General features: G+C 34.6%; 22 protein-coding genes and 1 long non-coding RNA gene across 65 annotated transcripts in view; 13 read left to right on the top strand and 10 right to left on the bottom strand.

The window, feature by feature from the left end:
• LOC123537225 (WD repeat-containing protein 76-like) overlaps nt 1-11,583 on the bottom strand; it is a 21,825-nt gene extending 10,242 nt beyond the window's left edge. For both annotated transcript variants that reach the window (XR_008368207.1, XM_045320866.2), the window contains exons 1-5: nt 11,442-11,583; nt 5,200-5,316; nt 4,069-4,152; nt 1,424-1,485; nt 308-443 (exon numbers count right to left, since the gene is read on the bottom strand). Coding sequence is in view for 1 of the 2 variants with exons in the window: in XM_045320866.2 (XP_045176801.2) it covers nt 308-443; nt 1,424-1,485; nt 4,069-4,152; nt 5,200-5,316; nt 11,442-11,507 (465 nt within the window). In the remaining variant the exon portion in view is untranslated. The remainder of the gene's footprint in view (nt 1-307; nt 444-1,423; nt 1,486-4,068; nt 4,153-5,199; nt 5,317-11,441) is intronic.
• A 15,318-nt stretch (nt 11,584-26,901) lies between these two features.
• LOC123536766 (UDP-N-acetylhexosamine pyrophosphorylase-like) lies at nt 26,902-53,890 on the top strand. Of its 2 annotated transcripts, XM_045320169.2 has the most exons (11): nt 26,902-27,028; nt 32,686-33,008; nt 35,127-35,331; nt 36,673-36,848; nt 37,924-38,096; nt 38,828-39,021; nt 39,462-39,605; nt 42,533-42,718; nt 44,582-44,611; nt 46,610-46,679; nt 47,493-53,890. In XM_045320169.2, exons 2-11 carry the CDS (start codon nt 32,732-32,734, stop codon nt 47,598-47,600), a joined length of 1,563 nt encoding a protein of 520 aa, XP_045176104.2. In that variant the 5' UTR covers nt 26,902-27,028; nt 32,686-32,731; the 3' UTR covers nt 47,601-53,890. The 2 variants fall into 2 exon arrangements, with proteins under 2 accessions (XP_045176104.2, XP_045176106.2); XM_045320171.2 differs by lacking the exon at nt 44,582-44,611.
• Nucleotides 53,891-54,529: 639 nt separating this feature from the next.
• LOC123535947 (cytoskeleton-associated protein 5-like) lies at nt 54,530-111,511 on the top strand. The gene is made up of 45 exons (XM_053528753.1): nt 54,530-54,573; nt 56,332-56,401; nt 57,207-57,397; nt 58,019-58,225; nt 58,454-58,625; nt 59,499-59,643; nt 60,473-60,561; nt 60,819-60,932; nt 65,504-65,608; nt 66,450-66,539; nt 67,999-68,163; nt 68,849-68,977; nt 69,359-69,496; nt 72,327-72,371; nt 74,438-74,533; nt 75,200-75,403; nt 77,079-77,264; nt 77,609-77,700; nt 78,503-78,523; nt 81,149-81,206; nt 82,236-82,361; nt 82,800-82,942; nt 84,364-84,538; nt 85,117-85,230; nt 86,111-86,239; nt 86,720-86,917; nt 90,829-91,071; nt 91,946-92,050; nt 93,218-93,367; nt 94,514-94,717; nt 94,991-95,126; nt 97,030-97,223; nt 98,208-98,344; nt 98,967-99,146; nt 100,023-100,146; nt 100,481-100,660; nt 101,442-101,629; nt 102,271-102,346; nt 103,039-103,227; nt 104,145-104,285; nt 104,618-104,883; nt 105,610-105,733; nt 106,374-106,469; nt 107,431-107,499; nt 111,377-111,511. Exons 2-45 carry the CDS (start codon nt 56,345-56,347, stop codon nt 111,509-111,511), a joined length of 6,126 nt encoding a protein of 2,041 aa, XP_053384728.1. The 5' UTR covers nt 54,530-54,573; nt 56,332-56,344.
• Nucleotides 111,512-138,241: 26,730 nt separating this feature from the next.
• LOC123537516 (DNA damage-regulated autophagy modulator protein 2-like) lies at nt 138,242-161,116 on the top strand. Its single transcript, XM_045321254.2, has 9 exons — nt 138,242-138,390; nt 152,116-152,244; nt 153,838-153,891; nt 154,514-154,581; nt 154,992-155,146; nt 155,913-156,096; nt 156,675-156,733; nt 158,213-158,359; nt 158,803-161,116. Exons 1-9 carry the CDS (start codon nt 138,257-138,259, stop codon nt 158,950-158,952), a joined length of 1,080 nt encoding a protein of 359 aa, XP_045177189.2. The 5' UTR covers nt 138,242-138,256; the 3' UTR covers nt 158,953-161,116.
• A 32,258-nt stretch (nt 161,117-193,374) lies between these two features.
• LOC123535948 (DNA damage-regulated autophagy modulator protein 2-like) lies at nt 193,375-214,697 on the top strand. 6 transcript variants are annotated; one of them, XM_053529088.1, is made up of 10 exons: nt 199,365-199,502; nt 200,537-200,635; nt 207,419-207,547; nt 207,785-207,838; nt 208,535-208,602; nt 209,534-209,688; nt 210,281-210,461; nt 211,787-211,845; nt 212,856-213,002; nt 213,403-214,697. In XM_053529088.1, exons 3-10 carry the CDS (start codon nt 207,420-207,422, stop codon nt 213,559-213,561), a joined length of 951 nt encoding a protein of 316 aa, XP_053385063.1. In that variant the 5' UTR covers nt 199,365-199,502; nt 200,537-200,635; nt 207,419; the 3' UTR covers nt 213,562-214,697. The 6 variants fall into 6 exon arrangements, with proteins under 6 accessions (XP_053385064.1, XP_053385062.1, XP_053385063.1 ...); XM_053529089.1 differs by lacking the exons at nt 199,365-199,502; nt 200,537-200,635 and adding an exon at nt 193,375-193,512; XM_053529087.1 differs by lacking the exon at nt 200,537-200,635 and having other exon boundaries at nt 199,348-199,502.
• A 1,276-nt stretch (nt 214,698-215,973) lies between these two features.
• On the top strand, nt 215,974-235,364 carry LOC128550292 (DNA damage-regulated autophagy modulator protein 2-like). 6 transcript variants are annotated; one of them, XM_053529081.1, is made up of 9 exons: nt 215,974-216,108; nt 224,969-225,097; nt 229,237-229,290; nt 229,578-229,645; nt 230,107-230,261; nt 230,708-230,891; nt 231,333-231,391; nt 233,617-233,763; nt 234,103-235,364. In XM_053529081.1, exons 2-9 carry the CDS (start codon nt 225,006-225,008, stop codon nt 234,250-234,252), a joined length of 909 nt encoding a protein of 302 aa, XP_053385056.1. In that variant the 5' UTR covers nt 215,974-216,108; nt 224,969-225,005; the 3' UTR covers nt 234,253-235,364. The 6 variants fall into 6 exon arrangements, with proteins under 6 accessions (XP_053385056.1, XP_053385058.1, XP_053385053.1 ...); XM_053529083.1 differs by lacking the exon at nt 215,974-216,108 and adding an exon at nt 218,138-218,269; XM_053529078.1 differs by lacking the exon at nt 215,974-216,108 and adding an exon at nt 222,509-222,648.
• A 37,597-nt stretch (nt 235,365-272,961) lies between these two features.
• Nucleotides 272,962-321,057, bottom strand: LOC123537206 (uncharacterized). 2 transcript variants are annotated; one of them, XM_053529076.1, is made up of 6 exons: nt 320,847-321,057; nt 320,010-320,150; nt 319,534-319,625; nt 318,688-318,756; nt 317,484-317,628; nt 272,962-273,589 (listed from the first exon to the last, which is right to left on the bottom strand). In XM_053529076.1, the coding sequence occupies exons 1-6, from the start codon at nt 321,003-321,005 to the stop codon at nt 273,449-273,451; spliced, it is 747 nt and encodes a 248-aa protein (XP_053385051.1). In that variant the 5' UTR covers nt 321,006-321,057; the 3' UTR covers nt 272,962-273,448. The 2 variants fall into 2 exon arrangements, with proteins under 2 accessions (XP_053385051.1, XP_045176777.2); XM_045320842.2 differs by lacking the exon at nt 272,962-273,589 and adding an exon at nt 315,525-317,051 and having other exon boundaries at nt 320,847-321,054.
• LOC123536976 (uncharacterized) lies at nt 281,669-294,346 on the top strand. Its single transcript, XM_045320503.2, has 3 exons — nt 281,669-281,747; nt 282,241-282,400; nt 293,739-294,346. Exons 2-3 carry the CDS (start codon nt 282,376-282,378, stop codon nt 294,287-294,289), a joined length of 576 nt encoding a protein of 191 aa, XP_045176438.2. The 5' UTR covers nt 281,669-281,747; nt 282,241-282,375; the 3' UTR covers nt 294,290-294,346.
• A 6,174-nt stretch (nt 321,058-327,231) lies between the features above and the next one.
• Nucleotides 327,232-328,848, bottom strand: LOC123536939 (slit homolog 3 protein-like). Its single transcript, XM_045320453.2, has 2 exons — nt 328,733-328,848; nt 327,232-328,641 (listed from the first exon to the last, which is right to left on the bottom strand). The coding sequence occupies exon 2, from the start codon at nt 328,639-328,641 to the stop codon at nt 327,286-327,288; it is 1,356 nt and encodes a 451-aa protein (XP_045176388.1). The 5' UTR covers nt 328,733-328,848; the 3' UTR covers nt 327,232-327,285.
• A 5,944-nt stretch (nt 328,849-334,792) lies between these two features.
• LOC123535633 (sodium/hydrogen exchanger 10-like) lies at nt 334,793-627,635 on the bottom strand. 6 transcript variants are annotated; one of them, XM_053529065.1, is made up of 28 exons: nt 627,437-627,635; nt 615,100-615,239; nt 604,824-605,084; nt 593,540-593,794; nt 592,954-593,115; nt 540,731-540,839; nt 386,935-387,078; nt 385,964-386,135; nt 380,828-380,909; nt 375,522-375,624; nt 374,539-374,617; nt 373,042-373,056; nt 357,596-357,736; nt 357,231-357,328; nt 355,494-355,554; nt 354,830-355,084; nt 354,044-354,238; nt 352,820-353,021; nt 352,069-352,217; nt 351,613-351,738; nt 350,842-350,940; nt 350,242-350,424; nt 346,894-347,034; nt 346,456-346,567; nt 344,964-345,046; nt 343,752-343,934; nt 342,393-342,496; nt 334,793-336,398 (listed from the first exon to the last, which is right to left on the bottom strand). In XM_053529065.1, the coding sequence occupies exons 2-28, from the start codon at nt 615,197-615,199 to the stop codon at nt 335,804-335,806; spliced, it is 4,209 nt and encodes a 1,402-aa protein (XP_053385040.1). In that variant the 5' UTR covers nt 615,200-615,239; nt 627,437-627,635; the 3' UTR covers nt 334,793-335,803. The 6 variants fall into 6 exon arrangements, with proteins under 6 accessions (XP_053385040.1, XP_053385041.1, XP_053385039.1 ...); XM_053529066.1 differs by lacking the exon at nt 627,437-627,635 and adding an exon at nt 626,153-626,290; XM_053529064.1 differs by lacking the exon at nt 627,437-627,635 and having other exon boundaries at nt 615,100-615,293.
• Nucleotides 480,530-532,817, top strand: LOC123535634 (atypical chemokine receptor 3-like). Of its 8 annotated transcripts, XM_053529072.1 has the most exons (5): nt 480,530-480,719; nt 491,653-491,706; nt 491,926-491,982; nt 506,263-506,343; nt 530,845-532,817. In XM_053529072.1, exon 5 carries the CDS (start codon nt 531,500-531,502, stop codon nt 532,454-532,456), a length of 957 nt encoding a protein of 318 aa, XP_053385047.1. In that variant the 5' UTR covers nt 480,530-480,719; nt 491,653-491,706; nt 491,926-491,982; nt 506,263-506,343; nt 530,845-531,499; the 3' UTR covers nt 532,457-532,817. The 8 variants fall into 8 exon arrangements, with proteins under 8 accessions (XP_053385047.1, XP_053385045.1, XP_053385046.1 ...); XM_053529070.1 differs by lacking the exon at nt 506,263-506,343; XM_053529071.1 differs by lacking the exon at nt 506,263-506,343 and having other exon boundaries at nt 491,926-492,009.
• Nucleotides 627,636-629,646: 2,011 nt separating the features above from the next.
• LOC123535953 (uncharacterized) lies at nt 629,647-640,306 on the top strand. The gene is made up of 7 exons (XM_053528597.1): nt 629,647-629,826; nt 631,658-631,834; nt 634,613-634,787; nt 635,343-635,640; nt 637,148-637,255; nt 638,147-638,398; nt 639,886-640,306. The coding sequence occupies exons 1-7, from the start codon at nt 629,670-629,672 to the stop codon at nt 640,213-640,215; spliced, it is 1,497 nt and encodes a 498-aa protein (XP_053384572.1). The 5' UTR covers nt 629,647-629,669; the 3' UTR covers nt 640,216-640,306.
• A 2,448-nt stretch (nt 640,307-642,754) lies between these two features.
• Nucleotides 642,755-752,258, bottom strand: LOC123537364 (uncharacterized). 5 transcript variants are annotated; one of them, XM_053529062.1, is made up of 6 exons: nt 752,138-752,258; nt 742,432-742,564; nt 738,861-738,913; nt 710,628-710,770; nt 654,780-656,317; nt 642,755-654,097 (listed from the first exon to the last, which is right to left on the bottom strand). In XM_053529062.1, the coding sequence occupies exons 5-6, from the start codon at nt 656,260-656,262 to the stop codon at nt 653,067-653,069; spliced, it is 2,514 nt and encodes an 837-aa protein (XP_053385037.1). In that variant the 5' UTR covers nt 656,263-656,317; nt 710,628-710,770; nt 738,861-738,913; nt 742,432-742,564; nt 752,138-752,258; the 3' UTR covers nt 642,755-653,066. The 5 variants fall into 5 exon arrangements, with proteins under 5 accessions (XP_053385037.1, XP_045176994.1, XP_045176992.1 ...); XM_045321059.2 differs by lacking the exons at nt 742,432-742,564; nt 752,138-752,258 and adding an exon at nt 739,918-740,180; XM_045321057.2 differs by lacking the exons at nt 738,861-738,913; nt 742,432-742,564; nt 752,138-752,258 and adding an exon at nt 730,428-730,580.
• Nucleotides 752,259-752,312: 54 nt separating this feature from the next.
• Nucleotides 752,313-789,422, bottom strand: LOC128550291 (uncharacterized). The gene is made up of 5 exons (XR_008368206.1): nt 789,347-789,422; nt 786,194-786,257; nt 782,060-782,163; nt 768,519-768,737; nt 752,313-752,911 (listed from the first exon to the last, which is right to left on the bottom strand). It is a non-coding gene; the product is annotated as an uncharacterized LOC128550291 (long non-coding RNA).
• LOC123558800 (uncharacterized) lies at nt 775,128-778,046 on the top strand. The gene is made up of 4 exons (XM_045350657.2): nt 775,128-775,226; nt 775,537-776,396; nt 776,560-777,269; nt 777,437-778,046. Exons 1-4 carry the CDS (start codon nt 775,212-775,214, stop codon nt 777,712-777,714), a joined length of 1,863 nt encoding a protein of 620 aa, XP_045206592.2. The 5' UTR covers nt 775,128-775,211; the 3' UTR covers nt 777,715-778,046.
• Nucleotides 789,423-789,641: 219 nt separating the features above from the next.
• On the top strand, nt 789,642-891,634 carry LOC123536865 (protein fuzzy homolog). The gene is made up of 11 exons (XM_053529058.1): nt 789,642-789,800; nt 804,142-804,263; nt 807,659-807,812; nt 870,867-870,977; nt 873,145-873,342; nt 875,832-875,927; nt 884,511-884,614; nt 885,860-885,924; nt 888,439-888,540; nt 889,340-889,472; nt 890,804-891,634. The coding sequence occupies exons 1-11, from the start codon at nt 789,723-789,725 to the stop codon at nt 890,859-890,861; spliced, it is 1,221 nt and encodes a 406-aa protein (XP_053385033.1). The 5' UTR covers nt 789,642-789,722; the 3' UTR covers nt 890,862-891,634.
• A 2,692-nt stretch (nt 891,635-894,326) lies between these two features.
• On the bottom strand, nt 894,327-936,706 carry LOC123535954 (uncharacterized). The gene is made up of 29 exons (XM_053529050.1): nt 936,660-936,706; nt 932,239-932,413; nt 931,510-931,623; nt 930,466-930,527; nt 929,014-929,197; nt 927,547-927,677; nt 927,113-927,145; nt 925,699-925,786; nt 924,625-924,710; nt 923,426-923,500; nt 922,347-922,438; nt 919,918-921,216; nt 918,690-918,800; nt 917,658-917,702; nt 916,801-916,940; nt 915,919-916,115; nt 914,960-915,062; nt 912,477-913,824; nt 908,936-909,053; nt 907,779-907,946; nt 907,420-907,536; nt 906,480-906,593; nt 905,911-906,023; nt 905,085-905,352; nt 903,585-903,660; nt 902,630-902,713; nt 900,362-900,447; nt 899,571-899,647; nt 894,327-898,987 (listed from the first exon to the last, which is right to left on the bottom strand). Exons 2-29 carry the CDS (start codon nt 932,338-932,340, stop codon nt 898,890-898,892), a joined length of 5,529 nt encoding a protein of 1,842 aa, XP_053385025.1. The 5' UTR covers nt 932,341-932,413; nt 936,660-936,706; the 3' UTR covers nt 894,327-898,889.
• Nucleotides 936,707-944,596: 7,890 nt separating this feature from the next.
• LOC123537474 (tetraspanin-4-like) lies at nt 944,597-978,803 on the top strand. Of its 6 annotated transcripts, XM_053529055.1 has the most exons (10): nt 944,631-944,748; nt 945,619-945,683; nt 946,342-946,432; nt 950,645-950,836; nt 951,824-951,898; nt 952,434-952,553; nt 953,147-953,219; nt 955,635-955,783; nt 969,071-969,154; nt 970,143-978,803. In XM_053529055.1, exons 3-10 carry the CDS (start codon nt 946,373-946,375, stop codon nt 970,212-970,214), a joined length of 825 nt encoding a protein of 274 aa, XP_053385030.1. In that variant the 5' UTR covers nt 944,631-944,748; nt 945,619-945,683; nt 946,342-946,372; the 3' UTR covers nt 970,215-978,803. The 6 variants fall into 6 exon arrangements, with proteins under 6 accessions (XP_053385029.1, XP_053385032.1, XP_053385030.1 ...); XM_053529054.1 differs by lacking the exon at nt 945,619-945,683 and having other exon boundaries at nt 944,597-944,748; XM_053529056.1 differs by lacking the exons at nt 944,631-944,748; nt 945,619-945,683 and adding an exon at nt 944,801-944,848.
• On the bottom strand, nt 960,857-965,261 carry LOC128550290 (uncharacterized). Its single transcript, XM_053529059.1, has 3 exons — nt 963,264-965,261; nt 962,826-962,987; nt 960,857-962,527 (listed from the first exon to the last, which is right to left on the bottom strand). Exons 2-3 carry the CDS (start codon nt 962,895-962,897, stop codon nt 961,391-961,393), a joined length of 1,209 nt encoding a protein of 402 aa, XP_053385034.1. The 5' UTR covers nt 962,898-962,987; nt 963,264-965,261; the 3' UTR covers nt 960,857-961,390.
• A 15,010-nt stretch (nt 978,804-993,813) lies between the features above and the next one.
• Nucleotides 993,814-1,033,230, top strand: LOC123537315 (DNA-binding protein RFX6-like). The gene is given in 21 exon segments (XM_053529049.1): nt 993,814-994,709; nt 1,000,272-1,000,455; nt 1,007,589-1,007,712; nt 1,008,017-1,008,039; nt 1,008,041-1,008,076; nt 1,008,405-1,008,482; nt 1,013,681-1,013,708; nt 1,019,060-1,019,167; nt 1,022,602-1,022,679; nt 1,024,027-1,024,140; nt 1,024,538-1,024,587; nt 1,024,831-1,024,990; nt 1,026,180-1,026,321; nt 1,026,633-1,026,742; nt 1,027,196-1,027,313; nt 1,027,718-1,027,837; nt 1,028,366-1,028,574; nt 1,028,889-1,029,036; nt 1,029,709-1,030,020; nt 1,030,315-1,030,527; nt 1,031,062-1,033,230. Coding segments are annotated over 21 exon segments (2,673 nt in total). The 5' UTR covers nt 993,814-994,540; the 3' UTR covers nt 1,031,211-1,033,230.
• A 1,924-nt stretch (nt 1,033,231-1,035,154) lies between these two features.
• On the bottom strand, nt 1,035,155-1,079,500 carry LOC123536591 (ras and EF-hand domain-containing protein homolog). Of its 7 annotated transcripts, none has more exons than XM_053529046.1 (19): nt 1,079,266-1,079,500; nt 1,077,801-1,078,249; nt 1,054,327-1,054,476; nt 1,053,603-1,053,693; nt 1,053,054-1,053,149; nt 1,052,565-1,052,758; nt 1,049,613-1,049,681; nt 1,048,964-1,049,060; nt 1,046,147-1,046,209; nt 1,044,863-1,044,942; nt 1,044,310-1,044,470; nt 1,043,560-1,043,705; nt 1,042,891-1,043,076; nt 1,042,145-1,042,280; nt 1,041,394-1,041,475; nt 1,040,889-1,041,003; nt 1,040,139-1,040,267; nt 1,038,798-1,038,874; nt 1,035,155-1,038,407 (listed from the first exon to the last, which is right to left on the bottom strand). In XM_053529046.1, the coding sequence occupies exons 2-19, from the start codon at nt 1,078,112-1,078,114 to the stop codon at nt 1,038,317-1,038,319; spliced, it is 2,277 nt and encodes a 758-aa protein (XP_053385021.1). In that variant the 5' UTR covers nt 1,078,115-1,078,249; nt 1,079,266-1,079,500; the 3' UTR covers nt 1,035,155-1,038,316. The 7 variants fall into 7 exon arrangements, with proteins under 7 accessions (XP_053385021.1, XP_053385023.1, XP_053385022.1 ...); XM_053529048.1 differs by having other exon boundaries at nt 1,040,139-1,040,258; XM_053529047.1 differs by lacking the exon at nt 1,079,266-1,079,500 and adding an exon at nt 1,078,616-1,078,636.
• Nucleotides 1,079,501-1,086,047: 6,547 nt separating this feature from the next.
• Nucleotides 1,086,048-1,117,806, bottom strand: LOC123536592 (transmembrane protein 41B-like). 3 transcript variants are annotated; one of them, XM_045319915.2, is made up of 7 exons: nt 1,117,725-1,117,806; nt 1,108,830-1,109,001; nt 1,107,799-1,107,927; nt 1,105,821-1,105,914; nt 1,105,016-1,105,120; nt 1,103,522-1,103,660; nt 1,086,048-1,099,906 (listed from the first exon to the last, which is right to left on the bottom strand). In XM_045319915.2, exons 1-7 carry the CDS (start codon nt 1,117,792-1,117,794, stop codon nt 1,099,737-1,099,739), a joined length of 879 nt encoding a protein of 292 aa, XP_045175850.2. In that variant the 5' UTR covers nt 1,117,795-1,117,806; the 3' UTR covers nt 1,086,048-1,099,736. The 3 variants fall into 3 exon arrangements, with proteins under 3 accessions (XP_045175850.2, XP_053385015.1, XP_053385014.1); XM_053529040.1 differs by having other exon boundaries at nt 1,117,722-1,117,798; XM_053529039.1 differs by having other exon boundaries at nt 1,117,623-1,117,746.
• A 13,453-nt stretch (nt 1,117,807-1,131,259) lies between these two features.
• LOC123537243 (uncharacterized) lies at nt 1,131,260-1,152,602 on the top strand. Its single transcript, XM_045320895.2, has 6 exons — nt 1,131,260-1,131,476; nt 1,145,250-1,145,346; nt 1,146,336-1,146,476; nt 1,147,627-1,147,740; nt 1,150,990-1,151,123; nt 1,151,801-1,152,602. Exons 2-5 carry the CDS (start codon nt 1,145,252-1,145,254, stop codon nt 1,151,105-1,151,107), a joined length of 468 nt encoding a protein of 155 aa, XP_045176830.2. The 5' UTR covers nt 1,131,260-1,131,476; nt 1,145,250-1,145,251; the 3' UTR covers nt 1,151,108-1,151,123; nt 1,151,801-1,152,602.
• Nucleotides 1,152,603-1,153,433: the final 831 nt, after the last annotated feature.

The following is a 1,153,433-nucleotide window of genomic DNA, read 5'->3' as shown; positions in this document are numbered from 1 at the left end:
GCCGTTTTTCAACAGTATTTCAGTCATGTAACGGCGGGCAGTTAACCTAACCAGTGTTCCTGGATTCTGTACCAGTACTAACCTGTTCTCCGCAAGTAACTGCCAACTTCCCCATATGAATCAGAGGTGGAGGACTAATGATTTCAGACACAATGTCGTTTATCAAATAGTCACAGAGAACATATGCCCCGCCCGAGGATCGAACTCACGACCCAGCGATCCGTAGACCAACGCTCTACCTACTGAGCTAAGCGGGCGGGCTGCATTAGAAATGTCAAAATTCATCAAATGCAGAAGTAAAACGTACATGCTGTACAGGTTCATATGGAGTGTAGGCAGCTCTATTGATCAGGGCCTCTGGCGGTAACTCTATGCCCTCAGGTGTCTTGTTCTGTAGTCTGAGACTTGTTCTACGTGGCAATATCTCCACCGGAACTTTCTCCCTAAAAGCACAAAACAGTATCATTTCCATCTACTCAGTTTCAGACACCAAGACATACCGGAAGAATGTTTGTTTACTAACTGAACATCAGATTCTAACTTGATTTTAATTCAAATTTTTTCTACATTTAAGAATAGAGAAAATATCAGATATACCGGTATTTCCTATTAATATTTCGACAATCTACAGAAAAACATGATAAATATCCTACTATTAAATATAAGGACATTATGGCATTTAGGGCCAATAGTAAGCAGATGATTTGGCAATTTTGGGCCAATATTTAGCAGAAAATGATAAAGTATTTCGTATTTGTCATTTTAGGACCAATATTCATAAATGCTAACATTGTTTAATTTTCATAATATGAGGCGTGCCATGGGAAAACCAACATAGTTGCTTTGCGACCAGCATGGATCCAGACCAGCCTGCGCATCCGCGCAGCCTGGTCAGGATCCATGCTGTTCGCTAACAGTTTCTCTAATAGCAATAGGCTTTGAAAACGAACAGCATGGATCCTGACCAGACTGCCGGATGCGCAGGCTGGTCTGGATCCATGCTGGTCATCCGCGCTGGTTGGTCCGGATCCATGCTGGTCGCAAAGCCACTATGTTGGTTTTCCCATGGCACGGCTCATATTATTTAGTACATATAGTGAGATATGTATTACATCTTTGGTTCATGATCCTTACAACCTCTCTTGGCAGCAATTTTTGGCTTCTAAACAAACTTGTCACATTCATCCATATAGTATACATGTGAAAATTGTATTTAAATGATAAATTAGTCACTTTAAACCTAATACTTATAATGTTGGAAGTCCAAGATATGTTTGTCAAGTTCTATGAAATTTATATACATGTACATAGACATTAAAAGAAATTGCAGTCACTTTGAATGTCTGAGACATATAAAATGTGAATGGAGAAAATTCCCCCAATACCACCTCTTAGTCTTTAGCTGGTTTGGAAAGAATTTTACCTTTTCAGTCCTCTCTGTGAGGGTTTCTTTTTCACCTGTGTGGCAAGTAGGTCCTGTCTGGCCTACAATAACAAAATGTAAAACATTTAACAACTAGAAGATGCTTTTGTAGAAAAGCGCATGTCTCCCCCAATGCATACTCAAATAAGCAAGAAGTCAATAGGGGACAGGAGCGAAAGTCAAAGAGACACTAATGGTTGGCTGCAATAAACCATCTACTTGGCATGTCCAATCATCCCAATAAGTTTCAACATTCTGGGCCTAATGGTACTCAAGTTATGAATTGTATACAGTTTTCCATGTTCAGTCCCCTGTGGCCTTGACCTTTGATCACACCCCAAAATCAGTAGGGGTCATCTACTCTGCATGTCCAATCATCCTATTAAGTTTAAGTATTCTGGGTCAAGTGGTTCTCAAGTTATTGATTGGAAAGAGTTTTCTAAGTTCAGACCCTGTGACCTTGACCTTTGATGGAGTGACCCCAGAACCAATAGGGGTCATCTACTCTGTAAGTCCCATCACCCTATGAAGTTTGAAGGTACTAAGTCATATGTTTCTCAACTTATTGATAGGAAATGAATTTTCATGTTCTGTCTGCTGCGACCTTGACCTTTAAAAGAGTGATCAATAGGGGTCATCTACTCTGCATGTCCAGTCATCCTATGAAGTTTCAACATTCTGGGTCAAGTAGTTCTCAAGTTATTGACCTGAAATGGTTTTCCATGTTCGGGCTCGTGACCTTGATCTTTAACAGAGTGACCCCAAAATCAATAGGGGTCATCTACTCTACATGTCCGACCATCCTATGAAGTTTCAACATTCTGGGTCAAGCGGTTCTCAAGTTTTTGATCGGAAATGGTTTTCCATGTTTAGGCTCCTGTGACCTTGACCTTTGATGGAGTGACCCTAAAAACAATTGGGGTCATTTACTCCATAACCCTGCCTCCCTATGAAGTTTGAAGGTTCTAGGTCAAATGATTCTCCAGTTATTGATGGGAAATGGTTTTCAATGTTCAGGCCCCTGTGACCTTGACCTTTGATGGAGTGGCCCCAAAAACATTAGGGGTCGTCTACTCCATATGTCCTGCCACTCTATGAAGTTTGAAGGTTCTAGGTCAAATGGTTCTCCAGTTATTGATCAACAAGAGCTGTCCATAAGACAGCCAAGCTTGACTATTCGAAATATTGTCACAGAAGCTGGAAATTATTACCCAAAATGTTAAATATCAAAAGAGTTTTAAGTTCAAAAGGGGACATATCAGAGTTATGGGACTTGATGCTATCAACTAGTTTTATAACCCCGAAGAAACATGTTAAGTTTCAATTCAATATCTGCATTAGTTTTGGGGATAGTAACTTGCATGTAAAACTTTAACCAGAATTTTCTAAGTCCAAAAGGGGGCATAATTTGCTCAAAATACATGTTAAGAGTTATGGAACTTGACCCAGTGAGGTAGGTAATTGATCTAGAAAAAGAATAAATAAGTGCCAAATCTATATGCCTTTTAGTAATAGCTGTATGTACTTGCACGCAAAACTTTAACCAGAATTTTCTAAGTCCAAAAGGGGGCATAATTTGGCCAAAATACATGCCAGAGTTATGGGACTTGACCCAGTGAGGTAGGTAATTGATCTAGAAAAAGAAAAAATAAGTTTCAAATCTATATGCCTTTTAGTAATAGCTGTATGTACTTGCACGCAAAACTTTAACCAGAATTTTCTAAGTCCAAAAGGGGGCATAATTTGGCCAAAATACATGCCAGAGTTATGGGACTTGACCCAGTGAGGTAGGTAATTGATCTAGAAAAAGAAAAAATAAGTTTCAAATCTATATGCCTTTTAGTAATAGCTGTATGTACTTGCACGCAAAACTTTAACCAGAATTTTCTAAGTCCAAAAGGGGGCATAATTTGGCCAAAATGAAGGTCAGAGTTATGGACTTGGTGCTATCAACTAGTTTTATAACCCCGAAGACACATGTGAAGTTTCAATTCAATATCTGCATTAGTTTTGGAGATAGTAACTTGCATGTAAAACTTTAACCAGAATTTTCTAAGTCCAAAAGGGGGCATAATTTGCTCAAAATACATGTTAGAGTTATGGAACTTGACCCAGTGAGGTTGGTAATTGACCTAGAAAAAGAATAAATAAGTTTCAAAGCTATATGCCTTTAAATGATAGCTGTATGTACTTGCATGCAAAAACTTAACCAAGGTGTGACGCCGACGCCGACGCCAGGGTGAGTAGAATAGCTAGACTATTCTTCGAATAGTCGAGCTAAAAATGAAGTGTCACAGATGGACAGATAGGGCAAAAACAATGTTTCCCCCCAGTGGGGGGGGGGACATAATTACCGACCTACCAACCTTAATTTTTTAGCATGTTACCGGAAACAAACAATTTCTTTTACGCCTAAGAATTACTTGAGAAACACTGACAGATACATTATTCTATAGAAAATCATCTTCATGTAGAAGACGCTTCATTCATTATTAGATATATGTAAACAAATCTCAAAAGAAGTAATATCCATATTAAGCCCATGCCTCCTTCCATTTAGCATGCCAATTTAAATACTTTCTAATATTTCTTATGCAATCTGTTCAAAAAGATTACCTGTTAATTCAGTGTTTAATATACCATACCTCATTTAAGCCAAACTGTTCAAAGAATTCTTGATTGAGTCGAAGATTTTCTTCTCTTCTTTTAGCATAATCAATGCCCAAGTTCTGAAATACAAGGTTTGAAATATGTAATTAACCTTACTGGGAACTGTTAAAAGATCAAAACATTGTTACTCCACTAAATATACTTTTCACAATTACACGTTTATATTAGGCAAAGCTATAATTCGGTATTTGATTAACGTTTTGCGCTGTGCTACAAGGTTTCAATTCAATATTTACCAGTTGATTCTCAAAATGTCAACTTAACTGCTGCCTAAAATTTGAACAAGTCGATATCATCTATACAGCCTTTTTCAACACAGGACTAAGTTAAACATTTACTTTTGTCTTACTGTTACACTAAATATCTGAATTACAAGAGCATTATCTTCAACATCTCATTTTTGGGTTGAGTTTAATGTTGCAGACACATAATTACTGATCACACGGCAACTGGTGGAGGAAGACCCAGGTGGCATTACATCTCCAAACAAGAGTGGGCACCTGGGTAGAACAACCAACCTTCCACCTACCAGCTGGATGACTTCCATAAAAGGATTCTTTAACCTTAGTGACGTTTTGTACTCATAGTGGTGTAATGCTGGGCAAGTGATTCTAAGACAGGGACCTTAAATTCCACCCCCACCAAATGTCCTGAAATTGTGAGTTAATCCCAGTTTTTGCCCCAGGGTCCTTTTCCCAAAGAGCAATAGTAAACCCCACTTCTCTTACAATGACTTCACCTATATATTGCCCTTCATTGAATATGTGAATAATTTTACTAATAAGGTCACTGTGAATCCTGTATAAGCTCGTGTAATTTGCAACAACTCAGAAAGTTTATCCATGATTATTGATATGAGCCGTGCCATGGGAAAACCAACATAGTGGGTTTGCGACCAGCATGGATCCAGACCAGCCTGCGCATCCGCGCAGTCTGGTCAGGATCCATGCTGTTCACTTTCAAAGCCTATTGGAATTAGAGAAACCGTTAGCGAACAGCATGGATCCTGACCAGACTGCACGGATGCCCAGGCTGGTCTGGATCCATGCTGGTCGCAAACCCACTATGTTGGTTTTCCCATGGCACGGCTCATATTTATTCCATACCTCTAGATCAGACAGGTCATTATCAGAGTCATCACTATGTGAATCTGGTGCAGGTTCTGTTTTCTCAATCTCTATCTTCAACTTTTTAAATTCAATTTTTTTTGGGCTATGAGAAATCTGAAGAAAAAAAAAAGGAAATTCAACTTTTGTTTCAAAAATACAAACAAAACACATTATTCTTCATGATAAAATCATAAACTAATTTACTCTGGAACAATAATCTTCCACTTTATCTATATCTATTTCCACAAGGGTCTTCAGACCCGAGTGCAAACAAGAGCTGTTTGTTAAACTAAAACATGTATGCACCCCCACCCTACAACTCTCACAATGGCCTATCAGAGATAATGTTTGTCAACATTTTTCACAGGGTCGAGTGTGTGAATTCTTGACTGCAGGGTGTATAGCATCTTTCCTCCAAGATTTCTTTCAAAGCACTGAGGCATTAAGGTAAAAGAACAATTAAAAAAAAGTGGTATAGGAGAGATCGCCGTGACGTCACGCGTTAACATCTGTTTATCTGGTGGTTGGCAAAACAAATGATTTTAACACCGTTTGCGTATTGAATCAGAATTTTTAATTTTTAATAACTTTTTTGCTCATTTATGGATTTTCAAAATTCAAAAAGATTTGAAATACTAACAATCTTCATATTTTTGTATCCAAATATCTTTTTTCAATGAATAACTGTTTTAAATGACATATAATTTTAAAAGCGGTGTAGTGATTTTCACAACCTTTAGAAAAACAGTGTAAGTTAAGCGTTCATAATTAATCCATTTTATTTCGAAATAACAATTAAAAGTAATCAATAAATTGCTTGTTTTATAACCTTTCCATTGATCAAAAAATTATTTATGTAATTTGTGTTTTAAGATAGTTTAGACCGTTAGAAAAAACATCACTGTTTACAAAAAACATGGACGGTCGGCTTCTGCCCACCCGATCACTGTCTTATCAGTTCTAAAAATAGAATTTGTATACAAACACGATCTCTCCTATACATGTGGGATTAGAAGTAGGATGTTCGTCCTACATCTTACAGAAAATTTTTCACAGGGTGAGAGTACCTACTTGTATGTTATTCACACAACCAAAACAAAAAAAAATGTATTTTAGGAAAAACAAGTTTGGTATTTTCAGCAAAATAGAACAAGGTCAATCAAAGTATAGGTTTATTACCCTCTACTTATCTACTCAATGCTATATGCAAAATATCTAAACAGTAAACTTCAGCTGGCTCCTACATGTTGTATACAAATCTGACAATGTAAAAAACTTTTACGGATGGGGGCACTAGACAATGCATGCTGCAAACCAGATCTATGTCTAAGCGTTTGACAGGGATATAAACTAGCAATTTTTATTTAGGGGCCCAGGCTGTCAAAAATAAATGTTTTACATTAGGTATATGGGCATTTTCTTCAACAATTTTGGGGCCCAGCCCAAAATCTAGAGGCTTGTGGGCTACTGGGCCCCCTAGTCAAAATAATTCAATGTTCAGATTGTTTTATATTTGTGACTGGCAATCTAAACATCAAAACTTTGAAGGACCAAAATAATGGAGGATAAATCACTGTACACAGTCATGTAAAGTTATTGGTTTTATTGCTTGCGCATACTGGTAAACGTTACTCGTGTACAGTACATACATTGGTTTAAATCAGCAGAAAATTTGTAATTTTGGATATTATTTGATATTAGATTTCATCAAAATTGCACAAACATTGACCAAATTATGGACAATTTTGTGATGGCAGTATGATAAAGAGGTTGTACAATGTGAAACAAGTGTATGAGAAAGTGCTTAAACACATCCTTACTTTATCCTATGGGACTAAATTTTTCCCAATTCAGAACATTTGCGAGTCAAAATTCCCAATTTTGAGGGTGTAGGCTATGTTCCCAAAAGGCAAGAAAAAACCCTGTCCTACATGTATAGCATGTCAAGCGTCGGCACCGATGAAAATTTCATTGGAAATTGCTTCAACTATTTTGGTCTTTGGAGTGTTTGACACGAGTGGGGATATTGCCCATATGAAAAAATATCTAAATATTTCCTAGGATTGCGACAAATTAGTTGGACTACTGGGTCCCCATGTTTGATACTGAAAAAGTTCATTTTAGGTTGCGATTAAGGGTATGGTAACTGGACACCTAAACGTGGGGTCATGAGGTCCCAGTATTAGGACTGTCTACCAGTCCAGTAATCAATTTGAAATAAACAACAGTGAATTTCCATAACGAAAACGAAATTCAGACGCACGGGAAAACCAGACGATTGTTGCAAACATCCTTGAAATTTCGAAGGCGACTTTTTTTTAATTCACAAAAACATGTTGTATGTTCTTTAATCTTATTCCATTTTTTCATCAGTCCATACCAATGGTGGTATTCGACTGGAGGTTTTCGTTGACAACGTAAAGAGGGCGGAGTAAATGTGCAGAAAAGAAATTGTACTCAACGATTTTGTCCCAGTCGAACAGTGAAATGTGCTTAACCTTAACGGAAGTAGTTATTTCCGGGTGCGCATGCGCTAAAAACGGGACATCCCTATTCTGCGGCCGTGGGGCCATATTTGCGGTGGCCAACTGCGGCGCCTTTTGGTAAGAGTTAATTAGTATTCATGATACGATCTTAACAACCTGCTGTTTAAAACACTGGGGGAGAAGACAACACTTCATTGTCTTTTAGCTTTTCGGTAATAGTATGGTGTAAAATTAAATTATTTCTAATCTAATTGTACAAAATATCTTTGGTTTTTACTGATCAATATGATTTTTAACAATTACAGGTGTGTTAGTGATTATTCATAAAATATACTGACTAAGATATTTGTGGTGTCATAATTGAATTTGTTTTGTTAATTGTCTTGGATGCATGTGCCGCTGTGCTCTCGTGTCATGACCGTTAGTATGTGACACGGTTTCCGATATACATGCACAAATATTGCAAATTATATCCAAATTCTAATTAACCGCAGTTGTGACACGTGTATCCACAAACGTAAATGAAATAACCACACATCACTTTGACACTGGTTCCATAACTATATAAGACAAAAATTCAGCAAGGTTATTATCTAAAAATGCTAAAACATGCAGAAGTTACGATAGAAATATTTATTGATAGCACGTGTCAATTTGTTCAGTTTATTCTTCAGTGCGAATATTTATGACACTTTTTTTCAGTGTGTTAAATATAATTACTCTTTAAAAATGTCGCATGATTTTTTTAAAACAAAGTTGATTGATTCCGGCATTTTTTGTTTTAATTAAATACATATATTAAACTCCTAGCCACTAAACGGTTTGCGTTAAACGTTACGTATTTCAATTTCCTTTTGTAAATTAATCATTCATGTTAGATATGATTGAGTTCTGTCATAAACCCTACAAAATACCATTTATTAAAGAAGTACGGGTGAATATTTGAGAAGTTTAGGTCACCATGCCCTGGCATTGTAACGCATTCACGTATATCATAGTATGCTGTTTCTAGATTTCATAAACATAAATGTGCCATAACCTCCCAATATTGCCCTTGCCTTGAAACCCTGTGACGGTAAATTCAGCACATTTTCGGCTGTTATTCCAACATGATTTCTCCATCCGCTTGATGACTAATCATTGATATTTTATATCATTTACGGACTACTCCAAAGTAATCCGACGTACTTGTCAATGATACTTTTATCCACCAACTGTTATATGAAAAAAGTACTGTTTATGAGTTTTCAGACAAAATACAGCTAACAAGTACAATAATTATTCATTCATTAATCTTAAAAGAACAAATCACATTGAAGTTGTTAAATTAAAATTATGTGCGTAAATGGATAATTACCAATTTTTATAAAGAGATTACTGATTTTCTACCTCAATAATAATATAGAACAATTCTTCTTACGCTTATCACTGATTAGTAAAACATTTGGGGGTAAAGATCTTATCATCAAGGACAGCAATAAACACAGAGTGGGCAGACCAATGCTCGGCGCATACCAACGCTCGGCGTATATCACGTTTCTCTGGGAATTTCTAAATATATATTTAAAATATCAGCTCTTGTGAGTCCCATTTCGTTTGTTTACATCACGCGTGATTTTATCAAAGTGCGGTTCATTTCCGGTATGGTCACGTGATCACAGTAGAGCAGACGATGCAAGGCTAAAAGCCATTCAGTTTTGTGTTCTACTCTCATTAAAACAGATTTTCTGGCAAAACAGGTTTTACAAAAGTAGCTTGCGGGTGGAATTTTGGAGAAAAAAACCATTTTTCTTTTTAATTATTTTATCTTTTTATACTTAAATAAACTATAAACCCTTATCATGGCATTTTATACGGACCCATTGTACTTCACTTTTCTGTAGCTTATGCTGTTCAAGTAATTGATATACTATGTGAACAAATGGCACTTTTGAAAAGATTTCCAAAAATAATGGAAATAATATATCATCAACCAGAGCTCCAGATAAGCTTTTGGTGCAATTGGGTATTTACCCATCACTTTTTGTCTGAATTGGGTATTGGAAATTTGAATTGGGTAAAAATAATATCATTACCCAGCCTTTTCAGAAGTAATTGGGTATTTGCTAAAACCAATTGGGTATTTTACCAATCTCGCACTAACAATTGAGTATTTTTTTGCTTACAGTATACATGGTATATATCATTAAACAGGACTGACTAAGTATTTTAATGGCGCCCTTCAATGTTTAATACAAAAATGTGTTTAAAATTGTAATGAATGTTTCATACTGTTGTTTTCTTTTTCACTTTTAATGCAGTCTGAGATCAGTTCATCCACAATATCCCGAACGATGTGGTCACCGCAATATGCATTCTCCCAAAAGATGTCATCCAGTATTGGTGACACTACATCGTCACAAACAGATAACTGTCATTGTTGAACAGCAAAATATCCCACTAATTTGTTTGTTTGTGCTGCAACAATGTTTTTTTCCTGCAACCTCTTTACATTTTATCGGCGTAAAATTGTTTACAAAGCGTCCAAATAACACCGATCAGCCGACTGAATGGTCCTGTTATTTTTCCGATAAATTGCAACCTGTTCTGCAGTAACGTATAACCAGTCAGTCAAATCTAGCGTTAAAGTCTCGTACCCGTTCTAGTTATAAGGAAAATGCGATACGCAAGCTATTTTTTACGAATTGGGTATTAGGAATTTTAATTGCGTTTCAGTACGCACACTGTATGAATTCAATTGGGTTTTCTGCAATTTTAATTGCGTAAATACGCAAATACGCAGCTTATCTGGAGCTCTGATCAACTATCATCAGTTATTGATTTCATGTAGTTAGACTCTCATAATTGTGACAAATTAACTTCGAATGAATTCCTTAAGATAATTGTTGTATAAAATGTGTTTATTCAATTTATAGATGCAGAATAGAGAGATGGGTAATTTACGTACATGTTTATCAACTTTATGTACTTAAAAAAAAATAGTTAATCAATATAACCTATGTCTTGTGTTAGATATGTCTTATACTTCATTGTAATGCATGAATAGTTCAAAATTACAGCCTGCAGATTAATGTGCCGTACGCCGAGCGTTGGTATACTTCCGCACAAACCACACAGGTTTTACTGGTACTATTTTTAGCTCCCGCCTATTACGTCACCATGCGACTAGAAATATGTAAACAATATGGTTGAATACTCGTAGATTGTTCTACAAACTGACGATAAAGAAGTACGGTAAGTTAATGTTAAATCAATTTTAAGATTTAAAATATGTAGCTTTTACGCCGAGCATTGGTCTGCCCACTATAATTAAAAGCGCCGAAGTTGGCCACAGAAAATGAGAAATGGCCGCAAATATGGCCACACGGCCGCAGAGTAGGGATGTCCTGTAACTTAACGGCGACTTCGCTTCGTTAAAAGCGTTAAGCAAATTAGTACCAGTCGAACAAAAAACGTTGTTAACAAACATGAACGTTCACAACGGAAGTCCCAGTCGAATACTCCCAATACCAAAGTTGAGCCTGAGGTCCAAAATTTGGTCATGTACGACAGGTTCCTAAAAATGTTCGGGAAACACTACTTTCTATAGTTTTGTCGGCCATAGTCTAGGCTTTGCACCACTAAAATTATGACTCTAATATACTGACTAGAGGTTAGGGTTAGGTCGACTATGGCCACAGTGGTTCGTTTGCCCTATGGCTATGGAAAATAGCCTTACCCAAAATGTTCAAAATAACTGAAAACTTCACTAACCTTTCTTTTCTTTTCCACTTCTGATTTCTTCACTTGAGGTGCCTTTCTGTTTCTTAAGGTAGGCATGATTTCTTTGTTATATCTTCGTAAACGAAGTAAAGTTATGAAACAAATTTACGCGCGGTATTTTGTTATGTAAACAGATCTTCCAATTGAAGGAAGGAAAAGGTTAATAAAACCCGGACCGGCCCGGCCCGGCCCAAACCACGGAAATAGCCGATTCTGATTGTACGGAAACCACCGGAAACTTACGGACGGAAGGCTAATATAATTACGAATGATATCGTGTCAATATCAACTTACATATTTAGAATTTAGTAAAAAAAAACACTGAACTTTATGATGCCCGCGAGGAACTTCTTTGATGAATGGGTTAAAACTGCGTGTTCTTTCTGGTTGCAAAAACGTCTTAATATAATTTGTAAACTTGTACACAGGAAGTCGTTATACATAGCGTTGTTTTGACGAGCCTTCTAATTAGTTCCCGATATTTTGTATCGTTATCATTATATACTATTTTATAATCACGTTTTGTCCAACAAGTTGTTATATTTCGAAGAAAGGAATTCCTCTCGGGCCTCAAAGAGTTTTTATTTCACCTGTGCATTCCCAAAGCCTAAATAATTCTTTGTGTCCAGTAACATGCCTAAAAAAATAGGTAGTAAAAAGGCAGGATTTTTTTTATACTTTTCTGTTCAATGAGACTTAAAGGAAATTATTTCTATGTCAAAAAATGAATACGAATAATTTCTAATATCACTGACAATTTTTAAAGAATAGAATGAGCAGTTTTTTAAAACTTGTTATTAAAAAGTTTTTAAAAAATCTCAAAGACCATAAAACATTTAGGGTCATGTAAAAAAAAAATAGGATAGGTCGGGATACCGATTACGCACGAAGAATACAGCGTTGAATATTGAAAAGTTTTACACACGGTACCCCATATTTTTAAAATATTCCTGTATAAATATATAGAAACAAATACTGAGATAGGTTTGTTCACGCAGTATTCTGAGTATCTCTTGAACTTAGTCGACTGAATTGACGTACGATGAAAGTCACAAATTGAATATATTGTGGTACATAGCAGCTTGTGGCACAGCCTTTGCACTTTCGGTAATCGATTTCATATTCGGCAGGTTGCTATAATGTTTTAACATATTTTTTTTTAAGTTTGCAAGTAATCTCTGAATAAACTGACTAACTTAAGTTATATTCAAATTAGTTCAAAACTATATAGAGTAGAATCGAGATACAAATTTTACCTTTTTTCATTTTTGTACAGATGTCTCGTAAACCGGAGGTCGCGGGGTCGAATCCTGTCAGCGGATTTTGACCGTGACTACAACAGTCCCTTCTTTCGGTGCGAGTACTGGTTACTTTCCAGGAAGCAGTCATCGAGTGTATTTCACATTAGTTGGTGAACCAAAACTCGACGCGAAAAAGAAATCTTTTAAATGGGAACAAAATTACCATTTAACTGCACTCAATATACAGAACGATTCACACTGTTTCGTGAAAAAAGACCAAGTAAAAACTTGTTAAGGTTCGTTTGGATATTTACCAATGCTCTACACTTTCAGATTATGAATTTAGATACTTCAAAATTAAACTTCAATAGTTAGACATATCTTGCAAAACTTTGCAATTTATTTAGGTTGATTTGATATATTATTGTATACAGAATGCCTTTTCAGTCAGTTTGCTAGTGCTCGGCATTTTTGATACATAACAACTGAAGAATCGTTTGAGTCCGCTAATCATAATTTACAAATAAGTCTCGAAAAAGCAAAATAAAACTTTGAACGGATGTTGTTTCTTCAAATCTCACAAATTTCTTCATTAAGATTTTTTGTTGTTGTAAATTTATCAATATCACAATGTACTGCAGACGATTTACTCTAACACTGCTTACTTTACTATGATTACGTGACCACACCGGAAGTGAACTGTACTTGGATCTATATTGAGCAACTTTAATGCTGTCGCATTCTGAGACCTTACGTTTTGTGAGTTTTTCATTGGTAGAACTAAACCTATTGTAATTATGCAAATAAAACTGTTGCTCTGCTTTTGTATATACCGAGTAATTGTATGATAGTTTGCAGTTTTTTACGAAAGATCTGAGGGCGCTTTTGTTAGTAACAAACTCAGTTCGGTTTCAAACCGGTTTGACAAACTTTCGATTTGTTTTGTAAAACTGGTTTTGATCTGGAAAAGGTTTGTGTCATTTGTTTTAAAAAACCGCTAACCGGTTTGTCAAACCGACCAAACTGCCTCCGGAGGCGGTTTGTTCGGTTTGTTGTATCCGAAATTTATTGCAGTTCGAGAAAAAATGGCGGACCGTGTGGACCGAAATGGAAACGAGTAAGGAAAAAAAAAATAAGAATTTGTTCATTTCTGGAGAAAACCCGTGGTAATCTTTATGCTCAGCCGAATTCATTGGTCAATAATTACTTCTGAAAACAATCTCTTTGATTGGCATGTATACATCGTTATAATCAGTTTCTCTTACCATGGTCGACATATTTCATTCATTTCGTTCCAAGATTATTCGACCTCCGACAGTCCAAAATCCAATTACTGTTATAGTATAAAGTTTTAATTTATAGTAAATGTGTCTGTTTCTGAAGGATAACATACAAATGCAATATTTTGTATTTAAATAAATGTCTCTGTTGCTAAGCAAGGGATCACTTCTTGTAGTGTAAAGAAACACACTTACTTTTGTAAGAATTCTAGGTTCAAGTCCTAGCAAGAAGCCCTATGCACATTGACATAACTTTATATGCACATAAACATCATTAGTATATAAATACATATTAATTATGCAAAGCAGTTCCCTAGTCTGACTAAATTTTAAGAGCAAAATGAGTATTTTTTTATTTTCATGCATACAACTATTCATATCATTAAAATTTTAATTTCCAATTAAATTTTCATTTTTAGCTCACCTGACTTAAAGTCAGGTGAAACTTTTAGTATGGTCTTTTGTCCGTCGTCCGTCCGTCCACAATTGAGCTTGTGTTCACGATAGCGCGTTCATTTCTTATTTGATTTGAACCAAACTTGCAAATAACTTGTATCTCTATTAGATCTCGGTTACTTTCGAAAACCAGCCATATTGCAAGATAGGTCTTGGAGTTATGCCCCCTGAAATGGCTAAAATCTGCACAATTGAGTTTGTGTTCATGATAGCGCTTCCATTTCTCATTTGATTTGAACCAAACTTGCACATAACTTGTATCTCTATTAGATCTCGGTCACTTTCGAAAATCAGCCATATTGCACGATGGGTCTTGGAGTTATGCCCCCTGAAATGGCTAAAATTGCAGATTTTAGCCTTGTGTTCATGATAGCGCTTTTATTTATTTTTGCATGTTCACCAAACTTGTTTAACTCACCTCACCAAATTTCTAGAAAATTTGTTCAAATTATGGCCCCAGGGTCAAAATTGGCCCCGCCCCAGGGATTACTTGTTTTTTACATAGACTTGTATAGGAAAATCTTTATAAAAAATTGTCTGAAACTACAATGGCTAGAGTTAAGATATTTGGTGTGTAGTATTGTCTAGTGGACCTCTACCAAGAATATACAAATCGTGGCCCTGCAGTCAAAATTAGCCCCACCCTGGGGACTGCTTGTTTTTACATAGACTTATATAGGAAAATCTTTAAAATTCTTTTTGTCTGAAACCACAATATCTAGAGCTTAGATATTTGGTATGTAGCATTGTCTAGTGGACCTCTACAAAGATTATTCAAATCATAGCCCTGGAGTCAAAATTGGCCCCGCCCCAGGGGCTACTTGTTTTACATAGAATTATAGAGGGAAATCTTGATAATTCTTTTTGTCTGAAACTACAACGGCTAGAGTTTAGATATTTGGTGTATATCATTATCTAGTTGACCTCTACCAAGATTCTTCAAATCATGGCCCTGGAGTCAAGATTGTCCCCGCCCCAGGGATACTTGTTTTTACATAGACTTATATAGGAAATACTCTTGATTTCAAAAATTCATAAAAAATAGAAGACATGATATTTGAACCTGGAGAAAAAAAAACATATTATGATTTTCATCAAGGATTGCTTTGGTCGAGATGTTGAGGGTGTGAGCCCAACCGGGTTGGTCGAGCATATATTGCACCATTATCTCCTGTGAAACTGTTGAGCCAAATTTAAGGAAACTTTACAGGAATGATCCTTGGGTGGTCCTCTACCAAAATTGTTCAAATAACATTTTCAGTCATTAACTCGTTCTCCTACAACCATAGTGCCTCATTGGCTTGTCAGGTGAGCGACCAGGGCCACTTGGCCCTCTTGTTTTTTTTTATCCCTGACAAGATATTAATTGAAAATAACTTGACTGACAACTCTAGGACCTGTTAACATAAGCAGATAAATGGCCGTAAAACACTGCAAAGTCATACATACTTGTGGAGGACTAATTTTCATGGATTTCATAGTTGTGTAATTAATTTCTAACAAGCCATAAATACCATCGTTTTTATCTTCAAAAGGTGAATTGTATAAAATCGTGTCCTCATGAAATAACCATTTCAATATAGACAAAGCAGTTATCAACAACAAAAATAAAAATGACTATTAAGTCTGTAAAAAGAGCTGATCCTTGTTGTCAAATGTTGTACAATCTATTACAATGCTAACTTCGAAAACAAGTTTGCACAAGTTTGTTTCAATTGATAATGCATTGTCTCATTAGTGATGGTGACTTTCCCCTTGTGACTCACATGTTCTGTTGGTTGTTCTGACTGAGCTCCTAACTAAGCCAGTTTGTCTGCCTCTTCATTGCCTGCAAGTCCACAATGGGATGGAATCCACTGAAGTGCTACTTTGCAGGTTATACTCAGGTGCTGCATTCTCCTGGCTAGCTGCGGAGCTTTATTGTTGATAAGAGCTTCCATGACAGACAGTGCATCTGTAAGAAAGACGACTGAGGAACTTTCTTCTGCCGAGTTTTCAATCATTGAGACGGCCTTCATGAGTGCGTCAGTCTCTGCCTTGAAATTGTTGTAGTGTTTTCCTGTGGCTGCGTTTAGTGTAGAGAAATTTCAATTCACCGAAATACATATAACTATATACATAAGTATCAATTATGTTTAATAATGTATATCCATGGTTTCTCCCCCACCTAATACAGTGAAATAAAAGTTCAAAGTATTAAGTATTATCTGATCAAGTCAGGGGTGTCATTGGATGCCATCCGGATTTTGAATATACAATGCGTCATCAGAAAAAAATGTCAGAGGTTAAATATGTCAACAATTTTTGAAGAATCTTAATTAATATTTATTTAAACATGTTTTTGTGAGGTAAGATACACTCGCTGGCCTAAAATACAACTGGTTACTTAAATCAGTCCAGCACCAGAGTCAGAGTATATGTGCTTTGCTTGAACCTTGAGTAGTATAACGTCATCTATTTTTGCACATTAACTACATCACAACTGTCAAACTTTGCTGAGTGTGTCTAAAACAAGGAAACAGCAATGATTTCAATTTAGGCGTTATCCCTGTTACAAAACTTAATCTCTAATTTTCATCAAATTGAAATAAAAAAAAAGTCTGCTGGATAGTGGATACAGTTATATGATTACATCTCAGTCTTAGTCTTTGTGGCCGGATGGTTAGGGTAGTTGATATTAAATTATTTGTCCTTCACTGCAGTGTGCTCGGAACCTTGCTCAGGGTGTAGAATTCTTTCATGTGTGGATTTTTAAGTAATCCAGCTGACTTAACGGACAGTGGCTTTACCTAGCTGCCGCCCATGCCTTAAATAATGCATTGAAAGTTGATATATGACCTATAATTCTGTCAGTCTGACATTAAACTTAACAAAAACTATCATTTGTATTCACTCAATTGGTCTAATGTTCTCGAGTGCAAAAGGAAGTGACTCAACTGTCTATGCCATAATTAGCCTTGCTATGTTAAATTGTGGCGGCACATGAGGAGTAGTAATAGTAGTGCATGTTATTTAATATGTTTGGCTCTTAGATACAAAATCTGTCATTTATCTCCATTTAGAATAAATCTGTATCTGTATGTTTTACAGTGTAGGGCCTGTTACAGCTTCGCACACTGGAGGGAGGCGCTTAATCGTGAAGAAGGGCAGACTTGAAGCCCTCTGTTGTCTCTGCGCGGACCACCCTATCGTCCAGGTGGTTCCATTCAATTATAGTTTTCACAAAAAATGAGTTTTTCAATTGCTCAGATTTACAATGCTTAACACTAAAACCTCTGGTATTGTTTATTACTTGGTTTTCAACAATGTTTGACACATGGAAATCACTATATGATTTTGCTCTGATTTGTCTTTTACAAGTTACAGTTTGTAGGTAATCCGAAGGGTGTATAGCTGGCACCAGACCCCCGGCCACTTTGTAGAGAAATACAAGTCGACTGGTTCTTCTACGATCCTGAAGTGGAGTTAGTTTGAGAGATTCCAACATGTTTGTGACCGATCCTTTTTCTCTAGACCTGTAGTCGCCGGTAATAAATCTCGCTGCCTGACGCTGGATACGTTCTAACTTATTAATATCGCCTTCTAAGTAAGGATCCCAAACGATAGCACTATATTCGAGAGTTGATCGTATTAAAGCTAAGTAGGCACTTTTTCTGCATTCTGATGGACAGTGGCGAATATTTCTGCGGAGTAGAGCCAAGGTCGAATTTGCCTTTTTTGTAATTTTATCAATGTGCTTAGTCCATAAAATAAATTTAATCACTATTTTTCTAGATTCGTCATTTTGTTCATACAAACCGCCTGTTTGTTCAAGAACTCATTTTAACCGAAACCAGTTTAAGTTTATCATTATTTTTTATCCAAACCAAAACCTAAAACCCAAACCGGATTTTTGCAAACAAAAGCGCCCTGAGTGTAATTCTTCAGCTATAATTGGTTTGTTAAACTGCCCATGTGTGGCCAAATCCATAAAGCATCTCAGAAAAGTTTTAACCTCACAATTTTTTTTTCAACTTTACGGTAAAGAAAGTGTAATGAGCGGGATTTTCCAAAAACAAGTTGCATTCTTCATAACTTGTTTAAATAATAGTAAAAGTTGATCTTCACCCGATATTACACTGTATTGAAACTCCTTACGCAAATCGCGTCGAGAAATCACATTTTAGCTCAACCCTAAATATATATAGTTGTGACGTTTCTGTTTTACGGAGATTAATTTATTTTTTGGGTTTCCATTATATCCAAAAAGTAATTATGTTTCATTTGGTATAACTGGCCCATTGAAACCTATATGTTTTCAAATGGAATGACTAAGTAGTGTGTTCTTTTTTCACAAATACAATTATGATAAAAAAAAATGAATTGTAATATGAGCGAAAAATAAACAGGGATCTCCTTCTTCGTTTTCGCGGTATTGTCTTAATTTTCTCCTACCCTATTTTCACGCGCAGCTATTGCACACTCAATTTTTACATACAAATGCCTGTATCTAAGGGAAAAATAAGTTAATCACCACAAAAAGTTTACAACAGCATAAATTTCATTTAATTATATTCTTATTTTGTTAGCCATTTTCGATTTCTTTCCGATCTTTATTGTTACGCGTGTATCCCTGAATACATGTTACACACAAAAGCGGCGTAATGAAAAACATAATATAGTACTTATTATCAAACATTTTACTGGTCGTTCGCCACTTAGTATGTACCTTTTATTTTCTGAAAATGTTCCTGAAATGTTTTTGAATGAAATAAAATTATAAAATGACTATCAGGTCCATTTTTATGCTGTGGTGCTAGGAAAATTTTGATTGTGCATATCAAAGTCCCGACCAACTTAAAAGTCAGAATTAGCCGGGAAGAATTATTTCCTGTTGTGGCCTTTTAGGATTTTAAGCCCATTTTCGTTAACATTTTATTATACATTTACATTTTAAATACTAAATTCTTTCTCTAAAGTAACTTACAATTGTCGCATTGAAAAATATTAGTCACGGATAGAGTTATTTGAGGGATCACTCTCTCAGGAATACATTATTTATTTTATTATACCGAAAAAATAATGAAATGATTTATTTAACATTAAAAAGTTATTACTTACCAAATAATGAAGACAGAATTAAGGAGACTTTACTAGTAAGCACTTAGAAATTGTCGCGACTTTGCTGTATAAAAATCATTACTTTTTGATAGGTATCTATAGTCTTGAGGGTACATAACGCTGTATTTATGGGCATACTTCAACAAAATCAGCAGCAGTAACATTCGAAAAGCGGCGATAACTACGGAACATATAATGAGAGCACTCATTTTCTTAGTAGTTAGTAGTTAGTTAATTTCCAATCTGATGGTGATAGTTTCAGTTTGATGTTTGATAAAAATTGTTTTCAAAATGTTGCATGTAGAACAAATCATTCAAAAGCAGAAAAGAAAAATAGGCCGGGTTCACACATGTATGAACACATGATAAAGTAATTTAATCCTATGTATAAATAAGCGCATCGTCTTTTAATCAGTACGAAAATATCGATCTCTCATAGGGAGACATGAAAATGTAATATCATATGCGCAGAAAAACAAAATAGCGTTGTTGTGCATGTGATATGAAATTATTGTTTTTATCATTAAATCTATATTTATAGTCCTTTCCATTGTTCTAGATGTAGTCACATGTTCAACGATAAAAAATCGCATTTTCTCGAAGGCAGAGCCAAACACACATATTGACCTCCAGCTGTGACGTCCACACGTTATTACGTTAAAACAATGCGACGTCGTATACAATTAACCACGAAAGATGACCAAAGACTGCAGACATTTGTATCTAATGTTTATACTTATGGGTAGGCTGAATCTGATAATAAAACAATTGTCGTTTTTATGTGTGGTCGATATGTGGATTTACCGACCTGTTAAAGCGATATCAAGTCGATAAATTCGCCCGAGGTTGATATTGCTTTCATCAGGCCGATTAATCCACATATGAGCCAAGCCATGAGAAAACCAACATTGTCTATTGCAATTAGTTTTTAGTTTATACAAATTTGTTTTAGCTCGATTGTGATGAAAGCTTCAAGCTTATTGTAACCACTCTCGAGTCCGCTTCCTGGAAAAACCAGTACTGGTGTCATGAGAAGTCATGGTCGTGACCCCAGTGGGGCTCGAACCCACGACCTCTGGATTGAGCGGCCAACACCTTATCCACTAGACCACCGCTCCCTATTGCGATTAGAGAAACCGTTAGCAAACAGCATGGATCCTGACCAGACTGGGCGGATGTTGGTTTTCTCATGGCGCGGCTCATATCGACCTCACCAAAAGGCAATTATTGTATAATATCACATGCGCATAAATTGAAAATAACGATTTTGCGCACGAGATATAAAAACGCTTATGATATATTATTCAAGTTAAACTAATGGGAAAAGTGCATTGGACATTGTGTGGGGTATAATAATTTAACATCTGAATTGCACACATTTGTAATCCATGCTTTAAAATGTTCATTTTAAAAACAAAAAAAGTTAACATTGTGTGAATAGTTGTATAAGCATATAGCAAAAGCATAGTTCGTAGTCCGACCGGACCGGTTTTTTTTAATTCTGTGTTAAAAAGATATGCTAGAATTATTTCAAATATAAAAGAAAGAGAAATCAAAAATTAAGTAATCTAAAAACAAAAATAACGTTACATCAAATTGTTAAAACATGCAAGTTCATTGCTATCACTACCCTCCCATTTATCCGTATTAGATATTTACCGTTTTTTTATTGTTTTGTTTTAAACAGACTGAGCGGGCATGTTCGTGGTGTGTGTGGGGGTGGTGGGGGGGGGGGGGGGGTCCGGGTTCGAAACTTTGCGACCGATCTTTCATATTTTATACTCCAGTTCATTCATTTCTACAACTTACTGTAACTTCGGGTATCATCTCCATACAAAATCACCCGGTTTGTTTAAAGCTAAATCATATGATTTATCATTTGAGCAACATTTTATGATATTCTTTTTTCAGTTTTCTTGTATTTCAGGAACAAAGACCTATTACATAGAGTTATACCTCTTCTGGAAATGTTTACTTTGATATTTTTTTATGAAATTTTGTAATTGCCTTCCTTTAATATGAAAAAAAAATGTAAAAACAGCGCATAGCTTCGTAGTTCATCTATTTTCGATCTATCTTGGTTGCGCAACCGAGATAGGCAAAAGGAGTATAATGATAATTTCATAAACTTACATTTCTAGTTAATTTTCGCAAAATATGTATTTATCAATGCAAATGTTTGACAACCTTAATATAAGAGTGATTATATTCATATGTTCCCTAAGACAAGATATTTTCATTAAATTAAAACTTAATATGCTAAAACGCTATCTTGGTCGGGCAACCAAACTTTATAAATATTTCCAGTGCACGGTATAGACCCCTTCGCCTTACTACACAACCTAGTGTCACATCGTTAGGTGTGAAATAACGACGTACATTTAACTAGCCTGTCCAGTTCTGATGAAAGTATCCTGCAAACTGCTATCTCGTGTCTGTCCGGTACACAAAATGACACATAGACTGCCGAACGTATTACTTCTTTGATTGAGTGTGATTCAAATACATTTGTATCTTGTTATTTTAGGTCTTTGCTTATGTCAAGTGCAATACTTCATCAAACATACGTATCATCAATATTAAATACTTTGCTTCTACTTTTGTAATAATGAAATAAAATACACACAATTGCCTTGATAAAGATGACGGTATCACCATTCGTAATTATATTAGCCTTCCGTCCGTAAGTTTCCGTACAATCGGAATCGGCTATTTCCGTGGTTTAGGCCGGGCCGGGCTGGGCCGGGTTTTATTAATAACCGAAGGAAAATGATAATTCAATCCAAAGCAGTATAAAAAGCAGAAAGGATACAACGCGTTCTATGTTGTAGATTCTTCCACGCGTTTATACTACATATTATTATCATCTGTATTCGCTAAGACAGATCAGTGTAACAGTTTATCTATGTTGTTGTTTTTTCTCGATAAGATGAACAAAATATTCTCGTAATTTAAAATCGAGGAAGTATTATATATTCAGTTGATTTTTTAAGGAGCTGTTTATATTTGATTTAACGCTAGAAGTGATGATTCAAAATTACAGGTATATAGCTCATGATAACTTTGGTTATGTCAAACCTTACTGAGTTAGGTTTTCCATTTTTTAGGATCCGTGCAATGGGAACACTATCGGTACCTGACTGGCGAGCCTAAGCCCCGTCATGCCATACCTACTTGCCAAGACACTAAAACAAATGCAGTTCTTTCGAGATACATGTATATTAAAATATCAGTTAGGTATAATTTTTAATCCGTTGTGGTTACCTCCCGTGCTGCGATTTTCAAACCGACCTACATTATTTTCTTTCTTAGTTACCTGTACCAGGAAGGTCTAATACGTCTGTACCTAAGTTCTCCATGTTCTTACTTGGGTTATTTTGATTTTAGTTAAAGGTATACTGTTCAAAAATACGTTTAAATCATTATTTTTGGTGTGTTGGGGGTAGTCTTGGGGTGCCTTGGGGTAATAAGTCAGACCGAGGAAAAACACTGTTCATGAAGGAAAACATTTACATGTGTTTATGACATCATTTAATTACACAATGTTGAATTCTTTACATAGCAAATAACCTATTGAACCGTTTAATTCCTAATATTTCATTAGTGCAAGATGCAAGACATAGAATGTCCTTCATTAAAGGTTGAAACTCTGATTAGGTTGGCGATTGGATTGGGTCATTAACCCATTTATACCTAGATTTTTACAATGGGATCTTCCGACTTAAATTTGGTCAGGTCCATTTCTTTAAATAGGAGCGTTTTGCAAAATTCTGTTCTAAAAGTCTAAATACTTTAATCCTGGGCAGACGACATTGAATTTGTCGCCTGCTGTGCAGTGGACTGCTTGAAAAATGTCTGCTTTAGTAGACACAAGGCACAAATGGGTTAAGAGCTGAACCTTTTTTCTTTTGTTTTTCTTCTTATTTCACTTTTTTCTCTCCCTTACCTACTCCTGAGTATTTTTTTTTTACACATTTTCATATTCTTTCTTACATACCTTTTTGTATTAATTGTTCACATTCACATGTTTCTTTTGATTTAATTTTTGTTGTGCACTTGTATGTTCAATCTGTCATAACAAGCAGTTAAAGATGTGTAGTAACTATAGGAGAAGGACACGATAAGTTACACTGTAACATTTTTCCTAATCCTTATTTTATCTGTAGTAATGTTGGATCAGGTTATGCATATTTGAATAAAAATACTGTTTAAACTAAAGGTTGAAAAAGGGAAAGTGTTTACAGAAATAAGGAAATGCAGTTGAATATATACCTAGCTTTAATAAAGAGTTTTTGTTTATTTTTCCCATGAAAGCAAAATGGCTGCCATTTTGATCAAATATTGAAATTTTCATAACTTTCTCATGTTAAGCCAATTTTTAGAATTCTTTAACTTTATTAAAGAAACCTTAGAAGACATTATTTACATAAGGACAACATTAAAATTTCCTTTAAAGAGAACACCTCATTGCTGTGGGTTCGAACCAGGCGTAAGGTGAAGAATTTTTTCTTGCGAGGATGCCATCCATCTGGCTAACAGAAGGTCGATAGTTCTGTCAAGGTGTAAATTATGCACGAAGATTTAACGTATACAAAAATAACCCACATAACAGTCTAAGTACTTACTTCCATTTGGGTCCTTACACCTTAATGTTCGCGTGTCTATGATAATTATGCTGCATTTAATAGTATTTGTTAATATACAATATCGCTGGAACACAAAAATTAGATTTCCTATCTTGTATTCCAATAATAGTAATTGTCTCTCATTATCTTTTTTCTTTTGTCAACAGCGATGCTCCAAACGCACTGGAAGGTGGACCTACGCGTCTGTTACATATAAACTAGGGGGAAATCTTGCGAATTCACACTATTATATGTAACGTCTCGATTCAGGTGATATTTTGCATCTATTTTCCTTATAACTTGACAGTACTTCAAAGACAGCAAAATGAGTGATATTTCCCTCCGCACAAAGCTTCTGATATCAGCTCTCAGTAGTTTTCTCAAACACTTCGTTCAACTGCTTTTTTCTAGGACTAACTTTCGTGAAGAGTTTGAGAAAAGTACTGAGAGGTGATTGCAGACGTTTTGCGCTCTTTATCTTACGAAACCCCGTCAAGTAATACGAGAAATATAGACAAAATGACAACTGAATCGGGACATTTTCTCCGTGTTTAACTATAATATAAATGTAAAATAACAAAATATCATGATGTGAAATACAAGAAGAAACATATATATACACACACATATATATATATATTGTGAACTGGAAGTGCCAAATATCATTTCGGGAAAACATATGTCAAAAGGACCTAAGAAACAATATTGTTTATACAGCTCTTCACTGTACGGTTTCTAGAACTACATGAATATGTGTACGGTATCCAAAAGTCATGTTGATGGGCCACCCTGTGTTAAAAAGCATTATTATATACCTTACTATAAATAGTAACAAAAAGCCGTTTAAAACGGTCATTACGGCCTCTACTGACGAATCCATAATGGCGCATTACGCCTCACGCTCCATATTCATAATGGCCCCGGGTAACCAGAACGTCAGCGCGTCCTGACGTTGACGTCATGTAGCAACGTCATTATGGCGGGTGAAAGGGTGCTGAATCTTTTTCAAATCGACTGTCAAATAATGATGGCACTGTTGATGAAAAAATCAATACAAATTATGCGTAGGCCCCATAAGTTTGTAGAAAAGATATGTAAAATGAAAATACCAAGATGAGTATGAAGCGAAGGTATATAATAAAAAGGTCAATAAACGGCTTGTTGTGTCTTCTAGCCATAATGGCACACCTAGTTCCATAATGACACTAGGTATGCCATTGTGGCAAGAAGGCACAACCAAGCCGTATATTAACCTCTTATTACAGTCACGAATGTATTTCTTTTATAAAAGTATATAACAAAAACGAATGTTTTATTTACTAAGTTACGACAATAGTTATGTTGTAGAATGTAAAATTATACATAAATATGAAACATTTGCATAACACAGTTGAATGAAAAATATAAGATATCTGATGATTATTCATTAATGAAAAATACATTAAGAAATTACGGATCATTTCAGGTACAATAATCACATTTTACAATATAAAATTAGACACGAATATGAAACTTTTGCATAACACAGTTGAATATTCAGCATTTAAATAAGATATCCGTTGATAATTTATTAATGAAAAATACATTACAAATAATGATGTTTAGAAACAAACTTTAAATAGATATTAACATTCACACTCGAGATATAATTCAAAACACGTGTAGATCTACATTAATGGCGCCAACTTTGCCGTTATTGTAGGGATAACGCATGTTTTTTCGTGTTATAACGTCTGCAGAATCCCTCGGGATACGTTGGTACCCTCGCCCTACGGGCTCGGGCACCAACCAATCCCTCGGGATTCTGCAGATGTTATAACACGAAATGAACATGCGCTAACGCTATTCTAGCATTAAACGCGGAAAAAATACTAATAAATGAATACATCCTACCTCAACGTCATTAAATTTCCATGAAATGCGCGGGAATGGCTGAGTTGTTTTTACGTTGACGTCATTTTGTTTTAAATTATCCGTTTTGGGGCCGAATGACGTTTACGCTTTGCCACGGAACGCGCATATGTAAAAAGGTGTTATAACAGCACGTGAGCGCGAGAATCTCTCTGTTAACACATGTTTTCTCTCCTGTTAAAACACCCCCGAAAAGTGACAATAACAGCAGTTTTATGCTAGAATGCATTCTATAGCATAACTATCTTCGCTCAACAACCGATTGCAGAACATCGGCATATCATAGTTATTTTGTGCGTTTTAGTTTGACCACTTAGGGCCCATTAAGCGTCTGTAAATGATATTTTTAGTTCATATCATGTCTAGATGTCATTTTGGAAATCTCTGGAAACTGGTATTTTGACATAGTTACAGGCTGTAATACACAAACAATACTGTGAATTCCTTTTTATATTCATGATAGTGAAAGACAATGTTCTATGTGTCTGACATATATAACAACACCCTATTATAATCGGCGCAATGACTATTATCTATCTTCGTTTAATTAATACTGTTTGAATCCCCTATCGGATATATATAACAGACGATGACTATGTTCAAGACTGGAATTACAAATGACCGCCCAGCTTTAAACAAGTTTGATTGTTGGTGAAGAAACACGTGCAGTTGAAGTTGAAATGACAATATTATGATCAAATTTGATTATTGGAAGAAACACAGTTGGAGTTGAAATGACAATATTGGAGATGAAATATAATTAACTAATGAAGTAGTAATGAAAATTATTTGAAATGTTCCGCGGCTTTAACTTTGTATAACTGGACTCTTTGCGTGTATTCATTCATCACTTTCGCGACACGCACTTCCGGTCTATAGTGTATACCTGTCAAAAATTGAACGCCCAAAATTTGGTGTTAGCGCAAAACCTGGAGGCATTGTAAACGTCGGTTTAACAGTAATTGGTAAGTTTACCTATGTTCATGCAAATGCGATTGACAGATAAGAATCTATAGCCGAGGAACAGTGCAAAATACGTTTCAGTTTTATGCCGTTTCGTACTCATTTTATTTCGTACCTTATCGATTTATAAACTGGAAGTATCTGCGTGTACGGATCCGTACATGTTGAAAATGATTAGAGGTTACCTATGATTAAGAAAGTAGAGTAGTAAAATTTTGTTGCAGGTGAAAAAAATAGACATGCATTTACCAAAAAATCAAATATCATTTTTCTTTGATCTGATATAAAATAATTTGTGCTAAAAATTTAAAGATTAATAGTAGAAACAAAAATCAAACTGGTTCTGCTGTCTGCAATATTTTTGCCCAATGTTGTTATTATGTGATTGAGGTGCTCTACATAGTGAAAACAATTAGGTGGTCTAGAATTATTATTTATGAATATTTTTATGTCAGAATGTATGTACTTTCTATTAAAGGTATATTTTTAAACTTTGTTGAAAATGCTTAATTATATATGTAATCAAAGAACTATAAAATACACAGAATGGCAATTGGGGATAATCCCGCATCATCTCGTGTTAGCGCGTTATCTTATTTCAAAGCATTTGCCGACTTGATCAATCATGATCAAATCAACAGAGGCTTACTGAAGTATAAAACTTGGGGTACGCCCGGCACATAATAAACCGGATCGAGTCCATTTTTCATACGACAACTGTTGATTTCTCAGACTTCCAGTCATAAATTCATTCATTCCCCGTGTAGAAAATACTAATAACATTAAAAAAGCACCATTATCATTATATACAAAATTAATGATTCGAAAGTAATCTTATTTCAAAGCATTTGCCGACTTGATCAATCGTGATCAACAGACGCTTACAACGAGATCTCATTCAGTTGCCACGGGATGTTGCCTTTCAAGTTGCTGATTTATTTATTTTTATAGCTCTTTGTTGTAATTCTCTTAAATTCATAAATATAAAAAATGTTGATCTTGATATTTATTAAATTACCAGTGTCTCACGGTTTTTGCAGTTCAACATTAGTTAGGGAAACAAATAGGCTTACACTATAACTTAATGAATGTGACCATCAGAAAAATACTGGCTGTAAGTAATGGTAGCTAAAACTACTCTCCCATTTGTAAAGAAAAAAATAGATGATAAACTGGCAATAAGTTTTTAATGGCATTAATTTTAAATTAGAGAACTCGGGGAAACCCCAGTTTTACAACTTGAAAAAATTAATTAAGATTATTATATCATTTAAAAAAAAAAGAAAACATTAAAGTGACTCAATATTTTAGATTATTTTTTTCGCTCAAAAATCCAAAGAAAATGAGTACTATGAAAATGGCTAGTACAAACTTATTGCTGTATAATTCAGTTACAATTTTTTGTCATATTATTTATAAGTCAAAGAAATTTTAAAATATCAGCTTGCCATATTAAATAGTGCAACCAAGATATTAAACAGTTTTACTTTCTGGGAAATAGTATTAATTTTATGGGTGATAGATTCCATGGATTCATCCATAAAGGCATTTTCATGGTGGCATTAATAATTGTGTTGTTATGAAATTTAAAGGAAGTTCATTTGCTTGTTAGGATTGATCATACCATGAAATCCAAAGAAAATTTCTTAGCACTGATTTTTAGGTGCTGAGGGTATTGTTATTTCTAAGCCTGGTCTCTGTTTGCAGGTTCTCTGTAGCAACAGCTTGTCTGTTATTACTTCAAATATTGCTATTTTCAGACGCAAAGTTAATATTAAACACTTTCTCGTGTATGAACATGTCTTATTAAAGGTGGTCATTCACATTTAAGCAACATTTGACAACATTTTTCGCTATTTGAGCCTTACCATGAGAAAATTTTAAAAATACCTCCAGTAAAAATCTTGCTTGAATATTAAACACAAAGTGAACATAAATGTGTTGGTAATATGTTACAGGCTCAAAATGCCTTTATTTGAAATGTGGCTGCCACAGGAATACAGAAATCTATTAATATGTTGTTAAATCCTATTTCGGGTAACTATTTTCTCTTAAATTTGTCAAAGGTTTGAATATTGATGAATGTAGTAGAAAGTTTATTTGAATTTACAGTGTGTGAAATAAATCTGAATTCCAACTTGCCCGTAGGGCAACCTAGAACTGATTTCAACTTGCCCCCTTAGATTCCAACTTGCCCTGGATCTCTTCTTTAAAAACACGTTCAATCCCAGAACGTTCGGGCTTGTGCCTTTGAAATAGTACTAGCCAAAATTCAAGTTAACTTTGCTAGCCTGAAAAATGATTTGTATTTCAGCATTACATATGAAATGAAACAGCATTGCTTTGTAGAGCAATACATTCCAGTAAATGAATAGTCATAACATTTTCTTTATTATTTATTTGCTGAAAGTCAGAACAAACAAAAACACAGCCTCCTGTGGTAACTCTGGCTCATCATCATCCTAATCATCAAAGTTATATTTCTCATTCACAGAAGGGCTTCCATAAGGATTCAATTTCATGGAGTCGGGACTGCCTAACATTCAGATTTTGCAGTCCCTTTTAAATTTTCTTGGAGTCCTAGTATTACTTTGTACAATGACCCTGATCATCATCATCATCTTCATATTTAATTGGTTCAAAACATGGTGTAAAGTAATAGAATTTAAAGAAAATGACCACTAGAATGATAAGAAAACATTATATTTAACAAAAACTATTTTATAGTTTTATTATAAGTATAGCAACAGTTAGCATTTGCAACAGTCAGCATTAAATATTAAGATCAACAAACTTACTGTTCATCCTCTACATAATAAAAATCCACAAAAAAACTAATGTACATTTTTATAAACCTCATGTAGAATTATGTCAAATTACGTCAATCACTCGGCAATGTCCAACCAGTTAACTTTCATCCCACATCAAAGAGCAATACCGAAAATCAATAAAGGAAAATTTGCCTTTGAAGTCAGCTGCCATGTGCATCAAAATGTGTCATAGATATCAGTTGTGTAACCTAAATAGGAGAAGGATTGAAGTGTGTGTGTGTTGTTTTTTTTTTAATACTGTAAAAGCAGGATTTATAATTTTCGAAATTTCAAAGTAAGTAGCAAATTTATTACTCATCGGAAAAAAGTTTTTTAACTTTGACTTTGAAATGTCTATTTTACTCACCAATTAGCAAATAAAATTTATTCATTTATCTTTTTTGTGCTGGAATTGTCGGTATCATTTTGACAATTATTTCTATAGTCTTCCGACTTCGGAGCAAACAACTTACCAACTCTTAATCTTGTTATTATCGGCAATCAGCGCCTTCTCAACATGTCAGCTGATGTGAATGACGGATTACATTTTACAGACAGTCTCTTTATAAAACACGGTTTACTGACGGTCTCTTTATCAAACATGATGCTTTAGGAGGCAGTCAGTCATCAAGAGTTAAACGGGGCGGAGCTAATCACGTAACGTCACAGTGTATTGATTTTGTTCTCCTTCGAAAACTTCGGATGTATTGAAAAGTGTACACAATTGACATTTGTTGGATATTAGGGGTTAAATTCACTCGACCGGTCGAGCGTGAAGGTTGGATTTTATACTCGACTGATCTGCAAATTACTCGACTCTGGCTTCGGGCTGGCGGTGTAAGTCAAAGACTTTTTTCGCAGCTTGCCCGTCGGGCAATTCAGCAGTCAGTTTTACTTGCCCGTCATGGTTTTTTACTTGCCAGGGCAATCGGGCAGGCGCTTATTTCGAACACTGAATTTATTGTTTTGTTTACCTCCCTTTATGGCTCTAACTGTAAACATTCATTAATGAGCTGCGCCATAAGAAAACCAACATAGTGGGTTTGTGACCAGCACGGATCCAGACCAGCCTGCGCATCCGTGCAGTCTGGTCAGGATCCATGCTGTTCGCTTTTAAAGCCTACTGCAATTAGAGAAACCGTTAGCGATCAGCAGGCTAGTCTGGATCCGTGCTGGTCGCAGACCCACTATGTTGGTTTTCTTATGGCGCGGCTCATTTATAGTATTTAAAATTAGCACTTTTCTGACCATGAAATTGTGCTTATCATTTATTTGGACAACTGTTTCATTTGTTTTTAATATAAAATTTAAAGCCTTATGGGACTTTAAAGTTTAGAACACATACATTACTTGACCAAAAACCTGATCAACCACCTTTAACAGTTGACAATACTGGGCAAGATGACATACAATGATAGATAACACAGTGATAAGCCAATTTGTCATACGTCTCAGTTCAGACTCCATCCTAACAACAGAGAGATTCATTGATGTGCAGATGTCAATTAGAGGCCAGTGTGAATGTAATTCTTTGGTTGTCGTCAAAATTTTAGAATCCTTGAATCTTGAAAATTCAAACTTGTATTTAAAACATTTATTTTGGGAGAACTGTAAAATAAAAGAAAAAAACAACAACAAAAAACAAAAAAACACCCCCAAAACATGTAACTTTATTGTATGGTAGAAAATGTACTTAATGTTTTTATGCATGTAGTCTTAATTTGAACTTTGTGATAAAAATTCACAATGAAGTAACACGTCTCAAGTACTTAAACTTTGATTTATTTCTTGTCTGGTTTATTTTTTTGCAAAATAGATGTAATTCATTTTCATATATCTTTATATGTTAGCGTCTTTGGTTAAAGCTTTCATCTGTTTCTTTACATGTCTGTATAAAATGAGCTAGGTTTTTAAAGATATTTTTTTTCTTTGATTTGCCTATTGAGCCATGTATTGAAAAACTGCTTCAAAAATAAAAGACAAAAATCCTCTACTTGAAAAATGACAGGTTTGCTAGATTTATTAGAGGTTAACAGTTTTAAATAAGTTTTATTAAATGATAACATGATAGCAGTATGTTAACCAAACCTGGAGTGTTGTAGATGCATGCCCTTATTTGAAATTTTTACTACATTGTGTAGGTGGTTTTTTATTGGTCCCTGGTAAAGATAAAGGAGTGACTATACTTTTATACTTTCCTTTTACTTCATTGTTGGTGCTTGGCTGAAAATTGTCTTAGTACAGGTAATTTTTCTCTCTGTAAAATAGTAGAATATAGAAATTCGTATATTAAACTGAATATGCTATATGACACCATTGTTTAATATTGTATAGAGGAATGTCTTCATGTTTGAAGTTTTTATTAGAGTTATTAATTTTGTTGACTTTGTATTGAAACTTGAGAATTTAATAACACAGGAAGGATATATATCAGGTAAAATTGAAAGCCGGTTGGAAATATTCATTTAAAGATTTTTACATTGAGGTAATTTTCAGAAAATGAATTTTTACAGTACTGAAACAATATGTTAGCAACATTAGCGTTTTGCAAGATTTTGAGTACTCAATCTTGCCTTTTTGTGTAGCTAGAACAAAACGTAGAGTTGGAGGGTTTTTTTTTTAGTAATTAGTGGTAAACATTTGAAGTATGACAATTTAAAAGTATTAAAATGGTAAAATTTCAGTAGTTTTGCTGGTTTATTTAAAGACATTTAAAAGAAAAACCTGGTTTCATATTTGAAATTGCAAAAAGATTTCTGTGTCTGGTTCATTTTGTTTGACTTAATTTGATGTACAGTTTATCATTTTATTTACCAATACTTTATTATGTTTACATTAATTATTTTCAGTTTGCTGATAGCTAATTTTTAAAGGAAGACGCTTCAACCATTCATCATGAACATAGACAGTTTACGATCGCGGCTGGATTCTGCAGGACAGGGACATCTGTTGGAATTCTGGGATTCGCTTTCAGATGTCGAAAAACAGTCCTTTTATAAGGAACTAGACAGTATGAATTATACTGAAATCAATGGGTTCTTTGAGCATTCAATGCAAACGTTAAAACATGCTTCAGACAAATTAGACGACCTCCTAGAGCCATTACCTGCAGACGTATGCGGTAGCGTGACACGAACGGATGCAGATAAGATCCAAGAGTACAACTCACTTGGTATGTTTTATAAGTTTTGAGAAAAACTGTCCAGGGTTTGTTCCTGCCTATTTTATGTTAAAATGTCTAATATTTTATAGATAGAAAAAAGCATTTAAGAGATCTGTTATTTATTTCGATTTTAGAATTTCTACTAAAGTTTGTTATTGCTGCACTTAAAATCAGTGTATGTCATATAGATAATCTAATCTTTGTTAGCGTGCATTTTTTGATAAACCTTGCAGTTTTTAACAAATGTTAATTTGGTTTGAACATTCGTTATCGTTACCATTTTGATATGTCATAAGCATTTTAATATGTTGTAAGCAGTAAGTTTATAAAGAGTCCTTTATGTTTATCTTAAAAATTATTTGAAAATCCGATAGTTGTATTGAAACTTTGATAATGTAACAGTGTACTTTGATAGATTATGTGTCATCGAACAATAGCCAATATCGTAACTTGTATCTGATTACCTGCAATTTCAGTAAATCAAGCAGTTATTTCGGGTTAAGGAAGAGGAAGTTTAAATAATACTTTATCGAAAAATTTAAAGCCGTTACGTATTTTGAACTAATCCACTAATAATCAGTTAAGCTTTTTAATTATCTCTGCTGATCAAACATTTATCACATTTATATTTATCAAGCATTATCTGCTCTCAGTTTAAATGTTTAAGTTACCGTTCAGGAAAAAAACACTCAGGGGAAAAAAGCACGTCTGAAATTGACTTCAATACCATACTTGACGGTGTTTATAACTTGTAACATGAGAACATTATACTGACTTTCTTTATTGAAGTCTAGACTTCCAAATTCATTTAATTGTAATGCAATACCCTTCTTTGCTACCAGTTTTAACTTGACTGTACATTTAGTATACTAGTATGAGGAACTCTCCTACTCAACCTGTCATCTTCGTATGCGCCTTGGTTTAAGTTTTGATACACTTTCTGAAAGTTTGTCTTTAGCTCTGTTAATACTAGATTGCTTTGCTTCAAAGTTGAAATAGTTATTTCTCATCATTACCCGTATCATACTAGTATGACACAAGAGCTTTAACTCTTGGCTAAGTAACGTTTTTGAATTATGCCCCCTTTCTTACTTAGAATTTCAAGTTAAGTTTGATGCATGTTGACTTTATTTCTGTTATTACTTGATTTATTTGCTTCAATCTTAAAATAAGTGTTTAACATCATGCATATTAAATGACAGAAGGTCCATAACTCTTGCACCATTATTTCATGAATTATGTCCCCCTTTTACTTAATTTCAGATTAAAGTTTTGATGCACTTTCACTCTATCTTTGTATAGCTGTTACTTTATGGATTAGATTTAAATTTTAAACTTGACTGTTACATGTGTTACTTCCTTTGATAAGTTTGTAACAACATTATGGCAATGTTAATTTCAGTTCTTCAAGCAGTAGCAGGCAACAACACTGTTGCACTGTTATTCTAATGACAGGTTAGCAAGCAATAACTTGCAGCAACGCTGGCCATGTTATGTCTGATTACAGGTCTGCAGGCAATAACAGGCAAGAACACTGGCACATGTGGCTTGTTATGAGAAGTCTGCAAGCAATAGCTGGCAACAATACGTTGGTAATGTTATTTCAAATTACAGGTCTGCAAGCAATAGCTGGCAACAATACGTTAGTAATGTTATTTCAAACTACAGGTCTGCAAGCAATAGCTGGCAACAACACTATGGTAATGTCCTTTCTAATGACAGATCTGCCAGCAACAACACTGGTAATGTTATTTCTAATTACAAGTCTGCAAGAAATAGCTGCAACATCACTGGTAATGTTATTTCTAATTACAGGTCTGCAAGAAATAGCTGGCAACAACACTGGTAATGTTATTTTTGATAATAGGCCTGCAAGAAATAGCTGGCAACAGCACTGGTAATGTTTTAATTACAGGTCTGCCAGCATTAGCTGGCAACAACATTGTGGTAATGTCATTTCTGATTACAGGTCTGCAAGCAATAGCTGGCAACAACACTGTGTTAATGTTATTTCTAATTACAGGTCTGCCAGCATTAGCTGGCAACAATACTGGTAATGTTATTTCTAATTACAGTTTTACCAGCATTAGCTGGCAACAACACTGATAATGTCATTTCTAATTGCAGGTCTGCAAGCAATAGCTGGCAACAATGTAGCAGTATTACTTCTAGCTGGTGGTCAGGGGACCAGACTTGGTGTGAACTATCCAAAAGGCATGTACAATGTTGGCCTGCCTTCAGGGAAAACACTGTACCAACTACAGGCTGAAAGAATTCTCAAAGTGCAACAGAATGCCACAGCATTAACAGACAAAGATTGTGTAGTTCCGTGGTAAGAAAAACATTTATAGAGTGTAGTTTATAGCTCAATGCAGGTCTTTAAATCAGGATATTGGGAAGAAGCCATGGCCTTTCCAGCTGAGAAGTTCATATGGGATAAATGTTGTTAAATGCAACACCTTTACAAATTGTTTAAAGAGGTGTGTAACAGTGGAAGAAATTTGGTGGTTTTGGTGGTTTTCTAATCCTAATAGAGCTTATTAATATTCCTTACGGTACTTGTGAAATATAACAGCTTCATTAAACAAATTTTTTTTTATTTTTTTTTTACATTTTATGAAGTTTCTCTGACACATTTAGGAAAAAACTTTGTGACTGAATATCGTCCTCTGTAATTTAAGGATGAAAAGCCCTGAAAATTTATTTTAGATTTGTTTTTTAATATAACACTTCTTTCAGGATGTAATTCATTAGTATTGGACATGTTTATGCTTGATCAATAATGCCAGTTGATATTAATGATCTTTAGAGATAGCTGCTATCTCATACGTAATAAGGAGTTTTCAAGATAGTCATGCTGTGCCCTATCTGTGAAACCAAAATGCATGCTAGTGTAGTTACAGATACTCACAGGGTGTTCAAGGACAACATTTTTCCAGCAACTAGGAAGCATTGCTCACTTTGTTTGATATAATACCAATAGTCAGTAAATTTTTTAATACAAAAGACAGTCAATAAGAGATATGGTCTTTGCCAAGATTGATAGTAATTACCTCCCTTGACAAATTTGTGTCAGAATGCTATACATGTTAAAATAAGAAGGATATTGAAATCAACAAATTTTAAATAAATGTAAAATTCCTGTTAAAATCTTGTCATATCCACCCATTCATGTGAAGATAATTTAATATGGAGTTAGTGGTAAAATATTTTTTTATAATTACACAGTTACAAAGAGTCCTTTTTCAAATCTGTTGCTGAAATTGGTCATAGTGGAGATAGTAAATCTTGTCTGCAAAACATCTGAATGTGTAAAATAAGTTCTATGCATCCTAGCTCAACCTCAAAGACAAGGTAGAGCTATAGCACTTGCCCCGGTGTTGCGTCGCCATTTTTGATGAAAGTCAAATATCTCTGTTACATTCAAAGCTTTTGACTTGAAACTTTAAGAAGTTTTTTTTTTACTTTCAAAGTCTACACCAGAAAAAACAATCCCCATAAAGCTGATTTGAATTTTGATAGAGTTATGCCCCTTTTTAACTTAGAATTTTTTGGTTAAAGTTTTATAAAGTTTTTATTGGCAACACTCTAAGTCAAGCACTGAGAAAAGTCAAGCGCGCTGTCTTACAGACAGCTCTTGTTGGCTTTGTGATAACATTTCTGACTTTTCCAGGTATATCATGACAAGCGAGCACACAAAAGAGCCGACACAGGAGTTTTTTGCCAGCCATGACTATTTTGGATTGAAGAAAGAAAACGTGACACTCTTTGAACAGAATCTCTTGCCATGTATAAGTTTTGATGGGAAAATATTCCTTGCCAATCAACACAAAGTGGCTCTTGCTCCAGGTAAGTGTGCTGCACTTCAGTGGCTTGAAGCTGTTTGAGAGAGTGGCCTTTAAGGTAGTTCTGCACGTTTGATAAACCGGAAGTGATGATGTAACATCATTTATCCGGAAAACATAGAATAAAGCCTGGATTTGGCATACAGAAATGAAAATCATTTTGTGAATTCAAGGCAACCCGTGAGTAAATGGCAATTATGATATTTTTCTAAAGTTAAAATATGATATAAAAACATCTGACACATTGAATAATTCAAAATAATGTCTTATAATTAGCTTAAAATGTGCGGTTCACTTTAACCATGGTCAGATATCTCAAAAATAAGCACACAGATCTATACATTTTATTTCACCACATTTTAGACAATACATTGGTATGTTTATTAAAATCTACATTGTAGAAAAATTTCTATTGGCGAAAAATTATGAAAGTTGTGATTTTCCCATGGACTACCATTATGAAAATTTGTGTGGTCAGATTTTTTTAAAATCAGTCTAGCATGATTTACAAAAGGAAATCCAAATGAACAAATGAAAATCCTATTTATTTTACATGTTAAAGTTGAAACTGACAAATTTATTTTCCCATCGAACAGCTGTTTTGGCCAAAATGACGATACTGATTTCAAATGATTTTACCGTATGTATTAGTGCTATATGGATAGAGATGCAAGTGTGTATTTACATATCAGAAACTTTGATGTATATTTAGTGAATATTTTCACTTATTTGTAAGTAAATTATGGTATTAATGAGTGTGTATAGAAAATAAAATACACGAGGAAGATCAAATCAGTTTATAGTCCATTGACACATCTCAACGGCAGCCCACAGTAGAGTTAAACTGATACCCCTGCGAAACAGACTAAGTTTTTGAAGGAGGTATAGTCATAGATGCCTCAAATCTTGGAGCTTTCATTGCTAAAATTATTTACTTGATACTAAGAGCAATAAGTATAAATGCGTTTTGCATAACCTTGTTTGATTTGCATATATGAAGAAATTGTTTGGCTTGGAGTTGTACAGTTCTATTCTAGTCTTAATAACTTACTGATTAGATCTATAAATGTTTGTTTCAGACGGTAATGGTGGCCTGTATAAAGCTTTACGCAGCAGTAATGTATTAGCTGACATGGAATCTAGAGGCATCAAATATGTTCATGTTTATTGTGTAGATAATATACTTGCCAAAATGGCAGATCCAGTGTTTCTTGGGTTTTGTATAAACAAGGGAGCTAACTGTGGGGCAAAGGTAAGATTTTTGTTTCTGTAATGGACATTAAATGAGAAGGTAAACAAGACTAGAGGCCTCTGTTGCAAAGTGGTTAAGGTCACTGACTTCAAAACACTTGCCCCTCACCGGTGTGGGTTTGAGCCTCACTCGGGGCGTTGAATTCTTCATGAGAGGAAGCCATCCAGCTGGTTTACAGAAGGCCAGTGGTTCTACCCAGGTGCCCGTCCGTGATGAAAATAATGCGTTGAGGGGCACCTGAGGGCTTCCTCCGCCATCAAAGCTGGAATGTTGCCATATGACCTATAATTGTGTTGGTGCGAGTTTAAACCCAACAAAAAACAAACAAGCTTTTCACTAATTTTGTGAGTAAATGGGTTGCTTTATGTCTAGAAACATAAAAATTACAAGTCACAAACTGATTTAGCAAACGCTTCTTCTGAGGTCACAGTTTCAGAAGGAAATCAACAGAAAAAGAGCCCTATCAACAGTGTATATTGGAAATCTATTGGTGTACCAATATAGATTTTTTATCAAAGGAATAATCTTACCTTAACAGGAATATAGTCTACATTTTTAGCACAACTATTCTAAGAATATTTTAGTTTTCTTGTTGACAAATCTTTTAGAGAGTTGCTGTCCCCTGACAGCTCTTGTTATGTTTGCCAGTCCAAGTTTAGCATAAAAAATAAATTATGATCTGTGTCTTCCATGTTTGATAGAGACAAATTAGGCTTAGCAAATTATTATAGGTTGTGGAGAAAGCATTTCCCACAGAAGCTGTTGGTGTAGTGTGTAAAGTGGAGGGAAAATACCAAGTTGTGGAATACAGTGAGATAACGCTCAAAACTGCAGAAAGGCGGAATACAGACGGTCGTCTAACATTCAACGCTGGAAATATATGCAACCATTTCTTTACCATGGACTTCTTGAAAATGGTATCGGAGTAAGTGATACTATGTTCTTTCAAGAAATTAAAATTAATTGTTTGTTTTATATGATGTTTGAAAAGGGAAATCACTCCTGAATAGGTACTGAAAAAAATCCTAAAGATTTTTTTTTTGTTGTAAAATTGATAGAACAACACTGAAAGAAGTGTCAAAAGTAGAAGTGGTGAAGAAATTTGAAGCTAATTTCAAATATTCAATTTCACTGTATATTTTTAACTTTGCCCATACCGGCCAACTTTACACGTCTGCCTCCACTGAAAAAGAAAATACTAACACTTGCTTATATCTTATAATATCTGATGATATGCTTTGTTTATACCCTCCACAACCACCCCACCAACACACCCCTTTAAAAAAAGAACAAGAAATTACATCTCTCTAACTGTTACTTATATCTTATAATAATAACCTTGTCCTTCTTTGCTATGATTTTCAGTCCAGCCCAAGAGTCTGAATTAAAGCACCATGTAGCCAAAAAGAAGATTCCACATGTAAATAGTCTTGGTGAACTAGTTAAGCCTACCGAACCTAACGGCATTAAAATGGAGAAATTTGTCTTTGACGTCTTCCATTTTGCAACGTAAGTATCACTGCAAGCATGTAGGAGAAAGTCTGATTTAAGGCAATGGATTCGCCTGAAAACAGAATAGACAATTTGTCGTCTAAATTCACGAGTGACGTAACTCCGTTTTTTGGTAAAATTGAGATTTTAGTGTTGTTAGGTATGTCTGTCTGACCTCTGTATGATGGTGAATTTGTGGCCTTGTAGAACCAACTAAACAGGCTAAATTTTAGTTCAACAAGGCTGTAAGTAGTGTACAGTCATGAACACTCAAATCTTTAAACGCTGTTTCCCAAAACTATCAAAAAGCTAGTTACGGCATTGTGGAAATAAGGCGACAAATTCTGATGGGAATGAGTATGCTAGCTCATTTTCTCTTATGTCACACCCCTTGTCTTACAGGGGTTGGTAACTTTGCAATTTTACTTTACCTTTATAGTTTAATTGCATAAAATATGCTTAATATACTGTATCTGTTATAAAAGCTTCAGAATTTAAGTGTGTTTTTTTTTTTTTAAGTATGTACACACTTTATGATATCATAAATTCTGTGATGTCATCTTAATAGTCTGTTTGGTATATTAGTAGCTGAATAATACTATAATCCAAGTAATAGATAAGATGGTTAGAACAATGAGAAAATGAAACGAACAAAGTATTTAAGTTGTGATAAGGAAAATCCCATCCTCAGTTTGAGATTAGCCGAATAAACTCGGTAGAACCTTGTTAGTGACAAAATCTCAATGTTGATTGGAATTTCATTATTCACAACTTGTTGGCATGGTAGATTCACTTTTTACCCCACTTTCTGCTTGCCTAAATTAATAATTACCTAAAACAAAAAAGAAAACTTCAAATTTTATAGCAAATTTTCGAGAGCTTTTCACATAAAGTTTACTCTTTTTGCCCTTATGGTTACCACCATCATACCAGATTTAGGATCATAAAAAATGTCAAACAGCTTCAGTGTAATACTTCTTTAGTGCTTCCATGCTATTGGAGCAATAAGTCCAAATTTTATTTTATTTTTTTTTTTTAAATGAAAATCTGTTTTTCATTGCTTTCAAATATATACATTGTAGTAAATACATATGCTTATCTATGCATGCTTTAGCTATTCATTCATATCATTTGGTTTAAAAGTTGTACATTTCTCTGGATTACAACTAACACATTTACAGGTGTTTTTATCATACCCACTTCGATGAAGAGGGGGTAAATTGTTTTGCTCATGGCGATCTGTGTGTCTGTCATCCCATCCATATTTCTGGTGGTGGACATTTTGGTTTCTGATAAATAACTACAGAAAGCTTTGGCCTAAAGTGGTCGAACTTAATAAGACGATTGTGTATGGTCACTATTATAGCTCTTACAAAAGTAAACACTGAAATGGTTTCAGATCAATTACTGTAGAATGCACCATATTTCATTGGCTGATTGCCTGTGATCAGAAGATGAACCCTGATGTTATTCTGATCAAGAACTTGACAATGCTTGGGCCTACAATAGGCAATCTTTGTAGGATTATTGTATGCAGTTATTAGATTGCCTATATTGCTTTTAGGATCAGTTAGTGTAAGGTCAAGGTCACAGTTGCCGTAAAACTAAAAATGTTTTTTTATCATTAGATTGAGAATGTTTAATGTCTAAGGCCATCGAACTTCCTCACCTTACTGGTTATGGGGTCTTCAGGTCAAAACATGCTTGGGGTCATCAGGTCAAAGGTCAAAACTTACTTGAGACAGAAACTTTCTCACCAGCAGGCCATCATGGGGACATAAGTGTTTAAGAAATCTTGTTTTGTTTTATGTTGTTTCAATTAATGCGCTTTCAGCTCAGTTAGCTATATAACCTTTTGAAAATTGAACTTTCTTGATATTGCTTGCATTGACATAACTATTAGCCTTTTAATGGCTTAGTTTGTGGTGATGATATATTACTGCACCTTTGTTGGTTATCTGATATCTGGGTGATATTTCTCATTTACATGGGTTTTTTGTTCCGGACTAAACAGCTGTGAAATATATATTGTCTTTTAGAACCTTTTCAATTGCTTAGTGTTGGTTTGTAAATACTAACATGGTACTTTTTGCTTCTTTTTTTTTTTCCTGTCTGTTTGTGTTTGTGTGTGTTTGTGGTTTTGCTTGTACTTTTATGTCAAACCTTTGGTTCATGTTTTAACGTGTCTTGATTAACACTTTGCATTGGTGATGATGGCCTTCCTGTTTTGCTTTGCATTTGATAATTTGCCAAAATATATGCCTAAACTAATATTTTTACTTACTGTTGCTATATATAATAACTTGTGTTAAAAAATTCAAAATTTGTACTCATGTGCCATACATGCTGAAAAATTAACCTGGCTTATTAATTGTTCTTGAAATTTTACTTACGTAATGGAAATTTCCTCTTACATCTCTTGTTGCATTTGTCATATTGATATATATACTTATATCTTGTAACTAACCTGTCCAAATATGATTTTTAATGCTACACTGCTTGCTTCCCTGCATGACTGAATCTTTCTCATCGAAATTTGATGCATGCTAATATTTTCTTATATAACTACTTTTGATGCTTAATCTTATAATTGAAAATGCTTTCTTAAAATTGATGCATGATTTCTCTCTGAATTCCTGTCCTGTAATTAATTTTATGCACTTTATTTAATTTTATGCACATTATTTAATTTTATGCACATTATTTAATGCATTATCTTACCTTTTGAAATCCTACCTGCTAAACCCTGATGCACATTTTAATGTTGATGTTACTGAAATTAATGTAATGCACATATTAAAATTGTTTTGAAAATCCCGTCTTGATTAACTGTGATGCATCTTCTTAAAATATACTGGTTCCCTGTTATGACTATGTTTGTGCATGTCCTTACAACATTCTGGTTCCCCTGTTGTTGTTTGTGTGTCTTGTGTTAAATGTGACAGGAGCTTTGCTGTATGGGAAGTACTGAGAGAAGATGAGTTCTCCCCCTTGAAGAATGCAGATGGCGCTGCAAAAGACACACCCACAACATGCAGACAAGATCTGTGTAGCCTACACCGCAGAATGATGCTTCAAGCTGGGGCGAAGTTTGTACACAAGGATGGATCTGAGATCCCTCATATACCAAGGTAAACTTGATAGGTGATATATGTCACGGTTTTAAATGTTGTTAGATGTAACTGTAACATTTGTTCGATGTTGTGTTCACACACGCACATAGAAAAAGACTTTTGTCTCAGTAACTAGATTTATGTGTTGACTTGAAATGCTTAGACAAAATTGGCCATTTGCAGAAATTATATACTGCAAGACACTGCTGCTACATGTATCATACTTTTGTTTGGCTTCAGAAATGAAATGATTTTAAAAATATTTTTGTATGGCAGTTATTTAAATTATTTATTTTACTTCCTGCCCTAATTGCTCCAATGGGAGAGCTTCCAAGCTGTCAAGAACCTTAATTTTGCATGGCACATGCTTTTGTTCTCTGCCAAGAAAAATTGTTGTTGGACTGCATCACCTGAAATTTTTATCATATTGGGAAAACATTTTATTTGGTAGGGGTTTGATTTTCCTGGATTTCGTTGTTGCTTTAGTCTACAAAAATAAATTTGAACGAAGAAGCAAATTCTCCAGTCATTTTATCTTCAAACTTTGAAATACACAGATTAATGTCCCCACAAAATGTTCATTCTTTCCAAAAGTATGACATGTTATCCTCACAAATCAAATGTTTCACAATAATACTTTGATCTTTTGCGGGCCTCTGTGGCCGAGTGGTTAAGGTCGCTGACTTTAAATCACTTGCCCCTCATTGATGTGGGTTCGAGCCTTACTCGGGGCATTGAATTCTTCATGTGAGGAAGCCATCCAGCTGGCTTACAGAAGGTCAGTGGTTCTACTCAGGTGCCCGCTCTTGATGAAATAATGCACAGAGGGACACCTGATGTCTCCCTCCACCATCAAAGCTGGAAAGTCGCCATATGACCTATAATTGTGTCGGTGCGATGTTAAACCCAACAAAATAAATAAATATTGATCTTTGGTCTGTTTTGGATAAATGACATTACTTAGGTTTTACCATATTGGTTAATTTCGAAGTTAAATTCTTTTTTTTCATGTGCTGCAGTCCATTTAATATTCAGTTATTCAGCTAAAAACATGTTACCTGATTTAAAAAGCTATGTTGTCCCTGTATTTTAACTAACAGTTCTTTAAAAGTTATCACTGTTTATTCTTACTAACATTAGATCTTTGACTTTATGTTTTATAAGCCTAACAATCTTGACTTGCCCGCCCCGCACCCCCCCCCCTCAAAAAAAAAAAATTCAAAAGGTTTGGTTAGTATGTGTCATTTTTTTTTACATGACTCATGTTTGTAATTGCTTAGTGATGCCTGTGCACTGTTACAGATTTCAATTTTTGTTTTGTCTGGTTAATTAAAAATGAAATATCTACTTTGTTACATAAACATAGCAACTTGTGTAAATTAAGCTGTGTGTTGTATTGATCTAAAAGAACAAGCATTTAAATAGCTGCTCAGAAGCCCAGTTATATTGCTGGCAATCGGTCATGGTTATGTTTTGGCGTTAAGATTGACCGGTAATCAAAATCAGCAAATTACTTATTTTTTTATTTTTTTACAGAAAGATATGTGTTCATTAAGCTACTTTACATCCAAAGTATGACAAATTGCCTAAGAAGAATACGAAGTTTCACACAAATTGCCAAATTTCATTGCAGATCCACTACTTTAATTTTTCATAACTAACACATGCACAAAACTAAGTGTGGGGAGCAGGGAGGGGAGTGAGGAGGGGGTGCATATAAGCAATCAGTATGATTTTCATGGCATACTTTGGGCTTTGTTTATGCAGGAGAATTGGCTGGGGGTGAGGTAGGAACATGAAATCAAAGATCTCTGTATCTGTTGTACCACCACACATTTTGCATGATTTCCCGCCTGCATGTTGTTGTTGTTGTTCTTTCAGTAATCAGACTAAGGCAGATGCAGGAGATGGGTAAGTTTATAGTTGCACCTCAGTTTGCTAGTTACTGTAAAAGCAGAAATTTTCACGAGGGTTTAATTTTTGCTATATTTGCGAGGCCCTACATCGCGCGAAAATTTATCCTTACGTAAATATTTACTTTTGGTAAGATTCAAATTAAAGTAGGAAACCATTTTTAGAATTTCGCGAATATTTAACCTTGCAAACATACTCAAAATTTTTAATTTTTGACCCAGCGAAAATATGTGACTCGTATACTACAATAAAGTTTGAAAGGGGTAGATTGCATTTTGTCATTATACCCCAAAATACAAAGTGTATCGTGGCTGTATTGGAGTTAGGCATGTTAGTTGGTCCTTCACTCCATAATTTGTGTCTACTTACATCATAACCACTAAGAGGATTTTTATAACACTTGCATCAAATATTAACCTTATCAAGATGACATGCAGAGCACACAAGCCAAGTCCCTAGGTTCAAGGTCAAGGTCACACTTGGAGGTCAAAGATCAAGTGACTTAACTTACTTGGACGATTTTGATAAAACAAGCATCAAATAGTTACCTCATCCAGATGATAAGCAAAGCACACAACCCAGATCACTAAGTCAAAGGTCAAGACCACACTTGGAGGTCATGATCTGGATCACTAAGTCCCAAGTTCACTGTCATTCTTGTGCACTTGAATGCAATTCATAACATTAGCATCATTTGTTAACCTCATCAAGATGAAATGCACTGTGCATAATACAGGTCACTTATTTCAAGATCAAGGTCACACATGAAGGTCATACGTCATGGTAATAGCATTCTACTCCCCTAATATCAAGGGGAATTTTGGGGGTATTAATCACCTCTACGGGAAATTTGGGGGTATAAATCATCTTAGTGATAGCTCTGGTTCATGCTGTTGTATTTTGTTTAAAAAAATTATGGCACAAACTTCTATCACTCTTCTTTAAAGAAATTCTAATGAAACTTAATACATAAGGGCCCAATGAAGTGTAATGAACTTCACATTTTGTTTAGTTGGTCTGAACATTTCAGAGTTATGTGCCTTTGGACTTTGACAAAATGCAATGGCAATACTGGTTTTCTAACGTGATTCTTACTACTTCCATAGTTTAAAATGAATTCCAGTCAAACTACATACATCCGCCCACAAAGGGCAGTAGGGAAAGCCCAGATCAACAGATCACTTGGTCGTTTCATCCCCGGCCCGTACGTATGTTCTCCATGACAATCTGATAAAAGATGTTGTGTCTTAAATCATTCATCTTCCACCTCTAATTCCTATGAGGAAGCTAGCAGTTACCTGCAGAATACAGATTTGTACCAGTACAGAATACGGGAACACTGGTTAGGTTAACAGCCCACTGTTGCATAACTGAAATAGGGTTGAAAAATTGTGTTAAACCCAAAACAGACAAACAAACAAAAATGAAACTTCATGCAAATGATCACCATGAAGTGAAAATAGATGTTACACTAGTAATAGTCTATTGAGTCATTGCAGAGTTATGTACCCTTGGACAAAAAATCTGTTTGCTACTTTGTTTTGCAGAGTTATATGCCCTTGGACAAAAATCTGTTTGCTACTTTGTTGGTGCTGGAATGTGAAAATCCCATTGGTTTATATAAAATGTTGTATTTCGTTTGGAAAAGGGTTTTAGTTGTTGTGGGGGTATTTATTATTTTCAGTGATAGCTCTCATTTTTACCAGACAGACCACTACCACTTAACTTAATATGTCTAATCAAGTAGATCTATTACACTTTATAAAATGAACAAATTTAATGAAAAAATATAGAAACAGGAGATAAATTAAATGTCATATCTTATCCAATTTAAAACCAATTAAATATTTTATTCATTCACAGTAAGTTGTTACCATGTAATTACACCATGTTTAAAGTTAGATGATAAATTGGCTGAGCTATGCTGAAAAAAAGGTAGTGCAAAAAGAGGTAAAGAAATTGATGAAGATTACAATATTGTATTTATATTTTCAGTCAGAGGACATGTGAAGAGTTTAATGAGATTGTATGTGAAGTTTCACCTCTTGTCTCATATGCTGGTGAGGTAAGTGGGTTAACTCAACAATAATTCTAAAAATTTCAGTATATGATTTTAGGTTATGATTAGAGGGATTTCAGAGATTATAAGGAGAAATCGAAAAATAAATGATTATGATGTATTCATTGAATATTTTGCATCATGTAATTTATGACAAAGAAGGCTTTTAAATTTTGAATAAATTTTTACTAGGTCTAGATAAGGCATACATGTTAACAAATTTTTGATGTATTACTGTAATATTTGGATGCTTGGAGTTCTGTAGGTTAGAAACCTTGAGTGGGATGTAAAATGCTTTCAGACTAAGAATCTATCCAGATGGCCTTTTAAGGTTGGTGGTTCTTGCCAGATGACTGCTCATGTGTGAAATAATCTGGGGGTTCATATGGGGTCTTCCTCCCTTATCTAAAGTTAGAAAATTCCTGTAAGACCTAAAATGATAACCATGTGACTTTAACCTTTAGCCTGCTGGTGGCAATTGATTGCCTGTGTGACCAGTGCAGACCAAGATCACTCTGCACAGGCTGACCATGGTCCATACTGTTCGCTATTCAGTCTGTAAATGTTTGGTTAACACCTCTTCAAATAATAAATTGAATGATGGACCAGTCCAGTGACTCCATTTTAGAAATTCAGCAGGGTAAAGGTTAAAGCCAAGACATTTATGGGTCTGTCCAGTTAGTTTAGTAGGTGGAGAGTAAGACTTTGAAGTTTGACCTCAAGGCACAGTGGTATGCATTTGTATTGAGAAAATTGCTGACTTTTTCTTTTATTTTCAAGATTTAATCAAGATAAGAATTTCCAATTTCTTTTCTTCAGGGTTTGAGTTCTGTAGTGTCTGGACAAAGTTTTCAACCTCCAGTATCTTTGGAATTAGACAAAACAGGCAAAGTGCAGATGTCTCATGGAGTGAATAATAACATTTAATGATTGGTTGCGTAATCGGTCACATGACTCATTTCAGTATCGGCCTAGATTTACCATCCATACATTTCATTGGACAATATCCATCGATAACTTGTAAGGCTGGCTCCAATTGGTTACAAGTTGTGACATTCCTCTCCTGTGATTTAAGAAAAATGCAGTGCATGTATTATATGATACTTTATTTATATATTTAAGTATTTAATTATGTGATTATATACAAACTTTATGCAAAAGAATTGTTGTTGCGTAAAAGAGTAGTTCAAAATACATGTACATTCAACTTGTTTAGCTTTTTTAGAGGGAAAAAACAACAGAAAAGTTTGAAAATTAAATTCTTAGAGGTGTTCTTTTAAGAGAAAATTGAAAATATAAATTTCAGGTACATATTTGTCCATAATGGCACTTCAGATATTACATATCAGTCTATTTTTAGGTTTTAAACATTATTTTGGCAGAATGTTGTGTGTGAAAGTGCTTGCAAATTGATACAGAAATGTTAGGAAATAAGGCATAAAATCGGGGAAAGGAAAACTGATTTGAACAAATGTTTTTTATGAAATTAAATATTTTATTCATGGAACCAAATTGTTATGTCTGTTTTTATAATTGTCCTGTTAAATATAATAGGTGTTTTTTATATATTTTGCTAAAATGTAATGGAATATTTCATAGAAGGCATGTTTTTTCAATCCCATGCAGAATATAGAAATTCCGATTTGTACCTCAGTGGTGGCTTAAAAGCATTTTCTGTTTTATGGTGACACAATTTAAATATATAAATGAAATACTATTTATTGATTTTCCTAACAAGTATTTTTAATTCAATACTTTCATATGTACATGTACATTGTTATGTAACACAATGTGTATGAGAAAAGAGTTGTTACACTTGTAGTGGAATATGTAGCTTGACATGTGCCATCTTCTGTTTTTCTGTTAGTTTTGTTTTACATTACTTTTACAGGTCGTAATTTACATTTTACCTGAAGTTAACTGTTTCATGGTCCTATATGAGATGTTCATTTTTACAAGTCTTGGTCCTAAGAATTTTATTGTGTTAAAAAATACTGTTTGCAAACTAAATAAAATATGTAGATTTAATTGACCTGTCTGTACTAAGTATTGACATTTATTCTTTGACTGCCATACATATTATGTGTATTAATATTTTAGCATATATTGTGCATAATGTTGTTATTGTTAACTATACATTAATTTTAATGCGATTTTATAGAATTTATGTTTTTTTATATACTTAAAATTGCAATGTCATTGTACATTTAACCTCAGAGAACAGCTAGATTTTAAATGACAAATTTGTAAAAAATGTTGTTTTTTCAAAGCAAAATCAACTCTTCTTTTTTTGGAGGGAAAATAAAACATCTTTATTCTTGTTAAAATAAGCTTCTTTTCATGAGATTCTGCAATGAACACATATTGCAGGATATGAAGGTCACAGCTGAATCCCGGGTTATAAAACCAAATTTGGAAACCAGTCTCAAATCCCAAACATTTGATTGGCTGATTCTCAAATACGTAAAATTAACCAATGGGAGGAAAGCATTCTGAGATTGGCCTCAGAACTAGGTTTTATAACTTTAAACCCAGGTGACCAGGTAAAAAAACTTAAGCTCTTTCAAAGGTTTTATGCCATATTGGAAGATTTTTCATTGGCTTAAAATTGCTGCACTTGACCAGTTAAGCTTATTTGGATACTGTGTGTGATATCAAAATTGCTGCACTTGTAAATTACCAGTAAAGTTCATTTGGATACTGTGTGTTATATAGCACTTAAAAATTCTTAAAACCTTTGGGTTGGGTATACATCTTTGGGCATCTTTATTGTTAAGTTAAAGAAATGAATTGACTGCAATTTTTGATATCTTTGATCTTTGTTTGCGATGATGAAGTTATGAAACTAACACCACATATCTATGAAATAGAACTACATTCAGATGACATCTAATGGCAATATATTCATTGTTGATGTCGATTTATTATGTATGTTTTTGTTGTCTGTACCCTGAATTATATGTTTTAAAAGTATATTTGGATTGTATTGTTTGTGACATTTTCACACTGTCATACTTCGTTTGCTCATTTTGTTAATGATTAGATTTTGCCTCATATAATAGGTGACCAAGAAACCATTATTAAAGGGACTGACCTCTGGGTTGAGGGACAATAAAGAAAATAAAAAAGGAAATTTTAAGATATCAGGAAATTGTTGCTGTACTTCTATATATATATATATATATAATAAAAGGCTTTGACACTTTATTACTGACAGATTATATGTTACGGAAACACACGAGAATTTGTTGTTTTTTCTTATTGTCCATTCAAATTTGAAAAGTGTTTGTCATGGAGTAAAGAAGGTAAACTGCCTTAATTTATAAAGCTTTATAAAATTAGTCTTTTAGTATGACTTCCATGGTGTATTGATCAAGATAGCAGGAAAGTTTATTGCAAAGGTAACCTGGCTTTGATTTCCAGTTCAGACATGTTTTGTTTTACTTGATTTAGCATTTTTTTATGCCCCCGAAGGGAGGCATATAGTTTTTGAAACCGGTCTGTCAGTCTGTCGGTCTGTCGGTCTGTCCGCAATTTTCGTGTCCAGTCCATATCTTTGTCATCGATGGATGGATTTTCAAATAACTTGGCATGAATGTGTACCACAGTAAGACGACTTGCAGTGCGCAAGACCCAGGTCCGTAGCTCAAAGGTCAAGGTCACACTTGGACTTTAAAGGATAGTGCATTGATGGGTGTGTCCGGTCCATATCTTTGTCATCGATGGATGGATTTTCAAATAACTTGGCATGAATGTGTACCACAGTAAGACGACGTGCAGTGCGCAAGACCCAGGTCTGTAGCTCAAAGGTCAAGGTCACACTTAGACGTTAAAGGATAGTGCATTGATGGGCGTGTCCGGTCCATATCTTTGTCATCGATGGATGGATTTTCAAATAACTTGGCATGAATGTGTACCACAGTAAGACGACGTGCAGTGCACAAGACCCAGGTCTGTAGCTCAAAGGTCAAGGTCACACTTAGACGTTAAAGATCATTTTTCATGATAGTGCATTGATGGGCATGTCCGGTTCTTATCTTTGTCATTCATGCATGGATTTCAAAATAACTATGCATGAATGTGTGACACAGTAAGACGATGTGTCGCGCACAAGATCCAGCTCCGTAGGTCAAAGGTCCTAAACTCTAACATTGGCCATAACTATTCATTCAAAGTGCCATCGGGGGCATGTGTCATCCTACGGAGACAGCTCTTGTTTTTTAATAGTTTAGAAACAAAAGCTTTTATACTAATATTCATAATAAGACCAGACCAAACATCAATTTTAAAGAAAGCTCATATTTTGCTACAATCTGGAGTTCAGTCCCTTTAAAAAATTTAATGCAGGAAAAAGTAGATTGTGTAAAGTTCTGAGTGTCTGATTTTCAAAGTATTTGCCATATTTGATATAAGGAAAGAGCTATTGTAACTGTTTATAAATAAAGAAACAAAAGTAGAGGTGAATTTAATTTACTGTAGTTTTGTGAATCAGTTGACATGAGCTCTGTAGAGGTTTAGTTCTGTAGAGCTTTTGAATACTTCTTTCTTAGAAACAATTAAAGCCAATTATATCTTACCTCCCAGCAATTTGCTGATGACATTTATAACTTGGTGAACAGGGGCAATAGTGATCAAGTTCATTATTCGAATCCAGGGTTTCTGCTTTGAAGGAAAGTGTGTTAGCCCACTTGACCAGAGTTTCAGCAAATGTTAAGGAAAAGTATCCTCTTGTCAGAAATGATTGTTAGAGTTAGTGTACCTTTTTAGCTCGACTATATGAAGAATAATGAAAGCTTTTCTACTCGCCAATGTTTCCCCACCAGCTTCATCACACTTTGGTTAAAAGTTTTGTGAGCAAGCTATTCCTCAGTAAACATTGCATGTATTGTACTGGAACTTTACAGGAGGCTTCCTAGTCATCATACCTACTGAAATGACCAAGTTAGATAACTCTTTGTTGAATTTAATTTAATTTAAATTAAGGCCCTTTTTCAACTAAGAAAGTTTGGTTGGTTTTGCTTGCAACTATCGAGCTGTATCTCAGTGACAGCTACATGTGAGCCACGTCATGAGTAATCCAACATAGTGCATTTGCAACCAGCATGGATCCAGACCAGCCTGCGCATCCGTGCAGCCTGGTCAGGATCCATGCTGTTCGCTTTCAAAGCCTATTGCAATTAGAGAAACTGTTATCGAACGGCATGGATCCTGACCAGACTCTGCGGATGCGCAGGCTGGTCTGGATCCATGCTGGTTGCAAACACACTATGTTGGTTTTCTCATGGCGTGGCTCATGTATTGGATTAAGACTGAACACAGTGCTTTCCAGTTATCAGACCTACTGAAATAACCAAGTTACGTAACTCTTGTTTAAATTTAATTCAGATTATAGCCGCATTCTTTTACTTCAAAGACTTGCTTGTAAGTTTCGCATGCAAGTTATTATCATTGCCGTAATTAAATTTGTTGTAAATTTGAATAAAGTAACTCAGTAACATAAATCTTTTCAAGTTATGGCCCTTGTTCAACATAGAAGCTGTCAAATAGTCAGGCATGCTGTGTTATTGACAGCTCTTGTTACTTCCATTCTTGCAGCAATATTTAGAATTAGATATTCAAAATATTACCATCACTTGTTGAAAATTATGCATTATGCCGTAATGACTCATTAGTGGTACTTGTTTCAGATTATAGTAAATTTAAATGTTTGTTTATTCATTGTAAGAGGCAGCTACCAGTGACTTTAAATGTGTAAAATACATGCAGTTGATTTTTTTTCAATGATCCTACTTCAGACACCTGTCTCAGGTGCCATGATTATATTACCCCTTACCATGCTGGACAAGAGTGATTCTGCTTTTGTGACCAGTGCAGATTATGATCAGCCTGCACATCCGTGCAGTCTGATCATGATCTTCACTGTTGGCTATTCAGCCATAGCCAGTATCTTTTTTAGTAAGCACCCCTTTTAACAGTTAATTGTACTGTCCAAATTGGAAGATGGACAAATTCATTATAGAAATTTAGCAGGGTAAGGGTTAATCTATTACAAGTTGTAGATTTAGGTAGGAATATCTGGTTTGAGGGTAAGTGTTTTTGGATGTAACGAAGCAGTACAATTAATCGAAAACCAGATATTACCATCTGCATCTTCAACCAGTGGTAGGTTAATTTTTTGCATATCGTATTTTACAAATTAGAATAGATAAAGCAAAGCAAAATACTTTAATCTTTGTAGCACTCTTCCTTATAGTAGCAGTTGTGCTTACCAAGTTGTGGACTTAACCTTTACCAAGCAATATTTCTAAAATTGACTGGTCCATCATTCAGTATGGGCAATACTATTTATTATTCTAAGGGGTGTATGTTCACTAAAATTTTTTACTGACTGAACAGTGAACAGTGCAGACCATGATTAGTCTGCATGGATATGCAGGCTGATCTTGGTCTGCACTGGTCGCAAAGGCAGAATCACTTGCCGACAGCGGGCTAAAAGTTAAATGCACCATCAACAGTTTCAACACTACAAACTCAGCACCACAGTCTCTCAGCGGTCCAGGTTTTTAATGACCTGCAAATTATTAAATTGTTAGCATTTAGCAAATTTTTAAGAATGAGACTGTAGTGGTAAGAATGTCTCAAAATATACTTATCTGTTAAAAATCTTTATTTACCACTGTATAAGACCAGCAAAACTGAATGAAATCAAACAACCTCCGACTTTAAAATCCATCCTTAAAATCACAACAGCATAAGAGAATTTAAAAAAATGACTGAACCATTATGCATTTACACAGCATCAAATCTTTCCCAGTAGTGAGATACTGACCAGTTAATTGGTTTATGTGGGAAAATGAATTGACCTAAAGTAAAATTAAGAAGTATGGTCAAAGGGAGATAACTTTAATTTAAAATAGCTTAATCCTGCCATCAAGCAAAAAATGTTACACATTTCTTGTCATCATCACCTCAAACTTTACTTCCACCCATTGAACGTATGAAGGTCCATAAAATACAAATATCTGTCTAAGTCTACAGTTTATTTTCAATAGCCATATTTTTGGAGTTTCTAAAGCAGATTGTAAAATGGATAAGTTAATTTGGTGTAAAAAAACTTTAGTCACATTCTTTGTATAAAACTGGATATTTGAAAAAAGATTATGCCTCTTTAGGTCAAAACATTCAAAATTTAATGAATAAAGTGTAGTTCAAATTGACTGGTGTTTTTTTTTCTTTATTAATACCTTAGCTGAGTTCAGCGTATGTCATTGCCCCAGATGATTTAAATTAAATATTCATGAATCCACCAAGTTATAACTCATGAGGAAGAGCCAGGCATGACCAGTTCAATATAACACAAGAGTGCAGAGATCTTATATGTTGTTTCTCAGTATGTGAGTGATTGTTGTGCAAAATAGTGTTGTTTTCTGAGAAAAGTATCCTAAAGTCAACTCTGTAATGTTGCTTCTCTCAGTTGTGAAATCTATCCACATTCAGTAGGCCTACAGGCAAATGTGCTGAGGAACCATTTTACACAATAATGTATTGAACTGGATTTGTCCAGAAATCCAAGGTAAAGAATAAACATTTAGTGTAAAGGCAAAATTTAAGTAAAAAATGAATCGAATCATAAAATTTCGTGCATATATATATGCAGCAATGAAGTTGCCACTGTCCAAAATTATGGTACTAAGGGAACAAACTCGTCAGGGCTTATTATTTTTTTTGTAGGAGTTGCATTTCTTACTTGAGGTGGCGCAAACTAGAATTGACCAATGGGAATCCTCGTAACAAAATGTTTTCAAAATCGGCGAATGAATAATTCCAAATGCCAAATGCAAAAGAAAATGTGATTATTATTGCAAACTGACAATAGTTAATTACAAAAGAGTAATAGTAAGTAAGTTTAGAACAATAACATTCGGCACATGTCAATTAGATATATTTATTTGTCATTTCTTAAAAGTAATTTGCATAGAAACCCTTCTCCTAGTTGTGAAAAGAAGTGGGTGGGGAACGTAATTTTTAAAATTATCAAATTCGTCATATGTATTTTTGCAAAAAGTGAAAGGGCAGCCGCAACTGACCGAGCAATAGGCTAAGCAACTGTTAAAAATGTTTGGTACAAGCCTGAGTAAGATATGTAATTTGGAAATGATACAGCCAAACTGGCAAAAAAGGGCAGTGGCAAGGGGTTCAGACTTCAGTAGCTGGTCCTCTACACCGGAGTCTAGAGCTCTGTTTACCATACCCCGAGACAACCATGTAGAAAACCCGTACAGGGTTGTCTAGAGGTCAAGTAATCAACATGAATATTTGAATGGTATTTGCAAAGAGGAAATTGACAATAAAATTTCATATTCAATACAGTCAGCTTGCCAATAGTGGATCACCATTTACACTTACGTTTGTAGTGAAGAATGTGTAGGCTGTAATGATATCTAAACTATATAAAAAACACAACAGGTAAATGTTTGGTGGATGCCATGGATGTAGATACTTATCCTTGATAAAATTTGTTATAGAATCGGAATAAAATATCTCTAGACTTGTGTTATTTTCTCATTAATAAAATCATTGTTTGCCGATCAGATGTGTATTTTCTGTGGAAATTGGCATACATATATTGGAAGAATTTGAAAACGCAGATTGCATCAAAATAAAACAGGCCTTAATAGGGATATAAACTAGCTTTTTCTATTTAGGGGCCGAGACTGTCAAAAATAAATGTTTAACATTAGCCTAGGTATATGGGCATTTTATCCCACAATTTAGGGGCCCAGCCAAAATTCCATGGGCTACTGGGCCCCTGCTAATTTTATATCCCTGCTTAATCAGTAACTCTTGGATATATACATCTTATTCAGTGGAGAAAAAACGGAAACACCATGATTATCAGGGATGCTCATTAGCATCTCTGGATCATTTGTGATTATTTATATCAACTGGTATTTCGAAAGAACATGTTGTACTTTCGACAGTGTCTCCAGTTCTGTTACTTATATTTACTTCTCAATACAGAAATCAAATAAATTCAGCTGTTGCTTTTTAGCTGTCGACAGCCTCTTTGTGTAACTAGTAGGCCTATTTTCCATTTTCAACATTTCAATTTGAAATTGAGAACACAACCAAGAGTATGCTTGTTTATAAATAATTAACTACCAGTTTAAATTCTGTTTCATTTCAGTACTTTACTAGGTACCATCACTGCATAATCTCCTGATTTGATTAAAATTTGTAACAAATTTGTTGTTGTTCAAGACTGTCATCAGGTAACCGAAATGTAAACAATGAAGTTAAAGCCCCAATAATGTGTGAAATCTGCATGAAAATTGTGATTTTCCCACGCTGCTTTTTGTAAAAAAGTGCAATTTTGGAGTGTAAAGGGGTCATACATCAGTGCCTGTTAAAGAAGGGAAAAAAATGCTCTGCATGTTTGAAGTACCTGATTCTGATACAAAAACATCCATACTCATTTTAGAAAAATGTCATCAATACAATACTGGTCGACATCAGTACGATATATTTACTGATATTTATTAGATGGAATTATCTGGAACATTGATAATAAATAGTTCCAAAAGTTTCTTATTCTATGTTCTATAAAGTTGGATTCTTCTTATATTCTCTAGACTTTAAAGTGATTGTTTATTTTCAGAATTTGATCAGCAATGGGGGATGACAGTGAATGGATGAAGTTGCCGACTGATGAAAAAGTCCAGCACAAGGTATGTAATTGTTTGCAGTAAAAAAAATTTTTAAGAATAAATTTGACAAACATACTTTTCCTAAAGACTAATATAAATATAAGATCTGTTGATCTTATTTAAAAGATATGCATTAGCAACTAAACATTTTCCAGAAATCATTAAAAATTTAGATTTTTGCTTTTTAGGTTGTCTGATTTTTGAAAAAGTCTATGAGGTATTGTAAAATCATTTAATTTCGTGGGCATGAAACTTCGTGGTTTTGGTCAAAACAGCAATTTCATGGGGATATGAATTCATGGGTTTCAACTTTTGAACATAAAATGAATGGGAATTTTACTTGTTCATTGGGATTAAAATTTCGTGGATTGGCTCAACCACGAAATCCACGAAAATTAGTCCCCCACGAATATTAATGATTTCACAGTATTGTCGTCACTTGATCGTTGGCATTGGTTAAAATTTTTGTTTAGGTCCACCTTCTCTCAAACACTGTAAGAGCTACAGCTTTGAAACATTTCACACTTGTTTATCATCATTTAAGGGACTATGTAGTTTAAGAACCATAATTCTGACCTGGATTTTGTCAGAATTATGGCCCTTTTTGTACTTAAGAGAATGTGAACGATAATTCTTTTCTTACATATTGTTGCGGATGAGCGATAGCATCCGTTGGAGGGGCTCTTATTTGGATTAATCATGCTATATTTTCCCATAAAGGAATCATAAATTGTTTTTTTGAAAAATATCACTGGGAAAGGATTGAAACATAACACACGTTTCCTTTGATGATCTGATATGCAAAAGTTTACTTTTTATCTGACAGGTATGGAAGGCACGTGCAGCAGGTTATGATGAAGCAGTCAAGTTGTTTCGAACTCTTGATGAGAAGAGTCCGGAGTTCTCGAAATTTGCACCATTGATGAAGAAATTTGTCACAGACAGTAATGCAGTAGCGCAGGAGAAAGCCTTGGATGCTGTGATAGCCTACGTGGAGAATGCAGCAGTGGCTCCAAAGTATGCATGTTTTTGTTGGGGGTTTAAAGCTGTTTTCAGTAGTATTTTATACACCAAATTTAGAAAAACGGGATATAATATGTGATAGCATGTGCATCAGTCCTGTCTGCCTGTCGTATTTCATATCAGGAGCATAAATTAAAACCCTTTGAAGGTATTTACTCAAAATTTGGCATATAGATAGGAGGGGATGTCAATATGCAGAGTGCAACCTTGCACATTCCTGTCCAGTCTACTTAAACTGCTGGAATTAGACCAGGTGCTCGTGTATTCAGTGGTGTTTCATTGCAGATGATATAAGTCAATAAGCCCAACCAGTGTTTCTGAAATTCTGGATTCATAACCATTAGTAACCATTTCTTCTCAGGTAACTGACATCTTTTCTACGCATATCTGAAGTAGACGCATATATTTGGATTTCAATTTCTTTGATTGTCATAACCACACAAACCCACAAAAATAAGTCCACCACAAATATTAGTGATTTTTGGGTACACTAGGTTCAGATAAAGCTATAAAACCTGTGTTTAGACAGATGTGATAATACGGTGACACACTGTTAAATAGGTAAAAGGAACTAACAGGATTAGTATTAAGCTCAAAATTCTTCTTTCATTACAGAACAGCTCATGAAGTTGTGAGTGGGGTGGTAGCAAAATGTCTGAGTGCATCAAAAACGAAGACTAGAGACAATGGGAAAGAGATTATTATGTTGTATGTGGAGGCTGAGAAGCAAGAGGTTGTGATGGAGGACGTGATGGAAGGATGGTCCAACAAAAATCCCAAAGTTGTCGCAGCCTGTATCCAGACCATGAGGGAAGCTCTGAGGTAATATATACAGCATCAGATGGAAAAGAAACTGTATTTTATTATTTAAGTTGATTGATTCTGAGCTGAATTTGAAATAGACCAGTTGAAATGTTTCCATTTCATGACTGGTTTCCAAACATGCATGTTTTATAACCTTGATTTCTAAATATGCTTAGATCTGAGGGTGTGTAGAAGTTCATAAATGTAGATACAGAGCTTCATCTAAACACAATTATTACATTTTAGGGACTTTGGAAACAAGATCATTCAAATTAAGCCAATGGTGAAGTTTCTACCCAAGCTTCTGGAAGACAGAGATAAGAATGTGCGTGAAGAAACTAAGCATTTAGTGGTAGAGATGTACAGATGGGTCGGCGCTGCAATAAAACCTAAACTAGTGGATTTTAAACCAGTACAGGTAATTTATAATACTTGATTACATTATGTATGTTATATTTGAATTTGTCCGATCAGTGTCAGAAAAAGATTTTTGAAGGAAACAAAACCTACATTGGAACACTTCTGACATATGTTGCATGTATATAGAGCAATAGTCAACATGAATGATAGTGAAATCCCCAGTCAGTAGCTGATGCTGTCAAATGAAGTTAGAAATTAAAAGTACATTAGTTGACATGAATTAATGATGTTGCTTGACAATGCTAATAGGATACCACTTTGAAAGTAATTTACACATTTTGTTGAGGGCTTGATCAGCAATCCATGCAGTTCAGTCAAAGGAATTGGTTGTGTATGTTTACTGTGAAATCATTAATATTCGTGGGGGACTAATTTTCGTGGTTGAGTCAATCCACGAAATTTAATCACAACAAACAAGTAAAATTCTTTCTCATTTTATGTTCAAAAGTTGAAACCCACAAATTCATATCCCCACGAAATTGCCGTTTTGACCAAAGCCACGGAATTTCATGCCCACAAAAGTAAATGATTTTACAGTATCTAGAAAAGTTATTATACAATGTTTCTTAAAAACTATGACAGGGCCTCCATAGCTAGGTAGTTAAGTCACTAACTGTGTCACTTGCCCCATGCCAATTTGGGTTAGAGCCTCACTTTGGGCATAAAATTCTTCATGTGATGAAGCCATCCAGCTTGCAGACTGAAGGTCAGTGCTTCTACACGGCTAGCCGCCTGTGAAGAAATAATACCAAGAGGGGCTACCATAAAAAACAGGAAAGTGGCTGTATGACCTACAGTTGTGTTGGTGTGATGTTAAACCTATAGAAACAAGGAAAAATAACAAATGAAAACTATGACCATGTTTTATTAGGTAGCAGAACTTGAAGCTGAGTTTGAGAAACTAGGCAATGCAAAGCCACAGCAAGCAAGATTTCTGAGGTCTCAGCAAGACCTGAAAGCTAAAATGGAGGAAAAAGCAGCAAAGGCCGAAGCAGGGGAAGAAGAAGAGGAAGAAGGTAGTGCTATATATATGTGTTTCTTAGAAGTTCAAAATATATTTGTTTGAAAATGATACAGAAATGAGATGCATCATACTGTAGTCATTATTTAATGGTAGTATCAATGTCAAGGTCATGTTACTAAATATTGAAAATGTTTGGAGGTACTTGATATTTGTGGAATTTCCAGGTGTCTTGTTAATTGAATTTATTGTAGTATTTGAATGGCAGGTTAGACAAAAATATTTGTGAATTGATTTCCTTCAGCAAATAGCATTTAATGAAATCATATATCTTTTGAAAGAAGGACTTTTATGATAAATTTTTAATTTGATAATGATAAATTTATTTCTTCTGAATTTGAGATATAAAACAGTCTTTGTATGTCCCTAGTAGTTGGTAAGTTTAAGCTCCTGACTCTTAATACGGAATCTAGAACCACTTGTAAAACTACCTCGCTAAAATACAGATTGAAATGGCCGACACATTTTAAACAAAGATTGTATTTAGAAATGCTATACATTGTTAGCTGTGTACATTTAACCTTTAACCTGCTGAATGTCTAAAATGGATCATTCAGTTTGGGCAGTACCACTGATTTATCAAAGGTATGTTCACTGAAAACTTACTGACTGAATAGCGAACAGTGCAGACCATGATCAGACTGCACGGATGTGCAGGCTGATCTTGGTCTGCACAGGTCGCAAAGGCAGAATCACTTGCCACCAGCAGGCTTAAGGTTAAGAAATGAAGATTTTGGTTGGACTTCATACAAAATAAATGTCATAATTTGCAGTGGACAAGAATAGGGCGAATGTAAACATTTGGTATTTAACATCTGTTTCAGGTGATGTTGCGGAGGACGTTGACCCTTATGATCTTCTTGAACCTGTCAATATTCTTGCTGCATTGCCAAAAGACTTCTTTGACAAAGTGGTATGATTTGAATTCTGCTAATTTTTTTTGCAAAATTTGTTCATTTAGTTATGCAAAGCAGCCACTTACATGGGCTCAAATTTTAATCCACCTGAAGAAGTCAGTTATTGAGGTCTTACAGGCATTTCGGCCATCTTATCATTTACGTTTACATAATCAACAGAAGGAAAAAAATATTTTAACATAATATGACAAGAATTAGGTACATTAAAACAGGTATAAGTCTATCTATTGTTCCTCTTTGTATCCTTTTAAAGGAAGCCAAGAAATGGCAGGAAAGAAAGGAGGCACTGGAAGCAGTGCAGAAATTGTGTGAAAGCCCAAAGATTGAGCCCGGGGATTATGGTCCACTTGTAAAGTCACTAATGAAGGTGAGTTAGGAAGTTCGCATTTTTTACAAGCAACTGCTTTTTAGCAGCATTATTGCATATTGAATATAATCATTGTAACAGTCAAAGTAATTTCCAGAAAGGAAAAAGAAATTCTTGCATAAAAACTACTTTTTTCATTGGATCCGCCCATGTATAAACGGGAGAAAAATTGTGTGCAAACAAGGCAATTCACGTGCTGTTAATACATGATTTTTGTACCCCCCGACAACAAAGTTGTAAGGGGGGGTATACTGGTTTCAGGTTGTCTGTCTGTCTGTCTTTCCGTCTGTCCGTAGACGTAATCTTGTGCGCACCATCTCTCCTTATCCCCTTGACAGAATTTAATGAAACTTCACACAAGTGATCAGTACCAACAGTAGTTGTGCATGGGGCATGTTAGGTTCTTTTAGAAAAAAAATTTGCAGAGTTATGGGACTTTGTTTTTAGCCCACCATCATCAGATGGTGGGCTATTCAAATCACTCTGCGTCCGTGGTCTGTCGTCCTTCCGTCCGTCCGTCCATCAGTCCGTCCGTCCTTCCGTCCGTTAACAATTTCTCGTTATCGCATCTCCTCAGAAACTACCAGGGGGATTTTGACCAAACTTTGTCAGAATGATGTATTGGTACCCTAGTTGTGTCCGCCTGAAAATCAGACTGGTTCAAAAAATTTTTAGTAAGTTATGGCCCTTTGTTTATTTCTATAATTTACATAGATTTATATAGGGAAAAACTTTGAAAATCTTCTTGTCCAAAACCACAGAGCCTAGGGCTTTGATATTTGGTATGAAGCATCATCTAGTGGTCCTCTACCAAGATGATTCAAAATATTTCCTTGGGGTGTAATATGGCCCCGCCTGGGGGGTCACATGGTTTATATAGACATATATAGGGAAAAACTTTGAAAAACCTCTTGTTCAAAACCACAGGGCCTAGGGCTTTGATATTTTGTATATGACATCATCTAGTGGTCTTCTACTAAGATTGTTCAAATTATCCCCCTAGGGTCAAATATGGCTCCGCCCCGGGGGTCACATGGTTTACATAGACTTACATAGGGAAAAACGTTGAAAATCTTCTTGTCCAAACCACAAAGCCTAGGGCTTTGGCATTTGTAATGTAGCATCATCTAGTGGTTCTCTACCAAGTTTGTTCAAATTATCCCCCTAGGGTCAAATATGGCCCCGCCCTGGGGGGTCACATGGTTCATATAGACTTATATAGGGAAAAGATTTTAAAATCTTCTTGTCAATAACCTACAACATTCAAATTTGGACCACATGTATGGTTTTGAGTGGCAAGATGAACCTTGACATGAGTTGACCTTGATTTTGACCTAGTGACCTACTTTCACATTTCTGTAGCTACAGCCTTCAAATTTGGACCACTTACATAGTTTTGTGCACTGAAAAAATACTTTGACCTTGACTTTGACCTAGTGACCTACATTCACATTTTTGAAGGTACAGGCTTCAAATTTGGACCACATGCATAGTTTTGTGTTCTGAATTGGAATTTGACCTTGATTTTGACCTACTGACCTACTTTCACATTTCTCAAGCTACAGCCTTCAAATTTGGACCACATGCATAGTTTTGTGTACCGAAACAAACTTTGACCTTTACATTGACCTAGTGACCTACTTTCACATTTTTGAAGGTACAGGCTTCAAATTCGGAACACATGCATAGTTCTGTGTTCCGAAATAAAATTTGACCTTGATTTTGACCTAGTGACCTACTTCCACATTTTTGAAGGTACAGGCTTTAAATTTGGACCACATGCATAAATTTGTGTTCTGAAGTGTAATTTGACCTTGATTTTGACCTAGTGACCTACTTTCACATTTCGTCCTTGAAATTGATCTAGTGACCTACTTTCACATTTCTCAAGCTACAGCTTTCGAAGTTGGACCACATACAAAGTGTTGTGTACGGAAATGAAATTTGACCTTGAGCTAGTCAGTAAGTCTTGAAATTTGGAACACTCAAAAATGGCACATTGGTGGGCACCAAGATCACTCTGTGATCTCTTGTTTTTGTTACTATACTATATACATAGACACAATCTTGTGCGCACCATCTCTCCTCATCCCCTTGACACAATTTAATGAAACTTCACACAAGTGATCAGTACCAACAGTAGTTGTGCATGGGGCATGTTAGGTTCTTTTAGAAAAAAAATTTGCAGAGTTATGGGACTTTGTTTTTTTTTTTTTTTACTATACTGTATATATAGACACAATCTTGTGCGCACCATCTCTCCTCATCCCCTTGACACAATTTAATGAAACTTCACACAAGTGATCAGTAACAACAGTAGTTGTGCATGGGGCATGTTAGGTTCTTTCAGAAAAAAAATTTGCAGAGTTATGGGACTTTGTTTTTTTGTTACTATACTATATACATAGACACAATCTTGTGTGCACCATCTCTCCTCATCCCCTTGACACAATTTAATGAAACTTCACACAAGTGATCAGTAACAACAGTAGTTGTGCATGGGGCATGTTATGTTCTTTCAGCAACAAAAATTGCAGAGTTATGGGACTTTGTTTCTTGTTAAGATACTATGTACATACAGTCTGCATATGCAATCTTGTGTGTGCCTAATCTACCAAACCCTTGCACACAATTTAATGAAACTTCACACAAGTGATCAGTACCAACAGTAGTTGTGCATGGTGCATGTTACATTCTTTTAGATAAATATTCTGCATTGTTATGGGACTTTGTTTTTTGTTACTATACTGTATACATACGGTCTATATACATACAGTCCACATAATTATGCAATCTTGTGTGCGTCAAATTGCAGTGTATTGTGTCAGTGCATGCGGGGGGTACATTCATCACCTTTAGTGATAGCTCTAGTTATTTTTGAAATGCTTTGCCAGGGACGTATGTATGTATTTCTGCGCAGACTGATTTTTGGCATCTGCATCTTGTTTCTTCCATAATGACCTCTTCTTGTAGCATTATAGATACAATGTAATCCATAGTATGTTTAGCTGTATCAGTTTCCAACCCCAAACGTACTGCCCCCATCAATGTACGCACTAGCTTCTCTTAGAGTTTACTCCCTTTACAAAGCGTCTGTTCAGTTATTGTAAATAACTGTGAATAAATAAGTATCGCGTGTAACCTATGCTATTGCCCGTTTTTAGGTATTATATTAATGATTTTTGTTAGTATCAGTCGGTTTGTTTTTACCTGATTGTTCGCAGAATTCATTTAATAAACCTCGAAAGCTAGTCACTAGCTTCGTACTCATCCATACTCTATTTGTTCGTACTCAAAATAATTCGAATGTAAAGTTGTTATTTTTTTAAAATAATTGTGTTCCTGTTTATCAATTTTTTTAGTTATATGCAAAATTATGTGTAATGTAACGTTTGTAATAACTAAAAATAAAAATAAAATGCTCAAAAACCTTCAAATCACGCTTTTAGTAGTGTTGTTGTTATGTGTGCCCCGGTTATGGATATTTAAAACATGTTTACCGTTTCCAAGAACAACAAGAATGGTAAATAAAAAATGTACCGGAATCGTCAAGTCATCACATACGAAAACAGTGCATTTAGTCGTCGTGTAATGTTTTTTTATGCAAGAATAGCGACAATACATGTTTGTTTTGTGTATTAACGCCTGCAGAAGCCCTTGGGATATGTTTGTGACCTCGACCTTTGGTCTCGGTCACAAACAATCCCGCGGGCTTCTGCAGACGTTAACACACAAAAAAACGTGTATTATCCCTACATTGAAAGCAGTCCAGAAATTGAAAGTACACACTTAAGTTTTACGTGCTTTGACTTAAATTCTGAAGCACATGCAAAGAAATCAATCCTGTGTGTATTTGAATGTTTTTTAACTGAAATTATGCAGCTTATCTAGAGCACATTCTGTTTTGCAGTATGTATTGCTTTCATGAAAAGCAGCAAATACTGTAAGATCCTTTAATTTGTGGGCATAAAATTTCGTGGTTTTGGTCAGAACGGCAATTTCTTGGTTATATGAATTTGTGGATTTCAACTTTTGAACATAAAATGAATGGGAATTTTACTTGACTCCACAATGAAATCTACAAAACATTTGTCCCCCATGAATATTAATGATTTTACAGTATGGCAATTTTGTGTGTAACTGAGTTCTTAGATTTCCACTAACTAGGTAAAATGAATGAGTCTTTGATATGTTGCTTGGGGATTTAATGTCTTAAATCAATGCGAAAACAAATCCAGGAAATTTGTTCTTTAAGGAATGTTTATGATTTCTTAGTATTTGAGCCGCGCCATGAGAAAACCAACATAGTGCATTTGCTACCAGCATGGATCCAGACCAGCCTTCACATCTGCGCAGTCTGGTCAGGATCCATGCTGTTTGCTAACGGTTTCTCTAATTGCAATAGGCTTTGAAAGTGAACAGCATGGATCCTGACCAGACTGCATGGATGTGATGTGATGCACTATGTTGGTTTTCTGGTGATGCGGCTCATTTCTTTTAGACAGCTGCTTGCAAGATTCTGAAGAAAATGAGGTGTTTGCCTGATGTTCAAATTTTGTTTTATTTTACAGGTTGTTGCAAAGGACACAAATGTGATGTTGGTTGCTCTCGGTGCTAAGGTCCTGGCAGGTCTTGCTAGAGGTTTAAGGAAGAAATTCCAGCCATATGCACCTAATGTAAGTGGCCTGAACTTGTAAACTATGATTTCGACAAAATCTTGTTATATAATTATGTAAGGTATCAATTCATGTTACATCATTGTCAGTCTGTTGGCATTTTTCTATCGGTTTTGAAGTTGGAAAGTCTTATAGCTATAGCTTTCTAACTTTACACATTTTATTCGCTTTAGATCTTGTCATGAGGAAGTATACTCCGTGCTCCGGCTCAAGTAAAATATTGCATTAATCACATAAAAAAAATAACAATCACACACATATTTTTTACCCTGTGCGAGATCGCGTGCGTACGAAAACGCAGGGGACAAATAGGTTAATCTGGAATCCCATGTATGTCCTAAAAATAAACCGTGGAAATACTACGTTCCCGGCAAATCGATTAGCTAACTGCAGATGTTTTTTCAGTGACGTCATAAAAATGTAGACGGGTTTTATATTTTAACACCCCAGGAAATGAATTTACACTTTAAAATGGTAACCAATGATCTCTCCCCGTCTGCAAGAAAGTCGCAATTCGAGGCTTTACGGCAAATAATAAAACAGCAAGTGATACTTAGCAACAGTCATGTAAGGAGTGCCAGCCGTCTACGAGAACTGACACTACAAATGCTAAAGTTCAGAAAAGGTACCCAAAGCATTTCCAAAATAAGTGGTTGTCGGAGTTTAACTTTAGTATGGAAATTTTTATTTTATAGTTTTCATACCCTCAAAAATTGAGATTTACCCCCAGTTTTTGTGTCCAGGGGGTAAGTTTACCCTTGAAAAAAATACTGAGTGGGAACACTGTATACTTCGCAAAAGAACCGCATGTAGTTTTTAACTTGTACAAAATATTTTGCAGTGTATACAGACATACCTGGACAAGTTCAAGGAGAAGAAGCCAATGGTTGTGACGGCACTAAGAGATGCTATAGATGCTGCTTGGCAATCAGTAAGTTAATACTGGATTTACTAATAAACTTTCAATAGTGTGTATGTTCCATAGTGGAATAGATGTTATAGCTTATCCTCAGTCAATACAGCAGGTGTAATATTCACCTCCCAAACATCCAGTCTAAGTCCAAAACTGCCAGAAATAGTACCAGTCCAATTACTTATAGTACTGTAAAAGCAGAAATTTTCGTGAGGGTGTAATTTTCGCTATATTCACAAATTAATCCTCCTTAGTATAATTCAAATTCAAGTAGGATATCATTTTTACAATTTCACGAATATTATACTTCGCGAACATACTTAAATTTCAAATTCGCAAAATTTGACCCGGTGAAAATATGTGCTTTTACAGTAATCACTGTGCCTCTTGACACTTGATAATTTTACAGATGACCTCTTCTACTTGGGATATATCTGGAAATAACTGACTGTTCAAGGAAAGTGATTTTATCTTCCAGAAATATAAAGATGAAAATGCCAAGTGTTGTCTGTTAAGGCTTTGGCCGCTTCTTTATTCAACTGTTAACCTTTAGCCTGCTGCCAGCAAGTGATTCTGCCTTTGCGCCCAGTGCAGACCAAGATCAGCCTGCACATCCCTGCAGGCTGATCATGGTCTGCACTGTTCGCTGTTCAGTCAGTTAATTTTCAGTAAACACCCCTTTAAATAATAAATGGTACTGCCTAAATTGAAAGATGGACCAGTCCATTTTAGAAATTTAGCAGGGTAAAGGTTAACTTGTCTACAGAGCACAGGAAAAACTGGAAAACCCTTTCTCTGAAACAAATGATATTCAGAATAATTTTAAGGCAACATGGCCTTCAGGGATGGGGCTGGATTTCCCTATATGGCTTTATGGACAGGTTTGAAAATTGTTCTCCTTTCAAACCACTGGCCTGATTTCACAGCAATGTTCCTCAAGTGACCCTCTGCCAAATTTGTTCATATCATATTGATTTGTTAGAAAAACATAGCTACATGTACCTTGGGAACATACAAAAAATGTTCTTTTTCATAAGTGGAATTGAAGATTTTTTTTTTAACATCTACTTAAGTTACATTGAATTTATTTAAACCGTTACTTTTATTGTCATATACCAGCACAGTTGAAGATTTTAACCTTTAGCCTGCTGTCGGCAAATGATTCTGTCTTTGCGACCAGAGCAGAACAAGATCAGCCTGCACATCCTTCCAGGCTGATCATGGTCTGCGCTGTTCGCTATTCAGTCAGTATACCAGTATTTGTAGTGAATACCCCTTTAAATAGTAAATGGCACTGCCCAAAGTGAACGACAGACCAGTCCATTTTAGAAATTTAGCAGGCAAAGGTTAAAAAAATCTTAACACTCACTTTAGCATCTTGAATTTCTTTGAAGCTTCATTCTTATTGTCATATACCAGTACCATTGAAACTCTGTAAATCTGAAGACTGTTAAAAACAGTAAGTATTTTCTAACAGATAAGCCTGGAGCCTATAACTGAAGACGTTTTGGCTGCTTTGGAGAACAAGAACCCGAATATCAAGGCGGAGACAGCATCTTTCCTTGCCAGATGTTTTGCTCGACTGACAATTTCAACACTACCTAAGAAACAGCTGAAGACCTTTTGTGCAAGTTTATTGAAGGTATAATAATTTTACCCCATGTATGGTGATGCTTCCTCTAAGCAATGTACTATGAAATTACCAATGTTGGTGTGGAAGGGCTTTGCTTGGATTTTTATGAATATGTAAATCCACAGAATGAAATTCCGACAAATCAACAAAATGTCCGTTCATTTTATTAGCTCGTGTTGAGTTTTGTAAAAAAAAGTCTATGAGGTATTGTCGTCACTTGATCGTTGACAGTTAAACGGTTTCTGGACGATATCTTGAGAACGCTTGGGCCTAGGGTCATGAAAATTGATATGGAGGTTGGTCATGACCAGCAGATGACCCCTATTGATTTTTTGGTCAGTATGTCACAGTGACCCGGAACAGTTAAACGGTTTTCAGACGATAACTTAAGAATGCTTGGGCCAAGGATCACAAAACTTAATAGGGAGGTTGGTCATGACCAGCAGATGACCCTTATTGATTTTGAGTTCAAAAGGTCAAAGGTCAGAGTGATGGGAACATTTAAACAGTTTCCGGACAACTTGAAAACGTTTGGGCCGAGGATCCTTTTATTCTTATCCTCATGAAGTAGTTGTTTGGTCAAAAGCATAAAATTTCGTGCCCATGAAATCCACTTATCAATAACCACACTGGAAAACTTTGAATCATTTCTGATGTGAACTATTTTTATCACATATTAAAACAACTTTTTCAGACTGTAAATGACACTGCACTCGAGGTGAGAGAAGCATCATTCATGGCCCTCGGTACAGCAATGAAGGTGGTTACAGAGAAAAACATCATGGCGTATATGGCTGATGTTGACAATCTTAAGATGCAAAAGGTTTGTAGTTCAATGAAGCAATGCCAGTATTAAACATGCTGTGAGACTATAAAAAAATGCCTGCCTAGAGTGATATTGAATTATTTCTGTATCTAGAATTGCTGAACTTTGAATTTAATATCTTAAGTGTTCTGAAAGTAAATGTAATTCTGCTCTTCTGATTCGCAGAATTTGGCAATTTCAGATTTTTTTGTCCGTTTGGATGTCTTCCTGAATTTGTGTTTTTTGTATCTCAAAAAGTATTTGACCTAGAGTCATCAAACATAGGATTGTTATTCAGCACATGAAATTATGCACTTGATGTTTAGTTTGACTTCCGCTCACCCATTTGCTTGCCATAAATTAGTTATTAATCATTTTCCAGTTTTATTCCTGTTTCAGATCAAGGAGTCTTGTGAGAAAGCAGTGTTATTGAATGCTAAAGGTGAGCCACGCTCAGGAGGTACTGCTAAAGCTGCTGCACCAAAGGCGGGGTCGGCGGAACCAAAACCTGTGACCAGACCTGGAGCCCCTCCACCAGTATGTATGATTTGTTAGAATCTGAAAGTATTAAGAGTAAATTTTATTTTAGGGACATTTATCGTTTAAAATTTATATATAAATGCACCTCGGTCTAAAAATTCTGCTTGCAAGTGAATCTGTCACACAAGAGAATGTAAAAATTCTGCTTGCAAGGGAATCTGTCACACAAGAGAATGTAAAAATTCTGCTTGCAAGGGAATCTGTCACACAAGAGAATGTAAAATTTCAGCTTGCAAGGGAATCTGTCACACAAGAGAATGTAAAATTTCAGCTTGCAAGGGAATATGTCACACAAGAGAATGTAAAATTTCAGCTTGCAAGGGAATCTGTCACACAAGAGAATGTAAAAATTCTGCTTGCAAGGGAATCTGTCACACAAAAGAATGGCACAGTATAGCATTACCTTTGTTAAATAATGTAAAATTGCAGTAACTGCGTTCATATTGTTTTTCAGTTGAACACTATCCTAATGTGTGATTAGGTACATGTACTCTTGTTCTGCAATTTAGCACATTTCAGAATTAAGTAGAGCACACTGCACTCATGGCTTTCTGTTACAAAAACAGTACAGGCCGAAATGGCATTTGAAGAAAATGTAACTTGCGGATTATCATTATGGGTCAACTACCTTAAGGTGGCCAAGTGGTATAAACTAAAACCAAAACTGAAGAAAAAGAGTCTCTAGCTCTATATAAGTTTTGTTACAGGTTATTATTATGTCTCCCCCAGGAGACATATTGTTTTTGCCCTGTCCGTCCTTCCGTCCGTCCGTCCGTACGTCACACTTCATTTCCGAGCAATAACTGGAGAACCATTTGACCTAGAACCTTCAAACTTCATAGGGTTGTAGGGCTGCTGGAGTAGACGACCCCTATTGTTTTTGGGGTCACTCCATCAAAGGTCAAGGTCACAGGGGCCGGAACATTGAAAACCATTTCCGATCAATAACTAGAGAACCACTTGACCCAGAATGTTGAAACTTGATAGGATGATTGGTCACGAAGAGTAGATGACCCCTATTGATTTTGGGGTCACTCCGTCAAAGGTCAAGGTCACATGGGCCTGAACATTGAAAACCATTTCCGATCAATAACTAGAGAACCACTTTACCCAGAATGTTGAAACTTCATAGGATGATTGGTCATGAAGAGTAGATGACCCCTATTGATTTTGGGGTCACTCCGTCAAAGGTCAAGGTCACATGGGCCTGAACATTGAAAACCATTTCCAATCAGTAACTAGAGAACCACCTGACCCAGAATGTTGAAACTTGATAGGATGATTGGTCATAAAGAGTAGATGACCCTTATTGATTATGGGATCACTCCATCAAAGGTAAAGGTCACAGGGGCCTGAACATTGAAAACCATTTCTGATCAATAACTAGAGAACCACTTGACCCAGAATGTTGAAACTTCATAGGATGATTGTACATGCAAAGTAGATGACCCCTATCAATTTTGGGGTCACTCCATTAAAGGTCAAGGTCACAGGGGCCCGAACATTGAAAACCATTTCCGGTCAGTTACTTGAGAACCACTTTACCCAGAATGTTGAAACTTCATAGGATGATTGGTCATAAAGAGAAGATGACCCCTAACGATTTTGGGGTCATTCTGTGAAAGGTCAAGGTCACAGGGGCCCGCACATTGAAAACCATTTCCGGTCAGTAACTTGAGAACCATTTGACCCAGAATGATGAAACTTCGTAGGATGATTGGTCATGCAGAGTAGATGAACCCTAACGATTTTAGGGTCACTCTGTGAAAGGTCAAGGCCACAGGGGCCTGAACATGGAAAACCATTTCCAATCAATAACTTGAGAACCTCTCGACCCAGAATGTTGAAACTTCATAGGATGATTGTTCATGCAGAGTAAATGACCCTTATTGTTTTTGGGGTCACTCCGTTAAAGGTCAAGGTCACAGGGGCTTGAACATTGATAACCAGTTCCGATCAATAACTTGAGAACCACTTGACCCAGAATGTTGAAACTTCATAGGATGATTGAACATGCAGAGTAGATGACCCCTATTGATCTTGGGGTCAGTCTATTAAAGGTCAAGGTCACAGTGGCCTGTTCATGTAAAATCATTTTTTGGAAATAACTTGAGAACCACTTGACCTACAATGTTGAAACTTAACAGGATGATTGGACATGCAGAGTACATGACCCCTATTTATTTTGAGGTCACTTGATCAAAGGTCAGGGTCACAGGAGCCTGAACAGTGACTTGAGAACCACTAGGACATGAGTGTTGAAATTTAGCGGGATGACTGGACATGCCAAGTAGATGATCCCTATTGCAGCCAACATTCAGTGTCTCTTTGACTTTCGCTCCTGACTTCTATTGACTTCTTGCCTATAGGACTTTGCATTGGGGGAGACATGCGCTTTTTTACAAAAGCATTTTCTAGTTTTTCCAACAGCTATTCATACTGGTGTAAACTTTCACAGAAGTATTCTGAATCACCAAAAGTAAAATACTAAATCATAATCAGCTTACTTTCATGTAACCTTCACCCTGCTTTATTTCAAAAATGGACTAGTCCACCTTTCAATTTGGGCAGTACCACTTGTTTATCAAAGGGGTGTTCACTCAATATTTACTGACTGAGTTGCGAACAGTGCAGACCATGATCAGCCTGCATGGAAGTGCAGGCTGATCTTGGTCTGCACTGGTCGCAAAAGCAGAATCACATGCCACCAGCACGATAAAGGTTAAAGCTGTGCTTTTGATGTTTGCATGCCAGAATAAATGTGTAACATGTGCATGTTTCACAGCAGTTTGTTGTATCATAATTTACACTTGACACTCGTTTTCAGAGCGGGGCTTCCAGACCCAAAACAGCTCCAGCAAAAACAGGAGGGGTAGGTTTATACAAATTTTGATTACTGTTTTATGGTATCTGCAATAGTTTCAAGATTCATTGAGCACATTGATTTATTACCATGTTTCAAAGCTGTATATGAACACAGTGTTTTTTATGCCCCCCCATGAGTGGTGGGGGCATATAGATTTGGTCTTGTATGTGCGTCCATGTGTCCGTGCGTCCGTCCGAAGTTCTTGATGCGCCTAGCTCAAAAAGTGTTTGATATAAATTGATGAAACCTTGCATGAGTCTTTATCATGATATGAACTTGCGCACCTCCTATTTTTCGTCTGGCTCCGCCCCCTATTTTCAGAGTTATGGCCCCTGAAATAGTCAGAAATGCACATTTTAACCTTGTGACACGCCTAGCTCAAAAAGTATTTGATGTAGATTCATGAAACCTTGCATGAGTCTTAATCATGATATGAACTTGCGCACCTCCTATTTTTCATCTGGGTCTGCCTCCTATTTTCAGAGTTATGGCCCCTGAAATAGTCAAAAATGCACATTTTCACCTTGTGACGCGCCTAACTCAAAATGTATAACATATAAATTGATTAAACCTTGCATGAGTCTTTATCATAATATGAATTTGCGCACCTCCTATTTTTCATCTGGGTCAACCCCCTATATCCAGAGTTATGGCCCCTGAAATAGTCAAAAATGCACATTTTCACCTTGTGACGCGCCTAACTCAAAAAGTATTACATATAAATTGATTAAACCTTGCATGAGTCTTTATCATGATATAAACTTGCGCACCTCCTATTTTTTGTCTGCCTCCGTCCCCTTTTTTCAGAGTTATGGCCCCTGAAATAGTCAAAAATGCACATTTTCACCTTGTGATGCACCTAGCTCAAAAAGGGTATGATATAAATGGATGAAAACTTGCATGAGTCTTTATCATGATATAAACTTGCACACCTCTTATTTATTGGCTGGCTCCTTTCCCTATTTTTAAAGTTATTTCCCCTGAAATAGTAAAAAAATGCACGTTTTCACCTAATTATGTGCCTAGCTGAAAAAGTATTTGATGTAAATTCATGAAACCTTGCTAGAGTCTTTATCATAATGTTACCTTGCACACTTGGCATTCTTCATGAGAATCTTAGCGCTTATTACAGAGTTATGACCCTTGAAATAGCCAAAACAGTGGATTTTTTGTTCGTGATGCTCATAGCTCAAAAAATATATGGCCTAGAATAATGAATCCTTTTCATAAAATGTTTGTTTAGGCTATACCCCATTAAGACTGGAAATATTTGAATTATTTCCCCTTATTTGTGACAAATGTACCAGTGGGGGGCACACCCTGTGTCCTACAGACACATTCTAGTTTTCATGCCAATCCCCCCCCCCCCTTTTCAAATTCCCAAAGTTAAAGAAAAAAATACTTCTTTTGCTTTTTCAACAAGGACTGGACCAATGAAACCTTAAACATTTGAAACACATAGCAGTATGCTAACTTACCGGTAATGCTTTTATGACTATTTTTTTCTTAAATGTAACATTTTATTAAAAAGCATTTTTTTAAACTTTTTTAATAATTCCCAGTTTAGACGTTTTACAACACATCCCATTTGTAAAGGCCCCCGGCCCCTTTCCCAAATCAACGGAAATGCAGGCGTCCGATAGCTTCTGCTAAAAGCCCGTATCCGGAACAGGGTAGACGGGATGACTATAGCCACGACACGACAGATACGCCAATTCATTTAAATGGGATTATCACATATTAAAAAATGTCGTAATCCTTAATATACTGTGAAACTGTCTTTCACAGGCAGTTAATTTTGTGGTTTTGTCATAAAATGCTGTATTGTGGGAACTTGAATCTATAGATTTTAAATTTTTCATATAAAACAAGTGTGAATTTCATTTGTTCATCCGGGTTTAATTTCTTGGAGTAATGCAACCATGAAACTCCCCACCGTAACATCATATAGAATACGGAGAATTTCATGGTACAAAGTTCAAGTAAAAAATATTTACAGGTTTCTGCTCATAGTGAAGGTAAATTTCCATTTTAAAATGTCAGCATTGACACATTTTTTGCCATAATTTCAGCCTCCAAAGTCAAAGTCTGGGGGACCACCAAGAAAAAAAGAAGGTGCTAAGAAAGCTTCAACTCCAGCGGAAGAAAAGACAGAAAAAGTTTTATCTGTAAGTTTCAACATTTAGTGTGTAACTGTAATTTTATTTTTGTATCTCATAATCTGTAAGCAGTCGTGGATAAATGAAGAAGATTTAGTATAATTGGCATTGTGGTGATGACAGTTTGTCTTTATTGTGGTAGCCAGCCTGTCTGTACTTTCAGTACTTTGATTTTATTTCATGGAACTTGAATGTAATGGAGGCAGAAAGGCAACAGATTTTTTTAATCTTTTTTTTATTTGAAATCTTTTTCATTTGTTACCATTAGTTTTACTTATGGTGAAACTTAGTAGTTTAAACTCTGCTGCCAACACCCTGTTGTTTGAAGGACTTACTTTTGCTATATCCATTAAATGTTTTATCTTCTCAGAAATTAATCATTTATTTAATGTCTGTCTTCTCAGAAATTAATACTTGGAAAAAGTGCTGTTATGAATAGTCAGATATGGTTAACAAGTCGTCAATATATATTGCAAATATTCTACAACACAAACAAACCCTTATTTCAAATGTAGTAAACTTTTAGCCTCGCAGAAATCTCTGATTTTACAGTAATCTTTTAACATTGTTATCTGATATGTTACTCTCATTCCTGTTTCATAGTTAGGGGAATCGCACGGTTTCTCTGATGTTTGTGTTTTTATTGCTTATTGTGATTACACTTATGACGCACAGGATGACGCAGTGATTGAAAAAGCTACAGACTTTCTTGGTGCAGAAATGTTGACGCAGTTGGAAAATTCCAATTGGAAGGAGAGGTTGGCAGGAATGGAGAATTTGACAACAATGTTACGTAGAATGAGCAAAGACATGATCCCGTGTCAAGTTTGTGTGAGAACCATTGCAAAGAAACCTGGCTTTAAAGATAATAATTTTCAGGTACATGCAGTTTATGTAAATTTTTACTCTTACTTTTGTACTGACCATTTAGACTTAAAATTACACATATGAGTAGTCCGCCCGCTTAGCTCAGTAGGTAGAGCGTTGGTGTACGGATCGCGGGGTCGTGAGTTCGATCCTCGGGCGGGGCATATGTTCTCCGTGATGATTTGATAAACGACATTGTGTCTGAAGTCATTAGTCCTCCACCTCTGATTCATGTGGGGAAGTTGGCAGTTACTTGGGGAGAACAGGTTTGTACTGGTACAGAATCCAGGAACACTGGTAAGGTTAACTGCCCGCTGTTACATGACTGAAATACTGTTAAAAAATGGTGTTAAACCCAAAACAAACAAACAAAACAAACAAGCACATATGAGTAACCAAATGTAAGATTAAGGCTATTGCATACTCTAGTATGATGATTTGGAGAGTATGTGTGAAAGGGAATGAGTATTGGTTATAAAAGTTCCTTTGCAAGGATCTTTTAATTTCGGAGCAGTGGCCCTACTTGGTGTTGTCATAGAAGACAGTGGCAGAATCAGATTTTTGCAGAAATATTTATGTCAGGTGAAATTCAGTTATTGCTCTTGTTAATTGAATGAAATGGAGGTAATTGCCCGAAGGTGCAAATCGACCCCGCCCCAGGGGTTACTTGATTGTACATAGGGAAATCTTCATAAATTTGCTAAAAATAAACCAGAAGGCCTAGATCTTAGATATTTGATATGTAACATTGCCTAATAGACTTCTACAAACTTTGTTCAAATCATGACCCCCAGGGTAAAATTGACCCCGCCCCAGCGGTAAGTTAATTGTACATCAGAAAATCTTCAAAAAATTTCTAAAAATAAACCAGAAGGCCTAGATCTTAGATATTTGACATGTAGAGGACCTCTACAAAATTTGTTCAAATCATGACCCCCGGCGTCAAATTGGCCCAGGGGTTACTTGATTGTACATAGGAAAATCTTCCAAAAAATGTCTAGAAATAAACTAGAAGGCCTAGAGCTTAGATATTTGGTGTGTAGCATTGCCTAGTGGATCTCTACCAAGTTTGTTCAATCAAATCATGACCCCAGGGTCAAGCTTAAATGCAAATCTTCATAGCAACCATTTAACCAGGTGAGCGATATAGGGCCATCATGGCCCTCTTGTCCTAAGTATTGATGTTTGAAGACACAAACTGCTGCAACATTCAGGAGAAAACAAGTTATAAAAACCTATTTTCTGGATTGAACTGTCTTCTTAGGATATCTTTGACAACCCTGAAGCTGATGTAGACCAAAAGTCAAAGCACTATAATGAAATTATATATCTACAACAATCTGACTAATATACGAATATGTTCAGGGCCCGCCCACTTAGCTCAATAGGGAGAGCACGGATCTCGGAGTCGTGAGTTCGAGCCCTGGGTGAGGTGTATGTTCTCCGTGACGATTTGATAAAAGACATTGTGTCTGAAATCATTCGTCCTCCACCTCTGATTCATGTGGGGAAGTTGGCAGTTACTTGCGGAGAACAGGTCTGTACTGGTACAGAATCCAGGAACACTGGTTAGGTTAACTGCCCGCCGTTACATAGCTGAAATACTGTTGAAAAACAGCGTTAAACCCGAAACAAACAAACAAAACGAATATGTTCAATAAAAGTTTAAATATATTTTCTGTACCAGGTTCTGAAGTTACGAGTTGAACTGGTGTCACATCTTGCACTGAATGCAGAGTTTACGAAAGTTTCAGCAGAATTCTGTCTGCCTGACCTTGTAGAGAAGGTCGGAGATGTGAAAAATGGGGCAGCTGTACAGGAAGCTTTCAGTTGTATAGCAGAGGCAACCTCGCTAGACTTCGTGGCAGGAGAGGTATGTTTATGTTTTGCAGGTTTTTTTTCCCCACAAAATGCAGAAGGGACCTGCACCTGTTATTTGGGAAGAAGATAGCTTGTTATTGGGGGCAAATGAAAATCCTGATATAAAGTAAATTTTGGGGAATAATTGAATGATTTTAATGATATATTCAGTGGGGAAAGTGCCTAGAAAAAACAGCTTGTTGTTGTAGAACAAAAGAAATTTAGGATTCCTTATTGCTGTTAACTTCTGTGTTCCAGAGGGATTTTCAGTTCTAATGCAGTAGTTAAAAATACATTTCGGACTTTCATGAAATTATAACATTTTAATCAAAGTTTATTTTGTTACAATCTTAACAGGTAATGAGGATGGCTTTTGCCCAAAAAAATCCCAAGAATCAGTCAGAGGCACTCAACTGGCTTACAAAAGCTGTAACACAATTTGGACTGAAGTAAGTATTGTTAGACTTACAAGAGTAGTACTGTAGAAAAAAGAGATAGCAGTAGTTCACCTTGTAAGGTCACATTCATACTTTTGAGTATTTGAGCCACACCATGAGAAAACCAACATAGTGGGTTTGCGACCAGCATGGATCCAGACCAGCCTGCACATCCGCGCAGTCTTGTCAGGATCCATGCTGTTCGCTTTTAAAGTCTATTGGAATTGGAGAAACTGTTAGCGAACAGCATGGATCCTGACCAGACTGTGCGGATGCGCAGGCTGGTCTGGATCCATGCTGGTCGCAAACCCACTATGTTGGTTTTCCCACGGCGTGGCTCATTTAATGTTTGTGCTATATTCCAAATTTACGTTTCTTGTTCTGATATATAAAATCATACCTTGTTCAGATTTGCCTGGCAAGAAAAAAAAAACTTTGCTACATTATGCATTTTCTATAACGTGTTCCGTTTCCGCTGTTGGAAATTACTACTTCATGCCGATTTGTGTGATTTTAATCAAATGTTTGTTTAAATGTTTGTTCTCACTGTATCTATTCATTAACTTCACTGTTTTGTGGTATTCAGTTGACTCAAATTTATGTGAGTTTACAGATACTTTTAATAATTATACATCGTAACATGCTGGAGAATACTTAAACATGCTGGATATATTCAGAATTTTTTTTATGGCACTCTATGTTCGTTCTTTTGATAATTGTTAACATGCATTAAAAAAAGTAATTTGTTAGTGATGTTTTAGCTAAAAAATTGATGTTTGGTAAGAGTTTCTATTCAGTTCTAATCAAATTTCAGTACTTCACCAAAAATACAGCGGTAACTATGACACATGTATTTGTGAAATGAATAATCATAAAATAGACACACAGATTATTGTATATTGTCATTTCATCAGTTTTGCTTTTAACCGTTACCCTGCTAAATTTCTATAATGAACTTGTTCGTCTTCCAATTTGGACAGTACCATTAACTGTTAAAAGGGGTGCTTACCAAAAAGATACTGACTGAATGGCGAACAATTGCAGACCATGATCAGCCTGCACAGATGTGCATGCTGATCTTGGTCTGCACTGGTCACAAAGGCAGAATCACTTGCCACCAGCAGGCTAAGGGTTAAAGAAATTTATCGGCAGATTTTTTTCTTGTGTGTTTTGGTGCAGTGATTTTCAGTTGTATGCAGTAAAAAAATCTTTCCTTAAACATTGAGGTTCAACTAGCAGAACAAGTAAAAAAATTGTCAAAACCTAGTTTCTTGTAATATGTGACATTGGCTGTGCAGCCAAAAAATTGGTTAGCATACTTGGTCATACCTAGGACATGTGAAGGCTTTCTCATAAAGGACATACAAACTTATTTTAAAGTGGCTGAAAATTTCAATTTGCTTTGAAGCCAGACAAGTAAAAGTTTTTACATGCTTTTAATGTTAAAAAAAATACATGTGCATTAGGTGATTGACAGACATCATGCTGTGTTTGTTTTTATAAAACATTGAATAGTGAATAGATAAAAGGAAAATTGTGCATATGCAAAAAAAGAAACAGTGGCAGTTGTGTATACTTCACTTTGGTCACACTAGCAATAAAAGGCCCATACATTTTAACTGATGACTGAAATATTTTTTTGTCAATCAATTACAGAAAGGGATAAAAAAAAATAAAGTGCATGTCTTGTCTGATTAGTCATAATATTATTGAAAGCACTTTATGTTACAGTATTTTAATACAAAAACCTCAGTAATAAGGATTATTGTATTCATTTAATGATGCATTAACTGCAAAGACACATTATGAACACAAGATTGTTCTAAAAACATCTGGCAATCAAAGTCATTTTGTTTCTAGTTTTGTGGGGATGATTGTTGGGAGTTCTATAAAAAAGAATTGGGAAGTATGATTTTTGTTTGATCAGTTTTAGTAGTAGAAAATGTTCCCAGTGATGATTTTTATATAATGAGGAGTGAAAAATTAAACTCTTTATTTTATTTTGAAAGTGTTATAACAATGAATTGGGCATTACCAATTCCAGTTTGAAAACTGATGTATTAATGTCAACGTAACTTATACACATAATATAATTAATGATTGTATTATCTATGTTAATATAGTATGATATCTATATAACTTACCTGTTTGTTAGTTTTTCACAGGAAATAATTGTTTTCTTTTGGTATATCTGCCAGTTAAAAGTATATTAAAAACTTGATTTTGGATACTCTGGCCAATACTGTTGACTTTGAATAACTTGCCCCTTGCCAGTGTAGGTTCGAAACCTCACTTCGGAATGAAGAATTTTTGGTGTGAAGAAGCAATCCAGCGGTCCTACAAAAGGTTGATGGTTCCGTCCACACGAAAAAAATGATTGATAAAATTTTTTTTTAAGTTTTAAAGTTCACCTTATTGAGAGAAAAAAAATTGCAAGACTACTATTGTAGGAGTTCTGATTATCATAGTCATTTTGACATGATTGTTTTGCTGTGTTGGATATAAATTTGCTGTTTTTTGTAGTGGCTCTGTAGTGTCTACTGTCTTTCTTTATCTTGCAAGAGTTTTTTATCTTCTTTATAGAATACTGTAAAATGATTTAATTTCTTTGAAATTCTGTTGTTTTGGACAAAATGGCTGTTTTTTTTGGGGACATAAATTCATGGATATCAATAAAATGAATGGCATTTTTTGTTGGTTCATTTGGATTTAATTTTGTTGGTTGACTCAACAACAAAATCCATGAAAAAATTGTCCCCAACATATTTATGATTTAACAGTTTTTTTTTTATCTCTGTAGACAGGAAAACTAGTGGAGTGTAGGCTTTTTCATGTTTTTTATACATACTTGAACAATATGTAACAAATTGTTTAACCTTTACCATGCTAAATTTCTAAAATAAACTGGTCTATCATTCAGTTTGGGCAGTACTGTTTACTATTCCAAGAGATGTGTACTGAAAATTTGCTAACTGAATTGTGAACAGTGCAGACCAAGATGAGACTGCACGGATGTTCAAGCTGATCTCGGTCTGCACTGGTCACAAAGGCAGACTCACTTGCTGCCAGCAGGCTAAAGGTTAAACCTTGTGCTTGATATACAAAAGTAACTGTTGGTACTATTTTGATGTACCAGTTACCAAAGTTTAGGTGAACTAAATATTTTAATGTATAAGTGTGCCAGATTATGGTTGCTCTGTTCAACTGTTCATAGCAAAAATAGTATATTAATTTTTCAAATTCATGGGAGGTCCTGGCAATGTACTTATAGTAGTAGTGCAAAGCACTTTCCCGTTTTCTCCGAATTCTGAAATAAGGTTTGTAATGAAGGAACTTACAAGCAACAAATATTTTTTGCAGAGTCTTATGCAAATGCTGTTGCAGATCTTAGCAGATTTTTTATAGAAATATTGTTGAAATGAAGCTGGTGATTTACACATGTCTGCATTTTATGTTTCAGGGTTCAAGTAAAGCCACATATAGAAAACATCAAAAAAGCTTTTGCACACACAAATCCAGTAAGTTCACTGTATAATTGTTATAGTTAGTGCTGTGTTAATTTTAAAGTAATGGGCCTTTAAGGGCAGTCAGCAGATTACATATTCTCCATTTGCAATTTCGGCATTTTTTGTATTTTTTTTACAGGCTATATTAACATCTAAAAAAATTTATGTGCCTTATGAGAATACGAAATCACACGGAAATTGCTGAATGTCATTAAGGGTCAATTACCTTAATGTAACTATTTGAGCCGCACCATGAGAAAACCAACATAGTGGGTTTGCGACCAGCATGGATGCAGACCAGCCTGCGCGGTCAGGATCCATGCTGTTCGCTTTCAAAGCCTATTGCAATTAGAGAAACTGTTAGCGAACTGTGCTGGTCGCAAACCCTCTATGTTGGTTTTCTCATGGCGTGGCTCATTTTAAAAGCTTGCTTAATGCCTCAGTGTTACATTTGAATAACCTTAAAGAGGAATGTGACGTAAGTTTCATTGACAGTGTCATTACCAGATTCTGTCTTATACAGAACAAATTAGGGAATTTGATTCTTGTAGCTGTTTTCAGTATTTTGTCATGGCCCAAGTCATATGAAAATGTTGGGCATAACATTGTGAAATTTTCTAATTTACATGGCAATAACAATAAATTAAGGTATTGTATCAAAAGTGTGTTACTTTAGTGTAATGTATATTATTATCAAATCTATATTTATAGTCCTTTCCATTGATCTCGATGTAGTCACATGATCAATGATGAAAAGTGGTATTGACTCTTAGGGCGGAGCCAGAAACATGTATTGACCGCCAGCTGTGACGTCATCACGGTTTGACGTCAAAACAATGCGACGTTTTACTCAATTTACCACGAAAAATGACCAAAGGCTGCAGATATTGGTATTTAATGTTTATACTTACGAGTAGGCTGGATTTAATAATAAAACAATTGTTGCCTTTTCAGTTTGGCTGATATGTGGATTTATCGACCTGGTAAATCCACATATCGACCTCACCAAAAGGCAATAATTGTATATTATTTGGATTTCAGGCAGTGAGGACGGCTGCTATAAGTCTGTGTGCCATATTGTATCAGTATATGGGTCAGCAGTTACGTATGTTCTTTGAAGATGAAAAGGCAGCTTTGCTACAACAAATAGATGCAGAGTTTGAAAAGGTTTGTCTTAAACTTTTGTTGACAGATGTATCAAATCCAGTTTTGGGTTAATGCTGCAGATTATTTTTCAACCCAGCCTGGTAATTGCCTTCAGTTTTAATTAAAGGTTTAATAGGAAAATTCGAAAAATGTCGGAGGTAACTGAGAATTGGAATGTAGAATTATTTATATTTGAGGAAGGTTTCCAGTTTGCTTGCAGAAAGTCAACTGTTGTACCTTGTGCCTGCCTGTGCCTGATGTATGGCTGAGTAATCACCTAAGATAATCAAACTGGAAAGTTGCTCTGTTACCAAAATCATGGTGTAACATGAAATCCATGAAAACAAACACCCATTATATGTTAGGTGATAAATTTTATATGTATGTAAAAGCTTGTACACTACCACAGGACTGAATTTGACTTTACTGTGTGATGATTATATGCTCCCATTGTTTTAGGTGAAAGGTCAGAAACCCCCAGCTCCTGTAAGGGGCCTCAAGCCAACAGATACTGGTGATGATGATGATGATGATGACGATGAGAAGGGTGGTGATGATGGTGATGATAATGCCGCTGATCTTGTTCCAAGAAATGATATAGGGTAGGAATTGTTTTTCCCCTTTTTTTCTGAAGTTAACTTGAATTGTGATTGAGTAGAAGTACCCAAATTAATTTTAAGCCTGCTTTTCAGTGGTTGTAAAAATGCCTTGAAAAAATTAGCGTTGTATGTAAATATTGGCCTCTGTTACATATTGAATAGAATTCTGGTTGACTCGTTTCGTTATTTGCACAGCCTCAGATTCTTGTATATTGGAGATTAGTCTCCGTTCCAGATAGGTCATTTTGTGAAAATCTTGAGAGTAATTTCATTTGATGTGTGCTCTTAAGTTGAAAAGGACATCTTTACATATAAATGAAGTAGTATGGTTAAATATCCAGACACAAAAATTGTGAAATCACGGAATCTTAAACTAAATGACAGTGCATATATTCTTTGACAGACACAAAAATGGTGTCAGACTTCTCTTCAATAATACTCTACCAAGAAGAGCTCAGAAAATTCGTATATTATTTGAAGGAACCTACCAGAAATTAGCTTATATCAAGGCAGTAAAACTTTCATTACAGCTCCCTATCAGACCTTATATGACTGCTTAACCTTACCCGTGCTAAATTTCTAAAATGGACTAGTCATCACTCAATTTGGCAATACCATTTTTATTTGAAGGGTGTTTACTGAAAATATTGAACTGAATATGTGAACAGTGCAGACCATGATCAGACTGCATGGTGCAGCTGATCTTGGTAGCAATGCAAAGCAAATCACTTGCTGGCAGCAGTCTAAAGGTTAATTATTATCAGATTTCACTGCTTAGTTGATGGCCCAAGAACAATCTTGGACTAAATTTATAAGCCTGACTGCACCAATCAGAAAGTTGTCGTGGTAAACAAAAGTAAAATGCTCACCATTTATAATAAAAATTAAAAAAAAAAAAAAAAAGGTTTTATAATTGAACTTTTAATGGTATTTATCTTAAGTTTATGTGGAAATGTAAAATAAAAACAAAAATGTCCAGAAAATGTCAATTCACTACTTAGCATGTTCTTAAGTTGCCATTTAGGATTCAACCGAACTCTAACTGATGTGGATGAAAATATAAAAGTTTAGCTGTATTTATTAATAAAAAATGAAGGTAACCATTCAGATGATTTTGTTAATGAACCTTTTCCCATCGGGAGATCTTACAGTTCAAAGCTAATGAAACAAAACATGAAAAAATAGCAAAAAAGTGAAGGATTTATATACAAATAAAAGGTAAAAAGGTATTTTTTTTACTATACGTACAAATTCAATTTATGGCAAGGACATTCCTATATTTTTGTTGATATTTTGTAAAAAAGAACTGCTCTATTTTCAGTTTTAAAATTCCTTATATTTTCATGAAAATATGATGATTTACAGCCTCTAAATAACACCCCAATAATGGAAAGCTTGATATTAAATTTCATCAAATTATACAGGGACAGATTTTCACAAGAGCTGATTGAATCCCTAGCAGATAAGAATTGGAAGGTGCGAGGAGAGGGCCTGCAGAAAATCATCTCCATCCTGAACGAGGCAAAGTTTATAACTGGAAGTCTAGGCCCACTGCCTGAAGCAGTCAAAGCCAGACTGGGTGACAACAACAAAATTTTGGTAAAATTATTTGCTAAACTCATTTCAGATTGTTGAAAAACTAAATTTCATTGTCGTAGTTTGCATAGCTAGCTCTTAGTCCATAGGGGTGTCATTAGACAGGAGAGAGCAGTTTTAGACAAAATGGAAGTTAACTACTCGTATTAAGTGAGCTTTTTCTGTACTTCATATTTGGAATCCAAGAGAGTATCTAATTGCCCAGACATAGATTAAAACATTGGTGAAATTAGTGTTTGAAGCACCAAAACCTATACTGAGCTTGGAGAAATTTTCGTTTTATTTTAAGAAAATATGATATTTTGTAAAATGCAGTTTTGTATACATGTACATTAACCTTTAGCCTGCTGCCGGCAAGTGATTCTGCCTTTGCGACCAGTGCAGACCAAGATCAGCCTGCACATCCGTGCAGTCTGATCATGGTCTGCACTGTTTGCTATTCAGTCAGTAAATTTTCAGTAAACACCCCTTCTAATAATAAATGGTATTGCCCAAATTGAATGATGGACCAGTCCATTATAGAAATTTAGCAGGGTAAAGGTTTAAGCACATGAAAAAATAGTTTTACATTTTCACTTTAGGTGACAACCACCATTGGGATTTGTGTGACCTTAGCAACCAATATGGGACGTCACTGTAAGCAGCATATAAAAGTAATTGGTCCTGCACTCATTGGTTGCTTAGGAGATAGCAAGGTATGTCAAAAACCAAGTAATTATATAAACTTCAATATGCATTTTATTCGAAGAATCGAGAAAATTTGAAGTAAGAATGCTTTGTAACTTGGTTCACTTCCTGGTAACATCGTACAACTAAGACATGAAAAGAGGTACCAGTAACTGTTTTGCACGGGGCTCAGCATTAAAAAGTAAACTTGCTTCTCTTTCATGCTCATGGTGGTATTAAAGGAATTAGGTAACGAGAGTGATCAATATAAGTTGCAGAATTTGTATCACTGATAACGTAAAGGAACTTATCAGCTTTTTACATTGGACCACTTGTATAAAGCGACTTTTCTATTAAAAGACTGCCTAAAAACCTGCCCAAACGTTTTTACTAAACAAGATGATCCAGTAAAATATGCTAATACTAATTAATAAAAAAAACAAAAACATTTACAGTTTAGCGTGCATGGTAAATCTGCAGTTCAGTATATTACTTGTCATTCTGAAATTTATTAAAATCTGTATTAAGCGACTATCCCATTAAGAGACTACATTTTGGCGTTTCATTTTAGTATAAAATATGGTTCAATGTTGGTATGATTTGAAACCTGACAAGCTACAGACTTTATTATTATGAAGAAATAATATGATAATTGAGCAGTGCCATAAGAAAACCAACATAGTGCATTTGCGACCAGCATGGATCCAGACCAGCCTGCGCATCTGCGCAGTCTGGTCAGGATCCATGCTGTTCGCTAATGGTTTCTCTAATTACAATAGGTTTTCAAAGAGAACAGCATGGATCCTGACCAGACTGCGCAGATGCGCAGGCTGGTCTGGATCCATGCTGGTCGCAAATGCACTATGTTGGTTTTTTCATGTTGCGGCTCATATGTGTTGTATATTTTAGCCTGCCCTGAGAGCAGCTGCTGTGGGAGCTTTGAATGCGTGGGTGGATCAGACAACACTGACACCTCTGGTCGAGTGTGAGGCATTCAGTGATGCTCTTAAGCTGGAAAACCCTAACCTTAGACAGGAGGTATCAATTTTAATAGATTATGAAATTATGTCTTTCCTTAATGGGTACATTTTAGTCTACATTTTAAAAAATACTAGATTTCATTAAATTTTATCAAGGTGGTCTTAAATATATCTTTTCATCACATTGTCACTTTTCTTCGATAGGTAAAGAGCCTAGTGAAACTAAAAAAAAATTATGAACTATACAGTAAGATTCATTTCTAATATTTCTGGTCTGAAAAGTTTTGTTTATATGCTTGTGGTAGCCTGTTAAAACTGCAAAAGTTAGGAGAAAGGGTTATGACTTAATCTGTAGTCCTGAGAGAATGTGTACCAAAACTGTTTATATTGGGATTTGTCATAAAATTACTACATCAAAATTAATGTCTTTTACATCTTTTGTTTGTTCAAAATATAATTTGAATTTTGAATATTAACAAAAATTATGTTTCTTTACAGTACTGAATATTTTTAAAAATACCTTATTATCTTACTTCAGCTGTTTGGCTGGTTGACAGAGAGGCTACCAAATCACAAACAGTTACCAAAAGATGAGATGAAGTTGTGTATACCCCATCTGCTGTCATGTTTGGAAGACAGAAACCCTGAAGTAAGAAAGAAGGCTGGGGAATCGCTTGTACCGTTCATGATTCATGTTGGATATGATTCCGTCTTCAAGGCCACTAGCAAGCTTAAGGTGAGTTGCATGATGGGTTATTGTTTAGAGCATATACAGCGGTCCAGTGGTGAGACTTTTGGATACAAAATCAGCGGTCATGAGTTAAGTTCCACTGGCCCCTCTCAATCTACTAGGAAGAGTCTTCATTTACACCTGCCACACAAAAGAACCAGGAAAGCTCCTGGTATTGGAATGTCTTCTGTATTTTGTGCTGCATTTTGTAGGGCGTTTTAACCATTTTGGAGGCCAAAATTTGACCGTATTCCACTCCAAAAAGTACGATTCTCCAACATAAGTAAAGTACTGGTATGCCATTTAAAACACAGGACAGTATGTTTTAAGTCATTGACTTCTGGAGTGCAACGTGTTGCGATTTATGAAAATGCTATTTTTATTATGACACAATTTTTTCCCTATTTAAATTGTTACAACATGGTTTTCCCTTTTCTAATGGACCCTGCCACCCTTCCCCAAAAAAATAAAAAAATTAAACTACTGTCATCCAACAAAAATCACTTGCATTCTGAGGTAATAGCCCATTTTGGAAACCATTGGCAACTAGTGATGAACTTATATATGCACACAAGTAGAGTCAGTTTGAGGTATAACCATGAATTAGAAAACTTCATCACACCAAGAGGTTAAATTGAACATACTGAAAAGTTGAAAAATCAGAAGATAGGACAGCAGTTTTGATAACAGCAGTTAACTTGTACCTATCAAATGGTTTTGAATTTCATACAGAAATAGTGCAAATGATTTGACCAGACATCACATCTTAAGATAGTAGGAGTTGCCTCAAATACATGCTCTACTTATGTGCGTGATGAAAATTTGGGCAAATAGAAATGGGTGACTTATAACAAACGAAAAAACTACCGGATGACATTGAATTTACTGACATAGTGAGCCTTTTTTTCCGTTGAAAACTTCATGGAACCATGTTGCGGGATACCATCGGTAGCCATGTCCCCATTAAATTTAAAGCAGTGTACAGCGTATTTTAAAGCCTTAAGGATGTACGAGCGTTTTTTTTTTCAGGATATCTGCCATTTTGAAAAATGTTTCTTCGAATATTGCTTTCTAACAAAAGTTTTGCCAAAAATTAATACTAAATAATTAAAATATGGCTAATAATGTACCATTTAACCAAATAGATTCTGCTTTTTTGTGAAAAAAAAATTTTCACCCTTATTTTGGCTGGCATTTGCCTAAAATTGACGTAAGTTTTACAACAGGGTAGGGGTAGGTAATTTCAAATATCTATGGAAGTAGATCAGGTTTGGTTTGGATATTTTCCTGTCTGATACATATAATGATAAGCTATAATTGAAGTAAACCTTTTCAAGATAGCACTTTATTTTATCCAGAAAATATAAATTAAAACAAAAAGAACAAAAAATATCAAAAATCACCAGTTTTTGACAGTTTTTATGCCCCCAAAGGGAGGCATATAGTTTTTGAACCGTCTGTCAGTCTGTCGGTCTGTCCGCAATTTTGGTGTCCGGTCCATATCTTTGTCATCCATGGATGGATTTTCAAATAACTTGGCATGAATGTGTACCACAGTAAGACGACGTGTTGCGCGCAAGACCCAGGTCCGTAACTCAAAGGTCAAGGTCACACTTAGACGTTAAAGGTCATTTTTCATGATAGTGCATTCGTGTCCGGTCCATATCTTTGTCATCCATGGATGGATTTTCAAATAACTTGGCATGAATGTGTACCACAGTAAGACGACGTGTCGCGCGCAAGACCCAGGTCCGTAGCTCAAAGGTCAAGGTCACACTTAGACGTTAAAGGTCATTTTTCATGATAGTGCATTCGTGTCCGGTCCATATCTTTGTCATCCATGGATGGATTTTCAAATAACAAGGTCACACTTAGACGTTAAAGGTCATTTTTCATGATAGTGCATTGATGGGCATGTGTCCAGTCCATATCTTTGTCATTCATGCATGGATTTTAAAATTATTATGTCTCCCACCACAAAGTGGTGTGGGAGACATATTGATTTACTCCAGTCTGTCTGTCTGTGTGTGTGTCTGTCACAAAGCTTGTCCGCACTCTAAGTCGAACATTTCTTATCCGATTTTCACCAAACTTGAACAAAATGTGTTTGACCATAAGACCTCGGCCAAGTTTGATAACTAGCCAAATCGGTTCAGGCGTCTTGGAGTTATGGCCCATGAATTACCAAAAATCGGTCTTTTTACTCTTGTCCGCACTCTAATTTGAATATTTCTCATCCAATCTTCACCAAACTTGAACAAAATGTGTTTGACCATGAGACCTCGGCCAAGTTCGATAACTAGCCAAATCGGTCCAGGCATTTTGGAGTTACGGCCCTTGAATTATCGAAAAATTGGCCTTTTTACTCATGTCCGCACTCTTAATCAAACATTTCTCATCCGATCTTCACCAAACTTGAACAAAATGTGTTTGACCATGAGACCTCGGCCAAGTTCGATAACTAGCCAAATCGGTGCAGGCATTTTGGAGTTACGGCCCTTGAATTATCGAAAAATTGGCCTTTTTACTCTTGTCCGCACTCTAAGTCGAACATTTCTCATCCGATCTTCAACAAACTTAAACAAAATGTGTTTGACCATGAGACCTCGGCCAGGTTCGATAACTAGCCAAATCGGTCCAGGCATTTTAGAGTTACGGCCCTTGAATTATCGAAAAATTGGCCTTTTTACTCATGTCCGCACTCTTAATCAAACATTTCTCATCCGATCTTCACCAAACTTGAACAAAATGTGTTTGACCATGAGACCTCGGCCAAGTTCGATAACTAGCCAAATCGGTTCAGGCATTTTAGAGTTACGGCCCTTGAATTATCGAAAAATCCGTCTTTTTACTCATGTCCGCACTCTTAATCAAACATTTCTCATCCGATCTTCACCAAACTTGAACAAAATGTGTTTGGCCATAAGATCTTACCCAAGTTCGATAACTAGCCAAATCCGCCCAAGCACTTTTGATTTATGGCCCTTGAATTACTGATTGGATCCACTCATCCAGACCATCTAATTGGATCCACTCGTCTAAAACATCTAGAGAAACTAACATTTTTCATAGGGGCAGTTGTGGGAGACATGCGCTTTTCTCAAAAGCATCTCTAGTTGGGCATGAATGTGTACCACAGTAAGACGACGTGTCGCGCGCAAGACCCAGGTCCGTAGGTCAAAGGTCCTAAACTCTAACATCGGCCATAACTATTCATTCAAAGTGCCATCGGGGGCATGTGTCATTCTATGGAGACAGCTGTTGTTTTCTTAATAAATCACTTAGACGCACGGTGACCCCAATTTTTTTTTCTTTCCGTTTTGAAGCATTTTTGTGTGTCATTAAAGCTGCAAAATATTTTTAAAATCTTACTGTCAGAATTTTTTTTGTAGATCTAAATACATTTTTTCCATTGAAAATAAAGTGGGTTGGGTAATTATGTCAACATGTAAAAATGAAAGAGATTTGTTAGTGACATTTATGCTTATATAATACTGACATCACCTTGTATTCATATTAACCTGTAAGACATGAAATCCCTATAACATTAAATGGGATATTATATGTTTTATAAAGTACCATCATTTTTTCAATTTTACAGAATTTCAGAAATGCTTAAACAGTGGGTGAAGAAAATGCCCTATAAAATTAAAACGAGTTTGGTGACCTGTGTTTTTTCTTCTCTTGTTTGTCTTGGAAACTAATGTTCTTCAAGCTCACAGAGTATGAAAACATTCTTAATGCTAGAAAAAATTCGCTCTTACATCCTTAAACGTCTCTTTCATGTATTGAATATTCTTGGAACAGAACATGTAAGTACATGCAATCCAGGAACATGATTAAATTATCTGGATATGTTGTATTACCTAAGTACCATAGAAAAACAGTATTATACCGAGTACATTTCGTTTTTGTAGCCAGCATCAAAAGACCAGATAATGCAAATTATTGAGAAGGCTCGAGAAAATCTACCTGCGAAACAACCTAAAAAGAAACCTGCCACAGCTCCAGCTGCATCAAAGGCCGCAGCCCCTGCCGTCTCAAATGACTACGATGAAGAGGATGCCCCTCCTCCACGGAAGAAGGAGAAATCGCCCACAGCAGAACCGCCAGAAACAAAGGGTCCAGCTAAAGGGCCAGGAAAGACAAAAGCAAAAGCTGTAAGATTTTGTATTAGGAATCAGCACATTTTAGGCAACTTTGTCAATCAAAACTTGAAAATTGTTGTTTGTCCTAATCCTTAACATGTTTGAAGAGAAAATTAAAAGTTTCTGAACTGTATAAAATTTAACTGCAAGAAAGGTTTTGATAATGGGTAATTATTTGCTGTAAGAATTATGTATAAGCACTACGCCTCACTCGGGGTGTTGAATTCTTCATGTGAGGAAACCATCCAGCTAGCTTACGGAAGGTCGGTGGTTCTACCCAGATGCCCGCTCGTGATGAAATAATGCACGAAAGGGCATCTGGGGTCTTCCTCCACCATCAAAGCTAGAAAGTCGCCATATGACCTATAATTGTGTCGGTGCGATGTTAAACCCAACAAAAACAAAAAAACAAGCAGCACTTCTGGAAAAACTTGACATACTGTGAAAACATAGATATTGGTTGGGGACTGATTTTCATTGATTTCATAGCTGAGTCAATCCACGAAATTTAATCCGAATGATCTAGTGAGTTTCTTATCATTGTATTTTCAAAAGTTTAAATATCCACGAATTCATATCCCCATGGAAAAGCCTTTTTAGCTGAAACCATGGAATTTCGTGCGCACAATACAAAATGTTTTCACAGTATGTTTCTGTTACAGAGGATCTTGCTTCAGTACGAAAGAAAATCCCTGTCTTTATAGGGAGATTTTTTATACTCAGAGATGTCATCAAAAGAGGTTATCATACTATTCTACGTAACAAAGAGAACGTAAAACATCAAAACTTCATCCAATGGTAATTGAATAGCAAAAATAGTGTAATGTAGTAATACCTCATTGACTTCTGAATGAAATATCATTAAAATGAACTTTTTTTGCTCCAGGCATCAGCACCTAGTAAAAGAAAGAAGGTCGAAGAAGACACAGGTCCACCTATAAGTATAAATGAACCAAAAGAAAAACGATTTAAAGAGGAGAGAAATATGAAGGTCAGTTTACCGCAGTATACTATTCTTTTGACTTGCCAGGGCACAAGTTGCTATTATGATCATTCACCATGTGCCATCTGGCTCTGAAAGTCATTCACTATCCACCATCCGGCCTTGAAAGTTCTTTGCTATCCACCATCTGGCCTTGAAAGTCCTTCGCTATCCACCATCTGGTCTTGAAAGTCCTTCGCTATCCACCATCTGGCCTTGAACATCATTCACCATCCACCATCTGGCCTTGAATATCATCCACCATCTGACCTTGAAAGTCCTTCACCATCCACCATCTGGCCTTGAAAGTCATACGCTATCCACCATCTGGCCTTGAAAGTCCTTCACTATCCACCATCTGGCCTTGAAAGTCCTTCACTATCCACCATCTGGCCTTGAAAGTCCTTCACTATCCACCATCTGGCCTTGAATATCATTCACCATCCACCATCTGGCCTTGAAAGTCCTTCACCATCCACCATCTGGCCTTGAATATCATTCACTATCCACCATTTGGCATTGAAAGTCCTTCACTATCCACCATCTGGCCTTGAATATCTTTACCATCCACAGTTTGGCTTTGAAAATCATTTATCATCCACCATCTGTCCTCGATAGACTCTGAATCTGCAGGCCGGCTTTAAAAGTGATATGATAGAAATGTTCTCTTCCAATCTACTGTGATGGGTGATCCTGGGCCATCACGGCCTTTTGTTTGAGTTTATTTCTAATGAAAGCTTAAGTCTTATAAGCCGGTTTAGAGTCTACTTGCTTGGAAAAAAAAGTACACTGTTGTCACTTTGGAAAGAAAAGTGATGACAGCGGCGCTAAGCCTTGCAACTTCTTGGTTGAGCGACTGGTAGTCCAACTGCCCTATCTGTCTGTCCATTGCACTTCATTTCCAATCAATACCTGAAGAACCATTTGACCTAGAACCTTCAAAGTTCATAGGGTGATAGAGCTTACGGAATAGATGACAATAGATTGTTTTTGTGGTCACTTGATCATTAGTAACTCATTGTTTGTCAGGAACATCCTTAAAACATTAGATCAGCTGAAATGCTTATTCAAAACAATGCGAATATGACAAAGAGAAACGAAAAAGAAAAAAGATTTCAGATAAAACATCCTTGCCTTGCATTATGTATTTGAGTTTGGAGTCTATCTTCTTTTCAGACATTGAAGTGGAATTTCATGGAACCAAAGGCAGAGTACGTGGAGCAGCTTAGAAACCAGATGGAGAAAAACTTCAGTAAAACCATGATGGATTTACTCTTCCATACTGACTTTAAAAATCATACAAAAGCTATCGAAATACTTCTAAAGGTCAGTGGTGCTTTATCTTCAGCTTATATTTTTCTCATTATGACTTGAGCTATACATGTGTAAATGTATATTAAAACCATTTCAAACATTTTGTGACAAATCTTAAGGTAAGAGAAGGTTGTGAAATAGAATTTAGTACATCGTTTATATTGGCTTAAATAATATGTTTTGGAAAATAAGGTTGACACCTGTATGTAAGTCTTTGAATACTCTAGGGAGAATGTTTTTGACTTCATATAATTAGGTTGTTTTGTTGTGATTAACTCGTTTCAGTAATTTATATGTACATTATATATTTGTCTGCTTGTTTTATTGAACAAAATGGTCTACATTTTACTTTGTGAGAAAGCATGCAGGTTCTTGCTTGTGTTGACTGTATGCTCTAACAAAAAAATGTTTGTAGTTTAATATCAGCAGTGGGGCCTCCTTGGCTGAGTGGTTATGGTCGCTGACTTGAAATCACTTGCCACTCATTGATGTGGGTTCAAGCCTCGAGGCCTTGAATTCTTCATGTGAGGAAGCCATCCAGCTGGCTTACGGAAGGTCGGTGGTTCTACCCAGGTGCCCGCTCGTGATGAAGTAATGCACGGTGGGGCACCTGGGATCTTCCTCCACCATCAAAGCTGGAAAGTCGCAATATATATGATCTGTAATTGTGTTGGTGCGACGTTAAACCCAACAAACTAAATAAATAAATTAATATCAGCAATTTGTCTTCTTTTGGTTCCTATTTGTTGTTGTATTCTGATTACATTATACTGTGGAATTACTTTTGTTCAGTTGGAACTTATTTTCGTGGATATTGCATATCTCATGGTTGTGTCAGCCTTTGAAGTTAACTCTTAGCCTGCTGGCGGCAGATGGTTCTGCCTTTGCGACCAGTGCAGACCAAGATCAGCCTGCACATCCATGCAGTCTGATCATGGTCTGCACTGTTCGCTATTCAGTCAGTAAATTTTCAGTGAAAACCCCTTTGAGTAATAAGTGGTACTGTCCAAATTGAAAGATGGAACAGTCCATTATAGAAATATAGCAGGCTAAGGGTTAAATCATTACAAACAAGTGTTTTCATTATTTTATCTAAGTAAAGATTTGAAATCCATGCTTTTATTGTTCCCAAAAATAACCATTAATTTTGTATTTCAGTGTATGGAGAGTGCACAGAACGAGCAGCTGGGCAACCTGGATCTCATTCTGAAGTGGTTTACGCTACGATTCTTCGACACCAATCCCAGCATGCTCAACAAGGCACTTGAATATATCTCCAAACTATTCAAGCTTCTCATTGACATTGATTACAATCTACACGAGTTCGAGGCAAACTCGTTTGTGCCATATTTAGTCATAAAGGTAATGTTTGCTCGAATTGGTTAAAAAAGACCCAGTTATAAATCACCACATCATTTAAAATAGATATTTATTGCAATTAGTTATGTCAAGTAATGCAGATTCTATCTTGGGTGGAAGCTGTCAACTGATACCCTTATTTTCAGACGTGTGCTGTATACATATCTTAACTCCTGGAAGATTTGACACCATCCCAGCATATGACACTTACATTGAAATAAATTTCTTGACAGAAATGATTTCTTTTTATATACAATTTCTTTTTTTGTCGTACAGGTAGGGGAGAACAAGGACAATGTGAGAAGAGAGGTACGTTCAATCTTCAAACTGCTGTATAAAGTCTACCCAGCCAGCAAGATGTTTGTGTTCATTTGTGATGGTGTCAAATCCAAGAACTCTAAACAGAGGACAGGTATATTTTTAGCTGTGCTAATCGAAGAGCTGTTCTACTACTGTGAAATCATTTTAATTCGCTGGCATGAAATTTCGCGCAAATTTAAAAAAGGACTGTTTCGCGCGGGCTTTAATTCGCGCATTTTCAATTTAGAAATGAAAAAATCAAATTGAAAAATAATAATGGCACAGTCTTTACTTTGCGCATCGGTCCTAGCACGAATTATGCGAAAATTCGTCCTACGTGAATAAAAGTGATTTCACAGTAACTCAGGCACTGACGTCATACCTAGGTTTAAGTTGCTTGCTAGGCTGTATCTCAGTAACCATTTTTGTTGGATTTAAAGTTCACGCAGAGCTTCCCAGTCACTTTACCTACTGAAATAAGCAAGTTAGATAACTCTTTGTTGAATTTAATGTTAATTATGGCCATAAAGTGGTTGAAGGTTTCAATGCAGCTATCAAGCTGTATTTTAGAAACAGTCATCAAACCTACTGCAAAATCTAAGAAACTTGGTAGAAGTTAATGTGAATTAGAAAATTTTGTTGAATATTGCAATTACATGTGTTGGATTGAAACTTCACACAAGGCTTTGTTTATCAAAACTACTAAGTCGTAACATATCAAAATTACGACCCTTTTTGACTTTTTAGCTCGACTTTTCGAAGAAAAAGTAGAGCTATTGCACTCGCCCCAGTGTCGGCGGTGGCGTTGGTTAAAGTTTTTTTTATAAAGTCAAATATCTCTGTTACTATCTAAGCTATTGATTTGAAACTTAAAATAGTTATTTACTATCAAAGTCTACACCAGGAGAAACAATCCCCATAACTCTGTTTGAATTTTGATTGAGTTATGCCTCTTTTTGACTTAGAATTTTTGGTTGAAGTTTTTGATTAAGTCAAATATCTCTGTTATTATCAAAGCTGTTGACTTGAAACTTAAAATAGTTATTTACTATCACAGTCTACACCAGGAGAAGCAATCCCCATTACTCTGATTTGAATTTTAAAAGAGTGAAAGAGTTATGCCCCTTTTTAACATAGAATTTTTGGTTAAAGTTTTTCATAAAGTCAAATATCTCTGTTATTATCAAAGCTATTGGCCCCTTTTGGTCTTAGAAAATCAGATTTCTTGGTTAAGTTTTGTGTTTAGGTCATCTTTTCTCCTAAACTATCAAAGCTATTGCTTTAAAACTTGCAACACTTGTTCACCATCTGTACAGCAAAAAACGTAACTCCATCCTGCTTTTTGCAAGAATTATGTCCCCTTTTTGACTTAGAAAATATCAGATTTCTTTGTTAAGTTTTGCGTTTAGGTCAACTTTTCTCATTAACTGTCAGAGCTATTGCTTTAAAACTTCGAGCAGTTATTTACCATTAAAACCTAAAACCTGACTGTGCACAGCAAGTACCATAACTCTACATTGATTTTTGCAAGAATTATGGCCCCTTTTGGACTTAGATAATTATGGGTAGGACAATATTTCTATTATACAGAGACAAAAAAATCAGATGAGTGTCTGCACCTGCAAGGTGGTGCTCTTGTTTTTCATTGGTAGGAAATTGTGTGTGTGTTTTTTATTTTTCAAAAACAGCTGTTTGATGAATATTAATGATTTCACAGTATCTACATTTTGATAGGCTATGAATCCTTTAAAATAAACTGTCAGATTTGCCAAGAACTCAAAAGGAATAACGAAAGTTACTGGAGGATACATGTACTATATCGATAATTTTCAGGATTTGCTGTTTACATAAGAGCCTCAAACTTCTTCAATATTTACAAAGAGTTTTAATCTTGTTTGATACATTTTAAAAATAGAAAGACAGAAAATTAGTGGGTTTTTTTATTTACAGTATAGGAACCTGACCTATTGTTTGATATTTACAAATCATTTGATATAAGTATTTAATATTTACAGAATGTTTGGAAGAACTTGGATACATGATAGAAACTTACGGAATCTCGATTTGTCAGCCTAGTCCTCAGCAAGCCCTGAAAGTTATTGCCGCACAGATCAGTGAAAGGGATAATGGTGTCAGGAATGCTGCCCTGAATTCTACAGTGATAGCATATATGATACTGGGAGATAATCTATATAAATATATTGGAACGGTAAGTCTTTCGTCTTCCTGTACTGCACTGTACTGACAGCTGCATGCTTGAAAATAAAAGCTATAACAATATCCTTTAGAAGCATAGAATGCAACAAAGCAGATTAATGGAGAATTTGAACTGACTGAGTTCTTTCAGGAGAAAAAAAGAAATCTTCAGAACTATTGCAGGCTTAAGTAGAGTCCTTTACGAATACTAGTAATAGACATGAAAGGGTCTCTGTGGTAGGAAAGTATTGGATATACCGGTAATAAAAGTCCTCAAGTCTGTTGGTCTAAGTGTCATAGATGAAACTAATTTCATCCATATCAGTTTTGACAAGGGTCATCAAGGTTGGAATTTGCTGACACAACATTTGAACTTTCCTGGAAGAGAGTTCAAATTGTCCCCCAACTTTCCTTATACAGCTGTCAGTGGTTCCTTAATTATATTTCCTGACTTAAAAGCACTTAGAATGGAGTAGACTGGAAATTTTGTGATATATATGATCTTAATTGAGTAGTTTGAATTCATTTTGTCACAAGAATTTCAGTTTAAAAAAAAAACATGTAGAAAAAAATCGTAAGTACCATAAGAGCAATCAATAAAAAGTGAGACATGCTGATTTAAAGGTCCAATACTAAGGAAAGTGAACATTTTAATTTCTTTTAAAAAGCACAGAAACTATTTCATTTTATTGGAAAATGAAAGTTGGTATGTAGAAATTCGAAATAAATCGCAGTATATGTACAATTATTTTTCTATGAAGTATGAAGAAAGTTAAAAAGACCTGGGGGGTCATTCTGTCGATTCATTGAAATTTCAACATAATACACATACATTTCTTTGAGTTCCAAAGACCTTCTGTAAATTTTGACCTGCCAATCTTCATTATTTAGTGTCTTGCAGAAGTCTATGCACTGGTTATGAAAAAAATTGCCAACTCACTTTCCCTTAGTAATGGACCTTTAAAATGTTGCTACAATCAGTTATTGTTACATTCAGTTGAAAGAGAAGGATCAGAGTTATTTGGATGAAAGAATAAAGCGGACATCTAAGAATAAACCTGCTGGTGGTCAGCCTGCAGCAAAACAAGAGAGACCAAAATCTGCTCCACAACAAACACAGAGATCTAATACTCAGTAAGTAGTATTGTCTCATGTGATAGATTAGGTAGATTATGTAAACACAGTACTGGCAGTTTGCAAGACTAGCTTTGGTGCTGAATCTTCCAACAAAGTTGAAATCATGACAGTAGTTACAAGATTTTTAGTGAACCATGTATACCTTAACTGTCTGATATCTTCTTAGAAACAAGTGTTACTTTGAGAAGAGTGATTGATAGAGTTTGTTGGGCATAAAATTTAGTTGTCTTGGAAAAACCTACAATTACATCATGAACATACAGTGAGATTTTTAAGTTCAAAAGATGGAGTAAAGAGATCACATGGTCTTACTTGCTCAGATTTAATTCCATGGATGGATGCAATGATGATATCCACGAAAATTGGTCCCCCATGAAAATGAATGATTTCGCTGCATTTACTGGTGTTCTGTTAGGCAAACAAATAAAGAAAAAATAAGATTTTCTTCAATTTAAGGTTTGAGAAGAATGTCATTCTTTGAATGTGCTATAAAAATGCAAGAAATATTTTCTGTAGCTTCAAATATTATTAGAAAAATAACTTTTTAAGATAAAGACAAAGGTGTTCTGATTTTAAAGTTAAAATGTGCTTTAAAACCATGTACTATTTATTTTTGTAGACCTCAGATCCAACGGTCTAACATAGGTATTCCCAAGTCTCAGTCTACAAACATGGTACGGAAGGAGTTTCAGTTGGATATTGAGGATGACTCCAACAAGGAGAACTACCAGATGCCACAATTAATACAACACAGTGACCTCGATGATCTCTTACAACCTGTAGAGCTGCCAAAAATAAAGTAAGCATAAATTTGATACCTTTACACGAGGATTTCACCATGTGTAACCCACTGGAGTCGGTTAGAAAACTTGCTTGAGGTGTTAGGGACACATCCATATGGTTTACAGAAGGTCAGTGGTTCTGCCCAGGTCTTTGATAAATTTGAAGTAATACCTGGGTTGGCACATGGGGTCTTCCACCGATCAGAAGCTGGAAAGTCGCCATATGACCTTTCATAGTGTCGGTGTGACGTAAAACACATACATTATACATGTCAGAACTTGTTGAATTTGGGCAGTAATTTTATGTACAAATATGTATTTTGACAGTTTGAATGATGAGAAATTTTAGTATTACACATGGATTTATTGATGGCAGATTGCAACTTAAGAGTAAATCAAATTCCATAACCGTGTCAAGAATTTATGCTTCTGTCTTTTTTTTTGTAAGCATCAGAAATGTTCAGTGCCATATACATTGTAGTTCTCTCTTTCTCGCTTGCTCTCTCTGTTTAAATTCTGTACCACTTTACTAAGTTCTTAACAATTCATGTTATTGACCCCAAATAATATGATTCCAGAAAACCATTTAAAGCATATTGAATAAATTGTGCATTTTACATGAAACTGAGTCAGTATGAGATAATCAGGGCCAATATGAAAAATGCAGGACCAGTGTTTAAAGTATTTGATAGCTTGAAGTTAGGAGGCTAGTACGGAGTTGAATGATAAAATTATAATTAAGCAAGAGATTTCATATTGGCCTTATTATTTGTCCTCTGGGACAGTCATAATTATTGACCCTAGGCTTTTGGGCCAATATGGCCACCTTTCAAAAAAATAACACGGCCAAAATATGAGAGCATTTATGAACATTATATTATTGTCTTTTGCAGAGCAAGACCACCCTCGCCAGGTCCTAAATTTTTTAACAATGCCGACACCTCAAATACTGTGAGCTTTGTGATCTCCCAGATAACCAACAGGGATATCCTAACTTGTGTACAAGCATTAGCACAGGTAGATCAAGTCAAGATCATATTAAGATAGAGGCTACTGGAGAGAAAGTTGTCAGATTCCGGATAAGCGACATTTCAATGTCCTTGAATGTTGTCCGTCCTAGACTTTGAGGGAAATAAGTTTAAAATGTGCAGGAAAAATCCTTGAATTTCAGAAAAGGTTGCTTGAATTCCTCAGAAAAAGTACTTGAAAAGCAATTGTTTTTGTAGTCACTTGGGCTTGGATTTGTAAGTTAAGGCTTGTGAACAGGATAAAAGCACCTGTCAGACTTGAAACAAAAAAGTTTTGTGTAACATGCATTTTAATATGGAAATTATATTTTTGATATTTACAGATAGATGAAGTGTTGAAAGACATAGATAAGGTTGCAGTCATGGAGGATCACGTGGAACAGTTACTTGTTGCAATGTCGATGCAGTTCAAAATGGCCTACTCTACGCACATGGGAGACGATGAAACCACAAAAGAAGATGTTGTACGATTATATAGATGTTTACTTGGAACACTTCTCTCAGTGAGTATTGTGTAAATTTACTTCAAATTTTCTTGTTCGAATTTTCTGATTGGCTGTAAATGTCAATGAATTTTTGCTTGCTTGAAAGTTAAAAGATGATATGTGTTGTAAGCAGAACTCAGATATGTTCAAGGTCAAGATCACATTTGGACATTTGAAAACGTCAAGGGCAGATAACTCTTTTTCAGTTCCGGTGACCTATGATTTTTATTGCATATTTTTGTTTTTTAGATGATTGTCCTTCAAAATCCAAAGTTTGAAGAAGTTCTATTCTTGAGAAAAAATTCGGCCATCTCATATACCATGAATTCTAGCATATGCCTTTAAGGCCACACTTATAGATCTATGGTCAAATAGCATAACTTTTTCTCCACTCCATTTCGTCTAAATTTTCATAAAACTAGTATCAGTTATTTGCTTCATCAAGACCATGTTCAGAGTATATGACCTGTATCACTAAGTTCAAGGTCAAAGATCAGAGAGCATAAATTTATGTCTTGGTACATATTTTTGTAACCACTAGGAATTTCATAAAACTAGTATCAGTTGTTGCAGAATGTACAACCCAGGTAACTAGGTCCAAGGTCAAGGTTTTTCTTGAAGGTCAAATAACATGAACACAACATTTTACTTTCCCTATATTAAAGCGGCATCTGGAGATATTAATTCCCCTTAGTGATAGCTCTAGTTCAAAATTTAATGTTCATCTTAAGCAAGGCCTGTTAATGTTAAGAGTTAAGTTTAATAGCTTTAACCTTTGTTTTCAATTTTACATTTTCAGTTATTCCAAAACTCAATTCTTGCCACACATGCCTCTAAGGATATTTTGAAGGAGTTGATATATATTCTGGTCACAATATTACTGGACAATCGTCTCATGGAGCTTGAGGACGGACCACAGGTGGTACGATCTGTCAACGTGCTGGTCGTCAAAATAGTAGAAAAGTCTGATCAGACTAACGTTTTATGGTAAGATGTTTCACAAACTTTTATGTTGAGTTTTGTATCTTTGGAATCCGTAATAATTTATTGAGATGAGCAAAATAATTAAGTTACCCAACGTTTTGAGCAGTCCAGACACAGAAAATATAATAATAATGACTTTTGACCATAGGGAGTCTGGATGCTTTAGCCATTGATGCTGGAATGAGAGGTGCTTCATCGTAGTTGAATGTCATTTGTCTTTTACCATACATTGTATCTTTGGTGAGGCTTAAGTACGAGTAGTTAGGGACACCTGCTCCTCTGCAATGTGGGTTGAAACTGTACTTTTTGTGAAGAACTCATGTGAGAAAGCAATCCAGCTGGCTTATGGAAGGTCGTTGGTTCTACCAAGGTGTCCACCTGTGATGAAATAATGCCCATAGGGTCTTTCTCAACCATCAAAAGTTGGAAAAGTTGTCATACAACCTAAATTGTGTTGGTGCATCTCTTTACCAAAGAAAAAATTAAACATTGCTTTGTTAAGGGAAACAGATAGGTGAGAGTTGTTATACTTTGCAAAGTTGAAATTTTCTCAGTTCAGAACAAGCAAGTGTGAACCAGAAATACAGCAACACAAACTTTTCTCAGTATTCTTGTATTGTTATTTCTGAATTCTTTATTTTCAGTGCCCTGATTCGACTTCTTCAAGATTGTGTAGATAGCCAAACATGTAGCAATAAATTTCTAGAACTCATCATGAAGGTTTGTCCTTGATTAGTTCACAGCGTTGTTTTAATTGAATCATTTGCTTTTAGCTCAGCTACTCACACTGGCTTCAGCGTCACACTATGGTTAAAGTTTTGCTTTTGAGTTCATTTCTCAGTAATGAATGCATGTATTGGATTGAAACTTTACACAAGGTGTCCCAGGCATTAAAGCTACTAAAATAACTGAGTCAGATTTCTCTAGGTTTAAATTTATTCAAACTATAGCCCTTTTACGACTAAGAAAATTGCCATATTAAAATTTAAATTGGTTAGAATTTGTAATAAAATAACTGAGGTATGTAAGTCTTGCCAAGTTAATTCTCTTGTTCAACATAAGATGCTGTCTTTTGGACAGCTCTTCATGAAATGATGAAACTATACAGTAAAAAAAAAAAATGAAGCTTCATATCTACATTCTCTTAAGGTGTAAGACTTTTTCTGTCCAGTAATTTTGTATAAACAATTTAACATTTGGTGATAAGGAATTAGTTTTAAATTTTTGAAAAGTTTGATTTCAATTTGTCATGCTTTATACATATATAAAGAGAAAGATTATTTTCAGAAATATTATTTTAATTTCCCCCCATATGCCTGTCTGCCACATGCAGTTGCTTTACTTTAAATAACAAGTGAATGTTCTGAACAATTATTTCTTGAAAGTGACATTTTGTTTCAATCTTGTTTCAGTGCCTTTGGAAGATGGTGCGTATGCTACCCGATACAATCAAAGAGCTAAATCTAGATCGTGTGTTATATGATATTCACACGTTTCTGCGTACATTTCCCTCACGTACGTGGAAGGAAAGGGCTAATGACTTGCCACTACGTACCACGAAAACTATCCTACATTCCATGGCTAAATTGAAAGGTTCAAAGGTAAGATGTGATTTATTTATTTGGTGTCTCTCCTCCCCCTGCCAAAGTCTATCCTTCCCATTAGTCAAAGTGGATCCTGTGGTAGTAATTTTAAAAGTACAAGAAATTTTTGTATGAATCCCAGTTTTTAGATGGTGGTCAGTTTGGAGAATATTGTGGTCCTTTTATTTAGGGCTGTCATTGATTGGGTCTTAGGCGTATCGACGATACCGATATATCAGAAGACAAATATCGACGATACATCGATATATTGATTATTAAGTTAGATTAACGACATATTTGTTCATATGATACTATATACCTTCCTGTAAATGCTATTTTAAGTTTTATTGCCTACTTTCCATATTTCTGTTTGATTGTGTTGTATTTGTATTTATGAAATAAAAGAAATACATAAAATTAATAACATCTTTCATTTTTATTTTGCCTTCACTCCTTTTTTTGCATTTATCCATGTTTACAACTTTGTGAACATTAGTTGTTTTTTAGGGTCTGCGTGTTTATTTGGGTAGTTTTTTCTCTTCTTAAAATATCGATTTTTGAAAATGGGAATCGATCATCGATCGACAAAAAAATATCGTTGATACATCGATATCGTTTCTATCGATGACAGCCCTACTTTTATTAAGTTCAGTATCGAAAAATATGGCTGACATTGCAGTAATTGTATAATTATGCCCCATTCAGCAAGGAACATTTGTTGCTTTGGAAAACCCTGTTTTGAAGTTTTATTTTGTTTTAATTACAATATGTAACTTTTTCTTTTACATAACTTTTCAAAGATTGAAAATAATACATGAATATATAAGGAAATAAAGATTGTATTCAAAGTTATCATCAACACAACACCTAGAAATCACATTGATACTATGAGCAAGTACAGCAATTCTTAAACATTTGATATGTTTTTTTGACAGATTTTGAGTCACCTGGGTCAGATAGATGCTGGCGAGGTGTCGGAAGTGAAGACTTACCTTCAGAAGGTCCTCAAGAATGAAGGCAATTTACATGTGGAGGGAGAGATAAATGGAACTACGGAGGATAACAAAACTTCAAGGGTAAGATTTATTTTACTGAATACAACACCAGTAAAATTGCGAAATTTACTGAAAATAAAAGGAAATCAATTCTTAAAATCATACAGTATTGGTAGATGTTGATAGTTGTGCATGGTTTATTGAATGAGAGTTGGTAAAATTGTTATTGAAAAGCTTAATTTGGAGGAATCCATCTATCTGGTATGAGGAAAATCGGTGGCTCTGTGTGTGTGTGTCTTCCAATGCCGGAGTTCTTCCGTCACTGAAGCTAGAAATTTACCAAGGCATCTCAACTTTTTCGTTTATCAGAATAGAAATTGATGTTAATTTTATTGATCATTTTCTCTTTGTAGAGTGCTTCCAAAACAAAAAGACTGTCTAAAACTACACACGATATGTTGACCGAAATATTTAAGAAAGTGGGTTCGAAGGAGAACACGAAGGAAGGTCTGAAGGACTTGTATGAGTTCAAAAGGAAATTTCCAGATGCTGACATTGATCCATTCTTGAAGAAATCCTCGCACTTTTTCCAAAACTACATCGAGAGAGGGTTGAAAGCAATAGAAAATGAAGAGAGAGAAAAAATAGATGGAAAAATAGGTGAGATACATAAATCTGTGTAAGGAATGCCTATTTACTTCATTTGAAGAAGAAAACTTGTACAGTTGAAACTCGGTATCCGGAATTCCTAGGGATCGAGCATTTTACTTGAAGATAACTGAAATTCAACTTAAAAATGATATTTTGTGCACATGTTTTTGGGACGGGTCTTAAAAATGTCTTCCAGACAGATGGAATTTTGAGACGAGTGAGCTCGAGACATTGAGTTTCAACTGTATTAATGAAAAGGAATTTTGATAAGTAGGGTTTAGAAATAAACAAGTTAGAGTTTTCACAGTCATTTTGGGTTCTCAAGACCCTAGAGTCATACATTGCAGGTATTTTTTTTCTTCATTCAGAAAGTAGAAGAAAAAAGAGCTACTGCCATAATCAAGGAAGAAATCTAGTAAAATTTGAACCCTGATAAGGAATTTGCATTTCTTTCATCTTTGATCTGTTATAAGTGAAAACATGTACACATTTAGACTGTTGTGAAGATTTATTTCATTATTCTAAAATAATTGAAAGAACTGTACTGCAGTAAATGGTCATTTATTTCCTTCTCAGAAAGAAACATACTAGTATGTTCCTCAGGGCCCCTTGCACAAACTTCGTTTTTAACAGGATTGGTGAATTTTTTGCCAATAGAAATTCTTTTTCATTTAAACTACTCAGTCCTGGCAGTATCTTGTCTTAGTATGTAATTTATGATTTTTTGACATACCTGCATAACATATTAATGCAGTTTGATACAACTGTTACAGATGAAGAGTTCAAAAAAATGGAGAGGAGTGTTTGGTGGAGATTATTATTTAGAAAGGACCTCCAAAATCAGCAAAGATAAACTGGGTCATGACCCCACTGTAAAGGTGAGTCATGATTGAAGTATTTTTAGCAGCATATTGAAATTCCATGTAGTTTTACTTATGTTAGAAGATAGACTAGTATTTTTATGTGTGGAAACTTAAACTTTTTGATGTAACTTGAAGGACTTGCTTACAAAGATGTTAATTAGATATGTTAAGGTAGTTCTGCACGTTTGTTGTTTATCTGGAAAACCTAGAATAACGCCTTGTAGCCATTACACATACAGCGTAATCATTGCGGGGAATCTATTTATATATCCTGTGTACTCTCCCCACCCCCCCTCAAGCACCCCCTCCACATTGTGGTGGAATGAAATTCTAAATTGTAAAAAAGTACATATTTATTTCAAGTGTGCAGAAACTACATTGAAAGGGATACAAAAAGTGCGTTTATTATTTATTTAATGTTTGAAATGACTCCTTGACCTCATCTTTGTTTTAGTATATGGGCTAGAAACCCAACATAATAGCTTGGTAATTTTGAAATAAAACAAGTTGAATAAGAATTTGTTTTCTTCTGTCTGTTTCAGTAAGATATTAAATAGCTCTGATGGATCATTGTAACTGATACTGGACTGTACTGATATATAATGCTAAAAATCAAGAGAACAAAACTAGAAAATCTATAGTTTTATTTTGACAGCCTAATGTTCAGACGGAATCAACCAATGCAGATTACTATATGGAAAGATTACGTCAGCTGCGAGCGCAGTGTGGACTGGAACCTGACACAGCAAAGGTACATGGCGGTATTAATTTCTGTTGTAAAGTACAATTCAATTTTGATTTGCAGAATGCAAAAGGTGCACTACTGACTTATTAAAAATTCAAAATTTGATCATTTTTGGGAAACCAGATTACCTTATCTGGACTGTGAAAATACAGTAGTGGTAGTAGAAATTAAAATTTTTTGAACAGTTGAAACTCAAACTTGCTTATCTCTAGATTCTGGCTATCTCGAAGACATTGACAAGTCCCGTTCTGAAAAGACATGAACTTAATATCATTCCAAGTTGAATTTTTATGCCCCCGAAGGGAGGCATATTAGTTTTCAACTGTCCTTCCGTTCGTTCGTTAGTTAGTTCGTTCGTTCGTCACAATGGTAACTTTTTGCATGAAGGCACTTTACTCGCTAACCACTGCACCCAGGACCTTCAAACTTCACATGCTGATAGTACTTATTGAGTACACGACCCCTACTGACTTTGGGGTCACCAGGTCATAGGTCAAGGTCACCAGGTCAAAGGTCAAGGTGCTGCGGGGGGGGCATTTGTTGTTATCTCGAAGTAACATGCTCAGTCCCTTGGAATTTGAGATTTAGCTGTATCCTAAATATTTAAATGTCAGTTTTATGGTCTGTGTAAAAAAAACAAAAAACTTTAAAAAATTCCCCATGTTAACATGATTTGCTGCTTGTATGGTAAGACATCCTGAAAGTTTTGTAACAGAACATAAACAAATAATGTTCACACTTTAAAATCTTTTTGTGTCTAAAAAAATAGAAAATACCATATCAAGTTTTTAAGGATAAATTCAAACAAATGAAGATTTTTGAAAACTTAATATTTTCCTATTATCTCCCTTGAGGATTTTTCACAATTATATTATAAAATGTGAATGGTATCGTTTTTAATATTGAAAGAGAAATGCAGGAAAAACCTTGTTACCAAAAGGGATACGTTATAACTTGTATTTTACAGGGTGACCAGCTTGATTCTACACCAGAGAAAACAGAACAAGACATATCACCTGAACAGTCTCCACCAAAGGTAAATAATCTTACTATGCAATGTGTAGTTCACTCCCTTTAAAAAATAGTGTATAGCAGAAGTGAACTTTAATTAATTTGAATGCAACAAAAGAGATTATATGTTCCATGGAATAATTTTATAAGAATGTAGCCCAAGTGAATTATTCTGTACATATATTTATTGCAATTCTAGTAGGTCAAATAAGGTAGTTCTGTTTCAAAAATAACATGAAGTCAGTGTTGGTGTGCATTATTAAAAATAAACGTGATATGTCACATTAGAATGTTCTGTAGATATTGTACAGGTCTGAAAGGCACAAAAAACAGACTGCTTAGCTTGATAGGGAAAGCTCAGATCTACGGATGAAGGGGTCATAAATTTGACTCAGGGGTGATGCGTATGTTCTCCGTAAGGATTTTATAATAAGTATTGTGTCAGAGTCATTACATCCTACACCTCTGAATCCTGTGGAGAAAAGGGCAATTACTTGCTGAGAACGAGTTAGTACTGGTACAGAATCTAGGAACACGGGTTAGGTTCACTGCTTGCTGTTTCATAACCGAAATACTTTGAAAAACAACGCTAAACCCAACGCAAACAAACAAAATCAAGGTACACGTGTAGAATTAGATTGAAGTGAGATGAGATAGGTAGTACAAACAGTCAGAGTCATTAGACTAATTTTCACTGGTATATTTGATGCAGGCGACTATGTTAATGTGTTATATGGTGTTATAACTGGCTGATGTATTGTTTGAGAATAACACCACCTTATAACAGACATTTCAGGATATTTCTAATAACTAGTGTATATATATAATGCATCCTTGTCACCTGCCAAAAATCTGTTTTAATGTACTCTTCAGAAAAGTTACAAACATGCAGGTAAAAAATGTACTTTTTTACACCTTTTAACAGTTTTTGTCCTTAACTGTTGATTCCACAAAAATATATGTCTCTTTTTTTTACTGAAATGTGATATTCTAAATGTGTAATTCAGCAATAAAAAATCAAACTTTTTAAAAAAAAAATTGTACAGTTGCCTCTTGCCTTGCTAATTGATCTGTTGTGTTCCTTACTACCAGTAATAGAACAAGTTTGTGTTTTCTCACGAATGTATACAGTAAGACATTAAGTGGTCACATGCCTGTAGGGCCAAGTTGTTAAGATTACTTTCTTCAAATCACCTGCCCTTTAGCTCTTTGGGTTTTAGGGCTATTCTGTGGGCTCATGAAGAGATCGTCCAGCTGACCTGAAGAAATCGGTGGTTCTAGCTAGGTGCCCGAAATAATGGTCAGAGGGGTATGTGGGACCTACCTCTACAATTAAAGCTGGAAAATTATTTGAGGCGTGCCATGAGAAAACCAACATAGTGGGTTTGCGACCAGCATGGATCCAGACCAGCCTGCACATCCGCGCAGTCTGGTCAGGATCCATGCTGTTCGCTTTCAAAGCCTATTGGAATTAGAGAAACTGTTAGCGAACAGCATGGATCCTGACCAGACTGCGCGGATGCGCAGGCTGGTCTGGATCCATGCTGGTCGCAAATGCTCTATGTTGGTTTTCTCATGGCACGGCTCATTTCATGAATTAAAAGCAAACAAAACAATACAGAACAAAAACAAGTTGATTGATTGTGGAAAAACCTAAGACAAAGACTAGAGAATATTTCAAGCTAGATACAGTTGACTATTTAGGTGTGTGTTTTACTGTTAAAAGTTTTATGCAAAGTTTAAGATAGTAACAACTGGCAATGAACATATGATTGCATATATACGATATTGCATCTGATTGGAAGGAAAGGCCAGGTGCTTGTGCAAGGTTCATTGATACCCGAATCTAGTTGAAACCAATACGTTATCTTAACAGAAATTGCCGACTGTCTTCATAGGTCCAGTTACTTTAAGCAAAAATGTTAAAAGATTAGAAATGAAAAAGTATTTGCTCACCTGACAAATTTACTTGCATAAAATTCAGTAATGTTTAGATGGAATAAAGTTGAACTTAAAATGTGTTGTAGATTTTGGTTTGAAAGAAGTTTCATGGAGTGATAGTAAAATTTTGCAGATCTAACACTGCTTCTATAGGAAGTGTTTGAGGAAAAGTGTAGTAGATTAGAGATAATGTGTTCATGACACCTTTTGGTTTGAGTTTGAGGTTTTTGTAAGCTTTACCTAGATTTAAAACTTTTAGTTGTTTTAAAGCTATCTGTTTGGTTAAAAAAAGAATAAGTGAAGGAATGCGATGGTTCTTAGGCTCCAAAAAACTATTGTTAATATCTTTGTAATTTTCATATCGATATAAGTGCGATAGAACTTAAAAGATTAAAAAAAAAAGATTAAAAAAAGAGTTTCATTGGCTAGTCCTTAAGGATATTAATCATTTATGTAGCTAGTATAAAAATTGTAATCTAAATCATTTTCATTTTGTCAAAGAACTGACTTTTGAAATACATTTCTTCTGTAAATATCTTGAAAAAGTAGGTCCTTTCAGCTTTGAAACTGTTTTATTTGCAAAACATCTTGCAGATCTATATATAACATGCAAATTGATTAGAATTATAGAAGTGGATCTTACAGTTTTTAGCTCACCTGTCATGAAGTGACAAGGTGAGCTATTGTGACCGCTTGATGTCCGCCGTGCGTCGTCCGTCATGCGTCAACAATTTCTAAAAAAATCTTCTTGAAAACCATTGGGCAGAATTACACCAAACTTCACAGGAATGATCCTTGGATGGCCCCCTTTCAAAATTGTTCAAAGAATTGAATTCCATGCAGAACTCTGGTTGTTATGGCAACCGAAAGGAAAAACTTTAAAAATCTTCTTGTCCAAAACCACAGGGCCTTGGGCTTTGATATCTGGTATGTAGCATCATCTAGTGGTCCTCTACCAAAAATTTTCAAATTATCCCCCTAGGGTCAAATATAGCCCCACCCGGGGGGTCAGATGGTTTATATAGACGTATATAGAGAAAACTTTGAAAATCTTCTTGTACAAAACCACATGGCCTAGGGCTTTGATATTTGGTATGTAGCATCATCTAGTAGTCCTGTACCAAGATTATTCAAATCATTCCCCTAGGGTCAAATATGGTCCCGCCCCGGGGGTCCCAAGTTTTCCATAGACTTATATAAGAAAAAAAGTTTAATAATCTTCTTGTCTGAAACCACAACACTTAGACCTTTGATATTTGGTTTGTATCATTGTCTTATGGTCCTCAACCAAAATTGTTCAAATTGTACCCCTAGGGGTCCCAAGTTTTATAAAGACTTATATAGGAAAAAGCTTTAAAAATCTTCTTGTCTGAAACCATACGACCTAGGCTTTTGATATTTGGTATGATGCATTGTCTAGTAGTCCTCTACCAAAATTATTCAAATTATGCCCCTGGGGTTAAAAGAGGCCCTGCCCTGGGGTCACTTATGTGAGTTATATAGGAAAAATACTTAAAAAATTATCTGATCCTATTTCCAAGACTGTTTAATTATAATTATCTGATGACCCCAAGTAATATGATGTCACTTGACTGTGACCTTGACCTACTGACCTACTTTCTTGTTTTTTAAGATACAGCCTTGAAATTTTGATGACATACACAGTTTTGCACACAAATCGTAAAACTGAATTTCACTGACCATGAATGTGACCTACTGACTTTCTTAATATTTTATCATCAGTTTGACATTTGAAACATGTAGCTCATATTACTCAGGTGAGCGATCCAGGGTCATCATGACCCTCTTGTTCATAAAAAGGGTGGAACTCACACAGTTTTAAGATATGCCTATAGAATGTTCTTTGAAGCATGATATTTTTTGTTCTTGATCAATAAAAGCTTCAGACATACATGTAGTCGTTCTTGCTAAGTTCTTGATTGTTCTTTTATTTTCCACAGGATATCATAGATGAAACAGAAGCAAACGATGATACTGACAGCAATAAACAGTCGCAACCTACACAGTCCAAATTGGCAGACGTTTCACAATTAAAGGCACGATTAGAAAAGATCAAGCAAATGGCGAACAGTTGAACGAGTATATTAACTTCAAAAGCCATGTGATAACTTACTTATAGAACTGTCAGAGTATTGACATCTTAAAAGACAAGGAATATTGAACCCATGAAAAAAACATTGTCGGGGGGGAATTTTTACTCAAGGTGATCAGGGTGACCTGGAACGACCATTGAAGAATACGCTAAACATTTTGTGATACTTTTTGTATAGAGTTTTTTTCCACGGTTCATATTATTTGCTTTCTGATGCCCAATATTTGGGTACATTTTGTTGCTGTGCTTGAAATCTCGAGCAACGTTTATCTTTTTTTGGAAGAATCTGTTTTGCAGAAGGATGTCCAATTGCAATACCATCAGTATTTTTGTTTTGTTTTTCATCTTTTTATGCCATGTAGAAGAGTAATTAAGTCGTGCCATGGGAAAACCAACATAGTGGGTGTGCGACCAGCATGGATCCAGACCAGCCTGCGCATCCGCGCAGTCTGGTCAGGATCCATGCTGTTCGCTAACGGTTTCTCTAATTGTAATAGGCTTTGAAAGCGAACAGCATGGATCCTGACCAGACTGCGTGGATGCGCAGGCTGGTCTGGATCCTTGCTGGTCGCATACCCACTATGTTGGTTTTCTCATGACACGGCTCAATTACTTTATTGAAATGCTTTCTGTACAAAGCTTGGTTTGTGCTTTAACAGGTGTTTTTCTAGATATAGTTGGTGATTGGCAGAGGTCATAATTTATGCTTTCCAAAGGTAGAATATTGACTTCCATGTGTGTGAATGTTTCTTGTAAATGTTCAAAGGTACATACTCTAAACTTAAGGGTGGCTGAATAGATACCTCTTGTCTTAAAAGTATGGCCTTAAGTTGAAATTATTGTATAATAGAAATAACTAGTGTGATAATTTATCGAAAAAGTTCTTCCATCAATAATGACCACCCATGTATAAGTGCTGACTTTTGAGAATATTTTGCACTGTGTTAATCATTTATAGAATATAAATGAGTTTGTTTTTTTTCTCCGCAAATATGTGTATGTGTTCCCGGTTTATATGACTATGCAATGGAATGCTTACTGCAAGTTACGGTGGATTACCGAGTGCTAACTATATGTGTGGATATGTACCTCGGCTATAATGTAAGTGCTCAGGGGGTTTTGAAAATTTTACAGAGATTGATGAATGAATATTTTTGAAAGTGCTAACGGTAATGGTAGAGTTCCATGTATAAGTACACATTTTTTAATCCCCGCCTCTCCCCCTCTCAAGTGAGGGGATGCAATTATACATGGGTTTCAATAGATATTTTTGACTGTGTGTCTATTGTTCAGTGTCTCAAGACATAGATTTTTTTCTACTGCTTATGTGAAATTTCGAATATCACCAGGGTCACTAGATCAGGAATTCTTTATATGTGATTCTGGGACAGCTTATGGTTCTGATAAAGTGCTTGTTTTCAAAGGTGCTTTTAAAAGAAATAGAATGTTGCTGTAGTTCTCTTACAGTTGGAACTGGTACATATGTTTCACATTTTTATGTTGTCTGTAGGTAACGTAATTTGTTTAAGAAAATTTCAAAAAAACTGTCAGAATAAATAACGTGCAATGAATTTTGAGGGGGGAAATGTCATCTGTAAATCTGACATGTTTATTCATTATCATACGTTCATTATTTATTTGAGATTTTCATTCAGTTTAAAGTATACATGCCAAAGTATTGTCTGTTTGTTATGGTATGGTATCGTGTGGGTACAATCTCCCATCAGTTTCTGTTTATGCTACTTTAATATGAGTTTTAATCCTTGTGAAGTGATTATTATTAACTACAAGCTAAGACTTTATTGCAGTTAAATTGAGTTATTTAGTTCTTATGCGGTTTATCAATTCTTTCTAGAAGTTTAGTAAGAATTTTCTCAGATTCTAGTGGCTGACATGAAATTTGCTGTAGCAACTTTTCGGATGTACCCCCTCCCCCCACCCATCCTTCCTGCATGTGAGAAAGCGATTAAAGCACACTTGGGAAGGTTGGTAGATTTACCTAGGCCCCTGTCCATGCCTGGAATAATGTTTCAAGATTTTTATTAAACTGAAGCTTATCAGATTCAGTTAATGAGTCTTTACAGTAAGGACCTTATGCTTGTTTGCAATTTTTCATAGAAGATAGACTTTTCTTTCGTTATTTTTCTATGATTACCTTTTGTAGAACATGTCAGGAAAAAATATCAGGGTCGTCTGATTTGGAGGGGCATTCTTCTTTTATGTTAATTTAAAGGTCTCCTGTGCAAACAAATGATTATGTCAGATTTCATGCAGAGTTGACATGGTGAAATACACGCCACTTGTATTAGTAATTTGAGCCGTGCCATGAGAAAACCAACATAGTGGGTATGCGACCAGCATGGATCCAGACCATCCGCGCAGTCTGGTCAGGCTCCATGCTGTTCGCTTTTAAAGCCTATTGGAATTGGAGAAACTATTAGCGAACTGCATGGATCCTGACCAGACTGCGCGGATGCGCAGGCTGGTCTGGATCCATGCTGGTCGCATACCCACTATGTTGGTTTTCCCATGGCACGGCTCATTTGTCTTTACAACAAGTCTATAATTCTGCACACAAAAAAATGTCTTACTTCAGTAACTAGATACTTTCGGACTTGTTAAAGGTAGTTTTGTATAAATACAATTTAGTACAGAGTTCCTATGTAATATGTAATCTCACTGTAAAACACATATAACATTTTGTGTGTTAAAGGGCATTATGCTTGTATCAGCTATATGGTATTTCGGTCTCACTGTTCAAATTACCAATATCTTAACATTTACCACTCGTACTAGATAAATGTTATATGGAGGAGGTTCTCATACTCGAATTGTACACATTTTTTTTTAAAGTAGGCATCACACTTGTATCAGACTTTGGGTTCTTCGGTCTCCCTGTTTAAGTTATATATTATTCTTTTCACTTTAACTTCATATATACATACGGAAAGGTTCTCATAGCTAAATTATACATATTTCTGTTATTATTCTGTTTTTGTGATCCATTTTACAAAGTTCTGTGCAAAGTTTGGATTCAGTTCTTCTCCACAAATATGGGCATTGAGTATTTAGTAAATCAGCTCTTCGATCTGTAACTTACATTTTATTCTGTTTGAACTATAATAGAACATAATAAATGAGGCATAATTTGATAGGTGGTGTCCTGATTGATGGACTCCAAAAGACCTGACCATGTTTTAAAGATACATGTATATTAGACCCAAATTCATATTTGAAAATAGGTACAGTTACTTCATAGTTATGTTAACGTAAAATTAAACATGTTTGATTGTGTAAACAGTACTGTGTGTTGGATTTAAAATAGTACATGCCTACTACATGTATGCTACTATACTTGGCATGGTATAAATGTGTACCAGCACTAAAAGGTGGAAAGTTTTCTTTTAACGAATGACTACTACATTACTGATTGTGAACACAGTTTTTCATATTTAGTCAAGTTAAATTCATTTGATGGGGATCTTTCACAGTTAAAGTACAGTATTACAGTACAAACATTCAAACAATTTAAACTTTTCCCCTTTTTCGTCTTCTGCAGATAAAACTGTTTGAATGCACTGAAAAGTTTAAAATTTGTGAATAATTCAGTTTTCTGCATGTGTATGGTACATGTACATTAAATGAATAGATTATCGATTATCAAGTTTTGCTTTACATTGCAATGATGTTCCGCTCTGTCAGTTTATTTACATCTTAAGTTAACGCTTACAAAAAAATATTATATTTTAAATCAAGAGATGTGGAATGTCGTTTCTATTACTTATTGAGCTTTTGTGGGGAAATTGATATATGTGATAAAAGTTGGAATGTTGCCATGTTGCCTTATGTCTGCAGCTGGCAATATGACATTTAAAATCCAACATTACACCCAGCTGTGTTATACATGACACTGAGCTTTGCCATGAGAAAAACCAACATAATGCATTTGCGACCAGCATGGATCCAGACCAGCCTGCGCATCCGCGCACTCTGGTCAGGATCCATGCTGTTCGCTTTCAAAATCTATTACAATTAGAGAAACCGTCAGCAAACAGCATGGATCCTGACCAGACTGCGTGGATGCCCAGGCTGGTCTGGATCCATGCTGGTCACAAAAGCACTATGTTGGTTTTCTCATGGCGCGGCTCATGTATTGTACAGATATGTTAAAGTTATGTAGTGTTATGGCTTATGTTTGAACTTATCTTTCTTTTCTTTTACCCTTCTTCTCTTACTGTCCTCTGTCTTTTTGATTTGTTGCAATAAAGCAATTACACTGGTCATGGCAAAAAGCACATTTTGACAGCAGTGGGAATTAAAATCATTTCCTATTATCTCCCTTGCATTATAACTTTGAAGTACATAAAACCTAGCATGTGATTACCTCATTTTGATTCTCATGTAAAATCTCTCGCATGGTTATCCTATGAGAATTATGTAGTAATTATTACAGATTCTGTTTCTGGCACAGTTATCAAAGGACAATAACTTGTGCTTTCATATAAGAACAACTGTGGTTCATTGATTTGATAGGTTTGCCTTTGTACCCTTCAGAGGCGGTGACAGCCATATAGATCTGCTTCTTGATATAGAATAGGGGTGCAGAAACATAATTCCTAATGACTGCTGATTTTCCAAGAAAAAATGTTATATTAAGCCCATTTTTTGCCAGTATGTGTTAAGAAGCATGTTCTGTGTTAATGTTTGTTGCTGTCAATTAGGTCCATTTCATTTGAATATTTATCAATCAAAAATAAAAACAATTGTGAATACATAAGAGAGCTTTGTTTTTTCTTTATTATGTTTTAGTTTTGAAATATATTCAGGTGTCAGGTATGACATTGTAAGTTGCCCGTTCGTTTGCCCGCCCGCTTAGCTCAATAGGGAGACAGCAGATCGCTGGGTCGCGAGTTCGAGCTTGGCGATTGGATAAAAGACATTTTGTATCGAATTATTCGTCCTCCACCGCTGATTCATGTGGAGAAGTTGGCAGTTACTTGCGGAGAACACCTGCTCTGCTTGTTAATGAGAATGCCCTCTTCATAAGGATTCAGTTGATCTGTATGTGTAAAACAAGTGAGAGTCACCAAAGTTATACAGACTGATTGGCTTTTAGGCCGCATGTTCCATAAAAACTGCACATATTTTGAGCCCACCTGAGCTATTGTGATAGCCCTGTGTCTGTCTTCCGTCAACTGTTTGCTTTTAACATGCTACAGGTCCCAATGTTTGCCCAATATGAATGAACTTTGGTTTAAATGTTGCCCGCAATAAAACCTCAGACTAGTTTAATACTATACTGGGTCATCTGGGGTCAAAAACTAGGCCTTAGTATCTGGTCAACACCCTTGAAGCCACATTTTCTACCTCATCTTTAAAACTGTTAGAATGTCTGGAAGAAATCTAGTCATGTTTTAAACTGTATAAGCTGATGTCAAAAACTAGGTCTGGGTCAAATTATAGCAAAACCTTGTTTCTTAACGCTCTATATGCCATTTTTTATACGCCCGTTTTGGAAAATGTGATGGCACGTGCATTTGTCTGTCTGTCACAATTCGTGTCCGGATCATGACCATTAAAGATGTTTACTTTAAACTTTGCATATTATAGGTAAATGGCGATGAGACGATGTGCAGAGCGCTTGAACCGGCTTTGTATGTCAAAGGTCAGGGTCACAAATTTAGCTAGAAGGTCAAAATTAACCATCATATTTCGTGTTCGGAACATACCTAAATAACCATGCAAGATATTGACTTCAAATTTAGCTTGTAGGTAGGTGGCCAAGAACCGGGTATGTAGGTCAAAGGTCAAGGTCACAAACTGAGCTCAAAGGTCAAATCTGTCTGTCATATTTCATGTCCAGAGCATACGTTATTAACATTCAAGGTATTGACTTCAAACTTGGGAAGTATGTAGGGAGTGATAACACGACGTGCAGAGAATATGAAGCTCATCTGTAGGTTTCAGGTCAAGGTCACAAATTTAGCTCAAAGGTAAAATCTGTCGGTCATTTTTAGTGTCTGGGGCATAACGTATTGACTATTCAGGTATTGAGGCCCGCCCGCTTAGCTCATTAGGGAGAGCGCAAATATACGGATCTTGGGGTCGTGAGGTCGATACCTGGGCAAGGCGTATGTTCTCTGTGACGATTTGATAAAACATTGTGTCTGAAATCATTCGTCCTTTACCTCTGTTTCATGTGGGGAAGTTGGCAGTTACTTGCGGAGAACAGGTTTGTACTGGTACAGAATCAGGTTAACTGTCTGCCGTTACATAACTGAAATACTGTTGAAAAACGGTGTTAAATCCTGTCACCACACACACACATACTGGTTCTCCCACTCCCCACAACCTCCCACTAAAAATCTTTGAATTCTGCTTTTTCTTTAAATTTTGAATCTGTCCTCTAATATAACCCTTCGGGCGTACATTGACTCACTTGGCGTAGCTCTTGATAAAACTTGGAATGTTAGACTGGGTTAATACCACATATCTTAAACTAAGTCACTAGGTCAGATCATAGAAATCCTTGTTAACACTCTACGGATCACATTCATAAATCTTTGTCGCAATGTAGAACGAAATCGGATTCCCTGAGGTCAAAAACTAGGTGATTAGGTCAACTAATATAAATACTTTAATTAATTGGAGTTCAGACTTGATCTTCTTTAAAATTTTGTCAGAATATCTGTCTCTTGGAAATCTAGGCCAAATGTAAAACTGGATAATCTAGGTCAAATTTAATTTGAGTTTTCACCGGGACTAGTTTTCACGTTTTCAGGATTTGTCTAAAACACCTGGACTGTTTTCTCCGTATGCCGGTATGGCTATAATTACGGAAAATTTCGAAAATCTTTTGTTCAGAAACCGCATGCCCGACTGGTTCAATCCAGCTTTAAAACTCAGGTGAGCAATCTAGAACCACCTGAATTATGTGTATACAGGGGTACCAAGAAAGAATGCAAAATTCCCCGTTTTCTTTGACCAACCTTAATAAAAGGGACATATATATATATATATATAAAAACGGAAAGGTTAACAGGCGGTCAGTTTATACAAAAGTCTAAAGAAAATTACATTAATAATAACAAAATACTGGCGTGTTCCGTTTGTATATAATTTGCGTTTTGACCAATCTTTATTTTGTTTTTCTTTCGTGGAATTTCTTATACAATCTAAATATAGATTGTTTCCAAGCGCGTCAGGGAAATTCCGAACATTTTGCAGACGGCATTAATGTTTTCTATAAATAAAAGAGGCTCTAGAAGGAAAAAGTGCGACATCGTATTGAAGTGTCAGGCCTTGGATCAAGACATACCTTTTTCAGATTCATGTGGAGAAGTTGGCATTTACTTGTGGAGAACAGGTTAGTATTGGTATATAATCCAGGAACAATGACTAGCTTAAATATAACTTAAATTCTGTCGTAAAACGGCGCTAAATCAGACAAAAATCATTTGTCCGTGAGCATTCGCGTGCGGAAGCCATCCGCCCCCGCCATTGCCTGGAAAAATGCTCGGAGGAGCACTTGGGCCTCTTTCCAACATTAAAGCAGCTGGAAGGAAGCCATCCGCCCCCGCCATTGCCTGGAAAAATGCTCGGAGGAGCACTTGGGCCTCTTTCCAACATTAAAGCAGCTGGAGGGTCGCCATACGACCTAATCTGTCTGTCTGACTTAAATAAATAAAAAAGTACATGTTCCTTCGCTGCAAAAGAGCACATCCTGTCTGATCTATATTTGATTGATATCATCAATTCGATATCGGTATATACCTATTGTTCTGTTATATTCAGGATTTTTGATATCATTTTAATGTCAGATGAATTATTGATATCCATAAATGGAGGCCATTTTTGTTGTATTTAAGTCGTTTTATATTTATACTGAACTCGATCACTACGTCCTGTTTATGATCACTTATGATTTATTGATATCAATTAATCGACATCAGTCACAAAGTGTACCATAAAATCACGCAATGTCTCAGATAACTTTAAATTTCAGACATTAAAATTATCGAACTCCGAGCATAGCCTTATATAGAGATTCAAAATATTCTATTTTGTATATAATATCTAATTCATTTTATGCTATCTTTAAAATGTTTAAGATATCGGGAAATGCATTTAAATTTACACCGCAAAGTGCATGTAATGATATCATAAATGATTTAAGGGTGGCATAAAACAAATTGTAAAACAATATAGTGAAAAGTAAAATTACACAAATAATTTCATACATTTTTGAGTGACCTAATTCCCCGTTGTGAGCCTCTCCTAAGTGTTCCGCACGCTGATGGGATTTCCCGATGATGTGAGATCAATACATCAAATACGTTATTTTATCATAAACTTAAAGTGAACGAAGCATTTGTATTGTAAACACTTGTGTTGGCAGTCACGGTGGTTTTAAACGCGAAAACAACATTGCCTGGAGAAAAACTGTTTTTTTTTGTGAGGAAACGAACGAATTATATTTCATAATTGTGTTACTATGGCTACGGAAAAGAAAGAACTGGAACAATTTATTAACCATGATATTCACACACAAAGGTTAGTGCATCAAATTTTTTCTTTTTTTTTTGTTCTAGTTCATTCAAATATAGTGCATGTGGGTCAGTGAAATGAAAGTACAAAACCAGGTAAACAGCAGACGAAATAATATTGTGTCTATGAAAGTTCATTGAAAAAAATGCATGAAAAGCATGCAGTTATTGTTGTTATTGTCCCAATGCTATTTTTTGTATGCTACAGTAATAAAATTTGCAAATCGATAAAATAGCAGTTTATGATGAGCAAGCAGATATGAACATGCATTCGCAAGTGAATTAATTAATACTTCTGAAGTTCTGTATCTTATATTTATAATTTGAATATTTCGTATACAGTACATGTATAATATTTTCAAGTGTCGTCTGCCTTAAATTTGTGTAATAAGTTGCGAAAGTTAAGAGTAACATAAACAGGTTGCTAGATAAAAGTCGTTTAAACTGTGACATATTTTATGATTCATACCAACTATTAAAAGGAGTCGATGCGTAAGAAGTGTAAACAAGGGTTAATGCAAAAAAGCGACAGTTCGTCCATTCTATGTTCAATCACAGGAGCCTGAAATTCTATCTATAATGCTCCAAATGGCTAAATATAAAAATTACCCCTCCTATATATATAAAAAAAGAACAGTTCTTTTTTTATATATATAGGAGGGGTAATTTTTATATTTAGCCATTTTGGAGCATTATAGATAGAATTTCAGGCTCCTGTGGTTCAATGTGAAATAATAGGTGCTTTAGTACTAATTTTTATTCTGGTTGTTAATGAATGATTGCCACAGGCGAATACAGTGACGTGAAGCCACCCCCCCACACACACACCCCCAATCACACACCCCTCCACCTCTAAAATACGGATACCTAACCCCTACCACAACTCTTAAAACTGGCACTCCCACCCCGGTGACCTGGCAGCGTTCACTGCTAGACATGCATAGCCTGACCTCCCGAGAAAAAAATCACAATCCATTGTATAATAATTATTAATTATATCTGCTTATTAGGGAACATACTTCCAGGCATGATCCGCCCTTTCTTCGTTTACTGAAAACATCCAGACTCAGAGGGTGTTGTCCACGTTGAGAGCCCCTGCTTATTACCTGGGCACGGGGGCATATTTTCTCTTCGGCAGTCTAGGTCAAAGAAAAAAGTTATCGGTGCTTGCTCATGTGTAGATGATTTATTTTTGAAAAACTGGCACAAATGAAGATCAATATTTATGCAAATGTTGCATAAAAACAGTAGATAAAGATTTGAGATAGCGCACATTAAGTGCATATATAGCGAAAGCATACAAATACAAATGTTATTAGGTGTAGTTTGTTAAATGTCGTATTTCCAAAACTTTTACATTAATTTCCCGAAGGACATATTTCACTTATTACGACTTGCATTTAATAATGTTAAACGTGTTTTGGATCAAAATACTGACATTTTGTGCGATTATAAATTATTATAACACGTCTGTTCTAATTAATCGCTTAGAATGTAAAACGGCAGTGTCTGGCATAGCATTTTCTGTCATTATTCTCAGTAACATGTCTCTTTATAGGGTTCATATTAGCTTGACTGTCGGGCTTTTTGGTTATTTCGTACGTATTAAAGAAAAACGAGTACGCGAAAAGAATGCACGTGCCTGTGGAGTTTTTATTCTCGTGGCACCTTCTTGTTGACTGTAATACAGTGGAACTACAATACAGTGTAACCCATTTAAACCGGACAAGCTGATGAACAGTGTCTGATATGGGGCGATTATCGGTTTGCAGGTCGATTTTGCTAACACATCTCATTTCTGTTATATGATTAAGCGAAATCTCATCTCTGTTCCCTTCTCTGTCGTCTTGGGTTCACCAATCGGCCCCGTGTCTAAAGTGGACGTTTTATTGCCACTTACACCTTACGAAATCGCACGTAACAAACGTTCTGGAAATTTTCAAGGACAACCATTCCCCCAAAGTTTGTTATACAGTAGTTTAGATTCTCCTTTTTTTAAGTAAAAATCCTGTTTTGTATTTCCTGTCACCCAGACTTATGTAACATTAATCAATGTAACTAATCAATGTAACACAAAGAAATGAGGGAGCTATTAGCAGACACAAAGGAAAAGCGAAAGTTCAAACCTAAAATGATTTAGGACGACATTCGAGCTGATGGACAGTGAACTTTTAACTTTTATGTTCACATCACTTTCCATTTTCCTCCCAAACAAAGGCAGCAGACACAAATTAGCCCAGTCGTAATCGTGATAACGTACCATTTAAGATAACGAGGGAATAAGCTTTGACCTGTGTCAATGGTCAATGCACCTTCCGTTCTGCTAGTTAATTATAATTCGTTAAATGCTTAATTACTTTCCAAACGATTCTGAACTTTTTAAGCCATGAGTCGGAATATAAATAAGCTATTAACATACATCATATTTGTAATATCTGAAAAAAAGTTCGTGAATGTGATTAATATTTCCAGCCATGATCTCACATGGAACCTTGTAATACTCTGTTACCGCACAAAAGCGAATCTTCCACTGAATCAGTGAATCGTTCACACACCAACCGGGGGGAAGTGAGGATGAGGTGCATTTTTAGCCCACCATCATCAGATGGTGGGCTATTCAAATCACTCTGCGTCCGTGGTCCGTCGTCCTTCCGTCAGTCCTTCCGTCCGTCCTTCCGTCCGTTAACAATTTCTCGTTATCGCATCTCCTCAGAAACTACCAGAGGGATTATGACCAAACTTTGTCAGAATGATGTATTGGTACCCTAGTTGTGTCCCCCTGAAAATCAGACTGGTTCAACAATTTTTTAGTAAGTTATGGCCCTTTGTTTACTTCTATTATTTACATAGATTTATATAGGGAAAAACTTTGAAAATCTTCTTGTCCAAAACCACACGGCCTAGGGCTTTGATATTTGGTATGAAGCATCATCTAGTGGTCCTCTACCAAGATGATTCAAATTATTTCCCTGGGGTCTAATATGGCCCTACCCCGGGGGTCACATGGTTTATATAGACTTATATAGGGAAAATCTTTGAAAAATCTCTTGTCCAAAACCACAGGGCCTAGGGCTTGATATTTTGTATGTGACATCATCTAGTGGTCTTCTACTAAGATAGTTCAAATTATCCCCCTAGGGTCAAATATGGCCCCGCCCCGGGGGTCACATGGTTTACATAGACTTATATAGGGAAAAACTTTTAAAATCTCTTGTCCAAAACCACAGGGCCTAGGGCTTTGATATTTTATATGTGACATCATCTAGTGGTCTTCTACTAAGATAGTTCAAATTATCCCCCTAGGGTCAAATATGGCCCCGCCCCGGGGGTCACATGGTTTACATAGACTTATATAGGGAAAAACTTTAAAAATCTTCTTGTCCAAACCACAAAGCCTAGGGCTTTGATATTTGTAATGTATCATCATCTAGTGGTTCTCTACCAAGTTTGTTAAAATTATCCCCCTAGGGTCAAATATGGCCCCGCTCTGGGGGTCACATGGTTCATATAGACTTATATAGTGAAAAGCTTTTAAAATCTTCTTGGTAATAACCTACAACATTCAAATTTGGACCACATGTATGGTTTTGAGTGGCAAGATGAACCTTGACATGAGTTGACCTTGATTTTGACCTAGTGACCTACTTTCACATTTCTGTAGCTACAGCCTTCAAATTTGGACCACATGCATAGTTTTTTGCACTGAAAAAACTTTGACCTTGACATTGACCTAGTGACCTACTTTCACATTTTTGAAGGTACAGGCTTCAAATTTGGACCACATGTATAGTTTCGTGTTCCTAAATGAAATTTGACCTTGATTTTGACCCAGTGACCTACTTTGACATTTCTCAAGCTACAACCTTCAAATTTGGACCGCATGCATGGTTTTGTGTACCGAAACAAACTTTGACCTTTACATTGACCTAGTGACCTACTTTCACATTTTTGAAGTTACAGGCTTCAAATTTGGACCACATGCATAGTTCTGTGTTCCGAAATAAAATTTGACCTTGATTTTGACCTAGTGACCTACTTTCACATTTCTCAAGCTACAGCCTTCAAATTTGGACCACTTGCATAGTTTTGTGTACCGAAATGAACTTTGACCTTAAGATTGACGTAGTGACCTACTTTCACATTTCTGTAGCTAAAGGCTTTAAAGTTAGACCACATGCATAAGATTGTGTACCGAAACAAACTTTGACATTGACCTAGTGACCTATTTTCACATTTTTGAAGGTACAGGCTTCAAATTTGGACCACATGCATAGATTTGTGTTCTTAAGTGAAATTTGACCTTAATTTTGACCTAGTGACCTACTTTCACATTTCTCATGCTACAGCCTTCAAATTTGGACCACTTGCATAGTTTTGTGTACCGAAATAAACTTTGACCTTAAATTTGACGTAGTGACCTACTTTCAAATTTCTCAAACTACAGCCTTCAAACTTGATGCACATGCATAGTTTTGTGTACAAAGAACTTTGTCCTTGAAATTGATCTAGTGACCTACTTTCACATTTCTCAAGCTACAGCTTTCGAATTTGGACCACATGCACAGTGTTGTGTACGGAAATGAAATTTGACCTTGAGCTAGTCAATAAGTCTTGAAATTTGGAACACTCAAAAATGGCACATTGGTGGGCGCCAAGATCACTCTGTGATCTCTTGTAATTAAAACTTCTGCAATGTAAAGAAAATCATTAAAATCACAATTTCGAGAAATGCCGGGAGTAGTCATCGTGTGGCATTTTCAATAAGTATCGGTTTCAGGACACTAAATTCTGACCTACATCATCTGAAGTGGATCTGTATTTTCATAACATGGTGCTAGACGTGAACAATGGAGGGATAAAATTTACTTTTCCCGCATATTTGAGCTGATCTATATGGGTGGAGTGACAGTTTAGGTATTGACTGACTTTTGACATCTCCAGTTAGCTTTTAGTCCCGGTCGTCTCATTTGTTTTTAACAACAAAAATGCTGTGAGGAACCATAGTTCTATAAATATAAATAATCAGCATTCCTTTTAGATTCTTGTCACTTTTAGAATATGTTTGCTTGCTTTATTGCGTTTGACGTCGCACTGACACAGTGATATGTCATATGGCGACTTTCCTGCTTTTGGTAGTGGAAGGAAGAACTAAGGTGCCCTCCCCCCCCCCCCCCCCCCCCCCCCCCCGGCATGTTTTTAGCTCACATGTCACAAAGTGACAAGGTGAGCTTTTGTGATCGTGCAGCGTCCGTCGTCCGTCCGTCCGTGCGTAAACTTTTGCTTGTGACCGCTCTAGAGGCCATATATTTCATGGGATCTGTATGAAAGTTGGTCTGAATGTTCATCTTGTTGATATCTAGATCAAGTTCGAAACTGGGTCAACTGCGGTCAAAAACTAGGTCAGTAGGTCTAAAAATAGAAAAACCTTGTGACCTCTCTAGAGACCATACTTTTGAATGGATTTTCATGAAAATTGGTCAGAATGTTCACCTTGATGATATCTAGGTCAAGTTCGAAACTGGGTCACATGCCATCAATAACTAGGTCAGTAGGTCAAACAATAAAAAACCTTGTGACCTCTCTAGAGGCCATATTTTTCAATGGAGCTTCATGAAAATTGGTCAGAATTTTTATCTTGATATCTCGGTCAGGTTCAAAACTGGGTCACATGAGCTCAAAAACTAGGCCACTATGTCAAATAATAGAAAAAAACGACATCATACTCGGTTCAATTTCAAAACTGGGTCATGTTGGGACAGGTGAGCGATTCAGGACCATCATGGTCCTCTTGTTTCTTTCTTGCGCGAGATGGCACCCGGGTGGTACCACTGACATTCCGTAAGACAGCTGGATATCTTCCGCACTTCCTCATATGAAAGAATTCTACTGTTCGAGCGAGATTTCGAACCCACAGGGGTGCGAGGCAAGTGATTCTAAGTCAGCGACCTGAACCAGTCGGCCGCGGAGCCTCCTAAACGTTTTGCTATGTGAACAGGATTTTAGTGACCCATATCTACAAAGAGGTAGCATCTTGGTATTTCCTCAGACAGGAAAAAGGCGTTAGCCTAAATCCCGTGCCCCTATTTTGTTTGGGCTATTTTATACATATTCCCACTTAACGAAAGAATGCGCGAATACTGACGTTATTTAGAAGTATCGGGCTAATACACCACAAAAGTATATATACAAAAATGTTTCAAAAACTATTAAGTAGCCGAAAACATCTAAATCATGTGCCACTATTTCGTCATACACATTCCCACTGAACGAAAAAAAAGCGCGAAAACTGACGGTATTTGAAAGTATCGGGCTAATACACCACAAAAATGTTTACAAAAATGTCTCAAAAAACTATAAAGTAGCCGAAAAAATAATGTTTACTTTAGAGATATAATGTATTTTAGCACTTGTATGAATATACCAATATTCAGATATTTTACGATACAAGTATCAAGTCGGATAATATTATTTGTATTTGTCGGCTTAGTTGTCATAATAAATATAAATATTTTAAGATTATTAACGAATGCAAATATAACATTTAAACATCAAAGGTTGCTGCTAATCAATGATCAGGTGCTTTAACAATGCCTTACTGCTGCCGTGTGTACTAGTAATAATAGTTAAACTTTAAAAGTTATTTAACTAGTTTGAGAATTAGTAGAAGAATATCTTACCACATGTTAAAGGTGTGGTGGAAGTGCGGGGGCGGAAAATCGGATGGGGTAAAAGAAATGCTGAGTTTATTTTAGAGTCAGTGGATCTAGTCTACCTATGTTTCGCTATAGTTTATAAATGTCTTGGATCCTGTCGGGGATTTCATTAATAACTTGTAAGTGAACGTTTCAAAGAAGAGGGGTGTCTAGGATTCCGCCTACTTAGATGTACTTGCAACAGGAAAAGTAGCTAGGGTCCCAGACCACTATAGAAGGGGGAAATTCCCCGCGCCTTAATCAAACCCGTGTCCTTTATTTAGATGACTTACTGTTTATCAGGGAGCCAGAACAATATTCCTTAGAGGTACGCGGAGATCTACATGCATATCTTTTAATTCGTATCGTCCTGTGTAGAAGAAATCCCATGTCTTATGATGCCGAGATAATATCAATACTTGTCATTTAGGAGACGTATTTGTTTTATAGCTACAGCTCATGTTATGAGAACGATCGAAGCAATGTATCACATAAAACAATACATATACATTGTTATAAGAACACAGATTAAAGTGTAACATGTACCTAATATAATACCACTTTTTGATAAAAAATTCTAACCATAGTGTACATGTACAAATAACATGTTTTTGTTATGTTGGTAAGTTTTGACAGGTGACCCAGTTAAAATCCACATACTTGTCGTAAATATATAAAGTTAAATGTTCCGCATTTTGTTGAGAGGGTGAGTTTGATTATGTTGATGATGATGTTGTTGTTGTTGTTGATGATGATGATGATGATTTTGTTTTTGTTGTTGACGATGATGTTGTTATTGTTGTTGATGATGATGATGATTATGTTGTCGCCGTCGTTGTTGTTGTTGTTGATTATGATGATGATGATGCTTTTGTTGTTGTTGTTGTTGATGATGATGATGATGATGATGATGATGTTTTTGTTGTTGTTGTTGTTGTTGATGATGATGATGATGATGATGATGATGCTTTTGTTGTTGTTGTTGTTGTTGATTATGATGATGATGATGCTTTTGTTGTTGTTGTTGTTGTTGTTGATGATGATGATGATGATGTTGTTGTCGTCGTCGTCGTTGTTGTTGTTGATGATGATGAGGAGGTGAAGGAGCAACTGTGCTGCCTCAATGCAAAAAATACAGGCATTATTACACTGACCAAATTTTAATGCTATAGTACAGTTTTAACGGATACACGACCCCTCCCCTTACCAATAGTTGTAACCAGTGAACCACTCCCTATCTGCAAGGAGTGTCCAGACATTTTAAGCAGCCGTAAGGTGACTTGATTTTAAAATAACTAAATGAAACTGGCTACTCATTAGTCATCCGCATTTATGACCATGGGGTAACTACGTTGACAACTATAGGTTTATATAACATATACTTATAAGTTATTTAAATATTTTGAATTCTTTTGCGCTTAATTGACCATATGCAATGTCTTGATTTTATCACATAACCATAATCTGCAAAAGTGGACTTAATTGAATTTATTTTTGGATTTTAGTTAACTTTTAGGGGAAAAATCAAAAGGATAAAAAGAGTAATAGAGAATATATATTTGTTATCACCTAGATATTACCTTTTTTTAAGGTTCACACCTGTATTCTTACATAATTTACCGAAAGAAAACGATGTGCCCTTTAACATCAGAAATACCTTTTAACATATTGTGATGCTTAAAAGACAAAAGGGGTATCATTTACTAATGTCTTAACGTACGTCATAAATTGGAATTTCGTGATTTTGTGGATCTTAAAGATAAAAATTTAAACAAGAGATACCGATTTTCAGTGCTATTTTTGGACAGTAATTACAGATCGATTAGCTGAAACCAGTAAAACACCTTTACAGTCAGTTTGCTGAACAATGAATTAATAAAACCATTTTCATAGAGGAAACAGCAGAAAAGGAAGTCGTTTCATGCGAAGAATTGAAATTCAACGATCTGAAAAATAAACACAGTTTCAATTTTATACGTTTGACAGCCTCTTTTGAGCAGTGATACTCGTATTACAAGACATGACATTGTAATAACAATTGTATTCTTGTTAGGAAGGTTATATAACAGTATAGCTTTAAATTTTTGTGGAATAACCGGGAACACATAGTTTATGGAGACTGCAGCTATAAACTCGATAAGGTAAATGAAAAGTTGATTTTTTTTTTAGAATTCAGAGATTTTTCATGTATTTGAACAGCTTGTGTTGTGGTATTATTTAGAACTTCTGATTGTTTTTTTTTCAAATTGCATATCATATATTATTTTTTATGTATATTTTTTTTCTGAAAAATTTACTGAAATCACCTGATATTAACTTTTTTTCAAGAGAGAAGGGAAATCATTATGTAATTGAAATATAACTCGATAAATCCAAAAATAGTACCGAACCGCAGGTATTAAATATATATTTATGAATACATTCATTTTTTGTTTAGCAGAATGCTGCATGGAAATACTTTCATAGTAACGTAAAAAATAAAAAAAAATAAAATTGAATGAAATATCACCAATAATCGGACTACATCCTTAGTCATCGTTTTCATTTCTGTCTTATTAATACAGTGTTTTTCTGTCTTGATAAAACATTACGATAATTATCTGTTTGATGTTAGGCCAGCGTTTGACATTATATTGTCTGATGTTCTACACGGTACTTAATTTGGTATAAATTTAAATGATAGATTTTTGTTGCTTCTCGGCGACCAATCACTGGACATATCTGTCATCAAGGTGAGAAAATGATAGTTTTCTTAGGTCACAGGTAGACTGACTAAGTCATAAAATGAACATCTTTATTGCCGCATTTCTCACGCCATGAAATAATGATCAGGTAGTTCTCTAGTTGTGTGTTAAAAAGAATATGATCACGGAGAAATTCTGTAACAATTGTGGCTATATTTCCAAGCAGTAAGTTTTTTTTTTTGTTTTCTTTGAGCAGGCATCTTGAAAAAGGAATTTTGTAAATTCTTAAAGATATACCGTGCCAATCTTTTTTTAAAACTGTTTATCTGTGAGATTTTGATGAAATCAAGAAAATCCTTATTTAATAATATTATGCCCCGATTATTTTTTTTAAAACTTGGATAGATATATAAAGTATTTGCATTTTTATGTAGACAATCGCATGTTAAAAAAGCTTCCAGTTTTTAATGGCGTTACATTTTCGTTACATTTTCTTGCAATATACAAATGTACGTGTTTGTAGTATTTTAAACGCGTGTATGTGGTATTTCGAAATTCAGGAAAACCCCTGTAACGGGTTAGATGGACCAAGCAATAGACATCCGGTATTTTTGATGTACAATCGAGTAAAGTTGTTCTTTAAAGATTTCTCACGACTTGCGAGAGTAAATCCATCGAAATACTGTCATACTTTTATGCTAAGTAGTATAGGTGTTTGAAGGATGTAAAGCATATTTTTCTATTTATCAGTATTATCACTTACTGCAAGTGAAACGGGAATTACACGTGCAAAAAATCACACTTTTATCGCCTGAAGAGTAATGATGATCACATAGTATAATTCGTTAACATGACTGATCGTCGTGGTTGTGGTGGTTTCACGTTTAAAGAAGGTTTTCATCTCTCATTTTTTTTATTTATACATTATACTTACAGTCATAATACTTAATCAATGTTGAAAATGTTATACACCAATCTTGTCCATAACAAAATAGTAGAATGGAAAAAAGCGTGCGTGCCCACAGAGCCATGGCACTTGTACATTATATTTTTTGGCATCTTGTGTCAATAGCTGTTGTTTGAAAAAACAAAGAAATAAGTAGTTTTCAGTATGAAATATTAAAAACAGTTGAATATGAATCGACCGACGCAATCGATATTAAACCAAGAAAGTAAACATGTCATAATTGGGTCCACACTTATCCTTAAAATTGGTCATTCCTCGCTGACGTGCCAAAAATACTTTAAACACTTGTTTACATCTTCAGCAGAAAAAAAAACTAACTTCCTTGTATTGTTATTACGGAAAAAAGTTCTCATGTTAACTTTTAAACAAGATGAAAGAGATTAATGGGGTGAGTAAAGTATCCGATAATGTCGCAATGTTTTGGTATGTGAACAAAAATTTCTTTTGAGATTTACTGACATGTACATTATCTGATCAATGCATAATTGATCATTGTTAAATAAAGTACATGGAGAGTGTCAATTACATATAAACATCAACTGTCATTTTCAGAACAGTAAATGCCAAAATTATCTTCAATATCTGACATATGATTTGTAATCCACACTGAAATTAAGTATAATTGGCTCTTCAAAGTTTGCCTTTTAGGCCGTGTAGTATATTGTTGTTTGAAGACGGTGCATTGGTTAATGTGCAAAACATATTTTCTAGTTATCCCTTGCTGCAAGTAAAAGGAAAATACACCTGTGAAATTTTAAGTTTTTTTTTTGTCGTCAGAAGAGTGATTATAACCATGTGGTATATTCATTAAGAGAATGAACCGTTTATCAAGGTTGTTTTCTGAACTTATTGTGGTTTCTCCTTTGACGCAGATTTTCATCTCTCATTGTTTTTTGCTGTATACATGTGCATTGTACTTGAGTGATGTTGAACAGTATATAAACGTTTTGAATATGCAAGTACGATATTTCCATACGAAATAAACAACAACAAAAACAAAACAAGAGGGTCATGAAGGCCCTGTATCGCTCACCTGACCTATTGAACTAAAGATCATCAAGATTAACATTCTGACCAAGTTTCATTAAGATATGGTCATAAATGTGGCCTTTAAAGTGTTAACTAGCTTTTCCTTAAATTTGACCTGGTGACCTAGTTTTTGACCCAACATGACCAGATTCGAACTTGTCCTAAAGATCAAGTTTAACATTCTGACTAAGTCTCATGAAGATACAGTCATAAATATGGCCGCTAGCGTGTTAACAAGCTTTTCATTTGATTTGACCCAGTGACCTAGTTTTTGACCCTACATGACCCAGATTTGAACTTGACCTGCAGATCATCAAGATTATCATTTTGACCAAGATTCATGAAGATACAGTCATAAATGTGGCCTCTAGAGTGTTAATAAGCTTTTCCTTTGATTTGATCTAGTGACCTAGTTTTTAACCCTACGTTATCTAGATTAAAACGGGACCTTAAGATCATCAATATTACCATTCTGACCAAGTTTCATGAAGATACAGTCATAAATGCGGCCTCTACAGTGTTAACAAGCTTTTCCTTTGATTTGACCTGTTGACCTAGTTTTTGACCCAAGATGACCTAATATCAAACTCGTCCAAGACTTTATTGAGGATAACACTCTGATCAAGTTTCATTAAGATTGGGCCAAAATTGTGACCTCTAGAGTGTTAACAAGCTTTCTCTTTGATTTGACCTGGTGACATAGTTTTTGATCTCAGATGACCCAGTATCAAACTCGTCCAAGATTTTATTAAGGGTTACATTCTGACCAAGTTTCATTAAGATTGGATCAAAAATGTGACCTCTAGAGTGTTAACAAGCTTTTCCTTTGATTTGACCTGGTGACCTAGTTTTTGACCCCAGATGACCCAATATCAAACTCATCTAAGATTTTATTGAGGGTAACATTCTGACCAAGTTTCATTAAGATTGGGTCAAAAATGTGACCTCTATAGTATTAACAAGCTTTTCCTTTGATTTGACCTGGTGACCTAGTTTTTGACCCCAGATAACCCAATATCGAACTCGTCCAAGATTTTATTGAGGGTAACATTCTGACCAAGTTTCATTAAGATTGGGTCAAAAATGTGACCTCTAGAATGTTAACAGTCAAATTGTTGACGACGGACGGACGACTGACACAGGGCGATAACAAAAGCTCACATTTGAGCACTTCGTGCTCAGGTGAGCTAAAAACTCGAAATGCGATTTTAAAACGCAAAAGCAATGGTATATACATTGGCGATATATAATTTTTTAGCGCAATCACTAAATGTTTAGCTGATAAAAGAGTTATACTTTGCCATAACTTTTGTCCTGAAATAACTTAAAATGAGTTAATTCCCGACTACCTTGAAGCAGGCTATCCTAACCGGTGTGTCAAATACGTTGTTTACCTTTTTTAGTAGAAAACTTCCTTGTATCAACCTCTAATTTGAACGTTTATGCAAAAATGAACGAGATTATCGTTGTGATTATGGTATCCTATCATCTTTACATGCCGTGTTTCTGGTATGTGTTCTTTATCTGCAAATGCAATTTAAGAAATTTTATCTTTGATATAACTATCTGGGTAATTACCTATTTCGACGCGCTGTTAATTATTGAACATAATTGAGCCACACCATGAGAAAACCAACATAGTGCTTTCAAAGCCTATTGCAATTAGAGAAACCGTTAGCGAACAGCATAGACCCAGACGCGCAGTCTGGCTGGATCCATGCTGGTCGCAAACGTACTATGTTGGTTTTCTCATGGTGCGGCTCATATATAGTGTCAGCTTTTAACATTGCATGCCTATACAAAAGTGACACCGTAGGCATGTCGTTCATTCTACTTCTACTTCGTTTTTGATTTTATTACCAAGACAGCAAATGCCCGAATTATCAAAACCTGGCGTATGATTTTGTTTTTGATTTCACTAAGTTTATCGTGTTTTTACATAGCAGAGTAGATAACTGAAAATGTTCAACACAGCAAATCACTTTTTATTTGATGCAGCACAATTATCAATATCTCTCCAATAAATCTGAATGCAACGTCTAGATATTTGGCATTTCGGATCTGGTGTGTTTCAAAAATAATAGGTTTCAAAATTTTGTCATTAGGTTCCATGGGATGAACATGCAAATTACATGTACTATATTTATACTTGAAGACCTCGAAGGTAATGAAAACTGTGAGCTTGTTGATCGGCCCAGTTCGAGTCCCTCTCTTGAAGGTTAAAAAATAACAGTAATGGTGTCGTCAGTGTAGTATAGTATTGCGTTTTCAGTATTTTAAGCTAAATTTTATGGCAGTTTTTATCTACAAAAGATTAACGAAATGGATTCAAGTTTTAATTATGTAAAATATATCAAATATGTATAGATTTAGATTACAATAGTAGATGTAAATATCACATAGGGGATTGAATTAGAGGGTATATGTTTATCCTTTAATATAATAGTAATAACCCTTTTGTGATAGCATACAATATGGTTTTTTTTTATAAGTGCAATATAATGTGGAGTTTGTTTTATATGATATAATCTCTGATATAAATTATATCATGATATATAGTCTCAAGTAACTCAGTATTGAGTGGCAGCATTAAATATGTTTTAAGATATTATATGTAATACAAATATGTACTGTGATTTTATTTATGTATGCTGATGAGACTTGAATAAAATAAAATAATATAATTTTTATAAATGATATGACGTTTCGGGACAGTGATAGTAGGGATGGCAACTTTTAAATACAAGGTCATAAAATAAGCCAAGCCGATAAACCTATCGAGTAATGCTATCTTTAGGGGAAGGATGTACACGACTAGACTTTTGAATGACTGGGTAGTACCATACTTATAGTGCCTGATACATACTGCTAAAGTATTTTGTTTTTGACCTGTTAAAATATTTGATTGTTCCGATATATGACGAAGTGAAATGAGCAATTCCGCTAGGGAATATATTCTATGCTCGTAGATGTACATGTATAATTTTCTGCGTTCTTTAGTGAACGTTTCACGTGATACGTTTGGAAGATGTATATACCCCAGCATCATTATTGTGTCCCATATCTAGTATTAATCTGCTTTGTCGTTTATTGCTTTATTGTCTTCATCTCGAGCAGCCGGCACTTGTTTGTGTGTAAATCGAAGAAACACGTGCCAGTATCGCTATTATCTCCCACTTGCACACGTTTATGACCAATTAACGTTTGAAAATCTACGACAGATAAAGAAATTAAACTGACCAAACGTTGTAAAATCTTTCTATTACGTCCAAATTAACGACTGGTCCAGTTTATGGATGCGAAAAATGACGTATGGCTTTCCCCTTTAAGTGTTATTTTATTATCTTTTTGTTGAACTTGACCTTCATCGTCATGAACCAAATCATTCATTGTATCAGGTGCAAATGAACTTCTTTTTCTGGGCATGACCCAAAGAGAGATGGAGAAAAGAACGCACAATGGCCCTTTATTTCTAAGCCCTGTGACAAGAAAAACTAAAGTGGGCGTGTTGATTGATTATGTAAATTAGATTTACATCGATCTTTTTTTCCTAAGTAATTAATGTTCGATAGGTTTGCAGTTTTGAGGAATAACAGCAAATTTGTGTGCGGAAAAATTGAAATCTTAATAATGTTTAAATAATTTCATAATTTCTTACAGGTTAGTTGTGCATTCGTTCCTACTCCTTTTGTTTTTGTTAAATTCAAGTTGTACGACATACATATCGATGCTAATATTTCGGGAAAAAATGTGATAAAAAGGAATTCCTAAGTTGACAAAATAAGGAAACATACATCTTTGTTTTAAATAAGATGCTTTGGATAAAGGTCCGTATTAGCTTCATTGTGCATATATCTGATATATTTTGTAAAAGCAAAAATTTTTACTAAAAAAATTGTTAATTTTTAGGGTATAATTTTTTGCTGGTCCAAATAATTGACTCTGTCAATAGTTATGATGTTTGTATGATGTTAAATAGATTTTGGAATACATTTACTGTGCATTAGGATAGGATGTGTTGGGGGTGGGGGTGGGGGTGTAGAGTGGGAGCTGGGTAGTAGTTTCAGTCATGGCCCTGTGGTTCACAGGAGATAATTCCTGAGGCTATTCAAAATTTGCATAATTATGTCCGATAATCAGAACCAAGAAAGATCGGTCAGAATATATAAGAGAAAAGATTAAAAAATTAAAAAAGATTATCTAGTCGGTAGCCAGACTATCCTCCCACTAGAAATTACTAATAGTCCCCTGGAGGAGTCGCTGATAAAGTAAGTTTTGAAACAAATGAATACAGACGCATATGAATATTTGTATTTCTTATTTATTTCCTTAATTGATATGCGTGTTTGTATTTGACCTACAAAAACAATACGCATTGACACTGGATCGTGTGAAATGTCCACTTGATGAATAAATTATTTTAATATAGACAATATATGGACAATATATGGACAAGTGATTTGAATATATATGTACATTAGTCACCGGAAGGCACAATCAAGAGACAATATTGAAGCTCATCAATTAAACGGATGTCGGTGTCATTCAGCAAAAGTCTTAATGTACCTCATTTGATCTCTCTAATATTACGTCAATTACTGAATGGATCGGTAGGCCTATAGCTGAAATATAGGAAGAAAGATAGTAATTGACGATTTGCCTATTTTCATCCCTTTTATCTTTTCTTTGGATCGCGACTAAATTTGGTATTTGAGCTCCATCTTTTTTTGCCTTGTATTTAAAACCTACATACAAATTATTTATGCATTAAATTTTGTTAGTTGGGATTACAGAATGGATCGACATAGCTGACATAGGAGGAAAACTAGGGATTAGTGCATGATGTCTATTTTGTCCACGACTGAATAAGGATATTTGGCCTCTATTTTTGTCTAACGAAATACACAAATTACTTTAGCCTAGCTCCCTGGCTGCATGTTTCTCTTTATATAAATACTGCAAACATTTTATAAGAAAATTAAAGCCTCCAAAATAAGCCTACAGGAGTTACTCTCCCCCACTCCCCTGATATATGTAAATAAGAACAAGCATAGGCACAGGAGCCAGTCTAAAATTACTTATGCATTACGTCTTTCTAGTTGGAAGAAGTTATCTAGTTTAGTCATACAAAAAAGTAACATTTTCATAATGGCTTCCTCGAGAAAGGATTTTGTTGAGGTACAATAAATGTCAATTTGAGGTTGTTGAGTCCTTAAAGCCACTCCAAGTACTCTAATTTCTAGGTAAATGACATATTTCGTATATTGTTTTCAGGGATTAGCTTACAATTATAGATGGGCATTCTTTAACCTTTACACCGCAAAAATGGTGACAGGGAGACAAATAAACTGTTCAAGAGAAAAACCACAATGACTGTAGGAATAACATCTTCACAAAGTAGCATTTGTTACCAGCTGAAATTTAATAGTCGATTTTGTTTAAAATTTTGAAATTCTATATTTTTATTACCAGTTTTCATACTAACTGCCTTTTTAACTTTTTTAACGATCAATTTAACGCCGACGTGACGATTACGAGTTTCTGCTACTGTACGAAACCCTATTGTGTTCAATTAGGTTTTCATCAATGTGACACGTCGGGCATTATGTTTGATCCGATATCTTTAATTTGTAGATGATTTTGCCCCCAAAAATACATGCTTAAGTTACATCTTTGTAAAATTTGTCAAGCATGATAGATGCTCGTTAATAACATACAAGAGGAGATAGGAATGTGTGTCATTTATTTCGTGCCACTAAGCTAGCACTGATTATGTCCCTTCATTATCGTCACCATCGTCTTCGTCATCATGATCGCTATCATCATCATCAACATCATTGTTGTCATTGTTATCATATCGTCGTTGTCGTCCTCATCACGAACACTTCAGCCACCATCGTCATCATCACCAACAACAACAGCAACATAATCAACAACATCATAATTGTCATAATATCACATCTTTTTCTCTTTTCACAAGATCATCATTATTATCATCATCAGCATCATTATTGTCGTCATTGTAATCATATCGTCGTTGTCGTCCTCATCATGAACACTTTGGCCACCATCGTCATCATCAACAACAACAACATAATCAACAACATCATAATTGTCATAGTTTCACGCCTTTTTGCCCTTTCACAAAGTTCATCATCATCATCACCACCACCACCATCACCACCATAACCACCACCAACACCACCATCATCATCATCATTATCACCACCATCATCATCATCATCAGCAGCAGCAGCAGCAGCAGCAACACCACCATTGAATTCGTCATCATCATATTATTCGTCATCGTAATCGTTATTTTTTCATCATCTTTCCTCCTATCATTAGCGTCATCATCACAACCTTTCTTCGTTTTTCTTATTTTCCATACATAGATAACTGTATTTGTGTTAATATGACCTTGAAATAGTGTGTCTACTACAATTTTGTGAAATTGACATGACGTTATGTCACTTTTGTTTTAAAAGCAATTAATCCCGTTGCCAGGCTGTCCTTGAAGTGGTGGTGGGGGGGGGGGGGGGGGGGGACAAACACTTGAATTATTACAAACTTCACATCAGACATGTTTGTCCAGCCAGATAAATTAAAACTGACCACACTGTCATCTGTGAGATTAAAGGCTTTAGCCGACGGTTGTGTATAGGTGACGATCTCGTTGTTGAATTATTTCAGGATTATTAAGACTAACTTGTCTTTAAAAGTGCCGTAAATCCTAGATTTTCTATAAATTTACAGATAACATTTGATTTCATATTCATAATAAGATGTATTAGCGGTAAACATGTTATTATGGCAGAGCAGAAGAATTGTGATGTAAAACAGGTTGTTAAGGATGAAATAGTGGTTGCTAATGCTGAAGATGAAGAGAACGATTCTGTTGAAGAACAAGTTAAGGAATTAGAGAATCGCCTTCTACCTAATAGGTACTGTTTTCTTTTTTTCTGCCGGGACGTTGTTACCGTGAATTAGGCATCGGTGTTGTTGTGATAATATAAATGGTTGTGTTCATTTCAAGACACCTCTTAATTTTACTCTTAACATGTATTTCAATAAACAAAAACAACACACTCTTAAAAAAAAACCAAATTGCATAACGAATTCCTTGGCCTTGTTTTTGTCTTCTTGTTGAAATAACTAAATATGCTGAGCAGATGCTTTACATACAGGCAGTTGAAAAAACCTATTTAACTTCTGAATATTTTGCATGTATAAAATATAACCATTTAAATTATTGATTTGTGAAGTCTAAATCATCGGCGTGTTTATTGATTGCAGTTTATGCAAATTACATTTTAGTATATACAGCTGAAAACAAACTTGCTACGAATACCTTTGATGAATCATATAAAGGTTTAAATATTTTTTTTATAAATTGATGGAAATAAAACGTTCCATTTTTTTTATCAAGACTTTTTTTTTTATCAGTAAGATGTATTATATATGTCAGCACCTATCTTAATCATACCCTACGTACATTTTCTTCCTGGGATCATAAACAACCATCATTATTATTATATGGTGAAAAGTACAGTGGCATTATGCGCATCTTACAGCACATAGTGTACTTTTGGTGAATGTTTTGTAAAAGCAAGTTTACGGTTGCTGTGCATTTAAATGTGTTAAATTAACAATAATGCCGCATAAGTATTTAAAAGTGAGGCTTTAGAAATGAAGAAATCGGACTTATGAAATAATAGTTCATTTCTTCAGTCATGTACGCAATGATCTCCCTTACCTATAAGTAGAGATTTCTGAAGTTGAAGGGAAGCAACTCCTAAGCGCAGTTTGACTTTTCTTAAAAAGACTGCCCCAGTCAAAATAAGAAAAGTCATATTTGGAAAGTTATTATTTCGTACTGATAACAGGAAGAATTTGGTATACTGGGTTAAAAGCTATAATTTCCTCCACCCTTTTTACACACATATCTATTTCTGCTGTATTTTTACTTGAAAAATGCGTATAATTCCACTTTAATGAGAAATAAAGGAGCGCAGCGTATTTTTTTTTGTAGGTCTTGTTAAACATTTAGAATGTCTGATCTTTGGCATAATTTTAGCTTTGTCGTCGGTAGGCCAAGCTTTTAATTAAGTCTGGCTACCAGTTAGGTAATCTTTTTTTATGCTCCCGAAGGGAGGCATATAGTTTTTGAACCGTCTGTCGGTCTGTCGGTCTGTCAGTCTGTCTGTCGGTCTGTCAGTCTGTCGGTCTGTCAGTCTGTCCGCAATTTTCGTGTCCGGTCCATATCTTTGTCATCGATGGATGGATTTTCAAATAACTTGGCATGAATGTGTACCACAGTAAGACGACGTGTCGCGTGCAAGACCCAGGTCCGTAGCTCAAAGGTCAAGGTCACACTTAGACATTAAAGGATAGTGCATTGATGGGCGTGTCCGGTCCATATCTTTGTCATCGATGGATGGATTTTCAAATAACTTGTCATGAATGTGTACCACAGTAAGACGATGTGTCGCGCGAAAGACCTAGGTCCGTAGCTCAAAGGTCAAGGTCACACTTAGACGTTAAAGGATAGTGCATTGATGGGCGTGTCCGGTCCATATCTTTGTCATCGATGGATGGATTTTCAAATACCTTGGCATAAATGGTACCACATTTAAGACGACGTGTCGCACGCAAGACCCAGGTCCGTAGCTCAAAGGTCAAGGTCACACTTAGACTTTAAAAGATAGTGCATTGATGGGCGTGTTCGGTCCATATCTTTGTCATCGATGGATGGATTTTCAAATAACTTGGCATGAATGTGTACCACAGTAAGACGACGTGTCGCACGCAAGACCCAGGTCCGTAGCTCAAAGGTCAAGGTCACACTGAGACGTTAAAGGTCATTTTTCATGATAGTGCATTGATAGGCGTGTCCGGTCCATATCTTTGTCATTCATACATGGATTTTAAAATACCTACGCATGAATGTGTGACACAGTAAGACGATGTGTCGTGCGCAAGACCCAGTTCCGTAGGTCAAAGGTCCTAAACTCTAACATCGGCCATAACTATATATTCATTCAAAGTGCCATCGGGGGCATGTGTCATCCTATGGAGACAGCTCTTGTTTAAATTTAAAATGGGAAATAATTATTAAAAATTTGGGTAGCCTCAGGAGTTATCTCCTGTGAACCACTTTTTTCTACAAGAAGAAAAGGGATAATTATACAAGATTTGAATATAACCTCAGGAGTTACCCCCTGTAAACATAAACAGGATATTGAGGACCACAAACAGGATATAGAGGACCGCAGATAAGGATTTTCTGTCTCAACCAGCATATTTTCTTATGCTTTATACAGTTGCCTAGAATTAATAATGAAAACAGACAATATAATCATGTGTTTTATTACATCCATATATTTTTTTTAGATTGACGACAGTGTATGTTGTAGTTCATAGGGAGGTTTTTTTTGCCAACAGTGATATAAATATGACCTCACATTAAAAATGAAAATTCCAGCCTGCGGTAGAGTCTGAACTCACGACCATCCGTTTGTGGCACGTGGTTATTAATCAAATACATCTTCGTAGGTATTTTTTTTTTTTGCAAAATTCATGTCACTGTTTTTTTTTTCAGTCTCATGTTATCTTACATATTGGCAAAAATTACTTAGGTGCATAGTTAAACAGCTTAGAATCTTCGAATTTGCTTTGAACACACCATTTTGTCACATTACAATGTATATGAAAAATATTAACATTTATAAAATTCATTTGAAATGTTTATTTATCTTAGATATGAATATCAAATGTTCTGTATTCTGTTAAAAATAGATCCTCTACGAAAAATCGGTTATTGTAAATACACCAAACAATTCTCTGCATTCATTTGTTAAATGTTATCATTATGTGAAAGATAACGTTCATGTAATCACTTGAAGAAAAAATGTCTATATTATCGCAATTTCTCTGTAATTTGACAGAAAACATTTGCTAATATGTTTTATTTGGCAGCCTTGCAAAATGCAGTTGTACACCTTTGACAGCACGGTATTTCCGTCTTTCAGTTTCGATTTTATAAAATCAGATGAATTCTTTGAACAGTGCTTTTCCACATATAATTATTCCACTGAGTAGATTTGTTGTATCAATTAATACTTAAGATATTTGGTATGTAGCATCGTCGTGTGGTCTTCTACAAAACTTTTCAGATCGTGCCCCAGGGGTCAATTGTTCACATAAGTAAAACTAGGACTTGTATAAGAAACACATTAATAAGATCACGGCCTCTACCGATGTTGTTGAAATCATGCACCCATTTGAGTCAGGTGAGCGATATAGGACAATCTTGCCCTTTTGTTTGCTTGTTTGAAGTGATGTGGCAGATGTATTCTGTGATAGCAGAAAGATAAGTACTTATTTATGTAACTGTTTTGTTACGATGTAACAGAAAGATAAGTACTATTTATGTAACATTTTTGTGACGATATATCTTCCAAAATTACCATTATCTTCTCGTACAGTATACTGAGATTATATAATTACTTGATTTAGATATTCCGGATATAAGGATCTAGAGCAATCATCTATTTTAGAATGATATAACACATATATCCATTTCATTAGATTTTTTTACTATACGCCGACAAGCTCCGGAATGCTTCGTAAGAATAGAGAAAAATTTCATGAAATAACATTTATGTAGATCTAAGTTTTCTTTCATTCATGTTTTGTACTGCTTTTTTGCAGACGGAATTTGGAGAGGGCATATATAATCAGGGTAGTTCTCAGAAATAACCCACTTTTTTTCTTAGTTATTTACTAGACGAAATTATCGTAGATGAAAGTCTGATCATGTTCAGTCTGTTCCACAAGAAATGGATGCTTTTCGTCCTTTCTATGGTACTTTCCGCGAAAAAAGGTTCCTCTCCTGTATTTTTAGGACTTCGGGAAAATTTGACTGGCATACGCACACATTTTAGCTATAGACGCTTGGTAGGGTTTTTTCCCGGTATGTGGTGAATGTGAAATAATATTTGATATATTATAGATAATTTGACTTATAGACAGAATTTATTATATTTTTCGTCAACGAATTTATTATTTTTCGTCCGTTGTAGCGCAGAGAAGGCAATTATTTATGCGAAATCATGACGACGTACCACTGCAGCTTCCGGTAATATTTGAACTTGAACGCGGTAGTATTTGAACGCGCAAGACCTTCCGTTTATCATTTCAACAGACCTTCGTAGTAATCTTACAACATTCATGGAAACACGTTTTCCCTCATTCATCTACGTTGTTTAAGAGGCGCTTTTTTTTTCAGTTTTTGCGGTAGCCTTGACATAGCAGCCAAAAATAGGGTGTTCGGTGTATGTGCGTCAGTGCGTGCGTCGGTCCGATTTGTCCGGGACATTTCTTTGGCATGTAGGGAGTAGTCTTTTTTTATGCCCCCGAAGGGAGGCATATAGTTTTTGAACCGTCTGTCAGTCTGTCCGCAATTTTCGTGTCCGGTCCATATCTTTGTCATCGATGGATGGATTTTCAAATAACTTGGCATGAATGTGTACCACAGTAAGACGACGTGTCGCGCGAAAGACCCAGGTCCGTAGCTCAAAGGTCAAGGTCACACTTAGACGTTAAAGGTCATTTTTCATGATAGTTGGGCGTGTCCGGTCCATATCTTTGTCATCCATGGATGGATTTTCAAATAACTTGGCATGAATGTGTACCACAGTAAGACGACGTGTCGCGTGCAAGACCCAGGTCCGTAGCTCAAAGGTCAAGGTCACACTTAGACGTTAAAGGTCATTTTTCATGATAGTGCATTCGTGTCCGGTCCATATCTTTGTCATCCATGGATGGATTTTCAAATAACTTGGCATAAATGTGTACCACAGTAAGACGACGTGTCGTGCGCAAGACCCAGGTCCGTAGCTCAAAGGTCAAGGTCACACTTAGACGTTAAAGGTCATATTTCAACATAGTGCATTGATGGGCGTGTCCGGTCCATATCTTTGTCATTCATGCTTGGATTTTAAAAATATTGGGCATGGATGTGTACCACAGTAAGACGACGTGTCACGCGCAAGACCCAGGTCCGTAGGTCAAAGGTCCTAAACTCTAACATTGGCCATAACTATTCATTCAAAGTGCCATCGGGGGCATGTGTCATCCTATGGAGACAGCTCTTGTTTGTGTGTGTTTTTTTCTCAAAATGTATGTCTCACTGAGACAGGGTGCCTTTCGCATGAGCCTGGTCCATCGAGTTGGGGTTAAAGGTTAGATCAGATCTTGTCAGGGACCGTAACTTTAACTTGAGCGGAGTAATCTTATGTTCTAAATAACATTTAGGCGATGTGTCACCAAATAACGGGCACAACATTCATGGTTGCCATATGCGCATCAAAATTACAGATTTAATTAATCTTCAATCTATTATGTGTCAGAAATTATGTTAACCTTGATTTTATACCGGTATAGCAAGTTTTTTATACTGTTTGCCTACATACTTTACAAAATATTTACGTTTTGACACTTGTTTATCTGTATTATAGTGTCTTTTCACTGAAATTTAGATATGATGTTAAATTCTGTTTTTACAATTTCCTGATAAATTTTGTATTTTGAAAAAAAAAGTTTGCCCATACTGCTGCTGATAATGTTTTTATGCGAGAAAAAAAGGTAAATTATCAAAAGTACTTTGTAACTCAGTTTTATTTTGGCATTTTGAGTATCTATATCTATGTTTTGCAGAGACGACTATTTCATCTTTCCCATTTCTACATCATTTTGCTGGATTAATACATTATTCGTTGCCAAACAATACTTGCATGGTCATCATTTGAATCATTTCGTGAAAATGTATGTTGCCAAAACAGGTACACAGAGGCTCGCCTAATTATCGCAATTGTTTAACTTGTCGGAAAACGACTGAAGTTTGCTGCAAATTGTACCCATTCACTTTATATTTGTTGTTTTTGACTTTGTACTTTAACTATTATCAAATACTCACGGAAAAATACCAACATAGCTCCAGAAATGTTTATATCAAATATTGTAAACACTGGTTTAAATTGACTTCTAGCAAAGAATTATATACAGTGATACTTTGAAATAAACGTTTGTGGGAAAAGATTTGAAGACGCATTTCATAACTAAAATATCAGGAACAATTTAAACGACCGCCTGCTTTTGGAAGTAAGTAAATTATGCATATTCCGTTTTCAAGAACTATATCATTAAATTTTATTATTTATACATACTACCTTATTATATTGGCGCATACCGAAAGTCATGTTCGCTTTACATGACTGACGTGAAACCAGGCCCCAATTTCACGAAAAAACTGAAGTAATTACTTAGTTAAGTCAAGTTGTTATTTTAAAATATTGCTTTTGCTTAAGTTATTGTTTTTTAATGTTTGTTTTTTTCTACAGCAATGTATTTATAGCTAAATTTTACTATGGTTAGTATATAGTATTTGTAATTTTGTATGCAGTACTTATTTCAGTCACGCAAATATGATATTTCTGTTTAAGCACGATATAATGAACTTAAGTATTCGCTTTTAAAAAGTATATTTCTTGTGTCTATACTTCGTTTTCTGTAAGATTCAGAAGTGTTGTGTTTTGATCTATTTCATAAACGGTTCTGATATAGATGAAAAAGTCTACAAGGGTGAAAACAAGCATTCGAAATAACATACTTAGCTAAGCAATTATTTAAGGGTTTTCGTGAAACTGGAACCGCGTCAGAATATTTTCCTTTATAAAGTCTAGGTCAAGTTTGAAACACGGTCGTCTCTGAATGAAAACTAGGTCACTAGGTCAAATGATAGGAAATCCTAGTGCCACCTTTTATTACGGTATTCATGACATCTGAGCAGAATGTCTGTCAAGTTTTGAAGTTGAGTCATCTAGGGGCAAAAACTAGGTCACTAGGTCAAATCATAGGAAACATTGTTAACTCTACGGATACCAATATTTTCTTCTTGATCTACGTGAAACCTGGTCAGAATGTATGCCGTGCTGAAATTTAGGTCAATTTGAATTATTTTATTTTTTGCAACTTACGTTATATATACCAGTTGATACGTCTATCAGATCATTTGATACGTAGTGCAAGGCTTGGTCTTTTTTTTTTTTTTTTTAAAGAAATCCATTTAGACAAAGGGTGTGGTGGAAACGAAATTTTACAGGTGCAATATTTATTGCTGACATGTCATTAACTTTTAAAAAATTGATACAGAACGATATGATTGTTTTTTAAAGTTTAGGAAAGGAAAATCGTTTCATCAGGATTGTGCAGCTAACTAAAAAGATGAATGGAATAAATGTTTTCGGCGAAAAATTACGTAGGCGATGCATAGATAGTTACGCAATGTTTATTGTTTTGCATAATCTGTCACGCACAGATTCATATTTTCACTGCGTATTTTATGTTACTTGAAATTGTTTTGATATTCACAGAGCTTGGTAAATTGTTGTTATCTGATACTGTTGATAACACATTATTTTCGAAAAAAATACAAGGCCTTCAATTATTCCCTGCATTTTGAACGAAAAGTTTTATGTTTATATTAAAGCAGTTTTAAAATCCTGCTTTGCATATGAACTATATGAGGACAACCATGTTACAATCGGTCTTGCAAACATGAAGGACAGCTGAGCCTATTGATATTAAATGGATCTTGGTTCCATGTTCTAATCCTCTGTACATGTTTTCCTGCCAGGATGTGCCAAGACTTGTTAAAAGACATTTATTACGTTTTCAAATATCGTTAAAAGTAAAAACCTTGTATTTTCTTGAAAAGTGTGATATGAAAATTCCATATTTTGATGGACAGATGCGTGTGAAATATATAGACAAAGACAATATAGACTGACTTCGTTGTAAAGCTTGTACCGAAAGTTAATATCTAGGAAATGTATCTTAACCTCAAATGCAGACGTGAATTTTGGTAGTGGACCTGTAAGACAATCGGCAATTTCCGTTTGTTTTCTTATTATCCGTACACGATTTCGGCATTCTCCGGTTATTACGAAAAAAACTTCTGTTTAGACCGAAGGATGCCGAAATCTCACACGGAGGATACGGAATCGCTCGGAAATTGCCGATTGTCTACGAGTCCATTACCTTATAGGACAAACTTTATGATAGACAGATTTTGTAAACAAACAAGAAGAAAGACCCAACATGAACAACCATATTTCAAGAACGCTGACCCCCCCACCAAAATAAAATAAAATAAAAAATATTAAAAAAAATAACAGCAGCACATATGCTTAGATGTGTAAACGGTAGACAAAACATACACAGACATAGAAAAACAAACAGATAACAAGGACAAGACAAACACGTATAGAAACATATTTGGGCACCGTCTCGGAACGGTCAGTGACAAAAAAAAAAACAAAAAAACATTCACTGGGGAGCAAAAATGGATTAATGGCGCACAGAACTTCACTCATGATTCTGGCCAGGTCTCAAAGGTACACTACTTGGTAGTGAATTCCTTACGTACATAATAAAAGGCACGTCGAAACATGTTAGATATGATGCATGGTAATGTGCTGTTCCGGAAATATCAGTGAATATCTTATGATCGAAAATATACTTTAATAATGCATTTGATAATGATTAATTGATTGTTTCTATAGATGTATACAAGGATGAATTGTTCAAATAGCGTGGGCTGCTTAAGTGTCTGGTTTCAGCCGAGTTTAAATGATTACCTAACGTCAGATCGCTTTACAAGTATTTACCTCTGTTGGTACGAGCGTTCTCAGGTTCGAATTAACCTTGATACAGTAGGTTTTAAAAAAACGGTAAAACTTCTGCCCAGAATTGAATAAGAGAAGATAAACTATTTACATAGAAAGTGTCTCGAAGGGATGAATAGAATCCATATGTACGGTTGTTCCTATTTTAGCTACTATATGTACCGCTGTATCAATTTACGGTACTGTAAGTACCGCTGTACCTATTTACGCTACTGTAAGTACCGCTGTACCTATTTACGCTACTATAAGTACCGCTGTACCTATTTTACGCTACTGTAAGTACCGCTGTACTTATATACCATTATACATATTAACGCTATTACAAGAAACGCTGTACCTATTGTTAGTACCGTTGTACGGATGTGAGGAACGCTGTTTGGTATGAGAAATATACGTTGTGGCTCAGATGATCATTTAAAAACAGAAAGAAAAACCTGAAACGATAGAAGTATTCCTGCATTGTTATTTATTGTCATTTGACTAATCTTTTCAATCATGTCATCTGTAAATATGTATTCTTGTCTTATTGTTATTCTAGGGTTTTTCTTAAAATGACATCTGATATATATAGAGAACAACACATTTCGGTTCTCCACAGTATATATATTATATAAAAGACTGTATACTGAAAAATTGTATGTGAATTCGCAAATGAATTTCGATTCTCGTTGACGGATATCTAGGTAATATTATGATTATTTCACTTTATAAAGTCATATAATTTCTCATAACCAAGCCAGAAATGATTTACGAATTAAGAGTAATTATGGTTCACGTTTTTGTCTTTCTCGGTGGCATTTTACGTTATTTTCGCGATTATTCTTTGAATTGAACGTAAAAAGTAGAATAATTCTATACGAATTGTCTTAAATCCTTATCCTTTCCTATGTTGATTTGATCAAAGCAGGACATATGCATGTATTAATGTATGTACCGTACCTTATTTTTGGAATAAATATGTTTAAACTAAAAGGAGAAGAAAGAAAAAAAAAAACGCGTGTGAACTGCCATTTCACATAATTACCAAATCGAACTCGACCAATCGGGAACGAATTAAAACATGCACGAATTGGGTTCGAAAAGGTGAAATAATAAAAAAGATAAAGAACTCGACATCGGTTCAGACTCTGTTTCGGTTATAAAATTCTTTATCTCAAAATGTTTATTCTAAAGATAATATGATGTCAAAATATATATTTTGAAAAACATTTACACGGAATATCCGTGTTGCTACACGGAACTAAGATAAGTTTCATTAATCTTACTACAAAATTCAGCCGCACCATTAATGAGAAAACCAACATAGTTGCGTTTGCAACCAGTCTGGTCAGGATCCATGCTGTCCGCTAACGAATTCTCTAATTGCAAGAGGCTTTGAAAGCGAACAGCATGGATCCTAACCAGTCTGCGCGAATGCGCAGGCTGGTCTGGGTCCATGCTGGTCGCAAACGCATTATGATGGTTTCCTCATGGCGCGGCTCCTTTAATAATGCACAACTACTCTCATATTTAGAAGCTGTTTACATCAGTAAGATGCATTTATAGCTCTTGCACTTACGTAAGAATTTTAATTGATACGATGTTTATGGGGATTTTATTTTGCTGTATATATACCAAGGGATTCCAACGACGATGAATGAAATAATTTCCGTAATTGTGAAATATATTCTATTGCGCAGGAATGCAATTGTTTCGTTTTGCATATTGAAGTAATGTTGAGTCGAACAGATGGTTAGCCACTTAACTGACACATGCATGATTTAACTGATATTTAAAGCATAAACTGCTATGTAATGAAATTTTCCCATTTATCTCATAGTTGCGTTGCTTTTCTCTTAACATATTAAAGTTCATAATTTACTTACTTTATCGGAAATATACGACCCTCTTAACAGCTCATTACAAACAGGAGGTGACATATCTGTTTTACATGGTTACAGTAGTCCGAAATGCAGTTCAATGTTGTACAAATGAGTTGCTTTTCAAGAAATTGAGTTTCGAAGTTCTAAAATTCTTCTTCTTTCTTAATATTTTTTTTTTTTTTCTCTGTTTTGTTGGCTCACCTGAGGTACTCAATGTGAGCTTTTGTGGCCGCCTTGTGTCCGTCGTTCGTCCTCTATGTCACTAAATTAAATCACGGAAAACATTGTAAATACACTAATGGTCACATTTTCTTTTGGATCTTCTAAAAGATTTTTCAGATTGTTTGTCCCTGTCAAATAGATGGTTCTGGATATTTATAAAAAAAGTTCTTATTTTTGTATTGAAGTGGTTTTACACAAGTTTGTAAGAGTACCGATGGTTCTTTCATCACCATGTGATTCTTTCATCACCATGTGACATTATTGCACTAAGACAATTGAGGTTTCTAGTGCAAAAAACCGTTTATATGATAGTGGTTTTTTTTCATGTCTCGACACTTTGGTTTTGTTGTAAAATGTTAAATGCAGGTTATTTTTGTGTTTGTAAGCGCCCACACAATGTTAATTAAAGTAAAACAAAGTTATAATACCAGTAAATAAAATATAAATGTTATACATGAACTTGACCTTAAACTGATTAATACTATGACATTCATATCCATAACATTAATTGTTTATATAAAAAAAAATCATGTCACAAATGTTACATGAAAACAATCAAATCTTATTATGTCACGAAAGCCCGTGCCAATACTTACATAAACATGCGTTTACAAATATAAATACTCGATTGTGGTTTCTAAGTGGCATTTACAGAGACCAAAATGTAAGTTAAAGGGGTTCTTCTTTCCTTTGATGTTTGCTCCGGAAGTACACTCTAAATGTGCCCTGTTTTACTCACTCACCGCATGGTAAAAATGATTGACAGAACCTTATATACAGTGTTTCCGTTTCAGAAGAAATTGAGTGTAAGGAACGACAACTCTGTAAATGTTTTTTGTTTGGTTTCACGTCAGAACGACTCAGTTATAACACAAAATGCGTCTTCCCAATCTTTTGATGGTTGAGGAAGGTCTCACATGTCCATCTGGGCTTTATTTTAGGCAGGAACGGCCTCTTTGGTAGGAACATCTACCTTCCGGAGCCAGCTTGATGGCTTAATTCTGTACCCCAAGCAAGTTTTCAAAACCACAGCGGTTTGTGACAAATGATTCAAAGTCAGAGACCTTAATCACTTGGCTACGGAGGGCACATACTCTGTAAATGAGACTGTCTGAAAGTGATTCAGACTTGATTCAACAAAGTTATTTTGCACCAGGGCACAAGACCAGCCAACGTAGTATTGACAACTTATGTAAATTCAGCTCTTGTGTTAGGTGATCTTCAAGCTGAGCTACGACTGTATTTAAACAGAAGACGTTACTTAAAACATAGGGACTTCTTTTTCCACAAGGTCCATGTGCATGGCAAACCAACGTTTCTTTCTATGCGAAATTCACTAAAGGGACATGAGTTGAATGAATCGAACTGAATCTTAACCAGGCTCCGCTGTTGATGCCGCCGACATGGAATCACTTGCCCCTGACGTTGTGAGTTCGGAGCCGCGCATGGGGTGCATAATTCTTTCATGTCAGGAAGCCATTCAGCTAGAAAGTCGGTGGGCAAATTCTACCCAGGGGCCCGCACGTGCCAGAAATAGTACCCGGATGGGCAGCTGGTGTCTTCCTCCACCATCAAAAGCTGCTGCGGAGGGTCATGCCTCTATGATCTGTGACAGTGATGTGACGTTTTACCAAATAAAAATTCAATTTTAAGCATTTATTATTATAAAGTGCCTTACGCTCACGCCATTTTGGGCAGTAAAATTGAAAACTTTTATTCCCAAATGAAATTCGTTTTTTTTACGAGAACACTTTGACATATATACTTACCTTGACTTTTTACGTCCAATAACTGTCAAAAATTAATATCATGACGTTGCGTAAACAAAAAACGCTTGATTTTTTGTCATGTTGTATTTGATATTTTAATTAGGCAAACAGGTGTATAAATAGAATAACAATAGGGAGTTCCCTATCATTTACCAAATTAGATTGGAGTGAAATAATTCAGATTTTTTACTGAACGAAATAAATACTTTTATATTCTTAAAAATTATGCGGAGCCGTACATAGTTTATGTGATAAAAAATATTATTTCCACAAAATTGTATTATATTTTTTTGCACCTGCGTTGATTTTTTGGAATTGGTCCTTTTTCGTAAACTCTGTTTTGTAAAATATAACTAACTGTGAAATACGGAACAAGCTACTTATGCGAAACAGTATATAAGTATACAGATTTTGGAAAGTTGGAAGCAGGATTTGTTACATGTGGTACATAATCCTTTCAAATGTTTTAAGAAGTAATGTTTTGAGAGATCTTTTCTTGTGCGGGTTTTAAATTTTCAGACATTGGGTATTTATTACTTTCATTTAATAACTAAATTTGAAAAGAGAAACGGTCGCTCATTTTGTTTTTATTTACATTTAATTGAAAAAATACGATATATACATTTTGGAGGGATCGGAACGTAAGGAGTCTTCGGGAGTTTGTTTTCAGTTTGCATTAAGCATTGGTTATTTAAAAATGCAGGATACTTGTTATAATGTTGGTCTTGGTCACTGTGCAATAAGACGCAACACGTAACTGCATGCATTGGTACGATTGAAAATCGATATTTCGATTCGTTGTTAAAAATTCGATATGAAATGCATCGTTGTGTCAGAAAAAATCGATATTTCTGAGAAAAGGAAAAAAAAACAAAAAGATTTTCTGCACAGATGAATAATCAGTATTCCCGCATTTCTGTTGAATAACCAGTTCGGTGAAATCATACGTCTGACTTGAACCTTTAATGGTTTTTGGTCCCGCCACCTAAGTCCTATAGTTTAATCCAAAAATCGGCATATTATGATGTATTTTGTATTGAGTTTGGCATATTTTATTATATTTTCAGCACGGCTGAAACAAAGAAGCAGAAACCGCCCGGTGTCATGTCAATTTTGTGTCTTGTGGCCTTGAAGAGACGTCTGTGGTTGTTGCCCATACTGACGTCAGGATGGCTCTTCTCGTCGTTTTGGACGTCGTGAGTATTATAACAACTTTATTTTCTTGTCCATTTGTAAATTTAGGGTATGGTCCTCAAGGTTACCATCCTTTCAATTGTAAATTTTTATTCGCCCAATTGAGCTTATTACTTACTTTTCCATGTGAAAATGTCCTTGAGTGGTTTGCCATGAAATTAGAATGAACATCTGGGAATGAATATCCAATTTTCCAGTGTTTCATGGCTTGACATACAGGTAAATCGTGTTCTATCAAAGATCACTTTTGTAAGATAAGGGCAACGTCCTCGATAACTTTTGATGTTTCTAGGCAAGTTGAAGTTGAAAAAAAGCATACTTTTTTGTTTGCGTACAGAATTTGTACTTGAAATTGACTAAAACATTATATACATGATTCCTGTACATTTATAGAGAAAGGGCAAATTCCAGTTGCTTGCAGATATTTACCGAGAAGGTTCTTGTCGATATAAATTGACCTACTGCGTGAAGAGGCAAAGCTCGCCTCTCTCATCAATTCTGTTATCTTACGATTGGGAAAATCTGGAATGTGTTTGTGAGGCATTACGTAACCTTTGTTAGTTGTAGGCTTGTTAACTGCCAATTAAATTCAACTAACCTGAACTGACACGAATTGGCTTCTGTTTTCTTGGCGTAGAAATATGCATCAGACACAAAAATTTGTGACCCAGATAGTAGTAAAACGTGGAAATCGCACCTGTTGTTTTAAATGTTGTAAGGCTGATGGCGCCCTATTTTGTCGGTAACTTTATTTTGATATATCTCAACCAACTTGCAATTTTACATAATGTTTGTAAATGCAGTATGATCTTTGTCGATAACACCTGTCTATGTCGTAGGACAGTAAAAGGCAACGATTCGTCTGTCTGTCTGTCTGTCTGTGAGTCAGTCAGTCAGTCAGAAAAGCAAAACACCTGCCTACAAATTTAGATAAACTTACACAGTCGTTTGAAATTAAACATTTTCCATTCTATTTAAGAAAAATAATGACAATGGGCCTATTAGAAATCCTCTTCTCCTCTTTCAGTGCCCCTCCCCCTTTACTGTGCTTGTCTCAACAGAGATTTCAGAATGTGCTATTTATGGCATATAAGTTTATTTTAAACGGCTCTAACGATTGCAGTCAGTCTAATTTAGATAGTTTAGTTTTTAGTTAGTTCCATCTAGTTTCTAGGTAAATTAACGGCATTCAAGACAAAGAAGTAGATTTCAACCATAGCAGCGGTTGCAATGTATGCGATTTTCATCCAATCATTTTAGAAATTATTTCCTTGTTTGTACCGTAGTTTAACATGATCTGTTTGTTTCAATTGATCGTTTTCGCTGTTGTTTCCTTGTACTTTTTATTTTATTTTGATGTAAGTTTTGACCTTTAAATGTTACTTATTGATCTTTTTATATATGTTTAAACTTTTGCTTTTGATCTTAAAGATGACATTTCAAGTGAATTGTTTTCCTCTAGAATGACCTTTGTTTCTGAAGCTTTTCATATCTTTCCTATATGCCTTTCATGCCTCGCATTGGCTTGTAGTAATTATACTCATAGACATTTTTAGATAACCTTTTTCTCAGACTGTAATATTTTACTCTTACAGATATGCAATAGCTGTGTCCTACAATCACACAGAGGCAAACTTCCCTTACATCAGGTAAATACTTATATAATAATTACATAACGTTGCTTAAAGCTACCTGCCGATTGTTCGTATGTCCCTTTTAGCCAAATTTTGCATAGAATGTATTACGTCATTGAAAAATGATAAAGTGAGATATTGGTAGAACACCCAGAAGAATGTTGATTTTTTCCATTATTTCAAAATCGTTGCAACGGTTTACGTCCGTCTGCACAATAGTTTTGGTTACTGTATGTTAGGATATCTTGTAAAAGTCGTATGGCAATGTTTGTTCCCCTGGTCATTCTCGTATTACCGAGGTTTTGTGAATTTTTCAGATTATTTTCGCCTATAATATATGAACGAGTTGCTTTAAGGAGTCCAAGCTTGTTTTACTTTAACCGTTTCATTTTTTGTACCCCTACTGTTGAGCGATAGATTCATTCCATTTAAAATATGTAAAACGTTAAAAAGATCCGAATTGATATAGTTATGTAGTTTTTGTTGTTATTTTGACGTTCTGTATCAGTTGGTATTTAAGTAACATTTTAATGCCAGTAGTAAATTGTTTATGCTTATTTGGGTAAATATGCATGTTTTGGCAAACTGCCGTAATCAGAAAATAAACTCGACATTTACTTTGTTTACATTATTTCAGCCACACGGCTATAGAAGCCCCAGAGAGATGTGTGTTTGGTCAGATGGTCAATATAGGGGCTGTTATGTGTAAGTATTTTGAAAATGAGATATCTTCATATACCCAAGAACGTGACATTTACAAAGTTTTACGGTCATTTTTTGATACTTTTCTGCTTGAAAAACAGATCTTTGAAATCGCAGTGGTCAAGTGTTTTTTTCTCAAAAAAATATAGTGATCTCCCTTTGTTATAATCATGAGGATCGGACCGCGGTCTGTGTGAAAACAACATAATGTTATGAGCGAGTAGCTCATTCTAAACTGTGACAGAGTGACCAGTCATACTGGTAACTTACCCTGATATTGATATTGGAAGAGCTAAGCCGTTCGAAATGTCACCTTAAAGTATACATTATGTTTGGGGCGGTGCGTCGCAAGCCTCAACAAAATTTGTACATGGTTATATATTATACGCCATTATTTTGTTTATAAATTTCAGTGGGAATGAACGTTATCCTGAGATACCTATTTTGTAAGAATTATCTCCGCATTAAATCAACGCCGCCGGAAGACAAATGGTACAAAATCAATTTAGCGGGACTCGTCCTTGGAATACTGTCAGCATTCGGCCTCAGTATGGTTGCTAACTTTCAGGTAATTATACTTAAGATTCAATTTCTGTACATTTAGCGCCGTTTCTCAACAGTATTTCAGTTAAGTAACGGCGAGCAGTTAACCTAACCAGTGTCCTGGATTCTGTTCTATTACAAACCTGTTCTCCGCAAGTAGTTGCTAACTTCCCTGCATGAATCAGAGGTGGAGGACGAATGATTTCAGACACAATGTCTTCTATCAATCGTCATGGAGAACAAACGCTTCGCCCGAGGATCGAACTCACAATCCGTAGCGATCTGTAGATTTGCACTCTCCCATTTGAGCCAAGCGGTTAGACAAGACCAGTAAAAGAGCAATGGAGTTGCATTATAGTGATTTATGGCAAAACAGTTAGCTAAACTTGCACTTTTGTCAGATCCTCCTACAACTTACAGAATATCTTAGATAGTGTAGAAGAAACTTGCACTTTTGTCAGATCCTCCTACAACTTACAGAATATCTTAGATAGTGTAGAAGAAAAATAATGTAAAAGAGAATAAATAGTTCACGAAAAGACTTAGATCTAGATGCGTTTGAAATTTTCATTGTTCATAATTTAAAATTAAATGAAAAGACATCATCAAAATTCATAAAGTTCCTTGTACAATATCTGGTGAACTTGCATTAAATTAGTACTTATTAATAAATCCTTTTATAAACACTCTTGCATAGTTAGGAAATCGAAGAAAACTCTGTTATGGATTTAGTAAAAAGTTAGTTGAATTAGTCTTGTAGGTAAAGTCAGTACGTTCTTTGTTGTTTTCAGACCGAGGTTCAGCGAGTACCACACTATATCGGAGCAGGGCTGGCGTTTGGGCTTGGAACTGTGTACTGTTGGTTCCAGACAGCACTAACGTACCAAGTGAGGTACAAGTTTAACAGAAAGAAAATTGTGCTACTGTTAGTCCAGTTTATCAACAGTGTCATCATGTCAATGATGTTGGTGCTATGTATCCTTTAAAATATATTGGTAGTTTTTGCATTTGAGGTCGAAAGATGTAGGTCTTCTATTCTGAATTGAATGCCCCTCAGCACCTTTGGTTTGAGCCTCCATCAAGTTAAATTTATTTCATATGTCGGTCTATTCTTAGCTTGATGAAGGTTTGCGGCAGTGTTGCCTGTGACTTTCATGCCTAAAATAATAATTGGATGGCAAACTTTTGGGCATTCTCCGTCATACCAGCCGGAAGGTCTTCTTTCAGTGCGCGCTCAAAGTGAAAACCCCATTGCTTTTCTGCGTACTTGATAAGAGTGACGGGGATCCATCCCGGTTAGTTCATAGTTTTTCTCAGCAATTGCCATGCCCAAGTAAAAACCAACAACATCATTTATCAATTTGTCCCCAACAAGGAAAATATGCAAATTTTGTTTTTTTGTTATCACAATATATATAGGGCGATTTGACATTCTTACCATCTTTAGAATCGAACAAAGGCAGTTACATTTTGTTTCAATTTTCAAACATTTACTCTCTATGTTTTACACGCATGAAATTTCAATGCCAAACTTTTCCTTAATAAATGTTCAGTCGGTGTAACAAAGGCCATTTACAAAGTGCAAAAGGGACAGGGAAAAGGAACAAAGTGGGTAAGTAATCATTTGTTTTAGGTTATCTTTTTGTTAAATAATTTAATTTAGAACTGTGTGTTAGGTAGTGTAAAATTTACGAACCCTTCTAATGTAGTTTTTAAGTTAAATCCATTATCTGTTTGTTTATTTAAAATTTAGCAGTGCTGTAGATGTTAAAGTGTCCGACCCCTTCCCCAAATATTTTTGGTTCAACTTGACCGTTGCTGTCACATTTTATGCCCCCTTCGAAGAAGCAGGGGTATATTGTTTTGCAGATGTCGGTTGGTCTGTCTGTCGGTCGGTCGGTATGTAGACCTACTCAAGAACGCTTGGTCCTAAGGTCATGAAAGTTGATAGGGAGGTTGGTCTTACCGGAAAATTTAAACGGTTTCCGAAAGATAACTTAAGAACATTTGGACCTAGGATCACGAAACTTACTAGTGAGGTTGATCATGACCAACAGATGGCCCCTATTGATTCTGAGATAAATAAGACAAAGGTCAAGGTCACATTGACCCAGAACAGTAGAACTTTTGTGTACAGTGACCAAATAATTTCCTTTCTTTGGGCAATTACAGAATGCATCAAGGTGGAAGGGTGGGGTGTGCATTTCGTGTTCTACGAGCTCTTGTTAACAATAGGGCGTGTGGATCACAGAACGTACGTGTTGGAAAGTAATAAGATTGTTTTAATTGTAAGCTATTGAAACATAGTTGTAAAATATGTTTCAGACTTTCCAAAGGTTATGCGTGTCAAATGAGTATAAATGCTTGCTAAATTCTGCATCTGGTGCTTATTATGTGAACTTTATTCATTGAAACTAACAGATTCTTTTTATACTGAACTTGACTGACCTGATTCTTCAAATGGCGCAGGTGATTTATTCAGGAACTGCAATCTTTTCTAGTCCATGCAGATGCACATTTTCATTGACTCGATGTTTTTGCAATTCTTTGATAATAGACGTCTGTATTGTACACATTGCGTGATAACATTTTAGCTGTGCAACTGCAACTTCAGTATTATGATAAACTTTTAATCTGTGTACTTCGCAGGAAGTGTCTGATATTGGCAGATTTTTGTCTGTTTATTTATAAACAGTGGTTTTGACATGCATTTCCAGATATAAAATACAGGTTACAATGACGAGAATTGTTTAAAACATTGCAGTGTTTAATCATGTATTTGATAGTGCTATTTTCATATAGTAAAGAAAAAGATATGAATGAATAATTGTATGATTAAAAATACAATGCGCCAAGATACTTTACGGAAGGTCATTGCTTCTACTCATGTGCCGATTTTTACATGTTCTGCAAGCCATTGACTAACCAAAGTTTTTTTTTATTTACTTTTGACAGGAAATACTCTTGCCCCCATCCGTATTTTAGAGATTTTGACAAAGCAGCCTGTCGCATTACAGCGACCAAAAATAGAAGAATACTCTTTTACCAGTATCATGGATATTGGAAATTATATATTATTTATATTTTTCAGGATGAATTACGCGGCGTCTACCTGACCTCTACAATAACAGAATGGCTCTTGGCTTTGTCCATATTGACCTTTACCCTGACATATGCTCCAGATTTCAAAAATATGAGAGTGGATGACCCGAATATATACTTTGATCACAAATTTGAGGTATAAACAGTTCTTGTGGTGAAGTGTTAGATACGTGATATATTTGTTAGGTCTTGAAGGCAGATAATGCCAATAACTTCCTGTTTCATTATAATTTGACGTGTATATTACAGTCTCTGCCAGGTCATATTGAAGGAAGTTGGCAGTTTGTTCTGAATCAAATAATGTGATATAAGTGTAAAACTTTAGTATGCTTCACCGTTACGTAAATATTATTAGCTGTACGTACGAAATGAAATGGACAAATGCCCTTAATTTTTTTTTTATTTGATACATTTTGCAATAGATGTTTGTGGCAAAATATCTAGTATTTGGATATAACTTTTTTTGAATATATGTCCGATATAAAATCTACACTATTTTTTCATCTTAACTGAAATATGCTCTTTTTCACTTATGCTATAATTTCAATCATAAAATGCTTTAATGATTTACATTTTCAGAAGAAACATTCAAGTGTAAACTTAGAGAAAATGGCCGACAATAATAGAAATATTCCCACAGCCGATGTGAAAACCATGGAAGAAGGCCGGACAGAGGAAGACAGTCATGTGTCCAAAGGTCTATCTGTCGTATCGAATGGAACCACTTGAAAATGTCATCTGGAAAATTCAGGACACAAAAGCGCTTGTGATAATATTTCTACTTAATTCCAAGAAATGTAATGTGCCTCCATTTGCAATACAGGGTGTCTGTGTTGTCTCTAACTGGCTAGAAATGCACGTGAAAATGGTGAGGAACCAAAATTAATAGTCCAGTTGGACCTGTACGGAGTTGGAACCATAAATGAAAGGATAGAAAAGTAAATGGTTTAATACACTTATGAACACCAGTTATAGAATTTTATATCAATGCAGACTGGAAGGTGAAATCATTGTATCATGTGAAAGTGTGTTCATTCGAGGATATATATTTCTGGTGCTATATAAACATCCTGAAAATCATAAATTACCTCTGACAGATAATAGAATAGCCTAATATATAATGTACAAGAGTTGTACATATATGTAATTTATATTAGCTATGGTTTATAGTTCAACAGCTGCCTGGAAATATTTAAGTTAAATTCGTTCTTGATTAAGTTAGCTCTATTTGTCTGCTGTATAGGCTACTTGTTTGGTGACTCTATTTCTTGCTTACATTCTACACATATGTTACACCTTTTTAACCAGAAAAATCACAACACGGCAAATGACAAAAATCTCCTTACATTTTGATCAACTGTATATATATATATATATATTCTGTGGCGTTAGACGTTGCAAAATTCAGTAAAATATATTTGTATTTATTCAAGGAAACAATCCGAGCATGTCTTATTTGGGTGCAGTATGTTGGTTTGTGATAGACAATGCCCTTTTTTTGCTACAAATGTCCTATCCATTATAAATCATCGAATATTTTCTGAATAAAAAATTTCTCAAGACGGCGTTCCACAGATATATTGAATTATACAACACAAATATCATTTTAGGACATAATATACTGGCCATTATGGACAAGAATATGATTAAAGTCATGGATTAAAGGTTTTTTAAAGTTACAAGTTACAAAGTTTCAGTTATCACGGAACTGTTGATGTATACGACACTCGTGTTATTTTAGGACATATACATGACATTTTAATTATAAATACAGAGACATATAAAATACAAAAGTAGTATGAAATGAATTTGGCAACGTTTGACACGCCATAATGCCATAATATTTAACACTTTGCGTAACTCGTGATAACTTTAGTAGAGATAGAAGCTGGGCCTCTCTGTTATTTTCAGTTTGTATATGTATATCACTGTCTTCCAAATTCTCATTACAATTTACTGTAACGCATTATATACTAACAGTTGATCTGAAATGTTGTTTCTGTACTTAACGTTGTCAGTTGTTCGAAGAATTGAGCGACTGCGGTGAAATTTTGATTCAAAATGTTAGCCTTGTAAAGACTTTTTAAGTTCTTGACTGATACATGTGTTTTAGTAAGTCTTCTAAAATGTCAAAATGTAACCCTAGAAGTTAATCAACCGCTAGCTTTATCGCCTGTCAAAATTTCGAACAATTGGGTCCTTGTCCCTTTTGATGTGATGACGTACATTTAATAATGTCCTTGTTTATTTGATACTGCTGTTTTTCCTTTTTATCCTGCTGTTCAAAAGTGCACTTACATGCTTTTTTGCATTGTTTCATTTACAAATGGTGCTTACGCAATATCTATATCATTTTTTTGTATTCTTTACATACTTTTACCTTATTTTTCAAATTCTGCCTATATAAATGTTTGATGTTTTGAGTTTGACGAGTGTCTCAATAGCCTAGATTACGTCTCCCATTCAAACCTGACTCGTTTTCGAAACTGTCCATACTTTGTATTTCGACTTCTTATCTAGTGTTGAGTTACAATACCTAAGCTGAAAATACTGACTTTAAAACAGGGTTCTGTCCTCATTATTAAAACACCTTTTCAGTATGTTTTGCCTAAACTTAGCTTTAAGTTTCTCTCTTTTTTAAAGAATTTACATATTTCTGGCTGTTTTACATTGTGACATTTCTCTATTTATAAATGCGATACTTAAATGCGTGTGATGTTAAGATGATTGTATGTAGTGTCTATTTTTAGAACAGTTCCATCGATGAGGATTTCATAAATATTATATATTTTTTGTATGTTTCTATACATATGTTATGTTTGGTCTGTTTTCATTAATTCTATGTCAGCTATGGCGATGTTGAAAGCGAGAATGTATATATAGCGAGATGAACTTTTTTAGCTCACCTGAGCACGAAGTGCTCAAAGGTGAGCTTTAGTGATCACCCTGTGTCCGGCGTCCGTCGTCGTCGTCGTCCGTCCGTCCTCGTCAACAATTTGATGTTAAACACTCTAGAGGTCACATTTTTGCCCAATCTTAATGAAACTTAGTCAGAATGTTTACCCTCGTAACATCTGGACGAGTTCGATTATTGGGTCATCTGGATCAAAAATAGGTCACCAGGTCAGATCAAAAGGAAAAGCTTGTTAAACACTCTAGAGGTCACAGTTTTGAGATCAATCTAATGATGTAACTTTGTTCAGAATGTTACCTCATAAAATCTTGGACGAGTTTGATATTATGTCATCTGGGTCAAAATCTAGGTCACCAGGTCAAATCAAAGGAAAAGCTTGTTAACCTCTAGAGGTCACAATTTTGACCCAATCTTAATGAAACTAGGTCAGAGTGTTACCTTAATAAAGTCTTGATGAGTTTGAATATTGGTCATCTGGGTCAAAACACTAGGTCACCACTCAAATCAAAGGAAAAGCTATTAACACTGTAGAGGCCACTTTATGACCGTATCTTAATGAAACTTGGTCAGAATGTTTATCTGGTGATCTTTAGGCCAAGTTTAAATCTGGGTCAGCTGGGATCAAAAACTAGGTCAGTGGGGCCAAATCAAAGGAAAAGCTTGTTAACACTCTAGAGGCCACATTTGACTTGTATACTTCATGGAAAACTTAGCAGAAGTTAAACTTGATGATTTTGGTCAGATTCGAATCTGGGTCATGTTGGTCAAAAACTAGGTCACGGTCAAATCAAAGGAAAAGCTTGTTAAGCTCTAGAGGCACATTTAGACTGTATCTTCATGAACTTGGTCAGAATGTCAAACTTGATGATCTTTAGGTCAAGTTCGAATCTGGGTCATGTTGGTCAAAGCTAGTCACGGGATCAAATCAAAGGAAAGCTTTTAACACTACTAGAGGCCACATTTATGACTGTTTTCACGAAACTTAGTCAGAATGTTAAACTTGATGATCTTTTAGGTCAAGTTCGAATCTGGGTTTATGTTGGGTCAAAAATAGGTCACGGGATCAAATCAAAGGAAAAGCTTGTTAACACTCTAGAGGCCACATTTATGACTGTATCTTCATGAAACTTAGCCAGAATGTTAATCTTGATGATCTTTAGGTCAAGTTCGAATCTGGGTCATGTCGGGTCAAAAACTAGGTCACGGGGTCAAATCAAAGGAATAGCTAGTTAACACTTTAGAGGCCACATTTATGACCATATCTTAATGAAACTTGGTCAGAATGTTAATCTTGTTGATCTTTAGGTCAATAGGTCAGGTGAGCGATACAGGGCCTTCATGGCCCTCTTGTTTATAATTCTAGATTGTGGATAATGAAATTTAGTAACGTTGATAATGTTTGTAATATAGAAAATATTTTAGTCCTTTTGCTATGTTAAGAGAGATACTATGAAATGAAATCTTTATCATAAAGAAACCATTAGAGAGGGAGGAAAGTGAGCAGCCATGGTTTCTAAATGCTGAAGATTCTATCTTAATTTAGTGTTTATCTTACATTACGTTGTATAATACGTACATCTTTCGTGAATAACTATTGAAAACTGCTGTTGAAAAAGTAAGGCAAACACTTGTTAAAAAGAAAGTATATACACTTGTTAAATAGACACTTGTTAAATAGAAAGTATATCATTTGATTGATATTTTGTTTTCAAAAAATGATGCTGATATTTGTTTCGCAGAAACGTTTTCTTATTATTGTAATAAACAAATTCAAGTTATATTTTAAGTGGTAATGTAATAATAAAGGTTGCGTTGTTGCAGTAGTCTAAAATGGATGAAATATTTTATTGCTTCCAGGAATTTAAGATTCAAATGTAATACTGCCTGATACTATCACATGAAAACGATATAGCTAGAATTGTGTAAACTGTACATGCTAGTCAAATTTATAGGTTTTGTTTGCAAGGACATTAGTTCATTTTTTTCGGATTTAATAATATACAACTTTGTACTAGTACAAGATATTTGCTAAAGAATCTGCTTTTGCATTTTTGTATAAAAAACATATAAATAAAATTGTTTATATTGTACCGATTTGTTTTCTGTATTTAGTCTATAAGTTAAATAAGCTTTTATCTACATTCGGAACAAAATGTAGCTGTTGTGAGGTACCCGTCGAGGATGTCTCAGTTCATGACTCTAGTTACCTCCCCTGAGGGTCCGTCCACAAATATCAGACAGAAATGAAATGGAAGGGATTATTACGCCACGAGTTGGACTACCCTGGGGGATGCTGACCCTTTGGACTCTAAACTTCGCTTAGGGTGAAAAATTCTTCGTTTGAGGAAGTCATCCAGCCGACTAACGGAAACTCAGTGGTCCTACCCAGGTGCCAGCCCATGATAAAATAATGCCCCGAAGGAAGTACGCAGTAAGACCTGTAGTCTTGCCCAGTGTGACATTAAACCCTACAAACACAGAAATAATAAGGCCAGAGCATACATACAGAATGACACTCTTCATATGATTCATGATTCAATATCGTCGACATCATTCCTGTTCATACGTATTTATATGACCTTAAATTTGCATGACCATTTCCTAATGTCCACGTCACCCTCTGTGAAATTGTTTTTTTTTAACAGACCTGTTGCCGGCTATACATAATGAGGTTGGTCAAACGTTTGAACTATTACACACCTAACCTAAGAAATGTTTGTTGAAATGTTTGTCCAGTCAGAAAAGTTAAACTGACCATGCTGTCATCCGTGAGATTAAAATCTTTATCCGACTTAGGAGTATAGAGACGACCTCGTTGTTGAATAATTTCTGGATTATTTAAATTAAAATGTCCTCAAAGTTGCTATAAATCCCCCTTTCCAAATATATTGCAGGTGTATTAACATATCTATCATACATATCGGTATTAAACATATTATTAAACAGAAAAGGACAGTCGCGATTTAAAGATGAAATTGAGATAGTCAAAGCTGATGGTGACGCGTGAAAGAAGGGTAACAGGTACCACAGGGCGTTGTTACGCATTAATATTGCAAATTAAATTGTTATGCTCACGAAATAACCCGAACACTATCTAACAACAAAATTCGCAAGCAATTACGCGAATGTTTGTCTTCGCGTTTAAATAACTTAATTGAAGCAAAACGCTAAAAGCCGAAAAGGAAAATATTCCTTGTCACTATTTTTTTTAATTTATAAAATGAAATCTACAGTTAGAAATTGGATGCATTGGTTTGTTAGATAAAATACCCTCCGCGGACAAAGCACACTTACATGTATTTAATTTTAGTATGTAAAGTAGAATAGTGCATACAACACTGAAAAAACTGATTTTCTACACACGTATATTTAGAAATTTTAGGGTTTTCGTTCTACTTATCGTGATTTATTGGAAATAAAAAAACGTTCCATTATTTCACATCAAACGTTTTATCCATTACATTTTTTTAGGTGTCAGCATTTCTCTAAATTATGTTGATTATTATGCATTCCATTTCTTCCTAGGGTAATAAACAACAATTTTTATCTATATTATATGGTGAAAAGTAAACTTAATATGACATAAAAGTGTTCAGCCAAAATTACGACCACTAATTCACTATAGGTCTTACATAACAAGCATACTGTTTGACCTACGTCATGATTTGAACTCTCTTTCTCTCCCTTTCTCAATAGTCAAGGAACAAATGGACACAGAAATTACTTATATCCATATATCTTAGGCATAAAATAGTGAATACTGTGGTCATTTTACAGAAAGATAATAAGAAATGACATATCATGGGTTAATGAAACATGTAATGGAGATTTCAGCCTGTGGTAGCGTTTGAACCCGCTGGTAGAGTTTGAACTCGCGGCAACCTTCCGTTTGTGGCAAGTTATTATCAATCAAGCAGACCTTCGAGCATTTTCTTCTCTGTTTTTCTTTTCGTTCTCGTTAACAGTTGCATAGATGCGTAATTAATTCAAGAGAATAGTGTTTAACCTTTTTTTATGTAAGAATCCGTGTTCTACGATAATCGAATAACATATGTATTTTCTTTTCTTTTACATTATGAGTTGGTATATTACAAGGCAAATATGAAAATCTTGTTTTAAGTGCCATATTGCTGCATTATAAATATCGATTTTACCATTTTATGCGAAAAATATATTGCCAATGTGAAAAATTACCGCGCATTTCATTGCATTCGTTTGTTTTTAAAACGTTATCATTATAGAAAAGATAAAGCTCATGTAACAATTTACCTGAAGATAAACTTGTTTCTCGGTAATTTGACAAAAACATTTGCTTCTACGTTTGGTTTGGTATTTCGCTGCTGTGTTCTGTGTAGTTGTTGTTCATTATAGTTATACTCGATAAAATGTAAACTCTTTGCCATTTAATACATAATTATTTGCGTTAGATATGTAATTTGATTTTAATTTCATAGTGAAGCGCTTCGAATATTTTTCCTCCTATAATTAATCTTCTTAGTGGTAATTGTTGTGAAGCTGCGCTTTCTAAAAGGATGTTTGTTGTATATTGCAGTGCTATTTCACATCTCCATACTTGTATTGAATGTTTAAAATATAATCTGAAAAGTAGATCCCTCGGAAGCACCGAGAACAAGTCAAACAGCGAAAATTGCCGAAATATTTTGAACTTTAAATCGTGCCAAGACGTATGAAATTTGTTTGCTTTGGGTTTAGCGCCATTTTCAACAGTACTTCAATTATGTAATAACGGGCAGCTAACCTAACCAATTTTATTGATTCTGAATCAGCACATACCTGTTCTCCTCATGAAACAGAGTTGGTAGAAGAATGATTTCAGACAATGTCTTTTATCACTCATCACGGAGAGTATAGGCCTAGCGCTTGGATCGAACTCACAACCTCGCGATCCACAAATCTGCACTCTCACTATTGAGCCAAGCGGGCCAACAAGACCAGTAAAAAGCAATGGAGTTGCATTAAAGTCATTTATGGCAAAACAGTTAGATAAACTTGCACTTTTGATTCTGTTTTTCATAGTTCAAAAATTTGAATTAAATGAAATCGAATAAAGACATCATCAAAATTCAAAAAGTTACTTATACAATATTTAGAGAATTTACATTGATTTATAGCTTGTATTTGCTCTTATAAACATCGTCTCTTGCACAGTTAGGAATTTGCAGAAATGCTATTAGAGTTCAGTAACAAAGTAGCAGAGTCAGTCAAATAAATAGTTAGTCAGTACAAACTGCTGTTGTTTCAGATCGAGTACCACACTATATAGCTATATCGGAGCGGATCTGGCGTTCGGGTTCCGGGTTGTATACTGTTGGTTCCAGACAGCACTAACGTACCAAGTAAGGTACAAGTTTGATAGAAAGAACATTGTGCTACATTTAGTCCAGTTTATCAACAGTTTCATCATGCCCATGATGTTAGTGTTATGTATCCTTTCAAATTGGTATTGTTTGCTTGATAAGAGCTTTCGTCTAAACAGTTTGGTCCATCAAGTTGACCGTGACGTCCATGCCTACAATAACATCTGGGTGGCAAACGTGGTCATACACGCCGGATAGGTTTTCTTTCACTTTGAGCTCAAAGTGAAAACTCCATTGACTTTCTGCTTACCTTTACAACAAAATAACAATAGTAACATACGAACCCTTTTAATATAGTTGTTAGGCGTAATCCATTATCTGTTTGTTTATTTGAAACTTGCATATTCAGTTAGTAGTGCTGTAGATGTTAAAGTTTCCAACCCCTTACCCAAACATTATTGGTTTAACTTGGCCGTTGATCGCTTTTTTACCAATAGGGCCTATGTATCACAGAACGTATTTGATATAATCTATGAAGAATAAACGTTGGGAAATAATAAAATTGTTTTTATTGTAAGCTCTTACTTGTAAGATATGTTTCAGACTAAAACATATTATTTTTCCAAAGGTTATGCGTGTCCAATGAGTAGAGTTTGGTTAAAAGATTAAAGAAGCATGGAATATAAAGAACATTCCTTTGATTATACATGTATAACCATAGTGTCTTTTTCACGTGTATGCTAAATTGTAACTACGCAAGTCGTGAAAATACTTCATCTGGTGCTTACTCGGTGGAAGACATTTTGATTTTTCATTGAAACAATCAAATTGTCTATAAATACTTTTTATACTGAACTAGACTGATCTGATTCTTCAATGGCGCGGATGATTTATTCAGAAACTGCAATCTTCTCTTGTCCATACAGATGCACTTTTTTATTGACTCGGTGTTTTTTGCAATTCTTTGATAATAGACGTCTGTATTGTGTGATAAGATTCAGCTCTACAACTGCAACTTCAGTATTATGATAAACTTTTAATTCGGAAGTGCCTGATATTGGCAGTTTTTTTTTGTTCGGTTATTTATAAACAGTGGTTTTGACACGCATTTCCAGATATAAACTAGAGGTTACAATGATGAGAATTGTTTAAATTGTTTAATTATGTATTTGAGAGTGCTGTTTTCAGATGTGAATGAATAATTGTATGATTCAAAATACAATGCGTCAAGCTGGTTGACGGAAGGTCATCGGTTCTACCCAGGTGCAGATTTTTGCCTGTTCTGCAAACCAATGACTTTAAAGGCATTTTTTAAAATCACTATACAGGAAATACTGTTACCTCAATATGTATTTTAGAGATTTTGACTTAACAGCCGTGACAGAAAAAATAGCAGGATACTCTGTAACAATATTATCGATATAGGAAATGTATGTGTGTGTGTGTGTGTTCGGGTTTAACGTCTTTTTCAACAATTTTTCAGTCATATAAACGACGGTGTCTACTTGTAGCAGTAAGCACAATGCCCAACTTTATAGAGCTGCCTCACTGGAATATCACGCCGTAGACACGTGCCATTATATATATAATTATATATTTTCAGGATGAATTACGCGGAGTCTACCTGACCTCTACAATCACAGAATGGCTCTTGGCTTTATCCATATTTACCTTTACCATGACATATGATCCAGATTTCAAAAATATGAGAGTAGATGATCCGAATATATACTTCGATCACAAATTTGAGGTATTAACAGGTCTTATGATTATGTTAGATACGTTCATTGGAATATTTGTTAGAACTTGAAGGCTGATAATTCCAATAATGTTCCGTTTCATTACCGTTTTGAGTGTATATTACAGTCTCTGCCAGGTCATATTGCTGTAAGTAAAAATTATACTGCTGGCAGTTTGTCCTGAATCAATTATGTGATATAAGTGTAAACTTTAGTATGCTTCGACGGTGCGTTTTTAATTCATGTAAATATTAGCTGTGGATACAAAACGGATAAACGTCTTTTATTTTTCTATTTGACACATTTTGCAAAGTATGTTTGTGGCAAAATATTCTAGTATCATGATACCCTTTTGATATAAGGTATTTTGAATAGGTGTTTGATACAACCTTTCTGAATAGGTGTCCGATTAAAAGAAAAGTTACACTATTTTTCATCTAAAATAAGATATGCTCTGTTTCATTACTCTTAAAGTTTCAATCATTAAATGTTTTATTGATTTTAATTTTCAGAAGAAACATTCAAATGTAAACTTAGAGAAAATGGCCGACAATTGTAGAAATATTCCCACAACTGACGTTAAAAACATGGAAGAAGGCCGGACAGAGAAAGACAGTCACGTGACCAAAGGTCCATCTGTTGTATCGAATAAAGCCACTTGAAAATGTCATCTAGAAAATTCAGGACACAAAAGCGCTTGTGATAATATTTCTATTTAATTCCAAGAAATGTAATAATGTGCCTCCATTTGCAATACAGGGTGTATGTGCTGTCTATAACTGGCTAGAAATACACGTGAAGATGTTAAGGAATCTAAGTTAATAGTCCAGTTAGACCTGTACGGAGTCGGAACCATAAATGAATGGATAGAAAGTAAATGGTTTAATACAGTTAAGAACAACAGTTGTACATTGTAGAATTTTATGTTAATGCAAACTGGAAGGTGAAATCATTATATCATGTGAAAGTGTGTTCATTCGAGGATATATATATATTCCTGGTGCTATATAAACATCCTGAAAATCATAAATTACCTCTAACAGCTAATAGAATAGCCTAATGTATAATGTACATAAGCATGGTACATATATTAACTTATGTTAGCTATGATATGCAGATATGGTTTATATTTCAATAACTGCCTGGAAATATTTGAGTTAAATTCTTTCTTGATTAAGTTAGCTCAATTTGTCTGCTCTGTAGGTTAATCTTTTTTTTTGTGACTATTCATTTCTCGCTTTCATTTCTACATACATGTTGCACTTTTTTAACCAAAAAAATTCAATATGAGAAATGACAAATATCTCCTTATATTTTGATCAATTGTATATATATTTTTTTGTGGCGTTAGACGTTGGAAAATTCAGTAAGTGATATTTATGTATTCTCACACACCAGAGGTCTAACATGGTTCCCTAGTGGGATTTTGACCAAGTAAATAATATTTATGTTGCATAATTGGAATTCCGTAATATATAGATTTCATCCTGTGAGATATATAAAAGTATTATTGAATCATGGGATAGTACGCTCACAAGTTACCAGGCATATCGTTGTCCTGTCACAAACGGGTAGGGTCGATAATCAAATATCACTTTTTGCACAAACTGTTCTTATTTGTTCGAGGTAAAATGTATTTGTATTTATTCAAGTAAACAATTCGAGTATGTCTTATTTGGGCTCAGCATGTTGGTTTGTGATAGCCAATGCCCTTCTTTGTTACAAATGTACTATCCATTATAAGTTATCGAATATTTTCTGAATAAAAATATTTCACAAGACGGCTTACCACAAAAATATCGAATTATACAACACAAATATCATTTTAGGACATAATGTATTGGACATTATGGAAAAGAATATGATTCAAGTCATGGAATAAATGTTTTTTTAAAGTTACAAGATGATATCAATATTACCTGTACCACGAAACTGTTGATGTATATGACACTCGTGTTATTTTAGGACATATACATGGCATTTTAATTATAAACACAGAGACATATAAAATACAAAATAAGTATTAATTGAATTTGACAACGTTTGCACGCCATAATGCCATAATATTTAACACTTTGCGTAACTCGTGATAACTTTAGTAGAGACAGGCCTCTCTGTCATTTTTAGTTTATATATGTTTATAACTGTCTTCCAAATTCTCATTACAATTTACTGTAACGCATTATATACTAACAGTTGATCTGAAATGTTGTTTCTATACTAAACGTTGTCAGTTGTTCGAAGCTTTAAGCGACTGCAGTCAAATTTTGATTCAAAGTATTAGCCTTGGTGGGTACTTTGATTTAACTGTAAAGACTTTTTAAGTGTTCAAAATTATTGACTGATACATTTGTTTTACTTAGTATTCTAAAATGTCGAGATATAACCCTAGAAATTAATCGACCGTCAGCTTTATCGCCTGTTAAAATTCCGAACAACTGTTGTCCTGGTCCCTTTTGGTGTGACGACGCACATGTAATAATATCCTTGCTTATTTGATACTGCTGTTTTTCCTTTTTATCTTGCTGTTCAAAAGTGCACTTACATGCTTTTTTGCCTTGTTTTCTTTACAAATGGTGCTTACGCAATATCTATATCATTTTTGTATTCTTTACATACTTTTACCTTATTTTTCAATTTCTGCCTATATAAATGTTTGCTATTTTGAGGTTGACGAGTGTCTCAATAGCCTAGATTACGTCTCCCATTCAAACCTGACTCGTTTTCGAAACTGTCCATACTTTGTATTTCGACTTCTTGTTATCTAGTGTTGAGTTATAATACCTAAGCTAAAATACTGACTTTAAAACAGGGTTATGTCCTCATTACTAAAACACTTTTTCAGTATTTTTTGCCTTAGCTTAGCTTTAAGTTTCTCTCTCTCTCTCTTTTAAAGAATTCACATATTTCTTGCTGTTTTACATTGTGACATTTCTCCGTTTATAAATGCGATACTTAAATGCGTGTGCTGTTAAGATGATTGTATGTGGTGTCTATTTTTAGAACAGTTCCATCGATGAGGATTTCATAAATATTATATATATTTTGTATGTTTCTATACATATGTTATGTTTGGTCTATTTTCAATAATTCTATGTCAACTATGGCGATGTTGGAAGCGAGAATGTATTTATAGCGAGATAAACTTTTTTATAATTTCTAGATTGTGGGTAATCAAATTTAGTAACGTTGATAATGTTTGTAATGTATAAAATGTTTTTTTAGTCCTTTTGCTATGTTTGGATAGAAACTATGAAATGAAATGAAAGCTTTATCATGAAGAAACCAATATATATAGATAGGGTGTAAAGCAACCAACCTTGGTTTCTAAATGATTAAGATTCTATCCGATTTAGTGTTTTACTACATTTCGTTGTATTGCAGTTGAAAAAGTAAGGCAAACACTTATTAAATAGAAATTATATATACTTGTTAAATAGAAATGTTGCTAGTATTTATTTTGCAGAGACATTTTCAAGAGACTGTCTCTTATTATTATAATAACCAAATTCAAGTTATGGTACTAATTAAAGGTTGCGTTGTTGCAGTAGTCTGAAATGGATAAAATGTTTTATCATTTCTAGGAATTGAATGTTCAGATGTATTACTGCCAGATACTATCACATGAAAATGATATTGCTAGAATTATATAAATTGTACATGCTAGTCAAATTCAAAGATTTTTTGTAAGCATATGAGTTCATTCATCCTGATTTAATAATATACATCTTTGTACTAGTACAAGATATTTGATAAAGAATCTGCCTTTGCATTTTTGTATAAAAACTTATAAATAAAATTGTTTATATTGTACTGATTTATTTTCTGTATTTAGTCTATGCGTCAATTCAGCTAGTATCCACATTCGGAACATTGAGATGTGAAACCAAAATTTGCAGTCCTGTTTGGCGCCATATAACCCAAATATAAACAAGGAAATTCATTGATGCAAGCATCAAAGACGCCGCCAAGTGTTGTGTCTGAAGTACATTTATTGCAATATGAGAAATCACCTAATCATTACTTTATTGGTCTGACTGGCTACAAGTTATCAACATTAGCACATAAAACAATATATGTTATAAACTGTTTAAAACATGAAGAATAAACATGATAGAAAAGTTTTACCATGCAATACAAATCCTCTACCTGCAATGACATTAACGTTGCGAGTAAGTGGTCCCTTTACATACAAAATTAAAGTAATTATTCCACTAACTAAGGTCACCCCCTGTAAAAAGTTCTTATATGCAGGAGCGGGTGTATGAAGTTTCACAGAAATGCAGTTTGTTGGGAAATGAGGAACTGTTGAAATAATTTCAAAGTTGTGGTTCACAGAAACCATTATTTTTATTATCATGTAATGTAATGAGTGTTTTCTATTTACTGATGAAGTTTTATGGACCTTAGTCACCTACATTATAGATTTCAGAATGCAGATTATACACAGCAATTTACTGTTTCCCTTGCCAAAAACAACAAAAAATTTTGTCCAAGAAAAGAATGATATAACGACGAACGATAAACTTGAAGTCCTCGTTGAACTGTAAGGTTACTAGGAGTATGTCAGTGTCTAGTTCAAATCTAATATTACAAGAAATTTAGCAAGCATAATAACCCACTGCCAAAGTGTAGAAAATATTTCAATGAAAATGTTTTTTTTTAAACAAATAAAAAAAACTATCTATTAAATTAAAAAAAAAAAAAAAGAAGCAAGTAACAATGAACATATAAATTCAACAAGGAATTCTATTTTAAAGTCACTGATGGTTTGATAAGTTATGGTCCCATGGCTTTTGATATTTCGATCTAACCACATTTAAAGAAGTATTAACTTGTCACTGACAAATTCAGCCAAATGCTCTTTAGCCTATAGCACACCTTAGTTGACAGTGTATATCTGTAAACAATGAGCAGATCTATATGACACATAAGCAAAAAAAAAGAAAGAAAAAAGAAAACAAAACAAACAAACAAACAAAAAACAAATAGAAATAGGAATTTGCAAAAGTGTGCGCATTCTGAAATTACATCACTGTACCTATCAACAAAGAAAATAAGACAAAAAGGTTAAAAATAAGTTAACAGCGGCACTTCCTTCGTTCATTTCAACATATCTATGCTTATTGATTCCTTTATTTACTTTGTAAATACGTTATTTTCCAAGGAATTTTTATGCAGGCAAATTGTAATTTTCCATATTTTTTTTTAATATTCTCTTCGAAGTTGTAAAATACACGAACGCTCCCTTGTCCTGGCAATTCACGCGTTACAGTATGGTATATCTGGGGTGTGTTCTATTTATAGAAAATGAGATAGGTAAGTAGGTCATGCTAAGAATAGAAATAGAAAACTTGACTTACAGAGTAACCTCCCTTATCAATAAATCGGATCAACATTTTTGACGAAATTGTAAATAAAAAAATACGTTCTGCTCTACAAATAAGGAGAGGAAAGACAGATAGCATTGTTTTAAATCACATAATAAATTGCATTACATACATTTTTTATGTTTTCTTTTTGCCATTTTTTGTTTATTCACTAAAATGTATTGTGCAATATCGTTGATCCTTTTACAAACTATTTACTGTGTTCAGTTTATCACTCCGAAACTATTCATTACCATCTTTACAGGGTCCGAAATAAAAGTGTATCCCATATACTCGACACCGCCTTCAGGGCGGCGTCGAATAAACATTCGGAACAAAATTGTTGCTGTTATGCGGTAATCGTCAGGGATGTCCCAATTCCTTACTCTAGTTACCTCCCCTGAGGGCCCATCCACTAATATCAGACAGAAATGAAATGGAAGGGATTATTACGAAACTTTGCCTGGGGTGTAAAATTCTTCGTTTGAGGAAGTCATCCAGCTGGGTTACAGAAAATCGGTGCCTGCCCTTGATAAAATAATGCCCAGAAGGAAGTTTGCAAAAATCCCCAAGGCTAGAGCATTGTATAAAAATTGACACTCGACATATGATTCATGATTCAATATCATGAATATCACTTTTTTTGTTTCCAGTTCATACGTATCTTTATTTGTGTTTATATGACCTTAAATTTGTATGCACAGTTCCTAATGTACACGTCACCTGAGAAAATGGGTTATTTTAACAGACCTGTTATCGGCTATACATAATATGGTTGGTCAAACGTTTGAACTATTACACACCTAATTTTAGAAATGTTTGTTGAAATGTTTGTCCAGTCAGATAAATTAAACTGACCATGCTGTCATCCGTGAGATTAAAGACTTTATCCGACTGAAGAATATAGGAGATGATATCATTGTTGAATAATTTCTGGATTATTTAGATTAAAATGTCCTCAAAGGTGGTATAAATCCCCCTTTTCCAATATATTGCAGGTGTATTAACATATTTATCATATTTATCATACGTACCAGTATTGAACATTTTTTTTTTAAAGCAGAAAAAAGACAGTCGCGATTTAAAGATGAAATTGAGAAAGTCAAAGCAGACGGTGACGCGCGAAAGAAGGGTATCCTCTTCTTCGAACCAGGTTCTACAGGGCATTGTTACGCATTAATGTTGCAAATTAAATTGTTATGCTCATGGAAGAACTCGCACACTCTAACAACAAAATTCGCAAGAATTTTTCGCATTTAAATAACTTAATTGAAGCTGAACATTAAAAGCCGAGAAGGAAAATGTAGCTTTAAAGACAATTAAATTATTCCTTATCACTTTAATTTTTTTTCATTCATAAATGATATCTATACTTACACGTTTTTTAATTTTATTATGTAAAGTAGAATACTACATACACCTGAAAAACTAACTTTCTACACAAACGTATATTTTGTAAGTTCAGAGTTTTCGTTCTACTTATCGTGATTTATTGGTGATAAAACGTTCCATTTTATCACATCAAACTTTTTATCCATTATATGGTTTTTTAGGTGTCAGCACTTCTCTAAATTATGTTGTTAATTATGAATTCCATTTCTTCCTTGGGTAATAAACAACACTTTTTTATCTTTACTATATGGCGAAAAGTATACTTAATATGACATAAAAGTGTTCAGCCGAAATTACGACCACTAATTCATTATAGGTCTTTCATAACAAGCACACTGTTTGACCTATGTAATGATTTGAACTCTCTTTTTCTCCCTTGCTCCATAGTCAAGGAACAAATGGAGCAAAAAATATATCCATCATACATTTAAGGCATAAAATAGTGAATACTGTGGTCGTTTTACTGAATGATAATAAGAAATGACCTATCATGAGTTAACAAAACATGAAATGGAGAATTCAGCCTGCGGTAACTTTTGAACTCGCCGGTAGAGTTTGAACCTGTGACGACCGTACGTTTTAACAAGCTAGTATCAATTAAGCAGACCTTCGAAAATTTTCTTCTCTCTGTTTTATCTTTTCGTTCTCGTTAACAGTTGCATAGATACGTAGTTAATTAAACAGAATAACCTTCTTTATGAAAGAATCAGTGTTCTACGATAATCGAGTAACATATGTATTTTCTTTTATGTTGTGATTTATATATTAAAGACCAGCAATTTAAGTGCCATATATCTGTATTATGAATAGCGATTCTACCATATTATGCGAAAAATATATTGCCAATAGGAAACATTACCGCTCATTTCATTGCATTCATTTGTTTTAAAACGTTTCATTATAGGAATGATTAAGCTCATGTAACAATTTACCTGAAGATAATCTTGTTTGAATTGTCTCAAATTCCCGGTAATTTGACAAAAACATTTGCTTCTACGTTTGGTTTGGTATTGCTGTTCCTTATAGTTATAGTCGATAAAAATGTACACCCTTTTCCATTTAATACATATATGCGTTAAATACAAAATTTGATTTGATTTCACAGTGAAGCTCTGAATATTTTTCCTCCTATAATTAAATTGTTGTGAACTGCGCTTTCTGAAAGAATATTTATTGTATACTGCAGCGCTATTTATAACATCTCCACACTTCGAAATATTTTGAACTTAGATCATGCCAACGTTATGTAACAGTGGGCAGCTAACCTAACCAATTTTATGAATTTTGTACCAGCACATACCTGTTCTCTGCAAGTAACTACCAACACCTCCTTATGAATCAGAGTTTGTAGACGAATGATTTCAGACACAATGTCTTTTTATCAATCATCCTGGAGAGTATACGCTTCGCACTTTATTCTAACTCACAACCTCGAGATCCATAGATGTACACTCTCCCAATTGAGTCAAGCGGGCGGACAAGACCAGTAAAAAGCAACAGAATTGCATTATAGCCATTTACGGCAATACAGTTATATAAACTTGCACTTTTGATTCTGTTTTTCAAAGTTCAAATATTTTTTTGAATAAAATGAAACGAAATAAAGACATAATCAAAATTCAAGTTAGTTATACAATATCTAGAGAATTTACATTGATTTACAGCTTATATTTGCTTTTATAAACATCGTATCTTGCATACCCTTTCTGTTTCAGATCGAGGTTCAGCGAGTACCAAGCTATATTGGAGCAGGGCTTGGCTTTCGGGCTTGGAACTTTGTACTGTTGGTTCCAGACAGCATTAACATACCAAGTGAGGCACAAGTTTAACAGTGATAAAATTGTGATACTGTTATTCCAGTTTATGAACAGTACTTATCATCATGTCCATGATGTTAGTGCTATGTATCCTTTCAACTTTTTTGGTATTTTTTGCTTCTGAGACCGAAAGGTGAAGGTCTCCTATTCTGAATTAAAAGTCCCTCAGCACCTTTGGTTTTGGCCTCGAGCAAGCAAAAATTTTTATGTTTTTGTCTATTCTTAACGTTGTGAAGGTTTGCGGCTGGTCAGTTTGGTTCACCAGTTTGAACGTGACGTTCATGCCTACAATAAAATCTAGGTGGCAAACTTTGGGTCTTTCGCCGTCATACAAGCCGGATAGATTTTATTTCACTGTGAGCTCAAAGTGAAAACCCTATTGATATTCTGCGTACTTGATTACAGATTGGCGTGTATCTATCCGGGTTATAGTTCATAGTTTTTCTCAGCAATTTCTATGCACAGGTAAAAACAACCAAGAACAAAATTTGAAAATCATTTTTCAATTCCTTCCCAACTAGAAAAATATGCAAATTTTGTTTTCCTGGTATTACTATATATATAGAGGTTGATTTGACATTCTTAACATCTTTAAAATCGTACAAAGGCAGTTACATTTTGTTTAAAGTTTCAAACATATTATCTTTATGTTTTGCAAGCATGAAATTTCAATGCCAAAATTTTCCCGAATAAATGTTCAGCCGGTGTAACAAAGACCATTTACAAAGTACAGTAGAGACAGGGAAAAGGAACAAAATGGGGTAATCATCTGTTTTAGGTTTATTATTTACTAAATAATTTGATTTATATTTGTTTGTTAGGTAGTGTAAAATTTACGAACCCTTCTAATATAGTTAAATCCACTCTCTGTTTGTTTATTTAAAACTTTGCAAATTCAGTCAGCAGTGGTGTATATGTTTAAGTGTGCAAACCCTTGCCCAAACATTATTGGTTTAACTTGGCCGTTGCACTCACATTCTTACCAGTAGGGACTATTGATCACATAACGTATTGGTTTAACTTGGCCGTTGCACTCGTATTTTTATAACTAGGGCCTATGGATCACAGAACGTATTGGTTTAACTTGGCCGTTGCACTCGCATTTTTACCAGTAGGGCCTATTGATCAAAGAACGTATTGGTTTAACTTGGCCGTTGCACTCGCATTTTTATCAAAAGGGACTATGAATCACGAAACGTATTGGTTTAACTTGGCCGATGCACTCGCAATTTTACCAATAGGACCTATGGATCACACAACGTATTTGATACAGTTTATGAAGAATAAACTGTTTTAATTGTAAGCTTTGAGAAATATACATGTGAAATATATTTTAGACTCCAAAATGTTATTTTTCTTGTTTCATACGTGTCAAATGAATATTGTTAAACATAGAAGCCAACAAAATTTATTTGATTATACACGTATGACAAGAGTATGCTTTTCTCATGTACGCCAGATTCTTCTACGCAATTGTGAAGATGTTGCATCTGATGCTTACTTAGTGAAAGACATTATGATTTTCCATTGAAACAAACAAATAGTCTTCATGTAATAGTAAAAAAATCATCTTTATTAAAGTGAATTGGACTGACCTAATTCTTCAATGGCGCATATGATTTATTCAGAAACTGCAATCTTTGCTAGTCCATGCAGATGCACTTTTTCATTGACTTGATGTTTTATGCAATTCTTTGATAATAGACGTCTGTATTGTATACATAGTGTGATGATAAAATTTTAGCTCTAAAACTGCAACTACAGTATTATGATAAACATTTAATCTTTGTACTTCGCAGGAAGTGTCTGAAATTGGAATTTATAAACAGTAGTTTGGCACGCAATTTCAGAAATAAACTAGAGGTTACAATGAAGAGAATTGTTTAAAACACTACAGTGTTTAATTTTGTATACGAGTGCCTTTTTCATATGGTAAAGAAAATAGATGGGAATAAATAATTGTTTGATTCAAAACACAGTACGTCAAACGTGTTTACGGAAGGTCAGTGGTTTTAACAGGTGCCGGGTTTCGCATGTTCGGCAAACCAATGACTAAGGCAAAGTTTTTTAAATTTATTTTTGATTAATACAGAAATTACCGCATTACAGTTACTAAAAAAAGAGCAGAATAGTCTACTTTATCAATATTATAGATATAGGAAATTTTCTATTATTTATATTTTTCAGGATGAATTACGCGGCGTCTACCCGACCTCTACAATAACAGAATGGCTCTTGGCTTTATCCATTTTGACGTTTACCCTCGCATATACTGCAGATTTCAAAAATATGAGAGTGGATGATCCGAATATATACTTTGATCACAAATGTAAGGTATTAACAGTTCTTGTGAAATGATAGATAGGTAGTATATTTGTTTGGTCTTGAAGGCAGATAATGCCAATAACTTTCTGTTTCATTACAATTTTACTTGTATATTGCAGTCTCTGCCAGGTCATATTGATGTAAATTGACAGTTTGTTCTGAATCAATAACGTGATATAAGTGTAAACTTTAGTATGCTTCACCGTTACGTTAATATTATAAGCTGTACATACGAAATGGACAAATGCCCTTAATTTTTTTTATTTGATACATTTTACAATAGATGTTTGTGGCAAAATATTCTAGTCGATTCTATCCGATGATGGAAAATTCAGGACACAAAAGTGCTTGTGATAATATTGTCTACATAATTCCAAGAAATGTAATGTGCCTCCATATGCAATACAGGGTCTAGAAATGCACGTGAAGATGTTGAGGAATCTAAAAAATGACCCAGTTTGACATGTATAGAGTTGGAACCATAGATGAATTGGTAGAAAAGTAAATGGTTTAATACATTTAAGAACACCAGTTATAGAAATATATAAATGCAAACTGGAAGGTGAAATCATTGTATCATGTGAAAGTGTGTTCATTCGAGGATATATTTTTCTGGTGCTATATAAACATCCTTAAACTCATAAATTACCTCTGACAGCTAATAGAATAGCCTAATATATAATGTACAAGAGCATTGTACATACAGGAATATCAATTTTTGTTAGCTATGATATGGTTTATATTTCAACAGCTGCCTGGAAAAGCTAGAGTTAAATTAGTTCCTGATTCAATTAGCTCGATTTGCCTATGTAGGCTTATAGTTTGTTTGTTGGCTATTCATTTCTCGCTTACATTCTACAAACACGTGGCACGTTTTGAACCAAAAAAAAAAAACAAAGTGAACATGGGAAATGAGAAAAATCTCCTTACATTTCGATCAATTGTTTACATTTAATATATTCTGTGGCGTAAGACACAGAAAAATTCAGAAAGTAATGATTATGTACCAGTGGTCTAACATGGTTTCCTAGTGGGACTTTGACGAAATAAATAATATATGTGTTGCATAATTGGAATTCCGTATTATATAGATATCATCCTGTGAGATATATTAATGAGACAATACGCTCACCAGTTACCAGTCATATCGTTGTCCTGTCAAAAACTGATAGGGCCGATGATCAGATATCACTTGTTGCACATACTGTTCTTATTTGTTCGAGGTAAAATATATTTGTATTTATTCAAGTAAACAATTCGAGCATGTATTATTTGGGTGCAGCATGTTGGTTTGTGATAGCAAACGCAAATATACCATTCATTATAGCCTACTGAATATTTTCTAGATAAAATATTTCACAAGACGGCATACCACAAAAATATCGAATTATACAACACAATTATCATTTTAGGACAAAGTATATTGGACATTATGGGAAAGACTATGATTCAAGTAATGGAATAAATGTTTTTTAAAGTTACAAGATGATATCAGTATTACCTGTACCAGGAAACTGTTGTTGTATATGAAACTCGTGTTATTTTAGGACATATACTTGACATTTTAATTGTAAATACAAACATATAGATTACAAAAGAAGTATTAATTGAATTTGGCAACGTTTGGCTCGCCATAATGCCGTGATATTTAAGACTTCTTTTTACTAAAGTTAAGAAACTGGGCCTTTCTGTCATATATTTAGTTTGGATATGTATATTACTGTCTTCCAAATTCTCATTTCAGTTTACTGTAACGCATTATATACTAACAGTTGATCTGAAATGTTGTTTAATATGTACACCTTTCTTGAATAAGTATTGCAAACTGCATATGATAAGTTGAAAAATCACTTGTTAAAAAGAAAGTATATTATTTGATACATATATTGTTTTCAAAAATGATGCTGGTATTTATTTTTCAGTAACGTTTTCAGAAGACTATTTCTTATCGTTATAATAATCAAATTCAAGTTATGGTAAAAATATTAGGTTGCGTTGTTGCAATACTCTGAAATGATCAAATATTTATACATTCTAGGAAGGAATGTCAATGTATTTGTTTGCTAATACTATCATATGAAAATGAATTATTACAATTTAAAACTGTGCATGCTAGTCAATGGAAAGGTATTGTTTGCCAGACATAAGTTCGTCCTAGGATTTAATAATATACATATTATGTACTTAGTACCAACTATTTGCTAAGAATTGCTTTTGTATAAATAATTAATAAAATTTTGTATATTTACTGTTGTTTATTTGATTTGATTTAGTCAGGCCACAGTGGCCGAGTGGTAGGTCACTGATTCCAAACACTTTGTCCCTCTTCGATGTTGGTTCGAGCCGCACCGAGCGTTTAATTCTTATTAAAGAACCATCCAGTTTGTTACGAATGTCGGTTGGTTCACCTAGTGGCCACCTCGTGACGAAATAATGCATCTTTCCTCCACGAATTAAAATGCTGGAAGTGCCATATGATCCTATAAACTGCGTTGGTGCGGCGTTAAACCCAACAAATAGATAAATCAGTTTTAGTCTATAAGTCAAATCAGCAAGTTTCTGCATTCGGTACAAAATTGTTGCTGCTATGTGGTACCGTCGGGGATGTTCTCAATTCTTGCCTCCAACTTATATCAGACTGAAATGAAACGCACGGATATTATGCAATTACTGGGGGGATAAATCCTTTGCATTTAGGACTTGTTCACGGTTTATATATTCAAAGTGTACGCGACATTCGTGATATATATGCCGATAATGAGTATTAATTCTGCCGGGGCATTTGGTATAAAAATGAATGGCACTTTGGCTTGTCTTGGAATGTTCGCGTTATGGCTTTGGTCAAACTTTGGCACCGATAATAGGCTACGTGCATGCTAATATCACAATCGTAAAAGAGGGTCATCAGTACCCACTGTAAACAACTTGTTCTCCGACTGTAGGTTCGTAAACTGCGCTTGGGGTGATAATTCTTCGTTTGAGGAAGCATACTATCCATGCTTGATACGGAAAATCAGGGGTTCTACAGGGCCCTCCATGAAAAATTAATTACCCGAAGGAATTTTGCAATAAGACCTGTAATCTTGTGTGACACTAAACCCTACAAATACAGAAAAATAAAGAGACATCATTATCTCTCTTTTTAAACGCATATTTGGGTGGCTCATTATTTTGAGTGCACATTCTCAATGTCAGAACGTTGGGTACACAGTGGCACTCGGCATATGATTCATGAGTCATTTCCTCATAATCAACATCGTTAGCATCATCACCTTTTTCGTTTCCAGTTGTCACGTATCTATACGTACCTATATTTGTGTTGATATGACCTTGATTTTGTGTGCCCAGTTCCAAATGTCACGTCAACCTGTGTGATATTGGCATTTTTTGAAAGAACTGTTTAGCTATACCTAATGGGGTTGGTTCAAAACACTTTAACTATAACAAACGTCAAGTCAGTAAAATAAACTGCCATAACCGTGAGATTATAAGAACGTTTATCCGACTTAGGAATTTAGGAGACGATCTCATTGTTGAATTATTTCTGGATCATTTAGATTAAAATATCCTCAAAGTTGCTATAAATTCCTTTTTTCCATTACATTACAGGTGTATTAACATATCTATCATACGTACTAGTATTAAACATATTATTAAGCAGGAAAGGACAGTCGCAATTTAAAGATGGAATTGAGATTAAGATAGTCAAGCTGATGGTGACGCACTAGATTAGATATCCTTCTCTCATTAAGTATCACAGGGCGTTGTTACCATTAGAAGGGCACCGATACTTGCAAAGTTAAATTGTTAGCTCATGAAGAACACTGCCACTCTTTTAACAAACCGAATTCGCAAGAAATTACGCGAATGTTTGTCTTCGCGTTTAAGCAGAACGCTAAAAGCCGAGAAGGATAGCTTTTAAGTGAATTAGAATATTCCTTATCACTTGCTTTTTTTTATTCATATATGAAATCACAGTTAGATATATATCACGGCATTGGTTTGTACGATAGTTAAAAGAATTACCTCCGAGACAAAGTACATTTAAATGTATTTACTTTGCAATATATAAAGTAGAAAGTATCAAAGTAGAATACTACATAATCGAAACTATTTTCTTACCAAACGTCTATTTAGTGATTTAGGGTTATGCTTCTACTTATCATGATTTACCGGCGATAAAAAAAGAGAAAAAAAACTTCCATTTCTCATATCAAATATGAAATTTAAATAATGTATTCCATTTCTCCTAGGTAATAAACACAATTTTTACTGTATTATATTGGCGAAAAGTATACTTAAAATAGCGACATAATAAGAGTTAGCCATTAATTCATTAAAGGTCTTACATAACGAGAATACTGTTTGACGTACGCAATGATTTGAACTCTTTATCTCCCTTGCTTAATAGTCAAGAAAAAAAATGGGCATAGAAGTTAATTATATCCATATTTATAAGGCATAAAAATGAATGATAATAAGAAATGACCTATCATGAGTTTGAGAAACATGCAATGGAGATTTCAGCTTGTGGAAGCTTTTGAACCCGCTGGTAGAGTTTGAACTCGTGACAAGCTTTCGTTTGTATCAAGTTACATCAATGTTAGGGCTGGATGACGGTTTCAGTTTAGACAAATCCTCCGTCGTTTACAAGATCACATTTAGCTTATTCTGTGCTCTTTCAACGACACTGCACATTGCATTCGTTGGCAACATCATGTTAAAATAGCAAATTAAGCACGGTACTTTTCGATAAAGAATTGGTGTTTATAGCATTTACTACAGTTTATTATTTTAAGAATAGACTCTACGAACATAATTGCTGTGTAACATAAAAAAAACTTGAATCGATTTCTCTAGCTCCTTAAAGTTGTACAGGTGGTAAATATTTTAGTGAAACAAGTAATATTTTATATAAGTACGGCTCAACGCAAGTGAGAACAGCACGCCTTAGTAATATCGGTACACTGCAACACAGGTATATGTTGCTCTGTTGCAATGAAAATAAAGCTTCTGTATTAAGACTCTGAACTATACATGTAGGGGATTCGCTGCCAAATCAGTTCAGTAGTTAAGGATGGATGACGGTTTTAATTTTGACAAATTCCTACAACTTACGGCCATGATTATGAGAGAGTTATATTCATACGGTTGTCCTTGTCTTTTTCTTTTGCTGAGTGACAAATCAAAGGTATCTCCGTTTAGCTTATCCAATCCTCTTTCCAACGACATTAAATTGCACATTTGCGTTCGTTGGCAACATCATGTTAACTATAGCAAATTATGGTCCTGGAACGTTTTCTAGTGTTTTCATATGCATTAAAATTTTTATTTATTATGTTTACAGAACTAAGGATTTCTACGAACAATTAATTGTTGTGTAACACAAAATATGCTTAAATGCTATTTCGCTGCTATGTTCCTTGCAGAATGCTGCTCCCGGTTGTTGTTTGTTATAGTTTTAACCGATAAAATGTAAACCCTTTGCCATGTAATACATATTATTTGTGTTAAATATAAAAAATGACATAATTCTATAGTGAAGCGCTCTGATTATTTTTCCTCCTATAATAAATCTTCTAAGTTGTAATTGTTATTAAGCTGTGCTTTCTGAAAGATATTTGTTGTTTATTGCAGTGCTATTTCACATCTCCTTACTTAATGTTTAAAACCCGATATATTTTGAATTTTAAATCGTGCCAAGACGTATGAAATTTGTTTTCTTTGGGGTTAGCGCCATTTTCAACACTTCTTTAGTTATGTAAAAGCGGGCAGCTAACATAACCCATTTTATGGATTCTGTACCAGCACACACACTTGGATCGAACTCACAACCTCGCGATCCACAGATCTACACTCTCCCTATTGAGCCAAGCGGGCGGACAAGACAAGTAGTAAAAGAGCAATGGAGTTGCATTATAGCCATATATGGCAATACAGTTAGATAAACTTGCACTTTCGATTGTGTTTTTCATAGTTCAATTTTTGAATTAAATGAAATGGAATAAAGACATCATCAAAATTAAAAAAGTTCCTTGTACATATACAATATCTAGAGAATTAACATTGATTTATAACTTGTATTTGCTTTTATAAACATCGTCTCTTCCATAGTTAGGAAAATTGCAGGAAACGCTATTAGAGATTCAGTAACAATTTTAGTAGCAGAGTCAGTCAAATATAAAGGTTCGTCAAGTAGAGGTTAGCATTTTATTATTTTATTCAACTCGTTTGATAAATTCAGTATGAAAAGACACTCATGTAATATCCTCTATTTACATGTTAAAATGATGCATAATACTTCGGTGTTTCGGAAATACCCGTACTTACAAATTAGATATACGTTAATGAAAACATTTGATCATGATTAATTTATTGCTCCATACTTTACATATATATCAAAACGTGTTGTAAATAACACCCATCATAATACTTTGTTGTTTCTGTAAGCTGATGATAACATTTCACCATGATTACATTTGATCATGATTAATTTGCTCCATACTCCACATATTTATCAGAACGAGTTGTTTATAATATAGGACAAGTACATCTTTCATATGGTGATTAATTTGTTGTTACTTTCTGTTTCTGCTGCTAGAACTCATCCATGTACGAAAAACATCCAGCAAGTTTACGGATTATCGGTGGATTTCTCTAGATCATAGCGAGCAATGGGCACATTGTACGGAATCTTGTTGGTGCCACATTAAATGTCGACTGTCGCTTTTTGGCATCAATTATTGCAATGCGCTCTTGTATGGTGTCCCGAAGGCCTTGCTGAATAGACTTCAAAATCTTCAGAACACTGCAGCTCGAATCATAACGAAAATATCGCGTTATGATCCCATTACACCGGTATTAAAAGAACTGCATTGGATACCAGTTACTCACAGAGTGGACTTTAAGATTCTAGTTCACACATACAAAGCATTGCATAACCAATCACCGATCTATGTTAAAGACTTGTTAGAACTCAGCCAGCAAGAAATTTGAGATCCAAGAACAACTCAAAACAACTAGTTGTTCCAAAAAGCAAAACTGTGAGAAACGGTGATCGTAGATTTTCATCAGCTGCACCAAAGTTATGGAATGCTCTTACGGCAATCATTAGAGACGCTAAAAGCTTGGATGCTTTCAAAAGATCATTAAAAACACACTTTTTCTTTAAGGTCTATTGAAACTAACTTTGCACTGGAAAACAAGCTGTATACGACTTTGCAATAGAAACTATTTACGGTTGATTATTATTCTTTATAATATCTAATACAATATAAATGTAAAGTAAAATCTGATTCAGGCTAAATACCTTTTATTGTTTATATATTTTTGTGTTGTATTGTATGTCCATATCATTCTGTGACATGTAGCTTGTACAGCGCTTTTGAACGTTTATTTTATGTATGAAAAGAGCGCTATAAAAATCTGGTAAATAATGATAATAATAACTGGATTCCGTAACATTGACTTTTCAGTGACGTGTTTCTATTCGTACCAAAAATGGATAATATTGCATTGAAACGTGTACAGGAGACCGCATTCCTGTGAACATAAAAAAGAAGAAACAAGTTGCTGCATAAAAGCGCAGGTAGTAGGACGACGGCATAAATTGAATTAAAAATCAACGCCTCCTTTATTTACGCTACAGTAAATTAAATTAAATGATATTACAGTATCATTATTAATTATAACTTTTTCGAGCCTAAAATGGTTTTGTAATTTAGACAAACATAAACTATAATATTTGTCAGATATAAGTAGTGTTGTTTTTTGCTTTTTCCCCCTTTCTCTATGACATTTTTATGTGTAATTTTCACACGCTCTAATAAAATATAAACAATAGAAGATTTTATTTTTGATTCATCTATCTCAAAAGATTTACTCAGTGTTTTATTATCATAAAAGTAATTAAATTTAATAAATCTGTTATTGTAACAGTATTTTTGCGCCAACATTTTGTCAGAATATCCGTGTTGCTACGATTATAAGAAACAAGACAGATGTTTTCATATCCCTCATGTTTTATTACAAAGAATGAACATCTGCTCTCAAAGTAATAGGCTATTTGCAAAAGTAATTATAAGTTACAGCCGAAGCCATGAGAAGTACTTATGAGGAACTGTAGCGTTATTTCATTTCCATCTAGGTTATTAACACTTATCATGCTGGACAGGATTGACCAGCCTGCATATCCGTGCAGTCTGGTCAAGGTCTGCACTGTTCGCTATTCAGTCAGTATCGTTTTGGTAAGCACCCCTTTTAACAGTTAACTGAAAGAAGGACACGTTCATAATAAAAATTAAGCAGGGTAAAGGTGCGAGTACATAATGACGGAGAGTTACAAAAGATAAAAACCTTTGCTTTTATACGACTTAAATTCATATATTACACAAACTTCATCAATTTATTAATTGTATACGCTATTAAAGCACTTCGATCAAATGAGCTGTTTTATCAATGAGGCATTTTGGGATTCCAAACACGGATGTAAATGATTGAGGCAACAAAGTAAGGAGAGAGGTGCATAGCTTTAGTTATTTATTTTGTTGGGTACAATTTTAGGTCATATGGCGACTTATCAGGTCTGATGATGGAGGAAGACCCAAGGTGCCCCGCCGTGCATTATTTCTTCACGAGCGGGCACCTGGGTAGAACCACTGGCCTTTCGTAAGCCAGCTGGATGGCTTCCTCACATGAAGAATTCAACGCTCCGAGTAACAGCATTTCCTCTAAAAATGACGTTTTCAAGGGCAGATAACTCTTTTTCAAAACTGGTGACCTATGATTTTAATTGCATATTTTTATTTTGGATGTTTTGTGTCATATCCAAGTTTTGAGAATTCTATTTTGGAAAAAATTTCACCCACTCATATTTCAGGAATTCAAACGTACGCTTTAAGGTATTCTGCACGTTTGGGAAAACCGAAGTTTGGCCGTAACGTCATTTATCGGAAAAGAGAATATAAGCCTGGGTTCGGCTAGGAAATGAAAATCATTTTAATATAAATCGAACCTTGCGTAAAATTATTACAATGCACTTTTGCTATTTCTAAAGTCAAAATATTAAAAATAAAGTCTAAAATCAAGAAATGTCCGCTCATCTTTTAAGCATGGCAAAAATATTCAAGATAAGCACCGACCTATAACATTTATTTACACAAATATAGGCTGTGTTTATTACAATTGTAAGAAGTTTCATCAAATTCTCATTGTTAAAAAGATCTTTCGCAAATATGAAAATTATGATTTCCATAGACCTCCCATTATGAAATATTGCGTGAGGTCCAAATTTTTCAAATCTCTAGCAAAAAATCAAGCACAACGGCCCTATCTTTTTTTTTTGCTGAATTTTTAGTATGTTATGAAGTTTTGAAAAATTGGATTTAATTTTAAAATTTACATTGTAGAAAAGTTCGATCCAACGTGCAGACACTTTTAAAGCCATTAAAGGCAGGAAATATTTCATACTATGTATATCAGCAGACAAATTATTGACAAAAATATTAAGGAAAAAAAAAATACCGAAAATAAGATTTAAGAAGAAATGTGTATATTTTTTAAATAAAAATACGACAGTCATATCATAAAAGGGGCATAATGACCCTAAAGTAGTTTAAATACAATGTATATTTTCGTAATATCTGTAATACTTACTTAAGCTTAAACGGTCATTTCGCCAAGGAATGTACTAACTACGAAGCTTTCCAAAATACAATTCCTTATTGTTTAAAAAAAAATATTGAACAAGTTTCAAACTTTATATGGATTTTTTTTTCAAATATATATATTGACACTGTTCTTTCTGTAAAATGTTACTTTCAGTTATGTTTATGCTTTTGCCACTTTTGCCCCCTGTGTTGTTTTTCTTACTTGTCTGTTTGTTAATCTGTGTATGTTAGTTGTGTATGTGCGTTTGCGTGCGTTTGTCTAGTGTACGTGCGTGTCTGCGCTGCTTCCGTTTACGATGTAGGGAGACTGCGTTTTAGGAACGTGGCTTTCCCTGTTGAATATTCATCCTGGCCTTTTTCAACTTTACCCGAACACCCGGCTCTTTTATCTACCCCTTACCTCAGCCCACTTGTCTGTATTTTGCATATATTTAAAATGTACTTGTTGTTGGAATTTTGAAGCAACCCGTCTACAATATTTCTTATTTTTATGGGCCTACTTTGCGATGCATTGCTCTATGGCTGTGTTTGGGGTGCTCTGTGCTTCCGGGAAACCTACCCTTACATTTTAGTATTTTAGTGTCCACGTCAGCAAGAACGTGCAAATGACAGTAAAGAAGAAATGTTATGAATGTACTTGAACTTAAGGTAACGCCTTAACATCCGTGTCAATAACCCTTAATTGTTGCAATACAAGAATGTCATTTCAGAAATATATGTTATATTGAAAACATTATAAACATATTATGTCACGAAAACGCACACCATTATTTAAATAAAAATTAATATATATACAAATATTCTTTGCTGAGGTTTAATAATGGCATTTATAGGAGATGACTTAGAATGCACTAAAAGATATGTTGTTAAACGCTTCTTCTGTCCTTTGACATTTGTTTCAGATGTGCTCACATTTGTCACGGTAATCTGAAGTCCCGAAACCGAACGATAGACCCGCCCCGATATTGTGTGGTACTCGCTGAACTTCGATCTGAAAAAGCAAGTGTTTGTCCTGACTAACCTATTTATTTGACTGACTGTTATTTTTTTACTGAATCTCTAATAGCGTTTCCTGCAATTTTTTAAATATACAAGAGACGATGTTTATAAAAGCAAATACAAGCTATAACTCAATGTAAATTCTCTAGATATTGTACTGCCATGATTATGAGAGAGTTATACTCATAAGGCTGTCCTGGTCTTTCTCTTTTGCTTAGCGACAAATCAAAGATATCTAGTTTAGCTTATCCTATGCTCTTTCCAACAACGCCTTTTACAATAAATGGCACATTTGCGCTCGTGGGCAACATCATGTTAAAATATAGCAAATTATGGCCCGGGTACGTTTTCTGAATAGAAGAGATTGGTGTTTTCATATGCATTTGCATTCAATTTGATATTTATTCTGTTTATAGAACTAGGGATTTCTACGAACAACTAATTGCTGTGTATCACAAAAATGCTTAAATGCTATTTCGCTGCTATGTTCCTTGCAGAATGCTGCTCCCGGTTGTTGTTCATTATAGTTATACTCGTAAACTTTTTTGCCATATAATACATATTATTTGTGTTAATTATAAAAAATGATATAATTTCATAGTGAAGCGCTCTGATTATTTTTCCTCCTATAATAAATCTTCTAACTGGTAATTGTTGTGAAGCTGCGCTTTCTGAAAGATATTTGTTGTTTATTGCAGCGCTTTTTCACATCTGCATACTTTATGTTTAAAAGCCGATATATTTTTAATTTTAAATCGTGCCTATGCGTATAAATTTTTTGTTTGCTTTTGGTTTAGCGCCATTTTCAACGCTACAGCAGTTATGCAACAGCGGCCAGCTAACCTAACCAATTTTATGGAGTCTGTACCAGCACATACCTGTTTACCGCAAGTAACTACCAACTTCTTATGAATCAGAGTTGGTAGACGAACGATTTCAAACACAAAGTCTTTTTATCAATCGTCACGGAGAGCATACACCTCACGCTTGGATCGAACTCACAACATCGAGATCCATAGATCTGCACTCTCCCTCAAGCGGGAGGACAAGACCAGTAAAAAGCAACGGAAATGAATTATAGCCATTAACGGCAATACAGTCAAATAAACTTGCACTTTTGATTCTGTTTTCCATAGTTCAAAATTTTTAATGAAATGAAATCAAATAAAAGACATTTTCAAAATTCAAAAAGTTCCTTGTACAATATCTAGAGAGTTTGCATTGATTTATAGCTTGTATTTGCTTTTATAAACATCGTCTCTTGAATAGTTAGCAAATTGCAGAAACGCTATTAGAGATTCAGTAACAAAGTAGCAGATTCAGTCAAATAAATAGGTTAGTCAAGCAGAGCTTAGCATTTTACTCTTTTATTCAACTCGTTTAATAAATTCAATATGAAAAGACACTCACGTAATATCCTCTATTTACAAGTTGAAATAAGTATGACATGATGTATAATACTCGTACTTACAAATTAGATATAAGGTAATTATAATGGCACCAACCGGATTCCGTAACATTGTATTTTCAGTGACGTGTTTCTATTCGTAACAAAAATGGATAATATTACATTGAAACTTTACAAGAGACCGTATTTCTGTGAACATAAAAAAGAAGAAACAATTTGCTGCATAAAAGTGCAGGTAGTATGACAACGGCATAAACAGAATTAAAAAGCAACGCCTCCTTTATTTACGTAATTAAGTATCATTTAAAGATGTTTTTCACAATTATTTCTAGCGGACAGAATATTTTTGTAAACTTGTCAATATTTATAGATTTTTGTGTTAATGACAGTTTAAAAAAAAATAAAAATGATTAGGTACCCATGCTTCTTTTTCAAATTTAAAGTTATATGAAGAACACCAAATCGGTTTATTTTTGTCCCAAGAAAACAAACACTACATGTCATAATTAAAACTTGCAAACAACCTATTTATTCAAATTTTCCCCTCTGATGTTATCTGTTTTTATGTCATCACTAATTAAAAAACCGCTTAAACTATGCAATAAAATGTCAACATATAATAATATATACTGAAAAATTTACTCTTGAAAGATGTCGAAAAGTATCTGAAACTGAAGAAAAACACGAAGTATTTTATTAACTATCTGTAAAAAATAGCGGACAGAATTTACCAAATTTTATATTATTAACTAGAACAAGACAAAAAATTGTAAACCAAAAAAATAAAAATAAATCAACCCGTGACTTTTGTTTTCCAAGAAGAATTAAAAAATATTCACTTCACCCACAAAAGTTATTTTTCATTACCCAACTCCACTAAAAATTAAACATTTTTTCTTACAAAACAATAATTCAACAATGGTTTTAAATCAGTTTCTTAACACATTTTCTTCTCACATGGCGAAAATTACTCTTAAAGTTGCATGCCTCTAGGTCAGATACTTTTTGATACATCTCCACAGTTTTCACATGCGCATTTTTACGTATATATTTGACCTCACGTTCAGGACTATAAATCGTTTTAATACTGAGTGAAACCTCAATAAAAGCACTTGCACAAACCTCGCATTGCTGAATTTAAAATTCTTGTGTGGTTTTCAGACTCTTTGCGCATTCTTTTGGGTACAGCGACACAATGTTTAGACCTTATGTAAATTGACTGTCTAAGGGCCATATCTCTGGTCTTACCTACTGAAATGCGAGATGCGCAACAAAAAGTAAACAATATTTTAGAAGTCACATTTGAACTTGAAGGAATAGACTACGTTAAATTTATACTGAATTTTATTGACTTGAGCTTTCAAATTGTCTGTCAACAATGTATTCGATTCGAGCACTTCCTACGACTACTCCTCCAATAAAACACCACACTTTTAAAGGTTAAAATATGGATGCACGACCTATATTGTCAGTACAATACGATATTTTTTGCGCGAGTGCGCTGCATATCCGACAATGATGCACTTTCGGCGGCGAATCCTGAACTTTACAGTTGTTATCGCTTGCTGCGCGATTGAGCTGCGCACAAAATATTGTGATGAACTCCTTTAAATCGACATCGTCTGTGCTCGGAAGAATCAAGATATCCGTGGGATTTCACCGGAATGTGCGCTTCTTATTAGCGTATATTGGTATGTCACGAGTCACTATTTTACCTAAATGGTACTCCATACCTCTCTGTTGTGTGCTATGAAAACTATATATTGAATTTAGTAGACAATTTTTGCCGTTCGTGTAACTTAAAGTTCCATGAGGCTTGAAGATTTATGGTTAAAATAGTACAAGGGTAGAAAAACACTATTTAATCTTACACATGAACTTTAACACTTACAAATATACAGGAATGTTATCAAAAGCACTAGATTCAATTTTTGTATTATGGTTAATCAATATTTAAACCTTTGATAAATATTTAAGACAAAAATCATTGAAAATAGAAATTTTGAAGAAATATACATATATGATGCTCATTATTAAAAATGTGGCAGCCGCATTTAAAACAAAATTCAATAAGCTAATGTTTCGCAATACAAGTATTCTCGTTTTTTCCTGCCGATATTTTTAATGATATCATAAAGTTAAGTAGTGTGTTATTGTCACGTGTTCAAAAGAAAAGTTCATATATATATATATATATAAATAAAAATATATAAACAACAAATTATTGTTTTACCATAATTCATATTGACAACAAAAGACGTTGTATACGGAAATAAATTACTTTGTTTCATATACTATTTTTTGCCAAATAATTTGTGCGAGTCGTTGAAGGATATTTAGGTAATATTATGTTCATTTATTATATAATACTGTGAAATCATTAATATTCGTGAGGGACTACTTTTTCTGGACTTCGCGGTTGAGTCAATCCACGAAATCTAATCCCAACAAACAAGTAAAATTCCAATTCATTTTATGTTCAAAATATGAAATCCGCGAATTCATATTTCTACGAAATTGCCGTTTTGACCAAAACCACGAAATTTCATACCCACGAAATTAAATGATTTTACAGTATCATAATTTATTCTATTCTTTTTTCTTTTCGAGCAAAAAATGATTTTGTAATTTAGACAAACATGCACGATAATATTTGTCAGTTATAAGCAATGTTGTTTTTTTTTCTTCGTTGTTCTTTTTGTCTTTCTCTGTGACATTTTTATTTTTCATTTTCACATGCTCTACTTTTACATTATTAAAACGTAAACGATAGAAGATGTTTTGGAATTTTCTATCCCAAAAGATTTATTTCAGTGTTTATATTATAACACTACATGTAATTAAATTTCAACAAATCTATGATTGTAACAGTATTTTTGCGCTAACATTTTGTCAGAATATCCGTGTTGCTACGAGTATAAGAAACTAGACAGATATTTTCAACTACGTATCATTTTAGGTCATGTTTTTAACACAAATAATGAACATCTGCTCTTAAAGTAATAAGCTATTTGCAAAAATGATTAAAGTAAAAAAAAAGTTACAGTCTCGTGTTTCATGCCGAAGCCATGAGAAGTAAGAGGGACTGTATATAGCCTACTATCACACCTGATATCTGTTTCGTTATTTGAGCCGCGCCATGAGAAAACCAACATAGTGCTTTTGCGACCAGCATGGATCCAGACCAGCCTGCGCATCAGCACAGTCTGGTCAGAATCCATGCTGTTCGCTTTCAAAGCTTATTGCAAATAGAGAAACTGTAAGCGAACAACATGGATCCTGACCAGGCTGCGCAGAAGCGCAGGCTGGTCTGGATCCATGCTGGTCGCAAATGCACTATGTTGGTTTTCTCATGGCGCGGATCATTTCATTTCCATGTAGGTTTTTAACCCTTATCATGCTGAACAGGATTAATCAGCCTGCACGTCCGTGCAGTCTGGTCATAATCTGCACTGTTCGCCATTCAGTCAGTATCTTTTTGGTAAGCATCCCTTTAACAATTAATGGTAGTGTCCAAATTGAAAGAGGGACAAGTTCATTATAGTAATTTCGCAGGGTAAGGGTGCGCGTACATAATGACCGAGAGTTACAAAAGATAAAAATCTTTGCTTTTATACCACTTCAATTCATATGTTGCATAAACGTCATCAGTATATTAATTGGATTGTATACGCTGTTAAAGTACTTAGATTAAATGAGCAGTTTTATCAACGAGACAATTTGGGATTCCATACACGGATGCAAATGACTGAAGGAGGGATGAATAGCTGATCAGTGTAATAACAGTGTTGTAACTGGTTATAACTGGTAGACATCTTATACTATTTTGATTAGCTTATATTGTGTCACAAATTTTCAAACACAGACTTTTACGTTTTTAATTCTCATGTAAATCCGAATTCGAAGTTTAAACGCTTTTTTGACAGTGTTTTGCAGCGCCTATTTTGTGCAATCGCGCACCTTTATTTGCAGCATCTATTACATATCGTGTATATTTTTAGATCATTAAACAATAGTCATACTAGGAAATAGTTTAAAGTTGTTCAATGAAATATTTTCCTTATTTGTGAAATATCGCAGATGTTGCAAGCTGAAGTAATGCTTATTTATAAATACCATTCGAAAAGATGGTTAACCACTTCATTATTTTAGAGCAGACAAAAATATGTAAATGAGCCGCACCATGAGAAAACCAACAAAGTGCATTTGTGACCAGCATGGATCCAGACCAGCCTGCGCATCCGCGCAGTCTGGTCAGGATCCATGCTGTTCGCTTTCAAAGCCTTTTGCAATTAGAGAAACCGTTAGCGAACAGCATGCTGGTCGCAAATGCACCATGTTGGTTTTCTCATGGTGCGGCTCAAATAAAATAATGAGCTGTAACTGATGTTTGTCATATTTCATGTCATTTTCCCATTGTTGCTATGAAGTGACATGATCTTTGGCCTAATAATAGTCTGTCATAATAAAGTAAATTTTAATCTAAAGTTTCATAATGATTTTGATTTAATTTTAAAAATAAATAGAGTATATTTAATTACATGGTTAGAAAAGTACTACTTTCAATATTGTTGATGAACTTGTAAAGTTAAAGCCATAAAGGGAAGTAATCGAGAAATAAATTGGCAGACAAACCTTTGACAAATATTTATGAAAATACATGCCGAAAATAAGATTTAACAAGAAATTTGTTTATTTGTTATTAAAAAATAAGGCAGTCATATCATTAAAGGGTCGTAGTGACCCTAAAGTACATCTGTAATACTTATTTAAACTTAAAAGATCATTTCGCCAAGGAATGTACTAACTACGAATAGGTATACGATGAAGTTTTCCAAATACAGTTCCTTGTTGTTTAAAAAAGATATTGAGCAAGTTCACCAGGTTTCGAACTTTATATGGAAGTTGTTTTTAATATGTCTTGACATTTTGTTTTTGCTGTAAGATTTTACTTTCAGTTAAGTTTGTGCTTTTGCCACTGTAGACCACCGTGTTGTTTTTTTCTAACATTTCTGTTTGTTTATCTGTGTATGTTTGTTGTGTATGTGTGTTTGTGTGCGTTTGTCTTGTGTACTTGCGTGTCTGCACTGCTTCGGTTTACGGTGTAGGGAGACTGCGTTTTAAGAACGTGGCTATCCCTGCTGAATATTCATCCTTGCTTTTTTCAACTTTACCGCAGCACCCGACCCTTTTATCCATTATTAACCTCAGCCCACTTTTCTGTATTTTGCATATATTTAAAATGTACTTGTTGTTGGAATTTTGTAGCAATCCGTCTACAATATTGTTTCGTTACAGCTTCTTTTTGTTGTGGGCCTACTTTGCGATGCATGGCTCTATGGCTGTGTTTGGAGTGCTCTGTGCTTCCGGGAAACCTATCCTTACATTTTAGTTTTTAGTGCCCACGTAAGCAAGAACATGCAAATGCCAGTAAAGAAGAAATGTTATGAATGTACTTGAACTTAAGGTAACAGCTTAACATCCGTGTCAATAACCCTTAATTGTTGCATTACAAGAATGTCATTTCAGAAATATATGTTATATTGAAAACATTATAATCATATTATGTCACGAAAACGCACACCATTACTTAAATAAAAATTAATGTATATACAAATATTCTTCTCTGAGGTTTAATAGTGGCATTTATAGGAGATGACTTAGCATGCACCAAAAGATATGTTGTTAAATGCTTCTTCTGTCCTTTGACATTTGTTTCAGATGTACTCACATTTGTCACGGAAATCTGATGTCCCGAACCCGAACGATAGACCCGCCCCGATATTATGTGGTACTCGCTGAACTTCGATCTGGAAAAGCAAGTGTTGGTCCTGACTAATATATTTATTTGACTGACTGCTATTTTGTTCCTGAATCTCAAATAGCGTTTCCTGCAAATTCCTAACCATGCAAGAGACGATGTTTATAAAGCAAATACAAGTATAACTCAATGTACATTCTCTAGATATTGTACAAGGAATTTTTTGAACTTTGAGGATGTCTTTATTCCATTGTACCACAAAAAATGCTTAAATGCTATTTCACTGCTAAATTCCTTGCAAAATTCTGCTCCCGCTTGTTGTTCATTCGTAAACTCTTTGCCATATCATAATACATAATTATTATTTGTGTTAAATATAAAAATTGATTTGATTTCATAGTGAAGAGCTCTGAATATTTTTTCTCCTATAGTGGTAATTGTTGTGAAGCTGCGCTTCCTGAAAGGATATTTGTTGTATATTGCTGTGCTATTTCACCTTTCCACACTTGTATTGAATGTTTAAAAGCCGAAATATTTTGAATTTTTATCATGCCAAGACATATGGACTTTGTTTGCTTTGTGTTTAGCGCCATTACTTCAGTAACAGCGGGTAACTAACCTAACCATTTTATGGATTCTGTACCAGCACATACCTGTTTACCGCAAGTAACTACCTACTTCTCCTTATGAATCAGAGTTGGTAGACGAATGATTTCAGACACAATGTCTTTTTATATATCGTCGCGGGGAGTATACGCCTCGCACTTGGCTCGAATTCACAACCTCGCGATCCGTAGATCTGTACTCTCCCTATTGAGCCAAGTGGGCAGATAAGAGCATTAAAAGAGCAATGGAGTTGCATTATAGCTATTTATGGCAATACAATTAGATTAACTTGCACTTTTGATACTGTTTTTTATAGTTCAAAATTTTGAATGAAATGAAATCGAATAAAGACATCATCAAAATTCAAAATGTTCCTTGTACAATATCTAGAGAGTTTGCATTGGTTTATAGCTTATATGTGCTTTTATAAACATCGTCCCTTACATAGTTAGGACACTGCAGGAAACGCTTTTTGAGATTCAGTTACAAAGTAGCAGACAGTCAAACAAATAGGTTAGTCAAGTCGAGCTTAGCAGTTTATTATTTTATTCAACACGTTTTCACTTATGTAATATCCTCTGTTTACAAGTCGTAATAAGTATGAAATGATGCATAATACTTTGTGTTTCGGAAAAAACTCGTAATTGCAAATTAGATAAACGCTAGCGATAACATTTGATCATGATTACATTTGATCATGATTAATTTATTGCTCTCTACCTTATATATATATATCAGAACGAGTCGCTTATAATATAGGATATGTACATCCTATCAAATTTTTGGATATAATTTGTCGTTAATTTCTGTTTCTATGGCTCGAACTCATCCATGTACGAAAGCCAACTAGCAAGTTTACGGATTATCGGTGGATCTCTCTAGATCATAGCGAGCAATGGGCTCATTGTACGGAATCTTGTTGGTGCCACATTGAATGTCGATTGTCGCCTTTTGGCATCAATCGGATACCGTAATATTGACTTTTCAGTTACGTGTTTCAAGTCGTAACAAAGTAAATAAAATTGCATTGAAACTTGTCCAGGAGACCGTATTCCTGTGAATATAAAAAAGGAAAAAACAAGTTGCTGCATAAAAGCGCAGGTAGTACGATGATGGCATGAATAGAAATAAAAAGCAACGGCTCCTTTATTTACGCTATATAACATAATAAAGTATCATTTAGATCGACACAGTTTGTGCTCAGAAAAATCAAGATATCCGTGGGATTTCACAGAACTTCCGACCGAGTATGCGCTTCGTGAAAACTTCAAGCGTATATTGGTATCTCATGAGTTGTTTCAGACTGTTTTACCCAAATGATACTCCATTCCTCTCAATACGTTAACGGAAGTGTGTGTGCTATGAAAACTATATCTTGAATTTAGCAGACCATTTTGCTGTTTATGTAACTGAAAGTTACATGAGGCTTGAAGACTGATTTAATATTGAAATAGACGTTTTTCATAACTACAAGGATATAGAAAAACACTATTTCAATCTTGCACATGAACTTTAACACTGACGTTATCAGAAGCACTAGATTCAAATTTTCTATGATTGTTAATCAATATTCAACCTTTGACAAATATTTGAGACAAAAATCATTGGAAATAGAAATTATGAGGCAATGTATATTTATATATGATGCTCATTACAAAAATATGCGGCAGCCTCATTTAAAACAAAAGGCATTAAGAGCAATAAGCAAATGTAACGCAATACAAGTATTCCCGGTTTTCCTGTAGATCATTCATAATGATATCATAATGTTAAGTATTGTGTTACAGTCACGTGTTCAAAAGTTTTGTAAGGACCCCTGATACATATATAAATATATAAACAAGTTATTGTTTTTCCATAATTCATATTGACAACAAAACACACTGTATACGGAAAGAAATAACTTTGTTTCATACACTATATTTTCCCAAATAATTTGTGCGACTCGCTGAAGGATATTTAGGTAATATCATGTTCTTTTATTATATAATACTGTGAAATCATTAATATTCGTGGGGGGCTACTTTTTGTGGACTTCGCGGTTGAGTCAATCAACGGAATTTATTCCCAAAAAAAAACAAGTAAAGTTTACATTCATTTTATGTTCAAAAGATGAAATCCGCGAATTCACATCCCTACGAAATTGCCGTTTTGATCAAAACCATGAGATTTCATACCCACGAAATTAAATGATTTTACAGTATCATAATTTATTATATTCTTTTTTTTTCGAACATAAAATGATTTTGTAATTTAGACAAACATACACGATAATATTTGTCTGATATAAGTAACGTTGTTTTTTGTTGTTGTTGTTTTTGTGTGTTTCTCTATGACAATTTTATTTGTCATTTTCACGCGCTCTACTTTTACATAATTAAAATGTAAACAATAGAAGAATTTTTGGAATTAATTATCTCAAAAGATTCATTATAGTTTTATATTATAACAGTAATTAAATCTTAATAAATCTATGATTGCAACAGTATTTCTGCGCTAACATTTTGTCAGAATATCCGTGTTGCTACAAGTATAAGAAACTAGACAGATATTTTTAACTACGTATCATTTCCGTTATGTTTTTTAACACAAATAATGAACATCCACTCTTAAAGTAATAGGCTATTTGCAAAAAATGATTAAATAAAAAAGTAAGTTACAGTCTCGTGTTTCATGCCAAAGCCATGAGAAGTAAGAGGGACTGTATATAGCGTACTATCACACCTGATATCTGTTTCGTTATCTGAGCCGCGCCATGAGAAAACCAACATAGTGATTTTGCGACCAGCATGGATCCAGACCAGCCTGCGCATCCGCGCAGTCTGGTCAGAATCCATGCTGTTCGCTTTCAAAGCTTATTGCAAGTAGAGAAACTGTTAGCGAACAACATGGATCCTGACCAGGCTGTGCGGATGCGCATGCTGGTCTGGATCCATGCCGGTCGCAAATGCACATTGTTAGTTTTCTCATGGCGCGGATCATTTCATTTCCATGTAGGTTTTTAACCCTTTCATTCTGGACAAGATTGATCAGCCTGCACATCCATGCAGTCTGGTCAAGATCTGCACTGTTTGCCATTCAGTCAGTATCTTTTTGGTAAGCACCCCTTTTATTTTCAACAGTTAATTGCACTGTCCAAATTGAAAGAGGGACAAGTTATTATAGAAATTTAGCAGGGTAAGGGTGCGCGTACATAATGACAAGAGTTACAAAAGAAAAAAAATCTTTGCTTTATACCACCTCAGTTCATATTTTGCACAAACCTCATGAATTTATTAATTGGATTGTATACACCATTAAAGTACTTTGATCAAATGAGCTGTTTTATCAACGGGACAATTTGGGATTCCATTGTTTGACATTTAACACGGATGCAAATACTTGAGGCTGATCAGTGTTTTAACTTGTTGACATCTTATACTATTTTGATAAGCTTATATTGTGTCACAACTCAGAACATTACAATGTTCTATGATTTTTTTTCACGTTCAAAATACTCATGTAAACCCGAATTCGAAGTTTAAACGCCTTTATGACAATGTTTTGCAACATCACTCGCGCGCCTTTATTTTTTTCAGCATCTAGTTCATATTGTTTATATTTTTAGAATCATTAAACAATATGTCATACTAGGAAGTTGTTTTAAGTTGTTCAATGAAATATTTTCCTTATTTGTGAAACATCGCAAACATGCGTATGTAATTGTTGCACGTTGAAGTAATGTTTATTTAAAAAATATGAGTTGTAAAAATGGTTAACCACAATTTTAGAGCAGACAAAATCTATGCAATGATTAGCAATATGTAAAGTGAATTAGGCAGAATGAGCAGTAACTGATGTTTGTCATATTTCATGTCATTTTCCCATTGTCGGGTGTCTCTTTTTTATTTTAAACGAAGTGACATGATCTTTGGCCTAATAATAGTTTGTCATAATAAAGTCAATTTTAAAAAATATAGCAGTCAAATTATAAAACCTTAAGTAGTTTATATATATTACAGTATATCTGCAATACTTATTTAGACTTGAAAGGTCATTTCGCCAAGGAATGTAATAACTTCAAAGTGGTACACGGTAAAGTTTTCCATATACAGTTCCTTATTATTTAAAAAAATATATTGGAATTTCGAACTTTATATGGAAATTGTGTTAACATCTTGTTTTTGCTGTAAAATGTTACTTTTAGTTTCTACTTCTACTTCTTCTTCTATGGGATACTCGTCTGCAAATCCACTGAGTAGATATCATCGACGAGGTGCGGGTGTGTAAATTATGCTCCGTTTAAAACGCGGGCTTACTTGACTCCCATACATGGCGTCAGGCGTTCCAAGATAAAAGTAATGAAACTTTAAAAAAAGTGAGTACCAATGGTTATGTTTGTGCGTTTTAGTGTCCAAGCCATGTAAATTAAGATAGCAGAAATTATGGATGTACTTGAACTTAGGGACTTTAACATCGGTGTCAACAACCCTTAAAAGTTACAATACAAAAATGTCATTTCAGAAATAAATTTTATACTGAAAACATTATAATCATATTGTGTCACGAAAATGCACAACACTACATAAAAATTAAAATATATGTATTTACAAATAAATATTCACTTTGCTGAGGTTTAACAGTGGCATTTATAGGAGACGACTTAGCATGCACCAAAAGATATGTTGATAAATTGCTTCTTCTGTCCTTTGACATTTGTTTCAGATGTACACACATTTGTGAAGGTAATCTAAAGTGTCCGATCATTCTCACTAGTTATCAGGTATCTTGCTGGAATATAACGTCAGCAAAGTCATATTTCCGCTAGACAGGTCTGAATTACATATACAACCAACTATTGACGGCTGACTAAACAACGTTATTACGGCGTTTAAAAAACAGGCTACAATTTCATTGACATACATACATACATACATACATACATACAAACCTTACATATCTAACACCGCATGCCGGGAAAACGTCCTTTCCACAAGATCCGTGTACCTTCTTACTACTATACAGCCCTACGCCTCGCACACAAGGTGCACTAAAATTTTATCGGAGTTTACTGAAATGCGACTGGACAACTCGTTTGCTTATTATGATGTGTTGCATGTTGATTTTGAGCATTTGAACAATACAATGTTTCTTTTTATAGGACAGATAATGTTAAGCATCTATTAATCTGTTATGAGTCTCGGTAATTGCTTCCAGTTTTCATAATAAAAAAAAACAAGTGACCGTGGACATTACACATACCATGATTCGAACCCGCTTGCCCCCCCCCCCCCCCCCCCCCCCCCCCCCCCACAGTTTGACACCTGTGTAGAAGATAATATCGTATAATTCATTATTGTGATCTCTTTCACAATTTCTTTTTGTTTTCGCGCGGAGGCCACGAATTCATTAACTAGCAGAATCATTAAAGTTTTTTTATAACCAATATTTTATTTTCATTTTCCCACAGTAGTTTTTCTTTACATATTTCTTAATCTATGATATCAGAGAGCGTTTCCATAAATATTTAACATCGTCGAGAGTTTTGCCCTTCCAGGGTCATGTGATTTTCAGGTGTAACTTTTAAACATTTCATAATAGCTTTCGTTGAACAAACGCTTTTTCTAACGCAATTAATTAATTTTATAGTTTACAGGAAAATCAGATTTTGCATCAATATGCGGGGCTTATCTGCGTTTAGATATTAACTGAAGGTGTTAATGTTTGCATTAGAAAAAACATATTTAGATTAAAATTCCGTTCCTTTTCGTAGAGGCGCAATTTGAGGAAAGCATGTTAGTAATGACAGTGGTTAAGAAACGGTCTTAAGTGGATCAAAAAGCTGTAAAATAGATATTTTCATATTTTGATGCTACTTTAATAGAATCTGGCAAACATTGCATACAGGAAATACCTGCATTAAGTGGTTTCCTTTGATATTATGTAAAAAAGTGCACGTGTAATAGGTGTAAAGATCGATTAAGAGGAATTATACAGTATATAAAAGTATGAGTCATGTTTTCTAAATGTGTGAATCGTGAAGTCACAGTTAAATTTCCAGTTAAAGATTTTAGTTTTATTTTCATTCAACCATAAGGTTGCATATACCCGTGTCGTAATATGCATCATATATACATGGTAACAGTGAACATTTGATTATTTAAAAACAATGAACAAATGATCATATGCGTAATAATGTAATATGAATGTAACTTTAGTGTTGTCTGTGAAATAGATTGTTGTCTGTATTATTTCAGTTTGTCAATGGTGTGCTTACCATTCAGCTAATATATTTTACAATCTAAATATTAAGTTTTGTGTAAAAAAAATCCCAATAAAAGAATTTGTTCAAACTTTGTGTATTAACACAGTGTCCTGTTAGAAACAGAATTATGAAAACAAAAATCGAAGGTCACCATGCTTAAAGAAAAATCCAGTTTTAAAGGCAGATAACTACTAAACAAGCACGGTGACCTATAATTGTTTTTGCATTTTTCTGTTTCTAACATGAAAGTGTTTTCATATATGAGCCGTGCCATGAGAAAATCAACATAGTGGGTTTGCGACCAGCATGGATCCAGACCAGCCTGCGCATCCGCGCAGTTGGTCAGGATCCATGCTGTCGTTCACAGCCTATGCAATTAGAGAAGTGTTAGCGAACAGCATGGATCCTGACCAACTGCGCGGATGCGCAGCTGGGCTGGTCATGCTGTCGCAACCCACTATGTTGGTTTCCATGGCACGGCTCATAAAGTTTGAAGAATGTATTATTGGGAAATTTTGGCTCTATCTCTGTTACTAGAAACTGCACCAAGTACATTTAAAGTAATACAGTTTGTATATGTTTTAAAATTTTGCAAGAATGGAAGCTATTTCAAGGTGTTTCATATATAACGCACAAAATGATCTTAATAAAAACAAAATCAATTTCAACTAAATACAGCATACCTTTGAAAAACTAAGATTTAATACAATATCACTAAAGCTATATTAGTATTTCATGAATGACGAGAGTTGTCAGAGCACGAAAGAACGTTGCAAGATTCGGTTTGTTGATTGGCAAAATCGTTGTAACATCATTTTTGTAAAACATTTTATTCAAATAATGATATATTACAATATTTACATTCGCCCTATTCATTTCCATTGAAAATTTGACATTCATTTTGTAACAGCAATAGGAAAGGCGCCAAAGTTACGACAACGCTACTTAGTGATAATGGGCCGCTGTTCTCACGACGTCCGCGTATTATATAGTCAGGGAGAACGTTACTTAGATGACGTCGCCGTTTTTCCGTCTGGTAAACAGAATGGCCGGGAAGTTGATTTTAATGTTAAATGCAACAAAACGTGTGCAATTATAATATAACCTTGTTTGCAAATGTAAAGGAAATATAATATAAATATAAGAAATGAATTTTTTTTTCGCGATTTATGAATTTGCCGATCCTATTCTGTCGTTCATTTCGCATGAACTCCGAAAAACATTTTTTTTTATAATTGAATGTGCAAAATATATTTGTTATGATTCATGAAGTATAACCTTTCAAAATGGTGATCATTATATTTATCATTAGTCGTCATGTATATACACTAGATTTGATCTTGTTGTGAATGCTTTTCAATATAAGACATAAACTCTTTAAAAAACTTGCATCACTTGAATTTACAAGCTCAGTAAATATATACAAACTAGGCCGTCTTCAAAAGTATGGATGTATCAATCCTTTTCTTAAAACAATATATGAGCCGCGCCATGAGAAAACCAACATAGTGCGTTTGCGACCAGCATGGATCCAGACCAGACTGCGCATCCGCGCAGTCTGGCCTGGATCTATGCTGTTCGCTTTCAAAGCCTATTGCAATTAGAGAAACCGTTAGCGAACAGCATGGATCCTGACCAGACTGCGCGGATGCGCAGGCTGGTCTGGATCCATGCTGGTCGCAAAGACACTATGTTGGTTTTCTCATGGTGCGGCTCATATATGTTACATTGCATTATAAAATGATACTCATCCTCTACCAAGTTACAAACATTACATCTTCGCTTATTTATAGGTGTACTAACAGGCTGGTTCCACCTACCAATTTCGACATGACGTGATAGTTTAATTCAAAATTTAGTAATATTACAATAACTCATTTTTTGCAGGGGCATCCAACCTAATTGGCCATAAATAAAATCATTCTGTGTACTTCTTATGACATCTAATAGGCGTTCACAAAATTGCATATGTACTCTATCTATCGATTGCCGGCATGAAATCCCCACACTTCGTTACTATAATTAAGAAATATTACCATATTAGCTTGTCAAAACAGATTTGTTGGTAAATTTACAAAAACTTCTCTCTTTTTTTTTTTCGTTTTGAAAATCACTTTCAGCTCTCGTCAAGAGATAGGTGTTTTGGGCTTTTGTAAAATACCAGATTTGTAAATACTATTCCAAGATACACAAATGTATATAGCATTTCGAAAGTTGACATTTGAGGGTTGTCAAAAATTCCGAATTTTTAGAAAAATAAAACCAGATGGTATTTACGCTTTTTTATTTTACGTGACAACTCCCTTACATTAACGTCGTATAGTATGTTAATTGTTTTTTTTGTTTATAAACCATTTAGAACTTATCTTAGAGTGTTTGCTTTTTTTATTTAATGTATTTTGTTTTATAAAGATACAGTTTACGCTCTGGCAAACATTTGAGCACTATGGTTATAGTCTTTATGCAAACAATATGTTTTATGTGAGCTTTTTCCGTGCTTCTTTCTTTTAGTGTTTTCACCTGAATGACAAAGTGTGGACCAGTAGAAATGAAAACGTAATAATTCTAAAATCAAAATCCTTTATATATGTTTTTATAACACTTCTACGTGCAGGCTTCTCTTGATCTTTTTGCATATGAATATTACAACGTTGCGTGAACAAGAGACGATGGGTTTTGTCATTTAGTATTTAACGGACATGCTACAAAATATGGAGTGGAGTTTTTGAGTGGAGTTTTTGAGTGGAATCTGGAGTGAGATTTTTAGAGTGAACCTTGGAATGAAAACTAGAGTGAAATTTTGGAGTCAAAGTCAAATGTTTTGTTTTTATTATATAGATATATGACAGAATAAGTGGAACGAGATTGTTGTTTGAGATACAACTGCTGCTGTTAATGATGATGGTGGTGGTGATGATGATGATGATGACAGATAGTCATTCATGCGCTATTTGAAGTATATGTTCACGTAAAATATGCTGATATTGTGTTGTAAATGTTGCTGTGATTAAAATGCTGCTGGCGATGTTGCTAACAGTCATGATGACGAGGAAATGTTGTTTTGATTGTTGACTGCTGCTGGTGATGATGATGGTGATGATGATGATTATTAATGATATTTTTCATGATAAAAGTGTAAATAGATTTTATTTGTGTTTTGAGGTGAACCTTCAAGTAAATGTAACAACGGTATAATCACTTTTTGATTTGTGGTCGTTTAAGCAATATTGAAGTCAAAAACTCGTATTAGGTACCTTATGACTTTTCAAATTATCTGAATATCTGATTTTCATTTCTTAACAATGAATTTGACTCTAAAATTCACCCAGTCCAGGAACCATTTCTATTCCTAAAAGCAGTAAAACATACAAGAAAGGCAAATGGATAAGTACAGCGAGACAGTGCATCGAACGTTGCATGTCACATTGCAGCATGACCGAAAGCAAGATAAATATCATAGACTAATGAAGAAGGCCCGATGAAATCGTACCTTCTGGACCAACCTACTGGCAACAGTTGCACATGATACATTGGAAATTTTGACGTTAAGTTGTAATAGCTGGCCCCTCCACCTGACTAATTACATTAACGTCGACATTTTTTAATGTACAGAGCCTAATATATTACTCTTTCAGTATGAACGAGTCAGAGCTGCCGAAGCCACCCGGTGCCATGTCTATTTTGTGCCTTGTGCCCTTGAAGAGATGTCTCTGGTTGTTGCCCATACTGACGTCAGGATGGCTCTTCTCATCATTTTGGACGTCGTGAGTATTATGATAACTTTTTTGATTACATGAACAATGAGTCCATCTGAATGTTAATGATAGACTGATGGTTAAGGATGCACCAGTTTCCAGCCGATAGCCATTCTAGATTTATGTTCTTCTTTTGACGTGATGTACTAGTAGTTATAGAAGTCATCGCATTGTCTGTCCGCCCTTGCCTTGTGGTTAATGTATTCATAGATATTTCCCACAGACGTTGATATTTTGATCTTACAGATATGCCATAGCTGTGTCCTACAATCAAACAGAGCCTGACTTTCCATACATCAGGTAAAATATTTAATATAAACGATTTTCTTCAACACGATATTTTAACCCTTACCATGCTGGACACGACTGGTTTTGCCTTTGCGACCAGTGTAGATCATGATCAGCATGCACATCCATGCAGTCTGATCATGATCTGCACTGTTCTGTTCGCTATTCAGCCAGTATCTCATTGGTAAGCACCCCTTTCAACAGTTAATGGTACTGTCCAAATTGGAAGATGGACAAGTTCATTTCTAGAAATTTAGCATGGTAGGGGTTAACCGCTTGAGTTTGTAATGAGATGAAATAATACGACAAACAGGCATGGAAAAGATAAAACTAAAGACAAAATATACGCTGATATAGAGACAGATAAAAATAATTTATGTAATTGTTGTCACTATTTTGACATTTTGTTGTCTAAATAACAGGGACCACTTACTTAATCAAAATATAAGTTCAAGAGCGAGCAGATTATATTTGAGCCGCGCCATGAGAAAACCAACATAGTGGCTTTGCGACCAGCATGGATCCAGACCAGCCTGCGCATCCGCGCAGTCTGGTCAGGATCCATGCTGTTCGCTTTCAAAGCTTATAGCAATTAGAAAAACCGTTAGCGAACAGCGTGGATCCTGGCCAATGCTGGTGGCAAACACACTATGTTGGTTTTCTCATGGCACGGCTCATTTGTTTTTTTCACCGCAATTTCTTTTTCAGCTACACTGCTACAGAATCACCAGCAAGATCTGTGTTTAGCCAAATGGTCAATATAGGGGTAGTTTTGTGTAAGTACTTTGAAAAAAAAAAGACTACTTATACACAAGGAAGCACTAATTACAATGTTTATAATCTGTCCTTTTTGACCACTTTTCCGCTTGAACATTTATTGATTGCTCCCTCTTCCTCTGCATTTGGACTACCATAATTTACGGAACAGTTACGTCATTACTGTCTATTTAATGCGACTAGAAGTTTAAGAACATATAAACTTGAGGTCCCGGTTCTAGTCATATTGGGAGCAGACATACACCAGAACAAATAGCCAAGTACTTATCAAAATTCTAAAACAAAGTAACCAGTCGTACTGAAATAGATATGAGGATTTTTTCTGAAGGACGCATGCGGCAGTTTTGGGTAAAAAATCCCAATAATAGAATTTGTTCAAACTTTGTATATGAACACAGTGTAATGTTAGAAACAGAATTATGAAAAAAGCCGGAGGTCACTTTGCTTATTCAGGAGTTATCTGCCCTTGAATATGCAAATTTGAAGAAAATTTCAGATTTATGGGCAGATAACTCCTAAAGAAGCACGGTGACCTATGACTGTTTTTGAATTTTTCTGTTTTTAACATGAAACTGTGTTCATATACAAAGTTTGAACAGATTCTATCACTGGGAAATTTTTGCACCATTTCTCATACAAGAAACTGCAGCAAGTGTCTTTAAATTGAGTGTTTTTAAGATTTTATAACTTTATAGTACAAAACAAAAAACAACAGACATTTGAGACAAAAGTAACTGTAAAATACATTCTATGAAATCTGTATTTCAGACAATTCATTCGAAATATCAAAGAATTTCCATTACTGTTAGTTGTTCACGTAAAGTACATTGTACAATGCATTAGTTTTTAGGGCGGTGTGTCAGCATACCTTGACGGTTATACATAGTAAAATATCTGTTGTCTTTCAATTTTTTTGTTAATAAATTTCAGTGGGAATGAATGTTTTCCTTAGATATCTATTTTGTAAGAAGTATCTCTGCATCCAATTAACACCACCGGAAGACAAATGGTACAAAATCAACTCGGCGGGACTCGTGCTCGGAATACTGTCGGCATTCGGCCTCAGTTTGGTTGCTAACTTTCAGGTCAGCTTGCAAGATTCCTTTTGCTATACTTATATAAATTCAACGACTTCTATTGAAGATTTACAGGTCGGAACTTCATTTCTTTAATAACTTCATAACATACTTCGAATTTTGATTTCTTGTCTAGCAAACTTAGTACGGAAATCATCTCAAGGACGCTGTTATAATTAAGTGACAGGAAGAATTTGGTAGTTTTAATTTCTGTTTAAATGCCAGTCTATGAATATACATGAATGAGAAACAAATACAAATTTAATGTGCCTCATATCTAAGAAGAACTCTGCCTGACCTAGCTTGTGATGTAACCATGGGCTGGAATACCTTATCATTGATAGATCTTATATAATCTAAATGGTCAGTGTGAGTGGATACAGGTTGAATAAAAACTGCTTGTTCATTGATAATTCATCCGCATTGTTGATGAATGGGACTATTTTGTGTAGCACATGAACATCCTTTGGATGTGATTCGGAATCAAATAAAGATGTTATGATTGTCAGAAATACACTTTAACTTTGGTAGCGGGATAAACTCGCAACCAAAAATGAGTCAGATCTACAATGCTAAATCATCCTATTTTTTGTATTTTCAGGTAGATGTCCATCGAATACCACACTATATCGGAGCTGGGCTTGCGTTCATACTCGGGACTGTATACTGTTGGTTCCAGACAGCACTAACGTACCAAGTGAGGTACAAAGTCCACAGGAAGAAGATTGCCCTTGTAGTCCAGTTTATAAACAGCGTGATCATGTTATTGATGTTGGTGCTATGTATCCTTTCAAATTGTCAAATCCTCCAAGGGTCTTTTATTTTGAATCTGTTGTGCTTCAGAACCTTTCCCGAGCCTCTTCTAACTGAAATGTGTTCTGATGTGTCAAATTCTGTTATGCCTCATATAGAAGCTTGCTGTTGATTATACGATAGGTTAAGTTGCCTGTCCATACTAGAAATGTATGCAGGGTAATGGCCTTAACTCTCAGTGTACTGCAGCATCGTTGCCTGCCCATACTCGAAATGTATGCAGGGAATGGCCTTAACTCTCAGTGTACTGCAGCATCGCTGTCTGCCCATACTAGAAATGTATGCAGGGTAATGGCCTTAACTCTCAGTGTACTGCAGCATCGTTGCCTGCCCAAACTCGAAATGTAGTCAGGGTTATGGCCTTAACTCTCAGTGTACTGCAGCATCGTTGCCTGCCCATACTCGAAATGTATGCAGGAAATGGCCTTAACTCTCAGTGTACTATAGCATCGTTGCCTGCCCGTACTAGAAATGTATGCAGGTTAATGTCCTTAACTCTTAGTGCACTGCAGCATCGTTGCCAGCCCATACTCAAAATGTATGCAGGGTAATGGCCTTAACTCTCAGTGTACTGCAGCATCGTTGCCTGCCCATACTAGAAATGTATGCAGGGAATGGCCTTAACTCTCAGTGTACTGCAGCATCGTTGCTTGCCCAAACTCGAAATGTATGCAGGGTAATGGCCTTAACTCTCAGTGTACTGCAGCATCGTTGCCTGCCCATACTAGAAATGTATGTAGGGAATGGCCTTAACTCTCAGTGTACTGCAGCATCGTTGCCTGCCCAAACTCGAAATGTATGCAGGGTAATGGCCTTAACTCTCAGTGTACTGCAGCATCGTTGCCTGTCCATACTCGAAATGTATGCAGGGAAATGGCCTTAACTCTAAGTGTACTGCAGCATTGTTGCCTGCTCATACTCAAAATGTATGCAGGGTAATGGCCTTAACTCTCAGTGTACTGCAGCATCTTTGCCTGCACATACTAGAAATGTATGCAGGGTAATGACCTTAACTCTCAGTGTACTGCAGCTTAGAACCAAACAAGTGAAATTCATTTATCAGTTCATTTATACAATGAAAATCTATCTTGAACTGTTATTACGTGTTTCAAATGTAGCTAGACCCGAATAAATTAAATTTGTTTCGTTTAAACGTTTTCTCTTATCATTATTTCAATTAATATTTTCTTCTTCATAATCGTACCACCAGTGTTTCATTTCAATATGTGCAAACATGAACGTTCCACGTAGAACTTTAGCGTTTTATGCTACTTTCCTTAATATATATGTTAAGTTGGTACAACAAAGCTCATTTACAAAGTGCAAAAGGCACGGGGGAAAGGATCAAAATGGGTATGTAGCCTTCTGACTTGAATTTAAAGATGTAATCAAGTAGTTGTATATGTAATAAAATCCGTTGTAGTGTGTAGTTTTCGAACTCCTCTTAACAGTAATGTAAGAACAATTAAAAAAATACCGGTATCTTTTAAAAGATATAATTTTTATATGCATCTGCATATTCATTTAACTGGTCAGAGAACTATGAGTGAAACAGCTAGCTAAAACAACAAACTTTGGCTAAGAGATCAGATTCTTAAAAATATCCAGTTCGCATCTTTCATTAATATACTTTATTTATAGATATAGAAAATCCCCATCAAATGGATATGAACAAAAATTAATGAGCCGCGCCATGTGAAAACCAACATAGTGCATTTGCGAACAGCATGGATCCAGACCAGTCTGCGCATCCGCGCAATCTGGTCAGGATCTATGCTATTCGCTAACGGTTTCTCTAATTGCAATAGGCGTTGAAAGCGAACAGCATGTATCCTGACTAGACTGCGCGGATGCACAGGCTGGTCTGGATCCATACTGGTCGCAAACGCACTATGTTGGTTTTCTCATGGCGCGGCTCAAATATATCAACTTTGTTATACACTGATTGAAACGCTGCATTCAAAATTTAATGTCATATAATTTTTATTACCAGGTATTTGTTAAAAATAACATCAAGATTTTTATTGGTAGTAAATATTCAAAGACAATTTTCCTGTGCTGAATATGGACAAACCGAGTCATTTAATAATAAATGTTGGCTCAACCATAGGCATATATCTGGGTTTGTCATACCACAACTGTTGGTAAAAAGGAGTTTCTGCATTACGATTCCTCTATATAGGAAACTGTTCAACCTACCTACGGAAAAATAAAATCATATTTAATTCAAAACATAGTTTTCCATTCCAGTATAATAATCAGTGCAGTGCCCTGATCAGTTACTGTGCAAAAGTGAAGTTTTCGATACCTATATCGCCAATTTACTTACTGTAATACCTTCGTTCATGTCATATTTTTTTCAGGATGAATTACGAAGTATCTACCTGACATCGACAATCACAGAATGGCTACTGGCTTTATCCATATTGACATTCACACTCACGTATGCTCCAGATTTCAAAAATATGAGAGTGGATGAGCCAGATATATACTTTGAACAAGAAACTGAGGTAATAATAGTTTGTGAACTTTTTATCAAATACATGTATTTGAAATTGGTAGGGTATTGAAAACAGATAATGCCAATAATTAGCCGTTTCACCTATATAAACGTCACTTTGATTTTATGAGTGCATGTGCATGTGCATGTGCATGTTCCTTAATATGTACACTGATATAATAGTATCGGCAATTTGTCATGAATCAAAGATGTGTTAAAAGAGAAATGGTAAATGTGCTTCAACAATGCGTTTAAACCCATGTTAAATATCAACTGTAGTAACGAAATTAATACATTTTTCTATTTGATTATCTATGTTATCATGTTGTGGCAAGTGCTTTTTAACCGACTAAAATATGCTTTATTCCAACACCGTTTTTGATTTTGAAATGCTTGACTTAAATTTTCAGATGAAACATCCAAGCAAACATTCAAAGGAAATGGCCGACAACAATAGCAATATTCCTAGAGTTGAAGATAAAAATATGGAAGAAGGTCTTGCAGACGAATACAATAACGTGACCAAAAGTACATCTGTAGTATCCAATGGAAATACGTGCAAATTATGATGTTGTGAAATCTAAATCAGAGAACTTACTCTAGTATGTGAATGACAGAACCGTTCCAGTTGAAACTGCGTTTTTAGGATATGGAATGAAAGTAACTTGTGTGGTGATGTACTCGATTGCTAAGCTAAGATAAGCCCTTTAGAATGTACATACAGAATGAGAGATGAAATCATGTATCGTGAGACATTGTTAACATACCTGGAACTGGTGACATTTACACCGCTAAAACATTACCCTGACAAATGAAAGCATATGATAGATTGACATAAAGTACTATTCACAGTACATTAAATTTTGGTAAAAATGCTGTGTAGATTTGTTGACATGTTTGTGAGGAAAGAGTGAATATTCAGCTGACGATCAAACAACATATGTTGAAAAATAATTGAAGCCCCTATATAACCACTCTGACAGAGTTCTTGCATGTTATTTATTAGGCTTTCGACTGGACGACGTACCTGTAATGATATCCTAGTTTATTTGATACTTGTTGTCTTTCCTTTAAAGTGCAATTTTAATCATTTTTTCTTTACATGTGTGTTTACCTTATTTTTGCTAATATAAATATTTTGTTAATTTTATATATAGACATGCCTCAATAGCTTAAACAAAGTATTAATTAAAAAAGAATGGTATATTGAATAACATCAAAAAGAGGGAATTCTCGTTTAGTCTGATGACAATCAGAATGACACTTATGCATTTATTTGTTTTCATAATTCCTTGACGTTAATTCGGTGTCTTTTTCAAACTGTAGCCATTTATTGTATATCTATTGGTTACCAAGTATGTTTTATTCTATTAAGTTATAATTCGTAAGCTGAATAAATGAATTTGAAACAGGTTTCTGTCCTCATTGATTATCACAGTTTTCAATATATATTGCATTAGCTTTTGAGTTATGTATACATATATTTTTCCAACTCACATCTGTTTTAGAGAACGATTTAAAAAATTAGAAAATGACACAAAAAATATTTAAATCTATTAGTGTTAACATTTGGGTATTCTGTACATGCTTGTCTAATTCAACGAATCTCTCACTGGACAAAATATAATACATTTTTGTACTTGAATCACATATTTGCTGTCAAGTTTTGTATACATAGATATGAAGTAAAGTGTGTTATATATTACTCGTACTTTGTATTCGATATCAAGTCCATAACTCTGGAGCGCTAGTATTTAGTTATCAGAGGCCTCCCGAACATAACTCTTCCTCTGAACCATATGAAGGATCTTCATCAAATCAGATTCTGTAATATTCATATAATGAGCTCTCGTTCAAAATTATCAAAATTCTTCTGATGAACCACTTGGCGGATTTACTTAATTTGCCCCGTAGCATATATTTTTCGACCTCTATAACAAAATTCCACACGAATTATATTAGGGGCTGCCAGTGCCTAAAATAAATATAAAACACTTCTCGTTCTCATCCGAGAGTTGAAGGGTATTCACCAAACTTTGTCAGAACTTTCCACAAGTACAGATCGGGTAAGCGACTAAGGGCCTCATGACCGTCTTGTCGTTGTCTTCTTTTCTGATCCTTTTCATTATGTTCTTTCAGCCATCATAAATAACATTTTTTTGTTGTTTTCGTTTTCATTTTCTAATCTTGTATACAAACAGATTAGTTTTATTCATACGACACGTAATCTACTGTCCGCCAGCATCTGTAACTACATTGAAATCAGTCTGATTTTAGATAATTATATTGATCCAAATCGGTTGTCAGGATGTCTTTGAAGTGGAAATCAATGTCTTGAAGTTAATACTGAGACATGTTCCAGTAAGTTTAATTAAAAATGAAAAATATTCTTTAGTGTGAAATATAAATTTTGGAAATATAGAGACGATTTCTTGTTTGCCATTTCTGGATTAATGATGAATACAGTGTCATTTAATGTGCTTTGAATTCTATTAGATTACTATAAAATATGAAATAGACTAAACAAGGATTTATGGCAGACAAGAAAAACGTTATTAAAATCAGCATGTTAATATTGGCACCAGCTGAAAAATAAGTCTCGTCGTTATGTTCAATTTTGTGCAGAATATATTGAAAAAAAGATAGTTAATTAATCGAAAAGATAAGTCATTTTTTTAGTCTTACATAAGTTCCTAAAATAAATATTCAATTATGTAACAATAAAATCAACCCATTAGTTTCACTTATGTTATAATTACTTAATTAAGATACTTGGGATAATGATGTAGATAGATCCGTTTTCTTGAACGATCACAACATTGTTTGTTCTCTCTTTGTACTTCAAAAATTACCGCAGATTCGACATCTTATATCCGGTTGGAAAACTCCCTGTTTTTTTTCTTCTGAATAGCTCCAGGAAACGGTTTTATTATATATTCAGTCAAAACAAAGTTCTGAATTTACTTCTTGCCGAGTTAATATAGCTGCAGGGAAATTTCATGTTTTATTGCAACAATAGTTCAAAAGAAAGTTTTGTGCCAGACGATTTATTGACATGTTTCAAACAGCAAATGCAAATTAGCAGGAACAAAGCAAACGACCGCCTGCTTTTAAAAGTAAGTAATATAGATTTCTATTTCAATAGAGTAAAACATTATAGAGAGTGTGTGTAAACATATTGAAAAATAATGCAAACTCTTCGAGTTTTGTTATTATGTCTTTGTCATTTGTTTTGCTCGTTTGTCGGTCGAAAATAAAGAAAATTGTGACCAATCGCTAGGGCATACATTTTATCACCGAAATCATTTTCCGATCAGTTACTAGGATATGCTTTGGGGAAGTTGGCAGTTACTTACGGAGAACAGGTTTGTACTGGTACAGAATCCAGGAACACTGGTTAGGTTAACTGCCCGCCGTTACATGACTGAAATACTGTTGAAAACGGGGTTAAACCCAAAACAAACAAACAAACAAAATGTCTATGGTCAGGAGAGGACACCTATTTGTTTTGATGGGCCAGGTTATCAGAGATCAAGGTACACATGACCTTAAAACTAAAAAAAATGTTTAGAATACAGTTTGAGAACATTTTAAACCAGTGGTCATCTCTCTTTATATCATGTATGTCTTTAGCAATGGTTTTGTAATAAGACAAAGCTCGAAGACACAACATGCAACTGTGATCCATTTAGGCCGTTATTTCCTACAGAACACCAATGAATGGGCATTATGTGTTTGATAAACAGTAGTTGTTATTATTTAAATTTCACTTATTTGTGATGCAAAGGTCAAGTTTACTATTTTGTCTCCGCTTTTATATTGATATTTTGTTTGTTGATCCGTCTAAGCGTGTGTCTTTAAGGTAAGAAACATTTTGCTCATAGGGCACAATCGATATTAAATTTTACAGATTACACTTTATCTTATGATACTGGTTCCAACCGAGTTTTCATGACTTCAGAACGAAGCTTTTAAGTTTGATTTTTTATGAAAAGAAAATTGTTGCATCTGCATTCTTCGTCTAACAAAAATGCTGAAGCAATTTTAGAAACGAAATCTTGTTGACGGCAACATCTGTATTTATTGTTTCCAACAGAAAATAATGCTTTGCATATGTTGTAGCGTACTGTTTATTAATTCGCTTAATCCTCCAATTTAAACTGTTACGCACACATATTCGCATTTCATGCGATATTCATACTATTTTGAAAATCATTTTTTTTCTTGTAGAAATTATAACTTGTTATCTTAATAAAAGTTGAATGCTTTCGATAGTCGGTTCATTTTGAACGATGTTTGACACGGGAACAGATTGAAAAAAGCTCTCTAATTTCCAAGTTCAAATTCATTATAATCCATTATATCAGTTTTCGTGCCAGGAGGTGCCAAGCCGTTGTTTCTTACAATTTCACTCTTGAACTTTCTTCAAAGTTATGAGATGATTTTTTTTCGATGGTTCTCAAGGGGCGAAAAATGGACAAAGGATATTTGTTTACTGAAGGTGTTTGTGGCTGGGATGGGGGGGGGGGGGGGGGGGGGAGGGGGTTGTAAAGCTCAGAATCCTCCTTATCGTTTAACATGTCAAAACATGAAACTTGAGCTTTGAGCAAAGGTTAACACCTGGACAGCCGTAGATGTAGCCTCGAATGTAATCTTGAAATTTCTTGGAAAATAAAAACATTACTTTATGAAAGAAAGTCGCTATAAAGGCCGGGAATATTGCATAGGTATATGTCATGAATGAAAATATCTGTAATTGATGAATTTGATTAATTTATTGTTCTGTAAATATATATGAATTAAATTTGTTTTAGTGTTTGAAATGAGTGCGGATGCGCAGGCTGGTCAGGATCCATGCTGGTCGCAAAGCCACTATGTTGGTTTTCCCATGGCACGGCTCATTTATATAAGGTGACATACAATCGTTCACGAAGGCCCTCGAGAGTGAAAATTACGGTGTTCCGGGTCTGGACAATACGGAGACCGTAGTAGAAATCATAAGCTGGAAAGAAAACTAAGGTTGGATAAAAATATCATTATATATGCACAACAGAAAACATTATGTGAAAATTTGGATGGGATGAGTACAACTAATACGCAATAACGATACTATTTTAATGTAGCTGTATGAAGTACAAGCGGTATATAATTATAACCCATTTTCACGGTAAGCGCTAAGTTCACGGATATCCGCCATGTGCGTTTGTGGTATTTCACGGAAGATACCCCATACCGCGGAACGTTTACAGGATAGAAGGTGTCGAGACACTTTATCAGGTAAGTGATCTTTGTGGTTAGTGTGAAAATAATACGTTACGCAATAGTAGGGCTTTTTATTTGGGTTAGCATATTTTTTTACCGATGATATCAGGCGTAAATTCATGGCTCGTTGTCCAGTTTTTTCCAGTTGTTATTAAGTTTTTGAAAAAAATATTTGCTTTTAAAATGGAACAAAAAACTTTGTGTTGCCTTACCTTTAAAATCATAAAATGAAAAATAGTGCGGAAAGGAAATGCTTTGCGAGAATCATTATTAGTATATATATATGTATATAGTTGACATAGTTTCATTTTATAATATCATATATTTACTCTTTTTATGCCCCAGAAGGTCGCACTATCCGTGCGTGCGTGCGTGCGTGCGTGCGTCCATGTAAATTCTTGTCCGGGCGGTAACTCTGCCATTCAAAAAGGAATTTTGAAATAACTTGGCAAAAATGTTCCCCATAATAAGACGACATGTCACGCGCAAAACCCAGATCCTTAGCACTAAAGTCAAGGTCACACTTAGAGGTCAAATGTTAACAGGGTCTGTTTCATGTCCGGTCTGTAACTCTGCCATTCATGAAGGGATTTTGAAATTACTTGGCATAAATGATTACTATAATAAGACGATGTGTCATGCGCAAGTCTCAGACCCCTATCTTCAAGGACAACGTCAAACTAAAAAGTCAAACGTTAACAGGGCCTGTTTCGTGTCCGGGTCATAACTCTGTCATAACTCTGTCATTCATCAAGGAATTTTCGAAATACTTGGCATATATGTTCCCCATAATAGGACGATTTTTCATGCGCAAGATCAAGACCTCTGGCTCTAAGGTGAAAAGCTATCGTGGTCTGTTTCTTGTCCGGTCCACAACTCTGTCATTCATGAAGATTTTGAAATTAATTGGTATAAATGTTCACTATAAAGAGATGACGTGTCATGCGCAAGACCCAGCCCCCGAGATTCAAGGTTAAGGTCACACTTAGAAGTCAAAAGTTAACATGGTTTGTTATTGTCCATAACTCTGCTATCTATCAAGGGATTTTAAAATTACTATGCATAAATGTTCCCCATAATACGTTAATTTATCATGCGCAGAGAACTGTAGCATTCTTGGGCATGTTTCGGGGTCATGTGTCACTAATAGTGACTTATGTGTCACTAATAGTGACAGCTCTTGTTAAACCCTTCAATTATTTGTGAATTTAGATGAACTTAGTTACTTTTCTGTCTTATTTGTTGAGTCTTTTTGTCATTTTTATGCGTTTTATCTGTATATTATGTAAATAGATTAATTGGACTTCGGACTTCGGACAACTTTTAGGCTTCCTTGTTCATTAATCAATATCTTAGTTTCTTTAGCCAAAACGTCCGTGTTGCTAGTGCATTTATTTCCATTACGTTTTATTACACGTTTTTTTTTTCTGTGTTTTTCTTATGATATATATATATATTTATTTTATATCAATAAGTTGCTTTCATTTCTAAGCATTTAACATGGAAGTTAATTAGCATTGTCTGTAGATCTTCTTCACTGCTGGCTATCAGAACTATGTCATCGGCGTATAGTAACAATGATAGTTTCCTTGTTCCTAATTCAATGCCAAGTTGTAAGTTATTGATTTCACTGACTAATACGTCATTAGCGAAAATTGAGAAGATTGTCGGAGATAAATCATCTCCCTGTTTTATGCCCATTTTACAATCGAACCAAACAGCGTAACGGTTATTCACTCTGACGCGAGAAACGGTGTACTTGTATAAACATTTGACGGCGTGTCTACGAAGTCGAAACATTTACGTAGGTCTATAAACGATGTAAAAACGTCGTTTGAATGGCTTCGTGTGGCACTGTTCAAAGTGAATATGTGGTCTTCGCATGATCTGTTAGTCTGAAAACATTTTGTTCGTCTGCTAACAGATCATTAGACTCTAGATAAAGTGTAAGCCTTTTATTTAAGAATGCGCTTGCATGACAGAAGGCTAATTCCTCTGTAGTTCTATGGGATACGGGGGTATGTGCTTAGGAAAGATAATGGCTTTAGACCAAGATGTAGGGGTAATGCTGGAATCAAGGATGAGCTGGAACAATTGATGTAGCACTTCAATGACATGCCGATGCTTTAGTACGATATACGGTGGCCGCCGACTTTGATTTGGCTTTCTTTAGCACTTGCGTTATTTCCTCAACAGTAAGGTTTGCGTTTGATATTAAATTACTAGTGTATAAGGGGTCATCCATTCCCTGTTGTAAAAGTAGTTATTGTGTGTTTTCACTTGGGTGTAATGATCCTAAGTCATTTACGGTAGACGATTTATATAAATTGCGAAAATCCGTTTTCCGTCTTTCTAATACCTGGTTCTCATTAAAGGATGAACTTTCGTTTTTGACTATTATTTCCATTTCTATATTGCAAACATTAGTTTCACCGATCATAGACACTTTTGCCGGGGGTGTTATAGGGTGTTATAGGATCCGATCTCTGAATTCTATGAATATCACCATAGGGATAAGATAAAAACTATGGCTTCTCTTTAAACCCTTACCCTGCTAAAATTCTAAAATAGACTGACCCATCATTCAATTTTGGCAGCATCACTTATTATAAAGGGGTGTTCACTGAAAATTTACTGACTGAATAGTGATCAGTGCAGACCAAGATCAGCACGGACGTGCAGACTGATTTTAGTCTGCACTGGTCGCAAAGGCAGAATCACTTGCCGCCAGCAGACTAAGGGTTAATTGTCGTCTACTGAGGTTAGCGTCCATGACATTAAAATAACATTTTCATACATTGTTTTGTTTTCGTGTTTCCATAAGCTGACCTTACGCCAAAAGGCACTTTAAACAAAGATATTCTTGATGTTTCTGCCTTTCATAAAATAGTTACTTTTTATCTGTCATGACAATGATTTTTTTCTTTAAGATGTTAAATGCATTTTTGGGTACTTTTTAAGCTCCCACGCAACGTAGCCTACATTAAGACTGTAGAAGTTTTACCACTTGCATATAAAAATACAAAACAAAGTTATAAATGTCCTGAACTTCAAAATAATCCTTTGGCATTTACATATATAACTTTAATTTAAGTCAATTTACAAATAAATGTTATATATCTAAAAATAAAAGTTTTATCATGTCACGAAATAAAAGGCACACACCAGTATTTATATAAACTGATGTTTACAAATAAAAAAAATATTGGATTGTTTTAAAGGGCATGTATTATAATCAAACGATATGTTTTTAAATGTTTCTTTTTTCATGTGACATTTGCTCTTAGACGTGCTCATTTTTTTTGTCAAGGTAACTAAACGTTGTCACTTCTGCTTCTGAATATGACGTCAATATGACGTAAACAAAGTTCTATTTCCGCAACAAGGTCGGATTATCCGCACAATAAACAATTAACAATTGAGTAAACCACATTGCTCCATGACCCCATAAATAACTCGACCTTCAGGCTGTGCCCAAATTTGACTGTGTCCGAAGTACATACATGCATTAGGGATAACACGAACTGCCGGCAAATAGGTCCTTTCCGTGTACCTTCTGGTACTTTCCGTGCACCTTCTGGTCCTTTCCGTGTACCTTCTGATACTTTCCGTGCACCTTCTGGTCCTTTCCGTGTACCTTCTGATACTTTCCGTGCACCTTCTGGTCCTTTCCTTGCACCTGTACCTTCTGGTACTTTCCGTGCACCTTCTGGTCCTTTCCGTTTACCTTCTGGTACTTTTTGTGTACCTTCTGGTCCTTTCCGTGTACCTTCTGGTCCTTTCCGTGTACCTTCTAATTGAAGTAGAAAAAAATCTATACTTCCCATAGATAAGTTTATCCTTGCGGTATTCAAGGAGTTTATCACAATCGGATAAATATTATTTTGTGCAACTGGACAACTTGTCTGTTTTATTTTAATGCGCTGGCTGCTGGGGCTGAACGATACAGTGTTTCTTTTTTATGATACAAGCTTACTTATTTTCGTCTCGATTTTAGAACACCTGCCATTAGTTTGCTACTGGGCTCGGTAAATGCTGTCAAAATTGGCCGTGGGCAGCGACAGCGGCAGGATTCGAATCCGCACTCTTGGCATTTGTGTCGCCAAAAACTTTGCATAATTCATTATTATAACGTTAGTGTATTCATTTAAGTTCGCTTATAAACAATATTCTTTTTTTCTCTCTCCAAAATATTTTTCTCCGCAAATTTCTTATCTAAGATATCACAGAAGAATCCATCTTTCAATGTAAATATTTAGCACCGTTGAGATTTTTACCCTTCTTGAGTCACGTGACTTCATTCTGGAGTAGGAACTTTTAAACATTTATGATAGTTTTCATTGAGGAATACAGACGCAGTTCAAACGTGTTTTTTTTTTGTTATTTGCAGGAAAGTAAGATTTTGTTTTTTACTTCAATTCACAGTGCATACTAATGTTAAGACATTAGCGGCGTAAAAGTTTGCATTAGAAAAAATAATAATGAAATATTCAGATAAAAATCTTATCTTTTTTTCGTACGAGTGCAATCTGAGAGAAAATGTTAGTAATGAAAGTATTAGAAAAGGGTCTTTAGTGGATCAAAAAACTGTATTGAGAGATTTGTCTACTTGGATGCTTGTTTGAAAGAACATCGTTAACAAAACTTTAGGTGGAGTTTTTGTTTTGTTTTAATTGCTTATAAGACACCTGCATTAAGGTGGATTCTTTTGATGGGAATCTAATAAAAAGTGCACCGGATTAAAGGTGTTATGATAGGTGTTAAGATCGATTAAAAGGATTTATATAACATATAAAGGTAAAATTCTTGTTTCTAAATGTGTGAGTCGTCAAGTTGCTAGGGACTATACCGGGTACGTACTTTAATTCTTTCTGCGCTAATACTTCGACTTTACTTAGGCCCGAGAGATTTTTTTTTTTAAGATACGCTTTGTTAAATGTAATAAAACCAAATGGCCTTTAGTAAACGTGACAACTCCCTTACGTAAAACGTCAAATGGTATGCAAGTTACTTATTTTTAAGTTAATTATTAGGTATTTTTGTAATGTTTCAGGTGTTTTTATATAATATATTTTGTTTTACTAAACTTTAACCCTACATTACAGTTATGCTATGGTAAACATATGGGCATGTCTTTTGAAATATGACATAAGTATAGTGCACAATTATGTTTCCCAACAATACAGCAAAAATACCAAAAACAAATTTGAACATTTTATTTTCATACTGAACTCTTCAGAAGTATCTTGGATATTAAGCGAACATGGTTTACATTTGACCTTTTCGTACTGAGGTCTTACAGCGTTTGCACATAAAAGCAACGTGCGGACCAGAAGCAATGGAAACGGAATAATTCTAAACTTAGATTCATTTATGTTTTTATTTTTCTTGAACACTTATACCTGTGGACTTTACTTGACGTTTAACGAGCTATAACTGTCAGAATGAACTTTATACTGACGTTACGTAAACATAAGAGGGTTGATTCTGACGTTTAGTTTTTTTTACGTTTTAATGAGGCAGACAGGTGTATATAAAGAATAACAACAGGGTGTACCCAATTATTCTATTTATCAATTAGGATTCAACGTTCATGAATTCAGACCGAATGAAATGAAATACTTGTAGGATATCATATTCTTAGAAATTCAATGGAACTATGCTTATAGGTTAAATAGCAGATGTGATAAAAATAATAAATGCCTACGCGATTGTGTATAAAATTTTTGCACCTGCGTTGCTTTTGGAATTTGGAATTGGTCCTATGTTAGAAGACACTATCTTGTCAAGTACAACGAAGCGTAAAATCGGAACCCAACCTACCGACAAGAGTTGCATGTAAAACATACGAAAAACTAAACAGATTTTGGAAATTTCGTATCAGGATTTTATTACGTGTGGTACATAATTCATTCAGATACTTTTTTCTTAAGAAGTTATTGACCACCATGTCTGGAGATGATGTGCGGTTTTTATTTTTTTCAGACAACAGTTATTTATTAGTCTATTTCATTTCTTAAAAGCATGTCGTTCATTTTGTCGAAAGAAAATTAATTACTTAGTAACTGGCAATAAGATTTTAATTGGAGAAGTTGGGACATAGTGAAACCCAAAACCTCCCAAGATGTAAATGTCAAGTACGCAATATTTATTGAGTTAGCGGTGAGAAGATATTTTATGAATTCTAGATCCTGCTGATATGTTAATTAAACAGTTTCCACAGAGCACATGCATTTAGACAAAGAGCTATAAAAATAAACTTCTTTAATTTAGATATACATATATATATTTTCCACACATGATTCAACACTAGTGCCAAGTTACCGGCTATGCTAGAATACATAAAAGCTTGTTACTCGCTTTAATTGTATTTTGGAAATGTGTCATTTCATGTCCGCACCATTGTGTGAAGAATTGAAGAAAAAAAAGATTAGTTTGGAGATAGACAAAAGTCAATGTTTAAACAGTTAAAATAAATATTCCTAGCCATGTCCGAAAAAGTAAATATTTAATAAAAGTAGAAAATCCAGTTTTATTCAACACATGATTATTCGATATCCACACAATTTTTTTTTAAAAAATTTAGCAGTAACAGAGTGCAGAATCTATGAATTTATACGTCTAATATGGAACTTTAGTATATCTGACCCGTCTTATATTTAAATCACTCGCATACGTTGGTGTTCTGAATCTGGAATATATTATTCTTTTCAGTACGAACGAGTCAGAACCGTAGAAACCACCTGGTATCATGTCTATTTTGTGTCTTGTTGCCTTGAAGAGACGTCTCTGGTTGTTGCCCATACTGACGTCAGGATGGCTCTTCACGTCATTTTGGACGGCGTGAGTATTACTAACCTTTATCTCCGTAGATAGTGTTAAGGCATGGATCATAATGGTTGTAAATTTTTATTTGCTGAATTGTGCTTTATCCTTTGGAAAGAACGTTTGATATTTTTATGCAAAAAGGAAAAAAGGTCGGAGTTGGCTTTAGGACTTCAATGAAGTCCAGCTTTCACTGTCATTGAAGTCAATTTTTGCTACATATACATCACCGCTAGAGAAAAGTATATTATGGAACAGGATCTCTAAAATTGATTATATTGATATTTATGATTCGATTTTGGTTGTTTCTAGGCAAGATAAAAATGGTTGAGGAATTTTAGATTTACATCTGAACTAGAAAGAGGTAAAGAATATAAACATGATTCCAGTGCTTTCACAAGAGTAAATTCCTGTTGCTTTTGGATAGTTACATGTCAGACATTACACAGAAGGCGCTTGTCGATATAAATTGGCACACTGCAGGGAAAACAAAGCTCAATTTGACCTCCTCTTATCAGGATTGTATCTAATGATTGGGAAAATCTGGCATGCGTTTACAAGACATTACGTAACCTTTGTTAGTTCCAGGCTTGTTAACTGCAAATTAAATCCAACTAACTTGAACTGACAAGAATTAGCTGCTGTTTTCTTGGCATAAACACATGCATCAAAGAAGAGTTCGTGACCCAAATAACGTCTATAATCAAATTCTTTAAACTAGTTTTCAATTTCATCGACACTGATTCTAAATAATGCATGAAATGAATAGGCTGCGGTCTCGCATTTATTAGCCTGGCTCCCTGGCTGTATGGTTATGTTTTTTTCATAACTACTGCAAATATTTCATAATTGAATTTTAAGCCTCTTAAATAGCAGATTTTTATCTGATGGCGAAGGAGCCAGGGGGAATAAAATGCCAATATAGAAAGACCCTGCTGAAGAAATATGAAAGAATAAACATATGGACGGGAGCCAGTCTACTCATTTATTTGCCATGAAAAACAACAGAGACTATAACCTACGTGTTACGATAAGTGACAATTGATCAAGACTGGACTTATTGGTCTAACGAAATAATGTGTTTTGAGGATACCTGCTTTTTTTGTTACGTTGTAGATGTCAAGTTTAACATTTATAACTACAAGAGCATTATGAACTAGCGCATCTTGACTGGTTTTGTGTTTGAAGTAAACATGTTACAAAAGATAAAGCTAAACGGTGAAGCACTGCTTTAAAGTCGACATAACTTGCATAATATTTGTCTAAAACAATTAAATAGAAATATCCCGTTTCTTTAGCGTTGAAGGGCCGTAAAATATGTTATGACGAATCGGACCAATTTGGAAACTGTAGCGTACTTCAAACATTTGGTAATGATAGGTAAAATTAAAGTAAAACCTTAGTTTTTCATTGGTAACATTATTTGGCTGATGGCGACCAAACTTTATACATAATTTTGTAATTTCCAAAACATTGATTCTCAATAACATTGCAAATGCAATATATGATAGCGCAGTTAAATGTCAGTCAGTCAGTCATGCAGTCAACTGCATTTAACGTACGTTCAAGTATAGACTGTTCATGGATGGTAAGCAAAAATTTTACACTTAATTAGTGTAAATTGACCTTCTAAGAGCAAATGGTTGCTCTGTAGGTCATTTTAGAAATAATTTTCTTGTTTTGACTTTACAATTCTTTGTTTTTCTATTTATTTATTTATTTATTTATTTATCTTTAGTGGCGGATATCCGCTGTTGTTTTCCATGCATCATATCTTATTCTGATGCATGTTTTGACTCTATTGATCTCTTAACATGTTTTTCTTCTGCTTTCTGATGTTTCGTGTTTAATTTCACAAAAAAGACCTTTATTATTAAGACCTTTCATATCCTTAAGTAACAACAATAGTTATATTTTGGTTTATTTGTTATTCTTTTCTTCTTCCTTCTATTCTATTTCTGTCTAGCATTTGTGAACTTTTCATAGAATGTATATTGGCGCCAGAAGGTAGTTAAGTGTCTTTCCTTATTGATATGTATGTACTAAGGACCGTTTCGCTGTAACCCCTCGATTTTTTTCATTTGCTATGAAAGAGATGTTGTTATTTTACCCTCTATTTCTAGTTTTGATTTATTCAACTGTCTGTTTTTTATCGGAATTTTAAATTTACATTTCATCAGAACAGAAACATACGTATTCCAACTATCGCATATTTTTAAGATAAAGGCAATCTTGAAATTGTTTATCTATTTTTTGAATGCAATTGGAACGAAGCCCATGATAAACAAATGTAAATGTTTTTTTCTAGAACAAAAATCAGCTTTTGGAACATGGAACCATTATTAAATAACATGCAAATCCAATTTGAATGCAAATCCTGATAAATTCATTATACTCTCTGTAGGAAAATACATAAGACATAAGATAATGTAAGCAAAAAAGGTTTAACGAAAAGGAAGAAAACGAGAACGAAAAATAAGAAAACAAAAAGACTTTAAGACGAAGAGCCAGAAGTTTTTCAATACATGTTTTACCGTACTGTTCTCAACTATACTGGATACTTTGAAGGTTCTCAACAATTTGGCCCCCATCAAAATACCATTTATAAAGAAATAGAGATAAACAATTTACAAAGTATGACCTCTTCATGTAGTCCTTTCCGGAATTCAAGGCATATACCAGATAATTGACAATCTTTTGTAGAATTATATACATGTTGTATAAGTTTTCCAATTTTCTTGTAAAACAGTTTCTTGTAAAAAAATCGTCCATCTGATATTAAACTTGCGTATTCCAACTATCGCATATTTTTAAGATAAAAGGTAATCTTGAAACTGTTTATCTATTTTTTTTAATGCAGTTCGAACGAAAAGGCGTTAAGATGGTCTGCAGTTTGCAGTTCGCAGTTCGAATTGCAAACCGCAAACTATTTTGCAGTTCGAATTACAAACTGCAAACTATTTGGCAGATTGCGATTCGAATTGAAAACCACCAACTGTTTTGCAGTTTGCGATTCAAATTGCAAAATGAATTTTTAATTTGCAATTCAAGATTTGTATGAACCGCGTTGCTTTCCGAGAAAGCTGTTATTGTTTTGGGCTTTTTAGGATTGAAACATTAACAATTCAATCTAATGTGTACATTGTAATATGAATTGCAAACTGCAAAACATTTTGCATTTTGCAGTTCGAATTGCAAAATGAATTTTTATTTTGCGATTCACGATACATATGAAGCGCATTTTTTTAGGCTTTGAATTTTAACATTTCAATCTAATTTGCACTTTGTAATTTGAATTGCAAACTGCATAACATTTTGCATTTTACAGTTCGAATTGCAAAATGAATTTTTATTTGGCGGTTCAAGACATATATGAACGGCGATTCTCTTTCTAAGAAATAATCTATTATTGTTTGCCTTTCAGGCCTTATTATTAAAGATTTCAATCTAATTTGCACTTTGTAATTTGAATTGCAAACTGCAAAATATTTTGCATTTTGCACTTTGCACTATGCAGTTCGAATTGCAAAATGAACTTTTATTTTGCAGTTTGAGTGATATATATAATCCGCGATTCGCTTTCCATGAAAAATGTTAATATTTTGAGCAACTCGGGCTTTAACATTGAATATTTCAGTCACATGGTTAATAATCGAAAATATTTTTTTTTTCTCGAACAAAAATCAACCTGTTGGAACTTGGAACAATAACGATAATGATGGTTTGATACCATTAGAGTGCATCAGTCTCAAGCTGATAGCATTTCTAGATTTGTGTATACTCTGTTAGCAAAGATGAGTGGAAAGAATAATAGTAAACGTCGCATTGTCCGTTCGTCCATCTGTCCGTCCATCTATGTAGCTTACCATGTGTTACATAATTATGTTCAAAGATATTTGAGTCGCACCATGAGCAAACCAACATAGTGCATTTGCGACCAGCATGGATCCAGACCAGCCTGCACATCCGCGCAGTGTGGTCAGGATCCATGCTGTTCGCTAACAGTTTCTCTAATTGCAATACGGTTTGAAAGCGACCAGCATGGATCCTGACCAGACTGCGCGGATGCGCAGGCTGGTCTGGATGCATGCTGGTCGCAAATGCACTACGTTGGTTTTCTCATATTTTTAAAACACTGTAATATTTTACTCTTACAGATATGCTATTGCTGTGTCCTACGATCACACAGACGCTGACTTTCCGTACATTAGGTAAATATATAATTGGCATTTTAATATAAACCCTGTACGTCAACATTTGAGTTATTAGGAGATGAAATTATACCACCAACAGGCATGGGAAAGGTAAAACAAAAGACAAAAAAGACGTTTATATTTAACAGATGTACATATAAAAAAATTAAGTAATTGTTGTCGTTATTCTTACATTTTTATCCAGTTAGGTTACCAATTGTCTGAGTAACATTTAAAACCTGATATTAAATGTTTTATGCTTGGGGCGGGCAGATTACATTTTCTTTGTTCACATTTTTTTTCAGTCATACTGCCATAGAAGCACCAGAGCGATGTGTGTTTGGTCAAATGGTTAATATAGGGGCGGTTATGTGTAAGTACACTGACAGAAGTATTTAAACAAAGTAACGTTCTACTTACAAAAAGTCTTTCATTATAGAACATTAATTTTCTGCTTGAAAAGGTAAAGTAGTTATTTCATTCCTCAACAACAAAATGTAGCTGTCTCTATACTTATGATATGTACTACTGTTGAGTCATAAGCATGAGTTACAGAACATTTCGCCATCATGGCCTCTGCAATGAAAATATAACTTCAAGGATAAAAGTTGGTTGCCGGTTCCTACCTCCTTGGAAGCAATACCCAGTAACTGTGATAACAGCGGGCAGCCGGTTCCTGATCAGAATTCTACACAAAGTAACTGGCCGTACTGGTTAGTAATTCTAAAATAGATAGTAGACAAAACGTTCGAAATATCAAAGAAATTCCACGCCCATTCGTTGTTATATCTTAAATGTGTGTTATCATACATTAATTGTATTTCCAAATTTCAGTGGGAATGAACGTCATCCTGAGATACCTATTTTGTAAGAAGTATCTCCGTATCAAATTAACACCGCCGGAGGACAGATGGTACAAAATCAACTTTGCGGGACTCGTCCTCGGAATACTGACGGCAGTCGGCCTCAGTTTGGTTGCTAACTTTCAGGTCAGCATGATTAAAATTCATATGATACTTGTTGAATTTTTAAAAACCAAGGCTTGATTTATGTCTTAACTTCAAAAATAACTTTCGCTTTGTCGCACTGGTGCTAGCGTCCGCGCACGCGCCATGACAACACAACAAAGTGCACCACATAAACCGCACGCACGCCAACGTGACGTATCTATATATCCTTGATATGCCGCCATAAGTTTCGGCCATAAAATAAGATAACCTTAATATGTAAATAAGAAGTAATCAAGGCAACACAGACAATCAAAACGCTCATTCTACCACATCTTGTGACCTTACAATCAATGTGTAACTTGTAAATGCTTTTTTCAATATTTTGGGTGCAAAGAACGAAAAACATCGCAAAGACACTGTAATGGATTTCATAACAGGAAAGTAATGTCATTCAAAAAGTCAATACATTATTTTGCTGTTTTCAGACAGAGGTTCATCGAGTACCACACTATGTCGGAGCGGGGCTGGCGTTCGGGCTCGGGACGGTGTACTGCTGGTTCCAGACAGCACTAACGTACCAAGCGAGGTACAAGTACAACAGAAAGAAGATTGTCCTACTCTTAGTCCAGTTTATAAACAGTGTCATGATGTCCATGCTGTTGGTATTATGTATCCTTGCAAATTCGTATTTTTGGTTTCCAAGGCTGAGCAGTAAAGGTCTTTAGTTTTTGAATATTTTGTCCCTTGGAACTTTTGTCCCGGGCCTCTTTAAACTGAAATAAAGTTTTGCAGTTGATTATTGGACCGATTAAGTGGCCACCCATGCTCGAAAACTATTCTGGACAATGGAGAGTTGGCCTTAACAATAAGTGTACCCCAGCATCGAAATAAAAAAGTGAAATTCATTTATAAAAAAGTTCAGTCTATTGACGTGTCTTTATTATCATTTCTCAAATGAAGCTAGGTTTTATCTTATCATCTTATTCTGCATCTTGCCATTGCTGCTGCATTTTGTTTCCATTCACAAATATATTTGAAAACTTGGTATACATGAACTTTAACCTTATATTGAAAAGGTCTTTGTACTATTTTTCTTTAACAAATGTTTAGTTGGTACAACAAAACTCATTTACAAAGTTCAAGAGATGCGAGGGAAAGGATCAAAATGGGTATGTTAACTTCTCTTTAAGGTTAATGTTATTAAGTAGTTTATGAAACAAATACATTGTAAACCCCTCCTAAATTATGCTACATCTATTTAATTGCTACCTCAGCTTGTAGTTAAATGTATGGTGGCTAACTTCTGCCATTTCGTTTTGGCGTGTTGACGCCAACGCGCCAGACGACAGATAAGCACTTGGATTTGACATACATTGTATATCTTGTTTGGCGTGTTAGTGCGTTTGAAAGGCGCCAACAACCAAACACGACAAATTGATTCGCCGATACGACAAATATGATATTTGTCCAACTGGCACGCAGTTAGCAGTGCTGAAAATGTTAATAGTATCTGAACACTTAATTTAATTTGGCTATTGTATTTTCAGTTCTATGATTAGCATTATGAATAACTCTCACAGAATGTAGTTGAGAAACCGTTTGAAATAAGTAGTGCACAGTTTTGAATGCATGCTTTCGTCAGACTGAAATATTAAATACTTATTTTACAGAGGAAAAATTCAATTTTCTTTTGGTTGTACGTGTCAAATTAAAGTGTTTGTTGAAACACTGAAGTCAGTTTAGTATAATAGAAAAAGGATTTATTTATGAAAGCTGTTTGTACTCAAATTATCTCACACCCATGAACACCAGTTTGCGATACATCCTGTGCAGTCGGTATTCTTTAGGTGCGGGATATTTTGATTTTGCACTGAAACAAACACATTTTTTACATACATGTTAACAAACTCTTTATTATACTGAACTGAACTGATCTGATTCTTCAATGACGCAGATGAATAAGTTCAAAACCCGCTTTTTACTGTAAACGAAGCAGGTGCACTTTTTACATTGTAAAAATGTTTTGCAATTTCCTTTGATACCAGGCATCTATACTTGCACACCTTGCGTGATGAAATTTCGACTCTGCAACGTCAACTCTGATATTATGATAAACTTTTTATTTGTGTAAAAAGCATTTAATCTTGGCAGGAATTTACGTGAATGTTCAGGGGTAGGAAATTAGCAGTTTTTTTGCGTACATATCTTATAGACAGGCATTTTGACACGAGCCTTCCAGATATAAACCAGGGGTTATAATGACGAACATTGTTTAAAACACTGAAATGTTTGATTTTGCATTTGATTCTGCTATTTTCAAAAAAAGTAAGAGATGTGAATGATATACTGCTTGTGCGACTCGAAATAAAGTGCAGAGAAAAAAAATCACTATGGATTTTTGTAGAGTATAAAATGCAACAGATATATGTAATAAGATAGAAACCTGACTGTAAAATGTTAGGATAATTACTATAGAACGTTCAGTCACTTATTCATTGTTTTCTTAGCTATAGACGCAAAGAATTAAGGGATATATGACTAAAAGTTGTATCCCATATTTATTTCAGCAGCTCGATTTACTTGACTTCATAGATAGTTTACATGCACTGAATATAGATACGCTATTAACAGATGATTTATTTGAAGTCATGTAACGATAAATATTGTTGCATCCATAGGCATTATGCTTTAGTTTGGCAAACCACAATCGTGCTTTTTGTCAAAAAAAGACTTTCTGCATTACATTTCCTCTTTTACAGAGTACTATTCAACGTCCGTACTAAAACTCACCTAATACCCCACTCCAGAATCAAAATTATTGCAATGCACTGAACAGTTACTATGTAATCGTAACAGAAAGTAATGTTTTTGATAGTTTTACAATTTGTTTTTGGTCTTATAATTTAAGTCTCCATATATACGTTTTTAATGCACCACTCGAAGCTCAAATGTTCAACATTTTATTCTATTCTAGTCATATTGTTACGCATATAAACAATTATATGCTTCAGTCCCGCATTTTTGTGTCTTCTTATGTGCCATAAATCGTCAAGTTAAGAAATCAACATTTTGCGACATTTTTTTATACATTGAAATGCTACCCAAAAATATGGTATGCTACCCCATTAATCTAAGCATTAGCAATCATTATTGCTCGGGCCTAGAGATTTAATGAGCTATCTGTTAGAATACACACTGTCCCCAGTTGACCCACGACGCCTGCAGAAAGTGGAAGAGACTCTCTGCATGGAATTATGCTGTAACAGGAAATAATCAACCCTTTTAAAATTTGCAGCAATACACACGTCGCCTGTTTGTTTCTTCTAATGATGTTTGATCAGACAAACAATATGGAAAGGAAGTCCAATACCGTTCACATTGTATATTTTTTCAGGACGAATTAAACGACATCTACCTGACATCTACAATCACAGAATGGCTTCTGGCTCTATCCATATTGACCTTCACACTCACGTATGCTCCAGATTTCAAAAATATGAGAGTGGACGATCCGAATATATACTTTAAACTAAAATTTGAGGTAATAATATTTGGTAGAATTTTAAACGTTTGAAGCTTATAAGCAGATGATACCAATAAGAATTAGCTGTTTCACCAAAACATCGCATTAATCTATGAGTGTAAACGGTCTCTATGTACATTGAAAAATAATACTGTCGACAATTTGTCCCAAATCAAGTATATGATAAATGAGAAAAAGTTTATATGCTTACTCCCTGTTAACACATTTCTTTACATTTCATTATCTGATTGCACATTTTGCACGTGTAATTTATGGCAAACGCTCTGACTAACATATTCTCTGTTTCAGCACTGCTACATTTTAGTTGTAAAATGCTTAATTGATATAATTTTTCAGAAGAAACATTCAAGTGTAAACTTACAGAAAATGACTGACAACAATAGCAATATTCAGGGCGCCGATGTTAAGAGAATGGAAGAAGGTCGTGCAAACGAAGACAATAAAGTGACCAAATGTTTATCTGTAGTATCCAATGGAACCACTTGAAAATGTCAGCTGAAAAATCAGGACACAAAAAGCGCCTGTGATATTATTTCTACTTAATTCCAAGAAATATGACGTGCCTCTATTTGCTGAACAGTTTATAACTCACTTGAAATGCAAAATATGATGCTTGCGGAATCTAAGTAAAGAGACATACAATTATGTGAGATGATTTGTTTCGCTACAGTTGGAACTGTGTGTTGGACAGGAGCCGCAATTGGACGGATTGAAAGTAATTTGTTAAAATTCACTTGATTGCTTAGTTAATATGAACACTTTAAAATGTACATGCAAAATGGGAGGTGAAATCATGTATTGTGAGATATTGTGTTCATTCCCTGGAACTAGTGATATTTACATCCTTAACATAATAAAATACCCCTGACAGTTGAAAGCCAAATATAAAGGAAATACATGTAACAGAAGACAAATTAATGACTTTTTTTTTATTTTTCACAGCTTGTTTGCATTCACTAAACGTTTTTTATTTCTTTAAAATTTAATGCGAACGTTTAGGTTTGTGAATGAAAAGACTGAATAATGAACACTTGATCAAACAGCATAAGTGGACAAATTGAAACCCTAATATAACTATTTTTAAGTAAAGATCGGTAGAGTTCGTGCATGTTATATATAAGGCTTTCAACTGAACTGATCTGACGACGCACCTGTTATAACACGAGAGAAATGGTGTTGAGACAATTTTTATAATGCTTTTTCATTCTTTACATATGCTGTGTTTACCTAATTTCTGTCGATACCAATGTTTTTGATGAGTTTAGAGAGAGGACTGTCTCAATGGTGTATTCAAAGAGTTGATAAATACGGAGAATAGTATCATGAATATAACAAAACATGAAGTCCCATTAAGGCTAGTGGACGCCTCATTTAGTGTAGTGGAAGTGGGCGAGAGGTTATCATTGTGTCGCTAATTGGTTATCACTTATTTGTTTATTTATCAATTCGTCGGTGTAAATTAAGTGTCTTTTTCGAAGTTTAAAAGTGTTCTTGAATTGTTTGAGTTTGTCCATACTTTGTATAACGAATGGTTATCAATTGTATTTTATTATATTTAGTCCTAATTCGTAAGCTGAATAAATGAATAAAAAAGACAAGTTTCTGTTTTCGTTGCATATAAAACCGTTTAAATATAATGTGCCTTAGCTGTAAGTTTTTTTTCTGTTTAATTATTCTTTAAGAGTAAAATTTTTACATATTTCTTGCTGTTAAACATTTCTTTCTCAGTAAAATACTTCCGAGATGATTTCAACAATCCCTCAGTGAAGTTTTCATAGATTATACAAGATACATATCTTATGTTTTCCCCCGAAATAATGTATTATTGAAAGCGATACTGTATTTAGAGTGAGATAAATAAAGGAGAAAAACCGAACATTGTTCATTATATGAGAGAATGGACAAAATCGAGGCGCAACGCGCAGAGATTGTCCATTCTTTCACATAATGGATAGTTTGGCTTTTCTTTGACTTAAAACATGGCCCTCACAATATTTGTCAAGATAGTCGTGATATTATAAAATTTCTGAGTTATTGTCCTCTTTAAGTCAACGACAATTCATTAATTTATGTCTCTGTACTAAACTAAAACAAATCAGACGCAGCTAAAATTAAATTGCATATCAAATATATTGCGATTAAAAGTTTTTTAACATTAATGATATTCAGTTCTGATTCTAAGAAAAGTTTAAGATATATCTTAACTTGGTTTGCGTGTGTCAGTAGTTGCCCATGCTTTGCCCTTGCTTTTTTGCAGCTTTATATAGGTCAACTAATTCAATACAATGACGGGACCAGGTGAAAACATTTTTAAAACGTATGTTGATCTTTCGAATATTACACAGCATTTAAAAATCAAACAATGACATAATAAAATTCTATTTTACGGTAAAAATCGCTTCTCTCTTCAGTATTAAGTTATGGAAAAAAAATCAATTTTGTCTTCTTTTGAAGGAAGATTGATGCTTGATATAACATTTTGCAACAGGGTTTATACATTTGTGTGTTTCCCCATTTTTTATAGGGTGGGGCACTTAGAGTTGCCTTTATCCGTCGGTCTGTGTGTCCGTCCGTCCGAATTGGCGTCATGCATATTTGACCAAGAGTCATCAAACCTCACAGGATTGTTATATGCGAAGTTGTGCACCTGTGTTTTACTTGGGATCTCATAACGCTAGGCAAGAGTTATGGCCTGTGACCTAGTACCTCAAAAAGTGTTTGATTTAGAGTAATAAAACTTTAAGGGATTTGTCATATAGCACTTTGTGTTCTGTTTGAGAGTTCACTCAGCAAAACCAGAGTTATGGTCCTTGACTTAGTGAGAAAAATCAAAATAGTTTTAAGTCTTAAAAAGATTTCACCCAGAGTCATGGAGAGGAAGTGCGGGCGTCTATACGCCAGTTCACACATCTAGTTATTCCTTCTTTAAGAACCAGATAAAATATGTATCATTTTTAAAGGTCGCCACGGGCTAAAGAAGGAAGTTCTAGAACACTAAAGACATCATTAATAATATGATTTATGACAACCATATGTATTTTTAAAAGGAAATCACATGAATATTACAAAGCATATGATTTACAAAACATTTACATTTTTCTTGTAATTACACTTTAATGGCTGGTATGAGAAACTCCAGCTATAAACAAAACGCAAATGCAATTTTAAATGCATTTAAAGTTTATAAATCAGAAAGTGGAATTTTGACAGCAATCTACAAACTACTACATTCGGAAGACATGACCCTTTTAACCATTAATTACGAGATTTTCCATCATTATTATAAAAAAATTACCCATATCACATAACTATGAGATTTTTCCTCGTTATGACGACTTAAAACGATAAAGTAATTTGGATAGCTTTTACATGCTTGTCAAGCTCAAATGTTTTTGTGCAAGCAAGCAAATTCATTTTCTTAATGGATGTAACATACATCTTTGTATTAGTATAACATCTTTGCTATTGTTTTGTATACAAAACATAAAATAAAGTGCAGCTATGTGTATATTCTGTAGAACGCGATTTTCGTGTGCTATATGCTCGATTATTATGAGACTGAGTCTGACGGACTCTGGTCTTCAGTGTGTCATTAAATAACATTTAAACGACTTCTCATTAACCTCATGAATGATCTTCGACAGATTTGTTTATGTAGCCTCTATGTATTGACCATTTTCGAAAGTATTCTAGTTCTTTTGCTTGACCTCTTGAAGTGGCCACCAGATTGGAAAAAAACAACAAAAAAACTTATAAATGTCTTCTCCTCATGAGCCGCTATTTCCATTTCCTCTAAACTTGATCCGTAGCATCCTAATAAAAGACAAAAGTAAGGGTAGATTTCCTGCAAGCACATAACACAGCCATAGTGCCACGCATCGCAAGGTAAGCCCGCAACAGAAACAGCTAACAAGCAAGAAAAATCAACACAGCGACGCACCGCCCAGGAACAGCCCGACGGCTAAAACATACTGGGCACGATAACTCACTAATAGCGAGGGGGCGCAAAAGCAAGGGGGCGCAAATGCAAGGAGGGCGATGGGGGTAAGGGGGAAGGGTACGAAACGCCAACAACAAACATTACAACATATATTACACAAAATACGAGTTGAAAATAGGGGCGCCGCTTTACCGCTTTGGAACGGTCAGTAACCAATATAAAGGAAACTGGGGGAAGGGCATACCAACCTCGCACTTACCCTATTTTCAACTAGTTCAACAGTAGTGACAAAATAAAGGTTATATAAAGTAAACATGTACATAGGGACCCTCCATAGTTCCAACTTGCTTCCTATAGTATCCTCCAGGGTTAAGAGTAAAAAATAATAACGACTATATAGATGGATCCTCACCAAACTTGATCTGTCGCGCTTTGGTGAATCTTTGTCACGTTTGTTTAATTATTTCAGTGTTGCTTTCGCTAAAGATATAACAAATGTTTAATCGACTTCTCATAGACCGCATGATAATGTTTACAAAAGACGTTCTTTAGGTGTTTTGGATTGATCTTGGTGAACTTTATTCTAATGGATTCGCTTTTTCCCTTTTATGGTTCGCCGGAACTTAAAGTAGAAAAAAAACAAAAACAAACCTACGGAACGCCAGATGTATCCTAACCAGACTTGCTTGTAACACCTTTATATGGGTCCTCTGTCAAGTTTTGTGAAACGATTCGGCCTTTTCATTTTCAGGGACTGGTAGGCAAAAATAGAGGAAAAGACAATTTTTTTCTCATAAAGCCCTTTTTCACGGGTATGAAACGTTGCCTGAGGCACAAAATGTGCCGCACTGAAATGAAGGCATCGCGCCTCCGGCGGCGCAGGCATTGCGCAGGATGTTTACAAAAATAACGAGCAAGGTGAGTAAAATTGAATGTTTTTGGTTATTGTCTTTTTACAGTAAAAACTTTTTAGAAATCGGGGAATGCAGCGGGATGTAGTTGTGTCTTTCCGACAAATCCATGCCCAGTTTGTGAAGAAATATGTTATATTGTTATTTTGCGCGTGTTTTTCATCGGATACAGTAACGTGAAAATTACAAAAGCAGTGAATATTCCGAGTCATTTCACTTCCTGCTGGAAAAGAAATGATGTATTTCTGCAGTATGTCATATAAAGACATGATATCTGATCGATTGAGATAAAATACATGCCTAGGAAAAGGCATATCCCCTCGTTCTGCCGACTTTTCAGTCCAGGGCCGCAGGCATCTCGATGGTGCCGCAGACATCGTGAGAGGCGCAGTCATCTTGAATATTACTCACACTAAAGCTGTGAGTTAATTGATTATTCTCTAATCTCAATTATCAGAACGAAAAACAGATTCAGTATAGGTGTAGACTATGTATTTTGACAGCAAATATCTTTACATTTTTCGCGGAGTAAATGCAACATTTCTATAGCGTGGATTTCTTCTTGTTGTACCCATCAGGCTTTGGCATGGAACGAAACTAACACATACATTTAATAATCGTATAAACGTGTAATTCAAAACTAAAATACTCAGCTTTCCGAAACTATTATTTAAAATTATGATTCTAAATGTATATTACTCATGTTTTTGAATCCAAATGAATAGTGTAATTAATTATTCTAAAGTCGGATCACAATAATTCTTGTTTTATAAAGCGATAAAGCTATAACTCAAATATACCCATGGTCCATTAAATAGTTTAGTTCAGCTTCAAATAAGGGAGGGTGGGTGGTTCCTGATGTGTATTGCTGTCAAAATTCTAGCTACACCTGTGTAACGCTTAAATACCCCCGAATTACCACGAAAATCCCGTTCTGAATTCCCGCCAAACAAGATCAATAAATTACCGTACAGCCTGATAATTTGAAAACGATAATAATTTCACCTATTTTAGTCAGTAGTACGTGTAATTTCGACCTTCTAACATGTATTGAAGTACAAAAATATCAATAACAATGTTGTTCCTCCAGTTATTATAGTAGTAAGACAAATCTTCTCAATCCGAACTTTGTATTATAGATAGCTATTTAAGAAGTTTGCAGTATTTTTTCTTTCTGTGTTTGGGAATGGGGCCAGGGAAAATCACGTCATTTTGTATCAAGTTGGGATTACATACGAACGAAGAATATTTAAAACGATACTGTTCCCAAGTTTTGTGTAGAAAAGAACCAATGAAAAAATGTCTAAAATGGGGCTTAACTTGTTCTAATCATTTCTGAAATTCTACAAAAATATTAACGTATTTTACTCACTCTTTGTCGTTGAACTATGATTTAGGTCTGTGCATTGACTGTACACGTAAAGTTTTCGTCTGATCATAAGGTGAAATGATTTTCTTTTTCCTTTTTATATACACTAAATGCATGTACATCCATCTGAAAATATAATATAAACAAGATATTTAACTATGGATAACTTCATTGCTTCTTTTCCACAAAAAACTTGGGAACGGTATCGTTTTAAGGGAAGTTTCATGTTTTTACGTTTTTGTGTCTTTTTTTGCGTTCCTTTTCTTCGGAAAGCCCCAAAACAGTGATATTTCGTCATTTTTTTCGGGGGTTTGGGGGAGGGCGAAATTCAGCTCATCGCTTATCAAAATAGTACGCCCAAACTGAAAAAAAAGAAAAAAAAAAAAAAAAAAAAAAGAAACAAAACTTGATGCTGAAACAAAAACATCAAAATTGGTTGAAAACTGACAAAAGTTATGACAGTTTTTGTGCTCAAATGCTGGTTTTCATACCTTGCTTTGAACTAAGCATCAATAATTGTTACAAATGGGAATGTTTGGTAATTGAATATTGTTTTTTAGGAGAAAATAATCCTGATTCGATACAAAATGACGTAATTTTCTCAACTGGGAGGCACCTGGTCCCATCCCCCAAAAGAGCAAGAAAAATATTGCAAACTTCTTAAAATAGCTATTGATAATACAAAGTTTGGATTGAGAAGATTTGTCTTACACAATAACTGGAAGAACAACAGTGTTATTGATATTTTTGTACTTAAATACATCTTAGAAGGTCGAAATTACACGTACTACCGACTAAAATAGTATTCAAGATGACTGCGCCTCTCACGATGTCTGCGGCACCATCGAGATGCCTGCGGCACTGGACTAAAAAGTCGGCAGAACGTGGGGATATGCCTTTTCCTTGACATGTATTTTATCTCAGTCGATCAGATGTCATGTCTTTATATAGTATACTACAGAAATACATCATTCCTTTTACAGCAGGATATGAAATGACTCGGAAGTTTCACTGCTTTTGTAATTTTCACGTTACTGTATCCAATAGAAAACACGCGCAAAATAACAATATAACATATTTCTTCACAAACTGGGCATGGATTTGTCGGCAAGACACAACAACATCCCGCTGCATTCCCCGATTTCTAAAAAGTTTTTACTGTTAAAAGACAATAACCAAAAACATTCAATTTTACTCACCTTGCTCGTTATTTTTGTAAACATCCTGCGCAATGCCTGCGCCGTCGGAAGCGCAATGCCTTCTTTTCAGTGCGGCACATTTTGTGCCGCAGGCAACGTTTCATACCCGTGTTTTTGGATTTTTAGGAACGTATATTGACCTCTTTCAAGTTTAGTAAAATGATTCTACTTCACCAAGGCTAAACACAGGAAGTCTTTAAACGACTTCTTCTCATAAAGCATTTGGTGGGCGGCTAAGGGTCTAATGAAATTCATTTTGTTTTGCATTTTGAGATTTATATATCTTGCAGACACAAACATTCTTTTTATTTCTAAACCAACTTGCCAAATCATACTTGTAGGATTATCATTTGATGTCATTTCGTGGAAAAGTGTCTCAAGCACTAAAGTACATCCTTTAAATATCCACACAAATAACCTTTTTCCATGTTGCGATGTTGCAGCTGTATGTAAATGATAGTGGAAAGAAAGTAAACAATTTACGTTAATTGTTGATATGATATATATCTCGTATATATCGTCTAAAATCACAATTATCTTCAGTTATATCATAGTAAATTATTTGTTTGAGATAATAATGTAGATAGACCCGCTTTTGAGAACGATAAGAAAAGTGTACCCAATTGCTTTATAAATTTTGTACTTTAAAAATTATCGCAGATTCAACTCATAATATCCTGTTGGTAAATTTCCTGCTTTTTCTGCGGTGAAAAACAACAGGAAACAGTTAAATTGTTTATATTTAATGTAAAAACATACATTTTGAATTACTTCTTGCTGCATTACAGTAGCTAGAAATTTCAGGTTTTTATGCCCCCGATGGGAGGCATATAGTTTTTGAACCGTCTGTCTGTCGGTCTGTCAGTCTGTCGGTCTGTCCGCAATTTTCGTGTCCGGTCCATATCTTTGTCATCGATTGATGGATTTTCAAATAACTTGGCATGAATGTGTACCACAGTAAGACGCCGTGTCGCGCGCAAGACCCAGGTCCGAAGCTCAAAGGTCAAGGTCACATTTAGACATTAAAGGATAGTGCATTGATGGGCGTGTCCGGTTCATATCTTTGTCATCGATTGATGGATTTTCAAATAACTTGGCATGAATGTGTACCACAGTAAGACGACGTGTCGCGCGCAAGACCCAGGTCCGTAGCTCAAAGGTCAAGGTCACACTTAGACATTAAAGGATAGTGCATTGATGGGCGTGTCCGGTCCATATCTTTGTCATCGATTGATGGATTTTCAAAAAACTTGGCATGAATGTGTACCACAGTAAGACGACGTGTCGCGCGCAAGACCCAGGTCCGTAGCTCAAAGGTCAAGGTCACACTTAGACATTAAAGGATAGTGCATTGATGGGTGTGTCCGGTCCATATCTTTGTCATCGATGGATGGATTTTCAAATAAATTGGCATGAATGTGTACCACAGTAAGACGACGTATCGCGCGCAAGACCCAGGTCAGTAGCTCAAAGGTCAAGGTAACACTTAGATGTTAAAGGTCATTTTTCATGATAGTGCATTGATGGGCGTGTCCGGTCCATATCTTTGTCATTCATACATGGATTTCAAAATAACTATGCATGAATGTGTGACACAGTAAGACGACGTGTCGCGCGCAAGACCCAACTCCGTAGGTCAAAGGTCCTAAACTCTAACATCGGCCATAACTATTCATTCAAAGTGCCATCGGGGGCATGTGTCATCCTATGGAGACAGCTCTTGTTTTATTTAAAACGACAGCTTTGTGACGTTTTATGTATTTACATGTTTCAAACCGGAAATAGAAACTATCACAGCACGCCCGACAGCGATACGGATGGGTATTTTGGATGAAAAGAGCAATATGCATCTAGGACGCAATAGAAATAAAATTTTACAGATTATCGATAGTTTAATGAAAATTGATGTAATAAATTTTCTGAAAATGATTCAAACGAAGCCTTTGGCCAATATATCTATGAGAGTCAAGTCGTTGCATCTGCATTTTACAAGTAACCGAAATGATGAAGCTATCCTGACAAAACGAAGTCTTGCTGATAGAAACGTGTTTATTTACTGTTTCCTGGAGAATGTAATGATTTGCTTATGTTGTAGCGCAATGTTTATAATTTTGCTTATTTGTTCCATTTAGAACTGTTGCGCACGTATATTTCATTGCAGTATTCATAATGTTTAAAAAATTGTTTTAAAGCTTATATCTTGTTATCTAGTGAAAGTAGTAACTTTGATGTAGTCCCAGAATTCTAAATGCAAATCTATAAACCTCCTTTACTTGTATGTATACAACTTGATAGAATCCATCGGTCTTGCAAACATGAATGACAGTTGAACATTTTGATAATGGCCCTCTGGGTTTAAAATTCTCTATATCTGTTAACCAGCAAGAAAGTGCCAAACCGTTGATTTTTTTACCATCTCATTACATTTCAAATAATATTTAAGTTAAACCTTGAACCCTCGAAAGCTATGATATGAAAATTTCTTGTTTTGATGGATCGATGCGGGTGAAAAATGGACAAAAGATGAGCCGCGCCATGTGAAAACCATCATAGTAGGTTTGCGAATCCGCGCAGTCTGGTCAGGATCCATGCTGTTCGCCTTCAAAACCTATTACAATTAGAGAAACTGTTAGCGAACAGCATGGATCCTGACCAGACTGCGCGGATGCGCAGGCTGGTCTGGATCCATGCTGGTCGCAATCACACTATGTTGGTTTTCTCATGGCGCGGCTCAGATATTTTTGACTGATGCTGAGGGTTGTACAGCTCAAACTCTTCCTTATCGTTTAACTTGTTAAAATATGAAAACTTGAACATTTGACCAAGGGCAAACACCTGGAAAGGCGTAGACGTCCTTGAGGTTTCTTGGAAAGAGAAAACTTTACGATAAACAGATGTTTATTCATAATGCATGATACTGCGATATTCCGGAAATATTGTATAGTAATATCGAATCTTGAAAATGTAATTATGTTAATTGTGTATTTGATAATGCTAAATTCATTGTTCTGTTGATATATATGATTTGGATTGTTTGTAGTTGTTTTACTTAATTTTTTTTGTGCTTTTTAGCTCACCTGAGCAATGCTCAGGTGAGTTTTTGTAATCGCTCGATGTCCGGCGTCCGTCGTCTGTCTGTCGTATGTCTGTCTGTCGTCTGTCAACATTTAGCTTGTGTATGCGATAGAGGCTGTATTTTTCAACTGATCTTCCTGAAATTTGGTCAGAATGATAATCTTGATAAAATCTAGGCTGAGTTCGAAAAAGAGTTATCTGGAATAAAAAACTAGGTCACTAGGTCAAATCAAAGAAAAACCTTGTATATGCGATAGAGGCTGTATTTTTCAATTGATCTTCATGAATTTTGGCCAGAATGATTGCCTTGATAAAATCTAGGCCAACTTCGAAAATGGTTTATCTGGAATCAAAAACTAGGTCACTAGGTCAAATCAAAGAAAATTCTTGTGTTTACAATATAGGCTGTATTTTTCAACTGATCTTCATGAAATTTTGTCAGAATGATTGTCTTGATGAAATCTAGGCCAAGTTTGAAAATGGTTTATCTGGAATCAAAAACTAGGTCACTAGGTCGAAGCAAAGCAAAACCTTGTGTATGCGATAGAGGCTGTATTTTTCAATTGATCTTCATAAAATTTTGTCTGAATGATTGCCCTGATAAATTCTAGGTCGAGTTTGAATATGGGTCATCTGAGGTCACAAAACTAAGTCACTAGGTAAAATTATAGAAAAACCTTGTGTATGCAATAGAGGCTGTATCAGAATAATTGCCTTGATGGAATCTAGGTCAAGTTCGAATATGGGTTATCATGGGTCAAAAACTAGGTCACTAGGTCAAATCAAAGAAAAAACTTGTGTATGCGATAGAGGCTGTATTTTTCAATTAATCTTCATGCAATTTGGTCAGAATGATTGCCTTGATGGAATCTAGGTTAAGTTCGAATATGGGTTACCTGGGGTCAAAAACTAGGTCACTAGGTCAAATCAAAGAAAAACCTTGTGTATGCGATAGAGGCTGTATTTTTCAATTGATCTTCATTTTATATTTGATTTTAACCAAACTTACACACAACTTAAGTCACAAAAAGTTCTCGGTTCTTTTTGAAACCTGGCTAGATTCCACCATGAGTTCTAGAGTTACTGCCCCTGAAAAAATGGCAAAATTTTCTATTTTGGCCCGTTCAGCCATACAGAGATGATTTCATTTAAGCAAACTTACTCAGAATGATTATCTTGATGATCTCTAGGTCTGGATTGAAACTGGGTCATGTCTGGTCAAAAACTAGATCATCAGATCAAATCAAAAGGAAAAGTTTGTTAATAACCTAGAGACCACACTTATGATTCTTTCTTCATGAAACTTAATCAGAATGTTTATCTTGATGATTTCTAGGTTAAGTTTAAAATTGGGTCATATGGGGTCAAAATCTAGGTCACCCGGTCAAATCAAAGCAAAAAAATGTTAACACTCGTGAGGCCACATTTATGATCCTATCTTCATGAAACTTGGTAAGAATGTTTATCTTGATCATTCCTAGGCCAAGTTCGAAACTGGATTATATTGGGTCAAGAACTAGGTCACCGGGTCAAATCAAAGAATAAGCTTGTTTACACCCTAGGGGGCACATTTTTGATTCTATCTTCATAAAACTTGGTCAGACTATTTGTTATCATGAAGTCTTGAACGTTTTCAAATCTCGGTAACGTGGGGTCAAAACCCAGGTCACTAGGTCCAATCAAAGGAAAAGGCTGTATACACTTGTTCCAATCGTTTGTTTGTTTTCATGAACTTTTGGACAAGTTCGAATCTGACTCATGTGGGGTAAAAAACTAGGCCACCAGATGAAATCAAAGCAAATGCTTGTTTACACTCTAGAGGCCACGTTTATTTGTCCAATCTGAATTATAATTGTCAGATTTTTTTTCTCTGCATGAAATCACTACCGGAGGTAAAACATGTTTACACTGTTATGGTGTGTTACTAAGGTGAGCGACCTAGGGCCATCTTTGTCCTCTTGTTTATATTACCTTTTTCATTCTTTACATAATAGCGTTATGTATCTCATTTCTGTCGATATAAATGTTTTTGCTGAGTTCAGAGAGAGGACTGTCTCCATCGCGTATTCAAATATGAATCGTATCTTGAATATAACAAAGAATAAAGACTCATTTGGTGTAGTGTTTATCATTGTGACGCAAATTGGATATTACTTCTTATTTCTTTATTTATAAATTCTTTGGTGTAAATGAGGTGTCTTTTTCGAATTTTAAAAGTGTTTTGGAACTGTCCATACTTTGTATATCGACTGGTCATCAATTGTATTTTATCATATTAAGCCATTATACGTAAGCTGAATCAATGAATGTAAAAAAAAAACAAGTTTCAGTCTTCGTTGTGTATCAAACGTTTTAAATATAATATGCATAAGCTCTAAGTCAAACTCAAAGATTTTTGAGCAAGCAGATAAATTCATTCTATCAGTGGATGTAACATACATCTTTGTATTAGTATAACAACTTTGCTATTGTTTTGTATACAAAGATATAAAAAAGTGGTTTATATTATACTAATTTGTTTTCGATTACCTAGTCTATAAGTCTGAAGAGCTAGTAGTTGCTTATCAGAGCCACTCCAACTTAATTTTTACCATCATGTAATACCATAGTCATTTAGAACCTTTGCAGCTATGTGTATGTTCTGCAAAACGCGATTTTCGTGTGCTATATGCTCAATAATTATGAGACTGAGTCTGACGGACTCTGGGTTTCAATATACCTGGCCTCTTAAGTGTATCTTTAAATAACATTTAAACGACTTCTCTTTGGCCAAATGAATGATTTTCGATAAGTTTGTTTGTACTGACCATTCTCCAGATTATAAGTTCTTATAAGTTCTTTCGCTTGACCTCTTATACTGGCGGCCAGGTTGAAAAATAGAAAAACTTATAAATGTCTTCTCCTCATGAGCCACTATTTCTATTTCCTGTAAACTTGGTCCGTAGCATCCTAGTAGCATCCTAGTACAAGATAAACGTAAGGATAGATTTCCCGAAAGCACAGAGCACGGCAAAAAGAGCCATAATACCATGCATCACAAGTTAGGACCGCAACAAAAAGAAGTTGCAACGAAAAAATATAGTACCGACAGACACAGACAAGCAAACAGAAAAGCAAGAAAATACGACACAGCGGGGCACCGCACAAGAAACATGCACACGCACACATGCGCGTACGGCCGCGCCCTCCCCCCACAAACATCAAACAAGCAGGAAAAAGAAACAACACAGTGGCGCAACGCCGAGGGACAGCCCGGCGGCCAAAATATGTTAGACACGATAACTCACTAATAGTAAAAGGAGAGGGGCGCAAGTGCAAGAAAGGCGATGGGGGTAAGGCGGAAGAGAAAAGACACCCCAACAGCAAACAAGACAACATACGTTACACAAAATACGAGAGAGACAAAAATAAAGAACAAGTTAAAAATAGGGGCACCGCTTTGGAACGGTCAGTAATCAATATAATGGAAACTGGGGTTGCGGGGGAGTTAAACGCATTTAGGGCATTAGGGTACTTACCCTTTTTCAACAAGTTAGACAAGACAGTTTAAAATAACTCCCCATTGAGAAAGGCTCTCAAGTGTTGCCTTCGCTAAAGATATAACAAAATTAAGGTTTAAACGACTTTTTATGAACCGCTTAACGGATATTTACAAAACTTGTTCTTTAGCAGTTTTGGACTGATTTTGCTGAAGTTTTTTCTAATGGATTCGCATTATCCCTTTTATGGGTCACCGGAACTAAAATAGAAAAAGATATTTAAAGGGCTATACTTACGATACGCCAGATGTATATTTAGCAGATTTGCTAGTAACACCCTTATATGGAACTCTGTCAATTTTTGTGAAACGATTCGGCCTTGCTCCTTTTAGGGACTGGCAGTCGGAGATAGAGGAGAAACGTTCAAACAAATTTTTCTCACGAAGCCCTTTTTAGATTTTCAGGAACCTATATGGACCTCTTTCATGTTTAATAAAATGATTACGCTTCACCAGGGCTAAACACAGGAAATCTTTAAACGACTTCTTCTCATGAATCATTTGGTGTGCGACTAAGGGTCTAATGAAATTCATTTTGTATTGCATTTTGAGATTTATATATCTTGCAGACACAAACATTCTTTTTATTTCTAAACCAACTTGTCAAATCATACTTAGACCACGATAATCCGTAAATAGCCAATCGCAAAGCAAACTTGTACCCGTCTATATTTCATATACAACAGTAGCGTTGTATATATATCGGGGGAAACTTGGGCAAAAAACGCGTGAATTTCGTGCCAATTTACCATCTAACAATATAGGCTAACGCCGGAGTTAAATGACCTTGCAATATTCTCACCAGTTACCAATGGGATAAAAAATAAGACTGACTGGGAGGTAAATTCAGATGACAACGTCTAAATATTAATATTGTAAAAATGACCCCATGTTATTAGATATCAATAAAAATGAATTACAATAAACTACATATTTGTAGTGTAGAACCAACTGGGTAGAAACGTAATTTACACATTCACTGAAACGTTTCCAACAGTTGTAACTTTTTCTGTTCACTTGGTATAAAAAAGACATGTCAGCACGATCCTTACATTTGCAATCAACTGGATCCAGTTGTTCGAAACTTTAACAGGCGATTGAGTTAACGGTCGATTGACTTTATCAGTAGATTTCGACAGTTTAGAAAACTTAGAAAATCAAATGCACTTGTTAAGGATTATAAACACTAAACCATCTTTACAGTAAAATTAAAACATCATACTGGTGTTTCCCACCCACCAAGACTAGTATCATAAATAGAAATTTAACTAGCGGGTAGTTTAACAGCTTAATGCAGTGGTCGTGGGTTCACGACCATGACTTTTCATATGACCCCAGTACTTGTTTTCATAGGAAACGGACTCGAGAGTGGTTATAATAAGCTTAAACAGTTAAAGCTCTCATCAAAATCGAGCTAAAACAAATTAGTAAAAACTAAACTAAACTAAATTACAGTCCGTTAAAGTTTCGAACAACTTGGCCCAGTTAGAAAGTAAAACAACTACATCATTCTTACAAGAAGGGCGCGATATAGTAAAAGGTATTCGTAGTCCTACGAGCATCTACGCACTAACTTTATCCTGATAAACAAAGTAAACAAATAAAAAAAGAACTAACTAAATAAATAAATAAATAAATAACCTGGCTATCTTCTTGAATCAACGAATCAACGTATCTGTCATCGTGTTTCGCCAACATGCAAACTCCTCACAAAAACTAATTGTTCAGCATGCAGTCCAATTTTGAGTATTTTTGAGAAATCCATATTTAACTGTTTAGCATTAATTTTGTGATTGCAAATGACTCAAAGTGTTAATGAACGTTAAATCTTAGTAAATCCAGTATTTGAGTAAAACTGAATTTATACAAATAACCTGCATTCTTTCATATGCCCTACTGACAATTAAGCGCTAACGGTACAAAGATGATATTACTCTTATAAAAACACGTTAATCCTAATTTCTATAGAACGTGTGGGAGAGTTTTCAATAATTGCAGTTTTTATGTCACGTGGTCTAAGTCGGATAGACAACTCGTGCCGTTGTCTACGGGATATATACAACTCGCTTTGCTCGTTGTATATATCCCGTAGACAACGGCACTCGTTGTCTATCCTATACTTGTAGCATTATCATTTGATGTCATTTCGTGGAAAAGTGTCTCAAGCACTAAAGTACATCCTTTAAATATCCACACAAATAACCTTTTTCCATGTTGCGATGTTGCAGCTGTACGTAAATGATAGCGGAAAGAAAGTAAACAATTTACGTTAATTCTTGATATGATATAAATCTCGTATATATCGTCTCAAATCACAATTATCTTCACTTATATTATAGTAAATTATTTGTTCGAGATAGTTGGGATAATAATGTAGATAGACCCGCTTTTTAGAACGATAAAAGAATTGTACCCAGTTGCTTTTAAATTATAAATTTTGTACTTTTAAGAATTATCGCAGATTCAGCTCATAATATCTGGTTGGAAACTTTCCTGTTTTATTTTTTCAGCGCTGAAAGACAGCAGGAAACAGTTACATTTTGTAAATTGTTTATATTTAATGGGAAAACATAATTTTGAATTACTTCTTGTTTCATTACAAATTAGAAATTTCAGGTTTCGTTATTTAAAAAGACAGTTTTGTGACGATTTATGAACATGTTTCAAACATAAAATAGAAATTATCACGGCCCGCCCGCGTAGCCTGACAGCGTTTGGATGAGAAACAATATTCCTCTAGGGTGAAATAGAGATCTAATGATAATGGTTTTATTTTTTTTTCTAAAAATCAGTCAAAACGAAGCCCTGGGCTAATATATTTTATAGTGATGAAGTCGTTGCATTTGCATTCTACAAGTCACCGAAAATATGAAGCTATTCTGAAAACGAAATTTTGCTGACAGCAATGTGTTTATTTACTGTTTCCTAGAGAATATAATGCTTTGCTTATGTTGTAGCGCAATGTTTAATATTTTGTTTTTCGTTCCACTTAGAACGGTTGCGCATATATTTTCATAGTTCATTAGGATATTCATAGCATTTTAAAAGTAGAGCTTATAACTTTAGTGAATGACTTCGATATAGTTTCTGTATTTCGATCTAAATGCAAATTTGAAACCCGCTTTTGCTTATGTATACAACTTGATAGAGTCCATCAGTCTTACAAACAAGACTGACAATTGTGATAATGGCTCTCTGGGTTCCAAGCTAAACCCCTCTATGTCAGTTAACCAACCAGACAGTGCCAAACCATTGGTTTTTACCATCTCATTAATTTTAAAGTTCAAGCAACGTTTAGGTTGAACCTTGAACCTTCCAAAGCTATGAGATGAAAATTTCTTATTTTGATGGATCGAATCGGGTGAAAAATGGACAAAGGATATTTTTGACAGACTCTGTGGGTTGCACAGCTGAAAGTCTTCATTATCGTTTAACGTGTCAAAAAAAGAAAACTTGAACATTTAACCTAGGTTAAACATAGAAAACCGTTGACGTCCTTGAATTTTCTAGGAAAAAGAAAATTTTATGATAGACAGATGTCTATTCATAATGCAAGATACTGTGATTTTCCAGAAATTTTGTATAGAAATATCTCGTGATTGCAATTATATGTTAATGGTGTATTTGTTAATGCTTCATTTATTGCTCAGCCACGGAGGCCCGTTTTAGCTATAGTTTTAGTAACTGCTTTAAAATAAATATAGTTAATTTAATTAGATTGTTATCTTGTCCCCTTCAATATTTATAAATAATATTGTTATGAAGTTATGCAGAAGAAGCGACTTGAAACCTATTGCTAAAATGGCTGATGTATCAAGTTTAGGCTATCAAAATTGTATGCGCGCCTTATTTCATAGCGTGATGGGGGAGGAAGAGTGGGTAGGGAGAGCATCGGCCATGAATATACTTTCCGAATCATTCGGGCTTGTTTTTTAGTTAAACATATATGTTCGACTTCCGAAGGCAAATCGTTCTATTAGCGTTTTCCACTGACTTTTTTGACAAATTATCCTGGACATTTAACACACACTGTTTCTTTTGGATTTAGCGCCGTTCTTGAATAAATCTGAACTTTAAAATTTTAGATTTGAAGATATTTGAAATATGTGCTGCAACACCAAGAACAACCAATTGTGTAATTTATGTATTACACTGAGAATACACCTTTGATGACAAATATTTATTGACTTATACTAGTGAATTGACCTTTTAATGTACACAGGATGTACGATATTCCAACATGATTGTCATTATTCTTGAATGGCTTTCATAAACACATTGCCGACAACATTAACAATTATAAATCTACACTATGTTTCAGTGTAAGAGCCAATTATTGGCATTATTTGCATATTTATATTCACTACCAGGGTGAAGGTAAGGGTGATGGTGTAGGTCATTAAAGAATAAAGCCAGAAGCCATTAGCCATTCTGTGATTGTAGATGCCAGGTAGATACCCCGTAAGACACCCCGTAAGTCATCCTGAAAATACTAAAAAGTGAACGGTATTTGATTTCCTTCCTATGTCGTTTTTATTTAATTTAGCAGCTCCGCAATAGAAATAACAAGCGGCGTGTATATCAAACATCAATTCCTGATACGATTACTTAATATCTGTATTGCACTTCTTTTGTTTCTGGAATGGAATATCACGTTTTTTGTTGTTTTTTTCTTTCATTAAATATGAATTTTCGATAGGGACGTTGAATAGCATCCTGTAATATGCAATATTGGAAATGTACTGCAGGTCTTTTTGACCAGAAGAACGAATGCGGTATGCCAAACATAAGCATATGCTTATGAATATCAACAGTTTGACCATAATGTATGAAAATATCAAGTAAAAATGGCCGCCAATTTTATTTTGCCACGGACATTATTTGGCAAAAAGGCCTAGCACTTCTACAAAGACTTTGAACTTAGAAATGGTTTTGAATGTAAGCCCATACCTACCATAAACCAACCAACAACTTTCACTATTCTAGTCTTTTTTGTAGATATTGCTATTCAGATATTACGTTTCCAATGGGAAGTTGCCGATTTCCTATGGGTTTTCCAATGTTTGACCATTATTAAGAAAACCAGAGATATTCATTATGTCATTGAGCATATTATATTTAGTATCTTAGATTTTTTCAATTAGGTTTCACTTCAAAACTTTAAAAATATTTGTTGCATTTTAGACTATAACAATAACTCATTGTTTTCTTCGAATTTTATTTTGAATTGTAGATTCATATCATTTCACGTCTTTTTCCTTACTACTTGAAAATAACATTTTTTAAATGCAAAATCAACCATTTCATTGTTTTAAACAATGTTCGTCATTATAACCTTTAGTTTATATTTCGGTGGCGCGTGTCAAAATGCCTGTTTTTGAATATACATATACACAAAAAAATACAAATTTCAGACACTTGAATATTCACGTAAATTCTTGCCAAGATTAACCGCTTTGTACGCTAATTAAATAAAAGGTTATCATAATATCGGAATTGCAGTTGCAGAGTCGAAATTTCATCACGCAATGAATAAATAAATATAGATGTCTAATCAATGAAAAAGTTGAACCTGCCCCGATTACAGTAAATTGTTGTTTTTTGAATAAATTCACCCGCGTCATTGACAAACACAATTTTTTTTAAAGTTCTATATATATGTAGATGTACAAACAATTTTCTTTAAGTTTTATTTATATATGTAAATATACAAACAATTTTCTTTCTAAAATTCAGTTATATATACAAAATGTATATAATTATATATATCCATTTAATATCCATGCATTTGACAACAAAAAATGATATTTTCGCTATCAAATGCCAAAATATATTTCATTCGGACAAAAACATTCTGTTAGTGCTATTCAAAATCCTATCCACAGAACGGTTAGTAAAACAACCAGGTTAAACGAACAAACTTTATATAAGGGATCGGATACTTAAAGACATCCATTGCGCATCTTTCACTAAAATGGTTCATTTTTTGATTCTAATATTTAAATGTAGAAAAGATTTAACTTGACTAAGTATATAAACATACTGCGTTTTTAAAGTTTCATTCAAAATCAAATTTCAAGAATAACAGTTACTTGCATGCTCACAACAGGTTAATTTTATGCTGAAGTAATATTTGATATTAAAAAAACTTTAACATGAAAGGTCAGTAAGAAAAAATATATGTGAAGAGATCAACAAATAACAATACAAAGGTCAAAACATGCATTAGAATATAATACAATACATTAAAAACAACAGCGAAAAAGCCACTCAAAATAAATATTAAATAAATAAATTAATAAATGCGAAGTACACACAAGAAAATGATTTCTATCCTATAATGATATCATATTTAAATCAAATTGAAAAGCGAGGGATTTTTCCACTTTGGAAAATATGCTTTTACATAAAATTATGGAATCGATACTCATTAAACAGCGATAAGGCACCGAAAGCAGATTTTGATAAATTGTCACAACGAAAAAAAAAATGAGTTACTCGATAACCACAAAACGTGGATTCTAGCTTATATCAAGGTTACACAGTGTACTGTTTAATTAATTAACGTACCTGAGGTGGCTGATTTGTGCTAAGCGTTATGAACAACAAATATCCGTTTTTGGCACTTTATTTGGAGTAATACTAAACATTGCTCAAAAACTTAGTTTTGTTGGAAAGAACATGCGCCAAGCTACAATCTGATACCTTTCAAATATATTTCTATCAATCATAAGCCCCAGGAGAACACCATGCGTGTAAAGAAATATATAAGCACGGGTGAAATCTACACGAAGAAAATTGACAATTGAAAGAGGAAGGGTCCTGGGTTGGGGCTTGATATTGCTATTTCGTAAATTAGGTAAATGCTTGGTCATATGGGATCACCCTAGCGTTGATTCATAAAAATTAGTATCAAAATGGCAAGCAACGGTACCTTAATAAATTGTCAATTTTTAATAGGTCGGGATCTGTGCAAAATTTCGGAGATTGGGTGATTTAAGCTGCTCGAATATTTTGCTTGCAAATGATGCTAGGAATAGAATACCAAGCATTGACCTACTTTTAAAAATTAGTTCCAAAACGGCAAGCAACAGTACCTTCGAAAATGGTCAATTTTCTACAGGTCAGGGACCTGTGCGAAATTACGGAATTTTAATGTTTTGGCGACACGAATATTTTGCTTGCAATTGATGCTAGGGTGATCCTGGAATACTAAGCAGCGATCTACTCTGAAAAATTAGTTTTTGGTGATTTTGGCGACCTGGATATTTTGCTTGAAATCGATGCTAGGATTGTCATAGAATACCAAGCAGTGATCTACTTTGAAGAAATAATGCTAAAACGGCAAGCAACAGTACCCTCAAAAATCATCAATTTTCTACAGGCTCAAAAATCATCAATTTTCTACAGGTCGGGACCTGTGCGAAATTCCATAATTTTGGTGATTTTGGCGACACGGATATTTTGCTTGCAATTGATGCTAAGATGATCTTGGAATACCAAGCAGTGACCTACTTTGGAAAATTAGTACCAAAACAGCCAGCAACGGTACCCACAAAAATAGTAAATTTTCTACAGGTCGGGAACTGCAAAAGTCAGGTGACTTTGGCGACCTTGATATTTTGCTTGCAGTTGATGCTAGGACTGTCATAGAAAACCATACAGTGACCTACTTTGAAAAATTAGTACCAAAACGGCCAGCAATTGTACCCTTAAAATCGTCAATTTTCTAGTTCGGACATGTGTGGAATTCAAGATTTTGGGTGATTTTGGCGACTGGGATATTTTGATAGCAATAGATGCTAGGATGGTCCTCAAATATCAAGCAGTGACCTACTTTGAAAAATCAGTACCAAAACGGCCAGGAAAGGTACCCTCAAAAGTCATTTTTTACAGGCTGGGACCTGTGCAAAATTTCGGAGTTTGAGTGATTTTGGCGACCCGGATATTTTGCTTGCAATTAATGCTCGGATAGCCATAGAATACCAAACAGTGATCTACTTTGAAAAAGTATCAAAAATGATTATCTAGTAGGCAGCCAAACTAGTACGTAAGCAGAAAGAAGCAATATTACAGATAACTTGCTGTCATTAACTCAACTTCTGAAATGCATGAAATAGATGAAAAAATATGTTGTTGTCTGTTGTAGTTGCTGAACAAAATTTCTGGCTCTTTTTGTTTAATGTTCCTTCCATCTCGTTCATATTTTCTTTTCTTTTTTGTTAAACTATCTTTGTTTCTTTTTTGTTTACAAATATAATGAATCCATCAGGATTTGTATTCTAAGTGGATTTGCATGTTAATATAAATGGTTCCATGTTCTAACAAGTTGATTTTTTTGTAGACACAATAATCTACATTTGTTTAACACGTGCCTCATTCCAACTTCATTCAAAAATAGAAGAAGAAAAAAAAGAAACGGTTTCAAGATTATCCTTTATCTTAAATTTTTTTCGATAGCTGGAATACGCACGTTTCTGATATGATGATATGTAAATTTAAAATTCTGAGAAAACCAGACAGATGCATAAATCATCATTAGAAGTAGAAGATAAAATAACAGCGCCTCTTTCACAGTAAGTGAAAAAATATATACACTTCATGAAAAAGTTTACAAAATGCTATACAGAAATAAAGTAGAAGGAAGCAGAAAAAAATCCCAAAATTAACAAAAATATAAATATTGTGCCTATTTAACTATATGATGTGTTTCGGAATAAGGTCATATTTTGAAAAGAAAACGACTTTAACATGAAAGGTTGGAAAGCAGAAAAATATGTAAAGAAATCAACAAATAACAATACAAAGATCAAAACATGTATTAGAATATAAAACAATACAAGAGAAACAACAGCGAAAAAACCACTCAAAATAAATATTAAAAGAATAAATTAATAAATGTGAAGTACAAACAAGGAAATAATTTCTAATTTCACCTACAGGGCAACTGCTTGGTCTTGAACAGCTAATTTATGAAGTAACTGGAGTATTTCCTAACCTTGAACACACTATATTTATATGTACCTAAGTGGAGGTAAGAAATGATGCTTGACTGGTGATTGATTGATTGCTGATTTATTACACAATTAGATGCAAGAATAATACTATATGTTATATAATTCCCCATACTTTTCCGCTACTTGATCTTGTTTCTTTTTTTTATTAGATTCACATCGGAGGAACCCAATTAATGCAGGTGTTTTATGTATACAATTAAAACACAACTCCGCCTCGGGCATACTAGGTTCTATCGTATGTGTTTCTCGCTGAAAACTTTCATAAATATTTAAAAGTTCTACTTCAAAAATCACAAACCGGAAGGACGGTGCTAAATATTTACACAAGAAGATGGACCGCTTCGCGGTTTATCAGCAAACTTTAATGATTCTACGACCTATTCGTCTTCTCAAAGCCACTAAAGAATCTGTGGAAAGAAGTCAATGATGAACTATACGCTGTTATATGCTTCACAAGTGTCAAACTCATAATCCGGAGCACCGGAATCCAATCTTGCTACGTGCGATGTCCGTTGTCAGTTACTAAGACATGAAAAGTAATATCATTTGCCCAGACTTGTAAAAGATTAAGAGAAAATGTTCTAAAATCAAGGAGAAAGTAAGTAAGCTTAATATTATACGTGCAATGTATCGCTCATAATCAATAGCCAAAGATCATCAAAATAAGTTTTCCAGAAGTACAAAACAACGTTTATTCGATTTTAGTAAAAGTGAATTACCGGACCATTTTTTGAAATTTAGCAGGTAAAAGGTTAAATTTTACATTTAACTCAAGTATTGTACATTGATTCATGATCCTACTGATAATGAGTAACAATAACCGGAAGTTGCATTCTGCAAGCAACACAAAAAAACGACAAACGAAACCAAATATAGAAGAAAATGTTTCTTTCAAGTCACCGGAATTCGCAGACAACTGAAGTTTGTTTATCTTTAATAACATGATGACATGTAAACCATGAGCTTGATCTATCCTATAATGATGACATTTTTTAAAACAAACGATAGCACCGAAAAGCGCTGGATTGTTTTCACATTGGAAAACATGCATTTACATAAAATTATAGAATCGATATTCATTATACAGCGATAAGGCACCTAAAACAGTATTTTGACAAATTGTCACAATGAAAAAACATGATTTACTCGGATTCAAAACGTGAATTCTAAGAAAATTGACAATTGAAAGAGGGAGGGTCTTCGGTTGGGGCTTGGTATTGCTATGTCGTAAATTAGGTAAATGCTTGATCATATGGGATCGCCCTAGCGTTGATTCATAAAAATTAGTGCCAAACGGCCAGCTACGGTACCCTAATAAATCATCAATTTTCTATAGGTCGGGATCTGTGCAAAATTTCGGAGTTTGGGTGATTTTAGCGGTTCGAATATTTTGTTTGCAATTGATGCTAGGATGGTCCTAGAATACAGAGCAGTGACCTACTTTGAAAAATTAGTTCCAAAACGGCAAGCAACGGTACCTTCGAAAATAGTCAATTTTCGTAAATGTCGGAACCTGTGAAAAATTTCGGAGTTGTGGGTGATTTTGGCGACCTGGATATTTTGCTTGCAATTGATGCTAGGATTGTCATAGAAAACCAAGCAGTGACCTACTTTGAAGAAATAGAACTAAAACGGCAAGCAACAGTACCCTCAAAAATCGTCAATTTTCCACAGTTCTGGATCTGTGCAAAATTCCATAATTTTGGTGATTTTTGCGACACGAATATTTTGCTTGCAATTGATGCTTGGATGATCCTGGAATACCTAGCAGTGACCTACTTTGGAAAATTAGTACCAAAACAGCCAGCAACGGTACCCACAAAAATAGTCATTTTTTACAGGTCCGGAACTGTGCAAAATTCAGGATTTTTGGTGACTTTGACCTAGATATTTTGCTTGCAATTGATGCTAGGATGGCATAGAATGCCAAGCAGCGACCTACTTTGAAAAATTAGTAACGAAACGACCAGTAATGGTACTCTCCAAAATCGTCAAGTTTCTACAGTTCGGACCTGTGTGAAATTCCAGATTTTGGATGATTTTGGCGACCTGGATATTTTGCTTGCAATTGATGCTACGTGATCATAGAATACCAAGCCGTGACTTTCTTTGAAAAATTATTAAAAATGATTATCTGGTCGGTAGCCAAACTAGTACGTAAGCAGAATGAAGCATTATCACAGATAAACTTGCTCTCAACAAACTAAAGTACTGAAATGCATGAAATAAATGAAAAAAATATGTTGTTGTCTGTTCCAAGTGCTGAACAAAATTTCTGGCTTTTCGTTTTTAGATCTTGTTATTTAATGTTCCTTCAATCTCTTTCATATTTTCTTCTTTTTTGTTAAAACTTTCTTTGTTTTCTTTGTCTTACGTGTTTTTCTACAGCAAGTATAATGAATTCATCAGGATTCCAAACGGATTTCCATGTTAATATATAACGGTTCTATGTTCCAACAAGTTGATTTTTTATTTTAGAAACAATAATCTACATTTGTTTAACACGTGCCTCATTCCAGCTGGAATTCGAACGTTTCTGATATGATGAAATGTTAATTTTAAATTCCGATAAAGCGATAAATGCATAAATCATAATTAGAAGTAGACGATAAAAATACAGCGCCTCTTTTACAGCAAGTGAAAAAAATATATACGCTTTATGAAAAAGCTCACAAAATGCTATACAGAAATAAAATAAAAGATAAGAATCTCAAAATTATCAATGTATAAATATTGTGCATATAATCATATAAAACAAATCATCATCATTCCCATAGTCAAAAGTATAATTACCAGTCTCACATTATATTAGATTTGATTCTTTATACCACCATTCGTATTACTGTTTGCAACAGCAACATACATCAGTCATTATTGTATTTTGTCAAATAACACTACTATTTTTAATCTTAATAACTTTTCAAACTTTGAATGAAAACGCAGATTTAATTTGACTCCAAAATTTCACTCCAAAATTAGACCCCATAGTCACTCCAAGATCTCACTCCAGACTCCACTCCATATTTTGTCGTATGCCCAATTCGTTTATATATTTTTTCTGGAACGCTTATACCTGTGGACTTTTCTTTAAAATAACTGTCACAAATATCATATTGACGTAAACATCAGACGGCGAATTTTAACGTTAATGAGGCAGATAGATGTATATAATGATTAGCAACAGGCCCAATTACCAAAATAAGTTGAGTTCAAATATTTATAGTGTGATATTCTTGAAAGTTGAATGGAATGCCTACAACAGTGTGCATAATATATTTGCCCCTGAATTTATTTGGTACTATTTCAGAAGACACTATCTTTTTAAATACAACGAAGCGTAAAAACAAAACCCAATCTACTGGCAAGAGTTGCACGTAATACATTTAGAAATTTGGAAGCAAGTGTTATAACATTTGTACCTTATTCATTCAAATGTATTTTTAAAGAAGTAATTTGAGTACTGTGTCTTGAGATGTTTTTTACCAACCGGTTTTTATTTTTCAGATTAATGTTAATTATTAGTTTATTTCATATCATAAATGCCTAATCTAATTTGAAATTCACAACTGCTGTACATTTTGTCGAAAGGAATTTTTTTTGAGAGATTTTAGAGGCAATGAGACCCAGAACTCCCAAGATGTAGGTGCTAAGTATGCGACTTTTATGGTGTTAGCGGTGTGAAAATAAATAGCATGAATTCTAGATCTTACTGAAATACTAAACAAACTCTAAGGAACTCGTGCATTTTGATATGTATTTTTTTACAGAATGACCGAAAATCGAACATTGTCTACAGATTTTTCTCTAGTTTTGAACAGAGCCCAGTTTCCGGCAGTGCAATAATGCGTAAAGGTTGCTTTCTACTTTAAGTGAACTTGGAAGTTTCATTTCATGTCCGCACCTTTGTGTGAAGAATTAAAAATAATTATACATTCTTGGGGTATACAAAAGTTGATGTGCCGTTGAAATCATTATTTCTAGTTATAAAACGTCAATATTTCGTCGAGGGTAGAAAATCCGGCGATATTCCACAAAGATGAATATTTTGATATTCCAACATTATTCTTTGAAACTTAGCTGTAACATCTATATTAGAGCAGGGTACATTTATTTAAACCTAACCATTTCAAACTCTAACATGAAGCTAAACTACTCACATCGTATATTTAAGGCGGGATACTTTGATATACTTATTACCTTCAGCACGCTCGAGCCAGACCTACCAAATCAACCCGGTGTCATGTCTATTTTGTGTCTTGCGGCCCTGAACGTCTCTGGTTGTTGCCCATACTGACGTCAAGACGGCTCTTCTCGTCATTTTGGACGTCGTGAGCAGGCCCTATCATAATAACTCTTACGTCCGTAGACTGAGTTAGGGCATGGTTCACAATGTTTGTACATTTTTATTTTCTGAACTGTTATCCTATTAGATCGATCTTTGGAGAGAACGTTTAACGTTTAAATGTGAAAATGTGCCGGAGTTTGCTTTTAGCCTTATGTAAAGTCCAGCTTTCTCTGACACTGAAAGTCAATTTTTAATTCATATCAAAGAGAAGTCTTTAAATGTATCTTATTAACAGTAAAAATATTATGTATTTGGATTTTGATGTTACTATACAAGGTGAAAATTGTTGTGAAATTTTAGATTAACGTCTGAACTGGAAAGGTATTAAAATATCACATGGTTCCTGTACATTCACAAGCGCAAATTCCTTTTGCTTGTAAAACTTTTCATATCAAAGATTACACAGAAGGTTCTTGCCGATATTGGCACACTACAGGAAAAGCAAGGCTCAAATCGGGATTGAATCTAATGATTGGGTAAATCTAGCATGCGTTTACAAGACATTACATAAACCTTGTTAGTCTCATGCTTGTTAAATGCAATTTAAATTCACCAAACATGAACCGACAAGAATACGCTGCTGTTTCCTTGGCATAAACATATGCATCAAAGAAAGTAGTTTGTCTAATTAGGAACTTTTACGTATTTTTTTCAGTTTCGAAATAATGCAGTGTATGTTTAGATTAAAAATACAATCTAGCATTTTGTACAACAAGTTATCACCATGTTCACTGCAAAAGCGACAATATCGCATATAAACAAATTTAGGGTCTCATTCAAGCTGTAAATATATTTTTGGCCCAAATACAACAAAATGTAATCGTATTTTTTATAATTTCTGTTTACATATTACTTTGGCTATCGACTAGATAATCATTTTTGATAATTTTCCGAAGTGGGCCACTGCTTGGTATTCTATGAACATCCTAGCATCAATTGCAAAAAAAATATCCGGGTAGCCCCACAACACCCAAACTCCAAAAATTTGCACAGATCAGATTGTAGCTTGGCACATGTTCATTCCAATGACACTAAGTTTTTGAGCAGATGTGTAGTATTACTCCAAATAAAGTGCCAAAAACGGATATTTGTTGTTCAAAACGCTTAGCACAAATCAGCCACCTCAGGTACGTTAATTAATTAAACAGTACACTGTGTAACCTTGATATAAACTAGAATCCACGTTTTGTGGTTATCGAGTAACTCATGTTTTTTTCGTTGTGACAATTTATCAAAATCTGCTTTCGGTGCCTTATCGCTGTTTAATGAGTATCGATTCCATAATTTTATGTAAAAGCATGTTTTCCAAAGTGGAAAAATCCCTCGCTTTTCAATTTGTTTTAAAAATGATATCATTATAATTATTATAGGATAGAATTCATTTTCTTGTTTGTACTTCGCATTTATTAATTTATTTATTTAATATTTATTTTGAGTGGCTTTTTTGCTGTTGTTTCTCATGTATTGTATTATATTCTAATGCATGTTTTGACCTTTATATTGTTATTTGTTGATCTCTTCACATATATTTATTTTCTGACCTTTCATGTTGAAGTTTTTATTTTTTTTTCTCAAAAATGATGACCTTTTTTCGAAACACTTCATATCGTTAAATATTTATTGTTGTTTGAGTATTAAGGATGAAAATGTATATCATCAATTATGTTACTATCAACATTATCGTCATCACTGATATCCTGAAAACCAATTCACCAACCTTTACAGACAAAATCATCCAACACTCTTAAGGAAAAGAGCTGTCTATATTGTAATCATCACCATTATCAGTAACACCGATATAAACACCTCCATCACTATAGTCATAATCAACAACAATAACAACAACATCAAACAGTTATCTTCCTTTCAAAACTATTTTTCATCTTGTTCATCAGCAAAAACATCAGTGAAACTAACGATGATAATGATAGTTTAATGACAGATGATGATGATGATGATGATAATGACGACAGAGGTGATTGTTTTGATGATGTTAATGATGATAATGATGGTAATGGTAACGATGATTATGTGCTGATGATGGTGGTGCTGCTAGTGAGGATAGTGTTTGTAATGATGACAATTATTCGTTATGGTTTTGATGATAATGGTGATGATGATGAAAGTTTTGGTGGTGGTAAATTTAGATGATGATGATTGTTGTGGTAGTTGTGATGACAGTGGTGATGGCGGAGATGATGAGGATGACAGTGATGATGATGATGATGAAAGTTTTTGTGGTGGTAAATTTGTAGATGATGATGATTGTTATGGTAGGTGTGATGATAGTGGTGTTGGCGGAGATGATGAGGATGACAGTGATGATGACATTAATTAGAATAATGCGACACTTCAATTTGTCATAGCATAAAGGATTACATAATGAATGGATTTTGTAAGGCACACACTAAAGAAACAATTTGCAGGTGTAATAACTGAAACATGTGGGAAATGACAAAGCAAGAGCAAATTTTATCTATTAATGCCTGTTCTCTTTCTAAAAAAATCCTGATTAGAAAACATGGTAATTAGGCCGGTGGTAAAGGAGTAACCAAGCATGCAGAAGTGGAATAATGTCATGACTTGCACTGATAAGCCCATTGTGTCCGATATAGAATATAAACAAGGGTTTAATGGTTTCATACCTCCAAATTGGCAAGATGTTGTTTTTTTTTTCGTTGGTTGAGAAATTCTAATTTGATATTTTTAAAAAAAAATTGAAAAATTCAAAAGTTCCAATTAGGAGATTTCCAGTTCAATATTGACGATTTTTCTGATCCTGATGTGAGTGATGATGGTGATTTAAAAAATTAAAAGACCTAATATACATTAATTACATTTAATTGAAGTATCACTTCAAAACAAATGACAAAAATATAAATCATCATCATTATCATATACATGCCATTCTTTTTCATTGACAACATTATAATGAAAAATCTTCTTCGCTTTTAACATCATCATCAAAAACTTCCTGCCATCAAAATCATCATCATCATCATCATCATCGTGAAATCACCATCATTATCAACATCACCAGCTGCGGCAGAAACAATAAAAACCCAAAACAAACTCACCATAAAGAAACGGTATAACAACATATCATTCTTTTTCCCTCTTTTTCTCAATTCAACAAAATAACATCATCATCAGTGCTGTTAACATCATCAGCTGCATTTTCATCATCAACATTATAAAAAACATTGATAAAGGTATACTTCGCATAAACATCATCATCATACAACGATGCAAAAATTATCATCATCACTATCATCATCATCATCATCATCTTGTAAACGTTTCAACTACATTAATAATCAACGTGGTGTGGATGCTAAAGAGCACACACATTACTAACTGTAACATTTTATTGTAAAAAGAAAGTATCAAGGCATATCAAAAGATACAAACAAAAACGAATCTTCATACTCAAGTTCGAAACATCGTGGCCTTGTACCATACTGTTTGTAACAATAAGGAACTATATTTGGACTACTTCACCATGTGTGTACTTACTTCAGTCCTCTCAAAGTTTTAAAGCTACTCCCGTACAATTTGTATGAATGTTTTGCAACTTGCTAATTTCCACAAAGTTTGGCACAGAATGTATACATTATAGTAAAATGGTCAAGTGAATGAAAATAGGTGTTAAATATTGGGAAAAAATGCAAGTAGAATGTCAATTTTCTCCATGTTTTCAAAAGCGTTGCAACGGTTTACTCGCTTCTGCAAGACATTTTTGGTTATTTATAAGATATCTTGCTAAATAATATGTCAATAAGTTTTTATCACTGCCTGCGTTTAATGGGTTTAGAGAAAGAAAGAAAAAAAACATCGCAAAAAATGTATGAATGGGGCCCTTTAATAAGTACTACAGATTTACTCATCTATACAAAATGTATTTGATATTAAACTAAATTTGATTGTATAAGTATAGAATATTGTTAGGCCAAAGTTCATGACAATTAATTATTGGGAAGAAAAATGACATGAAATATACCAAACATCTTATTCTGTCTAATTCACTTTATATAAAGATATACATTGCATTATTTGTGTCTGCTCTAAAAAGTTTGATTTGTGTTTTTAAATAAACATTGTCTAAATTTGCAAAACGAAATTGAAACAAGGAACAATTACATTTCCAACATGCTGTATTGTAACATACCGTAAATAAGGAAATATCTCATTGAACAACTTTACACTATTAATAACTATCACATAATATTTAATGGTTCTAAAAATATATACAATATGAAATCGATGCCACAAATTACAGGTGCTGCAAACCATACGTATGAACATGCATCATGCAAACCAAAGACGTATTAGCTGTCATTAGACATCGCTAGTATTATTAAATGCAAAATTTGTTTTTCTTTTATTCGTTGATATAGGCAAAAAGCATTTTTCATTTTTTTGCATCGCAAATTATAATAAAAATTCTTAAACACAACCAAATCAGGAATGTTTCTCGAACTGTGCGAATTGCTTACACTAACGTCTCAGTCTATCAGATGTGTCTTATGTTATTTTTCTCCAACCTGACTTGGAATGATGTAGTTCTTGCAAATAGAAGTAGCATCTTACTTAATTCCAAAAGCAGAGAGTCGTTAAGATTACTTCTTAGAATTTCTATGTGCAGTAGCTATGAGACATAGCCTTGCACAAAACTTTTTGTTGTAACAAAACAGAAAACGCTTCAACTAGATGAACTCGTAAAAAACAAAATCAAAATTATGCAAAAATCTTTTAACTGTTTCCTGGAACTATTCCAAACGCAGAAAAAATCACCAACCGGATATAAGCCGTGAAATTGCGATAATATTAAAGAACAAAATGAGAAACAACATAAATAAAGAGACTGAGTACTATTTTCGTATTAGACAACGTATCTATCAAGATTTTTATCCCAAATGTTTTTTTATTTACTATAATATATTTGAAGTAAATGTTGATTTTAGATGATATATATCGTAACTTATCAGAACGTATTTTTCTGTTATTATATACATACAGCTATCGCATCGCTTTTATACAAAAATTATAATATATTTTTTTGTGAATTATTTTAGAGCCATAATTCTGATAAATGAGTTATGGTTCTTGTCTTTTCATTCATCTGCCGGTAATAGACAAGTGTATCATATCTCTTTTTTTAATATTTGCGGCTCATACATGACTGACCTTTAAGAGTTATACGTAAGACATTGGCCGTTTGAAGCCACATGGGGTCATTGTTCTGTATGTTTGTTCTTGATGAGGGTTGAAGGATAGTTGCCTAATTTTTGATTCTCTAATGGTAGAATATTTATTTTTCTTATTTCAACGCGTTTGTCCAATTGTTTACTTTGTCTTTACATGTTTGTGTGTATATATATATATATATATATATCCCTTGTGTACACACATCGTACAGTACTTACTTTGAAGAGCGTTTGTTTTGTTTGGCTTAACGTCATACCGACTTTCCAGCTTTTGATGGTGGATAAAGATCCAAGGTTCCACTCCGTGCTTTATTACATCAAGGGCAGACACCTAGGTAGAACTACCGACCTTCCGTTCGACAGTTCGATGGCTTCCTGATACGAAGAATTCAACGCCTCGAGCGTTGTATGTATTTCTACCAATCACAAGCCCCAGGAGAACACCTTGCGTGCGTGTAAAGAAATATACAAGCACGGATGAAACTTACCATGAGAAAATATACTACTGAAAGATTGAGGGCCCTGGGTTGAGGATTACTTTTGCTATTTCCTAAATAAGGTAAAGTATTGGCCATATAGGAACATCCTAGCGTTGATTTTAAGCTAAACCTTAGGTCAAAATCCCTACTTTCTACATACATGTATAGATTTATATAATTATGTATAAGGAATGTCCGTTTTGAGCACTATATTTAGTGTACTGCTGTTCATCTGCTCAAAACTTAGAGTCGTTGGAAAGTACATGTGCCTTACTACAATATGATACCTTTCAAATGTTTTTACCAATTATAAGCCGCAGGAGAACACCATGCGGGTGAAAAAAGCAGGGAAGAAAATTGACATCTGAAAGAGGGATGGCCCTCGGTTTGAGCTTGATATTGCTATTTCGTATTAAGGTAAAATGCTTGTCATATGGGACCAACCTGCTAACATTCTAGGTCCTGAACTCTGATATACTGATAAAACTTATTATTCTATACCTGTTTTATCTATCCAATCGCGAACGTTCATTTGCAACACGTGACCGTACAATATATTACGGTATTCTCTGTATTTGGACGCACGCGCGTACAAAAACTCCTGTATTTTCTGTATTTGGACGGTTCAACAGTCCCATGTTAAACATACGATAAAGCCCGAAACGCAAATGTTCCGAATGTAAATCGGATGAAGTAGGCGCTCTATGTACAGAGTTTATGCGTCTTGGAATCTGGATTTAATTTGAGTTTTTTTTTTGTTTACAACACGCAAAAACGATTCAAGGGATAACAATGCTATCTGATTAGATATTAAAACGTTTGTTAATAATCAAAAACTTAAAAATACAGTAAAAAAGATCATCAGATGTTGGAATATTTGAAAAGTCGCTTAAAGAGGCCGTTCCGGACGAAACCTAAAATTGGTATCAGCCCTGACTGTCTGAATAGCTACCTCAGCAGTTTTTATTCAACGGTTAAGAAACAAAATGGAGAAGATTATGAATGGCAACGGACGGGCGGTCAGCATCCAAAACATGTCTGCTCTATAATTCAGTTTTCGTCGGATCTTCACCAAACTTGCTGACAATGTTTGTGGGTATTACATCTCGGCCAATTTCGATAACCAGCCAAATTGTACCACGCACTCTTTGATTCTAGTCCTTGAATTACTCGAAAAACGGGGAATTTAGCCTTGTACGCTCTTTTAAGTCGGATAGTTTTCATCCGATCTTCACCAAACTTGCTGACAATGTTTGTTGGCATATAATATTTCAGCCAAGTATTATTACCATCCAAATGGCCAAATGGCTGTTGTAGGCAGGTTGCACCATATACTTCTTTTAATGATGATACGCAGAAAAAACAACATTCAATGAATTACGTATATTACATATGAAGTGAAATAAATATAGAATAAAAAGGTTACTTAAGGTCTAACATTGTTCTGTATAATATATATTTGCACTCATACCAAGCTGGGAAAAACTAGAAAAGGCAGGAATACAATATTCCGTGAAACATTTTTAATTTAAACTATTATTATAGTACGATAAAATAGATATAGAATAAAAAGGTTATTTAACATTGTACTGTACAATACGAGATATATTTGGACTCGTACCCAGCTGAGAAAACCATATTGAACTCGCCTAGCGGCTCGTCCAATATGGTTTTCTCAGCTAGCGGCTCGTCCAATATGGTTTTCTCAGCTGGGTGCTCGTCCAAATATAACTCCGTATTGTACAGAACAATGTTAAATAACCTAATAATAATGCTTACACGCCTTCAGGTACAATGTTCAGTATGGTAATACATATTGCGGGACGCGCGCATTAATCTACGTCTCAGTGTTGAAAAAGTCCAAACAACATTCAAACATATACCGATACAGACCATCTGTGACATTGGGCATCCAAAACAAGAACGATATTGGAATTCAAACCTAGAGCGACATTGGACATTCGAAATTAGATCGATATTGGACATTCAAACCCAGAACGACATAGGACATTTGAATCCAGAACGATAATGGACATTCGAAACTAGAACGACATTGGACATTCAAACCCAGAAGGATATTGGACTTTTGAATCCAGAACGACAATGGGCATTCGAAACAAAAACGATATTGGAATTCAAACCTAGAACGACATTGGACATTTGAATCCAGAACAACAATGGACATTCGAAACAAGAACGATATTGGACATTCAAACCCAGAAGGACATTGAACTTTTGAATCCAGAACGACAAGGACCATTCGAAACAAAAACGATATTGGAATTCAAACCTAGAACGACATTGGACATTTAAATCCAGAACGACAATGGACATTCGAAACAAGAATGATATTGGACATTCAAACCCAGAATGACATTGGACATTTGAATCCAGAACGACAATGGACATTCGAAACTAGAACGACATTGGACATTCAAACCCAGAAGGACATTGGACTTTTGAATCCAGAACGACAATGGGCATTCGAAACAAGAACGATATTGGAATTCAAACCTAGAACGACAATGGACATTCGAAACTAGACCAATATTGGACATTCAAACCCAGAACGACATAGGACATTTGAATCCAGAACGACAATGGACATTTTAAACAAGAATGATATTGGATTCAAACCCAGAACGACATAGGACATTAGAATCCAGAACGACAATGGACATTCGAAACTAGAACGACATTTGACATTCAAACCCAGAAGGACATTGGACATTTGAATCCAGAACGACAATGGACATTCGAAACAAGAACGATATTGGACATTCAATCCCAGAACGACATTGAACATTTGAATCCAGAACAACAATGGACATTCGAAACAAGAACGATATTGGACATTCAAACCCAGAACGACATAGGATATTTGAATCCAGAAAGACATTGGACATTTAAAGCTAGAACAATATAGGACATTCAAACCCAGAACGACATTGGATTTTGAATCCAGAACGACAATGGACATTCGAAACAAGAACGATATTGGACATTCAAACCCAGAACGACATTGGACATTTGAATCCAGAACAACAATGGACATTCGAAACTAAAACGATACTGGACATTCAAACCCAGAACGACATTGGACATTTGAATCCAGACCGACAATGGACATTCGAAACTAGAACAATATTGGACATTCAAACCCAGAACGACATAGGACATTTGAATCCAAAACAACAATGGACATTTTAAACAAGAACGATATTGGACATTCAAACCTAGAACGACATAGGACATTAGAATCCAGAACGACAATGGACATTCGAAACTAGAACGACATTGGACATTCAAACCCAGAAAGACATTGGACATTTGAATCCAGAACGACAATGGACATTCGAAACAAGAACGATATTGGACATTCAAACCCAGAACGACATTGGACATTTGAATCCAGAACAACAATGGACATTCGAAACAAGAACGATATTGGACATTCAAACCGAGAACGACATTGGACATTTGAATCCAGAACAACAATGGACATTCGAAACAAGAACGATATTGGACATTCAAACCCAGAAGGACATTGAACTTTTGAATCCAGAACGACAAGGACCATTCGAAACAAAAACGATATTGGAATTCAAACCTAGAACGACATTGGACATTTAAATCCAGAACGACAATGGACATTCGAAACAAGAATGATATTGGACATTCAAACCCAGAATGACATTGGACATTTGAATCCAGAACGACAATGGACATTCGAAACTAGAACGACATTGGACATTCAAACCCAGAAGGACATTGGACTTTTGAATCCAGAACGACAATGGGCATTCGAAACAAGAACGATATTGGAATTCAAACCTAGAACGACAATGGACATTCGAAACTAGACCAATATTGGACATTCAAACCCAGAACGACATAGGACATTTGAATCCAGAACGACAATGGACATTTTAAACAAGAATGATATTGGATTCAAACCCAGAACGACATAGGACATTAGAATCCAGAACGACAATGGACATTCGAAACTAAAACGACATTTGACATTCAAACCCAGAAGGACATTGGACATTTGAATCCAGAACGACAATGGACATTCGAAACAAGAACGATATTGGACATTCAATCCCAGAACGACATTGAACATTTGAATCCAGAACAACAATGGACATTCGAAACAAGAACGATATTGGACATTCAAACCCAGAACGACATAGGATATTTGAATCCAGAAAGACATTGGACATTTAAAGCTAGAACAATATAGGACATTCAAACCCAGAACGACATTGGATTTTGAATCCAGAACGACAATGGACATTCGAAACAAGAACGATATTGGACATTCAAACCCAGAACGACATTGGACATTTGAATCCAGAACAACAATGGACATTCGAAACTAAAACGATACTGGACATTCAAACCCAGAACGACATTGGACATTTGAATCCAGACCGACAATGGACATTCGAAACTAGAACAATATTGGACATTCAAACCCAGAACGACATAGGACATTTGAATCCAAAACAACAATGGACATTTTAAACAAGAACGATATTGGACATTCAAACCTAGAACGACATAGGACATTAGAATCCAGAACGACAATGGACATTCGAAACTAGAACGACATTGGACATTCAAACCCAGAAAGACATTGGACATTTGAATCCAGAACGACAATGGACATTCGAAACAAGAACGATATTGGACATTCAAACCGAGAACGACATAGGATATTTGAATCCAGACCGACATTGGACATTTGAAACTAGAACAATATAGGACATTCAAACCCTGAACGACATTGGATTTTGAATCCAGAACGACAATGGACATTTGAAACAAGTACGATATTGGACATTCAAACCCAGAACGACATTGGACATTTGAATCCAGAACAACAATGGACATTCGAAACTAAAACGATACCGGACATTCAAACCCAGAACGACATTGGACATTTCAATCCAGACCGACAATGGACATTCAAAACAATAACGATACCGGACATTCAAACCCAGAACGACATTGGACATTTGAATCCAGAACAACAATGGACATTCGAAACTAGAACGATACTGGACGTTCAAACCCAGAACGACATTGGACATTTGAATCCAGAACGACAATGGACATTCGAAACCAAAACGATATTGGACATTCAAACCTAGAACGACATTGGACATTTGAATCCAGACCGACAATGGACATTCAAAATAAGAACGATATTGGACATTCAAACCCAGAACGACATTGGACATTTGATTCCAGAACAACAATGAACATTCGAAACTAGAACGATAATGAACATTCAATGCCAGAACGACATTCGACATTCAAACCCTGAACGACATTGGACATTTGAATCCAGAACGACAATGGACATTCGAAACAAGAACGATATTGGACATTCAAACCGAGAACGACATTGGACATTTGAATCCAGAACGACAATGGACATCCGAAACAAGAACGATATTGGACATTCAAACCCAGAACGACATTGGACATTTGAATCCAGAACGACAATGGACATTCGAAACTAGAACGACATTGTACATTCAAACCCAGAACGACATCGGACATTTGAATCCAGAACGACAATGGACATTCGAAACTAGAACGATATTGGACATTCAAACCCAGAACGGCATTGGACATTTGAATCGAGAACTACAATGGACATTCAAACCTAGAACGATAATTGACATTCAAACCCAGAACGATATTTGGGCATTCGAAACAAGAACGATATTTGACATTCAAACCCAGAACGATATTGGGCATTCGAAACAAGAACGACAATGTACATTCGACACAAGAACGATATTGGACATTCAAACCCAGAACGACATTGGACATTTGAATCCAGAACGACATTGGACATTCAAACCCAGAACGGAATTAGACATTCGAATCAAGAACGACAATGGACATTCGAATCTAGAACGACATTGGAATTTTAAAACTGAACGACATTGGACATTCAAGCCATGAATGACATTGGACATTTGAATCCAGAACGATATTGCACGTTAACTGAACTAAATAGGTAATCATTTTAGCTGTCAGTTTGTTCATTAAGCAAGACTTTGGGACATTTTCGTATTTTAAGCTAACGTTAATTTGTTTTTTTTCAGATTTTCTACATGAATATTTCAACACACGTAGATAAAGTTTGTAGAAAAATTTCTTTGCAGAGACGTATCTATCACTGTTGTAATTTGATATATAAAGTTATACTACACCTAAAATCCATTTTGGAAAAAAAGTACAATACTTTTACTGCACGAAATTAACATGTTTTGTTTGCACAATGAAAAAATAATTCACTATTAAACTGAACTTTCAGCATGCCGGCGGCAAGTGATTCTGCCTTTGGTCTGCACTATTCGCTATTCAGTCAGAAAATATTGTGAACACCCTTTGAATGGTACTGCAAAAATTGACTGATAGACCAGTCCATTTAAGAAATTTAGCAAGGTGAAGGTTAATGATGTACAACAAACAACATAGCATAATTTCCTCTAATTGCGTCTGTACATGGTCAGTTAGTGTATATAAATACTGTCTGCACTTTGTTGAAAATAGTCAGTCCGGCTATTTATCCAAGACTATTTTTCAGCAGTGAACTGAATGCCGAGTATAATGAGTGGACCTTTATTCAACTGATCCTGGCGCATGTAAATCTTCCTCAGCATAGTAGTGGGGGATGACAATCTGAGCGTGTACAGCTCTTTGTCCTCAAGCAGTATCTGAAATGCACATCCAAAATGTCTATTTTATGATGAAAACAGCTAACCCGCCCATGTCAGTTTTGCACATATCTAACTGCAAAGTACTTTTACAGTATTCAGTGTACATTTAAAGCAAATAACACATATTATGAATAAAATATCTCAAGTTAAAATAAGCTAAACATGCACTGATATAATGCTATGCTTTTTACAATCTCATTTTAAGTTGTAAAAAAAAAAAACAAAAAAAAAAAAACAAAAACACAACTGTTCTTACTGGAAATATGTTGTCATAAGTCAAAACAAACTACATATAGACGTAAAATTAAATGAACAAGTAACCTCCAAAGTACCGAGGTATAGACGAATTTACAACATTGTTGGTTGGTTGCCCTGTTGTTTGACCAGGTATTTCGATATCAATGCGCATGCGCGTTTTGCGTGTGGCAAAAGACCGCTTAACAATAAGTAATTAACTATTTTTTTTAATTCCTTTGCTTTACTTACCGTAACATGGTTGTCAGTCTGAGCCAGAAATGAAATCTTACTCAGTGGGCAGGCAATGCGTCATTGAGTATCTTTTTATTCGCTACAATTTCTTCGTTATCTTCTTCGATGTATTCGTAAAGTTCAACTTGTCCATGAGTGATTCTTGAAAATAAATTTATACACATGTATATAGTCCGCTTCAATATGTCTCATTATATTTCGTATAACGCTATTTCCAATAACTTATGATCACATTGAAGGACATATAGCAATTTTGCCAAAGAAACCTGAGTTAGCTTTGATGATTTCATAACATGAGTTGAATGATAAGTTATTGAAGATGGTCACTATTTGAAATGAGTTACTCATCGCTTATTTTTATAATAGAAATGAATATTATTAAATAACAGAAAGCATAATATAGGTACATTATTGCTCATGCTGGATCCGATCCCAACCAAATGCATTGGTTGGCGCATAAAATTATATTAATTAGAAAAAAACAACAAAATATTTTAATCATACAGAGAAAACATTCAGCACACTTTTATGTTACGTTTAAACACAATGAATTAAAAACCGCTGTGTGTGTGTGTGTGTGTGTGTGTGTGTGTGTGTGTGTTTAACGGCGTTTTTCAACATAATTTCAGTTATGTAACGACGGGCATTTAACCTAACCAGTGATCCTGGATTCTGTACCAGTACAAACCTGTTTTCCGCAAGTAATTGCAAACTTCTCCACATGAACCAGAGATGGAGGACGAATGATTTCAGACACAATATTTTTTAATCAATCGTCACGTACGCCGCGCCCGGGGATCGAACTTACTATCCTCGTTCGGTAGATGTGTGCTCACCCTGCGGGCATATATCAGACTCGTGCTTCGGAGCAAAGCTAAGGCTTACACACGAACACTAAAATTCCGAAACTGTTTTAAGCTAAAACACGATGTTTGGTTAAATCAAATAAGATGTATCGTTAAAACCCACGTGCTGCAATAACTATTCAACCTTATTAAAAACTTTGTACAATTTTAAAGGAATTTTAAAAAATGCCAACATTTTACACCCGATTCTACCACTGTTTTCCTGTGGGTATTCTCCCCCCCCCCCCCCCCCCCCCCCCAGCTATTCCTATCTCAAACAATACGGTAGACTTTCTGACAAAGTAGTTGTAAAGGCTTTGTTATCAGAGGTTCAATCAGAATAAACAGAATACCGATGTCGAAATTTTTCCTCGGAATGACAACATCAGCACTTCAAAAGGTAACAATGAGATAGACAACAGCATGGTGAAAGACCAAATGAGAAATGAAGATGATCAGATTGCCAAAACTGTCCTGGGACCACGAGGGCACGCCAACTCTGAAACCTGGCTGCTATCACAGTAGAATTTATGAAGAATTTCTCTCTGTCATAAATGATTTCTCCCTCCAACAAACGGTCAGTTTTCCTACAATGTTAAACAACACTTTAGACCTCTTCCTCACCTCAAACCCAACTCTGGTCAAGCATGTAAACACTATGGGAATTTCTGATCATGATATTGTACAAGTGTACTCAGATGTTAAGCCAAGGTTCAACAAGCAAATTCGATGAATTGGTATCCCCCGCCGAAAGGGTTTGTGGTGAGGAATGGCAAAAAGATATATCCGGCAAAAAGTTAAGGATGTTAATAAGAAGCAAATAATTTCATTAGTCAAAATCAATTTAACAGAAAACAAATGTTTAATTAAAGAGTACATAATAAATGTATGATACTTTGATCCTGACTAAAGAATTTATTTTGAATGGGATATGCTTACTGTAATAAGGTTAGCTTTTAAAATTAAATGCAGTTAATTGAAATGTGAGCTTGAAGTTTAACTGGAATGAAATATTGTCTTTGAGTGGTTTGGCACCAGGTGTTGCTGTTTTACAAGTTCATGTACATTTGAACTTAAAAGATCAGATGTCCTTAAGAGAACACAGGTAAGATATCTTGAACATGGCTGAGGGCAAGGTTTGTGCAGTCACAACTTAACATGTTGAAGGTTTGAACATTTAGAAAAAAAAAGGAATGGAAATATATATTTTTTAGGGGGTGGGGGTGCAGGGGAACGGGAGAGGAAACAAAATTTCACATGTTGATTATAAATATTGATTGAAAATTAAAAATGAAAAAAAAAAGGTAAAAGGGTGAAGTTGGAGGGGGGGGGGGTGGGGGGGGGGCAGAGGATGCATGATCAGTGGTGGGCATGACTGGGTGGAGAAGTGACGTGGGGGAATGGTACAACTTGGAAGGTTTGAAAAAAAATCAAAAATAAGAAATGAAAAAAAAAAAAAAACAATTTGGGGGGGGGGGGGGGGGGGGGTTGGGAGGGGGCCATAACTCTGGTGTTACTTGGGCAATCTGTCTGAAACTTGATGGGCCCCATAACCTCATAGTGGTGAACATGTATATGAAGTTTGTTTGAAAAAAATCTAAAAAGTAAGGAATGAATTTTTTTTTTTTGGGAGGTGGGGGTCGGGGGATAGGAGGGAGGTGTGTGATCAAGGTAAGGGGGTGACCAGGTGTGGGTACACAACTTCACATGTTTACAATAAATGTTCATGGAAAAGAATGAAAGAAATTTAATGAAATTCTACCAAATGGTAAGTTTGTTATGTACAAATATGTGGATTTTTATACAATTAAAGGGCAATAACTCTTAATTTACAAATAAATCCAAATGAAATTGTGTGTACACAACCACATTATGGTGATCTAAATTCTGTTTAAGTTTCATAGTTCTAGGTCAAATATATCAAAATTTATGATGCAGAAATTGCCATATTTATAGTACCCTATATAGTTAACACTAGAAACTTCTAAGGGCCATAACTCTGGTGTTACTTGGGCAATCTGACTGAAACTTGACGGGCCGCAAGAACTCATTGTGGTGAACATGTATATGAAGTTTTAAATAAATATTCCCAACCATTTCCTAGATATGGCTCCGGACGGACGGACGGACGGACGGACGGAAAGACGGAAGGACTGACGGACGGACGGACGGAAGGACGGACGGACGGAAGGACGGACAACGCCAAAACTATATCCCTCCGACTTTCGTCGGGGGATAATAAAATGATACCCCGCCTAGTTCACTAATATAAAAAAGCAGACTGGTCAAAATTTCAGCAGTTCATAAAGTCTAAATCCCCTTCCCTGTTTAAAGGTTACAACACACGGTCAGTTGAAGACCTATTGTCAGAATTCAAAGAGGTACTATCTAAAGGTATGAATCTATTCATTCCAACCAAGAGAATAGGCTCAAGACCCCAACTACCATGGATTACCCAAAGCATTAAACGTCAGATTAGAAAATGAAATAAGATGTTCCAAAAGGTCAAAAATAGCACTAATCCAAAGGTCGAACAACTTTACATACATTTAAAAAATCTTGTTAGGAAAAATATCAAACAAGCTCATGACAGCTACATAGACTATGTCCTTGAATATCAAGATGACCCGGATAACCCCCAAACAGGTCAAAACTTCTCTCGCAAGAAACTTTTCTCCCTTGCCAAAAATGCCAAGCAAGATTCCCAAGGCATATCCCCTCTTCTAGAAAAAGGTCAACTTCATACGGATGACAAAAAGAAGTCCAAAATATTCACAGTCGTCAATTCCAATCTGTATTCACCCCAATGTCACCTCTCAAATTAGGCCAACTCTGTAAAATGAAAGTGCAGTCTCTACTCTCTATACCAACTGATTACCAGCCAAAATATCCCCTAATGCCAATGGTCACTATCGGCATAAATGGTGTTCGGAAACTCCTCTCGTCCCTTAAAAATAGAGAAAGCATGTGGTCCCGATGGTCTTAAAGACAAAGAAAATCTCCTATATAAGTGCCCCCCCCCCCCCCCAAAATACCAGACTTTTTAATCCCCAATATACAAGATCCTGTCTGGTCCAGTCTGATAAGGGTCCATAAAACCCCTGTAGACTTGACATGTAGCCTAACTATTGTCAGAGAATCATAAATTTTATTGCCTACAGGTAAATTGGTTATTTCCTGTGTTTTGTATTTTATTAATTGAAATGCTGTTGTCTTTTTTCAGCATGTACACAAAATTATTTTAATTGATAAGATACTAAATTTGATTGCTCAGTCATGTTGAGTAATGTCCTGGCCAATTAAATTATAACTCTTATAGCAAAGCATTTCTCACTATAAAATAATTATTCAAAACTTAATAAGAGAAATTACAAGTTTGTTTATTCAATGATTATGATCTTTTTATCAAAAGTAACAAAATAAAAACGAAAAAAAAAAAGATAATTGCTGGATTTTATTAGAAATTAAAGAAGCGTTCAGTTGCATTTTTAACAGATAAAGAAGGTATATAGACAGAAGGATGTTATATATTAAAAATGCTTAATTCCTCTTGTGTTGTCTAAATAATGTTAACTTTCTTTTATGTATAATAAAATCCAGCAATAAAGATATATCATTGTTCAAAATACACAATAATTTATTACTTCTAAAAGCTATGTGCCTGAATGCATTTTTTTATATTTTTGATAATAAAAAACAGCAATAATGAGATGTAATTGTTAAAAAACTTACTTTATTAAAAATATGATAAAACACTGTTGTATCTTATCACTTTGTTTATTTAGCCCTAATTCAATCAAGCTGTCTAAACTCGTTATAAAGGTGAGAACTGATTTGCTATAAAGGTGAGAAATATCACCTGCAATTTAATTACTGCACAGTAGCTATACAGTAGCTTATTATGATAAACAGAAGCAAGTCTACCAATGGTCCTGACTTGTGTATTGGCCCTTATCGCCAATACGCAGACCTTATCATCTTCATAGGCCACATACCAGGCATACCAGAATCAGTGTCTTTAAGCCGATCCTTCTGAAAAATCTTAGTGAGCAAATCTCACCACTGGTCACTAAGCTCCAAGGCCAATGTCACTCCTCTGTTTAAGAAGGGCGACAAAAGCAATCCTGCAAATTACCGGCCTATATCCCTAACTTGTATTCTTTGTACACATCATAGCCTCTAATATTACCAAGCATTTCCAGGTTAACAATATCCTCTATGACCTACAGCATGGTTTCAGAGAGAAAAGGTCATGCGAAACTCAGTAACTCGAACTTGTAGAAGATCTATCTCGTAACTTAATTCAAGGCCACCAGACGGACTTAATCCTTCTGGACTTCTCTAAAGCATTCGACAAGGTTAACCATCTGAAACTTCTGTACAAACTTCATCAACATGGTGTTCAGAGCACCACGTTGCACTGGGTCAAGTCTTTCTTGATTGGCAGGCGCCAATCCGTCCTTGTGAATGGTGAAGCATCAGATAAAGTTCCAGTAACGCCCGGAGTCCCACAGGGCTCCGTCCTAGGCCCCCTTCAATTCTTACTCTAAATAAATGACCTGCCTGAAAATCTGATTAAATAGGTCCGTTTATTCGCCGATGATACTGCTGTCTATCGAACTGTAAATAGTCTTGCCCAAGAAAACATCCTCCAGCAAGACTTAAATAGGTTATACTTATGGGAAAGTAAGTGGGACATGGTGGGGCCTCCGTGGCCGAGTGGTTAGAGTCGTTGACTTCAAACCATTTGCCCCTCATCGATGTGGGTTCGAAACCTCATTTGGGGCGTAGAATTCTTCACGTGAGGAAGCCATCCAGCTGGCTTACGGAAGGTCGGTGGTTCTACCCAGGTGCCCACTCGTGATGAAATTATGCACGGAGGGGCACCTGGGGTCTTCCTCCACCATTAAAGCTGGAAAGTCGCCATATGACCTAAAATTGTGTCAGTGCGACGTTAAACCCAACAAAAAATAAAAAATAAAAGTGGGACATGGAGTTTAACCCCTCAAAATGCACAGTTATAAACATAACAAGGTCAAAAACCCCTTTAAAATCAAAGTATACAATCCATGGCCAAGTCTTGGAAACAGATCCTGATGCAAAGTATCTCGGGGTCACTATATCCTCAGATCTTAACTGGAATAAACACATCAATTTAGTCACGTCCAAAGCTACCCGAACACTTAACTTCATTAAGCGAAATATCCCATGCAAAAACCAAAAAGTTCGGGAAGAAGCTTATAAAGCTCTAGTCAGGCCACAGCTGGAATATGCTAGCTGCGTCTGGAACCCTTATACCCAATATAACATCCACCAGATCGAAATGATTTAGCGGAGGGCAGCGCGATGGGTTAATCATGACTACTTCCCTAACAGCAGTGTCACAAACATGCTAAGTCAGCTGAGATGGCGTACCCTTGAAAATAAGAGATCTGATTCACGCCTCCTTATGTTCTACAAAATAGTGAATGGTCTGGTTGCTGTACCAGTTCCTCCCTATGTCAGCCCCCATCCCGTCTAACAAGACATATGCATCCCCACTCCTATACCCAGATCCACACTCCCTGTAATAACTATAAGTTCTCTTTTTTCCAGCCGCCATAGTGCTTTGGAATTGCCTTCCAATACAACTTGTGCAAGCCCCCACCCTGAAGGGTGTGAACAAACACTTTTATTCTCCGGTCCAGATGGGGGATGTGCGGGAGGGGTATCCCCCTGTTGCTGGTGGGTGTACGGGGGCCTCCCTGGAAAAGTTTTGTTTCTCGGGGTCAACGGAGAGTAAATTTCGAGCGTTTTAGAGTAAAAAAAACAAGAATCTGAATCCCATCAAAAATGTAATCATCACTTCAAAAATTAGAAATCCATTATTATTTTACCAATTTTCCCATGATATGAAAACGAGCATAGTGGGGGTACGGATGAACAACAATGAAAAAATCATACCATTTTAAATCACCGATAGATATAGGGGTGTAACGTTCTAGACAAGTTCATTTATCCTTGAATTGAATTTACCATGCACAGCAAGTTATGTTTGGATTCTCGGTGCCGCAGCACGTTATAATATGAGTTTTGTACTGTTTGTTCAACTGTGAAGATGCAGCTTTAAAAGTTTTGACCATTATTTTTGAAAATCCTAGGATTCTAGGTGGACTCCCCCCTCCCCCCGGCTGGATCCACCCATGTCTATACTGTATTATTCAAAAGACATACGATTAGGATCTTTTTGATGTTAACAAATGAATACCTGTCTGAAATCACCTTGAAGCTGTCTTCGCGGAAGAAACTGCGGTGCCCTGATATAATCCAAATCGTAATTAACTAGATTCTATATTGTACTTTGAAAATGGAGCCTTAATTCAAAGCCCGAGTGTTATTTTTAGGACATGTCTGGGTTTTGGAGGAGGTATTCTTGCTTTTGATTGTTTTTAAATGTTACTGTCCGGTCAGTTTTACTAAAATTTCCAAAATAGTAAATAGATCTATTCCAAAATGTTTTGCTGTTCAAAATTACAAAAATAATCTATAAAGAAGCACCCTCTCTGACTTACACACAAAACATGAACTGCCTATACTGCAGTACCCTAATTTTTATTTAGAACTTATCAAAAACAAACTAGTGCAATTTTTTTGTGGGTAATAACGACCCTCGCAATAACTGAAGTCATAGTTGGTCTTTAATTGATTTGGCATGCCTTTTATCTACGTCATAATCATCACGCTATCAGTGACGTCACCCAGCGCCATTTTGGATGTTTACACTGAATGTGGTTCAAGTTTTAAAAACTTTTGACGAACTTTAAATTATCGGTGCCAAAAAGGTAGGTCAAGTTTTCAATTCGCTGTACTTTGGTAAAAGAAGGATTGTATCTTAACTGTTATTTACTGTATGCTGTCAGAAATTGCTTTAAACGGATATCTATTGGCATTTAACGAAAATATCCTCGAGAGACCATTTTTCGTCCCTAAGCGTTTATTGCAAAAGAAAGATTTATAAAAAGGGCAGGGTGATAAATGTAAATCACTTACTTGATCAATATATCCTTTTCCCTTTATCCACTACGAATTTTCTCCTGAACGCATCACAAATCACCAAAGAAAATGATTTTTTTATGTAACTGACAGTTTACATCCGCCATTTTTTATGGTCCGTATAACGTCACCAGACGCGTGCCACAAAAATCAGGCCAAACTTTTCATATTAGGTCTAACGTCCTAGAATAGAAATTAATAAGAACGTTGAAACATGTAACTTTGTTAAAACTACAACAGTTGAACAGTATTTCTTTCACTTTAAACATTTTTACTCCTCAGACATACAGTGGGGACTATTACCCGGCTATTATACCCGTGAGGGGAGTCCAGCCGTATACAAAGATAGATAGAATAGGGACAGAAAAACTTGTCACCCAGCCTGTGAGCCTGATGACTCTGACTTTTGAACAGTAAATGAGATGTACCCAGTGTTTGCAGGGTATGTTATTTCTGGTGCCATCACACTGAGCCCACTTAGTAAGCAACACTGTATCACACTGTTTTAGAAATGGCAGCTGGTGTGAAAAGGTGGCAAACACAGCACACAAGTGACATCATCATCATTATCATCATCATCAATGTCACTTTCATATGTCTCAATCTAAGAGATAAGATTGATGTGGGACGGCCCAGGTTGTTGATCTAGTTCAAAATTGAAATATTTCAAAAACATGACAGGCTAGAGTTAACATTGTCCTTGGTGACCTTACTCTTTTGGCCTTTTTTAATGATACAAAATGAAATGTACTTTATGTTTACTGTTTGGGAACCAGTAGCCGGACACAGTTTCGTACTTGGGCTCTATTATTTCCTAAAAAAATATTTGACCTAGATCTAAATGAAGCGCACACTGCACAAACTTCAGCTCCTTCCGCATCCGATGTTGTCATCTGCATCGCATTGCGACGTAAAATTATGGGTTCTATCGGACCTCAAAAGGGGTCATAAAAAGAAGTTATTTTCCCCTTAAGGTAAACCAGTATCCGGACAAATATTTTGACGATGTTTTGCTGTTATTTTGGTATCGAAACAAGTAATTTAGTAATTAGGCTAAACTATTTTTACACATTTCTTTATCATGAATCTCTCCAAAAAATGCACATGAAACATAACCCTACGTTCAATGGCAGCTACGAAAGCAAACAGAGGCTGACTATAAAAGCTCGAATTTTATCTAACACGAATTCTTGATAATTCTAATAGTTATAGAATAAAATCAGTGCAAAAATCGACAGTCCTGCTTTTTATGTAACTGTTACCGTGAAACTAAAAGTAGCACATGTTATCAGCAGAAAATCAATATGTAGTTTAATTATTTCTCCCCCACTTGATACCTCGACCTGTGTAAACTACCGCGCATGCGCAATGCTATCTTCGTGCCCCGTTAACTTAAAGACAGAAAGTTGTTTTGTAAACATACGTGAGATATCATCATAAAACCTAACACTATACAGCCTTGTCATATAGTGGTTCGTTTTAGACATGGAGAACAAACATCTAAATGATCTAGATGGAACAATTACCTGCATAACAGCGAAATTAAGCGGTTATTACATGGAAACTAGTCCTGTCCGGATACTGGTTCCCAACCAGTACATGTAGACATTTTCTGCTTGATTGTCTCTTCATGTTCTTTAATCAATAATCTGTTCAATGACCTCTTTCTTTATTTCTTTACTTGCCACAATCTTACTGTACTCATAACTTTTATTGGTTTCTTTGTACTTTCAGTTTTAATGACTTTCAGTTGCTTTTCCCTAGTTACAAGTATTTCAAGGGCACTTTTTTCAGCATTCATGACTATGCCATCTTCAACTGTTGACTGACTGTCCTGGCTTAGAACTGAGTTATCCTCATGGTACACCTCAGCAGGCAGTAAATACTACTTTGGTACTGCAGTAGGATTGAACAGATAAATACCTGTACGTTTAAAAGCTGACTGCATGTTTTCTATAGATAAAGCCTTGACATAAACACGACAAACCAGTTCACAAATAATGTAACGGGTGATTGTCGCTCGGGTCTGCCGCATAAGCTTGTGGCACTCAGCATTGTACATTCGTCCGAATGGTCCATAACAAGAAACATTCAATGGCAGGAGAATATGACTTGTATGGGCTGGTAGAATGAAAAAAAAAAAAAAAAAAAAAAAAAAAAAAAACAAACAAAACAAACAATACTTCTCTCCAAAGCCCATTCACAAATACCAACAGAAATATGAGACTTGTGTCCATCAACAACTAAAAGAACTTTCTGACCGTCTCGTCCTTGTATATATTTCAAAAAAATGAGATGACAGGTATTCTCTGAAAACTGCTTGGTCTTAAAATGTTCTGCAAGCTTTGCCTCCTCAAACATGGTTAATAGTGGGGCTTTACCACTGGCAACAGTGTCCGAGTCAACCTTTCCCAGAACTCTATCTCTGAGGGTTGAAACCGGCACATTGTATGTCCTAGCTGCCCTCTTAACTGGCATTTTATTTTCATCACATTGCTGGTATGCAGCAGTCAAAGCAGTTGCAGAATACTGCCTGTAGTTAGGCCTTACTTGTTGAGGTCTAGCCTACCAAAAAAAAAATAGTTTCTTATTTTTATGCTAAGGACTCAATATTTTTTGGTTTGGCGTTAGGACATTTTCTACTTAATTTTTTAATCACGTCACTTTCATTCATAAAATGTAAACAAAGCAGATGTACAGAAAAAGAAATGTTTAAAAACAAATATTTCTTTGTTTCCAAGGAAATTTTTATAACATGCTATTTGGAATTAGTGAAAAATGTTTATTTTTTAATGTAATCAACTATTTTAGCGATAAATACCTGTTTAAACCTCATATTGGCTTGAAAATTACTCGACCGTAAAATGTACGCGATAGTAAAAAATTTTCCCACGGTATGCGCGCGCATCATCAAAATCTGGCGAGACAGGACAAAATGGTAACGAATGCAAGGACAGGGACGAATAATGGACCTCCGACGATACGTTAGGCACAGTGAAACCAGAGTCATAGCTTCTATTCCGTCTAAACAGCTAATCGCATGTATTGATATGCTGCCGTTTGACGTGAAAGGCCACGCCTGTCAAAAAATATCAATATAAGAAGGAGAATTTAGAATGTGCTATGGAACTCCATGCAAAGATTTCGGAAAATTTTGTATAAAGAGAAATAAACATAAATTGGCCTTTTTTGTAATGAATGCCATTTGAATCAGTGTAGTCGCTTCTAATTTGCAAGAGAAACGTTTTCCTCACCCTGTGATTATGTCATGTTTTCAAACAGCGGCCGCCATTTTACGAATTTCTCCTGATTGTAATGACGTCATAAATATGTAAATCACTGGGACCCGAGTCAAACGTGCGGTTTCCCACGGGTTTCTTTGGAACTGTGGGGGGAAATGCCTATCTGTTGCAGAACATAAAACCTTAACTTAATTTCTTAAGCTAATTAAAAAATAGTGATGGATGATTGGATATTTTTTAATCTGTTGTGCTGCTATCCGGGTATGGTTAAAGTGACTGCTCTCAATTCTTGATTGACCATAAATTAAAATGCGCGTAAAGAACATGAGGTTTAATAAACGGATTTATTCATTTACACTTTTTTAGGCCTCATTTGCCCCGTCATAGGCAGAATAGGGGTCGAGGCGCACCCCCTACCTGCCAAGTACAATGACAATATTAAACACATACATCTAATTTTATAAACAAAGTAATCAAAAAACATGAAACCTCTATATCCTATCTAATATCTTATTAACAATGATTATGATCATGATTCAGGTGACTACAAACGTTGTATATTCCCGTTGTCACAATACGTTATCGAAACGAAATGTTAAAGCATGTGTGAGGTACACCTGAACAAGGGGAGAGAAACATGTTCCCGCTATCAATAGGTACGTCTGCTGTTATCTCCCTTGCAATAGACAGCGTCAAGAATACTTCTGTCGTCATATTTGTTTTTACCGTATTTTATGTTGCATTATAGCATATTTTTGAAACGCATGTTTGCGTTGTAACTGAATTTGTGACTATTTCTAAATTTCAATATTTGCCATTTGGTTTCGAACATTAGTGCATTAATTATAGGCGATTTTGTACCTGTGATTATATCGGTATGAGCAACAGTGTATGCAGTTCCCCTGTCTATCTTTGATACTTTTTCAGCTATCTTTTGAATTTCATTCCATATCATCAGTTATTTGACTTTATCGCAAACCCAGAATAGATGGGCAAGGGTTTCTCTTTTCTTTTTGCATACTTGACACTTTCATGATAGCTAATCTGTGTTCCGTGAAAATAACATTGTGTAAAACCTTTAACTGGAACTGTTTGCTTTTTAAGGACGGCACGGAACGGGTTTAATGTTTAAGATACGTATCTTACCAGTATCGTGGGGGAAGCATGTAATGTTTTTTTTCCCATAATATACAAAGGTGTTAGTTAAAACTGATTTATTTTAGCTTGACTGTAATAAAAGTTTATTTGATCCACTCTCGAGTCCGCTTCCTGAAAAAGCACTTCTACTAGTGTCATGATTTGAAGATGCGGTCGTGACCTCAGTGGGGCTTGAACCTACGAACCCTATGTTGAGCGACCGACACCTTAACCATTAGACCAGCGCTCCCCGTGTGTTAACATCTGCAGACTGTCTCATAGGCTCGGACATAAACAATCCCTCGGGAAATTGCAAATGCTATATCTAATATGAATGAACATGCGCTATATCTCTATGGAAATTTCCGTTCTCTTAAAGTCATACTTGTATGCTAACTGTTTCCATCTAGGACGGGAAAATCACATAAAATTTAAAATTAAACAAGTGAATGAAGTATTGCCATGTAGTACAAAGTCCCCTACTGGAAAGCACCTAATTTTCTCTACTGCAGTATAACATAATGAACTGATAGCTGTTAATAATGTATAAACAATATTGTACTATATATACAATATATTATAACAAAACATTTGGATTAAAAATTGGATGTAACATGCATGTTGTACCACAGAAAACTGGTCTCAATTTTTTCCTACGGTTTGTAATAAATAAGTTACAATATAAGCTATTTATAGTAAAACAAAGGGACATAATTCTATAAACAAGAGTGCCTCATGGTGGTGAACATTTGTGCCAAGTTTCATCAAAATCTCTCCATGCATAAAGAAGAAATGCTCCGGACAAAGTCATTCTTGAATTTGGCATTTGACCTCTAATTGTGACCTTGACCTTAGACCTAGGGACTTGGTTCTTGGGCACAACAATCCGTCTCATGGTAGCGAACATTTATGCCAAGTTACACCAAAATCCCTCCATGCATTAAGAAGTTTTCCAGACAAAGTCATTCTTGTATCTGACTTTTGGTCTCTATGTGTGACCTTGACCTTCCACCTAGGGACCAGGTTCTTGCGCATGACACTCCATCTCATAGTGGTGAACATTTGTGCCAAGAAATATTCAAATCCTGTTTTGCATGACAAAGTTATACACCGGACAGGAAAAATGTCCCATTGACCTTTGATCTCCAAGTGTGACCTTGACCTTTAAGCTAAGGTTCTGGGTGTTGCGCATGACACGTCGCCTCATCATGGGGGATATTTTTGCCAAATAATATTAAAATCCCTTGATGGATGACAGAGTTCCAGACCGGACAGGAAAAAAACCCCTATTGCCCTTTGACCCCCAATTGTGACCTTGACCTTTGAAGTAGGGGTCCGGGTTTTGAGCATGACACGTCATCTCATCATGGGGAACATTTGTGCCAAGTAATATTAAAATACCTTCATGGATGACAGAGTTATGGACCGGACACGAAGCAGACCCTGTTCATGCCATGTTAACATTTGACTGCCAAGTGTGACCTTGACCTTTGAGCTAGGGGTCTGAAAGTTGTGCATGACACATCATCTTATTATGACGTACATTTTTGCCAAGTAATATTAAAATCCCTTCATGGATAGCAGAGTTATGGACCGGACAGGAAAAATAGCCCTGATGACCTTTGACCTCCAATTGTGACCTTGACCTTTAAGCCCGGGTTTTGCGCATGACACGTCGTCTTATTATGGGGAACATTTGTGCCAAGTAATATTAAAATACCTTCATGGATGACAGAGTTATGGACCGGACATGAAATTGCGAACGGACGGAATGACAGAATGACGGATGGACGGAAAGGCGCATTCCTATAGTCCCCGAAACTGGTTTTCAACCAGTAGGGGACTAATAAGCAGGCTGTCATTAACGAAGGGATCGCATGGAAGACACGTGCAGAATTGCCGCCGAAAAATTTTGTACGTGTTGAAATAGTGCAAGGATCCTTGCCTCGAAGACGCAGTTGTAGGGAAGGGAAGTGGGCGTCCGGGGGGGGGGGGGGGGGGGGGGGGGGGTGCGTCGAGTGGAGGTCTTTACTATCGCTGACTTAAGTGACATCTGTTCAACATGAAAATAAGTTCAGCTGTACAGTAAATTATTTCTTTATTGTTTCATTCTTAATAACCAAGACATTTATTCAACGTGTGAACTTTTTTTTTAGATCTACAAGAAATTATACATCAATGTTTACTTGTCCCAAAATTTTCATATTTTAATTATTTAAACCTTATTGACTCATAATTTATTATACTCTTCTAACAATACAAATGCGCATACATGACTCATAATTTATTATACTCTTCTAACAATACAAATGTAATGTTACGAGTCGAAAATTAAATTAAGGAATGATACCTATAAAATACAATTTCTTTATCAAGACTGAAAGTGATTTATTACTGCTTCTTCAAAACGGAACTCGCCTCCTCTATTAAAATGTTAATTTTAAAACCTTCGTTGCAACATATTTCTAGACATGTCTATGTTACAAATAAACTGTCCGGAGAAAGAGCCCTGACAAATGAAAGTTCAGTATACTGTATGTATCTTTCGTTATTTAAAGATACCCATATGCGCCTCATGTAAATTTGCATGAAGCTCTCGGCCTTCTTACGTCATTTGTCTCATACGTTGCCTGTATCGGAGATGTGAAACAGTAACAACCGGGACGCGGACATAGAGATTAACCATATTTATTAAAACTGATAGAAAATGACTGCTAAAAGAACTGGATATAGAAGACTGGAAATAATTCAGTTAGGATAATCTACTAAACTACAGGTTATCATTGAACCATGCTTTTGGAAATGATGTTGAATTCAATGAATCATCGTTTCAAGAGCATGGTGCGATCGGTGACTGGAATTCATCGAGATGATCGACGAAGTCAGTCCGGACTTAAGATGTCGTCGAGGAGACAGACAGTTTAAATGAAATCTGTAAATTTTGAAGGGATTAGGCCTACAACTTTGGAAGAATAACAGTGAGTCAGTTTACTTTTTCTTTTTAAAATAACTTTTGTCTATTGTTGTTTATTCAAAACACGGCAATTCTTTCAGTACAATCGCATCTATGAAAATTAGTTTCGAGTAGCTCGTGAATCGTGGAATTTCCCGTAATCACCATTATCATTGACCTACCAAATTTGCATATTCCCCATGATGTATTGTAGTCAAATTCAACATGCACGTATTTAGGGTTTAAAAGTATTAATCCGAACCTTCCCGAAAGAGTCGACTTCGTAGAAATGCAGCAAAGATATCAATCAGTAAGTGAAGTAAACAGATTTTAGGCAAAATGTGTATATTGGACATATTTAAGCTGAAACCTTATATTGCATATTTTTGAATGGAAGGAAATATAGCTCTGACAGAGGCCCGATAGGGATAGCTGAATTCGGAGCTCTATGTATAGTGAAACTCTAGGCCGGGCTAAGGCGTACAAAATGTTAGTTTCCGGTATAAACATGCTCAAAAAATTAGGGTAGGTAGTGTTTTTTTTGTGGGTTGGTGGGGGGGGGGGGGGGGGGGGGGGGGGGGGGCGACTATTCGGAAATTATCTTTGTGTGAAAAAATGAATACAAATAAGTGAGTTATGCCTTTAGAGTAGTCTAATTTATTGTACGCGAGTCGTGATGTCGTGATATTGTGATAATTTTTGCATATGCAGACCGATTTCACAGACTGACATTTACCTATGTCTGACTCTGGAGGAGAGATATTGCAAAAGGATGCTAAAATACAGGTTATCTTTGAATCATGCGTTTGTAAATGATGTTTAATTTAACAAATCATCGTTTCAAGGGCATGGTGCGAATGCTGCCTGAATTTCATCGATGTTTAAAAACGCTTGTTTTTTTACAACTTATTCTAATATGACTAGGCAATGCTTAAAGGCTGTGACGTAAAACAGAGCTGGTGCGCCCGTGATATATTACAGACCACAGTATATACCGTATTAACTAAATTTGAACGAAAAATATCTTACCTTCCCGTGATATATTACAGACCACAGTATATACCGTATTAACTAAATTTGAACGAAAAATATCTTACCTTACCTTGTTTTTTATCCCAGATGACCCATATTCAAAATTGACCTAGATTTCATCAAGGCAACCATTCTGAACAAATTTTATGAAAATCCAGTGTAAAATACAGCCCCTATTGCATACACAAGGTTTTTCCATGATTTGACCTAGTGACCTTGTTTTTTTTTAACCCAGATGACCCATATTCAAACTTGACCTAGATTTCATCAAGGCTGTCATTCTGACAAAGTTTCATGAAGATCAGTTGAAAAATACAGCCTCTATCGCATACACAAGGTTTTTTTTGATTTAACCTAGTGACCTACTTTTTGTACCAGATGACCCATATTCGAACTTCACCTAGATTTCATCAAGGCAACCATTCTGACCAAATTTCATGAAGATTAATTGAAAAATACAGCCTCTATCGCATACAGAAGGGTTTTCTATGATTTGACCTAGTGACTTACTTTTTAACCCCAGATAGCTCATAATCAAACTAAACGTAGATTTTATCAAGGCAATCATTCTGACCAGATTTCATGAAGATCAATTGAAAAATACAGCCTCTATCGCATACACAAGGTTTTTCTTTAATTTGACCTAATGACCTACTTTTTGACCCAAGATGATCCAGATTCAAACTTGACCTAGATTTCATCAAGGCAATCATTCTGACTTAATTTCAGGAAGATCAATTGAAAAATATAGCCTCTATCGCATACACAAAGTTTTTCTTTGATTTGACCTAGTGACCTAATTTTTGACCCCAGATGACCCATATTCCAACTTGACCTAGACTTCCTCAAGTCAATCATTCTGACCAAATTTCATAAAGAACAATTGAAAATTACAGCCTCTATCGCATACACAAGGGTTTTTTTTTTATTTGACCTAATGACCTACTTTTTGACCCCAGATGACCCTTTTCAAACTCGGCCTAGATTTTATTTAGGTTATTATTTTGACTTAATTTCACTAAGATCAATTGAAAAATACAGCCTCTATCGCATACACAAGGTTTTTCTTTGATTTGACCTAGTGACCTACTTTTTGATCCGAGATGACCCATATTCAACCTTGACCTAGATTTCATCAAGACAATCCTTTTGACCAAACTTCATGAAGATTAATTGAAAAATACAGCCTCATTGATTTGACCTAGTGACCTAGTTTCTGACCCCAGGTGACTCTTTTTCAAACTTGACTTAGATTTCATTAAGGTAAACATTCTGACTAAAATTCATGAAGATCAATTGGAAAATACAGCCTCTATCCCATACACAATGTTTTTCTTTGATTTGACCTAGTGACCTAGTTTTTGATCCCAGATGACTCATTTTCAAATTCAATCTAGATTTCAAGGTAATCATTCTGACTAAAATTCATGAAGATTAATTAAAAAATACAGCCTCTATCGCATACACAAAGTTTTTCTTTGATTTGACCTAGTGACCTAGTTTTTGACCCCAGATGACCCATTTTCTAATTTGGCCTAGATTTTATCAAGGTAATCATTCTGACCAAATTTCATGAAGATCAGTTGAAAAATACAGCCTCTATCGCATACACAAGCTAAATGTTGACAGACGACAGACAGACGACGGACGCCGGACATCGAGTGATCAGAAAAACACACCTGAGCATTGCTCAGGTGAGCTAAAAAGTAAAACACAATATATTAGATAATACTTATAGGTGAAAAAAGTATTGCAATAACAATACGAACTATTCAAAGTAAAGCACAAGATATTAGACATTTTTCCTTCCTTAGTAGCAAAATATAGGTACTACTTTTAAGATAAATAATGAAGTGTGAGAGGATTTGTTGAATACATTAATGTTTCAAACTTATGAACACAGTGGCAAAAATATGGTTTCAAAAATTTCCTACGTAAACTGTAATATTTTGAGCAGACTAATAAAAAATGAAATTCTTTTCTACTACATTTATGTTGCAATTTAGACACAGTCTTTCTTCTCGTCTGGACATGTTCACATCCCCCCGATTGTACTGCTAAATTATGAGAAGATAACCTAAATTTTGCCTGTGATATTCTGTATTTACTAATATTTACTTGATTAAGTTATTCTTCAAGTTGAAATGAGTGTTTGTAAAGACTATAAGATGCCAATCTGCTTGATTCTGTTTTTAATATTTTGAAAGTTGATATTTTCTTGGTTAATCAGTATGTCATTCCGATTTCATTTACAATGGATTTGATTTGATAGGTCCTGTTTTTTCCGCTATAAGAGTTATCGTTATCAGCATCAGTTTTTAGTGTTCTATACATGCGTTTCGACAAGCAGTTATTATCTACTGATATTAATTTTAACCAACATTTTATTAAGATCAGTTTTCGTTGGATTCACATTGGGTATCGCCCCGTTTCTCCGTATAGTCCATCTAGATTACTTGATTTTTTAACGCACAAGATTTTCCGAAGGTACAATGTATAATTTCTAATATAGTGGAAACTAAAAATCTTAATGTGTGAAACAGCTGGCCCGATTTAAAATAATTAAACAAAAATGGTCATTGTGTGGCCCTCTATCCAACTGTTCAAATTATCCCGATTCGCATAAAAACATGACCGCAGAGGGCGTGGTCACTTTTCCATTCATGTTTAAATTGGAAACTTTAAAAATCTTCTTGGTGAAACCGCAGGCCCGATTTTAAAATAATTTCATGTAAATGGTTACAGTTGGACTCTCTAAATTATTCCGATTTGTCAAAAAAAAAACAAACAAAAAAAAAACATGACTGCAGAGGGCGTGGTTACTTTTCCCTATATGTACATAGTGGAAACTTTAAAAATCTTCTTGTATGAAACTGCTGGCCCGATTTTAAAGTAATTTAATACAAGTGGTCCTTTTTGACCATCTATCAAAAATGTTCAAATTATTCGGATTCGTCAAAAATCATAACCGCCAGAGGAATTTTCCCTATATGTTTATACCGGAAACTAAAATTCGTCTTGTCAGAATCAGCAGGTCCAATTTTAAAATAGATGTACACAAATGTTCCATTGGTACTGAACAACTTATTCTGATTCGTCAAAAAAATGGCCGCCAGGGGGTGTGGTCAGATGTCCCTATATGCATATAGTTGAATCTTAAAAATCGCATTGGCAGAAACTTCCGGCCCTTTACGAAGAATGTACAAATATGCTATTTCAAAATAGTTTCACAGACATTTTCCTTGCATAATTATCTTAAAACTAAAACTGTTCTAGTCTAGGGCCATCATCACCCTCAAATTGCTTTTAAATAAATCTATGGATGAACCATTTGCAAATAATAAAATAAATATTATAGTATCAACTAGGATACAAACGGTATTATTTGATATCTTAGTAAATATTTTGTTTTGCAGAAATGTCCTTCTCAAGCAGCGATTCTAGAAGTCATGATAAAACAGGAAAACAAGGCGCAAAAACTGATCAAAATTGGAAGTATACAATGTACTTTGACCCAGAGGCAGACAGGAGAACTGGTGCAGATTACGAAATTGAAGACGAGCAATTGGTTGAAAAGATGTCGCAGCTGGTAGATGCAGCTGAAATGATACAAAGTGTGCAAGCGTACAAAGGTCCTCTTGGCTGGTTTCAGCTAACCAAGGCTGTATTTTACCATGAATTCATAGTTTTTACAACTAAAAACTATTACTGGTCAATCGAGAAGCATTCCGATTGTATAACAATTCAAAGAGCGAAACTGAGATGTAATGTAGAACAGCGGTTTAGACATAATCCTAGGTTTGAGGGGTTTTCCGGGATAACACTTATGAAATCTGCTGCGGGTACAAAGAGTATAAAACAATTGATAGATTGGTTGTATATAAATCGTGAGCTTTACAAACATTATACTTTCTTCGAATGGAATTGTCAATGCTTTGCAGAGCGAGTATATAATTATGTGACTTGAATAAGTAATGACAAGCTGAGACAAAATAAAATCAATCATGAAAATTGTAAATAATTATGTATGCCTTAATTTTTCATGTACTGCATTTCAGTTAATGTTTTTAAAGTGTTTTCTACAGCGGCACTACAGTAAAACTTGATAGATGAGCTTCCAGTATGGCGTAAGATAGGCAAAAACTTTAAAAATGAGTACAGAGGTCGTATTTCTCATCTTTATGTTTGTTCTATAGGATTAATAAAAATTCAGGGGGATTCGATCCGTCATACATTTAGTCTTACATACACTAAACGTTTATATTAAGTCTACTCTTGGTATTGTAACGGAGAGTAGATATTTTCGGTGATTTTCCAATCCACCACCCAAACAAAGGCGCGAAAGTGACATTTCATCCAGACAACATGTTAAATTTAAAATCTTTGTTACTAGCAACCAGACAGTTATTCAGCTTCGGGTGTATTGTCGTATTGTCATTACAAAAAGAATTTATTCAAATTTGCTTTTATAATTTGGAAACATTCATCCGTGCCCAGGTACTGTCTTAAACCTTTTTCTACTGCTAGTCCTGATTTAAACATTCATTTGTATGTGCAAAGTTTGCTCCGAAAGATTGATGACAAACTCCGTGGACGTTAACCTTATTTTTATTAAGACACATTTTTTTTACTGTAAATGTTCAAAATGACAACTCAGTTTTTGAGGCCCGCCTATATACAAATAATCCTACGTTACAAAAACTTGTTTTCCCATTAATGTAACGAAAGTAGGGGTCATACTGGTCTCAATGGCCAAGCTTAGTTATACATAATAATGTCTTGTACAGAGTACATACAAATAACTTGGGGGAGGAGCAATTCCTGATTTTAGTGCCACAGGCTGTTAGAGAATCAGTTCTGAAATACATACTTGACCATAAAACTGCAGGACATTTAAGGGAAAAGAAATCATATCGAAGATTAAAACAGAATTTTTACTGGGTTAACTGTAAACAAGATGTGACCAATCATTGTAGAACATGTATTAAATGTCAAGGTCGAAATATGCCTTACAGAGCCTCAAAAGCACCATTATTAAAGTCAAATTTTACTGGTGTACCTTTAGAGAAGGTTGGAATGGACCTGATAGGTCCTTTACCTTTAACTCACAGGGGAAATAAGTACATTTTGTCTGCACAGTGTTATTTTACCAAGTGGGTTGAAATGAACTCATTACCAGTGTAAAACTTGATACAATAGCTAAGGTGTTAGTCAATGAATTTATATGTAGAGATGGCCTAATGACTAAAATAGTGACTGACCAAGGCCGCCAATTTGAATCAAATTTATTTCAGGAATTATGTAAACGACTGGGCATTGTTAAACTTAGGTCAACAGCCTTTAACCCAGAGACCTGTGGTCTTATAGAAAGAATAAACCGCAGTATTTGAAGACATGTTAAGTAAATACATAACAGTAAACCAGAAAGACTTGGATGACTGGATACCAGTATTACTTATAGCATACAGATCATCATTTCATGCAAGTACTGGTAAAACACCTTACCAGATGATGTTTGGACACAATCCAAGATTACCTATTGACATTCTGTATGGTCATGGACCCCAAGGCAATTTAGATCTTTCAAGTGAATATTATGTCCAGAAGGTTCAACAGTACCTTAGAAAATACCATGAGCAAGCACGTCAAGCTATGCTGACAGCAGCAAAACAACAGAAACATGAATATGATACCCGTTTAAATTTAATCACTTACAAGGAAAATGACCTAGTATGAGCTAAGGTGTTTACCAAAAAGAAAGGACTTAGCCCAAAACTAAGTTTTAGGTGGTTGGGACCCTTTAGAGTAGCAAAAGTGATTTCTACTCTTGTATTACAGATTATAAATGTAAAGACTGGGAAAGTCTTTAACCCTTACCCTGCTATATTTCTATAATGGACTGGTCCATCTTTCAATTTGGACAGTACCAATTATTATTTAAAGGGGTTTGCACTGAAAATTTACTGACTAAATAGCGAACAGTGCAGACCATGATCAGACTGCACGGATGTGCAGGCTGATCTTGGTCTGCACTGGTCGCAAAGGCAGAATCATCTGCCGCCAACAGGCTTAGGGTTAATGTACACCATAACAAGTTAAAACCATACAATATCTGAAGTGTATCTATAATTACAGACAAAAAAAAATGTCTGATAAGTGTATAAATATGCCCAGTTGTATTATATCAGTTGTGACAGAATATTTTTGTCATATTACCATGACCACTACATGTACATATATTTTGTAGTTTGTTTCATATAAGATATTGTTAATAATTATAGTATTTCAGTACAGCTGTCTTGGTACCAAAGACAGTAATTCAGTGAAGATGCCATTTGCCATGTACTTTATTGTGTTGCTTATATGTTTTGACCGCTGATTTGCATTAAACTCCAATAAAGAAACCTGTCAGACCCAATAGATTATACCGTCGCAGATTTTGTACCGAGATGCGAATACAGTTATTAAGACGTGTCATGCCGTGTAGCCATTCCGTGTGGCATATACCGATTAACATAAATGTGCCCAAAGCATTTTTTTACTGAACATACATGTGCATTCTACTGCTGATATAAATTCCTGTTTAGTTATACAACCAGTGACTTAGTAATCAGATGTACAATTGAAAAGCTGACTCTTTTAAGCAAGATTTTAACCTTAAATACAAATAAAAAAAAAAAAAAAAAAAAAAAAAGAACAGTAGACTGACCTGCAGCAATTGTAAAAAAGTTATAATACAGAAAGTACAAGTAGAAAGATAGCAAAAATCAAAATCACAGTTTTGCTTAAATTATTTTATTTACAAAGATTGACTAGTAGTTAAAAATGTTCTTTTCATTGTAATCTTTTTCAGAATGTCAAAAAACTAAGAAATTAATATGGAACATCATATTTTTACCTATACATACGTTTAGAAATAGTTAAAATCATTTTTTAAGAAAAATGAAAAAAAAATACCATGGCAAAATTAAGAATTTTCTTGCCATGGCAAAAGGTTTTGCCATGGCAAATTCAATTTTCTCGTACTTATTTACAAAAAACTAGTAATGATATTATATCAAAACATACTAACTTTAAAATAGGTGGGTTAATGTAACAATTTAAGGCAATTTTCATTTTTGTAAAGCGCGTATAAATATCAGTGCCGTAGCCAGACACAAATTTTAACCGAGGCAACCTAGGGGGATCCGGGGGCATGCCTCCCGGATTTTTTCCCCAGGACGTCTCTGGTGCGGTCTGAAGCACTCTCAAACTGTTTTATATCACAGTAAAATCGTCCCTTTAGCCCTATATTTCACAGAACGTTCATATTTTAAGAAAAAATATATTTATAACAAGGATAATTGGGGATTTATCCTATTCTAATATAGTCTCGGATACAATCATTTTTTGTAATTGAAAGGCAATAAAATCAGAAAACCATCAGTAAGACATACAAAATGCTTTTTTAGCTCACCTGTCACATAGTGACAAGGTGAGCTTTTGTGATCGCGTGGCGTCCGTCGTCCGTGCGTCCGTGGACGTCCGTTCGTTCGTCCGTCCGTAAACTTTTGCTTGTGACCACTCTAGATGTCACATTTTTCATGGGATCTTTATGAAAGTTGGTCAGAATGTTTATCTTGATGATATCTAGGTCAAGTTCAAAACTGGGTCATGTGCGGTCAAAAACTAGGTCAGTAGGTCTTAAAATAGAAAAACCTTGTGACCTGTCTAGAGGCCATACTTTTCAATAGATCTTCATGAAAATTGGTCAGAATGTTCACCTTGATGATATCTAGATCAATTTTGAAACTGGGTCACATGCCTTTAAAAACTAGATCTTTAGGTCAAATAATAGAAAAACCTCGTGACCTCTCTAGAGGCCATTTTTTTCAAAGGATCTTCATGAAAATTGGGTCATGTGGGGACAGGTGAGTGATTCAGGACCATCATGGTCCTCTTGTTTAGTATACTAGTAGTTTATTAGTTTATAACCCGGGAGGGGGTAGGTACTGGAGGGGGACTGTGTCCATGTTGGTGTAAAGATAACTATGAAATGGTGGCCTCTGGTGCATTTTTTTGGTCTGAATTTTAAGGTATTGGAGGGGATTCCCCTTCAGTTTAGTGGTGGTCAGATGGTTCTCTTATTTTGAAATACAGATACGAAATGGTGGCCTATGGTGCATTGTTTGGTCTAAAATTTGAGGTACTGTAGGGGGATCTTCTCAATTTAGGGGGTCAGGGGGCTCTCCCCCTGAAAAAAATGAATTACAAGTATGAAATGGTGGCCTCTAGTGCCTTTTTTGGTCTGAATTTTAAGGTATGAAAGGGGATTCACCCTCATTTTCAGGGGGCTTTTTCCCTGAAACATTTTGAAAATTCTGTATGAAATAGTGACCTCTGGTGCATTTTTGGATTTAAATTTGATAAATATAATACACAATTGGGTTCGACTTTGATGAGTAGCTCACTTCTCAGCCAACTTTGGGGAGGGGGCATGGACAAGGCTATCAATATGGATTTCCGCCTCACCTTGCCTCAATGATGTCATGAGGCAGATATATTATGTTATATTCTCATGATATTAATATACTTCTCTGAACTTTTATAACTGAAATTTTCATCAGTGTGAAAGGCCTACTTTTTACTCTTCTTTTGTTTTTGCCTCTCAAATTTTAACCGAGGCAACTGCCTCGGTTTGCCTCAGTGTGGCTACGGCGCTGAATATGGGCTGAATTTGCAAAATACCGGCGTGGCAAAAAGAAACCGGCGGCTATTCAAAGAGAACTTCTTCTGGTACTGTTCTTAATACCAGTACTGCTTTCCACTGCAAGTCATGTGGTCTTTATTATAATTCTGAGGAGGTTCAACCTCATCAGACACAAAGATGACCGCCACGGCCAACCAACAAGTGATGTGTTCTCTGTGTACAGGAAAACAATATGTTCTTCCAAAGAAGAGAACAGATGTTCAACGGAGGCACTTGGTTGCACAAACATCCCCACACCAAGGATGTTGATGTGCATACTGTAAAACAACTGCCATCACCACTGCCAGAAGTAAATATCATTCCGCAAGATTTTCCCACCAACGTACCAACTACTAAAGAACCAGACGCATCATCGCCATCTACAGTCGACACTCCACCAACAGAACCACGATCACCAGCAACTGTGACCATTCTACTAGACAGCACACATCCAGACCAACAAATACATCAGGCTGATCACTGTCCTATTCCAAAGCCAGATACCACTCATGTAATCTCGGGGGTGGAGGTCCAGAGGACCCCTGAGTTCCCGCCAAGAAGGATGAAGGTGCCAGCCAGGAAATCCTTAGATCCAAGACTACTATTCAGGGACGCATCTTCGGATTTCTTGGCGGGATCCATGGCTCGTCTGGCCGTCCATCAACGAAGGGAAATCCAGAAACAAGCAAAACCAGAAAATATAAACATCAACTTTGAACACCAGAACTCTAGAATAACAAGAAACAGAACAAATACATCTACAGGATGGACGAATACTGACCATGAAGACCACCTGCAGCCTAAGTCAGCCAATGTACACAGACCCAGACGGAATAGACAGAAGAAGAAATTCAGGTTTTAATGTGTAATAATGTATATTATTGTAACTTTTTGTTGTTGTTGTTTTTTGTATTAATGAATATTTATATTAAAGCTGATTTAAGAAATTAAAAGTTTTTTTTTTTTCATCGTGCTGTAGAATGCCTAATATATGACTGTATGTCATTAAGTCTCTATTTTTTCCCTTAAATATCACTAGTCTGTTGAACAGTCTTCTGACTCTTATGTATCTGGATAAATGGCTGTATAGTAATTCAATGACTACAGCAGTTGATATTTTCTGTGACATAAATTTTCATCCTGAAACAAGAAAAAGTATTTGGTATTGTCTTTTTGCATTTGATTAAACATTTTTAAAAATTCTTGTTGTAAAATGACTAGTATGTAAGTCACAAGTTAACTAAATGTATATTCCAGTCAAAGACAAGTATTATAAGCATTTAACGGACTGAATGTATTTCAGGTTTTGAAATGTTTAATAGTTGTTCATTGAAAATAGTATAAATGTGGAATGTTTGTTGCAGATGCATGTACGTACTAATTGAAAGTATTCAATTGATATGTCTGTTGAAAACAGTATTATCGGATGTATGCACCTTTTAATGAATGAGGCGTGTCTGTACTCTTGTTACCTTACTATTCTTTTACCAGTGCTACTTGTTGTTGAAATTATTTGTTTTCTACCTTAGAAAAGATCTTAAAAAATATCTGCCTCAGACTTATATATTCTTTACGAATATACGGGCCGCGATAGATATTATATGCATTACACCAAATTATCAGAATTTTCAGCAGATTTTGGCAATTACCACCAATTAACAAAAGATGCTCACTTTCCCAACACTTACACCCCCCCCCCCCCCCCCCCCCCCCCCCCCCCCCCCCCCCCCCCCCCCCCCCCGCCTACACACACACACACACTGATTATTAAATGTCCTGAATATTGTTGAGGCCATCTGGTGTTAGTACAACATTTGATTACCGAAAAAATCAGCATATGAACTCACAGAAAGTCTTATTGAAAGTTATTTTAATAGTTTGCGATTTCCCATCAAATGGACTCAAGGCAATATGTTAAAAAGAAGTCTTCCGTGTATTTCCGTATCTTTGCCGTTTAAAGCCACAACACTGATGAAAATCATCTAATTTTCTGCAGTAATCTGAATATAGTATATGAAAATGTACTTTAAGATGACTGTTATGACCCATCCATAAACATTAAAAACTTAAAGGATCACTCTATCCAGATACTCTAGCCTGAATCATTGTTTTTGTTTACATCATTTTGGCTGGAAAAATTAAAACGTAGATTTTTCGATAATGATACCTCTATTTTGAAATTTTTATCTAATGTTTTGATGCGTATGTGAATGTTGCTTCCGAATGTTTAAAAGTTCTAAAGAAATCTCAAAAAGGTTGCATGTCTTTGTAGAAATATTCAAGGGCTTTTCAATAAAGGTAAAAGTTAGGGTTGAAACCCGACCCTAAGGGTCGTCCGGGCTCGAACATGGGTACCATGCCCAAAGGCATAAAAAGCACCAAAATGCACCTTATTTGTCTAAATAAATTTTATTTTACATCAACTAAGGCTCAGAAGTAACACGCTTTGCTACATAACTATTATTTCTACGGAAATAAATACTTTTGTGTAAGTTTTGTCCGTCTGTACGGTCTATAGACTTGCTATAGGGACCGTAAAACGGTAATTTTAGACTCATTTTTTCCCGAAAATTTCATCAACTTCAACTTATAATGGAGTAACATATCGCACTAAAATTTCTTTTACTAAGTAGATGGAACTAATGTCTAAACACATATGTAAAGATCTTTTTATCCCCGACGGATATGCTGTCAGGAATTATTATTGAACTTTTCCAATTTTCCGGTAAAATTTTAGCCGTTAAATAAGGAATACATGTCGATAAATTGATTATCAGGCACAAATAAATACAAGTAAACATTGATTTTGATAGAAACTAGTAATATCTAAAAGTAAGTAACAAAATAGATAATAAATGTTCGTCCGTCTGTACGTAATTTAGTTTAAAACCTGTAATACCGTACTTTTCCGTACGGAAAATGTTCACGTTTTTCATTAATTTCAATTTTTTGTAGAATATCACAGACAAAAGATATTTTGTTGAAATAACTTTTAAAAATTGATTCAAAACATTGTATAAACAGATATGTATTTTTTGCAGCTTTACTGCCGACGCTTTCGTCGGGAAAACCTCTAAAAATGTACTATTTTTCGTAAAAACTTGTATTTTTTCATAATGTATTAAATAGAGGGGTGGGCTATATTGAACAAGCCATAACTTCATTACCTGATGTCCGAAATAATAAATGATACCTTGTTGGAAAGAACAACCCAATATCTAAATGAAAAAGACAAACCCGGTCGGCTAGGGGTCAAGGTTATAGGTCAAAGTCCGGCAATATTCTCAAAAAAAAAAGAACTTTTCTGAGTAGTCAAAGCAGCCCTAGGGATTTAAGTAATATCTTCACTGAGTGCAACGACACCATTGGAGCAATTGGTCGGACTAGCTTAGTCTTGGCCAGCACCCTACCGCATATAACAACTTTGAACATATTCTGAGACCTGTCATGAGCTCCGATGGTGTCATATGGTCTTGTAACTAGCAGGTACCCAGGGTGTAGAGACTCGAACAAGGGACAAAATTTGACATAGTGTCAATATCAATTGAAATTCACTTACAATTACAATACCGTACCTCTATGTATTTCCTCCCGTGATACCTGGCTCACCGAGGTGTTCGAACATGGTTTTAATCTATAGCCAGGACCCCAACCAAGTCTGCCATGTATATCAAAGTGTTACAATTTTTGGTCAAAAGGGATTCAGTTGGGTCGAAAACCTCCCAGACAGGGTCAGAAAAACCGTTTAGAACCCTACTTGGTATCCGTATATGACTTGCCCTGACGTCTAGGGCTATCCAAGGTACTTTTGTGTGGCCTCATTCGATACCCAGGACTCACACTTATATGACCATGTATAATATAAATATATTACTGTAGCATATGGGCTCGAACCCGGTCGAAAACCTCTTAAATATGGTCAAAATAAGAACTTAGAAAACCAAATGGTGTTCTTCTATGTCCCGCCGCGACCCCATGGCTACACAAAGTACTTGAACATAGTCTCTATCGATAGCCAGGATTTATACCTATACAATCATGTATAATAAGGGTAGACATTTGGTCCACAGAGGCTTGACCTTTAACGAAAACATCTCAGACATGGTCAAAATAGTCATTTTTCCTAAGTTCGAACACTACCCGGTAATCTTGTAGTACCTGTCTAGACCCCTCTAGCTATCCTAGACTAGGTCTCATTCTTTAGCCACGACCCATACCTATACAACCATGTATGATACTTGTATATATCGTGGTCATAGGGGTTCGAACCCGGTGTAAAGCCTTTCAGACATTGTCAAAATTGTCATATTTGCCAAGTTTGAACACTACCCGGTGACCTTATATGACCTGCCATGACCCCTACAGGTATGACAGTTACTTGAACTTGGTCTCATCAGGTAGCCAAAGTCCATACCTACCTCTTGAAATATCACATTGGTATATGTTCTGGTCATTGGGGATCCAACTGGGTCGAAACCCTTAAAAATGATCAAAATAAAGCCGTTTTGACTACAACAGTCCTCCATATATTCCATGTCCTGATCATAAATGGTACCCAATATACCCAAATATGGTTTTAAACAGTAGCTAGGATCCATACCAGTCGGACCATGTGTAGTAAAGGTATATGTGATGGTACAGAGGCTCGAACGAGGGTGCAGATCTGTAAAATTTTGTCTAAATCCTGAACTTTCATGTTTTAGCTGTAGTTGACCTGCATATTTTGTGTGACCTCTAGGGATTATCCTTTCACCTTTAACCTATTTAACCTATGTTGATATGGTGTGTGGCTATTGTTACGTGTCATCATATATGGTAATACAAAATCAGGCTTGGGGTGTCATTTTGTAGCTACGACATATATCTACCTGCTCTAGTACCAAAATAAAATATATCAGCAGTTTTGCACTTTAAAAAAAAATAAAATTGGACCAATTATTTTTGTGTTCATCAGGTAAAGGTCACCTCATTTGAGGTCACAATTTATTCATCACTTATTTATTTTGCAGAGTATATTTAATCTACCATACCCTACCCTCAGCCCCTATCCCTACTACCCTATCCCTACCGTACCCATACGTACCATACCCTATCGCCTACCCTACCCTATGCTGCCCTGCCCTACCTTACCCAAACCCTACCCCTACTTACCCCTACCCTACCATACCCCCTACCCACCACCCTACCTACCCTACCCAACCCCATCCCCTAATTCCCCGACACCCTACTGCCCTAACCTAGCAAAGTGTAGGCTACCCTAGACTAGCCTAGCCTACCTCTACCCTTATAGATACCCCTGTCCCTATCCCATTACCCTAGCCTAGCCTAGCCCTACCCTATCATAACCTATCAATATCTCTATGCCTTATCCATAGCCTAGAAAGAAAAGAAAAACATCGTAAAAATGTATGAACGGAGTCCTTTGATAAGTACTAGGTATTGGACCCATAATAGAGTACCTCCTTTTTGAAGAGTATTCAATTACTACCATAAACCTTCTTTGACTGGGGGGGGGGGGGGGGGGGTAGGTTCAAGCCCCACTTGGACAAAATTTTGTTTTCCATATTTTCCCTTTTTCTATTAAGTTTTTACTTCTTTCAAGACTTATTATAGATGTATTGTACAAAAGTGGAAAATTTTCATTTTATAAGCGATTTCTTGCTGTTCAAAGTGAATTTACCTCTGAATCAGGAGGGGTAAAGTTAGACATCTTTAAAAATACTGAGTTACATGCAGGTAGGTTTTACTTCTGCCCCAAGATTATTTTTGAATGAAGTGAGCAAAATTCAAAACAGACCCACAGGATTCGACCTTAATTTTTCAATGTTGGAGTTAGGATTCTGTCTCATTAAATCTGTTTACTTGAGGCACACTAAAATAATGATATTTACAGTATTATTTTGTGTTTTATAATTGTTTAACAATAGTCTGATGTTTCTTTCATCAAAATTAATGCTGTAATGAATTCTCTGGTCCAAACGTTTTAGATAGTGACCATCACATTGAAATTTGTCTGTACTTGAGCTTGAGGAAATACCATAAATTGTACAAAATTTACAAAAAAACGGCACGGTAAAAGTTGTTTAAAAGTTCAAACACAGTGCGAAACATGGTCAACTTTAAGAATATACCGAGCAAATGCTATTTTTAAACATTACTATTAGGGGTCCAATACCTTGATTGTGTAAGTAAAGTATATTGTTAGGCCAAAGTTCATGTCAATTTATAGTAGGAAACTTCAAGGAAAATGACATGAAACATATCAAAATCAGTTACAGTCATGTACGTACCATACGTATAATTTTGATTAAGAACGTGCATCATACAAACCACAGACATATTCATTAACAACAGACATCGCAATTATATAAAATATCAATATAAATCTTCAGCTTTAATCAAAATGGTTTACAGACACCCAAATTCTCTTGAGTATTTACTTTTTCTTCCAATATCAAGGAACAAACGAGGGAATCGTTTCGTGCTTATTAATTTATTGTAAAATAACCTGTCAATAAAATCAAGCTAATTTTGAAATTCAGCAGAAACAGTGAATTGGTTAAGCATGTGTACCCGTTTATGTTGTAATGTGATAATAAATAATCCGCACCATGGAACGGTCTGTTTTAAGATTAATTAACGGATATGAATTGAAGGAAATGAAAACATGGATATATTGGTAATGGTCGCCAAATGTGCGGAAAACGTAAATACTACATATAGTCGTTATTATAAATGGTATGGCAAAACATATCTCAAGATCATTTTGTGCCAGTTTGATACTTCGTTATTTATTTGGTGTTACTCGGTTATTAAGTTCGAATGAAAATGTTAGCAATCGGGAGAATTCTGGTATCTATGAACAATTTAGATTCAAGTTTTAGTTTAATATTGGTTAAATCTAATTTAAATATATAAACTTTAAGATGTAAATAACACACAACATCTGGAAAAATAAGGTCTTTACCCCTAGAAAACACCTAACAGGATTGTCAAGGGGCACGGATCCGTAGCTCTAGAATCAGAATCTAGAGGTACGGATACGTACCCCTAGACAATTACATACACACTCAAATAATTTCATGATAACTATGCGCTTACAGTTGTTCATTTTTAAAAAATCGTGTTATGTCCGAGTTTTGACAACTAAACAAGAGCTGTCACTAATGGTGACAAATGCCCCCGCAGCACATTGACCTTTGATCTGGTTACCTTGACCTTTGACCTGGTGACCCCAAAGTCAGTAGGGGTGGTGTACTCAATAAGTACTATAAGCAGGTGAAGTTTGAAGGTCCTGGGTGAAGTGGTTCGCGAGTAAAGTGCCTTCATGCAAAAAGTTAACGTTGGCCCCTGTGATCGTGACCTTTGATCTGGTGACCCCAAAGTCAGTAGGGGTGGTGTACTCAATAAATACTATCAGCATTTGAAGTTTGAAGGTCCTGAGTGAAGTGGTTCGCGAGTAAAGTGCCTACTTGAAAAAAGTTAACGTTGGCCCCTGTGACCTTGACGTTTGATCTGGTGATCCCAAAGTCAGTAGGGGTAGTGTACTCAATAAGTACTATAAGCATGTGAAGTTTGAAGGTCCTGGGTGCAGTGCTTCGCGAGTAAAGTGCCTTCATGCAAAAAGTTAACGTTGGCCCCTGTGACCTTGACCTTTGATCTGGTGACCCCAAAGTCAGAAGGGGTAGTGTACTCAATAAGTACTATCAGCATGGAAGTTTGAAGGTCCTGGGTGTAGTGGTTCGCGAGTAAAGTGCCTTCATGCAAAAAGTTAACGTTGTGACGAACGAACAAACTAACAAACGAAGAACGAACTAACGAACGGACGGACAGTTGAAAATTAATATGCCTCCCTTCGGGGGCATAAAAATACATGTCCGAGTTTCTACTACAGCATGTCCGAATTTCAGCTACACTGTCCCAGTCATGCCGTTTCACCCGAAGGTACACTTTCTTCGTAATTTACGGAATGCTTCAGACATTACAGTGCAACTGGATACGAAATGGGAAACTAATGCTGTTGTAAGTAAAGGGAAGTAATGCAAAGGAAGCTATCGCCATTTAGTAAAGCATAGCAATCTGTCAAGTTTGTTCATTCGAATTTTGTCCGAGTTTCTACGGATTTACCTATATGGTGATGATTTAGTAAGGTTTTATAAGAACAGTGATTGGTGATTTACTAGTGATATACGAACAATACTAGTGACTTTGGTTTATTTTAGCAGTACATTTATCAATAAAGATAGAGAGGAATGGATTATGCTTTATGTACTGTTTAGTGCTCTACCCTAAAATAAAGTAGGAAAATAAGCCATGGTCTACATAAAATTGCTGTTTTTATGTGTCTGAAATGCTGAACTGCTGAAAGAATCACATTTTCATGGTCATTTCTCAATTTTGGGGCATGTGACAGGGCCATTTCTTATAATGGAAGTTTATGGAAAAAGTAATAGGAGTTTCTGACCTAAAGAAAATTTTCTACACTTGTGAATTAAGTGAAAGAACTGATTCTGGAGAAAGATTTTGTTATTGTACATTCTTCTGTTTGATTGATTTAGGATAATCAAAGCCTATAAGGTTGTTCAGCAATAAAATTACAGGAATTTAGTCCAGTAAGTAGATATTTTCAGTCATAATCAGCACCAGGGGTGCCTTATGTTGGCAAAGGTATTATTTTAAACAGGTGATTGCATGTGACTAAGGTGATACTTGCAGTATTTGGTGTCTGCTTTGAGGCAGAATTTTCTTTTTGTGTAGGACATTAGGAGGGGTGGAGTGTAAGATGAATGTATAAGGCTTTTTCTATAATTCTTTTATTTAGGTCTCCATACAGACTTGACCGGTTATGGTTCCATGATGATTTTATGACAAGACTGGAGGAAACCTATTACTGACAGTACCAGAGTGGTTATTGTTGAAGAACAGTAAAGGTAGGACACAGAAATATATTCTTTTATACAGGCATAACTTAAAATTTGCTCCTACAACCTTCTGCATTATATATGGAAACTTTTTCTCTTTTCCTTGAAGCAATGACAGTCTGTGGGATGCAAGTTTTGTCTGTTTTATTTGTCCTTTTATGTGACTACTGATAATGTTTAATTCATTTCAGATGTTTTTCACTGATTCAGTTTCTCAAAAGTTGAATTGGAAGCAAGAGTTACATTAAAATTTGAATATTTAGATATCTTTAAGCTTCCTGCTCAAAAATATATGTCAAAAAAGTACTTGAAGAAGTATAAAAAGTTTGTGATACAGTCCCAAGAGAAAAGACACTGCCCTAGAATCACTTGTCCTTTAAAAGGTGTGGTTTGTGTGGTTCATTGGAATCCATATTGCAAAATATAGCTATTTTACTTGTACTTTTAAGTGTTCATGCTGCAGTCACATTATGTAGGCATTCTGAGGATCGAATGATAGATTATGGTGTGCTGTTTTGTTGGACAGAGCTGGAAAATTATTTCTCATTCTTACAAAATGATGTCTGGATAGGTTCAGACATATCTAAATAGCTTTACAGCATTATGTTCATGTTTCATAACTTATTTTCAGTGCTGGTAATAGTGACTTTATCAGAAAAATGCCTAAATTGATCTAGGAGTTATCAGAATTGAAATATTGGTGCATATTAGAAGTGAATTATCTCCCTTTAATTGTTTATAATTCTAATATTTCAACTTCAAACTGTTTCATTAAGGTATTTTGGGCTTGGAAATGTTATTTTCATGTACAAGTAGTTTGACAGACAGTCTTAATTGTAAAAATGTGTTCTAAAAGATGTATTTAGGCTGTCCATGGTCTGAAATTGTGGGAAAAAAAGCTAGAACTCACACTCTAGGGATGCTTGACAGCCACTTATTTGAGAGTAATACACTTCTAAAAGGCCGAATTTAATTTTCTTTGCAAGATTATGCTTCCCCTTATTGAAAGTTGCAGTTATTTTGCAAGTGATGGTGTCTTTATTAGTAATAGCAGCTTTTATCTATGGCTCTATGGCCAGAAACTGATGAAAACAACTGCAGTGGGGCTTTATTTGAAAGACCTGTAAGTCCTAAACTATTGTAATGATAGTGTAAATATTGTGTAAGCTCTATATAAACATCAACTAGTGTTTGTTTACAGTCTATTAAATGCCAAGTCACATTCAGTAATCCCCTAGGATGAAGAAATGTGTTGACAATGAAAAAGTCACTGTTTTTAGTGATGGGTGGGGTATGAAAACAGAACCCTGCTGCAGCATTTATCCTAAATATTAGATGTAAGTAGTGTTTGTTTAAAGGGGACTGCATGCATTCAAGGTGTTTTTTTTCCATGTTGCATCAACACTGACTTCCTGTTGGTCATTTGAATAAGAAAATGCAATTTTATTTCATATTTTCAGTACAGTTGACATAAGACACTGTGACATGATACAGGAGGCTTTTATTTTGAATGAGAGGGAAAAGAACACATTTGTTACTTTGGTAAGTGTTTATTTTAAAATTATAATAACTAAAAGGCATGTATATTGAAATTTTATATTCTCTTTATGAAGACAATTACCTACATTTGTGAATTAAGTGAAAGAACTGATTCTGGAGAAAGATTTTGTTAATGTACATTCTTTTTGTTTGATTTAGGATAATCAAAGCCTATAAGTTGTTCAGCAATAAAATTACAGGTATTTAGTCCAGTAAGTAGATATTTTCAGTCATAATCAGCACCAGGGGTGCCTTATGTTGGCAAACATATTATTTTAAACAGGTAATTGCATGTGACTAAGCTGATACTTGCAGTATTTGGTGTCTGCTTTGAGGCAGAATTTTCTTTTTGTGAAGGACATTAGGAGGGGTGGAGTGTAAAATGAATGTATAAGGCTTTTTCTATAATTCTTTTATTTAGGTCTCCATACAGACTTGACCGATTATGGTTCCATGAAGATTTTATGACAAGACTGGAGGAAACCTATTTACTGACAGTACCAGAGTGGTTATTGTTAAAGAACAGTAAAGGTAGGACACAGAAATACATTCTTTTATACAGGCATAACTTAAAATTTGCTCCTACAACCTTCTGTATTATATATGGAAACTTTTTCTCTTTTCCTTGAAGCAATGACAGTCTGCGGGATGCAATTTTTGTCTGTTTTATTTGTCCTTCTAGTATTTGACTACTGATAATGTTTAATTCATTTCAGATGTTTTTCACTGATTCAGTTTCTCAAAAGTTGAATTGGAAGCAAGAGTTACATTAAAATTTGAATATTCAGATATCTTTAAGCTTCCTGCTCAAAAATATATGTCAAAAAAGTACTTGAAGAAGCATAAAAAGTTTGTGATACAGTCTCAAGAGAAAAGACACTGCCCCAGAATCACTTATCCTTTAAAAGGTGTGGTTTGTGTGGTTCAGTTGGAATCCATATTGCAAAATATAGCTATTTTACTTGTACTTTTAAGTGTTCATGCTACAGTCACATTATGTAGGCATTCTGAGGATCGAATGATAGATTATGGTGTGCTGTTTTGTTGGATAGAGCTGGAAAATTATTTCTCATTCTTACAAAATGATGTCTGGATAGGTTCAGACATATCTAAATAGTTTTACAGCATTATGTTCATGTTTTATAACTTATTTTCAGTGCTGGTATTAGTGACTTTATCAGAAAAATGCCTAAATTGATCTAGGAGTTATCAGAATTGAAATATTGGTGCATATTAGAAGTGAATGATCTCCCTTTAATTGTTTATAATTCTAATATTTCAACTTTAAACTGTTTCATTAAGGTATTTTGGGCTTAGAAATGTTATTTCATGTTTAAGTAGTTTCACAGACAGTCTTAATTGTAAAAATGTGTTCTAAAAGATGTATTTAGGCTGTCCATGGTCTGATATTGTGTGGAAAATAAGCTAAATATGGCACTCTAGGGATGCTTGACAGCCACTTATTTGAGAGTAATACACTTCTAAAAGGCCGAATATAATTTTCTTTGCAAGATTATGCTTCCCCTTATTGCACGTTGCAGTTATTGTGCAAGTGATGGTGTCTTTATTAGTAATAGTAGCTTTTATCTATGGCCCTATGGCCAGAAACTGACGAAAACAACTGCAGTGGGGCTTTATTTGAAAGACCTGTAAGTCCTAAAATACTGTAATGATAGTGTAAATATTGTGTAAGCTCTACATAAACATCAGCTACTGTTTGTTTACAGTCTATTAAATGCCTAAGTCACTTTCAGTAATCCCCTAGGATGAAAAAATGTGTTGACAATGAAAAAATCAATGTTTTAAGTGATGGGCGGGGTATGAAAACAGTATCCTGCTGCAGCATTTATGCTAAATATTAGATGTAAGTAGTGTTTGTTTAAAGGGGACTACATGCATTCAATACAGTTGGTTTTTTATACATGTTGCATCAACACTGACTTCCTGTTGGTCATTTGAATAAGAAAATGCAATTGTATTTCATATTTTCAGTACAGTTGACATAAGACACTGTGACATACTATACTTAAAATGATACAGGAGGCTTGTATTTTGGGTGAGAGGGAAAAGAACACATTTGTTTCTTTGGTAAGTGTTTACTTTAAAATTATAATAACTAAAAGGCATGTATATTGAAATTTCATATTGTCTTTATGAAGACAATTATCTACACTTGTGAATTAAGTGAAAGAACTGATTCTGGAGAAAGATTTTGTTATTGTTCATTCCTCTGTTTGTTTGATTTAGGATAATCAAAGCCTATAAGGTTGTTCAGCAATAAAATTACAGGAATTTAGTCCAGTAAGTAGATATTGTTAGTCATAATCAGCACCAGGGGTGCCTTATGTTGGCAAAGGTATTATTTTAAACAGGTAATTGCATGTGACTAAGGTGATACTTGCAGTATTTGGTGACTGTTTTGAGGCAGAATTTTCTTTGTGTGTAGGACATGAGGAGGGGTGGAGTGTAAAATGAATGTATAAGTCTTTTTCCATAATTCTTTTATTTAGGTCTCCATACAGACTTGACCGGTTATGGTTCCATGAAGATTTTATGACAAGACTGGAGGAAACCTATTTACTGACAGTACCAGAGTGGTTATTGATGAAGAACAGTAAAGGTAGGACACAGAAATACATTCTTTTATACAGGCATAACTAAAAATTTGCTCCTACAACCTTCTGCATTATATATGGAAACTTTTTCTCTTTTCCTTGAAGCAATGACAGTCTGCGGGATGCAAGTTTTGTCTGTTTTATTTGTCCTTTTATGTGACTACTGATAATGTTTAATTCATTTCAGATGTTTTTCACTGATTCAGTTACTCAAAAGTTGAATTGGAAGCAAGAGTTACATTAAAATTTGAATATTTATATATCTATAAGCTTCCTGCTCAAAAATATATGTCAAAAAAGTACTTGAAGAAGCATAAAAAGTTTGTGATACAGTCTCAAGAGAAAAGACACTGCCCTAGAATCACATGTCCTTTAAAAGGTGTGGTTCAGTTGGAATCCATATTGCAAAATATAGCTACTTTACTTGTACTTTTAAGTGTTCATGCTACAGTCACATTATGTAGGCATTCTGAGGATCGAATGATAGATTATGGTGTGCTGTTTTGTTGGATAGAGCTGGAAAATTATTTCTCATTCTTACAAAATGATGTCTGGATAGGTTCAGACATATCTAAATAGCTTTACAGCAATATGTTCATGTTTTATAACTTATTTTCAGTGCTGGTATTAGTGACTTTATCAGAAAAATGCCTAAATTGATCTAGGAGTTATCAGAATTGAAAAATTGGTGCATATTAGAAGTGAATTATCTCCCTTTAATTGTTTATAATTCTTATATTTCAACTTTAAACTGTTTCATTAAGGTATTTTGGGCTTGGAAATGTTATTTTCATGTACAAGTAGTTTGTCAGACAGTCTTAATTGTAAAAATGTGTTCTAAAAGATGTATTTAGGCTGTCCATAGTCTGATATTGTGTGAAAATAAGCTATAAATGGCACTCTAGGGATGCTTGACAGCTATTTATTTGAGAGTAAAGTACTTCTCAAGGGTAAATTTAATTTTGATTCAAAATTTTTGACATAACCTACATCGGTGAGAGGCAAGTGATTCAAGATATGTGACATTACCTACATACATCGGTGAGAGGCAAGTGATTCAAGATCTGTGACATTAACTGCATCGGTGAGAGGCAAGTGATTCAAGATCTATGACATTACCTACATCGGTGAGAGGCAAGTGATTCAAGATCTGTGACATTACCTACATCGGTGAGAGGCAAGTGATTCAAGATCTGTGACATTACCTACATCGGTGAGAGGCAAGTGATTCAAGATCTGTGTCATTACCTACATCGGTGAGAGGCAAGTGATTCAAGATCTGTGACATTACCTACATACATCGGTGTGAGGCAAGTGATTCAAGATCTGTGACATTACCAACATCGGTGAGAGGAAAGTGATTCAAGATCTAAGACATTACCTACATCGGTGAGAGGCAAGTGATTCAAGATCTGTGACATTACCTACATCGGTGAGAGGCAAGTGATTCAAGATCTGTGACATTACCTACATCGGTGAGAGGAAAGTGATTCAAGATCTGTGACATTACCTTCATCGGTGAGAGGCAAGTGATTCAAGATATGTGACATTACCTGCATCGGTGAGAGGCAAGTGATTCAAGATCTTTGACATTACCTGCATCGGTGAGAGGCAAGTGATTCAAGATCTTTGACATTACCTGCATCGGTGAGAGGCAAGTGATTCAAGATCTTTGACATTACCTGCATCGGTGAGAGGCAAGTGATTCAAGATATGTGACATTACCTGCATCGGTGAGAGGCAAGTGATTCAAGATCTTTGACATTACCTGCATCGGTGAGAGGCAAGTGATTCAAGATCGTTGACATTACCTGCATCGGTGAGAGGCAAGTGATTCAAGATCTGTGACATTACCTACATCGGTGAGAGGCAAGTGATTCAAAATCTGTGGCATTAATTACTCGGCCACGGAGGCTCCTTTAAAACGTGGCTATTAGACAATGATCTTTGAGTAAATCAAATTTTAAGAACAATCGTAAGGTATCTGATAAAACACTTGTTTATATAAATTGATCCGTTATACTCGGTGTGCAGAGTTCCGATGTTTTACGGTACTGTGTTATTTGAACGTAGCTGTTTCTACTGAAGCTTTTGGTGAAAATAAAAGACAGTGAATTTGAAAATGAAATCTTTACATACCACTTCAGGTATTTACACCATACACACACGCGCTCTTCCAAATGACACATAAACTATCCATCTGACTTGTTGTATTATCTAAAATAATTTCAAGTGAGGCAACTAATGATCTCCCGTCTCCTCTCCCACCCTCCCCACTCCCCCACCCAACCAACATGGCCTCTATTCCGTCTAAACAGCTGATTGCATGTATTGACAGCCTCTATTCCGTCTAAAAAGCTGATTGCATGTATTGACATGCTGCCGTTTGACTGAGGCCCAGCAGGGTAGCCGACTTTGGAGCTCTATGTATAGATCTACCAACCCTCTAACCCCATCCCACAATAGGAGGTGAATGTTGACGTATGGTTTCACATAAACCGGAAATATACTGTTGATTTTCGTCATTCTAATATAAAACTGTTGTTTAGGTTGTTTCAATGGGACGGTAGAAGGTCTCTTCCATACCTTTTATAATGAATTGCCTGCTTGATACCTTTGTCAAATAACATGTTGTATGACTTACTAACTATATCTAGGCTTTACGTTTGGATCTACCAACTTTACTAAAACGGATTAGTTTATCCTCTTTTTGTTCTTTTGTGCTCGTATTTAATAGTCTTATTTATTAAGAAATGTCCGTTTTGGCACTATTTATCGTACTGCTGCTCATCCGCTCACAGGCACAGTTCAAAGCTCTTCATGTGTCGTTGGAAGAATATGTACCAAACTACTCGAAGAAAACTGACAACTTAGGTTGGGGCTAACTATTGCTTTTTCCTAAATTAGGGATATGCTTTACCCTATAGCGTTCAAAACAAGAACTATATTTGAATTCAACCCCAGAACGACATTGGACATTCGAAACTAGAACGATATTTGGCATTCGAAACGAAAATGATATTGGACATTCAAATCCAGAACGAAATTGGACATTTGAATCTAGGACGACAATGGACATTCGAAACAAGAACGGTATTTGACATTCAAACCCAGAACGACATTGGACATTTGAATCCAGAACCACAATGGACATTAGAAACTAGAACGATATTTGACATTCAAACCCAGAACGACATTGGACATTCGAATATACTGAACTGAAAATGATTTTAGGAATTAATGGCAACCCGTGAGTAAATATGCTAAAATTGGAACGTTAAGTTGTCTTTCTAAAGAAGAAAAAGTGATATTATATAACGTGTAACATGTTTATTCATCCGAATTATGTCTTAAAATCGGCTTGAAATGTGTGGGTTTCTTTAATCATGGGCACATCACTCAAACTTTATATTTTATTTCACCATATTTTAGACTATATATTTATTGATGACTGTGAGAAGCTTCATTAAATTCTACACTGAAAATATAATCAAAATTGTGATTTTCTCCACAGACTCCCATTACTAAAACTTTTGTGAGATCCAAATTTTTCAAATTCGTCTAGCAAAAACTAAAAAAAAAAAAAGAATAGGTTTCAATCAAATTCTACACAGTAGATATTTTATCCCAACGTGCAGAACTACCTTAACGACATGTTTGACCACAATTACATATAAGCCGTGCCATGAGAAAACCAGCATAGTGGGTTTGCATCGGCGCAGTCTGGTTAGCATCCATGCTGTTCGCTAACAGTTTCTCTAATTGCAATAGACAGCATGGATCCTGACCAGACTGCGAGGATGCGCAGGCTGGTCTGGATCCAAGCTGGTCGCAAACCCACTATGTTGGTTTTCCCATGGCACGGCTCATATAATTAATTATAAAACGTATACTAGATAGTATACCTGATGAATCGTTTGTTAATATTGTGGATGTTTAGACATGTCCTAAGACGTACATGAGAAAATGTAAATGAATTAATAGTGACCACCATTACCAATTTAACAAATTGTTAATATTTTCTCGTGTACGTCTTGGACCATGTCTAAAGGATGAACAACATTGACCAATGAGATAAAGTATACGGTTTGTAACTAGATGTAAATGTTGTTAAATACGTCGTTAAGGTAATTCTGCACGTTCGAATATTTGCTTAATTCACTTTTTATTTTTCTTAATTGATTGTAATGCTCATGGTGATGTCAGACGAATATTCATTTCATAAATTTCTGATGCATGTAATAATTTCTCCATGCTATCATCAAAGCTAACGTTAATTTGTTTAATGACTTTTTTTCAGATTTTCTACATGAATATTTCAACACACGTAGATAAAGTTTGTAGAAAAATTTCTTTGCAGAGACGTTTCTTTAAAGTTGTAATTTGATATATAAAGTTATACTACGCCTAAAATTCATTTTGAAAAAAAAGTACAATATTTTTACTGCACGAAATTAACATGTTTTGTTTGCACAATGAAAAAATAAGTCACTATTAAACTGAACTTTCAGCATACCGGCGGCAAGTGTTTCTGCCTTTGGTCTGCTCTATTCGCTATTCAGTCAGTAAATTTTGTGAACACCCTTTGGCACTGCAAAAATTGACTGATATACCAGTCCATTTAAGGAAGTTAGCAAGGTGAAGGTTAATGATGTACAACAAACAACATAGCATAATTTTTTGTTCCAGTTTTTTTTCTTCTAAATGCGTCTGTACATGGTCAGTTAGTTTATATAAATGCTGTCTGCACTTTGTTGAAAATAGTGTCCGGCTATTTATCCAAGACTATTTTCCAGCAGTGAACTGAATGCCGAGTATAATGAGTGGACCTCTACTCCAATAATCTTGGCCTAGGTAGATCTGCCTAAGCATGGTAGTGGGGAATGACAATCTGAGCGTGTACAGCTCTTTGTCCTCAAGCAGTATCTGAAATGCACATCCAGAATGTATAGTTTATGATGAAAACAGCTAACCCGCCCATGTCAGTTTTGCACATATCTTACTGCAAAGTACTTTTATAGTATTCAGTGTACATTTAGAGCAAATAACACATATTATGAATAAAATATGGCAAGTTAAAATAAGCAAAACATGCACTGAAAAAAAAAACTGTTCTTAATGGAAATATGTTGTCATACGTCAAAGTCAAAACAAAATACATATAGACGTAAAATTTAATAAAACAAGTAACCTTCAAAGTACCGAGGTATAGAAGAATTTACCACGCTCTTGGTTGGTTGCCGTTGTTTGACCAGGTGTTTCGATATCAATGCGCATGCGCGTTTTGCGTGTGGCAAAAGACCGCTCAACAATGAGTAATTAACTATTTTTACTCATGAATTCATTTGCTTAACTTACCATAACAAAGTTGTCAGTCTGAGCCAGAAATGAAATCTTACTCCCTGAGTAAGGCGCTGCGTCATCGAGCATCGTTTCATTCTTTACAATTTCTCTGTTATCTAATTTGATGCTGTCTTCAATATTGATCCGGCCAGGCAAGAAGCTAGAAAATAAATCTATAAACATGTATATAGGTCCGCTTCAGAATTTCTCATTATTTTTCGTATACCGCTATTTCCAATAAATTATGATCACATTGAAGGGCATGTAGCAGGTTTGTAAACGAAACCGGAGTTAGCTTTAAGGACTTCATAAAATAGTTAAATGATAACTTATTAAAGGTGGACAGTATTTGAAATGAGTTATCAATCGCATATTTTTAAAACAGAAATTAATATTATTAGATAGCAGAAAACATAATATAGTTGCTTCATTGTTCATGCTGGATCCGATCCCAACCAAATGCATTTGTCAGTGCATAAAAATCATGTTAAGTAGAAAAATACAACATATTTCCATCAAATATAATAGATACATCTACCTTTTTATTACATTTAAAAATGATAAATTCTAAACTTTTTGTGTATATTTGTTTTGGGTTGAACGCCGTTTTTCAACAGTATTTCGGGCAGTTAACAAGTGATCCTGGATTCTGTACCAGTACAAACCTGTTTTCCGCAAGTAACCGACAACTTCTCCACATGAATCAGAGGTGGAAGAAGAACGATTTCAGACACAATGTCTTTTAATCAAATCGTCAAGGAGATCGTGCACCGCGCCCGTGGATCGAATTCGGTAGATCTGTGCTCTCCCTATTGAGCTCAGCGGGCGGGCATAAAGCAGACTAGTGGTTTGGAGCAAAGTTAAGGCTTACACACGAAAACTGTTTTAAACTAAAACACGATGTTTGGTTAAATCAATACACCATCCAAGATCACCTAACTGTCACAAGGATTTATTTTTATCAAGAATTTCCGTTCTTTAGAAAAATTATGGATAATGTAAGTTATTTTTTCCTGATAAAACCAATTTCAACTTTCAATTTCAAAGGACTGCATCAGTCAGAAGCAAACATAATATTTGTTTTTACTTTGTTTGCAGCATAATGCATGTGATAAAACTATATCATAATTGCCGACTACATGTACTTGAGTACCCAAATTGTGTTTCACTATTTTTAAACACTGTTGAAACAGTTGTTTAAAACCACACTTTGACTTACCTCATTATAAACCTGCTTCCGTAATATATGTCGTCTGGATGAGTATTTTTTGACAGAACCAGCCTAAACCTGCAAATAGATTATAGTCATGATTAACTAATGCCATTTCTTATTAGTAAAACCAAATAATAGCTTATTGTAGTTTTTAATCGGTAATGTTTTATCTTATTTACATCTTTAACAAGAACAAAAGAAATTACAGTATGCTTTACTGTTTTAGCGAAGAAGACGCCTAGTAGAACCCAAATTTAGGTAATGGACCCGCAGTGACAATCGGTAATTTTCGTGTTATTACGTATCCTGCGCGTGAGATTTCGGCACTCTTCGGTTATAAATAGAAACAGTTTGCACAGCAACCGAGGAATGCCGAAATCGTAATCGGGGAACACGTGAACGGACGGTATTTGCCGATTTTTATTACTGGTCCTCTACCTTATGGTAAAGGAGCGCCGAATTCGCTGCAACTTAGTAATAGGCAAAAAAAGATATGTGGCTATGACCTAATTTTGATCAGGATCCGCAGCCACACTTCAAAGACAAGTGAAATGATATAATATTATACTGACAAACACAAAGTAAATAAACAGTAAGTAAAACAGTCTGAAACATATACTTTAAAATGTGCAATTTTCTTTTTGTTTTTTATAATTATGCAAATATTGTACGGAATTTAATGAAACTTGGCATGAATGTGGCAAGCAATGTTTTCGCAAAATAAGATTTATTACAAAGGCCGTTAAGGTAGTTTGAATTTTTAAAGTCCAAAGGATTTCTAAAAGAAAAAAGAAAGGAAGAAAAAACGTGGTTAATCTACACCAGTGATAAAGAAACAAACACTTCACTCACATATCATTCTCCGTAAATGGGATGAATAGATCCAACCTTGCCCCAAGACTGAATACTCCGGGAAACTTCCACAAGAACGAGTCTAATCCAACCTTTGAAACAAATATGATTGTATAGAATGTAATAATAGAAATGAAAATGCTTATCAGCATGTAACATTGATCAATGCAACACATACAGGTTAATAAGCGGGCCAGCATATTGAAATGTGAGGTGAATCATGTAGAATTCTGAAAAAATTATAAATTACATGTTTAAGAGTTTAAGAGATTAATTACATTTTAACATTTATTATATTGTATCATTTGATAAAAATGTATAGATCTGTTTTAAGTTGTGCAAAGTCTAACGAAAGCATGTGTAAAGAATCTACTTTGAAAGTTTGTTCGTGCATGGGTAGTTGGCGGACATAGTTATTTCTAGTCAACGCCTCAAATTTATTGTTTGTCTACAAAATATGTAATTAAGGAAAGTACCGGTGGCTTGAAGTTTTCTTCCACGAACAACTTCTTCGCATATGCATATCCACTTTCCATTGTTTGATTCAAACCCCAAGAGTGTGGTAAACCCTCACATTCGCCTGTTAGCTCAGATACACGCACACCAACAAACTCATTCTATTAAGGATTAGACTACATGTTTATGATTTAGTAATGAAGTAACAAGCATGAAAACATTATCCGTCAAAATAAAGCATAAACTAGTAGGCCTACTTCAACGAACTGCAATGCTTATGTTGCACCACAAAAACCAAAGTCATAGAAATTTATATACTTGTATATCAATTGTAAACTCTCTCATTTATGAAGATATAAAAAATATTGTAAATTTGACAGACATGTATCAAAATACAGTACATATAATTATAAATTATGAGCCGCACCATGAGAAAACAGGCATAGTGCGTTTGCGACCAGCATGGATCCAGACCAGCCTGCGCAGTTACATTTGAGCCGTGCCATGGGAAAACCAACATAGTGGGTGTGCGACCAGCATGGATCCAGACCAGCCTGCGCATCCGCGCAGTCTGGTCAGGATCCATGCTGTTCGCTAACAGTTTCTCCAATTCCAATAGGCGTTAAAAGCGAACAGCATGGAGCCTGACCAGACTGCGCGGATGCGCAGGCTGGTCTGGATCCATGCTGGTCGCACACCCACTATGTTGGTTTTCCCATGGCACGGCTCATTTCAAGGTTAACTGTGCCGCATTTTTTAAAATATTCTAATTTTAAACCTTCGATTTCCATAATTTACTAATATTGTTAAACAAAATATCTCATTAAATGTTTTACAGTGAACATTTTGTATTTTACCTTCTGGAGAATGGAGTCCGCGCATTTCTTTAAAGCCGGATGTTTCTGAAACACTTGAAAGTTTCCGAATTTGGTGTTGAAGCCAGACACGGCTTCTGCAGACGACAGAATGCATGAAACGAAAATAATAACAAATATCCCGCCCGATGTTACTTCCATGATGAGATACGTCTGCTTCGATGCGACTTTCTCCCTAAAATGATCCGGCAGGTGAAACCGGGGAAAAAGAAATATGCAAAAGTTTTACATTATTTAGTAATATTGACGCAAAGAAAAGACTTTACCGCTGCAAAGAACAAAGTTTTCTATACTGCATTATTCAAAAACCAATTAGTGTCTTTTTGATGTTAACAAAGGTATACCTGTCTGAGATCGTCTTGAAACCAGCTATCGACATCGCTTGTTTTACAGAAAAGATTTTGAGTGGTTTGTTAGGAATACCGTCTTCGGTAGAAGTAAACGAGTTTTAGACTTACAGACGACCTTGAAATTGTTTTGTCTTTATTTCCCCAACAACAGACGCATACATGTAAACGTAAATAATTGTTACAATATATGTCCGTCCTGCTTTACAGCATAAATGGAAGTAAACTAATCATGATACTTTTTCAGAAATACATTTTGTGTGTGTATATGACTTCAATACCATTATTTTTGGCACGTTCTTAAGTTATTTCAATTTTAGTTTTTAGTTTAAAGCCCCACTTCGCTCTCAGTGACACTCCAGTCCGGAAGGCCGGTTTTCTTGTTTGGTTTGTTGGGTTTAACGTCACACTGACACAATTATAGGTCAATTGGCGACTTTCCAGCCTTGATGGTGGAGGAAGACCCATGGTGCCACTATGTGGATTATTTCATAATGGGCGGGCACCTGGGTAGAACCACCGACCTTCCATAAGCCAGCTGGATGGCTTTAAGTCAGCGACTTTAACCACATGACAACTGAGACTCCTAGGCTGGTTTTCGATGCGTTATTATATTTCATATTGTTATGCAGTAGTATTATCATACGCCGCCTAGTCTAATACTCTCCGCAATTCCAATTAGATCTACACACACATTTTTACTCACATTTCTTTGTCACAACTACCACTTTTCCTGAAATATCCCCACACACCCGTCTCTCTCTCTCTCTCTCTCTCTCTCTCTCTCTCTCTCTCTCTCTCTCTCTCTCCCCCCCCCCCCCCCCCCCCCCCCTCAACACACTTTTATGTCACTCCACAACTTATCATATACCAGTCTACCTTTCCCTTTTCCCTGCCTTACTACACACCCCACGGCCATAGCCTGAAGTTTCCTTCTGATATTTCGTTTTAATCATTTGTTCTACCTTTGTATAACTTCTCAAATTGTTGTGTTACAACTATTAATGGTGCATATTGAACTTTATGAAATGAGCCGCGCCATGTGAAAACCAACATAATGCATTTGCGACCAGCATTGATCCTGACTGGGCTGCGCAAATTTGTTTGCCCAAATCTCCAGCCATCCGATTCCTTTAATAATAATTAGAAAGTATAATCCTTAACTTTTTTGGGAATGTCTTTGCAATTATTTTGTCGTCGCAAAATTTAATACCACAGTGACTCTACTAGCCAATTCTCCACGTAGCAGGTCGTTAATTTTATTGACTTGGAACAAACATTTCAAAGGTTTCGTGGTTTGAATATTAAAAAATTTATGAGTGTATATTTTCTTCAAGGAGTGAAAAGACATTCTTTTAAGTAATGCAGACCCAATATTTTACGTTTACATGCAGACTAACATTATATTATATAATATATCTGATATTTCATTTTAATCATTTAATACCACAGCTGCTAGTACTGCTGCACCTACAGTTACTTCTGCTACTACTACTACTACTAATATATATATATATTGAAAACTTCGTTATCACCATCGTCGTCAACAACAACATCATCATTATAATATTCTTCGGCATAACAACCATCAGCATCAGCAATAAAAGTAGCAACCGCTACTACTGCTGCTACTACTTCGACTACTGCTGCTGTGACAGCAACTGCTGCTGCTGCTACTACTGCTTCTACTACTGCTCCTATTACTACTACTAGACAACTACTACTACTACTACTTCTGCTACCGCTACTACTGCTGCTGTCACTGCAAATACTCTACTGCTGCTACTTCTGCTTCTACTACTGCTCCTCTTCCCCCTCCTACTACTAATACTACTGCTACTGCTACTACTGCTGCTGCTACTTCTACTACTGCTGCTGTGATTGCAACTACTGCTGCTGCTGCTACTGCTGCTTCTATTATTACTACTGCTACTGCTGCTAGTACTGCTGCACCTACAATTGCTTCTGCTACTACTACTACTACTACTACTACCGCTGCTACTACTACTTCTACTGCTGCTGCTGTGACTGCAACAACTGCTACTACTGCTGCTACTACTGCTTCTACAACTACTACTGCTACTGCTACAGTAACTACTGCTGCTATCGCTCCTCCTCCTCCTACTATTGCTACTGCTAATACTGCTGCTAATACTACTACTGCTGCTGTAATTGCAAATACTGCTGCTGCTGCTGCTACTACTGCTTCTACTACTACTACTGCTAATGCTACTTCTACTGCTCTACTGCTACTGCTGCTACTACTATTACTGCTCCTACTACTACTATAGCTACTACTGCTACTACTTTTACAACTGCTGCTGTGACTGCAACTACTACTACTGCTTCTACTACTACTACTGCTACTACTGTTTCATCTACTACTACTGCTACTGCTGCTCCTGCTACTACTACTAATTCTCCTCCTCCTACTACTACTGCTACTGCTACTGCTACTTTTACTACTGATGATGTGACTGCAAATACTGCTGCTGCTGCTGCTACTACTGCTTCTACTACTACTACTACTACTGTTAATAATACTGCTACTGCTGCTACTGCTGCTTTTACTACTACTTCTGCTAACGCTACTTCTACTACTGCTTTTACTTCTACTATTGCTGCTGTGACTGCAACTACTACTACTGCTGCTACTGCTGCTTCTACAACTACTAATGCTATTGCTGCTACTGCTACTACTACTATTATTATTACTACTACTGCTGCTGCCACTGCTGCTCCTACTACTGCTGTTACTACTACTGCTGCTACTACTATTGCTGCTACTGCTCCTAATACTGCTGCTACTACTACTTTTACCACTACTGGTACTGCTTTTACTGCTGCTAGTATTGCTGCTCCTACTATTGCTGCTACTACTACTACTACTGCTGCTGCTAGTGCTGTTAGTACTGTTGCTGCTACTACTGCTACTGCTCCTACTTCTACTGCTGCTACAACTGCTACTGCTCCTACTACTACTGCTGCTACTACTGCTGCTCCTGCTACTACTGCTCCTACTACTACTACTGCTACTGCTCCTACTGCTCCTACTACTACTGCTCCTACTGCTACTGCTACTACTGCTCCTACTACTACTACTACTGCTCCTACTGCTACAACTGCTACTGCTCCTACTACTACTGCTACTGCTCCTACTGCTCCTACTACTACTGCTCCTACTACTGCTACTGCTCCTACTGCTCCTACTACTACTGCTCCTACTACTACTACTGCTCCTACTACTACTACTACTGCTACTACTCCTACTGCTCCTATTACTACTGCTGCTACTGCTGCTACTGCTCCTCCTACTACTGCTGCTGCTACTGCTGCTACTGCTCCTACTGCTCCTATTACTACTGCTGCTACTGCTCCTACTGCTCCTACTACTACTGCTCCTACTACTGCTACTGCTGCTGCTGCTCCTACTACTACTACTGCTACTACTCCTACTGCTCCTATTACTACTGCTGCTACTGCTGCTACTGCTCCTATTACTACTGCTGCTACTGCTGCTACTGCTCCTCCTACTACTGCTGCTGCTACTGCTGCTCCTACTACTACTGCTCCTACTACTACTACTGCTCCTACTACTACTACTGCTACTACTCCTACTGCTCCTATTACTACTGCTGCTACTGCTCCTCCTACTACTGCTACTACTACTGCTGCTCCTACTACTACTGTTGTTACCAGTACTGCTGCTGCTACTGCTACTACTTATACTGCTGCTACTACAACTACTGCTGCTACTACTCCTACTACTACTGCTACTACTGTTACTACTTTTGTTACTGCTACTACTTCTACTGCTCATTGATTTACGTATGATTGCGACTGTAAAGTTTCTTCATTTTTTATTATTGTTTAGACATATATCTATCATGCAGTTAAAATTAAGTCCTACAGCTTAAAGGGTCTAACTCAGACATTTTAGACGAAAAATAGTTTCTCTCAAAAATCCATAAAAAGTGAGTTTTCTGTGACTTGTGGTACAAACTAACTGGCATACAATTTTTGCAAGTTGTTCTTATAAATAACCAAAAATATTGCACAGAACGTAGTAAACCGTGTAACGCTTTCGAATTAATACCCCAGTCACACATACGGCGCGGATAGCTACGTCTAGCAACGGATAGAAAGGTAGTAATCCATATCGATCCGTACCGGAGCCGCACGGATTGATACGGATTACTACTTCAAGGTACGGCTCAGGTACGGATCAATACGGATTGCGACGTTTCTATCCGTGGCTAGACGTATCTATCCGCTTCGTATGTGTGACTTTGGTATAATGCAGAAAATTTACGTTCTGTTTTCACCCAATTTATCATCTTTAGTGTCATAATATACATTCTATGCCAAACTTCGTGGAAATGAACTCATTATAAATATTCACACAAACTATGAGCGAGTAGCTTAAAACACTGTCACATAAGCCATTAACTTATTTTTAAAACAGATAATCACTGCATTTTTGTTTTTGCTTTGCTTTGTACATAATTGCTTATAGGCTTTTTTATTCAACTGAAATTTATTACTCAATGCGCTGTGTTGCAAAGTTCCAAATACCCTTACATTTGTCTCGTAATTTGTTTCGTGTGTTTTTATGTTTCTTTGATAAACCCTTTATTTTGATACTTGTCACAAATATTAATTTCTTATGTTTCTGTCTTACAGGACTAGACGAGTTGATTCCCCTCCATGAAGCAAAATATACATGCCAAAACTTGATATGGCTTTAACTTTTAGCCTGCTGGCAGCAAGTGACTGTCTTTGCGACCAATGCATACAAAAGGCTGATCATGGTCTGCTCTGTTCGCTATTCAGTCAGTAAATTGTCAATGAACACCCCTTTGAATAATAAATGGTATGGCCAAAACGATGGACCGGTCCATTTTAGAAATTTAGCAGGCTAAGGGTTAAAGGTGGTCAGTCACGTTTAAGCAACATGCTATATATGCATTTTCTCACTTACAATATATAGTGTCTTTTCTTGGCACAAAATTCTCACCAAGCAATTGAGTTTAAGAAGGGTTTGTGCCTAATGGGTGTCTCGAATGTTAACCGAGGACCACAAGGTAAAATGTGCTAAAAACACTGAAAAAGTTCTAAAATTTAGATAATCTCAAAATTTTACAGTTCCTTACAGGAGATTAGACCTAGATATACTTTTATGAGCCACAACGCCGCACTGACAACAGACAGTGGCTGCGAAAATCTGACCGTAGACAAGTAATTGCAAAAAGAACTAAAACTGTCAAAAATGTTTCGTGTTCCACCTTCTTTTACTCAATGGGTTCTATTATTCAAATTCCTAGAGCGTCAGGAAATAAAATCTTTTATAGAGACAAAATACTGAAAGCTGTTAAACGAAAATAAAATGGACTGGTCTTTGCGATCTCCACTTGATTCATGACAACGCTACGCCTAACAAAAGTGCCATCGTCCAAAAGTTTTTGAGAAATGAAGTGGTGCAAATCAGTTATCCCGCTTACTCACCAGGTCTAAATCCTTGTGACTTTTTCCTCTTTCCAAGGCTGAAAAAGCAAAACTTTTTCGAATAAAAGACTTGGAAGTGGTATTTTTCAGTTACTTAAGACCATAACCAGGAAAGAGTACTCTGCAGCCTTCGCCTTTTGGATTTCTCGTCTGCGGAAGATCGTGGAAGTCAAGGGCGAATACTTTGAAGGGATAAACTTGAAGTATGTACACAGACTGTGTACCATATTCCAGCACGATTGGTCATTATTTTTAGAACGGCCTTCGTATAAAGAAGAGTGAAGCCGTCAGACACTAACCGCTGGACATGGATGATAACAAAGCTGTTGTCATTTTTCATTGAAACAGGTTGAAAAATATCTCAAATTGTAAAAAAAATATAGATAGATTGATATGTGTGTGTATGTGTGCGTGTACGTGTGTGTGTGTGTGTGTCATAATAAAAGATATGAGTTATTTTTGGTGTGTGTGTGTGCGTGTGTGTGTGTCATAATAAAAGATATGAGTAAAATGTATGTCTTTTATCTTTGGTAATTTTCATTTAAATGCTTTAAGTCAACTACAGTAAATCAAGGGCAAAGTGGAAGATACGTGGTTATGAAACTGGATAATGATTCCATTGTCCCTTCACATGTTCCGTAGATTCGGCTTGAATTGTTTGCCCATGATTTCAGGTAATCCATTTTACACGTGCATTGAATAGGCGTGCCTTCAAGGGAAAGACGATTGATACTAGCCAGTGAAGTAAGGGCTTTTGGTATGACGTCAAGATTTGTAGACTCAAGGTTGAGTATCGCGAGCGATTGAATGTTCTTGAAAGCGTTGTTGGAAATGTATTCTAGAGGGTTGTTTTCTAGCTGAAATACACTCATATGTGTTAAATTACTTAAATCGTTGTCTTCAAGGGAGGTTATTCTATTTCCGGCGATGTATAGTGATTTCAGAGCTGCGAAGCGGTTTACGGCGGTAGGTATCCTGTTTAGATGATTGTACGATAAATTCAGATGTGTGAGGGAGTTGTCAAGGGGAATTAGATCAGTATCAATGGTTCTGATCTGGTTATCGCCCACATCGAGGTAGTCCAAAGACACAAACGTGTTAAATACATCCGGAAAATGTGTAAGATTGTTGCCCTTTACACTGAGGAATACCAACGAAGTAACGTTCCTGTTGCAGGGTTCGAAGATTGGTGATTTTGTTTCTGGGTTAGAAGTATACGATAATCTACGTAAATGCGGTAAATGACAAACCACTGACGGTATACGGTCCAGTCGAGAGTTCGAAATTTCCAGTGAGGTCAAGGTTGTCTCTATTCCTGTCAATGCGTTAAGCGGAAATCGCTTTTCTTGGAACCCGTCAACGACAAGTCTTGAAAGCAGTCTGAAGTAATGAAGTTCCTTCGGCCATGATGAAAACAGGTTCAAGCTGATTGAGAGGGATTTTATTGACTTGCTTATTGCGAATGTTACGGGAACTGCCATGGACCGTATTGGATTTCCCCTTAGGTCCAGATTTTCAAGATTCGGCAGTGTTCCCAATACATTCGGTATCTCAGATAAATTGTTATTTTTCAGATTTAGGTAAGTTATCATTGACGTCACCATGCTGAAAGCCGAGTCACTAATTGTTGACAAATCATTGTTCGACAGGTAAATCGTCAGTTCTGAAGCGTTAGTTGTGTACAGATTAGTGAAAGAAGTGTTGTCGATTTCTCTAATATTGTTATAATTCAAATTCACTAATAGCCTTGGATACTCCCGATCCGATATTTTGAAATCTGGAACCGTGCTAAGACCCGATCCGTCGCAGACGACACTTGAAGCTTTGCAGTAGCAAGGAGGTGGAGCTAAACATTGGTCATTGCTAACCGTGTCGAGTACAAACGCTGAACAACGGACGACGAACAAAGAAAGCCAAATAAACATCTGTAATAGATACAAAAGTATCAGCAAGTAAATTTAAATCAAGTATGTCGCTTAACATATTTTAACATGGTTAAATGAAAATTAAGATTACCTTTAGTGGTCTAGAGTTGTAGTTAAAACTGAAACGGTTTTAAAACCTGACACAGATATCCAAAGTCTGCCAAAACAAAACCAAGATAACTTAAATTAAGGGGGACCTTTGATAAGACTTCACGGCAATAGATCTATACACACCAACGCGTTATCAGCGGTCAAACAAGGTTTCTTGTCCAGTTGGAAGAATCAAACTGTGAAACATGCAGAGGAAATTGCGACTGAAGTGCCTTTCCAAATCCATATATGATTAATTTTCTCCCGTTTTTATCTTCTAAATATATGTCATTTTCTGCCATAGGCAGTCACAATAAAACCTATCAGAATTTGAAACAAATAATGAAACTAAACACAATTATAGCAGACTCGGTTTGATCGAGTCTGTTTAGGCGAGGTAATGATAATTGCAACCACTCTATAACACCCCTATTACCGGCATTATCGGAATTCGGTTACACAGATTTTGAATGGGCTCTACGGTCCCAAAGGTCCAGAAAATGTAAAAATTTCGAGTCCAAATACTGGGTGACTTTTAACACCATCACACAACACTTAACCTTTAGCCTACTGTTGGTAAGTTGTTCTGCCATTGTGACCAGTGCAGACCAAGATCAGCTTGCAATCCGTGATCATCGTCTGCACTGTTCGCTATTCAGTCAGTAAATTTTCATTGAATATTCCTCCTAATAATAAATGGTACTGCCCAAACATAATGATAGACCAGTCCATTTTAAAAACTTTAGCAGGGTAAAGGTTAAAGACTGGTACTATGATGGTTAATAAAATATACAAGAAGATGTTTTAGAAGCATAGAACGCAACCAAGCACAATACATTTTAAAGACCTGCTCCAGTTATACCTTTTAACCTTAAATTGTCACTGAAAAAGCATGAAAATCCTGACTATGAACAGTGGCGCCTGTCGAAATAGAGTCTATTTTAAATAAAATTCTATATAAAATACCTGTGGTTTTGCGTGCAAAAGTGTGGCGCGTGGCCGTTAACTGTTACCTATTGTAATCATGGGTTGCATACCACAATTGTATTTGAATAGCCGCGGAGCAGGGCTTTAAAGATATTTTCAGACAAGGCATTGACATATTTAATCCATTCGGTCATAACATATTTGCAACGTATTTCACTGTCTTCGTGTGTTGATGGATTAATATTCGTTTTTTTTTTATCTCACGAAATTTTACATCTTTACCAATATTTACAAAGATGTAAGTTATACTTCTATAAAAACATTCCTATGATTATGGAACAATGAGTGCAGCAATAGTTCAAAACTCATGTCTTATAGATATTTTAAGACCTCTTTTAATCATAAATGGTATATTGACGTGTTAGAAATTAAAAATTCAGATATCATTTTGTTGCACTTATGACGTCGTCACATACGTTAATGTTTGAGAAGAGTAGGCATGCTGGTACAGAAAGAGAGCAAAGAAACATTTTTTTCTGTTGTGAAAACGTAGAAGAAAATGAATACCACTTCTTGTTGGTTTGTTCGTTTTATAATAGCTATTAGGGCAACATACATACGCCCTTATCGCCAATTTGACTAGCTCATTGTGATATTGTACCAGCTTATTTAAAAAATAAGTTTCGATGACACTTTTTACTAGTAGCCACACTATTGCTCTACAATATTTGAAAACCTAAACCGGATTCTGTTGTAGAGTTGATGCCAGTTTTTGATTTCTTTTGCAAGCCAGTCGCTGACTGTCTACCTTAGATTCAGAAGGAATCACCTAAAGAAACTTGAAAGAAATAAAGCATTATATGAGCCGTGCCATGACAAAACCAACATAGTGGCTTTGCGACCAGCATGGATCCAGACCAGCCTGCGCATCCCCGCAGTCTGGTCAGGATCCTTGCTGTTCGCTAACAGTTTCTCCAATTCCAATAGGCTTTAAAAGCGAACAGCATGGAGCCTGACCAGACTGCGCGGATGCGCAGGCTGGTCTGGATCCATGCTGGTCGCAAACCCACTATGTTGGTTTTCTCATGGCACGGCTCATATAGTAATCACGTACATGTGTGTATGTTTTCTTAAAATCCATTAACAGTACCTGTCTTGTTAGTTACACTGCTTGTCGGTGACAGGATACGGGGTATACGCTGTCGAGAAAACCTATATCAGGCGAGAGCGAATATATGGGTTTTCGAGACAGCGTATATCCCGTATCCTGTCACCAACAAGCTGTGTAACGATCTTATCTTGTCGACTACCCTTTACTTCCATGCTATATTAACACATTTTATAAATTAACTAAGCTACTTACAGACCAGACTGGTCGTTATGTTTTGTTTATAGTTAATTAACACCAGCCATAAAATGCACAATGAACTTTACTTTGACTGAATCACAAAACACAAAAGCTCTTTATACAGGTTATGAACTGGTTTTGACCAGACACACAAAACAGCAGCTGTCGGAGAACAGCAACGCTCGACTATTCAACAGGCCTGAATGAAATACAACTCGAAAGAGGGGCATAATTTGGCACATTGAAAAACAAAGTTACTGAACCTGTACAAAGCATATCATATCAGCTCATGACAATGGATAAATGTGTGAAGTTTCAATCCTTTCCCATTAGTAGGAACTGAGATATCAGATTACATTACAAAAACCAAAAACTGCTAATCTGGTACAAAAGCACAGTAGAGTCATGGAACCTGCGCATTGCATGTCAGATCATGACAGTGAACAAGTGTGTGAAGTTTCAATCCATTCCCATTAGTTGGTACTGAGAAACCAGCTTACATATAAAACCTTCACAAAAAAGTCTTAGTCGAAAAAGGGGCATATTTTGATAACTAGAAATGTGTCCATGGGATACAGATGCCCCCACTTCATGACAAAGGACACATAATTTTTCCTAGGTCAGGGGCCATAACTCCTACAATACTGAATGAATCTGGACGCGAAACCCCAGGTGCACAACTGCACATGCTGACCAACATTCCTGTAAACTTTGGTGACTTTAGGTCAAATACTTTTGGAGCTACGCGCGACACAACATTAAAATGACAAATTTTTAACTAAGTCAGGGGCCATAACTCCTACAAGACTGAATGAATCCGGACGCGATACCCCAGGTGCACAACTGCACATGCTGACCAACATTTCTGTAAACTTTGGTGACTCTACGTCAAATACTTTTGGAGCTACGCGCGACACAACATTAAAATGACCAATTTTTCACTAAGTCAGGGGCCATAACTCCTACACGACTGAATGAATCCGGATGTGAAACCCCAGGTGCACAACTGCACATGCTGACCAACATTCCTGTAAAGTTTTGTGACTCTACGTCAAATACTTTTGGAGCTAGACGCGACACAACACTAAAATGACCAATTTTTACAAAGTCAGGAGGCCATAACTCCTACACGACTGAATGAATCCGGACGCGAAACCCCAGGTGCACAACTACACATGCTGACCAACATTCCTGTAAAGTTTTGTGACTCTACGTCAAATACTTTTGGATCTAGGCGCGACACAACATTCTCGGACGGAAGGAAAAGGGCAAATCTATATGCCCCCCACCCCCCATAAAAAAGAAAAATAGAGTTATGGAACCTGTGTAATGTAAGTCAGTTTATCACAGTGAATAAGTGTGTGAAGTTTAAATTCATTCCCACAAGTGGTTACTGAGATACCAGCTTACATACAAAAACTTGACCAAATCGAGACGCGGACGCCGACGCAGACTCTGCTCGGACGCCGACGCATGAGTGAGTCCAAAAGCTCTGTCTATTCTTTGAATAGTCGAGCTAAAAACTGTTCCATCCTTTCGAAAATCATCAGATTTCACGATGTCAGGAATGTCTTGAAATTTCGGCTTTCATCCCGTTTCCTGTTAAATCCTTTATTTTGCACGTAGATTAAATGATCCTACAACAAACTGCTGAGTATCCTTTGCTTTACGATGATTTGACAAGATTTCAACGGCCGTGTCTCCCATACAGAGTTACTGTTCTTCTATTTCAGCTTCTTACAGCTAACTTCACGAAGAGAATGGAAACGGCTAGAAAAACACTCGGAAATCGATATCACAAGCTGGCAGCGACGCGGCAGCCATTTTGCTTTAATCAAAATTCGGATATATGGAATATATCCTGTCTGCACGTGACGTCTATTGACTAATATAAATGCAAGAAATTTGTAGAAGGCGAGATAATTGTCCATACACAGCTATTAAATAATGAAACCTCTGTCATTAAAAGTATGGGCCAGTTTTCCAGAATAGTATCATATTTGGCGCACACCGTCTTGCACACATAGTTCTTACCTACCTGTTCAGCATAACAAAACTACCCGTCAACTTGTTATAGTTTCAGTACTCTGCTGAATTTGGCATCTGTTGTTTTGACCTTTGCACGCAGAGCTGGCAGTCGACATTTGCAGTTTCGCATTTGACCGACTACAGATGCACATATTCTGTCAAACTCAACTGAAAGTCTGTCAGAAGTTTTAAAAATGTCAATTCCAGAGAACCGTAGCACAAATCCCCGTTGAATCTATATTATTTTTAAGGGAAACATGACCTTCAGTTTTGAAATATGCATTTCTTCTAAGATTTTGACTCAGGTTGTTCCGCATCTAAGGCTGGAAACTACCAACTACTACCTGATCAAAAGCTCAAAGTTCAAAAGCAAGTTCGGCCGACTGAACCGACCGTTCCTTCACCACTAAAGTATTGGAGATAAACTTCGTAACCGTTGCTTTACATTTCCATGCTGCTCATAATTTGAATAAACGCAAGAACAAATAATAAAAAATGTTAAAATTTTATTTGAATAGAATATAAATAGAATATTGAATTATATACATGTATATTGAAGAAACTCAAGAGAAAAATGAAATTAAACTATCGAGGATCAGGAATGTAGATTTAACTAAGGCGTAAACAAACTGTTCGTTTCCGGTATCCCGACCTTCCCTAATTTTTTGGTCCGACCCTAAATGTTTTTATGGCCTTCGAGAATATCTTTTTCAACTTTTTAACAAAAAGTTGCAGAACTTCACTTTTTATGCTTAAAACATTGTCAGTGATGTTAGAAATCAACTTACTGATGCTCTACAAGCATAACACCCTTATTTGTATTCATTTTTTTTTGACATTGAAATAATTTCCGAAAAGCCTCACTTGATAAAAAAAATCAAAAAAAAAAAAATCCGACCTACCTACCCTAATGTTTTAGAGCATGTTACCGGAAACAAAGATTTTTTTAGGCCTAAATAAGCATGTGTTCGTGACCAATGCATGTAGCAATTACTGTCGTTTATTCTGTCAAAATACAGACTTTACAGTATACCTTCGTCTTTTCATCTCAAAATGAAACTACTAGCATAGACACTAAACAATGCATTTAAACAACAATATACAGTCGTGAATTACGATGTTTCGAAATTCCATTAAAAACAAAATAAAACAAAAAAACAGCTGTAGTCGTTGATCCTTTGTGATCTTTAAACTAGGTTTGACTGTATCACAAACTACTGTGAAATCATTAATATTCGTGGGGAATTAATTTTCGTGGTTGAGTCAATCCACGAAATTTAATCCCAACGAATAAGTGGAATTCCCATTCATTTTATGTTCAAAAGTTGTAATCCACGAATTCATATCCCCAGGAATTTGCCATTCTGACCTAAACCACGAAATTTCATGCCCACGAAATTAAATGATTTTACAGTATGCAGGCTATATGCCCTGCCACATGCTTCTGTGTCCCTTATATAAATCATACACGTTGAACAGCATACTTTTTAATATATTTTCACATTACAAGGAAGACAAATATATTTTATGTATAAAACTGTCTATTGAGCATAATTATTGTATCTACAATTGCAACAATTCGTTGAAGATAAGTAAAATACACACTCGTCCTATCTTTCTTCAAGGCGGAAGTGACGACACATCCAGGATAATTCAGTGAATTTCTTTAATGTGGTTCATCGAGTTGTCGTTCCTTTCGCTCGAATTTCATTTAAGGACAACAAAATATTTCAAGCAGTATTTATTTATATGGTTGAATTGTGTTTTTTTTCAAAAGTATTCTGTTAAATAACTTTAAGTGATATATTTAACTAATTTGTCAAATATTGTTTTGTTCCTAATCTTCGGTATATTGAAACGTACTTTGATCACCCGTAAAAACAGACTGGTACGCCGCATAACGGTAGCAACGAATTTGGGAGTTGCTACCAATGTTTTGCAGATTTTCTGAAGTCACTTCTTAATTGCGTTGCTATCATTTTCCACCGGAACGCTACATTAAATTTGTAAGTTTTATTCAGTTTATATTTCAGAGAAAAGGCCGAATTTCCAAAGATAATTGAAGAAAGAAAGTAATTTTACAATCAAAACACGTATGCAAAGAAGTCAGTTGCATTTAATGACGTTTTCGTCCGTTTAATGAGTTATCAGTCATAAATACATGTGCACAATGTACATTGTGGATCTGAAAAAGCTATAATATTATTAAAATAAAATAATTACATACATCTATACTAACCCAATAAAATATGGTAACAAATCTTGCTTTGTCTATACGATTGTTTGATAAATCAAATGAACCTCTTTTCAACTATGATTTACTAATATGTGGACAGGATATAAGACACCGACATCAGAAATCAGTGGGTTTTATTCTCCGATTTAAATAATATTCTTTCATGTTTAAAAACAAATTCCGTTTATGGTGGCTTTAACCAGACACAACGATACAAGGAATTATATTTCTGGAAATGGAGACTGTTCTCTCAAAAACCTATCAATTTTTAAAATATATAGCTAATTATTGCAAGCAACATGATAATATAACTTAACATTTTTTCAGGAGTAGTCGAATGTATATCAATGGCAAACACCCGCTCTTCAAACACACATTTATTACAGTGTTTCCTCACTAATGATACTTAATAATGTTGTAGTGTAAGTACTTATAATTAGTGCGCGTAGATATGTGAAGTTTTAATTCAGCAGAAGGGAAACAACTGTTAATAAAATATAACGTACTAAGACATAACTGCTTAACGCCCTTATTCAAAAATGAGTATCGCTGCCTGACACAGGCGGCAATACAGTATCAACATCACTCTCCGCACCTTTCGTGTTTTGTACAGCATTCATTCTCTTCAATGGTACTTTTGCATTGGGACCTCCATCAGTCGCGCTGTTTTCATTAGAATTTTCTTCTTCAACCGGAAATAAGGAATGTTTAGACGGCGCATTCAAATCCTGGGTAGACTGTGATGTGCTGCTACTAGCGTGTGGTGCATGCTCCTGAACGATATCTCCGCCCTCGATGTAGTCCAAATCATCCGGAAGTATTTCCGTCGACTCAAAAGAAAACGCAGACGAATCAGTATGACTCCCGGTATGTGTATGATCGGAACTCAATCGGCGTTTCAGACGAGACCAACCTGATGATAATCTCCTTTGAAGAGACGGTGAAGCGGAAAGTTCTTTTACTGGAGAATGAAGTTTGATATCCACTTTACCTTCTTCTGCGGTCGAATGGGAGTCACCTGACGACGATGCGGAAGCTTCGGGAGATCTTTCCGTAACGTAACCTCTGTTAGACGAACCGACCAGAGAAATGGGGGCTGATGACCTTTGCTGGAGTGGGTAACCATGACTGAAAGTAGAGTAAACATTTTATGTAAACCTTAGTGACTTCTGCTGCAAAAAATCGCTCTAGTAAGAAATGCTGAGCAAATACAATATAATTACTTACAGGTAAACACCGTTTACGGAATAATTACCCGAAGAAGAGCAAAATGGCCGGAGGGCTGTAGGCCTGCAGGCCATTATTCATTTTGAGAAGAAAAAAAATCATAGTCGCTCGACGTGGGCCGTAATGCCGCCAAAAGAGTATACTTTTCGTTTCTATATATAGTAATATTAGTATTAGTCTTCAATTAGACACAACCTTTACTTTCGTTTACGGTGTATAGTGCATATCTGTCACACCTGTTACATGAACAACTCACTTTAATACATATAGAGATGAAACAAGCATATATATTTATGCAAATCTAAGCTGTGCTAAGCCAGAAAGTGGATAATTCAAATGACTGTTCAATTAAACCGATTACAGTAAAAAGAAATATTTCATGAAAAGGTATAATTCAAGTGACCGCTCCTAAAAGTATTTATATTACATTCTAACATGGCTCGATTTGATTTCCAGTTAAACAAAGAAGAAAATCAAGCTAACACCCTCGTGGTTCAATTCCTACGCATCTGAACTCTGAACCGTGGTAAATCAGACGATAAACAACTCGAATGCCTTGATTATTTGTTAAGTATATACCGGATATAAAAACGAGTGCGCCGGTCGAACAAATATAGATGCAAAAGAATGAAATCGCAAGATCTCTAATCTAGTGATGTTTATCAAATTAAAGTTTCTCGAAAGATGAAGTAGAGATTATATAAAATACTGGTAGAATTTTTTAAACTTTGTTAGCCGTTCATCTACTGCATTTCACAGGATACTTCCGTGACACTTTTGACATTTTTGCCGAATTTCGATCTAATTGCGCTTTTTCGGTCAAAGCTCTTAAAACAAACTGTTTAAAAAAATCTCTGTTTTTGCTTTGATTTTGACGGAAAGTATCCATGCTGGTCGCAAATGCACTATGTTGGTTTTCTCATGGTGCGGCTCAATTATGTTGTTATCCCTGTCGTACTTATTGTATTAATTTGTTAAATGTAATTGCAATATACTTCCTACTCGTAAAATGTTTAAGTTCCATGTTGTTCTTGAAAAAAAAAATGTTTATATAAACAAGAGAAGAATTAAATATATATATATTTAACCGAACATTCACTCTATTAATAGCTAATGTAAGTGTCCTATTCTATCGTTAAACTAACCTCACTGACCCTGTTCTAGACCGCTTGCTCAACATCGGACAAAACTCAACGCGGAAAAGAGGTAAAACGCGTATTCTCTGAACCTGATCGCGGATATCGGGTCAACTACTGCCCTCGAACACTGACGAGGCGACCCGATTAACAAACTACTGTACTAGTTAAAGACGGAATGTTACGATCGTTGAAACCGTTCGCTGACGGTGCGCTACTAGACTGGCTCCCGTCCCTATGTTTGTTCTTATTTACATATATCAGTTTTCTTCATTAAGAGGGAAGTAACTCCAGAAGGGTGTTTCTACATTGAGATTTTTTATTGCCCCTGGCTCCGAACATGTATGGTTCAGCCATCAGATAAAATTATGCTATTTTAGAGGCCTAAAATTTTCTTATAAAATGTTTCCAGTATTTATATAAAAATAACCATGCAGCCAGGGAGCCAGGCTAGGTGCGCTACGACTGTTCCAGATTTTAACCAATAATAAGATCTTCAAACCAATATTACTGGTTCACCGGAGTGTACTTGTGCTAGTTTTTATACGTGGAGCGCGTATGTCCGCTTTATATATGAATATTAACATGATTTAAGTGTTTATAAATCGCGTGGTTCTTTTTTATGCATGTGTCGGCGAATTAAATTATTAAACTTTAATTACTTTTAAAGTTTATTTTTGCGTGATATGTATAGACACTTGACTTATTTCCTCTGTTTCGCTGTGATATGAAGAGTTGATATTTTTCCACGCTTTTAGCTATCCCCCTGAATACTGATAACGTTACGTAGGCAGAACGTTTTTGAATGTTACCAGCAGCCTTTAGTGTTCATAGGAATATCGTCAATGATATGTTTACTCTGTGGTATCAATAAATTTTTTTAATATTAATAATGAATGTGAGCGAATTAGCGAGCAGAATTTTTTCATGCGCCCGTGAATCCGCTAGTGGAACTTTTTTTGTAGCCCTGGGTTTTGGGCGATGGATGAGCGCCTTAATCAAACATTGTTTACGTATATCATATATTATGCATGTATACTTTGAATATATCAGCGTTTTCAAAGTTGGTTTGGTGGGAAGGGGGCGGGGTAAGGTTGGCAGGGCTGTGGAAAGTGCGGGAGGGTGAACCTCATCCCGCAAGAGGTGCGGAAGTACTTTGCTTTAAGAAAAAAGTTATATTCTGAGAAGGTATTTCAAACTCATTTGAGCCATGCCATGAGAAAACCAACATAGTGGGTTTGCGACCAGCATGGATCCAGACCAGCCTGCGCATCCGCGCAGTCTGGTCAGGATCCATGCTGTTCGCTAACAGTTTCTCCAATTCCAATAGGCTTTAAAAGCGAACAGCATGGAGCCTGACCAGACTGCGCGGATGCGCAGGCTGGTCTGGATCCATGCTGGTCGCAAACCCACTATGTTGGTTTTCTCATGGCACGGCTCATTTTTTTTTCATTTTAAAGTTTAATTAAACCTATTAATGTTAGAGAACAGTTTTCAATAAACTGGTCAGTTTATTTTTATAAAGGGTTGTAACATTTCTGTAGGAGAGTGGGTGAGGGGTGAGGGTACGGATCCTAATGAGGAAATTTTTGAAATATGTGAATTATAGAGGTTTTTAAGACTGAATACGTTAAATATGAGAGAACATTGAAGGAAGCTGTATCACAGATGATTTTGAATATTTCAAAAGTTAGATGCTGAATTTTAGCGAGTTTTAGGATAAACTATTTTCATGGTTTGCACTGTTCGCTATTCAGTCATTAAATTTTACAGTGAACACCTCTTTGGATAATACAACAACAACATTTTATTCAGCATTAAACACCTGAAAGGTGTATATAGCCAATAATTTACAAACATATACAGTTGTGAACTTGAAATGATACATTAACACCATAAAATATAAAAGAAAATTGTCAGAGAAGTATAAAGCATATTATCCATCCTTTAAATTCTTAAATTATGTGCAAAGTATATAAATTTTACTAAATTATTTACAGTACTTCTATTATGTTCGGACATAAGGTTTTCAAATTTAAACATATTTGGCCAATGACAATATAGTATCTTTTAAAATATTTCGGTCTTAAATTTCTAAAACATAATAAATGGTATTGCCCAAATTGAATGATGGACGAGTCCATTTTAGAAATTAAGCAGACTGAAGGTTAATGAAGAAAGAATCTTATCACATAATATTAATATGTCATTAAAACAAGCACTACTTTTACATTGCTGAACTTTCTGAACTGGTTTTAAACTAAGAAAAGAAAACAAGCCCTATTCTTACATTTCTGAACTTTCTGAACTGGTTTTAAACTGAGAAAAGGATGTTTGTACTTATAAGAATTAACATGTTACCTGTAGAACATTACATATCGCACGAACATATGCGTACATGAGCATTTGCACACTCTTTAACATTGTTCGTGCTGTAAAGTACACCCTGTGTGTACTGAAACGGTGGTTTAGGAAGACAATATTTATACCGACTCTCATTTTCTATTTTAAACCTCTGCCTGCTATATTTCTAAAATGGACTGGCTCATCATTCAATTTGGGCAGTACCACTAATTATTCAAAGGGGTGTTCACTGAAAATTTACTGACTGAATAGCTAACAGTGCAGACCATGATAATTTTACCTTAAAACTCGTCGGAATTCAGGATCTGACTTCAGAAATATAAAAAAAATCATCTATGATACAGCTTCCTTTTGTGCAGACTGATCTCGGTCTGCACTGTTCGCAAAGGCAGAATCACTTGCAGCCAGCAGGCCAAAGGTTAAAAGACAAATTGTTCACACATTTCCATGTTCGTATGGCATATTTTCATTTTTCATAGGCGTAGGGACATTGGGCGGCCCCTTCTAACTATTTATCCACGCTTTTTTTTATTTCACAGTCATGAATAAAACAATAATAAAAATAAAAAATATCAGCCTGCTTTTTTATATAAAATAGAGAAGATAATATCTACAGCATTACAGTCGTCTGCAACGAATTATTTATTTGTTCTACTTATTTTTTTTTGCGGACAGGAGCGGGTTATATAAATATCTCAGAAACAAAAGTACACAGTCTCATTCAAGTTAAATATTGCAAATGGCGACATTCAAAGAAAAAAAATCTTATTCAAATTTGCTGAAGGTCATAGCAATTTCGTTTGGTGGAATTTTAGCACGCGGACATTAATGCAAATTTATAATGTACATACGAAAATTCTGCCTGAAATACAACACATATTTTACCAATGAATACAAAACCGCCTCGGTAGCCTAGTGGCAGAGCGTCCGCTTCGAGTGCTGCGGGAGGTCGTGGGTTCGATCCCGGCCGAGTCATACCAAAGACGTAAAAAATGGTACTAGCAGCTTCCTCGATTGGCGCTCAGCAATAAGGGGATAGTACTAGCTAGGACTGGTCAGCCCGGTGTCAGTATAATGTGACTAGGTGGGGTATCATGCCACGTGTCTACGACGTGATATTCCAGTGAGGCAGCACTATAAAGTTGGGCAATGTGCTCACTGCTAAAGGAGACACCGTCGTTTATATGACTGAAAAAATGTTGAAAAAGACGTTAAACCCGAACACACACAAAACCATGTATCCACATATTCAACTTCCATAGGATACGGATAAGTATTCAACGACGGGACTACTTGCTTTAGTATTTTATGACGTCAGAATCAGAAATGACGTAATGATGGCGTCTGCATATCATCGTTTCAAACGAGTTTTCAGTCCTTTTTATCTTAAATTACAGCCACTCAGTTTTTTGGCTGTTTATTATTAGAATAGCAATAAAATTGTCATTAAAACATAATCTTGATCTGTGATGATGCATTAGGATCTCGTGGATTTTGCCTGGCAAACGCCTCGGCGGATCCAGGTCTGGCAAAACCAACTCCAGCCGAATATAACATTACAGATCAAGGGACTGTTATACATACAACGTAGCTAATAACTCGTGGGCTTAGCGCAAAACGGTTGTAACTCCTTTATTTTATATGAGTTACAACCATTTTGCGTTGAGCCCGCGAACTATTGTATCGCAGCCATACGTTTACAGCTGAACTGTCCGAACGTGTCGTTCCGAACATAAAGGGGGTGATGATAGGCCTAAGACAAAACTTTTGGCAGAAAGATAGATCTATAAAATTAATGTTTTATATGCTGTTTAATAACTTCTAATAGAAAGTTTTAGACGTTTTGGTGATGTTCAAAATACATGGATAAAATCCATGTGCTTATTATCAATATCCGTAGTAGCTTTGCTCAACGGCAGTACGGGTATGTATAAAAGATATTATATTGTCGTAAAAATGCCTTTTATGTATTTTTTGGCAATGGATGGGGATAATCTCTCTATTGTCCGACGATGCTTATAAAGAAATTGTCAATAAGTACGTATATCAGGATACGATTTTGCCAAAAAAGATTCGATTTTGCGTAATAGAGTCAATATAAGACCTGCCGCCTTTATTGACATATCAAAATTTGGAAGGAACCTAGATCATCTTCAGATCGATAGTTCTGCATATTTCCCGATACAAAGCTAATATTAAATCTATAAATATTTCTACAAGAATGTGTTATATATGCTGGCGACGATATCAATTTTGAAAGCTAGCACAAGTAGAATTTTGTTTGATCAAAGAAATAAGCAGCAATTAAAAAAAAGTTTGTGACAGTGTAATAGGATGCAAATGTACGAGCTACATGTATAATGGTTTTGTTTACATAATATAAGTGTTCAACTACCTTGGGGCTCCATTCCCAAATCTAACATGAGAGATGTCACTACCGTTCGCAGCCATCTTGTTCTGTTTAAATAATGTCCCAAGGCTTTTCGCATTTTGTACTTTCTGCAACAAAACAATTTGCAAATGAAATGACAGGAGCGTGAATTAACATGACATTCCATTCATATGAAATTCTACAAAATATGGAAGTTGAAATGTAAGGGTTGTGTTTCAAAATGAAACTGGAGTCAATGATATTCTTGGAAAGTATTGTTGATTCTTAGAAATTACAGAACTAGGATATTAAAAACAAGCCTTGTGTACTCAAAAATGGTGTACACACGTCTTTGAGTGTTTTCTAATTGCTTTTAATAGAAAGGCCGCAACATTCATGTTATATTACCAGCGACAACGAATTTTAACAAACCTGATGATCGGCAAATTAAGGAAATAAAGGATTTTTAAAGTGTAATAAGTGGTCAGTCTGATTCTGACCAATGTGGTCATTTACACTTGCCTACATTCAAGGAGTGCTTAATGCGCGTAAGATTTTCATAGGATGTATTATCAACATTTTCTTTTTCTATCCTGGATGCCAAAGCAAAGTACTTGGCTAAGTAATGATATGAATGTAAGAACAATTGTATTATATTTGATTTGTTAAAGTTTTGAATTAAAAATAATATGTTTAGCCGAAATTCACTAGAAATGCAAGTCAACCAAGAAATGAAGGAAAGCAGCGTAGGGGTTTTGAGGCGCTGGTCATCACAGACTTTTATCTAAGAAAACCAGGTACATGTATGCATGTATTATTAACGTATTAGTAATGCGGCTACTAAACCCTTAGCATGCTGGACACGATTGATTCTGTTTTTGTGACCAGTGTAGTCTGATCAAGATCTGCACTGTTCGACATTCGGTCATCATCATTTTGGTAAGCACTCCTTTTAAAAGGTAATAGTACTGTCCAGCTTGAAAGATGGACAAGTTCATTATAGAAATTTAGCGGGGTAAGGGTTAAAGACGTGATAAATGATACCAGTAGCTTCTTTGCTTGACGACCAGCAATAAAAAGTCTTTATACCTAGTGACTACTGTATTCATTGTGAGTTATTAATATAAGTTTTAGACCTTGTTTCAAAATCGACCTAAAGTTTTAGAACTTGTTTCAAAGTCGGCTTAAAGTTTTAGAACTTGTTTCAAAATGGACCAAAAGTTTTGGAACTTGTTTCAAAGTCGACCTAAAGTTTTAGAACTTGTTAAAGTTTTAGAACTTGTTTCAAAATCGACCTAAAGTTTTAGAACTTGTTTCAAAGTTGACCTAAAGTTTTAGAACTTGTTTCAAAATCGACCCAAAGCTGACGTATCTGATACTAACCCTCCATTTCGACTCCACGTTCATCCTGTGCTTGGAAGCATGGCGGAGGCACAACTGACTCAAGGAATTTATGAATGCGCCGTGTCCGCGCTGTTGTTCCGCCTTCTTGCCATGGCCATGTATCGGTTGACCTACTTCTGTCGGCACCACAAGAATGACCACTGGAGTTATCTCTTCATCTGACTGTTATGTGAAAACCAAAAGAACAGTTATAAAAAAAAACAATCAAAAGAAAAAGTCCGTGTCTGCGCTTTCTAAACGAGGCATTTTACAGCTTCCCATCGATCGTAAAATCATGTTAATGTTAAGTGCCCGCGGCATCAAGGTACTCGTGCATAGAAAACAAAAAAGTGGCTAAATACAATAAGAATCTTTCACTGGTTGCGGGTAAAGATGGGAATATCCGGCACTCGGGTAACTGTTTAGGCGGTAACGAGGCTCCTGTCGAGTTACAGCCTAAACAGTTACCCGAAAGCCGGATATTCCCACCTTTACCCGCTGCCAGTGATTGATTCTTTTTCTTGCATGCCTTATTCTTCAATTTGTAGAAGATATAAAGAAAAACGAAGGTTTTTTCTTTAAGGCGCCATTTTGTTATAGTAGCGTATGAATTTACGCATTCATTCATAAATCATAGCACGTAAGTCATCTTACGCCCCTGGGTGTAAGATGAGTTTTTCTAGCACCGGAAAAGCCCGGGAAAATCCTGTCCGGCATACAAGAAAGTCAATAGCTATACATTCATTCCGAAAGCCTTATCATATGAAACTGTAGCACAATACAATGAATGCACTTATACAACTGAAGAAGCTACCGGGAATAAAAAACATCCCTTTCTCGTGCAAATTATTTTGTAAGAAGAGCTGGTAAATCATTCGTTGTTATATAAAGTTATACAAAAGAAGAGAAGTCTTTTTAAAAGTTTCCTTGCTAAGATATATATTACGTAACATAGAAATATACATTTTGTAATGTATTACCATTTGGCCCACTTCATCAATTAAGTGAACTTAACTACCCGTTAAGATAATTAAAGATCAGCCTAAAAGGCAGACCAATATTTGATATTTTCATTCAGAAAATGATACATGCTTTTATATTGCAAATAAATCATTCTTTAATTAATAGTTATCACACTTAGAAACTTGTTGTGATTTGCAATTTTGAAATATTACGGGATTATAATAATGACGTGACACATTCTATACAGACCAGTAGTTCCAGTTTAAAAACTGTCCATGGAATATAGCACGGTCCGTCAAATACTTCATCGCAGAATGGATTTCTCGCTGAACCTAATCAAAATAAATATATGAGCAGAAAATGTATTTATCTACGAAATATTCATTGATCTTTGGCGGTTAATTATTTAAACGTATAGCTATGAAACAGGAAGCTACATATCTGGATAAACATTATTTAAACAGGAAGCTAAAGTGATAAACTAGATCAAACTTGGTACATTTTGTATTAAGAATCAATATATGACATTTATATCAATGAGATATCATTAATCATAACAGGAGTAACTGTTCAGTCAAATAATTTTTCTTCAGACTTTTAGTATTTAAAAAAAATATGTATCACTTTGTCACAAAAGAGTTGGTCTTATTCCGAGTCTTACGAAGTAATCAACTCATCAACTCTTATCATATGCTGGACACGACTGATTCTGCCTTTGCAACCAGTGTTGATCATGATCAGCCTGCACATCCGTGCAGTCTAATCAAAATCTGCACTGTTCGCCATTCAGTCAGTATCTGTTGGCACCCCTTTTTACAGTTAATGGTACTGTCCAAAGTGAAAGATGGACAAGTTAATTATAGCAGGGTAAGGGTTAAGGAGATTCTTTGGAATCACTAAACGCAGTCAAGTAAAATAGTAGCAGATTCATTTTTTGAGAGGTAATGAAATGTGCACAATCCCTCACTCCCATTAGCACCTACTTAATTGGAACTCTACTATTCAGAAACATTCAATAAACTCGATCCGTGATAAAAAAAATGGCAGAAAATATAACAACACATCTCAAAGTAGAATTAATCTGACAACTATATATCAATCCAATCATATATCATTATTCGTAAACAAAACAAAAACTTAGTATCAAAACTTGCTATATTTATCATGCAAGATTTCATCTTTCTTAGAGTATTTCAAGAAATCAAAACTGTAACCAAAGCATTAAATGCTATCAAAATAATAGCAGACTCATGAGTGATTAAGAAATGAACTAACTCAATTAAACCGAGCCTGATATTATTTTTGTTGAATTCTACGCTTCCAAAGGGTCTTCTTATAGAATTGTTTAACCTTTAGCCTACTGGAGTCAAGTAATTCTGCGTTTGCGACCAGTGCAGACCAAGATCAACCTGCAAAAGTTACTGTCCAAATTGAAAGATGGACAAGTTCATTATAGAAATATAGTAGGGTAAGGAATAATAGGGAATGGTTGCAGCAGGAGAGAGTTTCAAATAAGCTTACAGCTTCATACTCAATCCTGTTTGCCTTTTTTTTTGATATATGTACAAGTTGTAAATGAATTGTGATTAATGAAATATTGTTTAAACCAATGGTGGCAGCAGACGATATATTACTGACGAAATATGAACCATCCAGATTACAAGCTAAGTCTTTGTACATTTTACGCGTGCCTAAAGGCCCTACAGTCTTACAGTAATATGTGTTATATGGAAGGACTTACCGCTAATCAGAACTACATCAGACATGGAGGAGTCTACAAGGAACTGCTTGTTGGAAGTACTGGCAAGGTAACTATTCTCCAGCCGAAGCTTGATCTTCTCCTTCGTCCATCCCTATAGAAATTATACACAACTCAACAGATGTATACACGACAATACAACTTTTACTATTAACCAGGTTTGATAAAAATTTAGTATAAAAATCTTACTGTCGAACTTAGTACAACCAACGAACTTCTGAAAGCCAGTTTGATTGCTCCCAAATCAAATGCTCACGTGAAAACGCGATCAGAGTTCGATTCCATAGAGGTCAGGGTAAAGTGATTTAAGTCAGCGACTTTAACCAGCCACCTCCCACATAAGCTAAATATGAGGGAGATGTACATAATGTATGCAATTATCGCTAGATTACTACTGTTCTGAAGTAATGTGAATTTAACCTGGAATGCTGCCTGTTTCATCAGTATGTTTGCGGCGATACGGTTAGCACACACATGCCATAGTCGGTATTCTAGGGGTTCATCGCCCTTGGTGAACTTCTGCATCGCATATTCCATGTCCTCCAGGCTTATGTACATCAACTGAATATAAATGTTTAACGTGTCTGAGATATCATTGAATTTGTGAAATAAACTGCAACTATGCAACACCTTTTTCTGAAAAAGGGTCAAAATAGCACCCAAACAATTTCATCTAATCTACAAAGTTAAGGATGAGTTAATTCAGGTTTGTACTTCATGTAAATGGACATATGTATTTTTGTCAACATTTACTGATTACTTGAATGCCAATAATTTTTTATAAACATATCTTGTGCCAACAGGACATGACATAGGAAGAGAAAAATTAAAGTCAGGACTACAGGTATACGGTTACACTGAAAACCAAGACTGATCTTTCAAAAATGGCTGTAGCGGAGACTGCCAATGCCTTTACCTGTACCTATGTTTCACAGATGACTGTAGCGGAAACTGTCCATGTTTCTTACCTGTACTAATGTTTCGCTAATGAATGCGGTGGAGACTATGTTTCTTACCTGTACTGACGCTTCACAGATGACTGTAGTACAGACTATTATACATGTACTTATGTTTCGCAGTTGACTGTAGTGAAGAATGTCAATGCTTCTTACCTGTATTGATGATTTTTTTCACAGATCACTGTAGCAGGGACAGTCCATGTGACTTATCTGTAACCATGTTTCACAGATGACTGTATCTGATACTGTCCATGTTGCCTACCAGTATTGATGTTTAACAGATGACTGATGTTTCTTACCTGTACTGGTCTTTCACAGATCACTGTAGCGGAAACTGTTCATGTGTTTTACCTGTACTTTTATTTCACAGATAACTGTAGTGGAACTTTTCAAAGTTTCTTACCTGTACTGATGTTTCATAGATGGATGCAGCGGAAAGTTTTCACGTTTCTTACCAGTACAGTTTCACAGATGACTGCAGACTGTCCACGTTTTTTGCCTGTAAGGATATTTCACAGATGACTGGAGCGGACCTTTCCACGTTTCTTACCTGTACAGATGTTTCACAGATTACTGTAGCGGAAAGTTTCCATGTCACCTACCTGTACTGTTTCACAGATGACTGCACCTTTTAATGGTACTGTTTCATATATGACTGTAACGTAACTTTTTCACGTTTCTAACCTGTACTGTTGTTTCACAGATGGCTGTAGTGGAAACTTTCCACGTTTCTTAACGGTACGGTTTCACAGATGACTGCAGCGGAAACTTTCCACATTTCTTACTTGTATTGATGTTTTACAGATGACTGCTGCGGACTTCCCACGCTTCTTTTCTGCACTGATGTTTTACAGATGACTGCAGCGGAAACTTTCTGCGTTTCTTACCTGTACTTATGTTTCACAGATGACTGCAGCGGACTGTCCACGTTTCTTATCTGCACTGATGTTTTACAGATGACTGCAGCGGAAACTTTTCACGAGACTTACCTGTTCTTATGTTTGACAGATGACTGCAGCGGACTTTCCACGTGTTTATCTGCACTGATGTTTTACAGATGACTGCAGCGGAATCTTTTCACGAGACTTACCTGTTCTTATGTTTCATAGATGACTGCAGCGGAAACTTTCCACGTTTCTTATCTGCACTGATGCTTTACAGATGTTTGCAGCAGACTTTCCACGTTTCTTATCTGCACTGATGTTTTATAGATGACTGCAGCGGAAACTTTCCACGTTTCTTACCGGTACTTATGTTTCACAGAAAACTGCTGCGGAAACAACTTTCCACGTTTCTTATCTGCACTGATGCTTTACAGATGACTGCAGTGGACTTCCCCCGTTTCTTATCTGCACGGATATTTTACAGATGACTGCAGTGGACTTTCCACTTTTCTTATCTGCACTGATGTTTCACAGATGACTGCAGCGAACTTTCCACGTTTCTTATCTGCACTGATGTTTCACAGATGACTGCAGCGGACATTCCACGTTTCTTATCTGCACCGATGTTTCACAGATGACTGCAGCGGACATTCCACGTTTCTTATCTGCACTGATGTTTAACAGATGTCTGCAGCGGACTTTCCACGTTCCTTATCTGCACTGATGTTTTACAGATGACTGCAGCGGACTTTCAACGTGTCTTATCTGCACTGATGTTTCACAGATGACTGTTAAAGTTTTCTTACTTCTATTAATGTTTCACAGATTATTGCAGCGGACACTGTCCACGTTTATTACCTGTACTGATGTCTCGCAGATACCTGTAGCGGAGACTGTCAACATGTTATTTCGTACCTGTTCTTATGTTTCATAGATGACTGCAGCGGACTTACCACGTTTCTTATCTGCACTGATGTTTTACAGATGACTGCAGTGGAAACTGTCCACGTTTATTACCTGTACTGATGTCTAGCAGATAACTGTAGCGGAGACTGTCAACATGTCATTTCGTACCTGTTCTTATGTTTCATAGATGACTGCAGCGGACTTACCACGTGTCTTATCTGCACTGATGTTTCACAGATGACTGTTTCTTACTTCTATTAATGTTTCACAGATTATTGCAGCGGACACTGTCCACGTTTATTACATGTACTGATGTCTCGCAGATAACTGTAGCGGAGACTGTCAACATGTCACTTTCCACGTTTTTTATCTGCACTGATGTTTCACAGATGACTGCAGCGGACTTTCCACGTTTCTTATCTGCACTGATGTTTTATAGATGACTGCAGCGGACTTTCCACGTGTCTTATCTGCGCGGATGTTTCACAGATGACTGCAGCAGAAACTTTCCACTTTTCTAACCTGTACTGATGATTCACAGATGACTGTTAAAGTTTTCTTACCTCTATTAATGTTTAACAGATTATTGCAGCAGACACTGTCCACGTTTATTACCTGTACTGATGTCTCGCAGATAACTGTAGCGGAGACTGTCAACATGTCATTTCGTACCTGTTCTTATTTTTCATAGATGACTGCAGTGGACTTACCACGTTTCTTATCTGCACTGATGTTTTACAGATGACTGCAGTGGAAACTGTCCACGTTTATTACCTGTATTGATGTCTAGCAGATAACTGTAGCGGAGACTGTCAACATGTCATTTCGTACCTGTTCTTATGTTTCATAGATGACTGCAGCGGACTTACCACGTGTCTTATCTGCACTGATGTTTCACAGATGACTGTTTCTTACTTCTATTAATGTTTCACAGATTATTGCAGCGGACACTGTCCACGTTTATTACATGTACTGATGTCTCGCAGATAACTGTAGCGGAGACTGTCAACATGTCTTACCTGTACCGATGTTTCACAGATGACTGTAGCGGATCTATGTTTGTGCGTTAACAGTCCCATCTCTCCTATAATGTTTCCAGACGTCATAAAGTCTAACACATACGTTTTTATTTGAATAGTTGATCCTGATGGCTTCTCTTGTAAAGAGATAATTGGTTTGCCGGACGGATTCGAAGATTCCAACTGAGAAGTGAAATAAAAAGTAGCATGTTATTCTAAAAAACATGTCAACTTACATATGTAGAATGAGTATTTTTCAAGAATACATGTATGTCGATTTTGCTTAAAGTAATGAACAAAAACAACGGTACTGCAGGTATTATTCCTAAAAATAACTTACGATTCTAACAGTTAAAAAGTACTGATCAAAATGTCGAAAATTCTACAAACGGGGTAAGTTTTCTTTTTGACATTTGATCTATGTCATTCGTTCTCTAGCTTTATTGGAATTACATTCTTAAAAGGTATGTACCCTTAAGACACCAAGAAAGACTATAAAACGAACACTCGTAAGAAAACAGTTTAACACGTATAAACGAAGAAACTAACAATATTAACATGCTCCAATTGGCAACAATATGTTCCTTTCAGAATACTCACCCTGACCATTCCTGATATTATCACATAGATTCCACCAGCCGGGTCCCCTTCTCGCATAACAACATCATCATAGTCAAAATTGAGTAATTTTGCCTTTTCCTGCAGTGAAAAGTGATATACAGACGCTTTTTCAGGGGTGACGACTGTACGCTTTAAAATCTATACAGGTAGTTTTTCTTTTAATCAAAAAAGGAAAAGAAAAAAAATTAAATATTTGTTGAATGCCTCAATATGAGTGAAAAGCAAAGTATGGTTGTTTGTTCTCGTTATTTGCTTTCCAGATTCTAATGGTGAAGGAACACCCCAGATGCTTTTTCGGGATATATATAGGACGGACACGTATTGACACACTGGGATCGTCATCGGTATTTCGCCATCCAGTCGGGCAACTTCCTCAAATGATGACGACTCAAACATAGGTCAATGAAATATGGATTTTCCGCCAGCGGACTTGACAACTCGACTAAGGAGGCGCCATATATGCACTTCGCGATTTTGTTTAGGTATTTCAAATTCTTTGTTTTCGTTTTTGTTGGGTTGAATGTCACACCGACACAATTTTAGATCATATGACGGCTTTCGGGCTTTCCATGCATTATTTCATCACGGGAATCAGAGTTTAACCACCGCCAGCTGCATGACTCCCCAATAAGGAGAATTCTGCGCCCCGAATGAAGCTCGAACCCACATCGGTGAGGGGCAAGTGATTTTAAGTCAGCGACCTTAATATTACCACTAGACCATGGAGGATCCTCATTTCGAAAACGGTACCTTGATATACTTCATGAGTTCCTCGTCATTCCTCAACCAAGACACATTTTTCAGCATTTTGTCTGGAGGAGGTATTGGCAGACTCGGAGGCGCTGATTGTAACCGCTTCATCCGCTCTTCTACTTTCTAAAAATAGAAATACAATGTATAACATTATAGGGTCTCAAATATATAAACTTACAGTCTATTGGAAACAAGCAGTTGCAAGACCCGAAACTAGGAATCACCAACGATACAGTTGGAAATCACCTGCGATACAGAAATTTAATCGATCGCGATTGTGTCTGAAATAACATATGAATATGAAATAAATGTTTGTATCTCCTCAACGCACAGTGTTAAGAAATAGTAACACAACAATTTCTTTCAGATCAGGTACTTTTATATTTCGCTACTCAGTTCTCAACTCTTTCCATAGTTTTACTTAGAAGAATAATTATGTAAAACGTTTCAAACCTTTTCCAACTTGTTTCCTTCAGCCTCTTCTAGTATTCCATCAGTTAACAATTCATGTATACCATCACGTAGTTGATTGAGCACACTGCGGATTGCCTGGCGGGTCTTGATTGACAACGCAATGTCTGGATGTTGCTTTGATAACATACCTGATAAGTAAATGAAAAAAATGTACTGTAAAATTCGTTAAGAATTCTCAGAAAGTGAGAAAATCTTTCGTTTGTTTTGTCGGATTTTAATTATCTCCAACTATTAAATATGGCGGCTATACGGCATTTCACTGCCTCTACAAACATCGTTTTAAGTATCTGGGTATAACCATCAACCCTCCGTAAGCCAGCTGAACAGTTTCCTCACCTGGAAGAATTATACACTCTAAGCGAACTCACAGTGAAGAGGGGTCATATTGGACTCCACTCAGCCAAGGTGGGGGGCCTTCTGGAAGTAAGAAACTGATATCTCATTACATTTCTTCTTCTAATACCTGCTGTTTTCAAACATGTATGTGCTTATTAAACGTATAGGCCACATATTAATTAAACACTTTTTTAAACTCGCCGCTAGTTTTTACTGCTTTTTCTATCCTTTTACAGAACATCTCACCAAAGACAGACACATATTTTATGCTCATATGCTCAATCATTTCTTAGGAAAACCATGCTTTGCGTTGACGTAATGCCCCGTTCGCAATTCTTTAGTGACCATCTTTAGTGTCTTCTTCACTGATAGAAATTTTTTGAATTTTAGTTACCTAAACATCGAATCACATCCAGTCTGCTGTTATCACTCATCTGTTTTAGAGATTTTGCTATATCTTTATGATCAGACATGTGATCAACAAGCTTGCGGACTTCTTCTTCCCCAGCAACGAACCCGCGTCCAACATCGAATCCGTAACTAAGGTGCTGGCTCATTCGAGTCTTCACAAAGGTCAGGAAGTACGGCATCGTTGGCTGATTTTAAAGAAAGTCATGATATAACAACGTCACAGTTGAAGGCTGAACACCACTTAATCTGGCTGTTCTTTATTTTCTAATAAAACCCATTTACTTTATAACGGTTTTTCAACATTTTCTAGTATATCAGATTTTCAGAGACTTATATTTCCATAAAGAACTATATCGCTACTTTAGAAAAACAAAATGAAAAGGGGGTGTTAACTTTTATATAAGAAAACTAGTTCGTTAAAAACAAACCGCTGAATTTACTCCTTTTCGCTTCTTTCAATTTCTCTTTTCGAGACATTAAATTCTTACGCCGCCATTTTTACCTAATACCTAGCATGCGATAGGAACATGCCGATTTCGATAGAATGTTAAATGATACATGCTTAAACGCGGTAGAGTAAAAGAAAACACGATGCTATTGAGAAAGGGCAGGAGGAAAAGGAGAAAGATTAGCATTTTTTATATTTGGACTACTTGTGACTAGACCATTGGAGGCTTACATTTGATTTGGTAGTGATCTGTCTGAAATAGGCATTTACGTTGCAGTAAGTATGGCATGGTTGGTTGATTTTAAAGAAATGCTCGGGGTAAAAACCTCACAGTTTTAAAAACAATAGGCATTTACAAGGTACGGATATTGGTGAAAATTTAGCATAACAGTACCCTTGAAATAGAATTTGATTCTTTTTCCAGACCTTCATTTCACGACTTTGCGTAAAGACTTTTTCATGACTTACAGAATAATACAGCAACCATAATTATATGATATTTTAATACAGCAACCATACCTTAATGAAATGACATTTAATACAGCAACCATACCTTAATGAAATGACATTTAATATAGCAACCATACCTAAATGTAAAGACATTTTAATACAGCAACCATACCTTAATGTAATGACATTTTAATACAGCAACCATACCTTAATGTAATGATATTTAATACAGTAACCATACCATAATGTAATGACATTTAATATAGCAACCATACCTTAATGTAATGACATTTAATACAGCAACCATACCTCTAGAAGTCTTACTGCTCTGATGGTTCTAAGGATAATAAAGACAAGTGACACAACATGAACGGAGCCGTGCAACTCCCCGTATATTGCTGGAAGAATAAAACTCTGAATGACGTCTGCCACACCTATCACAATTATTAGGATACACAGGATGTGCCAAGTATTCGTCAGGTAGGCCTTCTTTTGTACAACCACCTGAAATTGATGAAATATCAAATATTAAGCAAAAATGTTTTGGAAACAGGTTAGGCTTAATTTAGTCAACAAATATATAAATTTTGTCAAAACTTTTTCTATATTGAAATGAGAGTTCACTCTACTTCATTCTTGGACTACTCGAATATCTTCCTGGTACAAATTCGTTTACCGGGGCAAACTCTAAAATAATCTAAAATCGACAGCGTGTGTTCGGGTGTAGCGTCTTTTTCAACATTTTGCGAGTCATATATATGACGGCATGCTTGTAACAATCACCACAATGTTCCACCTAATTGAGCTGCATAAACGAAATATCGCGCCATAGATGTGATGATACCCTATGATACCCCAACAATTAACATACAATGTTTACTGAAACCAGGCTTATTAATCCTAGAACTATGCTTTTATGCCGAGTGTCAAGCGAGGGAATTACTAGTACTATTTTCACGTCTTTGGTATGAAATGGTCAATGGGTGAATCCACGACCGACCTCCAGCACTAGAAGCGGGCGCTTCAACCACTAGACTACTGATGCGGTTTTCGCAAGAGTCATCAAGATTAATTACAGGAGGTAGAAAGAACTACCTTAAGTAGAAATTCCACAATATACAGAATAACAAATACGAGATTGATGCTCCGGAAGACATTTTTCTGTGCAAAGAAGTGTTCATGGTACTCGCTGGTGATGGCAAACGCGGCGTTGATCATATCCAAGATGATGACACTGTAGACAACGATATAGAATGCTTTGTGTCTTTCCATTCGGAATAGTGGCCACAGTTTGGAGTCTTTGTCTATATCCACTACAGTTTTAGCAATACTTCTCTTGATCATCCTTTTCTAAAACAAAAATTGAAAATGTATGTTTAGTATATTAATGCTTTAATCCTTTGTATTGGGATTGATTCACAATCTTTTATTTGTATGTTGTGTTTTTTTCTCTCAGTGGAACAGTAAGTTACTTTAAAAGAACACATAACAACAATCATTTGAAGTGCTTCGTAGGTCATCATCACTATTCCAATGTCTTGTTTTTGGAAAATATTCACGACAAACATTTAAAATATGGTTCTTAAGACAGTATCTGACTGATACATGTAATTCAGGAAGCATTTGGATAAGGTAACATTTACAGTAATACATAAGATATCTTTTTAATGTAATGTAATTTTACTTGCATCATACACATTGTATTTTAATTGACACATAAAACATTGCATTAAAAAGGCAATAAAGTACATGTAATTACCAATTTCGGGTATACAGATGGCATTTCCCAACTTTTCTTTACATCTTCAATGTCAATGAATCTGAAAAAAAGTATCCGGAAGCTGTATGAACAAGTTCATCAACAATGCCCTGCATGGTACAAAAATCTTGCAAGATTTATTCACCTTAGCATGTTTTGTCAAAATAAAACGGTATTGGGTTAAGGAGTTTTTCACTGTGTTTATTCACGTTATCATTATTATTATTATTATTATTATTATTATCATTATACCACATTTATATAGCACTCTTTCCATGCACTTGTACGCGTTACAGAATAAATTGCAAAAATACAAACAAATACGTATACAAATATAATGCATTCCACATTAACAAAAATTATGAATGAAAACAAGTATAATTTAAAGCAAGATAAAAACATAAATGTAGCGGTCAGTTAACAAAATATTGTACAAAGAAGTGGGTTTTGAGCAGGCTTTTGAAAGCAGCTAGCGTGTCAGCTTCCCTGATCTTGACAGGGAGTTCCAAAGCTTTGGAGCAGTGCACGAAAAGCTGCGATTGCCATACATCATGGTTTTAGATTTTGGCATAACCAGTGACAGCGTGTCTTGTGATCTTAGGGTCCTGACCGGTTTATACACTTCTAGCATATCCCTAATATAGGCAGGGGACTGATTGTGTAAAGCCTTAAAGGTGTGGGTCAGAACCTTGTACTGCACCCTCACTGGCAATTATTACAATGTATTATTATACTAGATTTATATAGCGCCCTTTTCATGATAAACACGTTCAAAGGCGCTTTATATATAGCAAACGCAGCCACACAGGGCGCGAAATTCATCCTCTACTAGTACAGACACAGATCGATCTGACCAGAGGGACAGAGTGAGATTCCAGTACAGGCCTCTAAGTTAGGTGGGAGACACTCAACAGCATCTCAGAAATTTCCAGTGCCTGAACGTTAAGGAGGTTTTCTTTGCAGAGTATTCAAACTGTATTATATCTGTTTCAGAGAAAAATAATATCTTCAATTTCATTTGTTGTACATAATTACTATAAAAGAATGGCTAAATAAAATTGTTACGATATAAACAGCAGGGCACTAGACAACTTTTGGGGACAGGTACCCATAGCCTCAGGAAGGGGAATTTTTCGACATTTTAAGACGAAAAGGGGAAGCTTAAGCCGTGTATATGTAACTACTTTTCACACTTATTAATACTGTTTTCAGTCATTCCTAACTGATGTGACTATATTGCAACAGTAATCTTCCTTAGAGCCACTATATAATGTTAAAAGAAAGAGTTCATATCTATTTGTGTCGAACAACCTATCATCACGGGAATTTTCTTCTGAGAAAGGGGAAAAACTTATTATTTTAGGAGGGGAATGGTACCCATATTCGGCCCCAAAAATGGCCAAACGAGTGCCCTGAACAGCTTTTAAAGTCTTACTTAATATAATAGAGTCAGTAAAATCTAAGGTCTTCTGGAGAAGAAAAGAACGAACTAGAAATGTTCAAATCCATTCAATATATATGCAAGACAGAATTTCCACTGAAGACGGTGGTAGTAAACTTTAGGGCTGTGGAATGTTGCAACTGTCAACACATGGCAGTCAATCTCATGCATGAGCTCAGTCAAACCAGGTCTGTTACTGTTTAGCTTTGTTGCAGTCTATGCTCCTAAAGGATCATCTTATAGAATTCATTACATAATTTTTCTATGATATGAAAAGGAAAAAAAATGTTTCATACTTTCCTTTATGGTCAGCAGCGACCTCAGTACATTCTTGAAGTTTTCTCGTGGCTTCGCGTGACAACATTCCGTGTTCGAACTGCCGCCAGTAGCTCATCTAAAAAGCAAATTAGTATTTAATTATAAAAAAAATACCATTTATAATTATTACATGCCACTGCATATAAATCATTGGAATGACTCAAAAAATGATAAAACTTGGATGAATTTACTTAAAATAGTTATCATGAAACACATTTAATCTAAGTTAAGACTAATCTGAAAGTAAGAATTGTGAAACAGATTACAAAAGGTGTGCATTTTATACATATATAATGAAATAACTCCACAAACAAAAATATGCATATCAAACATTTAGAATTACTTTTTCAGCTTTTAACATTCTCAAGATTGCTTCATTCGTTATATCTCTGAGCTCTTTCCTGGAATACTGGGGCGGCAACTGGGCGTCGCATTCCGAGCAGCACGTGTTCTGTTTGATATCAAGAGAGTCTTCCACTTGAGCCTGAAAATCAACCTCATTCCATTAATATCATAGGTAACGTATCATGTAATCAGTATTTAGTTTGAATTTTAAATGACACTAAGTAATATGTCACTATTCAAGTGAGCATGTTTTCTGAGGCTGTGTTGGTGGTGATCTGTGATTCCGAGAAATATTACCTATTATCTTTTTAAATGTAATACTCTGGTTCTGTTGGGTGGCAGTCTCATTTTACAGATTTGAGCTTTAAAAAAAAACAACCACAAAAAAAAACACAAGAATATCTTCGGGATAATGCAAAATTAGAACATCGGAACTACATTATTTGTAGCTTAGTTCACGCCCCCTTGAAGGTTTTAGAACGTGGAGCATAACGTTGTTTTGCAAGTGTGACGTTTTTAATGGAACGTCCCTGTTTTGTTCATGAAAACTTGTTTGTTATTTTATATGCATTTTTTTCAACTGCGAGTTTCCAGTTATAGATATATTTATATCTATCTATCTATGTTCTTTGTTAGAATACAAGCTATGTGTCCATATTTACAAGTACGAGTGTTTTCTTTTAGCAAATTACCATTCAACGCATAACATGTTTGTGCTTAGTTTCCAAAATGACACCGCATGATACCTAATTTCTAGCTAATAACAACACCACACACGTCCATGGTAACATATTAAGGCACATTATGGCGTTCTAAATGAATGGCTTCTCGCTGGTCGTGCTCTCCTAGAGGCAAATCATAACGTTTTGTTTTTTTTGTTAAACAACTGATATTGCAAGAGGAAGATAATTATGGTCCATGCCATTTATAATTGTCTACTGACACGAAATATCTGTGTTTAAATGGCACTCGATAAAGTAGTCGTAAAGTACATGCTCGTTATTTTGAACGGAAATATTGGGACAAATCTGCATTGGTCCAGCAAGCAGATATTGCTGGCTGTATTGACGGTGAAAATAGTGCGTCTGCGACCAGCATGGATCCAGACCAGACTGCGCGGATAGCCTGCGCATCTGCGCAGTCTGGTCAGGATCCATGCTGTTCGCTAACGGTTTCTCTAACTGCAATAGGCTTTGAAAGCGAACAGCATGGATCATGACCAGATGCGCAGTGTGGTCTGGATCCATGCAGGTCGCAGACGCACTTTGTCGCTTTTCTCATGGCACGGCTCAATTTTTTATCATTATACGCCACTTCAGTCAGCACAATTATTGATGTCTATTAAGATTATTCACTGGTTAGATACTTTATACAGAAAAAAAAGTAAAACGCATCAGAATTTAGGTCACATAGCTATAAATAAATTTACATGGACATACTGTTTGACGTGTTGAGTCACCGTGACTATCCGAACTCAAATACGGTTTTTAAATGCACTTTGTTTTACATGACAACCTTAGTTACATCTTAAGTCATGTCTTTGTCAAATATTGATGGCTGAATACTAGTATGACATTACTGTCTGCTCTGTATGAATTTTGTGTTTGTCCAAAAGAGGCAACAACTTTTATTATCCACTACTTCAACAAATTATCAAGGCTTAACTTTTTTACTACCTTTTATAAATTTTCTGACGTCTTATTTATTTTTATGAACCAGTGCAGTCATTTTTATAAATTAACAGATTAAAGACAAATAAAAGCCCTGAATTTTCCCTAGAAAAATGGCCTTTATCGAACATTTGTATTTACAGATCTGCAAACTAAGTGGCGAAAATCAACTTCTGATATGCTATTTCACGTCATAGGTTTTATTAAGATACGAACTTTGATACCTTTGATTTTAATGAATTGCCAGCTATACTCTATGTTGCCTATAATATGTAGGCCGCAATCAAATTTATACAGGTAATATGTCATGTAAATTTCTATTTAACAGAATTATTCCTACGTACAGGAAATTATTATTCATTATGCTTGTAAATAAAACTACTGGGACAAAGGTAATGGAATGAAGATATTTTATATTGTAGCTGTAAAGTTAATGTTTTATCTGTCCAAAAGTGATTTATCATCTCTGTTAACATCGTCATGTAACGTGGGGGAAATACTATATGTATCAATTACAATTCAATGGCACGAAGTATATGTAATATTTGGCAAAATGGCTAACAAATATGCATTTTTTTCTACATTTTCGCAGGAAGAAACTTGTAATGGCAATTATTTTACAGAAAGAATTTATTCAGCAAAAAGCTATGGCATGTTCTACACTTTTAGAGAAAGAAACATCTGTAATAGTTTTAAATATTCTGTTTACACTGCAGAACATATTATCGAAGAATGTTGAACAACATACATGTATACATAAAAACCTTTGAACATTAGTTCTGACTTTTGAAATGGTTTTCAAGCTTGGTTCATCAAATGCCGCTAAAAGGAAGTGACAGGAGCACGATATGATGTTAAATTCCTAGGGCATCACCATGCTTTCTAAACTAAATGTTGTTTATGACAATGAGTTATTTCAAGAGACTCTGTGATAACACGAATTGATTGCTTCCTGTTAGCAGTGGTATCGGAACGATAAATTAGAACAATTTTTATGTTAAACAGAAGAACGAATGGTTTGTACTGTTTGTAATTGTCTGCTGGCACGATATACCAGTGCTTAAATGGAACTAGATATTGAGGCCGTAAAGTAAATGTTCATTATCTGGAAAATATCAATGCTGGTCCAACGACCAGAAACTGTTGATCTTGTTGCTGATGAGCAATCGTATAATTTTCATTTTTTAAATTTTCATTTCAGTTCTAAGACACATCCACTGGCCCCCACAAATTGAACGCGTTTAAACGGACGAAAATATAATCGTATTCTAGTATAGTGAAAGGAGAGGCCACCTCCTTATACCTTATAATTCAACTCTAAGTAATTATCTGAGACTCTCAAACCAACCAACTTTGTCATTTTTGACGTTAAAGAACAGCAAGTTAGAACCAGCGTTCCCTTGAAAAGAATCGTCTTCATTATCTTTTAAAAATGTTCCACGCTGGAGCAATCAAACTGATGCTTGTGACAGATAATAGAAATTACTTTAAACACGATTATTCCCTTGTACAGGAAAACATTATTCAGTTTGCTAATAAAACTACTGGAACAAAATCCGTGCTTTAGTTACTGTAGGTATGATTGGAATATCTGTACGTGACATTGTAGCCATTTTGGTATTGTTTATTATCTACAACGGAAGTATTGAAGCATCTCTGTAATGGTTCAGTGACCAAGTATTGACACTTGTGCTAATGCAAATTGTCATGTAAAAACCTAATCTATCAAATTTTCTAGGTTCGGTTTGTCCGGACTTAAATTCAAACAACTTTCTGTCGATTAAAGAGATATATTATATATGTACAATTTCAGTACTCATTTATATGAAATGCTGTAAATGAAGAAACAAAAATATTATGAAAGAAGTTCTATGTTCTCAACAAGATAGTTTCTGCAAGGAAGCCTCCTGTTATATCTTGATAAATTTTTCCTGGTCGTTTGATATTTCTTACTGATACGTAATGACTTCATTTTTGTACATCTAAACCTTGTGTTTGTAAGATAAGATTCTGTGGAAGTGCCCAACATAATTGAGCCGCACGATGAGAATAACAACATAGTGCATTTGCGACCAATATGGATCCAGACCAGCCTGCGCATCCGCGCAGTCTGGTCTGGATCCATGCTGTTTACCTTCAAAGCCTATTGCAACCGTTAGCGAACAGCACGGATCCTGACACAGGATGCGCGGATGCGCGGGCTGGTCCGGATCCATGCTGGTCGCAAATGCATTATGTTGGTTTTCTCATGGTGCGGCTGATATATCTGCGTAATTCAGCAACATCACTCGTCATGACCCGTGCCAACGTATATCAAATTTTCATTATGTTTGAAAATTAATTAGGTCTGATAATTAATTCTACCATATAGACAAATTAAGAGAGAAATGTCTTACTTTTAATAATAATTGTATTCACCTGTATTGTTATGAAAGCCACAATGCATATATAAATATTGTTACAAAGGCCATATTATAGGAGTAGTCCTGTGGCTCTGGTATGCCGCTGTTGATCAGACAGCAGCTTTAAAAGGGAACCACACGAAATAACAATAGCAGCAAATAGCACCAATATAAGTACAAAATAGTTGACGAAACTAAACCAGATAAGGTTAGAAAAATGCGACAGATCCAAGGAAAACAAAACACAAAGGGACTTAAGTCAGAAGAACTAAATTGGTACCAACATAACCTCTGAAAACAAACTTCGGGATGAGTCCAAGAATAATAAATTTCCTATGTTTGCCTCCTTTTAACTGACAGTGACCTAGGTTTTCGTACCGTGTCATGTTGCGCTTTTATTGTTACACGATTGCCCATGTAAAACCATCCCCGAAATAATAGCTATACGACCCGCATAAAAGAGACGTCATTTTATTATCCGCCGACAGGTTGATCTTGTTTTTCAGATTCAACATTATTTATTCTTCAGCTTTTATGCCAAGGAAAGTGTTTCGGATAGTCTTCATGCCATCTCGTATTGACAGGTTCACTTCTTGCTAATATTTAGTGCTCCCTGAACATATTTTGTCTATCAAACAACTGATATTGCAAGAGGAAGATAATCATGGTCCATGCCTTCCGTAATTGTCTACTGACACGAAATATCAGTGTTCAGCTAGCACTCGATATGGAAGTCGTAAAAAAAATGCTTGATATCTAGAACGGAAATGCATTGGTTCAGCAAGCAGAATTTGATAGCGAGTAACAGATAGTTCTTATGTATTTTATTTTATATCAAATTCCGATGTTATTTTACACTACTTAAATCAGCATTTTATTTAATACGAACAAAAGTAAAACGTTTCAGTATCTAGGTCATATACATTCAAACAAATTTACATAAACATACTGGTGAATATTTTGAGTAGCAGTGACTATTATAATACAGTCTTGCCTAAGATTGCTTCATTTTGCAGAACAATCTTAGTTAACTACCAAATAATTTTGTATGTCCAGTTCATGGGTTTCTGCCGTTTTCTGGTAGTTGTATGAGATACTGTCTAATTTGTGTGTTTTTGTGGGGTTTTTTACTGTCTAATTTGTGCGGATTTGTCCAAAACAGGCAACAATTTTAAATATAAATTATTTCAACAAATTATATAAGCCGAACTTTTTCCGCCACCATCTATGAACTTTCTGATATTTCATTTTTTTTTTAAATAACTGGCAGATGAAATATAAATAATAGCCCTTCAATTCCCCTAGAAAAAATGACAGCTTGCGAACATTTGTATTAAGGTCTGTAACCTAAAGGGGCTGTATATATATTCAGGTCTGAATAAAGCAACACAAGGTTTCACTAACTTACAAACTTCTGTACCTTTGATAGCTATAATCTGTCTATAAAATGTGGGACGCAATCAAATTCATACTGGTAATAGGTCCTGTACATTTCTATTAAAAACATTTATTACTAATTTATTGTAACGGAATAAAGTTGTAACATGTCAAACACTTTTACAGAAAGAGTTTTAAATATTTTGTTAACACTGCCTAAAGAATGCTTTATTATATAAATGTATACATAAGAGCTTATGAACAGTAAATCCGGTGACTGTTATCGTTAACGTGCTTCATGCATTAAAAGCAGCAAAAAGGAAGTGGCATGAGCACGATACAATGCTAAATTCATAGGGCACCACCATGCTTTCAAAACTAAATGTAGTTTATGACAATAAAATATTGCAAGAGACTCTGATAAAGCGAATTAATTGCTTTCCGTTAGCAGTGGTACCGGGGCGATAAATCGGAACAATCTGTCTGTTAGACAACCGATATTTCAAGACGAACAAATGGTTCGTACTGTTTCTAATTGTCTACCGGCAGTGCTTAACTGGAATTTGATATAGAAGCCGTACAGTACATGCTCATTATCAACAACATACCAATACTAGTCTAGCGACTAGAAATTGCTGATTTTTTTTTACGGGTGAGTAATCATCATACAATTACCTCGCCACATTTATTTTATGTTCATTGGCCCTTTCATCTAATGTTCTGATAAAAAAAGACTTCCCAAATTTAATGTGGTATATATTGCACATTCTGATAAGGTTGACAGAAAGGTCACCTCCTTATACCTTATGTTTCACCTCTAAATAAGACTATTTGATTTTCAATTCCTATAGCTACTTCATCCTTGACGTTTAGGTACAGCAAGCTAGAGCTCGTGTTCCATTTAAAACAATAATGTAAATTTATACATTAAACAAGTCGCCAAGCTTTCGTTAGAGCAATCAAATTGATATTGGTGACACATGATAAAATGTACTTTTTTTACGATTGTTCCCATGCATTAAACTCTCCTCATAGAATAGATTTGAGCAGATTTGAATTTTCGATGAAAGGGAAAGAGAAAACTTTATGTATTATTTCACTTTGAAATGTTGAAACCGTACCAAAAATTATGAAATAAGTACTATAATTATTTTAACGAGATAATTTCTGCAAGAAGCCCCATCTCCTATCATGACAGTATTCTCTTGGTCATTCGATATTTCTTACTGATGCGTTATGATTTTATTCTTGCACACATCGTCACTCTACATGACACGTGCCAACGCATCGTATATTACATTTTATTTCGTTTGGAAATTAATTAGGTCTGATGATTTATTCCACCACATGCACACATTTAAAGAGAAGTGTCATCTGTTTTTGATAATAACTGTCTCTTTCTCTATTGTTCAGAGCATCAGACTGGGTGCGTACTTTTCGTTATTTTCTTCGAAAGTAACTGAATATGTTTATTTGCGAAATTGAAAATTTAGAGCTTCTGCTTTATGGCCACAAAGATTTCTTGAAGAGTCAGGTTATCAAAACTAAATTATAATTTTGATATAATGCGAGTTCGTATATCGTTTATTTAGTCAAATATTAAAGAAAATCACTTAACCAATTACAATTGTCCGAAATTCATTGAAACTGTCGAAAGAATGTTCATAAACAATACAGTTATGAAAGCCAGACTTTAAATATATGTTAAAATATCCATCTTAAAGGTCCGGTCCGGTCATCTTAAAAGTCCAGTTATATATTTCAAAAGGCAATAATAGATTCTTGTTTATGAAACATCAGTGTATTTTACTTTATGATTTTAAAAAGAACTATACGAAACAACAACGGAGGGAATAATACCAGTTACAAGTACAAAACTACTGAAGAAAAAGATGACAATAACAGGAAAGTATAAATAAGTAGTCAGGTCACACGACTACTTCTGTGGATTTGTCCAAAACGGGCAACGTTTTTGAATATCTTTTATTTCCACAAATTATCAGAGCTTACAATTTCTATGATATTTCATTTATTTTTTATAACAGAAAACAATTAAACCCGTGCAGTCATTTCTGACCATTAAGCAGATTAAGCACAAAAAAACCCCAGTATCGCATGTTCTCTAGAAAACGTAGACATTTGCAGAATTAGAAAAAAATGGCTTTTGCAGAATATTCGTATTGATACCTCTGTAACCTAATAGGGGCGAAAATTAGCCTTTGATATGCTATTTCACGTCTGTATAAAGTGACCTTAGATTTCACTAAGATACGAATTCCAGCACCTTGATCTTAATGAATAGTTACCTATAACCTATGTTGCCTATAAAGTGCTGGACGAAATAAAATTTATACTGGTAATAGGTCATGTAAATTTCTGCTAAAATCAGTATTCATTATGCTTGTTAATAAAACTACTGGAGCAAAGGTTTCGTGCTTTGATAATGGTCGATATCATTGGAATGAAGATATTCGTATATTGTAGCTGTTTATGCTCTTTTATCTGACCGATCTCTGTAAACATCGTCATGGAACGTAAGGGAATACAATTTGTATCATTTACAATTTACAGTCTACGCAATAATTTGTCAAATTGGCAAATGCAATTTTTCAACAATTTGGCAGGAAGAAACTGTTTTAATGGCAAACAGTTGTGACACATTGCAATTTTCAAATTTCACAGACAGAATTTAAAGCAGCAGCGAACAATTTTCAAATTTCAACACATTTATAGGAAGAAACATTTGTAAGAGTTATCAAAAATTTGTTAAGCCCGCCCGAACTACAAAAAATGCTTTATTACATACATGTAAACAAAAAAGCTCATGCATATAAAATTCGAAGTCTGGTATCGTTTTCGTGCTTGGTTCATTAAATGCAACGAAAAGGACGTGACAGGAGCACGATATGATGCTGAATTCCTTGAGTACCAATAAATATTGTTTATAACAATAAAATATTCCAAGAGACTCTATGATAAAGCGAATTGATTGCTTCCTACTAGCAGTGGTATCGGAGCTATAAATCAGATCATTTTTCTGTTAAACAACCGATATTGCAAATCGAACAAATGGTTCGTACTGTTTGTAATTGTCTACTAGCACGATATATCAGTGCTTAATAGAAGCCGTAAAGTAAATGCTCATTATCCGGAACATAGCGTCCAGAAATTGCTAATTTTCTTTTGCTGATGAGTTCGTCTTATTTCTTTCAGTTTTATGTCACTTCCACTGACCCTTTCATTTAATGTTTTGACAACGAGACTTCTCAAATTGAACACATTTTATACGGACGAATATATAAACGCATTCTAACAAGTTAAACAGAAATGTCACCTCCTTCTTTATGTTTCACCTCTAAGTAAGACTCCTGGATTTTCAAACCCTCTAGCAACTTCATCCTTGACGTTTAGGTACAGTAAGCTAGAACTCGTGTTCCATTGAAGACAATAATCAAACTGAAACTGGTGACAGAAAATAAAATTTACTTTTAATCACGACTGTTCCAATGTACATGAAATCATTATTCAGTTTGATTATAAACACAACTATTCAAACAGTACGTTCGTGCTTTAGTAATGGCCGGTAATACTGGAATATCTGTATACGACACTGTGGTCATATTGGTACGGAGGTTTTGAAGCACCGATGTGATGGTTCCGAGAGACTGATCTAATGAAAGTTGTCATGTAAAAAAACAATGTATTAAAAATTAAAATTCTCGATGAAAGAGCCATATTCTATATGTATAATTTATTTTTCTATTTGAAATATTGTAACTGAACAAAAACATTATGAAATAAGTTTGATATATTAACAATATAGTTTCTGCTGTTTCACCTATCATGATAATTACCTTGATCGTTCGATATTTTTAACTCGTTTATGACTTTATTCTTGTACATCGTCACTCGACATGACACGTGCCAACGTATATCACATTTTCATTACGTTAGGAAATTAATTAGGTCTGATGATTTATTCCACCAGACGCACAAATTAAAAGAGAAGTGTCATCTTTTTTAAATAATAATTGTCTCTTTCTACATTGTTCAGAGCATGATATAGTGTCCGTATACCGTTTGGTTAGTCAATTTACCAATTAAAATCGTCCGACATTCTTTTAAACTTAGTCTATCAAAGTAATTTCTCTTAACAATATAGATATGAAAGCCATACTTTAAAAATGTGTAAAAAGGCTATCTTATAGGTCCTGTCCTGTCATATATATTAAAAGACAACGATTCCTTTTGTTTCTCAGACATTAGCGTTTTTTATTGCTTTATAATTTTGAATAAGAACTCGAATCAACAATATAGTGAATAAAACCAATTACAAGTAAAAAAAAAAATAACTGCTACAAAATAACTGATGAAAGAAAGCCAGACAATGTTACCTGAATGAAAACGATGAAAAATGTAATCTTATAATTAACATAGAAAGTCTTTACTTATGTCATTAGAACAACATTGGTACATTTTTTGTACCAACATTATCTCTGAAAACAAACTGCCAGGATATGTCGCCTAAAGAATACATTTATTATTTTTTATCTCCTTTTAACTGACAGCGACCTTTGTTTCAACTTTTCAGTTTTTCGTACTATGTCATGTTGTGCTGTTATAGTTTATGGAGTTCCCAGTAAAACCTGTACTGAAATTCACCTCCAAAATATCTATCTAACCTGATCTAAAAAGAGTCTTCATTACTTTCGTTTTATTTATCCACCGACAGGTTGCCCCAATTTTTCAGAATAAACATTATTTCTTCTTCAATATATTTCATCACAAGTATTTTTATGTCAAAGAGAAAGTTGTGGATATTCATTCATTTCGCCTTGTAGAAACAAATGTAAACTTACGTATAACGATCTCAACACTAGAAGAAAGTATTAACTGAGCTTCTGATGAAAAGCTTGACGAACCATTATCTATCTAGTAAAATAGAGCGAATAAATAGACACGAGATAAGCAACCAGCCGTATATAACGTGACATTTCATGGGCAAAAAAAAATTCTTAGCTTAAGAATAGTAAATGTAAAACATTTTACGCAAAATTATGATACTTACTTCTATGCCTGACAAAAAAAGCTTACCTGGTTTAACAAATGTATTATTTTGAATTATCTTCCTAAATTGAACATCATTTACACTTAGTTTAAAAGAAGTACATTTGAACTGTGAATTTGTTAATCATCAATATACTACAGTCTTTGTTAAGTGCATTATATTCGGTTTTACTTATTTATGTATACAATTTATTTTTAACATGATACCATGCTTAATTCCTACAGTACCACATAATGAATAAAATCTATATGAAGATAATCCTAGACTGAATCACAATAAATATTCTATGTATAGAAATTGAACGGCCATAACACATTAACTATGTCAATAACAAATTCAATTTAAAAAATTGCAATATTCAATAAATTTTGCAAAAATAATTTCTATGTCAAAGACTATCATTGAACTACACACGAGAGAGGGAACATCTTTAGAGTACATGTCTAATTATCTTAATTTTCTGAGGGAGTATTTAATGAAATATTCCTGAAAGCTTGACAATGTCGTTCCCTAAACCCATTATCTAATTTTCCTAAATAGAGCGAAAACAGAGAGAGTAAATTAGCTACCTGCCACATGAAAATAGATCATGTGTCAATTCAGTGCCAAATAGAGATAAAGATATTCCTTTGATTGATCATTCAAGGAATTCAAGAAGTATAAATAAGTGTTGTTTATAGATTTTTTGACATGCCTGCTTTGTAATTTACGACTGTTTTACGAATTAAATTCGGAATTATACTTATGTTGAAGCAATGGTGCAAAATGCTCTTGTTTTTCTTGTCTTCATATTTAAGTGATTTACGTCATTGATTAATGAAAATATAAATCAGATTGAATTCATTATTCTTGTCCTTACTTTTAATACCACCCTATTGGTTATTGTTACTATAAAATAAAAGTGGATGTCACCATATCAATGCAATCTCATAAATGTATTGAATTTTTTTTCTCTCCCTCTTCAACGATGTTGCTGTTTTAACATCATCTGACCTAATACGATTTTGCAATGATAGATACAAAGGAATCTTAAAGGCTCTGTCTTTTCCCACAGCTCAGTGTGGCGTACAAAGCTTTTCAATTTGACGACAATATAATTCAAGTAGCAGCCAGCCCATTAGAATTTAAGTAGGATTTATTATCAGATTTTCCAGAATAGATATGTCACTAAATTTGCACTCTTTTTTTCCTATAGTTAGGCTTGTGGTTTATCTGAAGTTATAGAATTGAAATAAAAATATGATTTTTATATACAAATGGTATCTTTAATCCTATGTTTTAATGTTGAAATTATAAGTCGTATACTGTCACACATTAATTAAAAATCATTGGAATTGTCCCAGTTAAAGAGTGTTTGCGGTGGAGGTCAAATCACAACAGTTTCTTGATAAACAACTGATATCCCACGTAAATAAAAGCATAATTAATATCGGTTAGCAAAAAACAGCCGTTCATCCTTAATGCTAATGATCCTCATAAGATACAAGTTTGTTATCATGAACGGAAATGTGGAGACATAAATGTACTGGTCCAGTGAGCAGACAAGGTTGTGTTATTGCAGACCAGGAATATTCATTATGAATAAACTCTATAAAAATTCGATTCTCACAGATTCCTAAACAAACTGGGAAAGGTAATTCACTAGATAGTACAGACCGACTTTATTGAAGATCAAATATGAGGTTCAAGAGAGTTGCTTAACTCCCTGAGGCCGATATCATAATATACATGCTGCGGCGAGATAAGAATTACCACCTGACGTCGAAGAACATTATCTGATTTTATCATAATCACACTCGCATGTTGTCAATTGAAATCACGCATGGACATATTATTAACATGGGTGTAAATCAAACTATACTTATGAAATCTTCCAAGTTTGAACAAATATTAATATATATCCACTTTCGTCTGTAACTTATACCCAAATAGAATAATAATTTCACTTAGAAACATTCACCATTTTTACACACCTATTGCGTTTAATAAATATTTGAACATTCCGATTTTATTACTTTTTTCACATGTAGACACATTAAATTTCAATAAATAGAAATACATTATTAACACAGAGTATTTACATCAGCATTACTCAAAATTAACACCCCAAATATCGATGGTTTATTTTGATGTCAATTAATTTCTAAACATGTACACAAACGTTGTGTGACACGCACCGAGACAGTTAAGTTGTAATATTTACACCCATCTTTGAAGAATTATTACATTTACAAAAAGCGTTAATTTACACACATTTTTGTGTATGAAACATGTTTTGCTGTGTTATTTTTATCCATCAGAATTTATTGCGATGTAAGTGTACGAATATTTCAGCTTTCTAAAACTTAACATTTTCCGACCATTCATTTCGCCGATAATGAAATTTCATCGTCGGAATCATCATCCGACGGAACTTATATGTCAAAATCAGCATGATAATGAATATTTTCTTCAATGTAAGAAAAATCTCTGGTAGCCGACATTATTTTAATCTTTTGAAATACAGTATGGACAAAACACAGCGGAGTTCGTCTTTTTTATTTCCTTTACCGCATACTTACAAACATTTATTTTAACAAGAAAACTAATTATTAGCATAATTAATAATTATAACACCTAAGAAATAATAACGGTATGCAAAATAATTTTACTTTTATCAGGATTATCAAAAATTAACAAGTATGTGACGCAATCAGCATGGTCTCGGTGCCGCGACTATACTCGTCAATCGCCGTCCTTGGGAGTCCTGATAACGCGCATAAAGTCGGATATCGACGCTACGGGGGTAGAAAATATAGCGCCTTTAGTCGCATTTCGGCCCCAAGGAGTTAAACATATTTTTCTCAAGAAATTATCTAAGAATAAGCCGTTTATTTTTTTTCTATTTCTAGCTCCAGTGACCCATAAATGCAGTCAAGTGGAACCATGTGGGCAAGTATGAGGGAGATCTATGCCAAGATGTTACAGACAATGGTTAGTGTAATTCATTCTGACAAGTACTTTAAGAGTAGACGAGGTTTAAGTAACAACTGAGACGCAGACGGATGGATGACGGGCATATGTTGACCACTTAAACTCACCTGAGCACAAGTGGTCAGGTGAGCTAAACCAACTCGTTTCTAAAGCAAATATTTATTCTTTTGCTTATTTTTCAAAGCTTATATTGTTAAATATGATTACCTTCACATATAATTTGCTTTCATCTTGCAGGAAAATAAACAGTTATATCCATATATTGCCTTTTCTTTACTTTCCATCTTCCTGACCTGTTTTCATTACATTTGCCTTTCCTTTAGATAGAAACCGACCTTTTCGTTTTTACACTTACTAAAATATCTTCACGCCTAATTTGTTTTGATTAAAGAAAAATATCCAACGCCAGCCTTAACATCAGTGCGATCAGGTTACGCAGAAACAACTGTCAAAAATGCATTTAATCGCATTTTGTCACGTGCAAACGATTATGAACAACATTTTATCTGACACATCAGATTACAATTAAAAGACATTTTAAAATTCTTGGAATGACGTTTAATTGTATTACCAGTACACGATGTCTTCCCTGGAAAACTTAATAAAAATATAGATTTTTCATATACTTAGACAAAAAAACAACAACAACAACAAATGCATACAAAACGCTGTTACAGCAGCGGAAACAAATCCTGTCTTACGTCACAATCTTGCAGATAATTAAACATTAACTGAGTCAAACAATAAAAGTCACTTTTAGAAAAACAAATATCTTATTTACAGAAAAAAATGGATACATTCAACCAAATAAATATGAAAATTAGTGATACTAATGCTACAGGAATTTTAGATAAAAGTGCATAGGATTACATTTCGTGTAGAAAATGAAAATACTTTTGCAGATTATATTCTATTCAAAAATGGTTTTGATCTGGAGTGATATTGTTTCCGTGATCTAATATTTAATCATACACCTACAAACATGTCTTTCAAAGAAGAGCTAGAAGCTGTCAGAAATCAAAATCCGAATTAGAAATCAAAATCCGAATTACAAATCAAAATCCGAATAACACCGGATGGTTTGTATGTAAACTTTTTTATAACCCATATGGGTGGCTCCGTCAGAAGACTGTTAGTAATGTTATAGAGAGGCTAATGCAAGGTACCAAAGACACTACAATTCCAGAAGCTTCCCTGGTTCTTTAGCGTTACATCTGTAAAGTACCCAAACATGGAACTGTTATTCAAGCGTAGTTTTAGTTGGAGGAGCGCGGGTTGTAAATTAATCTCTTGTAGACGTGGTTTGCCACGGGATCACTGCGTCTGCTATGTCACTTGGTAATAAGTAACCCTTCTTCATCAGTCCGCGATTAAATCAAAAACATATCGGAGATAATAAATCTGTTATATGCTCAATATTCAAGTTAATTTTCAGACTTTGAAACTTAAAAAAATCGCAAATAACCATCCGTGCCTTGGATGATACATAAATATACTCTTTGAACTTTACACACTTGGGAAGACAGTATAAAAGCTTGACAAGGACATTTCTGAGATGTCTAGATCCATTATCTCCTCCGTTAAATACAGATAAGAAGCAATTAGGCTATGGAAGGAGCAGTGAATCAGTTACCGGATGCATGAAATAATGACATGGTCATTATCGTGCAAAAAGAATATAAAGGTAGGCCACCAGTATTCTTTGAATTTATAATAAAACGCAATGCAGCGATGGTAAACATGGTCGTTACTTATGAACTATCTGAAGAGTTTCACAAAGTGGAAGAAGGGATTCTTCATTTATTTAAAAACCTCAGTTTTTTTTATTCTGTTGTCACATTATCTTGGTGGAGATGGTTAGGCATAACGAAAGTGCAAGTTTAAATATTTCGGTTAGGAAGCGTTAAGATATTAATTATCTACTGTTTTCAAATTTAATCCACGAACAACTTACCATTTCTGCCTCTAACTGAAATAAGTGACCCGCTCATACATGTTAGAAGAAAAATACCAAAACATTCGGAGGAAAATGAAAATATGATATTCTTATAATGGTTTTTGAGTATGACATATATTCCAGTCACAAATACAACGAGCTCCAATCTATCTAAGTAGACATCACGAACCATCTCATGTATCACGAGATATTGTATTTGTATCTATTATATATATTTGTTGCATGAAAATCTATTTGATAATATGTCGTAATGACAAACAGTATTTAAACGGGAAGTTCCAATTTTCTACACTTTTATAGAAAAGATTTAGATGTTTTTGTTACCAGTGCTGAAAGTTTGAATAATAACATTGACATTATACAACTTGAAAAAAGTTATGAATAACAAATTCGCATATTGTATTTTTACCGCTGTGATTTGAAGAAAAGGTTATTTCTGGAAATAATAAGTATGATAACAGAACAAAATTAGTTCTAGATTGGAACACCATGAGACAGAATTAAACAAGAGCTGTCTCCATAGGATGACACATGCCCCCGATGGCACTTTAAATGAATAGTTATGGCCGATGTTCGAGTTTAGGACCTTTGACCTACGGAGCTGGGTCTTGCGCGCGACACGTCGTCTTACTGTGTCACACATTTATGCGTAGTTATTTTAAAATCCATGCATGAATGACAAAGATATGGACCGGACACGCCCATCAATGCACTATCATGAAAAAAGACCTTTAACATCTAAGTGTGACCTTGACCTTTGAGCTACGGACCTGGGTCTTGCGCATGACATGTCGTCTTACTGTGGTACACATTCATGCCAAGTTATTTGAAAATCCATCCATCGATGACAAAGATATGGACATGACACGCCCATCAATGCACTATCCCTTAATGTCTAAGTGTGACCTTGACCTTTGAGATACGGACCTGGGTCTTGCGCGCGACACGTCGTCTTATTATGGTACACATTCATGCCAAGTTATTTGAAAATCCATCCATCGATGACAAAGATATGGACCGGACACGCCCATCAATGCACTATCCCTTAATGTCTAAGTGTGACCTTGACCTTTGAGCTACGGACCTGGGTCTTGCGCGCGACACGTCGTCTTACTGTGGTACACATTCATGCCAAGTTATTTGAAAATCTATCCATCGATGACAAAGATATGGACCGGACACGCCCATCAATGCAATAACCTTTAATGTCTAAGTGTGACCTTGACCTTTGAGCTACGGACCTGGGTCTTGCGCGCGACACGTCGTCTTACTGTGGTACACATTCATGCCAAGTTATTTGAAAATCCATCCATCGATGACAAAGATATGGACCGGACACGAAAAATGCGGACAGACCGACAGACCGACAGACAGGCGGTTCAAAAACTATATGCCTCCCTTCGGGGGCATAAAAATGACCTTGTAACTCTTTGTAAGTAGACAGATATATTAATTTTGGTTTATTAAATATATGTTTTCTTTTACTGTCCATACCTCCTCGTCGCTTGTCTTGTATGGATCAACTACCTCTGTTTGTTTTTCGACAGCTTCCCATTCAGCATCGGCCAAAAACCTGGAAAAAGGACATGCTATCAATCACTTTTTCATCATTTTAAAAACCATCCAGGTTATACATCTTAGTTTTGCATGGCTACGAAATATGTTACACTTCCTGGAAACGTCTATGGATATCGGTTACATGAAGATCTCATTTCAGATTAGCCTTGGTATTTGATTTAAAGTGTCGACATATAATTTCTATATAAAAAACATAGGATTAAAAATACAACTTGAACATCAAAATCTTTATATCAATTTTATAACTTCAGATAAACCACAATCGAAAACAAAAGTAAATTGGCATTTCACAGAATGGATATTTCGGTTCAATATTTAACTTATTTTTGATAATATTGTGTTATGTTGCCTCAGATAAATGACTACCAATGAACGGATTGTTGAACAGATTATGCTAACAGCAAAATAAAGTTAATGCTATTTTTGCCTCTTGAATGTCACAGATGCCATGACGACCTCTTTTTCCATGTCACGGATTTCTGTCTGTCTACATTATTACAGGTTAATGACTTAGAAATATTTGTAAATTTGACATGTTCATCTGTGATACACGAGACAGACAATTCAGTTTACGTTGGCAACAGTTCATATCTGAACAAACTTCTCTCAGATATTTTACCAGACACTAACATAAGTCTCATTAAATTTACTTCTTAACACATCAACTTTTTGACGTAACAACGGTATGCTTGACGTTGCAAAGGAAAATAGGTATAAGTTAAAAGAACTGGTTAAAGGAAAATGTATCTGTCCAATCAACATATTTCATAATTTATAACTAAAATTTTGTACATCTGGTATTCTGTGGATTAAAATAGACAAGGACCGAAAATGCTTTACCAATCCTATATGTTTAAAGACGTATAAATATGTTAATAGTTTATGCTTAAAAAATTTACCTATCTGTTTTTAACATGTTTAATGTTTTCTCCCTGAGGTCTTGAAGATGGCGAAGGGCATTTGCCATTGCCATGCGTTTGGCTGGTGAAAGATCACTCATACCTGAATTAAAAAACAAACCATAAACGTTTTGAAATCGGATTATAAAATTGGTATGAAGATGTATTTGCCATTATCAATATCATGGCTTTAGAAAGATCATCCACATTTTGGTGTAACAGAATACACAAATTGTGATTACCTAGCCATAATAACCGCTGCACAGTTACTTTTACTAGTAGTGGAAACTACGCGGCCAGGAACCAGTCTATGATGTGTTTCCCTTCATCATCATTTTTATTGCTTTCATTCAAAACGCCTGATACATAAGAATATATAAGATATTTTGAAATAAAATACATAACTATGTGGACATACAAGATTTATCGAGATTAATATCGTTCAAAAAATACCTCTAAATAGAATTTTTAATCGCAACTTTTAAATTTCTTAATTTCAATTTTAGGGCTTTCCTTATTTGAAACTTAATTTCTCAAACAGGAAACAAAGTCAGAGCAATATTTACACTGAACTTACAGAGCTTACAGAGTATATTCCAAGTAAACGATATCTGAGATCGCCAGAATATTCTGAATATCGTTATGTTGTTCCATACAACAAGTGCAAAACATTTAATGATTGAAGTTGCTGTACTATTGGTCCAAAACTGTGGAATGTTCAAATTTTCAAATAATTGTTACAGCAGGTATTAGTTTTTTTTTTGTGTGTGTGTGTGTGGTGCACGCGTTTGCGTGCTGGAGGGTTCGTTTTGAGGAGGCTGCGCTTTTGGTGCGTGACACTCCCTGTTTGATATTTTTCTTTATTTTTACATTTCATCATTTATATTTTTAAGGTTTGTTAAATTAAATGTACAACGCCATTTAATATGTCACTGTATAGAAATAGGCGTTTAATCAATTTCAGTTTCAGAACTGCATGTACAGTTATGGGAATTTCGGCCAGCCAAATTATCCTCAGTCATATAATGAAAAACAGACAAAACAAAGCTAAACAAAATCATTGTGTCCGATTTACATTTCCCCTCAGAAATTAAATTTAATTGTTTTTAATATTGTTTGTTGTGTTTTTTTTTTGTCATGGATCACATGAAAGCTCCGTATGATGCATTATTTTGTAAAACTGATTTTGGGAATGCTAAAAGTTTAATTGACACAAACTGAATATGTATGAATAAAAGCATTATTAAAAGCTATGTGACATTAGTCAAGAATCATTATAGAAGAATTTGCGAATATTCAATTGTTTCGGGGTTTTTTTTATAATAAAGCAAGAAAAAGGTACGTGTTTTGCTAGTGACCTTTGAATGACCATAATTGCTTTATATTGGAGATGCAACTCAGTTCAGTATGAATATATAAATGAGGTTCTCCTTTGAAAAGCTATAATTCCAGTCAGCATTTTTTGAAATTTCGTAATTTCAATGAATGAAAAAATAAATATTGGGACATTTAAGAAAATGAATGGTACCAGTGCAGATAAATCATTCAGGTTCTTAATTACATTTTTTTCTTGTAATGATACCATGTATTTCTGAAACCGGGAAGAACTTCACTAAACTTTGTAACAATTTAAAGTAGGGAATAATCCAAAGATTGTTTTTCCCATACTGTATACTGTAATGAAAAGGAAGCAAATGCTTGGCAAGAATACTATTTTTGTGACAACTGTCAAAAGATTAGCAGGACAAAGTTCACCTATACTTATGACGGATCAGAAAAGAAAAGCTGTAACATATATTATATTTGCGTAAAATTGGCTGTTTATTACTTTCCAGACAAAGCGTCAAACTTCAGACATATTGACTTTATTATTACTGTAAAACTAGATGAGATGATAAGTCAAAGAGGAATGATATGTTCATTCCACTGTTTGTTTTGTTCTTTTGATGGATGAGCAGTTCTGTAATAGCATGAACTAGTCATCAATCCATATAACAATTACATAGCTCTTCGTGCGTGTGTAAGTTTTTGAATTTTTTCGTGAACGTAAAGGAAAAATTGAATTGGCCATTCCGATAGATCAACACTATATTATAAGCATTTCTGTGCTTTTTTCATTTAAAACAGGTACTTCAGTCTCATTTTGTAACTGCTATGAAGCGTTCTTCACTAAGTGAGATGGTTTTCTTGTTAATATTCAATGACAAGTTTAGTAAATCGAAACTGAAAGTACGAAAGAGTCAATATGCGTCTTTTCAAGGTAGCGGACTACCAAAAATTGACGTTACACCAAGAGCAACATAACCCTCTGTTTTGTTTCTACTATTTTACCGACTTGTTATAGAACTTTCATGAAATGTAGGTGTTGAAAAAAAGGTTATTTTCCCTACAAATGCATAGATTAGATCTAAAATTGTTATATTAAAGCGACCTTTAACCAAGAGAAATTTGATAAAAAGTTTTACGTGGTTTTTCGTTGTCAGTTTGGTTTGCTTAAATTGTAATTTAGCAAATTTTTCAACCATGTTTTTGTGTCACTATAGTAGTAGAAAAGTTCCACTTTTTAGCAATAAGTTAAGTTTTATCTAAAATCCGAAATCAAGGTATAATCAGCTATGGAATAATTCTAGACTTACACATATTAATCATTTTTTACAGACAAGTCTGGCATCTTATTTCCCGAGTACAAGATAAATGCATTGGAGGTGATATCATTTGCAGATCGGAAATTATATTTGTGTTCATAAGCTATTTCCCAGAAGTAATGACATTATTCAAAATGCCAACTGTCTTTCTAGTTGGTACAATACAAAATTGTCTATCATTTTTAATCATTTTAGGGAAACATTAAGGAAATATGTCCTTTAGCGCCTACAGATGAATTAGTGATATTGAGAAATGCCATTTGATATGCACCGGCCTTTGGTTTATTGCAAACTTACAGACTTAATAAATATTCAGTGACATCACTTCTGATAGCACTTTTTTCTTTATTCAAACTTAACTTGTATGATCAATGTTCCACATTCAAATGCAAGCATTGACTAAAACTTATTTGAATCGTTTTGAATTTTTGAAAACAAATACGGATAATAGGGCCATGGTGGTCATCTCAGAAATATTGTAAGTCATGCGACATAAATTGATTCATCAACCTTGATAAGCATGGTGTATGGCTTCAACACATAACAATGTTAGGAGGCTTGCATCCAGATGGGAGGGGCAAGCGTTTCGAGGTAAACAACCTTAACTTCTAGGGCACAGAGGCGCCTCATGTGCATGTAAGGATGATGTTTCAGACAAATTTGGTAGCCAAGACTGAAGAGTTTCATGAGAATCACATGAGAATGAAACAGGAAGTATTGCTACAAGCAAAACTTCTTTTTTGAATTTTTTTTTAAGAACTGGCTTCCCATATAAACCTTGTGCTACGTGGTGCATAGTCTTGGTATGAGTAACAGAGGTCGAGCAATTTAAGAAAGTGTGGACGATCGATTATGCCTTTATCTGAAACAAATAAGTACAAACATGTGTTGTTACCATAGTTAAGTTACCTATTATTGAAACAAATTTGTAATTTCATTCGATTAATTTTGACAGATTCATATAAAATGTCAATTTTAGCTTTTATGACCCACTAAATGCAGTCACAGAGAACCATTTGTTCAAACTTGTGACATATTCATTAAGTGAAAATATGTCAAGCAGCAACGATATATATATAAGTCGTTTAGAGCTTTTTTCAATATTTTCAGCTATGGTGTCCCAAGCAGAACAGTTTCAACACATTTCACGGTCCATCCAAGGATTTTAAAGACCAGGTTTCACAAAACTAGCTTCACGATAAGAAATTGTTTAAACGTTTGTTTTTCTATTTCAGCTCTGGTGGTCCTTAAATCTCCAAAGCAAGCAAATTAATAAATCTGAGAGAGGTTAATGTAAGGATGCTACTGAATCTATGTTTGGTAAAAAAACTATTAAGCAGTTCATGAGAAGAAGTCTTCTCTTCTTTTAACTCTGGTAGTACCTAAAGCGGATAAAATGGACCTTCTTTTACTAACTCGAGAAAAGTCCATACAAGGATGCTAAAGACCAAGAATAGTCAAGATCAACCCGATTTCTCATGAAAAGTTGTTTAAATATTTCTATTTTAAAGCCAACAGCCCCTACAAAGGGTCAAGCGAAACCAACTAAACATACTTGACAGAAGTCCACACTAGGATGCCTAAGAGATCCACCAAGCGGTTCATTGGAATAAGTCATTTAAAGGTTTACGTATTTTCAGGTCTGGTGACCCCAAAAGAGGCCTAGCGGAGTAATTCGAACGAATTTAAGAGGTCTATACGAGGATGGTACAGGCCAAAGTTGGTGAAAGTCCATCAAGTATTTTCCTTTTAGCGTTAGTGACTCGTAAACTGGCCGAGGGTAACATGATACTTAAAACCTAGTTTTAATAATGAAAAGAAACACAAAGAATTGTCAATTTTCAAGCAAATAATAACTATACCATTTTAGGAAAATGTCTACATTATGTTTAAAAGTGTATTGAATATCTAACGCTACTATGTCAAAGATTCTTCGAGGAGTGAGGCATAAGGATACTCTCGGCTTCTAAACTGTTTGCGACCAGTTCAGTTCTTGTTTTATAATTCTCGATGTCAATAACAGAGGCTCATCGTCTTGAAGACAAATGGGAGTCTACTTGAAATGACGTATACAATCGCTTTTCTTTTTATTTACCATGACTTGGGAGGATTAGCGGAAATGTTGTTTTCGCATCTTAAAATAATCTGTAGAAAGTTTGATTGCCTCCTGGTGTCCTGGTGTCTTATATATATAGTATTCGTAAATGAGCAAAGACATAAGCTTCCAATATGTTAACAGTGAAGCCATGTGGAAACGTCAAATTTAAGTGGGCCAAGAGAATTATCACTTGTATTAGTAATTCTTCAGTCAATACAAACAAACAAATTATTATCATGATCATAAGCGATAGTCAGCTCTTCTCTTTTAATTTCGTTGTCTTTTTCTAAATAGTACTACTTTTGCAGCTTCTAAGGTAAAAATAGTAAATCACACTGTTGATGTGCTCGTTACTGTTGATGTGCTCGTTATTTCCTTCAAAAGCTCGAAAACATGTTTCTTACAAGATACTTATTTTGAGAACTCGTGACAAAATAGAGCAATAAGAAAGATAAAGTCACTTTTAAGCATTTCAATTTATAATGATATCTACATGTATATTCTATATGCACTTTTTTCTTTTTCTAAAATCAAATGACGATAACAAATGTCTCACCACATACCTAGAACTTCCAGCAGTCCATATATGGTTGTAGCATTCACTAGAAGTGTTAGGAACACGACACCGGACACATGGATAAGTACCTGAAAAGGAATATTTTTAGTTACGGTAAGCATTTCTTTCTAGGGCCGCCATGGCAGGGAGGTATAGGACATCGATCATCGTCAGTCTTACTGTAAGGCTAGTGGATTTATACAGGTATTGAATGGTACCAAAGCTAATGCTGACATAGTTGCATGTTACCTACCTTCGCCTTTACCACTAATTCTTCACTTTTAGTGACGCAATATGGCTTTATCTTTCACAACATTTTTTCTTCCGGCCGAAAGAAACAATTCAATGTACTTGTGAACTCATTACCTTTTAATAATCAGAATCGGACAATAGTTCATATATAAGAACACAATTTTTACGTTCGGTGCCTCACTCAATTACATAGACCTATGTCCAACAGATCAGATTAGAAACGTTACGTGATGTTAGGATCGTGACTTGTCAAAATGGTGCCAAGAACAATTCTCTTGAGGATGCCATGTTTAGATTCTGATTAAGTCTTATACATAAGCTTCTACTGGATAACAGATGAAATCATCCAAGAAACTTTCAAAAGCTGCTTTGATGATGATTGCACTTATTAGGTAATCCCTTTTCCTTGAAGTTAGCAATTACTACTAGATACTGAGAGTCAGGATCCAGTGACAAAAGTCAGTATATCGTCATATATGTACACATCCACCAGTTTTCAAGATTTTTATTCATTAAAAATGCCTCAGATAAGGCGGATAATTCAGTTACCACTTGACACATAGACACTCTGACAGATATGGACTGAATAATGAACTACATGCGTGTGTTTCGGACACTAGCAACCCAAATTCACGTTAATATACAGTCATCTGTTACTTGTTGACACTGCAAGACTTTGTAAACTTCCCTGTAATATTGGGTTGGGTGCATTAAACATCACATGTGGTGGTGGTATATGAATACTACAGAACATATTCAAGTAAAAAAAACTGAAAGATTATGTTTAATTTGTAAATTTATTTATTTATCTTTATTTCATTTGAGTTACTTATCATTTTTGGGTGGAGTACGTTTGGTACTGGTTGCGGCGGGCGGGGGGGGGGGGGGGGGGGGCTGGTCCTGCTGAATAAAGTCTAAAACAAAACATCAGGTGCATAACTTCTTATGCTAAATTATAATCCTGTAATGTTTCATGGCTCTAGGTCAAATACTTTTTGAAACAGGTGCGACAATCTGGTCCGGCTGAGAAAGAAATCCGTTAAAAACCCAGATGAAACACTTCACATTCTGAATAACAGGTCTCTAATGTTTCTTACGTCACGGTCAAATACTTTTTGAGGTAAAAAATATACATATACTTTACTGCCAGTGACCAAATATCTGGTCTTACCGAGGGAAATTCCAAATAAATGCATGCCTACATATTTACTGTGAAAAAGCTGTTGATTAACAATAATTTGATGTTTGATGACTCGAGGTCAACTACTGCTATTATTTGAGACATGCAGGATATAGATTCGGGCGGAAAGACAGACAAACATTCGCACAAGGTGAATCTAACTGCCCCCTTACGCATAAAAATAGTGGAGGGGGTGGGAGGGTTTCGGAGATTTAAAACATGACTTTACATTAGGGAAAATGAGCTAAAATAGTCAAAATTTGCACATAAATGAGCGTGAAACTATATCAAACATACATAACATATAATGTTCAGCTTGCATAGCATCTTTTTATTTTCGTTCCAGACAAAATTGAAAGGGTCTATTATTAGCAAGAAACATTATTACCAATTCCTTTGTTTTACATGTATATAATTTTGTTATTACTTGTCAACCAAATCATTTGTTTATACGAACAGCATGTTTGTACGAATGATAAATAAGTTATGTTCATGTTCTGAAATTTGTTATCAGACAGTTCCCACTCGACATGTTTTTGGTTGTGGGTTTATCCCGCTACCAAAGTTACATGTACTTCTGACAATCATATAGCATCTTTATTTTATTCCGAATCACATCCAAAGGATGTTCATGTGCTACACAAAATAGTCCTATTCATGAACAATGCGGATGAATCATCAATGAACAAGCAGTTCTTATTCAACCTGTATCCACTCACTCTGACCATTTAGATTATATAAGATCTATCGATGATACGGTATTCCAGCCCATGGTTTCATCAGGAGCTATGTCAGGCAGAGTTCATCTTAGATATGAGGCATATTAAATTTGTATTTGTTTCTCATTCATGTATAGTCATAGACTGGTATTTAAACAGAAAATACATATAACAAAAACCCGCAACTATCAGACATTTCAAGGCTATGATTGTTATATGTCTCCAAAACGATCTACAAGTTTCCCCCAGGATGTGTTGGCTATTTAGGTCTGAATAAGCAATTATAATCTCATAGAAGTTTAAACTTTAAGGAAAAGTTTCAAACTCTAAAAAAATATTTTCAAGAAACCTAACGTCTGAGTATTGAAGAAAAACAATCCATTGCAGGAGGATTAAATGATTTAAATTGATTTTCTCTACCTCAAATATGTTTGACCTATTTTTTGGACTTCCATTTTTCTGATAATGCTGGGACATGTTTTGGCAAAAGTCATACGCACCCCTACCTTCCAGAAAATATTCCAGGAATGAAAGATTTAGAGAACTATTCCTTTTTTAAATTAAAACACATATATTGGTGTATGTTGTTTAGTTGAACAAATAAATGAATATGAAAATGAACACCAGACTGGTGGCGCTCTTTGTAATGTTTTTTTTTTTTTTTCTGGAACTTGTTAAGCAATTTCCCTGTTAATGCACAGAAATGAAGGCAAAATTGCAGACACGCTGTAATGGAAAAGTCTGATATAGGTGTCATAATTCATCATCATTTGATTACACTTCCTACAACAACAGATTCTTTAGCCAAAAGATGATTAGGTATATTATGGTACATTTTGAAAGGGTTGGCTATTTTCATGACCGTTTCTTTTCGTGTATGTGTCGAGACAAAAATGATAGAAGCTTTGAGAATTTCATAGCATTTTGCAATATAAATGTATTATTCATAAGTTAAGGGCAATCAAAGTCCTACGCTATGCCAAGAATTTAAAGTTTCGAATAACAGATATATATGCAATTTGATTAAATTGGACAATGTTAGAGTCCCAATTGTTGCTGTTTCAGATTTAATCTGGCATAGTATTTCAATGAATCCGGCGTGAACCAAGAACATCAAACTCAGCATTATTTTCAGAGCCAGCTAAGGAGAGGTAAAGGAGTGCTTTATTTCTGGCACAATGTCGATTCAATCCATTTCCTGCATTAAACGAAACATTTAATGTATGACTATCAACGGACGACCCAAGAGAATTTATTTTAAACAAGATAATCCGATAAAAAATGCCAGCCTTGCATTAAATCAAGGGATTGATACGGAAATTTCTATCCTTGAGGACTGACATTAGACATTTAACAAGCAGCCTATGGATATTCCTACGGTAATCCTAGATTTTGCAAAACATTAAGGCAGTGACACGTAATGGAGTAATGGAAATAAAAATATACTGCTAAATTAAGAGGTTCCTGTAACTTTGATTATAATTTATTATTTTCGGGAAGCTTAATGAACTGAATCTTGAATTTGGTCGAGAAAAATCATTTTAATGCCTTTGAAGATCTTAAGAATTTTTGGTAAGACTGAATCAGTGTTATGTCAGTTCATCGGGAGTTACATCTGAGTTGTAAAAATTTAGATATCCCAGAACTATATGGACAATTCGTTTATACTATTTTATTTCAACTCGACTTGGATGTTCGAAAGCTTACAGCCTATTTTGAAAATCCTCGAGCCCTCTTCTAGGAAATACCAGTGCTGGTGTCATATGAGAAGGTATGGTCTTTAACCCTATGATCCTTGAACCCATGACCTTCGGGTTGAGCGTACAACCTTTGCCATTGAAACAATTAAAAAAACATGTTAGATAACAGAGGAGTGTAAGTTGCGTTGTCTGAATCACAGAAATTATTATGAATATAATAAAATTCGAATATGTAATGCTTAAGTATTTTTAGTGCAGTTTTATGTTCTCGTGGTACATTGTTTCAAGAAAAGCTAATCCCAAAACGGTAAAAACATCTACTTCTGTATATCATTTGAATGTCTTTCAATTTGAAGTTTAGACTTTTGATCTAAAAACAGAATCTGCTGTAACCGTAAATTTGCTTAGCCTTTAACATAATGAATCAAGTTTTATCACCAATGTTTTTAGTATAAGAGGCGTAAGAGGGTTACACACTTCATTACCTCAGACGAACAGTCTCAGTCGGACCGAGTCTGCTTTTATTTTCCTTGGTTGCGTTTTAAGCTTCCAGAAGATCTTCTTTAAGACTTAAATGAGATATTATAGCTTAGTTTTACGTTGAATGAAATGTCTGCATAAAAGCATTTTGTGGTATACCTTAATCTGCCAAATATGAATATTTATCCACAAATGAAGCCAGAGACAACTTTTTCTTCTTAAGGATTAGAAAATGAAATCAAAGCAAATCTTACCATAAATCAAGGGCTTATATGCAAAAGCTTTCATTTTAAAAATTACGGCCGGAATTAGACGTAAAACAAGAGGCTTCATATGCGGATACGAGCTTTCTGGAAATTTTAAGCCTCTGATAAATTAATGGAATAATGGAAATAAAATATGACTGAATTTGGAGCTTCCTTATTAACTTGCTGATCATTGATTTTAGGAGAGTGTTGGTTCCGGGGATTTGTTTTTTTCTGCATTTCAGTTTTGTAATTAATGCAGTAACGTTTTAGATATTGACAAGAGAGGTGAGGTTTCATCAAAATGTTACAATTTGGAACTTGTAGGATTAAATATTTAGAGCAATGAAGTACCTTTAGCACAATAAATGTGAAAAACATTTAACTTGTTACAAAATATATGCATCTTGAAAATAGGTGTGAGAGTTTTTTTATTTGCAGGGCCCTGTTTTGTATACAGTAAGTATAAGATATCCATAACTTTTGCTAGAAACCCATGTTTAAACAATCGTTAAGGACGTTGATTTGTTTGCATGCCCTATGACAGGAATGCATAAAACAGCATACCCTATTTCCAATAGTCTCCTGGTCTATTCTATCATGATGAGCCACTTGTAAAGCAAGAGCCAAACCAACTGCCCCTCTCAGACCTCCCCATGTCATAACAGTACCCTCTCTCCACGTCAATCCATAACCAGTATGTTTCAACACTGGACTGAACAGTGCTATAACAAAACCTCTGAAATACGAATAAAAATCATTGCATTTAAAGAAAGTGCATCATCTGACTCTGCAAGTAATGAAAAAGAAATTTCAGTACAGTATTAGTTGTGTATACTGTAATGTAACAGAGAAAACTTTCTCTGATACTGTAGATTTATTTTTATTTTGTTGCGTTTAACGTCGCACTGACACAGTTATAGGTCAAATGGCGACTTCCCAGCTTAGATGGTGGAAGAAGACCCCAGGTACATGCACTATTTCATCACGAGCGGGCACTTGGGTAGAACCAGCGGCCTTCCGTAAGCCAGCTGGATGGTTTCCTGACATGCAAAATTTAACGCCCCGAGTGAGGCTCGACCCCACATCGGTGAGGGGCAAATGAATTGAATCAAATGTTTATATTACCAACATAACACTCCTGTATTGGATCGTGTACTTATGCCGTTTTTTTGCGCTTTTGTTTTATTATATGTTGAATTTTGTTTCATTTATTCTTTCAATATGCTAAACTGTGAAAAATCAGGGCTACAGCAATTTCGGCGGCAATACTTACATTTTGAACATGGTTTTCTGGTCACAATCTAAATAGCTATTTGCTCAAGATTTAAAAAAAAATGTGCAGAAACCAACGAATGACATTTTCAACACGACATATGGCGACTTTCAGCTTCTGTGGTGGAAGAAAACCACAGGTGCCTTTCAAAGCATTTTGGGACACCCTGGTAGAACTGGTAGCCTGACTTTAGTGCAATGCTGCTACAATCAAAATAAAACTGACGCTCCTGCATATAAATTACAATATACTTTACAGTTACCTTATAACAAAGCATCCGAAGTACAAGGAAAACATGTAGAACCAGTCGATGCCATGAATTTCGAAGATGGCCTTCTCAGAAATGACGATGCCAACTATTATAAAGATCAAAGTATTTGCGAGGTAAGCCAATGTCTCCCAGAATCTGAAATACGTATAAAATGCTTGAATTACACTACGTTATATTATCAATTTCTGTTTGCTTTAACTTGCATTCAAAATTATTTCTGTCATAGGAATTCGAGTTCATTTTTCAAAATCCAAAATAAAAACTGAGTTCATTTTTCAAAATCCAAAATAGAAACTAAAGAGTTTTTATACACTAGGTTTATACCATGACAATGATAAATCAATAATTTTCCTGATAGTATTGAATAATCTATTTTTTATTTTTGTCATGACAATTGTAGGAAAATAGAAAAAGTGGTCAAGCACAGGTCGCTAAATACAATACTAACATCTTGTCCATACTAACGAGGCGGCTGAGCACAAAGTTCACATTAAATACAGAAAGTTTGTAGAAAAGATCGTTGTTATTATACATGTAATGTAATTATAATCTTAATTCATACTGTTGAATTATGTGAAGACACTAAACCAGATGTTAGTGATTTCAACTACAAAGCTTTCTTACACATAACTATATACAAATAATAGCATTTAAGGTACTATTACTGAAATAAAGTTTTAACAAAAGCTACATTTGTGAACAAAATTCAAAAGTAAAGCATAAATACGTTATTTAATGTACAAGGCAAAGCAAGCAAAACATATATTTAGCATGCATATTTCCCTATATAAAAAATATCAAATAACATATAAACACAAAAAATAATGATTTTTTAAGATAAGACGAATAATTATATCGAATATGACTTGATTTTTACATGACAAAATGACTACAGTACTGAGACACTGCTCACACAATGTTAAAGCACCACCCGTTATATGATGCATATCACATGTTAATGATTACAACGGAAAACCTTCGTCTGTTGTGTTGGTGTTAGTCTGTGGTACATTAGTCCATAAAGGATTCTTGTATAAAACAAAGAAAATAATTAGTCTTTTTGATAGAAACTGATATTTAAAAAAAATGATTGTGAGACAACATTGTGTTGTTCTCCTTATAAATATCTTATTTATGATGAAAATCTGCACTGAAACAGAAGTCCGTGTAAAACAATGCAGTATAATGTTATTGTAAAGAAACAGATATCCGTAGACAATTTTCAATCCAAGCTTGAAGCTTTTGTCCCCATGAGCGGTAACTTAAATTAAATGGCTAGACAGTACTAGAATAACAAAAACATAATTTCATAAATTGTAAACAACATTATTTAGATTTTAGGACCTGCACCTCATCTCCTGACGCCAGACAATCAACGACCTGTACATTTATATGTTTACTGTAAAGTGGTTAAAACATCCTTTGCCTTGCATATGCAAACAAGGCTGTTTCTATCCACGATTTGGAGAAAAATTCCCTTTTTGTAGGAAAACTTACTCACAGGGAAATAAACATGGCTCATTGACATTTTGATTTGAGCTTTCATAACAATATCTATACGACTGTCATTTCCTTTCTGGGATATCTTTTTGGCAATAATTGCCAAACATAAACACATCTCGCCAAATTGCTTTACCAAATTACATTTTTTTCTGACAATCGGACAATCTCTTCGTGACCCAGAAAAATGCAATTACAGACAGAAATATGACTAACAAAAGTTCATTATCTAGATACGATTGTTGCATGATATATAGTTAGGGTATAATAGAATTGTACTAAAGCTACTGAATAGTACTTTGAAATTTTAAAATGTCAGCTTTTAGAAATACTTTTAAGCTAGCATTCATTGAGGGATATTCTATATTGAGGAAAACAAGATAATATTTTTCAAAAGCGGACAGTAAATAATGAAAGGACAATGCAACATTTAATTATATTTCTTTCAACTGTTTGACCTCTATAACATAAACTTTGCTGATGTGAAAATAATGCTATTTGCTGACAAATCAAGGAAAAAAGTGACGATTATATAAGAATCATTCCTTGAAACAGTTACATATTATTGACGTATGTACAAGTAGACGATACTTTTATACATCATTTAGATAACGGCATGTTTATGATAAGTGTATCCAAAGCGTTCACGTAGGAGAAAAACAGACTGTTTGATCATACCCCAGAGAAACAAATCGATGTAGTATGTAGACCAACACGTATTGACAAAGCCATTCAATGATAGAAAATGTTGCATATGATAATCACACAAAAAGTGCAAAAGAGATCAATTGAACATGCTCTGTTCTACCAAAATATTTCATATACTAAATGCTTTCGAACCCGATTTTCCTTTCGAGAAAAAATTGCTCAGACAAAAATATTCGAATTACAGAAAAGTGGAGAAATATCATTACATTGATTTACACGGAGTAAATTTAAACACTAACACTGAAATTAGTTTTCAAGTGACAGCCAGAATGTCTCTGTGATCTAGTGTATACACTTAAAAGGAAAAAGTAAGTCAATCACAATAGTACAATTTTCAAAGCCAAAAAAACATGAACAAGTAGAAATATGATTGCTCTATGAAGCCCTGCACGCATTTGTAGAAGGTGTTTTATCTGAACTATTTCAGCACTGAACACCTGACTGTCGAGAGACGGGTTTGATAGAACAGCAACCGTACGTAGTTATTTTTTTTATTTATTCTTACAGAAGACATTTTGACGGAGTCGTATTTTTTCTTATTTAAAACGCTGAATATTTATATCTTTGTCATGCCCTAAGTAGAACCAATGAACTTTGACGGCTTCATACTTTATTACGACAAAGGAAACTAGTGCAAAAGTCTGATAAAAGAAAAGAAATCACATGATGGCATATTTTCAAACAATGTTTTGAATATGTTTTGATGTTACATGCTTTGACGCTCCAGCGATTTAAAATGTTTCATTGCATTCCAACACGTGGATTTTGCTTTGATAAATTTAACACAAATGTATCTTTATAAACCGTTCTAAATGTGAAGCACTGGTTCATTACAGTACATTACAATATTCCTACAAGACATAACTATCTTATGGGTTTTGAACAGATTCCATCGAATGATTAATTCAGTGCTAATTTCTTATACAAGACAGTAGCAGACATGGTATCAGATCTTCCTACATTCCGTGCGGGCCACTGACATTTTTGAATAAGAACTTCATAGGAACCATAATCTTTAAAATAATTATCAAAACAACCATTCACATACAATTTTGAAAACATTAATAGAACTATAGCGCATGTCATGCATTATATCATGATTGTTATTTTCCTTGATGCTGTATGCACAACTGCACAAAAAGTATCGTCTGAAAAAAAATGTATATAATTTCAGATAATCCCTTGATAATCAACGTGTCTTTCATCTTGCAGACGACTTCAATAATGTTTATTATTTTGTCGGCGAATATCAAGAAATGTCTGCTGCAACAATTGGGTGGTTGCTTCTTTATCAGATTCATTACCTGCTGTCAGATTTTACCATATTTCGATGGTATTTGTCTAATAATTTCTTATACCTTTGTCACGAAATCAACACGATTTCTATAATATCCGGGAAAAGCGTCATATATCGGTAGGTTTGCATTTTTAGCTTTGTCTTGATAATGTAGGCATTCCTACTTAATATCAAGGAAAACAGACTCCTTGCAATGTTGTAAAACCGACAATATTTCTCTATATCTTTTTAAAGAAATCAAAGAATGTTCTATAGTATTTGGAAAATCTTCTGACACTGACCAATGATGGATATTTATTGTTTGGAAAGGCTGAGTGCAGAGTGCCTGCTTAGAAATGAGGCACTCTGCATATCCTAGAAATCAGTTTCTAAAGTACACTACCATCTTTTTAATAACCAGCATTTTTGCATATTGATAACAAAAACACAAGATCTTTAATAGGTTTTTAACTAAGGAAATTGGGAAATGTCAATATGGCGCAGCAATACACAAATGACACACGTCCATAATTTGGTTAGATTCAACGTCGTCACTGACACAATTTTGTATCTTATTGCGATGTTTTAGCTTTTCATGGTGGAAAATACCCATTCGAGCAATATTTCAGGCATAGGTCGGACCCTTGGTAGAACTACCGACCTTCTGCAAGCAAACTGTTTGACAAACAAGAATTCTACACGTATATTTGAAGACTAAACGTCTGTGTCGCAACGGATGAGATGTTGACTGGTCAAACAGGAACCTTGTATTCCATAAGAAATAAACTTTTCTATTTCAGCTGCCCAAGCTCGTCTATTACCTCTTTTTGCTCGTGTAAAACAGTTGAACATATTTATGGAATGCAGATGAAACATTTGCACCCATCATTTGACAAAAAAGCTGAGATAAATTTTCCAATTATTGGCACAAGTGAAATAATAATGGCTTACTGAACATTTGGTGCTTCTTAGCAATTGCTTTATGACAGTCAATTTCCTTGACATGATAATCATTTGGCAATCGTCTACAGCTATAAAGACAACACGCCATGCTATTTAACCAAATTACTATAACCGAATTTCTATCAAATGACAAATCAAACACAGATAATTGCAAATATGACCCAGATAAAACTAAGTTTTCCACCAAAGGAATTTTGTACAGCAGAATTATCTAGTTCGTTTAATAAACAACTCATTGGTACTCTGATCGTGTAAAGCATGCATACTGGTCTAGTGTTGTACTTATATTTGCACGAGATTTCTGATACCATACCTCAACGTGTCACTTGATTAAAAGTAAAACTTTTCACGATTTTTGTCTGGAAAAAATGCAAGCCGACACAGGTTACGAATGTCATGTTGTGACTTTTCAGCCTTGAATGGTGACGAAAGACCAAAAGTACCATACTATCAGCAGAACAAACAGCGATGAGAGGCAAATGACCTTAACCATCCGGCCAAGGAGACCAAACGCAATATTACATAAAGTATGATAAAATACTCTCACATTGTTAAACTGTAATTAGTAAGGCTAAAACTGTCAGGCATATAACTACGTTTCCATCATTCGTCCATCAATCCGTCTTTTATATTTTGTCATAATCAGATAATAATGACGTAAGTGTGACACAAAGTTAATTTTCATTACGCTGCTTTATCATAACAAATGTGTTTGATCATTGCTAACTGTGTTAGAACCTATCTCAGAACCGGTCAAAGGGCTGACATGGATTTCATTCTGCTACCATCTTTTCAGGATTTTGTCATTTTTTTTTTTATATTTATTCATATATTGATAGGTCATTTGTACACTTTAGGTATTACCCACCTAATGGTGAATATTTCAAATGTTCAAAACAATGTTACAGCAATATACTGTATCCAGTGATAGACTTGTATTCAAAATGTAAACAACTTTTATAAAAAAAAATATAATTCATGATATTTCCTCAAGCTGAGGTAGAGTGATGGCCACTGTCCAAAACGTTTGCAGTATTTTGATAAAAGAAACGGCAAACTATTGGTAAACAATTATGAAACACAAAATAAAACTGTGAATATCGTTTATTTTCTAAGGTGCCTCAAGTAAAAGGATTTAATGAGACAGAATTCTAACTCCAACATTGAAAGATTAAGGTCGAATCCTATGGGACTGTTTAAAATTTCCTCACTTCACTCAGAATTAACCTTGGAGACGTAAAACCTACTACATTTCTTCCACAGTATGTAATCTAAAAAGTAAAGGCAAAACTAGAGAACTTTTACCGCATGCAACTCAGTATTTTTAAAGATGTCTAACTCTGCCCCCTTCTGTTTCAGAGGAAAATTCATTTTGAACAGCAAGAAATCACTCATCAAATGAAAACTTTTCACTTTTGTACAATAAATCAATAATAAGACTTGAAAAAGTAAAAATTTACTAGAAAAAAGGAATATAAAGAAACAAACAATTTGATCCCAGTGGGGCTTGAACCTATGCCCCCTGAAAAATTTAAGTCAAAGTAGGTTTATTGTATGAATTGAATACTCTTCAAAAGGAGGTACACTATTACATTGGTCATACCTTTAGAAAGACAAATCAGTATACAGTTTCCAGCATGCAGCAAGAAAAAAAGTTACTTCAGGTTATACCGCGTTTCTCTGTAAAGTAGAACTCTTCGTACATGCTCAAAATCTTTCGCAAAAATGTTTAGTTAATCAGCTACGTTCATGAAACGTTACTCTAGATTAGTACCTTGAGTCTCCAGATTTATTCATTCCTATATGATTACGGAATTGTCAATAATTTTACAGTTACTTTCCATGTACTGCTGGAAACTAAAACGTCTTTCATATTCAAATCAGACTTTGACCCAACTAAAAAAAAAAACAACAAAAAAACATGGCCTTGACATATGACAGGCAACCATGGGTCATGTGCATGACAAATAGTCTCATTACGAGAAACATGTCTTCTGTAGTAATAAAAATCCTTCATTGCAATTAACAGTTATGGGGCAGAAACAAACCTTCATTTGATCTTTAACAGTAACCTTGACCTTTAACCGAAAAGCATATGTCATGCGTTGACACATTGTCTCATCATGGAGAACGTTTGTGTATACCACTAAGGTAATCCATCAATGCATACAAAAGTTATGGAGCGAAACAAATTTTCAAATTACCTTCAATAGTGACCTTGACCTTAGCGTAAGTCATGTACGTGCATTATCTACAAACATACTAAGTTTTATGAACTTAGGTTGGACATTGTTCGAGTAATTAATCGCAGAATCCAGATTTGCAGACGGACAGACAGACAGAGGGCATTCCTATAGTCCTCTCTAGTGAACCGGTAGGGTACAAAAAAAGTTTTACTAAAAATGAAGTTGAGTTTCTATTTTTTATCAAATATAATTCAATTCAGAAACATAAAAGAGCTCTTAAAAGGATTTATACCCTATTAAACGTATCTTAAAAGTAAATATTGTACAAATATGGAAAAGGCATATTATCTTTCATTCTTTGATCAAAAAGCATTGCATGTCAATTCGTTAAAACACTTGCAAATTTTTTTAGAACGGTCCGCTGATCACGCAAAGTACATGTATTTAAACAGATTGGAGTTATTTAGCCAATATATTTTCATGTCATTGCTGCGATGTAGATTTTTCAATGACCCCCTTTTTTAACATCTATCATTATGATCTATGTGCTTATAATGTTACTTATAAGAAGACCTAGTACGCTTATTATGAAACATCCTCACACTTTTTCAGTTTCAAGAAATGTATCTTTTACTTGCAGATAAAACTTTGCTTTATTAGACTGCTTTCAAAATACTCCAAAATAATAGACTAAAAGAATAACTGTATTGACAAAAATGAACTAAAGACAGTTATTGTCTCTATAACAGAACTAGTTCTGAAAATTATCTGCATATCAGCATGAATGTTTAGGACTGACACCAATCAGTTTTAAATTGGTAAGGAACATTCTTTTTTGCAAAATTGCGAAGAGATATCTTTCAGCCCACTTTTTAATTTTATAAATATCAACACTAATTAAGCACGTTGCACTACGAGCATCCTTGCGGTTTACTGCTACAGTACATTACTTTGTACTTTGCTGTGGTATGATATTTTGAGTCAAGACTTTTTTTAACAATAAATGAAAAAAATTTTTTGAATATCAGAATAGAAAAATAAATCCAAACTGAAAGAAGACACAGTATTAATGAAATTAGACAGTCTTCTATCATTTAGATTAAATTTCTCAAACCAATAAAGCTTCAAATCCTAATTTCTCTTTGGCAAATTCTGTTGAACATTTTCATTCATTCAGGGATTGAAAAGTTTACTCGTTTCTTTATTAGTGCCCGAAATATTGAGTAAAAAAATCTTAAATTGAGAATTTTGTTGAAAATGTCGCACAGGAAGTATGCTAGTCCATGACATTCAGTTGTGGACATTCTGCTTCCACACACTGAAAGTTTTAATGAAATATTATATGGTAACACATAGGGAAACATCAACAATAACAAAACAAACAAAAACAGTTAGTCCTAGTACGATCACTTATACTCCAAGCTCCCTTTAAAGACTTTCAGAAAACAAGTAACTAGATAATAGTGCAAGAACATAATTTGTAATAAAAAAAGATTTCTACATTATAGAGAATGTGAGCAGCTGACTTTAAAGGCAACAATCTGCAAATGAAAATGGAAGTATTGCACCCAATTCGTAAAATCAGATTAGTTTGTACTCATTAATAATCTATGTCATCATCTTGTAATATCGCTACTGCGCAGTTAGACAAACGTGAGCAGAAAGTAAACGATGTTGACCTATTGCAATTATATGAAGGATTAGTTGTTACTATTAAAATTACATATTCTGTTATTAGGCGCTATTGGCAGACGTGAATTTTTTCTTTATCTTTTAAACGTGTATCAAACAAAATTAGATATCTCCAAAGAACAGAGATGTGTTCCATTCAAATTGAATAATATACCATAGATATATAGCAGATTCAATAAAATATATCTCAGAAAATAAACATAAAACTTAATGAAAATTCACAGACAAGTATCGCATTTGTACTTTTTTAATGTCTACTTTAAGCCTGATTAAACTTAACCTCATTGACACACCAGACACCATAGCAACATCTCATCGTGTTCAATTCACGTAGAAACTCCCAAAGTAATAATTGGGGTAAAAAAGGAAATACCTTACAGAATTACAGAATACAGCAAAACTGACATTAATGCAGAATGGTATGTGTATGAATAGAAAGTCAAATTACTGGAATGTACGGTATTGGATATAATTACAAAGGTTGCTATGCGTCATTTTGAAGTATAAATAATTATTACATACTCGTTTCTATTCCCCGTTAAGTTACACTGGTACCGGAAACGTCAACATTTTTCCATACACTGACGCCTGAATTTCATATCGGGTGCATGACGTAATTCAGTGTGTGTTGTTGCACTATTTTTTTCTATTTAGTTCAGTACTGTCAATCCTATTTAGACTATTGAACATATTTATGATATTTACATTATATTTGTACGTGTAGATGCGTATGTAATAAAAAAAGTTATTATCTTTGCATCAGGAAATATGCACTCGTTCTTCAGCGGAAGAATATTGCGCTCCTAAAGTCGCGCAATATTTCCGCTGAAGAACTCGTGCATATTTCCCGATACAAAGCTAATAACCTATAAATATACAACACAATTAAACTGAGAGCATTAAATGGTTCTGTAACAGAAAGAAGTTAGATGACATGTGAAAAATTAAAATCATTAAATCAAGAGAAAAAATGTTCCCTTTGAGACACTACTGATCTAACATAACTTCATAACACTAAGAGAAACCATTAGAATCATGTGTTTTTCATGTGATATCCTTAACCCTTAGCCTGCTAAATTTCAAAAATGGACTTGTCCATCATTCAATTTGGGCAATACCAATTATTATACAAAAGGGTGTTCACTGAAAATTTACTGACTGAATAGCGAACAGTGCAAACTATGATCTTGGTCATGGTCTGCACCGGTCTCAAAGGCAAAATCACTTTCCGCCAGCAGACTGACGGTTAATGTCAATTAGTGATAGACAACTGCCTACACATGTACTATAGCATCTTATCTTTCAGTTTCCTACAAATCTGGGAGTTTTACGTTTACAAGGTCCAATATTTGTCTTATTTCTTTTACAAATGCATCATAAGAAGCACAAGTTAAACTTAATTTTGCACCAATAACAGAAAAAAACATTCATGGCACTTTATATTTGATAGCATTTGGACAAATTTTGATGACAGAAACTACATTATATATTTTAGAAATAAAGTCTCGTTATCCTGAACTCGCTTATCTCAAATATCCGGCTATTTCGAACAATTTTACCTAAAAGTTCCATAAAAAAGTCTTCTTATATAGTTATGTAACTCACCCCGTCAAAGTTATATCAGACATTTTAGCGAGAAACATCTGTACAGAGTTAAGATCGAATTTCTGTCATCTCAAAGTAACCCGCTCTGTTCCTTGCAGTTTCAACCTACTATATTTTCTCTGTGCTGTACTTTTCCTTCAAAGAAATAAGAACATTATGTATGATAGAAGCTTATTCTCTTTCCATCTAGAAAACTTCAGACACCAAAAAAAAACGATTATTTATATTTTGACATTCAGTAGAAGGCAAGAAAATGTATGTGTCAATTTGTGCACACAAGAGGTTTAGTTCCAGAAGTGCACTACTTTGTAATCTGTCTACTGTGTCTACCGGGAGATATTCACTTCAGCCTGACCATCAGACTGTGTCTGGAATTCTAGAAAATATGTTTGTGAAAATAGTATGTACACATTGGAATAACAAGGCTGTAAAGATTATGTGCATCTGAACGACAACAATGTTCTTATCAAAAAATCACTTGTACTCGCTTTCAGAGCGTCGCAATGACGTCTGACAATGAGACGTATTTACTATGACGTACAAACAATAATTTAATCGCCTAATAAAGTCACCCTTTCAGCTTCTTTTTCAATAAAAACAAATGTGGTAGCGTTGGAATAACAGAAATAAATATATTCATATGATACCATTTTAGTTGTCTCTTTAACCCAAAACATATCTATGTAACGCTTCAGCTGGAATATTAATCCCTAGCTACTCAGCCAAAATTTGTAATGAAGAAGTTCTTTATGTTTAGAAATATTGAAATTTGTGTAAGTATGATCTATCTTTGTAAACGAGAAATTTTCAAAATATCTACAGGGTCAATTTTCATTTCTAATAAACAGAGCCAAAAGATAAGAACATATACGAACCATATCCTTGGATGAGCACTGTCAAGCTGTCAATCAATTAACGATATATCTACCATAACAAATCACAAAATAGTTGTTTTATTGGTAGGCAGTATGTGATACGTTGGATCGAATTAATCCCAGGAGCATCAAAGTATTCCATCCTTCATGAAAGAATCAGATTACTTGATTTTATACTCGTTACCAAATGCAAGCCTTCGTGTGCTAGAAACCAAACGATGGAAACTGTGGCAATCTTATATAATTCATTTATGATTCCGCGTTTTTCTGTTGTTTCTTTTTATCACAGAGAACATAGAATTGTATTATAATACCGGTGTTAAGGGGCGTGAGGGATGTTGCACATGTACCTCTCATGAACATACTTTTTCACATGGTGTTTGCTATAATATTGCTTGCTTGCGTGCATTAAACAGCGGCGTCTTCCATTATATTTTTCCCACAACAGGGTTTTCCGTATATAAGTAATGTATACGTGTAAACCATTCGACGTGTGAATATTTTCTATTTTAGCACCGTTTTGTTGTTGTTGTTTTCTACCCATAATTCCCGGAATTGTTGTTTCGCAGTAAATATTTTTCAGGACGACATTAGATAAAATGATGATCAAGACTGGTTACCTATTAACTTAAATGTTGATATATTCTTTAAAAAGATATATTTTGAAAGAAAAAATAAAAGTTCGCTACTATGCACCGACATCATCAAAATGCGCTGTTGTTGTCACCCCTTCGCCTCAACCAGCTCAGTTTCTTTCTATATATACTAATATAGCCGACTTGGCTACATGGTGGTAATATCTTTGAGGGTGGGTCCGATGACAAAAACAATTTAGATAGTCAATATTTGGTTTATTGATAGAATAACATGATGTTGTTACTACCAAAAAGTAAGTATAATCTGAAAATATAAAACAACAAATAGTAAACATAAGCGAGAAATAGTGAAACGTCATTTGACAAAGGACAGCTGTCAAAAATGTAAACAAACGAGTGTTATAAAAGCTGTGGTGGCGCTTAAATGACCGCTTTCAACACAGTAAATTTAAACTCGTAATAATGTATTAAATACATTACATATCACTAAAATATTTTAGACACAACAAGAAATATAATTGCAAAGTTCAAAATTGGTATTTACCTGAATATATATGTAATATATCCAAAGATACTTGGCTTATTTGGCAGAGTATGAAAATATATATGTTTCAAAAGATTGACCTTTGAAGTGACCAGATCGTGATTGGTTAAAATAAGTCACATGCCAAAATATTGGGAAAATTAGTATAGGAGATCATGATTTTTTTCCCTTGGACCATTCATAAGTATTGGAGTACGGGACCAGACGGGACAAAAAAAGGGAAAATGAAATAAAATAACCAAAACTTTAAAGAGATTCACATGTACCGTTATTTTACCCTACGACATTGTCATAAGATTAAGCGTGACGTTACGAGGGCTTCGTGTGTAAACTGTTGATAACACCGCTGAAAAGAAGACATGGAATGAAAAGAAACTTTGCAGGCCCGGAGCCAGAAATTTTACGGCAAAGCCGTGATAGTCCAGACGCGTAGCACCGAATGGAAGTATACAAAAACGGTTATTCCCTATTGTACTGGGGATTAGGTGGTCTCTCCTGGACAGCTTTTAATAAATTTTTATAAATAGTGGGGATTGCGCATGATACTCCGTCTCACTGAGGTTAAAATTCATGCCAAATATAAACAAGATTGATCCATGCACGTAAAGGTTATGGTCCGGAAAATCAAATCCGGATGGACGCACGCACGCACATACACCGAACAGCCATTTGGATGACTATGTCTTCGCTTTCGCAAGCGGGCGCGACAAAAATCTCAGTTTTTCGTATTTAAACATTTCTGAAGAGAAAAATGGACATGTTAGGAAAGAACTCCCCAATATCAGAATAAAAATAAATCATGTGGCATGATGAGTCTTTGTCAGGAACGAATGCTTAATGACCTGATAGCATGACCAAACTGGGACAAGATGTTTGTGTTGTCAAGTTTCAGTATCTAATGTAAACAGACATAGTGTTAATAAAAACATCGCGTAACTATTCCCATGAGCTAACCCTCGACAACATTGGAATGTGCATTATCGTATGCTATAATTTCTCCAGATGCTAATGAAATGCAATGCTGACTGCAATATTTGTCAAACATTCATTGAGTCAGTGCTTAAATATATATGTTTTGATAAGGAAACCCTTGCAAAAAGCGTCTTGAATGAATTGAGGGACACATATTGTTGAACGATAAGCTTCAGTTATCACAATGTTATACCATTGACATACAACGCAATCAAAACCTCACGTTGTACATTAAGTTTGGATCATTTGCTATGTGATGTTTCGACGACTTTCTGTAATACTTCGCCATTCACCAAGACAGACAGTCTGTTTGTTTACCTACACGTACTTTTATCGTGCGCAAAATTAGAAGGACCTGTTTATGTGACCCATTGAAAACAATTTCTAGAAAAAGTGGTATGAACAGTGTTTAAGTTATAACAAATAACTAATTATGTTATTGTATTTAAAATGTTAAAATATGAAATAATCTTAAAGTTCGTTGCAGGATGCTACGGAGAGTCAAATATACTATGTCGATGTTTCATATCAAACTATCTTTCAAGTGCAGACGCTTCACTCGTGAAAGATATTTCATTCGTGCTCTGAAAAGACAAACATGACTGCATTACAAAAATGTTACGTTTCTGGTGCCACTCCGTAATAGCATGATATCCTGTATCATTCCAAGGGTATCAATATTCATTAATGAACAGTATATTAAAGAATGCATTCTCTTTAACTATTAGATAAAACAAAATATTTCCAAACTGAACTGCAAGGAGAGAAAGTCGTGGTGAAGTCTGACAGTAAGCTGTGTTGTAAATCACAAGAGCTTTCAAATAACATTTTACTAAAAGTCATTATTAAGAGCATTAAATTTTCAGATAAATGTTTAAAACTTTAATTAAGCTTTGAAGTTTTAAGTCGGAAAAAATCTTAGATTCAGAATTTTAAACTTTGCATAGAAAGCAAATTCATCGTCAGCGGCTAATTGTTGTTTTCACTTTGTTTCACTTTGTTTCGAAATGACATAATGGTTTTCAAATGACGCGGAATTTACATTTGTAACGACATAATCCCAACTTCTGATACAGCTCTATAAAATTGTATCAGTGAAAACTCTTAACAGGTGAACATACCAAATTGAAGTGGATTAAAAGTAAATAAATCATTAATTATAAAATGCTCCTGTTTTGCCAAATGCTTACTTGCAAGACTGATGTGCCTTAAGTTAGAAGAGAAACTATTATAAAAACAAACCACACTTATTTTAATGACTGTTTATTACGTATTTGAATATAAATATTTCAGGCGCAACTGACATACATTTATACTTTCATCTCGGCTACCTTAATTAAACAGTAATCAACAGAGATATCAACACAAAAACCGATAAAGATCAAAGTAGAAAAAGGAATTTAGTAAAAAAAGGAACCTTTGAACAAAGTTGTATTTCTTGTAAAGTCTAGAAAGAGGTAACTGTGTGCGCTAAAGAATTGATTCAATCTATGAATCTGTATTTTAATATTTCATAAATGTCATCTTGCATTCTTTCATTAATCATTTTACAAACAGTGGCAATAACATTCGGAGGTGTCATTCACATCTCCTACGTTTTAACTTTTTAGATATCTATTGTTTGCTTATTTTAGCTTTAACACATGAAGTACAAGCTCTCGATATAAATTTGGGTACAAGAAACGAAAACACAAGTTTGAGTTGGAGACCTTCACCTTGCATGTGCATGTAAGATAACAACTGTAATACCATTCTTTGCTGTGATGTTAAGCACAAATAACATGTCATGGTATAGGACTTGATGGTTCAAACGGGGAAAAAATATGTAGGCAGCCGGGTAGCTCAGTCTGTAAAACATCGGAACGGTATTCCGAGGCTACGGGTTTGAGTCCCGGTCTGACTGCACATTTATCTCACCCTGTGACAAACAGAAATGAAACATCTAAATGCAAGGCCCTTTCAACAAAAGTAATTAGCAGAGAATGGCGGAAATACAAGAAAAGCATATACAAACTAGAGCTTCACAGGAGTGACGAATTATACCCCCACAATACGGCCTTTAGTTCTACTGTTCTGGCTCAATATTACCTTGACTTTTGACCTACTGACCTCAAAATCAATAGGAGTCACCTGCTGGTCTTGACCTACATTCCTATCAACTTTCATGATCCTAGGCCCAAGCGTTCTCATGTTATCGTCCGGAAACGGTTTAAATGTTCCGGGTGACTGTGACCTTGACCTTTGACCTACTAGCCTTAAAATCAATAGGGGTTATCTGTTGGTCATGATCAACCTCCATATCAACTGTCATGATTCTAGCCCCAAGCGTTCTCAAGTTATCTCCGGAAACCGTTTAACTGTTCCGGGTCCTTGTGACCTTGACCTTTGACCTACTGAGCTCAAAGTCGAACTTGACTTGTATTCTATAAAGTTACACCTGGTGTACCAAAATTGATGATCCTAGTCACAAGCATTCTCAAGTTATCATCCGGAAACCGTTTAACTTTTACGGGTCACTGTGACCTTGACCTTTGATTTAATGAACTCAAAGTCGAATTTGACCTGTATTTTATGATGTTATATAAGTGTATCAAATATTATTTAAATCTGTCCAAGTTTTCATGAGTTACCGACCGACAATCTCACTCCAATATACCCCCTCCTCCAAACTTCGTTTGTGGGGGTATAAAAACAAAGGTCAAGTAGTATTAAATAATATGGCTTTTAGCATCAAACATCTTCAAGTGGTTGAACGCAACAAGTTGTAGGTGTCAGAATACAGTATACATTTTACCTAAATGGTTTGGTTAAAATCCACAAATTGGTATGCATATGGCTACAAAGACGAGAAAGTAGTTTTACATCAGATATTTTCGGTTTACATTTTTTTCCATTTAAAATTGACTGTCTAAACTAAGTAATAAAAAAAATAGGAGTCATACAAGAAAAGCATATACAAACTAGAGCTTCACAGAGTGACGAATTATACCCCCACAATACGGCCTTTAGTTCTACTGTTCTGGTAATGAAATATATGTAGAGAAGAGACAAAAGAAGTTATTTTGCTGGTTTAAACACATATGAAATAACCTAAAAGAAGAAACTAAACATACGATAAAATGTTTGAATATTAATTACATAAACCTGAAACATTCATGTTAAACACTTTATCAAAAAATGTATCTTTTAGTAATAGCATCTCTATTTAATGTGACAGATCTATACTGCCATTGAATCCATTATAAATTAAAAGTTATTGGATCTTCTTACATTATTGTTTACCTCGATAACTTATGACGTTACAATTGAGTAATTAAATCAACACTTCTGGTTGTCATTATGGTCGTTTTATCAGGAAATCTTAATTAAAATGTTTTTAGTCACTAGAAAAACACTGAGATCTAAGATAAACAATAATTTTGGAAACTTCAAATCAGTATGTCAGGCATTACAGCACACAAATGTAACAGCATTGTTTACCTTTGTGCGTGTTCGTTCTATTCTGCTCTGTTTGATGTTTAGATAGCACAATCAAACAGCATTACTAATAAAATAAAGTGTATCTCAAAAAAGATACAAAATTTATCCATAACATACTAATGTTGTTAGAATACACTCATTGAACTGAAATATCCTGGCAGGCTGCAGTCGCAGGATTTCAAACTGTAGTTATACTGAATGGAAGAATCATTCATTCTACCCAATATATTGGTTGATTTATTGCTCATCTGTGTATCTGGAACACATCAGTTGTTGATATTTCACTTGACAATCTGCAAATTGCCTGCCAATTTGTGCACCCACGAGAATTCGTTCATGCACATTTTTTCTCTGGATGCCTGAAAGATTTTTTATGTGTTCATTAAAACTTCGTCAGGAATTTTATAAAATTATTGACTGCGATTCCTACAACTGCATGGAAAAATCTAAAGTTGGCTCTAGTTGAAACACAATGTAACAGTCTGCTCCCTGCCATTCTATTGCTCTTATCCATCTATAAATATCACTAAATTCATTTATACTTATTTATCTGAGATGGATTGTAAAGCCAATTCTACAACGTGTATTAATCACTCTCGACACCTAATTGCTGATCGAATCCATCACAACACCACGAGAGTATGACAGAACATAAGTTTACCTTCAATGCTGAGCGCCATGCAATAAGCAAAGGTGTCCAACCGTCTCCAACAAGAAATCCTCCCATTAAAAGGTTCATGTTATAAAGTTGCACAAGTGATAAAAATATTTTAAATAATATTCAATGCATCCTTTAAAGCTGAATCCATTTCGGAAATCACTTGTGTAGATTCATCAAATGAGCCGTGCCATGAGAAAACCAACATAGTGGGTTTGTGACCAGCATGAATCCAGACCAGCCTGCGCATCCGCGCATTCTGGTCAGAATCCATGCTGTTCGCTTTCAAAGCCTATTGCAGTTAGAGAAACTGTTAGCGAACAGCATGGATCCTGACCAGACTGCGCGGTTGCGCTGGCTGGTCTGGATCCATGCTGGTCGCAAACCCACTATGTTGGTTTTCTCATGGCACGGCTCAAATATTTTAAATTGCTACGCAAGATGCACAGACAAAATGTGAAAAAGATACGAATAGGAAGATATTTCTTATTTCGCCAAACTACGTACTTCCTCTTTTACCATTGACTGTTATATCAAGTTCATTAACTTCAGTGACTGGCCATTTATTGTCAGTACAAACACGTTAACCAAAAATTTAATATATTCAAGAATATCACAACATGCTTCAGAGGACTTTCGTTTCGTGTGCTCTCAACTCTCTCTTATTTCAGTCTATAATTGTAACTACAGAAAACTATGGAATTATAGTTCTATAATTTTCGATTTAGCCTTCAATGCACAAAGGGAGATAAGTGTATGGTTCGTGCTTTTCAATTCCATTCATTGCAATCCATTATCATTTAACGTCATTTCCCTTCTACGGGTCTTAAATGTATAATTTATAAAAGTTTTACCAAAAAAATTTGATTCAACGTTGTCAGAGACAGAGTGAGAGTCTTGTGTCCACATTCCCTCAATACCAACCATTATTTGTGAAGTTATATTAAATTCGCTTTAAAAGAATCAAAGACAAAATCTTAAATTATTAACAAAATTATGAATAATTAAGTACATGCACAAAGGGAAATTATTATTCCAGACAAATGTAAAGGAACTTTTTTGCAATTTTTCTCGTTACTGTCTTTCATTGTATCAATTGAAACAAGAGCTGTCTCCATAGGATGACATATGCCCCCGATGGCACTTTGAATGAGTAGTTATGGCCGATGTTAGAGTTTAGGACCTTTGACCTACGGAGCTGGGTCTTACACGCGTCACGTCGTCTTACTGTGTCACACATTCATGCGTAGTTATTTTAAAATCCATGGATAAATGACAAAGATATGGACCAGACACGCCCATCAATGCACTATCATGAAAAATTACCTTTAACGTCTAAGTGTGACCTTGACCTTTGAGCTACGGACATGGGTCTTGCGCGCGACACGTCGTCTTACTGTGGTACACATTCATGCCAAGTTATTTGAAAATCCATCCATGGTTGACAAAGATATGGACCGGACACGTCCATCAATGCACTATCCTTTAAAGTCTAAGTGTGACCTTGACCTTTGAGCTACGGACCTGGGTCTTGCGCGCGACACGTCGTCTTACTGTGGTACACATTCATGCCAAGTTATTTGAAAATCTATCCATCGATGACAAAGATATGGACCGGACACGCCCATCAATGCACTATCCTTTAATGTCTAAGTGTGACCTTGACCTTTGAGCTACGGACCTGGGTCTTGCCCGCGACACGTCGTCTTACTGTGGTACACATTCATGCCAAGTTATTTGAAAATCCATCCATCGATGACAAAGATATGGACCGGACACGCCCATCAATGCACTATCCTTTAATGTCTAAGTGTGACCTTGACCTTTGAGCTACGGACCTGGGTCTTGCGCGCGACACATCGTCTTACTGTGGTACACATTCATGCCAAGTTATTTGAAAATCCATCCATCGATGACAAAGATATGGACTGGACACGAAAATTGCGGACAGACTGACAGACTGACAGACCGACAGACGGTTCAAAAACTATATGCCTCCCTTCGGGGGCATAACAAAATTGCCACCGTGGATATTACTGTCTTGTTCCAAAAGTTAAAATCTTGAAAAGCCGAGGACAAAAAGGAAGAAGTATTAAAATGTAATTCAATATAATGGAACGGCTCTGGTATTCTTCACTACCTCTAATTACCATCTTTTACTGCAAAACTGTAGTTAAATTTCCTAAAGTCTGATCATGGCTACTGACTTATTTGACTCTTCAGGCGAACAAATTGAGGGATGGGCGAAATGATTTCGATTCAAGCATCAAACCGGTCAAAATTGTTGGCGTCTACTTTAAGAAAATACTGTTACAAAATGTACATCAATATGATACAGTTATGCTGTCTCCCTGGAGTGATACGAATGCATACCATATTGAGACGCGTAGGCCGATTTCCGGTGCAGACTTGCAACGTAGCATTATCAAATAAGTGTAAAATAACAGTTCTTGAATCCAGTCAATTGTCAAACATATAATCCTGTTTGTTTCCGGCTGCTTATATTTCATTTCGCAAAAGGCTGGCATAAAAACTTTGTAAATTTTATGCCATCGAGGATTTTGTAGGTATGATTTTAGAAACTTCCGCAAAGCTTTCGAAAGTCCTTTACAAGGGAAATCATAGTTTACTGACCTGTTAATGCAGTTCTTTATCACGAGTTTATGTGACAATTATTTCTATTCTTAGATATTTTATTAGCAACAACCAACAACTATAAAAAAAGGTCTCATCTAGATGCCTGACCGAGTTACGATCATTTGACATAGCTAAAATGGACTGCCGCTTCAAGAAAAAAGTTATAGTCCCTTTTGAAAACTGTGGGATATCAAGAAATAACAAATCCACTTCCTACAGCAGAATATTGTAGAACTTACTAGTTAGTAAAAACTAGTAAAAGCGTAAAAATTGTAAGTGTTTAAGTCTGTCTTTTTCGATGAAAATACAGTACAACTGTGAATATACCTAACAAATCGTAATATGGATTATACTAACTATAATGTTTATATTCTTTTTATCTTGTGTTTGATAATCCTGAGAAGAAAATTCAGATTCCTGTAGTCCTACACATGTTGCGAGAAACGGTGTGAAAGATCTTTTGAGAAACCAAAAGTAAGGGATGCCTTCTGAATGAAAAACAATTAAAATTCGTTGAGTGAAAAATAACTAAATTCTTTATTTTGTGGTTGAAAAACATTCAAAAGGTAACCTTTTTGTAAAAAAACCCAAACTTTTATTTTTAAGTAATGAAACTAGAAAGCAAAATAAACATGATTCATTAATCTTGTTTCCTTTCTGAGATATATTTATCTGACATTTAACATTTACCTCTCCTAAAGCCTATGAAGTAAGATAAAGCACCTGGCTATAACCAAATATTGAAGGAGTTTTATAATTGCTTAAATTGTCACAGCTAATACACTGTACTCAGTAAATAATAGAAAAATTGTCTGTGATCCATTCTTTAATGTTTCAAGCCTGTCTAATGTTCTTATGTGAGATATTGTCAAATTAAAAGAAAATAGTGAGTTATTTAGACAAGAAAATGGTGTAATATTACTGCTTTTAATTATATAAGCGTTTCATAAAAAACATTCTGTGGTGGCATTAAAGTCCCGAAATGTTTCGTTATTCCCGTTCAAGAAAGATTAATATGGTTTGTTGACCTTTTGATGCAGTTTCTTCGTTACAGTTTTCTGCGATATTTACATTCTTAGATATTTATTTAGCAATAAACAGCGACTGTAAACATGTTTCCCCAAAGTAAATGACCGAATTACTATCACGTGACATAGCTTACCTCATTCATGTCCCACAAATAGTCCATTTACATAATCGCAAAACTATGGAAGGCCGGTATGCCATGCTAGCAGCAAAATCCTAAATTACAAAATGTTATATGCCAAATGCTTAATGTCGAATATTGACTGTCAAACGGTAATTATCAAGTAATAAATTTTAATTTGCGAAATGCGAGACAATAATTGCAAAATGCTAAAGGTTTATCCAAATAAAAAGCTGTATAAACGTTGATGAATGAATCCTTTAAATATTCAATGGTCTCTGCTACATAACTTTGTCTCTGCTAGAAATATTTATTAAATATTTTAGAGTAAAAAATCAGTCTTATATTCAATTGACCGGTTAAACAAATTATTGCTTCAAATCAGACTGGTAGAAATCTTTTCAGTAAATAAAAATTATAACGTTTCTCAATATAAAATTTGCCTGCAAATTACTGAAACTGCCTTTAGAAACGTAACGGTACGTTTGTTTATTTTTTTTCATATTTCTTAGATACTACGTGTTTTTTGTCATCTGTTTTTCTACTTTAGCAACATATTCTTGAAAATGGCTTCGGAATGGCTTTCTTTCCTATATATTCATGATAATAATAATAATAAAAACGATGATGCTGATGATAATGATGATAAATTAAAAAACAACCATGACGTCAATAACAAGAGATATGATCTTAATCACTCAACAATGCGTCTATCATTATAAACAAGAAAAAGACCTTTTTATTTTGCTTTTATTTTTCCAGACAGAACATGCAACTCTTGAATTACCCATTCCTGCAGACAATGCAAGACTTAATTTCCGGTACATGTAATTAGATTACATAAAATATATCTTAGCTCTTAGAAACAAGACATCATTTGGAAAACTTTACTTTTGATCCAGACGAGATTTGAAACAACGTCAGAAAATTTCTATAAATGTCTAAAATGCCAATGGATTTAATAGTGATATTCATTCTTATTTGAGATTTCTCAGTAAGTTATGATTCTTCTCTAATTTGTTCTTTTTAATCCCTGAAGGCAAAAAAGCATTGTTATCTTAAAAATGTCGTGTTCTGAATTGTTGGCAATGCTTTTTCGAACTTTCAATGATGAGTATCAACAAACGGGAACACTTTTTTTTTTCTAGAAAAAAATCAATTAACTTTAATCAGTTTCTTTCTATATTAAGAACATTTCCAAAGAAAGAATTTTACAATGGAATTTTATAAAGAAAGCAATTAATTCTTCGCGAATAATTCAATAATAATACCTGACGCTCTATCATGACAAAGTAAGGACAACCGGTCTTAAAAGAATTTGTTATTGGCAATTATTTCGACTTTGTAACGCCTACAGAAACAGGGAATACATACAAACACTACACATGAAAACGTCAAACGTACTCATTTACTCATTTCTCTAACATTATTTATAAAGACAATAATTATGCTAAAATTATAGCATACACTTTGATCTATTCCTGAGGCTTAACTAAGTTCATTTCGGCTGCGCTCAGCCTGTGAACATATTTTAACCACAATATATGATTAAATTTCATTACACAATATTGTAATGTACACGTTAAACATTTTTACATACTGCTTGCCCGTACAGGAAATACATCAGACTCAAGCTTTTCTGATGTCACAATAAACCAGGCTACTTTCAAGTATTTTTGAATATAGATGTGTATGTTGTTATAGCAACTAAACAAAATAAATTGTGAATTATTCATAAGCAAAACTTCTAAGCCTTTAATGAGGCAAAACATACAAGGTTAACTGAAATTTGATGCATATCTATATGCAACTTCTGACACTATTCACATTTCGTCTGCCTCAAAACTACAGATTTTCGGATGATGCCAGCTTTATATTCATGATTGATTGGCAGTACAGTTTACATTGTCTGTGATTATGGATGAAAAATATGCCTGTCTACCACGTGGTTAAAGCCTTTTCAAACTTTGTCTTTTATACTCTTTTATAATTGCGATTATGTATATATGACTATCAAAATATATAAATGCATAAAGATTCACTAAATTCTTATAAATCATCAGATTTTTTTCCTAAAATTACAATTAAATCAGAAATTTCATTATATTTAAAAGTATCTTAAAGGCAAAGGAATTCTGGGAAATTCACGAAAAATTAAACGCAAAGTAAATGGAAAGTAAATTTTGAAACTCTTATTTATATTATGAGAAATAGCAAACGCCACTCAATAACAAATGTCGTTCATTTAATCAAATTTATATCTTTTTGACATCAACATTCAAGCCATATAATCTATTAGTTTTCTGATGCCACCCTTAAGTGATCGATAATATCTGGTCACGACAGAGTACCTGAACTTTGTGTATCCTAAAATTCATAGAAGTATGTAATCTAAACTGCTTGAAATAAAGTTTTAATATCAATATTAGTGGAATAAATGCTTCTGTATTTCTAGAAGATGTTATAAAGAATAAAACACATTTACTAGAATTACAGATGCCCTTGTGAATTAGTAAATAACAATTCTTTAACAATTAAGAGATGATAAAATAACTGAATAAACTAAACACATTTTTTTGTAAAACAGTAAATGTAAGATGACATTACACGGTACATAAATACAACGTTTCTACGATTTTAAGATAAAAATGAAATATTGACACTTCATATAGAGATAGGCCCTATAATTTTCAGTGATAGTATTACATTAAATAAAGTCTAGAAATTAATTTCCAAGTCCTTGAAATAACCAAAAATGATTTTCCAAATGTGAAGTTTATGATAGTTTTGTTAATATCAATAACAGAAGTTTTAATTTTTAATTTAAAGTTGTGATCCACAAAGAATGACAACTCTTGCCTTGGGCTAGTACTTATAAGTAGAGATCTATTAGTTTACTTCTCTTGCAATTACACAATTGAGTGGAAAATGAAAACTGTTTCAGACACAATATCATACTTTTTTGCACAACAAAATCATTAAGGATTTATTCATTTGTGTTTGATTTACCCCTCAAGACATGGTTCCTATGATTCTGTCAACTTACATATGGTAAAAAATTAACTTTTAACAAGCCAATAATAAAACGAAGTACCAGTAGGTAAATAATAGTGCAGATAATACAGTTTTGCTTGTATCAAAATGTCACAATAGATCCACTTTTGTAATACAGAACACCTGGTAGGATTAGTAAAGGTGCAATTATATTGATCTCTATTTCCTATGCCTACTTCATACCTAAGTTTTCAAATACACTCAATATGAGAGTAGGCCAAAGTTTGCTGTAAAGACCTTTCTAAATGTTAAGGAAGCAGATGGTAAATCTTCGATGAAAATTATCTCAAAGAAATATATGTCAAGAGTTTGGTCGATAGCAAACAGAAGAGGCGATTAAACTGTGCTAACATGTAAAGCTACTGATCATACAGGCAAATCAATCACGTGGACAGCTATTGGCGTCAGAAGACATGATCCTAACTGAATGAGAAATGCATAATGCATTCTGATATTCAAAGGGATGTCGTATCACTCAAAATATCACATAATTAGTGACGATGGCGTTGCTCCTAAAGTATGACAAATTAGTATTTATTATTCAAATCCTTCATTATTTTGTCAGAAATGATGCCGTTAAATGATGCCGTTACGGTATCTAGATGTAATATACAAATATATAAGGATGTTATATTTCCATGAACTGAACTTGGAGAACTGAAATTCAAAAAGCTTGATGCATTTCATTCGCAATCTCACAATGACATATTGTAGGGAAATTCTACGTTGCAAAACGCACAATGATAGTGGGTGTAAAATTGTAAGAACATGTTAAGGTTTTTTGTTTTTGTAGTCAAAGGAAGTCCCAACATGGAATGGATAGAACAATTTATTTCCAGATGAACCCAGGTGTCGCGCAGCAGTTATTATATTTACCTCCCTAGCATCCCGTCGAGACCGATACTGATGGAAACAGCACTAATTACAGTAAATTCCTAGTCAGGATATTAGCTGTGACTGGGAATCGAAGTCGTACCGCTGTCTTTATAATCCAGCTCAGGTTCAAATATATCATATTTAACTAATCAAAAAGCTAAAGAACGCAAGAAAGTGATGCCGCATAATGACTCATATATTTTCTCATTTTTGTTTTGGCATTGTAGAGTTTTCATTAAATTCATGCCGTGTTGAAGCCTGGTATAAGGTGTATCCTTCACGAATTGGCAGCATTTTAGTTTGAACTCATTTATTTTAGCTCGATTTTGATGAAATCTTTAAGCTTATTTGAACCGTTCTCGTGTAAGCTTTCTGGAAAAGCTACTTCAGGCCCCGTGTTCACAAAACGTTTTTAGTCTCTGCTGAGTTTGATAATGAAACTTTATTTGTGATGTGTATCTAAATATCATGTTTAAAACTTATTTTCAAGTTAATAACTAATTTCAAGCGGCTACTCAGTATTGTTGGTCAGTCTCAGTTGCAATTTGACCTTGAAGTTTTCTTAAAATTGATATCAAAATTTCAAACTCAAACTCAGCTGAGACCGAAAAATATTTTGTGAACACGGGGCCTGGTGTCACATACCATGATTTAATCACAATGTACACTACAACTTATGTTTCAGTTCCAGCAGAATCATTTTCATAACCATTTCATTTATCATCATACAGATATTTATGACTGGGATAACCTCCACCTAATTGCAACTTGACGATAGATATTAACATAAGCTATAAAAGGAGACACTAAAAACAGTTCGATGAACTTCTGTTTAGACTGTGTAACTGCCACCAGGGACCATCAGAGACAAAAAGTAAATAGTTTTCTATCAAATTAGCATGAAAAATGATCTAATTCAAATCAAATTAACAGTACATTACATCTAAAAGTACATTACACACGTCTTGTTCTAAGATATTTTCAGAAGTTAGATGTCTGTTGTATCACCAAGTTAGAGGGTCGATGTCTTGGTATATATATAGTGACGGCTGACCAGAAAGAAACGACATTGCAAAAATCACCAACTGCGCCCGTAACTGATATAGCAATAATCGACTGTGTGTCTCTTATGAGAGTCCGCACATTTGGGCAAATAAAACAAGGAACAATAAAAAATATAACAGACGATTCGTAGGTAATTTCATTTCTATTAGCTCTACTTTTCTATAGTTACACGTAAATACTAAGCGTATCCATGTATATATTTTTCGTGATCATAAAGTAGAGACTATGTGACGGATTTAGAAACTAGATCAAGCTTTCTCTATTACTGAGCTTGCAAAACGCTTATCATTAAACGGAGAGAATATTCAAATTTTTTCCAGATCGACAAAGTTTGTTTTCATGACAAGAAGACTCGGTCAATCCCTGTTTACGCAATCGCAAAATAATGTTGGCTGGGTAATCAATGTTGGTTCTATAAAAGTTTAAGTGCCAAAACCATAATTTCACATGAATACAACATGGTTGCCTTAAGGAAATAGAGATAATTTGAATTTAATGAAGAGCGTTAGCCAACACTTTGATAAAAACAACACATCTCCAGTTTTATCAATATCATGGTATCTCAACGTTGAAATTAGGGACAATCCGTAATTTATATCTGAGTGTGTCATGTTTCATAATTTAAAAAATCAAGATATTATTAATCCCCCGCAATGCATGGGTGGTGGGGGTTATAGGAATGGTCTCCGTCCGTCCGACTGTAGTAGATGTGAAATAATACACTTGAGCAATGTGTCTTCTACAATGTCGCTGACAGTTTAGGTCAATGACAATCTGACATGAGTAATTCATAGCGAATGATTGCCATATAATACTAGTGTATTTGAAATACACTTGATTGGCTTCAAAGACTAATTTTTAATGATTTGTACATTTTCTTCAATTTTAAGTAGAAGTTCAAATCGTTTATAGAATGTCTAATAACTTCCGTGATCGGGTATGGCAATTTAGTGTAACCTGGAAAGTTAAATCAGTCAATTTAACTGTCAGCCGAATGTCGTGCTATTCTTATCAAAATCTGGGGAAAATAGGAAACATTCTTGTTATCATAAGGATTATTGTAGGAATATTCTGACAGGATGAAATTATGCATTGCCAGAAGACATGTATTTCGCTTAAATAATTCTCCATTAAAATATCAAATGGTATCAACTGGAAAATGATAGAATCATTCTGCAGAATGGAAAAAATTAAAGAACAAATGAGATAGCCTAAACCCCATGAAATTCCATTATTTGTCACACTGCCTATTTTTTCTACCGATGAAATATTAACCTCATTAAAAAGACACTGTAGAACTGTTCCACTGATTTAAAAAGAATACTTCGTTTCATTAGAAAACATTCAGTGCAACGCAGGCCGAAATATGGTATCTTAAAACTTCACGGAAAAACTGATATTGGCTCTATGACTAAAACAATTATTTCCTTTCTTTCAAAAATGTCATCTAACATTCTTTCATCAAGCACTTTGCCAATACAAAACAATAAAATCTCCATTCGGTTATATCTTCTATTGAATACTATTTTCTCTAAGATTTGCACATTTAGTCTTTTAACTTCGTCCTAATGATCATCAAAATTGGAGAAATACCTCAATATAATCTTAACCCTTATCATGCTGAACACGACTGATTCTGCCTTGGCGACCAGTGTAGATCATGATCTGCCAGCACATTCGTGCAGTCTGATCATGATCTGCACCTTTTGCTATTCAGTCAGTATAGTTTTGGTAAGCACCCCTTTTAAGAGTTAAAGGACTGCCCATATTGAAAGTTGGACAAGTTCATTATAGAAATTTAGCAGTTTAAGGGTAAAGTACGTGAAACACTTACTTCTTTGCAGCAGCTGCATAAATACCTACATATTTTCGCTGTAAAATATCAACACATTAATATGGTATAGATTACTATTATTGCCACCCACACAGATAGACAACGAAGAACAAAACAGGAAAATTACACGTCTGCAACATTTACAGACACAAATTTTATTTTTAAAAACATTACCAAAAACTACGTATATATTATGTAAACATAAAATTAACAAGTCTTTCTCAAGTTTATGTATATTAATAGTACTTTGTATTACACGCTGTACACATCTATAACTGAACACAGTACTACCACTAAAATCTCTATCTCGATTTAATATTATCAATAAAGACGATGATTGTGCTAAAATTATAGCATACATTTTCAGCCATTTTGAGTGAGACTGCGAACAAACTTGAAACACAACATACGATTTAATTTCATCACATCACATTGTTATTGACATGTTAAATATTTTCGCATACTTTTCTCACGTCATGATAGACTAGGTTTCAGTCAAATATTCCTGAATCTGTATTTGACTATCGTTGTTGCAACAAAACACAATGAGTTAGGAATTATTCTTCAGCAAAACTCCCAGGCCTGTAATTGGCACAACAAATTTGAAATTTTATGCAGTTTCTGCCACTATTCACATTTCATCTGCATCATAACTTCAGATTTTCGAATTATGCCTTTTTCTGAAAGCTGTATTTTATATTCATGATCGATTGGAGGCATTTTATTTTGTCTTCGATTAAGGATGAAACAAACTTTTGGTATATTACGTGAATAAAACTTGCTCTAAAAAGTATTTCCAAAATTAGTTTTAGATCAGTTTGTACGTGATATATTTGTCTGATAAATATCTGAAATAACTAGGGACTGATGATGTTTGTCTTATTGCAATTATGACTGTCGGCTTTTCCAAATGAATCGCCAAAGCCACTCAATAATCAATAATTAATGACGTTTATTTAATCTTTTTTAATATCGTTTTGAGGACATTCACATCCAAACTAAATAATCTAGAAATTGTTATCGATTGTTGTTGGTCACGGCTTTATAGCATGTTCCTTGTACTCTAAGCTGCTTATCATCAATATAAGTAGAACAACTGCATTTGTAATTCTAGTAGGTGTTTCTTTTTTCTTTTTGAATTCTTTAAACTTAAAGCGGTACTATATTACAAAACTGCTATTAAACTATTTCCAGTAAAAATGTAAATGAATGATGACATTAAACGGTCATTGGCAAGCGAAGTACAGTTTCTTTGTTTTAGAGATAAAACTACTGACATTTCTTATCCAAGTTTTCATATACATTCCATGAGAGAGAGAGAGAGAGAGAGAGAGAGAGAGAGAGAGAGAGAGAGCAGGCCAACCGTTGCTATAAATAACGTTCCACATCTTAAGAATAACAGATGATAATTCATCTTTGAAATTCTAACATTCAAAAGTTTGGTCATAGCGGTAAAGCAGCTTCTAATCACTTGGGCAAATCAAATCAATCAAGTGTACAGATAATGACGTCAAAAGACATGCTCGTAACTGAATGGGAAATGCATTTTGATATTAAAAGACAACGATCTAGAACTATCGAATTACGTTTAATACCTCATTGTTAGTGAGATAGTGTTGCTTCTAAAGTTTGACAAATTAGTATTTATTATCAAAATCTTTCATTATTTTGTCGTTAAGAATGATGCCATTGCGATATCTGTATGTACTATAAACATACGTTATAAAGTACCACGAAGAATGGGATATTTCCATGAACTTAACTTATAAAATGAAAATTTATTTTATTGAGATGTTGTAGGCTTAAAAGTCTGGTGAAATTCTAAGCTGTAAAAACGCAAAAAAATGGCAGTGGGTGGCAACGTGCAAAAACATTTCTCTTTTTTTTCTGAAAATTACTTTGGCTAGAATTGTCTTTTATGTTACTTTTGTTTAGACTAATTGACGCGTTTTTCCTTCTGAAATATTAACAAACCCATTGTCTTACATAGCTGTTTATAGCTCTGTCTTGCGCTTTGAACGGAATTTCTATATTGCTATTAACATTTTTAAGGAAACAAATATGAAGGAATTAGTACATTTGGCAAACATACATTAAAAAGCTAATGTAAGGGTGGTCTAATAGTTCAACTGTAAGCATCTCAATCCAGATGACGTGGGTAAGGTGTCCAACAGGGGCCACGACCATTCCTACTCATATGACATCAGTACTGTTGTTTTCAGGAAGCGGACTTTTGAGTCTTTAAAATAAGATATAACGGTTTCTTGGTTAACGTGGATAGTTGACAAAAGTACCCACATGGAATTGATGGAACAACCTTTTTCAAGTCGAGCCCGCACTATGTGTCATATTTCCTTCCCCAGTATTTAATGTATGCTGAAACTGCTACAAACTGTACCAATATCTATCAGTCGCAGTAAAATGATCCAAATAGTTTTAGTATCATACTATGACAGAGAAGTTTTCATTGATTTTATGCAGTAAAACGTTGATGTCATATAGAAAGTATTGCCTTCCATAATTAAGTAGCAATTTTATCATGAAATAATATTACACTGTATACTAAAACAAAAGTTCTGAGAATTCTGGTAATTACAATCATTCTCACGGTATCCCGTTTTGGCCATCGCTGCATATTGAGTACACACCAGCAAAGGTACAATGCTGCGATGCAGAAAAGTCAACAAAACGAAACTACGATGGTGAAAATTTGAAACTGTACTTTCATCATCGTACTTTTGATTGTTTACCATTGCTGTTTGGTTGTTTTGACTTTTCAGGCCATTGAGGTTTCGTTGATTTGCTTTTTTCACAATTGTAGTTTCGACTTTTCACTATCGTTTATTCGACTTTTAACCATTGAAGTTTGTAGTTTTCAATATTGTAGTGTCACCTTCCTGTCACCTGATTACAATAACACGAGGTAGAACGTAATCATGCCGTCTAAAGATGAAGGTTTTTGTTACTTTGTTACTCTTGTATTCATCCATTGTTCTAATCATTTGCGCACGTGTAACAAGAACGAAATATTACGATGGTTAAAAGTAGAACTATCGCTGGTAAAAAGTCGAAAATACGGTGGTGAAAAGTCGAAACTACGGTGGTGAAAAGTCGAAATAACGAAACCACGAAGACAAAAAGTCGGAACAACTAAACCGCGGTGATAAAAAGTCGAAATTAAGATGCTGAAATACGATTGCTTTCACCAACATGGTTTCAATTTTTCACCAACATAGTTTCGTTATTTCAACTTTTCAGCATCGTTGTATCGTTCTTTCGTTGCTTCGAGCTCCATGTATGCGGGAACACTGTACATTCTTATATCATTACGTTTGCCTCCGTACTTCGGAAATCTCCATATTCACCTGGTCATTAAACTGCAAACGATGACAGAAATCAACATCAGCTTTAAAGAGATAAGTAACACTACGAAATTGAGAGTAATTGTTCAATGAACATCTGTTTACACTGTGTAACGGCCACCGGGGGAAAATAAACAGTTTTCTATCAAATTAGCAAGACAAACGATCGTATTCAATGCCAAAACAACAAGATGAAAGTGCATTGAAGACATCATGTCGTTAGCTATGTTGACAAGTTGAATGTCTTTTGTAGCATCAAATCAAAGGGTCGATATTTGTGTAATATAATTATCTTTAAGACGACCGACCACAAAAAAAAACGGAATTTGAGACGTGGATGGAATGAGACTAATACATAATGCACCAATTTCCAAATGTTAATTTTCGATACCAAACCGAAAGAAGGAAATACCAGTGCCTAGAATTGAATTCACGTGGTAGTATTCGAATGTTCGCCTCTAGTAAGAGTTCGTCCACATAATTATTATTATGTTTGCGAATAAAAAACACAGAAGAATAACAAAACAGGACTTACGATTTCAAAGTATTTTGTAATTTTTCACGGTTATTTGTCTATTTGCTATTCCGTTTATATAGTTACACGTAAATGCTACGTGCAGCCTCATGTATATGTTTGATGTCGGTACTTTTAGTCACGGGTTTTAATACAAGTTACAATGTTCACTATACTTGAATTGGCAAAATGGAACAGGTAGAATCTGTGATTTGTTCCAAATCGGATTTTTTTCATGGCAATGATATTGCGTGGGCACAAAAATTGGATCAATCCCTGTTTACGCCATGACAAAACAAAGATGCTGACTGGTAAATAAATGCTGTTTCTGCGGAAGAGTAAGTGGCAAAATTCATAACTACTCATAAATATGTAATGCCTGTCTTATAGAATACAGAAATATCTTGGATATAATCAATAGCGTTTGCCTAGACAATCTGACAAAACAAAACATCTCAAATTACATTAATATAAAATGTATATCATAGTATCTAAAATCTGAAATAAGAAATTATCCGCACTTTATCATAGGAATGGTCTTAGAAGTTTAACATACATAAGTAAAAAGTCTACTTCATACTTTTATATAAGATAATCAATGAGAGTGTAGACTATATTAACAAATAACTATAATTTGAATGATTACCAGTAATACATTTGTTTAGATGTGAGAAAAATATCAAGATTTCGGGCGCCAAACATATATTTAAAGCATATGTTATGTATAATTTGTAAATGATATAAAACGATAACGCAACCATAGGAGTCTGTTTCAAATTTATGAAATAAACGTATGGTTATAGTGAATTTCTGAGAAAAGGTTGTACACTTATATTTCTTCTTGCAGGCACAAAAAAGAATATTCTATGATACAAGTATCATAGATTGTCTCTTAAAGTATAACAGTGGAAACTCTACAAAAGAGTTGGTACAAAAAGGTAAAATCGATACCATAATTTGATTGAGGTGAACAGAGAATCTGATAATCAAACTTCATACTGTAATATGACTCTGTCTTTCTGATAAAAAGACGCGAGAGCAAATATCAAAATTTGACCAAGGTTCATTAAGACGCAAAAGATAATCCTTGCAAGATCGCAACTTTAGATATTTTTAGAGCATAAGTAAAAATAAGTTGTACATTGCTCATGTAAATATAGGGAAAACCGAACCAAAGAAAGTCTGGATGAAATAAGACTATTTCAAGCAAGCGGACAATATCAAGGGGTTATTTAATGAATTTACTTATTATCCTAGTCAAACAGATGAATTCATTAAAATATCAAGTCACTCATCGATGTGGGTTCGAGCCTCACTCGGGGCGTTGAATTCTTCATGTAAGGAAGCCATCAAGCTGCCTTACGGAAGGTCGGTGGTTCTACCCAGGTGCCCGCTCGTGATGAAATAATGCACGGAGGGGCACCTGGGGTCTTCCTCCACCATCAAAGCCGGAAAGTCGCCATATGACCTAAAATTGCGAGGGTGCGACGTTAAACACAACAAAAAAAATAAATAAATAAAATATCAGACAAACGTAGATTAATTTCCATGGTTTTAAAATTAATTATCTTCGAATTGTGATTTAAATGGACTAGATGCGAATCAATAAACTTGTGTGATGTGTTTTCTACAATGTCAGTGACAGTTTAAGGTTCAGGAGTTCATCATCAAAACACAGAAATATTTGATAAACGAACGACATCTTAACCAACATTCAACCTGACCATTGTCTGCTGTACTGTCCCGACGGATACTTGAAATATTCTGAAAAAGTTGTCCCCCTTTGAAAATGAATGACATTTGTAAAGAAATAAAAATAAATAATTGCTCAAAACTACGTTCCACCTAGTTATGTGAAATTTCAACACTGGGACTTTATTGCAAATGCATCAAAATGGACATATGTAACAGTTCTTAGAAACTGGTGAGTTTTTAAAGGCGTTTAACTGTCCAACTGTCTGGAAGTGTGGTCCCTTTAAACAGTCCTTTCCGGAATTCAATGTATATATCAGTATACTGACACTTGTTTTGTAGAGTAATTATATATAACATACATGTTTACATGCTGTTAAATTTTCATGTGAAACAACTATTTCTTTCTATGTTTTGGTGTTGTTTGATTTATTTCTAAGCGTTAAGTCAATGACAATCTGACATGAGCAATTTACAGAGGATTGTGTCATAATACCAGTGTATTTGAAATACACTCGATTGGCATAAAAATACAGTCATCATTCGTCTCATTCTGAGTAAAAGTGCAAATCGTTATAAAAATATCTTATAAAGTTCGTGATTGGATAAGGCAATTTAACTGTCAGCCAAATATCGTTTTATTCTTTATCAAAAGTTGGTTAAATTAGAAAACATTGTCAATAACGCAAGTAACATTGACGGATTATTCTGACAGGATGACATTATACATTATTAGAAAGCATTCCTTCGCCGAAAGCATGCTCCATTAAATATAAAACGGTACCTAAATGGAAAAGGGTGAACGTTTCTTTTAATACCAAAACGAAAAGAGAGAAAAACTGAACGGACAAATTCTAATAAACTAAGCTCTATGAAATTTCTTTATTTGTCACGTACTGATAATCTCATTATCAAGACACGGACTAATTATATAGAGTGCAATTCCACGTTTTTTTCTGCAATTTCTTCTTAAGCAATGGAAGAAGTGATATGAGTTCTCATTTTAATCTTTTATTAACACAAATGGAGAATCAAGAAAATATGGGTGAAAAACGTTTGGCTAAAACAAAACTGCACCAAATTTTGTTTCGTGAGAATAAACTCAAAGCAACGCAGGCATGAAAACTATATTTGTTGAAATTTCTTGTAATGTACCAACATTCACTCCATGATTAAAACAATTATTTTCCTTCTTCTATAAATGTCAACTTATATTCTTTCATCAATCACTATGCCAATACACAGCAATAAAATTTACATTCGGTTACGTCTTCCGTTCCGTTTTCTCCCACACATTCAGTATTTATTTCCTCCTAATGGTCGTCAAAATTAAAGTTTATGAAATAAAATATCTCAATATAAATTTAAGTACCCAAAAATGTTGCTTCAATTGGAGCAATATGGACTTCCATTGCGGAGTTTTGACACATTAACATTGTATCAATAGCTGTAACCGCCAATGCTACAGAAAATGATAGTAGTACTTGATATCAAGTGTTGCAGATAACAAAGGCGGCGAGAAAAAGAAGACATACAAGCCAGGTAGTTTACCTACTGACATAAATGCCGATAATGCGATATGACGTATGTATTGAAGCAGCTTGGCTGCTAAAGAATATTTTTACATCTCATAACTTAAGATGGAAGAAATCTGAATGAATAATTTTTTTTTATATTTTATAACAACCAATGCTTCCAACTGTTCATTTACACTTGTTTCACTAGAAGTTATAATTTACATTTCTTTTAAATTAAGTTATCAGATACGAACATATTCATTTACATTTGTTTCAGCACAAGTTAAAAAAATATTGTTAGTTAAAACAGCTTTCCCCGCTTAGCTCGGTTGGTCTACGGATCGCGGGGTCGTGAGTTCGATATTCGGGTGGGGCGTATGTTCTCCGTGACTATTTGATAAACGACATTGTGTCTGAAATCATTAGTCCTCCACCTCTGATTCATGTAGGGGAAGTTGGCAGTTACTTGCGGAGAACAGATTTGTACTGGTACAGAATCCAGGAACACTGGTTAGGTTAACTGCCCGCCGTTACATGACTGAAATACTGCTGAAAAACGGCGTTAAACCCAAAACAAACAAACAAATAAAACAGCTTCGTTGCTGAAATACCATCATTGTGAAAACTGCTTAGTAAGAAAGAGAAAATGCTGACATGTCATTATAATTAAAAGGGCTTTGTAAGTAAGTAAAACTAATGAAGTTTTATCGTTATGAAAATGATTTAGTAATAATTAAAAACACTGAAATGTCTTCATTATGAAAAAGGCTTAGTAAGTGAGGAAACTAGTTACATTTCTTCATTACGAAAATGGCGTCATAAATAAGTAATGTCATCATAATGATTATGAAAATGGCTTCTAGAAACGTGGCTTTCCCTGCTGAATCTTCATTCTTGCATTTTCCACTTTCCCCCAAACTCCACACCCTTTTATCTACACCTTACCCCCTTTTTGTATTCTGCTTATAATTAAAATATACTTCTTGTTGGACTTTTGTTTGTTTGTTTGTTTTGGGTTTAACGCCGTTTTTCAACAGTATTGAACTTTTGTTGCAACCCGTCTACGATATTTTTCTGTTACAGTTTCTTTTTGTTGCAGGCCTACTTGGCGATGCATGGCTCTATGGTTCTGTTTGGGGGGGCTCTGCGCTTCCGCGAAATCTACCCTTACCTCTTATCTTTTTTAATAAGTATGTGAAAGTACTGCAGTGCCATCATTATGTCAATGACTTAAGGTTTAGATGTATATCACCAAAACACAGAAATATTTTATAAACGAAAAACATCAATATTTTACCTAACCATTACATGTTCTGCCGTACTGTCCCGTACTGAAAATATTCTGAAAAAGTTGCCCCCCTTTGAAAATGAATGTCATTTGTAAAGAAATAAAGATGAACAGTTGCTGAAAACTGTGTTCCACTTAGTTATGTGAAATTTCAACACTCGCATGCTATTGCAAATGCATCAAAACAAACATGTGTAACAGTTCTTTGAAAATGGTGAGTTTTTGAAGGCGTTTGACTGCCCGGAAGTGGAACCCCTTTAGGCAGTCCTTTTTTCGGAATTCAATGTTTATATCAGTATACTGACACTTGTTCTGTTGTTTTTGTAATGATAGTGTGTATATTACTCTACAAAACAAGTGTCAGTATACTGATATAAGCTTTGAATTCCGAAAAAGGACTGTCCAAATAGGCCCCACTTCCAGACAGTCAAGCGCCTTTAAAAACTCACCATTTTCAAGGAACTGTTACACATGTTTGTTTTGATGCATTTGTAATAGCGTGCGAGTGTTGAAATTTCGTATAACTAGGTGGAACACAGTTTTCAGCAATTGTTTATTTTTATTTCTTTACAAATGGCATTCATTTTCAAAGGGGGACAACTTTTTCAGAATATTTTCAGTACGGGACAGTACGGCAGAACATGTAATGGTCAGGTAAAATATTGGTAACGATGTTGTTCGTTTATAAAATATCTCTGTGTTTTGGTGATATACTCCTAAACCTTAATAAGTAATGAAACAGGTGAAATGTCATAATTATGAAAATAGCTTAGTTTGTTAGTAAACTAGTGAAATGTCATCATTATGAAAAGTGTTTGATAACTAGAAGATGCTTTTGAAGAAAAGCGCATGTCTTCCCCAAAGCATAGTAGTATTAGGCAAGAAGTCAATAAAATGGGGACAGCAGCGAAAATCAAATAAACACTTAGGGTTGGCCTAGTGACTGAAATGCAATAGGGATCAAAATTCTAGTCAAGTGGTTCGGAAACGCTTTTCTATGTTCAGGCCTCTTCGACCTTGATCTTTGATGGGATGGAATGACCCCAAAGACAATAGGGTCCTATCATCCTATAAAGTTTGAAGGTTCTAGGTCAAATGGCTCTGAAGGTATTGATCGGAAATGAAGTGTGACGGATTCTGACCCCTGTGACCTTGACCTTTGATGGCGTAACCCGAAAATCAACAGGGGTTCTGCATGTCCAATCATCCTAATATGAAGTTTCAACAATCTGGGTCAAATGGTTATCCAGTTAATGATCGGAATTGGTTTTCCATGTTCAGACACCTGTGACATTGACCTTTGATGGAGTGACCCCCAAAAGCAATAGGAATCGTCTACTACGTAAGCCCTAACACCCTTTGAAGTTTGACAGCTCTTGGTCAAATATGGTTCTCAGATTATTGATCGGAAATGAAGTGTGACAGACCGACGGGCAGGGCATAAACAATTATAAATGCTTAGTAAGTTAGGATACAAATGAAAAGTCATCATTATGAAAATGGCTTTGTAAGTATCAAAGTTATTACCTTATCTGCATGAATGCATCTTTAAACGTTTTTATTGTCAATGACATATGTAATATTTCACAAATGCCTTTATTGTGACGTTGTTTCATTTTTCTTTCGCCAAGAGGAACATTTTGAAGAATAAAAACTGTTTAACTTCGTAATAGAAGTACCAAAAACACACTGAAAACTTTGATTAAAATAAATGACAAAGGTCCTTTTTTTGGAAAAAGCATGCTTCTTCACTGACAGTCAAATGTTCTTGCAATATAATGTCTCTTTCAGGAACGCTAATAAAGTATTGAAAAAAAGCACGAAAAAATGATGTAATAGCGAGGCTACAAGTAGAGACTGTAATTAATTCTCTTCATCAATTTAGCAGCTTTCACGTAAAAGACGAATCAGGAGTTGCCAGTGGCACCAGATACATACACATTACTTCCTGTTATTTCTAATTTTGACTTTGGTTTGAAATAATAGTCGCTTAGCATTCGGACAAAAGACGGAAATAATAAAACCGCTCTTTACTGTAAAATTCATTTACAATGTATTTCCAAGGATTCGTTATTATCATTTAAGCTTCAAATAAAGTACCTAATAAATTATAATTAAATCAATTACATTCTAAGGAGAGGCTGCTGAAGGAGAAAAGCACATGCCAACTAATTTATTACACTAGGAGTAATCAGACAATATGCTGGTTCTTAAATAGTTACGACGGCCATTACTTGAAAGTTTTTTTATAACAGAATAGAATAGAACTTATTACATGATATCAAAGGACCTTAACTCTTATCATGCTAGTTGATTGATTCTGCCTTTGCAACCAGTGTAAATCATGACCTGCACTGTTCGCCCTTCAGTCAGTATTTTTTTGTAAGCACCCCTTTTAAGAGTTAACGGTACAGTCCGAATTGAAAGATGGACAAGTTCATTATAGACATTTAGCAGGATAAGAATAAACTTTTAAGCATGTCAAAAATATTATCTAAGAAAACAACACCTGTAATAAAAATCAGCAATTTCCGCGCTTCTACATATTTTTTTCGGCCTTCCTCGGCAGTTGCTGTACACAAGCACATAGCTTTCCGTGCAAGCTGGTGAATACCAGAATACATAATCGGACGGGAAAAACCGAAATTGATTAAGAGCGAAAACGGAAGAAAATGACAAGAACTAATACATTTTGGACGGTGCCATACCGATATTAATTCTTTGACAGAACTTTACTTAAATCCTCGGATATTCAAGTAAATTGATTCCAACTGTTAACATTTTCAATGTAGGCAACTTCATCGGAAGCAAATTAACTCTAGCTTTGCCTCTTAGGGCGACCAATTACATGATTTAAACGCATTAACACGAAGCTTGTGGCGTTATAGTTTTATCGTCATACTACCCACTCATTTGAACAACAGATATGGGTTTCCAGAAATAACTTGTTCTTCTCCAGCGCAAATATTCCTGCAGGGAATGTTGCGTAACCTACTTGTGAATATGTTGCTGCTTATATTTGTGAAAAACAAATGCCCACCGGATAAGTACTAGGGAACTAAGCTTCATGTCTATTTTCTTTTTGTCAAATCGTAAATAAATAAATTTGAATATGCAGTAATAAATGTCTCTGTTCCCTTGCCCGCAGATTGTCAAGTAAATACGCGATATCATACAAACTGCTTTAGCTATGCTGCAGATTACCTGCAGATTTTCTAGCAAATACGCAGTGTCATATTAATTGCTCTACTGTGAAAGTAGCTGAGATTTGGATAAACTAAATTGTATAAAAAAATTTGCAAATTCTTAAATTCATAGATGATTTATAAGATAAGAATGATACTGAACTTGATGTCAAAACAATACAACATATTCTCGAACATACTTAAGAATAATATGCCATGGTGTCTATGATTTTGGCATTACATGACCTAAAAGATACCATACCTTCATACATGAACCCCACTTATTCTGACAAATAAAATCTTTAAGTACATTTAAAAATTGTAAAATATAACATACATTGAAGTACTAGCTATATTTCTGAAGACAAAATATACCAAGCCATAATGTGCATAATATATTCAAAGGTAAAATATTACATTATATTGATCAACAGACACTATTTTAAAAGGCAAAGTGTTTCTCTCAAATCCATACAGCATTTAAAAAGCTGATATCAGCATCTGGTTGGAAAGCAATTCAGTCCATAAATTGCGCAAATCCAATCTATTCGTGATGTACTATATGGAATTTCAAACAGAAAATAACAATAAACATTATTACACAATACATCTAAAATCAGGTTTTGTAAAAAGCCTCATTAAAATTTCATTTGCACCTGCCCACCGTCAAAACTTACATTGTACAAATATTATGATTATTTTTTTTGCAAATTGTCACATACCGTCTGGGTGTCAGTATTGACTGTCTTGTTAGCTTTTAGGTTAATCTGTCACAGCCAGTTCGTATGGCGACTTTAGAGCTTTGGTAGTTAAAAGCATTTATACTTCAGCCTCTGGAAGGCCCCTGAGTGGAACTATCGATCTTTCATATGATGCCTGTTTGCATTTGCCGTTTGAAAAAACCTTCTCCTCAGATGACGCCATACTACCTACATTTGTTCAAGTCTGACGTAACTCGTAAACCAATAACCCTCACCCCCTTAGAAAGCAAAATTAGGCCTTAACCAAGAGCTATGAGGGCAGGGGTGGAGTGGGCGCTGTTAATATGAAGTAAGCTTATAATTATATTCTGCATATATATATGAAGTAAGCTTATATATATTTATTCTGCCATGCGCCTTGCTACTTTATGGTCTAAACAGCATTGACTAAAATGTCAATGAATAGGTTGTAACATAAACGTATAAATAAACATGAATATGTTATTGAATATAAATTTAAAAGTTTTAATGTACTGTATTATAACTTATTTTGCCTTGTTGCGTTCTAAGCTTCTAAAATATCTTCTTATAAATTGTAACACATGAAGATTTTAAGACAATACTATACCAAACATTACAAGGTGGGTAGTGTTTTTATTGTGTTCACATTAGTATGCGCTTTGACTGATAGTGCTCTGACGATTAAAACCTATACAAGAAAAGTGAATGCCACCTAATTTGGATACATCAAATTTAAGCACGAATATTAAGTGTTTGTTTGTTTTGGATTTAAGGCCATTTTTTGACAGTATTTCAGTCATGTAACAGCGGGCAGTTAACCTAACCAGTGTTCCTGGATTCTGCACCAGTACAAACCTGTTCTCCGCAAGTGACTGCCCACTTCTCCACATGAATCAGAGGTGGAAGACGAATGATTTCAGACACAATGTCTTTTATCAAATCGTCACGGAGAACATACGCCTCGCCCAGGGTTCAAACTCACGACCCTGCGATCCGTAGATCTGCGCTCTCCCTATTGAACTAAGCGGGCGGGCTAATATTAAGTGTACATATGCGTAACTGTTATATACAGTTTCGGCAAACATACATATATATTTGTTTCCGGAAAGCGGAAATTGATATGCAAGTTACTCAGGTGCTGTATGTTTTTCTTGTTTTTGTTTTACCTATATAAAATTGGTCATAAGTGTCTCTGCTACAAATTAAAAAATAACATTTTTTTTATACATATATTCTGAAATCCAAAAGAACAACATTTGCTTTTAACCAAAGCAAATTTAATCAACAGAGCTAGAATAATTTCATGAAACAGAATGTACATGTAGCAAGATTATATAGACCTCTTTTAAGCAAGAAGAAGGATAATTTTCTTTAACTCATCTAGCAGTTTTCCCTACTTTTCAACTAAGTTTTTTCCAAATCCTAAGCAACAGAAAACGAAATCCAATACTGATAAAGAAATTAGACCGTAATTTTTGTAAATACACACTCCAGCTTCTTAAACCTTTTAGGCATGGTATTTGTATCATAGTTGTAAAATGTTAAAACTCTGGCATTCAAGAAGATGAAATAAAGCGAGGTTTCTATTCCGGAATGAAAACTGTTATCTTCAATAAATTCTATATGAAGATTGTTGTCAATTTTATATGACGCAACCGTGAAAAGTAATAACACGCAGACAAAAGCATTACCTAGGAAACCTCGTAGATATAATTATAATTCACAGAATGTAAATCAACAAAATCCTATTTTCCGTTGTTTTGCAATTTTAACTGAATTAAGGAGCATACAAACAATATTTCTGCAACACATTAGTGAATATTCTTCTTACTAAATGAATTAACTTACTGAAAACAATTAAGATATGTGATGAGTACGATCCAGGAATGTGCAGGAACTAGTGAATTATTAAACAAATTTTACACAATATTTTGAGTGGAATACATTTCACTCTATGTCGCAATTTACAAGATTTTGTTATTCTCTTGAGACCGGACATAAACATTCGAATACCTAGAAAAGCTACTTATATGTCGTTTCGTAAAATTTAAATCAACGACGAATTCTCAAGGTAAGCATAAGTACTAAGAATTTAAAGGAAACATTATTTTGAAAATGCGCTACGCTGTTCATTTATAATACAAAGTGTTGATGTCTTTGCATTGGCTTAAAGACTTGAATAATGCTAAGCAAAATCAAGAAAGTGGAGATAAATATAGAACGGTAAAATCCTAATTTCAGAATGGTTGATCTAAAGTAGGATTTATACAGAAACACAGTGCGTGTTAATTTTATGACGTTATTTCTTAATATCCCCAGCTTTTATTATATTTGACTGGCTTATCATAGTAGGTTGTCCCCCCTTGAAAATTATCCGATAATCAATATTGGTTTCCCTGCTGATATTACTTTGAGCAATAGATTATATAGGAAATTTATTTTCAATGATTAATTTCAAATATGTCTTTTGGTTTGTGAATATTTTAGCAGATATGACAGTATACATCAATTTCTTCACTTCAATTTAATGTGAAAATATTTATTCTAACTGAACATCTTCTTGCTTCCAATTTTGTTTTAAAAGTATCACCATCGCTTATATTGAACATATAGTGAAAATCACTAAACTTTTCAATTTCTTTTACTTTTCAGGCAAATAAATTATATTTTCCAAAACATGACTATGTAGGTATTCTTGACTTTATAAACAATACAATTATAGTATAATTATAATTGTAATAGGGTAAAGGCTTCTTGCTCCCATTTAACTTCAAAGTGTATCAAGAAATAAAATAACTTATGGATTTCTTAAAGTCATGATGCAACTTAAAGAGTGTTGATTTACGGAACTGCATATACCAACAACTGACGTACGATTCAATATAGACTTTTGAAATAATAGCGTTCATAATTGTCTCATTAGACAAAAAAATCGAAAAAAAAAATGAACAGAACAGAATAGAACAGAGCTTTGGTTTTTCACCAAACTGTTTATACTAAGAACAATACGAATCAACATAAATTACATTAGTTCCTACTGAAAGCTAATTCTCTTTGGAATATTGAAACATTCGACGACAGGAGAAAAACTAAGTCAAAGTATAATTTTCTTATAAAATAGTGTAATTTAAAAGTTAGGCGATCAGTGAAAGCTGGTGAGAGGGGGAGAGAATGTGTACATTTATTTAATAAAAGATGCAGCATGGTTTCCACGCTTATCATGTCTATTTTAGAAATGAAATCCAAGCTTGAAAAAAAACATTAAAAAGCCATTAATAATAGCATGCTTTCCATGAGTTTGCACGGTAGGATTATCTCTTTAGTACGACCTACATTTTTTGTCACGGTGATGTTCGTGGAAAGCATGCAAAATAGCCACCTTTACAGCTAAAGACTTTAGTTTACACGGATAAATTTGATTTCATGATTGATTTGTATAATAAGTAGTATATCATTGTTTATACAAGACTAAGTAACGTAGACTCTAAAAAAAGTAGAAAAAGTAGTAAAAATTTAGTCCGGATCTCAATGATACACATACACCAATGCTGATAAGAAAAATCAGAAACATGATTCATAATAATTAAATAGGTTCTTTCTTTCCTTGATTTCTATGTAAAACCTAGGAGCAAGATGACTTAATAAAACATGCGTGTTTTTACTAACATGTATGTTCGTTTTTTTGCCATTGCCTGTCAAATACAGTATTGCTTAGTTTATTACTTTATTTTATCATATTTTAAAGAGCAAACTTCTAGTCATGTAAAGTTAAACAAAAGTACTGTTATATGGACAAGGATATTCAAACAAAATGGGAATATATTCATCTTTACACAAGTCTCGTTTTTCTCGAGGAAAATTATTATACATGTTTTTGTAGGAAAGCTCGTTTATAAAATAATCCTCGGATTTCAATATTTAGCCGTCATTTTCTGGCGGGATTCAAAGTTTAAAATGAAAAGAAAAGAAATTTATTTAAATGTTTTCATTTTCTGTTTTCATGACAACACGAATTTCGTAATATCATAAGCTAACATAATGTTGTTCTTTTTTTACAGAAATATTTTGTATCTTTACAAGAATAATATTTCAATGAATCTATAAAACAACATGATTTATATCTAAAACTGGCTACATGTTTTGTTGCTTTCTACAGAGTAATATGGGAGCTAAATTTCCGTGCATTGCCCAAAGCAAAATATCAAGATCAATGCAAAATCCATTACAAAGAATTATTGACTCACGATTTTAGCTAATGTAAGGGAGACAATCCAATTTGAAGATTATTGCTTTAATACAGTCAATAATTAAGGGACAGAATTCTTGAAAATTCTCGTTAAAAGCTGACCTTGTATATTGGAATATTATAGACCAGCGACATTTCATGTACATGTACATGTAAAAGCACAACCATGGGGTACGCTGGTACTTGTCTCGTTATAAAGTATATTTCATCTGCGTAGAACTTGCATGACATAAGTACTAATATATCTTACCTTTTTCTTTAGCCTAGTTGAACGATAAACCGGCCAATAGCACAAAGTATGGGCCAGTGTTTTTAATAGGGAGCAAAGCAGTAAGTGATAAGCCATTCAATAAGTGTATACTGGTCTGTCTATCCTTTTGCAATGAAACAATACACGAGGTACCTTAATAAAAGATAATTAGAAATGTATCATCCAATATACCGAGGGACTAATTCAAGAGACATATATAATTCGTGGGGATAATGCCAAAAGGTACCATAACCTTCTTTAAATCAGCACTTGGTACCTTTTGGCATTAACACAACGATATTTTGACAATGCTTAAAGTGCTTAAATGTATATGATTCATTCAGAATCTGCAGCAATTGTGTCTTTATAATTTATAATGTTCCATCTAGTTCCTATGTCACTACAGGGAATCATACGAACTGCTCGGCTGTAGCAATAATTCTTATGATCAATTGACAATTTCTGTGGAGTTATCGAAGGAACGGATTAAGCAGGAATTAATCAGTGAGAGACATTTTTGCAAATATAACATTGTGTCGTGACGTAGATATATTGTTTGCAAATGTGGTGGAAGGCATAGCAACTGCCTTAGAAACAGAGAAATTTTAGGATCGAATATAGTTTTAGACCATTTTTCACGCAGGTCTATACTTGTAAATATTTTACAAATATAATTACAACCTAGCAATCGAATACACTATAAAATACTTTGCACCTAATTGAAGTAAGTTAGCAAATATTAATTTTAATCTTGATTTCCATAAATTTTTTGAGGAATTAACAAAACCTCATTTTGGGTCATTTTTAAGAAAGCGCTGGTCATAAATAATCATTTTTATTGCATTATCAAACCTTCTTGTGGGTCACTTTTAAGGATTGATTATTTTTTCATTAGTTTTGTCTAGCGGACGAAACGACACCTATTTATATTCCAATATATTCAGCGGAATTTTCACATACAGTTTTTTTTTCACATTCCTTCCAGACAATTTTTGCCACAGATATCTCTAGAGATTTCGTTATACAAAAAGCAATGATGACAGCTACCAATATTGTTAGCTCAAATCTAATTACGTTATGAACTTTATGGAAATACAGACGCGTATCATCTGCCCTGAGATTAAGAAGCGGCTAACTTCGCGGCAATGATTTGAATAAAATCATCACGCAAAAAAGCGACGTTATTAAACCTTTGGTCTCAATGTTTTAGATTTTCATAGCCAAAACTCGCCTCTTAGTCAACGGTGTCGGTATGAAATGCAATTATATAAAACCGAGAAATGTTTCAAGAAAAAAAAACGCACTGTGACTGTATTATGCAAATCTGATTTCATCATTATCCTAATTTTTGAGAAAAATAGTTTCCTAAAATCTTTACAGCGTTTCTTTTTTGTTATTGTTAGAATCCACTAGAGAAAGAATACTAAAACTGACCTTCTAAATTTGAGGCAAACACCAAACTGTTTTGTGAATAAATAAATTGGAAACATACAAGCGTCATCTAAAACGTATGGAGTATAATAATTTGATGTATATGCAGGATATAGAAATGAAGGCTCCGAATCCAAGTGAAACTATAATATTAAAATAAATAGAAAGATCTAGTATGAAAAGCCATGTATCAAGAAAGCAGCCCTCAAACGGCGTATGTAAATATGTATAGATGATGCACATGCACTCTTGAGTACATAGTCTAAGTAAATACGTATTTTAAAAGTAACACAGTGTAGAAAGAATGAACGATAAAATGTTGTGTTATATAAGTTGTTGTGAAAGTGCTGAAACCCTAATGATTATAGATCAGCGATAAATATGCACAATATTTAAATGGAACAATCACTGTACATTTCAGTTTAGTATATCAGTTTAAAGCGAAATTACTGATTTACTAATTTATGCCGAAAGGAAGGAAGTCAGCATCGCAGTTTTAGCAGGCTGGACTACAACTTCGATTCATTGTTTCTGCTGCTATCCTGACTAGTGACTGACTAAAACTTGTTCTGTTTCTAGCACTATCCGCGTAGGTAGGGCGCAAGGTAAGCATGTCACCTGTTATGGAAGTTTTTTCGATCCATTTCGGACGGGCGTTTTTCATAAATTATCCACACTACTCATTATATGTTTACGTAGACACCGAGAAGTCATTTACAGTCACAGAACATGGCTATCGCGACCAGTGACTCTACTTGTAACCTCGAAAGTACTAAAATGGTAATTTCAGCAGATATACAATAATCATTATTCTCTCGTAAAGCCGTCGAGATAATGTTGCTATAAGACTTACGTTATCAAATTCCAGATCAAAGGAAGTTCAGCTTTAATGCAGAAATAAAGAGAAATAGAAAACTGCAGTTTCTTTCGATGTTTTCTAATTTGAAAGATAAAAAGTATGCAAGAATATTACTTATTTAATTTGTTAGATATTATATCTATAAAGATGGTCAATCATATTTGAGCAACATTTTATGCCATCTTTTCAGTTTTCAAAAAATTTCTTAGAGATTTATTTAAGGAACAAAAAGACCCATTACATAGAGTAAGATCCCTACTAAAATGAACATTTTATTACTTTCGATGCAATTTTGTGATTTCCTCCATTTAATGCAAAAGTATTAAAAAATAAAAATTGGACTATTACTTTCAATTTCAATACAATTTCTAGTTTTACATTTGCATTTGATACCTATTAGATTATTTCAACTATCTGAAACTAAAGGTAAGCTTTAAAAGAGCATGTAGCTTTGGAATTTATCCATTTTCAATCTACTTGTTTGCGTAACTGAGATAGGCAAAGGGAGGTAATAATATTTTCTTGACTTGCATTTCTTATTAATTTTGGCAAAATATATTCTTGTCAATGCAAATCTTTGACGATTTTAATGCAACAGGTATTCATATTATTTTTAAGCAAAATTTCTTTACTTAATTTATATTCATGCAGAAGTAACGCTATATTGGTTGGGCAACCAGGATAGGAAATTTTTTTTTAAACTTCTAGTGAAAATCTGCCGTGTATTAAGATCTCGGTAAACGGAAATAAGCGTAAATGATCAGTTGGTTGAGTTTTGAACTTAAGTTAGTTGACCAAAATCCTACTGACTGACAATTGCCGACTTGAGTAGGCATCCTTGAATCAAATTGTACCATCATTTTATTGCAACTTATTGCATATATTCACTGAAGTTTAAACAGTGCATCCACCAAACTTTTTCATATACAAGAGAGGAAATGTTACAATTTAACACATGAAAATTCACCAGTAAAATGCACAAGTAATGTTGCATTAAAAGTTTTTTAAGAACTTTTATCATTGTATACTAGAAATCACACTCATAGTGTTTTTTTTTTTTTTTTTTTTTTTTTTTTTTTTTTTTTTTTTTTTTTTTTTTTTTTTTTTTGTTGTTTTTAATAAGCAACAACCCTAACATGAAATATGTTTTTAAATCAGCAACTGATAACAGTCTAGAAAAAAAACACACTCTAGTCTTCTATACATACCGAAAATTACATCGCACAAACTAAATAGTGACCAGTTTGAAATCTCCTAAATCTCGTTCTATTAAGCTTTTGCTACTGTGGAAATGAGTCCCTTGATAACTCAAATGTACCGAACAAAATACAATTATTTTGCACTCAAAATCACGCAAATTAAATTTCCAAACGGCTACCAGCATAGTATTTCAACAATTCCAATCTGATCAAACGGTAACTGATGTTGGGAGAAGTAATAAAATTGTTTTACTACATTGTCACATGGCTCATACGCCACATGCCAGTCACAAAATTGTAACATCAATTACTTAAAGGCAGATTTCTCTATAAAATCTAATCAAATGAGGTTCATTGAGTACCATTAATTGGTATAAGCTCCCAAGTGGTGTTTTACCACTGCCCAAGTCGGTTCCCCACTGTGTTTCTCCAAATTCGTGTCCAAGCTGATTGTATATTCTGCTTTGTCTATTTGGTGCGTGAGTGCGTGAGTGCGTGCGTGCGTGCTTGCCTGCCTGCCTGCACGCACTGCTGAGAGTTAAATGAACCCTCGGAACTGGACAATTATCCTATTTACATGAGCACACCACAAGTTATTCGACGTTAACACTAATACCGAAACGTGTGATATTTAATGAAGCTTTTAACAGCCTAGCTTTTGATTAAAAAAATGTTTGCTTTGAACCAACGTCGGTCATTATTAATCCTTTATCATTCACAGGTAAAACAAATGGTGAAATCGTCCCTACTAAATATCTCAGTTTTCATACATAGGTATCAGCAAGAGAGTGCAATATTCACATAGCGTAACTTACAATATAGCAACATGCATTGACTCTTTACCTCACAATGTCACTGTTTCAACATAATAAGAATAAGAAACCTTAGAACGAATAGTGTCGAAATAGATTGGTGTCAGTGTTTATTCTCTACGTTTGATTGTAGAGCGGTAGTCCCGAAACCAGTTGAAAACCAGGCTAGTGTCGAAAATGCACAGCCGAAATCCAAACCAAATTCCATTAAGTTCCAAGTCTGTTTAACTTGAAACTCGGAAAATCTTTTTAAATACGGATATATAGCCATGAAAAGACGTCTTGCATGTAACTGCCAAAATAACAATCGTTCGTTACAAATAAACAATTATTGACAGTGTCAAAAGTTAAATAATTCATTTTAAGGATGAATTTCTAAAATGAGACTATCGATTCCCCGCGTTCGTCTTGTCAATAAGTGGCGTCATGCAAACTACTTTACCGTACCAAGCAGAGTGAAAGTGATAATAACAATATTCAGAAATTTGTTATAAAAAAAAATAAATCAGAGAGGAGGAAGAAACCCAAACGGGAATATCGAAGTGTGCTTCCTTTTTATTCAAATTCATAACATCAAAGATAAAACAATAACAAATATCTTAAAATTTTTGTAAGAAAACAATATTCGCATAACATGCCTAAGAAATAGCAACACACAAAACTGCACATGAAACAGCAATGACTGAATGACATTTGAGCCGCGCCATGAGAAAACCAACATAATGCGTTTGCGACCAGCATGGATCCAGACAAGCCTGCGCATCCGCTGAATCCATGCTGGTCGCAAACGCACTATGTTGGTTTTCTCATGGCGCGGCTCATTTGATTTAAAGAATCGAAGAGCAGGGAATAATAATGGTACTTTTATTAAGGGGTTCCTGCACGAACACTCAAAGAGACAAATAAATAACACAGTAGAATATGACAGCTCTGTAATAATGCAAATTTAAAATCATGTTCGTCATGAAATCTCCTCGTTAGAAGTTCATTAATTCAGAGACCCACGTATTGTAAACGAGCATAACATGTCAGTTGCGAAGTACTGTAAAAAATAAAGTTCTTTAAGAGAAAGATATGAATAGTAAAATGCATGTTTCTGGTTTTGCAAATTACTGATAATTTGTTGATAATGTCACGTGTCGGTTAAAGAATACTGTAACGACATGTAACAGTCAACAAAAATAATCAGTGGTTTCCAGTCATGTGGTACGCTTCAAAGTTTAAAGTATTTAAAATCTGAGTCCGTGTGGTATACGGATGCAAAAGTCCTACAGAAAGCTTCCCGTATTTGAAGAAATGTACAAAATGGATGACTGCAAAAAATAATCTTTAATCTCAAAAAATCAATCTATTTTCAATCGTTTATTTTTTCTTCAGCTGTGAAGTTAAATGATAAGAAGGTAAGCAAATGAATTTGCAAAAAAATATTCCTGTGGAATAAGTTTTTTGGAGTATACCCTTATTCAAAGTATTACTAGTCAGTTAAGTATATGAAGTATGCTTTTTTTTCGTTGTATACGGGAAGGAACTTTCAAATTGTAACGAGATAAATTAGGTATAAAACTAAACTAGATTTTCATGAAAATGACAATTAATTATTGCACAAAAAGTGAAAAATATAGCAAATTATATAGTTTTAACATTTCCTAAATTAAATAATTTCCATCGTCTAAAACCAAGCTTAATATTCACTGATTCTGCCTTTGCAAGCATTGTAGATCATGATCTGCCTGCACATCCACGCAGCCTGATCATGATCTGCACTGTTCGCCATTCAGTCAGTATAGTTTTGGTAAGCACCCCTTTTAACAGTTAATGGTACTGTCCATATTGAACGATGGACAAGTTCATTATAGAAATTTAGCAGTTTAAGGGTTAAGTACGTGAAACACTTACATCATTTGCAGCAGCTGCATAGATACCTACATATTTCCACTGTAAAATATCAACACATCAATATGGTATAAATTATTATTATTGCCACAGATAGACAACGAAGAACAAAACAGGGAGAATTAAATGTCTGCAAAATGTACAGGCACAAAAGGGAATATAAATTAACGTTACACATGAAAACCGCAAACTATCTTTTTATTTCAGTCTAATATTATCAATAAAGACGATAAGTGTGCTAAAATCATAAAATACACTGTCATCTATTTCGAGTGAGACTGCGAACAAACTTAAAAAAAAATTGAAACAGCACATACGATTAAATTTCCTCACATCACATTGTTATTGACATGTTAGACATTTTCGCATACTGCTTGCCTATACAAGAAATACACAAGACTTCTCACGTCATGATAGACTAGGTTTCAGTCAAATATTCCCGAATCTGTATTTGACTATCGTTGATGCAACAAAACAAAATGAGTTAGGAATTATTCATCAGCAAAACTTCCAGGCCTGTAATTGGCAAGACAAATTTGAAATTTTATGCAGTTTCTGACACTATTCACATTTCATCTGCATCATAACTTCAGATTTTCGAATTATGCCTTTTTCTGAAAGCTGTATTTTATATTCATGATCGATTGAAGTTATTGTATTTTATTTTGTCTTTGATCATGGATGAAACAAACTTTTGGTATATCACGTGAATAAAACTTGCTCTAAAATGTCTTTCCAAAATTGGTTTTAGATCAGTTTGTACGTGATATATTATTCTGATAAATATCTGAAAGAACTAGGGACTGATGATGTTTGTCTTATTGCAATTATGATTGTCGGCTTTTCCAAATGAATCGCCAAAGCCACTCAATAATCAATGATTAATGACGTTTAATAAATCTTTTTTTTAATATCGTTTGAGGACGTTCACATCCGAACTAAATAATCTAGAAATTGTTATCGATTATTGTTGGTTACGGCTTTATAATATGTTCAGCTTACCATCAATTTAAGTAGAACAACTGCATTTGTAATTCTAGTAGGTGTTTCTTTTTCTTTTTGAATTCTTTAAGCTTAAAGCGGTACTATATTACAAAACTGCTATTAAACTATTTCCAGTAAAATTGTAAATGAATGATGACATTAAACGGTTACTGGCAAGCAAAGTACAAATTTTCTTTGTTTTAGAGATAAAACTACTGACATTTCTTTTCATCCAAGTTTTCATATACATTCCATGAGAGAGAGAGAGAGAGAGAGAGAGAGAGAGAGAAGGCCACCCGTTGCTACAGATATCGTTCTATATCTTATGAATAACAGATGATAATTCATCTTTGAAATTTTGTTTTCAAGAAATATACGCTCATTCTAACATTCAAAAGTTTGGTCATAGCGGTATAGCATATTAAAGTTTAAAGCTTCTAATCACTTGGACAAATCAAATCAATCAAGAGTATAGATAATGACGTGAAAAGACATGCTCGTAACAGAATGGGAAATGCAACTTGGTATTAAAAGACAACAATCTTTAACTATTGAATTACATTTAATACCTTATAATTAGTGAGATAGTGTTGCTTCTAAAGTATGACAAATTAGTTTTTATTATCGAAATCTTTCATTATTTTGTCGTTAAGAATGATGCCGTTGTGGTATCTTTATGTACTTTACACATACGTTAAAAACTATTACGAAGAATGTCATATTTCCTTGAACTTAACTTAAAAATGAAATTCAGAAACATTAATTATTTTTAGAGATATTGCAGGCTTAAATGTCTTGTGAAATTCTACGCTGTAAAACGCAAAAATGGCTGAGGGTGGTAACGTGCAAGAACATTTCTTTTTCTGAAAATTACTTCGGCTAAAGTTTTCATTTACGCTACTTTTGTTTGGACTAATTGACGCGTTGTTCCTTCTAAAATCTTAACAAACCCATTATCTTACCTAGCTCTTTATCACTCTGTTTAGCGCTTAGAAGGAAATTTCTTTATTTAAGGAAACATAGATGAAAGAATTACAGTTTTCACGTACATTTGGCAAACATACATTAAATAGTTAAGACAAGTGGTGGTCTAATAATTAAGTTGTAAGCCTATCAACCCTGTTGATGTGGGTTCGTACCCAACAAGGGCGACAACCATTCCTAGTTATATGACATCAGTACTGTATTTTTTATTTTTTCAGGAAGCAGACCCTTGAGTCAAAAGAATAAGAGGTCGAAGTTTCTTCTTTAGCGTGGGTAGTTGACGTAAGTCCCCACACGAAATTGATGGAACAACCTTTTTCAAATGGAGCCCGCAGCAAATGTCATATTTCCTCCACCAACATCCAATCTATGCTGAAACTGCTACAAGCAGTACCAATTTAACTTTATCACTCAGTACCGAACACTAGTCAGCCGCGATATCAGACGCGACCGAGAATCGTACCCTGATCGTTGGCGTTACAGTCCAGCCTGCTAACCAATACACCACTGGCCGACTCCATTCATTAAAGATACAAGCTTTCATCACAATATGCATTTGATTAAAATATTTGAATATCTAACGGACGCAATAAAATGATTCAAATAGTTTTAGTATAACAGAGAAGTTTTCACTAATTTCACGCAATATAACGTTGATGTCATATGGAAGGTTTTGCCTTCCATAATTAAGTAGCAATTTTATCATGAAATAATATTACATTGTATTAAAGTTCGGTTCTGAGACATTCTGGTAATTACCATCATACTTATGGTGTCCCGTTTTGGCCATCGCTGCATAGTGAGTACACACCAGCAAAAGTACAATGCTGCGATGCTGAAAAGTCGACACAACGAAACTACGATGCTGAATGTAATCATGTCTCTGGAGATTGTTTACTCTTGTATTTATCCATTGTTTTAATCAGTTGCGCACGTGTAACAAGAACGAAATACTACAATGGTTAAAAGTCGAACTAACGCTGGTAAAAAGCCATAATAACGAAACCACGAAGGTGAAAAATAAAAACAATTAAACCGCAATGATAAAAAGTCGAAAGTACGATAACGAAAAAACGAAATACATTCGACTTTTCACCATCGTAGTTTCAACTTTTCAACATCGTAGTTTTTGCTTTCACCAACATAGTTTCAATTTTTCACCAACATAGTTTCGTTATTTCGACTTTTCAACATCGTACTATCGTTCTTTCGTTGTTTCGAGCTCCAGATATGTGGGAACAGAAATTAACATAAGCTTTAAAGAGATACGTAACACTACAAAATTGAGAGTAATTGTTCAATAAACTTCTTTTTAGACAGTGTAACTGCCACCGGGGGCCATCAGGGAAAAATAAACATTTTTCTATCAAATTAACATGACAAACGATGGTATTCAATACCAAAACAAAAACAACAAGATTAAAGTGCACTAGATACGTCATGTCGTATCTATGTTGACAAGTTGAATGTCTATTGTAACATCAAATTAAAGGGTCGATATTTGTGTAATATATAATTATCCTTTAGACGACCGACCACAAAAGAAAACGAAAATTTGGAACGAACGTGAATGGAATTAGACTAATACATTATGTAATAATTTCCAATTGCTAATTTTTGATACCCAACCAAAAGAAGGAAAACCAGTGCCCAGAATTGAATTCACGTATTTGTATTCGATTGTTCGCCTCTACTTAGAGTTCGTCCGCATATGTTTGCGAATAAAACAATGAAGAATGACAAAACGGGACTAACGATTTCAAAGTATTTTGTAATTTTTCAAGGTTATTTGTCTATTTGCTCTTCATTTTTATAGTTACGCATAAACGCTACATGTTTGATGTTCAGCAGTCGGTATTTTTAGTCACGGGTTTTAAAACAATTTAAAATGTTCGCTATACTTAATTGGCAAAATGAAACAGGTAGAATTTGTGATGCCTCCAGATCGGATTTGTTTTCATGGCATTGATATTGCGTGGGCACAAATATTGGATCAATCCCTGTTTACGCCATGGCAAAACAAAGATGCTGAGTGGTAAATAAATGCGGACGTATAGTTGGTCAAAATCATAACTACTCATAAATACGTTATGCCTGTCTTAAAGAATACAGACAGATCTTTGATGAAATGAACAAGAACAACACATCTCAAATTACCATAATACATATGTATATACCATAGTATCTAAAATCTGAAATAAGGAATTATCCGCACTTCATCATAGGAATGGTCTTCGGCGTGTTTTCTGTATCATACAAAGAGTCTACTTCATATTTCCAATAAGACAATCAATGAGATTGTAGACTATGTTAAGAAATAATTGTAATTTGAATGATTACCAGTAATACATTTGTTTAGATGTGAGAAAAATATCCAGATTCCGGGTGCCAAACATTTGTAAGCATATGTTATGTATAATTTGTAAATGATATACATGTATAACGAAAACGCAGCCATAGGAGTCTGTTTCATATCATCAACAATTATAGATCAGAGATAAATATGCACACTATTTAAATGGAACAATCACTGTAGATTTCAGTTAAGTATATTAGTTTAAAGCGAAATTACTGATTTATGCCGAAAGGAAGGAAGTCAGCATCGCAGTGTTTAGCAGGTTGCACTACAACTTCGATTCATTGTCTCTGCTGCTATCCTGACTAGTGATTGACTAAAACTTGTTTTGTTTCTAGCATCCACACTAGTAAAACCTAAGACGCTAAGATGTCATTAACAGTCGCAGAACATGGCTATCGCGGCCAGTGACTCTACTTGTAACATCGAAAGTACTAAAACGGTAATTTCAGCAGATATACAATAATCATTATTCTCTAGTAAAACCTTCGAGACCAATGTTGCTATAAGATTGTCTCTGCTGCTATCCTGACTAGTAAAACCTAAGACGCTAAGATGTCATTAACAGTCGCAGAACATGGCTATCGCGGCCAGTGACTCTACTTGTAACATCGAAAGTACTAAAACGGTAATTTCAGCAGATATACAATAATCATTATTCTCTAGTAAAACCTTCGAGACCAATGTTGCTATAAGATTGTCTCTGCTGCTATCCTGACTAGTGATTGACTAAAACTTGTTTTGTTTCTAGCACTATCCGCTCAGATAGGGCGCAAGGTAAAGATGACACCTATCATGGAAGTTTTTTTTTTTCGAACCATTTCGGTAGTGGGTTTTCATTAAGTATCCACACTACTCAGTATATGTTGACGTAGACGTAGACGCTAAGATGTCATTAACAGTCGCAGAACATGGCTATCGCGGCCAGTGACTCTACTTGTAACATCGAAAGTACTAAACGGTAATTTCAGCAGATATACATAATCATTATTCTCTAGTAAAACTTCGAGACCAATGTTGCTATAAGATTGTCTCTGCTGCTATCCTGACTAGTGATTGACTAAAACTTGTTTTGTTTCTAGCACTATCCGCTCAGATAGGGCGCAAGGTAAAGATGACACCTATCATGGAAGTTTTTTTTTTTCGAACCATTTCGGTAGTGGGTTTTCATTAAGTATCCACACTACTCAGTATATGTTGACGTAGACGTAGACGCTAAGATGTCATTAACAGTCGCAGAACATGGCTATCGCGGCCAGTGACTCTACTTGTAACATCGAAAGTACTAAAACGGTTATTTCAGCAGATATACAATAATCATTATTCTCTAGTAAAACCTTCGAGACCAATGTTGCTATAAGACTTACGTTATCAAAGTCCAGATCAAAGGAGGTTCAGCTTTAATGCAGAAATAAAGAAAAATAGAAAAATGCAGTTTCTTTCAATGGTTTCTAATTCAAAGATAAAAAGTATGCAAGAATATTATTTATTTAATTTGTTAGATATTATATCTATAAAGGTGGTCAATCATATTTGAGTCATTTTATGACATTTTTCAGTTTTTAAATATTCTGTTAGAGATTTATTTAAAGAACAAAAATACCCATTACATTGAGTTAGATCCCTATTAAAATGAACATTTTATTACTTTCCATGAAATTTTGTGATTCCCTCCATTTAATGCAAAAGTATTAAAAGATAAAAATTGGACTATTACTTTCAATTTCAATACAATTTCTAGATTTACATTTGCGTTTGATAACTATTGGATTATTTCAATTATCTGAAACTAAAGGTAAGCTTTAAAGAGCGTGTAGCTTTGGAATTCATCCATTTTCATGCGTAACTGAGATAGACAAAGGGAGGTAATAATATTTTTTAACCTGCATTTCTAATTAATTTTGGCAAAATATATTCTTGTCAATGCAAATCTTTGACGATTTTAATGCAACAGGGCTTATATTCGTATTATTTTTAAGCAAAATTTGTTTACTTGATTTATATTCATGCAAAAATAACGTTATATTGGTTGGGCAATCAGGATAGGAAATCATTTCTTTTTTAAAAACTTCTAGTGAAAATTTGACGTATATTAAGACCTCGGTAAACGCATATCAGTGTAAAGGATCAGTTGGTTGAGTTTTGAACAAATAAGTTTGTTCAGTTTATACTGATTATGGGAAATCGAGTTTAGTACTTTATTGAATGTGATGAAAGGTACAAATATATTTGTCCTATGGTAAAATATCAGAAATTTACCTGAACTGTCTTTAAAAAGGTCAAATGTAACCAGTATTAAGCGTAAAAACTCTTATTCATTAAAGTAACTTTATTTTGTTTAACCAAACGTCGGACTTGATCACTACAAAACACAGCAAAGTATGTCAGAGAGCCTCGAAGTCTACTACATATCTATGTAAAAATGCATTTCTTGCGACGTTCTCACATATTTTGTTTTTACAGTTATTCAGTAGAAATATAAATGAAAACAAAGGACATTTCAGAGGCTTACATTTCTTGAAACGACACACGACTGGAAATAGTTTAGTTTAAATACTGTAACCCTAGAAACGCGAACACTGTATTTCGCATATTTATGATGGCAGGCTATTTTGCGGCTATAAAGATTTGCGGAATATACCGGACGGGAAATACGCGAAAACTTAATACTTAAGTACGTAACAAACTTAAAGGTAAGATTGGACATTACTTGCGCAGTTAACTGGTCACTTGTCATTAACACATTTTTCAACCTACTACGCTCTGTCGATCATGAGATAATTTTACGTTCCACAATACTCTGTTGGGAATCACAAATCATTGTATGAAATCAATAAACATGTCTATACGGAACTTTGTTACGCCAACGAAAAAAGGGTGAAAAAAAATCGAATAGTGCAGAAGATGATCTTATTGACCATAGTGACCGTCGACAAGAGAAGCTGACGCTTTTAAATATGTACATAGCGTACTAGAAAAATATATATGAGCCGTGCCATGGGAAAACCAACATAGTGGCTTTGCGACCAGCATGGATCCAGACCAGCCTGCGCATCCGCGCAGTCTGGTCAGGCTCCATGCTGTTCGCTTTTAAAGCCTATTGGAATTGGAGAAACTGTTAGCGAACAGCATGGATCCTGACCAGACTGCGCGGATGCGCAGGCTGGTCTGGATCCATGCTGGTCGCAAACCCACTATGTTGGTTTTGTCATGGCACGGCTCATATATCGAGCAAAGTTTTTATATTTCAACCAACATTTACGAATCTATATGTTATCAGATTTTACACATATCAAAAATCTTCTTTGTATTTTTAATACGTAGATGATGCTAGAGTTACGCATTAGAATTAAGGTGCCCTAAAAAATTAAGATGTAACTGACAACTGCCGACTTGAGTAGGCATCCTTGATTCAAACTGTACCATTTTATTTCAACTTAATGCATATATTCACTGCAGTTTAAACAGTGCATCCACCAAACTTTTTCATATACAAGAGAGGAAATGTAACAATTTAACACATAAAAATTCACCAGTAAAATGCACAAGTAATGTTGCATTAAAAGTTTTTTAAGAACTTTTATCATCGTATACTAGAAATCACACTCATAGTGGTTTTTGTTTTGTTTTGTTTTTTTAATCAGCAACAACCCTAACATGAAATATGTTTCTAAACCTGCAACTGATAAGAATCAGTCTAGAAAAAAACACACACTCTAGTCTTCTATACATACCGAAAATTACATCGCACAAACTAAATAGTGACCAATTTGAAATCTCCTAAATCTTGTTCTATTAAGCTTTTGCTACTGTGGAAATGTGTCCCTTGATAACTCAAATGTACCGGACAAAATACCATTATTCTATACCCAAATCACGCAAATTAAATTTCCAAACAGCTAGCATAGTATTTCAACAATTCCAATCTGATCAAACGATAACTGATGTTGGGAGAAGTAATACAATTGTTTTACTGCTCATACGCCACATGTCAGTCACAAAATTGTAACATCAATTACTTAAAGGCAGATTTCTCTATAAAATCTAATCAAATGAGGTTCAGTGAGTACCATTAATTGGTATAAGCTCCCAAGTGGTGTTTTACCACTGCCCAAGTCGGTTCCCCACTGTGTTTCTCCAAATTCATGTCCTAGCTGATTGTATATTCTGCTTTGTCTATTTGGTGCGTGAGTGCGTGCGTGCGTGCGTGCTTGCCTGCCTGTATGCACTGCTGAGAGTTAAATGAACGTTCGGAACTGGACAATTATCCTATTTACATGAATACACCACAAGTTATTCAACGTTAACACTAATACCAAAACGTGTGATATTTAATCAAGCTTTTAACAGCCTAGCTTTTAATTTAAAAAAATGTTTGCTTTGAACCAACGTCGGTCATTATTAATCCTTTACCATTCACAGGTAAAAAAAAATTGTGGAATCATCCGTACTAAATATCTCAGTTTTCATACATGGGTATCGGCAAGAGAGTGCAATATTCACATAGCGAAACTTACAATATAGCAACATGCATTGACTCTTTACCTCACAATGTTACTGTTTCAACATAATAAGAATAAAAAACTTTAGAACGAATAGTGTCGAAATAGATTGGTGTCAGTCTTTATTATCTACGTTTGATTGTAGAGCGGTAGTCTCAAAACCAGTTGAAAACCAGGCTAGTGTCGAAAGTGCACAATCGAAATCCAAACCAAATTCCATTAAGTTCCAAGTCTGTTTAACTTGAAACTCGGAAAATATTTTTAAATACGGATATATAGCGGGCATGAAAAGACGTCTTGCATGTAACTGCCAAAATAACAATCGTTCTGTATAAATAAACAATTATTGACAGTGTCAAGATTTAAATCATTCATCTTAAGGATGAATTTCTTAAATGAGAATATCGATTCCTCCGCGTTCGTCTTGTCAATAAGTGGCGTCATGCAAACTACTTTATTGTACCAAGCAGAGTGAAAGTGATAATAACAATATTCAGAAATTTGTAATAAAAAAATTAAATCAGAAGGGAAGAAATCCAAACGGGAATATCGCCAGAGTGTGCTTCCTTTTTATTCAAATTCATAACATCAAAGATAAAACAATAACAATAATCTTAAAGGCACTTTCTTTCAAATATTATAAACATTAGAATATGAGTTTTTGTTTCTAAAATATTTTAAAATTTCCAAAACAAGAAAAAACGATGACCACGTCGGGAATCGAAACCCGGACTGCCGCGGCAATAAAGACATATTCCCGTAGTCTTAACCAATAGCACTATAGCAGAACTAGTGAATTATGACATCAAAATATAGATATTTATAATCGAGATTACCTGCAGTAAAGCGTTACAACGCTTTTCGATTTTCATCGTAAAAAGTAGTAAAAGGAGCAAATTCTCATTTGTTTCCGTAACATACAGTTTGTCAGTAATTAAGTTTTAAAGCCTTCTTAAGAAATATTGCATATATTTCCAGATATGAAAAAAATAGTTTTTTGTTGTCGAACGATCTGGAGGCCAGTCCCTTTAAAATATTTGCAAGAAAAAATATTCGCATAACATGCCTAAGTAATGACAACACACAAAACTGCACATGAAACAGCAACGACATTTAATCTAGAGAACTGAAGAGCTGGGAACAATAATGGTACTTTTATTAAAGGGTTTCCTGCACGAAAACTCAAAAAGACAAACAAATTACACAGTAGAATATGACAGCTCTGTTATAATGCAAATTTGAAGTCATGTTTCGTCATGAAATCTCCTCGTTAGAAATTCATTAATTCAGGGACCCACGTATTGTAAACGAGCATAACATGTCAGTTGCAAAGTACTGTAAAATATAAAAAAATATAAAGTTCTTTAAGAGAAAGATACGAATAGTAAAATGCATGTTTCTGGATTTGCAAATTACTGATAATTTGTTGATAATGTCACGTGTCTGTTAAAGAGTATTGTAACGACATATAATAGTCAACAAAAAAGAATCATTGGTTTCCAATCATATACTACCCTTCAAAGTCTAAAGTAATTAAAATCTGAGTCCTTGTGGTACACGGATAAATGAAATAATTTCCATCGCTTAAAACTAAGCTTAATATTCATTATCACAGGAAACTAGCTTATACTTATATGCCAATGCACGAATTGAGAGAAGTTAGTCAAGCATTTGCACCATTTATAACTGTTTTTGAAGAACAAAATAACAACTGAACAAAATTCATAATTAGAAAGAGTTTATACAAGCAAACAAATGATTTTACAAATGTTAAACAAAAAAGATGGTCGGCGAATTGTAGTAAGCACATGGCTTGAACTCTCTAAATGTGTTCCACAGGGTTCAATTTTGGGACCAATGATTTTCAATATTTTTATTAATGATATTTTTTATTTTTTTGAAAAATCTAAACTGTATAATTATGCTGATGACAATACCATTTCTTTTAATCATAAAGATATAAATGTTTTAAAATCTGTTTTAGAAGAAGAAAGTTTAAATGTTATAGAATGGTTCAACTTTAGCCAGATGCAAGCAAACCCTGATAAATTTCAAGCAATTTCTGTTGGAAAATATACACATGCTGTCTCTCCTACCTTTCAAGCTGGAGATGTAAATATTACTTGTGATGATACTGTTAAGTTGCTGGGTGTTGACATTGATTTTATTCTAAACTTTAATGACCAAATTGCTAAGATGTGCAGGAAAGCAGCAATGCAGCTGAATGTACTTTTACGCATAAGCAAATTTCTTAATACTGAAAACAAAATACTTTTATACAAATCTTTCATTAGATCCAATTTTAACTATTGTCCTCTTGTTTGGCACTTTTGCAATAAAGCTAATACTGAAAAATTAGAAAAACTTCAACACCGAGCATTGAAAATAACTTTTAATGATTTTATATCCTCATATAATGACCTCTAACAAAAGGCTAATATGCCAACCTTACATCTTAGCAGGAAACGAGCTTCGGCTATAGAAACCTTCAAATGTTTGTACAAAATTTCTCCTTCCTATCTTCATGATCTTGTTAGCTTTAAAAATGATTCTTATTATTTCAGGTATGTAAATACTTTACTAGTACCAACTGTAAAATCCATTACCTGTGGTAAGAAGTCGTTCAGGTATGAGGCAGTGCAGGTGTGGAACAGCCTCCCAAATGAAATCAGACAGGTGGATAACTTCAAAGATTTCAGGAGACTGATCCGCTACTGGGCTGGACCATCCTGTAAATGCTCCTTTTGTATGTAGTTTGTTTAGTTTACTTGTTTTTGTATCATTTCTAAATGCCTGCTTGTGTTTATTCTTTTGTAATACCCAGCTTGTTTTAGTTGTCTTTTAATTTTGTTTTATTTGATCCGCACCTGGACTGGACCATCCTGTAAAAGCTCCCTATGTATGTAGTTTGTCTTTAATTTGCTTGTTCTTTGTATCATTTCTGAATGCTTGCTTGTGACTCTGTTGTATTACCCAGCTTGCTTTTAGTTGTCTTTTAATTTTGCTTCATTCTGTATTTGTTTTTTAGTTTTTTAGCCATACTATGTAGTGTTTACTTACTTTGCCTTAGATGCCTTAAAATATCAGGTATTTTGTGTTGTTTTATATAACTTTTGTGCTGCCATTATATGTCTTTGTACACTGTCTTTGCTGAAACCTAGTCTTAATATGTATCCTTTTGTGATTTTTTCATATAGCATCTCCTAACATAGTTTTTATGATATGTGACTTACCTGCATGAACTCTTTTTAAATGTGCTCTTTAACTTAAATATTTTTTGTGATATGTGTTTTATCTGCACGATCTCAATTTAAATGTGCTCTTTAACTAAATATTTTTTTTGTGATATGTGTTTTATCTGCATGATCTCTCTTTAAATGTGCTCTTTAACTTAATTGTTTTTTATGTGCTTAATATTTCTTTTACAGGTCTTTATGTTTTTCTCGTTTTGTTGTTGCATGACTTTGTTTTTGTCGGAAAATAGCTGTCTAGCTAATGTTTCTTTGTTTATACTATCCGACTTAAAATAAAGCTTCTTGAATCTTGTATCTTGAATCTTGTAGTAAGACAAGAAGTTTATTAGGATTTCATATTATTTGTGCTATTCTGTCTTCGAAAGGCAAAACTACACACCACAGTTAAACAATTTAAATGGTTCTCTTTTAATTTTTTCACAAAGGTTTCGTAGGTATGCATTCTCTACACAGAAGACTCTAATCACACCCTTATTCATGTGATACGCAGACCGTATTAAGCTCTTTCTGTAAACTGATATGACATTGCGTTGATATTTGGACAGGTTTTTTTTATATGTTTAAATTTACTTATCATTTTTAGATATATCAATATTCTTGCTAAATATACCGAGCGAAACGTAGATTTAAAACTGTAACCAGCGTCATTAACTTACAGGATAAACGATTTGTCTGACATTTCACTCAGCGTTGCACAATCAGCAAAGTGAAATAAAATAGACACTCTCTTCCAATCAGACAGAGTGTTGCATAAATCTTTCGTTTTTATAAATTATCTGTTATACATTATCAAGTAGTCTGATTGCAAACTCGAGTCACGTGGCATGGGTCGGTCCAGGTCACGAATTTGTTCTCAGTACGGCTTTCGCCGAAAAATCTAAATGATGAAGTGTAATAGAATATGTTTCTTTTTTACTCAAAATAAGTGCACATCAAATGGATCAAATCCCGAATGGAAAAAAAAATCTAACACTGCATTAATTACTTGATTGCAAACAATTTCAGTCTGATTAATGGTAACCTATTTGTTAAAAGAAAAGATCAAAGCGTATTTAAACAAGTGAATGAAATATCGCTATGCAATACAGAAATCCCTACAGGAAGTGGAATAATTATCTCAGATGCAGCATAACTTTATAATCTGATTTCTGTCAATGGAGTATTTTTTTTTATTTCTTATTTTTGTTTACTTTTTGTTGAATTCACTTCATAAGGCTAATGTTTTCAAGTTTGAAAATTTACAGATAATTTAAAATGGCATTTGAATATCAACCAATACGACAACAAATAATAACACTCCATTTTTAAATCCCAAAAGGTCATAATATTTTTTCCACATATATTTGTAATGAATTTCAGCTAAATATATACTCGTTAATGCAAACATTCAACAAATATGATTCTACAGGTGGTACATTTATATCAGTCCCCGCTAAATTAACTATCTTGGTTGGGCATCCACGATAGGAAAATCTTTTTTTAAAGTCTCCGGTGGAAACCTTACTTGTATTAAACACTTAGTGAACACAAATAAGTGTAAATAATCAGATGTTAAAGTCATAAACAAAACTGACCCTTAACAAAACTCTGCTATTAGATTATCGGACAGTGAACGCATCCTAAGTCTTGAAATGTCACTCGGAAAATTAGATTTTTATCCAATATACAAGGTGCGCGTTACGTCATCGCTACACTTGCACCGTTATGGCGCGTGCCGTACATGTTTTTATGGACATAAATGAGTGGGTCAACAAATGACCTCTCAAACAATTATCAGATATGAAGCTGATTTTTATAACAGAAAGAGTTCGTTGACCTATGGTACACATTTAAATATAAACAAAAAAGGCGGCACACCTTAGTAAATTTTTGAAATAACTATATTTATCTTGATAATGTGTCTTGTCGAGGCATCGTGGCATTATTCTCTAAAAATTTTACTATCAGATGTAATTTACTAATTATTACACTTTTAGTTCACACGAAATTAACTGAAAGTGATGGCGATGATACGTATTTTAATAAACAAATATGTCCAGATGTTCACAGCCAAGAGATAACACGATGTTTACATACCGCAGGTAAACATACAAAATTATTTTTGAATAATATAGGTTATTATCTCAAACATACATGTTTATTATGATGCAATCACAAATGCACATTACCCTGAAAAGTCGACAGTGTCTCCAAATTTTTGAGCAATATCAAATTATTAAAGAGATACCATTCGGGCCCTTCAATATAATATTTCATCGTTAGATATCAACTTAAAAGCTATTCTACTTGGTTAAATGCATATACATATAGTTACTGTTTAAGAAGGGCTTAATGCTCAATCAAATGTCACATAGCAACGGTCATTTGTTTTGATTAGACTCGATTTTTACAAGAAATGAAAGTAACGTAGTTTTAACTAGTACGATACTACTGTATATAGTCAAGACCTTATGGAAGATAATTTACCAGGTAAGCAACAACATAACGTCACCTGACAAGGTTTTCTGTCGCGTATTAAACTTTTTTTTTTACTTTTTCAACAAAAAGTTGTCTTAATGAACAAAATATTTATCAATCAAACACACTATATTTTTTACAAGTGTTCTTTTTTTTTAAACAAATCACACCTCTTACTGGCGGATTTGCTTTCCCAAGAAAAAAAGTCCTAATTTGATCAAACCAGTACAAAATGCAATTATATAATACCAAGAAATGTTTCAGGAAAAAGATAAACACAGTGTAAACATATTATGCAAATCTGCTTTTATCATGATTCAAGCTTGGAGTAGGATAATTTCCTGCATTCATTTAAGTAATTTTCCCATACGTTTTTACCAATACTGTACGCAGAGAATGCCCAAGGCAATAATCTAGTATTGACAGGGCAATAAGACCAGTATTATGCGAATACTAGGGATTCAAGCTTCAAGCTTATTCTTTGTTTGAGGTGTTGTGGTTGTTCCAGAAAATGTAAAATATGCAAAGGCTGGAATAAATAATAGTGAATAATGCTGTCTTCAACAACAGACAAAAAACATCATTTTGCAAATTGTCGTTACAATATTTGTTCACCTCATTTTATAGATATTGACATACATTGCAAAATTTGTAAAGAATGTAAAAATGGTTATTTTCGTATAAACAAAATTGGTATAATAATATCAAAGGTGATCCTTTCTGCGATATTGCACGCGCGATCTCATGTCATTCATACAACACCTAAACAAATCATTCAAAATTTCGAAAAGACAATTAAATTACAACGTAACCTTTTTTTTCTGATTATAAAGTTCAAAACCGAATCAACAAGATTGCATGATTTTCCCTAGATTTAAGAACGTTTTCAATAAGAATCTGGAACTGTATTTTTTCTGGAGACAAATTACAATTTAACGTGGGTGGATCTGTTTTGCTCTTCTTAAGTTGTTGAAAAGGTCGATTTCATGACATTTATTATTTTCTGATACTGATGGAAGGCAAACAACTTATTTTTGTAGCAAGCAACGGTAAAAATATGTAAATATTAAGACTGAATGCTATTTCTGTGGGTTTGACTGATTACTTGACATTTCCCTTAAGGCTGATATTGAGAATTTGATTCATACACAGAATACTGAAGAATATATGTACAATAAGCAGGAGGATTTTTATGTTGCTTCTTTGACGTGCTTTGTATTTAAGAATTTGAGTATAATGCGACAAGTCATAGATCCTACAATGTGTTGCACTGAATATGCCGTCTATCTTCTATCTTATTTCTAGTTAAAACTTTCAGAAAACAAAATAACACCTACATGTATTCAGGGCGAGGGGGAAAATATATTGTTTTCTTAAATATCCTTTCCACTAATTAATTAAAGAAATATATCATCATTTCTTGCAGCCATTCTGGTTACGTCATACATTTTGCAATCGCTTTTTATGTGTTACAAATGTCACGTATTTTTGTTATAAAAAGAATCGAATTTACTAAAATGTATTTATAAAATGACAGTATTAAAGTAAACAAAATTCTACGGCAATTTAAAGTTTCTGACATTTCAGATTCTAACTGTATGACCTGTCAAGGTTTTTTACGGTTAGGTTAACTGGAAGAAACATCATTACATAAAACAAGAAATGTCTATTTCTGACTTGTACATAATATTATCATAAAGAGATAAATTGGAGTTTTGAAATATACCAATAAGTTCGTTCCTCATTAACAACGCCTTTTCGTGTATTTGATACAACTAATAGTTTCAAGATCAATGACATATTGTCTAATCATAGAAAATTCATTGGTATATTCCAAAATTGATATGGAATTCCAAATATCATAAACACGTGTTACACTCAGCAAGCACTTCGTCAAATAACAAACTTTAAATCTGAGTGCCGGTTATCAATGACAAGGAGGTCTTGAATATATCGCATACAGGTAACCTAAAACACACACTAATTCCTAACATGAACAAGAGCCATGTTAGACATGGCCAATCCCCCCGCCGGGTATATTATAATTGAAGGTTAAAGTTCCTGGCAAGTTAGTGTCTGAAAGTATTAATTTTGGGGAAAGCTTTGAAGAATCGTTTAGATGTGGTCCGCATCAGGGGTTTTAAAGATGTGGAAGAAAGAATAAGTCAGTAGTGGAGTGGTTTACTGCTAAATTTTATTAATTTTCATGAACAGTATAGCTATGATGTTTTTCTATATGGCTACTGTAAAAAGAAGGAATGGAAAGCTAGTGCCAGAATGTCACAATATATGCCCGTCACAGCAAATTTCTTTACTCTAGCAGCTGTATTTGCAAATGGAATTTTAATTTTGTGGTTGTTTAGTAATCATTGTAAGTCTTTTGTTTTTCTAAGTCCACAAGAAACCTCCTTACCAGGTAGAGATATCTTAAAATACACCTAAAATTGGAAAGTAACATCTATGTTGTACCACAGAAAAGTAGTCTTGTTTTTCCCCCTTTGGTCAATTATAAAAATGTTACAATATAAGTTATTTATAGTAACAACTAAGGGAAGTTAATCTTAAAAAAAAAAAAAATTAAGTCCACACAAAAATCTTTACCAGGTTAGAGATTGGTCAAAATACACCTCAAAACTGGATGTAGCATGCATGTTGTACTACAGAAAAGTGGTCTCGATTTTTCCCTACGACTAGTAATGAAAAAGTTACAATAAAAGCTACTTAAAGTAACAACAAAGGGAAGAAATTCTAAAGAAGAGAACTGCGCATGACACTTCGTCTCATGATGGTGTATAATTGTGCCAAGTTACATCAAAATCCCTCCATGCATGAAGAAGAAATGTTTCGTACAAAGTCATTCTTGTATCTGACCTTTGGCCTCTAAGTGTGACCTTGACCTTAGACCTAGGGACCTGGATCTTGCGCATGACACTCTGTCTCGTGGTGGTGAACATTTGTGCCAAGTTATATCAAAATCCCTCTATGCATGAAGAAGAAAGGCTCCGGACAAGGTTTTCATTTTTGTATCCTTTGACCTCTAAGTGTGACCATGACCTTAGACCTAGGGACCTGGTTCTTGCGCTTGACACTCCGCCTCGTGGTGGTGAACATTTGTGCCAAGATATATCAAAATCCCTCCATGCATGAAAAAGATATGCTCCGGACAAATTTTTTTAAGAAAATATGAAAAAGGGGAATAACTCAAAAAAAAGGCAAGGCAGAGTTATTGTTCTTGAATACTGCACTTCCTCCCAATGTGTTCTAACAGTGTATGAAGTTTGAAGAAAATCCCTCCAGTACTTTTGGAGTTATGCTCCGGACAAATTTTTTTAAGAAAATAAGATAAATGGGAATAACTCAAAAAATTTGCAAGGTAGAGTTATTGTTCTTGCACATTGCACTTCCTCCCAATGTGTTCTATCAGTGTATGAAGTTTGAAGAAAATCCCTCCAGTACTTTTGGAGTTATGCTCCGGACAATTTTTTTAAGAAAATAAGATAAAGGGAAATAACTCAAAAATAGGCAAGGTAGAGTTATTGTTCTTGCACACTGCACTTCCTCCCAATGTGTTCTATCAGTGTATGAAGTTTGAAGAAAATCCCTCCAGTACTTTTGGAGTTATGCTCCGGACAAAGATCGTTGCGGACGCACGGACGGAGAGCATTTTAAATATCCCCTTCGCCTTTGGCGGGGGGATAAAAAAAGCTCGTTTTGATCAATAAAGTGGAAAATCAACATTCAGTTTTTATAAATATGAAATAGTTACTAAATTTTCTGGAAAACACGTTTATACAGGCTACATTTACGATAGAAATGGCTCAAACTACATTTAATATTATAGCTTCTGACACTGCGAATATTGACCTTTCTAAGATAAAACTCCCTGATTCTAGCAGACATCATTACTACCTCATAAAACCTCCACGAACACCAGACTTACATAATAAAGTCCTTAGATAACAATAAAAGGCCCGAAAGAATAAAGTAATTTCCCCGTAAGCCTTAAAATCTGAAGATAAATACCCGAGATATAAAAAATCGGAGAAGACGTGCAAGTCAGAAATAATGCGATTGTCCTAGAACCAGAGTTTGTAGATATATTTCTGCTACAGTTAGTATAATTCATGCCCTTTAAATAGAAAATACACAGTTTATGTTTATTTAGAAATACATTTTGTATCTGAATATATCTTTTAAGCATTAAACAAGTGGCCATATGAGAAGAAGCTTTTCATTAGATAATATTTTTTTTCATATTACATGTAGTCAGTAAAGGAAATAACAGGGCCTTTCTTCACCCAAGTTAGCGTTTCGTTAGATGAATTTTAAAATCTCTTGCAAGCAGGAAATTATACTGAACATGATGCCATTGCATCGCATTTGTCTTTAAACAGATTACATGTCATATTACCTTTTATTGAATATATTAACATATCAGTTATTTTTATAAATATCAGATAATATTTGCTAAAAACTCAATATCCAAGAAGTTTTTAGCGCATGTTAATGTTGTCAACGATTATCGAAATCTATTTGACTGCTTCCACTTCGTGTTATAACGTTCTGTGTTCCTTCTTGATTAAAAGATAATTGTTTTGTGTATAAAATTTGAAAAACACTAAACTACTTAAATATCATATTAATGCACTCGCAATTCTTATGGTATTACAGTTTATGCTTATGTTTTACAAATTAATGTATCACTTTTTGTACAGTTTCGTCAAGCGAAACAGTACGCTTTCGACTCAAGTTATATGTAAAACTGTAGAGTTAAATGAATCTACCAAAACATGAAATATAACAAAAAATCTCTGAAGTCTGTCAATTTCCTCTTGCGATATTAAATGCTTCTTAAAAAACATCAAGTATCAGCAGTTTACAGTCTTGGCGCCATTATTGACTCAAATATCAGAAAAAAAGCAGCTGAGCATATTTACTTTCGCCTATTATTACAACTAGAATAACATTTATCTTTCGGTAGTCGCCGAAAATGAACTGAGTTTTTCCACTTTGGTAAAGTGAGTTTTAATTCAGGAAACGATATGTTAAGCATAGTTTGCTCTCAAAAATTGCTTCTCAAACATTTGTTTAGTAAGAATTTGATATCAATGATTTCTTCTAATCTAACGCTGTACAAAAATCAAATCATGAAATCCTTTGCTACGAATCGATTCTAGATCTTTATATCTGGAAGCTAAATAAATGCCCTATTTATTTATAACATCTCCGACTTCATTTCAAAATTTAATATCAATATTGTTAAAAAATGAAATTCTGCACTACGAATAGATTCGCCTTGGGTCATTTGTTGACTTTATATTTAAACATATCTCTAATTCCATGAGCGACAGGTATATCTGTGACATCAAATGCAAAAAAAAAATATTTCTTTGCAGATGAAGATTATGATGATCATATTCATATGTTTAATAAATATCGACATTCCTAAGATTGATTTCTTCTAAGTAATTGCTTTAATTTCGAAAGACATATGTGCCTTATATGCCGCATCACTGGCAGTGGACCCGACCCTAAACTATTTAAAGTAAATTTACAAAAAAAAAAATACGTTGTAAAACTAACTCTTAAGGTATTGTAAAGACAGGAATTTGATTAAGAAAAATGTGAAAAAAAAAGATTGTTGCTGTCTGAATATCTATGTAAAATTAATCTTTACTTAAAGGTATACACAGATAAAATTGCAGATGAAAACTAAAGTCTTCGTAGACTCGATCCTACCGATTTTCGATTTTCGTCGATCGATCCCTCTACGGTAACATGCGATATACCAAATGAAATATCTACTATCCAATTAAAACTGTGTACTTCCGGCACGTGCACAGAGCGTCTGACTTCGTTTTATTTGGAAGAATACGCTTTTTCCTTGTGCCTTATCAGCGTCCACATATCTTGTCCGAATCGCAACGTCTTGCACATCAGTACAAATATGGGCAGTCAGATCGATTCCCAATTGAGGCTGTGCTTTATTTCATATTACAGTTTGGTGTTGAGATTCTTAACTGGATGATTTTTCATGTTTTCGCGGCTTAACAATGTCATATAGCGACGACAACCACAACAGGACTTAATTCGACAAAAAAAATCTACTTTCTGTTTCCTTGAATGAATAAATCTTGAATCTATTTCTGGAAAAATCACCTGCTTACCCTTTAAAGGGATTTCATAAATTTTAGCGGATTTTTTAGTCAACAATTCTTTAATTTTTTATGAACTTGTTTTCTGTGACACTGACTTTGATGGATAGCTTATCACTACTTAAATTTACTAAAATACAAATATCTGATAGATCGATTTTCACGACAAAGCTCTGCCAGTAAACAAGAGACAAACCCTTTATTATTCCCATTAGTGTGCATCTGTCGATATTTTAATTTTATAGAATGCTATTAACATACGACGTGATAAATTGCATTTACGGTAATTATATTACAGAAGATCTTTAAATATTCATTAAGCAAGACATTTCCATAAAGCAATGAAAATACAAAAATTGCAGTTGCAAAAGAACTTTGACGACATATTTGCGACTTGAATGTTTATTTTGCATCGTAAAAGACCATTAAAGCCGTAAAACTCATCCCAGTCTTGAATTAAGTGCTGTTATATGTTCTGGTCCTATGGCATTACGACGTCCATTCAATGTATATCAGAAACAGAATTCCACATAAGCCGGATGCTAGGGTGACCTTTAAAGGACAGGCTGAACCAGGCTGCTATTGTCGGCTTATCTGCTTCCAAAATGATTTTCTAATTAATCTTATATCGTAAAATGACGTCTGTTATTGCAGTAAAAAAGACTGTCTCCTAACGTTGACAGTTTAACTATAGATAATCAGTTGTTGGGAAAATTTATCCTTAAATGAACATGAAAAACGGTGTTAAAATTCAGGCTTTAAAGAATATACCATTAGCTAATTTCTGATTCAGTGAATTTTATGTCATTATCTTATCAATCAAAAATGTTTAAAAATGTTTAATTAGAAAAGGAGAAAAAAGTTATTGAACATCGCATGTAAACTAGCTTGTATGAATCCAAAGACTATATCCTTATGGAACCTGGCACATTTTATACACTCTCGCAAGGCAACAAAAAATGACGTCAGACATCCTTCAGCTTTTCCCAGAAGCAATGAATATGAAAGTACACGGACTTAACTTGGAAACAAGAGTCGTATAAATTTTGGTCTACGTTCAGGGTACACGTACAGGGGTCACCTATGTATGTCAATATCAACGTCGACTTCTTTTTTGTGCTTATGCGGAGTCAGCTTTTAGCTTTTTCTTATGATTTAAAAAATATCTGGGGTTGAGCAAGACATGTGAGCTTTCTGTTTATAGAACAGTATTTAAACACAGAAAAATACAAAATCCACAGGGGTGCGTAACGAAACAAGGATATATGAAGATTCTTTTCGAGCCTCGTCAAGCCGTTCTTAACCTTTACCCTGCTAAATTTCTAAAATGGACTGGCCCGTCATTCAATTTCGGCAATACCATTTATTATTTAAAGGGGTGTTCACTGAAAATTTAATGACTGAATAGCGAACAGTGCAGACCATGATCAGACTGCACGGATGTGCAGGCTGATCTTGGTCTGCACTGGTCGCAAAGGCAGAATCATCTGCCGGTAGCAGGCTAAAAGTTAAGGCCCTTTTTGACGTTGTCTAGGTGTCACATATTTGATTTTTTGACGTTGTTTACCAAGACATTTCAGACATTTTTTCAAAGTGACTTTCACATTATAAATATTGATGCTACGTCAGCGGGAAAGGGTCATCAGACACTCGTATCTTTTGTTACGTTACATGTGTGGAAAGAATATCAAGTTCCAATGAAATAACTTAATTGTTTTCAGAGCTGTTTAAAAAGAGCGATAATTCTGTCTAATTTTCTAAGTTTAAAGGAAAAGCAATGCTGTCAAGATAAAACAATTTGCTTGACTTATGTGTATAATTGAATTATAATCCAAGGTTTATGGAATGTTTCAGTCCAGTGTATGCTCAGGTACATTGAACTTGCTTCGTTATGTTTTTAGAGTCTTAAGACACTAAAACATCTTATAAGTTTTAAATTGATAACTGAATGTGTTCCAAAGATGGGACCGGACTGAAAAGGGACGGCGGGCGGTACGGGCCGCAATAAATCTGTTTTAGCAATCCCCACACACTCTATCACTCCGAAAGGATTTGATGAGGGTATAAAAATCATATTTGAACATTTGTGGGTCCTTTGTGCGAAATCCAGTCTCACTAGGCAGTCTTGTGACATTTGCAGACGAGCTAATAAATCTTGTGTAAAGCATGATGATACAATATCGAGAAATGTTTAAGGAAACAGATAAACACAGTGTAAACATATTATGCAAATCCGCTTTTATCACACTGCCAGTTTGGAGGAGAATAATTTCCCGCATTCATTTTAGTAGTTTTCTCTATTTTTCGCATTAGTTTTTGTGCAATTTTCTAGGCAAAAAAAGACCTTTGGCAATAATCTGATATTGATGAAGCAATTGCACCATAATATATTGGAAATACTAGAGATGGTAATATAGCCCTAGCTTCTATTTTGTATGATATATGATGATTTGTTTCAGAAACAGGACATTAAAATATCAGGAATGCAGCGAGATACGTTTGAATTGATATTTGTGGGCAGGTGAATTGCTGCCTTCAACACTGTAAAATAACCAGCTACTTTGAACCGGTGTTTGAACATTAATTTCCTCCTAATTTTTCTTCACCCTATGGTGAGTAGAAAAAAATGCATGCATATTTTACTGCAAATAGAATATATTGCCATTTCCAGGAATCACGTAGCAAGTACACAAACACATCATGTTAGCCCTTTCTATGTTCTTTGAATTATATTGCATTGTTCTTTTTGGAAATTAATAAAAAAAAATAATCTGTCTGAAAATGGAAATTTTTAAGATAGTGGCATGGGTCTTTGTATGAAATTGGCATACTGTGTATATATAACATAAATCTGATTCACTCTAAGAACACGCTAGACTATATCTGTAATTTGCTAAGTGACTTTTGATGTTTCGTCTATCACATTCTTTGTGCAATATTGACAAATCTCCATGATTGTTCAGTTTTACGAATATGGGCAGAAATGTGTATTGAAACTTGCATAACTGAAAGATTTACTTCCATGATTCATGCACAACTAGTGCTGTTTTTGTATATGTTACATAATCGTCTTTTTTGCCCAGCTCCTTGTTTTATCAGGTTAAATGAAAATTCCTGCATTAGAATTTAATCTCCGTATCTGTACAATAATAAATAGCCATGTTCACTGCAAAAGCAACAAATATAAATAGATTTCATCGATACTTGCTGCCGTTCCAGTCAAGGTCAAGATCCGTGATATACCATGTAGCGTTAAGTCATAAAAGTCATACACTTTGCGCAAGCAAGTGCAACATTAAATCAAATAAATCAATTTGAAAGAAAGGTTAAACAAAAATTGTAATTATAAGAAAATTCCACTCGAACTGAATTCAACAATGCAGATCATGGTACTGTTAAAATCATGCAATTTATTTCTTATAATTTACAACCTTGTTTAACCTTTCTTTCAAATTGATTTATTTGATTCAATGTTGAATACTTTTGTGAAACGACGGAATCTCCTGCTAATGCAGACTGTATCGCTCATTAGTCGAATCACACGGTCAACGTAGGGGAAACGCACGTTTTTCTCATGACGACATGTATATGTAACCAGTCGTAGCCAGTCGAGCGTTGTAAACTTTGGATAGTTCCTTCTTTTGGGTCACAAGATTCATTTGGGAATGATATGCATCAGTTGTACATAACTTCATCTAAGAATACCAGTTTGGACTATGAACTATTCTGAGCCAAACGGTAAGCCAAATATTTTGAAACTTCAAATCATAGAAAGAAAGTGTTGTTTTACATGAAATTTAATCAACATATAAAACATGTATATTATTTTAAAAACAATTGTCAATTTACTTATACATGTATAAACATTGAATACATAAAGGGCCCATACTTTTGAAAAGTTCAGCGCCTTTAAAAACTCAACATTGTCAAAGAACTGTTAAATATTTTTCTTTTGGTACACTTAAAATAATTCCCCAATCCTGATATTTCATATAACTAGGTGGAACATTGTTTTAAGTAATTACTTTATTTCTTTACAAATGACATTCGTTTTTAAAGGAGGACAATTTTTTTAGAATATTTTAAGTATCCCGTACACAGTCGTACGGGACAATACGGAAGTATATATAATGGACAATTAGATTGTTGGTAAAGATGTTACGTATTTACCGAATATTTCTTTGTTTTGATAAATATACTCCTAAAGAAACAAGGACGAATATCAAACAGGGAATGCCATGTTCCAAAAACGAAACCCACAGCACCCAGACGTGTACGCTACCAACACACACACACACACTCGCATACAAAGCAAACACACGAGGACAAAACGAAAAGAAGGAACACAGTGGGGCACCGCCTTGGAACGGTCAGTGGCAAAACCACCACTGGGGTGCTTAAACTGATTTATGGTGCGACATAATGTGATATTTTGTTTGATGGATTTCTCGATATTCTAAGATATCTATACGATCGGTGGATGGGCAAGTAAAACAAGCCGAGAATTAACTAGCATTTTGTTTCAATTTTCAAACCTGGTGACGATTTTACTTTAAATCATGGAAATTTCCTGTTAACATTACTTTTTAAGCGATATAACGTAAATAAATAAGCATTGGTTCTAACATATTACAGAGAAATGATTCTTGTTTCGAACCCGCCATTTCCAATTTTTCAAATCGATACTCCCGTCACTATCGTGTCAATGCACAGCGTCATGGAACAAACTATGTTTATATCCAGAACACATTTGTTAGACCCAAATATAGAAAGAAAATCAAACGTGAGCCAAATACGGAATACGGATAGAATTGCGTATCATGAAGAGTTCGTGTTTCAGCTAAGCTAATTATTTTCAGTAGGAAAGATATAGATGTAGATATTTGTTTCTAAGTAAAGCTAAATTAGTCATCACAAAAATATTTCTCTTTGTGAATTAAGACAACTTTTTCTTCTTTAAATCTGAAGGCCAATATTGGTATCAAGAAACACAAGAAATAAATATAAGTTGCACAAAAATTAATCTAAAACACACAAATATATTTGACAAATAAAGCTAGTGATGGAGTTCCAAGAACACAGTCCCTGAAACTGAAAGCAAAATTCTTTAAACATACAAGATATTAAAATAAAAAGACGCCGAGGACAAAAACAATCACTTAAGGTAGTTCTGCACGTTCGGGTCCAAAATGTTTTCTACAATGTCAAATTTGATTAAACCTTGATTTTTCAAAACTTAAGAATATACTTTGAAAATTCGCCAAAAAAACACATATAGGGCCGTTTGCTGGATCTTTTTCTAAACCGATTTGAAAGATTTGGATCTCACACAAGTTTTCAGAAAGGGTGTCTATGGATAAATCACAATTTTTATAACATTTTCGAGAATAGAATTCTTTCTACAATGTAGACTGAAATGAAACTTTTCACAGTCGTAAATAAATATATGGTCTATAATATGGTGAAATAAAATGCAAAGGTCTTCAGATATTTGCCCATGATTAAAATGATTCGCGTATTTCACCACTACCTTAAAGGACCGCTAAGATGGAGTTTTAAACAAACAAGATAAACTCAGCATGCATGTATGTTTTGAAATACGAATATTTTAATTGAACATTTTGAAAAACCGATTTAAACATGCTACAATTATAAGAAATAATACCTGTTAAAATTTGAAATCAGTAGATTTGAAAAGAACCCTCAAAATTGTTAGAATAAAAAATCAACGGATTTTAATCCTCGCAGATATATTTTATAGTGCGGCCTCCGACTCAGAAAATAGTTACATCTCCAAAAATCAAACAAGTAAATTAATTCTATATACATTGGCACCAAAAGATATTATACTCGTGAAACTTTAAAACAAATATATCACATTATCAGATTTGTTATCAGATTGGCTTATCAAATAAAATCCATAGATTACTAAGAATAAAGGATCATCGAACTTGTCCTTAAAGCTTTAGGAGCAGAATACAATTATCTGACATCTACAACTCGACATTCTTCGGAAGTAACTATCTGAACGACCTTATGATACAGGTATTGCCGAAAATGCATACAAAGAGAATACTCAAGTTGCCATTTGTCAATACGAGTCCACTAACTTTAATACGTTACGCTGTATCTTTTACTTCTACTAGCAACATATTTGATTAGATTCCCGGCTAAGAGATGTTAAAAAATGTTCTAAACACCGGTCGTCATTGAAGCTACGCCACATCTGTTCACACATTGTTGGTGAGACACGATTTGATGCAAAAAAAACAACAACATTTTATTTACAAAAATGATAATTTTCCTAACGAAAAAATAAATGTTTAAATGATGATATTCTTCTCTCTGAAATTTCTGTATGAATGCAACCCACTCAACTCACAATAATCCATACTAATTTAACAGCAGAAAATGACAACTGAAAAATGACAAGTGGATTCTGAAAGCATTTTGCGTGATGAAAATATCTAATTTAAATTTCATTAGTATGCGCATATTGTGTAAGAGCTAAGCACGGACATTAATAGCTTCATATGGATTTGACGTATCATTAAGGAAGCTAATAGCAATAAAACTTGATGTATGTGGTACTGCAAATTTTGTTAAAATTCTAAAATTGTGAATTCTTAGCTTGCAAGAGTGAAATTACTTTACAAAGGCTACACAAGACGATGGCCATGATGGCTCAAAATCATACACATGAATTTCGAAAGTTGTTTGAACATTTGTGGTAGTGTCACGCAAGTGAATTTTCTAGGAAATAATTTTGGAATAGGGCCAGTGTTTCCTTAAAAGACCTTTATATTTTCCACTACTTGCGGGCTATTAATGTGGGGTGGCTGAATGAATCCAGAAGTTTAGTTGAAATTGGCTCAGTTATAAGTAGATATATTCTTTACGAAATTGTGGACGAAGGAAGGACGGTCGACAGATAATCTACGGCCCGAAAAGCTCATTAAAAGCATAGACACTTGGGGTCATGATCGTCACCTATGTGTAGTACGTGTTAAAATGCTACAAAATATTCGCTAACCTTTGGCAGGGGCAGAGGACAATGGGATAGGTGGGGTGTCCTGACTCCAAGAGTATATGATTAAAATCATTACATGTTCAGGTGAGCTAAAATGATAGTAAACCCTTGATATCAGTTGACTGCGCTTGCGCAACATTATTGGCTCAGACGACAGAAAATCAGCCGCTGTTCCGTATTAACTAGAATAACATTTATCGTTCGGTGGTAAAATGTTTGCCGATTTCATTAAACGGTATTTACTAGTATTTCCATAGTTTACTTAATCTGAAAGATATTTTGATAATTGACAGGTTTAATTTCAGAGGTCTAACTATACTTGGATGTGTTCATGTTGATAACATTATACATTACACTGTTTGTAAAACTTAAAAGATGTTCCAGTATGCTAGATAATGTTTAAAAGTCACAGGTGTACAAATATTGTAAGAATGTTTTCAAAGAGAAAATTCCCTAAGCCCGGCAATCAATTTATTCCTTTGAAACAAACCAAAATACACATCTTTCGATAGAAACTCTGATACGTATAAGTAGGAAGTAGGATTATTCATATGCATGCAAAGGCATGTATATAAATTGTCTCAGTAAATTTAAGGTTACATATATATTTCCTTGTTAGTTTTATTTTTAAAGAATATTAAAAAAAATACATAGAAAACTGATTTCTAGGAATAATGTTAGAAGTATGAAAATAAGATAATAATTCAGATTGATGGCAGCTTTCATTCCAGAATGCCAAGCAAAGTGGAAACAGACAGGGAATGAGAAATAAACAAGATAAACTGTAACGGTATATGACGTTATCCAGGTAAAAGCTAACAGAGCCAATTAAAAATTTTAATGTTCAATGAAACGTCCTTTAGTTTTATGTTGCCTGTCAATATTTTTGTTTCTATATAAATGAACCTATCGTACCTAATAAATGTGTAACATTCTTGAGATATAGTTTTTTTTAACACAGAGCACTTTTGCATAACTGAAGAAATTAAACCTGTCAGTTATACCATTTCCCATATAACCGCCAATCAGAAAAGTTGCAAAATTAGTGTAGGTTTCAGTCCTATCTCTATTGGTCAGTGCAGATCCGGGTAAAAGAAAGGACTGTAACCCTTTTGTTTTCTTTCGGTTTCATTTTAGCGCCGTTTTTAACAGTTTTTCAGATGTATAACGGCAGGCGCTTACCTAACCAGTGTCCTTGGACTCTGTACTAGTACGAACTGGTTCTCCGCTAGTAACTGCCATCTAAATCAGAGGTGCAGTATGAATGACATCCGACCATAGTTATGTATTTGATCAAATCGTCACGGAGGACATACGTCTAGCCTGAAGAATAAACTCATGACCTCCGCGATCCGTAGATCTATACAATCTCTAATGAGCAAATCAGGCGTGGTTACCCAATTTGTTGCGGTGTCATTGTAAGTGACAGCTTACAGGATTAAATTTTTATCCCTAATAATAAGTTTTCTGCATTCGTTATGAATTTTTTCTCTTGTAAATTTAAGGCTTAACTATTATCTGCATATTCTTTAAAACAACTAGTGCACTGTGACTGATTTTATTTTAAAGTAAAAGTCCTTTTAGTGTAAAGTTGTCGTTAAATTATCATTAATGCAAATGAAAATTTGACAAAACATGCAGAACATTTAAATGGATTTATTGTACATATACGTTTCCTTTTTTTTTATTTCAACTTTATGCTCATTACCTTAAACCTTACAAACTGCGTCTAGTATAACGTTGCTTGCTTCACATTTCATGTTGACTTGAAAGGTCATTCTAATAATAATAACCTACGTCAAATATCTTAGCATGCTCTGCAAAATTTGTAAATGAGAAAATGTGGCGAATCGTTGATGAAAGACTAGAAATACTTTATTATTTTGATTTTAATTTCCCGTCTACGCATTAAATTGTTCTAATGATATTATAAATATTACTGCCTTTAAAGACCTAAAGGTTGATTTTTTACTTCGCATCGCAAAGTATATAATCAAGCTAATATTGTTGAATGATTTGGCAGCTGTTGCTATTAAAATGCTGCTGTCTCTATGAAGTATTGAGAATATTACTGTAATAAAGAATAAACTACCGCTTAACGTTGGCAGTTTGATGACAGATTATCAAATGTTAGCATTTTAATATCCATTTACTGACTCCATTTAGTCAGAAATTGCTGTACAGGAAAACTGCACAGCAATTCAGCTGCTTTTTAAAGAAAACACTTATTAATACCGAAAACCTAATATTCGACTCGTAAGGCGACAACAGAGTTTTAATTCCTTGTGTCAGCAATATGAACACAGTAAGTTATGTTTTAATGAGTTTTATGAAATGTACATAAGAATATGGTTTTGAAAGTAAGGAAAATAGTAATTGCCTAACCAACAATGCATATATAAAAACATACTGAACTTAAAACAAGAGAGTATTAATTAAGAAATCGCACTACTAATTCACTGGCATTGAAGAGTATACTACAAGGAATAAACGGACGGGTATATACATAGGTTTCTTAAATCTGTAAAGTAGTTCAAGTTGTATAACAGTTTCTCTTTTTACGATTTACTTAAAGTTTCTACCCCAAAATAAGCCGATTAGCAATTGAAAAATAATTTCACTTATTTTGGTTCAAGGTTTGCGATAACATTCTACTAACTAACCACAGTCGTTGCAACAATATACATTAGTTGCTTTCAGCAACTCGGCGAACCATCAGTTACTTTGTGGAAATCAATGACATAATCGCTCACAAAGCACTGTTCAATTGTATAAAATTGATTAAATATTATTGACAAAAACCATGACAATTAATTGCACTTGTCGCTACAATGCTTCTGTATCTTTTGCAAAAGCAGACGAACTCTGGAAATTGTATAGGCTACTGTAAATTAAGTTGTGTAAGGTTCGAGATGTAATCGATACATGGTTCTTACTTGAACACTGCATTTTCTACTATCCAAATTACGAAGCGCAAATATTATAACCAAGAAACAATGAGAGCTTAATTTTGACAGGAGTGTATCTTTGATTCACTTTTTCAGATGCCATCATTTAAACAAATAATAAATAGTTATTTGCAATTCATACCAAATGCCGCACTAAATTTATATTTTAGAAATGAACAGCATTGCCATATGAATGAGATTTGTTCACTAATCATAGATTACTGTGGCTTCCTCCCCCACCCCCTCATCCAGATGATATGATATAAACTCTGTATATATCAAAATAGTTGTTCATGGTACTGGTTGATAAAACTTTGTTTATAAGACATGTCCTTGTTTACGTTCCATTATCTTTAATAATTCTTGCGATATGACTATTTGAATTACAAGCAAGTATATTTAACTATACCTTCTTTAGTGCAATAATCATGGTACAAAAGAATAAAACTAAAAATCGACATAAAGCCCACTTATTCATAATTTGCATAACTTTGTAACCCTATGCATTGGATTGTATATGGTATTAAAACCGTGAAACCGTAGTTCCCTATTTTTTTCCTTCATATCTGAACCAAAATTTTAACTAGCTGTTTGTTTCGTTAAATTTTATCAAGGATATAATATGGAATTAAAATATTGTTCTGTAAAATAAATAATTGCCATAATAAGTGAAAAAGGAACAACAATATATAACGTTCTTATTTTATATAATTGAAAAAAAGCTATATTCACTGAACAAGATACGCCAACTTGTAATTTGAAGACATAACAGAACGGAAGATATTTTCAGAGATATTTTTTTTCTTTTACCCGACAAGCCTAGGGCTTCCTAATTAAGTCGGATACAGACCAGACATTATTTTCTTATTAGCTTTATAACTGGCTATTACTTTCTCTACATAACTATTACTTTCCCTAGATAACAAATATCGGATGACATTTTACAAAAAGTCTCAGCCTCCTCAGGTCATCCGGCAACAAAAGAAACTGAACATGCAACAAGAGTGTGATGTAACAGGACTTAATTACTCATATGATGACCTAATTTGATTACTTGTAAATACAAACAATAGGTGTCTAATGACAGCGCGATCAACTATTTGAAACCCTTCTACATAATACTAGTTATCATAAAAAAACTTTATCAGCAACTTCAAAAAGGGGCATAATTTTATAAAATATCAGTCGAAGTTTATGGAACCTGGCTTAGACAGATCACGTCACGTTTCCAAACATATATAGAGGGTTTGAAAGCGCTTGGTGCAATGGTTCCTGAGAAATATTCTTTGATGCAAAACTATTGTCAAAAAATCTAAACCTAATTACAAAGGGGTAAAATGTAATAATACCATTCAAAGCATAAAAATGTTTATATGTGAGAAATGAAACTGACAAAACAGGACGAAACAGACTTTGCCTAATGGTGAAGCGAACTGTTGTAAAAGTATAGAAGTTGATAATATCCGCATAAATACTGATCGAAGCCAGCAAAAATAGCAGACCTGGTTTGATCTAGTCTGATTTCGAGAGATAATTAAGTATGCAATAATACCGGCTTAAACGGAATTATATTAAACAGATAAACTGAATGAACTGTTATCCCAAAGACTAGAAAAGATACGAACGAACCATTTTAACAATTTCTTAAACAAGTAACTAAGTAAGTATCATAGAACATTCTATTATAGAGGAACACTGTATTGACACTGCAATGTGGTGTTAAAAGAACGCGTAATGCGCTTTTAACTACGGCAGAAATGATCGCTTCGACACTGACTGCAAAAGTTTTAGATTATGTACAGACTGTGGTGATTCAAAACTGACACTTTCGCTCCCGGGAAAAAAGCTTTCCCGGAATTTAAAGTGGTTATTTAGAGTAATTCGCGATTTCAAACGATAATTGCGTAGTACTTGGTAACACGTTTCGTTTGAGAACTATCAGTCGAGGCGGCTATATTGACCATGTTTTAAGATATTTAGGGAAGACAAAATTTAGACTTACATCAAAACAATTCTACACAAAGCGGAAAAAGTACATATCCGCTTCATCAAAATATCGATGATATATTACAGAAACCTCTCTTAAATGTGTCTTCAAAAAAAACAACAACAAACGTTAAAATTATACATTGAATTGACACATGGTTTTAAGCTAAAATGAACACTTTCGCTATCTTTGAACTATGTTTTTACTCTCTGAAAGTTGTTATGGTAAGTGAATTGATGTCTTCAAGCAATAATTACAGAAAGCTGGTAATACATTTCATTTCAAAACTGACAGTCAAAGTACTACCTTACAATTCCTCTTAAACATTCTTCAGCTAAATAATAGTCATAAACCTATGAAGTTAATATCCCACCAAAGTGATATCCCAAAACATTTTTATAATATCTTTTTAATCTTGTTCATCAGTCGGAAAAATAGTTTGCTTTATGTGTTAGACAGATAAAGATAATAAATATAGCCGAAATGCGAAACGCTCTGATCCATTTTATTTTTTGTTAGGAATTAAGAGATTTTTAGTCATGCGTAACTACATAGCGATAACTGTTTCTTCTGCAAATGTAAAATGTTGTTTTTTCACCCTTATCATGCTGAACACGATTTATTCTGCCTTTGCAACCAGTGTAGATCATGATCAGCCTTCACATTCATGCAGTCTGTTCATGATCTGCACTGTTCGCCATTCAATCAGTATATTTTTGGTAAGCATCCCTTTAACAGTTAATGGTACTGTCCAAATTGAAAGATGGATAAGTTCATTATAGAAATTCAGCAGGATAAGGGTTAATATCCTAAGGGACAGTTGTTCGGAAGAATGTAGGAATAAGTGATTATTCTGAATTCTAGACTAACAAACACTACTGCTTCCAATACAAGTGTATTTTCCGAATAGTACAAGTAAAACTTCTGTTAGAGCATTTCTCTATTTTATCTTCTGTTGCGGATGTAAAGCACCAGGTATGAAAACCATTTTATGTTAGGAGAAAACATTACAAAAGAACTTGTACCCACAGGTTTATTCAATAAAAATACTATTTGAACTTAGTTACCTTTTAGGTGATTTAAAATCCATAATACATTATAGAGAAAGAATATTGTTTTTGCTTTTAAACATATAAGATAGATCATCTAAACGTCCACCCTATGGCGTTTTTATATATTTTTTTGAACAGACATATTTGTAATGATACAACTACTAGCTACATAATACTTCAAAAACATGTGCTTCATCATGCATGTTTTTTTTTTATATAAAATGAATTGTCCTTTAACGCTTACAGCTAGCAGAAGTACATAAATGAAAAGATAAACCTAACAGTTATATATAAAACCTTTTCATGTCAAAAACGTATTTAGTAGTATGAATTAAAAAGAGAAAAAAAAACAAAAGAGGCGATAAGGTTACTGAAATGTCAATCAGTTCCAGACTGAACTAAATGTGACACCTATGAAAGATAAAAATAACAATTATCGCCTATTTAACGAAGAATAACATATAAATGTCATTATTTGCTTCTAATCTATATCTGATAAAGTCTCCATTAATATTTGACTATTTGGAAATCAGAGAACAATATCAATATCGAATCCATTTGGCTTGTAAGCATTCCACTTAATGCTTTTAACATGACCTTTTTATAATTGACTGACTGTTCTGAGAGATCAGTCATGTTTTTTCATTCAAATGTTCAAACAATGTAAATCCCCCACACGGCAAATCAATTTTAATCAATCTACTAGTATAAGAGGACATTTAGGAAGTACAGAACGCCAGCAAGAAATGAAAGACTCAGATCTGGAGGAAATAAAAAATTAAAATTGAACCATGATCAACTTTCTAAAAATCAAAAGTGCTATATTTGTCTATGAACATTTATTTTAGTTTTGCTATGTGAAACTGGATATTAAATGGAGTTATTTGGATTTCCAGATGGGCAAATTTAAAAGCGTTATATAATCTCAGATTCAGCTATCACAAAAAGTGTTGACACCTCCCTTTCTGTAGTGCCTTAACTCAATCACATATAATTATTTTCAAATATAACAGTTTCATTGTGACGGAAACTTTAGTCATACTGGAAAAAATTGAAAAAGATACAACAGATTTTTAGGTTAAACTATATGTGTGGCCATAGGTCACAGGTGCCCCACTTCCTGTCACTGTACATGGTTTCGTGACTCTAACTGAAATGTTTTCAAGACATGAAACTTTTTTGCAAACAAAATTGTTTTAAGTTTATATGATATTTATCTATTCCATCTAAATATGGTTATATGGGAAAAACAACGGAAGTATTCGCAAATAACGTATTTGTTAGTTGACAATAGAGAGGATTTCTCCTGAAAAGTTTCAATCAACAATTTGGAAAATCTATAATTTACATTGGTTATTACCATCAAATGATTTCAATTTAATTTTTTTGTTTTGTTTTGTTTTGTTTTTTTTAATCGATAACCTAAACATAGTTTATGTGTTGCTAGTATGAAGTTACGAGAATCCAGGTTTAATGAATGTATCTGTTTTCAACATCCAGATGTGACCTAATAATGACCCATATTATTTGAAGAAAACATACAGAACTAAAATCATTATCCCCCTCGCCTTGATGGAGACAACCTTTCACATACAAAAATGATCAAGCTGAGACAATTAATGTACCATAGACAGATGCAAAGGCGCATATGCTCTAGAGCTCTTGCATTACAGTCGAAATGTCAAACTCTCTGATTATACTTAGTTTTTGTCAGGAAATTCCACATACAGCATCGTTTCCTTTCCTTTACTTGTTGCAAATTTAAAATTGCGTTTTTATTCTCCTGATGGACGAAAGGTTAAAGTAATTTAAACGTAAAAGACATTCTGCATTAGGACTAACGTAAACCGCCTTTTCAATGTAAGTACATAGGAAACCACCATTAGCGCATTTTCATTGATGTCTTAATAACTACCTAAATTTTGTTGTAAATGCAAAACACTAGACAGTAAACCAATTTGTTTGTTGAGATAAAACGTTGCTTTGCCCAGATGTGCGTTCAAAAATGTATTTTAAGTTTTATCCCTTTAAATGGCTGCACTTCTTTTATATTAAATAAAAGTTAAACTGTTACTCAATTAGTGCCAGACACAGAAAATTGCTTATGCATTTTAAACATCACAAGCCGGTACTAGGGAGCGTGAGGAGTGTTGCATATTTTACTGCTTCTCATAAACAGACACTAATGGCGTTGTATGCTTCCACAGCATCTTCTTTTAAGATACATTCAATTATTCATACCCTTAATTTTCTTGGACAGCAACAACAATAATCAAATTATTGAAAATATATACATGCAGAGAAACTTACGGTCACAGTAAATTGAATGTGTATTGCTTCAATACGATTACCAAAAGCGTTAGAACATTGCTGTTGAAAATGTTTTTTATAAGAGGACTGTTCATATATAACCAACAGTCAAAAACAGTTTTATATTACTTAGTGGTAATGCCAATGTGGAAAATCTTCACTATATTTCGTGTATATGTCTCTCAAAATCGCGTGATCTCGCTGTAATGCAGCTAGAGCAAAATCGAAATATTACAAGAAATGAAACTTTAAAATTATGTATAGGATATGCTAATTCAACCCAATTCACGGAGCAGGGCCAAAATAATGAACACTTTGGCTCTCTTGAGAATAATTTTTTAAGAAATTTAAAGCAGTTTTGTGGAGTGATTTGCGGTTTTTAATGGATAATTACGTAGTACTTGAAGAACAGTCTGTCAAACTAACATAAAACAGATTTACGCTTTTTTCACTTAACAATGTTCTCGAAACAGAAAATGCGTACATTTTGTCAAAGAAATTCCGTTGTTCAATAAACGCACACCTTATAATTTTTATTTTCTCTTGGTACACTTAATTATCCACTGTAGATACACCATGACTTTAGAATTTTACAATGTCAATAACATTTAGTAGATGACGTAAGAGAAATGGAGAATAAGGCCTCTTATATTACATGTATTATATGTTTATTGATAAACTAAACACGCCTTCTAAATCAGCACTTTGATAGGATGATTAAAATGAACATTTGTTTATATTTGGCAATTTTCTTTTCGGGAGTTCGCTTCTTCTTTTATTTTTCAATGTCAGAATAGCTTTAAATGACTTAAATGTCCATTCAATGGACACAGAGATTTAGATATTCAAAAATTTATGATTTTGTGTTTTTAACAATCTGACGCTTCTATTAATTCAAACGAAATGTCTTTATTGTGGTCCTTGCGTTATATTGTATTAAGATAATAAAAGACTTATTATAACAGTACGTTGATTCGGCTCGAGTGGACTTAAATCAGGCCTCGATCACACGAGGCGTGAGAACCGTGTGTTATTTGATCGGACAAAATCAAAGAGCGCTAAATGCATTACAGCAGAACACGATGTTTTTTAATTGACCTTTCTTATTATATATATCTTACTATATGTCCTGCACTGGCTGTAACTGTTACAAACGCAGCTTGCTTGCAGAGACACATATTTGACGTGACCACTAAATCAGGTATTTTTCGAAAATTTTGAAATTAACATAGAAAAGCTGTAGATACATAATAAATGACATAATATTGACAATGGCGACAGAAAACTCAAGGGCTTATATTCACCAGTTTTAAGTATGAAACGCAATTCAAAATGTTGTTATTGCTTTGTCATTGATTAATTTGGTCAGATTGTGATAAAATTATGCCAGAAAGTATATTCTATGCTTCCACAGGATCTTCTTGCAAATTTTATTGAGTATCAAAACAGCAATCTTTAAGTGCCTTGTGGTGGCCATAAAAAGTCTCCCCGTACTTGGATTCAGTGTTGTTATATTTTCTTGTCTTTTGAAATCATGGAGTCCACTCGATGTTCACGGGTAATAGAGTTCCGTTTAAGCCTGTGCTAGGGGGCGCGAGGGGTGTTGCACTTTCCACTACCTCTCATGAACAGACTCAATCAAACCGAGTCTGCTATTATTTTGCTTGTTTGTATTCCATGCTTCCAAAGGATCTTCTTACAGATTTTATTCTATTCATTATAAATATAAAGTTTCAGAATTTGAATATCGCTGAATACGGGCAAAGAAAATCAAGAAAGTATGCGTTTTTGCAATAAATCGTAATCGTAATAATATAGTATGAGATTTGTCATGAAAAATAACCTTGAATCTAGAGATGCTTTTGAGAAAAGCGCATGTCTCCCACAACTGCCCCTTAGATGATGAAAAATGTTAGTTTCTCTAGATGTTTTAGACGAGTGGATCCAATTAGATGGTCTGGATGAGTGGATCCAATCAGTAATTCAAGGGCCATAAATGAAAAGTGCCTGGGCGGATTTGGCTAGTTATCAAACTTGGGTAAGGTCTTATGGCCAAACACATTTAGTTCAAGTTTGGTGAAGATCGGATGAGAAATGAGAGCGGACAAGAGTAAACAGATGGATTTTTTTCGGTAATTCAAGGGTCGTAACTCTAAAATGCCTGGACCGATTTAGCTAGTTATCGAACTCAGCCGAGGTCTCATGGTCAAACACATTTTGTTCAAGTTTGGTGAATATCGGATGAGAAATGCTCGACTTAGAGTGCGGACAAGAGTAAAAAGGCCGATTTTTCGATAATTCAAGGGCCGTAACTCCAAAATGCCTGGACCGATTTGGCTAGTTATCGAACTTGGCCGAGGTCTCATGGTCAAACACATTTTGTTCAATTTTGGTGAAGATCAGATGAGAAATGTTCGATTAAAAGTGCGGACATGAGTAAAAAGGCCAATTTTTCGATAATTCAAGGGCCGTAACTCCAAAATGCCTGGACCGATTTGGCTAGCTATCGAACTTGGCCGAGGACTCATGGTCAAACACGTTTTGTTTAAGTTTGGTGAAGATTGGATGAGAAATACTCGAATTAGAGTGCGGACAAGAGTAACAAGAGCTGTCGGAGGACAGCAACGCTCGACTATTTAACAGCCTTGTCGCTTGAATGAATAAGAAAGTCAATAAAGGGGCATAATTTAGTAAAAAAGAAAAATAGGGTTATGGAACCTGCATAGTGCTTATCAGCTCATGACAGTGAACTAGTGTATGAAGTTTCAATTCTTTCCCATTAGTGGATACTGAGATACCAGCTTACATACAAAAACTTAACCAAAAATTTCTATGTTGAAAAAGGGGCATAATTTTGTAAAAAAGCAAAATAAAGTTATGGGACCTGCTTTGGGCATGTCAGATCATGAAAGTGAACAAGTGTGTGAAGTTTCAATCCATTCCCATTAGTGAATACTGAGATACCAGCTTACATACAAAACCTTAACCAAAAAATTCTAAGTCGAAAAAGGGGCATAATTTTGTAAAAAAGCAAAATAGAGTTATGCAACCTGTGCAATGTAAGTCAGTTTATCACAGTGAGTAAGTGTGTGAAGTTTCAATCCATTCCCACAAGTGGTTACTGAGATACCAGCTTACATACAAAGCCTTAACCAAAAATTTCTAAGTCAAAAAAGGGGCATAATTTTGTAAAAAAGCAAAACAGAGTTATGAAACCTGTGCAATGTAAGTCAGTTTATCACAGTGAATAAGTGTGTGAAGTTTCAATCCATTCCCACAAGTGGTTGCTGAGATACCAGCTTACATACAAAAACTTTACCAAATCGGGACGCGGACGCGGACGCCGACGCCGACGCATGGGCGAGTCCAATAGCTCTACTATTCTATGAATAGTCGAGCTAAAAAGCAAAATAGAGTTATGGAACCTGTGCAATGTAAGTCAGGTTATCACAGTAAATAAGTGTGTGAAGTTTCAAGCCATTCCCACAAGTGGTTACTGAGATACCAGCTTACATACAAAACCTTAACCAAAAATTTCTAAGTCAAAAAAGGGGCATAATTTTGTAAAAAAGCAAAACAGAGTTATGGAACCTGTGCAATGTAAGTCAGTTTATCACAGTGAATAAGTGTGTGAAGTTTCAATCCATTCCCACAAGTGGTTGCTGAGATACCAGCTTACATACAAAAACTTAACCAAATCGGGACGCGGTCGCGGACACCGACGCGGACGCGGACGCATGGGCGAGTCCAATAGCTCTACTATTCTATGAATAGTCGAGCTAAAAAGACTGATTTTTGGTAATTCAAGGGCCGTAACTCCAAGACGCCTGGACCGATTTGACTAGTTATCGAACTTGGCCGAGGTCTTATGGTCAAACACATTTTGTTCTAGTTTGGTGAAAATCGAATGAGAAATGTTCGACTTAGAGTGCGGATAAGCTTTGTGACAGACACACACACACAGACACACAGACACACAGACTAGAGTAAATCAATATGTCTCCAACACCACTGTGTGGTGGGAGACATAATTTTCGTAATGCTATTGACGTAAAATATAACAAAAGCCAGACATCGCATTTTGAAATGACACTAGTTTCACCATACCGCTTGATAATTATGAAAGGGAATAACATATTGCTTTACCGAAGAGAACGGGCAAATGTATCTAGAAAACGTCTATTGAAACTGATATTAAAGAGCCAATAACCTCTCCAAAAGGCGTATCAACGATTCGCAAAACAAGCAAATGTACTTGGCATCCTACAGATTCGGTTAATACCCCAATCATAATATCAGAGGATTAGTCTGGACAAAGTTTTGTGACAGACGGACAGACAGACTGACTGACTGATTGACTTTGGACAAGACAAAATGAATATATACCCCGACAAAAGCGAGATATAATTTGTCTGTGATTTTAAGCATAGCGAAAGAATGTGCAACAATATGAAAATTGTCTGGACATGATCTGTATGAAATCTGATTCAAGTCAATACAATTCGTACCAACAACTTCCACCATCCCTATTCTTGTTTTACCTATAAATAGATATCTTTACTAGGTTTCATGTACTGAAAAATACGTTCCTCCCCGTGCTTGATATCATATATTCTATTTCATGAAAAACACCGACACTTAATCAAGATGTAAACACTCAGTGAAAAAAGACATCGTAGGAAGTTGCAGTACTTCAAAAAACATTAGCGAAATGCACTTTGAAGTACAAAATGTTTTCTAAATACCTGTACTTCAAGTAGTGACACAGTAAGTAAAGATAAAGCAAAACAAAATGTTAATAATGTTGTAATGTAAATGAGCCAGATTCTTCTCTGAGTATCTGCCAATGTCTTGCTTTATGTTACTATTTAGCGCAAGTGTATATACAGCAAAATGATGAAACTTCGCTTTAACAGGGTCTGCAAAGGTTTAGCACTATGTATGCGTCTAGTGCTGAAGGGTAGTCAAACACTTATGAAATTAATACCTGACAAAAGTGATATCACAAAAAATGTTGTTTTTTTCTGACTGGAAATTTTTATATTCTTTTGTTTATTTTTTTTATTTTTTTTTTTTTAGGAGTATTTGCACTACGGGTGTTAGCACAATACTTAACTTATCGACAACACCCAAACTATGAGACATTACTGTAATATTATAACATGTAACTGACGACATCCGATTCCACATTCGAGGAACTGAGTGAAAATAAAAGCGAAGTATTAGATCATTCCTTGACAGCATAGATAAAACGGGAAATAGAGAGAACCGACAAATTAACACGCTATTCTATAATATTATAACAGAGTTTAAAAGCAAATAACACAGAATTAATCGTTCACAGACTAAATTCATTGTGACATTTATAAACGATACAAATTGTACCGATTGCATAACCATGTATAATAACAAGAGGGACATAACGTTCCCTAGCCAGTCATATGATTTTAACCGCAAATATATGTTAAAAACGACTGTGTTATGAAAACCTAAAGAAGTAGTTCTGTAACGGTTATTCTATTCTATTTCTTTTTTGTCCCCTAGAAGGCAGCAAACGGAATCATTTCAACAAAATTGCGAGAGGACCTTACAAGCAAGGATGTTACAGAACATATCTAACAAGTGACTCATGATAAAGAGTCAACTAAAGGTTTATCTTCTTCAAGGACTGGTATCCCTGAAACGGGCAAACAACCCATTAAAAATATAAGAAAGGACTTAACATGTGTTACAGACACTTTTTTGTAAATATCAGACGATGTTCAACGACTTTTTGGTTGTTTTAGTAGGGATGTCAAAGAATATTTGAACAAACGAATATTCGTACGTAATTTCGAATATACTCGTATTGTTTCAGTATTCGTATATTCGAAAGAATAAAAATAAACAAGGTAAAATAGTTTTTGATTAATTTCATTATAATTTCATATACGTTCTGTGCTAAAATTTACGTGCGAAAGTATCTTTTCTAGTTGTTAGACATGTCATTGTGCAGATTTGCGTGACAAAACATATATTAAATTCATCATTGATCAACTTTTAGTGGTTCACACGTCTATCTATACACAATATTACAATAGAGAAAACCGTGGCATAAACTATGCATATATATATGCATAAATATTCTGATTAATACTGCGCTTTCATTTAAATGTGCTTAAAAAGATATAAAGTCTTAGTTTTAAATATGATAAATAATCTGTTGCACTTGATAACAAAGGAATCACTATACAAATCAAAATATAATATAGCCATTTCTTTGACTGATGGATATTTCTATTAATTGACAAAGGTAAATGTGGAACTGATAATGTCAAAGAAATACGTAGTACTTGCTATTTGTACGCTAGCTGCCTCGTTTGCTTTCCATGTATTTGAATTTATTTGTAAGAAACCTAAGGGGAAATTCATATTTAATTTCAGAATTTGTTTTACAATCTATTTTCTTAATCGTTTATCTGTCATTGTAATTTAAGATTTATGATAAACATCCGTAAAATGCAAATGCGCCTTTCACTACAACAATGAAAATGATGTAAATAATTATCTTTTTTATAATATTTGTGCTGTCAATCAGAAAAAATTCCGATTTTTAAGACAAAATTTAGTTCTGAAGTCAATTATTGCGTATACTAATAAAATATTAACTGAAAACATATAATTCATGTGAACCAAAAGACTTGACTTTTATGCTGCGAAAAAGTTTATACATATAGTATGTGTTACTTTGCGTATTCACCTTCTATACTTCAAACGGGTCTTATTACAGATTTATTTTATTGTACTTTCAACTTCATATAAATAGATTTAAAAAAGACTCTTTATAATATTCACACACAAGTTTTCAGCAACAACAGAAATAAGGCTAAACACTCAATTTATTATACGTTCATGCAAACAAACGTACTTTTATCGGTTATTTCATACAGTTTTGTAGAGATACAAAGACATAGCCGAGATGCGAAACTCTGTTCATAAGTTTTTCTTGTCAGGAATTCGGCGTTTGCGAGTTCCATCGTAGCATATCGTTTATTGTTTCTCCCAGTTAGTATATATGCTGCACAAGCAGAACTGCCTTTCTTTAATCATATCGGATTGTACTTCGGAAGTAAATCAAAAGTAAGTGGTCAATTTTGATTCTGGAATTACATATACTATAATTTCTAATGTAAGTATGTTTTCCGATCTCTTTCATCTCTGTTAGTAGCTAGAACTCCATTAGCGCATTTTTTCTGATTTATTGCATATTTTCTTCTTCTGGTGGGGATGTAAAGCACCAGGTTGTAAAACTGTTTTTATGTTCGGATAAATCGTTACAAATACTTTACCCGCTTGTTCAAATAAATAAGATAAAACGGCAAATATTGTTACACTATAGATTTTCATTTTGTGATATATATGATAAAGTGTTATTGTTTCTCTAAATTCTTTTCTCTACATATTAATTTTCTTGCAAATCTGAAGATCGGATAAATGAGAAAATCTGACATTTTCAACAGACAAAATTCAAAAGCTATGAACACTGCCTACTGTATACTCCAGAAAATTAGTATTTTATCATATTTTGTGCAAATTTTTAGTCATTTAATTAAATTTTGATGGTCAGATTCTAGATGTAACGATTTTCGCATATTTTCACGTCTTCATAGATAGACATAACAAGATTTAATTAACAAAAATGCTATTTCCTTTAATTGGCTGAATAACATAGTTTGAATATATCCTGGATCTGTTTCTTGATTAAATCCTTAATATCTTTAACAAGAAATATCTTTAAAAAAGATACATGATCACATTAGTCAATGCACATTTTAAGCTACAAAAGATGCATGCACTCTGCAAGGGTATTTATAAAGCAAAACAAAATGTAGTTTTTAATTTAAAAGTAAAATTTCCATGTTTTTTTTATGTAGAACATATTTTACAGAACACATATTTTACATCATAATTATATTAATCATAATCTAGGAAACTTTGACAAAAAAATAAGACTAAAGAGGCGGGGTCGAAAAGTTGGGGTGTGGGGGATGGGGAGCGAACTGACCATTTTTGACATCGTCAAGGGATAAGAAATAACCAAAATGGGGACGAGTTGACTGGGGAACAAGTTGACTAGGGGACTACGGGAGATCACTCCGTATCAGAGTGGCGTAGTCGAACTTCACTACCGAGGGCATTCAGGTTTATGAAGTTCTAATCAATTATTAAATGATCTTCACTCCAGATAAAAACAAAAAGTAAAGATGAAAACAATACCGGCCTGCGGCCGAAATTAAACCACAATTATAGGTCGTCTATACGGCTAGACATTTGATAATGTAATTAATAACCCTCCTACGCGATGGGTTATATGCTTTTCCTATTGACGTAATTCTAACTACTGTCTACAGATATGTCCTTGATATTATTTCTGCTGATGAGTCAAGGTAAAAACTTTTTTAAACGCATGTTGTGATTGAAAAACAAAAGATTAGAGTAAAAACAATGTTGCTCCGCGAAGCGAAAGCCACCAGTCTGGGTATGGCCAATAGCCGTAAACACTATGTTAGTGACAGATAAACTGAAAGTGACAAATTCACATAATTTAGAAAATTATTTTTGTCTCTGAAAAGTCCATAAAATATTTGATGTTAATCTCAACAAAACAAACAAAAACTAGATGGATATGACCACACACTCTGACTTTAGGTAAACTGTATTATATTCATCACAGTAGTAAAGTACGTTATATGCTAAGAAAAATTCTTAACATGTTGCCCTCTTTCGTTAAGAATCCTCTCGCCTCTAATACCATAAGCTACTAACTGCAAGTTCGTTTAGCTCCATAGGAGAGTGCTGTTCTACGTATCGCGGGGTCGTAAGTTTGTTCCCCTGTCAAGGCTCGTGACGATTGTGTATGAAGTCAAACGCTGACAGTTACTTGCAGAGAACAGGTTAATAATGTAACAGAACCAGAACCCAGGGATAGTTAAACAGGATAACTGACGCTCGTTGATAACAGAAACACAGAAAAGAAAGAAAGTACTGTGAAAAAGTTGCGCTAAACCCAAATCAAACATAAGTTTCAATATACAATTTTAAAGCATAATAGTGTCTTATTACTTCGTAATATTGATAGTTTGGATGCAGATTTATGAAAACCAGTTCTTCCCGGTTTTGTGAGTGAGGTTTTAGGGTCATACTCCTTGGTAAACAACTACAATAATTAAATTAGTCTCAATGTTACTACTTCCCCGAAAAAATAACATCATAGTTGTTCGTGACTTTATAACGGTAGTACTAAGAGCAATGCATACGTCTATATGGGCCTGACAGGCTTCAGTTAATGGTCTTTGATGTTAAATATATTGCAGATAAATGTTAGAAGCTAATAAAATGTGGACAATGGGATAATCTTGGTGAGCAAAAGCTATACGATACATTTATGTCTGTCAAAAACACTTAGTAGGCTACTTTAGATATGCCTGACCGTAACTTTCGTAAATAACGTAACCTTTCACAAAACTGTTTTAAATTATGAATAGAATGTACTAAGTCAATCTTATTTCACTTCAATTTGATGCGCTAAAACAACGATTATTTCAGTTCCATTTAGAATATCGTTTCCCTAAAATAAAGTGAAATGGTGTGTGTATTTCAGGGCATCTGTTGTTTATTCTAAAAGAAGCGGTAGTTATAGCATTTATGATATGTGTGTAAATCAATAGCTGTTCATTAATCATGAATAATGTTCCCAGCAACGAAATTTTCTATCATTGCTCGGCACTATGAACACTATAGCAGAACCTTGGTTTGAAGATCATATTTAAAATGGCGATCGCCTCATAAAGAACATCAGCAGAAGGCTAGACATTTAAAACTGTATTCAGTACACCGCCAACGTGGTATTTGGATTTCATGCATTTCCTGTTTATATAATTGCAGTTACTGTCTAACAAAATGTCATTGTTACTGCAGACAAACCACCGATAGCATTACCTTCCAAAGCTCCAGGAGAATGTACTTGAAAACCTAATTAAAATTCAAAAAAAAAAATAATTCTAGCACAAAAGTGATGTTCTTTGTGAAAACCATTAGTCCTTGTATGACATTTGCAAACATTATTGGAGCCGATGTTCGAGTGATACAAGTATAAACTTTATACTTAGATAAATTGCCAACACACTTGAACAAAACTTATCCTGTATGCTATCTATCTAAGAAGACTAATTTACTTAAAACCATGTTACCGCCAGAAAATGCTTCCATAGGAAGACATCTTAAATAAAATTTGACAGCAAGTATCAAAATGGGGTGAAATGAGAGATAGTGATATAAAGAACTCTTCAAAATGCTCTGGCATATTACAAAATCCCATTTGAAATATATTTCTGTATAATTTAAGATATGACTTTACTTTATTGTTCTACTTTATCTTCATTACTATAACTAACAGAGATGCTTATTTATCTAAACGAGAGTATGTGTGATTTAATGAGAATTCACTGATTGCAATATTTGAAGAATAGTACATGTATATACAAATGTACTTATTAACTATTTATACATCTTATTACAATGCATGGGCGTTAAACATTATTTATCTTTAATTGCTAACTTGTTTAAATGTTCAAAGTCAATTTTCATATACTACAATAACATGCTCCACCATCTACTTCTCAACTACTTTAGCTAATTAGCAGTCTTCAAGACACATTTAAATTATGACATACTCCTCAATTATTTAGCTATTAAAAAGTCTTCAATGCACTTTCAACATACAATCTTATCAGCTCTCTAACTGTTTACCCACATTATGCTGACAATCTTTTTGTACTTACTAAAGATATCATCTACTCCTCAACTAGTTTTTATAATATACTCAAAATATCATTAACTTTTAATATCAATTTACTGGTCTATACTCAAATACAATCTTCTCCTCAACTATTTTGCTACAAAGTAATGTCTGCTATTTCTGGTATCACAAGCAAGAAAATGGAAGAAAATAGAACGAAAATAATAAACATTTGGTGGAGTGCCTACTTTTAGACCATAAAACCAATACTATGCAACCTATGGACATTTAAGCTTGAAACATAATCTGGAAAATAATAACCGCAAAGTGCCGTCTTAGTTCTCACGCATCACTTGACCTTTAATGCAAATAATTTGCAAAAAAAAGTCTCGTAAATAAGTAAATAATGCACAGATCTACCTTCCAGAAATTAAAGGTCGTAAGTGAAAATCAGTTATTTTGAGAAAACTTAAAAAATATATATATTTGAGCCATGCCATGAGAAAACCAACATAGTGGGTTTGCGACCAGCATGGATCCAGACCAGCCTGCGCATCCGCGCAGTCTGGCCAGGATCCATGCTGTTCGCTAACAGTTTCTCCAAGTCCAATAGGCTTTAATAGCGAACAGCATGGATCCTGACCAGACTGCGCGGATGCGCAGGCTGGTCTGGATCCATGCTGGTCGCAAACCCACTATGTTGGTTTTCTCATGGCACGGCTCATTTCGATTTACAGACTTCTCACCGAAATTCGTATCCAAATTCTAATTGCACTGCAAAAGATTTTAAATACTGACACTACCGATTGTCTATATTTATCACGCCAATGACATGCAAGAACGTGTATATACACCATTTATCTGCTATGTACAATGTACCACCTTTTACTAAATGATTGTTTTATCCAGAATCACATAATATGCAATCTTGAAAGATTGTAAATTGTAGATGTGACCTTTGTCTTCGGTAGGCATTTAACTTTCCAAGCAAAACATTGGTCGTATTTAACAAAAACGATTTTATATCACTAACAAAATGTCATTCCTAGCTCAAGCAGGGTCTGCCAAAACTGGCATTTTGTTCAGGTTATGTCCCTTTTAATGCAACAGGTCATAAAAGGCCGTAAGTAACAGTTAAGATCTTACTCTGGAACATTGAGATAGAATGATATCGAAATCAGATCATTTAATAAAACACTATTTTGTCAAAACTGATTTAGCAAAGTAAAAATGAAGGCGATATAATAACTGAAACATGAGTCACTCCCGGACAAAACTTTATGTGGCATATGGGGAAGATGAAGATATCAAATATCGCATATATATTGAAGCAAAACACATTTTGCCATAATTCCTCACCTCACTTATCTGATACAGTCCCCATTAACACTTGATACCTTAAAAGAATTGTGTTTATAAACAATTTAAAATGTATCTGATCTGTGGATATTTCACTAAATGTAGTAATACGACAATATAATGGATGATATATCGGTCTAAAAAGAAACATACGATGATACTTTTACGGTCGCCACACGACACTGCTGACTGCTTTTTTCAAACGACTATATATATATTTTGAAAGAACAGAACACATTTAAGCCAAGTGCAATCAGACACAGTTTGATTACATAATTTATTAATGTTCAATACTATTCAGGCCCTGTTGTAGTACACCAGCAACAGCGGAAGCAAAACTCTGATATTAAGTAATCTGAAAGACTGGAAACAAAAGCAATACTGAAACAGCTATGAGATATTCAAAAACTTAATTTGCGCTTTAATTAATTGCAAAATTATATTATTCAAGGATATTCAGTTGCGAGTTTTCTTTTTACCAACAATTTATGCATTTTAGTACAGTAATAAGTAATTACCTGTTGCAGACTGTAATGTAATGGAAAAAGTCAATTAAAAGCTCGTTTATAATCTCTTCTACCAGATAAGTTAATCACTGAAGCCAAGGGAATATCTAATTAACATAGACGAACTAGGAGACCTTTGCAATATATCATGAAGTGCAGACAGGTTAGACTAAAATACAACCAAATTAAGTGTCTTAAATATACACTAAGAAACACGGTGTTCGGAAAAAAGTACGAAGGCTTTCTAGAAGTTGTAAACAAAGCTTGAAGTCTGTCTCATGATTTATCTCAAATGCCAAGAAATATGAGTGATATTTTATAATGGGGAGGGGTATGCGCTGGTTGGGGTATTGTGGATTGTTGCACTCATAAAGTCGTCTTATCACTAAGCATTTATATTCAAAATTAAACTTAAAACTATACATATAATCTAAAATTCAATACCCTGAATAGTTTTGAAGTTGTGCGCCGGACACTAAATACACAAAACAAATTTTACATTTAAACTAAATTTGTAGTGTAGCCTTGACATTTTACCTGCTAATCAAGTCCATGCGCTCTGCAAATCATATCATTTGGTCTTACAGCCTAATCAATAATTTATGCCTTTTGTAACACCAGATAAAAATGTGAACATTTAATATCCATTTGGGTCTCACGACCTAATCAATAATTTAAAGTCTTTTGTAACCCAGATGATAAATGTGACATTAATATCATTTGGTCTCACAGCCTAATCAATAATTTATGTCTTTTGTAACACCAGATGAAAATGTGAACATTTAATATTCATTTGGTCTCACAGCCTAATCAATAATTTATCTCTTTTGTAACACCAGATGAAAATGTGAACATTTAATATCCATTTGGTCTCAGAGCCTAATCATTAATTTATCTCTTCTGTAACAGCAGATGAAAATGTGAACATTTAATATCCATTTGGTCTCAGAGCCTAATCATTAATTTATCTCTTCTGTAGCAGCAGATGAAAATGTGAACATTTAATATCCATTTGGTCTTAGAGCCTAATCATTATTTTATCTCTTCTGTAATAGCAGATGAAAATGTGAACATTTAATATCCATTTGGTCTTAGAGCCTAATCATTAATTTATCTCTTCTGTAATAGCAGCTGAAAATGTGAACATTTAATATCCATTTGGTCTTAGAGCCTAATCAATAATTTATCTCTTCTGTAACAGCAGATGAAAATGTGAACATTTATTATCATTTGGTCTTACAGCCTAATCAATAATTTATGTCTTTTGTAACACCAGATGAAAATGTGAACATTTAATATCATTTGGTCTTACAGCGTAATCGATAATTGATCTCTTCTGCAACACCAGATAAAAATGTGAACTTTCTTTTTACACTAAAACTTTCGTATAAGCAAATTTTCTATTAAAATGATGTCTGGTACAGGCCGAAGAGCTCATAAAACAAAATCGTAAATTGAAAGAAGTTTTGGTTTATGTGCGAAGAGAGTGTATGCGAAGTACTTTAAACATGCTCTAAGAGAGTTTTATGGTGAGGATGACGTTCATATTTATTTTAATACAATACAATCGATTTAAAAGAACTACTTCAATGCTGCGGAAATTGCAACAGGTGCACGCCAAATGGTTATAAGATTCAAGTATGATTATATAAAGCAAAAGATATTTAGATTTTACTTTCTGAGATATTTCTAATTAAATTTAAGGCAAAACATTAATGCCAATAGATTTTATCATATAAACGTGTAACATTTTCATTTTTGTCGTTTTTTGTCGAACTATTGGTTTCCGCTTCTTCAATTCAACTTTAACCGTTGAAATATAAATACACGTATGTAGGAGTAACTAATATTAAAGGACAGGTCTCCTATCCTTTAACACATTAATTCATTGTTTCTGACTTGATTTTAAAGATAGTGCCATTATCTATATTTAGAATTTTTCTTCACTTACGGGGGCAACAGAAAGACAAAATTATTAAGTGTGTAAAAACGGGAATGCTTTTAGATTTAATTATTCGCATTTTCTGCGAATGCTTATGTTAGCCATATACAATGAAAATATATAAGCAGCTAATACTTGACATATTTAAACCCATTCCTGTTTTAAATCAAAATTGTCCTCGTTCTTCATCTTATAAACGACTGAATTGTTATAATCTAAAGTGCATACAATTAAGTGATTTTTGTACGATGTATATCATAGCCCTATTCTTTCGCAAGGACTTTCAAATTATATTTACATGTTTTTTCTTTCTTGCACTAGTATCGACACACTTAAGGGGAATTTTCAACTTAAGGGTAGACTCTCAATCATTGGTTAGTAGATACAGTCCAAACATATATAGATACATTCTTCTATCGGTTATTTTATTCAGCTCTTGCTAGAGATACGCTATGAAAGTGTTTTTGTCAGGACTTTAGCATCATGAAATAAATTAAAAAAAACATTCTCTTCTGGTTTTACTTGTCGCAAATGTAATATTGTGCATTTCTTATTCTTATGGATCGTTTTTCAAATGTAGTTTGAAAGAAATGAGTGACCATTTCGGATAAGGGACAGATATCTTTTAGTAAGTATATTTTATACGAATATTTCCGGTCATATTTAGAACGCTAGTACAATCGTGGACGCAGAACGAACACAAAACCCTTTATACAGCCTGCGACCTTAACCTTTGACTGACCGATCTCTGAACATCTCATTTACACCAACCCATATGTCACGTCTTAAGTCAATATCTTGAACAGTTTTCTAAGTTTCGCTCCGGAAACGAATTATGACGGCATTGTGGCCCTGTACCGCTCACATGAGCTTAGTCGCTTGCTTGAAAAGTTAAAAGATTCTACTAAATAAATGTGGGCAGATGATGTGTATGTTTTTTCTTTTGCTTTTTGCTTGTTTTTTTTTTTTTTTTTTGTTTTTTTTTTTTTTTGTTTTTTTTTTTTTTTTTTTTTTTGTTCTTTAGGGGCAGGGGGGTTGAGGTGGGGTAAGACATTGAACATGAAGATTTTTAAACTTTCTACTATATAAATAAGGGGTAAAGTGACCACACTCCCTTGTGGCAATGTTTTTATATGAAACAGAATAACTTCTACAATCTTCGTAAAGGGTCATCCAAGAAACAATTGTGTAATATTATTTTAAAATTGGGCCTGCTGTTTCTTAAAAGAATATTTTTTTTTAAATTTTCAATATATACATACAGGGAAAAAGTGGCCGCACATCAGTGGCCATGTTTTTGACGGAACAAAATAATCTGAACATTCTTGGCAGTGGGTCACACAAGAACCACTGGTGTGAAATTTTTTTCAAGATTGAGCCATCAGTTTCATACAAGAATGTTTTCAAGTTTTCACCATATACATATAGGGAGAGTTACCACGCCCCATAGTGATCATGCTTTTCTATAAATCTTAATATTTTAAACAATCACACAAGGACCATTCGTATGAAATTATTTAAAAATCAGGCCAGCAATTTCATTCAAGAAATTTTTTAAAGCTTCCACTATATACATATAGAAAAAAAGACAACGCCTTGTGGCGGTCATGTTTTTTGGGGGTGGGGGGTTGTTAGAATTCGGAATAATTTGAACAGTCTTAGTAGATGATTATTACAAAATCGGACCAGCAGTTTCATACAAGATGATTCTTAATATTTCCACTATATACATTTAGGAAAAGAGACCACGCCCCTTGGCAGCCATGTTTTTTTTTTTGACGAATCGTAATCATTTGAACAGTCTTGGCAGAATTTTTCGTAAGGACCATTTGAGTGAAATTATTTTGAAATCGGACCAGCGGTTTAAGAGGAGATGCTGTTAGAGGATTTTTCTGTTTTTAGCTCAGGCAGTCGCTAAGTGCAACCAAGCGGAACCGATCTGAACAACTTTAAAAGAAAACATCCAATCCAAGCCTCATCAACTTCCATCCAATGGTTTCAGAGATGTTGTTCAAAGAAAATTGAGGACGGACGGACGGACGACGGACGGGAAGCGATCACAATAGCTCACTCTGAGCACTTTGTTCTCAGTTAAGCTAAAAAGGTACAAAAAGATTTCAAAAACGTGTAATTTTAAGTATTTTAGCCTTCTGAACATTTGAAAATTAGATATTTATCTTATGATAAACAGCAAAAGACTGTTTCCTCTTTGAGGCCCATACCATCACCTGGGCTATATTGTTGGTAATGTCCAAAATATTGACAGAAAGATATTTAAAACCTAAATGGCATTTTATAAGCGAAATACTCACGACTTCTTTTCATGAAGAGAAAGTCAAACATTACTTTGTCACAAATGTACGAGTTCGAAAGCAACAAAAACACAACACCATAGCAATTAAGCCAACAGTAAAGTGTTAATACTAATGATAGTCATCAAAGAGAGGGTACAGTTTTACAGATTATAAGCACTCCATTACTGCTTTATAACAAACACGTTTCAGAAAAATTAAGACAAAAGATACTTGAATACACTTTATGTAATGATGAGTTTGCTTGCGGATACCATGATAAATTTACAAGTTGTTTACATTTTGAGACAGACTGACTGTGGGTCACTTCATTTAACTCTAATATGGCTCGAAGTTTCATTTATTCCCTTTTTCTGCATTTCGAATTATTAAAAAAAACTTACTTCAAAATTATTTATTAAAGTATGACGACATATGTCACAAGTGCTTTACATCCTTTTCCTTTATCTAATTTTCTTTATCAACAAAAGGTAAAAGTGGTATAAATTAATGTAAAAAAACACTTTCTATGATAGATATTGATTTTACTTTGTAGCTATTCATTATAAATATAGACGTGTTATTGTACCAAATTTTTCAGAATGAAGTCCTATAATCAAAATATTTCTTTTTACATATGGAGATTTATAGAGATGTTTTATAAGAAGAGGTTTGTTTAAAATCCTCAAGTTCCATTCTACTTGTCATTTGTCAAGAGGCTCTATCTTTTTTCAGCTGATAAGGTAACACTTCAATAACTGATAAAATGATTAACCAACTGCAAATTGGTAGTTGAACTTGATATTCTAGGCTTACTCTTTGAAAAATGGTGAACTGTTTTTTCTTTGTTCTGGATTTGTTGCCTTAATGGAGCTTTGGTGAAATTTTAAATTTTGTTTGAGCAGTTTTTGAAACGTTAGATCTTGAACGCCTATATATGTTCATTATAGGAAAAGTGTTTAAAAATCTTAACATTGATCATTTTATTCCAAGAAGAAACGCTTTATTTTTCAAATTGGATATTTTAGTAGGTGCAAAGCAATTTCAGCACTTTACTGGGTCATTAGCACTTTCTTGGTCCATTAGTACAAACTTCTAAACAGGATACTCCTTATAGAAATAAATGCTTTGAAAAAAATGAATCTGAAGCTTACTTTTATTTCGTTCTATTCTACAGAAAATAGGAAAGTCTACGCAGTTTTAGCGACGACTACTTGGAAAGAGAAACATTGTATGTATGCAATGAATATGTGAAACCAATTATTAACTTACTAAAACCTTCTTTCAACACTAGCCAAATAGTTTAATAATTGTACTGAAGAATAGATTAAAGCATTATTTACATACCAATCTTTAATCATCGTAGAATTCAATTCTTCAGCTTATAACACAAAGCCATAACTTCTACAGTCTTAGGTTTATTAGTTATAAGATATCTCGCATTTTTTAGGGTTGGGCGTGTGGGGAGGCGACACTGTTACATCTGAAGAGTTCTTTGACATCAATGGTAAGCAGTACATTTTTTCGGAAAATGGTAAATATCTGTGAATTGCCTTATTTACATAAGACTATCTCTGAATGTCTGTTCTTCCTAAGTATGGATCAATAAATTCTGTAAAAGATTCTTTTGAAGTATAGAACGTTACCAAATAAAATAATAGTAGACTTGCTTTTAGCATCACTATCAATCTTAGAACATTTTATTCCCAGAAAAAATGCTTACGCTGGACTCAGATTTGTGTTAAAGCAAAAGCAGTTTAAAGCACCTTAATGGTTCATTAATGCAAAGTAACTACTGCCCGCTGTCCGTTTTTCGCCAAAACATATGTACATGTATACAAAAATGCATCAATAGGTGTAACAAACTGTTTATTATTGGAGCAAATTATTAAAAGCTTCTTTCATGTTAATCCGTGGTTTAAGTAATAGATTTAGAAATTAATGTTAGCAGAACATCTTCAAACCACAGAAAGAAAGAGTTGGGTGAAAATTGAGTGGCAAATAAAACATGTCTATTTTAATACGGGAAACTATCATTTTATTGACATACGCCTTTGAATCCGGTAAAAATGACTACAGGATTTGGCCCTTCTTAAATGTTAATGAATACAATACGATACTATACTTTTGTTATGTGTTCGAGCCCTAGAATTGACAAATCAGTAAGTTTCCGTTGATTAAATCAGCTTTTCTATGGTTACGCCATTTGCAATTAAATCTAAGGAAATTAACTGTTTAATAAATTGAAATATTGACTAGCATTAAATCGGCATGATTCGTCCGTAAAAGGGAATATAAATCGTAAAATGAATTTCTCACAATTGCTGGTAAACAACAAACATCTTTACAGCAATACGAAATTCAATTCTACGTGTCCAATACATGTTTTCTACTTACTGTTGCATACTACTCAATATTTAAAATATTCTCAAAAAGTCACTTCTCTTTTAAATGTCATTTCAAGAGACATAAAAATAACTAGTTTGCAAAACGGCTGAAAACGATGTCCAAACTAGTTTTAAGAATTTCAGCACTGGGACATAATTCCAAAAATGCATCAAAAACAAAATTAACGAGACAGTGCATTGAACAGTCCAGAAGAATGGCCCTTTTATGCATTTTTCTCTCAGAACTCATTGTAAATATATATACAATGTAATTGCCATTACTTTGCAAAATAAAATAGATGCGCTTTATGCTGTTAAATATTCAGTTTCTGTCTATGCTCTAGTTATGTTCAAATTTCCTGTCAAAATGTCAATTAAACCGTTAATGATCTGTCAATCTTCCCCACACCAGAGTATGAAGCCTGTGTAGTTTCGAAATTCCGAAATACAACATATCCTTACTTTTAATATAGCTTGTATATTTTATCAACGGCACAAAAAATCAGCTGAACATACTTTAAACACAAGTTGAGAATGTTTTTGTTAGGCAGAACATCATGTCCAAAATAACAATTTATAATTACAATGTCTGAGTGAATGAAATCTTGTCTCATGCAGCATCTTCGACGCCAAGTAGACGAACAGACATATTGACAAAACTATCTCTCACTGACAAGTAAAATTCATTATATGTATGCAACATAAAGCACAAACTAACTAGAAAATTTCATTTCGTTATGCATCTTGAGGCTTTGCTGCTTGTCCTTCTATTCTGTATCATTACACTTAATTTACGAGGGTGTTAAATGAACCATCCAAAACGGAATCTTGTTTTTCTCTGGAGTTTCTCCGGCAAATTGTGTTTGGTTTTCCTTTGGTTGTTTCGTTTTATTGAATTCATCTATAGATTTAGTTGCTTGTATGACATTGAATAGATCTGATTTTTTTGCCAGACAAAGTAAATTTCTGAAACCTCATGCGTTAACTTCTGTTATTTTAAAGGATTTTTGACTCTATAGAAGAAATTGATATAAATGGAAGATGTCTACCATGCTTTCATAGGAATATATGAACATCTGATGGACAAAGACATAAAAACTTTATTGATTTTTTATCTCTTTAGACGTTTTGAAAAAAAAAATATTCAGAAGATTTAATGCAAATATGTTGATGTAACTCGATTAAAATATGTTAGAACATCCTTTGAAAGCACATACTTTGGGGAAACTACGTAATACATAAAGATTGGATGAACTCCATGGTAGGGACCTCCATAGCATAGTGATTAAGGTCCTATCGCTGACTTAAAATCAATTGCCCCACACCGATGTGGAATTGAGCCTCACTTGTAGAATTCTCAAAGTGAAGAAGGCATCCAACCTATGGCAGGTCGGTGGTTCTACCCAGGTGCCACCCGTAATGAAATATTGCATAGAGGGACACCTTGGGTCTTCCTTACCCGTCAAAAGCTGAAAGCTCGCCTTATGACCTATAATTGTCTTGATGCGACGAAAAAGAATCCGTGCTCCAAAGAAATATAATAACACTTAGCCAAACAGTTCACTGTCTGGATAAGATTTGTTTTCTCAAAAACAGTTTTGAAGTAAGAATAGCTTGTTAAAATGTAAACCAAAGTTTATTTAATTAGTACACCCAATATAACTGGAAACGAGACAAATCCCTGCTCTTGTATTTGCTAAAAGTACGATCATTCAATAACATCTTTTTTCCTAGCATTTGATAAATTACTTGTTTTCACGCTGCATTTAATGTATCATTATTGACAAATTTCGCTGGGAGTACTCCAATTGAGGCTAAGATATATTTAGTGAAATAGGATTATCATGTCTCCTAATAATAAGTAGAACAAAAGTGATAAAAGAAGGATATTTACGAATAGCCAAAAAAATGTTCCAAAGCCTTTATTTCCAGTCCTATTTTGCTAAAAGTGGAAAATATGAGAGAAAAGAACGTAATGAACATGAATACTTTAAATACAATTTTCGTCAGTGTTTTGTCCCTTAAGCCGTATACAGCAGAACAATTGTATTCTTAATTCAAAACACGGGAGCACTGATCTCTGTCCAAAACTCATGTTCAGGTGATGACTTAAACAATATGTCTGCCAATGATTTAAATGACATCATTATTATGATTTGACGTTCACGGCATAGCCCTTATATTTCCCTTTTCACTTTTATCCGCCTTAGGAAAATGAAGCTTGGAAAATAACAGATTTGGCCCATGGAAAATTGGAAAAAAAGACAAAACTTGCCGCTGAAATTAAGATCTCTTCATATACGTAATCAATAAATTATATGAAAAAATCTAACTATAACTGTAGGGATAATGCACGTTTTTTTTTTGTGTATTAACGTCTTAAGAAGCCCGCGGGAAAGATTGTGAACGAGACCGAAGATCGAGGTCACAATCGTTTCTCAAGAGCTTCTGAGTACGTTAATACACAAAACAAAAGTGTATTGTCGCTATTCTTGCAAAAACACACAACACGACGACTATTTATAGATGTATTGCTTTCATATCTGATGACTTTACGATTTTCCGGTACATGTTTTAATTACCATTCTGTTGTTCTTGGAAACGGTTCATATGTTTTAAATATCCATAACCAGGGCCCAGAAATGAACAACACTACAAAAAGCGCGTACTGACGGTTTTTAAGCGATTTTTAACTCGTTATTATAAACATGACGTTATCAATAATTTTACATATTACTTAAAAATTAGGTAAACAAGAGCACAATTTCAAAAATAATATCTTTATATTCGAGTTATTTTGAATACGAACACATTTTGAGTACGGATGAGTACGAATGTAGGGACACACGATTTTTCTCCCGTTAATAAATGGGCGGATCCAGTGAAAAAGTAGTCTTTATTTAGAAATAGATATAAATGTTTAAAAAAAATCCCAACAAGAAAAGCCTAAGAGCATGTAAAGAAGTCAACATTGAAATAAAGTTACGTGTAAATGTATCAACGTACAAAACGGCTGAAGATGAGAACCATTTCATTGTCAACACTTCAACATATTTTCTCAAATGAATATCAAAGATGCAACAACATCTGTCATGGCGTCAGTAACTGCTTTTCAAGAAACTGGAAATGAAAATGAATACCATTATTCTACAGCTGAAAGAAACTTGAATAAGTTAAGTTTAAGGCATCATCTTTCAATCTATATTTCTATTTTTAGATTTCTTATCTACTGCTGCCTGTGGCAACGGAAGAAAAAATATCTTGTACAAATTATACGAACCAAACCAATTATGTAAAATGGTAACTGCAGTAAAGCAATTTCTCTGTACGTTAATGAGTCCTCGCAATCTGAGTAAGGGGAAAAAAATTAGGTAGATAGCTTTTTATCATAAGTAATATCATTTTAATATTATTGCAAGAAGAGCCTATGATCTGAGAAAATTTAGTAATGATTAAATAATAATGTATTCATAATTCTTATTTACAAGAATATATACACATTTAACATCACTAATTACACAATGTTATAACTTTATGTATAAGCAATTGACACAACGGTGAATGACTATAAACATGACACTTTGCATTCGATTAATTGTAATAAATTATGTGGTTATACGTAGACACAGGAATTTGCAAAGCATGAGGAAATAGATTCTGTAAAAGATCAAGAATTTGACATAATCTGTTCATTTACACTGAATCATTCATTGTAAAATGCTACATTGATATTTAAATAGTTCGCTAAGCTTGATTTACTTTAAGGCTTATGTGTTGACTGCTGGTCAAATGTATACATATCTGCTACATCTATAAAGTGGCAACATCAATTTTCGATATTCTTACACATTTTTGTTTAGTTTATACTAATCTAATTTATTTCGATTGTGATGAAAGCTTCAAGCGTATTTCGAGATAAAGTGATATAGTATAATTTAAGAAAAGGACTATATTAGAATGTCGAATTGCTTTTTCTTGCGAGGTATTTTATGTTGAACAAATATTTTTGGTCAAATACAAGGGACACTGACAAAATACGTACTATTAATATGATCTCATGTTTGTATCATTTTGAAGAACGATGATCCTGCCAAAAATGGATCAAACATTAACATCCTACCTTTTGCATTATATTTGTTTCGTGGTCATTTGTTCATATGTAAGGTTTCTGGTCAGTCTGGTCAGGATCCATGCTGTTCGCTTTCAAAGCCTATTGCAATCAGAGAAACTGTTAGCGAACAGCATGGATCCCGACCTGACTGCGCGGATGCGCAGGCTGGTCTGGATCCATGCTGGTCGCAAACCCACTATGTTGGTTTTCCCATTGCGCGGCTCAAATTTTCACAATTATAATTTATTCTGTTATGCACTCGTGTCTTGTTATATCTTGTGTATGATGTTTTCTGCGCATCTACCTATAACCGCTTTACCCAGTCTCTCAATTACTAACGTTTGTACCAATAATTGAAGTATTGAAAATACTTTGTTTAACATATCATTTAGTTGCTTGTCTCACGTTTGGAGTTGAGGAAACCACGAAATATACAACTTTGTAAAATTGCGAATTTTTGGTTAATTAAGTAAAAGTATTTTCTAAATTTTGAAATGATATGCCTCAATAGACTAAAAGTTATCTATTGACAGACTACGGCCTTTGACCTTTTGTGAATAGAGTCAGCTAAGTATACAAAACTTTAAATGTACTCTTATCGTAACAAGACAATGTTACAAACGAGGCGTAAAAATACCATTTGCTTGTCCATAAAATACATCAATGCTTTGTCGTGTGACAAACCAATCGTAAAATAGGACTATAAAACTGTTTTACGTATAATTTGAACAGTATTTAAATGAATGACCCTTTAAGTAGAACCTCCATGCTCAAAGTACATTGTAAAAGGTCAGCCTACACTTTCTCATAAAAATCAAATCATCTTTGGCAGAGTAGTGTTCTTAGCAAAAGAAATATTACATTTAATGTCTACCATTTGGTGCGTTTTAGAAATGAAAGGGCGTTAGATATGTTTTTCGCTTGTTTTTCCAGTTAGTTGAAATACGTAATGTTTTCTTTTTCAGAATTTTTTTTCAGGTACAATTTACTTTTCAAACGAACTGTAGCTTTGATTCTAAACAATGAACTTTTACAATTCCTTCTTTTACCCCGAGACGATAACGTTTGTTAATTGTTCCACGTTAATAGTGTATATTTGTTTAATTCGAAATACCACTTCATCTAACAAAAGAAAACAACATTCCATGTGTTTGATAAACTCTGTTCGTTTCATGTTATTCTTGGAAACATTATTAGAGAAACAATTTTAAAATTCTCGGGCATTTAATCAAAGAAATATTTGTTTTGAAATATTTGTTTTGAAGTACTCCGTAGAAAAATGTCAAACTTTATATAAATAGCAAAAAAATTAAAGCAACTGTTCCATTTCTATCAAGCTTAATGGGAGACCGAGTTAAAGCAGCATGCCTCCAGATTTGGCTAAAAAATAATCTTTCTTTCAAATTGAAGTTTGGTCATATTACGAACATTAGAATATGAATTTTTGTTTCTAAAATATTTTAAAAGTTCCAAATCAAGACAAAAAGGTGACTGCGTCGGGAATCGAACCCCGGACCGCCGCGGCAATAAAGACATTTTCCCGTCGTCGTAACCAATAGCACTATAGCTGAAGTAGTGAATAATGACTTCAAAATATAGATATTTATAATCGAGACAGTTTACCTGGAGTAAAAGCGTGACACAAGCTTTTCGATTTTCATCGTAAAAAATAGTAAAAACAGCAAATTCTCATGTGTTTCCATAACATAAAGTTTGTCAGTAATTAAATTATAAAGCCTTTTTAAGAAATATAGCATTTATTTCAAGATATCTAAAAAAAATATTTTTTTTTGTTGCCGAACGATCTGGAGCCATGCCGCTTTAAAACAACGACAAAGAGGTGATTGAGGTCTAGATTTAAAGCGGAATTGCCTTTAATCTTCGATTTTGTAATTCTGTTAACATTGTAATTCTTTTTCAAAACTATTATTCTGAAAGTTCAACTATATATTGCCAAGGAGACTTACTTGGTATACTAGATTGCATTCTTAAGGATGTACGATCGAATTTTTGGTTGCGGGTTTATCCCGTAACCAAAGTTAAGTGTATTTCTGACAATCATGTAGCATCTTTATTTGATTCCAAATCACATCCAAATGATATGTTCATGTGCTACACAAAGTAGTTCCATTCATGAACAATGCGGATGAATTATCAATGATCAAGTAGTTCTTATTCATCCTCTATATCCATTCATACTGGCCATTTAGATTAAATAAGACCTGTCAATGATTAGGTATTCCAGCCTATGGTTACATCACATTCACTGACTTCCAGCTGTTCATGTAAGGTCAGGCGAGGAGTTTATCTTAGATATGAGGCACATTAGTATTTGTTTCTTATACATGTATATTAAAAGATTGGCATTTAAAATGAAAATAAATCTAGCAAAACCCGCAACCACCAGACATCTCAAGGCTTTGATTTCTAATGTAAAGAATTTTTTCATACTCTGTGAGCTTGAAGAACATTAGTTTTCAAGACAAACAAGAGAAGAAAAACCAGAGGTCACCGAACTCGTTTTAATTTTATAGGGCATTTCGTACACCTACTGTTCTAGCATTTCTGAAATTTTGTAAAATTGAAAAAATGGTTGTACTTTATAAAACATATAATATCCCATTTAATGTCATAGGGATTTCATGTCTTACACGTTAATATGAATACAAGGTGATGTCAGTATTATATAAGCATAAATGTCACAAACAAATCTCTTTCATTTTTACATGTTGACATAATTACCCCACCCACTTTATTTTCAATGGAAAAAAAATGTATTTAGATCTACAAAAAAATTTCTGACGGTAAGATTTTAAAAATATTTTGCAGCTTTAATAACACACAAAAATGCTTTAAAATGGAAAGAAAAAAAGTAGGGGTCACCGTGCATCTAAGAGATTTATTAAGAAAAAACTGTCAAAAACTGGTGAATTTGATATTTTGTGTTCTTTTTTATTTAATTTACATTTTTCAGATAAAATAAAGAGATATCTTGAAAACTTTTATTTCAATTATAGCTTATCATTATATGTATCAGTCAGGAAAATATTAAAACTAAACCTGATCTACTTTCATAGATATTTGAAATTACCTACCCCTACCCCGTTGTAAAACTTACGTCAATTTTAAACAAATGCCAGCCAAAAATAAGGGTGAAAATTTTTTTTCCGCAAAAAGCAGAATCTATTTGCTTAAATGGTACTTTATTAGCCATATTTAATGATTTAGCATTAATTTTCGGCGAAACTTTTGTTGGAAGGCAATATTTGAAGAAACATTATTTTAAATGGCGGATATCCTGAAAAAAAAAAACGCTCGTACATCCTTAAAGTAATCTTGCCGAAAGTCCGGGTCTCCTCTCAAATATCTGAGACCGCTAGAAATAATGTTAGAAGGCGTTTCTTGGGTTGTGTTTAGCTTCAAAGCTGAGAAATAGTAATATGACTCGATTGTGACGTCATTGTGTAAATTCGATCAATTATTTTAGTACCGTTATATCACATTTAAAGATAACATCAACATTTTCAGCGAAGAATTTCTTTCATAATCAACTTGGGCGATAAAGCTGTCTGTAAACGTTGTTCTTTTTAGGACAACAAACTCGTATTATTTACATAATAATCTTGTTACTTGACATTAATGTCTTTCCAAGATGTTGTACCTTTAACAAGACTGACAGAGCTATATGCCACGCAGATACGACGGCCATTTTTTCTTTTGATAAACATTTACCCAATATAAATATACATTTCTTCGATTAACTGTACGACAGGTGTATAAGACTAGGATCCTGTAAGGCTGGCAAAAAGAAACACAGATCGTTTCTTCCAAAGTACTAGTATTTGTTTGCAGTGTTCCCGTCTAGAATTAAGTACATGATTTTTTTATCCTCATTTCAAGTCCAAAATAGAAAGATGATATGAAATGTATGAACTCTAAGTATGAAAGATAATTAAACAATAATACAGCAAATACTGCATGCAAAGCGTAAAATATAAAAGTTTATACATGTAAACATGTATGTATGTTTTTCAGAAAACAGTAGCAAAAACCTGCATTTATTAATAATCTGTTATTATTCAGCTCCGTTTAATTTTTAGACAATATTTTTCTCTATTCAAGTAACTTCATTAAATGAAAATATATATTAACTGATGCATTTAACAAAACATTTCACTTCGTGCTATTCTTGGAAACATTAATGAAGAAAGGAATTCTTCGTGAGCACCTAATCATCGTCTTATTTCTTTTGAAACACTTCCAAAGAAAGAAGGTCAGAAGTCCAACAGGAAAACACACATTTCAAGAACGCAGCCATCCATGCAGAAGTTATACTTAAAAGCTTTGCAAGAATCGTGTAGTCAGCTCGCTTTTTTGATAAAAAAAATGAAGTACAAACAAAACATCTTAACTGTATCCAAGCTTCCAGTGTGGTCCGAAACAATATTCATCACTGTCTCGTTTAGCAAAACCATACTAACTGAATTATTAACGCCCCTTCGATAGCGTTGGCATTTTGTTGGTAATTCTTACAGTTTACATGTTATGAACTAAAGTAGTTTTGTTGAAAGAAGTGTGTTTGTTTCTTTGTTTCGTTGGATTGTAAGTCATGCCAACACAATTTTACGTCATTTGGCGAATTTCAAGCTTTTGACTAATGCCTGTGGCAGAACACATCTGCTCGGGACATCATTTAGGGCACGGACTTACACCTGTGTTTCATTAGCGAACTTCTGTAAGCCAGTTAGATAGGTTCCCCGCACGAAATAATTTAACACGCCATTCAAATGTTCAAATATCCTACTGTGAAGTGGTGAAGAATAAAACAACCGCAACCACTGTTAACAAATCGAAATGTAGCACTTTCAACCGTCCAAAAACCGTTTCCGTAGCGGTTAACGAAACAGCTGAAAGACGACACTTCAAGTTTGTTTTAAAAAGTAAACTTGCATAATCTGTTATACGTCAAATAGATACATATAAATTATGTTTTGTTAAAATATATGGAATTCACACTTCTTCTTTCTAGTCAGTCCAGTTATTACTTAAGTCATCCACGGCAAATGTTAATTCGAACTCAAATTTAGTTGAACTCAACTACTAGAACATCTGAAAATGAGGAGTTTGATGCCTTAATTAATATGTCTCAGCTTCGAAGAGCATGCTGTCTTAACACAGATAAAACTAAAACTTTCCATGAAACTACTAGTATAAAGAGAAACGTTCCTTGTTTTCAGTCGATATTAAAATTATGATCTTTTTAAATATGAATGAAAATATTGCGAGGAAATCCTGAAGAACATTTGCAGAAAAAAAAGATGAGATAACCTAGGCTCTAATGTAGGCTAATTGGACAATTTCTCATTTCGTCTTGAAATAAATTCAAAACATGGCTTTGATTTAAAGATCAAAGTGATAAATACTGACATTCTGCAGTTAATATATCTAACAAATTACTCTAATTACGCAGAACGATATCTAGAACGAACTTCAGACTGTTGTTTTTACTGTTCTATCTTCATCTTTAACATTTCTTATAGCAACGTTTCTCAGTCATGTAATCCAGTATTGCAGTTGGTGTAGGTTTCATAGAGACATATATTATAACAAAGTTGTATAACGATCCGGTATAAAAATAAAGATTTGAGGGTGTAATTATGACCAAGTTTTAAGTAGATTTGGTGAAAATTGCGACTTCCAGAGTGTTAACGGTAAAGCTTTTGACGATGAAAGACATTTATTACAATTCGGGCTTTTGAACCTAATTTACTGTGATCTACAAAAAGACAGTGATGTTAGTCTGTTTTGTCGTTAAACAAGATTACATTACTGTTTGGGTAGATAGTAAGTCAAAACAAATATCTCTGAAATTATTTCGGAATTTGCCAGCTTGTCATAATTGCTCAGCTGAGCTATAACGTTAATGCATAAAATCATCTTTCATCCTTCCTTTTCATTCAACTGTTTCAAAATCGTTTGAACTGGTAAAAATATGTTTTCTCCTTCAAATTATTTGATTATGTGTAAGGTTCATATGTTCTTCCACACTAGTGTTTACAATACAGGCATCTGCTTGAATTTTTATAGCAACTCATTTACCATGAGTTATGTTTAACAAACTTTCAGCTTTTATTGTACCCCCCGACAACAAAGTTGTAAGGGGGGTAAACTGGTTTCAGGTTGTCTGTCTGTCTGTCTGTCTGTCCGTCTGTCTGTCCGTAGACGCAATCTTGTGCGCACCATCTCTCCTTATCCCCTTGACAGAATTAATGAAACTTCACACAAGTGATCAGTACCAACAATAGTTATGCATGGGGCATGTTAGGTTCTTTTAGAAAAATTTTTTGCAGAGTTATGGGACTTTGTTTTTTTGTTACTATACTTTATACTTAGACACAATCTTGTGCGCACCATCTCTCTTCATCACCTTGACACAATTTAATGAAACTTCACACAAGTGATCAGCACCAACAGTAGTTGTGCATGGGGCATGTTAGGTTCTTTTAGTAAAAAAATTTGCAGAGTTATGGGACTTTGTTTTTTTTTGTTACTGTACTATATACATAGACACAATCTTGTGCGCACCATCTCTCCTCATCCCCTTGACACAATTTAATGAAACTTCACACAAGTGATCAGTAACAACGGTAGTTGTGCATGGGGCATGTTAGGTTCTTTTAGAAAAAAAATGCAGAGTTATGGGACTTTGTTTTTTTGTTACTATACTACATACATAGACACAATCTTGTGCGCACCATCTCTCCTCATCTCCTTGAAACAATTTAATGAAACTTCACACAAGTGATCAGTAAGAACAGTAGTTGTGCATGGGGCATGTTCCGTTCTTTCAGAAAAAAAAAATGCATAGTTATGGGACTTTGTTTTTTTATTACTATACTATATACATAGACACAATCTTGTGCGCACCATCTCTCCTCATCCCCTTCACACAATTTAATGAAACTTCACACAAGTGATCAGTAACAACAGTAGTTGTGCACGGGGCATGTTAGGTTCTTTCAGCGACAAAAATTATAGAGTTATGGGACTTTGTTTCTTGTTAACATACTATGTACATACAGTCTGCATATGCAATTTTGTGTGTGCCTAATCTACCAAACCCTTGTACACAATTTAATGAAACTTCACACAAGTCATCAGTAGCAACCCTAGTTGTGCATGGTGCATGTTACATTCTTTTAGATAAATATTCTGCATAGTTATGGGACTTTGTTTTTGGTACTATACTGTATACATAAAGTCTATATATATACAGTCCACATAATTATGCAATCTTGTGTGCGTCAAATTGCAATGTACTGTGTCAGTGCATGCGGGGAGGGGTGGGGTACATTCATCACCTTTAGTGATAGTTCTAGTTATACTTAGAAATACATCTGCCAAAACAAGAAAAAATATTGTTTGATAAGTATAACTTTGCATCTGTCTTTAGAAGTGCATGGGAAAATGTCTAAGTTAGAATTAGTTTGTACCATACCGCAGACAGTTCGATATGTAAGTGGAAATTCCGAAAAGGTGTAGAACGTTTCAAAATAATTGAAAATACTGCCACCAATATTACTGATAAACCATCCATTTTTCGTGGTAAATAGCGATTTTTTCCAATTTATTTTGACCAAGGGAGTGGAGCAACTGATGTTATGTTTTATCACCATTTCGTCTATATAGCCAATGGCATCCGCATAATATGAATCCTGTCTAATTCTGAAAAATCCTGCTACATTTAAAAGGTATCAATTAAAATTTAGTCCTGGATCGTCTTATATAAAATTGCATCTTCCAGACAAGAAGCCATATCCGATAACACTACACTAAGTCTTTTTAATGCAGCTGAAGAGGCTCTTAGAATTTTTTTAACATGTTTAAATGTTACTTAGAAGAAAGTACATTTGAAATAAATGAAATTAATTCTATTTTATTTTATTTCCTAACTTGGAAATACGTTAAATACTGAAAATCGGGATACTTAGATTGTTTTTAGTGTAGAATATTCTTCTATGCCAAAAAGATCTCTTGGTAAGGCATTCCAATAAAATCTGCAAAATTAAACCTGTCAATAAAATTGTCAGATACATATCCTTGCATTCTCTTCAAAGTTTTCGAAAATTGGAAAACATGGCGATGAGGGGAAACACTACTTGCAGAACGAGGACTCAAAATGAACTTTGTAATTCTATTATTCATTGAGAAAATATCTTGTAATGAAAAACATAAAGATTTCTGACAATTATCTCCATTCGGATGAATATATAAGAATAATTTTACTAATCTATAATTCTAGAACTGACATGCAAATAGCAAGCTGTATTATTAGCATTTTTGTAGAATAGCAGTTTGCCAGTGCAAATGATGAATAATACTTCTGTAATAACATACAAAATGTAGTTTTTACTGATAATTTTAGTAGAGAAACCTCTGTATTCTATTTCATTGTTAATCAGTCTTTCTTAGACATTATTTTATATATAATCTTCTTTTTTATGAATCCAGGCAATGAAATTCTTAAAATACCATTAAATAGGTGGTTTTCTTTCATCACGAGATTAATCTTCAGTTTTTAGATATTTTCTCTATCTACTATTTACATAACTAACACCTGTTCCAAACTGCAAATATTTTTATCAGCAATATATATGTGGCTGTTAGACAGATAAAATGAATACTGCTCAAACCTTGATTAATTGCAATGTCCCTAAAGTAAATTCCGCATGTATACAGTATTTGTTTTCAAATGCAACCGTAACCATTTTGAGCTATTTCGTTTTTCATTTACATATTATGTTAATCAACTGCGGGCGATCAAATTGTTTATTTAATATCTGAAAAAAGGACCATATACTCTCTTTGGAAAGTACCGTGTCTGTTAGGTTTATACAAAAGTTTGTTTTCAAGTTAACTTGAAGTAACCGCTTTCAGTACATTAGAATTTAGGTGTTGATTAGACACTAAATCGATTTCAAAAACATTTCTTATATACGACATATTATTTCGTCTAGGAAATAAAAATCACGTTCCTTCTTCCGCTAGTGAAATTCGTTTTTACGATAAAATTCAATAACTGTCTCTCCCACAACATAAAACATAATTGCAACACCTTTGATGGAGGTGTGTAAGTGTTATATAATGTATTCTGGCTATAAATCATTCTGTTGAAGTACTTCTTGATCAACTTCAAAGACAACATAAGAAGGATTGCTCGTTAAAAGACTTGCTTTTGTTAAGAGTCTATCGAAAATATTTTAACATAGTTAAAATGTTTTATTGGTAGGTGGTTACGGTACCAACTTTGTTGGAAATACGATTTCCGTACATAGAAACAAAGATTCATCGGAAGCAACATAAGAAAAAGGTAAGGGTAGATTTCTCGGAAGCACAGAGCACCACAAACACAGACTCAGAGCCAAGCATTTGCAAAGTAGGCCCAAAACAAACTAATAACTGGCTCAGATTTGAAGTAAAAATGTGGAACATTATTCATGTAAACTATCAATGGCCAAGCGGAACTTTTATTACAAAATGATATTGACTGGACTCGATTCTCCTGAAAGGACCAGAATGGAATTATTTGACAAGAGTACATCTGATTTCTGATCTTTAAAACCACATAAATGTGATTCTCATGTATATTTAGCAATGTGTTTTAATCTAGTCTAAATCACATTAAGTTATAAACCGACTGTGGCAAAGGCAATTTTGTATTGCATAAATTTAAAGACAATTGGATATTTTAAACAGATTATCAGCTTTGTTGATATTTTCTAAGGAATTGATTTTAATAGACATTTCTAATGAAATCCTTGAATAGGCATTTTATTGTAGAGCCCGCGTGCGTAAAGCGCGTTCGGAATTTTTTGTCTGGCCAATAACATTGACATGCATAGAGCAATATTGTTTCTATTTCGCAGGAATGTTTAACTGAGTATCTTAAAGGTTAATGTCACACTTGGATATCTAAGCCATAACTTAAAAAGTATCTTGTTTATATTTGGAGTGAATGTTGCGCTCAATGAGATGGAATTTCGCATACAAACCCAAGTTTCTTATCTCACAGGTCAATGTCACATTTAGGGGTCAAAGGTAATTTTAGAGATTATCCGGGCTGTAACTTTGTTATGCATAAAGCAATCCTTTTATTCGGCATAAATGTTTGTCTAAATGAGACAGTGTTGCGCGCAACTCCCACACCCCTACCTCAACGGTCAAGGTCAACAGAAGAAAATACGCTACAATAAACATAACTTGACTCTGTTTGAAATTTAATATGATAAATTACAAAATTCTCTAATTAAACTTTGCCATTGAATAATGCTGCTGCGATTATAGCCTAATTTACTGACTGATGAAAACAGCATATCAATTAGAATAGTTCGTGAAGCTCGATTTCTTCTAGTGGCAGCTGGCCAAATGCATCCATCTTTGCCATGCCTTGCAGAATTATGTGTGCATTCGATTTAAAATATTTAAACATGATATGTGTATCTAGTATATTTAAAATAACAATTTTATGTGTAGAAAACAGGCACACGCACTTGCTGAATATAAACGATGTTTATCAAATCATTAAAAGTTCAAAGTACTTTTATTGTTTCGTATGTTTAAAATTCAAAACGCTTGCATTTTTTATCTCGCACTATTTTATGTTTAGTACACTTACCTGTATATCACAAAAAATCGCACTATTTTGTGTTCAGTACACTTACCTATATATCACAAAAATCGCACTATTTTGTGTTCAGTACACTTACCTATATATCACAAAAATCGCACTATTTTGTGTTCAGTACACTTACCTATATATCACAAAGAATTGATTCACCTGTTAAAGCTTAGTCCGTTTTCAACCGTATAAACTCCACAGGTTTCAGACTAGAACTGTGTTCATATGTGATTGTAAGAGAAATAGGCGTGATTTCTGTAAGCAATGACACCTTAATTATAGAATATTGAGACTGTGCCCTTAATGTGTCCTTGACCTCTAAGCAAAGGCTTTGAGTTTAAGACATGCTGCCTTGTTAAAAGAAGAACAGGTTAAGATATTTGATATCTTAAGTCTAATAATGACCTATGAGCACGTGACACATTCTGTTATTTGAATAGTTTCTTGAATATCCATTTCGTATACAAAAGTTAAAGAATGGAAAAACGACGACTCACAATTTTGAGCTCACTTGACAAATTGCATTGTTATGGAAAATACATTTGCCAAGATATCTGAATATCTAACCATGTACACTTAAGTTATATCTCAGATAAAAAAAGGAACTAAACGTTTTGACGTGTAAGTGTGACCTTAATCAAAAAGGATTATACTGGCGATTTTAAACTAAGATATGAATAAAACGATGTAAATCTGATTAGCAAATTTACAACTTCCAAAGTGTTATACCTTGTAAACAAACTGGGTAACAAACTTGTTTAGAGCATGCAGCTACTTTTACAAAAGGAAAGATAAAATGTATCATAAAATGTCCAACCTCTGATGGAACTAATAAAGGAAAACTAACAGACGTAATGATGGACTCTGAAATCCTTTAAGGAACAGCACTGAAGTTCTGAATAAACTGAAATACATTCTGAGAATTTTAAAGCAACGTGCTAAATATTCTATACTCTTTTTCTCTCTTACAAAGTTTGGCATCAAGTTCAACTTTAAGTAGTGACTGCCAAGCCAAATTCGAAAAATAGAACTCCTTCGCACTAAAACAGTAACACTCAATTATTTAGAAGAAACGATAAAGGCATATGAGCCGCGCCATGAGAAAACCAACATAGTGGCTTTGCGACCTGCATGGATCCAGACCAGCCTGTGCATCCGCGCAGTCTGGTCAGGATCCATGCTGTTCGCTTTCAAAGCCTATAGCAATTAGAGAAACTATTAGCGAACAGCATGGATTCTGACCAGACTGCGCGGATGCGCAGGCTGGTCTGGATCCATGCTGGTCGCAAAGCCACTATGTTGGTTTTCCCATGGCGCGGCTCATATGTAGTCTCTAGATTGCCTGTCATCGGAGGCTGACAAAAATAGATTGAACGGAAATTACATGTTTGTGAAAAATCTATTGTTATACACTTTGTGATTTACTTTCACTCCCTTTCTCCTTTTTTATGATCATCATTTGCTTGCAGTCAACATATTAATGACAGAGAAATTATTGGTCAATATATGTTCTCATTTTCATTCGTCTTTTAACATCGAAGTGTCTGCTCTATTTTTTTTTTATTTAATTAAATTTAATTTATTTACCCTCTTTTGAAATGCATGATTGTATTCATGTCACTGTGTTCTTTTGTCTGTTGGTTTAGAGTCACACAAATACAATTTGTCGTCTGGCAACACTGAAACTGTGTTCCAGAAAGGGCCCAGTTTATATATATGTATATAGACTATAACACGTATAGCCTTCCGATTCATTTTACACGACTTTTTTACAAATATATGATCCATAGTTCATATGACCGATCTATTGTCAACAAATGTTTCGCAACTAAAGATAAAACTTGACAAAGCCTTTGGAAATTTATCTCTGATTCCACGTAATAAATTACTAAATGTAATCAATAATGAATGAAGCCATTAAATACGTGTATATTGACTTGGCAGCAGTTAATCTAGAAAACATCATGTTACACAATGATAAATGACCATTGTTGCCACTGGGTGCAAATAAACAGATTACTATCCTATCGTTAGAGATCTATTAGGCATCATGTATCAGTTAGGTTTACTCTTTCTTTCATACCGCTGTTCCGATCAAAACCACCTGTTTCAACTTTAAGCCACATCACATTAAACAGGAGGAAATAACCTTTAATATGTTCAAAAGGCTCTTCTCGCATATATTATTCTTAGAAATATAACTGCCGGAACAATTTCTCCGTGATAAAAAAAATTGGATTATCTAGTAGTTCTTGGAAATGTCATATTTACAAATATCAACTGTAACACTTAGTTAGCCCAAATATTAGTAAAACTTCATCAAATGTAAAATGTTAATATCTATGGAGATATTTTGTCTGGTGAATTACAGCGTTTTATGAGTGATATTGGTGTCTCAGTTGAAATGAGCCGCACCATGTGAAAACCAACATAGTGCATTTGCGACCAGCATGGAACCAGACCAGGTTGCGCATCCGCTCAGTCTGGTCAGGATCCATGCTGTTCGCTTTCAAAGCCTATTGCAATTAGAGAAACTGTTAACGAACAGCATGTATCCAGACCAGACTGTGCGGATGCGCAGGCTGGTCGGGATCCATGCTTGTCGCAAACGCACTATGTTGGTTTTCTCATGGTGCGGCTCAAATGATTTTTACATTCGGTGGCAATTCTGTCTGCGTAATCTAAACTCTGTGGAATTCTGCAACAACTAAACATTTTAAAAGAAAGCATCTTTTGACATGGTCATCAACACGTCCCTTGTCCCTTTAAGACGAGAAATCAAACTTAATCATATGTTTCGCTTACGGAGAATAATTACGTAAGCAATTTTTTTATCCTGGAAGCCAAGTAATAAATCTGACCAATTCTTGCTTTTTTTTAAATACCAATTTTCCATAAGTTTAATACCGAAGCTCTCATTTTTTAATAGGAACTCGGTTAAAAAGTGTTGTTGTTTTTTTATAAAAAAAAATATTGAGTATGGTCAATCGAATGGTGTACTAATTCAGTGCAAAAACAGTCAACATAAAAATAGAACAGCTTTCAGTCAAAATCAGGAGTTTTTCTAGAAACAAACTACAAACGATATAAAGTAAAAAATTTGAAAAATAAAACAAACACCTATGAAATAAGTTACTTTATTTTTTCATACTGCACTTGTAAGTTGAGTTGTAAATTTCTGGTAACCAGTTGGCTTGGCCTAGTTTGCATTTAAATATTTGAAAGAATTGATAATTATGACTTCCCTTCTCTTAATGAAGGAAATAATGTATATTAGGACACAGGGAAACGTTTGGGTACGGGAACAGGTCTTGTTCGAGAACTGATTATGGACAACATATTTTATTCCGTATAGTAGTCCTTGTATTTCTGTAGTCATACGTGCTATGATCAGATTTGTGTTATTAATTTAGAGATTAAAAAAAAAACTTGATGAAAAATATATATAAATCTTTGACAAATTAAGCAATAAAATATGAAGCATTACACGCCTAAATGAAGAAAAAAAATCTTTAAAAATCTTTGAGTACAAACATATCAGTCACAAAAATAATTATGCACTAAACTGTACCTTCATCATTGTCAAATGCTGCAAATTACGCCATAGTACCTTTTGGTGCAGACTGGTGCTGTTATGTATCTAATTCTTTTTTTTTCGTCACGCTGAATTATACTGTCATGTTTACTGTTTGGGTATGGCATGTCAAACGTTGCTAAATTATATATGTATGTTATTATTATTGTATGTTTGTTATTGTTATTCAATGTCGTGTCATTCATATTCTAAAATTTGCTATTGTTATTGTATATGTCGTTATTCTTATGGTATGTTCGATATTCTTATGATAAAAGTCATTATTTTTATTCTATATTTCGTTATTGTTATTGTATCTTTGATATTGTTATTCAATGTCTTGTCGTTAATATTCTGAGTGTTACCATTGTTATTCTGTATGTCGTTATTCTTATTGTATGTTCGATATTCTTATTGTAAAAGACGTTGTTGTTGTTGTTGTATATTCATTATTGTTTTTGTAAGCTTGATATTCTTATTGTATGTGCGATTTCCCGCGATATAAATAGCACAGCGGCGCTATACAAATACAATCACATAACATAGAATAAGAATGACAAGTTTTGTAAATAGAATCGTCAGATATTGAACAACAATGATGACTTTTACCATAAGAATATCGAACACACAATAAGAATAACGACATACAGAATAACAATGGTAATACTTAGAATATGAATGACACGACATTGAATAGCAATATCAAAGATAAAATAAGAATAACAAAATATAGAATAACAATAATGACTTTTACCATAAGAATATCGAACATACAATAAGAATAACGACATATGTAATAGTTATAGTATGTGTGAGAGTGTGTTACCAGGATATATCAGAGCTAGGGGTACATCGAGGGTATTTTTCTCTGCACATATCGTCGAGGCCGGTAGGCCGAGACAGATATGTGCAGAGAAAAATACCGAGATGTACCCCTAGCTCTGATATATCCTGGTAACACACGAGCACTACATATTATAACTGTTTTATCGCATAGTTTATCAAATGTGTTCCCCAGATAAAAGTACCCAACAAATTTCTGCATTGGTTTTAAATCTTTGCATTTCATTGGCCAGACATATTGTAAACTTGTTGTTTTGTTTGTAAAAAAATCAAAGAAAAAGAAACATTTGAGAAATCTCAGAATTTCATATATTTCATGTATTTCTGAATTTGGCAATAACTATCAAGTTTTTGAAATATTCTAGTTTATTTATTCTTTTACTTTATAAATGTAGACTGTGTTTGTGACAATTCTTTCTCTGTGAACTGTAAATTGGAGCTAAAATCATCTTTTCTTTGAAAGGAAAAAATTATACTCCCTTGATAGGACCTCAATAGAGAAAAAGTGTTCCGATATATATCGGAACAGTTTTACTGTGCTGATATATATCGGAACACTTTTTTTCTTATGAAACTCCATAGAGATTTCCGTGTTGATATATATCGCAACAGTTTTGTAAGATATCAGCACAGTTTTGTAGTAATAATGTGTGTTACTATGTATAACACGCTGCAAAGATCAAAGGAAAATTGCCGCACTATGCGATAAACAATAACAATGATAAGACTTAGAATATGAATGACACGACATTGAATAACAATATCAAAGATACAATAACAATAACGAAATATAGAATAACAATAATGACTTTTCAAATATGAATGACAAGACATTGAATAACAATAACAAACATACAATAATAATAACATACTTATATAATTTAGCAACGTTTGACATGCCATATTTGGGAGATGGTCCAAGAAATAAATACCATTTTATCTTCATAAGAAAATATTGGTAAAAAATAGCAATATGTAACTAACGATAATCTATTTGATTGCATTTTCATTCAATGTAATTTCCGTGTACCAGTATGTTTATAAATTACATGTATGTAGTTTTATTGAAGGTAAGATAAAAGAAGAATTTACGAACAGTTTTATCAGAATGATCGATTCAAAAATCTATGAAAAAGTGCATAATAAAGATAGTTTTACGGTATAATTATTTATATTTAAATTTAAAGCGTGTTACAAAATTACAAAGAACTGCTGATGCTCTTTCCGCATTGATCTTAAATATACCCAAGAGACTTATAAATTCTCATTTACTTTCCTTCCTAGGAATTCTAGGTTACTTGCATCAATCGAACTGTTTCTTTCAAATCAAATTATGTAGTAACGTTTCTAGATATTCTAGCATAAAACTGCTGTTCCTGTCACTTTTCGGGGGTGTTTTAACAGGAAAGAAAACGTGTGTTAACATACAGATTCTCGCACTCACGTGCTTTTAAGACAACTTTTTATATACGCGCGTTCCGTGGCAAAGCTTAAACGTATTACGGCCCAAAAACGGATAATTCAAAAGGAAATGACGTCAACGTGAAAAAAAAAACGTAGACATTCCCGCACATTTCATGGAAATATAAAGACGTTGAGGGACAATATATTCATTTACTTGGTCTTTACGCATTTTATGCTAGAATAGCGTTAGCGCATGTTCCTTTTGTGTTGTTTTATCTTCAGATTCCGTCGGGAATCGTTGGTACCCTCTCCCTACAGGACTCGGGCACCAACCAGTCCCTCGGGATTCTGCAGATGTTATAACACGGCAAAACACTGCGTTATCCCTATTTTCCTGGTGTCTTTACATGAGTTAAAATGTACTTATAAGTCAGGTAAAATATCCATTACACAATTAATTGGGATAACAGAGTGTGTGAAGTTTCAATTCATTCACAAAAGCGGTTACTGAGATACCAGCTTACATACAAAAACTTAAAACTTAACCTTATCGGGACGCCCACGCCGACACACGGGTGAGTCCAATAGTTCTACCTATTCTTTGAATAGTCGAGCTACAATTATGACTGAGCATTAGAATAATTATTTGCCATTAGGTATATCATACATATCTATCAATCATAATTTCACTACGAATTTCATTATTTCAAACTATTATTTCTATTAGAAACATCTGTTTACCCTTTTAACAACATTCTAATTAGCAGGAGAAAACAACATAAAATGTGTTTAATTAACGCCTTTACCTTAAGACTTTTCTTGGAAAAGTTACTGCGCAAATAACTTCTTTTGAAATAGAGTTGCACTATAGTATAAGTAATAATAATGTTTGTACTTTCATAGATGCATCGGTTTATAAGGTATAGCATTTTACACAATGAAAAAAAAGCAAACCATGTGTTCTTTTCTCTTGCGTATGAACAGTATCAAGAACAAGTAGAAGTTCATGTTTAGATCGCTTTCGACACAATCTCTGTTATGTCTTCAGTTAATAAATTGGATATACACCAGAGATGCATACACAACAAGAAACTGCAATCGTTAAAAATAATGAACTGCTGCAGACAAAATTCCTGGAAACTTAATGAATATATTTTAAAAATCAGATTTTAAAAAAACAATAATAACGTTTGTTTAAATGAAATAATGATTATTTTGGGGACATATGAGGATGTCGGCAAATTTCAGTACGGAAACATAAGAACGGATTTGTGATAACTAATTTACATAGTAAAACAATGTAACTCTATACAACATTCTCGAATTTTTTTGGCATTTTGTTGCCGTAGGAAAAAGACTTACACCTCATTTTAATTTCGCCATAATATCAATATGTGATTCTGCTCAAAGCAAGACATTTCGATGAATTATGAATTGACGAATTTCAATTTTTGAACATAAATTGAATGGGTTATGAATTCACAGCATTGTAGTTCACTCGTTACCATTCTATAACGTGCTTTACTCCTATTAAGAATGTAGTAATAGATTTTTAAAAATCGTCACATGTATTTTAAAAGGGGCATAATTTTGCAAAAATGGAAAGTAGAGTTATGGAACCTGAACAATGTATGTAAGATCATAACAGTGAACAAGTATGTGAAGTTTCAATAAATTCCCAATAGTGGGTACTGAGATACCAAATAACATATAAAAACTTAACCCTTGGATTTCTAAGTCGAACTAGAAATGTGTTCATGGGACACAAATGCCCCCACTACATGACAAAAGACACAGATCAACTTTGGGAAAACAATACGCGCGACAAAACATTAAAATGACAATTTTTTCCTAGGTCAGGGGCCATAACTCCTACAATACTGAATGAATCCGGACGCGAAATCCCAGGTGCACAACTGCAGATGCTGATAACATTCCTGTAAACTTTGGTGACTCTAGGTCAAATACTTTTGGAGCTAGGCGCGACACAACACTAAAATGACCAATTTTTTACAAAGTCAGGGGCCACAACTCCTACACGACTGAATGAATCGGACGCGAAATCCAGGTGCAAACTCAATGCTATAACACCTGTAAACTTGGACTCTAGTCAAATACTTTGAGTAGCCGACAAACACTAATGCCCATTTACAAGTAGCACATCCACGAGAATGATCCGACGAGAACCCAGTTGCACATCATGTGACCAACTTCTGTAAATTTTGTGACTCTACGTCAAATACTTTTGGAGCTAGGCGCGACACAACATTCTCGGAAGGACGGACGGACGAAGGACGGACGGACGGAATGACGGACGGACGGACAAGAGCAAATCTATATGCCCCCCCCCACCAAAGTGGGGGCATAAAAAGGGACATAATTTTGTAAAAATGCAAAGTAGAGTTACTGAACTTGTGCAATGCATGTCAGATCATCACAGGGAACAAATGTGCGAAGATTCAATCAATTCCCAATAGTGGGTACTGAGATACCAACTTGCATACAAAACCTGAACCAAAACCTGCTAAATTTTGTAAAACTGCAAAGTGGTGTTATGAAACCTGTGCAATGCATGTCAGATCATTACAATGAATAAGTGTGTGATGTTTCAATCCATTCCAATAAGTGGGTACTGAGGTACCTGCTAACATATAAAACCTTAACCAACAATTTCAAAAAAGTGCAATGATTTGGTAAAGAAAAACAAAATAGAGTTATGGAACCTGTGCAATGTAAGGCAGGTTATCACAGTAAATAAGTGTGTGAAGTTTCAATCCACTTCCACAAGTGGTTACTGAGATACAAGCTTAAATACATAAACTTAACCAAATCGGGACACCGACGCATGGGCGAGTCAAATAGCTCTACCTATTCTTTGAATAGTCGAGCTAAAAATCAAAATATTGTTTTTGAAAATTCAAATCGAACCAAGCAGTTTCTTTTTTTTATGGCACAAGTCTTTTTTTTGCATGTATCATTTATTATTACAGAACAGATTATTATTACAGATAATGAAAATACTGGCGACCTATAGTCTTTCTACATTGAAAATAAAATACAACAAAGTTTTGGCGTAAATTATTTTGGTCAACACTTCACATTCTTCAGAAGTCAGAATCTCTTATATCATTAACATGAATTAAATCACATGAAAACAATGCCATTACTTCGTGCAAATGGTAAGTATCCTATATGTATCATAGGTGATTAAAATGTCTGTAAGGAGAGTTCCTGATACAAGTCAAGTGCCTTATCGTAAAATTGAAAGCATCTTTCTTTCACAGCGTGTAAAGTGGCCAAAAATAAATTATTCTTACACTATAAAAAACTTTTTTGGGTTTTTTTTGTGTGAAAAGCATTTTCGCATGCATGTTTTAGCGATTTTTTCTAAATGTGGTGGGTGAAATATAATGGATGCCTAAAAGGCGCACACTGATTTTCACTCTCTCACTGAAATCAAATTGAATTTTATTTAACTCTATTAGTCATAGAAAACAAATCACTGGAAAGAAGTTTTGGATTTTCAGGGATTCTAATTTGATAAAGTTTGGGCTCAGTTAGACAGTTTTTTTTTTTCGTTTAGAAATTCTTTTAATTTATTTTCTTGAAAAAAGAAGTGATATATTCCTATCCAGTAGTGTTTGTAACTGACGTATCTAATATATAACTCGCATCTGGAAAGAGGAGATTTTTTTATTTATCTTAATGTAATTTCTATCTTCTTCTATATCAACTGCTTCAAAACGAAATATATATCAGGTTTTCTCAAAGGCAGTCGTAAGGCACTTTCATATAACATACCTTACACTGTTCATTTGTCTAATTCCGTCAAGATAATGTCCAACAAGACGTTAACATTAAAATTTTTACTTGATTGCAGGAGAGTTAATAACAGAGAAAAGTTATTTGATTCGTTAAATCTCACAATCAGTGACATACAATCTAATGAACAAGAGATAATTAACAATATTTGCAATCCTGGTGACAAAGTAAGGACAGAAAAATATGTTACTTTATATCCATGAATATGATTTAGATACTTGAGTATTTATGTAAAGTGGTATGTCATTTCTTGTATTGACAAATGTTGTTTTTATATGTGCGCGTTAATCATGTTATGCTAACGGTATGCTAATGCTGTTTGCTCAGTATATGCCTTGGAAAACACTGGGCTAAGTATTAGTTTACTCCCAATAAACAATATGTATTTTGTATTTTGTATTTTTAATTGATAAGAGACATTTAGTTAAGTGATATAGTGATTGTATTTATATTTCTCAAATTAGATCAACATAAGCCAAAACATTATTGAACAATAAATGCTGTTACCTACCGGCTTCTTTGTTCCGATGAGGTCTATAAACACCTTACAGACCACTTAAGAGGTCTATAACAATTTCCAGACCTGTCCTACCTCTACTGTTTACACGAAAATGACGAAAAATCTCAAGTGCCTGTAGCGGGAATCGAACCCGAGTCGCTCGGATGATAGTCCAATGCTCTAACCACTAAGCCAAATTGTCGACACACTTACGCACTTTTCAGAGATTAAATTTAAAGTTATGCGTAAGCAACCGAAACAACGCAGTAGAATCATGAGAATTCCGTGCCTGTCATTTAAGGTGAACGCGTGACCTACTCCGTAAATACAGTATCACTTGTTTCAAAAAAGTATGTTTTAAGTGAGAAATTTCAAACCAGTTTTACATATCTTGAAAATTGATCCAAACATGACTTTACTGTAAAGTTTTAACATTAAATTCTAAACAGGTCTTGATATTTGTCTGAAAGTTAATACGGGCAAACTCATCCGTCTAGGAGGAGAATGCTTCATGAAACAGGACATTTTATTTTACAAAGAAAATAATGACAATGATATAATTGCAAAAAAAATACTGGTTAATCATTAATCTGCAATTGTTAATTGTGACGATTTTCTGTACAATTAACATGGAACATAAATTTAGAAAATAGCCCAGTTTAATGATCGTGATACATTCCAAACGTGCCTGAAATAAGATTGACAGTTTAAACATATTTAAAGGCAGTTTTTAGGTAGTGGTAATTGGTGGGAAACTGGTCAAAGTACATTTCTTATTTTCTGAAAAATTTTCTGTTTTTGCTGAATGTCGTTAATTTATATCAACAGTTGACATTTTTTGCCTTTAAATATCTTAAGATATTTTGCACTGTACAAAGTTTTGTCGATCTGACAGTCCTCATTCGTGTAAAACTGTCAGTTGCCTGGATTCTATACTTGTATATACATCCACAAGTATCTGACAATTTCTTCACGTGAATCAGATGTGGAGGACCAGAACGACTTTAAACTATATAATATTTATTCAAATCGTTGCCATGTCAGTTAAAACAGGCCTCGAACTACAAGCCTCTTAATTAATTGCACTCATTACTTCCATTGTCAAGAATACTAAGTTTTAATATCTTCTCGTGGTGTGTGCGCAGTCTTTTAGCATATTTCGTTATGTCTTCTTGGAATGTGCCTGCTCACGGTATATTATGAAAGCATTTCTTGTGATAATGTAATGATAAATCTATATCCCAATCTGACTAAAGTACATATCCTATTACGCTACGCATAGGATCTGAGAACGACCTATTCATTGCCTCGTTCTGACGACCCTTTCGCTAGCCAATCAGAGCCTAACTTACAACATCCTGCAAATCTACCTGTAGCCTTGACTTTTGATATTTACAATTTTTATGTCATATTGTATCAGATAGCCGGTTAGCTCAGTCGGTAAGCCACTTGCTTTGTAAGCGAGGGGTCCCGGGTTCGAGCCCTGGAATGACTGCACATTTTTCTTACTCTTTGACATTCGAACAAGTCGTCTGATTGGATAAAATAAAAATAGCAATACTGGAAATCCAAAATATACAGAAGACGAATGTGAATGGGTCGTTCTCAGATCTTCGTTTAGAAGATCAAGTACTTTAGTCAGATTGATCTATATCCATACCTTTTACCTTGACCTTGGGGCTAGGGATCTGGGTCTTGCTCATGACACGTCGTCTTAAAATGAGGAACATTTATGCCAAGTAATTCCAAAATCCCTGAATGAATGGAAGAGTTATGAACCGGACACGAAACATACCGTTTACCTTTGACTTATAAGTGTGACCTTGACTTTGGGAGCTAGGGATCTGGGTCTTGATCATTACAAATCGTCTCATTATGATAAACATTTATGCCAAGTTGTTTCAAAATCCCTTCATGGATGGTAAAGTAATGGAACGAAACAGACCATGTTAATCTTTGAACTCTAAGTGTGACCTTGACCTTGGAGCTAGGGGTCTGGGTCTTGCGCATGACATGTCGTCACATTATGGTAAACATTTATGCCAAGTTAATTCCAAATCCCTTTGTGGGTTGAAGATTTACATCCCGGACAAGAATTTATCGGACGCACACACGGACGGACGGACAGTGCGATTTTTACATGTCCATCTTTGGGGCATAAAAACTTATAAAATACCATTTGCGTAAAATTCTGACTAATTGTGTAGACACACATTGATGATCTCAGAAAGAGACTATAATTTTCCGAATATTTCCCAAATGTGCATGGTTTTTTCATGCAAAACAAAATGTCATGTCCTAGTTACTGACAAATATATTTACAGGTGCGTAGCAAGTTGGGCCTTTTTTATATTAATAGTATCCGATAAATTGTAGCAAATATTGTCTTGTTCCTTCTTTTAACTATTTGTTTTTAATCATACATACAGGTTACAAACGTTCTTCAAATCCGTAATCAATCTGGACTATGTAAACAAAGAAGCATGTAGGCAAGTCAGTTATCATTCTCGGATTAGGTCTGCATAGTGTTTATAGATTTGTGAGGTGATTTGAAAACCTCGCCCGCTACGCTCGCTCGGTTCACAAATCCCTCACAGGTCTATAAACACAATACAGACTTATTCATCGAACAATAACAATTACTTGTAAAACAAATGTGCCCATATAACCCAGTGGTTACCTGCCGGAGGCAACTGGGTATGTAATTTAGTATGCTGTAACCGTGACCTTTGACCAAGTGACCCTCCAGTCAACAGGTCATTTACTGACCACAGACATCCTATGAAGTATGATTATTGTGAGATGATGCGTTAAGGAAACTAGATGATCGATTGTCTGGCCAGAAGACTAAAAGTCAAAATGGTAGACAAAACAATACCCCCGTCGTCTTCTTAGGTGGGACACATGAATGTTACAAGTCGTTATAAGAATAATTATAAAAAATAATTATAATGTTATGATGGAAATAAAACACTCATGATAATAATTTTATCATTATTGATAACAACTATATCGTTAGTACTTATAAAGAAAAACAAATGACAGAACTATTCAAAATCAAAAAAGTAATATAGATATGGGAACATAGCGCAGTTGTGATTTAAACAATTCTCATCTTGTATGCTAACATAAAAAGGTGTAAAATGTATTGCTCACTTCTTTTTATTCATGTCAGCCATTTTACCTTGCCTTTTGGATTTATGTCAGCCATTTTACCTTGCCTTTTTGATTTATGTCAGTCATTTTACCTTAAAGTATTTGAAATAAATGATTCCTTGTTTTCATGCTTCTGTGTCCACTAATACTCTTGTGCTGCGTGTATATATAAGATGATAGACACTCGTTAAGAAAAAAATATTTTATCCGGAATATACGATTTTTCTAAAGCACCATAGAACTTTAGAGACGTCTTCTTGTGCATCAAATATAGGATAAAGGCTATAAAATGAAATCTTCATCTTTAAGAAACCAAGAGGGAAACGCTAATCGACAGACCTTAGCTAATGATGACGATTTCACTTACTACCTTTTTATGTAGCTATAATAGATCAGCCTCTTAATAACTCGCTTCGCTCACACTCTTCGCATACACTCATCATGAATCAGTACTGAATTTATGAATATATAGCTTGGTGTCCGTAGTACAATTAATATGTTTATACAATGATGCATGCCAATGTACTAAGAAAATATTGATTTCTGAACAATACAATCGGAAGTCGTATATCCGTTACAATTGCTGATGAGCACATTTAATGTAGTAAACATTACATGTAATGTAATTAATGAGAAAAATGAAATAAAGAACAAATTAAAACGCTAACTACACTTTAACGTTTAACCTTTAAAACCAGTTTACATTAATTCGATCAGAAACAGTACTAAAGATTGCCAAAAATTCTGGCTTTGCAAACATTCATGATAACTGTTTAGTATTTTGTCTACGCAGTTAATACACGCAGTATTGATATCTCGCATGCATAATACGCCCGTTCATTTCAAAAAAGACGCATAAACGTATCATCATACATCAAACTGAATGTAAACCTTTTGTTTTACTATTCAGTGTTCCACAGTTCATACCTACTTTATTGTGGCTTTATTCACAATAATAATGATTTGGTTATATTGAAGATGATTTTTCATTCATAATTTTGGCAGTACTTAAAGGGATAATTTTATAACTGATTTAGATAAATCACCAATTACAAATGTGAAGACGAAAATAACTTTTAAAATGTGGTATTATTCATGTTAATATTGCTGACATCAAGTTAAAAATTCTATCCTTGACGTCAAAAAAAGATGATATATTCGAATGTCAGTACAAAGAATTATATAATAAATGCCAACCGTGTATCTATGAAATGCACCGCATTGATGATGTTCTGCAAGTTATGGAAAATTTATTTATTTGCTTCATACGCTGTAGGAAAAGGTTTGCATATCTTTATATCAATTTTAGTACTTTTTTAAAAAAAAAACACCTGCAACATGAAAAATATTTACACACCATAATAAAAAGTATAATGTAAACACTGGAGAAATTAGGGAAAGTGGTTATAATTCTTGTAGGAGAATTAAGACGAAGCATTTGGAAAAACATTGATACTTCAAATTTCGAATTTTATGGAAATTACATGTCAGTGGAAGTCATCAATTAAACTTAATGCGCAGATAAACAGTCTGTTATTTGTGTTCACTTGAAATTGTAAGTGGCACCCTGTCCATATAAAATGCATGCTTTTCAAATAGCTATTGTCCTAGTTAAAGCACTTGCATCATGAAAAATCGAGAAAACAGTGTTCATACACTTTTTTTTCTCTTTTTTTTCAATGTCAAACATTCAATCGTACCGCCTGTTAAAGTTCCTATTCTCAAAATATTCTTGAAAATATCAGTGACACAGTGCAAATATTAGCAAATAAAAAGTCTCATTTTTAATGATCATCCTAGAACTGCTAGAACTTTTTCGCAATAAACTAGAATTAACTTTGTCTTTTAGCTTTTAGTCGGCATTGTTCATTACTTGTTCAATGGTAAAGCTGAGTTCACTTAAGTGCACAGTATGATCCAAATTCTAGGATTGAAAAGTTGCGTAAATAGATAGTCCTTTTAAAACAAAGCTGTTCAAAATTAAATTCAAATTCATAAAATTAGTGTATGAATCGTCTTTAATCTGGTGAAATAAAATGCATAGGTCCGCAACATGATGCATCAGAAATACCCTCATAGTCAGTCATGTTTGAAACTGCGGATAATCGTATCCGATAGAGTAATGCAAATAACTATTTTGCCCTAAATAAAGTCACATAAATAATCATCAAATAACTGGAGTAGTATTATTAAAGTCTCGAAATGACAGGTTTTACTACAGTCCTTACTGATAAGCCCTGAATGATAAACGACAAGACAAGGCAACGTTCTAGGATTGATATTGTTCTATGCCTTAAATATGAATCTTGTCGACTTCTGGAACTCCTGGATAGTTTACGCATTAAGTCATTCTATGCTTCAGTAACTCTGGCAGCAATTCCCGGCACAATAAAACCTTACAACTTTGGTGACCAGATAAATTTCTGAAGATGTTATACGTTGAACTCAGTTCTCCCCTTTGTAAGTAAGATACAAATAGAATAACCAGAAATAGTTGTGACAGTGTTATACGCTGCACTTTGACTTTTATTCTTCTTATTGTTAAATAAAGAAAATTGTAATTATATATGAACAATTTAGATTTTTGTATGTGCTACCATCTTCAACGTTTATCTTTGATGACTAATTAATCAAAAATAGCAAAGCCTGCTAAAACTAATATGTTCAATATGCAGTCAAAACTTTAGTGAGAAAGCTTTCTCAGATCGATTACTCCAAATTCACATTCTGTGATTTTGTTATCGATTGACAAGATATCATTCAGTTCAAGACAGCAATTTTCTGACAACCAGTTCCACTTGAATTAATAAGCAATTGATAAATGGTATTACTCAATCATTGGCTTGGTATAAAGTCAGTGACATTGCAATTTCCTCAAGGATATGTCTAAAACATTTTAGTATCATTTATTCACAGGTCCTCGTATAAATATTGAGATGAAATGCATTAATTTGTGGATAGGAAAAAAGTAAAAATCAGAATTAAAAATTGGAAAAATTGGCGCATTTGAGTTTATATACACTACACATGTCAAAGGCTGAAGGGAAAAACTGTTGTACCTCACTGAATTTAAGGAGAAAGTTATAAAAGATTTTCCGTTCAACCTTGGACGTGCACTTCCAAAAATAAGTGAGTTTACGCCAAAGCCCATTCAAACAAAAACAAGATAATTACACGTTTATCAATCCACCCTATCCCCATCCCCCAAAAATGTAAATAAAAAAACAGGCCTACATTTATTCAGAATCTGTACAGGTATATTGTATGTTTCCACTGAGTATAACGAGCGTTTTACTGTTACTTTGCAATTTGTGCTTACGTTTTTGCTTATAAAATGGTTGTAATACATTTATGTTGCTACAGCGTGAGACCTCTTAAACGCATTTTCCTATAATTTATAATGTACTTTCTGGCACATATACCAATAACGTTCTGAAGATATGAATGCTGATGACTTTTCTCTTTACTGACTCTTACACAGTTCAACTGTTTTTGTTTCTAGTTTATTCACGAAGCCGTCTGCAATGCCGCATAAAAAGATCTGAACGCCATAAAATCGGCAGTAATGTTTTGCACGTGATAAACATTCTATTTCAGATATATTAATAAAGGTATTGTTTACATAATTAACATATGTTTCAAAACTTTATATATTCGCACCATTGATTCGGCTGTTAAAAGGAGATAAACCAATTGACTTGTTTCTTCTTTCAAATCAGCGCCTTCAAAAATAACCTTTACACTACCCTTTTTTGAAAGTTTCATAAAACTGTTCAAGAAGTTTACCAAGGACAATGTTTTTATTTTAGGACTGTGAACGCCAATGATTATTATATGGCAGTGAACAATAAATGTATGACTGTAAATGTCTGTGATTACTGTACGACTGTGAATTCCAAAGATCATTATCAGACTATGAACGCCAGTGATTAACAAGATAATAAGATTGTAAATGCCAGCAATAATTGTATGACTGTTTATGTCAGCAATAATTGTATTGCATGACTGTGAACACCAGTGAATGATTAAATGACTGTGAACGCTACTGATTTATGTAAGAAGGTAAACGCCAGTAATTACTGCATAACTGTAAACGTCAGTAATTTCTATGTAAATCCCAAGGCCAGCCATAACTGTATGACTGTAAACGCCAGTGATTAATGATTTACCGTGAATGCAAATGATTGTTATCATACCGTGGACACTAGATATTGCATTATAATTGTGAACGCCAGCGATTATGTAAATGTCCAGATGATTAGCACGAGTGACTAACTTACACGTACGACTTACTAACTCGTATGTACGACGAGATAGTTCAATTTCTAGACGCAGCTCATCACTGATACAGCAGAACTTGTCTAGCACTTGTTGAATATAAAAATGAATTGGTGTACTTTGAATTGGTAAGTCACATTTGACTGAGCAACTGATGTAGAAAGCTGTTGTAATTACAGGCTGGCCAATCAAACTCCGTGACCTAAGAAATTACCTCTGACGTTAAAATTATTCTTTCCTGATGAAGGCGACTCTCTGACTGAACGCGCTCCGCGGATTACATATTACTGAAACCGATGATGAAAAAGTGGCTTTTCTGAAGCATGCCAAACATCTTGTTTGTCACAAAGGTTAACATACGTCGTTACCTTCGAATGCATGGCCAATATGTGAAAACAAACCCCATTGCGACCCTCTAATTGTGCGCAACAAATTCACGCATCGAAAGGTACACTACACGTGTTGACTGACCGGGTCAATGTGTATAAGCCAGTGTTTCTTAGTTGCCGTATTTACTCTTAATTGCCGTATTTACTCAACTGAAAGTGGTAACGTTTTTACTTTGTTGTAGGATTTAACAACTTACATGTATGTTACCGTTAATACTTTGGAAATAGTGGACTTGGTATTTTTAGGAAGTAGAAAACAACAGTTCTTTTTCAAAATTCTAGTTTTTTTTGTATTTTGGTACAGAAATAAACGCACCCTTGGTGCCCCGGGGGCGCTTAAACGTGCGGATACGGAATGTCAATAAGGTAGAATAGTATTGTCCTTGTGTCCGATCCCGGGGTTCCACACATTGATGACCAATATTAAAAACAGACATTGCAACTAAAAGTTTACAAGATGATAATTATATATTTATATAGATGTGCCCTGGAAGAAACTTTTGCTATGCTTTAACTTGTCTTACTTAATTTGGTAATAACGATTTCTAAACGAATACATAACAATCTAAACTATAACATCACTATTGGGACATAGTAGAAGTGAGCAAAAGCCGTCACGTCTTTTCACGCATAAACAGGAAACATAGTCTAATATTAAAGATTTATAACACAAACCGAGAAACCTTTAAAATGCTAGTGAACAAAGACCTTTTAGAGCAGTAAGTACATCAGAGATGATAATGGAATACCGCTTAACTGATTAGCGAAGGGCTCCCTGAACGGCTACACCGGTATCGAGTTTTAATGTGAATAATTTAAAATGATCTGGAGCACCCTAGTCACATGGTGAAATAAGGAAATGACTTTGAACTGTTTGATTATTTGTTATTGAAACGAACTCAGTCGCATGAAGACAAGTTTGGTATAAAAGAGACTTAAAATTGTTAATACAAAAAGATTATATTATCTTTGCGGAAAGTCTGAAAACATATTGAATGGCACAATTTCACTTGCCTTCTAGCAACAGGTTTGGAAATAATTGTTCAAAGTGTTCAAAAGTACAATCTAAAGAAGACTCTTATGTTTCAAACAAATTTATAAGTAATGTAATAATGTCCTACCTTTTTTTCACAGGAAATTACCTCCAGCTTACAGTTGGCATAAACAAGACCCAAAGGTGTTTCCTGCCTAGTCTCATTTATGAATCAAAGTTGGCCTGAAAATCAATGTTATATTTCAGTTTGCTTAAAACCAATAATGTTCAATATTTTATAAAACTTTTAATGAGGAAATTATAAAAGAATATAGCTTTCCAGCTGGTCGAGTTTACAAAATTAACAGACAGCCGGCATCATTTTGATGCATGTAGTGAATAAAACTTTAATTGATAGCCATGTTTTAAAGAAAAAATATACATTATTTTCATTAAAAAGAGAACAGACCCATCAGGAAGAGTGAACCATTTCTTATTAGTTTAGATTTAAAATATTCCAACATGCCAACACATTCAACCAGCCTTCTTGGATAACAAACAAACTTTTACATGAAAAAGAGGTATAATTCTCATCATATATCTTTTATGAAATAACTTTTACAGATTTGCATTATACGTACCGTGTGCTATAGTGGTCACCAAACTGCATGGACACGAAAACACATCTTTGTGGCTCTGAAATGCTGCTACAGCAATCTTGAAAGTTTGTTTCTTTTTCTTTCTAAGCTGCTTATTAGTATTTGCAAGTCAGAAATAAAAGTGAGGATATCTTATGCCACGGCTACTAAACGCTAGCGCCACCACCAAATTGCGGTGATAAGGAAAAGAGCTATTGACATTTCCGTGGTGCAGCTATCGCCCGTTTCTACTTGTAAACACGCGAGTAAAATTTATATTATATTTTATATTTTTATTGATAAAACTTTTTTCGAAAATCGGAGAATGTAGTTCCGTGTAACAACACTTTTACTAGAGGTTGTCTGTAATTTCATTAAAATGTTATGCAAATTGTGGTGCCAGGAGCTTTTCTCCCGAATTTGACAGTGGCATATTTTCATATCGGCTAGTATTCGAACACCATTCCGATGATAAGACACACTGTAAAAACATACCTGCGCATGCAAATCGTGTAGAACTGAATAACACGTATTCCCATACACCAAAGAATTACGAAAAACACAGTAAAAAGTTACAACACGACTATTTTTGAAAATGGTGGCGCTATCACCCAAGTGGTGGCGCTATACAGTAGTGGTGGCGCTGTTGTATATGATTAGTGGCTGATATATTCAATTCTAAAATATGAAAATGTCTGACTGACTGCAAGCCGCGGAAATTTCTACAATAATTGATGTTATCAACCTATCCCACACTACACCCAAATTACGTTACTCAACAAAATACATGTAGTAACCTGTACATGATCGCAAAATAATCTACATGTATATGGATTCAGATTGTGCATCTAAGCTGTATTGATAAATCATATTTAATCGATTGGAATTGAAAATGTACTGTACTTTTCAGAAAGAATTGTGAAAGTAGGGTCTTTTGTTTACAAAGCATTACAAAGCATGCAAACGACGTAAAAATACAAAGGCAAGTAACTTTCAGAAGCTTAATATAACAAATAAATTCTATACAAATCTAATTGAAATAAAAGTATTGCTACTATTTTTCATGACCTGAATTTAAAGTACACTTACATTTGTATTTAGGTAGAATATTTAAAGGTTAGAAATAATTCTTCATTAACATTTTAAACAAAGGAAATTTACTTTGACTACAAGAGTCCCAAGGGTCTGTGAGTATTTTGTTCTTTTTTGTTCTTGGATAGAGAATGTTTCATAAAGGTAAATAAACTATGATCGTGTTTTTCTTTCTTTAATAACATGATTCCTTGCAGGAATATTATCAGTTAGAGAATGTTGGTGTTTGTTTTGCTCCGGATGCGTCAGCAGTTCGTATTACTGAATGCCGTAACAGCGCCACCACTACTGTATAGCGCCATCACTAGAGTTATAGCGCCACCACTTTTAAAAATCATGGAATATTTCTTCTAACCCGAGATTCTATTATTCATGGTGTGTGCCTATATAGTTATTTATCATTTCTACACCATTTGCATGCGCAGGTATGTTCTTACAGTGTGTCCATTAATCGGAATGGTGTTCGAAAACTGGCCGATATGAAAATGTGCCACTGTCAGATTCGGGAGAAAAGCTCCTGACACCACAATTTGCATATTATTTTAATGAAATCACAGCCAACCGCTAGTTAAAGTGTTGTTACACGGAACTACATTCTCCGATTTTTGAAAAAAGTTCTATCAATAAAAATATTAGATAAAATATAAATTTACTCACGTGTTTACATTTTCAAACTGGCGATAGCTGCACCACGGAAATGTCGATAGCTCTTTTCCTTATCACCACAATTTGGTGGTGGCGCTAGCGTTTAGTAGCCGTGTATGCGGACGGAAGAAAAATTTAGGCGAATAATATTTTTTAATAACACAGAGTCAAACTGATACGATATCATAGATTTTTCTCAAAATATCTATCTTAAAGGATACACTTTCAATCTGTAAAACCGGTTTCAAAATAGTTTTACTTATGCAGTCATGTACAATTGGCAACTCTGTGTAAAACCGACTATATATACATATCCTGCTAGCTGTCAGTAAATATATAATGCATACAAAATTGCGTTAAAACAAAAAAAAGCAGTTTTGACATGTATCTATCTAAGTATACAGTATATAAAGTAAGTTAATTTATCTATAAAGAAATAATATAATTATATATATTCTGCTAAATGTCTCATGTTAAAAAAATAAATATAAGTTGATATTTTAATACATTTAGAATCAAATCCTTTCGAAGATCGTAAGTGATGTGTATATATCAATATATAATTCAATGTTATCAACAATTATTCATCATTAAGATAGATAAGACCTATGATTAATTCTACCTCAATCTCTTTATACCTTAATACAAACAGGTAATTGACAACGGCGATGATCTTGTTCCTGAACAAGTGTCGCTAGGATAAATGGAACCGTTGCTAGGATATGTATAATCAAATTACTAAAACTAAGGTACAAATTTGCTATTTAGACTAGTAATAGTATTTGTTCAGGCTTCATCAACAATGAGAAAGGAGACAAAAACTCGTTTATAAGGCAAAACAAATGATATTTCCAGATCATGATTCAGAATTATTCCAAAGACTAGTATTTCAATCAACATCGTACTTACCACGATCACAACAACACGCGAATACGCTTAGCTCGTCGTAAACAAATTTATAACACATTTAATCAGTGACTATCCCTTGCATTACTATCCCTATATTAGTCGTTGGTATGTTGTTAGACATTCAGCTCATCTAAGAACAGAGAAACGCAGTCAAAGAAATGTTTATGCATGATGCCCGTTCTTTAACGTGTCCAAATTCCTTTAATATTCATGAGTTCTTCAAACATTTTCGCTGAGTTCAAGCGTTCGCACATACTTTTTATGCAAGTACAACATTATCGATGTTCTTTGTTTTCAAAGATTCACTGCGATATAAAATGGGGTCCTGCATGAAATACACAACATGTCCGATACTCTGCTAAAATGGGTTTTGCTTGTTAAAGCACCATGCCTCCAGATTTGGCTAAAAAATAATCTTTCTTTCAAATTGAAGTTTTGGTCATATTATGAACATTAGAATACGAATTTCTGTTTCTAAAATATTTTAAAAAATCCAAATCAAGAAAAAAAGATGACCGCGTCGGGAATCGAACCCCGGACGGACCGCCGCGGCAATAAAGACATTTTCCCGTCGTCGTAACCAATAGCGCTATAGCTGAAGTAGTGAATAATGACTTCGAAATATAGATATTTATAATCGAGACAGTTTACCTGGAGTAAAAGCGTGTCAAACGCTTTTCGATTTTCATCGTAAAAAGTATTAAACAGCAAATTCTCATGTGTTTCCGTAACATAAAGTTTGTCAGTAATTATGTTTTAAAGCCTTCTTAAGAAATATAGCATTTATTTCAAAATATCTAAAAAAATAAAAAAAAATTGTTGTCGAACGATCTGGAGGCATGCCGCTTTAAAGTCATAGACATAGACACTTTGATTATAGTCTTCTAGTATATTTTAAAAATCGGTAGACAATAACAACGTGCCAGGATTTAAAGAAATAGAAATCAGTCTAATTTTCTTTTATTTTTCAGAATGTAATGCGACGTGAATGTCCCCATGGAGAACGTCTAATGCACAAGTCAACCAGTCAAAACTTTAAAAAAATATACTGAAGACAGAACTGAGACTACTCTTGGTATGACCAGCACTCCTGTCTATTAACAGCAGCCTGAAAAACCAATACTAACTGTAACAGCATTCGACACCTCACAGCGATGCAATAGGAAATTGCAAATAGCTCTCTGTGAGCTATGATATGCCGTCAATGCATGCAGAAAATATTATGTTTGGATTTTATAGAAGCATTTTGGATCACCGGACAAAACGTAATGCCATTCTACGTCAGTTGTTTTTAAGTAACTTATCTCCAGATATAAAAATAAGAACGTGGTGCAGCAGTGAATTCGTAGAAGTCTGCACCTCAATTTAAAATGTCATAGATATTTTGTATGTTTTATCTTGACAAGATACAAAGGAAGGAGAAAAGACTGGAAATATAGTGTTTAATGCCGTGAAATTTAAATAAAACAACGATACGGAGGACATGGATATAAAAGGATAAGTATTTATCATATAATATAATTTGATAAGAATTTTAATGCTTGGAAAAGTGACATAAATGATAGGGGAAAAAATGAAAATAAAAAGTGACGCAGTAATAAATAACATGTCTTTGACATAGTTACAATGCGTATAATGGATCAAAATGAAACAACAACTGGGTATGCAGAAGAAGTTGCAATCGACGTTTTAAATGTTCTAGTTCTCATCGTATCTGTTACCGGAATGTTCCTGAATACGACAACTATACTAGCGCTGGTGCATCTACCCTGGTCGTCTAGACCAAATCTACGTTTAATTCTTAGTCTGTGCGTGGCAAATTTCTTATTTGCTTTGAATTTTCTTATATATATGCTAGCTTTTTATAGTAATCCAATAGGAAGTGGATATGCCGTAACGTGCTTGATGTTTGAGGTGCTAAGGTGTGTTTTGTACCTTTACATTTATTTCAATTTAGCATCAATTGTACTGGATTTATGCCTAGCAGTTACTAACCCATTAGGATATGCTTCAATTGTGACCAAAGGAAGGACCAACAAACTACTTTTCATCAACGCCTTTATTTCTCTTGTGATCATGGCATTGGCTATTACGTTCAACTACTTGACATTGACAGAAGCCACCAATGTTCACACACATGAAAGCAGTTGTTCCATCTATCCGAATTATGTGTACATACGCTCATTCAACTGGATTTTTAAAGTTTCCGTTTTTATATGCATTCCTGTGTTTATTGTGCTTTTAACAATAATATTCTTAGCCGTAAAGGCGACCACGTCTTCTTCTAACAGCCAACCATCGAACACCCGTGGTGTTATAACTGTGATGTTAGTGATTTTTACGTTTCTGGTGTGCTTTGCTCCCTATCAATTCATATCATTTTATATTCAATACTCTCCAGAAAGTTATCAACATTTTTCAACATTGGCACAGATTTTGGAAAGACTGCTTTATTTAAATGGATTCTTCGTGCCATTATTATACTCTTTAAGAACACAAGACGTTAGGAAAGGTTACACACTTATGTTTAAGAAATGCGTTTCTGCCGCGTCAGATTATCAAAGCGTTTTTACCGGTGAATAAACTGTTTTGTAATTGTGCAAAATGTAGAATTGAATGAACTTCTACTGAACAATGCTTTGTTTGAATTTGGAGTAGAGAAAAGAAAATTGTGTTTATATAGCCTTAAGCTGAGTTTTCCAAATTGCAATGTTCTAAATCGAAATTACTATTAATTTCTTGTCTGAATTGAAAAACAAATTTAAAGTACAACTTCTTTCGAGAAAACGTGTTCACACCTCTAAATCTAATGGAACGTTCTGAATGAAAAAAGTGAAATTTTAGTTCCAAATTAATTTCTTTCGGTCGAAAATCATTGCGGCCTTAATGTTTCATTGTGCAATGTTAATTTGTGCGTTTTGTGTTTCAGTAAAACTAAATATTACTTTGGTGTTTTTAGCTGCTTCAGTTGTTTTTTCTAAAGAGTGTCGTCGTGCGTCTTTTTGTATGTTTTATCATTGATTATTATTCAAAAATGTATTTGTTATTTTCAGATACATGTTCTTATCGAAATAAAATCTTTTATTGTCTAGCTCACTGACTGAAGTAAAGTACTCTAATTTTTTCAGTGAGTTGCCATCACGTGACTTGGGCTCCGTGTACTTCTTACACATACATATCGACTTGTTAACACGTAAGTGCAGGTAATGATAAACACAAATCAAAGACCTAAATCTAAATCTAAACGCTATAATAATACTGCATTATACTGATGTTACTCAAAATAGCGACATTATACAACAATAATGATACATTAGCGAACCAGTGTAAGTTCGTTCTAAATTTAAATCTGACATAATTACAATAATTAAATTTTTAGATATACTGAAAAAAGACCGACTGAATAAAAGAAATAAAAGAATTATCAGATAAACAGAAATTCATGAAGGGCCTTAAATTGTCCAGTTGTAATTTTGTAGGGTAGTTTTATAATAACTGTTTTAAAAGAATGATTTTCATTAAATTCATGAGGTGGAGAAAGTAGGTCACTAGATTGTAGTAGGTCTTTAAATAAGATCTTCATAAACTGCACATAAAAGATCGCATAATATGAGACTATTTTGCTCAAGAATTGAACCATAAATGTATATCACATATACCTATGAGATATATGATGAATGTACATTGCATCTACAAAATATTACTTTGTTATATCTAAATAAATGTAAAGTATTAACAATAATTCTTTCGACGAAAACTAAACTAACTTTTCGTTTAAGAAAAAAATTCTCTTACACTTTTCAAAACTTAGAACGCACTTACAATTTCTAGGTATTGCATCAAATGAACTTCTTACATACATGTATAATCACACACAAATTTTTCAAGGAAGAATAAAATGAGCATATTTTTCTTCAATGGCACAAGAGGCGTACACATGAGATGCAACAGGTTTTTATGGTAAATGCTAAAATAAAGGCATATTTGCTGTCAGTAATTAACGCTAATATGTGGTGCCTGATGCACTATGAAATATGACAGTGAAATGACAGTATGGTTTCTGCACCTACATGATACTTTATATATCACCTTACCTACAGCTGCACATGCCATATATAATTTCAAATAAATAATGATACTGCTTTAGCAGAAGCACATACCTACAAATGTATAAAAAATACCTGTGTATAAATACTCTAAGCGAGCAGCAAACACCTGATACCGATGTAAAAAAAATCTTTAAGGCATGTAGCAATTGCATTTGTACTTGTGCAAAACATCTTTCATTATCTGTTTTCAGAACCTTTCAAGACAAGCAGCAAACACCTGTGTAAAAAAAAATTACAAGACAAATACCTGTGTAAAAATCGTTCAACCTCGGGGCTTATCATTGTCTTCTCGAAATTCATAGTGACACCAAAAACAACAACTGCCAAAATACCCGACATTGCACAAAAATCTTCGACTGAAAAAAAGCCGGATTTAATTAGCTAAACAAACCTTCCCCCAATTAAAGAAACATATTATTAAGCCTAATCACCTGAAAAAGAAGAAAGGCTCGTACTGGAAAAGAGAAAAGAAAGCTGTAAAATCACAAATACATTTTAGCGAACAATGATCTTCTCTACACAAAGATTGGTTAATTTCGTACTTTCTCTTGCATTTGACAAGAGAAATCAAGATATGAAGTGTTAGTATGAGTTTTAGAAAAAATAGATGGCAGTTGATTAATGAAAAGTCATTTTCGTGTCACAAAACCAAGGAAGATATAAAGGAAACATTTTTGACAGAAACAATTGTTTGGTCGTATTTCGAGTATATTTTACAAGCAAATAACACTAACTGCAATTCGTTTACACGTATGAAAAAGTATGTCTGATCGAAATATAATATGACTTATTCGTTGATGTTATGAAAATCCAATTATCGAAAATAAACATGCTGTTTCTTTTATGTAGGCTTGTAAGACATGAGGCTGCAGGCTCAACATAACATTTACACTCTGCAAATAACCGATTACAACAATGCATTTTCAGAATACAACAGTTTACCAAAAAAAATACCTGTTTCACCAAATGCATCTACATCTATGGTAAACAAACAAAGTACAAGTAAACAAAGTACAGTCATTTCGAGTGCGCCAGAATGACGAACAGAAACAATATATAACAAAGGAAACTTATTAGTGCCTCAAGTTTTGACATATCCGCCTGAACATCTGACATTTGTTTGCCCACAGGCGAATCTAATCTGCTTTGAGGATTGGATGTTTCCTGGTTTTCTTGGCTTTCTGTTTTGTTAGACTATTGTTATGTCTAGTTATTCGTTATATATCCTATTTTTTACTTGTCATGCACGGAATGCGTTTGGTAAGAACAGATGTACCAATTATATTTATATGCCATTCTGTCGAGATGCAATTAGTTTTCTTATTATTTGAGAGCGGCCTAAACACTTTCTCTATATAAAAATCAGCTCTGCTTGCTTGTCAGCTAATTTAAGTTGAATTTTTATATCATATCCTATAATCTCGTCGAAACCCAACTTGTGACATATGAACATGGTAAATGAAATAAATATGTATTATTCCAAACACAGAAGTCTGTCAGTAGTTTTTTGTTGTTGTTTTTTTTTTTTTGTTGTTGTTGTTGTTTTTTTTTTTGTTTTTTTTTTTGTTTTTGGGGTTTTTTTTGGGGGTGGGGGTTTGTTTGTTGTTTGTTGTTGTTGTTGTTGTTTTGTAATATCGTTGTTCCAAAATCAATATTATCAATTTCAATTTCAGTCAATAAACGGTTTTACACGACATAATACACATACATTCTACACAGAACTGGCCAACGCATGGTAAGAAAATGGAATTTCTAATCCATCTTAAGGTCACACTTAATTTTCATAAAGAAATACTGAAATCACCAGCACAAAATAACTTGCACTTCCACATCTGTTGATTCTTAACTCAGACATAAATGGTAAGATATATAGTAATATCAATCAACAAATAATTTGAAAAACAAACGACTTTTTTTTCCATCGGCAGACACCATCATTTATCAGGATGCACCACGACAGCTATTTCTCAGTTTAAAGCAATTCGTCTTTTGCTTACATAGAGCAGACGAGTATATGACTTTAATGTCTGACATTTGAAGCAATTAATTGTTGCTACTGATTCAATCAAGCGTCGAAAATGTCTATCAGACAAATCGTCTTTCTGCTAATGTGACTGGAATGTTATTAACCAATCACTTTCAAGGAGAAACGGTACGTAAATAAAGTGGCATAAATCATCAAATATTTGACCATCGACCAAGTTTTTCATCGCTTGCAACAGATATGGAAATTTTGATATACTATTAAATTTAATGTATTAGGAAAATTCAGCTTCCTTTATCTGTCTCTCTGTATTTTAGTAAATGTGATACATGTAATGTTTTTACATTACAGTTAATTTTAGCTGACCTTTATGGCATGCCCATTGCCCATAACACAAATTATTTTACCACGTAACTGGGTACAAAATAAACATCAAATGTAAAAGTATAATGTGTCTTTCCATTATGTTTCTTCGTGTTAATTTCATCATTTCTTCAATTCATTATGACAACAAAACACCACCGTATTTCATTTGGATTTAACTAAATACCTCTCAATTATATGCAGCTGTTGCTTCGAAATATTTTCTGCCATTATGAGTACGATGGTGGCATTTTGAACAATGACTAACGTAAATTCAGTGTAATTAACAACTGAAACAGTTTTCAACATCTGTGACAGAGGTAGAGGGACGTTTGACCTCTCATTTAGAAAATGAGTTCACTGCAATATATACAGATACACACATTCATAAGTAATACATGACTCTCCACCCATTTGTGCCTAGACTAAATCTAGATCTTTTGAAAGTAAATAGTAATAATAAGAATATATCTAAGAGATAAAGTATTTCAAAAACATCAAGTGTGTGGTCTAAGACAAAGTCTATTCCATCTTACAATTCAGTATTTGGTTTATTTATGTAAGTCTGGTCAATACCAGTAACAAATTGGGCCGTGTTTATGTCTCGTACTGACTCAGCAATCATGGTAATGCATTAAGTTAATAAGTCAGATTTGTAATGGAAATGAATAAGTGTTCAGACATACAAAACATTCGATTTCAACGAAGTTTCGTAATCTTTTTTTTTCTTTCTTTTTTTTGTATCTTCAGCGTTGAGAAATTATCAGCCATTCTTTTCCTCACTAGATAAAAAAAACTAATGACTAACATAGAGACATCTTGAACAGTGTTAATTACGCTTTTCTTTAATGAAATGAAAACTATAAGACATTTTCATAAATGTTAATTAATAGTGACACTAGCGTAGATGCTATACCACCTAATATTATATATAATTGTCTTTTATTACTCAGTCTTCAACACAAATCGTACCTTACCGCTTACATTAGAAATAATTTTCTTTTACCATTCAATCTTCAACACAATTGATTTTTTCTGACTTGATTATATGGTAAGGAAAATATCACTTGCATCAAATATAATCAACTGACTTTTTCGCACATTTAGGAAACCTTCTACAATTATCATAATTGAAAATATACGTGTGTAATGAATAAAAACTTCATTTTCATTTTCAGACTAATTAATCTGTTTGAAAGTGTCGTCTGATAACTGGCAATATCTCGTGCTGGCAAGCATTCATACAAACTCCCATTTATCATACTTTCCAGACAAAAGCATGGGTTTCTTCCTTGTCTAGATTCATTGCACTGCGGAAATTCTAGATAATGATACATAACAATGGTATAGATCCACCCCAATGTCATGTGTTCGAGTATAAAGTATTCCGAGAAAATATGATAATAATCATTTATCGGTCATACGTTTAGTATAACGAATAATTATGATTTAATAATAATCATTCAAATGCTGAAAGAAAAAAGGAAACATGCAAGTTTAGACCAAATGCTTTAAGGTAGTTAACACGCAGATATATCGGTTTAAAGTATATAGGTTAGAAAAATATCACTCCCGTTATTATTTTCTTCCAAGAAATAGAGAAGGTAAGAAACTGTTACAAATGATTGTATTGCGTGTTAACGTTCACTGTTAATGAATAATATAAAAAAGAGCTGTTCTGTTAGTGATACATCCTTCCAACAAAAGAACTATTTTGTTTGTTTTCTACAACAGATGAATTTGATGATGTCCTTAATTTTTTGTACGTCATTCTTTGTAATACAACTGGATTTGATATGAAAAAAATGTATGAGGTTAGAGTTCTTAGAAAATGCAATAATATTCTAGAATGATATAAAGCACACTAAAGTAATAGCAGAAAATATTTAAGCCAGGAACTGACAGAAAAATCTAATATATAATGCAACACAATATACAAAAGTCAATATTTTAAGCAATATCAACGTGGTTGAAATATAATTAGAGTAACTGTACTAGAGATAAAGAAAGTGTGTTAAAAGCGTGAAAGGAGCTCCAAATTAATGTATTATAAAATGAATACAATCACTATCCATTGTTACTGCTTACATTGCTACCTGACTGGAAGCCAAACATTAAGTAGTGACGATAAACCACAAAATCGAGTGGAACGCAAATGATGAAAAGCGGCAGCTGCTTCTCAGTATTAATTCATCAATCAAGTTCATTCATCAAACAACCAAATCATTCCAGTTTGTTTGTATGTTGTTTTAAAATAGAAAAAAAGAAAAGTATATCAAGTGCATCCCTAAGGGTAACACTAAAGAAAATCAAAAAAAAAATCAAATGTGCACAATTATCTAAATTCAGAGGAAATAAAACACACTTTCCACATGCTGATCTTAAAAAATATTGTGCATCAAATAGTCTTCTGTGTTGACTTTTTTATATAAAAGAATCTCGACAATCTTGTTACCATCAGATAAATGCAATAGTGTTCTATGTCCCAATTTAGTGTAAGCAATAAAATTGAGTTTTAAGATTCTGACGTCTAAAATAACGTTAAACGTATTCTAAATGCTATCAAAGTTTGCACTGTTTTATGTCCAGCATTCTTTTTCTTAGACTGATATATTTTTCTTTCAATTTAATAGTCCATTTTCTTATCTTTTACATTAACAAAATACATGGAATAAAACAGGTTTTTAACTTAGGCATATTTTGAAGATGTTTGCCACATGACTTATTATGAAACATATGACTGGTCATCAAGGACTCAGAACGTTACAAGATTTAGCCGAATGACTGTTTACGATATAAAATAAAAAGGCATTTTTGTATGACACATCTGCCTCCATCATAGCCTGTTGGAGACAACAGGATATGTAATTCTGTCTTGACCTTTGATGAAATTACTTTTAAAAAACAGGGGCCATAATACTGACTGACTACAGGCAACAATCCTATAAAGATTGACTGCCAACGCGTTCTTTAATCATTGAGCGAAAAGTCGCGCGGTCACTGTAACCTTGACCATTGACTTACTAATCCTAAAGCAAATGTGGATAACTACTACCGACCACAAGCAACAATTCAGTGAATTTGACGCCTATAGGCCAATGCAAATTTTAGTTATTGTGCAGAAGCCGTTTTCAGCCCAGAGGTCAATTCGACCTTGCCCTTTAACTTACTTGGCCCTAAAACGAATCGGGACTTCTTCTGTCCATAGTCAATTTTCTCAAGAAGTAAGACGATTGTACACCAGAGATCGTGCATTAGTTACTGAGCGGCAACGACTGAACTTCAACATGATAAGGGTTATCTATAGACCACAGGCAATCATCCCGTGAAGGTTAACTGTTGGCCCATAGCGTTCTTTACTTTTTGAGAGGAAACCGTTTTCACTCTTAAGGTCACTGTGACCTTTGTCTTTGACCTACTGACCTCAAAGGCAATAGGCTTCATCTGCTGATCACAGGCAATCATATATTATGATCAAGTATGGCTATAGTGAGACCGAGCATTATGTAGGTAATGGTAAAAAATCAAAAGATCTGCTGGCCGACCGGCGGACCACTAAACAGACCGACAATGAGCAAAACAATGTACCACCTGAAAAATGCTGGGCATTCTAATGGCCAGTAACTCTAAAATAAATTGAGGACACAGCAAACTGAATAAAATTTCCGACGGTATGTTACATTCGATATATGCTTTACATGCACATATAACACTATGGCATTCAGCTTACGACTTTTTAATGGGTGAAAGAAACGTATTAGATAGTTGTATTATGTTAATGTAGAAGCAAGTTTCAAATGTTTCCAATCATAACTTAGGGAAAATTGAGCTCAAACCTATAGTGAAATGGAAACAGTTTCGTGGCGTAAATACTAATAGAGTTGTGAAAAGATAAGATGTTATTGTTACGGTTAGAAGTCTGCTGCTATATAAGGTAAATACATTTGTTGATTTTTAGAACTGTTAAAACAAAACGGTCTGAATTTTCAAGAACAAAACTATGATTGTTTACCAATGCTGAATTTTAAATGTGATGTTTTTATATTACTTATTGAAAAACGAACATCTTTTCATAAAAATACCTGTTCTCGTACGTTTAAGCAGTACGTGATATTGCTGAATTTAGAAAATATATTGTGCAAATCTTTAGAACATTTTTGTATTTAAATAAATTTACATTTAATCGACTTTTTTAAACATAAATTTTGAAGCAAGCATTGTTTGATTATGTAAAGAATTAAGTAAATATTGAGCTTTACAATAACTTAACAGAGGAGGATATAAACAATTATAATTATGCACTACCAAAATTCCAACCGTTTACTCTATCTCTAAAAGAACAATAAGGAACAAGCATGCAAGAAGTTACGTCAATCCAGAACAACTGTTCCCGCCTCTTACCGATGGAGGAACGTCTCCACCTCAGGACTTATCATGGTGCGTTCCGAATTCATTGCTAGACCTAAAACTACTACTGCTAGGACACCAGACATGTTGCAAAATACTTCAACTGAAAGTAAGCAAATCTTTACTTAGCACCAAAAAAGATAAATCATGAACTGAAAGTCATGCAAAATAATCTGCAATATCCTTAGTGATTTAGTTATCTGAAAATAATGATAGAACGGATTAGTTTTTGTTTCAAAGCACCTCCTTCCTGACTTTGATAAAGAGAAACTGAAAAAAGAGTCTGAATTCAGAATAAAATAGCGTTGTAATGCTTTCATCATCAGATATCTGAAACGAAATGCTACATGATGTTATAGTCAGTCAAAAAATGAAATGCTTTCTGAAAATATACATACTGAAGAGATAATAAAACAAATACTGTGATACATGACTTCGTGGTAGGAATCGTGGTGTTTTAGACAGGTGAACATGACTTGATCTACACACATTTCTAGAGAGAACAAGCAAAGTCGATGAATTGGTATCCCCCGCCGAATGGGTTTGTGGTGAGGAATGGCAAAGAAATATATCCGGCAAAAAGTTAAGGATGTTACTAAGAAGCAAATAACTTCATTAGTCAGGATCAGTTGTTTTAGGTGTACATAATAATGTATGTTCAGCTAATCCCGACTAATGAAATTATTTTGAATGGAATATGCTTACTGTAACAGGCTTAGCTTTTAGAATTGTATGGAGTTATTTGAAATGTGACCTTGAAGTTAACGGGGGACCTTACAAAACTTCACATGTTGATAATAAATATTGATGGAAAATAAAGAATGAAAAACAATTGTGGGGGTGGGGTGCATGATCAGGGTGGCGGTGGTGACTTGGTGGAGGAGCGAGGTGGAGGGAGTATTATAACTTCGCATGTAACTGTTGATAAATATTCACGGAAGGTTTGAAAAATAAAAAAAGGAATAAAAAACAAACAAAGAAACGTTCCGCCCTCGGCGAGGGATGACAATCAGTTAAGGACCGAACGACGATGAATAATGTTAAGGACGGACATCATGTCTGATGCATCTGTATTAATAAAGCATGGACATGACGTAAGGTTCATCGATGAATTTCGAACAACATATTTGGATCAAGAGCAGAAATGACAGATGCATTTCACTTGACTGATAAAAAGTGTTTATAGACTAAAGTAACATTCACTCAAAAACATCCCTTAAAGAAATCAAACAAATGTATTGCAGGTTTTATGACATGAAATGTAGGAAATTCGCTTTATTGATTTCCTTTCAAGAATTTATATCTTGTTATCGCATATTGGAAAGTCAGGAAGCCTTCTGTTTAACAATGAAATGAAACAGAGAAATCTGTATTAATCAATGAAGTCCCTTATATAGTTAACACTAGAAACTTCAAGGGTCATAATTATGGTGTTACTTGGGCAATCCGACTGAAACTTGACGGGCCGCATTTCCCTATAATGGTGAACATGTAGTTTTATGAAGTTTTATTTAAATATTCCAAACCACTTCCTAGATATGGCTTCGGACGGACGGAAAGACGCACGGACGGACGGACAACGCCAAAGCTATATCCCTCCGCTTTCGGCAGGGGATAAAAAAGTCAGTTACGGACCGAACGACGATGAATACTGTAAAAGACGGACATCATGCCTCGTGTATCTGTATCAATAAAGCATGGACATGATGTAAGGTTCATAGATGAATTTCGAACAACATATTTGGATCAAGAGCAGAAATGACAGATGCATTTCACCTGACTGAAAAAAGGTCTTTATAGACTAAAGTAACATTCACTCAAAAATATCCCTTAAACGAATCAAACAAATGTATTGCTGATTTTATGACATGAGATTTAGGAAATTCGCTTTATTGCTTTCCTTTCAAGAATTTAATATCTTGTTATCTCACTTTGAAAAGTCTGGAAGCCTTCTGTTTGACAATGAAATAAAACGGAGAAATCTGTATTAATCAATGAAGTCCAATTAATTAAATGTTATCCTATATGTCTGCGAAAACGACAGATTGGAATCTCAATAATCGTTTTGTATTGTGAACGATTTATGACAGACTTCTCTTTACAATATCCTGCCTGGACGTTATCAGGCGAGAGGCAAATGAGATGCTGTCAGGGCATCAGTAATAAAAGCACTTTCTACTAACAAATGCAGAAAAAAAGAAGAAAAAAAACGTCACATTTATATAATAGACTTGTATTTGTTCTGTGCTCGAACCATGGTTAATTTCAAAGAAAGTAGGCTTTGTATACAGATGCTATACGAGTAGCAGTAATCCACGGACCGCCAGGGGTAGATTTAATGGTGAGGCAAGCGTTCTCTTCTTATTACATTATTTTAACTTTTTTTCTTCTCTAATTCATGGGTTTCAGGAGGAAAACAAACTGGTATGAAATGCAGGAACTCTGGTGTATAAGTTGATTTCAGTAAATGGATATATAAATGGATATTTTTTAAATATAAGCACCCCTCCCATTTTTTTTCGAATAAACATTACCCTCAATCAATGTATTGCAGCTATGACATCTATGACATAAGTGTACAGGGAAATTCATTGATGCAAGCATCAAAGACGCCGCCAAGTGTTGTATCTGAAGTACATTTATTGCAATATGAGAATTCACATAATCATCACTTTATTAGTCTGACTGGCTACAAGTTATGTGCATTAGCACATAAAACAATATATGTTATAAACTGTTTAAAACATGAAGAATAAACATGATAGAAAAGTTTTACCATGCAATACAAATCCTCTACCTGCAATGACATTAACATTGCGAGTAGGTGGTCCCTTTACATACAAAATTAAAGTAATTATTTCACTAACTAAGGTCACCTCCTGTGAAAAGTTCTTATATAATAATAATATAATAATAATAATAACTTTATTTTCTGAAGGTTACATACTAAGTGTACAAATACAGATATTATACAATTTATTTCCAGTATGGCCTTCAACTGATATACATTCACACATACACACAATCATACATTCAATTTATAATTAAACATTTATACAAAAATACACATATCAGAATTACTTAAATTTTCTCGACAAACACATCTCAAATTAAAGAAGTCTTAAATAAACGTAATGTAACAATAACTATGTTTTAAAGGAATTACCATGCGTCACAAAGATTATACGTGACAATTAAGATATACAAAAAAGGAAGTCTGTCCCATAAAATAATAAATAGTTCCAGATTTGAATAATAAGATAATATGAATATTATTATTATTGAAAACGAATTCAGTAACATCAATTCAACAAAATTCTTGTAATTACAAGTAATTAATTGCTAAAAACTATTGTAACAAGAGAAAATTCTTTAAATCATGCTTGAAAGTAGTTATATTGTTATTATGAAGTTTAATGTAAGAAGGAAGTGAATTCCATATGTGTGCAGCTTTGTAGCTAAATGTTTGTTTCAGGTAGTTCGTTTTAGGTTTAACAATAGAAAGATCCATGTTTTCGGTTGGGCGCAGACTGTAATGATCATTATGAACAAAATGTAGTAAATCTGAAATGTATATAGGACAATCCCCTGTTTTACTTTTGTACACTAATAATGAAATATGGTATTTGCACCTGTTCTCAAAAGATAGAAGTTTTGAATTTCTTAATACTTCATCGAAGTTGCTACACTTTGATTTTGTAATTATTTTTATAGCGCGTCTCTGCAAAGATGTAATTTTATCAGTGTCCGAGTTGTGACAAAGTCCCCAGACATTGCAACAATATTCCATGGTTGACATAATATATGCATTGTAATACAATAGTTTCATCTCATCTGTTAAGAAAAATGCAATTCTTCTAAGTAGAGCAATTTCTGAGTTTAGTTTATTGGCCACGGTACTTACGTGGGATTGCCAAGACAGAGTTTCATATATATATACACCTAGAACTTTCTGACACTTCACGTTTTCAGTGATCGAACCGTCTAAAATTAACTCAAGTTTTTTAGTATGTTTTATTTTGACTCTAGTGCTCAATACCATACATTTTGTTTTTGAAGGATGAGGTGACATGTTATTTATTTAACTCCAGTTATGGGTACTAATTAGGCTATACTGAAGTTCAGACTGAATTTTTGTAATACTGTTGGCGGATTTATGTAAGGTGGAGTCATCGGCATATAGATCAATGTTGGTAGTATTTGAAATTAACGCCATGTCATTGATATATATCAGAAAAAGAAGGGGTCCTAGTATGGATCCTTGCGGGACACCGGATTGTACTGTCATTCTTTTGGAATGCAGTTTCTTTACTTCTAGAGTCTGTGTTCGATTAGCTAAATAAGATTTAAATATATCCAATGTTCTGTCTGTAAAATGGTAAAGTTTTAGTTTATAAATCAGTATTTCATGATCCACCATATCAAAAGCTTTCCTAAAGTCAAGAAAGATAGCCCCTACATACTCCCCATTGTCAATGTCTTTTAGCCACGTTTCTATTAGGTATGTTAAAGCAGTCTGACAGGAGTGGTTAGGTCTGAATCCGGATTGATTTTTGTGTATTATATCTGTTCGCTTAAAGAAGTCCTGTAATTGTGTAGCAATGTGACGTTCAAATATTTTAGATATTGTATTAAGTACGGAAATAGGTCTACAGTTTCCTGGGTCTTGTTTGTTACCTGACTTAAATTTAGGAATAACTCTTGCTTCTTTTAATTTATCAGGAAAAGTACCATTGTATGTACTATGCAGGAGCGTGTGTATGAAGTTTCACAGAAATGCAATTTGTTGGGAAATGAGGAACTGTTGAAATTATTTCAAAGTTGTGGTTCACAGAAACCATTATTTTTATTATCATGTAATGTAATGAGTGTTTTCTATTTACTGATGAAGTTTTATGGACCTTAGTCACCTATATTATAGATTTCAGAATGCAGATTACACACAGCAATTTACTGTTTCCGTTGCCAAAAACAACCAAAACTTTTGTCCAAGAAAAGAATGATATAACATAAATAATCTCTATATTGCCCCTATTCACAAAGCATAAATCTTTCTTATATACTTTTGAATATCAAAGAATTCATTTTTTTTTTCGGACGAACGATAAACTTGAAGTCCTCGTTGAATTGTAAGGTTACTAGGAGTATGTCAGTGTCTAGATTCAAATCTAATATTACAAGAAATTTAGCAAGCATAATAACCCACTGCCAAAGTGTAGAAAATATTTCAATGAATCAGGAATGGACAAATACTAAAACTATCTATTAAATTAAAAAGAAAAAAGAAAAAAAGAAGCAAGTAACAAGATATAATAAAACCAGAGCAACTGACAAGCCATATAAGATCAATGAACATATAAATGCAACAAGGAATTCTATTTTAGAGTCACTGATGCTTTGATAAGTTATGGTCCCACGGCTTTTGATATTTCGATCTAACCACATTTAAAGAAGTATTAACTTGTCACTGACAAATTCAGCCAAATGCTCTTTAGCCTATGCACACCTTAGTTGACAGTGTATATCTGTAAACAATGAGTAGATCTATATGACACATAAGCAAAAAAAAAAAGAAAACAGAAAAAAAATAGAAATACGAATTTGCAAAAGTGTGCGCATTCTGAAATTACATCACTTTACCTATCAACAAAGAAAATAATACAAAAGGTTAAAAATAAGTTAACAGCGGCACTTCCTTCGTTCATTTCAACATATCTATGCTTATTGATTCCTTTATTTACTTTGTAAATACGTTTTTTTCCAAGGAATTTTTATGCAGGCAAATTGTAATTTTCCATAATTTTTTTAATATTCTCTTCGAAGTTTACTGCAAGAGTATTGTAAAATACACGAACGCTCCCTTGTCCAGGCGATTCATGGTATATCTGCGGTGTGTTCTATTTATAGAAAATGAGATAGGTAAGTAGGTCATGCTAAGAATAGAAATAGAAAACTTGACTTACAGAGTAACCTCCCTTATCAATAAATCGGATCAACATTTTTGACGAAATTGTAAATAAAAAAAATATGTTCTGCTCTACAAATAAGGAGAGGAAAGACAGATAGCATTGTTTTAAATCACATAATAGGTTGCATTACATACATTTTTTATGTTTTCTTTTTGCCATTTTTTTTTGTTTATTCACTAAAATGTATTGTGCAATATCGTTGATCCTTTTACAAACTATTCACTGTGTTCAGTTTATCACTCCGAAACTATTCATTACCATCTTTACAGGGTCCGAAATAAAAGTGTATCCCATATACTCGACACCGCCTTCAGGGCGGCGTCGAATAACAGCTACGAAATAAGCAATACATTACCTTAGCAACTGATGACACGTAACAAATGTTAATTTAAATTAATCAATTACTGCCATTTAGTTGTCTTTGGCACAAGAAATGAATACATAACTTATGTTGATAATTATTTAGGGCCTTGCGGCACACTGTTTGGTTTCAATTTTTTTCTGATTGTAATTAAAATGCACCTGCAATGAAGTTAAAAGTTATATGCTAGTCAGCTGTTGGTTTTTTCAAGTTTAGAAAACAAAAACTGTATTTATTTTCTCACCTGATCAAGTTATTGTTGAAATTTGACTAAATGCGAATCTACCTAAGAATTCACCAAAATAAGTAAATGGAACTGAAACCCTGGGCCGTATGATAAACAATTTGACTGTGAACATTTTGTTTTTAAATAATTTATAAAATTTCATTTGTCATTATTTTTTTTTTTTTGGATTTAACGTCGCAACGACACATGATAGGTCATATGGCGACTTTCAGCTTTAATGGTGGAGGAAGATCCCAGTTGCCCCTCCGTGCATTATTTCATCACGAGCGGGCACCTGGGTAGAACCACCGACCTTCCGTAAGCCAGCTGGATGGCTTCCTCACATGAAGAATCCAACGCACCGAGTGAGGCTCGAACCCACATCGATAAGGGGCAAGTGATTTGAAGTCAGCGACCTTAACCACTCGGCCACGGAGGCTCCACATTTAAGTCAAAGCAGTAAATTTTGAAAACAGGACTATTTTCCTGAAGGTCTCCCCATCCTTTTCCAAACTACGCATTGTGCGTGCATATTCTTAAAATTTACGCTAGTTTACGCCATGTCTAGAGAAAAATATCTGTGACTTTTGGTGGGATAATTATTATGAAGCGTTTGAAAACACGTTTAGACATAAAAGAGATGTATTTATATTATTAATAGCATATTCATATGTATTAAAATGGATGTAACTGTGTGCTGCATTTTGAGGAAAATATTTCGATCATTTGTCTGCATATATGCACAGTAAAACACAGATATTGAAACAATCAAGCTTGCAGGAAAAAATGACTTTTGGGTAATTGCAGAATGTTTCGTCCATTTGCCTGTCTATGCTTGCTTGAATGTATTGTACGAACAGAATAAAAATGTTACACAAAATTCCAAATATTGTTCAAACACGATTAGTTGTAAATGAAAAATTGAATACTTTGAGTAACAAAGCGATCGGTAACACCGATGGATGCTCCCCGAAATTACTGTAGCATAAGGGGCTTCTGAGTCACGGAGATAGTGATTTTGAGAAATGTGGTCTGCGTTTTTTAATACTGCACTCCCTCCCACTGATCTCTATAAATATGTGAAGTATTAAGTTTACAAAATATTCGAGTTATGCCCCGGACAAGGACCATGATAATGCACTCCCTCTCACTGATCTCTATCAATATGTAAAAGTATAAAGTCAATATCTTACATATTATTTAAGTTATGACCCGGACAGGCTTTTCAAAAAAGGAAGATTATTAAAAAATGGGACCACCTAGACTGCACTTCCTCTCGATGAGATCTATAATTGTATAAAGTAAAAACCTGGTACCTTCAATACCTTTTGAGTTATTCTCCGGACAAGAAGTGTTAAAAAATGGGAGATAATTCAAAAGTGGGACCACCCAGAGTTATAGTGCCTTGTCACTGCAGACATTTTCACCAACTTCTATGATATGTAAAGTATGTAGTCAATATATACCTTACAAAGTATTCAAGTTATGCCCCGAACAAGGTTTTCAAACAAAGGGAGATAATTCAAAAATGGAACCACCTGGAGTTATGGTTCCTTGTCATCGCACTCCCTCTCACTGACCTCTATAGATATGTAAAGTATAAAGTCAATACTCTGTATAGTATTCAAATTATGCCCCGGACAAGTAGACAGTTGGCTAACTTGGAAATGAGGCCTGGTTAACAAATCCGTAGGCATTTTTTAGTACAATATGGTATCATACCTTAAAACGTTCGTTATTCTTTCTTCTATTCAACCAGGGTGGATGCCAGGCTCAAAAATCCATTTTTATTTTTTGTGAGGCCCCAAAAGGGGACAATTAGTTTTTTCTCAATTTTAAGGGAAATTAAAGAAAATTTTAATTTTTATCATTATTTGATGAAATGTGTATCTGTTTTAGATTAAATGTATTGTAATATGAATAAAAATGTTCATCACACTAATTATTTTAGAATTTGAGGCCCATTACAGGGTTTTTAAAAAAATATTTTGAAATTTTTGATCGGTATCGCATAATTTAGAAGTATATTGTTTTTACTCTATTTGTGAAATCTCTACGATAGTAAGGTTGAGTATCTAAGGTTCAGGTGTGTAGCAGGCATTCTAATACACAAAATAATAAAAAATGCACCACTATGGGGTCATGTTATTGTAGAATAATTGATAAGCAAATTTTAAAGTTTGTTGAAAAAATGGTAAATTGCCCTCTTCTTTCATATGTTGTAAACCATAAAATTTACCAGAATATTTTCTTCACAACAATTTAATATTTGTTCTTAGGTAGTTATTTTACACCTCCTCCCCACCCACCCCAAAATGAGGCTCCAAAAGGGTTTAAATTACTCACATTTTATGATAATTTAGATTAGTAAGTAATTGTTAGTTAACAGAATCATTGCTGAAATATATTTAGCATTTGACAATTTATGATTCACCATTTTATATGTATGGTGGTATTCACATCTCTTTAATAGTATGTAAGTGGAACTTTAACTAATATGCCATAGTATAAATATAGCTCAAAGACCAGATTATTCTTAAATGTGTGCCCTCTTGATATACTAGTAGCAAGCCTACACTAATATTCATTGGTAATGTCACCTACACATGTTTCTTTATTCATCTGATCTCTTGTAACATTGGAATATACCCCAAACAACAATCATATCACTTGATTCAGCTAGCCAGAGAGACAAGTTAAAGACATTCTTAACAAATTTGTTATCAGCGGAGCAGTTGTCAAGTATTTAGGTTTCCGCTGCTCAATCTGGTGGTCAGCATTTCATGTACCACATGACACCAGTACTGGTGTGTGTCCACTTCAGTAAATGTCACAATGACACTGCACAGCTGATAGTTACATTTTATTATTGTAAGTATTTCATTACCTGAAAAGGATAACTGATGTTCATGTGAACATATAGCACCTATTTTCCCAACTAGCTACGTTTTTGGTAGATGGTGTTTATGAAGTAGCCACAAATAGGCTAGAAAATTCTAATATTTTCAAAAATAATGTAATCATTAGTATTTTGTGCCTTGCAGATTGTAGATATCGGCTCTTCTTTGTCCTCATATACTCGCCTCTATTCATGCTATAGGAGCAAGAATATCGAGGACCTGTAAAATCTGTTTGTTTACAATTTTGATAATAGATTAAGTATGTATATTTTGTTGTTTGTTATTAACGATAGTTATACTTGTAAGGATTCCGGAGAGTAAGCATTATTATGTACAAATGACTGCATGAAATGATTTTCCTGGCACCTTAGTGATGGTCAGGGCTAGATTCCAACCTGAGGGCCCTCTATGTAGTTTCAGCTCAACATTAAAAAATTGTTAATGGTCATTTTTTTCAGTTCTAGGCTTATTATGCTCTAGAAGCCTATTTTGCTCATGTTGAAAGAACTGAGTACATGTCTTAATAGTTGTTAGGCTTACTTTGTATCTAAATTTACAGAAACATTTCGTATTGTACATACTTTGCCATGACGTCTTTTATTTACACTGTTATGCAACTCTGAAAAGTTGAAAGGATTAGCAGAAAGGTTTACTTCACTTTTTACTGGTTTAATTTCTAATTGTTGTGTTTTTGCAACTGACAGTTCCAAATCTGTGCTCCACTTTGTTCCTTTGTGTGTTCGTATCTTTCTCGTTGTCTATATAGTTTACTTTGTTCATGTATATTAAGTGTAAAGTTATTAATGTACACATCCATACAATCGCTGATATGGGGTTTTTGTTTGAGGAGGGAGGTTCTTTCTTCGAACGTAGTTTTTCTTAATGATATTTGCCCATGTGATTTTTCTGTCTAGCCTTGTGCTTTGAAAATACTCTCAAAAAGTAAAATTGCAACATCCATTCTTTAGAACAGTCTAAGCATGACTTGCGTTACATGAGCATATGGCGCATGTGGTATAATTCATTTCACTACCATCTTAGAAACTCATATTAACTACATTTCAATATACAGGAATTCGATCATAGCAAGGAATGACATACCAAATATCCGTTAAAGTCTTGGGACTGTTAACTGATTAATAAATTGACTATGAGTTTAAGTTTGATAAGTTTGAAGTTTTTACCTTGCAAAACACTTTTGTTTGATGTAGACGCGATTGCAAACATTAACGTGTAATGTCACACAAGGTTTTCTATATTGTAGTAGTATTATTACATCTGGTGACTCCACCATTTCAAAACAACTGAATGTCAATTGGTCTTATGGCATACCACTGCTTCAACAAAATATTTTTGAAAAATGCCTGTTCTGGCCAAGGATAATGTCCGATAACGATTTTAATAACAATAGCTGCCCAAAAGCCTTGCGCTCGACTATTCAACAACTTCTAAGTTTAACAAGGACCATGGCTGGGCAAGACTTACAAAACCATATATTGGTTACTTCCCGAGGTTTGATGACCGGAAGCACTATGTGAAATTTTAATCAAATGCATGTAGTTTCTGAAATACACCTTGTTCTTTAGGTACATGCTAAACTTTTACCAAACATTCTAGATTGAAAACGAATCATATTTTGTATAAAACTCAGTCAAGATTATTTTTATTTCTAAAGGTAGATGACACAAAAGCCTTATGTAAAGTTTTAATCAAACACATATATTGGTTGCTAAGATATGAACTTAAATGCAAAACTTATCCAAGGTGAGGATGTCAACAAAGGCAACACCAACACCAGAGTGAACAGAATAGCTCTCACTATTCTTCAAATGCACTGGGATTTTGAAAAGTTTGGCAATTTATATGTGTATATCAATGTACATCAAATATTTACACACAATGTTTTGCAAAAAAAAAGAGAAATATTTGCCAGAAAGTGATATTGCGTGTTTACTTTTTTGAGTGTATATATTGATTCAGTATTCCATATTTGGACAATTTGACTATATGTGTCTCAAAAGTTAGTACCAATAAACCGATATTTTACGCACTCTTATTGTATAAATGTTTTAAGACTGCGTGAGGATATTCACACACTTCACTGAATGTTACGTTGATTGCAAAAATGATATGCAGCATGTCTGGTTAAACTTGTTGATTTTGAGTGTAACTCCTTTTGGGGCCTCTTGAATTATATATGAAATTTCAAAGAAAATGTAATATGTCTTAGTTTTCTATATGCACTGGATACTATAGAGGATAAACATTCATTTCTTAATTACATGTTAATAATTTTAACATATTGGATACGTCACATCATCATGTAAAAGCCGGCTGACGGAGAACCGCCAATTTAGGGCCTCTTAGTCTTTAATTTCACTTGAAAATTACATTTATACGTCAGATTATATTATATAATTGAATCTTTCCACTCTATTATATATTTAAGTAAGATTTACCTTAACCTGTAATTTAAACAACATTTAACTTTCATTATTATTTCTCATCTCGTGCACCCCTTTTGGGGCCTCACAAAAACTTGAATAGGGAAATTTGAGCCTGGTATCCACCCTGACTGGATTCCATATACCCCAACGAACATTTTGATGTATGATACCATATTGTACTAAAAAAATGCCTACTGATTTTTTTCTCGGGGCTTTCGCCAACTGTCTAAAGGTTTTCAAAAATGGTATGAAGTGGACACTGAATGAAGTATTTATAAATGCTTTTCATTCTAAAGATATGACAACAATCTGTAAATAATTTAATATTTATGGTATTTTGTGATGTTTAAACATGTAAGCAGCCAAGGGAAACCTAAAATAAGACGTAAGACTGGTTTTCATGTTAACGGAAAAATTCCCTCAAACTTTTCAGGTCGGAGCATAGAAAATACAATTAAGAAATGTTAATTTTTTTGTTTGTAAAAGCAGATAATGTATATTAGTTTCCTTCGTCTGGAATTATTTCAGGTACATCCAAAAATAAGGAAGGTATCATAAAAAACATGTCACAAGTGCAGTGAAAGCTTACTGTATGTTGTGCTTTAAGCATTTTCACTGGCTTGTGAGTCAATTATTGAAAGCAATATTCTGTGTTTATCTTTTAAGATAAAGAGAAAAATATTGATTCCGTTCAAGGACCAAGCGACGATGGGTAATGAACCTATGCCTCGTGTCTTTATAAAGCAGGGATATAGATGTATGTAATGTTTGTCCATTAATTTCGATTAGCATGTTTCGATCAAGAACACAAGTGACAGGTGTACTTCATCTAATCGAAAGTATCTAAAAATTAAGGGTCTTTTTAGAAAAAAACTTGTTTCAGTTCAGGACCAAACGACAATGGGTAATGCCAATGGACGGCATACAAGCACGAAAACCATGCCTCGTGTGTCTGTCTTTAACAGTAAAGCACTGATTTAGATTGTAACAGTACGTAAGGTTCATCAATGAATTGCGAGCAGCATGTTTTATTTAAGAACAGAAATGACAGGTGCATTTCATCTAACTGAAAATATCTATAAAAAGTCTTTATCAAACAGAATTAAACAAATTTATAAATGATTTCATAACATAAGATTTAAGAAGTTCGCTTTATCGCTTTCCTTTCAATAACTACGAATCAAACAAATGTATTGCTGATTTTATGACATGAGATTTAGGAAATTCGCTTTATTGCTTTCCTTTCAATAACTTAATATCTTGTTATCTCACTTTGAAAAGTCTGGAAGCCTTCTGTTTGACAATGAAATAAAACGGGGAAATCTGTATTAATCAATGAAGTCCAATTAATTAAATGTTATCCTATATGTCTGCGAAAACGACAGATTGGAATCTCAATAATCGTTTTGTACTGTGAACGATTTATGACTGACGTCTCTTTACAATATCCTGCGTGGACGTTATCAGGCGAGAGGCAAATGAGATGTTGTCAGGGCTTCAGAAATAAAAGCATTTTCTACTATTAAATGTAGAAAAAACGAATAAGGAAACGTCACCTTTATATAATAGACTTGTGCTTGAACCATGGTTAATTTCAAAGAAAATAGGCCACGTATACAGAGGTTACAGTAGTAGCAGTAATCCACGGACCGCCAGATGGATTTAATGGTAAGGCAAACGTTCTCTTGTTACCACTTTATTTTAATTTTTTCCACTCTGATTCAGGGCTTCGTGAGGAAAACTGACTGGTAAGAAATGCAGGAACTCTGGTGTGTAATTGAATCAGTAATCTGATATTTTTTGGAATATAATCACCCCTCCCGTTTTTGTTTGTTTGTTGTTTTTTTCATTTTTGTTGGGTTTTTTTGTGTTTTGTTTTGTTTTGTTTTTTTTTTGTTGTTTTTTTTGGCGAATAAACATTATACCCTCACTCAATGTATAACAGCTAAGACATCAGTGTATAACAGGTACGACAAAAGCAATATATTACCTTTGCAACTGATGACACTTAACAAATCTTAATTCAAATCAATCAGTTACTGCCACGTTGTTGTCTTTTTCATTTCAAATTCGGCACAAGAAATGAATACTTAGCTTATGTTTATAATTATTTAGGGCCTTGCAGCACACTCTTTGGTTTCAATTATGTTCTAATTGTAAATAACACATGCTATATCAGTTGGTATTTATAAAAGCACCTGTAATGAAGTTAAAAGTTATCTGCTAGTCAGCTGTTGGGGACTTTTTGTTCAAGTTTGAAAATCAAAAACTGTATTTATTTTCTCACCTGACCAAATTATTCTTGAAATGTTGAAAGAACCTCTGACTAAAAACGAATCTACCTAAAAATTCACCAAAATAAACAAATGGACCTGAAACCCCATGCAGTATGATAAACGTTTTGACATTGAAAATTTTGTTCGGATGTTTTAAACAAGTTATAAAATGTCATTTAAAGTTAAAGCAGTAAATTTTGATTATTATGACTGGATGATTATTACGAAGCGTTTGAAAATACTTTTAGACATAAAAGAGATGTATCTTTATTATTAATAGCATATTCATATGTATTAAAATGGATGTAACTGTGTGCTGCATTTTGAGGAAAATATTTCGATCATTTGTCTGCATGTATGCGCAGTAAAACACAAATATAGAAAAAATATCAAGCTTGCAGGAACATATGACTTTTGGGTATTTGAAGAATGCTTCGTTCATTTGCCTGTCTGTATGTTTAAGTCAATGCGTGCTTGAATGTATTGTATGAACAGAAAAAAAAATGCTACAAATGATTCCAAATACTGTTTAACACGATTAGTTGTAAATGTTAATTTAAATGCCTTTAATAGCAAGGCTATCGGTAACACCGATGGATGCTCCCCGAAATTACTGTAGCATAAAGGGCGTCTCAGACACGGAGATTTTGATTAGGAGAAATGTGGTCCGCAAGAGCTGTCGTTCTTTAACACTGCACTCCCTCTCATTGATCTCTATGAATATGTTAAGTATGAAATTTACATAGTATTTTAGTTATGCCCCGGACAAGGACCTTAATAATGCACTCCCTCCCACTGAACTCTATCAATATTTAAAGTATGAAGTCAACATCTAAGTTATGCCCCAGAAAGACTTATACCTCAAGAACGGGACCACTTAGAGTTGTAGGTCCTTTGTACTGCACTTCCTCTCGATAAGATCTATCACTGTAAAAAGTTACAACCCTTTACCTTCAATACCATTTGAGTCATTCTCCGGACAAGAAATGTCAAAAAAGGGAGATAATTCAAAAATAGTACCTGCAGACACTTTCAACAACTTCTATAATATGTAAAGTATAAAGTCAATGTACACCTAACATAGTATTCAAATTATGCCCCTGACAAGGTTTCCAAAAAAGGGGAGATATTTCAAAAATGGGACCACCGAATGAAGTATAAATTTATAAATGAAGACTTTTCATTCTAAAGATATGAACACATGTATATTTAGCAACATGTAAATAATTTGATATTTAGGGTATTTTGTCATGTATAAACATGTAAGCGGGTAAGGGAAACATAAAATAAAACGTTAGACTGTTCTTTTTATGTTAACAGAAAAATACCCTCAACCTTTTCAGGTCGGAGCATAGAAAATATAATTTAAAAATTTTAACTGTTTTGTTTGTAAAAGCAGATAATGTATAATAGTTTCGTTCATCTGGAATTATTTCAGGTACATCCAAAAATAAGGAAGGTATCATACAAAACATGTTAAAAATGCAGTGAAAGCATACTGTATATCGTGCTTTAAGCATTTTGACTGCAACTTCTTCTTTCACTTGCTTATGAGTCAATATTTGAATGCAATATTCTGTGTCTATCTTTTAAATTAGAGATATAGAGAAAAAAAACATTGATTCCGTTCAAGGACCAAGCTACAGTGGGTAATGTCACACAAGGACCAGGGATAGAGATGTATGTAAGGTTTGTCCATTAATTTCGATTAAGAACAGAAGTGACAGGTGCACTTCATCTAATCGAAAGTATCTGTAAAAAAAGCCTTTTTTAGAAGAAAAAAAAACTTGTTTTAGTCGAGGACCAAACGACGATGGATAATGTCAATGGACGGTTAACTAGGACGTAAATCATGCCTCGTTTGTCTGTCTTTAATAATAAAACATTGATACAGATTGTAATAGTACGTAAGGTTTATCAGCATGTTTTATTTAAGAACAGAAATAACAGATGCGTATCACCTAGCAGAATGTATCTATAAAACTGAATCAAACAAATATATAGCTGTTTTTATGACATGAGATTTAGGAAGTCCACTTTATTGCTTTCCTTTCAAGAATTTAATATCTTGTTATCGCACATTGAAAAATCTGGAAACCTTTTGCTTAACAATGAAATAAAACGGGGAAATCTGTATTAATCAATGCAGTCCAATTAATTAAATGTTATCCTATATGTTTGCGAAAACGACAGATTGGAATCTCAATAATCGTTTTGTATTGTGAGCGATTTATGACTGACTTCTCTTTACAATATCCTGCGTGGACGTTATCAGACGAGAGGAAACGAGATGTTGTCAGGGCATCAGAAATAAAAGCACCTTCTACTAACAAATGTAAAAATAAACGCATAAGAAAATGTCACCTTTTATTTCACAGAAATTGTATTTGCCCAGTGTTTGGATAATGAATCATTTCGAAGAAACCATGTCTACTACTGATGTACTAGTAGCGGGGTACATAGGCAGTAATCTACTCTGATTCGGGGATTTGTGAGGAAAGCAAACTGGTGCAAAATCCATGAACTCTGATGTGATTTTTTTTCCATTTCATTCGAATAAGCATTAATTTCTTTACTCAATGTATTACACCTGTAATATCAGTGTATAACAGCTATGTCATAAGCAATGCATTAACTAAGCAATTGATGTCAATAGTTGTCTTTCTCATTTCAAAGCTGACATAAAAACTAAATATTTAGCTTGTGTTGATCATTCTCGACAGCCTTCCAGCACACTGTTTGGTTTCAGTTGGAAATTACACCTACAGTAACAGTTGATGTTTATATAATACACCTGCAATGAAGTGAAAAGTTATCGAATGTCGGCTAGTCAGATGTTTTGTTTTCTAAAGTTTGGAAATTAAAACTATATTTATTTTCTCACCTGATCAAATAATTGTTGAAGTGTTGAAAGGACTTCTGGTAGAAAAAAATGTGAATTTACCTAAGAATTTACCAAAATAAACTAATCGACCTGAATACCTAAAAGCATGTTAAGTATTTTGACTGTGAAAATATTGTTTGGAGTTTTTCAAATGAATTATAATATGTCAGTTAAAAGTTAAAACAGTGATACGTTTGAAAAGATTTTAGCACTTAAATGTGATTAGTAGTTTTGTTTATGTATATTGAAGTGCAGCGCATTTTGACGAGAATGCTTCGACCATTTGCCTGCATATATCCAAAACAAAACACGTGTCTAAAGATAAATATCTTTGACAGTTGGTGGAATCACTTTTATGAGTTCAAGGACTTTTCAAGGACTTAGCTTAGATTTTCAAGGACTATCCAATGGTGACAAAATGAAAGAAATAGTCAATATATAGTTGGGAATTACACCTATATATAAAATAATTCTTACAAGAGAACACCGGTATTCCTAAAAATAAGCATAAGGTCCAAAGAATTTCACTTTTTAACACTGTTTCTTTATTTATGAAAGAGTCAACTTTGTTGCTAGCAGCCGGCGTTGAGGATGTCTGTGGAGTAGGCGGTGGGGGTGGTACTGTAAAAAGTCCATCGGCAACGAAGAAGTTCCCGTTGAGCTCTTTTTATGTTTCTCCGACTTGGCATGAGATTTTAAGGCTGATTCGCCCGTAGATCCAATGTCTATTGTTTTATTTCAATGCTTGCACATCGCATTGTTCCGGTTATCGTGGTCCGACAACCACGGATATGTCAATAACCATTTTTTATTGAACACACAATTGTTCTTCGACGCCATTTTTCCCGAATTTTTTGACACCGGAAACAGGCAATACCGTGCGCATAATAATCACACGTCGTGAAAACCGTTAAACGTTTCGTACTTAATACAATTCGTACGTCGTATGCGAAGCAATTTTTACGCGACATTCGAATTTTTCACTACTTTACCGATCAAAAAGGGATTATTCTGCTCGAAAGATTTAAGATTATGGAAAATTAAGGACTTTTCCAGAGAATTTAAGCACTTTTAAGTACTTTTCATTTTGCTATTGAAATTCAAGTACTTTTAAGGACTTCTCTTATTTTTAGTACTTTTCATGCAACAGCTCCAAATTCAAGTACTTTTCAAGGCTGTGCGAACCCTGTTGGATTAAATTCAAGCTTGAGGGGAAATACGATTTTGAATGTTTTAAAGAATGCTTCGTTCATTTGTCTGTCTGTATGTATATATGTATGTTTAAGGCAATGCTTACTGGAATAGTTTGTATGAACAGAATAAAAATGACGCGAAAAATTCAAAGTATTGTTCAGCTGGCAATACAGCATGATTAGTTGTAAATTTGTAAATTAAAAGAAGAATGCATTAAACGAATAGTATTTCAAAGTAACGTAAAACTTTATAAATGGAGACTTTTGTTTAACTCCGAGAATACGAAAATACATCTATTTGTCAAGATGTAGTAGGATATCATGTGATGTAAAAACATGTAAGCTGTCAACATGTCGAGCCTGCCCTTTGACCCCCAACTGTGATATTGACCTTTGAGATAGAGTCCATCTCATTGAGTTAAACATTCATGCCAAATATAAACATCATTCCTCAATTCATGTCAAAGTTATGGGCCGGGCAAGATCTGATATGACCTTTGACCTCAAAGTGTAACCTTGACCTTTGACATAGGAACCTGGGATTTGCGCATGATACTCCGTCTCAATGAGGTTAACATTCATGCCAAATATAAACGAGATTCCTCAATGCAAGTCAAAGTTATGGGCCGGACAAGATCTGACATGCCTTTGACCTCCAACTGTGACCTTGACCATTGAGATAGGAACCTGGGGTTTGCGCACAACACTCCGTCTCACTGAGGCTAACATTCATGTAAAATATTTTTAAAAAAATTGCTCCATGCATGTCAAAGTCATGGTCCGGAAAAACAAATCCGGGTGAACGGACGCACGCACGTACGCACACACATACACCGAACAGTCATCTGGACAAGTATGTCTTCGCTTCCGCTAGCGGCCTAGACAAAATTTAAGTAAGAATGTTTCTTTATATTAACGGAACAGATATCTTTAATTTTTCAACATCTGGCCACATACACATTTTTAAATAGTGATTTGGTTTTATTTGTAAACTGATATATTGTTGATTGTTTCTGCTAATTGGAATGATTTTAAATAATTCCATATATTAGGCAGATATCATACAAAACAAGTCAAAATAGCACTTTAACAAACTTGACTGCATTCTTTTTGCAGGCTTTTGTGTCAATATTTGAACAGATTTCCGGCTCCATCGTTTAAGATTATTCAAAGCTACGTTAAAGTTAAATGTAAATATTGTTCTTCCAGCCTCTATAAAATGATTATGTACGATGACATTGTGTCAGTTATACAAAAATAAACATTTAAGTTGAAACATCCATCAAAAAAAAATTAATTCAAAGAAAACGCCAACAAATGTTATAGGTTATAAGCTAAAATGCTTAATGTGTGAGTGTCGTCAAAGGTCAGGTGATGACAGTCGATCAAGAGACATTTTTAATTAATAGATTAATTTTACTATTCTTAACATTTGTACAGGAATGTGGGGTTTCTTATTTAAAATGTTTGCTTATTAAGGTAGTTCTGCACGTTTGATAAACCGGAAGTAATGGCGTAACGTCATTTATCTGGATAACGTAGAATAAAGCCTGGACTCGGTATACGGAAATGAAATTCGTTTTATAAATAAATTGTAACCCGTAAGTAAATTTATAAAGACCGTAATGTAACTATCTTTATGAAAATAAGATATGATATCAAAACGTTTCACACGTTAAATAATTCGAAATAGTGTCACAGAATAAAAAATAAATGTGGGAATCTCTTTAATCATGTCTAAATATCTCAAAAACAATGCACACGGACATAAAAAATTATTCTACTATATTATAAATCATATGCTTATTTACGATTGTGAGAAGTTTCATTAAAATCTACATTGTAGAAAAATTTCTATCCACGAAAATGTTGTCAAATTTGTGATTTTCCCATAGACACTCATTACGAAAACTTGTGTGAAGATCAAATTTTTCAAATCAGTCTAACAAAAATTCTGGCTGAATGGGAATAAAGTTTTGTCAAATTCTACATTGTAGAAAAAACATTTGATCCGAACGTGCAGAACTACCTTAAATTCAAATTTTCGAACATATTTTTTGTCAACGAGTCTCACACGACAAAATTATTCCAGGAGATTGAAAATTACTGTCTACGAAAATCCCTATTTTAATTTAATACATTTGCGTCTAATTTACCAGCTAATTAAGTTCGATGACAGTGCCTTGAACATTACGATAAACAAGTTGTCAGACATCTGGTGCAATGTTTGTACATACTGGCGGGTGTAAAAAATATAAAAAGAAATATGGGGATTCGTTCTAAAAGTAAAGTTTGGGTTGACAGTTTTGTAGTTGCAGAATGCATTTTTGACACAATATTTACCTGAAGATTAATGAAGATATCATGTAATTTATCTTGCAGTATACAATGTAAACTTTTGAAAAATATGATATAATCTTTTCTTATACTCATATATTTTCTTAGGTAAAATACGCTGTGTTTTTGTTGTTGTTTTTTGTTTTGTTTTTTATACTTTGACTCATGTAATTCCATCTTTGTTGGGAAACCAAGATAGTAAAATCAAATTTTGAAAATACCCCCAGTGAAAACCTAACATATATAGAACACTTTAGAGAATGCAAGTAAGAGTAAATGACAGTTCTTTAAGTTTGGAATAAATCCATTTCTTGACTATGTTGATCAAATTCTGATGAATTAAAGCACAGGTGTTTATGTGTGCTACTTGAGCTTTATTTGTAGCAGACGCATAAAATTCAATTAGCTATTGACAAACAAGTACAATAGATAAATTAAAGAAAAAAGTAAATTCCGTAGCACCAGCTGTATTCCTCGCAACTGTGGCTTCATTCAATTTTTTAATCGTAACTTTACTGCAGTACTCATTAGCGGTATGTCAATACTTCTTGTTCCAGTTTGTAATTACTTTTGAATAATATTTCAAAAACAAAAGCTTCGAACGATGTCATGGTTTTCGGGGTTTAGCGGTAACAACGTTCCTCGTGACGGTGTTTTCGCAAAACATTATATGGTCACAATTATAATCTGTACTCTCTTTCTATCATAAAAAAGCGTGTTACGTATGGTAAAAAATACTCTAGGTCTGTTGTCCTTGTAGTATAATAAATATTTCTAAGGGCAATTTAGAAATGCATTGTGTGTTCTCTGTAGATATCTATTTCTCTCCACCAAAACCTACTTTAAATGGTCATAGCTGAAACCCTTCAAAAATTGCTCTGGTCAAATCGTCACCGGAGTAATTTATTTTTGCAGTGATTTCACTCGTGACCTCTTCTTTGGAAATCCGGAATTTGCTCCTTGCTTTTAAGGTAGCGGAGAAGACAGAATCTGATCAATTTCATAACATCACAGACAAGAAAAGGTCAAGACTTGTTCCAGTTACCAACAATTTACAATCTCAGTTCTGTTATCAATAAAAGCAATGACCTAGTCATGATCCGTGACGATTAAATAATTTGATAAAAGGCAGTATATCTGAAGTCATGTTGTCTTCTACCTCTGAATGGAAAGGAGAAGTTGGCAGTCACTTGCGTAAAAAAGGTTAGTACTGGTTCAGAATCAACGAATACTGGTAAGGGTTTCTTCCCACCGTTACAAAGCTGAAATACTGCTGAAAACGGCGCTAAACCACAAACAAGCAAACAGTTCTATAATTAATTGTTTTTTTATGTGACGCCGGACGGTGATTATAGCATTAATGATTGATTAATTCATTTCGTTAATGCTTTTAATTGGTGTCTGTTTTTTCTGAAAGCCAGTTAACTATATAACAGCAGTCTTTAAGTGCTGTGCGGCGGCTGTAAAAGGTCACCTCGTACATGGAGTCAGTGTTTTTACATTTTCTGGTTCTTTTGCCAACATGGAATACATATGAGTTCCTTTTAAACCGGTGCTAGGGGGCGTAATGAATGTTGCACTTTCATCATCTCTTATCAACAGACTAAATAAAAGCTAGTCTGCTCCTAATTTAACTGGTTGCGTTCTAGTCTCCCTAACGATCTTCTCGTACGTCATATCGTTATAGCCACTGTACTTTTCTTGTGACTAGTGAATAAGATATTAAAATGCCTGTTAGGATATAAGGAGAGAAGATGGTCACATTCTGAGAATGAACTAGGTTTACAGACGATTTTATGTATATTTTAGTGTAATTATATGACTAATTTGAAAATGACAGTAGTTACTGAACACTTTTCTTTCATATCACATATGCATATCAATGGTAAATATAGTAATAATCAGTGAATCAGGGTTGTTGTTGTTTTGTTGTTGTTCTTTTTTGTTTTTTTTTTTTTTTTTTTTTTTTTTTTGTTTTTTTTTTTTTTTTTGTTATATAAATTATATAGATCTATTTGGACATGAAGAATAGATTGTTTGCGTCTGATTTTAAATTGTCATCGCCAAATAACAACGCAAGACAGTGGTTATACGTTGGGGAAAATCAAAGTTCCAGTCGTTCAATGATGTACCATTGGCAAGCAAAGAAATTGTAGTTAACGTTGTTGTCTTCAATCTTGCCGTATTCGCAAAGAGTACATTGTTTCCATTAGAGTTTTTTATCAGGAAAACACTGTGTTTTCAGTCGTGTGTGCATGATTAAAGTGCCAGATAGTAATATTCAGGCACCTTGAATCCTGTTTCTGACAATATCTACACACGATGCATCTTGTACATCTTGTGGAAGTGAATCATTCAGAAATAGAAAAGGGAAGGAAGTAATTTGAATACTGCTGCGTGTTGCACGTAAAGCTTCTAGTATTTTAAGAATTTCTGAGATTTTAAATACATATGTAACTACCTAGGGGGATTTATTTTTGACTTTGAAGTTATTCCCATTCAGCCAAAACTGTCCGCTCGATTCAGAAAATAAATACGAACTTTTCTCTTTGAAAAGTTTATTTTTGCAGGGGAAATGCAAATAAAATCAAACGTTTAAATAATCAAATGTTCAAAATGTATTGTAGAAGCGGTAAAATATTACATGTGTCGTTTCAGTGGGTATTTCGGCTTTTTGACGTTGTTTCTGTTTTGTGTTGTTTGTTTGTTTGTTTGTTGTTTTTTTTTGTTGTTTTTTTTTTTGTTTTGTTTTTTGTTGTTTTTTGGGGGGTGGGTGGGGGGACAGGGTGATTTCTTAATTTTGAACGAAAAGAATCGCCGAATATAGAACATTCTTTTTGTACACACAAAACGTTTTAGCGCTGAACAGATAATGTCAGTGGAATTGACTTGACAATCAACTCGAAAGAACATCCAGGGTGACTTACAAAGGCGCGTAAATTTTCAACATATAAAAGTGAGTTATGGCTGCAAATTACTCAAAATCAGTTTCTTTCTGCAAAGGCTAAATTGTTGCAGATAATACCAAAATCTTAGAAAAACAGTAATTAATATATCAAAATCGAAAGCCGAGCACTGCCCGTTGTTGTGTACGTATGCACCTTTCAACGAGTTTTCACTTTCTGTAAAGACTGGCCGATGTTACTTAATTCAAAACATCACCTATTATTTATGCCTCGTTTAAAGCATTTCGATTTTCTTTTCTTTGTAAAATGATTATGAACATATACGAATAAGTATTTTTTATCGCACCCAGTTTGTATAGAAAATATTTAGATAATTATATATCAAAACATTAAGGGTAATATGGGGTCACAATGAAGTCAGGATAATCTGTCAATAATTATATTTCAAGTTTAAAGTACATATTACTTTGTACTTTCGGACTGAGAATTAGGTCAGCTGACCTATACATTTAATTGTACCTGCCTGACAAAACGTTCTCACATACCCGAGGACGACTGGGTTCTCTGGTTCGTCTCAGGTTTATCGATCCTCTGAACAGTGATAAAGTGAAAAAAAACTGTCTAAACAAACCTTAACTCTTACCCTGCTAAATCTCTATACTGAACTAATCCATCTTTCAATTTCGACAGTACCATTATCTTTTAAAGGAGTGCTTACCAAAAAGGTTCTGACTGAATAGCAAACAGTACCGATCATGAAAGAGGCAGAATCAATCGTGTTCAACATGTAAAGGGTTAGAAGTGTTCGTTATTGCTACATTGGTTGAAATAAGTGAAACATCAAATTTTGAGTATAATTAGATATTCAGATAACCTTTGCGGAATGTATTTCAGTCTGTGATAAATTCAAAATTCAATTATTTAATGTTTCTGTCTTTTTAACTTCAAACTTGACATTTGGAGCAAATATCAAGCTTTCGTTTATTATCCTGAAGCATCTAACGACAACTTACTCAGAACATCCTGTTTGGTTATAATTTGAATGTTATTGTTAGCGACACGTGTGTTTCATCAACTACCTATTAACAGAGCAAAATACAATATCCAGGGTTTCAGTCAAATTGTATTCTTTCAATTTTATGCTAGCTGTATGTTACATTGTCAAACAATCAAAGGAATCATATGATTCTAAATTGGTTTGAAAGAAAATGCGAATTTTCCTCTATGTCGTCCAGATTCTAAATTTAAATGGTAAAATCTTTTCATGAGGTAGGTAATGTGTCAGAGAGACGTCAAATCGTCACTGAGGAATTTTGCATCTCCTAGACCACTACCACTTTATTTGACTGTATACACTTACTGCCGATATATTATTTACCAGAAATGGCCAGAATGGGTCATAAGATGTTCTCGGCATGTTCTATCACCAACGACTTAGAAACTTATATATATCAACAGATAATTTGATATGTTCTATATCCGTTCCGTGACACTGAACAGAGCTATACTTTAACAAAATCTATTGCTGGTTAATGGCTTTTTGTTTTCCGATAATTCCAAATAACTACATGATTGTTTCAGGAGTGGTAAAGAACTATTAAATATCTATTTCATCAAAGCAGATGTTAAATTACTCAAATTTAAGGGGTGAATGTACGAACATTAAACCGCTTGATTTGTATTTCTTTCAGCGTATGTCTTGAAAAATAATTTTTTTATAACTTACGAAATACAAGTACGAATTTATGTGTCTTGTCACTCCCCCCTCGGGATACTGGTAGCTTTTTAAAATGGGTACGAGTTGCTTTGTTACCTGATGTTTGCAACCGCAGTAAATCTAGAACACAAAAGTATGTAAACAATAACAGATGATACCAAACAAAAAAAACGAACTGATGTGTTTGATGGATCTATATGTATATGACACACCTGATCATGTTTGAGAGTTGCCATACAGTCAAAGATATGCAAATTATGTGCGGGCGTGTTAGGAATAAACTTTCCATCTTTGAACTTTGAAGTATCGTATAATTACCAGTGGAGGAAATATTTCAAAACAAGATCTGTAACTAAGAAATAGCTCCAAGGTGTATATATTTCATTTGTTTTGATCTCAACTGAAAGCCGCCTTTGAACTGAGTTTTCCCAGTAGTCAGAGTAGTAGAAGATAATTTGTATTGATTAAATCACAGGTAAAATTGTTATTCATTTGAATAGTTCAGTAAGTGTTATGTAATTTCTGTAAAATCAAGGTATATTGAAGTGTAATTGCTTTAAGATAGACAAACTCCCTGTGCCAAGGTCTTGAACGAGAATAGGACCATGACGAATGGTGGCTGACACAAAACGGCTATTTCACTAATAATGATCTCTATTGAAAGCCTATACTTTTCAATTTGGTAATCCAGTTATCACTGAAATTAATCAATTTGACACTGGGTAGGCCGTTGAATAGAATTTTCGCAGTAGTCACTAGTAAGAGATTTTTTGTATCGTTGAAATCGCAGTAAGAATTGTTATTCAAGACAGAATAAATGTTAAATAATTTCTGTAAAATCAAGGTATATTCAACTTTGATTGCTTTAAAAGTTACATGTTATTCAACGGGACTAGAACCGTGATGAATGATAGCTGACACAAAACGGCTATTTCACTAAAAATTGATCTCAATTGAAACCCTATGATTTGAATTTTAATTTTGTGCGCGGAATAATGCTTATAGAACCTCTTTTCTTTTGATAAGCGTTATCAATTTCTCTCATCTAAAATAAACTGGGACTCGGCAAGTCATCGAATACAGTTTAGGCTGCAACGTTTTATAATATATAGTATTGATATAAAGCAAATAGGCAGCATGCGTCAACTTAATTTTTCTTATATAATGTATAAGTTCAAAGCTAAAATATTGAAATCATCAGAGAAAAAATAGAACTTTGAGGCTATGTTGCATTTTCTAGTCCTATTGAAATGACTCAGCTGCACGATATTAATGTCATTGTACTGTCAATGACTTTTTTTCTGTAACGTTGAATGCACTATAGAGCTAATGGTTTCAAAATAACAGATTTTGACTGTGATCCAGTTATCTCCAAAACTGATCTGTTCGACACTGGATAGGCTGTTGATTAGAGTGTTCGCAGTAGTCACTAGTAAGTGATAATTCATATCGATTCAGTCACAAAGAGATTTTTTTTCATTTTAGTAGTTCATGTACTATGTACAGATGCAACACAGAATAAATCTGAAAAAAGAAATCTGTAAAATTAAGATTTGTTCTAAATTGCTTGAGTCCATGATCTTGAACGGGAATAGGACTACAATGAATGGTGGCTGACACAAAACGGCTATTTAACTAATATTGATCTCATTTGAAACCCTATGCTTTGAATTTTAATTTGGTGTGCGGAAAAATGCTTATAGCACCTCTTTTCTTTTGGTAATTGCCATCAATTTCTCTCATCTAAAATAAATTGAGACTCGGCAAGTCACCGAATACAGTTTAGGCTGCAACATTTTATCATATATAGTATTGATATAAAGCAAATAGGCAGCATACATCAACTTATTTATTTTTACATAATGTATAAGTTCAAAGCTAAAATATTGAAATCATCAGTGAAACAAAAGCTGTCACTATTACTTATTTAGTGACAAATGCCGCCAGAAGCGTGTCCAAAAATGCTACAGTTGTCTGCGAAAACTATGCCAGTAAAGTTTAGGTATGAATGTCGTGATCTTTATGTAAGTTTGGTAAACACTTAGATCAATCCAAACTTTTTTTCTCTTTAGGAAAAGAGACTTTTTTGATGCAAATCACATCACGTGGGTCCTTTTGTATCAAAAAATCGCAAGTTTCCACCATGATTTGAACAGCTTCTCGTCCACTATTTTTCAAATTTTCTTCAATCAAAGATATACCATAGACACCAAAAATTCAGGCTGAATTAGTATGTATTTGGAAATGTAAAATTCAAAATTGCGTTTTAATTGTAAGATAATTCAAAATATATTTGCGCTAGAGTTACGTTCTTGTGCACTAACTATATCTTATTACTGTCTAATATTATTCAAAATAATGTTTTGAAAAAAAACTTAAAATTACAGCTGCTAGATATATGATTACTGCGCAATGCACTCCTCTTTGTTAACATTTACTTATATGATTACTGCGCAATGCACTCCTCTTTGTTAACATTTACTTATATGATTACTGCGCAATGCAATCCTTTGTGTTAACATTCACTTATATGATTACTGCGCAATGCACTCCTCTTTGTTAACATTTACTTATATGATTAATGTACAATGCACTCCTCTTTGTTGACACTTACTTATTTTCATATTTTGAAGTCCATCCTGCCATAGTTCTTATATTTCTCAGTGCAAGGAACAAAACGAAAAGAGAGAAAACTAAAGATAAACTACTGATGCTAGATTTACTGTTATTGCACCCAACACTCCTTTGCGTCACTATATACCTTTATTCTAAGTTTGTAGTCAATTCTTTACAAATGTTCGTACTACCAAAGTGTGGTGCCAGCAACAGTTTCATTTTTGTCGTGTTTGGTGACCTGTGGAGTTTAAAATTAATATTCTATTTCAAGGTCTGTGTTATTTTTCTTTAAAAAATCGTCCAATTTGTGCTAAAATTCAACCTTCAGAAGTTTATGTTATTGGTAACCCTGCCGTAACAACTTTTTTATCTTATAAAAAATTTCTAACATTAAAATCAAGTAATTTTGAGCAAGCTCTTGCAATATCAATAAGTTGTGACACATAAAAACAGTATAATGTTGCTCTAGGGAAATCTCCGTCTGGTTGGAAAATCGAAATTTTCATAATTGAAATGATCACTTTTAGCATTATATATGAGCCGCGCCATGAGAAAACCAACATAGTGGGTTTGCGACCAGCATGGATCCAGACCAGCCTGCGCATCCGCGAAGTCTGGTCAGGATCCATGCTGTTCGCTAACAGTTTCTCTAACTGCAATAGGCTTTGAAAGCGAACAGCATGGATCCTGACCTGACTGCGCGGATCCATGCTGTTCGCAAACGCACTACGTTGGTTTTCTCATGGTGCGTCTCATATTTGTTTCTAAATGCCACACAAAATTAAAAGTAAGTCCACAAAAGGAGCTTTAAAATTGAGACTAAAACCGTATAAGAAGATAACTGGAATTTTACCGGATAACCCTTTAGAGACATATTCAAGTCTGCGGGGTAAATCAAATGAAATATCGCGGACCTTTTCCGTTTAGATTTTACATACTATGTAAATATATATCTATTATTTGTTATCTTGAAGCACCTATACGGCGCCTTTTTCAAAACAACCTATTCTGGTTATTATTTAACATATTGTGGCTATGTAATTTCTCGGTACACTGAGAAATTGATCGGATGCTTGAATTTTGAGAAGCAAATGAATTACTGTACTCATTTTTATATCAGGCATAATGTTTCAAAAATGAAATTATCAGCTTATAACATCGCATTTTCTTGAGCTCTGTTTTATGGAACGACATGTTATAAACTTGTTTCATAATGAAAACCACACCAGGTACAATTGTACTCAGTTCCTACTATGTCAGCCAGTATGATTTACTGTGTTTCGTAAGCAAGTTTAATTAAATTGAAATATCATTTTTCCAACAGAAACTGCTGTTCGCTTTGTGATTATTACCATATCCATGACAAAGAAATACTAGTATGACATTTCGAAAGGTGTCTTCTTGGAGTAAATATTATATTATCGACAAAATATGACATTTAGAAAATGTCCACTTTGATACCAATATCATATTCCTGACAAAATCTTCGTACACGACGACATCTTTCAACGTCACTAGGACATAAAGATATTTGTATTTAACAAGAAATCAGAATGCAACAAGATATGGATAAGAAAGTATGTATCTGTATAGCTAAATTACACCGATGCGCAAGACACGTACATTTTTGTGTATTTTCGCATTACCGCGTACGACATCGTTTCATTTTGATTTCTCAGATAAAAAGATCATTTCAATCTTATGTGTTTTCTATACAGTTAAAACAGAAAAAGTGGAAAACAAAAGGTAGCTCAACACGACACAAACGAAAATGTTGCAGGCTCGATTTGGTTGAGCTTGTTCATGGACCGTAGTGGAAATGCAAGCTCCAGCCCCGGATTGAGCAGAACTCAACACTTAAACATACGGCGGGGCACATGGAACCTTCAATGATGCACTGAGTGCAATGCCATATAAAGCGACGTATGGTCCCCAGATAAAATAATTGCTTTGCACTTAACGAGAAAACAATGGCCAGAACTAAACAAACTGGAATTGAGAGAGGGGATATATGCTTATGGCGCCTACATATCACAGAAACTGCCAAAAGACAAAGTTAAAAAGCAGGCACCATATCCTACAATACCAAACGCTGTAAAAGCGGGAATATAGGAACCACACTAGCTGATATGTTCAAGCCGAAAAAAATAAAAAGTATACTAACACAACATAAATGTCTAGCTGAACGATCTGAAGAGATTGAAATATAACAGCTCTGATTGAAGGTACTGGGAGACTTTTTACGGCCGCCGCATGGTACAAACAACGCTGCTGTGATAATGAAATAGAAAAGTGGAATACACAGGTCGCCCAAACGAAAGTGTTGCAGGCTCGGTTTAACTGAGCCTGTTCATTGACGGTAGTGGAAATGCAAGCTACATGTCTTGATAATCAGAAAATGAAATCCAATCCACGAGGTGACACTTTAGAGGTAAAATCCACTGGTTTTTGCCATGAGCCTTTTAGATGTTGAGAAAAATGAACCATGTACACGAATATATGTTTTAAAGGGAACAAAAATGGTATATTAATACACAAATAACGCTGACATCAGACCAATTTTCATTGAAGAAACTGACGCAGAAACTTTGTTAGTGACTTAGGGATGGAATATCTCCCTAAAGATTTTGTTTATTCGGAATTTTGATTAGTGGCACTCTCTTACTGGTTATTAATGGTCACCAGACAAAAAAAGATATGTTGGTATGTTCCAGTTACAAACTAAGAAATTGCACTTTAGCAAAATTTATATCATATAATAAAATTATACTTCTGATGTTAATGCTGTTTCTTTTTTACTTTTCTTACTTCCGATAAATAAAATAATGTTGTCTGTAAGTATTGACCTGGCACTCGTGAATATTCCGTATGTTTCCGTAAGTTCGGACCTATATAACGATAAAACTACTGAACAATAATATACATTTCTTAACATCATCATGTCGCGTGTACAGATATGGTGCGGATAAAGCGTTAAGCTTGTGGGTTCGAGTTCTCTGTCTGGTCATATACTTTTTCAAGTTCACCTGTAAACTTAAAAAAGACCGGAGAATTGTCACATGTAATATGATTTATTGTTCATTTATTGAAAGAAATACTATAAGATTGAACATTCTTCTACGTACATATCAGTTAACCGTTCTACAAAATGTCAACTAAAAGCTTCAGGACCGAACAAGTGTTCGTTCATTCAACGGACAATTCATGGAACTGTCGTCACTAAAAAGATGTGTATCTTAAATAAAGTCAGAATAAAAGTAATATCGACACAGCTACATTACATTGAGTTAAACAGAAAATGGTCTGAACTGAATTTGAACCCATGATAACGTGCGTAGAAGGGGGAGAGCTTACCACTACACCACCACTACGCCACCGTTCCATTGACAAACTTTATCGGTTATTTTTATTTATGTAGATATTTTCAGGATACAAAAAAAATAAAGAAAACGCCCGAAAATACTGGCGAAGACTTATGAGTGGCAGTACCTCTAAACTTATATAGTAAAACTTTAATGTTTAAGGGGGTGTTTATTAAACAGTAAGGTCATTTGGACTGTCATGGTAGTTTTGCAGGTTTGAAACAAACATTTTTCTATAACGTAAACTTTAATTTAACGATAATCTTTCCGAAGCATCAGAAGGAAGTGAAGGATAAGGCGAAATGTTTGATTTTTTTTGATTTTTTTTTTTTTTTGTTAAATCGATTTGAAAATATTTGTCTTATGCGCCTATATGGAAAAAACGCATTTTCGATGACATTTTGGAAAAAATCCACAACGTAAAACATGTGTGTGTGTGTTGTTGTTGTTGTTGTTGTTGTATTTTTGTTGTTGTTGTTGTTGTTGTTGTTGTTTCTTTCTTTCTTTCTTTTTCGTGTTATAACAGCTGCAGCATCCAAAGGGCTTGGTTTGTGCCCGAGCTCGGTATGGATAACTATATCCGCTGCTTCGTACATAGCTTCAGAAAAGTGGATGCTAAAGTGCAAATAGTTTGTGGACAATAGATAAACAACGATTCCTAACGCATTAGCGCTTCTTGCTGAGATTTAGGAAAAAACTGATAATAAAATGTACAAGATCAATCTATGCACACAGTAGGTGGTCCTAACCATGAAAGGAAAATAGACACTAACATTTCAGAGCTAATAATTGTAAACGATCAAAGGTATTGATCAATTTCACAGCTACCATACATTCAAAGACATTTGGAAGTGAAATAAATGTTTATGCTGCACAGTCTCAGCTGTTTTTCTGCAAAATTATGCCATTATCTCCATACACTTTTATCTTCAATGTAATTATGTTGCAGTAAAACTCTTATTAAACTCTTACTTACATTCCCAGCGGCGCAATAAACGGATAAACTAAAGCTAGGCTTTATACTTTAAAGTGGTTTCGTAGTTGTTTCACAAAATCCTGATATTTTGAATGAGGGAATAATCCGTTTACTATCTGGCGAGGGATTTTTACTTGGAAAATGGTGTGTTGCAGAGTCTATTAATATACACTTTACAAATCTTACTTCACCAGTATCTTCCAAATTACTTTATCAACACCTTTTGAAATTTTACACAAGCTTCAACAAATCTACTGCTTATACCTTGAAAAAGTCGATATATATATAACCTCATAATTTTATCTATTTTAGTACATCAACTAATTTAAAAAAGTCGCAATATACGAATCATTGAAGTAACTCGCTTACATTTTACGGCAAACTGGGGTTATGTAAAACCTTCTTTCTAACTGCTATTTGAAAGTGATACGAGTTATTCTGACATGAACTGCTGCAATTCTTCTCCGAAAATGTCAAAATATTCCAATATGAACATTTGATAGGTATTTATTAAGGGATTCACTTCATTCCAGAGATACGCTATGCATCATATTATGAGTGTAAGAAGACTGTCACAAGAGTAACTATTGCTATGCGAGTGACTTTAAATGCGCGAACCTGAATACAAAATTACAGATACTCCCCTTTCTAAAGAATTTGTTCAAAAAGTTTACTTTTTCTCACATTGGCAAAACAATCGTGTCACTGTATGTTTTATTATTATAAATCAAACTTGTTTTTAAAAAATCTGTCTGTGCGTTTTGTAACTTTTTTTAAAAAAACGCGGAATGGTAGTATAATGCGTAAAAGAATAAAATGGCTAAAATCCATTTTACTGCAATTTCTCTACGACATTCACAAATACATGGTCTGAATATATGACAATTTCAGAAAAGTAATTCTAACAACGTTAACCCTTAGCCTGCTGGCTCCAAGTTATACAGCCTTTGCAACCAGTGCAGACCAAGATCATCCTGCACATCCGTGCAGTCTGATCATGGTCTGCACTGTCCGTCATTCAGTCAGTATCTTTTTGGTAAGCACCCCTTTTAACAGTTAATGATACCTTCCAAATTGAAAGATGGACAAGTTCATTATAGAAATTTAGCAGGGTAATGGTTAAATATATTGGTAAAAGGGTCCCAAGTAAATGTATTGAGGAATGGCAAATGCTTGTTTGCTTAGTTTGCTTTGGTTCCCTTGCATTTTTTAAAAGCTGAGTTCTCTTTTGTACTACTAGTACCTTATTCTCTACCAGTAACTGAAATTGCTTCAGAGAAGAGATGAAATGGAAAATGAAAATGCATTATTCTGTTGTGGTTAAAACCTAAAAAGATTAGTTTGTCTATAGCTAATAAGTAAAAAGAAAATAACTGTGAAAACTAATTTCTGATGTCATATAAATGAGCATTTCTTGAATAACTTGCCGGTCAATAGTCAAAACTACTGTCTCTGGGTCCTTTGGAACTTGCATTATTATATACTCATTATCAAAACTAATGATATCCATTGTCCAAGAAAGAAGTTCGTATGTTCCTGTTACTGGCTCCATATATTTATAGTATTTCTTTCTGTTGTCCTTAACACATCCAAAGACACTAAAATCTAACAAACACAAGCATTTTCAGATGACACTTCAAAGTACTGAAACCACCTTTTATGAATTGGAGTTCTTCATGTAGCCTATCGGTGAAAGTGCTGGACATAAATATGATGAAATATCAGAGCAGTAACAAACGGCATCAGCCTGTTGTAATGAAAGATACATGTAGTTTGGACTGAATTCTCCAATGCATATTTCGATTTATTAAAGAAATGAAACTTGACGTTACCTTACCCACACATACTGGACATAAGATTTGTTATCTAATTTAGCCGAGAGAGAGAGAGAGAGAGAGAGAGAGAGAGAGAGAGATGAAAAATAATTTACAGTCATAAATGTAACTTAAATCATCCCCTAGATTTCTCAGAGTCTATTTACCTACACAATCCCGTACCCATTGACTGAAGTAGGTATATTAACGACTAAATTTTTCACATTATTTTAGGTCTGGCGTTACATTTCACTCATAGTTTAAACAGTTTCCTTTCAATGTTTTATTATTAGTGAACAAATTTGTTGATGTAAAGTTTTCTAATTTTAAAAATAATTATATCCGTGTATTTATTTTTTCATTATCAAAGACATCATTTTTATCAAGATATTTTAAAGATTAGGCATTCATTTGGCAAAAAAATATTTCAATTTATTTCAAGGGAAATTTGACAGAGAGGAATAGCTTCCATCGAAGCTCTCTTGTTAAGTTTATCAAAAGCCATCATCTCTCAACTTTTATTACTTGATTATGTGTCATTTCACCAGAAATTCGAAGACCTGAATGCTTTTATCTGGCTGATGTGAGCAATACAATTTTGTTTCTATAGTAGATATACGACATTGGTAACACATTTTCCAGAAACTGTCTCCTGCTGACTGTTTCTGCTATCTAAAGTTTTGTAAGGCTATAAATGGACTGATTACACCAATCAGGAAGTGACTACTCAAGTGTTACCTGTGAAGTAGTCCAAAATATAGTTCCTTACTGTTGATGAAATCTTCTATAATGAATCATGTGAGAATGTGGCAGTTATATTTTTGGCTTAAATTTATTGCTTATTGTATTGAGAAAATATCTAGACCATCATGAATTTCCAGGTTTTAGTTTTATTCATTGAGAAAATGTGTACATACATTGTCAAGTAATTGTTAAACGTCAATTTTCATGGGAGCATTTCAGAGAGTGATGTTTTTTTTTCAAAACAGATTGTGTTTCTTATATGTAACATAACATGTCAATATTATTTTTTCAATTTTTGGCAAGAAGACATGTTATACTAAATAACTATACATGTGTATATGGTTTTCGTATCATTGAAATGCTCCAAAGTACTAAAAATGAGGTCTCAAGATTTCATTGTTTGTATGAAATAAAGAAGGAACTGAATTGGTATACTGTAGTGTAACCTAGAAGTAGAGCAGATGTAAAAATTCAAACGTGTTTAGATGTGACTGTAAATGAGCTAGTTTGGCCGGATTATCACAGAAAATGACTATTTCAGTGCAATTTTGCACAGAAAGTGTAGGAAAACCAAAATATTTCAATTTCACTGTTTAGGTTGTTTCTTTTTTTATATACAAAGATGAGTATAATCAACCGAAATATTTATTTGACGTTATTGTCAAAATTGTACTTACTGTTAATTTTCTATCACAAATAGAATGCAGTAATGTGTGCAAATGCGTCCACTAACATTTTCAAGAAAACAACTTTTCCATGTGCAAAACCCCAGCCGCACAATTAAATTATTATCTTCAAAAACAATAGTGTTGCAATCAAGCTTATATTCCTAGCGGCGCGATACACGAATAAGACTTAGTAATTACGCAATGATAAAAGTAGAGATCAAGATTAAAGTTTAAAACGTGATTATAATTGTAGAGAAAATATCCGCTTTTAGCCATAGGGTTTCAAAATGGCATTATGTTGAAAGATGAACTTATGCTGTTTTTTTGGGTTTTTTTGTTTTTTCTGGAAAACGATGTGCATCAAAAACTGTTGGAAAACTATCAAAATATTACGCAATTTTTATTGTATGTGTTTAATACGGTTTAATGCCAAAGTCAGAAGTATCTTTAAAGGTCTAGTAGAGCTTTTGCTTTGAAGATCGAAATCCCTGGGTCCGGAGTTAAGTTTTAAATAATTCGCTCGGTAAGAGGGCTACACGGTCAAAGACGTGTGAGCAATTGATTATCATAAACATTTCGTTATTTTTACGGGTTTGGTATTAATGAATCCATAATATATATACAAAATTGTAAACTGGAAATAACAGAAAATGTCACGTTATGATATTCTGGGTATAGGAGAAGTTGTGTCTTGTTCTAGTCAAGAGCAAAACATTGAATTCAATGATAAATCAGGAGCATATCCAAATTTAAATTCCTCTTTCTATAAAGTATACAATATCCAGTGTTATGTCAATATTAGTAAATTAATTTACAGCGAAAACTCTATCAAAGGTAAATATTACGCAGAAGAATATAAATATCACGTGCTTTTGAGTGTTTCTTCAGATATTGTGAACCCCAGACTGAGGTTGCAATAATTTTTCAAAGAGTTTACAATAGTTGCTAATATAATCAAATTCTAGTGATATTAGTGTTATGAATATATTTATTTCGATTTAAGAGGTGTAACATCATGTTGTCACACGGCTAATATCAACATTTTATGTTATTTTAATGGATGTAGCATCATGACAGCATGGCTAACTCTGAAGATTCTTTTACGAAACAAGGTTATAAAGTTATCTGAAGTAAGAATAGTTTGTTATTTTTGACAAGTCCAGGCAAAGAGAGATTTCTATCGTCCTCAAATTTTCGTGGTTAATTTGTCAAAATCCATGAACTCTCAACTTGTTTTACTGGATCATGCAACATTTTCCCAGAAATTTAAAGAAATTATTGCTTTCATTTGGCCGTTGCGATCAATATATCATTTGTATTTCAAGAAGTATTTGACACTGTTGGCACATTAAAGAGGCATAATATATTCTGAATTTTACAGCTTTTTAAGCTTTTTGGCAGTTACGAGAGAGCACAGATAATGTACAATCCAGCTATGCAGGGTTTCATTAAAGGCTTTTGGGAAAGGGGGTAGGGATATCCCTGCTCAGTGGTACGAAATCCCTGCTACTTATTCTTTAGCAAGTAAAATTATAAATGAGACGAACCTCAGACCCTCCTCTACTTTGCAACTTTCACCTACTTCATCCCTGACTACGACTAAATATACTACATCATTTTTATTTTTTGAATTTTTTCCTATCATGATTTTTAGTCTCTGTTTGAATGTAGCTCAAAGTTGCCGAAGACTATTTTCTTTCAAATTATAAAGACATACTCGCACTTTAAATTAATTACATCGTTTGACATATAGATGGGCGCCCAAAATTCCTTGCATCACTGAGGCAAACATTCTGTGAAACGAAAATAAGATTGTTCCATGCATGACAACGTCATTGTCCGGGCAAATCAGACGGACGCACGGATGCATTTAACGTACAGACACCCAACAGCCATTGTCAGTTATTATTCGAACAAGACCTTCTATGAACTTTGACCTAGAAGCGTGACCTTCATGCAAAAGATTAAAAGATTGCTCTATGCATGTCAAGTCATTGTTCGTACAAATTCGACGGACATACCAACGGACTAATGTATATACACCAACTACACCGAGCTCACAACAACAAAAAACTGCGGTTAGGCGATAACTGTCCAAAACAATTATGTTGATTAGAAGTTGAGGGAGATGAAAAGTTATTTAAAGCAAAACAAAAAAATATGCAGTAATCAACCGATTGCTTCCCGAGCACAATATTCAATTTACTAAAACTAAATTCTCATCTCGTGTTGTTTGAGTGCATTAACATTATCCTAAATATTTCAAGTAAAGTAATAAATGAAATTATTTTTTTATTAGTCCACTGTGAGCAATATATCATTTGTATCGCAAACACATATATGACAAATCGAGGGCTCAACGCGAAACTAGTCTATCTGCTTCTATTTCTATATACACTTAGACTAGTTTCGCGTTGAGCCCTCGAAATGCAGTAAATTTGAGATAAAAAAAGTTCAGTATATTGAATTTCTGTTATTTAAGGGGGCCATGATATGTGCACGGGGACCATAGTTTGTACAATGTAACTACTACTAGCTGTCACTCAATACATTGTGATGTGCTGTCCAAGTAATTATCTTGATGTCTTTAAATTTAGCAACATTCTACGATTCCCCATTTCAAAACATATATTCTGCTCATAACGTTTCAAAATTAATGAAATTACTTTCTGACGCGTAAAAAGAACGGGTAAATACTTATAACCGAATCTTCTGTAGACTGTTACAGTGCATTCCCTTTTTTTTTCTTTCTTTTTTTTTTTTTTTTTGGGGGGGGGGGGGGGGGGGTTGGGGGGGGGGGGGTTGGTGGAGGGGTTCGGTATTGTTTTTTTTTTTTATTTTTGTAAACAATAACTTTTGGTCTTACTCAGATAAAATACTATTTACACATAGTTGTTTCGTTTTTATTTTATTTATCTATTTTGTTGGGTTTAATGTCGCACCGACACACACTTACAGGTCATATGGCGACTTTCCAGCTTTAATGGTGGAGGAAGACCCCAGATGCCCCTCCGTGCATTATTTCATCACCAGCGGGCACCTGGGTAGAACCACCGACCTTCCGTAAGCCAGCTGGATGCTTTCCTCACATGAAGAATTCAACGCCTCGAGTGAGGCTCGAACCCACATCGATGAGGGGCAAGTGATTTGAAGTCAGTGACCTTAACCACTCGGCCTGTTTCGTTTTTAACGGAGGAAGTGCTGGAATATGTGTAAACACGTTCTTGAAGTTTATCTGCACAAAAGCAAAGCCGTTTTCTGCCAAAACATGCAAATAACTTCATTTTTACCCGTCATGTCATGATGTTGCAATCACACATTAAACATATATGTTACGGCGTGAATAAATGCACTTCGTAAATATTCGGTTTTAAACAAATTTATAACTGCAGGGGTAATCTGCTGCTCAGGTGAGATTTTGTGATCGCTCGATGTCCGGCGTCTGTCTGTCGTCTGTCGTCTGTCTGTCGTCTGTCAACATTTAGCTTGTGTATGCGATAGAGGCTGTATTTTTCAATTGATCTTCATGAATTTTGGTCAGAATGATAATCTTGATAAAATGTAGGCCAACTTCGAAAATCGATCATCTGGGGTCAAAAACTAGGTCACTAGGTCAAATCAAAGAGAAACCTTGTGTATGTAATATAGGCTGTATTTTTCAACTGATCTTCATGAATTTTGGTCAGAATGATTACCTTGATAAAATCTAGGCTGAGTTCGAAAATGGGTCATCTGAGGTCAAAAACTAGGTCACTATGTCAAATCAAAGAAAAACCTTGTGTATGCGATAGAGGCTGTATTTTTCAATTGATCTTCATGGATATTGGTCAAAATGATTAACTTGATGAAATCTAGGGCAAGTTCGAAAATGGATCATCTGGGGTCAAAAACTAGGTCACTAGGTCAAATCAAAGAAAAACCTTGTGAAGGCAATAGGGGCTGCATATTACACTGGATATTTATAAATTTTAGTCAGAATGATTGCCTTGATGAAATCAAGGAGGATTATCAATATGGGTCATCTGGGATCAAAAGCTAGGTCAAATCAAAGAAAAACTATGCCATAGAGGCTGTATTTTTCAACTGATCTTCAAAAATTTTGGTCAGAATGATTTCCTTGATAAAATCTGAGTCATGTTCGAATGTGGGTCATCTAGGGTCAAAAACTAGGTTACTAGGTCAAATCAAAGAAAAACCTTGTGTATACAGTAGGGGCTGCATTTTACACCGGTTCTTCATGACATTTGATCAGAGTATTTGTTTGGATAAAATCAAGGTTGAGTTTGAATAAGGGTCATCTAGGGTCAAAAACTAGGTCACCCGGTCGAATTAAAGAAAAACCTTGTGTATGCAATAGGGGCTGCATTTTACACTGGATATTCATAAAATTTAGTCAGAATGATTGGCTTGATGAAATCTAGGCCAAGTTCAAATATGGGTCATCTGGGAAACATATTTACACTGTTATGATGTGTTTCTCAGGTGAGCGACTTAGGGCCATCTTGGCCCTCTTGTAGAAAAATCTTGTGTATGCGATAGAGGCTGTATTTTTCTACTGATCTTTATGAAATTTTGTCAGATTAATAAACTTGATGAAATCTAGGCCATTTTGAAAATGGGTCATCTGGGGTCAAAAACTAGGTCACTAGGTCAAATCAAAGAGAAACCTTGTGTACACAATAGAGGCTGTATTTTTCAATTGATTTTCATGAAATTTTGTCGGAATGATTGTCTTGATAAAATCTAGGTCGACTTTGAATATGGGTTATCGAGATCAAAAACTAGGCCACTAGGTCAAATTATAGAAAAGTCTTGTGTATGCGATAGGGACTATATTTTTCAACTGATTTTCATGACATTTAGTCAGAATGATTGCCTTGATGAAATCTAGACCGGATTTGAATATGGTTATCTGGGGTCAAAAAGTAGGTCACTAGGTTAAATCAAAGCAAAACCTTGTGTATGCTATAGAATCTGTATTTTTCAAATGATCTTCATGAAATTTGGTCGGAATGATTGCATTAATAGAATCAAGGTCAAGTTTTAATATGGGTCATCTGGGTCAAAAACTAGGTCAGTAGGTCAAATCAAAGAAAAATCTTGTGTATGCAATAGAGACTGTATTTTTCAATTGGTCTTCATGAAATTTGGTCAGAATGATTGCTTTGATAAAATATAGGCGAAGTTCGAATATGGGTAATCTGGAATCAAAAAGTAGGTCACTAGGTCAAATCAAAGAAACAGCTTGTGTATGCTATAGAGACTGTATTTTTCAATTGAACTTCATGAAATTTGGTCAGAATGATTGCCTTGATCAAATCTAGGTCAAGTTTGAATATGGGTCATCTAGGATCAAAAAGTAGGTCACTAGGTCATATCTAAAAAAATACTTGTTTAAACTCAAGATACCACATTTTTGGTCCTGTCTTAATGAAAACTGGCCAGAATATTTGTTTCCATGAAATCACTAGGTCAAACATGTTTACACTGTTATGGTGTGTTTCTCAGGTGAGCGACCTAGGACCATCTTGGTCCTCTTATTTTCAAATAGATTCTGTTTAGAGATAGAAATAGCATATTTGTTTTAATAGAAAATGGTGTGCTGTCACTGGCTGTTGGGAAAGATCAACTGTCCAGCAGTGTGCAGTTAGTGTACTTAGTTGATTTTTTTTGCGGGGGTGGGTGGTGGGGTTGTTGTTTTCAGAAGTGGAATTTTGCAGAGAAAGCGCAGGAAAACCAAAATATTTCAATTTCATTGTTAAGGGTATTGTTTTTTTTATATTGTTTTTTTTTTATATACAAAGATGAGTACAATCAATCGAAACATTAATTTGACGTTATTGGCAAGACTGTACTTACTGTAAATTTTTTATCGAAAAAAAAATGCAGTAATGTGTGCAAATGTGTTCACTTATATTTTCAAGAAAGCAACTGTTCAATGTGTAAATCCCCAGCTGCACAATTAATTTATTATTTTCAAAAACAAGTATGTTGCAATCAAGCTTATATTCCTTGCGGCGCAATACACGAATAGAGAAGATATGCCTAAGATTTAGTAATTACGCAATGATAAAAGTAGAAATCAAGATTAAAGTTTAAAACGTAATTATAATTGTAGAGAAAATATTCGCTTTTAGCCACAGGGTTTCAAGATAAGATTATGTTGGAAGATTAATCTATGTCGTTTTTTTTCATTTATATGGAAAACGATGTGCATCCAAAACTGTTGGGAAACTGTCAAAATATTACACGGCCAAAGACATGTGAGCAATTGATGTCTGTAAGTTTCAGTTACCTACTTCTTCTAGTCAGTCATTTACAGCGCGGCAAATAAATCAAATCAAATCTATTATCACTAATATAAGCATTATTGAAACAAAATTAACACCATGGGACATTTCTTTGTATTTCTATTTGGAAGCTTCTAGATAAGTGATCCTCAACAATGTCGCTAGTAGAAACCCAGTTTCTTGCAATAATCATTATAAATATTTCGTTATTTTTACGATTTAGGTATTAATGAATACATAATATATATACAAAATTGTAAACTGGAACTAAATGAAAATGTCACGTGATGATATTTTTGGTATAAGTGAAGTTGTGTTTTGTTCTAGTCATCCTATAAAACATTGAATTCAATAACAAATCAGGAGCATGTTCAAATTTAAAGTCGTCTTCTTGATAAATTATACAATATCACACAGCAATATGTCAATATTTGTAAATTAATCTACAGCGAACAATCTATCAAAGGTAAATATTACGCAGTAGAATATAAATATCACGTGTTTTCAGTGTGTCTGCAGATCTTGTGAACCCGAGACTGAAGTTGCAATAATTTTTCAAAGAGTTTACAATACATGTAGCTGCTAATATAATCACATTTTAGTGACATTAATTTTATGAATATATTTATGTTGTCACAAGGCTAATATTAACATTTTATGTTATTTTAAGTGGTGAAGCGTCATGATAGCATGGCTAACTCTGAAGATTCTTTCACGAAACAAGTCATAAAATAATCTGAAGTAAGAATAGTTTGTTATTTTTGACAAGTCGAGGCAAAGAGACATTTCTATCGTCCTCTAATTTTCGTGATTAATTTGTAAAAATCCATAAACTCTCAACTTGTTTACTGGATTGTGCAACATTTCCCCAGAAATTTAAAGAAATGATTGCTTTTATTTGGCCGTTGCGGTCAATATATCATTTGTATTTCAAGAAGTATTTGACACTGTTGGCACATTTAAGAGGCATAATTTATTTTGAGTTTTACTGCTTTTTAAGCTGTTTGGCAGTTACGAGAGAGCACAGATAATGCACAATCCAGCTATAAAAGGTTTCATTAAATGCTTTTGGGAAAGGGGGTAGGGATATCCCCTTGCTAAGGTGTTACGAATTCCCGGCTACTTTTCCTCTAGCAAGCAAAATTGTAAATGAGACGAACCTCAGACCCTCCTCTACTTTGCAACTTCTACTTACTTCATCCCTGGCTAGACGGACGCACGGATGCATTTAACGTACAGACACCGAACAGCCATTGTCAAGTTATTATTCTGACAAGACCTTATATGAATTTTGACAAAGAAGCGTGACCTTAACGTTTGAGATAAGGATCGGGGGTTTCATCTCACTTAGGTAAACATTTACGCAAAATATAAAAAGATTGCTCCATGCATGTCAAGTCATTGTCCGTACAAATTCGACGGACACGCCGACGCACTAATGTATATACACCGACTATGCCGGGCTTACAACAAGATAGGCGTTAAGTTGGTCTGCAGTTTGCATTTTGCAGTTCGCAATTCGAATTGCAAACTGCAAACTGTTTTGCATTTTGCAGTTCGAAATGCAAACCGCAAACTGATTTGTATTTTGCAGTTTGCATTTTGCAGTTCGAAATGCAAACCGCAAACTGATTTCCATTTTGCAGTTTCGCATTTTGCAGTTCGAATTGCAAAATGAATGATTTTGTGGTTCGAGTTATATATAAGTAGATGAATTTCGATTCGCTTTCCGAGAAAGTTGCGCTTTTTACATTCAATGAATGTGTACATTGTATCCTTCGTATATTATCTCATATTGTACAATCACTGAAGAAAGATTATCCCTGAGGGAATATTATCTAGAAACTATTACATATATGTCCTTGATTCTCACGGCAGGTCACACTGCAAATAATATTGAATGAATTTCAACTGAATGTTCTTTTGGTTTGTTCACTCTCGCATTGCTATGCATGTTTAGTATATTTTGTTCTTATAACGATGAACTGTACATGTTCAAGTTATATCAATAAATTACTGTTCTGTTCTGTATTTTGCTTTCAGGCTTTTAAATTAAACACTTCAACCCAATTTGCACTTTTAAATTTGAATTGCAAACTGCAAAACACTATGCATTTTGCAGTTCGGATTGCAAAATGAATTTTATTTTGCGGTTCAAGGTATATATATTTGTACGGCGATTCGCTTTATAAATTTATTTATTTATTTGGGTTTTACGGCGCACCAACACAGTATAGGTTATATGGCGCCAAACAGGACTACAAATTTTGGTTCCACATTTCATTTACATTAAATTAAAAACATGAGGTATGGAATCAAAATTTGCATACCTGCTGGAATCACAGAGTTACTGCAAAACCAAGTGTTAAGACCCTATCAGTCGCCTCTTACGATCATGCAAGGGTAAGGCAGTGGTTCCAATTCTTTTCATACACAGATCGTCCCAGAACCACATGGCCGCTTTATAAATAAAGATTCTGTAATTTTTGCCTTTCATGCTTTATTATTTAACATTTCCATCTAATTTGCACTTCGTAATTTGAATTGCAAACTGCAAAACATATCCATTTTGCAGTTCGAATAGCAAAATGAACTGTTATTTTGCGGTTCACGTTATATATATAACGTAGCGCCAGTGAAAATGTGAACATTTTCTCACTTTGAGGTGAGATATATTCCATATTCACGAAAAACAAACACATTTTCTTTTTATTTTATGCTTAATTATGTTGAGATAATTATGCATTTTGCAACAAATTTTAATCTTAGCGCGGGAAAATGGTCACAAAAAAGGTCACACTTTCTGCGTTCAAAATTGACTACGCCAATGTTATTATATGTATATATTTCCCTTTTTCTTCTATAGAACTACGTGTACATTTAGTGAAGAAATATTACAGGTACTTTGATATTCAAGTTCTTTTAAAGGTTCCGTAACACTTAGAATTTACTTACAGAATATTACTTTTTGTCGACTCTACCTAACACGAATAATACTACGAATAATTTGGAAACGTGTTTGGGCGCCATTGTCTATGTATGACTGGTAACAGGAGGAGCGCCAATCACCTAACAATGTAGGAAGTCCAGTTGCGTAACAAAAGCTCGATCCGCCTCTACGAAAACTATGACTGGCTATCTTCGAAGAGTTTAAGCCACTTAGAGCGAGGCAATTGCGGACACGGTTAATGAAAAGATCATATGTAGGGTAACAAATGGCCATTAACTTTGTAAATAAAAGCCGGGCCCAGGAGTAAGCTAAGACAGGAGACGGTAAATTTGATTTGATGCAAGGCATGAGTAAGTCAAAAGTTTGTGATTTAAACTGAATCACTTTACTCCAATTTTATGCTAGTTTGTGGTGCTTATAGACTCTTGAGACAACAGTATATACCGTCATATTAGACGCGGATCAAGATAATAGAACTGTTTTATTGCACTAATAAGACATTATTACATCGTCTATGAAAACAAATCTTTTAAGAGACGACTGTTTAAAGTGTTCAAACAGTTATAGAATTTTTACCCTCTCATTATTTTGATAAAACTCATTTTGTCATTTATTTCCATTGCATCCATCTAATGTTTCGTACATATGATAAGCTGTAATGCTTAAATCTAAATAAATGCTTAGTAAGATATAGCATAAATGTGCCTAAACAAAATATGTCATGATACACAATTTAAAGCAAATATACTTTTCTAATATAATGTGACATGTTCGTCTCTATTCTGGTAGACCACAGTTTCTGTAATGAATAATTTAAGTAGAAAACAACTTTAAAGAAAGCAAAAATATGTCGTTTCATGATGTATAGTGTAACATATTACGCTGACTTGACCTAAAACTTTCTATTATTTATGAAAGGTTATTAAGTTAAACAGTTAACAGAAATGTGCACGTATGAATATATAAATGCAAATTTGCGGTAGTTTTTAATGTAAAAATCAGTATGTAGCATAATGCTCTATGTCTTGAGAGAAAAGTGTTAGTTATAATATATAGGTCTACGGAGTTCAAATGCCTTGTATACAAATATTGACAGAGTTTTCTGAATCTGCTTGTTTTCAGACGTTAACAACTCCATAAATTTTGGTATGTTTAGATGTTTCCAATAATATTTCTTTATATGATTTTGTTAATTATCTGTAATATTCTTTGATTTATTAGTGGCACGCTTCCTAGTTTGCCATAGATAAAATAATTCTGTGTTTGTAACCTTACGCCTAAAACGTTTTTGCAAAAGTGTATGTGCATATTTTCTATATATTCAGTATAACATATAAAACAAGGTCACAATCAAACATACTAATGAGAATAGAATTTCTACATTTATATTAACTGCAAAACGAATTTTTATTTTGCGTTTCAGTATTCAGTATTTCAATGTCCTTTTCGCTTTGTAATTTGAATTTCAAACTACGATTTTTATTTTGCTTTTCAGAATTTAGGATATCAATGTCCATTTCCATTTGTAAATCATGATTTTTTATGTATGTACAAACTGAGAATGAAATAAACTTTGAAACTTTTAATTTGAATAACAAAGTGCAAAATATTTTGCATTTTGCTGTTCGAATTGTAAAATATTTTTTCATATCGATTCAATATATGTAATAAACTGCTTTTCAGTTTCTTAGAAAAGTGGTATTGGTTGGGATTTTCCAGACTTTAAAATTTAACAATTCAGTCTTATTTGCGTTTTTTGATTTGAATTGCAAACTGCAAAATATTTTGCATTTTGCAGTTCGAATTGCAAAATGCATTTTTATTTTCGATTCAATATATGTATCGAACTACGATGAAGGTTCTCAGAAGCATGGCATTTTGAGTGTGTGTGTGTGGGCGGGGGGGGGGCGCTTTTCTGGCTTGAAATTTTAAAGTTTCAATTTAGGTTGCGTTTCATTATATGAATTGCAAACTTCAAAATATTTTGCATTTTGCAGTTCAAATTGCAAAATGATTCAATATGTATTGAACTGCGATGAAGTTGCTCAGAAAGGTGGTATTGTTTGGGGTTTTCAAAATTGAAAATTTAACGTTTCAATCTTATTTGCGTTTTATAATTTTAAATTGCAAACTGCAAAATATTTTGCATTTTGCAGTTCAAATTGCAAAATGAATTTTTATTTTGCGTTTCAGAATTCAAGATTTCAATGTCAATTGCGCATTGTAATTTGAATTGCAAACTGCAAAATATTTTGCATTTTGCAGTTCAAATTGCAAAACGAATTTTTGTTTTGCGTTTCAGAATTCAAGATTTCAATGTCAATTGCGCATTGTAATTTGAATTGCAAACTGCAAAATATTTTGCATTTTACAGTTTGAATTGCAAAATGAATTTTTACATTAGATTCAATATATGTATTGAACTTCGATGAAATTTCTCAGAAACATGATATTGTTTGGGGCTTTTCAGGTTTTCAATCTTATTTTCGCTTTGTAATTTGAATTGCAAACTGCAAAATATTTCAAAATATACGCAAATTATCGCAAATAACCTTCAATATCTACAATATCATACATATTTATATTTGTTTTTGATACAGAAAAAAGAGATTCTGTTTCAAGTAACTAGCATTCAGTGAGGCAAATGTCAAATTACAGTCATTCGTAATACTTTAGACATCCCCCATCCCTTTTGTCCTATTGGGGTTTTGCTAAAGTCTGCTACGTCGACAAAGATTGTTTTTCTTGAGACCTCGGACGCTTGATTTCGTATCCAGACATTCTTTTTTGATCGTACCAAGTGGGAGCTCGTTGGCTCTAACCACGGTTTGATGGCAGGGATCTTGATTTCTGTTGCCTTGGTATTTAAGGGGAGTCAGAAATGGCATAGCTTTGTGCAACTGATTCATTTATACGGTTTCCAGCATACTGGGGTACATTGTTATTAGAAACACTTGATGCTTGTGTTTCTGCACATAATATAGTCCCAATGTGAAAATACATTTTTTCACAATTTTTCCGTTCATACTTCTCTTTACCGAGTAAACTAAACTAACCTTACCTACTGGCCTTGATTTTGATCTGAGGTCAGTGTACACAGCCCATATTCTTTTCCTAGCATCGCCAAAAAGACAACTTGTTGAATCTTAACCAGAATTGGAAAAAACGCATTTGAAATTCGAACTGCAAAATGGAAAATATTTTGCGGTTTGCAATTGAAACTACAAGCACAGGAATGATTTTAAAGCCTGAAAATCATTTTCTCGGAAAGCAAATCGCGGTATAAATTTCTTGAACAACGTGTTCTCGTGTTCACGTGCTATTAAAACTTTTTTTTATTGCGCGTTTTATGCTAGAATTGCGTTAACGCGTGTTCATTATATTTTCGTGTTATAACATCATCAGATATCCCTCGGGATACGTTGCTACTCTCGCCCTCGCCCTACCGAGCTTGGGCACCAACCGATCCCTTGGGATTCTGCAGATGTTATAACAAGAAAAAAAAGCGTGCGTTATCTATGCGTTCATTTTGAAAATTAATAATGCAAAGTGCAAATGAGAATGAAATGTTGAAATAAAAATTCTGAAAAGTCAAAAACATTAACATCTTTCTCGGAAAGCGAATCACGATTAATTTATATCTGAAACGGCGATCATTTTTCAATTTGAATAGCAAAGCGCAAAATATTTTGCTGTTAGCAATTAAAAATACAAAGCGCAAAAGTGACTGAAAAGTTCGATTTTAAAGTCTGAAATATATTCATTTTTAAATACTGAAAAGCTAAAAACATTACAATTCATATATATATAATGAATAATAAGTAAAACTTCATTTTGCCATTCGAATCGCAAATCGCAGAAAAGAAAAACGATGTGACTGAAATATTCAATGTTATAGCCCGAGTTGCTCAAAATATTAAATTTTTCATGGAAAGCGGATTATATATATCTCTCGAACTGCAAAATAAAAGTTCATTTTGCAATTCAAACTGCAAAGTGCAAAATGCAAAATATTTTGCAGTTTGCAATTCAAATTACAAAGTGCAAATTAGATTGAAATCTTCAATAATAAGGCCTGAAAGGCAAAAAAATAATAGATTATTTCTTAGAAAGAGAATTGCCTTCCTTATATATCTTGAACCACAAAATAAAAATGCATTTTGCAATTCGAACTGTAAAATGCGAAATGTTTTGCAGCTTGCAATTCAAATTACAAAGTGCATATTAGAGTGAAATGTTAAATTTCAAAGCCTAAAAAAATGCGCTTCATATGTATCGTGAATCGCAAAATACAAAATTCATTTTGCAATTCGAACTGCAAAATGCAAAATGTTTTGCAGTTTGCAATTCATATTACAATGTACAAATTAGATTGAATTGTTAAAGTTTCAATCCTAAAAAGCCCAAAACAATAGCAGCTTTCTCGGAAAGCAACGCGGTTCATACAAATCTTGAATTGCAAAATAAAAACGCATTTTGCAATTTGAATCGCAAACTGCAAAACAGTTTGTGGTTTTCAATTCGAATCGCAATCTGCTAAGCAGTTTGCAGTTTGCAATTCGAACTGCAAAATGCAAAACAGTTTGCGGTTTGCAATTCGAATTGCGAACTGCAAACTGCAAACTGCAGACCAACTTAACGCCTATTACAACAAGCGGGCTCTGCAAAAACTACAGTTAGGGGGAAATTGTCCAATACAATTGTGTTGATTAAGAGTGGAGTGAGATGGAAAGTTATTTAAAGCAAAACAAAAAATGTGCAGTAATCAGTCGCTTGCTGCCTGAGCACGATATTCAATTTACTAAAACTCCTGAATTCTCATCTCGTGTTGTTTGAGTGCATTAACATTATCCCAGATATTTCAAGTGAAGTAATAAATGAAATTATTCTTTTTATTAGTCCAGAGTGAGCAATTTATCATTTATATCGCTAACACATATATGACAAATGCAATAAATTTGAGAGAAACAAGGGAAGTATATTGTATTTCTGTTATTTAAGTTATGCACGGGAACCATAATATGTGCACGGGGACCATAATTTGTACAATGTAACTACTACTGTCACTCTATACATTGTGATGGGATTAAGTTGGTATTTTTATCGTTTTTCAACGGAGCAACATTCAACGATTCTCAATTTCTAACATGAATATTCAGCATGCTCATAACGTTTCAAAATTAATGAAATTACTTTCTAACGCGTAAAAGGGACGGGAAACTTATAACCGAATCTGTAGACTGTTACAGTGCGAATGTTCGTTTATTTGTTGTTTTTGTTGTTGATGTTGTTGTTCTTGTTGTTTTGTTTTGGGGTTTATTGTGGTGGGTTTTTGTACTCTTTTTTTTTTTTGTTTTGTTTATTCTTTTTATTTGGGGTTATTGTTTTTTTTTTTTTTTTTTTTTTTGTTTCTTTTTTGTTAACAAAACAATCGGGCCTTAGCCAGTTAAAATATTATTTACATATTAGTTGTGTTTTTGTACAGGAGAAAATGCTGGAATGTGTGCAAATACGTTCACGAAGTTTATCTAAAGCAAAGCTGTTTTTCTGCCAAATCATGCAATTAACTTCAAACAATTTTACCCGTCATGTCAAACATTAAACATATATGTTGCCGCGTGATTAAATGTTCTTAGTAAATACTCAGTTTTAAACAAGTTTAAAATTGCAGGGGTAACATCTGCTTGTTTTCAAATCAGATTCTGTTGAGAGATCAAATTAGCTTATTTATTTTAATTAGAAAATGGTGTGCTGCCACAGGCTGTTGGGAAAGATCAACTGACTTGCAGTATGTGTGCATGTGTGCATGTGTGCGTGCGTGTGCTTACTTGGTGTTGTTTTTTTTTCTTTTCTTTTTTTCAGAAGTATTACATGTACATTTATGTGACGGCGGCTAGTCATATTTGGGGTATTTCTGTAATTTAATAAAGCGGGTCCGTCTCAAGGAAAGATATCACAACTACTGGCATTATTGGTCCAGCGCTCAGCTTTTACTTTAAGGGCAGTATATGATCACTTTGGTCAAGAACTGTCCAGTGATTGATGTATGTTCTCACAACTATGTTATAACGGCAGATAACTATTTAATCAATGCCAACAGACAACAAATCCCACTGTGTCTTTAACAAGAAACAAGAGCTGTCTCCATAGGATGACACATGCCCCCGATGGCACTTTGAATGAATAGTTATGGCCAATGTTAGAGTTTAGGACCTTTGACCTACGGACCTGGGTCTTGAGCGCGACACGTCGTCTTACTGTGGTACACATCCATGCCCAATATTTTTAAAATCCAAGCATGAATGACAAAGATATGGACCGGACACGCCCATCAATGCACTATGTTGAAATATGACCTTTAACGTCTAAGTGTGACCTTGACCTTTGAGCTACGGACCTGGGTCTTGCACGCGACACGTCGTCTTACTGTGGTACACATTCATGCCAAGTAATTTGAAAATCCATCCATGGATGACAAAGATATGGACCGGACACGAATGCACTATCATGAAAAATGACCTTTAACGTCTAAGTGTGACCTTGACCTTTGAGCTACGGACATGGGTCTTGCACGCGACACGTCGTCTTACTGTGGTACACATTCATGCCAAGTTATTTGAAAATTCATCAATGGATGACAAAGATATGGACCGGACACGCCCAACTATCATGAAAAATGACCTTTAACGTCTAAGTGTGACCTTGATCTTTGAGCTACGGACCTGGGTCTTTCGCGCGAAACGTCGTCTTACTGTGGTACACATTCATGCCAAGTTATTTGAAAATCCATCCATCGATGACAAAGATATGGACACGAAAATTGCGGACAGACCGACAGACCTGACAGACGGTTCAAAAACTATATGCCTCCCTTCGGGGGCATAAAAAGTGGATTTTTTTTTGTTTTTGCTTTTCTACGTGTTTAAGTAATTGACTGTCCACAGGGGTACTCACTCTAACTTTTCAATTTCTAATGATAGTAATAATATTTTTCAATGGTAAATAGTTCGATAGATATTTAGACAGTAAATTTTACCGTATCGATGTATGAAAAAAGGGATATTTTACTTGAACCAATATCATAACAATATTTCCTTCAACATTTTAAATATCCTGGTTTGTTAAAATTTTATGTGATGCTTAGTCTGGCTCTCTTCTCTGAAATTGGGAGTGTGTGTGTGTGTGTGTGTAAGGGGGAGGGGGGTGATGTAGTAAATATTAGGAACTAGATCTACCCTCGACTGAACGGAAGTCACTCTGACGGGCCAAGGTAATTTATGAAGTAGGGCCGTAAATGCCATTGTGGTGAAAAGGCACACCTAGCCGTTTATTGACTTTTTTATTATTAAACGTATATAAGTTCAATGAATCTCGGTCATGAAGGTGGAAATGGATAATTTAAGTAACTGGTGCTCTGGCAATCATTGTATTCTAACATGCCATTATCCTGCCTAACACGTTATGCAGGTAAAAATGTTTTGAAAAAAAATTGGTGTTTTCACTTTCAGGAGAAAAAAAAACGACAACAAGTACTTGTTTCTGATGACCTGACAATTATTTGAAATACAAATATGTACTTACCAACGTAGTAAGTGATGTATGTGGAAGCTAGAGTAATGGTTATCTCTGCTATGGCGTCGTTAAAAATCCTCGATAGGCAGAACAAAGTGATCTTCGCCATTATGAAACCCACAAATGGTCCGCCAATTGCCACTTGTATGAAGTATACAACGATGTCTCCTCCTGAGGAAAAGATATGTTCAAGTTTTTTATAATACCTAAAATCGTTAAGAAAACCCGATATCTAAGGTAGGTAATTCAAAACTTCAAGATTAAACAGACAAACTAGATTTACTTCCCTTTAACTGTTATGCGGTCGAAACGGGGTGTAAAACGTCGCCGTTTTAACAAGTGCTTCTGCTGAAGTGCCGTAAAACAATTTCCTCTAGAGCAATATCTGACATCAAGTAACAAATTGGTCTTACGTCTAAAATACTGTGGCACTTTAGCAGAAACGCTAACTTAAACGGCCACAAGATAAAGATAGACATCTTTTCAAAAAACAACACATGTAAAAGAGAGACAACTCATCAATTATTAACAGAAGTGTTTAGAAGAATTATCGCCTCTTATCAGCAACTAATATTTATTAAATGTTTGTATTTACCGGTGGTCTCTTGCTCGCTGGTCACCAGTCTGAGGAAGACATTGAAGAATACAATAGCAGCTCCATCATTTAGAAGCGCTTCACCTTCTATAACCATAGCCAGCTGTTTGGAAGCCCCAACATCTCTGAGAAGAGCCACAACTGCTACAGGATCCGTAGCACTGAGGATTGCACCAAACATCATGCCCTGGTTCCAGTCCCACTCGTACGTAAACATGTACCGAGCCAAGATCGCTATCAGGAACGAGGCTAGTGCTGCAGAAGATATAAAATATTACTATTTTACGACTTTTCATGTAAACTTCCGTTTCAAGGTTTGTGCTTTATAACCGGTGACAAGTAACATAGAGAAAACAATTTATCGAGTCAGACATAATATTATGATTGTTTGTTTTTTTTTCTTGACGTTTTATCCTGCATATTCTACAGTATCTGCATTATTCATCTAACCGTTACATAACATTTAGGAGCCTAATTTTGCCATTCTTAGTACATATTGAACATAAATAAAGAGTAATTTTGAAATAAAAAGGCAAAGTGTGCAGCGTAGGCGGACATGCAATGACAGAATTCACATGTAACGTCTTGGCAGGTTTCACAAATTTCTCAAAGAGCTCTTATGAAAAAAGCAGCACCGTGGATTCAATTAAAGTATCAGGTTATTCTTCCATTATGGTGTTACATTAACTTGGGGAACATGTGTCTCCAAATATTTTTGTCTACGCCGTTATAATTAACACTACTAACTACAAATATCATTTTATCCGTATACATGTATTTCGTTTCCGAGACTCTTAGCCTACTTCTTGTACGTTTAGACTTGCTGTCTAGCTTTGTTTAGGAGCTCACTAATTCAGTTTTTTGTTATCAATGTCCAGATTTCGCTAAACATGCCCTTACCCTTGACACAGTATCCAAACTGACCTCGATATTATTAAAAGAAACATTCTAACGGTGTGTTAAGAAATCAGGTTATGTTTTCTGTTCAAAGATTTAGCAGATTTACAAAGCAACTAAATCTTACAAAACGTTTTTTTAGAAGTAAACAAACAGATATACACTAACAACAGAAATGTGCGAAGGAATCCAAAAACCATGGATGCAGACATGTCTTTATGACGTAAAATACTGGTTTATACCCTGGTCACAAGAAAACTACGACCTCCGTACGAGTAGGTTGGCAAACTCGTACGGCGTACGTACGGACATCGTTGAGTTATACGAGCGTCGTGCGGATTTTTGAACTCGTACAGTACTCGGGAACTCAGGGAAAATGTTTCATCGAGCTCCCGAGTTCTCTATGAGCTCGTAGATATTTTCGAAGTCGGAAGCAGCTAGCAAGAGCCCCATATGGGAACCGCACGGGCCTCGGAGGAGCTCGTTCGGGCATCGCACGAGGTGCTTGCGGCTTTGGAAAACTGCAAGGCTCGCCGATACTCGCACTACTATCGCAGGGAACCCGCACGGTCAACGTACGATGTCTGTATGATATTAAGGACACCGTGTGGAAAAAGGAAAATTTTCAGACGTTGCCGAACTGATTTATTCTTGTCCCACGGACACCGTGCGGGTGCCGTACGAGTGCCGTACGAGCCCACGAGCAGCGTACGAGGTACGGCCGAGTAGCTTGTGAGCTCCGCACGACTTGTCTGCGATGTCCGTACGAATATCCTATGATTGCGTCCTTTAAGGATGTGACCAGACGCTACGATTGTATAAAAGACAGTAAGGATTCTTAAATTGGTGGACTCGTACGATATTTTAAAACCGTACGGATATCGTACGGCTTTGTGACCGAAGATCAATTTCAAAATATTTCTACATGTACGTGTACTTGTTGTAAACCCTTTAAATATATAGCCTAAAATTGTTCGATAAATTAAATTGAATAATCCGCTGCAGTTAAATCTATAAATTTAAAACTTTAGATTTTGGTCTCACAGGTAGGAATGTGACAGACTACAATGTCCTACCAAGATAAAATAATGCATATAAAGAGAGGGGGAATAAAAACAAAGGCGCAATGCTCGACTATTCAACAGCCTTATTACTATAAAATATTTACTGAATCAGTAAAAAAGTCGAAAAAAAAGGACAAAATTTGGTAAAAATTAAAAACAAAGATATGGAACCTGTGCAATTTATGTCATCTCATCACAGTGAACTAGTATGAGCACGTGTGTGACGTTTCAGTCCTTTCCCCATTGTAGGTTCTGCGGTACCAGCTTCCATACAAAATCATGACCAACAATTGCTAATTGAAAAAGGGGCACAACTTTGTGAAAAAGCAAAGCAGAATTACGGAACCTGTGCAATGCGAGTCAGCTCATCACAGTAAATAAGTGTGTTTAGTTATAATCCTTCATTACAAGTTGCTACATCACGTATTGAAAACTAGTGACAAAATTTGGTAGGTGGAAGACCTAATTTAAAGTTTGCTGTTATTTTATCTTCCAGTTCGATTTTCTGAGAAAAAATTCTTTCTGTTATGTAGCTTACTATTCTTGAATTAAAACAATAAAAAGTAACATTTAACTTAATGCCGTTTTCTCTATTCAAATCACGTATGATTTCCAACTATTTAAATCACCTGACACTAATTAGGGCCATTCGTAGCAATGCAATTACACAATACAGATCCATTATTTTCACATTTATTTAATAAGCACATGTTTTGGCAATACAATTTAATACCTAAAGATCTCGGAGGATTAAACCGAATGTCGTTGTTTCGAACCCCATATGGTTCACGACTTCGTATACCCCCTTATGACACCTAGGAGGCGGACTCGAGGGTGATTCAAATAAGCCGAAAGCTTTGTTTCTCATTGATGTAAAATCTAACGGTAATTATGGTGGCCGATTTAGAAAAATTTGGGCATTTCGTTATGTCGCGTAGGCGCGCGGAATGTAGGACATTTCCTTGTGCTCCTCCTGGCTAATGCAACAAAACGAAACTAAAAACGAAACATGAAACGCGACAGAACGAAACCTTTAATTTTGCAGCGCGTGCCAAGAGGAATAAAATGTTTCGCTGTCTGGCGTTGGCGCGCGCACCAGGACGACACGGCAAAATGTGCTATATAGTTGCGCGCACGCCAGCGCAAAATGACGAAATATTTTTTTTGTTTTGGCGTGTGTGCCAACCTTTCTAACGAAATATATTTGATGATTTTTTTTTTTACCATAAATTTTAGACTTTAATGCTAATTAACAGCATATATATATCTGACTGACTGACCAATTGACAGACTAATTTTATGGCATTGCAACAAAGACAACTCATATCGTGCCCGCCGGAACGTATGTTCGAGGGTTCGAGTCCTGTGTGCGTGTGTGTGTGTGTGTGTGTGTGTGTGTGTATGTGCGCGCGCGCGTGCGTGTGTGTGTGTTCGGGTTTAACATCTTTTTCAACAATTTTTCAGTCATATAAACGTCGGTGTCTACTCGACGAACTATTGATGGGCCGACATTCCGGGCGAAAATCGGATTTTCGGCGGCGTGGTATTCACAATCGCAGCCGCTGGCTTGACTTTTCGCCAAACGATTAATTACGTGGCACTTCAAAGAAAATAGCTTATAGACTATAGGTTACAACACACTAAATAGCTGTTCTTCTTTATTCTATATAAAACTGACATATTTCCAATGGCTGCATCACACATCAGGACCCATTTTAAATGTCTGTAACTTACATTTTCTTGAAGTAGATTGTCAGTGCTGAATAAATATCAAAAGAAAAGCGTGGGGGGGGGGGGGGGCATGTTTGATGCAAGAAAAATAGTTCCTGTCATATACGCAAACTGCAAAATCAGCTAAAATGAGACCCTAAATTGTGGTGGTGTATGATCTAAGCCTCCATGAAAATTTCTGTCATATTATCGTTTCATTATGAAAATGCTACCTACATGTCAAGCATAGATTTGTCATGTGATTTCAGCAAAAAAGATGCAAAGAAAATAAGGAAAATAGCTCTGAAGAACAAAAAAAACTGAGGACTATTTGAATCCGCCATTATGCCATTTTCGCGCCATTTTCCTATTTAGTGTCTGTATCACCACAGGTGTTTGAAGCTCTATCAACGAAATATATGTGCAGGTTAGATCTCATAGTATATTAGGTGGGTGGGATATGGTAATGCATATATTTATTGGGAGAGCTTCAAGCGCCTGTGGTATTACTATAGGCCTAAGGTAGCTGGGTACACTTCGAATTTTGGCCCCCGTCAATATTTGTTATAAACAGAACTTCGTGATTTTGGATGTCTGTAAATTAAGGTGAGAGATAATGATTATTAATTCTTTAGAAAATTTATACAGCCGATACATGTAAAATTCTGATGTCAGTTGGAAAACTAACTGCTGGTAGGTTAGAGAACACCAATTGTTTTCCCATAGACTTACATTGTAACATTATGGCGTGTACGGTCTTCCATACATCGAAACATGTATATCTAATTTCAAGTTTTTCAAGAACTATCTTAGTTCTACCAAAATATCGGACGAAAAACATATGAATAGTGATACTTTATTTAAGTAATTGACAGACTAATTTTATGGCATTGCAACAAAGACAACTCATATCGTGCCCGCCGGAACGTATGTTCGAGGGTTCGAGTCCTGTGTGCGTGTGTGTGTGTGTGTGTGTGTGTATGTGCGCGCGCGCGTGCGTGTGTGTGTGTTCGGGTTTAACATCTTTTTCAACAATTTTTCAGTCATATAAACGACGGTGTCTACTCGACGAACTATTGATGGGCCGACATTCCGGGCGAAAATCGAATTTTCGGCGGCGTGGTATTCACAATCGCGGCCGCTGGCTTGACTTTTCGCCAAACGATTAATTACGTGGCACTTCAAAGAAAATAGCTTATAGACTATAGGTTACAACACACTAAATAGCTGTTCTTCTTTATTCTATATAAAACTGACATATTTCCAATGGCTGCATCACACATCAGGACCCATTTTAAATGTCTGTAACTTACATTTTCTTGAAGTAGATTGTCAGTGCTGAATAAATATCAAAAGAAAAGCGTGGGGGGGGGGGGGGGGGGGGGGGGGGTCATGTTTGATGCAAGAAAAATAGTTCCTGTCATATACGCAAACTGCAAAATCAGCTAAAATGAGACCCTAAATTGTGGTGGTGTATGATCTAAGCCTCCATGAAAATTTCTGTCATATTATCGTTTCATTATGAAAATGCTACCTACATGTCAAGCATAGATTTGTCATGTGATTTCAGCAAAAAAGATGCAAAGAAAATAAGGAAAATAGCTCTGAAGAACAAAAAAAACTGAGGACTATTTGAATCCGCCATTATGCCATTTTCGCGCCATTTTCCTATTTAGTGTCTGTATCACCACAGGTGTTTGAAGCTCTATCAACGAAATATATGTGCAGGTTAGATCTCATAGTATATTAGGTGGGTGGGATATGGTAATGCATATATTTATTGGGAGAGCTTCAAGCGCCTGTGGTATTACTATAGGCCTAAGGTAGCTGGGTACACTTCGAATTTTGGCCCCCGTCAATATTTGTTATAAACAGAACTTCGTGATTTTGGATGTCTGTAAATTAAGGTGAAGATAATGATTATTAATTCTTTAGAAAATTTATACAGCCGATACATGTAAAATTCTGATGTCAGTTGGAAAACTAACTGCTGGTAGGTTAGAGAACACCAATTGTTTTCCCATAGACTTACATTGTAACATTATGGCGTGTACGGTCTTCCATACATCGAAACATGTATATCTAATTTCAAGTTTTTCAAGACTATCTTAGTTCTACCAAAATATCGGACGAAAAACATATGAATAGTGATACTTTATTTAAGTAATTGACAGACTAATTTTTATGGCATTGCAACAAAGACAACTCATATCGTGCCCGCCGGAACGTATGTTCGAGGGTTCGAGTCCTGTGTGCGCGTGTGTGTGTGTGTGTGTGTGTGTGTGTGTAGTGCGCGCGCGCGTGCGTGTGTGTGTGTTTCGGGTTTAACATCTTTTTCAACAATTTTTCAGTCATATAAACGACGGTGTCTACTCGACGAACTATTGATGGGCCGACATTCCGGCGAAAATCGAATTTTCGGCGGCGTGGTATTCACAATCGCGGCCGCTGGCTTGACTTTTCGCCAAACGATTAATTACGTGGAACTTCAAAGAAAATAGCTTATAGACTATAGGTTACAACACACTAAATAGCTGTTCTTCTTTATTCTATATAAAACTGACATATTTCCAATGGCTGCATCACACATCAGGACCCATTTTAAATGTCTGTAACTTACATTTTCTTGAAGTAGATTGTCAGTGCTGAATAAATATCAAAAGAAAAGCGTGGGGGGTCATGTTTGATGCAAGAAAAATAGTTCCTGTCACATACGCAAACTGCAAAATCAGCTAAAATGAGACCCTAAATTGTGGTGGTGTATGATCTAAGCCTCCATGAAAATTTCTGTCATATTAATCGTTTCATTATGAAAATGCTACCTACATGTCAAGCATAGATTTGTCATGTGATTTCAGCAAAAAAGATGCAAAGAAAATAAGGAAAATAGCTCTGAAGAACAAAAAAAACTGAGGACTATTTGAATCCGCCATTATGCCATTTTCGCGCCATTTTCCTATTTAGTGTCTGTATCACCACAGGTGTTTGAAGCTCTATCAACGAAATATATGTGCAGGTTAGATCTCATAGTATATTAGGTGGGTGGGATATGGTAATGCATATATTTATTGGGAGAGCTTCAAGCGCCTGTGGTATTACTATAGGCCTAAGGTAGCTGGGTACACTTCGAATTTTGGCCCCCGTCAATATTTGTTATAAACAGAACTTCGTGATTTTGGATGTCTGTAAATTAAGGTGAGAGATAATGATTATTAATTCTTTAGAAAATTTATACAGCCGATACATGTAAAATTCTGATGTCAGTTGGAAAACCAACTGCTGGTAGGTTAGAGAACACCAATTGTTTTCCCATAGACTTACATTGTAACATTATGGCGTGTACGGTCTTCCATACATCGAAACATGTATATCTAATTACAAGTTTTTCAAGAACTATCTTAGTTCTACCAAAATATCGGACGAAAAACATATGAATAGTGATACTTTATTTAAGTAATTTTCGTGTGAATGAGATGACCCCCTGTTTACATCATTGACGTGGCAGGAGAAATTCATTTGATACAACTTTTTTTCAATACACATAAAATGTAGCAAATTTTGTCGAAATGTATAATAAAATACTGTAAATGCAGTGAAAAAATATCAAAAATAATCACTTCCTGGGTTTGTTTACATGACTGATCAATCAGAACGCAAAGACGTTACATTATTCCCAGGTATACACTTACCTCATTCACAGTAAGTTCCCTGTACTTTTTTGAATTGGTGGTCTCTGACCGGTAGCTTTGTATGATCAATGAGACACCTTTTCGCGGAAAAATTCAAATCACGGAAGGGTTCTGTGCTTTTTGATTTTCAGGAACATTTTCGCTATTTTGTGAAAAAACGAGCTGGATGGGCCCCCATTCCGTTTATGTCCTGACGTTCAGTAAGGACTATCAAATTGAGAAATGCAATAAAATTGGGCATTGTTCTTGCAGGCTGTTCAACAAGTGGAAAATTGATGATTTTGGCATGCTATTTTTCATGGATGGTGTAAACCTTTCGTTTTGATAACTTTCTTTATTCTTGTATGAGAATCCTGATCTTGTCATTAATTAAAAGCACAAAACATGCACGCAATTTATAAAATGGCCACCCTAATTCTGTTCATAAGGGAACTGCAATATTGCGACTCGCTACATGTAGGACCGTCCGTGCCCAAAATTTTCGCATCTAAGTGTACCCTGCTACTTTAAGGGAAATCTGCCAAAATTAAATTTTGAAAGAACTCTTAAATCTGTGCGGTTTCAAATAGTTTAGAACCTCTTCATCGATATTCTAAACTTTCTGGGGACTTAAAACGCTACCTGACGGCACAGCAGCTCAAAAATGTTACGGTGAGGACACACAAAAGCATAAAAGTCAATATACACACATCCGATTTTTTTTAGATTCTAGCTCCAGTAACAAGGTTCTGGTACAGTAAAAACATCATTTTTATCGTTATTAACCCACACAGCGTATATTTGGCCCACCAGCTATGCATTTCGACAATCAGGGGGATGTTCGGATGGTGTGGGCCCCATGATATAGGAAAATAGGGGGTGGGGACATTTTATTTTCGCAAAATGGTGTAGAATTGTCCTTATATCATTCCTAATGGGAAAATACGTTAAATCATGTCAGAAAATGGTAAAAACGGATGTATTGTACGTTCTTTGTCTCGTAGCGACAATTTGTATATTTTGGCTAACTTTGCGCATTTGGGGTGAGCAAGTTTAGACTCTCTCATACAAACTTCTTTTCATGCTATTGAAAACATTTTTATTTGGTTGAATTTGCGAAAGACATATAAAAGTTCAGAACTAGTAAAACCCTCTTTTGTTCATTAACTGAAAAATCTTAGGGTAGCAGGGTACACTTCGAATTTTGGCCCCCGTCAATATTTGTTATAAAAAGAACTTCGTGAATTTGGATGTCTGTAAATTAAGGTGAGAGATAATGATTATTAATTCTTTAGAAAATTTATACAGCCGATACATGTAAAATTCTGATGTCAGTTGGAAAACTAACTGCTGGTAGCTTTGTATGATCAATGAGACACCTTTTCGCGGAAAAATTCAAATCACGAAAGGGGTCTGTGCTTTTTGATTGATACTCAGGAACATTTTCGCTATTTTGTGAAAAAAACGAGCTGGATGGGCCCCCATTCCGTTTATGTCCTGGCGTTATGTAAGGACTATTAAATTGAGAAATGCAATAAAATTGGGCATTGTTCTTGCAGCGGGATCATTGCAGGCTGTTCAAAAAGTGGAAAATTGATGATTTTGGCATGCTATTTTTCATGGATGGTGTAAACCTTTCGTTTTGATAACTTTCTTTATTCTTGTATGAGAATCCTGATCTTGCAATTAATTAAAAGCACAAAACATGCACGCAATTTATAAAATGGCCACCCTAATTCTGCTCTTAAGGGAAGTGCAATATTGCGACTCGCTACATGTAAGACCGTCCATGCCCAAAATGTTCGCATCTAAGTGTACCCTACTACCTAACTATAGTAAAGGAACCAGCGTAATGGCGGACAGGTATTTGAACACTAATTTTTCACTTGGCATGGCAATAGAGGTCTAAATTAAAGCTAGTTTCTGTTTAAATTTCATTGTGGATGTATTTTTGACATTTCGGTAGGAAAAAAATGGACAGCAGGTTGTATTCGGTGAAGTGGAGCTCAATTTTAGTATGAGTAGTACTTCCAGGTCACAGCAGTGAGATTTTGATGTGATTTTACAGTAAGCAAATGTGACAAGAGAAATCTCTCTTAGAAGATACATGACCCCTACTTTCCTGCTCATTTTATATCAGTTTTATCATAACTCTTTAAAATGAGGTAAGGATTTGTTCACTGAAATGGGTCTAGCTATGTTTGGTAGCTCATTAAAAAAATGTCAGTTTTATATAGAATGTAATAGAGAATACTGTTTATGCTATTGTGACATATATCTGTGAACTCAGATTATATGGCCATCCAAGTGCAAAAGCAGCGTCAAGATGTTGGAAAGTGTTTGGATAGCTCACTTAAAATTTGAATTATTAAGATATTCCTTGTTGAAATTACTAGTAACCTCCAGTCAATGTTCATAAAAAACTTAATTAGATAATAAGATTGAAAGTGCTCTATTCATTTTTAAAGACGAACTTCTTGTAATTTCTTAGGCTGATTTTTTTCCGGATAAAATTGCCTGTTTTAAGACTGAATGCTTAACTAGAAGGCATGGTAAAAGGTGTTTTTGTGTAATTCTGCAGGTCGATAAACCGAAAGTTTTCATGTTTTCGGCAATTATAGCTAAAATCTTAACCAAAAATATTTTTCCAACAATGTAACCTATCATTATTTTTGTACATTTAATAAGGTTGTAATGTTCTGGATCTAGAAATTTATTTTGAACACAATCTGTCCATACAATTATTTAAATATTAAATAATTTTTATATATAAAATTGGGCATTTTTCACTAAAAAAATGAGACAGGCTTTAAGACGTAGCCGATATGCCCATCACTACTTAACTACCTCTTAAATAGCGAAACATAGAGACATTTTACATACAGGTTTTTGCGTGTCAGTAATCATAAATCACAAAGACAACCAATTACAACATTAGACAAAAATCACCAAGTAGATACTTAGATATGTGTCTTACATTAGGCTAAACATTTTCATTGCCTGTAAAGAATAAATTTCATATTGGAGACACAGAGAAAGTCGTTCTTTTCTAGTTTTTTCTTGCATTTGATTCACAAGAATCAATTAATATCATAAACATTAAATCTGAAGAGGGCGATATGACGCCTGAGAACAATAAAGGCATCTTGAAATCGTAGGATTTGTTGGGTTTTATGACGCTAAATTAAAGACTTTACCGGACATCAGTTTTTGGAAGATATTGGATAGCACTTAGAGACACCTTTCTAGCCTAGAGTTCATAACCAAATTAACCTATATTACAAAATATAAATATGGCACATACATGTATTTGAGACACTGCTGTAACTATTTTAACCCTAAACCGAATCTAAAGGCAAGATAACAAATTTCACGAGTTACCAAAATTCTGAACCATTTCCACAATTTTTCTTTATTCTAATTTGATATCCATTTATTTGGTGTTCGTTTGCGTATAATTAAGTTCGTATTCCATTCAGTATTCTGAAAATACGGCTTTCAAAATATCCTATCAAGAAACAATGTTTCTGGATTTCACGGCCTCTAGTTACAAGTTCATGTGTTCTCCACAAGTGACTGATTGCTTATCTACACCAATAAGAAGTCTGTTTGTTCGCTTTTTGTTTGTTTGTTTTGTGGATTTCTAGTCATATTGGTTGAATTCGGGTCATATGGCTATTAATGATGGAAGAAGAACCCTTCATGGGGAGCACCTGGGTAACCACATTTTTCCGCATATTTCCCGATACAAAGTTAATAACATACAAATATTGTATTAGTAGCCCCCGTGCCGGGTTATAAATAATCAAATATGGATTTTGTAGTGTTGTTCAATTATGACACTGAAGGGCAAGGTATCCGGATACGAAATATAGCCTGTCTTGAATTCAAAACTTTACTGATAACATAAAAAAATACTAGTACAAAAACAAAACATATACTCACCTAATCCCGGTATAGCAAGAAGCACAACTTGGACGAACGCCTTGATAAAAGTATGGACCTCCATAGCAAAAGCTGACTCAAAAATCAGCACTGGTAAAAATATACTGAGAATAAGGTGTGGGTCCGTCTCAACAACCCGTGCATACACGTGCACACTCGGGTAGCGGGAAGACAGAAGACCAAACAACACTCCAAGTACAAGCAGGACAACTGTATAGGGCAGTCGAAGATTCAATCCCTGTATGATGCGCCGTATCAATGCTGAAATGTAAAAATAAAATAACTGTTCTCACTTTCAGTGTTTTTATTGACTGACCCGGCTAAAAGTGAAAAAAATGATAAAAAAGAACGGTCCATACTCAGAACTTTTGAAGTTATATCAGCTGTCAATAAGTTTCGGATCATGTAAAAGGTTGTATAAATACTTTAAAATTACAACAGTAAATTCAGAAGCTAAAATAACTGAATATCATATATGAGCCGCACCATGAGAAAACCAACATAATGCATTATCGGCCAGCATGGATCAAGACCAGCCTGCGCATCCACGGTGTCTGGTCAGGATCCATGCTGTTCGCTAACGGTTTCTCTAATCTTTGAAAGCGAACAGCATGGATCCTGACCAGACTGCGCGGATGCGCAGGTCTGGATCCATGCTTGTCGCAAATGCACTATGTTGGTTTTCTCATGGTGCGGCTCATATATGGTGATGTCTGATGTATAGCGTCAAATGATCCACACTTCCTTACATATATATAGTACGTTTATATCTTTTGTTGTATCGATTTCAAAAAAAAAATACGAAAATGACAAACTCCAACGGTTCTGGGAAATGAAATAAAAACCTGACAATGATTCCGCAAAAAAGCGCATAATTAACATAACGATTATCTCTTTTATATTTGCGTCTATATTTATATGTTCGTATACAAATAATGTATACAATCAGTGTCACAGAAAAATATAAAATATCTGAAAACAGTCGCCGTTGTCACTATTCTCAGACGGACCCGAGTCTGCGATACTCGAAGAAAATGACTTAATACTAATGTAAACTATAATTCTGTCTAGCATATCTAAGTAAAAACTGTTCACAAATTAATTCAGTGCTCTTAGAACGATAAAACGGCCAATACGTATCACGCAAACATTGTTTTAATTTTTGTAGCAAAATAACAATTTCCGCCAACATTAGCGGATAAAATTACTTGAGTTTTGTATAAAAAAAAAATTAGTCCACACGGAACCATTATCTATTTTTTTCCAATTATCTATTCATTTTTATACCAATTAAGACCCAGCATCAAAAAGACGGGAAACAAGCAAATTCAGTGAATCGGTACCGCGCGCCGAGTGGGACTCAAAAAAAGCTTTCCCAGCTAACAAAAAGCACATATGAGCCGCGCCATGAGAAAACCAACATAGCGGGTTTGCGACCAGCATGGATCCAGACCAGCCTGCGCATCCGCGCAGTCTGATCAGGATCCATGCTGTTCGCTAACAGGTTCTCTAATTGCAATAGGTTTTGAAAGCGAACAGCATGGCTCCTGACCAGACTGCACGGATGCGCAGGCTGATCTGGATCCATGCTGGTCGCAAACCCACTATGTTGGTTTTCCCATGGCGCGACTCAATTATGTTTTTAAAAATGGATGACCGTTGGTCGCAAAGCCTCAGTCATTACTAAAGTTATTTCGCTGAAACAGATTATATATTATTTGTAAAAGGATCCTCATTTCTAGAACAAGAGTGCAAGAATGTCACAATATACGCCCGTCACAGCAAATTTCTTTACTCTAGCACCTGTATTTGCAAATGGAATTTTAATTTTGTGGTTGTTTAGTAATAACTAATTGTTTTGTTTTCTAAGTCCACAAAAAAACTCCTTACCAGGTAGAGATACCTTAAAATACACCTAAAATCGGAAAGTAACATCTATGTTGTACCACAGAAAAGTGGTCTTGGTTTTTCCCTACGGTCAATAATAAAAAAGTTACAATATAAGTTATTTATAGTAACAACTAAGGGAAGTAAATCTTAAAAAAAAAAAAAAAAAAATATATATATATAAAATTGTAAGTCCTCACAAAAATCTTTACCAGGTAGAGACTGGTCAAAATACACCTCAAAATTGGATGTAGCATGCATGTTGTACTACAGAAAAGTGGTTTTCGATTTGTCCCTACGACTAGTAATGAAAAAGTTACAATATAAGCTATTTATAGTAACAACAAAGGGAAGTAATTCTAAAGAAGGGAACTGCGCATGACACTTCGTCTCATGATGGTGTATAATTGTGTCAAGTTACATCAAAATCCCTCCATGCATGAAGAAGAAATGCTTCGGACAAAGTCATTCTTGTATCTGACCTTTGGCCTCTAAGTGTGACCTTGACCTTAGACCTAGGGACCTGGTTCTTGCGCATGACACTACGTCTCGTGGTGGTATACATTTGTGCCAAGTTATATCAAAATCCCTCTATGCATGAAGAAGAAATGCTCCGGACAAGGTTTTCATTCTTGTATCCTTTGACCTCTAAGTGTGACCTTGACCTTAGACCTAGAGACCTGGTTCTTGCGCATGACACTCCACCTCATGGTGGTGAACATTTGTGCCAAGTTATATCAAAATCCCTCTATGCATGAAGAAGAAATGCTCCGGACAAAGTTTTCATTCTTGTATCCTTTGACCTCTAAGTGTGACCTTGACCTTAGACCTAGGGACCTGGTTCTTGCGCATGACACTTCTTCTCATGATGATGAACAATTGTGCCAACTTTCATCAAAATCCCTCTATGCATGAAGAAGATATGCTCCGGACAAAGTCATTCTTGAATTTGACCTTTGACCTCTAAGTGTGACCTTCACCTTAGACCTAGGGACCTGGTTCTTGCGCATGACACTCCGTCTCATGATGGTGAACAACTGTGCCAAGTTTCATCAAAATCCCTTCATGCATGTAGAAGATATGCTCCGGACAAGGTCTGTGGACGCCGCCCGCCCGCCCGCCGCCCGTCCCGTTTTTCAAACGGGCGTATAAAAAGCATTTTATATTTAAGAAAATGACAAAAAATTGACCTTCGCTGAGCAAAATACCGAAGAACCTTTTCCCTTCTCAAACAATAAATCCAATACATTTTAATGCAAGCAATATAATCGGGTAAGACGATACGCACACACATTGATGAACCCATCGGTCATCAGTTACGTATCAGTCCGATTCGGACAGGAACCAAATTTGAAAAACGGCGAGAACTTGCTTATTTCTGAACGAAACATGTACGTGTGGGTACTTATTTTCTTAGTTAGATCATTTTCTACACGATGACCATGGGGACGATATAAAAACTGACAGAACGTTGTCGTCGAAATTTTTCAAGTTGATGCGGACTGCAAAATCATCAAAAATTACAAATGTGTGTGGTAACATGTTTACTTTGAATTATAAGGCTTTGGTGTACAAACATGTGCGAACCCACGCAGTTAACATAAAGCCGGGGCTTCGTTCAGTTTTTGCGATATTCGGCACATACATGGACACAGAAAAAAAAAGTTTAATCCTGCAGTAACCATCGTTTAATATATAGGCTGAGGTGACGCATTTAAGAGATGCTGTCGTGAAAAAAAAAGTTTTAACATCACCGATCATGCGATTTTACAAACATTAAACTCGGTCTTTGCCAAAAAGTACAAGAGTGATCTGGCACAGGTTGAAGTTTTCATTATTTTTAGATGTTTTGATTTTGCTATTTCAGATTCTGATGTAATAGTTTAAAGAGGAAACACAAAAGAGGGTTTTAAGTTGTAAAGAACATACATATTAGAACTAATGACGCGCATGAACTTATGCAATATGAGCCGTAATATAAACGGAGGTACATGTAATAAGGAACGACGGATGAAGGCGAGTGGTGATATGTCTGCCGCTCACCCCGGGGATCTTTGGTTCGAGCCCCACTGGAGTCACGACAACACCTTCTCATATGAAATTCCAGGAAACGAACTCCAGAGTGGTTCAAATAACCTTAAAGCTTTCGCCACAATTGAGATCAAATAAATTTAAATTAACCTAATACTATATCTACTCTACTAAGTTAACAAAATATTCAACATTCTGACAAAATACCTAAGAAAATAATTACAAAAAAAAAAGGAAATAACAAGAAATTCATAATGTTCATAACAAAAACATATGCAATTGTGGGGCTTTAAACATTTCAATGTAGTCTAAAAATCACTGATTAATCATTATACATACATAGACAGACTTTACATCAAACGAGTTGCATACTATCAGTCAACCGAATGCTGTTTTCGTTCTTTTCTGATTAACTACTGTGATTAACAACTGTTAATTAAATTGACCGCTGATAATCAATTAACCTTATCAAGAAATCACAAGGAGGTTTTTTTTAATACCGTATATGTAATGCAAGTATCATAATAAATTCGACTTTCACCATCGTGTTTTCGACTTTCGTTATCGTAGTTTTGCGATTTCGACTTGCGAGATATGAGGTTCAGAAATAAAAATATCGATAGTTAAAACTGTTCGTGTTACAAACTTAGTATCTCAAAATGTTTAGTTAGTAGCTTATACTTGGCATTGACAACACGACAATTGAGCATTAGTCCGTGTGCCCGTCCTTTATACTATCACCTCGACCTTTAGCAATATATATTTGAGGTAAAATACGGTAAATGTAGCTATTTTGAAAGCATTCAGAAATACGGGTCAATTAATTAACAAAGTAAAACTAATGGAGACTACTTAACAACATATCATAAACAAGAGAATGTCCGCATGTCTTTACAACTGACAAATCGCTTCTGTCTATGTATGTGAAAGGTTTATATAAGTGGACATAACAGAAATTATTACAAAAATTTGTTACGTTCTGAAAAATACGTGTGTGTTCACCAAGATATAATACGTAAGTGTTCACCAAGATACAGAATATCAAAGTAAACTTTAAAAAAAAACTTACAACGCCTCTTCTACGTATTATATTAATTTTACGACTTCAACCAAATATTTACTTACAAAAATTACAAGCGAGTTTTTTTAAAGGTAATATAAAAAAAAGACTATTTTTCCCGTCAGATTTAAATATTATTTGGCTTCTTGAATATTTGACCATTTATCAATGAAAATTCAGTATCTACATTCCTAGTTTGAATCTTATTTTTAAATATTCTCAGTTTGCAAAATAATGCAAACAAATGAGAAAGTACATTTACAAAGAATACATGACATGTACATCTCGCAAAGAAAATGAGGGGAACCATATATGAAAAAATAGATATACAAAAAAGTAAGTTACGCTATACATTAATTCCATGAATGATAGGAAACTAATAATTATAACTGAGCCGCACCATGAGAAAACCAACATAGTGCATTTGCGACCAACATGGATCCAGACCAGCCTGCGCATCCGAGCAGTCTGGTCAAAATCCATGCTGTTAGCTTTCAAAGCCTATTGCAATTAGAGAATGAGCGGATGCGCAGGCTGGTCTGGATCCATGCTGGTCGCAAATGCACTATGTTGGTTTTCTCATGGCGCGGCTCAATAATTACGATCTATTTGGTCTTAATAGTCCCTATGTAAATCACCGGTCCATAGTTTGTGCTATATGATCCGTCTATATTCATCATGTTTAATTGATGAACATATGTTTACTGAGGTAGTATGTAAAACTTTAGTAAAGAAACCCTGAAAATTAATTTCTAAAATACTTATTGAATGGCTTGTTGGTCAATAGTCAAAACTATTGGCGATTCAGACCTCGGGCAATAGTTTTAACTATTGACCAGCATGCCATCCATTAAGTGTGCAATAGAGCAAATTCCAGTGTTAATTCTATGACATAATCATTAAGTACATCTCCTTATGGATGGATAAAAACAAAAACAATGACCTATTTTTGTGATTTCTTTAAATAGGAAAAGAATGTAAAATGAATAAAATGATACTGAATGCACTACTTGACTTTGCTGAAGTTTTATGTTATTAATAACACATTTTCTAAACGTGTGAGAAATTTCGTAAATGTACTTATAAATGTACTTTGCGGTAAATAATTGTAATATGAAAGAAATTGCCAAAATATTGGGAGGGCAACAGAAGTTTTGACAACTTAAGTATATTTTGATACTCTTTTTCATGCTTGACCAAAACGGCTTTTTGTAAGGTAATTCAAATTTATGCAAATCCGTCATCTAATATATAGATATATTACTCAATCAGAAATATTGAGCTTATAAAAATGGTTTACTAGCTTTCGTACATTTTCTAAGCACCCTGGGTATTATTCGATGGAAAAGAAATAAAAAGAGGAGGCCCCTTCAACGGTTAACAATCTTACAAATTTTGCAAATATATGACTAAACTGGCAATTCTTGTTCCACACCCCAAACTCCCTCCCACCCTCCATCCACCCCACCCCTTCAAAAAAAATAGAGAAAGAAATCAGCTGAAAAGAAGAAGAATATCGTCCCTGTCATGAAGTTACGATAGATGTTTGTTTCAATACCACTTCGTGTGTTTGTTGTTGTTGTGTTGTTTGTTTTTTTTTTTCGCAAAAAATAATAAAAAAAGCCATCACTGTAAGCTTTGATACAAACGCTTGATCGAATGAGAGCTGCACAATCCATCCAAACATACAGTTGTAATGGTTCCAAAAGAATTATGAATGAAAATGTGATACAAAAATGAAACTGCAATAAAAGCTTTATAGCAAATGGTAAATGTAACTACTATCTACTGAAGTCATCTGTTCTAGTACAACCTGCCTACCAAGTTTGAAGTTCCTTAGATAAAGAGTTCATCATTTATTGACTTGAAACCAATTTCCGGCTCAAGGTCACTGCGAACTTGAACTCTGAGCAACCAATCTCAAATTCAATAGGTATCATCTGCAAATCACGATCAAATCTCCTACCAAGTCTGAGGTTACTGGTAGGAAACCGATATTAAGCTGAAGATCACCGCGACCTTGACCTTTAAGGTGTCATTTACAAATCGCGATCAACCTGCCTAACACGTTAGAGATTTCTGCGCCGAAGTATTCTTTAGTAATATTGTAGGAAACCGATTTTCAGCTCAGTCACCGCGACCTTGACCTTTGACACGGCTACTAAACGCTAGCGCCACCACCAAATTGTGGTGATAAGGAAAAGAGCTATCGACATTTCCGTGGTGCAGCTATCGCCCGTTTCTACTTGCAAACACGTGTGTAAAATTTATATTTGATCTTATATTTTTACTGATAGAACTTTTTTCGAAAATCGGGGAATGTAGTTCCGTGTAACAACACTTTTACTAGAGGTTGGCTGTAATTTCATTAAAATATTATGCAAATTGTGGTGCCAGGAGTTTTTCTCCTGAATTTGACAGTGGCATATTTTCATATATGCTAGTATTCGAACACCATTCCGATGATAAGACACACTGTAAAAACATACCTGCGCACGCAAATCGTGTAGAACTGAATAACACGTATTCCAGTATAACAAAGAATTACGAAAAACACAGTTAAAAAGTTAAAACACGACTATTTTTGAAAATGGTGGCGCTATCACCCAAGTGGTGGCGCTATACAGTAGTGGTGGCGCTGTTGTATATGATTAGTGGCTGATATATTCAATTTTAAAATATGAAAATGTCTGAATGCAAGCCGCGGAAATTTCTACAATAATTGATGTTACCAACTTATCCCACACTACACCCAAATTACGTTACTCAACAAAATACATGTAGTAACCTGTACATGATCGCAAAATAATCTACATGTATATGGATTCAGATTGTGCATCTAAGCTGTATTGATTAATCATATTTAATCGATTGGAATTGAAAATGTACTGTACTTTTTAGAAAGAATTGTGAAAGTATGGTCTTTTGTTTACAATGCATGCAAACGACGTAAAAATACAAAGGCAAGTAACTTTCAGAATCTAAATATAACAAATAAATTCTACAAAAATCTTTGTTTGAAATAAAAGTATTGCTACTATTTTTCATGACCTGAATTTAAAGTACACTTACGTTTGTATTTAGGTAGAATATTTAAAGGTTAGAAAATAATTCTACATTAACATTTTAAACAAAGGAAATTTACTTTGACTACAAGAGTCCCAAGGGTCTGTGAGTATTTTGTTCTTTTTTTTTTTTTTCTTGGATAGAGAATGTTTCATAAAGATAAATAAACTATGATCGTGTTTTTCTTTCTTTAATAACATGATTCCTTGCAGGAATATTATCAGTTAGAGAATGTTGGTATTTGTTTTGTTCCGGATGCGTCAGCAGTTCGTATTACTGAATGCCGTAACAGCGCCACCACTACTGTATAGCGCCACCACTTTTAAAAATCCTGGAATATTTCTTCTAACCCGAGATTCTATTATTCATGGTGTGTGCCTATATAGTTATTTATCATTTCTAAACTATTTGCATGCGCAGGTATGTTCTTACAGTGTGTCCATAAATCGAAATGGTGTTCGAATACTGGCCGATATGAAAATGTGCGACTGTCAGATTCGGGAGAATAGCTCCTGACACCACAATTTGCATATTATTTTAATAAAATCACAGCCAACCGCTAGTTAAAGTGTTGTTACACGGAACTACATTCTTCGATTTTTGAAAAAAGTTCTATCAATAAAAATATAAGATAAAATATAAATTTTACTCACGTGTTTACATTTTCAAACGGGCGATAGCTGCACCACGGAAATGTCGATAGCTCTTTTCCGTATCACCACAATTTGGTGGTGCCGCTAGCGTTTAGTAGCCGTGTTTGAGCAACTGACCTCATTATCGATCGGGATAGTCTGTAGGTCGCAACCAATCTGTCTGCCATGTTTGAGATTCCTGTATCATTTGAGGTTCTTCAGCCATCGGTCGGAAGTCAAGGCGACGGACGAACGGGCATAATTTATTCCGTACTTCGGGGGCATAAAAATAATTGTGTTGCAGGATTTTTCGTAAACTGCGGCTTTATACGTACATTAAAGTAATTATAATATACTGTATTCAAATACGAGTTCAAAAAATTTACCCATTCAACATTATTTTGAATTTCTCAATGGATGAACAAACAATGTTTTATATTGTAAAGATATCTTAAACAGCGATAAGTGCATGCCAAAAAGTAATATTTTTGCTCTTTATTTTTAAAACTTGTTCTTTACACTTAGACTGAAAATTTAAAACTTTTGAAATTTCAAATGGAAAATACTCTGTCCAAATCGTTTTTTATACGTTAAATCTACAAAGTCCACAGCAGTAGAGAGCCCTCTTGCAATTGTCCTTGTACAAAATTTGTCAGATACGGTACTGTAGACATTTCAAGCACTTATTATCATGCATTGACATGCAATACAGAACCCCCTGTTGTGAGGTTTCTTAACTTATGATAAGAAAACTGACCTAAATATTCTACAAATTGGAGAGTAATATGATTTTTTTACCTCCAAGTGTAGCCTTGAGGTTTAACATGACACATCGTTTCATTATGAGGAAAATTTGTGTCAAGTAGGCCTAATATTAAAATTTATTGATGAATGAAAGGAAAACGAACTGGCCTCAAAGTTTGGCTTAGGGGTCTTAGTGTTGCAAGTAACATGCTGTCTCTTCATTGGAGAACATTTGTGCGAAGTAATATTAAAATCCCCTTAAGTGTCTGTTACGGACAAGAACCGAAATACCGGTTAAGGGGCTCGGAATAACGAGAAAAGGGCATATAGTGTTATGGACCAGACATTTGGCCTCCGCGTTTGACATTGAATTTTGAGCTAGGTGTCTGGATGTTGCTCCCTTGACGGATGGCTGAGTAATGGACCGGAAAGGGAAAAAAAACTATTTAACTTTGACCTCCAAGTGTGACCTTTACATTTGAGCTAGAAATCTGTGAGTTGTGCATCGTCTTATTATGGGAATCATTTGTGCCAAGTAATATTAAAATCCCTTGATGGATGACAAGAGTAATGGAGTGGTCTCGAATGACTGAATGATGGACGGACCGAAAAGCACAGTCCTATGAGGCTGTGGTCCCGAAACTGGTTTAGGGGACAAATGAAATGATAGATCTAGAGCTCTACATCTATTTTTGAATTCAACATGTGAAAATTTTCATGAATAGAGTCTGTATAGGCATACAGCTACTAGACTATCAAATGAGTGCTAGAGGTGTATAGAATATACATTGAAAAATATCTTGATCTAAACGCATTGAATCAAGGCATTTTCTTACAAGACAAGTTTGTCACTTACCACCGACGGCGCAGCTTCCGAAAATAAACATAATAATTGCTGAATCGTGTTCCATCGTATGGTAGTGGTGATGTATAGTTTCATTTGTATGATTTGCCATCTGGAACCGTAAAAGATCTTCTGGCTGGATTCGCGATTATCTGAAAAACATCGAAATCCATCATATTTATGTTAAACGCCATTTTGTATGAAGATCGCGCGTGCGATGACGTCATTAAGTCAATGGGTTTCCAGGAATTCATGATAAGTCAGATGCGGAAATGCTATGTCGAAAAATAAAAACCACAGGAGTCTGAAATTCTACCTATAAGGTTAAAAAAATGCTACTATACTAGTATATAAATAAGATAGACTGATGGAGTCTTATTGGTAGAATTTCAGACTCCCATGGAAAAAAACGGAACGACACGTTAAAAGTCCTTTGCTGCCTGCAAGATCATAATATGGTGTTTAATATGCACGTTTAACAGTGAAAAATAAACTACAATGTATATTGAAAGAATAAACATGTATATTGTATATCTATTTTTAAAAGAAGATATCAAAAAATAACTGTTTTCTTTTATCTTTCCTGATGGTAATTATACATTATTTGCATGAAAAATATGGAGAAAAAATAGAATCTACAAGTGTCTAGTTACAAATTGACACTGGCATTGGCACATATAATGACAATGTGCATAATGTCTAAATATTTCATTGAATTAATTTAGAAGTAAGCATTTACTTCAGTTAAGACCATTTTTAAACTGTGCTAAAAAGAGATTGAATGAATAAGTTCTGAAAACACATTAGTTCAGGAAGGTACGGAACTGTCCACCTGTCATCTTGTAGTAGGCCTATAGATGTATAATACCTGTATTATAAGAATGATTATCATAAAGTTCATGTGCGTGGAACGGAAAGTAGGTCATTGGTCTTTAATTCAATACACCCGAAACACGGTTTTACAGGATTTCTTCTTTCTTTTGTAAGAATTCAGGCATGTCATACTTGTTATGGTAGGTCTTGTAGGAACTTTTGTAGTTTCGAAAATATCTTGACTGATAAATCGTTTTAATATAAGGGGCAAAATATAATTTTTACTACAAAAAAAACACTACATTAGTTCCATGTAAATTTTAAGCCTATAAACTTTTTTGCATGTTTTCTTTGAAACTTTAATAAATGTGCTCATTGTAACCTTGATTAAGCATTAAAGTGTTCGGGTTCATGCTGGGCGTAGGGTGGTCATGTTCGACATTAACAAGGTGGTTTTGTATTTTGTACAAGAAGGAAACAACACTAATACTACGACAGTATTCAAGGGTTTACCAGTTTTGGGCACTCTGTTTGTTTATTTGTAGTTATCAGATATAAATTCGCAGCTGACCTCTGAGCTTGTTCAACCTTGAGAACTGAATATTTCTGATGGCAAACGAATAAGCCGTATTCGATTTGTGGCCTTATATATACCTTCATAGCTCTTTCTTTGACCTTTCGATATGAAGTATTACATTTCTTATATAAATATCAGGGAGTTACTTGCTTTAGCAGTCCTATTGTTAATATGTCTGGTCCATGGTAGGTATTAGTTATTTTCAACATTAGTCATTCAAGAGATGAAATTTTCGACCCGCTTAGCGCGTAAAACATGATTTCATTAGCATTTATAACGAGAATGGACGGAAAGATAATATTGCTTTTTTTTTTAATTTACAAATATAAAAGATGACATTGTGTAAAACATTTAAGCCCCATGACTTATGGTTAGAGACCTCCATCTGTTTTCCGACCAGCATAACATTATGGAGAGTACAGCCTTTCACAAATCGAAACATGCATATCTAATCAGATTTTTTTCAAGACCCATCTTAGTTCCACCAAAGTCACGGATGAAAACATGAATATTTTATATGAAGAATTTTCGTGTGAATTTTACATCGTTTACATGGCAGGAGAAACCAATTTCATGACGCCTTTTTAGTGAGCATCATATATTGACAAAATGTTTGTTTAAATAATCTAAACGCACCCAAAAGGCTCAATTTCGAAAATACATTACTGACCTTTCAGAACGGACTAAACTTTACCCTATTTCCAAGTATATAGTTATCTTATTCCCTGTAAGTTCCAGGTGTTTTTGTTTGAATTAGTGGTCTCTGACCTTGTCAAATAAACGTAGCTTGAGCCATTTTGGATCAGTTTTCGAACGACTTTTACAACGGGGCATGTCCCCAAAACCCGCTAGAAATTCTTCGCCCCTCTAAACCAAAGTCCTGCAACTCCCCCTGTTAACTATTTGTTATGTAAAATCTAAGAAAATATTACCGACTTTCCTTTTCTTTGAAATTCTTCAGACTTTGAATTTTCTTTGGACCAGTCATATTTCCATACTTAAAGTGATTTGAGGTCTTTTTGTGCTGTTAAAAAAAATCACGTGTGGTAGACAACATTATCGTCTGCAAGAAAACTCTTCTTACCTATGATACTATCAGGAAGGTCATTTATATCGGGCAGAAAAAGGCAGGAATGTAACACGGGGCCTTGCGGGACAGAAGACAGGACGGGTAAGGTGAAAATCATTTTATCTTCAACGAAAGCCTGTTGGTAGCGCTACTTTAGAAATGAAAAGACCCAGTATTCGAACTTAGCCTGAATAGTTTGTGGACAAGTTCGTGGCTATCAACCTTACCGAAAGCCTTACTGAAAACCATGTTGCTGGTTTTTTTTCAACACTGGGGAAACTGACATGAAGCCGTATTGATAATGTTTGACAATGTTGTGTTCATCATAAAATTACATAGTATTTGATACTAAGCAATATTTCATTAATTATGATGCAATACAGATTAGGAATATAGACCTATAATTACTGTTTCTACTTTAGGGTATTTCTACACACATGGGACATTAACAGTATGTCTCCATTAACTTGGAACAATACCTGTTATAAAAGAGATCTAGAAACTATGTGTAACTATAGGGGTAACTTCGTTATCTGATATTTGGTCTGGGTCAGAATCTTTATTTAGGCAGGCTTCTTAAATAAAGGAGTTTGTTAAAAACCATGTTAGGATACAGAAGCCGTTGTCACTATTGAATGGTTTTATGTGATAAGTTTTTGTTTACAGAACTGGGCTATGCTAAGGGGCTTTGTCCTAAGGAAAACTGACTCAGACTGTGAGTTTAAGACCTTTACCAGCAAATGTTTGCCCAAAGAATTTTATAGGAGCCACACGACAACGTATATTTAACGTATTTGAGCCGCGCCATGAGAAAACCAACATAGTGGCTTTGCGACCATCCGCGCAGTCTGGCCAGGATCCATACTGTTCGCTAACAGTTTCTCTAATTGCAATAAGCTTTGAAAGCGAACAGATGGATCCTGATCAGACTGCGCGGATGAGCAGGCTGGTCTGGAGCCATGCTGGTCGCAAAGCCTATATGTTGGTTTTTCCCATGGCGCGGCTCATTTGTAGAATTTCTGAAGCTTACCATTCAGAGAATCTTCATTAAAATTGCCGATTCAAGATATTGCCAGTGGGCACTCCTAATTTCCGTTTGTATTTTACTTTTTAATATTCCAATGTTTCAACAAAATCACGGGACTGGGAGTACATGCTTTTTAATTTGAGTTTATTCAATTTAGATCACGACTTGTTTTAGTTTTTGTGTGAGCATAAGCGATTTAGCTCATCCTAAAAGAAATGATGAGATCAGTGTGGTGTGAGTTGTGTTTCAATTTAGATCTTAGCGTGATTTATACCTCTTGTTCAGAACAATTTGCCTTATAAAAATATTATCATTACTTTATTTTATTCTTAGGTTTAGTATTTGATTCCCCTCTTAGGTTTAGCGGGCAGCCCAAATTGCATCTGAATAAAATGACGATATTTTATAAACTAACTAAGAGATTGAAAAACAAAAGTTACTATAACCGCCCTTGGCATTCTTTACAATACTTCTATAATCAACGGCATTATCTCATAGTTAAAGAAGAATCGAAAATTTAAAAATTAAATGAGAGAATTTAACACTTTAAAAGCTCCTATTACCGTCTTTGGCATCTATCATAAATGTTAATATCTCATATTTAAAGAGGAATCAAGAGGAAAAGTTAAATTTCGCGGTATAACCTATGTTAAGCATTACATGTCTTGTAACAAAAGACCCTCAACCGCTGGCTCAACTCATTTGTCTCCTTTATGCTCATAAAACCCCTTTTTTTACAGAGTGACGTGGGACAAGTATTATAAACACATTAATAATAATGTAGGGATAATACATGTTTTTTTGTGTATTAACATCTGCAGAAGCCCGCGGGATTGTTTGTGACCGAGACCGAAGGTCGAGGTCACAAACATATCCCAAGGGCTTCTGCAGACGTTAATACACAAAACAAACGTGTATTGTCGCTATTCTTGCATAAAAATATATTTCACGACGATTTATGTATTGTTTTCATACGTGATGACTTGACGATTCCGGTACATTTTTTATTTACCATTCCAGTTGTTCTTGGAAACGGTAAACATGTTTTAAATATCCGTATCCAGGGCCCGGAAATAAACAACACTATCAAAAGCACATCCTGAAGGTTTTAAGCGATTTTTTATCTCTCATTATTAAAAACATAAAATTACCAATAACTGTTCATATCATTTCACAATTTGGTGGACTCGATCACAATTTCAAGAATAATAACTTTGCATTCGAGTTATATTGAGTACGGACACGCAGTTGGAGTACGGATAAGTACGAACGTAGTGTCAAGTTTCCAAGCTGTTTATATAAATTCTTCAAGAAATTAGATAAAAACATACCGACTGATACTTACCAAAATCATAAATATAATACTTAAAAACGAATAACAGCACAAGTTACACGCGATACTTATTTATTCACAGTTATTTACAATAACTGAACAGACGCTTTGTAAAGGGAGTGCACTCTAAGAGAAGCTAGTGCGTACATTGATGGGGGTAGTACGTTTGGGGTTGGAAACAGATACAGCTAAACTTACTATGGATTACATTGTATTTATAATGCTACAAGTTGAGGTTTTTAAGGAAGAAACAAGACCCAGATGCCAAATATCAATGTGCGTAAAAATACATACATATATCCCTGGCAAAGCATTTCAAAAATAAAAATCGGGTATTAACAGCACGTGAATTGCCTTGTTTGCACACGATTTTTCTCCCGTTAATACATGGGCGGATCCAGTGAAAAAAGTAGTTTTTATGCAAGAATAACTAATAATAACTAAAAGACATGCAAGAAGTAGGAAAAAACAAATATCTTCTAACGCAAACGATAGAACTTAAAGTCATAGTAAAAGCCATGTAAGCATGATGAAACTGGAAATGCCGCGAAGTGTTTTATTAAAGAACCATGCTCTTTTTACTCTTTTTAGTAAATGATTATTATTAATGAAAAATTGAAGGTATTAAACAAATAGCAAGTATTGCTAGCAATGCATCCCCATACCTGGCTGGAACTGCTATTCCAAAATATTTCTCTTCTAGTTTGTAAAAAATGTTCCATTGAAACAGGTAATTGCTACGAGTTGAACTCGACTATTGCATGTCTTTATAAGGAACATTGTCTCTCAAAGAATTTCACAATTTTACCATTGCAAATTGCTGTAACATCAGCGTAACTATCACCGATTGTGTTACTGTTATCATAGTTCATATATTTTATCATGTCATATTATATGTTATCAGACAAACACTACCTACTATAATAGATATTACTGCATGAATTAATTATGAGAAAAATGCGCAAGAGAAATGATCGCGTCCATGATACTAATATCTGGCAAAATATACGTTTAGTCATGCTAATGGGGGCAAGGGACAGTAAATTTGCAAATTCCACAAGGTGGCAGGGGAGCGGTTTCGTAATTTGGCCCCGGTCGATTTTTTGTATAAACAGGACAGGGTAGATATAAAGGCATATCTATCTTACTGGTTATTTATCATTATTAATTCTTTAATATATCTGGGGAATGAGGAACGGCTAATGATTCTACATGGCGGGTGTTTTAAAATTCCTAGCTCCGTACTTCCGGTTGAGGCTAAAACATAAACATCAGAACAAAAAGTCGACCAGACGCTCGGCTGTTATCCATCCACTTTTTTTCAAGTGAAAATTAGGGAAATAAAGTGGTGGTTGGGAGACACATTCCACACCACCTGGGTATGCATCTATGTTCGCACTATACATATATGCTACGAAATTGGATTTAAAAATACAAAATGGATGAATGGCAGAGTTCAAAGTGAGGCCCGGTTAGGCTAATTTTGGTCTATAAAATTTGGGTGATTTGGCCAATTTTCACTACATCTGGCATGGAAAGCGACAGGTGCATAGGACCGGAGAGTTGTCTTTATGTAGTCTATAGTATCTGCAATAGTCCATAGTAGTTTCAAAGAAAAATAAGCAAAAACGAGATTTCTATGGATATTTCAACACTGGTACCCACACGTCAATGTGGAATTCGCAAATCTGCACTCCCCTGCCACCCAAATCTGCGCTGATACCAGTGTGAACAAAGTCATGAAAAATCCAATTTTGATAAATTCAAGGCAAGTGTTGAGCGAATGTATTGCATAGACTTAGCACTTCATTATGTGACATTTTCAGCCTGCCAATTCTGTCGCTTCTGTGTTAAAAACGAGTAAAACGCAGGTTTCAGGACACTAAATTTTGAGGCAAAAATGGCCCAAAATGCACATCTTGCGCGACCTGTACCGTATTACCTGCAAACGACTGACCTAAAACACATGTATATTTTTAAAGCATGTGGCCAGACAAAAATAATGGTGGGAAGAAAAGTGTCTCATAACCGTTTACTTTTTCCGCAATTTTGAGCTGCATCTGGATGGATGGATGACCGTTTCCATTTCGTCTGAATTCCGTTACCTCAGGTAAGACTTTAGACCCGGCCGTCTACACGGAGCTAGGAAAATCGATTCAAGCACATATTTACTTTACACAATAACTACTCGTACGCAGGAATCCTCAGTTCTATAAACATCATAAATAACCAGTTGAATATAAATGCCTTTAAAGTGCATCTGTCTACTTTATTTAAAAAACGTACCCGGGCCAAATGCGAAACTGGCCCCTGACACTATAACTGCTTCAGACTCGCCATTGCTATTTAATACAAAAGTAAACCGTTACTTATCAACTGCAGTATGTAACAGTACGCTTCTCCGCGAGTTATTGTTTTCTGTAGTATACAATATACCCATGAATACTATATCCAAACTGAAGGGGATCCATGCTCAAAAATAATGACAAAATACAATACATATCGCATATCCGTAGCCCTGACCAACCTATAAACTGGGCCAGTCTATTTTATAAGTACAACAACACTGTTGACCCATTTAAACGAGGATATCGTAAGTTTCTTCATGGTTATTTTGCCCGGTCGGTTCTCCTATTGACAGTAAACCATTCAATAAGCGTTTTACTGCATGGCTTCTGAAGATAATTTTCACAGTTTTGTTTATATTCTTTTTGAGTGATAAACCAAGAAAAGTTGTGTTGAATAGACCGGTCATAAAGCACGAACTATGGCCCGGTTAATTTATATAAGGAGTCGTGTAATAAAATAACATAAGACATGCTTCTGTGTACTATATTTTATCTACTGACTTTGCCTACTGCAGTGAGCTATATACCCATAAGGTGCTTCAGTATACTATATGATCTACAGATTTTGCCTACTGCAGTGTGCAATATACACATATAAGATGTTTCAGTACAGTATACTATATGATCTACAGAATTTGCCTACTGCAGTGTGCAATATACACATATAAGATGTTTCAGTACAGTATACTATATGATCTACAGAATTTGCCTACTGCAGTGTGCAATATACACATATAAGGTGTTTCAGTATACTATATGATCTACAGAATTTGCCTACTGCAGTGTGCAATATACACATATAAGATGTTTCAGTACAGTATACTATATGATCTACAGAATTTGCCTACTGCAGTGTGCAATATACACATATAAGGTGCTTCAGTATACTATATGATCTACAGAATTTGCCTACTGCAGTGTGCAATATACACATATAAGGTGCTTCAGTATACTATATGATCTACAGAATTTGCCTACTGCAGTGTGCAATATACACATATAAGATGTTTCAGTATACTATATATTCTACTGAATTAGCCTACTGCAGTGTGCAATATACACATAAAATGTTTCAGTCTGCTGTATATGCTACTGCTGTTTGATATAGTAAGCTTTATTGCCTACTGCAGTATGCAGTGCACTTTTAAAGTATGCTGCAGTATATTATACAATCTGTTGTTGGATGCAGTACTAGTAACACCAGTATGCTATATATAATCTACTACAGTATGCCAAATATATATGCCTGTTGCATTTCTATCATATCCCTATTCCCTTTACTTTTTGTACCATATGTTGAACTCTTGACATAATTAAAAATAGAAAAAAAAATGCAATTTTATTCATGTGCATTTGTGAATTTAGTTCGACAAGTGCCGATAAGTTGCATAACGTGTATGAACTAATTAAAACAAAATATTCAAGCTCGAGAAAATGAGAATTCAAACGACCAACGTTCATTAAAACCTTCTACGTATCAAGAAAATAAACTAATACACATTTTGAGGGTTGAATAGAAAAACTGTCCTATCCATATTCAACAAGAGGACCATCATGGTCCTGAATCGCTCACCTGTCCCCACATGATCCAGTTTTAAGTATGACGTCGTTTTTTCTATTATTTGACATAGTGACCTAGTTTTTAAGCCCATGTGATCCAGTTTTGAACTTGACCTAGATATCATCAAGATAAAAATTCTGACCAATTTTCATGAAGATCCATTGAAAAATATGGCCTCTAGAGAGGTCACAATGTTTTTCTATTTTTAGACCTACTGACCTAGTTTTTGACTGCACGTGACCCAGTTTCGAATTTGGCCTAGATATTATCAAGATAAACATTCTCACCAATTTTCATGAAGAATATGTGAAAAGTATGGCCTCTAGAGAGGTCACAAGTTTTTTCTAATTTTAGACCTCCTGACCTTGTTTTTGACCACACGTGACCCAGTTTCAAACTTGACATAGATATCATCAAGGTGAACATTCTGACAATTTTCATGAAGATCCATTGACAAATATGGCCTCTAGAAAGGTCAAACGGTTTTTCTATTTTTAGACCTACTGACCTAGTTTTTGACTGCATGTGACCCAGTTTCAAACTTGACCTAGATATCATCAAGATAAATATTCAGACCAACTTTCATACAGATCCCATGAAAAGTATGGCCTCTAGAGAGGTCACAATGTTTTGCTATTATTTGACCTACTGACCTAGTTTTTGACCGCACATAACCCAGTTTCAAACTTGATCTAGATATCATCAAGGTAAACATTCTGACTAATTTTCATGAAGATCCATTGAAAAATATGGCCTCTAGAGAGGTCACAAGGTTTTTCTATTTTTAGACCTACTGACCTAGTTTTGGTCAGCACCTGACCCAGTTCCAAACTTAATCTAGAGATATCATCAAGATGAACATTCTGACCAACTTTCATAAAGATCCCATGAAAAATGTGACCTCTAGAGTGGTCACAAGCAAAAGTTTACGGACGCACGCACGGACGCACTGACGCACGGACGATGGACGCCGCGCGATCACAAAAACTCACTTTGTCACTTTGTGACTGGTGAGCTAATAAAAAGGAGTTATGACATTTTTTCCATGCAGCCCTGGATCTTCAAAAAACTTATGGAAATAAAAACGTAACTTAATGATTATTTAATTTTAAATTCCCCATCCCTCACATCAATTTCTCAGGCAGAATTTAATCAAATTCATTACAGTTCTATATGTACAGTTCAAATTTTTATTTCAAAGGTTTTTTATCGAAGATATTTTTAATATACATCAAACGATTTACCGCCTATGAAATTATTACCCAATATCATAATCTGTGTATGACAATATATTTTTCTTATCATGATTTTCTTACATGAATTATGTTGTGAAAAGACGTACGTTTGAAGCGGCACATCAAACAGACGTGAATTAATTAGAATCCGGGAATTTGTACGTATCCCTGGGAGACGTTAGACATTGCATTGTTAGACGGATTTACAATTCAAATTAGACACTTAAAATCGAAAATAATGACAATAATATATATATCCTTAACATACGCGGAAAAATCTGAACAAAAGAAAAATATATATTAAGTCGTACTTTATATGGGGGCCTCTCCCTACATCAAAAGACGGCCACATGTACTTTATATACGTAATATGACTTAAATTTACTGGCATATATTCAACCACGGTCACGTTTTTCTATTCTTATGTCGTTGAGTCAATGCGTTCAAAAAAGATCATATGATTGCATTTTTGGAAATTTCAATTCTTAGATGTAAAACGCAATATTTCTGCATCCAAATGATCTATGAAATAAACAAAAAATGATGCCAATATTTTCAAAATTTACACCATTTAAACGTAGCCACTCGCCGATGTAATCTATTTTTGTAATTTATCCATTTTTAGACGACCGAATTTTCTCAATATTTTTTTTCATTTTCTCTACGTTTATTATCATATATATATGGTGGAGGGGTATTTTTACTAGGGACATATTACAATCTGTTAAGATATTGGATACAAAAAGCGCATGTATCCGCGTGGAGAACAAATTAATAAAATTGTAGCTATGTAATACAAACGTTTTTCCAGGTATACCTACAAAAAAAACTGTTTTTTTTTTTTATTTGTAATTGAGCTTTTTTTCTTTTAAAAAATCTTCTTTTCAAGATTTTCAGCTTTATCATTTTTCTCATTTTTTTAAATTTGTTATAAGAAACATGAGGACTATGCCCGGTACAATTAGATTTCAATTCGTGTGTAAAGAAGTTGAGCCAATCATAAAATCAACAAATGAAATACTTTTATAAAAAAAGACGTATTTAAAAACTGAAATTTATATATATATAAAAACTAAACGTTTTATAATAAAAAGAAGGTTACCTTATTTTTTATAATCCTGTTATTAGTATACAGCGATGCACATGCGTACTAACATAAACAAACAACACTGTGCCCGGTGGCAGCCAAAAATTGAAGACTCATTTATTTTAAACACGAATAGTGCACTAGCCAACTGAGGACAACCTTTCGTAACGTTAGTACATGCGGTTGAGCATCCGTTGACAAATGGTCCGTGTAGTTTAAGGCGTATGAAACGCGTTTGTTTACGCCGTTGTCACCTGTACTACATGCATTTCAATTGAACTATCAAGAATTGCTTTGGTAATCTCTTTATTTCAGGAAGAAATTCATCAATTAAATTTTAAAGGCACATACCTCCAATTTTATGTAGTTTTCTCAATTTTTAAAGGACTCCCATTGGTTTCTAATTGTATTAAACATAATTTGATTCAGTGAGTTATACGCAGTAAGTACAATAATAATAAAAAAAAAAGACACTCATGGTCTTTAAAATGTGCAGGCAATCCTTTTTATTGCTTTGGCCACTTATTAAAGGTGACATTACAACAGAAGGAATTAAGCTGAACCCGCAAAAGTACCACATAAAATATGGATAAATATAGCTGAGTATTAGTGCCACATGTACCCTGTGTTACTCTTTACTAGAAATTTCAAGATACTAACACCGATTATGAAAATTATAAACAACAAAGATACTTACTCGAAATTTCGAGTTTCGTTATTCGAAATTTCCAGCTACTGAGTCGAAGAAATTTCGAGATACCTTATTTCGAGTTAGTAAGTCGAAATTCTGTGACACTAACTCGAAATTCGAGCTACTAAGTTGAAATGTCTATATACTTAACTTGGAGTTAGTAAGTTGAAATCATCTGATACTAACTCGATATTCGAGCTACTAAGTCAAAATTACGAGTTTCAAACTCAAAAATACGAGCTAATGTCTCAAAATCGAAATTTCATATTAGTTTCTCGAAATCTCTAGGTAATAAATAGTGTACATCTGGCAATAATGCCCTTCCGTAGAATAATAATGCAATTCTATTTATCTGTCTTCGTTTCATTTAAATTTTAAAAATATGAATATACGTTTCCATCTTTTTCAAAATTTGATATTAGAAATGTTGGCCTTTTCTATGAAGAACATTTTTTTTTCTTACATTTGCGATTAAATACATAAATTTATCACCATATGTTTTCGTGGGGAAATAATAAACAGTTTTTATGAAGGACTTCAGATTAATTTCTAAAATACATTTTCGAAAGGACTAATTTCAAGAGAAACCAAAAATAAACGTGACTTACCTTCAGTAGCTTTTTAATAACACGAAATAAAAAATAAGGCCAGTACGCATAAGTTCATCACAGCATATCCAAAATTCGATTTGATTAATATCTAACATAAAATTGTCAAATTCTTCTTTAAAGGTACTACAAGTCTGGAAAATCTTGTAGCGATTAAGTTATCTGTCATGTATGAAAAGAGACATGAACCTGTCTGCTGCAGATTAATGCGCGAAATCTGTTTGGTATGATTTTGTTAAACAAATAAGGATATACTTTCCTATGTTTATAGCTTATAAATTATGTTTACAAACAGGATACTAATAAACAATTTGAAAAATCCTACACTGCACACGTGCGCACGTGTTGTTTATGGTTATGAAATACGTTAAGATTGATTTTTTTACTCTGTGCGTTATTTCGGCCTTACGCCTTTTATCAAAACAGATTGCCTTTTTTCGACCTAACTTGAATAATACTCTTTTCATGAAAGTTGTTTTACTGATGGTATTCTTTGACGGTTCTATTTCCGAGCAAATATTTGGACCAGCATCGGCAAATCGATATCTGTTAATCCTTTTATGATATTGGTTCGACTTTTAGCTGATATCATATAATAACATCCAACAGCTATATCTGTCGGAAACGATATCGGACCGTTAAGAAAATGATACCGGGCCGATACCATTGTGATATAAAATTAACTTTCTTAAAACTGCATGATAACTGACACTCAAAGTATAAGAGCTGTTTTATCCGCCTAATCCGTGAACAATTTTTGTATGATATTTTTCTATGAATTTTTCCTTCAAACTGCAAGACCAATGTAGAGGTTAGATAATCATTCTAAAGCACTGCATATCTGGTACTGGAGTCTTTTATATTTTAACGATATCGTCAATAATGGCAGTTTAAGAAAGTGGACCCGTGATGACACTCGTTCATTTCCGTGTGATTACGTATTCTCGTGAGGCAATTCGGCATTCTTCGGACACAAATGCAACTCAACGTGCACATGGATATCCTTAAAAACCGAAGCATTCCGAAATCGCATACAGAGAATATGTAATTTTCCGATTGTCATTACGGGTCCACCACCTTAATGACCAAATGATGTATTTTCATTGTGTTTACAAAGCAATATGAAATTTTAAGACGTTTTAATGTCTTAAAAAGCTGAAAAAATAGCAGAACTTCGATGGCAAAATATTCTACCAAAGGCTCTTTTGACGATAAATTGAAAACTTATCAATATAGTTTGAAAAATATCAAGAAGTAAATATACGGTTTGTGTGTGCTTTTTTGCCTTAATGGCACACCTAGTGCCATAATTGCCGGAGGGTTTTTGCCCGTGTGCCGTTATGAAACTCGATGTACAATTATGACCAGACGACATACTAAACCCACATATTAAACTTTTATGACATGTGTTCTCTTCGTTTTTATCTTGGTATTTGCATTCATCATATTTTCCACAAACTTACAAGATCTATCACAGTGCCGGCAATAACTGAGAATCTATTTGAACCTGTTCAGTACCCTCTTGCCCACCTGATTGCAACATATACGACGTCAACATCAGAACGCACCGAGGTTTTGCTTACCCGAAGCCATTATGTCACGTGAGGCAGACTGCGCCAATATGGATGCATCAACAGACGCCGTAACGAACGTTTTGAAATGTGTTTTTGCTACTGTTTACAGTAAAGTGCATAATAAAAGCTAATTTTACAACCTTTGGAATAGTTAAGAATGACATACAACATGGCTTGTAAATGTCTTAGGCGTAAAAAATTGTTTGTTTCCGGTAACATACTCAAAAAGTTAAGGTAGGTAGGTCGGTATTCATTTTTTTTTATATTAAGTGGGACTTTTCGAAAATTATTTTCGTGTAAAAATATGAAAAAAATCAATAAGGGGGTTATGCCTTTAGAGCAATAAATTGATTTCTAACGTCACTGACCATGTTTAAAGCATAAAAAGTGTAGTTTTAAAACTGTTTGTTAAAAAGTTGAAAACAAAATTCTCCAAGGCCATAAAAACATTTATGGCCGGGCCAAAAATTTAGGGTTGGTGGGGATACCGGAAACAAGCATTTTTTACGCCCTATACATATTTAAACAGAAATCAAGAAAAACCCATGTTACAGAAAATGTATATCAAACAGTAGGACAGAATTACGAAATACATTTTCATTATCTATATGTGTCACATCAAGATGTCCCATTTTTTTTGCGATCATTTCTCCAGTATAATGAGTGTGCGTCAAATATGTACGTTTGTTTTTCTTCTGGCTGCAACTTCCGCCTTGGAGGTAGTGATACAGCAGCCGACGAAAAATGGAACTTTTGACGTCGGCATTATTATTACACCCGGAGCTGACATAAAGGGAGAGGCGTATGAGAAACTAGGTAAGTAACGGTCATGAATTGTTTACTGCAAACTTAAACGTTTTGCATTTTTTATTTATATTTAAAATTAGTAAGAATCTAGACCGCTGCCTTTTTCATGGCTATACAAAGTTCACTATAAAATCGATGTTCATCAAAAACGCATTAAAATTGATGTTTACTAAAAAAAGTTTAAACATGCCTTGAATTTTCACATCAATTGTTTGATCATATATTCACTAATTGTCTATAGATATGTTTGAACACATGAACACTTACCGTTTTAAGCATGTGATCACTTCCTTCAACAATTCATCCGCATATATATTCAATTCAAATGTGTGTGTGTGTGTGTGCGTGTGTGTTGAATATGTCTTTACCTGCCTTCACCATAAGTTTGTTAGTTAGAATTTATCTTCACTTACTTTTACGATGAGTTTAAACGTACCACTATTTACTTCTACAGCTTTTATGAGCATATATTCGCAAACTTTCTAAAAGTCTTCAGTTTGTGATCATTTACTTTAACAATTTGTCTGTACTTTCAAATGGCTGAAGCAAAAAGTGCAAAATACGTTTAACCATTTCTTTACTTACAATATCAACTTCTAAATTTGTTGCATGTGACACTTCTTACCTTACCAATTTGTCTAAGAATAGATGTACATGTTTTGAACATAACATTTATTACCTTAACACTTTCTTAGTAGAATATATTCACTTACTTTTAAGACATGTTTGAAAAGCCCATCTTACCGTAACAATTTGTCTGCGCATGTATTCAAGACATTCGAAGAAATGTTTGGACATTACATTACTTACCTTAAGAATATTTGTATGCATATGTTCACTTACATTCAGGACATGATTAAACATTGCATAGATTGCCTTAGCAAATTGCCTCAGCATATATTCAAATCATTCTAAGACGTACTTAAACACTACAATACTAACAACATTAACTTGTCTTAATAAACATTTACATACTTTCAAAGCAAAACATATCATAACAATTTGTCTGAGTATATATTAAATTCACTTAATGTCATGTTTGAACATAACGTCGCTACCAACAACAAATTGCCTAGCATATATTCACATACATGTACTTCCAAATCGTGGTGTAATATTACATAACTTATCTTAACAATTTGTCTGAGAATATTTTCACTCAATTTTAAGATATATTTGAACATATTTGTGAAAATATGCTCAGATAAGTAACATATATTGAAAGTATGTGAATATATATTCTGAGTAAGTGTTAAGGTAACTAATGCTATGTTCAAATATGTAAATATATGCTCGGACAAATTGTTTTAAGTAATCTAATTTTCAAATATATCCAAAGCACAGTACGCATTTCCAAGTTAAATCTTTAAAGAGTTATTCCAGACAGTACCTAATGACGATATTTTGCATTTCTTGAAAAAGACATATGACAATATATTACACCCCTCATGCCTCTGGTTCTAGTATTGAACTGATCTATGATATCAAAGTGCTACAAATGATAACAACACATAGTACGAAATACCACTAATTTTTATATCTATCCATGTCTGATGTTTATCTGACAATAAATATTTTTAATATATTTGATATTTTGGTACTGTTTGCAATTGAATTATTGCATAGAATCGCCGTAAAACTCGTTCATTCATTTATTTCAGTGTGCATAAAAAGTCTGAAGATAGTTTGCCACTTTGTGATAATAAATATATGCTTATCATTTGCGATTTCGTTCTACCAATACATCAATGATATTTGTAGGTAATTTTGTGACCTTGGTGCAAAATTTTCACGTATTAAAAATTTATGAATGCACTGCTAAATTGCTCTGATTTTCAAGGTACCAAGTTTCAAGAGTCGTTCCCAGGACGTATGTGGGTAGCATTGCTGTGTGATTTCCCTTTCAATATCCCTAATCCAATACAACTTGCTTCTGGGATAGATGAATCAATTTCCAAATTCAAGAATGCGGGATTTCAAGGAAACAACATCTTCCTGGCAGGTCATAGCCTAGGTGGTAAGTACAAAATACAACTGTTAGTTGGTTTAATAAAAGGAGGACAAAGATTATATTTAAAAAAAAACTTAAGAAGAATGCAGTCCTCTAAATCCGAAAGCCTGCAGCAGTATACGTACTGTCATTTACATCATTGACAAAACACAAAAAGTAAAACAAATTTACAAACGGAAAAAGCAAACAAATATAGAAATACGTTCTGCTGGGCACCGCCTTGGAATAATTACACACTGACTCTTAGCCCCCACTGTTTTCCAATGCCACTGGGCGGTGTAATGTAAGGCAAACACGTAAACACGCGTATAGGCAACAAAAGAAACTATGTACAATCCACAGAAATGCACAGCTCATAGAATATATAGAAAACCTGAAGAACCATACACCCATCAGCTACATTCTTTTACACCGGGAGGCAAAGCCAAAAGAGAAATACTATATTAAAAGCCTGTCTTCCACTTGTCCCGTCAGACACCATTCAAGAGGAAAGTGTTGCATCCAATTGTAAAAAGGCTGATACCAAACGTATGGTGTTCTCAAAATAGCGGGGCTATTACCTGATTTAATAAGCGTTTCTTTAATATTTCACTAAATTCGACTTAAAAATTGCCATATCCCAGAATTTTACGAATTCCAATAAAAGTCTGGTTGAGACTATATTTAAAGATCTTACATGCCTACCTGTGTAAGACAGGGTTTTCCCTACCCGAGGGACAGTGTGGAATGGAAAACCGAGCGTTAGCGAGCTTTTTTATCCATGCTGCCCCGAGGGTTGGGAAAACAGCTGTATTACACAGGCAGACATGTTAGATCATTTTTCTTGCCTATCACGTTCAAAATAGATCGTGGAGACAAATAGATCTGGGTATTTCCTGACATTATTTATAAAATTTATGACGTCACAACAGTGCCAGTACTATGTGACGTCACCTTAGTGCACGCTATTTTAAACAAGGTTTTTCCAGCGCTAGGGAAAGACAGGAATATCTATCTAAGGCGCGTGCTCGGACAAACGTATATCTACTTTCCCCGCTAGGTAGGCAAGAAATACCTTGTTGCAAAAGTGTTTTGTGCTTAAAATTGAATTTCAAAACCAAATCTGAATCACGACAGAACACACATTGACTCGTCCTTATCCTATTCTTAGAAGATTTTTGACAGGAGACGCCGTATCTATCTCAGCCCAACATCCACACACCCCATAATGTTCTTGGTACAATGAACTGTTCTGTATTTCTCTGATAGAGCCCATTAAGAAAAAATAGCTAAGCACAAAATAGCCTTGAAATTTCGAATACTAGTAGTGCTCTTCACGTTTCACTGGTACGCATTCGTGTTTCGTACAAGTTACGTGCATTGATTGATTCACGGCCGCAGTTCCACGGAGAAACTTCGATAGCGATATGATGATATCTGAACAAGCAAGGCGAATCGCGATATGCATAGGTATGATGGCGTTGCACGAAGGTGCGATGGCGGAGCGCAAAGGTGTTAAGCGAAGATCACCATGATGGCGACGCATTCTATTGTGATTGCGAAGCATAAATGTACAACGGCATCGCGCTTATGTGCTATAGCGATGCGCGAAGGTGTAGCCATCGTATCTTGAATATTGCCATGATGAGACAACGTGTCTCGTGCAAAATCATGCCATAAGTTAAAAGGGTAAGCTCACACTTGGAAGTTAAAGGAAAAAAATAGAGACAACACATCATATCCGAGCTTCAACTCCTCTTCGATTAAATAATTTATTAAGTGTCATCGCGACGAGACAACCATGTCATCGGCTGAAAGGTCAAAGACACACTTTTTTCTGGTCGCTTATGCCCTTATCTATTGAACAATTTTGAAATAGCTTGATACAAGTGTACATAACGAGGATACGTATAGTCAAGGGCAAGGCTTCGGTCCGTGTCAAAAAGGTCGATGTCCAAAAAGACTGTATTATTGTTGCGTTTGTTAGGCACAACAGAGGCAAAACCAAATGGAATGAATTTCAAGAGTTAAGTACCGTTTAACAGGTGAACGCCATGTGAGTATTATGTTGCATTACTGAACTAATGCAAAAAGGATTTCAACATTGTTAAGGTTATTGCTAATTTCGAGGCATTTCTGAAGTAAAATTGGCTTCCTGTTTGAGCCGAGTCCAGTAGGCAAATTCAATAGATCTGGGCAGTGATTATCATCCACAGTCATGGATCAATAGCCTGCGCGAACAGATCTAATTTTGCACTCCTATTAAGTTTAAGCTTCCATGACCGATTTTAGCACTGTGACAATAAGACTATAATCTTCGGAAGCTGCCGAATTCAACTCGTGTCAATAATCCGTTTCTGTAAAATTCGCGGTTCCGCAAATTTTTGCAGTCACAGTTTCTTTATTTAGTAAACATAAAGTGCGATGTTATTGTGAGTGCATAACTTAGCTGTGATTTTATGTTATACAGTTTACTAAAAGTAAATTTAGATAACAGTCCTGCAAATTAAAAATGTGCAAACTGCATAGATTTCCTGAAGTATAGACACAACCATTTTACCGAGAATGTCCAATAAACGTATATACATTACATCTAAAACATCAATTGTTGAGCCGTACCATGAGAAAACCAATATAGTGCATTTGCGACCAGCTTTCAAAGCCTACTGCAATTAGAGAAAATGTTAGCGAACAGCATGGGTCCTGACCAGACTGCGCGGATGCGCAGGCTGGTCTGGATCCATGCTCGTCGCAAATGCACTATGTTGGTTTTCTCATGGTGCGGCTCAATTGTTTATTGTGCAGGTTTGTTTGTTGGTATGTACGGACTCAGTCATGCGTCCCAGCTAAAAGGTGTGATGCTGTTTGCCTCGTACCTGACAAGATCACACAGGCTTAGGGACTATCCCCTACCTGTACTGACAATCTCGGGAGACCTGGACGGACTCACTAGGATCACCAGAATTGTTGACACTTTCGAGTAAGCACTATCAATATTGTTTAAGTTTATATGATAATCATAATGTCATATTTGATCGCTTGAGCGGACGCGTTGGCCTACAAAACCGGGGATCGTTATTTCGTCTAGAATTACTAATATTGGGATAAGAGTCCATTGTAAGGGTGCTTTACATCTAGCACGCTAAAGAATCAGGAAAGCTTTTTGAATTCGAGCGTCTTATGTATCATGGACTTTTAACAGTCTTCTGTAGGGGGTGCCCATAAAGGTTTCATTTGGGAACTATATATAAACTTACAAACCGGCGGGGGATCATAATCATGTCAGTTAATAGGAATAAGTGTTGTCCAATCTAAATGCACATTACAGAGCTACACTAAAATAAATTTGAAATTTACTGAACAGCTTAATTGATCGTCAGTGCTGTGTTTAGGATAGTTCACCAGAAGAAAAATCTTAGTCGCTTTTCCTACGTGGTTAATTTTTATCAATTCTTCTCAGAATTCCCGAATTTTACGGTGTTACTGCATCAATACCATTGTTATACTTTGCGCATTTTAACCTTGTCTATTTCAGAGAGTTAGAAAACGAAACTATGCACAATCCAAGCCCCGTCAGTTTAATTTACAAAACACCCGTCATTGTAATGCGAGGTTTAAATCACGGCCATTTTGCTTCCGGAACCATGCCACCCAACGTCCTTGAACATGACCTTCCGGTTGACAATGACATTACATTTGACAATGCTCATCAGACAATTGCTTTCCACGTGACAAATTTTGTTATTGTCAACACTGGCCTACCGAAGGAAAAGTATCTGACAGCCGTAGCAGGGATGAAGATGGCCTACTTCAGTACAAAAGAAACGATACAGGTAGGCTCATTTCGTAACTGTGAGATGGGATTCTAAAAATCTTATTGTGGATTGTTTGAAAAAAAAACATAAAACGCACGATTACTAGTATTGCACGACTCTTTATAAAAATCGCCGGTCCATAGTTTTTTGCTGTTGACAGGACTTAAGTTCGACAAGAAAATTTACTTGACTCAAGAAAAACCTGAAGAAAAAGATTATGAACATTTGAGCCGCACCATGAGAAAACCAACATAGTGCATTTGCGACCAGCATGGATCCAGACCAGCCTGCGCATCCGCGCAGTCTGATCAGGATCCATGCTGTTCGCTAACGGTTTCTCTAATTACAATAGGCTTTGAAAGCGAACAGCATGGATCCTGACCAGACTGCGCGGATGCGCAGGCTGATCTGGATCTACGCTGGTCGCAAATGCACTTTGTTGGTTTTCCCATGGTGCGGCTCATTTATTTCTGATGTCTTGTATCAAAATTCTTACTGAATGTCTTGCCGGTCAATAGTCAAAACTGTTTGCTTTCGATCCCAAGCAAATTGTTCTATTGACCGTCAAGCCATTCAATAATAAGTGTGTAATATTTCATAACTGGAAAGGGATGTTGAAAATCTTACTGTCGCTGCTAGTTTGAAGGTAATGTATTTTGATGCAAGACAAACGACACGGGTAGGTTTCAGTAGTTTAGAGCACCTTTTGTATATACATGTGGATCGAAGTTCTCGTCATCCAAAAAAAAATTGTACCTGAACTTTTCTTATTTTGAAAACAAGTAATGTTGGTGAAAACGAATGACCAACAGATTGCAAATGTGCAAAAATTGGATTTGATGAAGCTGAAGCTGAAAATATTGTTTTTAAAAATGAAAAGAAAAGAGAACAGTAAGGTTAATGGAAAACAAGCATCGAATAATTTAAATAAACTATAGCAGAAAAACATTAGCAAATTGCGTAGAAATTATATTCAAGGCAACTGGAACGATGTGAGAGAAAATCACACAGAAGAAGATTTAAAGTGTCTACAGAGGTTCGACAAAAGAAGGGACCAGAAGCACTTCACTTTTCCTAGTATAAATGACTTGAACATTTATATACAATGTATCATAAAAAGGCAGGCCAAAAAAATAATGTTCTTAACAATGACACGCAAAAATGTGGACTCAGTAGAAGATGCGACGACATAAAACTGGACATTATTACGACACAATGTCATGACTTTAAGCAATCAAAAACAAAATAACTTGATCGAATGTATAAATTTTCGTATATTTTTTGTAGAAAGCCTTAAAGGCAGTTTCGGAAGAGTCAGTCATTCGAGTAAAAACAATACTGAAACAATGGGACATGCTCTGCTCTTCTATAAACGACTTGGGCAAAACATAAACTTTTTAAAACCGATGCATCACCATAAAGTTGTTTACCACGTATATGATTTCTACCTTAATTGATTAAATGTCAATAAAATAAACATTATACAGTTTTGTTTTGCATTATGCACTTACCTATTGCATTCCAGCCTTTGTCTCGTGTCAAGGCCATGGACATCAACACAGGTAAATCTTCCACTACAACAATTACCGCGCAAAGATGTCTCCTTGGTAACAAGTTGGCTTCACATGTGGACGTGAGTACTCATGTGATTTGAGAATGGTCTACTTTTCAGCTTTCGTTAGACAACTCAGAGTTTTACTTCAACATATTTTACTTGATTATTGCTTTTACGAACGGCTTAATATTTCTGACCACTTGAAAGTGCGCTAGACAGATCTGTGCAAACTTTAAGCAAATTTATGTCACTTTTGTCCATCGCCATTTCGAAGAAGGGATAAAGAAATGGACTGCGTCTGTCAGTCCGTCTACTGCGTGTTCACTCCATAACTCCAACAAGGGATTTCGAAATTGCTTGGCAAATATTCCATATAATAAAACATGGCACTTGAAGACCAAGGTCTTTAGCTTCAATGTCAATCTCACACTTGGAGGTCAAACTTTAATAGTGGTCCATTACGTGTCCGGTCCATAACTCTGCCAGTAATGAATGGATTTTGAAATTGCTTGGCACATATGTCTTCCATAATGAGACGATGTGTCGTGCGCAACCCCCATACCCAGACCCATACCACTTCAAGTTCAATGTTAAGGGTGCTTGGGACGTGCGAGGTGCTGAACATTCCGTTCCTCCTTAAACCCCAGGGCTCAGTTTAAAAGGAAAGGCTCCACCCACAAGATGTCAGTCATTGCATATTCAAAAACCATTTAGACATCCTTCAGTTTTTTTTTTTGAGTTTGCCAGTATTATTCTGCTCTGTTGTGTTTTATACAGCAGAGGAACTGTTTGTAGATTTATCAGTACCAGTGTTCTAATTGTCTTTGACTTACATGTTTTTCTTTTTTTATACCATTCTTGTACTATGTACCTTTCAATGTATGCATGTTTTCTTAAGCTTTATTGTTCTTCGTTGATAGTTATGCACAGCTTTTCTGATTTTTGTCAGTTTTGTTTCTTCATTGACAGGTGAATGACACAGAAATATCTGAACAGGAAATCGACTTTTACGAACCGGATGTGAAAGTGATAAACAGGACGCATGCGCATGTGCAAACTTTCTCGACCGTCGTGACACCCTTTGACCCGGAAGATGTATCATTAAACCCACAAACACCGTCAGAAGTTCAGTCTGTGATGAAGAGCAAGGCTGGAATGATCAAGTTGTTACCAGATGTAGCTTATGATGGCAACAATCTAACTTGTCGGGATCTAAATAAGGTCAGTTTTTTCCTCATAACAGTTTTCTTTTGTTAAAGACGGTGCATCACATGAAGTACAACTTGCATTCAGAGGCCACCCAAGGGAAGGGCAAAAAGTGGTCTCTTACCACAACTGGTGGCATTAACAACACAGAGAGGAACTGATAATGCAAGTGGTATCTAAATATAAATGGTCTCCCAAGCAAGTTTGACTGTACTAGTCTGGACAGGACGATAACGTTATTTCAAGATTTTTCTTAGATGTAAACGAGCATGATATGCATAGTTGTATTTTCTTTTTCACATACATAATAATGTGATAGTAATGCGACTTAGATTCGAAATAGGGGGCATGATAGGCTTGCGGCCAGTAATTAAGGCATCCCCCAGACAGTTTTTCATAAGAATCAAATGGTTTGGTAGTACCAGATGTTTTAATAAAAATTCCAATTAAAAAAAAAATTCTTTTGAAGTATGTATTATCTCACTGTTTCCATGGCAACCATTCATTCTAGGAAATTACAACAATATAGATGGTAAGTCCATTATATCTTAGTCAATTTTGGTGATAAAAATAAAAGTAGTTCCAGAATTGGATCTGAAATATTGACCTTTAATATACTGCATAATTTCAATCTTAATCTTTACTAATTTGCAAACACATGAATATTAATAAGAATGCTAGAAAATGACATTTTCAGTAAATAATAGGTTCTAAGATTTAAACCAGTTTTAATGTATCAAACAGTTTTGATCAGGCTTAAAGTCCTTCAGTATTTTCTGAAACAGTATTTGGTTATTCCTAAGGTAAATAGTTTACTTTATAATAGTTATGTTAAGCTAATTTGCATAAAAGGAACCATTGCTACAACAAAGAGCCCAGGAAACAGGTTATTTACTGAAACCGTATAAAACGATAAAATAAATCGTTATCAATTAATGAAGGATTACTTTAGCTGTAAATGTGAAACACTTAACAAACATGTGCATGAACAGAAAATATACTAGTACTGCAGTTGACTAATAGAAACTATATGAGCCATGTCATGAGAAAACCAACATAGTGGGTATGCGACCAGCATGGATCCAGACAAGCCTGCGCATCCGCGCAGTCTGGTCAGGATCCATGCTGTTCGCTAACAGTTTCTCCAATTCCAATAGGCTTTAAAAGCGAACAGCATGGATCCTGACCAGACTGCGCGGATGCGCAGGCTGGTCTGGATCCATGCTGGTCGCATACCCACTATGTTGGTTTTCTTATGGCACGGCTCAATTATGATGGGCTTCCTGTCTGTATTGTTGTAATGTCCTAAAATGATTTATAGTTCAAAAGTTTTTTTCCTGGGAACATTTTCATTCTGTTTTGGTTTGTCCTGCTGAACGGTTTTGTACCTATGGAAAATAATGTTGAGTGAATAAATAATAGGCCTTACTGCACCAAGATCTATGCTTACTTTAGTACTTTGACTTAATCTTTATCTTTTATCTGCGACTTTGATGTTTCAGATCATTTACCAAGTTGCTTTAAATGCATCGTCAGCTCTGGCTCACAATCGCTCCATAGAAAGGAGGTCTCCGTCCATCACATTTAATGATGACGTCATATCAGATTCTTTGTTGAACTGGTCAGTGGACTCTTTAGACCTACAGTATGGTGTCAATGGGTCTTTGAAGGTCACTTCGTACGCTTATGTTGTCGATCCAGACGACCCAAGTGGAAAAATGGCGGGAACACGTCATTGTAAATTGTTGTCACCGTACAGAGCAATGGAATGGTTTTATATAGACTCATTGAAAAGAAATGCTGGTCATAATAGTTGGTTTCACCATTTGTGATATTTTTTGAATAAAATAATTTGTATCTAGCTGTTTTTTACAAATAGACCATCTATTCTCTTTGGTCTCCGACAATAAACTTTGCTTTTCATGTGTTTTTGTTGGGTCGTAAGTCATACCATTATAAATGAGGTAATTACAGTAACTTTTCATTAAAGGTGGGGAAAGACCCAATGTGCCCCTCCGGGGACTATTTCAGATATCAACGGCCACCTCAGATCTTCTCTGAGACAGCTGAACGGCTGTTTCAGACAAAATAACTCTTCGTTTATTTTAGGTTTTAACGCAGTTGCAAGTAAATGCCAACTTCCCCACATGAATCAGAGATGGAGAACAAGTGATTATAGAGGCATACAGACACTAAATAGAAAATCGCATAATGGCGGACACAAATAGTCCTCAGTTTTTTTGCTCTGTAGAGCTATTTTCCTTATTTTCTTTGCAATTTTTTGGCGAAAATCACATGACAGATCTATGCTTGACAGGTAGGTAGCATTTTCATAATGAAATAACAACATGACAATTTTTTTCATGGAAACTTAGATCACACACCACCAGTATAATTTGGGGTCTCATTTTTTAGCTGATTTTGCAGTTTGTGTGTTTGACTGAAATTATTTTTCTTGCATCAAACATGACACCCACTTTTCTTTTGATTTTTAGTTAACACTGACAATATTCTTCAAGAAAATGTAAGTTACAGAAATTTAAAATGGGTCCTGATGTGTGCTGCGGTCATTGGAAATAGGTCAGTTTTATATAGAATAAAGAACAACAACTATTTAGTGTGTTATAACCTATAGACACAATGTCTTTTATCAAGTCGTCACGGAGAACATACACCTTGCCCAGGGACCGAAGTCATGACCCCGTGATCCGTAGATCTGCGCTCTCCCTTTTGAGCTAAGCGAGCGGGCTTTAAAAAAAATCTACTTCCCAAGCGCAATTTCAATCGGGGTAAATAACCTTTGAATAAAAAAAATAGGCCTTTTCACTGGCGGCTTACATACTGTTTCATATATTTTTTCTACTCGCTTATTAACAAATATGTTCAGCCTTTTTCAAAATTTGGGCATCTATATATGTACCAACTCTATATTGTTATTTATTCAAGTTATCCTTCTTTTGAAATTGGGTATCTAATGTATCTATGGACCAACTGCTATGTAGTAGGTAAGGCATCACTCTTTCGTACTTGGGCATCTGTGGACCAACTGCTATACAATAATTTAAAGGCATCCCGACATTGGCCAGGGCATCTACGGATCAATAGATATTAAATAATTTAAGGCATCACTCTTTTAAAAATTTAAGGCATCTATGGATCAACCACTTTGTAGTAAGGCACCCCTCTTTCGCAAATGGGCATCTATGGACCAACAAATATGTGGTAGGTAAGGCATCCCTCTTTTGACCAACTGCTGTGGATGCATTTGTCGAGAGGGCTAAGACGCTTTCCTACGGAGCTGAATGCCGCGGATTCGATTCCTGGCTACTCACATTGCGATATGTCCTTGGGCTAGGCACTTTATCACGACTGCCTCAGTCGACCCAGCTGTAAATTGATACCAGCAAATTGCTGGGGGTAAGGTAGGTAGTTCTATAGTAGGTAAGACACACCTCTTCCGAAACTGGACTAACTGCTTTTTAGTAAGGCATCCCGTTTTAGTCATTGGTCATCTATAGATCAACAGATATTTAGTAAGGCATCCATTTTTGGAAGTTGGCATCTATGGACCAACCACTGTGTAGCAAGGCATCCCTATTTCGAAAATGGGCATCTGTGGACCAACAAATCTGTAGAAGGCAAGACATCCCTTTTTGAATAACTACTCTGTTGCAAGGTGTTCCCCGTGTCGAACTTTGTATCTACTGCTATATAGTAGGTCAGACACTTTTTTCGAAATTGAGTCTCTATGACCAACTAAGGCACCCCTTTTTCAAAATTTGGCATCTATGGACCAACTACTTTAAAGACAACCCTCTTTCGAGACAAGTAATCTGTGGATCAAAGGATAAATATCGAGTAAATCATTCAGCATCTATGCACCAACTGTCATATAGTAAGTAAGTTATCCCTCTTTCGAAACTGAGCTTCTATGGACCAACTACCATATAGTAAGGCATTCCTCTATCGAAATTTGGTATCTATGAACCAACTGTTGTATAAGGCATCACTCTTTCAAAACTGAGCTTCTATGGACCCATTCCTATATGAACACATTGCTATACAGAATGCAATCCTGTTTTGAAATTGGGCTTTTATGAACCAACTGCTTTATAGTAAGGGATTATACTCTTTTGAATATGAACAAACTGCTACATACAGTATGCATTCCTGTTTTGAAACTGGGCATCTATGATCCAACTGCTACATATAATAAGACATTCATGTTCTGGAATTGGGCTTCTTTTACATATTTGTATGTACACTCCATGTCAATGTAAGTACCCAAGGTGTAGTAATCATTCATACAATACTCTACAAATGGCGGAGTGCATATACTTAGGCTGGAAAACAAAAGACTAAAAGACAGTGTCAGTTTCTACGTATTGCTTTATTTCACCATTTAACTACATCCTACAGACAACTGACTGCTCTTATATCTAACACACAGGTTATTCTCGCGCAGTCATACTACACAAAACACATGTACATTGTAAGCACCCAAAATAATTTTTGTTAATTTGTAAAGTACGCAGAAAAACTTAGTACTAATTATGTAAAAACTGATCAAAATACTACAAGTTAGGGTTTTCTTTATCTCCAAAAAGGGAGAGGCCATTTCGTGTGTAAGAAATGGTTAAAAAATACTAATTAATAATCAAACAATGAACACAATAAAATAGATCTAAGTTAGTACAGCACATAGTTAAGTATCGAAAAACATAAGAAAATGAACAAAATTCAAAACATTTCAAAATGTTTAACATAACTTCTAAAAGGAAACAAACAAAAATCATCATGGAAAGGATTAAACAAATGCAACAACAAAAAAACACCGGACATAAAAAGATTTTTGTTCATGAACAAAAGAACGTATAAGCATGCTATAAATGAGAGTTTTTGTCGACAATTTTTAAAAACCCTTTCTCAAAACAAGAAGAAAAAAAAGGCATTAGAAAAGAATAAATAATTGAGAAATATTTTTTTCTTCATTATAAATGGTTTTTTTTCTATTTAAATAAGAGTGATTCCTCAGAGAGAACACATGTGACGTTATCTACCGATAAACCCACCCCTGATTAATTTGTGAATCGAAGAGACAAATGGAATAATTACCAATTAATCACATACTGAGAATGCCAATGTGTAATGGAAAAACACTGATTTTTTCATCATCCATTTCTGTTGATGGAAAAAAAACGAATTTCTTAAAAGAAATGATATGATAAAATATTACAAACTGAGAACACTTTTTTCACTGTAGGTGTTTATATAATACGTATTTTTACAAAAACTGATATGCACTCTTAAAAAATCAAAATAAAAGAGAATGAACACATCCAGAAATTATCAGATAGTTTTAAAATAACTACAAAATGAACACAAAATGGCTGAACACTAGAAATACAAGAATAGCTTGAACACAACCTGAACACAAGCTAAAGAAAAAATAAAATGACACAGTCTATAGAAAATTAAAATGACACAGTCTGCAGGAAATAAAAATGGCACTTATGTTTTGGAAGATGGCAGTGACAGTTTAACAAGGAAGTTACTTGTATAATAATACATTCAAAACATCTGAAAAACTCCTCTTTCATCGTTTCATTCCACAGAAACATTTTCATTTTCACTTACACTCAATCTACAACATTAATTTTTTTCACATCAAGTTATATATCTGATTTATACTGAAATATCTATATGGGTAACACTTGCTTATTTTTCTTTACTCATTTGGCTACTTAAAGATTAACAATCATCATTTAAATGAAAAATACAAAAATGTACAAAAGGTTTTAGAATTTTAAGAACTTTTGATCATTGAGCATAGCTATTTAAGAATATATCTGAATCAGTTACTGTGATCCAAGCATATCACAATTTCTACAATCTTATTTACTTGTCTTTTAATCAAAGCATTCACTTTTCATCCTATAAAAAGGACTTTTAAAAGCTATCAAAGCAAAATTGCAAGTACGCTTATTTTTGTGTCCATTATTTTAATCTATTTATTTCTTTAAAGTTAAGCATCTATTAAAGTCATTTGCACTATATTTTGAATACAAATTATTCAGTTGCGAGCCAAATGTTTGGAATTAATTGATTTCTAAGCATACTTAGAAAGACTAGGAATGGTATTTTTCTTAACCGTTATCATGCTGGACATGAATGATTCTGCCTTTGCGGCCAGTATAGATCATGATCTGCACTGTTCGCTATTCAGTCAGTATCTTTTTGGTAAGCATCCCCTTTTAACACTTAATGGTACTGTCCAAATTAACAGACGGACAAGTTCATTATAGAAATTTAGCGGGGTAAGGGTTAAACATTTGAATCACCATACAGCAGGCAAACAAATCGTATCATCACAACCATTATAGGAGACAAAACTAGTCAAATAGTTATACATTTACTATAGCAAGATGAGAAAAATTCATAACATTAATTAACTATTAGTAAAGGGTAACTTTTGACTTATTTTTTCTGTGACTTTTAATGTTCATTTGGTGAAAATTCTGTGCTTTTCCTGAACTGTTGAATTAAATTTGTGATTTTTCAAAAGGGAAAATCAGGGTTTTTTTAAGAGATATTAAAAACTTGTTACTTTTTTACACAATTTATTTTCACATAATTTAAAATTTACCTTGCCTGAAGAATTAAAACACCAGCATCTTGCCAGATGGAAATTTTAAATTGTTGACTACTGGTGTGGAATGCACCTTGGTAAAATTTAAGGCAAAATTTACTCTTTATTAACTAGTAAATAATACTAGCAGTAAGGACAGTATTTGAAATTAACAAAACTGTTATTTTACACAAAACAAAATAACCGTTATCACTAGATCTACCTGTTATTATTCAATTTGGGAGTTGTGTTATTAAAGACGAAACTTGGAACTCTTTACTTCTGTTATCAAGATTGTTACGCATAATACTTGCATTATTCATTTGTTGCATAAATGTGTAAAACATCACTCTGAAAGACCAGCAATCTCTTTAGATGTATTTCCATTAGGCCACAGTTTTAACATTATACCGTCTACCACTTTAAAGGCTGAGAGTTACTCTTTAAAGATATCTAGCACAAAAATAGCTGATAGTTACTCTTTAAAGATATCTAGCACAGAAATCGTTTTTTAGTGAAAATTATATCTTAAAAACAATAAAATAATCTTATGAACTATATAACTATGTACACAATTCAATTCTCTAGGGGACAGAATCTTGCAATAAAAACATCGAATAAAAATCAAAGTACAATATTCATAGCTTCACATACGATATAATATGCATATATTCAATATATACCAAAAATATGCTAAAATGTATATAAATTATAGAAACAACAAACAATAATTTTGACAAAATTATACAGCAAAAAATTATATAATTTATAAAATTGCCTGTGTATGTACATGCGTGTATTACTAAGGTTGTAGTAGACCATAAAAACAAATTCTTACATAAAAAAACCCAAACCACAGGACTATATATTTTCTATTACATATAAAAGTAAGTACTTTAACCTTCTATTCAACAAACTGCGCTATTTCAACAAATGAATTATACTCAAAATCATTTCAAAAATACTAATCTATACTCAAAAAAATTGATTTATACACAACTTTATCATAATTGCCAAAAAAGAACAGACAATATTTTCTAAAACACAGTTATCTTTTATACTAAATGTTTTTTTCTAAGTAAAGAATTTTTTGTACATTTTTGAAGGCAAGAATATCAATTTAGTTTTCTTTCTATGTCTGCCTTTGAACAAAAAAACTGAGAAAAACAATGTGGGTTTTAACATAAGAATATGTCTAAAGGACTTTACAACCTTAGCCTATGTATATAAATTATAACAATTATGTAGGTGGGCTATTATAGGAGAACCAAGCTGTTAAACAGTAGTTTTTTCTTCTTTTTTCTAATATTTTTTTCTATTTCAGCAAAGTCAACAATAGAAATAAAATATTAAAGTAGCAGAACCGTAATTTCCACCATCAAAATCTGTCCAATTATTTTTATTCTCAATCATAACTTTTTTCGGCATTCTTCCTCTGTTAATTGTAAGAACCAAAATGCCGAAATCCTGTTATTATTCAGAATACGTAACGAAACAGACTATGTTGACTGTTGTTACGAAATGCTACCTTAACAAAGAGATCCGATACAATTTTACCATATAAACATCAACAAAAGTAATATTTCAATAACTTTAACCTTTCTAACAAAAGAAAATAGTTACAGACTAGTCAATGGTATCATTGTAATACACTCGCTAAATGTATGAGACGTAAAACACATACCTTATTTGGTCCCTAAAGAATAAATGCTGTAACAGAAACACTTTTGGGGATTTTTTTTCCTCAAAAATATTTCAATGTGCGAAGTAAAGCTAGTGTAATTTTTTTTTTGGCTGAGATCAAAACAAAGTAAGAGCTGCGTTAAACAAAACGTTTAATAAAAATGTACAAAAATTTATATTAAATTTGGTGGAATAAAACTGTATTACAGAGAAATTATTAGTTATAACAATCTCTGTACAAGCGAATAAATGAATATTGATACAATATAGCACTCTGTTTGCAAATAACTGCAAGATCATGCAGATTACATGGAAAATATAAATGAGCCGCATCATGAGAAAACCAACATAGTGCATTTCCAACCAGCATGGATCCAGACTAGCCTGCGCATCTGCGCAGTCTGGTCTGGATCCATGTTGTTTGCTAACGGTTACTCTAACTGAAATGGGCTTTGAAAGCGAACAGCATGGATCCTGACCAGACTGCGCGGAAGCGCAGGCTGGTCTGGATCCATGCTGGTCGCAAATGCACTATGTTGGTTTTCTCATGGCGTGGCTCAAATGTCGTAATGACATAATTTGGTTTATTTACAAAAACAAAACATTCAAATTCAGCACTACTTCTACCATTTTGTATATAACATCATTTTTAAAAACAATTTACTTTACCGAGACAGACATCCTCCAATACCGATATTCAAAGCTGAGATCTGTGTGGATTTTTTTTTTATGATTTTAACGGATAATTATAATGTAGGCAGATAACTTTTGGAATTAAAAGTCATGGACCCATTATGGCACTCGGCTATTTCTGTGTTTTCACATGTACCAATTCGGCAATTTGGAATTCTTTGGTCGTAAATATAGCACAACATGCACATGGCTTTCTGTAAAGGGTCGGAAAAATTCTGAGTTCCGAATTTGAATACATAAAATCACAATGTGACGAATGTCATTCTAGGTCCACTACATTAAAAAGAAGACTAGGAATTATACAGCGTTAACTTTTTGCTGCATTTTATGCATTAGAACTTACAAATACGAGCCTTATAACGAAATAAAGCACTTCATAAAATTGTTATAAATATTACATAATAGTTTATAAAGGAAATGGTGAATTCTTGCTACACTGCCTTTCTATTCCAGAATATGGAAATTAAAATCTTGTTTTTTTTTCTTTTCAGAATATATTAATGATTTTATTGTAACTGCTGTAATGCTCTGTTTTCAAGCCTTGAAACAAGAAACATTGAAAAATGTATCCACCTACACTAAAATCAATGGTATGAAATATTCAACAGAATGAGCGTTTTTGGCTTACGTATGTGAAACAAAAAATAAAATGAAAACAAAATTTATTATCATTTTGGCATCCGACTTACACTGATCGTTTTTGTTAGACTAAGAATTTACATTAATAACAATTCAATTTTCTTCCTTGATTTTACTAGATGCAATTTTGGAATTTTTAAAAGCATTTGAGTAACTAAAATGTTAAAGCAAATGTGATTGCCTTTTGACAGGTGTATAATTTCAAATTGTAGATGTTAAATTCAACCATACAAATCTGATTTCTTACAGAAAACATGAACAAAAACATCTTACACTAACCCTCAAAGTTTTAAAAATTTATAAAAAAAATTTTACTCTAAGGGTGAATGAAAGGAAGCAAACAAAACATATTTGAACTTAAGACTTTTAAAAGTTTTTTTTCCTTTTGGAATGATAAGGTCAGTTATATAAAAAACAAAAACACAGTCAGGATATGTAAACTAAAACAAAAAATTCAACAAACCATTGGCAAAGTTGTGCATAAAATATTTACAATTTGTTTGTATAAGTTTTAGGAATGTAGCCTCAAGGATCTTGAAAGTAAAACAGAATATTGAATATAAAGGGAAGTTACTCTTGAAACTAAACAGAATACTGGATATAAAGGGAAGTTACTCTTGAAACTAAACAGAATATTGGATATAAAGGGAAGTTACTCTTGAAACTAAACAGAATATTGGTTATAAAAGGGAAGTTACTCTGTGGAACATTTTCATGACTTATCTTTCCTATCTATAATACAAATATTCTGAGAATAACATCATTGCCATTTCACATGTTAAGAACAGGATTCAATTTGTAAATTTACAAGTCAAAAATGGTTCAAAATGTGTAAGATCTTAAATGTAAGTTTTGCAAAAATTGTCAAAAATAATGTGCTTCTTCTACCCAATAAAACAACTTTTTAGGGTTAATTCTTTATATTTTTTTATACAGTAATATGTTGCACATTTAAAGTTATATTAGTGTTCCAACACCTTCTCCACCACTCAAAAAAAAAATTCTTACAAAATAAGATGGCAGTTCCTGCTGTATCGAGATTGACCCTATAATTTAAACTGGATATAAATTGGTTTAATAAGGAGAATTTCAATAGGAACAAATTATTTGTTACATAAATCTATAAAAGAGACAGAAGGAAAGACAAAAAATATCTTTTTTTGTTAAATCCTTATACTTCTAGAGCAAATTTCTTGTGTAAGTCAGCAGTTTTCCTCAATCACTTTATCCCCTATACTGAAGCTATTTGAAACTTTTTTTTTTTAATTTTCTTTCATGATCATTTTTCTGAACACTAAAGTAACATTATTTTAGGCTGCAACAATAAAACAATTTGATTTTTAACAAAACACAAAAAAGAACATGCAGTTATGTTACAGACTGACGAATAAAAAAAGGGACCAAAGTACAACAAGCATACTTGAAATTAAAGATTAAAGATGATTCAAAAACATTAAAATATGCTGCCCTCTGGATTCTATAGGCACAAAGTCTCTGGACATTCATTTTCTCTGGTCATTTCACTGTAAGGCTACATCAAGAAAATCTTTTGTTTTACAGACTGTACTGGAAATAAGTCCCCCCCCCCAAACCCCACTCCAAAAAAGAAGTTATAAAATTCATAATTTTCTTTCATTGTTCTAAGTTCCCTTCTCCTAGCCCTCTTCGACAGAAAGAGTTCGCCAATAAGATGAAATTTTTTGCAACCCAAACTTTAATATCTGAAGTTCCTTTCTGACTTTTTGGAAACCATTATATATTAACTGTGTTTTTTTTGTGTGTTACAAAAGAGCTTATAAATCCCACAAAGCAATGGACATTTCAGTACTTTAAATAGATTTTATAAATGTCAATTATACATGGTAAGCTAAATTTGTTTTTTGTCTTTATCTTGTTACAATTGATGACATTTTTTAATCCTGTACAATCTATAGAACAAAAAAATATTATTCTGGTGTGGCCTTACTGATATGTAGGCCTTAAATGTTAATTTAAATACAGTTTCTGTAAATAAGCACCAATCAAAAAAGCTTGTAATTCCATCAATATAATCATTGTTACTGAAAACACATTTCAAATTTCTAACATCTTTCTTAAAAACATTACAAATTATATAGATGTTTTAAAGTCTACATTTTTTTAAAGAAATCTTAACAGTTTTATCAAAAGGTAAAATACATTATATAGCCACTTTTCCAACTAAAGTCTGAATACTCCAATAATGGCTATGGTTTTCAGATTTCACTATCCTTTTATCTTGAATGCAATTAATATCTAAACATCGCAAAAAAGGCCATACAGAAAATATTGCTTGTTTTTCATGTGCAATTCAATTTGTTGCTTTCCATTTTTCATTTCCGATAACCAAAGCAAATTTTTGTTTCAGTGATATTGAAAATATAGGAAATAAATTACAGCAAATTACATTTTCTTTCTCATTTTAAGAACAACTGGCATCAGTCTATGAAAAATTCAATGCAACCTTGCCATTGGTCAATTTCAAATGTGTGCTCATCAGCCAATCAGGTACTACAGCTTTTAGAATGGTCTTAAGTTTTGAGCAGAATTTGGACAAAAACAAGCAATACTTAAGTACTGGACTAGGCTTAAAAATCAGCAGTAAAAACTATCATAATTTTGATTTTCAAAACAAATAACCATATATTTGACATACTAAGCAAAATATACGAAAACACATACTAGGCAAATCTGCTATTTAATTCACTGTGTTCTCTTGTTTAGTTTTAATACACTCATTTTTCAGTTGCATTTTAAGCAGCAGTGAAACTTCAAAGAACAAAAACATCACCAACAGGTACATTATACTCGGCTTTGTTTACAGTTGCCCAGTCACTTACAAAAATAAAGGTAATAAAAGAATTACTTTTTTTTCTGTGCAATGAAATGTGTGTGACAAGTAGTAAAATGCTTTAGGTATATGTATGTATGCCCTAAACAGTCTAATGCACCACAGTTCATACATTTTATTCGTCTCTGATCCAAAGTTCATGTACAAGGCCTAAGAACTGCTCCTTAACAAGTTCTCTGGCAGTTTTGAAGCAAAAATTTTAAGTCCTTTCTAAAACAATAATTTTGGATGTTTCCACATACAAGTAAATAAGTAAAATTTTTTTAAAAAAATGTTAATATCAGCTCATGACAATTAAAAGAAGCATATTTAAGAATGCTTCCTATGAGACACATCAAGGAGCACTTTTTAACAGGTTAAGTACAGTAATAGCAAAAACAGAACTATTAATTGGTGGGTTCATATCAGGCCAGGTAAAAGACTTGTTAATATTTTTTTTTACACAGGAAAAATAGTGATTAGCATATTAAATGCAACTCTGTATTTTGGCTGACGAAAACTGACAATTTCAGAACAACTTGTATGTACAAATTCATAATCATAAAGAGCCGCAGGAACACATAATTTGTAAAACAGTATTAGTTAATTAAAAACACAATGCACAACTACAAGTTTCTAAAAAATGTGAAATGTACAACAAAACAAATGAGCACATAGTTCACAAAAAAACATTAAACATGTATAATATAAACACTATAAGTCAACCTAAACTAAATTGTCTTTGGTTTGTTCGCCAACCACCAACTGTATTGCATTTAAGCACCAGTTGACCTTTCAGTGGAAATTTCAGATCAAATTACAGATTTGCAGAAAATGGTAGCACTAAAAATAGTAATAGTTCACCGAACTGGCTGCCAGTTTAAAAGGCACCTTGCATAAAAGTCTTATGACACACAACATGATGTTGTTTGATGAAGGAAGAAATCATCATCACATGGAATTTTGTGTCAGCTGCTTATACTCCTATAGTCTGTTTCCAAATATCTGGTTTCCGTCTGCTGCTGCTATTTCTATAGTCTGTCTCCAAATATCTGGTCTGCGTCTGCTGCATCCATAGAGATATCAAAATATGTTTCTTCGCACTATACGTAATGGACAGGTCCATTTTGGAATGTGTATAACCCCTTCAGAAACAAGTGGAATGTCCGAGTCATTATGGAATGTTCCATTTCAGCACTAAGGGTAAGAAGCATTAGTTCTAAAAATGTGTATGCTGCCCATAGGGTATAGGATATAAGACACAAAATCTGTAGTTTGCTCCAAACTTCACCAGAATTAAATGTGAAAATGAAGGTCTGTGACCCAAAGTCATGAAATCAACAAAACACAATGCCTACAGTTTAACTGAGACATTAAAAAATATTTTACATCACACAAAAATAGTTCATGTAAACAACCTTGACAAAAAGTGGATTGTTCCATTCACTTCATAATAATGTATAAATCTTTGGAATACTTTTGTCTACACTGACTAGGAAAAAAATCCTTAATGAAACAAAGTCCGAACACCAATTATGGCCGATTTCGAATGATCGCTCATTCCTCACTAAACGCGAGTACCATGGCAGGATTTTCACTCAATAAATAGTGATCTCTTTAAAAATAAATGATTCAATGGACTTTTGAAAAATATGACGTGCAAATGTATGCGGCAGGATTTTCCGAAATTAGTACATGATACACGGCAGTATCGAATTCAGCTCCTTTAAGCTGGATAGCAAAATGAAATATGCAAATCATATGCGATATGTAAATGAGACGAAGCTATCGAATGAACTGACGTGAATGTCCAACACTACACGATTGATGTCTAATTCTTTCTTGATATGTCAATGTTTAACAAAGGGAACTTATTCCGAATGAGACATGAGTTATTGCACCATAAGTTCACTATATATAGAATAAACTCTCCAACAATTGTCAAATATGGATGCTTTTGTGTAAAAAGTCACTTTAATACTACAACTTGTGCGTAACTAGAATGAATGCATGATTGCTGCCACAATTTGCTGCACAAAACAAACTTCTCATGCGATGATTAATACAACATGAAAAGTAAATACTTTTTTTTATTCATTCAGTTTGCATGTAAAACACCTTCCACAAGACAATTTCCATCGTCATACGAAAAAAAAATTGTTTCTTATTTGTACAGGATTTCTATTTATAGCTTAATCATTCAACTCCTCATCGTGTATATTGCTCTCTATAACATCACGTAAGAGATCATCAACCGAATCTCCTTCCGCATTGATTCCCTTCTCTTCAAAGTTAAGATTTGGTACTAAAATGCTCAACATTCTTACAACGTTCATTCGCAGCATCTTTAGCTTCAGCAAGTGAAGACAATTCGGGCATTTGGTTCCTTCTTCTGAACACTTCATGTTTTTGTCGGATACAGCTAAATCGAGTGCCTCTTCCTTGCATTTCTTTCTCAGATCGATAGCACCAGTATTGTCTTGATGTCTGTTATCATGGATTTCTTGCAATGGATTATGGGTTTTGTGATATTGCTGTTGCTGACCTCCCCCATTTTGCTGCATGGTTTGTTCCGTTGGTTGCTGCCTTGGCTGTTGAAGATTTTGTCCATTGGTGAACTGTGGGGATATCGGGCCATGTCCATTCATGTGGAAAGGTGGACTTGGCTTACTATGGAACGGTTTTCCATAAAATGGGAAGTTCATTAAACCAAGCTTAGCAAACTCGAGAGATTTTTGCGCCATTTCCATACCCTCTGGGAGCATGTGATGAAATGGCGGGAATGGTGGTCGGTGTAACTGCTGATGTGGCGACATTTGCTGCTGTTGTTGTTGCTGCTGGTTTCCAGGAGACATTTGCTGCTGGGATTGTGGGTAATTTGGTGAAAGAACTGGTGAATGTGGTACAGAAGACTGGTTATTCTGCATAAGAGATGGTGGTGAATGCTTGAGCTGTTGGCTTGGAGATGTCTGTGGAAGGTGAAGGCCATTTGGGTTGCCAGGGAATGGTTGGGGCATCATTGGAGATGCCGGCATCTTGAACACTGGGGATTCTCCCGGTATTGGCTGTGTTGCTAGGTAACCCAGACCTCTAGGTGAGCGGGTACGTTTTTCTTTGATGTAATATGACATGATACTATCATGCTTGTTGATGATATGTGACTTTAGACTGTGACTCTGACTGTACTGTACCCCACATGCACCACAAATGTATGGTCTCTCCCCTGAAACAGAAAACCAGTCTTATTCAACTTGAACACATCATGACATAATAAAAGGAAAGACTTGTCAGTTTATATCTCATTTATACTCTTTTTCAAGGGAAACAATTCTTATAAATACAATGATTTTTAAAGCAGAAGTTTACTCCCTTCCATCATATAGCCCGTACACTTGCCTCTATTTATTGGCAACTTGCTTCTACAGAATAAAATTTTACAGGTTTAAAAGAATTTCCATTTTCTCAATAAATAACATAAATAATGCCCATTTTCTTCATTCACTATTTTTTTTTTCCCTTAGTGCTTTGAAAAATTTAACAAAATTATTCTTAAAGGCTCATAATGCCTTTGTATAAAATGTGGCTGCCGCATTTTCTAAGAACATAAAATACAAAATACATTAATTTCTTGTTAAATCCTATTTCCAATAAAAGCTTCCTTTAACATTTGTCAAAGGTTTGAATATTGTTGAATATACTAGAATGTTTCATTGATTCTACTGTGGTGTATTACCTCCCTTTATTAAAAAGGCTGTAGCAGGTCATGTGCAATATTAAAAGTAGTGCTTTTCTTACCATGTAATTAAGCATAATAATTAATATCTATTTGGGAAGCTGATAAAATCTGTTTTTAAGATAAACATTTAAAGCATTATGGACCTTTAAAGTTAACAAAAACTTCTAACCTGTATGTATACGCAGATGGACATACAAATTGCTCTGATGCTTTGTTGTGTAAGGACAGTGTGTACACTTGAAATACATGTCCCCTCCCGTCTCGCCGGACTTCTTTCTCTGTGGACTCTTCCCGTGATGCGTGTTTTCTATGTGGTTTTCAAGATTCTTCTGTCGTCGAAATGTTCGCTCGCAGTATTGGCATTTAAGATAATCTTTTTCCAACTCGGGTGAGCTGAATTTGTTTTCAAATGGATTCATAAATTTTGAGAATGGAAGCTCTGCAGGGTTTGTTTGGAATGGGAACATCGGAAATCCATTGAAAGGACTGTTTCCATGGAGCCAATTATTTGACGTACTGTGAGGGGAAGTCACATTGCCAGTCTGCTTGATTACAGATTCACCATTTTGTCCGACAGAATCTAGCTTCGAAGCCGGAAGTGGTACACCATTATTTTCAATATCGCCGTCACCAACAGTGTGACCTTTATTTTCTTTATCTACTTCATCTTGACGTGTTTTCTCAATTATGTTATTGTTTTCATTCAGTCCATTTTTCATAAAATCTCTCTGATCGTAACTGGTTACATTATCACCATCTTTGAAATTCTTGCCTTCTTTTAATCCATCCATTTGATTGGCTAACACAGGCATTCTGACTGACAAATCACCATCCACCTCATCATGCCCTTCTTGCATATCTTCATTTGAGTCATCATTTTCACTATCCTCACTATAATAATCTGTTTCCACTTCTTTCATTCTACGTACAATATCCTCTAGATTCGGTTTACGTGCTCTACGTCTCTCGCCGCTGATGCTCATACTAGGACTTCCGGTACTTGCAGCGTCAAAATCAGTGTCGGATATCGTTCTAGGGCTAAGAGTTGGTGGACTTTTATCAAGACCTGCTTTGAATGCGGCCTCCAACAATGACTCAGCATTTTTCAATGGGACAGATTCTGACAACCTTCTTCGTTTTTCACCAGTCGGCAATCCATCAATGCCATCAATGGATTCTGTCGAAAAATCTTGCACCTTTTCTTCCGGATAATGCACTCCATTCATCTCCATAGAATTTTGATCATTTTTATCACTGCGAAAATTGTCAAAAATATACTCAATGTCAGTTTTTGTTGAAAGTTCATCACTTGATGTCAGAAGTCTCTGTTTCTTTGAGACCGGTTCATCAGTGGGAGTCATGGCGCCCTCTGGCGGCATGGATAAATTCTGCTGTACAGATTTCTCTAAATCTAGTTTATTAGTGTCTGATTTATTGACAGTATCCGGATGAGGATCCGGTGTCATCGGACGAAAGTTGAGCGATTGGGATTCTACAACCATATTGCCTGTGAAGCTGCTACTTCTCGAAAACGAATACTTAGTATTGGATCTTTCTGCTGTAGGAGAATTCAAGGACAGTGTCCCAGATGACGTGTTGCGAGGTAGAGTCGTTGCGGTTCTAAAACATGACGGTGACTGTATATCCATCATCTTGAACACAGCATTGTGGGTGAAAGATGATTGAAGATGTTACTATCGAAACAACCTGCAAGAGATCAAAGGAACCGATATAAAATAAATCCCAATTTCATATCTCTAAAATTACATCAGTAGTACTTAAAATTATAAAATTCCAAACTTTCCTTACATTTATTGTTATAGAATTGCAAAATATGTCAGAACATGACGTAAAATGGGAGTTCTCCGCTTTCAAGACACACAATACGTATTCTGAGCAGCAATAAAAATTTACCCTATAGTTACGCACAACAAGTAATCATTTTTAATTATTGAAAACAATTTCTTTTTTTGTTGTAGCTCTGCAATTTGTACAAATTTGTGGAAACTACTCGAGAAAAAGCTTCTGCAATGCATAATTTTCATTCCATAATTGTAAGTTATAGCATTTTTTCGCATGTTAGATTACGGGTTTTTCAACCTTTTTAAGATCACGAAAAATGCTATGGTGCCATGAATTGAATTAATTCTCTCCAAAAAGTATGCCACCATTTATTTCACTTTTTTTTTTTTTTAGAGTTCTAATATATCAAAAAACACTGTCTTTTGATGTCCAATTTGACAAAAGAAAAATTAACTGCAAACACATGTTTGTTTGTTTGTTTTGGGTTTAACGCCGTTTTTCAACAGTATTTCAACACAATAAATATTTCAATGTTTCTAATTGAAAAAGTATCATTACTTAATGAAATTAAGCTAATTTCATTTGATTTAAAAATGAACTTTGTATGAAATTTGCGAAATTTTAATTGCATGAGCAAGCTGAGCCTTCAAATGTTGAGTCTGAACAGTATCTGAATCTACTGTAAAACTTTTATTGTAATCTATTTATTACAGTTTAATTTTCTAAGTCATTTTAAAAATCCTGCACGCGTTTTGATATTTTTTGTACTAATCTAGGTCTTTTATATTTAGTTTTTCATTACTGATTTGATATAACTTTGACAAAAATATAATACGATCTTCAAAAGGAAACTTTCAAAAATGACCGACTCAAAATCTTAGAAATCACCCCCGTAATCATAATAATGCAATAGCAACATTTTCCCCATTTAATTTCTTGTCTCCTACTTGTCATTCCACAAATTCCAGCAAAGTTGACATTATCTGCAGCGAATATGCCATTTTCTGCAAAACTTCCCCTTTATCGAACCCCTTGACAAATTTGCACACAGAAAATCTGCACATTCTTGCAAATTTACAAATTCAAGCTTTAAGATTAGATAAAATCAATGGAGTTTTCCCTAAAATCAACTATTGTCCAATAGCTTTACATCTGTTCTTCAGGAAATGGTGTTTTGCCTCTGCAGCCCTGTCAATGCGCTGCTATTTTAACTCGTAAATCCCCGATACAAAATTCCTTTGACAGGCTTTCATCTATATTAGGACATGCAATTTTGACAAGAAGAGGAAGATTTTCGCATTTATCATGAACTAATGTCATGAAAAGTGTGAACAGCTACCGCTAAAGTTCTGGCAGTGATATAATGCAAATGGTCAGGCTTTCATATATCATTAAAAAAAAACTCACAAGTGCTGACGGATTAATTTCAGTTTTTTGTCGCTTCTCGTCATTTGGAAATGACTTACGTAATTCCAATGTGACCTGAATTTATAACGTTTGAGCTACTCATTTTTTCATAGCAGAAAACATTACAACAGTTTATTCATATAAGTTTTACTATATTTGTTTAATTTGCATGACAATTTAATATTTCCTTTACCTTGCATTTAGTAGTATATTTTGACTTGTATACTGTTAGTATAATTTTGACTGGTATACTGTTAGTATATCTTGACTGGTATACTGTTAGTATATTCTGACTGGTTTACTGTTAGTATATTTTGACTGGTATACTGTTAGTATATCTTGACTGGTATACTGTTAGTATATTTTGACTGGTATACTGTTAGTATATTTTGACTGGTATACTGTTAGTATATCTTGACTGGTATACTGTTAGTATATTCTGACTGGTTTACTGTTGTAAACATTATTCTTAAAGACTTCCGCGAACTTCACAATAACTAGAACTGAAAAAAATCTCAAACTCTAATGAAATTAAGTTGAACCATTTCAAAGTGAGCAGGTTTTACTTAAAAGGCTTTCATAACAGGATTGTTCCTTAAAATTTAAAATAAAATGAAAAAAAATGGATAAAAAGCAAAACTTTTTTCACATGATAAAAAAATGTGTGTGCTGATCCTCACTAAACAACTAGTTTCCCAACTTTGCAATTTTACGCAGTGGCATGAGAAACTGCAGGCAAACAAAAGATTTATCACTCCATAAACTCACTGCAAAAAAAGTTTTTAAAAAATGTCCACGTCCATTTATTAAACACGGCCATATATTATGCTTCATTTTTAAATTTTCTCATGGGTGAGTTATGGGAAAACATGTAAATTTTTAGGGACACGTATCAATGCCTTTTTCTCAAAAGAATGTCTTTTAATTACATCAGGCTTCCAGTAATGTATTTTCGCAGTCAGTACAAACATTTAGTTGCCAGTTCTCAACACGAGTAAAAAAAACTTTTCTCCGTGCAAAAGTAATAACTCTTGCAAAGAAACAATCTAACGCCTTGGAGAGGTTAAGCCTAAAACATTACAACTCTCCTTAGGACATAAAATTTCCTATCATGCAGAAATCGTCCATAAACTTACATCTATCAGAGTGGCAAAAACTCAGCACATGCATCTCTGGTATTACATAAATTACGCGCAAATGCGATACTTCAATCAATAATTCTTAAGAAAACCCTTGCCTTGGAACCGAAGAATTAAGAATGAAGTTATTTTTGCAATTTCAGCTACGAAAACGAACATAATTCCCATTGGTTTAATTTCGTAAGAATGATTGAAGTTATTCTTTTGCATGCATAGGCCTGCGACCAGCACAAGCTGTTAATACGTTCATAAGATATCTAGAGAAATAGGCTAGCGAACAAAAAAAAAAAAACACACACACATGGAGGAAACTAGATTCTTTGAGGACATTTCATCATGAAGCTGTTTTTATAACGATGCAATTTGCATTTTGAAAGTTTGCACAGAACAAATGTAAATAGGTTATTCCGTTATGCAAAAGAAGATGTCAGCATGAATTTTTCTTACGTCTGTCAGAGTTTACAAATTTGAATGTATCACATGCATGATAAATAAATAGATAGAATTCATCGTAAGTACCACTCCTTTTAGAAATGTTACATGTATATATATATATATATAAAAAAAAAAACAGAAATGTTCATCATATCTTAATTTCACCTTGTCCGACAAAAACCTCTTTCAGTTTTCCCTTTTATTCTCTTAATTGATAAGTATTATGAATAAACCAAACATAAGCACAGGATCCAATGTTAAAACAAATGAATGTGTCCATAGGACACTGGAGCCCCCACTCCTATCACTGTATGCATATTTTTGACTAAGTCAGGGTCCATAACTCTAGTGTGACTGTGTGAAATCCCAAATAAAACAACAGAATGCACAACTTCACATGCTGAATAACAATCCAGTGAGGTTTGATGACTCTAGGTCAAATACTTACTGAGATAATTATGCAGAAGTTTGGACAGACAGACAGACAGACAGACAGACAGACAATGGATGGAAGGATTGACGGACAAGGGCAAATCTACCTGTCCTCCTCTCCCCCCAATCCTCCAGCATCTGACTGGTTTAAATCCAGATAACTGTCTTAAAATCAACCAATAGAAAGGCTGCATTCTGGGACTGGTCCTCAAGATTTACAACCACATAGTCTGGTTTCTTCTCTCATCAAACCAGACAACTAACTAAGAATGTTTCTAATCAAACAATAAAGTTCTTGCTTTTACTTAAGTTTGACGGCATTACAACTAGTCATTACAGAGACCCTATGCTTAGTTCATGGGAAATAACTCCTGATGCAATTCAAATTTCTGTATAATTATGCCTCATTTTTTACCCAAATAAGGGAGATTATCAGGATGAGAAGAAAATTTGCTGAAATAACAAAAGCAGAAAAATAAAAAAAAGTTTTTGAACAAAAATATAATTATCTAATAGTTAAAAGATTAATTATTCTTATCAGCAACCAGATTTAGGTACAACATTACCACTGATAATGCCAGAACAGTAAAACAAGACAACATAATGACTGTTGTTACTGATCCACTATCTTAACTCTGAGTTCAAATTAATTCATAAAAATCTAAATATAAATTATGCAAGAATGACTTTTTTTATGAATCTTAATTCAAAGATGAAGTTTTTATAAAAATCTTAACTGATAAAAGTATAAATGTTTTGTTTGAGTTTCAACTAAATCTTAACTGATATTTTAAGTATACAAGTTTTTGTTTGAAGCTCGACTAAATCTTAACATATATCGTAAATATACTTTTTTGTTTGTTTGAATTCGAATCTCAACTAAATCTTGACTGATAATGTAGGTATCAGTATTTTTGAGTCTCAAATCTTAACTGATATTTTAAGTATGTATTTTTGTTTGAATCTCAACTAAATCTTAACTGATATTGTATGTATATTTGTTTGAGTCTCAACTAAATCTTAACTGATATTTTAAGTATGTATTTTTGTTTGAGTCTCAACTAAATCTTAACTGACACTGTAGGTATATTTGTTTGAGTCGCAACTAAATCTTAACTGACACTGTAGGTATATTTGTTTGAGTCTCAACTAAATCTTAACTGATATTGTAGGTATATTTGTTTGAGTCTCAACTAAATCTTAACTGACATTGTATGTATATTTGTTTGAGTCTCAACTAAATCTTAACTGACATTGTATGTATATTTGTTTGAGTCTCAACTAAATCTTAACTGATATTGTATGTATATTAGTTTGAGTCTTAACTAAATCTTAACTGACATTGTATGTATAATCTTAACTGATATTGTATGTATATTTGTTTGAGTCTTAACTAAATCTTAACTGACATTGTATGTATATTTGTTTGAGTCTCAACTAAATCTTAACTGATATTGTATGTATATTTGTTTGAGTCTTAACTAAATCTTAACTGACATTGTATGTATATTTGTTTGAGTCTCAACTAAATCTTAACTGACATTGTAGGTATATATGTTTGAGTCTTAACTAAATCTTAACTGACATTGTATGTATATTTGTTCGAGTTTCAACTAAATCTTAACCTCAGATATTACTAAATCTTAACTGATGTTTAAGTATGAAATTTCTGCATTAAAGCTTCCTACTCTACTATAATCAGAGACCGTAAACCCATTATACTTGGCCTTACGTAATTCCATTTTCTGCATCATTATGCAGATATTGTAGCATAAAAAGGCTCAAAATTGTGTTAATCTTTTTTTTTTAGTTGGAAAGCTTTAATTGAAAAGAGGTTCCGTGGTTGCTAGCCAGTCCGTCACCTCGAGTATATAATGAAGGGAAAAAAAATCATGACAATGCATTTAATGTATCTAAAATCTGGCATGCTGTTATTATTTGCATAATGCTGTCTCATTATTTCTCTATCAATCAGTTGCCCACATGCACCACTTTAATTTTCAAAAATTAAAAAAAAGAAACTCGCATTCCCTGCTCAATTATCTAAAGGATTGTGAGGGAGTGGTCTCCCGTTGACCAAAGTTGATTTTTTGTCTGCTCAGCTATATGTATAATTTTTATAAGAAAAATAGCAAGTTTTTAGCTTTTTTTTTTTTTTTTTTCATATTTCAAATTAATACATGTACATAATATTTAAGATTACATAATATTTCATAAATCTAGCCTTTGTAGAACTTTCTATTTAACTGCAAATTTTTGTGTTTTAGATTTTTTCAACTGTTTCAATTAATAATTTCCTTGTCCATTTCTTTTCTTCACATGTAATTAAAAAGTAGTGACAGGATAAGAAACTAATGCTCAGATTGAATAGAATATAAATTTCTTAAAAACTGAAAAATTAATACTCTGATATTAACAAATATCCAACATTTTACCTATTTCAAATTTATTCATTTTCAATGCTTACAAATAGAAAATAAAAATAATCAAATAATAGTAAAGGTAAAATTTCATTTAAACATCAATTATCAATTATCAGAACATCTAAAAACAAAAATAGTAAAAATTGAAAATATGATATTGTACACTGTTTAACCAGTATTTTTATTTATTATATTTGTGACTTTGGCTTATACATCCCTTAATTTCTTATGAACTTTATATATACTGTATGTATGATAAAAGAAACAATACCATTTTTACTCCAAATTCAAAATTCACTGCATTCAACAAAGCGATTTATTTTTGCCCCTTAATACTCCATCAGACACTGAAAAAAATCTCTACAGAAAAAAAAACTGTGATCGCAACAGTCTCAGCCTTTTTTCTGTCTCGAGGAAATATTTAAATCAGTGATGAATGCAAATATACCGTTATCCTTCATTGTTATCAAAAATTGTCCTATTGGAAACCCCCGTACATAAATAGACCGACAGATGGTCCCTTATACGGTGTCGACTCTGGTAAGAGGGCTTAACTAGATTGTACTGTATATTAATTTGATGAGGCGTACCACTCGATATACCAACGATAGAACAACGACAGAATTCTAGATATAGCAGATTGACACTTCAGTTTGGTGACAATGAGTACCAAGATATCCAATTTCTGTAATAATGCCATATATGGAATAAAGCAATGTTTGATGTTTTAATGTGCCATATTTTGATAGACATATCAGTTTCCTGGTTTAAAAATAGTCGCTAATTGAACTCTTAACAATATTATACTTCTGAATTCCCTTGTCTATCAAACTTTATCGCACAACAAAACAAAAGATAAAACTTCCATCTAAGTAACACTTTGTTTATGAAAAAAAGATTCTAATCTGTTTACGGAGATCTGTTATGTTATTTGACTGACATATTTCGTTTGTAAAAATATCTTTTAGAAGATCGGAAAAAAAAGATAATATTTCAAATTCTAAAAAAGAACTCTTTGATTGATTTTAATTTTGCCTTTCATGATTTTAGTCATTTTTATCTATGAGTCACATTTAAATCAGTAATATCTTTTAAAGGTATATTTTATGATTTCACAAATATGAATTTTACAAATGATGAAACTTTGAACTACTTGCAAATATGTGTGAAAAAAAAAGATGAAATATGCGTAATAAATTACATGATGCAGTAAAGACATTCCGCCAATCTGCCAGGTACTTGATTAGAATCCTTTGACGTCATTAGAACCAATCAGGTGATGCCATTTAGTATGGGCATTTAGCCACTTTAATTTCTTAATTAAAAACAAAACACAAAAAAGTTTGTTTGACAAAATATACATAATATATGAATTATTGAATAGAAAACCCAAACTTAAAAAGCTTAATTACGCCAAAAAAAAAAGGAAGTCAGTATGTCTAAAAATGGAACTAACACATTAAAAAACAATAAACAATCTGATATCTAAAAATAGCCAAATAATCCTATTAACGGGGAAAAAAAGACTTCTTTCGCTTGACCTCTCAATGTATTGGAAAAAGTCTGCAATTATACATTTCCTTATCTGGATACACAGAGCCAGACGGGAACCATTGGACCCCTAAAGATACATTTCACTTTGTCCAACAGACTTATTGATTTTTGTACGCTCTTTGTCTAGTGTTATGTCTGGAAAAAAAGTATCCCAGCGACAACTTCCGATGAACTGTAATTGACGTTCATGTTCATTAATTATTCGTTATCCATATGCTATCAAAAATATGATGTTTTGTACTTCCAGCGGAAAAAAATCGTAAATTGCTGCATCTGTTACTATCGGAAAGACTCGTTCATATATAATTCATGGTTTTTACATTCTAAGAAATTATTTTAAAGAAAAGTTTAAGCGCTAAAAATTAATTAATTGGCAAAAAGGAGACAATCATCATAAGCCAAGATAAAACCGTAACGCGTGCAGGATGAAATAATATAAAAAAAGTAATATTCTACAAAATCTAATATATCGAATAATCTGTAAGTCATTTGATTCCAAATATAAATTCCATATGCTAGTATTAAGTTTCATGTCTCTTAAATGTTAAAACTTACAGAAACAAATTATTCCAAATAAAAGTGAAACCTATTATGAAAGTTTTTTATATTGAGATGACATTTGGAATGATTCCGCTTTTGTTGTAAGCTATCTATCATCTTCCAGACTTGTAGATCTGGGTCCAGGGGATTAGAGCCATACAGCCATCAAAATTAAATGTCAGGACTAGATCTAATAAAATTATTTTCAATTAGCTAAAACATCTGCTTTTTTATATTTATCTGAAAAAGTTTCTGCATTTGGAGTTTGCAAAAGTGATCATTTTTAACTATTTTCTGCATCCCTGCAGTAACAAGAACTAAAGTCAGGTTCCATGAAACAAAAAATGTGTTAGGTTGGCCTTAATTGAAGTTAGTAGCAGATAAATGTTTCAAAACAGTGGGTTTGTGCAGCTGTTTTTTCCCCCCTAATATAATTTTTTTTAAACAAATTATGCTCATAAATATATTATATGTCTTTCTAAATTAGAATTTGAAAAAAAAATTGGTTCATTGGAAATACTGTTGCCAATCGCGATTATTATAAACTATCCCTGATAATTTATTTGCACTTTAACTTGCAAAATTGGATGGCAGCAATTAATATCCCTTCACATGACATAAATATAGAAGCAACTTATTTTACTTACTCCCCTGTTTTCCCCGATAATTTGAAATCTCAAAGAAGCACCAATCAAAATACTTCTCGAAATTTTCTTTATAATGATTAAAAACTTTTATCATGAGCCGAAACATAGACCCTGAAATTGAGAAATTGTTTATTTGCAATTTTCTTATGTCAGCCTCGCTAGATTTAAGGCCTTTAACTCGTGACACTTTCACCCGCAAATACATATCTTTGTTAGAAAAACCCAGAAACTCACTAAACAAAATAACACCCATCGATCGATAAACTCCAAAAGCATTCTCTAATTAAATTTATGTGCAGAATTTCCGAAAACTTTAATTTAGCGCACGCCCAAACATGGTCATAAACAATAAAGCAAATATTACTGTCATATTTTAAAAACCCGGGGATAAATGATGGCTCACACGCAGTTCCATACCGCTACAAGGAAAAAACTCCACTGGATCATTAGGATTTATATCACGGCTGTGCTTTACTACAGTATAATTATTTTGTCATATCGTGCATATTTCTCGGCACTATTCACACATGTAATTCAGTTGTTTCAGAAAATGCCTTATGCAATTCTTCAACGTATTGATCACGTATGAATAATGTAAAAAGGCAACATGGCTATATTACTCACGTTATTAAACACAGTATGTCAAACGAAAGAAAATGCATTTCATTAGAAAACTTTTTTAACCGTCAGTCAATCTAAAGGAATTCAACTTTAAAAGAAATTCAGACATCTTTTAATGTTTCTTCTGGAAATGAACTTAGACAAATTTCTCTATTCTTAAAATTAACACTCCTTTAATTAAATGGTTTCAATGAGAAATCAGTTTTTTTATTATTCCGAAGAAATTATTCCATTTCAAAGAAATTCTGCTTAAACCCTAAAAATAAACTTTCTAAGAAAATGTGACTTCGAGCTACCTTAATATTCCGTATAAGTTAACAAGATTGATTCAATATAATGCTGTTACAATGACTTCCTTCAAACTACATTTATTTTTTTAAATAAAGCTTATCATAAATAAAGCTTTATGAAATACTGGTCAATTAAAATTTTCTTCTAATGATCTAAGCTTAAGTTACTTATCTCTCTTTTTTTGCAAATGTGGTAAGACAGATTGTTACATAACTGATTTTCTCCTTAATCTGTTTTTAATCCTTAAGACTGATATCTCAAAACATTAAATAATTGTTAATGTTTTACCTAAATAAAATATTGTAGTAATGGTATATGTTACATAATTTGAAGCACATATAGTTTCCGTCAGTTCTCGGTAAACTCCATTTAGAAGCAATAATCTATGTACTTAAATCTCAAATTGTTTTAAAGCAAGTTCTCAATAATAAGTACTACAAATTATACCTCAAGCCTATATCATTTAAAGGTACTAAAATTTTATTAAAATTCTTTCCAATTTGACAGATCTCCAAACCCTATTAGTTTACACAATTGATAAGATTTTTTTACATAAAAAACAAATGCACACTTGGCACCTTTGCTTTAATAATCTTACCATTTATCAAAATCCTTTCCAAATAGTTTTTCTATATAATATATCTAATTCAACAAATATAACAAACTTATTAAAAGTTCACACTTCAGAATAATTTTCTTTCAACTGTTACATTCCGAGAATTTGTTCAAAGTGTCTGGGGGAAACTTCCAAAATTTAATGGATCTAAGGTGTGTATATCATTGTCAGTGGTCAGTGTCTTACATGTATACAGCATCCTCATGTAATCACTGCCCTCTGATTGGCTGATTTGGGAGTAGACTGGACAGTGGTTTTATAAATGATTTACCAATAGAAAATCACTTGCCACCTGACTGTGACCCTATGATCATAGCTATTGTTAATGTTTCAGTTCACATGCAAGAAAGATCATAAAAGATTTAATTTTTGAATTTTTAAATGGCGTTGGATATTTCAGTCGATGAAAAGTGGCAGAAAGAGAGAGACTGCATATATATACAACAGTATTTGCAGAGGGAATAATTGGAAACTCAGACAGACAGACAGACAGATGCTTAGTCTATATATACAAAAAATGCCATCACCTCTCTTCAAACATATAAATAAATAGTCTTTCTATAAATGATGCTCATTCAATGATGCATCCATTTTTTTCAATAAACTTTTATTCTGCATATGAAAAAAACAACAAGTGTATTAGACTATTATTCTGCCAATTAAACATAGGCATCAAAATAGATCTTGTTTCAGTAGGCTTCTTTATAAAATTTCACACATTTCTTGGTAAACTGTTTCCTAATTAATCAAATTACCTCACTAAGCAAATGCATCATCTAATCTGTTAAGATTTCATCAGATGACAATTTTCCCGCCAAAAACTTGCTATATACCAGTCTAAATTGCAACGGAAAGATGAGAGAAATGCTGTAAGCTACTGCATTACAGGGGTCTAGTCAGGGGTCATTTGTGGCCCCTATTGTGTATAGATAATGGTTACAGGGGGAAATGCAAATGCTTGTTGATGGACCTAGACCTTTTGAACTCTGATACTTCTGATGCAGTTAGGTCAATCTTTGATGTTGTTAATAATCCCTTTGCAACCAGCAACTTACATTGTGTTTACGCAGATTCAATAAGAAGTTAAAATCTGCAATTATAGAATCAAACTAAAATCCCCTACTAATGGTGTTGGCAGTGATGGGATAAAATCTCCTTTTAAAATAAAAAAGTTACATTACATACATCAAAAAAAAGAAAATAGTTTCACAGATAAATCTGTAAAATCAAATTTCTCATTTTAAGTGACAATACAAATTAATTGGTTTTAAAATGGGCAAAAAACCAGTTGAATCTGCAACCACTCAATTTTACTTAATCTTCCACTACTCTACCTAGTCCTAAAACACTGATATTAAATACTCTTTCAAATTAAAATTTTGCGAAATTTTCACTAAGTGAGTATCAATCCTTTCAAACAGTGTAATGATGGACCCAGTTTCACCTTTCTTCCTTAACTCCCCAGTTAATTACAATATAGACATCTGACCTGCCCGCATTGGGTCAGTCTATGACATAAGCCAGCAACATTATCTTTTGTATGTCCACAGCAGACAGATAAAACCTGGTTAACCTCTGCTCACCTTTAATTCAGTATGTGTTAAGGCATTTATAACCTTGTGTTGAACCTCATCTCTGATAAAACTTTTTGTTTTCAAACTTGCCGTTTTTCAACTACAATGGAAGCCCATGATAACATCTGACTTCCTCAAATTCTGGTACTATAAGTGAGCAGTCAAGTCAGTAGTCCTCTGTAAGTGTTATATACAGATATGGAAAAGCTGAAAGATCCCCATGGACTCAAACATGCCAAGATTATAATAAATTTAATCTCACACATTTCCTACTGTACTCTCATTGTCAATATTAATGTTTTAGGCACCTACTCCCTCTGCATTAATGATCTTGTCTTTACTTGTTTAAATTTACATTAGGAACAGCATTACGTTTCTATTTACCTTCCTAAATGATGTCATCTTGCTTATGATTGCAACATTCTTATATTAACTTTATATTATGTCATTTGCGCATTATTCTTACATCATACTCAATTATACCATTCTTGCAATGTTCTAGTATTACTGCAACTGCCCTAAACTTCCATTCTTGCAATGTTCTTGTAAAGCTCTAGCAAATTTCTGAAGTAAACCTCAATGATGGCATCCTTGCAATGCTCTAATGTTACCCTCAATGCTGCTCTAATGTTACCCTCTTGCAATGCTCTAATGTTACCTTCATTTTGATTCCATACCTCATGTTTTTATTTTGATGTAAATGAGATGTGGAACCAAAATTTGTAGTCCTGTTTGGCACCATAGAACCTATACTGTGTTGGTGCACGTTAAAACCCAAATAAATAAATAATACTAATGTTACCTACAATGCTGTTCTAATGTTATCCTCTTGCAATGCTCTAATGTTACCCTCAATGATGGCATTCTTGCAATGCTCTAATGTTACCCTCAATGATGGCATTCTTGCAAAGCTCTGTTACCCTCAATGTTGCTTTAATGTTACGCTCTTGCAATGCTCTAATGTTACCCTCAATGCTGCTCTAATGTTACCCTTTTGCAATGCTCTAATGTTACCCTCAATGCTGCTCTAATGTTACCCTCAATGCTGCTTTAATGTTACCCTCAATGTTGCTTTAATGTTACCCTCTTGCAATGCTCTAATGTTACCCTCAATGCTGCTCTAATGTTACCCTTTTGCAATGCTCTAATGTTACCCTCAATGCTGCTCTAATGTTACCCTCAATGCTGCTTTAATGTTACCCTCTTGCAATGCTCTAATGTTACCCTCACTGATGGCATTATTGCAATGCTCTAATGGCATTTTTTCCAATGAATTCATGTTACTCTAATTGACACCATTCTTATAATGTTCTTATAGTTTTATCTCTCATGACAAAAGAAACCCAGTGCTCAAACATTAACCTCAAATGCTTCCATTCTTGCACTGTTGTAAGCAGTAATGTCACTTTAAATAATGTCATTTACGCCATCTGTACAAGCTGAAGCATTCTTAGTTTTGTCACCATCTCCTATAACTGCCATGTCAGGCAATAGTTGAATGTCAGGGCTTTGGGATTACTTTCTAGTGACAGGAATTGTGCATGCATATAATTGGAACAGAGCTCTTACCTCACCTAACATGCTTCCCTCCGGATAAATTCAAATTCGTGCAAATTTTCAGGAAATATCTTTTTTTAATTACCTTACCCTATTTGTACCACTCTTGTGCCTTTCATCATGTTGTAACTTCTGTGTTCATAAGATGCTTTAAGTCAAAGATAATTCTTCAATGATTTTTTATACGCTTTTACTCATAAAAAATTAAGACCATTTAAGCTCAAAGCTGATAAATTTTGAATGAGTTAATTAACGATAGTGTACTTTATGAAATGACTTGGAGAGGAAAAAAAACAACGGAAATTGAATAATGATAAATCATCTTTTTTCAATTAAGACTTTCAGATTTGCTTAAAGATGTCTCTGATTCTATTGGCCTTTATAAAGCATATAAAATTAATTTAACATTAAACCATGTAACTTAAGCAGAAAATCAATTATCATATTCAAATAAATTATCTTTTTATACAAATTTATAATATCATTTATCAAATAGTTTTCAATTTTTTCATAATCGGCAAACTTTTAAGCACACTAAACTGATTCCGACCAATAAGAGTGCATAAATTCAGTCATGTGACCACTACTGACCAATCAATAATCAAATTCGCTGTCCAGACTCCAGATGTATCTAAAGTTAAGAAGATAGTGTTTCATGAATAGAGCCCTTGACAGACCCCTAATTCTGACCATTGTCCATCAAAGGGGCGGACTGAGCATTAACAAACCACTTATTTTCAATGCCGACCATGTAACAAAGTCCAAAGGGTTACCGGACATAAGCCATCCGTGGGTATTATGCTGAACAGCGGCTAAAAGTGCCTTCATTAAAACTACGGCAGGTTGAGTTTCTGTCATGCTCCTTTGAAATAACAATTTCATGGGAATTAGCACAATAAACTTAATTTTTTTGAAAAGAAAACTGGAACGAATTTCAAACTAGAAAACATAAAATATACATTTAAAAAGGAAGAATTGAACAACATTAGCTATAAATGGCATGGCACATATAATTTCTGTCGAAATAATTAATGGCATAGAAAGTAGAGTTTCAATGGGTATTTCTAACATTGTTAAATGTTTTGAAAGTTTTACAATCGGACATAATAAGGCGAAATGACCACTGATATCCAATTTAAATTTTTTCATCATTTTTTACAATTTAAATGCATTTTCACTTTTCATCTCTCCCAACAGGTACAAGTGCCACCCTACTTTTTAATCATATCAGATTTTTGTTAACGATTTAATGACCATGTCGACAGTGGGAATAAACTGTCCACTAAAACTCCCACTTTAATTCAAATAAATGATTTTATTCCATCTTTATTCAGATATACGGCATTTTTATTTTAGCTTGATTGTGTCAAAGCATGATAATGAAGAATTGAGATTCAAAAAGAAAATTCGCTACAAATTACGATGCTACTGCATGGCATTATATATAATCACATGATTGAAAAGCAATCTAAGGACATTACTGACAAACTAAATTTCTACCTTTGTATAGCAGATCACTTTCATACTTATAAATTAAAAAGAAATAAGACTTCTCCAAAAATAATTCTTGCGAGTTTGCAATTTTGAAGAGATATGTCAGACACCATCGTATGTATTTACCAGTACAATCTACAACAATTGATGTAAAAAACCTGTCAGTACGTGACATTATGTAATTATTTCCATCCCAGTTAATAACTGAAATGTCCTTTACATTGTCAATTTTTTACAGTTCCTAGCATCTGAAGCAACATTGTCTGATATCCTATCCTTCTTACGAAACGATTCTGTATAATTTAATAAAACAATTCCATAAAAATCTAATACCTAGGATAACATGGTGTCATTAAGGCAATTTTCCGAGCCTAAAATTTGACGATCAATATCATTCCGCACCTGTCCACCTACAAAAGACCGCAATGAGAATAATCTCTGAGAATAATAATCACCGTTACTTAGAACATAATTGATAAAAAACTATAATCAATAAAAGAAATCCTACGGAAGATTCAATGGAAAACCTACCCTTTCCTTTCATGAAAGGACTTGGAGATTCCTTTGTTTGGGCTATAATATCATATCCAACATTTATATTATTTCCGCAGTTATTCAGAATCTATCAATCCCAAAACAAACAAAGCTGCAGAGTTTTAATAGTCCCGTTGCAAAGTAAACGAACCGACCATCTGCCATAGAAAAAAGAAGGGAATGTCCCATCTAACTTACCTGGTACAAAGAATATGTAATTAATAAGCAAATAGGACAGACGGAAAGCTAATCGATAGAAGCAAATATTATATTTGATGTATCGGAGGTAGGTCAGTGATAAGGCTTAATCATTAAACAAATGAATATCAATCAAATACAAATGTTGCACAAAGAGAGAACGCGCACCACCGCTCAGTGATATGAAAATAAATCGGAACATTGTTACTATGATAAAATATTTTTGGGATAAAGATGTATCTAAGATATTTCACAAACAAAGGCAGAAGTCCAATCATTGACTTCTGGATAAAGAAATCTATTTACAAAATAATGATCATATCTTGATTTTATTTCCCAAATTCTTTAATTTTCCCTTATGGAAAAATGAAAAGCTATTTTAAAGATACTATATGAGGTATTAAATAAAGTCTTAATTGAGCCAGCAGCAAGTTGTAACCAAAACCACAAAAAAAATGTGAAAAAAAAAAAACCGAACAAACTTTGATGAAATGACAAAATTAATCGCAAAAGCATTTGAAAAATTTACTGCTTGTCAAACGTCAGAGTCGGACTACTTTTAAAACTTGTGTTATTATTTCAATAATAACTGCAGATTAATTCGATTGTCAGACAATAATTTCTCTGGATTTATGCATACGTATAAAGATAAGCATCGGCTTTACAAACAAAACTAAGTACGAATAACAAGATTGTGCATTAAGCAAATGAGATTTTTTCACACTCATTAATAATTCACGGTTGTCGTAAATTCTTAATTACAAAATTATAATCTTTTTCCCATCAAAATCACATTATTGTATCATACCAAGACCGTTTTATTCTTTATACCACAGCGACCAGCTGGTAAAAGTAGTCCCAAGTGTATGTCATACATATTCCAATCAAACCTATACTTACTGAAATTACTTGTAAAATCAAATATAAATGAGATCGTACAAAAAAATCAGGGATTTCCGATCCATTGCCTAACAGATCGCGCATAATCTCTGTGCAAGTAAGCACATTATATCACATTTGCAAAAGGCGTAATGATTGCAAAAAATTGGAATTAAATCTCCATTTTATTAATCAAAGTTATACTATGCAACGGAGGACAGCACAAATGGATGCAGCCGTACTTTGATTTGTGTCTCTCAGAGGGGTGTTCTGTTCAGCATTAGATGCGTTATCTGGAAAATCATTCCAGAAAGCAAACAAAAGTCACAATTACAACTATCATTTCTATCTATCTATATGCATAATTTTGTTAGAAAATTTCATATTAATCTAGACTCAAATTATTTCATCTTCTGCTATTGTCTATGTAGTGGTATTAGGAAAGTGTTTTAAGGGACCTTTAACAAACAAACCTTGGCGCTTTTGTAAACTTTTCAGCCATGTTAGAGCTTTAAATGTTGCAACATTGCAATATTCTGTATAACTGTTTTCAGATACTGACTGAATGTCTTTTAAAAGTTTTGCAGATATAATTCTTTGCAGCCACAAAACAATGCAAACACTGCTTTGCAGTAAATAAGGGTTTACAGTTATTGCTTTGCTGCTACTTAAGATTTCAAGATATTGCTCTGCTAAAATGCAGTTTTCAACCCTTTTCTGCTGCAGTGTTTTTAATATAGCTTTACAGTACTGTAATGTCTATTAATATCGTTTTGATGCAGAGCATTGTTTTCTGATATTGCTTTGCTGCACTGTAATGCTTTTTGATATTGCTTTTCTGCAATGCATTGTTTTCAGATATTGCTTTGCTGCACTGTAATGCTTTTTAATACTGCTTTGATGCAGAGCATTATTTTCTGATATTGCTTTGATTCAGAGTATCGTTTTCTGATTATGCTTTGCAGCACTGTAATGCTTTTTAATATTGCTTTTCTGCAAAGCATTGTTTTCTGATATTGCTTTGCTGCACTGTAATGCTTTTTGATATTGCTTTTCTGCAAAGCATTGTTTTCTGATATTGCTTTGCTGCACTATAATGCTTTTTAATATTGCTTTGATGCAGAGCATTATTTTCTGATATTGCTTTGATTCAGAGTATCATTTTCTGATTATGCTTTGCAGCACTGTAATGCTTTTTAATACTGCTTTTCTGCAAAGCATTGTTTTTTGATATTGCTTTGCTGCACAGTAATGCTTTTTAATATTAATTGCTTAGATTTGCAGAATACAGTATGCTTATATTGCTTTCATGCTAAGTACTGTATTCTGGTACTGCTTTCCTATACTGTAATGCTAATCAATATTGCTTTGATCAGAGAATATTGTATTCTGAAATTGCTTTGATGCAGAGAAAAGTTTTCTGATACTGCTTTGATGCAGAGTATAGTCTTTTAATATTTCTTTTACAGTACTGCTATGATGCACAGCACAGTTTTCCTGATACTACTTTGACACTGGAGTACTGTTTTCTGATATTGCTTTGAGACAATGTGAAGTTTTCTGATATTGCTTTGATGCAGTGTGAAGTTTTCTGATATTGCTTTGATGCAGTGTGAAGTGTGAAGTTTTCTGATATTGCTTTGATACAGTGTGGAGTTTTCTGATATTGCTTTAATGCTGATATTGCTTTGATTATAAATTACAGACAACATAATAGTTATGATAATCTGACTTTTTGCAAAAGAAGGCAGACAGACAGACAGATGGAAAGAGAGCAAGACTGAATAAAGTTAAAACAATATTTTTTTTGTCAGCAATCAGACTTACAGTAAAAGACAGACAGACATGGGATGGACAGACAGATGGGCATAACAACTACATTGTTCTTCAATGCCAGCATTTAACAAATATCAATTAATCTATGAAACCATTATACAACCATTATACATATGCTAATAGACGGATTTATAGATATTCCCCATTGTTCTCCGATATCGTTATAATTGATATACCATGTAGAATAGATATGAAAGCTAGACCATTAAACAATATCAATACAACATCTACATTTTATTGATTCTCTCCCCAGTTTCAACATGTTAATTCCATTTTGATGACATAAAATAATGAAATACAATAAAAACGGTAAAACAGACCTATCGTAATAATGCTTAATAGTCATTGATTGCCCGGCTAAATAAAGAGGCTTCGCGGATATAAAATTCTATTGATTGTATAATAAAACGATCACTGCTTACACTATATACAATAATTATCAGTACGCTGATCAAACTCAAATTGTCTACTCCAATAGTGCGTTGTTTGATCGTAATTCTGAAAGTATAAATATTCTTGTCACGTACAAACATCATCGATGGTACAATATAACGATGACGGCACGATATAAGTACGGCGGCTCCGGTCACAGTCAATATTTGTACACAGTAATTGAGTCAGATTCAACAAAATATATTGACAACTATCCAGATTATCTTAATTTCGAAATATTACCTAGACTCCCGGATATATTCGGTTTATCGTTTCCATCAATATTATAACACATTATAGTGATGTAACAACAGCGTGGTTTCTATTTAACCCGATATATAGCAACAAGCAGTAATCTTACCACTCAATCAAAGTTACTAATTATTTCTAACAGAAATCAATTAAAACATTTCATGAATATTAAAAGCTATTCAAACTCTCAAAGCGCCATTTTAAATAACATTATCCATTAAATGCATTAATTGCTATTAAGTACTTTTTCGAAATTTGCATAATTTTCAGGCGGTTAGAATATTTCTGATTTATTATTCTGAGTATAATTAATTTGTTGGTAATGTATTATCCACTGAATTGATACCTATAAATTACTCATGATTTTCTATTTATTAAAAATATTTTCCCCGAGTATTTTGGCATTAATTTTGTTTGCATTCTGCTGATACCAATTTCTGAAGTTGCTGTGAATTATCATCAAGATTTGAAGTTTCAGGTTTTTATGTATGTTGCATTTTAAATTTCTTAAAAATGCATTTGCTTCAAAAACTTTTTTTTTCAGGGATTAAGTCATCCAACACAAGGGTATACTGAAGTATCATAAATTCATAATTTTCCCTGATTTGTTGCTACTGCTGTTTTGCAGTGCTCTGTTTACAAGACTTATCAAACGTAAAATCTCTAAGCAATGATCACTATTTTCTCTGTCATTTTCCTATAAAACATTATCATCATCATCTTTTGTTGCTGTTGCCGTTGCTAACTTTTCAAATTTGCAATGCTTTTCATACAAGACTTATCAGCAAGATAATCTCTAAGCAATGTATACCATTTTCATTATCATTTTTTTTTTGTGTTGCGGTTGTTAAATTGTCACATTTGCAGTGCTCTATATACAAGATGTATCAACTTGATAATCTCTAAGCAATGAATTATCTACCCCTTACTTGCCCACATTTACATAAAAAAAAGTTGCTGCTTTTCACGTTTGCTGTACCCTTTATACAAAACTTACCAACTAGATAATCTATAGGAAATGAATTAACTACCATTTTCTCTCTCATTTGCGTATTAAAAAATATCATCTTGTGTGCCGCAGCAGACGACACTTGTTTAATACAGTTTGGTTCATACCCTTAAGATGATTATATATCTTTAATAATAGTGGACAAGACATCCCATAATACACCTATTTCCTGTTCATTCAGCTGCCGATTTTTTTCCAACACTGACCATAAATAATACGAAACTGTGGGAAAAGCCAATTTAAGATTGTTAAGTTGTACACAACATTTAACAAACACGATAAATGTGTCAGTTAAGTCTACTAAACCCCTTGAAATTGATATTTCTAAGCCTCTGTTTCTTTATACATACATCTAACGTTTCATTTAACTTTGTTTGATTGGCGTTCATTTTGACACCCTCTAGCGGAAAAATTCGACTCCGCAGCCACTGATCTCTTTGTTATAATATACAAGCATTGTTCCCGACGCTACACCCTTGTAATGAACGATGCACGTTAATTTTTATCAAGTTGACAAGGGACGCTGGGTTTTACGTATTTGATTTGGACTTTTAAACCCTACCCTATTATTTCTGTAAGTATGCATTGTTATTGTGACGGAGTCTCAACGAGATCTACAAACATACTGGATTTAGGCATTAATTTCGCGATTAATTCCACGTCAAATGAAGTGCTACACATCCGATTGTCGTCAATATCTAGCGTATCCTAATGTCTTTTGACGGATGCTACAATGTTTGTCCCCTGGCAAAATATAATCCCGTGAAATCTATTATCACTGGATCATCAGTTACAGAAAATCTGTCCAGACATTTTCACTACATATCCAATGCGTAACAAGATTTTTCAAGATATTTATCGAACTGTAACAGCTTCTTAGTTAATTTTCCTGACAATTTTGCTGGACATGCCTTGATATATTTCCCAAGCTTTCTTTAATGTTAGTATACAGTAATAATAACACAGTGCTAGCCAGCAGTAATGATAACATTGTTAGTTTACAGTAATAATAACACAGTATTAGTATATAGTAACAATAATACAGTGTTAGTATACAGTAATACTAACACAGTATTAGCCTACAGTAATAACAACATTGTTAGTATACAGTGATAATAACACAGTGTTAGCCTACAGTAATAATAACACAGTGTTAGTATATAGTCATAATAACACAGTGTTAGTATACAGTAATTATAACACTGTGTTAGTATACAGTAATAATGATACAGTGTTAGTATACAGTAATAATAACACAGTTATAATAGCCTACAGTAATAATAACCCAGTGCTAGTATACAGTAATAATAACAACATAGTTTATGTCCACAGAAATAATTATACTGTATTAGTCTTCAGTAATAATAAAACATACTTGTTCGTGTTATTCATTCAGTCATAATTTATGTCACTATTAAGTTATATTCTTTCACATTTTTATCAGTCTTAAGTCAAATCTGTGAATAATTCTTAGATAAACCAGTAACAAATGCCTCTCAATTACTCACAAAATGTCTTGTATCTGCAACACAATGATACATTTTCATTGCCAAGGGAAATTTCTTAGAACTTACATAGTAAATCCTTTACTTGTACAACCAGTCAATTCCAGTCAATGAATGACACATTAGTCTGAAAACCAGTCTGGCAATTTTACATCTAGACTGAGTTTACCAGAACAAGAAAAGATTTTGTCACACAATTTTTCTAGAAAGATTGCTCTGTCTTATTTTCTGAAGTCTCTAAAATTTGGCTACCTTTCAAGGAAAAGCTTGCGAACTGTCACCGTATTATAAATAAACAATAATTAGTTACTATATAAGGATTCTGTTAAGTCTCAAAGTCAGAGCCGCCATGAGTAATACCTAAGTTTGGTCATCATGTTTTTTTTGCGTTACCTTTTCTGGGATTATTCACAAGACTGATGACAAACAGCTTATTCATTCCTTTGTCTGGACAGTAACATCAAAAGAAAAGAGCAACAGCTTTTATTATTACCTTGAAAATATACTGTATTAACTATGCATGATCTCTGTCTTATGTTGACAGCTGGTAAGTGAGTCTTTCTGCACTATGCATAGCACTGAAGTTGAATTATTCATCTACTTATTTACAGAAAATTTTATTTGCGTTTTCACAAGTTTTAACTTTTAGCCTGTTGGCAGCAAGTGATTTAGCCTTTGCGGCCAGCACAGACCAAGATCAGTGCACGTCAGTAAATTTTCAGTAAACACCCCTTTGAATAATAAGTGGTACTGCCCAAATTGAATGACAGACCAGTCCATTTTAGAAATTTAGCTGGATAAAGGTTAATCTCTGCCTGGGACACAGGAACACCAGTCTAAGAATGCAGCCTTGCCATTGGTCAATTTTGAGACTGTGATAAGAAACAGCCAATCAAATGCTGCAGTTCTGAAACTGGTTCCCAAACTAAAGTTTTATAACATCAGGAGTCTTGGAAACAAATGTGCAAGTGATTATTCGCTGTCTCCATAATTAAGCACTGTAGCAAGTCCATTTCAAGCACTTATGAATGTATTCTAGTATTCTGTAAGTATTCTAGTATTCGCTAGTGATGACTTTGTACTGATTAATCAGGAAATCTAAGAATCATGAATAAATAGATTAAGACATGATTTATATACATGACAGAATCTGACTTGCAGTAACGATTAATGCCCAAATACTGTGAAATCATTAATAATTGTGGGTGGACTAATTTCTATGGCTTTCGTGTTTGCACCAATTCACGAAATTAAACTGAAATTAAACTGAAGACTGTTTATACCCAATCTTTTCAAATTATTCCTTTAAACTGACAGAAGACATGGCAAGAGGACATGAACCTACAGGGACTCTAGCTGCAATCACCATATACGATTAATGTGTCATTTAAACGCCTACAACTAGCTGTCTAACGATATTGTGATAAATTTACTGAGAAACAAATCAATTACTATAACATTAACTAATGACACTTTTAAAAAATAATTGGAAGAACAATTTATGCACAGTTTGATTTCAAATACCTTAGGTTGGGTAATTTTGGGTGCACTTCAACAGAGAAAAGACTTATTCTTGTTGTATGTGCATTTTGGTTTTGACATCATAACTGAAACACCTAATAGGAGAGATCGCCCTGACGTCACGCATCAACACCTGTTTATCTGGCGGTGGGCAAAACAAATTTTTTTTACATTGTTTGTGTATGGATCAGAATTTTCAATTTTAAATAACTTTTTCGTTCATATATGGATTTTTAAAATTTAAAAAGTTTTGAATTGCTTACGATTTTCATATTTTATTATTCAAATATTTTTTGAAAATGAATAACCGTTTTAAATGACATTTGATTTTAATATAGGCGTAGCGATGCTCCAAACTTTTAGAAGAAACACTGTAAGTTAAGCGTTCATAATTAATCCATTTTATATCAAAATAATATCTAAAAGTTATCAATAAATTGCTTGTTTTATATTCTTTCCATTGATCAAAAAATTATTGATATCATTTGCGCTTTAAGAAAGTTTAAGCCGTCAGAAAAACATCACTGTTAACAAAAAAACATGGACGCTCGGCGTCTGACCACCCGATCTTTGTCTTATCAGTTCTAAAAATAGAATATACAACAGATTTGTATACAAACACGATCTCTCCTATGCTTATCATGCCTGACACGAATGATTCTGCCTTTGCGACCAGTGCTTATCATGATCAGCCTGCACATTTGTGCAGTCTGATCATCATCTGCACTGTTTGCCATTCAGTCAGTATCTTTTTGGTATGCACCCCTTTTAACAGTTAATGGTACTGTCCAATTTCAAATATGGACAAGTTCACCGGGTAAGGGTTAAAAATTGCTTTATTCCACGACTATAATTTATGCATTCAGAAATTTTACATCACTGATATAAAGAAAACAGTACCAATTCAAAAAAAGGATATGTGAGCAGATAGTAAAATCCAAAACACCAAAATGTTTATTGTATATATATAATAAGTGTCAAAGTCAAGATGTTATCACCTGTATATTTAATCCAAACACTAGCTCAGTTATCTCCCCTTAATTCCAATATGATAATGTCATTAATAAGAAAGTAATCCATTTTTTGTAAATCTGAAATCATTTTAACTCTCACATTTACAATAAGTCATATAAATTGCCCTTTATTACACAATACACTTAATTAAATTAGTCATTATGCTTACAGACTATTTCCGCCATGGTCTCAAACGGCCAAATCTAACAAAAAATGACAAGTTCAAAATACAACTTCCTAACATATGTAATATTAACCAGTGAGTAATCAATATACTTTTCAGTAAAAAAATTCTATTAAAATCTATTACAGAAAGTGATAAATTATAAATTAATCAATCTCCAATTTGGTACCACGTAATACTGTCTCCATGCGGGATGGCTGCCTTGGGGATATGCCTGTATTGCCACAGACCGGAAAAGTCAGCAACACGGTTCCAGATCTAACCAAATCAGGACTAAAATCTCTGGAACTAAAGTTTATATATCCATTTATTTCTGAGAGCATTTGGAGGCCTGACAGATTTATTTAATCTGAATTCCCTCGCCTGTTATGAAATAGGTTCCCCGTCAGTTTAGCAAACAATAAAAGTTTTCAGATTCCATATTTCATCAGGTGTACAATTTCAAGAAAACAAAGAACCTACCAACTCCTATGTCTGAAAATTAATACCAGCGCTTCTAGCTAGGGAATTGCTGTATCTATTGTAACCTGAAGAATCTTGATGACGAATTTCAATAAAACAATTTCATTTCAATACATATACTGCATGCTATTAAATGAAATGCTGTAATCTAAATCGCGAGGAAATACGTATCAATTTGCATTATTTTGTATCCATATACTTTGTAACAAGCTTCCATAATTTAATAGCCGCTGTATAAATGTTCAATTAATGAAAAAGCTTCGAGAGACAAATATGTAAAAAGCATCCATATAAAATCACACTGTGCCAATTAAAATAATTGATTGCTATCAAAATTACCATATTCTATTTCTACCATATATTTTTTTTAATCAGGGGTGTTAAAATAAAACCAATTAATCAAGTATTCTGTACAAGATGTGTATAGAAAACCCTGAAAACAATCTTAACAGGAATTTTCCAGAAAAAAAAGCTTCAGGAATTTTCGAATTTTTAAATTTAGATAAAACATTTTACCCTATCTATACTTTTTCAAGGCCAAAAACTTCCTTTAACTTCTTAAAAAGCATTACTGTACCAGTTCTATATAAACACAAGTAAAATATTTCAATAATAAATCCTTAATTCATAGAAAAATCCATTTTTCTTAAACAGCTGCTGATTTATCAAGCCCTAAGCTTTTAATCAGTAAACAATTTTTTAAATCTCATTCAAAAGCAATACTATAATGTAATTTGTTGAACTTCATATCTTTTAAAATTCTTAATTATCTTAAGTATTTGATTGATGTTTAGTAATCATTAATTCATGCGGAATTAATGTTCAAGTGTGCATGAAATTTCATAATGTTTTTTTCTTTCTATCATTAACATAATGGTATTTTCACCATTAAATTACATGCAGCAATTACTATATGTACAATATATTAAGTAAACAAAAAAAAAAAATTATTTTGATAATTGAAGTAACGATTTAACAGATTAATAAAATTAATGAAATAATACAAATAATAAAAATTTAAAGTATACATACACTATCCATACTGTTGTAAAGAAATCCTATGACACTTCAGTAATTGGGAGATATCTCTGCCGAATTCTGTCACTCAGAGAAAAATGACAGAGAAAAATGAAGTACCGATTCCTATTCGTGTCCCATAAATCCTATCAAATCAATGAAAGAACAATACTGGATAAGCCTTTAATATGTCAGTAGTACGTAGAAGACATATATCATATATGTATCGAGAATGTCCTGCAATAATTCACATCAGTTATATTATTTTCTCCTTCACTTCATATTTTTTGCGAAATTCATAAATAAGTAAAATAATAATGTTCCATTTTTTTCTAATCAAGCAATTTTTCTCAGTCCTCCTTTTTTCAGTCTCCAGGAATTTAATTTCTTTCTTTCAAATTTCCAAAAACCTGACAAGTATTATTTTTTATGTCTCTAAAATGTCATATTAATATTTCACTTTTTTTGTTTTTTTTTTGGTCCCCTAATTTTGTCTCTACATGGAAACAAGTAACACACCAGAACAAAAACCGAGTACTCAATGATGACAACAATGCTTTGGAAGTTTTTTTTTTCTTTCAAAACTTAGACCCAGCCCCCATATGTCACATTTTGTATGTGCACTGAATATTTAATGGCCAACCCCTGAATACAGTCAGGAAAATTATTTACATACATATGGCAAACTTAACAATGTCCCCGACAAAGGGCAGGTGCTACGTCAAGGAGCATAATCATAAACTATCATAAAATAAACGTAGAGTTATAACTAGATTCATTTTCCCGACCAATCAGAGCCAAGCTGGCTCGTGACTCTATCCGTTTATCTCAATAACTTTGTACATATTGATTTAATTTCTAAAGATCATACCCGACCCGCGACAAAAAACCTTCAGATGTTGCTTTTATGATAAATCATATACATCAGGTTTTTACATACTATTAATTTTACTACATACTCCATTATATTATACAGTTACCAGGGCCCCTTTTACACGCATCTGTTGTACAGAACTAATGTACATTTATCTTTGATGTCCTGATGTAATCAACGTTTTGAACAATGACAATATAAAAAGAAAATGCTTTATACTAAAATATCGATCTGTCTATTATACCCAACACCTGCCAGTTTTTAAATAAACTCCTGGATTGATTCCCCTTGAAAAGTAACATGGGGAGAAAAAAAGAGCCCTAGGCCATGAAAGTGTGCCGCTGTTTTTACGACCTGATCAGGAGTCTATTTGATATTTTTACCTGTGGTTTTGAGGAGATAATATCTCAAGGTAAATGGGATGTTTATCATATATGTATCAGATGAAATTGAGCTGAAAATTTAATAAAGAAAAACAATCTCAATGGTATGCAAATGAAACAAAGAAAAAGGCAACTATTTCAGTAAATAAAAAAAAAAAAAAAAAAAAAAAACAAGAAGAAGTTTTTGAAATTCCATTTACATGATACTATCGCTGTAATGTGATTACTGATGTTCAAAGTAACAAAAACAACAATTGTTTACTCGCCAAAATATAGTAACTGAAAAATTACAATTCCCTTGCTAATCATTCTAATCACAATAAAACCTATTAAATTCTTCTTTTTTTTTCAAACAGTTAAAACACCTTTTTTCCCCCTCTTCCATGAAAAAAAAAATTCTACCCTAACAACCATCTATAGCTTGAAACTGCAATTAAAAAAACATAATTATCTTTTACAATTGCAAGGCAGAGTTAATTAGCTATATGACTCAGACCCCTTGTAGACAAACACTTTAGTCATTAGGGCTCTACGCTGCATCTATATTTACCAGAATCCATTGTTCCTGCATGCGTGTTGCTCAGGGAATCATGGGATAGATTTTTTCCATATATGGAAGTTGCTACTCTAAGTGTAGTACTATTACAAACCTATCATGAAGCGGGCCATGCAAGGCGTGAAATCAATGGATGTTTAAATCGCAACAAATCAGAGGCTGCAGCTTCGGTAATCGTAAACTATATTCTGAAAACGATAAACAAGTATTGGCCGATGGTTTATAGTCCATGATAATGGATTCTTGAAGCGAGTGTGCAATTTTTTTGAGTATTGAACAGATTTTTACTCTACATCATACAAACAATGAGTTAGATATCGGGGCAAAATACATTAGCATTTAAACCAGTCTCTATAGCAATAGAAGTGGATAAAGCACCATGATGATATCTCATTAATATTTACATTTTGAAAAAAAAAAGGAGGCCCATATACGGGAAATAATTTACGGCTAAGCAGAAAATTAGTTGGATCTTTATCACAAGTATGGAGATGATAAATCATTAAGATAAAATAAAAGATGTGAATAAAAAAAAATCAAACAAGGTTGCATTTTTTTTAATCAATTGAAAAAAAAAAAACATAAAAAATGCACATGTGCACTGGTACCTGGGAAATGTGGTCATTAAAATGATGAAAATTTTACAAATAATTATATTATGTTTTCTATTTTACCTTACAACAACTTCTAACCTACATTCTAAGAGTACCAGGAACAACATAATTTTATTATACGTTAATAACTGTACTTATATTGTACTCCCAGAATTAAATTATTTCTTTGTTTATATTTATGAACATTCTACACAATATGCCTAACTGCCTTATATTTTGCAAGCAATTAGACAAAGTCTGAATGAAATAGTATGAACGTATCAAAAAGCTTCTTCCTTAGATGGGACAGTCTCTTTTGTATACTGCTGTCAATTAATAAGGCAGCTTCTTCTTTAGATGGGACAGTCTTTTTTGTATACTGCTGTCAATTAATAAGGCAGCTTCTTCTTTAGATGAGACAGTCTCTTTTGTATACTGTTGTCAATTAATAAGGCAGCTTCTTCCTTAGATGGGACAGTCTCTTTTGTATACTGCTGTCAATTAATAAGGCAGCTTCTTCTTTAGATGGGACACTCTCTTTTCTTCCTTAGATAAGACAGTCTCTTTTGTATACTGCTGTCAATTAATAAGGCAGCTTCTTCCTTAGATAAGACAGTCTCTTTTGTATACTGCTGTCAATTAATAAGGCAGCTTCTTCCTTAGATGGGACGGTCTTTTTTCTTCCTTAGATAAGACAGTCTCTTTTGTATACTGTTGTCAATTAATAAGGCAGCTTCTTCCTTAGATGAGACAGTCTCTTTTGTATACTGTTGTCAATTAATAAGGCAGCTTCTTCCTTAGATGAGACAGTCTCTTTTGTATACTGCTGTCAATTAATAAGGCAGCTTCTTCCTTATATGAGACAGTCTCTTTTCTTCCTTAGATAAGACAGTCTCTTTTGTATACTGCTGTCAATTAATAAGGCAGCTTCTTCTTTAGATGGGACAGTCTCTTTTGTATACTGCTGTCAATTAATAAGGCAGCTTCTTCCTTAGATGAGACAGTCTCTTTTGTATACTGCTGTCAATTAATAAGGCAGCTTCTTCTTTAGATGGGACAGTCTTTTTTCTTCCTTAGATAAGACAGTCTCTTTTGTATACTGCTGACAATTAATAAGGCAGCTTCTTCCTTAGCTAAGACAGTCTCTTCTGTATACTGTTGTCAATTAATAAGGCAGCTTCTTCCTTAGATGAGACAGTCTCTTTTGTATACTGTTGTCAATTAATAAGGCAGCTTCTTCCTTAGATGAGACAGTCTCTTTTGTATACTGCTGTCAATTAATAAGGCAGCTTCTTCCTTATATGAGACAGTCTCTTTTCTTCCTTAGATAAGACAGTCTCTTTTGTATACTGCTGTCAATTAATAAGGCAGCTCCTTCCTTAGATGGGACAGTCTCTTTTGTATACTGCTGTCAATTAATAAGGCTGCTTCTTCCTTAGATGAGACAGTCTCTTTTCTTCCTTAAATAAGACAGTCTCTTTTGTATACTGCTGACAATTAATAAGGCAGCTTCTTCATTAGCTAAGGTAGCGTCTTTTGTAAATTGCTTTGGATAGATAAAGCAGCTTCTTCCTTAGATAAGACAGCTTTTTTGTAAATTGCTGTTGATTAATAAGGCAGCTTCCTACTTAGATAAGGCGACTTCTTTAATATAATGCTGTCAATTAATTAGGCAGCTTCTTCCTTAGATAAGACAGCTTCTTTTGTATACTGCTGTCGATTAATAAGGCAGCTTCTTCCTTAGATAAGGCGACTTCTTTAATATAATGCTGTCAATTAATTAGGCAGCTTCTTCCTTAGATAAGACAGCTTCTTTTTTACACTGCTGTCGATTAATAAGGCAGCTTCTTCCTTAGATAAGACAGCTTCTTTAATATACTGCTTCTTCCTTAGATAAGGAGACTTCTTTAATATATTGCTGTCGATTAATAAGGCAGCTTCTTCCTTAGATAAGACAGCTTCTTTTGTATACTGCTGTCAATTAATAAGGCAGCTTCTTCCTTAGATAAGGCGATTTCTTTAATATACTGCTGTCGATTAATAAGGCAGCTTCTTCCTTAGATAAGACAGCTTCTATTGTATATTGCTGTCAATTAATAAGGCGGCTTCTTCATTAGATAAGGCGACTTCTTTAATATACTGCTGTCGATTAATAAGGCAGCTTCTTCCTTAGATAAGACAGCTTCTTTTGTATACAGCTGTGATCTATAAGGCAGCTTCTTCCTTAGATAAAACAGCTTCTTTTATAAAATGCTGTCTGTTAATTTGTCAGCTTCTTCCTTAAATAAGACAGCTTCTGTATTCTGCCATCCATTAATAAACCTGTAATGGAGCTTCTTCCTTAGGTAAGACAGCCTCTTTTGTATACTGCTGTCTATCAATAAGGCATCTTCTTCCTGAGATAAGACAGATACTCTCTTATACTGCTGTCAATTAATAAGACAGCTTCATTTGTTGGCTGACCTGGATAGAAAAGGCAGCTTCTTGCTTAGAAAAGACAACTGCATATGATAGATAAGGTAGTTTCTTCCTTAAATAAGACAGCTTCTTTTGTAAACTGCTTCTAATAGATAAGGTAGTTTCTTCCTTAGATAAGATAGCTTCTTTTGTAACCTGCTTGGATAATAAAGACAGCTTCTATTTTAACTGCATAAATAAGGGGCAGTTTCTTCCTTAAAATGTTGAGGATAAATAAAGAGTTTCTTCCTCACATTATAGTGGACAGACAAAGCAGTGCTTTCGTTTAATTGCTAGGCTTAAATATTGGAAGTTTCTTCCTTAAATTCCTGTGAGTATTGTAAACCATTAGAAAAAGTATATTGCAAATTAGGAATGCTAAAAAGACCATTCTTTCCTGCTTGCTTTAAAAGATCAGTAATTTACAATCATTTCACTGAGTTAAAAATAAACTCAAACATATTATCTCCTGACCATATTAAAGGCTTAATCTGAGCATACAAGCAGAAAAAAAACAACCTTTCAATATTAAGCTCCATGCATGTTCTCTCTCAGTCCATTGTCTTAGCATGTCTTAAGTTACACATCAACAGCAGCAATGACTACTTATTGCCAATCTTAATTAAGCTTTCAAAGACTACAGTTGTTTGATTAAAAAAAATTAGAAAAATCAATATACAAGTTGGTATGAAATATTCATAAATCATTCTCGAAAAAAAAAAAAAAAGAAAGAAAGGAAGAGCAGGATGCTAATAAAGCAATTCACGGGAAATATAAATCATGTCAATGAAATTTCTACAATGACAAGATACATATGCTTTTTCTGATTAATTCACATCCGATAATTCTCTGCTATGAAAGCCGATAAAATATAAGGAATAGCATTGTCGTGGAGACATTAAATGAAGACAAAAGTGTTGTCCGTTTTACGTTGACTGTTTACTTCATAGACCGGAAGAACAACAAGTGACGTACAGGACGTCATAACAAAACAACAAAAGAGCGCGTTACTTAAACGTGACGCCAAGAATGGCGGGTCATTAAATATACAGGTTACTTAACGTGACACTCGGGGCCTGCAAAGCTTAAATTCAGACTAAATACATGAATAAAGTAATTACATAGTAAATCTACTTTAAAGCAGTCTCAATAATAATAGTGTATCATATAAAATTTGAAAGTCTAGTACGATTAAATTTAGTAGTCAATTTCTAAATGAATAGTCCTGGTCACGGCACCAAAATGTCGTGGAGACATTAAATGAAGACAAAAGTGTTGTCCGTTTTACGTTGACTGTTTACTTCATAGACCGGAAGAACAACAAGTGACGTACAGGACGTCATAACAAAACAACAAAAGAGCGCGTTACTTAAACGTGACGCCAAGAATGGCGGGTCATTAAATATACAGGTTACTTAACGTGACAAGCATTAACCCTTTTTTTTTTGTTTCTAAGAATTAAAGGCATACTTGGGAGCAATGTAAAGAGAGCCAAAGTAGTACTTGAATCTTTGGCAATTAAACAGAATAAGATATTTTTTCAAGTTTAATCTTTTGAGTACAGTAAGTCAGTACAATACAACTAACACTTTCCTGTCTCTTGAGTGTAGATTTAAAGATATATTTTTGGTGATTAAGTATTTTAAGTCACTATATATCCTTCCTGTTTCTCACTAACTCCCTCTCCGAAATTAACATCAAATCCTTCTTTTTATATTTGACAGGCAAGATATCTATGCAAGATTAATGTCTCCACCAGTACACCATACAAGATGGCGGTTTCAGAGCTTAATCAGACACTATATCCCAGAAAAAGGTTGCCGTTTTACTTTCTCTTTTATAGCTAGGTTTTGACAGAGTTAGACAGGCTAGTTCACCATAGTTACTACAGAATTTTGAAACAGATGGTTGTTTCCTTTCTACTCCATACAAGAACGAATCAATAATATAATGTTTTAGAATATCTTTGAAAAGAAAGCCCCTTTTACTCAGTCCTTTACATACTAGTGTATACAATGAAGGTTTTGACACTACCAGTACACCATAATACAAATTAGATGGATATTCCCCTCCTCACACCATGCAAGAGTTTAATGAAATTTAATCTTTATCACATGGCTTAATCTAACATGCTTATCAGCTCTTTCGTCACCAGCAGCATTATAACAAAGTTCTGACACTACAAGTACACCATACCATCAATCTCAGTAATGATGGCTCCTCTGCTACACCATACAAGAAATTTCTTTGAAAGTTGTATTGGAATCATTCATCTTATGGCATTAAATATGCTCTTTACTTGCATTTGTTTCTAAAGTAACCAGGAGCTAAGGTCAAAGGTGCTGCTTTTATTATGCACGGAGTCTCCCCCTGAAGTAAAACTCCTCTACGAAAAACACAACCCTTCCCTAGAAACCTCATAAACATTAATATCTTATGAAGTGGTTTTTCCCTTTTACTTCTGTAAAAGATAATGTGCCTAAGTCATGTATTTCGAGCGTTGTTATATTATGAAAATCTATTGTTTCCTATAGACTTTAATCTAAGACGCCTAGACATTTTTTCTTAACAAAACATATATCATAATTTAAAATATTAATATAAAATTCTTAAAATATCTTAAGAAAGTCTCGTGTTTTCTACAGATTTTAATAAAACTTGTCCAGACAGAATTTTTTTTTTTGTACAATATATATCATACATTAGAACGTTAATTTATATACAATTTTGAAAGCATTTCAGGAAAGTTCGTGAACGATTCCGACATATTTTAATCAAACTTGCCTAGACGGTTTTTGTTTTACAAGATATGTAATCATCCCAAGTATTAATATATTATTATTATTAAAATATTTTTTACTGAAAATGGAGAGCAATATGACTACGAAGGTCTATTCCTTATTTAATGAAAACAATAAAATCAAAAGGTCACGCTAATGTTATGTTCATGTTACAAAATTATCTTTTCGAAACAAATATACATTATTGCTAAGTATATTGTAAATATCAAAAAACTGATATGAAATTTAATGTTGTTTTAAATTTCCAGCTTATATCAGAATGATTATTAATATTTTCATATTACTTATTACATGTATCGCAGAAATGTGACACGGCAAAACGTAAATTTGTCCCGAAGTTTATTAATTTAGATTTCAATATACGAGACCTAGCTCTCATTTGAAGTGATTCATTTTGCTTCAGAAAATAGGCAAAGACCAAAATGAATCAACATTAAGCATAAAACAAAAGAGTCTGGTATGCATTGTTTGGTTTATTATTAATACTCTGGTTTGATACTGTGTGCAAAATATTATACTGTCATTTACAGGCACAAATCTAAGTTACTTAATAATTTTAAACATATCATAAAATATTGCGATTACCAAGTACTAGGTCCTCATACTTCAAGCAACTGCAGAGAAATGAAACAAAAGACTTAGGGATAATTTTGTCTTATTTCTTTTGCATAAATGTTTCCATAAGTGTCAGAGCAATTAAGTATGGCCAAAGTCACGGTTACATGACCTTCATAAAAATACCTTCTAGTTTTTTCATAACTATTTGTAAAATATACCATGGCCTAGTGGTCTACATGCAGTTCTGGTTGACGATACCTTTTTTGGAAGTACCAATTTTGAAAATGAGTGGCTCAGTTCCCAACAGGGACAATTTTTTTTCCATAACAAAAGAGCCATGTAAATGCCACTGGAGTCAGTGAAGTAAGAAAATAAAGACAAGCTGAAATTTTATTCAGTCTTGCATTGTCAATAACTCATATGTAGTAAGTGGGTGCCCCATGTCCTGTGGATTTTGCATATACATGCTAGCCTCGTTCTGAACTCCCAAATATCAAAAACTTGCAAATTTTTTTATGATTTACCAGTTTGTATCAAGATATGGACCTTTACTCTGAACCAAATCATTAAAGGTATATCAGACTGCAATATCTACTACTTAAAATGATAGAGGGAAAAATGTATATCTTCAAAAAAAAAAGTGCTTTGGGCATGAACTAAAACCTTGTCTGGAGATGTTGCTCCACTCCATGTTTTAGTAAATGCCTGCACGGAGCCGAACATATGACACTGCAACAAAAATACAGTAGAACCACTACATTACCATTGCTATTTCATTAAAACATTTCATTTATAGAAAATAGTAATTTAGAATTTCATCACCATCAAAACAGACAGGCCCTATCTTTGTGCTTTATTTCTATGGACTTATCACCTGTCAAATAGGCAAACATGATTGTACTACATATTGCTGTTATAGTAAGTTTGACTTATAGACGTTATTAAAATTTCCCATTTCAAGTAGCAAAAAATAAAGGAACTACCCTTAAAAATACGCTTACTTACATACTTCAAAAATGTGTTTTGCATGCCAGAAAAAAGAATGAAACATAAAATAAATATCATTCCGAATCGAGATTTTTTCCCTGACTAGTTGCCCTGAATTTATTTTTAACTTTTTCAACTCTGAAGGGAGAAAAAACAAGAGGACCATGATGGTCCTGAATCGCTCACCTCTTCCCACATGACCCAGTTTTGAGTATGACGTCGTTTTTTCTATTATTTGACATAGTGACCTAGTTTTTGAGCTCATGTGACCCAGTTTTGAACTTGACCTAGATATAATCAAGATAAAAATTCAGACCAATTTTCATGAAGATCCATTGAAAAATATGGTCTCAAGAGAGGTCACAAGGTTTTTCTATTACCTGACCTATTGACCTAGTTTTTGAAGGTACGTGACCCTGTTTTAAACTTTATCTAGATATCATCAAGGTGAACATTCTCACTAATTTTCATGAAGATCTCATGAAAAATATGGCCTCTAGAGAGGTCACAAGGTTTTTCTATTTTTAAACCTACTGGCCTAGTTTTTGACCGCATGTGACCCAGTTTCAAAACTGACCTAGATATCATCAAGGTGAACATTCAGATCAATTTTCATGAAGATCCATTGAAAAATATGGCCTCTAGAGAGGTCAAAAGATTTTAATAATTTTAGACCTACTGACCTAGTTTTTGTCCGCAGTTGACCCAGTTTCAAACTTGACCTAGATATCATCAAGATGAACATTCAGACCAACTTTCATACAGATCCCATGAAAAGTATGGCCTCTAGAGAGGTCACAAGGTTTTTTTATTCTTTGACCTACTGACCTAGTTTTTAAGGCACGTGACCCAGTTTCGAACGTGACCTAGATATCATCAAGGTGAACATTCTGACCAATTTTTATGGAGATCCATTCACAAGTATGGCCTCTAGAGAGGTCACAATGTTTTTCATTTTTAGACCTACTGACCTAGTTTTTGACGCACATGACCCTGTTTCGAACTTGACCTAGATATCATCAAGATGAACATTCGACCAATTTTCATAAGATCCCATGAAAAATATGGCCTTTAGAGAGGTCACAAGGTTTTACTATTTTGACCTACTGACCTAGTTTTTGATGGCACGTGACCCACTTTCAAACTTGATCTAGATATCATCAAGATGAACATTCAGACAAACTTTCATACAGATCCCATGAAAATATGGCCTCTAGAGAGGTCACAAGGTTTTTCAATAATTGACCTACTGACCTAGTTTTTGAGGCACATGACCCACTTTCAAACTTGACCTAGATATCATCAAGATGAACATTCTGATCAATTTTCATGAAGATCTCATGAAATATATGGCCTCTAGAGAGGTCACAAGTTTTTCTATTTTTAGACCTACTGACCTAGTTTTTGATCGCACGTGACCCAGTTTCGAACCTGACCTAGATGTCATCAAGATGAACATTCAGACCAACTTTCATACAGATCCATGAAATATATGGCCTTTAGAGAGGTCACAAGGTTTTTTCTATTATCTGACATACTGACCTAGTTTTTGATGGCACGTGACCCAGTTTCGAACTTGACCTAGATATCATCAAGGTGAACATTCTGACCAATTTTCATGAAGATCTTGTGAAATATATGGCCTCTAGAGAGGTCACAAGCTTTTTCTATTTTTAGACCTACTGACCTAGTTTTTGAAGGCACGTGACCCAGTTTCGAACTTGACCTAGATATCATCAAGGTGAACATTCTGACCAATTTCCATGAAGATCTTGTGAAATATATGGCCTCCAGAGAGGTCACAAGCTTTTTCTATTTTTAGACCTACTGACCTAGTTTTTGAAGGCTTGTGACCCAGTTTCGAACCTGACCTAGATGTCATCAAGATGAACATTCAGACCAACTTTCATACAGATCCCATGAAATATATGGCCTCTAGAGAGGCCACAAGGTTTTTCTATTTTAGACCTACTGACCTATTTTTGACGGCACGTGACCCAGTTTCGAACTTGACCTAGATATCATCAAGATGAACATTCTGACCAATTTTCATGAAGATCTTGTGAAATATATGGCCTCTAGAGAGGTCACAAGGTTTTTCTATTTTTAGACCTACTGACCTAGTTTTTGACCGCACGTGACCCAGTTTCGAACCTGACCTAGATATCATCAAGATGAACATTCAGACCAACTTTCATACAGATCCCATGAAAAATATGGCCTTTAGACAGGTCACAAGGTTTTTCTATTATCTGACCTACTGACCTACATTTTGATGGCACGTGACCCAGTTTCGAACTTGACCTAGATATCATCAAGGTGAACGTTCTGACCAATTTTCATGAAGATCTTGTGAAATATATGGCCTCCAGAGAGGTCACAAGCTTTTTCTATTTTTAGACCTACTGACCTAGTTTTTGAAGGCACGTGACCCAGTTTCGAACTTGACCTAGATATCATCAAGGTGAACATTCTGACCAATTTCCATGAAGATCTTATGAAATATATGGCCTCTAGAGAGGTCACAAGGTTTTTCTATTTTTAGACCTACTGACCTAGTTTTTAATGGCACGTGACCCAGTTTCGAACTTGACCTAGATATCATCAAGATGAACATTCTGACCAATTTTCATGAAGATCTTGTGAAATATATGGCCTCTAGAGAGGTCACAAGGTTTTTCTATTTTTAGACCTACTGACCTAGTTTTTGATGGCACGTGACCCAGTTTCGAACTTGACCTAGATATCATCAAGATAAACATTCTGACCAACTTTCATAAAGATCCCATGAAAAATGTGACCTCTAGAGTGGTCACAAGCAAAAGTTTACGGACGGACGGACGGACGCACGGACGGACGCACGGACGGACGATGGACGACGGACACCGCGCGATCACAAAAGCTCAACTTGTCACTTTGTGACAGGTGAGCTAAAAATGCATTTATATAAAAGAGGATCGGTCTTAGAATTGCAAGCATCTATTCTATCAATAAGGAAGGGTATGGTGCACACATTTAATCTCTTTCCACATTATACATCTTCATTACATAATTTTCTCAAATATTAATGCAGTAATGAAATATTCATATATTCTAACACAAATTTAACAGAATCATCATTTTAATTACTGGTTAATGAACCATGTTCTGTTACGATTCTTCAAGGGAATTTAATAATAAAAAAAAGGTAAAATTTTAGAATCGAAATTTTAAAACGCAAATTCGAATTTAAATACGATTTTATTTTATTAAATAAATACATGAAAATTTTTTTTTATAAAAATGTGCTGTGGGTTTCCAAAATTCAAAGGAATATTGACTGATTAAATCTGTAGCATAATAATTTGCCCATATTTTCATGTTTTCTTTCTATCTTTGAATTGCTTTTTAAAGACTCTAGAAAACATCTCTTGGGACATTTTTTCACAAGAACTTAACATCGCAATACCTTGGACAGACTGTAACTACAGTCAAACTAAGGGAGTCAGTGGAGCAGTCCGCGGGTTAGCAGGCTGGACTACAACATCAGCGCTCTGGGTTCAATTCCCGGTTGCGGTTGATATTCCAACTAGTGTTCAGTGCTGGGTGATTTACTTAAACTGGTACTGTTTCCAGCAGTATCAGCCTAAACTGAATGCTGGGGAGATAAATATGACACCTGCCGTGCGCTGGGCTGGAAATAAGTTGTTCCATCCATGTTAAACAAAAACATTTACCTGTTGCTTAAACACCTGTGAACTAATACTTTATGTTTCAAAAGACTGCTAATTCCACTTCCAATTTATATACTGTGAAATCATTTCATTTAGTTTGCACAAAGTTTTGTGGTTTTAGTAAAAAGTCACTCACTGTCACTTCATGGAGACATTAACCCTTACCTTGCTAAATTTATATAACGAACTTGTCCATCTTTCAATTTGGACAGTACCATTAACTGTTAAAAGGGGTGCTAAATACCACAAAGATATTGACTGAATGGCAAACAGTGCAGAACATGATCAGACTGCACGGATGTGCAGGCTTATCATGATCTACACTGGTCACAAAGGCAGAATCGACCGTGTTCAGCATAATAAGGGTTTACTAATAAATTTACATTTTTTTTCAGTTAAAATGAAAGGGAAAAGCTTATTTGTTGGGATTTAATTTCATAGATTAACACAACTATAAGGACTTAATTCCTCATGAATATTAATGACTGCACAATATTTCCAGTTTCAACCTGTTCAAAAAGACAACCTGCACATAACAACCATATGAGCATAATGACCATCTGCACATAACAATCACCTGTACATAACAACCATCTGCACATAACAACAACATGTACATAACGACCATCTGCAAATAACAACAACCTGTACATAACCACCATATGAGCATAATGACAATCTGCACATAACAATCACCTGTACATAACAACCATCTGCACATAACAATCACCTGTACATAACAACCATCTGCATATAACAACAACCTGTACATAACCACCATATGAGCATAATGACAATCTGCACATAACAATCTCCTTTACGTAACAACCATCTGCTCATAACAATCACCTGTACATAACAACCATCTGCACATAACAACAACCTGTACATAACCACCATATGAGCATAATGACAATCTGCACATAACAATAACCTGTACATAACAACCATCTGCATATTACAACAACCTGTACATAACCACCATATGAGCATAATGACAATCTGCACATAACAATCACCTGTACATAACAACCATCTGCACATTACAACAACCTGTACATAACCACCATATGAGCATAATGACAATCTGCACATAACAATCACCTGTACATAACAACCATCTGCACATAACAACAACCTGTACATAACCACCATATGAGCATAATGACAATCTGCACATAACAATCACCTGGACATAACAACCATCTGCACATTACAACAACCTGTACATAACCACCATATGAGCATAATGACAATCTGCACATAACAATCACCTGTACATAACAACCATCTGCACATTACAACAACCTGTACATAACCACCATATGAGCATAATGACAATCTGCACATAACAATCTCCTTTACGTAACAACCATCTGCTCATAACAATCACCTGTACATAACAACCATCTGCACATAACAACAACCTGTACATAACCACCATATGAGCATAATGACAATCTGCACATAACAATCACCTGTACATAACAACCATCTGCACATTACAACAACCTGTACATAACCACCATATGAGCATAATGACAATCTGCACATAACAATCACCTGTACATAACAACCATCTGCACATTACAACAACCTGTACATAACCACAATATGAGCATAATGACAATCTGCACATAACAATCACCTGTACATAACAACCATCTGCACATAACAATGACCTGTACATAACAACCATCTGAGCATAAGGACCACCTGCACATAACAACTATCTGTACCTAATAATGACTAACTGCACATAACAACTACTTTTGGGCTTCCCTTAAGCATGGTCTTTATATAACAGTTTGACTGTATCTGCAAATATGCTTCAAAGATCAATTAAATCAATCACTCATATTCATATGTCTGGCCACAATTCTGTTAATTATCAAAGGTAAGCAAAATCTAAATGCTAGATTTTTTTGATTTTTTTTTTTATTTTTATTTTTAGGGAATTTGGAAAATAAAATGTTTTTAGAGAAGACAATAGAAAATTATCCTCTATAGTGCTTTACATTAAAAAAAATATTTATTATTGCTACCTTTTCTTGTTTGTTTGTTTTTTCATAGTTACAACTCATGGACATTACTTATTCAATTAATCTGGGCTGCATGTTGAAATTTCATTGTAGTGTGGCCTTCATCTTCCCCTCATTATTTCTAAGTCATGAATTATCTACTTGACCCTAGGTCAAGCCATTCTGGCCCCTACAATGTAAATAACCTGCCCTTATTTATTACCAAGGTTATGTCATTTCTGGCACAGCATGAAAATGCATCATTAACACACAAATTTCACAGGTCAGCCTGTCAAAGTTTAACTGAAAGGCTGGGAAAATAAATTTCGTTACCTAGTAACCATTTTATGTACCCTTATCTCTAGCAAATCCTTGAATTTCAAATGCTAATACCTTTCCGTCAATGTTATATTGATTGTTCGAAAACTGACCATTAGATTTTAATTTATTCTCATGGAAGCAGAAAGTAAAATCATGCTTTTTGATTGTATGATGGACACACTGACAGACGGCTGAAATATTCTCGTTATTTCTTTTATGCAAGACTATTTTCAGAAGTTGCGCCTTTTGTGTCCGTCATTAATCGATGACAAAAGCTTTACAAGGCGACATGTCACAAGACTGTTAAGATCTATGCAAAAGTTGTAATTTAAAGCTTTCCATTTGTCAGCTGCAGATCTTAGCTCCGCGTCTGTGACCTAAACTTGACGTCTTTCTATACTAGTAGGCAACGCTAGACCATTGAGCAATAGCAAAAGACACCATAGCAGCATCATCAATACCACAATGCGAGAGGTCACAAATCGGACAAATTTCCACAGAAACGCAACACGCATTGTCTATCATCCTGTTAAGTTAAACATTTTTCTATTCAAATCATGCAGTGACGATAAACAAGTTAAATTTACCCAACTTAAGTCACTGTCATCCACTAACGTACAATTCAATTACTGTATGCGATAAAATGCCCCGCTTGCCAATGCAGCTGCGATTATTATGGTGACAAAAAGCGTCAAAGTTCAGACGAGTTATATAACGCGACCCTTAGTGACCCGAAAAAACTCTGGTCACTTTAGGGATGCACAAAATTTGAATAAACATTTTGTAATTTTTGAAAAGGATAAAACCTAGTATTACAATATAATCTGCAGTGAGAAGAATATAAATTTAGGTGTAGAAAAGCATCTTTTACAGGGCAAAAGGGCAAAGGCCAGACCATCTCCTGTCTATTACAATAAGATGACCACAAAAACACCACAAAACTTGTTGGCAAGCAGGGGTATAAAAGTATCAAAAAGTCATCCTAATCAACCTGACTTAGAGTTAATTTCGCCCCAGTAATTTTGATGACTTGGTGAATAAAATAGACCACTTGAGGTAATTTGTGTTCTTTTCATGATCTAGGTAACAGGTGGGTCATGGTGTATATGTGTGATGTAAGGGGTAGGCCCAGGGGGACAGGGTTAAATTAAGGTCATCCTCTGGTCAAAGGAAACTTTTTTTCACAGATTTTATTCTGTTACTTAGTTACTAAAGGTGTTTATTTTTCTGTTTATCTCTATTAACCTCACAGATATTATTCTGTTACTTAGGAAATGACTATTACAAAAGGTGTCTATTTTTCTGTTTAACTCTATTAGCCTGAATGAACAAACTGAAAAATCTAAAAATTTAAAGATGATAATTAATTATTTCATAGGTAAATCATAAATTAATCATCTTTAAGTATGAGGGTTTGCAATGTGGTAATTAGAAAAGTTCCCATCTATGTTTTTCAGTGAATGACTACAATATATTAGAGTGAAAACTAGTTTTTTCATAGTAAAAATATATTTTTTAATATTTAGAAACTACAACATTGGTAAAATATAGTGAAAATTTTGTATCTGCTATTCACATTGTAAAAAATATTTCAAACTTGTACTAAATCATTATAAATATTCTAGAATGATACTTAAGTTCCAAAAGTGGCATCCTCTCTACCAAAATAAACAATGCAATGAACAGAAGTATTAACCCTTATCATGCTGGACACAACTGATTCTGCCTTTGCGACCACTGTATATCATGATCAGCCTGCACATCTGTGCAGCCTGATCAAGACCTGCACTGTTTGCCATTCAGTCAGTATCTTTTTGGTAAACACCTCTTTTAACAGTTAACGGTACTGTCAAAAATGAAAGATGGACAAGTTCATTAATATAAATTTAACAGGGTAAGGGATTTTTAAATATTAAATCATTCAAACACATCTTTCCACCAAGGTCTGATTGGAGTTGCTGATCTGTATCAGAAAAATTGATTAATGCATTTTTTGTGATTTTGTATGTGTACAATGTACATGTACACCTTTGTGTAATAAATCCATCCGCATACTAAGAATATGCATCTGCTAGACTTGAAAAAAAACCGTACATATATATCTGTACTAGTACGAAAATGCAACCTCTAGAATTCCTTGTTTCTGTGAAGATTATTTCACTGTTGCAGTATGACCACTTTATACTTTGCACGGAATGTCAGAAAAGCAAGATAAATAGCAAAGTCGGTTTGACTTGGTCTATTTAAGTGAGGTAATGGAAAGTGCAATGCCCTAGCACCGGCCCAATCAGAACTCCTAGGGGACCCATTTTTCAAAATTAATAAACTTGTCCAATGGACCATTTTCGTTAAACAAAAAAAGAACTGTTGTTAAATAAATGAAAGTGAAAATTATTAAAGTAAGCCCTGGATTTGTATGTTACACTCGAAAGTGTCACTTTCTTGAGGGCAAATATAAAATACTACTGTAATATTAAAACTCAGCTTCCTTGTAAATGAAACAAACCTCTGGTGCAACATTCAAAATCATAAAATTTTAATGGATTTTATGTTTTATACATTTTAGCTGCTGATTTTTTGTGTTTCATTAACATGTAAACAAAATAAATGTTCAATTTCTATCTAAAACTTTGTCTTCATGTTCAATAATGTAATTATCCCGAAAGAGCATGCATTCTCGTCTTGTGCAACCCCTGCATGCAGCGCATGATCAATAACATGCGATGTACATGCATTTCTTAGCAATACAAGTAGTTTTGAAAGCATTAATTATTCCGAGTTATCTTGAGGGAAGTTTCTGTTATTAGGACCCTTTGTGTAAGCACATAACAGAAAGTGGGGTTCACATTAAGCCTCAAATGGCTTTAGGCATTTAATGAGATTACGAAATAAAAGATGAAGGCGTTGTTTTTTTCAACAATCGTAAAATCTTGTTTGAAATCTTTATACATGTTATATAGCTAAGCTGAACTTGGTAACACGGTGAAACTGAATTCTGTGTTAGCCTTGCTTTAATATTATGAACAGCTTTAGACAGTAAGCAGTGTGTCTATGATAAAGTCCGAGTAAAATGTAATCATTACCCAAGTGAAATAAGTATCTTTCCACAATGTTTCGGACATGTTAAAATTATGAATTATTAATAATTTATATTCATGTGGAACTACTTTTTGCTGATTTGGCAGTTGTCAGTCTGATCTATTCATGAAACTAGAAAATGCTTTTGTAAAAAAGCGCATGTCTCCCCAAATGCAAAGTCCTATAGGCAAGAAGTCAATAGGGGTCAGGAGCGAAAGTCAAAGAGACACTGATGGTTGGCTACAATAGGGATCATCTACTTGGCATGTCCAGTCATCCCGCTAAATTTCAACACTCTTGGCCTAGTGGTTCTCAAGTCACTGTTCAGGCTCCTGTGACCTTGACCTTCGATCAAGTGACCTCAAAATAAATAGGGGTCATCTACTCTGCATGTCCAATCATCCTATTAAGTTTCAACATTGTAGGTCAAGTGGTTCTCAAGTTATTTCCAAAAAATTATTTTACATGAACAGGCCACTGTGACCTTGACCTTTAATTGACTGACTCCAAAATCAATAGGGGTCATCTACTTTGCATGTTCAATCATGCTATAAAGTTTCAACATTCTGGGTCAAGTGGTTCTCAAGTTATTGATTGGAACTGGTTATCAATGTTCAGGCCCCTGTGACCTTGACCTTTAACGGAGTGACCCCAAAAACAATAGGGGTCATTTACTCTGTATGAACAATCATCCTATGAAGTTTCAACATTCTGGGTCGAGAGGTTCTCAAGTTATTGATTGGAAATGGTTTTCCATGTTCAGGCCCCTGTGGCCTTGACCTTTAACAGAGTGACCCCAAAATCGTTAGGGGTCATCTACTCTGCATGACCAATCATCCTATGAAGTTTCCTCATTCTGGGTCAAGTGGTTCTCAAGTTACTGACCAGAAATGGTTTTCAATGTTCAGGCCCCTGTGGCCTTAACCTTTAACAGAGTGACCCCAAAATCGTTAGGGGTCATCTACTCTTCATGACCAATCATCCTATTAAGTTCCAACATTCTGGGTCAAGTGGTTCTTAGGTTACTGACCGGAAATGGTTTTCAATGTTCAGGCCCCTGTGACCTTGACCTTTAATGGAGTGACCCAAAAATCGATAGGGGTCATCTACTCTTCATGACCAATCATCCTATGAAGTTTCAACATTCTGGGTCAAGTGGTTCTCTAGTTATTGATCGGAAATGGCTTTCAATGTTCAGGCCCCTGTGACCTTGACCTTTCATAGAGTGACCCCAAAATCAATTGGGGTCATCTACTCTTCATGAATAATCATCCTATGAAGTTTCAACATTCTGGGTCAAGTGGTTCTCTAGTTATTGATTGGAAATGGTTTTCAATGTTCAGGCCCCTGTGACCTTGACCTTTGACGGAGTGACCCCAAAATCAATAGGGGTCATCTACTCTTCATGACCAATCATCCTATGAAGTTTCAACATTCTGGGTCAAGTGGTTCTCTAGTTATTGATTGGAAATGGTTTTCAATGTTCAGGCCCCTGTGACCTTGACCTTTGATGGAGTGACCCCAAAATCAATAGGGGTCGTCTACTCCAGCAGCCCTACAAGCCTATAAAGTTTGAAGGTTCTAGGTCAAATGGTTCTCCAGTTATTGCTCGGAAATGAAGTGTGACGTACGGACGGACGGACAGGGCAAAAACAATATGTCTCCTGGGGGAGACATAATTAAATCCAAACAAATAAATTAATGTCCTTTTTCATCTAATCTTCAGGACGTAAAAAACACAGAATCATGTTCCCGACTAAAAAGCTGTTTTTGGCCAAAAACTCCAAAATTTAATGACAACGTAATTAAATGATTTCATGGTAACTCAGTTCCATGTTGGACAAGCTGCATGAAGAATGCATTTTCATCTTTTTATTTTCATACTTTTTTTGTTAATAATGACAAAATGCCGTTCAATTTCAGTTTCATTTCATGAAATTGGATATTTTTGTATCTCAGCTATAAAAGATCTGTTTGTGTATTCTGATTCTTTGCAAAATGCACAAGGTTTGCAGATTTTTTATCACTACAGAAAACCATTCCAAACTCACAGTCACTGGCACAGCAACCTTTCTCTTTAAAGGCTCATATAAATGGCTTTGTCTGTAACGATGACTGCCACATTTTTTTTGTGATGAATATAAAATATATCAATTTCCTTTTAAAGTCCTTTTTTCAATCGTTGTTTTCTCTAATATTTGTCAAAATTTTGAATACCGTTTAACATACTAGAAAGTATTTTTGAATACATTGTTTCTGATTACCTCCCTTTAACAGCTCTAACTGGTACAAATTCATATGTAATATTGAAAGTAGTGCTTTTCTAATCATGTAATTATGCGTATTAACATCTATATAGACAGCTAATTCATCTGTTTTAACACAAAATTTAAGTCTTACAGGACTCTTAAGTCATGAAAAACTCGAGAACACACAATATGCCAGTATACAGGTTTTAGATGTCACAAGTTATGCTCTGCTTCTTGTTGTTATTTACCAACTTCAGAAACAAGAGTCATAATCTGACCCTTCATTGGTCATCATGGTATGAAAAGACTCCAGGACAGGATACAGGCAAAATCTTCACTGACAATATCCTCCACTGCCCAATTTAACCATAGCAGACAAAATGCCTCCATTTCTTTTCAATTGTATACAAATTTTCTCTTCATTCTATTCAAAATATTGGTTAAGTTTTATCTTAGAAATTGTAATTTTTAAATTTTACCTCAATCTTTATTTAATTTTAGAGTTTTTAATCAACAAAATTAATAAAAGAAGGGATTTTGTTCAGTCAGACTAAGCAGGGCGCGGGGAAGGGATTTAAAATGTTAATTTAAATTCAAAGCTCTTCTTACACAAATTCAAGTATACACAAATTCAAGGAAATTAATACCATATTCAGTCTCTATTTTCTTCTTTTGTCTTTTAAATCCAAAAACTAATAATTTTACTACTTTAACAAGAGATCACAGGGTGATCTTGGCGCCCACCAATGTGCCATTTTTGAGTGTTCCAAATTTCAAGACTTACTGACTAGCTCAAGGTCAAATTTCATTTCCGTACACAACACTTTGCATGTGGTCCAAATTTGAAAGCTGTAGCTTGAGAAATGTGAAAGTAGGTCACTAGATCAATTTCAAGGACGAAATGTGAAAGTAGGTCACTAGGTCAAAATCAAGGTCAAATTACACTTCAGAACACAAATTTATGCATGTGGTCCAAATTTAAAGCCTGTACCTTCAAAAATGTGGAAGTAGGTCACTAGGTCAATGTCAAGGTCAAAGTTTGTTTCGGTACACAATCCTATGCATGTGGTCTAAATTTGAAGCCTGTAGCTACAGAAATGTGAAAGTAGGTCACTAGGTCAATCTTAAGGTCAAAGTTCATTTCGGTACACAAAACTATGCATGTGGTCCAAATTTGAAGGCTGTAGCTCGAGAAATGTGAAAGTAGGTCACTAGGTCAAAATCAAGGTCAAATTTTATTTCGGAACACAGAACTATGCATGTGTTCCAAATTTGAAGCCTGTACCTTCAAAAATGTGAAAGTAGGTCACTAGGTCAATCTTAAGGTCAAAGTTCATTTCGGTACACAAAACTATGCATGTGGTCCAAATTTGAAGGCTGTAGCTCGAGAAATGTGAAAGTAGGTCACTAGGTCAAAATCAAGGTCAAATTTTATTTCGGAACACAGAACTATGCATGTGTTCCAAATTTGAAGCCTGTACCTTCAAAAATGTGAAAGTAGGTCACTAGGTCAAAGTCAAGGACAAAGTTTTTTTCAGTGCACAAAACTATGCAAGTGGTCCAAATTTGAAGGCTGTAGCTACAGAAATGTGAAAGTAGGTCACTAGGTCAAAATCAAGGTCAACTCATGTCAAGGTTCATCTTGCCACGCAAAACCATACATGTGGTCCAAATTTGAATGTTGTAGGTTATTGACAAGAAGATTTTAAAATCTTTTCCCTATATAAGTCTATATGAACCATGTGACCCCCCAGGGCGGGGCCATATTTGACCCTAGGGGGATAATTTGAACAAACTTGGTAGAGAACCACTAGATGATGCTACATTACAAATGCCAAAGCCCTAGGTTTTGTGGTTTGGACAAGAAGATTTTCAACGTTTTTCCTATGTAAGTCTATGTAAACCATGTGACCCCCGGGGCGGAGCCATATTTGACCCTAGGGGGATAATTTGAACAATCTTAGTAGAAGACCACTAGATGATGTCATATACAAAATATCAAAGCCCTAGGCCCTGTGGTTTTGAACAAGAGGTTTTTCAAAGTTTTTCCCTATATAAGTCTATATAAACCATGTGACCCCCGGGGCGGGGCCATATTAGACCCCAAGGAAATATTTTGAATCATCTTGGTAGAGGACGACTAGATGATGCTTCATACCAAATATCAAAGCCCTAGGCTCTGTGGTTTTGGACAAGAAGATTTTCAAAGTTTTTCCCTATATAAATCTATGTAAATTATAGAAATAAACAAAGGGCCATAACTTACTAAAAAATTGTTGAACCAGTCTGATTTTCAGGGGGACACAACTAGGGTACCAATACATCATTCTGACAAAGTTTGGTCAAAATCCCCCAGGTAGTTTCTGAGGAGATGCGATAACGAGAAATTGTTAACGGACGGAAGGACGGACGGACGGACGGACGGACGGAAGGACGATTGACCACGGACGCAGAGTGATTTGAATAGCCCACCATCTGATGATGGTGGGCTAAAAACTGCATACTTTACTACTCCAAAAATTGTGTATTTTGTTACTATAGAAACCAAGTCTTTACTACAAGTATTTTACTACTTTGGTCAAGAACTGAGTACTTTACTACCCTAAAACTATTTATTACTACAAAATCTGAGTATTTTATTACTCTTAACCAGAAAACTGAGTATTTTACTTTTCCAGTATTTCACTTCTCTCATAAGATGTCCTTGAAAATATATTACCAAAAATCTCCATTGAATTTCTTTTTTATATTAGCATTAGTACCCCTTAATGCATTAAAAGAAGTTACTGACTAGCAGTGTTCCTGGATTCTGTACCAGTATTAACCTGTTCTCCGCATGTAAATGCCAAATTCACCACATATATAAGAGGTGGAAAATGAAACAACTCAGACATAATTTCTTTTTATCAAAAAGTCACAGAGAATAAATGCCTTGCTTAGGGATCAAACTCACAACCCTATGATCCATAGATCTGCACTCTCTCTACTGAGAAAAGCAGACATATTTAATTTTACTGTAAGTTGCCTAGCAACATTAGTAATTTAGTACAGTGTAAATTAATTACACAAAATTATAACCCTATATTATAATTATATCCTACCCATCTTAGTTTTTGTGTCTTTTTTACAGAAAAAAACATGCATGTACAATACGTGTAATTATCTATATAATTAGTGTATATGATACATTTTTTGTTTGATAATTATTTTATACATTTATAAATATCCTTAGTCACACTCATCTTGCCAGATTAATTATATGTGTATGTCTTTTTCTTATAATTTACATATTTTCAACTCATTTCAATATTATGTATTGTAAATTACAAAAAAAAAAAGAATTTCTCTAAGGTTTATGCAAATTTACAATGTCAGGATTATAATAAACACACAATATTAAAACTGCCGGACAACACGTTTAAGACTGCCGGGTTTCTAAAACAAATTAATAAAAAAAACACCACCTATAGGCACCAAATTTCAGAAGGTCTAAAAGATCAGACCCGTCAAGTGAATATAAATGTTGGTAAAATTAACAAAAAAAACGGAGGGCAGAAAAAAAAATGTATAAGGATGCCCGCATACGATATCAAGTATTTTGGCTCCGAGAAAGGAATAAATGTGCACTAAAATGCGTTTTTGCTGTTTTTCAATTAATGAATAAAACAATAATGAATACATTTTTTCTTCCGCATGATGCAGAAGCTCTGCTTTGGGGCTATAAATTTAAATTTCAAATTTGGTTAAAAGTTAAGAATTTATGGGGCATCTTTGGCTCAGTGTCTCATTATGCGCGGTACCATTATTGATTGGAATGCCAACTTGGTCGTAATTGTGTGCATTCTTTCTGCAGATGCAGGGCAAAAGATAGGAAAGTACAGCCGATGCTATCCGCAAGTAAACTATTTTTAAAAGCGGTTATAACAAGGGTAAAATAAATATTGTATTTATCCATTTTTATGTTTCTTTATCACTTTCCAAATATTCTGATAGTGCTTTATTAAAAAATAAAATATGACAAGAGGACTACATGGGCCTAAATTTCATCACCTGAGAACGACCTTGAGCTTCTGACCTAGCTTCTGACCAAGTTTCATGAAGTTCCATTAATAAGCAGTTCACTGAAAACTATTTGCAACTAAACTGCCCAAAAATACATAATCACTTAATAAACTCTGACAGCGGTCAAACCAAGGGTGCTATAAATCAATTCTTTTTTATATGTCAAGGTCATGAGAAGAAGTTGTCAAAAGATATCTATCTCTATTTCAGCTCTCCCAGCTACTACCTATATAAAGTTGTTTCAAAGTTTTTTTCCATTGTTAGCTGTTGTTGCCCCCTGATATGAGGAACAATCAGAACAAAACAGAAAAATATCTATGCAAGGATGCTATATCCTTAGTAATGGTACAAGTTTGGTGAAATTATACTTCTAGAGGTGCAATAGAAGTAGCTGTTTCTATTTTTAGCTCTAACATCGATGAAAAAAAAGTCAAGTAAAACCACTTAAACAAATCTGAGAGAGATATATACAAGGATACTACAGACCAAGTTTGGTGTAAATCTATCAAGTAGTTCATAAGAAGAAGGTGTTGTTTTTCTATTTTTAGCTTTTGTGGAAAGCAACAAGTGGGACCATTTGAACAAACTTGACAGAAGACCATATAAGTATGCTATAGACCATTTAAGTTTAAATGAAGATCCACCACGAGGCTCATGTCACAAAGTCATTTAGATATTTTTCTACTTTTAAGTTCTGATGATCCCTTAAACCAGCATGTTGTCGTTAAAAGTGGACATTAACCCTTACCCTGCTAAATTTCTAAAATGGACTGGTCCGTCATTTAATTTAGGCAATACCATTAACTGTTAAAAGGGGTACTACCAAAAATATACTGACTGAATGGCGAACAGTGCAGACCATAATCAGACTGCATGGATGTGCAGGCTGATCTTGGTCTGCACTGGTCGCAAAGGCAGAATCACTTGCCGCCAGCAGACTAAAGGTTAAAAGCCTTAACTCAATTTACGCATTGTCTTGTGAAACTCACCCCTGTTCTCTCTTCATACAAGGTATACTTTTTTCAGTGAAGTCTCCTAAGATTCTATTCAAACTTTTGTACCAAGTTTTAAAATCTTTAAAAAAATAGCATATACCATTCTGACAGCCAAATATAATAATGCATAACATACAAAACTGTATTAACCCTTACCCTGCTAAATTTTTATAATGGACCGGTCCATCATTCAATTTGGGCAATACCATTTATTATTTGAAGGGGTGTTCACTGAAAATTTACTGACTGAATAGCGAACAGTGCAGACCATGATTAGCCTGCACGGATGTGCAGGCTGATCTTGGTCTGCACTGGTCGCAAAGGCTGAATCACTTGCCACCAGCAGGCTAAAGGTTAATTCTATCTCCGTTTCAAACAAAATCCAGAACGTAAGTTCAACTTTTCAAACACAAAAAATTTAAGTTCTGCAAAATGTTTCTTTAGTATAGCAATTCTCTTCCGAGAAAGGGAAAGAAATAATTCAAGTGAAGATCAATCTTAAACCCCCTTTTTTTACATCTTTCTCAAAATTCTGAAATTCTGCAATCTTATCTTTTCCGCAATTATTGAAAAAGAGATTACTTAAAGTAACTATGATTTAAAAACAGCGATCATGAAAATAATTAAATTGATCAAACACAGATATTTAAGATATTTCAAGAGCAACATTTTAACACAGCTATAATTTTTTTTTAAACGTCTTAATTGCGCATGTGTTCAATCTGGGGAGAAAGAATAAGTGAAGATCTGTAGTGAGGCAGCAGGAAGGAAAGTTAAAATGAGTGGGAGTTGACAAGAGAGCATGGTCACCTGAGGACTTCTCTTAGGTAGGGAGTCAAATTTGTTCGACTAAGAGCATGTGAGATTTCAGTTAGGTAGGGAGTCAATTTTGTTTGATTTAGCCAATGTGGGGCTTTAGTTAGGAAAGGAGTCAACTTTGTTTGACTTAAAGCACATGGGACATAAGTTAGACAGGGAGTCAATTTTATCAGACTTAAGAGCATGTGAGACTTAAGTTAGGCAGGGAGTCAATTTTGTTTGATTTAGCTGATGTGGGACTTTAGTTAGGCAGTGTGTCAACTCTGACTTTAAACCATATGGGACATCAGTTAGGCAAGGAGTCAATTTTGTTTGATTTAGCTGATGTGGGACTTTAGTTAGGCAGTGTGTCAACTCTGTTTGACTTTAAACCATATGGGACATCAGTTAGGCAAGGAGTCAATTTTGTTTGACAAAAAGCATGTGGGACTTTTTTTAGACAGTGAATCAATTTTGTTTGACTTAAGAGCATGTGGGACTTTAAAGCAGGGAGTCAATTTTGATAGACATAGAGCATGTGGGCCTTTAGTTAGTAAGGAAGTCAATTTTGTTTGACTTAAGAGCATGTGGGACTTTAGTTTGACTTAAGAGCAAGTGGGACTTTAGTTAGGCAGGGAGTCAATTTTCAGTTAGGCAGAGAGTCAATTTTGTTTGACATTATAGAGCATGTGGGACTTTATTTAGACAGGGAGTCAATTTTGTTTGGGACTTAAGTTAGGGAGGGAATCAATTCTGTTTTTGACTTAAGAGCACATGGGACTTCAGTTAGGCATTTAGTCAAGTTTGTTTGACTTAGAGCCAGTGGGACTTCAGTTAGGCAGGGAATCAATTTTGTTTGAAAGACTGGTGAGAAAAATAATATTTCTTAAAGGGTTTAGATAACCATTAAACAAAATGAAACTGTTCATAAATAAATTTCTGGTAAAGTAACAGAAGCAGCAAAAATATATGTATTAACATGTCTGGTTTTCAAACTTTAACTTATCATGACTGAAATAACACAGTCTTCTTCAAATCTTAAAGGCAATGGCTTCCAGAACATTCCACAACTAAAGCAGAGATTTTTTTAGATGTCTGGAAATTAATGATATATTTCTTCAGAATGCTTTGAAACATAATCACTGACAGACTATATGTTATGGAAACACATGAGCATTAGTTGTTTTAACTATTTTTTATGATGAAAATTGAAAAGCGTTTGTAACGCTTTACTTGAGGTAAACTGTATCGATTATAAAAATCAATATTTAACACATATTGAACACTAAATCCTCCATAGCGTTATTGGTAATGACAGCGGAAAACTCCTTTATTGCTGTGGCGGTCCAGGTTCGATTCCCGACGCTGTCATCTTTTTTTCTTGATTTCGCATTTTTAAAATAGTTTAGAAACAAAAACTCATATTCTAAACTTCAATTTGAAAGAGAGATCATTTTTTATCCAAAATCTAGAGGTCAGTGCCATTAACATGGAGTCCAGTAACATTCTACATCAGCCTTGAAGTTAAAGAGTTTAAAACCTATACCATCATGCTTCGATGTTTTGCTAACATTTAACTGTTGTACACTCAATTTCAAAACATCTGAACTTCGTCATTACTTCCAGTTGAATCAAGTGCTAGTAGATTGCAGAACAGTTTTTAGGAAATTCAAACCTGAATTTTAGTGTGAAAATGTAATTTTTTATTGTTTTGTTTTCCTAATAACTGTTAACATCCATTTAGACAATCATACACACACTTATATAATAGCCCTATAACATAGATCAAAACTATAAAAGGCAACAGAAAAATATATAAAGATGCTATAAAATGCTTTTTTACATGTTACAACATTGAAGAACTTCCTCAAAGTAAAATCCTAGAGGAATACCCTAAATATAGGATTATTGTGGAGTTTTTCCAGCTGATTAATTATGTTTTTATGTTCTCTGATACATTGTTTCGTGCATTATTTTTTTTTAAATTATAAAATTCACTGAAGGCTGAGAATTCTTAAGCAAATGTGTAGAACCATGGGCTTTCCACAAGTCAGACTGATGGCTTACAGAAGGACACAAGCCGGGCTTGAACCTGCCAAGGTGGGTGGCAAGTTTAAGGATAAAGACCTTAACTGCCTGACGACGGTCAAAGAGGCCTTTAATGACCTTTTGGATACCAAAACTATAATCAATACCTTTCAGCAAAAATCAAAGCAAAAAGTCACTTTGATAAAGTTCTGTCAGATTCCAGTTTCACAAGCTTCTAAACACTCGCAACAATGTATCTGGTCTATATCAGTATACAGCAATGGTCTGCTTCTTTAATGCACAGCTTCTTCTGAAAAAATAAAAACATTTCTGTGTCATATTTGGATGTAAGCATTTATATGCAACTGATACCCTTGTCAAACTAGAAGACAAATAATCTGCTTCTTTAAGGTAGTTCTGCATGTTTGGGTCAAATATTTTCTACAATGTAGACTTTGGTTAAACTCTGATTTTTCAAAACTTCAAAATATACATAGAAAATTCAGCAAATAAAAAGGATAGGGTTGTGTGCTTGATTTTTTGCTAGACTGATTTGAAAAATTTGGACGTCATAATGGGAGTCTATAGGAAAATCACAACTTTCAAATCATTTTTCAACAATGTAGATTTTCATAAAACTTCTCACATTTGTAAATAAACATATGGCCTATAATGCGGTGAAATTAAATTTATAGGTCTGTGTGCTTATTTTTGAGATATCTGACCATGATTAAAGTGAACCAAATATTTCACACTAATTTTAAGACATTATTTTGAATTATTTAACATGTCATATGTTTTAATATCATATTTCGACTTCACTGCCATTTTAATGTATTTGCTCGAAGGTTGTCATTAATTCATAAAATGGTTTTCATTTCCGTATGCCGAATCCAGGCCTTACTCTACTTCCGGTTTATCAAATGTGCAGTACTACCTTAAAGGGACTCACCCACACATTTTTTGGCAAAAAAAAAAAAAAATTCTTTCAAAAATCCATAAAAACAAGTACTATGAAAATAACTAGTGGTACAAACATATTGACATAAGATATTCTAATTCTAATAAATAACCAAATATTGTGCAGAAGGTAATGCTTCTGATAGAATGCACAAAATTTATATTCTTCTTGCATTTTTACCAATATCTAACTTTAATTTTCACCATCTTTATCATTCTTGTGTCATATACACATTCTACGCCAAACTTGGTGGAAATGAACATGTTGAAAAATTCCATCCAAACTGCAGGCAAGTAGCCTTAAGTATGATCTTAACGTAAGAAAGAAAATCGGTTAAAGCAATCAAATCAATGCACAAAGGCAAACTCTTATCCAAAGCCATACAAATGACTCAATCAGTTTTCACCAAAACTATCCTATCCGACATCGAAGCTCTAAAGTTGCTGTCCAAAACACATCCAATGTTTTAACCTTTAACCTGCTGGTGGCAAGTGATTTTGCCTTTGCAACCAGTGCAAACCAAGATTATAGCCTGCATACCCTTATAGGCCGATCATGGTCTGCACTGTTCGCTATTCAATCAGTAAATTTTCATTGAACACCCCTTTGAATAACAAATGGTACTGCCCAAATTGAATGATGGACCATTCCATTTTAGAAACTTAGCAGGGTAAGGTATTAAAACTCGAGACTGAAGACCAGTCTTGGGATAGATTTTAGCTTACCATTGGTCAATTTGGTGAATTTGTAACTAGAATTCTCTCTTTGATAAGGGACCTTAGGGAGACAGCGGGTGCTCTCACCTCGATTCTTACCATGAACCACCTGAATCGGGAGTCTGACACTTAACCCCTTAATCACCCTTAAACTGTAGTCACATTCCCTTACATTTACTACTGAAGAAGCCATTGGGCTTATCAGATTAGAAAACACTCAAATTATTGCCATTCTGAAATTTGTTGCGCAATCAAATTGTTTCAATTATTTCCATCATTATGAAAATCTAAAATAAAAAAATATAATCAGAGTTTCTTCCATCTTACATCCAACTTCAGTCAGACTATTTTCAGATATTGATTTTTCGCTAAATACTTTCCTAATTTATATATATATATTTTTTTTTTCAAATTACTGGCCATGTAGGCACTGTAATTTCCTGTTCTAAATGTCATATGAAATTTTATTTTATCCATTGTCATTAAAACCTATACTATGACAATAATTTATTGAAGAACAAAGGCATCTAAATACAGCTTACTCATCATCAGTAAAAGGTCTTCTTTCTTCACGTTTGAGGCCAAATTTCAAAATTTTTGAAAATCTCTTCTTCCTCTTAGAACTCTAAGAAATGAAATTATTATACAAACCAGCTGTGATGAAATTTCAGAATGTCTTTAAGATTATGATTAATTGCGGACAGCTATCCTAGCCAGTCTTAAATTCTCCATTCTGTACGATACAAGTAACTTCCAACTTTTCCACATAAATAAGAGATTGAAAATGAAATAATTTCAGACACAATGTCTTTTATCAAAGTGTCAAGGTAGACATATGGCATGTCAATGTATCAAACTCACGTCTACATGATAGGTCTGCAATAAGCAGGCGGTTTGGTGCTTGACAATAATATCTGATACATTTACAAACATTGATGTGAATGCAAATGAATCGGTCATAATTTTAACATGTCCGAAACATTGCGGAATAATACTAATTTCACTTGGGTAATGGATACATTTTACTCGGACTTTATCATAGACTCCTTGCTTAAATTCTAAAACTTTAAACTAAAATCAAAGTAATAAATTCATATAATATTTCAATAAAACTTCAAAGTTTTGTAGTTTGTAGCATCATCTGGGGGCATATGCAGTCAAAATTCTAATTTGATTTCTGGAACAGTGTGAATCTGATATTTATTTTTAAAGTCACTATATACTCATTGTAAAAATACTTTGTTTTACCCAAGTGGAAAATGGCAGGTTCTTGAAAATGCAGCTCTCTGATTGGTCAGTTAAAATTTCTGATGTCATGATTAAGTTATGAATTAATATTACAGAGTTCAATGGGTAAAATGGATAGATAGGTTACTTATAAATCATAACAGATATCCAATGCCGATTGTAGATAATCCTCACCAAACGTATTTCACTTCACTAATGTAAATTGTGTGTATGGAGCTTCATTCATAATTAGAAGTCATGCAAAAACAGTTGTTTGATAAAAGAAACTTTTTGGGTGCAATTTATTACAAAGATCATAATTATTAATACAACATATAAACCAAAATATAGGACAATTTCCAGCAGAATTGCGGTAACGTTATTCTGAGAACATTAAGTCAATTGATACCAATAAATCAGAACGTTATACACAAGTAATCACAAACTTTCTAATTGATTAAAATATCTATATACATCAGAGGGATATATATCATTTTCAAAACCTAATTAGAAAAAACGCACTAGTTGGCCTTTTGTGAAATATACTCTCGTATTAAATGAGAAACATATGAAAATTTCTATTAACCCTTAACGTACTAAATTTCTATAATGAACTTGTCCATCTTCCAATTTGGACAGTACCATTAACTGTTAAAAAGGGTGCTTACCAAAAAGATACTGGCTGAACAGCGAATAGTGCAGATCTTGATCAGACTGCATATTATCTACACAGGTCGCAAAGGCAGAACCAATCGTGTCCAGCACAGTAAAGGGTTAAATGTAAGAAAAAAAGATGGAATATCTCATTTTATCTATATTGCAAAATTATAAGAGTTTACATAATTACTAACTGATAAATATTTCACAATATTCTGTCTAGAGACAATAGAAACCAGAAGATTTTTTATCTTTTCCCTGTTTTTGATAAAGAACCTTCACACTAAAGCTACTTTTTGGTATAAAACATTTAAAAAAGAAAGGCCATTCCTATTCAAAATAGTGTGAACGGCCATTACCCCAAACTAGTATCTATGGAAATCAGGTCTTACATCAGAGAAGGTGTTACTGCGGCCACTCAACCCATATGTAACTTGTCCGGACACCAGCTATGTCATGACAACTTCTTTTTTTTTTAGCAACAATACAATTTTTTTTCTAAGTAAACTGATTCAAATGCCACTGAATAAATAAATTTAGCTTATATAAATATCTGAGTTTCTGAAGTGTGATAACTGGGTCTAAGTATTTTCATTCTCTTTAAGCGAGAATTAACATACTTTATAAATAAGTGAACTTAGTCTAAATTATACAACTTGAAAACATGATGCAATAGGAGAGATCGCCGTGACGTCACGCGTTAACATCTGTTTATCTGGTGGTTGGCAAAACAAATGATTTTAACACCGTTTGCGTATTGAATCAGAATTTTTAATTTTTAATAACTTTTTTGCTCATTTATGGATTTTCAAAATTCAAAAAGATTTGAAATACTAACAATCTTCATATTTTTGTATCCAAATATCTTTTTTCAATGAATAACCGTTTTAAATGACATATAATTTTAAAAGCGGCGTAGTGATTTTCACAACCTTTAGAAAAACAGTGTAAGTTAAGCGTTCATAATTAATCCATTTTATTTCGAAATAACAATTAAAAGTAATCAATAAATTGCTTGTTTTATAACCTTTCCATTGATCAAAAAATTATTTATGTAATTTGTGTTTTAAGAAAGTTTAGACCATTAGAAAAACATCACTGTTTACAAAAAACATGGACGGTCGGCTTCTGCCCACCCGATCATTGTCTTATCAGTTCTAAAAATAGAATTTGTATACAAACACGATCTCTCCTATTGTTGCCACTTACTGTCATTTATAAGAATTTTCCAAAAGTTAGATTTTTAAAGATCAAGAAAGAATCCAAAATGTCCTGTACGTGTATATCATAGACAAATAAAAATAAAATCTCTCTAGTGTTCAAAAGATTTTTTTTCACCTTACATGTAAAAGAAACAACCTTTCTTTTTATTTCATATTTTCTTAAAATTGTTTTAACCAAACAGATTTTTGAATGTGAAATTTCCACATACATTTCACGTACTTAATAATTAATAAAACAACAACAACATATAATTCATGAACTTTGTTACCATATTCAACATGTTGTTTTTAACTTGATCTTCAATGCTCCATTCAAAAACTGCTCTAAAACAAGCGCAATCCTTTAGTTGTAGGTGTACAAGTGAATCCACAAAAGCCGTCAGAGATACATTTTTTATTTTTGTTTCAACTGTTCAACAGTTTGAGGTACAAGTTCAAATCTCAAAACACCATTCCCCACCCCATCCTTCCATTATAATCCCATTCTGGGGACTGCCTCTTACGTCGAATCCATACTTAAATTTTTTATATCCTTCCTACACGCTTGTCAATTTCTTTAAAATAAAAATATGTTATGACATTGACTTAAAGACCTTATAATGTCATTGTCTTACTTAAAAAGAAAAGTGAATAAAATATTTACAAGAAATTCTCGAAACAGCCTATCAATAGCTAATTTCTAAAACGGCAATAATGCGGAAGCGATCTATTTTTAAACACGTTTTATCAGTTTTACTACAGGATGTCCCAATTCTATACGTTCAAACCTAAAACAATACTGTTATTGAAGAATACTCGGGAAATTGGTTAAATTTGAAACACAGCGAAAGTGCTTACGTTATAGCTTATCCAATTTATTCTCTCGGTAAGGATTTTCAAATATAGCAGTTTCTAACTCATAGTATGTCTTCTGGGAGGTAAGTAGTAAGAGAGAGAAAAATCGGTTAACAAAACAATGAATATCTCCATTTAATTAATAAACAGACATCATTCAAGTTTACGATATGACATGTGAGGAAAAAGCTGATATCCAAGACAGTGATTTATGTTCTAAAAAACTAATGTATACATGAATGTCATATATAACACAAACATCATACATATTTTTCATGAAAATCGTCCCGATTTCATTGGCAAAAAAATCAGTTGGTGCCAACAGTCCCATATTGGACACAATATTGTTTTGTGGGTCGGCTTTAGCAAGTCTTTCATAAGCTCTTCTAAACAGAGTAACAAGATTCAATTTCTGAAGGGTTTCCAAGTTTAGATGGTTAACAATTAGGTCCATATTTTGAAGAAAAATTCAAACGACAAGTCATAGAAAGAAAGAGTTGTTTTACTTGAAAATTGAACAGCATAATAAAACATGCATTTAACTCTACAAAACAATACACACTGAATTTTGGAAAAGGACTGCACAAAAGGGCCATACTTCCGGACACACAGTTCCAGGAATTAAGGTTTAAAGATGATCGAAGTTGTCAATTTTTTTTTGTAACCAGAAAAACCTGCATGATTTCCAGAATGCATGAGTAGGTTGTGTTGTTGCACACTAACTTGTAGTCAATCATGATATATAATGACAAGTGTATGCTAAATATTGTCTTATAAACTGAGTAACATAGCTCATTTTGCTACACATGCATGTAAATAGTTTCAAACAGTTAAGTTAAATTTTACAAGTGTTTTATGAACATAATATCAAAATTTCGTTCGGAATTTTGACATTTTGAACATAAGGTTAAATTATCAGATGGAAAAAAGAGCTATTTAAATGGGATATTGAATATTATGTAAAATAAAATAGGATGACCTTTTTTTTTAGCAAGGTATTCATGCTGAAAGTACAAAATCTCAACCATTTTCCTGACAAGGAAAATTCTGGTTGGATGATATATGATATAACATGCATCAGATTAAGGCGAGTTCTTAGAATGAAACTATATATCTTCCACTACCGCACAATAAGTTTCAACTGTCCCATACACAACTAACAAAATATCGCTGAGTAACGTGTATTATGTAAGCAGGTATCACTATTATAACTACGGAAGATTTTTGTATTGTGTAACCTTAAATACATTTTCAGTAATGTATGACCGTGATGGTATTACCAACTTGTATAAGAGGTTGTAGTAGTATTGTGAAACCTTATCCTATACATGTTTTAGTGGTCAGCAGCCTGGGAGGTATCACCAACATTTACTTAAAATTTTAGTATTGTGTAGCCATATACTAAACCTCTACTTGAAATTTTAGTATTGTGTAACCTTATCCTATACAAGCTTCTAGTAATGCTTGACCTTGCATATATTACAACCTTCTATGAGAGAATTTACTACTGTATAACCTTAGCCTGTACATGCTTTTAGTGGTGTATGACCTTGAACTTATGATGTTTATTTCCAGAGAATAATGCATTTAGACAACTACTCCATCTATTTCTGTTGATTTTTTTTGTACATATTGTATCCAATCATGAGAATACACCTTGTTTTTGAAATTAATTAAAACATGATTAATATTAATTGCTAGAGCTAACAACAATACCAAACGATACAATATAATAATTAGGGATGGGAACGAATATTCGAATATTCGAATATTCGGAAATCGGTCGAATATTCGAATATGAAAATCAAATTCGAATATTCGTAAATTTTTGTATTTTTTTTTTCAAAATAAGTATCATTGATTTTGGGCAATATGAGCATGCTAATTCTACAGAATAAAACCATGTCATGTTTGTTTATCGAGTATCAAAAGGTGTCCAATTAACAAGAAAATAGCAATGCATAATTGGCAGGGGCAATCGTTACGGATTAACAGTTTGCAACAGGCGTCAATGTGTCAGATGAATGTCAAAAGATGTCCAATTAACAAGAAAACTGCAATGCATAATTACCTGGGGTCATCGCTAAGGATTAACAGTTTGTATTAGGCGTAAATGCGATATCTTTTTATCTTTTGTTCATTTTTATTGGCGCCTGTTTTATGTAATTGTAGATTTTTTTTTTCGAAAACAATACCAAACTTGTAGATATTGCCGATCTTTTCACAATATTTTGTACGACGTTTCAAACCATCCGCAGAATCGGTTTTCATTCGCAATCGGCCGTACTCGAATTAAATTTTGAAGTACTTTATAAGAAGATCAAGAAATAACATATGATTGATGCATACGTTCATGCTGAAGGAGGTTTATGTCTGCCTTACTTGCTTTTTACACGCCGATTGAAAATTTTCAAAATGGCGGCGGTAATACAACAGCGCGTCACGTGTTTAAATGGGACGACCTGCTATTTTTAGATAAAATTGCGACGGTCTAAATTATAATCGTTTTGATTTTTTGTATCATTTTGAAGCTAAAACACTGAATTAGTTAAATATATTCATGGTTATACTGACAGAATCGTGAAATAAAACGCTAGGATCGGCGGGGTTAGCTAGGTAGGATCGGGTTACCTGAAACAAATATTTTTGGCCTTATTACTTACGATGATCCGCTTTAAACAAATGAATACGTTGTGTATATGCCAATCACTTAATAAGAATTTAAAGTTTCCATTAAAACAAACCGAATATTCGAATATATTCGAATATGGCAAACCGAATATTCGAATATTGATTTCAGTATTCGTTCCCATCCCTAATAATAATTATATTAAATATTTATGAATACTGAATAAATAAGGGAAAAAGAGAATAATATACCTACTATAAAATTCATAATTACTGATACATTTATCAAACAAGAAAAATAACATAAAAATAAACTGTAAACAACCTGCCATAGGTTAAACTGCTTTTGGTAAGGCAGCACCGAATGCTTTCATAAGATACCATTATGCTTCAATCTATAGAATAATTTGTCAAAACTTTGTTGTGGTTTCAGTAAGACATTGTTATGCTTAAATAAATTGTACAATTTGTCAAAACTATGTTGTGGTTTCAGTAAGACATTGTTATGCTTCAATCTATAGTACAATTTGTCAAAACTATGTAGTGGTTTCAGTAAGACATTGTTATGCTTCAGTCTATAGTACAATTTGTCAAAACTATGTTGTGGTTTCAGTAAGACATTGTTATGCTTCAATCTATAGTACAATGGTCAAAACTATGTTGTGGTTTCAGTAAGACATTGTTATGCTTCAATCTATAGTACAATTTGTAAAAACTATGTTGTGGTTTCAGTAAGACATTGTTATGCTTCAGTCTATAGTACAATTTGTCTATAGTACAATTTGTCAAAACTATGTTGTGGTTTCAGGATGACGCTGTTATGCTTCAGTCTATAGTACAATTTGTCAAAACTATGTTGTGGTTTCAGGATGACGCTGTTATGCTTCAGTCTATAGTACAATTTGTCAAAACTATGTTGTGGTTTCAGTAAGACGTTGTTATGCTTCAGTCTATAGAACAATTTGTCAAAACTATGTTGTGGTTTCAGTAAGACGCTGTTATGCTTCAATCTATAGTACAATTTGTCAAAACTATGTTGTGGTTTCAGTAAGACATTGTTATGCTTCAGTCTATAGCACAATTTGTCAAAACTATGTTGTGGTTTCAGTAAGACATTGTTATGCTTCATCTATAGCACAATTTGTCAAAACTATGTTGTGGTTTCAGTAAGACATTGTTATGCTTCATCTATAGCACAATTTGTCAAAACTATGTTGTGGTTTCAGTAAGACATTGTTATGCTTCAATCTATAGCACAATTTGTCAAAACTATGTTGTGGTTTCAGTAAGACATTGTTATGCTTCAATCTATAGCACAATTTGTCAAAACTATGTTGTGGTTTCAGTAAGACATTGTTATGCTTCAATCTATAGCACAATTTGTCAAAACTATTTTGTGGTTTCAGTAAGACATTGTTATGCTTCAGTCTATAGTACAATTTGTCAAAACTATGTTGTGGTTTCAGTAAAACACTGTTATGCTTTAGTCTATAGCACAATTTGTCAAAACTATGTTGTGGTTTCAGTCAAACACTGTAATGCTTCAATCTATAGTACAAATTGTCAAAACTCATTTCTGCACACTCACAAATGAGATCTCAAGATGGACTAAATGATGTATATACTGAACTTCTTTAAAAAAAGGAAGAATTGATTCTGAATATAAAATCACAGCTGTGGCTATTATGAGATAATAACGAAAAATAGTCACATAACTCAATAACAAATACATAATAATTTCGAGTGCTCAGAGCAAAACTATTGTAACTGTATATGAATAGAGAACAAGATAGAATTGTTTCATGCTGAGCCCACACATTGTGACAGCTCCTTCATTTGAAGTCCTTGGAAAACTGCCATAGGCAAGTACAGTGTTGCTGATGAGGTCGTGCACAGATGTTAGGGAGAGATACATCAGATTGTGCATGCTCCCTGGTACATTTCTAAACACAATTACCTAAGATCACATTTGTACCTTAACATAGTTACATATATCTGCATTTAATTTTTCCTACACAAGACCTGCAAAATCCTGATGCAGATCATGGTCTGCACTTTTCGCTATTCAGTCAGTAAAATTTCAGTGAACACCCCTTTGAATAATAAATGGTACTGCCCAAACTGAATGATGGACCAGTCCGTAGGCTAAGGGTTAAAGTCTTCCAAAATGACTCTGAAAACCAATTAATGCTAATTTGATGTTGGTATGCATCCGGTAAGTGACCTTCTCCACTGTGCTTTTGCACATGATAGGTAACTGTATATTCTTGCCCACCTATCAAGAAAGAACAAGGTTGTCCAGGTAGAAGATCAAGCACTTGTGCATACTGACGTTATGATTTGACCTTGTAGTGTATGAGTGATTTTTGGTTTACAATATATCTGAAATGATGTCATAATTCGACATCATAGTGTATGAGTTATGTTTTGTTTACAATATAATCTGAAATGATGTCATAATTTGACATCATAGTGTATGAGTAAAGTTTGGTTTACAATATATCTGAAAAACGTTGCAATAATATAAATGGTAGGCAAGAAAAATGATGTGGCATGCCTGCATGAGTAAGGCAGGTGTTTCCCAGCCCTTAGGACAGCGTGGATTAAAAAAAACTCACTAGCACTCAGTTTTCCATTCCACTCTGTCCCTCGTGTTTAGGAAAAACCTGTCTTACATCGGCAGGCATGAAAGATCATTTTATAATATACTCTTTATTACTACTAAAAAAATCTACATACAACAGAAACTACATAGGCTGAATTCTCGAAAGACTTATGCTGCTTTATTTTTGCGACTGTATTGCTCGAAATGATACAATACTTTAAGTTTATTTAATGATTAAATATTAACAAGTATCCTGCAGCTAAATTCCCTAAGGTGACTGAATACACGTATTTTTCAGGGTCATAATACAACTTGTGAGCTTTATTTTTTTCTTTCATATCTTTAATCATTGTGAACAGTTTGAATGAAATCTCTCCGAATGCACAAATTTTAACATTTATAAAACATAACTCATTTTCTATACTCAAACAATTACAGTGAAATTGCATGCAATTTAAATATAATGCGATTTCCAAAACAAATTGCTTGGAAACCTGCAACTTTAAAAACAATCAAAACAGTGAATAAAGAACAGTTTTAAAACTTTCAAAACGGAGTACAAGATTTTTTATGTTAAACCTGGGCTTCTAGTCTACTTTTGAGGAGCAAGCTCATTTTCTAAAAAGTGAAGTCATATAGTATGAAAAATGTACACAACTGTCCATCAATAGTGATATTCAGCCTAAGAAACATCTTTCTCCATCAAGACTGGGTGATGTCTTTAGGCTAATGGACCTAAACACCAATTGGTAATTGCCATGCGATTACATAATGTTGTATGTTGTGGACCTGCAAAACCAATCAGTAATTATGTTGTGGACCTGAAACACCAATCAGTAATTTCCATGCAATTGTTGTGGACCCACAACACCAATCAGTAATTTCCATGCAATTGTTGTTGACCCGCAACACCAATCGGTAATTTCCATGCGATTACTTAATGTTGTATGTTGTGGATCCGCAACACCAACTGGTAATTTCAAGCAGTTACATAATGTTGTATGCTGTGGACCTGCAACACCAATCGGTAATTTCCATGAGATAACATATTACTGTATGGCATTTTCTGCATTGGTAAGCCCATATGAGCACCTGGTTTATGCCGAAGAATGCCAAAATTGCATAGTGAAAAACTTTATTATTGAACAGAAATTTCCGACTGTCAGTACAAGTCCACTACCTGAAACAACAGCCCCATCTGGATTTGTGAGCACTAGTCTAACTAGAGCTATCACTGAAGGTGATGAATGTATCTCCCGCACGCACTGACACAGTACATTGCAATTTGATGCACACAAAATTGCATTATTATGTGGACTGTATGTATAAGACTCTATCTATATAGTAACAAATAAAGTCCCATAACTGTGCAGATTATATAGTACAGTAACAAAAATCTGACAAAGTCCTGTAACTCTGAAAATTTTTTTCCTGAAAGAACCTAACATGCACCATGCACAACTACTGTTGTTACTGATCACTTGTGTGAAAATTCATTAAATTGTATCAAGGGGATGAGGAGAGTAGGTGCGCACAAGACTGTGTCTATGTATATAGCATAGTAACAAATAACAAAGTCCTGTAACTCTGCAAAATTTTTTTTTGAAATAACCTAATATGCATCATGCACAACTACTGTTGTAACAGATCGCTTTTGTGAAGTTTCATTAAACTGTGTCAAGGGGATGAGGAGAGTTGGTGCCCACAAGATTGTGTCTACAGACAGACAGACAACCTGAAACCAGTATATCCCCACTTGCAGCTTTGTTGTCGGGGGTACAATGAGGGACTGACATTAGGCAATATACAAGACAAGAGGTATGTCATAATGGTGCACTGGAAAATTTGTTTGTTCATTTTGGGTTTAACGCCATTTTTCAACAGTATTTCAGTTATGTAATGTAACCAGTGTTCCTGGATTCTGTACCAGTACAACCTGTTCTCTGCAAGTAACTGCCAACTTCCCCACATGAATCAGAGGTGGAGGACGAATGTATCAGACAAAATATCATTTATCAAATCGTCACAGGGAACATACGCCCCGCCCGGGGATCGAATTCCTGACCGCCAAGATCTGTAGATCTGTGCTCTCCTTATTGTGCTAAGCAGGCAGGCTCACACACTGGAAAAAGAAATGTCTTCAAGGATGTTGATAAAACTATGATATTGTGTTAGAATCGAAAATAATTTCTTGTTGAATAAAATCATTGTTGTTTCGATGCGTATTATTATATCACTTAGGGCTGTCACTCAGGCTTTGCTTAGGGCTGTCACTCAGGCTTTGCCTTCATGATACAATTACTTTGTAGTGATTTTATTCAACACGCTCGTGTGATATAATAATACACAACTAAACAATAAACAATGACTTTATTCAATGAAAAATAACTGTGTTGGCTATATTATTTCTTAATTTATTAATTATTTATAATGATTTATATCTTGATTTGAATTTACTCTGAAATGATTCAAAACATTACAACAAAGTATTAACAAGTAGAATAAATTGTCAAAGCAAAACGCTACATCATACAATTTATGATATACACATTTTGGCAAACGCCAGTACGGACAAGTAAACATACATTGAAACTAAAGGGCGGATTTTCTGCAATTATTTTAAACATTAAAGTAACTTTTTAAATGAAATTTTAAAGATTTAAATGAAATTCTTACTAATAAGATTGAAACCTACAAAAAAATATCAAAGAATTGTTTTTCATTTTCAAAACCATTTTTTTTTCATCAAAACTCACAATTTTTTTGACACTAAAAAAAATATTAAATGCCATAAAATCATGATTATAAGTGCCATTAAATTTTTTTTAGGTTATTTCCTTTTTCACTTTGCTTGATACTAATCAAATTTTAAAACTGTTAAAACAGTTTCAGTAACGTAAATTCCCTTAAGAGTAATTTAAAATGTAACATTCTTACATAAAATTGATGTTTTTTTTCCTCTCGAATATTCAATTATCATACAATTAATCTACCAAACAGAAGACATAAAAAGTTTAAGAACAAGCACCTTAATAATATGAAGGTTATAATGTCTTCTTCTACTACAAAATCTGATATGAAAATTCAAAGGTTAAAAGCATAATTGCATTCTAAAAGCCTATAAGGAAGCTGGTTTTTTTCAGCATTTCGCCCTAAAACAATGACCCATATACCTTCCCCAAACCCTTTTTTCTAAGTAACCAACCAATACCCTGAAACTGAAACTGGGAGCCAGCATGCTCTACTTTTCTGGTAGGTGCATTCGTATTGTACCATAAATGCTACAACAAATGTACACGAGGGACAAAAAATGTTTTATACAATGCGGAACAGTCGATCGCTAAATCTTTTTCTAGGTACCAATGCCCTTAAACTGTAACAGGGAACTATCCTAATTCACTTCCTGGTGGAGCATTTAAGACCCATAATGCATCAAGAACATAATAATGGACCTAAAATAGTGTCAGTATATAATATATCTGATAAACCTTCCTCCAAAGTCATATTTTCTAGGCATTGTTACCAAAGGTGTCCTGCACTATATTTAAGACTAGAATATTGTGCCCTTTTACCTTTGGACCAGTTCTCACAGAAAGTAAGATGCACAAGCACCTAGTGACAACAGTTCCAATTTCCTATATGACATTGTACAACAAGCTGAACTTTTTAAAACTGCAAGTAATTAAATTGGAAGAGTAATTTATTAATTTACCACATGGCTATCTATTTGATTTATCATTCTATACAAAGGAGTTTCAAAGTCAAAATAATATATTTAGACATGAGTGTTATACTTATTTCAAGCAAAGGGGCACAGAATGCGTCACTAGATGTCTACACACTTGTAAATTATTCCACATTCTTTAACCCTTAGCCTGCTGGCGGCGATTGGTTTTGCCATTGCGACCAGTGCAGACCAAGATCAGCCTGCACATTCATGCAGGCTAATCATGGTCTGCACTGTTCGCTATTCAGTTAGTAAATTTTCAGTGAACACCCCTTCGAATAATAAATGGTATTGCCCAAACTGAATGATGGAACAGTCCATTTTAGAAATTTAGCAGGCTAAGGGTTTTAATAATCATGTTGATGTCATGTCAGCCTATCAACTGATGCAATACATTTACCAAGAAATAGTGTTTCCATATTACAACAGCTTTTTTGTACAAAAGACATAATAGAATCAAAATACTATACAGCAGAATCGTGTTTGAACAAATTTAAACAGTCAGAATAAGTTATAACTTATACAGGCTATCTGGAAATTATTTCACTGGCATATAACCTCTTCACTGAGTAAATCAAAACATGGTTCTCCTGTATATCATTTCTAAAGAAACCAAAAGAAATTGATGACCATTCAAAGTCTGTTTGTAGAAACAAGCTTGATATAATGTACTACTTAAAAAAAAATAATTGCTAATGTAAGATTTTATGAGTAGACAACCCGAACAAATTTGGTAGAAAGATATAGTCACATTTCCGTCAATTATACTGAAATTTGGCAAAAAGATTTTTAAAGTCATCATATGGAAAGTGACTTTTATCCTCTGGTGGCCACTTTTTTGTCTGACAAACTGGAACAATAACCTTTGTGTCTTTTGATTAGTCAGCATTTTCTAACATGGAGAATCTCTTATATAAATACAGAAAAAGGTCATGCCCTATTGCGGTAATGTTAATTTTTGTGCAAAATGTTCAACGAAAAAACAGCAGGAAACCATCTGAACAACTTCAAAAAAAAAAGGCCATCCAAGGAAGATCCACGCCAAGTTTCATCAATGTTCAATCGGAAAATGAATGATTTCAAAAGGGGGGTGGGGGGGTGGGGGGGGGATATACTACCATGGCAGTGATCACTACAGCACACCTAGAGCATTTTGTGCACAATTAAAAGTGCTCAGGGGGAGCAGTGGTCTAGTGGTAAGCGGCTGCTCAACCCAGAGGTCATGGGTTCAAACTATGGGGTCACGATCACACCTTCTCATGACACCAGTACTAATTTTTCCAGGGAGAGGACTTCAGAAAATTCAAGTAAGTTTCAACCTTTACCCAGCTAAATTTCTAAAATGGACTGGTCCATCATTCAATTTGGGCAATACCATTTATTATTTGTAGGGGTGTTCACTGAATATTTATTGACTGAATGGCGAACAGTGCAGACCATGATTAGCCTGCACATATTATGTGCCAGCTAATCTTGGTCTGCACTGGTCGCAAAGGCAGAATAACTTGCTGCCAGAAGGCTAAAGGTTAAACTTTCATCACAATTGAGCTAACATAAATTACTATAATTCAGAAGTGCTCAGGTGAGCTAAAAATCCAACAATATACAAAAAAAGTTATATTTATTAATGTTAAAAAAATGATCCTTATATGAGACACAGGAAGACATTGAAATGGAAATAGCAGATTATGACTGGAGTAGTCACAAATAAAGCTAGCACCCCTGTCTAAAACTGCAAGAAAATGAGTTGGATGCAAAGATTTACAACAAAAATAAAATACTGTTTTTAGTGTTCAAACTTTTTTTATTGAAAACTGACCCAAAATTCTTTCTAGAATATTCTTAAATTATCTATTGCATCTACATTACAATGAAAAATAAACTTTTTATCAAAAATAGTACTACTATACCTATGTTTGGAAGTAAAGTCTCCAGAGTTAACTATACACTTTTGAAATCATTTAAATTTACTGGAGTAAAATTCCTTGAGTAAAGCAAAAAACAGCAATTATGGGGGGATTTCTAGTTCTTAAAACATGACCCAACAAATATATAAAACTTCCATTCAAAATTTCTCCCACAGCTTTCATAGTGCTCATAGTATGACCTAAGCATTATATTTATCCTTAAAACACTTAAATGTACTTTTGATATGATACTTATAATGATGGTTTTCCGAATTAACCACATGAAATCAAAGACAATAGTTGCATATTATATAGTATTACTAACAATTTCAGCCCTACCTTTATGAAGACATCCCATTTAAAAAGAATTCACCATAAAAAAAAGAAAATAAAGAAACTAACACCCTTTTCTTATCTAACTTTATCTACTTAAAGTTTAAACTTACCACACATTTTAGCTCCCTATGCATATTTCCTTTTAAATTTGTACACATTTAAAACTCCCTAAATTTTCGGGATCTCAAGTTTCACCTACCCGGACAAAAGAAGCACATGGTCCCCAAAAATAGCGTACAGTCACTTATACACATGTATGCATAAAATACTTACTACTGATCTATCTGCTACACGTTTAAAAGATTGTCGAGTTTCGGTTATACCCAGGTAAACACCACATCAAACGGTGACCCGCTCCTTCTTTTAACTCAAACTATTGTCGACGGAAAAACCACAAGCTCTTGATAAATCATAAATTCTTAAAAAGCGCAATTATTAATACAAACGTATTTATTGATCTGTCTTGTATATAAGTTTTCGGATATTTTAACCAAATAAAATCAATATAATTGGTTACCCGTGAGTCAATTATCCGGTTTAATCTCAATGCACTCATTACATCTTCAAAGTTGCACAAAGGACGACCAGCGTTAAAAAGTCTCGTATGTCAATTTTCAATCGAAATAATAAACAACATTTATTGATCTTAAAATGAAAGCCTTGTTGCTTCACACCACTTACTCAGACCCTTTGAAATGCAAATTTACTAAGTAAATATTGTTGCATCTATGTAAATCATCTTAATTCAAATTTTCTGCCTTGTTTATATAAAAAAATCAATCATTTTAAATACAGGATTATTGAAATGCATCTAAATGGCACGCACAAAAAAAGACATTAGATATCCAATCAATTAACATTTCAAATTAAAAAATTTGAGTTTTTACAAAAAACAAAAATGTGCTTATTACTATTGAAATTTTATACACATATAAACTTAACACTATCTTCGTATAAATCTTTCTGTCAAAACATTACCTAAGAAAAAAAACAATACAGATGTACTTTCATATCAAATGTACAGAAAATTATGTAAAATACAGTTTCAATGCAATACAAAACCAAACATAAACATAACCTATAGTACTTACAATTTATAAATTTAGCTACTTAATAATTACCAAGTTTAGTACTAACCATTTCACGATATAACAAACTATGTGAGAGATAAATAAACGCCACTTCTTAAAAAGTACAAAAAACTTTGCTTCCTCAGTAACCATATATAGTAAATTTCTTTCCTCGTACAAAGTAAGAAACTTTATCTCCAGAATAAACTTCCCTTCAAAGCCTCTCCTGAGTCCATCAATTTACTTACGTGAATTAAATAATGACGCAAATCAACGTTTATATGAATCGTTCCTGCAGAAAGCACAATACCAATATTTTTCTACAACTATATACTGCCATCCCATCTACGAATATTAAACTATAACAATGTGACAGCACCTTTTATCATGCATCTTTCTAAATTATTGGAAAACATGAGAACTATTAGTAAAAGCCGAGCATTACGCATCTATATCACTATACGACTGCCAGGGAGCGATCGCTAACGACGACACGAACTTTGGGACACATACTTGGAATCTGCGCTGTCAAGTAGGTAAACATAGGCTAGGAACGGAAAAACAAGTATTTTATCAGTTTCCATCAACGCTACATGTCCACGCAGTACAACAACTTAGTTAAATATGATTATTGATCAGCTTTTCTTTTATTACCGAGTATATCACTCACTTATAAAAAAAGACTACAACATCTATGATTCGGAAAACAGCCAATCTTTTCAATCACAATAACATTTAATGGAATAATAAATATTGCCTATAATATCAATCAAAAGATCTTATAACATTGTGATCAATAAATTCAATATCTGTGATTAACTTTAAAACAATCTAATTTATTCTATCATATTTTGCCACATATTCAAATTAACCCTATAGACATTTAGTAAAATGTTTTGTCACTTAGTGTAGTATTTTTTCATCAACAACCTGCATCTATATCTAAAAACAAAACTTTGTTGCATATATATATATATACATTTACATACATATTTATATATATATATTGTACATACATGCAAGAATTAATATTGATAGGAGTTAAAGATTTAAAATAGAAGAAAGTTGTAATGTTATACTTACACAAAAAAAAACAAATGCCTCCAAGCAGGTATTTATAATTCTTTGATAAAGAAACAAAATTAATGATATTTTACACACAAAAAATTTAACAGCAGTGCTTTTTAAAAAAGTTAATAATTTTTACAATCTTCATATGATCATACGACCATGCAAACTTTTATCTTTTTAATAAACTGTAATAAGTACACAGGAAATATTTTTCTAATGAAAGTAAGACTTAGGGTAATCATCAAATATATATATAGATGTAACTCCTACTTTTCTTTCCTTGTGTGTCGCACAATCACATGTTCGTAAGTCTTGTGGGAGATAGTACTTTTCAGATAAAAGAAAACCTTAATTAAACACAACAAATATATCTAGTAATGTTTGTATATTTATCCTCACAAAACAAACAATATTCCTCATCAATTATTCATTAAGCAATCCCCGACAAGATCATACCTTTTATTTTCCTGATGTAGGTCTTTACATATGCATCCGAAAAGAAATATCCTTTGTGACCTTTCTATCGACTAAACGAGAATTAATGACATCTATACAAACTAAGTCACATGGATTAAAGGCTTTGAAAAAAATTTTTCAGTAGTTTACAACACCTTTACATGACAGGAAGTGGAGACCCTTTGTTAAAATATGTAATTTTCCATCTACAAATAAGCTACCACTAGGCCACGCGGTAACTTTATACTATAAACATACTTAATTCATCAGGATTTCTAAAGAAAATCTTCATGTCCTTTCAATATAATTGAAAAGTTAACGTTTATTTACCTTATATCTACGAAGACCCCTTTTCCCCTTTTTAACTCCCTGTATACACAAATACATCAAACAAAAATTTTCTTTTGACAATTACTCAAGCATACGGCAGCTGCAGACGACATACAAACTTTCTATTATATATCATAAGTTTACAAAGCACATAAAGCTTGTATACTATTAAACAGTTTCTTTAAAAGCTAGGTTCAAATTACAAACTAACGTTTTTACCTTTTGTTGATAAAACTTATAAACATCCCAAAAGTCGATTGTAAGTTTCAATTTTGGCACGATCCAAACTATAACGCAACTAAGTTTTTATCTTTTATCAACGAAAGATTAAAATTTCGAACACCCCAAATGTGTAAATACTTACGATCCATAAAGGTGAAGCAGGAAATCTTTCAACGATTGAGTAAATATAAATATAGATATTAGTAAATTACCTCGGTAACGGTTTACAACCGAATACAATAACAGCACGAAATATTACCTTACTACAAGATTAAAGTTACTGATAACTCGCACAAGGTGGCACGGGGCAAGATAAAATAAAAACATTTTATAGCTTGCACCAGCATTTTCTTCCTTTTCTTCCTTATAAATGAAAGTAAATATATAGATAACAAAACCCAACTACGGAAGCTAAATACTTTCTTAAGTTATCTTAAACCTGGGCAACCTCTCTGTCAGATATGCATTAAAGCTAAAAAAATGCAAAAACCCTGAAATCGAATATTGGTGCAAACTACATGTAATTTTGCAGAGAAATCGTAAAAATGCATTTGAGCCGCGCCATGAGAAAACCAACATAGTGGATTTGCGACCAGCATGGATCCAGACCAGCCTGCGCATCCGCGCAGTCTGGTCAGGATCCATGCTGTTCGCTAACGGTTTCTCTAATTCCAATAGGCTTTGAAAACGAACAGCATGGATCCTGACCAGATTGCGCAGATGCGCAATCTGGTCAGGATCCATGCTGGTCACAAACCCACTATGTTGGTTTTCTCATGGCGCGGCTCATTTGGTTTCTAAACAGAAGGCAGTATAAGGTTTCCTAGTTAAGGGAAAACCAATGTAAACCTTAAAACATGAATAATCTGAGAAAGAAATTGATGGGAATGGTTAAAAAAAAATAAACATTTTTCAAACGCAGAAGAAAAATGCAAGGAAAACTAAATTTTTCAATGAGAAAACGGTAGTTAATTGCTTAGTTTGATCTAGATCATAAAATCGCTGTTTTTCAAAAGTATTACAGTTATGTAATGGCACCTAGTTAAATTGAAAGATTGTTTCAGGATTCTGTGTTCTCTGCAAGTATCGGACAACTTCCACATATAATTGGAGGTGGCACACAAAGGGCTACAGTGTCCTCTGTCAAAGTGTCATGAAAACATTTGCCTCACACGAGTTCTTAACTTGTGACTTTTTGACTTTTCCATTGGGCTAATCTAGCTAATGTGACAGTTGACAAACTTTTACCTAGATTTTGTAATTTCAATTCTAAATCACCCTAAGGCTTGCAATATTTTTAATGATTCTAATTCTTGAATATTAATGAGAAAGTAATAGCAAATAAGTGCTACATTTTGTTGCAAGTGATGTGTAAAAGTGATTATACCTTTGCAACCAGTGCAGGCCAAAACCAGCCTGCATGTCTGTTGATTTACAAAGCCTTTTGGACTGATTCTTTCTTACACCCCAGTTACACATACGGCGCGGATAGCTAGGTCAAGCCACGGATAGAAACGTAGTAATTCGTATCGATCCGTACCTGAGCCATACCATAAAGTAGTAACCCGTATCAACCCGTACGGCTCAAGTACGGATTACTACATTTCTATCCGTAGCTACCTGCGCCGTATGTGTGACTGTGGTATCATATAAGTACTCTAATAAGTACAGTGAACCCCTCTAAACTGGATATGGCTTCTGGACCAAAGCAGGCTAGGTTTGGAGGTGTTTCTGGTTCAGAGGGGTTTTGTCAGTAGAATGTGTGCAACATTACACAGATAGTTATAAAATTACCAAGCAACAACACTGTTAAAGGTTTCAAGGAATTATTATGCCACCAAATGTAGTACATTCTGGTAATGAAACACTTAAAACTGTTCAATCTTTAGGGTTAATTTTGTGCTGAATAAAAGAGGTTAATTCAGTCTGGAAAAAATGTTTGGTTTCTGGAGCGGAGGGCTCCTTGTTTACACGTATATTTTTCAAAAGAAATAAGAAGCTTGAATTTCGGGACTGAAAAAATTTTCTTCAGGAACAGTTTCCAGTATTCAAGGGTTCTGGTTTAGAAGGGGATTTCAATGAGCTATAAATACAGGCTGGCAACTTAAATGAGCAAAAAACATTGCAGCAGGCTTCGAATTTCTATATTTTGCACCATCATAATAATTCGCAAACAGTGAAACACTGCTCACTCCAGCACTCTGGGTTTACTTGTGCAATCATTTGGTCCTACGCAGAACTCTGGATAACTAAAGCATTTTGCTTGTCTCCTTGCGACTTATATCTACAGGGGCCCTTCGGAAAAAATGTTTACACATAACGGGTTTTTCTTTTCAAGTTTGGGAAGGGCTGTAACTCTAAAAAAATTGTGATCCTTAAAAGTTTCTTTCCTTCATGTACATTTACATATCATATGAGTAGTTTAAAAAATTGAAATTTTAAAATCCATAGCTATGACTGAAAAGAACTTTCAAGGACGCATGCGGCAGTTTTGGGTAAAAAAAATTCCCAGTAATAGAATTTGTTCAAACTTTGTATATGAACACAGTGCCATATTAGAAACAGAATTATGAAAAAAATCAAAGGGTCACCATACTTGTTCAAGAGTTATCTGCCCTTTAATATGCAAATTTAAAGAAAAATCCAGTATTATAAAGGGCAGATAACTCTTGAACAAGCACGATGACCTATGATTGTTTTTGCATTTTTCTGTGTTCATATACAAAGTTTGAACAAATAGTGTTAATGGGAAATTTTTGCTCCATCTCTCGTACAAGAAACTGCATCAAGTGCCTTTAAATAAACTGATAATTTCCCTGAAGATATCCCACTATATACCCACCTTTTGCTTTCTTAGCATTTGATAGTTCTTAAAATTTGAACATTTTTTCCCAAGATTGTAAAACTTTCTACGTAAAATCCAGATTCAGCTTTTAGACTCCATTTTTTAAAGAATAAATTGCAGCAATTTTCTGCCACTGAAATTACCTAAACTCTAATTTTGTACTTGAAATTTTCATGAAACATTCAATACCGCTTAATTACATGTACAAAGGGAATTTTTAGTCTTCCTGAAATATGAACAAAAAAATCTAAAACTTTACAAGAGAAAAATCGAAGGTTTGTCAAATAAAAAATAATCTTAAATCTGTCCGCTACACAAGCCTTGATTACCATACATTTGAAATTTTCTAAAAAAATTACGTGAAATTAAATGTTTTTTTTTTTAACATGTTATATTATAAACAAAACAAACTATCACACTGACTTTTAAAATACTCTACTATCTTAGCAGACTAGTTGTCAATATTCTTTGATTTTAAGTTTAATGCCTTTTTTCAACAGTACTTCAGTTATGTAATGGCAGGCAGTTATTTTTTCTTTATAAATATTGCAAACATTTTAAAAAGTAAATTTGAAGCCTCTAAAATAGCACATTTTTATCTGATGGCTTAATTAACCTATGTTTGAAGCCAGGGGCAATAAAAATGCTAGAACAGAAACAACCTGGAGTTACTTTCTCTTTTAATGAAGAAAACATATTATATATGACAGAACAAACAAAAGGATTGGAGCCAGTCTACACTACAATTTGAGGTCTCATTTTTTTTTACTGATTTCAAAGGATATTTGTTTAACTGAAGATACTTTTCTCTCATCAAAACATAGCCCCACTTTTCTTTCGATTCTCATTCAGCACTGACAATATTCTTCAAGAAAATATAAGTTACGGATATTTAAAATGAGTCCTTCAGTGTTCTTTCCTATATATTCATACAGAAGGAAAGGCCAGCTATTTAGTGTATTTATGCCTCAAGGAATTAAGCATTTCTTTGATTCTTCAACTTGCATGAAAACCCACAGAAACATAAAACATCAGGCCATTGGTTTCGCCATAACAATAGCTTTGTACATGTTGTCATGGTTATGTATGCTGCATTATGCGAAATAAACCAAAAACATATATTTTCTGTTATTTTCTCTGTGATTAGAGTATTCCTACATTGCCTGTTTGAAGCAATTATAATTCTCATGCAAGAAACATGCAAAAATTCCATGATGACCATGTACGATACAGTTCACTTCAAAAATACGTTCCTGTAACTACTGTACAAGTGGAAAAGTTTGTAATGTGGAAATGTTCATAAATTTCAATATCATTCTTTGTGAATTTCCAAGTTCACCGAGATACGCCGTAATAGTGAAGTAAGGGTAAGGCACAATTTTCAGCCATTCGTGAATATTTCCGCTCATGAAACTTCTGGAATCGGCAATTTGTGGCATTTCTGACCTGTCAATATATCCACTGATACAGACTATCTACAGCCTCTTCATCTAGGATTTGTTTTTAGAAATGTGATTTGCTGTTTGCCTTATTCATAATTTAACCTTTAGCCTGCTGGCAGCAAGTATTTCTGCCTTTGCAACCAGTGCAGACTAAGATCAGCCTTCACTTCCATGCAGACTGATCATGGTTTGCACAGTTCGCTATTCAGTCAGTAAATTTTCATTGAACACTCCTTCGAATAATAAGTGGTATTGCCCAAATTGAATGATGGACCAGTCCATTTTAGAAATTTAGCAGGGTAAAGGTTTATAGATTAGAACATGTAAAATATCATTCTTTAGTTCAATAGTTAGTTCAGAAAGAATGGACATACATTATGCTCCTCTAAACACTATTTCAGGCAGACCTGGCAGCACTTCGGTGGAACCCAGCCCCCCTCCCCTTTACCACTTCTATAAGCAAGCTGGCAGGGATTCCTCACAGGAAATATTCGTGCACCACAAGTGAAATTTCGAACCAAAAGCAGTGGGTGGTGGGGTGACGCATGTAATTACGCATTTTCACCTATTAACCCAGAAGGCCTCGCAGTTTGCTATTTTCTTCTGTTTCATTCTGGAAGCAATCTGAATTGAAATAAAGAAATTAAGCACTTGCACTGGATCTTAAAGATCACGTGCATAGAAAGAATTGGATGACTTGGTAGATGGACCAAGTCTCCTTGGAAAATATTTGCATTAAAATGTTATAATTTTATGTTTTTATGCCTATTTCAAATGCTGGTCCATAAAAAGACATGCAGTTTAAACATGCAATGTTTAGTGTTTTTCAACTGTATCATTCAAATATTTGCGGCCCCATTTAATCATTTTTCTAACCAGTTTTTTTTTTTTTTTTAATTTCTAGAATTGTTTGAACATTTTATTGTAATGACTTAATCAGGCTTTTCTGATTTAATCATTAGCTGCTTGTAAACCGTTCCCCACAAGCAGCTGACAACTGACACAATGTCTTTGGTTATATTTCCGACTGATTTCACACAGTACCTTATATCTACTACTAAAGTTCTTCAAAAAAAACAGAACAATTTTTCCGTCTGATCTAAATTAAACTGCTGTATAAAAATGAGCCCAAAGTTTTCAATCTACCCCAACTAGACAGATTACAATTATTCAATTTCAGACTCGTAAAAATTTACAAAAACTTCATATGCTGTTAAACATTTCTGCAACGACAACATCAAAGCAAAATGCATTAACGTAATTTGCTTACGTTCAGTTATTTAATACCATTTTAAAGACCTACCATTTTCATGTTACTGAACACTGTTGCAAACTATTGTTTTTACAAAGTAAGACAACAAAAAAAAGAAGTCTATAATTATTCGAACGCAGAATGAAGTTATTTTCATTGAAAAACTACCAGCAACATAATCTGAAACCTTATATACACGTGATTTTATTTTCAGTTTTTTTTACATTGACGTGAGCAAATTCATAAGACTGCATTTTCAGAAACTAAAGTTACATATTTATTTCAGGTCGATAGTAGAGATGGGAGAGTTTCCACGTGTTCTGTTAATCATTGCCAGTGAAAGCTTTCATCCAGGATTTCTAAGCTCATACTAAAATAAGGAAACGCAAAGCACAAAGTTCAAAGCCTAATGTGGTAAACCAGAGTTTGGGGACCTGTCCCAAAACTCCAGCATTAGACCAACCTTTTCCTTAGAGATGAAATTTGAAATTCATCAATCGAAGAGTTTCATCCTAAAATTGTTTTTTTGGTTGTATTTTAAGATTACTTACAGGCGTTAACTGTAACCAAAATGGGCGACTCCTCCAGAGGACCGTTAGTAATTTTAGTGAGAGATTAGCAAGCTCCAATTCTAGAAGCTTCATTTATTTTGTTGGGTTTAACGTTGCACCGACACAATTATAGATCATATGGCGACTTCCCAGCTTTGATGGTGGAGGAAGACACCAGGTGCCCCTCCTTGCATTATTTCATCACAAGCGGGCACCTGGATAGAACCACCAACCGTAAGTAAGCCAGCTGGATGGCTTCCTCACATAAAGAATTCAACGCCCTGAGTGAGACTCAAACCCACATCAATGAGGGACAAGTGATTTGAAGTCAACGACCTTAACCACTCAGCCATAATCTAAGAGGCCCTTCTAGAAGCTTCAAGGGTTCTTTGTATGTCAGGTGTAAAGCAAACATACATTAGACAACTCTTCTTCCAATGTTAGTAATCTTTTAGTTGGAGGTTCGGAATCAAACTCATGTCCCCTAGTTCTAATTTTAAAAGTGTTACCACTGGACCAATGTGTCATGGTATGGACTTTCTCACTACCAGTGTAGTATAGGGGAGAAGATGTGTCAGGCAGCCAGTTAGCTCAGTCTGTAGAGCACTCGCCCTGTAAGCAAGGGGTCCCGGGTTCGAGCCCCAGACTGACTGCATATTTTTCTCACCCTGTGACATCTGACGCCCAACGGGAACCGTGGCATGCTTGTTTGGTCAGTCTTACGACACATGAAATAATATGTAGCTCTGGAACTTGAGGACGAGCTTCCAGTTTGTGGGGGAATATGTCAAGGTACAGATTTTGTCACGTTAGGAGAGATGTGTCAGGCAGCTGGTTAGCTCAGTCAGTACAGCACTTGCCCTGTAAGCGAGGGGTCCCAGGTTCCAGCCCTGAACTGACTGCACATTTTTTTCACCCTGTGACAAATGTATCTGCTCTCATCCCAAGACTGGACCTTGAGTCAAATCTGTAATAAACCAGATTTAAACCAAAGACTTCTGCATCTGTTGACCATCTACTCGAGTGCACATTCAATAAAAAAAGATCAAAGCTAAACCAAAAAGCAACCAAAGAAATGGTATTGGAAGCACGTGCAGAAACATGAAAATGTATCTGGGACGGATGTTCAGGCAGACATAATACAGTAATACCGCGGATCTCCTTTCCTAAAACTAGTCAGATGAAGGAATGCCAACCTGTCATTGCTAAACTTTGGAATGGTTGCCTAAAGTATCTAAACTCGAAATGAAATTTTATGCCAAAGCGTAAACTGTTTTCAGTATGGACAAGTAACCAAATCTTTTCCTTTATATGCAATAAAAAAGTCTTCAAGTAATTTAGCTCTCAAACATATGGCTACTTATAAATAATTCCCAATACTTTAAACAATAAAGAACTCAATTTTATTGACATATACATATTTATTTCCTATACACACTCAAGTACATCTAAATTTTGTTAATTTTCTATAAAACTGTCTACTGTTTTCGTCTCAAGGGTCTATGTTAAAGCTGTAATAACCTTAATTGTGGCTGTAATATCGTGCTAAACCTATATATCTATCAAACGTTATCTATAAATCCACAAATAGGAAATGAAAATGGAAATGACCATTTTATTACACATACAGTGGGGCACATAAACCTTTAACTACTATTCAACAATATGTTATGTTAAAACAATTTAATTTGCTTTAGATATCTGAAAAGAACATCAATTAAGGTTAATATGTTGTTGTTGTTTTTTTGTCGGGTTTAACGTCACACAAAACACCATTATAGGTCAAGTGGTGACTTTTCCAGCTTTGATGGTGGAGGAAGACCCCAAGTGCCCCTCTTTACATTATTTACTCATGGACAGGCACCTACATAAAATCACCAACCTTCGGTAAGCCAGCTGGAAGGCTTCCTCGCATGAAGAATTCAATGCCCGGAGTGAGGCTCGAACCCAATTTGATGAGGGGCAAATGAATCCAAGTCCACTACCATAATCACTCCGCCACGTAGGCCCCTGGTATGTTTTAGTTCACATAAACACGATTTCAGAAATATTTTGACTTTTCAGCTTAATGGTCGAGTAAAGCTTCAGCTGCCCCTTCAGGCATTATTTAAGGCCCTGGCAAGCACCTGCAGAGAACCATCACCCTTTCATAAGCCAGCTGGAAAGCTTCCACTTACAAGAGAAATCTACATCCCAAACCCCACAGTGCCCAGGGGCAAGTGATCTAAAGCCGGCACCCTTAGCCTTTCGCCAATGGCAGCCATGCAGTTCTGAAAAGTTTGTAAGTATCTTTACTATATTCATGGAAAGCACAAAGTTTTCTACATCAGCCTCAATTACCTGTTTTCCTTTTACTTAACATGTGCAAGACCAGCTCCTTCCATCTGTTTCGCCTGAAAATAAAAAAACAGATTTGTTTCTTTGAAAAATATCACATTTCATATCATTTGACTCCGTTTCGATTTTTTTTCAAAGGTAGGTTATCGTACACTTTCGGCACAAAAAAATTTGGTTTTGGGCAAATAATAATAAAAAAAAACGCCTTTTCTTTAATCGCTTTTGTATTACTATGCAGTCATATCAGCATTCCATTTATGATTCCGCAATCACGCCAACTCCACAGAAGGAAAACAAGAAAATTAAGGCCTAGTTCCATAGCCTAAATAATTTATTAGGCCAAAAGGTCTGCGCCCGCACATCATTTCCACCAGCACGGTGTACAGTCCAACTTTGCTCACTTGAACTCGGTGGGACCAACAAACTTTATTTGAGTTCCAGCCAACAAACAATATACATTATATGAGCCATGTCATGAGAAAACCAACATAGTGGGTTTGCGACCAGCATGGATCCAGACCAGCCTGCACATCCACGCAGTCTGGTCAGGATCCATGCTGTTCGCTAACAGTTTCTCCAGTTCCAATAGGCTTTAAAAGCGAACAGCATGGATCCTGACCAGACTGCGTGGATGCGCAGGCTGGTCTGGATCCATGCTGGTCGCACACCCACTATGTTGGTTTTCCCATGGCATGGCTCATATCGGGATTTTGCTGGGTTCGAGCAAAGGGTTGTATGCAAACTATACCAGTTAGAGTGAACGAAGTCTGACTGTAAATAATTTCAAAATTTGTTCAATTATATTTCCTTTTATTTATCAAATGCACCAGATCTGTTCTGCCATGATAAAAGCATTATGCCATTGCCTCGATGGCTATGCCCTGTAAATAATCAAGCTACCACATTTTACAAAGACAATTATAGATAAATCTTGCTCCTGATAAAATTACAAAACCGATCTTCCCTTTTAAGTCCCGACTTATTCTTTACATAATTTATGACATTCAAATATATATAAAAATTACTTTCGGCATGCACAAAGAAATCAGGAAATATTTACCTTTTATTCACTGAAACACTTCCTATACGTATCAAATGCAAGTCCTTAAATCTATGTTAATGTACCTCGATTTCAAATTCCGTTTAAAATTTTTCTTTGTTCAACATCTAGCTTTAAGTAAATCATTTAGATAAACAAAATCATTTTAAAATCCACAGGACCCTTTTCAACTTTTTGCAAAAGTACTGGAGAGCTTATGCAAATATATACTTGAATAGGATATTTAGATACTACTCTTAAATGTAGATACTCCCTTATACTCCCTTGTAAATTAGGGCCTTTTATGTATTCAGGTTAGAGACGGGGGTCTATAATTTATATAGCAATGTTTTTCGCTTAGCGTTGTCTGTGCACATTATTACTTTGAATACGAAAATGAAGACCACCCAGATTATGCAATAATTTAAGAATGATGTAACACCCAATAAACGATTGGTTTTATTGGTTAAAAATCACTAAAATAAGGTCGAAACTTAGTAACTTTCAGTAATTTAGAAAATTTCTAAGTAATAAACGGCTGCTGTTGCTGTCCGAGAGAGAAATACAGAATCAAAACATCAAGAGATGCGTAAATTTTACTTTTAAGTTAAGAACAACAATGTACTGGTAGTTGTTAAAGTTGACAGAAATAGTTTAACCAGTTTCAGCAGTAGCTGTCAATTTTAAGAAAAATCTAGACAGTGTAAATGACGAGGTCAATGCAAGGCTTCCAGGTGTCTTTGTGTCTCTACAGGATTTATTTCAGGTATTTTCAGGCCCTCAGAAAGAACTGTCTAGCTGAAAGGCTTCCTCAAACTGGCACAAGGCATGCAGTTCTAGTCTTAATTTCGATACAGTTTTAATACTTTTTTTTGCTTAAGCTAAATAGACTTGCAACAGAATATCTAACTTTTGTAATATATTAAATGGTTATCCTCAGCAGTCTAAAAAAGACATAGCAAAAAAAAAAAAAAAAAAATCAGCTATTACATCTTATCAAATTCTTAATTAGGTTCAAAATATTATTTCTTTATAAAATACGCTTTTGTTTTTTCTTGGCAAAAGGTGACTGAACCAATGTCTGATACAATACCTTAGGTCTTCTGCCACCACTAAAAAACAGTTCAATCACCTTAACTGTGTCGGTAGGACTTGAACTCAATCTCATGATGATTTCACATAACTCTCAACCATGAAATACGCAAATCAAATACCAAACCATATTCCTGGATCATGTTTTGGCACTGGAAAAGTTTAACCCTTAGCCTGCTGCAGGCGAATTTAACAGCCTTTGCAAACAGCTTGGAACCAGATCAGACGCCGATTAAATCGGCGTCTGATCAGGTTCCAAGCTGTTTGCTACTCTGACAATATTTCTTCCAATTTTGGAGCAAATTGAATGAACTTTACAATTTAAGCAGACGACATTCCCAGCAGACGACAGTTTATCTAGCATGCTAAAGGTTAAGGATGAATACTTTGTCATGACCATTCAACATACAAAGACTGCTGGGTCCCAGGTTACACAGTGACTGAGCCATTGGTCAATTTCAAAATTGTGCTCAGAAGTAACCAATCAGATGTTGGTGTTTTGAGACTGGTTTTGAAACTCAGATTTACAGACTTGGACCCTTGCTCGACTTTGGAGACCAGTCTGAAAAAACCTGGCACAGTCATGAAGTTGCCCAATGGCAAGGTTGCATTCCGAGACTGGTTGCCAATCTTTTTATATAACCTTCTGGAATGAAAGTCTGAAACTAGTTCCACAGTTACAAAAGTAAGTTTTGAGGACCAGTCATAGACTGTTCAGTTTTAAGATGGTGCTCAGGAATAAAACACCATATCTTGGGAGTTCTGCGACTCATTTTCAAAACACGACTTTGTAACCTCGGACCTTGGACAGAGCTTTTCATGGATCTAGTACAATATAAAGTAGCTACAGCAGACTGCTTTTTCCCTTTTTTTCCTACTATTATTTTTCGACATCAAAACCATTTGAAAATCTAATGATGGCAATCATTATTCTTGTTTTTTTAAATTGAATTCCTTCAACACAATTCCTGAATGACACATCAAACTACAACATGTCACAGATTTCACCCAACATTTCTCAAATATTTTAATGACTAGTTTTAACCCTACTCTTATATAAAAATTTTTTTCATGGAGAAAGAAAACAACTAAATACAGTAAACAAAGACGTCCCATAAAATTGTAGGTTCATTCTATATTTAATTTCAATGTTTCTATGGATGTAAATGCAGTAATTTGAAACACCTGCCCCAAATCATAAACTTTTTTTTTCAATTCCCTTCAAAACGAAGGTAATTTCTATAAAATTATACTAATTTTTTTCAAACCATCTAGATCTTTAATTGAATATAATCACAGCCGATTTAACCCAATATCACCTGGTCGACGATTTTTACGCAGGTAAATACGGATTTCGATCTACCTGGATACATATATTTTAAAATCTAAATAAAAATCCTCATATCCCGTTATCTTTATTATAAGCGGCAATTTCCGGCTTACCTGGACTAAGGTACCTATCGAAGCGTCACCACTGGAGATAAAGCCGTTATTATAACAGTCTACATATTTATATAGGACCATTCAACTTGAAATATGTCGGTAGTCGGTAACTTATTGATGCACATCTACAGATCTGGAAAGCAACAAAGACATAAAATAACATTTTGAAAAGATTTCCTCAACTGATAAATTTTGAAACAGTGTAATCAATATACTGGCTTGTGACATTTTATATTTATTTGCTAAATAACACAAAAAAAGAGGGGGGCGGGAGAGAAAAGCAGTAAATAATGTCTAACTTTTATAAACTGAGTGATATGATAGAAATAATGTTTATTTTCATTCTGTTGAGATAAGTTCTGACTAAATATTAAAAATATGAAATATTCTTACTTTTTTCTCAATAACATTTGTGTGCTGTCTAAACACAGAATAAAATATATGAATTACAGACAACAACTCAAAATGTTTGAACACTATTTCTTTTCTAATATGTTCTGGCTTGAAGCCTTCTTCAGGGTAAAAAAATAATAACAATTGCAGAGAATATTTAGAATCCATCATCATTTCTCTTCAAAAGGTCATGACTGTGTTTAATGTCTACAAGGATTTGTCCCTCAAAAAAAGAGGAAAAACAAGTGAATGAAGTATTGCCATGCAATACAAAGTCCCCTACTGGAAGGCACCTAATTTTCTCTACTGCAGTATAACATAATGAACTGATATCTGTCAATGATGTATAAACAATATTGTACTACATATACAATATGTTATAACAACACACTTGGATTAAAATGTGCATATATAAAAACCCACAGTTATTTTCATATTGAATTTTTTTGGCTGATTATAAAAATGTTATCATGTAAGTTATTTATAGTAACAACAAAGGGAAATTAATCTTTAAAAAAAAAAAAAAAAAAAAAAAAAAAATCTATATAATATAAGTCCACAAGAAACCCTTTACCAGGTAGAGATAGGTCAAAATACACCTAAAAATTGGATGTAACATGCATGCTGTACCACAGAAAAGTGGTCTCGATTTTTCTCTACCGCCAGTAATAAAAAAGTTACAATAAAATCTATTTATAGTAACAACAAAGGGACGTAATTCTAAAAACAAGGGTGCCTCATGGTGGTGAACATTTGTTCCAAGTTACATCAAAATCCCTCCATGCATGAAGAAGAAATGTTCCGTACAAAGTCATTCTTGAATTTGACCTTTGACCTCTAAATATGACCTAGACCTTAGACCTAGGGACCTGGTTCTTGCGCATGACATGTTGTCTCATCCAGGGGAATATTTGTGCCAACTGATATCTAAATCCTGCTTTGCATGACAAAGTTATAGACCGGACAGGAAAAAAATCCTCTTGACCTTTGATCTCAAAGTGTGACCTTGACCTTTAAGCTAGGGTACTGGGTGTTGCGCATGACAAATCGTCTCATCATGGGAAACATTTGTGCCAAGTAATATTAAAATCCCTTCATGGATGGCACAGTTATGGACGGGACAGGAAAAAAACTCTGTTGACCTTTGACCCCCAATTGTGACCTTGACCTTTGAGCTAGGGGTCCGGGATTTGCGCATGACACGTCGTCTCATCATGGGGAACACTTGTGCTAAGTGATATTAAAATCCCTTAATGAATGTCAGAGTTATGGACCGGACACGAAACAGACCCTGTTCATGCTATGTTAACATTTGACTGTTTAGTGTGACCTTGACCTTTGAGCTAGGGGTCTGAAAGTTGTGCATGACACATCGTCTTATTATGAGGTACATTTCTGCCAAGTAATATTAAAATCCCTTGATAGATGGGAGAGTTATGGACCGGACAGGAAAAAAACCTTGTTGACCTTTGACCTCCAATTGTGACCTTGACCTTTAAGCTAGGGGTCCAGGTTTTGCGCATGACACGTCGTCTCCTCATGGGAAACATTTGTGCCAAGTAATATTAAAATCTCTTCATGGATGGGAGAGTTATGGACCGGACAGGAAAAAAGCCCTGTTGACCTTTGACCTCCAATTGTGACCTTGACCTTTGAGCTAGGGGTCCGGGATTTGCGCATGACACATCATCTCATCATGGGGAACATTTGTGCCAAGTAATACTAAAATCCCTTCAAGGATGGGAGAGTTGTGGACCGGACAGGAAAAAAGCCCTGTTGACCTTTGACCTCCAATTGTGACCTTGACCCTTGAGCTAGGGGTCCGGGTTTTGCGCATGACACGTCGTCTCATCATGGGGAACATTTGTGCCAAGTAATATTAAAATCCCTTCATGGATGACAGAGTTATGGACCGGACACGAAATTGTGGACGGACAGACGGACGGACGGACAGACGGAAAAGTGCATTCCCATAGTCCCCGAAACTGGTTTTCAACCAGTAGGGGACTAATAATTGTCTCATAAAATAGAAGGCTAAGCCATTTAAATGTGGTCATTCACATTTTATAGATTTTTTTTTAATTTCCTTATATCCTGTAAAAGATTGAAAAGAACTCTTCATTACACAGAGCTAGATTTCTATTGCAAATTTGCATATTTCACCTTAAAGGGATTACAAAACTTTATGATATACAAAACAACTTAACATCTACCATGCTAAATTTCTAAAATGGACTGGTCTACCGTTCAAGTTGGGAAGTACCATGGGTGTTCACTGAAAATTTACCGACCAGACAGCAACCAGTGCAAGACATGCAGGCTGATCTTGGTCTGCACTGGTCACAAAGGCAAAACCACTTGCAATTGCCGCAAGCAGGCTAAGGGTTACATTTCAACCTTTTGCAACTTAACTTTCAATATAATTATATTTGTGGTTAACTTTACTATATATATATTTGTGGTCATATTGAAATGATGTATTGGCTGGAGTTTATTTAAATTTCAAACCACAAATCTGTGGGTTTTTTCTTTAAGGGCACATAGTGACATTTTCATTGTAAGGATTGGCCCGAGTTGCAAAACCCTTATTAGAGGTCACCACTGATGTGCTTAAGGTCACGGAAGCCCAAAACTGAAATTAAACGTTGTTACTTCAAATGTTTTCTTCTTTATCTACTATTAAATATGAACTATTGTTTCGAAAACACAAAATAGTGTTATATAAATTTATTATTTCGTAAAAACTACTTATCATTTCATTTTTATGATGTGTATCTTGTTAAACGCAATAATGTTTTTTAATTATGAAATAACATTCTGTTTTTGTGAAATTTTATCGTGTTTTTGTCACAATTACAAAATATTATTGCATTTTTATGAAATATTTTTATAAAATAACCTATACATCCCATAATTTTAAGGTATTACATTCTTTTTTGTTTTGTTACTACAATACAAAGTCATTTTTACGAAAAACAAGTGCTGTCTCCATAGGATGACACATGCCCCCGATGGCACTTTGAATGAATATTTATGGCCGATGTTAGAGTTTAGGACCTTTGACCTACAGAGCTGGGTCTTGCGCGTGACACGTCGTCTTACTGCGTCACACATTCATGCATAGTTATTTTAAAATCCACACATGAATGACAAAGATATGGACCGGACATGCCCATCAGTGCACTATCATGAAAAATTACCTTTAACGTCAAAGTATGACTTTGACCTTTGAGCTACAGATCTGAGTCTTGCGTACGACACGTCGTCTTACTGTGGTACACATTCATGCAAAGTTATTTGAAAATCCATCCATCGATGACAAAGATATGGACCGGACACGCCCATCAATGCACTATCCTTTAACGTCTAAGTGTGACCTTGACCTTTGAGCTATGAACCTGGGTCTTGCGCATGACACGTCGTCTTACTGTGGTACACATTCATGCCAAGTTATTTGAAAATCCATCCATCGATGACAAAGATATGGGCCGGACATGCCCATCAATGCACTATCCTTAAACGTCTAAGTGTGACCTTTACCTTTGAGCCACGGACCTGGGTCTTGCGCGCGACACGTCGTCTTACTGTGGTACACATTTATGCCAAGTTATTTAAATATCCATCCATCGATGACAAAGATATGGACCGGACACACCCATCAATGCACTATCCTTTAATGTCTAAGTGTGACCTTGACCTTTGAGCTACTGACCTGGGTCTTGCACGCGACACGTCGTCTTACTGTGGTTAACATTCATGCCAAGTTATTTGAAAATCCATCCATCGATTACAAAGATATGGACCGGACACGTTCATCAATGCACTATCCTTTAATGTCTAAGTGTGACCTTGACCTTTGAGCTACGGACCTGGGTCTTGCGCGCGACACGTCGTCTTACTGTGGTACACATTCATGCCAAGTTATTTGAAAATCCATCCATCGATGACAAAGATATGGACCGGACACGAAAATTGCGGACAGACCGACAGACTGACAGACCGACAGACAGACAGACGGTTCAAAAACTATATGCCTCCCTTCGGGAGCATAAAAGTTCATATTTTCAAAATATTTTATTTTTACCAAATAAAAAAATGTAATATCTAAAATAAAAGAACTAGATGTTTCCTGCAATAATTACATACTTTTTTTTTTTTACAAAAGATGGTGAAATTAAATAATCTGAATGGCAACAAAAAAAACAGTCAATACCTGGGAGTATTATACTTATTATATTATTAAATATAAACATTAGGTAACTATACCACATGGAAACTCTTCCCTGTTTTTCAATTTTGTAACATCTCAACAGTTGTATAATAAGAATCCATTTGATATAATTTTTTCCGCAGTTGAGAGAGAGAGAGGGTGTTAACATTGCGCTGATACAATTTATGTGATACGGCAACTTTCCAACTTTCAAAGACGGAAGACCGCGAGGTGCTGCTCCAGCCATGATTTCAGACATGAACAGGCATCTGGGTAGATTCATCGATGTTCTGTAAGCCAGCTGGATGGCTTCCTCTTGTGAAAGAAGTCTACATACCAAGACTTAGTAAGGTTTCTAATCCACAGCGGTGAGGGCAAAATATTTAAGTCAGCAAGCTTAATCAATCGGACACAGATGTTCCTCAATTTGGTATAGTTCAGTTCAAAAATGAGCCCTATGCATTTGTTTTACAAATATTAAATTTGAAAAAAAGCTGAGCATAATACCATTTTCTGTATTTTTTTAAAAACAATTAAAAATGGGGCCTATGTCCGCTTAATCCTCATCATGCTGGACACGATTGATTCTGCCTTTGCGACCAGTGTGCAGTCTGAACATGATCTGCACTGTTCGCCATTCAGTCTGTATCTTTTTGGTAAGCACCCCTTTTAACAGTTAATGGTACTGTCCAAATTGAAAGACAGACAAGTTCATTATAGAAATTTAGCAGGGTAAGGGTTAAGCTGATTCACCAAGCCTGCATACCCAGGTTTCTTTTCTTACAGGAAAAGTAAGTTATCAAAACTACATTACCGTAAAATCGTTTAATTTTGTGGGCATGAAATTTTGTGATTAGGCCAAAATGGGTATTTCATTGAGATGAGATTTTGTGGAAGTCAAATAAATGGGACTTTTTCTATTCACTGGCATCTAATTTTGTGGACTGAGGAAAACCATGAAAATTAGTCTTCCACGAACAGTAATGATCTAACAGTGAATGAAAAAACAACAATTTTTTGGGGTTGTCATAAACATGACAATTTTGATAATGAATGCTGATAAAATATTAATGGAAATCTATACATAAATTTATCATGTCCTTGACTTAGGAAATCATGATGCATGTTTTGCAAAAAATCATTTTCCAGAAGAGAATTATTTTAAAACCCAATAAATCAACTGCTAAACTTCTAAGAAACATTTCCAAAATGATGATGGAATTTCTACATCCATATTTCACAGAGAGGCAAAAAATCTGTTTTGGAAAACAATTTTTACTACAAACCGAGTTTTAGAAAATTTTCTTCACTACAAAGTTAGGGCAATAGGCTATGCAGATAAGATTTTCAGAAAATAACAAAATGGACAGGACATTTTTGGCAAGTTTCAAGTTAGCCTTAAAACAGTGTCCAAAAGAAAATTACATAGCACACAAGAATTTTGTAATACCTTTTTAAGTAAAAATTGTTAGTAAGCTCTATCTTAGCTTCTATCTTATATGAGCCGCGTCATGAGAAAACCAACATAGTGGGTTTGCATCCGCGCAGTCTGGTCTGGATCCATGCTGTTCGCTTTTAAAGTCTATTGACAACTTCCCCACAAATACAACAAGACAGTGGAGATGGAATTCAAATTAAATGTATCATCTTTAGTCAAAATCATCATTAAGAACATTCTCATTTATCAAGATTGGCTGACATAGGTAGCACAAGACATCCTATCAGGAGGGAATGCTCAAATCCTGGACTAAACATTCTGTTTTGTTGAATAAAGACTGACTGAGGACAGCATGTTTATAGTCGTTTAGACTCCATCTCAGGTTCATGTAGGGAAATATTTGCAGGAAAGAGGTCAACACTGGTAATGATATACCCACACTGCTCCAGTTTACTATCAAACATGTATAACTGTTAGTCAAAACAAACATCCTTAACCTTAAAACTATTTTCCATACAGTCACATCTGTCATAATGCAGGTATTTGGGATACATATGTGATATATAGATATATCTTACATAAATAAAGTCATATCTACATATTGTGGTGCAATTTATCACCTTGACAAATCCTCACCTGCCAGAATTTTTACCTGTATCTCACCTTTATTTACATTTTATCATCAAGTTTATGTCACCTAAATGATAATTAACAAAACAAAAGACTTAAGACTTACATACTTGCAAAGATAATGATAACTTAGTCATAACTATGTTTAATGTGAGATCTCAGTATCAAAAAAATATTGTATTAAATTTTATGTTTTTTTTTTCTTTGCTTGGGTGGCGGGCTCTGCTAAGAACAGTTTTGCAACAGCTCGTTTTGCTTAAGGTTCAAAGTCATACCAATACATCATCATTGGTAATATGGCAACTTCTTAGATTAAATGGAGTAAGAGAAAAAAAGTCCCTTCTAGCATTTTGTCACGCATGGCTGGGTACCTGGGTAAGACCACTGGCTTTCAGACAACTTTCAAAAATAAATTGAAACTAGAACACAGTGGCAGAGGCTTTCATGTAATAGTATGGAGCTAAGTCAAAACTAGACAGTGTTCTTGCCAGTACTAATCTGTTCTCTGCATATATCAAGTACTAATCTGTTCTCTGCATATATCAAATAACTTCCTCACGTACATTATTAGAAGAGAAACAAAAAGAACCATTTGCAAAACACATTTGCTCATATGATGTCCAGTTGGGGTAAACAAGTGTATACCTTTCCAGTCTCAAGTATACTGTCACCTTGACCTTCCACAAATGACCCCAAAAACAACAGGTGTAATCTACTGAGACAAGAAGGCAATCAAATTAACTGGAAAGAGATGAAATGAGCCGTGCCATGAGAAAACCAACATAGTGGGTATGCGACCAGCAAGGATCCAGACCAGCCTGCGCATCCGCACAGTCTGGTCAGGAACCATGCTGTTCGCTAACAGTTTCTCTCATTGTAATAGGCTTTGAAAGTGAACAGCATGGATCCTGACCAGACTGCGCGGATGCGCAGGCTGGTCTGGATCCTTGCTGGTCGCATACCCACTATGTTGGTTTTCTCATGGCACGGCTCAAATCATTCTAAAGCTATATATCTGAAACCACGTTCTATCTCAAGGTCATTATAACCTTGACCTTTGACACTTGCAAAAATCCTATAAAGTCTGACTGCCCTACTCAAAACTATTTTAGTAACTGACCAGAAATTGTATGGGACCTTTAACTTGATCATCTTCAGCTCACACACAAATCATATTATAAATGTATAATGGCTGGTGGCAAAACATTCTCTAGTTATTGATCAGAAACCATTTTTGTCTCAAGGTCACTATGACCTTGACTTTTGACCTCCTGAATTCAAAATTTCTTTCACAGATTGGAAGCAGTTCTCAGTGTTATGGACACTGTGACCTTGAACTTTGACAACTGACCCCAAAAGGCAATAAAGGTCATCTACTGGCCACAGGTAATCATCCTATTTAGGTTTGTCCACTGTCATATGTTTTTGATCAGTCCCAAGGTAACTATGACCTTGACCTTGGACCTTGTGAACATAAAATAATAGGGATCATCTATTGACCACAAGCTATCATCCTACATAGTTTGCCCATAGTAAACAAAAGCAACCAAGAGTTTACTGGCAGACCAACCAATGGCTATGTACAAAACAATATACCACCTATTCTTTGAAGGGGGACATAAAAGTAACTGCTAAATCTGCGTCTATGTCAGTAGGATGCTTAGAGGCAGCATTTACTTGCAGGACTTTATAGCAGTGTTGCGTATAGGGGGCATTTACTTGCAGAGGTAGATAGCAGTAGCTTGCTTACAAGGAACATTTACTTGCAGTGCTATATAGCAATGCCTTCCTTACAAAGAATATTTACTTGCAATGCTTATAGCAGTGCCTTGCTGACAAGGAATGTATTTCACAGGGCTTACAGCAGTGCCTTGCTTAGAAGGAACATTTACTTGCAAGGCTTATTAACAGTGCCTTGCTTACAAGGAACATTTGCTTGCAGCGCTTATAGCAGTGCCTTACAGGGAATATTTACTTTCAGTCTTATATAGAAGTATGTTTCTTAGAGCATATCACAAAGCTGGTGTTCTTTAAAACAAAGAAAAAAATCTGTATGCTTATTTAGGGAAGAATACTGTGTATGTGGACATTTACTTTGCAGTATATTTAATTACAGGAGGCTTAGGCAGCATAGAGCATTTACCTGTTAGCTTAGACAGCAGCATGTTGTTTACACAGCATATTGTAGGCTTATGTAGCAGAAAATTTCCACAGGGTAAGCTTATACAGAAGTGAGCATTTACCTGTAAGCTTATACAGAAGTGAGCATTTACCTGTAAGCTTATACAGAAGTGAGCATTTACCTGTAAGCTTATACAGAAGTGAGCATTTACCTGTAAGCTTACACAGAAGTGTGCATTTACCTGTAAGCTTACACAGAAGTGAGCATTTACCTGTAAGCTTATACAGAAGTGAGCATTTACCTGTAAGCTTACACAGAAGTGTGCATTTACCTGTAAGCTTACACAGAAGTGAGCATTTACCTGTAAGCTTACACAGAAGTGAGCATTTACCTGTAAGCTTACACAGAAGTGTGCATTTACCTGTAAGCTTACACAGAAGTGAGTATTTACCTGTAGGCTTATACAGAAGTGAGCATTTACCTGTAAGCTTATACAGAAGTCAGCATTTACCTGTGAGCTTATACAGAAGTGAGCATTTACCTGTAAGCTTATACAGAAGTAAGCATTTACCTGTAGGCTAATACAGAAGTAAGAATTTACCTGTAGGCTTATATAGCAGCATGTTGTTTTAGAAAGCTTTACTTGCTTTTTTCACAGAAAGCATTTATTTCAAGGCTAATATTGCAGTGGGTTATTTACAGAGAGCCTTTATCTTAGTATGTTATTTACAGAAAACATTTACTTTCAGGTTTATATAGCAGGATGCCACTTACAGTGAGTATTTACTTGAATGCTTATGTTACAAAAGGATGCCTACTAGAAGCATTTTCATAGGTTTATAAGCAGTATCCTGTTTACTGGGAATCCGTATTAGGTTACATTGTTTAAAGGGACATTTACCTGTACACTTACATTGTGACATATTGGCTACAAGTGGTGCTATTATCCATGCAGGCCCAATGACAAATGGCTGATCTCATGTAGCAGTAGATCTCATGTAGTAGTAGATCCCATGTAGCAGTGTATCTCATGTGACATAAGGGTAGATCTCAGGTGGCATCATGTGGCAATTGATCACATGTGGCAGTAGATCTCTCGTGACATTACAGTAGATCTTACATGGTAGCATATTCCATGTGGCAGTGGATCTCACTTGGTAGTATATTCCATGTGGCAGTGGATCTCACTTGGTAGTATATTCCATGTGGCAGTGGATCTCACTTGCTTGCATATTCTATGTGGCAGTGGATCTCACCTGCTAGTATATTCCATGTAGCAGCGGATCTCACTTGGAAGTATATTCCATGTGGCAGTGGATCTCACTTGGTAGTATATTCCATGTGGCAGTGGATCTCACTTGCTAGTATATTCCATGTAGCAGTGGATCTCACTTGCTAGTATATTCCATGTGGCAGTGGATCTCACTTGCTTGCATATTCCATGTGGCAGTGGATCTCACTTGGTAGTCTATTTGGTGGCAGTAAATTTTGCATGGCATTAGAGTAGATCTAATGTTGAAGCATATTTCATGTGGCATTGTCTTTCATGTGGCAGCAGATCTAAGGATGCAACAGATCTGATATTGCAATAGAGAAGATATTAACCTATCTTCAAAAGCTTCTCTTGTTTGCTCTAGTCTATGTTCTAACACATCATGCAACAACATCTTTCTAAAAATAAGATCATCTGAAAAAGAGAGTGAAACCACTGAAACAATGAAAATATATTTCTATTTCACCTTTAGCCTGCTAAATTTCTAAAGAAGACTGGTCCCTCATTCAATTTGGGCAATACCATTTATTATTTGAAGGGGTATTCACTGAGAATTTACTGAGTGAATAGCAAACAGTGCAGACCATAATCAGCCTGCACAGAGGTGCAGGCTGATTTTGGTCTGCACTGGTCACAAAGACAAAAACACATGCCGCCAGCAGGCTAAAGGTTAACTGACCACAACTTTTCATCATTGTTACAACCGTGATGATATTTTCCTAAAAGGTACCATTTTTTTGCTGCAACAAGTGCTAATGTTCCTAGTTTTATGAAACATATATCATTTTTGTCATGCAACAAACACTAATATCTTCAGAATTTGTTTCACCAAAAGAAATTTTATATGTTGCTGAAACAAACAGAACTATTCATTCAAAGGTCCAATTTTAATTGCAACAGACAGCTGATATCAGTACTGTTTCATCAAAAGTTTCATTTTTCTGCTGCAACAAACAAATGTTTCATATTTTTTGTGCTATAACAAAACATAACAATTTTTGTGATATTACAAAAAATTACAAAAAAAATGTCTTTAGAATTTGTTTGTCAGAAGGGTCATTCTGTGATGCAACAAACGGTAACGTCTGTGATGTTTGAGCTACAACAACAGACACCAATTGCTTCATCAAAAGTGTGCTGCAATTTATCAAAAGTACTGTAAAAGACATTTCAGTTTGTGGGCATGAAATTTTATCATTTTAAACAATTGTAAATGGGGATATAAATCCATGGATTTAAGAATAGATGAAATGAGTAAGTGTTTTGTTTTTTGGGGTTTAATTTCGTGGACAGACTCAATGATGAAATCCATGCAAATCGACAAAGTTCAATGATCACCCAGTATCATTTCTCTTTTATGAAGCAAATATCAAGGTCTACAATTTTAGAGTGCTATTCTAGTGCTTCAAGAAATAAAGTGTCTTAAGATATGGTATTATCAAATGTTCTGTTCTTCAACAGGCAACAATGCCTTTAGAAGCAATTTCGTGACTGAAAAGCGTCATTTTGTGCTGCAACAAACAGCAATACAAATTATTATTTAATTCCTAGTCCCTGTGTAACAATTACTATTAACAAAACTGTCTATCCCTAATTATCATAAAGCTGAAATTTTTTTTTTGTCTGCTTTAAGTAGGCAAAGAAATTCAAAATAGGTATTAAAACAGGAAATAAGGGCAGGAACTTATTTCAAAATCATGACCTTTCACAATATATTGTAAACACAAGTGATTTTGAATACAATCTTGATACTTAAGGTTAAATTTATCTGCTTTATCTATACAACTGTACAAAATCTCCCAAGTTTATATTTAAAACTTCAGAGTTTTTTTTAAAATTAGGCCTGTTTGTTTCTTGTGTCATTTTAAGTTTTAATGAAGCTGACTATATTTTAAATTAAGATGACTTCAGATATCTGTTTGGAAAGCAATTTTCATATCAATTATTTACAAAAACAAATTCCAAGGGCCATAACACTGATCTTATGGATGAAATCTTGCTGGTTATCAAATGTATTTAAAGTCTTGTTGGCATAATATATATATTTATTATATGCTTTGTGATAAAGAAATGTGACCTGTGAATATGTAAACACACATAAATCAATTTTTACTAAATCAAGATAGCCTACTCAAGGGTCATAACTCAAGCATTCTTTGCGCCAAAGTTTTGGCGATCTTGTGGCCATATACATTAAGTGTTAGTTTCATAAAGACTGCTCAGGAAATGACATCCCTTATGTGTTAACAATGTGAAATACAATGATCCTGACTATATTAAGGGATATAACTCTGGTGTTATTCATTAAATCTTGCCAATATCTAATATGTGCAAGATCTTATAAACAAAATAAACATTGTTAAATTATTTAATTTTTGTGCGCATAAAATTTCATGGCTTAACCCTTATCATGCTGGACATGATTGATTCTGCCTTTGCAACCAGTGTACATCTTGATCAGAATGCAGTCTGATCATGATCTGCAATGTTTGCCATTCAGTCAGTATTTTTTTTGGTCAGCATCCCTTTTAATAGTTAATGGAACTGTCCAAATTGAAAGATAGACAAGTTCATTATAGAAATTTAGCAGGGTAAACGTTAAGCAAAAATGACTATTTTGCCAGGATATGAATTCATGGATATCAACTTCTTAAAATCAAATGAACCTGACTTCCGTGTTCATACATTTGGAATCAAAGTTCATGGATTAGTGTTACCAAGAACTAAAGTTAGTCCCCAACAAGTATGATTTCACAGTAATCGTATATTCTAAGTTTCATAAAAAAAAATTCAAGCAATAAAGCATCAGATTCTAATGTGTTAACAATGTTAAATATTGCAATTCTGACTAATTCAATGGGCAAAAGTCTTGTTTTTAATCCAAGGGCAAAAACTCTTGTTTTTAATCCAAGGGCCAAAACTCTAGTTATATTGATAATCATTCTCTACCTTTCAGCCTTAAACATTCCTAGCAAGTTTTCTAGATTGCTCACAAAATGTGGCCTCTAGACTGCTAAAAAGTTGCAGAGTTTTCCTTAAATGACTGTGAAAATAATTCTGGAAGTGTCTGCATTTATGCAAATAAACTGATAGCTGAAGTTTCGGCACAGCCAAATGAAATTTAGTAACCTTAACTGCCAACTATATACAGCTGGTTTTAGAAGCACCCACCAAAAAGCATGATGTGTCATATGTAATTCAAGCACAATATTTAAGAAAACCTGCTTTTTCATTGGATATTTTCACAAAATTTTAATATTTGTTAATGGTTAGAATATTAATTAATGATAATACAGCAGTAATTTGGTTAAAAAATGTGCTTCCATGTTAGATTAGAGAAAAAAGTCCCTATTAAACAGATCCTGATTTTTCCATTTTTAGTGCATTAAATTGCTCATAAACTCGGGGCCAAATGGGCATTATTTCACTTGTGGAATGTATTTTACATAAAATAAGACATTTTTCATGCTTGTAATCACATCTTTTCAAGTTGTTTACTTGAAAACCAAAGTAGGGTGTTTATTTTTTGGACCAATTTCTGATATGTAGCAATATGAGGGTACCTGACTTCAGTTGACTTGCATTTCACTGTGTTCTATTCACCACCCCCTTTTTTTCATTTTCTTGAAGCAAATATATGGATCTCTTGTGGAAAGTAGGTCCACAACAGAGTGAAAATCTAGAAACTGTAACAAAACTGACATGAAGTAGCTGGATTTCATATGAAACAAAGAACAATTTCTTTTATTGGTATATAGCCTAATATCCAATTAATTGTTTTTTATTACCTCCCTTTATAGCTTCAACTTAAACTAGAGCTATCACTAAAGGTGATGAATGTACCCCCCGCATGCACTGACACAGCAATCTGACTAAAGTACTTGATCTTCTAAACGAAGATCTGAGATCGACCTGTTCACATTCGTCTTCTGTATATTTTGGATTTCCATTATTGCTATTTTTATGTTATCCAATCAGACGACTTGTTCGATTGTCAAAGGATAAGAAAAATATGCGGTTATTCCAGGACTCGAACCCGGGACTCCTCGCTTACAAAGCAAGTGGCCTACCGACTGAGCTAACCGGCTATCTCATACATTACGACATAAGAATTGTAAATATCAAAAGTCAATGCTACATGTAGATTTGCAAGATGTTGTAAGCTAGGCTCTGATTGGCTAGCGAAAGAGCCGTCAGAACGAGGCAATGAATAGGTCGTTTTCAGATCCTATGCGTAGCGTAATATAGGAGATGTACTTTAGTCAGATTGACTGACACAGTACATTGCAATTTGACGCACACAAGATTGCATAATTATGTGGACTGTATGTATATAGACTGTATGTATACAGTAAAGTGTATACAGTAAAGTAACAAAAAACAAAGTCCCATAACTATGCAGAATATTTATCTAAAAGAATGTAACATGCACCATGCACAACTAGGGTTGGTAATGATCACTTGTGTGAAGTTTCATTAAATTGTGTGCAAGGGTTTGGTAGATTAGGCACGCACAAGATTGCATATGCAGACTTATGTACATAGTATGTTAACAAGAAACAAAGTCCCATAACTCTGCAATTTTTGTCGCTGAAAGAACCTAACATGCCCCATGCACAACTACTGTTGTTACTGATCACTTATGTGAAGTTTCATTAAACTGTGTCAAGAGGATGAGGAGAGATGGTGCGCACAAGATTGTGTCTATGTATATAGTATAGTAACAAAAAAACAAAGTCCTATAACTTTGCAAATTTTTTTTCTGAAAGAACCTAACATGCCCCATGCACAACTACTGTTGGTACTGATCACTTGTGTGAAGTTTCATTAAATTGTGTCAAGGGGATGAGGAGAGATGGTGCGCACAAGATTGTGTCTATGTATATAGTATAGTAACAAAAAAACAAAGTCCCATAACTCTGCAATTTTTTTTTCTAAAAGAACCTAACATGTCCCATGCACAACTACTGTTGGTACTGATCACTTGTGTGAAGTTTCATTAAATTGTGTCAAGGGGATCAGGAGAGATGGTGCGCACAAGATTGTGTCTATGTATATAGTATAGTAACAAAAAAACAAAGTCCCATAACTCTGCAATTTTTTTTTCTAAAAGAACCTAACATGCCCCATGCACAACTACTGTTGGTACTGATCACTTGTGTGAAGTTTCATTAAATTCTGTCAAGGGGATAAGGAGAGATGGTGCGCACAAGATTGCGTCTACGGACAGACGGACAGACAGACAGACAGACAGACAACCTGAAACCAGTATACCCCCCCTTACAACTTTGTTGTCGGGGGGTACAAAAAAAGTTAATACGCAATACTAAAAGTAGCGCTTTTCTAATCATGTAAATGTACATAACATCTATTTGGACAACTGCTGTATCTGTTTTTAACACGTAATAAAAAGTCTTATGAAACTTAAATGTCACGCTGGTATAAATCCATCCCATTAGTACGTGCAACCTTATAAAGGGAAGATCCTGCACTTTACTTTACAAGGGAAATAACTCAAGCGCAACTGGAACAATCTTGCCCATTACTGTTCCTGTGCGATATGATAGAAACTATATACATTCTGTGTAAATATTATGAAATTTCCTCAAGAAATAAAGTATCCAATGTGCTTAAAGTAATAAATAAAACTGCAACCTGATGCTGGCCAGGTGAGCTAAACGGCAGCTGCAGCCCAGCTTTTAAAAACAAACTATTAATGTATTTGTTTGAAGACATGTAACAGAATTAAAAACAAAAATTTAAAAGAAAAATATCTTTCAATTTAGCTGCTACAGAAAGAGAAAAAAAAAGTTTGGGCCATGCAGGCAAGTTCTTCAAAATCATGAACATCTCAGGGCAGTTTTTATTTAAATGAATTATGGTCTTAAACCAGTGCCACCTAATTGTTAACGTGCAGCCTGGGAATCATTAGCTCACGAAGTGCACTGTAATCAAAAGTTTGAAACACTTTTTATGGAAAAAAAATCCTATTACAGTTATTTGTTAAGAGATTTTTAATAGGAGGTTTATATGGCTTCATTATCCTCATTGTCAAACATTGCACAGGGTGACTGCAATGCTGGTAGAAGGGGAGCTATACAGCCCCAAGCAATCTGTACATTTTTTACCCTATAACCTACTGAAACTAGATGAGTGTCCGCAAGACACAGATGCCTCTCACTGTGTAGTGTATGGCACTTTGACAATAGAACATTTATAATGGACCTTAAGTGTGGCACTATAAACTTACAGCTATGGATCTAAGTCTTGCAATGGACATGTCAGCACTGGTATCCTGAATGTTTATGATAAGTTATTTGAATATCTATCAATCTATAAACATGAGGGCCATACTGGCCCTAACTCACACACCTGACCTTGACTAACTGACCTTGAAAATATGTTTGTAAGTTTAATGAAGCTCTGCCAAGCAGCTCAAGGGTAAAGTCATTAAAAGATCTAGTGTCCCCTTAAAGGGACCTAGGGTCTCTATTTGAAGAAATTTAACAGAGGACTTTATGAAAATGATATAGACCAAGTTTGATGAAGATCTATTGACCACTTCATGAGGAAAAGTTGTTTAAAGGTATGTTATATATATATATTTATATTTCTTGCTCTAGCAACCCCTAAAAGGGGACAAGTGCTCCAACTGGAACAGATTTTAGAGAAGACCTTACAGAGATGCTACAGACCAAGTTTGATGAACATCCATCAACCGTTTCATGAGAAGAAATTATTTAAAGGTTTTTCTATTTCTAGCAGCCCCCATTGAACAAGTTTGTGAGAGGAACTTACAATGATGCTACAGACCAAAATTTAATAAGATCCATGACAAGTTTGGGCTCTAATGACCCCTACTAATGGTCAAGCGTTCCACTTTAAACAACTCTAAGAGAGGATCTTCTAAAGATGTTACAGACCAAGTTTGATGAAGTACATGAGAAGAAGTTGTTTAAAGGTATTTCTATTTTTAGAATAAATTAAACGAATCAATTGAACTCTCTTACTGTACCTTAAGTCCTAACAAATAATAGTGCAAATCACACATTTTCGTTAGAACAACAAAGGTCCGAGTCAAAGCTCAATTACTGAAAATCAGTCTGAAGGTTTCGGTAGTGCAAATGTTTTACAAAATCATGAAATTGGCAATGAAGGGGAGGTAAACCTGTTTATAATTTGAGCCGCACCATGAGAAAACCAACATAGTGCATTTGCGACCAGCACGGATCCTGACCAGCCTGCGCATCCGAGCAGTCTAGTCAGGATCCATACTGTTCGCTTTCAAAGCCTACTGCAATTAGAGAAACCTTTAGCGACCAGCATGGATCCTGACCAGACTGCAAATGCATTATGTTGGTTTGCTCATGGTGCGGCTCATTTGGTAACATTCACAAACCATACTGGGCAGATGCTTTTTACATTTTGCTCTTAGAATTATTTTTACTCATCGTCTCGATTTAATTATTAAATATGCAGATGAAAGAATTAAAATGATATGCAATTAAAACAGCTGCAACTGACTTTCTATGATAAATGCAGTTGTGTATTCATAAATGTTTATGTCAAATTTCAGAAATGCAAAATTTATGCTACAGCTGTATGGCGCATGCTACCTTCAGAATTGCCAGAAAAAAATCTGGACAAAAAAATGATGAAGAAAACAACATATAAGTGACCTATAATTGTGATGATGCGATTTTAAACCAAACAAAATAAATAAATAAATATCTAGTACCTTAATTAAAAACAAGAGGGCCATGAAGGCCCTGTATCACTCACCTGACCTATTGACTTTAAGATCATCAAGATTAACATTCTGACCAAGTTTCATAAAGATATGGTCATAAATGTGATCTCTAAAGTCTTAACTAGCTTTTCCTTTGATTTGACCTGGTGACCTTGTTTTTGACCCCACCTGACCCAGATTCAAACTTGACCTAAAGATCATCAAGATTAACATTCTGACCAAGTTTCATGAAGATACATGATACACAGTCATATATGTGGCATCTAGAGTGTTAACAAGCTTTTTCTTTGATTTGACCTAGTGATCTAGTTTTTGATCCAACCTGACCCAGATCTGAACTTGACCTATAGATCATCAAGATCAACATTCTGACCATCTTTCATTAAGATATGGTCAAAAATGTGGCCTCTACCGTGTTAACTAGCTTTTCCTTTGATTTGACCTGGTGACCTAGTTTTTGATCCTACATGACCAAGATTCAAACTGGACCTTGAGACCATCAAGATTAACATTTTGACAAAGATTCATGAAGATACAATCATAAGTATGGCCTCTACAGTGTTAAAAAGCTTTTCCTTTGATTTGACCTGGTGACCTGGTTTTTGAACCCAGACAACCCAATACTGAACTCATCCAAGATTTTATTGAGGATAACATTCTGACCAAGTTTTATTAAGATTTGGCCAAAATTGTGACCTCTAGATTGTTACACAGTATTTACCCTAAGGGGTACCAAATGTTTAAAGACTCTATAGTTCTCACTCAGTTTTATTAATAAAACTGAGTGAGAACTATAGAGTCTCTAGATTGTTAACAAGCTTTTCCTTTGATTTGACCTGGTGACCTAGTTTTTGACCCCAGATGACCCAATATCAAATTCACCCAAGATTTTATTGAGAGTAAAATTCTGATAAAGTTTCATTAAGATTTGGCCAAAAATGTGACCTCTAGTGTGTTAACAAGCTTTTCCTTTGATTTGACCTGGTGACCTAGTTTTTGATCCCAGATGACCCAATATCGAATTCTTCCAAGATTTTATTGAGGATAACATTATGACCAAGTTTCATTAAGATTGGGCCAAAATTGTGACCTGTAGAGTGTTAACAAGCTTTTCCCTTGATTTGACCTGATGACCTAGTTTTTGACCCCAGATGACCCAATATCGAATTCGTCCAAGATTTTATTGAAAGTAATATTCTGACCAAGTTTCATTAAGATTGGGCCAAAATTTTGACCTCTAGAGTGTTAACAAGCTTTTCCTTTGATCTGACCTGGTGACCTAGTTTTTGATCCCAGATGACCCAATATCGAACTCGTCAAAGATTTTATTGAGAGTAACATTCTGACCAAGATTCATTAAGATTAGGCCAAAATTGTGACCTCTAGAGTGTTAACAAGCTTTTCCTTTGATTTGACCTGGTGACCTAGTTTTTGACCCCAGATGACCCAATATCAAACTCGTCCAAGATTTTATTGAGGATAACATTCTGACCAAGTTTCATTAAGATTGGGCCAAAATTGTGACCTCTAGAGTGTTAACAAGCTTTTCCCTTGATTTGACCTGATGACATAGTTTCTGACCCCAGATGACCCAATATCTAACTCGTCCAAGATTTTATTGAGAGTAACATTCTGACCAAGATTCATTAAAATTGGGCCAAAATTGTGACCTCTAGAGTGTTAACAAGCTTTTCCTTTGATTTTACCTGGTGACCTAGTTTTTGACCCCAGATGACCCAATATCAAACTCGTCCAAGATTTTATTGAGGGTAATATTCTGACAAAGTTTCATTAAGATTTGGCCAAAAATGTGACCTCTAGAGTGTTAACAAGCTTTTCCTTTGATTTGACCTGGTGACCTAGTTTTTGACCCCAGATGACCCAATATCAAACTTGTCCAAGATTTTATTGAGGGTAACATTCTGACCAAGTTTCATTAAGATTGGGCCAAAATTGTGACCTCTAGAGTGTTAACAGTCAAATTGTTGATGACGGACGGACGACGGACACAGGGCCATCAGAAAAGCTCACCTTTGAGCACTCCGTGCTCCCGTGAGCTAAAAATACCAATAAAATGCTTGCTGAACACTTCACACAATCTATGTTTAGACTGGCGCATGGTACTTTAACACATCTTATTTTTTAAAAATTAATTCTGTATTTACTATCAATTTCGAATATTGTCTAATTAACATACTTAATACCATAATTATGCAGTATAAATGTTTCTCTGGTTAGTCCTGCCTAATTATCCCTTATCATGCCGGACACGACTGATTCTGCCTTTGCTACCAGTGTAGATCATGATCAGCCTGCACATCTGTGCAGTCTGATCATGAACTGCACTGTTTGCCGTTCAGTCAGTATCTTTTTGGTAAGCACCCCTTTTAACAGTTAATGGTACTGTTCAAACTGAAAGATGGACAAGTTCATTATATCAATTTAGCAGGGTTTGGGTTATATATGACACCACAGGATACTCAGTTGACTCAAACTACTGATGGCCTGAACAAACTTCAACACTTGCAATGCGTTAAAAGTGTAAAATATGGCAATTCTGACTGATTCAATGACACTAACTCTGATGTTTTGGACTCTGATGTTTTGGAGATCGCCAGTGCTAAACCAGGTACAACAGTCCTTATTCTTGCACTGGTCCAGCTAAAAATTACAACTTGTAATAAATCAACGGCCATATTACATAACTTGACTGAAATCTTGTTGCTAAATGCATTTCAAGTTAGTTTCAAGAAATGAGGTCCCCCAATGTGTTTACTTGAAGCTTTCTTTCAAGGGGCATTATTATAACTAAAAACAAAGTGAAAAGGATTATATGGCTTTGTTATTAGTTACTATTCAAAGACGAAAAATAAATCTTTAGAATTACCAGGAAAAATTCTGAACAAGACAATTGATGAAGACAAACAAATTAATATATTTCAAACTAACACATTATTTCATTATTAATACCTCAAAAGAATGATAGCAAAATCAATCTACTAAATAAATGTATCATCTGGTACATTCTTACAAGAAGTTCAAATAAAAATGCTCGCTGAGCACTTCACTACTCATCCTGAAATCTTCATATACGAAGAAACGATATAAATCTAAATTTATCATGGGAGCATACTTTATTTTAATATTTTATATATCATTTCTATAAGCAAAGCTGTATAAATTGGTAATAAATGACAAATGTGATGAATATTTAAAACTGCGAAGTGACAAGTGTTACATATTTCATCTATTTTCTCATGAATTTTCACGTTTCCTCTCCACAATGACTAATGTTATTGAATATCCTTCAATATTTACAGACTGTTCTCATTTCTCATCGAAGACATAGACTTTTATCGTAATCAGAATTCTGGTTAACCTTTCGCATATTGTACGAACACAAACTCAAACATTGTTGTAATCATCACCAAACAATCTTTCCAATATAGGCCCACATACTTTTATTTACATTTAAGACATAAAAATATTCTTCGAAACGTGCTCAACAAAACCAATATCCTGAGTCGAGAACTGTATACATAGAGTAATCACGATTTCAACAAGGCTCAAGCTTCCGATTTTTCATTTATCAAAGCCGTAGATACCATAGAAATAAAAGATAGGATTCTATCACATTTGTACATCAAAAGACAAATAAGCGGAATTAACGGTGACTCTAAAATTCATGGAGTTTCATAACCGATGCAGAAGAAGCCTTACTTGATCAGTAAACCCTTTATTAGATTCCAATGATATTCGCTACGTAATTACGAAATCTGAACCTAAGCAACGGACAATATTACAGAGTTTATATTTACTTAGTAATCATAAGCAGAAAATATGACGATTGATCTTTGATAAGGAACCGGTCCGAGCTACTTATAGCCTGGAGATCAATACGCTGATTTATATGGTATATTTAATTTAAGTTTGTTCTATCTACGGCTTAGCAGATACAATAATTCTGATTGCTTGGAGCCTGACTGGAATAAACAATACCGAATTAGCTAAATGTGAAATGAAATCAAGAAGAAGCAATATATTTCTCAATTACAAATATCAGCGAGACCTTTTAATTCTGGATTTTCAGCAACAGTGCTGTACTGTTTTACAATATCAAGGCTTCTGTGCAGAAAATTTACGTGCAAAAATTCTAGAATTTCTGTACATCTTGATTGCATTGCATGGTTCTTTTCCTGACAGATGTCAATTTTCCGAGGACATTGAACAAAAATCTAATACAGAACTCATCGGGCATCTTATACAGAACTCAAACAACAGATTTACTTTAGTTTTTTTTTTTTATATCGCCAAAAACATTTCGAGAAAAGAAAAACCTAGTTCATTTTAGGGTGTTTCAGCAAAACAGTCTGAGGACCAGAATGGCTTCAATGCCCTTACCTGACCTAATAAAAAAATAAGAAAAAAATAGAAAATAAATAAGCTGTGACCTGACCTTCACCTTGAAGCTATGACAAAAAAGCTGAAGAATACATGCACTTTAAAGGAAAGTTTTTTTTAGTTTTCCTTATGTAACTCTCTGTAAAACTCAGAGAGGTCAACCCATTTTAACAAAATTGAAAATCCATACACTGATGCTACAGACAAAATTTTGGGAAGATCCCACTGTGCAGTTCATAACATGACATTGTTGTAAAAAAAAATGTTTCAATTTTGAGCTCTGCAGGTCTGAAATTCAAGCAAATGGAGAGAGACCTTTGAACAAATGAGGTGAAACTCCATCAAGCAGTTTATGAAGAAAAAAAATGCAAATTATGGACACCTATTAGCCATCGTCTTATACAATACTTGTTTCAGGTGACCATAAAAAAAGCCAACAGCAAAATAGTGAAGTTATCAAAAAAAATCTCTTTACTCTTTTATTCATAAACCTCTTAACGCTTTTATTCAACGAAGTAACAACTGTATTTCACCATTAAAGTTAAAACTCTATTTCAAACTTGATGCCCTGCAGCCGTAATATCCTACAAACCTAAATGATGCCCACGTCACCCACAAGTTTAAACAATAAAACTGGAAGCTGCATAATCTAACATTGTAAATAGATTTTACATAAAACAAAATCACAGCAGCAGAGATGAGATATAAAAACAAAAACGTATCGAGGATTTTCGAGAAACTGTGCATCTTTGGATAATAAACGTCTGTCAAAGTCGGAATTTCAATTCAAAGTAAAAAGTTTAATGTCAAAACTGTTCATTTATATTCTTGTCTTTAGTACCAATTTCTATAAACTATATTTATGCACTTGTGAGATAGAAGAGTTTAATTGCATGATTCAAATCCACGCATAACAAATGGACACTTAAGGTCGAAACATTTTTAATGTAAGGTCACTGCGCACTAAAAGCTTATTTGACCGGGTCATTCGAAGACGAGCATTATTTTGATATAAATATCAATACTGCATTTCTTGACCAATTAGAACTGTCCAGTCGGCGATCAAAAGATCATGGAATGATGCACCAGCATCGCTTATTTTCTCTACAGGGTGTCGTCAAATGAAGAAGATACGTCCAAAATATGTCTGTCGAGTGATTTCACAACGAATTGGATGCTTCGCAACAGCAATTATTTTGACAAGCAGAAAATGTCAAAGTTTCGCAGATGGTATAACTCGCTCTTTTGTTGTGTTATAACTATGTATGCCTACAAATGTCTCCTTTTTTTTTTGCTACATTCGAGCCAGCTATTTACAGCCATCTGTCCCTATATTGAATGTTTTTTGTCTTTTCAGTTTTTGTCATTAATCACTATTTTCACGGTAACAAATGGCCACAGAATTACCATTTGAATAATCGGCAAGTAGTCACATTAAGCGCATGGAAAAGTTACATTGTCATAATAGGCAAAATTAATACCATTTATTAAATCAGCATTGCTGAACGTTGTTTTTTTTCTTTCCCAGTTTGTATTTTGTGCTTACTCACTGAAACATGTGCGCTATTCTCGAAAGGAAGACCTGAGATACTGTACAAGTGCAGATTGCATATTCAGCTTAATTGCTGGGAAGAAAATTCTTCCTAGAGAACATGATTCAATTCTGTTGTTTAAATTGTTAAAATGCACAATTTCCAGATTTTACATCAATACTCTTTTTTTTTTCAAATTAAAAAAAGTAATTTTACATCTGTTAAAAGTTTGTTAACCTAGTGAGTCAGTGAGTTTTAGCAGTATTTTTATATATATACAAACAGTCTTAGTTCTTGGCAGTATTTTATATAATTTATATATAAACAGTGGCAGTTCTAGTACTGCCTAGAACTACAGTAAAAGTTTTATTTAAAGAAGGAATGAATTTCAGGAATACTTTATATCATTCCAATAAATATCAACTCATATTGTTAATGGTTATCGACAACTTAATGTACATTTTGAGGTATGCCCCTTTGATATTAATAGTAAATTAAGATCAGTTTTTTCAAAGAGTAGAAAAGAAAAATACAATTTAAAATCATAATTGGAAGGTATTTAATAGAAAAAGCAAATCAAAATTAGGACTAACCCTTATCATGCTGGACACAATCGAGTCTGCCTTTGCGACCAGTGTATATCATGATCAGCCTGCACATCCGTGCAGTCGGATCATGATCTGCACAGTCTGCCATTCAGTCAGTATCTTTTTGGTAAGCACCCATTTTAACAGTTAATGGTACTGTCCAAATTGAAAGATGGACAAATTCATTCTAGAAATTTAACAGGGTAAGGGTTAAGGCATATTTTGTAAACCTGTACACAAACTATAATCATTTATGTCATAGAGTAAAGGGCTAGAGCATCTAACCCTCTAAAAATGGCTTCAAGGTTAAAAACTGAAATAGGAGACCAGTCTAAAATCTCCAGCATCTGATTGGTTGTTTCTGAATATAATTTTGAAACTGATCAATGGCAGGGCTGCATTCTGAGACTGGTTTCAAATATGAATCATGATGAGAGCTGGATATGACAACAGTTACTGTCTCCCGGGTGTGAGTGTTGGAAGATCCATACACTGTGACAGTGTTAAAGTCTTAAAGACAAATATTAATGAAATAACAATATTCAGGTTATTATATTCATATGTAACCACATCTCTATATAAAAATGAAAAGAAAGGAAACACCAAAAATCCAGAAAAGTACTCTGTCATTTATTACCAGCTGAAACTGGCAGGAAGGGAGACAACTGGAACAGAAATGGCATCTGTTTACAATAAGACCGTGCAATATTTGCATTTTCCTTGTTAGATATCCCACAATATCTGTAATAATTGCTGTATAAAACTTCATAATGCTATCATTATAAAAATTAGGGCTGAAACTGAAGACCTCAATTAAGACCAAAAGAAATGTATTCACCCATGTTTCCTTTCAAAGAAAAAAAAAAGCACATTTAAATAAATGTAAATAGAATTTCCATCTATTATTCGGAAACCTTGAGATTGCTATATATTTCCTGATCGTTTGAAAAAAAAGTCTTCTGATTGCCTCTGATTTGACATTTTCCAACCCTAATTGTGACATTTTGTAAATATGAAAATCGGATCACTGAATTTTAAGTATCACAAAAAACTAACGTTTTCCCCTGATAGTTATGTTTGGCAGCGTAATTGTATTCAATTTCTGTATGAATTCAAGCTCTGTGCTGGGTGCCGATAAGAAAATTCGAACATTTTTAGTCAGAAAAAGCTTAAGTTTCAGTAAACTACCCTGGGTAAATATTAAAGCTGATAGTTACCATGGCGACAATATGTAAATTAGTGGCGGACAGATGGTGGCTTGCATCTATGAAGAGATTTATTTCTGCATCTATTTATCTGCTGGTAAATTTTACAATCGATTTTCAGTGATAAGAGGAGGGGAGAAATGGGGGCTGCAGAGACAGTATCTTGCAGGCTGGCACTTTTTTTTTTATCTGTCACAATGACATGTACATTTGAACATCACAAGCACGGAGCATTTTGAGCTGTTATCAGGCAGTAATATTTCCAGATCTTTTACAATTATATCTCAAGTTTTATCTCAAAAAATTATTTCTCGACTTTTTAATAATGTGAAAATATTATCTGAAAAAAAAAAAACAAAAAACTGCTGATTTTTTTTTTATAATTATATATATGAAATAGTTACTGATAGATATCAAATGTTATGAAACATTTTAGTTATATACAAAAGTACCATCTTGCATTGGTATCTACATATTATCTAAACTGGTAATCACCTTTTTTATTTATCTATGTATGTCATACTTTGGACACATGAAGATACTTACAAGTTTCTGTACGTCTCTGAGTGAATAGCTTTAAACAAGAAATAGTATGATGCGACTTTTTCAGCAACCTTGGTGGTTAATGGCTTGAGCTCTGGCAGGCCTAACAGTCAAGGCAGGTAGCGTAAACCTTACAAAACTGTCTTTTGTTCTTTTTCCAAACAATCCTTCATTTTGACTTCACATCCATAAATGGAACTTTTGGTCATTTCTGGTGCCAAACTGAAAACATATTAAAAATTAGAATTAGGAACATTTTTTAAATTTCATTATTTAATCAATTAGCAACTGCAAAATATCAAAAATATGTTTCTACTTTTGAAAGGTAACAAGTTTTATTTCACATGGAACCTAAGAAACATACATATCATATTTGGCCTTATCAATTTTCTGATCAATGACACTTTAATTAATTAAAAAGACAGTTGGTAGTATCCTCATAACAGGTAAGTGTTATTGCAGTTTTCATATGGACTGACATTGTAATTAATTAACCTGTATGGTCAATCAGCCAAATTAAATCAGTGTCAAAATGCAGTTTTGCAAAAACGATTAAGTAATGTTCCTCCTAATTAAAAACATACAATCAAATTATCATAATAAAACGCTTAATTTTCATTTATTCAGAATATTTCATACTGTTTGACTTAGTGATGTATGCAACAGTGAACTGTTTAATGGACATTTTGCCCTAAATTAAAGCTGTGAACATTTTTGTCTTTATTTCGCATTTATATTTCCCATTACCATAACAACAAACTAACAACAATCATCAAATCTAAGCATCAATTATGGCAATCAATCTACGAAAATTAAGCCTCTGTCGTCCCCCAAACAAAGAAACAGAATCTATGAGCTTCCGACAGATCTTGGGTCAAAAGCACAATTTCTTAAAGTCGCTAAGCTACTGTAACTATTAAATCAATACTGAAGTTTCTTATTGTTGACACCGCCCCATAACCCCTTAGAAGAGCTCTTTGTTTGTGATTTAATAACCCGACATATAGTGAGACGGCATACAAAGCCTAGGCACGCGTCACTGTAATATGAAATCAGCCATGTATATCGTCATAATTAGATGGTATATTTACTTGCAAATACATTATAAGGTTAATGCTTCATCTGAAACTCCTGCTTACAATGCGAATCATCACCTGGTGCATTCATCCAGCTGCGACTTCGGGGCACGCGACAAACACCCTTATCTATCATTGTATAAATGCAAGTATCACCATATATGGCAACATTTAAGTAAATCTGTTTTTAATGTAATTGATTCTTCTGAATATTTTTGTCGCCAATGAAATACGAAATATTTATATGAGAGATGATATTAAACGTATCAAATCATATATGTTTACCTCAACAGTCATATCAAATGTATAAAAAACGTACCTTGGTATATTGTTTCAAAGAAATAATACGCAGAAAATAAGCAATTAATAAGCATAAATCATATATTAACAACACAAAACAACAGCCTATACATATTTCATATTGTCATTTTCAAACTAATTATAAAGCAGCGAATATAATACAAGTGTACAGTTTCAGGTTGTCACAAACGTTATTTGAAATACAACCCGGCTTTCAAACATAATGAAAATACGTAACAATAACTTTCAATTTGAAACGTTATTGAAAAATTTTGCCTTATCAAATGAAACATTTTGTTTCTCTTTTATCATACCTTCCCATATTGTAATATAAGCTTTGTTTAAATAAAATAATGAAGAGTTTTTAATAAAATCTGGACAAATGTATGAGTTCGTACCAAACGAAACTGTCAAATCATTAATATTTGTTGGGTACTTATTTTCAGGTTTTTGGTGGCTGGACCAATTCATGAAATTAAATTGTAACAAATAAACAAAAACCTCGTTCATTTTATATTCAAAAGCTGAAATCCACGAATATATGATGTTGTTTTGGTAAAAAACCATGAAATTTCGTGCCTATGAATTCTGATGATCTGACACATTGATATTTAATGATCCAAGATAACTGACATCCTAAGGTCAAACATATAGCAGATGAAAAATTCATACAGGTATACAATTGACTAAATTAAGTTTTAAAAAAAACAACAGAAAAACAACAACAAGAAAACAACAACAAAAAACTCAATAGATTTTACTTTAAGATGTTTTTATGGCTTTACATTCCCATCAAAGTTATCCCTATATTAAGATAGATTTATGCTTAATATGCTTAAGACAATGAAGAAGATTCTACAAAGTAATTTGCTTATATCTAATACTAATTTTCATTATTGATGTGTTTATTGATTCTCTTGGTTAATTTTGCCCCAAACAAAAGATAAAATATAACTGAAGTCGAACAACATATCTGATCTTACATTTACCTAATCAGTCATATCAAATACTTAAAGATAAACCAAGGTATTAACTAATACTTTGTTTGAAAAACAAAACATGATTAAGAAAATAAATGTGTTTTTAAATGTCAAATTGTACAGTAAATGTCAAATTATGTGTATATTTCTATACGAAAATTATTAAAAAGTGTCCACTCAATTTATGACTGAAACCCTTAAATTTTTTTCCGAAAAAAAAATTCCCGAACCCTTTTACACATCAAATTTTGAAAGGAAATCACAGTCAGTATCTGAGATACGCCATGAGAAAACCAACATAGTGGGTTTGCGACCAGCATGGATCCAGACAAGCCTGCGCATCCGCGCAGTCTGGTCAGGATCCATGCTGTTCGCTTTAAAAGCCTACTGTAATTAGAGAAACCGTTAGCGAACAGCAAGGATCCTAACCAGACTGCGCAGATGCGCAGGCTGGTCTGGATCCATGCTGGTCGCAAACCCACTATGTTGGTTTTCCCATGGCACGGCTCATCTGTTATTATATAAGGTAAAAGTGTAACACATGTATATGCCTCTGATTATTCAAACAAGAATGTTGACTTTATGGTAATAGACCATATAATGTTATCAGAGAAGTAAATAAATTGAAGGGTCACTTATTTCCTACGATGACATACATCACCTGCTCTTGTTTAATAAGTTTTTGGGGATTTTATGACAATTAATGAATACTCAGTCACAGACTAGTGTTTTACCAATATGTTATAGTTTTGGCCTAAAGTCATGTCAGCTTCATTGGCTTAACCCTTAACCTGCTAAATTTCTATACTGAACTTGTCCATCTTTCAATTTGGACAGTACCATTAATATCAAAAGGGGTGCATACCAAAAAGATACTGACTGAATGGCGAACAGCGCAGATCATGATCAGACTGCATGGATGTGAGGCTGATAGCATTACCTTGTCTTTTGTTCTGTCTGTGACTTTGCAAAAAGCAATACACATCATTTTGTACTTACTTCACTCTCTAGACTTTGTCAAGTAAAGCTTTGTATTTTGTACTGGCCAACTTCATTCAAAGTTTTGTCTCCATCAACGCCTTGCCTTTTCCACTGGTCAACTTTGTCTACAGAAACACATTTTTCTGAAGCAAATCTTTTCATTAATTCGGGATTTTGTTCATAGCTATACCTTTCTGCTTTTAACAAGCTAACTCTACTTCTTGCTTTGTGTTAAGTGAATCTCATTTGTACTGGTTAATTCCATTACTGACTTACTTAATATATGAATTTGTCTCTATCACAACTCTGCCCTTTGTACTGGTAAACCCACCCTGCAACTTTTCCTATAGTAATACCTTGCCTTTTTTACTGGTTAACTCACTGTGTGACTTTGTCTGTACATGTGTAGCACTACCGATTAACTCGCTCTAAGACTTTTCCTATAGTAATACCTTGCCTTTTTTACTGGTTAACTCACTGTGTGACTTTGTCTACAATAATACCCTGTCTTTTGTACTGGTTAATTCACTCTTTGACTTAGTCTAAATCAATAGCCTGTCTTTTGTACTGTGTAACCCACTCTGTGACTTTGCCTGTAGTAACACCATGTCTTTCATATTACATAACCCATTCTGTGGCTTTGTTGTTATATTTTCTGACTCTGGCCATATTAACATATAACTTTTGTACTGAAGTAAACAGCAATCAGGGATTTTTCAAAAAATGTTGAAAATTTGACAGAATAACGAGATATTCAGCAAATCCTATAGAAAAAAATACGAGGGTCATAGGAATAAGAAATTTCTAACTACCATCGGCGAAAAAGTATGAGGACACTGCTGAAATTAAGAAGCCTAATATTTCCACCCTTAATGCCAAGTTCAAAGAGAGCCCTTCAAAAAAGTGTCAAATCATCCAGAAATTTCCATGACCTTAATATCAATTATCCTTTGCAAATATCATGTTTACTTCACCCTTCCGTCTAAAAATGAAGCTAATAGACTCAATTAAACATTTTATATTTGACACACTTTTACGAAACTGATAAATTGCTGATAATTACTTTTTCAAATTTAATAAGCCATAAAAGTAAAGAAAATGCGAAAAAAAGCAATAAAAATGACAGCTGTAAAGCATATGTGAAAATGCTGTTAATTTAAGATCATTATTGTGAACATTCATGAAAAATTAATTTTTAATGTCCTTAAAGTGTCTTCCTCTATATCACCTAGCTAGTAAGTGTGAAAAGATTTTAATAATCCATATGTTCTACATGGAAGCTATTTTTTGTTTTTGTTGAGTTTAAAGTCACTCCGACACAATTCTAGGTCATATGGCAACTTTCCAGCCCTTAATGGTAGAGGAAGACTCCAGGTGCCCCTTCTTGCAATATTTCATCATGGCGACGACCTGGGTAGAACCACCGGCTTTCTGTAACCCAGCTGGATCACCAAGGCTTCCTCACATGAACTGGCAAGTGATTCTCTTTATAGAAGTATCACCAATGTCTACTGCAGCTGTTTACAGACGTTAAATGTTTAGTCTTTTTAAAGCTGGTTTATTCTTGATATTAGTGACATGGAAGTGACAAAACTGAAACAAATCTGAGTGGTCTTTTAAACTTATGTTCTGTATTTGAAGTTTTAAAGAAAAAAGAAACTGTACTGTTTTTAACATTTTACATAAATGTTTACTCACACATTTGTCTTGTTTGATTCTTAGCCACTCTGATAGTCAAGAATTCATGTCTACTATTCAGGGTTTAGCGATGAAGGGAAACCCCTGTTGAAACTATCATTGGTATGTGTGGGCACATGGGCAGAAATACCTACCTTTTGCAAACCAGTTTGACAGATACATCGCTTGAAGACCTAAACAGGACTTAAACATACAGAGGTCAGTAGTAAATGATTTGAAGGCAGCAACCAACGGGTGCTCCACACTCAAATTCATATCACTGTATCTTTCTAATGCTCTTAAAAACCCTTACCCTGCTACATTTCTATAATGAACTTGTCCTTCTATCAATTTGGACAGTACCACCAACTGTTAAAAGGGGTGCTTACCAAAAATATACTGACTGAATAGCTAGCAGTGCAGATCTTCATCAGACTGCATGGATGTGCAGGCTGATCTTGATCTGCACTGGTTGCAAAGGCAGAATCACTTGCCACCAGCAGGCTAAGGGTTAAAATACATGCAAGTTACAACTGTTACAGTGACTCTGCAACAAATATTTTACTGTGCTTACAATAAAATCACCTTTGTTTCTAATGCCCATTATTTTTACCTTTCATATAAAGTGTGATTTCATTTTATTACAGGAATGAAGATAGACAGAACACCAGTCATTCAGTTTAGAAATGAACTATTACCTACCAGTATTTTGCAAAAAGAAATGGTCAAGGAACTTTAAACTCATTCTGGGGACAATCTGTTTCACGGATAACATTCATAAAAAAAAATTGTTCTAAAGCGCAGAAATGTATTTCAAACAATAAAAGTAAATAACACAAGCATAATAAATTCCCGACGTTTTTCTTCAGGGAAAACATACGCAATTACATACAAAATATCTCTATCCAATTATGACTACCTTTTTCCAGAAGCGCTTATTTATTTGTACATATTCGTAACGTAACACGATCCGAAGCAGCATCCCATAAGGGAAGTAATTTCCAGTAATTCACATGCGTCAACCAGTAAATGCCTCGATTTTATGACATAGCCTCTCGCCGTCATATGGGCGATTATGAAATGAGATGGGTTTGTAATACATTTTGATTGGTATGATTATTGATCTAGCGAATGTTTCACTATTTCTTATAATTACAGTTTTCGATGGAACTTCTTGAGTTGTGATCGTAACGAACAAAGCAAATTAAAAGCCATGATTGGCACTTAGAACATAAAGAAAATTCTGTGGAATTGGTTAAGTTAGAAATTGGCTATTAAATTACATTGAAAATGAAACTACTGAAAGATGACAGACGGCTAAAAGTAAAAATCTTCCCAGATTTATTTTAAGAGTACGCAACACCTTAAGGGTATCCGAAATAAGACAGTTCTGGAGCGTTTTCTCTTTATAGTTTGCCTACAGGTTGTGTCATTTTATTTATTTTGATGATCCATTACTATAAGTCATTAAGAAGAGTAATAGAAAAACCGAAACTTTAAAAGTAAGAAATGACTTCACAGAGATTATATATCGTTGATCTCCATGTTTCCGAACCCCACCTGTTTTCGGACCGCTTATTTCCTCGCGATTTATTTTACTTCCGGCACGTGAATGATGTCATCGTCAATCTCAGGCAGGTGCTTTGTTTACATTTTGCACGCTGTAGCTGTCAAAATAAAATATGCGTCAGAAACAGGTATTTATATTTTTGTTGTTTTAAAAGTTAGTCAAAAGTGTTAGTTTTTACTATTTCTTTATTTATGTTGCCAAGAAAACCAAAATATTTCAGTATTTTACATAAAATCAGTTTATTTATGTATGGGGGAGGACGCTCTTCGTCTGCTTTTCAAAGTCACGTGACTGTCATGTGACCAGGTTATTTTTACATTGCTACAGTCCAGTTCAAAAAATGTAGTCCGCTTATATTTTTTAATACATTTTCAAGATTAGATTTAGTAAAAGGTTAGTTTTCAGATTAAAAACTTATTGATTCTTATTTATTTCAGGTTTGCCCTGTTAAGTCATCTGCTACATACCGCCTGTATTCTCCAACAGCACTGACAAATGCTTACCAAGCTGTCATGGACAAGGGCATGCCGGTGAAGACTGCAGCAAGGCAGTATGCTGTGCCACATAACACCTTGAGAGACAGAGTTAAGGGCAGAGTTGATCCAGAGACATTAAAGTCCGGACCCCCACCATTGTTCAGTGTGGAAGAAGAAGCTGAGTTTGTGAAACATTTAACTGATATGGCTAAACTAGGGTATGGATATACAGTCCAAGAAATAGTTGACAAGGCTTCAAACTATGCAGTTCATTTAAAACATAGAAGCAGAGATAAACCATTAACAATTAGGTGGTTTGCTGGATTCAAAGACAGGTGGAACCTGAAAGTATTGAAACCACGTTCTCTGAGTAACTGCCGTGCTTTGTCTCTGAATGAAGAAGTTGTTGCAGAGTATTTCCAAAATCTGGAGACTGTCATGAAATGCAATGATCTGATGGACAAACCAGAGTGTATATATAACTTTGATGAGAAAGGAGTACAAACTGAGCATGCTCCGCCATACATTGTAACAGCTATGTCCAGAACAGAAGCAATCAACTCAACAAGGTCTTCTATAACTACAATACTTGGCTGTGGGAATGCTCTTGGCACACAAATCCCACCATTCTTTGTATTTAAAGGGCAAAGAATGAGGAAAGAACTCCTTGAGGGATCAACACCGGGCTCTAGTGGCACAGTTACTGATTCCGGTTGGTCAAACTCTGATGTGTTCCTTGAATATCTGCAGGAACATTTCATCAAATATGTACAACGTGGAAACAAGGAACAGCCATTGCTACTTATTTTTGATGGACACAGGTAAATAAATATTTAATGTACCTTTTTTAATAATGGTTTGAATAAGTTATATGGACTTCAAAGTAAATGGTGTACTTGTTGATTGTTAATAAGATTTTGAAATAACTTTTTTTTTCATTTTTAATGCATTTTATGTAACAACCATTATTACTTTTTACTGCAGATCACACATCAACATGCCAGTTATTGAATGGGCACAACACAACAACATTTTGCTCTTTGTGTTACCAGCACACACAAGTCATGCACTGCAGCCACTTGATGTTGGCTGTTTTGGCCCGTTGCAAAAGATTTATAACTATGAGTGCCATAAATTTCTCAGAGAATGCCCAGAGACAAAAATAACTCGGTATAATGTTGCAGCGCTTGGGTCTTCATCTTATGTCAAGGGCTTGTCTAATTCAAACTTGAGGTCAGCATTTGAGAAGACGGGCATATACCCTTTCAACCCAAGTGCAATCAGCGATGACCAGTTTGCACCATCAAAGCCTTACTCAGATGAATTGAAACTCACTGAAACCCAAGAGAGTACTGCAAATTGCCAACATGGAAATGAAAACACATGTAGGGAATTCTTCAGAGCAGCAGAAGAGTTTGTGGAGAAAAAAAAGGTGACATATAACAGTAAAAAACACAATAAAGGTATAAGTGGTGTTGTAGCTGGAAAGGAAATAACAAATCATAACATTGTAAATGAAATAGCTGAAATTCAAAAGTCAAAGCCTAACAAGCAAAAGCAGAAAATGTCAAAGAGTCTGAGTGCATCTAGTTCAGAACCAAAGAAAAGGATGACAAGTAAAGTACCCTCTGTGTCTGAACATGTTGAAAGAAAGAAAAGAAAACTTGACTCTGCAGCTTCATCACAAAAACCAGGTATAAATTGTTAGCAATAAAATGTAATTTTTAACTTAATTAAAAATAAATACTAATAGAAAAAATATAAATGCTCAGTAATTTAACTATTGAAATAGGTTTATATAAGGGAATACTTTTATTTTCAAATATGATAGAAGTAAAATCTTGTTTAATTTTTTGACCAGGTCCATCTGGATGCCAGATTATTCCAGTTAGTGACAGTGAGTCTGACCTTTCAGCTGAAGAGGAGATGTCTGCAGATGACTTGTGCTGTGTATGCAAGCAATTCCAGCCAAAGGAAATGAAAAACTGTGTATCTCTTGTATTTGTCAAGTGGGCTAAATGTGATGTTGAAGACTGTCCACACTGGACCCACTTGAAATTCTGCTGTAACACTTCAGTTATCAGATTGAATGACACCTTTTACTGCCCTTGTCATAACAAGCCTAACACTGAAGAATAAACTCAAAACTGTTTCAAAAGTCATAATGCTTACAGTCAAGGAACATTTCACTGACAATATTGAATACCTATGTTGAACCTAACTGTAGTTTATGTTTTGTTATAAGCAATTTCATTGGTGGTTCGAAAACAGGTACTTGTTTATGACGCCATATTGGTTTCACATGGGTTTGGAGAATGCAATTTATTCTGCATGCTGTTATGCAGACATTTTTTCTTGAGCAGGAATAAATGTGAGAATGAGTACTTTACATGTTTGTTAAACCTTATTATGTTGACAAAATATTTAAATGCAGATAAACCTGGCATATTTCTTAGAGGTCCGAAAACAGGTATTTCCACGGTAAACTCGGGGGCAAAAATCTTTCTTGCAAAACCTGACCTTTTTTTTGTGTTTTTTATATTTATCAAAGAAAATTAGTTTAAAAGAAAAAATAAACAAACCGAAAGAGTACACATAAACAAGATTTAATTACGTGTGATCAGATGAATGGGGACAACTGGTAAAATCGGGTTACATCAGAAGATTTCAGCAAAAACATAAACCGGATATTACTTTTTGTTTGTTTCAGTGTAATATTACTGACTGAATATCGGATGCAATATCTAAATAAAATGTAAGATCTGGTGTTCACAGTGAAAGATAAATTAATTTTGATATATGTAAAACAAACAAATTGTCTTATTTCAGGTCTAATAATGGTATTACCAAACTTAAATCATTTTGAACTGTGTTATAAGTGAAAAATATAAATAAATAATTCAATGAAAAATGTAAATTCTCATAATGGAAATAATAATCATCAAAAGATGGAGAGAATGTATATACATATATATATATATATCAAAACATATAAATAATAAAAAATCATATGAAAATATAAAAAAAGATATATCAAAACAAGAGACCCAAATGGGCCTAAGTCACTGAAGAGGACCCTGACCATCTGACCTTGCTTCAGACCAAGTTTGGTTAACATGCTTTAAGAAGTTCATTAGAATAAGTTATTTGAAGATTTTGTATATTTTGCTGTGATGGCCCAAATATGCATTACCAATAGAACAAACTTGATGATAAAAATCTATCTTTTTTTCTATTTTTAGCCCTCAGGTGTCCCATAGAAGGAACCAAGCAGAATCATTTGAACAAATTTAGGAGAAGTCCTTAAAATGACACTACAGACCAAGTTTGATGAAGATCCATCAGGCAATTTATGAGAGGTTTTCTATTTTTGGCCCCTAAGAGGGGCCAAGTGCCCCCATTTGAACAAGTTTTGGAGAAGTCTTACAAAGACTTAACAGACCAAGTTTGATGAAAATCGAGCCTATTTCTTGAGAAGATAGCATTTCAAGTTTTTTCTCCCATTTTTAACTCAAGTGGCCCTTAAAAGGGCAAAAGTGTCCCACTATTGAAAAAATTTGAGAGGACCTTACAGTGATGATAAAAAAAGTTCGATGAAAACCCATCAAGCAGTTCATAAGAAGAAATCTATAGGTGTTTCTATATAGAGTTCTAATGGCCCCTTCATGGAGCCAAATGTTCCCATTTGAACAACATTGGCAGAAGACCTTATAATGTTGCAACAAACCAAATTTGATGAAGATCCATCCAGTGGTTCACGAGAAGAAATCGTTTAAAGGTATTTCCAGCTATAGAGGTCCCTAACAGGGGCCAAGTGCCCCCATTTGAACAAAGGTAGTAGATGACCTTATACTGATGCTCCAGACCAAGTCTGATGAAGGTCCATCATGCAGTTCATGAGAACAAACCTTTTACAAATATTTCTATTATTAGCTTTTAAAGCCCCTTGAAGGAGCCACATCCCAACTGAACAAAACTGAGGACATTGTAATAATGTTACAAATCAGGTTTGATGAAGATCCATTCAGTGGTTCATGAGAAAAAGTCATTTAAAGGCATTTCTATTTTTAGCTCTAGTGGCCCAAAAAGGGACCAAGTGCATTCATTTGAGGACCTTATAATGATACCTACAGACCGAGTTTGATGAAGATCCATCTAGCTGTTCATGAGAAGTTTATCAAAGGGATTTTCATTTTAAGCTCTAGTGGCCCCTAAAAGAGGCCTATCGCCCCCATTTAAACAAATTAACGAAAGGACCTTATAATAATGCTACAGACCAAGTTTAATGAAGATCCATCTAGCTGTTCATGAGAAGAAGTTTATTAAAGGGATTTTCATTTTTAGCTCTAGTGGCCTATAAAAGTGGTCGACTGCCCCCATTTGCATAAATTTGGGAGATCTTATAACGATGCTACACACCAAACTGAATGAAGATCCATCAACCAATTCAAGAGAAGAAGTCCTTTAACAGTATTTCTATTTTTAAGGGCCAAGTGTCCCAACTCGAACAAACTTTGGAGAGGTCCTTACAATAATGTTACAGACCAAGTTTGATGAAGATCCATTTAGCAGATCATAAGAAGAATTTGTTACAAGGTTCATCTATTTTTAGTTCTTGCAGCCCCTAATAGGGGCAAAGTTGAACCACTTGAACAAAGTTGATAGAGGTCCATGCCAGGATGCTACTAAACAAGTTTGGTGTTGTACATCTGACCAGTACTTTCAGAGGAGAAGATGTTTAAGTAAAGATGTTGACGAAAGATGCAGGACACTGGATGACAATGTTCAGGTGAGCTAATAATGTAAAAGAGAATTGCAACTCATCGCCAGAAATGCCCGTGTTCAAATCAGCAGCAGCTGACAAAAGAAAATTGCCACTTTTTAACCCTTTCTTTGTTGAATTTCTACAATGAACTTGTCCATCTTCCAATTTGGACAGTACCATTAACTGTTAAAAGGGGTGCATACCTAAAAGATACTGACTGAGTGGCGAACAGTGAAGATCATGATCAGACTGCATGGATGTGCAGGCTGATCTTGGTCTGCACTGGTTGCAAAGGCAGAATCACTTGCTGCCAGCAGGCTAAAGTTTAAGTTAAAAAACATTACAATAAACTAAAAAAAACATTTTTTTAAAATGGATAAGGAAGTAAAAAGCGCTAGAAAGTTCCATGAATCTCCAAAACTCAGTGCAGGTATTGTGTGAAGTATAGAAATGCCTTAACATTTCTCACATCAACTATTGATGAGTGTTTTTTACTGATAAAATGAGGTTTTCTCTGATGATATGCATATCAATTAAATATTTCTTGCCATTTTAATTATGGAAAGGTCCAAGGGCAACAACTCCAACATTTTGTTTAAGAAATTTTGAAAAAAAAAAACAAAAAAAAAAAAAATTATATAAAATGGTATAGAATGTTATATACTTTTTACCAAATGTATTCTTTTCTGTTGTATAATTTTATAATTAACAAATAATCAAGGCCTTCGAGTTGTTTATCATCTGATTTACCACGGTTCAGAGTTCAGATGCGTAAGAATTGAACCACGAGGGCGTTAGCCCAAGTGGTTAAATACTGAAGCATCTGAACAATGAATCATGGTAAATTAGACGATAAATAACAAGAAGGCCTTGATTGTTTTCATTCTGACATGCTCATTGATATATTTTAATATATAATATACTGGACTTCGTTTACCTGAGGAGTAATGTATCGAACGTCTTGCGGCAATATGACATCATAATGCTCTCTTACCGGTCTGCGCGTCAACCGTTGTTTATCGCAGAATATATAGAGCTTGATTTCTTCTTTGTTTTAATAACTGGAAAGCAAATCGAACCATGTTAGAATGCTATTTTTCAAACGACTGTTACAGAAAGTATTCACCTTTTTGTGCTATAGTAAAATTTATTCAGCAACATTTTGCAGCGTTGTCATTCTTTTCAGCCACAGACTCAATATTTGAACAGATTGTCAGTGGCATAATGGTGAGCAGGTTTATTTTGTTTGTTTGTTTGGGGTTTAACACCATTTTTCAACAGTATTTCAGTTACGTAATGGCAGGCAGTTAACCTAACCAGTTTTCCAGGATTCTATATTAGTAAAAACCTGTTCTCTACAAGTAACTGCCAACTTCCCCACATGAATCAGAGGTGGAGGACAAATGATTGCAGACAAAATGTCTTTCATCAAATTGTCATGGAGAACATACACCTCGCCCAAGCTGCAGTGCTGTCAATCTGGGTTTGATTCTAGGTTGCGGCAGATATTCTGTAGCGTCCAATGCTTACTTGCATTTGGGGGGGGTACCGTTTCCAGCAGCATCCTTGACTAGACAATCCGGGGAGGTAAGTAAGACACCTGCTTGGGATCAACTGGAATTTCATTGTTTCATCTATTCAAGGTGGGAACTTTCATCAACTACCCAAGTTAAATAAGAAACTTTTCCAGCAAAATGTTAAGAGTAACAGAATAATTACCTTCAACTCCTAGCTAGAACTCCTAGCTAGAACCACTGTCCTTGTTAAACTAGCAATTAACTATGGAGTATCATCTGTCAGAGGTCCGTGAACTGTTGCAAAACCTGAAAGAATAATAATTGATAGATGCATTTTGCAGTTTAGGAGAAATATTTCTTTAACTGTAACAAAAGATTAGGGGTCTTTTGCATAAAGCCTACTTTTCAAAAAAAATTTGAACTTGCAAAAATCCTTGGAGTTAGTTTTGTCCTAGTACTAGTCCTGTTTTCACTCAAGAACACAACAGGTTTTTCTAAAAATTAGAGTTCAAAGCCTATTGAAGAAAGTGTTGCAAAATGACACTTATGACAAAACTTATGCACTTCTGTGGGACATGTCCTATTAGTATACATGTACAACTGTATCATTTAAGAAACATCAACAAGATATAAATTTAAGAAACAAAGCAATGAAACAAAAAGTAAAGAAATACAATCTAGACTAGATGCCCACGGGCAATATGTTGAGCCCACCCTTTGACCCCTAACTGTGACCTTGACCTTTGAGATAGTCTGTCTCAATGAGTTAAACATCATGCCAAATATAAACAAGATTCCTTGATGCATGCCAAAATTATGGGCCGCACAAGATCTTATATGACCTTTGACCTCCAACTTAGACCCTGTGGTTAAAGGACAAGGAAAGCCTGACAACAAGTTAATTTCATATGAAAGCCATCCTCAAGCACTTCATAATGCTGAAAGAATTTTTAAAATTGGACCACTATTGAAAAAGATATGGCAGTTTGAAATTTAAGAAAATTGCTGATCATGGAGGCAGCCATTTTGTGTGTTTATGATGTCATTTACACACTGCTGAATTCTTTATTTAGCAAATAACCTTTTTAATAGATTAGATGTATATGTTTCTTGAGTGTACGATGTAAAACATGGTAATTTCTTTCATTATAGCTGGAAAAAATAGAGAAATTATTTTACAAAAATAAGTAAATACAATTCAAATATGTGTCTAGAAATTTAATAAATCTGCCATTTTGTTTTTTGTTGCCATGGAAACAAAATGGCCACCATTTTGATCAAATATTCAAATGCTCATAACTTTCTCATTTTTAAGTAGATTCTTTTACTTCTTTAAATGATTAAAGAAATCCCAGCAGATGGAAGTAATATCAAAACAACATTGCCTTTTCCTTTAACATTCATGCCAAATATAAACAAGATTGATCGATGCATGTCAAAGTTATGGTCTGGACGGACGCATGCACTGGACGTGTCACTCACATACACCAAACAGCCATTTGGACAAGTATGTATTCACTTCCGCAAACTGGCTCGACAAAAAAAGTACCTACTTCTTTAATTTTATAACTGGTTTTACTTCTATCAGTGACAAGAAAAATTGTATTTACACTGCATATTTAATGATGTAAAGAAATAATAAACTCTTATTCTTACAATTCTATTGTGTATAAAAAATTCTAATACTGTAACAGTAGAAATTTTTTTTTACTGAAATATGATCAGTACATCTAGAAACGCAACATTTTTATCCTTGGTGTTTTCATACTTTCCTTGTACATGTATATTTGAATTTTGTGTAGTAGTATTGTAAAATCGTGAAGAAACCTGACCATCATCCAAAACCAAATACAAAAAACAAAAATCAAGTACGTGCAGTTTTCTTGTCAGTTATCAGGTTAAAAAATATTGACTGTAGACTAAGTGTATATATGCACACTGGTTGAAATTTACATTTAACACTTTTCAAGAACTTTAATGATTTCAAACCCATTTGCAATTTTTTAAATTTAAACTAATAAACAGGAAATGTATTCATTTTTAAGGCACCGTAAAGGCACTGACATCCAGATTTTCGCTAAAAATGATCTTTTTATAAAATTGAAGTTTGGTCATATTATGAATATTAGAATACGAGTTTTTGTTTCTATTTAAAACTGTAAAATCAAGAAAAAAAGAACATGCCCGGGTCGGGAACGAACCCGGCTTTTCAATTAAGGCAGTTTACCTCCAGTATCCCATTACAAATAAAACGCTTTTCAATTTAGAAATGGAAAAATTAGTAAGAACAAATAATTCTTACATTTTTCCATAACATATAATCTGTCAGTAACTAAGTTTTAAAGCCTTCTTAAGGAATATACCAATTATTTTCTGATATCTAAAAATTTTCCTTTTTCTGCTGTTGTACGATCTGGAGGTCAATGCCTTTAAATTCATTTTATATGAAAGTCATATATCCTTCATCAGAGGAAATGTGCTTCACAGGCAATGCTAATAAATGTTGCTTCACAGGCAATGCTAATAAATGTTGCTTCACAGGCAATGCTAATGAATATTGCTTCACAGGCAATGCTAATAAATGTAAGTACTTTTGCCACGTTTCAACTTCATCGGTCATGTAGGATATTTGCAATTCAAGGAAATACTGCATTTTAAGTTTTGTAATTGTATGTGAAAAATGGAGAGAAAAAAACGTCACCAAGTCGCCTACAAATTTAAAACATAATTCAGCCAAAATGTCATATCTACTGTGAAGCTGCTAATAAAATTTATGATAACCTATCTCTGTGCTTAGCGGAGAGTGTAAAATCTATATGAAATCAATTGATCTTGACTGACAGATGCCAAGGGTTACAACCTATATAATGTTAGAAATAAACTCGAATAAAAGCGAAATAAAACGTCTAAGAGAAACATTCAACAATAATTGACTGTCAGATGATTTGATTCCTATCCCTACACTTACAAAGAAAATATACTTGAAATTGTCACTAAAGGTTATTGGTCTATTAGATACGGTGCGGAATCCAATATAACAGGTCCCGTTGTAATAAACTCCAGCGGGAAAACCATTAGGCTTACATAGAATAAGTCTACAGTTTCCGGAATGGGATTGCTGATCTCAATCGTTCATGACGTGAATTAAAATTCTATCTTTAGCATAAAATAACACTTATATACGAGTTACGGAACGGCAAACACTGATGTCTATATTCCCTAATGAATCAATAAAATCTGAATGTTTCATATATCTGTGATATATAGATTGAAGTATGGATTTGCTGACAAGATCTTTTATTCATAAACACGTAAACATTCATTTAGTTAAAATACCAAGAATATAGCATCACTTATTGATTTTTCTTCCAATAAAGTCTATGAACTATTTTTACTTACATAATCTTTCTACGTTAAATTTCAAATTTTGAATTTTTATACAAACTTATATACATGTACATTATAACAAACCCCTTGAACTGATCAATACACCATATGGCTCCCAGAAATGAAACGCTAGCATCTTTTAAGACGGTCAGTCTGGTTTTGGTCATTTACCAGATTTGGATGAAACTTTACTGCTTGATCATTTACTCTTATTCATACAGTGCTTAACACGAATTTTCTGTCCTGGTTGCCTAACCAAGATAGTTTTTCAGCGTAAGTTCCAGTAAAAATCCTATATATACATAGTTTGCTTAAAAATAGAATAATAACTGCACTACTACTGTCAAAGATGTGCACCGACAATCACGTTTAGCTGAAACTCATTAGGAATGCAAGTTTGTATAATTACTAATACCTCCCTTTTCACTGAAGATGTAAATGAATTCTGAAGCTACAAACAGTTTGTTTCAGATTTCTGAAATACCCTGATATCTATCTAATGGAAATGTTGAATTAAGAATTATATTGAAATCAAAACTGTTAAGCTTCTTAAACACTTTCATTTCTAAAGGGATGCAGTTACAATATTTCATCAAAATAATAAAACATGCACACAATCTATAAAATGGCCACCCTGATTCTGGATATAAGGGAAGTGCAATATTGCGACTCACTACATGTAAGACTGTCCGTGCCCAAAATTTTCGAATCTAAGTGTACCCTGCTACCTAACATCAACATAATGGAAATATTAATGCAATAGGGATTAAGTAACACATTTTTTGTTAAAACTGGACTTAATGATTATTTAATTTCTAAACTGCACAAAATCTTAGCATGTAAATAAACATGATAAGGAAGCTTCACCTTCTTATACAAACATAAGAAAAGAAACTGGCTTTATTTTCAAAGCACTACATATGATAATGTTCACTAGCAGTCTATATACTTTTCATGGTGATTCTTCAAGGATCCTCTCCAGTAAGTTAAACCGTACTCCATAATTATGTGCCCTGAAACAGAAAATTATCAAAAAAATATATGCATGCATAAAAAATAGCACCTTTTTCTATTTGTTTCTCCACTTTTTGCAGTTTTACTAACTATGTAAAATGCATAAAACAGCTCCTTCATAATGATGCAAGGGAGAGAAATATGATTTATTTTTATAGTATTACAAGGTAACAATAATATAAGGGACAGAACTGGGTATGTATCACTTTAACAATAAATCCCTGTACACCATTCCAATTATGCTAGAGAGGAATTCTATAGCTATGATTTTTTCAAATATATTCAAGGAAAATGTGCACAATGCCACAACCAGAATTCTTTCTATGAACAATTTGTAAGTTCCAGCTTTTACTTAAGGCCATTACAGATTAATTGCTAGATTATTATCCTAATGGACGGAGGAGGGAAGAATTTTATTCTTTATTTCTGAAAACTGTTAGTATCCTGTATGAAGACAAAGCAAGAGTTGTCACAGTAGACAGCTGAACTATTTTGATGTCTTATAGTGAAAAATCTGAGGAAACTCCAGCTATCACTGAAGCCCTTATATGTGGATGATGATATTTACAATAAATATTGAAAAGCTTTCATAACGCTTTACTCATGGTAAACTGCCTTAATTATAAATATCTATATTTAATGGTGGTTAAGTGTATATTCCTTCATGGTGTATTGGTAAAGACAATAGAAAAGTTGTTACTGCCATGGTGTCCCTGGTTTCTTTCCCAACTCGAGCACCTTTTTCTTCTTCTTATTTTGACATTTTCTTATTCTGACATTTTTAAGATAGTGTAGAAACAAAAACTCTTATTGTAATGTTCATAATATGACCAAACTTCAACTTTAAAGAACTATGATCATATATATTTTTAGCAAAAATCTGGAGGTCAATGTCATGTGAGGATCCAGCCAATTTTCTCAGGGTCGGGGGTCCGACCAAACACTTACTTTGACAAATGTGTCTTTATACACGAAACTATTTGATGTGTTTCTTGTGGATGTTAGCCATTTACAAGTACACTCGAAACCAGTTATAATGCTTCTTGATATACCGCGGTCCTCGGTATAACGCTGTATGGCCTTGGCGCCCAAATTTTAGAGGGTAAAAAAATCAAAAAAAAAAAAAAAAAAAAAAAAAATCCGCGGATGTTACTTAATTTGTTCATAACCAGCGTTAAAAGTACAAGTACCTGTACTTTAACACCTTTCCATGACAACTGTCACAAAAATCAATAATCGTCTGCTAGCTTACTTGTTTACCTATCGCCTTTGTTTAAGTTTCAATACATGTAGACATGTGACAATTATGCAATCAGTACCGTGTCAAAATTAGATTGTTTGCATAACAAGCGTGTAACATTGGTCAGTCAACTATCAAACCATTTAAGTTTGCACCAATTAAGCAGATGACATGATCACTTGAGTGAATAAAAAATCGAATTTTGTAATAAACTGCAGCCGTTTTTCGTAATCATCACACTCAATTCATCGGAAATAACGAAGATTCGACGCACTGAAAGCCTTACTGAGAATGTTAATATCGTATATCAACGACGCTGATTTAAAAAATTTCTATCTTATTTATCGATTTCCTTCATGTAAATCTATTCAAAATTATTTTTTTTAAGACTGTCCGCGTTTTTTCTCTTTTAGTTACATAAACCCCCAGTGCAATTGCAGTACATATGTAATTCTCATGACCGTGCACTCCTCACACAGCGTTATATATGTTTACTTCCGGGATACACAAATCCAATTTTCTTTTATAATCAACACAAAATGAGAAGATGACACAGCGTTCTTTTAATGTATTTTTCAGTAGCATTTAAGGTAAATAAATGTCCCGTTTATACGATTCTTATTTCTTATTAACATAAAACAGCGTCCAAAATACGTTACCGGTGGGTGGGGTATTGCATATACCGCTGATACGATCCACCCGCGTTATAAATTTAACCCCGCTAGATCCGCGGGTCTCGAACCTTGGACCCCGATGACAGCGTTATAACGGGGTCCCAGTGTACAGGGTTGTCAATAAGTTCTTGTTGAACAGGCTGAAACAGAAAAGCAGCCAACTGACTAGGGGGGGTCATGCCTGTGGGCACGCTCCCCCGGAACATTTTGAAATTCAGCGCTTCATTTCCTGCATTGTGAAGCGTTTTAGGAGCATTCAAGAACACCTTTTCCACTGCAATTATATATACAATATACCCCTTATTTTCCCATTTTTATGAGCTCACCTGTAAAATTTGGGAAAAATAATAAGGAATAAAAAAAAATTGTTACCAGTAACATGCTCAAAAAATTAGGGTAGGTAGATCGGTAATTTTTTTTTTTTGAATTTTTTTTTAATTAAGTGGGACTTTTGAGAAATTATTTTTGTGTCAAAAAATGAGTACAAATAAGGGGGTAATGTCTTGAGAGCATCAGTAAGTTGATTTCTAACATAGATCTATGAACATGTTTAGTATAAAAAGTGCAGTTTTGCAACTTTTTGTTAAAAAGTTGAAAAAAAGTTCTCCAAGGCCATAAAAACATTTTAGGGTCAGGCCAAATATTTAGGGAAGGTCGAGATACCGGAAACAAACAATTTTTTTAACGGCTAAAAGGAAGTTTTCTTAAAGGTAAAATTCTTTGTTTCTTTGAGATAATTAACATAAATATGAATTACATCGGGGTCGTATGTAGCAGCAGCCACATACACATTGAATGCAGTCCCAATGTTGCTTTTTTGAAAAACATTTTTTTTCCTTCTTCTCTTCTTTCCTTTTTTTAGGATTTTAGTGCAGAGGGGTCCCCAGACCCAACTTGGTGACTCCTGGATCCACGTAAGAGTGCCTTTAACATTTAGTAATATACGACAAATATAATATTATAAATAAGGGTAATAGCTCAGGCTGGATTCAGGCATTTGGCGTCATGGAATATATCTAAACATTTCATGTCTTTGGAATCATTTGGGTCGAAATGACATGAGTGCGAAACCAAAATAAAACGAAGTTTATAAGATGCACTTATCATCTACAAGAATTGACAGCTTATGAAAATTAAATTTAATTGTAAAATAATATTTTAAAAACATTATTACACAATCCTAAAGTTCAAAGCATTATTTTAGATGACGTTTTCTTGATTTTTCCGTGCAGCGTCTGCATCGTTTCCGCTGAAAATCTGACATGTACACAAGGCGCGTTCGATTTGCTTGTGCTGAAGAATGATTTAAGTTTATTGTTCTAAATGATCTGTTAAAAAGATCAATACTTCATTTTATTTTATGTTGAATATTGTAATGAAGAATACTTTTACGTGGACAGAAATAGAAATAATCAAATAATGACACGGCTAAGCAATTCAAATATCTAGAAAAATATTTTGTTCCTTTCCAAACATTCTTCTTCAAAATTAAGAATCAAGTGCGCCATAAACACTGACAAGGAGACGCATATTTCTTGATTCTTGGCGCTATGGTTGCCTATATATTTTGCTTGACGGCTAGTGGAGGGGTTCCGGTATTTGCACGTAACAAGAATGGGTTGAAACCAGTACGTTTGTTATTTTATTTAAGAAAATTGTAAAGAAATAAGCTGTTATTGCTATTGCCGGTGTCGTTGTTATTTCTTACGTGACAGTTTAATCCCATAATGCAAGACTTGTCTTTATTGTAAACCTAGCTTATTCTGTTCATCAGACCAGTATTTGTGCCATTTTTGTAGTTTTACTTCATTATTACTTTAAGTTAATGTCATTAACTGATTAAAACTATAGCAGTGTTTAATGTACCATCTGGTCGTTTGTATCAGTCTTAAAGCCTGCAATAAAGGTCTATTAAAGGAATTAAGTGACAAGTGTCTAGCCGTCTGGTTACCGGATGCGTAGCCTGCATTCTAGTTGTCTAGTAGGCCTAACCCAAGACTAGCTTGCCCTCATAGGTGTTCTAGCCATTGAGTAATCAATTTGTTAAAGCAATACAGTTGATAAGTCAGTTCAGGATCATGGGGGTTCCGGATCACAGCACTGTGTACACTTACATGATGAAGATAATCATTTAATTCTTATTTGCTTCAATAAGGGAAATAACTTATCAAAATATAAGTTTTGCAGATCACTGGAATGTGGAGAAAATTTGTATTTTGTCAATCCATGTCATCCAGAACTCACACAACAGAGACACAACACAATCAAGAAATTATTTTAAACAAGAAAATAATTTTATCTTTCCAGTTTGCCAAAATATATGTAATGATTTGGTCAGATGAGAGAAAACAAAATTCATTTCACAGGTGTATTTTGTCAATCCATGTGATTCGGAGCTCACACAACAGAGACACAACACAATCGAGAAATTATTTTTAAACAAGAAAATGATTTTATCTTTCCAGTTTGCTAAAATGTAATGATTTGGTTGGATGAGAGAAAACAAAATTCATTTCACAGGTGTCCCAGTGCACTTTAGTTTTATTCTAAAATGATCTAAGACTGACCAAAATGATCCGTAACTGACTGAGGTGGCGACACCACTGTTGCTCCTGCAGTATAATTATTTGCTTTCCATTTTCAAACCAAATGCGATAATTTAAAAAGCAAAAGGATTTACCTTTCTCCCTGTGCAAAAAAATTGTTTTAAAAGATATATTTCCAAAGCTCAATAACAAATATAGCCCTTAGTGATCTGGAACTGACCAATTGACTGTAGTGTAATGATTATTTTTTGTTTGCCAAAATTTGCAATATCTACCTGTAAACAAAGGGCGGTAAACAAATGCTTATTAATCACGTAACTGTCAATGAGTAAAACTGGTGTGTGACAAGTTTTTTGATGGAGAAACAATTAAAAGTAAGACATAATATGCCAAAGTCTGCAAAGTGAATGATTTAACATACATGTAATTGACACTACATTTATACAAGTTTAATAAAAACTCATAGACACGGTACATACAAATATCATCTTTGAAACTACTGTGTGACATTATTTGTCTTGGCACAAATTGCTGCACACAACAAGTTACAACAACATCATCAGAAGGTTCTTAAACAGGCAACAGCATTTTCAACACAAATTTTGAGCAGATACCAGATATATCTTATGTACTTTAGCAACTTATTATGTAATGTATAGTAAAATATTTTAATTCAAATATACTTAATTCCTAAACAAATTGATTACCAGATGGTTAGAAAACACCTAGAGGACGGGCTACACATCCAGTTACTTGATAGCTAGAACACAGGCTATATCGAGGCATCCAGTTACCAGAAGACTAGACAGTTCTGGTCTAAAATGCATGTTGCTCTAAATGTTTTACAGCTGATGACAAGACTGCATGCTTGTACAAAAAACAGTTGAGCCGTGCCATGAGAAAACCAACATAGTGGGTATGCGACCAGCATGGATCCAGACCAGCCTGCGCATCCGCGCAGTCTGGTAAGGCTCCATGCTGTTCGCTTTTAAAGCCTATTGGGATTGGCAAAACTGTTAGCGAACAGCATGGATCCTGACCAGACTGCGCGGATGCGCAGGCTGGTCTGGATCCATGCTGGTCGCAAAGCCACTATGTTGGTTTTCCCATGGCACGGCTCAGTTATTTTTGTAAACTTTAACTTTTTGTGGACATTAATCAACCATAGCTTATAACATTGACCTATTCTTTCCTAGCAAAAATGCAATGTCAAAATGTTGTACATCATAGGAAGTGAGAACCTTTTGGCCTACTTCCTAAAACTTCATATATGCCATGTATAAGAGGATTGCCTATGGTCAGTAGATGAGTTCATCAGTTATTACATCAAAGGTCAAGGTCACATTGACTTCAGACAGCCTAATATAACGAAAGAGTATTTAATCTGTCTACTGCTTTATAGACTTATTGCTTGTGGTCAGCCTATGAACCCAGTGTTTTTTGGGTCAGTAAGGTAAAGATCAAGGTCACAGTAACCTAGAAAGTGAAAATGATTTCTAAACAATTTCTGGTTGCATATTTTGGCCAGCATCTGTCAGATTTCATAGGATGAAATCTTACCTTTGGTTAGGAGATAGCTCTATTCAGTATTGTTTTTTGAGCTTGACTTTTGGAAATTTTACAAGTAGTACAGCTATTGTTGTCACCCTTTCGTGGGCAGAGTTCTGTTATCACTTATTGTACCCCCCGACAACAAAGTTGTAAGGGGGGGTATACTGGTTTCAGGTTGTCTGTCTGTCTGTCTGTCCGTCTGTCTGCCTGTCTGTCTGTCTGTCTGTCCGTCTGTCCGTAGACGCAATCTTGTGCGCACCATCTTCCCTTATCCCCTTGACAGAATTTAATGAAACTTCACACAAGTGATCAGTACCAAGAGTAGTTGTGCATGGGCCATGTTAGGTTCTTTTAGAAAAAAAATTTGCAGAGTTATGGGACTTTGTTTTTTTTTTGTTACTATACTATATACATAGACACAGTCTTGTGCGCACCATCTCTCCTCATCCCCTTGACACAATTTAATGAAACTTCACACAAGTGTTCAGTACCAACAGTAGTTGTGCATGGGGCATGTTAGGTTCTTTTAGAAAAAAAATTTGCAGAGTTATGGGACTTTGTTTTTTTGTTACTATACAATATACATAGACACAATCTTGTGTGCACCATCTCTCCTCATCCCCTTGACACAATTTAATGAAACTTCACACAAATGATCAGTAACAACAGTAGTTGTGCATGGGGCATGTTAGGTTCTTTCAGCGACAAAAATTGCAGAGTTATGGGACTTTGTTTCTTGTTAACATACTATGTACATACAGTCTGCATATGCAATCTTGTGCGTGCCTAATCTACCAAACCCTTACACACAATTTAATGAAACTTCACACAAGTGATCAGTACCAACCCTATTTGTGCGTGGTGCATGTTACATTCTTTTAGATAGATATTCTGCATAGTTATGGGACAGGGTCTATTTAATGTCCGGTTCATAACTCTGCCATTCATGAAGGGATTTTGAAATTACTTGGCATAAATGTTCCCTATAATGAGACAATATGTCATGCACAAGATCCAGACCCCTAGCTCCAAGGTCAAGATAACATTTAGATGTTAAAGATTAACATGCTCAGTTTCATGTCTGGTCCATAACTCTGCCATCCATGAAGGGATTTTGAAATAACTTGGCATAAATGTTTACCATAAGGAGAAGATGTGTCATGCTCAAGACACAGAACCCTAGTTCCAAGGTCAAGGTCACACTTAGAAGTTAACTTTTTTAGGTTAACCATAATTATTGTCGTGCTTATGACCATGGCCTCTCAGATCAAGGTCAAGGTCACAAAATTCATACCTAAACTATTCTGGCATATTTTGCACAGACAACTGTAGCATTCTTGAGCATGCTTTGGGGGCATTTGTCATTGATAGTGACAGCTCTTGTTAAACTTAGAATTTTGGGTTAAAGTTTTGCATGTAAGGTTTCTCAACACCTGCTTGGCCAAAAGCTTTCAAACTCACACTTGCCTTCAACATCATGAGGTAACAGCACTGGGCAAGTTACAATACTATAGCTATTATGCCCCTTTTTATCCCCCGAGGAAGTCGGAGGGATATAGTTTTGGTGTTGTCCGTCCGTCCATCTTTCAGTCCGTCCATCAGTCCGTCCGTCCGGAGCCATATCTAGAAAGTGGTAAGAAATATTTAAATAAAACTTCATATACGTGTTCACCACTTTGAGGTAATGCGGCTTGTCAAGTTTCAGTCAGGTTGCCCAAGTAACACCAGAGTTATGGCCCTTAAAAGTTTCTAGTGTTAACTATATAGGGTACTATGAATATGGCAATTTCTGCTTCATAACTTGTGATATATTTGACCTAGAACTATGAAACTTAAACTGAATTTAGATCACCATAATGTGGTTGTGCACACACAATTTTGTCTGGATCTCTTAAGTAACTTTAGAGTTATTGCCCTTTAATTATTTAAAAATCCACATATTTGTACATAACAAACTTACCATTTGGTAGAATCTTTCATTCTTTTCCATGAACATTTATGATATACATGTGAAGTTGTGTACCCACACCTGGTCACCCCCTTGCCTTGGTCACACTCCCAAAACCATTTAATAGAACTACATAATCATATAAACCATACCAATTAAAACATAGAACAGTATGCTTTCTTTTTAGCTCTAAGGTGAGCTTTTGTGACCGCTTGATGTCCGTCGTGCGTCATGTGTCAACAATTTGTAAAAAAAATCTTCTTCTTCAGAACCACTGGGCAGATTTGCACCAAACTTCACAGGAATGATTCTTGGGTGGCCCCCTTTCGAAAGTGCCCAAAGAATTTAATTCCATGCAGAACTCTGGTTGCCATGGCAACCGGAAGGAAAACCTTTGAAAATCTTTTTGTCAGAAACTGTTAGCCAGATTACAAAAATATTTTGGAGAAATGATCTCTAGGTGACCCTCTACCAAAATTGCCTAAGCCTTTCTGTTTCTATAAAAAAACATGGCTGCCAGGGAGCAAAGCTTATTTTCCCTATATGGCTATATTGTAAATTTCAAAAATCTTCATCCTCAAAACCACTGGGCAGATTTACACTAAACTTCACAGAAATGATCCTTGGGTGCCACCCTATCAAAATTGCCCATAGAATTGAAATCCATGCAGAACTCTAGTTGCCATGGCAACCGAAAGGAAAAAATTAAAAAATCTTCTTGTCCAAAACCACAGTAGCTAGGGCTTTGATATTTGGTATGTGGCATCATCTAATGGTCCTCTACCAAGTTAATACAAATTATCCCCCTAGGGTTAAATATGGCCCTGCCCTGGGGGTCATATGGTTTACATAGACTTGTATAGGAAAAACTTTGAAAATCTTCTTGTCTAAAACCACAGGGCTTAGGGCTTTGATATTTTATATGTAACATCATCTAGTTGTCCTCTACTAAGAATGTTCAGATTATCCCCCTAGGGTTAAATGTGGCCGCCCCAGGGGTCACATGGTTTATATAGACTTATATGAGGAAAACTTTGAAAATCTTCTTGTCCAAAACCACAAGGTATAGAGCCTCAATATTTGACATGTGACATCATCCAACGGTCCTCTATTTTTCAAATTATGCCCCTTGGGTAAAAAGAGGTCCCGTCTCAGGAGTCCCAAGTTTAACATAGACTTTTATATGAAAAAACAAATAGCCCTCTACCAAGTTTGTTCAAGGTATCCCCCTAGGGTCAAATATGGCCCCGCCCCAGGGGTCACATGGTTAATATAGACTTATATAGGGAAAAACTTGTCCAAAACCGCAGGGCCTAGGGGTTGATATGTGGTGTGTAGCATCATCTATTGGTCATTTACCAAGTTTGTTCAATTTATCCCCCTAGGGAAAAATATTGCCCTGCCCAGGCCCGGGTCACATGGTTTATATAGACTTGTATAGGAATAAACTTTAAAAATCTTCTTGTCTGAAACTGGAAGGCCTAGGCATTTGATATTTGGTATGTTGCATTGCCTAGTACCAAGATTATTCAAATTATGCCCCTTAGTTGAAAAGAGGCCCTACCCAGGTTGTCCCAAGTTTTACATAGACATATATAGGAAACAAATTAAAAAATCTCCTTGTCTGAAAGTTCAAGGCCTTTGATAATTGGTATGTATCATTGCCTAGTTGATTTCTAACAAGATTGTTCAAATTATGCCCCTGGGGTGAAAAGAGGCCCCGACTCGACCTACTTTTTTGTTTTTAGCTCACCTGAGCACAAAGTGCTCAGGGTGAGGTATTGTGATCACTCACCGTCTGGCGTCCGGCAGTTGTATGTCCGTCCGTCCGTCGTCCGTTCACACTTTCCTTTAAACAGCATCTCCTCCTAAACCATCAGGCCAATTTTGATGAAACTTCACAGGGATGTTCCTTGGATGGTCTTCTTTAAAATTGTTCAAAGAATTGAATTCCATACAGAATTCTGGTTGCCATGGCAACCAAAAGGAAAAACTTTGAAAATTTTCTTGTCCAAAACCGCAAGGCATAGAGCCTCTATATTTGGCATGTAACATCATCTAATGGTTCTCTATGAAGATTGTTCAAATTATGCCCCTGAGGTGAAAAGAGGCCCTGCCCCAGGGGTCCCAAATTTTACATAGACATATAGGAAAAAAACTTTAAAAATCTTCTTGTCTGAAACCATAAGACCTAGGCCTTTGATATTTGGTATGTAGCATTGCCTTGTGGTCCTCTACCAAGATTGTTCAAATTATTACCTTGGGGTGAAAAGAGGCCCTGCCCCAGGGGTCACTTGTTATATGAGTTATATAGGAAAAAATACTTTAAAAATTATCAGATCATATTTCCTAGACTGTTTAATTATAATTACCTGATGACCCCAAGAAATTAGGGGTCACCTGACTCTGACCTTGACCTACTGACCTACTTTCTTGTTTTTAGCTCGACTATTCGAAGAATAAATAGAGCTATCCTACTCACAACGGCGTCGGCGTCACACCTTGGTTAAGTTTTTCGTACCAGTCCACAGTTTGACAAAGTCTTTTGAGATAAAGCTTTGAAACTTTCAACACTTGTTTACCATCATCATGGCCAGTTATAGGCAAGAGCACATAACTACATCAAGGATTTTGGCTGAATTATGGCCCCTTTTGACTTAGAAATCATAGTTAAGTTTTTCGTACCAGTTCATATTTTGACAAAGTCTTTTGAGATAAAGCTTTGAAACTTTCAACACTTGTTTACCATCACCATGTCCAGTTATAGGCAAGAGCACATAACTCCATCAAGGATTTTGGCTGAATTATGGCCCTTTTTGACTTAGAAATCTGGGTTAATATTTCGTATCAGTCCACATCTTGACAAAGTCTTTTGAGGTAAAGCTTTGAAACTTTCAACACTTGTTTACCATCACCATGTCCAGTTATAGGCAAGAGCACATATTTCCATCAAGGATTTTGACTGAATTATGGCCCCTTTTGACTTAGAAATCATGGTTAAGTTTTTCGTACCAGTTCATATTTTGACAAAGTCTTTTGAGATAAAGCTTTGAAACTTTCAACACTTGGTTACCATCACCATGTCCAGTTATAGGCAAGAGTACATAACTCCATCAAGGATTTTGGCTGAATTATGGCCCTTTTTGACTTAGAAATCTGGGTTAATATTTCGTACCAGTTCATATTTTGACAAAGTCTTTTGAGATAAAGCTTTGAAACTTTCAACATCTGTTTACCATCACCATGTCCAGTTATAGGCAAGAGTACATAACTCCATCAAGGATTTTAGCTGAATTATGGCCCTTTTTGACTGAGAAATCTTGGTTAAGTTTTTCATACCAGTTCATATTTTTTGTAAAGTGTTTGACATATGGCTTTGAAACTTTTATCACTTGTTTAGTATAATAGTCTCTATCTGTAGGAAAGAGAACATTACTCTGTCATCTATTTTGGCTGAATTATAAGGCACATTTTGCACTTTGAAATTGGTTCTGTTTCCATACAAGTCCATGTTTTGTCAAAACTATTTGACATATGGCTTTTAAACTTTGAACACTTGTTTATCATTATGATTTCCATCTGTAGGCAAGAGTACATAACTATTTTGACTGAATTATGGCCCTTTTTGGACTTTGAAATTGGCTCATATATTGCCATTTAGTGCCAGACTTATCGAAATCAAAGTAATACAGTAACATTGTTTGTCTAATCTATTTATTTCTTTTGTCTGAATATCCGTGGAAATATTTTGACACCATTCTTCAATCAATTCTTCGAATAGTCGAGCACGCTGTCATCAGACAGCTCTTGTTAGCTCACCTGAGCTCAAAGTGCTCAGGGTGAGCTATTGTGATTGCTCACCGTCCGGCGTCCTAAAATTTTGCTTGCCATAGAAATGATATCCTGTTGGTTATGAACAGTCACCCTCTGGATTATCACTGAGCACAGTTATTATTAGCAATAACACAGATCTGATTAAGCCATCATGGCCCTCTTGTTTAAGATACAGCCTTGAAATTTGGTTGACATGTACAGTTTTGCACACTGACCTTAAAACTGACTTCCATTGGCCATGAATGTGACCTACTGACCTACTTTCTGAATATTTTAGCACCAGTTCGATACATGTAGCTCATATTACTCAGGTAAGCGATCCAGAGTCATTATGACCCTCTTGTTTAATGTAGCATATCTATGGAATATACTTCCCTCCTGATGGAGAGATTCCTTCCACACTGGAAAAAAAACCCACCAAGCCGATTAACATCATGTAGAAATACAAGTAAATTATTGACGCAGCTCTCGGATAGTTTATTGCAGCTAAATTAGGTATCGGTTAGAGTATTACAAAAAATCATAATTTAAGGAAAATTTGTGAGCATGTGTGTAATTTATGGCAAAAAAAACAACATTTTCTAGCTTGCATATTATCAAATTATGTTCTGCTTTGCAGTGCATATCCACTAGTTTAATAATGTTAAAATCATTACCAATATTTTATAGTTCCCCTAACAGCATGAGCGCTTGCAGCTTTTCATTGGTCATTTGTTTTTCATGTCCCAGGATATGCCTTGTGGTTGGACATATTTTTGTGGAATTTTATTTGTGAATTTAATAATTATCTGATTATTTTAAATCGTGATATAATTATGATTGATGCACAGTGTGTATTACTATTTCTGTCAAAATTTCTTTGATGAAAAAATATCAAATGTTGTTAGACATATTTTAGGTATATAACTTCATAGTTATGCATTGTTCTGCATATTAAAGGCACTGACCTCCAGATTTGGCTAAAAATAATCTTTCTTTCAAATTGAAGTTTGGTCATATTATGAACATTAAAATAATATGAGTTTTTATTAGCTCACCTGTCACAAAGTGACAAGGTGAGCTTTTGTGATCGCGCGGTGTCCGTCGTCCGTCCGTCAGTCCCTGCGTGTGTGCGTCCTTTCGTCCGTAAACTTTTGCTTGTGACCACTCTAGAGGTCACATTTTTCATGGGATCTTTATGAATGTTAGTCAGAATGTTCATCTAGATGATATCTAGGTCAAGTTCGAAACTGGGTCACATGCCATCAAAAACTAGGTCAGTAGGTATAAAAATAGAAAAACCTTGTGACCTCTCTAGAGGCCATATATTTCACAAGATCTTCATAAAAATTGGTCAGAATGTTCATCTTTATGATATCTAGGTCAAGTTCGAAACGGGGTCACGTGCCATCAAAAACTAGGTCAGTAGGTCTAAAAATAGAAAAACCTTGTGACCTCTCTAGAGGCCATATATTTCAAAAGATCTTCATGAAAATTGGTCAGAACATTCAACTTGATGATATCTAGGTCAAGTTTGAAACTGGGTCACATGCCGTTAAAAACTAGGTCAGTAGGTCAAATAATAGAAAAACCTTGTGACCTCTCTCAAGGCCATATTTTTCATAGGATCTGTATGAAAATTAGTCTGAATGTTCATCTTGATGATATCTAGATTAAGTTTGAAACTGGGTCACTTGCGGTCAAAAACTAGGTCAGTAGGTCTAAAATTAGAAAAACCTTGTGACCTCTCTAGAGGCCATATATTTCATGAGATCTTCATCAAAATTGGTCAGAATGTTCATCTTGATGATATCTAGGTCAAGTTCGAAAGTGGGTCACGTGCCATCAAAAACTAGGTCAGTAGGTCAAATAATAGAAAAACCTTGTGACCTCTCTAGAGGCCATAATTTTCATGAGATCTGTATGAAGATTGGTCTGAATGTTCATCTTGATGATATCTAGGTCAAGTTCGAAACAGGGTCATGTGCGGTCAAAAACTAGGTCAGTAGGTCTAAAAATAGAAAAACCTTGTGACCTCTCTAGAGGCCATACTTGTGAATGGATCTCCATAAAAATTGGTCAGAATGTTCACCTTGATGATATCTAGGTCAAGTTCGAAACTGGGTCATGTGCCTTCAAAAACTAGGTCAGTAGGTCAAATAATAGAAAAACCTTGTGACCTCTCTAAAGGCCATATTTTTCATGGGATCTGTATGAAAGTTGGTCTGAATGTTCATCTTGATGATATCTAGGTCAAGTTCGAAACTGGGTCACATGCCATCAAAAACTAGGTCAGTAAGTCTAAAAATAGAAAAACCTTGTGACCTCTCTAGAGGCCATATATTTCATGAGATCTTCATGAAAATTGGTCAGAATGTTCACCTTGATGATATCTAGGTCAAGTTCGAAAGTGGGTCACATGCCTTTAAAAACTAGGTCAGTAGTTCAAATAATAGAAAAACCTTGTGACCTCTCTAGAGGCCATAATTTTCATGGGATCTGTATGCAAATTGGTCAGAACGTTCAACTTGATGATATCTAGGTCAATTTCGAAAGTGGGTCATGTGCCGTCAAAAACTAGGTCAGTAGGTCAAAAAATAATAGAAAAACCTTGTGACCTCTCTAAAGGCCATATTTTTCAAGGGATCTGTATGAAAATTGGTCTGAATGTTCATCTTGATGATATCTAGGTCAAGTTCGAAACAGGGTCATGTGCAGTCAAAAACTAGGTCAGTAGGTCTAAAAATAGAAAAACCTTGTGACCTCTAGAGGCCATACTTGTGAATGGATCTCCATAAAAATTGGTCAGAATGTTCACCTTAATGATATCTAGGTCAAGTTTGAAACTGGGTCACGTGCCATAAAAAACTAGGTCAGTAGGTCAAATAATAAAAAAACCTTGTGACATCTCTAGAGGCCATACTTTTCATGGGATCTGTATGAAAGTTGGTCTGAATGTTCTTCTTGATGATATCTAGGTCAAGATTGAAACTGGGTCAACTGCGGTCAAAAACTAGGTCAGTAGGTCTAAAATTATTAAAATCTTTTGACCTCTCTAGAGGCCATATTTTTCAATGGATCTTCATGAAAATTGATCTGAATTTTCACCTTGATGATATCTAGATAAAGTTCAAAACAGAGTCACATACCTTTGAAAACTAGGTCAATAGTTCAAATAATAGAAAACCTTATGACCTCCCTAGAGACCATATTTTTCAATGGATCTTCATGAAAATTGGTCAGGATTTTTATATTGATAATTTCTAAGTCAAGTTCAAAACTAGGTCACATGAGCTCAAAAACTAGGTCACTATGTCAAATAATAGAAAAAATGACGTCATACTCAAAACTGGGTCATGTGGGAAGAGGTGAGCGATTCAGGACCATCATGGTCCTCTTCTTTCTAAAATGTTTCCAAAATTCCAAATCAAGAAAAAAAGAAAACCATGTCGGGAATCGAATCACGGACAATCTTTAAAGACCCACCACAACCGATTGACCTACTTTTTTCTCCCACTAAAACTTCATGAAAACCATTCCTATAATACAGGTAATATACAGCTATACTACAAGTCTTCAGGTGGACAATTAGGCCCTACCTGAATAAAAGTGTTTTCACAACTTCATCTTCAAACTTATTCAGTCAATCTTTTTTCAGCATAGTTTTAAAAATATAGATGAATAACTGTCTTACATGTAGAAACAAAGAGTGATCAAAATGTAACTAAATACACTGATTACTATACATATTGCTACATTAATTCAATAAGATGTTATTATTATGTTGGTCAGCATGTGTAGTTGTGCACCTGGAGTTTAGCGTCCGGATTCATTCAGTCGTGTAGGAGTTATGGCCCCTGACTTTGTAAAAATTGGTCATTTTAGTGTTGTGTTGCGCCTAGCTCCAGAAGTATTTTACATAGAGTCACAAAACTTTACAGGAATGTTGGTCAGCATGTGTAGTTGTGCACCTGGGGTTTCGCATCTGGATTCATTCAGTCATGTAGGAGTTATGGCCCCTGACTTAGATAAAAATTGGTCATTTTAATGTTGTGTCGTGCGTAGCTCCAAAAGTATTTGACCTAGAGTCACCAATGTTTACAGGAATGTTGGTCAGCATGTGCAGTTGTGCACCTGGGGTTTCGCATCCGGATTCATTCAGTATTTTAGGAGTTAGGACCCCTGACCTAGGAAAAAATGGTTATTTTTTGCATTTTTTTAGCAACATATTGTTTTCCCAAAGTTGATCTGTGTCCTTTGTCATGTAGTTGGGGCATCTGTGTCCCAAGGACACCTTTCTAATAAAGACATTAAACACAGTCTTGGCCTAATATATGTAACTGTCAATTTGTATCTAAATACTTGTATATCTAAATTTTTTCATGCAAATCATGTATAATTACCATCGTGGAAATACAAAAGAATACAGTTATTCTGTGGCGCATCTTTAAGCTGCCAACAGCTTTACTACGAACCATTCTGCTCAGTGATTTTTCTTGCAGTTGTCAAGTGTCGTAAGCAAATTCACTAGTTAGGCATCAGTTGACTGGTCTCAAAATTAATTGTATGCTCACCTTAAAAGAGTATGTTCAGCTTGACTTCTTAGGTAAGACTTATTGATGGTTTAGAGATTAAGTTATCCACCCTTCAATATGTGGATCATGGGCTAAAGCCCCTCTGGGCTTACGACCACACCTTCTCTTATGATACCAGTATGGGTTTTTCCACAAAGTGGACTGGAGAGTGGTTCAGATAAGCTTGAAGCATTCATCACACCAAGCTAAAACAAATTAATGTAAAACTAAACAAATCCTGTGCAGAAATTCTTAAGGAAATCTATGGTAAATAAAGATTATTCCCTGCTTAAGAGTCTTTCATTTTTCATTCTTTGGGAAGGCATATCTTCACAGAACAAAATTTTTAACAAAATGAATTCATTCCAATCAGAAGGAGGGTAAACAGATTAAGTTTCATGAATTGCAAAACTTTACTCTGTCCTTGGGAAAAATCAGATTACTTGAAATCCTTGGCATCTTAACACTTCGGGTATTTAAAAAGAATTAAGTGTTCAAATCTGTTCATTTAATTGAATAATCAGTGGAAATCAGGGTTTCGTTCAGGGTGATTATTGTTTTTTTCCCCCAACAGTTTTGTACAATTTTTCAGCTGTGTCTGACCGAGTTCTTAGTAGTAAAATGTGTGTTAGTGCCAGTGTATTGTTTGAAATTAGCATGCTGGTCATGATTGATTCTGCCATTGTGACCAGTGTAGATGATGATCAGCCTGCACATCCATGCAGTCTGATCAAGATCTGAACTGTTCACCATTCAGTCAGTATCATTTTGGTAAGCACCCCTTTTTACAGTTAATATTACTGTCCAAATTGGAAGATGGACAAGTTCATTATAGAAATTTAGCAGGGTAAGTATTAAATTCTTTTTGCCCTTAAAAGTTTCTTGATGCCATTATTTTTCTCTGAATATAATTTATATGGCATCGAAAGCTAATTGAGACACCTTTTTGACCATTTGACCCATATTTGAAACCCTCGGATTTGGTAAAGGAAGAAGAAATTTCATTGTTTCAACAAAAAAAGGCTAACATGTGATATCATTTAACTTTCATTAAAGTCTTTAAAAATTTATTAAATTACAAATGTAATTTGAAAAGGTTTTCATATAATATCCTCTTCGTACAGTAAAATTTATAAAAAGATTGTAACCAAGCAGAATAATAGTAAGACTCAGTTTTACTGAGTCTGTTCATGAAAGGTAGTGAAAAGTGCAACACCTCTCACCCCACTAGCACCGGCTCAAGATGAACTCTTTTACCCATAAATATTGAATGGACTCCATGAACGCAACTGACCAGAAAATAAACAAAACTGCATAGATCACAACCAGACAGATTAATAGCAGACTCGGTTTCACTGAGTCTGTTCATGAGAGGTAATGAAATGAGCAACACCCCTCATGCTCCCTGGCACCAGCGTAAGAGGAACTCTATTACCCATAAATGTTAAATGGACTCTGTGACCCCAACTGACCAGACAATAATAAAAACTGCATTATTATCAAATGTGTTGATATTTTTAGACTATTCAAATTTCAGCTACCTTTTCCAGTGATAGGATCATTAAATGGGGTTCACATGTTTGCCAGGTCTCATGATGTGGAATTAGTATCAACTATAACTGATGACTCCAAGATTGTCTGGAAGTCATTTCATGACAGGTAGAGTAAACCTGTAATTTTATTTTGTTTATAAATGCTTATCAAGAAAAAAAATATGCCTGAGCCATGAATCAAACTCGGTTTGGCTCGGCAAAAAAACAAACAAACCTTCTTGCCATCTTGTTCAGTGTACTACGGATGAATTCATACTAAACAGTAGTAATTAAAATTTAAAAAAGAGCAATTTCTCTGCTAAATATGTGAAACATCATAGAATGTGTATTCAAGTAACAATATACAGTACAACTCAGTTCACTCTGCACTCGAAAAAGGTAAGCAAATAACATCCAGTCTTTTTGTGGTATTCAGTGCTCGACCTTTGTCACCTGTGCACAATGGACTTTGTGTTATAATTCACCTAACCACAACTGTGAAACTTGTATTGGGATGAATTTTATTCGGATATACAAAAATTATCTTATGTTTATCTGTAAGAAATACTAAATATCTGTAAAAGTTGTATCACCATTAAATGATTAAAAAAAAGTGACTAAGATGTTCAGTTATAGAAAATTTTAGTTTTTTTTTCTGTTGCAAAATGCTTTCATATTTGATGTTGATGATACTGAAATGATTGAAATGTTGATGCAGGGTTTTTTTTCGGCTGTTTTTATAGCCGTTATTTGGCTATATTCCCAATGCCAAAAAGTATGTATTTTTCCCAAAATGAGTACAAAAATTCCCAATCTACATACTGAAAAAAAAATTCATCAAAATTGCACAAACATTGACCAAATTATGGACAATTTTGTAATGGAAGTATGTTAAAAGAGGTTGTACAATGTGAAACAAGTGTATAAAAAAGTGCTTAAACACATCTTTACTATATCCTATGGGACTAAATATTTCCCAGTTCGAAACATTTACGCGTCAAAATTCCAAATTTCGGGGTTATAGGCTATGTTCCCAAATTAGCTAGAAAAAACCCTGTTGATGTCACATGAAGTTTCTTAAATTGCAGTCTGCCCAGTACATTTCCATTTGCTCCACTGTTTGGGAAAAACTGATTGTTAATTGGTCTTGTGGTATAACAATGCTTCAGCAAAAGATTTTCGAAAAACGATTACAGTTACATGCGCAAAATTTTTGACAAGTAATAGGCAAATTTGAAAGATTTATGGTTCGCAAGGCACATCATTGCAGTCTAAATTGTTTGTTATATACCTGAACACCATAACACACAGCTGAAAGTCTCATCATGTAGTCTGATCACTACCAAATCAAATATAAGCCTAAATGGCAGGTCTAGTAACAAGTAGTCCATATATAAATAGGGCTTATTATCCCCCGCCGATGAAATTGGGAGGGGGGTATTGAAATGGCGTTGTGCGTCCGTCCGTCCGCAGCCATATCTCAGTAACTAGCAGGTAGATTTTCATGAAACTTGAAATAAACATGAACCAACATACTGCGATGATGCCCGTCAAGTTTTTTGTTTTGATTGGTCAATTTTCCTTAGAGTTATTGCCCTTGATTTAATGAAAAATGCCCAAAAATGTCCGTCCGCAGCCATCTTTCAGTAACTATCATGTAGAATTTCATAAAACTTGAAATAAACATGCACCAACATACTGCGATGATGCCCATCAAGTTTTTTTTTGATTGGTCAATTTCCCTTAGAGTTATTGCCCTTGATTTAATGAAAAATCCACGTCTGCAGCAATTTCTCGGTAACAAGAAGGTAGAATTTCATGAAACTTGAAATAAATGTGAACCAACATACTTCGATGATGCCTGTCATTTTCTTTTTTTTAATTGGTCAATTTTCCTTAGAGTTATTGCCCTTTAATTGTTTAAAAATCTACAGATTTGTAACATAATAAACCAAACAATTGGTAGAATTTCATTAAACATCTTTCATTCTTTTCCATGAACATTTATTATAAACATGTGAAGTTTTGCACCCACACCTGGTCACCACCTTGCCTTGGTCACACCCCCTCCCCCTCCCCCAACCCAAAGAAAAAAGGTAATCTTTCATTCCTTTTTATTTTTTTTTTCAAACCTTCCATGAATATTTATCAACAGGCAAAGTTGTACCATTCCCCCACCTCACTCCTCCACCCAGTCATGCCCACCACCCCAAGCATGCATCACCCCACCCCCTTCCCCCCCACCCTTTTTTTTTTCATTTTAATTTTCTATCAATATTTATAATCAACATATGATGTTTTGTACCCTCACCCAGTCTACCCTGCTGCCCCACACACACCCCCCAAAAAATAGCATTAATTTTCTGTTAAATTGATTTTCACTAATGAAATTATTTGCCTCTCAGTAACATCCTTAACTTTTTGCTGGATATACTGTTTTGCCGTTCCTCACCATAAACCTTTGCGGCAGGGTATACCAACTCATCGAATTTGCTTGTCTTTCTTCCTTCTTCGTGCCCTTTCTCAATAGCATCGTATTTTATTTTACTCTACAGCGTTTCAGTATTCCATTGAAATTGGCATGTTCCTATCGCATGCTAGCATTGCTAGGTAAAAATGGCAGTGTAAGAATTTTATGTCTCGAAAAAAGATATTGAAAAAAGCAAACAGGTGTAAATTCAGCGGGTTATTTTTAATGAACTGTAGTTTTTGTTGGACCTGCTTGCAGTGAGCATGACTTAGTCACCACTTTTGGCGGGTCGGTGAATGTGCGTGCGTCCATCCGTCTGATTTTGTCCAGACCATAACTTTGACATGCATGGACTAATCTTGTTTATATTTGGCATGAATGTTTAGCTCAGTGAGAAGGAGTGTCATGCGCAAACCCCATGTTCCAATTTCAAAGGTCAAGGTCACAGTTGGAGGTCAAAGGTCAAATTGAAGTTTGTCCGGAGCATTTCTTCTTCATGCATGGTGGGATTTTGATGTAACTTGGCATGATTGTTCACCATTATGAGACGGAGTGTCATGTGCAAGAACCAGGTCCCTAGGTCTAAGGTCAAGGTCACACTTGACAGCTGGCGGGCTCGACATTCTGCCTATGGGCATACTTGTCTTATATAAAAGTTAACACCCCTTTTTCTTTTTCTATAGTAGCGATATAGTTCTTTATGGAAATATAAGTCTCTGAAAATCTGATATGCTAGAAAATGTCGAAAAAACATTATAAAATAAGTGGATTTTATTTCGCGAATGACAAGAAGAAAGAAGGAGTGGATTTTATTTGAAATAAAGAACACGTGTTCAGCCTGTAGTCATATAATAATATCATTTGAACTTTTGAAGGCAACAACATACTGAGATATTACATCAGAATGACATCACACGTCCATGGTGGTCTAACAACCAGTTATAGTGCCAAGTTCCAGTTATTGGGCTGGGTTACAGGATTCAACGCTGTAAAACGTTACTAGTATTTAAGGTATAAAATTACAATATTAAATACATCAACTGTGATTTCAGTTTGACACTGATAGTTATCGCCGAGGATGATGACGCAGATGACTGTCACCTTGGAAACATCTTGCTGTATGTGTTTGAAGCAATGGTCATGTTACTGGGTTTTGATGATGTCACAAATATTAAAAATGTTGAGAGGTTCAAGAAAGATGTAAGGGTAAGGATCTAGTATAGATTTTGTTTTTTATGCCCCCGAAAGGAGGCATATAGTTTTTGAACCGTCTGTCGGTCTGTTGGTCTGTCCGCATTTTTCGTGTCCGGTCCATATCTTTGTCATCCATGGATGGATTTTCAAATAACTTGGCATGAATGTGTACCACAGTAAGACGATGTGTCGTGCGCAAGACCCAGGTCCGTAGCTCAAAGGTCAAGGTCACACTTAGACATTAAAGGATAGTGCATTGATGGGTATGTCCGGTCCATATCTTTGTCATCGATGGATGGATTTTCAAATAACTTGGCATGAATGTGTACCACAGTAAGACGACGTGTCGCGTGCAAGACCCAGGTCGGTAGCTCAAAGGTCAAGGTCACACTTAGACGTTAAAGGTTATTTTTCATGATAGTGCATTGATGGGCGTGTCCGGTCCATATCTTTGTCATTCATGCATGGATTTTAAAATAACTACGCATGAATGTGTGACACAGTAAGACGACGTGTCGCGCGCAAGACCCAGCTCCGTAGGTCAAAGGTCCTAAACTCTAACATCGGCCATAACTATTCATTTAAAGTGCCATCGGGGGCATGTGTCATCCTATGGAGACAGCTCTTGTTTTCAGTGAGAATTCTTGTGCAAGTCTGAAAATCTAAATGCATTTGGATATGATAACAACTAGGATCAACTATTAGTAAACAGTTTTGTTGTTGGAGACTCAACATGCCCTTCTCTGATTATTTCAAACACAGGTTAAAGCTCCATCGTTTAAGAGAGCAGCTGGATGAATGGGAGAAATTTACCTGGGCTATCATTAAAAAAAACATTTGTTTGCGGTAACACAACCTATTTGTTAATCCCCCGCCACAAATGGTGGGGGGTTATAGGAATGGTCTCCTTCCGTCCGTCCTTCCTTCCATCTGTCCTTCCGTCCGTTCTTCCGTCTGTCTGTAACACTTTCGTGTCCGCTCCGTATTTCCTAAACCCCTTGAAGGATTTTCATGAAACTTGGGTCAAATGATCACCTCATCAAGATGATGTGCAGAATTCATGAGCCAGCCTTGTCCGCTCAAGGTCAAGGTCACAACTTAAGGTCAAAGGTTTGAGCCTTCTATTTTGTATCTGCTCTATATCTCCTAAACCCCTTGAAGGAATTTTATAAAACTTGGGTCAAATGATCACTTCATCAAGACGATGTGCAGAACTTATGAGTCAGCCATGCCGGCTCAAGGTCAAGGTCACAACTGAAGGTCCCCCTCTAGCTAGTCGGCTACTTTTGTATTTCAGCCTCTTCAACAAAAACTTATTGACCCTGTACTTGTAAATGGCTAACATCCACATAAACACATTTTTATTTAGTGTGTAAAGACACATGTCATAGTAAGGTTTTGGTCGGACCCCCTCTGAGAAAATTGGCTGGATCCGCACATGTGTCAATATAACCAAGTAAGATAATTTTTAAAGGATTTCTTGATCAGATTTATTACAATAAATGGCCCTTTCCCTACTTAGAAAATTTAGTTAATGTTTGTATGCCTCATTCAAACTGAATCTGTCACTTATACATATACTGGATTGTAGCTTCAGACAAGACATCCTTCTCATTAAAAGTACTAATAAACACAAGGTAGATAACTCTTGTTTGAAATTAATTCAAATTATTGCCCTTGTTTGAATGTTTGTTTGAAGTTTTGCATGCAAGTTGTATTGTTACCATAATAAACTTTATGGCCCTTGTTTGATATAGAAACTATTGAATAGTTGTGCATATTGTCTTACGGGTAGGGACAGCCCTTGTCACCTTAGCGTGTTTAAACAAATCTCTTTTTTGGATAGCATAATCAGTCTGTAGAATTTCATGATTTCTGGTAAAAAAATTTGGCCTTTCGCTTGAATTGCCTACATACCTTTTCATAAAACTGTAACTGAATTCGTAATGGTTTTTAATCATGTCATTTTAATGCTTGTCTCTGTTTTATCGGAAATAGATTTTCAACAGAAGTGGGTAACATTTAGAAAGCAGAATAAAATGTTTTGAAACACTCACTTTCATGGTAAGATTTTTATTGGAAACATAAAACAAAATTCTTTCACAAAAGTCCTTAAATTCAGGCATTAGCGTGCATGCTGCATTTAATATCTCCCTGAAGAACGTGTGGCTTAAGCGTTACTAATGGCATTATAGAATTTGAGCCTAATACTGAATTCCTTTGTTAATGTTAAGTAATTTATAAAAGAAGATACGGCTGTTATATACTGTCATTAAGCAAAAATAGTATTGCAATATTTCTCGTTTTCAGTATATATGTCTGAAAATTAGATCGGGAGCGGTTGTTAATACCGAGTTCTTTTCCATTATCTTTTCTAATGTAGTCGTTGTGTAGAAGAAAAAGTACAAACAGTTTGTTTAGTGTAAAACGGTACTTCACAGCAAAAAATTTTGTTGTTGTTTCGTTAAAGGTAAGCAGTACATTTTTATTCGCCCTCCGAAAGCAAAAGGTGTCATGCTGGTCAGTAGGCTGGTAGGTGTGTCTTTCTGTCTGTCTGTCAGTTAGGTGGTAGACCATTTTGTTTGTGGACAATTGGGTCTGTAGTGGTCAAACTTCACAAGGCTTGCCTGTCCTCAACAGATGATCCTTAAATGCTTTTGGGTATCTGTAGATCAAAGGTCATAGAGACTAAAAGTAGTTTCTGATCAATAGTTTCTTATGCATCTTTAAATTTTTTCTTAGTATCCTGTGATTTTGCCATCTGCCCACATTACTCAACCACTCAGCCCACTCTCATCCGCCTCACAATCTCACCCACCCACTAAAATTTAAAAAAACAAACTTCAGCTTCCTTGTATTTGTTGGTATTGTGTTGAAATATCCCGTCATCCTCCTGCCATAATCCCCACTCCCAATTGTTTTTGTTTTTTTCAACTTTTTGTGTGTCGCAGCTGTCCGTGCCCCACCCATATGCTCAAGGTGAGCTATTGTGATCACTTACTGTCCGTCAACACTTTTCTTCAGATTACATCTCCTTTGTAACCGTGCGATGGAAATTGATGAAACTTTGCCTGGATGTTCATTGAGTGGTCTTCTTCCAAAAAATTTCAGATGGTTCTGCTTCAGAGGCAGTCAGAGCTGAAAATTTTTTAAAAATCTTCAAACGACATCTAAACCGCTGGTCTGATATTAAGTTATTGCCAGAATTTCTTTCAAGTTACAATGAGACTTCAAAAAAAAGAAGGAAGGTTTAATAAAATTCTCTTTTGTAGAAGAATATTTGAGAACTACTTCAAAGGGATACTTGTTGACTTGATAGGTTCATAGATTTCGTTTTTAGTTCACTCATGTTCTGCGTAAGTAATTGACAGGTTCTTCATGTTATCTAGAAGCATGTGTGGAATATTTACCAATGGAAGTTTGAATTTTCAACTAGTATTTATACCTCTGTCTTACTTGCAAGTGGGATTGTATTGTCCTATTGTGTCAAGTATTTGCATTATATCAGTAATAATGCTTAACCCATACCATGCTGGACGTGTTGGTGTGCCGTAAAACCCAAATAGATAAATAAATATTTAAATGATTGATCCTGCCTTTGCGACCAGTGTAGATCATGATCAGCCTGCGCCTCTGTGCAACCTGATCAAGATCTGCACTGTTCGCTGTTCAGTCAGTATCTTTTTGGTAACCTTTAACATTTAATGGTACTGTCCAAATTGAAAGATGGACAAGTTCCTTATAGAAATTCAGCAGGGTAAGGGTTAATACAGTTAATAACTTTCAAATACTGCTTAAATGTAGAAAAAGACTCGAGAAGTTAGAAATAAATCTGAAACATATTGTTCTGTTCCACATGGTATGAGGACATGAAAAAACACTTATAACCTTTAGCCTGCTGGCAGCAAGTGATTCTGCCTTTGCGACCAGTGCAGACCAAGATCAGCCTGCACATCCATGCAGGCTGATCTTGGTCTGCACTGTTTGCTATTCAGTGAGTAAATTTTCATTGAACACCCCTTCAAATGATATATGGTACTGCCCAAATTGAATGATGGATGAGTCCGTTTTAGAAATTTAGCAGGCATAAGGTTAATTAATTACCATAATATTTAGGCGTATTGTAAATCAGCTGACTGTATCTCCAGTCTTCTTTGTCCTCCATCCGTAACATCTGTTAAAGTTCTCAATATTAAATATCTCTGTATATTGAAAAGCCTAATGGGTAATATGCAGATTAGCGGTGATGTAATCAATAATTTAAATTCCCATAAACACATCATAATTGAAGTATCAGCTTTTGATATCTGCATTCATTATCTAAATACATATGGTAAAGTTTGCCATACAATCTCTCGGGAAAGGGAAAGTACGGAAACGCATTATATTTACAACTTGTAATTTTTAATCCGAGAGAAAACGGAAAATATTGATACGTGGGCTGCTGCGCTAAACTGCAAAAAATTGATTTGAAATTCAGTTTTACGACAGCCTTAAAGCTGCAGTAGAGCAGATTTTCCTATACGCTGTTGATACTTTTAGTGTAAATGTAAATCTGTTTGAGAGGTGAAAAGAATCAAGCATTTGCAGATGGCAGTGACAGGTTCTTCTTGCAATTATATGAATGGCTTTTAATTTCAGTTTGCAGTATTTGAAAGCATGTCAGAGAAAATGTGAAATCATTTGAAGAACAATTTTTACAATTAAAACTAAAATTAAATGGATGTAAGGGTATTATTTCACAGAATAGATTCAGATTTTATCCAGTTAATTATAAGAAAGAGAATTTATTTGAATTAGAAAAGAAAAAATAGTGCCATATAAGGCTATTATCAGACAAAATTATGAAAAAATAGATGACAAATTTGCTGATAAAATATGTTCCCATCAAACTCTAGATGGTCATGAAAATCAAAATAGAATTTAAAAAGTGTGATGGTATACCATATCCTTTGGTAACAGGTAGGTATTAACTGGAATGATGTGTAGAATGCCAAACTGGACTTGGATGGTTTATTGTCATTTGGCAGTGATAATTTGTCATGTTAAGTGGTGTTTTATTCTTTGTTGTCATACATTATGAGGCTGAGTGACAAAAACTGACCCTCTTTGCATAAGGCTTTCATAAAAAAAAAAAACATTTGTTTGCAGTAACATGACCTACTAGTGAAAATCTCTGTGACAAAACTTCTTTTTCTGGCCAGTCAGATGAAAACAAAAAAACTCCCTATAATGATAATTACAAAAAAGTTCCCTTCCTAACTACCCACACAGAAAACTTATGTTAGCGTTAACGCAAACAAACAATTTTTAGCTCGACTATTCGAAGAATAGTCTAGCTATTCTACTCATCCTGGCGTCGGCGTCGGCGTCACACCTTGGTTAAGTTTTTGCATGCAAGTACATACAGCCATCAATTAAAGGCATATAGCTTTGAAACTTATTTTTTCTTTTTCTAGGTCAATTACCAACCTCTCTGGGTCAAGTCCCATAACTCTGACATGTATTTTGAGCAAATTATGCCCCCTTTTGGACTTAGAAAATTTTGGTTAAAGTCCCATAACTCTGACTTTCATTTTAGCAAATTATGCCCCCTTTTAGACTTAGAAAATTTTCGTTAAAGTTTTACATGCAAGTTACTATCTCCAAAACTAATGCAGATATTGATTTGAAACTTCACATGTGTCTTCGGGGTTATAAATCTAGTTGATAGCAGCAAGTCCCATAACTCTGACTTTCATTTTGGCCAAATTATGCTCCCTTTTGGACTTTTGAAAATTCTGGTTAAAGTTTTGCGTGCAAGTACATACAGCTATTTCTAAAAGGCATATAGATTTGAAGCTTATTTTTAGCTCGACTATTCAAAGAATAGTCTAGCTATTCTACTCACCCTGGCGTCGGCGTCGGCGTCGGCGTCGGCGTCGGCGTCACACCTTGGTTAAGTTTTTGCATGCAAGTACATACAGCCATCAATTAAAGTCATATAGCTTTGAAACTTATTTTTTCTTTTTCTAGGTCAATTACCAACCTCTCTGGGTCAAGTCCCATAACTCTGACATGTATTTTGAGCAAATTATGCCCCCTTTTGGACTTAGAAAATTTTGGTTAAAGTTTTACATGCAAGTTACTATCTCCAAAACTAATGCAGATATTGATTTGAAACTTCAAATGTGTCTTCGGGGTTATAAAACTAGTTGATAGCACCAAGTCCCATAACTCTGACTTTCATTTTGGTCAAATTATGCCCCCTTTTGGACTTAGAAAATTCTGGTTAAAGTTTTGCGTGCAAGTACATACAGCTATTTCTAAAAGGCATATAGATTTGAAACTTATTTTTTCTTTTTCTAGATCAATTACCAACCTCACTGGGTCAAGTCCCATAACTCTGACATGTATTTTGAGCAAATTATGCCCCCTTTTAGACTTAGAAAATTTTGGTTAATGTTTTACATGCAAGTTATTATCTCCAGAACTAATGCAGATATTGATTTGAAACTTCACATGTGTCTTCGGGGTTATAAAACTAGTTGATAGCAGCAAGTCCCATAACTCTGACCTTCATTTTGGCCAAATTATGCCCCCTTTTGGACTTAGCAAATTCTGGTTAAAGTTTTGCGTGCAAGTACATACAGCTATTACTAAAAGGCATATAGATTTGAAACTTACTTTTTCTTTTTCTAGATCAATTACTATCCTCACTGGATCAAGTCCCATAACTCTGACATGTATTTTGAGCAAATTATTCCCCTTTTTGGACTTAGAAAATACTGGTTAAAGTTTTGCGTGCAAGTACATACGGCAATTACTAAAAGGCATATAGATTTGAAACTTATTTTTTCTTTTTCTAGATCAATTACCAACCTCACTGGGTCAAGTCCCATAACTCTGGCATGTATTTTGGGAAAATTATGCCCCCTTTTGGACTTTGAAAATTCTGGTTAAAGTTTTACATGCGAGTTTCTATCTCCAAAACTAATGCAGATATTGAATTGAAACTTCACATGTGCCTTCGGGGTTATAAAACTAGTTGATAGCAGCAAGTCCCATAACTGATATGCATTTTGGTCAAATTATGCCCCCTTTTGAACTTAAAACTCTTTTGATATTTAACCTTTTTGGGTAATATTTTCCTGCTTCTGTGACAATATTTCGAATAGTCGAGCTTGGCTGTCTTACGGACAGCTCTTGTTTCTTTTTCTAGATCAGTTACCAACCTCACTGGGTCAAGTCCCATAACTCTGACATGTTTTTTGAGCAAATTATGCCCCCTTTTAGACTTAGAAAATTCTGGTTAAAGTTTTACATGCAAGTTATTATCTCCAAAACTAATGCAGATATTGAATTGAAACTTCACATGTGCCTTCGGGGTTATAAAACTAGTTGATAGCAGCAAGTCCCATAACTGATATGCATTTTGGTCAAATTATTCCCCCTTTTGAACTTAAAACTCTTTTGATATTTAACCTTTTTGGGTAATATTTTCCTGCTTCTGGGACAATATTTCGAATAGTCGAGCTTGGCTGTCTTACGGACAGCTCTTGTTTAACTATGGCCTAACTGCAGGAATAGGTAGTGATCAGTTTGGTAGAACATGACATTATGCTTGAGCCCACTGCGGTGAAGGGCAAGTTGTTCGAGGTCAGTGATCTTAACCACTCTGCCAAGGAAGCCTCAAAAATGTGATATAGAAACACATGCATGATTAATAATTAGTGTTAGAGAGAGCACTTTACTAAGAAAACGTAATACAATTTGTATTTTTAAGGTTTCGCTGTTTTCAATTCTCGCGAAAAAAAACCGTAAAAGCACGATTTACATGACCTATCTATTGGCGAGTTGATTCCATCAGTAAATAACATCTTTACAAAATCCATCATTATTCAGACCTACTCTTTTAAACTTAATGTAAATTATATTTGTAAAACCGATGTAACAAATATGTAATTTCGTCCCAGTAATGGGGCTACTTATACTGCATGTTTACATTTGCGAGGCAAGTATTTAGAATTGTATGCAGTTTCCACTACTGTCATAATTACACGTTCGCTGTTGAATATAAGAGCTTTTAATGTTAGATTGTTATAATTTTAGAACTTTCTAAATGATGCGATCCATTATTGCATTTTATGAATTGCAGAAGATGCTATAATTTAGAGAAAGCTGGAATGTCATGTTCCAAGTATTGAAATGATGCATTTTATTGATATGCAATGAACATTTTATCTTCCATTTCTTTTTTTGTTGTACTTTATGTTTCAAACAAAAGTAGGTCATTGTTCTATGAGGTAAAGACAAAAGCTAAATGGCTCGTGTTGTAATAAAGTGAAAGCAGTCATTTTTTGGCAAACTTTTTTTAAGGTGAAACAGTTGAAATGGCATACAACTTATCTATGACAGTGCTGAGAAAATTTGAATTTTGCAGTCTTTATGACAGTAAGAATAAGAAACACATGTTGAGCTTTTACTTTATTCTCCCACTATAGTTCCAGTGATATTCCCCCCTAATTTAATAAGAAACTAAGTTGAACTTTTACCTTATTCTCCCACTGTTGTAAGTTTCAGTGATTTTTTTCCTAACTTAACAAGAAACTAAGTTGAGCTTTTACCTTATTCTCCCATCGTAGTTCCAGTGATTCTTTTCCTAATTCAATCACTGAAGAAAAAGCACTTTGGTAAATGCTCTACTGGTAGATGTGCTCTTGACTTTAGTATATTTCGGTGTATTAGCAGTACATGGAGGGTGACATCTTTGCGGCATTTACCTCAAGGCATTGAAAGTGTGTACATTCATTCCTTTCAGGGGGAATGTTTGGAAAGGTTGGCACAACATTGTTTAAACATTTCCAGTGTTACATTTCCTAACAATACTGAATGACCCTTGTAAATACAGCATTTTTTAATGAAATGTACTCAACATTTTTTTGTCGAGCCCGCTTGAGGAAGCGAAGACATAGTCGTCCAGATGGCTGTTCGGTGTATGTGCGTCAGTGCGTCCGTCTGGATTTGTTTGTCTGGACCATAACTTTGACATGCATGGAGCAATCTTTATTTATATTTGGTATGAATGTTAACAACAGTGAGACTGAGTGCCGTGCGCAAACGCCAGGTTCCTATCTCAAAGGTCAAGGTCACAGTAAGGGGCCAAAGGGCGGGCTCGACACATTGCCCATGGGCATCTAGTCAAGCATTGATATATTTCAGTGTAAACTTAAGACACTTAAGTAAACCTTTAGCCTGCTAAATTTCTAAAATGGACTGGTCCATCTTTCAATTTGAGCAGTACTATTTATAATTCGAAGGGTTGTTTATGGAAAATTTACTGACTGAACAACAAACAGTGCAGACCATGATCAGTCTTCACAGATGTGCAGGCTGATCTTGATCTGCACTGGTTGCTAAGGTAGAATCACTCGCCGCCAGCAGGCTAAAGGTTAATGATAAGCAAGTTGATCTTTGAAAGTTCAAATAAGGTAACCCTAAAGTAAAATGTGACAAAATGAGAGCAACTTTGTGCTGGCCTCTATGTGGCAGGTAGTGCCATCTGTTCTGTGTGATCAAATAATTTTGCTCCATTAAGCTTCCCATGGAAAGCAATTTGATGATTTGATTGCTAAAAGTTTTTTGACCGTTTACCTCCCCTGTTTATTGCCTGTTTACGACCTGCTCTCTGAAATAGAATAAATGCTGAGTAGATTTCCATGTATATGATTAAAAATGTGATGAATACATATTTATTCAATTTTTTTTATACATTAACAACAAAATCTGTAGAGGTTTGTAAATTTCATGAAATAAAATTGACTTGTACTTCACCTTCAGGGAAGTTTCAAAATATTATCTTTGAATAGCAAAACAGTGTTTTAATTTATAATAACACTATTTATACACAATGGGGGTGGGGTTATATATTGAGCATGATATTTTCACAAGGGCGTAGCCCGAGTGAATTATTTCATACAATGTATAACTGCCAAAGTGTATAAATAGTGTTAAAACAGTACCAATTTAAGCATATCACCCAGCACTAAAAACTAGTTGGGATATCAGCTGTGAGCGGGAATCGAACCATGCTAACCACTGTGCCACTGACTCCCTTATGGCGCTAAATATCAGGTCGCCATGATGTCAGCATAATATAAATTGTTGTGATGATTTAAGCATTGCCTAGTCATATTAGAAAGTTTGAAAAATCTAGAAAGTTCATGTATAAAACATGATTCTCTGAAAATCATTTTTAGTTCCATTCCAGAATAATGTAACCCTTTGCCTGCTGGCGGCAGTAATTCTGCCTTTGCGACCAGTGCAGACTAAGATCAGTCTGCACATCTGTGCAGTCTGATCATGGTCTGCACTGTTCGCTATTCAGTCAGTAAATTTTCAGTAAACACCCCTTCGAATAATAAATGGTATTGCCCAAATTGAATGATGGACCAGTCCATTATAGAAATTTAGCAGGCTAAGGGGTAATTATCGTTGAAAACTCTACCTGAATTGTTGCTAAAAATAGTAACAGACTTGGTCCCCCTTATAGAAAAAGTCATGTGGAATATAGCCAGCTTGCGATCTGTGATTTATATTCTTACAAATTTCGTGGTTGTAAATCGCAAAACATTGTCTTTACATTTACATTTTCTTTGTTCTTTTATAACAGCGAGAGAATTATGCAGAGAAAATGTTACTGAGAAAATTACTCTTTCTTTTGATTTATTTACTTAAATGCCATATTTTGTGTGCCACTTTAATCTATTAGATGCCATATTTCATGCAGTCCCTATAGCTTTTTGCCTATTTGCATGTGGAGTGCCCTAAAATTTGATTACTACCAGCTCTGTTAGATATCCATTAATATTTCAAATGTGTTTTAGTCTATTTTGATATAATTAAGTATACTCCTTCAGTTTTGAAGTAGATTTTATAGACATAAATGTATGTCTTTCACTGTGGAATGATATAAAAATTAGATTTTGTGTGGAAAGATTTTCTAGTTCAATGAAATTTCTGGAAATGTTTATTAGATTTAAGGTTCAGAAAATCCTTGTTTAGTCTCAGCATTGTTTTTTATGAGATTTTAAATTCAGTTTTGTTATTTTGAATATATCTCAAAGAAAAACGTTCTTGTTTGACTAGGATTCAGGACTCCAATGTGGTCATTTTTGAATAGGGAAGTATGAGCAATATACCTAAAGCTGCAGTATATTGTAGAAATGTGTTTTTAGAATTGTTCCCTACAAAATAGCTATGCAACAGACACAGGTATGATTGAAGGTGGGTGATTATCATGCATGTCTGAGATGATGTCCAAAGGGCATCTGAGTTCTTTGTCCTTTGTCTTAAAAATCAAGAAAAAGAAGCACAACCTTTAATCAGATTAATTATGCAGTTTTGTATTTTTAGCTCACCTGACCACAAAGTGCTGTGATGGGGCTATTTTGATCACTCACTGGCTATCATACAGCCAGTGCCCATCCAACCACAGTTTTCTTCAAATGAAATCTCTGAAAGCATAGGGTGGATGTTGATTAAATGGACTGGATGTTGCTTATGTGGTCCTCTTCCAAAGTAGTTCAAAGAAATTTATTCCATCCAGAACTCTGGTTGCTATATATGGCAACAGAAAAAAGAAAAGCTTTAAAAAAATTTCTTCTCAGAAACCTCTGGCCAGATTTCATAATAATTTCACATAAATGTTTCTTATTTGACACTTTACCATTATTATTTAGATTTGTCCAATCTGTCAAAAAAACATGGCTGCCAGGATGGTATGGCTATGTTTGCTATTCAGTGTAATTTTTCAGAGAATACCCCTTCAAATAATAAATGGTATTGTCCAAATTGAAAGATGGACAAGTTCATTATTTAAATTTAGCAGAGAAAGGGTTAATGAAAAGAAAAATGTAGTAAATCTTCCAAATCTTGTTTCCTCTGCGATGTGAATGTCTAAATCATGTTTTATGCACATGATGATTCTAAACAAAGATTTAGGAGTTATTTAATTTACTGTTTTCATGAAGATTACATCACAGGGTTTCTAATGCATAGTGCATCAGAATCTTGCGTTCATTAAGTTTTTGTAAAAATCAATGCAGCTGTATTCTCACAGCCTATTACTGTGAAATTTTACATTAGTACTGTCTTGATCAATTTGTTTTTAAAGTGAGCATATAGAAGAGTTAGATTGATAGATTGAAAGTGTTTTTTTTAAGCTGTCAGAGAAACTGGTGTGTTATAGAATGCATCAATTACAGCAGATCTAGAACAGTTGATCCAGTTATTGTGAAATGAAAGATATAGGTAATGAAAGTCTTGAATATCGAACACTTGTCAACTACAAAATCTCACACTGTCCTCTACAGCATCTTGCTGCGTAGGCCACTAGAAGATGCAACACTGTCTACTATAAGATGTAACCACTGGCCACTACAGCATCTAACACCGTCCACCGTCCACTGTCCACTACAACATCTGATGGTTTCCACTAAAACATCTTACACTGTCTTCTATAAGATGCAACTCTGTTCGCTACAAGATCCTATATTGTCCACAATGAGATTTAACAACTGGCCATTGGCCACTACATCATATGCCATTGTCCAATACAACATAGGCTGTAGATTCTTAGGTCCAACACTGTCCATTAGTAAATCTTACACTATCAACTACAACTTGATTATAAGCTGTTCTTATAAGGCCAACAACATAAGATGTCCATAGAGTGAGCACAGATCTATGGATTGCGGGGTTGTGAGTTTGATCCTCGGGTGAGGGTATGTTCTCAATGATGGTTTGATAAAAGACATTGTGCCTGAAACCATCCAATCATCTTCCACCTCTGATACATGTGAAGAAACTGGCAGTTACTTGAAGAAAACAGGTTTGTGCTGGTACAGAATCCAGCAGCACTAGTTTGGTTAATAGTCTGCCATTACATAACTGAAATACTGCTGAAAAACGGCATTAAAACAAACAAACAAACAAACAAACAAACAATTAACATAAGCTAAATCAAGTAAAACCACTCGAAAGACTAACTTTTAGTTTGCTTGTTAAATGATTTTTTATTAGTCGAATCAAATGACAGTTCCCAAAATCAAAGTACTACTGTTAATGCCCAAAATCAAGGAGTCTAGCTGTTAATCATATTTCGATCTGATTAGCCAATGTTCAGGCATATTTTTATTATACTAATTATGGTAATCAATGTGGAAAGTTCCTCTGATTTCCAGCACTATGAAACTGTTGTCTAAGGGATGGCAAAGAGATTTGCAATTATTGCAAAATGTTTCGATTATGTCCCTTTCAACTTCCAATTCGATATCCCATGTTCCAGCAATTAAGGAGAGACTTTTCAGAAGTGTGATCAGATATTCCACTCTTAGCAAGGTGACAAATGTTTACAATTGTGTCAGTGGGTTTCTCCAATACTGTTTGCATGATTATGAAACAAATGGTTTTGTAATATAATGTATTGTCAAACATCATTCGCTCGAACTTGATGGGATGGGCGAAATTTGTTCGAGGAGCCATTGAACATTTTACATTAAACAGGGAATTTGCCTGGACCTGATGAGTTGAAGCAAAGGGTCGTGTTCGAATTTTCTGAGTTCGAGGGAATGAAGTTTTACTGTATAATGAATAAATATGAAGTTTCCTTAGCCCTTTGGAGATGTTGGTCAGTCTGTTGGTTGGTATGTAGACCAATCCGTTTCTGAATGATAACTCAAGTATGCTTGGGCCTAGGATCATGAAAGGTGATAGGGAGGTTGTTCATGTTTAGCAGATGACCCCTATTGATTATAAGGTCAAAGGTCAAGGTCACAGTGATCGGAACAGATAAACAGTTTCTGGATGATTACTCAAGAATGCTTAGGCCTAGGATCATGAAAGTTGAAAGAGAGGTAGGTCATGACCAGCAGATGACCCCTACTGATTTTGAGGTCAATAGGCCAAAGGTCACAGTCACAATGACCAAGAACAGTTAAACGGCAATCTGACTAAAGTACATCTCCTATATTACGCTACGCATAGGATCTGAAAACGACCTATTCATTGCCTCGTTCTGACGGCTCTTTCGCTAGCCAGTCAGAGCCTAGCTTACAACATCTTGCAAATCTACATGTAGCATTGACTTTTGATATTTACAATTCTTATGTAGTAATTTATCAGATAGCCGGTTAGCTCAGTCGGTAGGCCACTTGCTTTGTAAGCGAGGGGTCCCGGGTTCGAGTCCTGGAATAACCGCATATTTTTCTTATCGTCTGATTGGATAACATAAAAATAGCAATAATGGAAATCCAAAATATACAGAAGACGAATGTGAATGGGTCGTTCTCAGATCTTCGTTTAGAAGATCAAGTACTTTAGTCAGATTGAGTTAAACGGTTCCGGATGATAACTCAAGAACACTTGGGCATAGGATCATAAAAGTTGATAAGGAGGTTGGTCATAACTAGCAGTTACCCCTGTTTATTTTGAGGTCAGTTGGTCAAAGGTCAAGGTCACAGTGACCCAGAACAGTTAAACCATTTCCATAACTCAAGACCGCTTGCGCCTAGGACCACTTAACTTAATAGGGAGGTTGATCATTACCAGCAGGTAAACCCTATTGCTTTTGAAGTCAATAGGTCAAAGATCAAGGTCACATTCACCTAGAACATTAGAACTTTTGTGTAGAGTGACCAAACAATTTCTGTTCCTTGTGCAATTGTCGTTTTGAGTTCTACTAGACAAGCTTACTGTCGCTGAGTGGCTGCTTTTTAATTTCTTTTGCCGCCACCACTACAGTTTGACCATCACAATATAAAACAAACTGTTTACGTCGGATTAGTTCGACTAGTGTTCTACCAGCTCTTGTTAGCTCACCTGAGCCAAAGGCTCATGGTGAGCTTTTGTGACCGCTCAATGTCCGTCATCAGACGTCCGTCGTGCGTCGTCCGTCCGTCAACATTTTCTAAAAAAAATCTTCTTTAAAACCACCGGGCAGAATTAAACCAAACTTCACAGAAATGATCCTTGGGTGGCCCCCTTTCAAAATTGTTCAAAGAATTGAATTTCATGCAGAACTCTGATTGCCATGGCAACTGAAAGGAAAAACTTAAAAAATCTTCTTGTCCAAAACCGCAAGGCGTAGAGCCTTGATATTTGACATGTAACATCATCTAATGGTCCTCTAGTAAGATTGTTCAAATTGTGCCCCAGGGGTGTAAAGAGGCCCGCCCCGGGGGTCACAAGTTTTACATAGACTTTATATAGGGAAAAAAAAAAAATCTTCTTGTCTAAACCCACAAGACCTAGGCCTTTGATATTTGGTATGTAGCATTGCCTTATGGTCCTCTACCAAAATTGGTCAAATTATAACTCTGGGGTGAAAAGAGGCCCTGCCCTGGTGGGTCTCAAGTTTTACATAGACTTATATAGGAAAAAACTTTAAAAATCTTCTTGTCTGAAACTGCATGTCCTAGGCTTTTGATATTTGGTGTGTTGCATTGCCTTGTAGTCCTCTACCAAAATTGTTCAAATTATGCCCCTGGGGGGAAAAGAGGCCGTGCCCCAGGGGGTCTCAAGTTTTACATAGACTTATATAGGAAAAAACTTTAAAAATCTTCTTGCCTGAAACTGCATGTCCTAGGCTTTTGCTATTTGGTATGTTGTATTGCCTAGTGTTCCTCTACCAAAATGGTTCAAATTATGCCCCTGGGGTGAAAAGAGGCCCAGCCCTAGGGTTCTCAAATTCAACATAGACATATCTTAGGGGAAAAAATCTTCTTGTCTGAAAGTTCAAAGCTCAGGCCTTTAATATTGAGTATGTAGCATTGCCTAGTGGATCTCAAACAAGATTGTTCAAATTATGCCCCTGGGGTGAAAAGAGGCCCCGCCCAGGGGTCACTTGTTATATGAGCTATATAGGAATGAATACTTCAAAAATTATCAAATCATATTTCCTAGAGTGCTTAATCATAATTACCTGATGACCTGAAGTGATTAGGGATCACTTGACTGTGACGTTGACCTACTTACCTACTTTCTTGTTTTTTAAGATACAGCCTTGAAATTTGGATGACATGTAGTTTTTCACACCAATCTTAAAACTGACTCTCAGTGACCATTAATGTGACCTACTGACCTACTTTCTAATATTTTAGCATCAGTTAGCCATTTTAAACATATGGCTCATATTACTCAGGTGAGCAATTCAGGGTTATCATGACCCTCTTGTTTTACATTATAATTTGAGCTGAATAAATTAAACATCAGCCATGATTTATAAAAATGTGTGCAGTGTAGTGTGTTTGAATGATACAATAGCACTTGTTTCAAATTTCATCATTTTTAAGGTAGTTTAGAAACAAAAACTCATATTGTAATGTTCATAATATGACTAAACTTTAATGTTAATGAAAAATCATTTTTAGCCAAAATCTAGAGGTCAGTGCCTTTAATAAATAACATTCATAAAGGAATAACGTCAGTAATTCGGTCAAAAAATGTGCTTCCGTGGTGTAGCCGAAAGAAGTCCATAATAAATAGATCCTAATTTTCCCATTTTTTGCGCAAATTCGTGTAGAACGAGTGCTTTAATCACTGTTTTTCACTACTAGAATACATTCTGTATGAAATGAGACGGTTTTCATGTTCATACACCCCACATGGCAAGTTTTGCAGATCAAAACCGGAAGAAGGTGTTTATTGCACAGACGAGAGTAAATATGCGCCATTTTTAGGGTAGCAGACCACAACTGACTGGCATTTCACTAGGAACTACATAACCCCCTATTTTCTTTTCATTTTTTCGTTAATTTGTGAAAGAACTTTCATGAAAAATAGGTGTAGGAAAAAGTGATGTTCTCTAAAGATACGTAAAGACAACCTGAAGTTGTCGTTTTTTATATGGAACAAAGAAGGATTTGGATTACTGACCTTTAACCTAAATTGTTTTTCATATCATTTAAGATTTTTTTTTTTTTTTTGTGGTATTGTTTATAACAGTACTGTCAAATCGGTCTTGGTGGCAAACTATTTTACAGCAACTTGCAAAAATCTTAAAGAATTCTTAGTATTATTCTCATATGTAGGTAACGTTTGTTATTTTTTTATGCCCCTATTTGTAGAAGAGAGGGTATATTGTCTTGCTTGTCCGTTGTCTTTCTGTCAATAGACACTTGTGTTTATGATCAAGAACCAGTGATGGCTTGATGTTTTGGTTTTCAGTAGGTCAAAGGTCAAAGTCATAGTGACCTTCAGACAGACAGTGGTTTCCGCTCAAAAACTAGAGATGGTAAAATTTTACAGAATGATTAGCTGTGGTCAGCAGACGATCCCTTTTGTTTTTGGGTCACATCAAAATTAAGACTGAAAAATACATAACCTGTTACTCAGCCAGATCATCTTGTTTATAAGTAGATCTTGTTACTTTTTTGGGGAAGCCCTTGGTTTATGTGTTGTGTTTTTTACTTTGAGGCCCACGTGGTAGATGGGGAAACCCAATGTGTAGCCTCCAGAAATAAAGTTGTTACTTACTCACTTGCTTTTTCCAAAATAGTATGAAGAGGATTTTCCCAAACATTAAATAATTCTTTTTTGACCAGTTTCATTCAGAATTACCTGTCTCTGACATGTTCACACACAAGTAGCATCTTCAAATGCTGACATGCTTAGATTTTATATTATTAGAATTAAATGTGATTTTCTGACTTGTTGCTTCATTTCTGAGTGATGGTGTATAAAATTTTATTTGACATATCTCGTGACATAGGGATTCAATTTCAAATTTAAGGCAAATTACTGGCTGCCATCTGTATATCTTGTTAGCCTGACATTTTAAGAGAGGTTCCTCTGCTAAGTAACTAGCTATTCTTTCAAAACCTATAAATTGAATTGTAGAGAGTTTAGAATTGAACATTGTTTATTTGATCAAATGGCGTAATTATTGTCTTAAACCTTAAAATCAGACCTTAAAGACAGTTTGAAGATAAATAAGATTAACAGTTAACAAGAATTTTCAAAAGGAACGATGAAAAGTCCATGCTGAATAATGTACTATGAAAGTGTTTAAAAGTGAAGTTTGAACTTGATTAAAGGATGTTTTTATTCAGAAGTAGCATATGGTAATGCAGTGACTATAAACAGAGATATCTTTAAATCTTGTATTATATTAGCTTCAAGATATAATGCATGCTCTCACCCAGTATGGATAGTTGGACAGTTATGCTTGCAGATGTACAGTTGGTTGGGCATCAGAAGAAATCATTGTCTGCTCAGTAACTTAAGTATTTTTTTCTCTGAACTTATCCATGGGTATGCACAGTGTGCATCTCTATAAACATCAAGGTCAGGTGTGAAGACATCAAGGAAAGGTGTGAAAACATCAAGGTCAGGTGTGAAAACATTAAGGTTAGGTGTGAAGGCCTCAATGTCACATGTGAAAACATTAAGGTCAGATGTTAAAATATCAAGGTCAAGCATAAAAACATCAAGGTCAGTTGTGAACACCAGTCCGCTTGGACCAGTATCTCCAGAGTTAGGACCCCGAAATCAGTCAAAATTTGTAATGTGAATATTTGTTAGTCTTATTGATCATTGATTTTGGTAAGCTCCCTTTAGTACTCATTTAAATAATACATTTTACTGTATCACTGTAAAAGCACATATTTTCGCTGGATCAAAATTTCATGAATTTGAAATTTTGAGTAATTTTTGTTAGCGAGGTTTAGTATTCTCGAAGATGGTATCCTGCTTGAATCTGAATTATACTAATGGTGAATATTTACGCGAGGATTATTTTTCACGAAACGCAGCGACTCGCAAATATAGCAAAATTTAAACCCTCGTAAAAATTTCTGCTTTTACATTACGTAATCCAAAACTTCAAAGTACAAAGATTAAACAAGTATAATATTTCCATCACATTTCCATCTCAATGGTGCCCAACCGCTTAGCTCAATAGGGAGAGCGCAGATCTACGGATCAGTGTCGCGAGTTCAAGCCCTGGGCAAGGCGTAATAATAACTATGTTCTCTGTGACGATTTGATAAAAGACATTGTGTCTGAAATCATTCGTCTTCCACCTCTGAGTTGGCAGTTACTTGGGGAGAATAAGTTTGTACTGGTACAGAATCCAGGAACACTGGTTAGGTTAACTACCCGCCGTTACATAACTGAAATACTGTTGAAAAACAGCGTATAAACCAAAAGCAACCAACCATCCTTCTCAATGATGTAATGGTTAGGTTTGTATAAAAGCTAATTTGCAGAGACATGCTGTCTTGAGGGGATTAAATATATTTACTTTCAATATAGATTTTGTGACAATCGCCATCTATTCTACTTACTAGGATGCCAAGCTTCTGTGTTTTAAATTGAAACTGAATTTTCCGAGAGATAGATTCTTACTTAAGTTGACAGGTAATTAAAAAAAACTTACTGCATAATGGGATTGCAAATACATAGCAGACTGATTACATTCAAATCGAAAGCTTCGAAAAAGTTTGTATTTGCAGAAATGACAGAATCTGATATGCTACTGTAAAAGCACATATTTTCGCTGGGTCAAAATTTTGTGAATTTGAAATTTTGAGTAGATCTATATAAGTTTAATATTCTTGAAATTGTAAAAGTGGTATCCAACTTGAATTTGAATTATACTAATGGTGAATATTTACGCAAGGATTAATTTTCGCGAGAAGAAGGATTTTGCGAACATAGCAGAAATTAAACCCTCGTGAAAATTTCTGCTTTTACAGTACTGTCACAATTTTTGGTGTTGTCTTTACTATGAGATGTTTCGGCCCATACAGACACATTGAGTACAGTCTTTCAGCAGAACCTGTAATAAAGGTTTTTGATTTACATTTGTATGTCATGAACTGAAAATGCTCATTAATTAAATAGCAAAGGGTTGAATCACATTGCTTAACCTTTAGCCTGCTGGCAGCAAGTGATTCTGCCTTTGCGGCCAGTGCTGACCAAGGTGTGCAGGCTGATCATGGTCTGCACTGTTTGCTATTCAGTCAGTAAATTTTCAGTGAACAACCCTTTGAATAATAAGTGGTACTGCCGAAATTGAATGATGGACCAGTCCATTTTAGAAATTTAGCAGGCTAAGGGGGTTAAAACGCAGATCACTTACAGATGGATATGTTTATTGATGAAAAAGAACCAGTCGCAAACACATGGATGGATCTTGCTGAGAAATTAAAAAGCCCAGGATCTAAGCACACTGTTTAGACAGAGAGGGGCCTCTGTAGCTGAGTGGTTAAGGTCGCTGACTTAGAACCACTTGGCCCTCACCGATGTGGGTTCGAGCCACACTCGGGGCGTTCTTCATGTGAAGAAGCCGTCCAGCTGGTTTACAGAAGGTAGGTGATTCTACCCAGGTGCCTGCTTGTGATGAAATAATTCACAGAGGGGCACCTGAGTTCTTCCTCCATCATCAAAGCTGGAAAGTCACCATATATGACCTATACTTGTGTTGTTGTGACGTTAAACCCAACAAAAACAAACATTTAGACAGGGAATGCTTACAAATGGAAATTGACAAGTAATTAATGAGCCCGATGGGCAGGCATACTGTTTAGACATGGAATATATGCTTACAGGTGGAAATTCCAAATAATTAAAGAGCACAATAGATAGGCACACTATTTAGACAGGAAATGTTTAACGGTGAAATTGCCAATTAAGGAAAAAGTACAAGCTGCAGCCACACTGTTAAGACATGGAATGATTAGTGATGGAAAAATTGCCAATTAATAAAAAAGAACAGAGGGCAGGCAAACAGACAGGAAATGCTTACAGGTGGAATTTTTTTATTGCTAGATGATGGAAAAAAGCACAATGGGCAGGCTTACTGACAGGGAATGCTTATAGAAGGAAATTGCCAATTAATGAAAAAGAACAACAGGCAGGCAAACAGACAGGGAACAGTGTGCGACATTAACTTTTAACACCGTAGCCAATGGGGCTACGGACTTTCAATTTTTTGTTGCCCGACAGAATTTTTCGTAGCCCCACTAATTTTTCGCTCAAGAATGAACAAGACTTTCATTCTAGTAATATTTAATTTCTTTCAATATACTACTGTAGGTTGGTGAATATTGATATATTTCAGAAATTTGTATGAGTTTTTCAGAATTGATTTCAAAATCTAAAACAGTGTTCACAAAATTGTGCAGAAAGTCAAAGACAGTCATGAAAAGAGATCTAAACAGCTTTGTAGACATGGTAGACAAGAAATAGCTTGGCAGTAGACTGACCAGGGGTCTCGCTATGCCCATTATTTTTTTGGGAGAAGTCAATTATCCCTCAAACTGATTTAAGGAGAAGTGGGGAGACTTTAGGGAGAAGTTGGAAGACTCCATTAATTTTTATATTTCTACCTCGACGCTGTGAATTGATTCAATGACCACTCATTTTCTTAGTTACATCATTTTACCATACACATTTATACCGAGTCACCACTTGTGTGAACAGTTTCTCATTCGAATAAAACTGAAAGTAAACTGTGTCAAACCTAGAAATACATACCGGTATTCAAATCAATTCATCCATCAAAGTTAGTTTTACGAAGTTAATACTTTACATGTCGTTCTTTTACCATGGATACTAAATAATTGTGTCTATAATTCCAATTAATCGCATATGTAATTGACAATTCTTTAGAAAACGACTCGCACGTGTTGACCTTAAATGCTAAGTGTCAAAGACGTAACCGCGGCGCTGATTGGCCTGTTACAATTGCCTCTGGTGAAACTGATAATTTTATTTGCTTTCACACTTCTGGCGAAAATCTCACAAGTGCCTGAAGTAGGCGGAGCTTAAATTATGCTATCGGCGAGTGTGTATGTGTATTCAACGCACAATATGACATGGTAAAATTGTCCAAAGATTAGCGGGTGCGCATCCAAAAGAAAATTCGGGCGACTTGAATTCGCTTTGAGATTGGATTTGAGCGAAGTTTGAAGCTTCAAAGCAACTATTTTGCTCCCATGTTTGCAATGATCTTTTTGGTAAATTTATTCCTCAGAATTTTTCATAGCCCGACAGGGGGACAGTCTGCCGATTTTCTGTCGCCCGAGCCGAGTTTTCGTAGCCATTGGCGATCGGGCTTCCGTTAATGTCGCACACTGAGGGAATGCTTACAGACTGGTGTAATTTGCCAAATAATGAAAAAGAACAGAGGGCAGGCAAACAGACAGGGAATGCTTACAGGTGAAAATTGCCATTTGATGACAAAAAAAGCACAAGGGGCAGGCACTGTTAAGACAGGGAATGCTTACAGATAGAAATTGCTAATTAAGGAAAAAGCAAAAGTTGCAGCCACACTGTTCAGACAGGAAAATGCTTAAGAGATGGAAATTGCCAATGAAGGAAAAAAGAACAAAGGGCAGGCAAACAGACACAGGGAATGCTTACAGGTGGACGGATAGCTCAGTGGTTTGCACACTGGCCTTCCAATCCTGAGGTCGGGGTTCCATCCCCGGCAGCTACTTGGGAATTTTCAGAAACGCTTTTCAGTGTTTCCCACCCAACTAGAAGTGTACTGATCAGGAACCCAGGCAGTCCTTGCATGTATCAGTGCTATACACTGGGCACGTTAAAGAACCAGGCTGTCTATTCGCAACTAGCTAGGCTAAGTTAGCCGGACAAGCCTGTATCTGATTTCTGATCTCTCTGTCGTGGGGGCTTTGTCTCACTCTGTCCTTCTGGTACAGATCGCTCTGTGTCTGTACTAGTAGAGGATGAATTATGCGCGTGGCTGCAGTTGAACTATGTAAAGCGCCTTTGAACGTGAAATTGATCATGGAAAGGGCGCTATATAAATCTGGTATAATAATAATACAGGTGGAAATATTTTTTTTGCCAATTGATGAAAAAAAGCACAAGGGGCAGGTTTACTATTTAGACAGGGAATGCTTACAGATGGAAATTGCCAGAATGGGATGCATTTATGTCTACTTCAAAGAAAATGAGAAGATCAAAATAATGTTAAAACTATCAAATTGCAAAGGTTACAACACAGTTAAAATAACTAAAACTTGATTTACATGACCTTGTTTTGGAAGGCGATTACTGCCAAAATTAGTAAATATATCACCCATTCATTAACAAGCCAGTCGGTGCACACAATTTGATGACGTGTAGTCTAAAATTCAATTCGGTTCAGTAGCTTTTTATTCAGTATATTGTATCAAGATACCATTTAATACAAAACTCATTCCATCCATTTAAACATAAAATGATATGTTAAAAAACTTGTTGCGATGCACCGAAATGTGAAACCGTCCGACAAGTTAGGGTGCCATGCAGCCAACTGTGAAGATGTTCGATGCAACGCGAGTTTGTGAAGTGTAAAATGAAATAATTTATCACAACTTGACGCTTTCTAATGTATCTTGAAATTGCTTTGTGTAATACGAGGCCATACATGTGATCTCCCGCGCTGGAGGGTCAAAATCCCGATTTTTTCACCTTGCCTCCCATCTCCCGACCAAAACCATATTTCTCCCGCTTTTCAAAAAAAAAAAGTATTGTGACGGGGTTAATAATTACCGAGGAGTGCCAAACATGTTTACACAGTAAATCAAAATGTCACCGACTGTTGTGTATTATACATGTTTGACACACATTTAGCTGGAGGAAAGAGTTGTTTTTCACAGGTCAATTATTAATTGTTTGTTTTGATAAGGGATTAGACAAGCAGGGCCTTTTCCACCTGTCTAACAGGGCGAATATCGGCCCATTCTCAATGCCAATTAGGCTCCATTTTTTACCAATTTGAAGCAAAAAACTCCCAGTCATAAGAAATAATTCCCAACTGAAATGAATTATGATTATTCTAAGAAAAGTTTCGTTCGATAATAAAATCACATAAATAATTGGAAAAACCAACCCATTACTATTTTTAGAATAGGAGTGTTATTTCCCCTTATGTAGTTACGCCATTTTCTTCCAATGTTTACCAAATTAATTTGCTACTAAAATTGGACTTATTTCACTGAAATTTTCATGTCAAAATCATCAGTATTTTTATACGAAAGTGGGTGGGGTAAGGAATTTACATAATTTATGAGTTGTGTTCAGACCAATTTAGAGCTTTGTTTTTTTCCAGTCCTCGAGTAGAATAATGTTAATGCATGTTCACCACCATTTCAGACCTAAATTGAGACTTTGTTTCTTCAAATTTAATCTGTTAAGAAAATTTAAAGTTAGAACAAGAGGGAGCTTATGTAAGACAACATTCTCGACTTTTCTCAGTGATTGACTCTTTGCCAGTAAAAGGGGCAGTTAAAGCTTTGCCAGTAAAAGGGGCATAATAGTCAATAGCTTTGAATGTAACAGAGATATTAGACATTATATAAAACTTTAACAAAAAAACATAAGTTAAAAAGTGGTATAACCCTGTCAAAATTCAAATCAAGAGTTATGAGGATTGTTTCTTCTGGTGTAGACTTATATACGTTATTCAGTTATTGTGTGGCCAAAAATGTTGGATTTTGACTCTAAGTTATATGTACGCGCGCTTAATTTATGTCGATAAAAAATCTCCAGTTTTGAGACCCCAACTCCAGCTGAAATGGCAAACCTCCAGTTTTGGGATTCTGAACTTACCACATGTGTGTACGAGGCGGTGTACAAAAACTGGTCCAAACACATCCTTTCATAATACGGATTCTTCAGAATATGACACAGATATCATTTGATCACAGTTTATGAATTGTTAGTTTATTTATTTGATACATTGGCATATATATGTACATGTATTTATATAGATTTAAATATCATTACATTATAACAAGATTGTCCCGGTCACATGGCGCATAAATGGCTCTTAGCAAAATAATCTGATGATTACTTCTCCAAGTCGGGGTACATTACCTCGGTCGGAGTAGTATATCGGGGTAATATAAGAACAGTAGAAAAGTACGGAAGTTTGGATAACTTTTCCAGTGTCAGAAACTGTAAAAGCTACAGCTTTGAAACTATGCACACTTGTTTATCATCATTAGATGACTGTGTAACTCTGATATGCATTTGGTCAGAGTTATGGCCCTTTTTATACTTAGAAAAATTTGAGTTTCTTGGTTAAATATTTTGTTTAGGTCCACCTTTTCTCAAAAACTATAAGAGCCACAGCTTCGAAACTTTGCACACTTGTTTATCATCATTAGATGACTATGTATACTTAGAACCATAACTCTAACCAGCATTTTATTAGACATTTACGGATTAAGTCTACGTGGACTGTGGACACCTAAGGCGATATGTTTTTCAAGGGGACCGTCTCAACATAGTTTAATTATATTATGCGCGATATGAAAGAGTTTATAACGGCAATAGGGTTTGAGTTATTATATCATCACTATGCGGTAGGTGATATAAATTTGGATGTACCAGTTTTTAGCTCGACTTTTCGAAGAAAAAGTAGAGCTATTGCACTCGCTCCGGCGTCGGCGTCTACACCAGGAAAAATAATCCCCATTACTCTGATTGAATTTTGATAGAATTATGCCCCTTTTAACGTAGACTTTTTGGTTAAAGTTTGTGATAAAGTCAAATATCTCTGTTACTATCAAAGCTATTGACTTGAAACTTAAAATGTTATTTACTATCGAAGTCTACACAAGGAAAAAACAATCCCCATAACTCTGGTTTGAATTTTTACAAAATTATGCCCCTTTTTAATTAAGAATTTTCTGTTAATTTTTTTGATCAAGTCAAATATCTTGTTACTATCAAAGCTATTGAATTGAATCTTAAAATACTAATTTACTATTTAAGTCTACACGCGTAGAAATAATCCCCATAACTCTTATTTGAATTTGTTAGAATTATGTCCCTTTTAACTTATTTAACTTAGAATTTTTAGTTAAAATTTTTGATAAAGGCAAATATCTCTGTTACTATCGAAGCTATTGACTTGAAACTTAAAATAGTTATTTACCATCAAAGGCTTCAACAGGAGAATCTATCCGCAAAACTCTGATTGAATTTTGATAGAATTATGCCCTTTTTAACTTAGAATTTTTGGTTAAAGTTTTTGATAAAGTCAAATATCTCTGTTACTATCAAAGCTATGACTTGAAACTTAAAATAGTTATTTACTATCGAAATCTACAACAAGAAAAGCAATCCTCATAACTCTGATTTGGATTTTGACAGAATTATGCCCCTTTTTAATTAAATGTACTAAATTGAACAAATATGTATGTCATTACAGAATAACTGTAGAACATTCAATCGCAGAATTGAAGTGTTACAAGAGCGTAAGCTCTGTATGGAGGCACTCACGACAGCGACTTTCAAGGATCGTACTTGTCTGTGCATCCTTTGTGTGTAGAAGAAAACATATCGGATTGATTGTATAAAACTGAAAACTGTCAACAAGAAATGAATTTCATTTCATTCATGTTTATGCCATAATACAGTATAAATGGGAAGATTTTTTTATTATGATTATTTCCTATCTTCCGTTCATTTATCTAGTAAAAAAGCTGTCCATCTCTTCGTCCATCCACTACTGACAAATTATAAAACAATAAAGTAATACGAATACAAAGTCTTTAACGCTAATACAGAAATACCAAGTGCTCCCAAGCGGGGCAATATACGCCCGAAGGATTATATCAGGGGATGGGAGCAAAATTTAAAGAACTTTACTGTTGAAGCCCAAACGAAAAAGACAACAAAGGGAAGAAATTCCAGGAAAAATTCTAAGTCCACTTAAATCATTACCAGGTACAGATATGTCAAAATACACCTTAACTTTGCAGGTACCATCCATGTTGTACCACAGAAAAGTGGTATCGGTTTTTTCCCTACGACCAGTAATAAAAATGTTACAAAATAACCTATTTATAGTAACATAAAAGGGAAGTAATTCAATAAAAAAATGTAAGTGAACAAAAAATGGATATGCCAAATAAAACAAAGAGCACCGCAATGCAAAGCAACATAAACACAAAACAAAGTCATGTGACCTTTGACCCCTAAGTGTGACCTTGACTTTGAGCGAGCCATGCGCTCTGCACGTCGTCTCAATGTGGTGAATATTTGTGCCAAGTTTCTTTAAAATCCTTCAAGCAATTCAACAGTTACGCATCGCACTCGAAACAAAAGTATGTGACCTTTGACCCCTTATTGTGACCTTGACCTTGTATCTAGCCATCCAAAACATGCGCTCTGCACGTCGACTCGATGTGGTGGATATTTGTGCAATGTTTTTTTAAAATCCCTCATACAGATCAAGAGTTACAGAGCGGACACGAAACAAAGTCATATGACCTTGACCCCTAAGTGTGACCTTGACCTTAAAGCAGGCCACCTGATACAGGCGCTCTGCACGTCCTCTTGATGTGGATAACATTTGTGTCAAGTTTGTTTAAAATCCTTCAAGGAGCGGAGTCGACACGAAATTGTTAACGGACAGACAGACAGATAAACACCTGTGGTATCCCAAAATACGTCCCTTCGGGCGTATAATAACAACAAAGGAATGGAGACGCAAGATACTACGTTTTCTACAGTTTTCACAATGTTTTACCTGCTGACCTACATTTGATCCCAACTGACCCAGTTTAGATTTTTTCATGTTGGACGACGACGACGATGAAATACGGATACATTGTGATCAGACTAGCTCATCTTTTCAACTTTGTCGCAGATGCGCAACTTATAATATTGAAGAACATTTCAGGAAAGTGTTATGACGCTAGATCAAATACTTTTTGCGATATGTATAACAAAACATTTCTCTGGCGAACAGACGGATAGACAGACAAATCCAAATATTATCCTGTGCAGTGACATATTAAGCCAGACCTTACCATCATTATAGGAATGTTTTCCTACCAAACATAAATTAAAATTATCATGTTGAGACGGTCCCCTTGAAAAATCTATCGTCTTAGGTGTTCACAGTCCACGTAGACTTAATCCGTAAATGTCTATTAGAATTATGGCCACTTTTATACTTAGAAAATCTGAACTGTAACTCATTTCTAACACACTGTCCAGCATTTGCAAACTAGCGATGGCACCCGTAGGCAGTGCTCGTGTTAAATTTTGGTCAGACGTGGCTATTGATGTTTTTCTGGAACAAGCTATATTTTTTATGCTTCCACCATTAATATGGCGATGGAGAGGAGAACAGGGCATATAGAGTTACTTTTGGTTGTGAGTCTGTTTGTATGCAAAATCTTGTTTGGCTGTCTGTGCATTGTCGGATTTTGATATAACATGGCATAAATAATTGCCATAATAAGAGGACATGTCACAGGCAAAATCCAGACACCTAGGTCCGAGATCAGGGTCATATTTGGAAATCAGTAGATGTTTGTGTAGGTGCACAAAATCTTTCTGGCGGACATTCACACCGAAGTATGTCAGATCTTGAAATTATATGGCATAAGTAACCACCATTATAAGATTTCCTGTAATTTACTGATATTTTGATTAACAGCACGGAATATTACAACCTGATACCAGTAATTATGTGTATGAGTTTACTAGTCACATGTATATTTAACATGTTATGCAAGAACATCTAATTATATTTACGTGGGTTTCCATATTAGATACATATTTTTACTCAAAGGTATAATTATAAAGTTATATAAGTAATTATTTATTCACTAATTACAACAGAAGAGAGAAAATTGAGTTGAATGACACGTACTTTCTTATTTGAAAAGAAAAATGATCCCAGTGTTATAACAAGCTTTTGTCATGAAATATAATTATCGTAGCTGATATTTTTGTACAATTACTGTAAAATCATTAATATTCGTGGGGGATTAGTTTTCGTGGTTGAGTCAATGCACGAAATTTAATTCCAACAAACACGTAAAATTCCCATTCATTTTATGTTCAAAAGTTGAAATCCACGAATTTATATTCCCACAAAATTGCCGTTTTGACCAAAACCACGAAATTTCATGCCCATGAAATAAAATGATTTTACAGTATTCAAAGTTTTCGAGAGGGATGAGTTGAATTTGCACAATATTTTATTTGTACTTTCGCATTTCAGATGAAAATTTGAACTCTTGCCTGTAATATAATAGTGTAACCATGCCTGCCTAAAAGGTGCCATGTATAATTATTTGTACTGTTGTTATCTCCCAATTTTTATTCAGTGTCATTTTTCAAAACATATCCAACAAAATAATCACATTGATGTTACATAAAAGTGTTAGTTAAAAGTAAAGTAAAATGAATTATACATGACACAAGTTTTGGCATGTTCATAGGTCTAGGAGCAGGGGGCGGGGCAGCGCTTCTTCTCCCAATTTTGAGGATGGGAGGCCAGCATATGTTTTGAGCTATTATGACTCACCCGTTTGTCAGCGTTGATGTCGGTGTCCCGATTTGGTTAAGTTTTTTTGTATGTAAGCTGGTATCTCAGTAAACATATGTTGAAGGCGATTGAAACTTCACACACTTATTCACTATGACAAACTTACTTACACTGTGCAAGTTTCATAACTCATTTTGCTTTTTAATTTTTACAAAATTGTTCCATTTTTTGTCTTGCCAGTTTTTATACACCCATTTGAAAAACGGGATGTATTATGGGAACGCCCTGGCGGGCAGGTGGCGTCCACAGACTTTATCCAGAGCATATCTTCTTCATGCATGGAGGGATTTTGATGAAACTTGGCATAATTGTTCACCATCATGAGACGGAGTGTCTTACGCAAGAACCAGGTCTAAGGTCAAGGTCACACTTAGAGGTCAAAGGTCAAATTCAAGAATGACTTTGTCCGGAGCATAATTATCTTCTTCGTGCATGGACGGATTTTGATGTAACTTGGCACAATTGTTCACCATCATAAGACGGAGTGTCTTGCACAAGAACCAGGTCCCTAGGCATAAGGTCAAGGTCACACTTAGAGGTCAAACGATACAAGAATGAAGACTTTGTCTGGAGCATTTCTTCTTCATGCATGGAGGGATTTTTAGCTCATCTGATTTTTTGAAAAAAAATGATGAGTTATTGTCATCACTTGAGCGGTTGTCGGGGTTGGCGTCGGCGTTGCCTGGCTAAGTTTTATGTTTAGGTCAGCTTTTCTCCTAAACTATCAAAGCTATTGCTTTGAAACTTGGAATACTTGTACACCATCATAAGCTGACCCTGTATAGCAAGAAACATAACTCCATCTTGCTTTTTGCAAGATTTATGGCCCCTTTTGTACTTAGAAAATATCAGATTTCTTGGTTAAGTTTTATGTTTAGGTCAACTTTTCTCCCAACACTTATCCAAAGCTATTGCTTGAAACTTGGAATACTTGTTCACCATCATAAGCAGACCTGTACATCAGAAAACATAACTCCATCTTGCTTTTTGCAGATTTTATGGCCCCTTTTGTACTTAAAAAAATATCAGATTTCTTGGTTAAGTTTTATGTTTAGGTCAACTTTTCTCCTAAACTATCAAAGCTATTGCTTTGAAACTTGGAATACTTGTCCACCATCATAAGCAGACCCTGTACATCAAGAAACATAACTCCATCTTGCTTTTTGCAAGATTTATGGCCCTTTTGGACTTAGAAATCAGTTTTCTTGGTTAAGTTTTATGTTTAGGTCAGCTTTTATCCTAAACTATCAAAGCTATTGCTTTAAAACTTGCAACACTTGTTCACCATCATAAGTTGACCCTGTACAGCAAGAAACATAACTCCATCCTGCTTTTTGCCAGATTTATGGCCCCTTTTGGACTTAGAAAATATCAGATTTCTTGGTTAAGTTTTATGTTTAGGTCAACTTTTTCTCTTAAACTATCAAAGCTATTGCTTTGAAACTTGCAACACTTGTTGACCATCATAAGCTGACCCTGTACAGCAAGCAACATAACTCCATCCTGCTTTTTGCAATAATTATTGCCCCTTTTGGACTTAGAAAATCATTTTCTTGGTTGAGTATTATGTTTAAGTCAACTTTTCTCATAAACTATCAAAGCTATTGCTTTAAAACTTGCAACAGTTTTTCACCATCATAAGTGGACACTGAACATCAAGAAACATAACTCTATCCTACTTTTTGCAAGAATGATGGCCCTTTTTAGACTTAGAAAATCATGGGTAGGACAATATTTCTATTACACAAAAAAAATCAGATGAGCATCAGCACCCGCAAGACGGTGCTCTTGTTATATAACTTGGCACAAATGTTCACCGCCATCAGACGGAGTGTCATGCACAAGAACTAGGTTCCTAGGTCTTAGGTCAAGGTCACACTTAGAGGCCAAAGGTCAGATGCAAGAATGACTTTGTCAGGAGCATTTCTTCTTCATGCATGGAGGGATTTTGATGTAACTTGGCACAATTGTACACCATCATGCTCAGGTCCCTTCTTTAGAATTATTTCCCTTTGTTTTTACTATAAATAGCTTATATTGTAACTTTTTCATTTCTAGTCGTAGTGAAAAATCAAGACCACTTTTCTGTAGTACAATATGCATGTTACATCCAAATTTGAGGTGTATTTTGACCTGTCTCTACCTGGTAAGGATTTTTATGTGGACTTAGAAATTTTTTTTTTTTAATTTTTTTTTTAAATTAGCTTTCCTTAGTTGTTACTATAAATAACTTATATTGTAACTTTTTTTTATAATTGACTGATATACATTGCATAGGTTCCATAACTCTATTTTGCTTCTTTATCAAATTATGCTCCTTTTTCAACTTAACAGTTTTTGGTTAAGTTTTTGTATGTAAACTGGTATATGCTTTTCTGTTGTTCTAGTATTACCCCAATCGGGGTAAGACACCCACGTAAGACACCCCCGTCCGAGGTAATATACACCGATCAGAAGATGTGCCCAACCTGTTTAACTACATTTATAATAAAGAAGACAAAATGTTTAAATATTTTGTTTTACAAGAAAAGCTTAGGTTCATATTTTCAATCTTTATTAGGTGCCATAGAATACATACCAGATTCAGATTGAGCGCCAATCCACTCTTTTTTTGGCCCTTTTCTAACTCAAAAATTTGAAAAATATTGATGTCAGTTCAATACCTTCTGTAAGGATGAATGGATTGAAATTATTTTTGTACGCATGTATAATATCATGATTATAAAATACACACTAGATGCAATTAGGACTTTTTCCAGAGTTACTGCCGTTTTCAACATGAAATTTGGTGGTCTGTTCTAAAATATAACTTATAACAGAAGTATTGATGGTTCATGGGGGTATTATTTAGTCTGCAGAAAAGCAGAAAGTACTAGTTCCTCTGTTATTCTCCTTGCTTTGGTGCCCCTCTAACCCCCTACTCCAGCCCCTCCCCCACTCCACACACACCCTTTTCCAAAAAAGATCCCTTGTCTGTATGTCTCTCCATCCTATGGACACACATCTTGGTGTTTGCTTAAATATTTGGGCCATATTCCTTTGACAACAATTACTTTAAGCCATGGAATGAAAAGGAGTATGTTCTGAAATATTTTGAACATATGCAGATTGGTCTTAATAAAACCTTGTGCATATAGAACACTCACTTAATAAATTTTTATGACATCAGACAGCAGACCTTGTTTGGTACAAGAGCAGGTCTTGATTCCTACCCACTATACATTTATTCAGTAGGGCTTGGTACCAGAGAATAACCATGAACTATTTCATTTCTTTGACAGCAGTTTAGAAGATTTACTCTACAATTTTAGAACACTGTTCTCAGTGGCTAAATGGATATGCCCAAGCATGGCATGCATAACATGCTAGTTAATGAAAAGAAAGAAATAACTTTAAATCTTCAAAATCTTGTTTCCTGTGAGATGAGAATGCCTAAATCTTGATTTATGCACGTAATGATTCTAAACAAAGATTTAGGAGTTGTTTCCCCATTTGATTTACTGTTTCATGAAGAATTTCATCACAGGTTTTCTGTTGCATAGTGCATTAAAATCTTGCGCTTGTTAGTTTTTGTGAATATCAATAAGACTGTATTTTGCAGCCCAGATGATAAAAGTCTAGAATAAAAGTCAGTTGTTCTACCCAGATGCCTGTCCATATCTTGAATAAAAGTCAGTGGTTCTACCCAGGTGCCTGTCTGCACCTTGAATAAAAGTCTGTGGTTCTACCCAGGTGCCTGTCTGCACCTTGAATAAAAGTCAGTGGTTCTACCCAGGTGCCTGTCCGCACCTTGAATAATAGTCAGTGGTTCTATCCAGGTGCCTGTCCGCACCTTGAATAAAAGTCAGTGGTTCTACCCAGGTGCCTGTCTGCACCTTGAATAAAAGTCAGTGGTTCTATCCAGGTGCCTGTCCATGTCTTGAATAAAAGTCAGTGGTTCGTCCGTCCGGCCGAAATGAAAGAGAGGGCCGTTTCTTATGTTATTTTCTTTTGTTTGAATAGGGGGCCCTGGCCCTTTATTCTGTTGTTAACTGATTGAAGCTATTGTTCTCTTTTGTTCTCTTTACTGTTAGATGGCCCTCTCTTCCTTTTCAGTTGCCCTAACCCAGGTGCCTGTCCGTGTCTTGAATAAAAGTCAGTGGTTCTACCCAGGTGCCTGTCCGCACCTTGAATAAAAGTCAGTAGTTCTACCCAGGTGCCTGTCTGCATCTTGAATAAAAGTCAGTGGTTCTACCCAGGTGCCTGTCCATGTCTTGAATAAAAGTCAGTGATTCTACCCAGGTGCCTGTCTGCACCTTGAATAAAAGTCAGTGGTTCTACCCAGGTGCCTGTCTGCACCTTGAATAATAGTCAGTGGTTCTATCCAGGTGCCTGTCCGCACCTTGAATAAAAGTCAGTGGTTCTACCCAGGTGCCTTTCCGCACCTTGAATAAAAGTCAGTGGTTCTACCCAGGTGCCTGTCCATGTCTTGAATAAAAGTTAGTGGTTCGTCCGTCCGGCCGAAATGAAAGAGAGGGCTGTTTCTTATGTTATTTTCTTCTTTTTGAATAGGGGGCCCTGGCCCTTTATTCTGTTGTTAACGGATTAAAGCTATTGTTCTCTTTTGTTCTCTTTACTGTTAGATGGCCCTCTCTTCCTTTTCAGTTGCCCTACCCAGGTGCCTGTCCATGTCTTGAATAAAAGTCAGTGGTTCTACCCAGGTGCCTGTCCATGCCTAGAATAAAAGTCAGTGGTTCTACCCAGGTGCCTGTCCATGTCTTGAATAAAAGTCAGCAGTTCTACCCAGGTGCCTGTCCATGCCTAGAATAAAAGTCAGTGGTTCTACCCAGGTGCCTGTCCATGCCTAGAATAAAAGTCAGTGGTTCTACCCAGGTGCCTGTCCATGTCTTGAATAAAAGTCAGCAGTTCTACCCAGGTGCCTGTCCATGCCTAGAATAAAAGTCAGCAGTTCTACCCAGGTGCCTGTCCATGCCTAGAATAAAAGTCAGTGGTTCTACCCAGGTGCCTGTCCATGTCTTGAATAAAAGTCAGTGGAGCAATGTGAATGTTCCTCCAACATCATTTGACATTAAAACCTTACAAAATGAAAACAAAATCCATTCCCCAACAAACAAGTGTTTACATCCCTGTTAAACTTAAAGATGGCAAAGAGTTCTGCAATTACTGCAAAAATATTTCAGCTATTCCAATTCAGTCTCATTCTCCAGTTGTTCCAGCAATTAACAGTGTTCGAAGGTGTGAGTAAATTGCGGATATTCCACTCTAAGCAGAGTGACAAATGTATGTAATTGTTTTCAGGAGGTTTCTTAAATCCCATTGCATGATATGGTACAAATGATCGTGTAATACAATGTATAATGAATGAATTTGCATTTTTTTCAGTCCTCTTAGTTTTGCATGAAAACATTAGCTGAAGTAATTAAGCATCAGTCATAATTAACAAAATGTGTACTCTATTTTTTTCTCTGAATTATACAGTAACTGTTGCTAAAATGCATCTATTGACCATGTATCTTATGCAACACAGTTAAGGGCTAATTAAAAGTAGTTCATCTGTAATATTTAACAAAGATGTACTCTATTTTCTCTGAATTATACAGCAGCAGATGTTCATGTGCATCCTTATGCGAAACAGTTTAGTACTAATTTATTGAACTACCACATGACCATATTTTCCATGAGAGAACGGAAGTGTGAAGGTCAAGGTCTTTTTTAGCTCATCTGAGCCAAAGACTCATGGTGGGCTTTTGTGACCGCTTGATGTCCGACGTCCGTTGTGTGTCATTTGACGTGTGTCCGTCAACAGTTTCTATAAAAACCTTCTTCTTGAAAACCCACTGCGCAGAATTACACCAAACTTAACAGGAATGATCCTTCAGTGGCCCCCTTTCAAAATTGTTCAAAGAATTTAATTCTATGCAGAATTCTGGTTGCCATGGCAACCGAAAGGAAAAACTTTAAATATCTTCTTGTCCAAAACCGCAAGGCGTAGAGCTTTGATATTTGGCCTGTGACATGATCTAATGGTCCTCTATGAAGATTGTTCAAATTATACCCCTGTGGTGAAAAGGTGCCCTGCCCCGGGGGTCGCAAGTTTTATATAGACTTGTTCAGGAAAAATCTTTAAAAATCTTCTTGTCTAAAACCACAAGACCTAGGCCTTTGATATTTTGTATGTAGCATTGCCTTGTGGTCCTCTACCAAAATTGTTCAAATTATAACCATGGGATGAAAAGAGGCCCTGCCCCAGGGGGTCTGAAATTTTACATAGACTTGTATAGGAAAAAAAAAATCTTGCCTGAAACTGCAAGGCCTAGGCTTTTGATATTTGGTATGTTGCATTGCCTTGTGGTCCTCTACCAAATTTGTTATACAAATTAGTTGTCCCTAAAAATGAAAACAATAAGACAAGCACAGGAATTATCTTGTATTAAAGCTGGGAAAGCCAGCGAAGCACGGGAAATCTGGACATGGGTGAAATGCCTACTATAAACTGCGATAGGTATTTCAACAACAACACGTATTATGTATAGTTTTTTTATCTCATCAACGTTTCGGCTAACGCCTTCATCAGGATAATACACATACAAATATAAACAACGGACGTGACGTAAAACTGATAACGTAACGTCAAATGGCGGGAAAACGTTAATCAAAATATCAAAATGCAAATACATATAATTATATACATATAATTAGTACAAGGTACTATCCCGGATATGAAAATACCAAAAATTTCCTATAGTAAGATTATATAAACTATAAACTATAAACTGCCAAATGCAGCAAAACTACCGTGATAATAATGGATTGGACAAGGGGGAAATTGCCGCTTGCCAGAACACGGCTCAGAACATGAGGCTAGGCCATCACAGTCAGACAGCAATGATTTAGTCATGCTCGGAATGGTGCTATTTAAATATAGCCCAATACTACTGTAAGAGGTTGTTAAATTATCTAAGCATTAAAATTATCTGAGCATTCTTGCAAAAGCAACTGTTGTAATTGTTAAAACCATTCATTTTTATGTGAAAAATTAGTTGTGTGATTTAAGCCCGAGTAGGGGCTCACTTGTGTAAAAGAGAAAAGGGAGACAACCCAAAATGCTTTGGTATGTGTTGAATTCATTATTCAAGCAAGTTATTTACACCTAAGTTGAACCAGATACATGGCAATGAGGAGCAGATGATTTGAAATGGGCAAGCTTTAATACTGTATATCTCAGGACAATTTTCTCTCTATTTTCATTCTTGTTGCATGTAACTTTTTGCAGCGATTGGTGCTTAACATAACATTTAATGAAAAGAAAACAAACTACTTAAATTTCTTTATGGTACTCCATTATGGGTCTTTAACTGGTTTTCTAATTTTGATTATCGGGTCTTTAAAATTAAAAGGAATTTATAAACACGAATAAAACGCGTGGCGCGAAATTATCCAGGCGTGTGTAAAGTATTGTTGTTTCAAATCAGTCGACGGGCGTTACTGATAGAAGAAAGTCGTTTGTGCGCTAAATTTTTCTGGAATAAATCTGTAAAAGTGAGGCCGGATATATAATCTATAAATATACTAATGATGTCTTATTTTAAATATATATATATATATATATATTTTTTTTTTTTTTTGGTTCGCATATATTTTATTATTTAGAAATTCATATTTTTGAAAGATAAATAGCTCTTTTATTAAATTGCAAACATGTGGTTATTCTAAGTAACTTACAATATCTATTTGATGTCATTTCATGCACATATTCTAGTAGTTGTTTAATACTATGTTAATCATATATTAATTAATACAATTGTATGAATCATTAACAAAAATTGTTATAAAATAAAGATCAGTAACGCACCGCATTCTTTAAAACCGTCACCAGTGTTGTTTTCTTTTCTTATCACAGTATAATCAAGAAATGTTTTATTTTCGGACGAGCGTAGCGAGGGAGTAAATAAAGCATTATATTTCCTGCAAGAAAAGAATGTCTAAGTCTTGTTTTATGGACATGATGATTCTAGAGAAAGATTAAGAAGGTATTCCCCCATTTCATTTATTGTTTCATGATCAGTAATTACTTAAAACTCATCAGAGGTTTCTGATGCATAGTGCACCAAAATCTTACATTCATTAAGTTTTTCTTAAAATCAATGAAGCTATATTCTTGCAGCCTATAACTGTGAAATTTTACATTAGTATGTTGGGATCAATTTATTTTTGAAGTGAACATACAGAAAAGTTAGATTGAATGTCAATGGAACTAATGTGTTGTAAAATGCATCAATTATTTAAAGTTCTTAAGACATTTTGTCCTGTTGTTCAAAATAAGAAAGATTCAAGTGAGATTTGAAGTAATTATATTCTATTGACAAATAAGTTTGTTGCTTCTGTTATAATAAACTTTGTGGTTTCAGAACAGTGTTTTTTGATGATAATAAAAATAAATTGTGTTCAAAACTAGTGTTAACAATATATTTATTTCTCAAAGTAAAGTATATACATTTTGTGTATTTATAATGAGCAGTTTAGCACAACATTATGGAAAGGATAACAATGAAAGAAGTCTTATAGAATTCTCATTATTAAGATTATTTTAGCACAGTTCACACCAACAAACATCCAATGCTAACCATTAATACACTGTAACTTCAAACACTGCCAGGTGTAGCATCAAACCCATTTAGCTTTAGCACCAAAAACTGTCCCCTTCAACACCAAAATGACTGTCCAGTTTAACATCAAACACTTTCAGCCATAAGATTAAACACTGTCCACTACAGCACCAAACACAGCATCTAACACTACCCACTACATCATCAAATACACTCATAACAACGTCAAACAACACTACACCATCTTACAATGTCCGCTACAATAGCTAGCACTGTCCATTAACAACATCTTACACTGGCCACTGCAGTATCTTACATTGTCCACTAAAACAGCTAGCACTGTCCATTACAACATCTTACACTGTCAACTACAACAGCTAGCACTGTCCATTACAATATCTTACACTGTCCACTACAACAGCTAGTACTGTCCATTACAACATTCTATTACACCATCTTACAATGTCCACTACAACAGCTAACACTGTCCATTACAATATCTTACACTGTCCACTACAACAGCTAGCTATGTCTATTACAACATCTTACACTGTCCACTACAACAGCTAGCACTGTCTGTTACAACATCTTACAATGTCCACTACAATATCTTACAATGTCCACTACAACAGCTAGCACTCTCCATTACAACATCTTACACTGCCCACTACAACAGCTAGCACTGTCCATTACAACATTCTATTACACCATCTTACAATGTCCACTACATCAGCTAGCACTGTCCATTACAACATCTTACAATGTCCACTACAACAGCTAGCACTGTCCATAACAATATCTTACACTGTCCACAATAACAGCTAGCACTGTCCATTACAACATCTTACAATGCTACAATGTCCACTACAACATCTTACACTGTCCTCTACAATATTTTACACTGTCCTTACAATGTCCACTACAATATCTTACAATGTCCACTACAATATCTTACAATATCCACTACAGTATCTTACACTGTCCACTACAATATCTTACAATATCCACTACAATATCTTACAATATCCACTACAATATCTTACAATATCCACTACAATATCTTACAATATCCACTACAATATCTTACACTGTCCACTACAATATCTTACAATATCCACTGCAATATCTTACAATATCCACTACAATGTCTTATAATGTCCACTGCAATATCCATTACAATATCTTATAATGTACATGACAACATCTTATAATGTTCACTACAATATCTTACAGTATCAATATTTATATCTTATAATATCCACTACAATATCTTAAAATGTCCACTACAATATCTTAAAATGTCCACTACAGTATCTTATAATGTTCACTACAGTATCTTATGATGTCCACTACAATATCTTATAATTTCCACTACAATATCTTATAATGTCCACTACAGTATCTTATAATGTTCACTACAGTATCTTATGATGTCCACTACAATATCTTATAATTTCCACTACAATATCTTATAATGTCCACTACAATATCTTATAATGTCCACTACTGTATCTTATAATTTCCACTTCAATATCTTATAATATCCACTACAATATCTTATAATGTGTCCACTACAATATCTTATAATGTGTCCACTGCAATATCTTATAATGTCCACTACAATATCTTATAATGTGTCCACTACAATATCTTATAATGTCCACTACAGTATCTTATAATTTCCACTACAATATCTTATAATGTCCACTACAATATCTTATAATGTCCACTACAATATCTTATAATGTGTCCACTACAGTATCTTATAATGTGTCCACTACAATATCTTATAATATGTCCACTACAATATCTTATAATGTCCACTACATTTATCTTATAATGTCCATTTACAATATCTTATAATTTCCCACTACAATATCTTACAATTCCACAACAATACCCTTACAAATTGTCCCTACAAATATCCTATAATGTTTTCCACTTTTAATATCTTATAATTGTCCACTACAATATCTTATAATGTGTCCACTACAATATCTTATAATATGTCCACTACAATATCTTATAATGTCCACTACAGTATCTTATAATGTCCACTACAATATCTTATAATTTCCACTACAATATCTTACAATGTCCACTACAATATCTTACAATGTGTCCACTACAATATCTTATATTATTATACCTCACTTTTGTCTACAATGGTAAAATCCCATTACCCGAAAAGGAGATATTTTGACTATCAAAAAACATTTTCAGTCTTTTTGACACGTGACCAAGGCGAAAGTGACTGTCAGGTCATGTGACCGCGCGGGATATTTTGAATGTCATATAAGGGCAAATAACTGCTTCAGGTTTTTAGCCATATGATTGCATCCCTTGTACACAGTGTCATATTTTAATGACGTCGCTATTCAGTGTGTACACAACTGATTACCGCGCTAAAAGATGAAACTGTATATTAAATGAAAACCCGAAACATTTTTAAAAACTTTTTTATGTGTTTAGTTTTGTTCGGTATAATAAAAATAATACCATATGGCAGCGTGTGTGACATTGATATTGTCAACCCCCGGAACAGAATGTCACCACTCGGCTTCGCCTCTGGTGACATTCTGCCCTCGGTTGAACAATATCAATGTCACACACGCTGCCATATGGTATTTATATAATGTGTCCACTACAATATCTTATAATGTTCACTACAGTATTTTATAATGTCCACTACAATATCTTATAATGTCCACTAAGGTATCTTATAATTTCCATAATTTCCACTACAGTATCTTATAATGTCCACTACAGTATCTTATAATGTCCACTATAGTATCTTATAATGTCCACTACAATATATTATAATGTCCACTACAATATCTTACAATGTCCACTACAATATTTTATAATATCCACAACAATATCTTATAATGTCCACAACAATATCCGCTACAATATCTAACACTGTCCACTGCAATATCTTAGTGGTATACATAAATGTTCCCCTTGATGAGAGAAATTGTCAATGCATGATCTATGCATGTCAAAGATCAAGGTCACTGTTAAAGGTCAAGGTCACTGTTAAAGGTCAAGTAAAAATTTGTTTCTGCCCCATTCCTTTTAATTGTATTGAAGTGTCTTTTTATTACTTCACAGAAACCATGATTTAGACTATGTGTCGCGCACATGACTCATGGTTTGTTGGTCAAAGGTTAAGGTCACTATTGAAGGTCAAGTAAAATTGCCCCCACTCCATAAATTTTATGTGCATTGATGAATTATCTTAGTACTGCACACAAATGTTCCCAATGATGAGACAATGTGTCTCGTACTTGATCTATGCTCGTAGGTCAAGGTCACTACAAGGGACAAACACACTTTAGTTTTTTACTGGTAGAGGACTTCTGTATTGCCACTGCAATACACTCGGTCACTTGTTTATTTTTATCAGAGAGATATTTAATGTAATGAAAGGATTCCTTGAAATGTTCCAAGTATCTTCTGTCTTGACATACTACTGTAAAATCATTTAATTTCGTGGGCATGAAATTTCGTGGTTTAGGTCAGAATGGCATATTTGTGGGAATATGAATTTGTGGATTACAACATAAAATGAATGGGAATTCCACTTATTCGTTGGGATTAAAATTCATGGATTGACTCAACCACGAAATCAACGAAAATTAATCCCCCACGAATATTAATGATTTCACTGTATATTGAAAGTAACAACTTCTGAAATCGCATCCATAGACTGAACACATCTTAATTTCAGGTATGCCTTGAATATATAATAAAATGCTTTGTTCAGTTTCATTGTTTCTCAAACTTCTATAAATCATAGAATCTAGATTCTGTCATGCTGAGAATCAAATATAGCTTTCAGACTTGTCTATTTATTTCCAAATGACGTTTATAAAATGTAATTTGACGTCTCGTGACATGATCATTCAATTTCAAATTTAAGTCTAATTACTGGGTGACATTTGTATATACCTTGTTAACTTGACATGTTGAGATACTTCTTTACATTGTTATTGTCTTTTCTTTCAATATCTGACACTGAATTTACATAATCTGCGAAAAGTGAGACATATTGAACTTTGTTGGAGGGAGATATGTCTACAGCAGTGATAATTGTCTGTTAAAATTGATGAAATATAGATAGATTATTTTGAAACAAACATTCTGGAGAAAAGAAAGTGTAATGATTTAATTAAAGCCGATTAGAAAATATAAAAGAATAAGATGCTAATATATTGGGATGACAGCATTTGAATGAGGTATTTTCCAGATTGTTTTTTAACTGTTTGGGTGAAATGCCATTTTTTAAACAGTATTTCAGTTAATGTTAAACCAATGTTCCTGTTTTGTACCAGTACAAACTTGTTTTCCTGAAGTAAATTGCCAACTTCCACACATGAAATAGAGATGGTGTATGAATGATTTCAGACATTTTGTCTTTTGTCATATAGTCATGGAGGACATAGTCCGCCTCATCTGGAGATCAAACCCCTGACCCCGCTGTTCTACTTATTATGATAAGCAGGTTGGCATCTTCCAGGTTGGGGATGTATTTCAACTGGTGTTGATTCGCACAGGGGCATACTGTTAAATAGAACTAGGTTTTGTGGACTTTGTTGTTGTGTCAGTCCAAACATTTATATCTCTATGAAATAAAAACATCCATTTATTTATAGTCCGTTTTCGTAAACATGATGTTTGTAAACATTAAATATTGCGTTTTGTAACCTAAACTCCGGGTTCAATCTTTTAGTGTGTCTTGTATAAGAAAGACGTGAGCTGAAGCAAAAACAAAACATATTCAAAAAGTAGAAATGTCATTCTGTAAATAGAGAGATTTTGATTTGAAAACATGTAAACACGGATGACCTAATAAACGAACTGTAATCAGTAAAATTTGATTTTTATCCACAAATCAGCTTTTTTGACTAATACCTGTATATGATATTTCCTGCCATAAACAGGTGCATTGTGCAGTTTTTCTGAATATTTCCTCTGCATTGTCTACATTGTGATGTACATTAAGTCAACACCCATTGCCAGTAGCCAAAGTCAACTACCACTGCCAACATCCATTGCCAACAGCCATTGCAAACAGCCACTGCCAACAGCCATTGCAAACAGCCACTGCCAGTATATATTTTCTACTGTATACCTCCTATAAATGCCCTCTGACATGAAAAAAAAATAGTTCAGTGAATACCAGTACTGTGTAAGTTTATATACACTTAATTATGAAATAAAAAAAAGACATTTGGCAAAAATAAGCACTTACCATAACCTGTCCTTTGCAAAGTATGTTGTACAGGCTCTGAATTTCAGTAAAACTTGTTCTCTGCAAAACTGTTGAGGCTTTAATACATATTCTTGATATGGTGATGGACAGAGGTCTTTGTGCTTGTGTGGTTTAAGTTTGCTGACTTCAAAGTTCTTGAACCACACAACAACTGCTGGCCCATGCCTGAAGTAATCTTGCAAGGGATGCCTTGTTTGACAAACATTTAAACTGATATATATATACATTTGTAAAATTGTTGTGATTTTTAGCTGTAATTTAGTCATGGCTTTGTTGAAAATGATCATTTACAGGAATATCCATTTCCCTTGGAAAACCCAATTCACATGAAATATGGATTCTGTGACAGTTTCCATCTATTGTACTCATTACGCTGCCAGGCACTTAAATTTTAATCGAAACTGAGTAAAAATAATTAATTTTGCATGCAATATCAGAAATGTTTTGTTTCATGCAAAAGTTGACAGATAATTGCAAACTGTCCTACAAATGTTGTTAAAAGCAATGTAAGACCTGGTAACTGTTTGAATTTTCCTTGATATCTGTATACATCATTTTAAAGAGCTCCAAGGGTCGTAATAGGATTACTGTACATTTTCCAAACACCTTGTTGTATCCCCCGACAACAAAGTTGTAAGGGGGGTGTATACTGGTTTCAGGTTGTCTGTCTGTCCATCTGTCCGTAGATGCAATCTTGTGCGCACCATCTCTCCTTATCCGCTTGACAGAATTTAATGAAACTTCACACAAGTGATCAGTACCAACAGTAGTTGTGCATGGGGCATGCTAGGTTCTTTTAGAAAAAAAATTTGCAGAGTTATGGGACTTTGTTTTTTTGTTACTATACTATATACATAGACACAATCTTGTGCGCTCCATCTCTCCTCATCCCCTTGACACAATTTAATGAAACTTCACACAAGTGATCAGTACCAACAGTAGTTGTGCATGGGGCATGTTAGGTTCTTTTAGAAAAAAAATTTGCAGAGTTATGGGACTTTGTTTTTTTGTTACTATACTATATACATGTACATAGACACAATCTTGTGCGCACCATCTCTCCTCATCCCCTTGACACAATTTAATGAAACTTCACACAAGTGTTTAGTACCAACAGTAGTTGTGCATGGGGCATGTTAGGTTCTTTCAGAAAAAAAATTTGCAGAGTTATGGGACTTTGTTTTTTTTTACTATACTATATACATAAAACACAATCTTGTGCGCACCATCTCTCCTCATCCCCATGACACAATTTAATGAAACTTCACACAAGTGATCAGTAACAACAGTAGTTGTGCATGGGGCATGTTAGGTTCTTTCAGCGACAAAAATTGTTAAAAAAGAGTTATGGGACTTTGTTTCTCCTTAACATACTATGTACATACAGTCTGCATATGCAATCTTGTGCGTGCCTAATCTACCAAACCCTTGCACACAATTTAATGAAACTTCACACAAGTGATCAGTACCAACCCTAGTTGTGCATGGTGCATGTTACATTCTTTTAGATAAATATTCTGCGTAGTTACGGGACTTTGTTTTTTGTCACTATACTGTATACATACAGTCTATATACATACAGTCCACATAATTATGCAATCTTGTGTGCGTCAAATTGCAATGTACTGTGTCAGTGCATGCGGGGGGTACATTCATCACCTTTAGTGATAGCTCTAGTTTGATCTTGATCTACACAGGTCGCAAAGGCAAAACCAATTTTGTCCAGCATGGTTTAGGTTAAAGGTCCATCGTTTTAAAAACAGATGAAACTGGCTGTCCAAATAGATGTTATGCATAATTGTATGGTTTGAATATCACCACTTTTAATATTGCACATGTCATATTGTTCAGCTGGAGTCATAAAGGGAGGTAATCAAAAACAATAGATTCAATAAAACCTTCTACTGTGTTCATCAGTATTCAAACCTTTGTCAAATATTATTGAAAAACAATTATCGGACGTATGATTAAATAAAAAAAAAAAAAATCACATATTCACATACATGTATGTTCATGATGAAAAGTGAGCCAGCAACATTTTTGGCATTATGAGGCATATACATTAGGAAAAATAGATAAAAAAAACTGCTAAAGTTCTTTTGTTCTGCTCTACCTCATTGCAATCTGTCTAGAATTTTAGCATCCTTGTACAGACCTCTCTTAATAGTTTTTACTTTTCAAATCATTGAAGAGTTAATTGAGAAATCTTATGGGATAAGATGACTTGATTGTTTGCGAAACTTCCCTGGCTTCAGAGAGAATTTCCATAATAAGCTACAGTTTATAGAGGAGTGATTTTCCCAAAGGAAGCTAATGATGAAGGGTTTTTACAAATATGTGCATGACAGTGCATGAATTTCTTTTGTTCGCTAGCAGTTTATAAATTCTGATATCCTTTAAATTATATTGACGTTTTCATGCTTTCATGGATAAAATATTTATAGCCCAGTCAACATTTTTATTTCGTCTTATGGAGAATAGTGAGATATATTCTACTCGTCCAGGCACCGGCATTGCTGGTTAAAGTTTTGCCTGTAAGTTATATCTCTCAGTAACCGTTGCATGTATTGAAACTTAACACAATGTTTCCCGGTCATCAAATCTACTAGTACAATCAAGTAAGATAACTATTTATTGAATTTAATACAAATTATTGCCCTTTTTCCAAATTTGGTTAAGTTCTAGCTATCAAATTTTATCTCTGGAACAACTGCAGTGTATTAAATTGAACTTTACACAGTGCTTTCCAGTCACCAGACCTACTGAAAAAAACTAAGTAATTTAACTCTTGGTTGAAATTATGGCACTTTTTCCCCTTAGAAAGTTTTGTTTTGTGTACAACTAACCATCAGATCAAATGCTAATACAATGTATCATGTAAGATAACTTTTGATTGTATTTGTATAGAGGATATTACATAAGTGTCTTTTCATATTGAATTTATTAAACAAGTTGAATAAAATAATAAGATGCGAGGCTTTGCCTAGCATTTTATCACTTCTGTTCAACGAGTTTAATAAATTCAATGTGGAAATTCACAAATGTAATATTCTTTTTATCACATGTTAGCTTTTCCTGTCGAAACATCAAAAATTCTACTTTCTTTTACTATATAAACAAGTCAATTTAACCAACGCTTCCTACACTATAAACGACGTTGACGTCAAAGCTTTATTACACTCCGGCGACGTCAAACATGTGATAATGCAAGTAAGGCATTATCAAGCTGTCTCTAAGTAACAAGACATCCTTCTCATGAAAAATACTAACCCAAGTTAGAGAACTCTTTGTTAAAATTGATCTAAATTATGGCCCTTATTTGAGTTAGAAAATTTGCTCTAAGCTCTGCATGCAAGTTGTTATCGTTTACATAATAACATTTTAATAAATTGTACTTAAATCATTCAGTTGCAATACGTCTTGCCAAATTATGACCCTCGTTCAACTTGTTGAAAATTCTTATGAACTGCTGCGTTCATGTTTGCCATCATGTGAACAGGGCTTGACCAGGTGCAAATGCATTATCATTGCCATGAATACAAACCTGTTTCTTTTAGTGCATGTGCACTTGAGATTGCCAAGTGCATTTCCTACTTTCAGTTTGGTGTTGAAAATTAATATTTGAAGTTAATTACAGGATGTAGTTGGTTCTGTCAATTTTGCAGATTTGGTTTCTTGTGTGGTCAGTCTTCCAGTTTAAAGTTTGATTGCTAATTAAACTGTACTGTTTTGATTTCAGTATTATCTGTTAGATACGTAATGATTTTTGTCGATATGAATTCTGCAGGAAAATTTTTAATATACTCTTTCATAGCATTACTTTCAGTACCAAAAACAACAGTTCAAAAGGGGGGAAAAAGACAGTACATAAACAAAAGATATCTCATTTCCATAGATGCCTTTGAATATATATCTTAAAATTCCATTCCACTTTGATTAAATTTATTTTATCCTAACGTTAATATAGATCATTTCATCACGATGCTGCCATGCAAGACTTTATATTCTAAGAATTAAATGTGATCTTTTTAGCTCACCTGTCACAAAGTGACAAGGTGAGCTTTTGTGATAAGCGGTGTCCGTCGTCCGTGCGTGCGTCCGTTCATCCGTCCGTAAACTTTTCTTTGTGACCACTCTAGAGGTCACATTTTTCATGGGATCTTTATGAAAGTTAGTCAGAATGTTTATCTTGATGATATCTAGGTCAAGTTCGAAACCGGTCACGTGCCGTCAAAAACTAGGTCAGTAGGTCTAAAAATAGAAAAACCTTGTGACCTCTCTAGAGGCCATATATTTCACAAGATCTTCATGAAAATTGGTCAGAATGTTCACCTTGATGATATCTAGGTCAGGTTCGAAACTGGGTCACGTGCCATCAAAAACTAGGTCAGTAGGTCTAAAAATAGAAAAACCTTGTGACCTCTCTAGAGGCCATATATTTGACAAGATGTTCATGAAAATTGGTCAGAACGTTCACCTTGATGATATCTAGGTCAAGTTTGAAACTGGGTGACGTGCCATCAAAAACTAGGTCAGTAGGTCAAATAATAGAAAAATCTTGCGACCTCTCTAAAGGCCATATTTTTCATGGGATCTGTATGAAAGTTGGTCTGAATGTTCATCTTGATGATATCTAGGTCAAGTTTGAAACTGGGTCACGTGCGGTCAAAAACTAGGTCAGTAGGTCTAAAAATAGAAAAACCTTGTGACCTCTCTAGAGGCCATATATTTCATGAGATCTTCATGAAAGTTGGTCAGAATGTTCAACTTGATGATATCTAGGTCAAGCTCGAAAGTGGGTCACATGCCATCAAAAACTAGGTCAGTAGGTCAAATAATAGAAAAACCTTGTGACCTCTCTAGAGGCCATATTTTTCATGGGATCTGTATGAAAATTGGTCTGAATGTTCATCTTGATGATATCTAGGTCAAGTTCGAAAGTGGGTCACGTGCCTTCTAAAACTAGGTCAGTAGGTCAAATAATAGAAAAACCTTGTGATCTCTCTAAAGGCCATATTTTTCATGGGATCTGTATGAAAATTGGTCTGAATGTTCATCTTGATGATATCTAGGTCAAGTTCGAAATTGGGTCAACTGCGGTCAAAATCTAGGTCAGTAGGTCTAAAAATAGAAAAACCTTGTGACCTCTCTAGAGGCCATACTTATGAATGGATCTTCATGAAAATTGGTCAGAATGTTCACTCTGATGATATCTAGGTTAAGTTTGAAACTGGGTCACGTGCTTTAAAAAACTAGGTCAGTAAGTCAAATAATAAAAAAAACCTTGTGACCTCTCTAGAGGCCATACTTTTCATGGGATCTGTATGAAATTTGGTCTGAATGTTCATCTTGATGATATCTAGGTCAAGTTTGAAACCGGGTCACATGCGGTAAAAAATTAGGTCAGTAGGTCTAAAATTATTAAAATCTTTCGACCTCTCTAGAAGCCATATTTTTCAACGGGATCTTCATGAAAATTTATCTGAATGTTCACCTTGATGATATCTAGGTCAGTTTCGAAACCAGGTCACGTGCGGTCAAAAACTAGGCCAGTAGGTAAAAAAATAGAAAAACCTTGTGACCTCTCTAGAGGCCATATTTTTCATGAGATCTTCATGAAAATTAGTGAGAATGTTCACCTTGATGATATCTAGGTAAAGTTCAAAACAGGGTCACGTACCTTCGAAAACTAGGTCAATAAGTCAAATAATAGAAAAACTTTGTTACCTCTCTAGAGACCGTATTTTTCAATGGATCTTCATGAAAATTGGTCAGAATTTTTATCTTGATAATACCTAGGTCAAGTTCAAAACTAGGTCACTATGTCAAATAATAGAAAAGACGACGTCATACTCAAAACTGGGTCATGTGGGAAGAGGTGAGCGATTCAGGACCATCATGGTCCTCTTGTTTGACTTATTACCGTCATTTCCGACTGACAGTATGTAAAGTTTTATTTGAGGTCACGTGACGTGATGATTGAATTTCAAATTAAAGACAAATCACTGGATGACATCCCTATATCTTGTTTATTTGACAGTTTGAAAGCTTCTTTCCTAAGTAACTGTCTATACTTTTCAATGGCTGCCAATAGAATTGTAGATAATTTGTGAAAATTCAGACATATTAAACACAATTTCTCAATGGTCTTAATTATTATCCAGAATTTAATCAGTGAAATGTTACTTCTGAATTAAACTTTTTTTATTATTAACAGGGTCGCACCATCTTAAAAGTCCTTATTAAACTTGATACCCATTTTTAAAAGTCTTAAAAATGCAAGAAATGTTCTGGAAATTATTTCAGTTAACCTTTATATGCTGCTAAATATCTGAAATGGACTGGTCTATCTTTCAATTTGGGTGTTCACTGAATAGTGAACAATGCAGACCAAGATCAGCCTGCACTTTTTCTCATGAACCGTTTGATGGATCTTCATCAAACTTTGTAGCATTATTTTAAGGTCCTTTCCCAGTTTGTACTATAGCGGCGCTTGGCCCCTTTTAGAGGCCACTAAAGCTTAAGATTGAAATTCATTTAATTGATTTATACTCATGAAAAGCTTGATGGATCTTCATCAAATTTGATCTATCAGCATTATAAAAATACTCTTCCAATTTTTTTCAAATAGGGGCTCTTGGTGCCTTGTAGGAGCCTCTAGAGTTAAAATAGAATACATTTCAACAACATCTATTATAAACCACTTAATAGATCTTCATCAAACTTGGTCTGTAGCATAAATGTAATGTCCTATTTCATGTTTTGTTCAAATGGAGGCACACAGCAAACTTAAGGAGCCATTGTATCTAAAAATAGATATACCTTAAACAACTTCTTTTCATAAGGTCTCTCTAAAATGGGGGCAGTTGGCCCCTTTTAAGGTTAGCTAAAAATAAGGTCAGAGAATCAAGGGTAGATGAGGGACTTAGAGCCACTAAAATGGCCCTCTTGTTTGTACTTCTATCAAACTTCTTGCATATAGCTGTTTTAGCAGTGATGATATGTAGCAATGATGCCATTTAATGAATAGGGAAAAAAAACAACATCAAAATCTTCCCCATGACATAAGAATGCCTAAATCTTGTTTTATGGACATGATGATTCTTTAAAAAAAATACAGAAATTATTCCCTCATTTCATTCACAGCTTCAGAAGAGTAATTACATAAAACTTGTCAGAGCTTTCTAATGAATTGTGCACCAAAATCATGTTAATAAAGTTTTTATGACAATCAATAATGCAAAATTTTACACAGCTTCTTACTTTGAAATTTTTCATTAACCTTAAGCCTGCTAGCGGCAAGTTATTCTGCCTTTGCGACCAGTGCCTGCACATCCGTGCAGTCTGATCATGGTCTGCACTGTTCGCTATTCAGTCAGTAAATTTTCAGTGAACACCCCTAGTAATAATAAATGGTACTGCCCAAATTGAATGATGGACCAGTCCATTTTAGAAATTTAGCAGGCTAAGGGTTTAATATTTAACTTTAAAGTGGACATATAGAGCATATATTGAATGTCAATGAAACTGGTGTGTTTCAAAATGCATCAGTTATTTCATGTTCTAAGACATTTGATATTTGATCCCCTGTATAGTTGTGGAAAAAAGAAAGATTCAAATATGGAGGTAACTAATTGAGAAAACCAACATAGTGGGTTTGCGACCAGCATGGATCCAGACTAGCCTGCGCATCCGCGCAGTCTGGTCAGGCTCCATGCTGTTCGCTTTTAAAGTCTATTGGAATTGGAGAAACTGTTAGCGAACAGCATGGATCCTGACCAGACTGCGCGGATGCGCAGGCTGGTCTGGATCCATGCTGGTCGCAAACCCACTATGTTGGTTTTCCCATGGCACGGCTCAATTAATGTTCTGTTGACATGTAAGTTTGTTGCTGTTTATTTGAATGAACTTTGAATTCAGAACAATGATTTTAAAAGTTAATAAATAGAATTTGTGTTGAAAGTTCAAGCTTTGGAAATTATTGGGTTTATGAGGAATATAGAAATATTTATTCCCAAAAGTATATATAATACGCATTTGTATCTATAATAAATGTCTAATGTTGGCCATTAAAACAGCTAATATGGTCAACAAAAAAGTTTTACCCTGTCCACATCAACATTGGACACTGTTTACTACAGTGTCTAAAATGTCCACTATAACATCAAACTATGCCCACTACAACATGTTACACTGTACACTTTGACAAATAACCTGATCTCCACTACAACATCTTACAATTTTACACTGTACACTTCGACATATAACCATGTCCACTACAACATCTTACATTATCCGCTACAATATCTTTCGCTGTACACTTCAACATATAACCATGTCTACTATACCATCTTTCACTGTACACCTCGACATATAACTATGTCCACTACAACATCTTTCACTGTACACTTCAACATATAACCATGGCCACTACAACGTCTTTCACTGTACACTTCGACATATAACCATGTCCCCTACAACATCTTTCACTGTACACTTCAACATATAACCATGTCTACTGTACCATCTTTCACTGTACACCTCGACATATAACCATGGCCACTACAACATCTTTCACTGTACACTTCAACATATAACCATGGCCACTACAACGTCTTTCACTGTACACTTCGACATATAACCATGTCCCCTACAACATCTTTCACTGTACACTTCGACATTTATCCATGTCCACTACATCATCTTTCACTGTACACTTCAACATATGACCATGGCCACTACAACATCTTTCACTGTACACTTCGACATATAACCATGTCCCCTACAACATCTTTCACTGTGCACTTCGACATATAACCATGGCCACTACAACGTCTTTCACTGTACACTTCAACATATAACCATGGCCACTACAACGTCTTTCACTGTACACTTCAACATATAACCATGGCCACTACAACATCTTTCACTGTACACTTCGACATATAACCATGGCCACTACAACGTCTTTCACTGTACACTTCGACATATAACCATGTCCCCTACAACATCTTTCACTGTGCACTTCGACATATAACCATGGCCACTACATCATCTTTCACTGTACACTTCGACATATAACCATGTCCACTACATCATCTTTCACTGTACACTTCGACATATAACCATGTCCCCTACAACATCTTTCACTGTGCACTTCGACATATAACCATGGCCACTACATCATCTTTCACTGTACACTTCGACATATAACCATGTCCACTACATCATCTTTCACTGTACACTTCGACATATAACCATGTCCACTACAACATCTTACATTATCCACTACAACATCTTTTAGTTGTACACTTCGACATATAACCATGTCCACTACAACATATGACTCTATCCGCTAAGACATATAAACTCGATCAATTACAAGGTATAACCTGTCTGCTAAAACATCTAACACTGTTCAGTTCAGTATCATATTCTATCTATTCCAACAGAATTCATATCTCCAACCCAGAAGCAAAAGGTTTTCAGAACTATTTTCAAAATGTCAGAAGAATGGCAAAGAGTTTTGCAATTATTATATAACATTTTGATTTTGTCCCTTTCCACTTCAAACTCGTTAATAGAGATCAGATGAAATAGTGTTAAAAATGTAATTTAAGTTTAGATGTTCTACCTTTGATAGTGTTTAGGAAGTTTGTCAAATCCCATTGCAAGATATAAAGTTAATGATTATGTAACACAATGTATAATGAATGAGACTAGATTTTTCTAAGTCCCTTGGCATTATATCTGTAACAGTTACTGGTAGCATCAGTCATGATTAAGAAAGTGTTTGCACTGAAATATAATAAATTTTGCATTTACTTTTAAGGACTAGACAAAAATAAGGATGTTCCATGCATTTACTATGCAGATGTTCTAGGTAGAAATTCTGGACTGGATAGCTACTTTGAATACGGCAGTTGGACATAATAACTGCTTTGGACTAAGTAGCCACATTGGACATGGTAGCAATTTTAAAACAATGTAGCAGGTTTTTTTTGTCGAGCCCTCTTGCGGAAGCGAAGACATAGTCATCCAAATGGCTGTTCAGTGTATGTGCGTGCATCCGTGCGTGTGTACATCCATTCGGATTCCGGACCATAACTTTGTCTGACATGAATGGAGCAATCTTGTTTATATTTGGCATGAGTGTTAACTCTAGTGAGACAGAGTGTCTTGCACAAACCTCAGGTTCCTATCTCGAAGGTCAAGGTCCCAGTTGGAGGTCAAAGGTCATGTCAGATCTTGACAGCTGGCGGGCTCGACATGTTGTCCGTGGGCATCCTAAGTTTGGACATGGTAGCAACTTAATGTAGCAGTTTTTTGGGGTTTTTTTTTTGACATAGTAGCAACTTTATAATATCTCTGTATGTTCACTATGTAGTTAAAGAAGTGGACAGGAAATCTTCTTAAGGTTGTATAGTGTACAATTGTTTGTGTAAGGTAACATTTAAAATAGCATCTTAGAAATCAAATCCTTTTTTTGTTGATTTGAGAAAAATTTAATATGATTAAAAGTTTTCTTGTTCTGTATTTAGTCGGAAAATCTTCCAAGTATCCTCAGTAAGCTATTGGAATTACATTCTAAACCGAAAGTAATTTTTGAAACAGTACGTAGACTGAATACATCTAATTTCAGGGATGCCTTGAATATATAATTAAATACTTTGTTCGATTTCATTGTTTCTCAAACTTCTATAAATCAGAGAGTCTAGATTCTGCCGTGCTGAGAATTAAATATAGCTTTCAGACTTGTCACTTTATTTCCAAATGGTGGTATATAAAATGTAATTTGACGTCTCGTGACATGATCATTCAATTTCAAATTTAAGTCTAATTACTGGGTGACATCTGTATATTTGTTGTTAACTTGACATCGTTGAGATGCTTCTTTACTTTGATTATTGTCTATTCTTTCAATATCTTCCTCTGGAATTATATAGAGGCGAAAGTTCAGGCATATTTAACATAGCTCTTTGCAAGGATAAGTATATTGAAGATTGATGGCAATCTTTCACAAAAATGTGTTATTTTTAGCTCATCTGTTTTTTTTGGGAAAAAAGATTGGCATTGGCATTGGCCTTGGCGTTGCCTGGTTAAGTTTAGTGTTTAGGTTAGCTTTTCTCCTAAACTATCAAAGCTATTGCTTTAAGACTCGCAACACTTGTTCACCATCAAAAGCTGCTTTTGTACAGCAAGAAACATATAAGTCCAGCCTGCTTTTTGCAAGAAATATGACCCCTTTTGGACTTAGAAAATATCAGATATATGATATTTCTTGGTTAAGTTTTGCATTTAGGTCAACTTTTCTCTTTAACGGTCAAAGCTTAGTTGCTTTAAAACTTGGAGCAGTTATTCACCATTTAAAGCTGACTCTGCAAAGCAAGTACTGTAACTCTACATTGCTTTTTGCAAGAATTATGGCCCCTTTTGTACTTAGAAAATCAGATTTCTTGGTTAAGTTTTGTGTTTAGGTCAGCTTTTCTCCTAAACTATCAAAGCTATTGCTTTAAAACTTGCAACACTTGCTCCGCATCAAAAGCTGCCTCTGTAAATCAAGAAACATAAGTCCATCTTGCTTTTTGCAAGAATTATGGCCTTTTTTGGACTTAAAAAGTATTATACAAAGACAAAAAAATCAGATGAGCGTCTGCACCCGCAAGGCGGTGCTCTTGTTTGATATTCACTTTGAATGTAAAAAAGCCTCTTCATTCATATATTTAACTCTACTAAATACATAAAGTAATCCTGTATATAGAGTTTAACAGTCAGAAAATCTTCCTTTTCTTATCCTCAATTTTTTTTTTCAAAGAAAAAAATAGGGACATAGCAATCAAAGCTGCATCTATCAGTGAGTTTGCCTGTCAGCCTGGTCCATAACTCTTATATCACTTTTTAGCCCACCATCATCAGATGGTGGGCTATTCAAATCACTCTGCGTCCGTGGTCCGTCGTCCGTCCGTCCGTCCGTCCTTCCGTTAACAATTTCTCGTTATCGCATCTCCTGAGAAACTACCAGGGGGGTTTCAGAAGGATGTATTGGTACCCTAGTTGTGTCCCCCTGAAAATCAGACTGGTTCAACAATTTTTGAGTGAGTTATGGCCCTTTGTTTATTTTTATAATTTACATAGATTTATATAGGGAAAAACTTTAAAAGTCTTCTTGTTCAAAACAACAGGGCCTAGGGCTTTGGTATTTCTAGTGGTCCTCTACCAAGATTATTCAGATTATTTCCCTGGGGTCAAGTATGGCCCCGCCCTGGGGGTCACATGGTTCATATAGACTTATATAAGGAAAAGCTTTTAAAATCTTCTTGTCAGAACCTACAACATTCATATTTGGTATGGTTTTGAGTGGTAAGATGAACCTTGACATAAGTTGACCTTGTTTTTGACCTAGTGACCTACTTTCACATTTCTGTAGCTACCCCCTTCAAATTTGGACCACATGCATAGTTTTTTTGCACTGAAAAAAACTTTGACCTTGACATTGAACCTAGTGACCTACTTTCACATTTTTGAAGGTACAGGCTTCAAATTTGGATCACTGCATAGTTTCATTTTTCCGAAATGAAATTTTACCTTGATTTTGGGCCTAGTGACCCACTTTTCACATTTTTCAAGCTACAGCCTTCAAATTTGGACCACATGCATAGTTTTTTTTTGTGCCGAAACAAACTTTGACCTAGTGAACCTACTTTCACATTTTGAAGATACAGGCTTCAAATTTGGACCACAAGCATTAGTTCAGTGTTTTGAAATGAAATTTGACCTTGATTTTGACCAAGTGACCTACCTTCAAATTTGGACTACTTGCATAGTTTTGTGTACGAAAAGAACTTTGACCTTGACATTGACCTAGTGACCTCTTTCACATTTTTGAAGGTACAGGCTTCAAATTTGGGATCACATCCATAGATTTGTGTTCAGAAGTGAAATTTGACCTTGACTGAGCTAGTGACCTACTTCTACATTTCTCAAGCTGCAGCCTTCAAATTTGGACCACTTGCATAGTTTTATGTACCGAAATGAACTTTGACCTTAAGATTGAACTAGTGACCTACTTTAAAATTTCTCAAACTACAGCCTTCAAACTTGATGCACATGCATAGTTTTGTGTACAAAGAACTTTGTCCTTGAATTTGATCTTAAGTGACCTACATTCACATTTCTCAAGCTACAGCTTTCAAATTTGGACCACATGCATGGACCACATGCACAGTGTTGTGTATGGAAATGAAATTTTGACCTTGAGCTAGTCAATAAGTCTTGAAATTTGGAACACTCAAAAATGGTACATTGGTGGGCGACAAGATCACTCTGTGATCTCTTGTTACCCTTACCATGATCTAATACCACTTTTAACCCTAATACCATGCTGGACACGATTGATTCTGCCTTTGTGACCAGTGTAGATCATGATCAGCCTGCACATTTTGTGCAGTCTGATCATGATCTGCACTGTTCACTATTCAGCCAGCATCTTTTTGGTAAGCACCGGTTTTAACAGTCTATGGTACTGTCCAAATTGGAAGAACGGACAAGTTCATTACAGAAATTTAAGGTAATAACACATAATCTTGATAAAAAACATCCCAAAGACTGGGCATGCATGTAATATTTTAAAATAGTATATACATCTAGCAAATTGATCCTTTTTTCGATTTTCTGAATTTCGGCTGTAATTTATTTAATTCAGTTTGTTGCCATGGTTTTGTTGAAAATGAGCATTGGCAGTTATGTGCATTTTCCCCATGAAGAAATATAGATTATGATACCAGGCACTTCAGTTTCAATTGAAAATGATTAAAAGTAATTAATTTGGCATGCAATAGCAGAAATGTTGTGTTTCTTGATTAGGTTGAAAGGTAATTCAAAATATTTCCTGCAAATTTTTATGTTGTTGCATTATCAACCATTAGCCTGCTAAATTTCCAAAATTATTGTGCTCAGCACTTCCTTTTGAAACTTTTCAGCAAAATTGCTATGATCCCAGCAGAATTTGAGATTAAAAAGGGAGATAATTCAAAAATAAGATAGAGTTACATTTCATAATCCTCTGTGCTTCCTGTCCTTGCTGCCTGTCATTATTGCAGTTTTTTTAAATTCTCTCAAAAAGTTGCAAAGTTGTTGCCATGAAAAATTGAAAGCTTAAAAAATTAAATATAAAAAAGGAATCATAGTTTTTATGACGTACGGTTTCTGTAAAAAGTGCCTTACTATCCTGACAGCTTAAGTGCTTGCAAAGTTCTATCCAGACAAAAATAAGAAAAAATGGAAAAAAAGGGAGATGATTTTAAAAATATTCAAGACAGAGTTATGGACTCTGCACTCTTCACTAATCCTGTCATTTCCATCAAAATTGCTTTATAAATACATCAGGTTTTGTTTGATCCCCTTTAGATAGAAATATGTGACAATGAGACTGCCAGAGAGAGAGAGACTGAAAAGAGGTTAAATACGGACAGCATTTCTATAATGCCACTATGGATAAAAAAGGTGCTAAAACAGTCTTTCTACAGTAAATTGCAGATGGTGGAATTACAGAGAAGAGAAACAACTAAAAACCTGAAAAAGGCTTTCTATTAAAGTTTTCAGTCTTGAAATTGTGAACTTGCAAGACATTTTTGTCACAATGAAAATTAATGTTGGTGAATTCTCTAAGGATGTTGTAGCATTAAATAGTAATAGTTGTGTTTTTCTGATTAAGTCAAAATAGTTGTCAATATGAATTAATCAACTCTTTAAATGAAAACTCTGGGAATTGATACGGATGCATTTATTTCATGTGAAAAATTTGCTGAATATAGCTTTAAAGATAGTATTTTTAGCTCATCTGAGCACCCTTTGTGCAGAAGGTGAGTTGTTGTGCTTGCCCTACCTCTGTTGTTATCCACTGTCTGTTTTGTTAACAATTTGTTAATACTACAGAAGTTATAATTTTGCCCCATTCTTTACGAAACTAAATGCATTCCCCTATAAAATCTTGGATGAACTTATAACTGGACATTTGTGATGATAAAAATAGGTCAATAGGAGAACTTTTTATGCCCCTGAAGGGAGGCATATAGTTTTTAGCTCATCTGATTTTTTGAAAAAAAATGATGAGTTATTGTCATCACTTGAGCGGTTGTCGGCGTCGGCGTCGGCGTCGGCGTCTGCGTCGGCGTTGCCTGGTTAAGTTTTATGTTTAGGTCAGCTTTTCTCCTAAACTATCAAAGCTATTGCTTTGAAACTTTTGGAATACTTGTTCACCATCATAAGCTGACCCTGGGATAGCAAGAAACATAACTCCATCTTGCTTTTGCAAGATTTATGGCCCCTTTTGTACTTAGAAAATATCAGATTTCTTGGTTAAGTTTTATGTTTAGGTCAACTTTTCTCCTAAACTATCAAAGCTATTGCTTTGAAACTTTGGGAAAACTTGTTCACCATCATAAGCAGACCCTGTACAGCAAGAAACATAACTCCATCTTGCTTTTTTCAAGATTTATTGCCCCTTTTGGACTTAGAAAATCAGTTTTCTTGGTTAAGTTTTATGTTTAGGTCAGCTTTTATCCTAAACTATCAAAGCTATTGCTTAAAACTTGCAACACTTGTTCACCATCATAAGTTGACCCTGTATAGCAAGAAACATAACTCCGTCCTGCTTTTGCAAATTTATGGCCCTTTTGGACTTAGAAAATACAGATTTCTTGGTTAAGTTTTATGTTTAGGTCAACTTTTTCTCTTAAACTATCAAAGCTATTGCTTTGAAACTTGCAACACTTGTTCACCATCATAAGCTGACCCTGTACAGCAAGCATCATAACTCCATCCTGCTTTTTGCAATAATTATTGCCCCTTTTGGACTTAGAAAATCATTTTCTTGGTTGAGTATTATGTTTAAGTCAACTTTTCTCATAAACTATCAAAGCTGTTGCTTTAAAACTTGCAACAGTTTTTCACCATCATAAGTGGACACTGTACATCAAGAAACATAACTCTATCCTGCTTTTTGCAAGAATGATGGCCCTTTTTAGACTTAGAAAATCATGGGTAGGACAATATTTCTATTACACAAAAAAAATCAGATGAGCGTCAGCACCCGCAAGGCGGTGCTCTTGTTGAACCATCTGTTGGTCTGTCAGTCTGTCCCCAATTTTCATGTCCGGTCCATATCTTTGTCATCGATGGATGGATTTTCAAATAATTTGGCATGAATGTGTACCACAGTAAGACGACGTGTTGCGCGCAAGACCCAGGTCCGTAGCTCAAAGGTCAAGGTCACACTTAGACATTAAAGGTCATTTTTCATGATAGTGCATTCGTGTCCGGTCCATATCTTTGTCATCGATGGATGGATTTTCAAATAACTTGGCATGAATGTGTACCACAGTAAGACGACGTGTTGTGCGCAAGACCCAGGTCCATAGCTCAAAGGTCAAGGTCACACTTAGACGTTAAAGGTCATTTTTCATGATAGTGCATTCGTGTCCAGTCCATATCTTTGTCATCGATGGATGGATTTTCAAATAACTTGGCATGAATGTGTACCACAGTAAGACGACTTGCACAAGACCCAGGTCCGTAGCTCAAAGATCAAGGTCACACTTAGACGTTAAAGGTCATATTTCATGATAGTGCATTGATGGGCGTGTCCGGTCCATATCTTTGTCATTCATGCATGGATTTTAAAATTATTGGGCATGAATGTGTACCACAGTAAGACGACTTGTCACGCGCAAGACCCAGGTCCGTAGGTCAAAGGTCCTAAACTCTAACATCGGCCATAACTATTCATTCAAAGTGCCATCGGAGACAGCTCTTGTTTAATACTGTTATGGCCACATTTTCTACTTAGACTTAAAGAAAGTTTGATAAAATGTTTATTTCTATGAAATCTTAGTCAAATTTAAAACTGGACTGTCTGAGGTCAAAAGTAACTCATTTAGTCAAATCACAAAACTTAGGTGCAAACAATGTGCAGACTTCAACAACCTAAATGATATGCCCTCAGCACCACCAGCACCACCACCATCCTCCAACAGTTTCTTGCCCTTTAGTACACACAATTCCCACCAAAAAAACAGATCTTTAAATTTTGCTTTTTCTTTAAATTTTGCTTCTGTCCTCTATTAATATAACTTTTTGGGCATATTTTGCCTCACTTAATTGGCGGAGCTGAGACTTGTTCCCTACATACATTCAGTCATGTGCTAAACACCACTTGCAGACAGGAACAACTTGGCTTTCAGGACCCCTACCTTCTTGTCCAATCTAAAAATGTTCTAAGTGCTCTTTAATCATTTGTGAATGAAAAACAATTTTTGACTTCACCTAAGTTGGTCTTTGTAGACAGTTTTGTCCTGTAATGTACGAATAAATGAGTTTTGAATTGAGGCTGAGACAGACGTTTAACTTTATGTTTAATTCTATATATTAACTGAGTTTGAAACATTTGTTTCAAGTTTATAAAATATTTTTCCTGTAACAATCATTGAAGAGTTAAATGAGAAATCTTATGGGATTCAGAAGACATGATTATTTTTTGAAATTTTCCTGCCTTCAGAGAGATTTTCAATAATAAGCTACAGTTTATAGTGGTATGATATTCCCAAAGGAAGCTAATTCTGAAGGGTGTTTGCAAGTTAGTGCATGACAATGCATGAATTTCTTTTTTCGTTATCTGGCAAGTTTGATAAATTGTTGTGTACCAGTACATAGTTTGGAATACCATGAGTTTTTGTTCAATTTTAATTTCCATATGTGCTCATCTACAATTCTTCAGAGATGAGTTTGCACTGAGAAATTACTTTCTTTTTAATAGCATTACTTTCTTTTAATTAACAATTTTCAAAACAAAAAACGTAGACGAAACATTCCAGAGATGCGGTTGAATATATTATTTAACGTTCCATTCTACTTTGATTAAATTTATTTTACAATAACTTACATCAGTTATTGAGTCTAAATGCTGCCATGCGGAGACTTTACATTCTAAGAATTAAATGTGATCTTTTGACTTATTACTGTCATTTCCGACTGACAGTTTGTAAAGTTTTGTTTGAGGTTACGTGACATGATGGTTGAATTTCAAATTAAAGACAAATTACTGGATGGCATCCGTGCAGCTTCTTTTTTTGACAGTTTGAAAGCTTCTTTGCTAAGTAACTGTCTGTAGTTTTCAATGGCTGCCAATAGAGTTGTAGGTAATTTGTGAAAATTCAGACTTTATTATTTCTGAGATAGATTTCTTCATCAGACGTAATTACTTCAATTTAATCAGAGAAATTGAATCTTTGAACTTTTTATTTTCATTACTTTGTGAAATTGAAAAAATATGTAAAGCTTGAAAATAATTTTGATATAATATTTTTCAAAAATGTACTACCGATACTTTGAGAGGGCAGTTTTTGCACTAACTATTTCTTTGTCTGGTCTTTTGAGCAAAATTAAAGTGATTAAGTTTCTTTGCTCATCAGAACCAAAGGTTCAGCGTGAGCTGTCGTGATGGGCAGTGTCAGTTGTCTATCTTCTAGTGTTAGCTATTCTCCTTTAAACATCTTCTTCTCATGCAGCACCTGGTGGATTAGCACCAGGGTTCAGGTCTGTAGCATCCTTGTACGGTTATCTCTGAAATTTTTTCAAATGGTTCTGCTTGACTGATTTTAGGGGCTACCAGAACTGAAAATAGAAAAACAACTTCTTCTCATGAACAACTTAATAGATCTTCATCAAACTTGGTCTGTAGCATCCTTATAAGGTCCTCTTGCAATTTTTTTTCAAATGGTTCTGCTTGACTGATATAAGGGACCTACAGAGGCTGAGAGCCACAAAAAGAAAACCCTTTAAAACTCTTTCTCATGAACCACTTGATAGAACATCAACAAACTTGTCCCCACCTATATTTGTACAAATTGTTCCTATTGACTGATTTCAGAGGCTTCCAGATCTGAAAATAGAAAAACCCTTAATAATAAGCACAGTTATTACCGTGTCATACATATTTTCCAATTAAAATCATCAGTTATAGGTGAGCCACTTAGGTCCACTTTGGTCCACGTGTTACTATGTTTAAGAAATGAAAAGTTCCCAAATGTGGTTTATCGTAGAATAACCCGAGTTTTGAGTTCTTATGCGTAAGAATATATCACGAAGGCCATAATATTGTTTCACATAACAACGAAAAAACTCGGGTTATTCTACGATAAATCACACCTGGGAACTTATTATTTCGATTCTAACATGACATACTCAGTATCAAGTGTTAGAAAAATGGTAACTACTTTTAACGACCATGTTACGCACCTGAATAGGATGACGTCATTGCACGCGAGTGGTTTATTGCAGAATAACAGATAGATTTTGCTCTACTTGTATGTAGGTTATTTGCTGGTCGTGTTAGAATATAATTTTTGAGCTGTCTTTCATACCCGTTGTAAATTTTGTAGTGTGTGTTCTGTTGAGTCTATACTTATACCCCACACCCCGACAACCCCTCTCCCATTGGGGGTTCATGTTGATAGCTAGGTCAGTACATCTGTCCTTTGGTAGACACTATGGTTTCTGACCAATAACTGGAACAGTAGTCAAACTTTATATCATGTTGAAAAAATGGTGTTAACAATTAATGCTTTCATTTCTTTACAGTCTGATGCAGACGTAATTATTTCAAGCAGAGCCAGCATTTGCACTCGTGTCACATACTGTCATGGGATTTGTGCAGTGTCTGCTTATGTCAGATAACAGTGCTTTAGTAATTTGTTTCTTATCTGTAATCATTAGTTGATTGCAATATTTTGTACAGCAGACAATTTACAGAACAATCTGTATTTACTATATTTCAGGTATGTTTTCCGCTGATTGACAGATTTATTGAGGACCATGACCTTCTGACCTTTGGTGACCTCGTAAATGCAGTGGATGTAATAGCTGCTTCTGAAAATACTGTTCTTCAGGTAAGTTTTATGATTGTTTTTTATACGCAGGAAGGGAGCATATTATGTTATGATGCTGGTGTCTGTCTGTCCATCCGTCTGTAAGCAATTTTGTGTCCACTCTGTAACTATTGAACCCCTTGAAGGATTTCGAAGAAACGTGTCACAAATGTTGACCACATCGAGACGATGTGCAGAGCGCATGTTTTGGATGGCTCGCTTTAAGGTTAAGGTCACACTTAGGGGTCAAAGTTCATATGACTTTGTTTTGTGTCCGCTGTGTAATTCTTGAACAGCTTGAAGGGTTTTATGTCCTCATGGTCGTGCCTGAACTGCTTTGATCTAAAACTTGGGCACATATATTGCCCTGCTTTGCAGAGCACTTGTTATCATAAGCATTCAAGTAATAGGGGTTAACTTACTAATCCCACGCCATGAGTGGTGGGGGTTATAGGAATGGTCTCTGTCCATCCTTCAGTCTATCCATCCATCCGTAACAATTGTGTCTGCTCCATATAACTTAAACCTCTTGAAGGATTTTCATGAAACTTAGGTCAAATGATCACCTCATCATGATGATGTGCAGAACTCTTGAGTCAGCCATGTTGACTCAGTCAGCCATGTTGACTCGAGGTTAAGGTCACAACTCAAGGTCAAAGGTTTGAGGTTTCTATTTTGTGTCTGCTCTGTATCTCATAAAACACTTGAAAGATTTTCATGAAACTTAGGTCAAATGATCACCTCATCAAGACTATGTGCAGAACTCATGAGTCAGCCATGTCGGCTCAAGGTCAAAGGTTTGAGCCTTCCACTATCCATAACAGCAGCAGGGGATATAGCTGTCTTTCAGACTGCCTTGTTATATTCAGTGTAAGATTGAAATAACCCCAGCACTAGATTCAATATCTGCATCACTTCTTTCACTGAAAATACTGTATACACTCACTCTTACATTCTAATGTTGATGTTATAAAATGTTTATTTGCTCAACCCCACCCCACCCCACCCCATCCCACCCACACACACACACATACTGATGGGACAAAATCACACTTCTTGTCATTATGTGTTTACTTTATTGTACCCCCCGACAACAAAGTTGTAAGGGGGGGTATACTGGTTTCAGGTTGTCTGTCTGTCTGTCCGTCTGTCTGTCTGTCCGTCTGTCCGTAGACGCAATCTTGTGCGCACCATCTCTCCTTATCCCCTTGACAGAATTTAATGAAACTTCACACAAGTGATCAGTACCAACAGTAGTTGTGCATGGGGCATGTTAGGTTCTTTTAGAAAAAAAAATTGCAGAGTTATGGGACTTTGTTTTTTTGTTGCTATACTATATACATAGACACAATCTTGTGCGCACCATCTCTCCTCATCCCCTTGACACAATTTAATGAAACTTCACACAAGTGATCAGTACCAACAGTAGTTGTGCATGGGGCATGTTAGGTTCTTTTAGAAAAAAAAATTTGCAGAGTTATGGGACTTTGTTTTTTTGTTACTATACTATATACATACACACGACACAATCTTGTGCGCACCATCTCTCCTCATCCCCTTGACACAATTTAATGAAACTTCACACAAGTGATCAGTAACAACAGTAGTTGTGCATGGGGCATATTAGGTTCTTTCAGAAAAAATTTTGCAGAGTTATGGGACTTTGTTTTTTTTTTTGTTACTATACTATATACATAGACACAATCTTGTGCACACCATCTCTCCTCATCCCCTTGACACAATTTAATGAAACTTCACACAAGTGATCAGTAACAACAGTACTTGTGTATGAGGCATGTTAGGTTCTTTCAGCGACAAAAATTGCAGAGTTATGGGACTTTGTTTCTTGTTAACATACTATGTACATGCAGTCTGCATATGCAATCTTGTGCATGCCTAATCTACCAAACCCTTACATACAATTTAATGAAACTTCACACAAGTGATCAGTACCAACCCTAGTTGTGCATGGTGCATGTTACATTCTTTTAGATAAATATTCTGCATAGTTATGGGACTTTGTTTTTTGTTACTATACTGTATACATACAGTCTATATACATACAGTCCACATAATTATGCAATCTTGTGTGCATCAAATTGCAATGTACTGTGTCAGTGCATGTGGGGGGTACATTCATCACCTTTAGTGATAGCTCTAGTTTAATTTTGATTTTTTTTTACCACAGAGTTTCCTGGATGCCTTTGCAGAGTGTGCGGATAGCCCCTATGGTTGTTTGTTGGTGCATGGCAAAATCTCCGTGGCAACAAGAAAATGGTGGAGTTTAACTAGTCGAGAACTGGTGCTAATCTCTGCTCTAATATCCTCATTTTCACCTAGTTCATCAAGGGATGTTCCAGTGTTTCTGCCTGATGCTAGTCCAAGCGTATGTAAACACCTGTAACTTTTTCTTGATTTTCTTTGTGGATTTATTGGTTTTCAGTTTTGTTTGTGGCAGAGTTTGTATGAGTACTTTTAAAAGAAAAAATGCATACAAGATTTTAAAGTAGGAGTTCCATTTCAGATGAGTAATAGAGGGTGTTTTTTTTTTTAGGAATTTAAACTATTATATTATGCATAAATTAGCTAAGACCCTTCTACTGACTTTTTTAATGCCTTTGGTTCAGGTGAGCTATTGTGACCGCTCAATGTCCGACGTCTGCCGTGCGTCGTCCATCAGCATTTCCTAAAAAAATCTTCTTGAAAACCACTGGGCAGAATTACACCAAACCTCACAGGAATGATCCTTGGGTGGCCCCCTTTCAAAATTGTTCAAAGAATTTAATTCCATGCAGAACTCTGGAACTGAAAGGAAAAACTTTAAAAATCTTCTTGTCCAAAACCACGGGGCCTAGGGCTTTGATATATGGTGTGTAGCATCATCTAGTGGTCCTCTACCAAAATTGTTCAAATTATCCAGCTAGGGTCAAATATGGCCCAGCCCCGGGGATCACATGGTTAATATAGACTTATATAGGGAAAACTTTGAAAATCTTCTTGTACAAAACCACATGGCCTAGGGCTTTGATATTTGGTATGTAGCATCATCTAGTGGTCCTCTACCAAGATTGTTCAAATTATCCCCCTGGGGTCAAATATGGCCCCACCCCGGGGGTCACATGGTTTATATAGAGTTATATAGGGAAAACTTTGAAAATCTTGTACAAAACCACATGGCCTAGGGCTTTGATATTTGGTATGTAGCATCATCTAGTGGTCCTCTACCAGAATTGTTCAAGTTATCCCCCTAGGGTCAAATATGGCTCTGCCCCGGGGGTCCCAAGTTTTACATAGACTTATATATAGGAAAAAAAGTTTAAAAATCTTCTAGTCTGAAACCACAACTCTTAGACCTTTGATATTTGGTTTGTAGCATTGTTTTATGGTCCTCAACCAAAATATTCAAATTGTACCCCTGGGGTAAAAAGAGGCCCTGCCCTGGCGGTCTCAAGTTTTATATAGACTTATATAGGAAAAAGCTTTAAAAATCTTCTTGTCAGAAACCATACGACCTAGGCTTTTGATATTTGGTATGATGCATTGTCTAGTAGTCCTCTACCAAAATTGTTCAAATTATGCCCCTGGGGTTTAAAGAGGCCCCGCCTTGTTATGCCCCTGGGGTTTAAAGAGGCCCCGCCCTGGGGTCACTTAGTTATTATGTGAGTAATTTAGGAAAAATACTTAAAAAATCATCTGATCCTATTTCCAAGACTATTTAATTATAATTACCTGATGACCCCAAGTAATATGATGTCACTTGATTGTGACCTTGACCTACTGACCTTCTAAGATACAGCCTTGAAATATTGATGACTTACACAGTTTTGCACACAAATCGTAAAACTGAATTTCATTGACCATGAATGTGACCTACTGACTTTCTTGTTATTTTATCATCAGTTTGACATTTGAAACATGAAGCTCATATTACTCAGGTGAGCGATCAAGGGTCATCATGACCCTCTTGTTTATTGTCTTTCTAATTCCATTTGTTGCAAAGAAGGAGTATCGAAACTATAATTTACCAATTCATACTACGGTCTTACAACAAAAATAAGTCAACAGCAGCATTTCATGAAACCCTTTTGATTTTACCCAGAGAGGTTTGCATTTTGTTTATTTTTTTGGCCTGAACTTATTTCTTTTCATTTGCAACACCTTTAATCTGAGAAGGTAGAGCACAAGACTTTTAATTGAATGGTCTGAATTGAACTGTGAACAGATTGGCCACTGGTTGAGTGGAACATTTTCCTTGCTGATTCAGATGCATATTCTAGCTCAGTAGGGAGAGCACTGAGCTATATAACACTGGGTTATGATCCACAAGTATCACAGTTCATAAAAGACATGAAGTCATTTTGTCATCCACCTCTGATTGATGTGGAGAAGTTGGCAGTTACTTGCAGAGAACAAGTTAGTATTGCAACAAAACAGTGTTTATTGTCCACTTTGGTTATATTCTCTTAACACTTCTCATTACAACATATACCACGTACTAGCAATGATAGCTCTACATATCTGAGTGTTGGCCTTCAGCTTTAACTTGCCTACTTGAACAAACCATCATAGTCATCTTGTTGAAGCTTTTTGCCTTCTATATGTATTTTTTATACGCCCAAACGGACGTATTATGTTATGATGCCGTTGTCCGTCCATCCATTAGCAATTTCGTGTCTGCAATGTAACTCTTGAACCCCTTGAAGGATTTCAAAGAAACAACACAAATGTTCACCACATCGAGATGACATGCAAAGCACATGTTTTGGATGGTTCACTTCAAGGTCAAGGTCACACAGGTCAAAGTTCATACTTCGGGCAATTATTGCTCCGTATTGCATTGCTCTTGTTACATGATATTGTGGTCTGTTATTTCAGGTGCCACATAGGTTGATGACATTCCAGTTGACCAGACATGTTGAAGCATGTGTGTTGTGTGGTCCAAGTCCCTCATTAGCTGACCTTGAAGAGGAGGTAAGTTGTAATATGTTGGAACTTGTGTATTGTGTGGTCTAAATCCCTTGGTAGCTGACCTTGAGGTTTAGATAACTGATGAAATGTTGAACTTCGTGTATTGTGTGATGTAAACCCCGCATTAGCTGACCTTGAGGAGGAGATAAATGGTTGACCTAGTGAAACTTGTGTATCCCAAATCTATCTTTCAGTAGCTGACCTTGTTGATGACCCTTATTATGCCGGGGGTCAGTAGATCAAAGGTCAAGGTCATAATGATATCTGGACTGAAAGTTGGACACTGCATTATTGGAGGAATACGTTTTACAGTTCTTGTTCAAAATAGTTGTCATTTGAAATAGGAAACGTGGAATATTACTCCTATTGCTTAAAGGTTTAATTTTTTTGCACTCTATTTCAATTTTAACTTAGAAGCCAGGCATTCTAATGAGGAATATTGATGGAAACTGTCAGAAAATCTATAATTTAAAGTAAATTGGATTTTCCTGGCAAAATACATGTTGCTGCCAATGATCATTTTCTACAAAACGTGACAACAAAATGAATAATTACTGCCAACATTCCATGCAAAAACATCACTATTTACTGCAGGAATTTCATCGTAGCCTTTGAGGATTTTGTACTTTAATAAATTTGCATTATAGACATGAATATGATCAGCTGTAACAATTTTATTACACTGTGGAAAGAGAAATTACAGTTTTTACACAGGAGTTACTGTTAAACTTTGTCACTTTTTTGCATAAAATATTGTTTTTCCATGCTTTTTAATGCATGCAGGCACATAGTGCTCAAAGTGTGCTACTGTGATCACCTTGGGTCAGTCATCATGCGTTGTCTGTGGCAAGTTGTCCATTGTCAACAATTTAACTGTTATCTCCCAAAAAAGTTGGCACAGAGGACACATTTTCCACCAGATTTCATAAAATTTATGCAAATTTAAGCTATATTCAAAACCAGGTCATCTGAAGTCAGATGCTATCTAAATTTATTTTCATTGTATTAGCAAATTATCTCTTTAAAATTGCTTTACTGTTCAAACTTAATTTACAGTTCAAACTTAATTTACGGTTCAAACTTAATTTTAATAGAACTTTTTTTTTTCTTACAAAATTTGTAATTCACTAATGTAATACTATACACTATGCAAAAAGTGGATAACTGTATTGACATATGGAAGCAGTTACCCACTTCTTGCACTGAGGTTATGAATTCTTTACTGTAAACTGAAATATCTTCATGTCAGAGCAAAAAGTGGGTAACTGTATTGACATAAGGAAGCAGTTACCCACTTTTTTTTCACTCAGGTAATGAATTATTTTAACTCTATCTAAATGCAGTTTAAAAAAAAAATATGAAAATGTTTAGTTGAAAACTTTGTTGTCTTTGATTAACTTTAAACAAAATAATTATGTCTATGGAATTTATCCTTGGAATAAACAGTCTCTTAAGGATGTAGTATACCTTATTGCAAGCATAGATTTATAGGTTATTAGCTTTGTATCGGGAAATATGCACGAGTTCCTGTATTTTCTGTATTTGGACGCACGCGCATACAAAAAAATCCTGTATTTTCTGTGTTTGGACGGTTCAACAGTCCCATGTTAAACATACGATAAAGCCCGAAACGCGTGAAAATGTTCCTAATGTAAATCGGATGAAGTAGGCGCTCTATGTACAGAGTTTGATTATGCGTCTTGAAATCTGGATTTAATTTGAGTTTTTTTTGTTTTTTTTTTTTTTGTTTACAACACACAAAAACGATTCAAGGGATAACAATGCTATCTGATTTAGATATTAAAACGTTCGTTAATAATCAAAAACTTAAAAATACAGTAAAAAGGATCATCAGATGTTGGAATATTTGAAAAGTCGCTAAAAGAAGCCATTCTGGACGAAACCTAGAAATTGGTATCAGCCCTGACTGTCTGAATAACTACCTCAGCAGTTTTTATTTAACAGTTAAGAAACAAAATGGAGAAGATTATGAATGGCAGCGGAGGGCGGTCAGCATCCAAAACATGTCTGCTCTAATTATTCAGTTTTCATCGGATCTTCACCACACTTGCAGACAATGTTTGTGGGCATTACATCTCGGCCAATTTCGATAACCAGCTGAATTGTACCAGACACTCTTTGATTATAGTTCTTGAATTACTCGAAAAACGGGGAATTTAGCCTTGTTTTTATCCGATCTTCACCAAACTTGCTGACAATGTTTGTGGGCATAATATCTCAGCCAAGTATTATTACCACCAAAATCGCCAAATGGCTGTTGTAGGGAGGTTGCGCCATATACTTTTTTTAAATGATGATACGCAGAAAAAACAACATTCAATGTATTATGTATGAAGTGAAATAAATATAGAATAAAAAGGTTATTTAAGGTCTAACATTGTTCTGTATAACATATACTTGCAGTCATACTAAGCTGGGAAAAACTAGAAAAGGCAGGAATACAATATTCAGTGAAACATTTTTAATTTAAACTATTATTATAGTAAGATAAAACAGATATAGAATAAAAAGGTTATTTAACATTGTACTGTACAATACGAGATATATTTGGACTGGTGCGTGACGTAATTCAGTGTAATTCGTACCCAGCTGAGAAAACAATATTGAACTCGCCTAGCGGCTCGTCCAATATGGTTTTCTCAGCTGGGTACTCGTCCAAATATATCTCCGTATTGTACAGAACAATGTTAAATAACCTAATATTATTACATACACATCTACACGTATGAATATAATGTAAATATCATAAATTTGTTCAATAGCCTGAATAGGATTGACAATGCTGAACTAGTTAGAAAAAAGTAGTGCAAGAACAAACACTGAATTACGTCACGCACCCGATATGAAATTCAGGCGTCAGTGTATGGAAAAATATTGACGTTTCCGGTACCAGTTTAACTTAGCTGGGAATAAAAATGTGTATGTAATAATCAGATTTATTCAACCATGCTTCATATAATTAAATGTTTCACCTGCTAAAATTTCTGTCTCAGTGGTGTACATAATTTTATTAGTAAATGCCTGAGTATCAAACGTAAGTTCAAAAGATATATGCTGCGGCGCTCATGTTCCCGTGGTTATAAATTTTCTTGCAATTTTCAGACAACTGTGATGTCATTTTAACACAATAAAATTTTGTACCATTGATTCAGTACTTATTATTTCAGCATTATTTAACCATTTAGCATCAGATTTGAGACCTGTTGAATAATTTTCAGCTCGACTTTTCGAAGAATAGTCTAGCTGTTCTACTCACCCTGGCGTCAGCATCGGTGTTGGCATCGGCGTCACACCTTGGTTAAAGTTTTGCATGCAAGTACATATTGCTATCCTTTAAAGGTATATAGTTTTGAAACTTATTTTTTTCTTTTTCTAGGTCAATTACCAACCTCACTGGGTCAAGTCCCACAACTCTGACAATTATTTTGGCCAAATTATGCCACCTTTTGGACTTAAAAAATCCTGGTTAAAGTTTTACATGCAAGTTACTATCTCCAAAACCAATGCAGATATTGAATTGAAACTTCACATTTGTCTTCGGGGTTATAAAACTAGGTGATAGCGTCAAGTCCCATAACTCTGACATGCATTTTGACTTAGAAAATCCTGGTTAAACTTTTGTGTGCAAGTACATATGGCTATCATTTAAAGGCATATAGATTTGAAACTTATTTTTTTCTTTTTCTAGATCAATTACCAACCGCACTGGGTCAAATCCTGTAACTTTGACATGTATTTTGGGCAAATTATGCCCTCTTGTGGACTTGAAAAATTCTGGTTAAAGTTTTGTGTGCAAGTTACTATCTGCAAAACAAATGCAGATATTAAATTGAAACTTCACATGTGTCTTTGGGGTTATAAAACTAGTTGATTGCATCAAGTTCCATAACTCTGACTTGCATTTTGGCCAAATCATGTCCCCTTTTAAACTTTAAACTTTTGGTTAAAGTTTTGCATGCAAGTTACTATCTCCAAAACTAATGCAGATACTGGATTGAAATATATTATTTTAACATTTAGGGTAATATTCCTGCTTCTGGGACAACAGTTCGAATAGTCGAGCACTGGCTGTCTTACGGACAGCTCTTGTTGAAATTTGCTTCAACTTTGGCATGCACTTATTCAAATTCTATGGTGTATGTATACATTATTTCTACAGGCATTTCAGGAATAAAGTTCACAGTATATTTGAATTTTCACAAATTATTTACAACTCTATCGGCAACCCTTGAAATAATAGATAGTTACATAACATTAAAGCTTTCAAAATGTCAAGCTAACAAGATATAAGGATGTCACCCAGTAAATTGCCTTAAATCATGGTGTCACGAGATATGTCAAATAAAAGTTTATACACCATCATTTCCAAGGAAAGGAACAAGACAGAAAATCACATTCAATTCTCAGACTGTAAAATCTCAGCATGTCAACAGCTAGACTTACTGATTTATCGGAACTAGAGAAACATAATTCTGAACAAAACATTTAAATATAGATTTAGGGGCATCCCTTGTGAGTTTACAGATTGTTTCAAAATGCTGAAAATAATGCTATTAAAGAGAATATTAGCGGTAGATTTCCCCAAAGAATTTGCATCTCGAATTGCTTCTTTTTCTTCTCAAATAGGTATCAAAGAGTATAAAAGAAATAGAAAGATATTATTTTGGCGGCAAATGATTCTGTCTTTGCGACCAGTGCAGACCAAGATCAGCCTTCACCTCCATGATAATAAGCGGTGTTTCCCAAATTGAATGATTGGTCAGTCCATTTTAGAAATTTAGCAGGCTAAAGATTAAACCTAAAAGTTTGTGTAAAAATTGTTCTGTCCTCGTCAGTAAACTTTATGATAAAAATCATTATGTTGTCCAGACACAGTCAAAAGGTATGAAAAACTAGTCATTCACAAAATGAAGGAGCAGTCTTCATGTGATTGCCTAGAGTGGGATACAGACAATATCACTTACAAACAAAGTCCCCCCACCCCCACTCAAATGGACAAAATCTCCCACTGACAAAATACCCCTTCTCAGTTTGACCAAGGCGGACAAAATCCACACATAGATTTTTAATTTTTGTACAAATTTTCACATTGTGCCATATAAAAACTTACATTTATCATATTGAAAATTGTTATTCAATTTCATTTAATCTTTTTTTAATATTCGAGTTTTTATTTAACAAAATCAAATTGGAGGGAGGTGTTTATTCTCCTTGGTCAAATTGAGCAAAGAGCATGAATGCATGTGGATTAATGATTTAGTGCTTAAGACACATGCATAATGTCAGAAAATGCATAGCTCCCTACATTGTCAGATCATTAAAAATAAATTTTATATGACTCCTTATATAAATTGCCAGTCCATAGTTTATAACCGACCTATATTACATATGTTTACTGGGCATAATAAAGGCAGAATTTAAAGGTAGAATTGTGAGAATTAACTTCTGATGTTATGTATTATTGAATGTCTTGCAGGTGAATAGTCAAAACTATTGACCCTAGGGTGATATGGTTTTAATTATTTACATGCAAGCCGTTCAGTAAATGTATCCTATGACAATACAGTTTGATAAAAGTACAAAATTTTAATGCTGTGTAAATGATGTAATGTAAAACTCAGAGGAATTGGAAAAACCCATATTTATTCATTATACATTGCGTTATGCAATCTCTTGTTTAATATCATGCAATATGGGATTTGAGATACTTCTGAACGAAATGAGTACATTTGTCACCTTGCATAAGATGGAGTGATATCATGCAAAACTCACATCGCAATAGGCTCTTGCAGTCGATTCGAGCACTAATGAGCAAAAATGTAGCCTGAAGGTTAAAGTTCGATTGAATGACTTTGGAAGGTCATAATGAATTTGACTCCACCATTAATGTAAACTCAAGTTGCTTGTAGTTGTAAACATTTGGTGGGTATGACAGTATGATCACTAAAACTAGAAAAATCATGCCTTAAATACCTATAAACCAGTGATTCTGAAAATAAAAGGGAGGTAATAAGAAATCATCAGCTCACTTTCATGCAGAATGCCTGTAGTATTTGTCATACACTGAGTGCACAAATTTTAATTATAAAATGTCCTAAGTGCATCTACATGCATTACTTAAGCTAAATTCCCAAATGAAATATCTTTATCTTTAAGCAGTAATTTGACAGATACTTTTTTAATATCGCCAAAATTTAACCAAAGCTAATTAAGGCAATAGCTTATTTCAGGACTTGTTTCCATTATATACTGAACTAAATTTCAGACAAATTCACTTTACAGATATAAGTTTGAACAACATCAGGTTTCAAATCTATCATTTAAGATATTCTGTGCACTTCAGTAAGCAAGTGGAATGGGGAGGGACAGAGAATGATAAAACACAATAAACATTTTTTTGCGTGGCGGGGGTGTTGTATCGATATGTAGCCTTAAATAGTATAAGAGAAGTGACTAAAACATCATAGAATTTGATGAATCAAGGGCCATTACTCTGCTGTAAATCACATGGTTCGCACAGGCCATGAAAAGTCCTTGAATTTGATGCCTACTCCTTGAAAACTACTGTAAAATCATTTAATTTCGTGGGCATAAAATTTCGTGTTTTTAGTCAAAACGGCAATTTCGTGGGGATATGAATTCGTGGATTTCAACTTTTGAACATAAAATGAATAGGAATTTTATTTGTATGTTGGGATTAAATTTCGTGGATTGACTAAACAACGAAATCCACGAAAATTAGTCCCCCACGAAAATTTATGATTTCACAGTACTTGAATTTTGTAACAGTCAGAAATTACTTGAAAACTACTAGAATATAGGAAAAACGTACAAAAGATGGCAAATAGTCTTTAAATTCGTAGGGTGCGAAGTGAAAACAAACAAACATTATAAATGGACCAAAATAAAGTAAAAAACGACGAAAAAAAACCCAACCCTTACCGCCATTAGGGCCTGCCACGGAGTCGGCGATAGTACGGTACGGTACTGTACTTTACGGGTTTTATGCTCTTTCAAGTAATTTTCACACTGTAATTTATCCGCGATACGTTGAAGGTAAATCTTGTGTTACATTGTTTAATTTTGTCCTAAATTGGATTTAAATTGGTTATTTCATGTCTCAGCAACAGTGACATTGCGCCCATTTTAGTCCTTGAAAATGGAGAAAAACTACTTGAAAACTCCTTGAAAACTACTTGATTTTTTTTTGGGAAGGAAGGTCTGTACGAACCATGAATTACCAAACAGGAAAATGATTGCTATATGAAGTCTGGTGTAAATCTGCCTGTTGTCGGAGGAGTTGCACGGACAAACTTTATACCATACAGATGGACAAACATATATACGGACAGACAGCACTTAATCAGTATGTCTCATCCACTACATGTGGGAGACATCATTTGCTAGTTCTATCTACAAGAGTCCCCTGTCAAAAGACACTAAAGTCTTGTGTTCTATATTTACTGTCATATTGTGCAAGTTCATCTACAGCAAAATCTTAAAATTAGCTGTCAGTTTTAGTAATATTCAGAAACAAATGAGCCGCGCCATGAGAAAACCAACATAGTGGGTTTGCGACCAGCATGGATCCAGACCAGCCTGCGCATCTGCGCAGTCTGGTCAGGAACCATGCTGTTCGCTAACAGTTTCACCAATTCCAATAGGCTTTAAAAGCGAACAGCATGGATCCTGACCAGACTGCGCGGATGCGCAGGCTGGTCTGGATCCATGCTGGTCGCAAAGCCATTATGTTGGTTTTCTCATGGCACGGCTCAAATCCATATTTTTTGCACTATCACTTTGAAACGTTTTTACTAAGTTTCAGTTTAAACTTAATAGATTGGCACTCTAATGAGCAGGATAGATGGAAACTGTCAGAAAATCTATACTTTACGTAAATTGGGTTTTTCCGAGAAATTGCATGCTGCTGTCAGTAATCATTCTGACAAAACATGACAATAAGCGGTATAACTACAAATATTTTGGACAAAAACTTTGTTGTCTTTTATACTTTAATATATTTGGATTACAGTATAAGTGGCTGATTTTGTGACAAGAAATGTTGGTGATTTCCAACAGGAGGGGAAAGTTTAAAAGCTCAGTAATACAGTCAAACCTGTCTGTAAGGCCAATTATCTAGAGAGCAAAATCTTCATCGTTATTTGAGCCGTGCCATGGGAAAACCAACATAGTGGCTTTGCGACCAGCATGGATCCAGACCAGCCTGCGCATCCGCGCAGTCTGGTCAGGATCCATGCTGTTCGCTAACGGTTTCTCTAATTGCAATAGGCTTTGAAAGCGAACAGCATGGATCCTGACCAGACTGCGCAGATGCGCAGGCTGGTCTGGATCCATGCTGGTCGCAAAGCCACTATGTTGGTTTTCCCGTGGCGCGGCTCATTTAAAGGTGGTCTTTATTCACGGGTTAAAATGCAATGAAAATGATTTTCACATAAATGGAGCCAGGTGAAAATATTTAAATTTAACTTTGTTTCTAATCATGTTGTGTGTTATTAAGGCTTTTAGACACTCTCTTACATTCTTTGTTGTTTTTCTGTTATCTAGGTTGGCAGATTTTGGCGTACAGGTTATGATTCACTCAGAGCCGTCTTACAGAATCATCCAAGCAATATTCCATCTCACACAGTTCTTGATTCAAACCTCTTGGGGTAAGGAGTATTGAATTTCATTTTTGAGTATAAAAACCTGCAAAAGCAGAAAGGTTTCATCCTTGATCAGACACCTTTGTAGAGTCAAGAAGTAATAGACAGCAACCTAGGGCCCAAGGTAATAAAATTGTCTTTAGAGACCAGTCTCAAAATTTGGACATCTGATTGGACATTGCTGAAGATAAATAATTTTGAAACTGACCAATGAGAAGACAGCATTCATAGACTGGTTTATGTGCTCAGTTTTATAAACTTGGACCCAAATGCAGCAATATATAAGTAAAAATGTTTGCAATTGAATTTTATCATGAAATCAGCTAGCTATTGATGTGTTTTGCATTTTAATGATAAATGCATCAGTTTATAAGTAAAAGTGTCTGCTGTTGAATTTTATCATGAAATCTGCTTTAGAAATATAATGTTACTTATGTGTTTTGAAGAAGAAAACATCAATTTATAATAGTGTGTGCAATAGAATACTATCATGAAATCTACTTAAGTGTGTTTTAATGAGGAATCCATCAATGTATAAGTAATAATGTGTGCAATAGAATATCAACATATAATCTGATTAAATATAAAGTTACTAATGTGTTTTAGTGATGATATCAGCAGTCTTTTTCATTAAACAGTAAACCGATAATATGTTATGTTTTAGTTTTTGAACTATGTTTGCATTATTAAGAGATAGTATAGTTTTATTCCTCGATTCAGTTAAGACTGATGTATTAAAAACTCGCTCAGCTCAATAGGTACAGAATCAAGGAACACTGGTTAGGTTAACTGCTCACCATTAATTAACTGAAAAACAGCATTAAATACAAAACAAACAAATGAAAACTTGTTTTACCTTGGTTATGGTTATAGAGCAAATTTCTGCATCATCATACAGAGCTGATCTGGGTTCAGTCGATCACAACACTTTTGGTATAGGATTCTACAGCAAGTTGTTTAAACTTTTTACAGTTGATAAAAAATTGCGAAAAAATTCCATGACTGGTTGTAGATGCAAGTTGGAATATCTAGCTCTGAAGTAACTGTTTTGGTTGTAACTCGGCAGAGCCTCGTTACTACCAAAACATTTACCCTCGAACCAAATCTGCATCTACAACCAGTGACAGATCATTATTATATTATAAAGAAATATTTTGAAATTCACCAGTTGATAGATTTTCCAGAACATACACTTTTAAACAAACCATCCTGATATTTCCTAATAAAGACTTCAAGTGTTTTGTATTACAGATTCCTTCTTGTGAATGTAGAGACCAACAGATGTTTGTGTTCAGTACATCCACCATCAACAGATGGTATGTATATTGGTACTCATGCTTGTCCTCCTGTCTCATTTGTAGCCCGCCCGCTTAGCTCAATAGGGAGAGCATAGATCTAAAATCGCGAGCTCAAGCCCGGGGCATATGTTCTCCGTGATGATTTGATAAAAGACATTGTGTCTGAAATCTTTTGTCCTCCACCTCTGATTCATGTGGGGAAGTTGGCAGTTACTTGCGAAGTACAGGTTTTTACTGATACTGCCCACAGTTACATAGCTGAAATATTGTTGAAAAACGGCGTTAAACCCAAAATAACCAACCAACCTGACTCATTTGTAATATGAGGATTTCTTTTTAAATAAGTTATGATATTATTCAAGAAATGAGATTATTGACAGTCAATATTATGATATATTTTCCTCAGTTCAGTTGTCCACCTGTCATAAAGTATATCTGCAGTAATTTTGTAAATTACTTATTTTCAAATAACTTGCCACAAATATCAATAACAAGAGAGTATGCAGAACACAGCTTTCTGTCATCACACAATGTCAGGGTAGTAAGGTGAGGTCAAAGGTAAAATATATCATGTCACTGTATGTTTAACCATAATGAGATTACATTCAGCACTTCAGGTCATGTCAGGTCAAGGTCAAGGTTACATGCTTAGATCAAAGGTCAGATAGTCTTTGTTTTGTGTCTGCTGTCTATACCCCCAGAAAGATTTTTTCAGTGGTGTTTGTTGAAGTTCAAGGTCAAGGTTCCGCACCGAGATCAGAGGTCAACAGGGATCATTACATATCAGCTCTGTATTTTTCATCCACTATTTAATACAGAATGATGATTGGTCAGTGTTCCAACCCATCTCTGAGCTATAGCCCTTAAAAATGGGCCCTTTTTGTAGTGACATAAGTTTTTTGTTGTTACATTTTCTCATACTTTATTTGATAATTATTATGTCTTTTTGTGAAACTTCTACTTTTCCATGATTTTTAGCTCACCTGTCACAAAGTGACAAGGTGAGCTTTTGTGATCACGCAGCGTCCGTCGTCCGTCGTCCGTCCGTGCGTTAGTCCGTCCGTGCGTGCGTAAACTTTTACTTGTGACCACTCTAGAGGTCACATTTTTCATGGGATCTTTATGAAAATTGGTCAGAATGTTCAGCTTGATGATATCTAGGTCAAGTTCGAAACTGGGTCACGTGCAGTCAAAAACTAGGTCAGTAGGTCTAAAAATAGAAAAACCTTGTGACCTCTCTAAAGGCCATATATTTCACAAGATCTTCATGAAAATTGATCAGAATGTTCATCTTGATGATATCTAGGTCAAGTTCGAAACTGGGTCACGTGCCTTCAAAAACTAGGTCAGTAGGTCAAATAATAGAAAAACCTTGTGACCTCTCTAAAGGCCATATTTTTCATGGGATCTGTATGAAAATTAGTCTGAATGTTCATCTTGATGATATCTAGGTCAAGTTCGAAACTGGGTCACGTGGGGTCAAAAACTAGGTCAGTAGGTCTAAAAATAGAAAAACCTTATGACCTCTGTAGAGGCCATATTTATGAATAGATCTTCATAAAAATTGGTCAGAATGTTCACCTTGATTATATCTAGGTCAAGTTCGAAAGTGGGTCACGTGTTTTCAAAAAGTAGGTCAGTAGGTCAAATAATGAAAAAACCTTGTGACCTCTCTAGAGGCCATATTTTTCATGGGATCTGTATGAAAGTTGGTCTGAGTGTTCATCTTGATGATATCTAGGTCAGGTTTGAAACTGGGTCAACTGCAGTCAAAAACTAGGTCAGTAGGTCTAAAAATAGAAAAATCTTGTGACCTCTCTAGAGAGCATACTTTTCAATGGATCTTCATGAAAATTGGTCAGAATGTTCACCTTGATGACATCTAGGTCAAGTTAGAAACTGGGTCACATGCCATCAAAAACTAGGTCAGTAGGTCAAATAATAAAAAAACCTTGTGACCTCTCTAGAGGCCATATTTTTCATGGGATCTGTATGGAAGTTGGTCTGAATATTCATCTAGATGATATCTAGGTCAAGTTCGAAACTGGGTCAACTGTGGTCAAAACTAGGTCAGTAGGTCTAAATATAGAAAAACCTTTTGACCACTCTAGAGGCCATATTTTTCAATGGATCTTCATGAAAATTTGTCTGAATGTTCACCTTGATGATATCTAGATAAAATTTGAAACTGGGTCACATGTTGCCAAAATTAGGTCAGTAGGTATAAAAATAGAAAAACCTTGTGACCTCTCTAGAGGCCATACTCTTCATGAGATCTTTATGAAAATTGGTGAGAATGTTCACCTTGATAATATCTAGGTCAAGATCAGAACTGGGTCATGTGCCTTCAAAAACTAGGTCATTAGGTCAGATAATAGAAAAACCTTGTGACCTCTCTAGAAGCCATATTTTTCAATGGATCTTCATGAAAATTGGGTCATGTGGAGACAGGTGAGCGATTCAGGACCATCATGGTCCTCTTGTTATTAACAGTTGGAATGTAGTTTTGATAAAAATATGCTATAACTTTAGATGAAACATTAGAAGTGTATGAAAAGAGGCATATTTTGAGGTCATACTACAAACATGTTGTAGGGAATTTCTTTTCTTCGAAGATAGAAGGCAGTGAAAAAGGTATGTTGGTCTTACTACACATAGTGACTGTGTTTCATAGAGAAAAACACTGTTTTACAAGTATAGTGAAAAATTTAACGAACCTTCCATAGCCTTGAGTTGTGGATAAGAAAATCCCAACTGAAGTAAAGATTTTGCCATGATTTTATCTTGTTTCATAAGTAAGAAAACATGGTCTGTATTGCTTTGTTTTTAAAGTCTTAGTTCTTGTTACAGTTCGCAAAAGGGCTCTGACTTTGTTCATTATTTTTTAAGCTTTCTTCATAATCGTGAAAACTTGCAGATTAAAGTCAGAATTGTACGTATATATCAAGATCATGCCATGGACAGGCAAAAAGTGGTAACGGTAGTCTTTATCTTTTTAATCAGTGGTTAGCATAAATTGAAAACACAAATTTGGAAACGGAACTAGTGGTTGTGATCTTTGTTTATAGGTGGCTTTGGCCCAGATTTGGCTGTACATTAATAATGTTAAGTTTTCTGTGTTGCAGTAGTGTGATTTAGAAAACCAGATATATTGAAATATGATGTGAAAATCTTGATTCATTGCCATGCTTTGTGCTTTTTGTACCAAAACATAAGAAATTGAAATACAGGCAAACTTCGGTCTCTCAAATTCAGATCAATTGGACACCAGCCTTGGCTTGAACTCATCATGTCCCAGCAAAATCCGTATATAATATATATTGTTTTAAATTCCGATAAATCAAACAAATTTTTCTGGTCTTGTTGAGTTTGGACGAACAAAGTTTGACTGTATAATTATTTTCTATTACAAATAAAAATCTGTATATTACAGGTCCTTCAGATTTCACTCATTCCGCCATGGACACCTATATTACCACAGACACACACAAATGTTACGCCATGCTGTCACCACCTCACCAGATCTATGTCTTATATAACACCAGTATTCCAACATTTGCTTTGAGGTATGTCTTATAGGATTTAAGGTATCCGATCCACAAATAAGCAAGTTCTATAATTATAACAGTGCAATTGAAATATATAAAAGATTGATACCTTGTGAGCTCATATAAATTTGATTTCATTTGATAGGGTATTGTCTGCTGAAAAAGAAAATATAAATTACACGACAAAATATGTTATAATAGAATTTTAATTTTTTCACTTTCTATGATACTTAAACAGAAATCAAGTTATTACAGTGTAAGATTTATCATTTCGCAATCAAAAAAACATGACTATAATGATTCTGTCATATTATTTATGGTCATCTTGTTTACTAATTCTTGTTCAGCAGACACAGCACTTTCAAACGTTGTCACCAGGCATCGAAATGTTACCTATTTGTGGATCGGATACCTTAATGTTAAAATGTTTCAGTTGTTGAAATTAGGACGGTCATATCACAAGATTGGATCCAGTCCGTTTGTACAATAAAAAACACAGAATGTGGTCAATTCGCATGTAGAACATCTATGTTTAAATTTTTTTCTTTTGATAAGTTTTGTGGTTTGCAAAAATTTCTTGAAACTGTGGAGTATTTTACTTATATTATGTTTATGATTTCTTTTCACTTAAATCATTTTGTAGAGTTTCATTCAATGCTTGATTTATGCTATAGACAGTTAAATATAATTGGACTAGTTACAACTTCAACTTACATGCTTCAAAATACATCATTTAGATGGCAGACTGAAACACCTGCCTCTAACTCCTGCAGGTCTTAAAGTCTCTTTGTGATGTAGAATTCATTCATGTGACAAAGCTAATAAGATGGCTTCAGGAAGGTTAGTTGTTCAGCTGAACTGCCTTTCCTTCCTTCAACATTTGAGCCACACCATGAGAAAATCAACATAGTGTATTTGGCGACTAGCATTGATCCAGACCAGCCTGTGCATTCGCACAGTCTGGTCAGGATCCATGCTGTTCGCTTTCAAAGCCATTGCAATTAGAGAAACTGTTAGCGAACAGGATGCGCAGCTAGTCTGGATCCTTGCTGGTCGCCAATGCACTATGTTGGTTTTCTCATGGTATGGCTCATTTATGCTTGAAAGCCACTCCTTGAGAAACCGTTAACGAACAAGATGCACAGGCTGGTCTGGATCCATGCTGGTCGCAAATGCACTACGTTGGTTTTCTCATGGTGTGGCTCATTTGTGCTTGAAAGTCATGACTTAAAACCAAAATGAAGTGGTGTCACTGAGAGAAGGGTTTTGAAAATATTTTAAAATTATAGCACCTTGCTTCATATTACATAGCAACTTTTAAATCATTTTTCTGTTTATCTCATCATCAGGTCCATTACAGAAAAGACACTCCAGATTCTAACAAGAGATAAGTCAACACAGTTATAGCCGCTTGTATGTTTAGAATAGCAGCAGTGTGTACCAGAAGAAGCCTACAGGATAGTGTTGGTCAGGATAGAGGTGTAATGTGTGAAGGACATTGGTACAAGCAGGGTAAAGGTGATACAAGATGGTAAAGAGTAAGTTTACTTAGAAATTGAGAAAGACTTATAGAAAATTGACTAACATCTGCAAAGAAAATGAGCAAGACTTACAGAGAATTGAGCAGCATCTTGTGAAATTTAGGGAGGCTTCTAGAAAATTGAGCGAAAATTTCAGAAACTGAGCAAGACTTCTAGAATATTGAGGAATATCTTGAAAGATTGTTGAAGACTTCAAGAAAATAAAGCAATTAAAAACAATTAGCAAATTCTAGAAAATTGAGCAGGTTTACTTGAAAATTGAGCAAGTCTTTTAGAAAATTAGCAGCATTTTAGGAAATTGAGCTAGTCTAGAAAATAGAGATTCAGCTAGTGTGCTACTGGTTACACGTAGATATTGTGTGAAAACTGAAATAGGTCCGATTGGAAGCAGTACCAGCAAGGAAAATAAATTTCATTTAAGAAAAGATGGAAATTGAACATTATGATAAGATGGACTTTTGCATGTTAAAGAAAAGTGCCATTGTTTTCTGCTAAAGAAAAACGGACTTAAGTTGAAACCAATTTTGTTTTAGCAGTTGAAAAAAAAGATACTGAAGCATTTCTCAGCAAGTAACTGTATGAAAATTCTGCATATGTAATCGATTATGTTACAAATTAGTTTATCACAATAAACGAGGAAAAAGACTTTTAAGTTGTATTTTTGATAAAGCCTTTTACATCTCTGTAACTGAAAATGTTAGAAGCATAGAATGCAACCACACAAAAATATAGCAACATTTCTCATGTCTTCTGGCACTGGTTTAAACATACAGTAAAACACCGCTCGTTCGAGGTCACAAGGGGATGAGCAAAATGCTTGAGTTATCCATGGTTTCGAGCGACCCAAACATTGACCAACATACGAAGAAAACTAAAGTTTGTTTTACGGTCATCGGGACCGTTTGCTGAGTAAACGGTGATGCGTAATAATAACATACTTGTGACATTTTCGAAAACAAACGTATTACAAACGTTATCTATTGATAGACGTTTCAATATGTAATTTGTAAATGGCACATGCGAAGAAACAACTAAGATTTTTTTAAAATTTTTATTCATCAACAAGTGCATATCATAATTATCGTCTCAATTTTATGAAACGGCTATATTATTTCCTTCATTTGCATGCAAACAACTGCTGATTAAATTACTAAGATCTCGATCCCGCAGAAAAGATGCTTTAAGTTATCAGTAATTGATCGATATTTGATCAATAAAACTTTTCTTTAAGCTTTTATCAATAATTAATCTCATCTTAATATCAAATATACCGACAAACAAACATTTAAGATAGTCTGGGAATAGACTACGCAATTCTCACGGTGTGTGAAAATGTTTAATTAAACGATGCATTCTGACCGCCGAAGGTGTGAAAAATTTTGACACCTTTGCTCGAGTTAGCCAGAAGCAACAAAGAGTAAATTAATACACAGGGACCAGGTGTCATGCTCGAGCGATCGAGTTATCGATGCTCGACCCAGCCATGGTTATATCACATAGAAAATAGAAGGAAATCGGCCGGGACCACATGAATTGCTCGAGCGAGCCCGGGTGCTCGAGTCATCGATGCTCGAGCGAGCGGTGTTTCACTGTAACTTTCATTATACGCCTAAAGGGACATATTATGTTATGACGCCGTTGTCTGTCTGTCCATCCGTTAGCAATTTCATGTCCGCTGTGTAACTCTTGAATCTCTTAAAGGATTTCGAAGAAACTTGACACATATGTTCATCACATCGAGACAACATGCAGTATGCATGCTTTGGATGGCTTGCTTCAAGGTCAAGGTCACAGGGGTCAAAGGTCCTCTGACTTTGTTTTGTGTCCACCCTGTAACTCTTGAACTGCTCGATGGATTTTAAAGAAACTTGGCACAAATGTTCACCACACCAAGACGACGTGCAGAGCACATGTTCTGGATGACTCACTTCAAGGTCAAGGTCACAAATAGGGGTCAAAGGTCATACCATCGGACATATATTGCTCCGCACTGCTGTCTATTATATTCAGAAATATTGAATGGACTAGACCCATTTACTCTTTCAAGACACATATCTATGATTTATCTATAGTAATTTACTCAGCTAATTAAAGAAAACAGATTGAATTAGTCTTGCTATGATGGTCACAACATGACAAGATGTGAAGTTGTGAGAACATTTGACAAATTGTCCAGTCCTTAAACTGACCAACAAAATCTTCACTATCTTACTTTGTCCATGGTAAAAATGAATTATATAGGTAACAGAAAAGTGAAATATGACAATAGCAATTTTCATTTATTTTTCAAACCTTGCATATGTAGGTCAGATTAGCAAATTAGTATGAAAGTGTGCATTTATGCCATCAAAGTAAGAAATAATCGCTCATTTTTTACCTTAGCCTATCAGTAAAATATAAGAAACATCGATTTCACAATATTAAAAAGGAATCTAACTTTCTCATCTACTATTCTACCTATATATCCCTTCAATCATGTTTTAAAATTTAATTTGGTATAATCCTGTCATTTCCACTATAATGACAATTTTGTAGAGATAGAATTTGAGCCACCACATGAGAAAACCAACATAGTGCATTTGCGACCAGCATGGATCCAGACCAGCCTGAGCAACCGTGCAGACTGGTCAGGATCCATGCTGTTTGCTTACAAAGCCTTTTGCAATTAAAGGATGCGCAGGCTGGTCTGGATCCATGCTGGTCGCAAATGCACTATGTTGGTTTTCTCATGCTGCAGCTCATTTCTTGATTTTCATATAACCGTGAAATAGTTTAATTCATGGGCATAGAATTTCAAGGTCTTGGCCAAAACCCATTATTGGGATAAGAATTTGGAAATTTTCAACTTTTGAAGATAAAATAAATGGAAGTTTTATTTGTTCGACAGATTCTAATTTGTTAAAGGACGTAGCCATTAAATCAACAAAAATTATTGATAAAATAAAAGAAACAAGTGACTGAGTATTGCAGTGGAAAACTTTGTTAGTGTTCGTTCCTTGTGGTTGTTGGCAACACTGTTTTAGAAATTGCAGGATCCAGATTTGCAAACTGACAGGTAGGTGAACCGGATAGAGGGCATTCCTATAGTCCCCTCCTGTGTTCCACTCATAATGCCGAATGTCAAGTAAGGAAGCCAGTAGTACCAATTTTTATGACAAGTACAACATGGCTAGGAAGTGAACCCTTGACCTCACGCACATGGTGCTCTATCACTAGACTACCAAACAAGTCTTAGGAAGGGAGTTGTGACGGTATAATAAAAAGTTTAGTATCATACTCAGTAAATTAAAACAAGTAAAGAAAGGAGAGTCAAAGAGAAAAGAAATCAAAATATGATCAACATTTTATTGCACATATATTTACCACATATATATTTTAAAATTCTGGTTAATCATCACATAATTTAGGTAATGCATTGATGTACATACTCTAGATAAACTGAAACACTGGCTTAAAACATATCGATATTTGAGCAGTTAATGAGCAATAAAACAACCTAAAAATAAAAGTACAGTAAAACCCAAAAACACCACCTATGTAAGAGTCAAATAGTGGCCTTTGTTTGCAGCCAGTCTTTATTCAAAGGATAAAATATACTGAGGAAGGGTTTAATATTGTGGGCATGAAATTTCATGTTGTGTGTTTATCCGTATGAATAAACAAGAGGTGTCCATAAGACAGCCAATGCTCGACTATTTGAATTGTACCTGAAGCAGAAATATACACTAAATCTTAACATATCCATAGTTTCAATCCAGTATCTGCATTTGTTTTGGAGATAGTAACTTGCACGCAAAACTTTAACCAGGAATTTCTAAGTCCAAAAGAGGGCATTATTTGGCCAAAATGCATGTCTAACAGTTATAGGACTTCCTGCTATCAACTTTTTTTATAACCCCTAAGACACGTGAAGTTTCTTTGAATAGTCGAACTAAAAAAAAACACACAATAAATTTGTTTTTTTTTTCTTTCTGCACAACTGTCACATTTTCCTGAATGATTAGAACATACCACTGACCATGTGTTTCTCAAAAACAAAAAAATACTGTAAACAAAGCTGCATGTGACATTGTTTATTTACCTTTCAGAGGACAGAAATTAATACTGAGGTTATGTTACCAACGTAATGTGGTGCACAGGATTTCCAAGCTATCATGTTTTTACATTGGCATTTGGATAATTATATGACAGAATATGAGCCGCACCATGAAAAAACCAACATCAGCATGGATCCAGACCAGCCTGTGCATCCACGCAGTCTGGTCTGGGTCCATTCTGTTCACTTTTAAAGCCTATTAGAGAAACTGTTACAAATAGCATGGATCCTGACCAGACTACACAGATGCGTAGCTGGTCTGGTTCCATGCTGGTCGCAAACGCACTATGTTGGTTTTCTCATGGCGTGGCGCATATATTTCTAATTTGGCAAAATGGACATTTTGCAAGATTATTTCTCTTAAATTAAATATATAAAGGTTAACAATACTACCTTGCCTAAATACTGTAATACACAACGATGTTTAACATACACAAACAAGCAATAACAAAAATTTAATAGTAGTAAAGGCAACCAGTTATATGGATTATTCAAAGGAGAATAATCTTCTGAAAGTTCATATTTTGAGTATTTTACAATTGCGGTTTAGGAGTATATCACCAAAACACAGAAAGTTTAGATAAACAAACAACATCGTTACCAATATTTTACCTGACCATTACATGTTCTGCCATACTGTCCCGTACTTAAAATATTCTGAAAAAGTTATCCCCCTTTGAAAATGAATGCCATTTGTAAAGAAATAAAAATAAACAATTGCTGAAAACTGTGTTCCACCTGGTTAAGTGAAATTTCAACACTCGCACGCTATTGCAAATGCATCAAAACAAACATGTGTAACAGTTCTTTGAAAATGGTGAGTTTTTAAAGGCGCTTGACTGTCCGGAAGTGGGGCCCCTTTAGGCAGTCCTTTTCCGGAATTCAGTGTTTATATCAGTATACTGACACTTGTTTTGTAGTTTTTGTAATAATAGCGTGTATATTACACTACAAAACAAGTGTCAGTATACTGATATAAACATTGAATTCCGGAAAAGAACTGCCTAAAGGGACCCCACTTCCAGACAATCAAGCGCCTTTAAAAATTCACCATTTTCAAGGAACTGTTACACATGTTCATTTTGATGCATTTGCAATAGCATGCGAGTGTTGAAATTTCACATAACCAGGTAAAACACAGTTTTCAGCAATTGTTTATTTTTATTTCTTTACAAATGGCATTCATTTTCAAAGGGGGACAACTTTTTCAGAATATTTTAAGTACGGGAAAGTACGGCAGATTATGTGATGGTCAGGTAAAATATTGGTAACGATGTTGTTCATTTATAAAATATTTCTGTGTTTTGGTGATATACTCCTAAACCTTAACTAACACAGAAAACAAGAGGGCCATGAAGGCCCTGTATCGCTCACCTGACCTATTGACCTAAAGATCATCAAGAGCAACATTCTGACCAAGTTTCATAAAGATATGGTCATAAATGTAGCCTCTAAAGTGTAAACTAGCTTTTCCTTTGATTTGACCTGGTGACCTAGTTTTTGACCCCGGATGACCTAGATTCAAACCTGACCTAAAGATTATCAAGATTAACATTCTGATTAAGTTTCATGAAGATACAGTCTTAAATGTGGCCTCTAGAATGTTAACAAGCTTTTCCTTTGATTTGACCTAATGACCTAGTTTTTGACCCCGGATGACCCAGATTTAAACTTGACCTATAAATCATCAAGATTAACATTCTGACCAAGTTTCATTAAGATATGGTCATAAATGTGGCCTCTACAGTGTTAACTAGCTTTTCCTTTGATCTGACCTAGTGACCTAGTTTTTGACCCTACATGACCCAGATTCAAAACGGACGTTGAGATCATCAAGATTAACATTCTGACCAAGTTTCATTAAGATATAGTCTTAAATATGACCTCTACAGTGTTAACAAGCTTTTTCTTTGATTTGACCTGGTGACCTAGTTTTTGAACCCAGATAACCCAATATCGAACTCGTCCAAGATTTTATTGAGGGTAACATTCTGACCAAGTTTCATTAAGATTGGGCCCAAATTGTGACCTCCAGAGTGTTAACAAAGTTTTCCTTTGATTTGACCTCGTGACCTAGTTTTTGACCCTAGATGACCCAATATCGAACTCGTCCAAGATTTTATTAAGGGTAACATTCTGATCAAGTTTCATTAAGATTGAGCCAAAACTGTGACCTCTAGAATGTTAACAAACTTTTCCTTTGATTTGACCTGGTGACCTAGTTTTTTACCCCAGATGACCCAATATCGAACTCGTCCAAGATTTTATTGAGGATAACATTCTGACCAAGTTTCATTAAGATTAGGTCAAAATTGTGACCTCTAGAGTGTTAACAAGCTTTTCCTTTGATTTGACCTGGTGACCTAGTTTTTGACCCCAGATGACCCAATATCAAAATCGTCCAAGATTTTATTGAGGGTAACATTCTGACCAAGATTCATTCAGATTAGATCAAAATTGTGACCTCTAGAGTGTTAACAAGCTTTTCCTTTCATTTGACCTGGTGACCTAGTTTTTGATCCCAGATGACCCAATATCAAACTCGTCCAAGATTTTATTGAGGGTAACATTCTGACCAAGTTTCATTAAGATTAGGTCAAAACTGTGACCTCTAGAGTGTTAACAGTCAAATTGTTGACGACTGACGGGCGACGACGGACACGGCGATCACAAAAGCTCACCTTGAGCACTTTGTGCTCAGGTGAGCTAAAAAACAACAATGTTCAAGCCTTGTTCCCAGTGCTATAACAAGCATATATGTATATATTTTTTTATGCTTTAATATAAGCAAAACTTACAACCCGTTTATTCTCCTATTTCTATGGTGAACAAGGACATGACTTTATATATATTTATACTGCAAGGCTCTGTAGTCTAAAACATTTTCAGAATGTTTCTCTCGCACCAACTCGCTGATTGTAAGTTTTATATACTTTAGTATTACACACTTTACCTAAGCACACTAAGTCTTATCTGATTGATGAAGAATGCTTGGTCCACAACACCTGATAATGGGGGGGGGGGGGGGGGGGGAATTGCAATACTGATCTTACCAATTTTCTCAATGTTTTATATAATGTCTTGTGTATGTAAAGTAACTATTGACCTAGCACATATTGCTGTCAGACGTGTCAACAAAACTGCATACTGACCTCAGCATAAGTTTATAACAGAATCATACAGTTGAAATGATTATCCAAAGGATTGAGCATTTTACTCCTGAGGTAACCGAAATTTGACTTAAAACTGATATTTTTTGCGTGTGTTTTCAGGACTGGACTTGAAAATGTTTCCGAGACAGGCAGAATTTGGGGATAAACAAGTTTGAGACACTGATTTTCAACTGTATTTGATAAGAATGAAAGCAAGTTAACAATACTAATGCCTTGATGTTTTATTTTCTCCAGTAGGCATATAAATGATATCCACTAAATGCCCCATCTTAGTGCTGTTGAGGCTCTGTCTGTGTCACTGACATCCTTTTTTTTTATACTTGGAACAACTTGGTTTTTAGTCTCCTCCAAAATAGATTATGGTAGTGTAACATAGTTGTTCTTTTAACCTTTACCCTGCTAAATATCTAATATCATTCAATTTGGGCAGTACCATTTAGTAAGTAAGTAACATCTTTATATCTAGAGGTTACACCTTGGGTTTCCCCATCTACCACGTTGGCCTCATTATTTCGGCCATTTATTATTTGAAGGGGTGTTCAATGAAAATTTTCCAACCGTGCAGGCTCATCTTGGTTTGCACTGGTCCCAAAGGCAGAATCACTTGCCACCAGCAGGCTAAAGGTTAAATGTAAAAGGCTTTCTGAGTGGTTTCCGCTTCTAACACTCCATCACATAACATGCATTCTTTTTTTGGCAAACAAAATTTGTGGAATCCGTGACCTGTATAAAATTAAATTACATGATTGAATTGAACAGATTTTACCCGAAAGTTATAAATAAACATTTTTAATCTACAGTGGAAACATTTGAGCCATGCCATGAGAAAACCAACACTGTGTGTTTGCAACCAGCATGGATCCAGACCAGCCTGCGCATCCATGCAGTCTGGTCAGGATCCATGCTGTTTGCTTTCAAAGCCTATTGCAATGAGAGAACCATTAGCAAACAGCATGGATACTGACCAGACTGCGCAGGCCCAAATGCACTATGTTGGTTTTCTCATGGTGTGGCTTGTTTCACTTTGTGAGCCTCAAACAAATTGTTCATCATGAAATATAATGCTAGATAAACTGGCAAACCAATAAAGTCATGTGACCGTTTTTTATCTGTTTTTTTTCTTTCTTTCAAGGAACTTAGAAAACTACAAAGCTGAATCCTTACTAGATCTACAGTTGGTGCAATACTTATACAATACTTATACTTTTCCCATGCTAACCCAATAAAAATGTTTTAACTTGCAAAATCATCTGAATATATATGTAAGCATGGCAAGATCTTAACATTACAGAACTTAAAATTTTACCACATCTAAATATGAGCACTCCTGGTTCTTCATGTGAAACTGTCTCCTTAAGGGAAATGTAGCAACATGGACATAATCTGGAGAAAAAAAGCAGGAATATAGCAATAGGGTACAATCTGAAAAAAAATGCTGCTTCTGCATGTTGTCTTGTTGAGTAGAATATTCAGCTCAAGTTCCATAAATAGTCTTTAACCCTTACCCTGCTAAATTTCCTAAATGGACTGGTCCATCATTCGATTTCAGCAATACCATTTATTATTTGAAGGGGTGTTCACTAAAAATTTACTGACTGAATAGCGAACAGTGCAGACCATGATCAGACTGCACGGATGTGCAGGCTGATCTTGGTCTGCACTGGTTGCAAAGGCTGAAATATTCGTCGCCAGCAGGGTAAAGGTTAAGATATTTGGATGATACTGACTCAACACAAATCAAAAAAGTCAAACTTTTTACCTTTATATATAACATTGACCTTTAGCATGTTCAGCACATGGGTTCTGCGTGTCAGCTTGATGGGCTGGACATTTCACTAGAGTTTCAAAAATATCCTTCAAAGGAGTTTAGAAGATATCAACCAAACCCAAGGCTAAAATGTTTTTCAGTTGTGAACTTGATCTTGTGCAATGCAACTTTGAACATGGGTTTTGCATGTGTCTTAATTGGAGAAACATACATTCAAATTTTATAAATATCCTTTCAGGGGTTTATACAAATCAACTAAAGTTACACTTTTGAAGTGTTCGGCACTATTTTTGCTGACAGAACACTCCTTGATAATAAGGAATACTTACAAGTTGATCTTGGTTTCAATTCCCCAGTGACATTCAGGGTCCTCCATATATTGTTCAAATGTCTCCCTCTCCTTTAAACTGCCAACCTGTAAATGTTTCACATGGTTAGTATATTCGGAACATTTTTTCTTGTGTTCATGCATACATTAAATTACAATATGATTTACAAACTGAATAAGATGCAACACGTAAAAGATACAGAAATGTGATTTTTTTTCAATACCTCCACTTTCATGATACCTTCACCAAGGTCAAAGGATAACAAGAGCACCGCCTTGCGGGTGCTGACGCTCATCTGACTTTTTTGTATAATAGAAAAATTGTCCTACCCATGATTTTCTAAGTCCAAAAAGGGCCATAATTCTTGCAAAAAGCAGGATGGAGTTATGTTTCTTGATGTACAGAGTCAGCTTATGATGGTGAACAACTGTTGCAAGTTTCAAAGCAATAGCTTGAATAGTTTAGGAAAAAAGCTGACCTAAACATAAAACTTAACCAATAAATCTGATATTTTCTCAGTCCAAAAGGGGCCATAACTCTTGCAAAAAGCAGGAAAGAGTTACGTTTCTTGATGTACATGGTCAGCTTATGATGGTGAACAAGTGTTGCAAGTTTCAAAGCAATAGCTTTGATAGTTTAGGAGAAAGGTTGACCTAAACATAAAACTTAACCAAGAAATCTGATATTTTCTAAGTCCAAAAGGGGCCATAATTCTTGCAAAAACAAGGTTGGAGTTATGTTTCTTGCTGTACAGGGTCAGCTATTGATGGTGAAGAAGTGTTGCAAGTTTCAAAGCAATACCTTTGATAGTTTAGGAGAAAAGCTGACCTAAACGTAAAACGTAACCAGGCAACGCCGACACCGATCAAGTGATGACAATAACTCATCATTTTTTTTCAAACGAGCTGTCGGAGGACAGCAATGCTCGACTATTCAACAGCCTTGTTGCTTGAATGAATACGGAAGTCGAAAAAGGGGCATAATTTAGTAAAAAAGTAAAATAGGGTTATGGAGCCTGAATAGTGCTTATCAGCTCATGACAGTGGACAAGTGTATAAAGTTTCAATCCATTCCCATTAGTGGGTACTGAGATACCAGCTTACATAAAGAATTTAACCCAAAAATCCTAAGTTGAAAAAGGGGCATAATTTTGTAAAATGCGAAGTTGAGTTATTGACCCTTTGCACTGCATGTCATATCATGACAGTGAACAAGTGTGTGAAGTTTCAATCCTTTCCCATTAGTGGATACTGAGATACCAGCTTACATACAAAAACTTAACCAAAAATTTCTATGTTGAAAAAGGGGCATAATTTTGTAAAAAAGCAAAATAAAGTTATGGGACCTGCTTTGTGCATGTCAGATCATGACAGAGAACAAGTAAGTGAAGTTTCAATCCATTCCCATTAGTGAGTACTGAGATACCAGCTTACATACAAAACCTTAACCAAAAAATTGTAAGTCGAAAAAGGGGCATAATTTTGTAAAAAAGCAAAATAGAGTTATGGAATCTGTGCAATGTAAGTCAGTTTATCACTGTAAATAAGTGTGTGAAGTTTCAATCCATTCCCACAAGTGTTTACTGAGATACCAGCTTACATACAAAACCTTAACCAAAAATTTCTAAGTTGAAAAAGGGGCATAATTTTGTAAAAAAGCAAAACAGAGTTATGGAATCTGTGCAATGTAAGTCAGTTTATCACAGTAAATAAGTGTGTGAAGTTTCAATTCATTCCCACAAGTGGTTGCTGAGATACCAGCTTACATACAAAAACCAAATCGGGACGCCGACGCATGGGCGAGTCCAATAGCTCTATTATTCTATGAAAAGTCGAGCTAAAAATCAGATGAGCTAACAAGAGCTGTTGGAAGACAGCAATGCTTGACTATCCAAAAGTTTTGTCACTTAAAAAATGTTAAATGAATGAATACAAAAGTCAATCTGAATGCAAGAAATCAGACATAATATATGCCTGCCACAGCAAAATAATTTTGAATTTTAAAATACTCTACCTACTGAATGGAAAATGTCAACTTTCACATTTTAGACTAATTCCTTTTATTTCATATGCCATTTTAAAAGTTTGACTTACAGCCATATAGCTGTGCTACATGTCTTTAGACTATACACAAGTTGTACTGTAAAGAAAATCTTGAATTACTTTGTTTCTACTTTGTATTCACAACTGCTGATGAATAAGAGCATTTTTTGTAGTTAAAATAAAATGACCAGCCTCTTTAAACTTGAAGAATAGAGAAATGGCCCACCATTGCTTGCAGTAAGTCTGTATGCATGCCAGTACCAGCTCCTTCAGCTGGAGTTTTCTTCTCAAATGCTGCTAGATACTGCACCTGAAAAAAATGAATTTGAACTAGTGAAACATATGAAAATATTGCATTTTCTAAGGGTCTTTCAGTGAATTAACTTTTTCTTTGAGTGCCTAGTATACTGAAAGTTATTACATAAAGTTGCTACTGCTGCTGCTGCTGCTTCTTCTGACCTGTATCAATCAAAGATTTACAATCAGTCTACCTTCACCAACAGAAACGGATGGCCAGTCTACCTTCCTTCACCTACCATTTTTCAACAGTATTTCAGTTGTGTAACGGCAGGCAGTTAACCTAACCAGTGTTCCTGGGTTCCTGGATTCTGTAACCTGTTCTCCCCAAGTAACTGCCAACTTTCCCACATGAATCAATCAGAGGTGGAGGACGAACGATTTCAGACACAAAGTCTTATCAAATCATCACAGAGATCATACCCCTTGCCCAGGGTTCGAAGTCATGGCCCCCGAGATCTGTAGATCTGCGCTCTCCCTATTGAGCGGGGGGGGGGGGGGGTTAAGATAACCAGTCTACCTTCGTAAACCTAGGTCTACCTTCATAAACCTAGACTGATAACCAGTCTACCATCACAAACTTAGTCTGATAACCAGTCTACCTTCATCAATCTCAGCCAATATTTTTGAGAAAGCTCCATTTTATAACAAACTGAGAATCATTTCGAACAATATCCCACCTTTGTTTTCGTTAAATATAAACATTTAAATACAAAAAGTATAAATAACAATTCTAAATATGGGGGTCATCAACTTTCGAACAAAATCATTTGAAAGGTAATGGTATGTCTGAAAAAAAAATCAACGAAAGGATTTTTCCACATTGATCAAATTGAGGAGGGAGATTTTTTTGTGTATGTTCCATAGTTAACATGCATATTTACCTGAGGGGTAAGGGCAGTAGGTCTCTGAGACCAGAGATAACTATCCACTTTCTCCAACATAGAATGAAGCAACAACCTGAAAATAATACAGGGCCTATAGTAATTCATAATTCTAGCGATATTTACATAGATTAGAAGAATTCTACACTGAATATGTAACACTTTTAAGTCATGATTATATTTAAACATTTCAGAACTGTCTGTAAAAAATAACAATAGGGTCTTTCAACAACTGACTGACCTTGTGATTACAGCTTGTCTGCCTATCATGTTTCTAAGTAAAAATTTTTGGCGTGAATAATTATGAAAAGCCAAGAGCAGCGCAATTTTATCCATAAACCCAAGTTCTTTTTCGTGTTGCAGTACTTTAGTTACCAAACTCAGGGTAATGATGCTCTCAATGAAGCGAGCAAACTACATGTACTGTAACATTGTTAACCCACATCATACTGGACACGATGGAGTCTGCCTTTGCAACCAGTGTAGACCATGATCTACACTATTTGCCATTCAGTCAGTATCTTAATGGTACTATCCAAATTGAAAGATCATTACAGAAAGTTAGCAGGGTAAGGGTTAACATTCATGGGGGACTGATTGTTTTTGGTTATGCATATCTGTAATCAAAACTCAAGTAACAGATGGAATTCCTAATAAGTTTATCTTCATAAGGTGAAATCAACAAATTGAATACCAGTTGTTTCACCCCCTGGATGTTTCACCCCTAGTTGTTTCACCTCCCAAAACCCTAGTTGTTTCACCCCCCGCCCCCATGTGAATATGAAAAGTATGATTGATTTAAGTTAAAGTTTCAGTTTAAATTACCTAAAAAGAGGTTTACTCCTAATAGAATGGCTATAAACAATTAATATCAATTATGATATCTAATAATGTTAATTGATGTTTGGTGAATAAACCTTTGTTTGTTTGTTTGTTTTGGGTTTAACGTCGTTTTTCAACAGTATTTCAGTCATGTAACAGCGGGCAGTTAACCTAACCAGTGTTCCTGGATTCTGTACCAGTACAAACCTGTTCTCCGCAAGTAACTGCCAACTTCCCCACATTAATCAGAGGTGGAGGACTAATGATTTCAGACACAATGTCGTTTATCAAATAGTCACGGAGAACATACGCCCAGCCCGAGGATCGAACTCACTACCCCGCGATCCGTAGACCAACGCTCTTACCTACTGAGCTAAGCGGGCGGGCTGAATAAGTCTTTGTAGATTATACGCAAGCTTTTTTGTTGTTGTTGTTGTTGGTTTTTTAATGTGTCAATAGCTATTCTGTTAAATTATAAATTTCAATATTTTGCGTTTTCAAAACACTAATAATCAAAGTCAGCAAAATGTCTTGGAGGTGAAATGTCTTGATACCAACAAATTCAAACCCCTATGAAACAGCTGAACTCAGCAAAACCATGTAAATTCATGCTAACAAAATTGAAGTAGACATATAATTTACAAAAGTCTGTATAACAATAATATAACACATATTTACTTTTGCTGTCTCTGAACCATTCCAGAGAGAAGGCAAACTTGGTAAAAGTCTTTGGACAAAACTCCTTCAGGGATGTCATGCTTTTCTAGCAGGGACAAAGCTTCTTCTGAACCAATATGCCTGACCAATAATACGGCTAGATTGTTCCATGTGATCAGTTTTGACCAATCACAGCTCACTTCCTGTGTTGCCTGGTTCCCTGTTTCTGATATCTTCTGGTACGCAGCAAGTACTTCCTGCCAGTCACAAATTGACTCTGGTTGATATCCTACAAAACAGGCTGATTGTGTTTACTATAATCCTGTAAGCTGCAGGATAATTAAAGTGTACTGTCAATTTTAGGCTTGTTAAGTAAAGTCTTTTGCGACAGAAGCAAAAGACTTTACTTAACAAGCCTAAAATTATAACAATAATATAGCTTCTTCATTTCATTTAAAAATAGATCTTTTCAAACATGATTGTATAATCACTATAAAATTTATTGGAAACTAGTCAAATAGCATTTTTGAAGTGATAATTCTATCTTCTTGATCAATCAATTAAATGATGCCGTGTAATCTGTTTCCTCGAAACAGTGATTCAGATCCCTCTTTGCCAGGTGGTGCCAGGGCAAAAATTCTAAAATCCATGGAACTAAATTGGCTTTACCATAACACTTGCTATTGATTTTACAGAGATCAGTAAGTCTATATTAACTTAAGTTATGCAATAAAAAATGGGTTTGTTTTCCAAGCTGACCTTTTTTTTACTTTTCATTAGTTAAGTTTGCCTATCATACATGCTACATATTTCAATCATTGCATTTATCACATTAAAAGATACATACCAAGATCATTTTGACCAGTCAACAGGTCAATATCTCCAAGCTGTAAAACCAATTTTAAATGGTCTGATCTTGGTCCAATCTTTTTCAACAACTTCAGAACACCAACCCAATATCTAGAAAGAAAGAGTATAATAGTAACATAGAACAGCTCATTTGTTAATATTTGATAAGGATTTAGTTGCTATACGTTTGGTTATGTAATGGCAGTCAGTTTACCATTGTTCCTCGATGGAATCCATACCTGCAGTGTACTTGTTCTTCCACAGTAACTGATGGCAAACAGTTAACTTAACCAGTGTTCCTGGAATCCATACTTGTAGTGTACTTGCATCCAATGTGAGTAATGCCAAGAATAAAAATATTTAAGAAATACGAATCCATTTAGAACATTCTATTGTTTTCTATGCAGGGTTATATGTACTTTTTTTTTAAATATACATCTAGATTTCCTTTCATATGTAACTTCTAGTTCACTAATACATTTCAACAAATTAGAAATCAAAACAGTACCTTTTTATCAAAGAGAAAACTTCTTTTTATAAGAAAAAAAAGCATAAAATGAGATTAACCCGTGTTTTCTGAACATTTCTAGGAGCATTTGTTGATCATCAGCTGCTTGTATATGACTAGTGAACTCATCTATCAAAGCCTCATTCTTTCTCTCCATCTTGTGAGCCATACATCTGTCAGAAAAAAACACTGATTAGCTATTATTAAAGATACTGGCAATTAATACAAATGAGCTGCGCCATGAGAAAACCAACATAGTGGCTTTGCGACCAGCATGGATCCAGACCAGCCTGCACATCCGGGCAGTCTGGTCAGGATCCATGCTGTTCGCTTTCAAGGTCTATTGCAATTAAAGAAACTGTTAGCGAACAGCATGGATCCTGACCAGACTGCGCGGATGTGCAGGCTGGTCTTGATCCATGCTGGTCGCAAAGCCACTAGTTGGTTATCTCATGGCGTGGCTCAAATATATACTTAGTAATAATGCACCCTTGTGTTGTAACTTGCAAAATACATTTAATCATATTTGTTAAGAGGCCACAAGTTGTTTACTACAAATTTTGCACTTCATAGACCATCAATTCAAAAATATAAGCAAAAGTTTAATCTTCACAAAATATTTACAACAAAACTGCAACTTTGGTTAATCCTAAAACATTACCAGTAACTCCACTACAGTAAAATCAGATATTTTGGCAAGAATAAAAGTTCACTGACCTGAAACTCGTACTGGTTAACGTTGTAGAGTACTTGCAATAAATAGACTACTTATTAAACAGAAAGAACTTTTTGTGACAAGAAAAACTCTTATGCTTGCCTAGTTAGATATAAGCAAATATAGTGAAATTGAATTCCTCACAAAATCTTCTGATTTTACAGCAAACTGAGATCAATTCAACAACAAAAACAGTAAGGGCAGAAAAATGATCTAAAGTCAATGCTTATGGTAGAACAAGTTACTCCAGATACAGCAAAATACGCATTGTACACATTTTTTACCTTGGACACCCATTTTCATCCATCCCTGTAGAAGTGTTATCATTTTCGGACAGTAACAATTCTGACCATACTAAACAAACTTCGAGATGTTTGCCAATGTCTGACAGAATCTGCTTTCTGAAATATAGGAAAGCATAACATGAGATGTTTCTAAGCAATAGTTTCAATGATAGCAGAAAAATAGCTTTCAAAGTTTCCAAACAAAGTCTTTCAACTAAACAGAGCCTTGCATTTTATAATTTCATTCCACTTGTTTAATAAATTCAGTACAAAAGACACTAATATAATATCCTCTATTAGTAAAGATAACATTTTGTTTTGTAATGTTAAGAACAGAATGTCAAAAAAAATAAAATTACTTAATGGCAGAAGTTTCATCCATGGTCATCCAGATCATGTATTGTTTCAAAACTGTTTCCACGGCAACCTGGTGGTGTCTACACAAGTACATCACATCTAGAGGGTGTACAAATGGATGACTTCTCACACAAATATCAACTACAGATCCCAGATTGCTGTGAAACAAGCTGAAATTTGAGAAAAAAAACACACAACAATTTTAGAATACAGTTTTCTAAATTTCAATGACTTTCATGAAAAACTTTTTTCAGAATACATGTACTGTGAAATCACTTATTTTCCTGTGGGACTTACTTTTGTGGTTGAGCAAATTTATGACCCTTAATGCCGATGAAGTAGTAAAATTTCCATAAATTTTATGCTGAAATATCAAAACTCATGTAATATACTACATAATTATGTGCATACAGTTCACATATAACATGAATTATATTTAAGATTATATCTAAGCAATCAAATACAGCCATATAAAATTGGATCTATCGTATAATGGGTATCTTTTACCTGCTACTAATTTTTACTATTTTTACCACCAAATCGGACCAAATTGGATTCGTAAATATTGGCCTCGTATAAATTTTGCCGCGTTAAGTCAAGTAAACTAGCTGACCTTGTGATTTTGTAAGTTTTAAAATCGTATATTATGAAATCATGTGTTTCAACCCCTAATCTGTAAACTTTTACAGCAATAAAAATAACCCATTATAAGGTATATTGAGCATCGATATACATGTGTGTATAATTTACAACTCCTTCTTTAAACAAGAGCACTGCCTACGGGTGCCAACGCTTGTCTGCAAGTGCAAGTTTTGATCAAGGAAAAATTGTTGCAAACAAAACTCTAAAATCATTTTTTTTGCTGGGTTTAATGATGCACCGTCACAATTATTGGACATATGACGACTTTTCAACTTTGATGGTGGAGGAAAACCCAAGGTGCCCATCCGTGCATTATTTAATCATACATGGGCACCTGGGTAGAACCATCAACCATCAGTGAACCAGCTGAACTGCTTCCTCACATGAAAAATTCACCAACCCTGAGGCTTGAACCAACATCGGTGAGAAGCAAGTGATTCAAAGTTGGCAACCGTAACCACTCAGCAAGGGAGGTCTATAAAATCAATAAGAAGTCAGTAAGAAATGTATTACTAACTTTGATATGTGTCCCAATAACATGGCCCCTTGATCTGTGACAGCCTGATTCTCCAACAAATACTGAATGATAGATTTATCCTCAATTCCATACTTCTCTCCATCATACCTTGCCTTCCCTGAAATGTTAATTTTAAATGCACAGCAAAAAAAACAAGAGGGCAATGATGGCCCTATATCGCTCACCTGTTATCATTGCACTTGAGGACAAGAAGGTCCTCAGAAAAAATATCTAAGTCCAAAGGACAGGAACAACAAAGGAAAGAAATTTAACCAAAAAGAAAAACAAAATTCTTACAAGGTACAGATATGTCAAAATACACCTAAAAATTGGAGATACCATCCATGTTGTACCACAGAAAAGTGGTCTCAGTTTTTCCCTACGGCCAATAATAAAAAAGTTACTAAAAATAGGCTATTTATAGTAACGTAAAAGGGAAGTAATTCAAAAGAAAATTATTGTAAGTTAACAAAAGAAGGATCTGCCAAATAAATCTGTTAACATAAATGAAATTTCAGATCAGTATCTTCATTAGTTACGGAGATATACCCATTTTAATTTCAAAAATAAAGGGAGGTTATTTGACATAAAATCAGTCCATAGTTATCTACCCTGATTGTCTCAGTCCAACTAATGACAATTATGAAATTTCAAATAAGTCCTATAAGTACTTACTGATATAAATCCATTTTGATTACAATCAGGGGAGGTAATCAGATATAAAATAACTCTGGAACCTACGATTGGATCTGTTTTGTCATGGAATCTAAGATTTATTGTTGTTGAAGATATTTTGGAAGTTTGTATCAAATAAAACCATAAATGAAATCTCTATATGGCTGCAAAAGCCAAAATAGCCAATTTTGGACATTTAAGGGGCCATAACTCTGGAACCCATGATGGAATCTGTCTGAAAGGAAGAAATGAAGTTGCTATTGTGCAGACAAGGTCAAAATACGTCACCTCAATGCAACAAAGTCGTATCTCTATATAAATTTATAATAAGATACGACTTTGTTGCGTTGAGATGACGAATAGCTAATTTTGGCCCTTTCAGGGGCCATAACTCTGGAACCCATAACGGGATCTGGCCGGTTCAACAAAGGAACTGAGATCTTATGGCAACACAAGTTTTGTGCAAGTTTGATTAAATTCAAATCATAAATGAAGCTGCTATTGTGCAGACAAGGGCAAAATAGCTAATTCTGGTCCTTTCAGGGGCCATAACTCTGGAACCCATAATGGAATCTGGCCAGTTCAAGAAAGGAACCAAGATCTTATGGTGATACAAGTTGTGTGCCAGTTTGGTAAAAATCAAATCATAAATAAAGCTTCTATTGTGCAGACAAGGTCAAAATAGCTGATAACTCTGGAACCCATAATGGGATCTGGCCAGTTCAAGAAATGAACCGAGATCTTATGGTGATACAAGTTGTATGTAAGTTTGGTTAAAATAAAATCATAAATGAAACCACTATTGTGCAGACAAGAAATTGTTGACGGACGGACGGACGCACACACGACGGACGACGGACGAAGGGTGATCACAAAAGCTCACCTTGTCACTATGTGACAGGTGAGCTAAAAAAAAATTATACTGTCAAAAAAATAAATGAAAATATATTTAACCTAAAAGGAGATGTGATTTTTAAGGTTTCTACAATGTCACAATGCCATTGGACTATCGCCATGTTTAAACTAAAATAACAAGAGCTGTCGGAGGACAGCAACGCTCGACTATTCAACAGCCTTGTCGACTGAATGAATACGAAAGTCGAAAAAGGGGCATAATTTAAAAAAAGCAAAATAGGGTTATGGAACCTGCATAGTGCTTATCAGCTCATGACAGTGGACAAGTGTGTGAAGTTTCAATCCATTCCCATTAGAGGGTACTGAGATACCAGCTTACATATAAGAATTTAACCCAAAACTCCTAAGTTTAAAAAGGTGCATAATTTTCTAAAATGCAAAGTTGAGTTATTGACCCTTTGCACTGCATGTCATATCATGACAGTGAACAAGTGTGTGAAGTTTCAATCCTTTCCCATTAGTGGATACTGAGATACCAGCTTACATACAAAACCTTAACCAAAAATTTCTAAGTCGAAAAAGGGGCATAATTTTGTAAAAAAGCAAAATAGAGTTATGGAACCTGCTTTGTGCATGTCAGATCATGACAGTGAACAAGTGTGTGAAGTTTCAATCCATTCCAATTAGTGAGTACTGAGATACCAGCTTACATACAAAACCTTAACCAAAAAATTCTAAGTCGAAAAAGGGGCATAATTTTGTAAAAAAGCAAAATAGAGTTATGGACCTGTGCAGTGTAAGTCAGTTTATCACAGTGAATAAGTGTGTGAAGTTTCAATCCATTCCCACAAGTGGTTACTGAGATACCAGCTTACATACAAAACCTTAACCAAAAATTTCTAAGTCAAAAAAGGGGCATAATTTTGTAAAAAAGCAAAATAGAGTTATGGGACCTGTGCAATGTAAGTCAGTTTATCACAGTGAATAAGTGTGTGAAGTTTCAATCCATTCCCACATGTGGTTGCTGAGATACCAGCTTACATACAAAACTTAACCAAATCGGGACGCGGACGCGGACGCAGACGCCGACGCCGACGCCGACGCATGGGCGAGTCCAATAGCTCTACTATTCTATGAATAGTCGAGCTAAAAATCAGTTTATTTAGTTGGGTGTGCAAATGTTTTCACTTAAGTTAACTGAAAGATTGTGAAATTTAAACTTCATACAAAATGTATATAAGTAACTGACAAACATAAAACATATGTAGTCGCAAACAAGCTTAACATACTATCCTAACTAATATTTCAACTCCGCAGTGAAACATTGGTAACTCTAGTATAGAAGGCTTTTAGCCCTTGGGCTCAATGGAGGAATTCATCTGATCCCCAGTCCTTTTTTTATATTTTGTTTGAATGAACCCCTTGATAAATGAAACATGTTGCTCATTTCTTTATGACCTCTAGAGATTGCTGTTTTACTGTAGATTGATGTATTCTCAAGAAGTGTTTTAACAGGCCAATATAAATCTAAACTAATTGCACCGGCATCTATATTAATCAAGTGAATGCTATGTAATACTTCTACAAAGTACTGTAAAAGCACATATTTCCGCTGGGTCAAAATTTCGCAAATTTGAAATTTTGAGTATGTTCGCAAGGTTTAATATTCGCAAAGTTGTTAAAATATTATCACATTCAAATTTGAATTATACTAATGGTGAATATTTACAAGAGGATTAATTTTCGTGAGATGTAGGGCCTTGCGAATATAGCGAGAATTAAACCCTCGCGAAAATGTCAGGTTTTACATTACAAGTTACAAAATTCACACTTTTTGCCTAGTTTTGTCTTTCATTCTAGTACTAACTGTTAACACAAACTTGCTATTATCAACTTTTTTTAAAGTCCAAATACATTACAGAATATGGAATCAATCTGAAGCATTATGATACCAATCGGAAAAAAGAATTCTGGAGAAAATCAATTTTTTATAAAACAATTATATTATTACCTTCCATACAAGTCACTAAGGCACTCCATACATTATAACAGCATTTTCCTTTCAATGTCTCCTCTCTAACTCTAAATACAGTTAGATAGGGAAAATAGCACCTCACGAAAAATGCCATCGCTTTATCCTGTATTTCATCATCATTAGCTAAACCAGTTATACCGTTTTCCTTTTGTTTGGCAGCTTCATTAAAATCAGTCCCGAAATGTTTGTCAGTTCCATTAGCACTGTTAGTTTCACAACTCTGCTCATTAGGTAATTGCAATTTTTCTGCATTTGATTTGCCACCTGTTAGTGCAGTCCTACTATCTATAGCCAGATTTTCTATTTCAACTTCTTCATCACCAAGACTATTATGCTTAACTTCTGGCAAATTTGATGCCTCAGTTCCAATTTCACTTTCATCAAGATCCTCTTTAAGTTTGTTTTTATCCGAATGTTCTTCATCGTCACAAGGAAAGCTTTTATCACAATCTCTCCCATTATCAGTGGCACATTTCTTTTCACTGGAAGTGGCAGTTTCCAAATTTTCAGTGTAGTCTTTATCAGCTTTTATAACAACATCAGTATCACTAACATCAGTAACAACCTTTTCAGCATCAGGTAAATCATGATTATTTTCTGGAAAGTTCTTTTCACAGAATCTAAATTCAATAAATTTTAAAATGTCACCATGGCAACCAATATCAAAACAAGCTTGAGTAAGTTCACAAACATCTTGGAAGAGATCTGAAGAAATACAAAGAGGGTCTGTTAGGTAACAAAAATCCCTGTCACTGAGTATTTTAATCACAGATTCAGAATTTCTTACAATTCTATGTTTATCAGTCTGACACTTATTCCCTACCAAGTCACAGTCTACATTAACCTGACTGGTCTCATCTGATTCTTTGGGATCATTTTTTTCGACTGCTTCACAATTTTGAGTTTTCAAAACCATATCACAGTCAATAACATGAGAAGCAGTCTCATTCACTTTTAAAGACTCTGACAACTCATTATTTTCACTTTTGTCATTCTCTATATCACAGTATTTCTTCAAATGAAACTCTTGAAAAGTTTTGTTTAAGACTGAGACCCAGTCCGATAATACTGTGTAGACTGTGTCTGGATTTGTTAAAATTTCAATATCCAGCATTTTTTCTTTGGTTTTCAAAGTAATTTTTTCAAGCTCTGCACAGTCAACTATGGCTTTATCTAAACCATCAACAACATCAACATCTTCGGTTTGTAGAGAAATCTGTTTATTTGTTTCTTTTAAGTGCTGTCCAAAGTTTGGATATGTCATCAGAACATCTGGAATTTCATGAAACTGACCTTCTCCTGAATGCAGATAAACTTCAGATCCCTGTTGATGTAGAAGAGAGTACTAGAACTGTATTAGCATGAACATAATTTATTGTATTCTATTCTTTACCAGACATTCTAACACAACCTATTTGTTTTCCTATTAAACAAAAAAGACTGAAAACTGTACGTGTGTTATTATGCAATGTCACAATTATTACCTCAAAGCGTCAAACATCATATCAGCGCACTAGAAAAGAATACCAAATAAGACATGCAAATATTTGGTGGAAGTCATCAAGGATGTACATAATAATCCTTGATTTTGTGTAAGAATTGAAAAAAATATATCTCAAACAGTGATTTTCTCTTGGATAAAATCATTGTTGTTCAGATGCATAGTATTAATTCCTTGGCATCTGAACTCTTTACAATGATATTCAACGACAAATCACTGTTCGGGATGTATTATTTTTAAAGTAAATACTGAATTCAACAATACATAGAATTAATAGGAGAAAAAATCCTCAGTAAAGGGTAATTTTCTTCAAACAAGAAATGGACTACATTTTTCAGAATAATACAAGACAACAAAACAATTTTAATTTTCAGCCACATTTTTGCCATATTAGGGTATCTGAGTGTTTTATGCTTAATATAGCCAGACACCAGTCTACTTGTGTAAATAAACATTCTGTAATAAATAAACAAGAGGACAATGATGATCCTACATGATCACCTTCATTTGAGCCGCACCATGAGAAAACCAACATAGTGCAGTCCGGTCAGGATCCATGCTGTCCGCTAACGGTTTCTTTAATTGCAATAGGTCTTGAAAGTGAACAGCACGGATCCTGACCAGACTGTACGGATGCGCAGGCTGGTCTGGATCAATGCTGGTCGCAAATGCACTATGTTGGTTTTCTCATGGCGTGGCTCATTTTACAGCTAAAACACTGATGTTAAAGATTCATCTGAGCAACATTTTTATCAACTGAAAGGGGTCTGCAGATTCTGAGGTGCTTAGGCGAGCTAAAAATATACATGTGAATGCACCTGTTCAAAGACAGATAAAAAACAAGCCATGTCAATTTAAATGATCATAAAGTAATCACTGATAAGGTCAATTTCAATTTTATAAATCTATGTTTGACTTAATTCAGAAACATTTGGAAATTATAAACAGTTTCAGGTACCTGTGACAAATTTTCTGCAAACTCTTTAGCTTTAGTTAGTAGATTTTTCTCTTTGATATTTCTTATCAGATTCTTGGTGCTGGACGTGACCTTTGTCTGCATTCTGAAAAAGACGCATAATGTTGACAGATAATAATTTTGTTTTTGTCAAATCTTTTAGTTCATATACAATCATAACAGTTTAAATGTGTTTGTAATAATGACAAGACATGACATGATGTTCATTTGTAACATATTTGAATGTTAACAGAAATAAGGGTCAAATATGTAGATTTATACAACTTCTGATTTTTGAAGCAGAAATCGAGATGGAGTCTATATGTACCAAGAACTGATTCGACCATGCTACTAATTACAAGAAAGGGTTAGTTTTGAGAACTGCAGCTCATTTCGTACTTCAAGCTCACTGTGTTTACAATGAATTATTTGATTACATTGTATATGCAAGGCATTTTAATTTAAATACTAGGCTTTCTATGCATCATCAAAAATGTACATTGTGTTTTCACCAAAATTCTACTATTAACAGTGATAAATGATTTTTTTTAAATCACTTCTCATGTTATTTTACAATGACCTTCTTTTGTTGGGTTACACTGACACAGTTATAGGTCATAGGCCAAATTCCAGTTTTTCATGGCGGAGGAAGACCCCAGGTGCCCCTTTGGGCATTATTTCATCAAGGATGGGCACCTGGGTAGAACACACGACCTTCCATAAGCCAGCTTGATGGCTTCTTCACATAAAGAATTCAGTGCCCAAAGTGATATTTCTCAATGACAGACATAAATTTTACACCAAAGTTGTAGAAATAAAGATATTGAAAATATTCAAGCTCAAATGTATAGTTGTAATATATCCACACTAAAAAAGCTTAAGTTTCTTGCATATATGTTGTTGATCTCTTAACTAATGCTAGAATAGTGTAATGAAAAATATACTTTCACAAAGACACCTACTTGTTTTTAAGCTGTAGTAAGGCTGTTTTAGGAGCAGACGGCGACTGTTTATTCTTCTCCCAGGAACGAGATAGAGTAGCCTCCCCTGGAGAAAACTCTCCATTCTGGAGGTAATCTGCACTCTTGCTGAACTCTTCACTCTGGCCAAAATCTCCACTCACAGACAAAGGTGAACCAATACTTATAGATTCAGCACACTGAATATAAGACAAGAAGGCATAGTTAATGTTGTTTTTTTCTTCTTACAGAATGAAATATTCCAAGATGGAAAAATATCAAATAATTCAATGACAAAAGGGTAAGCATCATCCTTCCAGCATGAAACAATCACAAACTTTTTACACTTGTGGAATTACTGAAACTGGTAGAATGTTCTCATTAGTGGTTCAACTTGATAAAGTACAAATTGGGAATTTAACAAAAGTAACTGCACACTGTGAGTCACTGAGTCAATAACATATTTACTAAAATAAAAAGAGAATCAATTGTTCTCAACGGAATCAGAGTGGTCACCAGTCTTTAGTTGAGGCAACTGGAATTTAAAGATAAGCGAGTACCAATTTCAGACTGTATCTGCAAGTGGTCTTAAATGTGGTGCAAAAACTGTCTGCATATGGGCTGGACAGGTAGTTCATTACACAAATATGAAGGTATAACCACAAGCGTTTGAAGCTCTATCAACAGATATATATGCATTATCATATCCCATCCACCTAATATACTCTTCAAGAGATCCTGCATACGATATTACAGGTATATATATTTAGTTGATAAAGCTTCAAACACCTGTGGTATTTCATACCACCAGCTTTGAAATCACATGAGAACTGCCATATAGACCCAGGTCAAGGTCAAGATCTAGACACCTGGAAATACACTTACCTTATTCGTATTAATGCCGTCAGGCATGTCCTTTGCAGATCCTGTGTTTCCTTCCTCGATCACGGAATCGTTTGAGTATACAGAAATAGAATCTTCCTCTTTAACACTGTGAACAGATCCCTGCGGTGACACAGCCCTTTCTGTACATAGATAACAATATATGTAAATTATAACACAAATTTCATGGTTTCTGTACATATCAGGACATAACATTTTTAAAATACCCACTTTGACCACTAGCAATATTTTATATGTCTCATTGTGCCTTATCCACCAAGTGTGATTCATTTATTATAATAGATAAATCACAAACATAACAAAAGCACATTCAGGGAATTTATATCCCCCACCAAATAAGTTGTTTTGTGAATGAGAGGACTATATTTGAAAGATATTTAATTTCCAAATACATAAAAATTATGTACAAATGGATTGTGCGACAGTTTGTTGGTTCCTATCTTCTACAAAATCAAGAGTGGAAACTCTATTTTTTACTTGGTCAAGGGGAATAATAGAGTATGTTAGTGAAGGCAATGTACTAATTAATCATTATGTGAGGTTTGGTGATTCTAGCTGAAATACTTTTTGAATTACAAGCATTTTCTTCTCTCTTTTTTTGCAAACAAAACAAGGGGAAAAATTCTGCTTATAATGGGTCAAGGAGATTATACTACATGTGAACATGTACTAATAACTATGTGAGGTTTGGTAACTCTAGTTACTTTTCATGTTTACTTTTGAAATTTCTTATGTCAATCCTATGTACCCCTTTGTACAATGTCCCAGTAAAACTGAGTTTGGTTTACTTAAACTAGAAGTTATAAAGCCTGAATGATGGTCGTTTTGTTTCTTTTTACCTCTGTTATCTGGGGTTCCAAGGCTCTGTGATCTTGTCATCCGCACTGTAAATAAACAAACAGAACAATTTACACAGCTGGAGGCCCTGCATAGCTAGTCTGTTGATGACTTCAAATTCTTGCCAAAGCATCATTTTGTTTAAGCCTTATTCTAGCCAAGTTAAAGTGAGACAGCCACTAAACTGGCTTGCAAAAAGTCTGTAGTTATACAGATGTATTTTTCTGGTTCTGGAAAATCTCGTATAAAACTGTTTTGTGCGAACACATTTTATATTCCTTATATATATATATTAATTATTCATGTTTTATATGATTAAATTCAGTCATAAACCCTACAAAAATACAATTTATTAAAGAAATGCAGAATGTATTCCGGGTATGGCAAGTGTATTCTAGTGTATTTTGGTTTTTAGGTGGATTCCAGTTATACGTGTGACCATGAGAAAATTGCTTAGAACTGTGACTGGTTTCTACTCAAAACAAAGTCCTCATATGGCAGCAAAATACACATTCTATATGCAGATTTCTTTCTTTCATTTAGTTTCTTTCATTCATAGAAAAACAAGAGCACTAAGTGTGACCTTGACCTTGATGCAAGCTGTCCAAAACATGTACTCTGCACAGAGTCTCGATGTGGTGAACATTTGTGCTAAGTTTCTTTAAAATCCTTCAAGAAGTTCAAGACTTACAGAGCAGACACGAAACAAAGTCAAATGACCTTTGACCCTTAAGTGTGACCTTGACCTTGAAGTGAGCCATCCAAAACATGCGCTCTGCATGTCATCTTGATGTGGTGAACATTTCTGTCAAGTTTCTTCGAAATCCTTCAAGAGGTTCAACAGTTAAAAAGTGGACATGCTAAAAATTGCTAACGGTCGGACTGACAGACGGACGGACACCAGCGTCACAACATAATACGTTCTTTTCGGCGTATAAAAATCAAGTGTGAAGTCATATTCATTTTAAATAATACACCGTAATGATGACCTTAGACACAACAATACTATCGGGGAATTACATCTAAGGACAAACCTTCAGCCTTAGTATCCCTGGTTTCAAAAGCAGTGGATTTTCGGCGGTTCTTTTTCTTGCTAGATTTTCTCTTCATAGGAATAGCAATCTTGTCTGAGACTTCATCAAACTCTGTAAATACAGTACATAAACTACATCTTGCAAAAATTAATCCTGGCATAATTATCCACCATTAGTATAATTCAAATTCTAGTATGATTCCATTTTTACAATTTCGCGAACATTAAACCTCACAAACATACTCAAAATTTCAAATTCGCGAAATTTTGACCCAGCGAAAATATGTGCTTTTACAGTACCCCATCTTAAAAGTTCAGGCATGGTCCCCATTAGTCTGTATCCAGATTGGAGATAATTCTGAGGCTATAAAATTTCTTTATAATTATTCCCCTTTTCTTCTTAAAGCATAATTATTATGGAGCTAAAACAGATTTTGCTAAGACAGTGAAAGTAAATAAATAGAAGTTAAGAAAAATGCTTTTAAAAAAATTAAAGAAGATGATCTAGTTGGTACTCAGAGTAGGTCGCTGTATGGACACTTTAATATACAAGATTTACGCAGCTTCCACACTTTTAACCCTAACACTACTAAATTTCTATAGTGAACTTGTCCATCTTTCAATTTGGACAGTACCATTAACTGTTAAAAGGGGTGCTTACCAAAAATATACTGACTGAATGGCGAACAGTGCAGATCATGATCAGACTGCATGGATGTGCAGGCTGATCATGATCTACACTGGTCGCAAAGGCAGATTCAATCACGTCCAGCATGATAAGGGTTAATATTAGCTCACAAGATCAAGTAAAAGGGATGATCAGTATTTGCTAACTTCTAAAACAGAATATTTTGAAGATATAAAAAGCTCCTATCCTCCATTTCAGTTGTTTAGAATGATGTATAATATGAATGATGTAGTATTAAACCTTATTATGCTGCACACCATTGACTCTGCCTTTGCGACCAGTGCAGATCATGATCAGCCTGCACATCCATGCAGTCTGATCAAGATCTGCACTGTTTGCTATTCAATCAGTTTCTTTTTGGTAAGCAACCCTTTTAACAGTTAATGGTACTGTCCAAATTGAAAGATGGACAAGTTCATTATAGAAATTTAGCAGGGTAAGGGTTAAATTTAAGGAGAAATCAATGAACCTTTGTAATGGAAAATGTGGATCAAACTGTAGAAATTCTTAATCTACTTACAGCCAGACATTAATCACTCACCATTAGGAAATGGTTGATCTAAGTAAACCTCAGCACTGTCAACACTTGACAAACTTGTTAGAGACAATCTTCTAGCTCCCTGGCCTACAACTGGCAAGAATCCAACATCATCTTCAACTTCCATGTGTAAATCATCGTCAGCATCATTTGTTGCCAAGGCAACAGGACTTACTGTCCCTTTCACATCTGATACATGTAGATTTGAAGTATTATACCCATGGTCAGTGCAAAGATCAGATTTCGCAGTCCCATTATCATTCTCTGGTACAAGTTCAGCTAAGTTTTCTTTTATATCTAATGACTGCTTTATACCATTCACTGTATTAGTGTCAACAAATTTCTCATTGAAATCTTCTTTTCTACCATTTAAACTGTCCTTCAACTTGGCTTCTCCATTTTCAGTTTTGGCTTGTTCTTCATACTCTTTTCCAAGTTCTACATTACCTGTTAGTCCATTTCCTTCTTTTTCCATATGTTCTTCAAAGCTGTCTCCATTTATTTCTGTTCTTTTATCACTTTCAACACTTTCATCAATAATTTCTTGTTCTCCTTCTAACTTCCCATCAATGTCATCAACCGAGATATTTTCAACATCTTCAACAGCTGTATTATTATATTCAACAGCTTCTACTTTGTTTACATCCTCAGCAATCTCATTTCCAAATTTAGACTGCTTCTGGACATTACTTGTGCAACTAATGTCAGGTCTCACTGTCTTGTCCTCTAAACTTGGTCTATCTGAACTGATATCATCTTTACTTATTACATCTTTATGGTTTTTGTTTAAATTCTGGTTAATATCACTTTCTATTTCAGGATTTTTAGGATCTACATCACATGTAACCATTTCAATTTCATTTTTCTCAATTATTGCACTGCTGTTCCCAGTTATTGCACTGTTTGATCCACCACTAAGCACACCTCCAACACTTGTTCCACTTATTGCGCTACCTGATCTACTTCGTCCCGAGCCCGAGGTCTCATTTTCAGACTCATCGGAAATCTTGTTCTCAACATTTACTATCACTTCGTGAATTTGATCAGCTAATACTCCCATATTCCCAGACACAAGCTTATCATATATACTGTTTAACTCATTCAGGCCTATTTTTTTCCGAACATGTTTGAGGAGAAAAACGTTCCTATGGTTGATGCACAAAAGTGCCGCAGATTCTATATCATTTGACCTAATAAACAGGGGAATTACGGTAGTAACAGATTGGAAAGATATGCTCTGTAACTTCATTGATTCAAAGAAAATATAGATCTCTTTGTCGAGGCAACATATGTCCTGTATTCCTGAAAACATACAATTATGTAAGCAACATGAAATAATGAACATGGTACATAAATAGTTCTTTGTATTGCATGTATAAAATCTAGTCTCAAGAGTGATTAAGAAAATACTGTATATGTTTTCAATAACCCCTAAGTCAAGGAACTACAACCTACAACACTGATTTTCTTTCTCAGCAAAGTTTTGCCAGTTCAGGCGAAAGTCTATGTTATAAAAAGAGGACAATGAGAAAGAAATGACAAGAAAAATATACTGCTTATTAAACTGAAATTGTATTGATCAATCATTACATTCATTCTTTCACAAATATTCTAATATGCCTGTTTCTGTAAAAATACGCTTACGCTAAAATGACGTCACGTTTATGTGTGATGACGTCAATGTTTTTGTTGCAACAAAGAAAGAGCGCTACTATATTTTATCTACTGTTTCAGAGAAAGGGCATATTAGAATCAAAATAATGTATAGCAAAATCATGTTATACCTAAATTAATACACTTAAAATCGGTAATACATTGCCAGAATAATTCACAAGAGCTACACCCTTATGAAATTATTCCGCGGAAGAACAACCTCTTTCCGTGTATTAATAACGTTAAAACACGGTTTTTCTATACATTATTTCTTAAATAATCCATATTATAAATGAAATATGGACAAAATCCCAAAGTTCAATTTGACCAAGGCAGACGGAATCCCTCTTTTCATTCCTCTTAATTCAATGTATATCCAAATATTCATTTCACTGAATGTTAAAACTGAAAATTTACTTCTAAAAATTGTTATCTTTTAATTTCTGTTTAATTGTTTACATTTAAAAGCCTTCACTTAACAGGGTTCTCACTAGGACTTTCAAAGTAGGAGTCCTGGACTCCCTTCCTAGAAAAAGAGTCCCAGTATGAAGTATTAAGTTAACAAAATCAGAATGGGATTTTTGTCCACTTGGTCAAACCAAGCAGAAGGGTTTTTGTCTGGGGCGAATTTTTTTCTCCTACACTCATAGTCTCATACTAATACCCTAAGTTGAATTAAAACTGATTATGTGTGCAGTATAAAACTATTACAAATTGTCCATTGACTTTTCTGACAAGGTCAAACAATTTCATTCTATCAAAAAGAAAAAAAAACATACCTGAAAACTGATTAGTCCATAGAATAACCTTGACATTTATGGGGTCAAGGACAAACACACTTGAAGCAGTCCAGGTTAACAAGAAGTTGTTCCTGAAATAAAAAGAAATCCTGAAACAGTGATAAAATGTTCATCTCAGCCAAAGAAAATGTTTTAAATAATTTGTAATGTTACTTCATATGCAATTTTAAAATAAACAATTACTTAAATCAGAATTATAACTGAAATATTATTTGCAAAAAAAAGAGTGGAATGACAGTTACGGTAATGGACCATGATAAGATCACAGGCACTTGAAGATCTCTCAATAAATATATGCATTACCATATCCCACCCACCTAATATACTTCAAGAGATCGAACCTGCACATAATATTTCGTTGATAGAGCTTCAAGCACCCATGGTAAGATTATCTCATCAGTAAGGCAAGTAAATGCAAGTAGTGGACCATGGCATGGTTCTCACATGGATCATTACTGCTAAATATAACTTTGAAAACTGGCCCGCAGATTCAGATGAAAGATTTTCAAAGTTTTCCAAAGAGTCATGAAGGGAAGACTAGACCTGTCCCCAGCAGCTTCTTTTTTGACAAGATGATTTTAACAAATTCAATTATATGGCCACCCTTGGAACATTTCTGTGAAAATATTACAAAGTCAACCTACCTGAAGGTTATTTCTATTTTTAGCACTGGTAACCATGTTTTTGTGACAAAGCTGAACTATCGTGGTAGAGGGTCACCGAAGAAATATCTTTTTTATTGTTTCAAAAAGGGACTACATGTGTATTAGGAGATGTTTGAAGATTCTTTTTATTTTTAGCTCTAGAGGCTACTAGGTGCAACCAAGCTGAAGTATCAGAATATCTTTGGAAGAGGACCTAATAAGGAACATTCAGGCTAATTTCTTGTCACTGCACACCAAATGGTTTCATAGAAGATATTGTTCAAAGGAAGTGTGGATGAAAGATGGGAGAAAGGATCGTGTATGATCACAAAATTCAATAGCTTGTGGTCACCCTAAGCACTTTGTGCTGCAGTAAAGTGCTCCAGTGAACTAAAATAAACGTGAAAGGTTTACCTGAGTATGATCAATTTTGGAAATCCAACTGACTGTGCTTTGCATGTGCTATTTTCTGATGATGACCTGTATTTTCTGAAAGTGCACTAAGTTATATAAGTTTCAGATGTGCATAATTAAATATAAAATAAAGATTTTCTTGTCTTTTTACAGCATATTGATTTCAGAATAGCATTTGCTTGATACATTTTACAAACATATCAACATTGTATAGGCACAGCAAAACAAATTTGCACTGACTGTTACAAAACTACTTTCAATGACTTTTGCCTACATTTTATTTTCAAAACCACATCTTACTTTCCTGACTGTATAGACAGCAAGCCGTTCTGCTCATCACAATAGATACAAACCAAAAACCACCAGATCAAATGTCCAAATCTACAGCTTGCATTAGGTCTCTAATTTTTGTTTCCATGAAGTATATGAAATGCAAAACTGTTTGACAAATCCATATGTCAGCCTTTTGTTTGATCACGAGTCCCAATTGATCACTAAATACACACTGAAATGTTTACTGTAAAATCATTTGAGCCGCGCCATGGGAAAACCAACATAGTGGCTTTGCGACCAGCATGGATCCAGACCAGCCAGCGCATCCGCGCAGCCTGGTCAGGATCCATGCTGTTCGCTTTCAAAGACTATTGTAATTAGAGAAACCATTAGCGAACAGCATGGATCCTGACCAGACTGCGCGGATGCGCAGGCTGGTCTGGATCCATGCTGGTCGCAAAGCCACTATGTTGGTTTTCCCATGGCACGGCTCATTTCATTTTGTGGGCATGCAATTTCATGGTTTTGTCAAAACGTTTTGTGGGGATATGAATTCGTGGATTTAAACTTTTGAACATAAAATGAATGGGAATTTTACTTGTCCATTAGGATTAAATTTTGCGGATTGACTCAACCACAAAAATTAGTCCCCACGAATATTAATGATTTTACAGTACTTATCATTTCACATTTCACAAGTGGAAAAAGGTACTAAAACAATATTAAAACTGGTCTCAGGGACCAGTCTCAAAATGCAGCCTCATCATTGGTCAGTTTTCAAACTGGAACAACCAATCAATAGCTTAAGTTTGAGACATTTTTTGTTGTAGTATTTGCAGGCTGGTCTTTGTCTGCACTGGTCACAAAGGCAGAATCACTTGACGCCAGCAGGCTAAAGGTGAATTGTGAGAGAAAGTTTCACTTACTGATCCAGACTAACAACATGACTGGGTGGTACAGCCAACAGTTGCTTAAACTGATGTGTGTTTAAAACATTTCCCTCAAAGTCAACCTGAAATATAGATATTATAAAGTATAATACTATTGTTAGAACACAATTTTTAGCTAAATTTTATTGAAGTGTCAATCTCATTTTGATTTCCAGGTTAGAAAGCACAGGTTATTTCCCTTAACGGATAATTAAGAAATAATATATATCATTTAGTGATTTGTTGCTGAATAAATCATTGTTTGGAGTTCAGATGCGAAGGAGTTATATCACGAGGGCGCAGCCCGAGTGATATAATAATACGCATCTGAACGACAATGATTTTATTCAAGAGCAAATCACTAAATGAGATATATTATTTCGATTCTAACACATTACCAAGGACTTAAAAGTACATCCTTGACGGCATTCATTAAATATTTGCCCGTTTTCAATTGGTTTCTTTTCCTGCGCGCCACTATGCCGTTTACCACTATGACATAATAATTGTGACATCAGAGCAGTGAATTGTTGTATGATAATTCACTGTTTTCAGCCTTCTTTGTTTAATAGGAAAATGAATCGGATCATATTAGAATAGCCATTTTACTACAGTACAGTAACTAAAAGTTGAAGCATCTGAACTATGCCATCAGTTATTTTTGAAGGCTGAAAATTTGCTAATATTTTCTCCGCACGTATTCAATACTTACCTAAATATAACTTTTTCCCCCCCAAAAAAGCATTTCATCCAAAATATGTTTAACCTTGAGCCTGCTCTGGCGACAAGTGATTCTGCCTTTGCGACCAGTGCAGACAAAAATCAGCCTGCACATCCCTGCAGTCTGATCATGGTCTACACTGTTCACTATTCAGTCAGTAAATTTTCAGTGAATACCCCTTCAAATGATAAATGGTACTGCCCAAATAGAATGACGAACCAGTCCATTTTAGAAATTTAGCAGGGTAAAGGTTAAATCCTACACTCACAGCTAATGCTTGATATTCTAAGATATTCCAGATAATCCACTATAATATTTCAACTTTTACATTTTCTCTTTTACTGACATACCTCCCATATCCTGGATCCTGGCCTAGCACTGTAGATCATAGGTGCAGATGAACCTTGAGTCAGAAAACAGGCACCAAAGTTGCCATCTCTGTTCAAAAAGAAGAAGTATAAATTAGTGTATATTCTAACACGACCAGCAAATAACCTACATACATGTAGAACAAAGTCTATCTCGGGTTATTCTGCAATAAACCACTCGCGTGCAATGACGTCAACCGATCCAGGTGCGTAGCGCGGTCGTAAAAAGTAGTTACCATTTTTTCTAACACTGTTGATACTAGTATGTCGTGTTAGAATCGAAATAATAAGTTCCCAAGTGTGATTTATCGTAGAATAACCCGAGTTTTTCGTTCTTATGCAAAACAATATATCACTCAGGCCTATGGCTTTCGTGATATATTCTTACACATAAGAACTCAAAACTCGTGTTATTCTACGATAAACCACGTCTGGGAACTTATTATTTCTTAATTTAATCAACTTATATATAAACAAGTCACATTTCTTCAATGTCTTCACTGAAGTGTATCATGTTGGTAAATTAAACTTGACTCTAGATTCCAAGTTTTGCACTTAACTTGAAGACCAGTCCAAGAACTAAAACATTTGATTGGTTGGTTTCAGAGCAAAATTTTGAAAATGACCAAATTTAAATGAATGGCAAATTTAAATTTTAAGACTGATTTTAAAACTCTTCTTCTACAACTCCAACAATAGGTTGACATATAAACAAGAAAATGGATCAATGAGTTTATGGTAGAATTTCTCGAAATGAATTGTACATTGGTGCAAGATGCTTCCTTTCTCAAATATTTCACCATTTTCTGTCCAGACTGCTAGGCACCCACTGCTGTAAGAATTACTTTCAATCCTTTTCAGTATGTGCACACTCAGGTTTTTAAGGATTTCTAAACAGGCTATAACAGTTAAAGGAGCTGTTTACCATTTACATATACAATATAAACGCTTGGGACATAAATGTCTTTCAGCCAATCCCATTCTATCTCTCTCACTGTCAACTCAGCCATTTTTTTTGAATTTCACCACTTGTAAAATTACATTCTTCGCCACTTATAAAATTACATTCTTACAAATCAGTTGAAACTGTATCAAGGCCAGGAAATATGATGCCATTAAAGGCCAGGAAATATGATGCCATTAACCCTTAGCCTGCTAAATTTCTAAAATGGACTGGTCCATCATTCAATTTGGACAGTACCAATTATTATTCAAAGGGATGTTAACTGAAAATTTACTGACTGAATAGCGAACAGTGCAGACCATGATCAGCCTGCACATCCGTGCAGGCTGATCTTGGTCTGCACTGGTCGCAAAGGCAGAATCACTTGCTGCCAGCAGGCTTAAGGTTAACGCATTATCTGCAACCTATACAGGGGAAAATTTGAAACTTTACCTTAGTTTCTTTCCAATCTGTGAGTAATTTTGTCTGAAAGATAACAGAATTACCGACTTGCATTATTTTTAACACAATTATTCCAAGAATTTTACACCAAAAATTACAGAAATTCATGATAATTACTTTTAAAGTTCGAATATTTCGCAATTAATTTACTGATACTATATATTTTCACTTCTTATCCAAGATGCTATTTGAGACTAGAGCAGGGCTTTTTTCCCCTATAAATCTACCTCCGGTAAAAGGAGGTAATCCCAATTCAAAAAATGTTTTTTTCCCAAAGTTGAATTTAAAATTCCCAAATGATTACCGGTATGTGCTTTTACAGTATTTTTTTGATTTTGTGGTTGAATTAATCCAAAAAATTTAATATCAATGATATTAATGCTCTTAGCAAGGTTGATACTTGTCCATGTTGAGAAAGAACTTACTTGTTGGTATCACATAGGTAACATCTGGTTACTGTTGACACCAGTATCTTATCTTCGGCTTTATCTAGCTGTACAATAGCTGAATCAAGTTTCATTATCACTTCCAACGGTATACTGAACAGGTTTTTTGCCTGCCAAAAATACATAGAGTTTAATAAGTCTACACACCTAATCAGCAACAAGGGATTTTCAAATTTTAAAGCATATAATTGAGCTGTGCCATGAGAAAACCAACATAGTGGCTTTGCGACCAGCATGGATCCAGACCAGACTGCGCATCCACGCAGTCTGGTCAGGATCCATGCTGTTCATTAACAGTATCTCTAATTCCAATAGGCTTTGAAAGCGAACAGCATGGATCCTGACCAGACTACGCGGATGCGCAGGCTGGTCTGCATCCATGCTGGTCGCAAAGCTACTATGTTGGTTTTCTCATGGCACGGCTCATATTATAACCAAGCCACACAATAACTTGTCAGCAAATTCATCAAGCAGAGAATTTATCTGGCTATATGAATATAAAAACACTATGGATGACCCTTTGACCACCTCACAAGAGCAGATCCAGTGGTAACACTAACTATGAAATTTAGGCTCTTGAATTTGAATCCTTACTAATCCAACTAAAAACTAAAGATGCTTTTGAGAAAAGCACATGTCTCCCACAACTGCCCCATTGAAAAATGTCTAGTTTCTCTCGATGGCTTTGATGAGTGGACCCCATTGAAAAATGTCTAGTTTCTCTCGATGGCTTTGATGAATTGACCCAATCAGTAATTCAACGGCCATAATTCAAAAGTGCCTGGGCGAGGTCTTATGGTCAAACACATTTTGTTCAAGTTTGGTGAAGATCGGATGAGAAATGTTCGACTTAGAGTGCGGACAAGCTTTGTGACAGACAGACAGACACACAGACTGGAGTAAATCAATATGTCTCCCACACCACTGTGTGGTGGGAGACATAATTACTAACATTTGGATAAGAGAATCCTGTATGGGTGCTTTACATGTGAGAACCTTCTGGAATTGCAGAACCTGATGAATCTTGCGCTATCTTTCAACAAAAAAATACTAACATAAGAAGACTGGCACATATGGGTAACTAAAAATAAGCTTAAATACATGTGCAAGTTGACCATCTAATGAATATAAATATTGTGGTCTGATACAATACAGTATAATTTCATTAGAAGGTCAATAGAAGATCTAACCTTACATGTAAAGATAAATGACTCAAGCAGAAAGAATGTGTAATGAATGATATTAAACACTATTTGCACTTTTTATAACAATTACATTCAAGTCTTCAAGGGAATCATAGATGTACAACATAATTTCACTTTAAGCAACGTTTATGTATTACCAAGGCTTGTTCTACTGACCATTCATTTCTTAAGAGTTAATGATCCAACAGTCTAGCCATTTCACAGAGTTTTTGCTACAACACTACAATAAACTAAAACCGACCTTGTTTGAGTATACTGGCATCATGGAAACTTTTCCGAGGTCATCTCCTATATAGAGTTTTGCACTGGTTTGATCCCAAAGAAGATTTGTAACCAAGCAACCAGAAAGGTCAGAGGTCGAACGTAATGTCTCTGCTTTTGACCTGGACTCCAATTTAAGGTCTAACACATATACATTATTTGAGCTGAAAAATACAGACACCAAAACTTATGCCCTGGAGTTTAATATATGAGAAATTACACACAGTAACTGAATGAGCTGTCACAGGGTTTCTAAGAGATATAGTGCAAAGTGATTGAAATCTGAAATAATTCTAATGAAACCAGCTTGAATTTTGTATATCTGCTTAAAACAAGAGCTGTCTCCATAGGATGACACATGCCCCCGATTGCACTTTGAATGAATAGTTATGGCCGATGTTAGAGTTTAGGACCTTTGACCTACGGAGCTGGGTCTTGCGCGCGACACGTCGTCTTACTGTGCCACACATTCATGCATAGTTATTTTAAAATCCATGCATGAATGACAAAGATATGGACCGGACACGCCCATCAATGCACTATCTTTTAACATCTAAGTGTGACCTTGACCTTTGAGCTTCGGACCTGGGTCTTGCGCATGACACGTCGTCTTACTGTGGTACACATTCATGCCAAGTTATTTGAAAATCCATCCATGGATGACAAAGATATGGACCGGACACGCCCATCAATGCACTATCCTTTAACGTCTAAGTGTGACCTTGACCTTCGAGCTGCGGACCTGGGTCTTGCGTGTGACACGTCATCTTACTGTGGTACACATTCATGCCAAGTTATTTGAAAATCCATCCATCGATGACAAAGATATGGACCGGACACGAAAATTGCGGACAGACTGACAGACCGACAGACGGTTCAAAAACTATATGCCTCCCTTCGGGGGCATAAAAATGCATTTGAACTTTTTTAATAATCATTAGATCATGTTTTCAGTATCTGACATCTTTAGATATTTTCATGGTCAGTATATGCTTGTAAGCGATACCATAAATGAAGCTCCTAGTAAGTGAAAAAGTCATGCTATGAACATTTGTTATGTTTGTTTTTGTTAGGTTTAACGTCGCACCAACACAATTATAGGCTACATGGCGACTTCCCAGCCTTGATTGTGGAGGAAGACCCCAGGTGCCCCTCTTCATTATTTCATCACAAGCTGGCACCTGGGTAGAACTACTGACTTTGTAAGCCAGCTGGATGGCTTCCTCACATGAAGAATTCAATGCCCCGAGTAAGGCTCGAACCAACATCAGTGAGGGGCAAGTGATTTGAAGTCAGCGACCTTAACCACTTGGCCACGGAGGCCCCTGAAGGTTTGTTATGGTTGGTTACACCCTTGTAACACATACAAAGGAAAAGGAACTTTACAGGACTTTATAGTTTGCTCATGTAGCAAAAATAATACAATTCTTACCTAACAAAAGCAACATATTTTTCATGTGGACTTATCTTCACTAATGATACACTATTTGTTTCCTGTAAAATATAAAATAATTAAAATTCCAAGTATGCAATTGATATTTTGGAAGTTACCTGCAGCATAAACAAGTTCAAGTAATTATCGCTACTAAGACATAAGGAAGTTGTTTGTTTCTGACCGACCCAAAATTTTTGGCCCGGCCCTAAATGTTTGTATGTTCTTGAGAATTTAAAAAAAAAATTTAACAAAAAGTTACAAAACTGCACTTTTTATGCTTTAAACATGTTCACAGATGTTAGAAATCAACTTACTGATGCTCTAAAGGCATAACCAACTTATTTGTATTCATTTTTTGACACTCAGGTGAGCTAAAAACACCCTTACTGATAAAATTATATCAAACTAGAGATGCTTTTGAGAAAAGCGCATGTCTCCCACAACTGCCCCATTGAAAAATGTCTAGTTTCTCTCGATGGCTTTGATGAGTGGACCCCATTGAAAAATGTCTAGTTTCTCTCGATGGCTTTGATGAGGCTTTGATGAGTGGACCCCATTGAAAAATGTCTAGTTTCTCTCGATGGCTTTGATGAGTGGACCCCATTGAAAAATGTCTAGTTTCTCTCGATGGCTTTGATGAGTGGACCCCATTGAAAAATGTCTAGTTTCTCTCGATGGCTTTGATGAGTGGACCCCATTGAAAAATGTCTAGTTTCTCTCGATGGCTTTGATGAATGGACCCAATCAGTAATTCAAGGGCCATAATTCAAAAGCATCTGAGCGGATTTGGCTAGTTATTGAACTTGGCCGAGTTCTTATGGTCAAACACATTTTGTTCAAGTTTGGTGAAGATCGGATGAGAAATGTTCGACTTTGTGACAGACAGACAGACACACACACACACAGACTGGAGTAAATCAATATGTCTCCCACACCACTGTGTGGTGGGAGACATAATTAAGCCAAATTTATATTCAAAATATGAGGAATACTATAGGCCACACATTTTATTCAAGATAATGAAGTTTTTATGAACCTTACCTTGTCAGCAAAAGCAATTTGCAGAAGTTTCTGGTCTGTTCTGGAGAAAATGTAGATGCCTCCTGTGTTAGAACCAAATGCAACAAGCTTGTTCGACACAGACACACAATTATACTAAAATTTTAAAAAGGAAAATATATTCAATTGCAAGAGATAATTATGTTCACATGAAAACTTTGAATTTTACCATCCCATGTTAAAATTTTCAGAATAGTTTTCAAAGATATCAATTTCATCTTTCTAAAAACAAATAAATTTGTCTAATTGCTGCTTTCATTTTTCCTTATTCTTTTCAGAAAGTAGTAAAGTCATGGAACAATTTACAGCAGACTTTTCTTCTGGTTTAAGGGTACTGCTATTCATACATGCTCTCAGTTTTTATTAAAAGAAAAGAGTAGCTACTCAATTTTTTTGTTAGGATTCAAAGAAAACACTATTTTTGTGTAAGTTTGAATGAAAAATATCCCAAGGGTGGTCTTTACAGACAAGTTTGACTTATCAAATGTTTTAAATTATTTAAAAGGAGTGCTTAACAAAATGATACTGACTGAATAGCAAACAGTGCAGGTCCATGCAGTCTGATCATAATCTACACTGGTCACAAAGATGGAATCATTCATTTATTTATCATTATATGTTCACTGAATACATTATTTATGTTTCAAGAATATAATCTGCTAGATATAGGGTATGTCCCTTTAAGCTGGAAATATTGGCAAAAATTTAAACCTTCAGCCTGGTTGATCTCCTCAGTGGAGACTGAAGTTCATCTGTACACTGGCCTTCGACAAGAAGATAATCCGAGTCTCTCTCAAACCATTCACTCTCCATCTTGTAGTAATGTTACTAGAACTCTGTATTTCACATCTTTTAACTGGTGGTCCAGGGGGGATTCAAATAATGACTGAAATTCCAAAACACAGTTTTAGACACACAAAGTAGTTCAGTAGTAACATTGTCTAACTATGAAACAAGAGTTTGAGCCCCCACTCCTCCAACTAAAAATTACTAATATTCAGATAAGAGTCTCATGTATGGGTACTTTACATCAATATCTGGCATGCTAAAGAACCAGGGAAGCTTCTGGAAACTGAGAATCTTCTGTAACTTGCACAATATTTCAACTTCAATTTTTAACAGTCTTTTTGAGGAATCGCCCTGGCGACTACAAATAGGCTTAAATACAAACACAATTTATGTACTTGAACAAAAATTCATACTAATAAGATTAGTCTCAAATTTTCAGCAATATTCAATACTGAAGGTTTTGATTACAAATAATCAGGATAAGGTTATAACTAAATGAGCAAATTTGGAAGTAGTTTTAAATCAATCAGCTCAGGATATAATGGGAAAATAATTATCGTGATGGAAAAGCTTAAACCATTCAGGAATTATAGTACTGTTATCACAGTGGATCTGTGACCCTTTAGCATTAATATACACTTACTGAATAGCGTGCCTGTCAATATTCAAATCTACGGCCCGAGGTCCAAAGGTCAATAGTTTCAAATACTGACTGGGAAAGTTCAGAAACCAAACTTATTAAGTGTTTTTACATGACATCAGAAATAAATCTTCATTTGTTTTTCTTCAAGTTTTTTATAGACCAGCAAAATTTAGTGTTGCATTAAAGAGAACTTTGGACCTGCGAGTCATGTAATACATACTTAGGAGTACTTCATTTTCCAGATTTGTGTAATTCAGAACTCAGAAGCTTGTGACAGCTCTGTGGGGAAAATAATTACTGTTATCTTGTAACATGGTAGGATCATGACACTAGGAAGGTTGTGACCACTTGCAGTTAAATTTAATTTTGCTCAGAACAACTGTATACTTGTTCTTAATCTTAGGAAGAAAAATGTAACTGATCCTAAGTATGGGAAAAAAAACAAACATCTTGCGGATTCAATGGGTCATGAAGCCATAGCATAGATCAGTGACTGCAATCATAATAACTTTCTGGTAATTTTGTAACTTTAATTGTATAATATGTAGTGTAATTATAGCACTGTTAACACTTACACTTAGCCCCAAGTTGAAATACCAGTTGTAAATGGGTATAGAGGCATAAATGAAGGAAAATTTCAATGTGACATCAAAAGAGGCTGAAAAAATTTATATTAGAGCAGGTGCGTGTATTATCGACAGTCTGCAGTTATCGACAGTTCTGTTGATCTTAATCAGTCAGGGGTGTAACTGTTTCAAGTTATCGCAGTTTATAACCCATCTGAGTCATTGCTTAAACTTTCATAACTTGTTTCAGTTATCATAAAATATTACAAAGCCCTCCTGTGCCAATTCCTCATTATGAATGAGACTAATGCAATTATTTCCTGAATCCTTGACCTTTTATCTTTCCAGCTATGCAGTAAAATTTTATATGCAAGGCTGATAAAGTTTTACGCAAACGTTTTAAAGCTATAAAACTCTTAATATCTTATTATGCTTATCAGGTCATGCTCAGACTAAAAGAGAATCTGAATAACCACAGTTTGCTACTAATTTCACTTTAAAGGTCACTTTGTGAGAACAGCAAAAAGACTTTTTTTGAATAACTTACCTGAGTTGACTATATTTTATAACTAATACAGGTTATAAAATGCTTGAAAAAGTAACTGAAATAGGTTACATAACTTATAACAGTTACACCCCTGACTGTTAGATTTTTAAGTAAAAAATAACGTCATGGAAACCCAATAATATCACAATGTACCAGAAAAATATTCTATGTGTTCGTTTCTTCGTTTTTGAAAGCTGTGTGCCATATTTTTGACTGACCAGAGATAATTTTGTCAGGCACAGTTTGTTGTTGTTTCTAACAAGAGAAGTGCTTACGTCACGCGGTAAGAGTACCGGTGTCCTAAATCTTTCTTCTAGAAATTTTCGCTGTAGTTTTGGCGGGTTATTTATGTTAATTTGACCTTATGACGTATATCTGTAGGGTGCATACCACTAAATATTACATGCACCTATTGTGGGTGTCAAATTGGGGGGTGTCGATAACTATCTCCGAATTTCAGTGATGTCTACAGTTATCGACATGGTCCGTAATGATATTTAAAAATGTTACAAAATAAATATTTGAGTCGTCAAACCTCTTTTCTTATTTAAATTGAGTATAGCTAAATGGTTGATATATATCATTTAGATGTTTACAAACCATTTTTTCCCTGAATTTGAATGTTATCTCAACATAACAAGAGGTTGAAATATTCTCCCTCAAAAATGAGTGCTGCCATCAATATACTGAGGGATGGCTTTGCAGTGTTTGCTTCGGCCAAGTTGTATGCTGTGCCCTGCACAACTTTACAAGCAAAATGGCAGGCCGGGTACCAGAAGAGCCGAAACAGCTTGGACTACCATCATTCTTGACTCCCGTGGAGGAAAATCTGCTGTTACAAGTTTTCAAGGAAATGAAAACATTATAATTGGTAATTTTCCAATCCAAGACATGTGACGTGATTCACTCATGGAAAAATACTGTTTAGACTCTACACTGATATTAGTTCTGTTTAATACTCTCGGCGATCCGATAACATTTATTTCAGTGTCATTAATTGAATCAATTAAATAGTTAGTGGCCAATTAATTTGCATGTGTTGTCGTCGTAACCATGTGATTTGAAGGAGAGGCTAGCTAGCGTGATGTCTGCACATCTTTTCTATTAAGTAAACAGTTTTACGTGAATAAGTTGAACTTTTCTATATTTATTTATAAAATACTGCATAAAATTTCTAGAAAATCAAATGTCATATATAGCTGTCGATAACTATATCCAGATGTCGATAACTATGTCAAAAAGGGAGGTCGATTTTCTGGTCGTCATAACTAGGACATATCACAGTAACCAGGAAATACCTTTCGAAAGGGCCAATCAGAAACTGCTTTACATAATAGGATAGATATTACAACAAGGAAACAAAGAACGTAATTTGTGTATTTATATTTAGATTAAACTGTCAATAACTGTGTCACTTGCTCTATTATGCATAATTAAATAGTGCTTATGTTATTTATGTTATTTAATTTCAATGATAAATGTATATTATCAGAACATTTATAGATAATTGACAAACATTCACTGGAAATGAAGAATAGGCTCCTGTGTGCATAAAAACAGTTCTTATATACACGCCTATTTCACTTTCACTGTGTTGGTTAGCCTAATGGTTTAAATACCTGACAGCTTAAGGTGCATATAGAATGTAAAATTTGGATTAATATGGATAAATATGAACATTTACCAAATGAATTTAGAGTGTAATTTAGTTATGTTGTTCGAATTTTTACTGGTACTGATGATAAACCCGGACAGATGATAAAGTCGACCACCTTGGAAATTTTTGATTGCAATCGGTTATTTATAAAACTGAATACACCATCTAATAGTTTACTGGTGTAAATAAAAACAAAATTGGTAAATATTCTGTACAAATAAATGACTTACATTTATCTGTATAAAAAATAGTTAGCCAAAATTACTGGGGAAGAGGGTGTTTTTTGCGCATGCTCACTGTCGCCACATGAAGGCCTGACATTGGGTCACTTTTCATTACTTGATCAGGAATGACTGTTGCAGCTTTTTGGGGAAAGTTTCAATATAATACTACAAAGAAAATTTTGTAAATGACAAAGTGTTCGAATTTATCATCAGTCAACCTAGTCCAAATAATTGTACTCGAGAGTTGAATATCATTATATTATTTTGACTTGTCGATATTCGCCTTTAGGTAGACAACGTAAAATATCAAAATGTAAAATCGGTCTGCCCGAGGTCTCATTATTTAGACTACAGTCAACCTGCTTACAGTCCCCATTTTACTAACCCCTTTCAGGGCCTCACTTCGTGTGAGTTTGCTAACTAAATATAAATTTGAATTATGTAAAGTTTTCAGCAAATGTTAAGCTTAATTTTGATACCAACCATTGATTACAAATTGCAGAAATAAAAAAGTTACAGGTAAAAAACCTCATTTTCTGTTCGGGTTTATCATCAGTACCAGTGCTGACTTTTCAAACCAGAAAAAAAGTATAAATTGTTATCGCTAGCTCAAATGACATAATAAAACGTAAGTAAACAATTTAAAAAAATCGTGTTTTTGTCTGTAAAATATTTAAATTAAATTAAGTTTTCCTTTCATTTTTACCTGGCTATGTACATGTGTCTACCATTTTTAGATCATGTGATCCGTAGATCTTTATCAGCAGACGCTTTTCGTCTTTTTCGTTAAATTAACTTAATTTTGCTATTATAAATATCATTCTTTCCGTTTTTTATTAAAGACGCGCCACAAAATTAGACCTACTGTATTCTTTTGTATTTCTATGATGGTAATTATACATTTGCATGAAAAAAATGAGATATACAAGTATTATGTTACAAATTGACAGTGATATATATTAGGGCAAGACAATGTTATAAAATGTTTTAACAATTTATTGAAATGAAATAATGTAGCAATCTACATCTACATCTACATGTTACTTCCAACAATCATAAGCGATTATGACTGGAAGGCGCTTGTCTGGGCAGTGTTAAAAAATGAGAAAACTCATTAGGTGCAAAGAATAAAAATTACTACAGGTGCTAAGTTAAAAACATAGTGAAGGAAGTTACTGCAGGTGTACAGTAGCCAGCCGCTCAGCAAATATGTTGAGGCTGGGGCTGGACTGTACATATTGAGGAAGGCCATTCCATAGTCTAATTGTACGGGGGAAGAAGGAGTTCATATGGTATTGAGTACGGGACTGTGGAATTAGGTAGTTAAGGTTTCTGGTCGGAGTTACTGTTAGATGGTTATGGTCGACGCATACATGATTCGTTCGGATTTTGTAAAAATAGATGAGAGAAGATTGTATGCGCCGTTGTTCTAAAGTTTGCTAGTTTAGGGTGTTAATCATCTGGGTTACACTGCTTGTATAATTATAATCGTCAAAGATAAACCGTGCAGCTGATCTTTGCACTTTTTCGACTTTGTATGAGAGGGACTTTTGCCAGGGGTGCCAGATGGATGAGCAATACTCGAGTTGTGGTCGGACATAGGTGTTATAGGCTTTCTCTTTGACCTTTTTGTTTGTTGTCTGAACATTTCTTTTGATGAATTTAAGAGAGTTGTTTGCTTTAGAGAAAATAGTATTAATATGTTCAGACCAGTTTAAGTCTTAATTAGTGTAACACCTAAGTATTTAGCGGTATCGGTAGATTTCAGTTCCTTGTCATGCAGGGTGTAAGGAAACATGACAGGGTTTCGTTTGCGAGTAATTCTCAGCACCTCACACTTGTCTGGATTAAATTCCATTGACCAGTCCCGTTCCCACTTTTCAAGGGCGTACAAATTTTTTTGTAGTGTTTGGGCATCAGATGAGGACTTGACTGTAAGGTATACTATGGTATCATCTGCAAACAGTCTTGCCTTACTTCTAATAGAATCTGGTAGGTCATTAATGTAAGCCAAGAAGAGACAGGGCCCTAGGCCAGACCCCTGAGGGACACCGGACAGGACAGGCAGGGTGTCAGAAGTGCAGCCGTCTACAACTACTCTTTGGGATCGGCCTTTCAAAAATGACTTTATCCACTGTGATGCCAGAGGGTGGACACCCAGTTCATTAAGTTTAAATATCAGTTTATTGTGGTCAACCTTGTCGAATGCTTTGCTAAAATCCATTACTATTACATCTGTTTGTTGACCTTGCTCAAGGTTGTCGTAAACTTCTTGTGTAAAGCTGATCAGTTGTGATTCACAGCTATGCTTAGATCTGAAGCCATGCTGGTACTGGCTTAGGAGGTCATTAGTGTCAAAATGTGTCATGATGTTGGAGACTAGAATGTGTTCCAATAATTTGGAAGCTATGCAGGTGAGAGATATTGTCCTGTAGTTACTGGCCTTGGATTTCGGGCCTTTCTTATACACAGGGGCGACAATTGCACTTCTCCAATCTGGCGGGACACAGCCAGTTTCCAGGGATGACCTGAATATAATTGTAAGCACGGTGGGGAAACCACGTGACTAACTTGGGTAACGTGCACGCAAAAGTGCTAAAAATAGGCCCGCTTCAGGTATGTTTTTTCACTATAACTTTTTTGATCCGCAATTGTTTTAAACGAGATTACGTGCATAAACCCCGCAATAAAAAGCTCTTTCATCGGATATATGTAACTTGATGAAACTCTCTCCCGTTTTTACGTAATCCTTGCCCAACCGATTCGAAAGATGCAAAATATTTTGGTAACGAACACGTCTGTTCACAAGTTACGCACCTAGCACAGATTCTGCAGAGAATTTCCGCTGGAATTTAATTTTAAAATAAAGCTTGTCATTGTCCAAAGTCCTGTACCAAATATTTAACATGACTATTCAGGAATATTAAAGATATCGTAAGACAAAGGGTGCGGTAACGTACACGTTGCGGTTTTTCAGGAGGTGACGTACACGTCATTTTTCCCCAGAGGGTAACGTACACGTCAAAGACTATTTATCATGCATGTAGACCATCTTTGTCTTTAAATGACTGAATTGTTAACATTTTGACATTGTTAAAAAAGATGCAAATGCTGGGAATAGGCTGTTTTTCTTTCGGTATGTTAGTATATACAGAAATGCTACAGTGAAAATGTGTAGCGTCGGTCCTCATCCTAGCTTGGAAATAATTACACGTTTACAGCTCTTGTATATCTATACATAAATAGGTAAGATGATAAAATTTTGAAATTATTTTGCTCTAAATCCATCATATGCGCAACTGACCATGTATCTTTGAGTGAAAAAGTTGACAGTTGTTTACGGGTGATGGAAGCCTAGTACTTGTTCTTTCCAGTAACGATAGTTAGTTTAGTTGTCCGCACCATATGATTCTGACTTTTGAAAGAGACAAACAAAGAAAAGTATTAAATACGCATATAGGTATAATTGTTGCACCGAGAGTAACAGCAGTAAAACTATTATCTATTTATAGCACGGAGAATGAATATATTTGCCAGGAGTGCGAAATGTCTTTTCGGAGAAAAAAGTAATTTAAAGGCGCACGAGAAGAGACATAGTGGAGCGTAAACCTACCACTGTTGTGGGAAAAACTTTTTTTGGACGACCCATTTTCTAAAAATAACAACAGAAAAAAACTTGTTACTTTTCTTTTTGACATGTTTATATTTTGTATATCGTTGATTTTACTTGGAGACCATACAAGTTTCTTATACATACAGAGAGGTAATTAAAAATGGAGTCAGTAAGAGTTATGACTCCTTATCACTGCACTATCTTTCACTGACCTGTATTAATGTACAAACTATCAAATCAACCCTTCATAGTTTTTGGCTTGGGCTTCAGTCAAGCTTCTTGCTTTTCCTTTTCATGCATAAAGGGAGGTGATTCAAAAATTGGGTCAGCTAAAGTAATGGTTCTTTGACACTGCACTTTGCTTCACTGACCTCTATCAATGTATCAAGTATCAAGACAATCCTTTATATGGTTTTGACATTGGCCCCAGACAAGTTTTTTCCATAGATAAAGGGAGGTTATTCAAAAATAAGATCAGTTAGAGTTATGGTTCTTTGACACTGTACTTCCTTTCATTGGACCTCTATTTATGTGCAAAGTTTCAAGTCAATCCTTTATATAATTTCGACTTGGGCTTCAGACAAGCTTTCTATATAACGATAAGGGGAGGTAATTTAAAAATGTGACCATTACACTGCGCTTCCTCTGTCAATGTGTAAAGTATCTTCAAATTCTTCAAATAGTTTTTGACTTGGGCTCTGGACAAGTCTTTTTTTATAAGGATAAGGGGAGATAATTGAAAAATGGGACCACCTAGAGTTATGGTTCTTTGATACTGCACATCCTCTCACTGTGTTCGATCATTGTATGAAGTAACAAATTAGCACCTTTATTATTTCTTGAGTTATGCTCCGGACAAGAAGCGTGACGGACGCCAGCCGGTCGCCAACGGACAGAAAGACGGACGACGGAAAAGTGATCCCTATATATCGCAGCTACTTTGTAGTAGGCGACACAAAATCTGTCTAAGTCAACTGTACTTGGTTTAAAAAAATTCAACTTTTTTGCGACATTTTTTAACTTTTTTTTGCGATCCAATATAGCTTAGTTTAGTAAAATAGTTAATTGTAATCTCGTTAATGCTTATATAAGGTATTTGATTTTGTGAATGAACAGCCTAAACATAACCGAGGCTGTTACTTTAAAGCTTTGGATGTAACTGACGCATTTATAGATCTATATTATCAGAATATGTCAGCATTTATAATTTAATCAACCATGGAATGACTATGTCCTTAGATATGCAAACTTTAGGTCAATACTGATATGTTGTTTCAGTAAGGAGGTCTAAATGAATAACTAGCTGACCAACAAACTGTCACTAACCAACAGAAAGAATAACATTACTCCCGAACGATAATTTAAACGACAACGTGTTTATATTATTGGCTGATTGTTATGGTCCCATGCATGATAGAACTCAAACAGTTTGTCAATGATTCAAATAAGGTGCATGCTGTCATATTAAACAAAAAGATTTTCTGTATTGTAACGTTTTAATAAAGAAAAATCATGGTTATCAAGCATGCTATCGTTCTAGTTATCGTTCAGAATTTATACTAATTTCAGCATCTTTTTAACAATATAAAAAATGTTTACAGTTCAACGGGTTATCAAGAAGATTTGAACATATGGATTTGATTAAACCCTGCTGACAGACGGACATGGTTTATTCCCAGAAACCTAATTAACTTTTGATAGTTGGAGAAAAAAAAAGTTGACATTTAAAATGGCAACTGCTAACAATGTCTACTTGTCAAAATAACATACACGATTAGACCATAAAATTCCAAATGCTATTCATTTTCGCTGTAGCATTTCTGTATATACTAACCTACCGAAAGAAAAACAGCCTGTTCCCAGCATCTGCATCTTTTTTTTAACAATATCAAAATGTTTACAGTTCAGTCATTTAAAGACAAAGATGTTCTACATGCATGATAAATAGTTTTTGGTGTACATTGAAGAGATAATTCGTCTTAGATTTCATCAGTATGTGTGTTAAGTACCGTCGTTATGCTACCGTAATCAAAAGTAATCACCGATTTCTGATGAAACTTCAGAAAGTGTCACACGAATAAACAAAGTTTTCCCTTCTAGTTGATAATGGACGTGTATAAGATTCATATTAAAGAAGTCCTGCATTGACAATAAATTGTTCTTAAACTCATGCGTTACAAGGTATTTATCATTTGCGTAGAAATATACCGATTTCTGTAGTCAATGTGTCACTTCATATTGAACGATTTATTGAAAACTGTCCACAATGATGTGAACGATTTGTTGCGATTTTATTGAAAATTTATAGCGATTAACTGGGAATGATTATAGTAATTATTTTTCATTTAACTGTCGAAACTGGAGAGATTTTGTAGACAGTGCCAGCGGTATCGGACGTGAAAGAACTTAAAACATTTATCATGCAGTTTTAGCAAATACAAATGTACATACAATAACTAATTTGTGCAATATGTGTTTGAAACTTGGCAGCTGTTTGGTTTGAGTGACAATTATTCATGATTATGTTGGGTATAGTTTAGATATAGTTATAGTTTACTAAATATGTAAGAACAAAATCTCAGTTAGATTTTTAGGCCATCTAGTTCACTTTATTTTGTTGTTCATTACAATCTTACCGGTAATAACAATTCTATCAACAGTCAACAGGCGACTGATTGAAATGTTTAAACTGCGGATACATTTCTGCGCTTTAAGTCCGTTGCCTTCCATAATTTTTTGTTATGAGACAGTATTTTGTGTGTTTGTCATCAGGCTATTTGTTTTGGGATGAGGGCTTAGTGGCTTTCTTTTTTCCCGGGTTAATCTTTTAACACATGTTTTAGGTTGAGGGCTATAAATAAGTGGCATTCTTTCTCTTCCTAGGTTAATATTTTTGTCAAATGACGGAAACACGCAATGTAAACGCTGGCACTACCTCATTCTCGTGTAATATAGCCTTCATTATGAGTGGTATTACAACAAATACATCATGCTTAGCATTTTAAAAATCTAAGTAATTTTAAAACACTTTCTCGCCTTTTTTCCTTTTCTCATGTTATTCTGACTAAACAGCTTTTGTTCGAGTGTTGTTAATTTAGACTGCATAACTTGCCTAAGCGGGGCCTCCGTGGCCGAATGGTTAAGGTCGCTGACTTCAAATCACTTGCTCCTCATCGATGTGAGCCTCACTCGGGACGTTGAATTCTTCATGTGAAGAAGCCATCCAGCTGGATTACGGAAAGTCGGTGATTCTACCCAGGTGCCCGCTCGTGATGAAATAATGCACGGAGGGGCACCTGGGGCCTTCCTCCTCTATTAAAGCTGAAAACTCGCCATATGACCTATCATGTGTCGGTGCGACGTTAAACCAAAAAAAAAAAAAAAAAAAAACTTGCCTAAGCCTTATTTTTCACTTTAAACATATTTTATTCCCGGTAATACATGTACAGATTAAATACATACATCGTAGTTTGAACAAGATAATTAGGAAAGGATAAGAATGAAACACACAGTCTTACAGAATTCTTCTCCTTAATGTTTTTTTCTCGAGTGTCAAATTTGGAATGCTAAACTTGCTTAAGCCTCTGTATTCGTTTGCTGAGCACAATTATTATTTGGTACTTTTTTTCAAGGGCGATTCTAATTTACTAGCGGATTCTTTTTTATTTTTATTGTTGTTTTTTCTTTAATTGGTATCATCATTATATTGCTATTGTTAACTTCTTTTGGGATTACTTGAAAATCTTTTGTGAATAAAACTTTCTTATTTTCAAAGTTGTCGTGTGTTTCGATTTGAATTTGTATGTTTTCGTCAGTTTTGAATAAAGTTGTGTTTAATTATGTTTTCAAAGTCTGGTGTCGTTTCTTTGCAATAATAACACTAATATTGCTTCATTGTACCTAAAACAGACAGAAATCAGAATTTAATCGTAATTTGTAATAACAATCTGCCGTTCAATATGGACAAAATCGTATTAAATATTTGCAATAAGTAGTACAATCTTGTGTGTAAAATCGAAATAAGTCGTTCACTATCATTTCAATAAGGCGTACAATACAATACAATACACAGCACCGCAAATTTGTGTTTAAAACGAAATAAAGGATGAATTAAGGTTGAAATCGTTATCAACGAAAAAGAAAATACACTAAATTCTTATAATGTGACATGCATTCAGAAAATTTGCTTTATTTTTTGATAAAACTCATTCAATGTTGGTATGCATGATCTAAACTTTCACCGTGTAATCAATTGATTTCACCTTACCTACCGCTCATGTAAGTCATTCTGGACTTATATTGACTGGGAAAATTTTGAAACATGCCTTTCGAAACACATCTCAAGGAATAAACATACCTTGATTTGACAATTATCCAAATATCAATCGAAAAAGTTAGACCACGTTTATCATATTTCAACAAATGATTGAAATCACATCGCTATTTCCGTTATGGTTGTTCAATCGTTTCTACGCTGTGTAAATAGTTAAATATGTTATTTAGAAGAAGGTCAACTAATTAAAGTAGCTATCTATCTATCTATTTATACTGCAGCGCTCCTCTCTGCGAGTATTATGTGCAGCTATAACGAATGTACTTGTAAGGACTTTGTTTGAATGCATTTGATACGTAGCTAGTTTACTTAAATATGGTCAAGAGGTATTATATGTAAGAAGGCTTAGACATTAATGTTTTATTATCATGCTGCGCACAACGTTGACGTTTCATAACGCGGTGTCTCATAAATAACGGCAACATGATTGATTACTTAACGAACGAACTGACCTCTGGTCATAATAAATGGCTTATGTAATATACACCATTGTCAGCCTACACTCGGATATTTTCATATTATTAATCACTGAATTAGAATTTTTTTTAGAAAGGGCACTTTTCAAATATTGTCACGACCTAATTAAGCTAGGCTAATTGAATATGATTGAGTCATCCAACATATACGCACCTGGGCAGGTGTGTAAATACGAGACTGGTTCTTATTGTTTGACTGTCGAATGGAAAACAAAATAAAAATGAGAAGACGCAGTCCAGATCACTTCCGCATTTCGTCCCAAGATACCTCCACCATTAGAGAGTTTCAAACTTCAAAGTTAGCGGTTGCGAACACGGGACAAGATACAGTGTAGTACAGTTAATTCTGACTAGCAAGAGAAATCTTTCGTCGGTATTCATTTATTTTGATAGCCATTTGATGTATACGACGTAAATGTACAACACTTACCTTGATATCGTAATGTTTACCTGTTGTTTACCTGTAATTACAGGTGGGTGGGGTAAAAAACTTGATCTAGATAAAAGACAGCTTCAGAAAAAGATTTTATTGACATGTGGTGTATCAGGACGCATTTTTTTTAATTATCTAACGAAGGAATCCATGTGAGGATATCCGCATAGGCATGATTTGGTGCATCTGTTTCGTCAATAATGATGCTATATAGGATTAAAAAAACATCAATAGACAGGCAGGACCCAAAAATAAATCCAGCATACATTTTCTGTATATACATTGATTGAAAGCAATCAGTGGATATAGCAAATGGGTGCTGGATTTTTTTTTGGGTCCTGGACTGTCTATTGATGTTTTTTTATTCCTAATTATAGCATTGTTATAATTTAGGAAGTGGCTATTCCTACGGTCCCGTAAGAATAGCCTCACAGGCTATTCCTACGGCTCTCCCGTAAGAATAGTGAAATAGCCAGCAGGTGGCTATTCCTACGGCTCTATGGACAGTTTTGTATGTCCATCTTGAATTGCATTGTACTGAATTAATTCATATGGCATAATTTCGAACAAATTGTTTGCTTTTCAGTATCACAACGACAGAACAGGAAGTGATTTCGAATAATGGAAAAGGCTTATTTATGTCTATGTGTAATATTGTTGTCATCGAGTGATTATAGTAAGATCTAGATTCTATATATGTATAGATATATGCAACAAATCAATCAATTCAATGAATGTAATGATAATATTGTGAGTAATAAATATGTCATTATTCTAAGTTTACATCATGTTTTGAATATCATGTTACAGGTTGTATGTCCCCTTCAGGTCTCTGTGATAAAAAAAATAGAGAAGAGAAATAAAGATTGACAAAGGTAAACAATTTATTCGAAAATATACCGGTTGAATTAATTCAGTGCAATGCAATACAAGATGGCCATACAAAATGTCTTTAGAGTCGTAGGAATAGCCACCTGCGGGCTATTTCACAATTCTTACGGGAGAGCCGTAGGAATAGCCTGTGAGGCTATTCTTACGGGACCGTAGGAATAGCCACTTCCTATAATTTATTGACCAAACAAATGCACCGAATGCCTATGATTTGTAGGTTACCAAAAAAGAAGAATGTTTGTCATTACAACAATACGATACAATAAGTTTTATATTGAGTCGGCAAGAAGACAACATTACAAAAAACATAATTAGCTCTGGAGAGCTTTTGAACCAACTATACAACAATTAAAACAAATTTAATAGAGTAATAAAAATGCTACGAGAGAAAATATATGTTAAGCACACTATATTCAATATAGAACTTACAAATGGACACCAATATTATTTTTCTGTGATAATTTACTAAATATTCCTCGCTGGAATTTGATGAACATACTTCACATCTTGATATTGTTCATTGAATTAGAGAAGAAATTCAGTAACATTCTGTAGGGCTGTAACATAAATGTTTGTATGAATTATTATAACATTAACAGTGAAGCAAATAGCTCTACATAGTAAATTTTGCTTTATTTCCAGAGTGTCGTGGTATAACTAGAGACTTGTCAAGATGTGCCTCTCACAGGCAGGCCTCAAGGCCTTTCTTCTAGTTCTCAATGTTCTCTTCTTCGTAAGTATAAACATTTTCTCTCCCTGCACATAGAAAACAGGTATGTGCAGGGGTTTAAAACAGGTATGTGCAGCCCGCAGGGGTTTAAAACAGGTATGTGCAGGGATTTAAAACAGGTATGTGCAAGGGTTTATTAAAGGGCCGGGAGCAAGGACATCCTACCTAGCAGCCTTGGCTACTTTTCCTTTTGCAGTTGAGAACTCTCAGACCTCCCTCATTTTTGCATCTACATCTTCTACTGCAGTAATAAATGAAACTCAGGAGGTGGGTTTGCATGCTGTGTGGGTGAAACAGCAGCTGTTACATCAGCAAATTACAATTTGAACATGAATTTCATTTTGTTTCCATTGCTTGATATGTTAGATTGCTTAAAACCATTATTGACAGAAATGCTTTTCAGATGACATTATTCATTAAAATTCTTCATTTGGATAAAAGCTTTATTTCTTGAAAATTTGAACATATGGATTTGTAAAAGAATGGTGTTTATTCATTATATCAACCTGACATCAAGAATTCTAACTTAACCAATCAAAGCGAAGCGCAGTATTTACAAGTATTTTCAATTTGTTAACCCTTACCATCAGTTGGACAGGAGTAATTCTGCCTTTGCGGCCAGTGTAGATCATGATTTGCACTGTTCGCTATTCAGCCAGTATCTTTTTGGTAAGCACCCCTTTTAACAGTTAATGGTACTGTCCAAATTGAAAGATGGACAAGTTCATTATAGAAATTTAGAATGGTAAAGGTTAAATAGCAGAGCTTTTGTTTTCACGCCTTTGTCGTCATCCATGCCACAAATTTAAAGTAGGCTTCTCTAAAACTTTTTCGCCATATATTTTCAATATTTACATGTCTTCGACATCATGAGATGACCACAAAGGACATATAAGTTCTAACATAACTGTAGCATTTATTTTGTTAGAATTATACCCCCTTTTTAGCTCACATGTCACAAAGTGACAGTGTGAGCTTTTGTGATCGCGCAGCGTCCGTCGTCCGTGCGTCCGTGCGTAAACTTTTGCTTGTGACCTCTCTAGAGGTCACATTTTTCATGGGATCTTTATGAAAGTTGGTCAGAATGTTCATCTTGATATCTAGGTCAAGTTCGAAACTGGGTCACGTGCGGTCAAAAACTAGGTCAGTAGGTCTAAAAATAGAAAAACCTTGTGACCTCTCTAGAGGCCACATTTTTCACAAGATCTTCATGAAAATTGGTCAGAATGTTCACCTTGATGATATCTAGGTCAAGTTTGAAACTGGGTCATGTGCCCTCAAAAACTAGGTCAGTAGGTCAAATAATAGAAAAACCTTGTGACCTCTCTAGAGGCCATATTTTTCATGGGATCTGTATGAAAGTTGGTCTGAATGTTCATCTTGATGATATCTAGATCAGTTTCGAATCTGGGTCAGCTGCGGTCAAAAACTAGGTCATTAGGTCTAAAAATAGAAAAAGCTTGTGACCTCTCTAGAGGCCATACTTTTGAATGGATCTTCATGAAAATTGGTCAGAATGTTCATCTTGATGATATCTAGGTCAAGTTTGAAACTGGTCAAATGATCGCCTCATCAAGACCATGTGCGGAATTCATGAGTCAGCCATATCAGTTCAAGATCAAGGTCACAGCTCAAGGTCAAAGGTTTACCCTTTCACTATCCATAACAGTGGCGGGGGATTTAGCTGACTTTCACACTGCCGTGTCCCTTCATAATAGGGGCCTTTAACACAGGGTTGGCGACTACCCGCCCAGGGCGGGTAAACACCCCTGGGTTTCCCGGGTTGGGTTTAGATCCCAAGTCTGTTTCTGAGTTTTGTCTGAATAATACCAAAATTTGAAAACACCCTTTCAATTGACTAACAATCTGACTAAAGTACATCTCCTATTACGCTACGCATAGGATCTGACAACAAGCTATTGATGGCCTCGTTCTGACAACCCTTCCGCTAGCCAATCAAAAGTTAACTTACAACATTCTGCAAGCTTTAAAAAGCCTTGGTATTTGATATCAACAATTATTATGTCGAGACTGCGATTCTACTCGCCCCAGCATTGGCCTGACCCTTCTTGGTTAAAGTTTTTCAGCAACCTTTGTTTTTATGTCATATCTTTGTTACTATTGCTTATATCTTACTGTAACTTCACATAAACATTGTCCAGTATACAAACAATGTATGTATAGGGGCTGAGCCCATTATACCCAAGGTCAAGGTCACCAAGCTGTTATACTTAGGTTATTTTTAAGGTTAAAGTTTTTCGGCAACCTTTGTTTTTCTGTCATATCTTTGTTACTATTGCTTATGTCTTACTGTAAGTTCACATAACATTGTCCAGCATACAAACAAAGTATTTGCAGGGGCTGGGCCCATTATACCTAAAGTCAAGGTCACAAAATTGTTATACTTGGATTTATTTTCATGTTAAATTTTTTCGAAAGCTTCGTTTATAGACATATCTTTTGTACTTTAAAAGATAATGACTTGAAATTAAAAATATTTCTTTATAATAATCATCTGCATAATATGTGATTACAAACCCCATTACATCTAATTGTATTTTTGACAGAATAGTGCCCCTTTTGTACTTAAAACTTTTTTTGCAATCTTCTCTTTGTCTTTCTGGATATTACTTTAATGCAATATAAGATAAAGACTTGAAACTTAAAATGTATCTTTCATAGGCGTAGGAGCGACTTCAACTTTAGGGGGGCCAAACCATTGCCGGGGGGGGGGGGGTGAGATCCCCAGTGCATTCATGACAAAGCCTTGTCCAGGGGAAAAATGGGCCATAGGCCCCCTCATGCCTCTGTGTTTTAGCAATCATTGAGTTATTATGATGATACGCATAAGACTAGGCGCTTAACTGTCTGCAGCTTGTAACTTAATTGGGCAAAATATGTATTGTTCTTATCAAGTGTGCCACTTTTTTACATTCTTCTGTTGAAGCCCTGGACATGCAATAAAATAGCGCTTATTTGTCGAATTGTGATATAAAGTTATGGAAGTATCATTTTCCTTGAATGGACAATGAAAAACATAAATACTTAACGTTTACATACGTAAACAGGTTAAATACTTACATCGTTTTTGCAGACGCTCAAACCGGAACTGTAGTGATTGCGCTCAATATTATATTCTTTTTATAAAATGTAATCAAACAATACTCGGTGCGTATAGGCTTTCAATACACATCTTATGGAAAGAGAGATGTCAGTCAGAATGCAAGGAAAGGCCAATTGCAAATCAGAAATCAGGTTGTAAACAGTTATATGATACAAAGTTAATGTTATAATAGACTGCAAGTTATATCTCTTTTCCAAAATATTGGAGGGGCCAAACTATAGTTCGGCCCCCCCATCCTAGCTTTGGGGGGGCCTGGCCCCCGCTGGCCCCCCCCCCCGGCTCCTACGCCTATGTCTTTATCATCATCATCATCTGCATGTGTGGTAACAATCCCATAACTCTGATATGTATTTTTGACCAAATTATGCCCCTTTTATACTTAATTTTTACAAACTTCGTTTTCTGGACATAACTTTAGTACTAATACTACTATATAAGACTTGAAACTAAAAATATATCTTTGCCATCATCATCTGCATGTGTTGTAACAATTCCAATAACTCTAATTTGTGTTCTTGACAGAATTATGCCCCTTGGTGTATCTTCCTTTTAAAGTAGAGGTCTCTTATTGAGACATATATTCATTTTACTGTCAAATCCCCGAACAGTGGAGAGCGCTGTCTTATGGACAGCTCTTGTTATAGATATTATAGCACTAGGCATGCAGGTGTCACTGCTATCACTATATGGAATGTTAGTCAACTAAAGTGTTGAAATATGTATTGAAGTTTGAACTGAAATATTATATTGCCCAGTATTGACCACTATCGCCCAGTAAATCCCGGGTTGTCCCAGTATTACCCACTGGGCTGGGCAATATGCTTAAAACCCGGGTTTTTGCCAACCCTGCTTTAACAGGCTTCTTCCCCTCAGAACATTTCTTTTAAATCGTGCAGTTTTCCCCCAAAATTGACTTGACATCAGTTTTTTTTATTCCCCTTTGCCCAAGTACTGAGCTATTTTTTCCCCTGAAACACAGGCCTTCGCCCCTTCCCTTCCTGGTAAAAATCCCCCCAGGTATAGGGACATTATTCATTATTCTAGCCGCAGGCAAGATTGCATTGACTTTATACTTGCTTACTATTTTCCAGCTATGTGGTGGTATAGTGATGGGGATAGGTATCTGGGCTGTGGCAGACAAGATTTATATCTCAGACGTGATTGGGAGCTCCTTGTTCAAATCTGCGGCCATATTGATGGTCATTTGTGGTGTATTTCTCGTCCTTCTCTCATTCCTCGGATGTGCAGGAGCCCTCGCTCAGAAAAAAATCATCGTCATTGTGGTGAGTATACATGAAAGAATATATACATGTTGCTACTTTAGGAGTTTAACAGTCTAGCATCACTATGTTCAGCTTAATGTTTATTATGTAATAGCATATATATATATATATAATATATATATTATATATATATATATATATATATATATATATATATATATATATATATATATATATATATTATATATATATATATATATATATATATTTGTTTCACCTTTTGTCATTTTGCAGCTAATTTTGTTCAATTTAATGTTTATTAATAGTATGTAGCATCTCATTGAGTGTTATTGTGTTCAGTTTAGTGTTTATTATATAGCATCTGGTATTCATTGAGAAAAGTTTTACAGTATGTCATTTGGATGCTTATTGTGTTCAGTTTAATATGCAAAAAATGATGTGGGTCCTCGGTCAATACCATAATTTTACAGGTCCGTAAAAACACATATTGACCAAAACATAAGTCTAAAATTGTTATATTATATGCCCTTCTCAAATGCACTCATTTGACTGGCCTATATTTCTTACATATAAGAAAAAGTGATTTCACAAGAGTCATTATCACTATTGTGAGTCAATATCGCTTTTTGCAGACCCGGGCGTGCACCCCTTTCGACCAAACAGATGAGCGCATTTGAGAAGTGTATATAATATTATCTGTTATATAACAGTTGATACATATATATAGATATAACTGTTTTTTGCTTTATCATTTTGAAGCTAATTATGTTCAGTTTAATATTTATTATATAGTGGCTGATTTGTACACTGATACAGGATGTACAATATGATGTTTTGATGCTAATTATGTTCAATTTAATGTTTATTATGTGAAGGCTGATATATATATTGTATATATATATATATATATATATATATATATATATACTGATAAGAGTTTTACAGTTTATCATTTCGATGCTTACTGTGTTCAATTTAATATGATTTATGTAACAGCTGATAAATGTTGATTCATTTTTTTTTCAGTACGTTATTTCGCTAGCTATTGTGTTCATTGTGTTGATGTCTGCTGCCATTGTTGCTGCAGTGTTCCAAGATGATGTAAGTCTTACACGTTCCTTCACAGTTTTTTTTGTTTAGGACAGACATCCTACTGTATATTTTCACTTATAAGACGCACTCGCTTATAAGACACACCCCAACATCGAACATGCAATCTGGGATTTCTTTTTCTTTTAATTTCCTTGTAGTACACGCTTATAAGATACTTTCCACACTTTGGAAATATGACTCCTAATAATGTGTCTTATTGGCGAAAATATATGGAACTTTTAATTTGCTAAATATTTAATAACAAACAATACTTAGAAATTTTATAGAGGAGTTTTTGTAGTGACAGCTCATTTGGCTCATTCTGTAGTCAACAGGCTTGAAGCACAACAAGGCTGGCCTCAGAGTTTTGCTATGGAATGAACTCAAAAAGTGGTCTCATAAGGCTTAGGCTTTTTCAGTGCACATGTACTAAGATATTAACATGTGGAAAATGGCAGTTCCTTGCAAGAGATAATATTGTTAAAAAAAGATCTTGTTATTCAGGAGTCGTGAAATTTAAGTTGTTGTATTACTTTATCGATAGATTGAATCAGGAATGAAAGAAAAAATGAGAAGAGGCATCAGGGAACAATACGGCTACAACACAGCATATGTTGACGAAAATCGAGACTTGACGGAATCGTGGGATCTTGTTCAGACCAGGGTATGTAGAATAATTAATATATTCTGAATTTATCTATGTTTAAAATGTACTGCTCAGGTGAGATAATGCAAATGATGCATGCATTCATAAAATTATATGTCTCTCATATTCTTCTCAGTTATTACTTCTAATATTTTACTACTCTCTGAATAATTGAGCTGCACCACGAGAAAACCAACGTAGTGCATTTGCGATCAGCATGGATCCAGAACAGCCTGCACAGTCTGGTCAGGATCCATGCTGTATGCTAACGGTTTCTCTAATTTTAATAGGCTTTGAAAGCGAACAGGATGTATAGCAGGGTTAAGGTTAACAGAATACTGTTACATGTGACTTTTAACTGTGAATGTAGCTGTATAGAAAAGTTTATAGGTTTAGTCAAATAAATCTGTTTGACGAGGATGTTTTACATATATGAAGTTGAAACAGTTGACACTCGATGTCTCGAATTTCAGTTGTCTTGGAGTAAACTACTTGATCCCTCAGACTTTGAGATACCGTGTTCCAACTGTATTTATAAAGAAACAGTGATAGCAAAAGATATACATTGGATGTCTTTAAACAAGAGATTTATATCTGTGTTTGATTTACAGTTGACATGTTGTGCTGTAGACGACCAAGGCTGGGGACTGTATCAACAGTCAAGATGGTTTCAGCAACAGTTCAGTAAGTAAAAGTATTACATTTTGTCAGTTGTCAAAAAGTGAACAGTATTTTTTAACACTTACAATTTCTGCTGGTGTATCTTTATGAAAAGTGAGGCAGGTCGCTTGGCTTATTATGGCGAGATCTACAGGTCACTTGGTCTTGAGTTTGAGCTTGGACGAGGCATAAGTTCTCCTTGACAATTTGATAAAAGATATTATGTCTAAAATAATATTTCCTGGGTTCTATTTGCTGTGATCCATGTGGAGAAGTTGGCAGTTACTTATGGAACAGGTATGTGCTGGTGCAGAATCCAGGAACACTAGTTATGCTAACTGCCCTCCTTTGAAATACTGTTGAAAAACGCGGCTTAAACCAAAAACAAAAGAAAATAAACCACTTTAAAGGCTCTCCATGCAACATTTACACAGTCAGAAATACAGGCATCGTTAGCCAAGTGTTTATAGTCATTGACTTACTGTAATAGAATCTCTTGCAGCTCATGTCTGTGGGTTTGAGCCATTTTTAGCTCGACTAATCGAAGGACAGGGGAGCTATCCTACTCGCCCCGGCGTCGGCGTGAGCGTTAGCGTTACATGAGCGTCACACAAATGTAATAGTTTGCGTACCACCCCAAATATTTTCAAAGTCCATTGAGATATTGCTTTCATATTTTGCATACTTGTTTACCATCATGACCCCAGTCTGTAAAAAGGAGGAGGCAACTCTATGAAGCATTTTGACTGAATTATGGCCCCTTTTCGACTTAGAATAAATGTTAAAGTTGCGTACCACCCCAAATATTTTCAAAGTCCATTGAGATATTGCTTTCATATTTTGCATACTTGTTGACCATCATTACCCAGTCTGTAAAAAGGAGGAGGCAACTCTATCAAGCATTTTGACTGAATTATGGCCCCTTTTCGACTTAGAATATGCTTATTGTAATGTTAGAGTTTTACTCATTGCTTATATTATACTATCAAGCACTGAGAATAGTCGAGCACGCTGTCCACTGACAGCTCTTGTTAGGTCATCATGTGAGGCAGTCATCCAAGTGGCCTGAAGGTAGGTTGGTTGTTTACCAGGGACCCATATGAGAAATAATGCCAAGAGGGGCACCTGGGTTTTTCTCCATTGTGAAAAGCTGGAAATTCACAATGTAACCTTGAATGTGCCAAAGGGACTTAAAATTTAACAAAGGAAACATAACTTAAATTGACACAGAAGTTAATTAAATTGCAGTTTAAAGAAATTTATGAAAATATAAGCCTCAAATATTTTTTAAAATTGAACTTTTTTTTTTAGTAATAGTTTGTTGTTTTTAGTTGGATAAGTATCTGTTTTAATGAAAAATCAAGGCCATTTCATGGTATATTATCTGATATACCACTGTTCAGAATTCAGATGTGCAAGAATTGATAACCAGGATGTTAGTTTTGAGTGGTTAGATATCCAAGCTTTTGAATTATGAACTGTGGTATATCAGATGTTAAACCTCAAAAAGGCCTTGAGTATTTTCATTCTTTCATGCTCAGACAAAAAAACATGATGATCTACATTGATAGTCTCTCACCAGTCGGCACGTCAGACCCATTGTTTATTGCATCATATACACTGATTAATGTCCTCTTTTTATGCCCCCAGCATCTACTGATGCGGGAGGCATATAGTGATTGTCCTGTCCGTCCGTCCATACGAGGTTAACCAAATGGGACCGTTTCGTATAGCATCAATACCCCTTACTAGAATGACTTGATACTAATGCAGATGTAACCTGTGACCAATCCTCATCTTCAGACATCACCTGACCTCAGTTTGACCTTGACCTCATTTTGGACTTAGGTTGCTTTATATGGGCCATCTCTTGGTTAACCAAATGGGACCGTTTCGTCTAGCATCAATACCCCTTACAAGAATGAATTGATACTAATACAGATGTAAACTGTGACCATTCCTCATTTTCAAACATCACCTGACCTCAGTTTGACCTTAACCTTGACCTCGTTTTGGACGCAAAATCTATCGACAAGGATGCCACTGGGGGCATCAAGCGTTTATTGAATGCAGCTTCTTGTTTGTATATGACAATTAGGGTAGTTCTGCAGATTTGATAAACCGGAAGTGATTGCGTAACCTTATTTATCTGGAAAACATAGAAAATTCTATTCGCGAAAATGTTATGAAAGTTATGATTTTCCCATGGACTCCCATTATAAAAAGTTGTGCGAGGTCCAAATTTTTCGAACCATTGTAGCAAAAACTCGAAAGCACGACCCTATCTTTCTTATTTACTGAATCTTCTTAGTATATTCTCAAGTTTTGAAAAGTCAGGGTTTTATCAAATTCTACATGGTAGAAAAATTCCGATCCGAACATGCAGAACTACCTTAAATCAAGCTATATTAGAATAATGAATTATATCTTTACTTTCAGACGAGTATGATAGAAAGTTTGTGCCACCAAGTTGCTGTATATATGAAGGTCGTCTAGATCAGTATGTAAACCTGTTTACATGCCAGGCATTTGCGGGTGGTCCGCCAAGGTTCGGTGGCGGTGGTTTCAATAATGCTCTCCATTATCAGGTAGTATCACTAGATGCATGCTTTTGTTCAGTGTAAGAGTACTGGTTAGTTATCAGGGCTTTAAGCTAGGCTTAGATTTTAGGGAGAAGTCAAGATCACTTCTCCCAGAGCTAAGATTATGAAGAAGTGGGGAGATTTTGGTGCCAGGACCTGACAGACAAAAAATGGAACTAGATATATATGTGTAACTGCTTTTATATAAGTTCTTGTCTTCATTTAATGTACCATAGATACCCATGTATAATGCACAGTTTTTTTACCCCCGGGACCACCCCCGAAACGTGGGCGCACATAATACACAGGTATAGAAAATTTTCCAACTTTTATTACCGATGTTCGCCATTTTGGTAAAGGGAAACTACTCCCCGCGCTTACTGTCACCACTAAAATCTAAGATTGCCGTTATGTTCCGTAAAAGATCGAATGGTTTATTTTTCTTTCAAACAGAATTAATTTCATATAAATTCAAAAGTATTTTGATGAAAGAAATGTTAATAAATCACAAAAATTATGAATCTAATTAAAGATCGAGAATTATCTTTAACCGAGATCAAACTGTGAACAACATAATTGACACGAGGTAACACGTTAATTGCCGGTAATTACTGGCTATTTGATCGTGACAAAAAGACTATCACACCTTTTGTTATTGGTTTGAATTGAGAAGCTCATGTCATTTTGAAAGATACCATTCCGAAATATTGAATCAGCTGCTGTTTATTTTTTCAAAATAGTTAATTAAAAAGGTAAAACAACAAATAAAACAATGTTTTATTGGTTTTATTTTCGAGAAAACAAAAATCGATAGTACCGCGAGACCGATGCTGCTCTACGCCGCGGAAATAAGATTTATTACCGGTGTCGATGTAAACTCTTCTTTCGTTTTCCATTCACCTCAAAATTGACCAAAAATGTTTTTTCCCAGGAATTTGGGCCAAAATTGGGGGTGCGCATTATACACGGGTGCGCATTATACATGGGTATCTATGGTACTAAAATAACAAATTTTGAAAAAAGCAGATATCATACTTCCAGTGCTATCTGCATTTAAAGTTAAATCAAGAAAACCCATAAAAACAGTTCGCAGTCCTTTAGAATAATATTAAATGTGTATTGCATGCACTCAAGGATGGGGCAATAGGTAATGGATGATGGTAATGGGCATTATTAGATTCAGTAATGGAATGTAATGGGTAATGGAGCTATTTTCCCATTACATGTAATGGTAATGCAATGCATTATTTTAAAAAATGAGGGTAATGGTCAATAGCATCATTCAGCTCTGACGTCACTAATTAGATTCAGACCATTACAAAGGTCACGTGGTATAACCTCAGACAAAGATTCCACACAACCGACTGTGTTTACACACGATAACGCATTGATACAACTGATACAATGGCAAATTTCGCTTCAATAATTGGAATTAAATTGACTGAAGATGATATTCCTGGGGCAAAGTTTTATCCAGGTTTAATTGATGATCATTCTGTGTATCAGCTAAAGCGGTGGTTAGAATGTAGAGGATTGAAAACAGGTGGAAATAAACCAGAATTGGTGAAGAGGTAAATTCAATGTTTACATTTTTTTGATTAGCATAGTTGAAGAATCGTACAGTAATGAGTGATGTAACGCGTATTTTCATATTCAAACTAAGCCTTTACAGATTGCAAAGACATTTTGTGTTTTGTATGGTGTGTACTGATCGATCTTGAATAGTCCATGGGCGGATTGTTTTGTAAAACTAACTGTTATAGCACTAGTAAAATTATGCCTATTTATGGGTGGGGTAACTTTGTATTGATTGATTGAACCACACCAGCTATTAATTTGAAGTTCTTAAATGGACAGATTGATAATTTCATCATTGCATTGACATCACACAGTACTGATGTTGTGTAAACTTAAAATAAATTTCCTTTTTTTTCAGATGCAGAGATGCGATTGTGAGTGGCCGTTCCAAGGAGATAGACGAAGGAGTAGACAATGGGAAATGGTATGAGTTAAAGCGAAAGGAAGTGTCTGGAAAAACTGATAGAAAGGGTCCGACACTACCACCTATCACTGGCTGGAAGAAATTCCCTTCACGCCCCATTCCAGAGAATTTCAACTATGGTCACATTTATCACTATCTCCTAGAATCGGTAAAATTGCCAGATGGAGGCAATTCAAGTGATGTTGACAATTTGGGAGATATGACGGCTAAGCCATTAAGAAAAGGAGAACAGTATGTTAAAAGTCAAAGTTTAAGTTCCATTTTAGACAATGGCACACAGGACTGTTATTATGTTAAAGCTAATGTTGATGCATCTATGCTAAACAAGGTGAGGCATCCAGTTGTGACAATTTCTGGTAAAAGTGGTGCTGTATTAGATGCAGCATGTGATTGTCCTGCAAATTCTCTCGGTAGATGTTCCCATGTAGGGGCCTTATTACTTACGCTGAACAACTACTGCAAGGAAAATGGACATGACCCAATATCGTGTACTGGTAAGCCGTGCGCATGGAATAAAGGCAAGAAGAGAGAGAAAAATCCACAGAAAATCTCGGATGCTTCATACCCTTCATATAAGCAAAAAGCCAGTCATGTGATCAACTTCGATCCGAGACCAGAAATTAAAAGAGGCACAGCACACAGTGGTGTAAATTCCTTTTTGACAAATCTTGCCCTCAACGGAAATAGTTCAATGTGGTCCACATTATTAAGCTATTCGTACAGTGACTATGAGGTTGATAATTCTAGGAAAGGACTTTTACGTGATCAGGTGATGACAGTCTTTGATAATTTGAAATTGGAATGTAATGAACATGAATATCACTTTTGTTATGAAGTTAAAAAGACACAGGACCAGTCTGTTTCAGAAATCTGGACATCGCAGCGGTATTTCCGTGTAACTGCATCAAACGCAAAGGCTGCTAATGCTCTCGGAGCAAGTTTAATATCAAACTCGGTGTGCAACGACAAACTAAGAAATTTCATTGCCAGAAATGTGTGGAAGTTAAATAGTTTCTGCACAACTGACATGAAATATGGCATCGACAACGAGGCTAAGGCAAGGGCAGACTATCTTACCCAAAAGAGAACAGTCATCCCAGAATTCAAGTGCATCAAAACTGGGTTTTGGGTTAGCAAACTTTGGCCAGAGCTTGGCTGTAGTCCAGATGGACTTGTGTATGATCCGTCTGTTCCTGCAGGGCGCTCAAAGTTTGGTTTGATTGAAATAAAGTGTTTAAAAATGTTTAAGAATATTTCACCAATGGATTTACATACAGACCTTGATTCATATGTAACAAAAAAGCAATTCAATAATTCTTGTGTAAGTTTTGCACCAGATGGAAAAACATTACTGCTTAAGGAAAATCACATGTATTACTATCAAATACAGTTTCAGCTCCTTGTAACTGGACTTACGTGGTGTGACTTTGTGCTTTGGTCTCCTAAGGGTGTAAGTGTACAACGAATTGAAAGAGACCAGAAACTCATTGACAATTTAGTAACAAACACAACCTGTCTCTGGCATCGTGTTATTTGTCCAGAAAAGTTTGAAATGCGAGTTCCTAGGAACTTGAATCCAGTAGTTCTCTATTAAGACCACAATGTGACTTTCTGAACTTGATACCGGATTTGTTTTAGAACCTTTCAGAACTGTTATAAAGAATAAAATGGATAATAAACTAGCCATAGGTTTATAACAGCTTTATAATGATTTTTCACTGCAGTCTGATCAAGATCTTCACTTTTTGCAATTAGTCAGTATATTATAACAGCCTTGTCATGTTTTTTTGCAAGCTTTAATTAAGTTAAGAATTTCCATATAATATCATTCTTTACCGTATTACATTGATTTAGTTTTCTGTGCAGTCTGATCAAGATCTGCACTTTTCACTGTTCAGTCAGTAATTTATAACAGCCTTGTCATGCTTTTTGCAAGCTTTAATTAAGTTCAGAATTTCCATATAATATCATTCTTTACCGTATTACATTGATTTAGTTTTCTGTGCAGTCTGATCAAGATCTACACTTTTCGCTTTTCAGTCAGTAATTTATAACAGCCTTGTCATGCTTTTTGCAAGCTTTAATTAAGTTCAGAATTTCCATATAATATCATTCTTTACCGTATTATATTGATTTAGTTTTCTGTGCAGTCTGATCAAGATCTACACTTTTCGCTTTTCAGTCAGTAATTTATAACAGCCTTGTCATGTTTTTTTGCAAGCTTTAATTAAGTTCAGAATTTCCATATAATATCATTCTTTACCGTATTATATTGATTTAGTTTTCTGTGCAGTCTGATCAAGATCTACACTTTTCGCTTTTCAGTCAGTAATTTATAACAGCCTTGTCATGCTTTTTGCAAGCTTTAATTAAGTTCAGAATTTCCATATAATATCATTCTTTACCGTATTACATTGATTTAGTTTTCTGTGCAGTCTGATCAAGATCTACACTTTTCGCTGTTCAGTCAGTAATTTATAACAGTCTTGTCATGCTTTTTTGCAAGCTTTAAATAAGTTCAGAAATTCTATTTAATACTTTTTCACCGTGTTACACTGATTTAGTTTTCTGTGCAGTCTGATCAAGATTTGCACTTTTCACTATTTGGTCAGTAATTTATAATGGCCTTATCATGCTTTTTTGCAAGCTTTAATTTAGTTCAGAAGTTGCATGTAAAATAATTTTTTACCGTGTCACACTGAATTATTCAAAACATGTGAGTAAATTTATTACGATGACACTGTTGCTTTATTTCTAAAGTCAGAATAGGATATTAAAACATATGGCACATTGAAAAATCAAAATAATGTCTTAAAATTAGCGTGAAATGTCTGGTCATCTTTAATCATGATCACATATCTCAAAAATAAGCACACGGACCTATATATTTTATTTCACCAAAATATAGGCCATATGTTTATTAACAACAGTGAGAAGTTTCATCAAAATCTACATTGTAGAAAAAAGAACAAGTCAGTATCTTTTTGGTTCAGCGTGGTAGGGGATAGTGTTATAGATAATTACTATAAATGGGTCTGTTAAACTCTACAATTTTTAAAAGAATAATTAAACTAAAGTTTCTTCAAAAATTTATTATGTACATGTACATAAAAGGTATGCAATACATATTCATATTGATGATGCATGCACTTGTATATATAACAATGTAAATATTTCAACAGATATTTAAATGATCTGTGCAAGTCAACAGTACTTAATAAAATCAGAATGATATTGTTTTTACTTTGTTTCATTTCTTACATTTTCAAAGATAACAAATCTTACAGTATAATCACAAAAGGGACAAGCTTTTATGAATGTGACTTTGAAAGCTAAGAAACAAAGTGATTATTTTATGATGTTCAAAGGTTTACTGAGTAATTTATATAAATATTGTCTTCACAACTTAACCTTATATACAGGTAAATGTATATATTACATTTTAAAATATTACAAAAATTGCAAATCTACGACAACTGGAAAAAGAGCAAATTTGTTGTTCCTTTTTGACATGAAGAGTCTCATTCCAAGATCAACCTAAAATACCCTAAGCTTACTATTCATAAGCAGTGTAGACCTACAATAGACTAGCTCCTAGACTATGAAAAAAATTAAGTCACAATTGGCTTTTGGAAATTGACAAGACAAGAGCAAACAAAAACAAGCTGATTAAGCATTGGTGATAAACTTAGTGGAATAATACCGCTTATTAACTGAAACTTCTTAACACGTTCAATTACTCTCTCTACATGTATCCTAGCCTTAGCAATGCGTCTTGTTTTTACATTTTCCCTCGGTGTGAGATGTGTTCTTTTTCCTAAAAAAGGTGGGATATTCAGAGACACCTGTCTTGACATTAACATATCCTCAATGGTAAAACCCCTGTCTGCAAGAATTAGATCCCCAGGATTGAGGTAACTGAGAAATCCACTCTTTTCAACAATGTTCCGGTCACTAATAGAACCTTCAAAAAGATCGGAAACATAAACAGTTGCACCATTTGGAGCTGTGGCAATTAAACATTTATAGGTATGATGGTGTTTATAACTAGAATACATGTTTCCCTGGCGGCCGAAGTCCCTTGGCATCTGTACAAAAAACTCTGTACAGTCAATTGAACACCTGATGTTTTTAAATGTTTTAAAAACTTTTGGCATAAAATGGGTAAAATGATGGCGGTCTGGAAACATTTGATGTCTCAGTTCATTGAAATGGTTGTACATGAACTGTATCCATGTACAGAAAATTGTACTAATATAACTTTCAGATACACGGAGAAGATGGCTCATCGTTTCCAACCCGAATCCTCGTCTTAATCTCACCAAAGTGATGAATAATTGTTCTACTGGTGGTATCTTACGTTTTTCTTTGATAGTACTTTTAGTGGGTGTTTTGCTTGACCAGTATTTCAAATCGTTCACACTGTCTCCAAGGAAGCTGAACAGAGCCATAAACTGAACATATGTTAGACCTGTGAAATACTTCATTTTTTTGTCATTTCCTTTTATTTCTTCTAAACTTAGTGTTCCATAGGTTGGCTTCTTTGGTGTATGTGCATCTTTTGGTTTCCCCAGTTCATTCTTTAGTATTATATTTTCAATTTTTGAACCAAGTAAATAATTGTCATACAAAGTCTGTGTAGCTGATTCTGTTGTATTAATTGTTGGTCCTTGGATATCACAGTTACAGTGTACAGTGGCTGGTGTGGCTGTAAACATGTATGCTGTCTGGCACTGGTCTTGAACATCCTGGAAAATTTGAACAACACTGCTGATTTTTTTTTCATAATTCAAAGAAGAGTTCTATATAAAGATATTTTAAATGCCTAATTAACATTACGACGAGTCATGATAATACTGTGAAAATTTACATCTAGTTTTAATCTAAAACTGCCTTATGAAGCCGCCTTCCTTCAACAGCCATACTGTTTTGCACTGTTAGTTGTCTATATAATACAGACTTGGTTATTAATTATAGTTGTAAGATTTTATACTATTTAAATTACTTCTGCTTACTTATAGTGAAATTAATGACTAACATTCATACCGGGTTTACTGCCTCATTTTGAACAGGTAGGCATTGTTGTCCAAGTTCTACAAGGCTGGAAGCAGCTGACATTCTGTCATCACTGGCCTGTTGTTCCAACCTCCGTCTCTTTACGGAAAGTCTTTCAGAAGGAGCGGGTCTTTTGAATGCTTTCCTTGAAACCTGCAAAATATTTTGTTCACATTATTTTAAAAATAATGTGTCGGTGTATTCTATTATGCAATAATACATACAGTAGACATAATATATCTGTAATCACTTACTAAGTTAGAAGTTAGAATATCTATTTTCTGACAGTCTATCAAAATGGAAAAAGAAAAGGTAGATCAAGTATTTTTTAATAAAATGCATAATAATTATTAATTTTCAGTTATTATATACCTTCATTAAATTAACAATAATGGGTGGGGAAACTACCACGACTACTGCCTACATTACCTGTTCGGCAGAATCTCTCGCTGAAATTGGGTCTGGATGCTCATCAGTTGGGCCTTTCCCACCAACAAAATGTAGGCTACATATGTAGGTACTTCTTTTTACATCAGCTGTACTTCGTAACTTGTTGGTGGCACACAACTTGATCCATTTCTCACACTTTTCCAGTTTGGTTGTGGGTTTAGGGAATGTATAAAAAATACACCTTTCATTTCTTCCTGCCTTTTTTCACGGTACCGTGAATCGCTCCTGCATTCACCCCAGCAACAATGTTTGTTTCCTTCACCCTTTCTTTTTATTTTGATGTCACAGTTCTCTTTATTATCCGAAGAAATAAGTGTTAAATAATTGCTTTGGCCATACCAAATTGATTAATAGTTCTTCGGAAAATTTTCAAAAAAAATAGGAGCGGGCGAGCGAAATTTTTATTTTATTTTTTTTTTCTCAATTTTGATTTTTTCAGAGGCGGGTAGATTTTACATGGAGCGAGCGGGCTTTTTTTATTTTTTTTTCCCACTTGAACCCTTGAGGAGGCGGTTATGATTATATATGAAGTTAACATTTCTTTAGAAATAACACAGAAATCAAACATTTACAGTGTGGGTAACACAGTATATAGCTTTTCCATCTGTTTTAAAGACTATATGAATGATTTTGCAAATAAATTCTTGCCAAAACTCACTGAATCACTTTATTTTTTTTTTATTTTGTAATTTTAATTATTAAGAAATGAGTGACTTATTTTTAATTTTGATTTTTCTACATTAATCTGAAGACGTGCCTATTTAATGGCAAAGGATGAGGAATATTTAAGACAAAACAGGCACATGATTGTGTGGAATAACATTTCTTCTGAAACACAGTTAGATGGCTTTCACACATGAATAAATTTGTGCCCCTAGTGGAACCCCAACCCATAGAGGTGACAGGGGAAGTAATAAACCACTTGACAAGTGAGACCAAACGGAGTTGGGCATACAGATGCTTCAACATTGCTCGAATTCCTTTTGGAATAATTTCTTAACAGATCATGATCAGGCTAGCTTAAGCTTTTGTGGTAGAGAGTCATTTCTGGCAAAAATAATAACAGACGGACAAAGAATGATCCCAATATGGCCACCCTTAAAAGTGTTGTTTGTTGTGCTTTGACTGAACTTGAAATTTAGAGTTGGGGAAGTCTGTTTTTTTTTTCAGTTTCTTTCGTTCAATCAATTTACAGCCAACTTTAAATATATCCTGGCGTCATGTGTACAAACAGGCAAAACTGGGGTTACAAAAGGACAGATTTTGTTTGAAATTATTTTCATATCAACACTACTTTGAAAAGCTAAACAATTTTTAAATTGACTAAATGCGTTTTGATAGAATATCTGACTGCTGTACTAAAGAAGTTATGTTCAAAAAGATTTGGGCCGAACCAATGTGATAGGTTGGTCAGGATCTGTGAACAAATATTTTTTTAAGATAGTAGTTGGCCTCAGCTTTGGGCTCTAGATCTAACATGCTGAATTAAATAACTGATAACAAATGGTTTAAAACTTTATATCTGAACAATATTTCCAGATATTTTAACTGCATCCCCGTGCACGTCTTACAAGTCGGGCTTCGTTCTTTTCACTGTATTGAACAAAAGTAGAATGTGCCTATTTCATTACCTACAGGCACATCGAAGGCCATGTGTAGCACTAACACAGACACTCCAGATTTAAAACAAATAATAAACAACACCATAACTCCTGACTTTTTGAGTTTGGATCATCAGCTACATGCATTACGGACGCATGAAATCCGATCAATATTACTTTGACGCATTAAAACAGCGATAAAACCTGTTTTGCCGTTATAATTCCGGACCGCGTAATCGAAAAAAAAATTTTTTTTTCGGAGATTTTTATGTACGTGCGGGCGGGTAATTTTTATTTTTTTTTCTCGGGAATGAAATTATTGATGCGGTAGTTCCGACGAACGACATATCAATTTGGTATGGCCTTTCTGCCATTGTCAGACAAAGAACGCTTCGAATGTAAACACAGAATCTTGTCTGACATACGGGTACTTCGGAATGATGTCACTGATAAGAGTTACCTGGCATTCTAAAAATAGCTCAGCTGAACTAGTTTTCCATAACTTGGCATTACTTATCTATACATGTATATTGAGGAAATTCATACTTTTATTGTCTCAGCTCATTTGACATCTGTGTATCAGTATACATTTACAATGTACATTTAGTACTACCAGTAGTTATTTACTGTGTGCACTCCTAACATGTGAAAACTCAGAATAGAAGTATTGATTTGTATACTGTTAATCTTTAAAATGTTTAAATATAATGGTAATGGTAATGTATTAACACGGCATATTAATGGTAATGGTAATTCATTATCTACAAAATTGAGTTAACGATAATGGTAATGGTATTAATTAGGTAAATCTCAATGTAATGGTAATGGTAATGCATTACATTATGAAGTAATTGACCCCATCCCTTCTTGCACTGAATTAAATACTTGTTAACAGCAGTGACTTTCAGGTAAAGTTTTGGTGTAGTTTCACTCTATCTCAGTTGTTATTAAATGGATTTGATTCAAACTCATAACAGTCATTCCACATCATCACCCACATCATATTAAACAAGGTCCATAACTCTAGCACCAATTTTTCATGAATTATGCCCATTTTTCACATAGAATTTAAGTTAATTTTGATGCATTTTCACAATACCTCTGTTAGTTCAGAATAGATTTGATTCAAACTTAAAACGATTGTTCCACATCATCACCCACATCATATGACACAAGGATCATAACTCTGGCAGACTGATCATAGTTTGCACTGTTCACTTCATGAATTTTCATTGAACACTTTTTCGAATCATAAATGGTATTGTCCAAATTGAATGATGGACCAGTCCATTTCAGAAATTTAGCAGGCTAAAGGTTATAACACTTGCTTGGCTTTCAGCTACACTAAGTAACTATTACAATATGATAGCAGACATGTTTAGATTATGGTCAGCTAGAAGGTAGTTGACTTTAATGAAGAAAAGTAAACTAGGTTGAGTTCTTCTCCACCAGAAAAGTTCTTGAAGCTGTTCATTTGAATTTTAAAAATAGAAGTCATCAAGAAACATAATTTATTTTGTAAAGCAAGGGGCAGTAATTAGTGTGTTGAAAGTCTTAAGAGTTGTCTACCCATGGAATAGTTTCTGCCTAAGGTGAGGTACATGTAAACTCTGTGTATTTTGCATCACTATTGAATGAAAAGCCACTGGATTTCATTCTTGTTCTTTCCTTTGAAACTTTGTATTTTTACCTGTTAGCAGTTTAATTTCTTAACCAGTTCTCAACTTCTATGCTTAGCAATGAACATTAAAGGAGAAAACTCTTCTCTCATACCCTTATTGTGCTGGATACCATCACAAAAAAAAATTAGGTATCAGGAGCGATTAATATAAGTTAGAGAACTTGGTCCATAAAACAGATGTCTTCCAATCAAACTTGGTCAGTTTACTATACTGTCCAGACAAGACCAGTTTATTCAGATGTTTGCCTTTGAAATTTCTTTGTTTCATCGCATATCCACTGTTCTGACAACATAAGGTGCTTGATAAGAAATATATATATTAGAATATCAGGCAGGTAACTGACTTTGAGATTGTTACAGCCTGCCGGCTTAATGTAACAGAGAGCGCAAAGATTTATGGATCGTGAGGTTGTAAGTTTGATCTCCAGTCAAAATGTACTGTGAAATCATAAATTTTATAGGGGACTAATTTTCTTGGTTTTCGTGGTCATCGGTCCAGGAAATTAAGTCCTAATAAAAAAATAAAATTCCCATTCATTTTATGTTTCAAAAGTTGAAATCCATGAATTCATGCCCACAAAATTAAATATTTTCACAGTATGTACTTTGTGATTATTTCATAACTGACATTGTGGCTTCAGTATATGAATCAGAGATGGAGGACAAATGATTTCAGACACAATGTCTTTTATCAAGTCATCATGGAGAACATACACCTTGCATAGAGCTCGGACTCAGGATCGTAGGGTTGTGAGTTTGAGCCCTTGGCGAGGCGTATGTTCTCCATGACAGTTTGATAAAAGAATTGTTTCGAAATCATTCGTCTTCCATCTCTGATTCATGTGGGGAAGTTGGCTGTTACGAGTGGAGAATAGGTTTGTAGTGGTACAAAATCCAGGAACACTGGTTAGATTAACTGACTCTAATTACATCTATGAAATACTTATGAAAAATTGCAGTAAACCTAAAACAAATAAATAAATCAAGATTGTTTCTGTTTGAATGATATGCAAAAAGCTGTATGAAAGATTTGGAGCTGGGCAGAAAGATCTGTGATATTGACTACTGAAAGCTTACTATTCTAGCTCCATAATTCGGAGAATAGGGGTGCTGTTGTAGTCACCCCGGCTTTGGTGTCAGCGTCGGTGTGAGCTTTCGTGGTTGAACTTTTTCGGCAATCTTTATTTTTCCGTTATGTCTTTGTTACTATTGCTTATATTTTACTGTAACTGAGCTTCAAGCTTTTTGACAAACTTTGTTTTTTGGACATAACTTTAGTACAATGTAAGTGTAAGTTGTCCTTCACAGAAAATATTGTTTTAAGATAATAAATTTATTAAGATTAACAGTTCACATTTCTGCTAACCATAGTTGCATGAGCTATTCAATGTGGTGTGTTGTATAGGAGAGATAGCCTTCTCATCACCCATTAACATCATTCTATTTATCTGGTGGTGGGCAAAACAAATGTTTCTAAATTGTTTGTGTATGGGATCGGAATTTTTAATTTTTAGTAATTTTTTGCAGATTTATGGATTTTCAAAATTCAGAAAGTTTTAAAAAACTGACAGTTTTTATATTTTCGTATTCAAATATCTTTTTAAAGTGAATAACAGTTTTCATTGACATAAAATTTTGATAGCGGTGTAGTGATGTTCGAAACTTTTAGAAAAACACTGTAAGTTAAGCATTCATAATTAATCCATTTTATTTCAAAATAGTAATTAAAAGTAATTAATAAATTGCTTGTTTTATAACCTTTCCATTGATAAAAAAAAAAATTGATATATTTTGTGTTTTAAGAAAGTTTTGGTCATTAGAAAAACATCACTTTTTACAAAAAAACGGACATTTGGCATCTTTGGATTTGTATACAAACATGATCGCTCCTATATAATGTATTGTTTAGAATAAATATTTATTTATAAAAATATATGCATTATATAAATAATTATAGTATATTTCAAACTGCTACGGCTCCCACAATGTCTTTTATAAGGTCTCGGATTCTTTCGCTACTCCATCTGCAATGTTGGTAACAATTTTTGGCTAAAGATAATAAATTTATCCCAGCGTTTCCACTGATAAGATAAAAAAGATTTAACAAACTTAAAATGTATCTTTATCATCGTCATCTGCATATGTGCAATCCCCATAACTCTGATTTGTAATTTTGGCCAAATTATGCCCCTTTCATACTTAAATGTTTTGACAACCTTCTTTATACTTAAATATGTGCATGTAGTTTTTTTGGATTTTTTTTAATTCCATCAAAATAAAGAATGTCAGTACCGATTCCATACTTGACCTTTAACCCCTCTGAGTATTATGGTCTTTTTATATCTTGGCGTATCTTCCTTTAAAAGTAGAGGTCTCTTATTGAGATATAAATTCATTTTACTGTCAAATCGCTGAATAATGGAGCGCACTGTCTTACGGACAGCTCTTGTTAGTTGTTCATATGACTTGAGCTTGCAAAGATAATGAGAAAGTTATATTTTCAGGGATGTTACACGGCAGCTAGAGACTTTATTTCCAAGCAGGCAGATATCATATTGGGTATTGGCTTCTCCTTCTGCGTCTTCTTGGTAAGTTACTGACTGCAGATCTGCAGAAAGTTTCTCATGTTAACCTTTAGCCTGCTGGCGGCAAGTAATTTTGCCTTTGTGAGCAGTACAGACCAAGATCATGGTCTGCACTGTTCGTTATTCAGTCTCTAAATTTTCAGTGAACACCTCTTTGATTAATAAATGGTACGGCCCAATTTTAATGACAGACCGGTCCATTTCAGAAATTTAGCAGGGTAAAGGTTAAGGTATTTCTGCATGTTTGATACTTGGGAAGTCACGGTTTAATTTCATTTGTCCAGATAGCCTAAATTGAAAATTGGGTCCACACCAGGGCTCAAGCTAGACTTAAATTTTAGGGAGAAATGGAGAAATTGTGTGAAATTTTGTATGTAAGCTAGTGTTTCAGGAACTAGTAGCAGGAATGGATTGAAACTTCACACACATGTTCACTGATGATATGACATGTAAACTAAGTTTATGTATTTAGTAATATAGTCAAATTCATTTCTTGAAGATTTCTATATTATAAGTTAGTATCTATATTATAAGTTAGTGTCTAAGGCCCGCCCGCTTAGCTCAGTAGGTAGAGCGTTGGTCTACGGATGGCGGGGTCGTGAGTTCGATCCTCGGGCGGGGCGTATGTTCTCCGTGACTATTTGATAAATGACATTGTGTCTGAAATCATTAGTCCTCCACCTCTGATTCATGTGGGGAAGTTGGCAGTTACTTGCGGAGAACAGGTTTGTACTGGTACAGAATCCAGGAACACTGTCTGGTTAGGTTAACTGCCCGCCGTTAAATGACTGAAATACTGTTGAAAAACGGCGTTAAACCCAAAACAAACAAACAAACAATAAGTTAGTGTCTAAACAAAAACCATTTTTAATTTTAGTGGAAGATGTGCTTTGGATATTTTTAAATGCATAGATATATATTGTAAAGTTTAAAATTTTACATAATTTGATTTTTCATATCTGTATTATGTTGTTTTTTTTTAATTTTCCAGATTGCAGGGATAGTCGTTGGAATCATGTTCATCCGTAAACTATCTGACGAGGGCTCTGCCGACTTCAGATGATGAGCCACATCAGGGGAGAGAATCAATCTTAGTATTTTATTAAGTGCAACGGCCATGGCAGTGTAATAGCATCTCATTATTGTAAAATTAGTGGACACTATGACATTTATTCATGTAAATTTACCCTTTTAGGACATTTACAACATTTATTCATGTAAATTTACCCTTTTAGGACATTTACAACATTTATTCATGTAAATTTACTCTTTTAGGACATTTACAACATTTATTCATGTAAATTTATTCTTTTATAAGATATAACATCCTGAATAGATACTGTTAAATGTTGTTTTTAGGGCACATTTGGAATGTCAGGCATGGAGGATTTTGACTTCGTTTCATGATCTAAGACCAGTGTAAATGTTTCTTTTTACAGGATAATACATAAAATATGCCAGTATTTGCACACTGTTTCTCCTGTTCCATCAAAGGTCTTATAAAACATTTTTGTACATTTTTATGCACCTTGTGTCAAAGGTGCAAAAGGCATATAATTATGGTGTTTGAACTGTCAGACTTATTTCTTTGTTGTTATGAATAAAGTGCTGTTCTGTTCTGTTCTGTTCATTCCATCTGTCACACTTTCTTGTGTCTTCCACTCATCTTACAGTTTCAAACAAAATTCAGATGACACTTGCACTGTTCATGCTCACCAACTGGCATATTATCAGGACTTTCAGTTTTGATATTTTTTTTAGTTATTCCCCCTTTTTGGACTTTTAGCTCTGTTTTGGATCAAAGTTAAGTAAATTCATATTTATAAGGAGACAAACGTCTATGGTCAGTTGTATTTATTTGGGTTTCAGAAATGGAGATATTATATTATTTAATTAAAAAATTTTCTTTTTCAACTTTATTATCTATGAGATAGGGCATGTATTGTAAAGCATGGAGTAGGTTCTGTGATAAAAGTAGCGAAATTACAAGAAATCTATGTTAGTCCTCCTGCTGATAAGGTAATGAACTATTCTATCCTATGTAATGGAATGATTCATTTCAAGTTTTAGGAAAGGACAAGTATAGGAGTGAAAATTTTTTGCCATCATTCCGACTTTATCTAGTCATTACAACCTACCAAAAAAAAGAAAATATGAACTGTCAGAGGGGGTTAAAGTTCTTCTTGTAATACTTGTTAGATGTGAAAGATCTCAGCATAAAATTTAATATTGAACTCAAATTGTTTTTTTTTGTGTTAAAATGCTTCAAAAAATGTCAGTCATTGACTGTGTAGTGCTGTATTAATGCTTGTAGACACATTTGCTTCAAATACTCTATTGTAAGTTTAATAGTCTACATGTATACCTTGAACTAAGTCTTGTGCTAATGATGGTAAATATTAACAGTAAATATTATGTATGTTAAAAAAGAATGTGCAAGTAATGGTCGAGGTAAAATTTTAATCTACTCTTTACTCATGGTTTTATGACTAGTCGTAGAACTGAAGTATTTGATTGGCAGATTCTTAGCACAGTCTTGAAATTGCCCAATGACATTGTTGCTTTTTAGACTGGTCTGCAATTCTAAACTGGTCTCCAAATATTAGACTGGCCTCCAAATTTTAGACTGGTCTTCAAATTTTAGACTGGTCTCCAAATTTTAGACTGGTCTTCAAATTTTAGACTGGTCTCCAAATTTTAGACTGGTCTTCAAACTTTAGACTGGTCTTCAAGCCCAATTTTGTAACATCAAAACCTGACTCAACTATGGAATGTGCAGATATATAAATGTAAAGTGCAACGAATTTAGCTCGACAGGTTGATGTATTCGTTTACTTAATCGGTATATTGTAACATGTAAACACTCATCAGTTAGGTCATTTTCGGTAATTGTCATCAATTTGTATTCTATCAAATTTTATAGTGGTGTTATGCCAATTTAACATATTCCCTTATTAATGCACCAGGGGCAAAAGAAGACATTTGTAAAGGCTCTAAAAATGGAATATTTTTTTCATTTTTTTAGTAAAAATAAACTATAAATGCAACCTATCATGAAGGAATTTTAACAGTTTTAGCTCTACCATACCGCTGGTATTCACTTATGGCCTAGATTAACTTAAAAGTTTTTTTGTTGTGTTTTTAAAGTTGAAGGGGGCGTGTCTATTAGGGGAAGGGCATTAATTAGAGAATATATGACATTTTTATTCAATTTTTAGAGTTAATTTTTCATTTATTATCATTTTCACAGAGCAATAAATTTTTAAAAATCTGCAGTTATACAGATAATGCCAGCCATTAAATGACTGAAATACTGTTGAAAAAAAATGGCAATAAACCCAAAGTTGTACATAACCCCTCTGAATTGGAAACCCAAGCAAAACTTATCTTTACCTTTAGACCTGAAGGTTTTCAATATGTAGGGGCTCCACTGAATAAGAATGAGAAAGGAAAAATTATTTTCAGTATTCAGAGGTTGTGACGTCCCCGTTATTCAGGAATAACAGTGTTGTAATGCTTTAACTGTTGTGAAAAATAGTTGATTTTTTTTACACTTGCCATGCAAATTTATGTCACCTAGATTAGTCATATGTGTTGAGGTGTTACTAGGTGTTTTGATGTCAGTGTTTACAGTAGTTGTGTAAGTTTTGTGTAACTTTGTATTCTGAATACATGTAACGTTCTTAAATTTTTATACATTTATGTTACGTGTATGTTAGTTAATAGATTCTTTGATCAGGCTGTCATTATATTTTGTCATAGGCTAATGATTTTTGCGTTTGCTCTGTCAGTTAGAAAAATGAAATATTTACTTTCTTTTGATTAATTTTTCTGTGTACCGTATCAGTGAGACACATTTGATTCCTTTAGCTTGCATGACTAATTTTTTCTTGTGAGACATATACTTGATTTGTATACTTTGAAATAAGGTGAAAGCTTTAAAACATATAATATGCAAAATAGTAATGGAACAGAAAAGAAAACATTATTACAGTGTATTTGTAATTTAAAGGTATGGTGTTTGAATCTCAGGTTTTTTATTTGTGATTAGTTGTGAAATAGAATTTTTAGACCTATATTTTTTTAGAATTCAATGGATTTCAAGAATTTGTACATAAGAATGATTTTAAAAGTCAGTATTTTAATATACATGTGCTTAATTTTTATCTTATTATTGACAGACGTGCCATTTCTAGATTTTCTTAGTAGAATTTTATGGTCTATGAACTGTCATCTAGATACTTGATTTTCCGAAGACTGATTCATATTTTACTCCAATTCATATAATTGATTTATTAATAAACATTGGTGTTGTTGTTTTTAGTCTTGCTTTGTAAGCTGTATCTCATGTCTTCTGATTGCTTTCATTGTTTCTATATGTGTTTTTTTTTTCAAAATCTTTAGGGCCTTAAACACGTGGACATTTTCTGTACAGTTTCTGTAAAAAACACAATTTCGTTATGAAAGAAGGGTACTTGACTACTAAAATGTTAGCATATCTTGATTTGCTCAATTTCTGGTATTTATACAATTTGAAACATGTCCAGATTTCTTTGTAGATATTGCTTAACATCATTTATAGTGTGCTTTTCTTGCTGAAACTTTGCCTGAGACTTGTGTTAGTAGTCAATTTCCTCTGGCTTGTTGAAGGAGGCTCCGTGAACTCAGTGTCAAGTAACATCATAGTGAACATCAAAGTGAAAAAAATATTATCAAAGTTCACATTTAAATATCAATATTTTTTAACATTTTTCAAGATGATTGAAGAATAGCTAACGATGTACCACATAAGAAGTAATGACCACTCGAAATGAGACAGAAAATGGCATCTAATGTATTTCTCTCTATGTTTATTCGATTATGATTTTTTAGCTCGACTATTCATAGAATAGTAGAGCTATTGGACTCGCCCATGCGTCGGCGTCCGCGTCCGCGTCGGCGTCTGCGTCGGCGTCCGCGTCCGCGTCCCGATTTGGTTAAGTTTTTGTATGTAAGCTGGTATCTCAGCAACCACTTGTGGGAATGGATTGAAACTTCACACACTTATTCACTGTGATAAACTGACTTACATTGCACAGGTTCCATAACTCTGTTTTGCTTTTTTACAAAATTATGCCCCTTTTTTGACTTAGAAATTTTTGGTTAAGGTTTTGTATGTAAGCTGGTATCTCAGTAACCACTTGTGGGAATGGATTGAAACTTCACACACTTATTTACTGTGATAAACTGACTTACATTGCACAGGTTCCATAATTTTATTTTGCTTTTTTACAAAATTATGCCCCTTTTTCGACTTAGAATTTTTTGGTTAAGGTTTTGTATGTAAGCTGGTATCTCAGTACTCACTAATGGGAATGGATTGAAACTTCACACACTTGTTCACTGTCATGATCTGACATGCACAAAGCAGGTCCCATAACTTTATTTTGCTTTTTTACAAAATTATGCCCCTTTTTCAACATAGAAATTTTTGGTTAAGTTTTTGTATGTAAGCTGGTATCTCAGTATCCACTAATGGGAAAGGATTGAAACTTCACACACTAGTTCACTGTCATGATATGACATGCAGTGCAAAGGATCAATAACTCAACTTTGCTTTTTACAAAATTATGCCGCTTTTTCAACTTAGGAGTTTTTGGGTTAAATTCTTATATGTAAGCTGGTATCTCAGTACCCACTAATGGGAATGGATTGAAACTTCATACACTTGTCCACTGTCATGAGCTGATAAGCACTTTGCAGGTTCCATAACCCTATTTTACTTTTTTACTAAATTATGCCCCTTTTTCGACTTTCTTATTCATTCAAGCGACAAGGCTGTTAAATAGTCGAGCGTTGCTGTCCTCCGACAGCTCTTGTTACTTTATCTTGAACAAACTTTCATTCATACACACATCCACTGACAAGTACATTTCGAAAATTATATAGTTTGTACGGTATTTCTTGATTTATTTACCTGCTTGTGCCACTCTGAGCTAAACTGTAATATTTTCGCATGCAGTAGTAGTTTGCATATTACTGCAATATCTGTTTTAGAACTATTTTTATTTATTACCTCTCTTTACAGGACTGAATATACATACATTAGAATAGGGTAACATTTTCTTCTCATTATGTGCCAGAAATTTCTACTTGTAGTTGGATGTTGAAATCATTTATACCTTCTTCTCTCATCATGCCATCTTGTTGACCCTATGCAGCTATTTTCTATCGAAAAGTTCATGTAGATTTGGGAGGAAAATTGCTGATGAAAATGAAAAAAACAATGACAGAAGTCGTCCACTGCTAGTATTTGAATTGGATATGAGATTAATTACCATTCATATAAAAGTGGGCATAGATTTGCACTCTGCAGTATATTCTGGTTTCAGGATTTCAATTAAAAATCTAGAATTCCAAGTCTGAAAATATAAACCCATTTTTAACTAGATTTCACCAGTACTTTAGCTCCTGATTATAATTTTATTCATCCAGCTGGTTTATGGAAGGCCAGTGGTTCTTCCCGCGTGCTTGCCAATGATGAAATAATGCTTGGAGGGGCACTTTTGGTCTTCTGCCCCCATGAAAAGCTGATAAAGTCACCATATGATATAGAATTTTAATTATGTGATGTTAAAACCAACCAAAAAGCATCGTATTCAAGATGATAGATTTAACCCTTATTCAAGTCTATCTAGCTAATTTTTTCAAGTTGATCTGGTATAATTGGCAGTCGTAAGAAAAGATTATGTCTGATTTTTAAATACGTACATTTTTCATTTTATTTAATGTTCTTATATTCTACATGTTTATATTGACCATTACACATTCAATGCAAACATATATATGTTATCATGTTCTTCATACATATATTCATTATTACACATTTTTATTACATATGTGTTTACACATTAGAAAGGACCATTCAGCTAAATTGTTCTTTTTTTCAAGATGTTCAAGTCATATTTTTTATATAAATTTGTAGGAGTAAATTGAATTATAAATATACATACTTGTTACGATTTAAGGACAGGAAAGAATTAATTTATTGAAATTTGTAAATCTCTGAAGTTAAAAAGTTCAGCCAGATGGTTCCTATAATGTGTAGACACTCGTATTGTATATTTTACCGGTTTATATATTATGTATCAGATATATAGGCATTCCATATATATTTTTATATTCTTTATGTAGACATTCCATAACTGCATTTATCGCCAAGATATTTTAAATGTTTTTAAGAGGGAAAGGCATCGTTGTTGTAGTTGGTCTTCTTTCTGCAATGTCTTCTTAAATCATTCAAGGCAGTGAAAGAATTTTCAAAATCGGCTTAGTAATGAGACGATTATTGTCACTTCAGTATTTTAATAGTTATGGCAGCCATTTTGTTTCCTGTAAATGTAAAACAAAGAGATTTAATTCATTTTGAGATATCTATTTGAATTATATGATCCTTCATACTGTCAAATGATTTCTCTACTTTTCCAGCTAGAATAAACGACATTATCATGTTTAACATGTTCAACTTTAGCACTTAATCAAAGTGTATTTTCTTAATATAGAAGTAAGCGGTATGTAAGTGACATCATAAACACACTAAAATGGCTGCCTCCATGGTTAGCCATTTTCATAGATTTCAAAATCTCAATAGTTGTCAGATTTTAAACATTCCTCAGTGTTATGAATGGTTGAACAATGATTTTCATACAAAATCAACTTATATTAAGGCATGCCTTCCCCTTTAAGTTATATTTTGACATATTAATTACATATTGGAAGTATGACATCATTTGTGACGTCATTTTAATATTTGGTGACACCATTTTCAATAATTCAGCATTAATATATTCAATTGTATTCAAGTGAAAACACAAAATAGCTTTTTTAGATGCATGTGTCATTAAAAATATCATAAGCTTCACACCAAGAAATATGTATTCGGTCTTTCGGAGTTTTAATGTGCTCATTACATCATGTAAATTAATACATACATTTGTACATAAAACTGTTGCTAAGATATATTTGTCAGGGAAAAAACATCTTAGTCGAAAAAACATTTTGGTATTAAAAGATCATACTTCAAAATTTCATTAACATGATAAAATGTGCAGCATGTGAGAATTGATAACAAAGTTCTTGAAAAAATGGTGAAAAAATAATGATGAAATTTTTTGTATTTGGGATGTTCTGTTTATAAAAATTGACTTTTCTAGATATCTCTGATTTTGTTTTCCAGAAATATAGTTCTGAATATATGGAAAAAAATGATAATGCTGAATAAAAAAAGGTTGTAAATGCAGATCCATTTCAGATGTTGAATGTAGCTATGGAATCTTGTTTTTATTAGCTCGACTATTCGAAGAATAAGTAGAGCTATCCTACTCACCACGGCGTCGGCGTCGGCGTCACACCTTGGTTAAGTTTTTCGTACCAGTCCACATTTTGACAAAGTCTTTTGAGATAAAGCTTTGAAACTTTCAACACTTGTTTACCATCACCATGGCCAGTTATAGGCAAGAGTACATAACTCCATCAGGGATTTTGGCTGAATTATGGCCCCTTTTGACTTAGAAATCATGGTTAAGTTTTTCGTACCAGTTCATATTTTGACAAAGTCTTTTGAGATAAAGCTTTGAAACTTTCAACACTTGTTTATCATCACCATGTCCAGTTATAGGCAAGAGTACATAACTCTGTCAAGGATTTTGGCTGAATTATGGCCCCTTTCGACTTAGAAATTTTCGTACCAGTTCATATTTTGACAAAGTCTTTTGAGATAAAGCTTTGAAACTTTCAACACTTGTTTACCATAGCCATGTCCAGTTATAGGCAAGAGCACATTACTCCATCAAGGATTTTGGCTGAATTATGGCCCTTTTTGACTTAGAAATCTGGGTTAAGTTTTTCGTACCAGTTCATATTTTGACAAAGTCTTTGAAGACAAAGCTTTGAAACTTTCAACACCTGTTTACCATCACCATGTCCAGTTATAGGCAAGAGTACATAACTTCATCAAGGATTTTGGCTGAATTATGGCCCCTTTTGACTTAGAAATCTTGGTTAAGTTTTTCGTACCAGTTTATATTTTGTGTAAAGTGTTTGACATATGGCTTTGAAACTTTAATCACTTATTCAGTATAATAGTCTCTATCTGTAGGAAAGAGTACATAACTCTGTCATATATTTTGGCTTAATTATTGCCCTTTTTGGACTTGCAAAATTGGTTCTGATTTCATACAAGTCCACGTTTTGTCAGAACTATTTGACATATGGCTTTTAAACTTTGAACACTTGTTTATCATCATGATTTCCATCTGTAGGGAAGTGTACATAACTCTGACAACTATTTTGGCTGAATAATGGCCCTTTTTGGATTTTGAAATTTGTTCACACATTGCCATTTAGTGCAGGACTTATCAAAATCCACAAATATGGGAACATTGTTTGTCTAATGTATTTTTTTCTTTTGTCTGAATATCTGTAGAAATATTTTGACCCCATTCTTCAATCAATTCTTCGAATAGTCGAGCGCGCTGTCATCCGACAGCTCTTGTTTAATGTGTTATAGGTATGGCTGTAGCTGATTTTTTATATAGTTTATTAAGTGCATACGTAATTATGTGTTTTTAGTTTGCTTTAGAATCAGTTTAAGCTAAATAAATGTTTAAAAATAGTTGTCGTTTTAATTAACCCTGTTGCAAATTGGATGGATGTCTTCTCGTGCAAGGTTCAAATAAAGTCTATTCTTTTGGTCCAAACCTGCCCACTTAGCTAAGTGAGGTTTACTTTCTCCGTCATGATTTGATAAAAGACATTGTGCCTGAATCATTCGTCCTCCACCTCTGATTCATGTGGAGAAGTTGCACTTACTTTTGGAGAACAGGTTTGTACTAGTCCAAATCCAGGAACACTGGTTAGGCTAACTGCCCGCTGTTACATAACTGAAATAGTGTTGAAAACGCTTTAAACCCAACAGAAACAAAACCTTTTTGGTTCAAATATAAGGTAGTGTAATACAGTGGTAAACTTGCATACCCAAAATAGAAGGAGTGAGTATGATAAATGAATCTATGTACTGGCACACCATACTTATGGAGTTGAACAGACTGTACCTCTGACTGGCAAGTGTTTAAAGGCTACATCTGGTCACCACCTAGAAGAGAGTTCCAAAACCTGTTGCCATTTGTGGATGAGTATTTGTATCGAAGAGTACCTGCCTATGGCACAAGACACGTTGATCACAACAACGCACTGTAGTATCAAGGGTCAGGAGTATTACTGGGGTGTATGCTAGCTGGTGGATGATACTGTACATCATTATGGCTCTGACCTGAGATTTTATGAAGTAAGGGCCATTTTGTCTAGCCCGCTTGCGGAAGCGAAAACATAGTTGTCGAAATGGCTATTTGGTGTATGTGCGTGCGTGCGTGCGTCTGTCCAGATTTGTTTGGACCATAACTTTGACATGCATGGAGCAATCTTCGTTTATATTTGGCATGAATGGTAACCTCAGTGAGACGAGTGTCATGCGTAAACCCCTGGTTCATATCTCAAAAGTCAAGGTTACAGCCAAAGGTCATGTCAGATCTGGTCTAGCCCATAACTTTGACATGAATGGAACAATCTTGTTTATATTTGGCATGAATGTTAACCTCGGTGAAATGGAGTGGCATGCGCAAACCCCAGGTTAATGTCAGACCTTTACCTAAGATCCCCAAACTTGGCAAGCACATTTGTCCATGAGAATTACATGATGCATGACTTCTATTGACTATAAAATTAAGATGTCAAAGGTCAAGGTTACAGTGAATGTTAATATAAAGGTAGTTAATGCTCAGTATATTGAGAATGCATTGAGTTACGACCATCAGACTTGATATACAGTACACATTGCTCATGGGCATTGCATGACCTCTATTGATTTTTAGGTCAGTGGGTCAAGGTCACAGTGACTGTTCAACAATCGTTTCCGCTCAGTACGTAAGTTAAGCGGTTAAGAATGTGAATGGAGCAATTTAAAGTCATGGTCATAGTGACTGTTAGTGCTCCTAATATTGGGAACCCCTGGACTTAATTACAACCCTCAAACTGGCACATTTGCGCATGAGTTGTGAACGCCTAGATTATTGGCTCAAATGTCAAGGTCACAGTGACCGTTGATACAAAAATAGTCTCAGCTCAATATCTTGAGAATTCATTGACCTACGATCCTCAAGCATGGTAGGCACATTGCTCACGGGTAGATGATGGATCTTATCGCTTTTGAAAATAATGGGTAAAAGGTCCAAGTTACAGTAACTGTTGTTACAAAAATCTTTTCCATTCTAAACCTTGAGGACCCCATTGACCTACGATCCATTGTCTTTGATCAATATATAACTGGAGAACTAATTACGGCCTTCAAACCTTAAAGGATGATTGCTTGTGTGCAGTAGACAATTCCTATCGTTTTGAGCATCAATATTCCAAAGTAAAAGTTACAATTATCTTGGGACTGAAAATTATATAAACTGTATTTATCGTATTGGTGCGCTATTTGTTGTTCTGTTGTGTTGGCCTGTTGGCGCGTTTAAAGGGCGCCAGTTGACACACTAGAACGACAAATGAGCGCATGCGATTTCTGTCATAATGGTGCGCTAGTTTGGGGTTTCAAACTTGCCAAGACGGCAAAAATCAGACATCACAGATATGGTAAATGCAGGAATAACGAACAGTTTAGTTCCAAACTCCAACACAGTGTTACCTCCCCTTATCGTACAGTAGTTTGTTTAGTTCTTGTGTACAAGCAAAATGACTTATAAGGGGAAGCAATACTTACAATTCAAATATATCGAACTACGTACAGTTATTTCCCTCACCTTGCATAGAAATCATGTATGACACTTTTAGTGATTATTGTTTTCGTTTTTTTTATAAGAAAAAGAAGCTAAATATTTTTAGCGATAATAAATACAGTCCATAAAGTTCTACCTTGTAAATTTTATAACTCAACAAGTACTAAGCACCGAGTTAATAAGTCATAAACACCTTTCCTGTGGGTATAGGCCAAAGGAAACTCCCAGGACAGCCTCATAAATATAACCCGCTCATAATCAAAATTGTATTTTTCTTGTGGATGATAAAATTTGGGAAATAATTTTTGATAGGTCGAAGTCACATAGACAGGTCACAACATGCAACAACTTTAAAAGAATGTTAAAATTTAAAAAGGAAAACTATTTATTGGATATATGTTCAGTATATAAAACATATATAATTTGATAACATGTGACTTAGACTTCATCAATGGTGATTACAAAAGTGTCTAATAACTTTTACTTTTGTCGCAAATTTGAGCTTAATCATGATGGAAGGCCGTGTCCGTTTCGGCTGGCTTTAAATACCTCAGGTTACATATAATTTGATAGCATGTGACTTAGACTTCATCAATGGTGATTACAAAAGTGTCTAATAACTTTTACTTTTGTCGCAAATTTGAGCTTAATCATGATGGAAGGCCGTGTCCGTTTCGTCTGGCTTCAAATACCTCAGGTTACATTTTACACCCGTCCTTCTCTTAGGGTGTAGAGAAACCGATTCAAGTTTTCATTTCTTTTATACAACAATTATTCATTCGTCGAAATCTTTTATTCTATAAACATGATAAATAACCAACGGCATATCAATGTCTGTAATATACACCAATGAACGCATGCGGGCCAAAATTTCCTATTTTCAACTTGCTTCCTCTCATCAGTTTAAATTTGCATTTCAATGTATAAGATGCCATTGGAAAGTGCTTAGATAGAGCCACACAGACACACCATTTATATGGGAATAAGCTAAAGGAAACTTCCAGGCCAGCCCCGTGAGTATAACCCTTTCATAATCATGGCTCCAAATTGGCAATCGTATTATTCTTTTGGATGATAAAGTTTGACTTCACGGGAAATAAATTTTGATAGGTCAAATTCAAATATGCAGGTCATATACATACAAGAACTTTAACAGAATTTAAAAAGGAAACTGTTTATTGAATATATGGGTGAAAATAAATAAAACTTATGACGGCAGATGAAACCAGTGCGAGGTGTATCATTCATTAAATAAAATGTGAGAAATGTGAAAGAAGAGGAAAGCTTAGGTAACGTATTACATATACTTATAGCACTTCATCAAATTGCATTTCCATGGTTTCTTATACAATAAAAAGCCAGATAGACACTATGTTTAGAGGCCTTATATTTACAGCTAGGAAGACCTGTTCTGTATCGTCTGCAAATGACGGACCTATAAAACGTGTGCAATTTGATAACATGTGACTTAGACTTTAACAATAGTGATTACAAAAGTGTCTCATAACCTTTTACTTTTGTCACAAATTTGAGCTTAATCATCTATATCTGGATGGATGGAAGACCGTGCCCGTTTCGTCTGGCTTCAAATATCTCTGGTTACATTTTACACCCGTCCTTCCCTCAGGATGTAGAGAAACCGATTCAAACTTTCATTTATTTTATACAACAATAATTATTCATGTAGCGTGCTTTTAACAAATATGGTACATATACATACTATTACGCATGCATGCGGCAGAGGATGTTCTCCGACCCTTTCTTTTCCTATGGCGGATATATAAACGGGGCTACCCCATCATGGGGCCTGAAATTCAAAAAGAAACACGAAAAAACACTGTTCATGTTTTCGTCGCTCGGAATCGATAAAATATATTTAAACATCATTAAAAACAAAAAAAAATCTTTTTGTTCTCATTGTTATCAGGGATACGTAACTTTGTAGAGCAATTTTAAAAAAGGTAGATCCACGAGATGACAGCGACAATGACTCAAACATTCCTGACACATTAATTACAGGTGACCTAAACTATAGTGCACTTTGCCCAACTTCACAAGGGAAAATTGCATCCATATCACAACAATTCAATCTTGAACAATTAATTGATGAGCCGACACACTTTATAGAACACTCTGCCTGACTAATAGAACTCATTTTTGTATGAATCAGAAATTACATTCTTCCTTCCGGTGTTGGTGAACAAAAGCCTAAACAAAAATGACTGGAACGAGTAGACTACGACAACCTGCGAAAAAATACGCACGACGTTAATTGGAATAGCTGTATTGGCATTGAAATAAATATAATTATGCTAGAATATAAACATTCAAATTTTTATCTTTTCCAAAAACAGTATCTCAAACAAAAATGTTAAAGTAAGACCCTCTGATATCCCTCGGATGAGCAATGAAATAAGAAAACGCATACGACCGACTGAAGCGGACCTACAGAATAGCACAAAAAAACGGACTCTCCAAAATCACTGGCAGAAATTTTCTTAAAACTTTCTGACAAACTTAAAAATTGTGTCTTTCCTCCAAAGTCTGGTGGGTAATGTTTTAATCTTTCATCTCTAATGTAATCGAAAATTTGATCACCTCACTAAATAATCCAGACACACATCAAATCTCTCTGATCTTGAAATAGAAAGCTAACGTCTAAACGACTATTACTAGGCGCATGCATATATTGATGATGAGAATAGAGAAGTACCTGCTCAGGAACTGTTCAACTCTATAAGTGTCTTAAGAGAAATCTACCTTAACCCGACAGAGACTGAAGACGTTTTAAAATCATTACATGTTTTACAAGGCCGCATGTTCCGATGGTACATGTTCTTCGCGATTAATTTAGCCGCGAAGCTTCACATGAGCTATCTTTTGATTTTTGTGAGCTGTTTAATGCTTCTTTACAACTATCCAAAGTATGTGGAAAGAAGTTCATGTTACTGCAGTGACTAGGAAAGGCGATACCTCCCTACTAAGCAATTACAGACCCATTTCACTATTAAATGCCGGTCAAAATGTCCTTGAACGTCTTATTTTCAAACACGTCTTTAACCATATTTAGGATTCCCGTTTCCTTACTTCTGTCCGGTCCGGCTTCATTTCAGGTGACTCTACAGTTAATCAACTCGGTTTCGTCATATGATACCTCTTAAAGGCACTTGATAATAGTCTAAAAGTGCGAGTTGTCTTCTTTGAAATCGGCAAGGTATGTAAAAAAGTCAACAAAAGGTCTGCTTTCTAAACTAAAATACTCGGGAATAACATGATCACTTCTTAATTGGTTTCAAAATTATCTTTCAGAAAAACAAAACAAAACACCATGTTAGTTAAATTCTCATGGGTTCTCATACGGTCTGGTGTTTCTCAGGGATCAATACTTGTTCCTTTACTCTGTTTATCTTTATAAATGACACCGCCCAAGAAATCGCAAAGTACTCCAACATAAACATCTAAAACTCTTCCTGTCTCACACCGGCTTCCTTGTAGAAGAAGTATGAAAGTGGGCTAACATTTATATACGGAAACAAAAATTCTCATTGGACCTCGGTCGATCTTTTGAAACAATATACACTTCCTTTATAAGACCTTTCCTCGAATACGCTGACGAGGTATGGAGTAACTATACTATATACGAATTAAATCATGGACCTGGGTGGAGTAACTATATACGAATTTAATCATGGACCTGGACAAATACAAAATAAAAGTGCACGCCTTGCCTCAGGTAAGACCATACTTGCTCCTTTGGAAAAGTAACTTCGGAAACTCTCTCAGACAGACGATACAAAAATAGTAGACAAACAATTTTCTTTAAAATGAAATCTGATCTTACACCAGGCTATCTTTCAGTAGGAACCTACTTAGCGTGTTTTCTTCAGAAATTCATAGAATCTACCCGCTTTTTTTTTCTTTTGATGTTATTTTCATGTTCAGACCTAATAAATGATCACAGAATCATTTTACTCGTAAAGGCATATAGAGGTTGGACAGTAGTAAATACATTTACTATATTATCTATATAAAATAAACAATATTCTGACAGCTGCATCGCTTAGCCAGGTACGCCCATTTTTTTAAGAAGAAGAATTACTAACCTTATCATGCTTATGTTCATAAATGGCATAAAAAACACAAAAACACCAAGAAAAATAGGGGTCATGTATCTTCTAAAAACCTTTTTGTCTGACAAGTCAACACTGTGATACAGTTTATAATGTAGGTATGAACACATGTGTACAAGGGTTGTATACATTTCTTTCGACGCAAAGCTACCAAAATGTCAAGTATAGGTCTAAAATGACATTAAACAAAAACTGACTTACATAAATATGAAATGCAACTTTAACTGGGAAAAAGGATTGAAGAATTTATCTTTCTGTCATTGTTGATTACGTATCTAGTTCTTTTACACCTACAGCCATGCACCGATAAAGATGTTGGGTGTGTGTCTTTCATATAACACGCATCTTGCATTTAGGATGAAAACTGAACAATACGGGTGATATTTCAAGACCACGTCTGCGTCCCCTGGTCGTTGATTTCGTAATACATGTGCATGTTTATTTTAGTAACATCTGAACAATCCTAAAGATATTTTAAAATAATCAATCCTAGATATTTTAAAATAATCAATCCTATATTAGGATTGTTCAGATGTTACTAAAATAATGATAGTTATCAAATGAACTAAATTAATATTCTATGGTTGTCGAACTTGAAAAGATTTCATGAAAATTATATAGAACATAGAACTACTTGAAAAAGACATTTTCTAAATCTATGTGGGTTCCGTCCTGTAGCCACATTCGTGACAAAAAGTGGGCTACGTAAAAATAGGATTAAACATTTAGCAATAATAGGATCAGGCAATCATATGAGTTAACAATATTAGGGTTGAATTTTAACAGGCCCTACCAAAAATAGGACTAAGCAATACACGTTGGCCAGAACAGGGACACCTTTAGCAAGTGGCCGCATTTACCTACGCATTCTGGTTCGTTTGACCAACTTTCTCTGTTTCTTCAACTCTTGCATAATCGATACGGCTTCATTGTTGGTTTTGTTAAGTCATTCTTTTACGCTGCCCGTTAATGAGGCGCCATCGCTACTTACGGCGTGACAAGCTCTCAATCTTCCTAAAGTTTCGGCAAAAAAGGCTGGACAAAAAATGTAAACAATGGAAAGATGTAGCTTTAATCTTCCTCTTAACTGCATAAGACCACCAAATCTCCCTATCTTTTGAAATTCTTTACCACAGATGTAAACAGATTAGAATCACTGTTAAAATTTCTCCCGTCGGAAGCAGACGAAACAAACAGCATCAACATTTACAAATAGTCGTCCGCTCTAGGTGATAAATCGACCAATCAGTGCATGCGAAATAACTACGTTGTCATGGTGTCACGTCGTCAAAGCTATTACTTGCCTTACGCAGCTCCCTCTGATCTCCTATGCCAACTAAGCCTCGTTTACATGATGGTTTGTTTGATTTTTATTATAGTACATTTAATGGCTTAATTGATTAAAAAAGACTTCCAGGATGGGCCCTCTCGTGATGGACCGTAAATGGGTTTCCTTATATGAACCCGCGAAATAGGTCATCTAACGATAGATAAATAAAGTCATTCAGAACAAACTTTGGTCCAGTAGGCATATGTTGTATTAGGGCTAACATTTATGCTATTAAAGTTCCTTCGTGTAATATCCATGCTTTTGCCCTTTTGTATCTGTGATGAAGGTTGATCTGTCCCATACTGCCATCCTTGGAAGACACCGGCATGAAAAGGCCATGCTGCTTAAAAGAAATAACATCTTGCAGTTTTACTTTATCTTCTACCGTAAAAGGACAGGACTTCAAAACAGGGCTGCGTGTGCCGGTTCAACCTATAAAAACCAGTTTGACGCCTACGCTAACGAAAGGAAAGAAGTTGCTGCCATGATGTGACCGTTTCGTCAGATATGTCTGTGATGCTGGCAGGTAGCTGTTTCAAATCCTGTATGGTTCTCGGGATTCTTCCGAGTATTTGAACACCGTAAAGTTGCTGAATGGCTTGAATAGCCTCTGTGAACCCTTGTCCGTTGGTCGTTGATTTTGTTAATGCCTCTGGGATACACCTGACAGTGGATGATCTTGAAGAGCAATAAGCGTAGGTACGGAAATTGTTCCCGACGGAGATTGCTTATCATTGCTGTGACGCATCCAAGTTTCCGGTCTCACTATTGTAGACTACACAAGCTGCTCGGCGTTGGACCCCGATTGTTAAGGCAGCTCTACCCATGCATTGATTGTAAGACGTGATATAAGGAAGTAGACATGAACCAAGTTTAATAAACATGTTTCATACGTAAGAAGTACCTTTCATACGTAAGAAGTACCAGTTTGATACGACATACCAGTTTGCACCGCTCAGTTGTTGCACAGTTTAGTTATTGCACCGATCAGTTGATACACTGTTATACTGTTCTTTCGTTTTAACCGTTTTAGTTAAGTTGTTGCATGAACACAGCCTAGCTATAAAGTTACAAAGTTTAATATTTACGTTCTTATATACAGAACATCCTCTGTATAGTTGCTTTGGAATGTCAAAGTTAGCACAAGCCTGGGGTTACAGCGAAAGTGATTCTCTGTTAAAACAAACAAACCATCATTTGACCTGATAGCGTTCATTTAAAATCCTTATTTCCTCATTTAGACGTTTTTTCTTAAAAGACTTAATGAATCCAATGCGACAACTAAAACTTCGTTAAGTATATTTGATTTTGTTGTTTTTGTTGGACACTTCAACACCCCATTTCATTTTACGGAGGTGTATTCTTTACCAGTGAGCTAAGACTTCAGACTAAAATTAAACATGTTCTCTTTTCCCATGCCTCATATGAACTAGAGGTGGAGAACGAATGGTTTTAGATGTAATATCTACAGTTATTTTTTGCAATGTCCATATATGTCTAAAGGGTGGTCCGTTGGTGTAGTGGTAACGCGTTTGACCGTCGTTCAAGAGGTCCGAAGTTCAGATCCCAGTCTAAGCACTGAAAATTTCTGAGATGTTCTTGAGTGTTGTCTCTCCAAAACTAAGAGCACAGCACTTGTTCTTCCGGCGAAAATAGACGTCTGTGTATCGGTGCTATAGGGCATGTTAAAGAACAAGATTGTCTATTTGGAAAGAGCTAGGCTAATTTAGCCAGAAATGTCTTCTCTCTCTGTTGTGTGGAGCGTCCTCTCGCTGTCCCTCTGGTCAGATCGCTCTGTGTCTGTACTGGTAGAGGATGTGAAACACATTTGTTTACACGTGTTTATCAGAAAAGGGTGTTATGTAAGTCTAAAATATGAGATATAAATGAGGTAAAAGCGTCAGAGTAACAGCGAACAGGTCATAGGACACTATTCTTTTACTTGAGATGGGCATATATGTTTGCGTATGTCAGATTTGTTAAAATTTTACTGTTGATGTATTTTGACATTTTGGTAAAAAAAATGAGAGCAAAGAACGTCGTATTTGGTGAAGTAAAACTCAGTTTTAGTATGCATAAAAGTACCAGGTCACATAATTTTTATTTCAGTGATGTAATTCTATGGTGACCAAATGTGACAGGAAACATCTTTCTTAGAAGATAAATGACCCCTACTTTTCTAGTCATTTTATGTCCATTTTTAAGGCTTTTTTCAAAATGAGGTAAAGATTTTTACTCTTAAAAGTGAGTCTAACTTTGTGTGGCAACTCTCTGGGCGTTGTCTATTTTACATAGAACAAAGAGGGAATAACATTTGGTGTATTTGAACCTATGTTGACCTGATAACTTGGGGTGTCGAGATACATCTTCTAGTATATTTTTGTATATTGAAAGTTAAGTGATTGGTACCTTTGTCATGACGAAAACTCTACATGAACTATAGTTTTAGAGGAATGGTTAATCATGGGCTCTCGATCATTACCACATGATAAGGTCGCTGAATTCAGTTCACATTTTCATCAACTTTGTTGGTTTGAGCGCTTGTCATATGAGAAAACTATCCAGCTGACTTGCTGGGAGATCAATGGTTCTACTCAGGTGTGCGTTAGTGCTCGTTAACCATTACAGACGGAAGTGGCAATAAAACTGACATTGACGTTGCCGGTGTAAATTCAAAATGCTTTCTTCTTCTAAAATCAAAATGTCTTGGTTCTTATTATATTTTCGGGTCCTTTGGGATCATGGAGTCCATTCAATGGGTGTGTAATAGAGTTCCGCTTGAACCGGTGCTAGAAGCGTGAGCGGTGTTGTACATTTCATTACCTCTCATGAACAGACTCAGTCAACCCGAGTCTGCTATTATTCTTCTTGGTTGCATTCTATGCTTCCAAAGGATCTTTTTTACAGATTTTATTGGATATAACATGCAACAAATTTGTACATAATGCCAGTAAATAGGATGACCATGTCATTTAGTTTTTGCCTGGGACATGCATTTCGCTAATTATGTGCCATTTTTCTTTTTCCACAATTTTAAGTGGTCTTGATAAATGAAATAAAAAGGTTTACAAACATCTCAATTCCCCTTTAAACCACAATAAGACAACAACTTAATATATTTCTGCTCTACCGACAATGTTTCAATATTTACAAATATTTTCTTGCGTGATTAATATATAAAAACTTTTTAAAAAGGAAAGCACTATTACATCACAAAAATGACATAACAAAATTAAGGATGGTTGTGATGACAAATTCCAAAGAGAATAGTACGTCATTGTGTAGGGAGTTGATCATCAATTTTGTTACATTTTTTTTTTTGCTTTTGATCTTTGATTCTTTATCAAAGTTATTTTGATAAAACTTTCGACGCCATATTATCTAAATTTTGCGGTCCATCCGACAACTTTATTTACACAAACACGGTTACTTTCAAGTCCTTAGAAGACGTGAAACGGAAAGAAAACTTGTGGCAAACTCAACTGTTGTGCATAAAATAAAACAAAATCGCATATTCATTCATGAAAATCTTTATTAATGATTCTTTTCCTATCATTTTAAGAAAACATAAACAACACTTCAATTTGCAGCAAAACAAAATTAAAGCACTTTTCAACGGGACTTTTTTCTTTGTGAATTTAATCAAGAACACCAAAAATTTACATTGACAAAAAATAATATACTGTCCCTGCAGCCCAATTCTCGCATACCAGAAGTTTATCGTTTTGGCCCTGCTCGTCTTTTGAAATTTGCTGAACCTTTATAAGTTCGTCCACAGACTTTTCGAAATTAGGACAGTCCTTCGTTTACATGTAAATTTTAATTCTAAAAAGTGATTCTATAAGTTTTTCCTAGTAGTTAGTTGATCGGTTATATCTATACTAAAGCCACAATGTTTTTGTGCTCTAGCGTTATTATTTTGTCCCTCTATATCATATGCTTACAAGTGTTATGTAGAAAAAAAAATCATGATCCACTGTGATGCAGACATATCTTGTTTCAATGTCGCTTAGTCAGTGAAATAACTGGACGCATTTTTAGATGCAGGCTGCAGTTTATTTCGGCCCATTTCGACGGGCCGGCATTACGACAGGATGTTTATTTAAAAACAATGAAAACGACCGAAGCTTTCGAATACCCTGGAGGAATTTCTTACCGTGCTTTCTGAGCGAATAGTTGCAGAAGCACTGGCAAGATGAGAACCAGCTATATATATAAACCCAAAGAGACTCTTTCTAAATGAAAGGTGTTATCTTTTTGTGTAACTGGTTGTTGGTTTGCCAGTGAACGTACTTCACAAATATTTCAGTCTCATTTATGTTGAGCATTAGTGTAAAAACCGGGCCACTGACTATAAGCTAACTTGCAATAAGCTATACTTTTACATAGAATAAGTTATGAAAAGCGAACCAGGTTCAATTTTGCGATGTCATGTGCGTATAAAATCATATCAAATATAACCTCGTACGGAACATGAAAGGGTCTATAATCTGTCCCCGAAGTGATACCAAACAATTCGAAATTTCACATAGTCTAAATTTTTGTCAAAAATTTTAAAAACGTATTGACAGCCCGAGATATGCCCAGTAGTGGTCCGAGATAAGCAGAAACGGGCCGCTTTAAACTTGATAGCCCGTCTCAATAGATACTCAATAAATATGATAATATTGTACGTCTGCTCCGCGCAGATAATTTTTCAGAAGAATTAATGTGTCTAATATTATCCTTTTGCCAAGGACAGACAAAGATTTGAAGTTCATCCTTGTTTACCGATATATATCCGGGAGAGGATGATAAACAAATATCCGAAAGAAATGACACAAAAAAGCCGGCAGTTGACGTCTGCTGCACATCATTATGCCAAATTTTGGAAATTACTATGTAACGATCGAATGACAACAAAGTTTAAATAAATAAATAAGTTAATAAATAAACTTTTGAAATAAATAAATAAGCAAATAAATAAATAAAAGAAGCCAAATAGATATTTACAGTGAGAAATGAATAATTGAAAATGTAAATAAAGATTAATGAAGACTTTATTATAAATTATTCCTACATCGCGTGACGTAACTCTTGTGACTGACACGGTTGTGTATACTTAATGCCAACACCGTGGATCTAGCCTATCTGCTGCTATCTCTATAACAGATTAAACTTTCATTAGAAATTGAAATCAGCAGAAGACAATGTACGAAGTTAGATAATAACGGAGTGGATCTTCACTATCTTAATCCAAAATAAATCAGTCTTAAACCACGACATAAGCGTGCTCGGTCTTAAAGCAGGTACATTTATCAAGAAGTGTATGTGACTGCAGACAAAAATATTAAATTCCAAGATATGGCTTAACACTTTACATGATATTTGATTAAGTGTCCCTAAATATCAGTATGTGACAACTTGTGAATGCCCAGAAAATTATCGCTGAATTTGCCCTAGTATGATAATTTTGGCCAGTTTTACCAAAAAGATTTACATCACGAAATAGAAATAAAGAATTGTATACGACGCCTTCTGTCTCTCTTTTTATTTTCTATAGCTAAAAAGCTCAGTCAGCTGAAAATATTTTAATGTTTAAAATCAAAAGTTAGAAGGGATCGAAAATATTAATATAATGCATTCTTCATTTTTTTTCAACTATATTCTGCGATTTAGGCAAAAAGTGGAGAGCTCAGAGTGGCTACACTTTTTTTTCATTTACAGACAGCTTATGGTTTAATTTAGCATCATGTAACCTAGCTTAAAGGGGCATTATTTGTTTGCCTATAATTGGGGCAATCTAGGTCAAAGTCACTCGTACTCATTTTAGTTTAAATGAGCAGAAGATTCTCTCAATTCTGTGTTTGCAGACGATAGTCGCAATAGGTTCTTTAACCTAAAGCCTGCTGGTGCCATGGCAAGTGTCTTTGCCTTTGTGACCAGTGCAGACCAAGATTAGCCTGCACATTTGTGCCATTCCTCCAAAAATGCTATTCATCTAGTTTAATCATATCTTATTTCATAGTTTCATTGCTAACATTACATATACATTTATGTATCATATAAAGCCAAGGAAAATATACTAGGGTTTGGCTTTTAAAGTTATTTTTCAACATGATAAACAGTCCTTCCCGTTTCGTCAAAATATTAAAGATTAAAATGAATGACAGAATATCAAATAACGGTACTAAAGACTATAGAAATGTCTATGTGGACAGATGATCAAACAAGTTGGTGCGAAAAAGTAATATGCCAAATTATTTTCCAAGTTGGTGGAAAAGGGAATTTCGTGTGGTAAGTATATTCCTCGCTTTTTGTTAATTGTCTTGATAGAGTCCAAATAGAGGGTTACAGACACGAAGAAACATGCAATCACTGTTACTGGAATAGAACAGTTAACGGGATCAAATCAACTTATTTTGTTTTATCTATATAGACTTGTCTACTTTTCACATTTGTTTGAAATATGATTTTGCGGTGAAATATGTATTACGTGATTTTCATATTTTAGCCTAGCGCTCAAACTCTAGATCCCCTAATGATTGAGCCAATTAAGACAGTAAGCAAGACTTTAGTATTGTGTAATAACAAATATTTACATTAACAAAATTTTCCTTTCCGACCGTAAACTGGGTACCGTATTTACCACATCAATGTGTACTTACATTCGCACGAAATAAGCTAATTACTTATATATCTAACGATTCAGTGTGGTTTATTTCAACACTTTCTTTTATTATAAATGATTTTCAAATAAGTTAAATTTTAACTGATATTTGCGGGTTTTTATTTCGACTTTTCAAATTCAATTTGAATTTATAAACATAAAAAACATTTTTAAGTAAAAAAAAAGTGCGGACAAGTAAACATACTTGTCTGTTATGTTTAGATTTAAGCAATATATACAAGGACAGAAAGGGACTACAACAGTTTTATTAGTAACATGTTAGAAAATATTCATTAGGTAGCTGACTATACATACCTGTAAGTATATATACAGGTGAACCTGTGTTAGCGGTCATCTGTATTTAGCAGCCATCTTGTCTTAGCTTCCTTGGCTGGCTGCTAAGTGCAGGTTTTACAGTAGTACATAATTTTATTATTCGGATTTATCACTATTTAAGGCTTTTCTATCACTTGTACACACCTAGATTTAGAAAATTCTGAAAATAAAAAAATGAAGACGCATCTCTGATTTTAGAAATGGGGTCTTAAATTATACTGTATGGTAAAATATTAAAAGGGTTTATCTGTTTAGCCGGTACTGATTGGCTGGGATTTAGTTTTGATAAAATGAAGAAAAATGACATTGTTATTACAGTCTCTTATCTTTGCAATTACCTGTCACAAAATCACGTGATATCTCGTCTGCTGGCGAGATTTTAGCTGTTACCCAATTTTGTACCCAAACTTAAGTCTTATCATGGTAGTGTTTGATCATACGGGTTGTAAATGTATCAAAAATGGATTGTAGATTTTTTTTTCTTGTGAAATTTTACTACTCACAAAATATATAAACTTTGGAATATTGTGCCTGGACGTTGAAACATTGCTTTATTGATCTTCGCTTATGCTAATGGTACTTGAAAACTGTTTTATTTCGGATCAGCTTGCAATTTAAACAAATCAAAATTACACTACTACCGAATGCTTATCTTTTGTAAAAAAAAGTGTCACATTTTGTGCAAATAAAAACGATGATGAAGACTTTACATACGCCATACTTTCATTCATTGTAAATTGTTCGCGAATTGCATAGTTCTTACATGACAATTATCATATGACTATAACAAGACTCATTTCTGTTCTTTTAATAACTTAGATATTTTTAGGCTCAAACTTTAAGTGGATTAATTAAGTAATAGAACGCTTTCAGAATAGTGGGTATAGGTTTTTGACATCATAAAAGCGACGTGTTTATTGTGAAATTCGTTTGTGTATTCCGCACGTGTGTCACACCTGGATAATTCGTTTTTAACGCCTAATTTGCCGACATCATTAATACAACAATTGTGACCACTGATAAATAAAAAAAGGCACTTTGAAAGTTAAAAAACTATAAATATACGATCATGGATTTTAGAACTGTGAGAAAATAAACATATTATATCCTAATTAACTTATATTTGTGAAGATGTTGGGAACTTTACCACCTCAAACCATTGATCATCACGGCGGCATGATGAATCCGGCGAAAAGATTCCGTCGGGAAGGCAGTTTACCAGACACTGATCATGGGTCGTCGGATAGCTCGCCGGATACAGCGTATAACAGGAAATACGCGAAATCTAGTGTAAAATCAGGTATTATTTTAAAATTTGAGGTTTCTGTTGTTTTTGTCAACGCCCTTGCTATTTGTATCCTTATTTTGGCAAAGCTCTGACGCGTTTGCGTGCACAGAATCAGAAATATTACCAAGGATCTTAAATCATTAGGGTCTTTTTAGCACATATATTATATTCCTTATAATTTATAAAACTTGGTACTGTCATTGTAATAGGTGGGTTTCAGTCGAGATGACGCCTACTATACGAAATCTAAAAGATATTTGATAAAATATGTAAAAACAATTTTTTGATTAAAAATAGCGGTAATGTTAAACTGGAAAATGCAATAAAATGAAAAATAGAAATACGCATTGTCAATGCGATCGGAAATTGAAAATAAGAGTTCTAATCTCTCCGTAAATTCATTTCGTAGTATAGTATTTTTGTTTCTTTCTTTAGCTTTTATGTTGCTTTTTTAAAAAAGATATAAACTATAGTTCTAATAAATGCGTTCACAATTTTAAGTTTACTTTAGTTCGTTTATTTTATGCATGCCAAACTTCATTCCGTAGAAAATGCGTCGCAGTTAACATAAGTTACTATGACATTAATATGTTTTGCATGATTATAATTATGTCATTAAAAAAAGAAAAACAACGATGCGAGTTCCTTACTAAATTTTCATAACGCAAATATATGTATTTTATCAATTGTACACCAACTTCCGTCTTTTCCCCATTGATTGTATGTACTCATAACGCAAATGTATGCATTTTATAAATTGTACGCAAATGTCCATATTTTTCTATTGTTTTTATCTTTTTTGTTCACTGTGTATCGCGTTCCGTGTTTCTTTATATTTGTATACAATCAACTTCCTGTAGAAATTCCAAAAATGCCAAAATATCATAAACACAAAGATCGAATATCGACATTCCGAAAATGTGAACGATGGACGGCAACGACATGGCTCGGTTTCTTGGGTAAGCGCTAAATTACTGACGAATCAAGAATACATTAGAAACGGAAACTTTTTGTTTGGCTTTTAATTATTGATACTGAAGACCACTTGAATGAAGAAATCGATGACGATTACGAAAAAATATTCATTCGTCCTTGAAGATTTTATTGTTCTTCTGCTGAATGAGTATCTGAAACAAAATACCACTAATTTTTGTTGTTGAAAATTTAGAAATTTAGATTTATACTGTTACTAATTTTACGACTTTGATAAAACCAAATTACCGTTGGTTTAAAGGTAAAAATTTGATGCATTAAAGAAAAGTTAAAGCTATATATTTTATATGATCAAACATGGCTCGAGATTGTCAGTAGACTAAATAACCTCAAGATTTGTTTAAAATGTTTAAAATGATTTAAAATCTGTTTGAATTGCCGAAATTCAACACTAAGAAAAACAAATACTGGTCTTCTACTTGAGAAGTACTCGTAATCCGATAATGACGAATCTAAATTCTCTTCGGTAATGTAAATGTTAATATTTGCATGTATAATGCACATTTCGGGTTGTATATTCTATTGTTAATTGAGCATGTGTAAAACAAAAAGTAAATAAAAAGTGAAACACAGCTGTGTTTCTTTAACAAATATTGAAAATGTTAAAAAAAATAGACAGTTGAAATTGACAGCACGCTGTGCGGCAACGTTTGGAGAATGCGGCAGTTTGTTTTGTATTCACGTTTATTTTTAGTCGCCGCCGCTTGCCCATCATGGGTGACTCGGCCTTTAGATGAGTGTTAGTCATTTTCACGGCTTTCGGGTGATTTGTGCATGATCCAGAAGATAATCGTATGCTATAAGCTTCCTCGATTCTTTAACGCACACAAAACCTTGATAATCAGATGGACTTTTAGTATTTTTATATTCAGAGTCGAGTCCCTGACGGGGTTAGAACTCTCACTCTTCTACGTGCGAAGCCTGAGCATAACCAGTAAGCTATTAAAGACACCCATTGCAGCAATTGGAGGGATAAAACGGGTGGTCCTAGAAGGATGTTTCAAATAATTATTACATTGCTACCGCTAAACGTAGATACTTGGTTAGAACAAATCATACTTATATCAAAGTGTAAATGAAACAAACGAAAAAAAAAAGAACGCCAAATGTCGGCGATGATCATGTACAAGAACTTGATATTAATAAGAAACGAAAAGGAAATTATTTATTATAGTACATGCTACATGATGATCATGATACCGTGAGGAAATATTCTATTAAGCGGGCAAGCACCGCTTGTTTTAGGTGGGCAAACATCGCTTTTCGCCGCATTGTTTAGGAAGACATTTAAATAACACTAGTATGCAACATGTAATTTTCAGCTGAGTCATAATAAAACCCCTCTTATAACTGCTTTTTTTAAATGTCTTTTACAACTAACTTAGCAAACTCATTTTTTTTTTTAATTTTAAAGCTCCGACTGTCTTTCCACTAAACCTCCACTTGTTCTTGCAAAAACTGCTCTTAAAGCAAACTCTACTTCAAACCCTTAAAGAATAAAATAACACTCAGGTGTTCAAATATAATTTCAATTTCACTTAAGCCAACACATAAACAGACAACGTATCAAATTAGCTCGGGTATTTTAGTGCACTTATACGTACAAAGCTTACATGAATCGCGTACGTCTTTTTCATACCCTCTAACTTTCTAAGATTTTTTTCTGGTTTTCTTCATTTGCTAATATAAATCTTTGCACCTTTCGTAACAATGTGATATATTGATTTTTCCAGTAATCATTTAATATTTCTTATCAGGCATATTGATTTAAAGAGAAATGTTTGTGTCAAATGCGACCAAATTTCTCATAGAGATTTTCTATATTGATTTTAGAATAGAAGGGATCTAAAATGGATAAGAACAAAATTATTACTGAAAATATAGGTCACGTTTATTGTCAGCCGAAGATGTGCATGTTTTGAAAATTTGCAAATCTAAATTGCGCGTCATACGTTTCCATTCCAGTTTCAGCTAGTTCTCGAGTGTTTAAATATGAATAATGCATTGAAGAGCAGCAATAGTGACCTTTTCTGCTATAGCTGTAGTTTTAATAATTATATTGCAAAGTAAGATACTTCTTAAGTATCAGTTTGAATCATAAAAATTTAATGTAATACTTCTTGCAAACTTTGGCAAAGGTTTGAGACTTTAAAAACTACAGATACATGAAAATAAAAAATAACACTATATAAATGTAATATAAATTTCGGCAATCAAAGCGAAATGGCTTTGCACACCCAGCTTAACTAAGGAACCGTTGCGGGAGCTATCTGGTCTAGGCACATGATTGCGGACAGGTTACTAAACCATATTGTTTTTACTTGGGCTGGCCACAGAGCTGTTTTGTTTGTTTGTTTTTATTTCATTGTGGATGCATTTCTTTTCTTTTCTGGAAGAAAAAGTGAAAGAGAAGGGTGAATCAGGTGAAGTAAAACTCAATTTTAGAGCATATATTGATACAAGGCCACAGCATTATGATTCTGATGTGATTTTGCAGTACGCAAATGTGGCAGGAAAAAGCTTTCCGTAGAGTGTGCATGCGAATTTTTACTTCCGTTGCTAAGGACTTCGCAAAGTGTAAATCCCTCTATATCAGTTTTAGGACAGTTCTTCAAAATGGGGTTAGAATTTGTACTCTGAAACTGGTTAAGCTATGTGTGGCAGCGCTGTAAACATGGTCCATTTTTTTTTATAAAACATATAGGGAATGCTATTTAGGCGTGTTGGTCCTGCAGTGTATATAAACTCGTCAAGATAATTTTTTAATAACCCTAAAGTCATTTTAAACAAATATTAAGTCAAAAGAAACAACTTAAGCGTATAAACTATCATTTTGCGCTCATTTATTACCATGCAATAAAATAAAGGAAAAACACGTACATTTTGAATCATATTAGAGTTGTAAATTATATTACGTAACCTGTAATAATTAGTATAATAATAAAGCCACGTGTCACAGTAATCGGATTATCCATATCAATTACACCACCCGCTAATCTAATCATTATTTATGGTCGCTATCACACCTTTAATCGTTTTATGACTGCAGACAGATTTCATTTAATCATCTTCTTGTTGTTTTAGTGCATCTTCGCTATTTACCAACGTGAAAAGTGATATGATTAACATATTTGTAATTAAAATGTAGATTATTATTTATTATTATCATTATTATTATTATTATTATTATTATTATTATTATTATTATGGCCATCTCTCCCTTAAATACTTTATTTTTAGATTCTTACTTTTAATTCAATGTATTTAATTTTACTAATGATATAAATTGATTAAGTTTGTAGAGTTACATTCATAAAAAAATAGTCTTATGTTCTGTTCATAAGTTAATACTATGAAGTGATAGTCCCTTTTTTGAAAAAGAACTTTCAGTGTTTTGTCTTAGCTGCACACGTTATCAAGTGTTTACAACTTTAAACCTCATGCATAGTGCTGTTTACACACATACATATGAAATTTGGTTCTAGTATATCTTTGAAAAAAGAGAGTTTTCAACTAGTCATAGATGTAGTTGTTAAAAGTTATTTGTTGCATTTAAAAAGGGTAAATAGAGATACCTTTGTGTCTGAAAAGTGAGTGTTTTGATGATACACCCTATAGTAGCTATGCTAACCTGACAGTCTAGAATAAAACCTGTGGTTGGCGTACGGAAACGCATGAATGGAAACGTTTCCAACTATTTTAAACATAATGAAATTAGCGACGTTACTATATAATACCAAAAAATGTTTACACCTAATAAAATTTCGAATAAGCTGATAAAACCAGCCTTAGATTATGTTTGTAAAAAATAAACACACATATTATACATTTGTATTTTATTGGCCTTTGTGGCAGGAAATAGACGTTACAACTTTGAGAATTTTTCTTGAATTTTATGCAAAGCTACCAACCATATAGATCTCTATGTTGTCTAAGGACATCCGGATAGTTCAGCACGTGAGCAATCAAAAATCATTCATTCGCGATCGTAGATTGGTTTTCGATTCCATATTCTAGGTTCAGGCTATATTCTAACTTACGTGGATGAATGACGTTACTCTATTACTTCCGGTTCATGAAATGTGCAGAACCACCTTAAAGACACAATGGGTACTATAGTTTGTAAACTAAAAGAATTAATAGATTACAGTTCTGTGAGTCATGAAAATTTATTTTCGAGCGACTTGGTGTTGTGATGAACACAGACATTGTACACTACAAGTTTTGCGAGAGTAATTTCAATAGAACTATATCACCACTGTTGCTGTTTCTGATAAGTTGCGTCAAGTAACTTATATATTCAAATAGTTTTAAATGCCTGACCATATTTCAATATATACTATACTAGGAATAAAGATACATTTATATTGACAAAGAATTGTCCCGCCAAAAATAGCCATACCAAAAAGGTCTTTCATTTTGATTTGAAATAAAAAGAAATCTGTAAGCACCGGAATATTTTGAAGAGATTTCTGTCTAAAGATGTACAATATCAGTCCAACACACAGACGGTCTATGCCAGAAAAAAACACAAACATGAAAAAGCTTATAAATGATAAGATGTTTTTCATTATATCCTAGAACCATCAGCAGAAGATGGACAAAACTTTACAGACGAGGAAAGTGTTTTTGACGAAGAAGAACGCGCAATGCTCAGTGAAGTTGGTCACGTGGATGTCAATGGCAACAGTAACCAAGCGCCAAAGAAAACGGTAGCTCAGATCATGCGTGACAAGAAAAAACAGACTGCTATGACCTTACAATGGTAAGCATGTGTAACACATGTAAAATGTGTAGTTTCAGTGCAGATATTTGTGCCAAGATTAAAATTTCCGTTTTCTTTACAAATTTACAGCTCAGATCCGAAATCTGTACCATAATGAACATAAATTACAATTTATCTTGACACTAGCCGAGATTGAAACCGCACCGCTACGACAGCCGCGCCTATCAACACGCTAGCAAATGCGCTACCGCAACAACTCCCCAAAAAAGCTTTAACATACGTTAACCCTCGCTGATGGGCCTAATTCAGTAAGAATCGAGCCTAATTACATTACGGCAAATACATTTAGGAGTTCATAACCCAGCAGTAGGTGAAAAATGCGATTAATGTAAGAATGAATATTTTTGGTAATTTTTGAAATGTGAAGAATGCGATTTCATATCATACGAAAAACTTGCAACGGGCACGAATTTTACGTATGACTGTGTTTTGTGAAATTTGGGATCCTATTTTTCACATATGAAAAAAAATGTGGTCAGCGAAAAAATGGCCATAGAGGGTTTTGGGTAAGTTGTAAGAAAACATACTATTCAGCTGGTCCTTAAGTACTCGTGTAACATAACACACTATATTGTCCTGTCTTCCGACCGTTTTTGATCGTTTTTTTGCTATCAACCGGGCTGCCCTCAACTTTATTTCCTTGATAAGCTGTCCACTACATAAAGTTGGAAAGCATTTCCAAACAACGCAGATGATATGCATACGACATTTATTCTTGGCTTTTAAAACAATGGCAGAGTATTTTACTAAAAGTACAATAGCTATTGCTTAAAATATATTTTTTGAACATTTTTATCAATATACGAAAGAACAAAGTTACGCGCTGTCATTTAAGGTTTAGAGCCACTCTGCCCACGCATCTGTTGGCTGTGTCTATGTAACATCTGATGGAGTACATTTAACCGTGCTCAGACATGATACCAACGGCTTTGTCAGATGTGTAGACTGAGAGCGGTAATTTTGGTCAGTCTATAATGACTACAAAGATTACTGTTTTCATATACATTTACAAATGTAATTTTATTCATATCAATTTGAAATGTAAAATTTTAGCAATGGTCACGTTTTTCCCCCTATAGCATTCAAACAGTACAATGTCTCATACAATGTTTAATAATGTATTGTCAAACAATAGTTTCATTAGTATATATGTGCATTTACGCAACAGTCCCGAGTGTTTATCAAAACAGTCCTTTATATAAAAAATTGCTATATCTAATAAAAATTATGTTGGAATGAATATGAAATCCGGGATCAAAATTTTCTTTTAAGTAAGACAGTAATATGAAAAATGATTATTTTTTCCCTTACCACAATTCTTCTGATAAAGAAAATCGCTCGAGCCCCCGCCGAAAAACAAGTATGTTTAAAATACTCATTGATTATTCAATATTTATAAAAGTTCAGTCTATCTTTAAGAAGACAAACGCCGGTTTTGTTACAAAAGACTTGAAGCGGCTTTACTAATCCGCAAGTAAACTAAAGGAATTCCATTAAAATGACACATTTTCTATGTACAAAGAATGTATAAGCGCGTTAACATCTGAAGTGGTTGGAGAACATTTGATTTTCAAATCAACAGCTTTATAAAAACAGGTTATAGAAAGGTTACTTTCAGGACGATCACCTATTCAGATTGCAGTCAAGCTTTACGGAAGTGCCAACATGCACATGTTAAAATCACGAATTGTGTTTATTCTTATTTTCCAATCTTAAAAACAAAAGCCACAAAAAGGGTGAAAAAATGAAACAAAATACGCAAGTCATCGGAAATCATTTTTGAAGTAAAAAAAAAAAAAAAATTACATTCGACCTTTAATAACAATCGGAAAATTCCGCACGATTACGAATTCTCCGCGATGGTATTTCGGCATCATTCGGACATACGAGTAAATGACACAATATAATGAGAGGCTACATATTAAATCAAATATTTTGCTATTTTAATGATCGGACAATATCGAAACAAAACAAAAAATCAAACAGAAATATATTCAGTAAGAAGTCAGAGACGGAATGCAGTCGTGCACAGAAATCCGGCATAGAGAAAATAAATAAACTATTTCAGACTTTGTTGTCGGAATTGTGGGCAAATATAACTAAATATTCGAACAAAGTATATAACCTCAGAATCATCAGGTAATAAAAAAAAAAACATTCCGAGAATCTTGTCGTTCATGTAGTGTCCTACCGGGAACATATTTACAAGTATTTTTTTTTTCTGTGTCTCTAACTTGCAAATAAATCCGAACTAAAATATCCGTCAGTAAATAGTGCACATATTCTGTTGCCTAAAATACTTCTAGAAGGAAAGAAAACAGTACTTGAATACTTGAGAAAAGTTTACAAAAATAGCACCACTCACGAATCATCATTTCATCATGATAGTACGACAATTTACTAAGTTGAGTGAACCAGCTGGCAAATATACAGAGAAAAGGTTTTATATGTTATCTGAATTGTCAGGTGCGCTTTCCACAAATCACGCTACCCTACCGTTTTTGTTTGCAAGATTCCGCAACCACCACTGTTCGATCATTTATTGTTTTAGTTAAACAAACACTTCATGTGGACTATTGCCATTTCAGAAAAGAATCATGTAATAACAAATAATGACAGAAAACTTGACTTGTCCTACGAAAAAAACCTGCTTCCATCAAGATTACATCTAAAGCCAAGATAACTGTTGACAAGTTGCCTATCTGTTTCGAATTTTGTTAACTTTAGTTCAAACAGAGGAACGTTTGTGACCATTCGGAAAACTTTCGATTCCCTTTTCGAGTAAAAGCCAGGGCTTAAGGTAATAATACATAGTTTGGAGACCAGTCTCAAGACTCCGGCAACTGATTGGTTGTTTTCGAGCATGCATTTACAACTGACCAATGGCAAGGCTGTATTCAGAGATTGGTTCCCAAAATATCATTGGACCCAGAACTAGAGTGTGTTTTAGGGAGAAATATTTTTAAATACAAATTATAGTATCTCATCCACAGTAACAACGATAGACATACAGAAATGAAAAGTGTTCTGAAATATAGTTTTTAATGAATACGTATACATATTTGTTGTTCGAAACCGGTGTATAAGTATACCAGAAGCGGTTCCGAATTGAAGCTTTTTTTCTGGCACTAGAAAAAATCCTGCATCTGCATTATAAGAGTATGTGAGACTTGGAAGTCATATTGTTAAAAGTTTTAAGTATAAAAGAGAATTTAAAAAAATGCATTACGCTAAAATTTAAGGATGACCGACATAGCTGTATATTGTCTGAGTGGGAGGACTTCCGTTTAAAATGCCATTAGTAAACATGTTCTGGGATTAAATGAAGTGGCTTTTGTACACGTTTACTACAATCGCCAACTGTTTCTTATCTTTTTTACGGAGCTGTGCTATTTACAGACCATCTTTGAGCATAAATATGTTTGAAGTGCATGAAAATCACACCTAGAAACCATTACTATCAAATACATATGGACCTTGTTCATGTATTTATAATGCTCCCACACCATTTTTTTTTAAGTATTGATGCCTTAAACATTTTTAACCGCCAAACTTAAAAACGCGGCCTTCTGATATGGCTTTTCCCTGCTTCTTACTGCATTTATTCAGTATTTTAGTGTGCATAAGACCCCAGGTCTAAGCTGTTCAGTTTTATAGTAGAAATAAGTCGTATTGAAAAAAGGTTGGACTCTCTGCCATTTGATACATTTCACGTCGGTAGGGCGTACGATTCTGGCCTCTTTAAACGGCATCACACCTGGACAATTACGGTAATGGATCTCTAATGACAATCGATTACGGAACCTTCGTCAGCAATTTCGGCAACCTTCGGCCATAACAGGAAGATATTTTTCATAACAACAGGAGAAGGCCGAAATCAATCTGATCACCTCGGCTTTTATGCTATGTATTATATGGAGAATACGGAAATACCCGATGTTTCTCGATTGTTCCGAAATCGCATACGAAGAATACGTAAACGAACGAAAATTGTCGACTGTTATACTGGTCCACTACCTTAACCGACAACTGTTCTAAGGTGCAGTTTAGCGGTCTTAAGTCGCACAAGAATTTCTAACGACAGATCATAGAATAAGCACTGATTCCCTAGCCACGTGTGATTGTTCTCTAAACTGGTACGCCCGAGTGTTCTTTGTTCAAGAATGACAAAACGTTTGTTAGAAAATCTACAGGAAGTTAATACACGATTACTCTATTTTCATATACATAAAGCTACATACAATTAATGCAACTTTTAATCAATTTTGAAACACAGGTAATACTTGGAAAACCCGTGCGGCAGTTCTTTATTTTTTTACCGTATTTCCATATTTGTACCACATGAATTTTATCAAGCAGGTGTATAAGACTAAAGTGATCCCAGCTTTAATCTTATCGAATCATCATTGATCAAGATACACAGGGCAAAAGGTCAATATAAGAAAACTACAAACTGACAGCACCTCAACATTATGTGTTGAAATGTATAATAAGTGGCTCTTACCTGTCAAATATGATACGCGCCACGTTAGGACACGAAAATACTTTAAAAAATGCATCTGTAAGCAAATTAACAAAATGGTCTACGATGAATTAATAGAAAAAATACATACATGCTGTGAAAAAGAGAAGTATTTTAAATTATTGACATTTTTTTCGCCATAATAAATTATTCAGAATTATCAGGATTCAAAGTTAAAAGGACTACAAAAGATAAAAAGAAAATATGGTAGTGAATAATTTCTAGTGAAATACCAGTCAATGGTGGTCTGCTACCATCAATAGACGCATATATTTAAATATATACTTTCAGATCGATCTGCAAAGCTTAGCATCATGGAATATAAACAAGAACACCATCTCATTTTATGCTGAAAACGTGAGATCTGCAAGAAATTGCGCAAAAGAATGAAAACAAAATAGTGTCTGTTTACTTTGGACTTCTTTCGATACACTTCGAAAGCACATTTTTGGACCGAATGACTGACCTTATTTCTTACTGTCTGCAACACCATTGTCAATGTGCTAGAAAACAATTCTTCCATTTTGAGGGAAAAGTTGGGATTAAGATAATACTAGCATTTCAAATACTTTTTTCTTTCATTAACAGACTTTTGACCCGGATATTAACCTTATTCTATGAATAATATTGCTGCAAATTCAGTCAGAGCTTGCTGGTTCAAGTCAAAATGAGGACACTTGTTCCAAACCAAGTAAACGAAATGCTTGGTTATTATTTTTTTTACTGGACAGAGCACCTCTTGACTTGAAATTCAAATCCCTTATACTAAATTCACCGGTGAGGCTGACAACCCCATTTCCGATCGACGCCAATTTTCACTTCTGTCTTCCGTTTATTTTAAGATATTGTAATGACCACAAGTTGCATTAGGGTAGAGTGCACTAAATTATTCATCATCTACACTACAATTAAATTATATCAGTAAGGGTTATTACAGCTTTGTTGGAGTTTAAAAAAAGTCCAGTATGACGTCTGCTTTTCTGCCAAGAACGGATCACGAGATTGGCCGCGTTAGTTAAATATCTTGCGGAAGATCAACAGTTCGGAGAAAAACCTGCCACATTTATTCAACTGAAAAAGTGCACGTACTTCCTTGAGTACCCATTAAAGGTGTAAAATACTCAAATCGACGACACTGTTTTGACTGCCTTTTATTTACGCGACCATAAATATATTAAATTAAAATCATAAAACAGATCAATATTAATCAGAAAAGGTAGCAAAGTAAACTTAACATTAATATCCTAGCTCTATCGGCCCTTATTACAAATTTATCATCAAATTTCAGCGAAAACTTCTACTTTAATATGACACTTGAAGAAGTAATATCTCACTACGTTATTAAATATTATCTCCGAGAAGAACGAGTTGGTTCAATATCACGGTAGGACTTCCTACACGGATATCTTCGAATATTGATACCGTTCAATGAAAGCGTATATTCGTATTTACAAGATTTCATCATTTTTAAGATATGAAGACTATTAATGAACTTTGTGAATTCAGATGACATTTTTATGTTAGACCGTGTGGACATTCTGTACTAGTAAAATAAATATTGTAGATAAACAGGAAGAAAAATTCAGTTTGCTCACAATAGAGGAAATCACGCAACAGTTGAAGATGGGACCTTGAAAATGTATCTATAAACTGGTAGAAAGAGTACAATGAAACATATAAACTGCCGAAAAATGAAAATTGGATAACAAACAAAAAAAAAAAATATGGCAATTTAGATAATATCAATTTTATGAAACAACAGCCATATTTGGACACAATGACGTCATCGTTCTCTCTTTTTATACTTATTACCAAATATAGTATTTATCGCAGAATTATGTTAAATAAATTTAAGGTATACACTTCTACATATAAACTAAGGTTCATATTATTATTATGACCTAAAATATGACTCTCTTAGCGTTTTTTTTAATGTCCATATAAGGAAAGAACGATGACCTTATGTGACAAAAAATGGCTTCCGTTTATTACATATCTCGTATTAAAGGGGTCATATGCCTTTGTTATTTGTTATCCGATTTCCATATTTTTTCGTAAATGTTAATGTCACGTAGATTTTCCTAATAAGATATGTTGCCGAATGTTGCATATTCCCCTTTAAATATGAAATAGCGTAGATGGAAATAGTATTAACTTATTTCAATTGTTACAAGACTTTAAGAATACCCCGCATGAGTAGCTTTTAATTTCCTTCAAGAATGGTTGTCTCTTTTGTTTCTATTTTTTTTCAAAATATAACAATTTAGATTCTCATAGAAATGTTCATAGATCTGCTTTGAAATGCGAAACAGTTTAAACAGAGTCAGCGTTTGGCCATCGAAATTCATTATGGCATATATCTAACATTTAAATGCTAATCTAAAAACATAGTTTAGTATACTAGTACTATAAAAAGTAAATAGCAAGTATCAATGATTTACATAAAATATATTTAGCAGGTTCTATGTCACGTTTACACTATGCAGCTCGCGGTTATCTTGCACAATTTGGGACTTATTGTTGCCCAAAGTCCCCTGCGACAAGCTTAAATCTGAATATTTCCTTTTACTGAAAGATGATTTTATTTCAGGTTGGAGGCAAATTACTGTATATGTGAAGGTGTCTGTTTACCAAGATGTATATTGTACGCTCATTACTTGGACTTTTGTCGGAAGGAGGGCCTCGAACCAGCTTGTGCGGCTACATTTGGCAAGGTACACATAACCTTGATTTATATTAGTAAAGGCACACTGAATATTTTGCGAATACACGAATTCATGGCTTCCATTTAATGATGTTATTCATTAGACCTTCAATAATTCGATATGTCAAAGAACGCCAGAAAAAAATCCTAAGCAATCGCGAAAAGTCTTTTAGCAGGCTCGCTAGAATTTAAATAGGACCACACCAACCCCTTTGTTCATTTATTTATCAATAAAAAATTCTGTAATATCATTGACTGTATTCAAGATGTAATGTAAAGTATCTATGCTACATTGAAGAATCATTGTTGTTCAGACAATCGACATGAAGTTCCTCATTTAACCACAGACGTCTTGGAACTAGAGGCCATTCAAAGTAAGAGTCATATGACATATTATATTCACTTAAATAATAATGAAAAAAAAATTATTATAAAATTAATAATAATAATAATAATAGTAACAACAACAGCAACAACAGCAAAAACATAGTAATGATAATAATACAAAAATGTAATAATAATAGAAATAATAGTAATAATAATAATAATAAACAATTTTGTAAACTTTTCCTTTTAACGTTTTCCTGTTAAAAGCTTGGTCTGACTTGAATTTTTAACTATCATTTCCCTTTATGTCTGTTCCAGTAAATAGAGATTATGTATATTCATCCAGTTTTAGTATAATTTAATTTCTATTTTCAGATATCATTATTATGGAATAGGAATCCGAGAAACCAGTCAATATTACCATTCTGTATACACAGGCAAAGGTTTGACGAGGTAAGCAACATAATTGTTACCAACTAGTTAGTTTGTTTGTATATAAGTTTATTTATAGTCGCCACCGGTAACCCATATGGGCGGCTCCTCCAGAATATTGTTAGTAATCTTATACTAGTAGCAGAGGGATAGTGCAAAATACAGAATACGCCCAAATTCCAGAAGCTTCCCTGGTTCATTTGCGTGCCAGGTTTAAAGCACCCCATACACGGGACTCTTATCCCAGTGTTAGTATTTTTTAGTTGGAGAAGCAGGGGCTCGAACTCACGACCCCTGGTTTAGTTGTCAAACAGTGATACCACTGGACCACTGTGTCCGCTCTACCAACTAATTGTGATTTACCTGCTGCATTTATATTAATTTCAATTTCTGAAGTCACACTTTTTCACGTTAAAGGAAAATGATAATGTTTTTGTTAAGTGTTGTTTGTTTTAAAGTGGGAAGAAAACCCTGTTTAGTCGAGCCAATGCTTAACAAGATATATTTGTCTTTATGTATTTGTGGATACTTTAGACGAACATTTTTTTGAAGAGTTGTACTGTTCCTTTTCTTTTGAAAATATTTAGTTTCCGCCTTTGATTTAGGTTATATCTTGCTCGAAAAAATTGTGAAGCAGGAAAAATGTCAAGAAATGTATTTGTCTCCATGAGGTAACATTATACAATCATGAAATTCCCAGCTGTGGAGAATGATATGACATAAAATATCAAAATTGACAGAAGTAACAACCGAGGCCCACTCGTAACTGTTCATTAAATATATGAATTCTCAATGGCCAGTTTAACCGGCTACTTTAGTAATTGTGCGATACACACAATTTCCCATGCCGAAGCAATATTTTGTGATGTACTTGTACAGTCAGAATTAATGTACTGAATTATAGTTCATTTTATAATTGAGCTGACTAGCTGCCGACCATGTCAATACCTCTGATTAAAGATAAAATTTCAAAATAATCGTGCACATGACTGTTTCTGTTCTTAGTGAATCATGTTAGCACGATGTGCTTATTACTAATAAAGGGCCCTTTAGCACGATGTGCTTATTACTAATAAAGGGCCCTTTATTAGTAATAAGCACATCGTGCTAACATGATTAGTAATTTTATAGGTATTAGTTTTCAGTTTCAAGTTGATTGGCATAGAAGTAAAATATATTGCATTTAGCTATTTAAAAATTTTGTCAAAGCATACGGCCAAATATGTAAACACGCTCTGGTAGGTTTCAATAAGTTTGTACACATGTTTTTGCTCACAGGTGGTTGTTGCAATAGTTTTTGACCCACTACAAATGTATTTAAACTAAATAAGTAGTTCTCTCCGATTTTAAGGACATGATTAGGATCCAACAAGACATAATAACTGTGCTATAACAAACACATGTTTACTCAGCATGTCATTTCGCTCAACTATCGGTAATTTCAGCACGCAAAGAACTTTTCTTTGGAAAGCTTGAATGTTGTATGCAATAGATGGTGTTGTTAATTTTAGTCTTTCTTTATAAACTGTATATTTTGTCTCCAAATTGCTTTCATTGTTCCTATGTATTCTGTCAGAATCTTTAGGGCCTTTAACGCATGGTCATTTTCTGTACCGTTTCTGTAAAAAAAAAAACCACACACAATTTCATTCAAGAAGGAAGAAAACTTGACTACTAAAATGTTGGCATGACTTGATTTGCTCAATTCAAATCTTCAATATTGGAGGAAAAATAAAGATCTATCTACCATTTTGTGGTGTGTCACAGCATTATTAAGAAAAAACAAAAACAAATGTAAATTGTTCTTGTAAGTTCAAAGATACCGCTACAAAAAGCAAACGGATTCATAAACAATGAACAAATTGTATGGTTTAAAATCAGTCATAAATATGGTTTCAAGTGCTTTTCCATGAAATGTGCCTAAATGTGTATGGGTGAAATTGACCATTTTCCAAAGGATCTTATATATTTCATTAATATCACACAGGAGATGTGATTTTTACTTAAAATATGACATTTTCTTCGAAGGACAAATCTGTTTTTATTTACCATAGAAGGACTTTCGGACTTTTCATGTGCAGATGTAAATATTTAATACATTTTACTAGATTTTTTTTCCATCAAATGTCTTCAAACTTTTCATTATTACTTATGTATATCATGACTGAATATTTATTGTGTATATTTTGGTAGAATATTTTCATAGAAGTAAGTAAGTTTAAAGGTGGCAATGCCTTCTGCAATAGTTGCGTATGTACGGTACCATCGAGACACATATGTATATTTGGACTTCAAAATTGATAAAATACATATATTACTCTAAAGTATTCGCCATTTATTAAAAGAACATTTTAACTTTTCCTATCAAATAACATACATATAGGCATACAGGCACTAAATAGGAAAATGCGGATTGAAATAGCCCTCATGCTTGACATATAGTTTGTCATGGTAACTAAGATCATACACCACCACCACAATTTGGGGTCTCATTTTAGCTGATTTTGCAGTTTGTATGTTTGACTGAAAATATTTTTCTTGATTCGAACCTGACCCCAACTTTTCTTTTGATTTTTATTCAACAATGACAATATTCTTGATGTTCCTGATGTGTGCCGCGGACATTGGAAATATGTCAATTTTATATAGAATAAAGAAGAACAGCTACTTGTATTTATTAAGCTATATAGAATATTTGTATGCAACAGTAACTATCATGGGAATCAAATGAAAATGCTTGATCATAATACATAATACAGAAACACAACTGGATTAAGATACACTGTAGCATATTCGAAAGTTGACCAAAGGATTAAATTAATTGAAACTTGTATAAGGTAATAAAGTCATAGTATACTACTGCTATACTCTGTATCAATTTTCATCGGCTTAACCACTTAAAGTCCTGGGCGAGAGAGGTAATTTAGCCTGATAACTGTATTTACATGGGAATAATTGGATTATGGGGACCGCAGATAATCAAATACGTCGTCCTATAGACAGAAGCTGGTTGGCTCCAAGCTCAGTCTGCGGCGGATAGAGAAAATGTTGATAAATTGATCAGTTTTAAATGGTCTTTGTTGATATCATCCTACAACGCTGTACTCACAATTCTGAAGTTTGAAATGTCGAAAAATTATAGACAGTAGCCATTGTCCAAATTAAGTGTTTAGATATGACATTTCAATATTTTGCACTTTGGGCGAAGTTTTCAAACGTTAAATTGATGGTACTAAATCTTTTATGGGGACTGTTTCACAAATGTTCGTAACCAGGAGTCTAGAAGTCCAGTAATCAAAATACATGTATTAGTTAGGTATAAGGCAAGGAAAAGCATTGATAAGTTGTCACGTTTGTCGTTATTACGTGTTTGTAGCTTTCACTCGGGCTTGAGAAACATTGTATATGAAATTTTAACCGTGCGATTTCCGTTACAAATGCTTATTCATACACAAGCACAGAATATGAACAATATATGAGCACAACTCATGTCTAAAATACTACAGTCCTGGTCTACATATCCGGTTACCAGACCCCAAGTCACTGTCTAATTTTTATTTTGATTTATCTCCTAAACATGGACTTTTGAAACATTTATTTCACATGATATAATCTGTATCATTTAAAAAAAAGGTGACATTAGTCCATTTCTGTGACAAATCTGTCTCATTTTTGTTCGTTTCTTCTGTTAGCCAAAAAGTTAACATAACTCTACTTAAATTTATGTTGGTGAAGCACCCTCTTCCTAAGTTCTAGCCTTGTCCAGAGTAGGCTCCGTGAACACGGTCCCTGATTAATAACTTCACCGGATACGTTATATTAACCTATTGTTAAATAGTGTAAATAAAGTCTTTATGAAGTGCACAAACTATGCACAGACGTGATACTTTCAGATATTCTGCATATTTGCTGAAGTTTTCAAAATTGTAAAAGGTACAGACAGTGTTCTAATTAATACCTTCATTGAAGGTGTTAAATGTAACGTGGAAATCCATACAGTTATAGTCTTCTAGAGTTTTGCACTGTCTGTCTGGTAAACAAATTTTGCGCGGACGTGACATGTCCATAAACTATCATTACTGGCACAATTTCCAAAGTTGAAAATAGTGGTACTAAAATATACTAATTAATTACTTCACTTAACAAGTTAAGAGTAATATAAACAATTATTGACATGATATCGAGTCCGAGTTTAGTCTTTAAGACGTACACGAATTGTGCTTCAGACATGGTATTTCCATAATTTTGCTCGTTTGATAATGTTTTCAAATGTGCAAATAATCTGCTGAAAATTACTGATTAACAATTTTACCGAGCCTGTAAAATATACTAAGTGTAACTCGTTGCACTAGTGGCAAATATGCTCTAGTTAAAATATAGGTGCTTAAGTTTCTTTGCTGCATACACTAGTACAATATTTCATAGTATTATTATTTTCAGTTTATGTATTCTTATTAACAAATAGTAATTTGAGGTGATTATGAAATCAGTAATTAAACATTTGCTGACATCCCTGAAATAGGGAGAAAAGATATTAAAGGAATTTACCAAGCCTTATGTCAAAGTAAAAAAGGTCATACTTAGATGAAAATAGTCTAAACATGTATTTACTACTAGTTCAGTACATGGTTAGATCTACAAAAATGTAGGCTTGGTAAAATCTATTGAGATTCCAAAATTGTAATGATTCTTTATGACCTGATCGTGTTCTCATTACTGTCATATATTTATCTCCTAGGTATATTTTCATTCATGAAAATGTCAAAATAAACTAGTGCTGTCCACGTGTCCGTGCTTCAGTTTCTAGAAACGCGTATATGCGGCTCAAACAAAAAGAGTTTCAAAGTTGTCTAGTAAAGCTAGCAGCAAGGATAATATGCTATATTCGTATCTAGGAATCGCAAAATTCTAATCGACATATAATGAACTTGTTCACACCTTGAGCTTTGTACAAATTATTCTTATCTCGTATCATAACAATATGACATGACCACCTAAGTATATTAGATAATCTACACTATTTACTTTTCTTCTACTTTAAAACACTTTAATTTATAATATTGACAATAACAATGACACTTGAATTATTTAAATTGAACGAGAAAGTTTGATTGTAAAAAGATAAAAAAAAATAATTTAAAAATGTTTATCTTCAAGGGAAACTGAACAGATTTGTGCACTTAGCAAAATCTTCATTTTCTATGTTTTCTATTTTTCAGATTTTCTGGCTGTAAATTGAAAAATGAGGTGAGTTTTTCACATTTAGATTTTCTTGTTTTTAGACCTTTATTGCTATTTTTGAAAATAAGTTTTGTAAAGACTAATGCGATTTGTACACGTCCTAATTTAGTTTAGTAAAACTTACCTATTTATTGATTTTTTTTGTTTGGAGAACATCATCCTAACTAGAATACAACCGTGAAGAATTTGTGTAACGGTTTGTTCTGCTCTGGTTATTTTACCAGAATGTTGAGATATCGTTAGCTATTCAAAGCCGCTTACTTACGTTTATTCATGTAATAATTTTCTTCGTTTTTTTCCCTTTTCGGCTCTGTAACGAAACATTGAAAATGGGACAAATTAATTTGAAACACTACAGGAGACAGCTCTAGCATTGTCAATATACTGAACCAGTTTATGCCCAAACATATCCCTAAAATAGGCATTTACAATGCCTAGAATTCAAGATTTATGTTAAATTATTATTTTATATAAATACCTGTTTGATACTTTTTTTTTGTATTTTTACTTATTAAAAGGATTAAAAGCCAAAAAAAAAAGGTACTTAGTGGCCAATTTCTTAGATTTTTCATTCATTAGATCAGAACTTCTGTCCAAAACACATATATATACCGAATTATTTGTCCTTTATTGAGCCTTGTGTAAAAGGGGCCGAAAATGGTCCAAATATCAGTCACTTTATTCAATGTTTCAACTGATACTGCAAATAAGGACAAAACAAAATATGGGATGTTACGCCTTCATTTGTCTATAAATGACAAAATCTAGCAATTCAAAGCATTTGAATGCTTCAAAAATGTCCCCGAATTACCACCAGTGTTTTAATATAAGAAATCCGGATAAAGAGAGAAACTCAATTTTGAAAAATTTTGAACCTTTCTGTCGAGGTCTAAAACATCGAAATCGTTATATATTTTTGATTTTTAACGATAGTAAAGTGAAACAGAAGGTGTCGAAACTTTTTTCTCTCTAAGATTACGTTGATATTTTGTGTGTGTGTAAAAATGACGTGAACAGCTATACAAGTGGTAAATTCTTTATTATTTTTAGGCATTCAAAGGCTATGTATTGTAAAAGAAGTTAAGGATGCAATTTATAGTACTGTAAACGTATTTTTCCCGGTTTGAAATTTTACTTTTGTTTGACTTTTAAAGGGGCACGGGCAATCTTTGCTAAACGAACACGTGTTTCTGCACGTTTTTCTGCATCACAACATGTGTATTTCATTGCAAAAACGGTCCCATTATTTGTCTTAAGGACAAACAAAAACAAACCTACATAAAAACCCTTAGAAGCCTTTTTACCAAAGTTTAGATTTCTCACATGTTGACCTCGTAGTCTAGATACAGATTCTGGGCTCATCAATTTTTTTTGAAATGTCAGTCACGTGATACCCTCCGATTTTTAATGTACTACTTTTACCACCGAGTATGATGCATTTACTTATACTTATCAGTTTCTTCTTGTAATCATGACACACCAAAATTTGCTCAAGATTAAAACATTTAATCATTTAAGCGACATAATCACCTTTTAACTTTTCGCAAGTCAAATGTGGATAATAAAGTTTTTCCTTAAAGTCGTTTATAGCTAATCTGTAAACGCGGTCCCCTTTGATGAGAAATTAATTTACGTATTATAATTGGTTGATGGAGTTTGGACAAGTTTACTTTGATACATGCGTTTATTTTACATTTGTTTAACAGTAAAACAGATAGTCCGCTAAATGGTACAAATGTTACTGTTTAAACAAATTCGCTAATCCCCAACTTCTTACATCTTTGCTTTTCCTTTCATCTAAATATACATGATAGTTTTATCGGTCTGATGCGAGAGAGGCTGTTTAGAGGTTTCAGTGTTGCTATGAACACGGAAACGTCGGAATGGCATTTTTTCTTTTTTTTTTTTTAATTTTAAAATCATTTGGGACGTTCTGAAGGAAACGGATCCAGGATCTAATAGAGGAAACACAAATGCTGACGAGATGTAAGAACAGTGTGAACGGTACAAAACAGCATTTAAAATCAAAAAGATGAAAGACAAATTCATTAAACAGTAAATAAAATGTTTGGTTGGCGAAATGTTTTGGACGGTAACTGTAGGAATGCAGTTTTGAAAAAAAAAGAAACGCGCTTATTTGATAGTCCGTTAAGTAGTAACTAATAATGCATTGTAACTGTTGATGAGATTCATTATAGTTACTGTTACGCAACAATTAATAAAACGTAACTTTTTTATTATTTGCTGTACATAATTGTTTGCCTAGCTTCTAATTGTTCTTCAAATTTTGGAGGAAATAAAGATATCTATCTTTTTTAACAAAAATACTTTCTAAAATCTACAAAATAAACATAAATTTACTAAGCGTTATCCAAAAGTTCAAATAACTGCATCTGTGTAAGCTACACATGATCTCTACGGACTACAGTTACAAAGTTGCGGCAACACGACAGGGTCTGGTTACTGCATAAGCAGTATACTATCGAGCCAGAATTTTCAATCCGCACCTTCAGTCAGTGAAATGCCCGTGTTAATCATACAGCTTGTAGCGTTTCTTTAATATGTAATATTTACTAAAACGTTGAACCATTGTATAGTATTGTATGCGTATATATGTCTAATCGTAACTAAAACTAAGTTTTCCTTTCATAAATTATCAAAAAGCCGTGCACATGTTTAGTATAATTTTTTTTCCTAATTGCACAAAGGACTCACATAGTTACTCCTTTTATTATTAGTGTCTATAAACTTTGATTTACGTATATGTTAACGACATTTTAAATCAGAAGTCTCATATAATTCTTTTAAAGAATGGCCAGATTTAACAGTTGCCGTATTTTAAAATGTATTGTATTTATGAAAATTAATTGTAAATGGATGAGCTTTAACAATAAATAAATATATAAAATATAAAAATATACCTAAAATATACCTTACTGCTTGTTATTTAATTAGTCGGCGGGTGTACATGTAGCTCAAAATGCGCATGTCATGTGCTATCCTTAAGGACTGTTATGTGATTATGAGTAGACACAAAGTGCACACATGAATTATGATAGCGATACCAAAACAAACCAAAATATGATATATATACAGATATATTGACACAAGTGCATTGTGTAAGGTTTAGAATTTTAATCGCTTAGAGTTATATTGAACTTACTTATGTTAAAAAGCAACACAAACATGTATAATTTATTTAGCTGCACTTAGTTACGTTTCATTATACAAAAGTCACTGACTGAAGTTCTGATCAACATTATACAAAAACATCATGTACAAAAGTGCATTAGTATTAGTATGTATCAGTTGCAAAAGAATAAATAAAAGCCCATATGAAATATGACAAATCGAATGAAATCATGCAAGACAGAAAGGTCGCCATTGTTTTACGCTCATAAAATAAAATAAAAACCAGCTGCAAAAGAATAAAGAAAAACTTCTGTCATACATAGAATAGAAAAGGTGTCCTTGTTTTATGTACACAAAATAGAATAAGTATTGGTGAATGAGCCATCGCATGCGATCGTGGCATCTTCTCCGCGTGCATCATCATTTTACCGGATGCAAGTGAAACGTATTTCTCAACCCGTCCCAAAACACTTTCCGGTGCAAGTGTCTAATCCATCACCAAAAACATTTCCCTGGTGCAATATGAAAAATTTGTTGTCAACAGATAAAACTCTTACAAAAGGCTTTAGAAAATCTGGAAATTCACTGTATACGTGTGTTTTCTTTATATTATTTTATATACTTTACAGTTATATTATACAGTTCAATGAAAATATGCTGTTACTGTTAAAAAGCTGATATTTTTCACAAGTGTAATAGCGAAAAGACTCATATGTGTATGCTAAAGTTGGATAACACATTATATTAAGATAGGAAACATAGTATTTTAATAGACATTTACAATATACATGTGATATTGAAAAGAGCTTCTGATGGTATTACCCTATCGACCTCGTATTGCTAATTTTGTTAAGGTCTTGCTAGATGTTTGAAATAGTAACTGAAACCAACAAGTGTAACTGCAACATTTACAGCTTTTATAACGGTCAGTTGTATGAAACCTTTGAATTTCACAATGGTAAAACACTGTCTTGAGATAGCCATTTTGATAAATTTGCAGCAGACGAGACAAGATTTGTGTCTCAGCGGTAATTCCTTTATCGAATGTATAGATAATTCACTTTTGTTTAGACAAGAGTTTGCCTTTCTTATCTTGGTCCGATTCTTTGTCAAATGAAAATGAACGCCTTGTTAGTTAAGTATCTATTATACTCTCTGGGACTAAACCATTATTTATCAATAAATTGTTAGATGGGAAAGTGTGCGCGGCTTGTTTGTAATTCTTTGATGCGGTTTGTTGTCAAGACATTGGGATAACATATAAACGATGTAAACCGCCTCGAAAATGTCAAATTAGGACCACCTTTAATTGACCATGATCGCCTAGTTTTGTCCTTTCATTATTCTTAAGCATCAAACTTGCAAAAAATTAAATGAAACACAAAATGTTTTAAGCCCATTCCATCCTCTGATGAGATCCGTTGTTTAAATTACGTCAAAATGTCATCTGAAATTTGCTATTATTTTGTCACAGATAAATGACGAAAAAGCTTACTTACAGAGAGAAGTATTTTCGTATGTCCTTGGTAAAGCCAGTATGAAAGAACATGGATGCAATGTATTTTTCGAAACAATAAAACAAGATAATAAATGATAATAATGTAAAGAGACAGCGTCAAACGCCATATGAAAGACTACAAATGTAAATAAAAGATGTAGTATGTCGTCATGAAACGCATATAATGCAAACAGTTAAAAGTATGACAGGCAAACCCCATCGTATTTAAGTCTCTGTTGACAGTATTATTTCTACTAGCGGGCGGGATATTAATAACTTCCAACAATATCTGCATTTCATATTTGTAAAATATCCATTGTATTTTTTACATTCAAATATAATAAAATACTCACGAAATAAACGATTCCTTGAAACATTGAACAGAGCAAACTCAAATTATTTACATGAATATCATTTACATGTACATTATTTACCTTTCACATAAATTATTTCTTACGAATCAGTTTTATAGACAGTGATATTCTTTAAGTTTATTTAAATGTTTCCTTTAAGCAATTAGTCCTATTGCATGTATTCTGGGATAGAAATAGTATGTTAGAAAAATGGTCTACTATTTGTCTTCGTATTTCTTACATGTCATTGATATGACTTTCGTTAATATCATTTAATTATCTTTTTCTACCATTGTTATTAACACACTTTGATTTTGGGTGTTGGTGTGCCGTAAAACCCAAATAAATAAATTGATTTTGGTCTTTTTTTACAGGGAGGCTTTACCAGAAAATATTCCCTCAGTTCTAAAACTGGGACGTTGTTACCTGAATTTCCAAGTGCTCAATACCTCATCCTTCCACCACCTGTACAAAAAGAAAAGGTAAGGTGTTATGTATTATCCTTTAGATACAAAATGTATAATTGTAAATGCAAATGCGTCTATCATGATCTTACAAGTCATAGAATGCATATGTAAATGAAAGAACCTGGGTTGAAAGTACAAAGAACAATATATATTTTCTGAAACAGAAAAAGATGATTAAGACACAGTGTAAAAATGCAGCAACAGTCTCCACATAAGGGAATACAGATGTAAATAAAAACTGTCTAACGTGAAAATATTAAATAATATTGCAACGTTTTGGCATGCCTTCATAATACACGTATATTAGATATAAAGTACATTTGATAATTCTGAAAATACCAACCAAGTAAAACTGAAACATTATGTCAGATATTTAATTCCGTTTTCTAATATTTTCTTTCATCTTTTCTGTGGCCTTTCTATAAAACATATTTGCATTTTAGAAAGTCATAAAATCAACAAAATACTTTTTTCACAAAATTCATTTCAAAACAGTCAAAACTTTAAGAGGTAACAAGTGAAAAAGCATGTTCCATTTATTGTTATTTTCTTTACTTAGTCTATCAAATATGTGGACTATTTAGATGAATAGTCTGAAATGGCAGGAATCCAGAAAACGTAGACCTCAAACTAGCCTTTACTATAATTAGTGACTGTTCATCAGAATTTGTAACGGACACTCCCATCCCGTCAATTTAGATCAAACATATATTTAAAACAAGATGTTTTCAATTTTCCCCTCGAGAACCAAGAAAAATGTTCGGCGTTTTTTTTCCTTATAAGACCTTCTCTACCTTTGTCCAATTTATCTTGTACTGAAACATAAATTGTTGAACATGTCATTGGCAATATTGCCTTTATCCTGTCTTTTCTAAACAGACATCGCCTTCCTTTCAACATTTATTGAAATCTCGATAAACTCCTTGTCCGGTTGTATGTTATAAATGGAGTAAAAATCCGAAATTGTTCTCTTTATGAAAAGGTTCCAGCTTACAAGTCTCCAAAGCAAACAAGCCCTGTTTGCTTTTCGCTGCTTATTAAGATAAGTCGGTTCGGGAACTGTATTAATTTATAATTTACTTTTCGTTGGAGAAATGCCACCTATTGTTTTCAAATCAAGTTGAATTCTGATTGAGAGTTGAGCAGTGTTGGTGTATTTGTTGTTGCTATCAGCACAAAAATGAGTCTGGGGCAACATTATTTCTTCAACAGTTGTATTTCAATTGTAATGAGTAGTAGAACATTCAGCTTAAATTTCATTTGATTTTTATATGGCCATATGGTATGCCGGGTCAGTCAAAAGTCTGAAGGAAAAGTAGACTCCTGAGTACCAGTACTGAAGGCAATCATAACGTCACTTGTTCAATAAAGTCATGGAAAAAATACACGCTTGTTAAAATTTGCTTTTTGTCTGAATTCCTCTGTAAGCTTCATAAGTATGTATCTTATTAGTAAGATTCAACGAAATTGAAAATTTTGAGAGGTAGGAAAAATACAAAAATTGAATAAAAAGTAGGATGCAGATTCATAAAAGACTCGATGTGGTCCTTATTTGAGTCTATTCAATGCTATATCTAAAAAAAAGTCCCGCTTATGTCGGCACTAGTGTTACACTTTTTATTATCTCTCATGAAAAGACTCTGTCAAACCGAGTCTGCTATCATTTTCTGTTATACATAAAAATAGAACTGACCTCATTACAATATGTAAGATTAGAAAATTACAAAAACTAAAAAAAATGCGAGGCAGGAAAAGAACTGAAGGAAGAGTATGTTGAGAATTCTTTATACCGATGGCTGACATTTTTTCTGGTACTTTTTGTGTAATGAAATCCAGTCGATTTTATATTAGTGCTAGATGGGGTGCGTGGTGGTTGTTTCTTTTCAGTTCCTCTTATGAATCAAACCTAATCTGCTATCATTTTCAATTATAAATGAACTCTATGATCCAAGAGAACCAGCAATGAAACGCTAAGTTTGAACACCTCAAAAGAAAACAGATATCATGCAGTGTATGTACTTTGAAAAGAACCAATATTTTGAAGGATTGGTTTTAGTTATAAAAACTGTAAAATGCATTGATTTTGTATAACGAGATGCTATATCAAAAACAAATTGTTTCATCTAATTGTCCACATCGCACTACTTCTAGCACCAGCTTTAAAATGTAAGCAAATTGCTATGGGTTTTAAGTGTATTGTACTTTGACAAAATACCTTAACAAAATTCGGCCTTTCAAATTTCAGAATAGACGCAAACCCCTCCCTCCTTGCCATTAATCCTCAATGTACTCATTTTCCTCATGATCATTTGCTGCTTGTTTGTTTACAAGAAGATTAATTATCTTTAGGAAGTCAACTGATTTAATCTCCCGCAAACAAGACAAATATTTGCATTCAATAAGAAACTTCTGTGGCAAATAACCTGTCTACCATTTTAATCTAATATTGATGTATGCATTTCACTCAATTCAGACTTAAAATTTATGCATCAATTTAAGTCGCCAAACAATGATACAAAGCCTCTCTCATTGTCTTTCTTATCTATCCTCGAATCGTAAAACATGATGAATTCTGTTTTGATTGTGATATATGTGTAGGTTACTGAATACAGCAATGTTCTTCTATGTTTTGACATGTTGCTCATTGAATGTCAGTCCAAGTACTACTTTTTCTCTTATCTCAGGTATGCTACTGTTATCAGACCGGGAACTTCAATTTCCACTCCATCATCTGATTTTTCTGCCTGCTGGGCAGGTGTCTCCTCTTAATTGTTTTATTGATTTTTTCCACGTACCTTTTTTCTCTGTTTGTCTGTTTTTGTAATAGGACAAAAAACAATATCCAGTTGTCCATTAGTTTCTTCTTGAACTAACAGTAGAAAAATATCTTTAAAAAAATAGGGGAGGAGAATTAGATTGATTTTATCCGTGTATGGAGACCCTTAATATATTTTAGTTTCAGAGAGATTCTAGGTGAATGAAAAGTCATTTTACATTTGAATATTCAATCACGTTGACTTTAGCAAGAGTTACTGAGCAAATATGCAATTTAGATGTAACAGCTTCTAACGTTTAAAATGCTAAAAGTTCTTTAACCTGTTGATGTTCATTTGTTATCAAAGACTCAGTCAGACTGAGTCTGCTTTTATTTGGCTTCATTACGTTCTATGCCTCCAAAGGATCTTTGAACATATTATATTAGGTCCGATTTTGTTTAAAGAAATTTGTTGTTCACTGTTCATACAAACTATTCTTTGGAAAATACATCAGTTTTCAATATTGTTTCCGAATAAGACAACAACATTCAATGAAAAGGATTCATTTCTAGGTCCCATTTTAAAGCGCACTTCATTAAAGCCTTGAAACGGTACATTATACAAGTCTATAAACTGAAAACCCCATATACAAGTTCTTGTATATATCTATCTTATTTAAATGCATATTTTCAGGTGGAAACGTTTATCATGATGTACAAAACACATTGTCAGTGTATACTTGACACAGCAATCAATGCCAACTTTGAGGAGGTAAGTTACAAGAAACTTTGCTCTATTTAAGTATTTTAGTCAAGTGAAAAGTATTTTAGTCAAGTGAAAATACTTCAAAATTAGCTTTTTGCGTAAGTAAAACAAGAATAAGTATATTTCAATTAGGAAAAGAGTAAAGCTTGGGTATATTCCAAATGCAAGAATGTAAATCAGGAGATGAGATGTTGTATGAATTACACATGAATCGCAATCCTTAGCATGTGAAAGCGAAATGACTCGTAGCAAGCAAACGCATTGTGTACATCACAGTCTGTTTGTATACGACACTACTTTTGTTCGGTCCGCCGTAAGGAATTTCTACATTGTTAACATTGGATCGATTTTGAGAATATAAATCTTTTAATTTTTATTATAGAATAAAAATGGTTTTCTTTATTGTTTTTTCATTATGTGTCAAACATGTTTATCCTGTTAGTAGACGTTATGGGACGACATCGGTCGTTGTTGATTAGTATTTTAGTATCTTTTTTTTTTCGTGTACAGTCTCATTAATTGTGATGACAAATAATTTCCTCGATTGTTAAACCCTTCACGAGCCTGTTCATGTTTATTTTTTCCAAGATTTACTACGATCACAATAAAACCTTTAACAAAAACGGATTTTCTTCTTAGTGTGGGGTAATCCAGGGAGAGAATTGGTTTATAAATTAATTATTTCACGTTCTCATCCCTTTATCTCGTCTGCTTTAGGAAGAACAAATGTACATAAGTCAAGGATTAATGCAATTTGTAAAGAAAATATTGGCTTAGATTCGTCTTAATGACTTTCGGCCAGAATTTATGACAAATGCATGTCTTATCACGAAAACGTTTAAAGCATGTAGGAGAAAGAGTAAAAAATGTTCAAACGATTGCGGCACTGGGCCATATTTTTTATATCGTGACAAAGCCGTCGTTATGCAAACACGGTTAGCTAATTATATTTATTTTCTTCTACTTTATAATCCGCTACAAATTATTAAGGATGAATAGTAAGTCAAAAGTTATCATTTCTTAAGAAAGGTGTCGTTTATCGGAACTTAGCAACAACTTCTGGGTGTAAAAATGTAAAACAAAGGGCATTCATTAATATTAATGTGTTACATTACAGTCCAATCAACAGATTAACCTACGCGCGTGCACATATTGAAATGTCTATCATTGGCGTAAAAATCAGTAATTACTTTTCCAGCCTCTTTATCATATACTGGCTCAAAATAACACCAATTTATAATTTTCTTGAGTCCTAGTTTTATATATGTAAGATTATAGTACATATGTGTATATTTTAAATTTGGTGCCGTGACCAGGAGAGAAATTGACTTACATAAATATGCTTGTTATTAGATCCAGAATTTTCTACTACATTTCTGGCAAGGACTCCCGGAACACTTGTTGCCGTTGGTAGACCATGAAATCATCATAGATCTGATATGTGTCTGTGACTCTATACTCTATAAGGTAATTTGACCACTGTTTATCTTCTTGTACATTTTGCCTTGCTCACATTTCTCATATGGCCTACTCACTGGAACACAAAATAACTAGTTACTAGTTAGTCACTAGATATGTTTGGTGATGGATGACAGTTCTGTGCTAAGTCCGTATTTCCTTAGTATTTGAAATTAATTTATCTGGCGACATGGTGCATTAAAAATATTTTTTAACTTAGATGTTATTATAAAGTGACACTGGGTATCAAACACAAATACAGATTCATCTTTTTGCCATGAAAGGCATTTTCGGTATTTTGGTCTATAATATTTTATGATAATGATACAAAAACATTTCCTAAAATTATTTGATCAGTCTGTGAAATGATTCAGCTAAATTACTAATAATACATGTTTTTTTACAGGTTTTGACTGAAGTTTTAATACCTTCCACCATGCAAGAAATGCCTGAAACGTAAGTTGTTAATCCATTCAACAGTGCCATTCAACAGCTCTTTTTACAATAATATTTATAATAATCTGCTACAGACGGGTGAATCCTTGTGTCTGTTTCTTCCGCTACGTTTGCTGTGCCGCCTACTTTATCTGTATCTGTTACATGGTTGGTATATAAATCTCGTAATTCTACTTTTGGTTTTTATTGATACCACCGCAATAAAACAATATTTATTTTCCCATAAATTAAATATTTTTACAGCTTATTGTGTGACATCCGTAACTTTGCCAGGCACTGGGAAAACTGGATGGCCACAGCTCTAGATAATCTGCCAGACAAATTGTCTGAACACAAACTGCCAGTGGCACGAAGATTTGCATCTGCTTTAAAAAGACAAACTTCCTTTCTTCATCTGGCACAGGTAAAATAATTCAGATTTAAGAAGTAGACATTCATTGTCTCATCCAGAAAGGGACACTCAATACATAAATGTTACATATACAGTGAAACACTGCTCGCTCGAGCATCGATGACTCGAGCACCCGGGCTCGCTCGAGCAATTCATGTGGTCCCGGCCGATTTCCTTCTATTTTCTATGTGAAATTACCATGGCTGGGTCGAGCATCGATAACTCGATCGCTCGAGCATGACACCTGGTCCCTGTGTATTAATTTACTCTTTGTTGCTTATGGCAAACTCGAGCAGAGGTGTCAAATTTTTTCACACCTTCGGCGGTCAGAATGTATCGGTTAATTTAAAATTTTCGCACGCCGTGAGAATTGCATGGTCTATTCCCCGACTATCTTAAATGTATGTTTGTCGGTATATTTGACCTAATAATGAGATTAATTATTGATGAAAGGTGGAAGAAAAATTTTACTGATCAAAATTGTTATTAATTATTACTTTTTTCTGCGGGATCGAGGAGATAATTATGAGGTCTTAATATTTTAATCAACAGTTGTTTGCACGCAAATAAAGGAAATAAGATAGCCTTTTCATAAAATTGAGACAATAATTATGAGATCTTAATTTGGAGAAGAAAATTGCGAATTCGATTACAGTATTTAAAATAAAAAAAATTTAAAAACAACATGAAAATAAAATGTCTTAGCTGTTTCTTCACATGTGCCATTTACGATCTATCATAGATAACGTTTGCAATATGTTTTTGTGAAAACGTCACGAGTGTGTTATGATTACGCGTCACCATTTCCTCTGCAAATGGTCTCGATGACAATTGGTAAAACAAACTTCAATTTTCTTCGTATGTTGGTCAATGTTTGGGTCGCTCGAAACCATGGATAACTCGAGCATTTTGCTCATCCCCTTGCGACCTCGAGCGAGCGGTGTTTCACTGTATTATCAGTTCATCCAGACAACATGCAGCATGTATCATTTGTTACAAGTGTTCTTGTAATTTCTGCCGCATGTCTGTTTTATTTGTTGTACTGCGAAAGAAACAAGAAAATCTTAGTCTTGTAAAATTACATGTTACATTTTGTTCACGTATGCAATAATAGTATCGAGTAGTTAGACCTATATTGGTAATATTTTGTTATTATTGTTTCCTATAATCAAAATTTTACATGTATATCACTATAATACAGACTGCCCGGCCAGTTTTATACGATGCACAGCTTGTGAATCAAATGATAGCTGACGTTGATCGTATTGATCTCACTTCGATTGGAACTCATGCTCTAAATGCGAACAACGACGGTGATCAAGATATAGAACTCAACGCAGAACGTAAGTAAACAAAAATATAATATTGCAAAAAGACAACAATAACACTGATATTTTAGGTATCAGAAATTAAAAATGTCAACGAGCAAGATATGTTACATATATTTTCACACCGTATGTTATTAAATACCTAAAACAAGTCGCCGATATGAACTGTCTAAATGAATCACCCTGCATGTATCAGTAAGTGTCATTTTATTCATGTTCACTCCGATTGAATTTTTGTCGAAGATTGCTGCATAAGTTTCCTATTAAAGTTGTTTTTATTATCCAATATTTAACCTTTAGAACAAATAGAAAACCAATATTTATAGATTTGTTTCCCTCAGTATTGCGAGAGTTCAAGGAACTGCTACGAAAACAAGCAACAGTAGAAGCGTTTACAGAATGGCTGGATCAAGTAGTGGAACAAAAGATCATAAAAGTATGTAGAATGATGGAACATTTTGAGAACAGCAATCGCATTGTGGATTTGATATGACTGAGGAACGTCTTGTTTAGCTTCCATAATCTCATAATGCGTTAGTTTTTTGAGTTGAGTTTAAAGATATGAAGACTAAAATTAATGTTTGAAAATATAAGCAGTGACTTTATAGTATCAGTGAAAAAATGAAAAGTTAATTTTCAAAGTACACGAATTGATTTCAAGTAATCTGATGTACAGATGGTAATCTATTTGGAGAATACTCAGGTTTTTCAATTTAGTCTTAATTTGAAAAAATGTGGTTCCTATGGCAGAAAAGACAAATGATCCTTCTGGCAGCGGACTTTTATTGCTGAATATGAAAATATCTAATTAAACATTGCTAGGGAAGACAACTAAAACAAATCTGGAATTTTAGCAGGAATTAATGATGGAATTGAAATATTTTTTCAGCCAAGCAAACAAAACGGTAGATCATTTAAGAAGAGAGCACAAGACTTCCTGTTGAAGTGGTCATTCTTTGGTGCAAGGGTTATGCACAACCTAACTCTGAACAATGCTCAATGCTTTGGTAGGTATTTGATAAGCCAGTTTGATCCATCTATATTAATGTGAACGCATTACCAACTCTTCATAAAATCCAATAAACTTAATGCATAAAAATGTATATCCCAAGAAGCATGAGTAGCTCAAGACATTTAATATTTATGATACAGAGGATTTTTTTTTCAGAAAAAAATATGTATTTGTTTACAAACTCATATATATTGTTATAAATCAAAACCACAAAAGATGTTTATTTATTAAATTATATATAGTAGAATAACCACTGTACATTTACATTCTATTTGACCACGGGCATTTGGCATTATCATAGATTTAAGATCATAGTGTGGGTCTTTTCTCTTTTAAATTCGTATTTTTTCACTTGATACTAATTTCTTCTTTCATCCACATTTACTTCTTTTATTTCAGCATCTTTTCACTTGATACGAATGCTCCTGGACGAATACATACTTCTTGCCGTTGAATGCCAACTGCATAATGAAAAGGAAACAGAAATACAGACTTTATTAGACAAACATACGAAAGCTGGTTAGTATTTGTAATCTTATATTAAGGTTTATGTGAAACGCTGGTAATAGACTGATTCATATGGCAAGATTTGGGTTTCGTTGCCTCATTTTTACATTTGTAAGAAGAGTTTGTGGGACTGTCAATATTTTAATAGCTGGTCAAATACTTAACATCCAACAAAAATACAGAAGCAGTTTATTCTTTTTCTTTTATTTTATCAGAATTCATTACAAGTGCTCTATATGAAATATCGAAAGTCAAATATCGAAAGTCACGTTTGATTGCAAGTCAACTATAACTGAGCCGCACAATGGGAAAACCAACATAGAATTTTGGCGACCAGCATCCGCGCAGTCTGGTCAGGATCCATGCTATTCGCATTCAAAGCCTATTGCAATTAGAAAAGCTGTTAGTGAACAGCATGGATCCTGACCAGACTGTGCGGATGCGCAGGCTGGTCTGGATTTATGCTGGTCGCAAATGCACCATGTTGGTTTTCTCATGGTGCGGCTCATATAGACTTTTTGTAATCGACTCTATTTTTAGATGAAGGAGGAGTGCGTCAGCCTTTGAATACTACACCGAGCACTTGTTTTGTTGCAAATCGTATTACAAAGCCAAACGGTGCTGATGTAAAGAAAGAAACTTATATGAACCACCAGATGGGTAATGGATCTTTCCAGCAATATCAAGGTTTAGCTGAGAGAGATTACAACAACCCATTGATACCACTGCAATCAATGGTTGGGTCCCAGGTAAAGTTAATAAAAACTAATATAAGGAATAAACTGTCTTAAACATGTATCTGTTATGTTCGCTATGCTATTGATGAATCAGTTGTACATCAACACATTTATATCGGGAAATTTAATGTTATAATTTGATATACATACAATGAAGTGATGTTTTAAAATAGTTTTATTTCTTGATGTTGTTGATTAACTTTTCATTCTATTGACCGAATGCAATTACGGGTCTTCAAAAAGTTTAATAATTTTCTACTTTTAATGCAGGTAACCTTGAATATTCCAATTACAAACTTAACCCTTATATTCCATACATATTTCAGCCTGTGAATGGACACATGATGACACCACCAATGTCACCAATAGTACCGAATCCCACACGAGGTTCTGTAATCAACCCTGGTCCATTGTTTAATCCTGCAGCATCTCAAACGTCGTCAATAATTTCATCCTCATCGTTTCCTTATATGGGTACGTGCAACTTTATTTCTCTATTAAAGATAATGTTTTAAATTTACTTTATTTTTGTCACTATTATGAAGCTTCAGATTTTATATAATTTGTTATGTATATGTTTGAGACCCAATTGAAAAAGCGGTCATATAAATATGTCACTTTCTTCATAAGAGCCCATGTGCCAGACCGTTCCAAGGCGGTGCCCCACTGTGTTTCTTTATTTGTTCGTTTTGTCCTCGTGTGTTTGCTTTGTATGCGAGTTTGTGTGTGTGTTGGTAGTGTGCACATCTGCTGTGCGTTTCGTTTTGGAGAGGCTGCGTTTTTGGAACATGGCATTCCCTGTTTGATATTTATCTTTGTTTTTTTTTTGCTTCTGTTTTTTGTATACTTAAGTTATAGACTGAAGTTCATTCTTATCTGAGGCAAATGTGATTAATTGCAAAGAGTCTGTCCGTACTTGATCTAAGTTTTGTTTTATTATCTGCAACCTTAGTGTTCATTCAGTCTTTATGCATAATAGAATGCCGCTTAAGCCGATGTTAGTGGGCGTAATTTTCATAACATTATTTTTCATGAACGAACTCTATCAAACTGTCTGCTATTATTATGCTTGGTTGCATTCTTTTCTTCGAAAGGACCTATTTTTAGATTTTATTAGATTTTATGATAAATTATTTCTGATTTCAGCTCAAGATTTCCAGAGTGCTGGCTCCTCACATATAAACAGTTCCTGGGGAGGTGGAGGATCAAATAGTGCTTTTAGAAATCCATTCTATAATTCCAGTTTATATTCCATTAAAAACGATTTTGATCCATATAATCCTTATACAGACAGTGCTGACTTGTTCTATAATGGGTTTTCGTCATTTCCGGCACCACAACCTGTGTCACAGTCTGGTTTTCAGACGAATTCTTTACACCAGACTGGTTCAGCGTTTAACATTGTTCCTACTGGTACAAATTCAGGATTTTCTAGCAATCAGCCAGCTTTTCCACAAGGTATGTAATACGAAACTTTTTGATTTCATGTTTATTATTGAAACCACAGTTATAGAAACTACAGTTATTGCACATAATTTTTTTTCTAGACTTAGACTTATTAGTTTGATTTATATTGTAGAATTAGTGAAAAACGTGGTCTATATGAGCCGTACGGACTTTTCTATTTTTTCTTGCAACGTGAAAATGTTCTTTTAATATAATCTGAAAAGATCTAGTATTGTATTACAGATATCTATTTCTAAAGTGCCATTTTTAGAATAAAATTACCATGTTCTGCTTTTTGAATTTCAGATTTTGGATTTTCTGGAAGTTCATTTAGTCACCCACAGAAACCTGTTGCAGAATATGTTCCAGTTATTCAACCAAGACCACAGCTAACTCAGTTCACACCGGACTACACTAATGACACATTGAATATATTAGACAAACCCCATCGTCACAAGGACACTTCCAACTTCTTCAATAGTTCTAGTCCGGCAAGTTGCCATAGTCCAAGACATCATGGTAAGTCAGTTGCAATAACAGGCCACATTATATCATGATAAGTCTCTATCAGTCATGGACTTGATTATGTCGTGATTAGTCAATTTCAGTCACAAGATAGTAATGTCAAAAAGTCAGTTCCAGTAACAGGGTATTAAATGTCATGGTAAATCAATTGCAATAACGTATTATGTCCTGTCATGTTTAGTCAGAAAAATAACAATTATGACACTGTGGCAGCTAGTTGAGGCTGTTCTGTGCACCAGTGTGGTTTAGTAACACGTAAGAATTTAGTCAGACAGTAAGGTTTACCTATGAGCCTTATAAATACACATGCTAGATCTAAAGCATCTTATAACAAAACTGATCATCAAGGTGTTCTTTAAAAATGTCATGCGGCCTGTCAGACATACATTTTCCAGGACGACCTGTTTAAGGGAGAGGTAAGTAAGTTCAGTATGAAGTAATAACCAAATTAAGATATTCCATATAATTGAACTCAAATCGGAGCTTGTTTAGAAAATGGGAATCTAATCTTTATATCTTTAATTTCAGATAACATAAGTTCAGATGATATTCTAAACATTGCATCTTGTATGACTGGGATGATCAATGTTGATCACGATATTCACCAAGGATTTACAGACCCTGGACCGTTACCATCTATAAATACTGTCTTTGACGCGGGAAAGTCTGTGTATTGACCAATGAGATATGAGTTAAGAGATAAAAGGTGACTTCGTTTTTGGTAAAAAAGGAGCTGAAAGAAATGTGGACGCTCATGTTGAGCTATCGGATATTTATACAGCATTTGAAACTGAATATAGTGTGACATATTGTGTTTTTGACATATAGAAAAGGGGTCAGGCTTAAATCTGTGTACTTACAAATAAGGGAGGTTCGAAATGAAGAGTAAAATATATTCCATCTGATTGTGTTATTGAAGTCGAAGATGTAGTGTTTGCTTAACGTCAGTTTATCAAGACCTTGTGTGCCTAGAAAAGATGAAGACTAGGAAATTACTTGTAGAGCCAGGATTAAAACTTTGTGTTAAACTAAACAGCGGTAGAGTCGTTTAAGAACTTTTAGAAGTGTAAAATGAAACGACCGGGTACAGAATGTTTCTATTGCTGTGACCATGTAGTGACATGTGATGATCTAGGTGCAGGAAAACACACAAGAGTTGCGTCTTGATAGGTAACGCCTGGAGCTTGACAAGTATGTGTTTGAGATTGTTTGATTACGCTTTACAGCTGGAAAGTAAATGAATTACGTTCGCAATATCTAGAAATGTGAACCAGATGTTTAAAATAATGGTGTTAGATATTCTATGTGCCATGACACAAGTATCGTTATTAATGTCAAACTTTGACAATATATGAAGTCATTCTGATGGGCGATTTGGTTGCACTATCATTGAAAGCATTTTACGCTAAGACAATTGGCTTGTGACCAGTTAGTTAATCGTTCCTATGGACACATCGGATACTTTTGAAATTAATATCGTAAAGGACATGAATAAGCAATATAAGTTGCAATATGAATGAGGTTTATGTAACAAAGAAGAAAATTACCAAGTTAATTAGATTATGATCAGCTGTTTCAGTTAACAACAAGAGTATGGAGTTTCCTTTGGTATTAGTCAAAACTGTCATTTTCTCAATCTGAGTGTAGACTAGAAACCTCAGATTACGCAGTATCTAAGTTTGTTAGAATATGAAGAAAAAAAATCAATTTAAGAATGAATATTATTATATTCAGAAGAATATGTTCATACTTTTTTTTTACATTTGCAATACGAGAAAATTATCGACTGTCCTGAATATTCATTGTGTATCATTTTGCTTGATTGTAATAAAGGAAAACATAACTTCGTGCTATATTGACTTGCAAAATAAGAAGATAAATATTCATTCAGTTGCAATTTATCATTCATTTTACGTGGGTATGTTACTGTGTTTAGTCATTTTCTTTTTATCATGACATGTACTTTGTGTCTTTCTTGAAAAAAAAAGACAAAACTGAGCTGGGGATGATCTGAAGTTAGTCACGGTTTATAAATCGTCATAGATAAATATAAATGTATTCTTAATGTATATACATGCACATTATGCTTGGGTTTTCTACTACATTGTATATACTTTATTGCCATAGGGCTTCTAATTTGCACGTGAGTCCATGACATATTTTTTAATGCTTCTTATCATTTTTATTCAGTCTGCACGAGAATGCTTATCTTGCCTGGCTTGGATGTTTTGTCTCTCGACACGTGCATGTATACGTATTAGTTTCGGTCTTTTAATAAATTTTTATATCAGATGTTAAATCTTTAACCAACTGCTGACTTAAGTGGGCTTAACGCAAAAAGTTCCCATGTTTAGAAAAAAATACATAAAAAGCCATTTTAGATATATATGAATGGATACATATTAAATGTCATTTTCACAGGACATTTGATTAAAAAACTGACATATAAATGAATGTGTGAGATTAGAAAAGCTAGGTTGTGAACATATGTTTGTGTTAACTGATCAGAGAGCAGCGAATGTTAAGCGTTATTTATAAACCATATTATATAGATGTGTATATGAACATGTGTAATTGTTTCTGAAAATTTATGCAGATTTTAAAGTAAATCTTATCCTAGTATTTTTAACATTTTGTTCAATATACATGTATTATTTTGAATATCAGAAATAACAGATTAAAATATTGAAGATATTAGTTAGATTTTTGTTATTATTGTCACAAAAATAAATTCATGCAGATCTGGGGCATTATTCATCAATGTTTTATTTGTGAAGTTTTTGTGTGAATGTGTGTGAATTGAATATTTGGCGTTTGAATTTGTGGATGGATACAGGCCAACTTCCAAAGGATAATTTGAGGGCCTTTGTTAAGATTGTTCGATGATCACGTGGTGGTGTTAACGGATATAAAACATTGACAGAAATCAAAAGAAAGTACTGGAGTTTACAATACACGTGTTACAAAGAGATGATCATTCAAATATAAATGCCATGTAGAATACCCATAATATTACATTTATGTGCTTAACTCCTACATGTACGTGTTACCAGCAAAGATTAAGAAAAAAGTATATTTGCTACAATGTAGAAAAATTAGAGATTTTTGACAATGAAATAAATGACAGAATGAACGTTTGAAGGCACCAAATCTGTTTTCCCACTGATCATTTTTTGAACTGGTAGTCGGAAATTTATGCAACATCTGTTGAAACATGGTTGAAAATAAACAATATCTACACCATTCAACACATTTAATTTTATTAACAGATGCCACTGTCTGTGTTGCCACCTACACGTTTATATCAATCATCATGCATTCTACCATATATGTGAATAAATATCTTTCTTACTTTGGGACCATAACAAACATTATTTACTGACTCGCAAATCCATGGGCAAAATTTGTTGTTGTTAAACGCGTTAAAAATTATTCAACAGTATATTTATTATTAAAACAACCGGCACTTAACATAACACCAGTGTTCTGGGCTCTCGTCAGTGAAACACGTGTTATCCGAAAGTAACTGCAGCAATTTCACCTTTGCGAACCAGGTGCGACGGCAAGATCATAGACCGGCACGGTATTCGTATCAGTCAGTACACAGTGAATCCCGCAAAAACGCATTCCCTATGGCTAAGTGGGATGAGGCATATTCAGTTAAGGATAAACTTGTCCATACGGACGTTCATGAATGAACTGTATAACACAAAAAAAAGTGACTAAACTTTAACTTAAAGCAAACTTAAAGCAAAAGTATATGGTCAAAACAAACTCAGCACAATTGAAATCTGTCAAACACCACCAGTTGTATCATGGTTGACCTCTGGACATATGAAATCCATCTTTAGTCATGTTCAAACATTAGACTAGCACGCGACAAATATGTATGTGACTTATGCGACAATGTGAAGCAGAATGATCATGTCATCTCCGCTATTCACTCAATAAATTTTCTGTGAACACCCCTCCGAATAATAAATGGTATTGCCCAAATTGAATGATGGACCAGTCCATTTTAGAAATATATCAGGGTAAGGGATAAACCTGGCCATATACCTCTCCATCATGCAATGACTGTATAAACAAAAACTAATGTTACTTAACTTTATTATTCTTTATTGCAACCGTTCCTAAAGCAAAAGTGATATGGTCGAGAAACAAACTCAGTTACAATTGTAAAATGAGCTTTTAAACAAAACAGATATATACAATGTGTAAACCTCATCATAAAAAACAATTTAGTGTTCTAGTGACATTGTATAACACATATAACTATACAAGGAAACAATATAACTCGAATATGTACAATATGTAATTGTGAAAATAAATCTTGAGATGGAATGAACAAGATAATAAATAAGAATGATGTACATGTAGCATTTACAATGTGCAAAACAAACAATAAACAAAATAAGGAGGTGGACTATCAGACATCTTTAAACACTTTAACATTCTTCATTGATTTGGCATGTATTTGAACAGAATAGTTGCCGTTTGGACCAGCAAGTCTGATATCATTTTTTTTTTCCATGAACTGGGCTTCATTTTGCAAACTTACAGGTATAAAAATTAACCAATCGTTGAGTGGCACTGAATTACGAATTTTAGAGTACATATATTAATGTCAATCTTACGGCAAAACATATATATTTTATCTACGTATAATTCTGGCCATCAAAAATATGCATCCCTCCGTCATGCCCTCAAGTTGCAATATTTTACTGTAAGATATCCTGAAACTTTACAATAATCCTTCAACGAATGAAGCCAAAATTGAATTGTGATTTCAAACAAATCGTGTTAGTGTCCAAAATGACTGAAATTTACACTGGAGAATACCATTTCAAAGTCTTTTATACAATAAATTCAAATAACGAAGATATTTTAAATTCAAAACGTTCCTATATTACTTTCTTTAGGGTTCTTTAAAATAGGATATCAAATTAACGGTATTGTCTTATATTTGAAGAAAACTGAAAGAGAAAAGGTGGATTAAACAGTAAAACAAATAATAACAAGTCTCAGTAAAGTTTGATAATCAAAACAACATTGAAACATTGAAAGAAACAAGAGTTAATGCTGTCAATAAAGTTAACCATTCAAAAATAACAATCTTCATCTTTTTGACGTAAATTAACATTAAAACAGAAATAATATCAACAATTCCTAACAATTACAATTTTCAACAATTTGATATCAATAAACCATACTAGTAACAATTAAAAACGCAAACTTTAAACTTTTAAGATCTGAGTAACTTTATTTTCAGTATCTTTACCATCACTGCTAAACATAAGTAGCTCTAGTCATAAGAAAGCAACATATATGTAATCGTAAATTTGTAAACAACCATAGAGCAACGAGGTCAACATCTACAAGATATTTATCAGGTCAGCAGGTTCCAAAGCTGTAAGGTTCGTATATTAAGCAGGATCGAAACAAAAAGAAATGTCGGATCGATCATTTACCGTTACTGTACTTTCCAGAGTAAACGTAGTTATAGGTACAAGCCTAATCATAAAGCATAATTGTAAACATTTCAGTAATTAAAGCTGAACAGTCAAATCAAGGAACTGATTCTACTTTATCTACCAGTTGGTTACAAAAGCGATGAAAGTGTTCAAGAATTAGACATAGATCCTGCTGCTCTAAATGCACAACATTTTAACACCAAAGAACAAGCATCATGAGAGAATTAAATTCAGGATTTTAAGTGGGTCATATCATAGACGTTTAATAATCATACAGATATTGTTCGCAGTGTAGTAATTTTGAACGTTTCAGTTCATTTACCAAAATGTACTTCGTTACATTATTTTATTGTGATATGAACAAAACCTTATCTCCAATTCGGAATTATTACATGTCTAACAATTTGAAAGAAATTCGTGAGCAGATACAATTAAAGTCCAAATATTTGGTAAAACATAGCCTTGACATTTAGTAAGAATAAATAAGCATAAACAACAGCGAAATTAATAACTTTCAACTCAGAGAAAAACTCAATTTATTTAGATCAAATGGTAAAACAATAACATTTTGTTACTTATTTGACATTAAGAACAATTAACAAAATAACGACATTTAACTATTACACTTACATGAAATACAAGTACTTGAAACTTAAACAGTTCACATTACAAAACAAACAAAAAATCAACATATCCGGAATGAGCCATGTGTCATTCTTTCCATGACGGCCATGAAGTAACATGGTCCTATGGTGAATTTGAACATACATACAAAGTTCAAAGAAAATGGGAGAACTGAGAAGACATGGTGTTGAATAAAAGGTCCACTCAAGCGGGGTTTCCAAATTTTCAAAAGGTAAATTGTTCTCAGGATCAATTCAAATGTCTCTATCTAATATGAACAGCGGACCTTTCTCATTCCAATACTCAGATAGTATATTTTCTTTTCTAAAACGTAAAGACACTGTTTCAGTAGTAACGATGCAAGATGTCTTTAAACATGCCGACGAATATCAAATTATTACAAAAATTAACTATTAACTATTACAAATCTATGGTACATGCATTAAACTTTATAAAAAAAATACTATCCAAATGATTTAACTATTCATAGTAAAACCTACTTAATGGTGTTATATTAAACAAAAAATATAAATAAACATATCCCAATATATTGATACATATTTTGCAATTCACAGAAACAATGTGTAAAATAACTAGTGCAAGAAATAAGGGACTAGATTAAAAATAAAGTGATAAGAACACGTTTGTGTTTTTAAGCATGTGTATATATAAAAATAAATATTAATTTTTCTAACCCAAGAACATTGTTCACATTCAGTTTCTGTAAGACGATCGAGTGCATTTCCTGTTACCATGTCATGAATCAAGAACTGATTCCGAAACAGATGTTATGTTTTATGACCAAATAATATTGGTAAAAGCACCCCAAATGACACTTAGTCGGAAAGAGTTTGATCTACCAAATCCTTGTATGAAATAAAAAAAAGTGGATCACCACAGATCGCTCAACACGACATATTCGAAATTGTTGCAGGCTCGGTTTGATTAAGCCCGTTTATGAAGCCATACAAGCACAACCGAAAAGGGGTATTCAGATTGCTTCTTGAAACATATACGGTAACAGACGAAATAAAGGAACGCCTATGAGACAGAAAAGTCCTACATTATTACGACTTCATATATACCTGGAATATATATTATTTTCGGGAAAAAATCTTTAATAAAACCAAACTTTGCGACATGGAAAAACAAAATCAAAATAGAGCGAGAATCAACCTAAAAGTCAATGGCAATTTCATGAATAAAAAGATATATATGTCTCTAGTAAGAGTTTTTCTATAGAGATAAACTTTGTGAGGAACTGAGAAACTATTAATAAATTAGATCTACTTAGTTACTACTAAACTTGTAAAAAGGGGAACAACTACGAAATACTTTCGAAGAGAAATTCACCTCAGATTTTCTTTCCTGATTGCTTAAAACACACAAACAGGGTTTTAGCGATCATAGTATGGGCATGAAACAAGTTCACATTTCGTACAATAAAACACTTCTGTAATAGCTATAATAGCTCCGTTGTGCTAACTGGCCATTTAAGTTTGGATACTTGTTCATGATCTCGGTAATGACAATTGAATTATTTACTCCTAAATTCTGACAGTAGAGTTAAATCAGAATAAAGTTTTTTTATAAACACTTCTTGTTCAATTTAAACCACTGATATATCATTATTGTGATATATTGAATAACCGAGTACAGCTGATACGGCCATCAGCCGATGAATTCTATCCGCAGCAACCCTTGCCTTTTGTGTTATTTTCATGAAGCTGTAAGCCGCTTTCTTTTACTTCAAGATCCTCGTTGGCCCTCATCAGTCTGAAAAACGGATGAAAAAGATTTATGAATGAAAAAGACAACAAGTTTTCCTAGATATTTAAAGAAACTGTAGAGTCTTTTGCTGTAGGACATTTCTAACTGTTTCACATAATACCGCTTTAACAGTTGCCAAGTGAAAGCAAGATCCACGAAGTGTGTATGAAATCTATGAGGCAGTTAAAACAGAGAAGTTAGTGTCTTTCTATGTCCCGTTGTTTGAGTCCTGACACAATAGGCAACAACAGCTTATGCCTTCCTCTTTTTATAGTTTTAGAAAATATACCAGTGTATTTAGAGCATGAATAGGATCACTCCTCTTCCTGGTTGTGCTGCTCTAAATGCATCGTGTTTAAAGTATTTGTTACACATCTATAAGAAAAGAGGAAATACCTGGTGAGCTCGGTGACACATTCGCTAACATTTGTTCCATCCTTTGCACTAGTTTCTATAAATAAAGCACTATATTCCTGCAAAACAAAATACTGGAGATAAAGACATTATAAAACATAGTTTTCATAACAAGTTAAAGCATAGCAAAAGTTCCTTCTAGGGCATATCTATATAAATATAAAATGATCATCTTGTAAAATTTTGGTTGCAATGTCTGTTTTATACTGCCAAAAAATTTCAAGTAAGTATTTACGCTAGTTATTTAACATAAATTATTAAATCCAACAACAAATTAAATCTGTTACTACCTTCAGTAGAGTAAATACGGCAATAAGACATTGACCCGGTTAAACAATTACGATTCGATGCGTGAATTTGTTGCGCATAATTAGAGGGTCGCAATGGGGTTTGTTTTAACTATGCATTTCAAGGTAACGATAATATTTAGTTGTTTACATTTAAATTTGCTGATATATGTCTATCTGGTCGACTGAATGTATGGTATGTTCCTAAAGAATGGAGGAAATAACATCTCGGGTTTAGTAATATGACATCCCGGAACGCTTCAGTCAGGAGTCGCCCAATTAGGAAAGAATAGTCTAACGTCAGAGGTTTATTTCTAAGGTCACGGATTTTTTATTGGCTAGCTTGTAATGACAACAGCTTCGGTATCTGTAGCTCAGTCAAGTGTGACTTATTGAACTATAATATTCCTTCTCAAGAGAATGAATAATAATTTAGCTGTGATTTTTAACAGGTGTTAGTTTTTGAAATTATTTTGTTAAAATGCATGTAAATAGCAAGATCACATGAATGAACACATGTAGCTTTGATTAAATTACCTTTATTTTCAACGTTCTTCTGATATTATTAGGCGGAATGTTTTAGTAAAAGGTGAACCTTGAAAGACGATCGGACCATCTCATGTCACTTTGAATAAGACAAATGCTTTTGTTTGCTTGTATATTGTAAATAATAATTATAAAAGAAGATTGAGTAACCCAATGGTAGTATTTATTCATAAATCGTATGTATAATCTGTAAATTAGAAGATTGTCAAAATAGTTACTTCTAAAAGACGATGTAAAACAGAAGTTTATAACATACAATGTACTTAAAATACCATATTAAATAATATTGTTTTATAATTACGCATGTAATTTTAAATCACAAGTTGTGTACACCTTTACATGAACTCTTGTTTCAATCTGGAGTGGAGTATTGGCGGCTGTGTTATTTGAGCTTGGCTTTTTCTGTTGAACTTTTGTCTGCTCTAATGAAAGCAAGGCCAAAACACAGTATATTGTTTGTAAATGATTTTTTATTTGAAAACAATTTTACCCTTGCTAATCTTTGACCGTCGTCATATGAAACAATGGATCTTCCAAGACGTTCCGCTTCACTGCGCATGTCTGTCTTGTTGCCGCATAGCATTATGGGTAACTTTTTAATCGAGCCGTCCTGAGAAGACTTTAAAGTGATAATCATCTCATATTAGGGATTGCAAATAAAGTGTGAAACGAAAATAACAAAAAATTCTTAAGAAGAAGGCGGAAAAGTATTTGAATCAGAACGTATGTGTAAAGAATCACGCATTTTGTAACCAATACTTTGACTTCTCATGGAGACATCAGAAGCCTTTTCGACTTTTTCACACACTGTTATAGTTCTGATTCCATCATGTGTAGAATCAGCACAAAATACATATGAATTTTGTACTTTCGACTGTCCTACAACCATAAGTGTGCACAGTGATTTAAACTGAGAACGGATTGTTATTTTTCCACAGCTGGTACTACCAGTAGAAATATTTTAGCCAAACAAAACATGTAAATATAATTAAATAAAATTTAGAAAAGAAGTTTGGTTTCTTCTAAAAACTATGTCATGGATAGTTAACATTTTCCTTGTACAAGACACTGCATTTTTCCATCCTTATATTTAAAGCCTCTCCTCCTTCTAAACATTGTATATTATGAAGTGCAATGGTATATAAAGTATAAAATTCAAAAATCAAAATTCGCCCAAAGGAAGGTGAAAACAAACCCTAACATGAACGTTCAATGAGAAAAAAGAAGCTTTCACATGTACCTCAATCGAGTCCATCCACTCTCTGATACTCATGAATGAACGTTCATAAGTACAGTCGTACAGGAGAAGAACCCCATCTGCTCTTCGAAAGTATGATTTAGCTATACTCCGAAAACTGAAATATAACGAATAACGTATAAGTGACTTGGTTGCAAATGTACAGCATAAATTATTAGATAATGCATTAATAATTACTGTATTACGAATATTCATGAGAAAATCTTAAGAGCTTTTACAAAGGCAGGCATTGTGGAAAACAATCAGTCGGCGAAAACAGTGGTTCTATTAAAGGCGGCAATCGCCGCCTAAAAGCTTGAATGAAACGTTATTTTACCATTATGCAACAATATTAACTTTACCTAACTTCTAACAACATTTGCTTACATGTATATGTTTGTATTTGTTTTTCAGTCAGTATAACACTTTTACTGAACAAGAAGTTCCATTTCTAAAAAGTGTCATATTGTTTACTTTTATTTTTCACAAAAGCACATTGCATACTTACCGTTCCTGTCCTGCTGTATCCCAGAGTTGAAGCGCCACCGTACGGCCATCAAGTTCTATCATTTTCGTTTGGAAATCAACCCCTATAATAATCCACACAATGTGTTATATATAATACACATATAGTTATATCAATACTATATTGAAAACGATGCATGCTAGTAGATCGAAATAAAACTGATACATGAAAAATACTATTACCATGGATAGAAAAGAACACATAAAAAATCTCTACCGCCAGCTTATTTCACATTTAGTGTTGTATTTTCACTCACAATCTCCTATTACATCTTGTATTACCAGTAAAGAATGGCTGTTCCAAATATGTGATCAAATACAGTAACAGTTGGTTTATTAATCTGCCTATGACAGGGACTAATGTGATGTAGAACTAAGATTTATTTTCAAGTAATAACCCTTTTCATAGCCATATCATTACCCGTATCATGAACTTACCTAATATAGAACTGCATTTTTCGAAGAATTTCCCCTTGCATAGCCTCATCATTACCCGTAACATGGATTTACCTAGTGTAGAACTAAGATTTTCAAAGAATATCCCCAATATCCACACGCATACCCTTTTTATTTCCCGGAATAGGACGTGCCTAATGTAGAACTGAGATTTTTAAAGAATTTATCCTAGGATAGCATCATTATTACCCGTAACATGGACTTACCTAGTGTAGAACTAAGATTTTCAAAGAATTCCCCCTAGCATACCATTTTTATTACCCGTAACATGAACATACCTAATGTAGAACTGAGATTTTCAAAGAATTTCCCTTTGCATAGCCTCATTATTAGACTAGATTTTCCCACAGCTGCATCTCCTGCCAACACAACTTTAAACATTCTGTCCGGATCCTTGCTCACTTTTGCTGTAGTCTAAAATGGATCAAGACGTCAGAATTGACCTATTACACGTCAAATTAAATTCATTGATACAATTTTAAGAATATTTTTATTTTGCTGTAGTTTCAAAATATCCATTTTAATAAATACATCTGTTAAACTATAACAACAGTAGTCATAAGACTTTAGTAGATATTTCTCATTTTGTTTGCATGAAAAATAATAACACTACATATAATTTTTACACAATAATTATCCTGTTGGAAACACAAAGAACAACTATCTGTATTTAAGGCTCGTTATGGTTGAAACAAAATGATTTGACTTTGTCTCGTTAACTTATATACCAATAAAGCCATGGTTGTGTGATAAAGATTAAACCATTGACCTTTTTTTAAAAAAAATATATAAACATAGTAAGACCACTCTCATTTGTATGACCATGATCGGTGGTAATTATTTTTACCAGAGTTTTCTCCCTGCTTAAAGCATTTTCGGTCAAAAACGAAAACATTTCTCAAACATTTTAAGAAAATGTTACTGAATGACATAGAATATCAATCATATTTCGGCAAACTGCTTTAAAACGGTTGCATTCTTTAGGGTTCATTAATGCTTTTTTACATTATGTAGTAAAACTTACATCTTGAGTCAATGTGCTTTGTCTTCGACTAAAGCCTTCCCGTGAGCGTGAACTACGTGAAGATGAAGATCTACTGCTCCCTGAACCTATACGCCGTTGATCAACAACATGGCGGTAAAGTTTAGCATCTACACAATCTAAAGGAATCTCTGATTCTGTATCCATCTCGTCATTTGAATCAATATCCTGAAAGGTCAAGGAAAAATTTGATTTTGTATAATTTATATATCTGCAAAGTAGTTTAAGATTTTAATGGATGAATATTATGATTTATACTTCTTTGACAATTTATTTTTTGACAATGCTACTGCTTCATAACAAGTTAACAACTGCATTTGTTTGTGAAGTATTTGCTATATTGCCCTTTTTAGGTGTTTAATGTTAAGTGAATATTTTTATTGTTGGTGGTGTTGTTAATATTGTTGTTTTGACTCGTCGACAAACTTAGAGGAGAGTTTCTGACTGCCATTCTATTATAGCCTTTGTCGTTTTATTTTCGGTGAGACTTGTCCATACCAAAGGCATTCTTAGGTAAATGTTTCCTTGAATATTGTTCTGTTAGTACAGTGCATGAAAAAATATCAAAGTGCTTCAGCCAAAATGTTTTAAATGGTCAAATACAATATCAAAGTATTAGAAATTGAAATTAACATTTTGTATTTATATCACCTCGATCAATGGAAGATCTCTGTTTGACCTGCTACGCCGATGGCGTTTGTCAGCCATTAATCTATGCATAGTCTCAGCATCATTTAAAAATGCTTCCCTATCCAGGTCATTTTCATTCCCATCTCGAAGGGTTGAATGCCCACTATCTGTATAAACAAAGAGAAAGAACTTTTTTTTTTTATTAAAGTTCCATAAAGTTTTAATTTTATGTTAAAAACAGATAATGCTGCTGTCAAAATTATTGAATAGATAGAAAAACGCTACTTTCAATATTACACATGAAATTATGAAGTCAGGGTCATGAAGAGAGATAATCAAAACTGTGCATTTTATAGTACTTTCTATTATGTTAATCATATAGTCAAACATATGACAAATACATGAGAAAACAATTATCAAACATTAGCTTTAACAAGAGAAAATATATTTTATGTTCATAACAAAAATTGTGGCAGCCACATTTTAATCAAAGGCATTATGACCCCTTTAATCACATAAATATATTTGAAAATAAGCGAATTTCTTGTTTTCATCTTGATACGTTTATTGTATACTAACGATTACAATCATACATTTTCCGCAGTAACAATTTTGAAATTACAGATATCAAATTGTTTGACGAATTTAAAACTCATATTATTTAGAAATATTTCCGAAGACAGTCAATCTATGTACTATGTCGTTTCAATGAACAAATTATCAAGCGTGCCAGCACAAACACTTTACAGTACACAGTAAGCTATACCCTACCTATGTCTTCAAGAATACCCGCGTCAGACTCACAAGTATCTTGATGCGGGAGTTTCACGGGAACAACTCTTGGAGAATGTTTAGCAAGATTTTGTACTGTGACGGGGGCCGCATGAGGTTCTTCTATCAGAGAAGACTGTGAACCCATCCGGGAACGGATCCTGAAGTATGACAATTGGTTATTTATAACTTATAAAGTCAGAGTCCGGAAATACTTATAGTACATGTACGGATGCAATCAAACTTATTGTAAATGACAATAGCTGTATGACGGAAGAAGGGTGAAAAGTTGTTTATATATACAATTGTGTATGTGAATATTAAATATTTTATGACATTTACAACTGATTTGACCTTCCCGCCTTCATGCACAAGACTAATGAAAATGTTGGACTGCCTGACGATGTTGAAACACCAAATAGATAATTCATGTTGCTTTTGAGTATACAAATGCATGCTACAATAGTATTTTGAGAGAGCCATATTCATGAAAACTTACTATAATCAAAGTATAATACACATTGAATGCTGATATTATTATTATCTTACTTACAGAGGAGCACTTTGGAAGTATTCGCTCATCAATGAGCCTCTCCTATAATCTGGAAGAGTTCCTACAGTACTGGTATTAGACTGAAATATAAATACCCAATATTAACATAAGTGTTTTTGAATTTTTTTTCTGGATAAGATACAGGTGTATCAAAAAGGTATTGAACATTGTCAAGAAAAAAATGACATCCATTCTAATTTAGTGGACGGAAGAGGAAACGTCACCTAAAATAACACTAAGCGCTGTAATAAAGGCGACCAAAAAAGAGCCATTTTTCATTGAAAATGCGAGATCAGTGTTAAATTATGTATTTTGGAACACGATTTTGAGGGCCAGTATTCGTTTTTGAAAGGTAACTTTTCTTACTAAAATATTTCACATTAAAGTAATAGTATAGGGAGAGAGTTTCCAAAAAATCTGTTAGCTTCCTACTTGATATATGTAACATTGTAACAAATGCAATAAATATTGTTTAAACCAAAGCAATAGCACAGATTGAGTAAGAAAGAAATCAATGTTATCATACACACTTCTTGGCATTTGCTCAAGTCATTTAATATACTGTTCATGTATACTCCTGATAACTGGAAACCTGTATAAACATTTTAGTAGAGCGATTACAAGAAACTATTTCTACGCATAAATTGTAAATGTGTATTTCTTTGTTATAACACAACTTGTTTATGTCAGGAAATAATTCTGCCTTAGTCGTATGTCATAATTAATATTGCTTTGGTTTACATATCTTTATAGTGACAAGGTAACATATCAACAATGTTATTTCATAACGATGATACCCCTTAGTAAAACATTAGGTGCTTTGTGTCAATTAACAAACATCAAGAAGTTTTTAAATGTATCTTAAAAGAACTTGAAAACAAAACATGCTGTTGATACATGCTTTAATTGGTGAAAAGGGGAAACACATGCTTTGATAACGAGAAGTTGGTAAACTACCATTAGATCGCCTTCATCATAAGATGCTTAGATTAAGGCAAAGATTTGCAAAGGTAGAAACGATTAAATCGGAATAAACACTATGTGTCCTTACTTATGTAAAGAGAATTAGCGTAATCTTTTTCCAAATCATCAGTCGTTTAATCTTTTGACGGTATATCCAGTGGTGCTTAAGAAAAACAAAACGTTGCAATAATAATATAGACATACTGCTAACGTTGATTAAGAGACTGCAAGCGTGTATGTTATAATAAACACAATTCACATGGCATGATATTAAAAACCGCAAAGCGCAACCAGGCATATCAAAGCCGGGTGGTTGTTTACCAATCTCTTACGAATACGTTCTTTGGCAATCTCGTCACGAAACCATGACAATGTTGATAAACCCTGAAACAGTATACTTATATGAAACCATTGATTAATATATACTATAATAAAGAATTGTTAGTAGCACAACCGTACGTATTGAAGTGTCCACACTGCCGAGCCCCCCAAAAAAACCAACCAACCTTTCCCAAATCGGCTGATTTTACTTTTGCAAATGTATGGCACACAGAATACATGATAAAAAACAACAGGTGTCATGTAAACATGTAAAAGAAAACATATTACGAATGTTATATAAAATGGTGACACCACACAGCATATACCAACAAACAAACCACACAACACAGAACGAAACAATATCTCTTTGTCCCGAAAACGGATTTGACAGGACGTCATAGTGATGTGAAAACTAATATAAAGCCACTTGCTAGAAGTGAGAAGGAACATCTGCTTTCTCTGGTATATCGACTCATTCATTGTACAAAAGAAAATAAAAACGCTCATAACTAACTTACTAAAGCATAGAAATGAATATGTAGAAATTATGTAGGGTTATTGAAAAGAAGCAGGGAAATGTAGAACCTTACACTTGAATCTGATGTAACAATATATATTTGCTAAAGAAACTGACTGATTTAGTTCTATCATTAAGAAGAAAGAGACAAACAAAAAGCAACAGTGACAGGAAAAGGTTTGTTATTTAAAATAAATGTTTGGATTCCATATAACGACATCCAGTTACACATTAGTATCTTCATTTTATTTGATATGACATCTTATGAGAAATGTTTTATGACATGTCTTGGATAAAACACTCTATGGATTCAAAACTTTTCTGTTCTAGTCTCTTCCAACGTCTTGGTAAATATTGCAAAAAAACGCATTTCATATAAAGAACTATAGGTGTTTCAAACTTTGTGTAAAAACACAAGACCATAAAGGTGTACACAAACATATGAGCGGTGTTATAACACATGATCATAAAGAAGTACACAAACATTTGAATGGTCTTATAATACATGACCATAAAGAAGTACACAAACATGTGAGTGGTCTTATAACACTTGACCATAAAGAAGTACACAAACATGTGAGCGGTCTTATAACACATGACCATAAAGAAGTACACAAACATGTGAGCGGTGTTATAACACATGACCATAAAGAAGTACACAAACATGTGAGCGGTGTTATAACACACGACCATAAAGAAGTACACAAACATGTGAGCGGTCTTATAACACAAGACCATAAAGAAGTACACAAACATGTCTTATAACACTTGACCATAAAGAAGTACACAAACATGTGAGCGGTCTTATAACACATGACCATAAAGAAGTACACAAACATGTGAGCGGTCTTATAACACTTGACCATAAAGAAGTACACAAACATGTGAGCGGTCTTATAACACATGACCATAAAGAAGTACACAAACATGTGAGCGGTCTTATAACACATGACCATAAAGAAGTACACAAACATGTGAGCGGTCTTATAACACATGACCATAAAGAAGTACACAAACATGTGAGCGGTCTTATAACACAAGACCATAAAGAAGTACACAAACATGTGAGTTGTCTTATAACACATGACCATAAAGAAGTACACAAACATGTGAGCGGTCTTATAACACATGACCATAAAGAAGTACACAAACATGTGAGCGGTCTTATAACACATGGCCATAAAGAAGTACACAAACATATGAGCTTATAACACTTGACCATAAAGAAGTACACAAACATGTGAGCGGTCTTATAACACATGGATCATAAATAAGTACACAGACATATGAGCGGTCTTATAACACATGGATCATAAAGTAGAATTTTTCAAAATTAAATTCTCTGGTTTAAATTAGTTTTCAGTGCCAGTATAACACACCAAAGATAGGCGAAGTAAGTTCTTAACACATAACACAAAGCTGCTCAAATAATAGAATAATACTGTAACTAACAAGACTTAGTATGAATCAAGCCTTGAACATACAGGTTTGAGCAAATGTGCGACAGCGGTAATATGTCACAAGATTTAGTGTCAACGATGCCCGTCATATAAGAACGATCTTGCAACCAGTAGAAATACATCTTGTGAGAGTTCTTGCTTTTTGCTTTTCGATTGATTATAAAGTATGTGTAGAGAAAGTTCTTCTCATTAGCAAAGTAAGTAAAATGAAAGTATAAACAAACATCGGAAGTAAGACTTACATAGTTTTTCCGTCATGTAAAATATTGATATGTGGACAAATTATTCATACAGAAACAATTTCATACCTATGTACTGAAAAATGAAAATGCAATATATTCTAATCCATTACATTAAGTACAGTTCAACTTTTGAAGCCAACAAGCATGTGTTTGTAAATCGATCATAGCAATTGCATTCTCAGTATACGTTTGTTTTAAATGCTCAATTGCTATACTGTAAAACAAAACAACTCATTTTAAATATATTGCCACATATGTGAGTTTTAAAGTTTGCCAGCTGATCAACCCCATAAAGTTTAGCAAATACATGCTTCTACATTTTTGTATAATACAAGGAAAAAAGAGAATTTTCACTGAATGTCAAAACATTCTTTTGACCTTGTACAGAAATAAAATTTATCTGATACTGCTCAGTCATAAAACCCATCTGATCTTGCACAGTACTGAAATCTTTCTAATTTTGATCAGTAACAGATTCCATGACATCGTTTTGTCAACAATCTGGACCTTTCTAATTGTTTCTAACATTTCATTAAAATTATATAACTGTTACAGGGTTTGTTGACGTATTGGGTATGCACGGCGAGCAACTACTTACTGTTACAGATTGCTGACGTATCGGAGAAGCACGGCGAGCAACTTCAACTGCCTCTCGAAGATCATCGTTGGTATCATGAAGACGTTTGTTGGCGTCACTAGAGGGAGAAAAAAATTTCATATAAGGTAAACATTATATTTTAATGAGAATGTCAACATATTACTGACTATTTTACAATTCAACAACGGTTTGTTTTTGAAAGTTACTTGCTGAATTCAATTTCAGATAAAATGCAACTCACATTTTATTTAATTTTGGCTTTGGTAACACTTGGTGGTGAGGTGAAATATAAACATTTATCTGCATTCAGCCAATATCGGTATGGTCGATTCACTTAATTATAATCAAACCTCTACTTATGACCACCTATGAATTCTAATCACCACTTTTTATAGACCATAAATCATTTGCAGTGTATTTTGACCTGTATAACCTGCAATCAAAAGCCATTGTTTGGCTTTCACAACATAGTATTTATTCACAGGTTTGACTGTAGATGGAAAAGATATTATGTAAGTCTTTGGCCGAATAAACCATATTCGACATAAAACTTATGTCAATTAATCACACTGGTTTCATACATCTTATCACAGGTAATTTTCTGGAAAATTACGAGATAGATCTATTGATAGAATTTGATTGTCCTTACTGTAATAGATGTAATTGTCTCGTTAGATTTTCTTGTTCCCGTTGGTATTCACTGATTGTTTCTTTATCCCTGTAATAAAAAGGGTATGTAGTCATTTCAGATCAAATATCTATCTTATCTTACGGGCAACAAAATGGCTTCATGTACTACTATACAAGGGAGAGAGGTAAGTGCCGTTTTCCAATAATATTTCAGGCAGCTAACCTGTATGCAAGTACTAAGCTGTTGCCCGTAAGTAACTGCCAATTTCTCAACATGAATCACAGATGGTTCAAACTGACGATTCAAATACAGTGTCCTGTATCAAATCGTCACGGAGAACATACGCTTTTACTGGGATAACACTCACGACCACACGATCCATAGCATTCTTCCTAGTGGGCTAATAGGGTTGGGGGCACGAAATCTTTGTAAAAACATATATGCATCTATAGTCTGTTGCAAAAATGTTTACACTGTATATTTTCTGCATTTGCTCCATATTTTTAGAAGAAGAAATATTATATCATGTCTGATACAAAACTTTGAAGCATTTCATTGAGTTTCACGCGGAAGTATTTGTTTTACCATTAGGTCATGTTTCTGTTGAAAGAAAACACGGATAGAAATCAATGCCTTCTTTAGAGTCAGTCAGTAAATTTGACATACCCATTGCCGTTGTACAATGATGCTATAACGTAAAGGCAAAATCCGTCGCCGTGTTATGAATTGTATCGATACAATAGTGGTTATACATGTAATTGACGCAAAACAAAATTGACGTAAAACAAACACACTGATTTTACTGACTCAAACATAACCATCGATTTTGTAGATTTATCTCGGCTCTTGAACACAATTGCAACTTAATCATTGCAATGTAGACAATGTTTGGCAACATTAAAAAAACACAATGACATAAAAACAGGAAAGCTGCTTTTTAAACTATATTATAAGTATCATGAATTTATTAATTTGACCAACATAAGAAATATGGTGATCAATAAATCGCTTTGCATATGCGACCGACATTTCCAGTACATGCAAATAAACACAATATTTTCTGTTATGAGTCACAAGGAAACTATTCAGCTATATCTGTAACAGCTGAAACAACTGAAGTGTCATGTGTCACTTCTATCCATAAAATGTATTAAAGAGAGATAAAAGTTATTAAATACATGTAGAAATTTCTTGCAGTAAGAGCTTTTTCGCTCAGATGTATATTTCAAAATCAAAGAAATTGTTTATTAGTTATAATCCTGAACGGCAATGCATGCTTGTTTACAAGTATTTCTTATGGGATGGGAGCGTATGTGACGGCAACACGCAGAGCAGAATGTGTTAGTCCAAAAAGGTCACAAAAAGCGTACCTACGGTGTGTGTTTGCACGTATGGTGGCAAAGGTCTGTTATTGCATTGAAAAACTGGCTTGTCTCTTAGGGTTATGTCGTAGGCCAAACTGGAATCTAGGCAGATCCGGAATCGGTCTAGACCAAACTAGAATTTCAGTTTGGTCTAGGTCAAATTAGAATTCTAGTTTAGTCTAGACTGATTCCGGATCTGCCTAGACCAAACTAAAATTCTAGTTTGTCTAGACCGATTCCGGATCTGCCTAGGCCAAACTGGAATCTTCTTGTTTAAGTTTAGGTGGTGATATATAGTTTGTATTTTTTGTTTCTTTTGGGCAATTTATATAAGTTATTCTTTCCTAATGGATTGAAAACAGACCATATTATTCAGTTATTTTAACAAATAAATATGATTATGGCATTTTATTGATAAAATACTTTAACTAATAACCAACATTAATCATTCACTTCAGCATTAAATACAGAAGTTGAAAATGAAAGGCCTACCTTTATAATTGTTCCTATTAAACAAGATTATCTTCAAAAGGAATTAATAATATATTTTGTGGGAAATATTTTGGTTTTATTACATTATTGGGACATTTAAAATACCAATTAAGTATCCTTGTGAAATACCTTTTTCTTTTTCTTCAAGCTTTAATGCAACAAATATAAACCAGAACATTGATTTTCATCTATTACAAATATTTTTTAAGTTCATAAGAAAGATTCCAGTTTGGCCTAGGCAGATCCGGAATTGGTCTAGCCAAACTAGAATTCTAGTTTGGTCTAGGCAGATCCGTAAATCGGTCTAGACTAAACTAGAATTCTAGTTTGGCCTAGACAAAACTTGAATTCTAGTTTGGTCTAGACCGGTTCTGGATCTGCCTAGATTCCAGTTTGGCCTAAGACAGTTACATAGCAAACAATGTTGTTCTTCCTTTTACATAATTTGGAAAAAAGGAGGCAACCCGTTAAAACTTTATTTCAGGTTTTTTTAGTGACTAGGTACTTTGTACTTTTTGTATCCTGCGAACTATGCGCATTAAAAGCATGCATAATTTCTACTGCTGGACTTAAGAAGGAATTTGATTGGTCAGTGATCAGTGGTTAAAAAAATATGTAAAAAATCAAATCAAGAAATACCCTGTGGAAATTGTGATTTTTTTAAACACACAGACGATTCTTTAAAAGTTAAAACCTACAGAATTTCACAAGGTGAATTATGTTGACAACGATATTGACTGAAAAATAACAATCTCGGCTGCCTGTATATATGCGTGAAAGTCTGAGACGTATATTAGAAATAAGAAAAAATCTAAGTGCGTGCCTGTGTATTATAAGTAACACGAATTATTTCATTGCAATAGGATTAAGTTTGAAAAACGCGGTTCCTTTAACAATTCTAATCTGAAAAAGGGATTTCCCTTGAGAAAAGAGAGTAGTGCAAAGCGAACAACTTATTGGAAAAGGCAAATAGGTATAATATTTGAAGAAGTTATAATACTAAAAATATTCGCTTTACACAAAATAGATTTGATGATATAATAAACCTACTGTGTAGTAACTTTTTAGATTAACGTAAATGTATCTGAAAGACGTAATTAAGAAAAAAACTTACATAGAAATTTCGTGTATCTTCTCATTCAGTTGTTGTTTAACAGAGGCAAAATCACCCTTTACAAGCGCGAGATTAGTATGTGCATCTGTCAGCTCACTTTTTAATTGCCTATTAGCAAATGTCATTTCTTCCACTTTACCCTTTAAATGCAGTAATTGTTCTTCTATCTCCTTATTCTTCGCCTCCGGTCCGTCCTAAAACATTTACAATGAACTGTTATTTGAAAGTATATGAAAATAACTGATCATATGACAAATTGGCAGAAAGTAACAGCAAAGTAGGTTAAATGGAAATAGTTTGTTGATAAGGGATGTCATGTAATAAAAAACCCCTATCATCTTGCGAATTCCGTAGGCGTGCATGCTGATCTTGGTCTGCACTTGTCGCAAAGGCAGAATCACTTGCCGCCAGCAGGCTAAGGGTTAAATGTTTCTATTGGTAAGTTGAGGTTTTAGTATCTAGGTTAGGTGTTACTAACTTACTACTGACCTGTTGAAGACGTTTTAGGTTCTGTTGAAGCATGTTGATTTCCTCTTGCACCTTTCCTCTCATTTCAGCTTTCTCCTCTTCTTTCTTTTCTTCCTCCTGCAATAGAAAAATAAGTTTTAAAGCCCTACGGTAGGGCAAGCTGTTCAGGGAGTAGAGCGACGAAAGCGTAACGCTTCGTTTGTCAACTGAGTCCCACATGCGGCATAACTTGATACCGGTCTATAAATATAAGTACTGCTATATAGTCCAAAGTTATGAAACAGAGATGAAGATCAGTTTTCAAAATAAAGCATCTTGTTTGATGATTATGAGCTCAGTCTTGAAATTGACTCCAGAGCTTCATTTTGAGGCTGGTCTCCAAAATCAATTTTATCACAACGTTAAAAATCTTGCTCCTTGTAGAAGTACAGACAACACTGAAAGATAAGGCAGGAATGTTTTTATCAAGACTTATAGAAGATAAACGCTTACGAGATGAACACATATTTTCCTCATTTGAATTCCAAACGAATTTTTGTCCAAGCTACGGAATCAGCGAAACATCCTTACCTTTTTCCTGACTCTTTCTTCCACTCTTTGTACTTGCATTTCCATTTCCTCTTCCATCTGTCGCATGTGTCGTTCATGTTGCTCTTTCTCTCTAAATAATGGCATAAATACAAATTAATACTCTTAAGTATCATGAGCGGTTGAGTTGTTCTTATTGTTACCCGAGGCTCTTTGCGCTGCATCAGTTTTATTGCAAAAACATGTTGCTTTTGATAGTTCAAAGTAAAAGCAGCACAGCTTATACTTTTGTTACATTTATCGCATCTAATAATTTCTTTGGATTTACTTTTTTTTCTATTATTTTCGATCAAGTGAATTGTTCGTTCTATGAATAAATTATATTCAAGTATAATAACATTTTTACAATTTCGCTTAAACTTAACCTCGCGAACATACTCAAATTTTCAAATTCGCGAAATTTTGGCCCAGCGAAAATTTACAGTATAAGCTGGTCTATCAGTTATTTGAATTGCAGGTTTATTGAATATATAAGCCGCGCCATGAGAAAACCAACATAGTGGGTTTGCGACCAGCATGGATCCATACCAGCCTGCGCATCCGCGCAGTCTGGTCAGCATCCATGCTATTCGCTAACAGTTTCTGTAATTGCAATAGGCTTTGAAAGCGAACAGCATGGATCCTGACCAGACTGCGCAGACTATGTTGGTTTTCCCATGGCGCGGCTCATATATAACTAGAATGAAAATTATTTACACTTTAGTACCTTTTAAATGATTTTTCAAGCCTGTCATTTTCAACTTGATGTTGTCTGAGATCTTTTAGAATACCTAGGATGCAAGATTCATATGTTTCCAACAATTCTGGATTTCCGGCGTGATGAAGTTGCTGGTATAACTCGCATACTTGTTCCTGGCTGTATATAAAAAAATACATGTACATTTAATACACTTGTTCGCGTTTTATTCGATGAGGAATAAAAGTATCGGTAAAACGTACATTGCTGATGCTTTATAAATACGACTTTTCAAATATATAACTATAAGTTGTCTTTCTTAGCAGTATCATTTTTTCATTCATTAAATATTACATTAAGAAAAAACTTTAAAAAATAGTTTAAAAGTTCTAAAAATGATACAGGCATAATCCTAAAGATCAAAATAGTTACACTTGTACCAATCCGTCCTGTCATGTTTTGTAACACCTATGCATAAATTGACATACAACAATGTATTGTTAAACCAATAATTTCCAAACTCCAATGATAATTACAAAGTTATAAAGTGAGACTGATTGTATACCTGAATAAATTTAATTTATTATTATTTGGGTAAATATCGAATGCTTGGCACTATGCAACATTCACCTTGATCATGAATTTGTTGATTTTTGTATATATTTTCATTATGTCCTTACATGTATATTACACCACCCTCTTCTTACCTCCCCAAAACGCTGCTCAACAATTTTGTTCTAGTTATAATACTTATGCCTCATAGAAATCAAATTAGTTAATCAGAAAGCCATTAGAAAAAAAGAATACTTTCAATTTAAGTAAATTGCTTTTGATTATGTAATAATAAAACAATCAGACAAATCTTAATATAGGCTTGTGCAACGCACTCTTTATGCCAAATTTCAATTATTGTCTGGACTTCTCGTAAACACGGCCATTCACATGTGAAACAAGTTCATACAGAGCTCTATTAGAACACAAATCCGGTTTACCGACTCTAAGAGTTAGGCACAGGACAAAGCACCTCTTGAAATCAATGAATACGCATGGCCTTGTTACCAGCAATAGCTCCGCAAAGTCTTGATGTAAATTGAAATTCATCTTGTTGCATAATATTTATAACAATTCTCTACCACATCTTGGAATTAGCTTGGCATGTACCATCTGCCAAGCCCTGTATAGGATTCAAATGCAAGATTGGCATTATACGTATGTTTTTTTATTTATGTGTTGTGTGTCTTCTTTAATCATACTTATTACAGTAATGTTCATTGCTACTGTTCTCCAGTAACATGTTTCCTTTAATCATACTGAACAGTAATTTTCATTGCTATGTTCTCCAGTAACTGTTTACATGTAGTTTAAATTTTCATTTATTACTCATTATACATGTATTATCGAATCAAGTTAAAAATTATGGAAGACATAACAATGGCCGTTTTCCAATGTGTCACTGTTTGTTAAATGTATGTATTTGTATATATTATATGCTGTTAATGCTGCCCACATAAGTGGGACTTAACATTTGCTTGAATAAACTTGGAAACTTGGAAACTCTTCTTAACATGTATATTCATATTGTATTTTGATTAATTACACTAACAAATAGTGCGAAAAATGCTGGTGTTTCACACTTAATATCTTAATTGCTACTTTGTGCTTTTTGAGCTTTTAATTATGATTTGCTTTTATTTTGAATTTATAGTACACTTTCATTATGGCACCATATCCTGTATCATGATTTGTTTACGTAAATGTAATATCAGTAAAAAAAACAATGCGAACGAAAGAAAGAAGTAATTTTGCGAATATATAATATGAATCGCGGTATAATAGCTTCCATTCATGTATGAAATACATGGAGTGTTAAAAATGTGCGGAGGCGTATTTCAAAAATCACGTTCTCCATATCTTAATGGATATTATGAAATCAGGATATGTATCATATACATTCTGTATTTATATCTTTGTTATTTTCTTTCTTCCTATCACATTGTTTTAATTGGTCCATTGTAGAAATTTTTTAATATTGTTATGCTTTGTAATAGTATCGATAATTTTAAATTGTATGTATTTTTTGCAGTCGTTTGGGGCCATTAACTATACTGTGATGGTGCGGCGTAAAAAAATAAATAATAATAAGTATTTCGGTAGATGTATTGCAGGTATCAAATGGTGGATCATTTTGTTTGCTTTTTAATCCAATAGATTGGTAAATGTTATTTGTTTTAAAAGCTCATTTCAAAGAAGATAATGTACTTTACCTTTAATGAGTTTGTTTTGTAGGTCAATTTTGCTAATAATGTTGTTATTTTTTAGTAAAGTTTTAAAGGTTTAAAAATTTGGTTTAGTTTAGTGGAAGTACTCTGGGTCAGTTTTATTATTCCTTTAGATTCTTATGTATAAGATCATGGGGGAATTTAAAAGTAGTGCTTTTTTAACAATGGTTTTGATATTCTCTATTTGGACAGCTGCTTTATCTACTTTTAGCCTATTGGGACTTTAAGACAACACAACTTGTATTTTGTGTTTAGTCTCTTAAATAACATTCACATATATTATTACTTATATCCTAAAATCCTTAAATATACTTAAAATCCTTCCAATAATTATATTTAAAGTAAAAAGTTTATTTGATGAAATGATATGAAATTGCTTCTTAGATTGCGTTTTCCTAGAATATTGCACACTTATCTCATTGAATGACATGACGTCATCATGTGCATGTTCCATTCCTTTCATATTGTACACTTGAGTTTGAAATCTTTATTGCTCGGCTTTTTATCCCCCGCCGATGAAATCGGGGGGGTATTGAAATGGCGTTTGTCCTTTCCCTCAGTCCCTCCGTCCGTCCGTCCGTCCGCAGCCATTTCTCAGTAACTACTTGGTAAATTTCATGAAACTTGAATAAACATGAACCAACATACTGCGATGATGCCCGTCAAGTTTTTTTTTTGATTGGTCAATTCCCTCAGAGTTATTGCCTTGATTTAATAAAAAATGTCCGTCGCAGCCATTTCTCAGTAACTAGCAGGTAGAATTTCATCAAATTTGAAATAGACATGAACCAGATACTGCGCTGATGCCGTCAAGTTTTTTTGTTGGTCAATTTCCTTCAGAGTTATTGCCCTTGATTTAATGAAAAATGTCCGTCTGCGGCCATTTCTCAGTAACTAGCAGGTAGAATTTCATCAAACTTGAAATAGACATGAACCAAGATACTACGACGATGCCCTTCATGTTTTTTTTCGATTGGTCAATTTTCCATATAGTTATTGCCCTTTAATTGTTTAAAAATCCACAGATCTGTACATAACAAACCAACCAATTGGAAGAATTTCATTAAACTTCTTTCATTCTTTTCCATGAACATTTATTATAAACATGTGATGTTGTGTACACCTGGTCACCACCTTACCTTGGTCACCCCCTCACAAACCCCTCCCCCCCCCCCCCCAATTTTTTTTTTTTTTTTTTTTTCATTTTTCGTTTTCTATCAATATTTATAATCAACATGTAAACTGTTGTATCCTCACCCCACCCCCACCCAAACAAACCATTCATTTTCTTTTAATTTGATTTTGACTAATGAAATTATTTGCTTCTTGGTAACATTCTTAACTTTTTGCTGGATATATTTTTTTGCCGTTCCTCAACTCTGACCCTTTCGGCGGGGATTCCAATTCATCGAATTTGCTTGTTTATTTTTGTTTTGCTTGCAACATTCTGATTGTAACAATTTTATCATCCAGCATTTAATATGAGTAGTACATCATGCAACACTTGAATAGAACAGTCAATGACGGTATAAACGAAAACATGAATTTAGTTGTATAACTTTTTCCATTAAAGTGTGAAATCTTACGTATAAATAAGTGTATTCATAATCAGACGCAGTTCTGTCAGCAAGCATGTAACGCTTTAAACAGATTAAGCATATTTTGCACTTTAAATAGGAGAATACATTAAATAAGAAACATTCTGGATAGATACGAGGAGAAAAGTGTTACGGGTAATAAAACTACGAAGTTCAAAAGGCCTATATACACAGGTCGGAAGGTTTTGCAATGTCAAAGAGTGTTCATTTGAAAATAATATAGAAAATTATTATTACTTGTGTATAAACTTCACTATAATGTCTTTAAACAGGTCGTATTCTAAAAACTTAAATTCATCTTTTATTTTACATATCACATTTCCGACCACATAGAATTTGCTGGCCAGTCCGTGGATAACAAAATACAGGACTGGCATTATGATTATGCCATTTACACTAACAAATAGTGCGAAAGTTGCTGATATGCCACACTTAATTGTTACTTTGTGCTTTCTGAGCTTTTAATTATGCTTTATTTGGTTTTATTTGAAATTTATAGTACAATTTCATTATGGCACCATATACTGTATGATGATTTGTTTATGTAAATGTAATTTCAGCAAAAACAATGCGAAAGAAAGAAAAACTTTAAAGCTGTGAATTTATAATATGAATCGCGGTATTGGGCTTCCGTTTATGTATGAAATACATGGCGTGTTAAAAATGTGCGGAGGTGTATTTAAAAAGGTCACGTAATCTATATCTTAATGGATATTATGAAATCAGGATATATATCATATACATTCTGTATTTATATCTTTGTTATTTTCTTTCTTCCTATCACATTGTTTTAATTGGTTCACTGTTGCAAAAGTTTTAGATAATATAATTTTGCTATGTACAAAGTATCACATTCATTAACATGTGTTAATTTATCTTCGGCTGGAATTTATTTGCAGTATATCACGTGGTGGATTATTAATTGTTTACTTAGTTCAATCCATAATGAAATTAGGCAAAATGTTATTTGTTTAACAACCATCAAAATTTCAATGAAGATAACTGTACATTTACTCCTATAAAGAGTTTGTTTTTAATGAGTGTCACATTTTTGTTAATAATGTTTTGTTAAATCTCATTTTCAGTAATAGTTTTAAAGGTTTAAAAAATTGGTTCAGTTAGTAGGAAGTACTACTGAATCCACTGTTTTTATTATCTCCCTTTATGATTCTTATCGTATAAGATCATGGGCAATATTAAAAGTAGTGTTTTTCTAACAATGTTATGCAAATTCTCTATCATCTATTTTTCACATAAAATTGTGAAGGCCTAATGGGACATGGACTTTTATATTTGGTGTTTAGTCTCTTAAATAACATTCACATACAGAATTAAGACTCCGTCCCATATACCAAATAATTAGTTTATTTGATGAAATGATTTGAAAGTCCTAGTTTGCGTTTTCCTAGACTAATGCCCACATATCTCACTGAATGGCGTGACTCAACATCCAATATGTTACGTTGTTAAACGTATGAAACTTCAACAGCTGTTGGCAAATGTTATACAAATAGTTTTTATTGTTTCTCGCGTTATACGAAGTGATGTTGTTTGATATAATAAATATACAGTTCTTTTTTTTTATAAAACATTAATGAAACCATATCAAGTTATGTTTAAAATGGTGAGACTTTTAATTTCACATTAGATTTACGTCAGGCATATCCCTCTTAAATCATTTGAAATACTTTTCCCATTAAATATTTCATACATGAATACCTTATATATAATTACATTGTATTAAACACAAAGTAACATTTGTTAGTAGAAAAGTAAACAAGAATGAATTTAGAGGTATTCAGCTTACAATTAAGGGACACATAAGGAACCTTTTGTGATTTGTAAATAATTCATACATTATTGTGCATTTATTGTAATTTCGAATGCATTCGATACCTAGGATTTGATTTCCTTGCCACTGCATAATTACAGAATTCATTTCCGCCCTCTTTTTATAAATGTTTATAGCTATAAATAAACAGTTAATACGATACACTTTTAAAGAATTGTTACTGCAGAAGCAGAAATTACACAAATAGAAAAATGTCCACTGGCCATGTCTCTGTTAATAATTTAGTTAGCAGTCATGATTCAATCTGGCATCAATATGACACCCTTTGTCTTGCAATATTAGACGGAAATGGTTCTGATATTTCAAGTATCGATACAATTGTTATCAGTTTTCTTTTACATTACCTATTTATAATGTTGGGGTTACAGCATTACAAGTTGAATTATTCATGGTAGGAAGCCATCCATCTGACTTACGAAGGACTGGTGGTTCTGACCGCCCACGCCCGAAGAGTCAAACGCGGGAAAATTTGCCATATTACTTATATGAGCCATGCCATGAGAAAACCAACATAGTGGCTTTGCGACCAGCATGGATCCAGACCCGCCTGCGCATCCACGCAGTCTGGTCAGGATCCATGCTGTTCGCTTTCAAAGCCTATTGTAATTAGAGAAACAGTTAGCGAACAGCATGGATCCTGACCAGACTGCGCGGAAGCGCAGGCTGGTCTGGATCCATGCTGGCCGCAAAGCCACTTTGTTGGTTTTCTCATGGCGCGGCTCATATTTTGTCTGTGAGACTCTGAATCAAACACAACAAACCCAAAGTAAAAAACAACAACAACAGAAAGAATTCAGACATAATGACGTAACCCTTGCATCGTCATTTAATAATGAAGATTTTGCATCATTATTCTAATTGAGGGCCATTTTTTCGTTTCAATGGATATTCCAGTGTTTTGCTTAGGCTTACTTATCTTATTTCATTCAATCAATTTAAGGTGACAGAAACAGTTTTATCAAGTTAAATACTGCTATAGCCAATGTTATTTGACTTAGGATGCAGTCGCGGAAACAGGTGATAAATCTTCCTATCATGAATCTGACCCTCAATTCCTTTGTCTGTGGAAAAAGGAAAGTTCCAAAAAAAAGCGGAGTATGATATTTTATAACAATTTTCAGGTGATGTCATAGCATATGTAGGTCAGGTTAGCAGAATCATAAAATATTCGAGCGCAGGAACAATTAAACTACGTATGTCAATAAAATTTGATTCTACTAACCTGACCTACGTATGCTATGACATCACCTGTAAATTGCTTAAAAACCTCATTCCGCTTTTCGTTTTTAAATTTTACCCGCGGACAAAGGGAATCAATTCGAGATTGATGGTCAGATTCATGATAAAACGATTTATTACCTGTTTTCGCGATTGCACCATAAGTCATATATAACATTGAATATAGCAAGATTTAACTTGATACAACTGTTTCTGTCATCTTAAATTGACTGAAATGAAATAAGAAAAAAGATAAGTAAGCCATGTATATATTTTCTGAACAAAACACCTGAATATCCCTTAGTCTGACTTACTATAATAATTTGAAAGATTTTTACTTTTCGTCTATTTTTTCTTCTAAGTATACAAAACAGTTTACTCTAACTTGAAAAACAAGACATGCAGCATTGATTGTTTTATGTTGTGCTATGAGTGTTATTATTGTAAAACATTGTAATTAAAATAAATGTCAAAGGGTTCGTAATTGCTGACGTAAATACATTTCATTTTTATTAAAGGTTAATTTTGGTCCTTTAGGACTATGAAATTTGTATAAATAAAGCGTCGCTTAATACGGTACTATTGTGGCGACTCCGCCTTTGCTTGCTTGTGTTCTATGCTAGTGATTTTTTTGCCTAAGAGGCATGTACGAGTTCTTCCCAGGAAAGACGGTTTCGCGGGTATCGGTACTATACACCGGGCACGTTAAAGAACCGGACTGTTCACAAAAAGCTAGGCTGAGTTAGCCGGACAAGCCTGTATCTAAAAATGATTTCTCTCTAGGGGCTTTATCTCATCAGATTGCTATGTGTCTGTACTAGTAGGGTATGAATTTCTATTTGTTATACGTAAAGCGCCTTTGAACGTGTTTATCGTGAAAAGGGCGCTATGTAAATCTGGTATAATAAGTAAAACGCCTTTGAACGTGTTTATCGTGAAAAGGGCGCTATGTAAATCTGGTATAATAATAATAATAATAATAATAATAATACAAAACATACATAGATTACAGCTAGATATTAACTAAATGTCGGTTTTAAATAACTAGACTGTTTTTAATGTAAGTAGAGCGACAATAAACTGCTGTAAATAGCAGTATAAATCTGAGACTTTGTCATGTAACTGGGACTTAAATGAGCGGTGTCAGCATTTCTAATTATCGTGATCAGTTTCGTCTGCCGAAATAGAATACCTCTTTATTATTTGTTTGTTTTCAGGATACGTTATAAATCCCATTTTACTTATTTATTTTGTTCAACAAAAGTTTGAAAGGAAGAATTCCAAGAGGTTGTTTTAACATGCGTGAGATACAATCATTTGAAAATATGTTTGCAGTGGACTTTATAGTTTTACTTGCTTCAACGTCATATGGACTGTGTCATATATCTAAAACAAGAAACGTGGTCTTCCAACAAGTCCTGTCAATATGTTAAAGCAGGTGTTGCCGACAGTTACTATAAATATGCAGCATCCTTTTCGTATTGTGATTTAAATAGTCTATAGATTTTACTATGGTGAGTCATCTGTGTGATTTAAACTAACAATAAAAGTTGAAAATCAATCGCGGTCTTTGTGCATCACTTTTATACTGTATGTACATGCCCATCCATTTGATACGCTGTTAGCAAGTAATATAAGTTTTAAGGCAATCTGACAGCTTTTCACTGTTTCTTTACCACCACCACCACTACTACTACTGCTGCTATGATTATTATTATTATTATCAACTTTTAAAATATTGTTATGAAGTTCAAATTTAAAACAATATTTAAGAAAATAAATTGTGATATATGATGTTTTTGAACTAGTTCTCTTTGTCGAAAAGAAGTCAGATTTCAAAAAGTGTTAGTATTGCGTACTTTTACATTAGTCTTTTCAATTGTAATTCTGTCAGACACGCATCAAAGTATAAATATTCGTGCAATGAGTCTCTGTATACAGTGTTTGAAGTTCAGAAGTATGTATCTACTGCCACTAATTCTAGCAAGTTGACAGTCCATATGGTAAGCTTATTGCGCTTGCATGGGACTCTGTATTACTTGTGTGATGCGTAGTTCCTTCTGTTTTAGTATCTGAGAGATGCCTTTACTAATAGCATTGGAACCTTCCCTCATTTAGAAGTCTGAATAAATATCAAAAATGACTGGTTTAGGATAAATGTAAACAGTGAGACTTGGTAGATGTGCATTGTTCAGCTGTGTTTCCCATCTGCGTTCATTTGTTTGTTTTGTCTGTATTTTATTAACAATGATTTATTCAAGAGCAAATCACTAAATGAGATATATTATTTCGATTCTAACTCGTTACCAAGGATTTTTAAGTACATCCTTGACGAAATTCATTTAATATTTGCCCGTTTTCAATCGGTTTCTTTTCCAGCGCGCCGCTATGCCGTTTGACGCCATGACGTATTAATTGTGACGTCAGAACAGTGATTTGTTGTATAATAATTCACTGTTTTCTGCCTTCTTTGTTTAATAGGAAAATGAATCGGATCGTGTTAGAATATGTTTTAAAACCTTTGTCTTTCCATTTTATGCGAATATCTTAAACGCATATTTTGTTACGGAGTTTCAGCTGGAGTTAGAATTATTTGACCTTTGATCTTGTCCTTTAAGTAAAACTCAGGTGTCTAATCTACAATTTTCTACTCGTTACCTAGCTATATATGTATGACACGACAACATTACAGTACATATATTTTAGATATTTAAAAAGCCCCTCTTAAACGCCGAAGTGTTCAGATAATTTCTTTCGAAAATTTACAACTCAGGCAATACTTTAAATGCATTACAACATAATAATCTTCAAATGTATTTCATGTTAAACATTTACCTATGAATTTTATTACTTTGTCTGTTTACCCAGTACAAATATAACGTAGCCAAAATCATCTGTTTATGATTACATTTATGACATTTCTTGCATTTCGTTAAGGCATTCGAATAGACAAAACCGTCATTATTGAATGTTATACATATTTTAGACTATTTATAGTCTCTATATTGGTATTATGGTGATGTTCCTTTTTTTCAAAATGAGATTTTAACCTATATTTAATTTGAATGGATGCTGTTTTAACCAAAGCTGAACACCCTCATAACTTGAATCATTTTTCAATTTTTATTGTACAGTCGATGTAATTTCAGTCCCTGTGCACAGCAGACGGACAGTTTACTTATACGTTGTATACACTTATTAAATGGACTGCCAGTCGATAGACCTAATCATGTGCCCGAGATACGAAGAACTGAAGGTTAAATATTTGACTACTGACCGGTAAGTCGTTCTATTAGTCTTTTACAAGACATAGGAAATAGATGTCAAAGTTTTTCTCTGTTTTTTTCTTCTCTGTTTGAATTAGTCGTCAAATTTATGTTAGATAACAGACGAACCAATAACACAAACGGCGATTTGTATAAAGAACCATGTTATAATAAAGAATAACGATATTACTGGTGGTCTACAGTCTGTAATTCATTTGCGAGGCAGGAAGGTCTGTCACAAAAATGTTAAACCTTCTCCCAATAAGGTCACGTTATGTGCGATTAATTATATCTTAATCTGCACATATTTTGATAGATTTAAAGAACAACTTTTTGTACAGCTGAAAACGTACTGTTAGCAATTTTATTTTTGTTTCAAACTTGCAACTAAATGGCTTTGATAGAAGATAAGGGAGGGTGTTAGAGCAGGGATGAAGACTGAGCTCTTAGAGCGTGACAAAACCTATTAAATATCCTTTTCCTTGTTTTTATTATATGCATACACGGTTTGGTACAAAAATCACATGTAAGTCTAATAAAACAATAATCTACTTCATAGAAAAGAAACTAATTCCTCAAATATAGTTAACGTTGCTAATATGTTTAACGACCTTTACGGAAATGACTACAGGTTCTAGTACATTTTCATTAAAACACGGCAATATAGACGTCATATCAACATATTATTTGACGCTATACAGACTCCGAGGAGAAAAGTGCGACAATATTTGATGTACTATTTTACATATATATAAATAGATCGCAGAATTGAAATGATATAAAATAGCTGGGTTACACTAAATGCTCACAATCTGAATCAATTGTTAGGCGCGCAGAATTACTCGCACAACGCCCACGTACTCCTATGTTATTCCGGGTCGTGTTACCTCCCGTATATCAGAATTACTCGCACAACGCCCACATACTCCTATGTTATTCCGGGTCGTGTTACCTCCCGTATATCAGAATTACTCGCACAACGCCCACGTACTCCTATGTTATTCCGGGTCGTGTTACCTCCCGTATATTAGATAACACTATAAAGTCAGATTACGCGGCCCACTACAATTTGGTGCCATACATGCGCAATGAAATAGTGCTTCCCTAAATTCCATCCACTTGTTTACATAAAGGTCATATTTGAACCGAAATAAAATATATCAGGACCATGTCTAAACACTCCGAATCCGGGTATTCCACAGGCAATTGTTTCGATATTTAAAAGCATTAACTCTTCAATAGTATAACTGTGAACAAACATTTAAAAATGACTGGTTTAGAATGGGGATAAAGAGTGAGGCTTGGTGTGCACCGTTCAGCTGTTTCCCTTCTGTGTTCATTTGTTTGTTTTGTCTATTTTCTATTATATTTTAAAAGTTTTGTCTCTCCATTTTGTGCGAATATCTTAAATACCGATGCTGTTACAGTGTTTCAGCTGGAGTTAGTATTTTTATCTTTGATTTTCTGTCCTTTAAGTAAAACTCCAGGGTCATAACTACAATTTTCTACTAGTATCATAACTGTATATGTATGACATGATAACATTACATATATTTTAGATATCTTAAAAGCACCTCTTAAACGCTCATTTCTTTTGAAAATTTACAATTCGGGCAATGTTTTAAATGCATTACTGATTAAAACATCTTTAAATGTATTTCATATTTATTACTTTATCTGTTTACCAAATGCAAATATAACACAGTCAAAATCTTCTATTTATCACGGATTACATTGATAACATTTCTTGCCTTTCGTTAAGGTATTCGAATAGACAATGAAGTCTTTATTTAAGAAATAATAAGTTCCCAAACGTGGTTTTGAGTTTTTATGCGTAAGAATATATCACGAAGGCCGTAGGCCTAGTGATATATTGTTTCGCATAAGAACGAAATACTCTGGTTATTCTACGACGGCCTAGTGATATATTGTTTCGCATAAGAACTCAAAACTCTGGTTATTCTACGATAAATCACACTTGGGAACTTATTATTTCGACTCTAACACGACATACCATTATCAACAGTGTTAGAAAAAAATGGTAACTACTTTTTACGACCGTGCTACGCACCTGGATCGGATAACGTCATTGCACGCGAGGGGTTTATTGCAGAATAACCCGAGATAGATTTTGCTCTACATGTATGTAGGTTATTTGCTGGTCGTGTTAGAATGAATGTTTTATTTGACTATTTGTAGTCTCTATATTGATATTATGCTGATGTTCCTTTTTTCAAAATGAGACTTTGACCTATATTTAACTTGAATGGATGTTGTTACAACCAAAGTTGAACATTTTTATTGTACAATCGATTGTTCACCTTCAGTCCCTGTGCACAGCAGGCGGACAGTTGTATCACTTACTGAATGGATTGCCAGTCAATAGTCCTATTTATTTACCCGAGGTACGAAGAACTGAAAGTTAATTATTTGACTATTGACTAGGCCGGTCACAAAAATGTTAAACCTTCTCCCAATAAGGTCAAGTTGAGTGCGATTAATAATAAATTAATCTGTACATATTGTGATAGATTTAAAGAACTACTTTTTGTACAGGTGAAAACGTATTGCAAGCACTTTACAAATAAATGGCAGCAAATTTCATACTATATACAGTTCTTTTTGTAATGTCTTCTTGTTATTTCATGATCAATTATTTTATGTAATCTTTTCTTTGAATTTTTTTTACTATTACTTCAAATTTGTTGGATAGTCATAGGTTTTAAAACAATAGGTGCAGAATTTCATTCGAAACCTGATTAGATTTGACTTTATTTTTGTTAATATGAGACTATACATGGGTTGTAGTTATGTATTCCGGAAAGCTCTTACAGCCGTGTTGGTTTGATGCCTCAAAAACAGAAATCTTACTCTTAATACTCCAAGGCAGCCTGGTCGCAGCTACATCATTGCATTTCTTTTATTAACTTCCTCTAAGCTCTTCCAAAAAGTTTCCTTTCAGCCAGATCGATAAATCCCTATATTAACAATTGTTTACATGTAGTAACTTAAGGTTATTTGAGAAAAAAGTAATACATTGTAGTCACATTGTTATGAATTCACTCTGTTTTGACGTCAGTACTGGAGGTCGATAAGCGTTTTCGGCCTTTACCCCTTCAAGTCAACATGAAATTTCATCATTTGCGGCAAATGAGTCTGCCTTTGCGGCCAATGCAGACAAAGACCAACTTGCACATCCATGCAGGCTGGTCTTGGTCTGCACTGTTCGCTATTCAGTCAGTAAATTTTCAATGAACACCCCTTTGAGCAATAAATGGTATTGCCAAAACTGATTTATAGACCAGTCCATTTAAGAAATTTAGCGGGGTAAAGGTTAATCACACAACTGTTCCTAAACCAATGGACCAATGGAAAAATATAATATAGAACTAATAATATATATATTTAACTGGATTTTTTAGTTGTATAGCTCGATAATATTCTCATGACTGGAAAACTATATAATTATATCCTACTATTTAGATATAAAAACTGATGTTGCCAAAAGCTGTTTTAGCTTATAGGGATACTAATACCATATAGATTTTATCAAGGCAACAATGATGAGTCATCAAGTTAATAAGTTGGGTTTATTTAACATCACAATAATGCCATTTGCTCTCTCATACGTTACTGTATTGTGTTGTAGTTTTAACCCTTACCATGCCGGACACGATTGATTCTGCCATTGCAACCAGTGTAGATCATGATAAGCCTGCACATCCGTACAGTCTGATCAAGATCTGCACTGTTCGCCATTCGGTCAGAACCTTTTTGATAAGCATCCCTTTTAACAGTTAATGGTACTGTCCAAACTGAAAGATGGACAAGTTCATTATAGAACTAAAACTAACGAGTTGCAGCAAGTTTTAGTTAACCATTACCCAGCTAATTTTCTATAATGAACTTGTCCATCTTTCAATTTGGACAGTACCATTAACTGCTATAAGGAGTGCTTACCAAAAGATACTGACTGATTGGCGAAAAGTGCAGATTTTGATCAGACTGCACGGATGTGCAGGCTAATCATGATCTACAAAGGCAGAATCAATCGTGTCCAGCATGATAAGGGTTAATCAGCGCATTGCGAGAAATTAAATTTCTGTTCCCGAATTACTTCTCCAAGGCTGCAAATTATGTACGATGTAGTTTTATTATATCATAATGTTTTCACTGTACCTTCAGATTTGTGTGATAAGAATAAGTCCTTTAGAAGACACGAAATGTCCTTCAAAATTTGGTTAGATATCATGCATTGACCTTAAATATTTTGTATCTTGTTTAGTGCTGTTTTAATACGAGATTCACGTCACGGTATGACTATGCGTGGGGTATTGTAATGTTTCCGGAACCAGGATCTACACTAAAAAAATAAATACTAGATCTACAAAAGTGAGAAACAAAAGATAACAAATATGAAGCGATCATGACATGCGAACTAATATGAGATTTGTCACGGTAAAATGTTCCATCCGGTTGCAGATTTGTGATGTATAATCTTTTTTTACAATTACGTGTCATGTAATAGTAAATACACCATATCGAAAACGGATACAAAATTAGCTGTAACTTAATAGGTTGGCGAACATTTAACGAACAAGATTGTTACAAGATGGTTCTTTTTAACGTGAACATTTTAATATACACTCAGTTCCAAAAGAAAGTGTGCACTTAGTTTTCTGTTATTTTTTCTCGGTTATTTTCATGAAAACTTATAATGTTTGGAACCAGAATTTAAATCAGTTCGTAAAGAAATTGGTGTGCATTTTAGATTTTGAGTTGCAGTCGCTTTAAGTGGTTGCTTTTAATCGAAATAGGACAGGTGTTTAAAATATTTAAACTTAAAAAGTGCACATTTTCTTTTGGAACTGAGTATAAGTTATACTTAGCTGCTACCCACCAGTAGGTGTCCAAAAGGGAAAGTTCCTCTCCAAGTTCTGATAAAGCGTCAACTTCACTCGGACATTTTTCAAATATAAATTGACTGTTCGTCAGCGCTTTCTGACGTAATTCTGATGTCGTTATAAATCCATCTTCGTCACTATCCAGAGCAGCAAAAATGATGTCTAATTCTTCTTCAGTTAAATTGAGATCTTTTGATATTTTTGATAAAGATTTGCGCGTGATTTTCACTTCTGGTTTACCACTTCCTGTTGTGTCGTCTGCAGTTATAAGCTCCAAAAGCCTCGTAGCGTCTAATTCAATTGAAGTCTGAGATGTAAGACTCAGCGCTCGAGACTTTGGTAATGGTCTTCCGTTGTAAGACATATTCAAACCTCGCTGCTTGAGCACATACTGCTTTTATTCCACTGATGTATCTGATAAATCGTTTGAAATGTGTTTAATGTTCAGCAAAATTTGTGTTTTAACCATCTTCATTTAAATTCATGGTAACGTTTACACCAACTGCTGTTGTAAAATGATATATCACGAATTCATTTATAAGTCATAAGTTACAGATCAGGTTAATTTCAAGTGCAAACCTATACCGGCACTTTATTATAAAATGTGCTTGAGATGTAGTATTCAGCGAAACTTATGCACGATGCTATGTTCATTTTTAAAGGACCCTTCAAATTGCACCGAGCAACCAGTAACATCACTGTTTACTTTTAAAAATCTACGATAAATTTCAGGAGAAAATATTCTATGTATTTGAATTTAAAGTAAAGATATGCTAAAAGGTTACTCGTTGAAATGAATTCGAAACATTAAAAAAACTATTATGAAATCGCTTAATCAATAATTGTTTAATTAACAATAAAAAATAAACTTGTACATATCACCTAAGCATTATTCTATTAATCCGTGAGAAAAATACATATACATTTCCCTTTCACAGAATTTGAACTTATTTCGTAGCGAAATACACCTTAATTTAGACTTAAATTTGAAATACGACCCTCTGTACAGTTGAAGTACAGTAAATTTTAAGTTATTCAAAATGTATAGTAACAACGAGAGAGTGAGTGGGTTGGTTTGTAGTGTTATAAACTTAAGACAATTTTATTTATCGACGATAGAAAATTGTTTCTTTTATTACATTTAATCAGATTTAAGGCAACCTATCCATTTTCTATTTGCGATATAATTCAATTGTATATTCGGATTAAATTTTCTTAAAGCCACCATTTTCAATTTGAAATTTTGATATACCATCGGTTTATGGCCAAGCAATATATTTTATTAAGGTTAAGTTAATAATTATATATATATATATAGATCTATGTCAAATTGTTTATTTACATTTCAAAAACGAAGCATGAAATATCAAAAGATTAACAAAGATTAGTTTCTTAAATATGTTTTTGTAAAATTCACATATATTGTTTATGCATTCTAAAAAATGAACGTAATTGTAAAAAAAAAAGAAAGTGGTTTCGTGTAATAAATGAATAGTTTAAATCGTTATTCACCTTAATTAAGACTGTAGAACTTTATATTTTGCTCAATATCGTTAAAAGTTCTCCATTATGATTTTTTCCGGTTCAATGTCCTCTAATTGCATTTAAGCAAAATAAATATTTCTTTATAAATATACTTTCCTTATTTAAAATTAAGCAAACGAGAAATGATAACATATGTATTTCTAACCTGTTAACAAACATTCATTAATAAATATAGTCTTAACACACACATGTACACTTATATATCCATCTACAGTGCATATTAGATCACTTCAAAACGAAGCCGAATGGTTTAGTGTCACCGATCGAACACGATTATCCTTTTTTATCTTAAAGCATTTTCGTAGAAATCCCTATTTATATATTTTCATTCCACCAGCTTTGATGTTTTATACGAAATCAACAGCTAAGTGTTATAAATTTATCCATTGACACAAATTGTATAATAAATACAATGTGAGAAAATGTATAGGTACACAACAAATATTTGTCACTTTCTATATATAAAATAAACGTGAACTTTTAAGTCTCCGCTTGAATGGATTTCGATGTAAATCATTATACATTATTTTGCTTTACCCGGATTTTAAAAGTTCAATCTGGCAAGTTTGTTAACACAGGAAACTGCACGCAATAATAATTTGTAAAGTAATATATGCACCGCGATACCTTTTTAACATTCCTTCATGAGAACGAAATGAGATGTTTACTTTTATACGGATATGATAATAGACGAGTTATATTTGTCACTTTACCTTTATTAGCTGTTATTTCACTTCTTCGTGAGACCTGAGGAACATAACCATCCGCAAACTGAATAAAATCTTTATTTAATAATATTAATGTTAGTTACCCCTTTTAAAGCCTTCCTCGTTATTTGCTCTTATGCTTTTCTTTAAATCAGATTTTGCTTATTAATAAGAAAGTGCGTGCGGTCCTATTAAAGTGATCACAGAGGATCCTCATATCTGCTCCGTCTATCATATTTCTTCAGTCTTACCTAAATCGCTATAAACAAGACAATACGAAATATGGTTAAAGCGTTTCACCTCGGTAATATATCTATCCGTTCATTCAAAATCGGCAAAGATACGCAGCACGATAAAGAAAACTATCTTCGTAATCAGCCCTTTAACTATTAATACTATAATAAATCTTGACGTATGCGCTGAATTATTAGAAGAATTGTACTGCTTTGACTGAAAATAAAGTATATAGACTTTTAGAAAGTTTTTGTCACGTTTTCCTACAATTAAACAAGTAAATACATAATTACCGTACAAATTACATTTGTAATGACAAAAGAGGCTTTATTTTTAGGCTTTTAAAGATATACCATGATAATTTACTTGGAGCACGCGGGTAAGTTTGTTAACATTGTTAAAATACAAATTACTGTACTAAAACACAACTGCTGATCTCAGCAATTTACAGCTCGAAGTAAGTAGATCTATAGTAAACTTTGAAAATAACTCTTCAATTGGATCACCATACCATCCAATGCCACAAATATTGTTTGCCATAGGGGCCGCTATGATAAAAAATCCGCATTACATCTAACCTCAGTATTTATATCCGCCATTAATTCTTACATACTAAACGCCACTTAGTGCAGCAATCTAAACTACATGTCCTCATATTGTTCAGCAATCTATATGGCGCAGCTATTTCACCTACATGTCCTCATATTGCGAGCTCTAATCTAAATTCATGCAGCAATCTAACTTACATGTTCTTATAATTATTGTGTGCAGGTAGTAATCTAAAATCGTGCATCCTTGTAAACTGTATGTCCTCATATTGTCCAACAACCTTTAACTGTACATCAATCTAAATCAAAAGTCCTCATATTTTGCAGCAATCTAAAATTTTGCAGCAATCAAAGCTACATGTTCTTATACTGTGCAGCAATCTAAAATCGTGTATCAAACTGAACTACATATCCTAATATTGTGCAGCAATTTATTATCGTGCAGCAATCTAAAATCGTGCATCAAGCTAAACAACATGTCCTCATATTGTGCAGCAATCTAAAAGTTTGCATCTATCTAAACAATAGGTCCTAAATATTGTATCAGCCTAAACTACATGTCTTATATAGTGCAGTAATCTAGAATCTTGCATCAATCTAAACTACATACCCTAATAGTGTGCAGTAATCTAAAATCGGGTATCACTGTAAACTATGTCCTCATTTTATGCAGTAATCTAAAACTATGTGCTTCATTCTAAACTATATTTTGTCCCGATTATGTGTGCAGCAGTCTAAAATCCTGTATCCTTTAAAACTTTATGTCCTCATATCGTGCAGTAATGTATAATCGCGCATCAATATAATATTTAATGTACTTATTGTATGTATAGCAATCTAAAATCACGCATAAATGACTCCTAAATTGTATGCCCATAGTGTGTGCTATACGATCTGTTTATATTCAACGCACGTTTATTTGGCTAATAAGTAAAATATTTAAATATGAAAAAAAATAATTTCTGATGTCATGTCATAAAACACTTATTGAATGGCTTGCAAGTCAATAGTCAAATCTTTTAGCTGACTGTCCTTTGGACCCCGGGCAATAGTTTAGTTTACTGAGTAGCAAGTCATTCAATAAGTTTATACAATATGTCGTCATAGTGGGCAGTAATCTAAAATCGTGCAACAGTCTAAGCTATATGTCATCACAATGTGCAGTAATTCTCAAATACTGCACCATTCTGAACTATATTTCCTCATATTGTACACTTTTATCTAAAATCGTGCACCAGTCTAAGCTATATGTCATCACATTGTGCAGTGACTCTAAAAAACTGCATTATTTTCTGAGCTATATTCCCTCATATTGTACACTTTTTACCTAAAACCGTGAGTCAGTCTAAACTATATGTCCTCATATTGCGCAGTAATCTTAAACTACTTTTTCTTCAAAATGCGTGACAATCTGTTACCTGAGATTAACCCGAAAATTCCTAATCAAACTACGACACCAAATTAATCCATTTTCTCGTAGGTCGGGTTAAGACGATTAGTTGACATAATGTTTGCTTCCAAAATATTAAGAAGTCCCAATTGTAAGGACACAATGCTCACAAAGCGGACACGATAATAAAATCGTATATATTCATAAATCAATATTCATATTGATATATTTTGTGATAATTATTAAAGGCTCATAATGCGACTAATGAAAAGAGATGCCATTCTAACCATGTTATCATGCATACCATCTAAATGGACATCTGCTTTGTATGTGTTTTAACATTAAATTACGATACAAACCTTATGGAACTTTAACATGTTTAGGCCATACCATATACACATATCATGTTCAGAAATGTGTATATAATTAACAAATTATCCAACGGGATATGACAACCTTGTGATCTGCACAAATACTTTAAATCTATGGTTACCTGATAGTCAGTACGCAACGAAGTGATTAAAGATATCCAAAGCCCATCTTGCATAGTAACATTTTGTCTGTAAATATTTAGTTCATATGTAGAAAATCCTTATCATATTTTTAACAAATAATCAAGGCCTTCGAGTGGGTTATCGTCTAATTTACAACGGTTCTGAGGTCATTTGCGTAGGAACTGAACCACGAGTGGTTAAAGTCTGAAGCATTTGAACAAGTTTACCGTGGTAAATTAGACGATAAATCACAAGAATCCCTTGATCGTTTAATTATGACATGCTCATTGACATATTTTAATAAATATTATGCTGGACTGCATTTACACGAGCAGTAATGTATTGGACGCCCTGCGACAATTTGACGTCATATTTGACGTCATAATGCTCTCCTACCGGTCGGCGCGTCAACTGTTGCTTATTGCAGAATATACAGAGCTCGATTTCCTTCTTTGTTTAAATGGAAATCAAATCGAGCCATGTTAGAATTTTTAATTTACTTTATATAATATTATATATAATAATTGCGCATGTAGATCAACATTCATATCTAAATGACATACAGTAATAGTTGTTCGTTAAAACACTTCCATTTTTTTCTAGCGCTAGTAAACATTTATACTGTGCAAAGCTTTACATTTATTTCAAGTATGTACTCGTTTAAACCTATTGCATAGTAGATAATCTACCGTTTAAATATATTAACTTGTTTATTTTATGTTTGCATAAAATATATGTAGAAATTGTTAATGTTTTCAAGAATGAAATTTGCATCTAGTAGTATACCTTTAAAGTACAGATAGGTGTAAAGAGTTTGGTGAAAAAAAATACTGGCTTACTAAAAACTTATAGGACTTCCTAGACAACCGAATGGTAAATATGAATTCCTCTTAAATCCGTATTTATTTAATACAACGACTATATCCACGAAAGTCATTTTGTGTTTGTTTTGTTGTTTTGATTACTCCATTAGTGCGTTATCTTTCAAGATGTTTAGTTACGTTTTGCTATAGTGTCTGTAATATTGTTTACATTCAATGCACTTAGCAAGAAATTAAGTGGTAATTAGTCCTTACCCTGCTTTTTAATAATGAACTTGTACATCTTTCAATTTGGACATTACCATTAACTCTTAAAAGAGGTGCTTACCAAAAAGATACTGGCTGAATGGCGAACAGTGCAGACTATGATCAAACTGCATGGATGTACAGGTTTATCTTGGTCTGCACTGCTCGCAAAGGCAGAATCACTTGCCACCAGCAGGCTAAGGGTTAATAATAGTTGTGTTTGTTGCTTTTTAATAATGAACTTGTACATCTTTCATTTTGGACATTACCATTAACTCTTAAAAGAGGTGCTGACCAAAAAAATACTGACTGAATGGCGAACAGTGCAGACTATGATCAGACTGCATGGAGGTACAGGCTGATCTTGGTCTGCACTCCTCGCAAAGGCAGAATCACTTGCCACCAGCAAGCTAAGGGCTAATAATAGTTGTGTTTGTTGCAGAAGATCCTGGTTAGTGGACAGATTGCTTTACACCTTGTTGCAGATTGGTCTGGTAAATGCCCAGAGTCATGTTCTGTTTGTTGCAATAGTTTCTGTTAATTTCCATAACCCTACAACTTGTGTTGCAGAAAGTTCTGGCAAATGTCCATATCCTGACAATATTTATTGCAGAAAGTTCAAGTTTATATCCATATCCCTGAATTTTTTGTCACAGACAGGTTCAGTTAATGCCAAGATTCCTTCACTGTTTGTTGTAGATAGTGTATGTTGATGACTAGATTCGGTTGATTAATACTGTTGATATTCAGTTTCATGTACAATTTGTTGCAGAAATTCTTGATAAATGATAGGACTTTTGCTTCGTTTGTTTCTGGCAGTCCCGATGAGTGTCCAATAGTCTTGATGAGTACTGTTTGCTGCAAAAGTATTGACGAATGTCCAAATTCCTGTGGTGTTTGTTGCAGAAGTAATTAATGAATGTCCAAATACATGTCCTTTTTGTTGCAAAGACTTGACGAATATTATTTGTTGCAGACAGTCCTGGTGATGTCCATATTTCAATGTTTGTTGCAGAAGATTTGACGAATACTATTTGTTGCAGACAGGCCTGGTGATGTCCATATTTCAAAGTTTGTTGCAGAGGACTTGACGAATACTATTTGTTGCAGACAGTCCTGGTGACTGTCCATATTCCAATGTTTGTTGCAGACAGTCTTGGTGAATGTCCAGATTCTTGTAATATTTGTTGTAAAAGTATTGATAAAGAACCAGATCCATGATTTGTTTGTTGCAGATAGTCTTGGTGAATACTGTTTAATTCAGAAAGTCTTAATGGATACTGTTTGTTGCAGATAATTTTGATGAACGTCCAGATCAATGTATTGTTTGTTGCAGATGATTTAGATGAAAATATCCAGATTTTTGTACAACTTGTTGATCGTAGTACTGGTTAGTATCCAACGTGTCTTTATTTTATATCTTAGACAAACCTGAAATTGTCTTTGATCTCTGTGCATTTCATGAGGTTGTTTGGGTTTACTTCCTTTAAACGTGAATATAAAAGATTTCAACATCTATGAGCTTAAAAAGTAAATTCTTTACATTTGAAATGAGTTTAACACATTGTAAACCACCGATTTTAACGTTTAGACTTCCTAATGTATTTTAAACTTCCTCATACATTACAGATAATTGGATCTGCAACATCTGCAACATCTATAGAGTTTGATGGATATGCCACTTCTAAATCAACGGTTTTCTGTTACAATGCATTATTTCTGTAGGAACTGGGTAATCTATTTACACATTACTCGTGTCAGTGTTTGTATACGTTATAAGTTGAATACAGCAATTCTGATATTAATTTCGAGCGAGCGTAAGCGAGAAATTAATATCAAAACTGCTGTATTCAACTTTTTTTTATAACCGTTTTACAGTTCGCCATTAAATTTAATACATACAGTTCAAGTGACAATGTATGTGAAATAGAATGGCCAGATTTGAATGAAATGTAGCAGTTCCACTGGCAGAGCAACTTGGGCGAACTGTAAACATGCTTAACATGCGCTGTATAAAATGTTCGATAGAGCATTTACATTTTCTGAGATTGGATTGTCTGCTTACTGCAAGATACATAAAAAAACATCATAATCACACTAGCACTAGCAAATACATATGCTAGTATTTGTTCAATGTGCTGACGATACAAATCACTTTTTATTGGTCATATAACATGGTCAAAATATCTTAAAACATAACAAGACTATACAAACTATATAAACTGCATCTCAAATACAAAATGAATTGTTAAAAGAAAGCCAACACCAGAGATCTCTGCAAACCAATAGTAATATATGACACTTTTGCATTACGAAAAAGGAAAGGATAGTTATGCATCCCAAACTAATAAAAAGAATACCCCATGCGTTCACCTCCACCCTTATATTGTCATTAAACTCACCAACTCAAAGTCTGTAAACCTTCGTCTAAATCTCCTATAAACTCTTCAAGAGAGACTTCATCTAACGAATTATTACTCTGAATTCGAGATCTTCTTCTGTCCTTTAACGTCTCGCTAATTTCTTTAAATCCATGTGAGAATTCGTCTTTTCCGATTTTTCCGTCGCCATCTTTGTCAAGTGCTTGGAAGACGCTTTTTATCTCCTCTCTGGTGAGTTCTGGGCAAATATTGGCTAGTTCCGCTTCGTCGATGTAACCGGAACCATCCAGATCGCAGGCACGGAATAAAGAAGACACCGAACCAGCTCTATCCATAGTTTATTTTTCACAACAATTAAAATATTGACAGCTGTTTTAATTTGTAATTATGTGTGGTCATCCATGTTAAACTTTTTATAGAACACACAACATTTTCTTGTCACTTTCTTCTTAATTTGTTGAATAGATATCCTGAAAATATAGAATGGTTAATCATCGGTCTTCTTAGGTTCTAGCTATTTAATTCAGTGAAAATACGTATGGAATGTACGTTACAGAATACACAATAGTGTATCATAGCGACACCTGGATATTTAACGACCGATAGCATGAAATATTTAGTGCAAAACTGCTAAAGAAATGAAAATGTCATAGAAGAAAGTGCATTATAATGATGAAAATATTAAACGGAAGAACGAATATCTCTAATCGCAGTCTTTTAAGCATGAACAAAGTTCTTTCACATTTTAATTAATGTTTCTTTGAATATCTTCATTTATCTGACACTGAGAAAATGGTAAACCAAATAGTTATTTGTTTAAAGAATGGCTCACATACTTTGTTTTCAAACTTCATAGGGATACATAAATCAACAACATTGTATGTAAGCTGAAACAAAAAAAAGCCATTTTTAAAAAGTACATTTTAGACGGACGCTGAATGGTCTTCATTTTTCGGAGGGGGTGGGGTTGGGGATAGGTGATAGGGGTCAAGGAAGAAATCTTTTGTTTATGAAACAAACCCGCAATAATTAAACTACAAATATCAATTAACATTCTAACTTTAGGGACTGCACAGGGAATGTTGTAAGACGATGTACCAATTACGTCACACCTTGAATTATGAGTGTAGAAACAGTGGCTAAACAAGAACTTGCCACAACAAAAGACAACAAAACAGATGAAAGACATGAGCAAGAAAAGAAAGATCTAGAAAGTACATCACAAACTGTACTTTGGCCAGTCATTTGGTTGCGCTTTCTGCAATGTGTTAAATGAACTTGATGTATATCTTAAGTTGTTTCTAATTTATTACTTTAAACTAAGATTACTTTCTTATTTCTTACAGTTTTACCAGACCCAAATCTTGATGGTCAAAATACAGAAGTTACTAAAAAAAGGCAACATACTGAAGGACATTTATTTGATCTAAGATAGTATCAAAAGAACATATCTATTCAGTCCACCATTACAAAGTAATATATTTACCTCTGTTTTCCCAGTCTTATTCACAAAAGTACTATTGTAACGTATATATATCCAAGTTGAGACGTAGATTAATAAATTTGTCACCAGTGTCTGTGATGCTTTGTACTGTCCTTAATCCCTTCAAAAATAGAACAAAAACAGTAGAATCTGTTATCTTTACTTTCTAGTATTTGTAAACGACTTTATCAAACATTATTACAGCAGACGACATTCTCCGTAAATGAAGTTTTCCTGATCAATATGGGAAAGAGATAATTTATTCGTTCAATAAAACGTCAGGTATAGGGAAAACAGAGTGATAAGGTTTCCGATAGGAAAAATCCAATTAACATAACATTGATACTGTAAGTGCGGCGACAAAGAATTTGACTCTTTTGGATTTTGTTCAGCTGTGCTGGACAAACGGTAATGAGGATAGGGTCAAGTTATGTTTACTGACATAAATATACAATAATAATAAAAACTGTATTCTTTTTACAATGTGATTAGGGGCTTGAATGTCTTTACACTGTATCTTGTGCTTGAAGGCTTTTACAAAGTGCTTGAAGACTTTCGCACTTTGTCTTGTGCTTGAAGACTCTCACAATGTGCTTGAAAGCTTTCGCATTGTGTCTTGTGCGTGAAGGCTTTTATAATGTGATTGAAGACTCTCACAATGTGCTTGAAAGCTTTCGCACTGTGTCTTGTGCTTGAAAGCTTTCGCATTGTGTCTTGTGCTTGAAGGCTTTTACAATGTGATTGAAGGCTCTCACAATGTGCTTGAAGGCTTTCGCACTTTGTCTTGTGCTTGAAGGTTCTCACAATGTGTTTTGAAGGCTTACGCATTGTGTCTTGTGCTTGAAGGCTTTTACAATGTGATTGAAGGCTCGCACAATGTGCTTGAAGACTTTCGCACTGTGTCTTTTGCTTGAAGGCTCTCACAATGTGTTTGAAAGTTTTCGCACTGTGTCTTATGCTTGAAGGCTCTCACAATGTGCTTGAAAGCTTTAGCACTGTGTCTTGTGCTTAAAGGCTCTCACAATGTGTTTGAAAGCTTTCGCACTGTGTCTTGTGCTTGAAAGCTTTCGCACTGTCTTGTGCATGAAGGCTCTCACAATGTATTTGAAGGCTTACGCATTGTGTCTTGTGCTCGAAAGCTTTCGCACTGTGTCTTGTGCTTGAAGGCTCTCACAATGTGTTTGGAAAGCTTACGCATTGTGTCTTGTGCTTGAAAGCTTTCGAACTGTGTCTTGTGCTTGAAGGCTCTCACAATGTATTTGAAGGCTTACGCATTGTGTCTTGTGCTTGAATGCTTTTACAATGTGCTTGAAGGCTTACGCATTGTGTCTTGTGCTTGAAGGCTCTCACAATGTATTTGAAGGCTTACGCATTGTGTCTTGTGCTTGAAGGCTCTCACAACGTGTTTGAAGGCTTTCGCACTGTGTCTTGTGCATGAAAGCTCTCACAATGTGCTTGAAAGCTTTAGCACTGTGCCTTGTGCATGAAGGCTCTCAAAACGTGTTTGAAGGCTTACGCACTGTATCTTGTGCTTGAAGGCTCTCACAATGTATTTGAAGGCTTACGCACTGTATCTTGTGCTTGAATGCTTTTACAATGTGCTTGAAGGCTTACGCACTGTGCCTTGTGCTTGAAGGCTTTCACAACGTGTTTGAAGGCTTACGCACTGTATCTTGTGCTTGAAGGCTCTCACAATGTGTTTGAAGGCTTACGTACTGTGTCTTGTGCTTGAAGACTTTTACAATGTGATTGAAGGGTCTTAAAATGTGCTTAAGACTTTCACAGTGTGCTTCTAGGGTTTCACACTGTGCCTTGTGCTAGAAGGCTCTCAGAATGTACTTAAAAGCTATCGCAACATGCCTTGTGCTTGAAGGTTTTCATCATACTATCATTGCAAATGATACAGGTGTATGGCAATAGAAGTAACTGTTGAAGGGACCTCATTTTAACATTTCTTGTGAATACTGGCTTGTGACATTAAACCTAGTAATAGAATTATGACATTTTACAGATTAAACACAACATTGAATACCAATAAAACTGATATGGACCAAGAAGACGATCGCCGTTCTTGTTGAAATTGTGAAACCTATATTCAGTCTGTAACAGACAATGGTGTCCGTTAAAAGGTTTATTCCTATCTCCATTGAGAACCTTACCATTTTTTTGTTGGAAAATATTCCGCCCTGCTACCATTTAAGGCCAGTATTAACAGATACGCCATTCTGCATATCTGTGTAAATTTCATTCTCATGGCTACCCACGGGAGTCCCTCTATCTAGAATCAATGAAGCTGTATCTACCTTACCAGCTGTTTCTTAACATATCAATCATATCTCTATACGCAGAAAACTAATTACATTTGTTCGAGTTACGAACATAGAATAATACAGTTATCTTTATGCATATAGGCCACCTATTTTGAAGAAAAATAAGTTTTACAAGCTTTCATCCCCAGGTCGATGTCTGGTTGCTAGTTACACGAACGATGAACATATAACACTGTCATTTGTTTTATTCGTCTTTCAAGTTATATACAAATCAGTAATTTATCAAGTTGTACGTATACAAATGAGGAATTTGTCAGGTTGTATACAAATGACGAATTTCTTAAAACTTTGTTACAACTTATTTTTTCAACACAAAAAAGTCAAACCCTATTCAAAATTGAATGAAAACTAAATTGTTTAAAAACAGATCCTATTCACAAATGCTGTATATTGGGTAAATGCTCGACAGGTTTATTTGCCTTGGGTAATTTTTGCGACATGTTTCATTTCCAAGTGCGTAATTTTCGCGAACCATTTATTTCCCGAATGGGTATTTTTCGCGACGTTTATTTCCCGAGCAAATATTTTTTACCGCGACACGTTTATTTTTTGCGACATGTTTATTCGCCGAGTTGGTATTTTTCGCGACATGTTTATTCGCCGGGTGGGTATTTTTCGCGACATGTTTATTTCCCGGGCAGGCATTTTTCGTGGCATGTTTATTTATCCCCTATCGATGGAACACCGGGGGAGACTATAGGAATGCCCTTCGTCTGTCCGCAAATCTGGATTCTGTAATAACTCAAAAATGAATTTAAGCTATGTTCATAATACTTTGTATTCGAACAGAGGGTAATATGTAGATTATGCACGTACATGACTTATACTTGTAGGTCAAAGTTCAAGATTAAAGGTAAAGTAAAAATTATTTCTGCTCCATAACTTTTATGTGCATTGATGGATTATCTTAGTGCTACACACAAACGTTTCCCATGATGAGAAAATGTGTCAACACATGTGATCTATGTTTTGAGGTTAAAGGTCAATGTCATCGGTAGGGGACTTCTGTATTGCCACTGCAATACTCGGTCACTTATTTGCAAAGTGGGTAATTTTTGTGAAATGTTTATTTCGTGTTTTGATAGACATCAGACATCAGACATATTCGCGTCGTTTAGATTTTGCGTTTCGAAATACGTAAAACATGTATTGTTGGACATAATGCCTTGTAACATTCACGAATTTACTGAATTGGCGTGTCGCTCTAGTCCCAAATACTTCGTAAAACTAAAAACCATCACGAAAATTACGCAATCAATAATATTCAATTTGTGAGTGGGAGAGAGAATGAATGTGTCTCACGTAAGGTATGACAGGAATGTGGTGTACTATAAATATTCACTGTTTCTTTTAAAAGCAATGTATTTGCAAGGCAAGGATTCGTGGGGGCGGGGTGAGGTGGGAGGAAGGGCTTGTACTTTCGTGTAAAACAAAAAGTTTCATCCAATTTATTTATCTGACTGACCTGCTGCAAAAAAATGACACTCATAAACATTCTGGAGAAATATTCTTTATTTTGAACTTAGTCAATAGAAGTGTCTAAAATGAAATCTTTATAGGTGAACATTCATGATTCACATCTAAGTCATTAAAAAGAAAAACGTTTAGACAAAAACTAAGCATTATATAAATGCAATTCCTAATTTTTCTATCAGATATCCATAACATGAAGCCACAGAACATTTCAGCATGCAGGAATAATTTAAGAAAGGCTGTGTAAAATTATTTAAATAAGAGACATGTCCGGCATCTTTGAGGTACGTGTATGCTGTTCATCCCTAAGATAGGTCTTTTGACCGAATAAATGAAAGATTTGTCTCAAATGAATGACCATTCGTTTTGAAACAAAATTCTTCGACAAATTTCTTACTTAAAAGTACAAATTAAGATTTGGCTTCCAAGTAAACAAAAGCATATATATATAGGAAACAATCGTCAACAATTCAGGACATTTCGTTGCCATACATACGAATGTATTTATCGAAATATACCGTTGCAATATTCGTTGCCATCAATACAAATATTTATGCATTTATCGAAATATACCGTTGCCATATTCGTTACCATGAATACAAATGCATTTATCGGAATATACCGTTGCCATATTCGTTGCCATCAAATCATGTATTTATCGAACTATACCGTAACCGGTTTCAAAATGACGGTTCTGCATCCCTAAAATATGCCTGTAACAATTTTTGGAAAGGCCATTCAAACAATCAATTTACACAGGAAGCTTTGGCGAAGTTTCTACGTTTAAAGTTGGTATCTAAAACTAAACTTTTCTGGTGAAAGATTGGCATTGAATACTACTTTAATCAAGGTCACAAGGTGTTTTTGAATGATTAAAGCTAAATAGTTCTCTTGCCGTGGAATGTTATGCACATTTACGGCAAAGAACAGCTGCACATTCTATCTATATGAAAACAAAATGTCATCAAGTACTCAAAGCAAAGAAGAATGAAACAGTTTATTTTATACGGAGGTCAATTTGCCGCAAGGTAGACTGAAATGGATTCTACACAAACGTATGTTTACGTAGACTTTCTTATTGACGTGAAATCACACGCATTTGTATTCAGTGTTGTTATATTTTCTGACTTTTTTTGGTTCATGGTGTACATTCAGTGCTTAAGCAGATGGAAGGGCAGATGAGTAATGTTGCACATTTCATTACCTCTCTTGAACAGACTCGATCAAACCGAGTCTGTTATTAGTTTGCTCAGTAGTGTTCTATGCTTCACTGAAAATATATATATATATAATTCTAGTTGTTTTTTTTTTTAAATTGGTGAAAAGCTGGTCACATGGTTACTACCTATATTTCTATAGAGGGTCAGTAGATTTTCATTTTTGATCAGGCAAAAAGCATATGTCCGATAAAACAAATTATTGACTCCGAGGAAATATGTGGGATCGGTATGATAAATGTGGGAACTCCGCGTCCTTATGTACATTTATGTAACGGCGGGAATTTAACCTTACCAGAGTTCCCGGAGTCTTGACCAGAACTACTAGTAACTCTTTTTCAGCCTCTCTCCGCCTGAATCAGAGGTGGAGTACGAAATGACTTCAGACATATTGTCTTTTATAAAATGGTGCCGAACCAAGACATATTCATCGTTTTTTTCCCTCTACAATTAATTCACAACAACTATAACTTAAGCCTATAACAAATATTTATTTTTTCAGTTTATATGAATTACAAATATCATATTACAATAATAAAACAGTTAACTTTTACGAGATTTCAAACCAATACATTTTTGATATCGATTTTACGGCGCATCAACCCAGCACATGTTAAATGGAGCCAAACAGAACTGAAAAGTTTGGTTTCACACCACATTTACATCGAAATATACACACGAGGTATGAAATCAAAAATTGTATACTTACTGGAATCACAGAGATACAGTGAAACCAAGTGTTCAGACCCTGTTAGTCGTCTCCTACGATCATGCGTGGATAAGACAGTGGTTCCAATACTTTTTATACAAAAGTTGTCCCAGAGCCATATAATGGGGCACACATTCTGAAAGAATCATTTCTGAATATTTGGGAAATATCGGTTTCTAAAACAATAGAAATTGCAGTTTATTCCCAAACAAATGGATAAAAACGTAGAATTCTAAAAATTAGAGCACCAGCTTAGAATGCTGGAGGTCGTGGGTTCATTCCCTGTCCACGTAATACCAAAGAGAGTACATCCTTTGCTTGGTGTTCAGCGTTACAAAACTGGCTACTCATCTCTCATACCTTCGCGGCAATGGATTCCATCAGGAATGTGGTGCCGAGAGTGATTAATACAAGTTGAAGAACATTTTTTCAGAATCGATGATTTTTAACAATGACTTCAGATAAAGTCATGAATTGTTGTTCTATAGAATTACATATAATATGAATGGAATGTCTTATATTTTTAAGAGAAATCAAGGAAAAATCCTTGTTGCAGAAAAGATAGATCAAACAGTAGTATCTATACAATGCTGAATATAACATCTGATTATCAAAGTGGCAAGAAGAGACATACAGTAACCAGAGCACCGCCTACTGGTGCCATCGCTTGTCTGCAAGGGCTGGACAATCTGTAAGAAAAAAGTTCTAACTCAAAGCTGTAGAAGAAAAGTGAATAATAAATAACCAAGAAATACTGATTTTCTAAGTACAAAAAGGATAACAATTGTAACAAAATGCTGGTTAAGAGTTATGGTTCTTCTTTCTACAGTTGCTTTAGAAACAGTCAAAATTAGTGCCCCTTGGTAACGAGGATAATACTTGAAACTGCTGTCCTCGCCCCTAACTGCCTCTCACAGTATTTCTAAAGTTGTTCGAGTAAACAGTTTTGACTATTCCCCATATACCCAAGAAACAACTGCATACTTTATACAAGTAGATTGGTGTATTCATTATGAAATGGGAAAGAAACTGAATAACAGAAGATAGCTAAAAACATGAAAGTTATATGTTTTGATTTGTCTTTTTTATTCTAAGCAAATAATTATGAAAATCGGACTACAAACAAAAAAAAAAGAGCTGTCTGTTGACAGCACGCTCATCTATCCAAGGAACTGATGGAAGTATGGGTGAAAATATTACCATAACTTTTCAGACAAAAGAAAAAAATAGATTAGACAAACAATTTACCTGTATTTACGGATTTGGATAAGTCTTGCACTATATGGCAATATGTGACCATGATGGTAAGCAAGTGTTACAAGTTTCAAAGCCATATATCAAACAGTTTAAACAAAATATGGAATGGTATGCGAAACTCTATTTCAAGAAAGGGCCATAAATGTGCTAAAGTCCTTGTCCTAGTTATGAAGTCTTGCCTACATATGTAGACTATGATGGTAAACAAGTGGTCAAAGTTTCAATGCGATATGTCAAACAGGTTAGGCAAAATATGGACTTGCATGAAAAATTTAACTGATTTCCAAATCCAAACAAGAGCACCGCCTTGCGAGTGCAGACGCTCATCTGATCTTTTTTGTCACTCTATTACAAAATATTGTCAAACCCATGATTTTCTAAGTCCAAAATGGGCCATAATTCTTGCAAAAAACAATACTTGCTATGCAGAGTCAGCTTTTAATGGCAAATAACTGCTCCAAGTTTTAAAGCAATAGCTTTGACCGTTAAGAAGGAAAATTGACCTAAACGCAAAACTTAACCAAGAAATCTGATATTTTCTAAGTCCAAAAGGGGCCATAATTCTTGCAGAAAGCAGGATGGAGTGTCTTGCTGTACAGAGTCAACTTTTGATGGTGAACAAGTGTTGCAAGTTTTAAAGCAATAGCTTTGATAGTTTAGGAGAAAAGCTGACCTAAAGACAAAACTTAAGGAGGTAGGTTACCTTGATATTTGTAAGTGCGCATGTCCAACCGGAAGCTAACGTGATGATTTACGACGACGTTTACGACAAACTAAATGTGTTTGTATATCCATTCTTCTGGAAATAAATCTTGAACCTGCCTCCGATCTTATGTTTAATGGTTTAATAATGCAGAAATAATGAATGAATTGCCGCAGAAACGCTTCAAAACATTGTTGCCTTAAAATGACGTCATTGACGTCATGACGTTACGTGTCAGTTACCGCGCAAAATTAATAGCTTTTATTTTGAAAGAACGTTATTCTGTGCTTTTTCTTTATTTGAACTATTTTTAAACAGCCATTATTTGCTGAAATACTTTTTATTAGTCTTTTGCTCTAAAAAAATGATCAATATTTTGCTTCTTTTATGTAATTATATTGAAATGTTATGCGGAATGTAAGAAAATGGATGATGGTAACTGATGTGATTGGGAATATAGTTGTAGCTGAAAGGTAACTTATTACGGTCATTTACAAATAAAATTGGGCAGTTTGATTTGTTATACCTATTTCCCAGTTTCCGTTGATAATTTGTTACTTAAATACTAAAACTAAGCTCTAAAATTGTTCAAATTTCAGTAAAAAATTGTGGTGTCTTGAATTAAATTGATGTTACCATGGAAACGAAGCCCGTGACCTATATGTCTAATTGTAAAATTCAAAAGCGTTGACACTGATCTATTTAAGGAACACAGCTTCGGCTTTTTATTTTCATTTCAACAATATCCATGAGAATAATAGCAGCATGCAGAACGATTTTTCAATAAAATGTCAGACGACGGGCACTGCTGTAAGTATTTTAAGTTGTGAAATTTGTTAAATTAACTGCAATTCATACGAAAATATTACTAACGTTAGAAATAAGATGTTTTAAAGCTACATTAACAAGAAAGATAATTTTATATAATATTTTTTTAAAAGAAATTACGATAAAAAGCAACATATAAGCTACTTTAAACATCTCTGTTGCCATGGTTACTCTAAACTTTAAGAAAAACATAGTACCATGTAAAGTTCTTGGTATTTTGCTAATCATATTACCAAAATATTCCATGTTGGTCAATAACAGAATGGCACTGGAGCCGTCGAAAAACCCGTTTTCATACATAATTGTTGAAAAATGAGAGAAAATGCGTATCCATGGAAACACGAGCCCCGCGACATATACATTTTAAGCTTTTATTAGAAAGCTTATGCGCATACTAGTAAAACTATTAATTATGCAGACTTCTACGGATAACAATGAAACCAAAATACACTGAAAAGTGTTAAATATCCGTATTTTCCTTCTTCTTTCTATATAAAATACCTTAAGAGGGTCATGTACTTCAAACCTGGATAAAAATTGTACTTGAAGGGACAGAGATAAACGGAACTGAGATTGTAGCAGTTAAAACATTAAATTACACGAAATATAAAAAATCACTGCGGTTCAACTAATTTGAATTTACCCTGGTAACAAGGTAACCTACCTCCTTAACATAGAAATCTGATTTTCTAAGTCAAAAAGAGTCCATAATTCTTGCAAAAAGCAGGATGAAGTTATGTTTCTTGCTGTACAGTCAGCTTTTGATGGTGAACAAGTGTTGCAAGTTTTAAAGCATTAGATTTGATAGTTTAGGAGAAAAGATGACCTAAACATAAAACTTAACCAGGCAACGCCGATCAAGTGATGGCAATAACTCATCATTTTTTTTCAAAAAATCAGATGAGTTTAAAAGGGCCATAATTCAGCAAAAATAGTTGACTGAAATATGTACTCTTGCCTACAGATGGAAATCATGACGATAAACAAGTGTTCAAAGTTTCAAAGCCACATGTCAAATAGTTTTGACAAAAAGTGGACTTGTACGAAAACTGAACTAATTTCCAACTCCAAAAAGGGCCATAATTCAGCCAAAATAGTTGACAGAGTTATGTACTCTTGCCTACAGGTGAAAATCATAATGATAAATGTTGAGAGTTTCAAAGCCACAAGTCATAGTTTTGACAAAATGCCAACTTAACCAAGATTTGTAAGTTAAAAGTGGCCATAATTCAGCCAAAATCCTTGATAGAGTTATGTACTCTTGCCTAATACTGGACATGGTGATGCTAAACAAGTGTTGAAAGTTTCAAAGCTTTATCTAAATAGACTTTATCAAAAAGTGGCATGGTACGAAAAATCTTAACGAAGGTGTGACACAGACGCAGACACCCCTGCCAACGCCAACGCCGCACCATGGTGAGTACGATAGCTCTAATTATTCTTCAAAACATCGAGCTAAAAAGATATAAGCATTTCAATACCATGTTTTGGGGCGCAGTAACTACTCACTCTTTCCTTACACAGGAATTACCATAATGGAAGCACAAATGTCCAAGTCTCAAATGGATATGTATTCAACGCTAACTTTATGTACTTTGTAAGATCCAATTAAGATAACAAGAGGACCATGATGGTCCTGAATCGCTCACCTGTTCCCACATGACCAAGTTTTGAGTATGACGTCGTTTTTTCTATTATTTGACATAGTGACCTAGTTTTTGAGCTCATGTGACCCAGTTTTGAATTTGACCTAGATATTATCAAGATAAAAATTCTGACCAATTTTCATGAAGATCCAAAATATGGTCTCTAGAGAGGTCACAAGGTTTTTCTATTTTTTGACCTATTGACCTAGTTTTCAGAGGTACATGACCCTGTTTTGAACTTTACCTAGTTATCATCAAGGTGAACATTCTCACTAATTTTCATGAAGATCTCATGTAAAATATGGCCTCTAGAGAGGTCACAAGGTTTTTCTATTTTTCTGCCTACTGGAATAGTTTTTGACCGCACGTGGCCCAGTTTCGAAACTGACCTAGATATCATCAAGGTGAACATTCAGACCAATTTTCATGAAGATCCATTGAAAAATATGGCCTCTAGCGAGGTCAAAAGATTTTTCAAATTTTAAACCTACTGATCTAGTTTTTGACCGCAGTTGACCCAGTTTCAAACTTGACCTAGATATCATCAAGATGAACATTCAGACCAACTTTCATACAGATCCCATGAAAAGTATGGCCTTCTAGAGGTCACAAGGTTTTTTTTTATTATTTGACCTACTGACCTAGTTTTTTAGGGCACATGACCCAGTTTCAAATCTGACCTAGATATCATCAAGGTGAACATTCTGACCAATTTTCATGAAGTTCCATTCAAGGGTATGGCCTCTAGAGAGGTCACAAGGTTTTTCTATTTTAAGACCTACTGACCTAGATTTTGATCGCAGTTGACCCAGTTTCAAAACTGACCTATATATCATCAAGATAAACATTCAGACCAACTTTCATACAGATCCCATGAAAAATATGGCCTCTAGAGAGGTCACAACGTTTTTTCATTATTTGACCTACTGACCTACTTTTTGATGGCACGTGACCCACTTTCAAACTTGCCCTGGATATCATCAAGATGAACATTCTGACCAATTTTTATGGAGATCCATTCACAAGTATGGCCTCTAGAGAGGTCACAAGGTTTTTCTATTTTTAGGCCTACTGACCTAGTTTTTGACCGCACGTAACCCAGTTTCAAACTTGACCTAGATATCATCAAGATGAACATTCAGACCAACTTTCATACAGATCCCATGAAAAATATGGCCTTTAGAGAGGTCACAAGGTTTTTCTATCATTTGACCTACTGACCTAGTTTTTGATGGCACGTGACCCACTTTCGAACCTGATCTAGATATCATCAAGATGAACATTCTGACCAACTTTCATACAGATCGCATGAAAAATATGGCCTCTAGAGAGGTCACAAGGTTTTTCTATTTTTAGACCTACTGACCTAGTTTTTGACCGCACGTAACCCAGTTTCGAACTTGACCTAGATATCACCAAGATGAACATTCAGACCAACTTTCATACAGATCCCATGCAAAATATGGCCTTTAGAGAGGTCACAAGGTTTTTCTATTATTTGACCTACTGACCTAGTTTTTGATGGCACCTGACCCAGTTTCGAACTTGACCTAGATATCATCAAGGTGAACGTTCTGACCAATTTTCATGAAGATCTTGTGAAATATATGGCCTCTAGAGAGGTCACAAGGTTTTTCTATTTATAGATCTACTGACCTAGTTTTTGATGGCACGTGACCCAGTTTCGAACTTGACCTAGATATCATCAAGGTGAACATTCTGACCAATTTTCATAAAGATCTTGTGAAATATATGGCCTCTAGAGAGGTCACAAAGTTTTTCTATTTTTAGACCTACTGATCTAGTTTTTGACCGCCCGTGACCCAGTTTCGAACTTGACCTAGATATCATCAAGGTGAACATTCTGACCAATTTTCATAAAGATCCCGTGAAAAATGTGACCTCTAGAGTGGTCACAAGGAAAAGTTTACGCACGCACGCAAGAACGCACGCACGGACGGACGACGGACGCTGCGTGATCACAAAAGCTAACCTTGTCACTATATGACAGGTGAGCTAAAAATATGTAACATTTTATATACATGTACTTTCTGATTTATATTTCCTGACAGACCCACATGTTTACATCAGTTATCACTGATGCCTTTTGATATCACAAAAAAATCTATTCTAATTAAATCTACTTTGATCAAGTGTCACAACCTCAGACAATTCATGTATATTCCATAAATAAATCCAACAACATGCCAGTTTGTTGACAGTTAGAATGTCACAATAAAAATATCTTAATTAAAAACACCTACAACATTTATACTTCACAAACATTATTCTTTTAAAACTGCAAGATCAAGACTTTGTTGTTGTTGTTTTTCTGTTAACAAGTTCAATATTCATACATGCTACATGTATTGGTATTTTCATGACAAACATACAAAATGTCTCTTACAAAGTATACAATTTCAATGTATTACATCTGTGAAACTTTTTTCTATCAAAATCATACCAAACCAGTGCAGGTCACATGATCATATTTCTGTTTTTAGCGTTAGAGCAAGACCCTAGGTACCCCTCCAGCCATTATTATCATGCAACAGGTGAGCACCTGGGCTGAACCCCCACCTGCTGCGAACCAGCTGGATGGCTTCCTACCATTTTACAACATACTGAGTCATTGAAAAACACCATTCTGCCATGGAGGTCCCTAATTGCAAACACAGAAAACACACAAGCACAAGACTGAGTGGTAATGTACCAATATTTCACACTTCAAAATCAGATTCCAGCAACACTCTCTGAAATTTGAAGAAGATTTTCATCAATCAATTTTGTTGGTGCCATGTTGTTATCTTAGTTTTAACCCTTATCTTGCTGGACACGACTGATTCTGCCTTTGCGACCAGTGCAAATCATGATCAGCCTGCACATCCATGCAGTCTGATCATGATGTGCACTGTTAGCATTCAGTCAGTGTCTTTTTGGTATGCACTCCTTTTAACAGTTAACCCTTACCCTGCTGAATTTCTATAATGAACTTGTCCATCTTTCATTGTGGACAGTACCATTAACTGTTAAAAGGGTTGTTTACTAAAAAGATACTGACTGAATGGCAAACAGTGTAGACCATGATCAGACTGCACAGATATGCAGGCTGATCATGATCTACACTGGTCGCAAAGGCAGAATAAATCGTGTCTAGCATGATAAAGGTTAATGGTACTGTCCAAATTCAAAGATGTACACATTCATTACAGAAATTAGCAGGGCAAGGGTCAAAATATTTTGCACCAGACAAACATAAATGCACTGTGAAATCATAACTAATTGCTGGGTACTGACTTTTATAGATTTCATGTTGTGTAAACCCATAAAATTAAATTCTAACAAACAAATAAAATTACGAACTGATAACCACAAACTTATATTCCAAAAGAAATAGCCGTCTCTGTCACAAACAACCAAACTTCCTGCCCACCAAATTAAATGATTTCACAGTAATGTATAAATGAATTGTACTGTCTGTAATTCATTGTGAATGTTTTCATATTATTACTCGTTAGATACAAAATTATCTTACTAATAAAACACAAATTTTCATTAAGGATTTTAAAAATCTGTTATAACATAATTTGCAGATCTATATGTGCTAAGTATCTTTTAAAACATAAAAATAATAAAATTCCATGTACAGTCAAAATTTGTTTGCTCGACCTCAGAAAATTCATACACCATCCTTTGCTCAACATGTCAGGTCCCAGCAAAATCATGTATATTGTTTAAGGGCTCAAACTGCCGATAATTCGAATAGTTTGTTGGTTCCATCGCGTTCCAGCAAATGAGGTTTGAACAAACTTGACAGAATTCAAAGCAGGATGCCACAAACTAAGTTTGGTAACAGTGCATGTAATAATTAAAGAGATGTTGTTTGTTTTCTTTATTCAGCTCTTGTGGCCCTTAAATGGGATCACATACAACCATTTGAACAAAATTAAAGCGAGGCCCATGAAAGAATGGTGCAGACAGTGTCAACAATCCATCAAGCAGTGCCTGACAGAAGCTGATAGGTTTCCTTTTCTTTCTCTTTGGTCAAACTGAATCATTTGGACAGAAATCCATACAAAGATGCTACAGACCAAGAACCGAGAAGATCCTCTGGTGGCCAGGGAAAGGGGCTAAATCACATCATTTGAACAAACCTGAAAGGGGTCCGTAACGGGGTGCCACAGATCAAGTTTGGTGAAGATCCATAAGCGATTCATAAGATGTCGAAAGGTTTCTTCAAAGAAATTTTGGATGACAGACATCCAATGATACTAAAAGTTCACAAACAGCTTTTTGTTCTCAGAGTAGCTAGGAGATCAAAAACTTAGTAACACATTGTTGCAAGTCAATATGAGCCACGCCATGAGAAAACCAACATAGTGGGTTTGCGACCAGCATGGATCCAGACCAGTCTGCGCATCCGCGCAGTCTGGTCAGGATCCATGCTGTTCGCTAACAGTTTCTCCAATTTCAATAGGCTTTGAAAGCGACCAGCATGGATTCTGACCAGACTGCTGCGTCAATTTTCACATTTTTAGTAATTCTAGGGAAATAACTTCAGAGACTGGAAGGATCCTGCTGTCTATTTAACTTTGCAAAGAAATTACATCCATAATATGATGACCAAGTCTGGTGAACAATGGATAAAAACTCTCAAGTTAGAGTGGACAACTTTAGAGGACGCTGCCTGCCCACTGCCTGCCAGCCCGATGCTAATGTCTTGTTTCTTGGCATACAAAAAGAGGATGAGACAGAGCAGCACAATATCATTGCAAATGTATGGTACAAAATGTAGTTTAATAATGTGACAAAACATTTTTTAACAAGAGCTGTCACTAATGGTGACAAATGCCCCCGCATCACCTTGACCTTTGACCTGGTGACCCCTAAGTCAGTAGGGGTGGTGTATTCAATAAGTACTATCAGCATGTGAAGTTTGAAGGTCCTGGGTGAAGTGGTTGGCGAAGTATGCCTTCGTGCAAAAAGTTAACGTTGGCCCCTGTGGCCTTGACCTTTGAAAAACTAAAAAAAGGAAATTATATTACACATCCTTTGGAACAGTTTAGGAGTGCATAGCCATGTACTGAATTATTGTGCTCTTTGTTCGTTAGGTTTAACGTTACGCAAACACAGTTAAAGGTGATATGACAGCTCTCCAGCTTTTCGTGACTGAGGAAGATCCCTGGTGCCCCTACAGACATTTTTTTATCACAGGTGGGCTACTTGGTAGAACCATCAAGCTGATGGCTTCTTTACATGAATAATTCTTCGTCCCAAGTGAGGCTTGAGCCCACATCGATGAAAAGCAAGTAATTTGAAGTCAGCAACCTTAACCACTCGGTCACAGAGGCCCCGAATTATTTTGCACACCTAATCATTAATTCAGCATGTGAACTAAGTGCAACACCATTTAGTTAAATCATTTTCATTCTGATATTTAAAACAATAGATCAACTAGAAGATGCTTTTGTAGAAAAGCGCATGTCTCCCCCAATGCATAGTTGTATAGGCAAGAAGTCAATAGGGGATAGGAGCAAAAGTCAGAGACACTGATAGTTGGCTGCAATAGGGATCATCAACATTATGGGCCTAGTGGTTCTCAAGTTATAAATTGGGAACGGTTTTCCATGTTAATTTAACTGTTCTGGGTCACTGTGGTCTTGACCTTTGACCTACTGACCTCAAAACAAATAGGTGTCATCTGCTGGTCATGGCCAAACTTCCTATCAACTTTCATGATCCTAGGCCCAAGGGTTCTCAAGTTATCATCCGGAAATGGTTTAACTGTTCTGGGTCACTGTGACCTTGACCTCTGACCTCAAAATCAATAGAATTCATCTGCTGGCCATGACCAACCTCCCTATCAACTTTCATGATCCTATGCCAAAGCATTCTAAAGTTATCATCAAGAAACCGTTCAACTGTTCTGGGTCATTGTGACCTAGACCTTTGACCTACTGACCTCAAAATCGAACTTGACCTGTATTTTATGATGTTACACCTGTGTACCAAAATTTATGATCCTAGGCCAAAGCATTCTCAGTTATCATGTGGAAACTGTTTAACTGTTCCAGGTCATTGTGACTTTGACCTTTGACCTCAAAGTCGAAATTGACCTGTATTTTATTATGTTTTACACCTGTGTACCAAAATTTATGATCCTTGGTCCATGTGCTCTCAAGTTATCATCTGACCTGTATTTTATCATGTTACACCTGTGTACCAAAATTTATGATCCTTGGTTCAAGTGCTCTCAAGTTACCATCATGAAACTGTTTATCTGTTCCAGGTCATTGTGACCCTGACCTTTGACATTCTGATCTCCAAGTCGAACTTGACCTGTATTTCATAGTGGTCCAAAACTATTTAAGTCTTGTCAAGCCTTTCATAACTTATTGTCCGGAAATCATGAAAACCAACAGACCGACAAGCTCACTCCTATATACCGCCCCCCCACACCCCAAACTTCGGTTTGTGGGGGTATAATAATTGAGCGCTGAATATGAAGGAGATAAAGGAAAAACAAATGTTTCAAACCAAGCCCTCTAATTATCAAGTTCATATTTACTGTTTAAAATGCAGTTCCTTTGCGTTTCAATGAAGAAGAAAAGGCAGTTGACTTTAAACTGTGTATTTAAGATACTGACTGTACATGAACAAAAAAATGAAAATAAATAAATGCACAATACTTACAAAACAATATTTACAGTGTATTGCATAATTATAACAAAAGAACCAGAACTTTCAAAACATTACAGAGCGTATGTGACAAAATTGTCTCCCTTTAATATTTTCTTTTTCTAACTGACTATTATCTAAAACAGACTATTTGCAAGTTAGCTTTTCTATATATGTACTTTGAATACAAACCTCAAGCTGGACTAAGCAAAAAACCTTACACTGTTATATCTTTTTAAATTTTTTATTTCATGTTTTTACTGATTTGTTGAAAGTATTGCAGTAAATTCTATCCAAATAAATTCAAACAGTGAGATATCAAAGATAGTTTCTCTGATAAAGAACTTTATCTTAACATAGCGAATGACAATTCTGAATAACAGGAAATGAATAAAGATGTTAATATTTTCTGAAACGAAACGACTAGAAATGTTAATATACATCCATTATCCAAATAACAAAAATATCTTTTAATTACGAACACTATTTTAACTTTTTTTTAAGCACGAATAAACTTTACGATGTCATAGTATTTCATGTATGCTATGTACACATTTTTGTTAAAACCACCGAAAAAACATGAAAGAACAAGAGGACCATGATGGTCCTGAATCGCTCACTTATCCCCACATGACCCAGTGTTGAACTGAGTATGACGTCGTTATTTCTATTATTTGACATAGTGACCTAGTTTTTGAGCACATGTGACCTAGATATCATCAAGATAAGAAATTCTGACCAATTTTCATGAAGATCCATTGAAAAATATGGCCTCTAGAGAGGTCACAAGCTTTTTCTATTATTTGACCTAATGACCTAGTTTTTGAAGGCACGTGACCCACTTTTAAACTTGACCCAGATATCATCAAGGTGAACATTCTCACCAATTTTCATGAAGATCTCGTGAAAAATATGGCCTCTAGAGAGGTCACAAGGTTTTTCTATTTTTCGACCTACTGACCTAGTTTTTGACCGCACATGACCCAGTTACAAACCTGACCTAGATATCATCAAGCTGAACATTCTCACCAGTTTTCATGAAGATCCATTGAGAAATATGGCCTCTAGAGAGGTCACAAGGTTTTTCTATTTTAAGACCTACTGACCTAGTTTTTGACCCAACGTGACCCAGTTTCGAACCTGACCTAGATATCATCAAGGTGAACATTCTGACCAATATTCATGAAGATCTCATGAAAAATATGGCCTCTAAAGAGGTCACAAGGTTTTTCTATTTTTAGATCTACTGACCTAGTTTTTAACCCCACGTGACCCAGTTCTGAAACTGATCTAGATATCATCAAGGTAAACATTCTGACCAATTTTCATGAAGATCCATTGAAAAATATGGCCTCTAGAGAGGTCACAAGGTTTTTCTATTTTTAGACCTACTGACCTAGTTTTTGACCGCACGTGACCCAGTTTCGAACTTGACCTAGATATCATCAAGGTGAACATTCTGACCAATATTCATGAAGATCTCATGAAAAATATGGCCTCTAGAGGTCACAAAGTTTTTCTATTTTTAGACCTACTGACCTAGTTTTTGACCCCACGTGACCCAGTTTCAGACTTGACCTAGATATCATCAAGGTGAACATTCTGACCAATTTTCATGAAGATCTTGTGAAATATATGGCCTCTAGAGAGGTCACAACGTTTTTCTATTTTTAGACCTACTGACCTAGTTTTTGATGGCAAGTGACTCAGTTTCGAACTTGACCTAGATATCATTAAGGTGAAGATTCTGACCAACTTTCATAAAGATCCCATGAAAAATGTGACCTCTAGAGTGGTCACAAGCAAAAGTTTACGGACGCACGGACGACAGACGCCGCGCGATCACAAAAGCTCACCTTGTCACTTTGTGACAGGTGAGCTAAAAAGAAAACATGAGATTGCTTCTGAAAATGAATCCTGGCTAATTAAAGTTCTTGTTAAATAACCTTTATTTAAAACCAGCCCTATCACTTCTACAATTTTGTTCAATTTCAATAATATGAAATATGTATAGATGAAAAGTAAAAGACAACGAATTCTTTTAAAATACCAGTTTTAAAGTCTACTTTTCAATCTAAAAACCTCGACAGATATGGACCAAATCATTTAGGCATTTACCCTATTCATGCACAACTTCCCTCTGAAAGTTCATCTTTTCTGGTTAGGCAATCATTAAAATATTTCATTTTTATTAAATTCAAATTCCTTTAATTAAAAAAAAAAGTGCTATAATTTTTTTGGAATTAATTCTGTTGTAAAACTTACCCAAAAGTGAAAAGCAGTTATCAAATTCAAGGTTATAACACTATAATATGTTACTAAGTTAAACCTTTATCCCTTATCATACTGGACATTACTGATTCTGCCTTTGTGACCAGTGAAGATCATGATCAGCCTGCACATCCATGCAGTCTGATCATGATCTGCACTGTTCGCTATTCAGTCAGTATCTTTTTGGTATGCACCTCTTTTAACAGTTAATGGTACTGTCCAAATTGAAAAGTGGATAAGTTCATTATATAACTTAGCATGGTAAGGGTGAAATCATTAATATTCATGGAAGAGTTATTTTCTTGGAATATAGGGAATGTGCCAATCCTCAAAATAAAATCCAAACAAACAAACAAACTTCCCATTCATTTTATCTATAAAATATGAATTAATAAATTCATATTACAATGAATTCAGGCAACTGCTTTGACCAAAACAAGGAAATTTTAGGCCCATGATAAATGACTTCCCAGTGCAGGTTTTTCTTCTGTAAAATGTAATATTTTAACAACTGCCTATTACAAGATGATACAGAAACTTATTGTACAATTCAGAATGACTTTTCTGGGCAAAGGTTATGTAACATTCTATATGGTGGTTCACATTCACAAGGTTGTGTAGGAACATACTAAAACAGCTGGCAATCTTAGAAAATACTCCTTTCTCATTCTAAAATACTCCTTTCTCATTATAAAATACTCCTTTCTCACAAAATATAACTGTAATTCTACAGGGTTTTATTTAGAAATTGACAGAAATCTATCACATCTGCCAAGGTATTAATTCAATTTTAACAAGTTAATATTATCTAATTTCTCAACATTTTTCACAACATACTTTGAAACGTTTTATTTCGTTGGTATAGAAAGTAAAGGTTCAACAAAAACAATGCTATTTTGTGGGGACAAGAAAAGTAATACTTAATTTTTTATACAAATTTGTTATTATATTTGTTCTATGAAATTCAATTTTGTGGGTTTTAACCCTTATCATGCTGGACATGACTGAGTCTGCCTTTGCGACCAGAGTAGATCATGATCAGCCTGCACATCCATGCAGCCTGATCATGATCTGCACTGTTCACCATTCAGTCAGTATCTTTTTGGTAAACAACCCTTTGAACAGTTAATGGTACTGTCAAAATTGAAAGATGGCTAAGTCAATTATTGGAATAAGGGTTAAGCAATGATAAAATCCACAAACAATTGTCCTGATGGAATTAATATCTATTTTACAGTACAGAACTCCAATGAAACTGTGTGCAACTAACACATCTGCCCAAAAAAGTCATTCTAAATTTGACTCCAGAATATAAAGATTTCCAGAAGACCTGATGAGAAAACCCCGAGCTGTGATGACCAATCAATCAAACTTTGCCTTTAGTTTCTTCTTGAACACAACTGGTAGTAGAGAGACTAGAGCAAATATTGCTAGAATAAACATGGATCTATACGACACAGCATCTCCCGAGGACGTGAGCTGGTGTAGAGTTGTTCCTGCCTGTATTGCTACAAATGATGGTGGTGCGACACCTGAAAAACAAAAAATATAGTGGTCTTAAACCTACAAGGAATTGGTTATGACAAAGAATCTTTATCCAGAAGGTACATCTACAAAATGAACAAAAGTTAAGAGAACTCTTTCAACAATTAGTGATGCAATACATGTATGTTCAAAACAAAAATATAGTGGTGTAACACCTAAAGTAAACTAGAAAATGCTTTTTTAAAAAAGCGCATGTCTCCCCCAATGCAAAGTCCTATAGGCAAGAGGTTAATAGGGGCCAGGAGCGAAAGTCAAAGAGACACTGATGGTTGGCTGCAATAGGGATCATCTACTTGGCATGTCCAGTCATCCCGTTAAATTTCAACACTCTTGGCCTAGTGGTTCTCAAGTCACTGTTCAGGCTCCTGTGACCTTGACCTTTGACCAAGTGACCTCAAAATAAGTAGGGGTCATCTACTCTGCATGAGCAATCATCCTATTAAGTTTCAACATTCTGGGTCAAGTGGTTCTCAAGTTATTTCCAAAAAATGATTTTACATGAACAGGCCACTGTGACCTTGACCTTTAATAGATTGACCCCAAAATCAATAGGGGTCATCTACTCTGCATGTTCAATCATCCTATTAAGTTTCAACATTCTGGGTCAAGTGGTTCTCTAGTTATTGATCGGAAATGGTTTTCAATGTTCAGACCCCTGTGACCTTGATCTTTCACAGTGACCCCAAAATTGTTAGGGGTCATCTACTCAGCATGAGCAATCATCCTATAAAGTTTCAACATTCTGGGTCAAGTGGTTCTCAAGTTACTGACCAGAAATGGTTTTCAATGTTCAGGCCCCTGTGACCTTGACCTTTAATGGAGTGACCCCAAAATCGATAGGGGTCATCTACTTTGCATGTACAATCATCCTATGAAGTTTCAACATTCTGGGTCAAGTGGTTCTCTAGTTATTGATCGGAAATGGTTTTCCATGTTCAGGCCCCTGTGACCTTGACCTTTGATGGAGTGACCCCAAAATCAATAGGGGTCATCTACTCTTCATGATCAATCATCCTATGAAGTTTCAACATTCTGGGTCAAGTGGTTCTCTAGTTATTGATCGGAAATGGTTTTCAATGTTCAGACCCCTGTGACCTTGACCTTTGACGGAGTGACCCCAAAATCAATAGGGGTCATCTACTTTGCATGGCCAATCATCCTATGAAGTTTCAACATTCTGGGTCAAGTGGTTCTCTAGTTATTGATCGGAAATGGTGTTCAATGTTCAGGCCCCTGTGACCTTGACCTTTGACGGAGTGACCCCAAAAACAATAGGGGTCGTCTACTACAGCAGCCCTACAACCCTTTGAAGTTTGAAGGTTCTAGGTCAAATGGTTCTCCAGTTATTGCTCGGAAATGAAGTGTGACGTGTGGACGAACGGACGGACGGAAGGACGGACGGACAGGGCAAAAACAATATGTCTCCTGGGGGAGACATAAATATGACTTAAATGAAGCAAGCAACATGTTTCTTATATATACAGAAAGAATATGACTAAAACTGTCTTACTAGTATATACAAATTTCAAACCTTAAATATATGATTCATTATTGGGTTTGTTATTAACCTTCCATGGAAATATGTAGGGTTAGTATGACAAATGGGGGCGAGGGGTTATTGGAGTTCCCATATTTATCATACTGAGCCCACATATTTCTGTGAAGGGTCACTAACAAACCCTATAATTTATTTGTTTTACCAACTACTTATTAGCATCCTAGAATGATATGAAAATCTACTGACCCTTCACAGAAACATAGGTGGTTACTACATGACCGCCTATTTAAACAAGAGGACCATGATGGTCCTGAATCGCTCACCTGTCCCCACATGACCCAGTTCTGAACTGAGTGTGACGTTGTTTTTTCTATTATTTGACATAGTGACCTAGTTTTTATCCGCATGTGACCCAGTTTTGAACCTGACCTAGATATCATCAAGATAAAAATTCTGACCAATTTTCATGAAGATCCATTGAAAAATATGCCCTATAGAGAGGTCACAAGGTTTTTTTATTATTTGACCTAAAGACCTCGTTTTTTAAGGCATGTGACCCAGTTTTTGAACTTTACCTAGATATCATCAAGGTGAACATTCTCACCAATTTTCATGAAGATCTGATGAAAAATATGGCCTCTAGAGAGGTCACAAGGTTTTTCTATTTTTATACCTACTGACCTAGTTTTTGACCACATGTGACCCAGTTTTGAACTTGATCTAGATATCATCAAGATGAACATTCAGACCAATCTTCCTGAAGATCCATCGAAAAATATGGCCTCTAGAGAGGTCAAAAGGTTTTTCTATTTTTCGACCTACTGACTTTATTTTTGACCACAGTTGACCCAGTTTCGAACTTGACCTAGATATCATCAAGATGAACATTCAGACCAACTTTCATACAGAGCCCATGAAAAATATGGCCTCTAGACAGGTCACAATGTTTTTTAATTATTTGACCTACTGACCAATTTTTTGGAGGCACGTGACCCAGTTTCGAACTTGACCTAGATATCATCAAGGTGAACATTCTGACTAACTTTCATGAAGGTCCATTGAAAAGTATGGCCTCTAGAGAGGTCACAAGGTTTTTCTATTTTTAGACCTACTGACCTAGTTTTTGACCGCAGTTGACCCAGTTTCGAACTTGACCTAGATATCATCAAGATGAACATTCTGACCAACTTTCATTAAGATCTCATGTAAAATGTGACCTCTAGAGTGGTCACAAGCAAAAGTTTACGGACGGACGAAACTGATGCACGCACGGACGACGGATGCTGCGCGATCACAAAAGCTCACCTTGTCACTTTGTGACATGTGAGCTAAAAATAAAAACTGCTAGAATGTTATGGGAGGTAAAACAAAATGCTTGTTTTTCTGTAAATCTGTTTGAAAAATAAATTTGCATAAAATGATCTTTGAATTCTGATGGCTGAATTAATTTGGAATCTTTGGTAACATTTTGTCAAGTCATAATAAATTGAATTGTGTTTAAAACAAGAGCTGTCAGTGGACAGTGTGCTCGACTATTCTCAGTGCTTGATAGAATAATACAAGCTATGAGTAAAACTTTAACATTACAATAAGCATATCCTAAGTCGAAAAGGGGCCATAATTCAGTCAAAATGCTTGATAGAGTTGCCTCCTTCTTTTTACAGACTGGGGTCATGATGGTTAACAAGTATGCAAAATATGAAAGCAATATCTCAATGGACTTTGAAAATATTTGGGGTGGTACGCAAACTTTAACATTACAATAAGCATATTCCAAGTCGAAAGGGGCCATAATTCAGTCAAAATGCTTGACAGAGTTGCCTCCTCCTTTTTACAGACTGGGGTAATGATGGTAAACAAGTATGCAAAATATCAAAGCAATATCTCAATGGACTTTGAAAATATTTGGGGTGGCACGCAAACTTTAACATTTGTGTGACGCTCACGCTCACGCCGGGGTGAGTAGGATAGCTCCCCTATTCTTCAAATAGTCGAGCTAAAAATGTATATGAAATACTGACACATGAATAAAATTTGAAAACCATGAGGTGGGACTTAATATAATAATAACTATTAAGGTAATAATGTAACATCGTTATCTTACCAAGAAAAGTTCCTATAAAGAACGGCCACAGAGGCACATTTATCACAGGTGAAGCTATATTGATGAACCAATTTGGCAGGAAAGGCGTTATTCGTAGAAATATTATATAGTTCAGTAAATGTTCTCTATGATGGTTCACCTGAAAAGATAATTATATACATGTTTTCACACACACTACTTACATGTGGGTGGTGACAAAACAGAAAGCTTTCCTACCTGCTTCTACAAACATATGCATTTATTTCAGAGGCTTCTGAAACTTTAATACTATCATATATTATGTTTTTTTTCTTTTTCTTTCATCAACTGGACACAGCTATAGGTTATTGTGATCAGTCCTGTTTGATGTGTTCCCTAATTTCTTACAAGTCTTTGACACAAAGGGCCAGTATTAAACATGGTCGAAAGACATAAGACAATCCATTAAGGCTTTTTTTGTTTCATCCTTGGAATTAACTCACAACCTCTGATCTGTTAAGTTTACCTCTTAGCCTGCTATATTTATAAAATGGACTGGTCCGTCATTCAATCTGGGCAATATCATTAATTATTCGAAGGGGTGTTCGCAGAAAATTTACTGACTGAATAGCGAACAGTGCAGACCATGATCAGACAACACGGATGTGTAGGCTGATCTTGGTCTGCCCTGGTCGCAAAGGCAGAATCAATTGCTGCCAGCCAGCTGAAGGTTAATTAACCTTCATTCAGCTAGCCATTAAGACAAATCATAGCATAGCTATTCAAATTAAGGAAGAGTTAAAGTTCATACAGTTAGACCCTGTAAAATGCAATTTAATCATATGCTGCAAATAAACAGAATGGACAGCATAATTCCATGTCATATATTTCCATATACAAAAGTTATCATAGGATAATGGCTGGCATAAAACCAAACACTACAGTAAAATAGATACTCATAAACAATACTGCAGCATTTGAGCCATGCCATGAGAAAACCAACACAGTGGGTTTGCGACCAGCATGGATCCAGACCAGCCTGCGCATCCACGCAGTCTGGTCAGGATCCATGCTGTTCGCTTTCAAAGCCTATTGGAATTGGAGAAACTGTTAGCGAACAGCATGGATACTGACCAGACTGCGCGGATGCGCAGGCTGGTCCGGATCCATGCTGGTCGCAAACCCACTATGTTGGTTTTCTCATGGCACGGCTCATTTAATGATACTTTGAAGACCAGCTCCAAGACTTTTCCAGAAATGTATTTGATGAACTTACATAAGATTGCCAGTCCAAGACTTTCCTAAAAATTACTTTTATATACTTACATAAGATTGCAAGTCAAGAGACATTCCTAGAATGTATTTCATATAATTACATGAGACTGCTAGTCTGAGACTTTCTTCGGTATGTATTTAATCACTATTTCAACTATCATGACATTGTCAATCTGAAACCTTCTTGGAAATTCATTTTATCAACTGACATGAGACTCCTAGAGTGGGGATTTTTTCGTGAAAAGTATTACATATACTTACATGAGATTGCCAGTCTGAGACTTTCTCAGGAATGTATTTTATCACAAGACGTCTACCAACAAGGTAGGACAGAAGATAACAGAATGTAGCTCCTATACCTGAACACTGAAAGAAAAATGAACTATATAGAATAGTGTAAATTTGAGCCGCACGATGAGAAAACCAACATAGTGCATTTGCGACCAGCATGGATCTATCTGTGTAGTCTGGTCAGGATCCATGCTGTTTGCTAATGGTTTCTCTAATTGCAATAGGCTTTGAAAGTGAACAGCACAGATCCTGACCAGACTGTGCGGATGTGCAGGCAGGCCTGGCTCCATGATGATCGCAAACGCACTATGTTGGTTTTCTCATGGTACGGCGCTAACAAATCTGTCAAAATTTGAAAATTTCAACTCCTATTTTGTCAATTCCTGCACCTTTTAAAGTTGTTTTGAGAAATCATACATACTGTATCAAACTAAAGTCCACAACTAATTTAAGGTTTACTGGTATGTAGTACATAATTATAAAACTTAAATTTTAGTATAATCAAACCTTTGTCTAAACACTCACGCAAAAAGTCTTTTTTTCACAGGTTAAAAATACACTAAAAATGCTGTAATTTTGGTCTTAAGTGACAGGTGTCTCTGTTCATTGGTGGTCAACAGGACTGACCATCTAACTATATGTTACAACCTTTTTATATTACATATTTAAACATCTGCACTTTTTGCACAGTTAAGAATCCTTGTTTTTTTTCTTTCACTGCACTGAGTTTATTTCAATCCCTGAGCGTTACAATATAGAAACATGCTATACTTACTAAACACACCATGAACAATGCTAGGAAAAATGGGAAGAGAAACCCTGACAATATACTCAGAAATATTGACCCAGGTATTGCAAATGATTGCAAACTGAAAACAGTTAAGGGAGTACAAATTTTGCAAAAATACAACATGGGCCACACAACAGAAGGCAATAATTTTGAGTAAAAACAATTCAGTTTAAAACAACATGATGTTTATCTAAGCTGTTGAAAAACATTAGCACTTTTGGCTGAATCTTCTAGAAGTATGAGAGAAACAAGAGCTGTCGGATGACAGCGCGCTCGACTATTCGAAGAATTGATTGAAGAATGGGGTCAAAATATTTCCATAGATTTTCAGACTAAACAAAAAAATGGATTAAACAAAAAATGTTCCTTTATTTGTGGATTTCGATTAGTCTTGCACTAAATGGCAATGTGTGACCATGATGGCAAATATGTTAAGTTATATGTTAGGCAAAACATGGATTTATGAAAAATTTAACTAATTTCCAAGTCCAAAAAGGGCCATAATTCAGTCAAAATAGTTGACAGAGTTATGTACTCTTGCCTACAGATGGAAATCATGTTGATAAACTAGTGTTAAAAGTTTCAAAGCCACAGTTCAAATAGTTTTGACAAAATGCTGACTTGTAAAAAAAACTGAACAAATTTGAAAGTCCAAAAAGGGCCATAATTCAGTCAAAATAGTTGTCAGAGTTATGTACTCTTGCCTAGAGATGGAAATCATAATGATAAACAAGTGTTTAAAGTTTAAAAGACATATGTCAAATAGTCTTGACAAAACATGGACATATACAAAACAGAACCAGTTTCCAAGTTCAAAAAGGGCGATAATTCAGCCAAAAAAAACGAGAGAGTTACGTACTCTTGCCTATTGATAGAGACTATTATACTGAAATAGATATAAAAGTTTCAAAGCCATATGTCAAACACTTTACACAAAATATAAACTGGTACGAAAAACTTAACCAAGATTTCTAAGTCAAAAGGGGCCATAATTCAGTCAAAATGCTTGATGGAGTTATGTACTCTTGCCTACAACTGGATATTGTGATGGTAAACAAGTGTTGAAAGTTTCAAAGCTTTATCTCAAAAGACTTTGTCAAAATGTGGACTGGTACGAAAAACTTAACCAGATTTCTAAGTCAAAAAGGGGCCATAATTCAACCAAAATGCTTGATGGAGTTATGTACTCTTGCCTACAACTGGACATGGTGATGGTAAACAAGTGTTGAAAGTTTCAAAGCTTTATCTCAAAAGACTTTGTCAAAATATGAACTGGTACGAAAAACTTAACCAACATTTCTAAGTCAAAAGGGGCCATAATTCAGTCAAAATGCTTGACAGAGTTCTGTACTCTTGCCTATAACTGGACATGGTGATGGTAAACAAGTGTTGAAAGTTTCAAAGCTTTATCTCAAAAGACTTTGTCAAAATATGAACTGATACGAAAAACTTAACCAAGATTTCTAAGTCAAAAGGGGCCATAATTCAGTCAAAATGCTTGACAGAGTTATGTACTCTTGCCTATAACTGGACATGGTGATGGTAAACAAGTGTTGAAAGTTTCAAAGCTTTATCTCAAAAGACTTTGTCAAAATGTGGACTGGTACAAAAAACTTAACCAGGGTGTGACGCCGACGCCGACGCCGACACCGACGCCGACACCGTGGTGAGTAGGATAGCTCTACTTATTCTTCGAATAGTCGAGCTAAAAAATGAAAATAAATACTGTAAGCAGAATTTCCACTGGTACTTACAATAACAGCAAAATTCTGAAAATTTGGAACACAACAAAACTTTGTGACCAAAATTGTTTGTAATAGCCCTAAATTAGAAAATTCATAAAATTAAATTCATGTAAGATTTTCAGCCAACAACTGTGACAGTAACTGAATGTAGTTTTTCAAAATCAAGACAGTGTCATGAAAAAGAGCTCAAAACCAGTAAATAATTGCAAAAAGGATACAATATATAAGTGACGAAGTATCCGGACAGAACTTGGAAGTAATATTTGTCTGTGTATCTTGATAATATTTTCCCGAGATTCTTGGCATCTTCAATGTCTCTAGGCAACTTTATATGTTGTTTCTCTTCTCTGAAATTGATAGTTTAAAACTGGCATAAAGTTCAAGCTTTTTACAGTATTCTTTTCTTTTGTTCACCTGTATCTGATTCTGCCTTTTAAATACATACAAAAAACATGGCTTAAAATCTTTACTGAGGTTGATATTCATGCAAATACTATATCAGCCAGCAGCATTTATTGTTTAACCTTTAGCCGACTGGTGGCAAGTGATTCTGCCTTTGCGACCAGTGCAGACCAAAATCAGCCTGCACATCCATGCAGGCTGATCATAGTCTGCATTGTTTGCTATCTGGTCAGTAAATTTTCAGTGAACATCCTTTGAATATTAAATGGTACTGCCCAAATTGAATGATGGACCAGTCCATTTTCGAAATTTAGCAGGGTAAATGTTAATACAAGGAGATTCCAACTAAGTTTGCGCATCGTCCAGTGCGGAGTATATTGTATCCAATATGGAGATATAATGAATGGTCAGAAGGCACAAATGTGAATTGCTGACTAGAAGAGAAAAGGTTAATTTTACTAAGGATTATTATTTCATAAAAATAATTAAGCCTGATTGGTATCAACATTCAATAAGATTATATAACATTCTGAGATTATATCTATCTTAACCCTTACCCTGCTAAATTTCTATAACAAACTTGTACATCTTCCAGTTTGGACAGTACCATTAACTGTTAAAAGGGATGCATACCAAAAAGATACTGACTGAATGACAAACAGTGCAGATCATGATCAGCCTGCACAGATCTTGGTCTGCACTGGTTGCAAAGGCAAAATCACTTGCTGCCAGCAGACTAAAGGTTAAACAACCCTTTCAATGGAAGATAAAATAATTTCAACCTGTGGAGCAGTTTAACCCCGCGCTAATTATGTTTTTGAAAACAACTGAAATTGAATGTACTCACTCTGCCAGTTTTGGAAAGTTGAGGTAGACGACACTAAGCATAGCAACAGCTGATAGGAAAATGAGCAGCAACAATATGAAGGATTTTGTGCTTCCGCTGTCATCTTGTAACTCCGGGTTGGACTGAGTCGTGTCCCTTGTCTTCAGCTGTGTGAACTCTTGCTCATCAGAACCTTCAAAAAGAAACAGTTATACAAACGTATAAATGACAGTCCTTCAAATTGAAAAGTAATTGTGCTTTAATAGATCTATATGCAGAGGCACAGTGGCAGAGTGCTCAGATAGTCAGATGTCACAGTAATGGCTTTCTTTGTGATTTCTAACCAAGGCACAATTATTAAGGCAGTGGACCTGTAATAACAATGGGCAATATCAGCTCATTTACATATTCTCCATATGCGATTTCGACATTCTCCAATTATAATAACAGTTGTTTTCTGTTATGGGCGAAGGATACTGAAATCGCATATATGGAGAATATGTAAATTTGTAATATAATGGAAATAGCCAAAATTTTGTCATTACGGGTCCATTACTGGTACCTTAAATGAAACTCATCAAATAAGATTGTGTCTCATCATGTGTTAAAAAACACCATTCAAAATATTATTCATTTAATATATTCAAAAATTTAAATGTATTTATAATCAATGAATGAATCAAAATTTCTCTTTAGAGACAGTAGTATGGTATAATGTTGCAAAATGCAAAATGAAGCTTAAAGCTCATCTCCAAAATGAAGTCATGCACATTAAGCTGCAGGAACATCTGTTACTGTCTTGTGAATGACAAAATGAACAAAACTGACAGCCAGAGTTTGACTGAAAATCTGCTCTTTGTTTTAGATACATTATACAAATTTTTATTTATAACTATAACAGTTATTATAAAAAATAAGCTATGAGAAACCACTGACTGACTAAGTAAATATACAAAAACAAACATTATTAATGCTGTCTGCATGCCCAGATGGTTCTATCAAGAACCACAATGATGTGTATAAGCATATAAAAAATAACAACAATATATTTTATAAGTAGCTCCCTGACCCACCTAGGTTAAAGGCATGCTGAATGTACAATTTTAACAAAAGTTCCCAACTTCCTGTTATTTACTTATAATAAGTATAGTCTAAGAGTACACTACTCAACAAAATCATACGATTATCATTTCAATACTTCACTGCAGAAAAAAACATGGAACTTGATAATTAAATGCACTTGATAAATGCTTCCATTTAGCCTGGGAATCCAGTCTGACAATTTCTAAATTTTTTTCTACCTGCAAACTGACAGCCTGGGGAAACTTGTTTTCTGACCACAGCGCCACCTATATTACACCCAAAATATACAGGCGTATGATAAAGAATGATAACTTCTGAAAGCAATAATCCATGGCCAAAAAAAGAAACAGAATTTTCATGGAAAAGACAGATCGGAATCGTGTACTTACAAAGGTTTCTGAACATTTTCGGGCCATAGACAAATACCAGTTTGTACATTCCCATAGCTTTTCCAGCAAGTTGTAACAACTTTTAAATATGTCAGAATAAACTTAAATGTGCGTCACAGCTATAGATCAAGATTCAAATTGTAAGATGTTATATTAATGCAGACATAGTGATCTATGAAAATTGCTGAATTTTTGGCAGCATTGCCTTGTTTTCGTTTCAAACAAGTGATAATATGATCACATTAATTAGACTATTTATAGAAAATAAATAATTAGTGACATGGAAACTCTTTAAGATTTTCCCAGGCGTTAATAATATCAGATTCATAAACTCTATGAATGCCAAATAACACTAATTAGCTCAAAATATTGAAATTAATTAGGATCTTTTAATGCACAGATATCAGGCATGTTTTCTTCTAACAAAGCACAAATATCATCAATGGCTTCCCAAGCTAGCTTCCATTGACAGCATGCTAATAACTATTTATAATAATTTATCTAATTAGCAAAGTTCTGTGCTTGTCTAGGGATCAAAGAATTATAAATACTTATTTTAACTACTTATATGACATTTAAAATAGATCCTCTATGAAATTATCATTTTCAAAATGACCTCTGGACAGCCCCTGTAAGGTAGACCTACAGATCTGGTTACTGGATCCGTAGCCATTGCAATTTTCTGAGTTCAAATAGGCGAGATCGCCGTGACGTCACGCATTAACACCTGTTTATCTGGTGGTTGGCAAAACAATTGTTTTTACATTGTTTATGTATGGGATCGGAATTTTTAATTTGGCAGTGGCTAGAGAACCGGAATCATTTCCCTAGACAATGAACTTACTCGTTTGGAACCGGTTCTCTAAGCAAAATACCACGCATAGGCTAGGGAACCGGAATTTTATGTCTATGATAGTCACTCTATGCATAATGCTGCCGAAATCCACTTGTTTTCTTATTTGGTAACTGTCATACATATTATTATCTTAATTAATTTTGGCCCATTAATTTTACTATGCCGTTGCATTTATCTGCTTTTACTGTCTCCAAAAGTATACTGCCACATACCGTGTCCGCCATATTGGAATGATATAAACTAGTACGAACTACTTCCCTTTTTTTTTAATGTTATATTTGCTTTAAACATGTACTATGTTTAAATTGCAAACTAATTTAATTCCCATTAAAAACTTCCTGCAGATTCTTTGATCACTTAAATACAGTCATTATACTGGTTTGTAACACCTCGGCATTTCACGTTCAAAGATATACGTGTGATCAATACAAATTAACAGAAATTACTTAACCACTTCTGTGCCAAGGGCCGATTTTGGGCCGATGTTGTTTACTACGTTGAGTGCCAAGGGCCGATTTGGGCCGATCTAAACTGAACATTTACCCCGTTTATTTGATGTCAGTGTTATTATTTTCCAAGCAGATATACATACTATTGTCTCTATGGAAATGAAAACATAACAATCTTACTGGCATATTATGACGTCATTTTTGAGCTGACGTCACTTTAAAGACGTTAACGTATCAAAACTTCCCGCCGAAATAATAAATACCTATCGTTGGTTTGGGTGTTGTACGACTGACCGAAGAAACGTGATAAAATGACTACAACGCACGTTTTGCGAGAAGAAATATTCAATTGAAATGTTTTTTATTCAGTAAATCGAAATACATTGAACAAATTACTAAATATTATGTTGATAGTACTTGTTCAGCCTAGCAAACCATTTAAAAACTAAGATATTTCCTAATAAAAAGTCGAACAAAGTTCTATTGAATCAAACTGGAGGCATAAAATATTTTACTGAAAAAGTCCTTTTCACGCTCTGTGTAAGGAACTTCCAAGTGTCGTGCACTGCCTTTGAAATGTCTCGACAGTTTAACAAACTTGTAACCTATATCTTCATAAAATCGTGATGAATATTTTACAGATATAAAAAATAATTGTGATCCTGAAATAAAGTAATACTTTGCAAGATTTTATTGTTAAGGTGCCTTCAGCTTGAGTAATGTTTACATTAATCTGAATCTAGAGAATGTTTACAGTTAGACCCCATTGAATTGTGTTTAGGGGTCTCATTGGCAGAGTGATAAAGGTCACTGACTTCGAATCACTTGACCTTCACCGTCGCTGGTTCGTTAGGGTGTTGAATTATTATATGTGAGGAAGCATCCGGCTGGCAAACGGAAGGTCAACGGTTCTAGAGAGTCGCCACATGACATACAATTATGTCGATCTGACTTTAAAAACCAAACAACATTTTATTTCATTTTTAATATAATATGATTATACTTCATATCTCGAAGGAGACTGAATCAATATTCAAATAATTTGAACTGTATAAATAAGTGTGCGACTGTTCGAGACATTCCCCGTACGGTACCGATGTGATAAAAATACACTAGACATCCAATGAAGTATGTAAATAATACTAAATATATATAAATGTGTGTGTTGTAATTAGTTTATAAAGATATTATAATCATTGCCGGTGTTGAAAAAAATGAAATCAAACAACGCATACAACGCGCACTCAAGTACAGACAAACACATAAAAATATAGTTTTACCTATAATATTTGAAACGATGTCGATATGAAAACAAAAGAACTTTTAATTAAACTATGGTGTGTTTAGATATTGAATACTATTAGGATAATTAGGATATTTTCAAACTTATGTTGTTGTTGTTTTTTTTAAATGAACGACGGAACACAGTTTCTACATTCATCTTTATCGTACAATGTATTGTTTGTTTGTTTTATTTTTTTTGTGATTCATTTCACTTTCATGGCTCTTTTTGAAATATAGAAAAGTAACGTTCACATTTTTAGTTGCACACGTGTTTCCATAGTAGAGGGAAAGCCGAGTTAAGAGTAAAAAGTAGATTTTTAGGCTCACATTATAGTTACATTGTAACACCTCAGTACGTAAACTTTTATTTTTTAAAATTAGAGAAGTCACACATGATATGCGCAACGCAATTTGCCTTTTCTTGCATGCTGGACAGGATTTTCCCGTGTTTTTGTCGGTGTTGGAAAAAACCTTCTTGCATACCAGACAGGTTTGCCGGTGCTAGAAAAACTCGTCATACACTTCGGGGTAAGTTCACATCGAAGCTCTAGGGTAGAGTAGAGACTGACACTGTACTCGATAACCCACTTGAACGGTATAAGTTAATACACCATCGTATCTTCCCTGCTGAAGACCTGAACTCCGCAAACTCCATGGCGAGGTAGGGTTTACTGGTTCCTTGCTTTTATCACAGCGCTCAGTGTGCAGGGAAAAAAGTCTTACATACTTCCACGGCGCAATTTTTGATTGGTCAGTTACTTTACTGGTGGGGTAAGTATCATTTACACAACAGCCTACCCTTCCCTAGAGCTCCGATGTGAACTTACCCTCGGGGTTTAAGATGACTCACATACTGTAATTTATGAATGAATGCGTAAATTCATACGCTACTATGATGAAATAGTACTTAAAAGGAAATCATTTGTTATATTTAATTGAAGAATACGGTATGCAGGAAGAAGAATCTACCATTAGTTGGTGTGGATTGAAATTTATGACTCTCGGAGCCTTGATACCGCCTAAACAGTTACCCGAGAGCCATATATTTTCATTCGCATCTTCAAGCGGGCCGCATTACCGCAAAACAGTTACCCGAGAGTTACATATTTCTATCCGCACTTTCAACCATTGAAAAACAAATGATGAAAATGCTCGATTGTTTAATGAGAAATTGAAGGACACATTTTCGATAATAAATATGTCATCCGGTATATCGAATGTTACCGTAGAGGGATCGATCCCGATTTTCGTCGTTTCGCGCAGGATCGATTCCCTATCAATTTAAAGGTAGATTTTGGAATAAAAAACAACACTGCCCATATTTGTACTGATGTGCAAGACGCAAGTTATGTCACAAGGAAAAAGCGTATTCTTCCAAAGTCCGAAGTCAGACGCTCTGTGCACGTGCCGGAAGCACAGATTTTTTCAATTCGATAGTATATATCACATTCGGTATATCGCATGCTACTGTAGAGGGATCGATCCAGACTTCAAAGCGACGAAAATCGGTAGGATCGATTCCCTATAAATTTGGCTAAAACTCTCTCGATTATCATTTATTGTAACATGACAGCGTTTAAGCTCTTCTTTTCAGGTTTATGTAAAGAAATCGTAATAAAATAATTAAAAGAAATAATGCCATATCTACTTTTAAAGACAAGTACAATGAAATGTATTTACTTTATGTTATGCTCGCCGGGAAGCTATATATTCATATTCAGGAGCTCGGATCCTGGGCGAGACATATCACGGCTCCCTGTGGTGATCGGCTGAAGATCGAGGGGAAACTGGTAAAGAAACACCGTATGATACTAAAATGCTCGTGAAAAAATATCGGTAAATCCATAAAAACATCAACATATATTTTATTAATTTAAAACCACATGTAACTAAATCGCTTCTGAAAAATTGCATAAATAGTTCAGTTTCAGTTCCATGTATGTTGAAAGTAACTACCGTTGTTGATATTTTTTATTTAGTTAAGAATGTCTAATATTATGTTGACAATGATTGTAATGGAGCTGTTGTTGCAAATTACAATAATTACATAGTCAGAGGCATAACTATAATTGTCTTCAATATGTTGGGGTTTTTTTTTTTTTTTTTTTTTGTTTTTTGTTGGATTTAACGTCGCACCGACACATGATAGGTCATATGGCGACTTTCCAGCTTTAATGGTGGAGGAAGACCCCAGGTGCCCCTCCGTGCATTATTTCATCACGAGCGGGCACCTGGGTAGAACCACCGACCTTCCGTAAGCCAGCTGGATGGCTTCCTCACATGAAGAATTCAACGCCCCGAGTGAGGCTCGAACCCACATCGATGAGGGGCAAGTGATTTGAAGTCAGCGACCTTAAAAGCACCCTAAAGCGGTAGTCAGTCAATGTGATGTAAAGCAGAATAAATTAGCTGCACGTAGTTTTATATCAAACTTGAAATACTAATGATTTGTGACGTTTCATATCCAATATGTATACATATCCAATATGTATACAATAGTGAACGTTTGCTATCTGTTCGTCTTGAGGCTGTCCCTTTGAGGCAAAAGAAAAATAAAAGCAAAATATTAAGACAAAATTGAATCGGTTAAAATTGGTTTGAAGAAAAACGCTCAAATATTTTCAAATCATGCACAACTCATAAGGAGATTTAAGGGGTAATTAATTATCTTGCTCAAAGTTGTAAACATCCACAAAGCAGCGGATATATTTTGAATGAGTTTCAGGAGTATTCGTATTAGGAAGGATCAAGTGTGGCAATTTGTCTATGTAAATCATAATGCTGCCACAGCGATTATCAATTTTAAAATTTGTTTGTCATATATCGAACGTAAAATCCGATCAGCTTACGATGTACTGCAAACGAGAAGTCTTTGTTTTTGTTTCTTATCCGCCAAATATACAGACGAAATATATATATTTTTTCACAGCGTAAAATATCTTGTTTCACGGGTTATCCAACAGTTCTCGGCATTCGCGCATGTTCTGTCTTCTGTAAATTGTCATATGTAACATCATAATAAAGTGTTTTCATAGTTTTATGTCCTCGGATGTTTCACAAAAGAGAAAAATTGTCTGTTCTTATCCCTAATTAAGAGTGATCAGAATATGCATGTTGAAGCTTACAGTTATATATGTGATTTACCCAAGAACGAACCCACGACCCGAGAAACAAGTACAGTGTATTGCCAAAGTATTCATTTTAGCTCTAAACATATATAATTACCTGTCTTATTAAATGTTTTTCAGTGATTTATCGAAATGTTAGAGTGAAATATAGCTGGTATTTTCACAGTGAAAAATATTAAATACTGAAGATATTTTTCACTTGTAAGAAACTATAAAATGGGTAAAGTTAGTCAAAACAGAAATAAAAAGAAAATTTCTTTGTTTTTACATGTAGTATCTAAATATCTTTCACTCATGGACGCCATATCTTATATTTTCACCTGTGGGTAAACCACTCATGAAAATATTGTATTCGGTGTTCACTCGTGAAAGATACTTTAATCTCGCACAAACAAATAACCTGTATATGATCGGATTTAAGAAAATTTCATTTACTGACAAAAACCCCTAATTATAATCGCAATGTAAAACAATTCAATTAAAGCATCAATTAGCATGAACATAATCGCTGACGTCAAGATTCTCTAACGGTTTTCGACGTCATCGACGTCACTTTGGCATCTTTTGAATTTTCCGTTGGCAGCGAAAGGGTTAATTTGTTTTAATTGTTTCTTTTATTTTATTGTTCCTTTTAAGTTTACATTTCAAATTTATTTCGGCTTGCTCCAATGCCGACGACTTCCGCATTCATTCGTACTAGTTTATTTTATCATTCCAATAAGGCGACCAGTATGCGGCGAGTACACTTTTGGAGACACAGTAAACACAAATAAATGAAAGGACATGGCTTGCTGAAATGGTAAAATTAATCAAGATAATAACATGCATGATACTTACCAAAAGAGACAGAGTGAATTTCGGCGGCTTTATGCATAGAAATAAAATTCCGGTTCCCTAGTCTATGCACGGTACTTTGGCTAGAGAACCGGTTCCGGACGAATAAGTTGGCTGTCTAGGGAACCAATTCCGGTTCTCTAGCCACTGCCTTTTAATTTTTAATAACTTCTTCATTTATTTAAGGATTTTGAAAATTCAAAAAGTTTTGAAATGCTTACGATTTTCATATTTTCTTATGCAATTATCTTTATAAAATGGATTACCATTTTAAATGACATATGGTTTTAATAGCGGCATAGCGATGTCCAAAACTTTTAGAAAAACACTGTAAGTTAAGCGTTCATAATTAATCCATTTTACTTAGAAATGATAATTAAAAGTAATTTAATAAATTGCTTGTTTTATAACCTTTCCATTGATCAAAAAATTATTGATACAATTTGAGTTTTAAGGAAGTTTAAGGCGTTAGAAAAACATCACTGTTTACAAAAAAAACATGGACGCTCAGCGTCTGCCCACCCGATCTCTGTCTTATCAGTGCTGAAAATACAACAGATTTGAATACAAACACGATATCTCCTAAATCTACCCAGAAAGTTGTTCGATCCCAGAAAATAAATGTTAGTGTCCAACAAATTATGTCTAAATTACCGATACAATAGAGTTCGAACCAAAATTCATTTATCTAGTCACAGAAATGGTGGAATCCATGCGTCATCATGGGTAAGGATGATCATGATTCAGACATGAAGCATGCCGGTCAGACAACCACAGCATTCATAACTCACTGAGACTTTTATCTGCCGACATGAATCCATTTCTTTGTAAAAGATTGGTCTGCCTAAGTGGGGGTCTTGGTGTGACCTTAAATTGGACCATATATGTGCTACCTGAGCCGGGTAAAACTCGTTTTTTCACTTCATCGTGATGTGTCAATTTTTTTCTGCCCGAGGACTCCATTTTGAAACGGTGTTTGGGTAAGTAAATAGAAGTGAAAATATTACCGAAACAGGTATTTAGCCACTAAATTCTTGGCTAAGGTCTGTGTAAACCCCTCTTGAAACGGTTAGAAGACTCTAATCTTGCTATTTACAGTATCATAGTTATGTTAGCCTATGAATAACAAACGGATTGGCACTACATAAAAATATGATATCCAGTATAGGAAAATAAAGCGCGAAATTCTTTTCTTTAAAAAAAAAAAAGAAAAGATGTAAGAATTTCCAGCGGAATTTTAATATAGGTACGTGACACAGAATGTAATTTAGACGGTTCTTACCCGCAAAAAGAACGTAATATTGGACTTAAAATAATTCATGCAGTTTGCAGCCTTGCACATGTCTCGCCCTAGTTATCCTGCAAACTCAAGTTTTAACGTTTTATATCACCAAAGTTATTTTTAGTTTCTTCCACTCTAAATTTTTATCGCTATATTCTTTCTCTTTTTGATTTTGACGCGCAAAACGTCAAACAAGAAAGTGTCTAGCCGTCCGGTAACCAGACGCCTAGCCTGCTAGAAAATCTTTAGGGGATTTTCTAGCCGTCTGTCAATATACGAGTTATATGACCCAGGGAAGTGCCTACGCCTTTAGTATATTGAACAATGAATGGGTCCTATCGCTAAGGTGACTATGTCTTAGACTAGCTGACAAACGAAATAGAATGTCCTTTGTTAAAACGTATAGCTGGTGAGACCAAATATCTCATAAATAGAATTTTCCTCTGGCTACCTTTCCTAAATGATTCGTGTACCAGTGATTCGTAAATGATTTAAATTATGAGCGAGACAATTTCAGGGATCAGGCAAATCACTAAATGTTTCGAACTAACAATCTTCGATTAATAATAATTAATTCAAACTCCTATAGGTTGGAGACTCCATACTTGACTGGTCTTTTTGTTGAAGTTCCTGTCAGACAATGTCTTTGAATCAACAACATACGAGTCCTATCGCATAGATGCTCGGCCTCTGTCCTCTAAATTGAAGTTAAAACTCTATATGATTGCCCTGACTCCTGGATGCTCAGCGCCTGTATGTTATCACATGTAACATTCAACTAACATATAGGTATATCCCCTATGCCTTGGCTGTACTTCGCCAATAACGCTGAACCGTCTATAAGCTGGAACTCTCCTACTATCTCAGTAGATTACCAAACTCTGGGTCTCTGTCTCTGCTTCCCGATGCTCAGCCTATATATGCTATCGTCTATAGCATTCAACTATCCTTAAGGTAAAACTCCTGTGCGCTGGCCCTATAGCTCGAAACCTTGTTGAAATTCTGCAACTCTTCTTTAGTCTACGAACTTCAAACTTTTTCTTTTTAATAATTTATCCGCCCTGACATTGTAGTTGCAATAACTTCCTTATCAAGGTACTGGGATAAATTCTTAGTTGAATCCACGATGTGTCTTCTTCGATCGCTAGATTCCGAATGATCTCTCTGTCATCCATCTACCTATTATACCCTAGCAGATGTGAGCTTTGGTTGGTGCTATTTATAGAACGTGTTCTGATTGGTCCAAATCTATACATAGTATTTACAACGAGTTCTTGCTCTACCAAATATCTGGTTCCCTTTAACTGTTGTATATGACATAGTGTGTGATGCTGGGATCCAGCTATCAACATAATGAACCCAAATTAGCCACAAGTGACCCAAATCCTATTATAAACAGCAGTTCAACAATAATTATAGCAATGGTAGCATGGAAAGGGAGTCAAAAACTATCTGTGCTTAACGTGTAACGTTATCAATATATCAAACAAACAAATTATTCTGACACCGTCCGGTAATTAATCGTCTCGAATAAATCACTGCATTATTCAGCCGATAAAATGAAAGTTTGCCGTAATCAATAATGGCGAGATCGGGTTAAATGAATAAGTGTTTTAAATGACATTTAATTTCAATAGCGGCAGTGTGATGTTCAAAACTTTTAGAAAAACAGTAGTTAAATTTTCATAATTAATCCATTTCGAAATGACAGTCAACATTAAATAATGAATTGCTTGTTTTATAAGCTTTCTGTTCATCAAAGATTTATGTTCTAAGTATTAAAGTTCAGGCCTTTTTGGAAAGGAATTTAAAAGAAGTAATTATTTTTAAGGTATTCGACCCCTAAAAGTCATGTTTAAAAATGGCATTTGCTTGGTATATTCTTAAAGTTGACCGTGTTTTGTACTTTGTTGCAATTTTTAACAACTTTTACCGTGCATTTTTTAAATATAAATTTTGTAAAATTTATAGGGAATCGATCGCGAAGCGACGAAAATCGGGATCGATCCCTCTACGGTACTATCATGCGAGGTATTCGAAACAACATATACTATGCTAATAGTACTTCCTGAAGCTCAAGTAGAAACAAATTTCAAAGTGATGGCTACTGTCCAAAACGTTTGCAGAGATTTATTATACCATTTCTTGTGAAGAAAAGAAACATCAAACTATTAGCAAACAATAATAAAACACAAAATAAAACTGTCAATATCATTGTTTCTAGGGGGCCGCAAGTAAACGGATTTAATGAGACAGAATTCTAACTCCCAACAGTGAAAAATTAGGTCGAGTCCTCTGTGACTGTGACTAAATTTTGCTCACTTCATTCATAAGTAACCTTGGGGCAGAAGTAAAATCTACCTACATTTCTTCCACAATATGTAATCTAAAGAGTAAAGGCAAAATAGAGAACTTTTACCGCATGTAACTCAGTATTTTTAAAGATGTCTAACTCTGCCCTATTCTGTTTCAGAGGTAAAATTACTTTAAATAGCAGGAAATCAAACGAAAAATTCCTACTTTTGTACAATAAATCAATAATAAGTCTTGAAAAAGGTAAAAACACTTATTAGAAAAAAGGAAAATAAGGGGGAAAAAAAAGGTTCCAGTGGGGCTTGAACCTATCCCCCACCCGCCACTTCCCTTGAAAAATTTCAGTCAAAGTAGGTTTATGATAGGAATTGAATACTCTTCAAAATACTCTATTACGGGTCTAATATCTTAAATGTATTCGTATGCGTTCATCCAAAACCCGTTAACTGTTGTCAATTTTTAGATTCTACAATTAACAAAATGGCGCTATTATCAAATTCAACGGAAGAGGTTCTCCGATTTGGCCCTGTTCTTTAAACCGATCAAATATTAGCCGTGTATTCTGGTATTTTCCCTGATTTTCTCAGAATGGCTCTGTTGTGCCTTGTATACTTTACCTATTTCATATGATATGCGCAAATGGTCTAATAACGTAAAGATGAATAATAAGGCGATATTCTGAACAAGTAAGCCAACACGCCATTAATTTTGTTATTTTACCAATATCGAAAAATTACTAAAACATGTTCTTGATATTTACCATACGCTTAGAATACTATGTTGTTGATAATATTATAAAAGGTCAACAAAATCAAACAATAGTCTTATTAAAACTTGCTCATTTAACTTTTTGAAATGTCACACAAATACGCTACAATATGTATATAGACTAATTAATAAACTAGCGCAAAAGTACACGAGGGAAGAAAATGTAAGGAAAAACAAATAACGCCGTCGTTATGCCCTATAGAAAAAAAACAATTGTAAGATATTAAACCATTTTCTAGAAAAAAAATAAAATAAATCTACACTTTTTTATTGTGTTAATGTGCGATCAGTCGTTCTCTAAAACTCAATTTTCATGCGTATCTTGTAACTGTTAAAATTAGATGCGGATTTAAATTTCCATATTTTTGAAATTTAGATATGTTATGTGCAATATTTAGATCTAATTGTACGTTTATTTTTAAAAAAGACTTGTATTTTTTGGTGATTTTTAAACTATTTTCTAAAGAGTAAATGACATGCAGGTTAGCTATTTTTTTCTGTACATTTGAACGAGCACCCATTCGAAAGATCATATTAAAAGAGCCGTTAAGTCAACGATATTTGCCGGTTAGCTAACGCAGAGATTCGAACAAAAATTGTTGCATTGTCCGATATTGGATACATTGTATGCAATACGAATCACTTAAAATGGTAGGCTACAAATGCAAATCGTTGTTTGGAACCGCAAATCAGGTATATTATAGGATCAATATTAGTACGCATTTACTGATCCTACCTGTTATGTACTAATATTACAACACATATGTCAATAATTGCGACAATTTTTACCAGCAAAAATGTAGTATATTCCCTATAAAATTCTGAGTGATTCTTCATTTCATTTTCAAACCGCTAAAAATGTTTTTATTTTCTTTCTAATAGACTGCAAAGACATCTAGAGCAGTGGAGGGAAGGTAGATCATACACAGACGTGTGAACCCTAATTGTATTTATTGTGAACAAAATAATCATACTGTGTCTAAGCCCGTTGTCATTTTCAAATCAATTGTGATAGCACAAGGGAAGTATACAAAGTCTTGTAGATACCGGCACCGATGCAAGAGTTGTCATTCTATGCGAACACAAATAAAAATCTCAAATTTTCAATAACTGATATATAAGATCAAAGCTTTTTGTAAAATATTTGTTGGTTATTTGAAGGATTATATCTTTGAAAAACAGAGGATCTGTCATTATCGGATGGTTAGCAACAAAAACAAAAAGAAATATTTTGGCCCGTATTACGCGCAGAAAAAGAAAAAATTGTTTGTCGTATTGTATTGTTTATTTATATATATATATATATTGACGTATTAGCTATTATCAATTTGTTGTTCTGACGAAGAATGTGTATTCTATGACATTCTTTGAACTCACTGTAATATACTGCGACTTCACCAACATGTTTTAATCTAGTAATGGACATTTGAGATTATAAGATAAATAGATGTTTCCGTTCTTTATAATATAGCTATTGTGACTACCATTGTGTCTTCGTCCGTAAAAAGCTTTTGTTCAACTAAATGTTTGTCAAAAAAATGAAAAATTGACTGTCGGATTCCTGTCAAACTTGGTCCAGTTATATAGTGCCAATTAAGATATGAATTCGATTTAAGTCCGTTTTGTGGTATATTGCAGTAATAATAAGAAGAAACATTATGCTAATTAATACAGATTTTATCGCTACATAGATTATCAACTATACCTCTGTTGGTCGTCATCGTATAATGCAAGGTCAAGAAATTGCGTTGCATTTAAACTGCTGAAACAACAAACACGCATTTCATTGCATGCGTCATATACCATATTTGTTTCCATGGACGGTTCTTGACTATATGATCAGCTTGCAGTTAACCAGTTTAATATTCTTCGATTTTATATTTAACAAGTGGTTTGCTGGATGGAACTTGTGGTTAGCACCGCGCTGCCCGTCTCGAACCGCCCCCACACCGCCTCCCTCGTCTGTTACTACGTTACAAGTATGAGATGATTTTAATAAAAACTTGGTATTTGTATAGAGGCAATGTGGAGAATGCACACGTTCTTATCTACTTTGTTGCAATGTCACTAAATGTTATAGCTAAGTAGCTCAAGCTTAGGAAAAGAAGCGGACCCCTCGATAGCTTATAAAATGCATAACGAAATTTTCACGAAATTAGGTACATACCTATATAAATTTTGTCAAAAATTCGGCTTGTATTGCACAAGTAAATATGGACAGGCAGAAACAAATTTTGTATTGTACCTTTTGTATTGTATGTTGCCGGACTACTTTCATTTAAAATGCATGATCTGTCACAGTTCTATGAATAGCGCACATAAAAACGTCATTCAGTTCTATTTTAACATCGATAAACATTGAAAATTTCGTTCGATAACAAACCAACAAACAAAGAGGTGGCGGGATATAATAACAAGCTCATTATAACAGAAGCTAGATCTGGGATTTTGTATTCGGCTCTCGTGGATTTTGTAAGGTCGGATCACTCTCGGTGCTTGCGTGCCTCGTGAGATCCGATCTGGCAAAATCCACTCCAGCCGAATACAGCATCACAGATCGAGCTACTATTATAATAACCCTATTGTATTTTAAGAAGCTCTAAATTATCTTTCTATTTAGAAATGTAATCAGTTTGCTAATTACCGAAGAATCTAATTCCTTTTTCAGGAACGGTGTCAAAGATTGAAAATGGCATAGACGTAAGACATAAATTTATTTCAAATTTAGAATAAAAATCATGACAGGCCTTTCATACACTTTTAGTTTAATGAGAAAAAGGTCAAATATATATACTGTGTTGTTTCATTCTCGTGCATCGCCATAACTTCGTAAACAAAAATGTATATAGATGTATTTAACGAACGAACAAATAGTGTCGGAACTTCACTACTCTTTTCTCGGTATGTTGTTTCAGTTCCGGTATATGTCACATTATTTTTATAATTCCTTTATGTTATTTAAGCCCGCCTGGTAGACTCGGAACACAGAACTTGTAAGTAATTCCATGTGGTAATGAAATATTATACTTTGTTACCAAATTGCTTTTCTTAGGTTAACCCTATAATACCAAAATGCTTACTTTCGGCAAAACGTTACTTTTGAAAACAAAGATCTAGTTTTTTTACACGTTTTATATTGTATCCTTAAACTATGTTGACAATAAAGTCGACTTAAACATCATTGGTGGGTAAAAAGTGGTATTTAACGTTTCTATTGCTTGTTTGTTTTTATAAGTAAACAGGCTTTCACATAGACACTTTCAACGGAATGGTAAAACAAGAGCTGATAGTAAAGCATAAACGCTCCAACTCTCCTCCCTGGTGACCTCTTGGGGGTAAATATAAATATAATGTTTTCGGCCGATATTATGAAAGAAAACAAGAAGAAAAAAACAGCAGACAAATGCAGTGGAGTTTTGTTATCTTGCTTTATGTGCAATAAGCAATTGACAAAGCTTTGACTCGTTCGCTATCGGTTAGGTACCATGCTAGCATGAGTTCTCGTTTATTCCTTGAAGCACCAACAACAGAAATGAGCTCTAAAGCCTCTTACAACTATAACCATACTAGGAATGTATTTTTACTTTTAATCTTCAAGATAACCCCCTGAATATACTTTTACCGCACCCAATCACCTTCAGCTGTTTGCTTTTATATCGGCCAACAAATAAAGCCAAAATAGAAATTTAAAACGAGTTTTAGGGCCTAACCTGGTTAAAATTTACAATGGAAATCAATCGAAATCGTTTTGGGCGATAAATTCAAAAGAAATTAAGATATTAATTAAAGTTCCTTTTACCATCCCTCACAATTCCTTAGAATAATAACATTACATAATATAAAATGTAATTACTAATCAAGGAAAAATTAAGTTATAGTAATTAATACATGTTCTTAGTTTTCTTGTAGTAGGACTACTTTCTTGTAGAACAACATTTCATAAATTTGAATAGTATTTGACCGTGAAGTTATATGTTTATCGTTACTTAAATATTCATCATCACAATCATAATAATTGAGCCGTGCCATGAGAAAACCAACATAGTGGGTTTGCGACCAGCATGGATCCAGACCAGCCTGCGCATCCGCGCGCAGTCTGGTCAGGATCCAGGCTGTTCGCTAATGGTTTCTCTAATTGTTATAGGCTTTGAAAGCGAACAGCATGGATCCTGACCAGACTGCGCGGATGCGCAGGCTGGTCTGGATCCATGCTGGCCGCAAACCTACTATGTTGGTTTTCTCATGACGCGGCTCATATGTTATCATTTGGAGCCAGTTTTACAGGTTGTCGTGTGATTTATTTCATTTTTCAAATATTTTACCTTTACCCCACCCACTTTTTTCTTTTTAATTATAACATAGCACTGGTAGTATTTGTCAACACAAAATTGGGAAAATGTAAATGACACAGAATAGAGACAGCATTAGATAAATCGTTGAGAAATGAGATAAATACTTTCAAACACATCATCACGCACGTTTTGATATAATTAAACCCCTTTGGAGAGACACTCACAAGACAACTTATATTGTATTCCGGCCTTTATCATTTTTACATTCAAATTTAAGGACTTTGAGGTTAATTTGCCAAAAGTGGGTGGGACATTAAACTAAAATTACTCCAGACCGCAAGGGCCACAGGTGGCGGAACCGACGGAACCGCAAATGGTGGAAGTAAATCAAGGAGGGTTAATTTAGTATACAACTTCAAGCTGTAGGAAGCCACTGATGGGTTCACTGGTTCAAATAAGTTTGTTAACTTAATTAGCTCAAGAGTTCTGAATTATTAATAAGGCCATAATGTGGGGCAGTTGAACTGAAGGGTCATGAAAATTCTCACGTACTTGGGTTGAATATATTAATGATGATATAATAAATAAAAACAGTTTAAATACATGCACATTTCAATAGCATCAAATATATATGCAGATCCTTTGAAAACACAGAACGCAACCAAGATAAATAATAGAGGACTCGGTTTGCTTGAGTCTGTATACGAGAGGTAATTGTAATAAAGTGTTAAACCAATAAAATCAAGGATAAATATCTAAGGGAATGCCACAGTCCGAAAACGCAGCCTCCCCAAATCGCAACTCATGCAATCATTTTACGGTAAAGTATATGCTCCATGAAATAAAACTTGCATTATTGACAAAAAGCCAAAACAATTTTCATACAAACATTTCAAAATTTGAATAAAGTTCATGAGTTACAATGTTTTTCTGTTAGTCACCAAAATGCGTTCAGAGACGTGACGTTAAGAATGTCATGAAAGCATTTTGAAGTTGTTAAAAATGTAAAGTCATGTATATTAATATCAGTTACGTGACCGATGTATGTCAATAAGCTAGAACAATATATTCAAATATTTGGAGACTGTTCGAAATGTACTTTAACCGTGTATTTTTCCTTTTGAATTTCGGTTGCCATAACAAATAAATTTTGCTTTTATATAACTAAATAAAAATATATCAGTTTCTGCAGTAACACTAACAAAACAAAAATAAAATAAAATAAAAAAAAAAAAAAAAAAAACCCACCTGATTTTTCAGTATTTCAATATTTATTGCAGTAAAATATGTAATGTCTTTAAAACAAGTTTGTTCATGGAATATTTCATATTGTTTTCCACCCGACCGTCTGTTAGTCTATTCGCCTTGTTTTGATAGAATATCTACTCTCTTGAATGTGTGCCATTTTAAATTATGTCGCACCGTAGTTTTAGCTAGAAATAGTACGATCATTGACCCCAAGAAAAAGATTTGTGCCACAAATTACGTTACTTGTATATGGTATGTTTTAATACATGAAATTAGTCACTGTTGGCCAAGTAATTTATTTTTTATTTTGGTGACTAGTCTGTAAGACTGAACTTTGTGGTCATTTACAAGCTTCTAATTAAAGAAATTTGAAATACAAGACTTTGAAGTTTCTTAATCCGGGTTGCCACGAGGATCACTAGAAGTGATATTATATCTAACCAATATACTCTCGTTTCTACTTCAAATGTGCGAGACTATAACCCACAGAATCCTTTGTCACTAAACAGCGTGCGAAAATTCAATTTGAGATCTGAAGTGAGTATTTAATTATCAGATATTCCATTTGACACTGTTATAAGTATCCTTATCATTACATTCCATAGTAAATTGTTTTTTTTTTCAGTGGTATCAATTTGAAAAAAAACAACAACAAAAAACTAGTAGACATGAAACATAAGGCAAATGCTTACTTATAACTTTATTTTAATAGTCATTCATTTTCACTTTTTATAAAACTTTTTTTTTCAAATCGGATTACTTCTTTTTTTTTCTTAAATACCATTACATTTTTTCCCGAAAATTTATATCCCCATTATAGCGAAATGTATCGGCTTGAGAACGTCATACACTACTGTCTTTCCCCCCACCCCCACCCCCCACCCCCACCGCAGATCTGTAATAAATAAGCTTGACAGTTATTATTGAGTTGATGCAATGTTTCTTCCTGATAAGCCATATGTTTCATAATACCGTTCTTCAGAATATCACATCTCAACGTTTGAGGTAATCTATCAAAAGATTTTCCATGCAATATAATGAAATAATAATCAATACATATCTCAAGTTAGACTGATTTTATTCTACTATATATTTCTATTTACCTTGTTTTCATTTTATTTTACAAAAAAGCTACACAATGCAAAACAGTGCAAATATCAACCAGGAGACCCCTATTCATTAATATAAAAGTCAGAAACGGCAAACATTCAAGTACATTTAGAACAAATCTATTCTTACGAAATTTTGCAGAGATGTCTCCAGCAACAGAATGAATATTCGTGCAAAGTTTCATTAATTTCTGTGCTAGTTTAACAAAGAAAGAGCAAAAAAAAAAAAACAACAAAAAACAAAGAGTTTTCAAACTTTAATGTTATTGAATACGTGACCAAAGATCGCAAACGTCCTTCGTTCCTAACATGATTTGGTGCGGTGAACAAAGGTCTATTTTTAGTAGATCCGAGGAGATAGCTACTCATGAAAATTCGCCAGGTATCGGCGAGAGTATAGCTAACTATCTACACTTCAAACATCGACATTGCCAATCCTGAACGTTTTCAGGAAGAAGACTATGACGAAATAACACTTGAGATGGACAATTGGTCAAGCATTAACGAACGTATTTGACAGCAGTACTTATCCTTGAGATAGAGTTCAGATAATACAACATTGAAAAAGGTGCAGTGAGTCTGCAGTTAAGAATGAACATGTGTTGTTTTTGAGGGCATGACTTTAGGAATGATCGATCAATTCATGACACATTGCATGTACCACCAATAATTGTCATAACAACGTTAAACATGTTATAACATGAACTGCTACTAATTTGGTACTGAACTCTCTTAAACATTGACGTTTTGGCATAATGGTTCTGATAAAAAAACATTTGCTTCACTTAGACAAAATCGAATTTATTCCCGTTAGAATAATAAAATACATTACTTTAAAATATATGGCCGGTTCCATGAGAACACCATTGTTAGTGCGTGATATCATTGTTGCATGATAAATAGTTTGAAAACTGGAAATTCATTGCTTTTTATTTGTTCATGCAAAAATCTAGAAACTCCTCAGTTCTCTAAGACAAATAAAATTCTGCCGTAATTTACAAATAAATATTATTTGTGTTGGCTTTGCAACCCATGCAGCATGAGAATATATAGGTGTATAGGTAAAAGACCCGTGATGAAACCAAAAGTACATGGTTAAGTTAATTTTTAGTAAAACCATTTTAATCTGTTTCTAAATATTTAAATGTATTATGTTAAGTTGGTAATACGCATAATTCTGAAATAGTGAAGACAATTTCTTCAAATTTTCAGATTTGAAAGGTAAAAGAAAGTTCTTCATGAATATTTTTATCTAAGTTTTGATTTTTTTTGTCAGTAATACAGGTTTTGTCATGACACGGCCCATATTATTATAATTATCATCATCATCATTTTTAGTTTTATAAGTGTATTATACTTTATGAAAGACCTCTGCGTGCTTTGTTTTAAAAGAAACTTTAATGATTATCACAAGAGCAGTTTTTAAGAATTGTGTGGCAACCTTGAAAAGTATCCCCGTTCTTGGACTAAATGTTTTTATATTTCTTGATTCCGTTTCCATTTAATTTATTTATTTATTTGGGTTTTACGGCGCACCAACACAGTATAGGTTATATGGCGCCAAACAGGACTACAAATTTTGGTTCAACATCTCATTTACATCGAAATAAAAACATGAGGTATGGAATCAAAATTTGCATACCTGCTGGAATCACAGAGTTACTGCAAAACGAAGTGTTAAGACCCTATTAGTCGCCTCTTACGATCATGCAAGGGTAAGGCAGTGGTTCCAACTCTTTTCATACACAGATCGTCCCAGAACCACATGGGGCTCATTTCCATTTAAAGTTATGTTTTGAAAGCATAGAATAAAACCTTGTATTGTCTATAAGGGGTAATAAATATGAAGCACATCTCAGACCAAACTAGCACCGGCGAATATATGTTTTACAAAACATAACTCGTTTCCATTTAAAGTTATGTTTTGTAAAACATATATTCGCCGGTGCTAGTTTGGTTTGAGATATGCTTCATATTTATTACCCCTTATAGACAATACAAGGTTTCATTCTATGCTTTCAAAGGATCTTCTAATAGATAATTTACAATACATGGTAAAATATTGTCCAAAAATTCCTTCAAATCTCCACCTAACAAAGTAAAGCCTAACATCACATCTTCAATAAATCGTAAAGCTTGAACTGAAAAGTTGTATTATAAAATTATCACTTTGACAAATATAGAGATAACATAACATTAAATTTACTTCAACAATCACAGTTTTTGTAAGTTTCTGAAATTGATACGTGTCAAAAGACTCGACCTGATAAAATCGATGTTCTAGGCCTTCCATTTTTTCTTCAGCATTGCTTTTTGAAGACATGTCGTTTGTCATTTACTGTATACAATGAAGTTTTGTCATTGCAATCTGATAGCTTTGATGAAAAAGCATATTCTAGAAATATCTTGCAACATTAATCTAGGTCTGTTGAAAGAAATCTTTTCTATGTATGATGAGTAATGACTTTAGAAATTGAATGGCTATTGTTCCAAGGTCTAACATTGTATTTCTCTACATTTCTGCGTTGTTTGTTATGCGATTAAAATAATTTTACAATTGCATTTAAATGCTAGAAGTCATTTGTTTGCAAATGGAACCCATAGCAATGTTGATAATAATAATTATTTAATGGCTTTCACGTATAATATAGTCTGGTATATTTATGAATAAGCTGCCTGTTGTCCTTCATGAATTTATGTTCTTATTTGAGACTACATGATGTGTGTTTGTGCGTTTTTTACTTGCTTCAGGAAAACAAAATCTATTTTTATTTAAAAATTTAAGCCACATCAGTTGAATCTGGATTTGAATGAGAATTATTTGTCTCTCCTGCTCATGAGTAACAGTTTATAAAACTCATACAGCATACCCTAGAATATTTTATAATTGGAATAACAAATATTCCTGTTTTAGTTTGTTTTTATCTTGTATATAATACTGGGATTATAAACATATGACGTCATTCCAACTTTTTGTTTCAGACTGGTGTAGTTTAAATAATTAACGTGTACGTATTGAACTTGTTTTCAAGAGTTACTCAAACGTCAGTTTAAAAAGAACGGTCTTGAAATTTTATCACTTTTTTCCTTCAACGAACTATTTTATAACTGATAAAACTTCTTCCGAGAGACGTTTTGTCATTCATACTATCAAAATTTTCCGCCAAAATGACACGAAGATATGACATTCTCTTTGGTTACTATGGCAATAGTTGAAAGTCAAATGGGATAGTGTCTTGCAAGCTCTCATGTGACCGCAAACCGCCATGTGCTTATCAACAATGACCCTTATGTATAATCTGTTCAGTGATTGAGAAATAACATGACTTTCGTCAAATAATGCCCGATTACGTTTCATTCTCTCTAACGCGTAGGAATCAACTCTTAGGCACTAATTATCTGTTCGTGTTACGCGCATTGATTTTAGCACTTGTTACTGGCGTCTTGATTGGTCAAAGGTGACAATATTCAGATAAAACGCTTGTTTGGATTGGTTATCATTACTTCATGTTAGCGCATTATTGAAATCGCAAACGTAAAAACGCTTGTATAAAAGAGAGTTTTTATTTCATAATTCGGCGGATCAAAAACAAATAGTTTGCAGTACTTGGATATATATCCATTTTAGCTAAGGTAAGAATTCTTTTAAATATATACAAGTCTATTTCATAAACATTTATTTGTAGCTTATGCACAGAAAAATGAGTTAAGGTACTAAAAACGTTTTGTTTTGCACTAAAAATATTGTAAGATTTTTTCATCAAATATTATTTTGTTCTATACTACCTATTTTGTCACTGTAAAAAAAATTCAACATGGGACAGGTTCAGTTATATTTGTAACGCCCACACGCTAAAATAGTTTGTATCATTTTTCTTCCTAAATCATACTGTAAATTGCTTTAATTTAGTAGGCTTCCCTTTAACATTTTTTCCCATTAACATTGCATTAAAACATAGCCGAAGATAAAATTAAATGGCAAAACAAATCAGCTATTAAAATATTTCCGAACATTTGCTATCTAAAATTGCAATCACATATCAAGTAAGAGAAAGAGATGTAGTTCTCATTGCCTCAGATCATTTTGTTTTAACATGGACATTTTGAGACTCCAACAAGCCGCTGCAATGATTTGTTTATATATGCTCACCAAGGACGGCAAACAGGTTATTTAATGCAACGAACCAAATAACATGCTATATCATTTACAATTCATTTAGCAGTGCGTTTCAGCGACAGCTAATAACGTAGAATAATTACAACGAGATTTCAGGATTACCATTACTTTACGTTCTTTGTCATATATTTTTTTTTCAATAAAACTTATCAATGTAACAATGACGTTGCTGAAATAACTCATAGTTCGACACTTTTTGTAGAATTAGTTATTTATATAATTAAGTTTTTGTGTGAGTGTCCTTATATAAGATAAACTATGATTGATCTATATGTAAAAAAGAAAACACAAATTGATTTGAGTAAGAAAACTAAATTAATATCAGTACATAGAATAATGAAGTCACAATATTAAGCAAAATTACATGGCAATGTCTCGAAAAAGGTCCATTACAGATCAACATCTAGATGAAAGAAGTATAACTGTTTTCATGGTAGTTAAAGGTCCATATGTGAGATTTCCTACGAACATTACTAAAGTTGAAAACAAACTGTTTGAAAAGGTCTACAAAACAGTTAATACTTTCTAATAATAATAATTCGTTACTTACGTTTAATTATGTGTGATAAAGATGCTCATTAACATGAAAATCGACAGTACTATCGCCTCTTCCATATTCAATTGATCTAAACTCAAAATTGATGTGCAAAAGCAATTGCTGTCGGTCCATGGAAATGCAGAGAACCAACATTGTTTTTGCTCTAGTTTTGCTTGTTCTCCAATTATTTGAAATCAAAAGAATATCACGTAAAGAATGGACATCTATTGTGCTGGTTATGTAATACATGCAAGGTCAACATCTTTTAGCATAAGACATTAAACTTATTCTCAGACAAACTGGCATAGACAATAGCATAAAAGACATTCCTTTATACTTGTCTTATGTATGAAAAGATCCATTATTTACTCATGCTTCTGTGGGAATGGACGGATTCCTGTGAAAACAAATGTTTGCATATACGTCTGGGCATGGCATGAAAAACAAAAAGCTAATTTTCTAAGTTGAAAAATGGAAAGTTAGCAGCTCATTTTTAAGAAAGAAAAAATGTATAGTAACCCGTTAAGGCAACATTAATGTAATAGTTGAAACGAAAGAATATCAAATTGCAAACTTAAATTTGAACACGCCTCTCCGATTGAAAAATTAAGTGACACGTTACATTTTACGGGATTCTTTAACACGCTGTAGGAGGCTTTTTACTCTTGAATCCAGAAACAAGCAAGTTTGCCAATTAACAGAATCATCTTGCCACTCGACTTTAATTGCTGAAAATTGGTACAGACTAAGTGGTACATAAAACGTGTTTTTTTTAAAGAGAATATATCAAGACCTATTCAGTGAGCTGAATATTCGCAGTAATCTCAACTAGGTGAAGATTATGATTAATTTACATTTCTGTATAAGATTTTGAAATCTACAAAATTGCCGAAGAATATTTCTCATTATGAATTATAAATGTTGAAAGAAGACATTAATATCTTAAAAAGTAGTCGTAAAAATGTAGAAGTTAAATATTTTAGACATGGTTATTTTACTGTCTGTGTCCTAACCGTAGTCATCGTTTCAATATCGTTTATGCATTGATCATTGATAAAGAGAGAAGAGATATATTTTGGTATATGTCGCCTAGTTGCTGTCATGGAACATCAGACAGTGAGCTTGCCATTTAAGTCACTGCAATCATTGAATATTAGTCAATGAGCTTGCCATCAAAATCATTGCAGTCCTGGACCTTTAGTCAATGAGATTGCCATTAAAATCATTGCTGTCATGGAACATCAGTCAGTGAGCTTGCCGTTTATGTCACTGCAGTCATTGAATATTAGTCAATGAGCTTGCCTTTAAAATCATTGCAGTCCTGGACCATTAGTCTATGAAATTGCCATTAAAATCATTGCAGTCATCGAACATCTGTCAACGAGAGTACAATAAAATCTCTGCAGTCGTGGAACATTTATCAATGAGATTGCCATTAAAATCATTGCAGTAATGGAACATCTGTCAACGAGATTTCAATAAAAATCACTGCAGTCGTGGAACATTTATCAATGAGATTGCCATTAAAATCATTGCAGTAATGGAATACCAGTCAACGCGATTACCCTTAAAATCTCTGCAGTCGTTAAACATCAGTCAATGCAGTTGCCGTTAAAATCCTTGCTGCTATGGAAACACAACTAAAACAGTACCATTAAAATTTCTTGCACAGATTCAACGAGAAGTTCTCCCATTTCTCTTTATAGTATGATTTTTGTTACTCCACTAGTTATCTGCAGGTGTCCAGTTATAATGACAGACACAGCTTCACTTCCTGATCAAGTCTAATGATGATGGTATTAGAAAGAGAAACAAATGTAGATATTCTTTTAGCAAAAGGTACTCAAAATGTTTTTGTAGAGTCATTTGATCATCGCTTACAAAATCCATAAAAAAGCGGGGCATAATACGCAAATAGGTTAATATCAGACTCGGTTTGCTTAAGTCTGTTTATAAGAAGTAGTATGGTTAAAGAAAGAAGACAACTCAAGTTTGCAAAATACTTCTTCAGGCAAACATACAATGTATACAGACATATGTATTACGTCATGACGTCAGTAAACATGACATCATAACGTCAAAGTATGACGAAGTAATAAAATAGGTAACTCGCTTCTTGTCGCTAAGCACCGTCTAAAGCGGGATTCTTACAATTCCTAGAATTTTATTACACAGAACATTTTTAATAACATTATTACGCAACAACGCAAAATAATAGCAAAATATGTACTGTGAAATCATTATTATTTTATGTTTTTCGGTGGTTTATCGAAATATAACGGTGAATTATATCCTGATAAACTCACTGGCCACTCAGTGAAAATTATCAAATCTGATACCCGGATTAACGTCAAAAAGTTTACCGAGCGTACTGAAAGCCGGAAACAATATGACGATGACGTCGTTAAAATGACGTCATCTTTGCGATGCTTCCTGATAAAATTTCCCGCAAATTTCGACATTTTATTGAAATAAACACAACAAAAGTAGAGTTTTAGACATAAAATAAACAGAAAAATTGTTGGTATCGATGTAATATCACGGTAATTTCACTCGTGAACACCAAAAGTTGTTATTTTCACTCGTGGCTGCGCCACTCGTGAAAATATCACTTTTGGTGCCCACTCGGTGAAATTATAAGGTGATATTACACCGAAACCAACAATTATCCTCTATATATTCGTGGGGGACTAATTTTCGTGGATTTCGTGGTTGAGTCAATCCACGAAATTTAATTCCAACGAACAAGTAAAATTCCCATTCATTTTATGTTCAAAAGTTGAAATCCACGAATTCATATCCCCACGAAATTGCCGTTTTGACCAAAACAACGAAATTTCATACCCACGAAATTTAATGATTTTACAGGATTTTCCAAAATCTTTTATATACCGGTACGTACTAAATGAAAGCTTATCGAACAGAAAGAAAGTAAATTATCTATCTCCCTACAGCGTAAATGCAAGCAGTCAAAATAACAAATAATGGTGTATTGCGAAAGCAGATTTTTATTATGTAAAATACAATTATTTTGTTCTCCTGTTTTCACATTTGCTGTTAGATAATAAAAACTTGTAGCTATATAGGGAAAGCAATATTTGCCAATATGACTTTTACATAAGAATGGGTAAATATTTCCCATTTTCTGTCTTTCAATTTAATTTGTAGCACAAGCGTATAGTATAGTGAAGACCTACGAATGTGAACATTACTCTGTACTGATACTATAATATTTGCGCATGATGTAAAAGATATGCGAATATTAATCAATTTACTGCATACATGTTTTACAGCATTAGATTTGGCACGTGCTAGATAAATGTTTTGAAGCGATTTCCAAAAGTATTTATAAAACAATGGCAACTGCAATAAAACATCAACAAAATTAAAATACAGAATCATTCATAATGAATCATTACTTGTTGACATGTCTGGTATGTGTTTTGGTTGGACAATATAGTAAATAAAAAGGTTATATTTATATGCCAAGTTTAATCGTTCAGAACTGAAGAAACGTTGATATTTAAAAACGGCCCCAGTTTGTTGTGTATTTGTAATTGGAATATAGTTAATTTTCTTTTTATTTACGAACATATGATCTTAGTTTCTACTACGTATCAGCCAAGACTCGTACTATCGCCTACTGATTATAATGTTTTATTCAATATAACTAGATGTAATTCGATTAAAGTAATGAAGTAGAAGTAAAAAATAAACGAAACGCAAACATCTTTCATTGCTTGGATTTACTTAAAGGGATACCAGATCCAAATTTCATATATGAGCCGTGCCATGAGAAAACCAACATAGTGGGTATGCGACCAGCATGGATCCAGACCAGCCTGCGCATCCGCGCAGTCTGGTCAGGCTCCATGCTGTTCGCTTTTAAAGCCTATTGGAATTGGAGAAACTGTTAGCGAACAGCATGGAGCCTGACCAGACTGCGCGGATGCGCAGGCTGGTCTGGATCCATGCTGGTCGCATACCCACTATGTTGATTTTCTCATGGCACGGCTCATATGAAAATACGGACAATTATAACACTTAGTCTATGGAAATATAAAATTAACAAATTTATGTGTATTAACAGTATTATGAATAAGGTTTAAAATAGAACATACTTAATAAATGGATGGCTAAACACAGTATAAATGACTGTGTACTACCACTTAAAACTGAAAGTATTTTTTAACAAACAAGTGATTCTGCATGATATTTAATTATAATTGCAACACTATTAATTTTTGTATTTAGTAAAATTTAATACATTTGATGAGGATTTTCTGCATCTTAAGTAAATATCTACGGTTAAAATATTTTAGTGAAAGATGGGCAATGTGTTTTAACTTTTAATACGAATCAAAAATTCAAAATTGCTTAGAACACTTACGACTTACCGTTAAATGATCCCGCTTTGCAAGGACAAGGAGTTCATGAACCTGATATAGAAGATAACAGGTAGCTTGAGGCTTCTCATACTCGAATGGGGGATTCAAATAAACTTTGTGCACTGATGATGTTGCGTCGGCCGCTTAGCCTATGTCTTCATAAATAATGAAATAACAATTGAAATCCTCACATTTTATTCGCAGAATAGTGTTAAACAAAAAGGGGGTAATGTAGTAACATTGGTGCGCATTTTCAAAATTTACCTTACTTGCTCTGCGACTGCTGTGTTGTTGTCACAGCCCGTACGCGGACAGGAACTTGTACATATAGATATTGTTTTCACTAATTGCAAAAGTCTTTGGCAACCTTTTGGCGAAAGTAAGTATATACATTTATCATTTATCTACGCTTATTGCATGAAACAGTCATTTGCAATATTACCATCTGATAAATTGTTGTTGTTTTTTTCAAGATAAAATTAATTTCTTGATTTCATAATTTCACGAAAATCGTACAGATAATTTGTTTTTATATATCGGCGAAAAAATGAATACAGCTTTTGTTCAGTGACATATGTTTTTCCATGTAAATGAGTGCCTGGGTAGTCGCCGTAGAATATCATGTAAGTTATAGTTTTAATATTCAAATTCTCGGCATGAATATAAAATTGACTAGCCGTATTCGCCAATTATTTGCATACTTGATGGATAAATCTTCGTTCAGTTAAAATGAAAAGGAAGGCTGCGATGAGTTCTGCAATATCTTATAGAAACCACACAATAAAAATCCGCCTTTCTGATATCTGAAACAAAGCATTTGTCATTGCGAGGTCTATGCAGAATCACCCGAACTTATATTTACTCAGTCAGGACATATGTCTACGGTGTCGCTTAAGAGTTATTTCTATTTTGCAATATCTTTTACGACTTCATTAAATGTATATTCCACTTGTATTTAACATTCTTTCTTCTGATTATCTGCAAGAAGACCCTTTGGAAGCTTAGAACGCCACCAAACAAAATAATAGACTCGGTTGGATTGAGTCTGTTCACGAGTAGTAATGAAATGTGCAATGCCAATAAAATAAATCAGTACAAACTGAATGTAAATTCTGTTATACAGATATATTGAATGGATTCCATGTTTGCAACGCGCCCAGGTAGCGGAATACTTTTTACAGCCACAACAAAACACCTGAAGACTTTTGTTGTGAAAGTTAATAAAATCTATAACAAGGTCTTTCGGAACATAAAACGTAACCAAAAATACTAATAGCAGACTTGGTTTGCATGAGAGGTAATGAAACATGCAACACCCCTCCCTAAAGTCGCCTAACACCGACTTAAGTGGTATTCTTTTATACAGCTGTATTGAATGAACTCCATGATTCCACGGAGTCCATGAACAGGGAGACGTTTTTACGTCTGTCAAACGGCACTTAAAGTCTGATTTTGTTAAAATAAAATAAAATCTATTTGAACATCCTTTTGGAGCACAGAATGCAACAAAGCAGACTAATAGTAAACTCGATTTGCTTGAGCCTGTTCGTGAGAGGTAATGAAAAGTGCAATACCACTCACGCCCCGCAGCACCGGTTTTAGATGAATGCTGTTATACAGTTTTATTGAATGGATTTCATGACCCCAAAGGACGATAAAATATAGCAACACTTAGCTCATACCAGATATTAGAAATAAACCTAAAATGTATGTGTTCTATTTAGAAATAGTCGTAATTCCTGATCAATTCTCCCTAGACGGTACTATCACGTGGATTAACTTAGCTTATGCATATAAAGCTTTGCAGCATTTCTTTAAGCTTTGCTTTCAAGTTTCATCCGGCAATATTAATCTCTAACATTTAAAGTATCATTTGTTTCTTTGGGATAATAACTTCAGATACATTTTAAATTTAATCTTCTTATAAAGTTAGGACGTCAATTTACTCTTTTTGCCGGTAGTACAAGGATTTTGTTGTTTTTAAACTTTCATTTTCCGCTGAGTACTTTAATGCGATTTTATGTATTTCTCATTTACTTATTGATAAGTTTAAAGATACGCTATGCTCAGCTTTCAATAAAACATTTTATCATTAGATACTGACTTAAAACTAAATAACACTCATCAAACAATCTTAACTTGCCTAAATATATATAAAAATGTATGGTTTGTAGAACTGCATCTCAAGTAGATGTTATAGAGTAACACTCATTTGTTAAAAAACACTTCTGCTGTTTTAGTAGCAGTATATACAGTAAAATTTATTCACACAAATATGTTTGTGTGGTAATTATTCCTATTTTCACATATGAAATTTGAGCTGTAATCATGCAAAAGTAAGAAATTGGAATGAAACAATAGAAAGTTACATGTCTGTGTAAAACTCTATGGAGACCTTTAGAAGCAATTAATATTAAGTTTATTGAAAGTTCACTTGCGGCAATACAAAGTGTATGAAATTTTAGTGAAACTGCCTGTTTTGGTATCACTGAGAATTGGCTTTAATGTTAGAACTATACTACAAATGTAGGTAATCACTGCGGTATGATATCAGTAAATTTGATTTAAATAATTTATTGCCGATTTAAAATTTCAATTGCTCTGCTTTATATAGATGAGACAAGATTCATGAATATGTCATATAAGGAATGGAACCAGCGAAATTGAAAGTAGAATTTTAAATGCAATTGTGTTACAGTGCTCTTGAAATGTTGGAATTAGCAAACTAACCTTGTCACTTTACTTTGCTTCAATACATCGATAATTTATATGATACTAAATAGATATAAATGTATTTCAGTACCAGAAAGAAAGAAATGTATTTCAGTACTAGAAATGAGTAGTTTTTAAACTGCCTACATTTTAATATCAAAGTTATTGCGTAGGAACGAGTTTTAAAATAACAGGTGCATCTTTAACTTTTAACATTTTTTTTTGGTCCAAAATAGAAGATGCTTAGTTCTCTACACTACAGACGTTTTTTTTCTTTGTTTTCTTTTTAAAAATACATCTTCATAAAAATTTTCCGGATTATTATACTGAAAGCTAAATCGCACAATTTGTTTAAACATACAGATAACGTCATGTTTACAGCTTCTTAAATCGAAGATAGCTTCTTAAATTGAAAGTTTTCCCTAACTTATTTCAGCTTAGCCGATGCTAGGAAATGTATTGGTACATTTCGCCGCTACCACTTTAATTTACAAGAACAGAAATCTAATGTTCTTAATCATATAATATATCACTGTTTATTAGCTATTAGACTCAGGGATAAAAGATCAATGTTTTAGAATAGGAAATGGTACTCTCCTTTGTTTGCTGCTAAGCATTACCGGATTAAATTCTAATGTTATAATATCGTAAAGAGTAAAAAGTTATTAACATGCAAACTTTTTTCTCCAAATTAAATGCATTTTGAATTTTTAATCTTTACAATACTGACTTTGATACCGGTTTTATGACCGATCGAACTTTTAAAAAAGTACAACATAGCATTAAACTGTAGTTGCACACCCGAATGATAACTATGGACTTTTATCATAAATGCGGATATTTAATTTAATTTTAATCTTGCGAAAACTTGCCTAGTTGGACCCTTCAAAAATGAGTTCTTGGTTGAATTTATTAATGTATATGTTTCAGTTTATACAACCGGGTATGGTATTTGTTTACCTACCTATGTTACCACTTGGCTCACAGACCGGGGATCATTTTATTTAACTGTCCTGTCCAAAAAAAGCTAGGGTAAATTGGAGAACTACTAGCCACTTAATGGGCTCCGTATATCAAAGGTTACTAAACATTCCAATGCGGTATCCACAATTTTCCATTACTTGCATTTTATCCTTAACGTTTCATATTATTATCATTATTATATTGTATGTCAAAAATACTAGCACCTCTTTTTTTTTGCTATTGTTTTTAAAAATCCAAATATATAAATATTGGAAGTAAAAAAAAAAAAGCTGTTGAAAACAAGATACGGTTGCCTTCAACGGATGTATGATGCACAAGCTCGCCTCACGCACAATAATCAAATGGCTCAGGCGCGTTAAGAAAGCGCTTAGAGAGCAAGGAAAGACGACGATATTTAAAAGTTTGTGTCTTTATATAGCATGATCAGCAAGCTTCTCTGTCTCTTTATTCGTACAAGAGTAATAAACTTCGTGCAAACTTCAATGTATTGAAAAATACTTGACGATAGCAAGGTTAATTCGCCTGACGGGTTTCATGATTTTGACCGGAAATACTTAACAGACAGGTACTCCAAAATCTGAGACGGCGCCATATGCCATTGTAAACAGCATTTGTTGATAAGTCATTCGCCTTGTTTACAATGCTCACTTAGTATTTCGACAATATTGCCTGTCCATTATTGCTGATAATAAATATTCTTGAATTTTACTTGATAGTTCATAGTATAATTATAGCACACTCTTAAATTACATTTTTATTTTGAAAAAGTTATAGATTTACTTAGTTTGTATTTATACAATATTGTATAATATTGTAATGATAGTTAAAACTTTCGATAGAAAACAGATCATTTTGCTCAAGTCATTTATTTTATCATCAAAAATATTTTCATTATTGTTATTTTTTTATGTTTTATTTGTTTAGCTGTCGTCCTTATTATGTAACTATTGTATGCATTTCTAAATCGGGCCTTAAATATTGGTGTCTCAAAATAAATGAAAAAAAAAGCTTAATAGAAGAAAAAAACTTTGATAATTCAAAGTATAAGAACAAAAACGAAGTTGTACTTTGTCTTATTTTTTTTTTGTTGATTCATGTAGCTTATAGAATAATTTGCGTTTCTTAAGCGCGACCGAACTTATAGAAGTTAATTAAGCAAACACTAAAAAGAGAAAGATTTCCCTGAAATTACATACTAGCCAACAGACCATGAAGCTCACGTCTCGTTACTTGCTATTCGAGTGCTGGAACTTCTGTAACAACTGAATGAGTTTACATATTGGTATTGGCATGCTTTTTCATTACTGCAACATCCAACGGAGTAATGGACAGTTTTCTTACGATCTATTTGCATTTCCATTGTACGAACACCCACTGACGCTGAGAGAGGAAACTCTTGGCGATAATGAGAAAATAGCACATAATGAGAATTTCCAAGTATGAAATAATGTTCTTGAACATAAAGCTAAATAGATTTCCCGTCTTTTTTTTTTTTCGAATAAAAAATTCTTACTCTCGGTGACAAATAAAATACATGTCTTCAGTAAAAAAAATATCTAGTGATTTCAGAGTAAAAAAGATATCTGAAATATTATTTCACTGGTACGGAAATACGGAACCACAGAAGTTGGTAAATTGTTGTTAAATATATTAAAAGGAAATGAAATAAATAGAAAATGTGTCTGGTAAACTGTAAATTTATTAGATTAAAATATGATATACTGGGGACAAAACAGACTTTACATTTTCTCTCGTAGGTTCGGCACAAGTAAAATATTATATCTGGTGTTCACTGGGGAAAAGATTTGACACTCAGTGAATAAACAAACAAACACGTATCATAACTATTTATGAACGTGACTATAGCATTTTTTTCTTCTAACATAACATTAGGAATCCACTTGAAAAAAAGCTGATCTGTCTTGAACTTTGCTTTATAGAATTATCAGATTAAGGAGTTAGAAATATGTCTGACGTCACGCGATGCGAACATTTAGAATACTTTTTATAAAGAATTAGAAAAGTTGGACTTTCAGCTGCATGCACGTTTAACATATCATAGCAGCTTCGAATTTCACACATGACATTAATTTCGGTCATTTTTTGTTTGTTTTTTTTTGTTTCTGTTTTATTTTGTTAACAATCGCGTAGGACTCGTGAAAGTTGAAAACTCTGAAATGAACTTAATATATACTGTTAGGTCGTGATAAAACATATTATCCACAAAACACCGTAGTAATGGGTTCACTTTACCTTCTAATTTCTCTCTTTGAATTACAAGGTGCAATCCAATTTTCATGCTGGTTTAGGCCATTGTCAGGTAGATTAAACTATTACTGCACCACTAGAATCAGTTAGATACTAATTCGTCTATCAAGATCAGAGTAAAATCAGTGGCGTCTTCCTGGTGCCCTGTAGAAATATTACGTCTTTTGGTTGTTACACTTTTTCAATCCACGTCATTGTAGACATGCGCACTCGTTTTTGTATTTGAGATATCGCTTAATCATCAAGGTCAGAAAATTTAAAGGATTTTTTTTTCAGAAATTTCTTTCGTTTTAAATTATTTAGAAAATTGTACTCTTTGTGAAAATATCTCTACAATTGATGAAACTATAAAAACGTCTTAAAGATTATAGCGATTTGCAGTAAAAGTACACTGAAACAAATTAGAGAAATCAAGCATTCTCCGAACAGAAGAAATTTGCTCTCAGCATATTACCAGTAGGTAGCCATTATCAAATTAGAACATAGAAGTACGTGTGAAAGGTCTTTGAGTCTAAAATCATCATTCTAAACGGTAAAATCATGGCTTAAAATAACGTTTGTGTGTATAGAGATTTTCTAATATTACCGGCGTTTGCACAAACTGAGTTTCTGCGCTAAGTTTTGCTGAAGATAATGTTGCATCCGTGTCAAGAAGGACATATGTTGACTTCAGTTCCTTTAAGGACTTCCTAGACAACCGAATGTTGAATATGAATTCCTCTTAAATCCGTATTTACTTAATACAACGACTATATCCACGAAAGTCATTTTGTGTTTGTTTTGTTGTTTCGTTCACTCCATCAGTGTTATGAATGGTGCCAAAGTATAACATGTTTTTTGTTTAATTTAGTTTTAACGTCAGTTTTGATAATAGTTAAAATTCTAAAACGACATTGTTTACATTTGTTTTCAACATAACTTTATCTATACATTTTGTATAATGCAGTACATGCAAAATATACTGTCAAGTGTCTTAACCATATTTTTAAGTAGATTAGTTTGATAATATTTTATTGCGGATTCAAGTCGTATGCATAGTAAACAAATGTATGCAGAAGTGGCGAGAAGTGGCGAAAAGAAAAAAAGGTAACACATGCAGAGAAAATAGATTGGACTGCATATTTTGATAGCTTAATGAGCTTGAAAAAAGCTACATTTAAGCTGATTTTCGTGTACATATATGGTAATTATTGTGAAAATTGCAGAAATGTACAAAGAATTATATTAGTTATTAATTAAGCATACACAAGAAGGAGCAACACTTTTGTTTCGAGAAATTGTTGAAATAAATTTTACATGAGCTTGTGTGGATTTTTTAAAAATCTAAATATTATAGAAAGGCGGTTACAGTTAGCATTATTCAGGTGAATCTCCGAAGTTGAAATTAATATATATTTCCTATTACTTTAAGAGAAGCAATTAGCATGGTATTTCCAACGCCAGTCTCTTTATATCATTGCCTGTTTCAACGATCCTTATAATCGTTTTAGGTATTATAAAGAACCTATAGTATTAAAGACTTCGCTTGGCCTCTTTCGTTGTCAAAGGCTATCATCGTTTATACACATTTCGTCAAAGGCTGATATTACAGTATAATTTTGTTTACAGGCTTTAAATGTCAATATTAATAGTCTAGATGAAGCTGTATACAGCTACTGTTCTTTCAAAGTAAGCAGAGAATAACAGTATCAAGGATGCATCGTATCATTTGTCATGTCAGTGAACTATTTAAACAAGCTAGTACATGTTTGTTCGTTCTCACTTATCCAAGGCATACCAATGCCAATGTATTCGGTGAAGCATTTCAGCGTTCGGCTGGTTACGATTGTTAACATGCATCATGTCGTCATGTAATTAAAGACAAAATTGCACGTTGGCATTACGTATTGGAACGTTTGCTATTCGAGAGAAACTGTTTAACGATTTGGTCTTTTCAGACATATGCAATAAATTACCTTATACGTTTGCATAGACTGTATCAAATAATTCAATGTGAAAGAAAAAGAATAATACCCCTATAAATATGGACTATTTTGCCTTCGGCCGCCTCACGTTTTAAACAACTTAGTTTATTGTATATCCAGATGGTATTTAGGCACATGACCAAAGTTTGCTCATTAAAATAAAATTATCTTAGCTGCATAGCCATTGATAGAGCAAAAATATTTTTTGAACTATATATGTGTTTTATTTCAGAAAAAAAAACAGACATTTAAAGACTTGTAACTCCAAATTTTCTACCTTATGACTGATTGGTGAAATACCATCTGTCAAAAGCCATTTTAATCATTAACATATGTATACACAATAACTCAAAGGATACATACGTTTTATTACAGAGATGTTAAAGACTTACGTAACTTCAGTGGTTTTGGTTATAGCTCTGGGATTGACAACAATCACCTCTGCTAGATACTTACAGGATACAGACGACAGGTATGTCTGACCCCGCCCACATTTTTATCCTGCATGAACTGTGTTGCAGTTTACGTAACTTAAATAACTATTACTTAAAAAACTTACTTATAACGATCTGATAATTTATTTTTCTTTAGTTTACGTAAGTGTAAAAGGCTTATAGCCTTTGTCATTTAAAATATATCAATTTGTACGACACGCATTTTCTAAAGATACTTATCACGTAGTTTAAAAAAAGTAGAAATTTGCAAATTGGTATGCTGTATATTATTGCGTACGCATTGATGAATAATTATGTCTATAGAAAGACAAATTAAACATTTAGACTGGGTTTATATTATGAAATGTATAAGTACAATTAAAAGTTCAAAAATGGTTTTGTTTTATTTAGATAAAATGGAAGTCGTTTCAAGTAGAACTGTTCGTCAAAAACATGTTATACGCTTCTACAAGATCTTAAAAGCCACTTAAAATTGAATATAAATGATATGTAACCATCGTAACCCTTCATTTATAAATATTTTCGTGCAAATATGTTTTGCAACATATTCCAGAACGCGTTTCAGAACACAACCTACAGCAAATATCGTACTTATATACTTTTATATGATAGGTGCTGCTCATTGTGTAAAACTATTATGTTGTCAGTCCGGGGACCTGCTTTTTTATATAGGCAACGAATATGTCATAATTTTACAGATCATTGATAGGTGTGTTATATTTTTACAGACACAGGCAATTGATATGTGTTTCATACCTTTACAAGCACCTGATATATGTGTTTTTCTTTTACAGGCAATTGATAAGTGATTCATACCTTTACAGGCAACTAATATACGTGTTTTTTTTTCTTTCTTTCACAGGCAATTGATAGGTATTGGATATTTTCACAGGTAGTTGAAAATAGGTGTTTATACTTTCACAGGCAATTGATAGGTGTTTCATATTTTTACAAGCAATCAGAGTGTAAATATCAAATGTAACAACGAGTTAAAAATATATTTCAGAGATAAAAGACAAATTGGAGATTTGCGGACTGCTGAATACCTAGCACGTATTACTCTTGATAAAAACAAAATGCTGCGTTATCTTCAATTGCCATCACATTGTGCTGACATTGCTTGCGGGCTAGTAGACGTTTTTGAAAGGTACATGGTCTGGCCAAATGTATTACCTCACAATACATGGTTGCATACAGCGATTGTCACACATTATTGCACTGCATGCGAAATAAAGGAATGATGCATGAACACTATGGTTTAAGAGCATGTTTATACGAGAAGTTATGCATGCGTCATTCGAAGATATATCATCATCATCATCATCATTAGTTTTTTCTCTTTAAGAAAATGGCAACGAAATGAAATTAAGATAATGGTGGCTGAGATATTTTTTTGTATAAGGGGCTAATTGAAAGCAAAAGATATATATATACAGTATGTGACTTATCAGATGATGCGGAAATTTTCCTTTGATCTTTCCAATATGATAATCATATAACCAGTTCCGTCATATATCAGCACACTTTTTTTCACCACGTTTTAACTAGTATTAAGATCTAATATCATCTGAGAAACATTTTGTAACATATTGCATATCGCGGTAATTTTCCTAGTGGTCCAAACAGGCAAGAGGTTCCTTGGTTTAAAGTGGATAAATACCCCCTGTTGAACCCCTCATTTTAACCTCTTTTAACACTTACTTAAACCATGGGAATAATGCGATCTTAATAGACTGTAACATCAACTGGACAAAAGTTTACCCCAGTATTATTAAAAAATGAATGTTGTGTTTTTATTACTTTCAAAAGTATAGCTGTAAAATGATTTAAGTGCTTAAAACGATAATTCCAGTTTATTTCTTTATTGGGTGTGACCTAGCTGAATTTGGTGTAAGTGTATCAAAATAGGATTTAAAATATCATTTCTTTCTTCCGGTCGTATGGTTTCTATTACCATTAAAGGCAAAAGGTCTTCAAGAATTAAAATATATCTGATCACATTTTTATGGAATCGCTAATAAATTGTCTGCACTTTATGTCTATTTTACACATTTTTACTTATCAACATGCCACTACCATTACAACTTCACAAATGTAAACAAAGTCACTGTGCCGCATATTTTGCAACATGCATGCGTTCTTAGTTTGTTTTATTTTATTCATGTTGTTTTCATCTGTATTACATGTCTTTGAATTTGTATATGATAGATTAATTTGTATATGACCTTTCACATTGTATATGACCTTTAATTTTGTATTTGACCTTTCATTTTGTATATGACCTTTGATTTTGAAAGAATGGTGAAGCGGACAATGTCAGACCAGAGGCTCGCAGAACTTCAGGCTCTAATAGCGCTCAGTAGAGGCCAAGGGATTCCAGTAGGTCACGGGCAAATTGATCCTTGGGTAATGTACGTATCATGTGACAAATGTCTTAATTTACGTCACCACGTGATCTAATTTACAAAGTGTAGTGTAATCAGTGTGTGAAGACGACTGTAAAGATCTCGTTAATTTAAATGTCTTACTATAAAAAACGTCAACTCTGCAGATGTAACACATAATCAACAAAATCCTTAACTTACTCATATGTTTTATCAACTGGTTTAAACGGATAAGATTTTACTGAGTATCTAGTGTATTAGAGATACAGCATAGAACCATACACAGAAGGCAAGGAATGTTCCTAAACACTTCTGTGGCGATTTATATTGAAATAATGTTTTAAGCAAACTGTATCTTTTAAATATTCCTTCAAACAAAACAAATGCTCACACCGTGTGCAGCCTTTTGAAATGTGAACAAACTGAACATTGCAGAGTTCTTGCAATAAATTGTTAGCAAGTATGCCGTTAGTATGTCCGAGGCTTCTTGTAGTTTTCTCTTTTCCTGTAAAAGAATGGTTCCTATTTGTGAAATGCTATGTCCGATAATGCCCTACACACTTTATTATTCAAAATTAATTTTAGATCAAAATAAGGAAACTTTAGTCGGTAACAGAATGCCAGTTGTTGCCAACAATCTATTCATTTTAAACAAACTGGATATGTTTCCATAAATACAGATAAAAAGTCCGAGACTGAACAGTTTCTAACCAGTGTTATTGATGATATTATTTAACCATTTGACTTTTTGGAATATTAATAACATTCGGGAGAGACGCAAAAGATGAAATCATTCATGTTCCTTCAAGGTTATATGATAGAATTTGGAGCCTGAAAGTAAAAATGCATCTATACAATTACAATTGGAAATTTCATTTCCCCGACGCTTTGGTGAAGGAAAGCAACCAGTTTTCTTAAGAACATTATCAGAAATGCAATTTCGATAGAAAACCAAGAAATAGTTATTCCAGTTTTTTAATCTTAAGAAATTATATTCTAGTTTGTATTTTTTTTATCTTCATCATGAATTTAAAAACTTTATTGTATATTTGTATTATTTAATATACGAGGCCAATGCTACAACTGCATTTCATTTCACTGACGCAATGATCACAACCAGTATCGAAGTATCGTATTTTATTCATTGCCTTTCTAATCAACTCAGCTTCAGAGCAAGAGAGGGGAACGTAATATTAAAATTTTTCAACATAAATGGTATATGAGTTTGCTCGTACTTCCTGACATTTTTCATATTTGAAATGTTAAATGATGGTACATTTTGTATTTATTGGTAATTTAAACAGCGTTCAAACATAAGACTTCTAAAATTAGTATTTCACCAGAAATAAATAGAGAGAAGCCATACAAAGTATTCTACAGACTACGACGAGCTAATGAGAATTTTCGAGAACACGCGGCCTGGTGAAATTTATCTCCTGTTTGAAAGGATGTTTTAAAAAAGAAAGGAAAAACCTTCTCGTGCTGTATAAAAGATGACACAAATGCGTGGAACACTGGAAATATTGGGTTGGCTTGTCTGACCACGACACGAAAATACATTAAAGGGGAAAATAAGTAATAAATCATAACAAAATCCATACATAAAGCAATTATGAATGACGCTGCAACGTTCCAAACCTTTGAGAACACTTGACTTTGCCGTGGTTTTCACGACGTTTTCGCATGTAGCATACAAGTAACATGATTTTAATGATTTGATTTCTTTATACGTAATTTCTGTCATACAAATTAATTATCATATTATTTTAGTTACTTATTGATTAGCGTATCATGTTAATTACGTATTGATTATCATAGCATGCTAATTACTTATTTGTTATCATATTACGTCAATTACTTACTGGTTATCATATCACGTGAAAATACTTAATATCGGTTATTATATCGTGTTAATTACTTATTGATTATCATATCATGTTAATTACCCATTGATTACTAGTATAACATCATGCTAATTACTTATTGACTAAAAAGATATTTCAATTATTTTTTGGCTATCATATCACGTTAATAATATTAAATTGACCTTGAGGAAATAAAAAATCTATGTTTTCCGTTCTTAACATCACTATTTCATCACTGAAGATTCTAATTTGGTATCAGTGAAATTGCGGGCTTATATTTTCAGAGGGAAACAATGAAGTGTAAATGGGTTTTAAATGATGCTGTTTTATGGTTGTTGTACAAACTGTGTTTTGTCTGGTTAACATGTATTATAGTCAGTGTATAGTCCAGTTTTTCTGCGTTCGAATGCATGTTACCACATAATTAAACGATAAAGTGAATAAGTGATCTTACAGTATTGCTTGCCATGTGTAAATTGTATATAAATACGGAATGAAATTGTCTTGCATATTTTCGTTTGTATTTGTGTATTGGTTATAGAAAAAGTGTACGTTATATGGTCAGCAACCATTAGATATTAGCTAGTTTCAATTAGGCATGATGGCATAAACAAACTGTTCATTCTGTTAACTTAGTTTCTTAATAGATTTAAAACTTCAAGTGACGTACCTTCTGATATTTAACTAAAGCACTATATCTTATTTACTTAATTGTTTAAGTGCAATTCATTTAGTCAAATACCAATCAGTCTTAATTTAGTTCATTCTATTTGATTAATTAATTAAAGGAAATGTTTTTTTTTTGTGTTCTTAACAAAATGCAATGACAGCGTATATTATGGAATATATAGAGGATATTTGTTTGTTTCAGTGAAATATCAATTTTATTTCACAAGTGAGCATCAAAAACTGATATTTTCACGAGTGGCGTAGCCACGAGTGAAAATGACTTTTTTGGTGCCAACGAGTGAAATAAAATTGATATTTCACTGACACAAACAAATTTTCTTTTTATTTCATGTGTAAAACTCTATTTTTGTTGCGTAATTTATAAAATGTCGAAATCGCGGGAAAGATCAACAGAAAGCATAACACAAATGACGTCATTTTAACGACGTCATCGTCATCATGGTCCCCGGTATTCATTACGCTCGGTAAACAATTTGACTTCAATCCCGACGGAGGACCGGAACTAGTTCGACAAAAACAGTGAAAAATAAAAATGATAATCTACGGTTTCAAAACTGTGGATTATCACTTTTATTTCACTGAGAAAACTCTATATTTCACAGGAAAACAGAAAATAAATGGTATTCTTTCTTATCTTATGATGATAAAGAAGTTGATATTGTTACTATGACATCTGGTTTAATTTCATCAAATAATGTTATGCTTCTTTTTCATCTTTCAGTGGTAAACGTAGGAAACGATCTCTGGACTCTGTTCTGAATGGCCTAAATGATGAACAAAAATACCGATTCTCAAAACTTTTACTTTCTTCCACAAGAGAAGATGACCAGTTCTTATAACAATGGGATCTTAAAGGTAAGTCGTCTCGAATTTTGGTAATAGCCGTATAGGCAAATACCACAAATTCCAATCAAATTTAAGGTTTACCATACAAAAACAACAACAACAATTGTTTTTTTTACATTTTAGTTCAAGTCAATTGAATGTACAAATGTCTTTTTTTTACATTTTAGTTCTCAATGAATGTAAAATTACAATAAAATTGCGCTTACAATGAATACATTTTGTGTATCAATGTCTGTTTTACATACGGTTGGAACTTGCTATGCCGAATTCCACGGGATCGGGGGTTTTACTTCGAGATGAGCGAAATTCGACCTGAAATGATATTATTCAGATCGGGACTTGAAAATGTCTTAAGATAAGTGTGTTTGATGTATTGAGTTTCAACTAAATATGAGCCGCGCCATGAGAAAACCAACATAGTGCGTTTGGGACCAGCATGGATCCAGACCAGCCTGCGCATCCGCGCAGTCTGGTCAGGATCCATGCTGTTCGCTAACGGTTGCCCTAATTGCAATAGGCTTTGAAAGCGAACAGCATGGATCCTGACCAGACTGGTCTGGATCCATTCTGTCGCAAATGCACTATGTTGGTTTTCTCATGGTGCGGCTCATATATTATGGTTCTAATGCACTTAATACAGAAAATATGTTTTGTCTTCACCCAAAAATTTATTTTTTATTTTGCAGGTTCAGCGGTGTTAATCTCCGTCCTGTCATTTCTTGTATTTACAGTTTCTGAAAACATTTTACTACGTTTAAAAAAATAGGGCACCTAGCTTTATCTTGTAAATTGGAACTCGTTAAAATCTATGGCAAAATGCGAAGCAACATATGATTAGAAAGGACCAGACTGACAAAAATATCACAAAATTTGGACAAGAGCAGAAACAACGAGACTATTCACCAAACTGTGACTTCTGAAGAGCAGACACCAGCAAAAGATCTGTATTTCTAGTGACATTTAAAAAATAATTCTGGATTTTTCTCTTTTTATGCAAATTATGATAACTTTTTAGGCATGATAACGTAAAAACTCATATGTTTAGTATTTGGCATAGTTGTTTTTCTTTTAAAGCAATGATAAACCAATGGTTTGAAAGCAGTTAGATAAAGCTGATCACAAATTCAAATTTAAGTTATATCAAATATACGTGTAAGTACATTTCTGAGGAACATTTCTATACAAACAGGTAAAAGAACTGTTGGCGATTCTATACGGAAAATGTTCACCAAACAAACATGATGTCTTGTTGACAAGAATCATTTAGAGCCTCGACTCGAGCTACTACGCTTACCATTTGCTATAACTTTCCGTGAAAGAGCAAATTTATAGTCAATTTCTGACTGTTGATGTACATTTCATTTCGTCGTATTATTTAATTACTTGTATAACATTTCGTCTAAATTTATTTATTATTATTGCTATATTTCTGCATTGTGGATCGGTAGTGAAATAAAAGAGAGAGTAAAATAAACTAATAAAAAACTTCTTGTGAATGAATTTTGAATAAAAAGACAATTTTTAAGAATTTATATTTTAGAAGTTTTATTTTCATTTTTTGCCAGAAAAGCAGCAATAGCATATCTGTATCACGTGTTGAAAAAAGAGCTCAATGTGAGGATTTAGTCACTGAACTTTTCAATACGATGCCCACTGGTTTTTTAAAGTGTCTTTTATTGTGGCCTCGTCTATTTGTTTCACTTTGTCTATGCGTTTGTGTGTACATACCAATTATGTGCATATCTACACTTACACTGCCCTAAGGTTTCTTAGAACGTGTCTATTCCTTTGGTCTTTGTTGTTTTTAAGTTCTGTCGTATACAATTAATTGGGATTAATGAGAAATTCTACCTTCACATACACACAAGGGTACGAAAAAAGTCACGTTTTAGTTAAATTAATGAGAAATTCTACGTTCACATACACATAAGGGTACGAAAAATGTCAGTCCATGAACATGCCGGAAATCACAATTCTCTGTATGCTTTCTATTTCACGATACCCCGAACAAATTTTCTAAACGTGTGGTAAGATGCTAAAAGCGGTCTAAATTTTGAGATTTCAGAAATGTACATCTGACCATAAGTTCATTAGTTTGACTAATACAATAGAACTTGTTCGAAAGTACTTTAACCGTTACCCTGCTAATGAACTTATCCATTTTTCATTTTGGACAGTACTATTAACTGTTAAAAAGTGTGCATACCCAAACGATACCGACTGAATGGCGGACAGTGTAGATCATGGTCAGACTGCACGGATGTACAGTCTGATTATGACCAACACTGGTCGCAAAGGCAGAATCAGTCGTGTCCAACA

Source organism: Mercenaria mercenaria, chromosome 17 (assembly GCF_021730395.1).
Source record: "Mercenaria mercenaria strain notata chromosome 17, MADL_Memer_1, whole genome shotgun sequence".
Classification (NCBI taxonomy): Eukaryota; Metazoa; Mollusca; class Bivalvia; order Venerida; family Veneridae; genus Mercenaria; species Mercenaria mercenaria.
Note: the sequence above shows the minus strand (reverse complement) of the source record. Positions and strands in the feature narration are given on the sequence as shown.

Excerpts from the sequence above, each read along its gene's own strand:
- LOC123536766 (XM_045320169.2), top strand. The coding sequence starts at position 32,732 with ATGAACATAGACAGTTTACGATCGCGGCTGGATTCTGCAGGACAGGGA. Across the intron at positions 44,612-46,609 it reads AAGGCAGATGCAGGAGATGG|TCAGAGGACATGTGAAGAGT; the intron begins GTAAGTTTATAG and ends TTATATTTTCAG. Across the intron at positions 46,680-47,492 it reads TTGTCTCATATGCTGGTGAG|GGTTTGAGTTCTGTAGTGTC; the intron begins GTAAGTGGGTTA and ends TCTTTTCTTCAG.
- LOC123535947 (XM_053528753.1), top strand. The coding sequence starts at position 56,345 with ATGGGGGATGACAGTGAATGGATGAAGTTGCCGACTGATGAAAAAGTC. Across the intron at positions 69,497-72,326 it reads GACCTGGAGCCCCTCCACCA|AGCGGGGCTTCCAGACCCAA; the intron begins GTATGTATGATT and ends ACTCGTTTTCAG. Across the intron at positions 92,051-93,217 it reads AAGAGGAGAGAAATATGAAG|ACATTGAAGTGGAATTTCAT; the intron begins GTCAGTTTACCG and ends TCTTCTTTTCAG.
- LOC123537516 (XM_045321254.2), top strand. The coding sequence starts at position 138,257 with ATGGCAGAGCAGAAGAATTGTGATGTAAAACAGGTTGTTAAGGATGAA. Across the intron at positions 154,582-154,991 it reads CAATATAGGGGCTGTTATGT|TGGGAATGAACGTTATCCTG; the intron begins GTAAGTATTTTG and ends TATAAATTTCAG. Across the intron at positions 156,097-156,674 it reads GTCAATGATGTTGGTGCTAT|TCGGTGTAACAAAGGCCATT; the intron begins GTATCCTTTAAA and ends ATAAATGTTCAG.
- LOC123535948 (XM_053529084.1), top strand. The coding sequence starts at position 206,308 with ATGACAAAGTGTGGACCAGTAGAAATGAAAAC. Across the intron at positions 206,340-207,418 it reads GGACCAGTAGAAATGAAAAC|TATGAACGAGTCAGAGCTGC; the intron begins GTAATAATTCTA and ends TTACTCTTTCAG. Across the intron at positions 209,689-210,280 it reads GTTTGGTTGCTAACTTTCAG|GTAGATGTCCATCGAATACC; the intron begins GTCAGCTTGCAA and ends TTGTATTTTCAG.
- LOC128550292 (XM_053529081.1), top strand. The coding sequence starts at position 225,006 with ATGTCTATTTTGTGTCTTGTTGCCTTGAAGAGACGTCTCTGGTTGTTG. Across the intron at positions 225,098-229,236 it reads TTCACGTCATTTTGGACGGC|ATATGCTATTGCTGTGTCCT; the intron begins GTGAGTATTACT and ends TTACTCTTACAG. Across the intron at positions 231,392-233,616 it reads GAGGGAAAGGATCAAAATGG|GACGAATTAAACGACATCTA; the intron begins GTATGTTAACTT and ends ATATTTTTTCAG.
- LOC123536976 (XM_045320503.2), top strand. The coding sequence starts at position 282,376 with ATGAGATGTACCCAGTGTTTGCAGG. Across the intron at positions 282,401-293,738 it reads ATGTACCCAGTGTTTGCAGG|AAATGTCCTTCTCAAGCAGC; the intron begins GTATGTTATTTC and ends TTTGTTTTGCAG.
- LOC123537206 (XM_053529076.1), bottom strand. The coding sequence starts at position 321,005 with ATGGAAGTAACATCGGGCGGGATATTTGTTATTATTTTCGTTTCATGC. Across the intron at positions 319,626-320,009 it reads AAGAAAACTTCAAGCCACCG|GTTGGATTAGACTCGTTCTT; the intron begins GTACTTTCCTTA and ends TTTGTTTCAAAG. Across the intron at positions 317,629-318,687 it reads GGAAGCAGGTTTATAATGAG|CTTCTTGCCTGGCCGGATCA; the intron begins GTAAGTCAAAGT and ends TTTATTTTCTAG.
- LOC123536939 (XM_045320453.2), bottom strand. The coding sequence starts at position 328,641 with ATGTTTATTTGGCTTTCTTTGTTCGTCGTCCGTTGTTCAGCGTTTGTA.
- LOC123535634 (XM_045318360.2), top strand. The coding sequence starts at position 531,500 with ATGCGTATAATGGATCAAAATGAAACAACAACTGGGTATGCAGAAGAA.
- LOC123535633 (XM_053529065.1), bottom strand. The coding sequence starts at position 615,199 with ATGGCAAATCATACAAATGAAACTATACATCACCACTACCATACGATG. Across the intron at positions 387,079-540,730 it reads GTGGAGACGTTCCTCCATCG|ATTCTGGGAGACATTGGCTT; the intron begins GTAAGAGGCGGG and ends TACGTATTTCAG. Across the intron at positions 386,136-386,934 it reads TTCGGATGCTTTGTTATAAG|AGGTTTTGTTATAGCACTGT; the intron begins GTAACTGTAAAG and ends TTCGTATTTCAG.
- LOC123535953 (XM_053528597.1), top strand. The coding sequence starts at position 629,670 with ATGAGTGTGCGTCAAATATGTACGTTTGTTTTTCTTCTGGCTGCAACT. Across the intron at positions 637,256-638,146 it reads AGTTGGCTTCACATGTGGAC|GTGAATGACACAGAAATATC; the intron begins GTGAGTACTCAT and ends CTTCATTGACAG. Across the intron at positions 638,399-639,885 it reads CTTGTCGGGATCTAAATAAG|ATCATTTACCAAGTTGCTTT; the intron begins GTCAGTTTTTTC and ends TTGATGTTTCAG.
- LOC123537364 (XM_053529062.1), bottom strand. The coding sequence starts at position 656,262 with ATGATGGATATACAGTCACCGTCATGTTTTAGAACCGCAACGACTCTA. Across the intron at positions 654,098-654,779 it reads CCATCTGCGTATACATACAG|GGGAGAGACCATACATTTGT; the intron begins GTTAGAAGTTTT and ends TTTCTGTTTCAG.
- LOC123558800 (XM_045350657.2), top strand. Across the intron at positions 776,397-776,559 it reads CTTATTTTTGATGGACACAG|ATCACACATCAACATGCCAG; the intron begins GTAAATAAATAT and ends TTTTTACTGCAG. Across the intron at positions 777,270-777,436 it reads AGCTTCATCACAAAAACCAG|GTCCATCTGGATGCCAGATT; the intron begins GTATAAATTGTT and ends TTTTTTGACCAG.
- LOC123536865 (XM_053529058.1), top strand. The coding sequence starts at position 789,723 with ATGGTTGCCTATATATTTTGCTTGACGGCTAGTGGAGGGGTTCCGGTA. Across the intron at positions 804,264-807,658 it reads TGGAAGTCATTTCATGACAG|TTTGACACTGATAGTTATCG; the intron begins GTAGAGTAAACC and ends CTGTGATTTCAG. Across the intron at positions 885,925-888,438 it reads ACATCCACCATCAACAGATG|ATGAAACATTAGAAGTGTAT; the intron begins GTATGTATATTG and ends CTATAACTTTAG.
- LOC123535954 (XM_053529050.1), bottom strand. The coding sequence starts at position 932,340 with ATGGAGAGTGAATGGTTTGAGAGAGACTCGGATTATCTTCTTGTCGAA. Across the intron at positions 929,198-930,465 it reads AAATATGTTGCTTTTGTTAG|CTCAAATAATGTATATGTGT; the intron begins GTAAGAATTGTA and ends TGTATTTTTCAG. Across the intron at positions 916,116-916,800 it reads ACGGCATTAATACGAATAAG|TGTGCTGAATCTATAAGTAT; the intron begins GTAAGTGTATTT and ends TCTTATATTCAG.
- LOC123537474 (XM_053529051.1), top strand. The coding sequence starts at position 957,182 with ATGGCAAATTTCGCTTCAATAATTGGAATTAAATTGACTGAAGATGAT. Across the intron at positions 957,349-957,713 it reads AAACCAGAATTGGTGAAGAG|ATGCAGAGATGCGATTGTGA; the intron begins GTAAATTCAATG and ends CTTTTTTTTCAG.
- LOC128550290 (XM_053529059.1), bottom strand. The coding sequence starts at position 962,897 with ATGTCAGCTGCTTCCAGCCTTGTAGAACTTGGACAACAATGCCTACCT. Across the intron at positions 962,528-962,825 it reads AAAATGAGGCAGTAAACCCG|GATGTTCAAGACCAGTGCCA; the intron begins GTATGAATGTTA and ends CAAATTTTCCAG.
- LOC123536591 (XM_053529042.1), bottom strand. The coding sequence starts at position 1,069,777 with ATGTCTTACAACGGAAGACCATTACCAAAGTCTCGAGCGCTGAGTCTT. Across the intron at positions 1,049,682-1,052,564 it reads AAGATACACGAAATTTCTAT|GGATAAAGAAACAATCAGTG; the intron begins GTAAGTTTTTTT and ends TTTTTATTACAG. Across the intron at positions 1,046,210-1,048,963 it reads TACGTCAGCAATCTGTAACA|GGTTTATCAACATTGTCATG; the intron begins GTAAGTAGTTGC and ends ATACTGTTTCAG.
- LOC123536592 (XM_053529039.1), bottom strand. The coding sequence starts at position 1,117,713 with ATGGTCCAATTTAAGGTCACACCAAGACCCCCACTTAGGCAGACCAAT. Across the intron at positions 1,107,928-1,108,829 it reads AACTTTCCAAAACTGGCAGA|AGAAGAGAAACAACATATAA; the intron begins GTGAGTACATTC and ends TATCAATTTCAG. Across the intron at positions 1,105,121-1,105,820 it reads CATTGTTCATGGTGTGTTTA|TGTTCAGGTATAGGAGCTAC; the intron begins GTAAGTATAGCA and ends TTTTTCTTTCAG.
- LOC123537243 (XM_045320895.2), top strand. The coding sequence starts at position 1,145,252 with ATGTTAAAGACTTACGTAACTTCAGTGGTTTTGGTTATAGCTCTGGGA. Across the intron at positions 1,146,477-1,147,626 it reads CTAGTAGACGTTTTTGAAAG|AATGGTGAAGCGGACAATGT; the intron begins GTACATGGTCTG and ends TGATTTTGAAAG. Across the intron at positions 1,147,741-1,150,989 it reads CAAATTGATCCTTGGGTAAT|TGGTAAACGTAGGAAACGAT; the intron begins GTACGTATCATG and ends TTCATCTTTCAG.